The sequence below is a fragment of the Phacochoerus africanus genome, chromosome 6 (genome assembly GCF_016906955.1).
Source record: "Phacochoerus africanus isolate WHEZ1 chromosome 6, ROS_Pafr_v1, whole genome shotgun sequence".
NCBI classification, from domain to species: Eukaryota; Metazoa; Chordata; class Mammalia; order Artiodactyla; family Suidae; genus Phacochoerus; species Phacochoerus africanus.
In genome coordinates, this window is record NC_062549.1 from 34,506,026 (window position 1) to 35,659,458 (window position 1,153,433).

At 42.8% G+C, this 1,153,433-nt stretch overlaps 5 protein-coding genes, 1 long non-coding RNA gene, 1 other non-coding gene and 2 pseudogenes across 20 annotated transcripts; 5 read left to right on the forward strand and 4 right to left on the reverse strand.

The window, feature by feature from the left end:
• The first annotated feature begins 6,854 nt into the window (after positions 1–6,854).
• UBR5 (ubiquitin protein ligase E3 component n-recognin 5) lies at positions 6,855–155,972 on the forward strand. 8 transcript variants are annotated; one of them, XM_047783494.1, is made up of 59 exons: positions 6,855–7,438; positions 54,273–54,317; positions 54,676–54,757; positions 55,208–55,284; positions 56,496–56,615; positions 68,991–69,180; positions 69,378–69,537; positions 70,121–70,270; positions 72,521–72,714; positions 81,257–81,373; positions 81,457–81,567; positions 82,185–82,339; positions 84,266–84,383; positions 88,184–88,368; positions 90,571–90,680; positions 91,545–91,657; positions 92,984–93,127; positions 93,217–93,328; positions 93,812–93,966; positions 94,244–94,441; positions 99,115–99,325; positions 100,776–100,902; positions 104,732–104,883; positions 105,310–105,405; positions 105,768–105,891; positions 115,573–115,670; positions 116,467–116,615; positions 117,103–117,194; positions 118,128–118,274; positions 118,350–118,468; positions 118,552–118,678; positions 118,770–118,899; positions 121,017–121,177; positions 121,295–121,534; positions 124,710–124,833; positions 125,440–125,551; positions 126,512–126,643; positions 127,023–127,280; positions 127,816–128,084; positions 128,256–128,467; positions 131,060–131,290; positions 131,791–131,864; positions 133,451–133,623; positions 133,713–133,826; positions 134,762–134,982; positions 136,377–136,497; positions 136,600–136,704; positions 139,362–139,605; positions 141,393–141,504; positions 142,106–142,250; positions 143,186–143,316; positions 144,669–144,729; positions 147,339–147,514; positions 147,741–147,825; positions 149,035–149,190; positions 149,542–149,655; positions 151,339–151,483; positions 152,792–152,877; positions 155,364–155,972. In XM_047783494.1, exons 1-59 carry the CDS (start codon positions 7,377–7,379, stop codon positions 155,574–155,576), a joined length of 8,385 nt encoding a protein of 2,794 aa, XP_047639450.1. In that variant the 5' UTR covers positions 6,855–7,376; the 3' UTR covers positions 155,577–155,972. The 8 variants fall into 8 exon arrangements, 7 of the variants coding, with proteins under 7 accessions (XP_047639450.1, XP_047639451.1, XP_047639449.1 ...); XM_047783495.1 differs by having other exon boundaries at positions 136,600–136,698; XM_047783493.1 differs by having other exon boundaries at positions 6,911–7,438; positions 72,503–72,714; positions 136,600–136,698.
• On the reverse strand, positions 123,969–154,116 carry LOC125129127 (uncharacterized). The gene is made up of 2 exons (XR_007135419.1): positions 153,681–154,116; positions 123,969–124,777 (listed from the first exon to the last, which is right to left on the reverse strand). It is a non-coding gene; the product is annotated as an uncharacterized LOC125129127 (long non-coding RNA).
• A 9,848-nt stretch (positions 155,973–165,820) lies between the features above and the next one.
• Positions 165,821–190,104, reverse strand: LOC125129126 (14-3-3 protein theta-like; annotated as a pseudogene).
• A 370-nt stretch (positions 190,105–190,474) lies between these two features.
• Positions 190,475–227,220, forward strand: RRM2B (ribonucleotide reductase regulatory TP53 inducible subunit M2B). Of its 2 annotated transcripts, XM_047783500.1 has the most exons (10): positions 190,475–190,697; positions 202,107–202,262; positions 208,052–208,168; positions 208,916–209,049; positions 209,781–209,875; positions 213,151–213,284; positions 214,231–214,335; positions 215,799–215,912; positions 220,252–220,433; positions 227,073–227,220. In XM_047783500.1, exons 1-9 carry the CDS (start codon positions 190,650–190,652, stop codon positions 220,402–220,404), a joined length of 1,056 nt encoding a protein of 351 aa, XP_047639456.1. In that variant the 5' UTR covers positions 190,475–190,649; the 3' UTR covers positions 220,405–220,433; positions 227,073–227,220. The 2 variants fall into 2 exon arrangements, with proteins under 2 accessions (XP_047639456.1, XP_047639455.1); XM_047783499.1 differs by lacking the exon at positions 227,073–227,220 and having other exon boundaries at positions 220,252–223,916.
• Positions 227,221–288,141: 60,921 nt separating this feature from the next.
• Positions 288,142–728,998, forward strand: NCALD (neurocalcin delta). Of its 4 annotated transcripts, none has more exons than XM_047783505.1 (7): positions 288,142–288,244; positions 421,832–421,881; positions 522,752–522,801; positions 545,148–545,236; positions 705,555–705,951; positions 723,345–723,450; positions 726,203–728,998. In XM_047783505.1, the coding sequence occupies exons 5-7, from the start codon at positions 705,574–705,576 to the stop codon at positions 726,298–726,300; spliced, it is 582 nt and encodes a 193-aa protein (XP_047639461.1). In that variant the 5' UTR covers positions 288,142–288,244; positions 421,832–421,881; positions 522,752–522,801; positions 545,148–545,236; positions 705,555–705,573; the 3' UTR covers positions 726,301–728,998. The 4 variants fall into 4 exon arrangements, with proteins under 4 accessions (XP_047639461.1, XP_047639464.1, XP_047639462.1 ...); XM_047783508.1 differs by lacking the exon at positions 288,142–288,244 and adding an exon at positions 413,749–414,018; XM_047783506.1 differs by lacking the exons at positions 288,142–288,244; positions 421,832–421,881; positions 522,752–522,801; positions 545,148–545,236 and adding an exon at positions 633,913–634,077.
• Positions 728,999–732,923: 3,925 nt separating this feature from the next.
• GRHL2 (grainyhead like transcription factor 2) lies at positions 732,924–923,676 on the reverse strand. 3 transcript variants are annotated; one of them, XM_047783503.1, is made up of 16 exons: positions 923,515–923,676; positions 875,353–875,548; positions 868,568–868,635; positions 862,150–862,543; positions 850,814–850,869; positions 846,757–846,913; positions 841,852–841,963; positions 809,739–809,833; positions 791,164–791,322; positions 783,250–783,337; positions 782,684–782,823; positions 777,830–777,861; positions 756,984–757,078; positions 752,786–752,871; positions 736,098–736,162; positions 732,924–733,703 (listed from the first exon to the last, which is right to left on the reverse strand). In XM_047783503.1, the coding sequence occupies exons 2-16, from the start codon at positions 875,518–875,520 to the stop codon at positions 733,589–733,591; spliced, it is 1,830 nt and encodes a 609-aa protein (XP_047639459.1). In that variant the 5' UTR covers positions 875,521–875,548; positions 923,515–923,676; the 3' UTR covers positions 732,924–733,588. The 3 variants fall into 3 exon arrangements, with proteins under 3 accessions (XP_047639459.1, XP_047639458.1, XP_047639457.1); XM_047783502.1 differs by having other exon boundaries at positions 756,984–757,075; positions 923,312–923,676; XM_047783501.1 differs by having other exon boundaries at positions 923,312–923,676.
• On the forward strand, positions 737,101–737,209 carry LOC125130153 (U6 spliceosomal RNA). Its single transcript, XR_007135655.1, has one exon. It is a non-coding gene; the product is annotated as a U6 spliceosomal RNA (small nuclear RNA).
• Positions 814,243–839,395, reverse strand: LOC125130017 (tigger transposable element-derived protein 1-like; annotated as a pseudogene).
• Positions 923,677–1,127,401: 203,725 nt separating the features above from the next.
• On the forward strand, positions 1,127,402–1,134,554 carry ZNF706 (zinc finger protein 706). Its single transcript, XM_047783509.1, has 4 exons — positions 1,127,402–1,127,535; positions 1,131,394–1,131,530; positions 1,133,424–1,133,531; positions 1,134,256–1,134,554. The coding sequence occupies exons 2-3, from the start codon at positions 1,131,396–1,131,398 to the stop codon at positions 1,133,517–1,133,519; spliced, it is 231 nt and encodes a 76-aa protein (XP_047639465.1). The 5' UTR covers positions 1,127,402–1,127,535; positions 1,131,394–1,131,395; the 3' UTR covers positions 1,133,520–1,133,531; positions 1,134,256–1,134,554.
• The last annotated feature ends 18,879 nt before the right edge of the window (positions 1,134,555–1,153,433 follow it).

A 1,153,433-nucleotide genomic window follows, 5' to 3' on the forward strand; every position in this document is an offset into this window, starting at 1 on the left:
GTGCTGCAAAGACACTGCCAATCCTGTTGTACCACAGCAGGAATTCCATTTTATATAATTTTAAATATTTTTAAAATTTCATTTTCTAATTCTTTGGGTTTTTTTTGATATGTTGAAAACAATTGATTTTGTTGGACATTAGCCTTATTTTTAGCTATTTTATTAATCTTGGTTATTAATTCTAATTTTATATATTTAAATATTTCCTGTGAAAATAATGTGTTTTTTTTTAATATCTTCCTTTCCAAAACCTATATATATTTTTTGAGGGATAAACAGTTTTTACTAGACACAGATCAGGAGTCTATGAGTCTTGACCTCTCCATGCTGGTTTTGGTCCCCACATTCTTCTTGGCTCATTTGAGCTGCTTCCTCTTCCTGCAGTGAATCTTGACCTCATCCTTCCTCTTTTTTCCAAGGTTGTTGCCACTTCCTAGTACTTCTAGACCCATTTATAAATCAGGTGACCCAGGTGGGCAAACTTATATATCGGCTTCAAACACACAAACGTGAACAGAAATGATCATCTGCTTTTTCTTATCTAACACATTGAGGTGCTCTAGAGTGGCCTGGTCATGCTTTTTGGGGCAACAGGTATTGAACAGTCTACTTGAAGTTGTGCTTGGGGACCCAGAAGTAGAAAGGACCATTGGACAGGTTGGTGTTCATGTGCTTGTGGAAAAGGCCAAGGCATGGCACCTCCACTTAATTCTGGAGAAGTTTGGGAGAGATGTTAATGTCCTCACAGTACATGGCCAGGACTTTGGAGCCCAGCAATACCTGCCTGGTGCCTTCAGGTAGCTCTGGAAATGGTTTCAACCATTGATGACTATCATCTGTCCTGCTGACAACTTTGGCAGCTGCCTCAGAAAATTAACCCCTATACTTTAAAATTATTATTATTATTATTATTATTTTTGTCTTTTTGCTATTTCTTGGGCCGCTCCTGCGGCATATGGAGGTCCCCAGGCTAGGGGTCCAATTGGAGCTGTAGCCACCGGCCTACGCCAGGGCCACAGCAACTCGGGATCCGAGCCACGTCTGCAACCTACACCACAGCTCACGGCAATGCCAGATCCTTAACCCACTGAGCAAAGGCAGGGACTGAACCTGCAACCTCATGGTTCCTAGTCAGATTCGTTAACCACTGCGCCACGATGGGAACTCCTAAAATTATCTTTCTTTTCTTATTGCACTAGCTGGAAATCTAGTGCAGTGTTGAAAAGGAGTGGTGAGAACAGACATCCTTTTTTCCAGTCTTGGGGTAAAGGCTTTCAGCATTTTCCCATTACAAAAGAAGTTTCCTGTAGGATTTTTAGAAATACTCTTTTTCAAATTAAAGAAGTCTCCTTTTGGAGTGCCCTTTGTGGCTCAGTGGTAATGAACCTGACTAGTGTCCATGGGGTTGCTGGTTCAATCCTTGGCCTCGCTCAGTGGGTTAAGGATCTGGCATTGCTGTGAGCTGTGGTGTAGGTCATGGGCCGTGGTGTAAGTCGCAAGACATGGCTTGGATCCCATGTTGCTGTGGCTGTAGCATAGGCCAGCAGCTGCAACTCCAATTTGACCCTTAGCCTGGGAACTTCTATATGCATTGGGTGCAGCCCTAAAAAGCAAGAAAATAAGTAAATAAGTAAATAAATCCCCTTTTGTTCATAGTTTGCTAGGAAATTTTCTTCACACATGCTTATAGAATTTCGTAACTTTTTTTTTTTACTCAAAATGATTCAATGATTTTTCTTTTTATTCTGTTAATACGGTGAATTACATTTGTTGATTTTCATGTAAAATCATCCAACTTGTTTGTGATCTACTCTTTGCTATATCCTGTTGAATTTGTTTTACTAATATTTAAGATTTTTTATAAGACAATTTTTTTTAGAGCAGTTTTAGGTTCACAACAAAACTGAGAGGAAAGTACAGAGATTTCCCATAAACTCTCTGCCCCAACACAGACATAGCCCTGCCCACTAATATCTCCCACTAGAGTGGTCCAGTTGTTAAAATTAGTGAACCTGTATTGACACGTCATTTTCACCAGGAGTTCATAGCTTACATTAGGGTTCTCTTTAGGTGATGTACATTCCGTAGGTTTAGAACATTTTATAACATGTATTCACCATTATAGTCACATACAGAGTAGTTTTACTGCCCTCAGAATCCTCTGTGCTCTATTCATCTTCCTATCTCCATTAACCTCTGGCAACCACTGATCTTATTACCATCCCCATAGTTTTACCTTTTCTAGAATGTGGTATAGCTGGCATCATATAGTATGTAGCCTTTTCAGATAGGCTTCTTTCACTTAATAACATGCCTTTCAGTTTCCTCCATGTCTTCCCATGCTTGATAGCTCATTTCCTTTTATTAAAAAAAAAAAAAAATTGGGGGAGTTCCTGTCGTGGCTCAGTGGTTAACGAATCCAACTAGGAACCATGAGGTTGCAGGTTCGATCCTTGGCCTTGCTTAGTGGGTTAAGGATCCGGTGTTGCAGAGAGCTGGGTATAGGTTACAGACAAGCCTTGGATCCTGCGTTGCTGTGGCTCTGGCATAGGCTGTTGGCTACAGCTCCAATTCGACTCCTCGCCTGGGAACCTCCATAATGCTGCGGGTGCGGCCCTAGAAAAGACAATAAATAAATAAATAAATAAATTGGGGGCCATGCCTGTAGCATGTGGAAGTTTCCGGGCCAGGGATACTTGTGCCACAGCAGTGACAACATCAGATCCTTAACTCTAGGCTACCAGAGAACTCCTCTTTTCCTTTTAGTGCTGAATAATATTCCATTGTATGAATCTACTGCAGTTTATTTACACATTCACCGCTGTAGGACACTTTGGTTGTTTCCAGGCTTTAACCAGTATGAATAAAGCTGCTATGAGCATCCGTGTGCAGGTTTTGTGTAGACATAAATGTCCAGCTCCTTTGGGTAGATAACAAGGAGCACAACTGCTGGATCAGATGTTAGGAGTATGTTTAGTTCTGTAAGAAACTACTAAACTGTCTTCTATGGTGGCTGTACCGTTCTGCATTCCCACCAGCAACGGATGAGAGCTCGTGTTCTACATCCAGGCCTGCATTTGGATTGTCAGTGTTTTGGATGTTTAAGCCCCATTGTTTATTCAGTCAACATTCACATACCTATGTATTTTCCCTTTTCATCCTCACTCTTCATTCTCTTATGCCTCTTTGAGCTTACCCTGGAGAATCATTTTCCTTTTACTTCAATAACACCCTTTAGTATTGGTTGACTGCTAAAAATGTCTCACATTTCTCCTTCTCTGAGTACCTTTATTTTCCTTTCATTCTTGGTCTTAGGAGTGTGCTTTGTACACAAGTGGGGAAAGCTTGAAGTGTCAGGGAGTTGACAAGCCTGGAGCAATCCTCAAATACTGAGGGATGGAATTTGTGGATAACTACATCTGGCTCCTCCCGCTCTGTGGGCTAATTCTAAGGTATGTCCTATACAGGTTCTCAGAGGGTCCCCAGTGGGATTGAGTGGTAGTTGCCCACAGTGGTAAAACACTTCTCAGCCTATCTTTTATTGGATTTTCTCCTTCCCCTGCCTCATTTCTCCATTTCCATACAGTGCTTCCTGTGAACACTGCTGAAAAAAACAATTTATAGCCAAATCCCTATCTCATGTATGTTTTGGGGGAAACCAAATCGAAGACATGGCTGGTTTCAGAAGTGCAGCCCTTCAAGGCGCAACACAAAGGAAGCAGGGTTCATTAGCACTCATTCACCACCGCTCTGGGCATCCTTGGACATTAGTCCTGTTTGTCATAGTTCTGAGTGTCAGTTGGAAGGATTGCTCAGCTTTTTAGCTTCTCACTCGGTCTCTCTGGAATTGGCATTCATCCCAGGGGGAAAAAGTGGCTCCAAACACAGACCTCACTTCCTTGGGGCCTGTTCATCCCCTGGATCCTAGTTGAGTAAAACATTATTATTCTGTTAACTCTCTTATGCCTTTGAGAAGATTTAAAGAAATAGTTGGCTAACTTTTTAGTTGTCCTTAAAGGGAGAATTAGTCCAAATTGTTAGAAAAGAAGGCCACTCCCACCTCCTTTGGAGACTTGTTCTGATTGCACTTTGACTCTTGAAAAAGCTTCTGCCTGATCCTTGCTTATCGCCATTACTCCCTCCTCCCCCATCCTTGTGATGGGCTTGCACAACTCTGTGCCTTTTACTCTGTTTTTCTTTTCCTCTTCAAAGTGTGACCCACCTGGAGTTCCCATTGTGGCTCAGCGGAAACGAATCTGACTAGTATCCATGAGGACAAAGGTTTGATACCTGGCCTTGCACAGTGGGTTAAGGATCCAGCATTGCTGTGAGCTGTGGTGTAGGCTGCAGACATGGCTCAGATCCCGCACTGCTGTGGCTATGGTGTAGGCCAGTGGCAATAGCTCTGATTTGACCCCTAGCCAGTGAGCATCCATATGCTTCAAGTGCAGCCCTAAAAACAAAAAACAAAAGTGTGACCCACCGGAGTGTGGGGAGAGGAAAGTTCTTCCTAACATGCCAGCCAGGGGCAATGCCAAGATGGCTCTCAGTCAAAGACCAAGTTTGAATGGGCTGCCTAGAATGATGAGACTGGCCTTCAACTGGGTCAGAAAGTCTGGGTTCTAGGAAACTATGAGTGGGTAACCTTGAGTTGGAAGCAGAGTAGAAGCACTCTGAATGAAAAGGAAGACAGATGTGGAAGAAAGAGAAATGAAGCAAAGTAAGGGCATGGTGTTTGGAATTTGTCCAGGGGCACATCCAAAATGACAAGGTTTAAGTTAGAGGTTCTCTTTTCCCATAACATTCTTGAACGCTCAGCTTAAGTGACATTTCTAATTCTCTTGGATGGAACCACTTCCTCCTTTAACTTTCATAGCACTCTTATTGTATTTATCATATCACATTTTTTTTTCCCTATTGACTTTGAATAGTCTATTCCTTCTAAATTATTAACTAGATGGCATATACCATTGTGGTATAGTGGAAAGAGCAATGGAATCAGGTTAGATGACTTAGGTTTAAGTCTCATCTTCAGCACTTACTGTAAGTGTTTTAGCCTCAGTGTCCTCATCTATATAATGGAGAGAATATTATTTATCCCAGAGGGTGCTATTAAAAGACCTAAGTGTATAAAGTAGTATGTAGTCAAGTGATATATTTGCCAAGTGGCACATAGTGAGACAAATAAAAGCATCTGCTGAGACTACTATTATAAAGTGTTCTAGGAGCTTGAACACTTGTTTACTTGTTTAGGCCTCACTGAAACCCTATATAGATCTATTACTATGGAATATTTCGCAAATGAGAAAAAAAGGCTATGACAGGTTAAATGATTTAATAAAAGTCACATTAAGCAACAGAAACAGGGCACAAATTCACGTCTGTCTAGTTCCAAAACCAGCAGTGTCCACTGGTCTACCCTGCTTCCCTATGGCTCCCATGGACTTCTAATAGACAGTGGCCTTGAAGTCACTTTTTAGTCTAAATTAATCTGGGCCAATTTGGAGCTGGCGACCTACAAAAGTGTTCCATTATCTGTCTCCAGGGGTATTTACGCTATCTTAATTATAAATAAATTTTCATGTATTTTGTTCAAAAGAACTTCCTAAGCAAAAGAGAGTGTGTGTCTATGTGTGTAATGCATTAGCAGAAGAGTGGTAGTTAATATTAAAAATGTTTCATAGGAACCCTGGTTTAATGAATATCCAAACATACTGGAGAAGAGGCTTCATGCTTTCTTTTTTTTTTTTTTTTTTGGCTTTTTAAGGCTCCACCCGGGGCATATGGAGGTTTCCAGGCAAGGGGTCTAATTGGAGCTACAGCTGCTGCCTATGCCACAGCAAGGTGGGATCCAAGCTGCATCTGCAAACTACACCACAGCTCACAGCAATGTGGGATTCTTAACCCACTGAGCGAAGCCAGGAATCGAACTTGCAACCTCATGGTTCCTAATCGGACTCGTTTCTGCTGCACCATGATGGGGTCTCCTTCAGTTTTTTTTTTGTCTTGAAAGAGGTACTTGATTTTCTGAAGCAGCTGTAAAAGCTTTTGAGAAGAAAGCTATGAACTGGTTCCTTAGAAAAAAGCAGATAGATTTAGCAGTTATGATCCCACTGACAGTAAACTGAAGAACGAAACATCTTTGTAGAAGAGATATATCATCTTTCATTTAAAAGTAGTAAAAAAAAATCGTGAATCATTCAAAGCAGGAAATGGGTGGAAATTTCCACATTTGTCTTCGTGCGGGTATATGCTGGTGCTGCTGTTGGGGATATTGGGGAGATCAGAGTGATAAACGTAGTAGCTGCAAAGTCAGCTCTAGGATCCTACTATTGGACCTTCTGGAAAGGTTCTTACATAACTACCTTACTTCTACAGTAAAAGGCTGTGTATTTCTTGCCCCTTGACTAATTTTACATTTCCACTTTAAATATAGCTGCGGATCAAGGACGAGAAACAACAAAAACCCCCTAAGGGTCCGCAAAATAATTAGGGCCTCCCCGAGGGAAATAAGAGCGAGAGAACGAAGAACCCCCTCTTCTTTCCCAGCCCCCCCTCCCCCGGGGGATACACACTTAGCCTCCCTCCAGTTCTCCCCACCCCGGCCGGCTCACCCCTCCGCCTCCTCTTCCCTTAACACGTGCTCTCCGGAACACTCACTCCGGAGATATCCCACCCCCAGGGGGCTGGGCTCGGGATCAGAACGGACCAATCCGCACGCGCCTTACAGCGTCGTGGCCCGACAACGTTGAGCCGCCCAATCGAAAGGGCCTTACCGCCCGTTTCCCGGAGCCCCGCCCCCTCACAGCCGTGCCCCCGCCCGCCGGTCTCCTCCCTCCTCCTCCTCCTCCCGTTCGCCCCTCCCCCGCGGCTCGGGAGCGGAGCCTGCGAGACGGAGAAACTGGGGCAGAAGTGAAGATGGCGGCGGCGGTGCTGGCGGCGGCGGCGGCGGCGGCTTCTTGCCAGTGACGCGCGGTGCGGGCTCATCTCCCTCCCCACCTCCTTATTCCGGACCCCGTCCGCCGCCGGGACCACACCAGCCCCGCAGCCCGCCTCGCTCCTCCCTCCCCAGTCGGCCCTTCTCCCGACGCCCGGCTGCCGCTGGCGGCGGCGCGCCCCGGGTCCCGGCCTCGCACTCTTGCGCGCTGTCGCCGGGGGAGCCGGTGGCGTGTTGATCCGCCCTCCTGCCCGGACCGCCGCGCCGCGGACACACGCTCGGCAGGGAGGCGGCAGCGGCCCCTGCGCATTTGCTTCTCTCCTTTTGGGGACTGGGAGGTGGCGGCGGCGGCGGCTGTGGGTTTTGGGGAGGGGAAGGGATCCGGGGGGTGCATAGCGGGAGGGGGCAGTCCTCCGGAGGAGGACGAGAAGGAAGCACCATGACGTCCATCCATTTCGTGGTTCACCCGCTGCCGGGCACCGAGGACCAGCTCAATGACAGGTAATAGGGCCGGCGGGCGGGCGGGCGGGGGGAGGGGCGCCTCCCCGCCCTCCCCTCCCCCACGGGGCCGCGCCGGGGCGGGCGCCGGTGTTTACGCGCCGACCGGCCGGCGGGGGAACGGGGGTCCTCACTGCCCCCGGCTAGGCCCCTCCGGGGTAAACTTCTGGTCCTGGGGCCCCGGGGCCGCGGGGGCGGTGGGGAGCGTGGTGTGGACGGGAAAGCGCACTGCACCCTCCCTCCTACACCCCCTTTCCCCCCTTCCACGGAGGAGCCGCGTTGAACTCGGTGGAGATGGGAGGGGGGGGTCCGGCTCCCGGTGTGTGTGTGTGTGGGGGGGGGGCATGTAATTACCACCCGGCCCAGGCCCGAGGAATCCATATTAGTCAAAGTTGAATTGAGACAGACAATGCGGATGGGGGATGGTGGAGGTAAAAAGAGAGGGAAGAGGAGAAGCCGGGCGTGGGGCCCTGGGGTAGGCTGGGCTCGCCCGGGCCCCGGGGAGCCGTGTCCGGTGGGGTGTTCTGGACCATCCGGGCCTGGAGATCCCGGGGGAGGGGGGGTGGGTGGGGAGAAGCTGATTCCCGGCAGATCGCGGTTGGGGGGAGGGAGGAAGCGCCATGATTATTGTTATTATTATTAAATTTGAGTCCCTGCAGTGAGGTTTGCCTGTCCCGGGAGGAGATAAATTTAGGCGGAGGTGGGGAAGTGGATTGGGTTCCCTTTGCTCTGCTTCTCCCGAAACGATGCTGGCAGCTCCTGCTCCCGGCCCCTATGTTGCGAGCTTTTTTGTTTCCTTTTTTATTCTAATGATAGTGTTTTCCTGAGTTGTAATTTGACAGCTGAAAACCGTGCGTAGAGTCAAAGGAAAACTCTTGCGTTTGCAGTTCGCACTGCTGCTTTTCTTAACACGCTGTAAATTTCTGGGATGGGTTTTGCTCTGGGAGGAGGAGGATTTATGATTTTTTTTTTTTTTTTTTGTCTTTCATAAGAAGGCTGTTTGGGCCCAGGATTCCTCCCCTTCCCTCCTCCACCGTTCAGTGCCAGTTTAGGATATTGAATTGCAGGGCCGCATGCTCTCAGGGAACTGAGATAAAGCAGGAAAAGTTCCTTCACTGTTGCAAAACAGCCTCCGAGGAGGTTGAGGGAAGACTCCATTAAAGCCAGTCTTAGAATCCAGGACTCAGATCTAATGATGGGCTAAGTATTTACAGGGTTAGAGAGTGGGACATTTTAAGCCTCCTTCTCTCCCAACACTTTCGCTGCTCTCTATTCCTTTTGAGTTTAGAAGGCCATCTGGGCTCAAGTTTAGAAGTTAGATACAATTTTTGTTAAGTGACCGGTGACATAAATTGCATGACGCCCTGTTTGTCATGCGCTTCCCGGAGGGAGGAGAGGCCTAACTTGCTGCTAAGATATTGGCCTCGGTCTGGGAGTGGGGCGAACAGCTTTTCGGTCCGGGAAGCTGGAGGCTTCTGGCATGGGGTTCGGATTTGTCTAATCTTTGCTGTAGCCATATTGTATTTAACATGTTTGTGAAACTTTTGGAATACTTTCTGAAAATATTAACCATTTGGAGTTGTCACGTAGTTCCTTTAAATACTGGGATGAGTTCTAAGTCATTTATTTTAAGATTTTGTAATTTAGTCCTTACTCCAGTTTTATTTCATTACCGATCTTTTGTTAAGACTTTCTCATAAGTTTTTTTTTTTTTTTGTAAATTTTAGAACCAGGCTAGTAGTCAGGATAGCTGTACTGTCATTCATAGAACCAAGTTGATAGTGCTTGTGGTGCACCTTGTCTTGCACCTCAGAAAATTTGAACCAAGAGAGAAGTAGGGCATGTTTTCTATATTAGTCCTAACTTTATAACTAGCTTACTCAATTGACTATGCATGCCTAAACGTATTTTGCAGTTGTGTTGGGCACTTTGAGTAATTTTTGAGCACTCCTTTTGTTTCAGGTAGTCTCAGAAATTAACATGTATCTTTTTAAAGCTACCTTATCTTTTTTTTAAATTTCTGGTGTAAACAATCAGCTTTGTTTTTGATTTCCTGTAAGGTCAATATTCGATATTAAGCATATTTGGGTCATCTTCAGTTTTCATTTAATGAAGTTAAGAAAAGACAGATGGATTTGATGAGATCATGGCATCAAAGGTGGCAGATATTTGAAAAAATAGGAAATAAAATCTTAGGAACCTATAATTGTATCTAGAAGCAGTAAAAATGTCTGGTCTGTTGAGATTTATGAAGGCAGCATTTGAGATAGTCATGCTCCCTCAGTCTGAAAGTAGTTGACTTGATGGAGCTGTTCTGTGTCTCCCCTTCAAAAGAAAAATTGAGTTTGCATATCTAGTTGCAGAGTAATAAGATCAACCTATTGCTGCATTGCTTTGAGTGAAATCTGTTTCCAGAAGAGCTTGGTTTTCTGGAACCTTTTAACTTACTAGAATAAACCCAGAATATTTTTGTCTTCATATAAAAATCTACCAAGTGTTAGTAAGTTTTGATAATAGGAAAGAGTGCATATTTCTATGGCTTGATTTTTTTTTTTAATCTGCAAAATGTATCTATGATAGTCACAAATGAAATGATAAATGATTGTTTTGGATGAAAAAGGCTATAATTAGGTAGACTTTAGTCTTCACTGGAAAAGCAGTAAGATTGGACAGGCAGCATGGTAATGCAATAAATTGCTCAGTTGAAGAAAACTTTAGGGGACTCAAAACAAATTTGTGTATTTTCTTTTACAAACACATTTTCTTTTTAAAACAGCCACATCCTGTTAAAAGTCATGTTTTGTTTAGTGTAATACTGCGATATCTTAAACTTCTAAAATGGACTCAGCATTAAGAAAAAAACCAGTTATATCTGATTATTTTTTCTGCCTGTTTTTATACTTGCTGTTTCTGTGATAGTCTTTGTGTATTAGGTTAAAATTTTAAATTATTGGCCCTGGGAGATGAAATAATTTGGTAGGTGAATATAGGTGTAGATGGCTACGGCAGAGGAAGGGAATTCAGAGAGCATGGGATGTTGGTTGTGGCTTTCCAGAGTGATTACAGGGTCCCTGGTCCAGAGTGCGGGCCCTCTTGGCAAATTGTGTAGAGTTGAAACCTTTCAGTGCTCTGATATTCTTGAGACATTTTGATTTCTTTCTGGTGAATTTCTTGAGTTAGTATTGTGTTTTTGCTTAAAACACTGTCTCAGAGAAATAGCAAAAGCCATACCAAGCACATGGTTCTGCATATTGAGATTGAGAGGAGAGCTGGGAGTGCCAGCTCACCGAGCCCTGGAAAGTGCCGAAGAAGTCACATAGACCAGTCTTTTCATTAACGTGCTGGAGAAGCAGGCCAAGTTTGGGAGTTTATGCAGGGTACTGACAGATGGGTCTTCTCATTTTTAAAGCTCGGGGCCCTTTCCACTCTTCCATATCCACATGACCTGCCTTCCAGGATATTTCTGCTTTCTGAGGCATCCCAACCTTAGAGCAGCCACCTGTCTGAGAGTTTTCAACTTCCCCTTCCTCTCAACTCCTTCCTCCTTCCTGGGCTCCTTCTTGATTTAGGGGGGTGGACCCTCTTAACCCTTTTGTTGGGAGTGAACCCTCTTACCCCTTCCTAGTATCTAGGTTAGGAGAGGCTTTTTAAGGTGATGTGAGTATGTCCCTTTGACTTTTCCCTGTCCCGAATCAATCCTGGGGATGCAGGTTGGCTGCAGTTCTCATTGCTGGTCTAGATGTGGAATTTTCCTTTGTGCTTTGCTTTTTTGCATGTGTGATCGTAAACAGTCTTGGCTGGGATTATCACATCAAAAGGGTCTTTCTCTAAGGAGCTCCCCCTTTAGGTGCCCAGTAAGTAAGGCTACCTAGTAGGATAGTTTAGACAGGAGTTTGAAATTTGGAATTCCTAAACCTGGGTTTGTCTTAGCCATACTTTTTAACTCTGTTATGGCAGGCCAGTCATTTAACCACTTAGAACCTTATTCCCGTCTCTACTACTCCCTACCCCCTACACAACTCAGTTTCTAAGTGAGGCATAGTAACCACCTTGTGGTTGGGGAAGAACTGTTAAGCTAGTGGGTGGGAGAACACAGTATTGTAATATAGGTTCTGTGATAGAAGAGAGTGTAAAGAGGTGGTTACTTTTTCTGCTCTCTGTGTTGTCTGGTTTCCAAAGAGAAAAGTAGGAAGTCAAAGAAATTGCCCTAGAATATCCTTAGCATTGAGTGCAGAATCCATACACTCTTCGATCAGTGGTTCTCAACCGTGTGCAATTTTTGCCCCCACAGGGGATATTTGGCTGTGTTTGGAGACACTTTTTTTTTAAATCGTCTCAGTTGGGGCATTGCTACTGGCCTCCAATGAGTAGGTAGAGGCCAGAGATCCTACTAAACATTCTACAGTAAACCTTCCACAATAAACTGAACCTGTCCGAAATGTCAGTTGTGCTGAGATTGAGAAACTCTATCCTCTATCCTCGATTATCTTGAATGTATATAGATGTAAAAGTGAATGAAAATTTATGAAGAAAAATTCAAGCAGTATAAGTTAGTCTTTTGTTTGTTTCTTGCTTTTTAGGGCCGCAACCTCGGCATATGGAGGTTCCCAGGATAGGGGTCTAAACGGAGCTATAGCTGCTGGCCTACGCCACAGCCACAGCAATGCAGGATCCTTACCCCACTGAGCGAGGCCAGGGATCGAACCCTCAACCTCATGGTTCCTAGTTGGATTCGTTAACCACTGCGCCACGCATGATGGGAACTCCTCAGACAGTATAAGTTAGTCTTAAAACATGACTTATTTAAATTGAAATTAATTAAAATGAAATAAAATTAACAAGTCAGTTCCATTTAACAGTAGCCCTGTTTCAAGTGCTCTCTGCCCACGTGTAGCTAGTGGACAGTGCAGACGCAGAAAAGACCATGGTCACTGGGAATTCTCTTGGACTTTGCTGACATGGAACCTGCTTTTTTGCACAAGGCATGGCATTTAGTAAGTGCTCCGTATTTTTATTAGGAACTGTTGGGTTTTAAAGACTCAGGCATATCCTCACTTTTTCAGTAGGAGCCAGAAAAAATGCCAGGGATTATGTAGAGCTGAACAAAGGTTGTGATGGGTAGAGGTTGTGATAGTTGAATGCTGCCTAAAATGTCATTGTGCTACACCCAAAACACAAGTGTTAGGGTGGGACAGAGCATCACATCACCAACCCAGTGAGAAATCTATTTGATTATTGAGATTGTTACCTAGAAACAATAATGCTAGAGTGACTTTGCTGGGGAAATACAGGCAAGCTTCACGGAAATGATTAAGTGAAGTTGATTAAGGAAATAAGATTATAGACAGGATGTGAAGTAGCCAAACAAAAATTTGAAAATCAGAATGAACAAGGGCAGGTCACTTTTAAAAATTAAGAAATCAGTGACTAAATTATAGGTTGAGGAGTACACAGGAGTACAAACTAGGAATAATGGGATGACCTTTAGAAAGGTCAGGATTTTTTCCCTAACAATTAGGTTCTTTAGGAAAGAGTCTCTAAAGGAAAGTTTAATCACTTAAGACCATCAGATTACCCTTAAACAGATCGGGTGTATCGAGGGGAGTAATTTTATGTTATGGGAGAATGTACTCCTGTCTTTTTGCCCCGTTTTTATTGTACATACACTTGGCCCTTGGTAACCATGGGTCTCACCTCCACAGATACTGAGTGCCAGCTATTCATTGTGCTAATTATTTTACTAAGGGATTTAAGACCTTGGACTTAGGTCTCCTTGCGGGGTGGGGGTGGGGGGCGACGACACACACTCCTGGAATCAATGTCCCACTGAGGCAGATAGAGGGATGACTATACTTCTAGTTAAGAAAACAAACTCCATTTATAGTCTGTGTTTTTGTCATTTTGATACCTTGGAATTCTGAGCAAATGGCAAAGGCCTGCCCCTGGCTCACTGTAATTATGGACTCTTGATTTGTTTTTATAATTGATTTTTAAGTTTTACTTTGAAGATTATTTTAAAGCTTTGTATTATGGAGAATTTCAAGCATATTCAAAAGTAGAGAGGATAGTGTAATGAATATCTATATACAATAGTCATCTACTCATGGCTAGTCTGATTTCAAGCCTCTTCCTTATTTATTCCTTTTCCTCAGATTATTTAATTGATTATTATGTATCTCAGTGATGAAAACGTTTAAAAAGTCACCTTAATCTCAAAAGTTTAATCTGTTCAGATGTTCCTGTCTTAGAAATGCTTATTTTTGATGATTGACAGTTTTGGAATTTTACATAATAAAACTGATTGAGTGTTAACATGTTATAAAATTTGACATTCTTAAGAATAAGAGAAATTTTCTTTGGATGATAGTCTTAGAAGGACAGGCAGTACCACACTGGAAATCTTCAGGTTCTTTCCAGGTCGACCAATACTGTCACTTCTTAACCTCTAGTGTGATGGCTTTTTATTAGTAAGTTACTTGTGCAAGTTATTAATGATAGTAGGATGGGATTCTTGAAATTAAGTGACTATCTGTGGGGCACATTGAGAAATAAGTCATGTCAAAATTCCTTCTAAGTTAATATATAGAAGTAAGACTGCTAGTAAAATGAATTTGGCTATTAGAAATTATTCACATTTTATATTATTTTCTTATTTTTCTTAATAGATCTTTTAGATTTTTTTCTTAATATATCATTTTCTTAATACATCACTGTAGTGACAATACACCCCTTCAAAATGAGAAATATGGTAAATTCTTAGGTAACTGCTTTGTGACATTCTCAGTTTTACCAGGATATTGAGTAAAGCATTAAAAATTAATGTTATTAAAAAATTAATGTTATTAAATTAATGTTATTTCCCATGTAAATAAAGATAAAATTTACTTTACCTAAATGGCAAAAGTAATGTTATTTGTTCAGTTTCCACTGGTACCATTCATTTTTAAAATGTTTTCAACTTTATTCTGTAATGTTGGAATACTACTCAGCCATAAAAAAGAATGAAATAATGCTATTTGCAGCAACATGGATGCAACTAGAGATTCTCATACTAAGTGAAGTAAGTCAGAAAGAGAAAGACAAATACCATATGATATCACTTATATGTGGAATCTAAAATAGGGCACAAATGAACCTATCTGCAGAAAAGAAAAACTCAAGGACATGGAGAACAGATTTGTGATTGCTGAGGGGAAGGATGTAGAATGGACTGGGAGTTTGGAGTCAGGTGGTGCAAACTGTTACACTTAGAATGAATAAACAACAAGTTCCTACCGTGTAGCATAGGAAGCTATACCCAATCTCCTGGGATAAGTCATGGTGGAAAATAATATAAGAAAGGGAATGTATATGTATATATGACTGGGTCACTTTGCAGTACAGTGGAAATTGACACAGCATTGTAAATCAATTATACTTTAATAAAAAATAAAATTATTAGTAACAGTATAATTTACATGTAAAATATATGTAAATATAATAAAATATACCTTTTAATTTTTTCTTTCTTTTTTTTTGTCTTTTCTAGTGTAAAATATATGTAAATATAATAAAATATACCTTTTAATTTTTTCTTTCTTTTTTTTTGTCTTTTCTAGTGTCACTCCCTCGGCACATGGAGGTTCCCAGGCTAGGAGTCTAATCGGAGCTGTAGCCACCTGCCTATGCCAGAGCCACAGCAACACGGGATCCGTGCCGAGTCTGCAAACTACACCACAGCTCATGGCAATGCCGGATCCTCAACCCACTGAACAAGGCCAGGGACCGAACCTGCAACCTCATGGTTCCTAGTTGGATTTGTTAACCACTGTGTCAAGACAGGAACTCCACTGCCCATTTTTTAAAAGTGTATAGTTTGATGAATTTTCACAGATGTATACAGTTGTGCAGCTACCACTGCAATCAAGATAAGAACATTGTGGAGTTCCCGTCGTGGCTCAGTGGTTAACGAATCCAACTAGGAACCATGAAGTTGCGGGTTCGGTCCCTGTCCTTGCTCAGTGGGTTAGGGATCCGGTGTTGCCATGAGCTGTGGTGTAGGTCACAGACGCGGCTCGGATCCCGAGTTGCAGTGGCTCTGGTGTAGGCCGGTGGCTACAGCTCTGATTTGACCCCTAGCCTGGGAACCTCCATATGCCGTGGGAGCGGCCCTAGAAAAGACCAAAAGACAAAAGACAAAAAAAAAAAAAGAACATTTTCCTGAGCTCCCACCCCCCCTCCCCGTTCCCCTGGTCCCCTTTGCATTCTCAGTCCCTACCCCTACCACCCATTTCTGAAAACAACCATTCTTTCTTTCGCTGTAATTTTTCCTTGGAATTTCATGGAAGTGGAATGATCTATCAGGTATCTTTTCCTTAGCACAAGTAGCAGTTTTTCTTCTTTTGTATTTGTGGTAGTAGTATTTCATGGTTTAGATATTCCAGTTTTTTAAACTGTTTTCTAGCTGATGGAAGTTTGGGTTGTTTTCAGCTTCTGGCCATTTCCTAGTCTTTATTTTTTAAAAAAATTCCTTGTTCTAAAAAACAATCTTAGAGAAGATTTGGAAAACAAAGAAGATCAATTTAAAAAGTTGAGGGCTTAGTAGATGCAAACTATGGCATTTGGAGCGGATAAGCCCTGAGATTCTGCTTTATAGCACAGGGAACTCTTTCTAACCACTTGTGATGGAGGATAATGTGGGAAAAAAAAATATATATATATATGTGTGTAACTGGGTTACTTTGTTGTACACCAGAAGTTGACAAAACATTGTAAATCAACTATAATAAAAGTTTTTTAAAAAGTCTAGGTAGGAAGAGTACTGTCACTGGTAATATTTTGGTGACTTTCTGGTCCTTTTTTTCCTGTCCGTGGATTAAAAGAAAATACAGTTGTGATTGTGCTGGGTATAATTTTATGTATTTGAAATTTTTCTTGATTCTAACATGTTGCATTATTTTTCGTAGGGAATAAGCTACTCCAAATTTAAACAATTTATGTTTTTCTTTTTTTTTTTTAATTTAAACTTTTCTTTCATTTTATTTATTGGCCACACTTGCAGCAGGTGGAAGTCCCCCAGCTAGTGTCAGGCCTGAACCATAGCAGGGACTCAAGCTGCTGCAGTGACAATGCTGGATCTGTAATCCTCTGCGCCACGGGAAAGCCTTCATTTTTCTTTTTCTTTTTTTTTTGTCTTTTTTTTTTGCCATTTCTTGGGCCGCTCCTGCGGCATATGGAGGTTCCCAGGCTAGGGGTCCAATCGGAGCTGTAGCCACCGGCCTACGCCAGAGCCACTGCAACGTGGGATCTGAGCCGCTTCTGCGACCTACACCACAGCTCACGGCAACGCCGGATCGTTAACCCACTGAGCAAGGGCAGGGACCCAACCCGCAACCTCATGGTTCCCAGTCGGATTCGTTAACCACTGCGCCACGACGGGAACTCCCCTTCATTTTTCTTGATGGCAAATTTTTGTATTGATTTAAATATTGATATATATATATATATATATATATATATATATATATATTTATGGTTTTATTTTGGAGTTTCTTTAACAATAGTGGTATTCTAGATTGTTGGTTATAAAGATTATCACAGTGTCCAGTCTAGGAAGCACTGAATTGAATGAAAACGGATTTTTTTTTCCTTTCTCGTCAAGTGGGCCCCATTTTTGTAGCACCGAAGAGAAAGTGGTAAGAACCTACCATTTCAAGTAATTGGCTCTGCTCCAGCATAAATCTCCTGTTCTAGAATTCAGATGACAAGGTGTTAGAGCTCTTTCTGTGAACTCAAATACCAGCTTTTCCTCACAGACAATCTGAAACCCCAGAGATGGCCTTTGCCTGAGTGGCTACAGGGACCCTCTTGCTTAGGGGCCTGGGGGAGGCTCACCTGAGTGTTTTCCTCTGACAGATGGCTGCTATGATGTGAAAAGTGGAGGAGAATGGGTTTTGTAAGCTTTAAGAAAAAGCCACATTTGAGATTGAGAAGTTAACTTTTTTTTCTTATTGCTCAATGAATTTATCACATCTGTAGTTGTATAATGATCATCACAATCCAGTTTCACAGGATTTCCATCCCATAATCCAAAGGATTGAGAAGTTAATTGGATGAAAGTCAAAAAACGGAGACAATATGTTAGGGTTATTTTGACGTCTAAATGATGGAAACAGTTTCATACGAAAAGCTTTGAGGGAAGGGCAGTTTGTGCTGTTCAACATCTGTTTCCTTATGTTGTGGGAGTGACTTGTGATTCTTGTCCAAAGGGAATTTGAACAGTTGCTCTCTGTCATTTGCATAGGGAGACTATCTTTAAAGGGAGCCCCAGTCAGGCGATTTAACGTCTAGTTTACACATTCATTCTCTTAGTTTGCTGATATGTCTAGTGGTATCTAAGCTTGTCTTCATCTCCTAGAAAATCCTTGGAATTTTACCTAAGTGATTGCTTTTTTTCCAGCTTATCAGGTGTTCTGATTATTATCAGAGAGAGGGAGGAGTCCTTGGATGCTGTGGTTTCTTTCTGTGGTTGTTCTTTGGGGAAGTATAGGAACCACGTTTTTTTCTTTGCTTCCTGCATTTGCCAGCAGGGATGAATACAAATTACTGCCACATGTTCCTACTGACTCCCTCTTAGGTTTCTGTCTCTGCTGAGGGGTTGCAGAACCAGGAACGGTGTCTTCTGTAGGGGACCTTGGCAGCCCACGGGCTGCAGGTCAGAGATGATGTGGAGGCTGATTTTGTCGGCAGTTGCTCATCTTTCTGCCCCTTCCCTTCTGAGAGCTGAGGGATACTGAAAAATAAATGCTACACTGGCATCCAGAGATAGGAATCAGTCTGTGGTTAGTAGCCACCCCATACCATCCAGAATGTTTTTGGTTTCACAAAACTGTTGGGAGTTCCAGTTGTGGCGCAGTGGTTAACGAACCCGACTAGGAACCTTGAGGTTGCGGGTTCGGTCCCTGCCCTTGCTCAGTGGGTTAACGATCCGGCGTTGCCGTGAGCTGTGGTGTAGGTTGCAGAAGCGGCTCGGATCCCGCGTTGCTGTGGCTCTGGCGTAGGCCAGTGGCTATAGCTCCGATTCGACCCCTAGCCTGGGAACCTCCATATGCCGCGGGAGCGGCCCAAGAAATAGCAACAACAACAACAACAAAAGACAAAAAGACAAAAAAAAACCCCAAAAAAACTGTCAAGTGGTGGGGACTCTAGGGCAGTTGGTTTTTTGCTTTTATTTTCTGGGGCCTCGTGACTCCTCAGGAGAGTGTTTGGAAATTCTTGACATTATAAGATTCAGTCTTTTTTTTTTAGGGCTGCACCCATTGCATATGGAAGTTCCCAGGCTAGGGGTCGAATTGGAGCTGCAGCTGCTGTGCACAGCCACAGCAACCCCAGATCTGAGACATACCTGTGAACTATACCATAGTTTGTGGCAAACACCAGATGCTTGACCCTCAGAGCTAGGCCAGGGATTGAACTCACAGCCTCGTGGTTCCTTGTCGGATTTGTTTCCGCTGTTCCACGATGGGAACTCCAGGATAGCTTTTTAAAAACAGATGTCAGTGCTCCTAGGATAACAGTTTAGTCCGGGGTAGTGATGGCAGATCTGTAGCACACTATGAAAGACCAGTGAAAGAGGTAGTTGAGTTTGACTTGTGTAAACATTTGCCCTGTGTTGCCCACACAGACACAGTTTAACAGGGTTAAGATTAGTTTCCTTATTCAGTAAATGTCTGTGTGTTTCTCAAACATTGTGCTAGGCCTTGGGTGGCTGCACTGACCCTTCCTGGAACTTGGGTTGAGAAGTATTAGAACCTTTTCTGGTTCATTGGGAAAGTTGAAAAAGAGCGAAGTGATGGACTAGCGAGCCCAGGGAGCTCAGGTGGGTGGGCCATTTTCTTTTTTTTTAAACCTTTTACTTTGAAGTAATTATAGACTCACAAGTAGTTGCAGAAATAATGCGGAGAGGTCCCTTGTACTCATAACCCAGCTTCCCCCAATGGTAACATCTTGATTGTGCCAAATATCTTCCACCTCCTTGTCAAAGTACTAGAGATGGTGTCTGCTGAAAAAAATGCACAATCTTAAAAGTTGAGAGTTATGTTTTATTTGGAGGACACTCTTAGGTCTTCAAGCCCATGAGGCAGCATCTCAAATAACCCTGCGAAAACTGCTACAAGGAAGCCAAGGGGGAAGGCGGGCTACATCAGAGTTGCAAAAAGGGGCAGGTAGTAGGAACAAAAGATTACTGTTAAAGAGTTCTCTGACGGCCTGGTGGTTAAAGGATCCGGCGTTGTCACTGCTGTGGTTCAGGTTCAGACCCTGGCCTGGGAACTTGCCGTGATGTGGGCAAAGCCACAAAAAGAAATTAAAGAGATTACTGTTAATAAAACTAGGTATTTCAAAGTTAAGGAATTTAGTGCTTTTCTGTGTATGGGAAGATGGCAAGCGTCTGGGCTCACTGAAAGCATTACTTTGGTACATACTAAAGCCATGTGGCGTCAGGTTTTTACGTTCTGAGTTTCCTCAAGCTCTGCACCTTTGCTGGTGGCTGTGCTAGATGGCAGGTATTCTGTGTTTGCTTCCTGACTTCCCTCAGGGCCCATCACTGGGGGAGTGGCTGCAGTCACTGATGGCTGCAACATCCTTTGTTTACGGATATGGTGGGCAAGCATTTTATTTTTCAATGGAAAGGAGCTTTTTCCCCAAACGCATTTTTAAAAATTGTTATATTTCTCTGCTAAGGTAGCATAGATTAGAGGACACAGATTTTAAGAAAACTTGGTATTCTTAGATAGTTTTGAATTGATGGGATATAGTTGACAGTGACAAGTTTTCAGTCTTTGATATGATGGTACTGGAACATAAATTGAAGGGAAACAGTCGTTGGGGAATTGTTTTTTGTGCATCTGAAACCAACTGGCCATGTGACCATGAATAAAGGATATAACTCATTTGTAAAATAAGAGAATTGGACCAGGTTGTTTAGGTTTTTTCCCTGCTCCAATTTCTGTGCTCTTAGAATTGGTAGTAGGGAAAAGGTTTCTGTGTTGTAGAATGGCTCAGAGGGAGAAAGAACTGTGAGTCTGTCCTTGTCCATGGTTTCTTTTACTTAAATTTTTGTCGATGGGGAGTTTCTGGTTGTGGCTTAGCAGGTCGAACCATGATGATGTGAGTTCGATCCCTGGCCTCCAGTTAAGGATCCAGCATTGCTGCAAGCCGTCACAAATGTGGCTCGGATCTGGCGTTGCTGTGGCTGTGCTGTTGGCTGCAGCTGCACCTTTGATTCCACCCCTGGCTGGGAACTTCCGTAATGCCATAGGTGTGGCCGTAAAAAGGAAAAAAATTTTTTTCTTGATGAATGGAAAAAATGAACAAAGTGGGAAAATAAATTTCAGTCTTTTGTTTAATTTGGGGAATAGTTCTCCAACTCAGTTAATACACATTGGGATGCAAAGATGATGGCCTCTGCCTTTATGGAGCTTTCAGTTTAATGGGGAGACAGACATGTAAATAAAGAAACAAGTGCTAATAGAAAATGTAAATGAGAGGGAAGAAGGATGTGATGATTAAAACTGGTGCTTACCAAGGGCTTGAAGAAGGTTTCAGGGTGTGGGGACTGGTTCTTCCTCTTCACTTCCATTCTCTTGAGTCTAATGAATTTTCATTTATAGCCATTGAAGGTTGTGTCAGCAACCAGGGGTTCATCACAGATGTCTGTATTTGATATTGATAATTAGAGTGTTAATAATAGCCCAGAACTCTTGCATTCTTTAAGGACAGTTTATATAGAGACAGTGGGGTTTTCTTGTTCCTTGGTTTTGTGTTTGCGAAAGATCTCCCTATGGATAAGAACCCAAGAAGATAATGGCCTGTCAGTGTAGGAAAACAAGTTGCTTTATCCTAATGCTTTGGCTTAGTGCTAGAAGAGAGGGTATTGGGAGTTGGCAAGGAGGGTTGAGGGGGTACTTGAAGAGAGTATTTGGGGAGTCTGCTCCTTTCTATTCCCTTCTGCACAGACTGCATGGTTACCTTGAATGCTGCCAGGAGAGCGGTCTTGTAGCACAGAGATGCTTAAAAATGAGACCACATGTTCTCTCTTTCATTGTTATTGTCTTTGTTTAAAATGAAGATTTCATGTAGTGCACTGCCAATAAATATTTGAAGATTATTTATAGTTCTAAATATTCATGTGATCTGTTTTAATGAATGCAGATTTAAGGCACCAAGGAGAGAGGAAATACTTAAGAATAAGTTTCTGAACTTAGAAGTATCTACTTAGTCCCTTTTTTTTTTTTATGCTTTTTAGGGCCACACCCGTAGCACATGGAGAAACCCAGGCTACAGGTCTATAATCGGAGCTGCAGCTGCTGGCCTACACCACAGCCACAGCAGTGCAGGATCCGAGTTGTGTCTGCAACCTATACCACAGATCACGGCAATGCCGGATCCTTAACCCACTGAGCGAGGCCAGGGATGAAACCCACAGCCTCGTGGTTACTAGTTTGGATTCGTTTATGCTGCGCCACGGTGGGAACTCCTGCTTAGTCTGTTTAGTTAGTCCCTTTTTAAGTTAATACATTTTTATCTGTCTTTTAGACGGTTTGTTTTGCAATTTTCTGTGTATCTGAAAGAATTTGTGTACCATGGGTAGGCCTTATGGGGAGAGAGCTCTGAGAATTGGAAAGATACTGGATTTGGAGTCAGGAGACTTGGTTCTTCTACCCATCAGGCATGTAATCTTGGGCAAGTCATTTCCTTGCACTGAGTCTTAGTTTACTCATTTGTTTCTTTTTCTTTCTTTCTTTCTTTCCTTTTTTTTTTGTCTTTTGGTCTTTTCTAGGGCCACACCTGTGGCACATGGAGGTTCCCAGGCTAGGGGTCTAATCAGAGCTGTAGCTGCTGCTCTACGCCAGAGCCACAGCAACGCCAGATTCGAGCCATGTCTGCAACCTACACCACAGCTCATGGCAGTGCCAGATCCTTAACCCACTGAGCAAGGCCAGGGATTGAACCCGCAACCTCATGGTTCCTAGTTGGATTCGTTAACCACTGAGCCACGACGGGAACTCCAGTTTACTCATTTGTAAGATAAGGGGGTGTTAGATGATATCTGCAAGTTCATTTCAGCCTTGAATCTTGTGATTCTAGGCCTATAGATACTATTTTATGGGTTATATTTAACATTAGGTGGTCACCTTTGCCATTCTAAGATTTGACTTTTATTTCCTGCTCTTCTACCCTTTTGTACTTATTCTGATGGGTATTTAGGAGCAGTGGACATTCTAAACTCTGAACACTTTAGCTGGAGGAGAGCTCTTTAAAGCCAGCCCAACTCTTCTGTATTTTTAAAAATTTTTGACTGCCAGAGCTCATGTATTTTAACTTGACATGAAAGAATTTAGTACAATTATCTTTGCATTGTACTTCGCATATAAGTTGAATTGGAGAAGGTTCTGGGTAGCCAAAGCTTATTTGAAATAATGTGTGGTGAAGCAAAGTCACATAGACAGCTTATCATTATCTCCTGGGCTTGGGAGTGTTTGCTCACCTTTGATTTGTGTGAGTTAAGACTGTTCCCTTTTGGAAGGCTGTTTAGGCAGTCCTGCTACTGTCAGGTGCCCCATGGGAGTTTATCTTCTGTTTCCCAGGATACCTGTTATTGTTCTGTATGATAGGCTGTAATGATTGTATTACCCTTGACTAGAGTAAACGGAAGGTCTGCTTGACTGTGCTGAGTAGAAAGTCAATTTTTGAGATGTTCAAAATTTTACATTGAGGAGGATTTTAGGGTTTTCAGATTTTACAGCTGAGGAAATTGAGGGCTAGGATGATTAGTGAATTGGCAAAGATAGACTCTGCATTAACTCAGCTTTTTTGCTTTTTCTTTTCTTTTTGGAATGGGGAGTAACTTTTTTATTCTGATACATACTTGGTGTGTGTGTGTGTATAATTAAATATTAATATGTGCACACACAATGTGTGTGTGTGCACCATTGAAGAGTATTTCATCCTTTAATTGAGCAAATTTTGTGGATTTTCTGCTGCTGCATGTTGGTTCTAGTCTTGGGTGTATGGTCACAGAGCTCAGTCTGTGGGAAAGAGAGGCCATCACAGGGCGGTGTGATGAATACGGAAAAGAGGAAGTAAAGGACTCTTCACCAGAGGCACATAGCCCAGCCTTTTGAAGACGGAACCCTTCCTGGAAGAAGAAGTGTTTAAAAGGAGGACCAGTATTCTAAAGAGAGAGGTAGGCTGAGGAGCTGGTGGGGGAGATGTGTGATATAATGCCCGGAGGACTGGAAGAGATTTCTGGGTAGAAGGAACAGCATGTGTGAAGGAGAGAACGCTCAGAGTAATAACTACATGGAGTTTCAAATCAGTGGAATAGTTTTCTTGTAGGAGGGAATACTTGTTTATCTTCAATATGAGCTTGGTATTATCATGATAAAATAAAGCTGTTGTGCTATGTCATATATGGGCTATAACTTTAATTTAGCAGCTTAGACTTAGAGTAACAAGCAGGGCAGTAAAGCGTGTGAATTCCATCCTAGTTTAGTCCAGTCACTTGATTCCATGGCTGCAAATCGCTTTCTTAAATCTCTGTGCAGCCACATTGTTGGTGTTTGTTAATGTTAATAAAGACAGACAAACTTGGATGGATGGTTCAGTTCACATGCATTTTTGATGCTGGGAAAAGACTTCAAGTCTTGTAAAGGGACTAGTAATATCACTGCAATAAAGACTGCATTTCTCAGGGTTCCCACGCTGGTGCAGTGGGTTGAGAATCCAACTGCAGTGGCTCAGGCCATTGTGGAGGTGTGGGTTCGATCTCTGGCCTGGTGCAGTGGCTTAAGGATCAGTGGTGTGCTGTGGTCTGTGGCATTGGATTTCAATCCCTGACTCAGGAACTTCCTCATGCTGCACCAAAAAAAAAAAAAGAGGACTGCATTTTTCTTTCCTTTTCCGTTTCCTTTCCTTTCCGTCTTTTTTTTTTTGCCTATGCCTGTGGCATTTGGAAGTTCCTGGGGCCAGGGATTGAACATATGCCACAGCAACAACCCAAGGCAATGCAGTAACAATGCCGGATCCTTAACCTCCTGCACCACAAGACAACTTCCTGCATTTTTCTGTCTAAAACAATTCATGGTCTTAACCATATTAAAGGTAAAAGTTTAGTGAGAAGTAATGAAAGAAAATAACAGTGTACTTGTCTCTGGGTTTTGGATAGTTTGCTTTTGGTGTCTCCATAAATTTTAGTATTTTACATATTTCTATGTGAGTATTTATCATCATCATCATCATCATCATCATTATTATTATTATCCTTAGGGCTGCACCTGCAGCATATGGGAGTTGCCAGGTCCAGTTGGAGCTGCGGCTGCTGGCTTACGCCACAGCCACAGCAACGCAGAATCCAAGCCACATCTGCAACCTGTGCTACAGCTTGCAACGACCCTGGGTCCTTAACCCCCTGAGTGAGGTATAATTTCTGGCTTGAGCTTACAGAATATTTTTTCACAACCATGTCTAAAGGAATGGTGTGTGATGAAAGCTTTTTACATTTTGGACAGAAATGTATCATTTCCACTTCGTATTTAGAGTTCACTACGGGAGATAGGCTTGTAAAAACCATTGTGATAAGGTTTAAGCACTTGTTTTCCTCCTCATAAACAGACGGGAATTTTTACCGTAACTTAAATATCAATGAGCATTAAAAAAATTCAACTTCAGGCTTCTTTCTTTCTTTCATTCTTTCTCTCTCTCTTTCATTAATATAATTATTAGTCAAATATTTATTGAGGGCTTGTTTGGGGCCAGATACTTGGGCTGTATCAGTGAACGTAGAGGCAAAAATTCATGCCCTGAGCTTACATTCCAGTGACATGCTTTTTGTGTGTTAGTAGTTATGAAACACTTCTTTTGTAACAGGTGGTGTCTAATTTCCACGTTATAAATCTTTTCGGAATGTATTCTTATAAAAATACGAGTTAGGAGTTCTCCTGTGGCGCAACAGGTTAAGGATCCAGCATTGTCCCTGCAGTGGCTTGGGTTGCTGCTGTGGCACGGGTTTGATTCCTGGCCTGAAGCCTTTCGTATGCTGGGGCCATAGCCAGAAAAATGTAATCAGTTAGAAATGATGGACAGGAAAGCCTACTGAATGAACTATTCTTTATAGTATCCTTGAATGGTTTCTTAAACATTCTCGTTGTCCTGCAGGGCTACCCTTTAAACTGTCCTTCCTTCAGTTTGAGTCTGTAGGGGACATCCAGGGAGCTGATAGGTGAGCCTCTTTGAGGGCAGACTCATTGTGGTCTTTGCATTTCTTGTACTTGATGTATATTAGTACCTTTTTTTTTTTGTTTGTTTTTTTTAGGGCTGCACTCATGGCCTCTGGAAGTTCCCAGGCTAGCGGTCAAATCAGAGCTGTAGCTGCTGGCCTACGCCACAGCCACAGCAACACCAGATCTGAGCCGTGTCTATGACCTACACCACAGCTTATAGCAACTCTGGATCCTTAACTCACTGAGGAAGGCTAGGGATCGAACCCACATCCTCATGGATACTAGTCAGATTCATTACCTGAGCTACTATGGGCCTGTTAATACATATTTTTATTCAATTAATTTGAACTTCAAAAGTAAGCAAAACAAAGGCTTTTAATAAAAATTAGTTTTTAGGACTATATTCCTACAATAAGGAATGAATTAAGTTGTATGGATTTTTTTTTTCAAATGTACTATTCCAGTAACATTATTGAAAGATGTCACCGTTTAATAACTTCACTTGATCTTTTTTCCTTCTCCCTCTGTGTTTTATGTAGGAGATGTTCCTTAATTGGTGATGCTTGACTGTGTGTTTGTGTGTGTGTGTATTTTTTTTTTTTTTTGTCTTTTTGCTATTTCTTGGGCCACTCCCACGGCATATGGAGGTTCCCAGGCTAGGGGTCGAATCGCAGCTGTAGCCACCAGCCTACGCCACAGCCACAGCAACGCGGGATCCGAGCCGCGTCTGCAACCTACACCGCAGCTCACGGCAACGCCGGATCGTTAACCCACTGAGCAAGGGCAGGGACCGAACCCGCAACCTCATGGTTCCTAATCGGATTCGTTAACCACTGCGCCACGACGGGAACTCCCTGTGTGTGTATTTTTGATGAGGTTGATTCCCCACCCCGATCCCCCAATCCAACATTCTATTGTGAAGGTTTTCAGAAAAATTGAGAGAATAAACAATGAGTTATTTGGTTTCCACTTTCTTCTTGATTCAGTAATTACTATTTTTGTTTTTTGCTTTGGCTGCACCCATTGCATGCAGAAATTTCCGGGTCCAGGGATGAACCTGCATAGTGACCCAAGCTTCTGCAGAGACAATGCCAGGTCCTTAACCCAGTGTGCAACAAGGGAACTGTAGTAATTGTCAATTTGGCTAATTGTTTTCCCAGTTTGCAAAATATTCATGTATATGTGAGTGATTTTTAAGCTATTTAGAAGTTGTAGTTATCATGATCCTTTTTTATCTTTAAATACATGGGCTTGCATCTCCTAAGAATATGGACCTTCTTTTGTACAACCACTGTCACCTTAGAAAATTAACAGGAGTTCCTTAATATTATCAGTTTTCTCAAAAAGCTGTTTTTTTTTTTCAAACTGGAATTCAGTCAAGGCCTACAGATTTTTATCTGGCGTCCTTTGATTTTTGTCCTGTAGTCATTTTTACAGAAATATTTGTAGTTCTGAGGACCACACTACACATTTATTGAAATGTTAAAATCATTGTTTCAGAGCACAGTTGTATCATTGTTTTCATTTTTTATGAACTTTTAATTGATCTTTGTATATAATTTTCATTTGTCAGTGGTGTGTGTATGTTTTGATTAATTTCTTAGTGTTACTTTTTCCTACTTTTTGCAAGATTTGCAGTTTTACTTTGCACATATTTTGCATTGAATTACATTTTGTTGTTGGCCAGGTTTTGCACTTATTTAACTTGCAGGGATTTTTGGAGACCATTTTAATAAGAGATCAGTGAAGGTTTTGGCTTTGTCAGCTATTGTTTTCTTATGTGGTCTCTTGACTACAGGGATGAGGAAATATTCTATCAATATATGTTACCTGGGTGATTGACAGGAGAGCTGGCCTATCAGTGTTGTATTAGTTACTAAGAACGCATGCATTTTCTGTCGATGTTGCATAAAAGACTTTTATTTTGAACAAAGATTTACTATTCAGATGAGTCTAAGGTTAAATAGACTTGTAAATAAGGTATGTGAAACATTTAAGGAAGTTCACAAGTGTAGGTAATAGAAAGTTGAGATTTTTAAGCTTGGCACAGTTAAACGAAACTGGTAAGGAAGATATCAGAGATGAATCATAAATGATGCTTTATTCATATACTAGTGGAACTAGGACCAAAGAAAATGCTGAAGTTTCCTTTGATCATCATTCTGGGTTTTTGATTTGTTTTGTTTTGTTTTTTCCTTTTTTGGTCATCCTAAGGCATATGGAGTTTCCTGGCCAGGGATCAGATCTGAGTTGCAGTTGTGACCTATCCTGCAGCTGTGGCAACGCCAGATCCTTTAACCCACTGTGCCTTGCTGGAGGTCAAACCTGCATCCTGGGTACTGCAAAGATGCTGCTGATCCCTTTTTGACTCGTATTCTAGTCTTATTGCTGTGTAATAAATCCCTCCACACTTAACGGTGTAAAACAACAATTGTTTATTATTATTTCTGGGGATTGAAAGTACTCAGTCTTATCTAGATTTCTTATGCAGTTGTAGTCAGATGGTCGCTGGAGTCCTCTGGAAAACTCAAACAGCTGGGATCTCTGGAACAGGTTTCTCAGGCGGCTCTACCTCTGTGTGGTCCCTGTAGATGGAGGCTTCCAGGTAGCTCAGAGTTTAAAAGGCATTTGTACCAAGAAACAGAGAGCTAGACTGGAATGCCTTTTCCTGACACAGCCTTAGAAATCATACATAGGGAGTTCCCGTCGTGGTGCGGCAGAAAAAAAAATCCAACTAGGAACTCTGAGGATGTGGGTTCGATCCCTGGCCTCTCTCAGTGGGTTAGCTCGGATCCTGCATTGCTGTGGCTGTGGCTGTGGCGTAGGCCGGCAGCTGTAGCTCTGATGAGACACTTAGCCTGGGAACCTCCATATGCCAAAGGTGTGGCCCTAAAAAGACACACATATACACAAAAAAGAAATTATACATAGTTTCTTCAGCCTCTTTCTTTTCTCAAGACGTGAACCATAAGGCTCATATTCAAGGGAGGGGAATTAATTAGACTCTACCTTTTTTGGGGGTGGCACATCTGTGGCATGTGGAAGTTCCTTGACCAGGGATCAAATTTGCGCCACGGCTGCGGCAACTCAGAGGCATCACAAGGGAACGTCTGACCCTCTGTTAATTTTGTACATACAGTACCTTTTGTCTATTTTGTCTGTTTCTGATCAAAAGAGACCTTATTGTTACTGTCTTTCATAAAATGAAGGTGTGGGACTAGACAGTTTCTAAAAGCCTTCCCAGGACTAAGAGTCAAAGCAAGGGGGAGAGTGGGTAGAAGTTCTGGATGGTAAAGATGGTAGGAAGTTTCAGTGAAATATCAGTTTAAGTTGAATCATATTTTGGGGCTTTACGGAAGCCAAGACTAAAAGCAGTGGCTGAAAAATTAACCGCTTATCATGCTATATCAGAGAAACTTTTTCTTAATCATACTCTGATAAATTTTTAGTACATCTTTTACATTTAGGGCTATTAAAAAGCCTAATGGACAGTGAGTTTTATAATGAACGCAGAAGTTTTCTTTATGTGACTGTATTGGACACTGGTAAAAGCTGAAGTTATAGTAATTAAGGCCTTGTTTTCTGGAGGCCCATCTTTGGAAATTGAGGATTATAACTTACTGGGTTAGAATTATGTAATGTTTAGAGGCTAATCTGGAAAACCATGAGATTTGCTCATTTTAAACATTTTTAGCAGTTACTCCTTACTATGTATGAAGCACTCTATTTTCAAACGTAGTCTCATTTAGCACCCTGGCAGCAGCAGAGGCAATTTGAGTTGAAGGCGATAGAGTGTGGTGCCCAGGCTGCACAGCTGGGGAGTGGTAGGTCTCTAAGCAGAGGCCCTTATTTATTTATTTTTAGGCAAGAAGTAGATTTACTAAGATAGGACACTTTTGAGAGGTACAAGCAGGCAGGCATGGAAGCTCTGCAGGCCCTTAGTTATTAAGGTCCATTAATTAAGTAGCAGAGCCTTCTGCTGAGGCTCATGGTTTACTTTTATGTGAACTGAAGTTTTAAACATTTGTTGGTAAAAACAAGATGTCATAGTAAAGAACTGTGCTCCAGCCTTTGAAAAGCAGTGCATTAACTCTTTATCTTGTGCCTACATGAATACGTCTTTTTTTAGTTGCTTTAAAATTTTGATCTATTTGTAGAGGACAGGATCGTCATCACGTGTCTTTTTCTTCCCTCTTGCCTGGGGTGGTGGAGGAATGGGGGCTCTAAAGTGACAGTCTCCAAGCTCAGTGGAGTGTTGAAACTAGGACCTGAAGCCAGTGTGCAGGTACCTGTTGATGAAGCTCTTGCTAGGGGCTGGGGACACATGGGAATCATTACCATAGTGACACAACATTGTTTATATTCTTTGTGTGTTGAGTTGAGAAGGTTGTGAATAGTCTCTGTTTTTGTTGAACATTAAAGTATCTTTAATTTATGAAGTACCTGCAGTGTTCTGAATACCCAGATGTACAAAACAATGAGTCACAGATTATGTCCTTGAGGAGCTTACTATGTAGTTAAGAGAATAAAATAGAAATGTAGGCATTCCCATCGTGGTGCAGTGGAAATGAATCCGAATAGAAACTGTGAGGTTGAAGGTTTGATCCCTGGCCTCCATCAGTGGGTTGGGGATCCAGTGCTGCCGTGAGCTGTAGTGTAGGTCGCAGACGCGGCTTGGATCCCAAGTTGCTGGGGCTGTGGTGTAGGCTGGCGGCTACAGTTCTGATTAGACCCCCTAGCCTGGGAGCCTCCATATGCTGCGAGGGTAGCCCTAAAAAGACAAAAAGACAAAAAAAAAAAAAAAGGTAGTAAGATAGCAGTATTAGAAATGCAGCAGTGAATGATTAATTGCAAAATCGATAAGTTCTGGAGGAAATCAAAAGAGAAGGTGCCCACTGGACCATAGTATCTTTTTTTTTTTTTTAATTTTACTTTTTATGGCCGAACTCTGTGGCATGTGGAGGTTCCCAGGCTGGGGGTCTAATTGGAGCTACAGCTGCCGGCCTACACCACAGCCACAGCAACACCAGATCTGAGCTGCTTCTGTGACCCACACCACAGCTCATGGCAACACCCGATCATAACCCACTGAGTGAGGCCAGGGATGGAACCCACATTCTCATGATTCCTAGTTGGATTCGTTTCCCATGCACCACGACAGGAACTCTCAGGACTATAGTATCTTTTTTTTTTTTTTTTTGGTCTTTTTGTCTTTTTGCCGCTTCTTGGGCCGCTCCTGCAGCATATGGAGGTTCCTAGGCTAGGGGTCGAATCAGAGCTGTAGCCACCGGCCTACACCAGAGCCACAGCAATGCAGGATCTGAGCCGCGTCTGCGACCTACACCACAGCTCACGGCAACGCAGGATCGTTAACCCACTGAGCAAGGGCAGGGACCGAACCGCAACCTCATGGTTCCTAGTCGGGTTCGTTAACCACTGCGCCACGACGGGAACTCCAGGACTATAGTATCTTAATCACACTTTCTGAAGATAATTAGGTATGTAACTGGGTAGGATAGAGGTAATTCTAAATGTAATTTGGACAAGTTGAGATAACCAGGATTTTAATAGATGCTGTGGACCACATTATTTTTGCAGTAAATATGAGCTAAGAAGTCCAGTTTTATCCATAAAGGTCATTTATGTCTAGTTGGTCTTATGTGTGATGAGATCTATTTCAGATGTCTTTCAGTGTTTTTTTTTTTTTTTTAATGGCGTATAACAGACATTTAGAGTCAGTTTTTGCTGTTTCTTTTTTCTTTCTTTTTTTTTTTTTTTAGGGCCACACCTGTGGCATATGGAGGTTCCCAGACTAGGGGTCAAATCAGAGCTGTAGCTGCCGGCCTACACCACAACCACAGCGACACCACATCTAGGCGGTGTTTGTGACCTGCACCACAGCTCACGGCAACACCAGATCTTAACCCATTGAGCAAGGCTAGGGATTGAACCCGAGTCCTCATGGCTACTAGTTGGATTCTTACCTCTGAGCCATAACGGGAACTCCACTTTTTGCTTCTTTATCCAGAGTGGTACTGCCTGTCAGTAAGTAATAGCAGTTCTGGTTTCCCGTATTCCTTTTTCTCCAGTTCCCACATAGCAGCTCCTTTTCCCTTCATTCATTCAGAAGTAATAGGAACTGCAGCTGTTTTGTACCAGGCTCCTTTTTTTTTTTTTTTTTGTCTTTTTGCCATTTTCTTGGCTCCTGCGGCATATGGAGGTTCCCAGGCAAGGATCTAATTGGAGCTGTAGCCACCGGCCTACTCCAGAGCCACGGCAACGCGGGATCCGAGCTGCGTCTGTGACCTACACCACAGCTCACGGCAACGTCGGATCCTTAACCCACTGAGCAAGGCCAGGGATCGAACCCGCAACCTCATGGTTCCTAGTTGGATTCGTTAACCACTGAGCCACGACGGGAACTCCTTGTACCAGGCTCTTTTATAGTATCATGTGCTATAGTACCCTGTTGGTTCAATGTATAAGTAAACTTTGCCATCATAGAAGTGAATTTATGGTTTAATTGGATGTGTTGAGGGACTCAATCCTTTCTTGGTATCTCAGATCAAAAACCTTGGTTTAGTTTAAAGGTCAGGCTTTTAAGTTCTGATTGGTGTGGTTGGGGTTTTTCTGGCTTGTCTACTTTATAGACTGTGGGCAAGCCGATATTAAGAGTTTGAAGGAGTAGGTAGGGTCAAGTCCCTTTATTTATTTATTTATTGTCCCTTTTTTGGGGGGGGGGTGGCTACACCCTTGGCATATGGAAGTTCCCAGGCTGGGGTGGAATCGAAGCTGTAGCTGCTGGCCTGTGCTACACCCACAGTAATGCTAGATCCTTAACCCACTGATCAAGGCCAGAGATAAAACCTGCCTCCTCATAGATACGAGTCGGATTTTTAACCCACTGAGCCACAATGGGAAGTCTCCTTTTTTTCTGTTTTTAGTGTGCCATTTTGTTACTTTATTTAGTTGAAAGCAAATTTAATTTTTGTCCTCATATTATTATTTCTTAGGTATGAAATTTCTAGTTGGGAATACTTTTCTCTCAAAATTCTGAAGATATTGCATCATTGTCATATAGCTTCCAGTATTTCTTTTGAGGAGTCAGTGCCATTTGGACTCCTGATCCTTTTTACTTGACTGACTTACTCCCCCCACCTCCATCAAAAAAAAAAACCCAAAAGCTTTTGAGGTCTTCCCTCTGGTGTTGAGAAATTTCATGTTGATGTGCCTTTATGTAGTTGGTCCTTTTCTCATTCATTGTATTATGGGCCCCCAAACACTCGGTGTAGGTACCCCTTATTCTGAAAGCTCAGATCATTCAGTTCCAGGCAGTTTTGTTACACTTTTTTCTCTTATCCCTTTTCTTGTTTTTCTTTTTCTGGAATTCCCCTAATAGTTGGATTTTGTTACCAGTCTGATTTACTTTTCTCCCATTGTCTCTTGCTTGGACTTTTTGTTATTTATATTATGCTAAAGATTGTTTTTCTCCTGTGGGGCTAGTGTTTTGGGAAGGAAATCCTGGAGGTTAAAGAATGTGGCAGCAAGCATTCTGGGCTGCGGGCTGGCTGGCTCCTCATTTCTGCAGAGAGCTTTCATGGCTGTTAGTGTCCCATACCTGCCAAGCCAGGTATCCCCAAGCTGTTATTCTGGTTGAATTTCTGTCTTGTAGGGAACAGTTCTGTCAGAGTAGGGGGGCGGGGGGGGGGCAGCCTCCTGCCTATAGGGTGGGGACCTTAACTGCTCCTTAGGCAAACTTCCTGTTTGGGGTTACCCCCAGACTTCTGAGGTACTTGGTGCCTATAGTTCCTAAGAATTGGTCTCTTCCTTTTTGGCTTCCCTCCTCTAGATTTTAGGTTTCAGTTTTTTTCTTGTCTGCTCTCATTTGCCACGTTTCTATTTGCTCTCCAGCTTACAGAAATTTTGTTGGCATCTCTTGCTTGAGTGCTCTAGCGCTCTCTCTCTCTCTCTGTTAGTCTTTGTAACTTTCAAATTCGTTTTCTGTTTTAGTGGGGTTATGGGGGGCAAACACATGTTTAACTACAAGTCCTATACAAAAAAATATTTGTTTATTCTGAATACACTAGATTTCCATACCCACTGTCTTAGTCTGCCCAGGGTGTTCTAACAGAATACCATAAACTGATACATTATTTTTCACAATTTTGGAGGCTGGAAGTCCAAGATAGGGTACCGTAGTGGTGGGGTTCTGGTGAAGGCCTGCTTCTTAGCTTTAGATGATTGTTTTCTTGTATTCTCACATGGCGATGAGCAGAGAGAGGAAGCAAGCTCTTGTCCTGTCTCGCCTTTTTAAAATTTTTTAAAATTTAAATTTTTATTGATGTATAATTGATTTACAATGTTATGTTTCTGGTGTACAGCAAAGTGATTCAGTTATACATATTTTTAAAGTTCTTTTTCGTTATGAACTATTACAGGATATCGAATATCGTTCCCTGTGTTATATAGTAGATCCTTGTTTTTCTATTTTATATATAGTAGTTTGCAACTCCTAATCCAAACTCCTAATTAACCGCCCCCTCTGTTTCCCCTTTGGTATCCGTAAGTTTGTTTGCTATGTGAGTCTGTTTCTGTTCTATAAATAAGTTCATTTTTATCATATTTTATTTATTTTTACAAACTATACTGTTTTATTTTTATTTATTTATTGTTTATTTTCTTTTTTGGCTGCCCCATTGAGGCTTATGGAGTTCCCAGGCCAGGGATCAGATCTGAGCCGCAGTTACGACCTATACTGCAGCTGTGGCAATGCCAGATCCTTTAACCCATGGTGCTGGGCTGGGGATCCTACTTGGTGCTGTAGAGACTCTGCCAATCCCATTACGCCACAATGGGATCATAACATATTTTAGGTTCTACATGTAATTAACATCATATGATATTTGTCTTTCTCGTTCTGTGTCCTCTCTCTCCCTTTATGGGCACCAGTCCCTTCATGAGGGCTCCACTCTCAGGCTGGGGATTGGGGTTTTAGCCTATGAACTGGGGGGGAGGGTGACACAAGCTTTCAGTCCATAGTATCAAGTGATTTTTGTGTGACTCTCTTTAGCTTGCACACTGTTCCTGTAATCTTTGCTCATGTATCTGTGGTTTTTGGCTGTGAACCTCTTGGCTTTGGGGGGAGGCTTGAAGCTTGCTGTTGGCTTTGTGGTAGTCCTACATTTTCCTCCTGAAAATGTGTATCCCAGGATGTGCAGGTTTAATAACTTCTCAGAATGTACTCAAGCCAAGCTCAGAATTTAATTTCGGGAGCCTCCATTGGTCTTCAGGCATGAAGAGAGTTCCTTAAGACTTGTTGTAATTAGGGCTTGTGTTTTCCTTTATTACTGCTTTTGAAATGTTTTCTCCCTCATGTTCTTCTCTGCCTGGTAAGGGGCAGGAAGAGAGGTACTCTTTTACTAGGTTTTGCCATTTGAGAGTCTCTTTAGGGCACTCAGGTTCTTCTGTGCAGCCTTCATTTTGTATGATTTCCTGTCCACAGCGTGAAAGCGAAGTGGACAGAGTGTGTGATCTGGTATTCTCTGTCCATCCAGGTCGTGAGATCTGTGTCTGTGAAGTATGTCACCTCCTCAAATGGTCTTGTTTGTATATTTATTCACGCTTACTTGGAAGGGAGATTTCAGTTCTAAAAAGAACAATTATTTTTATCTCAGGAAGGTGGTATATAATTTTTTTTTGCTTTTTAGGGCCGCACTCTTGGCATATGGAGGGTCCCAGGCTAGGGATCGAAACACAGCTATAGCTGCCGGCCTGCCCCACAGCCCCTTGGGATTAAAGCTATATCTGCGACCTACCCCACAGCTCACAGCAGGGCCAGATCCTTAACCCACTGAGCGAGGCCAGGGATCGAACCCACATCCTCGTGGATCCTAGTCAGGTTCATTAACTGCTGAGCCACGAACTATATGGTGGTATATAGTTTGTTACTTTTGCAGTGTTTTGACTAGCAGAGTGCTCAAGCTCTATCAACTATTTAGATAAGTAAGAAAAAAATTCAAATCTTCTTGGCTTCTTGATGTATTCTGGAGAACTTTTTTTAGTTGTATAAGAGCCATTTATTTTGTTTAATAGATAAAATACATTAAAAAATTTTTTTTAAATTTATTTCTGTGGCTTCATCCACAGCATACAGAAACCCTGGCCCTCACACTCTCTAGCCCGAAAGAATTCTGCCTTCTCTTGGTAATTTTTGGTTCTAGTACAAATCTTGGGACTTAGTTTAGTATTTTAGTTTTTATTTGTTTCCATATGTGTATCTTTTGTTCTTACAAGTGCACTACTTGAGAGGTGTGGATTGGATCAGTGGTTCTCAACTTCCCTTTTTTTCTCAGGCTTCCTGAGGGGTAGATGACACTGTTTTTAGCAGCTGTGGCTCAGGCTTGGGGGCCATGCTCCCAAGTATGTAGGAACCCCCTCAGAGGGTGCCACTGTCTTCCCACCCTCCCTGGTGTATTTTATAGTGCAGCTGATTTCCTGTAATACTCACTAACAGCAGGCCTATACTCTGGGTATTCAGGAAGTATTTGTCGATTGAATTGGACCCGTGGCAGGTGTGATGTGATGGCAAGAATAGAGGCTTGAGAGGTTTTATACCCCCCACCCCCAACCTCTTCATTGAGTAATTTCAGGTAAATCAGACTCATAGAGTCTTTTCTTTTTTTCCTGTTTATTTATTTATTTATTTTTAATTACTCAATGAATTTTATTACATTTATAGTTGTACAATGATCATCACAACCCAATTTTATAGCATTTCCATTCCAAACCCACAGCACATCCCTCCACCCCCCAACATGTCTCATTTGGAAATCATAAGTTTTTCAGCGTCTGTGAGTCAATATCTGTTCTGCAAAGAAGTTCATTGTTTCCTTTTTTAGATTCCACCTGTAAGTGATAGCATTTGATGTTGGTGTCTCACTGTCTGACTTCACTTAGCATGATAATTTCTAGGTCCATTCATGTTGCTGCAAATGCCATTATTTCTTTCCTTTTATTTTTATTTTTTTGCTCTTTATTTATTTTTTTTGTATTTTTCTTGAGCCGTACCTGCGGCATGTGGAAGTTCCCAGGCTAGGGGTCCAGTCGGTGCTGTAGCCACTGGACTATGCCAGAGCCACAGCAACTCAGGATCTGAGCCATGTCTGCCTACACCATAGCTCATAGCAATGCCGGATCCTTAACCCACTGATTGAGGCCAGGAATCCAACCCAAAACCTCATGGTTCTTTGTCGGATTCATTAACCACTGAGCCACGACAGGATCTCCTCTTTCTTTCTTTTTAATGGCTGAGTAATATTCCATTGTATATATGTACCACATCTATAATATGGATGTTGGTGCATTTAACGTCCCAGCGTTCTCTTAAACTGTCTTTAGATCTTTTCAATCTTTTTTCTCTTTTCTGTTCCACATCAATGATTTCCACTAATCTGTCCTCCACCTCACTTATTTGTTCTTCTGCCCCCTGTATTCTGTTGGTTGCTTTTTCTTTTTTTTTTTTTGTCTTTTGTCTTTTTTTTAGGGCTGCACCTGCAGCACATGCCAATTTCCAGGCTAGGGGTCGAATCAGAGCTGCAGCTGCACGGGATCCAAGCTGCATCTGGGACCTACACCACAGCTCATGGCAATACCAGATCCTTAACCCACTGAACGAGGCCAGGGATCGAATCCGTGTCCTTATGGATACTAGTCTGGATTTGTTAACCACTGAGCCAGGACAGAAACTCCCCTGCTGTTGGTTGGTTCTAATGAATTTTTTATTTCAGTTATTGCATCTTTCATCTCTCCTTGCTTAAGTTTTAAATCTTATATTTCTTTGCTCAGTGTTTGCTGTAAATTATCACTCTTTGCCTCCAATTTATTTCCAATGTCTTGCATCATCTTCAGCATCATCAGTCTAGAGTCTTTTTCTTGGAGGCTGATGATCTCCAGATCACTTTTTTTTTTTTCTGGGGTTTTTTCTTTCTCCCTTATCTGAGTTACAGTTCTCTGCCTTTTCATTTTTATAGGTTTTTGGAGTGGTCTCCTTTTTGCAGACAGTAAAGTTGTAGCCTCTCTGACTTCTGCTGTCTGCCCCTTTTGTGGTGGAAGTTGGTAGGGAGGCTTGCTGTAGGCTTCCTGATGGGAGGGACTGGTGCCTGCCCACTGGTAGGTGAGGCTGATTCCTTCCTCTAGTGGGTGGGGCTTTGTCTCTGGGTGAGATTAGAGGCCTGTGTACCTTGGGGGGGCGGTCTTTGGATAGCCTGTTTACTGATGGGTGGGGCTGTGATCCCACCTGGATTATTGTTTGCCCTGGGGCTTCTCAGCACTGGTGGGTGGGGCCAGATTTTCCCAAGATGGCCACCTCTAGAGGAACATATGCTGATGATTATTCCAGAGCAGTTTGCCTCCATGGTCCCCCCACACAATGAGGCACAGTTTCCCCCTAGTTTCCCAGGAGATCCTCCAAGAACTGCAGTCAGGTCTGACCCAGATTCCTAAGGAGTCTCTACTTTGCCCTGGGACCCAGTGCCCATGAAAGCCTGTGTGTGCCTTTCAAGAATGGGGTCTCTCTTTCTCTGAGTCCCAAGGTGCTCCTGCACACAAGCCCCACTGGCCTTCAATGCCAGATGTTGCTTGGGCTCTTTCTCCCAATACTAGATCCCTAGGTGTGGGGACCTGATGTGGGGCTCAGAACTCTCACTCACATAGGTGAGTCTTTGTGATACAGTTAACTTTCAGTCTGTGGGCTGCCCACCCAGCTGGTATGGGTTTGCTTATATCGTGTAATCGCCCCTCCTACTGTCTTGATATGGCCTCTTGTTTGTCTTTTGGAGTGGAATATCTTTTTTGAAAGTTTCCAGTCCATTTGGTTGAAGGTTGTTCAGCATTTGGTTGTACTTCTGCTGTTTTTAGGAGAGAAGGTGAACTCCAGTCCTTCTGTTCCACCATCTTAATCCCGTCTCCTCCTGAGTCTTTTGTTTTCTGATGGAAAACTTATCAAATACTCACTATTAAATGAAAAAAATCTGTGTATTTGTTTTCCTGAGATCTGGTAAAAGTTAAGAAATATCAAATTAAGTGTACAGTAGTGTACAATTCTGTGCTGATTCTGTTTCTAAGAAAGTTTTTACAACCCAAGGGTTAAGGAGAAATTTTTTTTTTATTTAGATTTGTCTTTCCTACTTTAAAAACGTTGTCTTAGAGTTCCCATCACGGCCCAGCGGAAACGAACCCGACTAGTAACCCATGAGGTTGCAGGTTCGATCCCTGACCTCGCTCACTGGGTTAAGGATCCTGTGTCTCCATGAGCTGTGGTGTAGGTCACAGACGAGGCCCAGATCCCACATTGCTGTGGCTGTGGTGTAGGCTGGCAGCTGCAGCTCTGATTCAACCCCTGTCCTGGGAAGCTCCATATGCCAAGGGTGTGGCCCTAATAAGCAAGAAATTAAAATAAAAAAATTTTAGAAAAGAAAAATTTTGTCTTTTTTTAGGGCCACACCTGCAGCATATGGAAGTTCCCAGGCTAGGGGATCTAATTGGAGCTGCAGGTCTCAGTCTATGCCACAGCTACAGTGGCGCAGGCAATGCCAGATCCTGAACCCGCTGAGTGAGGCCGGGGGTTGAACCTTCATCCTCATGGATACGAGTCAGATTCATCTCTGCTGAGCCACGATGGGAACTCCTCAGTCAATATTTGCTAAATGACACATGTACGTCTTATTCCTTCAGCTTGTTTTAGTTTTACTCACTTTTTTTTCAGCTTTAGATGGAAAGTGAAGGAAACAGGCCCATCCAAACCTGTGTAAGACCTTTTCACTGACTCGCCACATCAAACTCAGTGTTAGGAGAAGAAAGGAGGGGTGGGGACGTTAGTCTGGGACAGAGCAACTTCAGAGTCTCTGTGTGAATTTATAATGTTTAATAGTAGTAATCTTACTGTAGGCAGGTTCCATGTTGTTAGGCTTGTTGATTGTTTTGCTCAGTAAATAGCTACCGATGCCAGTCATTTTTGTGAGGACCAGGAGGGCTACACTGTATGTCGTAGCTGCGATGGGTTTTGCGAGCCTTCCTGTTCTGGGCTGGTGTTTGCTAGGACAGTCTGAGGTGGTGGCGATTCTAAGAGGGCTGGGCTGGAGATCAGGTTAGTGCTGGGACCCATTACCACTCCACCATCTTCCTCTTTTAGGAGATTGAAGTGCCTGATGCTGCAATCTTGAGAATAGAGTGTCTGTGCCTGGGAAGTGATTTTTCAGGCTTGAAAAAAAACCCCAAACAAACCATGGTGGGGAAAACCCAGCAGTCTGGGCATGAATATTAGGCATTGACAGTAGGCTGATTGCCTTCATATTCATTTCCAGAGTTAGCTTTCTGGCCAACATTATCCACATACTGTTTAAAAGCACCACAGTTTTTTGGATTTGTTTTGTTTGTATTTTTGTTTTTTTCTTTATGTTTTTTTGGTAGTTTGTTTTTTAAGTGGTTGGCACGTAAAGAGGTGGGGGCTGACATAAGAGCTCTCTCTATCTGTAATGTCAGTCTGCCAATTAGAGACTGTCTGTTGAGTCAGCGTATACTGGATTGAGTATTTTTTGTAAGGTGAAGAATTGGGAACACTTATTAGGGGAACCCTGAAGGTCACAACCAGGAGCCAGCTCTTTGCTATGGTTGCTCTGTTGCCAGAGAGGAGAAATTTGTGTCCATTTGTGTTCCATAGTGACCAAACAAAAAGGATCTAGTAGAGCCCTTATATTTTGACATTTGTTTGTTACCTTTGGATTAGACCTCTGAATTATACCTGAAGGTGGGCTTTCTGGATTAGAGACCCAATGTTAAGAACCATAGTAGGTTCAGATTTCAGAGAAGCCGTGGGATACAGCTTTCAGCCCCGCTCTGGGTACACTGCTACTGCTCATGCTCCAGGTAATAAGGGGGTTGGGCAGTTTGATTGTAAAGTTCATTTGGTCAGTCTGGCTTTATGGGACTAAAGATGCCTAGCAAGGTCTGCTTGTACTGTAGATGGGAAGTACTAAAATCTATTGCTTTCTTCTAAAAGAAGATGATTTTGAATCATAGTTAAAGATCTTTCCTTTTTCCACTTAAAGGAATAAAAATGTTGTTGCCATGTTGTTTAGATTTAACAAATGACTTGCTGGAGTTCCCTTTGTGGCACAATGAGTTAGGAATCTGGCATGGTCACTGCAGCAGTCTCTGGTTGCTGCTGTGTGGCCGGTTCAGTCCCTGGCCCAGGAACTTCCACATGCTGTGAGTGTGGCCAAAAAAAAAAAAAAAAATCTGCTGTAGATATAGATAGAGATATAGATATATTTTTTCCCCTTTTTTTTTTTGGCTTTTTGCCATTTCTTGGGCCGCTTCCTTGGCATATGGAGGTTCCCAGGCTAGGGGTTGAATTGGAGCTGCAGCCGCTGGCCTAGGCCACAGCCACAGCAGCGCAGGATCCGAGCTGCATCTGCAACCTGCACCACAGCTCATGGCAACACCAGATCCTTAACCCACTGAGCAAGGCCAGGGATCAAACCCACAGTGTCATGGTTCCTAGTCAGATCCGTTTCCACTGCACCACAATGGAAATGCCTGCTGTAGATATATATTAACAATATAATTTTAGAGTAGGATTGTTTGTTTATGTTGTTTATCTTTTCAGTCCTTGAAGTTGATTAAACAGTAAGGAAATTGGGAAATCATTTTTGTTTACATAGAGAAAAAACAGGAAAGGCAGTTTGTCGCTGTTGAGCTCTGCCTTTTGGAGGGAGAGGTTTTTCTCTGTGCTAGGTACTCTCCAGGGTTGGGTGTAGAGATGAATAAGGCAGGGTTTCTACCTCTGGGAGCTTTATTGGGAAGAATGGCCTGTTTGTGTCCCATGCTTGGTGTTTTCCAGTGGTCACTTTAGTTTGGAAAACATGGGATTAAGCATAGTTTTTTCTTTTTCTTTTTCTTTTAGGTCTATGCCTGTGGCATATAGAAGGTCCCCGGCTAGGGGTTAAATCAGAGCTGCAGCTGCTGCCCTACGCCACAGCCACAGCAACACAAGATCCAAGCTTTGTCGGCTCACAGCAACGCCGGATCCTTAACCCACTGAGTGAGGCCAGCGTTTGAACCCGCATCCTCATGGATACTAGTCGGGTTCTTAACCTCCTGAGCCACAGTGGGAACTCCCAGATTAAGCGTAGTTTAACGGGTTTCTTTTTTTGAGGATCTGTCAAGTCTAATAGAGGTATGTGATTGTGAATTTCTAAGAGGGAGCTATCCTAAGCAATATTTTTAAAACTTGAAATAGCAGGGTGATTCCTGTCTCCCTAAATGGACTACTAATCTTGTGACTACTTAAACAATCCTTACCTATATTTGTGGAATTTCCAAATAGTGATTTCCAGACTTGGTAGATCATCAGAATCACTTTGGGTTGCTTAGAAATTTAAAACAATTTTTTTGAGTTGGTAATATGTTTATGTGGTTTAAAGTTCACAACGTGTACATTGGTACTCAGTGAAAAGCTTCCTCCCTGCTCTGTTTCCTGGGTTCCTACTTCCTTTCCTCAGAGGCGACATGTTATTCCTTCCAGTGGTATTTTATGAATGTACCTTACTTATTTAGCCAGAGCATAAATTCCTGGGTAGGCGTTCCCATCATGACTCAGTGGTTAACGAATCCGACTAGGAACCATGAGGTTGCGGGTTCAATCCCTGGCCTTGCTCAGTGGGTTGAGGATCCGACGTTACCGTGAGTTGTGGTGTAGGTCGCAGATGTGGCTCAGATCCCGTGTTGCTGTGGCTGTGGTGTAGACTGGCAGCTACAGCTCCGATTAGACCCCTAGCCTGGGAACCTCCATATGCTGCAGGAGCGGCCCTAGAAAAGACAAAAAAATAAATAAGTAAATGAATTAAATCCTGGGTATTTGGAGATTTCTGATTTAGTAGATTTTGGTGGGGGTCTGGTACTACGTCTTTTAGATTGGATGATTAGCCAGGTCTAGACACTGTTATTTTAGGTGCTACACATTACTCTTACATGTGACATATTCAGTTCTTAAAACACCTCCATGGAGCAGATATGCTAATAAACACCATTTTGGGCAGAGGTGGAAACATGAGCACAGGAGACGTTAAATGACCTACTCAAGGTCATGCTCCTCTTTTTATGGTGGGGCTGAGACTCAAAACCCAAGGTTTTTTTTTTTTTTTTTTCCAGTTTCCAAGTTATTTTATTCAGAATTATGTGTTTGTTTTCCTGAATCAATAAATACCATACTAAAGCAATGTAAAGGTGGCTACCATTTTCTCTCCCCTGCTCCCCCCCACACCTGGGGACAGTGCCCTGGGCCCCTTAACTCGGGCTCTCCCTCCAGATTTGGTCCAGCAAATGAGGTGGGGTGGCATTATAGCCTCCACTGAATTATTTTAAAACCCAGTGCTATTTTGGGTATCAAGGTAGGATTTGGCCGGCACTGGTTTTGTGTTCCTTGGCTACAATGCTGATGATTGGCTCAACAACCAAAAAAAAAAAAAACCCCTCAAACAAATCCAAAAATAATAAGGGTATTTATATCATTCTTTCTATTTTGGTACAGCATTAAATGCTAGACTCTTTTATTGCATTTCTTGCCGGTAGGTATCAGTCATTAGACTTTTCTAGTTTGCATTTTAAGGTGCTTAGCCAGTTAGACTCATGTTGACCAGTTTCAGGCACTTTGAGCAGGTGGCTGTGCACAGGCTTTTAGCTGTAATTTTGCTTCCTGATGAGCTCTTCTTTTCTCTTCCCTTGGCTTCCAGCTTCCTTTTGGCCCTTTCAGCACATTTCCTTAACACCAACCCAGATTAAGCCTCAGAGGAGGGAGACATGGAGGGAGAAGAAGATTGTCCTTTGAGTGGAGGGATGGGAGAATATCCCCGGCTGCAAAGCACTGAGTGATTTTCCTGTCTAGTAAATTCTTTCTGGGGATGATTCTCAAAGAGTTAAAAAATTTCCTCACAGTGTGGCAAGACCATTCAAATTAGAGTAGATCCTCCACGCGATTATTTATTTTGTAGGACAGTATTCCTTTGGTGTGTTTTAAAAAAACCTAGTGCCATAATATTGGTCTTAGGACTTAGAGTAGGGACGTGAATGTCCCTTCATCTGTTGAGCCACCCATCCACTGGCACCCAGGTAGAAAGGATTCATTGGGCGTCAGGTGCTGGGGGTTTGGAAATTCATAAAACATGGGTCTTCCCTTCATAAAGTTTGTCAGGCTGTGAAAGGGACAAATATTTCATCCAACAAGTAGCTACAGAGTAAGAGCTGTGAGGAAGTACGCCTCAGGGGACTCCGAGAAATGCCTAGATGAGCCTGGAGTGGAAGCGAGTGAAGATTTCCCACCGGTTCTTCAGCCTGCCCTTGATGAAGGCAGTGGGCTGCAGTTTATTCTAGGCTAAAGGAATAGGTGTCTACAAAACAATAAAAAAATAAGAGTAGTTTGTAAATATAATCTAATTAAGGACTTGTGAGAGTATAGGGATGTTTGTAGTATCGAGCGTTCTGGAAGAGTGAGAGATTGGAGGTGGTAGAGGCAAGGAGAGAAGGACTCTCTTCCCTAAAACCCACGCGCAAGATACAAAGAGTTAGCTGTCGTACGTCTGCAGATTTCTGGTTCCAAGAATCCCCAGACTTAGCTGTCCTCGCCTGGTTCCTCAGGTTCCTACCAGAGCTCAGGATTCAGATTGGGCCCTATTTAGTTTGGCAGCTGGTTCAAGCCAGAACCTGGCAGACTTGAAGTAGCAATACACAGAGCAAGCTATCCAAGGGTGAAGGATATAGCTCGGTAATAATGACAATGGCTGCCATTTATTGAGCATTTAAGTGCTTGGCTCTTTCCAAGGTACATTGCAGAATTGCCTTTAATCCTTAGAGCAGCACTGCCGGACAAGTGGTTTTATCTCCACGTAACAGACCAAGAAACCATCCAAGCTCTGGGAGGTTAGAGTAAGCTTGCCCAAGGTTTCAGAGCCAGTTCATGGTAAGGATGGAGTTGAATTCGGGTTTGTTTGTGTGACTGCGCAGCCCATTCTTTGCCCACCCCACCTACCATACTGCCCCTCACCAGACTGTGGAGTATCTCCTGGGACAGAGGGCATGGCAGGCAGCTCAGGAATGTAGAATGACCTTTTCAGAGGCAGTAAAAGTGCTGTTTCATCTTTGATGTTAAAAGGGGAACAAGAAGCCATCCCAGAAGTTAGAGTTTAAAGAAGCTTTCCTGAATCTAATGGCATCAAGGTCCTTGGTCAGGAACATAACCTTCTAATTGTCTTGTTTTATGGAAAAATCAGATTTCATTACAGGTATTCATTTCAGTTTACAGTTCAAGCTCAAGGACTGAATGACTTGCCAAATGGTAGTGTTTATATTACAAAGAGCATCAGGTATCTCATGAGACATTTGATTTGTGTTGAGAGTTAAAGTTGGGTTTATAACGATTTGGATACATTATCCACATTTGGCAGATTCTTCAATGAATGATATTGCAGAAATTCAGAATATGGATATGGCCTAAGGGCGAAGGGAAAAAAACCAAGACTTTTCTCTTGATATTTTGGCTGAATGCTACGCTTTTTGGACAGGAGCACTAAAGAAACCTCTCCACCCTGTTAGAACACGTTAACACAAATTTGACTCTTGTATGTATGTATAGTCTTACTGTCAAGACATTGAAATTAAATGAGACAGAAAGAAAATTATCAAGAAGAATTAATGGGAGTTCCCGTCCTGGCGCAGTGGTTAACGAATCTGACTGGGAACCATGAGATGGCGGGTTCGGTCCCTGCCCTTGCTCAGTGGGTTAACGATCCGGCATTGCCCTGAGCTGTGGTGTAGGTTGCAGACGCGGCTCAGATCCCGAGTTGCTGTGGCTCTCGCGTAGGCCGGTGGCTACGGCTTCAATTGGACCCCTAGCCTGGGAACCTCCATATGCCGCGGGAGCAGCCCAAAGAAATAGCAAAAAGACAAAAAGACCAAAAAAAAAAAAATTAATGTATAAAGACCGTGTCTTTTATCTTTTCCTAACAAATTTCTTGTCCATTTGGTATGTGTATTTCCCTTTTCCTGTTTTGAATGCAGCTGAAAATAACATGGTTGGTTCTGCTTTAAAGGAAAATGACTCATTTTCTTGTGTTCAGCATTTAGTTTCTGAGATGTGTTTATCTTTCAAATGGCACAATAGTTTGGGATTTTGGTCTTCTTTTCATTTTGTTATGAAAAATGTTTGTTTATGGCACTATGTAGGAATTTCTAATCAGAACATTTTCTATGTTAAGGGAAGAAATTACAAATTTGTAAGTATAATGTCATTTTTTTCTGTGATGGTTTGCAGAGTGTTTCTGTAACATAAATTTTTTCATCTTCGTTTTATGGAAATCTTTGAGCAGTTTCAACTGAAACCATTTTAGGAGGAAGAATTAAAAGAATTTCCCATTTAAATTGGTATCATGAATTCCCAATATTTGTTTAGAAACTTTTCATTTTGGTCTGACTGTGAAACTGAATGACCTATATCATTTATTTAGGGTAAAATGAACACATCATATAAACTGCCATCGGTCATCTCCATCAGCACAAAGTATGCTTAAGTCCTGCCTGCCAGGAAGCTGATAGATGGATTTTCTCTCTAAAAAAGCAACCATTTGTGTAATTTGAGGTCTTTTAAAAGTAAAATCAGATGTATGCTGCTTAGCCCAGTTTTCTTTGGGTAGGCAAAAAGTGATTGCTTTTTTTTTAGAAATTGTCAAGTCAAGTTTAAAGAAATAAAACGTAGTTAAGACTTATATCTTGTAAAGGTATATTAGGGATCAATGTACAAGCTGAGATTTGTATAATAAAATGGAACAGGCATTCCCATTGTGGCTCAGTGGTTAACGAACCTGACTAGTATCCATGAGGATGCAGTTCCATCCCTGCCCTTGCTTGCTCAGTGGGTTAAGGATCTGGTGTTGCCATGAGCTATGGTGTATGTTGCAGACATGGCTCCGATCTGACATTGCTCTGTCTGTGATCTAGGCTGGCAGCTATAGCTCCGATTCTACCTCTAGCCTGGGAACTGCAGGTGTAGCCCTAAAAAGAAAAAGACCGGAAAAAAAAAAAAAAAAGAACAGATTATACTTTTTCTTTTCTTTTCTTTTTTTTTTGCTTTTTTAGGGCTGCACGGGCAGCATTTGGAGGTTCCCAGGATAGGGGTTGAATCGGAGATACAGCTGCCAGTCTACACCACAGCCACAGCAATGCCAGATCCAAGCCACGTCTGCGACCTATATTCCACAGCTCACGGCAGCACCAGATCCCGATCCACTGAGCCAGGCCAGAGATCAAGCCCACATCCTCACGGATACTAGTCAGACTCACTTCTGCTGCGCCACAACGGGAACTCCAGATTATTCTTCACTAAGGAAATATCCTTTATCAGAGAGTAGGAGGAATAATCCTTCTGTAGCAGTGATCTCAAACCCATATGTCTCCAGGCGCTAGGCAGGTAAGGGCACCTCTAGTCACACTGGGCTGTCTAAGCTTGGTTGCTAGATCTCGTTTTTTAAGAGAAGCTAGAAGTCTGGAAATCTGTGTGAGGTTTTCCAATCTCCATGTTGGCAAATAATCTTTTAAAAGTGATTCAGTGTCATGTATACATCTGCAAGGTGGCAGTTTGTGACTTTTCCTTAGGACTCCCTTCTAGTAACTGACTGTAGCTTTTGCATATCAGTCTTAGAGGTTCTTTAGTATCCTTGCCTGTACTGCCTCCCCTTCCCTATTCAGATGATAAATAGTTAGTGCCTCATGGGAAGTTTAATATTATCAGGGAGGCAGGATTAAAAATTTTTAATACGCTTTATGTCACGTATGCCACATTGCTGTACAGTGTATATCTAAAGAGAATCATGTATGGGTAAATGATAGAGTACAAGATAGGCTGGTGGATTTTATTTTATTTTTTTGTCTTTTTGCCTTTTTTAGGGCCACTCTCACGGCATTTGGAGGTTCCCTGGCTAGGGGTCTAATCAGTGTTGTAGACGCCGGCCTACGCCACAGCCACAGCAACACCAGATCCTTAACCCACTGAACAAGGTCAGAGATCGAACCTACAACCTCATGGTTCCTAGTCGGATTCATTAACCACTGCGCCAGGATGGGAACTCCCAGACTGGTGGATTTTAGTATTGGCATTGAGTGTTAAGAGTTCATTAATAGCGTTTCTGATTCTACGTTGTAACCAACCTTTTAGAAACCATCACTTGTTGAGTTTTGGTGTAGTGATTTTTTTCATTCTTCACTGTGTGTTTTGTATAAATGGTTCTATTGCTTCTCTTACTATCCACCCTCTCCCATTCCCCATTCCTGAGACATCCTGAAGTTGAGAACCCATGATCAGGCTTAAATTCATATAGAAGCAGTACAAAATGGATTTTACAAAATGTACCTGAAAATCAAATGTCTTGAAGTCAAATTGCAAACCTACAATGAGAGCCCTCCAGGCTCTTCCCAGCCATTCTCAGACCCATGGATCAAGGTGGCTCCAAGTCACAGCACAGAGTGGGTAGGTGGGCAGAAAGACTCTATTTCCTTCACACATAAGCAAATCCAGAGTCCAACACGAGAAGACTCAGTTGACACCTTCTGTTTTACGTCCGAGACCCCCTTAAGGGGCTCCTCTCAGCACACCTTACAAGGCTTGTTCGAGGATTATGTGAAAAGGGATTTGGGGTTGGGATGCCCTCTCTACTGGATTGAATAAGCTAGCTCCAGGCTTTCAGTTGGCTAATGGGGATGGGAATGTGGCTATTTGATGCTATGCCCTCTGCAGCTTTGCCCAAGTACATCCTTTTATGTCAGGTACAGTGGCTGCCAAGCAGGAGCACCATGTGATAGCTTGAATTTATTGTTATTGTTGATACTGTGGACAGTTGGCATGCAAAGAAGCACTTCACAGGTGGCAGGCAGTGTATACAGTATGGTGCAATAGTTGTATAAAAGAACAGTGTTGGGGACTGACAACCTATATTTAGGAAAGTGCATGATGATACAGTGGAAGGGCCATGTCTCTTTCTCTACTGTCTGTCTAGCAACGTGGTCGTTGCTCTGTGCTCTGTGTACTTTCATTGCTTCTGAGTTTTAAAGCTTTAAGGTTTGGAGAGTTGCTTTTAGAGAAATGCCAGAGGTATTCCTATAGTATTTCTTCTTTTATAAGAAGATAATCTGGGTGCGTTTGTGTTTTGGCAATACCTGCCTTCTCTGACATGGATGGCAAGAGGAGATCTTTAAGACATTTTCTGCAAGAGTCTTGATTTGGATGTTGTAGGGACCTTTACTGACTGTTGGCTGTTGTTTCTGTGTGTGGATTATTAAGTCCTTTACTCAAGTAAAATTACATGGATATGCAAAAGTTTTATTCTGTGCATGGATACTTAGAGATTGGAGTGAGGTCACTTGAAGGCAGTTTGCTCATAGTTATGGATAAGTGCTAAGTGATTAAATGTTTTTGCTGTGTTGACTATTCTGCTTGTAAGAGTTTTATGGGAACTATCCTAAAAGAAATCTATATATTTACACTCTTCTTGCTTGTTCTAAGACACAGGGAATAGTTTTGTTGAATTTAAAGGATCAGGCATCATGTATCTAAAGAAGTGAAGGAGGGAGGAAATAAATTGGGGAGTTTTATCTCTTTGCTTCAAGTCTGAAGCCACTTCAACTAGAAACACAAATGACTGTAGAAAAAAAAGTAGGCAGTAAAGGTCCTGTTTGAGGGTGAAGCTGTAGATTTGTGTGGGAAGAAAATTAAGAGCTACCAGAGGAGTTCATGGAGGAGGGAGCATGTGAGTTGGGCCTGAAGTAAATGAGACTGGCAGAAATGTACGGATGGCAGCTTATGCCCCTTTCCACCGATAAGGTGATGACCGACACACATGAACTGCAGGTGCGTATGTACACCTGGTCCACCTACTGATTCCAGGTGTATGAAAAGCACCATCTTGTAGAAGGGGGAATTTCAGGAATACCTTTATGGAGAATTGAAGGCTTTTAGGGATCCAAACATACCTACCTTTTGGACTGTAGAAGTTTAGCTAGAAATCTAGCAGTTTCATTCATTTTAGGGTGTGTGTGTGTGTGTGTGTGTGTGTGTGTGTGTGTGTGTGTGTGTGTGTGTGTGTGGGTGTGTGTGTGTGTGTGTTTATCATTCATTTTAGGGTGTGTGTGTGTGTGTGTGTGTGTGTGTGTGTGTGGGTGTGTGTGTGTGTGTGTTTATCTGAACGGGTGGCTTGGGAATTAGGGGTAGGGCAGAGAATTATAAAACTGAAGAACCTGCTTTAAGTGCTCCTGCCAATTGAGGACCAGTGAGAAGGTGACTAAAATTATTATGTTAAATTTGGGGGAACTGAGATGGAAATTATAGGGAATTTGAAGGGCAGCTATAAATACGTTAGCTTTCAGCAAGTACTGTTTTACTGATTTCTCCGTTAACATCAGTTTGCTGTTACCTTGGTGCTTAAGAAATTTTAGCCTCTGGATCTGTAAAATGTCTATAAACTTGAAGGAATAAAATAGGTTATTGAATTGGAATGTAGAATAAATCTTTGGTGTAGAAGTACTAAGGATTGTCAGAAGCACATTGCTAACCTATCCATTGTGTGTTCTGGCCACCTTACAAAGGCTTTCCTGCCTGCCTCTGAATGAGATTATATGCTGAGTTATGAGGTTATTTTGTGATGTTATGCCGTGCTTTTAAAATTGTTTCCCGTCACAATCGCATGTAAAGATTTATTCTGAAATGGAAGTCGGTGAGCTCTAGGGGTGGTTTTCCTTTTATTTTAAAAACAGGGAAAACTTTCATTAATATTGCTATGAGAGGAAATACAGTTAATAACTTTAAGCACTGTAAGCTTTGGAGGGAGATCCTTTACAGTAGTAGATGAGTGCCACATAATTATGTAGAGATGTTCAGTAATTTAGTAAATTGAAATGAATGTGATTATTGGCCTGCAGTAATTCTGGGATTTGCGTGTCTGCTGAGGACTCTATAATGTAAAGGGGAGCTAAGGACTCCTTATTTTGCAGTTAGTCCCCCCGCCACCCCCCCCCCCCCCGAAGTTTTCTTTGTTACTGTTATCTGGGATCCATGTAAGCTAATGTGTGTATGGAGCAAATAATTTAGTCATGATAACTGCTATCATGAGATTTGGAGAAATACATTTTCTGTAAATTTTCAGGATTGAATTTAAGAAATTAAGCAAATTTGATATTTGGGGAAACCTAAGTGCCCGGGTAAGGTTAATTTGTGTATGAAAGTTTCAGATGGGTAAGATGAAATTGAATATGATGGTGAGTGGTTAGGAAGTGCTCCTTCCATATAAACATTACAGAAATACCTTCCACTGATAAATATTGGCTTTTCATACATACATGACAATTTTAGGACTGGAAAGAGCCCAGAGAGGACTGTTAGTCTTTCTTCACTTAGAGGAGACCAGAGACTTAATGGGCTTAAATGAAGCCAGAAGTAGTAGATGAGCTGAGAGTAACCCTGGATTTCTTGCTACCCAGGGGATATGGTTTCCAGGACAAGTGCGTGTACATTTCAGATATGGAGTCCACCATGATTTTTAAGATGAGAAAATTTGATGGCAGTAACTGTTTTCTCTATCCCTTTCCTAACCTGAAATTTGCTTTTGAATTCTTTTTGCTTTTTTAGGGCCGCACTCATGGCATATAGAGGTTCCCAGGCTAGGGGTCGAATCAGAGCTGTAGCTGCCGTCCTGCACCACAACCACAGCAATGTCAGATCCAAGCCGTGTCTGCGACCAACACCACAGCTCATGGCAACACTGGATCCTTAACCCACTGAGCAAGGCCAGGGATGGAACCTGCGTCTTCATGGATGCTGGTCAGATTCGTTTCTGCTGAGCCACGGCAGAACTCCGTGCTTTTGAATTCTTGAGTCGTTATTCTCTGGCATTTTGATATCCTCAAACCTTACTCGAGGTTTTAATATCTATAAAGCTTCCATTTTATAGATAGTATCTACCCGGAATACTATTTGGAGCCATGAAAGCAACATTTAATTCTTTTTTTTGTTTGTTTGTTTTTTGTTTTTTGTCTTTTTGCTATTTCTTTGGGCCTCTCTGCGGCATATGGAGGTTCCCAGGCTAGGGGTCGAATCGGAGCTGTAGCCATTGGTCTGTGCCAGAGCCACAGCAACGAGGAATCCGAGCTGCATCTGCAACCTACACCACAGCTCATGGCAACGCCGGATCGTTAACCCACTGAGCAAGGGCAGGGACCGAACCTGCAACCTCATGGTTCCTAGTCGGATTCGTTAACCACTGCGCCACGACAGGAACTCCCTAATTCTTAATCTCAATTATTGTCCATCTTTGAAAACACTTTGACAGATTTTTTTTTTTGTCTTTTTGTCTTTGTTGTTGTTGTTGTTGCTATTTCTTGGGCGGCTCCCGCGGCATATGGAGGTTCCCAGGCTAGGGGTTGAATCGGAGCTGTAGCCACCGGCCTACGCCAGAGCCACAGCAACGTGGGATCCGAGCCGCGTCTGCAACCTACACCACAGCTCACGGCAACGCCGGATCGTTAACCCACTGAGCAAGGGCAGGGACCGAACCCACAACCTCATGGTTCCTATTCGGACTCGTTAACCACTGCGCCACGACGGGAACGCCCCACTTTGACAGATTTTATCTCTACCCTCCCACCCATGTGTTCTTGGGAAAAAAGCTCTAGAGAAAAAAGAAAAATTGAATGGGTATGCTGCTGAACAAGTATTTTTAAAAAAATTGTCGCTACAATGGCTTTTGGGAAATAAAGTCTTTCTTAACCTTTTCTCACAGTCTGGCTGCAGTCTGTAGTCTGGTGAAGAGTTTTATAAATTACTCATAGTAAATGTGGGCTGAAGAGAGGAAGAGCTCCTGCCTCTGCTCTGGGTCTTCTCCAGGCTGTTGTTATTGCCCAGAATGGAGCCTCCCGGTTTATTTTCTGACCATTTTCTAGTCAGCCTTCTCTCAAAGCTCACAAGTTCCATAGTGCATTACTCTAATGATGGTGTTTGAGCTTGTCTCACAGTACAGACGTGTGCCTTATAAATAAGCAAGCTGGGATTAAGTCAAAACGCTTGGCTTTTTACAGGATTGATAAAAACACATTTTGGTTGATGAAAGTGAATGAATTCTGATAATGTATTTTATTGGGGGCCAAGTCACACATGATCATGCTGTTCTTTGGGAGTGAGATAGTCACTAGTGAGTATCTACTTCCTAGTAGACATATTAAATGTGACATAATTTGAAAGTTATTACTGCTTAGGAATACAATTTGGTATTAGATGTTTGCTTTTGTATATTTTAGTGTTTGGAAGATACTTCTTATTGGATAGAGGATAGAACTTTATTGGATAAAGTTGAAGGACAACTGGATCCTCCTAGACTCTTATTGAAATAATTATGGTTATTTGTTTAAGTGTTATATGATTTGTAGCAGCTTTTAAATCCTAAACTGGCTTTAAGGTGTGATTAATTTTGAGTGTGTATATCACTTTTATCTCTTAGTATGAATGATTAAAATTGGATTTCATGTATTTTTGTCACTCTTTAGAAAACAAAACTCATGGAATTTCCTATTAATTTAGAAAACAAAACTCACGGAATTTCCTATTAGTTTACTGTTTTAATTTTCCCCCATTGTTTTAAAAAATTTTCAGTTTATTTTGAGGAGAATTACTTCTTTTTTCTTTTTTTTTTTGTCTTTCTGTCTTTGGGGCTGCACCTGCAGCATATGGAGGTTCCTAGGCTAGGGGTCTAATTGGAGCTGTAGCCACTGGCCTACACCACAGCAACACAGGATCCGAGCCTCGTTTGCGACCTACACCACAGCTCGCAGCAACGCAGGATTCTTAACCCACTGAGCAAGGCCAGGGATTGAACCCGCAACCTCATGGTTCCTAGTCACATTGGTTAACCACTGCGCCACGACGGGAACTCCTCAACACTCTTTTAAAAATGAGAGGTGCTATCCTTGTTTTATAGATATGGGCACTGAGGCTTTAAGTTGTACAATTGTGTGTCATAAGGCTCTTCAGGAACTTGAGATTACCTTCACCTTAGGTCACGTTAGCTTTTGGATTGTTTCTGCCCCATTACATTAAATTCTTAATAGATATGTGCTTCCCAGATATTTTCATTTCATGATGTAGGTATATTTTCAAGCCTCTTTGGACACATATAGTACAGTGTTTAAAAATTGTCTTTCCCTTGGGCCATGGTACCAGCTCTACTGCTGCTTTACGTTATATAAACTCTAGAAGCCTCCGTGTCTCATTTTCGAAATAAGATGATAATGATTGAATTTGCAAATGAGGTGGTGAGGAAAGGGAATTGGTACGGTTGACTTGTGATCTTTTTTAGGATAAAAATCAAAGATAATATGAAAAACATAAGTAAACTTTTTCATATGCTACTGTTAGAAATCACCACATCAGAACTATTTTGGTTACAAAGGAACTGTACTTGTGATTTATTGATGTTTTGTTTTTTTTTTTAAAGGTTACGGGAAGTTTCAGAGAAATTGAACAAATATAATTTAAACAGGTGAGAGTTTTAAGAGATTTTAAATTTCCTGAAAAGAATTATTGTTTTTTTTAACTAGGAAAATGCACTCATATTTAGGCAGTAGCTATTGAGAATATTATAATCTAAGTATCAACTTTTTATGAGTTGGGTTCATTTGAATTATAGTTTGTATTCACACTGATTCTAAAAAACTGGTATATCAAGGAGCTATGATGACTCTAGATGACCTAATTATTTTTCAGTTGTTGGTTTAAAATATATTAGTTTTTAAAAATATGTTTTGCCAGCAATTTTTAAAATTGGATTGCAGAAGCTCCTAAGATGTATTTGCTATTTAAAAAGTAATTTTATTTGCTTGCTTTTCTTTATTCCTCAGCCATCCCCCTTTGAATGTATTGGAACAGGCGACTATAAAACAATGTGTGGTGGGACCAAATCATGCTGCTTTTCTTCTTGAGGTAAGTTGTTTAAAGTAGAGAAATGAAAATGAATGTTAAAATATAACTGTGTCTCATTGTGTGTCTTCCTTTTTAACCATGGAAGACAGCAGTTTCTTACAAGAGTTATTTCAGACATCAGCCAGTTCCATTTCCTTATTGTATAAATTTTATGGCCCAGAGAAAGCTTAAATTGAAACTAGTTAGTAAGAGAATAGAGAGGTTCCTGATATCCAGTCATTTCATTACTCTGAGCTCTGTTAGATTGAGATATTTTAAGTTATTTTTATTGGTTTCTTGATAATGTATATGAGATATATTTCCCCAGCTCAGGAGTGACTGCCTTCTGGAAGGGAGCGTGTTTGTTGTCTTCTGAATTGACAATAATAAGTACATAATTTGCGTGTTGAATAAATTCAAGTTTTAATACACATTTTTACTTTGGAAATTTCTTGTTTTCTTTGCATCTAGGATGGTAGAGTTTGTAGGATTGGTTTTTCAGTACAGCCAGACCGATTGGAATTGGGTAAACCTGACAATAATGATGGGTAAGACATTCTTTCCTTTTTTATTTAGTAAATATTTAGCTCTTGAATGTGTAACATTGCCTTTGTGTTTTGTTTTGAGAACCCTGAAGTTATTTATTTTTTAAAAAATAACTTGGGAGTTCCCATCGTGGCGCAGTGGTTAACGAATCCGACTAGGAACCATGAGGTTGTGGGTTCGATCCCTGGCCTTGCTCAGTGGGTTAAGGATCCGGCGTTGCTGTGAGCTGTGGTGTAGGTCGCAGACACGGCTCGGAATCCCGCGTTGCTGTGGCTCTGGCGTAGGCCGGTGGCTACAGCTCCGATTAGACCCCTAGCCTGAGAACCTCCATATGCCGCGGGAGCAGCCCAATGAAATAGCAAAAAGACAAAATAAATAAATAAATAAATAACTTGACGGCAGTTCCTATCATGGTGCAGCGAAAACGAATCCGACTGGGAACCATGAGCTTGCAGGTTCGATCCCTGGCCTTGCTCAGTGCGTTAAGGATCTGGCATTGCTGTGAGCTGTGGTGTAGGTCGGCAGCTGTAGCTCTGATTGGACTCGTAGCCTGGGAGCTTCCATATGCCGCGGGTATGGCCCTAAAAAACAAAAATAAAATAAATAAATAAAATAACTTGATGGTTACTTTGCAGTTTGATTTGAATTTTTATGCAAGAAATGATTTCTAACTGAAATATTCACATTACAAGTAGCAGAGGCGTCAGTAATCACTTAAGAGAAGTCGGTTGCCAGAAGACTGATAGGTATTTGGTAGATCCCACAGCAGATCTGCTTTTTGAGTCAACTGACTTTTCAGATCATGTTTTTTCCCTTTTAATATTCCCAAATCAAGGAACTCAATTTGAAAATGACAGAGTCTTTAACATTTTGGTTTTTGTAAATGATGACGTGTAAAAAAGGTTGCCAGGTAACACATGATGACTTTGAATTGACTGCAGCTAAGGAAAGTGTGCTTACTTTTACAAATCTCAGAAGTAACTTATTTACAGTTAAATTGTGATAACAGTTTCAAATAAGAACTGGATTGTTGTGAAGCTCCAAGTCGTTAGGTTTGCTCTTTGATTTGAAGTAAAAATTTCGGTAGGAGTAATTGGAGAATTGTTAGGTTGATGTTTTACCACATCTTTGAGTAGTGGGGCCTGGAATTTGAGGCTTGTTGCTAGGCATTTGGGGACTCTTCTGTGATATTCCTACCTCTTGTTTTTCTAAGGTCTAAGTTGAATAGCAACTCCGGGGCAGGGAGGACATCGAGACCTGGTAGGACGAGTGACTCCCCGTGGTTTCTCTCAGGTTCTGAGACTCTGGGCCGGCTGGCAGGCAACACCCTGGGGTAAGTTGTGGCTAGAAGGTGGCATCCACTGGTCTGGCTTGTGGTGCTGTGAACGCTCTCTGCTGTGAGTGATCGCCTTAGTATTATCTAGCGATGGAATGCGGAAACTCTTGAGCTCTGGGCTGGAGTTCCTGTTGCCCATGGTGAGCCACCATGACAACCCTTGTAGGCTAGTTACAGGTACCTAGATTTTTTACATTTTAAAAATGTATAATGGTTACATGCATTGGTCATGTCATTTATGTTATTTAAAAATTTTCAGTGGTACTATCTTTGGTCTTATTTGTGACTAATTAATTCTTGGGTGAAAACCCCTAACATTTATTCCTTTCTAGTATCCAAATCTGGTAGTTTTTTAGTGCGGCTTGAAACTATTATGTAACTAAATTTTACCGTCTTTATAGTGAAGTTATTTTTAGTTAAAAAAGTTACTGTGGTATGCTTGACAATAATATATTAGTTTCAAGTGTACAACAACGATTTGATGTTTGTAGGTACATTTGACCCTTGAACAACTTGGGGCTTGGGGTACTGACCCCCTGCAGTCCATTTATAATTTTTAATTCCCTCAAAACTTAACTACTAATAGCCTTCTGTTGACTGGAAGCTTGACTGTTACTGTAAACAATTGATTATTACATATTTTGTGTTATATGTGTATATACATGTATATATTATATTCGTATAATAAGCTAGAGAAAACAAAATGTTATTAAGAAAATCACGGAGAGAAAGCACTTACACAGCACTGTGGTATTTATTGATGCCAGTATATAAGTTTACATTGACTCTTTACAAGATGAATTGTCTGCCATTACTTACATCAGTATCATCCTATATGATACAAAACTGTAGGTATTATATGTGTTGCTAACTCTCAACATGAAAAATGAAAAGATGACGTTAAAAAGAAATTCACATTTATTTACAGGTATAGCGGTGCATGCATTGATAGTGAAGAAACAGCAGTGTGATTACTTCATGGCAGCCTAACCTATACACTAATGAATGAACTGATTTTATGGCATATAGTATTATAGTCTTATTCATAATACAGTGTTAGAAACATTGTTACATTAAAAAAATAAAGATGATAGGCTGATACCCAGTTTCTCCAATTAAGAGGGAAGCACACTGTATGGTAGTTAATTCTATGAAAGCACAATTGTAAAACAGTAAGAAAACTAACACCTTATTCGTTTTATATTAAATATCACTCACTTTATGCCTATGTAAGCATAAGCTAATAACTATAAATATTTTATGCATTCATAATATACTTTTTTTTTGATATTTGTAGGCTTACATAGTTCGTTTGTAAGTTTTTGTTTTTCTGTTTTTTTTTTTTTTTTTTTTTTTTTAGGGCTGCACCAGAGGCATATGGAGGTTCCCAGGCTAGGGGTTTAATTGGAGCTACAGCTGCTGGCCTGCACCACAGCCACAGCAATTTGGAATCCAAGCCACATCTGCGACCCACACCACAGCTCATAGCAATGCCAGGTCCTTAACCCCCTGAGCAGAGCCAGGGATCAAACCCACAACCTAGTCAGATTCATTTTCGCTGCACCACGACGGGAACTCCCATTTGTAAATTTTTAAAAATGACTGCAGATCTCCAAAATTTTCCAGTGTATTTATTGAAAAATATCCTCACATAAAGTGGATCTACATAGTTCGAGTCTGCTGTGTTGTGAAATGATCACCACAGTACATGTAGTTAACATCCATAACCAGCACTCTGTACAGTTTTTTTTCTTGTGATGAGGACTTTTAGGATCTCTCTCTTTTTTTTTTTTTTTTGGTCTTTTTGCCATTTCTTGGGCCGCTCTCGCAGCATATGGAGGGTCCCAGGCTAGGGGTCCAATCAGAGCTGTAGCCACCGGCCTACGCCAGAGCCACAGCAACGCGGGATCCAAGCCGTGTCTGCAACCTACACCACAGCTCACGGCAGCGCTGGATCCTTTACGCACTGAGCAAGGCCAGGGATCAAACCCGCAACCTCATGGTTCCTAGTTGTATTCGTTAACCACTGAGCCACGACAGGAACTCCTAGGATCTCTCTTATCAACTTTCAAATATGCATCACACTTCTATTAACTTGTCACCACGACGTCACCATTATATCTTCATGACTTATTTTATAACTGGAAGTTTGTACCTTATTTTTACTTTTAAATTATTTGTAAAATTTTTGCTCAGCGCTTTCATTTTATCACAAATGAATCATATTCAAATTCCAAAGAAATCATATACTAAAGGAATTATATTCAAATTCCAAAGGAATTCAAATTCTAAAGGAATCATATACAAATTCCAAGCCAGATGATTTTCTTTATTTTATTGTTTTTTTCTGTGGCCACACTTATGGCATTATGAAAGTTTGTTCCTGGGGCCAGTGATCGAATCTGAGCTAAAGCTGCCACTTGTGCCACAGCTGCAGCAGTGCTAGATCCTTAACCTGCTGTACCACAGCAGGAATTCCAGTTTTTTTCATTTTATACCTTGATTTTTGAAGAGCCAGATTTTCTGACATTATTTAATAAATATGGTTAGATAGTAACAAATCAGTCAGGTCAGCATATGTGTTCAAAGGCCGATCAGAGAATTACTATTAGAAGTGATTTAAATGGTTTCAGAATATAATTAAGGAGAATAGGATGATTTTAAACATTTTATTCCGACTCTGAATTGCTGGGTACAGTTACATCAAGAAATTGAGACCCCAAGGTGCTTACTTTGTCTGCTCTTTGGTTTTTATGCTGCACTGTTTAATTTTTTAAATCTATTTTTCTTTTTTTATTTTCACACTAAGTATAATTTGAGATCAAAGGGAGATCATTTAGTTGAGTGTATCCTTTAGCTCATTCTATGCTGGAACTGTTAAGGGAAAACATAGCTCTGATCTTTATTAAAATGTTAGGTGTCTCCTTTTAATGGTTCTGTGTACACAACTAGCATAACATAACAGCATTGTATGATAAAGAATTCATGGTATGTACTAACAAATGAAATTTTCATTTTGTTTAACTTGCAAAAAGTAGGATTATATTAAGAAAGAATAATTATTATGTCATACTATGTTAAATTTCACCTTTTTAGGGATTGAAAATTCTTTTGGTTGAGGGGTTGGCAAATTTCTGCCTGTAGGCTGAATCTGGTGCCTCCGGTTTTTATTGAGACACAGCCATGCTTGATATTTTACTTACTGTCTGTGGTTGCTTTTGTGCTAAGGTGGAAGAGATCATTTGTCATGACCAGTTAGCCTTTAAAGCCTAAATAAATAATTTACTGTTCTACTTTTTATAGAAAAAGGCTTCTGATCCCTGTATTAGTGTATCCATTTACATAGTGGCCTTTGTTCCTAATCCTGTACTCTTTATTTTAAAATTTAAAAAATTGTTTTGGCCTCACCCACAGCATGTGAAAGTTCTTTTTTTTTTTTCTTTTTTTGCCATTTCTTGGGCTGCTCCCGCAGCATATGGAGGTTCCCAGGCTAGGGGTTGAATCAGAGCTGTAGCCACAGGCCTACGTTACAGCCACAGCAACGCGGGATCTGAGCCGCGTCTGCGACCTACACCACAGCTCACGGCAATGCTGGATCCTTAACCCACTGAGCAAGGCCAGGGATCGAACCTGAAACCTCATGTTTGCTAGTTGGATTCATTAACCACTGAGCCACGACGGGAACTCCAGCATGTGAAAGTTCTTGGGCAGGGATCGAAACCTGTGCCACAGCAGCAGCCTGAGCTGCTGCAGTGACAGTGCCAGATCTTTAACCTGCCATGCCTCTTTACTTTTAAATTTAACTTTTCAGTTTATAATTTGACTTTTAAAAAGTTGTGAAGTTTCACCTAGCTTCCTCCAGATTGGAATATTTTACGTAGCCATACTACAGTTATCCAAACTAGGAAAAAATACTGAATCAGTGCTTAATCTGCAGAGTGTATTCTGACTCCACTTCCTGTCCCACGAATACCGTTTCTCTGCTCCAGGCTTCAGTCCAGGATCCCATGTTGCATTTGCTGTCATGCTTCTGTAGTTTCCTTTAATCTGGGGCCATTTTTCAGTCTGTTATCAGTGACCCCCCCCCAACCCCAGAGTGGTCCATTTGTTACAGTTGATGAAAATACATTAATACGTTATCACCTACAGTCCATGGTTGATGTTAGAGTTCACTCTAGATGTTGTACCTTCTGTGGATTTGGGTACGATTATAATGACATGCATCTTCCATTGTAGTACCGTGTAAAGTAGTTTCACTCTCCTAAAACTCCTCCGTGCTCTGCCTATACATCACTCCCTTCCTCCTAACCCCTGGCAACCACCATCTCCATAGTTTTGTCTTTTCCAGAATATCCTATAGTTGAAGTCATACAATATGTGGCTTTTCCAGACTGGCTTCTTCTTTTTTTTTTTTAAAGGGCCACATGCTTGCCATATGGAAGTTCCCAGGTACGCCGCAGCCACAGCAACACCACATCCAAGCCACATCTGCGACCTACACCACAGCTCATGGCAATGCTGGTATTTAACCCACTGAGCAAGTCAGGGATTGAACCCACATCCTTCCTCATGGATACTAGTCAGGTTCGCTACCTCTGAGCCTTGAAGAGAGTTCTGAGATTGGCTTCTTCAACTTAGGGAGTATGCATTTAAGGTCCCTCCATGTCTTTTCATGGCTTGCCAACTCAGCGTCTGTTTAGTACTGAATAGTATTCTGTTATGTAGATATACCACAATTTATTTACCCGTGCACTTACTCAAGGACATCTTGGTGGCTTCGAAGTTTTAGCAATTGTGAATAAAGCTACTATAAACATATTTGTGCTTTTTTTTTTTTTTTTGTGGATGTGATGTTTTCAACTCCTTAGGATTAAATACCAAGGAGCTGGATCATATGGTAAGAATATGTTTGGTTTTATACGAAATTGCCGAACTTTTTTCCAAGGTGGCTGTACCATTTTGCATTCCTACGGCAGTGAGTGAGAGTTTTTGTTGCCCCTTATCCTCACCAGCATTTGGTGTTGTGGTTGTTCTGGATTTTGGCCATTCTGACAGGTGTGTAGTGGTTTCTCATTTTAATTTGCATTTGCCTGATGACATATGATGTGAAACATCTTTTCATGTGCTTATTTGTCATCTGAGGATCTTTTTTGGTGAGTTTGTTTTTTTTTCTTTTTTAAGGTCTTTGACCCATTTTTCCATCAGGTTGTTTGTGTATTTTGGGTAGCTCTCCTTTTTGAGATATTTCTTCTGCTCATATTTTCTCTGTCTGTGGCTTATCTTTTTATTATCTAGACATTGCCTTTTACAGAGCTGAAGTTTTTTAATTTTAATGAAGTCCAACTTATCAGTTTTATTTCTTTCATTGTGCCTTTGGTTTAATATCTCAAAAGTCATTGCCAAACCCAGAGTCACCTACATTTTCTCTGTGTTATCTTCTAGGAGTTTTATGGTTTTGCGTTTTACATTAGGTCTGTGATACATTTTCAGTTAATTTTTTGTTTGTTTGTATTTTTTTGTCTTTTTGCCATTTCTTGGGCTGCTCCTGCGGCATATGGAACTTCCCAGGCCAGGGGTCAAATCGGAGCTGTAGCTGCCGGCCTATGCCACAGCCACAGCAACGCCAGATCTGAGCTGCGACTGTGACCTACACCACAGGTCACGGCAACGCCAGATCCTTAACCCACTGAGCAAGGGCAGGGACCGAACCCGCAACTTCATGGTTCCTAGTCAGATTCATTAACCACTGAGCCACGACAGGAACTCCTATTTTCAGTTAATTTTTGTGAAGAGTATAATGTCTGTGCCTATTTGGATGTACAGTTGTTTCAGCACCATCTGTTGAGTCGGCCACCTTTGCTTTTTTGTCAGGGATCAATTGACTATTTGGTGGCTGTTTATGGGCTCTTTCTGTTGCGTTGATCTATTTATCTATTTGTTCTCCTGATCATGCAATGTCTTGACTACTGCTATTTTATAGTCACATTATCGTAAGTTTTGAAGTTGGGGAGTATCAGAAGAACTTTGTTCTTCTCCTTCAATGTTGTGTTGGCTGTTCTAGGTCTTTTGCCTCTCCCTATAAATTTTAGAATCACTTTGTTAATATCCACAAAATCTTGCTGGGATTTTAATTGGCATTGCAGGTGATGCATTTTTTGGCAAGAATACCACAGAAGTGATGATGTGCCCTTCTCAGCGCATCATATGGGGAGGCTCATGATATTGACATGTCTCGTTATTGGTGATGGTTACCTCTGATCACTTAGTTAAGGTAGTGCTTGCCAGGCTTCTCAACCATGAAGTTGCTATTTTCCCCTTTGTAATAAATAATATTTTGTGGGCAGATACATCATGACTATGTATATCTCCTATTTTTTTTTTAATGGGAGAAATGTGTTTCATTTTATTTTTTATTTTAATTAAATTTTTTTTTTTGTGAGCATAGTTGATTTACAGTGTGGTACCAATTTCTGTCCTACAGCAAAATGATTCAGTTATCCATAGATTTACATTCTTTTTGTATTTTTTTCCATCATGGTCTATTCCAGGAGATTGGCTCTAGTTCCTAGTATTGTACAGTAGGATGTTGTTTATCCTTTCTAAATGCAATAGTTTGCATCTACTAGTCCTCCCCACTCCCCCCCCTTTCCCCCTTGGCAGCCACAAGTCTGTTCTCTATGTCCATGAGTCTGTTTCTGTTTTGTAGATAGGTTCATTTGTGCCATATTTTAGATGCTACATATAAGTGGTATCATATGGTATTTGTCTTTCTCTTTCTGGTTTCACTTAGTGTGAGAATCTCTAGTTGCATCTGTGTTGCAGTGAATGTTGTTATTTATTTTATGGTTTAAAATCCATTACTGTCTGTGTTGCTCAAATTGTCCTAGATTTAAGTCCTCTTCTCTTCATAAGTAAAACTTGGATATAAATAATTGTTATAGACTGTGTGAAAAAAGGACTGAAAGAAAGGAATGGGATTGTAATGACTCTGCTAATAAAATGTGCAACAAATGTAATAATAAAGCATGTTTGAGCTTAAGTCAAACCTCCGTAGAAGATTAGGGCTAATTTTAAGACTTTCAAATGCAGAGAGAATCATTAGTTTGGGGGTTCCCCTTACTCAACCTTGCTTGTACTCCTTATCGAATCATGTTTTTCTGTTTTCCCCCCCCCCCCCACCTCCCCACCTCAGAACAGACTCTGTAAGCTGTTTTAGCATTGGGTTCATGAATTGCAGTTTTGAAAAATGTCACGGTGCCCACTGGCTAAGCCATATGTTTACCTTTATTTGGTCTTGCAGGTGTCCACAAAGTATATACTTACCCATTGTTCCTCTTGGTCTCTATGAAAAATTTTGTTTGTGATGGTGAAATTGTGATTGGTTATTCTGTAAATTAAGAAATTCGAGTCAAAAATGTTATCCTGTCTAATAAATTTTTTTCCCTTGAGTTGTATAGTTCCCCCTCTTTCTGTGTTAAGGTAAGCTTTAAAGAAAAATTCAATTTATTACATGTAATAGAAAATCTAGGACAGACAGATCTTGAGTCTCCAAAGGGGATTATTATCTGCAGATTTACCAAATGCAGTCATACATGAAGGAGGCGATCCCCACAGACCTTCGACCCAGCCCCTTCCTTCAGAGTCCTGACTTGCTCCCTTTAGGTTCAGAGAGCTGTTGGGAATCAGGGAGTGAGGCGTCTCTATATTTGAGAGCTGCATTTGGAAAATTGTGGGGTAGTTGGTGCTCTTTTTCTTTTCCATCAGCATGGATATTTGGGAATTGGTTATTTTGACTGATCATTCTTAGAAATGCATAGCAGCCCAAACTTCTGGGACTTGTAGTATTTTTCCAATTAGTGTTTTCACTAATTGGCAAGTTTATGTTCTAAAGATTTCTAGCTGCCACTGTTTTTTTTTTTCTTTTTTTTCTTTTCTTCCGTTTCATAATTCCTCACATTTATCCTAGGAGAAACTTCAATAATCTGGATGTTTTTGTTAAACTCCTTTCTGACCAGGTTAAGGGAAGAACACCAACCTTAGAAGAGAGAAAGTTTGTGTTTAATAGGATGTTTAACATGGAAATGTTAGTATCTAAAGTCTCTTTATTCTGTTGTTTTCTTATCACTGGCTTTCATAGATGATAGGTTTAGGTGGCTTTTCGTTATTTTGAGCTCCTGTGTTTCCTTTGGAGTTTAATTTGAGCTAATAGTACAGGATTTGAAATGGAAAAGCCAAGCAGGTCATTGTAATTGTAAACAGCTGAAGCTGGCCCCAGTCAGAAAAGGTGGGTAAGGCAGTAGGTAGGTCACAGGGCTCTGACCAACTAAGTGGATGCCCTGTTTTTAGAGGAGGCAGCTAATCAGTTGATGTTACTTACCGTAGAAAAATACAGGGCCATTGTTGCCCCCTTTTATCTTAGAAGCTCCAAATCTGGTTTTCCTGTGAAATCTCCTGGTTTCGATGTTAGAACTAATTAATGTTTCCATGGAAAGAAATACACACATATACATAGGCACACACATACCAGCCTAATGTGTAAGTATGTTTGTATGCATGTGTCCATGTATATATTCCTTTAAATAAACTTTGTATTTATTTAATTTATTTTTTTCTATTTTAGGGCTGCACCCAGGGCATATGGAGGTTCCCAGGCTAGGGGTCTAATCAGAGCTGTAGCTGCCAGCCTATACCACAGCCACAGCAATGCCAGATCCGAGCCTCGTCTGCGACCTACACCACAGCTCATGGCAATGCCGGATCCTTAATCCCCTGAGCGAGGCCAGGGATCGAACCCGCAACCTCAAGGTTCCTAGTTGGATTCATTTCTGCTGCGCCGTAATGGGAACTCCAAAACTTTGTATTTTAGAACAATTTTTTTTCTTTTTTTGGTCACACCTGTGGCACATGGAAGTTCCCAGGCCAGGGATAAATCTGAGCTGCAGCTGCAACCTATGCAGCTGTGGCAACACCAGGGCCTCAACCTACTGTGCTGGAGCTGGGGCTTGAACCCACATCTCTGCAGAGACCTGAGATGCTGCAGTCAGGTCCTAAACACATGGTACCACAGTGGGAACTCCCTAGAACAGTTTTAGATAACAAAAGAATTACAAAGATAGTACTGAGAACTCCTATATACTTCATACCTAGTTGTTCACTATTTGCATGTAATATTAGCATGGTGCATTTTTAAAATTAATGCATATTGATAAATTATTATCAGCTGAAGGCCAAGGCTGTTCATATTCCCTTATTTTTTTAAGATCCTTATACTGCAGTACATATAGTCATCATTCCTTCTTATGCATCTCTTGACTGTGACAGTTTCTCAGATTTTTCTTGTTTTTGATGCTGTATTTTTTTTTTTTTTAACAAACCAACCAATGAACAAGGTGTATGGACAAGACTTGACCCATGGGCTTTAAGGTTGCAAGGTCTGGATTAATTCCATACTGGGTGTGATTTTTCTCAGTTGATCTGGGTAACTTTTGTGTACCTTGAGTATTTTATAATGGGGTCAAATTTTAGGAGTAATTTGATGAGCAAGGTATAGATAATAGAAACTGGTTTTGACATTATTTTTGAGCTTAGTATTGAAAGTTATATACTTCACCATAATTATAAATAAAAAGGGGATTCCAGTACTGCCTTTTGTGTTTATGACCACTGACGAGCCTCTGTTGGTGTGTACTTAGTCTAGGTAGCAAGGTAGCAAGCTGGTTAGAGGACTGTTTGAGCAGTTGAGGTAGGGACGCTGGTAGGTTGTTTAGATTCTGACACCTGCCCTGCAGGTGTGTGAGAGAAGAACAGGGTAGTCTCCATGGTAGCAGTCAGGTTAATGGGCAAGCCTGAGATATTTTGATCTCTGTCTTTCAGTTAACCTCAGTGGAGGGTTTGTGTAGCAGAGATGGCAAATTGGCACCAGTTGGTGTTTTGATGGATTAATCTAGCAGCTCTTAAAAGAAATTGAATGTTTTAGATATTCTTCACTCTTCCTTGTTATCTTGACTTATAAATAAGTAACCTGTCTACTCCTCATGGAGTTCTGAGTTTGTGATACCTGTAAGGTCTGTCAGGAATAGATGTGCATTAGAGTAGTATATCTGATCAGGTTCCTAGCATTATTTGCATGGGGGAGGGAGAAATGGTATGCATTTCCTGGTGGAAATATCAAGTATTACTTATATTTATGTTGGTCATATAATTTATTATCCAAACTGGGACATTGTGGAGTGAAATTAATGATTAGGCTCAGACGGTAGGCTGCTTATACTGGAATTATCTTGGGCAAGCTGGGATATCTAGTCACCCTAATTATATCTTTTTAAAACTCTTTAGTGTACTTCCTCCTGTTTTCAAGTTGAAATAATATATTTAGCTTTTGACCATTCGAAACTTCCACAAAGATAAAGTTCCACTTGACTTAAGTCATTTTGACAATTTATAAGAAACCATGAACTACAAGTACGTGTTGATTTAATTTTTGATTTGAATACATATTTATGTTTCACTGATCCTGTATTATTTTCCATCACATAATTGTCACAGTGCAATAACTTGAAAAGAAAAGTCTATATTCTGGGCTATTGCTTTTTGATAACCCATGACTTTTTTGAGTCAAAACATAAAATTTACCTGCTTAACCGTTTAAACTGCACATTTCAGTAATACTAAGTATGTTCATGTTGTTGTGAAAGAGATCTCTTTAACTTTTTCATCTTGTAAAACTGAAACGTTAATAAACAGCTCCCTTTACCCTTCTCCCTAGCCCCTGGCAACCACTGTTTTACTTTCTGTTTCTGGGGGTTTGACTACTTCAGGTCATTGTGTGTTGGTACATTGTGTATTTGTGCATTGTATATTTGGAGTCCTGCAGTATTTGTCTTTTTGTCATGGCTCATTTCACTTAACATATTCAGGGTTCATCTGTGTTTGAAGCATGTGTCAGGATTTCCATCCTTTTTAAGGCTGAATAATATTACAATATATGTATATACCCATTTTGTGCGTTCATTCATTCATTCATTCTTTGATGGATATTTAGGTTGCTTCCTCCTCTTGGCTCTTGTGAATAATGCTGCTGTGAACATGAGTATGCAAATATCTCTTTGGGACTCTGCTTTCAGTTCCTTTGGATAGATACCCAGAAGTATGATTGCTGAGTCATATATGGTGGTTCTGTTTTTAATTTTTGAGGAAACTTCGTACTGTTTTTCATAGCATTGCACTATTTTACAATGTAAAGAACAGTTCATATGGATTCCAATTTCTGTTCATCCTTGTCAACATTTGTAATTTTTCTTTTTTTTTTTTTTTCGTTGATGGTAGCCATTCTGTTGGGTGTGAGGTGATATATTATTGCAGTTTTGATTTGCATTTCTCTCAAGATAAGTGATCTTTATTTGGTCACTTGTGTATTAACTTTGGAGAAATGTCTGTTCGTATTTTTTGCCCCCTTTTAAATCAGGTTATTTGATGTTATTGAGTGTAGGAGCTCTTTATATATTTTGAATAGTAACCTCTTATTAGATATATAATCTGCAGATGTTTTCTTCTGTTCTGTAGATTGCCTCCTCTTTGATTGTGTCCTTTGAGGAACAAAATCCATTAGGATTTTGATAGGGATTGTGATGAATCTGTGGATTGCTTTGAGCAGTGTGGACATCTTAACAATATTAAGTCTTCTGATCCGTGAACATGGGTGTCTTTCCATTTATTTGTTGTGTCTTTACATGTCTGAATTTTACTTTTTTTGTTACAGAAAAGTAGTTATGTGGTAGTTATGTGGGATAGGTTTTTCATGCAAAGGTGAGATGAGTTCTGTAACTCATTTTAGGCTTGTGAGTAGAAATGCTTGGTATGTGGTTCTTTTAAAAATTATTTTAGGAGTTCCTGTTGTGGCTCAGTGTTAACCAACCTGACTAGTATCTATGAGGATGCGGGTTTGATCCCTGGCATCACTCAGTGGCTTACAGACTTGGCATTGCTGTGACTGTGGTGTAGGGCCTGCAGCTGCAGCTATAGCTCCGGTTCGACCCCGAGCCTGGGAATCTCTGTATGTCATGGATATGGCCCTAAAAAGACAAAAAAGAGAAAAGTAAATAAGTAAAATAAAAATTATTTTAAAAGGTGCAAACGTGTGACATTTATCTTTCTACAAAGTGAGTTTATACTGAAGCACTTAAAAAAAAATTGGAAGTGTTACCATAAAGCTCAGTTCCATTATCTTATTCTGTCAAGATGCTACTATAACATATTATGTCAATTAGAAACAATAGCTTTATCACATCTTCGCTTAAGAGGATGAAAATGAGACCCAAAGTGATCTTTCAGAATGACTGTCTAAAATGCTCATTCTGTAAACTCTGTCTTTAGAAGCCGCTGGAGTTCTGGAGTGGGGGGAAGTGGAGGAGGATCCTCTGGTCGATCGTCAGCTGGAGCTCGAGATTCCCGCCGGCAGACTCGAGTAATTCGAACTGGACGGGATCGAGGGTCTGGACTTTTGGGCAGCCAACCCCAGCCAGTTATTCCAGCATCTGTGATTCCAGAGGAGCTGATTTCACAGGTATGGATCTTGTAGAACACTTAACATGCAGCAGCAGGACAGGCTGAGGTTTGGCTGAATATAGTGGGCTGAAGTCATGACTTCTGTCGTGAATTGTGAAATACTGCTCTTCCGTTTGGACCCTAGAAAGCTGATTTTGATAAAGAAATTATGAAAAAGAAAATTAGCATAGCATTCCTCTTTATTTTTGATTTCAGGCCCAAGTCGTTTTACAAGGCAAATCCAGAAGTGTCATTATTCGAGAACTTCAGCGAACAAATCTCGATGTAAACCTTGCTGTAAATAATTTACTTAGCCGGGACGATGAAGATGGAGATGATGGGGATGATACAGCCAGTGAATCTTACTTGCCTGGAGGTTGGTGGATCGCTGTCATGGTTTTCTCATCTCTGAAGGGAGAGAGTTTTTTGATTGGGAAATGGAGTTAAATTTAAAGTGCTTTGGATTTTCTGATTGTTCTTTCCATGGCGGTAGATATTTCTCATTGTAGTGTTTGATTCGATTGCAAAATTCCTTTAAAGGGAAAATGGGGAAATGTTTTTGCTCAGTGGACTTGTGTTTGGTCCCAGTAAAGACGTGGATGTATGTGCATGGCTTTGTCATTGGCTGACAGATGTCTCTGGAATGTTGTATTTTTTGACGCCCTTATTACTAAATATGTAATAACTGAACTGCATTTATATTTTGACTGTATTATTTTTCTGATGCCACAAGAATCTTAGTGATCCTTTTTTCTTATGATTATTTCTTAGGTTGCCCAAGCAACAGTCATGCAATAGATGTTTCTTAAAATCTTTAGCTTTATTTCCTAGGTGGTTACTGCTTTTCTTCTCAGGTTACGTCAGTCCCTGATTTTAACGTTTTAATTTTCAGGGGTTTTTCAGTGGTCTATAGATTCTTTCTCTACTTCTGCATCATTTATATTTGTTTCTGTTTATAGAGGACCTTATGTCTCTTCTTGATGCTGACATTCATTCTGCCCACCCAAGTGTCATTATTGATGCAGATGCCATGTTTTCTGAAGACATTAGCTATTTTGGTTACCCTTCTTTTCGTCGTTCGTCACTTTCCAGGCTAGGCTCATCTCGAGGTAATTTTGCATTTATTTTTTTGTGATTATTGGCTGACTATATGAAGAGGCAGTGGTAGAATTCATTGTATTTGAACTTTTAATATTACAGTAGACAAACTGTAAGTAATATATGAGTGTTTTTGGATGCTTTGGCATGAAAATAGTTCTTTCTGATTTTGAGGTGCCATAGTAGAACTTTAGAGATGATCTTATATATATTGTGGAATATATATATGAAGGATTATGACTTATCTAAGTCTAATTTTTTTTTTTTTTTTTTTGCTTTTTAGGGCTGCACCCATGGCATGTGGAAGTTCCCAGGCTAAGGAGCAAATCGAAGCTACAGCTGCTGGCCTACACCACAGCCACAGCAATGTAGGATCCAAGCCATGCCTGCAAGCTGTACCACAGCTCACGGCAATGCAGGATCCTTAACCCATTGAGCAAGGCCAAGGGTCGAATCTGTATCCTCATGGATATTAGTTAGATTCATATCCACTGCACCACAGTGGGAACTCCCTAAGTGTATTTTTAAAATAGTAATATGGATTCTGAACTAAAAGCAGAATTTCTACTTTACAGTGACATGCAGCATTCAGAAAAGTCTTTTTAGTTTGATTAAAATGATTATTTTGTTTATTTTAAATCTTGGTTAGATGGGAGAGTAAAATATGAAAAAACATAGAAAGAGCTTGATCAGTGATAAACATACAGAAATGCTTATTAACTTATTAAAATGATATTATCAAAAGTTTGACATCTTTAAAAGGTATATAGTGTGTAGTAGGGAAAGAAGATTTTGAAATCGTACAAGTATAAGCCTTTCACTGTAGATGTTGATGTAGATTTAGCTTGCATTTTAACTTTTTAGGTCAGCATTTTTACTTTCCAGAATGTAAAACTGCTGTATTCAAATAATGAGCAAGAATCACCTGTATTATTTACTTGCCATTAGTAAATGCGAAAAGATGCCATGTTATATATAGACCTTACTACAAATACCTAGTACTTGAAAGTAATTTTAAAATAACAGACCTATGCTGACCCTTTAATATACTGAACCTTTTATGTAATAGCTTAAAAAATTAAGCGCATATTTTACTGCTTTAAATGCATCAAGTATTACATTTCAAATATTTAATATTTAACACAAATAACTCCTTTTAAATTTCATCACTTTTAGTTTGACCCATATGAAGTTGCTGGTACTTGACCATGTTTGACCTGCATGGATGGCATTCTTTATGTGGCTCAATTGTTATTTTTAATCTGTACTATTTGAGTCTTGGAAAGTTTATTGTGATTACCTTTATTAGAAAGTAATGTGTGAGTAAACTGAAGAAAAAAAAGAAACCTGGTTTTAGAAGTTTGTAGGCCAGTTCTAGGGGGAGCTTTTTTTAGGGCCACACTTGTAGCGTATGGAGGTTCCCAGGCTAGGGGTCCAGTCAGAGCTACAGCTGCTGGCCTACACCACAGCCATAGCCACCCAGGGTCTGAGCCATGTCTGCAACCTACACCACAGCTTATGGCAATGCCAGATCCATAACGCACTGAGTGACACCAGAGATTGAACCCAAAACCTCATGGTTCATGGTCGGATTCGTTTCTGTTGTGCCATGATGGGAACTCCGGGGAAACATTTTTAAAAATAATCTTTCTATAAGGAGTCTTAAAAAAAAAATTCTAGTTCCTCAAAAAATCTTAAATGAGACGTAACTGTAAAAATCCAGCCTATAAAATTACTCCTAAGCAAAGACTTGTTTTATCAAAAGTTTTGTAGTTAATGTTAGTGGATTTATATTTTATCCTTTTCAGGTTTTTTTTCTTACATGTGTACACTTTCCAACAAATACTCATTTTTTGGTATCTATATATATCTAATGTTTTGAAATTTTAATTTATGCATATTTTCTAATAGGTAAAAAATGTTATGGTGAGTGTTTTTAATGAGAGCCAAAAATTTAAAACTCCAAATCCCAAATCCAGTTTAAAATAAAGCGGTTCTGCTCTAAAAGCATGTTGTTGGAGTTCAGAAGTCTGCCTCTACATGGTGCTTAAAAATACCAGTTTATAATTTTCATACATTCACTTGGAAGAGTTAATGTTTGGGATGTTGCATGTCAGGCTTACTAGATACACATTTACATTAATTCTTGTGAGTGGATAAACTGCTGTTAGTTGCATCCTGAAGGGTCTTTACTAGAGAGTGGCTTACTTTTATCCCACTGGTGTGACCCAATTGCATACCAGTTCTCCTTCTTCCCTTAGAGAGAGACTCTGAGCTGTTGCGTGAACGTGAATCCGTTTTACGTTTACGTGAACGAAGGTGGCTTGATGGAGCCTCATTTGATAATGAGAGGGGCTCTACCAGCAAGGAAGGAGAGCCAAACTTGGATAAGAAGAATACACCTGTTCAAAGTCCAGTATCTCTAGGAGAAGATTTACAGTGGTGGCCTGATAAGGTATTTGAAAAAAAAAAAAAAATCCCAGCATTTTCGTTTTAAATGGATTCCTGGTGCAGCCCCTCCTGCCAAAAAAAAAAAAAAAAAAAAAAAAAGGTTTCTGTACTATCATTTAAAATGCAGAGATAAACTGATATTTTTATTTTGTTTTAAAATAAAAGTAGATCATCTTTATATGACAGTAAAGGAGTCATTTTAAAGTGTTCAGTGGTGCTGTTTCTTTTTCTGTTTGATGAAGTATATCAGAGAAATCCACGTAGTAGTTCCAGGTAACACGTTGCCATTTCTTTTCTGGTGATAATTGCTCTGGTAACTGATGGTATATTTATTGATAGGAAATTTGTTTTATAATGTCAAGCGGACCCCAGTTTCTGCAGGGCAAATTTCTGATCACTGCTATAAGCATGCATGTCAGGGCAAGATTAGGAATCTGTGTTTCTTTGATTAGTTAGCTTTCCCGTTTGATGGCATTGAATTCTGACAGGGCCTTTGCTCTAAAAGCCATGGGAGACAAAGCAGGCTCAAGAGGAATGGACTAGGGAGTTACGCTTTGCATCCTGAGGAGTAGCACAATGACTGGCTTCTAGAAAGCATCCAGGATTTAAGTTGATTTGAATCTTTAAAAATCCATCGCTGCTGCAAGTGAAACAGAGTTGATCATCCTTTTGATGGTGGTAGGTTTCATTGTCTTAAGTGACTGGTAATTCATGTTCAAAGGCTCCTATAGGAAGCCATGTTTTCCACCTGTTTCTGAAGTGCTTGTTTCTTATTTCCAGAGCTAGCTAGATAGGAAATTTTCTTAAGTAGAAGTGAAAGAAGATAAGCACTTGAAGTTATCTTTAGCAGATAAGGAGATTTTGATGTGGATTTCTTGTCTGTCTTTGATGTTGAATTTGGGGTATTAAAGGAAAAGTATTATTTAACTTTCTGAATTTGTTTATTTTTCATAGTTATTGTGAATCTTGATGTAGTTCATTTATTTTCCTTTGCATTCAGCTCATGTGGAAAGCTTGAATGCAAGAAGGAACATGAATTTTAATCAGTCTCTTTGTAAGCAAAAGGTTATTCTGTTTTCTTTGGCAGCTGACAAACTTTCCCTGAATTGCATTCTCTTACTTATTTCCATAAAACTAGAAGTGTTCCAGTTTCTGCTTTTACTTCATATGGTAGAAGGTAATTTAAACCATTGGGCTTTTTTCTTTTTCCTTCCCCCCCCCCCCCCATACATTGTTCTTTGTTTCCTGTTTCTCGTGCCTGGATCATTTTAGGTCTGTGTCTACTTCATATTGGCAGGAAGTAATAGAGGACTCATGAATCTTGTTTTCATCGTATCAGCACATATGTATTAGACTAGGCTTCTTTATCATGTATTTGAAAGTGTTTTGAACAGGATGAGTTTAGCAAGTTTTTCCCTGGCTAGGGTACCCCTGTTAGAGTTAGCCAGTCTTTCTTGGTTTTTACTGATAGGCATGTTTTTAGGTACAGCTTGTTTTGTTTTCAGAGACAGTTACTAAGTGCATCATAAAATCTTGACACTGTACAGGCCTTATTTCATGTGTTACTTTCTTGGGTTGTTTAGACATTGAACGAAGGAGAAATAGCATTGTATTCAACCAAGTATGTCCTATCTATACCTTTTATCCTGTTAAAGGAAAACTTCATTTAAGATGTTGTCATTGAAAAATAAACACTTTGTATTAGCTTATGATTGAAAGGTAGACATCAAAGTTTTCAATTCTGGAAGAGAAAGTAGCATAAGCCTAATTAAGCTGTTAAGCATTCTCTTAGTTATCAGTAAACCATTGGGTGATTGCAAGGCTGAATGCTATAATCAGAAGATGCAGAGAGTTATTAAAGGACTTGAATGATGGAACGAATGTTCTCTTTAAGCCTTTACAATGTAATCTTTTTTTTTTTTTTTAATTTATCTTTTTGCTATTTCTTGGGCCGCTCCCGCGGCATATGGAGGTTCCCAGGCTAGGGGGTCTAATCGGAGCTCTAGCCACCGGCCTACGCCAGAGCCACAGCAACGCGGGATCCGAGCCACGTCTGCAACCTACACCACAGCTCACGGCAACGCCGGATCGTTAACCCACTGAGCAAGGGCAGGGACCGAACCCACAACCTCATGGTTCCTAGTCGGATTCGTTAACCACTGCGCGGCGACGGGAACTCCTACAATGTAATCTTAAATCAAAAATATTTGAGGTAACCTTAAACTTTTGTTATTCCACGAATTATTCTTTGAGTTAAATGTCAAGAGCATAAAAACTCTTGTGCGCTGTTGGTGGGAATTTAAATTGGTGTAGCCACTATGGAAAGCACTGTAGGGTTTCTTCAAAAAATTAAAACTAGAAGTATATGGTCTAGCAGTCCCACTTCTGGGTGTTTTCTGAACCAAGGGAAGACACTATACCCCCATGTCCACTGTGGCATTGTTTACAATAGCCAAGATATGGAAGCAACCTAAGTATTCATCAAATGGACGGACGGACAGATGGACATACACGCGCACACGCACGCACGCGCGCGCGCGCACACACACACACACACACACACACACGACGAATATTCTTAGGCATAAAAAAAAGAATGAAATCTTGACATTTTTTACAACGTGGATGGACCCTAAGGGCATTATACTAGGTGAAATAAATCAGAGAAATACAAATAGTGTATGTACTCACTGAAATATGGGATCTTTATTAAAAAAAAACAACAAAAACCCACAAAGCCAACAACCTCCAAAACCAAAACCTAGCTCATAGATACTAAGAATAGATTGGCGGATTGGTAGTTGCCAGAGGTGGGGAGGGAGTGAAGGGGGTCAAGATGTTAAAAGAAAGGAAAACAAGACAAAGTTTTTCTCCTCATTAACTTTTCAGCTTTTTTTTTTTTTAAGCATAATTGATAATTTATAGAGATGTTGAAAGCTCCGCAGAGACAGAGGTGAGGGTCTTCTAATCAGGAATTGAGTAGCTTTGATTAAAGGCATAGCGTGTGTTAGGCCTTTTGTTCAGGTGTTAGGGTGAGAGGTTTTTTTTTGTAGGAAGGCAGAACAGTGATGTTTCTACTTGGGTGTAATTAGATACAGGTGGCTTTGGGGGGAACCATAGGAGGCCATAGTGATTGCTAAGAGGACAGACTCTGGAGCCAGACTTCTGGAGCTCATATCAGGCCCGAGGGATAACTTCTCTAGGTCTTTGTTTTCTAATCCATAAAATGGGGCTAATAATGCCTTTTTCCTTATCGGCTTGTCAGGAGAATGAAATGAGCTGGTGCATATGAGATGTAGAGAGCAAGGGGAAGCAGGGTCCTGTTCTGCAAAGACAGTAGGCAGTTTCTGCAGGTCGTGGGAGGGTGAGAGAGCCCGGTGGGTTTGGGTTCTCTGTAGATCTGTGTGGCAGTAGTGTTTTGGGTGCCAGGTTCTCTGTTAGTAGAGAATTTGGCACAGGGTGAAAGAGATACAGACCATGCACCTTGTCTGACTGGACTAGAATGCAAATAATGAACACATTTCATTACAGTAGCAATGGAGCATAACAGGCAGTTAACAGGTAATCTGTACCAAAGTGAGAGGTGGAGGGAGTGCCTAAGTCCAGGTCCCCAGTGTTCACACTTGAACTAGCCAAGTTTATTCTGCTTTCGGAGTAATTTTACCCTGCAATTCTAACTTTGTTACCTTGCTCCACCCCCTCCCCCATTCAGCTCCCCCCCAGAGAAACACCTCTTCTCACTCCACCATGCTTGTCCCTCCCCCCTTTGCTTATTGTGCTTTGTATTTCTGGAAATAGCTTTGACAATTCAGGTGCTTTGATGAGAAGGTGCCACCTTTCCGGTAGGCGATTACCTAACATGGCTCCATGTTCGCATCTCCGTTCTTTTTTGAATTCGCTTTTCTCAGATTCGAAACTTGGTTCTATGTTGCTGAATATCTACGTTTAACTTGTAACTGTCTATCTAGAAAATACATAAATAAATATACATATTGTATTTATACCAACCTTCTTCTAACAAGAATCTTAAGTGACTTACAAAGGGGAAAAAAAGTGCACCTGCAGTAGTAACAAAGACTGTTAAAAGTAAGACTGCACAGGTAAGAGCGAGGTCCTGAGTGTTGAAGGGAAAGGAGGGAGAAAACTTGTGTGGAAATCTGTGCCAAGTCAGTCTGCCGAAGCCGAACGTAAAATCTGCCGCTTTGTGCCCTGTAACAAAACAAATGTGTTCAATTTAAAAGACGCACATCCTTATTTTCAGGTAGCTCTCAGAGGAGAACTTGATGAAAGTTGTATGGTGGGTGATGAAGAAACAAAACTGATTCAACAAGTCAGCACTGTTAATTTATAGTCATAACTTTTACTGTTCTGGATCTCTTTTCATGTATTTTAGGAGAAATACGAAAACTTATCCCCCACCAGCCTTTTGAATTGTAGGACTTCATGTTGCTTTCAAGTTTCTTTGAGTGGTGTCGAGAGGAAATAGTCCCCTGACATTTGGCTCCTGAAATTCTTTGGAGCAGCTTTATAGCTGGGACCAGCTGATCAAACTTTTTGGTCATAACTGCTTCTCACCTGCAACGTTCTAGAAGTGGAAGTTGGGGGGGGGGTCTTTTTTTTTTTTTTTTTTTTAATTGACATGTGGAAGCTTCCAGGAAGTTTCTGTTAGAAGTTGTTAGTTAGGTGTGTCACAAATGTAATTTAATGATGAAGTAAGAGCAAAAAGAGAAATGGTCCTAAGAAGGAAAAGGAGCCGGGTGTCAGGAGAACATGGAAAGCTAGGTACCCACGGCGAAGGGGAGTGGGAATGAGGGCAGCTGACAGCTTGTCCCAGGCAGCCCGTGACTGTAGAACGTCCATTCCAACCGTGACACCTTCCTGTCGGAGCTGGTACTTAATGGGAAAACTAGGGTTTGCTGGTGGGAAAAATTTTTAAAAAGAAATAAAACCAAGTTTTGTGGGGATAATTTAGGAATGATATGACCAACTTTTTCAACATATAGGTCACTAACTATAGGACGGTTACTAGGATTTGATGTGGCTCTGGCCAGGTTACTTAACATTTTCCATCTCCCTTTAAGGAGGGATTTCTTATTTGGTTGATGGCGTGTTGTTTTCAGGCAGTTGCAGGTTTATCTAAATGATTCAAATTTGTTAAAAAATAGAACTATAAACCACTGATCTTTAAGGAAACATGCATATCTACTTTTTCCACTTGGGTTGAAGCAGGCCCCATCTTGCTCAGAAGCAGCCTTTAGTATTTCATGAAAACAATAAAAGCATTGTTGTCTGTGACATGAAATGTGTGAGCTAAAATACAATCCCTTTGTATATATGCGATTGTTTTGTATTTCTCTCAGTACTAATCTAGATCAGTCAAGAAGCAGTAGGTGATTTCTGCATCAACTTCCTTTGGTTGATGGTTGTACCATCCATCCACATTTGTCCATAGTGGATTTTGGGGGCCTTCAGGGTTCACTTTGCTCATGCAGCCCATCTTTGAAGAATATAGGCAAGTCGGTTTTGACGGGGCCGCACACACCATGCTCTTGCTAGAGGGATGCTTTGTTCAGGATTATGTGCTCTGGCAGGACTTGTACTCAGTTTGGGATAAGATGTATTTATTTATCCTGTTATCAGTGTGCTCCTGCTATGTGCCAAGCACCAAGCTGGCCTGTGAGGATGTAGAGGTGAATACATTATGGACCTTCACATGGGGAACTTACTGGGGAAGATGAACATTGACATAGAACGAAATGTGTTTGCAGTGTGACCAGTGCTAGACTGAAGGTGCGAGTATGGTGCTTAGGGGCTCAGCGTGGGGAATGACTGATACCACCTGAGATTTGGCAAAGACTTCACAGAGGTGATGACATTTAAGTATTTTTAAGGTTAAGTAGGTGTTAACCAAGATGCAAAAGAATTCTAAACATGGCAGGTACGCACCTAGAGTCCTGAAGGGTCAGGGTGTGTTCAGAACTGCTGCTGTGTGAGAACACACCCTGAGAACAATGAGAAATTCGGAACTGCTGCTGTGTGGTAGGAAGTAGCAGAAGTGCAAGATGGAGCAAGACTAAAGGCCCCTAGACTACTTGCTGAGGAGTCAGGATGCTGTTCTCCCAACAAAGTTCTTAGAGGACTGACACGGTAAGATTGGTGGGGTTGTTTTGTGTGTTTTTAAGGAGACAAGCACTGTTGGCATTGTGCGAAAATGATAAGAATAGGAAACATCTAGTCATTTAAGAGACGGGTAGAATTGGTACAGAAAGGAATTGTGAGGATCTCAGCCAAAGCAGTGACAGCGAGGACTGAGGAATGGAAGAGTCTGAGAAGAATTTGAAAGTACAGCATTAGTTTGCTGGTCACCGTGTGGCTGAGAGAAAAGGAGGAGGAGTTGAGGAGAGCGCCCAGGTTCCCGGGTCCCTGCCCTGTTACAGGCTGGGTGGTGGGTGTCAGTCATGGAGATGGGGACTGTGCGTTTGGAGGAGATGATGCATTCATTTTGTAGATGTTATGGTGCTTTGAGGACATATAGGTAGTTAGTCCGCAGGTTAGAATGGAGATAGGAGATTTACATGTTTAAAAGCAGGTACCCTAGTGGGCACTTAGGCTGAAGGTGGAGCACGCATGCCTTGAGTAAAAGGACACAGACAGAATCTGGGTCGGGGAGTACATGGTGGGACAAGGGAGATGGTGGTCACGAGGGTAGGAGGAAGACCCATATAGAGAGCGGCAACCAATGGTCAAGGGAGGAGAGGTTCTAGAATTGGTAATGAGCAGAACTGGTAGTGGTTCAAAGAGTTTAGAGAGACGATGGATTGATTAAATGCATGGGGCATTGTTGTGGCTGTTGGAAGAACCGTTACAGCTGTTAGTGAAAGCTGATGAGGTGAGGTATAGGCCAAGTCAGAATTCACTTCACTGTGAGTACAATTGAAGGAAAAGATGAGTTTGACTGTTGTTGGGGTAATGAGAGGAGGTTGCATCCATTGTGTGTTTGTGAGTTACTCTTAAGTAGTGGAGAGGGACACTTTTTGAGATGGGGAGAAGGAGGAGAGAGTGATGTTTTCTCATTCCGGAAATCTTCAGGGATGTTGAAGAAGCTTGGTGCTTTTTGGGGGAGTAGGAGTTGAAGTCAGGGGCACAGAGTAATCACAATTGAATTTGATCACTTATTTGTGCCAGGTACTTTCATATATGTACTTTTTTTGTTTCTGTTTCCTCTCTCCCCAGCGTCTTATCATTCTGCCCGTTTTGGAGGTGAGGAAATGGGTCCAGAGAAATGATCATCTGAAGTTACCTAGTTGCTAAGTTTTGGACTCACTTGGTCTTATTCCCTCATCTCTTTACCCAGGGGTTGAGAAGGAGGTGTGAGGTAGAGATGTTAAGATTCGATGCAGCAGCGCTGGAGAGAAAGTCATGTTTTTCAGATGCTGTTGGAAGAGAAGAATTACTAAATCAGAAAATTTCAAATTAGGTCTCTTTCTCATCGCTCCATAGATGTGCCTTGAAAATAAGATTTACTGGCACTGGTAAAATAGAAGATTAAAATTAGTGTTCTTTATGTAACAGCTCTGTTGTTTTAAGTCTTGGTAGACTTCACAGAGTTTAGTTGAGCACCATAACTCGTCTGACCGAATGAGATTGGGATTTGACAGAAAGAAGATGCCATTGGTTTAGCGTACTTTGGAGCCAGAATTTCAAAGAGAGCAGAGAAGTTTTGCTGTAGCAAAGATACAGCCTAAAGTCTGTTATTGGCAAGTTTTGCTGTGAGATTTCTGGATAGCTTTATAACTCTGATCATATTGGTCTTACGTTTAAAAAATTATCATTTTATCCCTGAAACTTTTTGTTTATATTTGTTATCTAAGCGTCTTATAATTAATTGCATTCCAGTTCATCACATGTGCATTGCTTTAAAACTAAGTGAACGTTTCCTTTAAAAAACAACATAGACACTTGTTTCAGCAGCTTGGAATAGCCTACAAGGAAGGAATCTTCTGTTTTGATATTCACCTTTTCCTGCTTCACCTCCTTAGTCTGTCTTGTCTTCATTTCTTCAACACATTTATTAAGCATCTACTGTGTGCACTGTTTTAAGAGCGGGGGATAACAGTGGTGAACAAGACAGAACTTCTCTTTGAGTGAAATAAACTTTAAATGAGTAACTATAAGACATCAAGCTGTGGACTCTTTAAACTAACAAAGCAGAGCGAGAGATGGGCTCTTGGGGTGCTGAGTTAGTAGACTGTGTGCTCAGGGAAGGTCTCATTGGCGCAGTCTTGATTGAAGGGAGGGAGTGAGTCACCTGAGAAACAAGGCAGGAGCAGGAAGAAGGCCAATGCAACTTGAGGAGAGTGAGTTCTGGGGAGGGGGCAGGCCCAGGCCACATTAAGGGGGCCCTGCATGCTTTGCTGGAGACGTTGCCAAAGTGGTTTATGTGTTCACCCAGTTAATCCAGATTTGATGTAACTGATGTGATACGTCCGAATCCTTAGGTTTGGCAGTTGTTATATTTATATCATTGTGTTATTTTTACTTTATAGGATGGAACAAAGTTCATCTGTATTGGGGCTCTGTATTCGGAGCTTTTGGCTGTCAGTAGTAAAGGAGAACTCTACCAGTGGAAGTGGAGTGAGTCTGAGCCTTACAGAAATGCACAGGTATTTCATTACATTAGTCTCGCATTAAATAGCTCTCCAAATCAGCAGACAAAATGGTAATCACTTTTTTTATGCTTTCAAAGAATCCTTCCTTACATCATCCACGAGCAACGTTTTTGGGGCTAACCAATGAAAAGATAGTTCTCCTGTCTGCAAATAGCATAAGAGCAACGGTAGCTACAGAAAATAACAAGGTATGATAGATACACTGTGTTTGACTGATAAACGTTTCTTAAATTCTTGATTTTCTTCTTCTCCCTGCCCCCTTTCCATCTTTCATTTCTGTCTTTCTAACTAGATCCACAGAGTGTCTCAAGCCTTGGGAGAGGAATCCAATGTATGGTCTTTTTGTTGCTGTCTTTATTTTATAATCCAGTTTCAGAGATAACTTTCTACTTGAAGGGAAGAAAAAAAATATTCAAGCAAAATGCTGACAAAAGAGATAGTGAAAAGCTATTATAGATGAGATTGAAGAAGTATGGGTATTGTACCCCAGATTATCAGTTTGACTTTAGAGTCACTAAATTCTTTTAAAAATTGTTCGAGCAGATGTTTGCTGTGATCAGTGCCTTAGAGATGGCATTAGACATTTATTTCAGTAACTGTTGTTTTGATTGACTTGTGTGAAGAAAATATTTCCGTTTCTAGTCTCATTAAGAATCTTTTCTGAATTACTTGTTTCTCTAGCCTTTAGGTTAAAATGTTTTAGAGTTCCCTTCTACGTTGTAGGTATTCCTTGCCCTTGTTTTGACCACAGTTCTTTTGAAAATATTTCTTGTCTTATTTGAACCTTCAATGTTTTGTTCTTTAGGTTGCTACATGGGTGGATGAAACTTTAAGTTCTGTGGCTTCTAAATTAGAGCATACTGCACAGACCTACTCAGAACTTCAAGGTGAACGGATTGTTTCTTTACATTGCTGTGCCCTCTACACCTGTGCACAGCTAGAGAACAATTTATATTGGTGGTGAGTATCACAGAAGGGGTATTTCTTATCAGTGAATGCTTTTATGTACATAGATAGGTGCTTTGAGTAGTAGAATACCAGTTGAGAAGATCAGTCAAAAGACAATGCTTTAGACTCACAGACACAGAAAACAAACATGGTTACCAAAGGGGAAAGTGGGCGGGGGGGAGTTGGGGGTAGGGAGTAAATTAGGGGTTTGGAATTAGCACATACAAAATGCTGTATTAAAAAATAGATAAAATCAAGGTCCTACTCTATAGGGCAGAGAACTGGAATATGATATCTAAATCACTTTGCTATACCCCGGAAACTAACACAGCATTGTAAATCAACTTTACCTCAATTTTTTAAGAAAAGTGCTTTATAAAGAGGGAAATTTCACTTTGGAGCATAGTGACATTGGGGAAAAAAAAAAAACCTTAAAGAATAAGAAAAGCTTATAATAATACATACTTAGTGACTATAATTATGACATTTTAAACAAGTATAAAGTAGAAACAAAAATCACCTATAATCCTGCAACCCAAATATAACTACTGTTAATATTTGGGGGTATTTTATTAGCCTTTTCCCAACACAAAAACATGTACTTTGCTTTTACTTATTGGAAGTTTAGGGTATTGTCATACTTTTTTCATTTAATGGTTACTTAAAGTATAATTTTAAAAGTTATTAAAGTATTTCATTGTGTGAATACTCTGTGCCTCATTTAATTAGTCCATTAATGTTGGAAAGGGACTTTAGGAATTATCCATAACTGCATTGGCAGAAATAATATCAAGGGGAATTGACTTATAAAACAGAATTATTTGGAAGAAAATATCAAATGATGAATTTCTTGTGAATTTTCATCCTTAATTTTTTTTGTCTTTTTTTTTGTTGTTGTTGTTGCTATTTCTTGGGCCGCTCCCGCGGCATATGGAGGTTCCCAGGCCAGGGGTCGAATCGGAGCTGTAGCCACCGGCCTACGCCAGAGCCACAGCAACGCGGGATCCGAGCCGCGTCTGCAACCTACACCACAGCTCACGGCAACGCCGGATCGTTAACCCACTGAGCAAGGGCAGGGACCGAACCCGCAACCTCATGGTTCCTAGTCGGATTCGTTAACCACTGCGCCACGACGGGAACTCCTCATCCTTAATTTTTAATAAAATTGGAGCTACTTATGTACTAAATCTGTGATCAAGTTATGATCATTAAGAAGTTAAACATGTGGGAGTTCCCGTTGTGGTGCAGTGGTTAACGAATCCGACTAGGAACCATGAGGTTTCGGGTTCGGTCCCTGCCCTTGCTCAGTGGGTTAACGATCTGGCGTTGCCGTGAGCGGTGGTGTAGGTTGCAGACGCGGCTCAGATCCCGCGTTGCTGTGGGTCTGGCGTGGGCCGGTGGCTACAGCTCCGATTCGACCCCTAGCCTGGGAACCTCCATATGCCGCGGGAGCCGCCCAAGAAATAGCAACAACAACAACAACAACAACAAAAAGAAGTTAAACATGTGGAGTTGCCGTCGTAGCTCAGTGGAAAGGAATCTGACTAGGATCTATGAGGACACAAGTTTGATCCCTGGCCTCAGTGGGTTAAGGATCGTTCTGTGGGTTAAGCTCAGTGGGTTGCTGTGAGCTGTGGTGTAGGTCACAGATGCAGCTTGGATGCCACGTTGCTGTGGCTGTGGCGTAGGCCTGCAGCTACAGCTCTCATTCAACCCCTAAGCTTGGGAACCTCCATATGCCATGAATGCAGCCCTAAAACCAAAACAAAACAAAAACCAAAAAACCCTCCAAAAAACAAGTCATACATGTTAATTTTATACTGAGACAAAAATATTGGAGAAGGAATACAACAGAAATCCTTAAATATATGCAATGTCATATGTAATTAATGGGCTTCTTTGCTACTTATTTGTCCAATTTTTGCTTTTCCTTTTCAGGGGTGTAGTCCCTTTCAGTCAAAGGAAAAAAATGTTAGAGAAAGCTAGAGCAAAAAACAAAAAGCCCAAATCTAGTGCTGGTATTTCTTCAATGCCGAACATCACTGTTGGTACCCAGGTAAGTGATTAGAATCAAATCTGTCCTAAGGGACATCATTACTCTTCAAAATCACTTTCTTCCCCTGTGATTCCCCATAGGCAGTTTTATAAATGAATGTCATTCGAAGGACTAGGTTCCAGTAGTACATATGCAGCATACCACTCCTACTCGATTGTTGAATAATATACAGATTCTGCCTTGATGTCAGTTGGTCTTCCAGTGGGGCAGGCATCCTATATCTGCCTGGTTTTAAGAATCACTTGGGGCACAAACCATCTCTTTTATTTTTTTAGTTTTTTTTTTGTCTTTTTGCCTCTTCTAAGGCCGCTCCCTCGGCATATGGAAGTTCCCAGACGAGGGGTCGAATCGGAGCTATAGCCTTTGGCCTACAGCAGAGCCACAGCAACATGGGATCTGAGCCGTGTCTTCGACCTACACCACAGCTCGCAGCAATGCCGGATCCTTAACCCACTGAGCAAGGCCAGGGATCGAACCTGCAACCTCATGGTTCCTAGTCAGATTCGTTAACCATTGCGCCACGACGGGAACTCCACAAACCATCTCTTTTAATAAAAAGCTTTGCTTGCTGCCTGCTACCCCCCACCCCATGCCAAAGAATCATTTGGTACATAGAGTTTTAGGAGCCCCCTGTGTGAAACATTCCTGTAGTTGGTTGGTGGTAGGGCCTAGGCTTCACTGTATTTAACGAACATCTCAGATGATTTTTAACAACCAAGCAGTTTGAAAGCTTCTGCTCTCTGGGGGTATTTTCTTCATGGGGCAGGAGGCTTTGTCACATCTCCGTGTTTTTTACTAGTTTTTGACTCTGAGATGGTTTTAGGCTCCTATATAAATGTCTTACGTAAGGTGATTTTTCTGATAACCCCACTGGTTCTCAGAGTGTGGTCTAAGGACTCCTACTGGTTTCGCAATCCTTTTCAAGGGAAAGTTACATGTCTGTAGGGCTTCTTATCCTTTTGGTTAAAGTAACATATCATAGCAGATTGAATGGAGAAGCATACATGGGAGTCCAGTTGTCTTCCATTAAATTAGTAAGAGATTTGCAAAATGGTAAACAGTGCTACTTACAGATTTTTAAAAACATGTCATTTTACTAACTAGTTTATATAAACTTGGGGTTTATTATTGTTAAATAAATGTTTAAAATTTTCAGTTTTAATTGCTAATACATCAAATACCAACCAGATGTGACCCACATAAACAAAAGATTTTGGGGCCCTTAGTAATACTTAATAGGGAAAGAGGATCCTGAGGCTAGAAGTATTTGAGAACTACTGTTATACTTCTCATTCATTAGATTCTTGTGGAAATTTATCTTCAGGATTAAAAATGGATGTTTTTGTTTATTATAGTAAGTGCTGCAATGAGTGTTGAAGGACTTTATTATAATCCCTAACACTTAGACAAATGGTGGTTTTTGTTATATAACATGGTACTGATTTCCTTTATTAGCACTTTTTTTCATTTCACTTTTTTCTCATCATTACAAGGTGGTATCACTTACATTACCTCTGTCTTTAAAAGTAGTCACTACTTTAGCTGTTACTTTTCTCCAAAGCCCAGCTGAAATGTGCTTGTTATTTTTGTGCCTTTTGTCCTATTCATGGTAGTCTTGTTCTGACCCCTTTCTTGACCTTCCAACTAGCACGTTTTCAGCGACCTCCCACTATTCTGAATATTGTGGTTTAGCCCTCATTGTTGATGTCAGCTGCTTTGTACAGGTCTCTCTCTTGTAGGAGCTCCCCTTTTCTTCCTCAGTTCACCTGCTGATTTCTGGTGTTCTCACAGTTCCTTATTCATTAATAATAATTAATAATAAATAATCCTGCACATAATAATAGCAGGATATCCTAGCAGATGACTTATTAGCATGTAGGATGACATTACCATAGATGGGGAGGGCAGAAAAAGTACTTTACTTTAGTGCCTCGCCATTTTGCTTAAGTATAGACAATACTTTGGTGTAGAACTAAGGTTTTGTTTTAAGGTGTAGAAAACTGGAGGTTTAAGATAAGTCACAGCCACAGAAGAGGGAAAGCGTTCATGTGTTCACATCAGAAAGAATTGTTGATCAGTTTTCAACAACTCTTGTACTCACAGATCATGGTTGTTGAGAGTAACAGATTTAACAAATATTCATTGCATGTGTGGTTATATGCTGTATGCTGGACATATACCTCCTGGTCTTTAAGGTGTATTCATTTTTATAAGAAGGATAAATACCTTTATAAATAAAATAACTTCTAATGTCTTGTGCATTTCTCTTTCAGTTATAACCTTTTTTCTTATTGATCCTCTTCCATGATTAAGCTTTCACTAGTCGTTTCTGAAAATTAATGGATGAAACCTCTCTTTAAGTCAAGCTAAGCAGGACATAGCTGTTTCAAGAAGTTGCCTCTTAAAAACTATTACGTCTAGGTCACAGAATTATGTTTAGTGACACACAACTAGACTTGATAGAACTACTATTCTATATCAGCCAGTATTTCCAGTTCCTGTACTTCTCAAGTGTACCACCTCTTCCTGTGTCTTATATTTAATTATAAACCACTAAAAAATGTGGTCTTCATATATGCCACTGTCAAGTGTATCATATTTATCAGTTATTAGATGACTGAACAGAATGTCAATAAGATTGGACTATTGGAGAAATCAAAGGAGATTTCTAGAAATAGTGTTTTTATTTCATTGGGAGCTCTTGTTGGCATGTTAGACAGTGCCACCTTACAGGTTCTTGGTTTTAGAGTATGACCTGGGGGTGCCACCTGGCAGTGAGTTTTATAGGTTATTCACTTCTGAACACAGTTAACTTCTAACACTAATGTCTACATGTTCTGTGTGTTTTTTTTCTTTTTTAGCCATGCCCGGGGCATATGGAAGTTCCGGGGCCAGGGATCGAGTCTGAGCCAGAGCTGTGGCCACACCGGCTCCTTTAACCCACTGTGCTGGGCCGGGGGTCGAACTGGAGCCTCCAACAGAGACAAGTCCGATCATAAACCCACTGTGCTACAGCAGGAACTCTTATTCTCTGTTTAAGATGAAACATATATTTGGTGAAAATTCTGGCCTATAGAAAACAACAGTCTTCTGAGGGAAACAAATATCTGTAAAGTTATGGAGCCTCTGTATAGCATCATGAATTAAGAAAGAAAATAATTTCAAATGATAAGAAACAGACAAAAATTATAATTGTTCACATTTCACTTTTTTTTTTTTGTCTTTTTGCCATTTCTGGGGCTGCTCCCGCGGCATATGGAGGTTCCCAAGCGAGGGGTCTAATTGGAGCTGTAGCCACCGGCCTATGCCAGAGCCACAGCAGTGCGGGATCCAAACCTCGCCTGAGACCTACACCACAGCTCATGGCAACGCCGGATCCTTAACCCACTGAGCAAAGGCAGGGATTGAACCCGCAACCTCATGGTTCCTAGTTGGATTTGTTAACCACTGCGCCACGATGGGAACTCCCACATTTCACTTTTTAAATGACAACCTTTTTAGTTTCTCCTCTGCTGTTTCTCTCCTGTGTCCTTGTAGCAGAACAATCAGGGTATTTGTTGCATGAAATTTTGAAATTAATTTTTAGCAGCTGTGATAAAATTATTCCTGTTCCTTAATTTTGGGAATACATTTCTTGCTGGAGATTTGAGTGCTTTGTTAATTTTATTGATTATATAAGCTTGCATTTGGAAAATCTAGGAAGCAGACCTTTTGTATGTTGTATTTTCATACATTTGAATTAATTCTGGTTTGTTTTCAAGTTATGTCATCTTGATGGTGGTTTTTCTTTTATTTGCTAGGTATGCTTAAGAAATAATCCTCTCTATCATGCTGGAGCGGTTGCATTTTCAATTAGTGCTGGGATTCCTAAAGTTGGTGTCTTAATGGAATCAGTTTGGAATATGAATGATAGCTGTAGATTTCAACTGCGATCTCCTGAGAGCTTGAAAAGCATGGACAAAGCTAGCAAAACCACCGAAGCTAAGTAAGTACTGTGTCCTGACTAATCTTGAGTTGACACTAGTTTCTAGTTTGCTCTGTGTATGAAGGGGGTAGTTGGGAGACTCAGCGGTGTACAGTAACATAGATAAACATTAACAAGAGGGAAGGACCCTCTACATTTTGAAAGGTATTGGTAAAATTTCCTGTTTGCAACATGGGTAATATTTGTATATTATACTTATTCTTATATGGCAGCGTAGAGTTCTCCTTTGATGTCATTTACCATTAGAATGTGTCCTTTGGAGGTGTCGTGTAGCAGTGATAACGTGCTCAGCCTTACCGTCCTAGGCAGACTTCTCTCTTCTTTCCATGTGTAATCATCTTAATTTCGAAGCGTTTTAAAGGCTAATGTGCTGGGGAGGGAGATTCTATAAAAGGTTTGTAAACTTTTAGGTTGAGGGGGTATGTGAACAGAAATTCCGCTAAATTGTGTACACCCCACATTCTCAGACTGCGTTACTGTTTGGGAACCAGATACACAGATCTTAACAGCTACACTTTTAGAAGCATCTACTCATCTTTAAAAATATGTCTTGTAATTTTGTTGTTAGCTACATGAACTTCAAAACTTGAATATTGTTTCAAAATAATTTTTTCTTAATCTTATAAAATTACGTGACCATTATAGAAACGTGGAAGAGTAATATAACAGCACATTCCAGAAATCATGTTTTAAGTGTTCTGATGTACTACTTTCTTTTTTCCAGAATGTATACAAGCATTGAAAAAAATGACTGGGACTATACTATACATATAGATTTTTAAAGTTCTGAAATTTTTTAGTTTGTGCAAATGAATGGAGTGATAGTACAAGGGTTACTTTTAAACCCTTGTATTTTTAAATAAGTTAAAAAATGCTTTAATAGACCATAATATTGTAATTATGCCTAATTAAGGTTTTTGTGCTTTGTTTTGTGCTTTGTTCTCTGTCTTGTTTTTAAAAATAGATTTATATTTTCTCTCTACTTACATTGATTTTTATCTTAAAAATAAAAGTAGTGAAATCATTGTTTGTGAAACTCTGAAGAGCACTTGGAATCTTTTTCATATGCACAAATAGAAGAGATTAAAATAGAATATGGTATTTATATCCTGTGATTTATTAAATTTTTCATAATCTTCCTTGAAATTTGCCATCTATACTAATGAGCTGAGTACAATATCAAAATGAAATTAAATATTAAGAAGATCATCGTTTTCATGTCATTAGACTCTTCTAGTCATGGAAATGTGTTGACTTTATAAGAGCGTGTTGGTGATGAGTCAGTACTGGCCTGCCTCCATGGTCACAAGGTTTGCAGAGCAGCCATGAGAATTCATGTGTGCTCGTACTGAGCTCTTTGCTGAGATGCTGATGAAAATACCACTGTTTTCTATGGACTATTTCTAAACCCATGTGAGATCCCTGGTGGGAATAATAGCAGATGAGGGGTTAAGACAATGGCCTTGATTACATTATATAACCAGAGTGATCTATATGTAACAAATTTCTGAGTAATACATGACTTGTCTGTCCAAAAATTGATTTCTGCCCTTTAATGAATAAAATATATTTAATTTTTACTATCTGCGGAATATAGATGTAGTTATCTTTTCAGGTATGACAATAACAAAGTATCTCAAGAAAGAGGGATAGTTTATTAATATACTATAATTTTCATTTCATTTATAGCAAGTGATTATTCTTGAACCTCTGGTGGTAAACAAAGTTTTGTAAACCATTGTGAGTAGAGTTCCTCCTTTGAACTCTAGGAAATTAATGATCTAGTGGGCTTTTTTAAAATTGCTTTTGCTATCTTTTCAGTTAAATTGCTATGTCCAAGTCATTGTTCACTAAAACATTAAACTTGTTTGCTCAAGAGGCTTTGGATAAAGCTGTTGATAAAACTGAGTGTAGCTTTTGTTATTATTCCTAAATAAGGCTTATCTGAACCATTGTTCCAAGTTGTTGATCTCTTCACATGATAATTTCCCTTTCCTATTTTAAAACATTATTAGAAATTTGAAGTATGTACTGTGTATCTTTTTCAGTACCTTGTATCCTAAAGAATAATACCATTTTGTACAAGCTTCTACTGTTTCATTCTCTTATGAAAATAAACTTGAGTCTTAAAAATAAGCCATTTGACAGGTTCCTGATATTTCTTTTTCCTAATGATAAAGAGTGTCTCATTTATAATTGCAGGCCTGAAAGTAAGCAGGAACCAGTGAAAACGGAAATGGGTCCTCCGCCCTCTCCAGCCTCCACGTGCAGTGATGCGTCCTCAATTGCCAGCAGTGCATCGATGCCATACAGTAAGTTTTATGTGTAGTACCCGTTGGTCACAGCAAGGTCCTGGGCAGACCCCTGGGTTCAGTTGGTTTCTGATTTGAGGCAACTCAGACCATTTTTAAACATCTTTTAATATAAATTGTGTTCCTACTAGTTTGATTTTTTTTTTTTTAATGAGCAACTTTAAATGGGAAAACAGTATTTGCAGTGTTGTTTCTGGGAGCTGTAACTTTCACCAGAAGTAAAATGCATCGTAGTAATAGAAGGAAGTAACTGCCACTCTCTAGAATATCTGCCTGCCTTTGTTGAAATTGTTATTATTATAAATTGGTTATGGTCAGAACTTTTGCTCAGAATTGTAGAATTTATAAACCTAGATTTATTACTGCACCTTGAATTTGAAGAGTTTTTTTTTTTTTTTTTTTAAAGCATTCCAAATTTTTTTTTTTTTTTTGCATTCCAAAATTTTATAGCTACAGTTGCTTTGTACCCACGGAAATTGAAAGTTCGTTTTTAATAGTCATGTGATAGTTTGAAGAACAGGCCACCAGATCTTCCTTTTTAAACCTTGGTCAGACAGCCGTAATTTTGAGGGTCAAAAAGAAGTATTTAATTTCTTCTTTGCCATTGTTTATAGTAGTGTAATTATTCGTGTATTTATTAATATTGTCAGGCATTAACAGATGAGGATATTTTTCACTGTGAATTCATTTGAAGTGGAAGTTAATCGTGAAGTCTGTAAAGCAGTAGTAGTTCAGGAAATTTTTGTTTATGTATCTTAAGTATGTATCCCTTTACAAATGATCTTTTTTCATATATTTAGATGAAATCTATAAAGTCTCTTTCACATTTTCTTTTTGGTACTTACCATTTTGTTGTTGTCTAAGAACGACGACGGTCTACCCCTGCCCCCAAAGAGGAGGAAAAGGTGAACGAAGAGCAGTGGTCTCTTCGGGAAGTCGTTTTTGTGGAAGATGTTAAGAATGTTCCTGTTGGCAAGGTTTGTTCAGAATATCTAAGAATCAGTCACTAACTGAGCGGTAGTGGTATTGGGTATGGAAGAGTTTTTGGTTGGTGAGTGCTCATCAGCCCTTCCTCGAGGCGGCTTGGCTTCTCACCTCTAATGACCTCTTGAGTCCCATGCTTTAACCTGATGCACGTATCTCCTTTGTCCCTAACCGATGAAGTGATGATTATTATGCCTCTCCTTGAGCATTTTATGGTGATAATGCTGCTTTTTAAAAAACAGAAAAGTTGCAAAGAGGTAACATTACTTTTTGATACAGTCCATTCTTGGGGACTATTAGACAGTTTTAATGGAGATGATATTCTGTAACATTTAAAAATCTTATTACTATCTTTAAGCTTCCACTTTCTCTTCCCTTCTTCCTGGAGAGGGGCTTGCCTTCTAAGAAACCAAGTGAGTAGAGTCCATCAGCTGGAATGCCATTAATTTCACCTTTCTCTTCACACATCGTAAAAACAAAATGGGTCTATAGCTATAGCATATCTGCCAAGTAAAGGTTTTCCTGATTGCTCTTTAGTTTCTGAAATGCGATGGTCTTTCATGTGTGCTTAAAAGACAGAGTAGATCCATCATGTCCTGCAGTTTAGAAAGGCCTTTCTATGTATTATCGCATTGGATTTTCAAACAAAGTAGTTTATGGGCAGCTGTTTTTTTTGTTTTTTTTTTTTCCAAAGAAGATCTCACTGGCTTAAAATCAAAAGCAGTAAGTAGCAGAGTTGGAACTCAAGCATTCTGGTTTCAAGTCCTGTGCTCGGCTTTCTGTGCATTGCTGACTGTATCTGTGTTGTCCAGTATGGTAGCCACTGGCCATATATGTAGCCAGTTAAATTTATTAATGTTAATAACTTTGGCAAGTCAGTTGCTTGGTCATAGTAGCTTCGTTTCAAGTGCCCGGTAGCCAGTTATGGCTAACAGCTGGCATATTGGACCATGCAGATACAAAGTGTTTCCATCATCGCAAAAGTTCTTTGGCAGAGTGGGGCTCTAAACTACTGAAGAGGAAGGGTAGGAGGATTTCATGGATTATACTTAATTTTTTTAGTTGATTGCTAAACATCCACACACTAATCACTGTCCGTGTGGGTCAGTTGTTCCATAGAAAATAAGTCTCGGATGTAGACATCAACCACATGGCTTTGCTGAATATTTTCAGGTTAATTTTTTAACTCGGTAATCATTGAAGAAGCATACTCATAAGGAATTAAATGCCTTCATTGTTAATTTGTTCAATGAATATAATTTGCATGTTGATTTCATCTGAGTTGGTGTTAACATTTAGCATATCTACCTGTATTCTAGGTGCTGAAAGTGGATGGTGCCTATGTTGCTGTAAAATTTCCGGGAACATCCAGTAATACAAACTGTCAGAGCAACTCCGGTTCAGATGCTGACCCTTCTTCTCTCCTGCAGGATTGTCGGTTACTTAGAATAGATGAACTGCAGGTAAGTGGAGCGGGATTCTTCAGCAGGTGGATGTTGGGACCTCGAGTATGTTACAGATTTGAGAGCAGAATTCCTTCTGTGTCATACAGGTTGTCAAAACTGGTGGAACACCAAAAGTTCCTGACTGTTTCCAGAGGACTCCTAAAAAGCTTTGTATACCTGAAAAAACAGAAATACTAGCAGTGAATGTGGATTCCAAAGGTAAAGATTTTGTAACTTTTCGGTGGGATGTGCTCTATATCCTGTGAATACCTCTGCAGCAAATGGGGATACGACAAAGAAGTTCCCATTGTGGCTCAGCGGCAACAAACCCGACTGATATCTTTGAGGACACAGGTTCGATCCCTGGCCTCCTTCAGTGGGTTAAGGATCTGGTGTTGCCATGAGCTGTGGTGTAGGCTGGCAGCTACAGCACCAGTTTGACCCCTAGCCTGGGAACTTCTGTATTGCTGGGGGTGCAGCCCTAAATTAAAAAGACCAAAAAAAAAAAAAAACTGATGAAAAATAATAATAATAAAAAAGTATTTTCGGGTGCTTGATAGTTTTTTCCCCCCATATATAATATTATGGAATGAACTGTGTCTACATTTCAAATGTGGCTAGAGATGTAAAATTTGGTACGTACTTCCTAGAGTTTACTGAAGATGTATAACTTTTTTTTTTTTTAAACATGTCTTTCTGAAGGCGTGCATGCTGTTTTGAAGACTGGAAATTGGGTACGGTACTGTATCTTTGATCTCGCAACAGGAAAAGCAGAACAGGAAAATAATTTCCCTACAAGTAGCATCGCTTTCCTTGGTCAGAACGAGAGGAATGTAGCCATTTTCACTGCTGGACAGGTATAGAGGCTTATTTTTGTTTTTGAAAAGTTTTAAGACAACATTGGCATTTTTGTGAAGCTTAGGGTTCTGGCTCCAGCTTGCTCATAATTGAATTGTTGAAGTGTTGAGAACATTCAGCACATTTTAACACTAAGTTTCTTACTTGGTCACTGTTACAAACGTGGATGTATATAAAATCTAATTTGAAAATATGTATATATATATACCTGTTGAAAAAATCAGGCATGTGTTTTTGATTGGGAAGCAGCCTTTACTATTTTCCCCTCTGTTATAGGAATCTCCTATTATTCTTCGAGATGGAAATGGTACTATCTATCCAATGGCCAAAGACTGCATGGGAGGAATAAGGGATCCTGACTGGCTTGATCTTCCACCTATTAGTAGTCTTGGAATGGGTGTACATTCTTTAATAAATCTTCCTGCCAATTCAACAATCAAAAAGAAAGCTGCTATTATCATCATGGCTGTAGAGGTAATCTGACTTTTGAAACTGCTTGTCATTTCAGTTCCCAAGACGCTATTAGAGTCTAGGGAAACAGTCTCGACTAGATCATTCATTACCGCTTCCCTGCAGGACCTAATGGTCTATTAGGACAAGAGAGATGAGTGTACCATTGATGACAGTGTGGTTCAAGTGTTTTAGTAAGGCATGCATAGTGTCGTAGAACACAGGAGGGAGGGTTATAAATCCAGCTGTGACCGTAGAGGCTTCTCTGAGGAGGTGATACCTGGACATCGTTTTAAGTAAACAGATAGGGGTCTCCTAGACCGAAGATGCAGGTGGGAGGTGTTATCTTAGGCACGCACGCAGAGCAGCCTTTGTGAATCTCAGTAATATGGTGGGAGAACATGTACATGCTTTCAAAAGAACTGAAAGTTAGGGTTCATATGGAGCAATGAAAGGCAATGGATAAGGTGGGAGAAAGGCTTTGGGGTCGGGTGCCTTGTGTGTTAACCTATAGGGGGCTTAAGAATTCCCCAGAGAGCTAGGAGAGAAGGATTTTAAGTTATTTAGGGGGTTCTTGTTTGGTTTTTTAAGTTATTTGGGTGGTTGGTTGTTTAAGGACCGCACTCAAAGCATATGAAGTTCCCAACCTAGGGGTCTGATCAGAGCTACAGCTGCTGGCCTATGCCACAGCCACAGCCACAGCAACAAGGGATCCAAGCCTTGCCTGCGACCTCCGCCTTGGCTCACAGCAATGCTGAATCCTTACCCCACTGAGGGCAACCAGGGATGGAACCTACAACCTTGCGGATACCAGTCGGGTTCTTAACTTGCTGAGTCACAACAGGAACTCCCTGTGTTTGCTTGTTTTTTAATGAAGATGAGCAGTTGATAGAGAGCAGAAATTTAGAGACCAGGTAAAAAAGCTAATGTAATTTTCCACGTTAGAAACAGAGGAAGCCTTAACTCTTGGCAACAAGAAGAAGGGATGGATTTAAATGATCTTAAGGAAGTAGTAGCTCTAAAGCTTGGTGACAGGATGTCAGCAGTAAGTGAAAGGAAGGCGTGGTTGATGGGGAGATGAAAAATAGGAGGAGAGACAAGTGAGATAGGGAAGAGGATGAGTTTAGTTTTCGAACGTATTGTGGTTGAGGTATTTATTTGTATTTGTCAGATGTGGAGGCAACACCACTGGAAGTTACTGGAGTAATTTGAGCAGATCTGATTTTACTTCGATTTTTAAAAAGTCACTACTGATATACTGAGAATACGAGGGCATAGGTTGGAAGTCAGGAGACCAGTTAGGGGGCTAATAAAAGGATTTAGGGTGGAAGGTGATATTGGCTTGGCCCAGGAGTGATTAATGAGTGCTTCAATTCTAGATAATACTGCAGTATGTTTTAAAGGAGAGCAAACAGGATCTGCGTATGGCTAAATACAGGGTGTCAAACAGTTGAAGCAAGAGGGCAAAACGTTTTGAAGAATGAAATGGCCATTTATCAAGATGAAGACTGCAGGCATGAAGCGGGTTCAGGAGGATGACAGCCCGAGTTGTTAGAGTTGTTACGTTTAGGTTCTTATCAGATCCAAGAGGAGATGGTGAATAGAGAGTTAGATGTGGACGTTGGAAGGACCAGGAGAGAGAGGAGCAAACTGGAGAAACATACTTAGAGGAGTTGTCCGTCTCTCTGTGATATTTAGAGGCATTATTCTCACTGGGATTACTGAAGTCTTGGAGGAGAAAGAAACAAGCCCTAAGGACTTAGCCATGAGAATGGTCTCAACGTTTAAATGCCAGGAGACGAAGAGGAACTTGCACAAGAGACTGAGAAGGAGTTGGAGGAAAACTAGAATGATTGTTGTCTCAGAAGCTAAGTGAAGAGTGCGCGTCAAGCAGTGTGTTGTTCAGCTGTAGCACGTGATGCTGTTGGCCAGTAAGGCCTGCCCTGAATACTCACTTTTGTGTGTGGCTCCTTCTAGGTCATCAAGGGTGGGAAGGAAAGCCTGATTGGAATGAGCTCAGGAGAAAATGGGAGTTGAGGAACTGGAGATACAGACAACTCTCGAGGAGCTTTTCTATAAAAGTTGGAAATGGAGCTTAGAATGGGAACTTAGGGAGTTCCTGTTGTGGCTCAGTGGAAATGAATCTGACCAGCATCCCTGAGGACGCACGTTCAATCCCTGGCCTGGCTCAGTGGGTTAAGGATCTGGTGTTGCCGTGAGCTGTGGTGTAGGTCGCAGACATGGCTCGGATCTGGCGTTGCTGTGGCTGTGGCGTAGGCCGGCGGTACAGCTCCTGATTTGACCCCTAGCTTGGGAGCCTCTATATGCCATGTGTGCGGCCCTAAAAAGAAAAAAAAAAAAAGAATGAGAGCTTATTTATCCTCCAGTAGGTTGGAGGTGATAAGCTTATTAGAATTGTATCTAAAATAATCTGAACCTAGGTGCTCCTGAGAACTACCTATTAGTTTTTGTTTAGAGGCACATATTCTTGGTTTAGCTTTAATTGTCACCTACCAGACTCATGGTTCCAAACTGGTACAGGTGTGGGGTTAAAGAAGGGGGCTGTGGCCAGAACTTGGCCCCTTGAAATAGCCTTCACATCATTTAAAAATTCTTGATTGGTCGTCGACATTCAGAAATCACAGGATTTATATTTATAACCCAGCTTTTCAGTTGCTCTTAAAAAATTAGAAGATCCGGTAACGTGGGCCTTCATTAAAACATTAATCTGCTCCTTTTAGAGGCTATACGTAGTCTCTCCAATTCATTGCAATTTCATTACTTAAAATTAGCTGCTCTGAGTCTACATGCTAGTTGCCATATATTAGACGGTTCGTGCTGTCTTCTTCATACGTACGTAGCCTCCTTCACTCATTCATGCTATTCGAGATGCTTCTGTAGGCATTTGCTGCTCTTTGTCAGCATCGCAAGGGTAGGGCTAAAGTGTGTCATTATTTGTCTTTGTACCTCATTTGTTAAAGCTTGGAGCACAGTCGATGTGCAGAAATTTTTCCTGCACTCTGCCTTTTGTTATGTGAATCAGGGACAGCATGGCGTGATGTGGAATAAGCTTTTAAGCCATGACATAGTGAGTGTAGTATTGATGCGTTGCCGTGAGAGCCCCTATGCTGACCAGCAAGTTGGGGATGAGAGCTGCTTCCAACCAGATGACGGGCTGATTTCTTGAAAACATTCTGTGTCACAGCAGCGTGCAGCAAAAGAGATTGATTTTAAAAAGTACTATGCTTTTTATTCTCTGGAGAGACCTTGACATATTCTCTCAATGTATTGATTAATGCATGTATGTTGCTAGACTTTGGCAAATTTAGTCTTGTGTGGCCCCCCTTCTTACTCTTGAACTGGAGCGTGCAGTTTTTGGGGCCACCTCAGAACCCTAGTTAGTTCCACACTCCAGTGTCAGGTACTGAAAACAGTTTTGCAGTTGTATTTTCTTGTGTTCTCCTTCCCCGGTTGTTACTTCCTCTCCTCTCCATAAGGTTGGGGGAAAGGATAGGTTACTTAGTTTGTGGAGAGGTGGCATGTTCAAAAGCATCTTTTTCCTTTCCTTTGTATTCCCACACATTCATTCCCATCTGCTTTCTTCTAGTCCCTAATTCTAGTTAAAGTGAACAGATTTACTTGTTTTCTATAACTAATGCTTTACATGCAGTCCATTAAATAATCTCATAACTATGTTTGTTACCATTCCGAAAAAAGTACATTTGAACTCTTAGGTATGTTCATGCTGTGTCTTAGTCTGTTTAAGCCAGTACAGACAGAGTGGCTTATAGACAGCCGAAATTTACTTCTCACAGTTAAGGAAGGTGGGAAACTTAAGATCAGGGTGGGCAGATTCAGTGTCTGGCGAGGGCCCTTTCACTGGTTCAGAGATGGCCATGTGTCGTCACGCAGCAGCAGGAGAGAACTCTGGTCTCTCCAGCTCCTTTTAAGGGCACTGATCACATTCCTGAAGGCTCCACCCTCATGACCTAGTCACTGGCCAAAGGCTCTGCCTCCAAATACCATCACATTGGGGATGAGGCTTCATCATGAATTTGCGGGGAGAGGGAAGCAGATATTCAGTCCTAGCATGCTGTTTCTCAGGTAGGTACTTTATCAGTACTACTGTGTCCTTGACTGTGATGGACACTAGTTGTCACCTTTGGCGTATTGCATCTGTCGTGATTACTGAGGGGAGTTGAAGGTTTTGGGTTTTACGTACACACCATAGTGTGATGTAACCTTAAAGAGGCAAGAGGATGAGAATAAGCTTGGAGTAAAATGTATACCCTCTACTTGCCTGGTGAGCAGTACCAATAGGATTCTAATTAGTTACATATGATGTAAATTAAAGGTTCTGTAACTACAATCTGTAGGTTCATTCCAGCCACTTGCATTCCTTCATGGGTTGTATATGGCTGCTTTCCTGCTCTGGTCACAGCGTTGAGGTAGGTGCAAAAGCTGAAACTATTTACTGGTCCTTTACAGAAAGTTGACTGACTCTCTCGTTCCTCTCAGTCGTGTTCTCTGCTTCTGAGTGCCATTAAGTTCAGCTGCTTTTGCCAGGCCACCTTAAATTATCTCTGCATATCTGCCAAAGCTGATTATATTATTGTGTTGGCCATGAGAAATGTTTGACCTGTGTAATGTGCTATTCAAACTCATTAAAATTTTTTTGCTGTTTTATCCGAGCACAGAAACAAACCTTAATGCAGCACATCCTACGCTGTGACTATGAGGCCTGTCGACAATACCTTATGAATCTTGAGCAAGCAGTTGTTTTAGAACAAAATCTACAGATGCTGCAGACATTCATCAGCCACAGATGTGATGGAAATAGAAATATTTTGCATGCTTGTGTATCAGTTTGCTTTCCGACCAGCAATAAGGAAACTAAAGAAGAAGAGGGTAAGATTAAGGAGTATAACATGATCTTTAAAAGGAATTTTAGGGAGTTCCTGTCATGGCGCAGTGGACACGAATCTGACTAGGAACCATGAGGTTTCAGGTTCGAACCTTGGACGCTCAGTGGGTCAAGGATCCGGTGTTGCTGTGAGCTGTAGTGTGGGTGGCAGACGTGGCTCGGATCCCGCGTTGCTGTGGCTGTGGTGTAGGCCGGCAGCTGTAGCTCTGATTCGACCCCTGGCCTGGGAACCTCTGTATGCCACGGTTAGGCCCTAAAAAGCTTTTTGGTCAGTTTCGAAAGTTTTAAAAGGAATTTTGGTCAGTTTTGAAAATACAAAAATTATTAAAAGAAAGAAAAGAAAATCACTATAAAGAATTCATATGGGAGTTCCCGTTGTGGCGCAGTGGTTAACAAATCCGACTAGGAACCATGAGGTTTCGGGTTCGGTCCCTGCCCTTGCTCAGTGGGTTAAGGATCTGGCGTTGCCGTGAGCTGTGGTGTAGGTTGCAGACGCGGCTCGGATCCCGCGTTGCTGTGGCTCTGGCGTAGGCTGGTGGCTACAGCTCCGATTCAAACCCTAGCCTGGGAATCTCCATATGCCCCGGGAGCGGCCCAAGAAATAGCAACAACAACAACAACAACAACAAAAAGACAAAAAAGACAAAAAAAAAAAATTCATATGTACTTTTACTTTGTTTTGTAAAGTCTAGGAGCTTTGACATTCTCAGAAGGTAAAAAATGCCTGTTCTTTTGTGAGGATGAATATGTAACATGAATAAGAAATTTTCTTATCAATGTGTTTCTGTTGTCTTAAATTCTGTTTTGCTATATACGAACTGTATGTTGTTATAAACAAACTGTATATATAGTACTTAAGAGTTTACTGATTTTGTAATTATAGGTGACTTTTATAACCATGAGAATTATTTTGCTATCCCAATTTTAAGAATATATAGAGAAAAATAACCTAGTGTTCGATGTTTTGGAAAAGTAAATAAGTTTTTTTTGTTTGTTTGTTTTTATCATTTTTTTTGCCCTAAAGTTTTTAATTGGCTAAGTGAACAGGGAAACTGAAAAAGTGCAACTGTGTAATTCATAATGATTTTCCTTTTTTTGAATTCTGTCGATGACATTCTGGTAGTTTTTGAATAAGTGTTTTTCAAGTTTCTGACCTTTATCATGTTACCACTGACTCACTAAAGGCTTATAAGATGAGACTAAGGTACTGCTATATGAGTCTTTTCTTCCTTGTTAGTGAAAACTAAATTTCAGCCTGCTTGTGAATAACCCTGTTTTTTATTTTGGGGGGTTGAAAAGTAAGACAGAATAAGGAAATAATTCTAAGTAAAAACAAAGCTTTTATCACTAGTATGTGAATTAGAGCACAGAATACCTAGCGATACTTGTTACTTTTGAAATTTAAACTGATCCTAATTTTTTCTCTTGTTTCAGAAGCAGAGCGCTCTGAAAGAAATACATTTGCAGAAAGGCTTTCTGCTGTGGAGGCCATTGCAAATGCAATATCCGTTGTCTCAAGTAATGGCCCAGGTAATCGGGCTGGATCATCAAGTAGTCGAAGGTAATGTGATTTTTACCAGGAAAGTTTAATTGGCGGAAACGTAATCCAAGTACAGAAAGAAATGTATCTCTTCCCTATCATATGCATGAATTGGTAGGTCCTTTTGTTTTATTTTTGTTCCTCCCAATATCACTCTGGGAACAATATCTGACAATATCTAATTGGAGGTTAAGAGTAGAACAATAATAGGATCCTTCAAAAATTTGAGGTAACTTAGATGCGTAGTTTGAACTTGATTCTTTGAATGTGTTTTAAATTTATCATTCTTACTTCCTAGGAAGTTCTTTTCTTTAGTTGGAGAACAAGTAACATAATAATTGAAAGAACTTAGACCTTTTATTTTCAGATTGCTTATTTAGCTCAATTTCTCAGATGTCCCAATGATCTGGGAAGAAGTGAAAGGCTGGTATCTATTATGAATGTTTGATATTTAGAATTTTCAGGTTTTCTGAGTTGTGGGATGGACAAAACTTTGTAATACATTAAAAATTACTAGATGTTCGAATAGATGAAGAATATAAAGAATTCAGGATATAGGTGTTTTTGGTTTTGTTTTTTATTTTTTTCCTGAAGAAAAAAAAGCACATTTATATTAGACATGAGAGCCAGGATTCTTGGATGCTTGACAGATCACTAACGGAAGCACTGCTCACTGTGCTAATATGTGATAGGTTGTAAAGTCTACTTAAAACGAAGACTCACTTTACCTGTTTCTTGTTTTATATTCATCTGTCCCTTTAAAAATGATTCTTCTACAATTCGTTCCAACCTGATAGTTTCCCAGGTTCAAAAACATTCTGAAGGGAGGTTCATCAAAAGCGATTTATGGGTGACCAAATTTTAATTTAAAACCAGTGCAAAAACATTATGTAGACTATGCAAAATGGAAATTATCATCAGCTTATTTTGTGTAGGACTACACTAGGCAGACAAAGCGTTTGGTCTAAAGTGGAAAGCAACTTAAATTCTTCGTGAAGAAATTAGTGTCTGAATTATTTCAGGTATTTCATTTCCTCAGGGAAAATACAGATGCAAATCAAGTTGGACTCTTGATATGGTTGGTCCAATGCCAGTGCTGCCATCTTTTTTCATGTAAGGATTATTTTGAAGGCAAAGACTAAAAGGAGCTTCAAGAGTGGGTGATGTGTTGCTCACAGAAATAATTTGCAGAGTAAGCTCCTTTGAGGCATTTGCCGAAGATTTCACTGCAGTGCTCTTAACCAATTCAAACTCAGGGCTGCCGGTTGAACAGATGAAAGCACAGGAGTCTTATTATCCACGCCGGGCAGTAGGAAGTCCACAGACTCTGCTTCATTGAAGTGAAACCCTCCTCTAGACTACAATGGATTTTCTAGGCGATGCCCCTTGATGAGTATGCAGGCTGGGATTCATGAGCTGTAAAGCTCAAAACTGATGAAATTTCAATATTGAATGGAGTACTGTTAAATGCCTTCAGATGATGATTTGACTCAGAAGTTTTGTTATGTGACTCAATAGTGCCTGAGTACAAAGGGCAGATTTAGTGGAAAGCTTGATTGATGCATCTGATTGCAGGTGTATGTACTCTAGAGATTGTTAATCTGGAAGACACATGACCTTCGCTTTTTTGTCACAGTGGTATGTTTGAACATGACTGGATTCTAAGGCTTCTGTAGCATGGATATAACGTGCTTACAAAGAGGAAATTACATCATCCTTGAATTCTTCCATATTGTCAGAAAATACGATGACTCCAGGCAAGCCTATACGAAGAAATGTCAAAACTCTGAATCTTAGCAGCCAAGGTGGTATCTCCTCAGTATTGTCCTCAGCCACTGAGGATACAGGTGAATCTTCATGAATTGTGTACAACATCTTGAAGAATAATTTTCTTTTTTTTGTTTTTTGTTTTTTATTTTTAAAGAATCTGTATGAGGAGCTGGGCATTGTACTTAAAAATGTTCCCAAGACCTAATGAAGAAAAGAGGTTAAGGACAATTTTTTTAAATGACAAGGAATGACCCCCTCATTTAATATTGAATTGACTACATCACAACAACAGAGTTGGGAGTTTGCAAGTTCAAGATGAGACTACGGTCTCAGTTTATCTTCATTTATTCTTAATCTGCTCTAAGCTAGAGGTTGGAGAATAAATAGCCCACCTATGTTTCGTTTGGCCTATGCAGTGTTAAAATTTTTCTTCTTTAAAATTCGAATGCCTTTAGATGAGCATGTATGCCTCTGGTTTGCATTACTCCCTACTTCTTACACCTGACTGCCCTTTCCTCAATTTATTTTACCTTCCAGGCCCAGTAGGCATTGTGCTTGTGACCCTGGTGTCAGCATTCTTCTTAATAAGCCCAAAACATGTGTTTATTTTCAGGTTATTTGCAGTGCCTCCCAATTATTGCTGATTTTTTTTTTTTTTTTTCCTCTGTGTGTTTCGAGTAAGACACATTAGGATACCAAGTGTCTGTGTTGGGCTTAATTAAAATTGTGTAGGAGCATCACAGTGTGAAGAGTCACCCTGGTGTGTGCTGTTACTGGTAAGGAGCCTGCCGTGCTCTGTGGTGATAGCTTTGGACAGGAAGTGACCTTGACCGAAATAATCACTGTGCCCTGCTCCCCTCTCTGTTATAAAAACTCTTGAACTCAGATTTCCAAATTGGGAGAAGAAGACCCTGATAATAGTGTATACTATAATAACTAGTATATTTTTGAGACATTAAAATTTACTTTGCAGAATCTTCCAAAAAAAGGTTTCTCTTCCCAAAGGTACCTCATCATACACAAGCCTCATAAAATAGATGTGTTCCTGAAAGCAAAAATTTTTGTAAATGCCTTTAAAAAAAAAAAGTTTCCTTATAAAAGTGAAAATGTATTGGTATGGAAAAACACATTTACCCTCGGATTAAATAATTATTAGAATTAGGATTCAAACATTAATACAGATCTTTCTGAATTACTTATTTGCAGACATATAACGCCTACCTGGTAAATCTGAATGAAGGGATTTGCCTTATGTGCTCTTTCTTAGTTGCTGTTAGTTCTTAATGTGTTTATTTTGTAGCCGTTGTAAGTTTTTATTCAGAGGTATAGCTCTTTATACAGGTAGTATACTAGTTCCCCTAACGAGGTCTGTGTTTGTGATTATTCCTTTATCTTTTTAGTGATGTGCACACCTGTGCAGATTTTTTTTTTTTTTTGTATAGCAGCACAAAAAAATTCATGCCCAGACATTAATCTAACAACACCTTTTATAAGCTCCAGTTCCATTCATTAATTTCCTTGGGATGAAGTTGTACTGTTAAAAAAAACCTTTTTGTATAAAAATAAATCTAAATTGGTCTTTGTTTTAAAATTACTTACTGTGTGGATATTATTTCAATTGCTTTTAAGATCATAAAAAAAGGGATTTAGTGGGCTAACAATAATGGTTTTGTGCTAATCAGTATGTTTTGCTAATGTCTACTATTAAACTTAATTCTTACTGATGATAAACAGGGGACAGATTTTTTTTTGTTTTAATGTTCAGCTGTTCATTTATCTTAACTGTATGAAAGATTATTTTCTAATCTTACTTCACTGCAACTTTTGTTCCCTGTGCTTAAGTTTGTGTGGGAGCTTAATATAGTGGTTCTAGTGCTGAACTGGGTACTACGAGCCCCCAGTGGCATTTCTATCCCTTGCTGACTTATTCTGTGATTCCAGAATTGGCATTTGTACTTCACTTTCCTGCCTGGAGTATTTGCTTGTAGAACAAGCTTTGATCTCAGATGAGACGTTCTGTGCACCTTATCATTACAGTCAGATGTGGTAGTGAGCTCTGATTTTGTCCATGTTCTTCTAGTTTGAGATTACGGGAAATGATGCGGCGTTCATTGAGAGCGGCTGGTTTGGGTAGACATGAAGCTGGAGCTTCATCCAGTGACCACCAAGATCCAGTCTCACCCCCCATTGCTCCTCCTAGTTGGGTTCCTGACCCTCCTGCAATGGATCCTGGTAAGATCTGTTACTTTCTTTAGCGTTTAACAAAAAGATAAGGTCATGAAAGAAAAGAAATGTTTCAGTGGGCTATTTAGAAATCTGAAGTAATTAACTTTGGCATGAGTATGATAACTAGTTTATGGAGATTTAAGGGATTTGTCACTTTAAAATTCTCCAAAGTCTTGTGAGATGTCCCTCTTCTATCAAAATACATATTTCTGAATTGGTAAGGTGCCAGCTAGTAATACATCAAGATTTATAGTCAGTAATTTGTCAGGTGGGTTCCTTCCCTTATGTGTAGTTTGGAAAAGAAGTTTCAACTCACACCTCTGTCCGCTGTGACCTTGGCTTGCAGAGAAAAGCCTTAAGGCCAGTTAAAAGCACATGTTAGGGGTATGTTGCCTATAATGATGTACATCCTGCTGTTCTGTTTACTGAAAGATGGTGACATTGATTTTATCCTGGCCCCTGCTGTGGGATCTCTTACCACAGCAGCGACTGGCACCGGTCAAGGACCAAGCACCTCCACCATTCCAGGTGAGAATCTCTCCTGTTTTATTCTCCTAGGCTTTTGGAAGATAGACGTGTACACTTTGCATATAGTTTTGTACAGATCTGCAGTTTGTCTCAAGGAGACTTTTCTTGGCTTAGAAACATCTATTGAATTCTCGTCTTTATACCAGTGAGGTTGTGGTCTGTACATACATTTAATCAGTTGAGATTTGTAAAATGGGTTACTCTTTAAATTCTCTGTAATGAAGTTACTAATGTGTTGCTAATACTAGAATATTTTTCTGGTGGTCTGTCTGATAGATGATTGGTATAATAGTTCAGATTAGTCTTTCACTCTGTTTTGTATACTCTTGTTTTGTTACCAAATGGATCCGCTTAAATTACAGGTCCTTCCACAGAGCCATCTGTAGTAGAATCTAAGGATCGAAAGGCTAACGCTCATTTTATATTAAAATTGCTATGTGACAGTGTTGTTCTGCAGCCCTATCTACGAGAACTCCTCTCTGCCAAGTAAGAAGTTTTATATACTTTTGATATGAAGGTTTAGCTTAGCTCCTTGTACTAAGTTGATCTTGCAATGTATGAACAACAGTTACCTTAATTAAATTTAAAATAATTTATCAGAGTCTAGCATTGTATTTTCTGTGTCCAAGAGTTCTCTTTAGTGAAAGAGCCCTCCCCCCCCCCTTTTTTGGGGGGGGGGGCTTTTTAGGGCCACACCCACAGCATACGGAAGTTCCCAGGCTAAGGGTGGAATCAAAGCTACAGCTGCCAGCCTACTCCAGAGCCACAACAGCGAGGGGTCTAAGCCACATCTCCCACCTACACCCAGCTCATGGCAACGCCGGATCCTCAACCCACTGAGCAAGGCCAGTAATCAAACCTGCGTCCTCATGGATACTAGTCAGATTTGTTTCCGCCGAGTCATGATGGGAACTCCAAAAGAGCCCTTCTTAATGTAATACAATGTACACTAAATAAATGCAGTCTGATTTTATGTTAGCTTGATCAGAGTAGGTATGTTAAAAAGATCACATATAGCTATTCTCAAATGTTGAAGGCATGAATTAGTTGTATCACTGTCACTTGGAGAACTTTAAAAATTACACAGACAGATTCTTATCCAAGTTCTACACTAGACGTATGACTCATCAGGTCTGGAATGGGGCCTGGAAGCTGTATTTTGAAACCCCAAGGATGATTCTGAGGGATTCTTTGGAAATCTTACCTTGCAGAGCCATCATGCAATCCTACAGATTTTGATAAGAATTCTGTTGTAAATGCTTGTTAACCATGAATCGATTACATCTCGACTTTCAGCATGACTGTCTGTCTTCCTTTACAAACTCTCAATCATGAGCATTTTTATCATAGTTATTAATCTGTGCCAAACTATACTTGTATTAAACACTCTTATTTAGATATAACTCTCTGAATTAAGTGATATTATCCCCACTGGGCTTAGAGGTTAATTAATTTGCCCAGGATCACAACACTAGTGAGTGATAGAGCTGGAATTTCAGCCCTGGTCTATCTCTTGATTACAGAACTGAGACTTCCAGGCATGACCCTTATGTCATCTTCCCATATTTAAGTATAAGAAGGTGGTTTGAGTTTTTAATTTCTGAAAGCAAGGCAGTTTCATGTTTAAGCCTTAACTGCCCTTTGAATGACAATGACCAAATTTATGAAATTATGATTACTATAATGAAGGCTGCTCCAATAGTAAAATAAGTCATTGGATTGTAAATAGAGTTATTACTATAGAAGCATCTTACTAATTTATTAGTGATTTGAGGCATAGGTAAAAAGGTGTATATACAGATAGATGCAGTATATCTTTTTATTTTCTCAGTTGTCCCTTTTTTGTATTTGTGGTACTTTAAAACATTTATCTTTGTATGATTTCCTCAAAATCATGTGGTATTGTCTGAAAAGTTATTTTATGTTCTTAGTTTGCTTTCTCTTTGTTATTAGTCCACTCTGTATTTCTACAGTTAATGTCTTCTTCACTAGTACTTTATTTTAGTATCCTCACAATGATTGACTTTTTGTCTTCCTTTATCTAGGGAAATATATTAAATACCTGGAAAATACTCAATATGCCACTGTATTAATAAGCTGGTGTTATCAGGAGAGATAGTCCTTTTGCCTGACTTTAGGTGATAAACGTAGGAATTACCAACTGGCCGTTTTTCCTTTTTTATGTTACAATATAGGAGAATTTCCTAGAGTTGCTAAGAAAATTTCCTAAGTGGTGTATCTGGAAATTATTTACCATGGAGAATGACTTAGTTAGAAAAGTGTCTTTTCTTTTTAAATTGAAGTAAAATCGACTTGCAGTATTATATACTAGTTTCAGGTGTACAACATACTGGTTTTATTTATTTATTTTTTACATTACAGAAAGATCATCACGATAAATTTAGTTACCGTCCTTCACCATGCCAAGTTATTACAGTATTGTCGATTGTGTTCCCTTCATTGTATGTTACATCCCCATGACTAATTTTTTTTCTTTTCTTTTCTTTTTTTTTTTAAGCTGGAAGTTTATACCTCTTCATCTCCCTCACCTATTTCACTCATTCCCCGAGCCCTCTCCCCTCTGGCAGCCTCCAGTTTGTTCTCTGTATCTCTGATTCTGTCTCTGTATGAGACTTCTCTTTTCTGCACATCCTCAGCAGCTTTGTTATTTGTTATCTTTTTGGTGATAGCCATTCTGAGAGGAGTCAGGTGGTATCTTATTATGGTTTTGATTTGCATTTCCCTGATGACTAGTAATGTTGAACATCTTTTCTTGCATCTGTTGACCATCTGTATGTCTTCTTTAGAAAAATGTCTGTTGAGGTCTCTTGGCCAATTTTAATCAGATTGGGGTTTTTCCATGTTGAGTTGCATGAGTTCTTTGTGTATTTTTAGGTATTAACCCCTTGTCAGATGCATCATGTCAGATATATCAGATATCTTCTCCCTTTGGTTGGCTGCCCTTTCATTTTGGTGATGGTTTCCTTCAGTATGCAAAAGGGTGCTGTAGGCCCATTTTTTTGATTTTGCTTTTGTTTCCCTTGCCTGAAGATCCAAAACAGCAAAACTAAGAGCATTTTCAGAGAACATACTGCCTTTGTTTGCTTTTAAGAGTTTTATGGTTTCGGGTCATAATTTAAATCTTTATTAATCCATTTTGAGTTTTTTATATGGTGTGAGAAAGCAGTCCAGTTTGATTCTTTGGCATGTAATTATCCAGTTTTTCCGACACTACATTCCCCGTTGTACATTCTTGCCTCTTTTGCCGTGGATTAACTGACCATGTAAGTGTGGGTTCCCTTCTGGGCTCTCTCTTTTGTTCCATTGATTGATATATCTGTTTCTGAACCATTATCATACCATTTGATTACTGTAGCTTTGTAGAGCAGTTTGAAATCAGGGAACAGGATGCCTCCAGCTTTGCTCCCCCCGCCCCCAAGATTACACTTGGCTGTTTGGGGTCTTTTGTGGTTTCATGTAAATTTTAGGATTATTCTAATACTGTGAAAAACAAATGTCATGTATTTTAATAGGGATTGCATTAAATCTGTAGATTGCTTTGGGTAGTAAGGTCATTTCAGTAGTAGTAATTCTGCTAGTTCATGAGTAAGGGATATTTTTCCATTTGTGTTGTCTTCAATTTCTTTCATCAGTGTATTAAAGTATTCTGATTATAGGTCTTTTACCTCCTTGATTAGATATATTCCTAGGTAGTTTATTATTATTGTTGTTATTATTTTGTCTTTTTGCCATTTCTTAGGCCGCTCCCGCGGCATATGGAGGTTCCCAGGCTAGGGGTCTAATCAGAGCTGTAGCTGCCAGCCTACTACGCCAGAACCACAGCAATGCGGGATCCGAGCCGCTTCTGCGACCTACACCACAGCTCATGGCAACGCTGGATCTTTAACCCACTGAGCAAGGGCAGGGATCGAACCGGCAACCTCATGGTTCCTAGTCGGATTCCTTAACCACTGCACCACAACGGGAACTCCAGTTTATTAGTTTTGATGCAGTTGTAAATGGGATTATTTTCTTTTTCTTTTTTTTTTTTTTTTTTTGTTGTTGTTGTTGTTGTTGCTATTTCTTGGGCCGCTCCCGCGGCATATGGAGGTTCCCAGGCTAGGGGTCGAATCGGAGCTGTAGCCACCGGCCTACGCCAGAGCCACAGCAACGCGGGATCCGAGCCGCGTCTGCAACCTACACCACAGCTCACGGCAATGCCGGATCGTTAACCCACTGAGCAAGGGCAGGGACCGAACCGGCAACCTCATGGTTCCTAGTCAGATTCGTTAACCACTGCACCACGACCGGAACTCCCGGAATTATTTTCTTACTTTCTCTCTGTGTTAGTTTGTTGTCAGTGTAAACAAATGCAACAGATTTCTGTATGTTAATTTTGTTTCCTGCAATTTTACTTAATTCATTTATTAGTTCTAAAAGCTTTTTGGTGGCATCTTTAGGATTCCTTTTTATTATTACTATTTTTTGTCTTTTTAGGGCCCCACTTGTGGCATGTTGAAGTTCTCAGGCTAGGGGTTGAATCAGAGCTGCAGCTGCCAGCTTGCATCATAGCCACAGCAATGCCAGATCTGAGCTGCAGCTGAGACCTACACCAAAGTTCAAGGCAATGCTGGGTCCTTAATCCACTGAGTGAGGCCAGGGATCAAACCCACAACCTTATCCATACTAGTAGGGTTCCTTACCACTGAGCCACAGTGAGAACTCCCTTTAAAGTTTTTTATATATAGTATCATGTCATCTACAAACAGTGATAATTTTATTACTTTCCAATTTTTTTTTCTGTCTAATTACTATGGTTAGGACTTAATACTTTACTGAATAAAAGTGGTGAGAGTGGGCATCTTTGTCTTGTTCTTGATCTTAGAGGAAATGCTTTCATTTTTCACCTTTTATTTATTTTGATGTTAGCTGTGAGCCTGTCACAAATGGTCTTTATTGTGTCGAGGTATGTTCCCTCTATACCCACTTTCTGGAGAGGTTTTTTTGTTTATTTTGGGTGTTTTTTTTTTTTTAATCATAAATGGATGTTGAGATTTGTCAGACTCCTCTGCTTATACTGAGATGGTCATATGATTTTAGTTTTCAGTTTGTTAATGTGGTATGTCATGTTGATTGATTTGTGAATATTGAACTATACTTGCATCCTGGAATAAATCTCCCACTTGATTTTGGTATATGATCCTTTTAATGTATTGCTGAGTTTGGTTTGCTGATATTTTGTTTAGGATTTTTGCATTTATGTTCATCAGTGATATTGGCCTGTAATTAATCAATTAATTAGTTAAATTTTTTGTAATATCTTTTTTTTTTTTGTCTTTTTACCTTTTCTAGGGCCACACCTGCGGCATATGGAGGTTCCCAGCCTAGGGGTCTAATCAGAGCTGTAGCCGCCACAGCCACAGCAGTGGCGGATCCAAGCCACATCTGCGACCTACACCACAGCTCACAGCAACGCCGGATCCTTAACCCACTGAGCAAGGCCAGGCATTAAACCCTAGTCGGATTCGTTAACCACTGAGCCACGGCAGGAACTCCATCTTTGGTTTTTTTTTTTATTAAGGTGGTGCTATAGAATGATTTTGGAAGCATTTCTTCTTCCTTTTTGGAATAGCTTGAGAAGGTTAGGTGTAACTCTTAAATGTTTGCTAGAATTTCTCCATGAGGCCATCTGGTCCTGAGTCTTTGTTTGTTGGGAGTTTTAAAATTACTGATTTAATGTCATTACTAGTCATCGGTCTGTTCATTTTTTCTATTTCTTTCTGATTCAGTCTTGGGAGAGTGTACATCTCTAGGAGTTTATCTGTTCCTTATAAGTTGTCTTTTTTCTTAGTATATAATTGTTTGTAGAAACCTCTAATGATCCTTTGTATTTGGTGTTAGCTGTATCTTCTCTTTTACTTCTGGTTTTGAGTTGTTTTTTCTTGGTTGAGTCTGGCTAATGGTTTATCAAATTTGTTTGTCTTTTCTGAGAACCAGCTCTTTGTTTGTTTGTTTCTTTTTTCTTTTGCTTTTTAGGGCTGCACCTGTGTCATATGGACGTTCCCAGCCTTCCTGGACCAGAGCAATGCTGGATCTGAGCTATGTCTGCGACCTACCCCACAGTTCATGGCAACGCCAGATCCTTAACTTACTGTGCAAGGCCAGGGATCAAACCTACATCCTCTTGGATACTATTCGGATTCATTACTGCTAAGCCACGACAGGAACTCCTGTTGTTTTTAAAAGTCTCTGTAATTATTTATCTGTATCTGCTCTGATCTATATTTCTTTCCTTTACTAACTTTGGGTTTTAATTTGTCTTCTAGTTTCTTTAAATGTAAGATTAGATTATTTGAGGTTTTTTTCTTGTTTTTTTGAGGAGACTTATATTTCTATGAACTTTCCTCTTAGAAATACTTTTGCTGGAGTTTCTGCTGTGGTGTAATGGGATTGGCAGTGACTCTGGAGCACTGTGATGCAGGTTTGATCCCTGGCCTGGCACAGTAGGTTAAAGATCCGGTGTTGCTGCAGCTGTGGCATAGTTTGCAACTGTGGCTTGGATCTGACCCCTTGTCTGGGAATTCCACATTCTGCAGGGTTCCCAACAAAAGGAAAAAAAGAAGTGCTTTTGCTTCGTCTCATAGATTTGGGATTGTGTTTCTGTTTTCATCTGTCTCCAGATTTTTTGATTTTTTTTTTTTTTTTGGTCTTTTTAGGGCCGCACCTGCAGCATATGGAGGTTCCCAGGCTAGGGATCCAGTCGGAGCTGTAGCTGCCGGCCTACACCAGATCTGGGCCTTGTCTTCAACCTACACCTCAGCTCATGGCAACGACTGATCCTTGACCCACTGAGTAAGGCCAGGGATTAAACCTGCAGCCTCATGGTTCCCAGTTGGATTCGTTTCTGCTGCACCACGATGGGAACTCCTGTCTCGGATATTTTTTAATTTCCTCTTTGATTTCTTCAGTGACCCATTCATTGTTTAGTAGCCTTCATGTGTTTGTGGTTTTGGTAGTTTTTTCCTTATAGTTGATTTCTGCTTCTCATACTGCTACGGTTAGAAAAGACAATTAATATGTTTTCAATCTTAAATTTATTGAGGCCTAGAATGGAATTCTGGGGAATGTTTTACGTGCACTTGAAGGGAATGTGTATTCTGCTGCTTTTGGATAGAATGTTCTCCACATATCTATTAATGTATTTTTTAAGGCCAGTGTTTCCTTATTGATTTTCTGTCTGGGTGATCTGTCTATTGATGAATGTGGGTGTTAATGTCCCCCACTACTATTGTGTTACTGTCATTTTCTCTTTATGTTTGTTAATATTTGTTTTTATATATTTAGGTGATCCTATGTTGGGTGCAGAAATATTTACAATTGTTATATCTTCCTTTAGCATCAATTTGTTTATCAGTATGTGTTGTGTTTTTTTTTTTTTTTAGTCTTTTTTTCTTTTAAAGTCTATTTTGCCTGATAAAAGAATTACTACCCTAACCCTTTTTATTTCTGTGTGCAGGGAATACCTATTCCCATCCTTTCATACTTTTTTAGCCTATGTGAGTATCTTTAGATCTGAAGTGAGTCTCTTGTAGGCAGCATGTTATGTGAGTCTTATTTTTTTAATTTGTTCAACCACTCTTTTTGTGGGGGGAGGGGGAGGGGGGCGCTGTAATTGCAGCATATGGAGGTTCCCAGGCTAGGAGTCAAATTGGAGCTGTAGCCACTGGCCTACACCATAGTCACAGCAACGCCAGATCTGAGCTGCATTTGTGAGCTACACCACAGCTCACAGCAACGCCAGATCCTTAACCCACTGAGTGAGGCCGGGGATTTAACCTGCATCCTCATGGATACTAGTCAGATTCATTTCTGCTGCACCATGATGGGAACTCCCCAACCTCTGTGTCTTTTGGTTGGTCCATTTAGTCCACTTACATTTAAAGTGATTATTGATAGATATGTACTCATTGACATTTTGTTAATTGTTTCTAGTTGTACTTTAGACTTTTTTTTCTTTCCTTTTTTTTTTTTTGCTCTTTTGTGATTTAATTGTTGTTTTTAGTATTATGTTTGGAATCTGTTCTCTTTTTTTTTATGTTCATATCTATTGTAGGTTTTTGGTTTGTGGTTACCTTTAAGTTCATATATAACAATCTGTATATGTGTGCTTATTTCAAGTTGCTGATCTCTTAAGTTAGAGCACACTCTGCATTTTTAAATCCCCCCCAACACATATTAATGTGTTTGACATGATATATCTCTGTGTGTGTGTGTGTGTGTGTGTGTCCCTAAACTGCTTATTTTGGATATAAGTGATTAACAGCTTGGGTATTTTGGCTTTCCTTCTTGCTTTATAAGTGGTTGACTTAATACCTTTACAGTGTCTTTGACTTTACTAATGAGATTTGAGGGATTTTTTTTTCCTGTAATTTTTATGTTTTTAGTGGTCTTTTCTTTTCCTCTTAGAGAAATTCCTTTAGTATTTCTTGTAAAGGCAACTGAGGTGCTGAACTCTTCTAGATGTTGCTTTTTTTGTTTTGTTTTTTTTTTAATTGACAAACATTGTATTGTAGAATAATCTTTACCTCTGCATCTAGTAGCCCATAATCAAATTGGGATATTAGACATTTGTAACATGTATGTTAGTTTGGGATAGGAAGGACACATAAATATATTTTGGAATAAACAGAAGGGAGAAATGTGATTATTCTACGTAGGCAGCTTCATGAAGGTGAAATTTGAATATAACCATGAGAAGTAGGGAGAAGAGGGAACAGTAACTAGAAATGGAGAAGTATGAATATTTTAAGAAAGAGTAACTCTTCTTATTCAAAGTGGAGGATTAGAAGAGAACAACAGTGGGTCTGAAAAAAATAGGTTAGAACCACCACTTTGGTCTCTATTTTTTGGGCTTGAATCATCTGGCTTTGTTAGATTGTAATAGTATCAAAGTGGGATTATAGGAATAGTAATGAGATGGTGGTATAGAAAGGGATTACAATGGGCAAGAGTAGAGATGAGAGTATGCTTTATATGTCTCTGCTAGCCTTTACTATGCGTGTTGTAATAAACTGAATGAGTTGTTAAATGGAAAAGAAAGTTTAGATGCAAAAGTACAAAAGTTAGTTTAGAAGGAAGACTTCATGAAGAATCCATATTTTTTTGTCTTAAGTTACCTGGGACAGTGATACAGTTGGGTGACATAGAGAAGTCAGGTAGAGGGTGGGTTTGTGCAGAAAGATGATTTGAGTTTTAGACATGCTGAATGTAAGGTATCACTTGGAAATCCCAAGTAGACTTACCTAGTAAACAGGTGTAAATGTTGGAACTGTGTTATTGTTAGAGAAGCCGTAGTTGCTGTGATGGAAGAGAAAGGGAGTCACAAGGGAGTTGCCGTTGTGGCGCAGTGGTTAACGAATCTGGCTAGGAACCATGAGGTTGTGGGTTCGATCCCTGGCCTTGCTCAGTGGGCTAAGGATCCAGCGTTGCCATGAGCTGTGGTGTAGGTCGCAGAGTCGGCTCGGATCCCACGTTGCTGTGGCTTTGGTGTGGGCTGGTGGCTACAGCTCCGATTGAACCCCTAGCCTGGCAACCTCCATATGCCGTGGGAATGGCCCAAGAAAAGGCACAAAGACAAAAAAAAAAAAAGAAAGGGAGTCACAAATATTTTGGGAAATGCAGGGGATCGAGGAGGGAATAGAAATTCCGTGAAGAATATTTAAGGCACATTTTAAAAAGGAAATTCTTCATAATAATAAGAGCTAACATTTACTAAATACATGTTTTTTTGCTAGACATTGTACTGACAGCTTTGTAAGTCATAATTGATTTAATCTTCCTAACAATTTTATGAGATAGGGCCTGTTACTGTGCCCACATTTAGAAAGTATTAGTTTACTTCAGTACCCTTGCTGGTCTGTTCTTTAGTGTCCCTAAAGCCAAGAAAGGAGAGCATGGTGTAGAGAGACAGAGATTCCACAAAAGTGGCTTTCTTAAATGAGATAAGAGACCAGAAAATACCACCAATGATCTTATTTGAATGGCAAGACAGTATTTAATGGAACAAAGCTATTTTTTGTTTCACCATGAGTATATGTATATTTCTTTAATAATCAGGAGGGAAAATAATTGATCAGATTTTTTAATGTACAATTTTTCGCATTTTAGGGATGCAAGAGGTATGACTCCATTTATGTCAGCTGTAAGTGGCCGAGCTTATCCAGCTGCCATTACCATCTTAGAAACAGCCCAGAAAATTGCAAAAGGTAATTTAAGTCCTAAATGAGTTGCTTATTTTTTAATTTGAATAGATTCTCTTCTGTAATTATTCAAATTGAATTTCTATATATAGAAAGTATATAGTTGATTAGGCACTATCAAGATAATTCTTTTGTTCATGTGTATAAAATTCACATGTTCATGCCTTTTTTCAAGTTCACTGTATACCATCAAAAAGCAGCTGCTATAAATTTCCTTAAAAGAAAAAATTCTGTAGTGGGTTGTTTAATGATTAATCTTTTGAAAGTAAAGATAGACTACTGAAAGAACGTGTCCTGGTTAATTGGTGTTAGTGATAAAATTTTATGAACAGACTGGGCTAGGTGTCTTACTGTTTTTTTCTGACTTGGATTTACTGCTTAACAGAAAGCATTAAGGCGTATCAGTTTCTGTTATCCAGCCTTTAAAAGATGTAGTAGTTATCTTTTAAAAAGTACTGGCTATGAATAATTTATGTGATTATCTATAATTTGTTAAATAGAGCTGGAACTTGAATCTTAACTGCGTAACATAGAGCTAAGGACCTAGATGGCTGATATGTGGTGTATTTGCATTGTTCTCATATGTGGCTGTGATGTAATTACACTTTGCTTTATTTTGTACCAGAATTGACTGGATGTCCTTGCCGTGGTCACTTTTTCTATCAATTTGTTTTATTAATACATAATAATTTCTGATTTATTCTGTGTAAATGGTAGAGGTTTTCCATTTGAGGAAAGTAGCAGATGGCTGTGATTAAGTCCTTTCTTGATATGTGAACTGCTATGCTTTTAATCTTTTTAGCTGAAGTATCCTCAAGTGAAAAAGAGGAAGATGTATTTATGGGAATGGTTTGCCCATCAGGTACCAACCCTGATGACTCTCCTTTGTATGTCTTATGTTGTAATGATACCTGCAGTTTTACTTGGACTGGAGCAGAGCACATTAACCAGGTCAGTTATTTTACATTTCCCTATAGTTTTGCTGTCTTCAGGGGTTTTTCCCTGCCTTTGACTATCACTAGAGTTATATAGTTCTAGCTTTGAAATTGCGAGTCGGATGTTTTCCTTTTATTCTGTGTTCCTTTGGGTTAAATTACCCAAAGAAAATTAATTTGTATTTAATCCCTAAATAAATGAGGCAGAGGAGTTGATTGTTAAATTAGTTATGGTCCATCGTAAAAGTTAGAAATCTTCACTCAGTAGTATAATGTGATTCACAGCTCTTGATGTAGATTTTATAACTGTAACACCTTTTTGGGGATGATAATAAATTATTTTTGCCTTTCCGGTAGTATTTGATTCCCATTTGTGTACCCATCTGTGACTATTTCCAGAGGACATTAATTTTTCCCTGCTGTCATTGTGATTAAATTGTTTTAGAAAATACCAGAAATAATTATTGTGGTGAGATAATACATATCATTCTTCTAAATTTCAGGATATTTTTGAGTGTCGAACTTGTGGCTTGCTGGAGTCGCTCTGTTGTTGTACAGAATGTGCCAGGGTTTGTCATAAAGGTCATGATTGCAAGTAAGTGCCGTTCTCCTTTTCTTTAATATTGTAAACTATTTAGAGTCAGATTCTCATGTTAAAATAGCCTGTACTAAGTCGGGCTTTGTTTCGTAACTCAGAAAGCATAAGCTTTTCTCAAGTTTTACTTTAAGGCAATTTATGTATTAAAGTGTGGTTCTTGATTGAAAGTGTACTTTGAAATATTTGCCAGTCCTGAGTAGTGCTCTTTAAATGAAAGTAGCCTAATAATGCAAGAAATATGTTATCATATATTGTGACCAGGATCAGACTAGTCTTTTAAGAAACATGTCTGCAGAATGTTTTTGTCTGTATTCTTCAGCCAAATTCTCAGGTCCCCTGTAATAGGGTCCATTAAGCAGGAAATTGATGAAAGCATTAAGAGAATCGTGAATGTTTGGCTTCTTGTTTACTTAAGCTAAATGTAATAACTTTGGTCAGACAAGAGTTGCTATGGCTAGTTTGTTAGTTTGCACAGCCCTAGGAAGCAGTAAAGTACCCCAGCACTAACATTTGCAGTGCCTTAGAGTATCAGTAGGGACGATAGCCGTAGCTGTGCTGCAGATGTGTAGATGTTGTCTATTGTACTTTAAAATAAATTATTTGTAGGACAAGTGAAACATTTTTATAGATACTGCACTCATAATTTTTATTAAAACAACTTTGGCTAATATGTCTATCTTTAAACATCTAAAAATGATCATCTACTTATTGATTGATTGCTTACTCAGTACCTTCACTGTGCTAGATGCTAGGGTGGTGATGCTGCTTCTCTGTGTTGCTTTAGAATGACTTCCTACCGCTAACGTTATCCTTCTTGTTAGTTAACAAGGGTTCCGTTGAGTTCCAATGAGTTATGCCTCTGTGATTTCAATATGGACCTTTGTATTTTTTTTTTTTTTAATTCAGTTTTTGTACTTGTATTCTTTTTAGACTCAAACGGACATCACCAACAGCCTATTGTGATTGTTGGGAGAAATGTAAATGTAAAACTCTAATTGCTGGACAGAAATCTGCTCGTCTTGATCTACTTTATCGCCTGCTTACCGCTACTAATTTGGTCACGCTGCCAAACAGCAGGCAAGTCGTGGGACTTTGAGGATATAAATTGCAAAAGCACCTTCCCTCTTCTCCTAACAGTGCTCTCCTTTGCAGGGGGGAGCACCTCTTACTCTTTTTAGTGCAGACGGTTGCGAGGCAGACCGTGGAGCATTGCCAGTACAGACCTCCTCGGATCCGGGAGGATCGTAACCGAAAGACAGCCAATCCTGAAGGTGAGTTGATTTGACAGTTTTGGCACCTAGGAAAAGCGGTGTGCTGCTTTTTGTTTTTATGCTCTGTTTCTTTTTGTTTTCAGATTCAGATATGCCTGATCATGACTTAGAGCCCCCAAGATTTGCCCAGCTTGCCTTGGAGCGTGTTCTCCAGGACTGGAATGCTTTGAAATCTATGATTATGTTTGGGTCACAGGAGAATAAAGACCCGTATGTATTCATTATAATTTTTTTAGATTTATTTATTTCCCATGTTAGTGTAGGCAATTACAGTGCATTCTGTCTTTCTTTCCCTCTCAAGACTCAGTGCCAGCAGCAGGATAGGCCATCTTTTGCCAGAAGAGCAAGTATACCTCAATCAGCAAAGTGGCACCATTCGGTTGGACTGTTTCACTCATTGCCTTATAGTCAAATGTACAGCAGATATTTTGGTAAGTCCTTCGAATGGTTACTTACAAGCACGTGAGGGGGATTTTTTTTTTACATAGCTTCCTGTAATTTTACTAATCCAAGCTTCCAAGTACTGGTAAGCTCTAATTGAAGGGTACATTAAGGGGAATGGACTTGGGGAGGTGGCGATTTATATTTCTCTTTCTTTTTTCTTCTTTTTTCTCTTTTTAGGGCCACATCCATGGCATATAGAAGTTCCCAGGCTAGGGGCCAAATCAGAGTTGTACGCCACAGCCACAGCAGTGCAGGATCCAAGCCACATCTGCAGTCTACACCACAGCTATGGTGACACTGGATCCTTAAGCTGCTGAGTGAGACCAGGGATCAAACCCGAGTCCTCATGGATACTAGTTGGGTTCATTACCACTGAGCCACAGCTGGAACTCCCTATGTTTCTCATTTTAGATTAATCAGTGATAGCTCCTTTCATTCTAAATAAAAATCCGAGGGTGTAGTAAAAATATAATAGTATAAAAATATAAGAAGCAGAGTTCCCATCGTGGCGCAGTGATTAACAAATCCGATTAGGAACCAGGAGGTTGTGGGTTCAGTCCCTAGCCTTGCTCAGTGGATTAACGATCCGGTGTTGCTGTGAGCTGTGGTGTGAGTCGAAGACGCAGCTCGGATCCCATGTTACTGTGGCTCTGGCCTAGGCTGGTGGCTACAGCTCGGATTAGACCCCTAGCCTGGGAAACGCCATGTGTCGCAGGAGCGGCCCAAGAAATGGCAAAAAGACAAAAACAAACAAACAGAAGAAGCACTATTCAAAATTAATAGTAACTTAGTGAAAAATTTTTTTTTAGTATCATTTTTCACTGTGAAATTAGAAAAGAGTATAAAACATAAAACACAGTGTTGAAGAGGTTATGGCCAGGCATACTTGGACATTGATGAGGTGGCATGCATTTGATACTGCTCTTTTGGAAAACAACTTAGCAATGTCAAGAGCCATAAAACTATCATTGCCCTTCAAAATTGTCATAAGTAAGTAATTTACAATATGAGGAAGAAAAATACTGTGTCACTGAATAATGTAAAAAAACTGAAATTCTTAGAGTTCCCCTCATGGTTGATTGGTTAACGAACCAAGAATAGTATTCATGAGGACACGGGTTCAATCCCTGACACCACTCAGTAGGTTAAGGATCCAGCGTTGCCGTGAGCTGTGGTGTAGGTTGCAGATGCAGCTGGGATCTGGCATTGCTATGGCTGTGGCGTAGGCTGGCAGCTATAGCTCTGATTCTACCCCTGGCCTGGGAACCTCCATATGCTGTGGATGTGGCCCTAAAAAGACAGAAGACCAAAAAAAAAAAAAATTCTTTATGGATCCATTAATAGAGGACTATTGAATCAAATTTCAGCCCGAACACTGAAGTGTAATGCAATAATTTAAAAACAAAGGTTATTTTAAGTAACATATAAAAGACAACAGGGAGAATAGTTCATGAAATTGAGTATTCTCTGCAGTTAATAACTTTTATGATATAGACCGTGCATAGAAATGAGACTAGAAAGTAGTAATAATGGTTAAGTGAGAGGGATGGATTTATGAATTGATTAATATAAATATTTGAGTCTATTTTGCAGTTTTGGTAAGTACCCTTTAGTGAGAGACATATTCTTCCTCTCTTGTGATATATTAAGCATTGTTCTTAATTGATATACACAGGATGGTGAAACTAAAAATAAGAAGTCATGGAGTTCCCCATGGCTAAGCAGTAATGAACCTGAATTAACCATGAGGATGCAGGTTCGATCCCTGGCCTCGCTCAGTAGGTTAAGGATCCAGCGTTGCTGCAAGCTGTGGGTTAGGCCAGCAGCTACAGACAGCTCTGATTTGATGCCTAGCCTGAGAACCTCCATAGGCTGCGGGTGTGGCCCTAAAAGACCAAAAAAAAAAAGAAGTCAGACATTTGAGACCTAGTGTAGGTCAAGCATAGGGGTGGCATGTGGCATAAATTAATCACCAACATTGTAAATGTTTTGATATTTTTATTATGAAATTTTAATATTGAAAAAGTGTTAAAACTTTTTACTTTATGAATGTCTAAACATCTTGGGGATTGTCTCAACATTAATAGAGTTACTGTTCTTAAAGCTTTTAGATACTCTACTAGGAACACTAGTGAAAGAACTCCAAAACAAATACACCCCGGGACGTAGAGAAGAAGCTATTGCTGTGACAATGAGGTTTTTGCGATCAGTTGCACGAGTTTTTGTCATTCTCAGTGTGGAAATGGCTTCATCTAAAAAGAAAAAGTAAGGCATTTTTTGATTTTGTCTTTCATATCATTTTGTACACATTTTTTGTGATAATGATAAAATTCTGTATTTGAAAGGTTTCAAAAGATTCTCATATTTCCTTTTTTACTCCAGCAACTTTATTCCACAGCCAATTGGAAAATGCAAGCGTGTATTCCAAGCACTGCTACCTTATGCAGTAGAAGAATTGTGCAATGTAGCCGAATCACTGATTGTTCCTGTCAGAATGGGGATCGCGCGCCCAACTGCACCCTTTACTCTGGCAAGTACCAGCATAGATGCCATGCAAGGCAGCGAGGAATTATTTTCGGTGGAACCACTGCCACCGCGACCATCGTCTGATCAGTCTAGCAGGTAACTTTCTACCACATAACAGATTCTGATTAATTCTTTGCATGGAGATGTCATGATTGGCTCACTAAAACCTTTTGCACAAGCACTCCGGTGGTGTACATACATGATCGTTTGGAACATGTGAAAGCGCTTGAAAAAGTATGTGTGTCTGTATATCTAAGGTAATAGACATATAGTTGTGGGCATATTCGTTGTAATACAGTACAATCCCTCCTTCTCCCAGTGAGGTATTTTGACCAGTGTTCCAAGAATGTATTAAATATAAAGTACAAACTTGACCAGGTTGGGTTTTCCCATATCTTAGATGGTAGATGGCGTGTAACACTCCACCGAATGTGAAGTCTTGAAATTTGTAGCTTTGCTCTTTATGTTACTTCCTTCCACCTCTTTGAAACGTTTTTTCCCCCCCTTTTTTTTTTGGTCTTTTTAGGGCCGCACCCACGGCACATGGAGGTTCCCAGGCTAGAGGTCGAATTGGAGCTGCAGCCGCTGGCCTACACCACAGCCACAGCAACACAGGATCTGAGCCACATCTGCAGCCTACACCACAGCTCACGGCAACGTTGGATCCTTAACCCACTGAGTGAGGCCAGGGATCAAACCTGCATCCTCATGGTTCCTAGTTGGATTCGTTTCTGCTGCTTCACGATGGGAACTCCTTCTTCCCTTATTAATTAATTAATTAATCAATCTGTTTTTACTCAGTACAAACACTTCATAAGAAAATGAGAACCATATCATATAATAATAACTAGTGAAATTTTAGTATGAATTCTAGGAACTTTCTTAAGCATCACAGATACATCTAATATAAAGCCTATTGTAATATTTCCAGTAACTCATACATACCCACTATCAGTCTAACTTTAAACATGAGAAAAATGAGGTTCAGAGTAGGTAGGTTCAGGGTCACACAGCTATTAGAGTTTAGAGATATTTAGAGAAAATTCTAGATGGGTATTTTCCTTTTTCCTGTGTTTCTATATATTTAATGGCAGGGAAGAGAGAGATTTTGCCTGGTGCTTACTGATAGTGTTACAGTGTTGACGCATTGAATTAACCAGCGCTGAAGCCCGCTCTACCTCACAGTGCAAATTGCAGCTCTCAACTCTGTGGGTGTAGGCTTGTAATTAGAAGTTCTCTGAAGAGACTTTTTTCCTGTCCCCGTCTAGCCGTGGCTAGTATAGATAGGTAAGGCTCTTGAGACGTGTTACTGTTTCATGATTTATGCTTGGCTTTATGTATATGACAGGGGACAGAAGAGGGGATTTCTATGGTGTAACTTCTGTTTCGCTCAGACCCTAAACTTTCTCCTATGGCTTATGCTTCTTGACACTCTAGTCTAAGAGACGTCAGCAGATACCTCTGGTGTAAATGGGGGCGCTGTTGTTCTCAAGTTTATTCAGTATGATTATTTTCCTTTATCACTAGGGTAGTTTTGCTTTGTTTTTGTTTGAATATTTTATTTAGTATTTTTAGGTGTTGCATATCAAGAGGGATTTCTCTGCATAATCTGGCAAACTGCTGAAAACAGAAGTCCCCCAAACTTAGAAGTATTTTAACTTCTATGAGACCGGATTTTAGGATTGGTGCTTCATTATGCCAGGAAGTCTAGTGGGGAAAAATTGAATCATTGTGTGAAGAAAACTGAAGCTCGTTGCTAAATGGGGAGTAATAATATGTTTTGTGTATTGGCAGTATCATAAATAACCAAGTATGTAACTTCTTAAAGTAACTTCTTAAAGTAAAGAGTGTACTAGTGCTCCTGTGGATGTTTTTCCAGAATTTTTTGTTTTTTAAGAAATACTCATTAATGGGAGTTCCCATCGTGGCTCAGCAGAAATGCATCTGACTAGTATCCAGTGAGGATGCGGGTTTGATCCCTGGCCTCGCTCAGTGGGTCAGAGATCCAGCGTTGCAGGGAGCTGTGGTGTAGGCCAGCAGCTGTGTTCCAGTTTGACCCCTAGCCTGGGAACTTGGATATGCTGAGGGTGCAGCCCTAAGAAAAAAAAGGAAAAAAAAAAGACATACTCATTAATTGTGGCTTAACATAATGTTGACCTACTATATTTTAATATTGAAATCTTAGTTTTGGAAATAACCTGAACTCTTTCGTATTTTCCTTTTTAAAAAGTTGAGTCGTAGTTAACATATTAGTTTCAGCTGTACAACACAGTACTTTGATATATCTATCCATTATAAAATTGTCCCCGAAATAAGACCAGTTACCACGTATCATCTCTTTTTTTAGCCTCTTAACATGCTTTGTAATTCACTGTCTCTGTAAAATTACCAGTTACTTACATTTCTAATATTAAACAGCACATTGAGACTATTACTCTATTAATTTGAAAACAGAGTGGCTAAGTTGACTTTTTACTTTAATTCTGATTTTTCAGAGCAGCCGAGGTGAGGCAAGAACACTGTCAGTGTCAACTCTTAAAGAACCTTTAATGTCTTTTAGTCTGTTTCTTAATTTGTAAACAAAGAATAAGAGGTCACAGGGTTGTTTTACAACCATCTTCTGATCTCTGACCTTCATTTTAAACTGCGTTCTCTGGTTCTTCCTTTTGTTTTATATTGGAGGAATCTGTCCTTTCTTGGCTGCTCCCAAGTCCGATTTTTAGGGGAGTACAACAATTTGGGCACCCCATCTTTTGTTACGATTCTATTTTAAAATCATACTTTTGAACTTCTTTTCTTCCCCACACCCATCAGCAAGTCAGTGGTTAATAAGCCGGTGCAAAGTAGGTCATGGTAGTCAGGTCTGTTAAAGGTAGGAAGCACACTTTCTCATTAGTGGATAAATGCTGCTCTCGGAGCCTTCGAAAGTTGAAGACTACTGGTGTTAAATGCAATGGAAAAGAAAAACATCTTCCCTGAAGAAATATCTTAGTGGAAAGGACTCAGAAAAGTATGTGCACTAACGCAAATCGGAAGTGACTTCCTAAAGAGTAAAAATAATTCTGAGTTTTATCAGTTAAAAAAATCTCTGTGGTCAAATAATTTCTCTGGGATTCATATTTTCGGATAGACCGTAGATTAATTATTGCCGGTTTGCAAGAAGAAGTTTCAAAATAGCATCCTAGCCAGTGAATCACATTGAATAACACTGGGAAGCGTCAAGGTCTAGCCGTGTGTGGCAGCAGGATGCTCATGACCTGATTCCTTACAGCTCCAGCCCGTCTCAGTCGTCCTACATCATCCGGAATCCACAGCAGAGGCGCATCAGCCAATCACAGCCTGTTCGGGGCAGAGATGAAGAACAGGATGATATTGTTTCAGCAGATGTGGAAGAGGTGGTTTCATTGTTTTGATTGTGGTAGATGAGGCTTTTATTTGGGAAGGAAGGGGAGAGTAGTCACTAGAAGTGTTATTACGAGGAGCTTACGGCTGCTACGTGTTTATGCTTCTACCTTTTAGACTTTTATTATATGTTCTTATATGTGATTATGCATCTTAAAATTTTTTAATAATCCTTGATTTATTGGATAATAAGTTAGAAAGGTAAACTTGTTCTACTTGAGGGTTCACAGAAAAGCTCTTCTCAGTGGTAAAAGATTTTAGTACTTTTGTGCAAAGTATTTGATGGTGGAGAGGAATCTGCATGTTTATTATGTAAATTTTGTAATTGCAAAAGTTTAAAAACGCATACCCTCCCCACACAGTTGTTGTACTTTTAATTTTAAGGTTCTGTGTATGGACCGTAATCATAAACTGGGACATGCTACCATAATATTTGACAGCAGATTGTCGCCAGCAAATGAAAATTTTCAGAACTGCTTACAAATTGCCTTTAGTTAGGCATCTTTGAATTTTAGTTTACTAAATGCTCTGGAGGACTACTGGTAGAGATGTGGGTTTATTATGCACTTTGATTGTCTACAAATAAGATCTGGATTTAGGTTGAGGTGGTGGAGGGTGTGGCTGGCGAAGAGGATCATCATGACGAACAGGAAGAACACGGGGAAGAAAATGCGGAGGCAGAGGGACAGCACGATGAGCATGATGAAGACGGTATGCAGGTTATTTGAGAAATTCCTCAGTATGAGACGGTCAGGTACCCTTAAGAAGTCTTAGTACAGAGAAGAGCTGTAGTTGATGTATAATGAAATGTTCAACGCATTTTCTGCCAGGGGATTCTGTAGTATCTGTCGGAATTTTAGAAGGTAGCTGTATACATACGTGCATGTAAATCTGTTTGCTTTTATATATTTACATGTACAAAATAATTTATCCCATTTTCCCTTTGCCTTTTGGTTTACACTTTCTATTTTCTTAAAAGGCTTTCAGAAACTAAAATAATCATAACCACATAGTATTTGAAGATTAGAGAAAAGGAAAACTTATGACCCACAATCCCACCCACATGCTAACACATTGTGTCATTACTTTCAGTCCTCCCTGTATTGCCCCCATTCCCACTCACATCTCCTAGACACAGGGTGTGTAAATTCTGTTACGATTATCATTTTGGCCTTTTTGCTATGCAGTCATCATAACCATTCTTACAGACTTTTGGGGATCAGTTTTATGGAGGTGGAATTGACATACTATAAACTACACATGATGGGAAAATTTATAATTTTATCTGTTTTGACATGTGTGTATACTGTGAAATACAAAGGATACATATTTTAAACCTCCTTCTGCTCTTGGAATCCCAGTATGTAAAACAAATGAAAATGGAGGGGCGGGCCTAACCCAGAGCTCCGCCCACTGGCTGAAGTCCCCTTGCCTAACATTGCACAAAGCTGTACAAGCCAGACTTTGAATCTGTGTCCACTGAGTACCATAGTTTACGTAATCATTATTCTTCTGCTACTCAGGTACTTATCACTTCTCTCGGACACCCCCCGCCATCCCCTCACTGAGCCACTAGTTCCCAACCTTATGATATTCTGGCTTATCAAACCCTGTCTTGATCCGCAATGAGTTGTACCATTTTTTTCCTTATTATTTAACTATATTTGCTAGGGAGTGACATGGAGCTGGACTTGTTAGCAGCAGCTGAAACAGAAAGTGACAGTGAAAGTAACCATAGCAATCAAGATAATGCTAGTGGGCGTAGAAGTGTTGTCACTGCAGCAACTGCCGGCTCAGAAGCAGGTAGGTCCTTATCCTAGCAACTTTCGTGCTTACACTGAGGCTATGGTGTAGAATTGGTTAGACTGTGCTCAGTATGATATGCACGAGGGTGGCTAACCCTTTTAATAACTTCATCCCTTTGTCTGTTGATATTAGTGAAGGTTAATACTATTTCAATGATTCTCTTTCTCTTTTGCTTTTCTGGTTTTTAAATAATAATATTTTTAAGTTTCATTCAAAACAGTTCTAGTTCAACTATTTTAATGACGGGTTTTGTGGACTCTTGGATACAGTCTTGCCATTCTACTTAATATGTGTATTTTCCTGAATGAGGGGGTACACTGTAATTTTAAATGTCAAATTCACAACAGTTTTGGTTTTAAAAATAAAAAAAATTTAGGTGCGAGCAGTGTTCCTGCCTTCTTTTCCGAAGACGATTCGCAATCAAATGACTCAAGTGATTCCGATAGCAGCAGTAGTCAGAGTGACGACATAGAACAAGAGACTTTTATGCTTGATGAGCCACTAGAGCGAACCACCAATAGCTCCCATGCCAACGGTGCCGCCCAAGCCCCCCGTTCCATGCAGTGGGCTGTCCGAAACACCCAGCATCAGCGGGCAGCTAGCACAGCCCCTTCCAGCACATCCACGCCTGCAGGCAAGTCTGAAAACTTGGTATTTCTAAGAGTGCTTAAATAGGTTTTAAAATAATGCATGTTCCTCTAGAGAACAAAGTAGTTTCGTGATAGTTGTTTTGCTGAGTTCAAGTACAAAAATTATTTACATCTGCTTACAGCAGGGTTTCTCATTCTCTGCACCATTGCTACCTTGGGCTGAATAAATTACTTGCGATGATGCATTGTAGGTTTTTCAGCAGCATCCCTGACTTTGACCTGCTAGATATCAATAGCACCTCTCATGTTTTTGTAACAACCAAAAAGCGTCTGCAGACATTGTCAGTGTTCCCCCGTGGGAGAGCAGTGGCAAAATTGCCCCTGGTTGAGAACGTTACAGCAATTCTTGTCCCCTTCATCATTCCCCTCCCTAAATTAGCATGGTTTAAGAAAATGCTCATTTGCCATATTTGCTAATGTAATTGATGTTTCTGTTCATTTAAATACATACTGTGTTAGAGAAACACAATTAGCACGTAACATTAGCTCATTATGGCTGTCCTTCTTTCCTTTATATAGCAAGTTCAGCAGGTTTGATTTATATCGATCCTTCAAACTTACGTCGGAGTGGTACCATCAGCACGAGTGCCGCAGCTGCAGCAGCTGCTTTGGAAGCTAGCAATGCCAGCAGCTACTTAACGTCTGCAAGCAGTTTAGCCAGGGCTTATAGCATCGTCATCAGACAGATCTCGGACTTGATGGGCCTTATTCCTAAGTATAATCACCTAGTATACTCTCAGATCCCAGCAGCTGTGAAATTGACCTACCAGGATGCCGTGAACTTACAGGTATGAAGCCATTGGAAAGTTACTCATTCAGACGTATTTTTTGCTGTCTGTTACAAGAATTCCAGTATACTGAGAATTAATGTTATGAGTACTTAAATGTTTATATCGTACTGCTCTATCGAATTTAACTTTATCTGGATAGTTTTAACTGTTTTAGTTTGGTCTTTGTAGAACTATGTAGAAGAAAAGCTTATTCCCACCTGGAACTGGATGGTCAGTATTATGGATTCTACTGAAGCTCAGTTGCGTTACGGTTCAGCATTAGCATCTGCTGGTGATCCGGGACACCCAAACCATCCTCTCCATGCTTCTCAGAATTCAGCTCGAAGGGAAAGGATGACTGCCCGAGAAGAGGCTAGTTTACGAACCCTCGAAGGCAGACGGTATTAAGTTCTTTGCACGTGCTCGTATGTTTAGACGGAACCCTTATGGCCTAGAAATTTACAGCTTTTTGATTGCTTGTTACATAAGACCTCACTATTGTAAAGGAGGACATATGTGCCTTGCATTGCTTTCTTTTAAATTGTTATGTAGTTGAAGCAAAATAAGTTAGAGTCCAAGTTATCTTTTAAAATGTTTTGGGAATCCGATACTAAACACTTCATTTTTGAAGTAGGTGGTCTATAGACTTGTCTCACCCCCCAGAGCCCCCCTGCTTGAAAGGCATATATTCAAGGAAATATATTGACTATGAATATCCTTGACAGTTTGTCAGGGGAAAGCCTGTGTAATTACTGAAGCTACTCCTTGGTTTCTCAAATCAAATTTCTTTTTCTACCTACCCCAGCCTGTTGAATCATAATGAAAGTATGTTTCTCTATGTATTTGTTGTGTTCTTTCTGTTCACTTATAAATGACCATTTTTAGGTCTAGAAATTAGCTGAAACATTGAACACTGGTGGCAGTGCTATATAGTGAAAGTGTCCCATACCTGAAGTCTCAGTCCTGGATTTGGTTCTAGCTGCGGCTCAAGCTAAGCAACCTTGCTGCTTTGGGTGGACGGTAAATGGAGTAAAGACAGGGATCTAGGAGACTGCTTAGGAAATTTATCAAGACTGTGGTTGAGTCTACAGGAGAAGTAATAGTTACTAATGTTGAAGTCATGTAAACAGTATTTAGGGCCTTGTTGGGAGAAGGAGCAGGAGGACTCAGAATTTACATTTAGACTTCGATTCTGAATAACTAATAAGAAAATTAAGAGAAAAATCTAACGGAATGGAAATGGACATGTTTGCTATTGAACATGTTGAGAACTGGGAGAGAATTTGGTGGGAATTGTAGTATGCAAAATTGAGTGTTTGCCAGAGAGATCAGGATTAGAGATAAAGATCGAGAGGCAGCAGCTTTCTGTCCTAGGAAGCTGCTCCACCAGTAGGCACAGCCCTGTGCTCATCAGGCTGGTTACTAACCCAGACAACACAGATTTCTGATAATAGATTTTTATTGATGGTGTGATTCCCTTTTCTCTCTTGCTCTCACTCTAATATAATAGCTTAATGAGATGTAGTTCATATGTCATACATTCACCCATTTAAAGTGTACAGTTTCAGGAGTTGCCTGGTGGCCTAGTGGTTAAGGATTCAGCGTTGTCATTGTAGCAGCTTGTTGTCACTGCTGTGGCGTGGGTTTGATCCCTGCTCTGAGAATTTCTGTATACCACAGGTGTAGCCAGAAAAAAAGTAAAGTGTACAGTTTCATAGTTTTTAGTATATTCACAGCTGTGAAACCATCATCATAGTTAATATTGGAATATTTTATTCTTTTCCATAAGAAACTTCAAACCTATTAGCAGTCACCTCCCATTTCCCTCCCACTTTCTAATTCTTAAGCAATCACTGATTTACTCTCTCTCTCTATAGATTTGCCTATTCTGGACGTTTCATATCGATGGAATCATACAGTATATGGTGTTTTTTTGCCTGGTTCCTTTACTTAGCAAAGTAGTTTTAAGGTTCATCCGTGTTTAGCATACGTCAGGACTAGCAATGTTCCATGTCTCGTTTTGTTTTTCCATCCATAAGTTGATGGGTAGTTGTTTTGGTTACAGTAATAACCTTTTGGTTATTATGAATAATGCTGCTATGAACAATTTTTGTGTAGACATGTATTTTTGATTATCTTGGGTATGTAGCTAGTTGTGGAATTGCTAGATCATACGGTAACCCTCTTTAACCTTTGGAGGGACTGCCAGACTCTCTTCCAGAGCAGGTGCACCAGTTTGCATTCCCAGTAGTGGTGTATAAGGGTTCCACCTTGTCCACCTCCTTGCTCAATGAAGCTTTCGCTTATCTGTCTTTTGGGTTATGGCCATCCTCTTGGGTATGAAGTGGTTTTGATTTACGTTTCTCTAGTGGTTGATGATGTTGAGCATCTTTGCATGTGCTTATTGGCCATTTGCATATCTTCTTTGGAGAAACATCTGTTTAGATGCTTTGTCCATTTTTAATTGGCTTTTGTTTTTATTATGGAATTGTAGGAATTCGTTATATATTCTGGATACAAGTTCCTTATCGGATTCATGATTTGCGGAGATTATGTCCCATTCTGTGGGTTGTCTTTTCACTTTCTTTTTTTTTTTTTGGTCTTTTTGCTATTTCTTGGGCTGCTCCCGCGGCATATGGAGATTCCCAGGCTAGGGGTGCAATCGGAGCTGTAGCCACCGGCCTACGCCAGAGCCACAGCAACTCAGGATCCGAGCCTCGTTTGCGACCTACACCACAGCTCATGCCAGCGCTGGGTCCTTAACCCACTGAGCAAGGTCAGGGATCGAAACTGCAACCTCATGGTTCCTAGTCGGATTCGTTAACCACTGCACCACGACGGGAACTCCCAGTGATTATATTTCTAAAGCAGAGCCTAGACTTGATGGTTTTTTATTTATGAGTATTCTTGGTTCCTAATTTTGCCTATTTATAATAGTGGTAAATTTCACACTTACATTCTTTTTATAGATATTTTTCTTTTTACTACTATAGACGTGCCACGTTGCTTAGTGCCCGTCAAGGAATGATGTCAGCTCGAGGGGACTTCCTAAATTATGCTCTGTCATTGATGCGGTCCCATAACGATGAGCATTCTGATGTTCTTCCAGTTTTGGATGTTTGCTCATTGAAGCATGTGGCATATGTTTTTCAAGCCCTTATATATTGGATTAAAGCAATGAATCAGCAGACAACATTGGATACACCTCAGCTGGAACGCAAAAGGTATCCATACTTGCCGTGAGTTTGATATGAGAAATAGCTGTTTGGTGTGGTCTCCATTAGTACATCATCGGATTTTTGGAATAAGGAGAACATTGCAAAAGAGAAATAAATAGCACAGGAATATTTCATGTGGAAAGATGGGCTCGAGCCTGTTCAGCCTTTCTCCATAGCTACTCCTCACCTAAAACATGAAACCTAAGAATCCAGTTAAGCTTTGTCCTGCTTGTTTATCATGTTTTTGATTAGAGTTTGTGTAAGCACGCACTGTTTGATGGTATGATGAGCCTTTTACCTTTATTGAGCCTGTTTAGTCAGTGTAGTACATTTGGCTGAACATCTGCCATTCCCAGAATCTGAAGTTTATCACAGCACAGTGCTTGAAATTGGTTAGATACTAAACTCACCTTTTCAGTATTTTTTGCTTATAGTTCTTATCGCCTTTGCTCCTGTTCATACAGCACGAATACTTCATGTAAAATGACTCACTTGTCTTTTTAAAGGACACGAGAACTCTTGGAACTGGGTATTGATAATGAAGATTCAGAACATGAAAATGATGATGACACCAATCAAAGTTAGTGTACAGAAAATCTGCTAATCTACTTCAAGAAATGGCTGCCTCAGTATTTCCCCTTCAAGCTTTTTAACTTCATTATTTTCTGTCTGGGTGGGAATTTCTCTTTTCTTCTCTATGTCCCGTTTCTTGCATTTTCTGTCCATTTTTCCTTATATATCCTTGCATTAATTACTTCATAAATAAGGATGAAGTTCAAAATATTAGGAACTTTTCAACAATTGATATTTTTTCTATTTTGATTTCGTATCTCTCCTTTGCATTTCTCTTAGTTTTATATTGACCTTTAGTCTTGGAGTGTGTAGGTAATGCATACATTTAAATAAAGTCTTAGCAGAACCTTTGTTAATATTGATGCAAAATAGATTGAGTCCAGAAAATGGAAAATACCATTGATAGCTCCCAAATTTTATCAAAATGCAACAATTAATGCAATAAGGAAAGAGAAAATATTCTTTTTTAAAAATTTTTTATTACTCGAATTTATCACATCTGTAGTTGTATAATGATCATAACAATCTGATTTCACAGGAAGAGAAAATACTCTAAACTCAAGAAATTCTGGGGTCTTCTACACTTTTTTATAGTTTTAAAGTGTTATTTCAGGTAGAATTAAAATGTTTTTATATTGGGATCAAATAGTCCACTTACTTATTTCTTATTATTGGCTAGTATTTTTATTCAGCCCTGGGAAGGACAGCTTACCTAACAGCTATCTTTTTGAGAATCCAGCCATAGAGCTCACCACTATTTTCATGGCATACTGTAGCAAGCACTGCTAAAGGTTTTGTTCCACTCACGGGAGTTGGTGTTGGTGTGCTGATTTCCTGTTGGGATGCATGAGCTGTCCAGATATTTCTGTTTATCTTCTTTTTTTTTTTTTGTCTTTTTGCCTTTTCTAGGGCTGCTTGCGGCACATGGAGGTTCCCAGGCTAGGGGTCTAATGGAAGCTATAGCCACCAGAGCCGTTGCAACGTGGGGTCTGAGCCGCTTCTGCAACCTACACCACAGCTCATGGCAACGCTGGATCTTTAACCCACTGAGCAAGGGCAGGGATCGAACCTGCAACCTCATGGTTCCTAGTCAGATTCGTTAACCACTGCACCACGACAGAAACTCCTCTGCTGTCTTCTTATATTGTTAGCAGAACTTAGAAGTAAGCAAAGGCTCAAATTTTAGCTCCTTACCATCTCTTCCTTTTTGGAGTCATCAGTGAGCCAGGCCCCACATACACTCAGAAAACTAGCTGTATTCAGGTCTGAATCTCTAGAGAGATAGAGGCGGATATGGATAGTGTCTTTCCAATGCAAAATGGAACAGTATTTGTTACTGTGTGATATTTTTTTGCAAATATCTTATCATGTTAAACTACGCATAAATAAAAATTTGTCACTGTAACAATTCTAAGCTAATATTTTGAATTATCACTTTAAAGTATAAAAATTTTGGACTATTAACATATGTTTGATTGGCACTTAAACTTTATAAAGAGATGACAGGAATTCTGGACTGAGCAGATGAAGATTCTTTTACCCTTCCCCAATAATTAATTTTTCTAAAAAAACATTTTATCTCTCTGTGTTTAGGTGCTACTTTGAATGATAAGGATGATGACTCTCTTCCTGCAGAAACTGGCCAAAACCATCCATTTTTCCGACGCTCAGACTCCATGACGTTCCTTGGGTGTATACCCCCAAATCCGTTTGAGGTGCCTCTGGCCGAGGCCATCCCCTTGGCTGATCAGCCACATCTGTTGCAGGTGATTTAAATAAACTAGCCTTAAGGTTTATTGACTTAATTTTTTTTAAGTATTCAATGTAACTATAATATTTTTTGTTACAATTCCAGCCAAATGCTAGAAAGGAGGATCTTTTTGGCCGCCCAAGTCAGGGACTTTATTCTTCATCTGCCAGTAGTGGGAAATGCTTAATGGAGGTCACAGTGGATAGAAACTGCCTTGAGGTAAGGTAGTCAAAATCTTTGCAATATGATGTTTGTGAGTTGAACACTTAGCATCCAAATTTTTGGAAATTCATTAATTCAGAATATTGTATTTACTCAGACAAAAGAAGTATCTGAAATTCTTGCCTTGGGACATAATTAAAGGAATTCCAGTAGTGTTGTTAGGCTTGCTTTGGAACTAACATGCTGTATGTCAGGTTACTTCACCTGTATGGTGGCAGTTTTATTATGTGCTTTGCCTGTTTCAGAGTTGATTGTTGTAATGCTGCTGAAAATTTTAATTTTTGTATGTATGAACATATATTGGCGTGTAACTTTTCTATTTAAATCTGGCATGTGAATAAGTAAAGTAATATTAATGATGATACCTAACATTTGTTGAATAATTCTATCTCCTGGGCACTGTCTCAATAAATTTTTATAACCACGTTGGGTGAAGACATTATTATCCTGATTTTATGGGTAAGGCTTGGAGAAATTACATAAATTTCATGTGGGACTGTCTGTTGTTATACAGCTAGTTAAGTGACAGATCTAGTTTTAGATAAAAGTCTGATTTGATAGTCTAAAATTATACGTGCTGATTTTCCAATGAAGACGTAGTAACACGTTTAAGAACAGGCATATAGAAGACATGTAGTTGAATAGAATTTTTTTATTATCTAACTGATAAAGGGGAAGACACTTAAGTATATTATAGAAATACACTACAGATATTATAAAGATACCTTTAAATGTTCTCTGAGGCTGCTGTGGTAAGTGCACTGAAATTTGTGCTCAGCCAAGGGATAGAAAAGAAATAGGTTTCACCTTTGTATTTGAAGCACCAGAAAGGAATTATTTAACACCCATGTGATTTCTGTGGAGTTCTAGTGAGTTGAAAAGGAAATCTAGTCAGTTTTTAATATCTAACATTTAAATGTAAAAATTCACAGGTCCTTCCAACTAAAATGTCTTACGCTGCCAATTTGAAAAATGTAATGAACATGCAAAATCGGCAAAAAAAGGAAGGGGAAGAACAGAATGTGGTGCCAGAAGAAGCTGAGAGTTCAAAACCAGGGCCATCTGCTCATGATCTTGCTGCACAATTGAAAAGCAGTTTACTAGCAGAAATAGGATTGACTGAAAGTGAAGGGCCACCTCTTACGTCTTTCAGGTATTTGCTAAATGAAGATAGTGTTTCAATTCCATTATTTATGCTGTTAAGATTTTTGTAAGAATTTTTATTTAGAAAATTTATAATTTTCTTTGTATTGCATTTGTAGATAAATAATAGGGTGAAAAGGTACTTTTTCCCCCTAGTTTATAATCGGCTATTTTAATATTAAATCAGAGTCTTCTCTGGATTTTTGGCTTTTTGGTATTTTGGCATTGATTGGCATTCTGATTTTTCTTCTCATTTCATTTTTCTGACTCTTTTTTAGTGTTCAGTACTGAGTTAAGGTATACATCCATGTCGCATTGCCGGTTGTATACTTGTTGGCAAGAGCTTAGCTATGGGAAACGAGCATGTGAAAAAAAGAACTTTCTAGATTTGTGACTTTCACACTTGCTAGGTCTCACTCCTTTGCCAGTTTCACATTTAGTAAGTCTCTTACAAGAAGTAGGTTCTTGGCTTTCCCCTCAAAATTTACCAGTACATACTGTGGCTCAGTATGGCTAATCACCTAATGATTTTGATGAGTATCTGCCTTATGCTCTATCCATTTTGGTTGTGTAATGTCAGATAATTTTTTTTTTTTTTTGCAATTAAGTTAGTTTAGGAAACTATATGCACCTTATGTACACAGTGTGACACCCATAAAAGATAAGGAAAAATTGTGGACTAGGATGGTCCAAGCTTCCTAGAGACAATATGGTGCTGAGACGGTTAGAATGTGTAGAAGCAGATGGATTGAAGGAAAGAAGAATTAGAGGTAGAGAGACAAGCTGTTATTCGTTCTGGCTGGTGCTTTAAAAAAGTTTTAAAAAGGAGGCTGAAGTAGAATGTTGCCTTCGAGGATGAAAGGAAACCATAAAGGACTTGATCACTTTAGAGGAGCCAAAGGAAGAATAAATTAAAAACTTTCAAGTCCATGCAATAGGAAAATAGGTGGTACTACTGAAAGACATCAGGAGGCAGCGTCGTTATAGTGAAGAGGCCATACTGTTTCACCGTATTGCGTTTGAGTAGAGTATGATTGAAATTGGGTGCATTTCACACAATGAAATTCTTGTCCATTATGAAAGTTTGAATTAAAGAGAGATCTGGGAATCACCTGGTGGAGACGAACATTGGACTTTAAGGAGGTGAAATTAAAGATGAAGATAGGAGGCAACCTGGAGATGTATCCTTATTACATAAAGGACAGAAGGAACAAGAGAGTAAGAATGAGTTCTTCAAAGAATGACTAGCTATAGAAAAGTTCTCCAGTAAAGAGAGTGGTTTTGAATTACTTTATTAAGATCTCAGAATATTAAAGGACCAAGTAAATGACTGTTTTTGACAAAACCCAGGAAATTTCTAGAGTTAGCTAAATTGTTCCCCTTCTCCCTTTAAACTTCTTACAGGCCACAGTGTAGCTTCATGGGAATGGTCATTTCCCACGATATGCTGCTAGGACGTTGGCGCCTTTCTTTAGAACTATTCGGCAGGGTATTCATGGAAGATGTTGGAGCAGAACCTGGATCAGTATGTATTTCGAGCACTTCACATTCTGTTCTGCCTGATAAGAACATATTTCAGAGAATGATTTTGTCATGTATTTGGGTTTTTGTTTGTTTGTTTTTTAAGATCCTAACTGAATTGGGTGGTTTCGAAGTAAAAGAATCAAAATTCCGTAGAGAAATGGAAAAACTAAGAAATCAACAGTCAAGAGATTTATCACTTGAGGTAAAGGTATTTAGATTTTGTCATACTCTACATATAATATGCCATTTATATAAAGTTTAAAAATAAAAAAATAATCTTGCTTAGGGATATAGTCTATGTAATTAAAAATTTAAAGAAAACAAATGATAATCACCACATTTAGAATAGTTGACTGTCTGGTAGTTGGTTTGATGTCTGGTAGTTGGTTTGCTATGTCATCAACACATGGATTTAAACTTTTTTGATGTGCTTCATCCATTGATGCTCAGATTATCTTTTCTTTGCCTAATGGAAGTCCTGGGTCTTTTTTGGTTCGTGAGTCCTTTTGACACGACTCAGGTAATCTTTGTTAAATAACTTCCTTACTTTTTGGTATGTTCCATTTTGTCTTATTTTCTATCAGGGAGCTAAATATTCTTCAGGAGATGGTTCCTTTTAGCAGGAAATTTTATTTTGAGATCATAATCTGGGCTCTAGGTTGCTCACTGCCTATCAAGTTAGCATTGTTTCTAGGAGTTTTAGTGGATAGAACTAGGAAATGCTCCTTCAAAAAATGAAAAAAATTGTATCGAGTTCATACTGATATTCCCAGTTCAAAGTCAAGATTTAGGACCACAGCATTGTTTTATTTTCACCTTTTATTCTTTACTTCCTTTCTTCTGAATAGACTAATATCTAGCTTCCCAGCAACACTAAGGTACTCATTTGCCTTTATCCCACAGCACTTACACAACAGTCTTAGAATCACAACATCAACTACCACCATCAAAACAGTTATTGAAAATAGATTAAAATTTATTTGCTGTTTTTGTTTTCAGAGCATATCCCTTTGGGGATGTAAAGGCAAATTATATTGTTTTCTTATTTATTCTTCTTCATGTTTCTTTTGGCTATACCCTCAGCATCTGGAAATTCTCTGGCCAGGGATCAAACCTGTGCCACAATAGTGGCAATGCCAGATCCTTAACCTCAAGGCTAGAAGGGAACTCCAAATTACAGTATTTTAAAGTTACTGGAAAAATTCCTTAGTGTGATTTTGCTGCCTCCCCTCTCATCTCCACACAATTAGGGCCTTTTGTTTCACTTTGCTTCCATTTTTTAGGGATTGTTCTCTCCTCCTCCCCCCCCCCCCCCCTTTTTTTCATTTGTACCTGAAGCTTATGGAAGTTCCCTGGCCTAGGGGTCAAATCGGAGCTGCAGCTGCAGGCCTTTGCCACAGCCACAGCCACAGCCACAGCCACACTAGATCCAAGCCATATCTGCAGCATACGGCACAGCTTGTGGCTATGCCAAATCCTTAGCCCACTGAGAGAGGCCAAGAATTGAGCCCATGTCCTCACCAAGACAACATTGGGTTCTTAACCCACTGAGCCGCAATGGGAACTTCTCTCCTCTTTTTGATTTTGTTTAGTTCATAATCAATGTAACATATCTACAGTTGTACTCTCTCTCTATAGAAGAAGGGTGTATTCAGAAATCTAGTTTCCATTCTGTCTCTTTTACTGTGTGCTCCTATTGTCCCTTTCAGGATGTTTTGTTTTGTTTTAGCTTATTTCCCACCCCCCTTTCAAAAAAAAACACATGTGTATTCATTACTCATCCCTCTCTCCAACTCCCCACCCCAAGCATGCTCTGACCTGTTCTCCCCCTTGCTTTTTACAGTTAATAGTATATCCCAGAGAGAAGGTGTTCTGCCTTCTCTTTCTGACCACCTAGTGCTAGTACCGATTTTATGGTTGTATCACTTTTTTTCAACCAGTTTCCTAATGATTGACATTTGGACTTGTTTCCAGTCTTTCACTGTTACAAATAGTGGTGTGATGATTAGCGTCTTGTGTGTTTCTCTCTTTGGTTAGTATGTCCTCAAGATAGATTCCTAGACAAGGGTTTAAGGGCATGTGTATGTTAATTTTGCCAAATATTGGCAAATTCTTCTACGTAATGTTTGTATGTTTTCGCACTTTCAACATCAACCCGAGAAGGCCTAATTCTCCAAAGTCTTGCCAGCAGTTTATTGTTACATTTTTTTAGATTTTTGCCAATCTGATAGGAAAAAAAATGGCATCTTAATTTGGATTTCTCTTACTATGAGCAAAGTTAAATAAGCACTGTTTCATATATTACGGCTTTTTTTTTTCCTGGAAACTGTTTGTTGGTATTTCTTGCCCATTGTCCCTATTGAATTGTTTTTTTCCTCAATTTTTTTAGAATAGTCAAGGTGATATTCATGAATTTCTACTATTCAGTACAGTTTTTGTCAGTGATAGAAGGTGAAAGCATTTTCCCTAGTTTGTCATTTTTCTTTTACTTTGTTATAGTATTGTCACCAAAGGAATATCCTATGATTTCTTCTAGGTTTTACTTTTTTTTTTTTTAACATTTACATTTTGATCTACTTGCAATTTATCCTGCTATATTCCCCAACCAGATGAATTGCTGTTTTCTAGTAGACCTTTTAAGAAAATGTTAGAATTGAGCTAAATTTCATTATCCTGATTTAATGTAAGATATTCTTGTATGATTTAGAGTATTATTTGAACTACATAAGCTTTTGAGAAGCCAAATACTTCACAGCTACTTCAACTCTCAAGGAAAGGCTAAAATTAGATTTTCAGGTTTTACATAGAAAAATTTCAAAGTGGTTTCCAACACTGAATTTACTGCTTTTTGGTGTGTTTTAATAGGTTGATCGAGATCGAGATCTTCTTATTCAGCAGACCATGAGGCAACTTAACAATCACTTTGGTCGAAGATGTGCAACTACACCTATGGCTGTACACAGAGTAAAAGTTACATTTAAGGATGAACCAGGAGAGGGCAGTGGTGTGGCACGAAGTTTTTATACAGCCATTGCACAGGCTTTTTTGTCAAATGAAAAACTGCCAAATCTAGATTGTATCCAAAATGCGAACAAAGGCACTCATACAAGTAAGTACTATAGAGCCAACGAGCACATAAAAATCTTTCCTGTTCGATCAAAATAATGTGTTTAGAGTGGGAGAGCTTTAATGTATATTTACATTTTTATACTGTTTTATTCTAGATTAATAATTTCTTGTTGTTTAAACTACTCTAGGAGTTCCCTGCTCAGTGGGTTAACGATCCAGCATCGTCACTGCTATGGCACAGGTTTGATCCCTGGCCTGGGAACTTCTGCATGCCTCAGGCATGGCCAAAAGAAAAAACAACCAAAAAAAACTGTTCTATTCGACAATTTAGCAGTTTCCTCTTTGCTGCCACATTAATTTTGTGATTATACTGTTGAATTTTGTATCTCAGTTATAATGTTTGGGAAATGGGAGGTTTACGACCTATGGTATTATAAAAATTCAAAGAGCAGACTGCAGGATTTCTCCAATCTATGTATTTAATTAGTACAGATACTGAGAAGAAATTATTATCCAGAGCAGTGCTTTTCAAAGTATGATTTGCAGAGTTGTCCTTAGTCCCCAGTGAGATGGAGCTTGTAACCAAATTAAATTGGCTGTGTCACTAACCTCACTGTTTAATTTAGCAAGACTTTGTTTTTTCATAATAAGGTTTCCTATATTAACATCATGGTGCAAGCTCTCCCTTCTTGAGGATCAGCACTTTGGGGATTAGAATTCTTACCTAATTTTCAAGATTATAATTAACATGTTAAAAACCTGTGAAAACTACAAAAGCCTTAAGGAGGTGAAACTGGGGATTCACGTAAGGTAGGGGCAGAAGATTGTCAGTCTTGTAGATGAACGGGTATGGTATTTGGGGGGGGGGGGTTATGAACAGAATCTTGTGTTTTACCTAGGCTGCAGGTGTATCTTATTGGGGTTCTATAAACTGCTACCATAAAAGCTGAATGAGCTCTGGAAAGAATTGAAGATGAAAAGATGGGGAGTACCCCAGCCTTTGGTCGTTAGTTTTACCATTTGACTTTATAGTCCTGTAATAAAAAGAAAGTGTTAGTTGTGATGAATGAGGAAATCTGGGAAGTCATGACATTTCAGAAATAGCTTTTCTACACACCTTTTAGGAAATCACACTCTGTTTTTTTTTGTCTTTTTGCCATTTCTTGGGCCGCTCCCGCGGCATATGGAGGTTCCCAGGCTAGGGGTCGAATCGGAGCTGTAGCCACCGGCCTCTGCCAGAGCCACAGCAACGCAGGATCCGAGCCGCTTCTGCAACCTACACCACAGCTCACGGCAACGCCGGATCGTTAACCCACTGAGCAAGGGCAGGGACCGAACCCGCAACCTCATGGTTCTTGGTCGGATTCGTTAACCACTGCGCCACGACAGGAACTCCGCATACCCTGGTTTAAAAAAGAATAATAGCTGGGTGGCTATAATGCTTAATCCCCAAAACTAAGAAAAGAGAAGATATTCAAATATGACCCTAATCATGTAAGAAATCTCAGCATTATATATGGTAAAACTAACATATCCCCAGTTGCTACATAGTACTTCACAGCTTTGACGTGACAAGGTGATAAATTCATTAATACTGAATGAACGTCTTTTACCTACCAAGTGATTCTGCAGAATCACCCCCCAACCCGCCAGGAAACCATATGGAGAATGACAGAAAGGCATAACACAGATGCTTATTAGGAAGATGATCTTCTGTTGTCATGTTCTCATTATGTTTGTCTCATGTCCTCACATTAAGTTTACCATTTAGAGAAGTTGCATTTACATTCATCTAAACGAAGTGTATTTCATATTTTTTTTTTCCAGGTTTAATGCAGAGATTAAGGAACAGAGGCGAGAGGGATCGGGAAAGGGAGAGAGAAAGGGAAATGAGGAGGAGTAGTGGCTTGCGGGCAGGTTCTCGGAGAGATCGGGATAGGTGAGATAATTTTGTATCTTTTATTGAATACCATCTTTTTGGGTGAATTGGAAGTAGGCCTGTAAATAAGAGTCTCAATCACTGACTTTTAGAACATGAAAGTTTTAATAATTGTATATAGGTATTTTAACTGAAATAGTCTATTATTAAAATATTCTGCTTTAAAAACCCAGGGCCAGTTGAAATTATATTGGCTTTTTATTTATCCCACTCAAGTTCCTAATTTTTTGAAATTTTTATTAACTTCCTATCATGCTTTCCCAAATTTGTTAGACAATTTTAATTGTGGCAATTGTGTTATTTAAACCTGTTAGGATAGGTGGCATTTTACTTTTGACTAAAATGTCCACGAGTTCCAGTATTTTAAGGTCCTTTTCCCTTAGAATCAAATTAATCTAAGCATTGCAGATTTATAGATTTTCAAGTGACAAAATCTAGATAATCTTTCATTCCCATCCATTATTCTTTTGGCTTTTCACCCTGGTACCACAGTTGGAGCTAACTATATGCTTTGGTTTTCCAACTTCGTTACTTGTCGTGCCAGTATTTTCATTTTGCAGACAAGGGAGATGAAGTCACAAGGGCTTTATTCATCTTTCAGGGACTTTCGAAGACAGCTTTCCATCGACACTAGGCCCTTCAGACCAGCCTCGGAAGGAAATCCCAGTGATGATCCTGATCCTCTGCCAGCACATCGTCAGGCACTCGGAGAGAGGCTTTATCCCCGTGTACAAGCGATGCAACCAGTATGTACGGTGTACTCAGCCACCTCTTAACTGGCCATGCCATTTTTGTGTTTGAATTAAGGCGGCTATTTTAAAAAGTTGTCAGCTGCTGGAAAGCCATGTGGTTGAGGACTGCAGTAAAAAGGAAGCTTAAGAGGGAAAGAAGCAACATGCAGTTTAATTTTGTGTTTATTTTCTACCTATGCCAGGTTTGCATTCTGCTTAGTAAGTTCAGTTGTGTGCTAAGGAATTATCTGTATATTATATTTATTGGCACAAATTATTGTTACTTTTTAAGTCTAACTTTATTATCAAGTTGTAGCTAGAACACATTGCAGAGTAAACTTTACTGTTGATAAGTATTGCAGGAAGATGTTATTTTGAATTTTCTGTTAGAGGTTTCTTTCATATAATATGAAATATAACCTAGTTGTGGTTTTTGTTTGTCTTTATACATAACTATATGTACGTGTTAATAAGCAAAAGAATAAGAAAACAGAGAAAACCAATTATTAGCCTTAAATATAGGTGTCTTTTTCTTTCTCCTCTCTGCTTCACTTCTTCCCTCCTTTTTTTTCCTACTCTAAATGAAACAATGTTTCTAGCTCTCAGATGAGGAAGGGAAAAAAAGGGAAATTGAATATTTTTTTGTTTACTCATGGATATCATACGTTTACCCATGGATGTCAAAAACCATTTAAAAAGGCTTGTCAGCAAATATTAAGCTAGCTTTAACAAAACTCCTAGTGCATAAAATATTAATGCCCTACCAGAGTTCTCCATAATTATGCTTCCAATTTAATAAAATACTTTCAGAAGTTTTTGTTTGTCATCCAAGTTTCTTACATTTTTTTGTTTTGTCATCCAAGTTTCTTACATTTTCTTCTGATAAAAGATTGCTGATTAGACAAGAGGTTTCAGAGTACAGGCAAGTAACATTTGTTTGTCACTTATAGGCGTTTGCAAGTAAAATCACTGGCATGCTGTTGGAATTATCCCCAGCTCAGCTGCTGCTGCTTCTAGCAAGTGAAGATTCTCTGAGAGCAAGAGTGGATGAAGCCATGGAACTCATTATTGCACATGGACGGTAATGTATACAATTGGGGAGACATTTTAAACATAAAAACTATGTTTAGAATGTGGGTGTCATCATATCATAAACTTTATACTAGATAGTACAAGACTTTAAATGATTTTTTAAGCAGTGGCTTAAAATCCATGAGTGAGACAGCCAAGTTTCACATGTGTTCGAAGGGTAGAATTTTAGCAATGTCATTTTAGGTTCTGAAGTTTCTTTAAAAATGAACCTTATTTAGACGTTAACTTAGAAGAAGTACATTTCCGTTCTCCACCCGAATACCCCTAATGATAGAGGCCAAATACGTCAGGGAATTGGGTATAATTCATGAGTTCTTAAAATGAACATGAAATTTCTTTTAGGCCACCCAATTTTAAAAATAATCCAAGTTCTTGCTTTCTATTTTGTAATGTATTTGTTTTAATATAACACTTATCTAATAGTTAAATTACTTATCCTTCTTTTCCCCAGGTGAAAGTTAAAGGAAGATATGCCATACTTATCCTATGCCCTTGTATCCTGGGGCTACTCTTAACATCCAGTATGAGACTTTGGAACGTTGTTTTAGATGAAAATGTCTGGATTTTTTTTTTTTTCTCCTACTCATGATGTTGAATGAGGAACTTAGATTAGATAATAGTCCTAGAGATGGTTGAGACAGTAGGCTAAGCCCTGAAACTAAATAGCCACTCATCTGTGTCAACTGTTTACCTGTCTCAGAGCCTTTGAATGGTCCGAGCCAAAGATGATTGCTTGAAGTTTATTTTCTTTGCTGTTTTTCATCTCAGGACTATTATGTGCTTACTGTGTCTTTATTCCTTTTCCCTGTTTCTGGAAGTATCAGCACACTGATATAGCTTAACTCGTTATAGAAGAAGTTGTGAATAATGTGCATTTTTTATTAAAAAAAAGATTTTTATAAATATATGTAAGGGTTTCTAATTTAGTAGTATTTTCCGTTGACTGGCCTTATGGAATGAATTCTAGATTACTTAAATATACTAGAAGAGAATTTGATTCCTATTGCGGTTGCTTTCTGAACATTTTTTGTGTTCTTTTACAATGCTCCCCCTGAGCTTAAGTTTCAGTACCCCTGTGAAGACTACACTTCTTTTGTCTTAGATTGGGTAGCCTTTAGTTCATTGGCTTGGATTAGACATACAACATCTAGGGTTTTTGTGTATATTATGACATTTCTGCTCCTAGAACAGCATTAAGTTTTCTAAGTGTCCTAGATAATGATTTTACTTCAAAAATTTAATGTATTTATGAGTTCTTATACATGCGCATGCTTTTCTTTACACTAAATTCTAGAAATTTCAGTTATCTGGAATGTGAAAGGTTTTTTTGTTTGTTTTTAGGGAAAATGGAGCTGATAGTATCCTGGATCTTGGATTATTAGACTCCTCAGAAAAGGTACAGGTAAGGGATGTTTTGTTCATATGCTAATAATAATCACTTGGAATTTAAATTACAGAAGCGGGAATGAAAGCCATATTTATGAAGAAACTATGTGTTTATAAAAGAAGAATGCTTGATTACAGCAGAGGAAAAAATAAAGATAGGTATAAAGGTGTCATATACAGAATCAAGTAATAAGATTGCTTTAGTTAGGGCTTAGTGTAACCCTGCTCACTGGCTGCCTCCAGTTGAGCACAGCCTGAATTAGGCTTTAATTTAGAGATGTCTTGAATTAACAGCAGACAAGGAGAGAGGCACTGTGGATTCCTGGGGCTTGTTCCTCTGGGAAGCAGTGAGTACCAAAGATCCGGAGAAAATGTGACATATGATATAGCAGTAAGGAAGTCTTTATTTAAGTGCATGATGTATTTAATTTGTCAACTACCTGAGAATGTCAGTGCCAGCCAAGATACAATCTTACCTTTCACTGATTAAAACTAAAAACTCTGGACAAAATACAAAAAGAAACTGCTTGAGGATTCTGGAAAGTAAACAATAGCACACAGATTGGAGGGAAGTCAAAATTTAAAAAAACAACTGGTATGGCAGGAGAATAAGGCTGACCACCTGTTACTCCATCTTAGCTAGAAGATAGCAAGTGCTTTAAGAAATAAACTAAGGGGAGTTCCCATCGTGGCGCAGCGGAAACAATCTGACTAGGAACCATGGGGTTTCGGGTTCAATCCCTGGCCTTCCTCAGTGGGTTAAGGGTCCAGCGTTGCCATGAGCTGTGGTGTAGGTCACAGATGCAGCTTAGATCCTGTATTGCTGTGGCTGTGGCATAAGCCGGCAACTGTAGCTGTGATTAGACCCCTATCCTGGGAACCTCCATATGCCTCAGGTAAGGCCTAAAAAGCAAAAAAAAAAAAAAAGATAATAACAATAAATAAAAATAAAAAAGAAATAAACGGGAGTTCCCGTCATAGTCCAGTGGTTAACGAATCCGACTAGGAACCATGAGGTTGCGGGTTCGGTCCCTGCCCTTGCTTAGTGGGTTAAGGATCCGGCGTTGCCATGAGCTGTGGTGTAGGTCGCTGACGCGGCTCAGATCTCGTGTTGCTGTGGCTCTGGCGTAGGCCGGGGGCTACAGCTCCAATTGGACCCTTAGCCTGGGAACCTCCATATGCCGCGAGAGCGGCCCAAGAAATGGCAAAAAGACAAAAAAAAAAAAAAGAAATAAACTAAGGTATACACCACTGTCCAAGTCCCAGACTGTCCCAGTAGTGTATATGCAGGGCAGACCCAATAGTATAATTTAAAGGCTTTGGAAACAGTGGAACCACTGCACACAGAAGATGACACTTCCAATCTGAACCTAGCCAGGTTGATTGCCTACCAAAGCCAGAAAACTTTCTCCATATCGTTTTAGCAAGACTGAATTTTACAACTTAGTATTTATTCAGAATGTCCAGGATACACTCCAGAATTATTCATCATACAAAGAACCAGCAGAGACTCTCCAGTTCTCTTGGGGAAAGAATCAATAGATGCTAACCTTGAGATGACCTACTTGTAATTATCAAATACTTTATCTCATGTTCTATGATTTAAAGGTAAACACATTAATGAATGGAAAAGAAAGATAGAGGTTCACAACAGAGAAGCAGAAACTTTAAAAGTGAGCCTAGAAGGGAGTTCCCTTTGTGGCTCAGCAGAAACCAATCTGACTAGTATCCATGAGGATGTGGGTTTGATCCCCGGCCTCACTCAGTGCAATGTCTGAACAAAAAAAATTCACTGGATAGGTCAGTAGCAGAATGAAGGTGACAAAAGTATCAGTCAATTTGAATGTAGGTAGAAATCACCCCTTCTGAAGAGCAGAAAGAAAAGATGATAAAAGAACAGTTTCAGAGACCTGTTGGACCCTATCAAAAGAGCAAACATTTCATGTCATTGCTACAGGAAAATATTTGAAGAATAGCTGAAAACTTACTAACTTTGGTATAAGACACAGATTTATAGATTCAAGGAGGTCAGTGAACCCTAAACAGGATAAACTGAAAGGAAACTATGTCTAGATACATAAATAAATAAGGAAGCAAAGAATCGTGCCTTACATATGGGAAAACAATGATTTGAAAGGCAGTGGATTTCTCAGGCCAGAACATTTAAAGTGCTTTTAGAATCATCAATCCAGAATTGTTTATCCAAGGAAAATGTGTTTAAGGAATTAAGGTGAAACAGTCTACCAGAGTTTCATTAAGGATTTTTTTTATTTAAAGGGACAGAGAAGTTAACAGGCACAAGCTTTGCATATCACAGTTCTGAAACGGTGAATTAAAGTTTACTTATATTTAAATGTGAATGTTGCTTTTCCTATCAAATTACTTTTTTAATGATTTTAGAGAACCAGTTCACATGTTTTGTGGTTAAAAATCAATCTTGGGGAGTTCTCTTGTTGCTCAGTGAGTTTAGGATCCAGTGTTTTCACTGCAGTGGCTTGCTTGGGTTGCTGCTGTGGCATAGGCTCAGTCTCTGACCTGGGAACTCCTGCATGCCATGGGTGTGGCCAAAAAAGGGGAAAAAAGAAAATCAGTCTTGGAACTTAATCTCTGATATCCTTTTATTAGGAAAACCGGAAACGTCATGGTTCTAGTCGAAGCGTAGTGGATATGGATTTAGATGACACAGATGATGGTGATGACAATGCCCCCTTGTTTTACCAACCGGGAAAAAGAGGATTTTACACTCCAAGGCCTGGCAAAAACACAGAAGCAAGGTTGAATTGCTTCAGAAATATTGGCAGGTAAAATAACTCATCTTGTATTTGAATTTTTAAAAAATTTCACTTTATGAGACTTTCTAAACCATACTAGTTTATAAAATATGCATATGCTCTACTTCATACTGATTAGAAATGAGGCTATAAAAAAATTTCTCAACATTATTGTATGTATATTATGTATGTGTGGGGCTATATGTTCTAGAATTATTTTTGAATTTAAATACTATTTCCTTGATTTTATTTTTAGGATTCTTGGACTATGTCTGTTACAGAATGAGCTATGTCCTATCACATTGAATAGACATGTGATTAAAGTGTTGCTTGGTAGGAAAGTAAGTGATTTTAATGAACCTAAGTGCTTTTATAATTTGCAAAATTTTTTTAAATAAAATAACTATACTAGCATACTGTTTATGGCATTAACTTAATATTATAAAACATTATAATAGCCATTATAAATCATTTTTAAACATTTATCTAATGATATGGGGGAAATCTGGATACATGGAGGAGAGAGCACAGCAGAGTGGGTGACACAGGTGGGTTTGGAGGGTTTGACAGACCTGGATCCTGTTGCAGACAAATCCCCTTGACATTTATGGCTTATTTCCCCATTTATAAAATGGTAAAGAAATCACTGTAGTGCCTGGCACATAGTAAGTGCCCAGTAGACTTTAACCATTATTATTAGTTGTGGCAGGTAGCAGTGGCAAGGAAGTAGTATTGTATTGAAAAGAACATTCCTGGTTTCAAAAATATATGTAGGATGTACATGGGGGTGTTCATGGGTAGAAGGGCCAAAGAATGGAAGAAAATACGGCACAGCATGCTTGATAATTATCTCTGGGTGACAGGATTAGCTTCTTTATGTGATTTGATAGTTTGACAGCTTGGACATTCCTTTATGATTGGGGGGAAGGGAAGCCAATTAATGCATGCACCTGCAGCATGTGGAAGTTTCCAGGCCAGGCACTGACCCATGCCCTAGCAGCAACCTGAACTGCTACAGTGAGAACACTGGGTCCTTAACCAGTGGACCCAGTGGTCACAAGGGAACTCCAACTGCTACATTATTTCTAGTGGTGCACTTCACCTCTCATACATTAAAGCTGTGGTCTGTTAATAATTTTCTTCACTCAAACCTAGTGGTGAATATTGTTTTCTGTTATTATAGCATATCATGATATATATTTTTCCTCCTCTTTTTTTTAAAATTCTGACTTGATTGACTTCTTAAAGTGTTCCAACTCCACTGTTCTTGCACAGAAAAAGAAGAACTGGCCTTAAAGCCCAGCAAAATAGAAATGTTGAGCTTTTAACAAGGTTTATGGGAAAGAACATGGAATCATATAGACCCAAAGTTAAATGTATTATCAGAGCCAAAGATTTATTAAAATTTTACCTCTTTAAATCAGTTATATTTAGTGGAAGATTATTATAAATATATCTTCAAATTAGATAAAATTATTTTATCTAAGGTTTTAAGATTTTAAGGTAAGATGTTTCTTTGATAATTGATTTTCATATGATAACTTTCTTAGGTCAATTGGCATGATTTTGCTTTTTTTGACCCTGTGATGTATGAGAGTTTGCGGCAACTTATACTTGCTTCTCAGAGTTCAGATGCCGATGCTGTTTTCTCAGCGATGGATTTGGCATTTGCAATTGACCTGTGTAAAGAAGAGGGTGGAGGACAGGTAAAGCAAATGTGTGATTTTCTGATTCTGGCAAGAGAATTTGGTTAGTCTGCTGTGCTTGTCACAGAGAAAAACGATTTAGACAGGAACCAGGAAAGAGACGTGCCTGTACGTGTGTGTGCGCACACACACACAGAAAAGGAGATGGAGAGAGAGATGAAAGGAATTAGTGAGACAGACTGAGAGCTAGAAGAGTTTATAGTTACTTAGGCCTAGAATTGTTTCTCTCTTAGATACTTGTCAGATAGAGATTTGTCTTTAGATTTTAAAATTTAGGAAATTTTGTGAACTCTTAACTTATAACTGCTTTGACAAAACTGCTTGTAAATGGCACTCCTAAATTTTTCATAGGTTGAACTTATCCCTAATGGTGTAAATATACCAGTCACTCCTCAGAATGTATATGAATATGTGCGGAAATATGCTGAACACAGAATGTTGGTGGTTGCAGAACAGCCATTACATGTAAGTATTTTTCTAGAAGTTGTTACTTAATCTGAAGAGGCTGTTTGTGTTTTCTCTGGTTTAAACTAGCTCACAGCGTATTCAAATTGCTTATAAAAGGTCAAAAATTTTAAACCAAAATGAATTTATAAATTATACCTGGATCCAGACCAACTCCTTTATTTTGGGTAAAACTACTTTGAAACACCATGTAATTGTCAGAAAGTAGATTTGGTGAGTGAAAGTGGAAAGGATGCTTGTTAGACTGAAATGACTGCTGTTCTGGGATCCTGCAACCATTTATATCTCTTATGACCCATTAGAAGGACTCTTAGGACTCAGAGGCAGTTGTACTCATAAGTATGGTTTATTATATAGCAAAAGGACGACTCTCCGAGGTGAAAAAATACATCAGATGAGAGTCTGGGGGAGTTCCCGTCGTGGCGCCGTGGTTAACGAATCTGACTAGGAACCATGAGGTTGCCGGTTCGGTCCCTGCCCTTGCTCAGTGGGTTAACGATCTGGCGTTGCCGTGAGCTGTGGTGTAGGTTGTAGGCGTGGCTCGGATCCCGCATTGCTGTGGCTCTGGTGTAGGCCAGTGGCTACAGCTCCAATTCGACCCCTAGCCTGGGAACCTCCATATGCCGCGAGAGTAGCCCAAAGAAATAGCAAAAAGACAAAAAAAAAAAAAGAGTCTGGAGGAATCCAGGTGCAGTCCTCTCTGGGGGCACGGTTTGTCACAAAGAACATACTTCCTCCAGCAGTGAATTACAGCAGCATGTGTGCCGTGTTTGTGCTTTGAGAAGCGTGCTTAAGTGTCAGAGCCCAGGTTTTTTATTGGAGATCAGTCCTATAAGCCGTTCACACTCCTAGAGGAAAATCAAACGTGTTCATCATAAATCACCTTCTCTGCACAAGCAGTGTAGGCAGGAGGGTACAGCCGGATTTATCACCCTAAGCACTTAAAATCGGTTAGTAAGGTGGGGAACATTCCAAAAACCAAGTTTCCAGATGCCAGCCAAGGACCATTCCTCCCGTCAGGCTCTTCTAGAGAACAACATCAAGCCTGCTATGTTAAACCCTTTCTCCTCCTGTTGAAAAATGTTTATCGAGTGTTTCTGAGCCCTGAGCTTGGAATAATTGTGCAGGCTCTGATCATACTGTCAGGGTTCAAATCACGGCTGCAGTCCCCTTTAGGTATATGACAGTAGGCAAACTCCTTTAAGTACTTTGTACCTTGGTTCCCTCCTCTGCAAAATGAGGATAAGATTAAATGGATTAATATATGTAAGATGCTTAGAATAGTTCTTGGCACATGATAATACAAGATTTTGGGTTTATTTTAGGACTATTTTTTTGTCATTATCATACCCTTCCTGGTATGTTACCAGGAAAGCAGATTTGACAGACTGAAGCTATTCTTACTTAATGACCAGCCTGTTATTAACATAATTTAAAAAATGATAAAATCCTGATATATAACAATACAACTTCACTTTTGAACCTCTATAGCCTTTTTTCCCCTCTGCCTCTTTTTTAAATCTGTTAAGAAGAAATTCAAAGCACAGAACCGTATTTTTTAGTAGTGTTTAGAATTTTTAGTATTCTTAGGCTGCCGAAATTAGACCCTGGGTTTTAGCAGTAATGCTATGTGGAAAATAAAGTACCGATAGTAATAAATAAGCAATTTTTGAAATCTTCCAGGCAATGAGAAAAGGTCTATTGGATGTGCTTCCAAAAAATTCATTAGAAGATTTAACAGCAGAAGATTTTAGGCTTTTGGTAAATGGCTGTGGTGAAGTTAATGTGCAGATGCTGATCAGTTTCACCTCTTTCAATGATGAATCAGGTATGAAATTTTGTAAATGTTTCCTTAAGGAATAAACTATACAGACAGTTTGGTCCGTTTTCTGAGTTTTGGGTTCTCAGACGTATTTACAAGGGGCTTAGAAAATGCTGTATGACTCAAGTATTTTCATATATCTGTTTTAAGAGATGGTTGAACGATGATAGCTTTGCATTTGGTTCTTAATTCTTTCACTGCTAATTTTTCTAGGTTTTAAAGAATGTACAGTTTAATATGAATACAATTAAAAATTCTTTGTGGTGAGACACTGTAAAAAGGATTTTTATATATGAATTAAGACAAAAGTAAATCCACGTGACAGTCCTATTGACCTTTCCCAATTCATGGTTCTTAAACTCTAATTAATGAATTTGACTGCCTGATGTTTACTCTGTAGAGCTGGAACCCAATCACACTTAGACATAAGGGCACACAAACACAAGAAGACGCTAGAAAGAATAATCCTAGAATAGCATTTACCATTGGTGCTTTATTTGTTGCAACTCTTTCGTTCCAAAGTCCCATGTTCTAGGAATAGACTTTTTAGCTGTGACCATACAATAAAATATTGGAAACTCCAGGAAATTCATCAGAGGACTATATACCTCTAGTCCAAGATTATTGTATACATGAAGGTTTTAGTTTTTTCCCCTTTATTTTTCCTATTTTGCAAACAGCTTCAGCCAAATTATAGTAAATTAAATTTGGATAAATTCACTTGCTTTACCTTCATGCTTGGCAACATATAGAACATTGTGTAATAGTTATTGTTCTACTTTTAAACATAGTTTTCAGTTAAAACTTGTGAGGTAAGAATTTGGTTTATTTACAATCCTAAAACCTAGAAGGGGAAACAAATATATCTAATGTAGATATTCCAAGTAGGATCCTCAGATCAGCATTAGCATCATCTGGAAGCTTCTCAGAAATGCAGAATCTCTGGCTTCTTTCCCCTTTCTTCCCCCAGACCTAGTGACTGAGAATCTGCATTTTAAAAAGATTCCCCCCCAAGCGGCTTGTAAACTCATTAAACTTTGAGAAGCACTAGTTTAAGGGCAGGAGAAGAATCTTGATTTACAGATGAGATTAAAGTCAGTGATTGTTGAGGCTGGTGGTTCATTTTCCTTGTCTTAATCATTAGGATAGACTGATGAACTATAGAGATTTCACATTATACACGTTCCTAATTTCCCATGTTAAGATTAGCTCCCCATCACGTTTTAATTTTATATCTACTTTTATAAGAAGCAATATTAATAAAAATATAACTGATATATAGTGTGTATTTATTGAATTTGTATTCATTTGTAGGAGAAAATGCTGAGAAGCTCTTGCAGTTCAAACGCTGGTTCTGGTCAATTGTGGAAAAGATGAGCATGACAGAACGACAAGATCTTGTAAGTTTAAAGTTGAACAAAATTTGTAAAAAAAAAAAAAGTGAAAACCTTAAATACTGTGTATGGCTGCCTTTTAAGTTTGTTACTGTTGGTCATTTTAACTTTGGCTAAGGAAATTACTGAAGGTCAGAAATAAAAGGCAGTTTTGGTTTTCTGTTCTAGAACAGAACATCTGAAGTATTAGTAAAACTACAAACAGAGTGAAATACATCTTAGCTATTAATAGTACCCTTGGTCCCAAAAGATACCAGCTTATTATTCAGACACGTTTTCCCCCCATAGTGCTTACCTATGCTAACTGCTTCTTATCTACATCCTTAATCTTTTGGCTAGCAGCAAGCCTTTGCAGAATTCTTGAATAGTATCATAATTGCCATCTGTATACTGGGAATAGCATAGCTTAATTATGGGTACTAAGTCTATGATTTTAATCTTCTTACTTTGTTAACTTAGATTCCATGACTTTTTAGTATGATAAAAATTTATATTATCTAATTTATGATTCTATGTCCAGCCTTGAATATGTCCAAATCAACATGCCCATTAATCTTGAAAGGCAATCTCCTGTAGACTTTCTTGCAGAAATTTGAGGGACATTCCTTAGCTAGAAAATCAGAGATTCTCTGTATTCATATTCTTCGTAGCTCCCTGTGACATTTCCCTGTTGAATATCCTTAATTCTAGACGATTTATGGACTGTATGAAAATGATCCAATTTTTAGATATATCCCCCACAATTTCATTTGAGAAAAGGGAAATGGTTACTTGTGTGAGAAAGCACGAAACTTGAGTTTCCTATTTACCTTTAATGTTAGGGTTCCTGTCGTCAGTCTTTGGATTCAGTCTTTCCCTTCAGAAAGGGCCCCTATCAATTCTGGAAGACCTACCAAAAACAAAAATAGAAATGATTTTGAGTATCTAGTATGATTTCTAAGGTTACCTACGTTTATCTATTCCCATAGTTTTCCTTTAGTGCCATTTCTAAACCAGTGCATCCTCCTCAGTCCAGTAAGTCAAGTTAAATCTCAGCATTTCTGCCTTCTACTGGAAGAGAAATTTGCTGATTATTCAGTCTTGAGAGAGAGAAAGAGGGGTGGGTGGGGGGAGTGTGGGAGACTATTTCTCTGTAGCTCCTTCGTGCTTAGCAGTATATCAAAGTGTCTTTTACCCTATCTTTTTCCCTTTCCTCTTTTGGGAGGTTATGCTTCACATACTATTAGTTTTTTCCTGATGTATGTAAAAACTTTATGTAAATTTAGGGTTTCCTAAATAGTTCTCCCTTGAATTATTATTCCTAGGGTTATGGGGTGAGACTCCATAGTTCATTTCCCTCTTAGAGAGTCGCAGTTCACAAGTAAAAGTTCTGAGAAGTCCTGTAGTATTTCTTCTCTTCTTCCAGCTTCTTGAAGGTCCAGTGATGTCATCGTCTACTCTGGTTAACCACTTTCATCTTTGGAGAAACACTTTCCAGTTTGTTTTTCACGTGTAAAATGAGTAGAACGAGCCAGCTTTACCTCTAGAGTAGCTTCCAGCCCGTTTACAGTTCTTTGAAGATTTTGTAGACCCTGACACTTAGCAGTTTTTTTCCTGCCCCCTTCTGTAGAATTCTAGATGAGATTTCTCATAAAACTATGCTTCAGGTAATAGCTAACTAGTTCATTTAGGTCTCCTAGTTACTTGGGATATTGGATATATTTGTTTAGTTGTGCACTCAAAAATGCAAGATTGTTTTACTATGAGGAATGGTATGTAGTAATAAAAATATTTCAGAGAAGTAGGGAGTTCTCTTGTGGTGCAGGGGAAACGAATCTGACTAGGAATCACGAGGTTGCGGGTTCGATCCCTGGCCTCGCTCAGTGGGTTAAGGATCCGGCATTGCCGTGAGCTGTGGTGTAGGTCGCAGATGTGGCTCAGATCCCGAGTTGCTGTGGCTCTGGCGTAGGCTGGTGGCTGCAGCTCTGATTAGATCCCTAGCACAGGAACCTCCATATGCCACGGGAGCGGCCCTAGAAAAGGCAAAAAGACCAAAAAAACAAAAACAAAAAAAACCCACAAAAAAAAACACACACACACAAAAAACTGGGTTGCTTTGCTAGTAGGTAAAATGCAAAATAACTCTTTGATAACCTCTGAATTTTGAACCTGTTTTGGAGACCTTCTGTTTTATTCCCACTAAGAGATACTCTGGAATTTAGTAACTGGAAAGGCCCTTAGATAGCATTTGGTCCAACAGCCTGATGTTGCAAGATGAGAAACGGAGGCATTAAAACAGTCACTTTTCTGCATAGGTGACACCTTTTTTTCTCTTTTGACCCAGAACCTTTTCCTTTTAGTACAAGAAATAAATTTAAAACCCAGTTCAAAATAACACCCCTTCTTAGGTTTTTCTAACACAGGAATAGTGCTCTATTTAGATACTGCCAGAATTAAGGATTGAATATAAATCTGTTAAAAGCCAAACTTGTAATGATTATACTCCTATTTAGGTTTACTTTTGGACATCAAGCCCATCATTACCAGCCAGTGAAGAAGGATTTCAGCCTATGCCCTCAATCACAATAAGACCACCAGATGACCAACATCTTCCTACCGCAAACACTTGCATTTCTCGACTTTACGTCCCACTCTATTCCTCTAAACAGATTCTCAAACAGAAATTGCTACTCGCCATTAAGACCAAGAATTTTGGTTTTGTGTAGAGTATAAAAAGTGTGTATTGCTGTGTAATATTACTAGCTAATTTTGTAGATTTTTTTCCATTTGTCTATAAAAGTTTATGAAAGTTAATGCTGTCACACCCCCTGGTGGTACCTTAAAGAAATTAAATGCAAACATTCCTTGCTGAGTTTGTAGCTTAAAGGCCTAAGGAGCACTAGCAACACTTGACTATAATAGTTTGCTAGTCAACAACTTCTGGGTCTAACCCCAGCCAAAGATGACAGCAGAACAACATAATTTACACTGTGATTTATCTTTTTGCTGAGGGGAAAAACTGTAAAATGTTTGAAAATTCACTGCTGCCTTTGTGGAAAGTGTTTCAGCAAAGGTTCTTGTATAGAAGGAATAGGGAATTTCAAAATAAAAAATTAAGTATGTTCTGTGTTTTCATTTTAACTTTTTTTATGGTGTTTAATTTGTGGTTGGCTGCAATTGTGTATCATGTATATGGAACTTGTAAAAAAAAAAAAGTTCTGGACATTCAGATCTTAGAGATGAAATCACTTTTACCTATAAAAACCACTTTTATTGCGGTTTGACTGCATTGAGCTCTAGGATATTAAATGATATCACTAATATTTTGCATGTAATTTGTTCATTTGAGTGAGGGCACTTTTTTGTACATATGATGGGGCCAATGCACAATACTTTATTATCACAATCAACTTTTTTTTCTTTGTAAATCCCTATTTCAGTGAGCAGTCAGTCAGGAGTACTGCACTTCAGTTCTAACCAGACATTTGTACTAAGGCATTTCAGTTATGTAAACTCAGCCTGGGCACTTTCTGATAACTGTAAAATGTTTTATAAGATCATGATTATTGAAGATACATTTTGGAAAATTTTAAATGTTCGTGAGCAGCTTAACTACTTTTGTATCTAGCCTTTTTTAAGTATCTTGTTACATTTACTTTTTTAAATAAAGAAATTACAGAAGAAATGTCAAGTAATACTGAAGAAACAATAGTTTTTATTTATGTAGTTGTACATTTTTAAACTAAGGGCAATACACTGACACGGTTATGTGCATTAAAATTTTTGATTTAAAGAACTGAACATACACATGGACTATAAGAAAGAGAAGAAAGCAGTCCGCATTTTACAGTTAGCAGAGAATCCTGAATGGCACTGGCCAGGCCACCCTTTCTTTTTACATATGGGGAAGTAAAGTGTGACCCTTACTTTGGCATAGGAAGTTAACTCAATATTTAAAAACGAAGTGACAGGTTCTTTTTTGATGATCCATTAATTATGTAGCTTTGGATCAACATTTCTAAATTCTTGTGGTTTTAGTAGCTTTATTCAATGGCATAATAAGGAACACTATTTTCTTCTTCACTGTGTCTTCAGGAAAGTGACTTAAACCAGTCACTTTACATATTGAAAATGAGAAATTCTCTGGAATCTTTCCTACCTTTCAGTTCCTTTATAGGACTCCTGGCCTTTGGGATGTTTTTCATGTTCAAAGGCACTATGCTTTATTTTATATATATACACACATATAACGTCCTTCAGAAGACTGAACCACGTGATATTCTCAGCCCTGCTGACAGTAAATACTAAAAACAAAAATGACAGTAGTGAAATTCATTGTATTACTTAAAACTTTCACAACATATGATGTATTAGATGTGTAAATTAACCAAAGATTATTTTACAAAGTGAGACATTGGTTTTTATGCCTAAATGCTATTTCTGAATAAATGAAGTAGTAATTAGATTCAGAGTTGATTTTCATCAATGTGTCTGAAAGATAAAAACTTCTATATGCACATGATGGAATTGATAAAATATTAAATGAGAACAAACTAGATATGATTAGGACATTTGAAACCCTAATTGTGAACTTATTTTTAATAGTTATTGAAAGATGAAAATATTTAAAATAATGCACAATGTCTTAAGTCTTCCTAAATCAAGATTTTGGTTAAAGTGCTTTTAGGAATATTAAAAGCAGATGAGTTTTTTTTGTTTTGTTTTGTTTTTTTAAAGTAAAGCATAAAATGGTTCTAAATGTAAAATAAAGTCATGTAAAATAAAGTTCTCTTTTGGTCTTGTTTAGTGATTAAATCTATGAAATTGAAAACAAATTTAGGAAGAGAAGACCAAGAATGAACTTTAACTAAAGGTTTTCAAAGTTTTGCTACTTTTTATTTTTTTCCTGTTAATTATCTGAGTATCAAAACTATCCATGATAAATGGCTTCCTCGGGTAAACGTGAGGATTTTAATTTTTATCTTTTGGCTGTGCCTGCAGCATGCAGAAGTTCCTGGGCCAGGGATCAAACCTGCGCCATGGCAGCAACCCGAGCTGCTATAATGACAATTCCAGATCCTTAACTGGCTGTGCCACAAGGGACTCCTTGAGGATTTTTAATTAGCATAATTTCACTACTTAGTACTTGACCCTTAAGATTTCTCTCCTAAAGATAGTATTTTTGTGTATTTAGAGGTAGTCAGCAATACCTAGGTCTAAGTTCTTCCCTTAAGGCAGTATTTCTTAATGCTTCTATATGCATGACTTGGGGAGCTTGTTAATACAGATACCTAAGCTTTGCTCAGCCTTTCAGTCACATTCTGATTCAGTAACTCCCAAGTGGCGGACAGAAATTATTTTTAACAGCATCTCAGATGATTCTGAAATACTGCCCAAAGAGCATTCCTTTTTATTCGTGAATATAAATCCTCCTGTTGGTAAACTCCCCAGAGCTAAATCGCTCCTACTTATAACCTATGGAAAGTACTTCTTTTAATTACCTATTCCTGGGTTAGTTCTTCCTTCTGTGCCTGAGTAGTGATTAAAAATATTTTCAGTGTTTACATTAACCCAAGTGAGTAGGCAGGGAGATTAATTCCTCTCTAAACATCATTTCATTAATGTAGAAATGTATTTAAAATGTTAATTGTTTATTCATGTCAAAACCCTTGGATTAAATACAAGCAAAGAATCTTCTGTTACATCATAAAAGTTCAAAAAAGTCACTGGATTGTTATCACTGCAAACATGAAGTTTCTCTTAATGACTAACTTTTACTGAGTACTCACCATGTGCTTTACCTGCATTATCTCACTGTATCCTTTGAGACAGGCACTGTTACCATCCTCACAGAGAGGAAATTAGACACAGATTAAACAAATTGCTTAAAGTTAGACAGCTGGTAAGTGCTGAAGCAGGCTGTCTCCAGGCACTTGAGCTTCCATTCCTGACCAGTGGGCTCACTATTTTGTGGAAGGTATGATTATAAGCAATAAGTTGGTCACCAGAGGTCCTGATCATTCAATTCCAATGTGTGGGTGTGGTGGGAGGGGTTCCCCCATTCCACCAAGCGACACACTGACACTAGCTGGCTGTCCTACTATTCAGCTCAATTCTGACACTCAACTGAGATAGCAGCAGATTCCATGGGTAAAGGGCTCAGCTCTGAAACACCCACCGTCCACTTGAGAAGCCAACTGCAAACCCAGGTTGTTGCCTGTAATACTTTTTTTTTTTTTTTGTCACACCCAGAGCATCTGGAAGGCCTAGGATCAAACCCACACCCACACCACAGCAGCCACCAAAGCCACTGCAGTGGCAATGCTGGATCATTAACCTGCTGTGCCACAAGGGAACTCCTGTTGTCTGAACTTCCGATTGGCTATAAAAGAGAGGTCCCTATGACTCCTCCTTGGGTTTGAGTAATTTGCTGAAGCAGCTCAGAGAACTCAAACATTTTACTAGATGACTGGTTTATTACAAGAAGATACAACTCAGGAACAGCCAGATGGAAGATAAACACTGGACAAAGCATGGGGAAAGGATGCAGAGCTTCCATGCCCTCTCCCCACATCTCCGTCCTGAAACTGTAAGCGAGAGAACCATTAGTGGTCCTGTTCAGCCATGGGTCAGCACTGCAGTGGACACTTCCCCCAAGCAAGCATCTGTGAGTGAGTCACTTGGCCCCGCCTCCTCCCCTTCCTCTGTATAAAAGGCGTCTGAATTTGAACTGAGAGAAGGTAGGTGTTTTTGAGACACTAGTCTACCATCTTCTGGGTCTGCCAGCTTTCTTACTAAAGTTGTTATTCCTTGCCCCAACAACTCATCTATAGATTCACTGGCCTGTCATGCAATGAGCAGAGAGAACTTGGGTTCGACATCAATTCCTGGCAAGCCAGCCAGGAGCTCGCTGCTTTTGGCCAGCCCGCCCCGGCCCCAGTTGGGGAGTTTTGGGGTAAGGTCCTAGCAGATGCCAGGACCACCTGTGCTGAGGATCTTCCCATTGAAATTCCCTGAAGTATCACCAGCTGGCCCAGTGCTTGGCAGCTGGAGCAAGGAACCAACATTTGGGAGCCAAGAGACTCCATACAATCAGTGAGTTGCTCTGGCGTATACAACCAGGAAAATTCTCCCACCTCACTTAAGGCTTTAACGTTAAGGGAAAAGCCAGTGGGTTTTGCATTTGATTGGGGTATCCTGTTGGATAGGGGAATTGTTGGACTCTGATTTGATTTTGAACTGGTTCATTTGCTTTTGTTTTGCATTCATCCATGATGGAATCTGCTTTTTCTATTGGTATTGGAATTTTTTAGTGCTGTGTTGTTCTTGAACTTACAACTATGGGAAATACTCCATCTGTCCCTAAGGAAAGCCCTTTGGGACATAATAAATGGGCAAAATACAGCTGTGGGTGTATGAATAAGAAAGAGATCTTACTCTATTGCAGTAGTGTGTGGTTTCAATACATATGTGTTAGGATCAGGAGAGAAATGGCCCTTGAATGGCTCACTTAATATTAGCCAATCTTAGAATTGTTTTGTGAAAGAGCAGGTGAAAATGATGAGATTCTATATACACAAGCATTTTTTTTTCCTATTGCCTCAGGAGGAAAATAAGTCAGACAGCTGCCACCTTATGGTACAGCAATCTGAAAGGAAGACCAAGGGAAAACCTGTTTACAAGAAGGAGAGGGAGGGCATGAGAGTGTGGACATGGTATTTCAAAGCTTAAATCCCCCTCCAGCCAACCTGGTTCCCCCGCTGACTGAGCAGACTTTGCACTAGTGGTGTTCCTACCGCCACATACCACCAGCATATCTACTATCTCTGATTTCCCCCTTATGGGGATCAGTTAGAAGTTTCTATGTTAAGCCCCAGGGCACAGGGGCCTAGTTTCATGTCACCCTCAGACCCCACAGGGCACCCAATTTGGACAGGGTGCAACTTTTTTTTTTGCATTTTTGGGCTGCACTTGCAGCATATGGAGATTCACAGGCTAGGGGTTGAATCGGAAGTATAGCTGCCAGCCTACACCACAGCCACAGCAATGAGGGATCCGAGCCTCGTCTGCAACCTACACCACAGCTCACAGCAATGCTGGATCCTTAACCCACTGAGCGAAGCCAGGGATTGGGATTGAACCCACCACCTCGTGGTTACTAATCCGATTCATTTCCCACTGCGCCACAACGGGAACACCGGGTGCTACTTCTGAAGCAGGGAAGTTTCCCTTGTGCTAATACCCTGTAGGAGGCCTTAAGGCAGATGGCCAACCAGCTGGGTTTCCATGGATGCAAAAGCCATTCTCACCTTCAGATTTGTTTAACTGGAAAAAGCTTAACTGTTTACTGAGAGGACCCCCTCCATATGACTGAACTTTTCACTTTTATCTGTGCCACTCAGCAGACAGTCACACGCTTATGAACATGATGCTTACTGGGGATGAAAGAAGGATGGTCACTGACAAGGCTAGAGAGGGAGCAAACCAGCTTCATCTAGCAGATCCAGACGGAACCCCAGAAGCAAATCTGGCAGTTCCCACTGCTGAGCCTGACTAGGATCCTGATAATGGAGATATGCTGCACCTAGAGCACTACAGGAAGTGTATCTTAGTGGGTCTTTGCAAGGGGGTACCCAGGCAAAAGAGCTTAAACAAAATTCAGGAGATATACCAAAAACCCAATGAGGATCCATCAGAGTTTCTGAAAGAATTTATCCAGCCTATAAGTGCTACACTGAGGCCCACGGAAATATGAGAATGGTAACTATGACTTTCATTGGGCAAAGTGCCCCAGATATAAGAAGGAAATGGCAAAAAGTTAGATGGTGCATGTGGAATGAACCCTTCTCAGCTGGCAGAGTTTTTAAAGTGTTCAACAGCAGGGAATAATGACAAGCAAGAGGATGCAAAACAGAACGTTACTTTTCTGGCAGCGCCATTGCATTCCCAGAAGGCAAGTAACCTGGAGAGAGGTAAGTCGTCGCTGGGGATGGAACAATGCACTTAAGAAGGAAGGGCATTGGAAAAAAGAAGCTAAAGAATAAGACAACAATTAATAAAAGAAGTTCAGGAGCCTTTTATATGGTAGAAAGAGGATGAAAAGGCCCAAGAGCTCCCTTGGTAACCCTTAAAAATGTTGAAGCAAAAGCCCTGGGGGAGCTCAGCTCAGAAGGCAGAGATCACTGCTCTGACAGGAGCCCTACTGCTCAATGAAGGGAATTGGGTAAAGACACACACAGACTCTCTCCATGCCTCTATGCATTCCCTGTGGTGCATGCTCATGGGGCAATCTGGAAAGAAAGGGGGCTCCTCATTTCAAATAATAAAGACTTACTTAAAAGATTCTTCTGAAATCCTGGCATTATTAGAAGCAGTTAATAAGCCCTCACAAGTGGCCACAATGTACCTCCCAGGCCACCGAAAGTGAAACTCATAATAAAAGGCAACCAATTAGCTGACCTAGCTGCAAATAAAGCAGCAAAGGAAGGGGATTATCAAGCCATGATAAAGTCACTTCTCCCACAGATTGACTTGTCAAAATACCAGCCAATATATCAGAAAAGGACAAGGAAGAGGGCCACAGTTTGGGGATTCACTTTTAGCCATTCCATCAGGCAGCGTATTTCTAATTAAAATGCTTTCTTCTGAGTTCCTGTCGTGGCACAGCAAAAACGAATCCGACTAGGAACCATGAGGTTGCGAGTTCGATCCCTGGCCTCACTCAGTGGGTTAAGGATCTGGCATTGCCGTGAGCTATGGTGCAGGTTGCAGATGGGGCTCGGATCCTGCGTTGCTGTGGCTGTGGCGAAGGCCAGTGGCTACAGCTCTGATTTGACCCCTAGCCTGGGAACCTCCATATACTGCCAGTGGGGCCCTAAAAAACAATAAAACAAAACAAAACAAAAGCACAAAATATAGTAATGAAAGCAGAGGCTTCGATGATCAGATTTCCACTTCACAAGTGGCAAATTAGGATCAAGGAAGTTAGCAAGCATTCAAAAAGCACAGGAGAATGGAGCTATTTCATGTAGAAACATTTTCTTCTTTTTTTTTTTTTGTCTTTTTGCTATTTCTTGGGCCACTCCTGCGGCATATGGAGGTTCCCAGGCTAGGGGTCTAATCAGAGCTGTAGCCACTGGCCAACGCCAGAGCCACAGCAACGCGGGATCCGAGCCGCGTCTGCAACCTACAGTTGCACAGTTCACGGCAACGCCGGATCGTTAACCCACTGAGCAAGGGCAGGGACCGAACCCGAAACCTCATGGTTCCAAGTCGGATTCGTTAACCACTGCGCCACGACGGGAACTCCCATGTAGAAACATTTGGTAGTACCAGGTCTAAAAATCTGAATACTGCAAACATGGGAGGAGACCTATCCAGTACAAAACAAAAACAAAAACAAAAAAACCCAAGACTAACATTTACTTCAGCTCATAATAACTACTGATGTCACTAAAAACTTCTATATGTCCTGAAAGAAAACAGAGAAGCATGCATTTTAAGATACGTAAAAGTTGGTAAGGATGTTAAAAGAAATTCTGTAACCTGAAATACAAGAGTGCTTACTTTGTTCAAGGCCCTGTATGTGTTGAATAAAAAAGAAATAATTTATTCCTCAAAGCTTTCTAAATAGATAAGGAACTACTATTATTTACAATTAATGAAGTTGTCAAGCACAACAGAGAAAAGCTATTGGTCCTTGTCTTGCGTTAGTAAGTTTTCTTGATGGTGTGAACTTTTTGGAAACATCCTTAAGATTGTAAAACAGATTGATTTTCTTAATTTTTAAACAAATTTTAACATAACTATCTTGAAACATTAAATAAGGGAGGCAAAACCTTGCTGATATTAAGGTACAGCAACTGAAGGTTCAAGCAATTCAAGCAAGTAAAAGGGAAGAACCAAGATATTCACACAATGTTTGTCATGCTGCTCCTACCCCTACCACTGTGCCTTAGACCTCTGAAAGCTCCTGAGAGTAGCAGATAACTGGTGGCTATTGCTTTCCTGAAGGCATGACTTTACCTTCAAGGCTTCAGAGGCACAGGCACAATTCCCAACCTCCTCGGCATTATCCTTAATTAATTCACTTGCTTGCTGTCTGACTTCCCCAGTGAAGAAGGTCTCAAAAGCAGAGACCCTCAGAAATTCTGTTTACTTCTTTAAGCCTGGTGCTTATAATGGTGACAGGCTTGAAAATAATTTATGAATCAATAAATTATCTAGTTCCCAAGTCGGAAATATGAACTCATACTTAATTTATTCTTCTTTACCACATTCCACTTAACCATCAAGTCCTATAGTGATTAAATCCTATCTCTTGAATTAACCTATTTCTCTCCAGGTCCTTATCTAACTTTAAGTCACCATCATCTCGCCTCCATTACTTCAACAGCCTAGTAGCTGGTTTCTCTGCTGTTTTGCTCCCCTTCAATATGCAGACAGAACAATCTTTCTAAAATACATATATGTTAGGAGTTCTTGTCATGGCTCAGTGGTTAACGAACCCGACTAGCATCCATGAGGACGTGGGTTTGATCCCTGGCCTCGCTCAGTGGGTTAAGGATCTGGCGTTGCTGTGAGCTGTGGTGTAGGTCACAGACGCGGCTCGGATCTGGCATGGCTGTGCCTGTGGCTGTGGCCTGCAGCCGTAGCTCCAACTGGACCCCTAGCCTGGGAACATCCATATGCCGCAGGTGCGGCCCTGAAAAAAGACAAAAAGACAAAATAAAATAAAATAAAATACACATTAATCCTGTCACTCACTCAGCTATTTAAAATATATTGATTTCCCTGGCCTTTAAGATAAATGTCCAGGACTCCTTAACATAAAAGGCCCTTCACGACTGGAATCCTGCTTCACAGCCTTATCTCTACTTCTTCCATTGTTATATTGAAAGACTTTCAGTCCCTTTATGGGTATGTCCTCTGTCACCTTGAGGTCTGTATAGATCTGCTTGACCTTACTGCCCTCTCTTCATGGCTCTTCATCTTGGAATGGTTTAGTCCTACTCATCATCAGAACTCAGTTTAGCCACTTCCCCAAGAAGCTCTCCCTGCATTCTGACAAAAGTTGTCTCAGATGCTCCTCCTCTGCACCCCCAGAACAGCATGTTTGCTCTAGCGTAGGGTCCTTAAAAGTAAGAATCATGGCTCATTTACCTTTGCGCCTCCAGTGCCCAGTATGTTTATTGAATGAATGAATGAATGAATTCCAGTGACCAACTTGAATGCAATTTAGAAAAATACTATTGTAACCTCACTAATGATTTTCATTATCACCTGGAGCTCTGCACTTCTGAAATACTGTCTTACTATGCTACTCTAAGACTAAAGGCTATTGTTCGTTCTTCCAGTGTTCTCACACTTATGAGAATGAGTGAAAGAAAGTAGCCTTGCTCCTTTCATTTTGTATTTGGTTTAGACATGTCAGCAGCTTACTCAGAAACAGTTAAGGGAGGAAAAAGGTTTTTTGGTTTTACTATAGTTGATTTACAGTGTTGTGCCAATTTCTGCTATACAGCGAAGAGACTCAATTATACATATACATTCTTTTTAATATTCTTTTCCATCATGAGCTATCCCAAGAGATTCGATATAGTTCCCTGTACTATATAGTAGGACACTGTGGTTTATCCTTTTTTTTGGAGGTATAAGTGAATTTTTATTGGGAAGGGAGGTTGTCAACTTAAACAGCAGCAAATGAAGAGTGAATAAGGAAACTCCCTGTTGTCACAGATATATAAAACCTCCATCATATATGATACAGGAGGCATTTTAATGGGTGACCCCCAGCCCCCAAATGTCAAATGCTTTTCCATTCAATCTAATGCTACCAAAAAGGAATACATTAAGAGCGTGGAAAAGGAAGAGTAAGAGAGGGAATGGAGAAATTCAGAAGTTATGTAGAACATCGTTTAAATTGTAATTAACTACATTTTCATATCTTCACAGTAATACAAAACACAGTCTTACTTAAATACCAGATACATTTTGAGTCCTCTACATAAGTGTTGGGAAGTTACTTATGTTTATCTGAAATGAAGCTATTAATACTTGTCTACAGCAGTAACTGCACACCAGGAAGGCCAAGACAAACACAAATCAAGGAATGGAGTTTTCCCAAAGCTGCAGTGTGAAAAGACTATCCACAGTTGATTCCATACACATGACTGGGGTTCTCTGCTAGAGGAAATCCAAATGGCATAGGAACGGAGATGAGTAAAAAGACTTCTTGAGGGAAGAAGGAGGACGCCTGGATGCACTTAGTTTTCTGCCCCTTCTGCTGCATCACATTCTTCTCCTGCACTGTCTGATGTCCACAATGTTAGGTTGTCTCTGAGCAACTGCATGATGAGGGTGCTGTCTTTGTATGAGTCTTCAGTGTGTTGAGTTCTGCAATGGCCTCAGCAAATGCCGTTTTGGCCAGTGTGCAGGCAAGTTCTGGATTATTGAGGATCTCATAGTAAAATACAGCGAAGTTAAGAGCCAGCCCCCGGCAGATGGGGCGTGTGGGTTGCATCTCTTTCTTGCTTATATCAAAAACCTCTTGGTAAACTCCCCGGGAATTATCTACCGTTTGTTTTCGATCATCACCATAAGCAACTTCGGCAAGGTACTACTGGAAGTAATCTCCTTTCGTTTTCAGGTAGAAGACCTTACTCTCTGGATTAGTTGCATTGGCTACTAAATACCTTTTTTTATTTTTATTTTTTTGTCTTTTTTGTCTTTTTAGAGCCGCAACAGTGGCATATGGAGGTTCCCAGGCTAGGGAGCCTACGCCAGAGCCACAGCAATGCCAGATCCGAGCCACATCTGTGACCTACACCACAGTTCACCGCAACATCGGATCCTTAACCCACTGAGCAAGGCCAGGGATCGAACCTGCCACCTCATGATTCCTAGTCGGATTCATTTCTGCTGTGCCAAGACGAGAACTCTGGCTATTAAATACTTATCCAACAATTCCAGAACCATGGTGCAGATGGACTTCAGTTCGGACTCTACTTTCTCCCCATAGCCCTTAATCATCTGCAACTTCTTGGAGGTGTCAGTCTTCTGCTCGATTCTTGAGATGACCCTCCAGGCGGACCTGCAGCCCCCTACCACATTTTTACAGGCCACCAAGAGCAGGTTGCCTTCTCAATGGACAGCTCGGCGCCTTGCTCTGTCACAGCCTTCATGCAAGTGGCCATGTCATCATAGCGCTCGGCCTGCTCGGCCAGTTTCGCCTTCTGGATCGGTTCCATCTTCTCCATGGGGCCGGGGACAGGGCAGCGAGGGCGAGCACAGACCCGGACAGCAAGCAGGCATGCGGAGGGCCTTCCCACCGGAGCAGTCCCTGAGGAGAGTGGCATTGAGGTCAGCAGGCCCTGCCAGACCCGAGGAGGGCTGGGGGCAACCCTGGCGCTCACCTTCACATCTCCCTGTTTATACTTTCGAAATGTAGTATTTTGCATCTACTAAAGCCAAACTCCCAGTCCATTCCTCTCCCTCCCCCTTCCTCCTTGGCAACCACAAGTCTGTTCTCTATGACTGACTCACAGTTTTGTTTTGTAGATAGGTTTATTTGTAACATATTTTAGACTCCACATATAAGTTAACTCTAGGTCCATACATGTTGCTGCAAATAGCATTATTTCATTCATTTTAATGGCCGAGTAACAGTCCATTCTATATGTATACACACACACACACACACACACATTATTTTCTTTTTGGCCACACCTGTGGCACATGGACGTTCCTGGGCCAGGGACTGAACTTGTGCTGCAGCTGAAACCTGGGACACAGCTGTGGCAATGCCAGATCCTTAACTTGCAATGCCACAAAGAAATTTCCTATACCATATCTTCTTTATCCGTTCACCTGTCAATGGTCCTTCAGGTTGTTTCCATGTCTTGGTTATTGTGAATAGTGCTGCTAAGAACATAGCGGTGCATGTATCTTTTTGAATTATAGTTTTGTCCAGATATATTCCCAGGAGTAGCATTGCTGGATCATACAGTAATTCTAAATTTACTTTTCCAAGGAACCTCCATATTGTTTTCATTAGTGGTTGCACCAACCTACATTTCCATTAACAGTGTAGGAGGGTTCCCTTTTCTCCACAGCCTCTCCAGCATTTATTTGCAGACTTTTTTTTTTGGCCTCACCCATGGCATGTGGAAGTTCACAGGCCAGGGATCAAACCCACACCACAGCAGAAACCCAAGCTACTGCAGGGACAACACTGGATCCTTACCCCACTGCACTACAAGAGATAATGATGGCCATTCTGACCAGCGTAAAATAGCAGTACCTCACTGTAGTTTTGATTTGCATTTATCTAGTAATTAGTGATGTGAACATATCTTCATGTGTCACCTCACCATCTTATGTCTTCTTTGAGAAAATGTCTATTTAGGTCTTCTGCCCTTTTTTTTTTTTTTTTTAAGTTTTATTGAAGTATAGTTGATTTACAAGTTTGTGATTCTTCTGCCCATTTTTCAATTGGTTTGTTTTGTTGTTGTTGGGTTGTATGTGTATTTTGGTGATTAATCCCTTGTCAATTGCTTCATTTGCAAATATTTTCTTCTCTTCTGTAGGTTGTCCTTTTTTTATGGTTCCTTTTTCTAGGCATAAGCTTAAAATTTTGATTAGGCCTAATTTGTTTATTTTTGTTTTTATCTCTATTGCCTTGGGAGACTGACTGACCTAAGAAAACAATGTACAATTTATGTCAGAAAATGTTCTGCCTATGTTCTCTCCTAGGAGTTTTATGGTGTCATGCCCTATGTTTAAGTCTTTAAGCCATTTTTAGGGTTTTTTTTTTTTTCTTTTTTGGCTGCCCCACAGCATAAGGACTGTGGCAGATTGGATTAAAAAATAAGAACCTACAATATGCTGCCTGCAAGAGACATACCTTAGAGCAAAGGACATGCATAAATTCAAAGTGAGTGGATGGAAAAAGATATTTCATACAAACTGAAATGACAAGAAAGCAGGGGGTCACAATACTCTTATCAGATGAAACAGACTTTAAAATAAAGTCCATAAAGAAAAAGGACACTAAGTAATAATAAAAGGATCAATATAAGAAGAGGATTTTACATTCATCAAGATATATGTGCCCATGGAGTTCCCGTTGTGGCGCAGTGGTTAACGAATCCGACTAGGAACCATGAGGTTGCGGGTTCGGTCCCTGCCCTTGCTCAGTGGGTTAACGATCCGGCGTTGCCGTGAGCTGTGGTGTAGGTGGCAGACGCGGCTTGGATCCCGCGTTGCTGTGGCTCTGGTGTAGGCCGGTGGCTACAGCTCCGATTCGACCCCTAGCCTGGGAACCTCCATATGCCGCGGGAGTGGCCCAAGAAATAGCAACAACAACAAGAACAACAAAAGACCAAAAAAAAAGATATATGTGCCCAATATAGGAGCACCCCAATACATAAAACAAATACTAACAGACATAAAGGGAGAAATTGATGGGAATACAATAATAGTAGGAGATTTTTAACTTCCCACTCACATCAATGGACAGATCTTCTAGGCAGAAAAACAGTAAGGCAAAAGAGATCCTAAATTATTCAGTAAATTAGACTGAATTGATATTTTCAACACATTACATGCCCCCAAAAGCAGAATGCACATTCTCTTCAAGTGTACATGGACCATTCTCTAGGACTGACCACATACTAGGGCACAAAACAAGCCTCAAAAAATTTAAGGGTATAGAAATTATTTTAAGCATCTTTTCTGACCACAACAGCATGAAATTATAAATCAACCACAGAAAAAGCAATAAGAAAAAAACAATCACAAGGAGACTAAGCAACATACTACTAAAAAAACCAGTGGGTCAACGATGAAATTGAAGAAGAAATTAAAAAATATCTTGAGGCAAATGACAATGAAAACAGCCATACATACAAAATCAACTGGATGCAGCAAAAGCACTTTTTAAGAGGGAAGTTCATAGTGATACAGGCCTTCTTTAAAAACAAGAAAAATTTCAAACAACCATCTAAAAGAATCAGAAAAAGAACAAACAAGACCTAAAGTTAGCAGAAGGAGAGAAATCAAAGATCAGAAAGGAAAGCAATAAAAAAGATTTAAAAAAACAGTAGAAAAAAATCAATAAAACCAAGAGCTGCTTTTTTGAAAGGGTAAACAAAATTAACAAACCTCTGGCCAGGCTCACCAAGAAGACAAGAGAGGAAATCAAAATAAAGAAAATAAGAAATGAAATAGGAGAAATCTCAACTGATATTGCAGAAATACAAAAAAACCTTAAGAGAATATAATGAACAATCATATGCCAACAAATCTGACCAGTGCAAAGAAATGGACAACTTTCTAGAAACATACAGCCCACCAAAAGTGAATTAAGAAGAAATACATAATTTGAACAGATCAATCACTAGAAGTGAAATGGAATCTATAATAAACTTCCTACAAACAAAAATCCAGAGCCAGATGGCTTCACAGGTGAATTCTAGCAAACATATTAAGAATTTCTACAAATCCTTCTCAAACTCTTCCAAAAGACTGAAGAGGAGGGAACACTCCCAAAGACATTTATGAAGCCATCATCATCCTAATAACAAAACTAGACAAGACACTACCAAAAAAAAAAAAAAAGAAAGAAAGAAAGAAAAAAAAGAAAATTATATACCAATATCTATGATGAATACAGATACCAAAATTCTCAATGAAATATTAGCAAATCAAATCCAACAAAACATGAAAACTACCATACATTACAACCAAGCTGGATTCATCCCAGGGTTATAAGGATGGTTAAACATATTCTAAAAACCTGAAAGCCTTCCTGCTAAAATCTGGATCAAGACACAGATGCCCAATCTCACCACTTTTCTTCAACACAGTCTTGGAAGTCTTAGCCACACCAATCAGATAAGAAAAAAAAAAAAAAAGAAAGACATCCAAGTTGGTAGAGAGAAGGAAAACTGTCATTATATGCAGATGAGATGATACTATATATAGAAAATCTTAAAACACCACCCAAAAACTACTAGAAATGATAAATAAATTCAGCAAGATATCAGGATATAAGATTAACACACAGCAATTGGTTGCATTTCTTTACAATAACAATGAAGTATCAGAAAGGAGTGTAAACAATCCCTGTTATAACCATATAAAAAAAACTAGTAATAAGCCACACCAAGGAGGTCCAAAACTTACATGTTGAGAACTGGAAAATATTAATAAAGGAAACTGAAGATGATTCAAAGAAATGAAAATATATCACATGCTCTTGGATTAGAAGAATTAATTGTTAAAATGACCATACTATCCAAAGCAATCTACAGATTTAATGCAATCCTTATCAAATTACCCATCATATTTTTTCAAAGAACTAGAATAAACAATCCAAAAAGTTATATCAAACCATAAAAGACCTAGAATTGCCAAAAGAATCCTGAGGAAACAGAACAAAGCAGTATGCATAATCCTACCAGCCTTCAGACAATACTAAAAAGCTACAGTAATATAGCATGATATTGAGAGTCCATTGTGGCACAGTGGGCTCAGGATATGGTGTTGTCACTGAAGCAGCTCAGGTTGCTGCTATGGTGTAGGTTTGATCCTTGGCTCAGGAATTTCCACACGTCACAGCATACCCAAAAGACCTCAGAATAGTATTGATATAAAAGCAGACATATGGATCAATGAAATAGAATAGAGAGCCCAGAAATAAACTCACACACCTATGGACAATTAATCTTTAATAAAAGAGTCAAGACCCCAGAAAGGTATTGATGTAAAAGCAGACATACAGATCAATGAAATAGAATAGAGAGCCCAGAAATAAACTCGCACACCTATGACAATTAATCTTTAATAAAAGAGTCAAGAATAAGGAAAAGAGAGTTTCTTCAGCAAGTGATGCTGGAAAAGTTAGACAGCCACATATAAATCAATGGAGTTATAACACACCCTCATACCATACACAAAAATAAACTCAAAATGGCTTAAAGACATAAATACAAGACATGACAACATTAAACCGCAAGAAGTGAACATAGGCAAAACATTCTTTGACATAAATTGTACAACTGTTTTCTTAGTCAGGCTCCCAGAGCAGTAGAGATAAAAGCAAAAATAAACAAAATGGGTCCTAATCAGACTTATAAGCTTTTGCACAGCAAAGAAAACCAAAAACAAAATGAAAAGGCAATCTACAGACTAGGAGGAAATATTTGCAATAATGCAACTGATAAGGACTTAATTTCCAAAATATACAAGTCAATAAGAAAAAAAACAATGGAAAAATGGGCAGAAAACCTAAATGAACATTTCTCGAAAGAAGACGTACAGATGGCTGATAGGCACATTAAAGGATGCTCATCATTGCTAATTATCAGAGATACAAATCAAAACTACAATGAGGTACCACTTCACACTGGTCAAAGGGCCATCATTAAAAAGTCTGCAAGTAATAAATGCTGGAGAGAGTGTCAAGAAAAGGGAACCTTTTTACACTGATGGTAGGGATGTAAACTGGTACAGCCACTTGGAAAACATTATAGAGGTACCTCAAAAAACTAAAAATTGATTTGCCATATGATTCAGCAATCCTACTCCTCAGCATTTATCCAGGCAACACTATAATTCAAAAAGACAGATGCACCTCAATGTTCATTACAGCACTACTCACCATATCCAAGACATGGAAACAACCTAAATGGCCATCAACAGATGAATGGTTACAGAAGATGTGGCACATATATACAATGGAATATTAGTCAGCCATTAAAAAGAACAAAATAATGCCATCTGCAGCAAAATGGATGGACCTAGTGTTTATCACACTAACAAAGTAAGTCAGACAGAGAAAGACAAATACCATATGATATCACTTATAGGTGGGATCTAAAATACAACACAGGAGTTCCCATTGTGGCACAGCTAAAACAAAACCAACCAGGAACCATGAGGTTGCAGGTTTGATCCCTGGCCTCGCTCAGTGGGTTAAGGATCCAGTGTTGCTGTGAGCTGTGGTGTAGGCTGTAGATGCCACTTGGATCCTGTGTTGCTGTGGTTGTGGCATAGGCTGGCAACTGTAGCTCCAATTTGACCCCTAGCCTGGGAACCTCCACATGCCCTGAGTTCAGTCCTAAAAAGCAAAAAAATAAAATAAAATAAAATAAAATAAAATAAAATAAAATAAAATAAAATAAAATAAAATAAAATAAAATAAAATAAAATACCACACAAAAAAAATCTATCTACAAAACAGAAACAGACTCACAGACAGAGAGAAAAGACTTGTGGTTGTGGGGAGGGGGGAAGAGATGGGAAGGAAGGGAGTTTGGGATTAGCAGATGCAAACTAAAATATAAAGGATGGATAAACCACAAGGTTCTACTGTATAGCACAGGGAACAATATTCAATATCCTATGATAAATCATAATGGAAAAGAATATACAGAACTGAGTCACTTTGATGTACATCAGAAATTAACACAACATTGTAAATCAACTACACTTCAATAGTTTTTTTTTTTTTTTTTTTTAAAGCCCACAGTGAGCTATCAACTCATACCTGTTAAAATGGCTATCATTGAAAAGACAGATAACAAAGGCTGGCAAGGATTTAGAGAAAAGAGAACTCTTATACACTGTTAACGCAACTGTAAATTGATCAAGCCACTATGGAAAACAGTATGGGGGTTCCTCAAAAAAATTTTAAAAAGATCTACCATATAATTGAGCAACTCTGAAATCAAGCAGGACCCTGGAGGGCCTTCACAGAGATAGAGCCCCCCATGTCCTCTTAGCTCTTGTTTGTAGAAAAGTTTTAGCCTCCTGGGCCTTCCCTGAGTCCAAAGAGCAAATTTAATCAGAGAAGTGAAAAAAACGCATAAACAGAGAAAATCAGACAAGCAGGACAAAATAATAATAATTTGGCTCTAGGAGTTCCTGTCATGGTGCAGTGGTTAACCAATCCAACTAGGAACCATGAGGTTACCAGTTCGATCCTTAGCCTTGCTCAGTGGGTTAAGGATCCAGCGTTGCCGTGAGCTCTGGTGTAGGTTGCAGATGTGGCTTGGATCCCGTGTTGCTGTGGCTCTGGCGTAGGCCAGTGGCTACAGCTCTGATTAGACCCCTAGCCTGGGAACCTTCATATGCTGCGGCAGCAGCCCTAGAAAAGGCAAAAAGACAAAAAAAAAGAGTAAAAATAAAAACATAATAATTTGGCTCTAAAACAAAGTCAAGATCCTTTAATTTCTTCTCAAGGGCTATAGAGTCATATCCTTTAATTGTTCTGCAGATAGAAAAATTCTCACTAGGTTGAGGAAGTTAACTACATGCTGACCACCAATACTAGACCCCAGACTGGCTGGAGCCAGAAAACTGATAATTGAGATCCTCAAAATGCCAACTTGTTACCTCACCACCAACCAACTGTGCATGTGCTGATTGTGAACCACTTGACCCTCTCCCTCACACTGCCTTTAAAATCCTTTCCTTAAATCTATCGAGGAATTTGGGTCTTTGAGCATAAGATGCCCATTGTCTTTGTTTGGTGCCTTGAAATAAATTTTGTACTTTCCTTTACTACAACCTGGTGTCAGGAGATTGGCTTTGCTGTGCAACAGGTGAGTGGACCCAAGTTTAGCTAAGTAACAATTTAAAATGGGAGTATATGCGAAGGAAAGTGTTATGTTGAAGAAGTATCTGCACCCCATTTTCATAGCAGCATTATTTACAATAGCCAAGACGTGCGAACAACCTAAGTGACCATTACCAAATGAATGGATAAAGAAGTTGTGGCACATAACTATTCGGCTATAAAAAAAAAAAAGAGGATATCCTACTTTTTGCAATAACATGGATGGAACTAGAAGGCATTATGCTAAGTGAAATAAGTTACACTGAGTAAGACAAACACTGTATGATCTCACTTACATGTAGAATTTTTTAAAAAGACAAAGAAAACAACAACCCCCCCCCCCCCCCCGCAAGCCCAACACCATCAAACTCACAGAACAAGAGATCAGATATGTTGTTACCCAAGGCAGGGGAGTGTGGGAAGCGGGAACTGAATGAGGATGGTCAAAATCTATCTTCTGGTTAGAAGAAAGATAAATACTGGGAATGTAATGTACAACATGATGACTACAGTTAACAGTACTGTGTGATATATATGAAAACTGAGAGTAAATCTTATGAGTTGTCATGACAAAGAAAAATTTTTTTTCTTTTTCATTTTTTGCTGTCTATGCGAGATTACAATGTTAATTAAACTTGAGGCAATCATTTCACTATATAAGTCAAATTACTTCGTTGTACACCTTAAACTTATATTGTATGTTTATTATATCTCAATAAAACTGGAGGACAGCTCACATTTAAGGCAGGTATTTTAGTCTATCACAGTAGCTACAGCAAATGATCACATACTGGGTAGCTTATAAAGAATAAACATTTATTTCTCACAGTTCTAAAGGCTGGAAATCTGAGCATGATCAAGTGAAGGCCCTCTTCTGGGTCACAGACTTATTACTGCATCCTTATGTGGCAGAAAGGGTGAGGAAATTCTCTGGAGCCTTTTATGAGGGAACTAATCAGAAGAGAGTGGCTAAATGGATAAAAAAATTAGACCCATATACAAGCAGCCAAAAAAAGTCTCACTTCAGATGTAAGGACACACACAGATGAAAATGAAGGGATGGAAAAAGATATTCCAAGTGCATGGAAACCAAAAGAAAGCTGGGGTAGCTAAAATTATACTAGACAAAAAAGATTTTTAAAACAAAGATTGTAATAAAAGACAAAGGACATTACATAATGATAAAAGGGCAAATCCAATAAGAAGATATAAGATTTGGGAGCAGGATCAAGATGGTGGAGGAGTAAGACATTACATAATGATAAAAGGGCAAATCCAATAAGAAGATATAAGATTTGGGAGCAGGATCAAGATGGTGGAGGAGTAAGACCATCCTCCCTCAACTTCTCCAACAAACACATTAAAAAAAAATTTACATGTAGAACAAGTGTCACAAAACATCTATTGAACACTGGAAGAAGAACTTAAATCTCCAAAAAGGGCATATGGAGGGTTCCCTGGCTAGGGGTTGAATCAGAGCTGTAGCTGCCAGCCTACACCAGAGCCACAGCAACGTGGGATCTGAGCCACGCCTGCAACCTACACCACAGCTCACAACAACACAGGATCTTTAACCCACTGAGCAAGGCCAGGGATCAAACCCGCAACCTCATGGTTCCTAGTTGGATTCATTAACCACTGTGTCACAACAGGAACTCCAAGACAAAACAGACTTTAAAACAAAGGCTATATAAGAAAGACAAAGAAGGACATTATTTAATGATAAAAGGGTCAATTCAAGAAAAGGATATTACACTTGTCAATATATATGCCCCTAATATAAGAGCACCCAAGTACATGCAATACTAACAGACATAAAAGGAGAAACTGATAGGAATACAGTAATAGTAGGAGATTTTAACACTCACATAAATGGACAGGTCCTCTGTACCGAAAATCAATAAGGTAACAGAGAGTTTAAATGACACAATTATACTTAATTGATATTTTCAGGACATTACATCAAAAAAACCCCAGAATATAGGTTTGGGACAGTCTCTAGGATTGACCAGATAATGGGCACAAAACTAACCTCAACAAATATAAGAGTACAGAAAGTATTTCAAGCATCTTCTCTGACCACAACATGAAACTAGAAATCAACTACAGGAAAAGAAATGAGAAAAAAAACTGACTCCATGGAGACTAAAGAACATGCTACTAAGACAACAACAACAAAAAAAACCCAATGGGTCAAAGAGGAAATCAAAAAGGAAATTAAAAAATACCTCAAGACAAATGACAATGAAAACCCAAACACACAAAATCTATGGGATGTTACAAAAGCAGTTCTTAGAGGGAAGTCCATAGTGATACAGGCCTTCCTCAAAAAAGAAAAATCTAAAATCAACTGCCTAACCTACTACCTAAAATAATCAGAAAAAAAGAACAAACAAAACCTAAAGTCAGTAGAAAGTAGGAAGTCATAAAGATCAGAGAGGAATTCTGTAAAATAGAGATTCAAAAAACAATAGAAAAAAACCAATAAAGCCAAGAGATGGTTCTTCAAAAGGATAAACAAAATTGACGAACCTCTGGCCAGACTCACCAAGAAGAGAGAGAGAACCCAAATAAAATAAGAAATGGAAAAGGAGACATCTCAACGGATACCGCAGAAATACTAGAAAACCGTAAGAGAATACTATGAACAACTATATGCCAACAAATTTGACAACTTAGAAGAAATGCAAAACTTTCTAGAGACATACAGCTCTCCAAAACTGAAGCAAACAGAAATAGATCATTTGAACAGACCCATCACTAGAAATGAAATAGAATATGTAATAAAAACACTCCCTACAAACAAAAGTCCAGGACCAAATGGCTTTACAGGCGAATTTTACCAGACATACAAAGAAAAACTTATACCCATCCTTCTTAAACTTTAGCCACCATCACACTAATAACAAAAAAAGAAAATTATAGGGCAGTATCTTTGATGAATAGAAATGCAAAGTTTCTCAACAAAACTTTAGCCAACCAAATCCAGCAACATATGAAAAAGATCATATACCACAACCAAGCAGGATTTACACCATTTCACAAAGATGGTTCAACATACACAGATCAGTCAATGTCATACACCACATTAAAAAAAGGAAAATAAAAAACCACATGATGATCTCAATAGATGCAGAAAAAGCATGTGACAAAATCCAACATCCATTCATGATCAAAACACTTACCAAAGTAGGTACAAAGGGAACATATCTTAACATAATAAAAGCCATTTATGACAAACCCACAGCCAATATAACACTCAATGGAGAAAAGCTGAAAGCCTTCCCACTAAAATCTGGAATAAGACAAGTATGCCTACTACTACCACTTTTATTCAACATAGTATTAGAAATCCTAGCCACAGAAATCAGACAAACAAAATAAATAAAAGGTATCCAAATTGGAGCAGAGGTAAAATTCTCACTCTATGCAGCAGACATGATATGATATTGAAAATCCTAAGGACTCTACAAAAACTACTCAAACTGATTAATGAATTCAGCAAAACAGCAGAATACAAGATTAACAATCAGAAACTGGTTCCATTTCTGTACACTAACAATTAAATATTAAAAAAGGAATATAAAAATATGATAACTTTTAAAATTGCACCCCAAAAATGAAATACCAAGGAATACATCTGACCAAGGAGGTGAAAGGCTAATATGCTGAGAGCTATAAAACATTAATCAAGGAAATTAAAGAGGATTCAAAGAAATGGAAAGATATTCCATGCTCCTGGATTGGAAGAATTAGTATTGTTAAAACAGCCATACTACCCAAAGCAATCTACAGATACAATGCAATTCCTACCAAATTACCCAAGGCATTTTTCACAGAACTAGAACAAACAATCCAAAAATTTATATGGAACCATAAAAGACCAAGAATTGCTAAAGCCATCCTGAGGAACAAAAACCAAGCAGGAGGCATAACTCTCCCAGACTTCAGACAATATTACAAAGCTACAGTAATCAAGACAGTGTGGTCCCAGTACAAAAACAGACATACAGACCAAAGTATCAGACTAGAGAGCCCAGAAATAAACCCAGACACCTATGGTCAATTAATCTTTGACAAAGGATCCAAGAATATAAAACATTAAACAAGGAAATTAAAGAGAATTCAAAGTAGAAAGTTATCATATGCTCTTGGATTGGAGGAATTAATATAATTAAAATAGCCATACTACCCAAAGCCATCTACAGATCTGATGCAATCCCTATCAGATTATCCATGACATTTTTCACAGAACTAGAACAAACAATCCATAAATTTATATGGAACCACAAAAGACCCAGAATTGCCAAAGCAATCCTGAGGGGAAGGAGTGGGGAAACAAGCAGGAGACATAACTCTTCCAGACTTCAGAAATATTATAAAGTTACAGTAATCAAACAGTGTGGTACTGGTGCAGAAACAGACATATAGATCAACAGAACAGAACAGAGAGCCCAGAAATAAATCCAGACAACTATTGTCAACTAATCTTTGACAGAAGAGGCAAGAATATAAAATGGGAAAAATAAAGTCTCTAAAGCAAGTGGTGCTGGGAAAACTGGTCAGCTGCATGTAAATCAGTGAAACTAGAGCACACCCTCACACCATGCACAAAAATAAAACTCAAAATGGCTTAAAGACTTAAACATAAGGCAAGACACCATAAAACTCCTAGAAGGGAACATAAGCAACACATTTTACGACATCGACTATACAAATATTTTCTTAGGTCAGTCTCCCAAGTCAATAGAAATAAAAACAAAAATAAACCAATGAGAACTAATCAAACTTACGAGCTTTTGCACAGCAAAGGAAACCATTAAAAAAAAAAAAAGATAACCTATGGAATGGGAGAAAATAGTTTCAAATGAGGCAACTGCCAAGGGCTTAATTTCCAAAATATACAAACAACTCATACAATTCAACAGCAAAAAAATGACCAACCCAACTGAAAAATGAGCAGAAGACCTAAATAGATATTTCTCCAAAGAAGACATACAGATGGCCAACAGGCACATGAAAAAATGCTCAACATCACTAATTATTAGAAAAATTCAAATCAAAACTACAATGAGATACCACCTCACACCAGTCAGAATGGCTATCATTAGTAAGTCTACAAATAACAAATACTGGAGGGGGTGTGGGGAAAAGTGAACCCTCCTCTTCTGTTGATGGGAATGTAAACTGGTACAACCACTGTGGAAAACGGAATGGAGCTTCCTCAGAAAACTAAATATAGAACTATCATTGGAACCAGCACTCCCACTCATGTGCATATATCCTGACAAAACTTTCATTCAAAAAGAGACATGCACTTCTATTTGCAATAGCCAAGACACAGAAACAACCTAAACGTCCATTGATGTATGAATGGATTAAGATGTGGTACATATACACAATGCAGTACTATTCAGCCATAAAAGAGAACAAAATAATGCCATTTGCAGCAACATGGATGGAACTAGAGATTCTCATACTAAGTGAAGTAAGTCAGAAAAAGACAAATACCATATGCTATCACTTATATTTGGAATCTAAAATATGGCACAGATGAACCTATCTACAGAACAGAACCAGACTCACAGATATGGAGAGTAGACTTGGAGCAGGAGTGAGAGGAAGTGGGATGTACTGGAATTATGGAGTTAGTATATACATACTATCACATTTAGAATGGATAAGCAATGAGGTCCTGCTAAATAGCACAGGAAACTATATCCAATCACTTGTGACAGAACATGATAGAAGATAATATGAGAAAAAGAATGTGTATATGTATGCATAACTGGATCACTTTGCTGTACAGCAGAAATTGACAGAACATTGTAAATCAACTATAATAAAAAAATTTAAAGGATATAACATTTGTAAAGTTTTATGTACACAACATAGGAGCACCTAAATACCTAAGAGAAATATTAACAGACTTAAAGGGAGAAATAGAAATAAATAATAGTAGGGGATTTTAATATCCTACTTACATCAATACATAGATCATCCAGTCAGAAAAATCATTAAGGGAAACACTGGCTTTAAATGACATGATAGATCATACGGATGGATGGATACACATACATACACACACAAACACAATGTAAAAGATTCCAACCAAAAGTAACAGAAAACACATTCTCAAGTGCCCATGGAACATTCTCCAGGATCAATCATATGTTAGGCCACAAAATTAGTCTTAACACATTTAAGAAGATTGAAATCAATTATAAGAAGAAAACTGCAAAATTCACAAATATGCAGAGATTAAACAATATTTATTGAACAACCAATGGGTCAAAAAAGAAATCAAAAGAGAAATTGAAAAAAAAAATGCCTTTAGACAAATTAAAATGGAAATAACAAAACTTATGGGACGCAGCAAAATTAGTTCTAAGGGAAAAGAAGTCCACAGCAATAAATGCCTACATCAAGGCACAAGAAAAAAATCTTAACTTCATACCTCAAGGAACTAGAAAAAGTGGAACAAAATAAAGCCCAAAATTAGTTGAAGGAAGGAAATAACAAAGATCAGAGTGCAATAAGTAAAACAAAGAGTAAAAAGACATGAGAAAAATCAATGGACCTAACAGCTGGTGTTTTGAAAAGATAAACAAAATTGGCGAACTTTTAGCTAGGCTCACCAAAAAAAAAAAAAAAAAAAAAAGAGAGAGAGAGAGAGAGAGAGGATTCAAACTCAGAAATGAAAGAGAAGACATTACAACTGATACCGAGAAATACAAAGGATCATAAGAGACTGCTATGAACAGCTATATGCCAACAAACTTGACACTCTAGAAGAAATGTATAAATTCTTAGAAACATACAACTTACCAAGATTGAATCATGAAGAAATAGAAAACCTACCTCCAATTATTAGTAAGGAGATAGAGAGATTGATCAGTAATCAGAAAGCTCTCAACAAACACAGGTCCAGTACCAGAAAGCTCTCAACAAACACAGGTCTGGTACCAGAAAGCTTTCCTAACAGTCAAAGAAGAATTAATAGCAACCCCTCTGAAACTTTTCCAAAAAATAGAAGAGGAGGGAACATTTCCAAAATCATGTTATAAGGCCAGCATTACCGCAAAACCAGGCAAGTATGCCACAAGAAAATTACAGGCCAGTATCACTAATGAACATAAATGCAAAAATCCTCAACAAAATGTAAGCAAACCATGTCGTAAGCAAACAATATTCAACAATATATTAAAAGGATCATACACCATGATCAAGTGGGATCAATTCACAGAATACAAGAATGGCTCAATATCTGCAAATCAATGTGATTACACCACATTAACAAAATGAAGTGTAAAAATCACGATTATCTCAATAGATGCAGGAAGAGCATTCAACAAAATTCAACACCATTCATGATAAAAACTCAACAAAATGGATATAGAAGGAATTTACCTCAACATAATAAAGGTCATTATATGATAAGCCTGGCTAATACCATACTCAACAGTGAAAAGCCGAAAGCTTTTTATCTAAGATTAGGAGCAAGGTAAGGATGCCCACTCTCACCACTTTTATTAAACACAGTATTGAGGGAGTTCCCATCGTGGCATAGCGGAAACAAATCTAACTAGGAACTATGATGTTGCAGGTTCAATCCCTGGCCTCGCTCAGTGGGTTAAGGGTGTGGCATTGCCATGAGCTGTGGTGTAGGTCGCAGATGCAGCTCGGATCTGGCGTTGCTGTGTCTGTGGCAGAGGCCAGCAGCTATAGCTGATTCGATCCCTAGCCTGGGAACCTCCATATGCCACAGGAGTGGCCCTAAAAAGACAAAAAACAAAAAATGACAACAACAAAAACAACACAGTATTGAAATTCCTAGCAAGAGAAATTAGACGATAAAAAAGAAATAAAAGACATTCAAATTGGAAAAGAAGAAGTAACCAAAACTCATTATCTGCAGACAACATAATATAGAAATCTCAAAAGACTCCACCAAAAAATTGTTAGAATACACAAGTTCAGTAAAGCTGCAGAATACAAAGTCAGTATACAAATATCTATTGTGTTTATATAGACTAACAATAAACTACCAGAAAGAGAAATTAAGAAAACAACATTTAAATTCATCAAAAAGAAAAAACACCTAGGAATAAATTTAACTAAGGAGGTAAAATACCTGTATACTAAAAGCTATAAGGCACTAGTGAAAGAAATTGAAGAGGACACAAATAAATGGAAAGCTATTCCATGCTCAAGGACTGGAAAAATTAACATTGTTAAAATGTCCATACTAACCCAAAGCAACCTACAGATTCAGTGCAATTCCTATTAAAATTCCAATGGCATTTTTCACAGAATAAACAATCCTAAATTTGTATGAAACCACAAAATATCCCAAATAGCAAAGAACACTTGAGAAAGAACAACAAAGCTGGAGGCATCATGCTTCCTGATTTCAAACTATATTACAAAACTTTAATAATCAAAGCATTGTAATATGGTACAAAAACAGACACAAAGATCAATAAAACAGAATAAAAAGTCCAGAAATACACCCAAACATATTTTGTCAATTAATGTGTGAAAAGGGAGTGAAGAATATTTAATGGAGAAAGAACAGCTCCTTCAATAAATGATGCTGGGAAAACTAGACAACCACATGCAAAAGAATGAAATGACCATTATCTTAGGTCATACACAAAAATTAACTCAAAATGTATTGGAGACTTCAAACCATAAAAAACAGAGGCAGTAAGCTCTTTAATATTGGTCTTGACAATGATTTTTTAGATTTCACTCCAAAAGCAAAACAACAGCAGCAAAAATAAACAAGTGAAACTACAACAAACTAAAAAGTTTCTGTGCAGCAAAAACATTAATCAACAAAATGAAAAGGCAACTTAATGACTAGAAAAATCATCTGCAAATCATATATCTGATAAAGAGTTAATATCCAAAATATATAAAGAATCCACACATACTCAATCCTAAAAAAAGAAACAACCCAATATAAGGGCACTAATCTCATTCATGAAGGCTACCCTGTCAGGACCTAATCACCTTTCAAAGGCCTTACCTTCTAAATATCACCACAGTCACTAGCTCTGCAACATAAGAATGTGAGGGGACACAAACCACAGCAGAAGGGGAATAAGATCCACCTTTTGATGGGAGGAGCATCAAGGATCTGGAACAGCATGGGAGACTAGAAATATTGTTTCCAAATATAGTAGGAAAATAGATTAACACAGTATGTTCATAAAAGGGGAAATGAGACAGGATTAAGATGGTGGAGTAGAAGGACTGGAGCTCACCTTCTCTCATAAAAACAATAAAATTACAACCAACTGCTGAACAAATTTCAACAAAACGGACTGGAAACTATCAAAAAAGTTATCCTACTTCAGAAGACAAAGAAGAGGCCACACTGAGATGATACAAGGGGTGATTACTGATATAAGCAACTCCATATCCATCATGGGGGCAACCCACAGACTGTAAAGTAACTATACCCCAGAGGTTCACCCATGGGAGTGAGAGTTCTGAGGCTCACATCAGGTTCCCACGCCTGGGGATCTGGCATTGAGTGGAGGAGGAGCCCTCGGAGCATGTGGCAAGAAGGGCCAGTAGGGCTTGTGCACAGGAACTCCACAGGGCTGGGGGAAATGGAAACTCCACTCTTGAAAGGCACACACAGGCTTTCATGTGCACTGGGCCCCAGGATAAAGCAGAGACTCCATAGGAATCTGGGTCAGACCTGCCTGCAGTTCTTGGAGAATCTCCTGGGAAAACAGGGGGTGACTGTGGGTTGTTGTGGGGGAAGGAAATTGGAGGCAAAGGTCTAGGGAATAATCATCAGTGTGAACTCCTCTAGGGGGTGGCCATTTTAGAAAAATCTGACACCACCCATGAGGGCTGAGAAGCCCCAGGCCAAACAACAAACTGGGTGGGAACACAGCCCCACCCATCAGCAAACAGCCTGCCTAAAGACCTCTCAGGCACACAGCCGACTCTAATCTTACTCAGAGACAAAGCCCCATCTGACCAAAAAGTAAGAATCAGCTGCTCCTACCAGTGGGCAGCCACCAGTCCCTCCCATCAGGAAGACTGCAGCAAGCCCCCATACCAATTGCAGCCACAAGGAGGCAGACATCAGAAGCAAGAGAGGCTACAACTCTAATGTCTGCAAAAAGGAGACCACGCCAAAAATCTAAACAAAATGAAAAGGCAGAGAATCACGACTCAGCTAAAGTAACAAGAAGAAAACCCAGAAAAACAGCTAAGTGATCTGGAGATTACCAACCTCCATGAAAAAGACTTTAGACTAATGACAGTAAAGACATTCAAGATCTTGGAAATAAACTGGAGGTAAAGACTGATGAATTATAAGAAACACTGAACAAAGGAAAAAAAAAAGATTTAAAGATCAAGCAAGCAGAGATGCAAAATACAATAACTGAAATAAAAAACTCACTAGATGGAACAAAGAGCAGATTACAGGAGGCAGAGGAACAAATAAATGAGGTGGAGGACAGACCGGTGGAAATCACTGATTCTGAACAGAAGAGAAAAAAAGATTGAAAAGAAATGACAGTCTAAGAGAACTCTGGGACAATGTTAAATGCACCAACATCTGTATTACAGGGGTTCCAGAAGAAGAAGAGAGAGAAAGGACCAGAGAAAATACTTGCCAAGATAATAGCCAAAAACTTGCCTAACATGGGAAAGGAATCACTCAAATCTGGGAAGCACAGGAAGTACCCAAGGATGGGTAAATCCAAGGATGAACATCCTGAGACACATATTAATTAAACTGACCAAAATTAAAGACAAAGAGAAAATACTAAAAGCAACTAGGGAAAAGAAACAATAACACACAAGGGAACCCCAGTAAGGTTATCAGTTGATTTTTAGCAGAAACTCTGCAGGCCATAAGGGAGTGGCACAATATACTTAAAGCAATGAAAGGAAAAAAACCTCCAACCAAGATTACGCTATCCAGCAAGGCTCTCATTCAGATTTGAAGGAGCAATCAAAAGCTTCACAGACAAGCAAAAGCTAAGAGAATTCAGCACCACTTAACCAGCTTTACAACAAATACTAAAGCAACTTCTCTGGGTGGAAAAGAAAAGGCCACAACTAGAAACAAAACTATTATAAATGACAAGGCTCACTGGTAAAGGCTCACATATCGTTAGGGTAGGAAATCATCCACACACAAATATGCTACCAAAATCAGAAATCATGAGAAGAGGAGGGTACAAATGCAGGATACTAGAGATGTACTTGCAATTAAAAGACCAACAATTTAAAATAATCTTATATATATATATAGGCTCCTATATCAAAACTTCATGGTAACTGTAAGCCAAAAATCTATAATAGATACAGACAAATAAGAAAAAGCCATCCAAACACAACATTAAGGATAGTCATCAAACCACAAGAGACGATAACAAGAAGGGAAGAAAAAAGACCAACTAAAACAAGTCCAAAACAATAAAATGGCAATAATAACATACATATCAATATTTACCCTAAATGTAAATGGGCTAAATGCCCCAACCAAAAGACCCAGACTTGCTGAATGAATACAAATATAAGACCCATATATATGCTGTCTTCAAGAAACCTACTTCAGTTCCAGGGACGCATACAGATTAAAAGAGAGAGGATGGATGAAAATATTCCATGCACATGGAAATCAAAAGAAAGGCAATAGAAAAGAAATGGAAATCAAATAAAAAAAAAACTCATCACACAAAATAGATCTTTAAGAATATTATAAGAGGCAAAAAGGGACATTACATAATGACCAAAGTTTCAACCCAAGAAGAAGATATAACAATTATAAATATATATGCACCCAACAGAGGATCACCTCAATATATGAAGCAACTGCTAACAACCTCAAAAGGAGGAATTTACAATAACACAACGATAGCAGAGGACTTTTAACATCCCACTTACAGCAATGAACGGATCATCCAAACAGAAAATCAACTAGGAAACACAGGCCTTAAATGATGCATTAGATCAGATGGACTTAATAGATATTTATAGAGCATTCCACTTAAAAGCAGCAGAATACACATTCTTCTCAAGTGCACACGGAACATCCTCTAGGATAGATCACATTCTGGGGCACAAATCAAGCGTTAGTATATTTAAGAAAACTGAAATCATATCAAACATCTTTTCTGACCAAAACACTATATGACTAGAAATCAACAATAAGAAAAACTGAAAATATAGTAAGCTGCAGAGTCTATGAATATATAGAGTCCTCCTACCCCCAAAGGTCTTTCAGTTAAACATTTAATTTTTTTTCTTTTTAGGGCCACACCTGAGGCACATGGAAGTTCCCAGGCTAGGGGTTGAATTGGAGTTGCTGCTGCCAGCCTACACCATAGCCATGACAGATCTGAGTCACATCTGTGAACTACACTGCAGCTTGTGGCAATGCCAGATCCTTAACCCACTGATCAAGGTCAGGGACTGAACATGCATCCTCATAGACACTAGCTGGGTTCGTAACCCGCTGAGCCACAACAGGAACTCCTACATGTTTAATTTTTCACCTTTGCTCTTCCTGTTAACTTTAAACCTCTTGAGGTAAACTAATACATACTGCCTACACTGCACCAGGCACTATAATAGGTGCTGAAATGTTTGTTTCTGATCTTTTATTTATTTATTTATTTTTGTCTTTTTAGCTATTTCTTGGGCCGCTCCTGCGGCACATGGAGGTTCCCAGGCTAGGGGTCCAATCGGAGCTGTAGCCGCCGGCCTACGCCAGAGCCACAGCAACGCGGGATCCGAGCCGCATCTGCAACCTACACCACAGCTCACAGCAACATCGGATCGTTAACCCACTGAGCAATGCAGGGACCGAACCCGCAACCTCATGGTTCGTAGTCGGATTCGTTAACCACTGCGCCACGACGGGAACTCCTGATCTATTATTTTTTTGATTATTTAAGATTATTCAATTCTGATACAAAACTAAATATGGAAGCAAATAGCTTGTGACACAAGGAGGTTCAAAAGACCTGCTAAGTGTAAACAGTAAATGTTATTAATCTGTGAGGCATGTTGAAGATAGAATAAATGGAACACAAATGTGTTGAACATGGATAAAAATAATGGAATAAATGAGTGTGTCGCAGATAGAAAGGGCTGGAAGGACCAAGTAATTCTTAAATATTCATAAGGTAGGGATCATGTTACTTCCAGATTGACAACTATGTTACCTCTAAATCAGCCACCAATTGATGACATCCATTCTGGCCCCACATGTGCTCTTCTTCCCAAGAAACATAGATAAAACTCATAGCTGCTCAGAAAGCTAATTTGTGGCAAGTTACAGCTGCTCCTGCATCCCTCTAAAAGAGCAAGTGCATGTTGGCTCCGCTGCTGAGACCCCTGTGCCCATCCTCAACACCGGTGTTTCTAACTATACCACCAGCCAGGAAGGCTGATGCAGCAAAGTCAGGATACAGGAATACTATCATTAACATTTGAATAGTATGGTTTTTCCACTCCCCTCCCTCCCGCATCCTATCTTAAATAGGTTAGACACCCCAACTCTTTCCCCTTGCTCTGTGTTTTCAATGAATCTAAGAAACATGTGATTTAAGCAACTCAGTTGAGCCCTTCCATTCCACGACCTCTAGGATGGCCTGTTTAGGAGCGTACTTGGAAGCTACAGTGGTAATTTTCTTTCTTTTTTTTTTTTAATTTTACAAGACATTACCTATGGGGGAAACCAGGTGAAGGTTTGATGGGACCCCTCTGTATAATTTCTCATTTTTTGGTCTTTTTAGGGCTGCATCCATGGCATATGGAGGTTCCCAGGCCAGGGGTCAAATCAGAGCTGTAGCTGCCAGCCCACGCCACAGTCACACCAATGCGGGATCCAAGCCACATCTGCAACCTACACCACAGCTCATGGCAACACTGGATCCTTATCCCACTAAGCAAGGCCAGGGATCGAACCTGTGTCCTCATAGACGCAAGTTAGATTCGTTTCCGCTGAGCCACAATGGGAACTCCCTACAGTTGTAATTTTCCACTCCATTTAGTGCTTTACGACTAATAAATTCACAAGTAGTGTGGAACTTGTAGGAACTTTACAAGTAGTAAATCCACACAACAATCCTTCAAGGAAGGAATTTTTCTTATCCTACAGATGAAGAAACTGAGTCTCAGAAAGGCTAAGTAACTTGTCCAAGGTAGCACATGCCCACAATGATATGATTCTAGGATTCATGTTCTTTTTCACTAGGATCATTCACTTTTGTATCTTTAATTCTGAATATCACACCTTGACAAACAGTAGACATATTATTTGATAACTAATTAAATAGTAGAATCCTTGCCCTTACTTTGTCACATGGCCTGTGATAAATTATCCAACTTCTTTAAGACTAATTTTCCTCACAAAACTTATCTTTTTTTTTTTTTTTCCAGCTGCAACCCTCACCCCTCCCCACACATGGACGTTCCTAGGCCAAAGACTGAATCCCAGCTGCAGGTGTGACCTAGGCCACAGGTGCTCCAATGCCAGATCCTTAACTCACTGTGCCACAGCAGGAACTCCCTTAACAATTATTCAAAATTAACATATGTAAACTTTTTTACTCAGCACTTGGCCCCTAGTAGTTGCCTCTGATGTAGGGCAGGTTTGAGAAAGAGCTTTCATCATTTTCGAACCTTAATTTTCTACCCTGTTTTTACCATTCTTCACCCAGCGATCCACAAAGCAGGTGCCTGTTGTTCAAGGCCTGACAAGCTTCCCTCGATATGTCATCCTCAAACTACTAAAGCAAAACCTTCTCTCACCTCCTTTCTAGTTTAGGACCTAATTATTTTTTTCTTTCCGTGGCAGTCATCTTGAGACAGTTCCCCCGAGAGAGGGGACCAGCAGCAGCCAGTATGCTCGGCCAGCCCACGGGGGTCTGTCCTCCCTCCACCACTGCCTTTTGGCCTTGAGAAGAGCGTTTCGCAGGGAGCGGGGCAGCCTCCTACTTTCTGGCGCTGGAAAACCTCGGTCGTTAATCCCAAGCCCGAGTTTCTGGTCTGTAAACAGAGGGACATTCTGAGCCTCCGCGGCCCGGCTGACAGCGCGGCACAGCGCCTGGCTCTTGCTAAGAGCTCGGCAGGTGTCACCACAAGCTTAGGGTGTGGAAGGCGCCTTCAAACTCTGTCCCTGCCTTCCGTCACTCTCACGCCTCACCGAGCCGTCCCCACACTTTCCCTCAGCCTCTCCTTTTCGGTTAAGGACAAAGCCCGGCAGCCTTTCCTCCTCACTGAGGGTGTAGCGGGGCGGCTCTTTTCACCGAGAGCGTGGCTTCCCGCACCGCCACCACTCCACACGCCCAGAGCGCTCTCTCCTCCATAGCCCCTTCGGTGTGTGGTCCGACAGGCACCTGGCAAGTCTCTCAGGACCGGCCGAGTTAGCGCGACATACCGTGTTCCGGAGGCACGGCGAGAGCTAGCTGGGGAGTCTCGAGCTGGAGAGGTGACCTGGCATGTCCCGGCAACCTCTCGCACTGGGCGCCTAGAGCCGGGAGACGCAGGCTGGGCCGAAAGCCCAAGGCGGAGAGCCCCATGCCGCTAGGCTGGGAGGCGAGGCTGAGCGGCGGGGCGGGGCAGGGTCTGCTGAGGAGGCGGGGCCCGGAGCTGCGGCGAGCTCCTCCTGGAGCGGGCGGGAGGCGGGGCCAGCGGGGCGCCAGAGGCTCCGCGAGCTTCTCCGGGAGGGGAATGGAGGCGGGGCCGGAGGGGCGGGGTCTGAGGAGGAGGAGGGGCCCGGAGGCACGGGAGGCGGGGCTGGCCGGCTCAGAGGGGCTAGTCTGGGCAGGTGGGAGGCGGGGCCGGGGCAGTGGAGCTGTGCGAAGTTGGCGGAAACCTAGAGTTACTCCGGCCTTGGCAGGAGGTGGGGCCGGCACAGAGGATTGAGGCGATGCCGGCCGAAGTAGGCGGATCCCTGAGGCAGGGGAGGCGGGGCCAGGTTACGACTAGGATAGTCACTCAATGGGCCGGCGAGAAAACCGGGTAGCACAGTGGAGCGGGGCGGGCAGACAGAAGTAGGAGGGTCGCTGCGCCTGGGGGCGGGGCCTACCCAGAGGACCCGCTGGCCACTTGGTTCTGTCCTAGTTCGAGGTGGCTTGAGGCTCTGGGTTCCCTCTGCTCCGGTAGCTCTGGCGGAGTCTGCGCGATGGGAGACGCGGAAAGGCCGGAAGCGGCAGGGTCTGAACAGGAGGAGGTAAACCTTGATGTCGCTTCCTCTCCCGCCCCGCAGTCACGCCTCTAGAGTGCGGGTTTTGCTGCTGGGTCCTGCACCTTGCGCAATTTCACTATGGGAAATTCTACTCACTGTCGTCAGAAACCTGGTGTAGGCCCGGCCTCCAGCCTTCGCCGCAGCCTGGTTTCATCTTTTCTAGCGCTAGGGAGGCCGTCCCCAGGGAGGGGTCAGGAGGTAGCTGGGTTTCTGCTCCACTGATCTGCCCCGAGGCTACCCAAGGGCAACGCTCTGAGACTTCAGACCCGAGCGAGGCTCACCCCTTTTTTCCCTTTCCATCCTTCCCTGTTCTGGAGCCCTGGCTGGGGAAATTGAGGCAAGGGCCGAGGACTCGTGGCATTTACTGGAGAAATGCATGCCATCTCTGGGCTGGTTAAAAGGACTTGGGCTGAGGCTGTGGAAATTGACATAGGTGAATGGGGTGACGATAATAGGCAGAAAGGCGTCGAGAAATCCTCCTAACAATGGAAATGATCAGTTGGGCGGCCAGTTTTGCGCAGACCTGGCTAAAGTAGCTATGAATCTTTGGGGTATCACTTTTTTTCATGTATTCAATGGAAGTGATGCTTCCCTCACAGAGGGTTAAGCAAAAAAAAGCTTTATGCAAAGTGCCACGGAAGTTGGGGGTACATAATAAAACCATGAGCCATGTTAATCTGCTCTACTTCTATATTAGTAGAGGTACATAACAACAGTAAGCTGGGATTCAGTAGACTGTAGGGTTGTAGGGTAGTTCAAATTGTGCTGTAATTTTCATACCCTGATATTTTGTAAATACTTTTAAATCTGTTGCTGTGTGTAATATCTTTGATTGAACAGAGTTTCAGTTCTCAGTGACTCTTGCTTAGCCCTAAACTTCTTCAGAAAATTGTAGATTCAAGATTTGGGATTTGATTTTGTAGACATTTAGTAACTATATATATTGTAAATATTCCTCAAACTCTTTATTTCCCTTTTGAAATAAATAATTTAGTACCACTCCCCTTAGACTAATGGGGCAACTCAACTATTTTGTTTGTGCTAGTAACACCAAAAGAAGCTAGTCTTAGGTTATTCAGACCTAAGACCTGGAAGTTAAATTTTACTTATTATGTCTGTCTGGATACAGACCCACAAAGACAAAGGCATAACTTTAGATCTAGAATGAATTTGAATGAGCACCTGTTTTAAACTTGAGATTCAAGGATGCCTTAAGTACTTTTGTTTCTCTAGATATATTGGTGCAGCATGGGCCACTGCATCAGAATCACCTGGAACTCGTTGTTAAAAAATGTAAATTACTGGGCCTATACCCCAAATTAGTGAATCAAAAATCTCTTGGGGTGGGTCTGGGACTGCAGTTTTAACGAGCACATCAGGTGATCCTGGTACACATATTTTAAGAACACTGTCTTAAAGAGTTTATAGATGGGCTTGAAAGGAATTTATAAATCTCCTGAAATTTGTAGACTTTATATGTGTAGATGTGTATCTCCTAAGAAAGGGAGGTGTCCATAGCTTTCATCTGCTTCTCAAAATTAACTCAATCTAATTGATAGTCCCTATTTTTAAGACAGTTTAGGCAAGAGTAAGTGATAGGCCCAGGACCACACAACTCAGTAGTAGAGCTACTGTGTAAATCCAATTTCTCACTCCTGGGCCAATATTCCATCTGTTTTGTCAGATTTGATGGGGATAGGAGAATGAAAATGAAAACACCCACAAATAGTGTATGACTCCGACAAGCATCCAAATAGTCTTCTTTACCCGAGGAGTAGGAGAGAGGTGAAGGCAAGCAAATGAAAGTGGTGAAACTGGAGGTGAACGGAAGGGATGGGTCATGTAGAATGCCAGCCTAGATCAGTGCAAGGTGAGTGCTATCTGGGGAACATTGACCTAGATGAGTGCCCCAGCATGTCCGGGCATCTCTCAGGACCAGATGACCAGAACCAGGAAGCACTATTCTGGAAAAGACAGTGGAATGTTGCCAAGGAAGGCCTATAAGAAATTATTTCATGTTCTCCTCACTGCACATTCACACAGCTACAACAATTAAGTTGTCTTTCTGCCATCTTCCATTCTCTCCAATCCTGTTTACCACTGCCAAATTAATCCACCATTAACTCGTGTCTCCATGCCACTCACAAATAAATACTCGCCATGGTGTCTCAATCCCCACCAACAATCTCCAGCTTCTCAAATCTGGCAAAATCCCATTTAAGTAGCTTTTTCATGCTAACTGCCACATCTTAATTCAGGCTGGCAGTTCCACCTCTGCAATGGACAGTATAGTTGCTACCAAAATCTAGTTTTTTTTGTTTTTGTCTTTTTAGGGCTGCACCTGCAGCATATGGAAGTTCCCAGGCTAGGGGTCCAATTGGAGCTGCAACTGCTGGCCTACGACACAGCCGCAGCCACACCAGATCTTGACCTACACCATAGCTCACGGCAACACTGGATCCTTAACCCACTGAGCGAGGCTAGGGATTGAACCCGTGTCCTCATGGATAGGAATCAGGTTCCTTACCGTTGAACCACAACTGGAACTCCTAGGGCTTTATTTTCTTATTCCACTTGCACGTGAATATCCAATTTATCTTTCTCATGGCACCCCTGTTCATGTTAATTCCTACTCAGAAACTCTCCATGACTATCCATAGGAATGATTTTAAACTGTGCCCCATGGTGAATGCCAGCACCTGGGGATGGGGGCCAAGTGGAGACAATTGATGTCTGAATCTCCTAGCCCCAGGGGTGTTTGAAAATCTTTTGCCCAGGAAATTCCTAACTTCTTAGCGTGATGGGTCTTCAGGGTGTGGATCCTTTACGGAATTCCACTCTGTCTCCTCTGTTGATCGTTTGCTTTAGGCAAATCAGATCACTTTTGCCTTTGCTTTAGATCCACTTCAGTCAGTTATAATCCCAGCTGACTCCTCTTTCTGGGAAGAGAAATGACAGCATTCTCTAGCCTGCATCTTGGGCAGCTGTGCCGCTGCTCTTTGTGTTCTCCCGGGATAATCACATCCATGGAGGGAAGATAGTGCCTCTGCCTACCTGAGTGTTATATTTCCAGCTGTCTATTGGCTATCTTGACACGAACCCATTATCTTTTTTTTTTTTTGACCAAATTGATTTTCGAAAGGCTTGTGTTTGTAACTTTCAATGATTGGTATGGCTCGGGTAGGTGGGCGGGGTTAATGCAAATTAAGCTTTTTTTAAACATCTAATGTGGGAAACAGGAGTTTTTGTCTGATTTATTCTGTTATTCTCCAGATGCTGAGCACTTTCTGAGTCTCTTATTTCTTGAGTTGATTATCCAGTTACTGAAGCTGGAAACCTCAAGGCCATCTTCAACTCTTCCTTATCCCCAGATGCAAATTTTAACAAGAATTATCAAATCTTTTGAATGTCTCTTACATCAGTCTTTTGTGTTTCGATTGATATCCTAGTTCAGGCAAGAGAGGGATAGTGCAATAATCTTTTAATTGTGATCTCCACCCCCAATTTCTCTTCTAATCTAGTCACATTTCTACAAAAGTAGCCTTAAAAGACAAATCTGATGATGTTTCCCACCTTATTAAACACCTTCATTTAGCAAAACAAAACAACAAAACCAACAAAAAAAGGAATTCCTGTCGTGGTGCAGCAGAAACGAATCTGACTAGGAACCATGAAGTTGCAGGTTCGATCCCTGGCCTCGCTCAGTGGGTTAAGGATCTGGTGTTGCTGTGAGCTTCGGTGTAGGTTGAAGATGCAGCTTGGATCCCACATTGGCTCCCAATACCCTGCATAAGGCCAGATGCCAAAATGTTATAGATCCACTTTGACCTGCTCCAACATTTTCAAAAAAATTGACATCTTAATATCCTTTTAATACTCAAAAAATAGATACATCACACTTAACCTCAGATGAGGCTTGGGGATGGAGTACATATTTTGAAAAGTGAAAAGTTAAACATTTTTTTGTTTATTTTCATCAAAATGATGAGTTGGAGCTTAGAGCCCTCGTTGCTGTGGCTGCAGTGTAGGCTGGCATCGGCAGCTCCAATTCAATCCCTAACCTCCTGGGAACTTCTATATGCTGAGGGTGAGGCCCTAAAAAGCGGGGAAAAAAAAAAATTGAGGAGGAATTCCCTGGTGGCTCAGTGGGTTAAGGACCCAGCAGTTCATTGCTGTGTCTTGGGTTGCTCCTGTGAGGAAAGGTTCAATCCCTGGCCTGGGAACTTCCACAGTGCCCCTCCCCCCCCCCCCCAAAAAAAAAGGATTGAGGAGAATTATGAAAGAGATAAGGATTCTGCACTCAGATTGTTCTACCTTAAGCATGCTGAAGCTAGAAAGTGTAGGTGATGCATTATGGTGTGTTTATGTCACAAAGATTTGGGACTTCAATCAGTGAGCCAACAACATTTTGGCTTTATAGTCAAAGATGAGCAAGTAAATGTAAATGTTTATGTTTTAAGTTAAATAGTTTAAGGCATATATCATTTTCGTGTGATTCCTTAATTTAACCAACGTTCAACTAACAGTTTAGATCACTTCAAATGAGAGCTTCTATTATACTATTGTTACTATTAGCATTATTGTTTTTTTCCTTTTTGTTTGGTTTTGAAAAAAATAATCTCAGGTCACTCCTGAAAAGTACAGACAAATGGTTACAGGGTTTTTTTGGTTTTGTCTATCTTGTTGCTTTTTAATTTCCTGTCTTTTCATCTCATGATCTCTTCAGTTAAGCAGAGATAGCTAGAGAAACTTTCATTTGAGTTCATCCAAAAAAAAAAGGAAGGAAAAAAAAAGACAAACTGGAAACACAAGTTCATGCATTAGTAGCCACCTTTCTGTATAGTATAAAACATTTTCTTCTATTGCTTTTATTACTATTTTAAAAGATTAAAAACTTTTTTTTTTTTGCTTAAACTGCGGCATCGGGAAGTTCCTGGGCCATGGGTGGAATCTAAGCCGCAGCTGCAACCTATGCCACAGCTGTGGCAATGCCAGATCCTTAGCCCCTTGTATTGGGCCAGGGATTAAATGCATACCTCAGCAGCTGCAGAGACAACACCAGATCCTTAATCTGATGTGCTACAGCAGGAACTCCTAAAAACACATTTATTTTATTTATTTTTTAATTGAAGTACAGTTAATTTACAATGTTTTAACTTTCAGGTGTATAACAAAGTATTTCAGTTACACACGTGTGTGTGTGTGTGTGTGTGTGTATATATATGTATATAGTTTTTCAGATTTTTTTCCATTAAGTTATTACAAGATATCCAGTGTAGTTCCCTATGTTATACAGGTCTTTGTTGTAAAAACACATTTAAAATTGAAATTTTAAATCCAATGTTTGTGACCTTAGACCACATGGTTCTTCATAGCACATTTGGAAAAAGTCATTGTGAAGTGTTTTCTGCTTTCCTTCTGATTTTATCTTCTTCTGCTGTCCCCCACATATAATAAAGTCCAGATTTAGAAACTTAGGCCAGTTCTAAAAAGTGTCACATGCCATCATGCCTTTTTCCATATTGTCTTTTCTTCTAAAATATGGATTCTTAGTTCACATCCACAGAGGATACCCTGGAAACCCTAGAACTTTGGGATGTATGACCCTCCTGACTTTGTTTTAAAATGTGTGTGGATTTTTCTAAGCACCAGGAAAATAAGCAACACATCAACCCTAGCCCAGTTCAAAGGTCTATGTTTAACTAGTTTAACTTTAATTAGTTCCTCTCTTCAGATGGTAGAATCTTTCATAATTTGTTTCATAATACCTGATTCAGCTCTTGTCTTAACAATCCACACATTATCAGGATGGAACAGGAAGAATGTGTCTTCAAATGTGACTTTTCTTCTAATTTAAATGTAGTCATCTTCAGCAGTTTTCATACATTTTGATGTTGATCAAAAAAAATTTTTTTTTTGGTCTTTTGGGGCCATACCCATGGCTTATGAGATCCCCAGATTCCCAGGGTCGAATCAGAGCTGTAGCTGCTGGCCTGCACCACAGCCACAGCTGTGCTGATCTGAGCTGCATCTTTGACCTACACCACAGCTCATGGCAATGCTGGATCCTTAACCCACTGAGCGAGGCCAGGGATCAAACCCATGTCCTCATGGATACTCGTCAGGTTCATTAACTGCTGAGCCTTGACGGGAACTCCCAATCAATTATTTATCAGCATTTAAAAACTCCATTCAGGGAGTTCCCGTCGTGGCTCAGCAGAAATGAATCTGACTAGTATCCATGAGGACACAGGTTCGATCCCTGGCCTCACTCAGTGGGTTAAGGATCTGGCATTGCTGTGACTGTGGCGTAGGCCAGTGGCTACAGCTCAGATTTGACTCCTAGCCTAGGAATTTCCATATGCCAAGGGTACAGCCCTAAAAAAAAAGGACAAAACAATAAAATTAAAATAAAAACTCCATTCAGAGCAAGCGTGCTTAGTGCCACAGAGTTACTGCTTGTGATATCTTTCCCAACTCAGTATGGCCCACATAGCAAATAGAATGAAAGCAAAGAATTCCAACTCTGAATACATACCTGTGCCCCAGGGACAAAATATATAGTTCAAAGAAAATGCAGAATCAGACCAGAATCCCATCTAGTGACAATAAAAGCAAACACAATGTAGAAGAACTAAAAGAAGATCGATGTGGGCCAAGACAAGTTTGAAATATTTGTTGACTGCAGTTCTCAGCCTTTTAAATAGAGATTTTAAATTTGAATATCTCATTTTTAAGCCTTTCCCACAGTTTTCTAATTATTTCATGAATGAAAGTTCCCTGACGGCAGTCATGGAAGGTATTGATTGATCAAATAATTAACCACTGTAATCATACTTTTATCAGTTCTTTGATTTATAGGGACAACCTTTCTAAGGCCAACTAGAAACATCCTAACAGTCAATGATAGAACAATAATAATTTAAAAAGTTCTAGCCCTTGAGAATGTGCAAAGTACTTTTATTTATATTAGCTCCTGTGATCTTTATAACATTCCTTTTTCCTATTTTTAAAAATTTTTAATTTTTTTTTTTTTTTTTTAGGGCTGCCCCTGTGACATATGAAAGTTCCCAGACTATGGGTCTAGTTGGAGCTTCAGCTGCTGGCCTGTGCTACAGCTCATGGCAACGTGGGATCCTTAACCCACTGAGTGAGGCCAGGGATTGAACCTGCATCTTCACAGATACTAGTTAGGTTCGTAACCCACTGAGCCACAATGGGAACTCCCTATAACATTCCTTTTAAATATGGTAACTGTTAGTCTTTGATTTACAGGTGATGATAATCAGATTAAATGACATCCCTGAAAACATGAACACTATGTGCTTATTGTATCTGAACACCTTTTTATACTACAGTGAACAGTCAGAGTAAAACATAATAATTTGGTTCACATCACTTGTGCTGTGGGGGTGGCAATTTCCGAAATGTTGATTTTCAGTTTTATTTTTACTGTCTGATCATTCTCCTGTGAAACACATCCTCCTCAACTACACGCTTCATCATCTCATTATAGACACTAGTTTTAATCTGGTAAAGGGGAAGGTTAATGCATTTTCAGAAAGTTTTACTCGGAGATTTTGAAACTTGCACCAGTAAAAAATCACTGCTGTAAGACTTATCAGTTTGGCAGGTGTCCTCTAGCTTCAAATCACTTTGGTTCTTTCAACTTCATTTATAAGGAGATCATTTTTAACTTTCTTACTTTTTTCCTAGAATCAAACTGGGTGATTTCCTCCCCCATCATTTCACTTGTTATATCAGTACCATTTGTTAAATTAATTTTGCTTAGCAGGAGATAGTACAGTTGACCCTTGCACAACCTGGGGGTTAGAGGCACTGACCCTTAGTGCAGTTGAAAACCTCATAACTTTTCAGTTGGCACTCAGTGTTCATGGTTCTGCATCCACTGATTCAACCAACAGTGAGTGGTGTAGTACTATAGTTTTTTTTGGAAAAAATTTGCATATCAGTGGACCTGTACAGTTCAAGCCTGTGTTGTTCAAAGGTCGCTTGTAGTGGATGCTCTTTTTAGCTTTAGTTCATCTCACTGTTGTGAATTTTGGTTTTTAGATGTAGGCTGGCCCTCCTCTGGCTGCCATCTACACATACAGAGATGTAGTTTTTTTGTTTGTTTTTTGTTTTGTTTTGTTTTTGTCTTTTTGCCTTTTGTAGGGCCGCTCTCCACGGCATACGGAGGTTCCCAGGCTAGGGATCCAATCGGAGTTGTAGCCGCCGACCTACACCAGAGCCACAGCAACTCCAGATCCAAGCCACATCTGTGACCTACAACCACAGCTCACAGCAACGCCGGATCCTTAACCCACTGAGCAAGGCCAGGGATCGAACCCGCAACATCATGTTTCCTAGTCAGATTTGTTAACCACTGCACCACCACAGGAACTCCCAGAGATGTAGTTTTAAGGTAAAGCTTTGAGTTCAGACATATCTCAGTTCTAACTTTATTTCTGCCACTTAGTAGTTGTGGAATCATGGGAATGTTATTTACATCCTTCCCATCTGTAAAATGAGAATACTGTTACTATTTGAGCAAGTTGCTGTACAGATTAAGCAGAATGATGTATATAAAGCATCTGATGGTAACAATTTCAAAGCAGCCTCAATGCCAGACCCAGAGGACAGGCTCTTATATGTATCTCCTATCCTAGAGCATGGAACTGCACCGTCTCAGGATCCTACGGCTCTTTTGCGATTGCAAAGCCCTCCATAGCAACACAAACAAAAAAACGTGACAACTTCTGTTTTAAAACTTTGCTTGAATATTTGCAGAATGCATATTGACTAAGTGCCAGGCACTGTGCTAGGCCCCAGGGATCCCACAAGTGTAAAGTTGTTTTTCACTGTTAACAAGCATAGTCTGCAGAAGATTGTACACAAATAAGAGGAAATTAAATTGCAATGAGCTGTGTGCTCTGCTAGGGACCTAATCTGGCCTTTGGTGTGGTGAGGGAAGCAGGAGCTATGAGGCCACACAGAGAAGGCTTGGTTTGAGTGGTTATTAGGTTATTCACTGATGAATAATTGTCTTAGGTTAAATTATTTTTAAAAATCTAATGGTATCCAGTAATCTGAGCACAAGATAAAGCAAAATTAACATCCATTCATTTACTTAGCTAATGTTGATTGATGTTACACTTGCCACAGTACTCTGGGAACACCACAGGATATAAAACTGGGCTCTGCTCTCTGGATCTCAAGTACTCTGTTTGGAGAGGCTCGGCCTTCAAATAATTAGTTATAAAATAATAGTCTGGGAGTTTCCATCGTGGCACAGTAAAAACAAATCTGACTAGGAACCATGAGGTTTCGGGTTCGATCCCTGGCCTCTCTCAGTGGGTTTAGGACCCCGCGTTGCTGTGAGCTGTGGTATATGTTGCAGACATGGCTTGGATTTGGCATTTCTGTGGCTCTGGCATAGGCTGGCAGCTATAGCTCTGACTAGACCTCCTAGCCTGGGAAGCTCCATATGCTTCAGGTGCGGCTCTAAAATACTAAAGACCAAAAAATAAAATAAAAGTCTGTTCTGTAATGGCAGTATGTGTGAAGGTGCCAGCCCTACCCGGATTTGCATAGCCTCATGCTCGGATTTGGGGCTTTTTCTCTTCTCTTGCCTTTCCTTCACCTCATCTGGAGTTAGCACATTTGATTCAGAGAGGGATGAAGACTAGTACAGACGATGGTAAGGATGAAAGAATAGGATGGATGGGCCTGGCACAGGAGAGACAATTTTTTTTTTTATTACTCAATGAATTTATTACACCTATAGTTGTACAATGATCATTACAATCCAGCGTTATAGGATTTCCATCCCAAAACCCCAGTGCATCTCCCCACCCCCCGAACAGGACAGAGACAATTTGAGTTAGAAATCCAGAATTTAATTGTATCCCAATAATTTTAATTTATACCATTTTTGCCTATCTGTATAAACTTTGTATATACTTCTTCTCATGCACACACAATTGTTCTGATACTCTTGCTGACAATTTTAAAAAGTATATGTCCCTTTTAGAGTGCCACCCTGTTGCCAAGCAGTATGTATTGAGGTGTGTGTTTCTCACCTTAGCTCCCAGAGCTTGGAGACAGCCCACAGTGAGACCATATGCAGTAAAGGAATGTTAACATGAAATAGCAAAAACCAAGTGGTATATGGGAAAGTTCAGACAAACAAAGGCTGCTAAGTTGTGGTAAGGAGTTTTCAGATAGGTATTATAATATTTCAGTTAAGATTAGGAGAGAAAATATTAAAATTAAAAAGCTTATAACAGGAGTTCCCGTTGTGGCTCAGTGGTTAGGAACTTGGGTAGTATCCGTGAAGATGTGGGTTTGATCCCAGGCCTCACTCAGTGGGTTAAGGATCTGGTGTTGCCACGAGCTGTGGTCTAGGTCTCAGATGTGGCTCGGATCTGGTATTGCTATGGCTGTGGTATAGACCGGTGGCTAAAGCTCTGATTCTACAGCTGGCCTGGGAACTTCCATTAGCTGCAGGTGTGGCCTTAAAAAGCAAAAAATCAAGAAAAATAAAATAAAAAGTAGCTTATAACAGTAGCCTGTTCATGCCAGTATCCTGTCTCTGAGAGAGGCACTGAGGGGATATTTTGTCCACAACTTTAGAAATTTGCCCACCATGGGGAGTTCCTGTTGTGGCTCAGTGGTAACATACCTGACTAGTAACCATGAGGATGTGGATGTGATCCCTGGCCTCACTCGTTGGGTTAAGGATCCCAGATCCCAGCATTGCTATGAGCTGTGTGGTATAGGTCCCAGATTCAGCGCAGATCCCTCGCATTGCCGTGGCTGTGGCTATGGCTGGCAGCTATATCTCTGATTCGACCACCAGCCTGGGAACTTCCATATGCTGTGAGTGCGGCCCTAAAAAGCCAAAAAAAAAAAAAAACCACCCTAATTTAAAATAAATTAAAAAAATTTTTTTTCTTTTTTGGCCGTTTTCACAGCACGTAGAAATTCCTGGGCCAAGGATCGAACCTGCACCATAGCAGAGACCCAAGGTACGGCAGTGACAATGCCCGATCCTTAACCCCCTGAGCCACAAGAGAACTCCAATAATAATTCTTTTGAGAGCTTATTATGCACCAGGCCCTGTGTAAAGCACTTTTACTCATCAAAATTAACCTCTAAGTTAGGTATTATTTTACTGATGAGGAATCAAGACTCAGAGAAGTTAGGAACTCCCTACAGCCACGCGTCTAAGCAAACACCACTAACAAGCTGTCGGATAACGGTAAGGATGCAAGCTGGGGAGCCTGGCTCCCAAAACTCTGCTATCTTCCTAACCTTCCCAGATGTGTATTTAGATGTGAATAAAGAGGAAATATTTACATAAAATGAATGTTTTACTTTATTTGTCCAAAGAGATTATCTTCAGATACCAGTGAAAACGAAGCAAAGTCAAGTGAAGAGCCACTCCTAAGAAAGAGTTCTCGCCGATTTGTCATCTTTCCGATACAGTACCCCGACATTTGGAAAATGTATAAACAGGCACAGGCATCCTTCTGGACAGCGGAAGAGGTAAGTGACATCACCTTCATCAGCAAACAAGGTCCCTCCTACAGTATTCACATCTTCTCTTACAGGACATTTAAAAACTTAGCTTACATTGAGTAAGATCCCTTGTACATGATAACGTCTGAATTTTCTGAGACAAAATACAGGGTTCACTAGTGTTTTTTGTTTAGACTACTGGCTATAGACATGTTTCCCGCTGCAAAAATGACATTTCCATCTGTTGGGTTTTTACCTCCAATATCTTTTAGAACATTTTCCCTTTTCTTTTGCTTTGTTTTGACTTTTTTTTTTTCTGTCTTTTTGCCTTTTCTAGGGCCACTCCTGCAGCATATGGAGGTTCCCAGGCTAGGGGTCGAATCGGAGCTGTAGCCACTGGCCTCCGCCAGAGTCACAGCAACGCCAGATCCAAGCTGCATCTGAGACCTACACCACAGCTGACAGCAACACCAGATCCTTAACCCACTGAGCAAGGCCAGGGATTGAACCCGCAACCTCGTGGTTCCTAGTCAGATTCATTAACCACTGAGCCACGACAGGAACTCCTGTTTTGACTTTTTAGGACTGCACCTGTGGCATGTGGAAGTTCCCAGGCTAGGGATCGAATCAGAGCTGCAGCTGCTGGCCTGCAGTACAGCCACACAGGATCCAAGCCATGTCTGTGACCTATACCACAGCTCAGGGCAATGCCGAATCTTTAAACCACTGAGAGAGGCCAGGGATCGAATCTGTGTCCTCATGAATACTAGGCAGGTTCATTACCACTGAGTCTTGACGGGAAATCCAAACATTTTTCATTTTTAAACTGACTTTTGATTTGCTGTGACCAAATAAGACTAATCTTAACTTACAGTCAGTGAAATAAATCAAATTGCAGCTATAGCTAAAACAGGAGAGAGCGAAAGCCTTAGGTGTCCCACTTTCAGTGGCGAGGCTTCTCTGTGCAGAAGGAGCTATCACACAAGGAGTTTGCTGGAACAGGGCATTCACTTCTGAGGTGCTGGCCTGATTTCACAGTGTGCCTTGCAGTCTGGCCCTGCCCTCAGCCACATCAGACCTGGCCCGGCTGCCCTGACAGATAGGACAGCTGTGGAATGTGTCCTCTTAGTGTGGCACTTTCCAGCTAGGAAATGAGTTGAACACAGCTTACTAACTTGGTTTGGTAAGGACAGTAGGTCATGCAAGTGGTTGTTCCCCAGTCTAAATTGAACCCACAAATAGTCATTGTCTTCATCTTTGAATATGATGGATGGCACCTGTATAGCACTCTCACCCTCTCTGGGTGCATATTTATCTATATAGTGAGATACATCTATTTGTCTAGATCTGTTTAGGTCAATCTGTTTATTTAACTATTCTTTTGAGAAATTGTTTATTTACATATGCTGTTGAGAATGCAGACCCTAGAGTTCCCTTTGTGGCTCAGTGGGTTAAGGACCTGATGTTGTTTCTGTGAGGATACAGGTTTGATCACTGGCCTCACTGAGTGGATTAAGGATCCAGTGTTGCCATATGTTGTGGTATAGATCATGGCTCGGATCAGGTGTTGCCTTGGCTGTGGCGTAGGCTGGCAGCTGCAGCTCTGATTTGACCCTAGCCCAGGAACTTCCATATGCTGGAGGTGTGGTCATAAAAAGAAAAAAAGACTGCAGACTCTGGAGTCTGGATGCCTAGGTACAAATCATGACTCCATCTTACTAGCTGGGCACCTAGGAAAGCTGCTCTGAAACCTCTCTGTGTATTCTCACCAGTGAACTGGGCTGATAGTACCTGGTTCATTGGGTCGTTGTGAGAATCAGTTAGATGCGGAGAGTGTACCTTGGCACTTAGCACAAAATAAAGGTAAGCTCTTATTTTACACAGAATGAGGAGAGTTATACTAGAAATCAGAAGTCATCAATTTTTGAAGCTTCTATTCACACAGATTTTACCCACCTACCCATCTTTGTTATTTTGTATTGTTACATTATTAACATCTTTGTTATATTGTAGTTAACATTTAGAGCAAAAAACCAAACCAAACCCCCAAATTTTCAAATTAGGCCATAGTGCCAGGCACACCTGAATTTCCCTAATTGTGATTTTTAGAAAGTTTTTGTTAGGTATGATTATGAGAACAAATGGAAGATATAGGTGGCTTTTTCATTCATCATTTTAAAAAAGGTACTTGTTACACTTGGGTTTTTGAAATTCATTGAAAAGTTTCTTGCATCCTTTAGGAAATGCAGTATGTGTTGTACTATGACTTAAAAAACTAATTTTTAAAAATAAAAATAGACAGGTTGGTACATATTTTGTAGGCAGCTTATAGGAAGACTCAAATACATAATTTGAGGGAAGCAAAGACATTTTAGTTACACATAGTTTTCATTTAAACATATCATGTAACTTACAATTTGATCAACTTTAGATTTCATTGTTGTAGGAGTGCTTTAGCTTTATTTCTAAATATGGCTGATCATCAAAACCTTGATCCGGAAGACAAGGTTTGGGTGTTTAGGTTTTTTTCAAAGCTATCCAGGCAGTTTTGTTTTTTTTATGCACAGACCCGTGGCATATGGAACTTCCCAAGCCAGGGACGATTCTGAGCCGCAGATGCGGCCTACGCTGCAGTTGCAGCAATGCTGGATCCTTAGATCCACTGCACTGGGCCAGGGACTGAACGTGCCCCTCCGCAGCGAACTGAGCCGCTGCAGACAGGTTCTTAACCCACTGCACCGCAGTGGGAACTCCCAGGCAGTTCTGTTAACTAGTAATTTGTAACCAATATTTAGATCGTGAAATTGAGGATTTATTCAAATGAGATGAAGCTGGGCAAAAGGGTTTACCTTTTAAGAATGGAAAAATGACTAATATAGTATAAATAAAATTTCCAAGGGCTTTTGAATCTTAGTGTTCAAAGAGATCAATTTAATATTTAAGAGTGAGCAAATATTAAAATTTAATATGAGGAGTATAACATACAGGAAAAACCAGGAAGATGTTAGTTCACCCTGAGTGAAATCTTAATAGAATAGGACCTGATTTTTAGCTTTCATATTTTAAAACATGGATACAAACATTTCCTCCTCTGCTCCATTGTATCCCCAACATGTAGCACAGTGTCTGGTGTGTAGTAGATGTTGAGTAAACATTTAAAAAATAATGATAAAAAGGATTTTAGAAAATAACACCAAGTGATCAACAGAATGCAACTTTAGTCTTTTTTGGAATGGTCAAAGAGATTAGGGCTTTGTTAGAATAAATAAAAGAAGGGCAAAGAACAGTTACATATTTCAAATGTTTATGAGGTAATTATAAAACATGCTTAAGAGATCTTCCTCATTCAAAATGATATCTACAAGGTAATTTAAAGATTATTTTTACATTTTTTATTTTTTATTTTATTTTTTCATTTTAGGGCAGCAACCATGGCACATGGAAGTTCCCAGGCTAGGGGTTGAATTGGAGCTACAGCCACCAGCCTATGTTGCAGCCACAGCAACCAGCTGGATCTGGGACCTATGCTGTGGCTTGTGGCAATGCTGGATCCTTAACCCACTGAGTGAGGCCAGGGATTGAACCCATATCCTCATGGATGCTAGTCAGATTCTTAACTTGCCGGGCCACAATCGAACTCCTTAAGACTATTATTATTATTATTTTGCTTTTTAGGGCCCCACCTGTGGTATGTGGAAGCTCCCAGGCTAGGGGCTGAATTTAGAGTCGCAGGTGGCGGCCCACACCACAGCCACAGCAACACTAGATTTGAACCACGTCTGAAACCTATACCACAGCTCTCAGCAACACCGGATCCTTAACCCACAGATTGAGGCCAGTGACCAAACACATCCTCATGGATGCTAGTCAAGTTCATAACCCACTGAACCACAACAGGAACTCCCTAAAGACTATTTTTTTTTTTGTCTTTTTGCTATTTCTTGGGCCACTCCTGTGGCATATGGAGGTTCCCAGGCTAGGGGTCCAATTGGAGCTGTAGCCACCGGCCTACGCCAGAGCCACAGCAACGCGGGATCTGAGCCGCCTCTGCAACCTACACCAACAGCTCACGGCAACTCCGGATCCTTAACCCACTGAGCAAGGTCAGGGACTGAACCCGCAACCTCATGGTTCCTAGTCGGATTCGTTAACCACTGTGCCACGACGGGAACTCCTAAAGACTATTTTTTAAAAAATTACTCAATGAATTTATTACATTTGTAGTTGTACAATGATCATCACAATCCAATTTTGTAGGGCTTCCATCCTACAACCACAGCGCATCCCCCCACCCCCCGAACTGTCTCCTTTGGAAACCGTAAGTTTTTCAAAGTCTGTGAGTCAGCATCTGTTCTGCAAACAAGTTCAATCTGTCCTTTATACAGATTCCACATGTCAGTGAAAGCATTTGATGTTGGTGACTCATTGTCTGGTTGACTTCACTTAGCATGATAATTTCTAGGTCCATCCATGTTGCTAAAAATGCTGGTATTTCGTTCCTTTTAACGGCCGAGTAATATTCAATTGTGTGTATGTACCACCTCTTCTTGATCCACTCCTCTGTCGATGGACATTTAGGTTGTAGAGTCCACCAAACTCTAGAGTGCAGTTCTGTTAATTCCAAGGACTAGTTTTAATAAATATTTTCGAAAAGATTTATATTCCCAGAAGCCATGCATATAAATTGTTTTAAAACCCAGGCTGTTACCTGCCTGACATTACTTCTGAGTATGACAGTAGATTAGCCAGCAGTAAAGTAGCAGTTACAGTTGCTTAACAGGTGCCCAGTTATCAAACACAAGGTAAGTACTGGATAAAATATCAAAGCAATGGCTGCTGAAAGTCATTAGTTTATTCACTTCAGTTCCTTCTTGATCCGTTTCTACTCTCTTTCCCCATTTTGCACCTTCTTTCATTTCTTCTAGATTTTGGCTTTCCTCCCAGATTTATTGATATAATTGACATATAACATTGTGTAAGTATAAAGTGTACACTTAGATATCACAAAATCCTTACCACCATAGCATTAGCTAATGTTACACCTGTATCCCATCACATAATTACCATTTCTATTTTGTGGAGAGGGTAGATTAGGATAATTTTAATATTTTGAAAGGACATCCTGGCCAGATTCTCAATTAGTTCGAAGATAGATTTCTTCATAATGTTTTAATTTTCTTGTGTTCCTTTATAATTGCCTTAGTTTGAGCTGCTATAATAATATCATAGTATGGATGGCTTACGAACAAAAGAAATTTATTTCGCACAGTTCTGGAGGCTGGGCATTCTAAAATCAAGACTTGATATTTGGTGAGGGCTTACTTCCTGCTTCTTAGAAGGCTGTCCTCTTGCATCTCACATGGCAGAAGGGGCAAAGGAGCTCACTGAGGTCTCTCTCTCTCTCTTTTTTATCTCTAGTTTAATTTTTTGTTTGCACCCACAGCATATGTAAGTTCCCGGGCCGGGGATCAAATCTGAGCTGCAGGTGTGGGTAGGTCACAGCTGCAGCAATGCTGGGTCCTTAAGCCACTGTGCCACAGAGGGAACTCCCTGAGGTCTCTTATAACAGCACTAATCCCATTCATGAGGGTGACCTAATCACTTTCTAAAGGCTCCACCTCTAAATATCATAACATTAAGGATTAGGTTTCAACATGGATTTGAGGGGAGCACAGTCTATAGCAATGATGATGACATTTTTTCCTTTTTCACATTTTACTGTTAATGAGCTTTTGCTCCTTAACTTTGAGATGAAAGTCTTTTTTCCGTACTTTGAGAAGAATACGTTAACATTTTTGAAAATCTTTTTATTTCAGGTTGACTTATCAAAGGATCTCCCTCACTGGAACAGGCTTAAATCAGATGAGAAGTATTTTATCTCTCACATCTTAGCCTTTTTTGCAGCCAGTGATGGAATTGTGAATGAAAACTTGGTAAGATATTTTGTTTCTATTTTTGTTCTCCTTCAGCAGTTAAATAATGATAATGGCAATAAGATAATTAGACTGAGCCTGAAAAATGATGCCTGAGAAATGAACTAGAAGAAGCTTAACTCTTGAAAATGTTTTTCTGATGAAGTGTCAGAGGAAAGGATACATTTCTGTTATTTGACCCTCAAATATCTTGAAATGAAGCATACTGTACCAACCAAAACTACTTATGTTTATGAGGCATAAACATGAGTTTGATTTTTACCCTTAGTTATTTATCCTGATAGAGAACCTGTACCTTAATAACCTTTCCAGAGCTCTGTTACAGAGCGCTGAGTCTGGATTCCCGATTTTAAACTTGTATTATGGTTGATTAGAGGACATGCTTGCTTGCTTGCTTTTTTCTTTTTCTTTTTAGGGCTTTGCTCATGGCATATGGAAGTCCCCAAGATAGGGGTCAAATCGGAACTGCAGCTGCCAGCCTATACCACAGATGTAGCAACGCCAGACCCGAGCTATGTCTGCAACCTACACCACATCTCATGGCAACGCCGGATCCTAACCCACTGAGCAAGGTCAGGGATCGAACCCGCAACCTCGTGGTTCCTAGTCGGATTCAGTAACCACTGTGCCACGACGGGAACTCCTGACTGGTGATTTTTAAGTGACAATTTTGAGGTCCAGATTCTGATTTGCAATATTTAATGAATCCCCATAGAACTGGATATGTTTTTTCCCTTCTTTTCCTAGGTGGAGCGCTTTAGTCAGGAGGTGCAGGTTCCAGAGGCACGCTGTTTCTATGGCTTTCAAATTCTCATCGAGAATGTTCACTCAGAGATGTACAGTTTGCTAATAGACACTTACATCAGAGATCCCAAGCAAAGGTATTGACACTGGGGTTTTATTTACAGAGGTTTATCCTATTGCTTGATTATGTTAATATTACGGAACTAAATGTTAGGGAACGATGATTGAAATATGGAAACTCAGGACTACAGTTTTTTTTTTTTTTATTGCAGTGTGTTGGGTTAAAAAAAAAAAGCTTGTATAGGAGGACCAGTAAATCTTTGGATATTATATCTTTAAAAATTGGTTGTGAGAACATTCTGTTTAGAAATGAGATTATAGTTTAGTCATTGTTATATTAGACCAGACGCAAACCACTAATTTGAGTTTTCTTTCAGTTCTATATTTTATTTTATTTACTTTATTATTATTGTTATTTTTGTCTTTTTGCCTTTTCTAGGGCTTCTCCTGTGGCATATGGAGGTTCCCAGGCTAGGGGTCGAATGAGAGCTGTAGCCACCAGCCTACGCCAGAGCCACAGCCACGCAGGATCCGAGCCACGTCTGCAACCTACACCATAGCTCATGGCAACGCCGGATCCTTAACCCACTGAGCAAGGCCAGGGATCGAACCTGCAACCTTATGGTTCCTAATCAGATTTGTTAACCACTGCACCACAACGGGAACTCCAATTCTGTGTTTTATGGACATGCAAAAAAGGCAGAAAAATTACAGGTGTGTTGCATACCATAGAACTGCATAGAATCAAGTATATAGTCAAATTAAAAATAAGTGAATAATTTTGAAATTAATTCTTTTGTTTTTACAGGGAATTTTTATTTAATGCAATTGAGACAATGCCATATGTTAAGAAAAAAGCAGATTGGGCCTTGAGATGGATAGCAGATAGAAAAGCTACTTTTGGTACGTTGCTTTAATTTATGTATGATCAGATTTCCTCAGTACTATTTTATATGGTGTAAAATCACTATTTTTTTTTTTTTTTGTAAGGGCTGCACCCATGGCATATGGAAGTTCCCAGGCTAGGGGTCCAATCAGAGCTGTAGCTTCCAGCCTATACCACAGCCATAGCAACGCAGGATCTGGGCTGCATCTGTGACCTACACCTCAGCTCACAGCAACACTGGATCCTTAACCCACTGAGCAAGGCCAGGGATTGAACTTGAGTCTTCATGGATACTTGTTGGATTCATTACCACTGAGCCACAATGGGAACTCGAAAAATTACTATTCTTAATAATTAATTAGAAATGGTGAAAAAAAAATCTAAAGCTGTTACCTATTCTGTTGATTAAATTGAAAGTTGAAAGGTTAAAAATGTCAGTGCTCAATTACAGGTAAATAAGAGTCAGTCACATAGACTCAGACAAGAATATCGGAGCAAGCGTATATGCTTTCAGGAATGTTTCTTTTCTCTAAAATAAAGCATGTCAAAGTTTTGACATTTTTCAGGGAAGAAATAATGTAGATTATTAGTGCACCCAGCTAAGGCAAGAAACAGTTTGTGATAACAGGTTTATTTTTCACAGAGAAGTTAAATGCAAACACTCTTTTGGATGCGTTGAAATCCAGTAAAATTTTTTTTTTTTTCTTTTCAGTGCTGCACTTGAACATATGGAAGTTCCCAGGCCAGGGGTGGAATCAGAGCTGCAGCTGCCAGCCTACACCACAGCCACAGCAACACGGCATCTGAGCTGTGTCTGCAACCTACACCTCAGCTCATAGCAACACTGGATCCTTAACCCACTGAGCAAGGCCAGGGATCAGACTTTCATCCTCATGAATACTAGTCAGGTTTGTAACCTGCTGAGCCACAGCAGGAACTTCTTCTTCTTCTTTTTTTTTTTGGCTGCACGTACAGCATAAGGAAGTTCCTGGTCCAGGAATCAAATCCAAGCCACACCTGCAACCTATGCCACAGCTTTGGCAATGCCAGATCCTTAACCCACTGTGCCAGGCTGGAGATCGAACCCATGCTGCTGCAGAAATAACACCAGATTCTTAACCCATGGTGACACAGCAGGAACTCCTCAATAACATTTTTTTAAGGAAGTGATTAATGTCTCATATGTAGTAGTTGCTCAATAAATATTTATCACATTTAATTAAAATATTCAGATATTAAATTTGAATGACTAAATATTTTACCTATTATTTATTTTACAATTGGTTGTCTTTATTTTCTGATTTTTATTCATTATAAGCAGGAATAGGTCTCAAAGTATTTGGTCTCGGTACTCCTTTGCAGTCTTAAAAATTATTGAGGACACCAAAAGTCCTTTTATTTATGTGGTTATATCTACTGATATTTCCATATTAGAAATTAAAACTAAGAAACTTTAAAAACATTTACTTATTAATGCATTTTAAATTAATAGTGTAACCCATTACATTTTAAAATAAATAACATATTTATGAAACGAAACACTGTCTTTTCAAAAAAAAATTAATGAGAACGGCATAGTTTTTATTTTTGCTAATCTCTTTAATATCTACCTTAATAGAAAATAGCTGGCTTATATCTGCCTCTGTGCTGAATTTGTTGCAGAACGTTGTTTTTGTTGAAGTTTATAAAAAAATCCAGCCTCTTTTAGATACATGGTTAGAAAAGGGAAGAGTATTTACAAGGTTTTTCAGATTGTTGTGAACATGTCATGTATCCTCTGGTAAACATCACTGTATATTCATGAGAGAACGATAGTAAAAAAAGATAAAACAGTGCCTTAGGTTTACTATGAATATAGGGTTGTTTTTTTTTTTTTGTCCTTTTAGGACCACACCTGTGGCATATGGAGGTTCCCAGGCTAGGGAACTGAATTGGAGCTGCAGCTGCAGGCCTACACCACAGCCACAGCAATGCCAGATCTGAGTCGTGTCTGTGACCTACACCATGGCTCATGGCAACGCAAGATCCCCAACCGAGGAAGGCCAGGGATCGAACACGCATCCTTGGATCCCAGTTGGGTTTGTTAACCACTGAGCCACGAAGGGAACTCCAATTCGCATACATATTCTTGAAAATTTATAAAATTTATTCCTATAGTCCTTCAATCCTCTCCAGAAGAATAGCCTTCTATAACTATTTCTGTTATGATTTTCACTCTTGAGCATTCACGTGAATGCTCAGATTAGTTAAAATAATCATGTTCCTCTCACTCACAGTTTGTGTAAGATTATAGTCTTTCAGATAAATGTTCACATCACCTTTATATAGTTGCAAATGTATCCATTATAACTATCCATTATCTTACAGTAAGATGAAAATATAACGTGTTAAATTAATAATAAATCTCCAGCCTAAAAAAAAAACCTCACTAGTCTAAAGAACCATTTTTCTTTTCAAAAGAGTCAACAGAGCATATTGCAGTAACGTATGTACACCCTGCATTCACATACATGTACCTGCATTCGCAGGCATGTGTGATGCACAGATAAATTACCTCTTTTTTTGAGTGTGGAAGGCTCTCCTTTGCCAATTCCAAGACAGGAGTCCAATGTCAGACACAGGTCCTAAAGTAGACATAGCTTTCTGCTCTAGTAGGTAGAGCTGGCAAATTTCCTCCTCTGAAGACTCTCAGCCATAACACTAACTTAGTGATTTTTTTCTTTGGCTGCACCTGTGGTATGTGGAGGTTCCTGGGCCAGGGATCAAACCTGCATTACAGTTGTGACTTGCGCCAGAGCTGTGGCAACCCCAGATCCTTAACCCACTGCACCACAAGGGAACTTCCTAGCTTGTTGATTTTGTTTCTTAGCCAAACAGTTGTGGTATTGTTATTTTTTAAAAATATATATGTAAAAATATATAGTATACATATATAAGCTTGAAAATGTCTGCAGTATATGTTATTTCAGAAAGTGAACCTATTTTGGAGTTCCCGTGATGGCTCAGTGGTTAACGAATCTGACTAGGAACCATGAGGTTGTGGGTTCGATCCCTGGCCTTGCTCAGTGGGTTAAGGACCTGGCGATGCCGTGAGCTGTGGTATAGTTTGCAAATGCGGCTTGGATCCCGCTTTGCTGTGGCTCTGGCGTAGGCCGGCGGCTACAGCTCTGATTCGACCTCTAGCCTGGGAACCTCCATATGCCGCAGGAGTGGCCCTAGTACATTTTGAAAAATAAAACTTTATTAAATAAAAAAAAAAAAAAAGAAAGTGAACCTATTTTATATCTCCCAGGGGAAAGGGTGGTGGCCTTTGCTGCTGTAGAAGGAATTTTCTTCTCGGGATCTTTTGCTGCTATATTCTGGTTAAAGAAAAGAGGTCTTATGCCTGGACTCACGTTTTCCAATGAACTCATCAGCAGAGATGAGGTAAGGAATGACATTTCTTGCAGCTGTATTTGTATTCAGGTTTGGTGTCCCAGAGTTCAAATTTGGATGACTGGATAGAAGGTAGTGCCACTCAAAGAGGTAGCGAAAACCGAAGGAAGAACATGTTTTGGGAGAAAGATGATGAGTTTGGTTTTTGAAACATGAGGTTTGAGATATCTGTGGAGCCTTCCAGGAGAAAACCTCTAACATGCACTTGAGTTTGATGGGTCTGGAGCTCAGGAAAAAATTAAGTTTTAGTTGTTATGAGCAGGTAGGTGGTAGCTGGTTCCATGGAAATAATAAGATCAGCCAAGAAGTCATGTACAGGGGAGGAGAGAGGCCAAGGTGGGAACCTACGAGTATATTGATATACAAGGATGGGCAGAGATTGAGGAGCAACAGAAGGAGAGGCAGCAGAGTCTTAAAATATGAGGAAGAAATGACTTCCTATTTTATTTTAATTTTTTTTTTTGATTACCAGGATATTTGCATCACTATAAGGATTTTCAGGGAAAAGAAAAATAAATGAACACCACATAGCAAGTGTTGTGTTTTTGAAATCTCTGCATTTCACTTCTTCTTTAAATACTTGACTTTTTTTCAATCATTTCTTAATTTTTTAGAGACATGAAAAATGAATGAATTTCATTTTGGTTCTTTGTTTTCCTTTCTCAAATGCTTTTGGTTGTAGATTTGTTGTCGTTCATTAATTCTTTTCTCTTGTTCATGCACTGCTGGCATTGAAAATCTTTCATTACAGGTTGTTATAATTGGCATTTTAATAAGATTTGAAGAAAAGAAGTTCCTGGCCCTCTTCACCCTTCTTCTATCTTCCAGAAGTTCAGTGGTGCATTCCCGAGCTTACTTTCTGTAATGCCTGGCACATCACTGTGTGAAGATAGCTGAATAAATGTCCTTTGACTGTGGTATTTTTCTTCTATTTTAGGGGCTTCACTGTGACTTTGCTTGCCTCATGTTTCAGTACCTGGTAAATAAGCCTTCAGAAGCAAGAGTTAGGGAGATCATTGTTAATGCTGTTGAAATTGAGCAGGTAAGCAGGGAAGCTTATATCATTAGTACGCCTCTCTTTCTTTGATGTTTGTACCATTACTGCATGAGGTTAATGCTGAAATTTCCATTTTGTAGGTCAAAAGAGCTATTAGCAATATTATATGATCAATTTGACAGTACCAGTAGATGATGTATTGTGGTTATTATGTGAACCTATAATTTGGTTTATAAGCCAGTTTTTATTAGGTATATGTATACTAAAATTCGTTTTAGGACTATTGTCTCATCAATCTGTCTGTCAAATTTCATGCCGTAACATAATTTTAATTATCTTTAGATAATTAAAGATCTTTGAGAATTTTATGATGGTGTCTTTGTTTTGTATCCTCAAAAAACTTGCAGAATATCTAGCTTGAAACGTGCATCAAATGTTCATAGAATGAATCAATAAATGAATTAGTGAATAGTAAAATATTTGTATGGCATATAAAGATCTCTGACGAGAAAGACATGGATGCTTTGCTTAGAATGTGAAGAACTCGTTTTATTTGAAAGTAGTTCTCATTTAAAAGAACTAATTTAAAAGTAAAGGAAATTTCAAAAGAAATTTGAATAGTGCATACTTTAACAGCCATAGTTTTCATATTAGGAAGGGGAAAAGCATGAAATGCACTTTGGTTATCTTGAATTATGCTAAGAACTAAATCCAAATGGTCAGGATGTTTTTATTTTTTTGTCTGTTAACACTTTACCACTGTCTTTCAGTGTAACTGGAGTTCAGAGTATCTTCCAACCCCCAGATCCCTTTCTGTTTCTTTCGTATCTTCTCTGTTAATTTCATTTTCTCTCTCTTTCCCAACTCCCTTTCATAGTGGTGTTTGCCACAACAGTCATCCTTAGGTGAATCTTTTTCTGGATGTTTCAGGGCAAAGTATCTTTTGCCTGTTGAGAAGGTTTATAAATTCAGGTCCTAGAAATGCTGCTTTAAAAAATACTGGTAATTTTAGAGTTTCCATCGTGGCTCAGAGGAAACGAATCTGACTCGCATCATTGAGGGTTCAGGCTCCATCCCTGACCTCGCTCAGTGGGTTAAGGACCCCACGTTGCCATGAGCTGTGGCATAGGTTGCAGATGTGGGTTGGATCTGGTGTGGCTGTGGCGTAGGCCAGCAGCTACAGCTCAGGTTCAACCCCTAGCCTGGGAACCTCCATATGCTGCGGGTGCAGCCCTAAAATAAATAAATAAATAAAATAAAAAATACCAATAATTTAATAGTTTCAATTTATTTAGGCTATTCGAGAATGTCAAATAATGTACATAGTCATACCCCAAACTTTTTTAAGCAAATGGGCATTGTTTGCCATGTTGAAAGAGTTTACCCTAGTGTACTTTCCTTGAATCTTATCAGTGACTTGGAAGATTAATAAAACTCTTTTTATTTGGAAAATACATACTTATTTATTGTTCTTTCTACTTTATTCTGTTTTTGTTTATATATCTCAGGAGTTTTTAACAGAAGCCTTGCCAGTTGGCCTCATTGGAATGAATTGTGTTTTGATGAAACAGTATATTGAGTTTGTAGCTGACAGATTGCTTACAGAACTTGGATTCTCAAAGGTAAGGTGTTTAAAAACAGATTACTACTAACTTAAATGTTAGAGTCAGGTAAAGCCTTTAAAACACGTGCTGCATTTCACTAAAAACTTTTGTAACAGAGTAGTCTATTTTTACCTTTTTTCTTTTTATGGCTACACTGGCAACATGTGGAAGTTTCTGGGCTAGGGGCTGAATCAGAGCTGCAGCTGGAGCCTATGCCACAGCCACAGTAACGCTGGTCCAAGCCACATCTGTGACCTACACCGCAGCTTGCGGCAATGCTAGATCCTTAACCTACTGAGTGAGGTCATGTATCAAACCCGCATCCTCATGGACACTATGTCAGATTCTTAACCCAATGAGCCACAGTGGGAACTCCCAGATCAATCTGTTTTTAGATTGTCCATGACAGAGGCTTGTTTTGCATAACAAATTGGCTTTGCAAAATCCTTAAATGAAACAAAATGAACTTCATAACGGAAGTAGGAAGCTGATAAATCTTGGAACTAATAAGATCAATAAATTACTCTGTAATAATTGTAGGTATCTATTCAATAGGACTCTCTTTAAGTAATGGGATTTAATATGCAAATATATGTTTACCCTCAGATAAATCTCCCTGTGCATATGTTGTAATTTTAGGGTTCATAGTTTTTTTCTTTTTTTCTTTTTTTGGTTTTTAGAGCCACATCTGCGGCATTTGGAAGTTCCGAGGCTAGGGATCAAATCAGAGCTGCACCTGCTGGGCTACACCACAGCTGCTGACCTACACCACAGCCACAGCAATACCACATCCGAGCCACGTCTGTGACCTACACCACAGGTCACAGCTATGCCAGATCCTTAACTCACTGAGCGAGACCAGAGATTGAACCCATGTCCCCAAGGATATTAGTCTGGTTCGTTACTGCTGAGCCATGGTAGGAATCCCTGGGTCCATAGTTTTAAATAGAAAATCATTATTAGGAAGATCTTAACTGTCATAATATGACGCTTTGAACTCAGTTGCCTTTAAGTTATTTCTTTCATTTTGTTTATCAGAGACAATGTACCTGAATTTCATAAAAAGGTGTGCTTTTCACATAACTTAAGAAATGGAGGCTGCAGCAAGGCTCTCTGGGTTTGTGGTTCCACCACTTCCTAGCAAAGTGACCTTAAGCAAGTTGCTTAAACCTCTGTCTCAGTTTCCTTATCTATAAAATGAAGATAATAATACTACTAATCACAAATTACTGTTGATGAGTTGGTATACTTAAAAAACTTAAATTCTGTCAGACATATAAATGAACACTAAATGGTCACACTGTATTCATCATAAGTGAAACATTCACAGACATATACTATGTACTATACTATGTTAATTAGAAATTAGAGATTTTGACTTAGCATGGAAATGGAAGTTTAAATTAATGGAAAGCGTTATGAAATTCATGATGCTGGGGAGTTCCCATCATGGCTCAGTGGTTAACAAATCCGACTAGGAACCATGAGGTTGTGTGTTCGAGCCCTGGCCTTGCTCAGTGGGTTAAGGATCCGGCATTGCTGTGAGTATGGTGTAGGTCACAGATGAGGCTCAGATCCCGAGTTGCTGTGGCTCTGGTGTAGGCTGGCGGCTACAGCTCCGATTCGACCCCTAGCCTGGGAACCTCCATATGCTATGGGAGCGGCCCAAGAAACGGCAAAAAGACACACACACACGCACACACACACACAAAATTCATGATGCTGGGATAATTATTACCTGCCTTGGTAATGCATTTATTTCCTGGTACTAACAGAAATACTGTGATGAAAGAATCAGATGGGGAAAAGGTTTTTATGTAACTATATATTATAAAATCTAAATTTTTGGGAGTTCCCGTCAGTTCAGTGGAAATGAATCTGACTGGTAACCATGAGGACATGTAGGTTCAATCCCTGGCCTCACTCAGTGGGTTAAGGATCCAGCATTGCCGTGAGCTGTGGTATAGGTCACAGACACGGCTGGGATCTCGCGTTGCTATGGCTGTGGCATAGGCCAGTGGCTACAGCTCTAATTGGACCTCTAGTCTGGAACCCTCCATGTGCCGCATGTGCCGCCCTAAAAAGAAACAAAAAATTATTTTTTTATTGTCTTAGTTGCAAGATCCTCTCTTTTTACTGATTATTCATGACAGAAATAAAGATCATATTATGATCTCTAAAATTTATAAACTATATATTAAAATAAATTGTCTTTGTTCCTAAGTTGTACAGTATGTTTGTTATAGGAAAATTAATTTGCTTACTTATGGATTAAAGTGAACTCACTATCCTTTAACCTACTGTACGTGATAACTCACATCTTAACTCCCTCTTAACACTATTTTCAACAATTTCACAGAATTCCACCACTCAACCACACCCGGCATATGAACTTTTTTTTTCCAGAAAAAGTAGCTTTATTAAGATATAAATCACAGAGCACGCAGTTTACCTATTAATAAATGTACCATTCAGTGGTTTTTAGTATAGTTTCAGAGTTGTGCAACTCTGACAACAAATCTGCATGAGAACATTTTTATCACCCCACAAAGAAACTCTGCATCCACTAGCAGTCAGTACTTCCCTTTCTTTCCTCCATCCCCTAGGCATTACCAATCTAATTTTTTTTTTTTGGTCTTATTTTGTCTTTTCTAGGGCCACACCCACGGCATATGGAGGTTCCCAGGCTAGGGGTCAAATCAGAGCTGTAGCCGCAGGCCTGCCAGAGCCACATCGACTCGGGATCTAAACCGTGTCTGCGACCTACACCACAGCTCAGGGCAACGCCGGATCCTTAACCCACTGAGCAAGGGCAGGGATCGAACCCGCAACCTCCTGGTTCCTAGTCGGGTTCGTTAACCACTGTGCCACAATGGGAACTCCTCTGCACCATTTTACATTCACACCATCGATATATGAGCGTTCCGTTTTCTCCACAAACTCACTAACACTAGTTCTCTCTCTTTTTTTTTATTACAGCCATCCCAGTAGGTGTGAAAGCGTATCTCTGTGGTCTTGATTTGCATTTCCCTAATGCATAATGATTTGAAGCGTCTTTTCATGTGCTTTTTGGTCTTTTGTGTATCTTTCCTAGAAAAATGCTTATGTATCCATTCAGATCCTTTGCCCATTTTTAATTGGGTTATTTGAATATATTTTCATCTGTGGTATTCACAATTCTTGCTGGAAGAGCCCTAATTTAAAAAAACCTCTTTTATGGTTCTTCATGAGTCATTGAAATGTCTCAGTTTCCATCAAGCTCTATCTCTGAGTCTACTTGAATTCAGAAGCAGTAAAAAGGCGTTGTCAACGTATATCCCACTTTTTGTTTGGGATTCTTCTGGATAGCATGATCATGGTCCCTTAACTTCCATTTGATGCTCATAGGGCCTCTTAGGAACTAAGAGACATATTTAGGCCAACAGTACATTGTTGGTAATTTAATATTTTGGAGTATCATGTAGATGTATGGTAATATCTAATGGTAATGTCTAATGGTAATATCTATGAAAACTGCTTATCTATGATATTTTAGATTTCTCAAGCTGTGAAAACATTTAAGTCTGGTATTAAATCTTTTATTTCCTGGAATAATCTTTTTTTTTTTCTTCTTTCATTCTACTTCTTAGAATTCCAGAAATGCTAGTATCATTTCTTTAGGAGGTTAGTAGGTGATCTTAGTCATCTTTTTTTTTTTTTAATCAGAATTAAAAGTATTTTTCATTGTCTGTATCTCTTTCCAGGTCTATATACATTCATAATTACTATAAGATTATAATCATAGGATAGATACAATTTTTGCTCCCTGGTTTTTATTGCAAATATTTGTATTTTGCTCCATCGTCTTTATAGCAGTCATTCTAATAATTGTAAAATGCTCCCATAAGTTGGTGTTCTATAATTTACTGAGATTGTCTTCTCTCGATCTCAGGTTTTTTTCATTTATAATGATTTTTATTTTTTCCATTGTGGCTGGTTTTACAGTGTTCTGTCAATTTTCTACTGTACAGCAAGGTGATCCAGTTACACATACATGTATAGATTCTTTTTTCTCACATTATCGGTCTCCGTCACAAGTGACCAGACATAGTTCCCAGTGCTATACAGCAGGATCTCATTGCTTATCCATTCCAAAGGCAAGGACTTCCCGTGTGGCTCGTAGCATAACTACTTGGTATTTCCTCTTAGTCATCTTAAAATGTATCCGTCTTGAGTGCATCCAGGACCCTAGGGATAGTGTGATCTTGCAGGTGACTAGACAGGTTGGGAAACCTGAGCTCTCTTTAGCTACCTGTTGCTCTTGTGGGGTATGATTTGGCTTCTTCCGAATGTCTAACAATATTTCTTTCCTTTTCAGGTTTTTCAGGCAGAAAATCCCTTTGATTTTATGGAAAACATTTCTTTAGAGGGGAAAACAAATTTCTTTGAGAAACGAGTTTCAGAGTATCAGCGTTTTGCAGTGATGGCAGAAACTACAGATAATGTCTTCACCTTAGATGCAGATTTTTAAAATCCTCCTCATATCTAAAGTTATCATTGGTAAAGAGCAATCTATTTTTCTCTGCTTAAAAAACAAAACCAAAACCAAAAAAAAAAAAAAAAAACACCTTAAAAGATCTCCTTAAGGGCATAGGAGTTGGCTCAAAAGGAAATCCAAAACCAAGTGACCGTCAAGTTGGATTTATATGAATATGCCTTAATTTTCCTGTTTAACAGCCAGAGAATGACCTACAATGCTTTTGTTTCACGACTAAGGTATAAGATGGCATTATGTAGTTGTTAAGAGCATGGGGTGAGGGGTCAGACATGACTTTGAGATTCTGTCCTACTTTGTGTGACCCTATGTATGTCTGTTAATCTTCCTAAACCTCAGTGTATTTTAAAGATTTTAAAATGACTGTAATAGTAGGTCCTAAATTCATAGAGTGTGTATGAGGACTAAGACATAAAATATGCTCTTAGCCAAAACAGCTGTTGCAGCCTCCTCCCTCTCCTCTCCTCTCCCTGCTATTATTATCATTAGTAATAGTATTAACTGCAGTGGTGTGATAAAGTCCTCCTCCTCCTTGTGATTCTAGGTCCTTAAGTTCTGGAATTAGAGCTTTATATTTTTAATGTTGGAGGAAAACATAAAGATTTGTTTTAAAAGGATTATAATTTTCACTAACATGAGAATAACGTCTTTGAATTTCTCCATGTGTAGTTAAGGAAATTTAGTTCTTAGCTGCTTTGGGCAGGATACTTATGGAGGGGGATCCAGGAGGTTATTCTGGAAGCTGATCTTAGAAGCAAAACAATTCTGCTCCTTCAGAAACTAAAAGGGTAATTTTTGCCAGATGTAGCCCTGGAACGTTCGAAACCAGGGTGAACTAGCTAGAATAGCATTTCCCAAAGAGTATTATAAGAGTGGTTAGTCCCTCTAGATATTTTGTGGGGGGGGGGGGTGGAGATTCTATGGCCAGATGAATTTGGGAACTGCTGTATACTCCATTGCGCTTTAGGATTTAGAGTCAGTACATCAAAGACTGAGAAATTCTGTAGTACATAAACTTATTCCCCCCGGCATATTGCAAACTTACTTAATAAAGATCTATTTTTGACCTGGTAACATCTCACCTAACTAATATTCCTCAGAACATCATTTGGAGAAAGCTGGCCTAGGACCGTTTTATACGTAGAGGAAGCAAGGGGAAACGTGGTAGGGATTATTGAACCCGTTTCAACTTTGTGAAATACACCAAGCTGAGTGATGTACTTGTGATTAACCACAGCTATGTTTCTTATGCTCCTAAAACTCTTCTGTGCTGTTAGGAGATTTAATTCTTTCATGGAACTATGCATGCTGCCTGATAGCAGATGGTGATGGAGACAGAGGAAAGGCCAGCAGCCAGGGTCCCTGGGAAGTCTGCCCCCTCCATCGTAGGAAATGTCAAGAGGTAGCCTGAGGCTCCCACAAGCAGTGGGGGGGGTCCTCACTCACAGAAAACTACTTTATATAATTCTGGACTAAGTTTTAGAGATTTCCTCTTTGCATACACGTTTGCTCCATTCAATCCACAACGATCTAATTGATTAAAACTGGGAACTTTCAAGTGGATGCAAAACGAATTGCTTATAACCTTATCTATTAGAGAGAAGATCAGAAACTTGAGCTATTTTGGCCAATGATAATACCATTTAGTTGTTCAAGGCATCAGTAGTTTGCCAAGTGTTTTTATATCACCTCGTTTGATCTCACAACAGCCTTATGAGCTTGACAGAGCAGGTAGTATTGGAATTTACAGATGGAGAAAGGGAGGCTCAGAAGTTTAGTGACTTGGCCAAGATCTGCTCATAGTCATTGTCCCTACAAGATTTATTTTTTCTTAGAGGTTGTCATATTTATGGTATTGAGTCCTTTGCCATCCATCTTGACTTGATTTTGCCTAATTTGCCATGAAGATGCCCTGTACATTAAAGTACCACGGTATCATAATCATTTAAACTATATTCAGATCATATGTTCAAAGGTACTTATCTATTGCCATACAAAAACTTACATTTAAAATTACTACTGATAAAATATTAGTAGTGACATCACAGTTAAAGAAAAAAAATGGTTTATATTGCATATTCCCTTTGTTTTGAATCCAAACCTTTCTCATAGGTAATGACAGGTGCCTTTCTATGAAGCTTATTTATAGCAGCAATAAACCTGTATTGAGATGAAGTTTTAATACTGAAATACTGGATTTTTAATACACTGGTTTATTACAGTCAGTATTCTAGACCCTTTCCTGGCTTCCAGGTTTCATATTTATTTATTATGTTTAATATTTTGGTTCTTAGTTCTTAGGGAGATCAAGAAGTTGTGGAACCTCTTTTTAATATCTCACAAAGAAAAAATTCAGAGTATGTTTATAACTTTTTTGTTTTAACAGCCTGTGTATTTAAATCATTGCTAGAGTTAGTTGATTATTTAAGAATGTAAAAACTAGTTGCTCTAGGGCAGATTGCATTTATTAAAAACGTTTCATTGTAGCATGCAGAGTCATGGCTTGGACTCAGGAAGACTGATCCAGTGCTTTCAGATTGGGGTGTTTTGCTGTCCAATTGCATACAATAATAAACAATTATTCTTATAATATAAGCTTACCTCAGTCATGACTTTATGTATGAAATTGTTCCAGTTCTCTCATTTTGGAGCATCCAAATTTTTCAGCTTTTTTTGCCCTTTTGTTTTTTATTTGTTCACAGAAACAGTGATTAGTGAGAAGACATAGCAGCTTATATACTTAAAAATATATGATTTAATATTCAGAATTTTGCATTTTACAATTAAATATGCTAACATCATCATGTCCTAAATTGCATTCGTGCAGATTAAGCTAAGGCCTGAATGTCACTGATTGATTTTTGGTGGTAAAGAAATCTGACGAACTGCATGAATGCCAGTTTAGGTCTATAACTAGCTATGATGTTTTTGAGCTAAGTTGAATGAACTGGCAGCCAACTCAGGAATTCTTTCACAGCAGAATCTGCATGAAGGGCACAGAGATAGATCTGTATAGTTTTGTTTTTCCCACTCTTTGAATGGCCTACTTCTTTTTAGATAGGTACAGGTTTGAAGGAAAATCTGCTATTCCTGAGGCATTTGGACAAAAGAATTTAAGCCTTCAAATTTGAGGCTTAATTCTGTGAAAGAAAATATAGGTGAAAATGAAAGGCTGAGGATAATTTTTTATGGATACAGGTTAAAATATAACGATTCAATCTTTTTCTAAGTTTACAACAATCTTAACTTAGGCATTTGACGCTCTTTTACAACTGTTTTGATTTTTCTAAATGTCTGGTCATATAGCAAATTCAGTATTTATACATGGAAAGCTTTTTTTAAGGGTGGTGTGTACTTAAATGTTTTTTGCTAAAATATGTAATGGTCAGTCGAGCCAACCCTGTGTATACAGAATTTTTTTTCCAAAAAAAATGAGTCGTTTTGTTATTTTTTGGTTTAGTATGTTGAAATAAACTGTATCATAGCTATATCATTTTGTGTATGTCCCTTTTTGAGTAAGAATATTCCTTCCTTTCTTTACTTTTCTTTCTTTCTTGTCTTTTTTTTTTTTTAAGGGCTACACCTGCGGTATATAGAGGTTCCCAGGCTAGGGGGTCTAATCAGAGCTGTAGCTGCCAGCCTACGCCACAGCAACACCAGATCCTAGCCACGTCTGCAACCTACACCACAGCTTACGGCAACAATGGATCCTTAACCCACTGAGCAAGGCCAGGGATCGAACCTGCAACCTCATGGTTCGTAGTCGGATTCATTTTCCGCTGCACCACGACGGGAACTCCTTGAGTAAGAATATTTCTTTACAAATGCGGGGGCTACCCTAATCCAGGAGTGTATATATTTTCTATTTGTGTATACAGATAAATGCATGTTTTATTTCTTTGTTCAACTACTGCCCCCACCACTCTTCTTTGACCTAAGTGGGACTCCCTCTCCCCCAGTTCTCTCTCATCTGCTTACTCCTTATCTTTCTTCATGTCTCTGTATCTAGCTGAGTCTACAACCTATCACATAACTAGTCACATTCCTTATCAATGCCCTGAACTCAGCTCTTCATCTGCATGTCTACCTTACATAGAAAATTCCAAAACTTCCTCCAACGTGTATGAAACAAACATCCAGTTTTTCCACGTTTGAACCCGTGCAGCAAAATACTCCTAAAGAAAGAAATTATGCAAGACAAATGGGATCTACTGTACATTCTTGATTACCTACTGTCTCAGTCCATTTGGGCTGTGATAAAAACTACTGTCGACTGGGTGGCTTAAACAAGACTTTGATTTCACACAGTTCTCAGGGCCGGAAAGTCCAAGATCAAGGTGCTGACAGTTGTCTGGTGAGCCTTGCTTCCTAGTTGATACCCACCTGTGTCCTGGCTTTGTCCTCATGTGGAGGGAGGAATAAGGAATAATAAGGAATAAGCCCTCTCCGAGGGCTTTTGTTCAAGGGCACTAATCCCATTCATGAGGGCTCTGCCCTTATGGCCCAATCACCCCCCAAAGGCCCCCACGCCCAAATACTATCATATTGGGGATCAGGTTTCAACATGGCTTTTGGTGGGACACAAACCTTCACTTTAGCACCTACCTCAGCACTGTCTGACGATCATACTACAACTTCCTGGCAAACTTGTTCTCCACTCTCCATAATTGCTTTTCATGCTTTTCCCACTCTCTGCTCCTACCCTTACTCCCTAAAGAGGTACCTTTATCATCTTTTTCTTTTTGGACTGTGGGCACACAAGAGATAGAGTCAGAAAGATTTGGCAATATAGGGGTTCTAAACCTAGAACTGAAGAAGCTTGCAGTTGCGTCCAAGATACACATTTCTTTCTTTCTCTCTCTCTCTCTCTCTCTCTCTCTCTCTTTTTTTTTTTTTTTGTCTCTTTAGGGCCGCACCTGCACCATGTGGAGGTTCCCAGGCTAGGGGTCGAATCAGAGCTCCAGCTGTCAGCCTACACCACAGCCACAGCAATGCCAGATCCGAGCTGCCTCTGCGACCTACACCATAGCTCACAACAACACCGGATCCTTAACCCACTGAGTAAGGCCAGGGATCGAACCTGCATCCTTATGGATGCTAGTCAGATTCATTTCTGCTGAGCCACGAGGGGAACTCTCAAGATATATGTTTCTATGTGTTCTGTTTGGTGTAATTACTACAGTCAGAGCGTGATTAAGGAGAATTACCTGTTTTTCCTTCCCTTCTGAGAATAACAGCCACTTTATTCTGGGAGCTCTTGCTTCCTCTCCCACCGTGTGGTTTTCGCAGGGCTGCCAGCACTCCCTCCTCTGCACAATGCCTACTGCATCAGGGTTAGGCATGTGATCCAGGTGGGGCAAGGTCCACACCTAAGGCTTTCCTAATTGAAGCAAAATGGAAAGGATCACTTTTATTCTAATGACAAAGCTAGAGAAAGCGTCCTAGTTCTAACTCCCCTGAGGCCCAACCTTTTCCCAATTCTTAGCAACCTTTCACTGCCAAGGTAATAAATGCCTATCTTTTGCCTAAGATAGTTTCAATTTCTTTCTTTCTTTCTTTCTTTCTTTTTTTCATTCTTTTTAGGGCCACACCTGTGGCATATGGAAGTTCTCAGGCTAGGGATTGAACAGAAGCTGCAGCTGCCAGCCTATACCACAGCCACAGGCAACGCAAAGTCTGAGCTGTATCTGTGACCTACGCTGCAGCTTGCACCAATGCTGGATCCTTAACCCGCTGAGCGAGGCCAGGGATCAAACTCTCATCCTCATGGAAACTGTGTTGGGTTCTTATCCCACTGAGCAATTACAGGAACTCCTAAGTTTAGTTTCTTGATTTGCAACCCAAAGGACCCCAGTTAAAACAGAAGTTGGTTCCTGGAAACAAAAAGTGATTAGAAAGTACAAAGTGTCCATGTGTGTATCTGTCCAGGAGCTGAGAGCCTGGAGTTTGTACCTTGGCTGGACCCTGAGAGCCGAGTGTCTGAGTCTTCAGTGAAAGTAAAGTACTATCTGGAGGACAAGGTGAAGAATAAGAGAGGGAGGCCGAGCTGAGAGACGAGTCTGGAAGAGCAGGGTTGTTTCAAAAGGATGTGATGTCCGCAGTTCACATGGTCATCCCGTGATGAAAAAGCAGCTGTCTTGTCTTTTTAAAAATTTTTTTTATTACTCTATGAATTTATTACATTTATGGTTGTAAAATGATCATCACAATCCAGTTTTATTTCCATCCCACAACCCCAGTGCATCCCCCCACTCCCCAAACTCTCTCCTTTGGAAACCGTAAGTTTTTCAAAGTCTGTGAGTCAGCATCTGTTCTGCAAAGTTCATTGTGTCCTTTTTTCAGATTCCACATGTCATGGTGTCTCATTGTATGACTGACTCCACTTAGCATGATAATTTCTAGGTCCCTCCATGTTGCTAAAAATGCTGGTATTTCGCTCCTTTTAATGGCTGAGTAGTATTCCAATTGTGTGTATGTACCACCTCTTCTTGATCCACTCCTCTGTCAATGGACATTTAGGTTGTTTCCATGTCTTGGCTATTGCAAATAGGAAAAAGCAACTGTCCTTGTTTCACATGATATTTCTAGGTGTCCCTGGGTTGCCACTTCTCACAACCACATCTGCTTTCTGTTCATTTCTCCAGGTTGGTGTGTTTACACATCACAGGAAACAAGACTATCTCCAGTTTGTCTGAGCAATGGTCCAGGAGAATATTCTTGATGTTGCCCCATCAGTAACAATAGTGTCCAAGTTCTAAGAGGAAAATTGTGTGCTTCGTTGTATCTTGTACGTTTAATTCTCAATAAAATTATATTTGTACATTTGCTAATATTTATAAGGTGATTTTGCAATCTATTATTCCAATCATTTTATTGGTTCCCTAATTTTATATATATATATATTTTTTTAGGGCCACACCTGTGGCATATGGAGGTTCCCAGGCTAGGGTTGAATTGGAGCTGAAGCTGTCAGCCCACACCACAGCCACAGCAACGTGGATCCTTAACCCACTGAGTGAGGCCAGGGATCGAACCTACATCCTCATGGATCCTAGTCGGGCTCTCAACCCCTTGAGCCACGGCAGGAACTCAGTTCCCTCATTTTATGAGGAAATTCTATGACCCAGTGGCAGTTGGTAAGGGACCTGAGGCTCAGATGAGTTATGTTACTTATTTGCCCAAGGCCTCACAACTAGTAAAAGTTAGAGGCAGGACTCCAACTCAGCTGTCATGGCTTTAAACGCCATCATTTTTTCACTGAGTGCACGCAAATTTCTGTTTCTATGACTGCTGGAAGCCTTGGCTTCCAGAGGATGGGTGGTACCTGCTCAGGAAGATCCTGGAAATGTTTTGCCAAGGTCTTACTTCCTGGCTTCCTCACGGTGGAGCCCTTGAGCCACGGGTGTCTCAGCTCAGCGGCTGCTCCATCCTCGTGGAGATGAGGAGTTTAAGGGGACTTTAAAGAAGAAAACATAGGCAAAACACTCTCTGACATCAACATCATGAATATTTTCTCAGGTCAGTCTCCCAAAGCAATCGAAATTAGAGCAAAAATAAACCCATGGGACCTCATCAAACTGAAAAGCTTTTGCACAGCAAAGGAAACCAAAAAGAAAACAAAAAGACAACTTACAGAATGGGAGAAAATAGTTTCAAATGATGCAACAGACAAGGGCTTAATCTCTAGAATATATAAACAACTTATACAACCCAACAGCAAAAAAAACAATCAATGGAAAAATGGGCAAAAGACCTGAATAGACATTTCTCCAAAGAAGATATACAGATGGCCAACAAACACATGAAAAAATGCTCAACATCGCTGGTTATAAGAGAAATGCAAATCCAAACTACCATGAGATATCATCTCACACCAGTCAGAATGGCCATCATTAATAAATCCACAAATAACAAGTGCTGGAGGGGTGTGGAGAAAAGGGAACCCTCCTGCATTGTTGGTGGGAATGTAAACTGGTACAGCCACTATGGAGAACAGTTTGGAGATACCTTAGAAATCCATACATAGAACTTCCATATGACCCCACAATCCCACTCTTGGGCATCTATCCAGACAAAACTCTACTTAAAAGAGACACATGCACCCGCATGTTCATTGCAGCACTATTCACAATAGCCAGGACATGGAAACAACCTAAATGTCCATCAACAGATGATTGGATTCGGAAGATGTGGTATATATACACAATGGAATACTACTCAGCCATAGAAAAGAATGACATAACGCCATTTGCAGCAACATGGATGGAGCTAGAGAATCTCATACTGAGTGAAATGAGCCAGAACGACAAATACCATATGATATCACTTATAACTGGAATCTAATATCCAGCACAAATGAACACCTCCTCAGAAAAGAAAATCGTGGACTTGGAGAAGAGACTTGTGGCTGCCTGATGGGAGGGGGAGGGAGTGGGAGGGATCGGGAGCTTCGGCTTATCAGACACAACTTAGAATAGATTTACAAGGAGATCCTGCTGAATAGCATTGAGAAGTTTGTCTAGATACTCATGTTGCAACAGAAGAAAGGGTGGGGGAAAAATGTAATTGTAATGTATACATGTAAGGATAACCTGACCCCCTTGCTGTACAGTGGGAAAATAAAAAAAAATATTAAAAAAAATAAAAAAAATAATAAAGAAGGATGATTCTGTTTCCAGTCCTGCTTGTGGGTTGCTCGGCCAGAGGGAGGCCTCCGAAAACAGAGAAGAGATTCACACTCAGCGCTGGCCCTCCAGAAAGGCAAACTCCCAACCCTTGGGAATGTCGGGAATGTGGCGGCCTGCTGGAAAGAGATGAAAGTAGAAGGGACTGTGCTAAGAGGGAAAGCCTTGCATCTTGGTACCAACTGAAAGAGGAAAAACCTCTTTCCATAAAAGGATGTCAGGCATGAAACAGCTGACAAACCACACACCCTCGTGAGGCATCAGGAGCCCCATACTAGTCGTCACCTGTGAGTTTGGGGGTCGCTTATCCATCAGTTGTGGGAAGCAGATCAGAAGTGGCACTTCCCTTCTGGCCCATTCGGGGAGCATCTGGGGATGGAGGGAACGTACTAGTCTGTTGTACCTGATTGGGTCACGTGAGTTCCTTGGCTCTAGATACGTGAAGGGCTCCTCCACCTCCGTCTGAGGAAGGTAATACCTAGGGATGGAGCAGGATAGGGGATACTTTCACAATTGAAGGATGAGAGCAGGTTTCCTGGGAGGTAGGAATGGAACCCATGCTGCAGCAGTGACCAGAGCCACAGCAGTGACAATGCCAGATTTTAACAGGCCACAAAGGAGCTCCAACAATTCCTTTATTTTTTGAGGCTTAAGGCCTATTGCTTAGGAGTGAATCTGTGTCCAATCCTGTATTATTATTCCCTGTGAAGAGCAGTGTCTCATCTGCAATGCTTCACACCTGCTGCAAGGTTATCGGCTTGTCAAAACACAGTGCTGGGTCTCAGAGTGTTTGATTTGCTGGTATGGATGAGCTCAAAAATTTAAAATTGGAAATCCCACTTCCAGGCATATATCTGCTGGCCTTGGAGAGTCTCCCAGAGAGGCAGGAGGCGCCTGCAGCTCACCCTGGGGACACAGATAGTGGTGGCAGCCATGCCTGGGAGTCTCCCACCCCTATGTGGACACCGGCACTGGCAGGTACCATTGTGGAATCCTTCCTCTAGCCTAAATCTATCTTGACCCAGCTAACTCACTTGCAGCCCACAGAAAGCGCCTCAGAATGTGGGGCATTGCCGTTGTGAGGTGTGAACGAGTACAGGCTCTCGAGCCATACTACTCTTTCAAATCCTGGCTCTACCATTTCCTGGCTGGACTTTGGCAAGTGATTTCCTGTAAAACCAGGAAGAAAAACAGTGTGGACTTCTTGAGTTGTTGTAAAATATGCAAAACGCTTAAACTAGCACCCAGCTCAGAGTCAGTCCTCAGTAATTGACGCTATTATCGAAAAGCTTTTGTCTAGCACTGCAGTTCTAACTCTATGCCTAGAACATTCCCATAAGCTTAGAGAGATCTTAAAATCAATAGTTCCTATAAGGCTGATCTATGGGCCTCTGGCTATGTTGCCTTTAACAATTTCATCTTTGTATAAGTTTCATTTTTGTCTTTCCGAGTGTTCAATTTTTTAGCATAAATTTCTGTATGGTCTTAGTATCTAGCCTCTTAATGATCTGGGAAATATATGCGTGTGTTTCCTTAACAAATAAGATGGTTTTACTCCACCTGCAACCTTAGGAGCAGGTGAATGAAGTTCAGTTCACCTTAGTTAACGATATAGGCTCAACACCCCTTGTTGCTGTTTTCATGCACATTCCCTTTTACGGCTAAAGAACCCATCACAAGCCTTCATAATGAATGATTTCCATTTCGTTCTACAAGTAGCAAAGTCAAGTAGCTTTAGTGCCACCGTATATCACTGCTCTCAGGATAATCCTTAGCCCAAGTGGATCTCATCCTGCCATTTCCTCAACTGGATTGAGAACTTGAGGGTCCAGATTTGCCACTCTTCTGCCCCTCTTTGCACCAGGTGAGATTCAGACTGGTTTTTCATTTGCAGTAGGGACCTTAGTTTGAACCCGGGCCTCAGCACTGGGGTTCCGGCATGGCTGGGCTCGTTGAGAGAACTGGGGTGGTGGCTCAACTGTGGTTTCTTTGCATGGGGTCTCCTGGGAAAGAATCAACCCTGGGGCAAGGAGGAAGCAGCTCTGATGGGTTTGATCCGAGTGATGGGATGCAGCAGAGATTCTGAATGCAGCAAGGAGGCCATTATGCAAACGGTCCCCCAGGTAGGAGCTTGAAAGAGTGGCTTCCCAGCGCCTTGCTCATGCTGGGATACAAACCACACCGAGGAGAGGGGACAGGGCCAGTCCTCTTTCCAGGTCAACTTGTAATTGACTTTGGGGCTTGACAGAGCAGAGGGTGCTTGGTTGTTTCAACTTCTTGCTGCTGCGTTTATCTATATTTATACATGTCCATTTACAAGTTTATGCCTATCCATGATTCCCCCTGGAATATATTGGGTCAGAAGAATGTGGAATTCTGAAGCTGTCCTACTTAAAAAAATTGTATGGAAATAAAATGTACTTACATAGACAGGTTGGTCTTTTTTTTCCTTTCTTTAAAATAATAGAGATATTTATATACAAACTTTCTTTTTGCTAAAACTGTAGATGTATTCTAAAATCTTTTCCTTGGCCTTGGAAGAGGAATTTTGGTTTTTATTTTTCTTTTGGCCACATTTCTATTTATTCCCATGGCAGATACTCTTAGCTGTCTACTTCAAAGCCATTTCCAACCCTTGCCCATTTCCAATGACTGAAGTTGGGAAAGCCATGCATTTGCTTTTCTAGGCTCCTTTGTAGTTAGAAGTGGCTAAGTGGCTCAGTTTGGGTAAGAAAACATGAAGGAAAACCTCTTGGGGTCTTACGGAGAAATAGTTTTTCCTTTCTGCTGAGAGTGAGGCTCATGAAAAGAAAATCTCGGAGTTCCTGTTGTGGCTCAGTGGTTAACGAATCTAAGAACCATGAGGTTGTGGGTTCCATCCCTGGCCTTGCTCAGTGGGTTAAGGATCCGGAGTTGCCCTGAGCTGTGGTGTAGGTCACAGATGAGGCTCAGATCCTGCGTTGCTGTGGCTGTGGTGTAGGCTGGTGTCTACAGCTCCGATTAGACCCCTAGCCTGGGAACCTCCATATGCCGCGGGAGGGAAGCAGTGCTAGAAAAAGGCAAAAAAAAAAAAAAAAGAAAAAAGAAAAAAGAAAATCTCTGCCAAAAGTACTCCTTTGTGCTCTGCTTTCAAAGAATTCTGTGAGGATATACTCCTTGGAATTGCGGCAGCTGTCTTGTGACCATGAGGCAACAAGCATGAGGAAGAACAAAAAAGGCAAGAAACTGATGATGGGAGAGCGAGTGACAAAAGATGCCTGGATTTTGATGATACTGTTACATGGCTGGACCAGCCTTGGGTACTGCTATCTTCTATTCTCTGTTCTATGAGACAAAAAGTATAAAGATGAACTGGGCTATTCTTACTCATGACTTCTATTACTTATAATGCATCTTAATTGAAACAAGCACCCCTTTGTAAATCAATTCAAATGAGATCGGTATCTCTTCTCATCCTGCATCCCTCATGCATAAGGTGGTTTCGATTCTCCCACTCTACATTCTTAACAAAACATTTAAATGTCTTAAAACACCCAGGTCCCATTTCTCAGCAATTCTGGCATCCTTCACAAATGTTCTTTCTCACCTAGCCCTGGTTCATCCCAGCTTTTCCACATTTAGGCAGAGGACACAAGGTGGCTCTGGGCAATCGGCTGCCTATCTTGGGGCTTCACCTTGCTGTCTACCCGAATCCCCCACTCTCCCCAGCAGCAAGGTCAGAGAAGGTGTCTAGGGTACTGCTGGGTTCTGCTATGGGGCTTCCCTGCCTGCTTCTCATTTCAGGACTGAACCCCCAGCACCTTTCCTTCCTGAGAACGGGTCAGAGTGGATGGGAACTCTGCGCTCTTGCCTTTCAACTGAGACCACATTAGACATGCTTGATGTTTAAGCCAGAACTTTTGTTCTGAAAATAGTACACGAGGTGCTCGTGCCTGGAATACAAAGAACGCAGGGATTCATTCAGATTCAAAGACAGCTGGAGTCGGTTTCCCTTCCGCAGGTATGTTTGGACTGAGTGAAATGTTTGATTGTGTTACCCCTGAATGGCTGGTTTCCTATTGTGATTTAGCTAATATTCAAGTTTCCTGTGACAGGAATAAATTACAGGGCTTATTTGATCCCCTAGCCCACACTTTCACAAACAGCCTAGTGGGAGACTGTGGAAGGGCGTGCACATGCCCAGTGGCTGGAGTGAGAAGAGGAGGATGGGTAAGGCATGCTCCCTCCCCAGCTGAGGGATCCAAACCTTACAAGAGAGTGGGAGGAGGGGCAGAGGCTCAGGTGGAGGTGTTGCAGGTGCGCTTAACAGAGACCAAGCTTCCCAGTGCTCGGTGCAGTGAAAACAGTACTGGTTTGGGAGTCACAGAAAGCAGTAAAGTGGAAAGATAAAATACTTTGGTCAGACAGATGAGAAATCTTGGCTCTACCATTTATTAGTCACGTGACCTTGGGTGAGTGGCTTAAATCCCTCTGAACTTCCTTTTTCCTATCTGTAAAATGGAGATGCCTTTTGATTTGAGGTTTAAAGGACTTGCACAGAGTTCCCGTTGTGGCGCAGTGGTTAACGAATCCGACTAGGAACCATGAGGTTGCGGGTTCAGTCCCTGACCTTGCTCAGTGGGTTAAGGATCCGGCATTGCCATGAGCTGTGGTGTAGATTGCAGATGCGTCTCGGATCCCATGTTTCTGTGGCTCTGGCATAGGCCGGTGCCTGCAGCTCCGATTTGACCCCTTAGCCTGGGAACTCCATATGCCGTGGGAGCGGCCCAAGAAATAGCAAAAAGACCAAAAAAAAAAAAAAAAAGAAAAAGAAATAAAGGACTTGCAGTATGGGGTGAACAATTCCCTGTCAAAAATAAGGAACCAGGACCTGACCTAGGTGTAGAAACAGAAGAGCACTGGGTGAGGGGGAGGGAGGGGTTGGGCCTCAGTTTGTGCCTGAGATGGTCCTGGTGGGTTGTAATTGTTAAATCTTTTAAACTTGTAGTTGACTCCGCTGTGGTCAGTCCAGACCCTCCTTAAAGCTCTGTAACTCTCAGGATAACCTAGGGCCACTTGCAGCTTTTTTTTATAGAGAAGGAGACTAAGCTTCAGAAGAACTGTGCCTAAGATTCCACAGCTGTTACAAGTTAGAGCAATAGTAACTAGCACGACACTTAGGCAATCAGTTTTAACTTTAAAGCTTGCTTGATGACTTCAGCCTCAGGCCATACCCACCCTTGGTGCTCTTTCATCTCCCTTCCCTTCTCAGCAATGAATTTTCCCACAGGCAACCTCACACCCAATAAAGATCCTCCCCCCAATCTTAGGAACACAATCATAGATGTCCACTCTCACCACTGCTGTTCATGTGGTACTGGAAGTTCTGGCCTGAGTAATGGACAGGAAAAAGAAATAAAATGCATCCAAGTTAGAAAGGAAGAAGAAAACTATCTTTTGCAATGGACAGCTTTACATGTCGTTATGAATTTTTAAACTTGTTGAGGATAAAGTGTAAAAGACTGAGACCCTTTAAGTATCTTCTCTCAGAAGTGTTTACTTTCAAATCAGTGCAGTAAATTCATTGCATCAATAAGCTGGTACACATTTTGTTTTATTAACATTTCCATGGCCACGAAAATCACAGTATTCATGGAGTAAACTGCCCTACCCACACTGTCACATATTGCCTCTTCCCAGGCACCTTCTTCCTTCCTTTTTCCTTCCTCTCTCCCTTCCTTCCTCCCCCCCCTTCCTTCCTCCTCCTCCCTCCCTTCCTTCCTTTCTTCATTTGCCTCCAATCCTCCTTTGTCACCTGTCTCAGGGCAGGATGGGCTCTATCAGTGCTTCTTAACGAGTGGTTGCTGGATGAGCAGCCTCAGCATCCCCTGGCAACTTGTGAGAACACAAATGACTGAGTCAGAAAACCTGGGTGGGGGCCCACAGATCTGCGGCTTGACAAGCCCTCCAGGTGCTCTGAGGCACACACACTCACGTCTGAGAACCACTAGATAATGGAATGGAGTGAGACAGACAATGTTGGAATATTAGCTAAAGAATAGCAGGAAGTAAGTCCGTGGCAGTAAGTCAGACACACTGCGCACAGAATGCCAATGCCGGCTTAGCCTAGCCTTTTGGCAGGGCTGCCCGCTGGGCTCTTGCCTGGTCCCTGTCCTGCCTCCAGTGTTCCCAGGCTTCTGCCTGGCTCGTTCTTCATCCCTGCTTCCTTTTCCTGACCCTTCATGCAATGCCGCTCTTCCCTAAGCTCTGGCAGATACCAGTCCTCACAGTTTGGGGGCACTCTTTTCTCAATAGCCTTCTATTTTGGTTCTGGATCTCTGAAATCTTGGCGGCTCAGCATCCTGAACATTTAGTTCTCTCTTACAAGCTCCTGCAAAATGACTGCATGGACGTTCCCATCCCTGGAGATTGTCTCTGTCATTGGGCAACTTGCAGTTTCTTCATCCAACCCTCAGAGCCAAGCAAGGGCACCCTGCTTACCCATCTATTTCATTTGTTCAAGGATCCTTTCACTACTGATCTCATTCTAATCAAAATGCAACTTGATGGGGAGTTGCTGAGGGCCTCAGGTGAGAAGCTGCTGCTCCTTAAAAAGGCCAGCTCTTCCCCTGGGGGTTAGATGGAATTTGAGCTCCCAGCAGCAAGATGGTTTTCCAAGCTTATTCCTGCTACCAAAGGTAAATTGTGTGAGGGGAGGGACCTGATAGGGAACCTTGGCAGTCAAGCTATGCAGATTACTTTCAGTGTGGAAGTTAAACTATCCCAATTTTTGGCTATCTGTGCTATACTGGTTGGCGTTTCACTGTAAGCTGGTGTCTGGCAAAGCTCGGGCCTTTGTTCGCTGGCTTGGGAACTACCTGAGGGACTTGCTAAAAGATTCTTGGCCCCACCATCAATCTCTTCAATTAGACATTGGGGGAGGGGATCCAGAATTCACCCCCATAGAGAGAATCTGGAAATGATTCATAAGCACCCCAATGTGGTAGATTTATTTGTAGTCAGGATTTGCCCAGGAATAAGCCTTCGTTTATGTAATATGACTCATGTTGTAACCAGACTCAACTGTTATTGTAAAGTCCCCCATTTTGTAAGCGCTTTTTCTTGGCTCTCAGGAAATCAAGGCTGAACCAGTTTGTGGGCACAAATGAAGCCCTACGAAAATCGGTCTTGCAAATTTCCTGTTTCTGCCCTTATAGTGCTCTGAAATCCCCCAGCCCCTGGTATTTGGAGAGACTGGCAAAGGTTGCCACTCCCGGCTCATGATCCACGCACAGCTACTACAGGGGTCTGCTGCCATATCCTCTCTGTCCCTGGCTCCGCCTGACACTGCCCCTATTCACCGAGAGAGGCCAGTGGCTCCCAGAGTGAGAACACCAGTGTCTGTGTCAAGGTGTCATCTCCTGGCCTGGCACTTAGTGCAGAGGTGGGGAAATAGCTCCACCTCCAACCTTGTGCCTTATTCATCTCCAGGCTCCCAAAGCAGTATTCTGTGTGCACAGTGTCTTATAAATTCCCTCATGAAAACAGTTGTTCCAGCATCTGCCTCAAATTCTTCAGAGGGGGAGTTCCCGTCGTGGCGCAGTGGTTAATGAATCTGACTAGGAACCATGAGGTTGCAGGTCTTGCAACCCTGGCCTTGCTCAGTGGGTTAAGGATCCGGAGTTGCTATGAGCTGTGGTGTAGGTGACAGACACAGCTTGGATCCCATGTTGCTGTGGCTGCGGCGTAGGCTGGCAGCTACAGCTCCGATTAGACCCCTAGCCTGGGAACCTCCATATGCAGCGGGTGCAGCCCTAGAAAAGACAAAAGACAAAAAAAAAATTATTCACAGGGGTTGAGAAATAGTCCAGGGGATTGGGTGGCCACACACACACACACACACACTCCATAGGTCTCCCAATCTGTGCAGATCAACCCCAAAGAGTGTCTAGCCTGTGAGTTCTTTGAGGATGCAGACTTCAGATTCCAGTCTGGACTGAAGTAGGACGTCCTGATATTTAAGTACATGCTGGACATTAGGTTTATTAGAACCTTCAGGGCAGAAACACAAAGACCTTGACTTTGAGATTTCCCAGTCCATGGCCCAGCGGTATAGCCAGAACTCCTGTAGCACAGAGATTTCCCTCTTTCCTAGCCATCTTCCTTGCAAGTGAGAACAGCTGGTAATTTGGCTCTGCAAACTCAGTTCCACCAGAGAAGTTTGATCATGGGGCTTTGAGCACAGATGGAACTTTTGGGGCCCTTTGATGCTGAAGTTTGGACCCCCAGAGAAGAAATACTTCTGGGAGATAGTTCTGTGGCTAGCAGAGAGAGACTGAGTGGAATGTTTTTTAAAAATGTGAAATGAGAATGTAATTATTAGAATTCACTTCATCTCATAGCTAAATGCCTTGAAGTATGTGTCTTTCACTTAGAGGGTGTTTCGTTCTTCCTTCCTCCCTCCCTTTTTTCCTTCCTTCTTTCCTTCCACTTGGTGCATTTACACTTTGTTCTTTGGCCCTGGAACAATTATACCAACTTGACAGAATCTCATTATCACAGACTGGACCAGAAGACCGCCTGTCTTTCATGGAACTGAGAGAATCCTAAGCTGACCTTCAGCTTGGCTGTCCCAGTGGTCCTGTAGGGACCTGGACAAAGTCCATCACCCAGTGAATTCTGCTGTTTTCTTTCCTATTGAATCATGATTTTCTCTGAAAGTTTAGTCTCAATGCTTAACACTAGGAAAGGAAGAAGAGGAGTGACTCTAAAATGGATGTAACTGGAGTTCCTGTCGTGGTGCAGTGGTTAAAGAATCCGACTAGGAACCATGGGGTTTCGGGTTCGATCCCTGGCCTTGCCCAGTGGGTTGGGGATCCGGCATTGCCCTGAGCTGTGGTGTGGGTCACAGACATGGCTTGGATCCCTCGTTGCTGTGGCTCTGGCGTAGGCCGGTGGCTACGCCTCCGCTTGGACCCCTACCCTGGGAAACTCCATATGCCAAGGGAGGGGCCCTAGAAAAGGCAAATAAATAAAATAAAATAAAATGGATGTAACTGGAGCTTAATTTCAAAAGGTCTCAATACAGTGGCCATCAGGTGCCAAAATGAATGTTAGACCAATCCCCCATGTGCTGCACTGACACAGGAAATTGTGCAGAACTGATGCATGATATTTGGACCCTTTAGTCAGGTTAAGGCCATAAATAGGGTCGGAGTGGAATGAGGAGGCAGCATGGGTGAATTCCTTTGGAGTGAGGCGCTATTCTATGGTAAGCCCCAGAGAGGTGAAGGTATTTCCACTTCAAGTCCGGAGAGGGCACTTCCACAGGACTCCCTGGTGAGCTTGACCTGGTCTCATTGCACCTAGGAAACACAGGGGAGAGGATCTGTGTTTAATAAGCTAGAGGACTCAAGTGCTGCAGCCCAGAACTGAGGGGGTTTTGCTGGGGTGAACTTGCAGGAATTCCCATGGACCAGAAAAGAGCTGGCTTGGACCTGCCTGGGTCCTACCCAAGACGGCTTTTGCCCAAGGAAGGGCATTCGGATAGGGAAGGAATGTGATGGGGGTGGGTCCCCAGGAAAGCAGATGCGGAGGGGGACAGAAAGCCTGATAGAGGAAAGCCGCAGTGCCTACCTTGTGGGATTGCAACTGGAGGGGTTCACTGGGGACTTCTCCCCAAGTCTTCAGAAGACCAATCCCCCCCTCCAAGGAAAGAGACAAAGAGTGAGAGTTAAATAGCTGCCAATCTAGCAGAGGGAGGACCCGTGTCAGGAAGCAATTTACTGTTCAGTACACCTCCTTCTTCCAGTTCTGACCATGGTGGAGGCAGGGGGCGGAGGGAAGAGCTAGTGCCTCCTCCCCCAACAGCTTTTTTTTTGTGAAAATTAGGGGAAAGTCTATGAATATGAGTGGTGGCCTTCCCCTTGGCCTCGTTTAACGCCTAGTTTGCACAATTTAGAAGTGCTGATCCTGAGATAAAATCAACCACATTGCTTTTTGCCACCTTAAGAAAATAGATTTGAACTGGAGAAGGTGGGAGGAAGTGTATTTGGTGTATTTAATGCTAAATCAAGTTGAAGCTTTAATTCATATCTTGGACTGGATATTCAAATCACTCATTTGATGTGTATTTGCAGTTTATGGACTCTAGGAGAGTCTCTAAGCCAAGAAGGAACAGAAACGTTTTCATTCAGGGGCAGGGAAAGCGTTTGCTCATGGAATTAATTTTATTTTTTTATTTTATTTATTTATTTATTTTTGGTCTTTTTGCTATTTCTTTGGGCCGTTCCCGCGGCATATGGAGGTTCCCAGGCTAGGGGTCTAATCGGAGCTGTAGCCACCGGCCTGCGCCAGAACCACAGCAACGCGTGATCCGAGCCGCATCTGCAACCTACACCACAGCTCACGGCAACGCCGGATCGTTAACCCACTGAGCAAGGGCAGGGACCGAACCCGCAACCTCATGGTTCCTAGTCGGATTCGTTAACCACTGCACCACGATGGGAACTCCCTGGAATTAATTTTAAAAGCTCATTAGGTGACATAAGAAAGTTGCATTTTGATTGCAACTCAGTTTGTGCCTATTTAACATATGGAGGAGGAAGAAAGGCGAGTCCGAAATGTCAAGTGGATTAAATGGAATGAATTTACCTTACAGGTTTGAACAATTGTCTGTATGGGAAACAACAGCCAACAGGTTTAATTCATGTGCTGGGACTTCTTTAGGTTGAAGAGTTACAAGTAATCAAGAAGGATTCCAGGTAAGGCAATGACAGAAGATAAACTTGAACCTGTGGAAAGAACCCAGGGGATGTTGCTGGGAGCTTGAAGATGAGGTTCTCTGACAAAGATAGATCATGACTCAAGGCCACCACCTTCCATGTGGGAGCTGGTGGGTCCCACACTGAAAGCTCCTGTTGGGTAGAGGACTTTGGGGAAAGGTCTGAAAGGAGAATGTAACGGTTGGAACTTAGTTTCTTTGCCAGACACCAAGATCCATGTAGGAGTTCCTGTCATGGCTCAGCAGTTACAGAACCCGACTAGCAGCCATGAGGATGTGGGTTCGATCCCTGGCCTTGCTCAGTGGGTTAACCATCTGGCGTTGCCATGAGCTGTGGTGTACGTGGCAGATGAGGCTTGGATCCCGAGTTGCTGTGGCTCTGGCCTAGGCTGGCAGCTACAGTTCCAACTGACCCCTAACCTGGGAACCTCCATATGTCGAAAGTGCCCCCCGCCTCCCCAAAAAGATACCTTGTAAATACTGTGTTTGGGGCTAACCTAGTTAGGGGGAATCCTTACATAAGACACCAAGATTAAGACCAGATGCTTGGCTGCATCTCCCCAGAGTTCACTACCCAGGACTGGATTACAATATCTGAAGGCATTTTTTAATGTTTCCATCTTTGGAAGCAACAAAAGGAATTAGCTGACAATAAAAACATAGCTGTGGATGAGTGATACACAGTCTGCTGAAAATAGAGCACTCATATGCATGCCATTAATAAATATGATATATACTATATATATTTTTGCTTAAATTTAATTCTTCTCAAGATTTTGGCACACTCTTTTAGCCATGAGTGGCTAATCTCAAATCTGATTCTAGCCTACTTTTTCCAGACTTTATCCTCATCCCTGCCTGTGTTCACTGCTAGAATTTCACATTGACCTTTACCTCTTAAGGCACCGGGCTACATCACATTCTTTTTTCAAGATTCCAATTTTTTAAAAAAATTACTTCCCCAATACAATTTTTTTTTCCCCTACTGTACAGCATGGTGACCCAGTTACACATACATATATACATTCTATTTTCTCACATTATCATGCTCCATCATAAGTGACTAGACAACATTCTTTTTTTTTTGTTTGCTTTTGTTTTTGTTTTTTTTTTTTAGGGCCGCACCACAGCATATGGAGGTGCCCAGGCTAGGGGTCTAATCAGAGCCGTTGCTGCCAGCCTACGTCAGAGCCACAGCAACACCAGATCTGAGCCGAGTCTGCGACCTACACTACAGCTCACGGCAACACCAGATCCTTAACCCACTGAGCGAGGCCAGGGATCGAACCCGCAACCTCATGATTCCTAGTCAGATTCGTTTCCACTGTGCCACAATGGGAACTCCTACATCACATTCTCATGCAGCTTCTGTGGCCTTGTCTTTCATTGGCCTCAGGCTTTCCCATGCTGGGCTTGCTTTTGTTCACATTTTCTTCCACATTTTGCCCTCTGCATGGCCTTTGAAGGCTTTTTCTTAGCCACCTGCTCATGAAAGCCCAATCTTCAGCCTTCAGACCTTTAAAGAAGTGTTTCCCAACCTTTTGCCAATCATGGAACACCAGGAAAATGATATTCTTGTTTCTCATATGACAAACTGGCATGATGATATGGAGCCCCGGTGGAGGCTGCAGGGGGTGGGGGTGACTTGTAGCCACTGGAAGATGGAGAGGTCATTGTCTCGGGATAAACTTGCAGGGATCGTCTGTTCCGGTAGAGTCTGCCTTGGTTATGGGACTATGAGTTTAGTCATCTGTACTGGTTTCCTAGCTCTTTCTGGTCCTGCGTTCTGGATTGCCCTGGGTTCTGCTATCCCACCCAGTTCAGCCCAGCCTCTCAGCCAGCTCTGGCCTCACACCACCTATACCCTTGCTACTCTGAGTGTGGTCCTTGGACCACCATTGTAGATGTGGCCTGGGAGCTTGTTAGCCATGCAGAATCTCAGGTCACTCTCAGACCTATTGACTGGGAATCTATATTCGTATTCCTACCCTTCTGGTCGTATACCTACAGTTTATCCTAATTGCCTTTCCCACCTGTCGACTGGTATGGTTATTTTCTCTGGTGACAGAGTAATACCAGTTCTCTCTTTGAGAAAGAAAAATAGAAAACAGGAATGTGAGTCTTCCTTTAAGATGGGAATCAGTTTTAGTAGGAAAATTCTGAGGAAAACAAACTATTTATTGCAGCACCACTTGTAAATTGCTTTCTTTTCTATTTGCTGATGCAAAGGGCCAAAGAATACAGTATATTTTTGCCCTTCAGGAGCTAAATATTTACTCATTAATCAGATGGGGACAAAGTCTTGAATAAACTTGGTTTTCCTATTCTAAATGCCATTTGGTGTAAAGGAGAATCAGGATTCTCTTGATGGCAAATATTTACCCATCTGATGTGTAAACTTACCATGCATTTGTGCCTCCCAAGAACCATGAAGTATGTTTTAGGTAATTATGAGAAGTCACAAAACATGACTGGGGTAGGAGCTAATAATGGGTAACTATATTTGTGAGTCAATTCGGGTGTAACTGAACTTAAAATAAACCTTTCTCCGAGTTTTCACTTCTGTTCCTGCCCAAAGCTAAGTTCCCTGTTCTAATGCTCTGAAAACCATGCTCTAATTTATGGTATGTGAAATACCAGTTCTCTGTCTCCCCTTGTGCGGTGGTTAAAATAAAATCAAAACACAAGACAAAGCTCTGTTTATTCTTTAGTCCCACACTCCCAGCACACTGATCCTATCATCTTTGGCAGGAAAAGATCTCTCTGAAACAGAGCATTATTAAGAAGACTGTCCCTCTTGCCACCAAACAAACCCCCCATTTATTATATGTTACTGTTTCCCTCGATAAACTTTCTCCTCTGTTCAGAGCCGGAGTTTTAGTCAAATACTGTTAGTTCTGATAGAAATTATGTTTATGGCTAAAGAAACAATATATCTGTTTTTAAAAATTCTATGAATAATCTCATCCTCCTAGGTTACTTGTACTTTTCTCTGAAAGGGGAATTCTGTAGCTTTGTACCAGGATGCCGTTGAATGAGGAAACATGGCCTTAGGGCTAGTATGGCCATTTAGAAGGAAACCAAATGTGATGCCAGATCTCGGCGGGACCCTCTCAGTGCACATGAGTGACTTATATCTCATGGAAAGTCAGTGCCGCAAACCCTTCATCTGGAACCTTGGTCAGTCACCATACAAAAAAATTGGGACCTCTATTGCTCCTTTAGGTTTTAGACTTCCACTGTGATGGAGGGTTGAGTGGTTATGCATGTAGCATTCTTTTTTCATCTCTTCTTTGTAAGTAATACAGTATAGTGGGAAGGAGACGTTCAGGCCAAACATCTGGCTTGAGATCTTAGCTCTACCACTTATACGATGTGACACTGGGGCTATTATTTAATCTTTGTGCCTCATTTGTTAAATGGGATAAAATAAAGACTGCTGTGAGGATTAAATAAGATAATACTTTTAAAGTACTGAGAATAACACCTGGCATTGCTGAGATCTCAGTTAGTGTTGGTTTTTCCTCTCTCTTTCATCTGTCTCTCCTCCTGTTTCTCATCACATGGATATATATGTAAAATTGAACTACAATTGATTTATAATGTATTAGTTTCAAGAATAGAGCATAATGATTCAGTGTTTTCATAGATTATATTTCATTTATAGTTATAAAATATTGGCTGTATTCCCTGTGCTGTATAATATATCCTCATAGCTTATCTATTTTATATGCAGTAAATTGTACTTCTTAATCCTCTACCCCTATCATATTCCTCCTTTCTTGCCCCTCCCCACTGGTAACCACTAGTTTGGTCTCTATATCTGTGAGTCTGTTTCTGTTTTGTTATATTAATTCATTTGTTTTATGTTTTAGATTCCACATATACATGGTATCAGACAGTATTTGTCTTTCTCTGTCAAATTTCTCTGACTTATTTTACTAAGCATGATACCTTCCAGGTCCATCCACAGACATGGATATTTTAAGAAAGCAGATGAAAACAGAGGCCAGCACAACTCTCCCTCTTTGTATTTTCCTTTTTCTTTTTGTCTTTTGTCTTTTTAGGGCCATGCCCATGGCATATGGCGGTTTCCAGGCTAGGAGTCGAATTGGAGCTATAGCTGTTGGCCTACACCACAGTCACAACAACAAAGGATCCAAACCATGTGTGCAACCTACACCACAGCTCAGGGCAGTGCTGGATCCTTAACCCACTGAGTGAGGCCAGAGATGGAACCTGAAACCTCATGGTTACTAGTTGGGTTCTTTAACCACTGAGCCAAGATGGGAAATCCTGCCTCTTTATGTTTTCTAATATCAGTGTTCTCCAGTGCCATCTTTGGACCACCTTCTTTTTCTTCCCTTCCCTTCTATTACTCATATTCTTGCAGAGTGATTTCATTTATTTCCATGGCATGGACTACTAGTCGTATGTTGGTGACTCTCAGATCCTCTTCCTCTCTCCAGATATACATTTCCACTACTCATTAGACACCTTTCACACCCAGATGTCATTCAAATGGAACTCATTATATTTTCTGTCACTTACAACATTGTATTGAAATTCTTTTTATCAGTATATTTTTCTGATTAGGCTCCATGATCTTTTGAGGGCAAGGATGTTTTTGTTAATCAATTTTGAATCCTTGACAATGGGAGGAAAAATTATGTATACATGTATGTGTAACTTGGTCCCCATTCTGTACAGTGGAAAAAAATATATAAATAAAATAAAAAAAAGTGAATCCTTTATGTTCAGAATGGATTTTATCTGAAAAAAACTCTTTACTTCTATTATTGAAAGATAGTTTTGCTGGGTGTAAAATTCTGGGTTGAGAGGCTTTTCTTCAGTGCTTTAAAGATACCTCTCCATTGTCTTTTGGCTTGCCTAGTTTCTTTAATTATTACCTTTGTTTCTCTGCATGAAGCATATTCATTTTCTCTGGTTACCTTTAAGATTTTCTCTTTCTGTTTTGTTTATGATATGGTTCAATATAATGCAAGTATGTGCTTTGGGGGAAGCGTCTATCTTACCTGGTATTTCTCTGAGATTTTTGGATCTCTGATTTCATTATTTTTGGAAAATTATTAGCCATTCTTTTTTCAAATAGTTCTTCTATCCCATTCATTTCCTTCTCTCTTTCTGGATTTTTAATTATGCATTTATTAGATCATTGATACTGTCCCATGCCTCTTAGATACTCTGTTTTGTTTGTTTCATTCTTTCCCTTATGCATGTTTATTACCAGGCTCTGTGTGGTGGACAGACCCTAAGATGACATCCATAATCCTAGTATTTATGGCTTTGTGTGTGAGAAGGATCCATGACTTACTTCCAACCAATAGAATATGACAAAGGTTGTGGGATATGGTTATGTCATAGTATATAAAACTCAGTCTTGTTAGCAGACTCATTCTGGAGACTTTATTCCTGGCATATTCAAGAACCAACAAGAGACTCTTCCCCAGTTGAGCCTCTGGATGAGAATCCTACATGGACTGACACCTCGATTAAAATATTATGGAGGACCCAGATAAACCATGCCTAGACTCTCAACCCACAGAAACTGAAATTTAAAAAATATATATTGTTTTAAGCTGCACAGATTGTGGTAATTTGTTAATCAACAATAGAAAATACTTTGATTCTCACAAAAGCCTTAAGAAATTTATGATATTATTCCATTGTTTATAAATGAGGATTATCAGGTTCAGAGAAATTGAGAAACTTTCCCAGAGTTACAGAGCAAGAATAGGAGTAGGAATTTGGAGACAGGCTTCCAACTCTAGATCCCTTGGTTTTAACCTGCCTTTGATAAGATTTCCAGATTCTTGGTTTTGGAGACACTGTACTGACATATTAAAATTTTTATATCAGTTTACAGTTTTATGAATAGTGTATAAGGGTACCTATTTGTTAACATCCTTGACAGTATTGGTTATTTCTCTTAAAAATGACAAATTTACAAGCAAGTAAAATCATAATTTCTAAAATTTGCTTTTCTTTGAATATGTCCTCAGATTTAAAAATAATTTCTAGCTATATTTTCTTTCATGAGCAGTCCATTTATAGATTAATTTAATATTCTCTAGGAGTATTAAGAGAGAAAAGCTAATGAGGAAAGCATCTCCAATTCTTTTCAAGTAAGAAAATAAATTTTATTTATTTATTCATGTTTGGCCACATCTGTGGCATTTGGAAGTTCCTTGGCCAGGGATCGAACTTGTACCATAGCTGCAACTCATACCACAGCTGCAGCAACACTGGATCCTTAACCTGCTGAGCCACAACCGAACTTACTTTTTTATTTTATTTTTTTTAAAGAAAATAAGTTTTAAATTAAACTCTTAGTGAAATGGCCACACAGAGAACCGACATAGACTGGCATTTGAAATGTAAACACCCTGTCCATTTATGGATGATATCCCAATTATGTAGCCCCTGGCTATCCAAGCACCTAAGAAAAACCCATTCGTTTCTCAAAAAGGAAAATGTGCATACTCCTATGGATTCTAGTTAGTCACTTATTAATGTATATTTTCTGTGCACTTGGGTGAATGAACTCTGGAGCTCTGTATTAATTTTTCTCCACTGTGCCTTTCTGAAACCCACCATTCCATGAATTGTGCTTCACTCAGTAACTGTTTGAGTATGCAAATAAAATAGTGTAATAGCAATTAAATTTAGAATGCAATACTTTTTGATAAACTTAAATTTGTCTCTTCCCTTGAGGGGACCCTACAAAGTTAGGAAGTTTTGCAAATTTATCCAAGGAGGAAATGCAAAACGCCTGGTTTCTGTGGCAATTTTTTCCATGGTATTATTATTAGTGAGCAGATGCTTTCTCTTTCTGAATGAGGACAAAGAAATCATTTCAGTTCATGAAATCACAGATTTCAGACACTTTTTAATGAGAAAGGAAATAGTAGGATGACAAAGCCACTCATTTTGTGGTGTGGTGGTTGATGCTAAATTGAATGGGAAAAGCAATTAAGATAAAAAAAAACATAGGTTTTTCTAAACTCTTTTAAACCACTTAATTAATGAGGTTTATCACAATTTTAAAAATTGAAGTATAGTTGATTTACAGTGTTGTGCTAGCTTCTGGAGTACAGCAAAGTGATTCAGTTATACATGTGTATGTGTATTCTTTTTCAGATTCTTTCCCGTTAAACTTTATTGCAAGATATTGAATATAGTTCTTTGTACTGAACAGTAGGACCTTGTTGTTTATCTGTTTTATGTTATTTATATATAATACTTTGTATTTGCTAATCCCAAATTCCTGGTTTATCCCTTCCCCTTCTTTCCCTCTTTGGTAACCAATTTCTACGTCTGTGAGTCTATTTCTATTTTGTAAATAAGCTCATTCGTATCACTTCAAAAAAGATTGTACATGTAAGTGTTATCATACAGTATTTGTCTTCCTCTGTCTGACTTTGCTTAGTATGATAATCTCTAGGTTCATCCATGTTGTTGCAAATAGCATTATTTCATTCTTTTTTATGGCTGAGCAGTATTCCATTATATATATTTAATGGATATATATATATTTTCTTTATCCACATCTTCTTTATTCCATTTGTCTGTCAATGGACACTTGGTATCATAATTTTTTTGAAATCAGAAATCTAGTTTTTTTAAAAGGAAATCTAGTATTTGTAATTATAGTATGAATGTATTTGTGAAAGCAAACACTACCTCCCCAATCTGTGGAATATTTTATGATTGAGCTACCTTTGTACCTCTCTAATTCTTTCTATGAATTGGCTCATCATCATGATGAAGATGAAGAAGAAGCTGATGATGATGATTCATGTTGATAACTGTATCTTATTAAGGTTTTACTATTTACCAGGAATACTAGCTCATTTAATCTTCACCCAACCCTCTGAATAAGAGTTATTATGATCCTCATTTTACAGAAGAGGATTCCAAGACTCAGAGATGTCAGTTTGTTCAAGGTCACATGGCTAATGAATGGTAGAGACAGGATTCAGACCCAAGGATGCTTGATCCCAAAGACTTTACTAGACCAAGTCACACCTGTATTTGTTTTTGAAACATCTATAGGGCTGAACATCACATCTTGATTCTAGCGACATAGTCAAGGCAGGATCACTGACAAAGACCTTTTTTCCCCTTTGCCCTGTCAAGATCACCTTTTAAACCATTTCTCTGACACCTGAAGATACAGAGGTATCTGTAACAATGCCAAAATCCTTATGCCTGGAGATACCCTGTTTTTATCCCAAGTATATTTGGATTATTAGATACTGCAGGTGACTTTTCATAACTTGAATGGTCCTCTTACTTGGAAAGATGATAAACTTAGTTGTGAGGTGAATGAGATAACCATTGTAGAAACCTACAAAGCTAGTTGTAAATCTAGTAAACCTGCTTGGAAAGATGATGTACCTAGCTTATCCTAGAACTCCACATCTCCCAACATAAATATATATATATATATTTTGCTTTTATAGGGCTGTACCTGCAGCATATGGAAGTTCTTAGTCTAGGGGTTGAATCGGAGCTGCAGCTGCTAGCCTACGCCACCGCCACAGCAATGCCAGATCCTTAACCCACCAAGCAAGGCCAGGGATCAAACTCGCATCCTCATGGTTCCTAGTTGTGTTTGTTACTGCTGAGCCATAATAGGAACTCCTCAACTGTTTGAAGTATGGTTGCTTTCTCTGCAGCAGAAGCCTGCCCTGGGAACTGTCCATGGTGGTTCTTTTCAAGCTCCCAAGCCATACTGGAACTTGCCAGTGTTAGACATGGTGCTGACTTTCTAGCCAGGCCTCTCTCTCTTTCTCTCTCTTTTTTCCTCCCTCCCTCCTTTTCTCTCTTTTCCTCCCTCTCCTTGTGTATTTATGAATTAGATAGATGTTACAGGAAAAAAATATGTATCTAGTTAACTTGTCCCTTATATTTTGAATTTTGAGGTTCTAATTTTCTGAGGACTAGAAGTAGAAATATGGGAGTTCCCACTGAGGCTCAGTGGTTAATGAATCTGGCTATCATCCATGAGCACGTGGGTTCGATTCCTGGCCTTGTTCAGTGGGTTAAGGATCCGGCATTGCTGTGAGCTATGATGTAGGTTGAATCGGATGTGATGTTGCTGTGGCTGTGGCGTAGGCCTGCAGCTACAGCTCTGATTCGACCCCTAGTCTGGGAACCTATGTATGCCATGGGTATGGCCCTAAAAAAGCCCCCCCCCCAAAAAAAATACAAATATGTTTCTCACATGCTAAGACAATAAAAGAGAATGCTGTTTTAGGAGAAAGATTATAGGATATCTACCACAGATCTAAAACCTTTGGTGTCTTTAGCTTAAATGTCTGTATCCTTAATCTTTAAATCCCAGGAATACAGAGCATTATAGTTGCAGGCTAACTTTGGTTGGATTTGTGCATGTATGGACCACTTTAGGGAGCAAAAGAAGCCACCTTACTGTGGTAGACTATGTTACTGTTTACTCATAATTTTTCTGCTTCTCTATGGGGTGTCTTTGCCTATGAGAAGATAACATATCTCTGCCCTGTTCAGATCAGAAGTGGCCATGTCACTTGCTTTGGCTAATCTAATGTGGGCCACTTCTTATTTTTTTAATTTAATTTAATTTAATTTTTCCCGCTGTACAGCATGGGGATCAAGTTACTCTTACATGTATACATTTTTTCCCCACCCTTTGTTCTGTTGCAATATGAGTATCTAGACATAGTTCTCAATGCTACTCAGCAGGATCTCCTTGTAAATCTATTCTAAGTTGTATCTGATACCCCCAAGCTCCCGATCCCTCCCACTCCCTCCCTCTCCCATCAGGCAGCCACAAGTCTCTTCTCCAAGTCCATGATTTTCTTTTCTGAGGAGATGTTCATTTGTGCTGGATATTAGATTCCAGTTATAAGTGATATCATATGGTATTTGTCTTTGTCTTTCTGGCTCATTTCACTCAGTATGAGATTCTCTAGCTCCATCCACGTTGCTGCAAATGGCATTATGTCATTCTTTTTTATGGCTGAGTAGTATTCCATTGTGTATATATACCACCTCTTCCGAATCCAATCATCTGTCGATGGACATTTGGGTTGTTTCCATGTCCTGGCTATTGTGAATAGTGCTGCAATGAACATGCGGGTGCATGTCTCTCTCTCTCTCTCTCTTTTTTTTTTTTGTCTTTCCTAGGGCTGCTTCCCATGGTATATGGAGGTTCCCAGGCTATGGGTCTCATCAGAGCTGTAGCCACCAGCCTGCACCAGAGCCACAGCAAAGCGGGATCCGAGCCGCGTCTGTGACCTACATCACAGCTCACGGCAACGCCGGATCCTTAACCCACTGAGTAAGGCCAGGGATTGAACCTGCAACCTCGTGGTTCCTAGTCAGAACACACATCCTGTGCCACGATGGGAACTCCTGCATGTGTCTCTTTTAAGTAGAGTTTTGTCTGGATATATGCCCAAGAGTGGGATTGCAGGGTCATATGGAAGTTCTATGTATAGGTTTCTAAGGTATCTCCAAACTGTTCTCCATAGTGGCTGTACCAGTTTACATTCCCACCAACAGTGCAGGAGGGTTCCCTTTTCTCCACAACCCCTCCAACATTTGTTATTTATGGACTTATTAATGATGGCCATTCTGACTGGTGTGAGGTGGTATCTCATGGTAGTTTTGACTTGCATTTCTCTCATAATCAGCGAGGTTGGGCATTTTTTCATGTGTTTGTTGGCCATCTGTATATCTTCCTTGGAGAAGAGTCTATTCAGGTCTTTTGCCCATTTTTCCATTGGTTGATTGGCTTTTTTGCTGTTGGGTTGTATAAGTTGCTTATATATTCTAGAGATTAAGCCCTTGTCGGTTGCATCATTTGAAACTATTTTCTCCCATTCTGTAAGTTGTCTTTTTGTTTTCTTTTTGGTTTCCTTTGCTGTGCAAAAGCTTTTCAGTTTGATGAGGTCCCATGGGTTTATTTTTGCTCTTATTTCTATTGCTTTGGGAGACTGACCTGAGAAAATATTCATGATGTTGATGTCAGAGAGTGTTTTGCCTATGTTCTCTTCTAGGAGTTTGATGGTGTCCTGTCGTATGTTTAAGTCTTTCAGCCATTCTGAGTTTATTTTTGTGCATGGTGTGAGGGTGTGTTCTAATTTCATTGCTTTGCATGCAGCTGTCCAGTTTTCCCAGTGGGCCACTTCTAAGCAGAGGCTGTGAGAGTTAGCTTGTGTGGTTCCCAGGGCCACAGTGAGACTTCTCCATTGGAGTGAGTGCCAAAGTAAAATTAATTGAGTCAAAACAGTAGTGGACCCTCAGTGGACAAGTAGAATAAGGGAGAAACAAACCTTGGTTGTTGCAAAGATTTACTGCAACAGTATAATCTCACCTGTCATGACTGATTCTCATTTACTCCCATTTGGCACCACAACACTCTCTAGGGAAGAGGCAGCCACAAAATAAATTTCTAGTAGTGATAAGCAGTAAACTTTACATTTTTTTTGTTTGTTTTTGTTTTTGTTTTTGTTGTTGTTGTTTTTGCTATTTCTTGGGCCGTTCCCGCGGCATATGGAGGTTCCCAGGCTAGGGGTTGAATCGGAGCTGTAGCCACCAGCCTATGCCAGAGCCACAGCAACGCGGGATCCGAGCCGCGTCCGCAACCTACACCACAGCTCACGGCAACGCCGGATCGTTAACCCACTGAGCAAGGGCAGGGACCGAACCCGCAACCTTATGGTTCCTAGTCGGATTCGTTAACCACTGAGCCACGACGGGAACTCCAAACTTTACATTTTTTATAATAAGCCTGTATGGATTATAAACTCTCAACCTTCTTTTCTCTTCTGCTGGCTAGAACCATGCCCTCTCTTCCATGCTGGAATATTTCTGATAGTCTTGTAGACGAGTTTCTGGGCTGCTTATATTTCTTTGCGTAGGCTGCCATAACAAAATACCATCAATCGGGTGGCTTGAACAATGTTTATGGGTACCTAACATGCCAAGGAAGAGTTGGTGGAGGTGGCCTTGAAAATTCCAGTCCCTGTGCACAACGTTTCCCTTTACAAAACAGCAAAAGTTGCCTAAATTCAAAATGCAAGTTTAGTTGCTCCTAGTACTAACCTAAAATTAAAATAATTCCTTGTTTTCTTTTCCATTGTGTTTACTTTGTTAGAATGAATGGAAGTTTCAGCTCTTATACTAGGTTCCCTTGGGAACAGATTTGGAGATGGAAGGCTATATGTTGAAGGATTTGAGGTGGGGCATGGTCTGTTGGGACATATGCTTATAAGCTTGCGAGGAAGGCAGGATTGTATAGAGTGAGAAGCTAACCAGCAAGGTGGTTGCCGCCGAGGCTTCAGATCATCCTTTGAGGAGCCCTGGAGATGGGGAAGTGCTTCGTAATTGTCTCGCATGGAGGCAAAGAGTCCGGCCTTCATAACCCTCCATCAACCAGTCATGGCTGTGGGCTGCTTTCTGGGCAGGGGCATGGTCTGGAGCGAGGCATAGCGCTGTGCCTGAGGACAGTATTCAGCGAGGGACACAACTGTGAGTTGCCAGAGGCTGATATTAGCAGATAGGGAATAAGTGCATTAGGTGCTTGGGGGAATGACCCCCAGAGGAGACCTGGGTGGAGGAGTGTAGAATCCATTGCAGCCCTTGCGCAATTCATACTGACTTGCTTCTTACAGTAAATTCATCCCACTTGAGAAAAGCTTTTATAGGATTCTGGTTGGTCTTGTGTTCTGGGGAGTGAGGATGAGGAGGGCTACTCCTGCTTCCATCTCTTGTATTCTACCCATGTATTCCACCATGTCTTCTCCCAATAGGGACATATCTTCTTATAAGGGTGTGAATCCCATCATGGGACCCCTACCTTCGTGGTGATCTCGTTTAAATCTGATTAATTCTCAGAGGCCTTCTCTCTCAATGCCATCCCTTGGGGGACGGGGCTTCTGTATATGAATTTGGAGGGGGCACAATTCAATCCATAGCACGAGCCAGCCCTTCCATGAACCAAGATCAGCCTGTTTCCCTCCTTTTTCAGCTGGTAATAAGCTTCTGCTCTTCCTCCATGTAGCCATCAACATGAACTGAAGTAGAGGAATTCTGGGCCTTCTGGTTCTGCCACTTACTTGTACCCCCTGCTCTGCTTTGCCTGATCCACATCCCTTAGGGTGGATGGCTCGCCTTTGACAGAACATATTTCATGATGAGCCACTCTGGCTGCATGGTCACTTGCTGTTCCATGTTTTACCTCTACGGAAATGAGCGACTCTGTTCCTGCTAAGGCCTAGTAGCATGCAAGCAGCTGCTTTTGAATTGTGCACAGTGTATTACCTGTAAGGATGGCAAATGTCTTTTTAAAAATGCAATGTAATGATTCAGAAAATAGCTTCCCACTACCTTACGATACAATCTCCATTCACTCTGTACAGAGAATCCAAGGCCCTCAGAGACCCAGTTCCTGCCAACTTTCTGTCCTCCTCACTCTCCCCACGTGTAGATGTAAATGCTGTGTTCTGGCCCTGCAGTTTCCATAAAATCCACACACTGATCAGTCAGGGTGCTGGCAGGAAACGGATGATACGCACAAAGGGGGCAATTGAAGAGCTTCCTAGACTACTTACAGAGGTGTGGACAGGGTAAAGGGAAATAAGAATGGAAGGTCATTAGCCTTCCAGGCCTGAAGGGCCAAGGCAAAGAGCAGTTTCCAGGACCTCAAAAGAGATGGACATCCCAGGGAGCTGGAGCTGTGGCCTCCCCACTGCAGTGCAGGGAGAGAGCTGGGGGGCTCTATGTGGGAACTCTATCCCCCACCTCCCTCCATTCTGCACATGGGGCACCCTATTTGGCTGAACTCAATTAGACACCAGAAGCCAAGGGAGCTCTAAAGATGCCTTCTGCAGAGGCCAGTCCCAGGGCACAGAGCAGGGCAGTCAGGAGTGGAGAGTGGCTCTGGAGAGGCAAACAATATGAGCATCTTTACTGAGCTTCATCAGCCTCTGCACTTGCTTTTCCTTCTGTCTGAAAGGCTCACCTAGGCCCACCCCCTTTCCTGTCCCTTATTCACGTAATAAACTCATCCTCAACCATCAAGACTCATGTTGTCTTTCAATTCCAGTAGCAACCTGTGCAGATTGCAATTATCACATGGAACACATTGCATTGTAATTGTTTATTTACCCGTCTGTTTCCCTGACCAACATGCGTGTTCAGCCAGAACTGCAGCTGGGCCTTTTGTGTCTTTCTTTTCTTAGAGACCAGCACTGTGACTGCACCCAGTCCATGCTCAATAGTTATATCTTTTTTTAATTACTCAGTGAATTTTATTACATTTATAGTTGTACAGGGATCATCACAACCCAGTTTTATAGCATTTCCATCCCAAACACCCAGCGCATCCCCTCACCCCCCAACATGTCTCATTTGGAAACCATAGGTTTTTTAAAGTCTGTGAGTATCTGTTCTGGAAAGAAGTTCATTGTGTCCTTCTTTTAGATTCCACATGTAAGTGATAGCATCTGATGTTGGTGTCTCACTGTCTGACTGACTTCACTTAGCATGATAATTCTAGGTCCCTCCGTGTTGCTGCAAATGCCACTATTTCTTTTTAGTGGCTGAGTAATATTCCATTGTGTATACGTATCACATCTTCTTTATCCACTCCTTTGTAGATGGACATTTAGGTTGTTTCCATGTCTTGGCTATTGCAAATAGTGCTTCAGTGAACATTGGAGTACATGTATCTTTTTGAGTCATGGTTTTCTCTGGATAGATGCCCAGGAGCGGGATTGCCGGCTCAAATGGTAATTCTATTTTTAGTTTTCTGAGGAATCTCCACATTGCTTTATGCAGTGCTCGCACCAATTTACATTCCCACCAACAGTGCAAGAGGGTTCCCTTTTCTCCATATCCTCTCCAGCACTTATTGTTTGTAGACTTTTTGATGATGGCTATTCCGGTTGGTGTACGTTGGTACCTCATAGTGGTTTTGATTTGCATTTCCCTAATAAATAGTGATGTTGAACATCTTTTCATGTGTTTTTTGGCCATCTGCATGTCTTCTTTGGAGAATTGTCTGATTAGCTCTTTTGCCCATTTTTTGATGGGGTTGTTCTTGTTTTGGGTATTGAGCTGCAGAAGGTGTTTATAAATTTTGGCCATTAATCCCTTGTCAGTCAATTCATTTGCAAAGATTTTCTCCCATTCTGTGGGTTGTCTTTTCATTTTGTTTAGGGTTTCCTTTGCTGTGCAGAAACTTTTAAGTTTGATTAAGTCCCATTTGTTTATTTTTGTTTCAATAGTTATATCTTAATGAGTATCTTTATATTTCTGCAAGTGGAAAGTCCTTGTGTTTTGTGGTTATTTTAAATGGAAACTTGAAAACCTTAGTTACTTAAGAGGAATGATATTCCTTCGATTTCCTGTGGGCATATGGAGGTTCCCAGGCTAGGGGTCAAATCAGAGCTGCAGCTGCAGCCTATGCCACAGCTACATCAACACCAGATACAAGCCAAATCTGCAAACTATGCTGCAGCTTGTGGCAATGCTAGATCCTTAACCTGCTGAGCGAGGCTAGGGATTGAACCCACATCTCACAGAGACTACGCTGAGTCCTTAATCTACTGAGCCTCAAGAAATTCCAAAGTTTTAAAAGCCCTTTCCTAGTTAGGAAACAAAGCCACTTACCCCGTATCCCATCACTAGTGATGGCTGAGAAGTGGGTAGAACATAGGTCTTCTGCCTCCCCATTCATTGCTCTTCACTTTCGCCACTAGCTGTCCTCAAATGAAAGTGCATGCGTCTCGTGGCCCTGTGAGACAGCTCACCCAATTGTGTCAGGTGGCAATCTCAGAGGGAAGATTTGAAATGAAGTTAAATGCTGGTTAAAGAAAATAACCCTTTAAAATATGTTTACTTTCAGAACTTTGATGGACCATTAAGAATTAAACTAAAAAACAAAAACAAAAACATAAAAGGGAATATTCAGTTAGATGGGCCACTTTTTTCCCTCTTCTTTTCTTTCGAAGTTGAAACATGTTTGTTGACTAGATTGTAACCTTCTTGAGGTCAGGGGCCAGGTCTCCTTGTCATTTGTCTTGCAGAGGAATGGCATGTCACGTAAAACAGCCACACGAGGTCAGTCTAGCAAGGCTTTGTGAGATTGCTGAGATGCTTGCTTTGGTACTGGCCAGTAGGAGTGGAGTAGAGTGGAATGGGATGCAGGGGCCACTGGTGTTTTGATGCCAGTATCCATCTCTCCTTCTGACAAAAGCATCCTGAGTTTCCTTGGGGAAATTACCTCTCTTGTTCCCACTTTGTGGTTTGGATGGAATTGACCTCAAAGCCTGGGTCTAGAGGTAGGCCCTGATTGGCTCTTTAGCGTATCACATTCTCTTGATCACAGCGATAAATTCAGAAAACAGTCAATGATGTGAAATGATACAGTCACTAAGAATCCTGGGAATGAGATTCTTACTCCCTACTTGCTGGAGGTGAGAGAAAAAGGATAGGGTTTCTGGAACTGCTGCAGCCATCGGTCACCACCTGGGCTCACAGGTTGGAACTAGGACTAAGGAAGTAGAGACAGAAATCAAGGGAGTGGGACCCATGTCTTGGTGACATCATTTGAATCCTAGATCAAGTGGCTTCTGAGCCGCACACCAAAGTGAGCTACTGCATTCCCTAGTCTTTCTTTAAGCCAGTGTGGGTTATGCTCATTGTGATAAATGGCATGTTGTAGGAAGCGACATTTGAAGGTGAGAAGGAAAGGAGAGCTTTCTGTGGCTTTGGGTGTTAACCCAGGGAACTGGCTGGGTCATAGATGAGGTCATAAAGCAGAATAACTCAGGAGGCTTTGCAAACCATTCTTGCTCTCATTCTGTACCAGGACCCATTCTAGAATCACTTGGGGAGAGACAGGGAGAAAGAGCATGTGTGTGTGTGTGCGCGTGCGCACGTGTGTGTCTGTGTATGTGTGATAGGACCCTTTGGCCTAAGAGTAGGGCTGACTCTGATGCCTGTACCCCTACCCTGAACATAAGGCCTTGTTACTTCTCAGGGATCAGCGTGTGACTGAGGCCCCAACAAAAGCCCTCCTTGCTAACTTTAGTCGGATATTGAATACTCGGCCCTCTCCTAGGCCTTTCCTGGTGTCAAGTGGGTCCAGCTTTCCTTTCCTTGGAGAGAACCACCCTCTTGCCTCGCTTCCTTTTCATCCTCATCTCTCTTCTTAGGATCTTATTCAGGATGATCTTTCAGGTTCTATGAACTCATCCAGCCGCAGTCCTAGGAATGCAAGGTGTGAATTCACAATACAGTTCCTCCTGACAAGAACTGATTACAAGGATGCCAAACACAAAAGAGTTGATATTTAAAGCAATGAGTGGGAAGCAAATACTAGGAAGTAGGGCTCTGAAGCCTGGAGGTTTGGCCCCTTTCCGCCTCCTCCCCCAGTGTTGCCGCACCGCTTCATCTTTTCTTTCTCTCTCTCCACATAATTCTTGGTTAGGATTTTGTAATGTAGTTTCTCATGATGCAAAGCCCTTTAATTCTTCCTGCCCTTGTCTGATCCATCAGAACCAAAACACTGTTTCAACGGATGGAGAAGGGATCGTTCTTGTACCCCATTTTCGTACCACAAAAGTGAAAGCGGGATGAATCAGAAATCATGAGCAGAGCATCCTCTGCTGAACATGCACAGTTAACTAATTCATCAGGTTCTCCGTGGAGAATGGTTTCCAGGCTGCCTCCCGCATGGCTGATGTGATGGTGGCTGCTGGGAGCCTTCGTGCTGGCTGGCTGGCTGCAGACAGTGAGGGGAGGGCACTGGGAGAGAGGAAAGTGATTGCAGGTGATCACTTCTCAGCTCTTCTGGAGAGAGTCTCTGAAGCTCCAGATCATCCCATTTTGATCTTAGAGAAAGATTTCACAGTCGTCTCGAAGGTGACCCCGCAAAATGTTGGACTTGACCTCACCCATGAAAGGTGTCATTAGATTTCTTAGACAGTGGTAGCTACTCCACAGACTTTGCTAACGTGTCTTCAAGCTGAAGAGCTCCTGATGCTCCACAAATACCTAGGAAGGTGGAGAAGGTCCTGTCAAGCTTCACCCTTTGTTCTTTGAGCTTCCCCCAGAGCATGGGTAGTAGCAGCAAACACAAGCCATGGCAACTGCTGAACATTGTGTATTGAGGGACAAAAATGACAAAAGGCAAAAATGCCTTCGAAAAGTCCTCCAACTAGAGTTAGAGTCACCAGTATTTCTTGGCCCAGTCTTTTCTGCCAGAGCACCTACAGTTGAGCAACCACTCCAAGAGCCAACCTAAGGCATAGCCATTGCCAGAGGGTGGAGTGGATTTTCTTCCTGAAACAGGCATCTTCCCATTAATTATAATGGATGGTTGGGGGAACGAGGAAGCTAGCAGGCAATGTATCCCATCTGCACACATCTGGGGAAAGAATATCCAGAAATACTTAGTCCCTGAAGTATACAGTTCATAGCTTTAATAGTACTTTTATATCAGATTGCATTTAGCTTGTATATTAAGCTAGAGAGTACCAAAATGTAAGTCCTTTGAAAATTGAAATTATATCTTTTTCTCCCATTCCTTTGTTGTGATTTTTGAGTGATTTCATTTTCTTCTTTGTGTTGTTTGTACTTTCTAATTTTCTAAAATAAACCTGGATTGAATACATCTTTCTTTGGAAAGAAGTAAAGACATTGTAAATTATTTCTTTGTTTTACTGAATATCCTAAACTCCATATGATAAAATTCACCCTTTTGAAGTGCCCAATTTAGGGATTTTTATAGGTAGTTTTGCAACCATCTCCACTATCTAATTCTAGAAATATTTTTGCCATCCCTCAAAAGAAACCCTGTACCCACTGGCAGGCCTTCCACAGCTCCTCCCTTTACCCAGCCTATGGCAACTACTAATCTGCTACATGGGACCCTAAGATCAGCTAATCAAAGCTATATGTCTCTTGAGTCAGACTGTTCTGATTACTGATTGGACTCTGTTGTAACTATGGTAACTGTCCACCTTCCCTTTGGCGGCTAAGTACAACCATTTTGCTGCCAACATCCACCATCCTGAGGCAGAATGGCTTTCCAATTGCAGTACCAGGTAGGTGGCCACACCTTGCAGGGCTAGGAAATGACCTCTAGGTTTCTGTCTGCGCTCTGAATCAGTGTGCATTCTACGAAGCTATGTTTCTCACAGGCGAGGCTCATGAGTCTTTCAAAGGGTAGAAATGTGAGTGGTTGGTAATCTTCTCCTCCCTGTGGCTATAGGCTTTTCTGGTCTAGAGATGTAAATTCCAAAGGGAGGAATAGCTTTGCAAGAGACACAACGATGTTTCCATTGAACTGGAAGTTGACACTATCACCTGGTCCCTTTGGGGTCCTCATGTTGCTAAATCAGTAGATAGAGAAGAATGTTTGATTCTAATTATCAAGGAGAAATTGGGCATCCATAACACAATGCAGGTAAGGAAGAGGATGCCTGGAATACAGGTGATCCCTTAAGGCTATCTCTGTACTGCTATGCTCTGTGATTAGAGTCAGTGGAAAATTACAACCCAGTTCAGGCTGAACTGCTAATGCCCCAGGCCCTTGAGGAAAGAAGACCTGGGTTACCCTTCTGGGTCAGAACCAGGGCTGGTTGAGGTGATTGCTGAAGGCAAAGAGAACATGGAATGGGAAGTAGACAAATGTAATTATAAATATTATGACCAGGTGACCAGTTGCAGGAACGAGGACAAATTGTTGTAAATATTTTTATGAATATGTTTGTATATATGTTAAGCAAATATTTTTTTTCTTTCCTCTTATCCCCTATCATCAAACATAAGATATGTTAGTAAAAGGTAAATTTCTATCACAGTGTTTAAGTTAGAGAACAGCCAAGAAGAATGAAAACCCTCTAAGGACTTTGTATCCTCTTCTAGAGAAAGGGTTCGTGTGATTTGGTGGCACACATGCTACTTGTATCTTGTTAAGCAGAAGTATGACTTGTTATTATCTTTACTTAGAGATTTACTGTGGTTCAGGGAGGCGTGGATGCCAAGTTGGACAAGAGGTGGATTGTGATGGTCTTTTTGGCATCAACTATGTTAACGAGGCTACATTTTTTAGTTGTTCCATAAAATAACTCAGTTGATCTAGGTGTTGCTGTGAAGATATTTTCTAGATATGATTAGAGTCCATGATCAGTTGGCTTTAAGTTAGGGATCATTTTACTTTTCCCCTAGGTAATCTGGGTGGGCCGGGTTCAGCTGAAAGAACTTGAAGAGCAAAACTGAGGTTTCCCTGAGGAAGGAGAAATTCTGCCTGTGTACAGTTGTTCAGCCTGTGTCCTAGAGTTCTATCCTGTCCTTCCTGATGGCCTGTGCTATGGATTTCTCGCTTGTCTAGTCAGTCCCCACAATTGTGTAAACAACTTCCTTGCAATAAATCTGTGAATATATGTATATCTCCTACTTTTTTTTTAATTTTTAATTTTTATTTATTTATTTATTTATTTGGCTGCCTTATGGCATATAGAGCTCCCAGGCCAGGGATCAGATCTGAGTGGAGCTGGGAACTAAGCCGCAGCTGTAGCAAAGCGGGATCCTTAACCCACTGTGCCAGGCTGGGGATCAAACCCCCATCCAAGTGCTCCCAAGTTGCTGCTGGGAGCTCTGTTGTGCCACAGTGGGAGCTGCAAAAGAACATTTTAAAATAAAGATAATGGTTAAAAATCAACCTTTTCCAATAAAAATAGTAGTTAAAAATGGACAATTTCATAAAATTACCCAAAGCCTAATTCCATTTACAAAATACAGAACAAAACCTACGAAGGTTTTTTATAAAACTTAGTGCTTCTAAAAACACAATTTTAAAAATATGCTTTGCCTTTGGTCTTTTCCACAGAACTGAACAGCAACATAAATATTCATCTATACTATCATCTCTCCTATTTTTTTTCCCCCTTGAATGCTTTGAACCCAGAGATTAAATCTCACTTTTCCTTTGTTCTATTGCTGTGTGTCATGAAGGGCTGAGCATAATGTAGGTCCCTGACAGTGTTTCTTAATCAACAAAACATACCCCATACACATAAATATATATGACTTAAATTCCCTTTTTTTCTAGTAATAAGCAAAAAATCCTCTTCATTTCAAACTAGGACATCAAGTATTTTGAATTTTACAAACATACTAAACATTAAACTGCTACATGCACATTTTCTTTATTTTAGGAAAAACATATAGACAGTACTGATTTTTAGGGAGTTAAAATAGCTTTGCACTTAAACCATTTTGAACTTTGCTCTTGATTAATAATATTTCAGGCCCACATAACCTTGAGTTAACACAATCCATAAACTTGTCTTTTTAATGATTATAGAGCCGTCCGTCATATAAATATGCCGCAGTTTGCTCATCCATATTTCTATTTTTGGACATTTGGGCTGTTTCCAGTTTCTTTCTATTATAAATAATGTGACTGTGAAGGTTTGTTTAGACCCATGGCTTTTAAAATTATCTTTTTGGGGTCATTTCCTTAGGTCAATATTCCAAAAGATGAATTATTTAGAAAAGAGGCAAGAAAATTATTGCCTATTGCCAGACTGCTTTTTAAAAAGATTGCAGCAGTTTTACAGCATTATCAGCAGGATGTTTCCTTGAAGCCACATCCACACTGGATTGTTAACATTATTATTTATTTTTGCTAGTTTACTAGATATGTAATGGCATCAAAGATGCTGTGGAATAGCAGCCTTAATATGCTTAGAAGCTCTTTTGTTGGGGGTCTGCAGGTCATGCCCTTAAGATTTTCAGAAGTGTTTTTGTCTGGCCTAAAGATCTCTCAGCACAACTTAAATATTTCCAAGGTCTTGGCAGAAGATCTTGGAGCTTCACCTTTGGTCTGAATTTTGCACTGAAGCTATGTTTTATTGGCAGCACCCTAGATGTGGTCTTTGCCTTATAGCCATTTTTTTTTTTTTTTGCTTTGAGGACTTTTTGCTGCCTAGAGGATTTCCTGGACCATCTATATTTCCTTTAAATTCTGCTCCAGTGGTTCTTTATTTAGAGCATTCCTTTCTTCTTGTATTTATCATAGCCTAGGAAGCTGAAAGAAGCCAGTTGACACGTTCAGCCTTTTGCCTGGAAATCTCCTTAGCCCGAGCCATAAGTTCATGGGGCACCCTTTCTATTTGTGGTGTTACCACAGGCAACAGGTTCAATAAAATTCCTTTTGGTACATAAATTGCATCCCCCTTGCTTTAGCAATCTAGAGCAATTTCCTCACTGCTCTGCTGCCTTCACTAACAGTCTTTTTGAAAGTCTTCAGGTCTCTCTTGATTTTTCGCTCCTGAAACTAATCCTACACGTTTCTACTCCCTTAGAGTCTTCCTCCATCACAATCTCCTGGCATATTCCAAACCTAATGACTTTCAGCATGTGCTGACTCTCTGCCTGGACCCAGGCATGTAACTTACTTTTGTCAATGAAAGTGATTGGAATTATTTCTGAATAAAACCTTTAAAAATCAATGCAAATTCATCACTCTTTTATATCCCCTACCCTAGTTCCTGAAAACACTTCACCTGAGGGTTGCACTATAAGCCTGCATATTGGAGTAAGGAGAAATCAGACTAGAACCCCTAGTTCTTCTCAGCATGTGATGTCACTTTAGTTTTATGTTACTGAGAGTTTATTGCTTGTTTTTATAGCATAACCTAAGCCATACCTATTGGTTCATGTGAGTACTAGTCTGCCATTTGGAGGAGACAGGTGAGTGTCTCAGGCAGAAAGAGCATTAGTAAAAAGGCACAGAGAAGTCCGGTGACACCACAGTGGGGATGCAGCATAGGTTGAACAGAGTGAAGTTGCAAGAATGAGCCCGAAAACGCAGGTTAGGACTCATTCAGGTCGGACATTCACAAGATGAGAGGATACTGAGCTTAGCTTTCATCATGGAAGTGATTTGTAATCAGTGGTGATTTTCAAAGCAGAGGATTTTCCCTGTCCAATTGTCTTTTGGGGATTTTACTTGAATTTTAGTATGGAGACAGAATTGGGGAGGGGGAGGTCATCAAGACGTCAGATATGGAGAAAGTTTGGAAAGAGGTTTTTCTTAAAATATAGGAAAGAGAAGATGAGGATATGATCTTTGGTGACGTCGCTGTTTCAACAATGTTTTTTTTGTTTTGTTTTGTTTTGTTTTTGTCTTTTTTGCCATTTCTTGGGCCATTCCCATGGCATATGGAAGTTCCCAGGCTAGGGGTTGAATCGGAGCTATAGCCACCTGCCTACGCCAGAGCCACAGCAATGAGGGATCCGAGCCACATCTGCAACCCACACCACAGCTCACGGCAACGCCGGATCCTTAACCCACTGAGCAAGGCCAGGGATCAAACCCACAATCTCATGGTTCCTAGTTGGATTCGTTAACCACTGAGCCACAACGGGAACTCCAACACTAAGTTTTTAGTAGAGAAAATATGAGATTGTGGTTAAGAACTTGGCTCTGGAATTATATACAATTTAAAGTCCAGTTTTTCCTCTACCTTGTTTTGTTAGCTGTGCAAACGTTCCTCAACCTCTTGTCCTCAAATTCCTTTTTGAAAATTAAAGTAATAATGGTGTCTCCTTTTTAGGTCTTTGTGGGGCTTCCATAGGATAATGCACGTAAAGCCCTTAGCTCTAGCCCAGCACAAACCAAGAGCTCCACAGACAACAGGTACAGTGATGATGATGGCACTAATATTATAATAAATGATGTGAGACATAGATTCAAGTTAACTCTCCTCTATGTTATTATTGTTGTTATTATTATTTTTCTTTTCAGGGCCTCACCCATGGCATATGGAGGTTCCCAGGCTAGGGGTCGAATCGGAGCTACAGCTGCTGGCCTACACCAGAGCCACAGCGACCTGGGATCCAAGCTGTGTCTGTGATCTGCACCACAACTCATGGCAATGCCAGATCCTTAACCCACAAAGTGAGGCCAGGGATCGAACTTGTGTCCTCATGGATATTAGTTTCTGCTGAGCCATGACAGGAACTCCCTCCTCTATCATTATTAAATGGTGTAGTGGAAATAGCTTGGGATTTGGAAACAGAAGGGTCTGAGTTTCAATAGCCTCCTTGCTGGCAGTGTCATTACAGAAAACACAGCTGTTTTTTTTTTTTTTTAAACTCAATTAAAAAAAAAAGACTTAAACTGGAAGATGATAAATGGCCCTGGTGAGTCAAAAAGGGAAACACTGGGAATCCAGAGACTGGGTCCCACAGCTGATTTTGAATTTGTTTAAAACTGTGTCGTCTTGCTCCTGTATAGCGCAGGGTAATCTACTCAGTACTGTGTAATAACCTATATGGTAAAAGAATCTGAACAAGAACAAATATATTTACATGTATAACTGATTTACTTGGCTGTACACCTGAAACGAACACAACTTTCTGAGTCAACTATGCTCCAATCGGATTTATTAAAAAAACAAACAAACAGTTTTTTTAAAGTAGCTCTAGGTTCACAGCAAATCTAAGTGGAAAGTATCAATACACTCCCCCCACCCCCGCTCCATCCCCTATCCCACCCCCTTATCGACACCCCCCCACCAGAATGGTACAGTTATTACCATTGATGAACCTATATTGACACATTATCATCATCCAAAGTTTAGAGTTTACATTAGGATTCTCTTTGGGGTTTGTACATTCTATGGGCTTGGAGAAATGTATAATACAATATATCTGTCATTATAGTATTATACGGAGTATTTTCACTGCCCTAAAAATCCTCTGGGTTCTGCTTATTCCTCCACCCACCGGATCCCCTGGCAACACTGATGTTATTTTGTTCCTATTTTCATAGTTTTGCCTTTTTCAGAATGTCACATAATTGAAATCACACAGCATGTAGCCCTTTCAGGTTGGCTTCTTTCAGTTAGTAACATGCACTTAAGATTCCTTCAAGTCTTTCCATGGGTTTAGTGGCTTTTTTTTTTTTTTTTCCTTTTTAAGTGCTGAGTAACAGTTCATTGTTTGTCTGAATGTACCACCACTTACAGAAACCATTCAATCGCTGAAGGACAGCTCATTGCTTCCAAATTTTGGCCATTATGAATAAAGCTATTCTAAATGTCTGGGTGCAGGTTTTGGTGTACCCACAAGTTTTCCCCTCCCTTGGGACCGTACCGAGGAGACCATTGCTATAGCAAGTGATTAGAGTGTGTTTAATTTTGTAAGAAACCGCCAAACTGTTTTCCAAAGCATTGAAAATGAATGAGAGTTCCTGTTGCTCCACATTCTTACCAGCATTTGATATCAGTGTTGTGAATTTTGGCCAATTGTTAACAGGTGTGTAGTGGTATCTTGTTTTAATTTATATTTCTCTGATAGCATATGATGTGGGGATCTTTTCCTGTGCTTATGTCCCATGTATCCTCTTTGGTGAAGTGTCTGTTAAGGTCTTTGGCTTATTTTTTAATCAGGAGGGCAACCAACATTTATGAGCCCCCGTTTCTTTAACTACAAAATGGGGGCTTGGAGGCTGGCACTTTCTCCATCACAGGGTTCTTGGGCGGTTCAAGGTGGGATAAGATCTGTGAAAACTTTATGTCATTGATGAGGCTCTCGTTACATAGGCAGTATCATTAATCTGCTTGTTCCTTTCACTGTTACTCAATGTGATTTGCTTCCTTGTTGTGTTACTCCTAGTATGTCATTTAAGTTCTAAGGCTATCCGATTGGAAATTAAAAACCAAAAGAGACAAATTTTACAGCCAAAGAAAGTGACACTCAACAAGCTCTGAGTTCTTCACACTCTCTGTGGCTCCTGTGATGTCTTGGCACATCTCCAGGCCTATAGGGATACAGTCCTGTTCTCACCCCGATGAGAACAGGGGGATGTGGTTGCCTTGGAGAACCAGGCAGAGAACAGAATGAATACAGATTCTGCTCCCTCATGTGCCCGGAGCTGGTGTCTAACTCTATACTAAGGGGAGGGAGGGAGAGTTTTAAAAGAACGGGCTTGCATGGTGTCTGTTCCCTAAATGTCAGTGAAAGCAGTGCTGGTTGAGAGAAATGCTGTGTCACATCCACACGGTGATACTGGGGAATTTACCTCATATTAGCTGCCAGGCTGCACACCAGGCTGGGTGCATAAGATTCACTTGGGGGAAGCTAATAAATAATTTTATTCATTTGAATATATTTACTATGTCTCTGACGTGTACTCTAGACATGGGGGTGCAGCAGTGAACAAGACAAAGTTTGGCTCATGTGGAGGTTACATTGAGTGTGATAAACCCTTAAGATAATATGTCAGAGAGTCATAAGTGCTATGAAGAAAACCAGAACCTAGAGAGGGTCATAGAGGGGATGGGATGTTATTGTAGACAAGTGGTCTGAGAAGACCTCTCTGATAAGGCGATACATGAGCAAAAGCCTGAAGGAAATGAGAGAAGGAGGCATGTGGACATCTGGGGGGATATCTGGACTAAGAGCCGTTATGCAGAAGGATTGGCACATGCAAAGGTCCTGAGGTAGGAGAATACTTATTTTGTTTTACTTCTTCAAAAACCAACAATCTGAGGCCAGTGAGTGAGGATGAGCAAGTTAAGGTACAGAGAGACTTGGGAAATGAAGGAGGGAGCTGGAGACTGGGTGAAGATTAGGAGAGACCTTTAGGCCTTTGAAAGGATTTAGGATTTTTACTGAGTACGGTAGGAAGGCACTGGAAGTTTAGAGCAGATGAGTGATAAGATCTGACTTTGGCTTTTGAAAGGTCACCCTGGTTGTCCTGTGGAAGAGCATAGAGTATGAGAGAGGGCAAGGGGAGGCCAGAGACTAACAGGGGCCGTCCATATTTCTGGTGGGAGATGACGGCTAGTGGTAGAGATCGTATAAATATCTACATTTTTACTGCCTCTCCCACCCTTCCGCTTCCAATTCAGAAGATTTAGAATGGGAACTAGGAATCTGTGTTTTTATTTATTTATTTATTTTTTTGGCCACACCCATGAACTTCCTGGGCCAGGGAACCACAGCAGCGACCAATGCCAGATCCAATGCCACAGCGCTAACAATGCCACATCCTTAACCCATGGAGCCACTGGGGAACTCCAGAATCTGTATTTTTGAACAAATTCTATGTGGAGTTCCCTGGTGGTGCAGTGGGTTAAGGATCCAGCATTGTCACTCCAGCGACTTGGGTCACTGCTGTGGCTGTGGCCCAGTTTCCATCCTGGCCTGAGAACTTCTACATGCCACTAGCACGGCCAAAAAAAAGTTCTTTCTAGGTGAACCGGAGGCATGGCCAAGTTTCAAAACCAGTCACTTGGGATGAGAAAGCACAAAATCTCGTTTCCTCTGAGGTCCTCTCCTCGGATGTCTCTGCCTGCCTCTGTTCTTCCTTCCTCCTCTAGCTCAGGGACTCTGTCTCAGACTGCTTCTGCCAACTTCTGCTGCCCTCGTGGTTTCCCTTATCTGTCCTCTCTGGTTATTTTCTGCCCTTCTCAACCTGCATTTGCCCCTCCACACCCTGGAAGTTACACCCATGCTGCGGCTAGATTTATCTTCTCCCAATGCCTCTTCGCTCCTCTTGTCATTTCACTGCCAGAATCTTTCTCATGATTCTGCTCTTCCTCCCAGATAAAGTTTGATCCAGCAGACCTCTTACAGTCTGATCCCGACCAATCATTCCACCTGTAGGATCATCCCACTGTGCCCGCCCAAAGTCATCCTCAGGGGTACTAGGTGGTTTATTGCCTTGCCTCAGAAACAGCATGTAGGATCTGGTTTTCCCAGTGACCACTAGGGGGCTGGATGACACAGACAGTGCATGCAGGGGAATTAGCTCTTCAAGGGGTAGACCTTAACGAAAAGGAGATGGGAAATGGGAGTGAGCTGGGCAGATAAACCCCACTTCCTTTCTTCTCTTTATAGAATTTTCTGAGATGCAATTCCTCTTTGCAGCCCTTCTGGAAAAGTCCCAAAGCACTAGCAAATGAACCTGTTGAATGCTCTGCTACATCTTTTTGTGATGTGCTGTAAAGGACTAGTCAGCCTAGGAATGAATCACACAGCATTGCTTTATATCTCTCTTTGTCTCAATTCCACTTTTCATCAGTCTCACCTCTTCTCGGGCTTGCACCTCTCAAAGAAAGCATCCCTACCTCAATCCTTGGTTCAGGCTCAGCTTCCTAGAGAGCTTGGGCTAAGAGGTGGCACTCATAATTTATCTTTGCTTTTAGTGTCCATCTCAAGGGACAATTTCTGAGGACTATAGCATAACAAAGAGAACCATGACTCACCTTTGATAATTCACGTAGCCAGTGCTCCAGACTGTCTCAGGTTGTGTTCTGACAGGTTTTGCATATCCTCTCTCAGTTTCTCAAACTGTTTTCAAGGTAAGGGATGTTAAAATTGAGTGACTAAGGAAAGAATCAATTTGAAGGAAATGACTAAATACGGAGTTGGCAGTTTGCTCTGTTTGTTATTCACATTAACTAGCTGGAGGGAGCCAAAATACTTTTTAAAAATGGACAGTTTTCACACTTACTAAGTGAAATTCTGCTGTGGTCCAGGAAAAGCTTTTGCCTGCATCCCATCTCACCATCCTGCCAAGGGGATTTTCCATTTGCGCCATCTCTCTTCAGTCCACTGAAAACATCAGGGAATTTGCTGAAAGGGCAACCCACAGACAAAGAAAGGCACAGACCCCTTCTTTCTCTGATCAGTTCTGATTTTCAGCAGCACACCAGGTAGAAGTAAAAACTCAAAAATGGGGCAGGGTTTCTCTGGTTGTTGGGTTTTTTTTTCTTTTTTCTTTTTTTTCCCCTTAATGGGAGCCTAGAAGAAAATAATTGCTTGTACATGCCTGTTTGCTTCCACAATACTGTGTGCTGTCAGATGAAAGCGGTTCTTCCTAAGCTTCTAACTTCATGTAAATTAGGTGCAATTTATTTTCCCTTTAGCCTCAAAGCTGGATAAGTGTAGCCAGCCCCCAAAAAGCTGTTAATAAAAGCAGACGCTAGACATTAAGACAAAGTAAGTCTCTTTTAATGCTTTTCCTGAGTTCAGAGCAGCAAATTGCAGACTCTTTCATTAGCATACACAGAATTGAAGAGAGGGTGTCTGAGAGAGTAGTGGTTACCTAGTTTCTTCTCAACTCTCATCTGCCTGCATTTACTGTGCTTCCCTATGGTTTAATGGAGCTCACGCCAGTCGGGAGGTGCCCTCGTGGTTCTGGCGATCAAGTGGCCACATGTTGGTTAAAAGGGCTCTGATCCCTGTATGCAGGAAGCATTAGGGGACATCAAAGAGGGCCCTCATTTAGCTTAGGCGTGGTATAGGGTTGAGAAAAAGTTAAGGGGACACCCTTCCAGAGTTTAACACCCTTGAACTAGTTTTGAAGGCCAAGTGGGAGCTAGCCAAATAAATAAATGAGCAATGATGGAGTTGTAGGAATTAAAAAAGGGTTCTCAAAAGAGTTTTGCTTTTCCTAAGTAGACCATGGCACATAATTATTCTTTGGATGTTGAGCTCTTACTTTGCCTCAGAGACACTAGATGGTGATAGGGATGTACATATAACAGAAAGAAAATTTAAGACAATATTGTATTACCCTGGCTAAATAAATAAAGGTGTGTTTTTCTTTTATGTTATTATCTCTGAAGTAATTTTCTTCTCTGTCAGCCTTCTCTTAACCTATAGGCATGTTCAAGTCATTCCTATCCAGAGAGAGGAAACTTTATTTATTTATTTATTTATTTATTTTATTTTTTATTTTATTTTTTTTGCCATTTCTTGGGCTGCTCCCGAGGCATATGGAGGTTCCCAGGCTAGGGGTCTAACCAGAGCTGTAGCCGCTGGCCTACACCACAGCCACAACAATGCAGGATCTGAGCCCTGTCTGCAACCTACACCACAGCTCACGGCAATGCCGGATCGTTAACCCACTGAGCAAGGCTAGGGATCGAACCTGCAACCTCATGGTTCCTAGTCGGACTCGTTAACCACTAAGCCACTATGGGAACTCTGAGAGGAACCTTCTTAGGTCAGTTGGGACTCTTTCAGGTTGAAATTGAGGTTGAATAGGGAACTCAGTCACCTCTAATTGACTTAACTAAAAAGAGGATTTATGGAGATTGTTGAAGATCTAGGGTTAGTCCAGCCACAGGGACAGCCAGATTCAATGGCTCAGATAATGTCATTAGGGCCTGGTTTCTCTCCCTCTCTAGCTCTGATTTGTGTTCTGTTGGTTTTAGTCTCTGCGAGGCTCTCCCTGAATGGGCATCAGATGGTTGAATAACTCCTGCTTCTAGGTTCTAAACCCAAACATATCTGTAATCACATTCAAGGTACTGGCTTAAGCACTCTAATCAAAAGGCAGCAATTATCAGATTGGATAAAAGGCAAAACCCAATTATATCTTGCTTACAAGAAACCAACTTTAAATATAAAGATATAGGTCATTAAAAGAATGAAAAAATTATGCCCTGCTATTACTAATCAAAGAAAATGGGCATGATGACATTAATATCAAAGTAGATTTCAGAGCAAAAAGTATTATGAGAGATCCTGAGAATCATTTCATCATGGTAAACCGGTCAATTAGGAGGACATAAACATCCTATGTTGATGCACCTAATGACTGAGCTTCAAAATACACGCAGCCAAAAACACTGAAAGAACGCTAAGAACAAACAAATCCACAATTATAGTTAGAGCTAGTACCACTCCCCTCTCAAAATATTTCTAACTTCCCTTGAAACTTTCTCTTTAACCAATATCTAATATAGAAATATTATTTAATTTCCAAACAGGTGGGGATTTAATTTCTAAATACCCAGGGATCTTTTAGGTGTCTTTCTGCTATTGATTTCTAGTTTATTTTCTGTTATGACCAGAGAACACCCTTTGTAAGATTTCAATTCCTTTAAAATTGCTGATGTTTGTTTTATGATAAAAAGTATGTTCTACCATGGTTAATGTTCCATATATACTTGAAAATTGTGTATTCTGCTGTTGTGGGGTGTTGTGTTCTATGTCAGAAGGTCAAGTTAATAGTATTATTTTTAGGACATCCATGTTCTTGATAAATTTCTGCCTGCTATTTTGTTCTACTGATTACTGAGAGAGGAGTGTTGTAGTCCCAAGCAGTAGAGAGAGTGGGTTGAATTGAGAGATAATAGCTTAATAACTGTCACAGTTCATCTCTTTGGCTATTCAACATTTATAACCTCTTATCTATACATGTTCAAACTTCTGTACAGTAACAAGACACTTCTTTCTGCGTTCTCATAACTAAATGCAACTATGTTTTGTACAACCCAAAACGTTCCTCACTCTTTCTCCGAATGAAGTAATAAAAACTTCCAAAAGTCATTGCATCAATGTTTTAGAAAAATTTTTTCCCCAAAAATTCCCTCGTGGCACAGTGGGTTAAGGATCTGACATTGCTGCAGCTGTGATGTGGGTTCGATCCCAGGCCTGGGAACTTCCACATGTCTCAGGTGCAACCAGAAAAAATACATTTTTTTAAATTGAGGTATGGTTGACGTAGAATATTATATAAGTTGCAGGTGCACAACATAGTGATTTGCAATTTTTAAAGGTTATACTCTTTCCATATATAGTTATTGTAAAATATTGGCCATATCCCCATGCTGTACAATATATCTTTGTAACTTATTTATTTTTTACAGGAGCTTTTACCTCCTAATCCAGTATCCCTGTCTGGCCTCCCCTTTCCTCATCCACTAGTAACCACTAGATTGTTTTCTTTATCTGTGAGTCTGCTTCTTTTTTGTTAAATTCACTAGTTTATTCAATTTTTTAGATTCCACATATAAGTGATATCCCCCAGTATTTGTCTTTCTCTGTCTGACTTATTTCATTGAGCATAATACCCTCCAAGTCCATTTATACTGTGGCAAATGGCAAGATTTCATTCTATGCTGCCTGGGCCTATTTTGCTTATAAAGGAAACATCACTTTTTCTTGGTTGGTAAAGCATAACTGCATCTTGTCTTACTCTTCAGTTTTTTTTTTTTTTTTTTCAGTCTTTTTGCCACTTCTTGGGCCGCTCCCACGGCATAGGGAGGTTCCCAGGCTAGGGGTCTAATTGGAGCTGCAGCTGCTGGCCTACACCACAGTCATAGCAACTTGGGATCCGAGCTGCGTCTGCAACCTACACCACAGCTCATGGCAATGGCAGATCCTTAACCCACTGAGCAAGGCCAGGGATTGAACCTGCAACCTCGTGGTTCCTAGTCGGATTCGTTAACCACTGAGCCACGATGGGAACGCCTTACTCTTCAGAGTTTTATCTTCCAACTGAAGCTACAGTTGAGTCTACAGCAGGCCGTCCCATCATTCTATTAAGCCAGCTGCCCTTGGGTGGTGGTATGTATGGATTTCATGAGCATGAATCCACTGGTACACTTCTTAATGCTCTAGAACTAGGAACGAAAGCATTCTAATATGAATATCGGCACCACAGGAGAGAGCATGATGAGACAAGAGAACATGGAAATCTCCTGATCTTTCATCCAAATTTTGTATCTCTGTGCAAACTATCATTTTTATTTGCATACTTTTCACCAAGATATTAAAAATATTAGAGTTCCTGCTGTGGTGCACCAGGATCAATGGTGTTTCTGGAGCACTGAGACACGGGTTCCATCCCCAGCCTGGCACAGTGCTTAAGGATCTCCTGTGGCATATGTTGCTCAGATGTGATCCCTGGCCCTTGAGGCAGCACAAAAAAAAAAAAAAATTGCACATATATACGTAATATATATGTTACATATATATACATACACACACACTACAAATCTCATTGTAACTGAATTTCAAATTATTTTATTAGAATTTCTTGAAGTAAATGGGCTTCTAGATGGATGAGACTTATCATCATACAATTTTAATTACCCTGGAACTTACTGTAGCAGGGATTCAACCTGTAAGACCGTGTAAGGATTAATCTGTAGGAGTATTTCTGAATCTTTTGGGTGTAAAAGTTCTTAATACCAGTCAAGATAAAATGACATGTTTTTTGATCAGGCCATGGCAGACAAAGGTTTGAGTAGAGGTTCTTTTTAAATGGAAATAAATGTGATCTGTGAAGAAACTGGTATTTGTAAGATGGGGAGGCATCGATTCTCCTTTTGACTTGAAATAAATTACTAGAAGACCCAAATGTGTCAGAGGCAGAATGTAACATTAAAGTGTCAGAGCTGATAAGTGTACTTTGAATTTTCATAATTATCTCTTTGAATGCAGTTCAAAATACTTCAAAGCTACTCCATTTAGCACACTGTCCCAGTACCCGGAAGGCATTTTTTTCTGCCTAGATATTTAAATATATTTTCTTCATTTCCATTTCTTTAAACATGTCCATATACAGTCCTGTCTTTCAACATAGACATAATTTATAAATATATCTATGGAAGGCTCATAGGATCTATAGAAAAGAAGAAAGACTCTGTTTTTCAAAAGTGCTATCTTTTTAAAAGACTAAATCTTTACTCTGCAAAATTTATATATGGTAAAAGATCTAAGTGTCTGAAAAAAAATGTTATTTAAGAAGGAAGAAAAGAGTAGCTCCCTGGCTGCCTGCCTAGTGGCTAAGCATCCAGCATTGTCACTGCTGGGTGCAGGTTCAATCCCAGGCCCAAGAACTTCTCCATGCCAAGGGTGTGGAGGGAGGAAAAAGGAAAAAAAGAGAAATGTATATTTTCCCATGAAAACAAAAACAGAAGATACATGAAGAAATATTTTCTGAGTTCCCATAGTGGCTTAGCGGAAACAAATCTGACTGGTATCCATGAGGATGCAGGTTCTATCCCTGGCCTTACTCAGTGGGTTAAGGATCTGGTGTTGCCATGAGCTGTGGTGTAGGTTGTAGACAAGGCTTGGATCTGCATAGGCTGGCAGCTGCAGCTCTCATTTGACCCCTGGCCTGGGAACTTTCATATGCTGCAGGTGTGGCCCTGAAAAAAAAAAAGAAATATTTTCACTGTATAGGAAAGATAAAGAGAGGTGGGATCTTTTCTGCAAATCAAACCATCTAAAACGTAGACAGATACAGTAGGTTAAAGCAGAGTTGCCTGGTTGACAGAAGGTGGGGGTGGGGGGTGAGGGAGGTAAGTCACCCCTAGTCAAGTTGTGTGGGAAAAGGATTCTGTAGAGCTCAGTGTTGAAATCACTGTCTTAAGAAAAATAAAGAAAAATTAGGAGTTCCCGTCATGGCTCAGTGGTTAACGAATCCGACTAGGAACCATTAGGTTGCGGGTTCGATCCCTGGCCTTGTTCAGTGGGTTAAGGATCCGGTGTTGCCGTGAGCTGTGGTGTAGGTCGCAGACACGGCTCGGGTCACATGTTGCTGTGGCTCTGGCATAGGCCAGTGGCTACAGCTTCAATTAGACCCCTAGCCTGGGAATCTCCATATGCTGCGGGAGCGGCCCTAGAAATGGCAAAGAGACAAAAAAAAAAAAAAAAAAAGCTATAAAATGTTTCTCTTTCCAGGATCATGGGTTTTGAACTCATGGTTGAACGGATGACTAGGGCTAGCTGTCCAATCTTTTTTGGAGCAATCTTCTCTCTCCCTCTGCTGGTTTCCTGCTCTGTTTACTTCTGCACATTGTTACTCAGTGTGTACCCTCTGTCTCCCAGGTCCTGCCCATCCTTCAAGGAGCAGCTCAAAACCTTCATCTTCTATCAAGTCTTTACAGTTGGGTGTAACCACATTCTCCTGTGAGGTCCAACCATTGCACTTCATTTATATTTGTATTAACTAATTAAATGTTTATTGTTGAGTGCATGGGTGTGGCCATAGGTAGTACATGGTGGTAAGGAATGGGACAGGTAAGATCCCCGATGTTTAGAGAACTTACCTAGGGGCAGGTGGTGGTAGAACAGACAATAAAAAAGTAAACATGTCAATGACCTAAGTACCGATTATGATAACTGGTGCCAGAGACAGAAATTGAGGATGTGATAAAGATTGCCTGTGCCTCTGGGCACCTCTCTGTATGGGGTGAATGTGTTAGGGTGTGGCGAGGGGCTGGCACATGAGCTGAGAGCCCTGGAAGGCTTTGGACAATGAGATAGGAAGTCCAAAAATCTGAGAAGCAGAAAACAGAAGCCAAGGAACAGGTCAAATTAGGGTGCTAAGGAGCAGAAAAACAGAAGATGGGGGAGCAGCAGGGATGAAGGAATAGTCTTGGTATAGCTCCTGAATGACAGCCCTGATGTCCCCAGAGCCCTTCTTGAGGTCCCTCAAAGTTGCACACTTTCCTGGGAGAAGAGTCACATGCAGATTCACTTTTGTGCCCTACAGAAGCCACGGGAAGTGCAGTGTAATTAATGGCAAAACAAGGAATAAAGCTCCAACCAATGCCTTCTCTGATTTTAATCAAATATCCTCAATTTCCCTGAATCCCAGTGATAGGTTCTGCCCTACCAGTATGACATTCTAGGCTTTTATCTTAATTCTGTTATATGTATTTGGTACTTGAACTTTTACTCTCTTAGAGATTTAAAGAATTACTAAAGAGCAGTGCTTGCTGTGTGGAAGCTGTATTTTTTCTTGGTGACTGACGGACCTTGTTTTCTGTCTACAAGCTGAATGGCAGTCTCATCTGCCCAAATCGATTTCAAAAGCAAGTAAATAGACACAGTGTTTCAAAATGCATACAGCATTATGGCTCAGTGGTGTCCTCATAAACCAGCTTTGGGGGCAGGAGTCGGGAGGGGGAGAAATCCTGATTTGTAGTCTTTGTCGATTTCTATTGTGTAAATACCTCCAGTGGCTTGCAAAATTCCTGTTTAACCATCAGTTTCTCATGACTCCAGCGCTTAGCTATGATCTCAAGGTTGGTGCCATCACCTTTGGCTGCCTGGAAGAAGGATCTCCTTGGTGAGCTGCACATCATCCTGGTTGCCACTTGACCAGAGACCCAGGGAACGTGTTGAAGGCTGTAGATGAACCGCAAAGATGATGAAATGATCTGAGGCTGGTGCCAGAGGAAGCAGGTGGGCGAGGGCCTCCATTCAGCTTGCTCTCTTGGTCTTGGCAGCTCTGCAGCCAGCAGGGGACCAGAAAACATGGCCTCCTGTCCCCTGAGCTGCAGTCTCCTCTGCACTCATTCTTGATGAATTGCAGGCAAAGCAGCAGGCTGGACTTGCAGGAAAGGAAATTATTTTCTCTCTCGCTCCTTCTCTCCTTCCTTCCCTCCCTCCCTTCCTTCTTTTCTCTCTCTCTCTCTTCCTCTCTCTCTTTTTTTCTCTCTTTCTTTTTCTTTTTTTTGCTTTTTAGGGCCACGCCCATGGCATATGGAAGTTCCCAGGCTGGGGGGTCAAACCACAGCTGCAGCTGCCAGCCTCTGCCACAGCCACAGCAACGCCAGATCCAAGCCATGTCGGAAACTTACAGTGTAGCTCATGGCAACGCTGGATCCTTAACCTACTGAGCAGGGCCAGGGATTGAACCCGCCTCCTCATGGATACTAGTAGGGTTTGTTACCACTGAGCCACAATGGAGACTCTCAGGAAGCTATTTTTTTTTTTCCTTTGGAATACTTGCCTTGAACACAAACAAGTATGTTTTGAGGCCTAAATGAATGCAGCAAACCTCTGCCTGTGGTCAAGGTGACTAGGTATTACTCAGGCTTTCCTCCACCTTATACAAAACTTGCAGAACATGATGTGGTGGGCGCAGCAGGGATGGTCTGGCTGATAGGAGTTGTCAAGGTGTTTGATGGAAACATTACCCCCTCTGATCATGGCTCACTTTGTATGGTTTTTCTTTGGCGTTTTGGGTGATGCTCTAGGAGAAAATCTGTACGCGATGAATTGAAGATATTCGGAGAAGTGCCAAGAGGATAGAAAGAAAGTATTTTATGTTACTTATTTTTTATCTTTTTAGGGCTGCACCTGCAGCATATGGAAGTTCCTAGGCTAGGGGTTGAGTCGGAGCTGTACATGCCAGCCTATGCTACAGCCACAGCAACGCCAGATCCGAGCCACATCTGTGACCTATGCCACAGCTCACAGCGACGCCGGATCCTTAACCCACTGAGCAAGGCCAGGGATCGAACCTGCATTCTCATGGATGCTAGTCAGACTCATTGCCACTGAGCCATGACGGGAACTCTGGGGGTAGAGAGGAAGCATAAGGAGGCTCTCAGGTGAATGAATGAGGGTTGGAAGGCTGGTGCTGCCTTGCACAGTGGGTAAGAATGAGGCAAGGAATTTAGGGCCAAATACTCAAGCCACACAGGCAAAAATATTGTCTTACATTCTAAGTTAAAACTCAGGAAGATCGTTCTGGAGTCAAAGCCCTGAGCTCTCAAATGAGAAAGACCCGGGCCTGTGTATTAGTTCCCTATTGCTGCTGTAACAAATTACCACAAACTTGGTAGCTTAAAAAAACACAAATATATTATCTTAAAGTTCTGGAGTTCAGAAATCTGGACTGGGACTCACTGGGCCAACATCAGGGTGTTGGTGTGGTTGTTTGCCTTTCTGAAGACCCAAGGGAAAAATCTGTTTCCTTGTCTTTTCCTATTTTTAGAGGCCACCCACATTCCTCTGCTCTGGGACCCCTTCCTCTATCTTCGCAGCCAGCAGTGCTGCATCTCTGTTTGACTGGTTTCTGTTGCTCATCTCTCTCTCTGCCTCTTCTTCTGCTCCCTTTCTTCTACTTTTAAGGACTCTTGTGGATATACTGGCCCACCTAGTCATCTAGGGTGATCTCCCTATTTAAAGCCAATGGATTAGTAATCCTAATTCTGTCTGTATCTTTAATTCCCTTTTGCCCTGTGTTATTTATAGGTCCTGAGGATTCGGAGATGGACATGGTTGAAGGGCTGTTATTGTGCTTAATGACCTAATTCTTGGTTCCAATCCAGTATCTTTAGAGTGATATAGCCTTGGGCAAGTCACTAAACTTTTTAAGTCTCATTAGATAGTGGGGTGATAGTAGTACCTTCCTCGTGGGCTTTTGGTGAAGATTAGATGTGCTTAAAAGGATGCCTGGACCATACCAAACACTCAGTGAATGTTAGCTGGTTTTGTTTTAGACCTCAATTATGTTTGCTCACCTTGGCTCTGGGTTAGAGACCCCTCTTTTTTTTTTGTTGTTGGCTTTTCTAGGGCCACTTCCTGCAGCATATGGAGGTTCCCAGGCTAGGGGTCTAATTGGAGCTGTAGCCAGCGGCCTACGCCAGAGCCACAGCAACGCGGGATCTGAGCCGCATCTGTGACCTACATCACAGCTCATGGCAACGCTGGATCCTTAACCCACTGAGCAAGGCCAGGGATCGAACCCACAACCTCATGGTTCCTAGTCAGATTCGTTAACCCCTGCGCTACAACAGGAACTCCAAGAGACCCCTCTTTTGAATTTCCACGGAGGCCTGTCCTTCAGCAACCATAGCTCATGCTACATTTCATTGTCACCATCTGTTCATGTGTCTCTTTCCTCTGTTAAACAGAGTTCCCTGACAGTGGGGGGGCTAGCTTATATATCTCTGTGATTCCTTCATGCCTGGCACAGAAGAGGCTTCCCCGGTAAAAGATTGGGTTGAAGTGTGTCACCATTAAGAGTGAAGAATGAGGAGTTTCTGTTGTGGCTTAGTGGATTAAGAACCATAGTGTCCAAGAGGATGTGGGTTCAATCTCTGGCCTTTCTCATTGGGGTAGGGTTCTGGTGTCGCCACAAGCTTTCATATGCCGCAGGTGTGGCTGTAAAAAAGGGAAAACAAACAAGAGTGGAGAATGTGTCTTTTTCTAATCACAAAAAGCCCCGCAAAATTCATGGATAAAGTTTTCTCAGCTGCTTAATTTTCTCCATAATATTTTCCTCAAACTTTTGGAACATCTTGCTGTTTGTCTTCTATGGAGCACTTGCAGATTAAACAAAAACGTTATTACAAAATATATTAATTGATGAGATTATTTATTTTAGAAAGTCATTATTAATTTAGACAACGTTTAGAAAATAAACAGGGTGTTCCTGCTGTGGCACAGTGGGTTAACGAGCCAGACTGCCTCTGTGGATGTGCCGGTTGGATCCCCAGCAAAACACAGTGGGTTAAAGGATCTGGCGTTGTTATAGCTATGGCATAGGTTGCAGCTCTGGCTGAGATTCGATTCCTGGCCCAGGAACTTCCATATGCTGTGAGTATGCCCAAAAAGAAAAAAGAGAAAGAAAGGAAGGAAGAAAGAAAAAATAATTGATGATTCAGCTACCACTGTCAAAACGTTATTGGTCTACTTTTTCACGTGTGTGTTTTGGAGACTCGGAGTGGGATTGAAGTAATACTGTGTTAGCAGCAGTAAATAATCCATTTTAATAAAAACCTTTCTACTCTCCCTCCCTGCCCCCCAGTGATATTGTGATTTTGGTGGGATATGTCCACACATTCTTAGCTAGTGGGCATGAGCTATAATTAAATGAAACTATATTATTAAATACACATGGAGGAGTTTAAAAACATCACAATCTAGATGAAGGGGTGTGAAGATAGGATCACCCCTAATGGGAGATGAAGGAAGAGACACTTACATGAGATCCTTTTATAGAACTGGTTGAAGAGGAAACAGGAGATAGGAGAAATTCAAAACTCCTATGGAAGATGACAGGCTCAAAGTAGCTCAAAGGGAGCCCACAAGTTCTGAGGCTTCATAACCAAGAGGAAGACTCCTCTGTGGGCAAAATCTGGAAAAGACTGGCTTTGGGGTGGCTATGAGGAATATAGCTTTTTTCTTTTTTGGGGGGGCTGTCCCATGGCATATGGAGTTCCCAAGCCAGGGATCCGATCCAAGCTGCAGTTGGATCCTTTAAGCCACTGTGCAGGGCCAGGGATGGCACCTGCCTCCTAGTGCTGCAGAGATGTGCCGATGCCATTGTGCCACCGCAGGAACTCCAAGGAATATGGCTTTGATGTAGTTCTCAGTGTCTTCAGTTAGATCTCAGTAGGCAGGTGTTCTCTCCTTTGAGGATCTAGGGAAGTGAGTGGGTAGAGCAAGTGCGTTCCTGCATCAGAACATCAACATTGCCTTGCACCACGGGCTGCTGTGTGAGCCCTCCCCGCTAGACCCTAGGTGGTGAGGGTGCACACTGAGCCTTCATTTCTGTATATAGAGAGAAGATTCTACCCAGCACATCGAGAACACTGAATAAATATTTGTTGTTGAATAAAAGAGCTTGTCTCGTAGAATTTAAGAACCAGAAGAGAGCAAAGAGCCTAGTCGTTTCCACATCAGAATTGCCTGTGGGAGTTCCCGTCGTGGCGCAGTGGTTAACGAATCTGACTAGGAACCATGAGGTTGCGGGTTCGGTCCCTGCCCTTGCTCAGTGGGTTAACGATCCGGCGTTGCCGTGAGCTGTGGTGTAGGTTGCAGACGCGGCTCGGATCCCGCGTTGCTGTGGCTCTGGCATGGGCCGGTGGCTACAGCTCTGATTCGACCCCTAGCCTGGGAACCTCCATATTCCGCGGGAGCAGCCCAAAGAAATAGCAAAAAGACAAAAAAAAAAAAAAAGAGTTGCCTGTGGAGTGTGTGGGGGGTTCTTTTTAGAAATCCTGGTTCTAGAATACACAGAGGATACATCACTTGTTCCCTCCACGGGACACAACCCAAAGTACCCCCCTCATCAGACTGAATTCTTTTCCCTGACAATCAGTAGCAAGGTAAGGATGTCTGCTCTCACTACTGTCATTCAACATAGAACTAGAAGTTCTAGCAAGTACTATAAGGTAAGAAAAAGAGAGAGAAGCCATAGAGATTAGAAAAGAGGAAAGAAAACTCTCCCTATTCTCCAATGCCATGATTGTCCTCATAGGAAATCCCAAGGATTCTACAAAGAAGTTCCTAGAACTATAAAGTGGGTTTATCAAGGTCACAGGATACAAAGCCGGTCTACAAAAACCAATCATATAGTTCTATACATAAGCCATAAACCACTGAAGATGGAAATTTACATGTTCAATAGTACACAGCAAAAGAAATACAGTGATAAGACTAAAAATATGCAGGATCTTTATGTTCAAAACTAAAAAACAAGAAAGAAGTCAAAGATGTAAATAGATATTTATCATGTTCATGGATTATAAAACTGAACATTTTTAAGATGTTAATTCTCCCCAAATTGATCTATAGATTTAATGCAATCACAGTAAAAATGTCAGGGGTTTTATAGATACTGACATGGTGATTCTTAAGTGGATGTGAAAAGGCAAAAGAGATAAGAACGCTAAGACAGTTTTGAAAAAGAACAAAGTTGGAGGATTTGTACCACTTGATGTAAAGACTCATTAAAAACCATGGTAGGAGTTCCCGTTGCGGCTCAGTGGTTAACGAATCCGACTAGGAACCATGAGGTTGCGGGTTCGGTCCCTGGCCTCGCTCAGTGGGTGAAGCATCCGGCGTTGCCGTGAGCTGTGGTGTAGGTCACAGATGCGGCTCGGATCTGGCGTGGCTGTGGCTGTGGTGTAGGCTGGCAGCTACAGCTCTGATTAGACTCCTAGCCTGGGAACCTCCATATGCCGAGGGAGTGGCCCTAGAAACGTCAAAAAGACAAAAAACCAAAAACAAACAAAAAAAACCCCACAGTTAGGAAGACAGTGTGGTACTGACAAAAGCACGGACACATAGATCCATGTGTGAGTCAGAAATAAATCCACACAAATAGGGTTAAATGATTTTTGACAAAGGTGCAAGGTGATTAAATGGAGGAAAAAATAGTCTTTTCAATAAATAGTGTTGAAACTATCAGATATCCATAAGCAAAAAAAAAAAAAAAAAAAAGTTCCTGTTGTGGTTCATCAGAAACGAATCTGACTAGTAACCATGAGGATCCAGATTTGATCCCTGGTCTCACTAGGTTAAGGATCTGGCATTGCTGTGAGTTGTAATGTAGGTCACAGATGTGGATTGAATCTGGCGTTGCTGTGGCTCTGGCATGGGCCGGCCCCTATCCTGGGACCTTCCATACGCTGCAGGAGTGGCCCTTAAAAAGACGGGGAAAAAAACAAACCCCAAACCTTGACCTCATGCTTTGTACAAAAATGAACTAAAAATGGATCATAGAGCTGAATATAAAATCTAAAACTGTAAAACTTTTAGGAGAAAATCTTTGTGACCTGGGATTAGGCAAAGAGTTACTAGATACGATACCATAAATCTGATGCATAAAGGAAAAAATTGATCAATTAGACTTCATCAAAAGGAAATCTTTTGCTCTGTAAAGGATCATGGTAAGAGAATGCCCACTGGGAGAAAAATATTTTCAAATCACCTAACTAACAAAGGATTTGTATCCAGTATCTAACTCATCAATAAGCAAGCAAATCAATTAAGACATAGAAAATTTTTGGAAAAGGTATTTTAGTGGAATGCAATAGGTGTCAAATAAGCAAAAACTACTACACACCATTTAAAATGGTTTAAAATAAAACAAAACAAAAACCTTTGCATATCAAATCCTGGAATTAATGCAGAACAACCAAACACTCATATATTGCTCTTGGGAATGTAATTTCAAAAGTGGTTTGGCTGTTTCTTATATAAGTAAACATATACTCACTGTGGGAGCCAGAAAACCCAGTCCTGTGTATTTACCCAAGTGAATTGATAATTTCTATTCACACAAAATCCTGTAGGCTAATATTTACAGTTGTTTTATTCATAGTTTCCCTAAACTGGAAATAACCTAAACTTCCTTCAACTGTGAGTGGATAAATAACTTGTACTCAACAACACAGATGAATCTCACATGGATTGTACTCAGTAAGAGAAGCTGTTTTTTGAAAGACTACATCTTTTTTTTTTTTTTTCTTTTTAGGGTGGAACCTGCAGCACATGGAAGTTGCCGGGCTAGGGGTTGAATTGGAGCTACAGCTGCCGGCCTACTCCACAGCCACAGCGATGCCAGATCCGAGCCACATCTGTGACCTATGCCACAGCTTGAAGTGATACTGGATCCTTAACTCACTGAGAGAGGCCAGGGATTGAAACTGCATCCTCATGGGTTCTTAACCTGCTGAGCCACAAAGGGAACTCTGAAAGGCTACATCTTGCATGATTCCACTGATAGGACATTTTTTTTTTTTTTTCTCTTTGTCTGAGCCCCTGGCATGCAGAAGTTCCTGGGCCAGGGATTGAACCTGTACCACAGCAGTGACTCAAGCCATAGCAGTCAAAACCCTGGATCCTTAATCCACTAAGCCATCAGGGAACTCCATGATATGACATTCTTGAATGGACAACATGCAGAAGAAAAAAAAAAAAAGAAATCAGTGTTTTCCAGGGTTAGAGCAGGGGGAGTGCCTGACTAAAAGAGGCAGCAACATTTTCAGAGTGATGGTGCCATTTTGAATCTTGATGGTGGTGAAGTATTTATCAAAATTTGCCAAACTGTTCCTTTAAAAAGTGAATTTTACTGTATATAAATTCAAAAAAATTTTTTTAAAGGGCCTTCATTGGTTTTGTATTATTCTTAGAATAAATTCCAAGCTAAGTTCTGTATTCTTTATCCTGACTTGCAAAGCAGTGCATGACCTGGCCCTGCCCCTCTGACCACATTGTCTTTCACGCTCCCCCTTTGAGCCCACTGTACTGTCCTCATTTGATGCCCCAGGTCCGCTGATGATAAGGCACCAACCTGCTAGAGTAAATCGAGCCATGGTAATAGAGCCAGGTTGCTGCTACTTCTGTCACTACCTCGGATCGAATCTCTCCGTTTGGTCTTGGGTACAGCCCAACATTGCCTCACCCCTCACCATATGCCTTTGGCCTTCCGCCTTGGGACTTCCCTCCTCCTGGCCGGACCCCTGCGTGGTGACCACTGACATGCAGTTGGAGTGCTGATCCCCAGTTAAGATTGACCCATGGGAGAAAGGAGCCTGCAAACACATTGTCTCTCTTCCTAACACACCGGTACTCTTTCCCTGACCCCGGATAGATGTTTGAAGCTTCAGAAGCACTATGTTGCTTCTCCGTAGACCAGAAATCAACACGGTCCTCTTGAATTCTTCTTCAGCCTGTCCACTGATGCCTCCGTGCTCCCTCCTACGTGGTGCTCGTGCAGGCTCGAGCACAACCATCAGCTGTGTAACATACTTCCTCGCAGCTGCACTCCCTCTCTTCCGGACTCACTCCTTTTCTCTCTCAGTCCTTTCCTGAGATTTCACTTTCCTATGGTCCTATCACCTAACCTTTTGCTTGGACTCGACTTTCTAGGGAGTCCAGCCAAAGACACCCACTAAGCTTCAGTCACATGATTTGTGTTCTCCAAAAAAGCTGTGTATTTTCCCCTCAAATTAGAGCTTTTCCCATGTTTTTTCTGCCTAGCTCTTTCCCTGGTTCTTCCAGTGTATAACTCTATGTGAATTCTTGACATAGTACTTATTTGATGTGAATCTTACATGTTCTATCTATCTTTCATCTATCACCTGTCTATTTACTCTCTCTGGAACATGAATCTTGCCTGCTTTGCTTAGTGCTATGTCCTGAGGACCTAGAATATTTCAAAGCACATAGGAGGCCCTTAGGAAATATTTGCGGAGTAGATGCATGAATGCATGGCACTGCTGACTTAGCTAGCCCCAAATTCACACACTTGGTTACTTCCTTGAGAAAAGCTTGCAATTCAGTGCCCAGAGTTGACCAAATGCCAGAGGTCCGTCCCAGCACATTAGACTGCTGGAAGTGGGACACTCTTAGCATGGACTCAAGGCTAGTTGTTTCAGGTGCCTGTATCACACAGCTAAAGAGCATTTTAGAAAGTAGGGCCAAAATTTAGGTATAAATTTTTGTGCCTTTGAGTTAGACAAAGTCATTTAGATACAGCACCAGAAGTACAAGCAACAAAGGAAAACAGATAATTTATACTTCATCAAAATTTAAAAAAAACCCAACTTTTTTTGCTTCAGAGGATACCACCAAAATAATGAAAAGACAGAATGAGGGGAAATATTTTCAAATTACCTATTTGACAAAGGACTTATAACTAGAATAGACAAAGAACACATTACCTGAATAATACATAAAAAAGACAAATAGCTAAGTTAAAAAGCGTAATGGATCTGAATATTTCTCCAAAGAAGATAACCATATGGAAAGATGATCAACATCATTAGCTGTGAAAAATGCAAATCAGAACCATGAGATACCACTTCACATGCACTAAGATGATATAAACTTAAAAACTGGCGAATAGCAAGTGCTGGCAAGCGTGTCGAGAAACTGGACCATTCACACACTGCTGATGAAAATGTAAAATGGTGCAGCTGCTTTGGAAACCAGTGGCAGTTCCTTAAAATGTTAAACACAGAGTTACCATGTGACTCAGCAATTCTACTCCTAGATATAAACCCAAGAAAAACAAAAAACAGGAGTTCCCATCGAGGCGCGGTGGAAACGAATCCAACTAGGAATCATGAAGTTTCGGGTTTGATCCCTGGCCTTGGTCCGTGGGTTAAAGATCCAGCATTGCCTTGAGCTGTGGTGTAGGTCGAAGATGAGGCTCGGATCCTGCGTTGCCGTGGCCCTGGCATAGGCCTGCGGCTACAGCTCTGATTAGACCCTTAGCCTGGAAACCTCCATATGCTGTGGGTGCAGCCCTAAAAAGACAAAAGACAAAAGACAAAAAAAAAAAAGAAAAAGAAAAAAACAAAAACATACATCCACACAAAAACCTATACATGAATATTCATAGCAGCCTTATTTATAATAGCCCCAAAGTAGAAACAAACCAAATATTCAACTGAAGAATAAACAAAATATATATCTATACTATGGAATATCACTTGTTCATAAAAAGGAATGCCGTATTGATGACATGAATGGACCTTGAAAATATCATGCTAAATGAAAGAAAGCAGTCACAAAAGATTTCATATGGTAGGAAGACCTTATTTATATGAGCTGTCTATAATAGGCAAATCTATAGAGGAAAAAAAGTAGATTAATGGTTGCAAGGGGCTAGCAGTTGGGAAAAAAAAGGATATGAATGCTAATAAACACGGCATTTCTTTGTGAGGTGATCAAAATCTGTTCTAAAATTGATTGCAGTGGGAATTGTACCCCTCTGAATATACTAAAAACATCAAATTGTAAATTTTTTATTTTTTAAATTAAATTTTTTTGGCTATGCCTGAGGGTATGTGGAAGTTCCTGGGCCAGGGATTGAAGATAAGCCGCAGTAGGGACCTGAGCCACTGCAATAAAAATGCTGGATCCTTAACCCATTACACCACAAGGGAACTCCCAAATTGTATACTTTAAATGGGTGAATTGTATGCTACATGTGTTATATTTTAACAAAGGTTTTTTTTTTTTGTTTGTTTGTTTTTTTAAAGCAGAGGTCATTAAAGCAAAATTAAAAAATAGAGAAAGTGGGTTTTAAAATCATTCTCCCTCAGACACACCCTGATCCCAAGCACGGCCACTTTCTCACCACTGCCTTCCACTCACTGAAGTTCTGCCTGCAGTCTGTAGGCAATGACCAGGCCTAAACTGCCCAGACCACAGGTTACGAAATGATAATCTAGGGACCCCTTGTGGCCTACAGATTTTTTTTTTTTAAAGCCTACGGAGCATTTAAAGTATTTTTAAAATTAGTTACCAACACTTTAAAATTAGAAGAGTTCACATTACATGTGGGTTCTTGGCTTCTCTGGAGGCAGAGAGACAAAACAAAATCCAAATGAAAATAAACCCAACTTAACAGCCAGCCTGGACTTGCATTTCCCATGCGGAAAAATGAGACTGTCCTTTTTAGGGCTTGATGTCCTTCCCAGTTTGCCCCTGTACAACCAGCCAAAGTCACTTCTTTGTTACTTGTTTTGAATCCCTTAGGGACATTTGAGTTTGCAATACCTGCTCAGACCTTTCCCCGCATCAAAACTTCCTTGTTTGTCATCCCATTGCCTTCAGCTCTGTTTGGTGATTGGCTCATCCCTGGGTTTCCAACCCTGGCTGCACATCAGAATCTCCTGGGGCCCTTGTAAAAGCCCCAGGCAAGGCTGCACCCCCAGCAGTTAAATCAGAATCTGTGCGGGTGGAGCCCAGGCCTGCCAGTAAAAACACACACATACACAAAATCCAATTCCCTAAGTGATTCCAAAGTGCAATCAGGAAGGCAACCCCCCCCGGACTAATCTGCTAGAATTCAAGAACAAATTTTAGCATCCAATAATGCTTCAATGTCCTCTCAGATCACTTTTGTTTCTTTAAGCTTTGCCTGAAGGAGTAAATGATGTGGAAATGGAAAGCAGAACCAAGAGGATGGTTTTGGTCAGCTGAACCTTGTGCTTGATTTTCAAATCAAAGTTGGCGGATGTTTGGACCTAAATGTAACTGTCATTTCTGTAACTGTTAGTCACGTTAAAAGATTTTTGTCATCATTTTAACAAGCACGGACAAGTCAGGGGCCTTTACGGCTTTACACAGTGCCTTTTGGTTATTTGTAACCAGCAAGTGTTTGAATCCATGGATTTGACTTGCTACTGAGATCTTCGGTGGGTCCTGGCAATATTGCTGGGGTTGACAAGCACTGGAAATGATGGTGGTTTTTTGAGAGGTCATGAGCGGCCAGCACAGCAGTACAGGAACATGTGCTGGCAGTAACTTGATAAATATTGCTTGAATAAATTGACAAGACATTTGCTTCTCATCATCTCCAGGGGAGATGGAAAATTTGGTGACATTCTGCCATTGGGCGACAGGAGGCGGGGTGGGGGGGGGGACGTAGGGGGTGGTGGTAAGAGAGCCCTTAGGTGGCCTTCTTTCCAGCTTTTTGTTAAGCTCTGGGCGGAGAACACAGTGATGGGGCAAAGCAGCTCACCCGGTGGGTCTGTCCTTCCAAGTTTCCCTTGAACTTCACAGCTGCGTAGCGGGGACCCTAGGGTCTCCCAACGGAAGGAAGCCTAGAAGGTGATGCTCTATGTTGAATCTGGCCTTCCCACGCCCGTAACACGCAAACGGATGGGGACCCCTTGGAAAGTGCCAGTGTAGCCTAGCTGAAAGCCTGGGAGTGGGCTGGGACTAGGGGTACAATGGCGATGACAAGCTCCTGGCGGCCCCGGGGCCACATGGGGTGTTCACTGCACCTGCAAACGCCGCGCCCCAGCTTGGCCCCCTGCACCCCAGCGGCCCGCCCACCTTGGGGAGGCTGCCTTCGGAGTCCCACTGGGGAGGGGGGGTCGGCGGCCGCCACGCGGGAGGCGGCGAGCGAGGCTGGGGAGGGGGGCGCGGCAGGCGGCGGTGCTGTCCAGGGGGAGGCGGGCGGAGGGAAGGCGCTGCCGCCGCCACTGCCGCCGCCTCACCCGCGGCGACACAGACACCGGGAGCGGCAGAGGCGGTGAGTCGCAGCGCCTTCCCTCGGCTTCTCCGAAGCCAGAGCGGACTCGGAGTCGCAGCCGGGGCGGGTGTGCGGGGGCGGTGGCGCCGTGAGCAGCTGCTGAGGGGACCCGCGCGCTCCGGGCGCGGCGGGCGCCGGGGTGGGCGCGAGGAGCGCGAAGTCCTGGGGACCTGGTCCCCGCAGCGCCGCCCGGGCGCAGCTCATCTTGTCAGTTCCCCTGTCCTTCCCTCAATGCCTTTGAGGGAACATAAAACAAAACCACAGACCTTGAGGATGGTGGCGAAAAAAAGAGAGCAACTTTGCAGAGGGACACGCAGAGGCGTGCAGGGCAGGCAGGATTGGGGGCGCGCTGCATCGGAAGGGGGCGTTCGTGCACCTGGTGGCCCGGACGCCAGAAGCATCCCTCCCGGGGTTGGGGGGAAGGGAGGGAGGAGGCTGGGGTCGTGGGCATCCGCCGGCTCCAGGCCTTCGAGTTGGCCCGGAGCCGCCGCAGTAGGCGTTTGCGAGTGGTGGGCGCCTGGGGAGGGGGCTTTGGGAACCACCAAAAGGCGCCAGTTGAACCCAGAGGAGGAAGTGGTTTGCATTTTGGACTCAGGACCTGAAAGATTTGTGTCTCTTGCCCTCGAGGAGTCGGGAAGGGGTGTGCTGGGGAGATGTGTTTGAGTGTTTTTCAGTGCATACCGATTTATTTTTAGCTCCCAGAGAAGCAGGATGTGCAAAGTGGGTTGTATCAGCCCGGGAGGGGCAGGAGGTCTCCCTGTCCGCAGGAAATACACAAGTTTCTTGCTGCAGATGCTTGCTTTAACTTTCATGCTTGGAGAAAAAGCCAGTTGACTCTCTGAAGGTCCCCCCGCCAGGGCCACTTTCTTTCTGTGGGTCTGTATGGGGCTGCAGACCAGGCCAGCATGCTTCTGTTGTTAAGCCCTGGCGCCCAGTCGCGGTACATGCTCCACTCCGTAGGGCAACTGGTGTGAAACACCGAAGAAGGACTGCCGAGGTCTCACTCGCTGAGAAGGAAACCACATGGGCTTGCTCACAGTTTTCCCACTTCTGACTGATCTGAAAATAACAGACCTGAGCCTCTGTATTACCAACAGGAGGCTTCGCTCTCAGGGTTTCTTAGACGTCATTGGCAATGCTTGTGAGTTTTTCACTCCATCCGGGAGATGCCTGTGTTTTAGGGTCAAATGCAGAATGACAGGACTGCAGAGGAGAAAGGGGTGGTGGGTGATGGGAAGAGTGTGAGGACCTGAGAGGTGCTGGTTGAGGGCTAAATACAGATTTGGGGTTGGGGCTTCCTTCAGAAGGGGAGGCGTAAGTAGCTTGAAATCCAAATGTTCAGGTACCTAAGCCAGACCCTTGGCATTTGCCCCAGAGTCTCCTTCCTTTCAGCATATCCGAGTCCATACTGAATACCCACTGTCTGTACGTGTGCTTAGCAGAGTGGGCTGTGAGGAGCAGCCAGACTGCTGGATTTGAATTCTAGTTGGGACATGAATGGTTCTTAGACTTTCGGCTCCTTGCCTCCCCCCCCCCCTTTTTGGCCACATCTGCAGCCTGTGGAAGTTCCCCGGCCAGGGATCAAACATGCACCATAGCAGCGACCAGAGCCACAGCAGTGACAATGCCGGATCCTTAATGTGCTTAGCCACAAGGGAACCCCTTGGGCTCCTTAACCTCTGTGTTTCCTAATCTTCGGCTTGCAGCTGATAATAGGTACCAGACCTAGTTCAGGAGATAAAGTGAATGAATGCAAAGAAAGCACTTCACAGTGTCTTGTCATCTGCAAGTGCTGTATAAATGGAGCTCTTATTATTTTTTTGTTGTTACTGATGTCTGCCTCCTTCTCTCAGTTCCTCTTGTCACTGATTTAGCTTATAACCTCATCTCTTCTTCCCTGAGTGTTCCAATAGTCTTCACAAGCTGGCTCCTTGCTTCAAATCAGGACATTCTTGCTTCAGTCAATTCTGCAAACTGAAACTAGAATGCTGGTTTCGAGACAAAAATCTAAGCCAGTTATTCGGCTTAATTTCCTTCAGAGGTTTTCTGTGGCTTTCAGGATAGAGTTTGAACTCCAAGACTTTCACGAGCCTGCCAACCTTATCTCCTAAGCCTCCCCATGTGTAGCCTTGGCTCAAGCCACTGAGTCTCAGGACCTGTCATCTTCCCACCCTTCCTTGTCTGGTCAACTCCTAGGCATTCTTCCTTCATCAGCTTCAGGGATGCTGCCTCCCAGCAGACCTCTTGGGACTTTGTCCCTGCTAGCTGACTGAGCTGCCATTGCTTCTTGCTGGAATATTCCCAAGCACACACCTCTCTCATCACTCTGCATCAGCATCTACATAGGTCTTCCTTAGCAGTAAATGCCTTGAGAGGTGCCCTGTGATTGTCCATAGTTGTTTGTTAGATGGACAAGTGAACATCAGTCATACTACTCTGCAATAAAAAACTTTCAGGAATACTGAAGAATCAAGTGTTGGTCAAAAGAAATATAACAAAACTATCTTGGAATGATTTCAGAGGTTTTTTTTCTTAATTTAAGGGATCAGACTAACGATGGAGAAATGTAGTGATCTGAGCTATTTCCTTACTTTCCTCATAACGATGTCGGACATCTCCGACTGGCCGTGGGGAGTGGCGGGTCGGCTCTCTGAGGGATTGTGCAGTGAGTTTGGTTCTGGAGGCAGAGGTGAAGGTTACCACATGAATGGGCTTTGTAGCTCTTCCTTGGATTTTTGCTCCCTCAGAGTGTGGGTTTCAGCGTGTCCTAGGATTGATGAGAACAGGAAGTCTCCTGTCATCTAAGTTCCTTAGTACATTTCAGGCAATTCAGTGCATTCTGTGGATGCACTTCCGACTGAGGCGGCATTTCCAAGGGCTGGGTGACTGAGCGCCCAAGAGCCCTGCAGAGGAATATAAGACAGTGCCTGGATCTCTGGGACAGCTCCAGAATCTGATTTCAAGACTCCAGACCAGGAGGCTTTTATAAAATGAAACATTTAAAAACAAAAAGCCTTTTGCCTTTCAAAGGGTGGTAAACAAAACAAGTCAAAACACAAAAAAGATGATGTTGTAGAGACCATACCTAAAATACTACCCAGTTCTTTATAGAAAACCTGCCAACTGCTGTTCTGGAGCAGAGACAACTGGTTTCATTTTGCCTGTCATCTTTGATTGATTGGTAGTGGCTTCCTGAAGTGCTGAGTCCAAAGAGGAAGCCAAGGCTGGGTCCAGGCTCTCAGTATGAAAGAGTGCTGCAGTCAATTAGTGATGTCTGTCAGGGTGTGGGATTAGGCAGTAGGGACAGCCAGGCTTGGTCCTCACTAAACCTCTGTCTCTAGCCCTATGATAGAATATCACTGGAGAACAATGAAGGCAGAAATTAAGAACAGAGCGCATGAGTTAGAAGTGATCCCCGGAAGAAACTGGAACCTTCCACCACAGCAATGAACTATGGCTGCTGTTGACATTCATAGCTTCCGTTTATTGAGTGTGTGCTCTCCATATATGCATTTCATCTTTGTAATAATTTTTTCAGGAGATACTTAATTAGGATTCAATTCTGTTGCAAGGATCAGGAACCCCAAAGCTCAGACTATTTTGAGTGAAAAAAAGAACATTATTTTGGTTCTGATAACTCCTCAGTCCAGAGGAAGAAACTTCAAGTCTGGCTCGATTTAGGGCTCAAGCATCATTATCAGCACCTGAATTCCATCTTCACATTTCTTGGTTTGCTTTCTTTGAGTTAGCACCATTTTTAGGCCCCTTTTCACTGTAGAATGGATGGAAGAGCTCTAGAGTTTATAGAGCTTATGTAGTCTGGGATTTAAGTCCATTTGGAAGGTGGGAGCCTCTATCCCGGCTTTGTTGGCAATGATAGGATCTGGTCATTGGCTTTGATTGGGTCCCATGCCTGTTCCCTTGGCCCGAGTTCCACACTAGTCTAGGGCTTGGTCTTGGTTACAGGTTATATCCCTGAACCATAGGCTAAGAATTAGGAGCAAGGGTGTTTCTCCAGCAGAATATTGTTATACTGTCACCAGGAGATTGGCCAACAGATCTTGGATAGAAAAGCAAAAGCTGTTCAGTACAGTAGTGTCACCCTTGTCACTTAACAGATAAAGAAAACAGGCTTAGGGCTACTCAGTAACTTGCCCAAGGACACATGGCTAGCAGACAAAGGCATTCTGATTTGAAACCCACAATTCATGCACTTAATAGAATTATTTGTGAACAGAATAATTTAAAGTGAGTTTAGCATGAAGCTCTGTTCTTTTCATTTTGAAAATGTTGGTAACTAACTTTAAGAAGTATTGGAGTTCCCATCGTGGCGCGGTGGTTAACGAATCCGACTAGGAACCATGAGGTTGCGGGTTCGATCCCTGGCCTTGCTCAGTGGGTTAAGTATCTGGTGTTGCCGTGAGTTGTGGTGTAGGTCGCAGATGTGGCTCGGATCCCACGTTGCTGTGGCTGTGGTGTAGACTGGCAGCTACAGCTCCGATTCGACCCCTAGGCTGGGAACCCCCATATGCTGCGGGAGCGGCCCAAGAAATGGCAAAAAGACCAAAAAAAAAAAAAAAAAGAAGTATTAAGTACTGACTGATTAGAAGACATGAGAAAAGAAAACAGACTTCTTGGGCTAGATTTTTCTTCATGATTCAACTGTTTCAACTATATGTGTGTAGTCTGGGAACTTCCATGTGCTGCAGGTGTGGCCCTAAAAAGACTATATATATTTATAGGCCTATCTAGGCCTTTTTTAGGACTGTATTTACAGTCTTTATATATATATATATATATATATGTATATATAAAATATATAAATATAACGTATTTATATTTATATAGTCTTTTTAAGGCCACACCTGCAGCACATGGAAGTTCCCAGGCTAGGGGTCAAAGTTCTGGGTAGAAATTTCTCAGCCTGCGCCACAGCCACAGCAATGTGGGTCCCAGCTGCATCTGTCACCTACACCACAGCTCATGGCCATGTCAGATGCTTAACCCACTGAGCGAGGCCAGGGATCAAAGCCGTGTCCTCATGGAAACTAGTCAGGTTCATTACCGTCGAGCTCTGACGGGAACTCCTCAACTGTTATTTTTGAGGTGTTTCTATGTGCTTGACATTTTGTTAAGTTCTAGGGATTTGGATGAGTATGATCTCGTCCCCTGTCTCGAAGGAATTTGTATTCCAGCATAAAAGTGCCAGACATAGTTAGGAAATGGTTCAGTGGAAACGCAGGGTATATGGGGGCGAGTGCAGGAGATGAGCCCCCTTGATGGGCGTAGTATCCTTCCAGTGTGTTTTTCCCCAGTGCAATGTTTGGTGCAGTAAGTGAGCAATAAATATTTCTTAAATACATTTAAAAATTGTGGCTAAATATACATAACATAAAATTTACATTTAACCTTTTTTTTTTCTTTGGTTGTTCTTGTGGCATGTAGAAGTTCCCGGGTCAGGGACTGAATCTGCACCATAGCAGTGATCAGAGGCACTGTAATGATAACATGGGATCCTTAAGCAAGAAAAAGAAATTCATGTTAGTTTTGAGGTCGTACCTCAAACTGTGAAAGTTATGGCCCGAGTACAGGATTAATGTTTAGTGAAGATGGAAAAGGCATTAAATATGTGCAGTGAAATATTTTGAGAGAGGGAGACCACATTCACATGACTTTTATTACAGTATATTGTTACAACTTTGATTTTCTTACAGGTATTGTTGTTAGTCTCTTACTGTGCTTAACTTATAAATTAAGCTTTACCACAGGTACTTATGTACAGGAACCATCATAGTATATATGGGGTTCAGTACTATCTGTTGTGTCAGACATCCATTGGGAGTCTTGGAACGTATCCTGCACAGGTAAGTGGGGGACCACTGTATTCAAAAAGATGTGGACAAGGTTAAGGGACGTCACCCAGACTGGCTGGCAAAGTGTGCAAGCTTCTACCTCCCAGCCCTGGAAGGGTGACCTGAGAGAGCGGTTTCTGGAATTACACTTCGGTGAAAGAATACAGCTGCTGTCAAGCTGTGGCCTGGCCAGGCAGCACCAGGTCCCCAACCACTCTTTTCCCTAGAATCTTCGATGGGTGCCTTCCGATTGGCCCAATCAGCCAGAGGCCAGAGGGCAAGAAATGCAGGGACTGCCTTGTACATGGAAATCAGCCTCCTGGGTCTGAGAGCTGAGTGGAGAAGGGAGAGGGCCGGATCTAGAGGGACAAAGCAGAGCTCAGTCAGCCCAAGGGAGCCTGCCCGTTCTCCTTTACAGGTGAGGGAACAAGAGGCTTACTAGCTACTCTAGGTCAGTAGCTAGTAAGTTGTGGAGCTGGGATTTCAACCTGGGAACATTTCTTCAGCACATCCAGTTGGATCTGGAATGTGAGGTTTTCCTGAAACCTGTGTGTGCTGATTCTTTGATAATAATCTATACAAATCTAGCTTGGCTGTCAAAATGTAGAGGAAGGGACTGCTCGGAAGGCCCACTCCCCATTTTTCTAAATCACAATGTGTTTTGTAGATATGTTTCGTAGCTGATTGGTTATATGTATACTTTTTCATTTTTATTTTTGTCTTTTTTGCCATTTCTAGGGCCGATTCTGTGGCATATGGAGGTTGCCAGGCTAGGGGTCTAATTGGAGCTGTAGCCACCGGCCTATGCCACAGCCACAACAACGTAGGATCCAAGCCGCGTCTGCAACCTACACCACAGCTCACGGCAACGCCAGATCCTTAACCCACTGAGCAAGGGCAGGGATCGAACCTGCAACCTCATGGTTCCTAGTCGGATTCCTTGACCACTGAGCCACAAGGGGAACTCCCTGATTGGTTATATTTTGATACAAAGTCTCTTCTATGTAATCTATGGGGTGACAGTATGTCCTTGAAACACACATGAAAAAGACATAAGTTTGTTTTGTTTTGCTTTTAGTGGAAACTTCCAAAAGAGTTGACAGTATAACCAGGCTGCTTAAACATTGGAAGGAGAAGAGTGTTGAGGCCAAGGGAGATGGTGGTTTCCTTGGTGCTGTCCTGCTGGATCGGACACAGAAGGCCTTGTCTAGTGTGGTGGGGAGGAGAGGATAGGGGTGGGGGATGGAGGAGTGGGGGGAGGGGGTGGGGGGTAGAACCCATCTCCCCAGGGGCATGACTTGAGGGGCTCTCTAGCCAGAAAAAGCCCTGTGGGAGCCTGAGAATTATGATCTTCAAGTACGTGAAGTACTGCACTGGGAAGAGACTTATTCTGGGGCTAGAACGAGGCCTACTGTGGAAACAGAACGGGCTGCTTCGGAAGGCCTCATATTTTCCATTCCCAGAGGCTGTAAAGCTGAGGCCACAGGTGAGAGATGTGGCTGAGGGCTTGTATGAGTTTCCTGTGGCCTCTGTAACAAATTACCGCAAACTGGATGGCTTAAAATAATAGAAATTTATTTTCTCACCGTTTTGGAGGCCAGAAGTCTGAAATCAAGTCATCAGAAGGGCCAAGCTTTTTCCAGAGGCCCTGGAGGACAATTCTGTGCTTGCTTCTCCTAGCTTCTGGGCTGGAGGCTGCATCACTCCCACTTCTGCCTCCGGGGTCATGTGGCTTCCTTCTCTCCTCTGTGTGTCCCTTCTAAGGACACGTGTCCCTGGATTTAGGGCTCACCTGGATAATGATTTGGGATGATTTTCTTTTTCTACCAGTTTTACTGAGAAAGGCTGACATCCATCACTCTCAGTTTAAGGTGTACAGCCTGATGGTTGAATGTACATGTCGTGTGAAATGATTGCACTAAGGCTCAGTGAACATCCATCACCTCATGTTGATACAATACGAAGAACAGAAAGAAGAAAAGAAAGAAAAGGTTCCTTTATGATGTCAACTCTCAGGATGTATCCTTTTAACCTCTTTCCCATCCATCACACAGCCGTGTTCCCAGAGTCATCCCATTGTACATTCTGTTCCTACCACTTACTCCTCTGACAACTGCAAGTTTGTACCTTTTGACCGTCTTCTTTCAGTCCCTTCCTCCCCCATCCTCTACATCTGGTAACCACAAGTCTGGTCTCTTTTTCTGTGAGTTTGGTGGGTTTTTCACATTCTTTTGTTTTTAGATGCCACTTATAAGTGATATCATGTAATATTTGTCTCTGTCTGACTTACTAGCACCAAGGCCTTTATGGTCCATCCATGTTGTTGCTTATGGTGGGATTTTCTCTTTTTAATGGCTGAATAATGTTCCCATGTGTATATATACCACAACTTCTTTATCCATTCATAATCAGTGGACACTTGGTTTGTTTCTGTGTCTTGGCTATTGTAAATAATGCTGTTATGAATATGGGGTTGCAGATAGCTTTCTGAGTTAGTGTTTTTCATTTCCTTTGGATATCCTCTCAGAAATGGAGTTGCTGGGTCATAGGGTAGTTCTAATTTTAATTTTTTGAGGATTTTCCATACTGTTTTTCATAGAGGACACACCAATTTACAATCCCACCAACAGGGCACAAGGATTTCCTTTTCTTCACATCCACACCAGCATTTGTGATCTCTTGTATTTTCAATGATGACCATTCTAACAGGGGTGAGGTGCTCTCTCATGGTTTTAGTTTTCATTTTATAGGATAATCTTATGTCAATATCTTCAGCTTAATTATATCTGCAAAGACCTTTTTAACAAATAAGATCACATTCATCTGTTCCTGGGGTTAGGATTGGGCATATCTTTTGGGGGGCCACCATTCATCCCACAACAGTCTTCATGAGTATGCATTGCCACCCTTGATCTTCTGATTCTGTCATGATGCCCATAGATTTGATTTACTGCCTGGACTATAGGTTCCTTGATACAGGAGAGGTCTTGTAAATGCTTTTGAACTGGTCTGTTGACATTTCATTTTAACTTTAAGTGACAGAACAAACAAAATTCTTAGAATCTGCCATTCCTTATTTCTGAAGTGAAGAGATGAGTGAAAGAAGCTCACAAAAACCAGTTTGATCCCTACCTTGGCTAGAAGTTTTTTGTGCTTTGCTTTGTCCAGTAGCTTTGGAGAAAATGAATAGGTGAACGGCACCTGCTGGCCCTATTCCAGCTGTTCATGTGGAGTTGCTAGATGCTTTTATTTATTATTTATTATTTTTTTGCTTTCTAGGGTCATACCCGCAGCATATGGAGGTTCCCAGGCTAGGGGTCAAATCAGAGCTGTAGCTGCTAGCCTATGCCATAGCCACAGCAATGCCAGGTCTGAGCCATGTCTGTAACCTACACCAGAGCTCACGGCAATGCCGGATCCTTAACCCACTGAGCAGGGCCAGGAGGTGAACCCGCATCCTCATGGATACTAGTCACATTCATTTCTGCTGAGCCACAATGGGAACTCTGCTAGATGCTTTTAAAACTGTAAATACTCAGAGGAATCTTAGGGATGTTGGAGTTTTTTAGGAAAATGAAGCAGAAGCAATAAAGGCTCAAGTTACTTGTCTTTCAGAAAACCCTGGCTTAGAAATACGGTTTGTAAATGTCTTCAGCCCCTCAACTAGCCTTTTATGCATGTATTTTCAATACTGAATCCCAAAGTGGGGCCTGTGCACATAAGCGGGACCTAGGCACATATGACAAGGTCAAGGGTAGCTTTGGCAATTACCTGGCTAATTCTATGGCTATAACTCATCAGGTGGAATATATCAAGAGAGTCCATCCCAGGGTGTAAATTATGCTATTTGTTTGTCTGTATTGATCACATTAACTGGTAAGAGCCAAAATCCATTTCCTTTGTGCTTTGGAGAGGCAGTTGTCATTAAGGCCGTTTCTCTCCAGGGGGCAGCTAATTTTGGTTTCTCCGTCACTTTGCAGTGTGACTTCATAACAGAAAGAGGAAAGAAAAAAAAAAGGTAAAATGTCCCTTCACTTTATTATGTTATATATTCTGCTGTAACATTGTTGCTCTGGTTGATACTAACTTTGGATCTGTTTGCTTTGAGGAGTATACTTGGAATACTGTGATGCTTAGAAAATTTAGTCTCACTAACTGAAGAAAATGGTTTGCCTTCCACAAGACTGGCTAACATAATTTATGAGGCCCAGGGCAAGATGAAAATGTGAGGCCCTTGTTAAAAAATTATTGAGAATTTCACAATGGTGTCAGCAGAGTATTAGACCAAGTAGGGGGCCCTTTTGAGCACAGTACGTTGTGGGACTGCACCTGTCACTTGCCCATGAAGCTGGCCCTGGTGTCACAGAGATGCTGAACATGGCATCTTCTGGCTTATAAGCACCTTCTTGACCCCCAAAGAGCGCCCAGGCCAGTTTACTCCACTTTAGTTGAAGCATACTCTTCTACAGGGACAAGGACATTGAGCAGCCTGGCCATCTTTTGTCACCTCCTCTTGTGTCCTCTCTCCTCCCTTATCTGCCTGGCTCTGTGCCCTGAGAGGTTGATCTCTACCATCAGCATCGGTGTCCATCTTTGTCTTCTGATTTCTTTATTTCTTTTTCTGCTTTTTAGGGCCGCACCTGTGGCATGTGGAGGTTCCCAGGCTAGGGGTCAAATCAGAGCTGCAGCTGCCAGCCTATGCCAGAGCCACAGCACCGCCGAATCCAAACCACCTATACCACAGCTCCTGGCAACACCAGATCCTTAACCCACTGAGCGAGGCCAGGAAATGAACCTGCATCCTCACGGATGCTGGTTGGGTTTGTTACTGCTGAGCCACAGCGGGAACTCCCTATCTTCTGATTGCTAGTACAGTGCAGACAGTGGTGGGTCTCGCTCACTGTTGGGAGTCGGGGTGGGGGAGTGGGAGTGGGGGAGGGAGGAGAGTGAGGGTATTTTTCTCCTTTGTCCCTCTTGCTGGGTTGCAGGCTTTGGGTTGGCTTTTCTGTGGCCAAAGCCCACAGCTCCTGCGAGGCGTCCTCCCCCTCCAGCCATTCTCTCTGTGTCCTTTAGCCGCTCCCCCCCCCCCCCACCTTGGGCACTTGGGCCTGGGATGGTAATGCTTCCAGCTGTTGTGAGCCTTCCCTGCTTTCCTGAACCCTCAGGCTGTCTCCTCCCTAGCCTCCTCCGAAGGATCTCAGAGTCCTCTGGGGCTGGCCTGGGCCCTGATGGATGCAGCCACCCCCTGCCAGCTCTTGTTCGCAGCTTGAGCCCAAAGAAGAGCCGATGGCTCTGATACTGGGTGACTGCTGCCTCACCTCCTGGAGAAACCGGGCTTCAGGAAGCAGTGTGTCCACACTGCAGGGGTGGGGAATGTATGCTCAGGGAGTTGGGCATTTGAATTCTCTGGTGTGACTTCGGGTGAGTCATCTCATCTGCAAAATGAGCATAATGCTAATGCTTCGCCTCTAGGGTTGTTTAGGGCGTGAAGTGACGTCACAGGGCATGCTTGGCACAGTGCCAGGTATGCAGTATGTGCTCATGAAGCCTGATGGCTTTTACCATTGCGTTTCTGGAGGGTCCCAGTTGAGTGGATACACTCTCTACTTTGTCTCTGATGTGGACCAAGGCATGTACAGCCTGGATCACACCAATAATTGTTACGTTTTCACTATTTCACGATTGTTTCGGGTGTTATTTCTATCTCTTCTGCCAGATTGTAGTGTTCTGGAGGTCAGGGATTCTGTCTCCAAAATCATTTTGGTATTCGTCTAAGTTCCCAACCTAGGTGCTAGTACATCATTAAGTGGTCAAGAAATACATCTTGGCTAAATATAAAGTGACTATATAATTTACTGTTCACACTAGGACCCTTTTGAGTGGGAAGGCTGGGGAGCCTTTTTTTTTTTTTTCTTTTCGTAGCCACACCTGCGGCATGTGGACATTCCCAGGCTAGGGGTCATATTGGAGCTGCAGCCGCTGACCTACACCACAGCCACAGCAATACAGGATCTGAGCTGCATCTGTGATCTCTGCCCCTGAATCCTTAAACCACTGAGGGCTCCCAGGGATTGAACCTGCATCCTTGCAGACACTATGTTGGGTTCTTAACCCACTGAGGCACAACAGGAACTCCATGGGTTGTCGTGTGTGTGTGTGTGGGGGGGGTGCTTTTTAATGAATACAACAAAACAGCAGACACGAACAAGGATGTCCTAGGCAATTCAGGCAAATGGGGACGTATGTTACCCTAGTTAAGTGGGACTTGAGAGTTTTCCAAATGTGTTTTAAAGTTTGCAAATGGGGACGTATGTTACCCTAGTTAAGTGGGACTTGAGAGTTTTCCAAATGTGTTTTAAAGTTTGCCAGGCTACCCTCTTTTCTGTTAATCTGCCTTTGGTTTATGAGATAAAAACATGAGATTTCAACAGCATAGAAAAAATATGTTTAACACTCTTAATAGATACATCTGAGATATTAGGTCCAGGCCTCTTGTACAAATAGAGACTTATTTTTACACCTTACTATCCAACTTTATACTGGGTACCTGCTTACAAACATTCTTCTGTGCCTACCTTCCCCCCCCTTTTTAGTCTCCTAATTTTTGTCCTTGCAATAATGTTCATTTACGTTCAAAAGATGGCAAAAATAGATTCACATACATACATTTTTCTGAACGTCTCTGTCTTTGTATTTCAGGTTGCCTAGGTGACATTTCCAAGAGAATGTGTGCTAATCTGCTATTATTGAAGCAGAGATAACATGACAACTATTTTTAGGCCCTCAATACCTTTCTTTTCCCCACCAGACCATGTAATTGGTTTATTTTTTCTCTTTCCAGTATTGTAAGGGGCATATATAGTTTCCTTCCTCTAGTTCTAATTTGAGCACTGATTAACTCTTTGAAAATGGACACAGTGGAGAGCCCATGGTGGCTCAGTGGTAACCAACCTGACTAGGATCCATGAGGATGTGGGTTCGATCCCTGGCCTTGCTTAGTGGGTTAAGGATCTGGCGTTGCTGTGAGCTGTGGTGTAGGTCGCAGACATGGCTCTGATCCTGTGTTGCTGTGGCTGTAGCATAGGCCAGGGATTACAGCTCTGATTAGACCTCTAGCCTGGGAACCTGCATATGCCACGGTTTGGCCCTAAAAAGACAAAAAAAAAAAAAGAGAAAAGAAAAAGAAAATGGACATAATCCTTCAGCACCTTCGTCATTCAGCATTATCAAATCTATATTGATAGTGTCTTTGGTTTGTTGGTACCAGTTGTTTTTCCCACAGGTTGTCCATGCTAAGCTTGGGCAAGGCTATTTTTGGTGGAAGCCAAAAGGGACGCAGAGGCAGTTTGTAGATCCATAGTGGAAAGAGCACCTCTTCTCTGGAGCTGGATCAACCTGGCTTCAGTCTTAGTGCGGCCACTTTTTGCTGGGCTACCTCCTGCAGCTTGCGTCTTCCGGTGACAACCAGGCAATACCTTGGACCTGTTTCGTTGCTGCTGTGAAGGTTGAGAAGGCTGGATGGGCAACACCTGTAGGCATGAGGTGCAGCGTCTCACACAGAGAACCCCTGCTGCCAGCGGGGTGGCTTAGCCATGGCACAGGTGCGCCACTTTCCAGCCATCATGTCCTGCAAGATGCTGCATATACTTGAATTTACTAAAGAGAGAAATTAGAGGGATCCCTATTTTCTTTACCAAAATGTGTTTTTTTTTTTTTTATCATTATTTCAGAGAATTTCTGTCAATGGTGAACTCACCATTGGGTGTACTTTTAATAGGGAAAACACTCTAATTTACCCCCATGCTTTTAGGTGCTTTTAGGAACATAGCCGTCGCTTAATTAGTTAATTGATTACTTTGTTTGTTTGTCTTTTTAGGGCTGCACCCACAGCATATGGAAGTTCCCAGGCTAGGGATGAAATCAGAACTACAGCTGCTGGCCTACACCAGAGCCACAGCAACGCCAGATCTGAGCCACATCTGTGACCTACACCACTGCTCACGGCCATGAGGAATCCTTAACCCACTGAGGCCGGGGATTGAACCCACATCCTTGTTGATACTAGTCAGTTTTGTCACTGCTGAGCCAACAGAAACTCCCATAACCTTGGTATATTACCCGCAATTCATAGGCAGCCGGTGTTCATATTTGGGGTATTTTCTTTCATTATTTTAAAGTAGTAGAATATGTGATATAGATCTCTATAGTTCTATGTAAGGGATTTTGAGTATTTATCAGATTGTTGTATGAACTTGGAGGGGAAATAGGTAGCCTAACTCAATATTAGGGCTGGGAATACTGCTGATAGTGGTCTGAAATTATTAATTTGTATTTTTTTGGCATTTGAGAGGCAGGATGGACTTGACTCTCTTGTTATTTAAAATTGTTTCATATCGGAGTGTTATCCTGACTGGAGTTCCTTTGGTTCTCACTTTTTGGCATTGATCTTCTGTTTTGATTAATAGACCTATCATTTATCATTCAGATTTATCAGAGTTGACACATGAGGCAGTTCGCTGCATTGTTGCCCTGGAGTTTGTCTTGCTGGCCTTGAAGATAGAGGGAAAGGGCAGGAAGCAGATGTACAGACAGAAAGACACACACACACACTCACTTCTCTTTAGACATGTGACCTAATATTTCTAATAGGATATTTAAAGTAAGAGCCCTTTGATGGGATTTTGCTCTGTGACTCGTGGAAGGGGAGGACCAGGATGTGGGAAGTCTGGGATGCTGAGTTCCCACCACCTCATCCTTTGGAGGACATGACGGGCTGTTTCCACGTGAGACCAGAAGGCAAGCAGTGAGAATCAGAAGTTAGCCCCGGCCTCTGAAGTGTCTTGGGAAAGCAACAGGAAGGCTGCGTCTCGTGTTTTTCTAATCCAGACACTTAAAGAATATGCTCCCCGGAGCTTGGGTGCTGTTTCCTTCATACCCTCCTCCCCATCATTATAAAAGTAGGGCATTATCATGAAGTAAAATCTGCACAATGTAGAAAAATATAAGAAAAATATAATAATCCAGATATTCAAAGGCGAATAGGGTTAACATTTGGACCATTGCATTATTTTTATAGAGATATTTTTCTTAGTTATATAGTCACATTCATATATAATTAAAAAAAATGTGGGGGGGGGGGAGTTCTCATCGTGGTGCAGTGGAAATGAGTCTGACTAGGAATCAGGAGGTTATGAGCTCGATCCCTGGCCTCACTCAGTGGGTTAAGGATCCCGTGTTGCCGTGAGCTGTGGTGTAGGTCGCAGATGCAGCTAGGATCTGGTGTTGCTGGGGCTGTGGTGTAGGCTGGCGGCTATAGCTCCGGTTAGTCCCCTAGCCTGGGAACCTCCGTGTGACTCGGGTGAGGCCCTAGAAGAGACAAAAAGACAAAAAAGAATTTTTTTTTTTTTTTTTTAGTTTAACTACATACCCTAAGCTGTGTCCTTGGTTGCTGGCACAGAGCTCCTGAAACCCTTGGAGTTTTTGAGTGTTATTCATAAAATGCCCCTTTCAACCACATCTGAATTTATGTTCATGAAATCTTTGGTGGATAGAGGGTTAGGACTCTTAGCCTCTTCTTTCCTGCCACCCCCTACCCCCCAACCTCCAGGGAGGGAAGAGAAGCTGGAGACTGAATTCAGTCACCAATGACTAATGATTTAATCAACCATGCCATGGGATGGAACCTCCCTAAAAATCCTGAGTAATGAGGTCTGGAGACCTTCTAGGTTGCAAAACACAGCAAAGTGCTGGAAGGGTGGCCTACTGGGAGAGAGCATGAAAATCCCACGCCCCTTCCCCCATACCTTGTTGTGTGTATCTCTTCCATCTGGAAGTTCTTGAGTTGTATCCTTTTATAACAAATTGGTACTCTAGTAAGTAAACTCTTTTCTTGAGTTCTGCCAACTATTGTAGTGAATTATTACACCTGGGGGGTGGTGTCTCAGGAACCTCTGATCTATAGCTAATTGGTCAGAAGTACAGGTGACAACCTGGGACTTGTAGCTGGTGTCTGGAGTCGGGAACAATCTTGGACTGAGCCCTTAAGCTGAGGGTTTTTTGCATTAACTCCAGGTAGTGAGTTGTAAGAACTGAGTTATAGGCCACCCACTTGGTACCCAGAATGACAGAACTGGTTAGTGTGGAAAACGCCTCACACATTGGTGTCAGAAGTGAAGTACTGAGAGTAAAAGAAATAGAAGTTTTTACTTTTCTTAAGGAATTTTACATTTTCTTTTATATTCCTTGTAGATAATATGTAATTGAGCATATAATATTCCATTGAATGGATAGACCTCAGGTTACTTAGCCATTCCATTATTGATCACTTGATAACAAATAACTTTTTTTGCTGTTACCATTTTTGTACAGTAACTTTTACTTTATGTACGATTATATGCTAGGGTACATTTCCAGTAGATTTAGCAGATTGAAGTTTTGAACATTTAAAAAGGTAAAAATGTCCTAGTATTCTTCACTGAATGGCGTTTTTAAATTTTTTTTACTTTCCATAAGGCAAGTGTCTTTTCTTATTTCTGCATTTTTTTCAACTTTAAATAGTGTTATTATAGTCAGAAGGGTCTGTTCTAAGGGAAAGAAGGTTTTGTGTTTACCTGGTAGTTACATTGAGAATCACTTGGTCCCCGAGGTTCCAGATCTTTGCCTTGTATCTTGACCATCACAATGCTGCTCTGTGTGAAGCCTGAGCAGTTCTCCCTCTAAGGATTTCTCATCCATCTCTGCTGCATTGCCTCGAGGTGATAGGGCCACAGATAGCTCCTCTTACGGGTGAAGAAGCCAGAGAGATCTCAAAAACTCACTCCGGGTTATTTCTGCTTTCCAATCCCAGAGTTCATTCTCTTGTATTGTTCTCTTGTTCTTCTCTTCCTTCTAATTCTTTTTTTTTTTTTTTCATCTTTTTAGGGCCGCACTCATGGCATATAGAGGTTCCCAGGCTAGGGGTCCAATGGAGCTGGAGCTGCACCTGCTGGCCTACATCATAGCAATGTGGGATCTGAGCAGCATCTTTGACCTACACCACCACTCATGGCAATGCCATATCCTTAACCCAATGAGCAAGGCCAGGGATGGAACCCACGTCCTCAGGGATGCTACTTGGGTTTGTTAACCGTTGAGCCATGATGGGAACTCCCTGATTCCTTTTTAAAGTGATACATTTATCTTTGAAACTTCAGGCCCATTTGGATTGTTTGATCACCATGTTAGGGAATCTCAGAGGCACCATTATTATTATTATTGTTAATATTATTTTTTCCACAAACATTTATTGCCTGTCTGCTCTAAGGCACTATGCCAAGTGTCGTAAGAAATACAAGGTGAATAAAACACTTTTCATTTACTCAATGGATTTACACTCATTTCTTTAGTATTGTTTTAGTTACCTTTATTTATTTATTTTGTTTTCAGGGCCCCACCTGAGGCATATGGAGGTTCCGAGGCTAGGAGTCCAATTGGAGCTATAGCCGCCGGCCTGCACCACAGCCACAGCAACGCAGGATCTGAGCCATGTCTGTGACCTACACCACAGCTCATGGCAACCCACTTGCGATGCTTAACCCACTGAGCGAGCCCAGGGATTGAACCCGCGTCCTTATGGATACTAGTTGGGTTCCTTAACTGCTGAGTCATGACGGGAATGCCTGGTTACCCTTATTAAATTACATTCTCTATGAAAGGATATCAATATTTTGTGTTGCGCCCCATTTCACGGTCTTGCACCTGCAGGGGGATGATGTTTTCTGTTGAGTGAGTCTTGTGGGCAGAGGGCATTGGATGTTGTGTCCTCGTCAAAGCACTACAATGAGGTACTTTAAACACCTGAGGGCTTGACTGATGCATATTTTATAAGCTAAGATGGACCCGGAGATCTGCAGTGTCTGTGTTACACGTTTTGGCCCCAGCTTCTCTTCCTTTGGGCATTTAGGTTACTCATCTGGTCAACCAGAATCTAAAAATAAACCTAGAAACTTTGAGAGTTCTTTTTTTTTTTTTTTTCTTGGCTGATTGATGTGTGTTTTCATGTCTCCCAAACTGCTCTGAGTTGCTATTTACTTTTGCATTATGTATAGCACTTAGCAACCAACAGTGGAAATGAAAGTTAAGAGCACAGGCAGCCCTGGCTGAACTGGAGGAACCGGCCAGCCAAAGCCTCAGAGGATTCTCCCTCCCTCCCCCAACCTGCGCTCTGTGGCCACGGGAACTGCCTGGCATTCTTCAGGTTCTGCCTTGGCCAAGTGGGAACCAGGAAAGGCAGGAAGGACCCCCCCACACACATACCCCCTGCCACCCCTCCCCTTAGCCCTCCCGGTTCCCTTATCTGGTCAGCATTGGTGGGGTGAGTCCCTTCCCCCGGGGGACAGGCCCTGGCCACCACGGACATCTCGGCACTGGTGACAGCGCTGTAGGGTCAGAAGCACCGAAACACATGTCTTGACTTGGAGCTCAGAGTGCATTTTCGTAAAGGAAGGTATGAGTTGTGTCTGGACCGTGCAGGGCCCACAGGATGAAACGGATTCTTCGGGACGTCTGAGGTTAGGACAGCTCTTTCAGGGTGACCTGAATCAGTGCTTAGAACCTTGTTCTTGGGGGAAAAGTCTTTCTAGATTCTAGGAGCAGTTTAGATTAGGAGGAAACTTAGAACACGATCAGTCTGTAAGTTGAGGGTCTGGCTTTAAAGTCAAAAAGTGGTTTATTCCCGCATGGGAGTGGCCCCTTGTCTGAACCACTGGGTGTGCCAGACAGGTTAGCCCTTCTGCCCCCCTGGCCTCCCTGTAGCTGTCAGAGTACAATAGGCCTCTGATTTTTAGAGCAGCAGTTGTACTAAAAAACCTCACGTCCTAATTCTACCAAAAGAAGACAGAGAGAAAGATCTTGGGACTATAGATGGAAATCCTTGATTTTTTGCCTTTTAGCAAAGAATACAAAACCAAATACACGGGGGCCTTTAGGGGAGGCCCTTATTTATTTATTTATTTTGCTTTAGAAATAAAACTTCTCTTCCTTTCTCAGGACTCCTACATGTCTCTCATTCTTCCTGTATTTTGGGGAAGAGATTTGAAGAATATGCCTGTGATTTTTTTCCCCCCCTAGGGAAATAGAGAATTTTTTCCCCCCCCTAAATAAAGAGGTTCTTCGAAAGGTGATTTATATTTTTAAAGGCTGGAAACCTAGATCAGAGGTTCAGAATGACTGAACAATACTTATTTGGAAAGGAACTAAGTCTGTACAGTTGCTTGTGTAATTTTCCCAGAAGGGACAAAACAGTTAAAGAGTAAACCTCCCCCCAGCCTCTAGGTGAATTTTTTTCCAACCTCAGAAGGGGTGGGCCCCCCTCGGAACAGGAAGTAATCAGAGGCCAGCGGTTTGAGCAATGAGAGAAGGCTCTGGATTTGGCTTAGCTGTTTTCTTCACACTGAAAGCCGAGGCGGTCCAGCTGTGCCCCATCTTCTCTGGCATCAGCATCTTTTCCTGGACACAAGCCCTGCACACGGGCACCTGCCCCATGAGAACGAGGGGCCGCAGGACTGGCTAGAGCTGTGGACTGCAATGGAATTGAGGCTAAGCTCTGAGCAGTTGCAACAGGAGGAGAATCTTGGACGGTGGCATATCTGCCCTGGCACACAGAGGGAACTAGTCCCGAGGGGTCGGGTAAGGGAGCCAAGAGGAACAGGGCAGAATACAGAATGGGGATGGGGACGAGGCGTGGCCCCTTGCACGAGCTACCTGTGGCTCAAGTTTTTCCCCGTTAAAGAGGATTTTCTCTGTCGTTCTATCCGTACGCTGACCATTCTATATATATTGGATAAACGTATATTTCTATTTAAGTTAATCACTTAAGAAATTGTTGCTTTAGTTTGGGCCTTCTCAGTGGTCAAGGACTAGGATGTCATTCAAAAGAGTCAAAAGAGTCTCAGTACAAGGGGCTCGTTGTAATGAGTAATGATGCTACTGCTGCCATTGCATTGTTCTGAGTATATTATCCCACGGACACGTCTCCCCTCCCCGGGGAGGCAGAGTGTTAAATTGTCCCCATTCTACTGAAGAGGACAGGCTTAGAGAATGTTCCCTAAGCATGTAGGTGGTCAGCCTGAATCCAGACTCACATGCAAGTGGCCACTGGGGTATCTTTGCCTCTAACTGCTGTATTGCTCTGCCCCTTGAAAGGATCCTAAGCCTGTGAAGCAAAAGTATGGCTGGGTCTCATGGGGACCAAAAAAAAGGACTGGAAAATTGGGAATGGAGTCATTCCCTTTCTCAGAGGTCATGTGGTCTCTGCTCAGGGAACCGCTCCCTTTTTCTCTTTGCTTCTTCTTCAGTATGGCCCCTGAATGGCTAACCCATAAGGCCACAGCCTGGGACCTTCGTGTCTTCTGGCTCAGATTCACAAGTGAGGGTTTCCTATTGATCCAGCTCATGGACCAGGGCCACACAGCCTCTGGCGCCTGGCCAGGAAAATGGGTTGGCTGTTCCTCTCAGGTTCATTGGTGGCTGCCTCGTGTACAAACTTCTGCAGCACCATTTCCCCAAGCAGGAGATTATGGCTAAGGCATGGGAAGTTGTTCAGAGCAGGATGTTAACATCTGAAATAAGCTCATTTTATATACTTTAATATTTTTAAATACTTTAACGCACTTGCCATCTTTATAAAGTCTCAAGTTCAGAGAATCTGTATCTGCTAAGACTCTTCAGGTTGCACATAATAGGAACTTAATTCCAAGAGGCTTAGAAAAATATCAGGTTTAATTGGTTCTTCTAACCATGTAGGCAAAGTCTTGGCTGGATCTAGGTCTCAAACAATAACATTAGAAGTCTCTCTCTTGCTGTCGTTTGGCTCTGCATTCATCTGAATTGGTTTCATCCTCAGGCCCTCTCTTCATGACATCAAGACACCACTGGAAGCTCCAGGTTCATCTGTTAGCTGAGCCAGTCAGTGGAGAGCTTCTCTTTATAGCCGGCCAAATCCCCAGGTTTGATTCTTCATTGCTCTGAATTGGTTACATGCCAATCCCTCAACCAAACGTGGCAGCCAGCCTGATTGGTCACACTTGGGTCCCTGTCAACTCTTGGAGGGAGTTTAAACCACCCCTTTATTAAAAGACATGGACTGGATATGGGGTAGTATAGTCTTCAGAGACAAACGGGATGTTGGTACCCCCCCAAAAATGGGAATGGATGCTGTTCAGACAAAAACAACCCATGACTGCTTCAGAACATTTGCAGGTATGTCATAAATAACTGGACATCCAGTATCAAGATTTTGGGGCTCAAGGAAAGCCGTCTGGGTCACTGACTTTATCTTGTTTGTATGTGACAAATCCAGAGATCTAGGAAATTCAAAGTATTTGGCTAGGCCTTCATCTCCTTTGTTTTTTCAGTCATGAATCCCGAAAGATGATGCTCTTAAACCAAACAAAGTTGTTATTAAGTCTTGCATCTTTTTGAGAAAGTCAATCATAGGATGGTTTTATCTTCATTTTTGATTGAGTAGGAGGTTAAGGCATGAAGGGCTTTTGTTAGATGCCCTCTATTTAAAGTCTAAGCTGTTCTGGCATTGAAATGACTTTGGTGAATTACATAAAGGCTTTGCATAAACCTTTAGCAATGCCTGGATTTAAGACCCAGTTTAACTAGATAATGATTAAACTGTCCTGTTTATAATATCCACGATCTTAGTACCCACTGGGAAATAATTGCTTGGCTTTTCACTATCTCATAAACCATGAACTTTAAGGCCAGGGGAGGTTAAACTAGCAAGTGCCCATGCTTCCAGATATGGGTTGAATCTATGTAACCATGAGTCTTTAGTAGTAATTTGTGTGTGTGTGTGTGTGTGTGTAGATACAACTTTGTGTTGATAGAATTGCCATATCTCTTTGATTACTGTTTCTACTGCAATGGTCCCAGATGTCCATTGGAACAAACAATCAGCCTCTTCTTCTTCTTCTTCTTCTTCTTTTTTTTTTTTTTAGTCTTTTTAGGGCAGCACCATCAGCATATGGAAATTCCCAGGCTAGGGGTCAAATTGGAGCTGTAGCTGTTGGCCTGTGCTACAGCCACAGCAGGGCAGGATCCGAGCCATGTATGTGACCTACACCACAGCTCATGGCAACTCCGGATCATTAACACACTGAGAGAGGCCAGGGATCAAACCTGCGTCCTTATGGGTAATAGTTGGGTGTGTTACCACTGAGCCACGACAGGAACTTTGCGATCAGCTTCTTTTGACTATTGAAGTTTTGCCATCAGTTGCCTTCATTTCTTTTATTGATGTAAGATTTTATATTTTAATGGAATTGAAACAGTTCCCTCATTTGCCAAAATGTGTTCCTTTTCTCTTGACTTTTCAGTTAGTAGTGCAACTATTGTTTGGTTTCGTATTGGTTTGAAGTTCTCAATTGCAGACAACAGGGCCCACTCTGGCTAGTTTACACAGAAAGAGATCTTTTAAAAGGAGATTGAGAGCTCCCAGAATTTCTGGTAGGACCGGAGTCAGACTTGGAGGCTATGTAGCCAGGAACACTGCACAAATTACACCCTTGGGGGTCCAGTGGAGACCCTGGTGTGGCTGTCACAGAGCAGAGGTGTCTCTCCTCGTACCACCAAGTGAGTCCTTCTGATGGGACCCTGTTGCTGTTGCCTCTGTGAGCCGGGCAGCTTTCTGCCGTGCTCCACCCATCTCCACCACAGTGAATCCCATCTGGTGCCTTCTTCTGTATCCGTATTCTCTGAGAAGAATTGTTGCATGCATGCTGCTGATCAGTGGCCCTCAGGTCACATGCCTGCCCTAGATGCAAAGTGGGCCAGGGATGCAAATTCCTGACTTTCATCTTGGGAGAGAGTAGACTCAGAAGGTAGGAAGTTTCTCAAATGTGGGAGGAGTATTAGAAAAAAATGCTGTTAAGCCGCAAAATATGACAAATTACTACACATACTTCTGTATACCTTATTGTTCTAAAATTGTGACTGCCATGTAAGAGTAGGGGCTGTCCCCTACTGAGAACAAATCGAATGACTCCAAGAAGCACTCCCCCGGCCTCATGCCATACGGGAGGTTCATTATTTTATTGAGCCTAAACCCAGTCACCTCCCACTACCCACCTTTTTACTGCTCTTGATTGCCTCATCGGTATCTGCTAAATACATCTCCATCACTTCCCTGCAGGAAGACAGGAGACTGGTCTAAAAACCAAACATGAGTCATCTCAGGTGCTCAGAGAGGGTAACCCACCTGCTCAAAATCACACAGCCTGTCAGTGATTAAAACCCAAGTCTCTTCCAGAGCCCACTTTGCTAACAACTCTGCAGTCCTGCCTTGCACTCTGACTTGAGGGTTTTCCTCGTCAGTAGTGTGTGATAAAGAGACAGCTGGACCTCTGCTGAACCTGCAGTGCTGTCTCTCTTCCCCCTTCAAATATGACTTGTGCAGTGCTGGTGATGGAAGTGAGGTTTACCTGTGTCTCTGTCACAGCTAAGCCCCAGATGTAACCAGGAAATGAATATTATTAGTTGCAAATGGAAGCTTTAAAGATATGCACTGGAACTTCTAATACCATGGCTTCTTTACAATATAATTCATTATTAGATGAATTGTGTCCTTCTCCCCAAATTTGTATATTGAAGTCCTTATCCCCAATGTGACTGTATTTGGATAGGTCCTTTAAGGAGGTAGTTAAGGTTAAATGAGGTTACAAATAAGGGTAGGGTTCGAAGCTGAGAGGACTGATGTCCTTATAAGAAAAAGAAGAGGAGTTCCTGCCGTGGTGCAGGGGGGGTAAGGATCTGACTGTGGTGGGTCTCTGTGGAGGTGCAGGTTCGATCCCCAGCCCAATGTTGTGGGTTAAAAGGATCTGGCATTACTGCAGCTGTGGCATAGGTTGCAGGTGTGGCTCAGATTCAATCCCTGGCCTGGGAACTTCCATAGGCTGTGTGTGTGGCTATGAAACAAAGAAAGAGAAGAGACACCAGATCTCTCCATCCCTCCATCTCTCTCTCTCTCATCTCCATCTCTCTGTGTGTGCACAGAGAAAAGGCCATGTGAGGACATAGTGAGAAGGTGACCATTTGTAATCCAGGAAGAATACCTCAGCAAAACCCAACCCGGCCGGCACCTTGATCTTGAACTTCCAGCCTCCAGAACTGTGAGACAACAAATACCCACTGTGGAAGTCACCAGCCTCTGGTATTCTGTTACAGCAGCCTGAGCAGAGGAATATGGATCCATTTGCCTTAAATTCCAAATAGGAAGGTGGGGATGGTAGTTACACGTGCAGCAAAAGCTGGGGGAGCAATGGGGCCTGGAGGAAGGAGAGAACACATCTCGTGTCAGGTGATCCTTAGAGGCTTCAGCAGAGGCAGGACCATGTGAAGTGGGTATTGAGTGAACTGGAATGTCTTTTGCAGGCAGGGTAGCTGAATGGTTAGGAGTGTGGGCTCTGGGCTCTGACTTCCTGCGTTTGATTCCTTGTGCTGGCTTGCTGGCTGTGTGACTATGGGCATGTTACTTAACTCTTCTGAGTCTTCTTTTTTTTTTTTTAAAGAGAATAATGGCACTACCTATCACGCAATGTTGGGGAGATTAAATGAGACAACACATATGAAACTATTAGAGCTGTGCTTAGACTGGAGTCAGCATTCAGTAAGTTATTACCATTGGTTATTAATATTACTTTTTTTTTTTGGTCTTTTTGTCTTTTTAGGGCTGGACCTGTGCCATATGCAAGTTCCCAGGCTAGGGGTCGAATTGGAGCTGTAGCTACCGGTCTGCACCACAGCCACAGCCACAGCCACAGCCACAGCCACGCCAGATCCGAGCTGCATCTGTGACTGACACCACAGCTTATGGCAACGCCGACTCCTTAACCCTCTGAGCGAAGCCAGGGATCGGACCTGCATCCTCATGGATGCTAGTCAGATGCACTTCCGCTGAGCCATGATGAGAACTCCTCATGTTACTTTAACCAGCAGAGGATGGGGTGGGGTGTGTTTGGGAAAGAGGTGGTGACCGCAGGCTGAAGCAGTGTGTGAACAGTGCGGGGAGGACATGACACCCACTTCGTTAACAGCGATGTGGTCTGTCTGGAGCCCAGGTCACCCGGGCTCCCTTCTTCTAAGTCTGTATTTTCCAAGGAGCCTTTTCTTGAAAGAGGTTTCCCCCAAAGGGAAAAGGAACCTCTTTCAAGAAAAGGAATCTCTTTCAGGAAGCATATCCTGGCCTGCCTAACCATGTTTCCTGAGCAGATTGGCCTTCTGGTTTATCAATCAGGGTCTTGAGCATTTGGTTGGCATGAGTCAGTCCCCCAGAGTCTCATCACCCCTGAGGGAGCTGATAAAATCAAATTCCTGAATGTGCAGAGCTGAAGAACAGACCTTGGACCTACAGTGACCCCTTGGAGGTGCAGGCACTGTGAGGCCCAGCTACAAACAGGGGACTGGCCCTCCTCTGTCTCTCCTCCCCCTTACTCTAACTTTTAGACCATGTGGCAAGCTGAACCCCAAATATCCGGTGGGACTGGGCAGAGCACAGCATGCGGAAGGATGATGCCCTTTAAATGCTTCCGGAACTTTGCTGATGGTGATGCAGTGGGCAGTGGACTAGGGCAGAGGTGTCATGCCCAGGAAGCAGGGCTCTGGGGTCTGGTCCCTTCTCCTACTTAACTGTGTGCCTTCAAACAAATCCTTTACCCAATCCTCACATGCCTTATCTGTGCAATGAAGATAAAATCTTTCCCTGCTGAAGGCAGACCATGGCTGAATGCCCTCTTGGTTTCTCTTCTGGGTCCAACACTTATGCCCTAACAAGATGACTCCAGCAAGGACTGAGGATATTATGGCACAGCATATTTCTACCGTGTGGAAACCAAGGTGACGTTCAGGGGGATTCTACCTTCTCCTGCCATCTGGTTGTTTCGCATTTGCTTTCCTTGTTGGTCCATGTGACTCGAAGCGAGGTTGTGTGGGTGGGGTGTTCATGGCGGGGAAAGTGGATGGATCCAATTCTCATGTATGGTCAACTATGCCCATCATATCATGGAGCATCTTAAAGGGGCTCGATAAACACTTGTTAAATTGAATCGGCTATTACTGCCTAACAACCAATTAATTCAAATTGCATTCTTATGCTAAAGACGTTATTTGCCTCATCTACAGAGGGGCATTATGAAGATGAAAACAAATGAAAAGTGAAACTGGTTATTTTGAAGAGCAGAGGATGCTTTATGAGGGCTATTAGCTCTGTTCCAGAGTTGTATTTACCTAATCATGACTCATGTTAGTTTATTCTGGGATGTTTTATCATTTTGAAATGATCACCCCCTGCCTCCCCAACTTCAGGAGATAGAAAATTAGAACATTAATTTTGTTTTAAAATCCAGCCTCCCACAGTCTTATGGGCAAGAATTAGGGGTGTTAATACTGCAGAGTTGTCCTTCATGTCATTTGGATAAATGCTGCTCACATCTTTATTCTGTCTTTTGTCAATAAAGGATCCATGTTTTTTTTTGTCTGAGACTAACGTGGGAATCTATTAAACTGGCCAGCAAGTGGACAGTCCATTCTCACATATGCAAGAATTCTATAGGCTCTCACGTTAGACACACCAAAGCAAAACTAAAGACACATTAAAAACATCCCCTTTTCAGAGTTTCTGTCGTGGCTCAGTGGTTAACAAATCCGACTAGGAACCATGAGGTTTCGGGTTCGATCCCTGGCCTTGCTCAGTGGGTTAAGGATCCGACGTTGCCATGAGCTGTGGTGTAGGTCGCAGGCGCAGCTCGGATCTGGCGGGGCTGTGGCTGTGGTGTAGGCCGGCAGCTGTAGCTCCAATTAGACCCCTAGCCTGGGAACCTCCATATACCATGGGTGTGGCCCTAAAAAAAGACAAAAGACCAAAAAAAAAAAAAATCCCCTTTCCACTTGTTCGTAGCTTCCTAGAAAAGCGTATGATTGTGATACACTCATATACTTTCCTTCCTGAATGCATAGGCTGGCAGCACAGGCTGGAAATAATTGCTCTGCTCAAGCTGATGTGGTTCAGAACTTGGCTTGCTCCCCTGAATCAAGTATGGCCTTTGGATATAAAGAGAAGGCTATTGACTCTCTAAATTAAAAGATGTATGCTAGAGGCCAGCAGAAATGCTTTATTTGACCCGTCATGCTTTTAAAACTTAAAATTTGTTGCTGACTTAAAAAAGAAAACAGAACATGTCTCATTAAAAATGTGGATTTCACGCTTCTCTTGAAAACTCATAATATCTGCCACTAAATGACACACAGCTGCAATCAGTGAGCTGAGCAGAGCCTGCTCTCTTTAGAGACGACTCATGTGCACTCACTGATCAGAATCTCCACTCTTCCCACCATCACAAACCTTGTCTCCTCTGCACTCACAGGCTGGCCTGCCCCAATAGCATTTTTTTTTTTTTTAAATTTTGTGGCTGCACCCACGGCATATGGAAGTTCCTGGGCCAGGGACTGAATCCGAGCTACAGCTGCGATCTTTTTAACTCACTGGACTGGGCTGGGGATTGAACCCGCACCTCTGCAGCGAGCTAACTGCTACACTCGGATTCTTAGCCCATTGAGCCACAGCGGGAATGCCAGCATTTGTATTTTTATGGTACAATATACATAATATAAAATTTACCGTTTAAGCTGTTGTTAAGTGCACAGTTCAATGGTATTAAGTACATGGACATTTGTGTGCAGCCATCACCACCATCCACCTCCTAAACATTTTCGTTTTTCCTGCTGAAACTCTGTTACTCATTCAACAGACTTTTCCTGTCTCCCTCCCCTCAGCTCCGGACACACATCATTCTGCTTTCTGCTCTATGAAATTGACTACTGTCAGTACTTCATATAAATAGAATCATACCATATTTCTCCTTCTGTGGCTGACTTATTCCACTTCATGTCTTAAGGGTTCATCCATGTTGTAGCAGGTGTCAGAATTTCCTTCGTTTGTAAGGCTGAATAATATTCCATCATAAGTACACCATTGTTTATCCATTCATCTGTCGGTAGACCCTTGGGTCGCTTCCACGTTTTGGTGGAATAATGCTGCTTTCAACATGGGTGACCAAATATCTGAGTCCCTTAAGCATTTGCATCTTGGGGACAATTTTCTTGACCATTTTCCCACTATGTTCTTTTAGCTCCAGCTTTCCTCAGTTTTCCTAGTCTCTCAGAGGCAAGGAACTGACTTTAGTTTAATGTATTAACTTCCTGAGAAGCATTGAGAAATCTTCAAGATGTCTCAGGAAAATAACTTAGATTCTTTAAAATGGTAAAAAGTAATTTCGGTGGGATTTTCAAAATGTCATGTCACATTAATAAAAAGATCTGGAGCTAACATTTTGTGATCTATTCAATCTTGAGTTTAGCTATGGAATCTACATGGGGAAGAAATCTGCAGTGTATTTGGTTTTCTTGATCTGAATGAGGCATTTTCATCTTGCTTTGATGAGCTATGTATGTTAATGAGACCTTTTTCTTGTAGGTGCTGATAAAGGAGAAACAAAAATAATTGAGCTTTTATTTCTGAATTTTCAGGTTGCGTTATGCTAGCTAGGCAAAATGTAATTTTTTTCACTGAGTGCTAAATGGAAAGGTCAAGATAAGTTTTTCCTCTTCTTTCTGAGAGAGCACTGTTTCTGATCTGTTCTTTGTTAATGACAACATCAGCCTACATGTCATTATCTGATATAGGCATGTGGCAATTCCATTTTATTATTATGTGAACAAAATCTTGATGTCAACTTGGAATTTTGGTTATTTAGATAGGCACTGGGCCCGAATTTGCCTGGCTGATACTTATTTGGCGTTTGGGACTAATGCAGTTATGACATGACTTTTTGAAATCAAGAGTACAACTAATGTTGCACAGAGAACATTAAACCCTTTAAGAAAACAAATTGTTTTCAAGTTCTTGCAGAAAATGAAAAGAGTGGATTTCTTTTTTTTTTATTTCCCCAATATATTATTTTTTTTCCTACTGTACAGCATGGTGACCCAGTTACACATACATGTATACATTCTTTTTTCTCACATTATCATGCTCCATCATAAGTGACTAGACATAGTTCCCAGTGCTACACAGCAGGATCTCATTGCTAATTCCTTCCAAAGGTAAGAGACTGCATCTATTAACCCCAAGCTCCCAATCTATCCCACTCCCTCCCCCTTCCCCCTTGGCAACCACAAGTCTATTCTGCAAGTCCATTATTTTCTTTTCTGTGGAAGGCTTCATTTGTGCCGTATATTAGATTGCAGATATTCAATTATTAGAGAAATGCAAATCAAAACTACCATGAGATACCACCTCACACCAGTCAGAATGGCCATCATTAATAAGTCCACAAACAACAAATGCTGGAGGAGGTGTGGAGAAAAGGGAACCCTCCTGCACTGTTGGTGGGAATGTAAGCTGGTATAACCACTATGGAGAACAGTATGGAGGTACCTTAGAAATCTATACATAGAACTATCATATGACCCAGCAATCCCACTCTTGGGCATATATCTGGACAAAACTTTCCTTGAAAAAGACACATGCACCCGCATGTTCATTGCAGTACCATTCACAATAGCCAAGACATGGAAACAACCCAAATGTCCATCACAGATGATTGGATTAGGAGAAGTGTGAATTTACAAACAATCTGACATACAAATCCCAAATTCTTCTCTTCATTAAAGCTAGACCCCCCATAGCTCCCTTGCTATTACATAAGATTTGTTTTAGAGCCTGGCTCCTCTTAGTGTTTTCTTGAAAGCTTTATGATTACATTTTCTTAAAAGTGTTTTATAACCTAGGCTTTGAAACTAGTGTAGCAAACCTTCATCCAAATTACTGAATTTTTGCTATAATTATTTTTTTATTATTTTGAATGTGCTTGCAATTTTAAGAAAACATGCCAGTCTTAATGGATGTGGGCACATTTTAAATTTCAAGTTGGCTTAATCATTAAATCACATTTCAAGGACCAATTTTGTATTTTACTATAGACCTGTTGTCTCTCTCTCTCTCTTTTTTAACCTATTGACCCAGTACATTTTAATTAATTAATTAATTATTAGAGTATAGTTGATTTACAATGTGTCAATTTCTGGGTACAGCATAGTGACCCAGCATATATATATATATATATATATATATATATATATATATATATATATATGTTTGTGTGTGTGTGTGTATGTATATATATATGTAGAGAGAGAGAGAGAAAGAGCATATATACAGCATATACATAGCATATATGTATGTGTGTGTATATATATGTATACACACACATAACTTTTCTCATACCATCTTCCATCACGCTCTACCCCAAGAGACTGGACATAGTTCTCTGTTTTGTGTAGTAGGACACCATTCCTTATCCATTCCAAATGTAATAGTTTGTATCTACCAACCTCAAACTCCCCATCCATCCCACTTCCTTCCCACTCCTCTGTGGCAACCACAAGTCTGCTTTCCCTGTCTGCCATCCGTTTCTGTTTTGTAGATAGGATCATTTGTGCCAGATTTTAGATTCCACATATAAGTGATAGTGTATGGTATTTGTGTGTCTCTTCCTGACTTCATTTAGTATGAGAATCTCTAGTTGCATTTATGTTGCTGCCACATGGCATTGTTTCATTCTTTTTTATGGCTGAATGGTATTCCATTCCACATATCTTCTTAATCCACTCATCTGTTGATGGACATTTAGGTTGTTTCCCTGTCTTGGCTATTGTGAATAGTGCTGCAATGAATGTAGGAGTGCATGTATATTTTTGAATGAAAGTTTTGTCTGGATATACGCCCAGGAGTGGGATTGCTGGATCATATGGTAGCTCTATTTTCGGTTTTCTGAGGAACCTCCATACTGTTTTCCATAGTGGTTGTGCCAATTTACATTCCCACCAACAGTGAAGGAAGTTTCCCTATTGTCTTTCAATGAGGACCTATCTCTTCCTGTTTACCTATTTTAAAACTAATACATTTAGGAGTTCCCATCGCAGCACAGCACATCGGAAGAGAATCTGACTAGGAACTATGAGGTTGCGGGTTCGATCCCTGGCCTTGCTCATAAGGATCTGGCATTGTTGTGAGCTGTGGTGTAGATCGCAGTCATGGCTCAGATCCTGTGTTGCTGTGGCTCTGGTGTAGGCCAGCAACTGTAGCTCTGATTAGACCCCCTAGCCTAATATGCTGCGGGTGTGGCCCTAAAAAGCAAAAAACCCCCCAACCAAACAAAAAACTAATACATTTAAATTTTAAGTCATGTAGGAGAAATCCTTTAAAAGTTAAGGTCCAAGATTCTTGTCTCATCTAAGTGTTTTTTGGTTTGGCATGTTCTTTCCATCTGCCCCGACTTCATTACCCAAAGATATCCTTTGTAATGGTTCTAGGGAATTGACTTTCCTGTAATAAGGCTTGGGTACCTTGGATAATTATAATTAGTGACATGCATGTATCAATGGAGGCCATTTTTACTACTCCCACTGTTTTATTTGCATGTGACAGATATCTAACTCAAATTGAGGCAAAATAGCTCAAATAACTGAATATTCTGGGTGTAGAATTGGGATCCATTTATGATGTTCAAAGAATGTGAGGAATTTTTCTTTCTTACACTTTCTACCTCTCATCTCTGCTTTCATCTGTGTTGATCTAATTCTCAACAGACTCTCTCCACATGGAAGCCCAGATGGCCACTAGCAGCTCCAGGTATACTTTGCCCTCACAGTTAGAAGTCCTAGGAAAAAGAGAAAACATCTACAGAAGCTCTGACAAAGTTATAAGAGAGGGATGAAGTCAGTCTGGGTCACATGCTCATCTCCTGAGGTGGGGGAGTAATGAGTGATTGGCCAGACCTAGGTCACATGGCCATCCCTGAGCCAATCACTGTGGTGGGGATATGAATACCATGATTGGCCTATCTGAGTCATGTGACCACCACTGTATCAGGGGCTGGGGAGTGATTGGTTAAGTTCCAAGTGTTTGAGATGGGTTCCTCATTGGAAGGACAGGGTCTGGTGTTAGAAGAAGAAAGATGCCCAGGACACCATTTAGGTGTCCTGTAAACTCTCTGTGGCAAAGGACCAATTTTGTTTATCTTTGTTTCTTTTAGATGACACAAGCCTTAACACAGTTGCTCGATTAATGATTGGTGAGAGTTTAAGGAATTATTTATAAGATGTCAACAAAATTAAAAAGAAAACCATGGAAGAATGGCAAGGTACCTCAGGGCCAGAGACTCCTGGAAGCTGTTAGAATCCTCAGCCCAAGAGGAATAATGGGAGAAATAGCTTCTGGAATCAGAGCGCAGTAGTGGTGGGAGCCATGGCTTTGGATAGAGGAACACACTGCTGTCAAACCATGTCCTGTTAGGGAAGAAATGGAGGAGGATAAATACGCCAACTCTCTCTCTTGTCCTGACCTCCAGTCTTCTGATGTGCTTCCCATTGCTCAAACCCCTCGAGGAGCCAGAGGGCAGGAGAGTCCAGTTAATTTAGTACAGGAAGATCAGTCTCTAGCACCTGGAAAGGCAAGTAGAGTTCCTCCTGGTTTTTCTTTTCTTTCTCAGTCTTCTTCAGACCTTATCTTTTTTTTTTTTTTTTTTTTTAAGGCCACACCCACAGCATATGGAAGTTCCCAGGCTAGGGGTTGAATTCGAGCTATAGCTCCTGGCCTACGCCATGGCCACAGCAATGCAGGATTGGAGCCACATCTGTGACCCGCACCATGGCTCAGGGCAGTGTTGAATCCTTAGCCCACTGAGGAAGGCCAGGGATCGAACCTGCATCCTCATGGATCCGAGTCAGGTTCGCTACTGCTGAGCTACAACTGGAGCTCCCTTCAGACCTTATCTTAATGGAGATTTTCTTAGATGTATTCATGCCCCTCCGACAATTCATACCCCAAGTGCAGACTATACTTATTTTCCTGTCTTACACCACATGCCTTTGCCAGGGGTAGAGCAGAGGTCCGTGTGGGAAGCACCACTCACACCGTGGGAGTGGCATCCTCTGAAATGGTGCAGGGCATGGCCTGATCTGTGGCCCTGCCTTCGCACTGCATTTGGAATTGTGTTGTCTGGGGCTGGGGGTGTGGCCCAAGGAAAGAAGAGAGATAAGATAGCACCAAGCCTTATGATGCTACAATTTCAAATTTGAAAATAATGACCCATGTACCTGTCAGGGTGGCAGATTTTGTCTTTTTCAGATTACCGGACTGATGCTGTTGGGGCAGGGAGCAGGAAGAGTAAGGTTTCAGTAGTAAAAATAGTAGGATAAGTGGATGAGAGTCTGGAATAAGGAGCTTCTTTGAAAAGAGGTTATTGACTATTGCCAGAGAATGGGTACCTACCCACAGGCTGTATCCAGCCTCATTCAAAACTTCTAGCCTTGGCTTTCATGACTGGGCCGACTTCTGTTGAAATGCCATGTCTGTGTGTCCGTCTTATCAGGAGAAAGGGATCTGGACTAAACAGCTGGTGATATTGTGCAAGACAGGGCACAAATATAACAACAAGAGATAATAAAATCACCTTGCACTTAGTCATCCTTGGATTGGAACTGGTTTGGGGCCCCCTTGTTATGAGTAAGCGCCTTGGCTTACAGGCTTGTTATGCAGGTGAGCAGGTGAGTGAAATAATAGGTGGAAAATATGGACTGTCAAGTGTGGTATGAATATTAGATGCTGTGAATCGACCCATTTTTTTTTTTTTTTGGCCTTTCCCCATTTTTGTTTCTCTGCTACTTCCTTTTTGGTTAGTAATTCTTAGTCTTACCTTTTTATAATGTCTTAGACTCTGGAACTTAGGTAAGCTGTGACTTAGGTAAACTAAGACTACGGAGCCCAGGTAAGCTAAGTGGGAACTGCCAGCCTTCTCAAATCCCTACACATCCGCGTTTTCTGGCTGTGCCTTTGTTTTCAGGTCTGTGATTATGTTTCTCAGAAGGCGCCAGAGAACCAGCCCATTGTGTCTGGTATGTCTTCTTCCTGAATCACACTGGCGAAAAGGTGGCACCCTGCCTTGCACATGTGACTAATTGCTTCGATATAAATAGCAGCTATTTACCAAGCACCTACTCTGTGCCATCCATTCTTCTAGGCACTAGGATTATCGGGGTGTCAGAGACTGGAAATAGAATTAAAGGAGAATTGAAGAGAATTAGGAGTAGAAATCTTCTTCCACCGGACTGAAGCTGTTGGGGCAGGGAGCAGGAAGAGTAAGGTTTCAGTAGTAAAAATAGTAGGATAAGTGGATGAGAGTCTGGAATAAGGAGGTTCAGCCATATGGAATATGGAATTTCCATATACCCACGGAAGATGGAAGTTCCTGGGCCAGGGATTGAATCTGAGCTGCTGCTGAGACCTATTACACTGCAGGTGTGGCAATGGTGGATCCTTTAGCACCAGGCTGGGCATTGAACCCGTGCCTCCCACAGCTGTCTCATCAACTGCAGTTGGATTCTTTACCTGCTGTGCCACAGTGAGAACTCTATAGAATTCTAATTAAAGTAGAATTATATCACCACTCATATAGAGAAGAATGATGGTGGCATCACATTTTGCTGGATGGTCTGGGAAAACCTCTTTGAGGACACAGGACTTAAACTTAATTATAAATAAGGAGAAGGAGCACATCTTAAGACTAGTAGGAGGGGAAAGAGCATTTCAGGGTGATGGAACAGCCAGTGCAAAAGCTTGGAGATGGAAATGAACTTGATGGGTGGAAGGAACAGAGAGCCCTAGAGGGCAAAGGAGACATGCTTAAGCTCATGTGGTGTAGGTCACAGATGCAGGTTGGATCCGGCGTTGCTGTGGCTGTGGTATGGGCCAGCAGGTACGGCTCTGATTCGACCCCTAGCCTGGGAACCTCCATATGCTGCAGGTGTGGCTCTAAAAAGCCGGAAAAAAAAAAAAAGGAAAAAGAAATGCCCAAGCTCAGGTTGCCCAGGTGCACAGGGGCTTGGTGGCTAGGGCAGTGGGCTTGGATTTTTCTCTAAAGGCGATGGGAAGCTATTGATGAGCTGTATGTGGGGAAATGGCATATTCTCTTTGACATTTTAAAAAGGGTTGCTTTTGAGAAGATCATAGAGAGTAGGAGCTGAAGCAGGGAGACTCATTAGGTTGTGTTATAACCCAAGGCAGGACAGTGGCGTGGAAAGAGCAATGGTAGTGATGGAGAAAAGGCAGAGATAATGGGATGTACTGAGGTACTGTGGGGATTGGGGAAGTGGGGGGGAACTCAGGAATGATTCCTGTTTTTTGATGGATGGTGAGTCTTTTATTCTCAGCCGGAGAAACCCAGGTATATCTTGAGGAGGTATCATGGGGGTGGGTTTGGTGGATCAGGGTTCTGCGTTCCGTGCTGAATTGTGTTCTCACAGAATTCCTCTGTGGATGTCCCCAGGACTGCAGAAAATGACTATGTTTGGAGACAGGGTCTTTAAAGAAGTAGTTAAGTTCAAATGAGGTCATTAGCATGGGCTCTAGTCCAATACTGGTGTCCTCATAAAGAGGAGAGGACACAGACACACGCAGAGGGAAGAGCCATAAAGACTTAGGCTCTCTGCAAGCCAAGGAGAGAGGGCTGAAGAGAAGAACCCCACCTATGCCTTGATCGTGGACATCTAGCCTCCAGAATTGCGAGAAAATCAATATCTGTGGTTCAAGCCACATGGTGTGTGGTACTTTGTTCTGGTAGCCTTGGCAAACTCATATATATCAAGTTAAATGCCGGTTGGACCCCATGTGGGGATAGGTCACCAGCTGGATTATAGACCTGGGGAGATGGGAACGCTAGAGAGTGGTCTGGGAGTTGTCAGCATGCAGGTGTTTTTAAAGTTCTGGTCTGGATCAGCCGACCTGGGAGGGAGCATAGATGGCAAAAGAGGGCCTGTGGCTGAGCCCTGGAGGCGCGAGGGGTGAGCACAGGGAGTGGTCAGTGAGAGACCGGTGGGTAGCGTATGCATGTACTTGAAAAGTGACCTTTGATCTTCAGCCCGTTGGCCTGGGTTCAGACTCAGGCCTTGGACCTCTTTGCCTCGTGAGAGTCTTTTTTGACTCTACAGTTCAGATCTTTGCATCTGCCCCGAGGCGTTTGCTCACGTGGCCGTCACTCTTGATCATTAGAGGTGGGTGACAAATTGTGCCCGTTGGCCCAGGACTGAGGGTTACCCAGGGCTGTGAGACCTCCAGTGCTAAAACCAGGACAGGCCCAGGTAAAGTGGGATGGCTAGGTCACCCTAGCAAGAGGGACGCTTTTGCCAGATGTATTTACTTCATCTCACTGGCTTCATGGAAAGGTGACTGGCCTAAGACAATGTCCTAACTATTGTTAGTATTATCATCTTAGAAATGTTCATTTTTTTTCTAGAAACAATCTGGAAATGGACGCTTCCACTGTGAAACAGGCCTAATAATAAAGAGCAAGTTTGAAATACGTTCCTTTCAGTTCCATTATCTCCTATTAGTTCCATTTTAAACAAGATTTTCTTGGCATGGGGTTTGTATTATTAAAAATTTTGTCCATTTCAAGGTGTATTTTTTTTTTTTGTCTTTTTAGGGCCACACCTGCGGCATATGGAGGTTCCCAGGCCAGGGGTCGAATCAGAGCTGTAGCTGCCGGCCTACACCACAGCCACAGCAACGCGGGATCTGAGCCGTGTCAGCAACCTACACCACAGCTCATGGCAACGCTGGATCCTTAACCCACTGAGCAAGGCCAGGGATTGAACCTGCACCCTCATGGTTCCTAGTTGGATTCATTTCTGCTGCGCCATGACAGGAACTCCCAGGGTGTACATTTTGAGTCATTATCTTTCCAACGATCTTAAGCATTTGCTTCAGCTGATTGAACCCTTTAATGAATCCACCAACAGTATCGTTGGCATTGCATAAAGTCCAGAGTTGGAGCCAGCTGTTGCTCAGTGGGTCTTAGCTGGTTCAAACCCAACAGATTGTTCAAATCTAAAGAGAGGACGAAATTGGTTTACCTATCCTGGCTCCATTCTGGATGTGTGGACAAAATGAGGCCTTCAGGTCTCTGGCTGCAGTAATGATGAGAGCTCCTACCACCATGCGGAACACGTGCTATTTGTTCAGGTCTCACTGGCCCAGCTCCGTTCTTAAGCCCAAGCTGCCTACCATACCCGGTTCTGCCTCCCTCGCTCCATCTGCCACTGCCATCTCTCCCGTCCTTCTCAGTGCCTTCCTGGACTGGGCAGGAGGAAGTATTGGACACATTCGGCTCCATCTGACCAGTGCCCAGCCCCTCAGTCATGGGCATAACTTCACACTCAACCAGGCTTGTTATAGCCAGGGGTCAGGGTTAACTTAGATTAGTTACCCAAGGCTGCCCTAAACAGTCATCATAAACAAGGTGGCTTAAAACAACAGGATTTTGGAGGTCCCGTCGTGGCTCAGTGGTTAATGAACCTGAATAGCATCCGTGAGGACGAGGGTTTGATCCCAGGCCTTGCTCAGTGGGTTAAGCATCTGGCATTGCCGTGAGCTGTGGTGTAGGTCGCAGACATGGCTCAGATCCTGTGTTGCTGCGGCTGTAGCTCCGATTCGACCCATAGCCTGGGAACCTCCATGTGTCGCAGTGCAGCCCTAAAAAGACAAAACAAACAACCAACCAAAAACCCAGGATTTTATTTTCTTACAGTTCTGGAGGTTAGAAGCCTGAGGTCAAAGTGTTGGCAGGACCATGCTCCCTCTGAAGGCTCGGGCTGGGGGGGTGGGTAGGGGGGACCCTTCCTTGCCTCTTCCCAGCTTCTGCTTCTGTGGGGATCCTCGCACGCCTGGCTGGCCATCCTTTGCATTCTTGGCTTTTGGGCACATCACTCCAATCTGGGTCTCTGTCTTTATATGGTGCTCTCCTCTCTGTGTGTCTCTGTGCCCAGATTTCCATCTCCTGAGGACACCCGTCATTGAATCAGGGCCCTCGCTTCTTCAGTATGACCTGATTTTAACTTGATTACATCTGCAAAGACTCTATTTCCAAATAAGGTCACATTCACAGGTGCTGGGGTTAGGACTTTATATCTTCCTATCTTTTGATGTGTGTTTGTGTATGGGGAGGACACAGTTCAACCCACAAGAACTTCTTGCTAATAAATCCTGTAAAGAAGAGCATCAGCCTATTAATAGGACACCGTGAAGTCAACCCCGCACTCGGAGTCATCACACCTACTGGCTTTGAGGCTCCAATTCTGATGTCGATTCCAATGTGTGTTTTTTTTCCCCGCGCTGCCAAGCAGTTAACTCAACTGTAACACTGTTTACCTGGAGACGTGACTCACCCCACAGGTTAAGGACTTAGTTCTACAAGAGTCCCCTCCTTCCAGATGGCAAGTTCAGGTTGTCGCTTGTGTTTCTGACCAGCCAGCTCTAGAGCCGAGGTTTCCATGACCTCCTCCTCCTTGGGGTCAGTTAATTTGCTGGAGAGGCTCACAGAACACAGAGAAAGTTTTTACTTAACTTGATTCCTTTTCCCTCACTAGTTTATGTTGAAAGGGAATGACTCAGGCACAACTAGATGGAAGATCTGCGTAGGGCAAGGTACTCAGAGCTGCTGTGCTTTCAGGACGCCACTCTCTGTGCATCTCCAAATGTTCACCAGCCCAGGGGTGCTCTGAACCTTATCCTTTTAGTTTAAAATTTTTTTTTCTTTTTAGGGCCACACTCGTGGCATATGGGAGTTCCCAGGCTAGGGGTTGAATTGGAGCTGCAGCTGCCTACACCATAGCCACAGCAATTGAGCCTCGTCTGTGACCTACACCACAGCTCATGGCAATGCAGAATGTTTAACCCACTGAGCAAGGCCAGGGATCGAACCCTCGTCCTCATGGATCCTAGTCGCATTCGTAATCCCTGAGCCACATATCCCTGAGCCACCAAATCTTTTTAGGTTTTTATGGAGGCTTCATCACATAGGAATGATTGAGTAAATCATTGGATATTGGTGATTAAACTCAATCTCCAGCCCATTTTCTCTCCCTGGAGATTTGGAGTGGAACTGAATGTTCCAACCCAGAAATCACAGGGTTAGTTCATCTAGTGAACAGCCCCATCCTTAGGTGGCCTAGGGGCTTTCCAAAAGCCACCTCATTAACATAACAAAAGACGCCTCTTTGCCGGCATCACTTAGGAAATTCCAAGGGTTTTACCACCTCTGCGCGGGGAACTAGGACGTAGCCCAAATATTTATCTCTTACTATAAATGACAATATCACAAGGTAGAATGGCTTCGTGAAAACAGTACAGGATATAGAGACAGATGTCGTCAAATCCAAGCCCCACCACTTGTTTGTGAGATGCCTTGGGTAAGTGACTCACATTTTCTGATGTAGACTTTCCTTATTTATAAAATGAGCATAATCTCTATCAGACTGAGCTGTTGCGAGGTTCACCTATGATGGCTCACACAAAGCACAGTGCATGGTGCAGCAGACTGAGTGTTCAGTTGATGGTCTCTCTCACTTCCTTTTTAAACCAAGTTGACTTCATGCAAGTGAATTTGCAGATGTAGTTGAGCTCTTTGTGGAATCCAGAAGTATAGTTGACCCTTGAACAATGCTGAGGTTAGGGGTGTCAACCTTCCAAAAGTTATATAACTTAGAGTTGGCCCTCTCTAAAGGTGGTTCTTCCAGTTTCGAGGTGCTACAGCCATATGTGCAAGGAGTCACAGATCGTGTAGTTCTGTAGTATTTGCTACTGAAAAAATTCACGTATAAGTGGACCTGCGTAGTTCAAAGCCTACATATTGTTCAAGGGTCAACTGTAATAACTATATTGCTGATGTGGAGATGATTAGCCAATCTAAGCATTACTCTAGTTTTGTATTTTAAGTGACTCTTTCTGAGTGTGATTGAGTGTAATTTTGGAAATGCAGTAGGAAGTGCCTTTTCATCATGAAGATGTTGGCGGAATGTCCGTCGCTGGTAACTATACGGGTAATCAAATACATTGGCCTACCTAGAAACAGTTGCCTCAGAGACTGGGTTGCAGTTGATTAATATGATGAGGTTTGTGGCTCTGGGCCCATCTTTCATATCCCCAGGAATTTGTAAGGTGCTTAGGGACAGAATTTATTTCTTTTTTATTAACCATCACATTGGTTAGGAATTGTGTTTGGCTGCTGGGAACAAAGCTGACTTCAGTAACTCAGAAGCATAAGGATTTATTATTTTTTCTTATAAAAAATATCTGGAGGTAGTTGATCCAGAGAAAATGGTTACGTTAAATGTATTGGTAACCCAGAGCTGGCAGCGTCTGGGTCCTTGGAACTCAGGACTCTTCTGGTTTTCTGTTCCATCTTTAGTGCACACTATTTTCTCAGCTTTTATGGCAGAAAGTATCTACAAGTTATATATTTGATAAGAGGTTGATATCCAAAATATACAAGGGACTCTCATAACTCAATAGCAAAAAACCAATTTAAAAATGGGCAATTGACCTGAATAGACAGTTTTTCAAAGATATATAATTGACCAATAGGTGCATGAAAAGATGCTCAGCGTCACGAGGAAAAAAATCAAAAACACGAGAGAACACCTCCCACCTTTTAGAATGGCTCTCATTAAAAAGACAAAAGGTAGATAAGCATTGGTGAGGGTGTGGAGAAAAGGAAACTTTCATATACTGTTGGTGGGAATATAAGTTGGTGCAGCCGGTATGGGAAACAGTATGGAGGTTCCTCAAAAAATTAAAATTAGAACTGTCCTATGGTACTGCAATCCTATTTCTGGGTATATACCCGAAGGGAATAAAAAATCACTATTTTAAGGATATATCTGCACTCCCCTGTGTAGTGCAGCATTATTTACAGTAGCCAAGACATGAAAACAACCTAAGAGTCAGCAGATGAATAAAGAAAATGTCACACACACACACACACACACACACAGGAATTATTGAGCCATAAAAAAGAAAATCCAAAATCCTACCATTTGTGACAACAGGGATACGCCTTGAGGGCATTATGCTAAGTGAAATAAATCAGAAAAAGGCAAATACTGTATGATCTCACATATTTAGAATCTAAGAAGACTAAACCCTTAGAAACCAAGAGTAGATTGGTTGTTGCTGGGAAGGGGGCAGGCACAGGATGGATAAATGTTGTCAAAGAGTATAAACTTCCAGTTATAAGATGAATATAAGTTCTGAGGATCTTATGTACAACATAGTGACTCTCGTTAACAATACTATATACTTGAAAATTGCCAAGAAAGCAGATCGTAAAGGTTCTCATGATAACACACTAAAAAGAGTAAACATGTGAGGTGATGGATGGGTCAGCTAACCTCCTTGTGATAATCATTTCACAGTATATATGAATATCAAATCATCACTTTGTATACCTTAAACTTACAGAGTGTTATATGTCTCAATAAAGCTGGAAGGAGAAAAAAAAAAGATGATCTTCTAGTCCAAGATGTCTCCTGGAGCTGGAGCCATCACATCCATCCTTAGGTAGAAAGGTGGAGGAAAGAAGGAAAAGGCAGATTCCTGTTGTGGCTCAGCAGGTTATGAACCCGACTACTGTCCATGAAGATGCCAGGGTTATCCCTGGCCTCGCTTAGTGACTTAAGGATCTGGCATTGCCATGAGCTGCGGCATAGGTTGCAGATGTGGCTCCGCCCAGCATTGCTGTGGCTGTGGCTGACACCTGCAGCTCCGATCAACTCCTAGCTCAGGAACTTCCATATGCCACAAGAGGGCCATTAAAAAAAAAAAAAAAAAAGCAAGTGGTCAAAGCTTTACCTTCTGTTTTGTTTATTGAAATATTACTAACCACACTTATCTGTAAGGGAGGCTAGAGAAATGCAAATATTTTTAGTTGCGCACTTTCTTATCCAGTGATATGGATAAGAGAGAATTGATGTTGGCCTCTAGCAATCTCTGATTCTGATCCCTCAACTCATTTGGTTACCCCTTCATGATGAAAATGCATTTCCTACTATTGAACCAAAATGATCCATCACAACAAAAAGAATCACTCAAAAAACTAAAGAGTAGTTCTTTCTAGAGCACCTAGGACAGTTCTTCAGCTCATTAAAGAATTAGTGAAGTTGTTCATTTATTCAACAGGTAGTAAGTTTGTGTGTTTCCTAAATGTCTGACAAGTTGTGAAGCCTGAGGATAGAGCAATGAGTCAAGATAGGTGCTAACCCTTCTCTCTTAGTTAAAATTCAGTGCAGGAGTAGAGATAACATGAATCAGAGAGTCACATAAAGACAAGAAGAATTCCTACTGGGATGACAAAGAGTGCTGTGCCTTATGTATGAAAAGAAAAATCCTCTTGGTCATAGAGTTAGGGAAGGCTCCTGGCTACATAAATGAGTTGAAATTTGATGGATGAGTAGGAAATACCTACTTGCAGGGGATGTGTGGGTAAATAGCATTCCATGAATTCCAGATATTCTGGAAAAGAAGGAATAGTACAGGTGAAGGCCAGTGGTGAGAAGACTATGGGAAAAAGGTAGGTAGTGTGGCTGGAAGAAGCAAGAGGAAGCTTGCTAGAAGGGAGATGAGAGAGATGGGTAAGGAAGAGCCATGTGGGGATGTATTGGCCATGTTAAGGATTTCAGTCTTCCTCCCAAGAGCAATGGAAGCCATTGAGTTTTAAGGTAGGTGTAGGGGTTGGGGGCATGTGACATAATCATATTTGCTCTTTGAAAAGATTACTCTGACAGAGAATGGACTGGACTGGATTGAGTGGTGGCAGACAGCCCAGACAGGAGCCTGGGGTAAGAGAAAATGGTGGCTTGATCCAGAAGGATGGCGGTACATCTCCCTTTGGATTGTAGAGAATACAATCCAGAATTGTAGGTTGGCAAGAAGTAGATGGATCCAGTAGTTCTTAGAGCCAGTTTGAGGGCTGATAATGATCCAGGGGTGTCTTTCTAAAATGCATGCTTCAGGTAGAAAGCATTAATATGCAAGAGAAAATGGTTACGTTAAATGTATTGGTAATAACAGAATTCTATTTTAGAGGTTTGTTTAAACTCAAAATAGGTTTCACTAGGCATGAGTTGAGGTGAGATTTGGTCCTGGTTTGGTTTTGGTAAAATATTTGTGATTTCACATATTTTTCTAATCCTAAATTCTGATATTTTGATAAAATGTTCATCAAAGACCTATAGGTTCATGTACACTGAGATGAGAGATGCTGAGGTGATGTTTCCTTGCCTTTATGACATTTGCGACTTTTTTCATATATCAGAATTTGAGAATTAATAAAGAATCGAGAGGTTTTGGGTTAAACATGGTGCCCAAATGCAATGTATATTGTTGACTCACCCTCATCCTTGGCATCACCAAATGTCAGAGAAAGGATTAAGCAGCATTAACCCACGGGGCCAAAGAGACTAGGGAAGAAGATGACTGGATGCAAAAGATGCTAACAGAATTTTGAGGTGTGGAAAGCAGATGGATGAATAACTGGTTTAGGTTTTAGTTTTTTCTGCTCAAAGCCTATAGCCAACCATAAGCAAACTGATTTGTGCCACGAGACCCCAGACAGGCTCAGATATTAGTGACTAGATACTTCTGAGGGTGGACTGATAGGAGGATTAGTTTAAAAAGGAGCCCCTCCCTCCGGTAGGGATCCTAGGCCAGGATCCTTCCTCTGCTCTGCACAGATTGGAGTTTACTGCCTAGAGAGCATGAACTGGGGAGCTCCCAGACTGTGGGACAAGCCAATAGCTCCTTGACAATTCTTGGAGACATTTTGTTGTTGTTATCACAACTTGGCAGGAGCTAACTACTGGCATCTTAGTGGGTAGATTCTGCTAAATGTTCCATCGTACATAGGGCAGCGCCCACCACAAAGAACTATCTGGCCCCAAATGTCAGTTGTGTTGAACTTGACAAATTCTGAATTAAGTGCAGATCTAAGGTGAGACTCCCTGCCTCCCAGCCGACACAGACATGTGCATGCACAAGCACTTCAGGAGATGGGCCAGTACTTCCATCAGAAAGATGACCAGCGAAGAAATACTGACATCTCTAAATCTTTCAACAGCATTCCCGTTCCCTGTCAGTCACCCACTGGAGTTCCACCTGCTCTCCAAGAACTTTCATTCATTTTTTGAGACTGTTTTAAAGATGAACAGGGAGGCGTGACTCACCAGATAGTTGAGGAGAGTCTCAGAAGGAAAAATGGAGAGAAAAATGAAGAGAAAAAAAGGAACTTAGAAGGGGGAAAAAAAAAAGAATGCAATAAGCAGAAGAAAACACAAATAACTTGCATATAGTACTTCCAAAGAGATGAGATGCTATTGCACTAGGATAGTATGCTATTCACAAGAAAGGGATAATGAGAAAACCAAAGAAGTTATTGGAAAAATATGAAAGTGGAAATAAGAATGAAGTATTGGAAAGTATAGTTGATGAAAGCTTAGAAGGTAGAACAGAAAGACCAAGAGATACTCGGAAAACGTAGCCGTGGAGAAAAATCCAAAAGGTCAGCATCTAGCTGATAGGGATTCTAAAAGGAACATGGAAGGAAGGAAATCAGAAGAGAAAAAACACAAGAAAATTTCCCCAAGGGATTTGAGTTTTCAGAATCAAGGACCCGCTGGGTGCGCAGTACCAGAGAGGCATATCATTATGAAATTTTATACCAGCAGTAATGGAAAATCTTATGAGCTATCAGAAGGAAAAAAAAAATCAGTTATCAGAGTAGTGCTAGACTTTTTAACAGACACACTGGAAATTAGAAGATGATGGAGCCTTGCCCTCAATTTTTTTTTTTTTTTTGTCTTTTTAGGGCCTCACCCATGGCATAGGGAGGTTCCCAGCTAGGGGTCCAATCGAAGCTGTAGCCACTGGCCTACACCACAGCCACAGCAATGTAGGATCCAAGCCGTGTCTGCAACCTACATCACAGGTCACAGCAACGCCGGATCCTGAACCCACTGAGTAAGGCCAGGGATCGAACCTGCAGCCTCATGGATACTAGTCAGATTCATTTCCACTGAGCCATGACGGGGAACTCCGCCCTCAATATTTTGAGAGACAATTATCTCCACGTGGAATTCCATATTTTGCAAAACTTCAGGCAAATTTAAAGGGAGAATAAAGACATTTTCAAAGTTACATGACTGAAGGAATTTACCTCCTGTATACTTTATCTTAGGAATGTGCTGGGGGATGGGCTCCGTCCAAAAGGAATACACATTGAGAGAGAGAAGGGCCTGGACATGGCAGCATGGGACTCACACAGTAAGAGGAGATGGGAAGGATTGATTTCCGGTGTGTGTCAGGCCCACAGAGTTTGTGCAGATTGTAACAGGCGGATGGAACACTCCAAGAGAGATGTATTTAAGGAAAGCAGACAGATACTAGATGATACACTAACCTGCGATGAGAGGATTTTAGTTTTGTGAGAGTTTTCAAGATACGTTAGTGAAAGGTATGTAGACAATTAAATGAAAAACGAGGCAAAGACAAAGGAAAGGGGAAGGAAAGAAGGGAAATCTATTGTGCTGATGCATTTAGAGAGCACTCATTTTGTACGAGGCCCTGTTTTGGTTGCACACAAGTACTTATGCAGCCTCAGAGCAACTCCTTGAAGCGGGTGGGAGTACTGTTTTCCTTTCACAAATATGGACATGGTTCCCCAAGGTCACATAACTGGTGCCTGTTGGAGGCAGGATTTGAACCAAGGCAGGCTGGGTTCATAATCCTAACAAGGTAGATATCATATCACTTTCATCAAAATCGTGATTTTACTGTATAAAGATGACATAAAGTAGAGAAATAGGGGGACATAATGCAACTGCTAAATTCTAGTCTTTGATAATAGGAAGTGGTAGACAGTGTCCAAACAGAAAAGGGAAACAAGAAATAGCAATGGAGCAGTTAATATAAAAATAGGGAGCTTACGATCATAGGAGATAGTTAAAAAGTATTAAGAGTAGTTACTTATGGGAACTGGGACTGGGACGTGGGGTAGGGATGGGATAACAAACTGCTCTCTTTTCCTCTTAGTCTGCTTTAATTTTTTTATTATTTTTTTTATTTTATTATTATTTATTTTGCTTTTTGGGGCTGCACCTTCCATATACGGAGGTTCCCAGGCTAGGGGTCGAATCAGAGCTGTTGCTGCCGGCCTTTGCCACAGCCACAGCCACGCCAGATCCGAGCCGTGTCTGCGACCTACACCACAGCTCACGGTCACCCCGGATCCTTAGCCCACTGAGCAAAGCCAGGGATTGAACCTGCAGCCTCATGGATTATAGTCGGGGTCGTTAACCACTGAGCCATGAAGGGAACTCCTGATCTGCTTTTAAAATAATATGCAAGTGTTAATTTGATTAAAAATACAAGTTAAAATGGAGTTTCCATTGTGGCTCAGCAGAAATGCACTTGACTAGTATCCATGAGGATGCAGGTTCAATCCCTGGTCTCACTCAGTGGGTTAAGGATCCCGTGTTGCTGTGAGCTGTGGTGTAGGTTGCAGATGAGGCTTGGATCTGGGCATTGCTGTGCCTGTGGTGTAGGCTGGCAGCTACAGCTCCAATTTGACCCCTAGCCTGGGAACTTCCATATGCCACAAGTATGGCCCTAAAAAGCAAAAACAAACAAACAAAAAAAGAAGTTAAATAAAGATAAAAAGAATGAAGGAATATTTTAGCCTTAAGTTGGGTCACCTGGTTGGACTCTAAGCTGCTGCACAGGAAAGGGTCACCGTCCCCAACCAGAGAGGCACTGCACCTTTCTTTTATGCTCATGACTGCAGCTATCATGCTGTGACTGGTCATGGGAAGGCTTCTAAACGGTTCCAGAATGGTTTGTTTATTGCCAAAAATCAGCCCAAATCATGCTGAGTCAATTTGAAATACTGGTCTGCTACTCATGGGTTATTTCAATTAAAGCAAAGTGTCTTCCTGGCTTGGTGTGTAGATGTAATTAGACAACCCAGTGTTAAAGTCGTGGGGCTGGTTGAGTCATTTTAGGGTTGAGTCAGACTTCATGAACTCATCGGTGGGGGAGACACTCAGGTGGCGTTTCTCTTCTATGAGTGTTGCCTTCTGCAGGTATTCTTTTGGTTCCTTATTTGCCAAAAGAGTCATTGTTCATAAACACAAGCAGTGAAATGCAGTGACTTTTCTTTAGCCCTTTTGGCAGGAGGGAAGGAGATATTCACATCTGAGTAGTAATTCTCAGTTTTTTTTTTTTTTTTTTTAACAAGCTCTCTGTTGCATTCTTCTCCCAGGGACTGGAGAATGATTTGAATCGGAGCCATAGTAGGAATGGCCTCCATCAGGAATTGAGAGGCAGGCCAAATGCTCTCAGGAATTTGCAGCTCCATTACAGATTCATCCTGCTGGGAGGCAGTGCTCACTTTCTTATTGCCAGGAAGTCTTCTTCAGGCTTCTAGTCAACCATATGTTGTCTCCAAGTCTCCTATCTCTCTCTTTTTTTTAAAAGCTGGCGATTTCTTTCCTGATGCCTCCAGCCTAAAGAAAAACCATGATCCCCGCAGGGAGTGAGGAAATCATTACGTTCAAATACTACACAAAACACTGGGATGAGTGTTCTCTGTGGGGGCACTTCTGGAGGTTGTATAGTCAGGTCCTTTGCAATGGAGGAGGGGAGGGCTGTGGATGCCCCTTAAGTATCTTGGAGAGGGATTTGGGGAGAAGCTGCAATTTGAAGAGGCCTTTTAATTTGTAACAATTGCTAGTAGGGACAGAGAGCTCATGTGTTGGTCATATCTTCAAAGAGAGCTTTACTTCTCAAATAATTGCTCACCTAAAGGGCTATTATTTGAAAACAATAACCACCAAGAGAAGGTATCTTAGGACAAATGATTACAAGTTATCACAGATAATTTATCTTACACACACCATCATCATCCTTGTCATCCTCATCATCTTCATGCTTTCAAAGCATTTGATGATTCATTGGCAGTATTTTGTGATGACATCATGTTAGTGGTGATAAGAGTTTTTGGGAGTTCCCATCGTGGCACAGTGGAAACAAATCCAACTAGGAACCATGAGGTTGCAGGTTCGATCCCTGGCCTTGCTTAGTGGGTTAAGGATCCAGCGTTGCCTTGAGCTGTGGTGTAGATTGCAGACTGCAGCTCGGATCTGGCGTTGCTGTGACTTTGGCGTAGGCCAGCAGCAACACTCCAATTAGACCCCTAGCCTGGGAACCTCCACATGCTGTGGGTGTGGCCCTAAAAAAAAAAAACCACCAAAAAAAAAAAAAAAAAGGATGTTCTTGGAGGCAACTAATGTTGGATTAATTAGAGCATTCTGAACTGCTGATGTTGCAGGAATTGAAGCTTTTATAGCTGGGGATTGTGAAGTGGCCCTCTTATGCTGTGATGCCTTTTTATTCTCTTACCCTTAGAGGTAAAAAACCAGCAGCCAGCTTGGCCAGGGCAGCATTAGTGATATTCTCAAAGAGCGGGAGGGGGTGTTGGGTTATGAAGTTGCAGTTAGGAAGGCAATTTAAATACAACACTTACTCAGTGACCACTAGCCACTACGAGGTCTCATTCCCACCCACAGACCAAATTGGTGCCTCCAGGATTGGTCCAGCAGCTGGTCGTTTCCGTTAGACTTGGTGCTGGCGAAAGCCCCGGCCATGCCCCGCTGAGTGTTTCTCCAGTGCCTTGAAAATGACTTACAGGTGATCATTTAAATTTTCTAAGTTGTTTGGTTTACTAAACGATTTCTGTGTCTGTTAGCTGGGGCTGCTATTACAAAGTGCCATAGGTTGAGTGACTTAAGCAACAGATATTTACTTCTCATAATCTTGGAGGCTGAGAAGTCCAAGATCAAAGTGCTGGCAGATTCCGTGTCTGGGGAAGGCCCCTTCTGGCTTGCAGTCGGCTGTCATCTTGCTGTGTGCCCACGTGGCCTTTTCTCTGTGGATGCCTAGTGCATGCACATGGAGAGAGAAGTCTCTCCCTTGCTCTTCTAATAGGGCCTTAAATCCCATCATAGGGGGTTCCACCCTCAAGACCTGGTCTAAATCTAGTTACCTCCCAAAGGCCCTGCCTCCGAAGTAACATCACATGGAGGGTTAGGGCTTCAACATACGCATTTTGGGGAGTCATAGCATTCAGCCCGTAACAGTGTTCTAGCTGTTTTTCTTCTAATAATGAAAAGGGAAGCATCTTCAAATATCAGCATGATCCGGCTTAAAGTATGAGCACAGAACTTTCGTTGGCTGGCTGACTGAACCAGTGGGGGAAAGCAGAGAAAAGGAGTGTGGATTTGGAAGAGGAGAGAGTGTGCCTGTGCAGAAAACCAATGGGCTTTTACCTTCCCATTATCTGCAAGCTCCTCAACATTACATCAATAATAGGCATAAATGGCCTAAGCTACTATTCAGCCCAGGGGCTGTTTGTGCCACCAGATAGTCCTCTTTTCACCAGTGTGCTACCAACAATATTAAAGAACAGTTTTCTGTATGAAAGGGGCTTTGTTGGGTCAGTGAAAACCAAGTGACTCATTAGAGATTTAACCTTAAAAATAATGTGCTAATGCATTTGAATTCTAAGCAGACCTGGTTTAGGCCGACTCTATTGTATTTGTGTGATTCATTGACATGGTTGTAAACAATATGTTTTCTCACATTAAATCAATGTTTTGAATTCCCGGGTGACTCAGCAGGTGAAGGATCCTGTGTTGTCACTGCTGTAGCTTGGGTTGCTGTCATGGCACAGGTTCAATCCCTGGCCTGGGAACTTTTGCATGCCATGGGCATGGTGAAAAACAAACAACCCCGCAAACCCCCACTTTTGTTCTACCTTTTTTTTGACAATAACGGATGAACCACCAAGAGAAGGGTCATAAAGGAGCTTTTTTATTGCTTCTGTTCTTAAGAGAGCAGTTCTCAAACTTGGGGATTCTGCATAGGATGCAGATACCAGCCCCCCCCCCCCCATTCCAATAGTTAGATTTAGAACACAAGGAGAGGGGCTCCCCCGAACCTGAATATTTAACATATACCACAGGCGATTGTGATGCAGGTGGTCTGAACATCCAAACATCTCTAACATTAAAACTTGTCCTGCATCTCAAACCCTTAAACATTTGCATGCTCTGAGAAGCTTTGCCTTACTGCCTAGTGAGTGGGCTGAAGATTAATCTCAGCCAGCGTCCCTCATGCCCCCCACCACCCACCCACTCAGTACTTAGTTTGAGAACCATCCATTAGTCTGATGATCACCAGTGCATCTCCTTGTGATTCTGTGGGAGCCTCATGCCCTTCATGCCCATGGTGATGAATGGTCAGACTGTCTGTGTCCCCCCCAGGCTTGCTGGAGGCCATGCTTTTATTTGAGAGCTCCCTTCCAAGTAAAATGAAACACCTAAGACATTCTCTATGATTAGTGGGAACACCTGCTAAATTCCCTGCTCTGTTGAACCCCTGACAAGAAAACTCAAATCCGTTTGGGTTGCGGTGACCTGAAGTTCCATGACCAGCTCCGACAGGAACAGAACAATGATATACCCTGAACCCAACCCTTAAAAATCCTCAGGGAAGTATTTGGCCCACCTCCCCCCTGCGTTTGTGCTTTCTGAACGATTGCTGTTTGACATGGCAGATTGTTTTTGAAGAATTCTGTGGGCTGATCTGGAAATGAATGCTTATAGGAAGCTGTCAAGATGAACCTGGTATTAGGCTATAAAGGTCGGTTGGGGGTCGTTTAAATAAAGGTATTTGCCTGGGATTGTTCAGAATAATGGAACTCTTAAGTGAGAAGTCAAAATAGCAAACACTGCTGGCTGCCGAAGCACACCGTGCCATTAACCTTTCATGTGAAGTCACTGGAAGAGAGATGAATTATGTTTCCTGGGTGGATTTTTTTTTTTTAAAGGAAGGTGGGTGGCAGCAGGGATCTATTTTTATGAAAAAGGTTTGAGAAGTGCAATGAAAGGGCTATGTATTTGCAATCAGGTCTTTCCTGTTATTTGACAGGGCATGAATAATTGGAGGCAGATGACATCGTGGTCCTGCCTCCTTGCTGTGGCACTTTGCTGGATGTGCTTTATAATATTTGGGCAAGTTTGCCATGATCCTTGTGTCTTAATTTCTCACTTCCTTAAGTTTGATTTAACGCTTCGTGGCATGATGGGATCTCCTTAATTGTTGGCAGATTGCTTTGTATGTTCGGATGTGCAAAGGGAGAGTAATCCAATTTATTAATTATGCATTGCAGTTAATATTCATTTAAAGCTGTCAAGGGATTAGCCCTAGGAGGTGCGTGAGAAAAGGACTGTTAAAACGGCAGCACTTGTTGCTTTAGATAGGGCTCTTTGCTGTGATGCCCATGATCTTTTAAAGAAATGCACAGTTGTAACTTTAAAACCTTATTTAATGCGAATGGCATTCCAGTTAGCAGAATTATGGGTCCCCCTGTTTTTTTTTTTTTTTGGAAAGTAAAGGCTATCGTGCTGTCATTGTCTTCAAAGAGTGGGTTCCATGTCCTGGGTATAGAGCTCGTGTATCATGAGAGAAAGTGTTAATCCTTCCTATCGCAAATTCTAACTTTGCCAGGGACTAGCGGGCTCTCCCGAGAAAGACACGTGCATTTATGGGTCTCAGTTTCTTTCCCTGTAAAATGGAGAAATACTGTGGTTGTGCAGAGTATCCTTCTTGTCCAGCTCACGTCATGAGGAGGATTTAGCTGTCTGAGGGTTACAAATAGGCAGCTGGTAGCTTTGTAGTCTCTGCTCTGATCAGGTATTTGGTGCTGTTTGTGTGCATGAAACAGATGCCCACAGAGGCTAGTTGCAGGAAAAGATAGAACAGATGAATTCCCAGACAGAGGTTCTAGAAGCAGCCAGGTACATGGCAGCTGCAGCAGGAAGATGACTAGACACTGAAGCTGGGATCTCTAGCCCTGAAGGCTTGTCTGGCTTCTTTCACCTTTGCCTGTCTTCTGTCAAACAGCTTCCTCTGCTAGGTTCAGTCTCACTCCCAACCTCGAGGGTTTTATGACTTCTGAGGTCAAACTCACCACTGACTGTCTATGGATTCTAAGATATGTGCAGTCCTTTAACAAGTGTTGATGAGTAGCTACTGTGCTCCAGTCCCCCCTTTTTTTTAAAGTCTTGCCCTCTAGAGGAAGGGTCTGACAAGAATCAGATAAACAAGCAAACAAATGTGTGAACAATATACTTGCAGATATAGATGAGTGAACAAAAATATAAAGTAAGATGATGAGATAGAGATGAGGAATATTGTGCCACTTTAAAGGCAAGGGGCAAGTAGGATTTGAAGGGTCATCAGTAATGAGCAGAGCCATCAATGTGGAAATCTAGGAAAGGCAGTTCCAGGCAAAGGGATCAGCATGTGTGAAGGCCCTGGGTCAGGAATGAAAGCGATCGATTGAAGGAAGAGCTAGAAGGCATAGTGACAGGAGTATAAATGAATGAGGGGGCAAATGCTGGGAGGTGAGGTCTGCAACGTGACAACAGGGGCAATTTACAAAGGGTCTTATAGTACAGTTAGGAGTTTGCACTTTTTTTTTCTTTTTTCTCTTTCTTTCTTCCTTTCTTTTTCTTTCTCTCCCACTCTCTCTCTTTCTCTCTTTCCTTCCTTCCTTCCTCCCTCCCTCCCTCTCTCTCTCTGTTTCTTTCTTTTGCTTTTTAGGGCTTCTCCTGCAGCATATGGAGGTTCCCAGGCTAGGGGTTGAATTGGAGCTGTGGCTCTGACTGTGGCCTACACCACAGCTCACTACAGTGCCAGATCCTGAACCCACTGAGCAAGGCCAGGGATCAAACCCACATTCTCAAGGATACTGGTCAGTTTCCTTACTGATGACCCACAATAGGAACTCTGAGTTTGGACTTTTTCTAAGTGAAAAGGAAAGCCACTGGAAGGATCTTAAGTTGGAGAGTTACGTGATCTAATTCATCTTGCAAAAAGATCACTCTGGTGGCTCTGGGAAAATAGAATGTAAAAGGGGCCAGAGCAAGACACAAGGAGACAGGTAGGAGAATATTGCAGTCTTCCTTGCGAGTGATGGTGGTGGGTAGGGGACCAGGTTGGGGGCGGAGGAGCTGGTGAGAAGGGGCCATTTAAGGGTACTGAAGAATGTGCAGGTGAGTTGGATGTACAGTGTTGAGAAAGAGATAAATCAAAGTTGACGACTAAGTTTTTTTTTCCAGAGGAGGGAGCCTCAGTGGAGTGGACATTGGCGCACGTGGCAAGACTGGGAAAGGAACGGGACTTAGGGGAGAAATGAAATGTATGTTTTGGACGTGTTGTCTTGCTTGCCTACCAGACATCCAAATTGGAGATGTCGAGCAGCTACTCGGACTGTTAAATCTGAAGCAGGGGAGAGCTCAGGAATTGGGGAGCTAATTCTAACCAGGGCTCTAGGGAGGATCCCCGGGAGACACTGTGTTTTTAGGGCAGAGAAGGAGATCTAGGACTAATCCCAAAAAGTCCAGAGGTGGGGAAAAGGAGGGTGCCAACAAAGAAGACTGAAAAGGAAGTCAGATTCCAGAAGCAGTGAATTCAATAGAAAACTCATCCACCAAGGCGCAGGTCCCCTTCGAGATTGCTGAGTACCCCTGGCCCAGTCAGCTGTGGCCAAGGTGAATGGGGTATGGGGCCTGCCGAGGTCTACTGAGTTTTGTGGGCAGGATCAGATTTCTTCTGAAGGAGGAAGGACAGGTTGGAGCTTCTAAAATCTGCCTAAACTATAATTGAAATTTTGTTGACAAACTCTTAAGGATGTTACTCCCCCCACCCTCCCATCACAGCTTGGGTGTAATTTATCTCACTTTTCCAGACGACTCACCAGTTCTCTCTTATCCTTTACTTTCCAAAGGATCCTAGAGGCTCTTGGTACCACCAGTCTCCAGATTTCTTCTTACCTTTTTGTCTTCTTTCCTTTCTTAGTCCAGCCTTAACATTCCTTTCTGCGTCCACATCCATGGACACAATCCAGTGTCCACGGCCCCAGGCATCTGGTACCTGGGGAGGAGCCATAGGATGGGGCTGCTATCCTATGTCAGCACTTCTCCAGGCAGAGGTGAAATGAGCCTTCAGCCTCATACAGGTTCTGTCCGAATCAGTCTCTCCCCCCAACAGCACTAAGGCCTTCCAACTCCCCCCAGAAGAGAGATGGGGGAGGAAGAGAAAGCATAACTTAAGCTGGGGGATGCTGTGAGCCGATGTTGATTAAGAGGCTGGACTTGATTTTAGAGGGGTCCCCTAAGGGAAGAGGGTGTTTGGGGGAGCTGGCTTAGCATGACATCCTTCCCTTCCCGAATCCTCCGTCCTGGCCAGCAGGTTGCTGTGCAGACATTGAGTCGTGCATGGGCCACAGGCACAGCGGGGTGGAAAGTGTGTGTGATTGTACACATCCACTGTCACCATTAAGAAAACAGCTTACAGGAGTTCCCGTCATGGCGCAGTGGTTAACGAATCCGACTAGGAACCATGAGGTTGCGGGTTCGGTCCCTGCCCTTGCTCAGTGGGTTGACGATCCAGCGTTGCCGTGAGCTGTGGTGTAGGTTGCAGACGCGGCTCGGATCCCGCGTTGCTGTGGCTCTGGCATAGGCGGGTGGCTACAGCTCCGATTGGACCCCTAGCCTGGGAACCTCCATATGCCGTGGGAGCAGCCCAAGAAATAGCTAAAAAGACAAAAAAAAAAAAAAAAAAGGAAAAGAAAAGAAAACAGCTTACAGGGTGTGTCCTTGAAAAAGGAAGGCAAACCATCCATTGTTTCGCGTTACAGTTACCTGCGCAGCAGCATGTGCGGGCTGCGCGTAGAGATACAGTCAGAGATACTCATTCCATCCAGAACCTCTTCGATGAATTCAGGTATTATCTGTGTTAATTCCGCAAATCTCTGTGCTGTGCGAGGAGGTGTTCTTCTTGGCAAGTCATTTTGAGCTTCTATGCCTACCTATCAACTGTAATAGTGGAGTTGACCTTTCTCATGGTTGAGTTTAATGCCATTGCTGTGTGGCAAAGGCTGCATGGCTGCGAAAATCTTATTCCTTTTCTCTGCTTCTACCCGCCTCGGTCTCATTTTCAGTGAGGTGTTCTGTGAGAATCAGCAAAGCCATGATCTGGAAGGCAGGGGGTTCTGCACCTTCCTGGGTGACCCTGATTTCCCTCATCTGCAGACCGCTGGGATCAGCCCAGCGGGGTTCCTAACCATGACCCACCGGTGTTCTCTTAGCAGAATGTGGTAGAAAGATTATGACTTTTCAGAAGTTGAGAAGGAGGAGCTCCCATCATGGCTCAGTGGAAACAAATCCGACTCGTATCCATGAGGATGTGGGTTTGATCCCTGGCCTCGCTCAGTGGGTTAAGGATCTGGTGTTGCTGTGCCCTGTGGTGTAGGTTGCAGATGTGGCTCGGATCCTGCATTGCTGTGGCTGTGGTGTAGACCAGCGGCTACAGCTCCGATTTGACCCCTAGCCTGGAAACCTCCATATGTGGCGGGTGTGGCCCTAAAAAGCCAAATAAAAAAAAAATTGAGGAGAGGAAATCTCAGATCTTTCCTAATAAACACACCTTTTTTTTTTTTCTTTCCTTCTTTCTTTTTGGTCTTTCTACTGTTTACATGTATTTTTAGTGTTTTAATTAGAGTATACACAAAACTAGCATATATAATTTTAAGAATAAGTTAATGGTTTTATTTTCTTGTGTACTGTTCCACAGATTCGAATGACCAGAGTTTATTTACTGTTCTTGAGCACCTTTGCTTATGTTTTCTGTTTGTCACTATTCTGTCACTGCAGGGCTCTTTCCCTTCCTTTTGCATTCTCATTCTTCCCTTGGGATCAATTCCCCAGGGGGCAGTACTATGGGTAGGGTTGTCACATCCAACACTGGATGCCCAGTTAAATTTGAATTTCAAATAGACTCTGAGTAGGAATTCCTGTTGTGGCTCAGTGGGTTAAGCGATTGACATAGTGTCTCTGAGGATGTGGATTCAATCCCTGGCCTCTCTCCGTGGGTTAAGGATCTGGTGTTGCTGTGAGCTGTGCTGTAGGTTGCAGATGCGGCTCAGATCCCATCTTGCTGTGGCTCTAGTGTAGGCCAGCACCTGCAGCTCCAATAGACCCCTAGCCTGGGAACTTCCATATGCTTCAGGGGCAGCCCTAAAAAGAAAGATAGACTAAGTAGTTTTTTAGTATAAGTATGTTCCATGTAATAATCAATACATACTTATACTAAAAAAAAATGTTCATTTTTACTTAAAATTCAAATTTAACTGGGTAGCCAGTGTTTTTGTTTGCTAAATCTGGTAACCCTAATTATGAATCAAATTACAGGAACATTTTCCTTTTCTTTTTGGTCTTTTTGGGCTGCACCCACAGTATACGGAAATTCCCAGGCTAGGGGTCTAATTGGAGCTGCAGCTGCCGGCCTACACCAGAGCTGCAGCAACACTAGATCCGAGCCGCATCTGTGACCTACACCACAGTTCACGGCAACACCAGATCCTTAACCCACCGAGTGAGGCTAGGGATCAAACCTGCGTCTTCATGGAAACCAGTAGGGTTCATTACCGCTGAGCCACAATGGGAACTCCTGAACATTTTCTTGAGTCTCGATACATGTTGCCAAACTTCTCAAGTTTGTCATTAAGATTCTCTTATTGATTTAAGTTAAGGAGGAACAATTTTCAGAAGGTAGATATATAAAGGAGAAAAGGGGAACTCTTAAGATGTTCCATAGATACTTATCTAGATTATTGACTTTTAATTTTTAGCAGATTTACATATAATATTATATAAATATTTGTTGACACATAAGGACAAGTTTCTTAGACCATATAGACTTTGGTAACACCTACATAGTTTGTACTTTCCTTGGTGTGGCACTTGCTGTTAGTTGCCTACTTGCTCTGTGTCCCCTTCCTTTCTTACTAATAGCAATTTTGTTAGTACTGACTAATAGGAGTACTTACCAATAGTACTAACAGTATTTAGTAATAGTAATTTTGTTCAGAGCAGCAATGGACCCTGTTAAAACCTCAATTCCTTACCTCTAAAGTTGGCTATAGGATGCAGTTCTGAGCAAAAAGAGGTCAAAGCAGAAGCCTGTGATGCTGTTTTCCTTTTCCTCTTTCTTTTTGCCTGGGATGCAGCTGTGATGTAGAGAGGTACAGCAGCCATCTTATGACCTGTGGAAGAAAGTCCTACATAAGGAATGTGGAGCAGCAGTAAACTAAAATTCACAGCTGAATGTAACTCTAACTGAAATGCCTGTACTTGATTTAAAGATTTTGGTTCATGTATGTATTTCACAGCTTCTTCAAGACTTTCATAGAAAGAGACAGTTATATATCTCCATACACATAAATCATAAATATTTTATGGAAGTCTGTGTGCCCACAGCAAGAGGTTGAGAATTTCCTGTGAGCTGACATGACAGTTGCTGATACAAGCTGAATCAGGGTTGAAAGACTGTGAAGCCTAATTCCTGAGACCCAGAAACCAGTGAGGACGGATACCTGCAGGTCACCCGTCTGGCTTTGGGGCACAAAGATTAAGATCTCAAAGGAAGGAAATGAGACAAAGAGGAAGTTAGGTCAGACTCTTAGGGGTTCAGAGTGTGTTGTTATACCAAGGGCAGGAGCTTCTGAGGTAAAAGGCAGGGAGAAATTCCCAGATTAGAAGAGGAATTTGTCCAGATCTGTGGACTAACCTTAGAGAAGCAACCCATGGACACTAAGCTGTGCTTCTAGTACCATTTCCTCAATCTAAATCTGTCACCAGCTTACTTTCTGCCTCAGTACCTCCATAGTCCCATCCTGAAAAATGGTGCTAGATGTTAATGAGAGCTGAAGCTTCCAACACACCTCTGGTGACTGGAAGGTTTTCTCCCCATCGACTAGCTTCTGGCTCTGTATGTTTCAAAACTTGTTTGTCCTCCAACCCACATACTTTCAGAGCTTGGCCCCCGCCGAGGTGCCTAAGATCCTAAGACATGTTCGTCTTCTAGCCTTGAACCTTTGTTAAATGAGCCTGAGTGGGTCAGCACAGGGGGTGGTAGGAATATTCCTGAAGGCCTAGCTACCCTGGGACAGCCAGCAAGAACTTAACTCTACTTGGAAATGATCAGGAACCTTCCTAATAGGTCCTGTGACACTCCAAACTAACTATACCCCCAACTCAACTTCCTTTTATCCAGACCCAAGAATGCCCAGGGCAATTCTGATGCCACTGAAAGTGAGGCAAAGTGTGATAGAGGAGAAATTGAGGTGGAGACAACAGTTTTAACCAATTGCTGTTGAAATAGTTTATTTATGCAAAATTAAGCAAACATATGACCATGTAGGAACACTCTTAGGACCCCTCCTACTGTATTAGGAAGGCCTGTGTGCCTTAGAAAGAGTCCTGAAGCCTAAGTTTCTTTTGCTTTATGGTTAACCTATCTGTGTGCATTTTTTAAAGAGATGTGCCTGTGGCATGTATGAACCCCCTTTGGACTATTTTGTATGCTGCTTGACGATTTGAGGGAAATAGTTTTTTTTTTTTCTCCTAATAAATAATGTTTCATTTGTTTTAAAATTGGATAATCCATGCTCTTATTAAAAACAGAAAAAGGAAATGGAAAGTTAAATAAAATGTTACTGTAATCCTAGTGTGTGTGTGTATTTTGGTATATTTTCTTTCAGATGGTCTTTTAATTGTGTGTGTGTATTTTCTGATCTGCAAAAAGGGGTCAATTTCAAAATGTTATTTTGACGATTATATATATATATAGTGAGTTTTCCCCTACGGTATTAAATATTCTTATAAAAGTAGGGCTTTAAAAAATAACAGAATGTCATTCTAAAGGCCCCTATTATTTGTCATTTAGATTATTTTAATATGCTTTATATTATAAATAAGCTTGTAGTAAATATCTTCCTACATATATCTGTACATGCAGTTTCTACTGTGTACATAGTAAGTTACTAGAAGTGAAATTACTGAATCACAAGATGTGAAAAATTTATTTTATACATACAGATAAATTGCTCTCTAGAAAGCCTGTATGAATTTATATTTTTTGAAAGAAATGTGTAAGAATGTTTTCTTAAACTCTTGCCAGAAACATGTACTATTATTTAAAAAAAATCTTTGGAATGGTATCCCCTGGTTTTAGTACTTATTTTTCTGATTATTTGATAGTGAATACTTCTTATATACATTTTGACTTTGTGTTATTTTCTGTACATTGTCCATCAGTGTCCTTAGGCAAGCGCTTTTAATTAAGGTAATGCATTTTCCCAAGTGAAGAGTGCTTATTATTATTATTGGTATTTTGCCTTTCCCCCAATCGGTTCTTTCTCTGGCTTTTTTTCCTCTTTCTAAATAAGGGAGTGCTCCTAAGACCTGCTTTTGACCCTTTTTTTTTTTCTTTATCCATTAGACTGAGTCATATGAAATGGCAATTTTATTCTTATTCATTCTGGTTGAAAAATGGTCAAATATCAGCAATTTTATATGGTTAAACCTGATGTATTTCTTTTGATAATCAGATTCAGTCTGCTTCTGTCTATCCATTCTTCCATCTTTCCATCCATCCAGCCAACAAATATTTATTAACCAATTGTACCTCTCACCTGGCTAAGAATGACTCACTCCCTAACCATCTTCAGCTCTGATCTTTCTCCTGAGCTCCAGTTTCTGTATTTTATGAGTTGGCAAATCAGATACACTCTGGCTCTGTAATTTCTTCACATCTTTTACAACTACCATCATAGACTAGTTTTCATGTCCTTGAACTTCACATAAATGACATCATACAATATGTACTCTTTTGTGTCTGATTACTTCTGCTCAACAAAAGTAAAAAAAAAAAAAAAAAGATTGAATTTTACCCATGCTATTGTGTCCATCAATTGTTTGTTCCTCTTTTAATTTTAATTAATTATTTTTTTATGGCCTCACCCACAGCATTTCATAGTTCCTGTCTCAGGGATTGAATTAGAGGTCGGAGCCCGTGGCGAAGGTCACAGCTGTAGCAACACTGGATCCTCAACCCAGGGATCAAACCCACGCCTCTGCAGCAACCCAAGCTGCTGCAGTTGGATTCTTAATCCACTGCCCCATAGTGGGAAGTCCTATTCCTTTTTATTTTTTAAATTTTTTATTTTATTTTTGCTTTTTAGGGCCATACCTGTGGCATATGGAAGTTCCTGGGCTAGGGGTTGAATCGGAGCTACTGCTGCTGGCCTACACCACAGCCACAGCAACACAGGATCTGAGCCACATCTCTGTCTGCACCACAGCTCACAGTAATGCTCCCTGTGAACGAGGCCAGGGATAGAATCCACATCCTCATGGATCCTAGCTGGATTCGTTTCCACTGCACTGCAGTGGGAACTCCCTCCTGTTCCTTTTTAAATTGCTATATAGAATTCCACTGTGTAAAGTTTGTTTACACATTCCCCTGTTGGTGAACTTGTGTTGTTTCCAGTTTTTCACAATAATGAATAAAGATACGATAAATAGTTTTGAACACATCCTTCTTTCTCATGCGCATTTACCTAGGAATGGATTGCTGCATCATAGGGTAGGTGTATGTTTAACATTGCAAGAAACCACCAGTGTTCCAAAGCGGTGATTTGATTTTACATTTTTACAAAAAATCTGAGAGTTGATCTTCATCCTCACCATCATTGGATGGTGTACATCTTTTTCATTCTATTGTGTGTGTAGTGGCATCTCGTGATTTTACTGACACATATGGTTTTAATTCCGTAATGAGTAATGATGGTTAGTACACTTTCATATGCTTATTTTCTACTGGGATATCAACTCCTGTAAAGTGCGCCTGTTCAAGTTTTTGACTGTTGTCTTAATTACTGTATTTTTATAGTGTATCTTTTTTTTTTTTTAATCTTTTTAGGGCTGCACTCTCAGCACATGGAAATTCCCAGGCTAGGGGTCCAATCAGAGCTGTAGCTGCCAGCCTACACCACAGCCACAACAACAGCAGATCTGAGCTGCATCTGCACCTACACCACAGCTGATGGCAACGCTGGATCCTTAACCCACTGAGTGAGACCAGGGATCGAACATGCATCTTCATGGATACTAGTCAGATTCATTTCTGCTGAGCCAAGTAAAGAACTCCGTTATAAAACTCTTAACATCTGGAAGTTGAAGCCCTCCAACTTCATTTTTGTTTTGTGAAATTGTCTTGGCTATTTTGAATCCTTTGAATTCCCATATAAATTTCAGAATAAGCTTGTCAATTTCTGAAAAAAATGCCTTTGGGGATTTTGATTGGGACTCTCTTGAACCTATAGGTCAATTTGGGAGAATCGATGTCTTAACAACCCATGTACTTGGTCTTCTTCCATTATCTCATCAGTGTTTTCACACATCTTTTGTTAAATTTATTCCTACATCTCTGATTCTTCACGCCATTGTGTATGGTATTACTTTTTTTTTTCCCGTCTTTTTGCCATTTCTTGGGCCGCTCCGGCAGTATGTGGAGGTTCCCAGGCTAGGGGTCCAATAGGAGCTGTAGCCGCCAACCTATGCCAGAGCCACAGCAACGCCAGATCCGAGCCGCATCTTCGACCTACACCACAGCTCACGGCAACGCCAGATCCTTAACCCACTGAGCGAGGCCAGGGATCGAACCTGCAACCTCATGGTTCCTAGTTGGATCTGTTAACCACTGGGCCATGACAGGAATTCCTGGTATTACTTTTTAAATTGTGTTTTCTGGTGGGTGATTTCTGGTATATAGAAATGCAACTGGCTTTTGTATACTAACTTGGTATCTTGTTTCCCTCCTTAATTCACACAGAAGTTATAGTTGTTTGTAGGTACAGTCCCTTGGATTTTCTAAATGTATAATTATGTCATCTGCTAATAAAGAAGTTTTACTTCTTCCTTTCTAATATTTATGCCTTTTATTTAAAATTTTTCTTGCTGTATCGCACAGTATCTGTACATTTCTTTCTTCCCCCATCAGACTATAAGCTACTCGAGGGAAGATCCTTTGGGACAAATCCCATGGTACTTTAAACATGGGAGATATTAAAGAGAATTTTGGTTGACTCTTTAAATCATCATGGGGAAAAATGAAATTAAAGCTATCATTTACTATTCTATATGATCAGTGAACCACCATCAAGAAAAAGGATGCTGGCTAAAACCCACTTCGGTGAGTTGGTACATCTCGATTTGCAGGGGTTACTACAGGTGCTTCGAAGATTCTCCAGGTCATTTTGCCTGGGTTTTTGGTTCCCAATTTCAGAAGGCTTCTCTAATGTTATATTCATGTTGTGTATGTTCTATATGACTCTTGCTAAGCATTTTGAAACTTCCAAAATAGCAGTGACTGCTTCTCCCCAGGATATCATGGAGCAGCAGATGGATCCCTGGACCTCATAGCTTCAGTCCCAATTCCCCAAGCTTCTGTTGATGTAGGGGAAAAAACCGTGCATTTTCAATATTACTGGAGTGAAGCCTGGGAAATATTCCGTTTTGAGCCTTTAAATTCCAGGAGCAATGTTATTTTTAGATTTCTAGAGTGCACTTGGAGTTCGTGAGTGAGATCGTGTTAAGGACTGAAGACGAGGGCTCTTGGGAGGGGGTGGTGGTCTTTTCCCTGTATGCAGCTGCTCATGGCCATTCTGAAGCTTCATGGGATCATGAGGTGGCAGCCTGTGAGCTGAGATGACTCTGAGGGCAGGAGGAAAAGCACTGATAGGACTTTGATAGGCATTTTTGCATTTTGGTTGCAACAGTCATTTCTCTTTCATAGATGCTATTGTCTGTGTGGCTGGAAAAGGATATTTCTTCCATTGCACGCTGTTTGTTTCTAAGGAGGTAATTCCATTGTGTTTTTGTTCCTCGGTAAGCATCAGGGATGCTTAGCAGTTTAAGCAGTTTAAGCAGTTTAAGGTTGGTAAAATATTTAAGGCAGTTTTCAGTTGAGGCAATAGGGACTGCTCTCTGGTCTTCTTCTCCATATTGGTTGACATTTTACTATCAGATTAGGCTCACACATAGATAAAGAGCTAGCATAGGAATGAGCTAATTATGTTTTTGCTGTTGAATAAATATGGATCACTTTGGAAAGAATGAGAGTGACAGAAATAAAAAGAAAAATAAAAGAATGCATACCCTTGTATATTTGGATTAAATAATATAAATGTAGGTGATTATTTTTTCAAATACTTTAATTTTTAAACATTTTAAATATTTGGTTCTCCTAAACATTTACTTACTGACATTAAAACAGGGTTCTGTAAGTATTTTTGTGAATTTATTTATTTAACTGAAATATAGTTAGTTTCACTCTACTATATAGTGTCTTGACACTTGCATAAATTATGAAATGACCACCACAATAATTCTAGTAACCATCTGTCACCATACACAATTATTATAATATTATCATACTCCTTATGCTGAATATTACATCCCCATGGCTTATTCATTTTACTACTGGAGGTTTGTACCTCTTAATCCCCCCTTCACCTATTTTGCACCCTTTCACACACTCTGCTCTGGCAAATATCCATTTCTTCTCTGTATCTATGAGTCTGTTTTCATTTTGCTTTGTTTGTTTGCTTGTTCTATATTTTAGATTCTACATGTAAATAAGATCATACGGTATTTGTCTTGGCTGATTTATTTCGCCTGGCACAATACCCTCGAGGTGCATCCATGTTGTTACAGAGGCAAGATTTCATTCTTTTTTATGGCTGAGTAATGTTCCATGGTGTGTATATACACACATGCTTTTATCTATTCATCTATGGATAGACACTTAAGTTGCTTATATATCTTGGCTACTGTAAATAATGTTGCATTGAACATTGTGATGCATATAGTTTTTTGAATTAGTTTTTTTTTTTAATTGGGTAAATACCCAGAAGAGAAATTGCTGAATCATATGACAGTACTATTTTTAATTTTGGAGGAATCTTCATACTATTCTCCATAGTGGCTATACCAATTTACAGTCCCACCAGAGTGTGTGAGGGTTCCCTTTTCTCCCCATCTTCACCAGTCTTTTTGTTTGTTTGTTTGCTTATGTATGCATGGAGTACCTTTTTCCATCCCCTCACTTTCAGTATGTATATGTTTTTAGATCTAAAGTGTGTCTCTTGTAGGCAGTATATATGTGGGTGTTTTTTTTTTTTTTTTTTCAGGGCTGCATCCAAGGCATATGGAAGTTCCCAGGCTAGGGGTCGAATTAGAGCTGTAGCTGCCAGCCTACCCCACAGCCACAGCAATGCGGGATCTGAGCCACGTTGCGTCCTACACCATAGCTCACAGCAATGTAGGATCCCTGACCCATTGAGTGAGGCCAGGGATCAAACCCACATCCTCCTGGATACTAGTCAGATTTGTTTCCACTGAGCCACAACAGGAACTCCTATGTGTGGGTTTTTTATTTTTACTTTTTAAATTCATTCAGCCACTCTGTGTGTTTTGGTCAGAGCATTTAATCTGTTACACTTAAAGAAATTATTGATATGTATATACCTACTGCCATTTTTAATATTGTTTTCTGGTTATTTTAGTCATTCTTTTTTTGTTCCTTTCCTCTCATTTTGCCCTCTTCTCTTGTGACTTGATGACTACCTTTAGTATTATATTTGGATTCCTTTCTCTTTTGCATGTTTGTGAGTATCTATTTTAGGTTTTTGGTTTGTAGTTATCATGAGGTTGATATACAGTCATCTATATATAAGTAATCATTTTAAGCTGATGCTCTCTTAAGTTTGAATGCATTTTACCAACTCTACATTTTACTCTCCTAGGCCCACGTTTAATGCGTTGGCATCATGTTTTGCATCTTTTTGCTTAGTGTATCCCTTTACTACTTATTGCACATATAGATCATCTTACTGCTTTTGTCTTTTAACCTTCCTACTAGCTTCATAAGTGACTGATCTATTACTTATATTGTATATTTGCCTTTACTAGTGAGATTTTCCTTCCATATTTCTGGTTGTGACCTTTTATTTTCCACTTCAAGAAGTCCCTTTAACATTTCTTGTAAAGCCAGTTCAGTGATACTGAACTCTTTTAGCATTGCTTGTCTCTAAAACTCTTTCTCTTCTGCAAATCTGAATCATAATCTTACCAGTAAAGTATTCTTGGTTATAGTTTTTTTCCTTTCATTATTTGAATATGTCGTACACTCTCTTCTGGCCTGCAAATTTCCTGCCAAAAAGTCAGCTGAGAGTCTTATGAGGTTCCCCTGTCTAAGTAATTGATTTTCTCCTGCTGCTTTTAAGAGTCTTTCTCTTTAATTTTTGACATTTTAATTGTAATGTGTTTTGGTGTGGACCTCTTTGAACTCATCTTGTTTGGGATGGTCTGTGCGTCTTGGACCTGGATGCCTGTTTCATTCCTGGGTTAGAGAAGTGTTCAGCTATTATTTCTTCAAGCAAGTTTTCTGCCCCTTTCTCTCTCTCTGTCTCTTCCTTCTGGGAGCCTCTATAATGTGAATTTTAATGTGTGTGGTATTATCCTAGAGGTCTCTTAAATTATCCTCATTTTTAAACATTCTTTTTGCTTTTCTCTGTTCAGCTTGAGTAATTTCAACTACTCTGTCTTCCAGATCACTGATCTGTTTCTCTCTATCATCTAACCTACTGTTGATTTCCTCTACTGTATTTTAAAATTTCAGTTATCATATTCTTAAACTGTTTGATTCTTCTTTATATTTTCTAATTTTTTATTGAAATTCTTGCTGTGTTCATCCATTCTTTTCCCAAGTTCAGTGAATATCTTTAAAATCATTACCTTGAACTCTTTCCTAGGTAAATTGCTTATTTCCACTTCGTTTAGTTCTTTTTCTGAGCTTTTATCTTGTTTCATTATTTGGAACACATTTCTCTGTTTCCTGATTTTGTCCAATTCTCTCTTTATGTCTATGAGTTAGGTAGGTCAATGACATTTCCCAATCTTGGAGAAGTGGCCTTTTGTTGGAGATGTATACTTGTATAAAAATCTTGTAGGAAGATGAGCAAACTGCCATTTTGTCCAATCACCTGAATTCTTACCACCCAGAAATAATTACTCTTCATACTTACTTGTTATGAAATAATGACAATTAACTTTCCAAATATTTTTAAACCTGCTATTTGGAAACATGCTTTTGTCATCTAATGTTCTATGATATGGGTATGTTTCCGGGATTTCTTGTGTGTGTATTTGGGTATGAGTATATAAAATAACAAATCAATTATTTGTTGAATATTTTTGTTAAACATTTTTCTTTACCATTAAAAACAACATTGCAGTGGACATACTTGTATAAAAATCTTGAGCATTTATCTGATTAGTTCTTTCCAAGTTTATAATTCTAGCTGTGGAATTCTAGGACTCAAGCTGTGTATGTTTTAATCTTTAGATTCATTTGCCAAACTTCCCTGCAGAAAATTTGAGTTATTTTTTATTCTCATCAGAATCAGATTGGGAGTGTTTACCTGTACCATGGCCAGCATTATTTATTGCGACTCTCGACCTGCTTATATTTTTGAATTTTTGTATATTCGTCTCTTCATGGGGATTGTAAGTGAAATCAGTCAGGATCCAGTCAGCAAACCCCAAACCACTCTTACATATTTCAAATCAGCAGAGGTTTCATACAGGCAATTGGTTCCGCACATGTTGGAAATCTGAAAGTGCAAAAAGGAACTGCTAAAGTCACCCAGAGGTAGTAATTGCAAGAAGCGGCAGGGAAGAGTGTATTTGTATGCTTGTATAAAAATCTTGTAGGAAGATGAACTCTGGTGAGGGCTCTGGAAGGGGTGGACTGGACCTCAGGTGGCTGCAGCCTGGCTGGTAAGGTCACGCAGCAGCTGGCATTTTGACTTCCAGGAGAGTGTGGCCAGTTGCCAACACATCCAGGGAGGCCTGGGGTGGCTGGTGTTGGGATTACAGAGAAAGTGGGGACTGAGGCCAGCCTTGTACTTTTGGTGTGATGCCGACAGAAATTGGAAACTGGAAGGAAGTCCCTTCTTTCTCCTTTTACCTTTCTCTCTCTCTCTCTAGTGCCTTATATTGGCAAAAACTTCCAGGAAGCCAGTTGACCAGGGAGCTAGTAAAATCTGTTTTGCAGGGTCTCATCCTCAATATCACAGAGCAGGAAAGAGAATGCCGGATTGGAGCTAAGAGGCAACGAGTAAGCAACCAGTTGTGTTAGTTTGCTGGGACTACCATATCTATGACCAGGAACTGAGTGGCTTTGAACAACAGAAATTTTTTTATTTTTATTTTTATTTTTATTTTTATTTTTAGGGCCGCACCCGTGGCATATGGAAGTTCCCAGGCTGGGGGTCCAATTGGAGCTGTAGCAGCCAGCCTACACCATAGCCACAGCTACGTGGGATCCGAGCCACGCCGCGTCTGCGACCTACACCACAGCTCACAGCAATGCCAGATCCTTAACCCACTGAGCGAGGCCAGAGATTGAACCTGGGTTCTCATGGATGCTAGTCAGGTTCGTTAGCCGCTGAGCAACGACAGGAACTCCAAACAACAGAAATTTATTGTTTCATGCTTCTGAAGCCTAGAAATTAGAGATTTAAGGTATTTCTTACCAGTCTTGTTGGATTAGTACAGTGGGTGAGGTCCACTGAACTCCAGTTTGACCTCATCTTAATTTAACAAATTACATCTGCAATGACTTAGTTCCAAATAAGGTCACATTCAGAGGCACTGGGCATTTTGACTTCAACATATGAAATCTTGGGGCACACAATTCAATCCCAAACACCAGTATATAAACTTCTTTAGAATCGGACCCATTCAACCTTAAAATGCTATATTAATTCCTTTGCATTCTTCTAGTCCTGGGTACAAAGAATGTGCTTCGTAATTGCTAGTAAGTGAATAAATGCTAAATTAAAGGAAGCACACTAATCTTTAGGCTCTGAAATTTAAAGTCATTATACATTTTAAATTGAAATTTAAAAAATCCATCAGATTTTAAAATGTTAGATGTCCTTAAATTTTATGAATAGTTAAATATCAAAGGCATGCACAGTGTCCTGATGGTTACAAAACTTGTTCCTAAATTTAACACACAAGTGTAAGTCTGAGTTATTTCTTTTTCTTTCTTTCTTTTCTTTCTTTTTTTTTTTTTTTGGGGCCGAACTGGCGGCGCATGGAGGTTCCCAGGCTAGGGGTTGAATTGACACCGCCGCTGCTGACCTATATCACAGCCACAGCAACACAGGATCCGAGTTGTGACTGTGACCTACACCACAGCTCACAGCAACACCGGCTCCTTAACCCACTGAACGAGGCCAGGGATCGAACCTGCGCCCTCATGGGTGCTAGTCAGATTCATTTCCACTGAGCCACGACAGGAACTCTGACATTTCATTCCTATCTTTAATTCTAAACTTTCCTATTGTTGGAAAATCACTTATCCTATAAGCAAAAAAAGAAATTTTGCAACTCAGATGAACTGAGCTTATCCTCTTAAGTGGGTGGAAGCTGCTTGATCAACAACTGAAGGCTATAACATAGTCGCTTACTTGTTAGGATTTGAGTCTGGGACAGAAGGGCCCATCTCTTTTTTAGGCTTCCCTTTCAGGATGCAGGCAAATGGGATGAAGCATGCTCTGACCAGCTGCTGGCTTCTGCTGCATTCAGAAAGCTTTGTTAGACACGCACAGAATGGATGTGGTGGATAATTTGCTAGGAGATTTTTCACGGCAGTGAATCCCAAGCTAGTCTTCCTTAGAATATTGGTTTCATGAATAGGACTTTGTTTCCCAGCCTGACTCAAAGAATGATGTATTCCAGATGTTAAAGAAAGAAAACTTAACTAATAGAATTAAGTGTAGTGACTGCTATGGCACATTTTGCCAGCAAGTACAAGCAGATGACAAAATGAATGGACAAGAAATTGCAGCATTTTTTAAACCTTAATATGCAGAAGCAGCTGATCTGACTTAGTTGGACGGCTGATTTTTATGGCCTTGAATGCTTCCTGATATAATTTCATATCACATGGACACATATTATGCTACTAACTTGTTCCTAATGTGTTGATTAGAATTTCATAGAACACTGTACAGCCTGAGTGAACAAGATAAACTGTGGCTCCAGCCATCAGATCAGAGATGACTCCTCTCCTCTGGAATCTTACCAAGGAGTGGAGAGTTAGGACAAACTCTAGTTTAAAATGCCTGGGGACAAAGTCAAACCTTTCATGAGAAAATGAGTGGTCAGTGTCCTGGACTCTGTGGTTTGATGTGAAGCCGTAGGACTTACTTTGTTATTCTTCCTCCTTCGCTTCTTACCTTTTGTGATGCGCCATCTGAACTTGGAATGATGCAGGACAGAGATGAGTAAGTCACTACCCTGGAAACCTTGTCAGTTTAGTGATGAAAATAATTATTTATACTCAGTCTGTGCTGGAGCAGGAATTAGATAAGCACTGGGGGAAACCACAGGTTCTGGGTACCCTGGGATCTTACTGTCTTTGTTTCCTTGAGTATTAGCCCAGGGCCTGGTACCCAGTCAGTCTTGAAGCGGGCAACACAGTTAGTCCTGGAGGTGTTCAGAAAAGAAGTTACACTTGAACTTGGTGTTGAAGGACAAGGAGAAGACGGTGATGTAGGGAAGGAATTCTCTTTACCCACATCTTCTATCCCTAACTCCCCTTCTTTAGATACTTCTAAAGTTTGAGTTACAGTGATGGGTCTGACCGTGGCCTGCCTCTGTAGGGTGTTTCTAGGGTACACTTCCTTCCCCTGGGCCTCAGCATAAGGCTGACTCAACCAGTTGTTGGAGCCCTGGGCAGGGAGTCTAGGAAACTGGACTCCAGCCCCAGCTTCATCCCTAACTTTGAGATCTTCTTAAGCCATTTAACTGCTTTGTAAGTGTCTTTGTAGATAATAAGCTACATGGTGTGGGTGATGCGTTCAAATGGATTTAATACTGTAGTTATCAGGCATCATCATGCGTTCGGAGGTTCATCCTTCCTCAACACTGACTTTGTGAACATGGATTACATGTATATTATCTTCCAGGAGATAGATGTCCACATGAAGGGGCAGACAAGTGATCTAGGATTATATAGATCTGGTGAGTGATTCCCGGTTAATTTAGTAAGGATTCGTGAAGGATTTGTTTAAGTTTATTACTAATGGACAACTGCGAATGGACTGCTACCATCATAGGGGTCAGGCTGAGCTGAGACCCGAAGGTAAGAGGAGAGAGGATTTTACAGAGTGTGAGCGATAATGAGGTTGTAGGTCCATTCATTCTCCAGGTACCTGTCAAGGTCCTACCGTGTGTCAAACCAATCAAGACAGACATACTCACTTCCTTTTTGAAATGTGCTGTCTCGCAAGGAAATGAGGCACTACACAAATCATCATCAACTGATTAATAATGTTTATTATAATAAATGCCAGGAAGGAGAGGCGCAGTGTGCAATGTAGTATCGGAACCTCATCTGATGTGTGTTGAGAACTCAGGGAGCTGAGAAGTGAGCGTGAGGAGGAGTTGAGGGGATGATCAAGGGAGAAATCAGTGCAGCAGGAGCCTCCTATGGGAAAGGAAAGTGGGTACCTCCCAGGAACTAGAAGAAGGCCGGGGCCAGAACATCATGAGGGCTAGAGAAAGGGCAGTAGAAGCTTAGAGAAATGATTTGGGGCGTTGTGCTGGGAACATGGGGGTCTTGGGGTGTGGTTAAGGATTTGTAGTTTTGGCTTCTGTCAGATAAGTGTCGGCAGTGGAGATGAAGAAACGCAGACAAATGTTAAAGGCGTTTCGGAGGAAAAACTGTTTCAGGGGAGGATTGATTTTATACAAGTGGGAATGGAAGGAGGGGTGTGTGAAGATTGACTCCAGGTGTCTGGGTGGACGATGCGTTGACAAGAAATGACCGAAGAACGTCCAGGCTTGGTGGGGGAATGTAGTGGCCTTAGTTTTGGTTGCTAATAAATAGGTATTCTTGTAAGACCTTCAAGTGGAGATGCCAAGTCAACTTCCCAAATAGGTCTCAGAATGGGAGTCTGGTTGGATTGTGGCGTCAGGGGTCTTTCCTATACAATAGGTTGTCATCGTAACCGCCTGAGTGAATGAGCCTGGGAATAAAAGAGAGAGTAGAGGAAAGGGATCTGTCTGATGGGAGTAGAAATAAAGTCAGGTGGGCCGGACAACAAAAGGTGTTTATTTCAAATCTCACACCTGGAGCAGATTAATTCTTCCTTAATCACATTCTTCCTTTGGGGGTTGCAGTGTTCTTCTATCAGACTTAAATTTCCCTTCTTCCCTGGGGAGTGGTCTCCTGTGGAGATGATCCATGACATTGGACTTACTGAAAAGGGTGGTTTATTTTTTATTTAATTGAAGTGTAATCAATTTACATTATTGTATTAATTTCTGCTGTATAGCAAGGTGGTTCATATGCATATGAATATATGTATATAAAACTGCAGATTCTTTCCCATTATAGGTTGTTACAAGATATTGAATATAGTTCCCTGTGCTGTGTAGTAGGTCCTTGTTCTTTATCTATTTTATATATGGTAGTGTGTATCTGTCAATCCCACACTCCTAATTTATCCCTCTCCCTCCCTTTCCCCTTTGGTAACCATAGTTTGTATTTATGTCTATGAATCTATTTCTGTTTTATAAATAAGTTCATTTTTTCAGGAGTAGCTTTGTTAAGATGCCGCATAAAGGGATATCATATAGTATTTGTCTTTTTCTGCCTGACTTACTTAGTATGATCATCTCTAGGTACATCTATGTTGCTACAAATTACATGATTCCATTCTTTTTTATGACTAAGTAATATTCCATTATGTATATATACCACACGTTCTTTATATAGTTATCTGTTGATGGACATTTAGGTTGCTTGCATATCTTGGCTATTGTAAATAGAGCTGCTATGAACATTGGGGCAAGTGTATTGCTTCAAATTAAGAGTTTTCATCTTTTTTTTTAGATATATGCCCAGGAGTAAGATTGCTGCATCATATGGTAACTCTATTTTTAGATTTTAAAGGATGCTCCACACTGTTCTTCATAGTGGCTGCAACAATTTGCATTCCCACCTACACTGTAGGAGGGTTCTCTTTTCCCCACATGGGTTTGTTTTTTTCCCTTGAATTTTTGTGTAGTTGTAGAGTCTTTGTATTTAATGTTCTTAATGGAAGCTGAAATCTCTTATTGGATTTCTTAACCGATTTTTTATAACAAAATTTTTCTTTTGGTTGCTTTTTTCCCCATCAAAATTGCTCTTAGAATGTGCTTTCCTTTATATATGTTTTTTTTTTTTGTCTTTACCTAACAACAGCAACAATGTATATTCTCTATGTCCAGTTTTCTTAGTTTTTACTTCTTTCTAAGGGTCCTGTTTGGCTTGTATTTGTCCATTTAATCAAAAATAGTACATTTCATTTGGCAAATGGAGCTTTTATTTAACAATTAGAAGATAATATTTCTTATGTAATGTTACAAAGTCACTACTGATCTAACAATGTCTTATCAGTTCTGTAGATCAACTCAGTTTATTATAAAACAATATGCAATATTGTACTCTTACAGTAGTAAATGTATATATTTAATGTATACATACATTTACTATTGTATGAGTTTAAGCTCCATAGGGGAGGCATTTTTGTTAGCTTTGCACACTGACGTATAGCAAGCCTGTAGAAAAGTGTCTGGTATATAGTAGGTGCTCAATAAATACTTGTTAATACAGTTGACCTTTGAGCAACACCAGGGTTAAGGGCACTGGCCCTCTAAAGCAGTCAAAATCCACATATAACTTTACACTTGGCCCTCTGAATCCATGTTTGCACATTCACAGATTCAACCAACTTCAGATCGTGTCTTCAGATCGTGTCTTCATAGTATATATAGTATAAATATATACTATGGTATATATTTAGTGAAAAAAAATCCACATGTAAGTAGACCCACACAGTTTAAACCTGTGTTGTTCAAAGGAGCACTGTAATTGAATAGTGTGTGTCAGAAATACAGAGGCGTCTAAAAGACAGTATCATCCTTTCTCCATCCATTCTTCCAAGTTGATGAGCATCTTATCCCTACACCAAAGCTGATGATAATGCCGGATCCTTTAACCCACTGTGCCAGGTGGGGATCGAACCTGCGTCCTGGTGCTGCAGAGACACGGCTGCTCACATTTCGCCACAGCAGGAACTCCAAAGAGCATCTTTATGCCCATCACTTTGAACGCTCAGTCAGCACCTAGATCAGCACCTGATTGGCAGCCAGCTACTCAGGCAACAGCTTTCGAAGTGTGAAAATATATACAGTCCTGTGGGACCAGCAGCGTAAGCCCTGTTGGCCACCGGGCCAGGAGATTTGGAGGTGTCCCTCCGGGGTGACAATCACAAGAATCAGTATCTAGAGGAGATGGTTACCTCCTTTCTGGGAGATTCCAGTGACCTATACTGAGGCAGAGGGAGAGCGAAAAAGGGGTGTCCCCCCAAACTACAGTCCCTGAGAGCCACTCCATAGCCTCCAGGTATGTACTGCCCTAAAACCCACCTTTCAGGCAGAAACTCTAGCACAAGTACTCAGGCCGCTTTCACAGAGGGGCCGGGTGTGTTTCAGTCTGCTCTCTGTGTGGTGCCCTGGGCCGGTAGCTGTCAAGACCTGTCTGTCCTAGTGCTCTAGTCCTAGGGGACCCAGAAAGGAAAGCCCTCCTGGCCACTCGAGTCAGGTGTTTCAGGGATGTCCCCTGGGTGTCAGCTGCAAAAACCAGGACACTAGATGTAAAAACTGGGACACTTAAAACCCAGACACGAAAACTGGGCACCAGGTGTGTATAAAGCTCCCCTCTGGGAGACACTGGTGCTGAGGACTATGGCAGAGGGAGCAGGCAAGGAAGACACCCTCTAAGGACCAAGAAAGAAAAATGGCAGCTGCTGGCTTTAGCGAGGCAGAGGGAGCGTGCCGGAAGGGTGCCCACCGGTGCCTCCATCCGGAATCTGTCAGACCCCAACCCCTCAGGCCCATGCCTTAAGCTTTGCAAATGAGTTCTTTGGCAGAAAATCTGGATGCTTTTCCAACAGCCGCTTCTGTGCTGGCCCCTGGCCACTGAGTCCGTGCCCTTGCAGGGTGCTGCTCAGTTTGCTGCAGCCTTTGGGTCTTTCTCGTGGGTGTGGCCCTGCTGGTTTTCGAAGTCAGACGTTTTGGAGGCTCATCTCTCAGTGGTTGGTCTTAAACGCTGGAGTGCTGATGTGGGGTATGAACCTCTCTGTCCTCAGGGGGAGGCCCCAGGTTTGTGCGTTCCCTCTGATTGGGGGTCACGGCCTTGGGGAGGCATGGCTTAGCGTGTCCTGCCTGCCTCCATGTGGCTCTTTCCTTGTTTGTAGAGATGAAGGAGCTGCACAGCTAGTTTTCAGGTCTTTTTCGGAGGAAATTGTTCCGTATGTAGCTGTAGGTTCAGGCTGTCGGGGGAGGAGCTGAATTCAGGATCTTCTTCCGTCTCCACCTTGGATGGACCTCCCCCGACAGACTTGCTCCAATCAGGAAATTCTCCCTGCTGTGGTTGGGGGATTAGTGATGAGCTGAGTTTCATTAATTTTATACTTCTTTTTGTTGTTGTTGTTCAGAGTGCTTTCTTTGTTTTTGCTTTCTGATCTTTGTGACTGTGGGATTGCTACTCTCTATTGATTTAATTATTTAATGAATGTAGCAAATAGAAATTTTGGTTTGAGGGAGTTCCCGTTGTGGCTCAGCAGGTTACGAACACGACTAGTATCCATGAGGACACGGGTTCGATCCCTAGCCTCGTTCAGTGCATTAAGGATCTGGCCTTGCCATGAGCTGTGCTGTAGATCGCAGACGCACCTCAGAACCCGAGTTGCTGTGGCTGTGGTGTAGGCTGGCGGCTTTGGCTCCCATTTGACCTCTAGCCTGGGAACCTCCATATGCCACAGGATTGGCTGTAAAAAACAAAGAACCAAAAAAAAAAAAAAAGAAAAAAAAAAGAAATTTCACTGTGGAAATTTAGACGGGTAAGGAATATTGACATGTTTATTTTAATTTAAATTTGATTCGGAGAGGAGTTCCTGTTGTGGCTTAGTGGGTTAAGAACCCAACATTGTCTCTGTGAGTATATTGGTTCGATCCCTGGCCTTACTCAGTGGGTTAAGGATCTAGCGTTGCTGCAAGCTGCAGCCAGCGTAAGTCACAGATGCTGCTCAGATCTGGCGTTGCTGTGACTGTGGCATAGGCTCCCGTTGACCCGTGGCCTAGGAACTTCCATATGCCAAGGGTGTGGCCATTAGAAAAAAAAAAATGAGTTTGAGATCTCATCTGCTAGACTGCTGAGAATAGAATCTCAGCCACTCTTGAGGGCGTCCCCTTTTTTTTAATCGGGGTTGCATCAGGATTGAAGGGGCTTATGGTTAAAGGGCTTGGAATACAGACAAAACCCCTCTCATTACAATGGGACCTGGGCCTGGGTGCAGAGTCCAGATTTCCTGGCTGTACCACGCGTACACTCAGCATATCCTTGGGGCATTATCACCAGGGGATGGTCAGGTCCTCCTTTTTTTGTGTCTCCCGACCTGCCTGGCTTGTGCTAACCATGGTGAATAACTCTTGAAGCAACCAACCAATGGACCTCAGTGCTAAACATAAGACATATTTGTTTTTCCCTTGGCACTGAGTCATGGACCGAAGCTATTTCCAGCTTAAGAAGTGACCATCTCCCTGGGCTGTGGAAAGAGAAAAAGAAGAATATGCAGGATGAAGCCTTTGGCCAGGTGGGGAGAATTAGTCGCATGGCCTCACATGGGTGCCAGGCGTGCTGGATAGGTGGTCCCTGGTGGAGCAGCTGCTCCACTGCAGAAGGGGACTGTGAATCCTTGGTGGTTGGTCAGCTGTCTACCCCACCCCATCTCTTTTTTGCCAACATCAGTTAAGTTTTCCCCCATGCCCCTCTGTTGTCTCTAAGGGAACTTAGCTAACACCACCAGTGAACTCATCAGGCTTTAGGGGAAAATATTAGGAAGGAAATATCTTGCTAACAAGTTCACTTGGCACTTGGAAAAGCAAGATTTTTTCCAAGAGATGTCGACTTGGCTACTTTCATGGAACAAGGGAGAGAGAAATACAAAGACAAGAAACCCAAGTTAATTTCTTAATTATTTTGTTATGCAGTGTTTATGAGCAAAAGCCCTGGGTAGGGTATGGTTTTGTTTATAAAGCGAGTAGCAGGGAGGCCAGAGAGACTTAACCATGGAGGGAGGAATGGTGCATGATGGGAAGTGAGGCTAGAAACGGAGGTAAAGGCAGGTTGCCCAAGGCCTTGTGGATCCTGGAAGGCGTGGAATGTTCTGGATGCAGTGGGCAGCCTCAGGAGGGTTAAAGCTGGGGCAAGAAAGCTCTCTGATCATTCTTGGTCTGGCACCTGTCGGTAGTTGCCTGGCCTCTTGATGGCCTTGCCATGCCTCTGCACGGTGCATACCTGGCACCGGGTTGCGGGAAGAGTCATCTCTCCTTTAAACATTTAGGGCTTTGGATCATGGTAGACCACAAAACGAATTCTCACCTGGGTCTGTGGGGGACACACCGGAAGATAAAGTCAACTGTGTAGATCAAGAGTGATAAAACTGGAGGACTGGAACTGTACCTGTGATTCAACAGCACAGAGCAAGTGTGGGGCATGTGATGAAAAGAACGCTGGCACTGGGAAGCCAGGTGGAAAGTAACATTATTAGGCTGGGAAAGATGGGAGCCTGAGACAATCAGGCGCTGGTGTAATATGAAAGGGGAAGTCTGTCTGCTGGCTCTGATTCCATTTAGTTCTCCATTCTGGTTTTTTTTTTTTTTTTTTGAATTTTTAGGGCCGCACCCGTGGCATATGGAGGTCCCCAGGCGAGGGGTCGAATCGGAGTTGTAACTGCTGGCATACATTGGAGCCACAGCAACATGGGATCTGAGCCATGTCTTCGATCTACACAGCTCACAGCAACGCCGGATCCTTAACCCACTGTGCAAGGCCAGGGATCGAACCCTCGGCCTCATGGATGCCAGTTGGGTTTGTTAACCACTGAGCCACGATGGGAACTCCTAGTTCTCTATTCTGTATGTCTGCTCCCTCTTTCATTGGTTTCTGCTTCTTCCTGCAGGGTTGTGAGTTGTGTTAATGCAACAATATCTGGAATGAGGTCTTGAGCTACCCATTCCTCTAGGAGGAAAAGGCACAAATGATACTGCTCAGGCAGCCTACATTGTTTAGCTTTTGGAGTCTGGTGTATATTATTTCACAATTCAAAAATACCAGGATTCTATGGTTGTGGTGGTTCGGAAAGATAACTCCTACTGGTACTTTACTGGATTCTCTTCCTGGAAAGTCCTTGTTAAAAGGAAATTATGTCAAGGTCATATGAGGACAATTGGTGTCTGTGTGTGCATGTGTTACGTGTGTGTGTGTGTGTTTGTGTTTGGAACAAGACTGATTCTGTATCACTTAAAAGCACACAGTTGAAGGATGAGAAAAAAGCAACAGCAGAGTTAAATATTTGCATTGCATTTTTCTTTTCTTCAGTGATATCTGATCTGAATTTGATATCCTGACACAGGCTGCAGATTTAGGTTCAGTTTTTGTTTTAAAAATGGCTCTAGGAGTTCCCATCATGGCTCAGTGGTTAACAAATCTGACTAGCATCCATGAGGTTGTGGGTTCAATCCCTGGCCTCGATCAGTGGGTTAAGGATCTGGCATTACTGTGAGCTGTGGTGTAGGCCAGCGGCTACAGCTCCGATTCACCTCCTAGCCTGGGAACCTCCATATGCTGCAGTTATGGCCCTAAAAAGCAAAAATAAAAAATAAAAAAAGATAAAAAAGATAATAAAATAAAAATGACTTCATGTGTTTCCCTGTCATTTTAGCTGTTCCAGAAGCCAGGTTGTTGACAACAATCAAAAATAGAAATAAGGGAATGGTCCAGGGTTTGAACAATGGGGGGAAGAACTCATGGGTGGACCCATTTCTTGAGGTGGATCAGGATCGAGGAGGGGTTAGTTTGGGGGAGGTTTGATGGGTGAAGCAGACAATATCATTTTATCATTGTAATTTCTAGGCGCGGAAAGGCTTCTTTCAGTGTTCAGGAATCCTCCTTTAAAAGGCAGATAATTCAGAGCCAGGCCACAATCCCCCGATACTGGGTTTTCAGTAACAACATGTTATGTTAATATTTCTGCTGGAATTAGTAGGCATGGGCTTGAGGGCAGGTGTCCGGGGGCAGATGGAGAGGGGTAAAGCCTGGAGCCGGTGAGAGCAGGACAGAACCAGGCACTGATGGGAGCTGGAGAAGGACGTCAAAGACAAGCATCAGGCCAAATGCCTCCTTCATAGTTTGACTTTCTTTGTTAAATGTTGTGCTTTGGTTGAAAGCTTCCTCCAAACTTGTAATTGAACATGAATTTGTGCATGTCTCACTGATGACTTGGGGTGCAAAATTCATGCTGCTGTCTCAGGGTACAGGAAAGAATTAGGTGGAAGGTTCCTTTTCAGACATGCCTCATGGTCAGACATGAACCTCTGGGCACATGCCTGCCTCACTGCTGAATTTCCCTCTCCCCCCATCCTCATGTCTTGAAAGGAATTTTGTTTTTTGTTTTTTCTTTTTAGGGATGCACTCATGGCGTATGAACTTTCCCAGGCTAGGGGTGGAATCTGAGCTGCAGCTGCCAGCCTACATAACAGCTCACGGCAACCCTGGATCCTTAACCCACTGAGCAAGACTGGAGATTGAACCTGCATCTTCGTGGATACTAGGCGGGTTTGTTAACCGCTGAGCCACAATGGGAACTCCTTGAAAGGAAATGATTTTCACTAGTGTTCTTTTAAAACTATTTCACGCTAGTAATTCAATGGCTATTTATGTAATTCATGGCTGCCTCCCAGGCTATGCCCTAAGCCCCACAAGGGCAGAACTCTCTCTTGTTTGGGGTGCATCCTTCAGACCCAGCACCTCCTCCCCCACAGAGTAGGGGCTCAATAAAGATCCTGGAATGGCTGAGCAAAGCTCTAATTAACTGCAAGGTGACACTAGAGATACAAACCTTCTCTTATTTGGGGCAAAAAGCTTCAGTTGATCTTCATGGCAAATGAATAAGGTCCTAGAGAACCAGAACCTGATACATAAAATACATTTTCGGAAGAGTGAGTGGGAAGGAAGCCGTTCTTCTTGGGGCTAGAAGCATTTCCGGTTCAACGTCCTCAAGATGATTCTAGAACAGATGACCTGCTACCTTTCTTTGCAGATGTCTCTGGGCTGCCTGCATTTTCATCATTTCCGTATTTATTGGCCTCACTGTTAGGGAAGATGGAGTGTGAAGAAAAATGACTGATTTTACTACTTGGTAGTAGCTGTATGTTGGGTCCAGGAAGGTGAAATGCATAGCTCAAAAATCCTGGTGGATTTTCTAACGACTTGTCTTCCTTTGAGGAACTGTGAGCATAAAAATGTATCTAGTTATAAAATGATTCAAAACTGCCAAGAAAAACCCCACAACCCTCTCTATTTGGAAGTGTGGTGGGGTGGCATGTGCTAGATTTTTTTTGGGGGGGGGGGCGAATGGGCAGTGGCAATATTTATAATGTTATTGCTCTGATACCTAATTCCTATAGCTCAGGAGGAGTTTAAAATTGGAGATGAGGCCAGGAAGGGAGGATGCCGATGATGGGAATAAAAAGCTGAATTCCAAAGGCTCACTGCTCCTGCTCTTGGTATCTCCCCTTCGATGACAGGAAATCCCTCTGCTTTACATGCATGCCTTTGAAAACAGAGGAAAAACCTCCCAAAGGTTTGATGTGACCCTTCCTTGGGGATCTGCCAGTAGCTTGGACAGGGGCTTTGAGTGGTTCCTGGAACTGTTCACATCCCCACCCCACCCACTGTCACTGTGTCCCTGCCCCCTCATGTCCTGGAGGAAACAGGCAGCCTGCAGATGGGTTTCCCTGGAAGGTGGTGCCTGAGTATGGGGCAGTGGACATACAGGGACGGATATGAAAAAAAAATGCCTCACTGATTCACATCAGGACAAAGTAATGTGACTTTCCAGATGAGCAGATTGAAATCTGTTGCCGCAGCTCAGCAATTCTATTTTGGGTCTGGAGAGCATCTCTCCAATTATTTCTTCTTTTTTCTACTCCCTCTTTAGGGTTCAAAGCCCCTTCTGCTTTTTAACTTTTTCATTTTTCCAGTGCTGTGGAGCCCCTTGCCTAGAGTTTGTTCATTCCTTCTTTTGTTCGTTCATTCCTTCCTTCCTCCTTTTCTTTCTTTTCCTTTTTTAAAACTTTTATGGCCACCCCAGCAGCATATGTAAGTTCCCAAGCCAGGAATTGAATCTGAGCCACAGCTGTGACCTATGCCACAGTTGCAGCAATGCCAGGTCCTTAATCCACTGTGCTGGGCTAGGGATCAAACTCTTGCCTCCGCAGAGACCTGAACCACTGCAGTTGGATTCTTAACCCACTGTGCCATAGCGGGAACTCCCTGGGGTTTCTTGATTACCTGGAGTGAGAAGGATTGTTGGCTCTGATATTTTATCATAGGCTGCAATTCACTAGAGGAATCTCAAATCGAAGCAGGCCCGGGTTCTCTGTGGATGCTGATTGAATGAGTGAGTGCATGAGCAGATGAGGTACACACATACAGAAGTACAAAGCCCCAAAGAATAAAGCATGAAATTCTACGAAGAGACTTACTCAGCTGACACCACTTAACTTTGTACACTGGCTCAAATAGCCATGACAGAAAGTTTCCTTGCAGTCTGTAATTTTTGTGCATTTCCTATCATCAGTACAACAGCAGCTCAGTTTAGTTGCTATAGACGGTGATTATCTAGATCAGATATACATTCCCTCCTGCCCCCTGTGCCTCTGCTGGCTGGAGCAGCTATGCCAGTGTTTACCCATTTACTAGGATGGAACAACTGAGAGAAATAAAACTCAAAAGTTGTTGATTTGCATTTTATGGCTCTTTCTAGTACTACAAGCAAAGCATAAAGAAATGGGATGTTGGGAATTTGTTTTTAATTTTGATATTTTATTTCTAAGGAGCAATGAAATTTCGAAAACTCCTTTTCGTTTCCTTTTCTTTGTCTTTCCTTTTGCTCTTATGGGACACTTTTGTTAACTTTGCTGAGTTAAAATACCCTAGGGTTCATCTCTTAAATGTATCTGTCTATTAACTTGTACTGAGTGCTTTTTGATTTAACTTTTCCTTTAATTGGTTAGAGTATTAATGACAGTAAGCGATGTTGAAGTTTCTGTTTCAGTTCCCACCTTCAAGCCACAATGAATGAAAAGCCTTTTTTTCTTTAAAAGTATCCTCATCTCCTAGGAGGGTGTTTCTATATTCTCCCTTTTATCTATTTTTGGACATCAAATTGAAAGTGGTAAATATTCTCATGTCATCCACAAATAAGAGAGTAACTTCAGCTTTGGCTTAGTGTGTATTACATTTTATTGCCTCTCAATGACCGATTCTTAGAACAGTACCTGGCACAGAGGAATTGCTATATTAGTGTTTGCTATGATGATGAGGGTAGCGATGCTGTTCCAGGAAGTGCCTGGTGTGTCCTAGGATTGATGGAATAATTGGTTCAGTCATCTGGCTCCAGGAACAGGTTCTTTGGACAGGTATGACATGTAGGCACTGTGCTTGACCCTGAAGTTGCAGAGGTCATTGGGATTTAGTCTCTATTCCTAAGGGGCTCTCTGTCTGTGGAATGCTGTTTGTTTTTGACTTGCAACAATTGTAGAAATAGAAAGGGCCCTATAGATGTGCAGGAGGGGATGGAACCATGTTCCTACAAAGAGTAGAAGAATCTCAAGTGATTCAGCAGGTATTCCTTGTATCTGGAAGCCTTGAACCCAGTTGTGCCCTGGAGATGTGGGGAGCCATCCACATCTTGCAAGCCCTCCTTGCCCCAGTAGCACATGTTTGAGGGGTCTGGGGCTGGGTTAGAGGGACATACACCTGCCTCAAACGAGCCCTGAGCCCTGGCCGTGTCCGGGAGTGACCTTCATCAGTGTTCTCCCCTCTTGGGTGGGAGATTCTCATAGAGCTGGGGCTGGAGGTTGGAAGAGGAAGTGTTAATCTTGGGGTTGCAGCAGCTGAATATGCGGCATAAACAGCATTTGGGGATGAGATCACTTCTGTTTTGGGAACCCAAAGGCAAACACAAGTTGCATTTGTCTGGGTAATCATGGCCTTGTTTGAGATTGTTTATGTTTAGAAATTCATGTTGGAATATTTATCAGCTGGGGTACGGAAACCAACTCTGGCTGCCGAAGCCAAAAAGGATTCCTCTGGAAGGCTCTTGGGCAGCTCCCAGAATTTGAAGGAAAAGAATGACTTGTACATGACCTGGGCTCAGAAAGGAAGTTGGACAGTTCTGAGGTTCTAAATATTGGGGAACTAAAAGATAATCTTTTCAGGACTCACATCGGGATGAATCAGCAAGGGTCACTTTCTATCCTGACATTCATTCCTTAGAGATTCAAATTCCTGGAAGAGTGAGTTGCCTGGGTCTGCCCATCCCCTACCAGAAGGCCAAGGCTATAAGAGCTGAGGAGGGTCGTCCCAGTGGATGCTGGGAAGCCAGACATTGACAGAGGTCCACCCTGACCACGAAATGATGGTGTATTTCCCAGCCCCTTTCTTGCTAATCTTTCTGGCCTATTTAGTTCTAGGTTAGTCCATCAAGAGTACTTTTGAACTTTCAGTGCCTGGCTTGGGGTTGTAGTGGACATGTTGGTGACTCTGGATGAGCAACAGGGGCTGAGAAGGGGAGCTCTGGACCCCAGAATGAGAGGCTGCACCCAGAGTGGCTTCCTGGTTAGGAAGCTGTAGAGTGGAGAAGGTGGGCTGGCTCAGGGTTTCTCTGACTGAGGTTTCTCTGGGGTTTCTCAGTGTGAAGTTCATGAAGATTCATTTAAATCATGATCTTAAGAAAGGATTCATTTATCTCCTTATTCAGGATCATCTGGTGATACTTAACAGCACAAGCACCGAGCCCTCTCTTCATTCATTTTGGTGCATTGAGTTTTCTGAAGCATTGGCTCTGAATTGAAATTCATTAACTGTCATGGTCTAATGAGAAAAAAATAGCAGCAGGCTTAATATAAAAATAATGTTTGCGTCAGTTGCAGACCAAATGATACCACAGAGTGCTGTTTTTGGCAGAGAGGGAAATGTTTGGGAAATGGGGTTTTCATATGGCATATTGCAGCACAGGCATGATGAATGCAAGGGAAATTGGGCCGTAGCAGTTGGCACCATGTTCAAATTGAAAGCAGCAATTTAGTTTCAACAAAACAACATAATCTTTTACATGCACTAATGGTATTTTGAGTTTTATTGGTTTTGCAGTTCTGTCTGAGTTTAATTTGTACATTTATTTTTATAGTGGTATGAAACTACCAGCACACACACACACACACACACACACACACACACACACTATATGTGTGTGTGTGTATATATATAAAGTTTTATGTTTATTTATGTTTAGGCAAATTATAATACCAACAAAAATAACTTTGGTCAACCCTGAAGGTCCTTGAGGAATTATTTTTTCCTTTAAGGGGAAAGTCTCTCTTGCTCTTTTTTTTTTTTTTTTTTTTTGCTTTTTGGGGCCCCACCCATGGCATATGGAGCTTCCCAGGCGAGGGGTCGAATTGGAGCTGCAGCTGCTGGCCTTTGCCACAGCCACAGCCATGCAGGATCCAAGCTGCGTCTGCGACCTACACCATAGCTCATGGCAACCCAGGATCCTTAACCCACTGAGCAAGGCCAAGGATCGAACCTGAAACCTCATGGTTCCTAGCTGGATTTGTTTCCACTGCACCACAATGGGAATTCCAAGAGGAAAATCTCTTATTCAAGTGTGGGAAATCCTGGTCTGTATGAAACAATTATCCTCTTGCCCATCCCACCTCCATGGGAGGAGTACATTTCCCCACCCAGGGATGATGGGTGTGGCCATGTAACTTGCTTTGGCCAGTGGGATATCAGTAGACACGAAAACAGAGGCTCGAAAGAAGATTATGCTTTGCTTGGCCTCTTATATTCCTCCCCTTCTCTGTGAGAAGATAATGGCTCAGGTGCCGTTGGTCCAAAGAGAATGGCAGAACCCAACTGAGCCCAACCTCGGTCAGCTAAACTCTAGCCAATCAGCAGATATGAGAGCAAAAGGAAACGCTTCTTGTTGTATGCTATTGAGGTTCTGTGGTAGTTTGCCGCACAGCATTATTGTAGCAATAACTGACTTTTAAGGTCTGGCACATTTATTTGTTAGCCACACATCAGAGTGTATAAGCTTGGATTTTAATGAATATTAACTATATATTAATTATTGCTGTGGGTTCCGAGATTACAACAGTCAACAAGACAGATCCAGTCTCGGCCCTGGCGTATACATTCTAGTGGATGTTCAATAATTTTTGCCCAAGTATTTATGTATCTGATGAATGTTTTGTTTCTCCTTTTCCCAAGAAGGCAAACTAACTTTGCGCTGACGTCTTTGGAAAGTGACAGTTATCTGGGTAGATGTGATCTTGTCTATACACGTGATCTTATCTACATGTCATATGTTGACCAAAAAAGTCAAGGAATAACTTGACTACTCACGTTGCCACCATTATCATCAAACTGCCTCACTTAGGGCCTTGACCCCTCTTGACTCATGTCCAGATGTGTCTAGAAAAGAATTTAAAAATAGATGGAAAAAAAAAAAAAGAACCTAACCACTTTTTCTACCACTTTTGCTCTTGCTTGATTTTGCTTTATGCAAAGTTTTGACTGGGTTCCATAACTAAAAATAATCTCCCTGTGTACGTGAAATTTCACCAGAGTAAATGGCTGTGTGTGTGCTTATATTTATGCACGTCTGAAAATTCTGCCGACTGTGGAGGTCTGCGGTGGCTGGTCTGGAATGAAAACATCATCCTGGGAAGAGAATTTGAATGTAATGTTGAATACATTTAAAAATATTCAAATGACGGAGAAGTTCAGTTTTATGACTTTGGGGACTATTGGGAATCAGCAGCAAAAGAATTCATATTTCTTGTTTCATGGAGAGCAGGACAGAAATGCAGCTGTAGGGTATTCAGTTCTCAGAGGCCTTAAAGCTGCAGGGCCCAATTCAGGTTGAACGCTAAGGATGTAAGGCTTACTTATCCAGGTTGGTACTAGACGAGATAGATAATAACGAAGAGCAGGGAGTTTGAAAAAAATGATTTACTGCCCTTTGGAATGAGGTGAAATTTGGTATTTTTTGCTTTGATGTCCAATTCCCTTTTGTCTAGTTCCCGTAGGTCTCGAATGTCAATGGTTGAGGGTCGGGGGTGGGGGGTAACCCTGTGCACAGGCATGAAGTACTTTGGTGTCCATCAGCGCCATGAAGAGTCTTTCTCCATCCATCCTGGGGATCCATTGGTAGGTGGAAGTCTAGTTCTCAGGGAGAAGCTGCCTCCCCCACCTCCCCATTCTCTAGATGGTCCTGCTCTTGGCCAGAGGTGACTGACCATAATCTTTGGGATATTTTCCTTGTTCTTTCTTAGCACCTCTGCTTTGTCCAAGTATTATTTTGGGGGGAAGTGAGGAGGGAATGATTTGTAAGCATGTGGGGTGTGTTGTTTCGACCATTTAGAAGCAATGTTTTATTTCCAGGTTAAGATGTTTGTGGTTTCTTTCTGATGGAGTTAAGGGCACAGTACTCAGGACAGATGCTGACAGTAAAGTGATCTCCTAGGATCTGCTCTCAGGGTTGTTGACTCTCCTGTGCTCTCCCGCAGCCCACTGCTTCCCAGGACCTGGATGCTTTGGCTGGTCTGTTTTTGTGATCAAGCCCTGGGTTTCATCAGGGTGTTGCAATGACAGCCAGGAAGGATTAAGCGCTGGAGAAACTGAAGCTGAATTGAGGGTCTGGTTCCATGAGAAAGATCTCCATGTGCTTGGGGAAGGGGAGGGAGGAAGTAATTATTTACCTCATCGCCCCTCCAGCAAGGGCCTGGACCCAGTGATTCTGGCCAGTGCCTGAACTTGGACATGGGGTCTCCTTAGACTGATTATCCGGAGGGGTGGTCAGAACCGGAGGCCTGGGGTGAGCTTTGCCTTAGAGCAGTGGTTCTCAAAGTGTGTTCTCTGAGCAGCATCTTCTGTATTGCTGGGAACTTATTTAGAAATACAATTCCTCGGCCTCACTCCAGACCCACTGAGTCAGACACGCTGAGTATGGCGCTCCAGACAGGTTGTTCTAACAAGCTCTCCGGGCATCCTAAGTTGAAGAATCATAGCCTTAAAAAGAGCATAGGGGATCCCAGATCTGTCACCCAGGACTGGAAGGTGGTTCTCCAGGGCTCATTGTGAACAACTTTTTCCAGTTTAGCAGAAATGGTCACTTTTAAGAGATCACTAAATGCTCATTCATGTATTCCCCCTGAATGTTGCACTAGCATGGCACATTGCAAACTTAAAAAAAATGGGTTTTTAGGTCATATTTTGATGTTTTACTAAAATTTGTACAATTTTATATAATAGTTTTACATTTTTGTAGCCTGATTTCATTCATGTTTGCCCTGACTTCTTTTGGAACTCAAACCTGTGACCTCAGTGTTTAAAACACTTGTTCATTCATGCATCTGTTCATTCGGATACCAAGGAGCACCTGTTATACACTAGACCTTGTGCTTCACTGAAAAAACAAGGGCTCTGCTGTGAAAGACGGGTAGGTAGGGTGGGGAGATGATGGGGTTCTGTTTATGGCAATAATCACAAGGTGCCTGGTTGTAGTGAACACAAAGAGATGTGGGAGCAAAGAGGACAGAGTGACCACAGGACCTGAAAGGAAGATGGCTTTTGGGAGGTTTTCATGGAGAAGGCAGTATCAGAACAAAGAGCAAAAGGAACAAAACACTTACCAGGTACTCCATTTAGAGAAGAATGTTCTAGGTGGAGAGAATACATATGGGACTGTATTTTCTGTAAGAAATGACCATACAATTGGTGGCTTAAACAACACAAAATTATTTATTATTTGATAGGTCAGAAGTCTGACATGGGAGTTCCCATCGTGGCTCAGTGGTAATGAACCTGATGAGTATCCATGAGGATGCTGGTTTGATCCCTGGCCTCACTCAGTGGGTTAAGGATCCGGTGTTGGCATGAGCCGTGGTGTAGGTTGAAGATGTGGCTTGGAAGCTGTATTGCTGTGGCTGTGGCATAGGTTGGTGGCGGCTATAGCTCCGATTTGAGCCCTAGTCTGGGAACTTCCCTGTGCCACAGGGGTGGCCCTAAAAAGAAAAAAAGATGTCTGACATGGGCGAAAATCAAGGTGTTGGTGGAGTCTGTCTCTCTCTGGTGGCTCTAGGGAACAAAGTGTTTCCAGCTAAAAGAGGCTGCCTGCTTTCTTTGATGTGTGGCATCCTTACTCCGTCTTCAAAGCTGCTGGTGGGGGATGGTATCCTCACATTGCCCCCTATCTGGTTGTCATGACTCATATATGATTAGATTGGACTTTCCTGAAAAATCTAGCATAATCTACCCATCTCAAGGTCATTAACCGTATTACACCTGCAAAATCCCTTTGCCGCGTCAAGAGCACAGTTACCTGTTCTGAGGTTTAGAGCATCTTCAGGAGCCATTATCCTGCCTACCACAGGGACAGCATAAGGATGCTTGAGTGTGGAGACTGAGAAAGAATAAAAAAGCCCAGTGTGGTTGTGCTATGGCCAGGAGTGAGGGAGAAAGTGCTGCTGAGAAACGGAATGTGTACACAGCAAAATGGAACAGAGATGCTTTCAGCAGAGGCCCAGGTTTAAAATATTTGAGTGATTAATTCAGTGGACTACTACTTTAGAAAAATAATTCCTGTCTTTGAAGGGGGGAAAAAAAAGGATATTGGCCAGAGGGATCGATAGAGATAGGTAGAGAAATTCCATTTATTCTTTTAATTTTTTTTCTTTTTTGCTTTTTAGGGCCACACCTGCAGCATATGGAGGTTCCCAGGCTAGGGGTCAAATTGGAGCTACAGCTGACTGCCTGCCCCACAGCCATAGCAACAGCAACTCAGGATCTGAGCTGCGTTCTTCGACCTACATCACAGCTCATGGCAACACCAGATCCTTAACCCACTGATGGAGGCCAGGGATTGAATCCACATCCTCATGGATACTAGTTGGATTGGTCTCCACCGTGCCACAATGGGAACTCCCCACTTCTTCTTTTTTCTAATTTTTCTTATTTTACTTATCTGTCTCACCCACCAGAAATGTATTGGGTAAGCCACTGGTAATCACAGGAGTTTGGTATAATATACTTGCTCTTCAGTAAAAATGAACATTGCATTGCTAACTAGAGTAAAAAACAAACAAACAAACAAAAAGCATAGGGTTTTTCACCTGGTGGGAACATGCACCCAGAATGACGCATGAACAGAAAGTTCCTCTGCAGTGAAATAAATAGTAAATTTTGCTCACCTACCTTTCTAACCACATTTGACCTGTGTCCTCATTCTTTGAGCTTCTTTCCCAGGTAAGGATGGCCTATTATAAAAGGAGACCCTGGGAGTTCCTGTCATGGTGCAGTGGAAACGAATCTGACTAGGACCCATGAGGTTTCGGGTTCGATCCCTGGCCTTGCTCAGCAGGTTAAGGATCCAGTGTTGCCATGAGCTGTGGTGTAGGTCACAGACATGGCTCAGATCCTGTGTTGCTGTGGCTGTGGCGTAGGCCAGCGGCTACAGCTCCAATTCGACCCCTAGCCTGTTGACCCCCAAAAGACCAAAAAAAAAGACCAAAAAAAAAAAAGGGAGACCCTGACTCTATTAAAGTCCCTAACACTCAAGTCCCTTAGCTGGGGAATCATCATCCTTAGTGTGCTCTAGAGGGCATTTTCAAAGAGTCATCAACCAATATTTATTGAATACTTAGGTGCAATAATGGACTTTAGGTTGGCCATAACCTACACACCCTCTTCCAATCCGGTCTCCACCAAGCGTTTTCTTGTCTTAAAGCTTAAACTTTAAAAGCTTGGTCTTCAAGTGCTTTATGATGCCAAACTATCCTGAATGAAAGTAACTTAGCATCATGAAAGACATATTCTTCCCTGAATATGTCACCACTGGGAAGAGATGCATTGAGAAGAAGATCAGACAGTGCATGTTAGATGGATCTGGGAGATAATCAAAGATGGTGTAGAGTCAGAAGTCATTTTCACCCAAACTGAGAAGACTGGTAGGTCAGGGTAGGGAGAAGCTCATTAATAGGAGAGTGTTGGCTTGGAGGACACACTGACCTGCATTTAAATCCTGGGTCATTGAGACAAGTGGACATGTAAAGTACAATAGATTTTTTTCTTTTTTTTTTCATCAATTTTTTTTTATTATTCAATGAATTTATCACATCTGTAGTTGTATAAGGATCATCACAATCCAATGTCACAGGATTTCCATCCTACAACCCAAACACATCCCCCCCCCAAACAGTTGATTTTTTTTTTTTTGCAACTGTTTGAAAATTGTAACCATACCTGTTTCTAACAGGAAAACTATAACAGGTAGTCAAACTTACGCAGAGATAACTTCTATTAAATCTCTAGTACTTTCTTCTGAACCTTCCTCAGTACACTCACAGATGCTGAGGTCCGAAATTTGAGGAATTCTATAAATTTCATTCTTCTTTCCTGCCTGAGTTTGGAGCTAATTAAGAAAGAGACACAGAAGGCAGAGAGATGAAAAAAATTAGCCTCATATCTAAACCCACTTAGCCTCAAGTTTAAAGCCCAATTCTTCAATCCAGTTTTTATCAGGCTTTAAACATGAGGCAAGATGGGTTTGTGGATTCCTTGCCCTGAATCTGTCACAGCCGTGCAAGGATGAGAATATGCCCACCTCAAAGGCAAAGAGAAGTGGACTGGGGAACGCATTCTGTGCCCATAGGCACATCCTCAGAGAGGAGAGAGCAGAGGCTGCTGGCCACTGCTGCCCAGCTGTCAATCAAATAATCCGCTGTTTCTTCAGCAAGGAATAACCTCTCCTGCTCCTGTCCCAAGGCAGTGCCTTGTCTTGCCTCAGACCATCCATTAAGCTAGACTTGGCACTTCCTTGCATTCCCTCCATAGAACCCATTTAGATTTTTTTTTTTTTTGGTTTTTTGTCTTTTGAGGACCGAACCCACGACATACGGAGGTTCCCAGGCTAGGGGTCTAATCAGAGCTGTAGCCGCCAGCCTACGCCAGAGCCACAGCAACACCAGATCCGAGCCAAGTCTGCACCTACACCAGAGCTCACGGCAACGCCAGATTCTTAACCCACTGAGCGAGGCCAGAGATCGAACCTGCAACCTCATGGTTCCTAGTCGGATTTGTTTCTGCTGTGCCACAACGGGAACTCCCAGATTTTTTTTTTTTTTTTTGTCTTTTTAGGAGCATATCTGCAGCATATGGAGGTTCCCAGGGCGGGGGTCAAATATAGCTGCCATAAGCCACAGTAACGGAGGATCTGATGAGTCTGTAACCTACACCACAGCTCATGGCAACGCTGGATCCTCAACCCACTGAGCAAGGCCAGGGATCGAACACTCGTCCTCATGGTTACTAGGCAGGTTTGTTACTGCTGCACCACCACTTAGGTTTTTATTGAAGATTTCATGATGGAGTTGGAAAACGGGATGAGAAGTTACATCACATACTCTATAGGTTTTTTTCTACTAAAAAAAAAAAAAAAATTCCCCATTAGGCATTTCACCTCCATCTCTGATTTTAGCTCATCAGTAACTGAATCACTTTCCATCCCTTCCACCATTCTTTCCTCCCCTTCTAGATCTTTCCGTCTCTCAGTCTTTCCCTTTTCTCTGCAAAGTAGGTTTATTCAATCCAACCTTCTTTAAACTCACATCCTTCACACTACTCAGCAGATTAGGAACCCGTCGAGGGTCAAGACTCATTGAACGCCCTTTAAATCTACTAGGGATTTATAAACAATGAATAATTTTTTCATATATATGATTGTGGGATATTAAATTTTAATGGGAAAAAACATAAAATTAAGGCTTCTAAGCTTACTCTTCATCTTACTGTGGTTGAGATAAAATTGGCAAAGTGGTCACCAAATTCTATAAACTGTTGAGTTGCCCAGCATCATTTTATTTTATTTTATTTTATTTTATTTTTATTTTTGCCCAGCATCTTTTAAAAAATGGTCTTTGAAGTGGTCTTGACTGAATGGCAGGCACTCATGGATCTTAGAGTGGCTCAAAAACTGCCCAGGCTATGCCTCATGTCCCAGATAATCCTTATTGACTTCTTATTTTAGGTGTAAACAGGTGGGATGACTTACGTATAATGAGTTTTGGAAAAAGAAATTAATATGCCAGGACTTTCATGTACCAGGCAAGCTTGATTTGCTTTTCTACCCTGTGTATTTTTTTTAGTTGAATTTTTGGTATTAGAGTCGATTTATAATATTATGCCAATTTCTTCTCTAAAGCAGTATGACCCAGTTATGTGTATATATACATTCCCTTTCTTACAATAGCTTCTTATTTATTTATTTATTTACTTATTTATTTGTCTTTTTGCCATTTTCTAGGGCCACACCTGTGGCATATGGAGGTTCCCAGGCTAGGGGTCGAATCGGAGTTGTGGCTGCTGGCCTACACCAGAGCCACAGCAACATGGGATGCGAGCCGCCTCTGCAACCTACACCACAGCTCATGGCAACACTGGATCCGTGACCCACTGAGCAAGGCCAGGGACCGAACCTGCAACCTCATGGTTCCTAGTCGGATTTGTTAACCACTGAGCCATGACGGGAACTCCAACAACATCGTCCATCATGGTCTATCCCAAGAGACTGGACTGGCTATAGTTCCCTTTGCTATATAGTAGGACCTCATTGCTTATCCATTCTGAATGTAGATAGTTTGCATCTACTAACCCCAACCTTCCCATCCATTCCACTCCTTCCTCCCTCCCCCTTGGCAACCATAAGTCTGTTCTCTATGTCTACCCCCCCTTTTTTTCTTTTCTTTCTTTCTCTTTCTTTCTTCTTCCTTCCTTCCTTCCTTGCTTCCTTCCTTCCTTCCTTCTTTCTTTCGCTTTTTTCTTTTTAGGGCCACACCATGGCATATGGAAGTTCCCAGGCTAGGGGTTGAATCGCAGCTGCAGTTGCCAGCCTACATCACAGCCACAGCAATGCCAGATCTGATCTGCATCTGCGACCTACACCACAGCTCACAGCAACTCTGGATCCTTAATCCACTGAGCGAGGCCAGGGATAGAACCTGCATCCTCACAGATACTCACTGGGTTCGTCACCACTGAGCTACAACAGGAACTCCTATCCTGTGTGTTTTAAACCATGTTCTTCCTCCCCTTTTGAATCTGAGGGGATTCCTATGAACTCCTGAGGTGTCAGAGCTCTTGCGTGCTGTTTCTTTTTTCTTACTTGCAAAGGTCACTGTGCACTCATTTCAAAAGTACTTCACTTCTGTTACTACTTATGGGGCGCTGACCCTATTCAGGATGCTCTGCAAGGCATGGGGGTCCAATGTGAACAAGCTCCTCTCACTTTTCAGCTGCCTCTTGCAGCTTCCTCCTAACCATCCACCTGCTTTCAGGCTGCCCCTGCATTGCCACCAGAGTGACTGCTGTTGTTGTTGGTTTTTTTTTTTTGTCTTTTGTCCTTTTAGGGCCGCACCCATGGCATATGGAGGTTCCCAGGCTAGGGGACTAATCGTAGCTGTTGCTGCCAGCCTACACCACAGCCACAGCAATGCCAGATCCGAGCCAAGTCTGCAACCTACACCAGAGCTCATGGCAGCATGTGATCCTTCACCCACTGAGCGAGGCCAGGGATCGAACCCACAACCTCATGGTTCCTAGTCGGATTCGTTTCCACTGCGCCACTATGGGAACTCCCCAGAGTGACTGTTTTAAGCCACACGGATCATCTTGTTACCCCGCAGTCCCACCCCTTGGTCACTGGTCCCACCGCTTTTAGGGGCAAGTTAGCTTCCTGAACACGGTCTGCAGGGGACAACCTGTGTTCAGCCCATGCACTTCTTCCTGTCTCTTCTTCCTCCAGACTCCTCACCCTGGGCTTTTGCGCTGCCTCCCACTGGCCTCATTTCGGTTTGCCCAACACAGCTCTCTCCCCTCCATCTCCAGATCTTGGGGCATGTGCTTTCCTCTGCTGGGGGTTCCTGCTTCTCCCTTTCCTCTGGGTAACAACTGCAGCTCCCGCTTCAGTCTCAGTTGAAATGACCACCTCTCAGGAGATCGCCGTGGCTCTTCCCGACCAGGTCAGACGCTCTGTGTAGCACTTGGCAGGTGTAGCTTTACCTTATTTGAGAGATGTTTATCTCCTCTCGCGGACTGTAAGCTGTCCAAGAGTGGCCTTTTGACTGTGTTTGTCACTGTATTTTTAGTGTAGGCTCTCAATAAACATTTGTCAACTGGCTGAATGAATATAGACAGGTTCTTGCCCCCCAGGAATTTACAGTCCAGGGGAAGGAAGAGTGACTCAAACAGAAAATTAAAATACGATGTGGTGAGTGCCCTCTGTGACAGAGGAAATAGGGAGTGCTCTGGGAACTTGTAGGCAGGGCTATAATCCCAGACTTAGCGATAGTGAGGAGGAGGTGGAAGACGTGTATAGTGTATTTGGAAAGCATTGGATCTGAGCTCAGTTGCAGTGGTGTTCAAATCCTGGTTTTATCCCTTCTTACTTGGGTATTCTTTAGGAAGGTCATTTAACCTCATTGTCAGTCAGTGTCATTATCTGTAAAACGAGTCCAATAATAATACCTACTGAAGCCTGAAGACGTATTCTGCTTGGAATAGTGTGTTATTTATTGCTATATAACAAATTATCCCAAAAGTTAGAACAAAATTACTCCAAGTCACAACAAATAATGCACCCAATTTCTGAGGTTCAGGAATCCAGAGGTGGCTTAGCTGGATGGTTCTGGCTCAGGGTCTCTCGTGAGGTGGCAGTTACACTGTTGGGTGGGGCTGAAGTCGTGAGTAGGATAGGAGGATCCACTTCCAAACTCACATGACTCTTGTCAAGAGGTTCCAGTCCCTTCCCTGATGAGCCTTTTCATAGGGCGGCTCATGAGCCGGCTTCCTCCAGAACGAGTGATCCAAGGAAAGACAGCCCCAGATAGAAGCTGCAGTCCTTCATAATCTAATCTCAGAAGGGATGTACCGTCATTTCTGCTACATTCTAGTGGTCACAGAGACAAATGGTGACCAGCCCTGGTCTCCTGTGGGAGCGAATTACACAGAGGTGTGAATATGAGATGGGGTCCATCTTACTGACTGGTCACCTGGATGGTGAGGTCTCATGGGCACCCGGGATTGGTCTTTGATTGGACCTGACGAGGTTGTCCTCAAATATGATTGGTCAGGTTCAAGCTCACTGTGAATATTTTCAAGACAGGTTACACTTATACTCTGACAGGGTTGGTTTAGAGTTTGTGACAATTCTCACTATTCCCTGCTGATCTGTTCTTCTCATCACCAGCAACCAGCCCCACAGAGAGTCTCAAGGATGCTTTGTTCACATTTTTGCTCACTCATCCATTCTTTTTTTCAAAAGGACACTTACTCCATCTAATGATAGTGAAATGTAGGTGTTGCAAGGGTTTTAAATGAACTTTCTCTCTTTGGAATTATTCAAAATCCTTTGTCAGGGATGTGTGTATTATCCTCACTTCACAGATCTCAGAGCTGGCACTCAAGAAGCCAGGTCCTTGCACAAGGCCATGTAACTATTAAGGGGCAGCTTCTGAGTGCTGATTCAGGATTGTTTCATCACAAAACTCATGGTCTCAGGACAAACACAAAGAAGCATAAGCTGCATTGTTCTTCCAAGGGAAACAACACAAATTCTTGGTAAACTTTTTAGAAAATAAATAATGCAGTTACATCTTTCTACATATTTTATGATGTTATCTTTCCCTTTGGGATAATTTTTCCTTTTGGATACTTGCTTAGTTAAAAAGTATACAGAATGTTAAGGCTTTAAAAATGTGTCTGGCATACTGACCTCCTGGAACAGTACAGAGTTACCTCCCCCAAATGTGTGTTCTTCATACAAACCTGTATCCAAAATGTAGCTGAGGATGTAATGGAACTTACCTTTGAGTGTTTGTTCTGTGCCTCCCATGTGCTCACTGTGCTCAATGGCTCGGTTTTATCTACAACAACAGGAGGTGGGAGAAACTAAGTTCTCATAATGGTTTGGTTTACCAGGATCCACTGGGAAATAAGAATAGGTCGACAAGGAAGCTGAAAGAGAAATTAGATTTCAGTTCATTTTGTTCTATCAACTGTTCGTTGTGAGATATCGGACAGTAGCAATGTGTCGTGTGTTTAAGAGTAAGATGGGGAGTTCCCATTGTGGCTCAGTGGGTTATGAACCTGACATAGTGTCCATGAGGATATGGGTTTGATTCCTGGCCTTGCTCAGTGGGTTAGGGATCCAGCGTTGCAGTGAGCTGTGGTGTAGGTCATAGATGCAACTTGGACCCAGTGTTGCCATGGGTGTAGGCTTAGGATAGCAGCTGCAGCTCCCATTCGACCCCTAGCCCAGGAACTTCCATATGCCGCAGGTATAGCCTTAGAAAGGGGGGGAAAAAGAGTAATATGGTAGTTCACATCAACTGAGTAACTGATGATTAATCATTTCCCACTCTTTGTTAATTTGGTGAAAAAAGAATCAATCCAGCCACATCTGAGTCAACTGTTTACCAGAAAGGAGTGATTTTATCAAAAGTATTCATTTGGTACCACCTTATAGAGCAGAAGTGCCAAGGAAAAGGCAGGCATTTTATTTAGCAAGTCGCTTAAAAGGAGAAGAATGAAGTATGTATTTTTATATTCTTAATCATAGCTAATATTAAGCACTTATTAAACACAGACACTGCTCTAGGGCCTTTCTTCTGTTTCGTCATTAATGTCATCTTCTCATTTTGGAGTGTGGGAGCAGCCAGCCATTTGTAGGTGGCTGGTAAGCACAAGAAGCTGCTGTGACTGTCTGGGGATGGAGGTGGCAGCAGGGTCCAAAAATGTTGGACATCGTTCCATTGGCTTTTTCTAGCTTATTGTGAATGAACATGACTCTCTCTTGAGTGATTTGAGATAGTTTTGAAACTATCGCACTCAGTACAGTTTTTCTTTAGAAACTTGGCAATTATTTTTGGCAATTCAGTAACGATTCCCAGGGGGTCTGGCCATGCAGTGCTATGTGGTGGCTCTTCTGGGGCTGGGTCATAGGATGAGGGTGCCTTTATCTTTGCTAAATATCAGTGGATTGCACCCCACCATGATTATACAGTTTATATTCCTGCTAGCAGCATGGGAGGGCTCCTTTTGTCCATAGATCATTAACTCTTGGTGAACTTTAGGTTTTTTCCCCCTAATCTGATGAATCTGAGGGGGTGTGTGTTAGCAGGATCCTCCAGAGAAACAGAGCCAAGAGGATGTATATATACATGCACATGATATATAAATGTTTATGCTATAGATAGCTAGATACAGATACATATATATGTATATCTAGCTATCAGCCTGTCTGTCTGTCTATCTATCTATCTGTCTATCTATCTCTCCATTGAAATTGATTTAAGGAACAGGCTCATGTATTTGTGGAGCTGGCAAGTCTGAAATTTGCATGGCAGGCTGGCAGGCTAGAGACCCCCAGAAGAGGTCACGTTGCAGCTGGAGTCCAAAGGCAGTCTGGAGGCAGAATTCCCTTTTTCTTGGAGGACCTTGATTTTTTTTTCTCTTAAGGACTTCAGCTGATTGGATGAGGCCCATCTACATTGCAGAGGGTAATCTGCTTTACTTAAAGTCTACCATTGAAATGTTAATCTCATCTAAAAAATAACTTCACAGTGACATCTAGACTGCTGTTTGACCAAATATATGGGCACCGTGTCCTAACAAAGTTGACACATAAAGTTAGCCATTACAGGATATACATACATACATATATATATATATATATATTTTTTTTTTCTTAAATTTTTTGCTGTTTTAGGGTCATGCCTGAGGCACATGGAGGTTCCCAGGTTAGGGGTCTAATCGGAGTTGTAGCTGCTGGCCACAGCCACAGCAACGTGGGATCTAAGCCATGTCTGTGACCTACACCACAGCTCATGGCAACGCCAGATCCTTAACCGACTGAGCAAGGCCAGGGATTGAACCTGTGTCCTCATAGTTCCTATTTGGATTCGTTTCTGCTGCGCCACGACTAGAACTTTTTTTTTTTTCTTTAATTCATTACAGGATATTTTTAAACATGCCTGCCCTGGGGCTGTGCCTTGCATGTAGTAAGCAAGCATGTTCAGTGCCAGTGCTTTGGAATGAATGTGGGAATGAATGACTGGAAGAAAGACGTGACTCCTGTAAGAGATGTCATGAAGATAGGTGAGAAAAAGGGCAGTTAACATGTTCTAAAGTCTTAGAAAACAAGATGTTAAAGACTCTCAATGTGTGTAAGAATTGCATACTGATAGAACTGGAAAGGATACAATTTGTGTGTGAATAAAGAGTGAAACTTTTGTGAATGGCTGGGTGAGGTCTTTATATGTATTTATGTATGTACGCATACTGTATATGTATTCATTTATTGATGAATTCAAAACTTTCAGATGGAAGGTCCTTTAAAAAAACCGGCATTCATGTATCAGTAAAAGTAAAATAAATAAGGGGATGAGAGGACACTTTAACCCTAAAAGGTTACTAAGTCAAAGAAAAATGACATCTAACCAACCTGACACATGTTGGTATTGCCAGGTAATTAACGATGCCAGCTTTGGGGTTGGACTGCCTGGGTTTGGATCCTGGCTCCACTATTTATTAATTTTGTGCCTCAGTTTTCTCCACTGTAATATGGGGATAACAGTGATCAGCCTCTAGAATTGCTGTGAGGATTAAATGAATTGCATGTGGAAGATACTTAATCCAGTATTTAGTGTAGAATAAGTGGTCAAGCAATGTTATCCATTAGCAGTCTCCTCATATTTAACTTTAAAAAAATTTTTTTTAAAAATTATTTTATTTTTTTAATCTTTTTGTATTTTTAGGGTGGCACCTGCGGCATATGGAGGTTTGCAAGCTAGAGGTCCAATCGGAGCTACAGCTGCCAAGCCTACATCACAGCCACAGCAACACCAGATCTGAGCTGCCTGCAACCTACACGACAGCTCACGGCAACACCGGATCCTTAACCCACTGAGCAAGGCCAGGGATGGAACTTACGTCCTCATGGATATAGTCAGATTCATTTCAGCTGAGCCACGACAGGAACTCTCCATGTTTAATTTTTTTTTTTTTTTTTGGTCTCTTTAGGGCCGCACCCGAGGCATGTGGAGGTTCCCAGGCTAGGGGTCTAATCGGAGCTGTAGCCACTGGCCTACGCCACAGCCACAGCAATGCAGAATCCGAGCCGTGTCTGCGACCTACACCACAGCTCACAGCAATGCCAAATCCTTAACCCACTGAGCAAGGTCAGGGATTGGACCCACAACCTCATGGTTCCTAGTTGGATTCGTTTCTGCTGCGCCACGATGGGAACTCCCCCCATATTTAACTTTTAATATGCTGCTTTTAATAGCTAGTTAAGAGTAGAGATAATATGTTTAAATATCTCAATTTTAAGTACTTAGTATTTAAATCAATATTAAAATGTTAAATTCATATTTAATGTTAATATTTAGGGCAATATTTTTAATGGGTTTTTGAGAGGATATATTAAATTAGATTTTAAAGAAATCACTATTTCTTCATTGGGTTTGAATTTCACAGCACATATGAAATGAGAATATACATATATGGTGACTTTTTAAATATACATACCCAAAGTTGGGGGGGCATACTGTTCTTTATATTTATAGATTGGAATCTTGTCCCCCTATAGGATTCCACAGATTGTTCTTATAGAAAGGTCTGGCTCCTACTGTATATTGTGACCATCAAATGTTTTGAGATTTCTTTCAAGGCAGACTATGACTTGTGGGCTAAATCTGGCCTGATGCTTTTTTGTATGGCCCTTGATCTAAGAATGATTTTTACATTTTTAAATGGTTAAAAAAATCAAAAGAAGGATAATATTTCATGACATATGGGAATTAGACGAAATTCAAATTTCAGTGTCCATAAGTAGAATTTTATTGGAACACACCCATACTGATTCCTTCAGGTCTTGTCCGTGGCTGCTTTTGTGTTAGGGCTGCAGAGCTGAGTCATTGCCACAGGGACTGTGTGGCCCACAAAGCCCAAAATATTAACTCCCTGACCCTTTATGGGAAAGCTTTGCCAGCACCTGCCCAGTTCCAAATGTGGTAAAAGAAAGTGGTCGGATTCCTCTTTGTCTGTTTTGAAAGCTGTTAGCTCATGAGGTCGGAGACAGAAGCTTTTAGGTAAAATAAACTTCCTGGATTATGTGTGGATTTAACTAGTTTAAGTCGTTCTTACAGTCTGGGATAGTGCAAGTAAGAACATTTAGAGACAGTGGAGCCCCAGATGAGAGAAAGGTAAATGCCTTTAGAGTTGCTGTCAAAAGGTTGTCATGGCAGGTGGGCCTGCTGCCTTGGCATCAAGAGGGAGCCTGTGAACAGAGGTCTGTAATCTCTCAGTTTTTTTAGGCCCAAATGCATTAGATAAAAAGGGCACAGCCCAGTGGGAGTGTTTTTCCTTTTCTTTACAGATATTCTTAGGCTGTAATCTTCTCAACTGCTTCATCAGAGTTTATCTGCTGTAATTACTGAGATCTGTGGTACATGTTATCAACACGTCAAAAGAACTAAGAAACCTTTTCCTTAAAAATAAAAAAAAAATCTTAAGCTGCCAACCCTGAAATGCTTCAAACTTATTAATTTTATAACTTTATAAAAGTGCTTCTGAGAGATTCTTCCTGTTTACTTTGCTGCTGATTGAGATCCAAAGAACATGAAATTCAGTTTCTTTCTCAATGGTTCTGGTGGATATAATTCTCTATGGCAAGTTGCTGTTTAGAAAGTTCGTTCTTTTGCCCATTTGAAGACCTGCTTATTTAACTTTGTGTTGAAATCTGTCTTTTGATACAGCTCCTCATTATTCTTTGGAATGAACACTCTAGAGAAATGATACCTTCAGGAAGTCTTATGTTTTAAAAATACTGAAACGATGGGGCATTATGTTAACCAGGCACACATGGATTCTGCATGGTGCACTGTGGTTTTTGGCTTCTGTGTTCTGATGTCTTGGTCATGGGCTGAGGCTGTTCCAGGCTTTGTTGCGATGGTTGCCTTATTTCTTCCATTTGTCTTATCCCGATAGCCCTTTGGAGCAAGGGGTGTGGAATAAGAGTGTTAAAGCAGATGTCAATGTAGAGCTCAGTGACATTGGAAAAGCAGCACTTGAGTTGCAGTATATAGTTGACAAAAGCAAGAAGAAAATTATGGAGCAGAAAGGAAGGCTTTATGTTTTAATGACAGTGAAAAAAAGGTAAGTTCTTAAAATGCAACAGTAAGAAAACTAACAAAAAGTGGACAAAAGAGCTCACAGACACTAAACCAAAAAAAAAAAAATATACAGATGGCAAATAAGCTTATGAAAGTATGTTCAGCATCATATGCCATTATGGATTATAAGTTAAAACAACAATGAAATACCACTACACCCAAAAATCTAAGACACTGACAGCATCAAATGTTGGCAAGGATGTGGAGCAACAGGAATTCTCATTCATTGCTCTTGGGAATGCAAAATGGTACAGCTACTTCGTAAGACAATTGGTGGGTTCTTACAAAACTCTAACTACTCTTGTCATGAGATCCAACAATAACTTTCTTTGGTATTTACCCAAATGAATTGAAAGTATATAACCCACCCAAACCTGCAGATGAATGTTTATAGCTGCTTTATTTATAACTGACCAAACTCAAAAGCAACCAGGTGTTCTTCAGCAGATAAACTGTGATAAACTGTGGTCCATCCATACAATGGAATATTATTCAATGATAAAAAGAAGTGAGTTATCAGCCCACAGAGAAACACAGAGGAGCCTTAAATGTATATGCTAAATGAAAGAGGCCAATCTGAAAGAGCTATATACTATATGATTCCAACAATATGATATTCTGGAAAAAAACAAACTATGGGAAATGGTAAAAAGACCAGTGATTTCTAGAGTTAGGGGAGAGGGGGGATGAACAGGTGGAGCACACATAATTTTCAAGGCAGTGAAACCATTCTGTATGATACCATAGTAGTGGATATGTCATTATACATTTGTCAAGACCCATAGAATGGATAACACAAAAAGTAAACTTTCATGTAAACAATGGGCTGTGGTTAAAAATAATATATCAATATTGACATCAGTTGTAAGTGTACCACACTAATGTTGGATGTTAGTGGTAGGAGAAACTTATTGTGTATGGATGGGGGGCAGGAGAGGAGTTGTATATGGGAATTAGTACTTACTGTTCAGTTTTTCGGAAAACCTAAAACTGCTTTAAAAAATGGAGTCTATTAGTTAAAAGCAAACAGTGTATAATAGCAGTATCTAGGTCTGAATCTATTTTTCTTCTTGTTAACATTCAGTGATTTTTTTGAAACTCTGAACTGTGTTTATAAAAGAACAGCGGTTCAGCCACTCATATATAACCAAGAGATATAATTTTTAGAATGTGTATTTCCACTGTTGGCAAATATTTGTTGAGCTGAATGCCTAAGAATGAGATAGAAGAATGAATGGAATAGATTGACAGATCCCCTTTCCTTAGAATAAAGAAGACTCTTGAAGATTTGTAAAGTCTTCTGTGGGAAGAAATGATGTTTTAGCAATAATTGGAAATTTTTTTTGAATTTCTATTCCTTTCAGTTTCCAACGTAGAGCACAATTGTGGTATAACCAAAAAGAAGCAGGGGGAAAGAGCAGTCACCTTGTCAGTCAGCCAATATTTGCTGAATGCTACTATGTTCTGGGCCCACAACACAGGTATTCAATATAGACAAGGTCCCTCTGTCAAGGCCCAGTAGTTTAGTGACTTTGATCATGACATTTGGGAGGGACAGTCTTGGTTTTGATTGTAGCTCTGACACCTATGGGCTATGAAATCTTGGTTGATTTACCTTAGTGAATTGGCCATAAGGATCATACCTACCATTGACAGACATGTAAGGATTGCATTTTGGCGTACCAAGCACCTCACGCATAATATGCATGCAAATTAAAGATACATTTTTCCTTTTATCTCCCTGTGGAATCGGAAGTACAGTAAGGCTGCTAAAGACTTGGCATTCCTTTATCCTCTTTAACCTAAGCCTCCCTCCCAGCTCAAGGAGCATCGTTAGGAAAAAATGGGTTAGAAGCAGCTATGAATGGAAGCGTCGGAGGCAACCAAGTCCTTTAACTGTCTCATCTGATAAAGACAAAGCAGCACTCCTTAGAAAATCCCCACAGAAGCTATTGTTTCAACGTAGAAAGTGTATGTGTGTATGTTTATTGTGATTATTTCACTTCTCCAAATAAGGAGAAGAAAGTACCTACGGAGACAAAACCCCAAACCAAATGCAAAACACTTAATGAAAGCTTTCACACACACACACACACACACACACACAGCTCAACAAATAAATGACAATAGGCACTTCTTTGCTTGTAAAGATTTCCCACGTTCACATGAAAGAGCATACTTGTAGGAGTTCCTGTTGCGGCTCAGTGGGTTAAGAACCGGTGATAGTTTCTGTGAAGATGCGGGTTTGATCCTTGGCGTTGCTCAGTGGACTAAGGATCTGGTCTGGCCACAAGCTGTGGTGTAAGTCACAGATGCAGCTATGATCTGGTGTTGCTGTGGCCGTGGCATAGGCCTGAAGCTGCAGCTCTGGTTCGATCCCTAGCCAGGGAATTTCCATATTGCCGCAGGTGTGGCTGTAAAAAAAAAAAGAAAAAAGAAGAGCATACTTGTAGAGCCAAGTGGCCACTTATCTTAACTAGTCTCCTCCTTTCTGGTGGTAGAGGGGCCCACTCACCCCCAGTTCAATTTCTGAGTGGTCAGCAGCAACAACAGACAGAATAGCCATTCAGAGAAGACCAGGTAGGGAAGTTGCTTCTGAATTAATGCTGAAGAGGCAGGAGGACACTTACATGCTCTTGAAAAACCAGCTCCTGGGCTATGTGGCTTCTCTCCTCAGAGAACCGCCTTTACTGAGTTATATTTTCCTGCAACATTGTCTGCTTCTATGGAGGAAAAGAGATGAGAATTGCATGAGCAGCCCCTGTCTTTAGTGAAAACTGCACACTGATCCGATTGATTTCATTGTCCAGAAAAAAACAGAGAACAACAGATTCTCTATTATTATTATCATTATTTTGCCTTAGCTGATAAGCTTTAGTCAGTCCTCTGTCTTAGAAATTGGATGCTTAGAAATCTTTAGTCCATTAATATTTTTCGAGTGATCTATGCTCTTTGTGATCCTTAAATATCTGAATATCTAAATATCTGAATATCCTTAAATATCTAAATATCTCAAATCCTCCCAGAAGCAGGCAAGAAAAAAATCTTTAGTAATTGTAAAAATAGTATCATTTCCTCGAGTGGGCAGAGACTCTCCAAACCATAAATATGATTTGATTTCTCATTCACCTCTTGATCTCAAACCTTTTATTTAAATCACAGAGACTTTTTTTTTTTCTTCCAGAACAGGAAGAGTGCTCACTCATAGCATTTTCCTTTCTTTAGAGGCCAGTCTAGGGCACTAAGTAGAGGAAGGTTTAAAAGGACAGAGACAAAGTCATTCATTCCTAAGTCTTTCTTACAGCTTTCTCCAATTGAAATTAAAAACAGACATACACACACGGCCAGTAGATATTGTTGTGGGAAAAAAAATATAGTTCTTCTCTGTGCTCTGGAGCCAGACCTGGGTTTATGATGTACTGGCTGGGATCTCAGTTTCTTCAACTGAAAACTGGGAAGAATGATATCACTTATTCATTGGTGAAGAATTGGTGTGAGGAATAAATTACGTAGTGCGTATACAAAGGACTTAGGGTAATGCTTGGCCCTTGAGAAATGTGCAATAAATGGCACCTTTTAATATTTTCTTTATCATCATTACTATGTACTGTTCTAGATATGTGCTAATACAGTAGCTACTATCCATATGCAGCTCTTTAAATTAATCAAACTAAAATAAAAGTAAAAATTCAGTTCCTCAGTTGCAGTAGGCACATTTCTTTTTTTTTTTTTTTTTTTTTTTTGCCATTTCTACAGTCTGCTCCCATGGCATATGGAGGTTCCCAGGCTAGGGGTCGAATGGGAGCTGTAGCCACCAGCCTACGCCAGAGCCACAGCAACGAGGGATCCGAGCCGCGTCTGCGACCCACACCACAGCTCACGGCAACGCCAGATCCTTAACCCACTGAGCAAGGCCAGGGATCAAACCCTCAACCTCATGGTTCCTAGTCAGATTCGCTAACCACTGAGCCACCACGGGAACTCTGTATTAGGCCCATTTCAAGGGCTCATTGCTACACATGGCCAGTGGCTGCCATATTGGATAACACAGGCACAGAACATTTTCATCATCGAAGGTAGTTCTGTTGGACATTGCTGCTCTGGAGCATACCCAATGGCAATATAAACTCATAAGCCACATATCATCTTTCAAATACGAGCTAATTAAAGATTTAACCCCATGTCAGATATGATCTCACTGTAAGATGGATTAGAATAAAGCTATGATAATAATAACAATAATAATGTGGCCAGGTAAAACATATTGGTCAGTAGAGTGCATTGCAGTCACTCTCTAGTTTGTAAATGTTGTGTAAGGACATGTAAGGGAAGTACTTGTGAGCATACCATTCTCACAGAGAAGCTTAAACAGAGATGGGGAGTTCAGATACTGTAAAGACCAATAGCATCTCGTAGCAGGCTGAGTTTGTGTCTTTTTGGGGGGTCCTTGAAGGTTCTGGGAGGATTTATCACTCACTGTTCTCAGTTGGTCAAGTGGAATTTATAGATACTTGGTACAACATGAGGGAACATCAACCCAACAGTGAATTATTTTAATGTATTTGGCACACAGGTTCCAAAGTAAACAGTCATCTGTAAAAGCAAAATTAATAGCAGCACTGCTTATTTATGAAATATCGGGCATATTTTTTCTTTTCTTTTTCTTTCTTTCTTTTTTTTTTTGGCCATACCCATGGCATGTGGAGTTTCCCGGGCCAGGGATCGAACTCCCGTCATAGCACTGACACTGGATCCTTAACCACTAGGCCTCCTCAGAATTCTGAATCAAGAATAATTTTTATCACATAGGCTAAATTATTTTGGGAGTGGGTTGTATAATTTGAAAGTAATTGAAACTTAGCACATGATAGGCTCAATGAATATGGGTGAACTTAACCAAATGTCTTTGAGCTCCTAGAAATGATGGACAGAGATGGTGCAATGCAGCATTATTTAAGCTGTGTGTGGTGACCAATTTGTGATCATAGAATCAGTTTAGTGGGTCATGAACAGCATTTAAGAAATGAAATAGGGGAGTTCCTGTTGTGGCTCATTGAAAACGAATCTGACTAGCATCCACGAGGACACAGGTTTGATCTTTGGCCTCGATAGTAGATTAGGGATCCGGCGTTGCTGTGAGCTGTGGTGTAGGTGGCAGACCCCGCTTGGATCCTGATGCGGATTGCTGTAGCTGTGGTGTAGGCCAGCAGCTACAGCTCTGATTCGGATTCGACCCCTAGCCTGGGAATCTCCATATGCCGCAGGCACGGCCCTAAAAAGACAAAAGATGCCCACAAAAAAGAAATGGAATGAAATGGAATGGGAAATACCAGAGTATGTGGTATGTATTAAGGGAAAAGCATTGAGCTATAATATTGCTTCCCATATATGTATATAAGCATACTGAGTCACAATGAATTTTTTTTCTAATAAGGGCTGTGGTGAGGAATATTTAAAAGCCAGTTGTTTAGAGGAAATTCAACTATCAGTTGGATAGCTGAACCCTGTTGTTGTTGATGATGACAACAACTAAGATTGGAATGGTTACCATGTACCAGTGCTTTTATTTTTTTTATACACATCACATTTTATTTGGAAAACACTTATATAATGTAGCTACATAACAAAGAATAAAATGTAAGGATTTCCTACCATTGTTCTTACAAATACCCACGAAGATGGGCACATAATACTAATGGTCTCTGTTTCAGAGAGGTTGATGTGCCTTCCCAGGGTCATGGAGCTGCCGCAGAAGTGGAGCTGCGATATGAACAAAGATGATCTGTCTCCAGGGTCAATGGACTAGAATCACCATGTTTTCATTTAAGACACCTTGAACTAAGCAGTTCTCAACCTTTTGATCATTGCAGAGTGGCTCTGCCCTCAGAGGACAGCCCACAGAAGCAAAAGGTGAAGCTAGCCTTGATCCCGTCTAGTTCTGGCCCTTTGGTTTCATGGCAGCCATGCATTATGGTAGGAAGCCCTGACTTTAGAATAGAGGCTTGAGTTGACTGTGATATCAAACAGTTGCTAACCTTCGTGAGTCTTGGCTTCCTGCTCTATTTTCTTCATCCTTTTCCATAGAGCTGTTGTCCCCTGAACACATGTGCTTATTTATTTATTTTGGCCACGTCCATGGCATGGAAGTTCCCGGCCCAGGCGTTGAACCCAGGCCACAGCAGTGACAATGCCAGACCCTTTAATTGCTAGGCAACCAGGGCACTCTTGAACCCCTGCTCTTCAAAGCACCTACTCCGTGCCAATTGCTGTTCTAAGCATTTCTCCTGTTTGGGTGCAGTGAAGTCTCACAGAACCCTACGTGGTAGATCCTGTTAGCATCCCTCTTTTACTAGGGTCAAAACTGAAGGCTTGAAAGGACCAGGAACTTGCCCAGGCTCACGTAGCTATTAAGGGACATTGCTGGGAGTTCAGCCCATGTAGACCTTCTCCAGAGCAGTGGTTTTGACCATGACACTAAAGATCCTCCACAAATGCTAAAGAAATCCTTCTTAAATTTTCCCCATTCAACTCTTTGAACATCTTTCTGAGTCCTTTTTGATTGGTCTGAAAGTTTCTTCTAGCTAATAGAAACATCCGTTCAGTAGTGTCAGCCATCAGCCTTCTCCCTGCTAACTCCATTTGTGGGATGAAGGATGGCCTTTCCCCTCCTAGGCCTGTAAAGGCTATGCCAGCTTTCTTCTGAGCTCAGAGGAGCAGTTTCCCCAAAGTTCCTCTCTTCCTGAACCCATTTCTTCAAGTCCTCAGGCTTCCTGGCAAGAATTAACTTTTTTGTTAGTTTATTCATTATTTGAAGTTGCAAATATTAACTCTACAGCCTCTCCAACCATCGGCTCCATTTCCTCTCTCTTGTCTCTTCCACTATTTTATGCAACTTAAATTCGACTTAAATTCTTTAAAAAGGACTGTTTTTAAATGACTCATGTAGTAATTTTCCATATGCTCTTTTAACACATCATGTTTAAAATGAAGGCCGTAACAGGCTGCAAGTAACTGAAAGCGTATTGAAACATATTTCTGAGTGTTGACAGTCAGAGAGTCTGGCAATTTTTTTTTTTTTTAATAGTCGCACCTGCAGCCTATGGAAGTTCCTACGCTAGGGGTTGAATTGTTGCTACAGCTGCCAGCCTATGCCACAGCCACAGCAATGCCAGATCTGAGCTGCATTTGTGACCTACACCGTAGCTTGCAGCAACGTTGGAACCTTAACCCACTGACGAAGGCCAGGGATCAAACCTGCCTCCTCACAGAGACAATGTTGGGTTCTTTACCCACTGAGTCACAATGGGAATGCCATCATCTGGTAATATTTTCCTATCAGTCATTTGAGGAAAACTGGGGGCTTTGAACCAATGTTGGAATTATCTTTCCTCCCAGTAGAGATGCAAGCTGAGTCCTAGAGCTTAGGAGTAGCCTCCAGATGTCTTCTTTCTGGCTTGGCCTTTCAGGTAAGGACAAGGAAGCAAAGAAAATGAGCAGTTACAAAATGTTTCCCTTCTAACCCCTCCAGCCTGATTTAGTACAGAATAGGTAGCCTTATTTTTTATTATAACAAATTATCTGTAATAGCAATGGAGAACAGCTGCTTGCTAACCTCCTCCCATATTGCTTTTTACACTTTAATTCCAATTTTAAGTCACTTCTTCCTAAGGTCAAATCCTTTGAGTTTCCCTTGGCCAAGCTCTCAATTCTCAGCTTTTATTTGTCTTTACAGCATTTTGCTCACATCCAGATTTTCAACCTGTTACAGCCTATTAATGTTTAATCCACAATACAGATACTGCTGCTGGATTAAGGATAAGATAGCTGTCACCTCTATGGGAGTGATTATAGAAAGCAACAGGAAGAACATGAAAAAGAAAAAAAAAACTAAACAAAGCCAAAAAAAAAAAAGATCTGAAAAAAGAAAACCCTCAACGCCTCAACACTTTCTTGTTAAAGAATTTCCAAAGCTTAAACTTCAGCAAAATATTATCCTTAAATGGAAATGAATAAAGGACTCACATGGGGCACATCCTACTTGAAGAATCTAGTTAAACATCCATAGTTATGTAACAGTAAGTTAAAATAAGAATAAGCAGGTGTGGGAGTTCCCCTTGTGGCTCATTAGGTTAAGAACCAAACATAGTGTCCGTGAGGATGTGGGTTCGATTCCTGGCCTCACTCAGTGGGTTAAGGATCTGGTGTTGCCACAAGCTGTGGTATAGGTCGCAGATGTGGCTCAGGCCCTGCGTTGCTGTGGCTGTGGCGTGGGCCGGCAGCTGCAGCTCCTATTTGACCCCAGCCTGGGAACGTCCATATGCCGCAGGTGCAGCTCTTTAAAAAAAAAAGAAGCAGGTGTGACCAAAATGACTTCCTTGTGTGAGAGGTGAGTTTATACTTTGCTTTTAATACCTGATGACAGCAAATCTGAGATAAGTCTTAGGAGATTTTTTTGTTGTTGTTGGGGTGGCATTTGTTAGCAGAGGTGCGCTGCCAGCCCACACAGAGAAGAGTGTGTCTGGCTCCTTCGCTTATGTTCCCTTTTGCCTCCCATCCCAGGGACCCATTGACTGTCCAGGTCTCAGGTTGGGATGGAGAGATAAAGGGAGCTGGAAAGTCTGACTTGATGGCACTGCTATTAGATGGCTTTACACTCTCTGGGCCTGCCAGGTGTTTACGGGTTTTTTTCTCCTGTGTATTTTTATGGATTTTTTCAGAGGCTTCCCATTTCCTTACCCCAACTTGCTGCCCTCATTGTTGGGGCTCTTTCACCTGTAGCTCTCTCTCTCATTTTTTTTTTTCTTTTTTAGGGCCGCACCCACGGTATATGTAAGTTCCTAGACTAGGGGTCAAATTGGAGCTGCAGCTGCTGGCCTACACCACAGCCACAGCCACGCAAGATCCAAGCCACATCTGCAACCTACACCACAGCTCCTGGCAATGCCAGATCTTTAACCCACTGAGTGAGGCCAGGGATGGATCTCGTGTCCTCATGGATACTGGTCGGGTTCATTACTGCTAAGCCACAATGGGAACTCTCACCTGTAGCTCTCTTGATGTTAATCACACACATTCTCCTTTGCTTTTCATTTACTCCTTTTTCATCCAAAGGAATCTAGACCCACCTCCAGCTTCCCTCAAGTGTCTAGGAGACCCTACAGGACAGGGTCTCATGTGCCCTCACAGCAGCTCTCTTGTGAGTGGCCATCTCCCCATCATCACGGGAAACAGGAGGTCCCCAATGAGCTCTGGGCGTGCAGGCCCATCCGGATTCCAACACAGCCACATCCTTGAGCTCATGTTTGCCACCCGAGTCTATCCTCTGCCCTGCAGATTTCCAGTCCACGTGACTTCCGTGATGCAGACATCACACGTGAAGCTCCCTGAGAGGGCCACCAAATGGCCCTTCAACCAGGTTTGAAGTGAGAATAGATACCCCTTCCCTCTTCCTGGCAGTTAAAGGACAGCTCTCTTTAAATCTTCCTCACAAATTGTTGTCTCGCTGGCTTTTCTCTCATCTCTGACTTTAGTATTCTTGTTGTAGGCGAGGCGACTGCATCCTCCAACTACTTCTTGGATACTTTAGAATTCTGCCTGGGGGAGTTCCCGTCGTGGCGCAGTGGTTAACGAACCCGACTAGGAACCATGAGGTTGCGGGTTCGGTCCCTGCCCTTGCTCAGTGGGTTAACGATCCGGCATTGCCGTGAGCTGTGGTGTAGGTTGCAGACGCGGCGTTGCTGTGGCTCTGGCGTAGGCTGGTGGCTACAGCTCCGATTCAACCCCTAGCCTGGGAACCTCCATATGCCGCGGGAGCGGCCCAAGAAATAGCAACAACAACAACAACAACAACAAAAAAGACAAAAGACAAAAAAAATTCTGCCTGGGGTTTGTTCTCTCTCTACCGAGAGAAGAATGTTCCATTTTGACCTCCTGTTACACATGCAATAAACAGACCAAACTCACTGAGGACTGTACGTACTATGAGGCCTTGACCGAGCTCTGCTGGGGCCAAATGTGCTCTCAAGGGATTTTAGCAGGGGATTCCTCTTGAGAAAAAGACCTTCCTCGGTGGGTGATGCCCTGATGAGTGAGCTGCTGCTACATGGCTTGAAACCCACCCCACCATAGTAGGTGATGGGATTTTTTTTTTTGATTAGAAAGAAGAAACATTTTCCTCTGATCAAAATCTCAAGGGTCACTGGGTGCCAGCCACTGAGGCATTTCCTCTTGATTGCAGCCTTCTGTGTTTGGACTGGTCTTACTGCGGCCTTCCTCAGACTTGTAGGCCAGGCCAAGCGGAGAATTCTGAGCTCACAGATCTGCTTGGGTAGCAATTTTCAGAGAGCAGTTCAATTTGCTTTGATTTTCCCTTTGAGCTCCTCATGCCTTGGCCTGGGGGTCTGCATATCAGATACCAAACTGGCTTTCGAAAGAACCTCCTACTTGCTAGGTCAGAGGTCATTACACATTGTGGCCCCAGGCCATAGATGGCCCACGGGTGAGATTTTTGTTTGGCTGTTTTGTGAGGTCTGCACAGTGTTTTAAAAGGCAGGTTGGGGTTCCTTCATGGCTCAGCGGTTAATGAATCTGACTAGCATCCATGAGGATGCAGGTTCAATTCCTGGCCTCGCTCAGTGGGTTAAGAATCTGGCTCTGCTGTGAGCTGTGGTGTAGGTTGCAGACATGGCTTGGATCCTGAGTTGCTGTGGCTATGGTGGTGGCCGGCAGCTATAGCTTCAATCCGATTTGATCCCTATCCTGGGAACTTCCATATGTTGCGAGTGTGGCCCTAAAAAGCAAAAAAAAAAAAAAAAAAAAGGCAGGTTCTTTGGGTTTCTTCATTTCAACCTAGATTTCATAGTTCCTGTATGCTAACTGCGCATGCCTGCAGGCATTCAAGCTTTCCTATCTCTTTTTGGATCTTTTAGGGCATCTTCTAGTGCGAATTAAGGGGAAACTCTCTGAAACAAACGAGTATGCCTTTGAGTAATTGGCAGATAAGGTAAAGCTCTGTCTGCTGTACTTTCCATTTCCTTTATCATAGATTGATTTGTCTTGGGGGAAGAGAAGTGATGGGAAACTTCCGAACAGATAGACAGGAGACATTAGGCACCTACCTCTCTCTATGGGGCGTGAAGGATGCACAGATAAGGGCTGGAGACAAAAGAGATGCATTTATTTCACCCTCCCCCCCTAAAAAAAGATATGCTCACATCCCCGCCCCCACCAATGAGTTCTTTAAAACTTAAATTCGGAGCCCTATGGTGGCTCAGCAGGTTAAGAACCCAATGTCTCTTTGAGGATACCGGTTCGATCCATGGTCTTGCTCAGTGGGTTAAGAATCTGGTGTTGCCACAAGCTGAGGCATGGATCACAGATGTGGCTTGGATCCTGTGTTGCTGTGGCCATGGTGTGGACCTCAGCCGCAGCTCCCATTCAGCCCCTAGATGGGGAACTTCCATATGTCGCATGTGCAGCCGTAAAAAAGAAAAAACAAACCCCAAATTTAAATTGGGAATTTAGTAAAACAGACGAGGGATAACTAAGTAGGCCTTTGGTCATTGATTTTTTTTTTTTTTAAAGGGACAAAAGGCACATGGAGAAAATACGCCTTTAACTCCTCCTTAAACTTTTACGGCGTTTAGGCGTTCCTGTTGTGGCATCCATGAGGATCAGCTTTGATCCCTGGCCTTGCTCAATGAGGGGGTTAACGATCTGGCATTGCCATGAGCTGTGGTGTAGGTGGCAGACGTGGCTTGGATCCCGCGTTGCAGTGGCTGTGGTGTAGGCTGGCAGCTGCAGCTCTGATTCGACCCCTAGCCTGGGAACTTCCATATGCCTTGGGTGCGCCCTAAAAAAACAAAAAACAACACGCAAAACCCAACTTTAACAATGTATAACTAGAGCAGTGGCCAAGAACCAAAACACCACCATGTCCACAGCCACCTTGACCTATGGGACAGCTTGGCAGGGTGCTCTTTAAACTGGAGACTGTCCTTTTATGAGCCTGTCTGTGTCATGAAGGTGAGTACTCCAGCAGTGCTCTTTGATCGGCAGTCTCAGTGACAAAACCACTATTGTCTTTGTCATGTATGGTCTGGAAGCACTTCGGGAGGCATTGCCAACCTTCCCTGCCCACCCCAACTGACTTTTAATGGTTTTATTACCAAGGTCACGGGGAAGGAATGTCTGCTGGAACTAGTCATCATGGCAGCCCGTCCATGTTCCAGAATGTGTGTGATGTGTGCTGTGCCAGTCTCATTAGAGCAGCAGGAACTCACTTGTGTCTGTGTTTTCACCTCAAATCCGGAATTGTGTTGGGCTCAGGGTTTGATTTACCTGGCTGCAGAAGGAAGCTGTCCACTCCTGCTTGCCTCTGGATGTGTGGTCCTTTCTAGCAGGAAGCTCATTTTCTTTCTTGCTTATGTTCCCCCCATTCTACTCAGGACAAAAGCTAAAGGGTGAGGACCCGTTCTTTCCCTGCTATGGGTTACTTTTCTCCAGAGTCACACACAAGCACCATTCTCGCCAGCTGGGAATTTTGTCTGTGAAGTTAAAGACCTGCACACTGATAAGCTCAGGTGACTTAGGGGTGATGGTGGGACATAGAGAGACTTTATTTGGACATGTGTTGAGTTCTTTGAAACTTCAGGTATTGAAATAATAATATTATTTCATTGATCTATGATATTTTATATACCAGGCACTGTCAGTTCAGGTCAAGATCCTTTATTCTTTAGTTTTCATGAAGATTTAAAAACAACTGTATCTCTTAGTCAAGAAGGGAGCAAACTAATGTGAAGCAGTATAGTTTGCCCAAATAATCATGCTAAGAGGTGGGTCTCTTCCAGTTCTAGGCTGAAGGCAATGGCCTATCAGGAATATTTAAGTGATGGTACTGAGAGCATTGTTTTACTTTTAAAATTATGAATGTAATATAGTCATTCCTTGGTATTGTGGGAGATCGGTTCCAGGTGCAGATGCTAAAATCTATGGATGTCCAAGTCCCTTATAGAAAATTGCCTAGTACAGTGGGCTCTCTGTATCTGCGAATTCCACATCTGTGGATCTGTGGCTGGTTGAATCCATGGATGGGGAACCCATGGATAGAGAAGGCCAACTATCTATGCTAATTGTAGCCCAGGGAGGCAGAGGTCTCCATAGCCAAGGGAAAGGCAGCAAAATTCAGGATAAAGTATTGAGTTTGAATACTAGCTTAGTGCTATTTATTTTGGTGGCCTTGGGTAAGTTACTTAACTTCTTTTCCTTGGCTTTCTCCGTAAAATGGGGCAATAATAATACTTACATTTTAGGATTATAGTAAAGATTAAATGAGTTAATGTATTTACAAATTGCTTAACATATAGACTGCTGCATGAAAGGTGCTATGTAATGTTTGCTTTTGTTAATGGTTGCATAGAATTCCCATCTTCTGAGATGTGATGTAGTTTTCATCCACTGCTTGCTTTTTGAATGCTTTGGATTTTTGATTATTACAAATTATGAAACCCTCGTATACACACTTTATAGTGTCCATTTTTTTCATTGTTTCTTTAGCCTGTATTTCAGGAAATAAAGTTTCTGGACCAAAATATATTAATATCCTTAAGGTTTCTATTATATATGGGCAAATTTTGAAGTTCCCGTTGTGGCTCAGCAGTAATGAACCTGGCTAGTATCCATGAGGATGATCCCTGGCCTTGCTCAGTGGGTCAGGGATCTGGCATTGCCATGAGCTGTGGTGAGAGCGCAGATGTGGCTTGGATCCCGCAGAGTAGGCCGGCAGCTGCAGCTTCAATTGGACCCCTAGCCTGGGAACATCCATATGCCTCAGGTTTAATCTCTGTCCTCCTTCAGTGGGTTAAGGATCTGGCATTGCCGTGAGCTGTGGTGTAGGTCGCAGACACAGCTTGGATCCCACGTTGCTGTGGCTGTGGTGTAGGCTGGCAGCTGCAGCTCTGATTCAACCCCTAGCCTGGGAACTTCCATATGCCACAGGTGCGGCCCTAAAAAGACAAATATATGTGTGTGTGTGTGTGTGTGTGTGTATGTATGTAGGAATATATATATATATTCCTCTCTAGTATAATTATTTGATAGTTAAGAGCTGGATTCTGGAATTGATCAGGAGGAAAGGAGAATTGATATTTAATGGATATAGAGATTTGCAAGATGAAGGGTTCTGGAGGTCTCTTTCACACGAAGTAAACATACTTAACACAACCAAACTGTACATCTAAAAATGGCCAAGATGGTAAACTTTATGGTTTAAAAAAATTTTTTTTTTACCGCAATAAAAACAAAACCACCCTGTGCCTACGAGTTTTGCTCTAGACCAGGCACTGTAAGGAGCCCATAAATATATGAGAGTCTCTGCTTTCAGTTGGCTGACAGTCCACCTCTCCTGTGAGAAGCCAGGTGCCTGAGCAGGAGCCCAGGGCCCTCACTAGCCAGCTGTGATGACGTCACTGCCGCTGCACCTGCAGGTGCTACCAGACATCCGAAGAAACAATGCGTCTTCCTTCTGCTCACTTCTACTCTCCTGCTAGTGCTTCAGTTGATAGAATGCAGTAGGAAGCCCACTGGTGAATTAGTGTGAAAAACTTGATGTGCTTTCAGGGGTAGGTATGTAGAGGAGAGAGTGAGGGATTGAGCCAGGAAGGCACCATTAGACACCTTTGTCTCCTCCGTATCCACACACGGCTGTTTATCCACATAGAAACCTAATAGAACAACAACAGCAGCATTGCAATGCCTTTGCTGATGTGACTACCCCTTTCGCAAATGAAGGCATGCTCGCCCTTTCCCAGATAAGGGAGACACAAAGTTTCATCATCTGTGCATCCATATTTGCATGATGTTACTTCCTCTCACTAAATGTTGATTCAGTCAAAATCCCATCTTATAGGAGTCCCATCGTGGTGCAGTCGTTAACGAATCCGACTAGGACCGTGAGGTTGCGGGTTTGATCCCTGGCCTTGCTCAGTGGGTTAAAGATCCAGCATTGCCGTGAACTGTGGTGTAGGTCGCAGATGTGGCTCAGATCCTGGGTTGCTGTGGCTCTGGCGTAGGCTGGCGGGTACGGCTCCGATTGGACCCCTAGCCTGGGAACCTCCATATGCCGTGGGAGTGGCCCAAGAAATAGCAAAAAAAGACAAAAAAAAAATCCCATCTTATAACCTGCAAGACTAAATTATAAAGTAAACTGTCAATCAACACTCCTTATTGGACATGTCAGGGGAAAGGAAAAAGGAGAAAATGATTTCTGTATACAGACAGGTACATAAAAAATAGGGAAGAAAATTCACATAGTTGCTGCAGTCCTCACTTCTGTATCTGGTCACAGGGCCATAATTGATATAGAGCTAAAGATAGATAGGTATAGATACAGGATTGACATATGAGGATCCATAATCAATAGCTATTTATTTTACTTCTTCCCTTAATTCACTTTCATGTTCCTTTTTTTTCTGGCTGTTCCAATAGCATGTGGAATTTCCCAGAGCAGGGGTCGAACCCATGCCACAGCAGCAACCGGAGCTGCTGCAGTGACAGCTCCAGATCCTTAACCCACTGTGCCACAGGCAAACTCCCCGTTTCATTTCTTCTAATGAGCCCTTTGGTTTAAGAGGGTTCTTTTTCTGGTGGGTTGACTTTTCATTCCTGTGTCCTCATTGGGCTGGTGAAGTCTTCAGTCAATTTTACTATTGAACATGGAACTAATAAATGGAAGCCTACAGAATCCTCTGAATTATAGACACCCCTTGTTCAGCAGCAGCCTCCCTTGTTCAGCAGCAATCCTATTTCATCTTTACACTTGGGACCACCCACCTCAATATGTGCAGTAAAACCTTTCTTTCTTCACCAGTTCAATGACAGGAAGTGTCTAAAATGACCAAGGGGAAGTCTCAGATTTGAGTTCATTGGAACCATTTTTGTGCCCACAGTGGGAATATTTTTCCTTGGAAACTAATCACTCTAAACGAGCAGAGCCCCAAATCTCAGGGACAGGAAACAAAATTTTGTAATGAGTTATTAAGTGTAATAATAAAAAATAATAAAAGCAGACCCTCCAACTTGAATCCTTTATTTCCAGATGCATGTCTTCTAGTTATGGAAGAAATAACACCCTATATGGGTTGTTGATTCAAAGCGTGGACTGAGTCCTGTAAGGCAGCGCCATCAACTTTCTAAGTGTTACCTCCCAGTTGCTTACATAGCTGAGCCTTCTCGTGGTGATTCTGCCATTCCGGCAGGCCAGCTGCTTCTGGATGATGGAGAATGTGGCAAGACCAGAGAGGTTCATGGTCATGAACCAGTTGCTGTATTTCTTTTGCTGGGAAATTAGTGCCTTGGTCAGAAGAAGCTTTGTGAAGGGTTCTGTGATGGTACATAAGTATGTGGATGGTGGTGCTTGCAAAAGGCAAGTCTGTATATAGAATATGTTTATTCCAGTGAGGACAAATCTTTGCCCCCTTCTTGCTAGAAGGGGATCTGGGCTCTCCACCCTCATCAGGGGGCCAGCTGTTCCACTGGGGCTCACGGTTGGCCCTACTGTTGGGAGCTTGGACACTCAGGAATGTGGTAGCAAGATTTGCCCTGATGCATCTGTTCCCCGCCTGCTTGATTGTTGCCATCAAAACGCTGAAGATGAGTCCTTGGAGAAAGCCCTGGAGTTGCCGGGGAAAAGAAGGCTGACTGTCTTCTGACATCCTCAGAATGTGTTATCTGGTCCACCTGTTCACTGAGAGCCTCTGCAGTGGCTTGTCTTTTGTGGGTATTCACATAGGATACAAAGATTTCATTCCCTTGACCATTCTGGAAGGTCATCCATTTGCCTCTTCCCCAGTCCTCCTTTTTAACCAATTTTCCAATTCTGTCCTTTCTAGTTCTCTGACCACCTGGCTAAATCATTAACTACTCCTTATGAGTTAGTATAGATTTGTACTTCTGGCCACCTTTTCGTCTAAACAAAGTGAATATCCAGATGTACTGTGAAATTCTACCAACCGGAAGGATTTTCTGCTCCATTATTTTTCAGGGCCACCCCTGAGTGAATATGCAAGTCTATTTCCAGGTAGTGTTGGTATATAATTAAGAATTAGTTATAAAACATACCAGAGTCTTCTTTCCACTATCAGCTGGTTATAAGAAACTCCTCAGGAGGTCATATGTGTGAGTCGAGAGGGAGAAAGCAATGTAGCCTGAGTAGGTGGCCATAGGAATCTGAGTCACTTGATCATGCAACTTACTGTATCTTCTGGACCTGCTCCAGACCCATCTTATGCATCACTTCCACTCGGTGGCAGAGTGGGACTGCACTTAACTGATTTTCTGGCTTGGTGGATCACATGACGTGGTTGGTTTATGGTGGGCCGCTCAGGTCATGGGGTCATCCAGTGGCCAAGGCCAGGAGGCCTGTTTCCACAAGAGCCTAGGAACAGGTTTTCAAGAGGAAAGGTCAACAGCTGTTTCTCAGAGGGAGAAAATTAGTGGAAGAGGTGGGTTTCGTTCCAAAACATTAGTCTTCTAAGTTGTGAATTTTACACAGGGCTTGCCCCAAGATTGTTAAACCATCCCCTCGTGTACATGGCAGCTGAGCTCTAACACTTGGGAATGGAGGCCATGGGGTACTATGTATCAAGCAACAGCTTTCCTTTCAAGGTTTCTTAGTTATATTATTCCTTCCTAGCTGATTTTTTTCTAGTACTGATTATAGATATGTATTGAATATATTTTAACTCAACTTCCCCAAATATGAATCATCATTGCCTTATTTACCTGTCATACTTCCCCCAAATTTGGAAGATATCTGATGTTTCTTTAGATCCTTTTTCATGCTTCTAGGAATTTTGCTGGAAATATCTATTTTTTCCCTTCTTTTCATTATTTATTTATTTATTTTGCTTTTTAGGACCATGTATGAGGCATATGGAAATTTCCAGGCTCGGGGTTGAATTGGAGCTGCCGCTGCCGGCGTACACCACAGCCACAGCAACACAGGATTCCAGCCGTGTCTGTGACCTACACCACAGCTCACAGCAATGCCAGATCCTTAACCCACTGAGCCTGAGGCCAGGGACTAAACCCGTGTCCTCCTGGACACGAGTCAGATTTGTTACCACTGTGCCATAATGGGAACTCCTTTTTCCTCCTTTTAAAATCAAGCTACTTTCTTGTAAAACAAAACACAGGTAGAACCCTCCTCCTAAGTCAAATATATAGCTTAGCAAATTCCCATAAGGGAAAAGCATTTGTAACTGCCACCCAGGTCAGGAAATAGAAATTTGCCACCCACTCCACAGGCCTGTTCCACATGCCCTGTCTCAAACATAATCCCCTACTTCCCTTCATAAGTAACCATTATCCAGGCTTTAATAGTTATCGCCCAAATGTGCATCCTTAGGTCCTACAGCTTAGCAATTTTTAAAAATGACTTTGATCATTAAAACAATTGATACACCATTCTGTAATCTATAGATTCCTGCTCCATTCCTTTCTTCTCCTTATTGGTTGTCTGTGGATGAACTCAGCCTTCTGACCTGTAGAATTTCTCATCATCATGGTGCATTTCACTGGGTTCCTCTGTCTTCTGTCCTCTTCCAGTGTGGACTAGAGGCTTGATCAGACTTAGATGCAATTCCTTTGGCAACACTGAAGAATGGTCTTCCATCAGGAAGCATGTCGTATTGATGGGTATTGTCCCTCTTTTTGTAATGTTACCTATGATTAATACTCGATGCTTAGGTTCATTTATTTATTGGGGCTGGTGAAACAGAGATATTCTAATTTAGACTTTTCATTTATCAGATGAAATACTTTTATAAAGAATTACTTTCCCCCACCGACTCTTTGATCACCCAGTGGTACAGTTCACATAGGAGGGACAAGATATTTGATTCTTTTCCTTTATTTACCAGGTTCAAAATCATGAATCTGGTTCCCTTTCATCCTTCAAAGGGGTGTGTGTGTCAGGATGTGTGTGTGGGTGTGTGTGTACATGACCTTGTGGACTTAGGCGTATTGATGGGCTCTATTTAATTGCAATTATCTTTTTGAAAGCTCAAAGCCCAGAGGAAGCCTCTGAAAGTTGGCTCCTGTGTATTTTTCCTGGATTTCCTTTGTAGATATAAAACTCCCTGGACTGAAAACTCAAGAGACTGCTTTTCTAGTTCAGGCTTTTCTCCATTCACATATGGCCTTAACTGACCAGGGAATATGTTTGAAGTGCAGGACACACCCTCTATAGAAAGGGAATATTTGCTTTCTGTTTACAAATATTCCTGGCTTTGTCTTTAGAGACCAGAGCAGGGCTTCCTGTTGGACTGCTCTCCTCTGAAAAAGGAGATTGCTTTGCCAGTGTTGTCCACCTTTTCCGGAAAGATTTGATATTAATAGTTTTCTCTAGAATGACTTAATTCTTCTGAGGCCTCGTCAAAGATCTGGAATAAAATTAAAAACAGCTGAACCGCCGTCTCTTACTCCCTTCCTCCCTGCAATTCTCTAATCCAATACATATCTATAAATTAACCTTTGAGGAAAATAAATTAAATCTTATTAAACGTGAGATTGCCTCAGGCTTCTTCGTGTGGGCTAGGAGGACTTGCATTGAAAATGAGATGTGCCTTGAAAATGTAATTTCCTGTCCTCAAAGGAAATGTATCGCCTCCCTGCCCTCTTGGTAACTTGCTTTGCCTTTAGCTCAAATGCTGTCTTTTCTATTTCCATCTACTTGAGCTTGCACAATTCTGAACACATTAACTCTCTCAGTACTGTTTCTGTGACAGCAGCTTTCTGCAGTAGGGCTCCTGTGAGAAGATTATGATTAAAAATTGATGGGAGAAGGAATATTTGAGCCAGCATATAAAACAGAACCTTCCAGGAGCACCCATTGTGGCCAGCGGTAGTGAACCTGACTAGTATGCATGAGGACATGGGTTCGATCCCTGGCTTCTCTCAGTGGGTTAAGGATGTGGCATTGCATTGCCATGAGCTATGGTGTCAGATGCAAATGTGGCTCAGATCTAGCATTGCTGTGGCTGTGGTTCTGATTTGACCCCTAGCCTGGGAACTTCCATATGCCACACATGCAGCCCTAAAGAGCAAAACCAACCAACCAACCAAACAACAACAAACCCCAAACAGGCGTTCTTGCTGTGGCGCATCAGTAACAAACCTAACAAATATCTATGAGGATGCTGGTTCGATCCCTGGCCTTGCTCAATGGGTTAAGCATCCAGAGTTGCCAAGAGCTGTGGTGGGGGTCGCAGATGTGGCTTGGATCGTGCGTTGCTGTGGCTCTGATGTAGGCCAGCAGCTGTAGCTGTGATTCAACCCCAAGCCTGGGAACTTCCATATGAAAGGAAAAAAAAAAAAAAAAAAAAAACAGAACCTCCCACAACAGAAAATGAATGTGGTTTTGAGAGGCTTATGGCCGCCTTGTCTGAGACAGTTTTCTTCTGGTTTATATCATTTGTGTTTTCGGGCTTGGGGAGTATGGATTAATACTTAGGGACGTTCTTACTGTAGGTGACTCTTCTGGAACAGGTCTGATTCCCTGGCCTTAAGTCCCTAGCCAGATAGTCAAGCCCCTCCACAGCCTTGTTAAATCCTTCCCCCCCGAAACCCTCTGTGACTCCCTGTTGCCTGTTGGACTGAGAGTGCACTTTCCCTGTGGTTCCGGTTTACCTTCCGGGCTCATCTCCTTGGCTGTCCTGTGGATGCCTCTTTAGATCAGCTATCCTAGATTGCTTCCATCCCCTGGGTACACCCTGTGCTTGCCTACTTTGGCTTTGGCTCACATAATTCCTCCTGCTTGGAATGACCTTGCCTCCCATCTCCATCTGCAGACATCCTATGGTTATTTTATTAAAAAATTTTGTTATAGTTGATTTACAATGTTCGTAATTTCTGCTATACAGCAAAGTGATCTGGTTTTATATATATACACATACGCATTCTTTTTTTCCCACATTATCCTCCATCATGGTCCATCACAAGTGATTGGATGTAGTCCCTGTAGTCCACTCCAAATGCAATAGTTTGCATCAACTAACCCCAACTCCCAGTCCATCCCCCTGCTGTTATTTTAACACCAATTTGAAATTCCTCCTCCCCCAAGAATTTCTTCCTGGTTTCTCCAAAGTAATCACTTCATTCCTCCTTTGAACTCCCCGGCCATTTGTTTACGCAGTTGCTTTGTCATATTTTGTTATATGGCTAACGATTGCTGTCGCTGTCATTTATGCATTTGTCTGATACACTTGCTCGTGGTGTAGGATGAATGGGTATCCAGGCGTTCTTGAGACGGTTCCCATTTTCCTGGGACAGTCTCAGTATATGCGCTGTCCCAGCACGCGGTTGTTTAGCACCCCCTTGCATTCTCAAAAGTATCTTGATTTGAATAATAAATTATGTGATCACCCTTGGAATAAGTAACTGGGGGGTTGAGGCTGCCTCATACTCGTGCTTGAGTCACTGGCCGTTTATCTGAAGCGGGGGTGGAACCCACATGTGCGGCAAAGGAGTTCACAAAAAGGAGCCTGCCTTGTGCCGGGGCAGGGACCACAGTGCAGAGGCCATCAATAAAAGAAATGATGAAGCGATTAATCGTGACTCTTGGAGTTCCCAGTTGTGGCACAGTGGTTAACGAATTCGACTAGGAACCATGAGGTTGCGGTTTCGATCCGTGGCCTTGCTCAGTGGGTTAAGGATCCGGCGCTGCCGTGAGCTGTGGTGTAGGTTGCAGACTTGGATCGGATTCTGAGTTGCTGTGGCTCTGGCATAGGCCGGCGGCTATAGCTCTGATTAGATCCCTAGCCTGGGAGTCGAGGGAGCGGTCCTAGAAATGGCAAAAAGACAAAAAAAAAAAAATCGTGACTCTTCCCAGAGCTGGTCTTCCTAATGGTACTGCCTGGAGCTATGACTTTCCATCAGAAAGTTAGATTCCCTCAGGGTTTAACGAACAATCTCTCCCAACATGAAGGGCTGTGGACATTGCTTCCTCCTTAGATCAGTGCAGTTAGAGCTTCAAAGGAGAACACTTGGGCATCGTGTGGAATATTTAGTACACATGTGAAAGGGACTTGATTTATTTACTTATTTTTTATTTTCCATTCCTTTTTCTTTTTAAAATTCGCCTACAGAAAAGTGGACAGAATAGTACAAAGTCATAGTGCCTTCATTTTGCTTCATGTGCTTTTCCTCTCTCATTGGCCACACACACACACACACACACACACACACACACACACACACAGAGGAATAAGTTTGTGTTTAAGTGAGATTTATGGGTAAGGGTTCACATTCTCTTTCTGAACCACTTGCATTTTGCTTTGAGGCCATCATGATACTTCACCCCCTAAATACTTCCCCACGCTTCCAAGAATAGGGACACCCTTCTACGTAACCACAGTGTCATCATTACCCAAGACAATGAACAGTAGTCCCACAGAATCATCTCACATGCAGTCCGTATTCAAATATCCTTAAACAGTTTTGGATCCCGAAGCCATTTGATCCATTATGTCTCTTTTATCTCTTTTGATCTTGCACAGTCTCTATGCGTGTGTGTGTGTGTGTGTGTGTGCGCGCGCGCGCAACCTATCATTGACATGTAGTGTTTGAAATTCTTAACCCTCTCATGCCTTAAAGAGTTTTGCCTTTACCCACTTAGAGTCTTCCTCCTCCTCTGTCTTCTAAAGAAGGTCCCGTCATTGCCGGATCTGCTCTCTGTGTGTTAGAATTCAGTCATGAAGAATCTGGAGGTGGGTTAAAGGCCTGGAGTGAGGAAGAGGCGGGAGGAGAGGTAAGCGCCTTGGAAGTTGGTCCTGAAGCTTTAAAAAAAGCCAAGCTTTGGAGTTCCCATCATGGCTCAGTGGAAGTGAATCTGACTAGCATCCATGAGGACACAGGTTCAATCCCTGGCCTCGCTCAGTGGGTTAAGGATCCGGCGTTGCTGTGAGCTGTAGTGTAGGTTGCAGATGTGGCTTGGATCTGGTGTTGCTCTGGCTGTGGTGTAGGCCAGCGGCTATAGCTCCAATTCAGCCACTATTCTGGGAACTTCCATATGCCAAAGGTGCAGCTCTAAAAAAATAAAAATACCAAAAAGCCAAGGTACCTCTCCTGTGCCCCCTCCCCGACCCCATAGGTCTAAGACGTGGGGGCTGGGAGAGGAGTGGAAGGAACTTATTAGAAGTACTGCTTTGAGTTATGTGTTGAATTCTCGTAACTCTTCTTCCAGCACTAGTAAAGAACTATGCCTACTTGTTAGTTACTTTTGGACTATTTCTCCCTGAATGGGACACTCCCCCAAGATGAGGCTTCATGGGAAACCAGTATTTATTCTGCTCATATATGGTCTTTCCTCCTCAAAGGAGATAGATTAATGCCCATAGAGAGAGAGAGCTTTCATAAGGATATGATCTTAAGCCTTAGGATATCTTAAGAAGATTTTAGAAGATCACAGAGCTTTATCATTCAAATTGGGACGCATTAGAGAGTGAACTATTTATAGTGCATATGAAATAATTGTTGATAGTGAAATAATTATTTCAGGGCCATAGACTTAAGCCAGAATTATGTCAGGCCAACCAAAACATATGGATCCCCTGGTTATAGATGCCTGTTGTTTGCACCACAATTTACTTTGTCCAAATGCATAAAAGTAATAAGTAAACATGATGAGAAAAATGAATGCATGTGCATTAGTGCATCTAAGTATTAGATTCAACCATATGAAACTGCTTTACACAAGTATCAGTCTCACGAGGTGTCTATAATGATTTCAGAATTTTGGCTGATGGCTATTTATTTCTTTAAGTAGTAAAGTCTTTGAGAATAAAAATTGTTTTTCATTCTATTATTTATATTTTGTTCATTTATTCATCAAACATTTATTGCCCACCTACAATGTGCAGATGCTATGCCAGACACTGGGCATGGATTAGTTGCACAGAGTGGGTATCTGGTACTCAAGAGCAATATACTGTATTTGTGCCCTTTTCCCTATTCCAGCTAGAACTGAGCAGAAATAAAGCATAGTAGGTTCATGTTTGTTATTTATGTTGGAAAAAACCTAAAATGCAAATTGAAATACGAAATTATCTTGTGCCATTCTTGTGGCACCATCGCAAATTGATATCTGAGGACATGTATCCACCTCTCTAATCTTTTTACTATTGGAGTTACCATTGTGGCTCAGTGGAAATCAATCTGACTAGCATTCACAAGGACACAGGTTCTATCCCTGGCCTTGCTCAGTGGGTGAGGGATCTGATGTTGCCTTGAGCTGTGGTGTAGGTCGCAGACATGGCTCAGATCCCAGGTTGCTATGGCTTTCGCGAAGGCCAGTGGCTACAGCTCTGATTTGACCCCTAGCCTGGGAACCTCCATATGCACCGGGTGTGGCCCTAAAAAAAAATCTTTTTATTATGCCTTAAGGATGCACAAGCCTCAGAGACATGGCATGACTTTTGCACACAAGGAGCTTATAGTTGAGTAAAAGAAGAGCAACAGGGCAGTGCATTAGGCATCATGCATGCCCCTTTATAAGTCTGTTCAGGGCTCCATCTGAGCTGCAAGGGAGGAAGTAGTCTTTACCTGTGTCATGGGAGTGAGTGGAAAATTATTCACAGAAGCGGTGAGGCTGGAGATACCATACATTGGCTTAAATTTTTTTATTGAGTGCCAGGCCTCTGGGAATTAACTTTGGGCCTAAACTATCCCCACTGCACAGAGGTATGTATCCATTGAGGATGGTGGGCTTTGAACTAATAACCACAGCAATAAACATCCAGCTATCAGCTGTGATACATGCAATAAGGGGAAAGAATAGCAGACTGCAGAGTATGTAGAAGAGAGACCACATTTTCTTTTGGGGTTCTGGGAAGTTCTCTCTGAGAGAATCACCTTGAACTTGAGACCCAAAGGAGGAGGGCAGTAGACCCTGCAGAGGGCTGATGCAGTTGGAGCTGAGCAGTGGAAGAGGAGAGTAGTGAGAGATGAGGATAAGACATTTTCTTCTTGAACGAAGTTGAATGGTTAGATGGACTCTTTTGGAGGTGGGACAGGAAGGGGTTCATTGGTTAAGACACAGAGACCTGCATGTCATGGTGGAAATGAGTCAGTGGAAAAGTAAGCCGTTTGACAAGGCTGGAGTGTGGGATGTGAAAAAGGATGCCGTCTTGCATTTTGCGTTCCCGTGAGTAGCGGGGAGCCATTGAAGAGTAGATATGAACTGGGGAATGAGATATCACATGTGTATTTGAGAAGGAGAAATCTCAAGGATGAATGAATTGACTGAAGACATTGAAGGCCGGAAGACCGTGCAATTGTCCAACAAATAGGGGCTGAAGCTTTGATCTAATAAGGCTCTGGCAAGAGAGAGAGAAAAGGAGACACCGATGCCCAGTAAACACGGTCTGTAGAATTGGGTTATTGATGAGAGGAGGAGGTGGAGGGTGAAACGCTGTTCAGGTTCCTGATTTGGGTGATACATGGAAAGGAATAGTAGGAGAGGGACCAGTGTGGGCCATAGATGATGAGTTACTTTGGTCCCTGATAAGTGCCAAGCGCTTGTGGGAGATCTAGTCTGATGTTACCTAAATATCTGATCAGTTAATGTTTTCTGAAGTTGATGAGATGCTCTCTGAATATTTTTGATAGGTTCACAGGGTGTTTGCTCAAAGAGTTGAAAGCATTCAAACTACTTATAAAAGAGTTCTTGGGTTTTACAACTGACAGATTGCTTTATTCTGAATTACGCATTACAGACTTTTTGCGTGTGTGTGTGTGTGTGTGTGTGTGTGTTGGAGAGACATTAGACTTTGTCACAGTTCTGAAAATATGTTATTTCTGGTATGTTTAGATGGTGAGTTTTCAAAAACAGTGAAATATTATCACCAGGCCTGCTGCACTGTGTATTTTTCCCCATTCAGTTTCCCATTAAATATACAAGCCTAACATCTGGCACTCTTCTTTTTAAGGACTCTGGAAAAAAAGAACAGCAAGGATTAGACTTAGCACTTGACAAATCATCCAGTTGTAATATTTTCGTCTAGAGCTGAGTTCGACGCCGACTGAAATGTCCACACTGGGAGCAGCCCTGTGTAATGTTAGGGAGGAGCCACTTAGGAGAATTCCTAATATGGTCAGGGCATTCTCGAGATGCATGGAATAGCCTGTTGGTGCAGCATCCTCCGAGACGGGAATGCAGCCCTAACCTATCAAGGCCAGGGTGACAGACTCCAAAGAGCACTTCTTTTCTGTTATTTGTCAGGCTGCAGCCCTGTTGGCTGATGATGGCAATTCTTCCTCCTTTGCTTCATTTTTCAATGGCAACTCCTTGGACTCTGAGCTGGAAAGTCCCTGTCCCAGTTTGAAAGTCACACATGCTTAGCGTTGGAAGGGACCTCGATAAAGATCTCAAGCCAAACCCCGAGCGTTTTTGCAGATGAGAAAAACAAGACCCAGAGAGGTGAAGCGAGTTGGCCCCCGGCCATCCGCTAATCATGGAACCCCCAGCCCAGCTCGACTCCCCCTTCAGGAGTTGCAGGCTGGCAACCTCCCTCCTCCTTTTCGTTTGTTATTTGTCAGGACATAAGAGGCTTCCCTTCCCTTTATAAAACCTCTTGGAAATGGTTTTAACTCCCTTGAGAGAAAGGACATGCTTTACTCAGAAAACTTATTTTTGTTTTCTTTCCAAATGGGTTTTGGTTCTAAGGCAGCGTGAGTGAGTCCCCTGTGTTCAGAGAGCGCTTTCACTGCACAGCGAGACATCTCTCTAATGGGCAGTCAGACATCTGCTCACATTACAGCAAATCCCCTCTGCGTTTCGGAGTGTGGTGGTGCCTTTAAACTCAGGAAAGGACAGATGCTAAAATTTGGTCAGCGCGGTCACCTGGGTCTTTAGGGCCGGCGATACTAAGACGTTCCTTAGACGGAACCATTTATCAGACTTTCAAACGGATCCTCGATTCTTTGAAATTAAAAATCTCATGGAGTTCCCATTGTGGCTCAGCGGTAATGAACCTGACTAGTATCCATGAGGACGTAGGTTCCATCCCTGGCCCCGCTCAGTGGGTTAAGGATCTGACGTTGCTGTGAACTGTGGTGTAGGTTGCAGATGCTGCTGGGATCTGGTGTTGCTGTCGCTGTGTGTAGGCCGGCAGCTGCAGCTCCAATTCAACCTCTAGCCTGGGAACTTCCATATGCCACAAGTGCGACCATTTAAAAAAAAAAAAATCTCACAGCTCTGTCCTAGGACTGAGCACCCCGAGAGTCCTGAGCACCCATGGGGCTTCACTGCCACCGCAGCTGTGGGTGGTGCCTGGTATAGCCAAGGGCAAGAGGGGAGATCTGAAGATGGTTATGAGAGGGGAGAAGAAAAGAGCTTATGGGGTGCATAGGCAGGGGAAAGGGATTCAGGGGTCCATTTCTCAGGAACCACAGTGTCTGCCGAGCCCCAGCTTTCTCTCTGTACTTTCTGGCCCGGGCACGGGGTGGCGGGTAGGAGCAGGTGGTAAGCATTGCCATGGCTCCTCACGTTGTCTGTGCTCTGAGCTGCCAGATGCTTGGGTTTGGAAAGCCAGGAGTCTCTACACAACAGACACTCATGACTGCTCGTGGATGTGTATTTTAATAAAATAATTGTCAAAAAAAAAAAAAAAAATCCAAGAGCTTTTATTCTGCTCCTGCTGGAATGTCTCTTCTGTGAGGCAGTGGACACTTTAGGATCCTCCTGCAGGAAAAAGGGAAGGATCTCAGCGGATAAGACGAGGAGGGAGAAACATCAATTACTAGCTCCAAACAGAATCCCAGTACATTTGTAAGAGCTCAGCTAGAGAAAAACAGGGACTGTTGAGTGTGATGTTCTCAACCTGGGCTGTTTCTAAAAGCAGCAGATGAGTGCTGCTGTCTGAGCTAAGCACAGAATGATGAGAAAATGCATCCTGGTGGATTTTCCTCAAATCTTTAGAGTAAATAGAATTTTTTCGTGCTGTAGCAAACTGAATTCTGTACCAAAATGGTCATAGAGCATTGCAAAGCTCTGTGGGAACTTAGAGCTGATCTGAGATGGATATGCTTTGTCCTTCCAGACCCTTCTCCCACCTTCCCCACACTCTTCTGGGTCCTGGGAGTCTAGTGTCCACGGACCAGTCACTTATTTGCCCTCTGGCTTCTGTTTGGATCTGGCCAGTGGGAGGTCCCGTTTTATCATCCCTTGATGGCTTCTTTTTTTTGGGGGGGGGAGTCTTTTTTTTAGGGCCAGTGGGTGTGGCATATGGAGGTTCACAGGCTAAGAGTTGAATCGGAGCTGTAGCCCCTGGCCAACACCACAGCAACGCCAGATCCGAGCTGCGTCTGTGACCTGCACCACAGCTCACAGCAACGCCGGATCCTTAACCCACTGAGCGAGGCCAGGGATCGATTGAACATGCGTCCTCATGGATGCTAGTCAGATTCATTTCTGCTGAGCCATGACGGGAACTCTGCTGACAGTTTCTTAAATCCTGTCTACAGCTTGTAAATAATCCCCTTCATAAAAGCTCTTATTTGAGTGAGATCTGTTGTTTTTTTTTTTGCTGGGACCCTGAAATGATACATCGTTTAATCTGTATGACCATTTTACAGATGAGGAAACTGAGACACAGAAACCCACTGGCTTTTCCAGCGGCATCCTTTCCTTCCTCCTTTTCCCAGCCATGGTTGAGTATTCACAGGTTGAGACCCTGAGGCCCTGGAATGCTAGGGATGAGAAAACCTCTGGCCCTGGAATCTGCTCTTCTCTAATGTGATAACACATTTCTAAGAAACTTGCATTTCCTTAAGAACTGTGTCCTTAAAAATGTTATTTCCTGTAGTGTATACAGACAATGGAATATTATTCAGCCTTAAAAAGAATACAACCCTGTCGTATTCGCCAACATGGGTGAACCTTAAGGATGTTTTGCTAAGTGAAATTGGCCAGTGTTGCATGATTCTGTCCACACGAAGCATCTAAATAGTCAAATCTGGAGTTCCTTCGTGGTGCATCGGAAACGAATCTGACTAGGAACCATGAGGTTACGGGTTCAATCCCTGGCCTCGTTCAGTGGGTTAAGGATCCGGCATTGCCATGAGCTGTGGTGTAGGTTGCAGCTGTGGTTCAGATCCGGCATTGCTGTGGCTGTGGCGTAGCTCGGCAGCAACAGCTCCGATTAGACCCCTAGCCTGGGAACCTCCATATGCCTCGGGTGGGGCCCTAAAAAGACAATAAATAAATAAATAAATAAATAATGAAATCCATAGAAGCAGAAAGCAGAGTGATGGTTGCCAGGGGCTGGGAGGAGCGGAAATGGGGGCGTTGTGCAGTGGGTATGAAGTTTCAGTTTTGCAAGATGAATAAATGCTAGAGATGCTCTGTAACATTGTGCCAGTGGTTAACAAGACTTTATTATACAGTTAAAATTTTAAGAAGGTAGATCTCATGTTCTTCTTCTTCTTTTTAACCACACACAAAAAAAAAGAAGCAAAAAAGAAGTATTTTAATAGGTCAAAAAGTAGTTAGAGAAAGCAGTCTCCTCCGGGTCGGCGGCGGGGTGGTGGTGGGGTGGCGCTGTTCACAGGGGCATGGCTGGGCCAGTGGAAAGGCAGGAAATGCCTTCTTCTTTCGGGGTGGAAGCACCTGGTACAGGGCTTGGCTAGAGGGGTGCGGGCTGGATGTATCTCCACCCCTCTCTCAGCTATGCCTCGTGTTCCCATCTCCCCACCCCAGCATGTGGGGAGTCAGAATTGCTGGCCATGCCTCTGACCACTCGTGAGTGATTGAGTGTGTGTGCGTGTGTGAGAGAGAGAGACTGAATTTGCATTCTTCCTTTTATTAACCTCCCCTCTTGAAGCATCTTTTTTGACCCCTCGTCTTTCACTGATTCCAAGACATGTTTTGTTTTCCTCTTACTTGAATACTCTGCTACCAGATGTGTCTTATAACTGAAAGCATCTTTTTTTTTTTTTTTTTCCCACTGTACAGCAAGGGGATCAAGTTATCCTTACATGTATACATTACAATTACATTTTTTCCCCCACCCTTTGTTCTGTTGCAACATGAGTATCTAGACAAAGTTCTCAATGCTACTCAGCAGGATCTCCTTGTAAATCTATTCTAAGTTGTGTCTGATAAGCCCAAGCTCCCGATCCCTCCCACTCCCTCCCCCTCCCATCAGGCAGCCACAAGTCTTTTCTCCAAGTCCACGATTTTCTTTTCTGAGGAGATGTTCATTTGTGCTGGATATTAGATTCCAGTTATAAGTGATATCATATGGTATTTGTCTTTGTCTTTCTGGCTCATTTCACTCAGTATGAGAGTCTCTAGCTCCATCCATGTTGCTGCAAATGGCATTATGTCATTCTTTTCTATGGCTGAGTAGTATTCCATTGTGTATATATACCACCTCTTCCGAATCCAATCATCTGTCGATGGACATTTAGGTTGTTTCCATGTCCTGGCTATTGTGAATAGTGCTGCAATGAACATGCGGGTGCACGTGTCTCTTTTAAGCAGAGTTTTGTCCGGATAGATGCCCAAGAGTGGGATTGCGGGGTCATATGGAAGTTCTATGTATAGATTTCTAAGGTATCTGCAAACTGTTCTCCATAGTGGCTGTACCAGTTTACATTCCCACCAACAGTGCAGGAGGGTTCCCTTGAAAGCATCTTTTATTGCAGCTGGTCAGGTGGTGGCTGTGCTGCAGCTTCCTTGCCTGTGTGTGTGAACTTGATAGTTCTGGTTGCATGACAAGATGAGTGAAACCTCTTACTGTCTCAGTCAGCCATCCATTTCACGACCATCTGAGGAAGGAATGTGGCCCTAGGTGTCGACAGAAATCTGCTAACCTCTATTAGTAAGATTTTCTTGCCAGTATCACTACTGTGGGAAGGCATCAGAAGCTTAGAAGAAAATCCGCAATGCGATACTTGAACACTCCTCTAAGAAATGCGGCATCAGAGCGCCCGTCGCGCCTCAGTGGTTAACAAATCTGACTAGGAATCATGAGGTTGTGGGTTCAATCTCTGGCCTTGCTCACTGGGTTAAGGATCCAGCGTTTCTGTGAGCTGTGGTGTAGGCCGGTGGCAACAGCTCTGATTAGACCCCTAGCCTGGGACTCCATATGCTACAGGTGCAGCCCTAGAAAAGACAAAAAAAAAAAAAAAAAGAATGCTGCATTGCTGAAGCTCTTGGTGGTACAGGGGACAGTATTGTGTGGAAAAACACAGTGGTTGGACCCTGTGGCAAAAAGTGATTCGAAAGTGTGGGTTTTGAATGGGATACCTAAGTCAAATTAAATTGGAATACCTAAACAATTTATTTCACGAATATCTTCATATTTTCCCTTTTTATGAATATAGTAAAAACTGATGTCTAAGTAGGTCTGATAGAGCTCTTTTAATAAGTACAGGATAAAAATTCTTGATCCTAATATTTGTACCACCGTTTAATTTGCAATCATTTTTCTTTCCTACTGTTATGTAACATAGCATTTATCTCTTACAAGCAGTGAATCTTCATCAGTGAAGTATGGTAATGAAGTTGGAAGCCTATCAAATTATCAGTATGAATCATAAGATGAGTCGGAAAGCTAAGAGCTGAGGAATGAGTTTGATAATTCTTTTGCGCAATAAATACTCATGAAACGTCCACTGTGAGACCAGTGCTGGGATAGACACGAGGATATAGCTGTGAACAAAGCAGATAGGCCCCCAGGCTCACAGGGAAGACAAGATTTTATATATATATTTTGGCTTTTTGCCATTTTCTTGGGCCGCTCCCGAGGCATATGGAGATTTCCAGGCTAGGGGTCGAATTGGAGCTATAGCCACCAGCCTACGCCAGAGCCACAGCAATGCAGGATCCGAGCCGCGTCTGCAACCTACACCACAGCTCTCAGCAACACCAGATCCTTAACCCACTGAGCAAGGGCAGGGATCGAACCCACAACCTCGTGGTTCCTAGTCGGATTCGTTAACCACTGAGCCCCGACGGGAACTCCAAGACAAGGTATATTGAATAAGTAGTTGCATGGATGATATTACAAAAGAAGACTCGCAGGGTCCTTTGGAAGGGTAGAGGAGCTTAAGATGGTCAAGGGAAGCAGACGGCCCGAGTGGGGAAGGGAGACTTACATGGAGAATAGAAGGACAAGTAGGAGGTGGTCAGGTGGAGATGAGTGGGGTGGTCCTAGCAGAGGGACGGGTGGGTGCAAGAGCTGGGGTGTGGTAAGGAGTGAGGGGCCAAAGGAAGTGCAGGGTAGCTGGGGCCCAGATAGTGAGAGACAAGGCTGGAGAAGTAGGTAGGCACTGGATGACCAAGGCACTTCTAAGTCATGCCAAGGAGCTTGGTCTTTATCCCCCAGATACGAGGAGGTTTGGAAAGGGTTTCAGGAGGGGTGTGGTGTGCTAGGCTCAAATGTTAGAATGGTCACTCTGGCCACTGTGCAGAAATGGAGGGCTGTTGGAGTTCCCATCGTGGTGCAGTGGTGAACGAATCCGACTAGGAACCATGAGGTTGCGGGTTTGATCCCTGGCCTTGCTCAGTGGGTTAAGGATCTGGCGTTGCCGTGAGCTGTGGTGTAGGTTGCAGACGCAGCTTGGATCCCTCTTTGCTGTGGCTGTGGCGTAGGCCGGCGGCTACAGCTCCAATTCGACCCCTAGCCTGGGAACCTCCATATGCCGCGGGAGTGGGCCTAGAAAAGGCAAAAAACAAACAAACAAACAAACAAAAAAACCCCAAAAAAACCCCTAGAAGGCTGTCAATCAAGGTCAGAGAAAGGGAGCATGCGTTTGTCATCTTCACTTGATTAGAGACATGGTAGCTGCAACGGGCAGAAGCTATCAAGTAATGCAAAAGAGGGGTTCCCTTCGTGGCTCAGCAGAAATGAATCTGACTAGGATCCATGAGGACGCAGGCTCGATCCCTGGCCTTGCTCAGTGGGTTAAGGATCTGGTGTTGTCGTGAGCTGTGGTGTGGGCGAAGACACAGCTCAGATCCTGTGTTGCTGTGGCTGTGGCGTAGGAATTGACCCCTAGCCTGGGAACCTCCACATGCGGTGGGTATGGCCCTAAAAGAAGGCAAAACATAAAAATAATGCAAGGGAATCCTGCAGTGAGCAATAGTCCCCATCATTAATTGGCTTTCTTGGATATTTTATCCTTAGTTCTGATAATCTAAGACAATAACTTTCTTTATTTTTGACAGAGTGACTTCTGACTTGAACCTGCGGTGTGCTTTGAGAGATCCTCCACCAGGTAAACACAGGACAAATTTCCTCAGATTCATAGACCATGTTTTTCTGCCCAGACATCCTAAGACCCAAATCCAACATCTTATTTAATCTTTGCAACATCCTATAAATTAGGTGTATTTTATTATTTTATTTCCATCCTTTTTGTTTTCTTTTTTTTGGCCACCCTGTGGCATGGAGTTCCCAGACCAGGGATCAGATCCCAGCCATAGCTGCACCCTAAGCCGCAACTGTGGCAGCACCAGATCCTTAACCCACTGTGCTGGGCAGGGGATCAAACCTGCATCCCAGCACCCTCAAGACAACACGGATCCTATTGTGTCACAGCAGGAACTCCTTATTTCCGTCTTACACATGAGGAAATTGAGAACAGAAAAGTTAGGCAACTTGATCGACATGTGCAAAGATGTTCATTGCAGAATAAATTATAATTGCCAAATAAAACAAAACAAAGAGGAGAGGATCTAAATATCTAATAGTAGGCAAATTTTGTTAAATCAAGATTAAGAAGTCTCTCTTTGGGAGTTCCTGTTGTGGCATGGTGGAAACAAATCTAGTATCCATGAGGACTCGGGTTTGATCCCTGGCCTTTCTCAGAGGGTCAGTGATCCGGCGTTGAAATGAGCAAGTTGCAGACTCATGAATCTGGCAGCATTGCTGTGGCTGGGGTGTAGGCTGGCAGCTGCAGCTCCGATTTGACCCCTAGCCTGGGAACTTACATACGCCACTTATGCAGCCCTAAAAAAAAAAGTTTCTCTTCTATTCCTAGTTTGCTAAAAGTAAGTTACCCTGGATTTTATGGAATTTTCTAATCTACTGAGATGATGAAATAATTTTTATTCTTCATCTTTTCCTGGTAACTTATATTAATTGATTTTCTAATGTTAAATTATCTTGCATTGCTGTGATAAAAACCAACTTGACCATGAAGCATTAGCCTTTCTGTATATAGCTAAGATTTAGTTTTAGACCTGAGATTGGATAAAATATTCCTCTCTGCTATTTTCCTCGTCAAGAATGATGTTCAAAATATTGGAATTACTTGCTCCTTGAATGTATGGTGGAATAGGAAAAAAAACTGTTGACATCTGTTGTTTTCTTCGAGGGAAGAACTCTTACCTGCTGATTTAATTTCTGATTTATTTAGGTTTTCTAATTTCTTCTTGAGTCAGTTTTGGAAAGTTTTATTTTTGCTTTTATATATAAACATACATTTCTGTTGGATATGTATACAGCAAGGGAATTTCTGGGTCATGGGGTAGGTATATGTTCTGCTTTAAGAGATACTAGCAAATTGTTTTCTCCCTGTATTAATTAAAAAATGTACATGCCAACCAGGAGTGTATGAAAGTTCTGATCTCTCTGTATCCTTTCCAATACAAAGTATTTTCTGTTTTGTCTGTTTTTTTGATTTTTCATTGAGACTCTACTGGTGGGTGTGAAGTAGTACCACTGAAGTTTTAATTTCTATTTCCCAGCAGACTAAAGAAATTGGGTACTTTTTCATATGCTAATTGACCATTTGAATATCTTTGTGAAAAGCCCTTGCAAGTTTTTAACAACCACAAAAAACAAGTGAAATGCTTATTCAGGTCTTTTGGAAAAAAAATTGGGTTATCTTATTGAATGGTCTTTCTTATTGAATTATAGACAGTTTTAATAATATGTATTCTGGATTTGAGGCCTTGGTAGAACGTATATATTGTAAATATCTACTGTTTTTCCTATGGTTTACCTTTTCACTCTTTTTATGAAGAGAAATTCCTTTAAATGATCCATTCTTTTTCCTTTGTGCTTGGGAGCTATTTAAGAAATCTTGGCCTGGTTTCAAGATCACAAAAACGTTTGATGTTTGATATTTTCTTTTGAAAGCTATATCATTTTTCGTTTCCATTTTGGGCTGTGATACATCTGACATTGGTTTTACTGTGCATGATGTGAGGGAGAGGGTCAAGGTTAATTTTTTTCATGTTCTTGACCAAGAGCCATTCTTTTGTCATAGCATGACTTATCTATTTACTTATTTTGGTTAGGTTTACGGAAGTATAAGGGACACACAGTAAGATTCACTCTCTGGTAAATTCATGGTTTGATAAACTTCAGCAAAAAAATTAGGTACAGTTAGTCAGGTAACCACTACTACAATCGGGAGGCAGGACATACCCAACGCCTGAAAGAATGCTCCTTTGTAGTAAACAGCCACTGATCTGATTTCTGTCCCTAGGTTTTTCAGAATAAGTAAATGGAGTCATACAATATTTAGCCTTTTGTTACAAACTTCATTTTAAAAAAATCTCAAAAATTCATCTGTGTTGTTGCCTGTTCTAGTCATTTGTTCTTTTTTATTGCTGTGTAGAATTCCATTGTATGGATATACCACCATTTGCTTATCCATTCACCAATTGATAAACATTTGGGTTATTTATAATTTTTGGCTCTTTGACTAAAACTACTATGATTGCTTGCTAATTGATCTTCCTTTGGATATATGTTTTCATTTCTATTGGGTAAATTAGTAGGAGGAGAATTATTGTGTCATATGGTAAGTGTAGCAAGTATATGTTTAATGTTTTATATATATAAAAATCCCTCCAGCTATTCCCATAGTGACTGTGCCATTTTCCATTCCATTCAGCAGTACGTGAAATTTTGCTTGTTCCACAATGTCTCCAGCATTTGGTATAATCAGTCTCTGTTAACTTGAGCAATTTGAATTCATGTATAGTGTTATCTTGTTGTAACTTTAATTCTCATTTCTTTTTTTGCTCTCTGTATATCTCCTTTGGTGAAGTGTCTGTTCAGATCAGTCACCCATTTTAAAAATTAAGTTATCTGACTTTAAATTATTGAGCTAGAATAGAATATGTTCTGGATACAAACCTTTTCATCAAATGTGTGCTTCGCAAATAACTTTTCCCAATCCATGGCTTGTTTTTCATACTCTTAAAATCACCACTCAGAGTAGAAGTCTTTAATTTTCATGCAGTTCAATTTATCAGTTTTTTTCCTTTGGTGGATCACAGATTTCCGTCCTATGAAATCTTCACTAAAACCAAGAATACAAAGATGTTCTTAATTTTTTCTAGAAATTTTATAGTTTTTACTTTTGCATGTAGTCATATGAGTTATATGACACATTTCAAGGTAATTTTTGTATCTGGTGTGAGATAAGGGTAAAGGTTAAATGTTTTATGTGGATGTCTGCATTTTCCATCGCCATACGTAGAATTTCCCCCTTTTAAATACCTGGTGCCTTTCTCTCTCTCTCTTTCTCCCCTCCTGGTACTCTGATTACATGCATATTAAATTGTGTGATATTATTCTACAGTTCTTGGATACTTTTAGAAGTTACCATTTCTCTTTGGATAATATTTACTGAAATGCTCAGGTTACTGATTCTTTAATGTCCAGTCTCATCAGCCAATCAAAGGAATTCTTCATTTCTGATACGGCATTTTTATTTCTAGAATTTCTTTAAAATTCTTTCCTATAGTTTCTATGTCTCTGCTGCAATTCTCCATCTTTTCATGGATTGTATCCTTCTTTTCCATGTGAGCCTTTTACATATTATCATAGCTATTTTATTTTATTTATGTATTTTTTTGGTCTTTTTAGGGCCACATCCATGGCATATGGAAATTCCCAGGCTAGGGGTCAAATCAGGGCTATAGCCGCTGGCCTACACCACAGCCACAGCAATGTGGGATCTGAGCCGTGTCTGTGACCTACACCACAGCTCACGGCAATCTTCAACCCACTGAGCAGGGCCAGGTATGGAACTTGCCTCCTCGCGGATACTGGTTGGGTTCGTTAACGGCTGAGCCACAAGGGGAACTCCAATCATAGCTATTTTAAATTCTCTGTATGATTGTTCCAATATCTAGGCCATCTATCTGTCTAGTTCTGTTTGTTGGTTGCTTTATCTTGTTACTGGGTTGTTTTTCCTTGGATTTTAAATGTCTCATAATTTTGATTGGATGTTGGACCTTGTTGGTGGAAGGGCAGTAGATAATAAAGCTAATAATATGGCCACCCAGAAATGGGCCCACTTCTTTTGTGAGGTTGTCGATGTAAGAAAGATTTAGTCCATCTTGTTAGCAGTTAGTAAGATTAGCTGCTAGTGAGGAGTTAGAGTGGTGTTGGGTTCCTAATTGCTGTAGTTACCCTCTACCTGCCAGACTCCCAAGTTTTCCCGTGGTGAACTATAGTTACCTCATGCCTAGTGTGTGACCTGTTGTGCCAGAGGGTTTTTCTCACTCTCTAGACGCCATCCTCAGCTTTCACAGACCCTCCACAGCAATTCTGCTGAGGGGATCTCTCTCCATGATGTTCTCCACGTGTTCCTCTCCTAGCTGTGCACTGCTCTCAGGGCTCAGTGCAAAGCTGGGGCTGGGATGGGGGTCTCAGTTCTTCTGGTCCAGCCTTAGTCTTGGGCAGGACTTGAGTGTCTTGGCCTTGGGGCTATCACTTTGTCCACATTCTTGCTCTTCCTCATGGCATCTGATTTCTGCCTTGTATTTTTGTAGGTGGCTTGGGTGGGAGAAAGTTTCCTCCCTCTTCTTTGTGTCCTGGGCCGAAGAGTCCCTTGTACTTCCATCAGGGTAGGACCAGCGGCATCAGCATCACCTGAGAGCTTGTGCAGAATCAGGTCCTACCTTTAGACCAGATGAATCAGAATCTGCATTTTGACAAGATCTTTGAGGGATTCTTGTGCACTCTGAGGACTGATCTTTTATACAATCATTGTTTTTTCTTTTCTTCCCTTCCCTTCTCTTTTTCCTTCCTTGCTTCCTTGCTTCCTTGCTTCCTTCCTTCCTTCCTTCCTTTCTCTCACTCCTTCTTTCTTCTTATTTTTGGCCAAATGTGCTTTTAATAATGAAATTAAAATCTTTCAAGTCAAAATATTTTGAAGAATACTTTAAGAATAAACCAGATTGTAGTACACCAAATTAAGGTATTAAAATGCATTTTCTAGTTAAATTATTGAATTTAATTGAACAATTATCATTGATATGCATATTTAAAGCTTCTTAGTTTCAAAGTCTTTGAGCTTTGTGTTCTTAGCACTCAAAAACTTTGACTTTTTCTTGTAGCAGAGGTTTTTCTGTGGCTTCCTCTTATGAAAGGATTTCTTAGACCTTTGAAGCTTGCCTCCTAGGGGTGGTTCTGTCTTCCTCTTCACCTTGGGTTCAGCTCAAGCAACAGGTTCCTGCATGAAATTTCAATTGATGCTTCAAAATCTGGCCTAAAGGATTCTAGCAAGGACTCATCCCTTTGTTAAGGTTCTTGCCAACAGACCCTAAGCTTTTGAATCTTCCTAACTTTGAGTAGTATCTTGTGATGCAATGAAGGTTGGGACTGTGCTGCTCAAATTCTAGTTTTCTCTATTTTTTTTCCCTACCTTTCAACAAAGATTCTTTTTGCATTTATCTCAATTCCTCTTTCCTTTGATTTCATAAAAAATGCTGGTCCGGATTGCTGGATTATCGTGTCTACTTTCCTTTTGTCTTTCCTTTTGCCTTTGTATCCAGGTATTTTGAAGACTCCCTGCTCTACTCAACGCCCGCCCCCCTCCGCCTCTGCACCTTATTGAGAGACGTCAAGTCAAAGAGTTCTGCCAATATCATTAAATTTCTTTCACATGTCTTGTCCAACTTGGGGCCATCATGTATATGTTCCAAGCAGGTAGACAGAAAAGGGCATAAGGGCATAAGTTCATACCACTTAGGTGAGTCAGCCCAGGTCAAGAGTCGTCCTGATTTCCCAGGGCCAGAGACTTCTGCTTTAATCTCAGGGGTCAATCTTAGCTCTAAGGGAGGCCGGGACATGTATCTCTGAGTTGGATGTATGATTGCTGCAAAAGAAATCAGAGCTGGGTTTGCTATGGATAGGGAATTAAACACAGACATCAGACAGACAGGGAGCTACATCAGCTTTATTCCCAACAATCCTGGATTGGAGCCTGAGCTTAAATTATGGACAGGACCAGCTAGAAGCAGGCATCCTATTACTTTTATTGCTGAAGTCTTCTTTCATGGAAAAGAAAAATACATGCTGCTGAGGCCAGAAGTAGAGAGAAGGGGGGGCGGTGTCCAGACCTCCACGCATTGTCCCTCACTGAGTCTGAGCGAGCCAAGGAGTCACTCCCTTGAGGAGGAGTGAGGGCTTCTAGTGAAGGGTAGAAGTCATCTTCCATTTGTTTTAAGAAGACAAACAGTTTTAAGTGCCCAGACAGGGATGCTGGGAGGGAGATAATGATGCTCCTCCTAGTAATTGTTGTATGGACATGTGTGTCACACATACAATGTCTTGTTATGAGTAATGACATTTTGTGACAGTTATGTTATATGTATTTATATATTTTCCCCAACTCCTACTCTTAGTGACCTTGTAATATAGATGGCAGTCTCTCATGGGAGTGTAGAAGAGGGAGAATTCACAGGTGTTGAAGTTGTAAAACCCTCACAAAGGAGATTGTGATGAACTGCTACTAGATTTATAGATTTGTAGAATTGTTTCAGGTAGAGACGAAGGGTGCTTCAGGGCAAATAAACATCATGGGCTGCAGACAGTAGACTTTCAGCTGCTTCAGAAGCTCGCTGCAGGACTCTTTGTAACATTCCTCTACACTGCTGGACAGAAACCAACCCACCCACTAACCTACCCACCAACCCACTAACCCACCAACCCACCCACCCACCAACCAACCAACCAACTGCTGCCTCGAGGGTTTTGTTGCAGACCCCCTCGGTGTGCAGCACCCTCCGGCCCTTCTTCTCGCTTGGACATCCTTGACTTCTGCCGTCATGCTGATCGAAAACCCCTAACAACCAGCCCTGCTCCCTGCACAAGGCTCAGCTCTGAGTAGCCAGCTAATTGTTGCCGCTGATTGCTTTGCTGACAGTGCTTTGTGGCTATTTCAGTTTTTCTCCAGCATTCCTTAATTGGAGGAAATGACATCGTGTGCTGTCCAATCAGCCTCTTGTCAGATATTATTACATTTGTAGGATAATCAGGTGACATTCGGGTTTGTTCCTGCCACGTTGGTATGAGGATTGTGGCCTGTGGCAGTTAACTTGGCAGATCAGTGGACCCCACCTGGCTCTGAAACAGGGTTGCCCCTGGTGTGGGGGAGGAGCATTCTGCATTCCCAGTGTGGCCTCAGAATACCCGAGCATCCACTCGGGGCCCCTGTCCAGGCAGCAACATCTCACTGAAATTCTGCACCTCACAGTGGCATGACCCTGAAAGGATGCTGGCTTTCTTCTCTTTGAAGCGTGATGTTTCAGGATTCTTTTGATAGTTGCCTTTCTGATTAACACAGAGAGACCCTTTCATGTTTCCCTTGTGGAAATATGGATATGACCTGAGGCTGACTTCTGTTTGGTGAAGCTTTAGCAGTGGTTTGCCATGCAGCGTAGTGAGATCTCACTACATTGCTTTGATTACCAGGAAGAACCATCTTAAATTATAAAACTTCTGAATTGAACCTATCTACAAAACAGAAGCAGACTCACAGACATGGAGAACAGACTTGTGGTTGCCAAGGGGGAGGGAGGAGGGAGTGGGGTGGACAGGGAGTTTGGGGTTAGCAGATGCAAACTATTACATCTAGAAGGAATAAGCAGTGAGGTCCTACTGTATAGCACAGGGCATCATTGTCTATCTCTGGGGATAGACAATGATGGTAAAGAATATAAAAAAATAATTTATGTATATATACGTATGACTGTGTCACTTTGCTGTACAGCAGAAATTGGCACAACATTGTAAATCAATGATATTTTAATAAAATTAAAAATGGTTTCTGTCTCTTTGAGAAGAAAAATAAAAACCAAAACAAAAAAACCTTGAGTTATAAAATAGGTTTGAAGATATTTACAGCTCTGAAATTCACAGAATAACTTTTACCAGCCTTTTTTTAAAGACTCTTTTATTGAATCCATTATTTTGGAATAACTCTTTATTTGCATATAAACTATGTGTGAAAGTTTAAAAAATCAGCCTATTTGTCCAATGAGTATATATAGATCCTTCTTTTCTTATTTTTTGTTTTTGGTATTAACTCATTGCAAAGAGGAATCATCATAACTCCTGCTAGAGTGCCCTTGGGCTTAACAAGTCATTGAGATGCAGTCCCTGCCATCAAGGCACTTACATTCTAATTAGGAAATTGACATTCTCCAGTGGTCCTTTCTTCGTGGTTTTGGTTTTTTTTTTTTTGTCTTTTGTCTTTTTTGTTGTTGCTATTTCTTGGGCCGCTCCCGCGGCATATGGAGGTTCCCAGGCTAGGGGTCGAATCGGAGCTGTAGCCACCGGCCTACGCCAGAGCCACAGCAACATGGGATCCGAGCCGCGTCCGCAACCTACACCACAGCTCACGGCAACGCCGGATTGTTAACCCACTGAGCAAGGGCAGGGAGCGAACCCGCAACCTCATGGTTCCTAGTCGGATTCGTTAACCACTGCGCCACGACGGGAACTCCTGTGGTTTTGTTGAAGACATCTTCAGTGTTCCGTATTTTTCCTCCAAGAGTGTTCAGTGTTAGAGGAGAGAACACAGAATATGGGATTCTTCAGGGTTGGGAAGAAAAGCGAGCAAAGGTATTGATGGTTCCATACTCATCTCATTTTGGGCAGAGAAAGAAAGGAGGCCAAGGGGTGTGTCGGGGGTCAGATGGGGGGTATTGTGAAGATGCAGAAAGTGGGTGACGGACATGGTGGGTGGGCGGAGGCCAAGGACAGAACTCCACTAGGTCAGCGAAGAAACAGAGTGCAAATAAGAGAGGAGAAATGGAGCAAAATGCTACCTGACCTGTTTTGTCTTCATCAAAGGGTAAAAAAAGGGGCAAGTATGAAGTTTCTTTTCTTTCCCCTTCAGCTCCTGGTGCAGCATGGTGCTTAGAGCATGAGCTCCCCAAATATCTCCTGAAGAAATCCGCCTCACTCCTGGGCTTTGTAAGGACCATTAGGAATCATAGGTCATTTCATGTATATAGAAATGATTGAGGTAGTCCCTGGTTCATGTACACAGTGAGCTCCAAAGTGATTCCTCCTATAATCTGACAGTGGTGTAAATATGCACATATGTATTAACCACAATGAAGAGGGGAGTCTGTCATCTATTTGTTCAGTATTTCCAGAGGAAGGGAAATTATGTTCTTTTTTTTTCAAATTTAGAGAATACTTTATTAGATTCTGTAATCAAACCCATGTAGATAAGACCTGACATATTTAATACAGTGTGTTACTGCTGTACCAATGAAAAAAATTGTTTAACTTTTCTAGACCACTATGGCTGTTAATTTCTGTGCAGTGCCAACCTAACACGACAACTGAGATGGGAAAGTATCTTCCTCAGGGAGACAGTCTGAGGAGACATCTGAGAGTTCCAGGTGCTGGGGGTGATATTCTGCATTAAGCCAAGAAGGCACTTTCTTTCCATAGCCTGTAGTTCTCCCTTCACTCTTCAGGGGAAGTGCATCCAAGGACCCAATGAACAACTGAAACTTTTTTCTGATCCCAGCCTCATTCCCATGCTCAACATTCAGCCTTTTCTTACATCTGTATTTAGCTGAAGTAATCTCTGTGAGAGACTTCCACACTTGAAGTCACAGCACAAACTAGAGAGTAAAATTTAGATTTTGGAAGAAGAGCTAAAACTTGATGACATCACTGCTCTGTATTCTTGGGGCTCCCTGAATACCCACTGTGAGTTCTCTGCCATGGTGTCTTACGTTCCCTTGGTTACCTTGGTGCTGGCTCCGTGCTGGGATGCAGTCAAGGCTCACAAGCGTACGTGCCCCTGCAGAGAATGTGCCTGCGTCCAGGTCAAGCTCGCCAGCAGGGCTCTCACGCATGTTTTCTCAGGTAGCATTGTCAAGTTCCTTAAGCTGTACCCCAGTCACAGCAGACGTGACCAGAGTTACCATGGCATCCAGAGAGAGCCTTAGAAGCGCATCGATTTCTCCGGACAGAGCAAGATGGTAAACTGCTCTGATAGGACATTTTCTCCCTTAGAAGCTGAGCGTAGACACTAGATTGATCTGAAGCAGCAAATCTGATTTCAAAACATCTCTCAAGCACACTCTTTTACAGGACATTGGTTGAAAACTGCTCTCAGGTTTATGTGCTCTAGCACTGCCTTGGAGAAGGTTTTCCTTTCATCTTCTTGATCTGGAAGCATCTTTCGGAAGAAGATAGAAAGGCTGAATGGCCCTGGCTAAGAAATCCCTTTCAATTTCAGACAAGAGGTGAAGTAACAGCCCTGTTTATTCAAGGAGAGTGAAGCCAGAACGGGTCGGCTGTGAATAAATGACAGGCCTGCTTTCTTCACGGGCAGCATCTCCCCTCTGACCCAGTTCTTCGTTGTTAATCTAATTCTCATTAATTGCTGACTCCAAAGCAACAGAGCCTTGATCTTGGGAAGGGTTGCTTTTGATAAATTCTTATTGTCTGAAATTTCTGCGTAAGGGGAGGACCACCGAACCCTTACTTTTTTGCTTTAGAGTTAGTAGGCAAGGATGGTTTAAAACATTCATTTCGATGGCTTGACATTTGTATAATACTTTGCAATGTTCAAAGCACTTTCACATCCATTGTTATTTGAGCTTTGTAACAAAACCTTGAAGGCAGAAAGATTTTTTAAAAATCCCCCCCTCCGCTCTGTTTTTATTGGAATGAGAACATCCGGGGTCCCTTCAAACCAATTCTTTTTTTTTTTCTTTCTTTCTTTTTAGGGCTGCACCTGTGACTTATGCAAGTTCCCAGGGCCAGGGATCAAAAGGGAGCTGCAGCTAAGGCCTACGTCACAGCCACAGCAACACTGGATCTGAGCCGCATCTATGACTTACACTGCACCTCTCGGCAATGCCAGATCCTTAACCCACTGAATGAGGCCAGGGATCAAACCCCATCCTCACAGAGACATCAGGTCCCTCAAACATGAGCCACAGTGGGAACTCCTAAGACAAATCCTTAGCAGAGGTGGACCAGGAACTTGAATCTACCCTCGCCATACCTAATTTTGTTTCAGGTTGCCCTGTCATGATGAGCAAGGTGTGAGGATGGATGGTAAGGGAGCACCTATAGCTTGTTTGGTAATTATCTTTGGAACCTTCTGTCTCGTTGATTTGACTTGAAGCTCCTAAAGTGAAGACAATTTTATTCACTATGAAGTCCCTAGTGCCTACAACAGTGCCTGGCATGTGGTAGGTTCTCAATTAACACTTTTGTTGATAGATGAGTAATAACAATGCCAACATGTCCACCTCTACCCATCCTCTTCTTGTATCTCCCATTGGCATAATAAGAAGTATATCTAAAATGACTAGGCAAAGATACGAGCATGGCAGGGACGTGCAGGTTGTCAGTCCCTCGAAGGAGTGGGTGAGGAACACTCAACTGAGCTGCAGAAAAACACAGAAGAAACTGAACATAGAGCTCCTGCCTCTATGGAGTTTAAGGCAACTTAGAGACCCAGGACAACTCACCGCAAGGAAGATCCAGCAGTCTGGTTGGTTGTCTCTGTTTTCTTGGAAGCTCAAAGTTGGGGGAAAGAAAAAGGACACACATGGCAAAAATAAATAAATAAACACACCCAAAACACCTTGATTTCAGAGGGAGGAGGGAGTGGAAGAACTTGACTGTCACTTTCTTTGTTTGGTTCTGTAATTACCTGTACCTTTGCAAGTATTTTCACACAGGAAGCTAAAGACGGAGATGGGTTGGGAAGGATAAATCATTCTAATTAACTGGAAAAGAAGGTGAACTTTGATGACGCTTCGATTGGTTCTTTTCTTTAAATAGTCAAGTAATTACACTGCAATTTGGAATCTGTAAACAAGTGCTTCCCTCCTTATCTCAATTGGAGATAATAGTTCCATGTCTTTCAGGGGTGGTGCTTTTCAGAGTTGAGTCCTCAAACCACCTACTTAGGTATCCAGTGCTGAAGTGCCTGGGGAACCTTTCCTTGCCTGAGGGGCACTTGTGCTTTTCATCCCAAGTTGTGCTCGCATCTGTCAGTGATGGAGCCAGAAATGGAAGGCACACTCTGGAGGAGTCTAGAGAGAATCCAGCAAAAGCACTATTTACAGAGTTGTAGGCAGGATGAAAGAAACCAATAAGGGATATTAAGGCAACCTGGAATTTTCCGCAGAAAAGGGATATGTAGCTAGAGAACCAGCCGTCGCCAGAAGTGCAGGACTCCAACATGTGGAGGGCATGGGTGCTTTTCTCCTTTGCCTTGAGCCTCCCACTGGCGAGACTTAACAAGAAGCCAGGGGGTGGGGAATGGACAATACAGTTGCTGGGCACAGAGGAAGAAGAGAAGGGTGGAAAACAGATCTGGAGAATGGATTTAGAGAGGGGTTGTGGTGAGAATAACTAGCTCTGTGTTAAAGCAAAATGCAGCAGAGATAGTCTGATTAGTTCATTGTACCTGGGTTAAAACATGTCCTCTGTTTATTGGCTACTATATTAGTAGGGGCCCACAGCTTAATAATAATAATAAAAAAAGACAAAAAAATTACATTGAGATTGGAAGCTGTACAATTTATCAACTCATTGCAAATTCAACAAATACCCTTTTGGTGCGTTAATGATCCTAAAAGAACTGTAGGAGTTCCCATCGTGGCACAGTGGTTACCGAATCCGATTAGGAAGCATGAGGTTGCAGGTTCCGTTCCTGGCCTCGCTCAGTGGGTTAAGGATCTCGTGTTGCTGTGAGCTGCGGTGTAGGTTGTTGCTGTGAGCTGCGGTGTAGGTTGCAGATGCGGCTCGGATCCTGAGTTGCTGTGGCTGTGGCGCAGGCTGGTGGCTACGGTTCCGATTGGACCCCTAGCCTGGGAACCTCCATATGCGGTGGGAGCGGCCTAAGAAATGGCAAAAAGATAAAACAAAACAAAACAAAACAAAACTGTAACCTTCAGCTAATAAACATTCAGACTGAAGAAAAAGGACTTCCATTTGAAATGCAGTCTTAAAATTGATAACAGACTTTGAGCATCACATACCACCTTATGCAGTTTGGATACAAGAGTGCTTTTATATCTTTTTCCTCTATTTTATTACTTGGCTCTAGTTTTTGAAAGGGAGTATTGTCACCCATTCTGGGTATAATGAATGAAATTCTGGGCATCAAAGAAAAAAGACTCAAAAAATGTTCCTCTTCTTCCTGTAGTTGCAAAAGGATAAGAATTGGAGAAAAAACCTCCTCTTTCTTAAGCATCCATGGGACTTAGAATCACCAGTTTTTAGAACTAGGCTTTCCGGAGGTTCATCTAATAGAATTTATTTGTTTGGTTGGTTGGTTTTGGATGGTGGAGTGAATGGGTGATATTTTTTCCCCTTCATTTCTAAAAAGAAGTAGAAGTTAGCAAGGAGGAATATTAATTATATTTTGCTGTTATTGACATTAAGTGTGACAGTACGTAGATCGAATTTGCCAAAACAGAAAGCTTGGTGGAGGTTTGTTTTGCTCATGCGTGCTGTTCATAGATACAGGCCTGTCTTCTTTGCCAACCATCCTCAGTGAGGAGACAAGCACTGCTCTATTTATTTTGCAAGGTGGTTGCCCTGGGATCTTGGCAGGATCAAGAATTTATGTTGGAGGGTTTGCATGAAGCGTGTGTAATGAAGGAACCATTGCAAACCTGTGGGTTGGGTTATGAGAACAAACAAGGGTGGCCCAATACCCAGGAACAGGCAGCAATGGGAGGTCCTTGTCCCCAGGCTAAGGGACAAGAGGGGCAAATTGTGTAGTTCACTGAGCATTGTAATCATGGAGGAAGGGGCCACTCAACAGGAGTCACAGCTGGAAAGGGGCATAACTGTTGTCAGCCACTGAAGTGACACAAGGAGAGAAGAGGGAAAACAATCCCCTGTTGCTGTCCTCCCAGCCTTCCCAGCTTTGTCTGGTGTCCCCTTCGTCAAACCCAACAGGAAGCCAACAGTAGAGATGACACGGGCCAGAGAGGTGAGGTCGGGCCGTGGGGGTTCTAGAGGGCAGACGGGGAATAACTAACAAGATGGTTTGCTGCTCTTTGAACCTCCAATATAATTACTTGTGACATTAGGTTTGGAGGAACTACAAAGTAATGCATTAAATGAATGAGTAAATCCATTTTCTGTGGAGTCCATTTTCTTGTTTTAAAAAGCTACGACTCCCTTAGCCTATTCTGAAGATTTTTAGGGCATAGACCCCGATGTCTCCCATTTTCTTAGCCTCCCTGTGTGGTGAGGAAGATATTGACCTTTAACAGGATGTGAAGCCTGACTTTGACCTTCAGGGGACCCAAGGGAGGAAGGGGACCTGCATAGCTTTCATTGTTGGTTACCCCAAGGGGCATTTTTATAGTTAAAAAAAAAGGCCACCGTAAAGTGTATGCTCTTATGGTCTTAATGGGTTGTTTCTGTTGGAGCTCCATGTAATTACTAAATAATCATTTCCAGTTGTTCATTGATTATTTGTGCATGATTACTTAATGAAAATGGACCCAGATGACCAAGAGGCAGAGAGGCCCACTTCTGGGAAAGCATTCACTCCAGCCCAGGACCCCCAGTTGCAGATGATTCGAAAGGAAAGCAAAGCAACCACACAATCTTAAATGCTTCTGGCAACTTTAACCAAACCTGGCCCCAGGATCATTTATGAAATTCTGCTGTGAGCCTCAGAGAAAATAGAGCTGAAAATAGATCGGTTGCAGCAATTTCAGCAGAGGGACATGAAAATGTTTTCTTTAGCTGAGGGTTTTTAGTGAGTGACAAATCGATGGTACCCAGAAGATTGCATTCTTGGGAAAAGAAATTTATATTTGATGTTCCTTTTCCTGGTGGATTGTCTCTCTGAAATATTTTACATCCAATCTTTAAATATGATGCAATGGAAGCTTATCAGTCGCCCATGTGCTGTGATATTTTTGTCCTATTTTAACCCTGCTTTTCCTATCGGTATATGTGATGGATTCTTGGGCAAAGCTACCTTCATCTGAAAGGCTCCAGAGAAAAATAAAATAAATTAATGCTCTTTAAATGTATTATTTCTGTATTTATGTCCATGCATTTTCTCTGTCTTAGTCTCAACTGCGTTTCCTTTTTCCCTAGCTTGAAAAAAATGTCTGGCCTGGCTTTGTCTTCAGTCATATTGAGGGGCTCTCTTTATATTAAGAAAAAAAGATTAAAAAAAAAAAAAGATCCTAAGCTATTCATTCTAGTGGTTGATTGGTTTAAGTTCAAGAGTCTTTGACTCTCAGAGCTTAAATGAGTTTAACTGCAATTTTGAGCAAGGTTAAAAACCAAGAAAAAAAAAAGCTGTCAATCATGCTGTATGAAGGAATGCCTGCCGTGACTCTGAGTAGCTGGGATCAATAAGCTGCTTAGAGCTAGTGGGTCTTAAGTGGTTACAAAAACCTTTTCACCCTTATGGATCTGACCCGTACACAGTGTTAGGGCAGGTAGGCAGTGGTTAATGGAACGCCATGCTGGCTTGCTTTAACCTAAATTAAGTCCCAATCCCACAATTATAGGCATTAGCACTGATGAAAAGATCATCTCTGTCCTTGGCAGCGCTCCCTGTCTGTGTCAGGATCGTTCTGCACATGGCTGTGCTGGTAATCACGGATGCATCTTTAACTCTGGTGTCCTTCACATTCCCTCAAGTTCAGTTAGTCACCGTGGTCATCCATTCCATCTCTGCAGCATAGGTTTGTTCCCTTTCCCATCATTACCTCCATAGGCAAGGACCTTCCCAGTGGTCTGGTTATTGAGCTAAGCCCCCACAAGTCTTCCTGCTCATAGAATTTCCTTGCCCTTGCTACTGAGCTTCCTGGACTATCATCTTTATCAGGATCTGCCTCTGCCCAGAAACTCTCGTCCACTTCTTACCGACAGAGCAAAATCCCTTTTAGTAAGGGAGCAACTGCATGTCTGTGAGCAACTGCTATAGGAGCACATACTATGTCCACTTGCTGGTTTATCTCATGTCCTCGATTAGTTTATCTTTCCGGAATTATGCTTGATATGTATATGTGCACAACAATAAGACTGTTTTTTTTAAATTTCTTTTTCTTTTTTTTTTTAAGGCCATACCTGCGGCATATGGAAGTTCCTGGGCTCCAGGTTAAATCTAAACTGCAGCTGCAGCCTACACCACAGCCATTGCCACGGCAACACTGGATCCAAGCCAGTGGATCTTCGACCTACACTGAATCCAAGGCAGTAGATCTTCAACCTATGCTGCAACTCGTGGCAATGCTGGATCTTTAACCCACTGAGGGAGGCCAGGAATCGAACTCACATCCTCCCAGACACTATGTTGGCTTCCTGACCCGCTGAACCACAACAGGAATCCCAAGACTGGTTTTTTATTTTATTTTTTAAAATTTTTATTATTACTTTTTTTTTTGTCTTTTTGCTGTTTCTAGGGCTGCTCCCATGGCACATGGAGGTTCCCAGGCTAGGGGTCGAATCGGAGCTGTAGCCACCGGCCTACACCACAGCCACAGCAATGCAGGATCCGAGCCACGTCTGCAATCTACACCACAGCTCATGGCAATGCCGGATCCTTAACCCACTGAGCAAGGGCAGGGATCGAACCTGCAACCTCATGGTTCCTAGCCGGATTCGTTAACCACTGAGCCACGACGGCAACTCCCAAGACTGGTTTTTTAATCAGTGTTCCTCATTACATACTTTCAGCTGAGGATGACTCTTTAAGGTATACAGCTTGGAGAATTGTATGCATAGTCTCCTCAGTGCTGCTTGGTGTGGCTCTTAATATTTTTGAAACCCTCTCTTTTGAATGATCTTCAGAACTCATATGTTAGGAAGGCAAAAGCGTCTCATTACTCTGTTTAAGACACAATTTACTGAATGTCTGCTTAGTACCAGGTGCTGTGCCAAGTCTTTGGCACACCAGCCTGTGTTAAACCCACCAAACAAAGATGACCAGGGACATACTACCATCAAACAGGCTTAGGCTTCTTAGCTCGCTGCGGCAAGGGGGAGCACATATCATGGAGAGCTGGGGGTCATTTCAACCGGTGGACGTTAGGAAGGAACATCTATAAAGTTTGCAGGACTGGAGTCAGTCATAGGCTTATAGAGATGAGCCAGAATTTGTAATGTAGGAAGTCTTTGAAACAGCCTGTGGCCTTATCTTTGGGACATATAACCTTGCGTGGACTACTTGTCAGGTTAGTTTGCCTGTGGTCTTGTTTAGAATACCGTGCATCTGAATGAGTCTGTGTTGAGTCTGAGCTTAGTTTGTCTTGTCATAGTTTGGTACAGTTTTTCTACTTTGTGAGTCATAATACAGTTTTACAAGTTGTGGTTTCCGTCCCAATTTTCAGTTTCCCTCTTAACATCCTAGTTATCAGTTGAATGGGTTTTCCCTTTGTCAGAAGAATAATGACACAGTTTCTGTCCTCAAGGACTTTCCAGTCTAGGTTATTATAGTTGGATCTGTGCTATAACAGGCATACAAATAAGGTGTTCTGGTGTTCAGAAGAAATAACTTTATTTTTTATCCACATTCATTTTTATTATTTTCAAATGTGCATGTGTTTTGCTATAGTAACAAAATGGAAATTTATTATTGCTTTTTGCCCAATATTTTTTTACATTGCATTTTTTTTTTGTCTTTTGAGGGCCGCACCAGCAGCACATGGAGGTTCCTGGGCTAGGGGTCTAATTGGAGCTATAGCCGCTGGCCTACACCACAGCCACAGCAACACCAGATCTGAGCCGCATCTGTGACCTACACCACAGCTCATGGCAATGCTGGATCCTTAACCCACTGAGTGAGGTCAGGGATCGAACCCACAACCTCATGGTTCCTAGTTGGATTTGTTTCCACTTTGCCACATCGGGAACTCCTACACTGCATTTAAAAAAAAAATTATGGCGTATAAACAACTTACAATGTTGTATTAGATTCACATATACAGCGAAGTGAATCCGTCATACATATAAATATATCCATTCTTTTTTCCCATATAGGTTATTACAGACTATTGAGTCGATTTTCCTGCGTTATAGAGTAGGTTCTCACTAATCATCTAGTTTAGAAAGTAATGTGTATATATTATTCCCACCCTCTCAATTCTTTCCTCTCTTTAGTGGTTTCACCTATGGTAACCTTAAGATTGGTTTTAAAATCTGTGAGTTTGTTTCTGTTTTATAGGTAAATTCTTTTGTATCATTTTTATTAGATTTCACATAAAATGATATCATATGGTATTTGTCTTTCTCTGACTTACTTCACTCAGTGTGATAATCTGTAGATCCATCTATATTGCTGCAAATGGTATTATTTCATTCTTTTTTATGGCAGAATAATATTCCACTGTATATCTGTACCACATCTTTTTTATCCATTCTTCTGTTGATGGACATTTATGTTGCTTCCATGTCTTGCCTATTGTAAATATTGCTGCAATGCACATTGGGGTGCATGTATCTTTTAGAATTATGGTTTTCTCTGGAGATTGCTAGATCATATGGTAGTTCTATATTTAGTTTTCTGAGGAACCCCTGTACTGTTCTCCATAGTAGTTGTACCAATTTACATTCCTACCAACAGTGTAGGAGGCTTCTCTTTTCACCAGATACAACTAACTTAAAAAAGAACAACTCTGGAGTTCCTGTCGTGGTGCAGTGGTTAACGAATCCAACTAGGAACCATGAGGTTGCAGGTTCGATCCCTGGCCTTGCTCAATGGGTTAAGGATCCCATGTTGCTGTGGCTGTGGTGTAGGCCGGTGGCTACAGCTCCGATTAGACCCCTAGCCTGGGAACCTTCGTGTGCCACTGGAATGGCCCAAGAAATGGCAAAAAGACAAACAAACAAAAAACTCTGTTTCATTGAAATCTTACCATATACAAGGCTCTACATACATTGTGTACTAGGCAAATCACATGCATGTGTTATTTCACTTAATTCTCAACGATCATACAAAGTAGGAGCTATTTTTCTTATCCTTATTTTATTTTATTTTTATCTTTTTAGGACCGAATGCAGCATATGGAAGTTCCCAGGCTAGGGGTCGAATCAGAGCTGCAGCTGCTGGCCTATGCCACCGCCACAGCAACGCAGGATCTGAGCTATGTCTGTGACCTACACCATAACTCATGGCAATGCTGGATCCTTAACCCACTGAAGGAGGCCAGGGATCAAACCTGCATCCTCATAGATACTAGTCAGGTTCATTACTGCTGAACCACAGCAGAAACTCCCATCTTATCCTTCTTTTAAAGTTAAGAAATTGGAGTTCCCTTTGTGGTGCAGCAGAAACAAATCTGACTAGGAACCATGATGTTGTGGGTTCAGTCCCTGGCCTCGCTCAGGGGGTTAAGGACCTGGCATTGACATGAGCTGTGGTATAGGTTGCAGACGTGACTTGGATCCCTTGTTGCTGTGGCTGTGGTGTAGGCCAGCAGTTACAGCTCCAATTCGACCCCTAGCCTGGGAACCTCCATATGCCATGTGTGTGGCTCTAAAAAGCAAAATAAATAAAGAAATGAAGTTAAGAAATTGAGATGCAGACAGGTTAAATAACCCACCAAAAGTCACCTAGCTAGGAGATGATAGATTTAGGACCTCATTCAACCAACATTTCTGGGGTACTGTTCTTTGTGCTTTGTGTAATCTCCAAAACAGACCTTTGAAATAATACTATTCTTTCTTTCTTTTTCTTTTTTTCTTTTGGGCTGCACCCACTGCATATGAAAGTTCCCCAGCTAGGAGTTGAATTGGAGCTGCAGCTGCCGGCCTATGCCACAGCCATAGCCACATCAACATGGCATCCTTAACCCACAGAGCGAGGCCGGGGATCGAACCTGTGTCCTCATGGATACTAGTCGGGCTCATTACTGCTGAGCCACCATGGGAACTCACTGAAGTAGTACTATTCTGTACCCTTATTTCACTGTTGAGGCAATTGAGACACAAGGAAGTGAAATAACCCATCTAAGATCATAGAGCTCGTGGCCATGCTGTAGAGGGAGGCGCTGACCTGGAGTTCCTGGTTCCCTGGTCCATGCATGTCACCACCTGGGCTGCTGCTTCTCCCGGGCCCTGCTGTTGGACTCTTGTATCTGTGTTCTTACCCTCTGTGCTTTTAGCTTTACGGAAGGGTTGAACATGGGCTGGGACATGGTGGGAAAACAGGATATTTCTAGACAGATCAGGGAGAGAAGGCTCTGCCAACGCCACTCAGGGGGAATAGGCAGCACTGAGTCCTGAGAGCAGGAGGGGCTCTGCTCGGTCAGCAGCTCGTGATCCCTGGACTGGAGAACTCTAATGTGTCGAGTAGGAAGCAGTGGCGGCTGATAGAATTAGACCCATGTATTGGGACCAGACCGGGACCTCACGATTGCCCCTCACATTTGACTGGAAGGATGCTCCTCTCCTGACACTGTGCTTAGTTAACTCTGAATGATCATTCTGGTCCTAATGTCTCCCCAAAGGAAAGTGATCTGTCATCACCTAAGATACTCCTGCTGAAGGCAGTTCCAAAGAAGTTCCAGAAATATGTCAAGCAAAGGAAGCTTTAGGGGAAAAACACTGCCTCGAGATATTCTTTTTTTTTTTTAATTTTATTTATTTATTTATTTTTTTGGGGGGGTCTTTTTGCCATTTCTTGGGCCGCTCTCACGGCATATGGAGGTTCCCAGGCTAGGGGTCGAATCGGAGCTGTAGCCACTGGCCTATGCCAGAGCCACAGCAATGCAGGATCCAAGCCGCGTCTGCGACCTACACCACAGCTCACGGCAACACCGGATCGTTAACCCACTGAGCAAGGGCAGGGATGGAACCTGCAACCTCATGGTTCCTAGTCGGATTCGTCAACCACTGTGCCACGACGGGAACTCCTGCCTCGAGATATTCTTAAGGTGATTGCTTTTGTTTGCATGCCTATGTCCTTGTAAATTAAAGAAAATGTCACTACTTTCAATTAATCCAGAGTCTTTTTTTTTTTTTTAATTTATGGCTGCACCCATGGCATATGGAAGTTTCTGGGCCAGGGATTGAATTTGAGCCACAGCTGTAGCAATGCCGGATCCTTTAACCCCCTGTGCCAGGCTGGGGATCGAACCCTCATCTCTGCAGAGACCCAAGCTGCTGAAGTCAGATTCTTAACCCATTGCACCACAGTGGGAACTTCCCAATCCAGAGTTTTTTTTTTTTTTAAGGGCCGCACCTGCAGCATATGGAGGTTTCAGGCTAGGGGTCGAATCACAGTTACAGCCGCAGGCCTATGGCACAGCCACAGCAATGTGGGATCCGAGCCACATCTGTGACCTACCACATAGCCCATGGCAATGCTGGATCCTTCACCCCCTGAGTTAGGCCAGGGATCGAACCCACAAACTCATAGTTCCTAGTCAGATTCATTTCCACTGCACCACAACAGGAACAACCCCCCAATCCAGAGTCTTGAATAGCAGCTTTTATTTATGGAGTTCTGGGAGCTGACATGCATTTAATCTTCACATCTATCCCATTAGATGCCTACTATTTATGTCCCAAATGTACAGATAAGGAAACTGAGGCTCAGAGGACTCATGGGATTTTGGCAGTTCACACAGTGGAAAGGGGTAGAGCCAAGATTTCAGTTCAGAGCCTGAAATCAGCCATTGGCCTGATGGCAGAGCCCATTCGTCCTATCATACATCCTCAAGAAGTCTTTCCTTTTAGCTGAATGCCCCCAATACAACAGGCAGCCAAATGCCATGGAGAGCTTGTAGTCAGGAGATGGAAGGACAGTGGTGAGACCCAGAGGAGGGGACTTGCTGGGGTTCATCCACCCCTCCCCCATCGCATGCCAGCCCTGCCTCCCTTTGCATGCAATCATTGGAATTTATGGGTTGAAAATAACACCCTCACCCAGTGTCACTTCTTGGACGAAGAGAGGGTCCAGAAAGCTAAGGCCTAAAATTGCACTTTTCCTTGGGCAGTGACTTCGCCTCAGGTTTGCTGGGACACAGACTTGTCAGATGATTAACAGATATATTTGTGTTGACCTTTCTGTTATCGACCTAGTGGTTTGCTTATTTAACGAACGGCAGGTGCCCTTGTTAGGAGCTGTGGGCACAAAAAGATCTTTGTTGACTCTTGACAAGTACCGATCTCTGTTAATTTGGTGTGACAATTCACAGCATCCGGGAAAGGTGGTGGCAGTAGCTCGTGATCCCTGGACTGCACGTTCTGGAGATGAAGGGAGTGATGCAGCATTTTTTCCCCCTCTGGCGTATGCTTGTGGATTAACTGCATAAACTAGCTGATTTAATCTAAGAATGAGCTGGTCCCTTCCCTGCCCAGCCAGAGCGCCTGAATCCTGATTCCCTGGATTATATCAAGCAAGTTCCTTAACCTTTCTCAGTTTTTTTTTATTTCTAAAATGGGACTATTCAGAGTACCTACCTCATAGGGTTATTTTGAAGATTAAATAAGAAAAATCCTTGAAAATTGCTTGGCATGTTACTCGGTACATAGCAAAGACCCAGTATGTGGAAGAGGAGCAAATACTGAAGGAACACTTGTTCTGTGCCAGGCCTGGGCACAGGCTGTGCATTGCATGGCTCCCGGGGGGCACCTTCCTTGTACACTTCCCTGGGAATGTCACCCGGAAGTCATGCAAGGCAGTGGCCACATGCCAGGAATTGCTCTGAGCGCTTTGTGTGTTTTGATTCTTTAATCCGCACAATGGTCCATTATTAGTCCTGCTTGCAACCTAGACCCAGCTCCAAGTTGCTTCGCCCAAGTTTAGCCAGCTGGTGTGTGGCAAAGCTGGGATGTTGGCCAATTGTGTTGTTATGGAATTGAGTCTTTCCTGTCGATCACAAAATGGAAAGGCATCTCCTGATCTCCTAAATAGTTCAATGTTCCTTTTTTAGGGGGATGGGGGACGGGGTTAGGGCTGTGTTTGTGGCACATGGAAGTTCCCAGGCTAGGGGTTGAATCAGATCTGTAGCTGCTGGCACCACAGCCACAGCAACGAGGGATCTATACCACTGCTTGTGGTGATGCCAGATCCTTAACCCATTGAGCAAGACCAGGGATCGAACCTGCATCCTCACGGATACTAGTTGGGTTTGTTACCACTGAGCCACAGTGGGAACTCCCAAACAGTGGATTTTTTTTTTTTTTTGGTCTTTTTTTTTTAAGGCTGCACCCAAGGCATATGGAAGTTCCCGGGCTAAGGGTCAAATGGAAGCTACAACTGCCAGCTTATAGCGCAGCCACAGCAACTTGGCATCCAAGCCATGTCTGTGACCTATACTGCAGCTCAGGGCAGAGCTGGATCCTTTAACCCATTGAGCGAGGTCAGGGATAAATCTGCATCCTCTTGGATCCTAGTTGGATTCTTAACCTGTCCAACCATCAAGGGAATTGCAGTTCAATGTTCTTTATCAACCCATTATACATTCATTGTTCTTATATATTTTACTATTTTTTTGCAGTGGTTTATATTCCCAGGCTTTACAGATAATATATATATATATATATATATTTTAGCTTAATAGTGGAAATTCGTGAAGTCACTTGACCTTGGGAGAAGTCAGGCACCTTTCTTTATCATAATTGACTTCTTTGTGATCAGAGTTGAGGGAGAGAAGGAGGAAGTGGGGGAGAGAGAACAAGCCCACTAAACATTTGAATGACTCCAGCATTTCTTTCTGCCTTTCCATGGGGGACGGGTGGGGGCGTCAGCCCGTGTTCTTTGCTCAGGTGGCTTTACCTCTCACATGACTTACGTGGTGTGAACATCTTGCTGTGTGCAGCTTTAGCAGTGTGCCCATCCAAGGTGGCCCATAAATGAAGCCAGCTTGTTCAGCAGGTGCTCAACCGAAGATGCCCTCCAGTACCAGAACCCAAACTAGCTGTGCTGGAATTTTTGACAAGGGGCATGGCAAGGGCCCCCGTGAGACCTTCTTGCAGGATTTTCAAGGGGAATGGCTCTTGAAGAGATCCTTTGTGCCCTGCTTGGCGGGTGGTGAGCAGTCAGGAGGAGGAGCATAGCAAGGGTTTTAATTATGTTGCCTGTCCCTCTGAGATGGTTCTGGGTCCCCCTTTGCTCCTGCCTTGTCCACAGAGTCCCTATAAATAGCACCTCCAGGTTTTTCCATTCTCCTCTGTTTTCTCCTATTTTCCACCTGCGCCCCCCCGCACCCCTAGCCGAGTTCCTTTGCACTTGATGGTCGGCTAGACTCTCTTTCTCTGTCTCCTCGGCCCTACCCTCCTTTCTCTCTCTCTCGCTGTTGACACAATATCTCTGCCCTCCTTGGCCTTTCCCAAACTCTCTTGGTAAGAGAACTCCGGCATATGAGGTAGTACTATTTATGTCAAGCAGATAACTTTTGCAAACTTCTGCATGTTTCAAAATTATTTTTTTCTGCTGAAATATTAGTGGAGAACCCAAAATAAGATTTCCAGGTTGGGGTTTTTGTATCAGTGGGTTTACTGTGGAGATGGATCCGTGTTGATTCCCTTTCTTCTTGAATCTTCATCCTGTGTGAAGCTGTAAGGGTCTCAAGCTCACGGGAGTAGCAGCCCTGGTGGTTTTACCAGGAGAAGGAGAGGATCCTGATTATTGACAGTGGTTGTGACAAGCCCATGTCAGTGTGTGGCTTCTCTGACCTGTCACACTGAGGCTACTTCGGACACCATCAGAATTAGAGAAGATGAGTCTTTTCTTTCTTTCTTTTTTTTTTGCTTTTTAGGGCTGCACTTGCTGCATATGGAAGTTCCCAGGCTAGGGGTCCAATCGGAGCTATAGCTGCCAGCCTGCGCCACAGCCACAGCCACACCAGATCTGAGCCGCTTCTGCAACCTACACCACAGCTCACGGCAATGCCGGATCCTTAACCCACTGAGCGAGGCCGGGGATCCGCAACCTCATGGTTCCTAGTTGGATTCATTTCCGAGGAGCCGTGACAGGAACTCCAAGAGAAGATGAGTCTTTTCTGTAAAAATAGCATATTGTCTATACGATGCCAGGCAAAAGAAGATGATTCAGACTGCCCTTTGCCACCCTTAAGAAAATAACAAAATATGTCTTCCTTTCTACTTCAAACCAAAATAAACTACTTCCTACTACTGTCATTCACAGAGCTAAATTAAAACCGTACCAGGATGGAGAGAGAGAATATTTTCATCCAGGACAGAGAAAATCAAAGTGGCAGGATTGGCAGTTGGTTTGAGGACCTGGCACCCAGGGGGGCGGCTGGAGAATGTTGGCTCCTCTGCTGTTTGCTGAGGGTACTTTGTGTCTCTGATGACGTTGCTGGAGTCTGCTGCTGAAAAGATAGTTGGAGGCGGTGTTGAGGAGAAAGTTACTTGCTTTAAAGACCACAGTCTGAGAGAATATGGCTCCGAAACCAGAACGTAGAGTCGGGATTGGGACTATTTCTTCTTCTTCTTTTTTTTTTTTTTTTTTTTTGTCTTTTGCTGTTGTTATTGTTGTTGTTGTTGTTGTTGCTATTTCTTGGGCCGCTCCCGCGGCATATGGAGGTTCCCAGGCTAGGGGTTGAATTGGAGCTGTAGCCACCGGCCTACGCCAGAGCCACAGCAACTCGGGATCCGAGCCGCGTCTGCAACCTACACCACAGCTCACGGCAACGCCGGATCGTTAACCCACTGAGCAAGGGCAGGGACCGAACCCGCAACCTCATGGTTCCTAGTCGGATTCGTTAACCACTGCGCCACGACGGGAACTTCTCTTCTTCTTCTTCTTTTTTTTTTTTTCCTACATGACTGGCTTGAAATCTTTAGGGCTGATTAAAAGGAGAGTGTTAGTCCCTCTTCCCCCACTAACTGGAAGCTGGGTTAGTCATGCCTCCTTCGTCTCCACACCCTCCTCTGTCAGGCACTCATCACATTCTACCTTTTATTTACCAGTTCTGAGCATCTTTGGCACGTTGGGATGGTGACGTCATCAGGGCCTTAAACAGTGTTTGCTACAGAGGGGGTGATCGGAATGAGTGAATGAATGAGTGGTGGTTGATGTTCATGTTGCTTTCCTTGTCTGCAAGTCCTTTAAATAAAAACCTGGATCTGATGCTACAGATGATGCATCCAGAAATGGCACAGGTTTTCAGCACGAGCCTTGTTCCCAGGACTCTGCTCCAGAGTTATGTGCAGAAATGTCTTCTGAAAGGCTTGATGAAGCTTCTGAATCCAATCATCAGAGAATGCGAAATTTAAAAAGATTTAATACCCAAAGAATAAATGCAAAAGCTTGTACTTCTTATTTTTGTTCTAGAACTAAGGAGAATAAGAGGGGGCAGGCCCAGATCTCTTTATACCAGTGTCGGCATTGGGGGTGGGTGGGTAGTTGTGGATACTAGGTTAGTTGGGTGAGGGCTAATCTCATAGTCATTTCATCTGAGGAAAATAAAGGAGTTTGAAAGCCTAGGTTAGCCAGAAAGCTGTAGCAAACAGGGCTGTAGCCCATAATCCTAAGGGCAGTGGTATTTTCTATGTCCTTTAAGCTGGATCTATGTCCTTTAAGCTCTGGGATCAGCATCAGTATTCTGGGTTTTTAAAAAATGTTCTCAAGTTTCAACCTTATCATTATAAGCAAAGACATATCATTCTGTTAAATCAACACATTCTGTTTTGGTTAGTTGATTGGTTATTTCTATTTTTTTTTCCTGTTATATAATATATAAGTAATGTTGCCATGAGCATCTTGGGTCCAGTGTTTCTTTTCTTTTTTTTTTTTTTTTTCCCTTTAGGATGAATTAGTACTGTCCCAAGGAGATAAATGTTTTTTATGGCTTTGGATGCCTATTGCCAAACTATTTTTTAAAGGGCTGTAGTGAATACATCTAGGGGATGTTTGGGCTTCTTTTGAAAGCTGTGTGCTCTGCTCAGTGGTGCTTGCCACTTGGTGGTAATCTGTTCTTGTGACTCAGACGCCGTGTACTGCAAATTGCTCTGTCTCCCTAACATGTTCTGCACCCACAGAAAAATGAGGTTCCCCTGAGGCTGTCTTAGGGCAGCCTCACCTTCAAGGGAGCAATGTCCACCAATGCAGTTACAAAAAATTAATTCCTGGAGTTCCCATCATGGGTCAGTGATAACGAATCTGACTAACATCCATGAGGATGCGAGTTCGATCCCCGGTCTCGTTCAGTGGGTTACCTATCCGGCGTTGCTATGAGCTGTGGTGTAAGTCGCAGACGTGGATTGGATGTGGCATTGCTGTGGCTGTGGAGTAGGCCAGCAGCTACAGCTCTAATTCAACCCTTAGCCTGGGAAGCTCCATATGCTGCAGGTGTGGCCCTAAAATAATAATAATAAAAAATTAATTGTTATCTTTATTACCCCTCTCAAGGAACATGAAATCGAAACTTTTAAATCTACCTTTTCTTTTCCGTTCTGTTTCATGCTGTAATTGCTGGAAGCTTACCCTCTCTTCATGTCACCTTCTCATTTCTAAATGGCTTTTCCGTTCCTTTTCTGCTGACACCTACTGTCTAGGTGCATTTGGCCATCTTCCCCAAAGTCCACACACCCTACTCATGACCCTTTTTCCTACAAAGATCCTCCCCCAGGAAATAGAGTCTTCATGTTCTCTGGTGAACTTTCTCAGACTCAAACTTCGTGCAACAAGAGAAAACCCTGGAGCTGACCTGATGAGCAGGAGCGGGTGGGGGAAGCCGTGCGTAGTCACGTGTGAATAATTTTGTCCCTGTTTTGGATAATAATAACAGCTAACATTTATAAGTGTTTATTAGGCACTGCTCTAAGTATGTTACATGTCTTGTCACAGATTCTTCATAATAACCTTATGCATTAACTAGTAATATTAATTCCCTGTTTTAGATGAAGACACTGAACTGGAAAATGTTTTAATGTAACTTTCACACACAGTGCAGGACACAGCTGGGATTTGGACTTGGTGGTTAGCTTTAGAGGATAGGTTCTTACCTGTGGACCTATTAAATTTCTCTTTTAACATAGCCATTGACAAATGTGTATATCTTGGATGTAGTTTTATAGCTATAGACATGTAACTTTTCCTTAATCGAAATAGAGAGTCAGAACTTGAAAACAAAGGGAAATACTCACTTCTCATGTTACGTTTTTAAATTAAAATTACTCGGGGACTTTGTGCTGTTGCCTGTGAAAGTCTGCCTGTCTGATCTTATTGATCTAGGCCATGGAGCTGCTTTTATTACTTGTTAGGAAAAAGGCCTCTTTTGACAAGGTCAGTGGAACAAATTAATCCATCTTAGACTTGGAAGATAAATCTAGTAAGAAAGGATTTGCCAGTGTACTAATGGGGAGTGATGGCTGAGCCTCTTAAAGAGTTTGTAATTTAAGTTGCTTTTTATCAATCTCTCAAGTACATGCACACATCCTCCCTATGTTCTGGGTTTATTTTTAATGCATCGGCTTTCACCTTTGATATTTTTCTTTTGGATATGCCAATTACTTGGTCTGGTTCACTGTTTGCAGCCCAGAGACAGTGTATGATGCCGTAACTCAGATAAGAATCCCCTTTTCTTTTGGAAAAAAATGGCTTGCAAGTTAGATACATGAATGCTTTTCTCAGTCAGTGGGGGGAAAAAAAAGTTGTTTTATTTTTTTCTTGAGAAGAAAATGTCTAGCAATGTAGGTCACTCTTCACAGTCAGAATGGACTTTAAAAAGACCATTCGAATATTTGGTTGGAAACACTGCCTCTAATCTGCTCTTCCGAGAGGAGTGCTTATTGAGAAGGCAACCAATCCTCCAGTTTTCTATAGTGGAAGAGAGGCTGAACAGGAGTCAGGAGACCTGAGATCAAGGCCATTTCTGCTGATGACCAGCTGCTTTGGGACTTACGGCTGATCCTCTCTGAGTCTTACTGCCTTCATCTGTAAAATGAAGGTTTACACTGCCTAATGTCCATACCCTTCTTCATATGGAATAAACACGGGATGAATTTCCCTGGGCAGTTCTAACACAGGCAGCTACCTCCCCACTTGAGTGGCTTTCTTTTCTCCTCAGCTGCCTGGTTCAGGCTCAAATAGCACCATTAAAGATTCACGCCTTAAGATTAGGCACTGGTTAAAATACACATATTACCAGATGGGACTTTGGAAGCTATTTGCCGTACTATTTAGATCGTTTAATCCAAGAAGCAGTGATTTAGCCCATATGATATTCAGGGCAGTAAGCGGGGCTTCAGGTGTGTTTGGGGTGATGGGGGGGAAGGTGAGGAGGAATAACTTGTGGTCCTGCTCATGGAGGACCTCTAGGGGGGGCGGGGAATGGGCAGGAATGGTTTTAAAAAATTGAGATCAGTCTTTTTTTTTTTTTTTTGCTTTTGAGGGCTGCACTTGTGGCATATGGAGGTTCCCAGACTAGGGGTCTAAGCTGAGCTATAGCTGCTGGCCTACGCCACAGCCACAGCAACGCAGGATCCAAGCCGTGTCTGCGACCTACTCCACAGCTCATGGTAACGCCGGATCTTTAACTACTGAGCGAGACCAGGGATCGAACCTGCATCCGCATGGATCCTAGTTGGGTTCCTTAACTGCTGAGCCATGAAGGGAACTCCAAAACCTGAGATCCATCTTGAATATGGCTTTGAAAGACAATCGATCATTCAAATAGACACAGGTAAAGGGCTCTGGCTTGATTAGAGGTGGGACTAACCCAGGCCGATTGGCAAGTACTGTCCAATATACAAGGTGAAGCTGTATAAGATGGACAAAGAGAATTACATTTAATACAATGTATTAATGTATTAATTACATTTAATACAATGTACAGTGATCATTTGTTCTTGCACGAGGGAATGACACACTGATGGGTGGATTTCAGGAACTTCATGTGACAGAGTGTGTAGAAGAGTCTTCAGGAAATAACAGCCCCTAAGACTTCAGAGCTTCAGCCCTCACCCCTTGAATGTTATTGAATGAATATTTTTGGAATGTGATCTGATGTCCTTCTAGGAAGAAGGTTTGACTATAAATAATCTTGCCAGCAAAAATAAGCAGCTTGGGAAGGAAAAGGAGGTCTCTAAGGGATCTTAAAGTGAAGGGACAGAGATCGGCACATACATTCAGATCTGGCTCTCCAGTCCCAGCATCATCGGCATTCATCCCCTTTCCTCTTCCGGTTTTTCTAGCCCTTAAAAGTGAGCACAGTTTCAAACTGTGAAAGGCCACAGGTGCTTTTCTGGGGTTTTATTTAGGTTCTCATGATTTTAAAAAATAGAAAAACTATGGAATCTGCCTCCTTCCTCCTTTCTCTGTCCTCTCACTGGATGAAGATATATTGAACAGGTTCCATATTGGAAACACCAGTAAAAGTTTCTGAGTCCAAGCATCTGTTCTGGGATTGCTGCATATAACAAAGCACCCTCAAATCCAAGGGCATAGCAATCATTTATATGCCATACAAATTTATATGCAATCATTTATATGCCATACAAATTTCTAACCTGAGCTGGGCTGGGTGGGAAGGCTCATCTCTGCTCCACATGGCATCAGCTGGGACAGGTCAACTGGAGGATCCACTGTCACGGTGGCTGGTTGGTTCTGTTTTTGACTGGGGGCTTGAGGTGAGGGGCTTGCCAGAGGGCTGGGATGGGGAATCTTAGTCCCTCTTCACATGGGCCTTTTCATGGCTGTTTGGCTTCTACTTGGCTTGGTGGCTGAGTTCAAAAAGTGAAAATCTTCAGTGAGGAAAAGAGAGAGGGAGAGAGCCAGCCAGAAGCTCCTATTGCCTTTTTGATCTAAATGTGCAAGGTACCAGCACAAGGTGAGTTTCCACCACATTTTATTTGGCAGATGCAAGTAGACCTTCCCAAATTCAAGAGGAGGGGAATTCGACTCTACCTCTAGAGAGGAGAAATATCACAGAATTGCCAACAAGTTTTAAAACCACTGCTGCATCCATGGGATTCTCTGCTCCTACCCTGCCACCCCCGCCAGTTTATATTTCCTTCTCTGTTTTTTTTAAGGGCCACAGGGGTGGCATATGGAGGTTCCCAGGCTGGGGAGCAAATTGGAGCTACAGCTGCCATCTGATGCCACAGCCACAGCCACACGGGATCCGAGCCATGTCTGCGACCTTCACCACAGCCCACGGCAACTCCAGATCCTTAACCCACTGAGCGGGGCCAGGGATTGAACCCGCAACCTCATGGTTCCTAGTCGGATTTGTTTCTGCTGCGCCACGACGGGAATTCCTTGACTCTCTTTTTAAGGCAGGACAGCAGATAATATAATCCATAAAGGGCAGAGGTGGAAACATGCTTTAATTAATTAATTAATTTTATTTTAGGGCTGCACCCATGGCATGTGGAGGTTCCCAGGCTAGGGTCGAATCAGAGCTGTGGCCGCCAGCCTGCACCACAGCCACAGCAACATCGGATCCTTAATGCACTGAGTGAGGCCAGGGATCGAATGCACATCCTCATGGATACTAGTTAGGTTCGTAACCTGCTGAGCCACCATGGGAACTCTGGAAACATACTTTTAGCGGGTCTCCTTCATCCTTGAAGCCAGGGTTTAAATAACAATTTTCAGTGAGGGGCAGAACGCTAGATTCAAGGGAGCATAGAACTGACCTGTGTAGGTATTTTCTGCTCTTACAGAGTAGGTAATCTTTGCATAGGCCCTTCCGCTGCATAGTTCCATAAAATCCATGTCTGGTGTCTGCTGTCACAGGTTGCTTAGAAACCTGGTGTCTCTTTGAGGTTTTCCAGCCCCAAGGTGTGTGGGATGCCCGAGCTCTCAGCAGAGGTGAGAAGCTGAGCTGCAAAGACGTGATCTACGTTGCGGGTGGAAACTCTCTGGGTAGAGCTGTCTCAGAGAGCCGCAGCGTCCGTGGTAGAGCGCCGTTCTCTGTGAGTTGAAAGTTGAGTGGTGGTTTTTCAGCACGCCTTTAACCTTGCTCTTAAAAAACACTGAGAACGTTACATATTCTTGTTTCTTCAGATGGGTTCTGCCTGGCTCAAGTGACACGTGATAGCGTCTGGCCTTCCTTTAATTTCAGATATGGGCAAGAGAGGATGTAATTTGCAGAGTCCTTTAAGCCCTTTCCACCGATGGAAAGAACACACTTCAGTGCGTGTTGATCTCCTCTGTGTCCGAGAGTCGTGACTGAATCATTTAGACATAGCGGAACACTTGTGGTATTAAATTGCAAACTCCTTTCCCTAAAGAAGGCTAACAGTTTTTAGCCAGCTGTCCTATAGAGCAGGTCTTGACTCTTATTCTGTCAGGCTTAGCCCATTTCTTCTGTAAATAATACTATCTGATGTTATCATGATATATGTTGTTATACTGATATTTATTAAACTATTTATGTCATGAAACCATATGCCGGAAGAAGGCTACGTCTGAAACACTGGTTTTAGAAGCAGAAACTTGTTTTGTTGGATGCAGAGCCTGGAGTGGTGGAATATGATACTTTAATTAAGCAGAGATTTTTGTTTCTTTTCATTTTTTGGGGGGGATTTGTTTTTAGGGCTGCAACCTCAGCATATGGAGGTTCCGAGGCTAGGGGTCGAATTGGAGGTGTAGCTGCCAGCCTACACCACAGCCACAGCAATGCCAGAGCCAAGCCACTCTGTGACCTACACCACAGCTCAAGGATTCTTAACCCACTGAGTGAGGCCGGGATTGAACCTGTTTCCTCATGGATGTTAGGCAGATTCGTTTCGGCTGAGCATGACAGGAACTCTTTCTTTTAAAGAGGTTTTTTTTCTTTTTTCTTTTTTGCATTAAAACCTTTAGAAAGGTAAAGACGTAGAAACAGGAGTTCCCATCATGGCGCAGTTGAAGCGAATCTGACTAGGAACCATGAGGTTGAGGGTTCGATCCCTGGTCTCGCTCAGTGGGTTGAGGATCCGGTGTTGCCATGAGCTTCAGTGTAGGTTGCAGACACGGCTTGGATCTGGTGTTGCTGTGGCTCCGTGTAGGCCGGCGGCTACAGCTCCCATTAGACCCCTAGCCTGGGAACCTCCATATGCCGCAGGAGCGGCCCTAAGAAGACCAAAAAAAAAAAAAAAAAAAAAGACTTAGAAGCAGAAAACGGTCCAAGGAATAAGTTGTTCTTTATAAACAATATGTAACCCGTTGGTTTCTTTCCTCTCACCGGATTCTGTAGGAGCTCATGGTTTGTAGAAACCTCAGGACGAGGCATGTCTGGAGACTGAATCCAGGCAGGACACACTCAAGCAGGTGGTTCATGAGAGTGTAAGGAAAGACCTATTGATAAAAGCACAGGCGTGGCTGCGGTAAACCGGGAAAGGACAATGAAAGCACCCGGGGCGGTGGGGGGGCATCACCATCCCTAGGCCAGGGTGGGGTGTGTGGGGGAACTGAACTTAACGTGGGAAGAGGCCACTGGATGGGGCTGCGCTTGAGGCAGAGGAACACATCCACCTGCCAGCGAGAAGTGAGAAGGTTGAAGAGTCAACCCTCGAGCCTCTCTTCCTCCTGCTTGTTCTGCTTACCTCCGAGGCTTTCTGTTGGCAAATCAAAACCCAAACCCAGGGAGACAGCAGGAAGCCCAGGGCTGCAGCCCATTACATGTAACCTTCCAGGGTTCCGAGCAGAGAGAAGTATAGAGAGCGGCTTTGAAGGGGCCAATGGAAAGTAGCCATCATAGCAAATAAACACAGCCCTATAATAGTTTGGGTTTGTCAGTTGCTGCTGTTTCTTTTTTTTTTTTTTTTGCTTCACAAAAACAAGCCCAGTGGGGGCAGGGGGCAGGGGGCAGGCCAGTTGCATAATGAATTTAATACACGTTTCCCTCTAAGAGGATAAAGGAGAAAGTTCAAATTACATAAATCCTTCCCTCCCCCTGCCACATTTCATGAGTGTGAAGACCAAGGGAATTAGAGGCTTCCTGTGTCTGGTTTTCTTCAGGTTCACCATGTGTAGGGTAGTGAGCAGAGGTGGGCTAAGGTATTTGAAACTAACGTTTCCTGTAGAAAAGGAGATCCTGGTTCTGTCCCAGGAAATAAACCCTTGGCAGAGCCCCCGAGAGGGCCAGGGATAGCCATGAAGGGAAAGCGTGCCCCTAAATTAGATTTGCAAGCCCTTTGCTGCCTGGTGGCACAGGGACAGGGCTTCAGGGGTCAGTGGTAGGTGAACTTTTGTGGTAAATGTGCTCAAAAATGAGAGCAATTTCCAAGAAGTGTTGTGCTTCTGTCTCAGAAGTATATTTATATGGTAGCATCTGGCCACTTTGGGGTTTAGAACTGTTCACACCGTGGTTTATTTCTCTTTTAAAAATAGAATTAATCTAACCCTGCATGCCCAGTGGGGTCTTGCCTTTTAGTGTGGAAGCAGCCTGAAATAGAAGTTTTCCAGTTTCTAACATATGCTAATTTATGGGATAGCAGGAAAACAGTATGAGCAATTTTTTTATGTCTAAGAAATCTTAGGGATTTTCAAGGCTATAACCTTTTATAAGAAGCCTTTTATAAGAAGCCTGACTGTGCTGTGGCTCTCAGCATTTAAAGTGGGTCTGTGGCGTTTCCCATTCAATCTGCCCCAATCTTAAAGTCTAAGAAGGACTTGGCCTATGGCAGGCTCATGGTGCTTGCTCAAAAGTAGCATCTTAGGGCAATTCCAGCTTCTCAGCTTTGGAATGAAGCTGGATCCTCCTCCAAAAAAATATGGTTGTGAACTGCCCTCTGATACTAGAAATATATATACATCAAAAGCTGCATTTAAAAAAAGGAATGGTTGCATAAATAGGTTATGGAAGGAGCCATGTGAAGACCCAAAGAGGGGGAAGTTCCCTTCATGGCTCAGCGGTTATGGAACTGACTAGGATCCATAAGGATGCGGGTTTGATCCCTGGCCTCGCTCAGTGGGTTAAGGATCTGGTGTTGCCATGAGCTGTGGTGCAGGTTGCAGACGTGGCTTGGACCCAGTGTTGCTGTGGCTGTGGTGTAGGCCAGTGGCTGCAGCTCCATTTAGACCCCTAGCCTGGGAACCTCCATATGCTGCAGGTGCGGCCCTAAAAAGACCAAAAAAAAAAAAAAAGTGCAAAAGACCCAAAGGGAATGAAAAGTTCCTTAGAGTCATTCACTTGAAAGTCATCTTAATTTGTTGTGGGTATTGAATTCAAATATTCACAAAGGTAACCTCTGTGAGAATAAATCAGGAGTGTTCATTGCACTTGATTAATTCAATCATGAGAAAAATGAATCCTTTCATAAGTGGCTGGTTTTCTGGACTACATTTCTGTGGCAGAACCCTTCCTTTCATCTTGTGATGGAAGGAAAGGTTTAAAATGGTTTCAATTAAAAGTTTTCATCTTTTTTTCCCTTTCTCTAAAAATATGCTAGAAGACTACTGTTTTAATTGGAAGAAATACTTAGCTCAATAAAACTAAAATATAACTGAGTATCATCAGGAAATGAAATAATCAGGATCAGACATCTGAGAGAACCCACAAGGTTTCTTCTGTGGATGCACACAAGAAATTTATCCTAAGACTTGCAGTTTCACAGGATTGGCACTGAGGCGTCTTGGACATAAAGCAGCAGGCTGGGCATTTGCTACGTGCAAGGCACAGGGCTTGTTCTAGAAATAGAAGATGAGCGCTTGTCTAATTACAGAAATAAAACCCACAGAAAGGAACTGAGATGCAAGAAACACATAACTGTTCAATCAAAACAATGCCGCAGAGCTGTACAAGCTTATCTCCCAGATAAATGAGGCAGGTAATGAGTGTCTTATTCAGAAAAGGGAGAGATGATGATGGAAAGGCCCGGAGTGACTTGAAGCTGGAACTTGAGTTGGTTTTTTCAGGGCAGGAACGAATTGATAGGCTTGGAAAGGCCTTGGGCATTAAAGGAAGAAATCATGAAATAATAGAGCTTCAAAAGGATAGGGATTTCATGGTCACGCAATCTGGACTGTACTTGAACACCACCCGTGAGTAACCTGCTCTATTTTTGCTTAACATTAGTCCATCAGAAAGTTCTGTTTGGGGAGTTCCCGTTGTGGTGCAGTGGTTAACGAATCCGACTAGGAACCATGAGGTTATGGGTTCTGTCCCTGCCCTTGCTCAGTGGGTTAAGGATCCGGTGTTGCCGTGAGCTGTGATGTAGGTTGCAGATGCGGCTGGGATCCCGCGTTGCTGTGGCTCTGGTGTAGGCCGGTGGCTACAGCTCCGATTGGACCCCTAGCCTGGGAACCTCCATATGCCGCGGGAGTGGCCTAAGAAATGGCAAAAAGACAAAAAAAAAAAAAAAAGAAAGTTCTGTTTGGTCTCCAGGTAAGATCTATATCCCGTCCCCATTCTGACTCTTTAACTTCCATTTGAGTTACTGCAGAGAACTCAGAATCCCTCTTGCATATGACATCCTCTAACTGTTAAAGGGGACTCTCATGTCACCTAAGTTCCTTTGGCTCTTTCTCATTTTTCATTGTTCCCAGATATTTTGCCATCCTGGTCACTTTTCTGTGGGTCTCTTGAGACCCTTCCTTTGCCAATACACTTTTCTCCTGTAGAGCACAGATCTGATCACTCCACTACTGAAAACCTGCAGTGGCTTTTTAGGTCCCACAGAATGAATATGGGCTTCCGGTTGACCCAGCAGTTGTGACCTTAGTTCCCCACCGGGAACCCAAAACATTTGCACCTATTCCCCCTTCTGTAAAATGCCACCTTAACCAGATGCATAACTATGATGCAGCGCCTGATGTGTCCCCACCTCCGCTTCTCCTGGGAGTGGATTTGGCTAAGTTTGGTCTAGGTTCCTGGTCGGGGAAGGGGAAGGAGGGAGTGTGTCTTGTCATTGTGGTATTTTCTCTTTGGTGAAGGAGCAAGGCCATTGCCTGTGAGTTGTTAAGTACTGCATTTTGTTGTCCTGGCCATTACATCATGGCTTCCAGGGGTGCCAAGGCTGAGGTGGAATCCCCAGGGCTTCCTTCTGCTCTGGCCTCACGCCAATGCTGTGTCTTGCTCCTCAGAGCTGCCAATCCTTGGTCCAAGGCCATCACTGCCCCCGTCCTGAGCATTGAGCTCGTGGAGGTCCTCAGATGCTAATGTAAATACAAAGGCTATGCTTGACCGAGTTTCTGACTTTCACTGCCCCACAAAGCCAAAAGGGTATTTTGTGGCATTTAAACTGGCGGGGAAAGTAGGTTTGTTCCCAGAAAGAAAGCTGACCGCGGCCTGTGAAATCCATTCCTCACACTCTGTAGGTTGAGTTTCATTTACTTCTTTCTATTTGATGATATCACTCTGTCTTGTAATGATTTGAGCTGTTATAGTCCAACTCAGTATGCTTATTGCAGCATTCTGAAAGGAAAACTCTACCTATAAATTCAGAGCAGAAGAGTAGAAGGTAGATTTTGGCTTTATTGCAAAAACTCAGAGTGACTTCTTATTTTTCTTCTGTCATTTTAAAGTTAATAACTTTGTTTCTCTGCAGAGCCTTTATCCCATACTGATACTTCTCATATTCAGTTGTCGATTTGCTATAAGCTCCACAACAGCCTCCAGCACCTCATTTTATTGCCTGGTTTTCTACTGTACAGCAAAGTGACCCAGTCATACATATATATATATGTCATATATATATGTATATATATATATTCCCTTTCTTATATTATCTTCCAGCATGGTCTGTCCTAAGAGATTAGATATAGTTCCCTGTGCTAAGGCGTAGGACCTCATTGCTTATCCATTCTAAATGTAATAGTTTAGACGTTCCCGTCGTGGCACAGCAGAAACGAATCCAACTAGGAATGATGAGGTTGCGGGTTCCATCCCTTGGCCTTGCTCAGTGGGCTAAGGATCTGGCATTGCTGTGGCCGTGGTGTAGGCCAGCAGCTGTAGCTCTGATTAGACCCCTAGCCTGGAAACCTCTGTCTGCAATAGGTGCGGCCCTAAAAAGCAAAAAAAAAAAAAAAAAAAAGTAGTTAAATATAATAGTTTGCATCTACTAACCCCCAAACTCCCAGTCCATCCCACTCTCTCCTCGCCTCCCCCTTGGCAAGCACAAGTCTGTTCTCTTTGTCTGTGAGTGAGCACCCCATTTTAATTGTTTGCATAGCGCTTATCACTTCCTAGTACTTCTCACATTAACTTGCTGGTTTGTTGTGAGCTGCACGAGAGTATAAACTCTGTCTTTGTTCATTACTCTGTCCATGTCCAGCACATGGATGTGCAATGAATATTTGTGGAATGAATATTCTATTGTTCATGGTATGAAATGCATTCTTCTCCATACTTTGGAGTTGGGGGTGGTCTTATGAGCCTCGTCAGGTTTTAGCAAAGAGAGAAACATTTCTAGAATGAGTGCTACCTGAAAGAGGCCCTCCTGGTTACTTACTAGTCCCTATGGTTGCTCCCAATGTCCCATTGACAGTGGTCACCTGCCTACCCCCAGTTGACTCTGCAGGAATGAAAAACAACCCACTGCATTATACTTTCCTAGGATTTTGCTCTCTGAGTATTTTTTTTTTCCATTTATATGTGGTGTAAACAGATCGATCCGAGTACACTATTTACCATATGACAGATATTTTGCTGTCAGTCTTGTTCATTACTCCTTTATCACTCTGATCAAATGGAAAATCACCTCGTTATGTCTTAAGGGGCCACAACATTGAGACCCAGGAGCTGAGCAACAGACCATTGTCCATGTCAATCTACTTCACCAAGCGACTGCTTCCTTTGAGCTTCAACCTTCCTCCCTCCCTCCCTTCTTTTCTTCCTTCTTTCCTTCCTTCCTTGCTCCCTCCCCCCCTTCCATCCATCCCTCCTCCCATCCCTCTCCCCTTCTCTCTCTTTTTTTCAACAGGCTTTGGTTGAAGACCTACTATGTGTTGAACCCCTCCTCTGTGCTGAGTCTTGTGCTAAGTTCTGGGATACCATGGGAAAAATAGACAAGCAGGATTCCTGCCCTCTCAGAGCCTACAGACATGAGGCTTATTAGACATTACCATAAAATAATACTCCCCTCGCCCCCTCTGCCCCCCCACCCTAAAACACACGTAATACATGCTTCAACTGAAGGTTAAGTTCCAGTTTAACAAGCCTTGTTATGGTGTAGAGACTGGCTCGTGGAATCAGATAGGCCTGGGCTCATACCCCAGGTCTTCCATTCATGACCTGGGTGATCTTATCCATGTAACTTGATCTCTTTTCAGCGTTTTCATTGGTAAAATGGGGAGAATACTACTATTCACTAGTATTCGCTTTACAGCAGTCATGGGAAGTTAATGAAATATAATGGATTTAAAGCACTTAGGGCAGAACCTGTGTCTTAATAAACGATGGTAATGAAAATGAAGATGGTGATAGTACCTGGGAGCCTAGGTGGAGCATTTGGAAATAGTTCAACCTTGGTTATGATACTGTCGACTTAAAAAATATGCACAACTTAAAAGGTGAGAATTCAGTTTTGTTTGGGGCAAAATGAGGACTATAGCCTGGGAGGCAGCATTTCAGAGAGCTCTGAAATACTTCAAAGAGGTAGGAGAGAAGGTCAGTCTATGTGTGATTTTGCCAAAGGGGGAGGTACATGCAACCAAGTGCATATCTTATAGAAAGTTGCTGCTGGTCTCGGGAGGTAGACGAGTAGGCGACCAGTCACAAGGAGGAGACATCACCATGAAGAATTTTAGTGCTTTTCCAGATATGAGGAGATGTAAGAGGTGAGCTCATAAAATCTTCTTCTGAAAATATCTCTCCCAAGACCTGCTCTGCCAGTTTTCCCAGAGCACAGAGGGCCTCACTCCTGATCTCTACCCTGAGCTCCTTTTGGGGGGTGTGGATGTTCAGCACCTGCAGTGGCTCAGGATTCAATTCTTGCGGAAGCAGATGGCAGTGCCAGCCTCCAGTTCACAGTACACATGCTTTTAACCTCTGCTCCTTTCTTTCTTTCCTTCCTTCCTTCCTTTCTCTTTCTTTCCTTTTCTGCCTTTCTTTCTTTCCTTCCTTCTTCTTCTCTTTCTTTCTTTCTTTCTTTCTTTCTTTCTTTCTTTCTTTCTTTCTTTCTTTCCTTCCTTCCTTCCTTCCTTCCTTCCTTCCTTCCTTCCTTCCTTCCTTCCTTCCTTCCTTCTTTCTTTCATCTCTCTCTCTTTTGTCTCTTTAGAGCCACGCCCACAGCATAAGGAGGTTCCCAGGCTAGGGGTTGAATTGGAGCTGTAGCCACTGGCCTACACCACAGCCACAGCAACGCGGGATCTGAGCCGCGTCTGTGACCTACACCACAGCTTATGACAACACCGGATCCTTAACCACTGAGTGAGGCCAGGGATCGAACATGCATCCTCATGGATGCTAGTCATTCGTTTCCATTGAGCCACGACGGGAACTCCTCTAGTTTCTTGACCAAGATAATAGGACCTGTTAATTTAAAGGAAATAAAAAGGAAAAAGAGGTAAACATAATTGGGAGAGTGAGAGCAATCACATTTTCTGAACTCAAAAATTCAGCCCATGTCGTCTGCCAAGCATGCATATGCACTTCTCTGGGGAGGGGGCAGAATATTTGTATCTGGGCCACTAGTCACTGTGTACATGGCTGCACGTGTCCTGTAATGAAAAAGCTACTGAGAAAAGCCAAGGGGCGTGTTGGGGAGCAGGTACAGAGTGGGGAAAGAAGAACAAGAGGACAGAGCCTGTGGGCTTTCTCATCTGCTGCTCCATTTACCATAACTCACCTGCAGCTTTTATAGCCTCGTCTTTAAATTGAAGACCATCTGAAGTACCAGAACCTTCCATAAGTTACACAAAATGAGTAATAGGCCCTCTTGCCCTGTGCTGAACTAGGGTGGAAACTCTTATGATTCACACTCTGAGGGGACTGCTGTGGGTGATAAAGAGGGAATTGATTGCTGAAAAGGGAGGGTGGGTACCTGTGCACAGGGGCCCAAGAGGAGACCCCAGAGTGACTGCTTCTGAAGGTGCAGGTGGGCAGTTGTCTGTGAGGGGTCACCTCCGTGCTTTTTTTTTTTTTGCTTTTTAGGGCCACACCTGCAGCACATGGAGGTTCCCAGACTAGGGGTCAACTTGGAGCTGTAGCCGCTGGCCTACACCACAGCCACACAGCCATGCCGGATCCGAGCCATGTCTGCGACCTACACCACAGCTCACAGCAAGACTGGATCCTTAACCCATTGAGCGAGGCCAGGGATTGAATCCTCATCCTTATGGATCCCAGTCGGGATCGTTAACCACTGAGCCATGAAGGGAACTTCCACCTGGGTGGCTTTTAATATAGGATTTCTGTTTGAAGTTCCTTACATGTCTAAGGGGCCACATTGAAGTCCCCTCGTTAACACCAAGTTTGTTGCTTGAAAAATTCAGCTTATGTGAAAATACATTCATTATTTTTCAGTGCCTTTTAGCATTTTGAGCACTTAGAATGATTCTTTGGGAAACTTAACAACAATCCCAACAAAAATGTTCTAAAGGAAAGAAAAAAAGCCTCTCAGTTGTCTTAGAATACTTGTTTTTTTGAATACTTGTTCAGAGGTATCTAAACATAGTAGAGTGTGAATACTGAATAAATATAGTTTAGGACAAAAATAGAAAATAGAGATTCGTTCTCCTGGTGTGCGAACATGTGTAACAATCACAATATTTTTCTTTTTTCCACCTTACCCATCATGCTGTGCAAACAGTGGCTTCTCCTTCCCTCCATCTTCTAATTCCCTCCCTCAGCTTTTCAAAGGACTTACATTTCTGAGTGTCTTTGTTCTTGAAATGTAAATTTCCACTAGGAGAAGCTTCAGAAAAGACAATAGTGAGATGAAGTGAGTCCCTGCAAACCTGCTCTTTCCTGGGCTTGGTCAGGCTCCCCTCCCCCAACTCCCCACCCCCTCCTCTCCCCCACGCTCCCCTCCCCCATCCTGCCCCTTTGCCTTGTGTACTCACAGCATTGGTGTTTCTTCTGCACAGCACCTATTGTGGTAATAATCTAAAAATAAAACTTGTGATTCATTAAAAAAATATCTCCTTTTTTTGCTAGACTGGAATCTCCATGAGGGTAAAAGAGGAGGGGGTTCTGTTCCCTTCGGAATACACTCCACCGGGCCCAGTGCCTGGCACGTTGTAGAAGCTCAGTTTATATTCCGAGTAATAGGTAACGTTTATTGAATAACAGGCGTCCTGTTAATGAAAGAATCAGCTTTCAAAATACTTGCAAACCTTCTGAAAAATCCACATGAGATGTATTTTGGTATATTGCTTTAAATTTTAAACCAGGCTATATATCCAATGAGACAACCACGTTGGAAATGAACAGTTGAGTTTCTGAAAAGTGTGCATTGATTTCAAATAAATTATTGTATTTTCTTGTCCCTGTGTGAGATGGAGATGAGGTAGGTAGTTATTCTAAATAAATGAGAATGAGCATCAGGAGAGTAAGTCACGGGTGAGGGTGAGGGTGGGTCCGCAGCCCCCCAGCCTTTCATGAGAGCAGTTAAAGAAACATCCTTATATCCCGGTTCAGGGTCCCATCAGGAAGTGAAGCACCCTTGAGCTGGCAATTCAAGCAGAATTTAATGAAATGAAAATGAGGCTGGTGTTTATAGAAACTATGAAGAGATAGTGCAGAACCCCCGGGCTAGCTACAGCTGGGAGCCTTTACTCCCATTAGTCCTGAAAGTTCAGGGGGTGGAGTGTGACCGGAACCTACAGAGGGTAGCTGAAAGGAAAGGGCCACCGATGCAAGAGTGCCCTTTAGTAGGAGCACTGCCAGTCCATGGCATCTTGGCAGGGAGGGAGCTGAGGCCATGCAAAGTGCACCCTCCCTCTTCTCCTCCCTCCTAACCTACTGCCAGTGCCTTTTCTGGATTCAGCTTCAGCAGAAGTCAGGGGTTAAGGGAAGCCATGAGTTTAGTCCTTAAGTGCCAACTGTGCAGAGCCCAGAGCAGGGTGGGACCGGTTGGGGCGTGAATGTGAGGTGCAAAGAGAAGATAAAAGGTAAAGGAGAGTGAAGACACAGCCACAGTCTCTTCCCTGAAACCCACTGGAGGACACCGAAAGTCCAGGAAGGATGAAAATCCCATTATGGAATGAGATGATTTATGTGAGGTCCTTGGAGAGTCAATCTAGGCACTGTTGAAATGACAAGTGTTGTATCCAATGTCATGTTGCTACTCAGTGCAGCAGCTGACCTTATATCCTAGAGGTCTCACTAAATGGTCATGTGTTCAGCAAGCATTTGCAAGCACCTTGCTCCATGGGGCATGAGAGTTTGTAAGGCAGGTTTTTGGTGCTCTTGTTTTGCAGTTGTGCAAGGCTTTATCTGTAGGCTGTTCCTTTAGTGCAAGGACTTAAGGTGAGGTTCCCAGACCATCAGGAACAGAAGTAGCAGCAGCACCTTGGAGCTGGTTAAAAATGCAAATCCATGACCACAGATTCTGACCTTCAGAATCAGCATCTCTGGATTGGGGTTCAGAAAACTGTGTTTTAACATCTCTGTGGGTGATTCCTATGCAGGCCTAAGCTTGGGAAGCTTTGGCAGATGTCATAAACTTTTGGAGCTTGGAAAAAAAAAGCTCAGGACTGTGAGTAATACACACCCACTTACACACACACACACACTATCGCAGCTCACACAGTTTTATCTTAATCTTGGCATATTTTCCAATAGTCCTATAGAATAAGGAAATTGGATTAAAGAAGTTGTTTCCACACAGCATTTATCTGATTCCCCTTCAGCGTCAAGGGAATCACTGGGCCAATCTACTCAACTAATATGATACAATTATTTTTTTAATATTTCATTTGAACACAGGGTTCTAAGGCTTAGGCATTGAAAAATCCCCACTTGAGATGATCTAAGATTCTCTCTTGTTCAAATGTTCTATAGCGCTGTATCTACGTGTCAAGTGCATTGATTCGATATGTATGAAATCTGTATATATAGCTTACATAGATGCATATTGTATTTTATTTCCGCGTATTAGCACTGACTTATGGCCAGAGGTGCTATTTTTCCATTTCCTGCCCTTTGTGGTGCAGCTGAACGGGTGTGCCCATAAGCCTTTCTACCCTGAGTGCATGTGTGACTTCCAGAATGGCAGTTACTTCTGGGCCACATGTCCTGAGTTGCTGTTTTGAACACAGAGTTTGCAGAAAGTGTCATTGCATTTCTGCTTGCATCAACTGGTATGTCTGAACTGTCCATGTAAGCATTAGGCTATTAAATATTTAAAAATGGAAGGCGGTATGGTTCAGCAGGTAGGCTTGGAGTTATTCTAATCCTGGTTCTGTATTTGGCTTACAAATCCAAAAGCAAGCACAGTCACCCATCATTTCTGTGCTTGCATCTTCTTATGTGTCAAATAGCCATAATAATATACTAGATGCCTATATTACATGTGGTGGCTCCGGGATTTCCACATAGAACAATATGGAGGCAGAAACCTTATTGTTGGAGATGGAATGGAATAGGGACTTACTTGTCTTGTGGGTAAATTTGTAAAGTAAGCATGCACTGTTTTTCTTAGTTTGTATATCAACACTTAAAAATAAAAAAATTCTCCCCAAATGCTTTTATTTACACTATATGGGAAATTAATAAATTGACAATCAATTGTGTCAATACTCCTTTAAAAACTTAGATTGGCTTTTTGGAAAGAAATTATTGGAGCAGAAGGAGTAAAGTTCTTGCTGCTAGCCATTTTTTAAAATTTTATGGAGTTCATGTCCAATATTAGTTTCAGGTGTACAATGTAGTGATTTGGCATTTAAATACATTATAAAATGATTGCCATGATGAGTCTAACAGCCATCTGTCTCTATACAAAATTATTGCAGTATTATTGACCATAATTTCTTACGCTGTATATTACATCCCATGACTTAACAACTTAATTATTTTATAACCAGTAGTTTGTATCTCTTCATCCTCTTCACCTATTTCATCCAAGCCCTGCACCCTCTCCCCTCTGGCAACCACCTCACTTCTCTGTATCTATGAGTCTGTTTTTATTTTGTTTGTTCATTGGCTTTATTTTCTTAGATTCCATGTATAAGTGAGATCATACAATTTTGGGTTTTCTCATCTGATATTTTTCATTTAGCATGATATTCTCTAGATCTCTCCATGCTGTCACAAATGGCAAAATTTCATTTTTTATGGTTGAGTAATATTCTATTGCATATGTATATCACATCTTCTTCATACATTCATCTATTGGTGGGCACTTGGGTTGCTTCCATATCTTGGCTGTTGTAAATATTGCTTCATTGGACAAAGGGGTGCATATATCTTTTCCAGTAAGTGTTGTTTTCTTTGGATAAATACCCAGAGGTGAAACTATTGGATCATAGCATAGTTCTATTTTTAACTTTTTGAGGAAATTTATACTGTGTCCCATAGTGGCTGTACCAATTAATAATACCACCAACAGTATACTAGGGTTCCCTTTGCCCACATCTTTACCAATGCTTGCTATTAGTTGTTTTTTTTGATAATATCCATTCTTACAGATGTGAGATAGTTTCTCATTGTGGTTTTGATATGCACTTCCCTGATGCTTAGTGATGTTGGGAAACTTTTCTTGTATGTGTTGTCCATCTTTATGTCTTCTTTGAAAAAATGTTTATTCAAGTCCTCTGTCCATTTTTTAATTGGATTGTTGTTTTTTTTGATATTGAGTTATATGAGTCTCATATATTTGAGGTATTAACCCTTTATTGGATATATTGTTTGCAAATTTCTTCTTCCATTCAGGATGCTATCTTTTTGTTTTGTTAATGATTTCCTTCGTTGTGCAAAAGTTTTTTGGTTTGATGTGGTCCTATTCATTTATTTCTGCTTTTGTTTGTTTTGCCTGAGGGGACCGATCTAAAAAAATACTGCTAAACTGATGTCAAAGAGCATACTGCCTAGGTCTTTTTTTAGAGGTTGTATAGTTTCAGGTTTTACACTTGCATTTTTTTTTTTATCCATTTTGAGTTTATTTTTGTATATAGTGTGAGAAAGTGGTCCATTTTCATTCTTTTGCAGGTAGCTGTCCAGTTTTCACAATACCATTTATTGAAGAGGCTGTCTTTTCCCCATTGTGTGTTGTTGGCCACTTTGTCGTTTATTAATTGACCATATAAGCATGGGTTTATTTCTGGGCTATTCTGTTCCATTGACCTTTGCGTCTGTCATTTGTACTGGTGTGATTCTGTTTTGATTACCATAGCTTTGTAATATTGTTTGAAATCAGGGAGCCTGGTAACTCCTATATTCTTTCTTAAGATTGCTTTGGAAATTGGGGTCTTTTGTGGTCTCATTTGCTCTAGTTCTGTAGAAAATGACATTGGTATTTTGATAGATATTGCACTGAACCTGTAGATTGCCCTGGGTAGTATAATCATTTTAACAATATTAATTCTTCCAATCCATGAGCATGGTATATCTTTCCATTTGTGTCATCCTCACTTTCTTTCCTCAGTAACTCATAGTTTTCAGAGTACAGGTTTTTTAACATACCTGGGTTCCTAGGTATGTTATTCTTTTCGATGCAGTTGTAAATGGGATTGTTTTCTTAATGTCTCTTCTTGGTAATACACAATTTCAGTGTATAGAAATGCCACAGATTTCTGTTTGTTTGTATGCTGCAACTTTACTGAATTAAATTATTGGTTCTAATAGATTTTTGGTGGAGTCTTTAGGGTTTCTACATATAATATCATGTCATATGTAGACAGATGTAAAACAGAAGTTTTACTTCTGCTTTTCCAGTTTGGAATCCATTTATTTTTGTCTGTCTATTGGTCTGTCTGATTGTTGTGGCCATCACTATTGGCCAGGGCTTCCAATACTATGCTGAATTAAAGTCATGAGATTGGGCATTCTTGTCTTGTTCTGGATCATAGAAGAAATGTTTTCGGCTTTTCACCATAGAATGTGATGTTGGCTATACATTTGCCATATATGGCTTTTATTATGTTGAGGTATGTTCCCTCTATACCCACTTTGTTGAGAGTGTTTTTAAATTATAAATGGATGTTGAATCTTGTCGAAAGTTTTTCTGCATCTATTGAGATGGTCATCTGATTTTTATTCTTCTATTTGTTAATGTTGTGTATCACATTGATTGAGTTGTGGAAATTGAATCTTATTTGCATCCCTGGGATAAATCCCACCTGATCATTGTGTGTGTATTGTTGAATTTGGTTTGTTGATATTTTGTTGGCAATTTTTACATCTATATTCATTAGTGATATTGGCCTATAATTTTATTTACTTCCTTCCTTCCTCCCTCTCTTCCTTCCTTCCTTCTTTCCGTCTTTCCCCTTATCTTTGTCTGTGAAACTGTTTACCTCTTTAAATCTTAACGATAATCTTGTTATGTAGAGAATTCTTGGTTGTAGTTTTTTCTCTTTCATTACCTTGAATATATTGTGCACTCTCTTCTGGCCTACAAAGTTTGTGCTGAAAAGTTGTCTGATGGCCCAATGGGAATTACCTTGTATGTTAGTAGTTTCTTTTCTCTTGCTGACTTTAATATTCTCTTTTTATCTTTAATTTTTGACATTTTAATTGTAGTGTGTCTTGGCATGGACCTCTTTGGGTTCCTCTTGCTTATGACTTGTTGTGCTTCCTGAACCTGGAGGTTTGTTTCCTCTTCAGCTTAGGGAAGTTTTTAGTGACTTTTCTTCAAAGAAATTTTCTGCTCCTTTCTCTCTTTCTTCTTCTTCTGAGACCCTTACAAGACAAATAGTATGTTTGATGTTCTCTCAAAAATCTCTTAAACTATCCTCATTTTTAAAATTCTTTTTTTTCCCTGTTCCGTTTGTGTGATTTCCACCACTCTGTCTTCCAGATTAACAATCCATTCCTTTGTATCATACAATCTACTGTTGATTTCTTCTAGTGTATTTTGTGCTTCATCTCTGAATGATTTCTTTTTATTTTCTAACTTTTGGTTGAAATTCCCACTGCATTTATCCATTCTTCTACTGAGTTCGATAAGCATCTTTATAATCACTCTCTTGAACTCTTCATTGAGTAGATTGCTTATTCCTGTTTTGTTTAGTTATTTTTCCAAGATTTTATATTATTCTTTTGCTTGGCACATATTCTTCTGTTTCCTACTTCCCTAAATCTCTGTGTTTATTTCTGTGTATTAGGTATGTCTGTTACATCTCCCAGTCTTGGGGAAGTGGCCTTATTTAGGAGATGTTCTATAGGGCCTGGCAGCATACACCCCCAGAGCTATATGTTCTAGGTATGTCCCTTGTAAGGACCTCATCATTCTTCTGTTGTAGCGCTGACTGCTGTGCGTGTGCTGGTAAGCATGGATGGCCTCCAGGCTTCGGTATCTGCCAGGCTCTGTCTTGTGTGGTTGCTGTGGGTGAGTGGGAAAGGCCTCCAGTGTGGCTTCTTGTGATGCCTGGTGATGTGCTACTGCTGTTGGCCCACTGGTGGGTGGGGCAAGCACCCAGTGCTAATAGACTAGAGTAAGGATTCCAGAATGGTGCTTGCTAGCACCATTGTCAGCATGGTAGAACAAGATCTCCCAAATGGCTTCCACCAGTATCTCTGCCCCAGAGGGAGTCTTAACTGCCTCCTGCCTCTCTGAGGCATTCTCCAAAATTAGCAGGTAGGTCTGACCTGGGCGCTTTTTAGATTACTGCTTCTGAACTGGGACTCAGATCATGTGCAATTTTGCACATGACCTTTAGAGTGGAGTCTCTGTTTCCTATAACCCTTTGGCTCTCTTGAAACTGACTTTCAAAGCAGTTATTCTGTAGACGTATCTTCCCAGTGGAGGACCCCTGGGCTGAGGAGCCCAATGTGGATCTGGGACCCTTCACTCCTCAGGGAGGGCTGCTGGAATTATGAAAATGCCCCTGTTTGTGAGTTGTGGGTGTAGGTCCTAAATAGACTATGTCTTTGCCCCTCCTGCTTGTCTCAGTGAGACTCTTTCTTTATAACTTTAGTTGTGGAAAATCTTTTCTGCTAGTCTTTAGGCTGTTCTCATAGATAAGTAGTTGTAATTTTAGTGTGCCCCTGGGAGTTGATGAGTTCAGGATCTTCCTATTCCACCATCTCAATCTCTCTCTCTCACCTACTTCATGACATAGCTGCTAGTTGACCCTGGGGTATTGCGAAGGTAATAGACCAGTGAAAGAACTGAGCAAGTATAAGAAGGAAAGGATTATTAGGTTGGTAGCATTTAGATAGCCTTAAGTTTCTTAGAGAAGAAGCAGTGTTCAATTCATCTTTGTGCCTTTCCTTAGCTCCTCTGCAGTGCAGAGGAGTGCCTGTCTTTTAGTAGCTATTAAATAAATATGTAAAGTGCAGATAGATGTGTAACTCAGATGTTACCTAGGTCTTTGTTCTTTGAAATACATAAAATGGACTTGAACTCCATCCAAGGCTCTCTGAAATCCTGGTGGCTTCTGGTCTCAGGTCCTTCCTTGGTCTGATTTCTGGTTCCTCTTGAGGTCTTGGTCACATGTGTGGCTCATCTGTGGCTATTTTCCCCTCTCTGCCCCTTATGGAACCATAGGCAGTTACCAGTTCCTTTCATTTGTCTCCCGTAAATAATTCTCAGGCCTGGCATTTGTGTGCACTAGACTACTCCCAATTATTCAGAGATACTGGTTGGAGGATAGCAGCCAGAGATGATTTAGTGTTGTTCTAAAATATTCTCCTGGGGAGCATAGCTTCTCATTTCTTAATTGCACGTTGTGACTTCTTCTCAAGAGGACAGTATAAAAAAAGGTGGGGAGTGAATAACTTTGCAGTGAAGAAACCTGACAAATACTCCTTCAGCCAGGTGGTCAAGGTCAACATCAACAGCCTTAAAATATTAATAGCATGAACTTTTCATATGATGTGATACATTTTTATCCCTCTGATCAGTCTCTACAAACCTCATAACCCCATGAGAAAAACATCATACAAATCCCAGCAGAGGGCCTTTCTGTAATATACCTGATCAGTTCTTCTCAAAACTCTTGAGGTCATCAAAAACAAGGAAAGTCTGTAACATCTATCATAGCCAGGAAGAGCCTAAGGAAATGTCACAACTAAGTGTAATGTGGCACCTGGGACATAAAAAGGAAATTAGTAAAACTAAGGGAATCTGAATAAACTATGGACTGTGGTTAATAACAACGTATCAATAATGGTTTATGAATTTTAACAAAGATACCATATTAATATAAGATATTAATAACCTGAAACTACATGGTGAGGGGGATGTGATATATAGAACTCTCTTTACCATCTGCTCAATTTTTCCATACACCTAAAATTGTTCTAAAAAATAAAATCTGTTCATTAAAAGCAAGGTCCCCTGGTTCTATACCTGGAACAGAAAATTTCTCTCTGCCAATTTTCATCTTTGCATTCCCTGTCAAGGTGCTGCCCCCAGCATCCTGACCTTCTCTTCTCTTCCTCATGCCTCTCCCACTTTGGGGCAACTCTAAATTCACCACCCCTATGAATCCCCATTCATTTTTTTCACAGAGCACTTCAGGGGTTCTTTAGCTCACCTAGATGCTCTTGAAGTTATAATTATTGTTTCTTCCCACTGCAAATGGACAAACTGACTCCATTTGTTGAGAGCTGTTTGCCAGCCCAGATCCCTTTCACACAGGTCTTGGGAATTCTGGCATCATGATCTGTCAGCGTGACCCAGCTCAGGGCAGCGAACTTGTCCCAAAGAGAACAGGGCTCATTGTGGAGAGAAGGGATTGCTCTTCTTTTAAGACTACCTCTGTAATAATTACATGATTCCCCCCCCTTCTCCCCCGCAAAGTTCATATTGAAATATTTCTAAACTACGTAAGCAGGTTGGTAAGAAGTACTTTTCAATGCAGTGTCAGACACTGAGGACATTTAAAAAGTGTGCCTGGTGACAAGCTCTCTGGAGATAAGTTGCGTTCACCCAATAGGAGGTTTCACACCGGTGTCCAAACCCCAAAATAGAGTTAGGAGGCCAGATTGGTCCTTCTGGGGTCTTTGTCTTTTATGAAGCCATTTCAGTAAACAGCAGGGGCAAGAATGATTGATGTGTCCTGTGGGTCCAGCACCACTTTGGACCATCAGCTAACCTCTGCACTCTGAGAGAAGGGGTGATGTTACAAGGACAGTGGAAGTCATGTTGAAGGACCATGATGGACACTGAAGTCTTATCCTTTGTATCTTCAGAAGCCTTCAGGAAAATGATCTCAGCAGGGGGAAGAAATGTACACAATATTGTAACAGGCACAGTTGATTCAACTTAGTGCATTTATAGGTTTCTTCTGAGTCATTAAAAAAAAAAATCAAGCCTGTAGTTCTCTGGTAGCCTAGCGGTTAGGGATCTGGTGTTGTCACTGCTGTGGCTTGGGGTCGCTGTGATGGTGTAAGTTTGATCCCTGGCCTGGGAATTTCCACAGGCAATGGCCAAAAAACAAACAAACAAACAAAAAAAAATCAAGCCTTATACAGCACTGGTAGAAGAAGAAATCTTTCATATGCTTTCTGAAGACCTGCCTAATTTTTGTTAAACTACCTGTCAAGTTTGAGCTCAGAAATGTAACAAGTATATAGAGGAACATGCTGCTAGAATATGGTTATTTTACACAGTTTGTAAAACTGTTTTTCTTTTCTTTTCTTTTCTTTTTTTTGGCGTCTTTTTGTTTTTATTTGGGCCTCACCTATGGCACATGGAGGTTCCCAGGCTAGGGGTCGAATTGGAGCTGTAGCTGCCAACCTACGCCACGGCCACAACAATGCCAGAATCGAGCCACATCTGCGACCTACACCACAGCTCATGGCAACGTTGGATCCTTGACCCACTGAGCGAGGCCAGGGATCAAACCCACAACCTCATGGTCCTAGTCGGATTTGTTTCTGCTGTGCCACAATGGAAATGTCTTTCTTTTTTGAGCAGATAGCGCTTCACTGGTTGCAGCCACAAAAATTTTACAAAATGTCAAGACTCTTTGAGTGGTAGAAATCTGGTAGAAATCTGCCCTCCAGAATCTGGCAGTAACAGCTATGGGAAATTAGCATGGCATGATTTTGTTATTACAATACTATTACAATGCAATGCATGATGCCGTTAAATTATCCATGTGGGAGGTTGGAAGGAAAAGTAGAAATCAGAGAGTGCAGTTTAAATAATTAAATACACCTCCATACTTTCCTTGCTAAGAATAAAGAATAAAAGGCATAAATGGGATTGTTATTACATGCTATCTGAGTATCTGGAGGTGGGCTTAGAAATGGTTTGTGTGAAGTAAATACCTACAGAGATAATCCATTGATTAGAAAAATGAGGTTCATATGAGTCAAGTTTGAGGCAAGGTACTTAATTTTATAATTCTTATTTATTTATTTATTTATCTATCTATCTACTTATTTATTTATTTATATTCTGAGAGCACTTTGGGAATTGTACCTAAATGGCTAAGCCAAATGACTTAGGCTTTATTGTCTATGAAAACACATATGGAATTAGATTTATTCCTGCTGTTTACGTTTCCTAGACCTGAAATAAACCCAAGAGCTCAGACCTATTTATTCTACAAAAGGTTGAAAGTTGTCAAGTATTACGTCAAACCATATGAAACTGTTTTTGTAAGTCAAAACCAGCCAACTTGGCAATTTCATGTGATTCAAGCTCACATGTGGAAGGGCTTGGTAAAGTCTACGTGTCACAAAGTGTAATGAAATACTACCCATTTTCTGGTGGTGGTTACCAATGATGACGCTTCATATTAGAAGAGATTTAAAAGTCCTCCTGAGATTTATCTTGAAATTTTTTTTTTTTTTCTGGCAGAAGCCAACCTAGGAATTAAGCAAACCTGGGCTTTACTTATGTCATTGTTAAAAGACATGATAATGAATGCAAAATACCTTCCCCAACCTCTGTCCTGTTCAGGATTTCTTTTATGGTCAAATGAAGGAAGTACAGAAGGGCTTTGAGAGGTTGAACGATGGATAGCGCGGTATCATTATCATCACGGCCAAGCATGGAGGAATCTGACTGAGGCTGTTCAGAGACAGGAGAACATAATCTTGAGTAAGAAACTGCCCAGGCTTCTCTAATCCTTCTGGGTGGTACAGCCATCAGCTAAGGCAGGCCAGAGATTTCTCCTGTGAATGTGAGAACGGGTCAGAAGAGCTCAGTTTAGATAAAAATGGAGACATCATTTGGATGGCACTTTATTACTTTTTTAAATTAAAAATATCTTTGGCTATGTGTTGAGAACAGAAGGGAACAAATGGTTCTGTATGTCACCAGACCTAACTAGACAGGTGGTGTGTTCAGCTTCGCCCTGGGTGCTTTTCTCACGTGCAGAGGAAGCCTCTGTTGCCAGATTCCAAGGTGGTTTAAATGACTGAGCCAATGAAAACTCCAACCTGCTCGCCCTCCTGGGAACACAGCAGAATCCAATCACATTTCACCTGGGACTGTATTCCAAAGCAACCTGGGGACCCAGAGATGCTTCGGTTACATTTTCCTCTTGAGCCTTTTTCATCATGGAGCGTCAAGCAAACTGCTTCAGGAACACACCCATTAGTTCTCTCTGATTACATTGTGGGGTTTTGCTGAGATTTTATTTGGAGGGGAAAATCACTGATAAACTTGGAGGAGCACAGTGTAGAAAGCGCATGCCATCTGGACCAGCATTTTTGGGTGTTTTTGGCTGCTTCTTGTTTGTTTTACATGAAGGAATGTGGAGGGTTTGGGGGTGAGTCTTCACAGCATCCTGTGACACAGGGAGCATTATGACTCATCTCACAGATGAAAAGACTGAGCTTCAGCAGCACAGCTCTCTAGGCAGTGCCTTGGTCTCAACCACTGACCTCAAAGAGATGACCTTCGTTTGCCATGACTTAGTCCTAGATGGTTAAAACTCCAACATGGAAAAATCCATGTGTCACAGAGATGGTGTATTGATTTCCTTGTTGCAGCCAGAAAAGTTGCTCTAAGCTACAGGGGGCCTGGTGAAGGGGGAACTTGATTCTTTTTCTTTTAAGCAAGATACACTCTCCTCTACAATTGTTGGCCACTTCTGTTTCCAGTTTTTGTGATTTCCTCACCTGGAAAGAAAACTAGATTCTGGAAAGACCCATTTGAATAGCCCCCTTTAGTTATGTAGATGGAAAGAAAACACCAATCCACTGTTCTGAGACTGTAACAGGAGAGTTTGGGGCTTGGAGGAAACTGTTGATGAATAGCAGTGGCCAGAGATCCTCTAATTCTCATTATGCAGGTTCCTGGGTGGAGTGATGGGTAGATTTGCATAATGCCACTTAAAAGGCCACCCTCTACATTCTATTTCCCTTTAAGGATCTAACTTTTTTTCCTGACTAGCGACCTGGATTCCATACTACTCCAGAGCTATCAGCTGTCAGAGGGGAGGTTCTGATGTTAGAACCTGAAAATGCTCCTCTGTGTGAGTGAGTGTGTGTGTGTGTGTGTGTGTGTGTGTGTGTGCATGTGTGTAAATTGCAAGAGCTGCATCAATAAGCTCCTCTAATGCTGGGAAATCAGGACCGCTTTGGAGCAGAGTGTCCAAGAAAGTGAGCTGGGAGAGAGTCTTCATCCTTGGCTATCTTACTGGGCCTCAGTTCCCTAGATTCTTACTAGCATGGATAAGCCTTCAGGCCCTTGAGGTCTGGGCTACCTGCCAGTTGACAGGCCCTAGCAAGAGTACTGGACTCTGTTTCAGCAGTGTCACTGGGGGTTGTCTACAGTGATAGAGATGGGGCATTTCAACCAAGGGATCCCACCTTCTACTCCCGCCTTTGCAAAAGGACAGCAACCACATCTGACTGCTTGGGTTGAATAGGGACCCCAGGATTCTTGTCCCGTCCAGACAGGGGTTCTCCAGGAAGAAAGACCTCCTCACCAAAATAGGCAGGTGGAGTAATTTTGTTTTCACAACAAAATGTGATGAAGAAACGTCCAGGTTTCCCTAATCAACATCTCTGAATTCTTTGATTCTGTTTGCTTCCCTCCTCCTGGAAAAGGGGAATTGAGCACATATCCTTAGCAGCTTCTGTTGTGGTTTATAACAGTGTTCCAGAACCAATGGTAAAATTTTAAGATTTTAAGGTCCTTGTAGGCACTATGTTATCACTAACAGATGGGGAACAAGTGGAAATAATTAAAATTTAGTTTGTTTCAGAAAATGTCAGCAACTTTTTTGAAAGCTCTAGTTCTTTCTCTTCATCAAGCATTCCAACTACTCGTTATAAAGATGTGCTGTCATATACTACTGAACATATATATATGCTCTAGAAAATTAGGGCCATGCAATATATATTACTTTGCTTCGTAATTTGTTTTATCCACATAATGTTTTTTTAAATATTTTTCAAAAGTATAACTTTCACAGACTGCATAATATTCTCTTGTATAAATGCACCATCATTTATTTCAGTAACTTTTAGACACATAGGAATTTCCATTTTTCACTGTTAATGCTGTGGAAGTTCCCCTGTGGTGCAGCGGGCTAAGAATCTAGCATTGCTGCAGTTATGGCACAGGTTGCAACTGCAGCTTGGGTTTGATCCCTGGTCTGCGGCCAAAAAAAAAAAAAAAATGCTATGATAAACATCCTAACGGAGAAGGTTCTATACTTTTCTCTGATTATCCCTGAATGTGGACTCCCAGATAGAAACTTTGTGGATCAGAAAACAATTTTAAGCCTTTTCATGCCTAAATGGAATAGTTCTAAGTGAGAATGCAACATTTACCGCATTCTTATTGATACAGATACTAATCCTTAAAATAAGTTTTACCAATTTGACCAGTTAAAAATGGGTAATTTTTTTCCTTTTTTTTTTGTTTTGATTGCTATTGTGTCAAATATCTTATTACATTGATAATTTATGTTTTGTAAATTGTCTAATCATGTTTTTATTTGTCGAAAATAAATACATTGAAGTACTCATCTTCCATTTTTCATTATTTGCAAGAGTTCTTTATATTTTAAGAATTTTATCTTTTTGTCATAATTGTTGCAAATATTTTCCTAATTTTTATGCTGTTTATTGATATACAAACGCTTTAATTTTTACATAGTCCAACCTATCCATTTACTCTATAAGATCTTCTGCTTCAGGAGTTCCCATTGTGGCGCAGTGGTTAAAGTATCCGACTAAGAACCATGAGGTTGCGGGTTCGATCCCTGGCCTTGTTCAGTGGGTTAAGGATCCAGTGTTGCCATGAGCTGTGGTGTAGATCGCAGACTCAGCTGGCCTTGCTCAGTGGCTTGGATCCTGCGTTGCTGTGGCTCTGGCGTAGGCCGGCAGCAACAGCTCTGATTAGACCCCCAGCCTGGGAACCTCCATATGCCTCGGGAATGGCCCTAGAAAAGGCAAAAAGACAAGAAAAAAAAAAGAAAAAAAAGAAAGAAAGAAAAAAGATCTTCTGCTTCATATTGTTAAATAATGAACAAACATGAATAATGTGAAAATAACATGACACAGCATTGCCGTTCCTTCTAAATAATTCAAGCAACAGAAAATATTTTCTAAAAATAAGTATGTTGACTTTTGACTTACTATTACTTTTTTATTATGTTTTGAAGGAAAGGAGTTTTCCTAATACACTCTTTAGGTAACCTTTTGGAAGTATTTTTTTTTTTTAGGTGTTTTCCATTCCATGCTAAAACATTGTCTATTTTTATGAAATACCTAGAATGTGCTGTCAAAACTATTTTCCTGTGGGTCTCCAATTTTTGTCTTTCGAAATTAGGCAGCTCTTTGTCTGTCCTTAGGAATAACTTGGATTTCTGTAAATATTGAGACATTTAGCCAGATATTTTCTTATGGTCTTTGTGGTAGAAATTGACAGGCTATTCGCCCAGCTTGTATTTTTTTCCTCCTGGTCACACAACTAATATGTTTCCCAGGCATGTGTTTTTAGTCGCTTGTGGCATCTCACTGGGTCATGGCCAATGCGATGTGAGTGGAAGGGATGTGTGCCATTCCAGGCTTGGCCCATAACCACACCTTTAAAATTTTTTTTTAATTTTTATTTTAAAATTTTTATTATAGCATAGTTTGGTTTACAGTGCTGTGCCAGTTTCTGCTGTACAGGAAAGTGACCCAGTCATACACATATATACATTCCCTTCTTTATATTATCTTAATCATACCTTTTATTGGATCCTCTTAGCTCTTTTGTTTCTGGTAGCCTTGGAAGCCAGGGTTGAAGTTGATGAAGCCACAAAGTAGAAAGATCCTGAGATCATGAACCATCAGTCAGGACTCTATGCTTTTGAATCTTTGTGAAGGAGAAATAAACTTTTATTGGATTAAGCTACTGAAATCTGGTTACAGCAACTGTATTGCCTTGACTAATACAGTATTCTCGCAGTCAAGTTAGAGAAAATTTAGATTTGTAGCAGACGGAAATATTGTGTGCAAAGAAAGTAGATTACTGTGGGCTGATTTCAGTGGTTAGGATCTGTCTAGAGGCATGCCATTGTACCCTGTCCTTTTATCCACGGATGAGAGGTGGTCGAGAGGTCTGGAGAGAGGGGAATAGGGAACTTAGAAGGGATAAGCCAAGATCAATGTTTTTCCTATATCTCAAGGGGTTTTTTTTATATGTGATTCAAGAGAAGAGTATTATGACTAGTGACTAGAAATTACAGGAAGGTATATTTTAGTGTGTCACACAAAACTTAATAAGTAAAATAAATAATACGACAGAATGCCCTACCTGGGAAGAATATGAATTCCCATTCATTGTAAGAGGCTGATCATTACTTGTCATGGATGCCTTTGGTGGGAAGTAAAATTAAGACCATTAAGATCCTTTTCATATCTAAGATTTAGTGAGATTATGAACTACTGTAACACATGGTTGTCATGATCAACGCCTTACTGGTATTTTTTCAGATAGTTTCTCTTTTCCTTGGATTACAGGGCTGGGAGGGATCATTGCAGGCTGTGTTGGTGACAGCCTCATTTGGGTTCACAGTCACATGGCTTGTTATTCCACCCGTGAACTTTCTCTCTCAGCCCACTGTTAGGTTTGCTTTCAGTTGCAGGTGTAAAAATCTAGAAATTTGTTGGCTCGATGTTAACAGAAAGTCCATGAGAAGGGTGAGTTCAGAGAAAATTGAGTCAGCCCCTCAAAGAAATTATCAATTCTCAGATTCTTTCTGTTCCTCCACCTGCGGTTTGCTCTGCCAATCCTATCCTGCGCAGTCCTGTTCCTTGTTGTTGGAAGTTAGCTGCACAGCAACTGGAGGAGAGTGCTTCCTCAGTCATACCTCAAGAACGGATGAGTTGCAGGAAGGAGAAGTGGGGAACATGGAGCATGTTAAGGGGAACCAGAAAATGAGGTGGAATGAAGGGGGTATGAGGAATGAGGGGGAGTTTTTGAAAAACAGGAAAAGGAGGTTAGATACGTGCACTCAGTGATGAACAGGGAAGCTTCTTAAGTTCTGGAGCAGAGGATGAATGATGTAATGAAAAGGATGTTTAGGAAGTCTAGCCTGGTGTCACTCTTAGGTTTGGGCCAGGAATGGCCATGACTTGGAAGGCGATTTCCTTTTTTTTTTTTTTTCATCTTTTTGCCATTACTTGGGCCGCTCCCTCGGCATATGGAGGTTCCCAGGCTAGGGGTCAAATTGGAGCTGTAGCCACCGGCCTACGCCAGAGCCACAGCAACACAGGATCCGAGCCGCATCTGCAACCTACACCACAGCTCACGGCAACACTGGTTGGTTAACCCACTGAGCAAGGGCAGGGACCAAACCTGCAACCTCATGGTTCCTAGTCGGATTCGTTAACCACTGCGCCACGACGGGAACTCCCGATTTCCTTTTTGAGAGTCTTTCAGTAGTGTCAGAGTTGTTCATAATAGTTTGTGAAAGCCAGTTACTACATTTTCTGGAATGTTGCATGCAGTTTTAAAATCATTGATAGCTTTGAATGAACATGAATAAGCATTTACACCATGGAAAATGATGAATGGTTCAAATCAGAGCGTTTCCCTTCAGAAAACCAATTTACTAGACACCATTGGGTATTGCTTAATACATCTGGTTTTCTCACCCTGCTCCAGCATTATGAGAAATCCTATTATATAAAAAGAGAAAATAAAATTTAAGACCAAACTAACATTACAATAAGTCCCGTAGGGGTTAATTATCAGTTACTGCTCTAAGACAAACAAGCCTAATAATCTATTCTCTTTCTTCCCAAATGAATAGGAACTGAATGGGAATAAGTTTATTTCATTTGAAATAAATACCTCGAAGGCATTATTCTAACTTAATTCTTCTCAGACTTTAATGTGCATGTCAATTACCTGGGGATCCTGTAAGTGCAAATTCTAATCCAGTAAGTTCTAATCAGTAGGTCTAGAGAAGTGTCTTAGATTTGAAGTTCCTAGCAAGCTCAAAGGCTTTGCTGTTGCTGCTGGTCTGGGGACATTGGATAACAAGTCTTCAACCCTTAATTTTTGTCACATGTTGCGGGAGAAAAGGGTGACTGCCGTTATACAAGAGTGGTAAATCAGAGGGATTCTTTCTCCTGGTGACATTTTGCAGCAATGACAGGGAACCATGCTCTTCAAGTCTGGCCCTGCTGGGGAAACTGACTTTGTTAAGTCAATTAAATGGAAGGAGATTTTCCAGGTACTAACCAGGGATGCAGACTGCTGGAAGCACTAAAAGTGATTTGATTGAAACCAGTTACCAAACAGAACAGCAGCCAAATTGGCTTGATTGGCATAAGCAATCAAAAAATGAGAGCAAGCCGAATGGGAAGAGATGTTTATCCTTTTTCTTTTGTGTTTATTTTCTGCAGATAGATCATATGTTCTGCTGGACTATTAAGGTAAAAGATGAATGTAGGCTCCCCACTTGAGCTTGGCAGACTCTGCCACGATACAGCTTTGTCTGTGAGACATATTACTTTGTTTTTAACCTGTTGCCCAGGAATCATTTCTCAATCATCATAAAGCAGGATGATTTAGTGAGATCAGAGGAGATCGTCATGGGCTTTTGAGTGGGTAGTGTAGGCTAATACATTTTTCTTGGAAATAACAATATGAATGAGTCACAGTTTGATTCTCTTCTTTAATAATGTTTCTAGGTGCTCTCTCTTTGGGGATCAACTGATGTCTCTAGAATTGTAAATTTCTATCCAGGGTCCAGACATTCCACTAGAAATATCTGAGTGAAGTACCAACCTTTATTGCTCTTTCTGAAATTTTCCCAAGGTCTGTTCTGATAAGTCTTTCATTATGGTCCAGGTCAGATGACTGTTAAACTGTTTTGCACCTGGAAATTAAGGGAAAGAGTTGAGGTGCAGTGGAAAATGCAGAAACTCTACAGAGTTGCTTAGAAACCCCTAGTAAACTTGCACTAAAAGTATAATTAGCAAATGGAAACTCAGGCAACACCACAATTGGCCTTCTGGAGTTGCCACTAAGGCAACAGTAGTTCAGTTACCATTGGGCAAGACTGGACACTTTGACCACTAGATATGCAAAACTATGGAATTTTAATCCTGGAAGAGACCTTAGAGATGTTCTAACCCCTCCCACAGATTTAAGATGAGAAACTAAATCTCAGAGAATTTATAATTTGCCCCAAATCATCCTTCTGGTTGAAGAAAGAGCCAGTACTAGGACTTGGGTCTCCTGATATTTTAATTATCCACAAATTGTTGATTTACTATGTATCAGATTCTATGATAAATATTTTATTTTATTATCTCATTTAATACTCATAAAGCCATATAAAAAGCTACTGTTCATTTGTTATGCCATTCATACTTATTATATGCCTACTATGTATCAACTACTGTCCCAGATGCTGGGGATACAACCAGAATAACTGCATTTATATTCTTATATTCTTATATTATACCAATAGACAATGATGAAATACACCAGCAAATATGATCATCAGACAGTGATGAGTGCTATGGTGAAAATAAAATAGACTAGTATAATGGAGGCTGCCTGAGGTGGAAGAGGATGGTTTTAAAATGAGGAGGTGACATGTGGGCTGAGGGCTGAGTGACACAAAGTATGTTTCAGGCAGAGGAAACAGCAGGTGCAAAGCCCCAAGGAGAGAAGGAGTTTGGTATATTCAAAGAACTGGAATCAAGTCAGGGTGATCAGACCATTTTAGTGAGGGTGAAAGTGAAAGAAGATAAGAACCATGAAGTGTCCTCAAGGTCAAGGGAAGGAGTTTGGAAAAGTGAAAGCCTTTGGCAGCTGTGTGTGTGTGTGTGTGTTAAAAAGCAGGGAAGTAGAATGATCTAGTTTATGATTATTACTGTTCCTTTTCTATCACTTCCTCATTTTACAAATGAGATACTAAGGTACACAGAGGTCCTGTGACTTGCCCAAGGTCATTTAGTTATTTAGTGGCATAGGCGGTATCAGTTCTGAATTGAAAAACTCCAGATCCCATGCTGTAATGTTCTCTTTTTTTCTGTACTCAAGCCATTCCTACATTTAAAACAGTTCAGTGTTTTCCTAGTGCATTAAATGACTTTTTAAAATTTTAAATGCTTAATCTATTGTTTTTCCCCTGAAAAATGGGCCAGGGGCCATGTGCTTCACTAAAGTTTGTTTGTAAAAGAATGAAAGAACTATGACTTTCATGATTAAAAGTCTTCCAGCAGCTACTTCAATAAATTTTGTTCTGTCTAGTGGTGCCATTATTTTTGGACTCTGACTAAGGCAATAGAACAGTATGGTGGGGAGTTCCCATTGTAGCTCAGCGGAAATGTATCCAACTAGGATCCATGAGGCTTTGGGTTCAATCCCTGGCCTTGCTTCGTGGGTTAAGGATCCAGTGTTGCCGTGAGCTGTGGTGTAAGTCACAGACACGGCTCGGATCTGGCATTGCTGTGGCTGTGGTGTAGGCCAGCAGGTATAGCTCCGATTTGATTCCTAGCCTGGGAACCTCCATAATTTCCATGTGCCAAGTGTGTGGCCCTAAAAACCAAAAAAAAAAAAAAAAGAACAATGTAATGGGCACTGGTGCATCTCAATGGAAGTGTACAGAAAATGGAAGTTAAGTCTAGGAGCTCTTTTGGTATTTCTACCAGAAAGAATGAGCAAATCTGATGATGTAAAGGCAGGCTCATTCCTCCTTCCCTGTCCTTCTGAACAATCCAGTCCAAAGGCCATTCGATAGGAGAGGAAGGTGGGCATTGACTAAACAGAGGAGGAGTGCTGAGGTGGCTCAGGCAGGATGTTGGAGCCCAAGTTGGGTGAAGAGATTATCTGCACAGTCATAGGTATTGAAGCCAGAGAGGGGTGAAGAGGATGTCTACACGGGGGGCAGGGAGGACAGTAAAAGCAATGAGCAATTATTATGAGCCCACTGAGTGCCCTGGTGTTGTTTTCTAAATACCATGTTTCACCAGAAAAAACCAGGGCTCCTTGGAGAAGTGGCTGCTTCCAGAGCTAGGGCAGGGAAAGTACAAGATGAACCTGGAACATAATATTGTGCCCCAAAGGAAGAAGGTACTCAAAGAATGATGGAATATGTCAAAAGAACATGGATGTTGGCTTAAAGGTTGCCCACTGGCCAAATCAAGGATATTTTGAGCTAAAAAAAAAGGTAACAGGTTGTAACCTCATGAATAAAACAGGAATCTGTGAGCCTATATTCAAACAAATAACTGGAATGTTCCTTGAGCAATGTGATAGTTACATGGTCTCATAGTGCCTTCTTATGAAATAATTTACCCCAAAAGAGTAATTTACATGGGTGGGTCTGCCAGGTTTCTCCAGTGACCGGTAATGGAACACATCAAAATTATGTGCTATCTTGTAAGAGCAGTGAGAAGAACAAAGCATCACTTCTGTGATATTCCTGCCAAAAAAAGTTCAACCCAAATCTAATCAGCAGTCTGCATCTGAAAACCTGAAATCAAAGGGCCATTCTTTTTTTTTTTTTTTCTGTATTTTTGCCATTTCTTGGGCCGCTCCCGCAGCATATGGAGGTTCCCAGGCTAGGGGTCTAATCAGAACTGTAGCTGCCAGCCTACGCCAGAGCCACAGCAACACAGGATCCGAGCCGCATCTGCAACCTACACCACAGCTCACGGCAACGCTGGATCGTTAACCCACTGAGCAAGGGACCGAACCCGCAACCTCATGGTTCCTAGTCGGATTCGTTAACAACTGCGCTACGACGAGAACTCCAAAGGGCCATTCTTGAAAATAACTAACCAGTAGGAGCTCCCACTGTGGTGCAGTGGAAACGAATCCAACTGGGAACCATGGGGTTGCAGGTTCGATCCCTGGCCTTGCTCAGTGGGTTAAGGATCCTGCATTGCCATGAGCTGTGGTGTAGGTTGCAGACATGGTTGGATCTGGTGTTGCTGTGTCTGAGGCTATGGCTGGCAGCTATAGCTCCAATTCGACCCCTACCCTGGGAACCTCCATATGCCACAGGTGCGGCCCTAAAAAAAAAAAGCAAAAACAAAACAAAAACAAAAAAAAACCCAAAAAACAACTAACCTATAATCTTAAAAAAATTTGCCAAGGTCGTAAAAGTGAAGGATGATCTAGAAGTGGTTGCACATTGAAGGAGACTAAAGAGCCATGAGAATTAATGCAACCTGTGGTTCTGAACTGGTTCCTTTTGCTAGAAAACACATGACTGGAACAAATGGGTAAACCTCCATGGGTCGGAGGCTGAGATGACAGCAGTGTTTCAATGTTAATTATCAGATTTTGATGGTTGTATGGTGGTTATAGAGTAAATACACTGAAGCACTCATCGAGCTGATGAGGCAGAATGTCAGCAACTTAACTTCAAGTGGTTCAAATGTATTGTTTCCACAACTTTTCCATATGCTTGTGAATGTTTTAAAAATTACATAGGGAGTTCCTGCTGGGGTGCAGTGGGTTAAGTATCCAGCATTGCTGCAGTTGTGGCATAGGTTGCAGCTGTGACTCAGATTCAATCCCTGCTCACGAACTTGCATATGCCGTGGGCACAGCAGAAAATGAAAAAAAAAAAATTAGATAAAATCTGACTAGAAAGTCAAGAGACTAATATCCCTCATATGCTATACAGTTGTATTTAAAACAAAACCTTGTTTGAAGCATGATGGCTCTGAAACCAGAGTGCCTGGGTTCAAATTCTAGCTCTGGGCCTCTGTGGGTAAATTATTTATCCTCTTTGGACTTTTTTTTTTTTTTTCTTTTTAGGGTTGCACCCACCACACATGGAGGTTCCCAGGCTAGGGGCTGAATCAGAGCTGCAGCTGCCGGCTTACACCACAGCCACAGCAATGCTGGATCCCTGCCATGTCTTCAGTCTACACTGCAGCTCATGGCAACACTCAATCCTTAACCCACTGAGCAAGGCCAGTGATTGAACCCATGTCCTCATGGATACTAGTCAGGTCATTACTTCTGAGCCACAATGGGAACTCTGCTCTCTAGGCCTATTTTTGTCATCTCTTTGAGCTCCTGGGGGATGACCATCCATTTTACAGGGTTGAGAGGAGAAATTAGTGAGATAATCAGGCAACAACCCTAGAATAGGTCCTGGCATATGGTAAATGGTCAATACCTATTAACTACTCTTCTTATTCTTTAAGCTGGTAAAAACATCTATGTAATTTATCCTTCTCAGTCCTTTAATGACACAACTCCTTTGAATGAGTTCCAAGAAAATCCCTTCTTGCACTGAAGTGCTCCCTATGTTCAGTGGTGTCGTTAACTAAGCTCCAGTTTATTTGACCAATTATGCTCTAAAAGTAAATATCCACAAGCATCCTGAGATTATGGTGACAGGGTTATAGACTTTCTGAGAGCTGTTGGGGAGGCCATGGGCCCATCTTTGGCCAACTAGACATAATCGTGAGATTTGGCCAGATGTACATGTGTTGATTGCTAGCACCAATGGCCAAGACTGTAGAGGGCCCAGAATTAGTTTCTCTGGGTTTGGAATCCAGAATTGCTCATTGTAATTTCCATTTTTAGAACTTCACAGGCCTTTGGAGATCACTAGGCCCAACCCTCTCATTTTATAGCTAAGGGGACTGCGGTCCAGGGAGGTAAAATTTGCCCCATGTAGGATCATGCTAGAATTTGAAGATAGGCTGACACGGAGGTAAGATAGTCTGGGCAATGCTGGGGTCGGAAGGAGAAAAATGTTTCTGGTGGACAAATGCACATCTTTCAGGTGGTAGTGGAGGAATTTTCCAGTTTCTAAGTGGGGACTTCTGCTGGGGGATGCCTTGACTTACCAGATTTCAGCCTGGGGGATCCATTCTGACAGCCTCGTAAGGTCTCAGCTCTGGAATGCCCCACTTTTTCTCAGTGCATCTGTATAATGTGCCTTGCAGACTGCAAAGTGCTGTCTAATCTTTTGATTGCATCACTGTGTTCCAGCAGGTTCCTCTATGGCCAGACAAGGTGTCAGGCCGTTGGCCTTGAGCCCCTGACTGATCTTCCTGATTAAGTGGTTGAGTCAGATTCCTCAAGTGCTCTGATCACTTTATGTCCATTCCACAGTTTAAGCGATTCCAGCTATTTCTGGTAGGAAAACAAATATCCTCCAGGATGCTGGTGAGTTTGCCAAGACACATCCGGATTCATCATACAACCATCAAGATACAAAGCCCTAAAAATAGGGAGCTTGCTTTAATATTTCACTTGGCATCAGGATACTAGGTTCATTTTAACTGCATTCAGTATTTTACATTGATTTTACTTGATTTCCTGTAGCCTGCTCCTTGGCTGTGGAGGGCAACTTCTTATTTATTTTCATCTCTGCTTGGCTTCAGATTAAGGCCTTGTGTGTTAAAAAATACTAACTTTTCTTTTCACCACCCATCTGTTTAATAATTATTTTCTCTTCTCTTCTTTTAACTCCCTGGTTATGCTAACATTACTGTGTCTAAATAGAATGTCTCTATTTGATTGCATTGTTCATTTTAAAAATTTCCCCCTTGTTTGTTTAATTAGAATTTAGAGTATACCAGCACTATATCCCTTTCAATAATTCAGGAATCAAAATGGATTTCATCAGTCTTGGTGGGTTAACAATAGTGCCTGTGTTTATTGCTGAGATTCATTAAGAAAGAAAACTTCCCTGTTTTCATTTCTTTCTTAGGGGGAAAAAACATGACATTTTTATTTAAATACGGCTTGTTCAGAATTTAGCTTTCCCCCAGTTAGTGTTTCTATAGTTTATTAAGCTGCACAATGAACTCTGGGTAAAATGTATTTTGAAGAAGTGAGAATAAAGCATAATGTCACATGTGACATGATCATATCTTTCCTGCTGGGGCTTGATGGTGTGGGTTAGGTGAAAGGGTTTTCTGCCTTATAAAGAATATTCTTCTTAGAAGAATATTCTTTCCATCATTTTTCTTGCTCAGTCCTATGCTAAGTAGGGGAATACACAGTTGAACTGTTGGTCCATATTCTTTCTTGTCTGACATTCAAGTAAACATGGTTTTATAATCCATAGTAGATGTTTTTCTCTCTCCCTCCTTCCCTTCCTTCCTTCCTTTCTTTTTTTTTTTTCTTTTTAGGGATGTAACTGTGGCATATGGAAGTTCTCAGGCTAGGGGTCAAATCAGAGCTGCAACTGCTGGCCTACACCACAGCCACAGCAATGTGGTATCCGAGCCACATCTGCGATCTACACCACAGCTCATGGCAACACTGGGTCCCTGATTCACTGACGAGGCCAAGGATGGAACCCACATCCTCATGGATACTAGTCAGATTCATTTCTGCTGCACCACAATGGGAACTCCTTCTCTCTCCTTCCTTTCTTTCCCTCCTGCCCACAACATATATATATACAAAGTATACCTACACATACTTATATTGCTGTAAGTTTCAAAGACATTGCCTTTGATATATGTTTGCTACAGCAGCTTAGCCTAAGGATGATTGGGGGTTAATGATTTTTATGACTTGGACCCTCCCACTCTGATTAAGGTGTCTCTCTCTACCAGCTGTGTTTAGATAAACTCTTCAAGAAACTGGTTTGTGTTGGCTCATTTAAACATGGTCATTTGACTCACATTCTAAAACATGTTACCTTCCCATGCTTGGCATGCAACCAGCCTGAGATTTTCCTGTGTTTTTGTTGCAGAAGATGAGAAAAATCATGACTTGGGGGCAGCAGCAGCCAGGAGGAGCCTCTTTGGGATTAGGTGATGCTCCATTAGTATCTGGGGTTTATCCATTATATCATTGTAGGGGTTTGGGGATGCTTTTAAATTGTAATATAATTTTAAACTTACTGAAAATTTTCAAGTGTAGTACAAATAGTTCTATTCCATTACTAAGATTCTATGTACATTTACATTTTGGATTCTTTGGAGGCATCACACTCTGTTACCCTTAAATACTTGTGTGTGTACCTTCTAAGATCAAGCACATTCTCTTACATAACCAGATGATACATCTAGGAAATTTAACATTAATGCAGGAATACTATTTAATTCACATTCTAGATATAAATTTTGTCAAATGTCCCAATATTTTCTTGATTTTTAAAATCAGTTATATATTAAAGCACAAACTTATGATTTTGCTACCTCTGTGTAAAGGCATTTCCTCCATGATTGTCATATTTCATTAAACTGAAACTATATTAAAAATCGTTTGGTTTCTAAGGCATTAATTTTTGTTTTACTGGAAGTTTTGGTAAGTATGTGAGCCTGGATTTCTTAAGGACAGAGACTGCTGTGTTATTAAACTTTTTATCTCCTGGATCCCTTAACTTACTGCCTGTATTTGCTAAATGAATAAATGGATTAAAGCCCAATTTTAGATCCCCGATATCTAAACGTTCTAATTATTAATCACTAGGATTTTTTTCCATAAGGATAACCTTCTTGTGCTTCAGCTTACTTTTGTTCTGTGTGGCCTCTGACATAGCCCAGTCAGTCTAAATTTTTTGTGAGGTTGTGTGTATTCATATTGGCCTTCTCCATAAAAGGGTAAGGGTTGGGGATCCATAGAAAGCACTTCCCTTGTTTCCCAAGAATCCATGTCTTCCTTCCCATTAAAAACATAAAACTAGGTCTAGGGATTTGATTGTTCCGTCTCTAAATCCCCATTTAATTAACTATATGAGGCATACGGGGAAACCTTTTCTTTAAAATTTTTCTTCTCTCTCATAGCATTATGATGTATCATCATAACAAGAGACAGCGGTGATTTGAAAGAGGACAGAGGGAACTGTGAGGATGAAAGATCTCTGGGCTCAGAGTCACATGATCTGGGCCAGATCCTGGCTCCTTTATAGGCTGTTTGTGTTACCTTGGGACATGGTTCTAAGCTTCATTTTGCCAATAAAGAACTGAGGATCAGAGAGGATCAAGGCCTTGGATGAAGCTGTAGATAGACTATTTCAGAGATAGGACTCCTTGTCCTAGCTCTGTCACTTACTGGAGCAAGGGCTAACCTTCCTGGATTAATCATTTTTGAAAACATTAATTGTTACTCTGGAACCATGCCTGGCCCATGGTCAGTGCTCAGATTTATGGTGATGATGGTGAGTCTAGTTTCTATATTATCTGTAGCACAAGTTCTGGTCTTTCAGTTTACTTGTCTTGTCAGGAGTGGCAGGTAGGTTTCATTTCAGGTGCAGGGCCTACCCAGAGCACTATGGGGAAAGAATTATGGCCCCAATTCTCTCTCCTCTTTTCTTCTCCTTTCTCAATCAAGTCACTATTGATTGTGAGTGCAGAACAACTTAGCCATCCTTTAGACCGAGGGAGGATGATGATTGCTCCTCCTCTAAGTGAGATTGTTTTTCTCTGATGAGCAAGAAACAGAGGGAGAGAGAGAGATGGAGGGGGAAAGGGAGAGAGTAAGAGAGAAAGAGAGAGAGAGAATGAGGAAAAGGGGAAGTGAGGGGGATAGGTCGTGAAGGAAAGGAAAAGCAGAGGGCAGACAAGCCAGGAGAGGTCAGGGGAAATGAGGAGGCCCTCAGGGATGGGGATGTTTCTGGTTTCCATGTGGCATGACCCATATGGGCAAGTAAGAAGTGGGGTCATTCACCTAGGAATTTTCTAGGTAGAAACTGTTCTGTCCTGAACAAAGTGTTGCATTATTCCACAACACTCCATAATGACCTCACAGCCACCTCTATATACACCCTTTGACTCAGCCCTACCCACCAGAGGGACAAGATTTAGTTCCACCTGCCAGTGGGCAGGCACCAGCCCCTCCCACCAGGAAGCCTGCATAGGCCCCTGGACCAACTTACCTACCAGGGGGCAGACACCAGAAGTAAGAGGAACTAAAATCTTGCAGCCTAAGGAAAGAAGACCACAAACACAAAAAGTGAGACAAAATGAGATGACAGAGAAATATGTTTCAGATGAAGGAACAAGATAAAAACCCACAAAACAACTAAATTAAGAGGAGATAGACAATTTACCTGAAAAATAGTTCAGAGTAATGATAGTCAGGATGACCCAAGATCTCAAAAAAAGAATGGAGATAAAGATGAAGAAAAGAGGTGTTTAACAAAGAGCTAGAAGATTTAAAGAACAAATAAAGTGAACAATACAATAACTGAAATGAAAAATACATTAGAAGAAATCAATATCAAAATACATGAAGCAGAAGAATGGATAAGTGAGCTGGAAGATAGAGTGGTGGGAATCACTTCTGTGGAATAGAATGAAGAAAATAAAATGAAAAGAAATGAGGACAATCTAAGAGACCTCTGGGACAACTTTAAATGTGCCAATATTCACATGATGGGGTCCCGGAAGGAGAAGAGAGAGAGAAAGGGCCTGAAAAAATATTTGAAGAGATAATAGCTGAAAATTTCCCTAACGTAGTAGAGGAAACATTCACTCAAGTCCAGGAAGTACAGAGAGTCCCATACAGGATAAACCCAAGGAGGAACATGCCAAGATACATATTAATCAAACTGAGAAAAATTAAAGACAGAGAAAATATAAGCAAAAGGGAAAAAACCCACAAATAACATACAAGGGAAACCTCATAAGTTTATCAGCTGATTTTTCAGCATAAACTGTAGGCTAGAAGGAAATGGCACAACATATTTAAAGTGATGAAGGAATACTTTACTAAGCAAGGTTCTCATTCAGGTTTGATGGAAAAACCAAAAGCTTTACAGACAAGCAAAAGCAAAAAGAATTTAATGCCACCAAACCAGCTTTACAACAAATGCTAAACAAATGACTTCTCTAGGCAGAAAAGAAAAGGTCACCCATAGAAAAAAGAAAATTACAAAGAGAAAGCTCACCAGTAAAAGCAAACATAAAATAAAAACAGGAAATCATCCAAAGAAAAATATGATATCAAAACTAGCAATTTTGAAAAGGGGAGAGACAAATCACAACACTGCCTGGCTTACAAATTATGTGATCTAGTGTTACGTACCATTTCAAAGAGGAGACAAGGGAAAAGTTTAAATCCTTCGATTTGAAATTATTGGGCTCTTTTCTCAAGCCTTGGTTCTCCACCTTGCACCTGCTGGGTTCTCTCTCCATTTTTTCCCTTCCCACATTCAGCCTTCCCCCTCTCTGCCTTCCTTTCTCAGATTGTCCCTCCCTGGACCTCTCAGTCCTTTACTCCAAGCTTGTAGACCCCCAGCCTCTGCTGCATCCTGTCCTGTTGAATGCCTAAGGCTTTATACAGAGAATGGATGTGTTGTTGGCATTTATTTGCGTTCTTTTTGTTATGTACCTTTTTATGGACTGGATGTCTGGCTGACCTGCCCCTTAATGTGACTCAGAGCATGCGGGAGAGAAGGACGTAGAAGGACACAGGCAGCCAAGAGCTAATGGAGTCAGATTATGGACATGGTCGAATGGACAGTACTTAAATCCATTGGCAGTAGGGAGCCATTGAAAGTTTTTGACCAGAAGCATAAGCACAGGGCAGGTATTTTACAAATAGTCTTCCAGGTTTGATTATGCCAAGACCCTCTACATCAAAACAAAAGGTAAGCCTGCCACAATGCTGCAAGGCAAAGATGGCTGTGCCCTCTAAAATCCATACAGTCATTTCATAAAAAGCCCCAGAACCTGAGCTACCCTTCTTCCATCGCATCAAATGCAGTGAGTGTTTTTCTAGTGCCTGCCTTGAACAAGACTCTGGACCAAGCCTTGTTTCTCTACCTGAGTGGTTCTTTTAAATGGTTGTTATTGCAGGAACTCCTTGAGGTTTGAGATCTTTCATTTCAAAACGATAAGATTACTTCAGCTCTTGAAGAGGGCAGAGTGATAACTGTCCTGACATTTTATTTTACAGACTGCTTATTGCAAAGCAGATTTCTGTCTGACTCTCAATGTCTCTCTAAATAGGAGACAAGAGAGATGCTGGCAGAGATGGTTGGGTTAAAGCAGGGTTCCTAATAGCCACCAACTGACTGTTAGTTTATGTCGTGAAAACTGCTGGGGGTCTGGGGCAACCTTGTGCTTCCTCTGATGCTCTTCAAGTTGGGGAAAGAGCCAGCAGTCGGATGTTCCCAGATTGAGGACCACAGCACCATCAGCAGTGGCTGTGCTTCATCTGATGACAGATGGAACGGGTGACAGAGGGGCAGCTGTGGCCCCGCATCTACCTCAGGTTGGAAGAGATGCCATCATCCTTCCAAGTGTGGTGCATGATGGTCCTGACAGCGCCCCTCCCCTTCTTGAGAAATCAGTGCCCTGAGCCAGCAGCAGCAGAATTCCTGAAAGAAATCCAGGCTCATTAGAGAGCTCCAGCTTATGCTGTCACCCAACTTCCTCAAAAATTGTGGAGGTGAAAGAGAGAAGGAAGACAGAAGGGAAATTGGGAAAGAGAAGGTGTGATTTCTAGAAAGAAGCGTCTTTCTGCTGCCTCCTGACAGCCAGTTCTGTCAGAGACGTCCACCCAGCTGGCAGGTGGCAAGTCTGCCTGGAGAGCTGGTCTCTTATCTTGACAAGGTGGAGGTCTCTTTGCTCCCTTAGCACCCTGGGAAAACTCAGCCCCAGGAAACCTCTCAATGCCATCCGCACTGCAGTCCCTCGCATCAGCACAACATGCATGCCGGATGTCTCCCCGGCTTCCTTCCTGCCTCTTCTCCAGGGCACGGGAGGTGTTCAGCTCTGCCTTCAGCCTCTTTGTGTTTCTGGAGCGGCTGATCACAGGTGTGCTCTGCAGCTGCGATCAGAGATGGGCTGGGGAGGTGGCCCAGGGGTGTGGACATCAGGAATGTTTCTCCCTACATGAGGGCTGAAGCGTGTCTAATCAGCATTGCTGGAGTGGCTTTGCCTGGAGCCTACAGCCACGGAAACCAGTGGGCAAGAGGAAGCATGGCTCTGCCCGCCCAGGCTCCGTGGAAGGTGCGATCGCAAGTTGAGAATGATGGCAGAGCTTGGCAAAAGACAGGCAGTGGCTAAGCCTGGTCGATTTTCAGCTGGTCTAGTGTGAGTCAAGCCTACGGAGCTTAAGAGATGAGCATATGAGGATGTGAGCTGTTAAGTGGTTTCATTTTATAGACTCAGAATTTACATTTGCATTCTTTTCATCACCGTCACCTGACATCCTCAGTTGCCTGAGGAATAGAGGATGATGACGGGCGGCTGTCTGGGGCTTTCTCCCAGATCCATGCAGCACCAGTTCCCACTTCCTCCTGCGTGCATCTTCCAGAGATGCTAAGGGGTGCTTGGATCTGACACTGCTCTAGGAAGACCTTGCTCCTTTTTGCTGAACTGACAAAAAATTTCTTGGTAGCTGGTAATTTCTAAGGCCTTTAAACAGTACAGAAACTATCTTATCCTTTTCTTCTCTCTGGATTAGTCAAGCTTGGCTGAGGGGCCCTGACTTTGGGAGAAGCAGGGCTCAGCTTGGAGGGGACTGACCACTTGGTTCCTAGCAGCGGATGCCTGAGGGACAGTCTAATGCTGACCATCAGCTCCCAGACGTTCCCAGGCCTCCCCATAGCCCAAGGATTAGAACAAATATCCTTTGTGGGAGCTTATCATTGGAAGAAACCAAGGAAATTAAAATCACAGGGATGACTTGTTTAAGATCATTTATTTGTTCAAGAGACATTTACTGGGAGTTCCTGTCATGGCACAGTGGGAACAAATCTAATTAGTATCCACGAGGACGTGGGGTGATCCATGGCCTCGCTCAGTGGATTAAAGATTGGGCATGGCTGTGAGGTGTGGTGTGGGTTGCAGACGTGGCTTGGATCCCATGTTGCTGGGGCTGTGGTGTAGACCAGCAGCTGCAACTCCGATTGGACCCCTAGCCTGTGAACTTCCATATGCTGTGAGTGTGGCCTAAGAAAAAAAAAAAAAAAAAGAAAAAAAGAAAGAAACATTTGCTGAGTATTAGACACTGCCAGGAAGGTTAAAATATGATATGACAGAATGTTTTGGAGTGACCAGTTCCAGCATGTTCTGGCCATGCCCAGTGGCAGACACAGACACCTTGTCAAATTCAGATGCCTCCATATCAAGCTAGAAACATTATTGAAGCCCCAGTCAAGGGAAGTGGGAGTGTGAGGTCTGTGCTCAGGTTTATGTCCTGAGTCCAGCCTCCCTCCTCCCACATGGGCCATCCCCCACACGTCCACACAGCATGGCCTCCCTCCAAATCCTTGCATATTTGCCCACTCCTTATGCGCTTTGGCCCAAGATTGCTGAGGACGCTCCAATCACCTCTGTCAACCTTCTGCCTAGAAATCTCCTTGCTCAAGGCTTTGAGCTCATTAGGTACTTTTTTCTATCTTCTGAGTTACTTTAGGTAACAGTTATACCAGGTATTTTGCCATTATGAAACCAATTTCCCAGCTCCTACAATATTTTTCTCATCATTTTTCAACTCTCGAAATATATAATGCAATATGTAAAAAACACATTGCAATATACAAAAAATTGCAATATAAGAATATATATTACAACATATTTTTAGATACACAAAATATATTACAATATAAAAATATAGCAATGTATAAAATATATTGCAATATATAAAAATATATATATATTATATAACGCATAACATATTTTATAAATATATTTAAATATAAAATATATTTTATTTATCGCAATACATAAAATATAATGCAATGTATAAAATACATATTTATATTTCAGCTATCCCTACTGCGAATACCATATACTTTAGTTTTATTATAATAACATCTGCTTATATGGATATATTACCATCTCAGCCAATTATGCTGAGGAACAGATGACCAAAAAATATTGGTGGCATATTCTAGCAACTAGCCCTGTTTCCTGTTCTGTGACTGCAGGTCAGCTGGGCAGGGCTGGGCTGGGCCCCGGGCTGTGAACTTAGATCAGCTCCATTTGTTCCACATCCTTTGTTCTCCTTGGACCAGTGGCTTCTGGGAGCGTAGCCTCTCACAGCCACAGCAGAACTGCAATGGGGACAAATGGAAACACAGTGTCTTTTAAGGCCTCAGCTCAGAGCTCATCCACTGTCACGCCTGCCCACACTCCACTGGCTAAACACAGCATCAGTGAGGCAGAGATGCACGTTCTCTCTCTGGTGGGAGCAACTACAAAGTCATAGGGCAGAGGGAGGGGTGAAGACCTGAGAAGACAGTGAAATGGGCCCCAGCTCTCCTGAGGCAACATTGGAGGGATGTCTGGGCATCTAACAGTCACTAGAGAAGACTTGCAGTTAATCCTCTAGCTTTTAGTGCCAGCATCAACCCCTTCTTCCAGAAACGCCTGGTCCCGCCAAGTCTGGAACCATCTGGGGGGTCATGCAGTGTAAGTCTGGTTGCTTCTCTCCTTTCCCACCACCACCTTAGGATTCATCCTTCCAGGTTTGTTAAGTCAGTGACCACTTGCCCCTCTGCTTCCCAGCTTCCCAAATTCCATTGCTTTTGTCTCTTTTTGCATTTCCTTGGTCCTTGTGGGTTTATGCCTGTAATAAAGTCCTTTTACTGTCATTTTCTTGGGGTTTGGGGAGAGAGTAAGGCTAAATGCATGTTTTCAATCCATCATCATTCCCACCTGGCTTCTTCTTGACACCTTAATGATCAGCCTTCTTTCCCTCTTCAGCTCCTCTGGCTTTAATTAGGCGCTTCCCAGAGCCCCTTGTTGCCCAGAGACACCAAGGAAAGGAACTTTGTATGAAATGCCTGACGGGGTGGTGACTCACTTCTCAGTCTGGCTGGCTGTTGCAACACAATGTCAGCTACAGAATAACCCTTTCTGACTCAATGTTGTGTCCATAAACACAGACACATTTTCAGAAATCATCTACCTCTTCAGAGTCTTTCAATATATATAGCATCACTATCTTGATCTAAATCTGAGCATAGGAATCATTTGGCTACACACACACACACACACACACATGAATGCATAATGCATACTAACAAGCTGGATTTTCTTACACTAAGTCAAAATGCAAAAGAATGCAAAATACAATCTACCTGGTCCATTTTGACTGCCTTCATTCTTTTCCCATGAGTTCATTGGAAATAGGAGAAGTGAGGAAGATACGCTGTAACTCATGGTTGGATCAGCTCTTTCATGTTTTCCAAATGTTGGCTGACCACTGGAGCGTCCCATCTGATAGGAAGACTGAGGACAAGAATGTGTGAACAGTGATGACATGCCCATCCTCAATTTTCTGACCCATAGCCTCTCTAACACAATGGGCATATGCAGCTACAGTAGCAGAAAAAGGTTTTGCCAGTGAGAATCCTCTCAAAATTGAATGGAAATATTCTGGAGTACTATCAGGACAGGGATGTACAAATGTATTTCCAAGATGGGGAAGAAGGGAGAAAGACGATCTGTAGGAGTTCCCATTGCAGCTCAGTGGGTTAAGAACCCAACTTGTATCCATGAGGTTGAGGGTTCGAGCCCTGGCCTCGCTCAGTGGGTTAAGAATCCAGTGGTGCCTCAAGCTGTTGTGTAGGTCACTCAGGTCCCACGTTGCTGTTGCTGTGGCTGTGGTGTAGGCCGGCAGCTGCAGCTCCGATTCAACCCCTGGCTTGAGAACTTCCACATGCCACAGGTGTGGCCCTAAAAAGAAAAAAAAAAAAGTCTGTATCCATTTATGAACCTTGAATCAGAAAACTGGGGTGCAAATCCTAATCCCATTCCTTACCTTCTCTATGACCTTGGGTAATTTTCTTGATTTCTTGGATGAGAAAGCAAATCTCCTGGCTCATCGAGTTGTTGGAACAAGGACAGGAGACAATGAAAGCTCTTTGCTAAATGAAAGTTCTATTCACATATGAATTTTATTTGGGGAGAGTTATGAATACAAGTACTTTATACAAGGTGGGTCTGTAGTAAGAAATCTATTTCTATGTATCTTACCTTACTCTGAACACTTAGTCCTGGAAAGCAGGAGGAACTATGCATATTGTTCACTGTAAGGTTAGTTGATGATAATTAACACCTGATGCACACGTGGTAATGGCCATGCCCAGTTCTAAGCACTTTACACCCAAGTCCATCTAATCCTCAGAACAACGCTGGGAAACGGGTTCTATAGATATTATCATCCCCCTTTAAAATAGGAGAACTGAGGCCCAGAGAAGTGAAGTCAGTTGCTTAAGGTCATGACTAGTGGGGCCAGGAACCCCCAAAGGCAGCCTGGCCCCAGAGCCTGCAGTGTAGGGGCTGTCAGCTCCCAGCCCTCCTTCAGCACCTGCCCACCGCCCCCCACCCCTGGACCATTATAAGGTTCACGAGGGCAAAGACGGATGCTTTTCTCTTTGTCACTTGACCTCCGGGGCCTAGCATGATGCCTGGCACATAGTAGGCTCGCTAAATGCTTGTGTAAAACACCCCTGGCGGAGTGAACGTCCTAACAGGAAAGGCCTGTGGGTGACTCCCTGCCCTGAGTAGTAGATCGCGGAGGCTCAGCAGGGGCTGCTTAACTCAGCTCAGGTGAGGAGGATTCTGGGAAAAGAGGCGTAAGGAGGAGCGTCAAAGCCGCTGAGCTCACGTCGTGCAGAGTGTGAGCCTTGCTCCGTGAGTCCCACAGGCGCTTCCTTCGGCATTAGGGGCTGTTCTCCGTTTTGTGGTCTCTCTCACCTCAGCCCCCAACTGAAAGAAGAGGCTCCCAGGCTGGGAGTTGCAAGGAAATTTAATGAGAGGATTGTTTAGAGAGATGTGGGGCGGGAGCAGGGAAACCAACAGTTCCTGGGACCAGCAACAGCGAGGAGCTGTTGCCATGCTTGGGCCTGAAGGTAAGAACTGGAGTCGGGGAGCTGGGGGCTGTGGAAGGACTGAGGACGGGATGGGGGGCGGGTGGCATGCCTGTAGAGGGATGGGGTCCCTACTAGGAGCACAGAGCAGGCAAGGAGGAAAGACGAAGAGACACCCAAACTCTTGTCTCCTTCCCTTTGCTCTCCTGCTGGGACTTGCGTGGCGCAGCTCCTTGGGGAGCCGGGGAGCTCCGTGATGATTGGGAGAGGGCCGTCTCCTGGGGCCCGCGAAGCAGGGGATGGACCTGGCGGTGGGGAACAGGAGAAAAGCTAGCGTGCCATTGCTTTTCGTTAAATGGTTCTTTTTTTAAATTGGGAGAGGTTCCTTGTGATCAACTTCAATCTGCCCATCCCCTACTCCAACCTATTGGCTCTTGATGTTACTTCATTTTACTGCATCTCTTTCTGCTTCTCTGATGTCTTTTTTTTTTTCTTCTTTCTTTCTTTGTTTCTTTTTTTTTTTTTTTTGGTCTTTTTAGCATATGGAAGTTCCCAAGCTAGAGGTTGATTCCGAGCTGCAGCTGCCGCCCTACCCCATAGCCCCAGCAACGCCAGATCCCAGCTGTGTCTGCGACCTACACCACAGCTCAGGGCAATGCTGGATCCTTAACCCACTGAGCAAGGCCAGGGCATGAACCCACGTCCTCATGGATACTAGTCAGGTTCTTAACCCTCTGAGCTACAATGGGAACTCCTGCTGTCTCTATTCTCTATCTGTCTTGCATTTAAATTCTTCAACCAGAGAAGAATCCACTCTGGTGGTATTGGACAGGGAACTCACAGGGCAGCCTGTAAACACTGCCTTCGTGTGGTGCACTGGTCTCTGGTTCAGTTAGCTACAAAGCAGGGGGGTCTGATTAAAAAAAAAAAAAAACAAAGCAAACCTCTCAAAAATGGTTACCAGTTTCAGATACTTCAGAGGAAACAGCCTGATGGGAAGCCACCTCTCATATCCAGTACATTGTAACAAAATGACCACCTTCCTGTTTGAAGGCTAATTAAGCTGCTGGGAGGGAGCAGCTAATGCTCACCCTTAGGGTCTAGGGACCCCGCATTTTGCCTCTGTCAGCTGGATTCGTCATGTGTGCCCCACTGGGGTCTCCTCTGGGGTGAGGCAGCCCTAGCTCCCTGGGCCGCTCCTGTATTAGCTGGGACAACTGTCCTGCCCCAGATACTGTGTTCAGAGTCTGGTTCATGAACTGATGCTGTTGGACTTCTAATCAGAGTCACTGTATTCATTTGTCTTCGTAAAAAGTAAATGGCTTTGTCAATGAGGTTCCTGATAAAAAGGAGCAGAGCATGATGCTTTTTAGTCATAGTCAATTCTGTAAAACCTCCCAAATAGAAAATGAGTGTTTCCGGACATTTTGGATCATGATGAAATTTGAATTTATGATGGCACTGTTTGGTCAGGTTCCAGGATGGCAGCCTTGATGGGTGGCTGGGACTAGTCTCTTTGCTCAGTTCTCCCTGGTGTGGGGCCTCTTCCAAGCCGCCCCGTTGGAGAACAGCACCATAGGAAACCCCCCCCGCCCCCCCCCCCCCCCCACCACGTTACCTTTCCAGACCATCTCTCAATGTCAGAACTCTCCACGTGCCTGGTTGGTTCTCTGCACGCCGTCTTTCCGACCACTGAGAACACCCTTGCCCTTTATCTCCATCTTGTGACAGTCTCATCTTTCAAGGTTCCCCCCAAATGCCCCGTCTCACGTGATAATGCTCAAGGCTCTGTGGTCAGACCATCTGCACTTTATACGTAGTCCAGCCTCTCATCAGAGGCCCTGATTTCTTCATTTGTAAATAGAGGATGGGTGAGGCTGCCTCTGACGGGGGTTAAGCAGATGAGCATCAGAGCAAGATTGGTTTCAAATGCTGGCTCAACTACCTAACTGGCTGTATGACCTTGAGGAAGTTAATGAACTCTCAGGGCCTGTTTCTTTATCTGTAAAATGGAGCTGATAAGATCTGTATAGATTTGTTGTGGGGATTAATTGAGTTCATTAAAGACAAAGCTCTTCGAACAGTGCCCCAAATGTGGAAGCTTAAATGAATGTAGCAGTTGATTATTTTCTATCTCATTGTGTAAAGGATAAGGAACAGTGAGGTGAAATGAGCAAAGCATTGGAATTACGCGGGGCCCAAAGATGGTGCTCAATAAATGATCGCAGCACTTGTGTTGGTGCATTTTTCTTCTTTTTCTCCAACATGCCAGGGAGAGGTTGTCTAGCCCCTGTGTTCCCATAGCATGGTAATCCTATTTCTCCTAGCATTTTTTTTTTTTTAACATTATGTTGTCATTGTTTGGATTCTGCCTTAGCATATTGGGCTTTGAGGTTCTTGCAGGCCAGAGTAGGTGATTCATAAATGTTTGAGATTGGTTAAAATAAAAAGTTAGCATAGCTCAGCAAGATTTTCGCCCTCAAGATTGATGCTGCTAGCTTGTCAGTGGAGTTCTCTGTCCAGCAAGAGGCCGGTAGCAGGTGGATTAAGACTTCCGGTTTGGGGTGCCTCTGCCTCCCTCCTCAGCTCCCACGCTTCCCCAGGTGCAGTGTCAGAACGCGACTTCGAGTGCCGCCGATGGGTCTTTCCCTTTTCTCTAGATAAGCTCTTTACAGTGCTTGAAATGAATGGTAAGAACTGACACTGAGGGCCTCTCCTTTTCGTTCCCTTTTATGTGAATCATTTGTGTGGTTTCAAATGGAGTTTTCATACCCTTGCCTCAAATTGGAATGTTATCACCGTGAAGCAGTGTTTGCTGTGAAAGCAGCCGCATCCCGATAATGGCGAATTCCATTCCCTCCCCAAGCTTCTGACTTGAGATGTTTAGAGGAATAAAAGAAAAAGAAATAACAATTGATTGCTTCCTGTTTGGGGTTTTTCTTAAGCGAAAAGGAATAAATCTTCTCACTTGAAACTGTTTGGCCTCTGCTCATGATATATTAATGACTGCAAAAGAATTGACATCAAACAATGGTTTATTGCAGAAATTGCTGTAGTTAAGGCTGAGAATGTGCTTTCAGTCAACACCCCACGCCAACCTGTCATCCCACTTCCTCATAAACGTCTTTGCAGGTGATACATAAACATGACAAGTGCACCACACAATGCCCCATGTGAGCTCTGGCTTGTCATAGTGCTTAGATGCACAGATGTTATTTTTGCACTCCGATTCAGAAGATTTTGTTACGTGTCAGAATTATCATAAACATCAGCTCATATAGATAGGGAGTGATCGAATGTTAGATTTCTGATAAAAGAGAAGCATCGTCCGATCTTGAGGTTCAAAATGTGTTACACTGCAGAGGGAAATTTTTTTTCTGTCTTTTTTTTTTTTTTTTCTTGTTAGGGTCCCTGTGGCATGAGGCATATTTATCTAATAGAATGTCTCCATTATATTTGTTGTTTGAGATGAAGTTAAAATCTCAGGTGTTGGCCTTGTTGGTTGGCGAGAAGTTAGTTGGTATTTCCCCTCTTCTGAAAAAACATTTCATAAATAACATTTGTAAGATCTTTTCTTGAACTGTTTGTAGTATTTTTTCTTGAACTGTTGTATAGCTTTGGAGATGGGTTCTCTTCAGAAGCCTCAGGAGCCATCCAGATGTATTCTCTGTAGCAGTGTGGATTTGGCTGTTTTGTGTGATGTGCCTTTAACAGACCTGTCAGCTTTCTTCTGTTTTCCATCCCGCCGCAGCCGGCCGATTAGGTTCTGTGACGCTTATCCAATATGTTATAATGCTTTCTAGGATCTTTGGCCCAAACCTAGAGTTTGTCTCATTCTGGGTTTGGATTGTCTTTTGGCAGTTCATTACACTGTGTTTGGCCTCTGAGTTTCCCAAACCAGCTGTGCCTACTGCTGTTTGCACAGGCTCAGGGGGTGCCAAAGGCTGGCACAGGGAAGGGTAAACAGATGCTGGGGCTCTGTCCAGTTTCAGACCTCTAGTGCTTTTTAGCATATTTGTATATGGTTTGAATTTTTTATTTTCTCTATATTGTGATGTTTCTACACCTTAAAAACCTTTCTGGCTGAGGAGAGAGTGTCCCTCCCTGTGCAAACCAGTTCTTAGAGGCAGCAAAGGATTCGCGGGGACCAGACCTTTGATATGAAACCTAACCAATCCAGCGTCTTAGCACCTCCACCTGGCATATTCGCACCAAGCCAATATTTGCCCTGCCCTAAACCATCCCAGGGCCTGCTGCCCAACCGGAGGCCGGTCTGTAGGAATTCTTCAAACTAGCCCATCTTCAACTGTTAACTCTGCCTGCCTGGCTTTTTCTGTGGAAACCCCAGAGGGGGCTCTGGCCAAATGTCCCCCTCACTCCTGCCTCCTGCCTCCTGCGTGTGCCTCCTGCTCCTGGGACCCATGAATATAATCAACTTTTGTTTCCCCGAGCCTCTCCTCTGTCTCCTCTCGTGGCCACACCTGACTGACCGTCACGTAAGAGAACAGAACAATTTGTATTTTAACTGTTAGTGTCAACATTTGATAAGGGCATGTCGGGGTCATATAAATTGGATCAGCCTTTTACTTCCGTAGACATGTCCTCTGACGGATGATGGATTACTGATTGTTCTATATTTTCATCCAGGCATCTCACTAAATTTCCTTGGTTTGTTTCCATGTTTATCTTGTCTTCCTGTCAGGAAGTTCCCCTTGATAGCTAACCCAGTCCCTTCCTATTGCTACCCAAGGCACCCAATTTTCCTGGGATCTCTGCCTTCAACATTCATTTTCTAAAAGTGTTTGAGAGGCATCTCAACATGCCACGTCCAGAATAGTCTACCAGGTACTCCTCTCCAAGTGGCAAATGAAAATCTGCTGCACTCAAGATGTGTGTAAGGGTTCAGAGAGGACACTTCAACCTTGAAAAGCATGGTAAGTGGTGAAAAAAAAACAATAAATGCATGCTCACTGCCACTCCCTGAAAGCTCCTTTAATGCACCGAGTCAGCTCTCAGAGAATCCGATCTTATTTTACAGTGTGATAAGGAACATACTGCTAGGTTTTCAAGTAGGACTGACCTAGGATCATATTGGTCACTTCCTAGCTGTCTGATCATAAGGCCATTATTGCAAGTCTCTGAATCTCAGTTTCAGCATCAGTAAAATGGGGATAATTAGTGCTTCCTGGAATTGTGGGGATCAAATGACATTATCAAATGGAAGCGACCTTGCCAATGGTGGGTTTTCCACAATGTTTGCTCATGCAATGACACAGTCAGGTTTTATGCTGGTAAATATGCTACATTTAATTATTATAAAACATCATTAATTAAATCAGGGTGTGTAGCTGTTCCGACAGCTGAGCAGAGGTTAGTTTTTTTACTAAGAAGAAGGGATTTGCTAAGCAAATTTTTCTGTCGAACCAGAATGGTGATGAGGAGAAAAACTACTGAAAGCTTTTAGAAACTCCTATTTGCAAATAATGAGAAAGAATTAATTAAAAACAATCATGATCGAAGTCATTAAAAGGGCTGGGGAGACAGCCTGCTTAATAACGCTTGCCACTGGCTCGTGTGTAATGATCTTCTGGGTGATTTACAGTGGTGCGCCCCGTTAAAACTCATCTGCATTTCAGACATCTCATCAATTAAAATGTGCTTTCCTTTCAATTAATCTGAATCCATGAGTTTCTCTAACATGGAAGAAGTGGAACAGTGAGTTAAGGTAACGTGCTGGCCGTCATCAAGACGGTGGGAAAAACCTTCATGTGCTTATACTAATTAACGCTATGGTTGCACTCTTCTTTCCTATCCCTTATTAATTCGTGGAACCATTATTAATAGCTAATCAATGACCTGGCATGCAGTGACAGAAGAATTTTTCTTCTGACGTCAGGGTACAGAGAAAGCTTGCTTTCTGTAATGGTGAGAATCCTGGTCAGATCCAAGCACTGGTAGATTCTAGATTTAACTAAGTGTGTCATGATGTCATCCCCTGTACATTATATTCTATCCTTTGAATGAAGAGGACAAGGCAAGAGTTAATTATTTGATGTCCAGTAGTGAATACAAGGATGATCCAGCCCTTTGGCAAAGCCAGACAGACACTGGTCAGCACAGGTTATTACCAGGGATCTGTGGGGTCACGTGCCTGTGCTCAGCACAGGCTGAAGTTCTGACCACAGCTTCAGACTTGCAGATACACTGTAGGTCGTCATCATTATTTAGACATTTTGAGAAAGCAGTTACTTGTTGCATCTTTCTATTGCCACTTTCAAATTTTACTGTTATTTCTTTGCTTATTGAGAAAAGAAAATACCATTAGGAAATGGTTAGACGTGACTAGACTGAGTTGGATCATGTTGGCTTGCCCATCCTGAGGCTGCCATTTTGACGTTTTCTTTACAAAATTACCCAAATAGCTGTAAGCTGAGAGCTATCGAAACCCTTTGTCAGGGTCCCCAGTGAGCTGCTTGTGACCAACTGGAGTGATCAGTTCTCATTCTCTGGGGCTCGTCAGCAGCATTTAACACAATGAATGACTCCTTTGCTCTTGTTTTTTATTTTCCTTAGCCATTTTAATAATTTGCTTTCAGGAATTCTGTGGTAGCTTGGTGAAGGATCTGGTGTTCTGGCTATTGTGGTGCAGCTTTGATCCCTGGCCCAGGAACTTCTGCACGTCATGGGTTGGGCCAAAAAAAAAAAAAAAAAAACCTGATTTTTTTTTTTTTTAATCACTTGTTTTCTGTTTTGGATTTTTACTTTTATACTAGATCCATTAAGATCTTATCTGGCCCCTTGATTGCCTGAAAAGAACATTTTCACATCCTACTTCAACTCAATTTTCCGTTTTGTGTTTATTGCTATTAAGTTATGCTATTATGTAAGTGTAAGTCTGTCCTCCTAGGTCAGTCCTCTGGAACTGTCGGCTAAATGCAAAAGCGACTGTGGAAACTGGGCTTGTGGAATATTCTTCTATCTTCTACTCTATGTCTTAATTCTTCAGAACTAAGAACTTATTTAGCAATGCTCACCACTGGTTTATGTGCAGTTCACTTCAGTGTGATTTACAGAGACGTGCCTCGTTAAAACTAGTTTGTATTCCAGACATCTCATCCGTTAAGATGTGCTTTCCTTTTTTATCTTTTTATTTTTTTACCTGGTAGTGTCCATAGCTTTTTGTTTCATTATTAATTCTCCCTTTGATGTGTAATCTACTTCTTCGTCTTCACCTGCTTTAATAATTGCCACTTACTTCTCTAGTTCATCTGCCTCCAGATCTCCTTCTTTTTTGGGATCTTTGAGACTTCTTTGACAAGTTTTTGTAGTCGTTTACTTTTAAAATGTTTTTCATCTCCCCAGCCGGCTTACCCCACTGTTCTTGTGGTGATATTTCCACTTATTTTGACTTTGCCTACGTCTGATGATCCAAGTTGATTCTTATCTCCTCATTGTGTATTTACATCTTATCTCTTCTTTTTAGTGGCAGCTTATAAAACCTATTTTGGTCTCCGAAGTTTAGCATTTTGACAAGTAGCCATGGTTCTAATTCCCCGTCTCAACTAAGATACCAGGAAGTGTGGTCTGAACCTGCTGCTTCCATTGGTCACTTCCCTTTACCCATGAGCCCTTTGCAACTTGGTGTTTATTTTCATCAGCTAGTAAACCTGCTCTGGGAAAACTCCCTCATGGCTTCCTCTGGCCCCTTTAGCCCATTTCCTCAACTCCCACCTACCGGAAGCACTCCACCCTCATTGATTTTTTCCCCCCCCCAGACTTTCCTCCTGCTCCTCCTTTTCTTTTTGGACTAATTCGTGGTCTTCTTTTCCTTTGCCTTCTGTCTAATCCTTCCTTCTCTCCAGTGCCCTGTCCTTGCTCCTCTGTCTTTCCATTATACATAGTCTACCTAGGGGAACTCACCCACTCATGTTCTTTTAACTGCCTCCATGATACCGCCAATGATTGAGTGCTATTTCCTCTGTCTTGAATGTTCCCCTCTCACTTCCTGTCCTTTTTATCTTTCAAAACTCATCTTAGTTATTACTTCCTCCAGCAGGGTTTTCTTCTGTCCTTACATTGGGCCAGCTGTCCCCTCCATCAGCCCCAGCCCCCCAAACACTTGGTGATGCCATTAGGATACAATGCCTTGTGTTATAATGAAATTATCTGTGATCCCCTCGAGGGTAGGAACTGTGACTCTTTCGGTATCCTCGGGCCTAATACAGAATTCAAGAGCTTTCTTTGAGGCTTAGTTTTCTCTGAATAGGATATAATCCTCTTCATCAGCTGCCTGAGATTGCATTTCAGCTCAAGAAAAATTTGTAAAAATTATACTCTAGGGTGTACTTTCTCTTGTTCACTTTTTTTTTTGTCTTTTTGCTATTTCTTGGGCCGCTCCCTCGGCATATGGAGATTCCCAGGCTAGGGGTCTAATCGGAGCCGTAGCCACCAGCCTACACCAGAGCCACAGCAATGTGGGATCCGAGCCGCGTCTGCAACCTACACCACAGCTCACGGCAACGCAACGCCAGATCGCTAACCCACTGAGCAAGGGCAGGGACGGAACCCGCAACCTCATGGTTCCTAGTCGGATTCGTTAACCACTGCGCCACGACGGGAACTCCTCTCTGGTTCACTTTCCATGGATCTCTGATAGGCTTATCATTTGCAAACTGAACCCCCGATCCACTTCCTAGTTCTACCAAGGCCACTATCATATATCATATATGTGGTCCAGCTGTGGTTTGACTTCACCCATCACCTTTAGGTCTGTGGCCCCTAAATCCTTTTCTGTCACCTCTACTGCTGTCCCTACCTGATTGTTTCTGTACATCCTGCCCCTTATGTTCCCAAAGGGAAGGTTCTTGTCTTGTTGCAGAATGAATTGTGAAATGAGATGGAAATTGAGAAAGAAAAGTGAGGATTTATTCAAGTGAGAAAAATACCTCTTAAAGAGAGGTGGGCAGAGAGATGAGCAGCTGTCCTATGTTTCTCTGGCACAGGTTATGAGGAGCATCCAATTGCATGGGGAAAATATTCACTGGGAGGAGGGGTTTAGGGGTCATATTCCTTAATTTTCATTCCAGTTCCACTTCCCAAAGAGAGGAGGGATTTTTATCCTTATTTAGTTTTGATTGGAAGTGTCATGGTGTTGGTGCATGATGGGTACTTCTTATCTGCATAGCTAATTTTATTATAATTTGATTGTAATGAGGGCATAATGAGCAATAGGTCATATTCTTCCAAACAGAGATTCAAATCCTTTTCCACCCTTCTTTGTCTGCCTCCAGGGCACTTATCACCCCAGAATGTGTGGTTTTCTGTCAGTCTGGATGTTCCTGCTTTTCTTTGCTTGCCCTTAGACCATTTGCTTGAGGCGGGGTTTCCTGCCATCTGGCCCCATGCCCCCCTTCTCTGCTGATACCCAGCTATCTGCCTGCTCTAACACTTGTATGCAAGTATCTCATCCTCCATCCTCACGGCACAGGGTTTCTAGTGCTGTGAGTTTTCTGATACCCAGGACATGATATTCAGAGTCGATAGGGAGGGAGCTGCTCTCTAATTCCTCATCTGGATGTGGTATGTGGGTTGAGGGAGGGAGCCAAGAAGTGCTGCTGAGGTCAGCCTAGAGAAGAAGTGGCAGAATGAAAAGGTGGTTGTATCAGTTTCCTGTTGCTGCTGTAACAAAACACCACATACTTAGAGACTTAACACAACACAAATGTATTCCCTTAGAGTTCTGAAGGGCAGAGGTCTGCAGTTGGGTTCAGGGGGCTAAAGTCCAAGTGTCAGCAAGGCCAGTTCCTTCAGGCAGCTTTGAGGGGAGGATCCATTGCCTTGCATTTGCAGCTTTAAGAGGCTGCCAGCTTCCTGGGCTCCTGGCCACATCACTGCAGTCTCGGCTTTCACTGCCTTCTCCATTGATGCTAACCCTCTTGCCTCCCTCTCATAGGGACCCTTGTGACTATATGGGGCCTCTCTGGATGATGCAGGGTAATCTCCCCATCTCAAGATCTTAGTTTCATGGTATCTGCGTTGTCCCTTTTGCTGTATAAAGTAAGATTTATGGGTGCCTGGGGATTAGGACATGTTTGACGGGCTATTATTCAGCCTATGATGATGGCCCAGGGTCAGGGTGAAGATACAAGCCAAAGTCTCTCCACTTGTAGTAAAAGGAGATCCAGAGTCATTGCTTTTTAGCAGGTGTGAGGGTTAAGGGGTGTGTATGTGTGAGTGTGTGTGTGTGTGTGTGTGTGGTGGAAGAAAAACTGTTGCTATTGATGCTACTTCTAAGTAATTGAAAATTAATAATGCCCCAGGGGAAAATTCTAGATAGTTTTGTTGTGTATAAAAGTAATAAACCTTAGAGTCATGTATATGAACTGCCTCTGATTTATGCCTAAATATCTGACAGCACAGTAGTATTCTCTAACTAATCAACTTGTCAGATTACCATCATTTAAGTTTTGTTTTATTACAGTATGTTCAGGTGTCTCCTTCTCACCTGAACAAAGCAGGAGGGGTTGTCAGTTGCTCTAAAGAGCTCTCTTCGTAATGGGACTTTGAGCCTGGGCTTCAGGACTCTGAGCAAAGGAAGAGAGAGAGATTGATAGTGAGCTTTTTTAAAAAGGAGCTCTGGTAATGGGAAATAAATAACTGATTAATGAGCTTCTTCATTTGAGAAGCTTGACAGCCATATAAAATGCATGTACATGGAAGCAGGTCTGCTAACAAGATAGATGGGATCCAGAGGATCATTGCAAGATGTCTTAGTTTGATTTCCCCCCAGAAGTATTTTTCTTTTTTCTTTTGTCTTTTTAGGGCTGCATCCACAGAATATGTAAGTTCCCAGGATAAGGGTTGGATCAGAACTGCAGCTGCCAGCCTTTTCCATGGCAATGCTAGATCTGAGCTGCATCTGTGAGCTATGCCCAGAGTGGGATCCTTAACTCACTGAGCAAGGCCAGGGATCGAACCCTCATCCTCATGGATACTAGTCAAATTCTTAACCCACTGAGCCACAATAGGAACTCCAAGAAGCAAATTTTGAGGCAGGGATTTGAGTAGGAGGTGGGGACAGGATTACTTTCAAACGTCTCCCAGAGTTGTGTAAGGAGGACAGCAGGGCGTTTACCCATCTCCCCTGCCTGAGAGCTGTCCCAGAGCTTTTCTCTCTGTGCTTCCTGGCTGCACATCCAGACTGTAGGTCCCTGGTCCTGGGGAAGAGCTGGAGGCAGAGAGTTGGGAGGTGGGGAGGACCTGGTGGGGAGAGCACTGCCAGCCCTAGAGGAGCCTTCCCCCTTCCACCTGCCCTCCAGCAGCAGCTGCGAGCAGAGGGGCGGGTGGGGTGTGACACGGTTTTCAAGGAAAAATCTCCACCCTACCCTATGGTGGCATCTGTCTATATAGAAAAAAGATACCAAGTTTTCCTAATAGACCAGGCTTGGGCTATGGTGAGTGAGACAGATTGGGGGGGGGGGTCACACCCTTTAATATAGCTGTCACCTCCCAAAGCCTCTGTTCCCTCCCATGTAAAATAAGGACAACAGTTCCTCCTGTTAATGGGAAGTCAAAGAATCTATGTGGAGTTCTCTGTATAGTCACTGGGACCTGCCTATACCCACAAATGAGAGGAGCTGTGCCATCAGAAAGAGACGGCCAAAACCAACCACCCCAACAAACAAGAGTAGAAGAAAGGAAAAACAAAGAAAGGTTATTGTCACCTGAGGCATCCTTTATGAGAGATCGTCCCGTGAGTTCCTATTTCTTGCCAAATAATGTTTGCGACTGTTTCACAGCTCAGGACAGAGCTGCACACATTTCCCTCGAGTCCCTGACCCCGAGTTCTTTCTGCTCCCTGGGTCCACTTCCGTGGTACTTTTCTCATAGAGTTTCTGACTTCAGATGCACACTCCTCTGGTCAGGATGCCTTAGGGCCACCAGCGGGACCAGCCAGCCACTGTGGACAAGGGCCTGGCCTGCATCTAAGGGAGGAGTCTTGGCTCCTTACCCAGTCCTCAGATAACAGAGCTGCTCCTGGTCATCAACCAGGTTCTCGGATAAAGTCCGCATCACCACTGGGCAGCAAATGGCCTTTCCGCCTTGGGGTGGACCTTCGCTTGGTCCCTGATCCTTGGACGGCAGATGGTACTGAATCTGCCATGGACCAGCTGACTCCGAGGCCCATAAAGAAAGTCAGTAGAAAGGTCCAGGCTGGTGTCAGGCTCAGTGATGCCAGAAACAGTGGTGCTGGGGACACAGCCTGCTCCCGATGATATGACATTGATAAGGAACTTCTAGTTCGGAAGGCAGAGTCCCTGCTGAAACCCCCCAAAAAGGAGTTGTACAAGCTTTGCATAGGACTTTATAGTAGAAACTAATAAAGGCTGCCAGACCAGAAGTGTCACCACCTCCCTGGAATGGGAAAAGTTGAAGTCATGGCCGGAGCATTTGACATCCCGGCTGCAGAGCTATGTGCTTGCCAACCCCGCCCCTGGCCCCTAGGCACACACTGGGGCTGATGAAGAATGATCTGGATGCAGCTGTTTTGATGACTATCTCAGGGAGATGTTGGAGAGCCAAGAGCCATAAAACTACAGGGGAATGCGTGTTGCTAATTGTCCTGCTGCACCCCTTCCCCGTGGGAGGTGGCGTGTTTGAATGAGTCTGGGTCGGGGCCCTGAGCTCTCCTGACTCATCAAACCAGGAGCATGAACTCTTCTGCTTCCTGTTGGTGGTGATGTGGGAGGAAGAGGACCCTCTGTTCATGGGAATCGGGCAGAGTTAGAGGAGGGGAGAGCACAGGATCCCCCAAGCTCAGATGCTTAACGCACCCTAGCATTAGGCCCACCCAGCCACATGTTTCTGTAAGCTTTTCAAACGAAAGAGATTTTGACTGCCGTTGTTTCAGAGCCTTGTCTCTTTCCATGGCGATTACCTTTGCCCTCCTGTGGAGAGAGAGGCATTGGCATAGCCAGAAGCATTTTGGGGATCAGTCCTAGGGGAAGCTGATTTGAAGATACAGTTCGTTTGGGTTTAATACGATGGAGTTATGTGATTTACAGTCACTACCATGTAGCTGGTAGTTAATTACTGAATATATATTATGCTAAGCTAGTTTTCAGTGACTAAAATTTCTAATTTCTATAATTGCTTTTCTCATTCTAAAAATATTCCCATTTATATTTAATTTTATATTCGTAATTTGTATTTCTTTTTTTTTTTTTTTTTGAAAAAGAGCCCCTAATTGTTTAAGCTCAGACACCTGGATCTGCCCTCCTACCCGCCCCCTCTCCCCCCCAGAAATCTCCCTCCCTCCCTCCTCTCCTCCCCTCCCTCCCATCCTTCCGTCCTTTTCTTTTCCTGCCCCTCCCCCTTCTTTTCCGTCTTCTCTTTCTTCTTATATAGGCTATGAATTTCCAATATTTGCCTGACTTTCTCACTTCTTGCTCTTAGTTCACTTTCTCTTAGAATCGGGGTGGGGGGGGACGTTTTTCAGGTATACAATAGATTAAGATTTTGTAGAATGGTTTGATAACCCAACCACCAGGTAAAACGCTAGTCCCGTAAAAGAGTTTGTCCTGAGTTCTAAACTGCCAGCTTGGAAGAACCTTCTGGATAGCCTATGTCCTCCACGGTCTGGCCTCTGGGCACCGTTCTAGCTTATCCCTACCTTCTTCCGAGGGCACCCTGCATGCCTGTGCTTGGAAGTCAGGCCCCCGGGACACATTATCTTCCACAGCGCTGTAATCGCATGTTTACTAGTCCTTACTTGTCTTCTCTTTATTCTTGTTTTATTAAGAATGCTTAAAAAAAAAAAAAAAGGAATGCTAACAAACTTAAGTTGTCAGCTTTCTTAATCCCACCTATGGTAACAAATAGCGTATTCATGTTCAGGGGAGAGTGTCAAGAGGTAATCACACTGAAAATGGCAAAAATTAATGTCTCGAAAGTGGGTAAAGAGATGGTAAAAAAATAAAAACACAAAAGCTCTTTTTAAACGTGAAGAAAGAGACAGGAAAAGGAAAAAAAAAACCCACAGAAAACTAAAATAGTAATACAGTGTTCTGAGTCTGTAATATAGGCCCATTTCCTTTAGGAGCAAACAGCTATTTATATTTTGAAGTGTCTGCAGGCAGCAACATGGAATCACTGATGTTCATGTGGCTAACATGGGCATTTGGTAGATAAAGGGCAGAAAGTGAGAAAAATTCTCATCCAACAAGATATATATATATATATATTCTCATTCAACAAATATATATATATATGTTTAGGGCTACTCCTGTGGCATATATAAGTTCCTAGGCTAGGGGTTGAATCAGAGCTATAGCCACCAGCCTCCACCACAGCCACAGCAACGCCAGCTCTGAGCCACGTCTGCACCTACACTGCAGCTCACAACAACATCAGATCCTTAACCCACTGAGCGAGGCCAGGGATCGAACCCGCATCCTCATGGTTCCCGGTCAGGTTTGTTAACGCTGAACCACAATGGGAACTCCAAGATATATGTTAAAATTTTATTTTTTACAGAATCTCTCATTCTGCAGTAATGTTGATCAAACAACATGGCATTTTCTGAAATTAATGGAATTTGGGGAACGTGTAGCCTGATGATGAAGACTGCATTTTGGAGTCGGACAAGCCTGGTCATAAATCCTGGTTCTTCTACCTGATTAGCTGTGGGATGCCTCTGCACTTCCTTTTCCTCATATAAAATGAGGATCATCATCTCTCCCTCGTAAGGTCTTGGAGAGGTTGTCCACTCTTCATTTCTGTTAAGGATTTGTTGAGCAGTTGCCGTGTGAGGCTTTTTGCAGGCTTGTTTTCCAGTCAGTTCCTGGCTTGTCATTCAGTTTGCAGCCCCGTATTGCAAGAGTACAGCACTTTGTCTGTTGCTTTGATGTTGAATAGACATGGAAATAATTGTTAAAATACTTCTCTTGTTTTCTTAGGTTTATTTTCTTCGTGTTTTTTATGAGAGCATAAGAATAGAAGAATAAGACGTACTTGGAATAAAATCTGCAGTCCCATCAGGCCCTGCCCTCCTCAGTTGGCTCACCTATGCCCTCTCCCCCTACTCACTGCTCAGACCCTGGGACATGCCAACCCCCTTCCCAGCTCTGGGCCCGGGGTGAGCTCTTCCCTCTGCCCAGTGTGCCCTCCTGGAATCCTCTGCCTGGTTGCCTCCTCTGCACCCTTCCCTTCTCAACTCTGAAGACACTTGCCTAGAGTCTGTCACCTGACGTAGGCTCTTCTCTGTTAGGCCGGACTTGGAGGCAGCTTCTCTGCCCATCACGCTCATACAACATGCACTTGCTACGCTGTTGCTTCTGTTAATTTGCATCCCTTCCATGTCCCCCTTCACTCTGGATGCTCCATGGGGGCAGGGGCTTTGTCTTACCTGCTGTACACACTTTGTGTCCTGCATGGAGCCTGGTGCATTCAGGTCCCCCCTTATTTTCTGAATGACTGCTAATGAATGACTTGGTGAAAAGGTAAAACCAGGTGGTGAGGACCAATAGTTGAGGGTAAATAAACTGGCTGGGATCTGGCACGTGGTGGGCAATGGCTGCAAACCCACAATAGTTCAAAGGAAAAAGGAGGCCAGAGGGGAGAACAGAGCCAGTGTCAGTTATGGGAAGAGAGACTCTGGAACCACCTGTTCCAGAAGCCGTGGTGTAGCCGTTCTCAGTGGGAAACCAACTTTCCTAGTTTCCTTGCATGATGTAGGAAAAAAACTCCCTAACACAATTTGGAATGTGGGAAGAGCAGTCCAGGGTCATGCCTATGGAAACTAATCAAACTACCCTTAACCCTACCCACTCCCACATGCTCCCTGACCCTGATCCTACCTAAACCCCTGACCCCAGTGGCATTTCTAGTTGTTATCACATACTACAGTTTGTGTTTCTCAGGAGGATGGGGAGAGAGGGGGAGAAGCTGTTAAGACTTTGGTTTTTTTTGGCAAAGGATGGCTTTGTCTCTGTAGAGTGGGAGCTTGACTACTTAGCATCTGTAAACCTCCATGTCCTCATTTTTTAAAGGAGAATAGGTGCTCTTAGAGATGGTTCTAGAGGTTAAATTGGATAACTCCTATAAAGAGTTTAGCTTAATATCTGTACATGGTTAGGGTTCACTGCAAATTTCCTGCAAACCACATTCATCTTTTATCAGACCCCATGGTCCTGGAGAGCTTTGGATGTCATCAACAGAAATAAATGGAGAATCCTGAAGCCAGGGGGGGAAAAAAAGTTTATTGGAAGGATACAAATAATTTATAGAACAGAGGGAAGAGGCCTTAGGGAATCTGGGAACCAGGGCAACTGAAGGTCTTTGAAGCAAGAACATGTAAACCATCACTTTTACCTCTCCCCTGAGGTGCTACCATGGCCTCTTGTTGGCTCTCAATGCCCAGGAGAGAGAATCAGATGCCTAGCTTGGTCTGGGCCCTCTTTGGGGTAGGAAGAGTGGAAGTCTGGGGTTGGCCTCCCCACCTAAGCTGTGAGAACAGCCCCTGGGTGGAGGAAGTACCTGTTCTCCACACACCCTTGCCTCCTTGTGTTCCTGGGGACCTGCCAAACTAGAGCCCCTCAACTGCCTTCTCAGTGTCTTCTTCATCAAAATTTAGCTGCCTTTTGTAATAACCCCTCCTCCTTTATTCCCATCTTTCTAGATAGTCATTCCTTCTTTTGAGGAACTTCTCTAATGGCTCTTCACTCATATGCTTATTCGGTCAACAAATATTTTTGGGGCAGCTACAAGGTGTCAGGTTCTGTTCTGGGGGCTGGTTTATCGCAGCAAACCAAAGAAATCCCTTGCCCTCAAGGTCTTATACTGTAGTGGGGGAGACAGACAAACAAACATAAACAAATAAATAGATGCCATTAAGTGACGATAGTGCTAATGACCAGTCACTGATGAGAACAACCATAAGACAGGGAAAGGAAGGAGGGAGGAGGGTGTTGCTCAGATGAGTTATCCATTTTTTTTTTTGTCTTTTTGCTATTTCTTTGGGCCGCACCCACAGCATATGGAGGTTCCCAGGCTAGGGGTTGAATCGGAGCTGTAGCCACCGACCTACGCCAGAGCCACAGCAACACAGGATCCGAGCCGTGTCTGTGACCTACACCACAGCTCACGGCAACTCCGGGTCCTTAACCCGCTGAGCAAGGGCAGGGACCGAACCCGCAACCTCATGGTTCCTAGTCGGATTCGTTAACCACTGCGCCACGACGGGAACTCCGAGTTATCCATGTTTATACCAGTTTGTCATTCAACTACTCACATATTGATGACTTTATTTGTTTACCTGTCAGAAGTGGCTACCTGGCTTCTGCTGTGTAGGGGTGGGCACCTTGGGGTAAAGTCATGTCATTCACTTTGAGGGCAAGCCCCTGCCTCACGATAGATGATGAATGAGTGTTTGTTGACTGAATGGAGAAACATATGCCTTATGGTGTGGCTATCACATGACTGTGTTTTTCTGCCAGCCAGACATTCTCCCAAGCGGGGCATTGCAGATGGCCTGGAATTCCTACCCTCGCTCGTTCTCTGTTGTTCACTGTCCAATTGGCTGAATAAGACATTTGTTTAACTCTATTTAACTTTTTCTCTGGAATCATATTGCTTTCCTTTTGGCTCCTATTGTTTTTCTGTGGTCATTTCTGAATTTAAGACCAGCTCTGAGAAAGAAATGAGAAAAATATGTATTCCTCACAACTTGGGTCCCAGAATCATGACATCAGAATGAATCAGAGCATTCAAAGGAAGCTCAGGGCCGAGTGAGCCTGTGCCCCGAGAAGCAGGGGAGATAGTAATTGCCTTTCCAGGGAAACTGGATTCCTATGAAGTCCGTTCCCTCTATACTTAAAATCCATGTTTCCCAAAGTGGAGAGAGAGCTCGATCAATGCTCATTTAAGTACTCAGTCTAAATGTAGGAAACAAGATGATGGAGTGCTTTAAAATTTTTTTATTAAACATGTATATGAAGTAGAGTGGTATTGGTTGCCTTGTGTTCAGATGGGGCCTCCACCCTAGAAGGGTTCATGGCTTTTTACTTCAGACCAGTGAATGGACTGCCATTGACATAGCGCTCTGGTTGTGATGGTAGCTGTGTTTATAAAATGGGCAGCTGCTCTGTGAGTATATTTAGCTTATGCTAAATGCCCCTGAGAGGATGAAGAGCATCTGTTTCCAGTTTAATTATGTTTTGGAACATGGTACACTTTTTTCCAGATAAATAAATATTAAGCCTTTTCCATGTTCAGAGGAAAGTTCGGGTTGTATTCTGAAACTCAAATGACTTACTAAGTCAAATTAAAATGAAATGTAAAAAGCTATTTGATTCTGTTTACAAGTACTTATCAGAATACACTGCTTAGTGAAAATGCCATGTTTTGGGCAAACAATTAGATACCCACACTGAAACCAGAAACCATTTCACTCATCCTTAGCCTGAATGGATGGTATGGCTGACTGGTAGAATGGTTAGAAATGATGGTTCAGTGGTATTGGTAACTGTACAATTTCTTCATGTGACATTCAGAAATTTTCAATGTCATTTTTATCCGTATGTTCTCAGACTTTTGTATCATAGTCCCTGAAATTTGTGTATACAAACCAAAATATATACAGTGGCTGTTTTAAACACTTGTCACTATTAAAAAAGGATTCACTTGAGCTTTCTGCAAAAGCTGATTTGGCTAGGTGTATTTATTTGTTCATGGACCGTAACCTTCCTGAGAGAGATCTGAAAGGGAAAGAATGGGCCAACAAGAAATGGATGTTAAAAGGGACTTTTTGAGGGATTACACAAATTCTCTGAGTACAGAGATGTCGTGATGGTAAGAGACGGATCCAGTGTTAGCCCACTGTTAACTACCAGCCACACTGGGGGTTGAGCCCAGAATTCCTGACTTCCATGCCTATGTTCTTTCTACCTCATCCCTTTGTCTTCCTGAAATGATCATTTAAATTCACAAGATATGCATGTGGTCTGCAAAATTTTTCGTCTCTGTCAATGTTGTTTCACTGAAAGCAGCTGTTACATGAACACCAGTCTATCAGTCTGGGAGTTATTTATAGCTACTTCCCCATTGTGTCCTTGCTCCTCCCCCTCCATCATTTTTTTTTTTTTTTTAACAATCTCTGAGGAAAAAAATAGGTGAGGCAGGCTGTCTCAGTATGCTTCTGGGAGCAGATCAATGAGACCTGCCCAGTGGCATAGAGAATGGACGAAGCTTTGATACCTCGTGTGCGATGTCCTCACTGCCTGGTCTCACCCAGCTGACTGAGATGCAGCCACAGGCCTGGCCTTGAATGGCCTGTCCACTCTGACACTAGGGAAAGCCTTTGGGGTCCTATGTCTGGTCAGCTCTGGCAAAACTGCTTATTTATTCACCTTGCCATTTTAATCCAGCATCTTGTGTGTTTTTGTTTCCAATAAAATCTTAAAGTCTGCAACAGCATGAACAGTAAACATTTTAAAATGTAAAACACTGTGAATTGATTGTGACTTGATTCCACATTTTAACAATGAAAAAGTCTAAAATATCCCTTTTCAAATTGTAATGTGCTTGTATGTCAACAAAGTATGAGAGAAAGAAAAATATACAAAAACAATTTCACAGAGTTTTTAAAATTAAAATTTCTTGGAAAGATTAAATTAAGTCAAAATATCTTTTAAGTATCTATATTTTAAAAATGAATAGATTAGGAATTCCCGCTGTGGCGCAACAGGATCGGCAGCATCCCTGGAGCACAGGGACATGGGTTTGATCCCCAACCCTGCTCAGAGGGTTGAGGATCCAGTGTTGCCATAGCTGCAGTGTAAGTCACAACTATGGCTCGAATTTGATTCCCTGGCCTGGAACTCCATATGCCATGGGGCAGGCAAAAAAGGAAAATAAATAAATAAAATAACCTGGATGTTATAAGTAAGAAAAAAATTAAGAGCCTGTCTTAGATCAGAATTCTTATATTACCAGAACTAAAAATAGCATAACAACTATTATTTGTGGAACATTCAAAGGTTCAATATTGCCTGAGGTCCTTAGCACTGAAATATATTGCCTCTATGTTCAAAGGGACAGATTTATTAAATTTTTGGTAACGTTCCTAGTTCTATTCAGTTCACTGTTAAATGCTTGGAGGAATGTGAGTCCTTGGTTTATTGACTGAGATGCATTTTGCAATGATTGGTACATCATCAAATATACAGAAATTGGTAGAATATTACATTTTTCCTAATGTGTCTGTTGAAACACCTTTTCTTCTCGAATTACTACAATTGATTTTTTTTTAAAGAGTTTTCATAAGCTCCCTAAATTGTGAATTTCTTGGTATTTCATTCCTAATAAAAGGAGCACTCTGATATTTAAGAATTAAATGATAAGGGTTTTTTATTCCTATCACATTTAAAAAAAAAGAAAAAGAACTTTGGAAGTCTTCCCAGCTGCCATGCATGGTACATAGAAGCCTAATGGCATCTGAAATATCTGCTGTTTACAGTGAGACTGCTAATGGTGGAGGCTTTGCAGTCAGCATTGGAGAATGAAGTCTGTTTCTAGAGCCACCTTCCTCTTTTCCAAATGCTGGCAAGAAACTAATTCTACCAAAAGCGAATACTGCCTTTCATTCCACCCTACTGTGCATTGCTCTCAAGCCTTCTGGTGCCTACCCGACCTATTCTCTTTTCTTTTCAAGTTTTTAGCGTATAGTTGATTTACAAGGTTGCAATAGCTTCTGCTGTACAATAAAGTGATTCCGTTATACATATACACATACCCATTTTCCTTCAGATTCTTTTCCCATGTAGATTACCACAGAATATTGGGTAGAGTTCTCTGTGCTATACAGCAGGTCCCCATTGGCCAATAATTCCACATACCTCAGTGTGCATATGCCAAACCCAAACTCCCAGTCCATCTCTCCCCCACACCCACCGTCCCCTTTGGTAACCATAAGTTTTTCAAAGTCTAAGTCTGTTTCTGTCCTGCAAATAAGTTCATTTGTATCTTTTTTTTTTTTAAGATTCCACATATAAATGATATTATGTTTGTCTTTCACTGTCTAACTTCACCTAGTATGATGGCTTCTAGTTCCATTCATGTTGCTACAAATGGCATCATTTCAGTCTTTTTTATGGCTGAGTAATATTCCGTTGTGTATATATACCACATCTTCTTTATCCATTCTTCTGTCGATGGACTCTTAGGTTTCTTCCATGTCTTAGCTATTGTAAATACTGCTGCAATGAACTTTGGGGTGCATGTATCTTTTTGAATTATTATTTTCTCCAGACAGATGCCCAGGAGTGGGATAGATGGATCAAATGTAGTTCTATTTTTAGTTTTTGAGGACTCTCCATACTGTTTTCCATAAAGGTTGTACCAATTTACATTCCCACCAACAGTGTAAGAGAGTTCCCCTTTCTCCATACCCTCTCCAGCATTTATTGTTTGTAGACTTTTTGATGATGGCCATTCTTCTAGCTGGTATAAGGTGGTACCTCATAGTAATTTTGATTTGCATTTCTCTAATAATTAGTGATGTTGAGCATCTTTTCATGTGTTTTTTAGCCATCTGTATGTCTTCTTTGGAGAAATGTCTGCTTAGATCTTCTGCACATTTTTTGATGGGGTTGTTTGTTTTTTTGATATTAAGCTTCATGATGTATTTGTATATTTTGGAGATTAATCCTTTGTCAGTCACTTCATTTGCAGATATTTCCTCCCATTCTGTAGGTCATCTTTTCATTTTGTTTATGGTTTTCTTTGCTGTGCAAAAATTTTTAAGTTTAATTAGGTCCCATTTGTTTTTTTCTGTTTTTATTTTCATTACTGTAGGAGGTGGATCTGAGAAGATATTATTGTGGTTTCTGTCAGAGAGTGTTTGGCTTATGTTTTCCTCTAAGTTTTATAATATCTGGTCTTACATTTAGGTCTTTAATCCATTTTTGAGTTCATTTTTGTGTATGGAATTAGTGTTATAATCTTATTCTTTTGCACTATCTGTCCAGTTTTCCCAGAACAACTTATTGAACAGGCTGTCTTTTCTCCATTGTATATTCTTGCTTCTTTTGTCATGGATTAGTTGACCATAGGTGTGTGAATTTATTTTTGGGCTTTCTATCCTGTTTCATTGATTGATATGTCTGTTTTTGTGCCAGTACCATACTGGTTTGATGACTATGGCTTCATAGTATAGTCTGAAATCAGAGAGCCTGATTCCTCCATCTCTATTTTTCTTTCTCAGGATTGCTTTGGATATTGGGGGTCTTTTGTGTTTCCATACAAATTTAAATTTTTTTGTTCCAGTTTTGTGAAAAATGTCATTGGTAGTTTGATCAGGATTGCATCGAATTTGTAGATTGCTTTGGGTAGTATAGTCATTTTGACAATATTGATTCTTCCAACCCACGAGTATGGTATATCTTTCCATCTTTTTGTGTCATCTTGGTATTTTTTTCCTAAAGAAGTAATCCTCCAATATTTAAGAATTAAATGATATGGGTGGGGTTTTTTCCTTTTCTTTTTTTTAATTAAAGTATAATTGATTTACAGTGTTGTGCTAATTTCTGCTATACAGCAAAGTGACTCAGTCATATATATATATATATATATATATATATATATATATATATATATACATACACACACACACACATTTCCTTTCTTATAGTATCTTCCATTATGGTCTATCCCAAGAGACTGGATACAGTTCCCTGTGCTATACAGCAAGACCTCATTGCTTATCCATTCTAAATGTAATAGTTTGCATCTACCAACGCCAAACTCCGAGTCCATGTCAATCCCTTCCCCTTTCTTTTCTTCTTTTCTTTTCTTTTTTTTTTTTTAAACAGACCTCTCAAGAGGGCTTTGACCCCATTGATGGTTTTGAAACCATATTAGATAGGCTAATTAGACTATCTAGATTGGTGTTCCCAGAGGTTCTAAAATACATTTTCTCCTCAAAAAGAGGTTTTAAATGCCAGAAACAAAAGCTAAGAGCCCTTGCCCCTCCCTGTGTCCACTGGCCATGGAATTCAGTAGATCACAGCCCTTCATCCAAGCATTCTCAGTAAGATATACTGAGCCAGGCTCCTTGCAGGCCAGTTGCTTTGGTCATTCCTTTCTTCTAACCAATACACTCTTCCCACTTATCAACCTATTTATTGTGATGTCATATTGTACACTATGACATTGTACCTAATAACTCTTTTTGGAATGTACCTAGCCTTTGGTACACCTAAAAGGCGGCTCATTTGGCACTTGCTCTGACCTGAAAAATGAAGACCTGTGTTCCTGCCTGTCCCTTCCCTTGGATCTGTATCCTCTTCCAAGGAGTTTATAATAGCAAGAGGTCAATGCCAGACTCCCTATTATGTCAGCTTCTGCCTGCTTTCCTAGGCAAGTCCTTTCTGGGGGCCCCCACCTCTTCCCCACTTGCACTCTCTTTCTCAAGTGGTATTATTAAAACTAAGGCCAAGGTCATGGGAAGCTTCCCAGTGCTTGCCACTAAATATGTGGGGATAAATGACCTTTAAAACATCCTTCAAAGAGTTTCTGCTGTGGCACAGTAGGTTAAGAATCCAAGTGCAGCTTCTTGGGTCACTGCTAAGGTGTAGGTTCCATTCTCTGGCCCGGCGTTAAAGGATCTGGGATTAAAGGCTCTGTGTTGCAACAGCTGCACCACAGTTCGCAGCTGTGGCTCGGATTCAATCCCTGGACCAGGAAGTTTCACAGGCACAGGTGTGGCCATAAAACAAAAAACCATCCTTTAAAATATTATATATTCAACATGGTTGTTTTGCCTGTTTTCTTTTAGATCATCTCAGCTTTGGTCCCTTGGAACCACCCACTAGCAGCAGTGATAAAGTAAGTGTATATTTTAAATTTTCTTTCAATCAGCTATAAATGGAAATCTCAGTTTTGCTCAGTGGTTTTCGCCAGAGACAGTTTCATTCAGCTACTTTATCGGTGAATGGTAGTATAATAAATGGGAGTTTTATATATAGGAAAGATAATAAACCTCTTTAAAATTTGTGAAAAAGATAATGCATAGAAATGAAATACATAAGCACTGCTTATCAATCTTGAATACTACATGTAGCATAACAGAGTATATTTGCAGCCACCGAATGGAGTGGTTTTTATCTTCATCCCGGGCAGCTGCCAGAATCGTCTCATGGGGCACATTACAACAGCCTCTTCCTCTGTTTTTAAATAGGGCCATAACCCAAGAAGTGTCTCAAATGGCATTAAGCACCAGTTAACATCTAGCAGAGTTTAGTACTTAATGCACACATAATAGAAATGTGGTGGGGAATGAAGGGGTGGATTAATTAATTCATGAACTTCTTCTCTGTGAGGTCCTCACCGGTAAGAGGTAATGTGGTGCCACTGGGTGGTGCCCCAAATCTGGAGCTAGATGCTTGAGTTCAGCTCCTGGCTCTGCACTCACTAGCTGCATGACTTTGGTCCCAATCTTTCAGTACCTGGGGTTTTCCATCCTTAAAATGGGGCTAATAACACTACCTCTCTTGTTGTTGTTATGAAGTTACTGTAAGAATTAAATGAATGAATATTTACATAATGCTTAAAATAATGCCTAGCACATCATAATCTATAAAATGTTTGTTGAATACATGAAATATAGAGGTATTCTGAGGCTTCATATTTAAGAGACCAAAAAACTTGTTTGACCTAGATGCAATGATGCTCCAGTAGCAAGAAATGTATCTACTGCCCAAATCCTGGTTTCAGTATGATTTCCCAGTGAAAAGAACCAGAGAAATAGCTGATTGAGGACTGGCACAAAAAATATGCAAAATGAGCCTGGAGTCTCTTACAGAGCCAGAAGGTAAAAGAAGAAAGATAAAACAAAATCAAAAAACATCTCATAATGGTGAATGTGACACAATGTGTGTCAAAAGAACACAGGAGCCAACTGAAGGAACACCCAGTGGTCAAAGCTCGAACAATCCGAGCCACAAAATATATAAGCCAAGTCTGATAAAATAAATATCTATTTATATGTATATGCATAAATATGTATATTTATATACACATAAAATACATATAAATGTGTGTATATATGTGCATACACACATACACGCACACACACATATATATACACACATACACATATATATGACTGGATAAATACATGAGGAAAATAGAAAAATTCTAATGCAGAAGAATTCCAAATAATATAGGTGGATACTCAGGAAGTAAAAAACATAACTCTGGATGGGGGTTTCACATAATTTCTTCCTTCCAAAGAGTATAGTGTGGAAAGAAGCCAGTGAAATAACAACTCTCAATAGAGAAACCTGACAAACACTACCTCAAGCCAGGTAATCCAGGTGAATATAAATGGTGATGTGTCGTATTGATATCGGCATCCTTCACATGATGTGATGAGAATGGCACTTGACCTCTGTCATCTTCCTCCCAAAACATACTACCCTAATCTGATCATGAGAAAAACATAAGACAATCTCAGTAAAGGTGCATCTTACGAAACACTTGACCAGCCCTCAAAACTGTCAAGGTTATCAAAAGCAAAGAAAGCCTGAGAAACTACCACAACCAAGAAAAGCCTAAGGAAACTGGACAGTTAACTATAAGGTGGTTTCTTAGAAGGGATCCTGGGACAGAAGAAGGACTTTAGGTACAGACTAAGGAAATCTGAATAAAGTATGGAGTTTCGTTAATAACAATGTATCATTGTTTGTTCAATTGTGAAAAATGTACCATCCTAACATAGGCGATAACCGCAGTGGAAACTGGGATTGGGGTTTACAACAATTCTCTGTAGCAGCGTCACAACAGTTCTGCAAGTCAGGAACTCTTCAAAAACCATTATTAAAAGTGAAGGCTGCAAGTAGAAAAAAACGGTTTGAAAGTATACTCTCCAATTTTCAAGTACCAAGATAACGGTATTTTGAAAAATGTTGAATTCAACGAATTTATGTTTTGAGACTTATAAATGGAGAATTATATTTTGCATTTCAAGGTTTGAATTGGATAGAGGTGTACCTATCAATAAAGCATTCAGTTATATTTCTGCTCTCCTCAAATGGAGGGAAAAAATAGCACTGGCAACACAAGCCTTTTTTTTGCAAGAATAGTTATTACTGGAGTTCAAAGTGGATTCTCATATATGCATTAGCCATATATTGCAGCCTAACACATTACCATACCCTTAGTGGCTTCAAATAGCATAACGTTATTATTCCACAGTTTCGGTGGATCAGGAATCTGAGTGTATCTTAGCTGGGTCCTCTGCTTAGGGTCTCATGAGGATATAATCAAGATGTTGGCTGGGCTGTGTTCCTTTCTGGAGCTTGTTTTTTTTTTTTTTTTCTCCTAGGTTCACAGGGTCATTGGTGGAATTCACTTGAGGTTGTAGGACTGAGGTCCCTTGTTTTCTTGCTGGCGGTCAGCTGGGGTGCTCTCACCTCCCAGGCTGTCTTCATGATGTCTTGCCCTGTGGCCATTGGCCTCTCACAGGCCTTGTCACAACCTGGCTGCTGACTTCAAAGCCAACAGGAGGCTCTCTGACCGCTGTCTGCTAGGACAGAGGCTTATATAGTGTAATCTCATCCAGGGAGTGCCTGGCTCACATGGCTTTGCTGTACTCTATTGGCTGGGAGCAAGTCACAGTTTGTGCCTGCATTCAAGGGGAACAGATTGTGCCCTATCCCAGGGCGTGACTCACTGGGCAGTCGCTAGGGTATGGCCACTACCACAGGAGGGTTTTGAAACAGACCCAAGCAGCTGAGCATCCAGGAGCAAAGTAAGTAAGAGGAGAACAGGTCAGAAATGCTTGCCTCTTGCCTTCAAGCAAACTATAACTTGAAGTAACTAAATATGATATCCCTCCACCACCCCCTTTCTGCTCTCCCCGCAAATAAGCAGCATTGTTTAACTTGTAGGAATATTTTTAAACTTTGAGGAATATTTGAAGATGAAGGAGGCAGAGAAAAATACTTGGAGAGAGTTCATAAATAACCTCACCATTTTCCTGACAAGGGTGATTTTCCTCCTTAGCAGTGAAGAAATTTGCACAAAATATGTTCTCAGCTCAGTGACAACACCATTTATGCACTTTGAGAATTCTCATGATAAAAGTTCAAATAATAGGATCTCATTTTCTTTTTTTTTTTCTTCTCCTTTTCTAGGGTCACTCCTGTGGCACATGGAGGTACCCTGGCTAGGGGTTGAATCGGAGCTGTTGCTGCTGGCCTACACCACAGCCACAGCAACACCAGATCTGAGCTGCATCTACGACCTACACCACAGCTAATGGTAGCACTGGATCCTTAACCAACTGTGTGAGGCCAGGGATTGAACCCACACCCTAATGGTTCCTAGTCAGACTTGTTAACCACCACGCCACTATGGGAACTCCACAGACCTCATTTTCAAAGTTTCATGACTTAGTTTCTTTTTTCATTTTTGAGACTCTTGCATTTTTTAATATTTAATGTTTTTAACTTGTCTAGTAATTAATAGGATGATAACTGTTTAACTTAAATTTTTTACCTTTTCCATGAGGCTTATAAATTTGATACTTTAAATGTCTTAAATATCCATTTTCACTGATTTCTTCTTACGGGTTCTGAATCCTTTTCTTACAAAATATTAACTATAGAAATTCTGCTCTTGTCATTTTGCTGCAGTATTATCATCATCCCCTAGATTCTCAGAAACTTTTTTTTTTTTCCTGATTGTTCCTTATAACACTAAAACATCCCAGAAATCCTAACATTTAGTCATTGGAACTGCATTTGCCAAGTTGCTGCTTGCATCTGGAAATAAAACACAAGCATCCTTTGTGAGACCCTGCGTCTAAAATGTGGGTTTGGATAATGTGATCCCTGTCCGTGCATCTCCGTGGAGGTTAATACAAACCTATTAGCCGATTGAACCAGAGACCTTTGCTGTCTGTGTCTCAGATACGCAGCCACCCTGAAGAAAATGGGCAACTTGTGGAAATGAAGCTTACTAGCAGCCACGCTGACATGAAAAGAAAATACCTATTCTTAGAATTTTGTCAAGAAACTCAAAGGAGAAACGATTTCTTGCGGATCCTCCTCCCCCACCCTTCACCTCTTTTTCTGCCTGTATTTTTCTTTTTTCTTCTCACTCACAACTAAGCCTTGGACTGTGGCTGTTAGTTTCTCTTATGCCAAGGGGTACAAACGGTTGCTCTTCAGAATGGCGAGAACATAAACAATTGTAGCTCTTGGTAAAACAACTCATTTAGCAAATAAAGGTCAAAGCTTGCCTGCTTGCTTCCTTCCTTTCTTGGGGTTATTTTCTTTGTAGGAATTAAAGAAAGGGATCTCTTTGAAAATATAGAATAAGTTAGAGCAAATAGAAGTAACCTTTTCTGCTTGTGAAGGAAGTATTAAGTGAAAACCCAGAAGAAGAGCATTTGTCTTTGGCTGGAAGGTAACAGGATAAAACGATTCTTTATCGGAGCTGAATCCGAGGGAAGATCTTGGAATTTGCTAATGTTGCTGGCCTGTGCTGACCATCAGATCTCTTTGCCCAGGTTTTAGAGGGATTTAGACTTGCCTGATAATTTCACCAGATTTATTTACTGGGTGTCTTCCTATATAAGTCTTTGTATTTTTTTCATCTATTACCGAAATTCTGGATTTATGTAAAATATGATTGGAGCAACCAATAGATCTTTTTATCAAAAGACCTGGATTTAATTTGAAGTAGTATATTTTCTAAATAGTATCTCTGTACATGATGTCTGTCTTGAGATTTTGTTTCTAAGCCATTCTAACATCATTTTGCATCATCGTGAGCAAATCTAAGTTGGATTTCCCTGTTTGGGAGTACTGAGGTAGCAATCGGTTGTGATCCTTTGGGTCTTCTATTGGCATAAGATGGGTATTCACAGAAGTTCCTATCGTGGTGCATCGGAAATGAATCTGACTAGGAACCATGAGGTTGCAGGTTCGATCCCTGGCCTCGCTCAGTGGGTTAAGGCTCTGGCATTGCCTTGAGCTGTGGTGTAGGTTGCGGATGTGGCTCAGATCTGGCGTTGCTGTGCCTGTGGTATAGGCTGGCAGCTGTAGCTCCAATTAGACCCCTAGCCTGGGAACCTCCATATGCCTTGGGCATGGCCCTAAAAAGTTAAAAAAAAAAAAAAAAAGACAAGTATTCATGAACTCAGTTCTTTCTATTTATTTATTTTTTTTGAGTGTCGAGGCGGTGCCAATGGTGTTTGGTTGCCAACCACCTTTATGCTAATCAAATCATGTCCACCCTTCCTTTGTTTTTTGGTTTTTTGTTTTTTTTTATTACTCAATGAATTTATTACATTTATAGTTGTACAATGATCATCACAATCCAATTTTATAGGATTTCCAACCTACAACCCCAGTGCATCCCCCCACCCCCCAAACTGTCTCCTCCAGAGACCATAAGTTTTTCAAAGTCTGTGAGTCAGTATCTGTTATGCAAAGAAGTTCATTCTGTCCTTTTTTCAGATTCCACATGTCAGTGAAAGCATTTTGTGTTGGTGTCTCATTGTATGGCTGACTTCATTTAGCATGATAATTTCTAGGTCCATCCATGTTGCTAAAAATGCTGGTATTTCGTTCCTTTTAATGGATGAGTAATATTCCATTGTGTATAGGTACCACATCTTCTGGATCCACTCCTCTGTTGATGGACATTTAGGTTGTTTCCATGTCTTGGCTATTGTAAATAGTGCTGCAATGAACATCAGAGTACATGTGTCTTTTCGAGTCATGGTTTTCTCTGGATAGATGCCCAGGAGTGGGATTGCTGGATCAAATATAGTTCTATTTTTAGTTTTCTGAGGCATCTCCGTACTGTTTTTCACAGTGGTTGCACCAATTTACAATCCCACCAACAATGTAACAGGGTTCTTTTTTCTTCGCACCCTCTCCAGCACTTATTGTTTGTAGACTTTTTGATGATGGCCATTTTGGCTGATGTAAGGTGGTACCTCAGAGTGATTTTGATTTGCATTTCTCTAATAATGAGTGATGTATAATCATTCCTGGGAACTTCCATATGCCTCGCACGTGGCTCTAAAAAGCCAAAAAAAAAAAAAAATTCATGAACTCATTCTTCCAGCTCTTTTTCTGGTACTGTCCTTGGGGCCCTGTGTCCACACAGATGCCCACACCACCTCCTCCCACACCAAGCTCTCCTTTTCCTGAGTTTCCTATCACATGTGTATTCTGTGCTTGGGCATTCCTGTCTGGTCTTACTTGCCTGTTGTTTGCTATGGATACTTTTTCTCTCCAAAGAGACTGTTAGCTCTTTGAGGCAAGGATCCTGCCTTCTTGCCTTTTGTGCCTGTACAGTGCTCAGGGTCCTGAGCACTTGATGTCTGCCTGCCACCATGCCCCAGGCCTTCATCCCTTAGACCTGATCAAAACAGTGTTTTCCTCAAATCAAGAGACTTAGGTGCCTTCCACTGGCCTGGCTCTGTGTTGCGGGCCACCGAGGTGGGCTCAGCCCAACAAAACCATCACCCCTGACTTTGAGACCTCCCATCTTCTTCTCAGGACCCTTTGCCATTCCTGGATCCCAGGCTCCTTGCTAAGCATCTCTCTTGTGACTCATTCTCCGAGGTCCTGATGTCACTGGGGTCTCAGCTGAGTATCACCTCTCCCAGGGCAATCTTGTTCTAACTGAGAAATCCTGAAAACCAGAAAGATTTTAAGACCCCAAGTAATGCACTTCGAGTAGTGAAATTCCAGGCACTGTGATAAGCAACAGTGGAGATATTTTAACCCATCCTTGTCTGGCCTCCTTTAAATAACACCACGCAGGGCAATGCCTACTCTGCTTGCTTACAGTTGTACCCTGCCAAGGCACTGTTACAAGAATGGAAATGTTGATCTCGGACCTTACAGTGTAGATAACCTAGAGAATAGTTGGAGCACACGTGCCTATAGAGCAGACCATGTACTGTGAGTCTTTCTAATCACACAGTTCTGGCTTCTAACCTCGGTTTTTCTGCTTCTTAGTTCTGTGGCCTTGCACAAGTTTCCAGAATTTTCCAGGGCTCATTTCCTTCATTGGTAACATCAGGATAACAAAGCCCAAGAATATTATGAAAATTCAAGGAGTTAATGTTTGGGCCATTCTCGGCCCATAGTAAAAATGCATGCCATGGGTGACAGCGACCTTAATAACTAGAGCCAGGGAGGATTAGAAGTCCAAGCAAAGCAGTTGGGAGGTCTGAGACTGAAAAGAGGTATGTAGAGTAAGGCAGCGGTGAAAGTGGAGGAGACTCCCCCCAAAGGGCCTCCTCGCCTCATAGGAGAACATGAGTGCTGTCCACTATCTGTGCATGCTTGGCCACTGGTACCTAATCCCTGACATTTTTGGCCCAGAAGCAGTCTTCTAGGGAGTGGAAAACGTACAACTGGGACCCGTGCACATTGTTACTGTAGAGTGCAGGGTGGTCCCATCCCTTCTCGTAAGTGTTTGTTTTCCAGTCTCTCGGAAGACTGTGGACTGTGTGGTCCTTAAAGCCAGGATTTGCTGGTTCATCTCTGTCATCCCCAGGCCACTGTCTGAAAGCATATGCTCAGTGCTTAATCATTGGTAGAAGGATTGAAAGGAGAGAAGATGCTGGAGTTTAGCTGCACCACATCTTCCAGCAACATAAGACTCAGGACCAGTGTGTGAACATATTTCCCCTGAGTGCACAGACATGATTCAGTCAAATGAAAGATGGAAAGAGTGTGGGTTTTGGTTCTTTCTTCAAAGCAACATTGTTTGTGGGGTCAGAGGCAAAGAAAGATAGGACTTCAGAGAGTTGGAACAGCCTTAAGAAATGCTGATTGTGGTGCATGGAAGAAACAACAGAACCCAACCAAACAGAACCCTGACCATATAAAACTAGAAGAGGAGCCTGTAAAATCAAGCCTGATGGCCAAAAACGATGAGTTGGCAGATTGGAATGGATCATTGCGAATTCCTGCAGCCACCTGGCTTGTGATTTAACACTTCTCTGGCTTTTGTTCCGTAATATTATAGGCTGATTTTATTCCCATCTTCTTGTCCTTGTCAAAAGTAATGATTTTCTTTAGAGGCTATATTTTTCTTTCCATTTTTGTTTATACCTTGCCATCCTACTGTTGACAAGATTGGCCTCTCACACTCTGCCTGGGGTGTTTTCTATTCTTGTATAGTTAAAATTGCCAGAGGATTCTTTGAGCAGCTTTATTTTGAAGAATGAGCATCCATAGAATCCCAGCATGTCCTGGTGGCTCCCCAATGAAAGAGGCACATAGCTGTTAGGAACTTGTGACCAACCAGGAAACTTTGCACATTCAGGCACTTTAAACGCTTGAAAGTACCTGTTGTGCATCTCATTACAGAGATAAGATCCCAGGTGTGACTTCTTCTGGGGTGGATGCCTCCCTGGAAGTTGCCTGGAGTAACATAAAATGTGATTTCTTTACACAGTGGACCACCTGTCCTTTTCTCCCCAGCATCAGGTTGGAAATGATGTTGAAAGACCTCCTGTCCTTCTCCTCTGCTCCTGCATCCTCTCCTCCCTTTGATCCGATCCTTCTCCCCCATTTGAATGGTCTCCTCTGTGCCGTGTTCAGATGATGCTCCTTCTGATCACAAAACCATGATGGCCCCTGCAACAAATGGGAACTGGAAGCTGGAAATTGTTCTTTTGCTTTCTTGATGCATGGAATCCAGAAAGGTTAGGGGTGTGAGTAGAAGTTGCTTTGATGACAGTTGCTTTAATTACAATGCTAATGGCTGCTAGCACCATAGAGGATGGACTTTTGACAAAGTGGTGAAATGGTCCAAGGTTGGCCTTGTCTTTCTGAGCCTCTTCATGTCTCCATCCTTCCAGGGGCTCCTAACACCCCCTCCCTTAACCCCCCATTTTCCTCAGCCCTTCCTTTTCAGGGCAAAGAGCACTCAGAGCTTCAGGCGCCTTCCCTTATTGCTGGTTTCCTCCTATCAAAATTTCTAGTCCGAAATATTATTCCTTTGGGGTATGACCTGTGGTATGAACATGGGTGGTATTGGGTCAAAGATACTTAATCCAAGGGTGCTCCTCTAGGATGGGAAGGAAGTAGTGAAAATCTCACCAGGTCTCACATGACCTGGGTTTATAATTCTAGTTTTTCTGGTTATTAGCTGGTGACCTTGGGTTATGTTTACTTAACTTTTCTGGATATGTCCTCCCCATATGATGGAACTGATGAGTTCATGATAGCATGTCTTAAATATGAGACTTTTCCCTTCTAGAATTATCATGAAGCGCAAATGAGATGAAACACTGGAAGGTTCTTTATACACGTGGGAGGTTCTGTGCAAACATAGATAGGAAGGTAAGAAAGTGCCTTAACCATGTCTACAGTGTTAGCATCTTCACAGATAACATGTTGTAGCAGGAAGCTTCCACCTTGCTTTAATATTTTCTATAATCTTGGTTTATTGAGCCTCTGTTTCCTTATTTATGCAAAATAATATAATCAAACCTCATTGGTTTGTCATGAGCAATGACAGTCAGAAAGTCCCTTAACTGGAGTTCCCATCGTGGCTCAGCAGACACGAATCTGACTACCATCCGTGAAGATGCAGATTTGATCCCTGGCCTCACTCAGTGGGTTAAGGATCTGGTGTTGCCATGAGCTGTGGTGTAGGTCACAGATCCAGCTCAGATCTGGCATTGCTGTGGCTGCAGTGTAGGTGGGCCGCTGCAGTTATGATTCAGCTCCTAGCCTGGGAAGCTCCACATGCCCGTGGGTGTGGCCCCAAAAAGCAAAAAAAAAAAAAAAGTCCTTTAACCAAGTGTCACTTTGGACTTAATATGTTTTATAAAATATTAATTCCCCTCTCACCTTAACATGTCCCTCAAGAAGTGACTCTAGAAAGTCTGGCACAAGAGTTTCCACATGCTTCAAATCAATTTAGTATGAGGCAGATCCAGGAACCAAAATGGTATCAAAGCAGCTCAGAGGAATGATCTAGTCCAAAGATAACATTAAATAGACGCACATCATTCTCTGAAAGGAGGATGGGTGCCGATAATGCAGAGAGTGACATGGGGCTGGTTCTAAGGAATGGGTAGGGAGGTGAGTAGGGCACTTGCTTTGGTACACAATTAAAGAAAGCACCATCAAACTCCATAATTGAAAGATAAATTTTTAATGCAATATTTTTAAAAAGTCAAAATTCATGCAAAAAAATCCTTCATTAATAAAATATCAACATTGTAAATAAAGATAGGATCAGTGCTGTGCAGAGCCATATGGGAGCCCAAGGCGAAAGGAAAAAAAATCAGTAATAGTGATCCTGTCTTTATTTAAAATGTTGGTGTTTTGTTCATTATGGACATTTATCATTAATTTTGAATGTGTTAAGTATTGCGTTAAAATATTTATTTTGAGAAGTTCCCATGGTAGCTCAGCAGGTTAAGAACCTAACCAGTATCCATGAGGACACGGGTTTGATCCCTGGCCTTACTCAGTGGGTTAAGGATCTGGTGTTGCGGGCAGCTGTGGTGTAGGTCACAGATGTGGCTCGGATCCGGTGTTGCTGTGGTTGTGGTGTGGGCAGGCAGCTATAGCTCCTATTTGGCCTGGGAATGTCCATATGTCATGGGTGTGGCCCTAAAAAATACATACATACATACATACATAAATACATATTTATTTATTTTGATTATTGCGTTTTTTGGTGCCCCCTTAAAATCTGTGCCCAAGGAGAATATGCTCTCGCCCACTGGCCTCGCCCTACGCCCACCAGGGTTGATGTCATGGGCTGGGAGGAAAGTCCCAGGGAGCCTTCTAGTGTCCACTCCTTATTTCCCTGCACCCACTCAGGGTCCTGAGTTTGGTTTAATTGTAATCTTGTGAAAAAAGAAAAGGCCCTATCAAATGAAATTCTGGTGTTCTTTCTACTCAGATGACTGCAATGAAAGAGTTTGGAAAGAAAACATGAAGTCATTTGTTCACCAGAAGCTCAATTTAGGCTGGGGGTTGGCAAACAATGACCTGCAGAGCAGCTGCCTGTTTTTGTGGGTAAAGTTTTGTTGGCACTCAGGCCCGCTCACTTGTTTTTGTGTTACCCAGGCTGTCTTTGTGACACAACAGCAGCATTGAGTAATTGCAGCAAAGACTGTATTTTCAGTCTGCAAAGCTGAAAATATTTATTATCTGGCCTATAGCAGACCTCTGATTTAGATGATCAAAGCCCTTAGATGCTTTTGGATCATCATATGGGGTTGGCAGCAGTTTAGAATATACAGTTATTTGGAGATTTATATAACAGAGAATTCAAGGACATTTACAGGGAATATCCTACCTTGACACACATAAGAAGTACAGGGAAAGGGGAAGAAATCAGTTTGAGAAGTACATCAAGAAGAGGCAGCTGAGAGAGAGGGTGGGGGTCTGTGTCTGTCTCTGCCCCGGGTGTCCTGTCAGAGTCCAGCTGTGACTTGACACATCAGGACATGAGATGCTTATGAGAGCTTGACATGGCCCATATTTAGCAATAAGGAAACAGTGGGTTTGTGGAAAAGTGCATTCACTTGCATTATCACGTAAGTGATTTGTAGATTTAACTACTTCATCCTGTTACTGTGAATAATTTAGAATTGACTTCACATATAAGCATTAAGTGAGAATATGTTTATACAGAAACTGCAAGAGTTGCCCTCAAAGTTGTCTATTAAGTGTGAGAAAACAGGGATAGGAAGGCCCCAATAGTGTGTTCTGATGTGCTTTGAGTTTGGGGTATAGAGAGGAGACCACCGGGAGAAAGCACCCTCAGCTCATGGTTAGGGGGCTTGAACTTGAACCAGGAAACAATAGGAAGCTTCTTTGAACAAGAAAGTGGCATATCTATACTTGTGCTTTAATTAGGGTGTTAACTGAGTGACAGCTTATGGAGGGGTGGAGGGTGGATAAGAAGATAAGTAGGGGGACTAATGAGAAGGTGATATCAATAGCCTGGTGTGGTTTATAGTCATACAGGGGTGGCAAGGGCTTCAAGTTAGCAGTATCCATGGAAATGGGAAGAAAGATCTAAGAATGCTGGTGAGGGTAAAATCAAGCAAGATTCAGCCACTTGATTAGGAAGGCTCCTGGATTTTGGGTTGAGATGGTTGGAAAGCTGGAGATGATATTATTAGAGATAGAGAAGTCAGGATGAGAAGTAATTTTGAGGGTCTAAAGCAAAAATTGAGCTTTAAGCCTAATGAATTTAAGATGCTACAAAATATTCAAGGTAGAACAGAGAAATGTATCAGAAGGAGAGAGAATGGGAGACAGAGAACTGATGCTAGAGATGAAGATTTAGGAATTATCTGAGAAAAAAAATAGGCATTGAAACCAATGGCATAAAAAACATCAGAGAGTTTAGAGGAGATGAGTGTTAAAGAAACAGCTATGGTAGAGTTGCCAGTAAAATACAGGATTCTTGGTTAGAATTGTTTCAGATCAACAGAGAATAATGTTTAGTATAAGAATGGCCCATACAATATTTAGGACATATTATACTAAAAATTTATTCATTGTTGATCTGAAATTCGTATTTAACTGGGCATTCTATATGTTTATTTGCTAAATCTGGCAATCTCCTAGACTGTGGAGATTGTTCATATTAGTGGGATGGTTAGGAGAGGAAGAGATAACAGAAGAGCCTAACAATGGACAAATAGGTCCTAGGAAAGCTAGGATGTTGTACTGTTATCAAAGGGCAGAGTAGGGTTCAGGAGGGCTAAGCAGAAAGGTCAAGGCAATTGCATTTGGCAACCTGGAAATCATTAGGGAATTTGGAGAAAGCAGATGAAGGTCTGATTGTGTGGGTTAAAGGGTAAATAAAGGAAGGGAGATGGAAATAATCAATTTAGAGTCTTATTTAGGACATGTGATGGAGAAGAGAAGGAGAGAGATGGGTTGGAAAAGGGAGTAACAAAATAGAAGGCAGATTTGCAGGATTAGAGCATCTGAAGCTTTTTCCAGCTCCAGAGAAGGAGATGAGGGAAGCAGCATCCTGAAAATATAAGAGAAGTGATGGGGAAAAGGGGTGGAACAAGTTGCAGATGATTCCAGAGGGACAATCTGGACATAAACAGAGGGATTAACCTTTGCATGAAGGATGCTCCTTAATTCAAGTCATGAAGGAGGTAGGGTGAGATGGACAAAGATGTGGAGATTTTGAGAGGAGGGAAGAGGAAGGGGAACTTCTTATTTCATTTTGCTGCCAATCTGTGCTATTGAGACTGTGCATTACAAAGGAGGGGTTAGGGGAGTAGGAGGGGAAGACTCAGGCTTGAGATGCCCCCTTTTTGCTGGTTGTGTAGGACTGATATGATGAAGAGCTCAAAAGTGCATATAATTCACCCAAGTGGGAATTGTTTCCCTCATGTTGTATCTTCCTCCAGTTCTAGCCATCCATATAAATTCATAACATAATTGAATTGCTCACCAGGGAAGGGAAAATGACAGAAACAGAATAGAACAGACTTGCTCTCTGCCACTTTGTTAAATCAGAAGATCCTGGCTGTGAAAGGATCAAGGTCATTTATTCATGTCACAGTCCTAGAAGTGGGTAGCAGGGGCTGCCCATCCTAGAAAGCATTTCTGGGGACATGTAAAATTCCTAGTCTGTGATTTCCTGTCTCTACCATGCAGATTGTGTCATGTGGAGTTAGTGGCTTTGCCATGTCACACCAAGCAAACCAGGGACTCACTGATATGGTGGCAACACACATGATCCCACCCACCCTGTGATCTCCAGGAACTGAGATGGCCATGGTATTCTGCAATTAGGAGAGGGTGAGATTGAGTAGCAAAGCAGCCTACTCTCTCTTAGCTGCTTTTTCTCTCTGCTGGCAAGAGCAGGGATGCTGTTTGCAGCCCAGGTTTGCAGAGCTGCAGAAGCCTGAGAAGCTGAGAAAGAGAAAGAGCTATTTCAAGGAGGGGGTGAGGTGGTTCTGTCTGCCTGGGGAAGCTCTAAGTGTCTCCACCTCCAGAGGACATTAACATTTCCAGCCCCTTCTCCACAGCCCTCTCTCTCTCTCCCTCCTCCTCGTCCCCAACAGAAAGGCACAAATGAAATTCCTAAAAGTAGACTACTTCTGCCTAGTTATTTTTAGTATTTGCTGTTAGTATTTATCAAGCTTTTCAGTGTTAATTTGTCCTCCCACCCATTTCTCTTCCTGCCTCTAGTTCAGGGGCTTGGCATAGAAGAAGCACATATCAAAAGCAGCTGGTGACCTCATAGAAATATCTCCTAGAGAGAGGGGACTATGGAACTTCAAATCCAATCTCCCCATCCCTACACTGAAGAGAAGGAAGGAAAATCTCTATTCCATTAGCTTTGGAGAGCAGCGCAAGTATTGGTAAAGCAAATTCATTAAAATGGGTAGGTGGTGTTTAGCTTGGTCAAGGGCCTCCATCAAGGGAGCTGGGTCATAATGCAGGCAAAAATGGGTAAGAGAACAGGTAAATAAGCAGAATGCCAGAGGAGAGCTATCCCGGGGAGAGAAAAATATAAAAATCCATGCCAAGTCTGGGATCTAAGAGAGCTGAAAGGTTTAAGTAATATGAAGTCTGGGTGGGGCTGAAAAGGCCAGAAGAAGAAAGCTTTATAGCATCAGGGTAGGTTATGGCTTACGGATGAAACACTGCTTGTTCCTACTTCAGCTGCCTGTCTAGTCCTCTCTCCTGGAGGCAGTCGTGCTCCACATTAGTCTGAAGAGAAATCCAAGAACATGTTCTAATAGAGGGCTGTTGAAGCAAGACCCCTTGCCTGGTGATCAAGGTATTCATTTCTTGGGAAGCATAAGAGATGCGTTTCCTTTTGCAACTTCAAAAAAAAGTTTTGATTTTTGTATTCTTTTAGAAATTTTATTTTCATTTTCATTTTCCTAAAAATGGAAAATGTGGCAAAGACACAGACCTACAGTGTCAAGAAGTTAGAGTGAAATCCCAACAGGATTAACCCATAGGAATCAACACTAAGATACGTTACAGTCAAACTTCTAAAAAATAAAGTCAAGGAAAAGATCCTAAAAACAGCAAGAGAGGAATGAGACTTTAGCTATAGGAGGAAAACAATTAGAATGACAGTGATTTATCATCAGAAACCATGGAGGCCAGAAGGAAGTGGCAAAATATTTTTCAAATGCTGAACGAAAAGAACTATTAACCCAAAATTCTATATCCAGTGAAAATATCCTTCAGTAATGAAGAGGAAATTAAAACATTCTCAGTTGAAGGAAAACCTAGAAATTTGTCACCAGCAGGCTTATCTTTAAAAAGTAGCTAAAGAAACTTCTCTAAACAAAAAGGAAATAATAAAAGAGAGAATCTTGAACACTAGGAAGGAAGAAAGAATAATATAAAGGACAAAAATAGGAGAAAAGTCTCAAATCAATAATTTAAGCTCCCATCTCCAGAAACTAGTTTTTCAAGAAATTAGAAAAAAAGAACAAAATTAACCCAAAGCAGGTGTAAAGGACATAATAAAAATATGATCAGAAATCAGTAAAAGTGAAAAGAGAAAAATAGTGGAGAAAATAGGTCAAACCAAAGATTGCTTCTTTGAAAAGGTCAACAAAATTGATAAACCTCCAGCAATACTGACAAAGACACAAGTTACCAATATTTGGAATCAAAAGGAGACATCACTACAGACCTCCTGACATTAAAAGAATAACAATGTAATGCTTACAAATAAATCTACACCCCTAAGTTTCACAACTTATGTGAAATGGACCAGTTTCCTGAAAAGCATGAACTAACACAACTCACAGTATATGACAGATAATTTGAATAGTCTTATAACTAAGGAAATTGACTTAGTAATTTAGAAACTCCCCAAACAGAAAATTCCAGACTGAGAAGCTTTCACTGGAAAATTCAACCAAATATTTAAAGAAGAATTGACATTAATCCTATAAATTTCTTCCAGAAAAGATAAGAGGAGGAAACACTCCCCAAATAATTATATGAAGCAACTCTGGCACCTAAACTGGAAAAAGACTGGACAACGTAAGAAACTGGAGACTAATGACTCTCATGAAGATAAATGTAAAATTCCTTAACAAAATATTGACAAATAGCACTCAGAAATATATAATTATATACCATGATAAAGTGATGTTTGTTCTAAGAACATGATTATTCAATATGAAAAGCACTCAGTATAATCTACCATATAAACAGCCTGAAGAAAAAGTATCATGGAGTTCCCTTTTGGCACCTGGGTTAGGGACCTGGCATTGTCACTGCAGCAGCTTGGGTTGCTGCTGTGGCTTGGGTTTGATCCCTGGCCCAGGAACTTCCATATGCTGCAGGTGCAGCCAAAAAAGAAAAGGAAAGAAAAAGAAGGAAGGAAAGAAAGAAAAAAGAATCAAAATCACACTAATTGAAACAGGAAAATCATTTGACGAAATTCAATACCCATTTGTGATAAAAAAAGAAAAAAGGAAAAACTCTTAGAAAAATATAGAGGGGAACTTCCTAAAATTGATTTTTAAAAAATCTACAAAATAACTGTAGCTAATGTTATATGTAACAGTAAAAGACTATTACATGTAAGAGAAGAATGTCTTCTTTCACAGCTTCTATTCAACATAGTATTGGAATTCTGCACAATGCAGTAAAGTAAGAAGAGAAAATAAAAGGCAGACAAATCAGAAAGGAAGAAATAAAACTGCTCCTTTTTGCAGATGGTCTATTAGAAAAACCCAATGGAATCTATAAAAAAAAAAATCAATAACCTCCTAGAATAAGTGAGTTCAGCTAGGTTACATGATAGAAGATTAAGCATAGAAAACTCAATTGTATTTCTATATACTATCAATGTATACATAGATGCTGAAATTAAATATCCAATATCAGGAGTTCCCGTCGTGGCTCAGCAGTTAACAAAGCCTACTAGTATCCATGAGGACACGGTTCATTCCCTGGCCTTGCTCAGGGGGTTAAGGATCCAGCGTTGCCATGAGCTGTGGTGTGGGTTGCAGATGTGGCTCAGATCTGGCGTTGCTGTGGCTGTGGCATAGGCTGTGGCTACAACTCCAACTGGACTCCTAACCTGGGAACCTCCATATGCTGCGGGTGCAGCCCTAAAAAGACTAATTTATATGTGTGTGTGTATACACACATACATACATACATATATATATATATATATGTGTATATATATGTAAACACACAGTATCACTTACAAACATGTGAAATAGTTATTTGTAAATCTAACAAGACATGTATAAGATTCATATGCTGAAAACTACAAAATGCCAATGGAAAAAAAATTAAAGATCTAAATAAATGAAGAGACATGCTGTATTCATGAATTGGAACTTCTTCCCTAACTGATACTCAGGTTTAATGCAATTCCTATAAATATTCTAGCATATATTTTTGTAGATATAGACAAGATTATTCTAAAACTTTATATGAGACAGGAAATGAACTCGAATGTCTAAAACAATTTTGAAAAAGAAGAAAATAGGACTCGCTCTACCCAATTTCAAGACTTATCATATAGCTGTAATGATCAAGACTGTGATGGAATTAGCAGATAGACACATAGATCAAGGAACAGAATAGAGGACCTGAAAATAGCCCTATATAAGTATAGCCAACTAACTTTCGACAACTATGTGAAAGCAATTCAATGGAGCAAAGATATTCTTTTCAACAAATGGTGCTGAAGCAATGGAATATCTGTAGTCAACCACCCCCCTCAAAAACCCCTCAACCTAAAAACCCATACCTTATACAAATCAGAATGGATCATAGATTTAAATATAAAAGAAAACTTTAAAACATTTAGAAGAAAACACAGGAGAGAATCTTTAGGACCTAGAGGTGCACAAAGCATTCTTAAAACATGCCAAAACTGTGATCTCTAAAGGAAAACAATAGATAAAGTGGACTTCATCCACATGAAAAATATCTGGATGCAAACTAAACATGGACTGGAGAAGCAATGAGATCCTGCTGTGTGGCACTGGGACCTCTATCTAGTCACTTGTGATGGAGCATGATGGGGGATAATGTGAGAAAAATAATGCATGTATGTATGTGTGACTGGGTCTCTTTGCTCTGCAGTAGAAAACTGACAGAAAACTGTCAACCAACTATAATGGAAAAAGTAAAAATCATTTAAGAAAAAAAAACAAATTAAAAAATATTGCTCTCTGAAGGCCTCAAAAGATAAAAAGATAAGCTACCGACAGGTGGAAAATATGTGTAAAATATGTCCTAGATTTTCTTCTACAAGTTTTAACATTCTGCTTTTCAGGGCTAGGGTCTTAATGCCTCTGGAACTGATATATAGGTCTGGCCCCTCCTTGACTTTTGGCTCAGTAAATTATTCTAGCCTTTGTGAGAGCTCTGTGATCTTTCACTTCCAACTTCCCTGCCATGCTGGTTCTGATGCTCTGCCTCTAAAAATGGTGTGGATTTTTTTTTTTTTTTCCCTTTTGGTATGCCTGGTGATTTTTTCTTGCCAGCCAGTCAGGATGTACCAGGTAAAAGGAACTGCTCTAAATAGATCTTCAGTCATGTGATCTTCAGGAAGAGGCAGCATTTGGTGCCTCCTATGGTTATAGGTCTCAGTGTTTTAATGAGCCTCTGCTCCTGGACTGTAAACTTCACAAGTGTTTCCCAGGGTTTTTTTTTCTCCTCCCTCAGGTGGGACAGGATGGCTAGAGTGGGCTGTAGTCTGGTGGCTCCTTTCGCCCACGAGGAGGGCTTGAGGAGGGCTGTGTATTTCCCTGCTCCAGGTCAGTTAGGCTCTGGTGAACTAGTTTCCCCTGAGGGCAGGCTTTGTTAAGAACACAGCGCTCTGGCATATTTCAAAATGTTCCTTCCCCGCTCCCGCTTCCAGAAGTCTGAGGGGATTTTTCTCTGCTGTTTACTCTGCTAGAGCTCCTGGAAGTAAATCTCACAGTATTATGTGGGCCTCCCTGACGGGGTCCCCCTGGAATGTTTAACTCCCAGGGTTGTGCCCTCGGAGGTTCCAGGAAGTGGCCAATTACAATTCAGACTTTCCTATCACTACTGCCTGTGGCAGTTTCTGTCCCTGGGCAGGTCTTTTTAGGGCCACACCCATGGCATATGGAGATTCCCAGGCTAGGGGTCTAATTGGAGCTATAGCTGCGGGTCTACACCACAGCCACAGTGACGCCAGATCTGAGCTGAGACTTTGACCTATACCAAAGCTCACAGCAACTCTGGAGCTTTAACCCACTGAGTGAGGCCAGGGATCGAACCCGCGTCCTCATGGATACTAGTTGGGTTCGTTAACCACTGAGGAGCGATGGGAACTCCAATTTGTTGGTTTCTACTTGTGAGGACAGAGTGGCAACTTCCAAGCTCCTTACATGTGAAGCCAGATGCCAGAAGTTGTCTTTTAATAACTAAGTGAATGAGAAGGTGTAGGAAGAAAATTCATCCATGGCAGTGTTTGGGAAGATGGCCAGTTCTCCCTAGGCAGCCTTGAAAAGAATTTTGGTCTAATGACCTAGGTTTCTTTAACAAAAGAAATTCTTGCCTTAGCAATCTTGCAAGTGCTTGAGCATCACAGGTTAAAAAGCTAAAAAACCCAAAAACTAGAATGGTGAGAGAATCCCCTCACATCATTTTAACTAAGGCTCAGATCATTTAAATGAGATATTTGTAGAGAAAGAAGCATAAACTTAAAATGTCTGTTTCGGAGTTCCCATCGTGGCGCAGAGGAAATGAATCCGACTAGGACCATGAAGTTGCGGGTTCAATCCCTGGCCTCGCTCAGTGGGTTAAGGATCCTGGGTTGCCATGAGCTGTGGTGTAGGTTGCAGATGCAGCTTGGATCTGACTTGGCTGTGGCTGTGGTGTAGGGTGGCAGCTGTAGCTCCCATTAGACCCCTAGCCTGGGAACCTCCATATGCCGTGGGTGTGGCTGCTCTAAAAATACAAAATAAATAAATAAAATAAAATGCCTGTTTGTATAGTATTCAGAGTATGGATTCAGAGTACACAGTTTATTGGCAATATTGCTGGACAGGGAGTCAAGAAACCTGGAGTTAAACCTTGATCTGTCATTCCGTGCTTGTGAAACCTCTTTGTATTGGGAGTACGTTCAACTGCAAGAAACGAGAACCCTTCTGCAGGGGCTTGCTCAGATACAGTTTTTTCCTCATCTAACAGCCCAGGAGGAGGCAAACGGGTCCCAGTGTCTGGCTCCTCCTGTCAGTTTAGTCTTCAGATCACGTGGCTTTTGTTTTCATGCTTGTTGCTCCACGACTGTCAGATAAGGCTGTACCCTGGCATTTTATCAGTGTTTTAAGGTAGGAAGAGGAAGGGCAAAGAGCAAAAAGCAAATGCTAGAGCCTTTTATTTATTTATTTATTTTTGTCTTTTGTCCTTTTTAGGGCCGCACTCGTAGCATATGGAGGTTCCCAGGCTAAGGGTCCAATTGGAGCCGTAGCCACCCGCCTACGCCAGAGCCATAGCAACATGTGGCAACACCAGATCCTAACCCACTGAGCAAGGCCTGGGATCGAACCTGCAACCTCATGGTTCCTAGTCGGATTCGTTTACTCTGCGCCACCACGGGAACTCCAATGCTAGAGCCTTTTAAAAGAGCTTTCCCAGGAACTTTACCTAGTACTTCCAGATTATATCACCAGGGTCCAAACTGTTCTACTTGACCGTCATTAGCAGTAGTTTCTACATGGCAAATTGCTGCCTGGAGCAAAATCAAGGTTCCATTAGGACAAAGGGTGGACTGAGTGTTAGACAGTTAACCAGCATTGTCTGCCCCACTCTCTAAGCTTCTGCTGGGAATGCCTGCCACCACCACCACCTCCTCGCCCCGCCCACACAGGCTTGTTTGGATAACAAAGTGGAAGATCACATTGCAAGGGCTCTTCATACATTATAAAATGTATTTCATCACCAGAGTGGATGGAAATCTGAACTCTTTGCTCAGATAGCAAACCTAATGATACTACAAAGTCTTATTAAATGCAAAAGGCTTTAGGTAATCAATATCCCTTGGACCTCAGCTCATTCACTTTCAGACATCATCATCGCATAACCCAAGATCCAGTATTTTCATAGATACACACCCTCCAATACCCATCTGCAGATTCGGGTTACTGTTGAATGGAGTTGTGCTGGACATTTGTTGATTTCCTCCAATGTTCTGTCCCCCGTGTTTCCTTGCTTTTAGTACACGGAATGCTTTTCCACGTGATTTGTCTGTGGCATGATCCTAACCCTCACCTCTAAGGATAAACCTTGATGAGTTTAAAGCTATTCAGTAAAGTATAGCAACTGATTCAGTGATGGGGAATCAGAGTGACTTCAGAGCTTGAGACTGGCCGCATGCCAATACTACCCTTTTGGAAGATGGATTGTGGTCTTGAATTGCTGAAGCTATTTTTTTTGTGCCACAAGAATAGGCAGACAGAGATTAATCTACAGAGTTATTCTCAACCTGCAGAGAATACCTATGCTAAGCGCATTGCAGAGAATCAAATGACATATATAGTGAACCTGTTTTTTCAAAAGCCGGCTCTACATTTAGGGTCTTTTTCTCCAAGCTCAGTGAACCAAAATATTTCCTTATTGTGTTATTGTTTGTATAAGTGAGTTTATGTTGGCTTTTCTAGTTTTCGTAGCCAAAAGACTCCTGAATGATAGTTTTTATTATTTTCTGGGAAAAAATGTATATACATAATTTTAATGTTATTATTTTAGATAATGTATATATTTTAAATATATTACTTAATGTATTAATGTTTATGGAAACACATATATGTGTTTATATATTTAATATATATGTTTATACATATAGATAGAGATTCTGAAGTTCATAGTCCTTCCAATATTAAGGTCAGAAGGCCTGAATGCTGCTAAGAATGCTTGCTTTTCCCTGTAATAAATTACCTGCATAGCATCCGTCTAAAGGATTTTAGACTGTGAAATACTTGCTCTTTTAGGGACTGTACTTTTCACCCTGAGCTACAAGACTCACCCCTGAGTATTTGAGCCAAAGAGCAATGAGGCTGAGATCTGTCAGTGTTCTCGTAGGTGTATTTCCTGTTTCCTGTTTGCAAAGACAACTACAGAAGAAATAAAAGTAACAACCTTACATAAACCGCTTACTGAGCTGTCAAGTGTTTGAGTAAATTATTCATTAATTATGAATGATTTCAGTTGCAGGGCCAGAGGACTGCTGGTGATAAAAATCTGTTGCGACAACTGTGGACGGCTCTGAGATCCCAGGTGCTGCGTGACTGCTTATCGTGAGTGAGGGTTTTTTTTTTAACCTCTCACATGCGTGGGTTGGAAGTTGTGTAAATTATGATTCAGAATGCAAAGATGCTGTATCCTGGTTAAGCTGTTGTGTGTTTATATGTGTTTGGTATTTGGTAGATAGAAAATGCTAGCTTATATCTGCCTTTAAAGCACTGTCATGAAGGATATACCCACACATACATATATTTCCATTTTTAATCCTGGATGAATTTGTATGTTACAGAAAAGAAAACCGTGCAACCATTGTAATTTTTAAGAAATTGTGTTCTTTTCTGTGGTGACTCTAATTAAATAGAAACCTAAAGAAATTTACTTAAAAAAACCAAATAGGAGAAGTGATAATGAAATAACCAGACTTGCTTCCTAGAAAATAGGCAATAAGTATGAGCCCGCCCCCCCCCCCGCCCTTACTTTCTTAATCTGCTCATTTGGCATGGGAAATTGAAGAGGATATTGTGCAGCAAGTAGGTGGAAGTTTTTTTTTTTTAATTCAGAAAAGATTATTTTGAAATTCTACTATGAGAATGAGGGCAGCAGCACCTGCAATAGTGAGTTTCCTGTAAAGGTAGGAACTTTTCTACTTTGTTGATGTGGGTCTCAAAAGCATTTCACTGAATTTTTAGGAAATTGGCTTTTCGGGAAGGGAAATCTACTGATTTATGAATTTCTTTGGAATTTTTCAAAATATGCTAATAGCCCCAGGTGTGAGCCATCCAAAATTTGTAGGCAAGGTAGTATGGCTTGAGCCCTGGTAATACTTTTTGTGATGGTTTGTAAACAAGGCATGGAAATTAATTTAATATTTACCCGGCCAAATAGTTTTATATGAGGAACAATGGCAAAATTATTAAAGTAAAGAGAATTCCTGTTGTGGTTCGTGGGTTAAGAATCTGACCTAGTATCTATGAGGATGTGGGTTCGATCCCTGGCCTCGCTCAGTAGTTAAGGATCTGGCATGGCGTGGCTGTGGCTATGGCTGTGGCTGGCAGCTGCAGCTCTGATTTGACCCCTAGCCTGGGAACTTCCATAGGCTGAGGGTGTGGCCCTAAAAAGAAGAAAAAAAACATGTATTCAAGTAAATGTGAGCAAGAAAAACCTTAATTGGTATTTTGCTGACATTGCAGGGAGCGGGGATAAGTCGATATAAAATGAGGTCAACAAGAAAGTGAAAGTGAAAAGCCTTTATTCCAAATTGGATAGGCCCGTCCTCTTCATGAGATCTATAGGACAGGAATAAAATATCTGAAGTCAAGCTAACCAAAATCTATGGGTTTTGGGTTTTTTTTTTTTTTTCTCTCTTGAGAAACTAAACTGAGAACTAAGCCTCAACCCCAATGCATTTGTCCTGGAGGCCAAGAAAGGACTGTGCATTTAAGTGGAGCAGTGATCCAGCAGCTTGAGATCCTTGAAGTCTTTATGGCTGTCACAACCTTAAGCATGATAATAGCCATTGCATTGGTTCCTCAGGTCTTTCTGGTATCGAAGTAAAGATTAATAGAACAGGTGCACTTTTACCACAAAGACAGTAAGGCCTGAGTATGATCCTAAGACCCCTTCCCCTCGGCACGAAGGTGTCAAGCATCAGTGTGTCTCCTGTTGGCTTCTGGTTGTTTCTGCCCCTCCTTGAGCATCCAGGCCTCCCTCCTGTGTCTGTGATCTCAGGGACAGGCAATTCCTCACAACAGGTTTCCTTCTTGAGCGAGCCCCAGATACACTCTCCTTCCCCTCTGGTTGTGGCAGGGGCTCCAGGAGTTTGTGCTCCAGGAGTTTGTGCTGAAGATCTGAGGCATCTGCCAGACCCCAAGGAGAACAATTCGGATAAGAAATGGACAGAAAAGCTCCCGAGGCAGTGAGGGAGCCACTTCCTGCTCAAGCAGTGGGGGCTTGAGAGAGGAATGGGCAAGGCAGCGCTGAGGGTCACCCTTGTCGCAGAAGCTTAACTTTCTAACCGGGGCTTTCCAAAACACTGCTCCAGTTTCCTGGGATTTCTGGAAGTTTGTTCAAGAATTTCAGACACTCTCGTAAAAATTACCTAGTGACAGAGTTCCTGAGAATAGATACGAAAGTTACATGTAAAGAAACTTTTATTTTTTATTTTTGTCTTTTGTCCTTTTTAGGGCCTCACCCGCGGCATATGGGGGTTCACAGGCCAGGGGTCTACTCGGAGCTGTTGCTGCAGGCCTACGCCACAGCCACGCCAGATCCTTAACCCACTGAGTGAAGCAGGGATCGAACCCACAACTTCATGGTTCCTAGTCAGACCCGTTTCCACTGCGCCACGACAGAAGCTCCTAAAGAAACTATTTTAAAGTGAGGTATGTGAATAGGCTCTCAGTCTACAATCATGTCTGATTTTCCTATTGTCCAGATGTCTCTCTTTTGGTCCCTTGGGCTAGAATTATTTTGTCTGGCTCCCTAAGAAATTCACTCTCTTCCCAAGGCTTTCTGTGTGACTAGCTTATAGGACATTACATGGAATTGTATTTTTTCTACAGGTTTCTGCATAAAGACCTCTTTCCTGCTACTCTTAAAAAAAAAAAAAAAAAAAAAGTGCTACTTTAATCCTGTTAGTCTAGGAGCTCACTACTTTTTATTTTCAGTGTCACAAAAATCCTCCTCTAGGAGCCTCTTGTGGCTCAGTGGGTTAAGGACCAGTGTTGTCTCTGTGAGGATATGGGTTCAATCCCTGGCCTCGCTCAGTGGGTTGAGGATCTGGTGTTTCCTTAAGCTCAGCATAGGTCACAAATGTGGTGTAGGCTGGCAGCTGCAGCCTGGATTTGACTCGTAGTCCAGGAACTTCCACATGCTGAGTGTATGGCTGTGAAAAGAAAAAAAAAAAGAAGTCCTTCTCTATCAAACCCCCCTACTTTTCAACAGCCTATCTTTTCTTCAGAAGCAGTAATGGGGAGAGATGATCTCAGAGGCGGAGAGCCCCAGACACCAACTATCTAGATGGCAATCAAAGTATCCTTCCAGGAGTTCCTGTTGTGGCTCAGCAGTAATGAACCCAACTAGTATCCTTGAGGTTGTGGGTTCGATCCCTGGTCTTGCTCAGTGGGTTAGGGATCCAGTATTGCTGTGAGCTGTGGTGTAGGTTATAGATGTGGCTTGGATCCCACATTGCTATAGCTGTGTTAGTCGCAGGTCTGATTCACCCCTTCACCTGGGAACTTCCGTATACTGTAAGTAAGGCCTTCAAAAAGAAAAGAAAAAGAAAAAAAGTATCCTTCCAGATGTTTTCAAATAGGGACAAATATTGATTAACCAAGTAATTGATTCCCTGGCTGTGCTTTTTCCACCCAGTCATGTTCTTAATGCTAAAACTGAAGGAAATGCTGAAATTCAGTGAAAAATATCAAACTGCTTTTTTTATTAGTATGTAGAAAAAAATAATGAAAGGAGAGTATTGGCTTCTCAGTGGTTTTGTAGCAGGTTCTCCTAATGTCGTGTAGACTTAGGTGAATGTAGCTCATAGTAGATAAATGACAATTCCAGTTAACCAGGAAGTATTGATCAAGTGCCTACTAACTTGAGCCCTAATGGAAAAGGCCTCATAAAATGTAATATGGACTCATATATTTGATAACAGATCATGTTCTTAGAAACCTAATCCATTTATACATTCAATAAGTATTTACTGAGGGATTTCCTGTCGTGGCACAGTAGAAATGAATCCAACTAGGAACCATGAGGTTGCGGGTTCCACCCCTGGCTTCGCGCAGTGGGTTAAGGATCCAGCATTGCCGTGAGTGGTGAAGTAGGTCACACATTTGGCTGGGATCAGGCATTGCTGTAGCTGTGGCACAGGCTGGCAGCTGTAGCTCCGATTATACCCCTAGCCTGGGAACCTCCATATGTTGCAGGTGTGGCCCTAAAAAGTTAAAAAAAAAAAAAAAAAAAGCATTTATTGAGTGCTCGCTCTATGACAGGCCCTGTGCTATAAATGATGGGGATTTAAATGGGGAGCCAGGCAGGGATAGTTTCTGTCTACAATTGGGTGGGGTGTGGGGGGTGATGTTAATCAGATAATTATACAAATAGACTTTACAAATGTGATTGATACTATAATGGGGGAAAACAGCAGAGAAACATGCGAAACCAAGACCGTAAAATACAGGTACTGCATCCTCGACTAAGCGGTGATCAGGAAATACTTCCCTGGAGAAATCTGGAAAGGTGGACCATGGAGAGGAGAATGTTCTGGGCAGAGGCCCTGATGTAGAAGAGAGCGTGGGGCTTACTGAGAACTGAACCGAGGCCAGGGCTGCTGGAGAGCAAGGGGGGCATGAACAAGGGAAGGCTAGAAAGGCGGCAGGGTGAGATGGAGAAAGACTTTAGAGAAGGAGTGAGTGCATGAAAGAATAACGGGGAGGGACTCCTGTTGTCTTTTGTGATTTGTGTGAAAATAAAAGCAGTTTGCAGTTGTATAATGACTCTGCTACTTGGGAGATGATACGCTTTTATTCATGCATGCGCTCATTCAGCCAGTGCACAAGACACAAATCCCTGAGCACGTGAATCTTACAACCTAGTGGAACAAGCAGGTGAAATGCCAGTAAGCAAATATATAGGCTTTATAATGTTTTTGTTTATGAATAAATAGTCTAAGTAGTCTTTAGATGGAATTTAAAAAATAATTCCAAGTATTGGAGTTCCTGTCATGGCTCAATGGTTAACAAACCCTACTAGGATCCATGAGGATGCAGGTTCGATCCCTGGCTTTGCTCAGTGTGTTAAGGATCCAGCATTGCCATGAGCTGTGCTGTAGGTCACAGACTTGGCTCGGACCCCATATGACTGTGGCTATGGTATAGGCCGGCAGCTGTAGCTCCGAATTGACCCCTAGCCTGAGAACTTCCATATGCTGTGGGTGTAGCCCTAAAAAGACTAAAGACACACAAAAAATAATAGTCATGTCAAGTATATATATATCGTATTGCATCTTAGTATGGTTACTCTTCTGTTTGGTAAAGTTATATCCTCTAACAGAGCTAGGACTATGCTCAGCACAGGTGTTCTTCACAGTAGTGAACTCACAGTCAAAGACGCTGGTGAAATTCTCAGAGAATAAGAAAAGAAGCTGAGAGATTTGTATTTGTTCTCTCGTTTATGAGGAACTAGTGATACCAATGCCTGGAGGGATGGAGGCAGGCGGAAGGGAGCAGTGAAGAGACTTAAATGAAAATAATTGAGGCTAATACTGATGGAAGAGGATCACAGAGAGAGTATTCCCGAGTCTATTTCTTTTTACAGAAAGAACTTAGTATATCTTATTATCCACCTAAAATACTTTATAAATTGTGCACACGTACCATCTCTCCAAGCGATTCCCATCTTATAATCAAGGTACCCATTTCATTGCCACAGTCCTCAGAGCTGTTGTTTAATTGATGGTGCCTACAATCATCAGCGATTCCCAACTCAGAAAATATTCCTTATCTGGACCCTTGTTTGAGTTTCTAATCATTCATGTCTTTTCTGCTGGAAGATCTGCTTGAAGATTTCCTGGTGGTGCTATTTGCATATCTGCGTATACATGATTACCATGGTTGGAATTAAACCAGAGCACCTGTGAGGGTCACCTTCAGGTCTTAGAAAAATCAGAGAGTAGTGCATTGCATCAAAGCGAGGCGTAACAATGATCTGGTATAATCTTCAGGAACTTCCTTGTTTCTGATTTCCAGTTTGCACGATTCAGACTGTTGCTATGTAAGCCAAGAGGCATAATAGAAATGTTGTTAGTGTGATCCTTGAGTACAGGATCGCTCAGCTGTAGCACTGTTAACATTTTGAACCAGATAATTCTTTTTTTTTTTTTTTGTCTTTTTAGGGCCGCACCCACAGCATATGAAGGTTCCCAGGCCAGGGGTCGAATCGGAGCTGTAGCCGCTGGCCTACGCCACAGCCACAGCAACACAGGATCTGAGCCATGTCTGCGACCTACACCACAGCTCACAGCAACGCCGGATCCTTAACCGACTGAGTGAGGCCGGGGATCGAACCCGCAACCTCATGGTTGCTAGTTGGATTCATTTCTGCAGCGCCGCAATGGGAACTTCCTGAACCAGATAATTCTGTTGTGAAGGACTCTTCTCCACGGTGCAGGCTCTTTAGTGGTATCCTCGTGCCAGTAGTATTGCCTGAGGCGTGACAGCCATCTCTAGGCATTTCTAGATGCCCTCTGGGAGGGGCAAAATCATTCTCCATTGAGAACCACTTCTTTAGTATGTCATAATCAGGGACTCGCAGTGCTGTTTTAGCTTTGTATTGGAGCTGGATTGCAAATGTGTCCAATTCTAAAGGCATAGCTTTCAGGATGAGATCTTTCTAATCCCATAGTTCTTACACCACAATTAAAAATAATATTATGGGAGTTCCTGCTGTGGCTCTGTGGGTTAAGGACCTGACATTTTCTCTGTGAGGACATGGGTTAGATCCCTGGCCTCGCTCAGTGGATTAAGGATCCGGCATTGCCACAAGCTGCTGGGTGGGTTGCAGATGTGGCTCAGATCTGGCATTGCTGAGGCTGTGGCATAGGCCAGCAGCTGCGGCTCCTGTCCCACCCCTAGCCTGGGAACCTCCATGTGCCGCAGGTGCAGCTGTAAAAAGAAAAAGATGTTATGGAACCAGAATTAAAAGTCTAAATAATTATATTTTTACTCAGCCAAATATGTGCAATTCGGACATAATATGTTATTTGGGAGTGGAGTCGGGTGGGGGTAGTTTATACTTAGAGGGCCTTGTTTTATTTGTTTAAAGCTTACTTAGCAGCTCACCTGGTTTTTAAATATACGCTTATGGGAATCTTAATGTCTCAGAAGACTCCCACTCAGTTGGCCACAAGAATTAATAGCCTTTTGGCGACATGTGGAAACGTAAATGAAGCACATCCAATGAGTTCATTTCTCGTTTTATAGGAACAGAGAAAAAAGTGCCATTCTTATATTCTTTGCTGATGGTACTTGACATTTTAGTGTTACTTATTACAATAGTATATTGGTCTATCATTAGGATAGTATGTTGGTTTATCATTATGATCATTTATTGGTCTATCATTACGATTGATTATTGGTCTATTATTAGGATAGTATATTGATCTATCATTAGGATAGTATATTGGTTTATCATAATGATAGGATATTGGTTTATTATTATAATAGTATATTGGTTTAATGTTCCCTTAATCTCTGTGCTTTACTCAAAGTTTCTGAAAATGGGAAGAATATGTGTTCTGTCGCAGTTAAGCTAAGAAGGGGCATTTCAAAATCACTTTAATTGTACATGGTTGTATCTTCTAAAGTAGTATTTGACAATGCTGCTGCCTGGGAAGACTGAAGATTTCGCAGATGTACTTAGATGGAGGACTAATATATGACACCATTAAGAGAACCATATTTAAAATTCCCTTTTGCTATTACTATTTACTTCACCCAATGCCTCCTGACTCAAAGTGTTGCATATAGCTCAAATGAGACCCATATTATTTCATTAAGTAGAGCTTTCTTTTGTGTCACTCTGATGTCCAGGAATATTTAACAACTTCCAGTTGTCTCAAGTCCTTTCTTATTCATGGCCCTTAAGGCCCTCTACTAACTGGGACGCAGTCCATCTTTTCAGAGGTATCTTCTTTACCTGCCTTTGCCCCGTCCGCATATCACATCCCAGCTGCAATGAACGAGGTGGCCTGGTGCGTCCTTGCATTTTTCAGCCTTTATAGCTCTTCACTCTGCTGTGATCTCAACCCCTCAGATTCCAATCCATGCTGAAGGGTCATTTCTTTGATGAAATTTCCCCAAATTTTCTCTGTTGGAATTAACCTTTCTCTGTCTCCTATAATGTTTAGAAAGCACTGCAGTTGTGCTTTTCCAACTCTCTATGAGAAGGACTACATTTTTTTTTTAATTTTCCTATTTATTACGGACTAATGTGTATCTTCCTGTCCCTTAGATCTCACCATATGAAGTTCACATATCATATCTGACTGGTCCAGACCCCATTCAATGAGCCAAGGCCACCTGGTCACACATTTGAATAGTGTAGCTACGTCCAATGGTGTTCAAGTGTCTAAATGATTACTTGCAATCTCTGTACTTGTCCTATTATTGTCTGATAAAAAATAGTTCCTGAGGTGGTGCTGGTACACAGACCACACCACTGTGCCCTGGACTATAAGCTTCATGAGGACAGGGTCTAGGTCTGCTTTTTTCGTCATCATATTTCTTGCACCTAGCATTCTCTGTATACTTACTCCACATAGAAGTATCATACACAGATAACAGCAGCTAGCAGCACCAAAGTCATTGATCACATTTTTTAGCACCTATAGGATTATCGTGTCTAACCTGTATAAGTGAGATACAGCAGATGAAAAAAATAGGAATGAATGAGAATATCAGACTAATTTATTTTAAAAACACATGCTCTTTAGTATCAACTCTACTGAAATGAAACATATGCCCAGCCTGCTGGGGCTGGTATAGCCTTTATAAGTGAAGCTCACTTGATCAATAATTTAATTTTCTTTCCCTAGATAGCTGTCAAAACTCACTGTATTCAGCCTCATTTAAGTAAAATAAAGGGCACGTCAAAGAAATCTAAAGCATTTTGTCTGTTAAATAGCAATATTGAGAAATTGAGAGACAATATTCCTAGCAGAAAAATCCTCCACAAAACCAAAACTATATTTAAAACCAAAATGGCTTTCTTTTATGCAGCTCAAGGGGATACACTGAAACTCTTATGCGGTCTAAAATTGTATTTTTGAAAATGAGAATTAACATCTACCACTGTAATTTCTACTGGGAAAAACACCTGGGATATGAGTAACATTTGTCAAAATTTAAAATGTAAGAAATTCAGAATAAGTTACTTGACAATGCTCTTTGAACACAGATTTCCAGCTTTCAGTCATTGAAGAGTGTCTTTCTGAAGTGGTAAGCTTTAGTGGTAGTTACGAATGTTCATGGTTTTCATTGACCATTTCAATATATTAAAGTCAACCGCCAAGAAAAACAAGAACATTTACTATATGCTTTTCCCACCATATTATTAGCCACTTAATTTTCCATGGAACATTTGTTATTTCTGGAAAACATATGGCATATGACCAGAACCATAATTAGCAACAGTTTGATGTTATAGGAATTCAAATTTTGGCAACTTCTAGCTTCTGCCTCTGAAATATAAAAGCATGGATACAGATGCTAATGGTGCATTCTAGCGTCAGATTTTCCATCCTTTTCCCTCAAACTGTGGTATTACTTGTTTTGATAGGGAGGTGTTTCAAGAGTCACACTTTCATAGCTTGGCGCCAAACACAGAAGGTTCTAGAAGGAGGCATTGTTCTAAGCACTTTACACACATCAACTTATTTAATCATTGCAATAACAGGTGAGAAGACAGAGGCATGAAGACATTAATTTGCCGAAGTCACTTAAATGAGAAATTGTGTAGTTAAGATTCACCTCAGGGTATCTGGCTTTGGATTCTGTGCTCTTTCATACAGTATCATCTTATGCTGGATTGCTCTTCTAAGTAGAGACTTCATTGGTAGAATCTTGCTGAAGAGGTTATTTTCTTGCAGATTGTTTCCACCTAATACTTTGTAGCTGGGAAATGCTGAGTAACTGAGGCATATGAATACTGATAGCTAGGGAATGCTGGGTAACTGGGGGGACTGGTGAGAAGCCATAATTTGGCAGCTTACTCTGAGCAGTTTTCTAGCATCTGTCAATCAAAGGATTGTTGTCTGCAGTTTAAGATCTGAGACTGTCCTACAGAGTCAGTTGCTCTCAAACAGGACCCCTAAAAGCAGTGTTATCTTTGAATTGGAAGGATGAATATTTGTAGTAATCACTTATGCATTGTGTTGGAAGCCGTGGTTGCTGAGGCTGACTATTCACAGAAGTAAGGGATCCTATGTTACTAATGGAGTTATTAAGGACTGAAAATGTGACATTGCTTAGCAACATGCATCATAGCATTTAATCTTTTGAGCAGAAGCAGCAAAAGTAACTAGTATGTTTTACAAGTGTCCTGGCAGGTATTTTTAGTTTCTTTTCCAACTGGCAATACTTGTATCCATTGTCATGGTATTAGCAAAATGCTTAGACTGTTGGTGGTGGGGGGAGGGGATATTCCCTTAAATTCAGAGTTCAGCCTTGAAAGCTGGCATTAACCCAGTGTAGAACCAAAAGAAATTTAGGCTGTAGGTAAGAAAAATTAGTAAATGACTCCTACAACCCTAAAGTTGTATGTAAGGCTCCTGATTGTCACCACTGGCAAGTATGTGGTGGTACTGAGGTCACCCCTGTGAGATGTGGGAACTTGCTATGATACTCTTCCGACTTCTTGTTTTGTTGGCTTTTGTCTTTCAGGCACTAGGAGAGTCCATAATAACTAAAAGCAAACGTAATCCCTCTTCCTAATGAAAATTTATACTTTTACTCAGAACGGTGCAGTGTTCTCCTGTCCATTACACTTCACGTTGTGTATTGGAGAATGAATTCATATCGGGAGAATTTGATCCGGATGAACTTCTACCCAAGCCTTCCATTCTTCTGCAATAACTGTACATCTGAGAATCCTGGCATTCTTCTACTGTCTTCCTTTTGTCTGCCTCCAAAGTCATCCTAGCCTGGTGTCTTAAATTTTGGTGTTCTAACTTGACATCTGCTTTGAAGGAGAGCAGGAAATCCCAGGAGCTGGGGCTGTCTTAAAGGAAAGGCTGTCCCTAAAGAGGCTTGAGCAGTTGTGGGAGGAAAGAGAGCCTCATCTTCCTTCATGAAAACAGTGGGGAAAGAATCATTTTATCCCTAGAACAGAAGCAGCGGTTCATCCTGGAGGGGGAGATGTTCACTAGGGATTGTCATCCAATGACTAATGCCTCTTTAGTCCCAAGACTGAGGGGGAAACTTTTGGGATCTGAATGAGCGGATTGTTCAGTTCTTGTCCCTCTTGGGGAAGGGTCCTGGAATATGTAAATCTTCCTCCTGCAGTTTCAGTTTTCAGTGCTTTCCACACCCTTGACTTTACTTTTGCTTTGTTGTGTCCTAGAATCACTAATGAATTATGGACCCACTTCCTTCTGTGCACTTGCTAATTGGATCTTTTGGAAAATTGCTCCATGCTGGTTTAAATAATGAGGAGAGAATTAAAACGCAGAGAGGTGCGAGGAAAGATAGACCATGACCACTGGAAATCCAGCAAATACCATCCCAGATGTTTATTACTCCAATAATCCATGGAGACAGAGGACCGGGGCAGTGGGTTAGAAAAAATACTCACAATGAAGTGACAAAAGGGACAGGGTCAGCAAGAAGGTCTGTTGTTGAGGAGAGCATTTTTATGGAAGGAAAGCCTGTTTGCAGGCTGTAGAGGCTGGGCAGCTCTGGCCAGCTAATGCCTCCTGTTGAAGAGGTGGATGGGGAAGGGGTGGCAGTGTTCCCCGAGAACAGGGGAAGAGCTAGGACTTGGAGTTCAACCTACTGACATCTGTGTCTGGACTCTGCCTGTACTAACTCTGGGATTTAAAGCAGATGACTTTAGCTCTCTGAGCATCCAGCTCTTCAGCTGGGAAATGAGAAATAATAGTACTTGTCTCGGAATTGTGGTGAGGAGTAAGTGGGATCAAATTGGTGCGTGTCTAGACCACTTCCTGGCACGTAGCAAACTCTCAGGACCGGGTAGCCTTTATTATTATGTAGTTATGTTGTCAATGTAATGATTTAGTAACAATAAAGATATTAACAACAGGTAAGGTACTTAGCCTTACGCAACTCAGAAAGGATTGGCTTTGAAATATGCTGTATGAGGATCATTATTCCCATTCTGTTTGCTGGCAAGTTTGTTTTCTCTCCTTATTCCGCCCTCGCTTCTCTTTTCCTCTCAGGGAGGGAGAGGAATTTAGAAATTGGTTAAGAAAAGTGCAGCTGTTCAGCTGGGGCCTTTGGTTATTGGAAAGGAAGCCACCAGAGCACAGCTGGCCAAATAACCCATGGAAACCATTCCCAAAGTGCAGTCTGTCTTCTTGTGCTGCCACTTATGTCATTTAGACATCAGTGATTTGCAATTTCAGAGTCTAGATTTTTCTCCCCCTTTAGAACGCACGTTTCCAAAATGGCAAGGATTTCTGTCTCGATCACTCACTGCTATTTCCATAGCATCTAGAACTATGCCATGCACATGTAAGTGTCCCATGATTATTTTTTGGAGGAAGGAGGGAAGGAAAGGACCAATAAACTTCACCCAGCAAAGTCTGAGGCCAAAAAAAAAAAAAAAGTCTTAAAAAGGAGGCCTCCTGGCTAATCTAACGGGTTGACAGAAAAGGCCTAGAAGTATTCAAATCAACAAACACTTAGTGAGCACCTACTCTGTACCTAGCACTGTACCAGGTGGTAGGGATGTTAACAAAAATAAGAGACCGTATATTCCACCAAGGGCAGAGGTCCATGAGGGATCCGGTCAGTCTTATGTGCCATAACTGAGGGTGCTTTGGTATGAGTAAAGTAGACAGTTTATGAGCAGGTTATACAGGATAGAAAAAGTATCAGATTGCAGGGTGCTGCATTGATTTCCTACAGCTGCCATTACGAAGTATCACATGCTGAGTGACTTAAAACAACAGAAAGTTATTCTCTCACAGTTCCCGAGGCTGGTAGTTTGCCATCAGAATGTGGGTAGAACCATGTTCCCTCCAGAGGCTCCAGGGAAGACTCCTTCTTTGTCTCCTCCTGCTTCTGGTGGCCCCAGGTGCTTGGTTTGTGGCAGCATCAGTCCAGTCTCTACTTGGGGCTTCGCATGGCTGTCTTCCTTTTGTGTCTCTGTCTTCTTCTCATAAGGACTCCAGTAATACTGGATTAAGGATCATCCTACTCCACTATGACTTCATCTTAACTCATTAAATCTGCAACTACCCTGTTTTCCCATCAGGTCATTCCGAGGTACCGAGGGTTAGGACTTCACCATATCTTTTTGAGGAGACACAATTCAACCCGTGACAGTTGCTGGCTAGGATTTTAGGTGCAAGGTGGAGGCTTTAAGATGCCACTGGATGCCACTATTAGGCTAGTTGATGCAAAGAAGCTCTGAGGGTATCCATATAATCCTATAGTTATGCTGATAGATAGATAGACAGACATATGTATGTATATTTACACAAACGCATGCACCCACATACATACACACTCATACATACATATATACATGTTGTATATAGTATGCAAATAAATCGATACAGAAATTAGTATTGATATGCATGTATTGATGGGTTCCTGAACATATGTATATTTTCCAGTTGTGTCTATTGAGAGAGCCCAGAAGCAATGACACCCAGTAACAGTGAACACACCCAGCTCCCACATCTTTATTTCTAAATACCATTCTCTAGTTAAAGAAACCAAGAGATGGCTGGGATTGTGGCACTGAGGCAGGGAAAATACAAGATGACTTTGGAGCACCTTGTAGTGCAGGAAAGTTTGAAAGTGATTTTTGTAAAGATAGAGCATGTCAAAGGATGCAGGAGTCACCTTGAAAGCTCCCTCTAGCCACCACTGGAGCAATTTAAGGGGGAAAAAAATTAAGGATAGTATAGATTATGACCACAAGAATGAAGGAAATATCCATGTATTCATACTGATATAAATAAGGGAGAGAATAAATAAATATATAAATAGGAGTGAAGGAACAAATCTTTCCAAATTATAAATGTAGAGGAAATGAAGGCAGTAAAAAAAAAATCATCCTGAGAACATTACAGCAATAATTTTTTATTAATTATTTATTAATACATTTGTTAATGTATTAAACCTCGATATTTATTAATTACTGTGGTAGTTTAAACCTACGTCACAGATTCTTTGATAGTTCTCCATCTGGGAGGTAGAGCTCAGTATTCTTTGTAGACTGAACTTAGTGATATGGTTCTAATAAAGTAGGGAAAGAAAAAGACAGGAACTTCTCAGTGATAACCTTCACAGACACTACCTTAAGCTGGAGATCAAGGTTAATACCACCATTGATAAGCTATGTTGATAGCGTCTATCTCCTAAAATGACTCAGTGAGAAGGACACTTTACCTTGGTGGTATTCTCTGATTCCCTAAACCTAATCATGAGAAAATAAATCTGACTGACAGAAAGTTTACACAACACCAGACCTATTTTAAAGTATCAAAAATCATGAAAAACCAGGAAAAGTCCAGAAACTGTCACAGGTTAGAGGAGATGTGGTGACAGACACAGGGCAGTGTTCTAGGTTGCATCCTAGAATGTCAACAAAATAATGGAAAAACGGAAAATCCTAATAAAGCCTGGTACAATCATATTGTACCACTGTTAATTTCTTCATTTTGATAAACCGACCATGGCTAGATAAGGTGTTAGCAATAGGAGAAGCTGGGAAACTCTCTGTAGCACCTTTGCAACTTTCCGTGTATCTAAAATTACTCTAAAATAATAAGTTAAAAAAGAGAGCTCTGGGAAGAGGACTCTGGCAGTGTGATCAGATTGTCCTGGTGACTGTTCTCCAAGTGCTTCCATCACTTACTCTGGCCCTCTTCCTAGATGAGATAGAGCTCTCCACTCCACCCTTGGGCTGGAACCCCCCCGCCCCAAGTCCTCATACTGGACTGAAGTCCTGCCACCACCTCCCTCCCACACTTCACATCACCTCTCTCATTGTTATCTCCTGCTACTTTCTTCAATATAGCTAGATATAATCAGGAATAGATAAGACTTGTTGGGCATCGGATTCATCTAGCAGCAATACTGTAGTAGAAAGATTGAGAATGAGCAAAATTGGGGGTTTGACTTCTAGTTCTGCTTCTATTCACTAGGGAAATACTGGCCAAGTCATGTAATATTTCTGGCTTTTTAGCCTCTAAACTGAAAGAGTTGGACCAGAATGCCTCTAGTTGTAAATTCACTGGCAGTGCTATTATCCTTGGTCACAGGAGGATGTGAACTTGATTTATCCTTTCAGAAACATTTCTACATCGTTTGGTCCCTAGTGTGAAATTGTGAATCCCTGCTTGGGTAACAGCTGCATTCCCACTCTCTGCCCCAAGCTCAGGATTTTGCAAGGAAGGAGGAACTATGGTCAGAAGCTGATCTCATGACCCACGCTTCCTAGTTTCATGTCATGTCCATCAAAGGGTGCTTCCCAAGCTTTAATCATTCATGTTCTCTCTTCATGATTTTACCATAGCCATATTCACTCTGTACATTTTTTTTTTTGTCTTTTTGCTATTTCTTTGGGCCGTTCCCGCGGCATATGGAGGTTCCCAGGCTAGGGGTCGAATCGGAGCTGTAGCCACTGGCCTACGCCAGAGCCACAGCAACGCGGGATCCGAGCCGCATATGCAACCTACACCACAGCTCACGGCAACGCCGGATCGTTAACCCACTGAGCAAGGGCAGGGACCGAACCCGCAACGTCATGGTTCCTAGTCGGATTCGTTAACCACTGTGCCACGACGGGACCTCCACAATTTTTAACTTAATATCTTTATTTAAACCACTCACTCTTTCTATTTTAACTTACATTTGCCCTAAGCAGTAATAGCTGTGAAACTGCACATTTGATATCCCGGCTGTATGTTTTCTAATATACATTACAACAAATAACCAAAATCCACTGTAACTTTGCACTACCTAACATGATCTCATGCAAGGCCAGTGGTATAATGCCACACTTTGGGGAAAGCCCTCCATGAAGGTCAGGGGTGGCGCCTTAGAGGTCTCAATGCCCTCTGTGCCTTTCTCCCCATGATCTGAGAGCTTGGAGGGACATAAAAAGTCATTCCTATCAGTGAAAATTTGGGGGATCCCATTCTAAGATGTTGGGGACTGTTCACTTTATGTTGGTTTGGAATGAAGTACAGAAGTGACTGAGCCTTCCTTATGAGGAAAAGGCCGCAAGGATCTGGAAGGAGGAAAAAATGGTATTTTTTTCTGGTTTAAAAAATAGGACTCAGTGGCAGAGGAAAGGGCTGGAGGGAAGGAGCCACGAACTGGACAAAAACAAAGTAACAGGAAAACAAGATGCTGGGGAGGGAGAACCCTGGAGGGAAATGCAGTTGTTCAAAAGGCAGGCTATTCAATGAAAGATGAGAGACTTTGTAAAGGTCCTCATAGCCTCTTCCTTTTGAACTGTTGGACTCTCATTCATGGTGTGAGAAATGACTAGATACATCCCAGGGCCAGCTTGAGGGGCTAAAGGGATCGTGTTCACCAAGAAACTTCCTGCAAATGGAATCATGTCACTACGCCTTGACATGTGACCTTGATATAAAAGATGAATTTAATACTCTCAGACAGAAAGAATTAGAAGAGAGTCTAGATTTTCTCTAGCATCCTTCCATACTTAATAGAGAAAGGAAAGGCCCTTAGCCTTTATTGCAATACAGATCTGACTGAGTCAAACCCACACATCTGCAAGGGTCAGTCAGATTTACAGAGTAAACTTTTTTTTTTTCCAAAAATCTAAATTCCAGAGGATTAAAATATCTCTGTTTGGGAACATCTTCCCTGGCACACAGCTGAAGTTAAGTGCCTGCAGATGGCCAGAGCCCTGTTGGGCAGAGGCATAGTGTTGGGGTACAGCTTGCGTTGAACTGGACTCCAGGAGAAGCTGATGAGTCCTACCATAGCATTTTAATTGGTGGTGGGGATGAGGGAGAGGGGTATGTTAGCAGCCAAGTCAGCTGCATAAGGGCCAATTAGGGAGATTTTCCACATTGTTTTGCATTTTTTTCCAGATTTTTCTATTTAAAAATACTGCTCTTTAAGAGGGAGTGCTGGTATGGTTTCCATCCTGTGCCAAAGATGACAGTAACTGGGAGGCTCCGAGGAGACTAGGTCTGTCCATCCAGGAGGACAGGTTCAGCCGAAAGACAAGATGCTCTTTATCAAGCGCTGCCAAGAAAGCTATTGATTACCCCTTCCTGAGATGCATTTAGGAAAAGCCCAAGAATTAAACTGTGCTCAAAGCACATGACATGCAGTCGCATATACTGTTCTTCCAAAACCTCAACTGGGATATTTATAATAAGGTTTTGGTTTCTTTCCAGACTTAAGAGAACACACATCTGAAGTTACATGTTGAGGTTAATTTCTGCCAGATGTACTTTAGATAACTTATATCAACCTTTTTCCTTCTTCATTTTTCTTTTTTGCTCAGAGCCTTGTCCTTTGAAAGACTTCTTGCTTCTTTCCCTATTTATTTTCTCATCTCCATTTTATAGTTGGTTTTCTTTAGAGGGAGACCCATGAATAAAATCTTATTTCTCCAAGACTTTCCCCTCAAAAAAAAAGGGGGAAAAAAAAGAGTTTTCAAGGTATACCTTGACATCAGAGTTTTCAAGTCTCTTCAAGGCTTTGACCTAGTCAGATCTTCGTCTAGAGTCCATGAATCTCAGTGCCAGCCATGGTGAGTTCCAGGAGAGCATTCATCACGTGGCATGGGCCACCAAGCCAGTGTGCATCTGACTGCTTAGCTCATTGCCCTTGGCTGGCTCTTGGAATGATTCAAGCCAAATAACAAAATAACAGCTTAGATTATCGGACCAGAAAAAAAAAAAAAAGCAGATTCTTTCATGTGACTTTGATTCTTGTTTGTTGGTCTCATATGAACTTTATGTGAACAAAGTGACTTGTGAGTATGTATACAATCAAATGAAAATGTAAGAGAATCCCCTTAAGATAAAATAGAAACTGTGGGAAAATGTTTCTTTTATTAGGTATTTGTTTTGCTTATCCTCCAAACACTCATTTCTATCTAGTACTTCATTCTAGTTGGGAAAAGAATCATTGTTCTGTAGATCTAAGCCTCTGAAGCCATCACAGTTCTGATGGGGAAAATATCTTTTACATAAAGGAACTGAAGGGAGCTACGAGAGTCTGAATTGAAAAGATCGAGATAGTAATCCAGTCCTTCTTTTTCCTCGTGAATTAGCACTGTACCCATGCTGATGGCCTGCTGTATTTTCTGGTTTTAATTTCCTCAATTTTTAAGCTGTAGAATAACATATTACGGTGTCTGTTTCCTGGGAACAGAAAACACAAGTAAATATTTGAGAAATTTGATACAGGGAAATTCGGTTTGAAGCTCATCAAAATGATGCATGAAATCGAGCCCCAGTAAAATGTCATTCTTCCTTGCATCTGGTATATCATGAGTCAATGAAATTCTTCTTTGTAACATACTCCTGAATAATTTTATGACAAACACATAAGTGGGAGAATTACTTAAATACTGTGGTGCTAAGAATACATGGCAATTTGGCCATGGCACAGATGCGACACATAAAAGTTCAATTGCATGTGTAGACTTTGGTTTAAGTCTTTCACGGAAACAGTATCTTTTGATCCTGTATTATTATAAATTAATTCCTGAGGCTTCCTGAGACAAAAGTACAGATCAACACCTTAGTCTGTAGTTATTCAGCTCTGGCCTCCCAAGAGAGGCCTTCCATGCAAATAGACTGTATTAGTTTTGTGTAGCTGCTATAACAAATTAGCACAAACTTTCTGCCTCAAAAAAGGCTACCTTGTTATCTTAGCATTCTGAAAGTTGGAAGTCTGAAGTCAAGATCTGGAGGCCCTGACTGAGGGAAAGAATCCATTTCATTACCCTTTTCATTTTTTATTTATCTATTTATTTATTTTTGCTTATTAAGGCCATACTCGTGGCATATAAAAGTTCCCAGGTTAGGGGTCAGATCAGAGCTGCAGCTGCCAGCCTGTGCCACAGCCACAGCAATATCAGATCTGAGCCATGTCTGTGACCTACACCACAGCTCACAGCAACACCAGATCCTTAACCCACTGATCAGGGCCTGGGATTGAACCCCCCTCCTTGTGGGTACTAGTTGAATTTGTTTCTGCTATGCCGCAATGGGAACTCCCCCTTTTTTAGTTTTTAGAAGCTGCCTACATTCCTCAGCTCATGTCCCCTTTCTCTCAATCTTCCAACCTTTTTTTCTGTCATTATTTCCTGTTACTAACTCTGACCCTCCTGCCCTTCTCTTATAAGAGTTCTTGTGATTACATGGGGCCCACCCAGATCATCCTGGATAATCTTTCCATCCTAAATTCTTAACTTCATCATGTCTGTAAAATCCTTTTTACCATGGAAGGGTTATAGATTCTGGGGATTAAGAGGTAACCACCTTTGGGAGGCCTACCATGCATGTGAACTCTCTGGTCCTGCACTTTTAAGCTGCATCATCTACCTACCCTCTTCACACACATATACAAAGGATGCTCTGGTGGCCCTTGGAGGCCAACTTAGGCAGGAGTTCACATAGGTCCTGTGGGTGGCCTGGACACATTGGACAGGATGTTTTGGGATCCTGGGCACTTGGAATGCAGTCTAGGTTTAGGAGAAGGTCAGTGCAAGCTCATTGTGGGCACATGCTCTTGGCCCTCGGCTAAAAGAAGTCCAGAGGAGGGCCCTCTAGAGCTAGAGGCTCAGAACAGGGCTGGTTGCTCACATTTACAAGCAACATTGCTTCCAGCAGCTAGACAGGTGACAGAATCAAACGCCTGGGGATGGACTGTGGGAAAACGGAGCCTGTCTGCCCTTCTAAAGGAGGTGACAACTAGACTGTTCCAGAGGAACAGGACCCAGTGTTGCTGCATCTTCTGAGTGTTTTTTGAACAAAATTAGAAAGCTGTTTTTGTTTTATTTTAAACACTCTGCGAGCTAAAAGAAAAAGAAAAAAAAGTCCTCAAAGGCCATTCAACTCTGCAGTTTGTGACTGACCTCTCGATTAAAGGAAAAAGCACTGAATCTCTAGGAATAGACAACATTATATTGAATGAAGGAACAATGAATGTCAATGCTACTTTCAGAGATGATGTATTAATTAAATTGCTCAAAGCTGAAAAATTCATCCCTCATCATGCCACATTGTCCCATAGGCTCTTCTGAAATTCAGCAGGGAGATTAAATGACAATATTAAGATAAATATTAATGAAATACCACAATATGGCAATGCCTTCAGTTTGGTGTAAACTTCTTTTTGCATTATGAACTTCACAGAGAAAAAGTAAAGTCTATAAAGTAAAAGGCCAAAATTAAAGCCCCAAGGAATTTGCTCACAAGGCTTTTGTTCTTGTGAGTTAAAAACCCAGAAAGCTACCATCATTAAGGCAAAGTTTAAAATTACTTCAGAAATTTCTAAGCCATTATTTCACAGTCATTTAGTCATTCAACAAATAATCATTGAGCTTCTATTATGTGCCAGGCCCCGTATTAGGTACTTGGAATAGAGCAGTGAGCAAGACACAAGAACATCATGCTCTCAAGGTGTTCATATTTAAGATAACATTAATAAGTAAAAGATACTGCATTTTAGTGATGGTTGCTAAGGAGGGGAAAAAAGTGGGGAAACTGGGAATAGGAACAATTTGGGATTTGAGGTAGAATGGCCAAGGGTGGTCTTGTGGAGAAGGTGACTTTAAAAAAAATTTTTTTTTAATTAGAGTATAATTGATCACTATTGTGGCAATTTCTGATGTACTGCATAGTGACCAGTCATACTTGTATACATTCTTTTTCACATACTATCTTCTATCATGTTTTTCCACAAGAGATTGGATATAGTTCTGTGTGCTGTAGAGTAGGACCCCATTGCTTATCCATTCTAAATGTAATAATTTGCATCTACCAATCCCCAAATCCCCATCCATTGCTTTCTCCACCACCCCCAGCAACTACAAGTCTGCCCTTCCTGTCTGTGATCTGTTTCTGTTCTGTAGATAGGATCATTTGTGCCATATATTAGATTCCACATTTTAGTGATATCATATGGTATTTTCTTTCTCTTTCTGACTTAGTTCATTCAGTATGAGAATCTCTAGTTGCCTCTGTGTTGCTACAAATGCATTTTGTCCTTTTTATGGCTGAGTAGTGTTCCATTGTATTATGTATGTACCATATCTTCTTTTTTTATATCTTTATTTTTTCCATTATAATTGGATATAATTTTATATCTTTATTTTTTCCATTATAATTGGTTTATAGTGTTCTGTCAGTTTTATGCTGTACAGCAAAGTGAGCCAGTCACACATATATATACGTTCTTTTTCTTACATTATCCTCCATCATGTTCCATCACAAATGAGTAGATATAGTTCCCTGTGCTATACAGCAGAATCTCATTGCTTATCCACTCCAAATGCAATAGCTTGTATCTATTAACCCCAAATTCCCAATCCATCCCACTCCCTCCCCCTTGGAAACCACAAGTCTCTTCTCTGTGTCCATGATTTCCTTTTCTGTGGAAAGGTTCATTTGTGCTGTATATTAGATTTCAGATATAAGTGATATCATATGGTATTTGTCTTTCTTTTTCTGACTGACTTCACTTAGTATGAGAGTCTCTTGTTCCATCCATGTTGCTGCACATGGCATTATTTTGTTCTTTTTTATGGCTGAGTAGTAGTCCATTGTGTATATATACCACATTTTATTAATCCAATCATCTGTTGGTAGACATTTACGTTGTTTCCATGTCTTGGCTATTGTGAATAGTGCTGCAATGGATATGCGGGTGCATGTGTCTTTTTCAAGGAAAGTTTTGTCCAGATATATGCCCAGGCGTAGGATTGCTGGGTCATATGGTAGTTCTGTGTATAGTTTTCTAAGGTACCTCCATACTATTTTCCATAGTGGTTGTACCAATTTACATTCCCACCAACAGTGTAGGAGGGTTCCCTTTTCTCCACACCCCCCCCAGCATTTGTTATTTGTTGACTTGTTAATGATAGCCATTCTGACTGGTGTGAGATGGTACCTCATGGTAGTTTTGATTTGCATTTCTCTAGTAATCAGTGATGTTGAGCCTTTTTTCATGTGCTTGCTGGCCGTCTGTATATCTTCTTTGGAGAAATGTCTATTCACGTCTTTTGCCCACTTTTCCATTGGGTTGTTGGCTTTTTTTGCCATTGAGTTGTATAAGTTGTTTGTATATTTTCAAGATGAAGCCCTTGTCAGTTGCATTGTTTGAAGCTATCGTCTCCCATTCAGTAGGTTGTCCTTTTGTCTTGTTTTTTATGGTTTGCTTTGCTGTGCAAAAGCTTGTCAGTTTAATTAGGTCCCATTGATTTATTTTTGCTTTTATTTCTTTTGCCTTGGGATATTGACATCTTCTTAATCCATTTATCTGTCAATTAAGTAAAACTTGAATATGAAGGAGGTAGCCTGGCAGTTCAAGGAAGGCTGTGCTGGGCACAAGGAGCACAAAGGCCAAGGCCCTGTAGCAGGTGTGGGCCTGGCATGTTTGAGGAAGAGCAGATGTCCAGAGCGGCTAGAGCAGAGAGAGTAGAGGGAAAAGTAGGAGGCGGTGGTCAGAGAGGAAACGGGGGCCAGATCACGTAGGGCCCTGAAGAGGAAGACTTGGGCATTTATTCTGAGTGCGATGGGGGAACTGGAAAATTTGGAGACGTGACATTATTTGACCTAAAGTATAAATCAGACCCCTCTAGCCACTGTGTTATGCAGAGACTGAGGGAGATTAAGGACAGAAGCTGTGACACCAGTTAGGAGCCCATCACAATACTCTTGGCAATAGTTTGTAGAGTTTAAACTTGGTGAGAAAACGGAGATAATGAGAAAGGTCAGATTCTGGGGATATTTTGATGGTCCAGATAACAGAATTTTCTAATTTGTCTGGGGTGTGAGATAAAAAGAAGTTGAGGATGAGATCACGGTTTTTGGTTTGAAGCACTGGAGTGGTGTTGCCATCAATAGACTGGAAAAAACTGGGAAGGAGACAGGTTTAGAAGAAGAGATGAAGGGGGCGGTTGTGTATATGCTAAGTCTTAGATACCTATTAAACATACAAAAGTAGATGGGAGGGCATTTGAACATAGGGTTCTAGAGTTTAGGGGAGAGACACCCAGCTGGTTATATAAATTTGGTGATTATCAGTGTATAGATTTTATTTAACGCCATGAGGCTGCATGAGATCACCTGGAGATTCATGCATGTGGAGAGAAAGAAGAATTTCAGGACCTAAAGCTCAGGGGGACCCCAGCACGGGGATCAGGAAAATGAGGGGGAGCCAGCAAAGGAAAATGCATACACACATCTGGGGAGGTGGGAGGAAAACCAACCACATGAAAAAATTGTTTCAAGGAGGAGGAATGGAACAACTGTGTCAAGTGCCGCTGGAAGGTTGGAGAGGGAGGACTGGAAATTGCCCACTGGATTGAACAACATGGAAGTTAATGGAGACTTTGATAAGAGGAGACTTAGCCAGATTGATGGACGCTCTGGTGCCTGGGTAGGGCTGAAGTTCCTGCAACAGCCATGAGAAAAAACTCCATGGATGTTTTTTCTTCCAGTATTAATGTACTAAGAAGTAGAGCTAGACACAAAATCATCCAAGTGGTTGTGAAGAGTTGTCAGGACACTGAAGAGTACTGGGGCACTGGCCCCATACACGTGAAATTAGAATGCAAGATAGTCTGTGGCTCCTAAAAAATTACTCAAGATATAAGGAGATTCCCCAAGCCAAGTAGTTAATATTGCCAAACACCACAACAGACAGCCAATGGCACTGAGTGAAGGAGGGCAGCTGGAGATAAATCTTGATTTGTTTCATCAGAAAGTCAACTAAACTGGAGACCAGGACTTGTGAACTCAGACCTAATAGGAAAAGACACACCCACATTCATCACCACTATTATCAGAAAAAAGGGAGAGAGAGACACCCTCACAGTGATAAGCCCTGCATCCCTAAGCATATGCTGAGAGCATGCAAGAGTTTATGCTTCTTGCAGGCAGTTGGTACCACAAAGACATAAAAAAAAGAGGGAGAAGGGGTGAGGCTGCACATGCCCAGTTCCTTTCCCCAAGGGTCTGATTCAGGAAAACATTGCTTCTCCCTAGGACAGTGAGGCAGAGAGGAGAGAGGCTGGGAATAGTCCTCTGAGAATTCTCACATCAACATAAGATCCGAGGAAGAGGGATTTGACTTCTTTATCCCCAGGTCTCAGCAAACACTACAGGGAAGGGAATTGAAATCAATGTATTTGGTTGATTCTTTGGTCTAAGTTCTATTGGCAACAGTTCATTGGTTAAAATGATATTAGGAACAAGTCAGTTTTCATTATTCAAAATCTCCCTTATTCTGAGAAATCAAGAACCGGGTTTAGAGTATTTAAGCCAAAGTCTTGGATGTGCATGTGAACAGGTCTGCTACTGATCAGGGAGAAATTGCAACCTCCCAGCTTCATGTGTTTGAGTTCTTGAGTCCCATCTGCAGACAGGAGCAATTGAGTTACATCTCGCTAGCCAATATTTATGATTGACCAAAAATTCTATGTTGATGCCTCCATTCAAAGTAGATAAAGACTATGAATGCTTTTTGTCTTTCAGGGGAATCAGAACAATCCCATCAGGTCATATATGGGCTTTTGGGGGGGGGGGGTCAAATCATTACAGGAGGCTCTTCTCTTTTCTTTCTGTTTTAGGGCCACACCCATAACAAATGAAAGTTCCCAGGCTAGGGGTCGAATCAGAGATACAGCTGCCAGCCTACACCACAGCCACAGCAGTAAAGGATGTGAGGCACATCTGCAACCTACGCCACAGCTCATGGTAACGCCAGATCCTTAACCCACTGAGCGAGGCCAGGAATCGAACCCACATCCTCATGGATCCTAGTCGGGTTCATTAACTTCTGAGCCACAAAGGGAACACCAGGAAGCTGTTTCTTGTTCACATGTCTAGCTCATTCCCTCTCCTAGTTGCTCCCCTTTTCTCCAGCAGCAGGTAAGTTCCTGTCTTCCATGCAGGTGCCCATCATGAATCCCTGTCCATCTGACCTGCAGGGTGGCTCTTGTGGTCACAGTCCTGTCTTCTGGTAGGTTGCCCATACCCATGTGTAGCAAGTAGATGCATTTTCACTGACTGTTAGCCTCTTGGAAAGAGGCTGGAGCTCAGAGTTGCCTTCAAGAGTAATTTGATGCAAAAAGCTTCCTGAAAATGTTTCCTGAACAACCATATGGCAGTAAGTAATCTTGCTTCATGTGTCTTAGATTCTGTGAAGTATGTAAAAATGCTTTCAAACATGTACCGTCCTCTCTGCTTGTCAGGCGGTGTTCTCATGGCTGGTTAATGCAGTTCAGTTCTCTGTGCTGTTGCGGGTTCAAGTCCTAGGTCCCCTTAAAGTGCTTTTGTGTTTTTCAGTGCCCTTAATGGCTACCTGACATGATAAGGAATTGAATTTTCCTTCTGCGGAGGAACGGGGTCTTGCCCTCCCGGGCACCACTCCTAAATTTCCAATCCTCTGTTATTTTAAGAATAACCACTGCAGAAGGGAAGGCTAGCCTGAACCCTCCTGGCTCCTGGGGAAAAGCAGATGATAGAGAAAGCCTGGGTTTAAAAAAAAAAAGAAAGAAAGTGAGAAACATGGCTTTAAGACATTCCAAAAAAGACAAGGGAAGAGATCCAATCTTTCTAAAACTTGCAAGCAAGTCTTTGGCAGGGGCCAAACTGACAAATGGCAAGAAACCTCATCACTCCAGCTACAGAACCATCATCCAGGTTGAGGGGATCAATCTGGCTGGTCAAAGAAACACATCACAAAAAATGATCATGAATGACAGAGATGCCGAATCCATGCCTGCCCTGCCTCATGCCTGATGAGGGGCCCTGAGAAGCTCCGGGGTGAGGGGCTGGGGGGCTTGGTGGGCGGGCCAAGGAGGCACGTGCAGGTGGGAGAGGGGGAGGGGCAGCCTGCGTGGACTTGGACCCAGGCCCCCTGCTGAGAGCTGCCAGGACTTACACACTTGACTTTCCTTCCTGAGCCTTAACCTTCCTCACCTATGACGGGGGCATAACAGGAGCCCTGTCTCATCAGGTTGCAGTGGAACATTGGCTGCAGAGCACTTGGGAAATAGCAAATGCTTACAAGCATCTATTATTATTAACACCTTTTTAAAAATATAAACTGCCCATGAAAGCTGGACAACGTTTTCTTTTAGTCACGTGGCATTAATCCCAGAGAGACAGGGGCGAGCCATGTGACCAGACGTGGATACTTCCCAAAATACTGGAGGGGTTTTCTGTTGTTGCTGTTAGGGAAAGCTAGCGTTGGATTTAAACACCAAGTGAAAGGAGTCACAGTTATGAGAAATGGGCCATGCTGTACTTGGGTATTTGTTTTTTGTTTTTTTTTTTTAATGTTTATCCAAATTATGTTCCTTTTTTTATTATGCTATTAGAAATTAGTCACTAGTTAATATTTGCTTGTAATTCGAATAGTTTACTTTTAGAAAAAGCACATGTTAAACATTTTCTAACTTGGGTCCAAAACTTTAGAAAGATCAAGCTGTAAGAAAGTTTCATGACTCATAATTCAGACAACATGATTCATTTGAAACCAGCTCCCACATTATAGGCTTTGTATTTATGGCCTCAAAAGGAATCATTTGGTTAGGGGAAAGCCACCTTGTCCCAGAATCTGTCACAGTCGCAGAGTAGTTCATTAACTACTATTCAGATATACTTTAATTTATATAGTAGCTATGTTTCTACACGACTATGCCTGAAACAAATTTGTATAATTTGATTCATTTCTCCATTAACTTCTGCTCTAATAGGTGTGAAATGTTGTCATTTCTGATTGATTTTAATTCGTAGTAACTTCTAATGGTCAGTTGCAGTAGTTAGAAGGTTGTAAATGAATACTTAGTGGTATCAGGGAACGTAACAGCCTTCTTTACTATTTAAGGGCAGCCTGGTAATGAGTCCTTTTGCACATGTGAGGACTTTTTTGTAAGGACAATTATATAATTATGAGATAATAGTGATAATAAGTTCGTTGAGGGTAAGGATTATATCTAGCTATGAGAGCATTCTACAGTGAAAAACAAAAGCACCTGTACATGAAGCCAAGACCTACATACACATGCCGCTTGTGACCTAACTTGCTGTGGGTAAAGCGTCTACGTTAGGTAAACGCTCAAGTTTCTCATCTCCCTTTCTATCTCATGAAACCAGAGACTCTCAAAAGAAGTCAGATATGTGAGAAATGCCATCAAATATGTGTGAACACAGTAGACACCAAAGGTTCAATTACATGTGAACATAGTAGAAGACACCAAAGGTTGTCTTTATGCAGGTACACCCCTCATTGGCCAGTGATTGAGTACCATTTAATGTATTTGTTCTTTCACATGGCAGTTTTCATGTTTACTTTTCTTGAAGTAGATAACTTACATACTTTGGTTAGTTTTTTTTCTTTTTTCATTTTTAAAAGCGCACGGATGGCCGTAAGCCCTTCGTTATGTATTACTCAGGCGATGTGTTCAGGTCTCTTTGAGCTCTTTGCTCCTGCTGCTCCTCCATCCAAATGTTCAATCCCTGCTTTTCGTATCAGTAGGTATTGTGCTCTGACAGCAAGAACCACCGTGACACCACCCCAGTGGGGGCTGAAAACCCCAGTGACCCAGAGGGGAAGAGCAAGAGTTTAATGAGCTCAGTGACCTTGCCCTGTGGGCAGGGCTAGCCCAGTCTCTTGGCTCCTCAGCCCTGCTAACTCCAGCCAAGAGAAACAAAGCCTCTTGTATTAGTTTCCTTTCGCTGCTATAACAAATGACTGCAACCTTAATGACTTAAAATAACACTGTTTTTATTATCTTACAGTTCTGGAAGTCAGAAGTCCAAAATGTATTTCACTGGGCTGAATTCCAGGTGTAGGCAGGGCTGGTTCCCTCTGGAGGCTTCTAGGGGAGAATCTGTTTCCTCATTTCTCCTCTTCTGGAAGCCACCCAATTTCTTGTCTCCTGGCTCTCTTCCACCATCTTTAAAACTAGTAACAGTGGGTTGAGTCCTTATATCATGTTGCTCTGACCTTGCTTCTGTCATCACAGCTCCTTTCCTGATTTTTACTCTGCCTCCTCCTTCCACATCTAAGGACCTTTGTGATGGCGTTACCTAGGTAATCAAAATGCTTTCCCAGTTTAAGGTCAGCTGATTAGTAACCTTAATTCCTCTTGGCCACGTGACCTGGCATATTCACAAGTCCCGGGGATTGGGAAGGAGGCATTCTGTGGGGTGGAGGGGGCATTTCTCTACCTACCAGCTCCCCTAAAGCAGTCATTCTCAGAGTGTAACCTTCAGGACAGCTGCATCGGAATCACTGGGTAGAGGCAGAGGGCATGTCAGTGCTGGTAAAAATATAGAACCCTGGGCCCTATGAAAGTCAAAAGTATGAACCAGAATGTCTAGGAGCAGAGCCCAGGACCACAGCTGTACAGATTTCCCTGGTGATGATTATACTCACTAGAGTTGAGAATAATTGTAGTCAGGCATTTAGCCTACCTTAAAGAAAACAGGCTTGTTTTATTCAATAAGTTCATTATAGATGTTGTGTCATTATAGAAAAATTACTATATATATTAATTTTATAATATTTACAAAATTATTTTATAAAATTTATAAAATTAATACATATGAGGGGGTTTCTGGGATCTGGAATGGGCAATATTAAAACTCGCAAATCAAAATGAATTAGTTATCCTGCTAATGAATTTAGTTGGCTTACCATGATTTCCCCAACTTCTTTGAAGAGAGATACTTACTGACACTGGGAGAAAAAAAACCATATCTTGTCTTCCCCCTTTTACCACTATTTCCGTCTTCTCAGCAGATACCAGGATTTGACTTGCTGTCCTATTCTGCACAAAAATCTCTTCCCCCTTTTCCTTTGGAGATAGAGGAGCAAACCAGAGCTGCTGGAAGAAGTGTAATAGCAAAATCAATGGCATTGATAGAAAAAGATAAAGCCAGTGTTATATTATTTCCTTTGTCCTTGTTCTTTTTTTTTTTTTTTTTTTGGCCGCGCCTGCAGCATGTGGAAGTTCTCCGGCCAGGGATCAAACCTGCACTGCAGCAGTGACCCAAGCCACTGCAGCGACAACCCCAGATCCTTAACCCACTGCGCCACAAGGGAATTCCTCTTTTGGCCTTGTTCTTAAAGACTAGAACTCAGTAAAAAGCCAGAGTTCTGTAGGAGAGAGAAAGAAGAGTACTTTGAGTAGAAATGAGCATTTGTATTGTCTTGGCTGTGTCAGTGGTAGATTGTTTTCGGGATGGGAGCCATGTTGGAAATTCACCATGTCAAAGAGAAAGTGAGTAGTCGTGCCTCCAAATAGATCTTTTTTTTTTTTTTTTTTTTTTTTTTTTTTTTTTTTTTTTTTTTTAGGGCTGCACCTGCGGCATGTGGCAGTTCCCAGGCTAGGGGTCCAATCCAAGCTACAGCTGCCAGCCACAGCCACAGCCATAGCCACAGCAGGATCCAAGCTGCATCTGCAACCTCACGGCATCGCCAGATCCTTAACCTGCTGAGCGAGGCCAGGGATCAAACCCAAAACCTCATGATTCCTAGTCGGATTCATTTCCCCTGTGCCACGATGGGACCTCCCCAAATATGTCTTATTGAAACTCTATCGACCAAAAGCATTATGAATCAAAAAGGAGACAAAGCTAGAAGAGAAAGCTGGACGTTGTTGTACAGTAAGGGCACGTTAAAAATTAAAACAAGAGAGTTGCCATTGTGGCACAGCAGAAACAAATCTGGCTAGTATCCACAAGGTGCAGGTTCAATCCCTGGCCTAGCTCAGTGGGTTGGGCATCCGGTATTGCTATGAGCTGTGGCACAGATTGCACACACAGCATGGATCCCGCATTGCTGTGGTGTGGCGTGGGCTGGTAGCTGTAGCTCTGATTCTACCCCTAGCCTGGGAACTTCCATATACTACGGATGCCTCCCTAACAAGCAAAAAGAAAAATAAAAACATTAAAACAAATCCTGGCATCCTATTATTTATTCAGTGTTTTGCTATGTTACAACTGTATAGTAGCAATGCTTGGCTCATGAGCAGTTTTGATATTGTCTTCATGTGTTAAACCACTAGGCACTGGCACCCACAGTTGAAAGAGCCCACAGCATGGTGGGGAAAGGAGTCGGAAATATTTCAAACAGATTATGACAGAGATGTCAGTGAAGTGCTATAATTATAAGCAGACTGGCAGGAATAACTGATGTGAGGGGTGGGGAGGGAGTTAAGGGAGGCGTCCTTGAAGGAAGACATCTGAACCGGCTTCTTAAAGAGAAGCAGGAATTTGCCAACAGATGAAGGAGTCAGGACATCCTTTATAAAAAATTTCTCATGACAGTATTTGAGAGGCTATGGTTTATCTGGGAAGTGTGTCTAGCTTGGTGGAAAATGAAAAGCTTTGGGGCTGAGCAAATAGGATGACCCTGGATTCTAGGGGCCACTTACATCCTAGGGGATAATTTTTTTGACTCAGTAATTATCCCATAAAATTTCGTATTTATATAAAACTTGCGATATTTTAGTTCACCTGGGCCAATATCTTTCTTTCTCTTTTTTTCTTCATGGGAGAATTGTTTCTTCAAATCAAAACTTACGCAGAAGCCCAATAGAGGCACAAGTAAGGTCAGAGCTGCTGTGGGATATATTTCGGGGATGGGGCTTAGATCCCATCTTCACCTTTTCCTATCCTTAAGGTACCTTTAGGCAACCTTGAATATCCTGCTGAGGCTCTTTGAAATGCAGTGACTGGTAATCCATTCCAAAGGCAATAGTCTGCATCTATTAACCCCAAACTCCCACTCCATCCCACTCCCTCCCCTTCCCCCTTGGCAACCACAAATCTATTCTCCTAAGTCCATGATTTTCATTAGCAATGAGATCCTGCTGTGTAGCACTGGGAACTATGTCTGATCACTTATGATGGAGCATGATAATGCGAGAAAAAAGAATGTATACATGTATGTGTAACTGGGTCACCATGCTGTACAGCAGGAAAAAAAGGTGTGGGGGAAATAAATAATAAATAATAAAATGAAATGCAGTGACTGGGACTGAGATGAAACCCTATACCCATATACCATGGGTGCAGCCCTAACAAGCAAAAAGAAAAATAAAAACATTAAAATTAAAACAAATCTTGGCATCCTATTATTTATTCAGTGTTTTGCTATGTTACAACTGTGTAGTAGCAATGCTTGGCTCCTGAGCAGTTTTGATATTAATGTCTCAGACAGAAGTGTAAGTGTTCACGGAGATATTAATTCTTGGTCATCTCTGGGCTTCAAATGAAAGATGCCCAGTCATTGTTGCTCCTTTCCTCTGAATATCTTCTCCAGCCATCTCTTGATTCCATCCCCATAACCACTGAATTCATTTTGGCCCTTATTATGTTTCACCCACATCACTACAATAATTTTGTAACAAGTATATCTGCCTCCTATCTGATTCTCTTTCCATCCACCATCTACTTGCCTCCAGAGAGAGGTAGAGTGTTTGCATGTCTCCCATCTCCTTCATTATAACCTCTATTCCCTGACTGTGACCTTTGATGAGCTGAGCTTACCTGCCCAGCTTCATTTCTCATCACTTTCCCATATGCTCTGGCCAGACCCAGAAAACTTACATGATCTCGCAAGAAGCCATGAGCGTGCCCTCTCCTTGACTTTGCAACTGCTCTTGTCTCCGTTAGGGATGCCAGCCCACTCTGACTTTGCCTGACACTTAACCCTTCCTGCTCAGCTTGACTATCACCTCCAGTTGTCTTCAACTACTCCGCTTTGTCTCAGCAACCTCTCTGGGAGGTTGTGACCCCTGCTCTCCAGGTGTTCCGTGCTTCCCTGTGACCCAGCCCACTCTCATGGTTCTTCTTTGTGGGACGCGCCAGTCTCCCAGTGGATCAGCTCAGTGGCTGTACCTCTGATCTCACTGTCCCCTGTACTGAGGGTGCTGCATACCTATGAGCACTCATTAAGCTTTGCTGTATGAGGTCAGTAATAAGTTGTTGTAAATTCCTGAAAGGGCGATTTAGGTGCCTGGTCTTAATCTGGTATTTTATAATATTTCAAAAAAGGGAGTTTCCATTGTGGCTCAGTGCTAATGAGCCCAGCTATTACCCATGAGGATGTGGGTTCTATCTCTGGCCTCACTCAGTGGGTTAAGGATCAGGTGTTGTTGCAAGCTGTGGGGCAGGTGGCAGATGTGGCTCGGATCTGGTGTTGCTGTGGTGTAGACTGGCAGCTCCACTTCGACCTGTAGCCTAGGAACTTCCACAAGCCACAGGTGTGGCCATTAAAAGGAAAAAAAACAAAACAAAAACATATGAGGAGTTCCCAGTATGGCACAGTGGATTAATGATCTGGCTTCTTTCTGTGGCATGCCAATTCAATCCCTGACCTAGCACTGTGGATTAAGGATCTCGGCTTTCCAAAACTGTGACGTAGGTCACAGACTTGGCTCGGATTGGATCCCTGGCCTGGGAACTTACACATGCTGCGGGTGTGGCCAAAAAAGGGGAAAAAAAATAAGCCATATGATGTTGTATCAAAATACGTTTTTAAATGCCAGGATAATAGCTGTGCTAGCCATGCATTTAAGAATGAAGCCCATGTCTTTTGTGACAGACTGGAAAACCATATGTTTATTCAGCAGTAAAATATAGTTTTGAATTTAAATCAACTATTTATCAATGGCTGGTCTTGTGCTCTAAGGAATGAAGCAGCAAGAATAAGAAAAGGGGAGTTCCTGTTGCAGCTCATCGGGTTAAGAACATGACATAGTCTCTGCAAGGATTTGGGTTCGATCCCTGGCCTCGCTCAGTGGGTTAAGGATCCAGCATTGCCGTGAGCCATGGTGTAGGTCATAGACACAGCCTGGATCTGGCGTTGCTGTGTCTGCGGTATAGGCCGGCAACTGCAGCTCTCATTCAGCCCCTAGCCTGGGAACCTCCATATGCTGCAGGTGGGGCCCTAAAAAGAAAGGAGAGACCAGGAGAATTAGAAATTAGAGTAATAAAACACAGGACGTGAAGGGTAGTGGAAAGGCAGCGGGTAAGGGAGAAAAAGTCACCCGGCAGTTGGAAACGGAGGGCAGGGCCTTCCTGCTTCGCATACTTCAGGCTGCAATTCTACCACCCAGGCCTCCCAGACGCCTCCCCGTGTCTTAGGTTGCAAGTAGCTGAATTGTTTGGAGCTAGGATGGAAGTAGAGTGGCTCCAGCGTTGCCGTGGGGAGAACTGTTTGATCTGTTTAAAGGAGGCGACTTGTGTTGAGGCACCAGCACTCGTCTCGGGGCCAGCAGCTGGTTCGTGCTCTGAGTCCAGCCCCTCCGAGGGACCCCAAGCAGCACCTGCTACCCTATTTCCAGCCACTCAGTCCTCTTAGGAACACGAGGGAGTGCTTTCATCTTTGTAAGTCAAAAGAATGAGAGGTTTCTTTTTCTTTTGAGGTTGCACTTTTTTAATGTATTTTATATCCCTTGTCTTCTCCGCCTCAAGCTGGCTCTTGGGCCAGAGCAGATGTTAAGCCTCAGACTCCTCAGAATAGCAGTTGTTCCTAAGCATCCCTTTTTGCTTCTTTGTGTCTCACATGGTGACCTGTAGGTCACCCATTCCTCTCCCGTGACTTTTGATGTGGAAGAGCTTGTGTTTCAAATGGGTTTGGTTTTCTTAACGTCACACTGGGTTGGTGGAAGGAGGTTAAATGGGATCTCAGGGTGTCCCCCCACCCCCGGGGTGGGGGGACAGGGGGGAGGTTTCAACAGATGGAAGTTAATTGTCTCTTGAGAAGAGAGGAAGCTATTGAGCTTTCATCTGGCCCCGTCCGCTGCCCCTATTCTGCCTGTTAGCAGAGAGCAAGCGTCCACTCCCGGCCACTGTGCCCCCACCCAGGACCAAAGGCCAACTTAGTTCAGTGCAAAGTCATAAAGGAATATTCCGTTATTCCTTCCTTCCTGGTACAGGAGGAACCATTGGCCTTCTCTCTTTCAAAATTGCCCAAGGCTTGTGCGGAGGGTTGTTAGAATCCAGAAAGAAATACGTCCTAATCAACACAAATCTCATTTCCACATAAAAACCATCAGATCCTAGTGCTGGGGTATTTAAAGTCCCGCTGTCGTTTAGGCGAGGCCACCAAAAAATGACATTCTGCAGTTTCTTCACTTTTCCCCATCTACTTATGTGGTATCTTTCATTCCAGAATGTTTCTCCATCCCAGTGAGCTTAAGCCTGAGTGAGAAATTTTAATATATCCTCCATCCGGGAAGTTCCAAAGCTGGCCTAGGTCCTTGGGATATATTTTTTAGAACATTTGAAACAAACGCTTCTTTAGAACTTGATTAAATAAACACCCCATTGCACTGAAAGCCCTTTGTGGATGTTCATTTATTTAATACTCTTTCAAACTGACTAGTAAGTACTGATAGCATCTTCTTTGGGTAGATGAGGAAACTGAAGCAAAGAGAGATTATAGGACAATCAGCGAGTGATGGAGCCAGGATTCAGACACAGGCCATCGGGCTCTAAAGTTGATGAGAACTACCATGCTTTGCAGGCTCTCAAACAACAAACATTCCTAATCAATATTCTAGACCAGAGGGTGTAGACTGGCTCGTGTGTGTGTGTGTGTATTACATGACTCATTCAGAATCTGAAATTTCACATAGAAGTCTGGATTTTCTGACTTTTAAAAAGAGGGTAGGGGAGTTCCTGTTATGAACCCAACTAGTATCCATGAGGATGCAGGTTTGATTCCCAGCCTAGCTCAGTGGGTTAAGGATCTGGCATTGCTGTGAGCTGTGGTGTAGGTGGCAGACGTGGCTCAGATTCCTCATTGCTGTTGCTGTGCAGACGGCAGGTGCAGCTCCGATTCAACCCCTAGCCTGGGAACTTCCATATGCCACAGGTGCGGCCCTGCAAAGCAGAGAAAAAAGAGAGAGAGCAGGCATCTTTTTTGTGAGTCGGGTGTACCTTCCTAACTCATGCAAAAGCTGGGGGCAATCAGCTGTTTGGACGAGGCACACAGCTCACCCCCTAGCTCACCCCCCGTCCCCATTGCAGCACACCACAGCCTCCAGTTAGATTTCCTGCCTGATCCTCCCTCCCCCAGCTTAGTGGCTTGTGACCTCTAGTCAGGCTGCTGTGTGCACAGACATTGCTCCAGTACAGCAAGGGCTGGGCCCAAAATGCATTCTCGGTCTTCCAGACACCTAATTTTCTCAGTTTTCCCAGTAATTGGGTTTCTGGTTAGTTATGTCTCATGGTTCATCTTGTCCCAGAGATAAAACATGAAGGGGAGTGAATCACTTCTTCTGGCCGGAGGTCCCAAACCCCTGCTGTTCTGGAAAAGGTTCTGGCAAGCGGTTGATGGGCGCAGGTTGGTTCCCCAAGGTGAGCAGGATCACCGGATATGTCAAACATGTGTCCAGTAATGAAAGGCAAGGTTCCAAGGCCAATATGAGCCCTAGGTCTGGAGGACCAAGGGCATCACAGAGGCCAGAACTTCAGAGTTAGGAACAAAAGTTGTTCAGAGAGGAAGGAGGTAGAAAGAGCACAATACAGGGTAGCAACTCAAGTCAGGAGATAGGACTTCCCTGGAAAAGTCTGCTGAATTCTTCTCCCTATAGCGAAACCAGTGCCCCAGCCCTACAGAGTTGCTGTCGGGATCCCATGAGACAGTGTACTCTGGGTCTTAGCATGATGCTTGGTATGGTCCGTTCTAACCCAGAGTCCCGGGAGCTCCTGAGTGACTGCTGAGAATACTAACGGGTGTTGGCAGTTTGCTTCTGTGCAGAGAAGGTATTTGGGCTCTGGTTGGGTCCAGTCAGTTCTCAAGGGCAAATCCAAGACAGAGGTTGATTATTCAAAACCTTAACTTTGTGCTGCAATCATTTATTTTGTTTTTAATCTTAAATGTGTTTACTTATATTCAGTTTATTTTATTTTTTGTCTTTTTTTTTTCTTTTAAGGGCCACACCTGCGGTATATGGAGGTTCCCAGGCTAGGGGTTGAATCTGAGCTACAGCTGCCAGCCTATGCCAGAGCAACATGGGGTCCGAGCCACATCTGTGACCAAAACCACATCTCACGGCAACACCGGATCCTTAACCCACTGAGCGAGGCCAGGGATCGAACCTGCGTCCTCATGGATACTAGTCAGATTTGTTTCCACTGAGCCATGATGGGAACTCCTATATTCAGTTTATTTTATTTTCAAAAGTCAGTGGGACAGAAAGGAGATCAAGGGTAGACCTCTGGGTGATGATACTAAGTGTTTTTAAGCACATCTACGGTTTTTTTTTTTTTTTTTTTTAAGGTTAGTTTGAATGACATGCACATTCCTCTCTCTTCACATCTTAAACTATTGCGCAGAAAATGATTCCACAAGACGCAGGCGATGTCAAATCACCTTAGACGTCATGTTTTGTCATTTCTTTCCTCCTTTTCTCTCCGCTCCCTTCTTTCTTTATAGCAGCTCACAAATTTGTTTTATTCTAACTTAGCGTCTCCAATGTAAGCTAAGGAACACTATTCCCACTAGATTCTCTAGAAAAGAGTATTGTGGTCAAATGAATTGAGGAAATGCTTCCTATTTTATCTCCTGCTCTGAGATTTGCTATGTGTGTTAAAACATATACAAGGGTTTAAATTGCCTTGAAATGGGAAAAAAAAAAAAAAAATCTTTCAATCCCGTCTCTCTCAGGAGCAAGGTACTGTGGAACTTTTCCTCTCCCAGGTAAATCCTATTAAACCCTGCTGGATACATGGGGAGAACTACTGATCTAGGTCTACTCATTAAATGACTTGCCAAGCTCGAAACTGGACTGATTATTGCTATTGCTGCTGCCACTGCTGCTGCTGCTTTCATTGAAAGTGTCATAGTCTATAAATTTCTCTAACTTGCAAAGACTTAACTTACAAGGAAATCAGAAGAGCGTGTCTTCGACCCTCCACCTCATGCCTATCTGAAGGGATAATGTTGCATAATGGGAAAGCTCACGTACAACATACAGAAAAGTTGTTCTGAGCCTGTCAACGTTTTATATTCCTTTTCTTCCCCAAGGAGGCTTGTATTAACCTCACACAAGTTTTTCTTTAAAAAAAAAAAAAATTATGTAGGGGTTCCCATCGTGGCTCAGTGGTTAACAAATCTGACTGGGAACCATGAGGTTGCAGGTTCGATCCTTGTCCTTGCTCAGTGGGTTAAGGATCCGGTGTTGCCATGAGCTGTGGCTTCGGTCACAGATGCGGCTCGGATCCCAAGTTGCTGTGGCCAGCAGCCACAGGTCCGATTAGACCCCCAGCCTGGGAATCTCCATATGCTGCGGGAGTGGCCCTAGAAAAGGCAAAAAAAAAAAAAGACATAAAAAATATATGTAGCATTGCTTTTCCTTCACAGACTCTGCACTTCTCTCTCATTATTCACTTCCAGAAGCGATGATCTATCAGAAACCAATGTGTTCTATGTTAGCTTCATTTACACAGCAGGTTGCTGGTGTGTCCTGGCTATGTGTGTGGGCAGCCATCTCCCTATATCTTTTTTTTTTAAGATATTTATTTTTTATACTATAGTTTATTCACAGCATTCTGTGAATTTCTGCTATACAGTAAAGTGACCCAGGCACATGCATGTGTGTGCACACATATATGTACACATTCTTTTTCTCACATTATCCTCCATCATGTTCCATCACAAGTGACTAGATACTGTTCCCTGTGCTATATAGCAGGATCTCATTGCCTATCCACTCCAAATCCAATACTTTGCATCTACCCACCCCAAACTTCCCACTCCCTCCCCCTTGCCAACCACGAGCCTGCTCTCCAAGTCCATGAGTTTGTTTCTTTTCTGTAGATGGGTTCATTTGTGCCGTATATTAGATCCCAGATATAAGTGATATCATTTGGTGTTTGTCTTTCTCTTTCTTACTTCACCAAGTATGAGAGTCTCTAGTTCCATCCATGTTGCTGCACATGGCATTATTTTGTTCTTTTTATGGCTGAATAGTATTCCATTATTTATATATACCACATCTTCTTAATCCATTCATCTGTTGATAGACATTTTTTTTTTTAAATGACCACACCTGGTCTAAGTTCCCAGGCTAGGGGTTGAATCAGAGCTGCAGCTGCAAGCCTGCACCAAAGCCACAGAAACACTGGATCCTTAACCCACTGAGCTACAATAGAAACTCCCCATCTCCCTGTATCTTGGAAGTGCCATGACTCGGGGTTCTTCTGGGTAATGCCCCATAGAAGAAGTGCTACAGGGTATTAGACGGCAGAGAGGAGACAAGACCCCAGCTATAGGGAGACGCTTCCTCTGCAGGCCGGGGGGGGCTGATGCAGAGGCCTGGGACACTCCTTTGACTCTCTTGAAGACCATGGTCTCTTGAGTGACAGACAGCCACAGGGCAGCACCAGGTCTCTCTGAGTGACACCCAAGCTGGATTGTATACATGCTCGGTCCAAAGGCCTCTTTGGCTGTGACAGGGTTACTTCCACAACCAGCCGTGGAAAGGACTTTGAATTAATATTGTCTGAAAAGAAACCTTAAATTTTGTATTAGCTTTATTGAATTTGGAAGAACTTCCTGAATGGTGGTAGCAGCTGGGGAGCCACAAGAAAGGGTGTCTGTCTTTAATGTGAATGTACCATGTTACTTGCCTTGCTCAGAGTCCTTTTAAATTCCATGTCGGTCACAGTGGCAAAGATGAAAGCTGGCACTAGCTTGTCTCTGCTCACTTATAATTCTGTCCAAGAGAGGTTTATGACATGAATGATTCTTTTCTTCATCATGGCCACACTGGTTAATTTTAGAGAGACTAGGATGCAGGAGACTCTGAATCTATGCTCTTGCAGCCAGACAGGTGGCTACCATCACCAAGCTAGACTAAGGGAATTCTACCTTGGTGTGTTTTCTAGTTTTCTCTCTGGGAAATGGGCGGAGAAATAAAGACCTTTTACAGAGTGACATGAATAACTGACAAAAAATTTATTACAGGGCACTTTACAGATGAACAACTCAATGTTAATTTGTAAAGTATCAACATATAATGTTGCTAAGTATCAACATATCATTTTTATCTTATTAAAAAAAAGCAAGGGAGTCACAAATTCTTGGCATACTTTGAATCAGATACCAAATTCTATTCATTTATCTTAAAATTGTCGTAGGAGCAATACCATAGAATAATATTTCCCAGATTGGGTTTATCTTTCTCTTTTATTTGTGACTATCTGATTCACAGAAAAATTCAGTTAGTATCAGAGATTTTATTCCTTTAAAACAGAAAGTAGAGAAGGGATTCAGTTAAAGAGACTTTACCTTTCAAGAGCAAAGAGCAACTGAACATTAAAAAACTTAGGACATTTCAATGAGACTCTGTGTAAAATCTATAGAATCTGGGAAACACATCCTCTTCTTTTTTAAATATAATTTTCTCAGACCTAAGAAAAAATACTTTTAGGTCTGGAAAGCACCTTGAATATGGAACTTCTAAGAGATCCACCAGCTTGCCTGTATCAGTCTGAGAGTTAATAGTTCAGCAGACCTAAAACATGTTCAAGAGTCTTGAGTCCCCATACAGTACTTTTTTCAAGTTTTCTCTTGCTCCTTCACCTCTGACTTATTTCGTAGTATCTAAACCACTCCATTTTCCACTTGTACCTTCAACTTCTTCCCCATTATCTGGTCCCTATAGTCTTTGGTGCTCTTTGGAGACCCCAAGATGCACTAGGCAAGGAAAAGTTATTAGCTAAAGTTCTCTTAGGATGTATTGAACCAGGAGAGCTCCTTTTGGGGCTGTTTTTCTTACAAAGCTTTCCTGAAATAAGGGCTCTGTAGCTTTAAAATGTTTGCAAAATCTCCCTCATCACCCCAGGCTCATCTTGCTCAGTATGAGTCTCACAGCTTCCAAAGTCTCTTGATGTCAACTTTGGATTGTTTCCCTTCTTTTTTTTTTAAATTTAATTTTATTGGAGTACAGTTGATTTACAGTATTGTATTCATTTCACGTGTATAGCAAAGTGAATCGGTCATATATATATAAATATATTCGTTCTTTTTTCCCATATAAGTTATTACAAGCTATCGAGTAGCTTTTCCTGTGCTATACAGTAGGTTCTCATTAATCATCTATTTTATATAGTGATGTGTGTGTGTTATTCCCACCCTCCCAGTTCTTCCCTCTGCCTAGTGGTTTCACCTATGGTAACCGTAAGATCTTTTCCTTTCTGAATTATATTTCAGAATCCGGTAGTGTTCTCTTTCCTCCATTAGCCGGAATAAAAGGTGTGAAGAGACCAAGAACACAAGACTGGCTGAATTAAAACTCACCATTCCTGGGCATCCCTACCATTAGTGGAACTTGCTTCATTCTTCTCTCTCTGTGGCGGGTCTCATCTTACAGAACATTGTTCTTGAGCTTAAGAAGAGGAAAAAGAATTTAGAATTGCACTTTGGATGAGAAGCGTATGGTATGGCAATTCAGTTCCCGGCTGACCTACCTCCTGGATGTATGAATAGAAAGCCAGTTATACATCCTTGGAACTTGAGTGAAGGGTCGGTGATGCTCCAGGTGGTGAAAATTGCTATTAACTTGGCCTCTAGGGGCGCCAGTGAGAACATATGTCTCCATGCGCTCTTGGTCTCTTAGCCTGTGGATTTAGGAAGCAGCAGAAGGCCAGGATGCTTAGGAAGAGAGGATGGAAGGATGGGAGTGAACAGTTCTGGGCCTAGTACCTTTAAAACACCATGCAAGAAACTCTGGAAGTGTTAACGTTTGTTAAATCCATGGCTGGTTTACATTTTTCTACTTTTAAAAAACATTTTAATATTTTGAAACTTAACATTAAAAAAGTTAAACAGGAGTTCCCTGGTGGTCTAGCAGGTTACAGGTCCAATGTTGTTGCTGCTGTGGCTCAGGTCACTGCTGTGGTGTGGGTTTGATCCCTGGCCTGGGAACTTCCCCATGCTGTGGATGAGGCCAAAAAATGTTAAACAATATTCTTAGAGCAGAATAGTGTCCTCAGATGATCAGTGTTACACAGATGAGAAACTGTAGGAAATTAAATATTTATGACCCTGAAATTATGAAGGACACTAGATGGCTTAGGGGTGTGTGTGTGTGTGTGTGTGTGTGTGTTTGCATTGTGTGTGTGTTCAGAAGCTTTAGTATGTATCAGCATCCTCATAGGATGTTTTAATCACAGATTAAACTCCTCCTACTTCTGATTCAGTAGGTCTGTGGGGAAGCTTGAAATTTTGCATTTCTAACAAGTTCTCAAAACAAATCCTGATGATATCTTTATATACTCTTCCCACAATGATCTGGACTGGTTTGATTCATTTATTCAATAGATGTTTAGTAAGTACCTACTATGTGCCAAGTATTACATTATATGCTGGAGATATGTAACTTACTCCTTATTGAGAAGCAACCATTAAGTACATTTTATATGTTTATGCCAAAAGATGAGCAGTCACTGAGACACTGAAGCAAGCTGTTGGATATTATAATAGCTAATCAGCAGAATAAGAGAGCACCCTGGGGAGGGCTGTTTATGAAAATTTTGCTTTTTCATAGATAGTAATTAATAATGATTACAGATAATTTTCCTTTTCTCTTCTTGTCTTCTCGTATTCTTTTTTTTCCCCTTTCTCTCTCCCTCCCTTGGATAAACATGGTTGATTGACTAATTTGATAGCTATCTCAACTCCCTTCTTCCTTCTGTGTTACCAGAGGTTCTAGAAAGCCAGATATTTGCTGTGCCAGAATCCCTGGCAGCCAGGGCTGGCCACATGACCCAGTTATGGCTAGTGAGACATGGTAGAAATATGCTGGGGACCTTCTGAGAAAGGTCTGGCTTCTGTATTAAGGGAACAGAAGTAAGAGGAAGATCACCGGTATAGCCTATTTCTCTGTCTTCCTGCCGTGATGGTGGACATGATGTCTGGGGTTGCAACAACCATCTTGTGACCATGAGGCAACCAAGATCAGGATGCAAAAGCCAAAGGTGGCAGAGTAGAAATAATGAAAGAGCTTTGTCTTTGATAACATTTTTGACCAGCAGAACCACTTGTAGCAAACCAGCCATATTCAGATGATGATAGTGATAAAAGCAAAACCCTGTTTTAATACACTGTTAATTTCTATCACCTTCAGAGGAAATTATTACCAATGGATACATCCCCTTCTCCCCCACCACCCTTTTTTGGTCTTCTCTTCTGTCTTCCTTTTTCTTCTTTCCTTGTTATGAGATGAATTATGGGCCCCTCCCCTCATCCACACACACCAAATTCACAGGTTGAAATTCAAATGTCTAGTACCTTAGAATGTGTCTACATTTGGAGGTAAGGTCTTTAAGGATGTAATTAAGTTAAGATGAAGTTGTTGAAGTTCCGGTTGTGGCTCAGTGGTCAGGGACCTGACTAGGATCCATGAGGATGCTGGTTCTATCCCTGGTCCCACTCACTGGGTTAAAGATCCGGTGTTGCCGTGAGCTGTGGTGTAGGTTGCAGTTGTGGCTCAGATCCAGCATTGCTGTGGCTGTGGTGCAGGTCAGTAGCTGCAGCTCCAAGTTGACCCCTAGCCTGGGAACTTCCATATGCTACAGGTGTGGCCCTCAAAAGACAAAAAAATAAAAAATAAATAAAAAATAAAATGAAGGTGTTAAGGTGGGTCCTTAGATGATGTGAATGATGTCCTTGAAAGAGGAAATGCACAGAGAAAAGACCCTGTAAACACACAGGGAGAAGATGGGGGTTTATAGAGAAGAGCCAAGGAGAGAGACCTCAGAAGAAACTTCCCTGATGGTACCCTGGTCTAGGACCTCTAGCTTCCAGAGCTGTGAGCGAAGACATTTCTGTTGTTTAACCCTCTTAGTCTGGGCAGTTTTGTTATGGCAGCACCAGCAGACTAATACATTCTTTCCTCTCCCTCTTGTACTTTCTGTTCTTTCTTTTCCTTTGGGGTGTGTGTGTGTGTGTGTGTGTGTGTGTGTGTGAATTATACTCCGGGGACACCCAAGAACGAGGAATCCCTTCCCTGGGGCTCCTCGGCAGACGTCCGATCTCCTTGGCCAGCATTGTGGCACATGCCCTGGTGTAAACCAATAGCTGAGAAGAGGACTGGGTCACCACAATCGATGGAGGCCGGTCGAGAGTCACCTCATTTGGCTTAGAAAGGAAACTGCCTTTCTTAGCGCTCACAGACACTCATAGAATGATGGGGACAAGATCATAAACAGGATTCTGTAAGAAGAGTAGTTATCACCCAAGGGTGATTTTGCTCCCTGTCCCCAATTCAGGAGGCATTTGGTAATGACAGTGTTTTTTGTCGTCCCATCTAGAGAGAGAAAATTGCCATTGGCATTTATTTCATAGAAACCAGGGATGGCGTTAAACAGTCTGTCATGCATAGGACAGTCCCTACCACAAAGAAGTATCCAGCCCAAATGTCAATAAGCAAGACTGAGGAACCCCGTGATGGCAGGGGAAGGGGTGGCTGTTGGGAGGACAACTGCCACGGATGGAACTATACCTGTAGCACCTCCCTGTTAGTCTTACCTGCTGCGGGCTATAGCACCCTGGGTGATGGAAGCTGATCTGATTACATTGGCCAGCCAGCCCTTAATCCACAACTGTGTGTCAGAGACCTGAGTGAGTCAGAAAGATGTGGGCAGACTAAAATTAGAAGAGAGAAAACAAATGATGATTTGGAAAGAAATTTGAAGAGGCCTATTTAGAGCCTCTAAGACTGCAGTCTGACACATAAATAGGACTAAAAATATAAAAATATGGCACCCTGTCACTCTAATCACTAAATTTTACTAGCTCTGAGTATACTCATGTCTTAGTCACCATGTAAAATGAATGCTTTTTAATATTTAAAATATATTAATAATCTTATTTTGAAATTTTGTTGGTATATGTTTAAATTCCTTCATAATTTCTAGGGGTAGCTCTTTTTTTTCCTGCTTTTTAGGGCTGCACCCATAGCATATGGAGGTTCCCAGGCTAGGGGTCCAATCAGAGCCACAGCTGCTTTGTGTGCCAGAAGCTGCCGGCCACAGCCACAGCCACAGCAATGCCAGATCCGAGCCACATCTGCAAGCTACACCACAGTTCATGGTGACACCGGATCCTTCACCCACTGAGCGAGGCCAGGGATCAAACCCACAACCTCATGGTTCCTAGTCAGATTCCTTTCTGCAGCACCATGATGGGAACTCCGACTGGTTTTTTTTTTTTTTTTTTTTTAATATACATATGTCTTGACATTTTCCCATAAGTAAGAAATGATGTAATAAAATATATTTATGGTTTAAATAATACCTCAGCTATTTTTATTTTTTATTTTTATTATTATTTTTAGGGCCGCTCCCGCGGCATATGGAGATTCCCAGGCTAGGAATCTAATCAGAGCTACAGCTGCCGGCCTATGCCACAGCCACAGCAACGCCAGATCCTTAACCCGCTGAGCGAGGCCAGGGATCACACCTGTGTCCTCCTGGATACTAGTCAGATTCATTTCCACTAAGCCACGATGGGAACTCCATTAAATAATACCCCAGCTATTTCTAAACTTCTTTGCAAACTTTACTTAAATCTGATTTATATATGCGAGTGATAGGCACACTTGTTTCTACAAAGGTAGCTAGATTAAAAAAAAAATCAATGTCATGACCTGCAATTTCCTTTGCAAATAGAATTTATTCTTGCTTTATGACTTCTGTTTGGAAGATCACATTTTCCCCTCAAATAAAAATGAAAGAAGTGACGTAGAAGACTTCGGCCAAACTTTGCTAACAGTTTCATGGTGTCCAGTTTTGTTGAAAGTGATCATGTACTTACTTTGATATATGTCATAATGAATGAGCTTTGGGTATAGCAAAAAGCACAATTAGCTTAAAGTGCAAAGCATTTACTGTTTTTGTGGGCTATACTTCACAGGGTCTCCCAGGCTGCACTTTTGCCTAAGGATTCTTTAATCAGTTCACAAGGGGTTTGCCTTAGAGTTCCTTTTTTAAAGAATCACCGCTAATATACTTACTTATATGTGCTCTTGTGCATTTATATACATTTTTTTTTTTTTTGGTATTCACTTCGTTGACCAGTGCCGAGAAGCCAGAACCATCATCTTTCGCTCAGTCCTGTTTTAGATTTAGGGTTGTCATAGGACCATGCCTTCAGTGTGAAGATGCTCTTAAGCTGCGTTTTTCTGTTTTGTTGCCTGTGGGTGACAGATAATGATGTTTTACACATTTCAGAGCACTCCAGTTCCTTATTACATGGACATATTTCTAACTGGCTCCAGGCTCCTTGCTATTCATAGCTGTGGAAGATACACTGTACATCTAATTTAGCACTGCCTAGGGTGACACAATTGGTTCGCAGTTATTTTACTGCCAATATGTACAGCTTGTGCCACAGGGAACCTGCAGCTAATTGATGAGATCCCTGCCCTCGGAGCCTGAATCCCAGACAAGCTTCTCAGAATTTCCCTTCAGCGACCTCAGGGTCGCTCATTACCCCAGCTCCCTTTGGTTTGGTGCCACAACTGAATAAGGAAGGCAAGACACCTCATTCATTCGACTTAGCTCATTGGGCTTTCTGAGGTGGCACCTGATGGCAGCCCTCAGGGGCAGCTCCTGAATTTCTGCATATTTAGGGGTAGTAATATAGAAGAAGCCTAGAGGACTTGTCCTGAATGAGTGTTTGCAGAGCAAATGTGTTTTATTTTAATCGTGCTTTTTTTTTTTTCTTTTTGAGGCAGCTCTGCAGGGGCTTATAGATATTTGGTAGGGAAGGGAGTACAAAGCCCCCCCCCCCACTGCTGAGTCACCTTTCGACAGAGCCACGGGTTAGTGCCCTCTTAGAAAGCCCCTTTGGGTGGCACCACTGAGGGCTGACCATCTTGTATGGCTTTTTGGAGTATACTCTCCCCCGTGTCTCTTAGGTTCCACCAACCTGCCACTGCAGCCTCCCCCTCAGGCAGGCTGCCCCTACACAGGGCTTGTGAGGAACTGGACACGGTTGCTTTTTTCTTCTGCTCCTTAGTTTCCCGTGTTCCCAAGGCCTAGACTCTCTCCCCTCCCCCACCACCCCCACCCTCTACTAAAACCCAGTTTAAACCCTACGTCTGCCCTTTTTTTTTTATCATTTTTATTGAGATTTAATTGAAATACATCTCTGTATAAGTTTAAGGTATATGGCATAAGGATTTGACTTACATGTATTGTGAAATGATTACTGCAGGAAGTTTAGGTAGCATCCATCCTCTCGTACAATAAAAAGAAAAAGAAAAAAAAGAAAAAAAAATTTTCTGTGGTGAGAACTCTGGATTTACTCTGAACAACTTTCACGTATATCATATAACAGTGTTACTATAGTCTTTATGTTCTGTGTTATCTCCCTAGGATTTCTGTCCTTATAACCGGAAGTTCGTGCCTTTTGACCATCTCTCTCCCACCTCCCTCCCCCCCCCTCCCTCCCCCCCGCCTCTGGTAAACACAGACCTGATCCCTTTTTCCATGAATTTGGATTTTTGGTTTTGTTTTGTTTTCATTTGTTTTTAGAGTCCACATGTAGGATCATACAGCATTTGTCTTTGACTTATTTCACTCAGTAGAATATCCTCGCGTTTCATCCATGTTATTGCAAATTGTGGGACTTTCTCATTTTTTATGGCTGAATAAAATGTCATTGTTTATAGGTACCACAACTTCTTTATCCTTTCATCCAACTATGGACACTGAAGTTGTTTCCATGTCTTGGTTATTGTAAATAATGCTGCTCTAAACACGGGGGTACCGATATCTTTGGGGGTTAATATTTTAGTTTACTTTGGCTATATTCCCAGAAGTGGAATTGCTGGATCATATGGTAGTTCTATTTTTAATTTTCGGAGGAACCTCCGTACTATTTTCCATAGTGGCTGCACCAGCTTACATCCCCACCAGCAGTGCCCGAGTGTTCCCTTTCTCTACACCCTAGCGAGCATTTGTTATTTCTTTTTGATGATGACATTCTAACAGGTGTGAGGTGATATCTCACTGTGTAGACCCTGCTTCTCAGAAACTGTCTTGAACACTCCCCAGACAGAATTAATCATACCCTGTCTCATACATGCTGACAGTCACTCACCCCAGGTCCAGCATGGAATTCTATTTGTCCAGCTCTTAGCTTTCCTCTGCTTTGGACTGTGAGCAATTTGAAGGAAGGGACTGTATCTGACTCACTTCTACATCACCAGTTCCTAGTTTCTGGGGCTCAGTAAATGCATGTTGCCTTAATCTTTTGTTGTAGATACAGTGGTATCTGTCTTTTCCAGCATCAATGAGAAGGAGGTGTTCGCTAAAGGAATGGTGAACAGGTAGCTAAAACATGACCCCATAAATTCTGAACCATTTTGTGGATGGAAAAAAATCATTGATACCTTGGGTATAAATAGGAAAATGGTTTAAGATATGCTTTGTTTCATAAATTCAGGGATCTTCTTGTGTGTGTTGGTTATTTCACTGAGCGCTTGTATTAGCAGGGTCCTGCAACCTATGAGAGTGCCATGAGGGAGTTTCTGTTGTGCCTCAGTGGTAACGAACCCGTCTAGCATCCATGATGAAGTGGGTGGGATCCCTGGCCTTGCTCATTGGGTTAAGGATCCGGCATTGCCGTGAGCTGTGATGTATGTCACAGACATGGCTGGGATCTGACGTTGCTGTGGCTGTGGTGTAGGCCAGCGGCTACATCTCTGATTTGACCCGTAGTATGGGAACTTCCATATGCTGTGGGTGCAGCCCTAAAAAAAGAAAAGAAGAAGAAGAAAGTGCCATGAAATAATGCAGTCAGTCAATGCTCTTTAAATAAAAAATGCATATGAACAAGACAAAGCACTGGCCCACCCAGTGACCTTCCTAACAAGGTGCCAAATATTAGTAACTTTTGCTCCAACTTTCAGAAGCAGCAGTTACTTCCCACTTTCTTTACTTGAATATAATCACTACTACTGGGGACCACTCCCTCCCATTACTGATAGGCATTTCTATTCTCTTCCACAGACAAACCACTGAGGTTACAAATATAAATCTCGTTCCCCTTAACTAGCCCCCCAGCCCTACCACAAAAGCACCAAGAATAAGCAAGTCCAAAGAGATCACTGGGGACCCTCATTAAAACCCTGATCCCCACCACCAGGGTAATAAAACCGGTCCTTGTATGGGTTGCAGTGGTCTCCAAACCAGTGATGAAAAACTGGTAGTAATGTCCAGTGACTTGGCAGAGGTGGACAATATTTTATGGGCTGGTGAAGTTCTCAGAATTGAAATACATTCTCCACTGCAATTCTGTTTGTTGCTCTGTCTCTCTCTCTAAGCATGAAGACCTGGAGGGTAGAATTGTGTCTACATTTTTCACTCTTAGATCCCTAGGTCTTCACACAATGCCTAGCACATTGTGCTTATTGAGTGACTGGATGGATACAAGGAAGACAAAGTCATCTGTTGGTTCATTATTGGTACAGGGCGTGGCCATTTGGTTGGGAAAACACCTGATTCTTTAAAGAAAATATATAATTCAAGTTCATATAGCCTTTAGTAGTCATTGGGTATTTAAAAGTGTCCTTCCCCTAAATCAATACTTTTCAGAAATAGGAATTTCTTAGAGAAGTTCACATGAAATGATCTAGGGAAAGATCAGTGTATTCCAGATGTTTTGCAAGCCAAGCCAACTTATATTCATTCATTGAATATAATGAAAATCTGGCTACTTGGGGAATTTCTAGAACCACATTTTTGTTTATACAACAAAGTATAATTGAGTCCTATAGATAGCCAAATATTAGTTAAGTAACGGGATTAAATTGTTTGATTTACATCTGTTGGTCTTTGTCTCATGTGTCTTACACTAATGTTTAGTTATTTATTGGATTTCTATTATATGCAAAGAGCCAGGTTAGATACTGAGGGGGCTCTGTTTCGTCAGCAGTGGGTTTATAGCCCAGGAATGACATCAGGCAGGGATACAGGGCATGTAGGTTCAAGGTCAAAGGGAGAATGCCAGCTGTGAGTGGAAGTAGATCTTGGTTTCTAATGGGAAAATAAGAGTGTTGTGTTGGGTGTTTTAAAAGCTCATCCGTGTGGAGTGATTGGCAATGGAGTTTCCCCAGATCTCGATGTGGGAGGAAGGGTCCCTTAATCCTATCAAAGCGGTCTGGTTGATAAGAGCAGGTGCTGGGTGGAGACTATTATAGGTCACACTAAAATCAAATTTATTAGAGACTTGAGTTCAGTTACTTATATTTAATATGTAAAAATTCAATTTAAATAATAAATATTTAGAATTCAACTATAAATGTAATAAATTCATTAATAAAAAAATAGAATTTACCAAGATTCTCTTCAGAACAAGGGGATACATTGTGTATTTTTCTACCTGAGACTAATTTAATGTAGTCTAAAGCATTGGGCCAAACTAATTTTGCCTTTCAATGGTAATTTAAAAATTAGAGGTAAAAAATTGACCTATTTTGTGGAACCAATGGAGGTTTTTACTGCGATTGTTCTTGTCATGTGAGCTAATCATGGACTGCTGGAAATGAGCGATGATTTCTATCAGGGCTTTTCAAATGCTGTAAACAGTACCTCACACTGATGTGTGGCATATCAGACAGACAAGTGTGCATGTGGATAAGGGGACTTGCTCTATTTGAGTCTCCAAGGGGTTCCCAGGACACCGTGTGCAAACTGCTGCTCTGGGCAGCTTTCCACATTTTGCCATGGAGGGTGCCAGGACCCAGGAAGGGCACCTATAGTGTAGCCCCTCATGATACTGCTTGTCAGAAGCCGGAAGGGGTCTGGGGTCCGATATTTGGACTTATTTCATTGAGTTTTCTTCCAAAAACCTAACACAATTTGTGTGTCTTTTTGTTTGTGTTTCCAAATGGCTGTGTCCTTTGCATCTGGGTCACTGTCTGATTAGCAGTAGTAACTGAGGAAAAGAATGACCGCTGTGTCCTGGGCTGAGCGGCAAAGAGGTGAAATCCACTGTGTCACTTTTAATCCCCTTATTGTATTTCACTGTATTCACCTTTGCTCTTCACATAGAAAAGAGAGGCTGCCAGGATGCACAGCCCTGGCCGCCCCTGCAGTGGAAGGTGCAGGTCCACAGAAGAGGACAGATTTCCACGTGCATCGCCCGTGGGATCCTGGCAGCCATTTGGTTGGGTCACGTGCTTTTTAGGAGCCTTGGGTGGGGGAGGGGGTGTCCTTTGTAGACTCCTAGGTGCCGCCACACTTGGGGTAGCAAGGCCCTGCATGATTAGGCCTCGACACTGCTTAGGAGTCTTGGTCCACCATGTGTAATCTTTGTTACTAGGTGTGTTCAGCTCAGGGGACTCTGGGTGGCAGGCAGCTCACTGTCCACCAGCTTGTCATGCTCCCCCTTGTATAGCACAGATTGTTTCCAGGAAGTAGCTTCCTGGTCAGAAACCACATCTCTCCCACTGCCCCCAGCCTCAACACACACACACACACACTCACACTCACACACTCACACACACACACACACACACACTCGGGTTTAGGGATGGCCACATCATCAGGTTTGGCTCCTGAAATGGAAGAAGCAGTGATATCTGGCCTATTTGGACTCCTCATAGCTCTTTCTCCATCTGTTGGTTGGAGATACAGAATTAAAGTTTCTTGGGAAATCCCATTGTAGCTTAGCGGTTAAGAAGCTGACTAGTATCTGTGAGGATGTGGGTTCGATCCCTGGCCTTGCTCAGTGGGGCCGGTGTGGCTGTGAGCTGTGGTGTAGGTTGCAGATGAGACTCGGATCCTGCATTGCTGTGGCGAAGGCTGGCAGCTGCAGCTCTGATCTGACCCTTAGCCTGGGAACTTCCATATGCTGCTGGTGTGGCCCTCAAAAAAAAAAAAAAAAAAGGAATTAAGGAATTTAAGGTTTCTTAAGCTCAGCACTGTTACCATTTGGGGTTGTTTGGTTTTTTTTTTGTTTGTTTTTTGTTTTTTGTTTTTTTTTTGTCTTTTGTTGTTGTTGTTGTTGTTGCTATTTCTTTGGGCCGCTCCCGCGGCATATGGAGGTTCCCAGGCTAGGGGTCAAATCGGAGCTGTAGCCACCGGCCTACGCCAGAGCCACAGCAACGTGGGATCCGAGCCGCGTCTGCAACCTACACCACAGCTCACGGCAACGCCGGATCGTTAATCCACTGAGCAAGGGCAGGGACCAAACCCGCAACCTCATGGTTCCTAGTTGGATTCATTAACCACTGCGCCACTACAGGAACTCCTCGGGGTTGTTTGAGGTTGAATAATTCTTGATCTTAAGAGCCTTTCCTGCACATTGAAGGATGTTTAGCAGCATCCCTGGCCTCTACTCACTTGATGCCAATAGTAACCTCTCCACAGTTGTGGCAGCTAAAATTGTCTCCAGGCGTTTCCAGATGTCCCTTGGTTTGGGGGAAGCCACAGACAGAAGGAACCTGGGTCCCCGCATCACCGTGAAGTAGAAGGTCAACCCAGAATTAATGCACTGGCCAAAACATGGGCTGCTGACAGCCTTGCTGTGCAGCCAGGATGGATGGATAAAGCTCCTTCAGTTCATCCCTCCATTGTTTCTTCTGCCTGCTCATTGTGTTATATTGTCTGGGTCACTATTTGAGAGTAAAGCATTGCCTCACTCTTCAGAGATGCTGGGCAGTGGGTGAGTCCTCAGGGCAGGGCCAACATGGAGTTCCAGCTGGGAGGAGAGGAGGACTGTGGGGCCAGGAAACCCGGGAGACTGAAGGCCTGCAGGTGGCCTAGGCTCATCCTGGGTGTGCTCTGAGATGGGGAAAAGTCCCCTTAGAAGGAGAAAAGATGTTTCTAGCAGAACTTGAAGCCTGGCTGTCCCTGGCTCAGGCCCTGGGCACACCAAGCTTGTAGGCCATTCCCGGGGAATCTGGGTGAGGCTAGTCCTAGCAGGAGGCATTGGCATTTCTTCCCACATGAGAGGGGCGTCCTTTGGAGGAAGGGCACCAGTTAATGCACCTGCACAGGTCTACACATGCACCCCCTTTCTCTAGTCCATGTCCTTTTGTCCCCTGAGCCAGTTCCAACCCTGTGAGCATGAGTACAACTTCTGGATTGACAAATTCCCCCGCTAGGAGACACTCGTAATGTGGTGCTTTTCTAGTTCTTTCTTACCAATAATGGAGAGAAGAATGGACTTAGGCTCCCTGGGGTTATTACAAAATAATGATCATTTGTCCCAGGCAGTTAAGTTTCTATAAACTCTCACAAGCAGCAGAGGCCAGGCTCTCACCCACCAAGGAAGGCTGAGTGTCTGCCTTATTGCTGCCCAAGCCGCTCAGATCTGTTGTTTTTCTCTTCTAACTAGTCCTTCCAGATAAAACTTAAACTGGGAGAATAATTACCCTCACTCTATGAGGATTACAAATTTTATTTCAAATTTTATGTCAAGTTAAAATAAATTTATTATATTTAAATAAAATATTTATTTTAATTTTTTTATTTTAAATACCAATTTTAAACACTTCCCTCCCTCCTCCTCCTCTTCTTCTCTCTCTCCTTTCTCTACTTTTTTTTTTTTTGTCTTTTTAGGGCCACACCTGAGGCATATGGAGGTTCCCAGGCTAGGGGTCCACTTGGAGCAATAGCTGTCAGCCTATGCCACAGCCACAGCAACACAGGATCTGGAGCCTCATCTGTAACCTACACCACAGCTCATGGCAATGCCCAATCTTTAATCCACTGAGCTAGGCCATGGATCAAACCCGCCTCTTCATGGATGCTAGTCAGGTTCCTTTCCACTGAAACATGAGAGGAACTCCTCCTTTCCCTACTTTTGATAACAGTTCATTATCTCAGGATGTCGGAACTGGCGGTTAATTGTTGAATTGTCCTGAGTCAACAGCATTGTAAAAAATAATCATAATTTCATCTTAACTGCTCATGGGGAAAAAAGTAAAGAAACACATAGACATTTGGAGTCCTATGTGCTCTGTCAAACTAAACTATTCAAGGGCTGGCCAAAGTGTGTGGGTTATTGTTAAGAGACTTCAATCGTTTGATATTTAGCTTTATTATCATCTTGCAACATTTGGCTTAACCTTTTTGCGTCATTTTGAGTAGCATTAAAACGCAACATAGGAAGTTTCTGTAGAGATCATATAACTCCTTACTACTCAAAGTGTGTCCATGGACCAACCAGCAGAATTGGGACCCCCTGGGAGCTTGCTAAAAATGCGGAATTTTAGGCCCCTTCCCAAACCTCTTGCACTAGAATCTCCTGGTTCAGCAAGTCCCCCAGGTGATTTGAGTCCACATTAACATTAGGGCTGCGGTGTTCGCATTGTGGTGCAGCGGAAATGAATCCGACTGGTATCCTCGAGGAGGTGGGTTTGATCCCTGGCCTTGCTCAGTGGGTTAAGGATCTGGTGTTGCCATGAGTTGTGGTGTAGGTTGCAGACGCGGCTCAGATCTGATGTTGCTGTGGCTGTGGTGTAGGCCTGCAGCTATAGCCTGGGAACTTCCACAGGCTGTGGGTACAGCCCTAAGAAGAAAAAAAAAAAGAAAAAATTAGAGATGCACTTGTCTAGTCCAACTCCTTCATCTGACTGACATATGAGGGCACTGAGGCCCAGGCAGGTTGTGGTCATCTCAGAGTACAGCAGGAAGCTATGGCTCAGGAACAGGGGCTGCCACGCACCTGGTGGTCTCTCTCCACACAGGCCCCCAGGGTGGCTGAAATCTCTGTGACATCCGCCCTCCATCCTACTTACCTACTTACCCATGACCACAAAGTAGAGAGAATGTTCTAGAGCTGCCTCCATGGCCGGTACTTTTCTAAAAATAACTGCGAAAGACACCCTGGTGGGACAGATATGAGCTGACATAGCCATTTCACACCTGTCAGGTACTGAGTCACCATCTATTCAGCCCCAGCTGCGAACAGTTTCTCCAGGTTGGCGGGAGCACAGTTGTCTGCTCTACAAGGAAGCAGGAGGCAAGAACCCACAATATTTATGTTGGAATATTCACTGTTTATATGAGGAAACATCTTCATTAATCACAAACATGTCTATTATGGAGTAGGTCCCTAAAGTCAGGTGTTCGTTTAAAACAATAAACATAACCTGTTTCTCACAGTTCAGGTTGGACGCAATTAAACCTAAGGCAGCCGAGTTCTTTGGGGCTGCCGTGTTCATTGTAAACAGGGCTAGAAATTCAATAACATTGATCACTCGTGTATAGATTATAACATTTTGCTGCCATTGTGACAAAGAAATCGTTTCTGATCGTCAACCCTTGCTATGTGCTGGGAAGCAATGAAAATAATTAGTTTAGATACTAAGGCGGAGAGAAGAGAATACCGGGTATTTCTGATGGGACAGGAAGGGGTTAAAATGCCCTGTCACAGGTGTGGGTCTGAACTCTGTGCTGAGGCGGAAGGATCCAGCTGTTAGAGGCTTGACAAGCAGAGGTCCTACAGGTTTACGGATCTGGAGAGAGGTCGAGGGAAAGGGAGAGAAGGAGTGTGTCTTTCCCCTGGAGAAAGCAAAGGAAGGCCGATTGCTGTTTCTGAGGGCGGGATGCATGTCCCTGGGCCACAACACCCCTGAAAATGCAGACCAGCTCAGGAGCCTGGCGTGCAGGAACCGGCCAACCTTTGTTCTTCTTCACCGGCTTCTGTTTCCTGGCAAGACCCAGAGGCAGAGTGGGTTTACTCAGGCAGGCTGTATCTGTGGTGGCAGAAACATAAAGGAGCGCGTGTCCCTTGTTCCTAATAAAAGAGCAGCTTATGAATCACGGCTGCTCCAGAAGAACAGCGGGCCCAGATGCAGAATCTCCATGCCTCTAGGGTCAGGAGGAAGCTGGAGTTCCTGACAAGGACAGGGGTTCCTGTGGATTTAGCTTGACATGATGGGAGTGCCAGTCTAGATCTAGAATATTCTAGATGCAGTCAGAGGGAGCCCATGGCTATTCTGACCCAATCGGCTGTGCTGAGACTCACCAGGCCGAAGAGAGGAGGCGGGGGTGCAGGCAGAGCACCCCCCGAGAGCTGGTTCCCCGGGTTCATGGGAAAGGTGACCATGAGCCCACCACGTCTTGTGGGAAAACAAGTCTGGTTAATGCATCCCAGTTTTTCTCTCAAGGAAAATAAATAGACACAAAATTGGGGAGGGCCAAAGGGCCAAGGAGCTTCTTAGAGGTTCAAATACCCTTTGATCAGTTTCTTCTATCAGATTATGACTACTCTGATTTGCCAGGGAATTGGAAATGAATTGGAGAGCAGGTGCATGTGCGGTCATGGCCTTGGGTGAGGGTAATCCAGTGACACAGGCAGACTTGGCTGGACAGCAGTAATCAGTTCCTACACTGGCATGGCTTTTCAGTCTGTAGACCATTGTTACGGCAGCATGGTGAGGAATTTCTCTCCAAGGATAGTGCTTTTCTCTGGACCAGTAAGCCTCTAAAATGGACAGCCCAGAGTTCCCTCTGTGGCACAAAGGAATCGGCGGTGTCTTGGGAGCACAGGTTGGATCCCCAGCCTGGGCACAGTGGATTGAGGTTCTGGCATTGCCACAGCTGCAGCATAGATCGCTACTGCAGCTCAGGTCTGATCCCTGGGTTGGGAGCTCCATATGCTGCGGGGAGGGGGGCAAAAATAAATAAGTAAATAAACAAACAAACAATAAAATGGACACACCGAAGGGTGCGCAAGATAATCCATTGCTTGCAAAAGGAAACTGTTTAGAGTTTTTCCCCCTAAAAATCAGAAAGACATTCAGCTTTATCAATATTGAAAATATGGCTTAAGCTTGGAACATTTTGTCAGTTTTTATGTCAGGCAGCCCCAGTTACCATGTGCAAGGGAGGACCCCGGAGGACTGAGGGCTTTCCCTACACATCTTGAGTCAGGGGGACCCCGCCTCAGCTTGCTTGTTCACTTTTAGCACATTGCCTCCTGTTATTCCTTATTCACCTGTTAGTGGAGTGAATTCATAGAGTGCATGGCATCACAGAGAGGACAGGCAACTTAGAATGATTCTTGCAAAGAAACAGTGAACTGGGTCATGCTAATAATGTAAACACAGACCCAGCCCACCAAACAGCAGAGCCAACGTTTCTGTTTCCCCTGGTATGTGCTCCTTGTCAGCCATGATATGGTATTGAAAACAGCGGTCTCATCCGAGCTAACAAGTTGCCAAAATATTTTCACGAGGATGATTTGAAATGTGAGTTAACCTTCGCTAACCTTGATGATGTCACCGATAGCCACTGTACCTTAATGTAAGTTTAAGGACATTAGGAAGTCATGACGATTAGCAGTTCATTTAAAAGCTATACATCCAGGACGAGGACAAAACGCTACAATCCCTTCCCCCAACAGAGAGGGTTAAACACATGGGATTCTCAACAGTACTTGGAAAAAAAATTGCCACATTTGCTGATAAACGTTTAAAATCTTTTTTTGAGATTTCTTATTATTTTGAGATTGCCTACTTATGATTGAAAAAGCTCCATATGACTGGGTAAATATTTGTTCTGCTTGATGGCATTGAAAATGGTTGAAATAATGCCTAAAATATACATAGGGACAAGCAAAATGCCTTTCTCGTCAGCTAATACTGTTGGAATAGAAATAGAAAATATTGTTGAATGCCTGAAGGAGCAAGCTTTAGAACAGGTGTTGCAGTGTGGGATGTTTGCTATGTAGTTGTATAAAAGCATGTATTTTGTCAGTATCTTTCAGCTTAGAGTATTTGCTCACTTCTGTTTCCATAATTCAGAACCTAAATAACTGCTTTAAATTTGTGTATTTTGTGTGTGCGTGTGTTTTGCCAGTGTGCGTGTCACATATGAGAAGATGTACTGGAAATGATATATCTTCAACACTTATTTCTTTAGTTAAAAAATGTTTCATGGAAAACCTAGGGAAATTTGACCGCTGAGACGGAGACAGGACCGGATGAAAGTCATTCCCCAAATCACAGGAAAAATACACAGGAAAGCTTTTATAACAAAGCAATTAATGCCAGAAGTGCAGAGAACGTTACAGGTTGTCATCCATATGTGCTAACTTTATAAAAACAAGACCTTTAAAATACAGTGGAGTCTTTATAACAGTGCATAATGAGATGGATAGCAACCGTGAAAATGTTGTGTAAGATGTAGAGCGTGTCCTTATAAATACCTTGTAAGTTGTCTTCTGTCAAAATACTAAAGGAATTGTTGAACTTCAGATGAGTTCGTTTTTCTTTTAGAAGAAGATGAGACCCAAAGAGGCTGCACTTGGGACAATTATTATGCTATCTAGATAATAGTTTTTGAAAAAATAAAAATCAACATTGTGCAACTATCATAAAGAATGAAGGTGGCAAGGAGGCATAATTCATTATTTAACTGACCCATGAAAGATGTGACCAGGTGAACTGACTGTTTGGCCTTCCCAAAGCCCATCACCTTGGGCCACATTAAGTAATCTCTTCTTGGCATCCCCATAATACCCTGTGTATAATCCACACCCATCCACCCACCTTTCCATTTACCTACCCTTCCCTGCATCCAGCCAGCCATCCACAAATAAGTATTGATCAGTCGCTAGATGTCAGTGTTCAAGACAGTGCAATACAAAGCAGACGATGAACAAAACTATCCATCCCAATGGTCATGAATTTTACATCCTCCGGAGAGAAAACAGATCATTTGAAAATGAAGAAGATATATGATAGGTTAGGTGGTGATGAATGTTATGGGGAAAAACAAAGAGAAGGAAATTAAATCGTGCCAGGGAACACACTGTAATTTTCAATTCAGTAGCCAAAGAGCGCATCACTGAGACTATCTTGTTTGAGCAAAGACCTGAAGGAGGTACGAGGCCGAGTCCTGCAGAACCTGGGGCATTTACTGAGCAGAGGGTACAGGACAAAACCCCAAGGAAGGATTACGCTTCAGGTTATAGTTGGAGCTGAACGAGTGGTGGGGAGAGGAAGCAGCTGAGGTTGGAGAAGGAGGCGCTGGGGGAGGGAGGGCGCAGGGGCAGACTGTGCAGAACCTTGGGGGCCTTGCAAATATTTTGGATTTTATTCCAAGTGCAATGGGAAGTCCCTGGAGGGTTCCATGCAGAGGACATGACTTGGTCTGACTTGGCAGGATTGTTTTGGCTGTGTTATAGAGAATAGACTAAATGAGAGTGTCTTATCTTAGTCTGTTCACGTTGCTCTAAGAAAGTACCATAGATTTGGTGGCTTATGAACAGCAGACATTCATTTCTGGAGGCTGAAAGTCAGATCAGGGTGCCAGCTCGGTCAGGTCCTGGGGAGAACCTTTTCTGGTTCTTTTCTGGTTTGCAGATTGCCAGCGTCGTGCGGTATCCTGACACGCAGAGAGCAGAGGGAGGAAGCAAGGACCCTTGTGACTCTTCGAAGGGCACTAATCCCATTGTGATAGCTCCCCCCTCCTGACCTGATCTCATCCTAATTCCTGCCCAGAGCCCCCATCTCCTAATATCATCCCATTATGGGGTAGGGCTTCCGCAGAGCAATAGGTGGAGGGCATGGAGTCAGGAGACACAAACATTCAGTCTGTAACTTGGGGCAAGGGCAGAAGTAGAGGCCTGTTAGGAGGTATGGCAGTAATCAAGGTGAGAGGTGGTCCCAGGTGGCCCAGGCCAGCACAGAGGCAGTGAGAGGGGGTTGGGTTCTCAATCATCATGTTATATTGAAGTGATCTATCTACTTTTTCTGTCTCCTCCACCTGTCTAGTGCATTCCTAGCCCTGATCCCAGTGCCTGACTCATAAAAATCAGGCAATATCTCCTTTTTGGAAATGAACTGTGCTCATTTTGAGGGTTGTATGGAGCTCATGGTCTCAACTTGTGCCTAAGAGGGAAGTGAGATAGAAAATGTAATGTATTGGAGTTCCCGTTGTGGCTGATGGGGTTGAGGACCCGACAGAGTGTCCATGAGGATGCAGGTTCCATCCCTGGCCTCGTACAGTGGGTTGGGGATCCAGCACTGCCACAAACTGTGGCATAGGCCTCAGCTCCAGCTCCAGCTTGACCTTTGACCCAGGAACTGCCATCGGCTGCAGGTGTGGCCATTTAGGAAATAAAAAGAAAGAAAAACAAAAAGAAAAGGTAATTTCTTAATTTATTTAGGATTAAAAGAAAAACAAATGGTTGGCACTAGCTTCTCATGAGAAGGAGGTTGCTTAGAAGAGTGTATTCTTGGTCATAGAGGCTGATTTTAAATCCTTTCTTTCCAACACAGTTCTGGGAGTGTGGGTCAGACAGAACTATTTCGGTTTGATGCAATACTTGGAACCACTGCATTGCACGATTCCAGGACGTGCTTTCCCCTCAGAATGCCCTGTGGATCCTTGAAGTGGTTTGATGTGGTGCTGATGTATGGATATGTGTTCATCTATTTTTGAGAAGTCACCACCCATTGTGTGTCAGGGGCAGGCGGTGGGTATGTCATAAAGTCACATAATCCCAGAAACAAAGTAGAAGCCATGATCCTAAATACTGCTTGTTTAGTTTTATCACCTGTAAGGTGGAGATGATACTTTGGACTCACAGTGTTCATGCTGAGATCAAGTAGAAGAGTTATATGAAGAATTCCACACTGCTGGACAGGTAGTAGTCACTCAAATCTTTGTCTTTTTCAGCTGGTCTTACTGTTGAGCTAATGAAAATCCACAAGGAGAGTGTGAAACATACTTCAGTTTACTGTGCTTTGCTTTATAGCACTTCTCAGATAATGTGGTTTTTTTTTTTAATTATAAGCTGTTTTATTTTTAATTTAATTTAATTTTATTTTTATTGCTTTTTAGGACCGAACCTGCAGCCGTATGGAGGTTCCCAGGCTAGGGGTTGAATCTGAGCTACAGCTGCCCGCCTACGCCACAGCCACAGCAATGCAGGATCCAAGCTGCATCTGCAACCTACACCACAGTTCATGGCAACACTGGATCCTCAACCCACTGAGCAAGGCCAGGGGTCAAACCTGTATCCTCATGGTTCCTAGTCAGATTCGTTTCCACTGTGCAATGATGGGAACCCTGATAATGCATTTTTTTTTTTTTTTTTTTTTTGCAAATTGAAGGTTGTGGTGACTGTGCTTCCAGCCAGTCTGTTGGTGCCATTTTCCCAGCAGCATTTGCTTACTTCATGTCTCTATCACATTTTGGCAATTCTCACACTATTTCAGGCTTTTTCATTGCTATTATATTTGTTATGGTGATCTGTGATCAGTGATCTTTGATATTACTATTGTAATTGTTTGGGGGCACCATGAGCTATGCCCACAGAAGCCCACAAACTTAATTGATAAATATATGTGTTCTGACTTCTCCACTGACCTGCTGTTCCCTTGTCTCTCTCCCTCCCCTCGGGACTCCTTGTTCCCTGGGAAACAATAATATTGAAACTAAGCTAATTAATAACCTTGATCACTTACCTTCTCTAAGTGATCAAGGGAAAGGTTGAGACATACAGCTCTCTCTTTAAATCAAAAGCTGGAAAAGATTAAGCTTAGCGAGGAAGGTATGTCAAAAGGCAAAACAGGCTGGACGCTAGGCCCCTTGCTCCAAACAGTTAGCCAAAAAGTTCTCGAAGGAAACTTAAAATGCTGTTCCAGTGAACACATGAATTGTAAGAAAATAAAACAGCCTTATTGCTGATATGGAGAATGTTTTACTTGTCTGGATAGATGATCAAACCAGATGCAATATTCCCTTAAGCCAAATCCAAATCCAGAACAAGGTCCTAATGCTCTTTCATTCTGTGAAGACTGAGAGAAGTGAGGAAGCTGCAGAACGTCTACAATTGGCAATGGTTAGTTCGTGAGGTTTAAGGAAAGATGCCATCTTGATAACAGAAAAGTGCAAGGTGAAGTGGCAAGTTATTCAGAAGATCTAGCTAACATCATTCATGAAGGTGGCTGCACTCAACAGCAGATTTTCAGTGTAGGTAAAACAGCCTATAGTGGAAGAAGATGCCTTCTAGGACTTTCACAGCTAAAGAGGAGAAATCAATGACTCGCTTCAAGGGACAGGCTCTTGTCTTGTTAGCTAATGGAATGGCTGATGTTCAATGGAAGCCTGTGCTCATTCACCTTTTTTTTTTTTTTTTGTCTTTTTACTCTTTCTTGGGCCTCTCCCACGTCATCTGGAGGTTCCCAGGCTAGGGGTCCTGTCGGAGCTGTAGCCACCGGCCTACGCCACAGCCACAGCCACAGCAACGCGGATCCAAGCTGAGTTTGCGACCTACACCACAGCTCACAGTAACGCTGGATCTTCAACCCACTGAGCAAGGGCAGGGATCGAACCCACAACCTCATGGTTCCTAGTCAGATTCGTTAACCACTGAGCCACGACGGGAACTCCCCATTCTGAAACTCCTAGGGCCCTTAAGGGTTATGCCAAATCTATTCTGTGCTCTATAAAATGGAACAATAAAGCCTGGATGACAGCACACATGTTTACAGTATGGTTTATGGAATAGTTTAAGCCCACTCTGGATAACTGCTGTTCAGGAAAAAAGATTCAAACTATTACTCTTCATTGACAATGCCCATGGCCACCCAAGAGTTCTGAAGAAGATGTACAGTGAGAGGAATGTTGTTTTCATGCCTGCTAACACAGCATCCATTCTGCAGCCCATGGATCAAGGAATACTTTCAACCCTCAAGCCTTAGGATTTAAGAAATATGTTGCATAAGGCTATAGCTGCCACTGGTAGTGATTCCTCGGATGAATCTGCGCAAAGTAAGTTGAAAACCTTCCAGAAAGGATTTAAAGCATTCTAGATGCCGAAAGGGCATGTGCAATTCATGGGAAGAGGTCAAAATATAAACATGAATAGGGGTTTGGAAGAAGTTGATTCATGGATGACTGAGGGCTTCAAGACTTCAGTGGAGGAAATAATTGCAGATGTGATAGAAATAGCAAGAGAACTAGAATTAGAAGTGGAGCCCAAAGATGTGACTGAATTGCTATAATCTCATGATAAAACTTGAATGGATGAATAAAGAAAGTGGTTTCTTGGGGGCGGGGGGGGGGGGGGCTTCTTTTTATTTTCTCTTTTTTTAGGGCCATACCTGTGGCATACGGAAGTTCCCAGGCTAGGGGTAGAATTGGAGCTGTAGCTGCTTGCCTACACCCCACACACAGCAACACTGGATCCAAGCCACATCTGCAGCCTACACCACAGCTCACGGCAATGCCAGATCCTTAACTCACTGAGTGAGGCCAGGGATCGAACCCGCATCTTCATGGATCCTGGTTGAGTTTGTTACTGCTGAGCCATGATGGGAACGCCTGGGGTTGCTTCTTATGGATGACCAAAGAAAGTGGTTTCTTGAGACGGAATCTGCTCCTGGTGGAAATGCTGTGAAGATTGTTGAAATGACACCAAAAATAAGCTTCGTTGATAAAATAGCAGCAGGATTGCCTCCAGTTTTGAAATGACATCTCCTGTGGCTAAAATGTCACAAACTGTACTGCCTGCTCCAGAGCAGTTTGTGAAATGAAGAGTCAGTTTATGTGGCAAACTTCATTGCTATCTTAAGAAGTTGCTGCAGTCACCCTGACCTTCAGCAGCCACCACTCTGCTCACTCAGCAGCCGTCAGCATTGAGGCAAGACCCTCCATTGGCAAAGAGATAATGACTCACCAAAGGCCTGGATAGTGGTTAGCATTTTTCAGCCATAAAGTATTTTTTAATTAAGGAATGCACATTGTTTTTTAGACATAATATTCTTGCACACTTTAACAGACTATACAGGAAAGTGTAAACATAACTTTTATATGAACGGGGAAACTAAAAAAATTGTGTGTATTGATTTAATACAATATTCACTCTATTGTGGTGGTCTAGAACTGACCTGCAATATTTCTAAGTTACACTTGAAGTAAATTTAATGAGCTCATTGTCTGAAATGGGGGTAGGAGAAGTGGGTCAGTCAAAAAAAAAAAAAGGAAGAATTTATATAAAATAGGAAGATAAAGCTATAGTGAGTCATTAAGGGAAAGTAGAGTCTGTGCCTCTTCGTACCCCAGTAGGGTGTTTTTACTTGTAATTTGGAAGCTGTTGTCAGACTGTGAGAATAGTAATGGTTCACGAGCGCAGCTTTGGGCCTCATCAGGACCCTGGTACAAAAGGCCAGTAGAAACTAGGAGGGCTCAATAGACAGGAGGTCGATGCTGATGAGTACAAATACTGCCAGTAACAATAAGATATTCCAGCTTTTACAGAGAAGTTGGGAATGGGCCGAGATGACAGAATAGTGCATAGGTCCTGTGCTCTGCTTACAGAGATTTTTTTTTTTTTTTTCTTGCTTAGACTTTGAGATCAGAACAAAGGAGCAACTGACTGGATGTAGAAGTTTCCTGACAATTAAATGACATTTTGTTCAGCATCATTGTAGGATTTACATTGTTGCCTTTTGACAGGTGAACCGAAGGCAGTGAAAATTTGCAAGGCAAACTGCCCCCCATGTAGATCAATAAGTAAGCTGCTGCATTTAATTTTCTTCCTAGGACTTTGCAAGGCAAACCGAGGCATCTTTCCAGAATGTTCCCTCTCCCTTGCCTCAGTTGGTGCTGCCCTATATAATTGCCCCACAGATGCTGCCAGTGGATTGTTGTCAGCCTCCACCGTACTGAGAGCATTTTCTAGCTCTTCTCTAGGACTATCTTTCATTCTGATCTTAAATCCCATTCAAAAAACAATGTATTCTGAGTATGTCTTTAATTTTCTAGTATTTTGAGAACCCATTCAATCTATAAACATTTAGTGGCTCCTTCCTTTTTCTAGAAATGATTTTTTCCCCCATGCTGTTGACCTGAAGAACCCTGGACACTAATGGTCTTTATATTTTTATTTCCTGAAAGTCTTTCGAGGATTGACCAAAAATGTTGTTTTAATATCTTTGTCCTAAAGAGTGCTCTGAAATTCCAAGGCAGGCCAAGTGCAGGATGTTGGTGGGAGTGATTTTCACTAATGGGGAGGCCTTATGTAGAGAAACTTAAACTTGAAGAAAGAAAGTTAAGGATCCTTCCTCTCTTTCACATGGGTGTCTCTTACAGTTTCAGCCTTTCAAACAGATGTCCCAAGACCTAGTTCTTTAGCCAGTTCTAAGGTCTCTTTTTATTAAGTAGAACATTTCATGGTCTTGCTAACAGCAGGAAAATTTTTTTCACATTCTACATGCTCACTATATACATATATATACTTGATGAATTTTATTGTAGTTGTACAACCATCATCAAATCCCAATTTTACATTTCCATCCCAAACCCCTAGCCCATCCCCCATCCCCCATCCCCCAACCTGGCTTCTTTGGTAAACCTAAGTTTTTCAAAGTCTGTGAGTCAGTATCTGTTCTGCAAAGAAGTTCATTGTATCCTTTTTTTTAGATTCCACACATAAGTAATAGCATATGACGTTTGTGTCCCACTGTCTAACTTCACTTAGCATGATAATTTCTAGGTCCATCCATGTTACTGCAAATGCCATTATTTCATTCCTTTTTATTTCTGAGTAATATTCCATTGTGCATATGTGCTATATCTTCTTTATCCACTCCTCTGTCGATGGACATTTAGGTTGCTTCCATATCTTGGCTATTGCAGATAGTGCTGCAGTGAACACTGGGGTACATGTATCTTTTTGAGTCATGATTTTCTCTGGATTGATACCCAAGAGCAGGATTGCTAGATCAAATTGTAATTCTATTTTTAGATTTTTGAGGAATCTCCATACTGCTTACCATAGTGTTTGCACCAGTTTGCATTCCCACCAGCAGTGCAAGAGGATTCCTTTTCTTCGTACCCTCTCCAGCATTCACTGTTTGTAGACTTTTTAATGATGGCCATTCTGGCTAGTGTAAGGTGGTACCTCATAGTGGTTTTAATTTGTATTTCTCTAATAATTAGTGATGTTGAACATCTTTTCATGTGTTTTTTGGCCATCTGTAAGTCTTCTTTGGAAAATTGTCTGTTTAGACCTTCTACCCTTTTTTTTTTTTTTTTTTTTTGATGGGGTTGTTTGTTTTTTTGATATTGAGCTTCAGGAGGTGTTTATATATCTTGGAGATAAATCCCATGCTCACTATATTTTAAACTTTCTAAAACTGTAACTGCTTGCCAAAACCATTCTGGCATTCTATGAACCAATGCCATTTGTCATCAGAAAACTTTTGAACTCTACATAAATGCAAAATATCAAAGGACATTTTTATATGCTGACAAGGCTTGTAAAAACAATTAGACTACATTTTATGGGCTTTGTTTGGGTTGAATATGATTCTGGTTATCAGAAAAAGATTTCTCATTCCTTTTTTCTTGACTAACTATATCAGTAAAGGTTTAATCAGGAAAATAAAAACTGTATTAGGGTTATCAAACGAAGTTTAAGACAGGGGATAGTTTCCAAAAGTAAGGCCTGAAGGAACAAAAACCATAAGGCGAGATAACACAGAGATAGTGTCAAACCGCTACCACCACCAGAAGAGCAGAGCCGAGGTGGCGCCCAGGTGCAGAGACCTGTACTCCTTAGAGTTGTCCAAGTCTGCATCCGCTTTGGAAGCTCCTGATGCTACTGCTGGAACCTCAGTGGCTCCTGGAGCCACTGCCACTCAAGGCTGCTGTTCCTGCTCCTGGAACAGCCAGCGCCATTGGAGCCCAGAGCCTTCTGCCACCACCACAGCTGGGCAGGCAGCTGGAAACAGAGGATAACAATGGCTTCTTTCCTCCCATCCTCCAGACACACATCAGCATCTCCTACTGCTTGGATCTAATTGGTAGTCTGTTGGTAGGATTCTGGAGAGTGTGGCTGGCAGAGTCCAGCTCCCTGCAAAAGAGAGCAGAGTCTAGAAGGGGAGAAACAGAATTGAGAGCAAACAGGCAAATGACAGCTCATGTCTGTCCTTCACACAGAGGGAAAAATGAGTTCTAGATAAACCTTACCTGGAACAATGCAGTATGTCACATCCCCCCTTCCCAGCTTCATGAATGAATAAATGTTCCCTTGGCTTTCTCTTCACTGCCCCAAATATTTTAAATTTTAAATAGCTTCCATTTCTTTTAATACGGAAAGATGGAATGTGAACGAAAAGAATCAAGCAATACATTCTGTTGTTTATCTTTTGTAATTTGTTTCTTTAGCAAGTTTTGGAGGAAAGCAACTTTGGCCTATGCTTTTACAACATGCTAGGTGATATACACATATTTCTCATTTAATATTTATGGCAGCCTTATGAGATAGGAATTACTTTTATATGTACCACTCTCCCTCCCCCAGAAAGCAGAGACCCAGAAAAACCTTCACAGCTCTTCATCTCCAGAGCTGGGACAAGAACTCTGCCTAACATTTTCCAGTCAGCACCTGGTGGCTTTGCAACCTGGGAAAAAATGGCAAGAGAGATCTTGTTATGTGAAAAATAGGATTTGGTAATAGGTTGCCATTTTTTTTCCTTCTGTAATGCTACTAGGAGCTCAAATTAACAGGGTACACTCTAGTGCCTGCTGGTGCCCATCTTGAATTAACAGAGCTTGTTGCTTGAACTTCACTGTAACACAGGTTTCAGTATGTATTTCAGAGTATTCATTTGCTGCTCTGTCATTTCCTCCCAATAGACTGTGAGCATCTTTAGGACCAGCATAGGGTCATGTGGACAGAATTCGGCCTCTGTCTGCCAGTGCCAAACTGAAATGCAGAGAAAGAGTTTTGGGTAAAGGAGAACAAAATAGCTTTATTGCTTTGCCGGGCAAAGGAGGGCCACAGCAGCCTAATGCCTTAAAGACTGTGCCCCCCCCCCCCGAAAGAATTGAGAGGAGTTTTATAATAAAAAGGAGAAAAACAGGTTCTCAGATAGTCATCACGATTGGGACAAACATGCGTTCTTTTTTCTTTGGGGGAATCTTAGTCATCGAAGCTAGAGTCGGGAGATTTCATGATGGTGGCCTTCTAGGTTATTGTCTAGAATAACAGTACTTGCAAAAAGGCACATTGATCAGAGATTAGAACAAACTAGGAAAGTTCCTGAAAAACATCATGTGCTGATAATCTTTAACCCACAATTAGGCAATTAGGCTCAGGGTGCCTAATCTTGAGCTTACGGGGGATTGTGTTTAGGGTGCAATTAAATCAGGGAGAAGAACAAGGAAGGACCCTAAGCTGTTCAGTTTCAAAGTATTCATTTCAAAAAGAAGCCTAAGGACTAGAACTTCTCTCTCGGGTATGAGGCGCCTGAAACCGTCACATTCATCTCTGGACCCCTCACAGGACCTGGTGAAGGGCCACCACTTAGGAAGGGCTCAAGAGATGTGTGGCTATTGCATTGTGGGTTTCGGAGGGCCCTGCCTCTTGAGGGCTGTGTAGGACCAGACCACAGGAATCATAGTCTTCACAGACAACTTAAATCATAACCTCTTTTCGCCACTTACTAGCTATGTGACTTGGGAAGGCTATTAATTTTTCCCTACCCTCTGGCATAAAAATAATACCTACCCTCAAGCGTCATTCTAAAAAATATGTTGGTTCATGCATATAAAGTTTCTGGCAGTGTAGCTAGCATAGGCTAAGTGCTTAATAAATACCAGCTTACCATTGCATAATTTTTTATCGGTTAAAAAATGTAACAATCAACTTTATCGGGACTCAATAAAAAATACATTAGGTGATTAAAAGAGAGTTTTGTAGAAGTTCCCTTGTGGCACCTCGGGTTAAGGATCCGACATCGTTACTGCTACAGCCCACGTTGCTGCTGTGGCGTGGTTTCAGTCCCTGGCCCAGGAACTTCTGAATGCCATGGGCGCAGCCAAAAAGGAAAAAAAAAAGAGAGAAATCAGAAAGACTTAACTCCTTTATATGTTGAATATCTGAAAATTTTTTGGGAGGGGTAAAGCATCTGGTTTAATTGAGGTGATCTGAGTTTTCAAGTGCAAATGTAGGAGTCTTAATTCATTTGGGCTGTTCTAACAACTCCATACTGGATGGCTTCTAAACAACAGAAATATATTTCTTGCAGACTGGACCCTGGAAAGTGTAAGATGAAGGTGCCGGCAGACTTGGTGTCTAACGCAGACCTGCTTCATGGCTCGTAGATGCACGTCCTCTTGCTGTGTCTTCACATAGTAGAAGGGATGAGGGAGCATTCTAGAGCTTCTTTTATTAGAGCTCTAATCCCGTTCATGTCGGCTTTGCCTTCATAACCTATTTACCTCCCAAAGTCTTCACCTCCTGATACCATTCGTTGGAGGTTAGAGTTTCAGTATATGAATGTTAGGGGGGCACATTCAGTGTATAGTAGTGGATAAATCACGCTGTGTGTGTGTGTGTGTGTGTGTGTGTGTGTGCGTGCGTGTACATGTACTTGCCCACATAGCATTCACAGGATTTACTTCCTCTGCAAAACTATCCTTGGAATTTCACATGCAGATTTACTTACCATGATTTTTCTGTACACTTGATGATTAAAATATCCCTATTTGGTTTTGTTCCCCTCTACTGGGTATTTGCCATTTCCTGCTATGAAAGCAGTAGAAGGCTGGTGCCAATGTAGATAATTCAAACAGTGGCTGTGTATTTTCAAGTGTATTGTTTTGGAGACGTTGACAGTCAAGGGACAGCCTACCCTGACATTTGTAGCTTTGGTTTACCCTGGAAAAGTTACTTTGGAATCAGCTTTTTCATGTATCATGCATAGTCAGAATGCCTTTAGAGTCTATTACATCCTTCACCAGGATGTCTTCGTTACCAGGGCACATATTACTTTAACAGAAACTGAAGAAAGTGGATATGAATTTTCAGAAAATTCAAAACTGATAGTAACTGGTTTTCTTGACTTCTTCACATCCCTAGACCCTAGTCCAAGTTGAAGAAACCACGCTTGAGTCAGTTTTCTAAATGCAGATTATACATTTATATCTTTCAGAAGAGGCTTTATCCTTAAAAAATGAATTTTCATTCATTCATTCATTCCTTTATCTATCTCCATTCCTTCATTGAATAAATACATTTTGAGCACTTTCCCTATGCCTGGTACTGCTCAATGCTATGTATACAGAGCGAACAAACAAAATAACCTACGTCACTAGGTTAAAAATGTTAAAGCTAAGTAATCCCTAATTTCTTAATATCAAAAGCACCCTAATTTTTGATACTGTTTTTCATTAAAGCAGAATTGCAATTATCTGTGTACAAAATTCCTGGAGGTCAGCAGGTGGAGTGTGAAAGGTGGAGGGGAGGGTGATCTTGCAGACCACTCATTTGTCCTCACACTTAAATCTCTCTTAAAACGTATATGTTATATATTTTACCCTTGGAGTTACAAACGGGACCATTCTATATCAGCCCAAAGCGTCTGATTGCTAGTAGCAGATAACCTAATGCAGAATGTTCTAGATAATGAAGGGAGTGTAACAAAGCAAAAAATTGAGAAGGAGGGAGACTTTCAGGAATCTTTCAGCCACAGGTTTGTGAGGTGATCAGGCCTCGGTTCCATTTTTCTGAAAGTCTCGTGGCACCTCAGCTGAGTCACCTGGCTTCTTCCGCCACCACTGTGTGTTTACGGCTGGGCCATCTCTTCCTCTTCACCCTGGAAAGGACACTGTACTCTATCTCACCGGGCTTGACTTACAGGAAGTGTTAGAACCGTGTGACTGCAGATGAGGCCATTCCTTCTTCACCATCCAAAAGCCTTTAAGGAATCTGTACAGATGGATATGAGTAACAAGTGTCAAAATGGCCTGGCCCTGCCACAGGATCTGCTGGCAAAGCCCAGCGGGTGGGAGGGAATTTAGATGGAGATTACCACAGGGCTGCAATCAGCAGCATCGTCTCACTGAGTAGACTGGGATGCAGAGAGAGAAAGATCACAACTTTGGCATCAAAAAAAGCTGTGTCTGGTGAGGACCAAAATCTAGGTCTCAATAAATGCAGGGGTCCTAAATACAGTTTACAGACAAGGAAATACACATGGCAAACAAATGTATAAAACAATGTCAACCTCTTCAGTGGGTCAAGAAATAAAAATCCAATCCCAGGTTATTGTTTGACACTTATTAAACTAAGAACTATATATATAACATATGTATATATAATATATGTATGTATTTATATGCACACACACATGTACATACATGCACGCATATATACATATACACAAAACCTATAAACATAATAAACATATAAACAATAAATATATATTTATTATATAAAATGCAGGGCTGATAAGCCTATGGAGATACACAGTTACAGTTCATTTACAAGTCTGAAGGCAAATAATATCAATAGGTACAGCAGTTTTCAATACCTTTGACACAGTAATTAGTCTGTTTTCTCTCATTAGTTTCCCCCCTCCAAGGAAACAAAGGGGAAAAAAGTAAATGTATGAAGATATTTATATATACTATGTATATATATTATAAAATTATATATGTTATATTATATATTATAAATATTATATATAAATATATACTATATATAAATATTTATAGTATGAAGATATTTACATATAAATAGCAACACATGTTTAGATGTTGCTATTTATGATAGAGAAGATGTAGAAGTCACTGAACTCTGTAGCAATCTGAGAATTAAATATTCAATATTCCAGAGCATTCAGTTCATTGGAATTTATGTAGCACCTGAAAAGTATAAATATGTAGGCTTTGAAGATGTGTAGGAGGGATTCATAAGCCCAAACGAGAGGAAAAAGAGAAGCCCTTTGGCTTCTGCATTTGAACGCTGGCTTCTGTGTGGACTGTGTAATTCCACAAATTACGGAGGGCATCTCCGTCAAGCGGTGGTGGCTCTTCTAAAACTCAGTGTTCCCATCTGTGATGGTACTTACCTCATGGGGCTGTTGTGAAGATCAAATGAGGTAACTCACCTGAAGCACTCAGCACAATGCCAAGTGTAAAACAAGCCCCCCCCCCAAAAAAAAATCATACCTAAAGATTATCATTGTAACTATGTTTCTTTTTTTCTCTGTCAAAATAAAAGACTAGAAGAGAGGATGAGGAAAACATGGAGGAAAGGTCTTGAGCAGGATGATGCAATGGATGCATATTTTACTTTTGAGTCTTTTCCTATGTAATGTTTTATATGCTGACCTTGAAAAATATGTATTTCTAGGTCCAGACGCCTCCCAGGTGAATCCTCATATCAGGGCCCCTCCTCTTCCCAGCAGTTGGAAAGCCCCATCTCACAACCCCACCATAGCTCTCAGAAGGCAAACATTCAGCCAGGGAGTCCACTACCCAGATTTGCAAATGGGCTGATTGTATCTTTATCCTTCCTGCAGCTGTTTGAGGGGAAGCGGCTGTTCTTAGATGCCTGATTATCCCACACCTGTGAGGATATGGTATCGCTCCCTGAGAACCAAATCACGGCTGAAATCTCTGGTGTCAGAGGGTCTTTTTAAAAATGGATGGGTTAGCGTTTCCTCAGAATGCTGCATTCACCGGAGGGGTCTTCCACCTGACCTGCCAGGAACAATGTGTCTTTCAGGCTGTGGCCACAGTGAATGGGACACTCTGAACCTCCTCTCTTTAGGGTGATTATTCTGAAATCCTCATTGTCGGCAGTGCCCTCTTGGCAGTTGGACAGTAAAATGCGTCTCTCTATCAATTCAGTCTCTTTACTTTTTTTTTTTTTTTTTTGTAGCTGATTGGCTAGAGAAGCAAAAGGCAGCATAGCTACCTTTTATTTCTGTGCACCTGCATTATTTATGCTGTCAGAAACTCAAGGCAAGAGGCTGAAACTGATTATTATTAGGCTTGCGAATGGCAAAGACAGGCAAGAGAGACTTTCTTTTAATGTGTGTGTGGCAGGAAAATAAAATGACAATCCAGAAAGAACAAATTCTAAGGCATGAACTCTAAAGACGATCTGCCAATTAACTATAAAGAGGATGGCATCTTAATGGAGCACTTTCTCTGCTGCCCAGGCTTCCTGGGGCTTGTCTGCTTGCCATTCCAACTAGGAGGGAAAGGTTGGTTCCCTTAGCCTTGCCAAGCATCTTCCCAGAAGGAAGAACAACGGGCTTCTATTCTGGTACATGAATCCTTATTAGATGTGCTCAGTAGGGAGTTTTCCAAGGAGTTGGAGCCGCTGGCAGTGCGGAGAGAGGCAGGGACACCCTAAACGGCTTCTCTGGTTGACTGATGAAAACACCATCTTCTGATTTTGAAATAGACAAGAGACTTTCCAGAGACCAGGCCATGATGAGACCAGGGAGTGTGCAAATATAATTTACTAGATATTTTTCTGAGTATAATCACTTGATAATCTTCAGGTTTACATTTTCAAGAAGTGAAAACAGGCAAGCAGCTGACATACTAGGGAGAGTGGGGGATCCTTTGTGTAATGGACAGAATTTCATCACGAACCCTAATCCTGAGACTTTTCAGTGGCCCCATCTGGACAAATACTGTGATTAAAGGCATTCTGAAGATGGCCAGTGTCTGGGGATTATCCCCAGACATGGTGTGTGTTGCACACCTGGGGGCCCTTTGCATAATACTCTTCATGCCAATATAAGATATGTTTTCTCTATAATCAGCAGGTGCTACTTTTAGAATCAGAAATTTTGAAAGAATGTCTCTTTAAAAATGTAATTGATCTTTGTATTAGAGCTCAGATGACCTGGGGTCCAATCTGCCACCTATTAGCTGTGTGTCACTGAGCAAGTGGCATGGTTACCTGGTGACGTTGGTTTACAAAGCCCTCCATAAGCTGCCACAGAACCGGCTCATTGCACTTTTGGTGCTTACTCGTCTTGCACTTACTCTTCTTAGCGTTCTACCGTCTTGGTCTCTTTTTCAGTTCCTCTAATATGCTCTGTGGTCTCTCTGAGGTTTTAAACTCACTGTTTTCTTGGTTTTCATCTCCCAGTTGCTCAACTGGCTCACTCATCTTTCTTCTTCACTCAAGGGGCATGTCTTCTGAGGGCTTTTCTGTGAAATACCAGACTGATGTAGGTCCTTCTGGGCTGGCACCATTAGCTTTCCTCCTGTATTACTTATTATTTACTAAATGTAATTTTTCAGTAACTATAAACTCCATGAAGCCAAAGACTGTATCTTTCTTATTCATTGCTATGTCCCCTGACATAGAAAGAGAGCACCCAATTAAAGAGTCTTAACTGAATGAGTAAATGCACGAGCAAATGAATGCTGTGATCAAAATAATCAAAGTCTTTTCCATTTTGAGGAATTGGTGACCTGATTCAGTGAAAGACAAAGATGTGCTGATTGTGTTTATATTAAAGCTCACTTCAAATGATGGAACATGCACTCCAGCTGGCTCGGTGGAAAGAGAAGTTATTGATGTTGAAGTGCTCATGATCTCTAAGGAGTCACCATAGGAACTGGAGAAACCCTGCTGAGCTCAGAGACTGACTGGGGACTTGTGCTGTAGGAACCCGACTGCAAGCCCCTCATTGGTTTGTAGAAGGTTCCACTGTGGCTCATTCCCAAGTAGACAGCCTTAATGAGTCAGAAATCTTCTTTCATCTTCACTTCATGATTCTCCTTTGGGAGAGCTCCCCCCTCCCCACATTACTTCTCTACTCCCATTTCTATTTCAATTCTCTTTCCTGGTAATTGAGTATTTCATGGTAAAATTCCTTGTAAAAATTTTTTGGGAGACAAGGCTGGTGCCCAGTCTTGCTCTGGACATCTTTCTGAATGCTTCCAGCCCTGGCACAGGTATATTGAGGCACTGCGGGCTCTCACTCCTTTTTGGTGACATGGCTGATCTCATAACTGAGCTCTGAGGATGCTGACAGTTTTACCTTATGGGATACTCAATAACTGAATATCTCATTTTACATGCTTAAAAAATCAAGGACCTAAAGGTTTTGGGGATGAGCTTAACTCAGAGACTGTTTCAGTAGTGGCAGAGAGGGCCTATACCCCTGAGTCTGTACTTGGGGCCCTTTCAGGGATCACACTGCCTCTTCAGAGAGAACCTATATTTTTTGTTCTTTAGTTGATACCAATATTAAAAGTGTTGTTGTTTTCCACAGATAAGAGTACAGGAAATTAAAATGTCCTCACGGCAGGTTTAACAGGACAGATCTCCAGGATAGCTTAAGATATAAACTATTGCATTCCAGCCAGCCAGAGAACACAGCCTTTCCTGCGATGCCAGGACAGATCTTAATTGTAGATGATAGCAAGGGAGCAGTGTGGTGCCTTGGTTGCTTTTCTTGCCTACTGTTTAGCACATTATCTGACTTAAGCCACAGTCAGCCCAGTTCTTGAAAATATTGTTATTGAAATTGAAGTCCTTTTGCAGATAGAAATTCTAGAATCAGAGAACATGATGCCTCCTGGGATGTGTGCTGGGAAAATACTGCAGTAGGTTTTCCAGTAGTGGTTTGCTCCCAGCTGGGCAAGACAGCTCCCTCCCTTGAACATCCATCGTATTTTCCTGTGCTTCTCTTGGGATACTTGCTTTCTCCCCTCTCTGCCCTGCTGGCTGCTTGCGGCTGGATTCATCTTCATTTCCTCTGCAAAGTTCTTAGAAGATGCGTACAGTACACGCTTGTTGCCTGTGTCAGTTTCCTATTGCTGCTGTAACAGATTATCCCAGTCTTAGTGGCCAAAACAACGTACATTTATGATCTAACAGTTCTGGAGGTCAGAAATCTGAAATGGGTCTCACTGGGCTATACTCAAGATGTAGGCAAGGCTGCAAAAGGCTCCCTTTTGTAGGTTCTAGGAGTGTATTCACTTCTGTCTTAGTTCATTCAGGCTGCTATATCAAAAATACCATTGACTGGGTGGCCAGTAAACAACAAAAATTTAATGCTCACAGTTCTGGAGCCCAGAAATCCAAGATCAGGTTGCCATCATGGCCAGGTGAGTGCCCTCTTCCAGGTCACAGACGTGGATGAAAGGGGCAAGCAAGCTCTCTGGGACCTCTTTTATAAGGACCTAATGCCCTTCAGGAGGGCTCCACCCTCGTGGCCTAAGCAAACCCCAAAGGCCCTATCTCCTAATACCATCACAGTAGGGGTTAGGTTCTCAACATAGGAATTTTATATTCATACTGTAGCAGTTTCTTTTCCTTTTCCATCATAAAGGGTATTTTCATCTTTGACTTACGGTCTTTTCTCCATCAAAGCCAGAAACATTAGGCCGAGACCTTTTCATGCTGCCATCTTTATGCCTTCCTCTTCTACTTTGAAGACCCTTCTTGATTACATTGGGTCATCAGATAATCCAGAATAATCTCCCTATTTTAAGGGGAGCTGATTGGCAGCCTTAATTTAGCTTTGACTCCTTTTTTTTTATTTGTTGTTTGTTTGTTTTTGCCATTTCTAGGGCCGCTCCCACGGCATATGGAGGTTCCCAGGCTAGGGGTCAAATCGGAGCTGTAGCCACCGGCCTACACCAGAGCCACAGCAATGTGGGATCTGAGCCACATCTGCGACCTATACCACAGCTCACAGCAACGCCGGATCCTTAACCCACTGAGTGAGGCCAGGGATTGAACCTGCAACCTCATGGAGCTTTGACTCCTAAGATGACAAATTGACAGGTTCCTGGGATTAGAACAGAGATCTCGGGGGCGAAGGGGTGGTCAGCAGTGGGATGGGAGGCAAACAGAGCATCCGTCTGCCTACCACGTTGCCCAAACACAGCAGCTTAAATCAGTGATCTGTTAGAACAGTAAGAAGGCAGCTATCTCCTTTAGTCAATTATCTTTCTGAAAAGTTGTAATGAATCATTTTTTAATAATTAAATTGCATTTCATATTCATCAGGGAAGGTAGTTAGGCTTTAAATATCCTAATTATTTTGCTACGTGAAGATTTATATGTATTTGATTTTATTAAAGTAAGATTCACATCTTTTAGTGTGAACACCTAACACAATAACCCAAAGTTTGTCTGTATAAGGGTTATTATGAAAAAGGGTTTGCATTCATAAAATAACTAGGCATTTGTTGTTCTTGGAGTGTGATGCAGGCTTTTTTCAGGATATCTTTTTTAGAAGAGAAACTAATATCAGCAAGCTAATAAACTGATGTCCTATTTTCCCTCTTTTATGTAGAATAAATAATTTGATAGGCTAAATCTAATTCTGTGCTGTGTTTTTTTTTTTTTTTCATTTTGTTTTTTTTGTTTTTAGGGCTACACCTGCAGCATATGAAAGTTCCCAGGCTAGGGGTCAAATTGGAGTTGCAGTTGCCAGCCTATGTGCCACAGCCTATGTTCCCAGGCTAGGGGTCAAAATGGAGTTGCAGTTGCCAGCCTATGTGCCATTGAACCCTTGTCCTCATGAATACTAATCAGGTTTGTTCCCACTGAGCCACTGGGAACTCCCTGTGCTGTGGTTTTAACCGCCATAAAGGAAATCACACTTCAAGTAAGTTTATCCTTTAGAAAGCATAAAGTTGGGATAAACTGGACCCTAATTAGCACATCTCTTAATTATTCCTCCTAATCGTGAAGTTTAGCTCTGTCTCTTGAGCTGTATAAGATGTGCTATTAAACTTGAACATCACCCTTGATCACTGCCCTGCAAAGCAACTAGTTTTGCTATTTTACAGATAATCAAATCAAAACTCAGAGAGCTTAAAAAACTTGTCCAAAGTCACAGAGGTGTAAAGTCATGTTTGGGGAGCCCTCACTTAAATCTGAGTGTACCTGATTTCAAAGTTCATACCCTTCTCATGATAAGGCAGCAAGAACCCTGGATGCCCCCATTTTGTACAAAAACTCAACAGAATATATGACTTTGGGCTGTGGATAATTTTAGGACTGATTCTCTATTCTTCTTTATAGACATGGTATTTCAACACAGGCACCACAAGAACGCATCTAGATTCTTCATGCTTTTCACTCTGTTTCTTTATCTCTTGGAAGTGGGAAGGAATAGAATCTTTGATGATTTGTAAAAATCAGGTTTATAAAAGCGCAAGAGTGTTTGACAGCAAAGAGAGTGTTATTATTCTAAACCAATCTTCAAAAAGAAAAAAGCGGAAACAAAGATCAGTATTTGCTCTAATGGTAGTGGATGTTGCTGATGGAAAAGTGACATTTTGTGGCTTTTCTTTTGTATGAGAAATACAATATAAAGAGGTGATTTGTGGACCCTTTTCCTATGAAATCCTTACTTTTTTTGTAAGAAATTCTCTTTGACAAAAGAATTTCTTTCTCTCTTGCAATCTATGAAAAGGCATGCAGGGGGAAAGGAGAAGTAATTGTTATTCCTTGAGTAATTTTGTTTGTCTTCAAACCATGGGGCTCTTCAGTGTCCAGAAAGATTTTCATGAGTCTTTTCATGATTTTTATCAAATATTAATTAAAGGTTACTAATTTAATTACTTGGAGAAATGAAGGACTGTTTTCCAGGAATTCTTCTGCCATGCTTTTGAATGCCCTATATTCTGCTTCTAGATGGATTCCTGGGAATTTCATGAAATTCCATAAGCGTATTTAACACGTGACATTTCACTTGCACAGGGTTCCCAGTTTTGTTTGGTTGATTGTTGTTGTTCTTGTTTTGATGGTAGAAACTCTAACACTTGGGAATAGGCTTGACCTATAATAATCATTCCTTAAATAAGAGAGAACTTTCTCCCTCTCTCCCTCTCTCCCTCCCTCCTTCCCTTCCTCCTCCCCTCCCCCCCCCCCCCGCCCCAAAGGTCCAGAGGGAACAAATCTAGGACTGGGTTGGCAGAGTTTCTCCATGAAGTCTTTCAGGATCCAGGCTTCTTCCAGCTCACAGCTCCATCGTCCATCTCTCCATCTCTAGGATACACAGCTCACTTCCTCATGGCCCACAGTGGTGGCCATCACCTCCATGTTCCCAAGCAGTAGGGTGGTAAATAAAATGAAACAAAGAGCAGGGCAAAGGGCTCAGACAAATTGGTTTGCTTGTTTGTTTTTAAGGAGGCCTCTGGAAGCTACCCATGACATATCCATTCACATTCAGTTGGCCTGTTTTCATTGCAAAGCCACAGAGATACAAGAGAGGCTGGAAAATGTCTTTATTCTGGACAGGTATTGCCCAGCTTAAGATTCTGTTCTATGGAAGAAAAAGAAAATGGTATTGGGAGGGCAACTAGCAGTGGTTGCTGCAGACATAAGAAGTGCTCCTTTAGATTTCTGAAGGGCCATCATGTGAACCAAAGGAACAAAACATGAGCCTGATACTAAAGCTGTAGGGAGGGAACATCTGGTTCATTGTAAGGAGACCTTTCTAACAGTTGGAACATTCCCATATGGATGAGCTCACCATTACTGGGAAGTATTCAAGAGCAGGTATTTACTATCTCTCAGGTAGAGAGAGGATTCCTCCTCCGGAGGAAAGATGGGACTGGGTGGCCACTAAGATACCTTCTCTTTGAAGAGCCTGTGAAAACTTAATTCTTCACATCCGAAGGAGTAATGATGTCCTCTTTTAATTTCAGTTATTGGCAATTTGAGACCCACTCTCTCTCTCTTTTTTCTCCTACTCATGTTTCAAGGTGTTTGCTGATTTCATTGTTTAAAGAGCCAACCCTGGCTTTCTCATTTTCTCTGTTGTACATTGTTTTCAGTTTAATAATTTCTTCACTCTTTGTAATTTCCTTCCTTTTACCTTGGGTTTTACTTTGCTCTTCTTTACCCAACTACTTGAAGGGGAAACTCAGATCATGGATTTTAAGCCTTTTTTTTTTTTTTTGTCTTTTTTAGGGCCGCACCCGCAGCATGTGGAGGTTCCCAGGCTAGGGGTCCTATCCAGAGCTCTAGCCGCCGGCCTACGCCACAGCCAGAGCAACTCGGGATCCGAGCCACATCTGCAACCTACACCACAGCTCACGGCAACACCAGATCCTTAACCCACTGAGTGAGGCCAGGGATGGAACCTGCATCCTCATGGATGCTAGTCAGGTTCATTAACCGCTGAGCAATGGGAACTCCCAGATTTTAAGCCTTTTAAGAAATTAAATGGTCTTATTAATTCAGGGTCAAGTGGAATAGAATCATGAAAGTGCTATGTAATCCATAAAGCACAATGCAAGGGTGCCACTCTTACCACTGTTTCAGTGACTGTGCGCAGTTAGCCTGTGATTAGTTTGAGCACAGCTCTCTTGGGCTGTCTTTCTCCCTGATCTCAGTTATGCTGTCTGCCACATTTGGCATCAGACCTAGCTGTTAGGCTTGACTAGCTTTTGACTGACTGCTCTAGTATTATTCGCAGTGCTGTATTGTGAGGGCATAAGTCGTTCCATGGTCTGATCCAATTAAATTCACTAGGGGCCATTTTGGGGGTCATTCTTGGAGGTAGTGTCTGACCCACAAAAGGGCTCTTTTTGGCTACCTCTTTCCCTGGTTTTCTCTGGTAAACTGGCTGGTCTACAGGCTAGCTTTTGCTCTTCTATCAGCTTCCTCTCAATTGTTTGCCACCAAAATCTCCATTATTTTCAAAAGCAAGCTTACATTTGAACTTTCCTCATTCTGTTTGAAATAAATTCAGTTCCTTTGGGAAGCTCTTCAGAGTTCTCTGCTCTGATAGACTGCCTTTCCCTCTGGGAAAAATCTCTGAGTAACTCCTTTGGACACCACACAGTGGTAGCCTCTGGTCTCAGATTGCCTCTGTCATAAAACCTCTGCCCTACAAGTGAGCTGAGTTGAGGATAATAAGTGCCCCGGGATCTCTGACCTGTCATGCCTGTAGTATAGCCTCTGCCCTACAAGGTGGAGCAAGGGAGCCCCCAACATCTTGGCTGCACTTATCAGGAATTTAACATCAGAGCTGGAGAAATATTGGTGCCCTGCTTTCCCAGTGAGATACTATGTCCCTTTATCAAGAGCTGAGGAGAGAAAGGGCTCAATCTTACTGGTTACACCTTCCCACGGTGGAGCTTGCATCAAACTGAGCTGAGGGGCTGGGGAGGAAATGGGTCATGACTCAAAAGTTCCACAGATTCTTGATATTCTTATCAAGTTTTAGTGTGTTTCTTCATTGGCTCTATGCCCCAAGGACGATTCTCAGAGACTTTATATGATGTTTAAAAATATTTTCACAAGTTATACTTGTTTTACTGGGGAACAGGTCCACAGAGATCCTCAAAGTGCTATGCTAAAAGTGGAACCTCTGTATTTGTTTAAAATAGATATATGCGTTTCCATTAAATAGTGCTTTCGATGCATGTAAATTTTGATATATTATGTTTTTGTTACTCAGTTCAAACTATTTATGCATTGCAATGTAAGTCTTTTTAACCCCTGGATTATTTAGAAATGTATTGCTTAGTTTCCATGTAGAAATTTTCCACTTAATTTTTTTAATATTGAGTCCAAACTTCGTTCCACTGTGTACAGAATGTACTCTGTGATTTTGATCATTTATAATGTGTTGAAAAGCTCCTGTGGCCCACCATGTTATCAATATTGTTAAATTCATTTGAGAGAAAGAGTTACGTATTTTGTCGTTGTTGAGATCTCATTCTCATGTGTTAATTAAGTCAGATTGGTTAATTTCATCATTAAAATATTCTCTGTCTCTACCCTGTATTTTGCTCCTGTTCTATCACTTATTGAGAAAGAGATATTAAATCAATACTAGAGTGTGAATTATTCTATTTATTGTAATGCTATTTTATTAGGTGCCTGCACAGGTAGAGTGGTGAATTATGAAGTGTTCTTCTATGTCTCTAGTAGGATTTCTTGCTTATACTACTATTAACTATTTCTTGATAATCATTTTGCTATTCCAGCTTTTTCTTGTTAGTTTATGTAGTAATTTTCATCTTATATGGAATAAAGAGTTCAACTTTTCTTATTAATACAGTCTTATATTCATTGCCTTTTTAATTGGAAGATTTGGTCAGTGTATGTATTACAATAACCATGGTAATTATTGACGCATTTGAGATTAAATCTTCAGGATTACTCTTTCTTCCTATTTATCCCATCCTTTTCTTTTCTTTTTTTCTTCCTCCTTTTTTCCTTCTTTCATGCTATATTAGCTTATTAGCTATACTTTCTTTTGTTAGTCTTTTAGTGGATGCCACAAGGATTCTGTTGTGCACTCTCACTTTATTAGGGACTATTATTTGTTAGTATTTTGACCAGAATACAAGAATATAAGAACACTTTAATTCTATTCATCCTCTCTTAGCTTTTGTGCTAATGTTGCCCTGTATTTTGAATCTACACATATTTTAAACCCCACAAGACATCATCATCTTATAAAACTGGTATTCATTTAAACTCATCTGTATGTTTGCTCTTTCTCTATCTCTGTGTTTTCATCTGAGATCATTTTTCTCATGCTTAAGCAGCTTCAGAAATTTACATAATTCTGTTGGAATGAATTCCCTCAGTTTTTGACTGAAATGTTATGTCACATTCATTTAAATTTTTTATTTTTATTATTTTTTTGTAATTTTTTTTCCCTCCATACAGCAAGAGGATCAAGTTATCCTTACATGTATACATTTTTCCCTGCACCCCTTGTTCTGTTGCAATATGAGTATCTAGACTTAGTTCTCAATGCTATTCAGCAGGATCTCCTTGTAAATCTATTCTAAGTTGTGTCTGATGAGCCCAAGCTCCCGATCCCTCCCACTCCCTCCCTCTCCCATCAGGCAGCCACAAGTCTATTTTCCAAGTCCATGATTTCCTTTTCTGTGGAGATGTTCATCTGTGCTAGATATTAGATTCCAGTTATAAGTGATATCATATGGTATTTGTCTTTGTCGTTCTGGCTCATTTCACTCAGGATGAGATTCTCTAGTTCCATCCATGTTGCTGCAAATGGCATTATGTCATTCTTTGTTATGGCTGAGTAGTATTCCATTGTTTATATATACCATGTCTTCTGAATCCAATCATCTGTCGATGGGCATTTGGGTTGTTTCCATGTCCTGGCTATTGTGAATAGTGCTGCAATGAACATGCAGGTGCACGTGTCTCTTTTAAGGAGAGTTTTGTCTGGATAGATGCCCAAGAGTGGGATTGCAGGGTCATATGGAAGTTCTCTGTATAGATTTCTAAGGTATCTCCAAACTGTTCTCCATAGTGGCTGTACCAGTTTACATTCCCACCAACATTAATTAAACTTTTGAGATAAGTGTAGATTCACATGCAGTTGTGAGAAACAAAACAGAAAGAACCCTTATGCACTCTACCCACTTTCCCCTAAAGGTAACATCTTGCAAAGCTGTAGTACAATATTACAACCAGAATATTGACATTAATACAGTCAAGACACATAACATATCCTAGATTCCATCACAGCACAAGGTTCCCTCCTGTTGCCCTTTTACAATCCTAGGCACTGCCCCCCATTCCCTCCTTAATCTCTGGCAACCACTGTTCTGTTCTTCATTTCTGTAATTTTGTCATATCAATAATGTTATATAAATGAAATTGTACAGCATGTGACGTTTTGAAATTTTTTTTTTTCACTTAGCAAAATTCTCTGGACATTCGTGCAGGTTTTTGTGTGCATCATAGTTTGTTTTACTTTATACTGAGTACGGATCTACTAAATTTTGTCCATACATTCACTCTTTGGAAGCACCTAAGTGGTTTCCTATTATTGGCCATCACTAAGAGAACTGTTAAAAGCATTTTTTAGAAAATGTAAAGCATTTTTTAACACGCTTTTCTGCTAGCATAAGTCTTTATTTCTCTGGAATACACAGGAGTACAATTGCTCAGTTATATATTGGTTACATGCTGAATTTTTTTTTTAAACTGCCAAACTGTTTTCAATAGTGGCTGTATTGTACCATTTTATATTCCCACTAGCAAAGTATGAGTGATTCAGTTTCTCTGCCAGCATTTGGTATTGTTACTATTTTTTTTTTATTTTAGTCATTTTGAACGGTATGTTCAAAATATCTCATTATGGTTTTAACTTGCATTTCCCTAAGAGCTAATGATGTGGGAAAATATTTTTTGTGTGCTTGTTTGTCATCTGTATACATTCTTGGGGAAAATGTATTTTGCCGATTGCCTAGTTGCATTGTTTGTTTTACTGTTGATTTTTACTATTAAAAAGTCTTTTTTGCTCCTTATAAATCAATACATATTTTCTTTGCCTTGCTGCTCTTAAGATTTTGTCTTTGTCTTTAGTTTTCAGCAGATTGATCGTGATGTGTCCTTGTATGGTTTTCTTTGTAATTTTCCCGTTTGGAGTATATAGGGCTTCTTAAATCTGTTGTTTTATATCTTTTGTAAAGTTTTGGCAACTTCTCAGCCAGTTCTTTTCAAATATTGCTTCTATCCTATCTCTCTCCCCAATGTACACCTAGAAGTTTTTCATTATGTCCCAAATGTCTCTTACATTCTTTTCAGTATTTTTCATTCTTTTTTTCTTCTTATACCTCAGTCTAAATATTTTCTGCTAATCATTCATTTCACTGATTTTCTCTTTTCTCTATCTTCTGTGCTCTTAATTGTAGTTATGTTTTTCAGTTAATTTTAATATACTCTCATTTTTATAGATTTTATTATTTGGTGTGTGGAACTCTCCACCTTGCTACTTCCTTGAATGTATTAATTATACTGTGGACCCTTGAATAACACAGGTCTGAATTGCACAGGTCCACTTACATATGTTTTTTTTTTTCATTAAATACATACTCAAGTACTACGCAATCCATGGTTGTTTAAATCTCTGGCTGTGGAGCTGCAGCTCTGGAGGGCGACTATAAGCTCTTTGTGAATTTTCAACTATTCAGACAGTCACTTCCACATTGTTCAGGGGTCAACTATGGTTATGTTAAAGTCCCTGTTTGATAACTGTAGGAGACAAATCATCTCTGGATCTGTTTCTATTGCCTATTTCTCCTTCTTGGATTTTGATCAGTTATACCTATTTCCCAGCATGATTAGTGATTTTGGAGTGAGTTGGAAATGGTATATGAAAAAATGGCAGAAGCTCTTTACACAGCGTTACTTTTCTCTGGAAAGTAGTAAGAAGAATTAGGAGCAAATTGTCTTAATCCAGCTAGGTATGGTATAATGATTCTAGGATGGGTCCTGGCTTTTGTAGGATGCATTCATTTCCTATTTTCCATTACTTCCGAGGCAGTTATGAGGCCTGAAAACATAGAGTATTTACAAGTTCCAACTCCTTGGAGAATCCTGAACTCCTAAGACAGCAAGACTGTTAACTCACCCTTTATGTTTTTATCTTCTTGTGCTGCGTTTTAATGTTTTACTTTTTGCTCTCTTGTCTAACACCATCAAGGGGAAAACAGTTCAGAATGTTGGGATCTCTTCTCTGATACTTAAAAAAAAAAAAAGCAAAACCTCAATCCCCAAGTCTGGGGTGATTTTGAGTATTTGAACCCCCAATTCTTGTGTTTCCAGTATTTGAGAATGCCAAAAGCCCCACCACCTAAGAATTATCAAATAATTTGAGGAGAAAAGTAACAGAGAACTTAGAGACTATTGCACTTACATCAGTAGCTTGTTCTTTTTCTTTTTTCTTTTTTTGTCTTTTTAGGGCCATACCCGCAGCATATGGTGGTTCCCAGGCTAGGGGTCAAACCAGAGCTGTAGCTGCTGGCCTATGCCACAGCCACAACAATGCCAGATCTGAGTCACGTCTGTGACCTACACCACAGCTCACAGCAACACCAGATCCTTAACCCACTGAGCGAGGTCAGGGATCGAACCTGTGTCCTCATGGATGCTAGTCAGATTCATTTCTGCTGAGCCATAAAAGGAACTCCCAATATATTTTTCTTTTATATGCAGTCTTGACACTTAAAGGTTTTTCTGCCTTGGCTAACTTTGATGCCTTCCAACCACTTTTTAAAAATCCAGCTATTATTATTTCACTGAGAGCATTAGTCTGAACACAACCAAAAAAACTGCATCATGTTGGGAAACAGAAGTTACTCAAGCCTGTGTGATCCAAATATTTGCTTCAATTAAGACTATAATAATTAGGGTGGTTTTATTCAGGATATTTTCACTCTTTTCCTTTGCCCATTTTCCTTGACTCAGACTTTGTGGATAGATTTTTCTTACTCCTTAGGCCAAAGCTAGATTAAGATCATGAGAGCTCCCAAATGCAGGAAAGATAAATTGGCCTTCTCCCCGATAAGAAATTAAAAATAAAAAAAAACCCTAAAGTATAAGATAGTCATAAGAAATAATTCAACACTTCCTAAAAATATATCAAATATAAATTATTTCCAAAAATTTATGGAGCAAGGCTTCCTGGGTGTAGATCCTGGCTCTGCCATGTACTAGGTAGGCAAGTTACTTCTCTCTCTATGCTTGTTTCCTTAGTTGTCAAATGTGGAAAAGAATAATACTTACCTCATAGGTTTTTGTTTTGTTTTGTCTTTTTAGGGCCGCACCTGTGGCATATGGAGGTTCCCAGGCCAGGGGCGAATTGGAGCTGTAGCCACTGGCCTTCACCACAGCTATAGCAATGCCAGATCCAAGCTGCGTCTGTAACCTACACCACAGCTCATGGCAACGCTGGATCCTTAACCCCCTGAGTGAGGCCAGGGCTCAAACCTGCGTCCTCATGGATACTAGTTAGATTGGTTTTGCACTGAACCATGATTGAAACTCCACCTCATAGATATTAAATGATTTACCATGTCTCTTGCACTTAGAACAATGCTCTGGATATAGTAGGTGCTCAATTAATATAAAAGATTATCCAACATCAATAGCAATAGCCATATAATACATCAGCATATAACTCACATAAACTCATAAATAATTATGATTTCGTAGAGATAAGTTTGATCAGCAAATTTACTTGAAGCCATCCATTGCTAGAAAATTTTATAACTCAACATTTTTGTTTTTCTTTTTCCTTCCTTTGCCTTTTTAGGAGATTGAGAAGCGCCTTTCTCCTCTCTGTTAGCAGGAAGAAAAAGGAACCATTTCTTTCTCAGCATTTATTTCCCAATAGAGGAGTCATTCAACATGTATTGAGCACTTACTGTATTCTGGGCCCTGTGCTAACCATAGAGTTGTAGAGATGCCTAGGATTCCATCTTTTCCCTGAAGTCTTTGTAGACTTGTCAGAGTCAAATAAGAAATGACATACATGTTGAGCCACTGACCGTGTCAGGGTATCAGCATTTTAGAAAACCTGAACTTTATAATCCTTACAACAATCTCAGAATGTAGACACTGAGGCTCAGAGGACTTAAGTTGCTTGCTCAGATGAGACTTGAACCCAGTGCTTCCAACAAAAGAGGTCCATGGCCTTCCCACCCAGGGTAGACAGGGACACAGCAGTAGTTCTACTGCGAAACATCAATCAAAAGGCTGATTATAGTTGTCTACTCATGGCCTCAACCACCTGTTAATTCAGGTGTGTGAACCCAAGTCCACCTGCTTGTTTAGTGGCATTTACCAGTTATTTCCAGCAAAGTGGTCAAACTAATAATAGGCAGTCTTGACATTCATACAGAAAGTGAAAGCTATGGTGCAGAACTATTTTTGAATGGGTATTTTTAAATTCAGTGAATCATTTTCACCTTAAAAAGAAGTGGATTCTCATTTAAAAAAGAAAATGATACATATTGTCTTCAGTGTGGTAGGCTGTGATTGGAAAAGGCCCCCGAGTGCATTTCCTGTGATATTTTCAATTGCATTTGGATTAACTAGCCAAATTGGTAGAAACTTGAGCTCCAAAGAGATTATCATCACAATTTCAACCCGGCAGACCAGTGGCTTCCTTAGCTGTAAGAGGAATCTCTAATTCTAGGTAGTTTGCAAAGGGCAATGAGTGATGGCAGGTTGGAAGCTTACTATAGAAAAAAAGGATTATGTGTATCCACTTTCCATTTTGAAGGTCAGTCCACTGATGATTTTAACTTATGGTGAGTTTAAGCCCAAGTTAGTAAAGTATACTTAGTCTTAAAAATGATAGAAAAACGCAAGGTGAAAAGGTGTTAGTATTTGTTACATTTTAAAGTAATTAAAGGCCAAGAATTTAGGAATTTTTTGAACTGATAACTTCTTGTTTCAGAGGACATCACCTATTGGCAAACCGTGGTACTGCAGTTTTGCTGCTTAGAAAGGAAGACTTCACCAGGCAGCCCTTGGATTTGGAGTCAAAGAGATGATAAAGCAGGCAGCTCAGAGAACGTGGGGCCTTGGAGATCTAGAAAAATATGCTTTCTCTCCTCTCTTCCCATCCCCCTCATTCCTAGGATGTGAATTTCTTAGAGAAAACCAGAACTGCAGCTAGAACAAATTAATTGTGGCTTTGACTGAAATCTGCCACGGATGAGACATCCCGAGCCATCTAGATAGACATGGAATTCATTGAGAAAATTGTCATCATGCAAACTGATCAATTCCTGGCTATCATTAATCTGCAATTACAGGAGGAGCATTCGTCACAGCATTAAACTATTTAACGTTTGAAGGCTATAACTAATAGCATCAGGAAAATAACTTTTCAAATAAATGTGTATCCTTTCTCCCACCTGGGGCTAGGACAGAAGTAAAGGACGAGGAAGATGGAATAGAAAGACTCTGTGGCTAAAAAGTTTGAACATTAATCTTATTATAGTTCTAGAAGCAATTCCTGACTCTTAGCTGACCCTGTCTTTTGTGGTGACATAAATATAATCTTAGCTGGCTTTGCTTCCATTTATATTTTGTAGCATCCAGAGCTACTCTTACTTCTTTTTAAAGAAGCCAGAATAGAAATCCTGATAACTCTAGCATGCAAAGATCCTTAGGGTTTTGAGAACAATCTCTTCTGCCCTCCTTTTATCCTCTTTGCCCTTTGAAGAGTATGTGTTTTCTGAATGTGTTTTTCAGAGGACCTTCCTCTGGTTTCGTTTCATTTTATTTCCTGGACTTCCTAGGAATTAAGAGGGAGAATGAGCTAGGAAATCAGCTCGTGTGTGGAGTTAGAAGAAAGCTAGGGTGATCCTAAAGGAAATGAAGCTGAAGTTAAAAACGTGCAGGACGATCCTTTTATTCTGCTGCCCTAGACTTTCCCTGATGTTTGTGTTTGAGGACAGTCACCTGTTTACTCCAGGCTGAATCGCAAAGGGATGTACATTTAGGAGGGGATAATTCGGCACCTGTATGGTGACCCCCAAAGTAAAATCCAAAAAACGTGTAAAATGAAAAGTATTTTAAAGCAGCGCTGTTTCGAAAGTCTTCTGGTTACCATAGTCAGCTTACAACGCAGGGATCCTGAGTTCATCTCACCTGATTCCCCATCCCAGTTAAGGTGGTTATCTTTACATGCTCATCTGATTCGCAGCCACCACACCTCATCTTTCTTCTCTTTCTATCCATCACTAGTACTGGTCTCAGTACCTTATGTGGAGTCTTAGATTGTTTTAAAAATATCTTGTCTTTCAGCTCCCCTTGCATTTCTGTTTTTATTTGTTTGCTTACAAATAGATTGCATTAGCTTGGAATACTACCCCCAGAATGTCTCCGTTTCTTTCCTTCTGTTCTAGAGAGAGAGAGGCACAAACTTCATGCTGGCGACAGCAGACCAATGGGAACCACCGAGGGGCATGCGTTTCTCTGCCAATAACTGTAAGGAACAGACCCCAAAGCCTTGAGGAGGAAAGTTGTAGGTGCTCTTTGAATCACAACTTCAAGGGTTGAGCTTGTCGGGGAGCTGTCCGTGATGATTGTGGAGTGTGTGCATACACACACACCCCCCCACACACACACACACTCACACACATATGCACCCCAGTGACAGATGACCTATTGAAATAATTTCAGAGCTGTTCTGTGGTTGCTACGACAACCACTGCTCTCTTGGCTTTCATCTGGCCATGTGACAGGGACTTTGACGTCAGCTGGAGGCAGAGTCTGTGGCTGAGTCCACACAGTCAAAGGCCTGTGAGAATCTGGTGGATGCTGGCTGCCGCCGCTGCTCTTAACGCTGCTGCTGCCACTGCTGCTTCTGCGTCCCGGCGGCTGCAGAGCATGGACTGTTAAATCTTGCGCTTCTTCTGCGTGAGGTAACTACTTTGCTTTATATACATGAGTTCGCTGTGTTTATAGATCACCGTGGTTTTCCCTCTCTCTTACCCCTTACAAGTTTGTCTTCCTGAACAATTATTGTTGTACCAGGAGAAAAATGCGAGTCAGCTTCTAGTTTTCATTTGGGGTGGAATCTCTGGCATTTGGGTACACTTGGGTTTATGTTCTGTGAAGTCAGTTAAAATATAATCGTCTTTCTTGTTCAACACTTGCTAACATGACATTATTTAGAGATAGGGATTTTGCAGCCTGAGCCAAACATTCTCCGTTGAATTCCAGGAATCCTCCCTTCAGTATTGTTTTGGGTTTAAAGACTCCAGCATAGCCTTGCAATATGTTGCTAACTTTGCTTTTTTTTTCTTTCTCTCTCTCACATTTGCTACCCTATCCTGAATCAGCCTAGAATAGTTTGGAATTTGGTTTCTGTCTTGCTTGCAGCATATTCATAATTAGCAACAGTAGGCACAGCGGGAAAGAACGTTATACTTTGAAACAAAAGTTGGGGTTTTTCTAGTGAATAAAGTATTCTGAAAAGACCAAGGAAAACTGTCCACAGATTCCTATTTGGAAAAAAATCATCTGGAACATGCCAAGGTAGTTGGGGTGGAATCTCTTGCATGTGCGCATGCAGTTGCTTTTTGGTCGTTAGAGCAAAGTGCAGATTTTCAGTATCTTCCTCTGAAAATTCAGCTGTGAAGAGAAGAGCATTGGACGGTCTTCACTACGGAGTCGTGTAAGCTGTTTTTGTATTTAAAAAATGAAATAATTATCTACAGAAGAAAGCAATAGCCCTAAAACTAAATTATCATTGGAGGACCTACTTTATTTCAAACACAGATATCGCCACTAAAAATTTCCTCTAGATCTTGAAGGAATAACTTGATAATGGTGATTAATAAAGCCTTTTATCTCTATTCCTGTAACAATATATGCTGCAAATTGGGGGGGGGGAGGCATTGTTGTAGTTTATTGTCTTTCCAACTTTAGTACTTTTGAATTTTTGATTATTGCCTGCAAATTGGATCATTTTTATAGCTTGTAATTCAAAGAAAACCTATGATATTGAAGTTAATCAAAGCCTAGATTTATAACCAGCTATCTAGATCTCACAAATTTAATCAGAAAAAAAGACAATTTAGAGCAGAACATGTACTGTACCTACTATTTTAATGACTAGAAAATAATGGTTTAACTATGTATACATGAAGAACACATAATTTATGGCATGTGAATTATATATCAATTTTATGCAAGAATATGTTGTTCTTCAGTAGTTTCTGAATTCTGATTGATTTTACTCTTGGAGTTGAAATTTTTGAACAGTATTTAGTTTCAGGGATAAGTGAATAATTGTAAGTGCATCAGTAATTTCTCAATAGCTTTCATTGAGTGGATATTCATTTAACTTGCTGGCATTTGCTATATCTATTTTTGGCTAGAGTCTCCATGGAGGATTTTCCCAAAAGTCTAATGTGCTTACACTCAAGGCATGTCTACTGAGGCATTATCTCATCGTTTAATTTATCTCATAACTGTAATAACTCAGAGGCCATGTTCTTAAACTTCTAGAAATATGTTAATTGATTTGCCATATTTCAAGTGAGCATGAATAGAACCAGTAGCCAGTAGCACTGTTGCTTGAGAGCCGTATCTTTGAAAGGGTACTTTGATGTTTGCTTCTTTAATTCAAAATGAGAAATTATCATTATAATCTTTCCAGGTGGCAAAGATTTTTCTTGATACTCTCTCTATGTTTTAGAATCTATAGGTCTTTGCTTATGGCTAAATAAGAAAAAAAAATGACTCTCATCAGAACCATTTATTTAAAGCAGTGAGACTGTTGATTTCAAGGTCAAGTTTGCTTTAACTTCAAAAGAAACTTGTGAGGAATGATGTACTCTAGAAACCTGGATGTTGCATTAGTAAATACTTTAGGTACAGTTTCAAGGATTTTTAATCTTTTGGGGACCATGGATCTCTTTGGCAGCCTGGTAAAACCTATAGGTTCTTCTTAGAACTATTTTTTTTAATGCATGATAAAGAATGAAGGATTACAACAGAAGCCACGTTTATTGAAATACATTAACCAGATTTTTAAAGATTATGATATATATTATTAATGGTTTGATATTAAATAAGATGAATTAGCAGTAATATTAACTACCATAATTTTGAAGTAGTGATAAGAGGAAAGGTATTTCGAGATGGCTACAATGACTGTAATGTGATGTGAGAATATCTATGATTTCTCTTGGCAGCAAAACCTCAGGTACTGCGGTTTTGTGGCCTACATTTTAATTGAAAGATACTAAATTTCAGTTTGAGGTTAGTGAAACTAAAGATTTAAAAATTTTCCCATCTAGCTTCTTGGATCCTGTGAATTTTATCCACCCCTGAGTTAAATGATATGTAAGCAGGTGATGCTAAAAGGTCTTGGAACTGCTCCAGGTAAAATCCACACCACCATTTCTGCATTCATTTCTACCACTCCTGATTTTCTTCTCTGAATGTGTGAATTTCACAGGATTGTCTACTCTCTATGTGGAAAGGGTTGATATATCCACATGGCTACCAAACTTTTTATTTTCTTCCTTGAAATCCCTAAGTAGCCTTGTATACTAAGACTAGGAAACTCAGACCTGGTGAGTAGGGATTAAAAGGAAAATGTATAGTATTAATGCAAGTTAGGCAAGTTAACACCAAGGACCATGGAAGTAAGACCATAGCTATTTACAAAGGGACCTTTATCAAGTCCAAGAAAATAAGCAAGAAGTACTTAGATGAAGAATGCAGAGTGTTACATGAGATCGCAGCTGAAGGAATTTCTAGAAGGCACTTTGTGTGTTCACAACAATTGAAATGAGTATTAAAGAACTTATGTAACATTTCAGTTTAAGGCAAAGCACCTACATGCATAAATTGATCAGTGGTAGCGTAAATTCCAGTTACTATGGATAGAGCCTGCTGGTTCAGAAATCTTAGACCAGGACACCTTCAGAATGAAATGGGGGAGTGGAGACACTTCACAAGTAACCTGAACACAAAATTTTATTTAACTCATTGGATACTCAAGGCCAATACAAGGAAGTATTAATATTATTGTTTAGTGACTTACGGAAGAATGGTCTCATTCCCTGTGTCACTCTTAATTTGCAGAAGATATTGCCTAATTTTCCTCTCCAACTAACTACATGACTTGTAGGTTGTTGGCTGATGTCATGTATCATTGCCTTTCCAGCCCGGCATTTAGTCCTGGCCATCCTTTCTATTACATCAGCACCCACCATCCCAGCATAAGAAAATGGGAGCTATGACATTATGCACAGACTGGTGTTTAAATTCAATCCAAATCCTAATGTTTGGAATGGAAGCTTAGCAATTTTTCATCATGTGTTCTTGGGAGAATAACAAAAGGGAATTTTCTCAAACATTTCTTGTTCTCTGGACTAGAAAAGAACACCTGCTTCAGGGCTTTGAGTCTCTGTGGCAACTTGATAAAAAAAAAACTTGGAAAAAGTTGAAAATCGCTGACTCTAGTCTGTACTGTTTGCTTCTTTGATGGTAGGTGTTTGATATCTTATGTTCAGAAAGGAATGTGCTATTATTTTTGATGAAATCAACTGTTACTTAAATGGTGCCCCGTGATGGAAATTCACCTAGAAATAGCCTTCCAAAATACAGTATTGTCTATTGTTTCCAGAAGTGATATTATAAAAGTTGGTGCTCATAAAGACTTTGATATAAAAATTATATGATAAATATTTAAATTCACTGGAGCCACACCCTTTAAACTAAAGACAGGCTATTCTTTTTAATCTCTTCAATGAACTTTAGGGGGGTTTGGACGTATTTCTATAAATGCCTTTAATTAGAGACATCGCATCCTTTCAAAATTCATTTGACATGAATGTAAAATATATATAGTTACATCACATTAAAGTTCTATATTTGATTTTCAAGAAAGAAATCTCCAGTCTGAAAGATATTCCAGCTACTGACTGTCCTAATAGGAGGATTCTCCATATTTTCTTAATTCTGTCCCAGTGAGTGTAGGAAAACCAAAATTGCATATTGCTTTTATGCAAGGATGAATTTTCTTAAGGATCATTCTAGAATTTCTTCATGTGTATGAATTTAAACCCTACCCATTAGAGGTAAATGTCGAGAAGAGTATTGTATTCTTTGGCCGACTGCTCTGCTGACTCCCACAGACTCTCCTATGATTCATACAACTAAAACCACGACCAATTTTGTAATGACCGTATTTACAACATCCTTGCAGATAAATGAAAAAGTGGCATCCCACACAAGTGATCTGATCCTATGCTTTCCCACGTTTTACCATGGATCAGGTGCAGTATGAGATAGCATTACTCAATGAGAAAGTGTTTATTAAGCAGCTACTACTGCATCCACAGTCTGATAGTAGGCATTTTAAGTTCCTCCCTCATGTGGTTCTTGAATGAAATATGCTACTGGCATAAATAGCCCATGTTACCTTATAGGCTTCTGACTTTTGTTTGCTTAAGCTTTTATTCTGACATTCAGTCCTTTATGCATTCAATAAGTTTGGAGCACCTGCTGTGTGCCAGGCATTAGACTAGACACTAGGGAGGTGATGGTGAACAAGACAGATAAGGTTTCTGTCATCATGGAACTTAGAGTCTAACTATACAGGAGACCTCCCCAAAGATCTCAGTGTCACAGCATCTAGGGTTTCTCCCTCATAGCCATGCTGGCCAGTGCACTCAGAAAGAGAATCTTTTCTATAAGGGAAAAAAAATCAAAGCAAAAGAGAGAAGCAAACAATCTGGGAACCACTACATTTTATACCAGAGTCAAACCTTAGAAGAGGCATTCTTCAGCTGGTGAACAACTAACCTAATTTGTGAGCAATCTATTCATATCAGTGTCAAGGATTCCAGAACCGTACACCCAGCCCTTTTCCCAAAAGCTATCTGTCCTCTAGTTCATAAATACGAAACTGGCAGGGACAGACCTGGACAATAATTTTTATGTATATACCTTGCCTGATGCAAATAATGAGAGCCATTTCAACATATGAAAGGAATCCTTAAATTAGTGGCCCCCAGTATGTCAATCCTATCCTCCCTATACTAACCCAGTCAAGATGGGTTCACTGCTCTAGTAAATAGCCCCAAATCCCAATGGCCTAATTCAGTACTATTCATTTTTCACTCACCCACAAATCAGATTTGAGGGAAGATCTCTTCTCCACACAGTAATCCAGGGATTCAGGCCCCTTCCACCTAGGTAAATTGCTCTGGGGACAAATCCTGTCTCTACCACTTATGGGTGTCACTTGGGGCAAATTACCAAAGCCACAGTTTGTAGATAATATTAGTACCTACCTTGTAGATTTTTAAGTCAACTTGCTTGACATACTAACTTGCCGACATTAGGTACTCAGTGATGTGAACCTATTTTTTTTTTTTTGAGTATAGTTGATTTACAGTGTTGTCAATTTCTACCATACAGCATAGTGACCCAATGTACATATATATTCTCATACTCTCTTCCATCATGTTCTACCCCAAGAGATTGGATATATTTCTCTGTGCTGTACAGCAGGACCTCATTTCTTATCCATTATAAATGTAATAGTTTATATCTACCAGCCTCAAATTCCTTGTTCATCCTACTTCCTCCCCCCGCCTGGCAACCACAAGTCTGCTCTACATGTCTGTGATCTGTTTCTGGTTTGTAGATAGGGTCATCTGTGCCATATTTTAGAGTCCACATATAAGTGATATATGGTATTTGTCTTTCTGACTTGCTTCATTTAGTATGAGAATCTCTAGTTGCAACCATGTTGCTGCAAATGGCATTATTTTGTCTTTCTTTATGACTGGAGTAGTATTCCATTATACATATGTACCACAATGATGTGAACTGTTATCATTCATTTTCTACCTCTGGTAGTGCTGCCACCACCCTCATCCCCCCAGGAACCAGGGAGTACCACTGCCACAGTTGGAGGAGCTATGACCCTGGTGTCATAATAGCTGACACTTAGGAAGCTAGTCTTCTAAGCTCTTTTCAAAATAACTATTTTTCTTCTTCCCAACATCCCAATTTTATAAATGAGGAAACTTAGGAACAGACAGCTTGAGCACATTTCTCAGTATTACCCACCTGAGTTCTGGGTATTTGGCTCTAGAGTCCCTATGCTATACTACCTTCTAAGCTGGAAAATATTGTATTTCCCCTAGAAGTAATGTTATATGCTGTGGCAGATTGTTCTCTCCAAATATGGCCATGTAATTATATCGACCCCCACTCGCTTTTCTGGGATATTGCTACTCTCCCTCAAGAGATGGAGTCTATTGCCTTCACCATGATATCTGGCTTGTGATCGGTCCAACTGAGTCCAGTCCTACTAGGGGATTCTCAAGCCTGGATTATAAAAAAAGATACAATTTCTTTTCCTCACAGCTGTTCTTTGTTTATCTTACACCTGTTATTTGCCCTTGGAAACCAGCCACCATATTATGAAGAAGCCCAAACCATATAGAGAGACTTCATGTAAGTTTCACCCAACACCTCCAGCTAAGATCTCAGTCAAATAAAGAGCATCAACTTCCAGACATGCGAATGGGCAAGCCTGCAGAAGATTCCAGACCCCAGCCCTCAGGTCCCCTTTACCCCTCCTGATGCCAAGTAAACCAGAGATGAGATCTCCCTGCTGAGCCCTACCCTAAATTGTAGGTGCATATACAAAATAAAAATTGTTTTAAGTCCATGAGTTTTCAGTGAGTAACTGGACTGTATGGGGTAATTAGACATGAATAAAATACCTGTGTAAAAGACTAAACTGTAGTTAAATAAAGATTAAATAGGTCTTTGGGATTTGGCATAAATATCTAATCTCATTAAAATAATTTCTGGAGAAAAATATATTTTGGATGCCAATTAAATTACAAATGGGCTTTAGAGGAGTTTTTGTCATGGCACTGTGGAAACAAATCCAACCAGGAACCATGAGGTTGTGGGTTCGATACCTGGCCTTGCTTATTCGGTTAAGCATCTGATGTTGCCGTGAGCTGTGGTGTGGGTCGCAGGTGGAGCTTGGATCCTGTGTTGCTGTGGCTGTGATGTAAGCTGGCAGCTCTAGCTCTAATTCAACCCCTAGCCTGGTAACCTCCATGTGCCTCAGGTGGGGCCCTAAAAAGCCAAAAAACAAATGGGCTTTAGGTATGAAACCTATTCATAAATTTGGAAGGGTAGCCCTACATTGTAATGCTATTGCCGATGGTTCTAGGAGGAGATTTGGGCTTCACTGCTTTGGACTGTATGAATTTAGTGAAATCTCCCTTGTTGCTTCCTGCTGGCTGGGATCCTCTCCACAGGAGACTACCATGTGGACAGCAGTACTTGTGCCATTTTCCCTGGCTCACTCCTTAGTCTCCTTATCTGCTTTTGTCTCTCTTTCTCACACCTGCTCTGTGTAATCTGCTGCCTAGTTTTCTATTGTTAGACCCTGCTGTCTCCTTGACACTCTCTTTTGGCCCATTTCCAATGCTTCTAAACCTATTTTTCTGCTCTAATGGTTTGTAGTAAAGCTAGGGAATTTCCCTTGGCCAGGTAAGATTTAGCTTATTCAGCAAAGTCTTTTTTTTTTCTTTCTCTTGATAAAGCTGCCAAAATGGCAGCCATCCCACTGGCTGGCAGCTCCATGTGTTGGTCAAACGTCTAGTACTTGAAATACTCAGAAATGTAGTCCTATCCTTATGTCCTGACTCAGAGGCATCTCTGTCTCTTCTTCTGCAGAGAAATTAATACTCCTGACTTTCTTCTTGCTTCCTTAAATCCCATTGCATCCTGAGGGTCTTCCCACCCTTTTAGAAGACTAATTAGTTTGTTCAGTCTTGATGTATTCATTCAACATTTATTAATTCCATATATTGCATCTGCCACTCCATATACTGTTGTTGAGCATCTATGAAGATTTCTTTTGTGTCTAAGGGCTGATAAAGTCCTTTCAGTTGTCTTTCATTTCTTACCACTGACACCAGGCAGATGTGGCCCAATCACCCAGCCCTTTCAATGACCAACACGCATCCCACATCACCCATGAACTCGCAGCTAAGTAGGATACTAGAAAGGTAACATAGAACCAACCAGTCTCTAAAAGAGTTGCAGTCCATTTGAGGAGGCCAGACAACCTGTGCAACTGAGGTCCAGAGCTATGTCTTCCATGGTGGTTACAACTTCTTATAGTGCCTAGTGCCATGCTGGACACATAGTAACCACTCATTAAATCTCTGTAGATAATTAATGACTAGATTAACTATAGAAGGAGAGGGAATTCCTGTGGTGGCTCAGTGGGTTACAAACCTGACCAGTATACATGAGGATGGGGGTTTGACCCCTTGCCTCCCTCAGTGGATTAAGGATCTGGGGTTGTCGTGAGTGGTGGTGTAAGTCACAGACACAGCTCAGATCCCATATTGCTGTGGCTGTGGTGTAGGCTGGCAGTGGCAGCTCAGAATTGACCCCTGGCCTGGGAACTTCCATATGCCTCAGGGGTGGCCCTAAAAAGAAAAAAATAAAAACAAACTATAGAAGGATATATGGCATTGAGGTGACTTCAGAAGGAAGTGAGCTGGGCCTCAAAGGATGGAGACTATTTGGCATGACCCAGAAGTGAAAGGATTGCCCATGAGTAAGAAAGATCCTAAGAACATTCTGGTAACAGAAATAGATACTTACCCATCTAGGATCAAGAAAATAGCTGGGAAGAGAAAAAACTTAAAATCCATAAGGTGGGTCTGTGGAGGACCTAGAATGTATCAATTGAAGACAGGATTCATTTGATCTGATACACAGCAGGAAGCTAGTGCAAGGTTAGGAGCAAGTAAGTGATTCATGTGTCAAATGGTGTTATAATATTTTAATAACCCTGTTTCTTTTTGCTTTAGACAACTGTTAATATGTATTATTTCTTCTTCCTCCATTTTTCTCATAGAAAATTTCTTTTTTCTTTTTTTTATCTTTTTGCCATTTCCTGGACCGCTCCCGCGGCATATGGAGGTTCCCAGGCTAGGGGTTGAATCGGAGCTGTAGCCACCGGCCTACGCCAGAGCCACAGCAGCGTGGGATCCGAGCCGCGCCTGCGACGTACACCACAGCTCACGGCAACGCCGGATCGTTAACCCACTGAGGAAGGGCAGGGATCGAACCCACAACCTCATGGTTCCCAGTCGGATTCGTTAACCACTGTGCCACGACGGGAACTCCAGAAAATTTCTTTTTAAATTAAAAAAGATAATAATTCTTTTTGGCTCTTAATGCCATGTATCTCTTTTAACTTTAGCTGTGTGATATCTGTAGGAAGAACTATGGTTAGCGCCATAGTTTATAATATGCTATTTAACAAAGTCACATTCATATAAAATCCAAACCAACTGAAAATTCAAACCTTCCTATCATTTTCTATAGAACTATACCATAATGATAATTGATATTCATCATGCCACCCCTGAAACATTGCACCATGATTCTGATAAATCTTTGAAGTCATCAACAAAAAAATCATGTTTAGTGAGAAGTTTTAGTTTTAAACTGTAAGCACATTTCATCATCTCTCAAGTCTTTGGAAACTGGCCATCAATATATGTGTTTTGCAACTATCAGAATGTTCTTAATCAGAACATGCCATTCTCAAAAATGTTTGCAAATTATACATGCACAAATGTGTATAATACTTACATACATTGTAAAATAAATCCCTGTGTACTTAACACAAACCGGCACTAGATGGTCACTCTGGTGGAGTGTAAGTTCACCCACAGATATTGCTGATGGCTTCAGGACAGGGTTAATACTGGATCTAAAGTCCAGAGCCTCATGGGCATTGACTCTTTGATATCACAGAAAGATTTTAAGCCATTCAAAGAGACAACCTTTATCTCAGTCTCTGATGGAGAGTGAAAGGCTTGCTTTACCCTTATAGGGAGACAGTCACTCCTCATAGCTACTGGCAGCTGTGCATTTTTGGAAATTGATTTCTGTTTCCTGGGGCCATTGCCCATGTTGATGCTCCTGGCTACTTTCTGGCTATTTAGGAGTGGATGGCTGTGGAACCCTCAGTAAGCCGGAGCTCTCTGACAAGGCCAGCTGCTGGGGGTAGTTAAGACAAATCACTCCCTTAGGGGTTTTCCCTATAGAGAGTTTGAACAGAAATCTAAGTAGAAGCCATCGTGTTCATAAAGTTATTTTCTGACATATCCTAAAGATGTTTGCACGGAATAGAAACTACCTCAGAAAGTTGCACCTTCTGGTCCAAATTCCATTTTGCAAAAGTAGCTGTCATGAAAATCTGCTCTGCTTAAAGTTTCCATTGTGACTCAGTGGTATCGAACCTGACTAGTATCCATGAGGACGTGGGTTTGATCCCTGGCCTCGCTAAGTGGGATAAGGTTCTGGCATTGCCATGAGCTGTGGTGTAGGTCACAGACATGACTCAGAGCCTGCGTTGCTGTGGCTGTGGTGTAGGCCGGCAGCTCAGCTCTGCTCCAACCCCTATCCTGGGTACTTCCATATGCCATGGGTATGGCCCTAAAAAGACCAAAAAAAAAAAAAAAATCTGCTATGCTCACCTCCAAAAATGTTGGCCACCTTCCACCTTTAAAAGCCTAGTCCATTGCTCTTGAGAAAAGAACTCTTTTCCTCCTGTGCCCTCCAAGTAGGCTATGGATGAACACCAAGACTGACCAAGAGGCCTAATTGCTCCATCAGCATCCTTGGAAGGAGGATTACTTTGCTAAAGGCACAAGGATTGTTTATGCTGTAGATTGACAAAAAGATACTGATTTGGGGATACTGGTTTTTTGTTTTTGAGGTCTTTTTGTTGTTGTTGTTTTTTGCTTTTTAGGGCCACCCCTGTGGCATATGGAGGTTCCCAGGCTAGGGGTCTACTCGGAGCTGTAGCTGCTGGCTTACATTACAGCCACAGCAACGCAGGATCCAAGCAACCACAGCTCATGGCAACGCCGGATCCTTAACCCACTGAGCGAGGCCAGGAATCATACTGTGTCCTCATGGATGCTAGTCAGATTCATTAACCGCTGAGCCAAGAGGGGAACTCTGTGATTTGGGGATACTGTCTAAAAAAAGAAGAAATCTCACTGAAATTGTGTTAAATTATGTCTAGATTTAAGGATCAGGAACTGGTTTTTCATGGTAAAATATACATAACATAAAATTAACCATTTTAAGTGTATGATTCATTGGCATTAAGCATATTCACCTTGTCATGCAGCCAGCACCACCGTCCACCTCCAGAAGTTTTTCAGCCTGAAACTCTGTATCCATTAAGCACCAATGCCCCATTCTATCTACACGCCCCCTCCCAACCTCAACCCTAGTAACCATCATTCTACTTTCTTTTAACGGGAACAATTTAAGGAAGTTTAAAAGAAACCTACAATTCCTTTTTCTCATGCAGAAAATCTTCAGTTAATAAAGTCCCTGTTAAAAAATCCCCAAATAATTGGAAATTGCCTAAATTTACACAAGTGGGCAACGTTTACACAGAGTTCTATGGTATAGAAATTTCAGGCATAAAACAGAGATGATGGGTTGAAAACTGTGTTCCAAACCACCTACTCAAACCATATTCAGTACAATTTTATATAATCACTCAGCATGGCGCCTTGCTTGTCAAATAGAAAGCCATGGAACCTGAGATTTCTCTGGTCCCAGTAATATATTCAGGTAATCCTATATTAGTCATCTGTTCTAAGAAACTTTAGTATGGAATCAATACATGTGTATGATAGAATATTTGGAACATACGGAAGAATATACAGAAGAAAATAAACCTACTTGTTAATATTCTACAGCCTGAAGTAATCACTATTAATATTCAAAAGTTAAAACCATTATATTTTATATCTTCTTTTATTTCTTTTACCTTTATTTCAGCAGAGGAAAAAGAACTCTAAAATGAACCTGAGCAAGCATTTGAACTTCAGATAACTGTTTCTTTAAGGCAGGAATTAATGATTTTTAACTAAATTGAATTGCCAATTAAAAATTGAAATTCGAGTAAACATTAAGAGATTGGGGAATCAATGTTTCTTAAAAGCTCATTGTTTCCTGACGGGTATAGGTTTATATTTTCAGTTAGTGAAGCTTAATTAACTTGCTCATGAATATCTGAAAAGACTAGGGATAATCAAATAAAAATACCTTTAGGGAAAAAAAAATGTTTTTAACCTTTAGTAAATGTTCTCCCAGGATGTGGGTGGGGAAGCGTAGGTGTAGATAAAAAGGGTAATTTTAAGGATCATTGTCCATAAAGTCACAAACACTTTGAAAAGAAAAATAAATCATATAATAGGGAAGCAGTTATTTTACCTGTTTGCCTGCAACTCACAGAGAGTTAGAGGAATGCACTGTATTAATTGACCCTCTCCCTTGGCCATAGAGATTTAATTTTGTTTGCTTCAGATACAAGTGGTTCTTATAATCCACTGATGGTTTAAATACAAGTTATATTTTAGTTTGCTGCTTCACATTTAGACCATGCTTGCCTTTTATGTATATTTATCTTACTAGGGTTTCTAATTATCTCTTTCTTCTCTGGTTGACCTGGAGAAATTTGAATCTTCAGTGCATATGAGGCATGTCATAGTTGACCTCTTGACTCTTGAGTGTCCAGCTTGGTTGTGGTCATCTTTTGCTCTGTTGAAAATGTTCTTCACCAAACGCTCTGTCCTCCTGTCCTAATTTGGACTAAACATAGGCTGTTCCACTAGAATTTCTTTCCTTCTGAACTGGATTCTTTCCATTGTTTCCAGGTCTACCTGTTTCTTGGTTTTGTTTTCAGTTTTTCTACAGTATATTTTTTAAAGTATTTTTTCAAAGTGGCAGAAGAAGGCCTAAGTCCTTGTAGACCTTCATTTCGCCTTCACAATGGAAAAATAGAGGTGGCGTAGGTACACCTGCAAGCGTAGCCTGCCCCCTTAAAGTGAGATGGTATTAACATTCAGGGTGGTTGTCCCACTGTGCTAGTCTGTGATTGGCATGAGGCCACGGCACACATCTTTCTCAGCATAAGACCATTTTTCTTTCTTTCGTGGCCCTGGACCACACTCCCAACTCTGGTTGGCCACATGATCAATGTCCATCATTTATACAAAGAGAGCAAAGTGTAACTTGATGGAACACATGAGCCATCACCAGACCCATGATATCTCGCTCCAGCATGTACTGCTTCATCCTTCAGGACTCCATTCAGGCCCCACCTCCTCTAGGAAGCCTTCCTAACTTCCCCAGTACGCCTGCAAACTATAAACTCCGAGTATACCACTAACCACACAGTTCTACAACTTGCTATTTGTCTCTTCCACTTCACTCTAAGCTCCTGAAGGTAAATGATGCGCCTCATTTCAGGTTTGCATCCTCAGGGCACTCCACGGGGGCTGGCATGGAGTCAGTATCCAGAACAGATGGAAACACCAAGTAACTGAAGAAATGAACAAGCTTGAGGTTGACCTTGAAAAATCAGGTGTGTTGTCTTTCCTTGCTGAAAAGGAGGCCACTGCCCTGCTCATTAGTCAGGAGGAACTCTGGAAGGTTGTTTCAGGCGGAAAGAACAGTGTGAGGAAGACTTGAAGACAAGCTGGGGCCTGGCTTGGCGGAAGAATGATGGAGGTTATTCCCAGGGAGCCGTCGATGATGGGTTCATCCAAATTTGATCTCTCGTCTCTGCTGTGTGCTAAGTGGCAGTCTGATTGCAGGGTTCTTCGATTTTTGCCAGCTTGGTGAGTGCAGGTCTAATTAGAACGGTTGTGTGTTAGTAGAAACGCTGAAGCCTCGCTTCCATAGGTGTCGATAAAGGCTCCTTCATGGTACTTTATAATCACGACTGAAAACCTACACCAGTGTTTATATTAAAGGATCTGCTTACACTTGTATTAAATATCATTAATTGTATTGTGCCCTCATGTCCCAGTAACAATATAAACCCCAGATGGCTTAGCGTGGAGCTTTCTAATCATTCTTGGGCTCCTGAAGCCTGCTGGAAATTGGTGAGGTACAGAGCTGAAGTTACAGAGCTCTGCTGCTCACGTGATTTCCAGGCAGAACTTCCTCCCTCAAATGCCTGACTCCAGTTGCCTCCTGAAAGTCCTTCCAGAGGTCTGAGGGCCTCACCTCCAATCTCTTGTTACGTAGTGAATAAATACCAGTTGTCCAGAGCAAGGAGGCTCTCAATTCCTGGTTAGTTAAAATGAGTCTTTCAATTTTGAGATGTGGTAATCTACCCACATAGCAGGTGCTCCATAAACACCTGTCAAATGAATGAAAGAATGGATGCAGCATTCAAGGAGATACAGGGTTTGCCTTTTCCAAAATTAGAGTTAAGGAGTACATTTGCTGAAAATTGTCCTCGGGGACATGAAGGAATCTGCTTTTAATTGCAGGCTGTTCACCCTTTCTTTCCTTTTCTTTCTTTTTTTTAATCATTTATTTATATATATATTTTTTTTCTACTGTACAGTATGGTGACCCAGTTACGCTTACATGTATACATTCTTTTTCCTCACATTACATGTTCCATCATAAGTGACTAGACGGAGTTCCCAGTGCTACATAGCAGGATCCCATTGCTAATCCTTTTTTTTTTTCTGTCTTTTTAGGGCTGTACTCACAGCATATGGAGGTTCCTAGGTTAGGGGTCGAATTAGAGTTGTAGCCACTGGCCTATGCCACAGCAACCCCAGATCTGAGCAGTGTCTGTGACCTACACCACAGCTCATGGCAACACCAGGTCCTTAACCCACTGAGCAAGGCCAGGGATTGAACCTGCATCCTCATGGATACTATTCAGATACTAGCTCAGTATCTACTGAGCTACAATGGAAACTCCAGTGTTCACCCTTTCTGTTTCGGCCATCTTCCATTCCATCATGTACTTCACACATGCCCCATCTTCATCTTTGGGGATTATTCATTCCAGGATGTAGAATGTCACCAAAGCCATCTCAGCAGGGTCCTTTTATTTGTCCACAACACAGGACGATCTGGGGGATGTGCTTTTCCCCATGCCAGAGACCCTGACTCAAAGGGCACATCCATCACACACCAACTTTTCAGCATCGATGTGGGTTTGTTTTTAAGAGTAAAGCTGTGCAGTGCCTCAGGGGCCTAGTGTTAGAGGCCAGGTGTGGACATTCCCAGCTGTCTGACTCAGGAGCTGTCTTGGCCACCATCAGTGAGACGGCAGGCCAGTTACTAGGAGAGGAGGTCTGGGAATGCTAACAGTGTAAAGTGACTGGCAAAAAGGGACACATTTTTGGCAGCCCTTGCAGGAGTCAGACCTGGAGACACCAGGAGAGAAATAACTGCACAAAGATGACACAAAAAGAAAAGCTCAGGTCTTCTCATCATTCAAAGTCCAAGCTGGATCTGAACTGCTGGGTCAGTGGAGAGGAATGCCAACGGCCGGTCTTGTTCTTCTCTCTGGCATGTACTTGGGACCCAAATCCTGCCCATTTGTAGGATGGGCGTTGAATGGTTCTTAGTAGGGAGTTCCTTTTGTGGCTTAGCGGTTAACGAATCCTACTAGGATCCATGAGGAAGCAGCATCAATCCCTGGTCTTGCTCAGTGGGTTAAGGATCTGGCATTGCTGTGAGCTGTGGTGTAGGTCGCAGATGTGGCTCGGATCCTGTGTTGCTGTGGCTGTGGTGTAGGCTGGTAGCTGTAGCTCTAATTCGATCCCTAGTCTGGGAACTTACATATGCCACAGGTGTGACCCTAAAAGCAAAAAAAAAAAAGCAGAGGGTTCTTAGTCCAAGGAGGCTACCCTTAGTGCCAGCCACTTGGGTATTATAGGAGGGGAGTGACTGCCTGGCAGAACTGACCACCTTGGTAGACCTACCCCCATGCCCTGCAGTGCTCACCTCCACCCTGACTCACTGACCATGCTCTTCATCACTGGGACGTGAGCTGGTGATTGGCCGGGGTTGACCATTGTGTGTCTGAATATGTCAGTTCCTCTTAGAGCTCTTTATGGCTTCAGGAGTAAACCTCACTTCGAATATTGTGAGTCACTCAAGAGGTTTTGTAAATTAAAGTGCATTTCCCCCTCATTAACATGACCATTTCAGAGTCACCTCTCCATTTTGAATCATTTTTTTTTTTCCAATGCTAATAATTAATGAATTATGCACAAGGGCAGTTCCTATTTCAAGGGAGCCTTGTGAAGTAGAAGACCTTATTTGGTTATTTCTTGCATCGTCAATCCATTTTCTCTAAGCTGGGGCACACTTGTCTCCAGGAAACAGTTTTGTCACCAAGACATTGGCTTCAAGATATTATGGTCATTTCTTTTGATTAATTTTTTCCAAATTTCTATTGAGAGGAAAGATAGTAAAAGGAAGAGAGAGTAGTAATAGACTCACCATAAGGAATTGGTCTATGCTGCCTGCTTCATTGACGTCCACTCTGGCTCCTTATTTATTATAATTATTGGGCTTCCTTAATAACATTTAAGAGGAGAATAACTCCCCCTGCTTGTCATAGAAGCATTTTAACTTTGCCCAAGTAGTACCTACCTCATGGCCGTCTGAGTTAGTATTTCTCATTACCCACCTTTGAGATAAGTTAGTCTTTTTTTTTTTCTTTTTTTTTTTGCTATTTCTTGGGCTGCTTCCACGGCATATGGAGGTTCGCAGGCTAGGGGTCTAATCGGAGCTGTAGCCACTGGCCTACGCCAGAGCCACAGCAACATGGGATCCGAGCCGCGTCTGCAACCTACACCACAGCTCAGGGCAGCGCTGGATCGTTAACCCACTGAGCAAGGGCAGGGACCGAACCCGCAACCTCATAGTTCCTAGTCGGATTCGTTAACCACTGCGCCACGACGGGAACTCCAAGAGATAAGTTAGTCTTAACCCCTCATGACTGAGTGAGAAAACCAACTCCCACCCCCAGAAGTTGATTCTGTCCCAAGAGCACTGATAGTAATCAGTGTCAGGTCGCTGATTCTTCATTCTCTTCCCTTCTCTGAGTAAACACACTTGTCATCTTTCACCAGCCTCAGTGGGATGCCCAAAGACCAAAATTCAGACAGCGTGTTCCAAATACAAGACCAGTTCTATGTTAGGAAAGGAGTACTCAACTCTCGTCTTGTGTAGAAAACACCTAGAGAGCTTTAAAAGCATGCCAGGGTCAGGGTCCCCCTCCCAGGGATTCTGGGTCGTTTGCTTTGGGCTGTGGCCTGGACCTAGGTTTTTTGTTTAATTGAATGAATGAATGCTTCCATGATGCCCATGTGCGGGGAGATTTGAGAAGGCCGGTCCAGGCAAAGTGAACAGGGGTTCATAGATGTTGACCCATCAATCCCCCCCTCCCCCATAGGGCTCCACCATCTTACCATTCAAGTATACATTTAGTCTGGATTCAAGCATGTTGTTACCAAAAAGGAAACGTTAGCACAGAGTTAACTCTAGTGGAAGTACATCGCCCTGACAGACGGACAGAGAGAACAAACCCAGGGCATAAGGAACTGACCAGACCGGTGAGGACCAGGTCGTGCTGGGTACCCTGGGCTGCCCCAGAGTCCTGCCCCCATGGGAGTGCCATGCTCCGGGGCTGGGAGGCAAGTAGGCAGACCTTGATAAGCAGTTGGACTGGCTCAGAGAGCGTGTACTCTGAAGTCAGACTGCCCGGGTTCATATCCCGGCTCTCTCACTTAAGCTCTGATCTTGGGCAAGTTACTACCTTTCCAATGATCAGTTTCCTACTTTGGAAAATAGAAGTAAAAATTGCGGAGTTCCCGTCGTGGCGCAGTGGTTAACGAATCCGACTAGGAACCATGAGGTTGCGGGTTCGGTCCCTGCCCTTACTCAGTGGGTTAACCATCCGGCGTTGCCCTGAGCTGTGGTGTAGGTTGCAGACGCGGCTCGGATCCCGCATTGCTGTGGCTCTGGTGTAGGCTGGTAGCTACGGCTCCGATTAGACCCCTAGCCTGGAAATCTCCATATGCCGCGGGAGCGGCCCAAAAAATAGCAAAAAGACAAAAAAAAAAGAAGAAGAAGTAAAAATTGTAACTACCCCATCATTTGGGGGGGGGGCAATGAAATGAGATAATATGTGATCAGTGGCCCCTGGCCTTTCCAGAGTCACTGGATCACTGTTAGGCTCTCTTAATTAAAGTAGAGGTGGGCCATTACCCTCTCCTCCAAGGTCCTCACAAGGAAATACAAGGTCAGATTTAAGGGGGTGACTTAATATATGCTGACTCAGAAGAAAGAGGGCATAGAACCTTACCAGGGAGCCGCGTGGCCTCAGAGTTGTGGGGTAAAGCTATAGGGCCCAGGGTCAGGCTACGTCCTTGGACTGAAGAATGAGACCAGATACCAGGGAGCCAAATGGGATTGTGACAAAACCTGGTTCAAAGAGCGCAGAGCGCTGCCATGTCAGAGGCTATAGGGCCAAGTCCCAAGAAAATCCATGCCTCAGAAGCCGGGGCAGGGGCCCAAGGCGGAAAGAAGTGGTTTTAGGAATAGGCCCTCTAGAGTCCACTGTTGGGCACCAGCAGGGCCTGATTCTCTGCTTCCTTTAAGAGCTGCTTCAGTTTGGGAAGTCCTAGAAGTGAGTATCTTAGGCCATTCTGACAATGGGTGCTGTTAGAAACATATGGTTTCGAAATTGGAGCCCCCTGACTCGGACTGTGCACTGATCAGCATGTCTCAAAGAGAGACCCACAGAAGGCTGGTGCTATGCAATATTCCACGGTAAATGCATTTGCTGGGTAAATGAACATTAGCATGTTTCTTAATTGGAGAACTTTTCAGTACTTTTAGTTTGCTCGTGAGTGTCTAAGAGGAAAATGTGATGAGGTGGATTTCCCAAGCTAATTTGACCATCAAGCCCTGTCTTCATGGGAAGAATCCCTAACTCCTATGGCTCTTTTGCCTTCTGAACTCCTGGAGTTTCTGCCTGAAAGCCCCTCCCTCGTTTCTCAGGAGTGTGGGGAATTCTCTGTGGGCCGTGGCCTCATTCCAGGCCTCTGCCACTCAGGTCAGGGCATAAGGTGAGGCTGTAAAGTGTGTGAGGACAGGCTCGTGCCTGTCCAGTTTGTCTTCTCTCTGGCACATAGTAGGGATCCAAATACTGCCTATTTGTGGGATGATGACTCATAGAGCGAATGAATGAGATTGTCCATTCCAAACTCCATTTGCTCTCACGGTAGCACCTTGAGTGTTCTGGATCAAATATTCAGCTGACCCCCTCTCTTGCTGGGGGGATGTGCTTTCTGAGTGATTTTGTATAGGACTGAGAATCAGGAGATGAGAAGCATCCGCCTAACTGGATGCCTCTTTTTTGCACCCATCCAAAATGATCTCATAATAATCCCGCCCACCTTACTTCCAAACAGTCCTGGAAAGCGTTTGCAAAAATTAAACTCTCCACAAATATAAAATATCATCTTTATGATTCTCTTAGGACTCAGTCCCAGCTATTAATGTTCTGCTGGGCCCTTCCGTATCTAGTCTGATCCTGTCTGAAAATCTAGGCTCTTGACAGTAAAGGCTACCCCCTGAGTATGTTTTGTAACCACAGGCTTTGCAAGTTTAAAGGGAGATGGTATGAGAATGGGCTGTTTTCTTTGCCTCTTCTATAGTGGGTAGTGTTTATTTTAAGCCATTTCCCACATAAGTCAAGTGTTTTTATGCTCCTGCGCCCCAGGAATGATGCATTTTTGTGAGAGTTTTCACCTGCCCTGCCCCACCCCTGCCCTGAACTTGCTCATCTGGATGTGCTGTGATGCTCAAGTGGTACCTGCTAAAACTCTACAGGGACCACGTCAGATGCACCTGAACCAAAACACCATTGGGAAAAGAGCTGGAGCTTGTTATTGCTTGGGGCTTTGTTGTTGTTGTTTGTTTGTTTGTTTGTTATAAGGGCGGTACCTGTGGCACATGGAAGTTCCCAGGCTAGGGGTCAAACTGGAGCTACAGCCACCGGCCTATGCCACAGCCATAGTAACACAGGATCTGAGCTGTGTCTGTGACCTACAATGCAGCTCATAGCAACACCAGATCCTTAACCCACTGAGCGAGGCCAGGGATCAAACCCATGACCTTGTGATTCCTAGTCGTATCTGTTTCTGCTGAGCCACGGGAGGAGCTCCTGCTTGTGGGTTTCATCCATCTGCACCTACCCTGTTATAGCACTTCACATTTTATTTTTATTTTTTGGAGGAGGTGAGTAGAAGGGAAGCAAGCGACTTTGATGGTGAGCAATTGGGACTTAGATCCACAGTTGCAATGACCAAGAGAAAGCTCATTTGTTCAAACGAAGTGCCCTGTAAGTTACGTTTGATGGGGGGGTGGAGTTGCATTAAAACCTTATCACTACATATGATGCATGAAAACATAGTGACCTTATTTTCATCACCCCGAGTCATAAAACAGTCTACAGGTTTTATCTATTTCTTTTTGTTGTTGTTGTTCTTTTTTTTTTGTCTTTTTGCCTTTTCTAGGGCCACTCTTGTGGCATATGGAGGCTCCCAGGCTAGGAGTCTAATTGGAGCTGTAGCTGCCGGCCTACACCACAGCCACAGCAATATGGGATCCAAGCCGCACCTGAGCCCTACACCACAGCTCACGGCAATGCCGGATCCTTAACCCACTGAGCAAGGCCAGGGATCGAACCCACAACCTCATGGTTCCTAGTCGGATTCGTTAACCACTGAGCCACGACGGGAACTCCCAAGATTTTTATCTATTTCTTAAGCATTTATATGAACAGTCCTCAGTTGGCTTAAACCACATTTTGATTTAAACAAATCACTATGTTGAAAATGAAATTATTTGAAATCAAGACCTTAGGAAGTCTGAACAACGGCCATCTCTGTCCTGTGCCCTGGGAGGGAAAGAGAGACCTGAAAGTTCGTGCCATTTTCCAAGTGGGTCAAGATTCCCCACTGTCCCAGATGATAGCTGGCACACAGAGACATACCATTCACTGTAACTGTATTTTTTCCTGGTAAAGAAATAGCCACTGTGTTTGCCAGCCCACTTCTTTTCAGGAAGGCAACAAGGTGTTTGCATAGTGATTCTGGTATTTGAAATCATTTCTTCATTATAAATTGTTACTATCAGAGACTAAGAAGGAGCCTGTTGACAAGGAGACTGTAAGTGGTGGGGAAAATCCAGGAAAAAATAATAATTATGATAATTCTGGCAAATGAGCATAAGGCTAGCTCTAGACGAGATTTAAGGGGGTGCGTCTAGTATGTGAGGTGCATTTATTGGAGCCCTAGATTAGAGAAATAATAACACAAGGGAAGCAACTAATGCTCCATTGGCTACTCCAAAGCAGCCTGGTATCTGCACAGAAACATGGATGATCGTGGTATCTGGTTGGAGAGCATAGGCTACACAGCAGGTTTCCCAAATCCAAAGCTTTCTCTCTGAAATGTGTGTCCACAAAGGATGCATTTTGGGGACCTGCTGTTGCCTGGCTTATTAAAATAACGATGGGGTTAGGAACCTTCCAGAGCTCCAGGACTCTTCTTGATGCTCAGTGACAAGGACCACAGAAGTCTCATCAATCAGCTAATGACCTTCCCTCCTGTTGTTTGACTTCTATTCTTGGGCTGCTGGCTCTTCATCGGGTGCCTGTTTTTCCTTTAGTCGGTGGGGGGCTGGCATTACCCAGAGTCCTGTGAGTGTGAATGGCTCAGCCTTGGGTAATTAGGTTATCTGATTTTTTTTTTTTTTTCTCCCTGGTGGCTAATTTTGTTTGAGATTTCACAGCACTTCCAAATTTATATATGTAAACAAACAGGGACAGCTTTTCCTCAAGTCATTTATTAGAATCAAAATTAGAAAGAGTTAAGGTGTTCCCATTGTGGCTCAGCAGTAATGAGCACAACTAGTATCCATGAAGATGCAGGTTCGATCCCTGTCCTCACTAGGTGGGTTAGAGATCCAGTGTTGGCATGAGCTGTGATGTAGGTCACAGATGTGGCTCAGATCTGGCGTTGCTGTGGCTGTGATGTATGCTGGCAGCTACAGCTCCGATTTGACCCCTAGCCTGGGAGCCTCCGTATGCTGCAGGTGCAGCCCTAAAAAGACAAAAAAATAGGAAGAGTTTTTAACCTTTGTACAATGGAGCCGATGCACGTTGCTGTTGGAGGCGGGTGTTAAAGATGTGCACAGGAGTCTCAGCAGAAGAGGTCATTAACATTCCCTTCCCGTCATGCCCAGTTCACATTTATCACGCTGTGGGTCAGCAAGCGAATGCGTGTCACGTAGAGGGCAGCGCGCCCAGGTCATTTTCCAAGGGAAAGGAAAATGGCTTTCCTCTCTCAGGTTTTAAAAATATTTGGTCTTCACTTTGCTGCACAGCAGCAATCGACAGAGCATTGTAAATCAACCATCATAGAAAAAAAAAAAAAAAAATCTTAAAGACCAAAAAAAGAAAGTACTTGGTCTTCAGTGCAAGGCTCATGTCAAAGCTCTCAGGTGGTGAATCATACTTCATTTTCTCCATGAAGAGAGAGAACCAGATCAGTCAGAACATCACTCATGGGCTGTTGGAAATAGCAGGAAACGTCAACTTTAGGAACGTGAGTAATTGGCGCAGGACCGGAAGTTTAACACGGACATTTCTGTTGTAAGACACTGGGGATGCGGACGATGTATTCGTTTCCTCTTGCTGTTGTGACAGGTCACTGCCAATTCAGTGCCTGACACAATAAGTGTGTTTTCTTGCAGGTCTGGGGCCAGAAGCCTAAAATAGGTCAGCGAGGCAGAGTGCCCTTCTGGAGACTTTAGGGGAGAATCTGTTTCCTTCTCTTTGCCCACGTCACTCCAACATCTCCTTCTGTTGTCGCAATTTCTCTGACTCTGGCCCTCCTGCCCATCCCTCTTGTAATGGCTGATCCAGGATAACCTTTCCATCTCAAGATGCTTACTCTAACCATATCTGTGATGGTCCATTTGCTGTATAATGTACTATACGCCCAAGTTTCTGGGATTACGATGTGGACATCTTTGGGAACCATTATTCTGCCCACCACAGCTAGTGTAGTCTCTCCTTTCTGATCAGTTTTCTCATTGGTCTTCCCACCTCCCTGCAGACATTAAGCTTAGCTTAGTTACTGCTGGGATCTGCAGACGTGGGCTATGAATTTAAATGTTCCATCCTTTAGCAGGACCTCCTCCCAAGAAGGCCTGCTGGTGCTTTGGAATCTGCTCTGTCCAAGGGAAGTTTCCAGTGGGCACCAAATTGATGGTTTTTCCTTTTCCACTCACGTCTTCCAAGTGTAAGATATAGCTCACTACACAGCATCAAAAGCTGTTGTGGTAGCATTCTTAAGCACCAGGCCTCTGGAATAAAGCACTTCAAATACCAAATCTGTCCCTTCCTAAGTGTGCGATGTTGCACAAAGTTCCTATTTTAGTTAAATCTCAATTCCTGTACTGAAAAACAGAGGTGATAACTTACAGAATTCTTGTGAGATTATGAAAATAAAATGTTCAGAATACTGAGCACAAGGCTGGTGTAGGGTTGTCGCCCAGAGGGTGGTGGTCATGGTAGGGCCTCCTACCAGGCCTGCCCTTGCTCTGGGCTGTCCAGGACCCCAGAGGTAAAGCGTGGACACACGCCAGGCAGAGAACACTGGAGTGGAGATGGCTGCTGGTCGAGCCAGAGACCATAGCCATTCCTGGGTTAATAAGTAAGGCAGGCCACCGGCATCCTCCAAAGAAGTGGAATTCTGCGCTCACACGGATAGAACTTGCACCATTTCCAGATGCAAGGTCTGAGAACTTAGCAATAAGACCCAGAATGGGAAAGCAAACCCCAAGAAAGAATGGTATGGATCCTAACCTTCTTCATGTCATAGAAGAGGCAGATTGGGATCCAGAGGATAAGAGGCCTGATCTGCTTGGTCTATAAGCAGTTGTCTTAGCCATGTTGGCTAGGACTGATCCCTGCTCATTTGTAACATTTACAGCTGTATAAATCATCGTTTGCTTGCTGACTTACTCTTAAGTAATGGATAATACCATCTTATCCCAGAGTGGGGCTTCAGCTTTATTCTCAATGATCCACTTTATTGTCATCCTAAATCCTGATGTTAAAAACCTTCTCCAGATGTTGTTATATATGTGATGTTTGGACCAAGTGCATTCTACTTAGAGAAAGTACTCATGTTTATTGAATATTTACTCTATGCCGGTCACTGCAAGTGCCAACTGCCTAGAATATATTTTCTTATTTATTCTTTGCAATAACTCTATTATAATTCTAGTCAGTTTTACAGATGAAAAAACAGACTCTGAAAGTCTGAGTAACTTGGCAAACTTACTTGCAAGTGGTGGAGCCAGGAGTCCAATCCAGATCTTTCTGTCTCCATACTCAGAGTCTGGCACTTACAGGGGAGAAAAACCAAATGATTAGAAAATAGTATCAGGAACGACAACTGATATTTAGAAGTTTCCAACTTCTAAATTGGAAAAGCATACATAAATGGAAAAAAATGAGTTGCAGAATTATATGTTGATTTTGATCAGATTCTTGTAAATTAAATAGGAATGGATATATGTAAAAGGTGAAAGATTTATATGATCTAAAGAGAAACCAGAGTATAGGAATGGATATATGTAGAGAGAATTATACTCTATTATATTTTAGTTATGTACATAGATTTAAACTTTTTTGGAAACTGATGAATTTTTTAAAAAATTTATGGGCATATGATTGACTTACAATGTTGTGTTAGTTTCAGGTATATGGCAAAGTGATTCAGTTATACATATACATATATCCATTTTTTTTCAGATTCTTTTCCCATATAGGTTATTACAGAGTATTGAGTAGAGTTCCATTGCTATACAGCAGGTCCTTGTTGATTATCAATTTTATATTAATAGTGTGTAAAAGATAATACCAGACTCTTAAATTATCCCTCCCCCTCAATATTTCCCCTTTGGTAGCCATAAGTTTGTATTCTGTGTCTGTGAGTCTGTTTCTGTTTTGTGAATAAGTTCATTTGTATTATTTTTATTAGATTCTACACACAAGTGATATATTTGTCTTTCTCTGTCTGACTTACTTCACTTAGTATAATGATCTCTAGGTCTATGTTGCTAGAGAATTATTTAATTCTCTTTTTTTGGCTGAGTAATATTCCATTGTATATCTTCTTTATCCATTCTTCTGTCAATGGACATTTAGGTTTCTTCCATGTCTTGGCTGTTGTAAATAGTGCTTCCAGGAACATTGGGGTGCCTGTATCTTTTCAAATGATGGTTTTCTCTGGATATACTTCCAGGAGTAGGACTGCTGGATCATAAGGTAGTTCTATTTTTAGTTTTCTGAGGAACCTCCATACTGTTTTCCATAGTGGTTGTACCAATTTGCGTTACCCCCGACAGTGTAGGAGAGTTCCCTTTTCTTCACACCGTCTCTAGAATTTATTGTTTGCAGACTTTTTGATGATTGCCATTCTGACTGGTGTAAGGTGATACCTCATTGTAGCTTTGATTTGCATTTCTCTAATAATTAGTGATGTTGAACATTTTTTCATGTACTTTTTGGCCATCTGTATGTCTTTGGAGAAATGTCTGTTTAGATCTTCTGCCTGTTTTTGGATTGGGTTGTTTGTTTTTTTGGTATTGAGCTACATTAGCTATTTGTATATTTTGGAGATTAATGTCTTGTTGGTTGCTTCATTTACAAATATTTTCTCCTGGAAACTGATGAAATATACAGCCCCTTTTCCTTTAAATACACACACACACACACGTGCACAAGAAATTTCATACACAATTTCAAAAAGTTTAGGTTAGGGAAATTCCCACTGTGGCTCAGTGGGTTAAGAACCCAACACTGCCTCTGTGAGGATGTGGATTTGATCCCTGGCCTCATTCAGTAAGTTAAGGACCCAGCGTTGCCACAAGCTGTGGCATAGGTCGAAGATGTGGCTCTGATCTGGTGTTGCTGTGGCTGTGGTGTAGGCCAGCAGCTGCGGCTCCAGTTTGACCCCTAGGCTGGGAACTTCATGTGCGGCCATAAAAAGAAAAAAGTTTAGCTTAGGGATCTCTAATGTATATATGCATTACACATAAAGAAAAATCTGGAAGTATAAACACCAAATTATTAAAATGCTCTTTAACAGATGGGATTGTAAGATAATTTCATGTTATCCATTGTTTTTCTGTATTGGTTGAATTTGTTTTCAATGAGAAGGCATTATTTCTATTAAGAAAAAAAATAAGATAATAAATGAAGTTGAATTGTTTCCAGTTTACAATGAAATTTACTGCTTGTTTCTCTTTTGACCACCAGGCTTCTAATGTTTTCCTTCGTCCTAACCCAGAGAAAACTGATAGACCTCTGAAAAAAATCTCAAAGAATGCCTTTTAGGAAGCACTCAAAATGGGCTATGTTGTCCAAAAAGAAACTTTGTAAAAGTTAAGAATAACTGAAAATAAAAAGTTAGGTGGGGAGGAACCATAAAGAGCATTTCTGAAAATTATCCGTGTTCTCCACCACTAACGTGCATGAGACATCAGGTGAGGGTCTTTGCGTGTGAGCTAACGGGATCTTTAGCACTAGTGTTGTGTGCTCTTTAAGAAATGGACAGGAAATGAGGTTCACGCTGTATCACAGAGGAGAAGAGCGAAGGATACCATGTAGAGAGCTGTACACTGAGCAAATTATCCTTCAACTGTCGTTGGACATGACCTCTTCTTAATCCTTATGTCAAGCCAGTCTGGCACTAATTGAAATGGCCGTTTCCAGGACAGCCTGTGCTTAGCGGAGGGAGTTTTCTTTAAGCTCTTCACCACCTCACTCTTGCTGTTCCTTCGAGCTGGGGTGTCAGGATCTGATCATCATCTTCCACAGTAACGCTGGGTTTGGAAGAGACACTTTCTCGCCTCGTTTTTGCCCCTCCCCTACATGCGCATTTACACCCCACCCCCACCCCCACTCTTTCTCCCCCCCCCCCCCCAAGCCCCCAGCACCCGCTCTTCGCTCTTCGGAGCAGGGAATTTCCATATGGCTTCATAATCAAATCACATCCCAAGCGTGAACAAAGCTTCCAGAAACCTCTTAGTTTTCACTAAGGAAAAAAAAAAGTTTTTTTCATCATGCATTTTTTAAAAAGGAATCTGTAATATGCAGCCTGATATAGCCTTGGCATGATAGGCTTTTGGGCTTATTGGGGTTTGACAATGGCTAGAGCCCCAGTAATCCTCCTTGCCAAGGACAGCAGCGGGCCTCTGCCCACAGCGTCCCACCGCAGGCACAGGGTGCCCTTCAGTTTAAGGCAGCAGCTCCAGGAAGAACTTGCATCCATACCAGGTGCTGGGTTAAGAAAGCACAGGACCTCCCTACCCTGCCCCACACTGCTGTTTGCTCCGCTGTTTGGATGTGATGCAGATACTGCTGGCCTGGCGTGGTCCATGTAAGGGTGTCATACTGTGCACCCCCTTCCTAAAGGTGGGGACCAGAGAAGGGTACAGACCTCTCTGCCCCCGCTCTGCACGACTGGGCACTTCCTCTGCACCCTGATGTGAATCCTGAGTGTGAACATCAGCCTTTTCACGGGTCTACTCTCCCTGCAGGAGGCGGCCTCGGTGAGAAGCAGGCTCTGTTACGGAAGGCAGAAAATACACTGGTGTTGTAAAGAGTTCCTGATCTCAAGTTAGAACCACCTGGGTTTAAATTCTGACAGCCGCTTACTCACTGTGGTTTTGTAACATTTCTCACTTTCTCTTAACATCCGTTTCTTTGCATGAAAGATAGAGGTAGTGATGTCTATGCTGCAAAACCATTGGGGGGGGGATAGATGGGGTGTCACATGGAAAGCACCTAGCATCACGGTGCAGCTCCATGGATGGCAGCTAGTGATACCATTAACATGCTGTTAGCTCACCCATTGAAAAAATCCTTCTTTTGGAGTTCCCCTTCTGGCTCGGCTGCTTAAGAACCGGACGTAGCATCTGTGCGTATGTAGGATTGATCCTTGTCCTTGCTCAGTGGGTTAAGGATCCAGCATTGCCGAAAGCTTTAGCTTAGGTCACAGATGCAGCTCTGATCTGGTGTTGCCATGGCTGTGGTGTAGGCAGGCGGCTGCAGCTCCAATTTGACCCCTAGCCTGGGAACCTCCACATGCTATGGTTGTGGCTATACAAAGAAAAAGAAAAACAAACAAAAACCTTCTTTCGATCCTCTCTTCCCCTGCCGACAACTGTCCTATTTTCCTGTACCCCATTTGAGCAGCTCTTCCGAAGAGGGTCCGTAGTCAATGGCTCCGACTGCCCTCCTTATGTTTGCTCCTAAACGCACTCCAGCAGGTTTTGGCCCCCTCTCCAATGCTACTGTCCTTGTCAAGGCCACCAGTGGCCACAGTATTTACCAGTGGTAGGGACCACTCAGCAGCATTCGATCCAGGAGCCCTCGGCTTCCTCCTTGATGTGATTGTCCTCGTGGCTTCAGGACAGCACATTGCCTTGGTTTCCTCCTGTCTCAGTGGCTGCTCCTGCTCATCTCTGTGGCTGAGGTGCCTGCTCTTTAGACGTTGCAGGACCCAGGACTCAGTAACTGCTCCTCTTTTCTATCGTTGTTGATTCCCTTGATGAGTTCTTCCAACCTTCTAACCTTGAGGACTGGTCTTGCCAGCGAGTCCTAAATATATGTTACCAGCGCTGAACTCAGCCCCAAATTCCTCATACCCAGCTGCCTACTGGACCCTCCCCTCGGGTGTCTCAAGCATCGCGTCATCCTCAGGGTTCTCCAGAGAAACAAGAGCAACAGGATGTATGGATGTATGTATGATAATGATTCTGGATACAGGCAGCCCCAGGAGGTGTGCAGAGTGAGTCAGCCAAAGGGGGAGACCCAGGAGAGCTGAGGGCTTGAGTCCAGTCTGAGGCCAAAGGCCAAAGAACCAGGAGAACCCATGGTTTGAGTCTTGTCTGAAGGCCGATAGGCCTGGATCTTCCTAAGATCTAGGGAGAGCTGATGTTTCCATCTGAGTCTAAAGGCAGAAAAAGTCACACCCTGTCCCAGCTGGAAGGTAGTGACGCAGGAAGGATTCTCTCTTACTCAAGGGAGGGTCTGCTTTTTGTTCTATTCAGGCCTTCAGCTGATCGGTTGAGGGCCACCCACACTGAGGGGGCAGGGGGCAGTCTGTTTTACTCAGTCTACCAGTACCGCATCATTTCCTTATTTATTCTGTTGGTTTTTTTTTTTTTTTTCCCTATCTGCCACAGGTAGAATGCCTAGAACAGGGCCTGAGATGTAGTATACATGCAGTCAGTGATTTTGGATGCTTTGCCACCACAGAGATGAGGAAACGGAGGCTTAAAGGAATTGAGTCATTTGCCAGGGTGACACAGTTAGTAAGGCATAAAGCTCTTCTAAAACAGTTCTTTACAGAGTCTCAGACTCTCAGGCAAGAAGTACTGAGGTTAGGTAAGTTTCGGTAAATGTAAGTGGTTTTTGGACATCTATTTTCTTTTTTTTTTTTCCTTTTTCTTTTTAGGGCCACACCTGTGGCCTATGGAAGTTCCCAGGCTAGGGGTGGAATCAGAGCTGCAGCTACCAGCCACAGCCACAGCAGATCCTAGCTGCATCTGCAACATACCCACAGCACGGCAATGCCACTGAGCAAGGCCAGGGATCGAACCCGCGTCTTCAAGGATACTAGTCGGGTTCATTACCCTGAGCCACGATGGGAATTCCTATTTTCCATTTTTGTAATTAAAAGTAGGCCTTATCCAGGTAGTGATGTCTGCAGCCTGGTGCTAATTTTCATGACTATGCTTGACCAGAGGAACATGTTCAGTGTCTTAATTTTACTTCATTGCCTTTCAGTCATCTGATAAAATCTCCTTGTTGTGAAATATTTTTACTTTTCAGATACTAATAGATCAGCCTTACGTCCCCCATGCCTTTTTTTAACCCTTAAGAACCCAAACCAGATGGCACTTTAGTTTTAAAAATTTCCTTATAAGGTGATCCTTTTTTCTTCTCATGATACTTGTAATGGTATTAAATTATTTCACAAGAGCGATATGGGGCTTTTATTAACTATATCTTTGCATCATCACCCACAAAAATGAGGTGAGCACCTACTCTGTGTGGCTCCATGATGAGGCTGGGAAATTAGAGAGGCTTCCAGAAAGTTCTGGTCTGTGAGGGGAAATGTCTGTCTATTAGTTGGGATATTGATTCAGCTGCTTTAGCAGAGACTAAATAACAGTGGCTTAAGTAAGATAGAAGGAGTCCCTTTTACCCTCCTAGTCCAAGCAAGCAAGGGAGAGGAAACTGTCTCCCAAGATCCTCTGGGGCCCTGGCTCCTTCCAAGTTGTTGCTCCACCATCCCTGACTGTGTTGTGCTCATGATGGCAGAATTTGGCTCACACCCTTACATACGCATTTCAGGCTCTGGGAAGTGGGGAGTAGGAAGAGTGAACAAATGGCTTCTTTTTAAGGATAGGACCCAGAGATTGCACATCTCCCTTCTACTTATATCCCATTGGACAGAACTCAATCACATGACCATACTTAGACCAAGCCAAGAAGCACAGCCTGTAGGGTAGCCATCTGCCCGGCTTGGGGGATTCTGGAACTAAAAGGAAGAAGAGCCTGACGGTTGGGAGGCAACTAAAAGTCCCTGCTCAGACAAATCTGTAAAGTTTCCTGTCGCCAGCTAAATAATAAGGTCTTGAAGGGCAGGGCTGAATCTTACCTTCTCAGCACTGTGCACTTTCTGTGTATTTACTATGTATTTGCTGGTTGAGTGATTTGATTAATGCACTTTTATCTGAGAGATTTTGCAGAGAGTTTTTATAATAATGCCCCACACTAGCAGTATTCAATCCCAAGGTAAATACTGCAGGAAAATAAACATCAAAAGGCAACATGATCATAGGCAGCTTCTCAGTGCACTTACACACCCCTTCACACTAAACTCGAGAGGCCGCCTGTTGTAAAAACAGATGCAAGAGATAGACTCGGACTGAAAAGGATTCGCGTTCCAGCTTACAGGCTGCTTCATTAATGCACCCAGACATCAAGCTACTGCTCCAGCAATTTCGTTGACCTAATTTTGGGAACAAAAAGCCAGAGGTAAGTATGGTTTTGTGGCGTACTGCATTCCTTTCTTAATTCGTCATGCTTCACAGGACCCAGCATCCCAGACTTCCCCTCCCCCAGGTAGCAGTTAAGCTGGTAGAAAGGTTCTCTCTAGTCCATAAGGAAATTGAAAATGGATCCTGCTGGAGGAAGTAAATAGAGCAGCAGTAAAGCATCCCTCCCTCTGAATCTGAACATCTGTTCAGACTTCTCACAGCTCCCATGAGGAAGGGCACAGAACACAGGGTTTTGAGCTATAAAGGAAAAAAACCTCATCTACTTGTACTCTGCTAACAATTTATGCTCATTTGACGTGAACTAGGCTGGGGTTATCTCTATGATGCCTTTAAAGGAAGGCCGGACTGGGTAAATACATATGATAAACAAGTGTATTAAGGGATGATGTTTATCATATTCATGGGAACAGACCTTTGCAGGACTTAACCTCATGAACGACTGAATCTAGGCTGCTGCTTGTGCCAAATGAGATACAGATTCAGCAGCAGAGTACAATCCCTCCTCAGTTTGAAACTTATGGTTAAGATAAAGTTGAGTTGCGCTATGGACTTGAAAAAAACAGCCTATGCTCTATGGTTTTGGAATTGCACTACTGCACACTGGCCTCTCTTCATTTATCTGAATTAGCAACAAGTTGACTGCATCTGTTAAGTCAGCCAGACTCGCTCCTGGAACCTTAGCTACCCATAATCCTGCTGTCAGTTTGCATTTGCTTTAGGATGAATAGAGGTCCCTTCCCCCTCCTGTCATCATCTATCCTTCCCAGAATATTTAGCGTGATGGCCTTTGGCCAGTTCTTTTCTTCTGCTAGTGTAGAAGCCTCCAAGTGACTGGCTGCTCAGCTGGGTCCCCAGCTGGCTCTTGTTTCCAGCTGCTTCGAAACCCACTGGTCAGGAGGTAAAGCTGCAGTGATAAGCTTTGTAAAAATAAAGCCCATTGTTAGCCAGGCCAGCCAGGCAGTATGGGAGGCATAGAAATCCAGGCCATGTGTTCTTGGCACGACACACTGTTAGCATCTGAGGTGCTGGACTGGGAGAAGGGGTTATGAGATATTCTCTAACCAGGCCTCATCTGTGTGTTATCAATCAGTAGCTCTTGGAGAATCATGTCAGGACCAGGCCAATGGGAATGGAGTCATAACCTTGGGTCAGTTGTTTACTGGCTGCCGTCTTGACTCACCTCTTGGGGCCTGCTATGGCCTTGGAAATTCAGTGTCAAGAGGCAGAAGCGGGGCGAGGGCTCCCTGCTGGCTTCAGCAGGTTAAGAATCTGTATCTCATTTGGCATAAGCAGCAGCCTAGATTCAGAAGTGCAGAAGTAGAAGTTCTGCCTGTGGCACAGTGGGTTAAGAATCTGACCGAAGCCTCTCAGGTCACTGGAGAGGCACAGGTTGGATCCTCGGCCTGGCGCAGTGGGTTAAAGGATCCGGCATTGCCACGCCTGCAGCTCAGATTCAATCTCTGGCCCCGGGAACTTCCATATGCCGCAGGTGCAGGCATAATAAAAAGAAAAAAAGAAAACACAAGTGGTTGCCCTTTATTGAATTACTAAGGGAGAGTAACTGTTTAATCAGGCACCAGGCCAGCCTCTTGTTTGAAGTATCCTGCTGATGATGATATGTTTTTATCCAATACTCTGAGCATCAGGTGTTGCTACCCAAGTCGAGCTTTGAGGGTAGCTGTGTATTTTCACATTTTTTTTTTTTTCATGCAAGGGAAGGAAATAACAGTGACTGTAGCTCCTGGAAATTCAATTTGGTGACTTTTTCTGGTCTTTCGAGGGGATTATGTCTAGCATTATGGCTCTCTGCTCATTGCTTTCCAGACGCTTTGTTTTATGGTTGAATTGAAATCGGAGTTGAAGAGAAAACTCCTCTCTCCCCCCACTGAGAGTAGGCATGTTTCACATATATTCTCAAGGCCTAGGTGGAATTCAGATGAGACCTCTTTCCAGGGGAAAAAAAAAATAGCATGTTTGCTTCATTTTACTGCTTATAATTTCCCCTATGTACCAGGGGATTAAAGGCAAGTCTCTCTCTCTCCCTGCCCCCCCCCCCCCCCCCCGCCCCTGGCCATCCCTCCCTTCCTCCTCCTCCCTTCCCCTCCTCCCTCAGTTTCCTTGTCTTTAAAGACACGGACAAACTTTCTGGCTTGTTGCCTAGGCTTACAAGACAGAATCTTTGTAAAAATTTCTTCTAGCCATTGGCACAGAAGCACTGTGTAAATCAGTAAGACACTTTGTTGTAAAACTTTCTCATTATCAACAGTCACTGCTGTTTCATGTTATGAATGTGTCTTTGTCTTCCAAAAAGCGCTTCAGATTAGGCAGTGCTGTTATTGGAAATGTGGGTGGTTTCTGTTTGTATGCTTGGCTGGTTGAACTGCAGAGGGGGTACCATGAGTGGTGACAATGCCAGGTGCCTATAGGTGAGTTAGAAATATTTATGACATAGGTTGTGGGTGGAAGTGGACATTCAGCATCCTTATTATCCAGTTGAGCCACTGGCTTTATTCTCTCTGCGTAAGAGGGCTCTGACATCTCCATGTGCCTCAACCCTCTGATTCAATTGGGGTAGAGCTTTTATTATTATTATTATTATTATTATTATTGGATGCAGAAATTCAAATTCAATTACAAAAAACAAAGCAAAACAGTGTTTCACATACCCTGTGTGTCAGCACTCTGCTGAGCACAGAGATATGCAGCTATATAAAGACCAGCCCTGTATTGAGGTGTTTAAAATCCCTCTAGGGAACTTTCATCTATTAGAGGCAACTCTTGTAATGTGGTCAACACTATTGCAAAGATAAGTGCTAGTGACATAGGGCGAGGGCGGGGGGCAGAGTGGGACGTCATATACCTCGTGGGTAAGCGCACTTGATCTTCGAGGCAGACTCATGGAGTTAAACCCTAGATCTGCCGTTGTTAACTGGGGAAACAAGTTGGTGAATGAATTCATCCCTAACTTTCATTGTTTATTATTAGGATTAAAAGAAGTACTGAAATGGTACCTAATGTACTCAAGATAGCATTTGACACCTGGCACGGGCTCCATGAATGATCGTTTGTAACTGAAAAGTAGGCAGTTGATTGGGGCTTGATTGGATACAAGTATGGACAGTCTGAGGAAGCGTGGTAGGGCTGAGATCTCAGTGGGAGACACCTTTGGAGAGGTGGGAGCTCAGGCCCATCTGGGAAGAGCCTGCTCCTCTTTGTGGTTGGGACAGGAGCGAGTGGAGAGAGTGGCAAGAGCTTTAGAAAAGACAGGTTGGGGCCAGATTGTGAAGCGATTTGTAATGTCAGACTGAGAGATTAGACTTGACATTAGGGACAGTGGATGTTACTGACACTGGCAAGCAAGAAAGCAGCGTAGAGAGATGTTTTAGAAAGTAGTCTCTCTGGGAGTTCCCAGCATGGCTCAGTGGTTAACAAACCCGACTGGCATCCATGAGGACACAGGTTCAATCCCTGGCCTCGCTCAGTGGGTTAAGGATCCAGCATTGCCATGAGCTGTGGTGTCAGTCTCAGACATGGCTCAGATCCCGCTTTGCTGTGGCTCTGTAGGCTGGCAGCTACAGCTCCAATTGGACCCCTAGCCTGGGAACCTCCATATGCCATGGGTGTGGCCCTAAAAAGAGAGAAAGACAAAAAAAAGAAAGAAAGAAAAAGAAAGTAGTCTCTCTGATAGGTGTGTGGAGAGTAGAGAGGAAACTAAGTAGGAACTGCACACACGAGTGCAAGCAAGAGATGACGTCCATGGTCACTGTTGGTCCTTGGTGAAGCCTGTGCATCTGGGCATCGTGCTGGGAACCAGTGAAGGCAGAGTGCAGGCAAGGGCTGGAGAAAGGGGAAACACTGCCATACATTTTTCTGAGATAAATAAAACCTCGCGACTGTTTGGAAGTGGAGGTGATGGGGAATGACAAGTGAGAAAAAATTTCATGGGAAAATGAGATCTTTCAGACTGATGGAATTCAAAATACTTCATCGGCAATCAGAAAGAAAGACAGCCACTTCTTCTCTTGCCTATCTCCTCCCCTCCTCCTCATTCTTTGGGAAAAGAAATCACAGGGGCCAATAATGGCCAGCCTTGTCTGAGCAGGTGGTCCAGCAGCCTGATGGGGTCAACTCATGCTCGGTATTATCTTCCAGAGAGGTAATGAAAACTGAGTCAACAGTGAGAAAGTAATGGACAGCTTTGGACGGGATTCACATGGCACCTTGAATGTTCAATGAATTTTCTTTTTAAAAAGAGACCAGCGCTCGACTTGGGAAAGTTGTTTTCCCGTCCAAGTGGAAATGTTATGAGACGATATTAAATAATGGAAAACATGAGGTTATCTGACCAGAGGTCAGGACAGGATCTGAAAGCCATCTTAGGTAAACAGTAGGAGTGAGTGGTGATGTGTAAATATTTACAGGGAATCCAGGAGGAAACAAGGAGAGGAAAAAGAATTACACATGAGATGGTTTCTGCTTATTGGAAAGCTGTTCATATAGTAGTAACAAAATCTTAAAAAGAAAGAGATGTATGAGTCTGTTATCTTTGATACTGTTAATTCTTCCAGAAATTACAGCAACACTTGTTATGGCGATGTGGCCTAATTTACTGTCATGGGTGAATGAGAGTCAGTAACTTACATATTAAATAGTAGATATTCTAATAGGATACATTTAATAATCATGAAAGAAAACACATTTTGTATAGTGTGTGTTTAAGCCAGATTCTTTCCAGGATAATCTCATCTGGCCATCTTCTCTTATCAAATGCATTTGTAACTGGTAAGAATTATTCTACAAACTGAAGTAAAGAGAAGTTGCATTCCTCCTAATTTTTACTGAAATCTTTGGGTCACTCATATACCCCATTAGCAGGCAAGCAGATAAATCTCTCTTGATCTGATCCTTTCCCTTAACTGTTGGGTATTCTCCAGGGCTCATGCAGTTCATCGACAGCCCTTGCCTTCCACGTGCCTCGCCTAGATTGCTGCAATCTCACTGGTCTACCGTGTACTTGCTTCTCGCTGTCACACAGGGAGGACGTTGAGCACTGGCTCCATGCAGTCTGACAGTCATTGCTTGTCCATTGCTGCCAAGAATCTTAGCTGGTCCTGTTGAAAACTCAAGCCAAGAGGGTCCCCCAACCAAGAGGGTCCACCTACACAGCTGTTTCAGGGAACACAGGCAGGCCCCAGTTGTGCTGAGTCAAGGCCTTGTGAAGCATCTGCCACCTCGTGGACTCTTTTTCCCAAGGCCCTTCACCCCAACAGTGGGGCAGCTTTTCTGTTAACTCCTCAGAATGAAGCACTTCCTGAAACACTTCTCTCCATAGACAGTGGGGCCACTGGCTCTGCATTTATACTCATAAATGAGGGCACTTCTGATCTGACTTTTGCAATTTGTCTTAACACAAGAGAGAGAGAAACAAAAATTTAATCTCTGAGAGTCTCCTCTGATAAGACACCTCAATAGGCATGGTGTGTTTAGGAATTATTTTGCTTCTAACTCTCCCCACATCAGTCATAATTCCAGAACTCAGAGTAGTGCAACCTGAGCTCACAATGGCAGTAACACTTTGGGAGCCTTTTGTTGCTGCCACTAAATGTTTTTGTTGGTTAAGACAAAACAACAACAACAACAAAACTCTCTGATTTACCATATAGCCCCACATTCCCAAGACATACACATACTTGCATGTGACAGAGAGGCTAAAAGGTAAATGGTTAGCTGCAAAAGTTTTGGTACAGTTATTATAATGCCTGTGTTGCCATTTACAAGGGGGTGTTGAGCCTTATGAAAGGGATTTCAGCCAAGAATAGCAGCTAGACAGTCATGTATGTCCCTAGCTTTTCAAAACCTATTACTTCATTTCTGCCAGCAAGACTTAGGATGTGAGATGCAGGCTGGAAAGAGGGTGCTGGGAGGGAAGCTAGTAAAACAAAGAAAAAGGTTTTGAGAGAAAGGAGAGTATGGAATGAATAGGAGACAAAAGAGTCAGTGAGGTGTGGTAGGCACTGAGCTTGAAAGTGCTCTGTGTTCCAGTTGTTAATAAGAACCTTGATGGCAGTTGGATCCACCTTTATCCAAAGGCAGCTGTGCTGGGCATGGTTGCCAGAACACAGCTGAACAGGCCGAGCTGAGCTCTTGTTTCCTATGATTAAGGTGACCATTCAATTTATTGTCCAAATAGGAATACTTTGGATGGTATTATGTTACTCTATTAAAAATAAAGCCAAGACAGCAGATGTGAAGCGGGACATTGTAGGCACACCAGGAGTTATAGTCATCCTAACCATGATAGATGTGTGTTTTTGAAGATATTGCATTTAAAAATTGAGCTGTTAATTGAAAAATACGTTGTTCTACTTGTCACAGGAGCTGCAAAAGAGCTGTGCCACCTCCAGGAATTGACAGCCTGGTCGTAGAGAAAAGACTCAGACACAAAGAAATTGACAGGAATCATTCAAAGTGGCGTCGAACCAAGTGCCAAATAAATGGTAGTCAGGAGTTACCCCTCTATAAAGCTGGAAAAAATGGTAGTCATAGGATGTGGTAGGAAGGACAGTGACCTTGTGGGTGGAAGATTAGTGTCAAGTCATGGACCTGTCTTTAGCTGGATGACCTTAGACAAGGTGCTTAATCTCTTCAGGCCTTCATTGATTTTGTTGAATTGAGTCATTCTTTCATTCAATAATCAGGGACTTGCTCTGCGCCATTACAAAGAACATAACCTTTACAGAGGGACGTACTGGGGTCAAGTTTCAGCTCTCTCACTAACTTTGAGATCTTGAACTCATCATTTAACCTCTCTGAGCTTCAGTTTTCTCATCTGTTACATGCTGGTGATAATACCCAACTCATAGAGCTGTTGCAAGCTCTTGTCAATAAGGAAATAAAGTTAGATTTTGTATATAAAGCATTAAACAGTTTCTGACACCTAGAAAAAGCTCAGTAAATGATAGCACTTATTATAATTTCAGGTACTGTACTAGTTTCTGGGAATGCAAAGGGCAATGGGGTTGGGGGGGATACTGCGCAGGTGAAAGCAGACAATGGTATCTGCCTAAACACTCTCATGGGCTGTTAGGAAGATCATGGGAAGACATTGGGTGAAAGAGCTTCACATACAATGTAACATGCTGAACAAAGGAAAGACATGATGGCCCTTAGTACTGCTAACATTGGGGCATTGTCTAGATACTTACCTTTTCCTATCTATTAGGAAGCGGTCACCTGCAAATAAGAGAGTCTTAAATAATCCATACATATATTCTCTCACAGAGAAGCCCAGAGGTAGTGTTTCCAGGATGGGTTAGTTCTGTGGTTTAATGATATTATCAAGAGTCCATATTCTCACTCGGCCATTCTCAGGTGTTGGTGAACTCACCTCGGGATGACCTTGGCTGCTATAGTCCAGGCATCACACCCTTATCACACCACACACTAGAGGCAGAAAGAGACTATCTCTTCCTTGTAACTTTTCTTATTATCTAAGAAGCCCTTCTCAGGGCCCCAGCTTGCAGACTAACCAAAGTCTCATTGGCCAAAACTGGATTCCAAGTCCCTTTCTAAGTCAGGCAATGATAAGATAAAGTTATTATAATTGGCTTATGCTGATCAAGACCCAGCTTCCTGGGGCTGGGAATCCTATCATCTTCCCCCCAAAACAAGGCATTGCAGAGGATGCAGAGAACCTGCACGGAAGGAAAGAGAAATGGTTGCTGGGTACTGCCTATGGGGTCTCCTCCTCTATTTCCAATCAGCCACTACAACTCCTGATTCTACCTCCAAAATATCTGAAATCCACCCTGGCCTTTTCGCAGGCTCCCTACTCCCTTGTCTGGACTCTTGATTCCTTCCAACCATTCCCCAACTATCCAATCAGTCACCATCCAGCTTTTTATATAATACAAGTCTGAGTATAGCATTTCCTAACTTAAAGACTCTTAAGGAGTTCCCATTTTGGCCCAGCAGTAATGAACCCGACTAGTAACCATGAAGATGTGGGTTGGATCCCTGGCCTCACTCAGTGGGTCCGGGATCCAGTGTTGCTAAGAGCTGTGGCGTGAGTTGCAGACGTGGCACAGATCCCGAGTTGCTGTGGCTGTGGCGCAGGCTGGCAGCTGTAGCTCTGATTTGACCCCTAGCTGGATACTTCCATATGCCATGGGTGCAGCCCTAAAGAACAAAACCTACATACATACATACATACATACATAAAATAAAGACTCTCATGTCTCAAGTCAGTTGTAGCCACCTCTTTAAAAATGTCCCAGATGTTTTATTTATGGTTCTTTGATAGCCCTGCTGAGGGACAGTGTTGCTTTTGAGCTATTTGTGTATTTTCTATAGCTCCCTCTCTCTCTCTGTCTAATACAGTAGTATTGGCCACAGATGACTATTGAACACTCAAAACACAGCTGCCCCAAACCGAGATATGCTGTTAATACAAAGGACACTTTGAATTTCAGAGATCTAGAACAGATGAAGGGAGGAATGCAAAATACTTCATTAATAATTTTTAAATTGATTACATGTTGAAATGATCATGTCAAATATGGTGGGTACATTTTGGTTCAATGACATATTATGAAAATGTATTCCACCTGTATCTTTTTGAATATGATGACTGGAATGTTTAAAATTCCCTGCATGGTGCCCATTTGGAGCTCACCCTGCATGTCTATGCACTACTAGCTTGCTGGCTCTTACAGAGCAGAGGTTGCATCTTCTTTATCTATTATTCATCATGGAACTCCCTTTCCCCACCTCAGGGTCCAGCAGAGTTAGAATCTAGTCAATACACTTGACTTGGTTAAAATCAAGTGTAAGCTCGCTCTGGAGATGAAAGAGCACAGGTCGATTTACTTGCCTCTGGCCTCTGGATTTTTTGATGGATAGATTTCTGTGTTCTAAGTCATCTGAAGCTTCTTCTTAAGTTTGCCAGGTTTGGAAGTCACTGTTTATCATGGTTACTTCCGGATATCGAGTTTCTTTGAAATCATCCAAATTAAAAGGAGAAGCTAGAATTGAAAGATTTTGATTAAACTTGCTGGTCTTTGTTAGTTTTCATTCTGTCTTAGCAGACATTCCTCAACAAATTATATTTTACACCTTAGAGGTAGCGGTGTCTCCATGACTACCACCTCTAGAATCTTTTAGTTATTTTTACAATCATGATTAGGAATAAAGTTGCAGATGTAAATGATGCTCTTTCTATTCACTCCAGTGAATTGCAGCTGGCAGTTCCTTTTTTTTCCATGGATAAAAGAATTACACAGACATATTTTAATCATCATTTTTATCATTCCTAGGATTATTTAGGAGGCCAAGAAATTAACAGTCTAGAAAATATTTAGGAAGAAATCTGTTTATAATGGCACAATGACATCAGAAACATTTTTTTAAAATATTTCATAAGCAGAACCAGGGAATTGAATTCTGTGTTCCAGTAGCCCCAACATGCCATTGTTGGGAGAAAGTTATCTTTTTAAAGGAACATCTAGAGAATTTGTAGTTCTGATTTGGAAAGGAATAATATCTCTAACCATTCATCCTGTGCTAAAAGATGACAGCAGGCTTCCTTGGGTACAAACCGGTCAGAGAGCTGAGGGGCCTTTGAAAGCCGAGTCCTGCTGGCCCTCCCCGCCTCTGGGCTGTGCTGATCCCCCTCAGTGAACAGAAACAATGGGGAAGTCCATTATTTGGTCAGCAGCACTGCTTTAATAAGTGCTCTTTGCCAGGTCTTGTGAAGACCATTGTCTCCTCTGGCTTTGATCTTTTCTCTCTTGCTCAGAAAAGCTCTTGCCAGTGACATGTGGATGCCGGCAAGCCCAGAGGACTTCTGGGACCCTCCCTTTCCAGGGAATTTTTATCCCAGGACTGCTTGATAGTCCTTTCTTTCTTTCTTTCTTTCTTTCTTCTTCTTGTGGTAAAATATGCATAACATCAGATTTACCACTTGAACTATTTTCAGGTACGCAATTCAGTGGCATTAAGTACACTGGCAATTCGGCGTGTCCGTGGCTGCTCTCCAGCCAGAACTTCTTCATTGCCCCAAAGAGAAAGCTCATTTGCCATAAGTACTAATTCTTCCTCACCTCCTTTCTCCTAGCCCAGGCATCTCTCTTCTGTCTCTGGAAATTCACCTCTTCTGGGTACCTCATAGAAGTAGAATCGTGCAATATTTGTCCTTATAAATCTGGCCTCTTTCATTTAGCCTAATGTCTTTAAGGCTCATCCAGGGTGTAGTAGGAATTTTCTTCCTTTTTAGGGCTGAATAATATTCCATTGTGTGTATACAGCACATTTTCTTTATCCCTTGATCTGATGAGGGACATTGCATTATTTCTACCTTTGAGCTGTGTGTACCTTTTAAGAGAGCATAAAAACCTGTGACGGGAGTTCCCATCGTGGCGCAGTGGTTGGCGAGTCCGACTAGGAACCATGAGGTTGCGGGTTCGGTCCCTGCCCTTGCTCAGTGGGTTAACGATCCGGCGTTGCCGTGAGCTGTGGTGTAGGTTGCAGACGCAGCTCAGATTCTGCGTTGCTGTGGCTCTGGCGTAGGCCGGTGGCTGCAGCTCCGATTCGACCCCTGGCCTGGGAACCTCCGTGTGCCGTGGGAGCGGCCCAAGAAATACAACAACAACAAAAACAAAAAAGACAAAACACACACACACACACACAAAAAAAAAACCTGTGACGACATTCTGGCCATTTCTGCATTTGGTCTATTTCTGATGAAAAAAAGGAAACCCAGATATGATCAGCCTAAAAAAGTCTGACTTCCCGGCTGAAAAAGAGAGCCCACTAATGGGGGAGGATGTCATTGTGCTGAAACCTCTTTACAGTTAGTTCCTCTTTATTTCTCAGAGTCAAGTGCAAACACCTCCCAGGAAAGAACAGCCCTGCCTCATCACCTGGTAAAGATGAGATGCAGGGGCTGCCACTTCCCACCAGCCACTCTCTGCAGGAAGGGCTTCTCAGGGTCTGTCAGAAAGCTCCCACCAAATGCAGTCTGATTGATATGGCAGGAAAGGGGATTTTTTAAAAGGAGAGTGGAAACATCCCTGTCTTGGGAACTGAAGCAACTCACAGCAGCCTCGCATCCAGCCTTTGTTTAGGAGCGTGAGGCTTCCTTTTGGTGTGTACCTGCTGCCATTTTATTCCGTGAGGTAGAGTTAGTTGATGTCGTAGCCAGAGACCTGGAAACAGCCAAATCCTGTCCAGCCAGTCGCTTCTTCTCCTGCTTGGGGTTTCCTTGGAAGCTATAAAGGCACAGACCTCAGAAGTCAAAGTGCTTCTTATCATCAGCAGGACAGGCAGGGCAGGTCTCTCTGGTGATCAGGTTGGAGTGAACGGTTTCAGCTCAAGGTCCAGGCCTCTCCCACCCTCTCAACTCTTATCTCAGTGTCGCCGCCATTCAGCTGCTCAGCCGGGAGGGTTAGTCACCCTACTCTGAGTAAGCAGAAGGGACGAGGGGGACAGTGCCAGAGATTTCTGCTTGTCCTTAGGGCCAGGGGAAAGCAAGAAGCAGAGGCAGTGCGTTGGATCTCAGCAAACTGTAATCCTTACTTTTGGCAAATTAGCAGCCTGGAAACTTAGCACTGACATAGCGCTTCTTGAGGAGGGTCCCTAGAGAGGCAGAGGGAGGGCAAATTTTCCTCCTTCCTCTGTCCACAGAAAAGCCCTTTGTGTATGTCTCTGTCATAACGACCACGTACACCACACACTCATTATTCAGTATCATCGCTTTTTTGCTGGAGACAATACTGAGACCTCGAGGCTGGGCATAAACAGCCTGCCATACGCTTGAGTGGCACAGCGAGGTTTTGGACCCCAATCTGTGGGACACTGTGGTCTGTGATCTACCAGTTATTCTCTAATATTCCTGTTGTCAAACTTGGCCCCAGAAACAGTTCCACGAGCCCCCAACCACCCACCCACCCCCATCAGGTCTCTTCCCAGTCCCGCTCAGTGGGTAGAATGGGACTCGTGGGACGGGTCAGTTCCAGTAATACAGTCTGGTCCTTTGGGGAAGCGTTTCTGACCGCGGAGACCATCCATTCTGCAGGGCCATTTATGAGTCCTAATTTAGAAACAATTGAAGTGATTATAACATGAAAATTGTTTTAAAAGGAAAAGACAAATGACCTTATTTCAGGATAATGTAATTATTTTAAGAGCTTCTTTCTACTCAACCGTCAAAGCCTGATTAGAAATAATTGTTAGAGAGCAAAGCAGCGGCTTTGAAAAGTTTGACCGAGGGGATTATAAGAGCACACAGTTAAACCCTCATAGCAGACACATGCTGCTGCACAATATACATTGATGCCTGGTGTCCAGAAAACACACACCAGCATATAGATGTGTGCACACACTCCAGGGGGAAGGGAGCAGGCGGGACCACACCCATGTTCCACAATGGTTGTACTGTACACCACGTGTCACACACTCCCTGCCTTTGAGAGAGCCTTACCCGGTTCTGTGGTCCAGGTTCAGTTCTCTTAACCCCTGTGATTTTATGGTTGTATCCGCACAGAGACAGCGTGATGGACCAGTTAAGAACATGAGTTCTGGAGCTACAGCCCTGAATCTTAATCCTGGCTTTACCACTTGTAAGCGGTAGAGTCACTTAACAGCTTTCTGGGTTTCAATTTCTTCAACTATTAAATGAGGATGGGCAAGTTCCTGTTGTGGCACAGCAAACACGAATCTGGCTAATATCCATGAGGACACAGGTTCAATCCCTGGCCTTGCTCAGTGGGTCAGGGATCCGGCGTTGCCATGAGCTCTGGTGTAGGTCATAGATGCGGCTAGGATCCCGTGTGGCTGTGGCTGTGACGTAGGCCGGCGGCTGCAGCTCCAATTAGACCCCTAGCCTGGGAACTTCCATGTGCCTCGGGTGCAGCCCTAAAAAGCAAAATAATAATAATAAAATGAGGATGATGGTAAGACCTCCTTCAGAGGGTTGTTATAGGAATTCCTGTTGTGGCTCAGTGGTTAACAAATCCGACTAGGAACCATGAGGTTGCAGGTTCGATCCCTGGCCTCGCTCAGTGGGTTAAAGATCTGGCATGGCCGCGAGCTGTGGTGGAAGTCGCAGATGCGGCTCGGATCTGGCATTGCTGTGGCTCTGGCAAAGGCCAGACCGATTGGACCCCTAGCGTGGGAACCTCCATATGCCATGGGTGCGGCCCTAGAATATACCAAAAAAAAAAAAAAATACAGAGGGTTGTTATAATGTGTGTGAAGCAGTGGTCCATTGGAACCACTCCATAGAAGTAACAGAACATCACAGCAGTCAACCAGAGCTCACCGTGGGCAAGACAGATGAGACAGGAGACAGATGGGAAAGGTGTTTTGTTTTGTTTTTTATAATCTGGGCCTCCTATTCACAAAGGGCCACAGACGTTTGTAATTATTATCTCCACTCAAGTTTACTCAAGTCCGCATTAACTCAAAGAGTTAGACTGATGAAATCGATGGATGGGAAGTTCATCATCACGCTCCTTTCATTGGGTCCCTGGACCACGGCACCTGTGGTCACCATGACTGAATATTCTTTAGGCATCCTGTAATTCACTTCTAAATATTATATTTACAGTGCTTTGAACTTTTAAATGTATTATGAAAGCAGACATTTGCAAAACACATACTTAGAGTATATCACAACTTTTGGAAGCCTGTTTCTGCATTTCTTCTCTTTTTTTATAAGCCACTGGGATACAAAAAAAGGAAGGTGGCCAGATCTCCTTCACACTCTGGGATCCCACGCCTTTGGGACATTTCATGAAATGAATGTGTCTCATTCCATTGGCAGAGGAAGGTCCAAGGGGCTGGTGGCAAGTCATTCAAATCAGAGCTTTTTTTATACAACCAGTAGTGTGTAATCTTTTTCCCCCAAGCTCAGCCTGAAAGGGGCCCCTGGAAAATAAATTTAAGGAGGAAAGAGTCTGCAGGGATTAGAACTGTGGTGGTTTCCATGGTGTTCCAGTTAGGACCCTTCCAGGCATGAGTCTCAAAAACTCCAACCCTGGCTTTGCCACAGGGAAAATGGACCATCTCCCACCACGGCAGGTTGTGGGCAGCAGTCCGGCGAGTGGCTCAATAATGTCGAGGATTTTCCTCTTCTCTCACATCCTCAGTATCACATCATCTTAATGTTTTGGGGTCATGAGATGACCACAGCAATTTCGGTCATCACATAGAACTGTACAAAAAGGCTCTTTCTTTTCTTTTTCTCCCATTTTATCAGCGAGGGAAGCCTCTCCCCAAGGCTCCTAGCAGTCTTCCACTCACGTTTCATTGGCCAGAACTGAGGCTCATGCCTTCCCCACCTCTCGCTTTGGCTGCTGCATTAGTCTTGGCTTAATTGAGATGGGGTCACATGTGTTCCTCAGCACAAGTTCCTTGTCCTCACGTGGATTGCGTTTCCCATTAACCCCCACAGGTATGGCCAGAACTGTTCTACCACCAGGTTGGAATTCCATCAGGGCATCATAGCATCTCAAATTTGGCACGTGTCGGGTGGGATTTTAGGAAAGATCGAGTGAGAAATGAATCACAGCTAGCAACAAAGTGGTCATTATGATTGTTCAGAGATTACTCTAGTTAAATTAGTAATTTATCTAAAGAAATAAATGTAAAATGTAATGTGGAAATTATGTATTACAAGCACATGGTGATGACAATTTGGGGTGCTGGTTTTGGTGGAGGGAAAGAGGATAAGGACATCCACCAGCAGAGGTTCGGGAAAAATACTCTGCTTTGCATTTCAAGACCTGAATTTCCAATCTCATCACAAGAGTCTGAATCAGCATAAGATATTTGAAGGTCTGCTTCCAATCTGTTTCTGTGTTTGCATCCTGAAGAGGCTGAAATGAACACGAAATGACAAAACATACAGGCATCACAAGTTTTATCATTGTTGCTGTTGCTATTATTAACTGTTCATATGGTGCTGGGTAATTTACACAATACTTTCACATGCAGTACCTCATTGGATCCATACTCTGTAAGGTATTACTGCAATGGGCATTTCACACATGCAAAATAGAGGCTCAACAGGTTAAATGCCTTGCCCAGAGTCACTTAACTGGAAAGGGATAGAATAGGAAATCAAGTTCACATCTTTGATTAATAATGTGCAGAGTTATTGTGGAGGATTAAGTAAGATAATGCTTGTGAAATGCTCTGTAAAACTGCCCAGTATTACACAAGTGAGGGGTGTTCTTCGTTGCTGGCTGCTGTTTTTAAATGTGACATGGTGCTGCATGATGATAAAAGCAGGTTCTGGGAGGCTGGAGATTCACATCAATCTCCCCATTTATGACGTGCCTGATCTGGCAGAAATTACTTAATCTTCTTCAGCCTCAGTGCCCTCATCTGTGAAATGGGTGAGCTGTACTTTCCTCATAAAGTCTTTACAGAGATTAAATGAAATCACGGGCACCAAACCTTTAGCATACTGTGGACATGTGACAAGTAAGTATGTGGGAGTGACCACTGGGCCTGGGGACACTAAAAGGCCCTCAGTGACGGAGAGACCAGTCCCATCAGAGGTAACGGTGATAGTGCCAAAGAGCAAGGGGACGGGCCTCAGGAAACAGAACCTACTCTGTGATATCAATTTGTAATGAAGTCATTCCCTCAAAAGGAATTTTGTAAAAGATTCTAATAACTCTAGCCCCTGCACAGTGCCTAGAAAGACAGCTGTGCTGTGTTCCCTGTTTCTGTAGATTTGATTTCGTACGTGGAAAGAAAACTCAACTCATCTGAGTCCGGCTGTGTGTGAGATGAAAAGAAAATTTCTCTTGACTGATTGCCTTCCCCTCAATTTCAGTGACCAAATTTCAAAGCTCATTTCAACTTAATTGGAACCACCATTTGCTCGCACATGACGACTGAGCATTAGGAGTCTGGATTTATGTGCGTTTTATCCTCTGAGGGACAGCAGGCTGAGGTGGCGAAGTGGATCCAATCAGAAGGAAAGCAGCTGAGTTATTCTGAGTCAGTGGTGGGGCATTCATAATAGAGTCATGAGAGGTCTTCTTTTCCATAATTGCTAAGTTTTATTTTGATCATTTAAGTCAAGGCTGCTCAGCCCAGGTGTGGGGCTCACAGGTGAGCTGCAGGTGTGGGGGGGTATTGATCCCTCAGCCCACCAGCTGGCACAAGCCCCCAGACCTCCTAGAGCTTCCAGCACCCTCATCCGCCAGCCCCAAGGTGCTGTACCAATAGCATCATCTTCTACATGTGCTAAGAGACAGTGAAGGCCAGGAGACACTGCTCTGTCCTGCCACCACAGTGGGGACATGTGGCTGGTAGAACTTCCCACAGGTAATTTTCTTTACTAAGCTTGACCTTAACGATGAAGATAAGTGGTAGGTAAACAAGTAGTAAAACAGGATCCTGGCTCAACCTGAAACTTTGACCTAATATTTTTAAAGCTTGATAAGGAGAAGCTTTAAAAAAAAAAGCGGGGAGGGGGGGACTTAAAAATCAGCAAGCACAATCTGTCTTGCTAGAGATGGAGACTTCGCTGTACCTTTGGGGTTATTTCTTTGACTATGAAAAACACCTAGGTGACATTTGAGTTGTGCAAATGTAAAGCAGTGATTCTCTTGGGAAATGGAGTTGTTTAAAATGCTCTAGTGTGTGTATGGTTTTGAAGGAGGGTGGGGTGAGGGATCTTGCGCTGGCAAAGTAGAGCTAGGATTCCAGTCTAGGTCCAGCCCAAAAGACCGCATTCCTAATTGCCATGCTACACAGCCTCCAACAGGTGTATTTGGGTGGGAGGAGGTGAGGATGGCAAAGAGTAGGTTGGGTAGAGGAGTGGGGCTTGTGGAGTTCTCGTCGCGGCTCAGTGGTTAACAAATCTGACTAGGAACCATGAGGTTGAGGGTTTGATCCCTGGCCTTGCTCAGTGGGTTAAGGATCTGGCATTGCCATGAGCTCTGGTGTAGGTTGCAGATGTGGCTCAGATCTGGTGTTGCCATGGCTCTGGCGTAGGCCTGCAGCTACAACTCTGATTAGACCCCTAGCTCAGGAACCTCCATATGCCGAGGGAGCGGCCCTAGAAATGGCAAAAAGACCAAAAAAAAAAAGGGAGTGGGGCTTGGACAGGAAGATAATCATGGGGACCCTGACTGCCAAGGATGGTGGAGTGGTGACCCAGGGGCTGAGCCTGGGTGGGTCTTTGATCCCTCCACCAACTAATTGTATTCTTCCGGGAAGTCACATGGGTGCTTCCTCCAAGTCAATGCCATGTGCTCTTTGCATTTCGGGGTCTTTCTCCCTGTTCTCAGGAGTTAAGTGGGGGCACATTCTCCAAGCCACCTCTGTGATTTCCTGTCCAACACCTCCGCCCAAGGGACCCTTTCCCACTTACTGTTGTTATTCCAAGCATCGGAAGGAACCTTCCTTCACCTCGTTTGCCTTCCCACCCAAGGACAGAGATGCCACCCAGAGCATGGTCTTGAGATGCTATATTCAGAGCTTTATCTCAAGCTTCATCCTCGGGGTGTTTTTATCCACGGATCTGATATAATGTGCTCATAAATCCACAAAGAGATCAGTTTGTTGTCATCCTGTTTCTTCTGGTATCTATGACTAATGAAAACAGCCTTGGATTTTGTAGGACACTCACAGCCCAGTGGTTTTTGTGGGAATCTGAGGAATGAGGGGCAGGAGAGGTTCAAGAGAAAATCATCACCTTCTTTTTGTCTCACCTATAAACACTGCCCTCCTCCCATGTTAGCACAGAGCTACTTTTGCCTCTTTTAATAGCTGGGGTTATAGGCAAAAATCCTATCATTCTAACTACTTCTTTTGTTTTGTTTTTGTTTTTTTCAGTAAGCTACTTGATCTTTATTTTTATTTTATTTTATTTTATTTTCCCACTGTACAGCAAGGGAATCAAGTTATCCTTACATGTATACATTACATTTTTTCCCCACCCTTTCTTCTGTTGCAACATGAGTATCTAGACAAAGTTCTCAATGCTACTCAGCAGGATCTCCTTGTAAATCTATTCTAAGTTGTGTCTGATGAGCCCAAGCTCCCAATCCCTCCCACTCCCTCCCCCTCCCATCAGGCAGCCACAAGTCTTTTCTCCAAGTCCACGATTTTCTTTTCTGAGGAGATGTTCATTTGTGCTGGATATTAGATTCCAGTTATAAGTGATATCATATGGTATTTGTCTTTGTCTTTCTGGCTCATTTCACTCAGGAGGAGATTCTCTAGTTCCATCCATGTTGCTGCAAATGGCATTATGTCATTCTTTTTTATGGCTGAGTAGTATTCCATTGTGTATATATACCACCTCTTCCGAATCCAATCATCTGTCGATGGACATTTGGGTTGTTTCCATGTCCTGGCTATTGTGAATAGTGCTGCAACGAACATGCGGGTGCATGTGTCTTTTTTAAGGAGAGTTTTGTCTGGATAGATGCCCAAGAGTGGGATTGTGGGGTCATATGGAAGTTCTATGTATAGATTTCTAAGGTATCTCCAAACTGTTCTCCATAGTGGCTGTACCAGTTTACATTCCCACCAACAGTGCAAGAGGGTTCCCTTTTCTCCACAGCCCCTCCAACATTTGTTATTTGTGGACTTATTAATGATGGCCATTTTGACTGGTATGAGGTGGTATCTCATGGTAGTTTTGATTTGTATTTCTCTTATGATCAGCAATGTTGAGCATTTTCTCATGTGTTTGCTGGCCATCTGTATATCTTCCTTGGAGAAATGTCTATTCAGGTCTTTTGCCCATTTTTCCATTGATTGATTGGCTTATTTGATGCTGGGTTGTATAAGTTATTTATATATTCTAGAGATTAAGCCCTTTTCGGTTGCATCATTTGAAACTATTTTCTCCCATTCTGAAAGTTGTCTTTTTGTATTCTTTTTGGTTTCCTTTGCTGTGCAAAAGCTTTTCAGTTTGATGAGGTCCCATGGGTTTATTTTTGCTCTAATTTCGATTGCTTTGGGAGACTGACCTGAGAAAATATTCATGATGTTGATGTCAGAGAGTGTTTTGCCTATGTTCTCTTCTAGGAGTTTGATGGTGTCCTGTCTTATGTTTAAGTCTTTCAGCCATTTTGAGTTTATTTTTGTGCATGGTGTGAGGGTGTGTTCTAGTTTCCTTGCTTTGCATGCAGCTGTCCAGGTTTCCCAGCAATGCTTGCTGAATAGACTTTCTTTTTCCCATTTTATGTTCTTGCCTCCCTTGTCAAAGATGAATTGACCATATGTGTCAGGGTTTATTTCCGGGTTCTCTATTCTGTTCCATTGGTCTGTCTGTCTGTTTTGATGCCAGTACCACACTGTTTTGATGACTGTGGCTTTGTAATATTTCTTGAAGTCTGGGAGAGTTATGCCTCCTGCTTGGTTTTTGTTTCTCAGGATTGCTTTGGCGATTCTGGGTCTTTTGTGGTTCCATATAAATTTTTGGATTGTTTGTTCTAGTTCTGTGAAAAATGTCCTGGGTAATCTGATAGGGATTGCATTGAATCTGTAGATTGCTTTGGGTAGTATGGCCATTTTTATAATATTGATTTTTCCAATCCATGAATATGGAATATCTTTCCATTTCTTTACATCTTCTTTGATTTCTTTGATTAAAGTTTTATAGCTCTGAGCGTATAGGTCCTTTACCTCTTTGGTCAGATGTATTCTGAGGTATTTGATTTTGTGAGGTGCAATTTGAAAAGGTATCGTATTTTTTGTATTCCTTTTCTAATATTTCATTGTTGGTATGCAGAAATGCGACTGACTTCTGAATGTTAATCTTATATCCTGCTACTTTGCTGAATTTATTCATCAGTTCAAGTAGTTTTTGGGTTGAGTCCTTAGGGTTTTCTATGTATAGTATCATATCGTCTGCATACAGTGACAGTTTTATCTCTTCTCTTCCTATATGGATACCTTTTACTTCTTTTGTCTGTCTAAATGCTATGTCTAGGACTTCCAAAACTATGTTGAAGAGCAGTGGTAAGAGTGGGCATCCCTGTCTTGTTCCAGATTGGAGTGAGAAGGCTTTCAGTTTTTCCCCATTGAGGATTATATTTGCTGTGGGTTTCTCATAAATGGCTTTGATTATCTTCAGGAATGTTCCCTCTATACCCACTTTGGCAAGGGTCTTGATCATGAATGGATGTTGGACTTTGTCAGATGCTTTTTTGCATCTATTGAGATGATCATATGATTTTTGACTTTTCTTTTGTTAATGTGGTGTATGACATTGATTTGCATATGTGGAACCATCCTCGTGAACCTGGGATGAACCCTACCTGGTCATGGTGTATAATTTTTTTGATATGTTGTTGGATTTTGTTGGCTAAGATTTTGTTGAGAATTTTTGCATCTATATTCATCAATGATATTGGGCGATAGTTTTCTTTTTTGGTGGTATCTCTGTCTGGTTTTGGAATGAGGGTGGTGGTGGCATCATAGAATGTCTTTGGGAGTATTCCTTCTTATTCAACCTTTTGAAAGAGTTTAAGGAGGATGGGCACCAGTTCCTCTTTATATGTTTGATAGAATTCGCCTGTGAAGCCATCTGGTCCCAGACTTTTATTTGTAGGGAGTGTTTTTATGACACCTTCAATTTCATTTCTAGTGATGGGTCTGTTCAATTGGTCTGTTTCTTCTTGATTCAGTTTTGGCAGGCTGTAAGATTCTAGAAAATTTTCCATTTCTTCTGGATTGTCAAATTTGTTGGCATATAGTTGTTCATAGTATTCTCTTATGGTTTTTTGTATTTCTGTAGTATCCGTTGTGATTTCTCCTTTTTCATTTATAATTTTGGTTATTTGGGTTCTTTCTCTCCTCTTTTTAGTGAGTCTGGCCATGGGTTTGTCAATTTAGTTTACCTTTTCAAAGAACCAGCTCTTGGTTTTATTAATTTTCTCTATTGTTTTTTTGAGTCTCTATTTTATTGATTTCTTCTTTGATGTTTTTAGAAAATTCATTTGCAGAGATACAAACAGAACTAAGGGCAGTAAAAACCAGAATGAATAATGCAGAATAACAAATCAGTGATATGGAAAACAGAATAATGGAAATTACCCAATCAGGTCAGCAGACAGAAAACCAAATCAAAAAAACAGGAAAGCAATATAAGAGACCTATGGGATAATATAAAGCAGGCCAATCTACGCATAATAGGAATTCCAGAAGGAGTAGAAAAAGATAAGGGAATGGAAAATATATTTGAAGAAATTATCACTGGAAACTTCCCAAATCTAAAGGATACTGAGTTCAAGATACAGGAAGCACAGAGGGCCCCAAACAAGTTGAACCCAAATAGACCCATACCAAGACACATTATAATAAAAATGTCAAAAGTTAGTGATAAAGAGAGGATCCTAAAGGCAGCAAGAAAAAAGCAGAATGTTACCTACAAGGGAACCTCCATAAGATTATCAGCTGATTTCTCTACAGAAACACTACAGGCCAGGAGGGAATGGCAAGAGATATTTAAAGTGCTAAAAGGAAAAAATATGCAACCTAGAATACTCTGTCCAGCAAGAATATCATTTAAAATAGAAGGAGAAATAAAAATTTTTTCCAACAAACAAAAGCTAAAAGAATACAGCAATACAAAACCCAGGCTAAAAGAAATACTGAAAGGGCTTCTCTAAACCTGAAAGAAAGGAAGGAAAGAAAGGGAAGAAAAAGAAAAAAAAAAAGAAGAGGAAGAACTGAGGAAACCACAGTAAGAGAGCAGTCACTCAAATAAGCCAGCATACAGATTTAATCACAAACATATTTCAAACAAAATAAAATTAAAAAGGAAAAAAAAAGAATCATCAAAATCATAAAATGTGGGCAAGGGGTGTTAGGAAATAAATAGACCCTTTTGTTTGTTTGTTTCTCTTCTTAATTTTAATGTAGTAATGAAGTGTTTGAACCTACAGGACCCTCAGGCTAAAACACACAATTATAGGAAGGGGTTAGCATACTTTAAAAACAGGGCAACCACAAGCCAAAACCAAATATTGCATTTGCAAAAAATGAAAAAAACAATAAACAAAAAACACTTGAGCAGATAATAACCGGAGACCATCCAACCAAAAAAAAAAAAAAAAAAAGGAGGAATGGAGAACCATAGAATCAACTGGAACACGAGGTTTAAAATGGCAATAAATAATCATCTGTCAATTATCACCTTAAATGTCAATGGACTAAATGCCCCAATCAAAAGACACAGACTGGCTGAGTGGATAAAAAGGCAAAAACCTTCAATATGCTGCCTACAAGAAACTCACCTTAGGACAAAGGATACATATAGATTGAAAGTGAAGGGGTAGGGAAAAATATTTCACGCCAATAGACATGACAGGAAAGCAGGAGTTGCAACACTCATATCAGACAAAATAGACTTTAAAACAAAAGACATAAAGAAAGACAAAGAAGGACACTATTTAATGATTAAGGGATCCATCCAAGGAGAGGATATTACTGTCGTCAACATATATGCCCCAAATACAGGAGCACCCAGATAACATACAACAAATACTAACAGACATAAAGGGAGAAATTGATGGGAATACAATCATAGTAGGAGACTTTAATACCCCCCTCACACTAATGGACAGATCCTATAGACAGAAAACCAATAAAGCAACAGAGATCCTAAAGGAAACAATAGAAAAGTTAGACTTAATTGATATCTTCAGGACACTACATCCAAAAAAATCAGAATACACATTCTTCTCAAGTGCACATGGAACATTCTCAAGAATCGACCACATATTGGGACACAAAGCTAACCTCAACAAATTTAGGAGCATAGAAATTATCTCAAGTATCTTCTCTGACCACAACGCCATGAAATTAGAAATCAACCATGGGAAAAGAAATGAGAAAAAAACCTACTACATGGAGACTAAACAACATGCTACTAAAAAACTAACTACTTCTTAACCCAATCACACAGTGAAAAGAACACCTAGCTCCATTGTTTCACACCATGATGTGTTATTGCCTTGCCTAGATTAGGCTCCTTAAGTATAGAAACCGTGTCTTTTATGTGAAATAATAGTCTCTCTGGTTTACCAGTTGGCCAGTCTCCCTGCTATGTCATCCGCTATAATTCTTTGAATCCACTGTAATATCTTGCACAGTCCTAAGCAGACAGTGGACTCTCAGGAAATTCTTGTGAAGAAATTCAAAAGGAAATGGGATCTCCTTGAATGAAGACCTTACTCCAAGCTTCTCCTGTATACATAGCTCACAGTTTTAGTCTAGGAATAAATTCATTCTAATTTTTCAATTGAATTATTTGATCTGTTGGAGATAAATTTAAACATATAAAAAAATTAAGCATATAAAAATTAAATGTATAAAAACTCCCTTTTGGGAGTTCCTGTTGTATCTCAGTGGAAATGAATCTGACTAGTATCCATGAGGATGAGTGTTTGATCCCTGGCCTCGCTCAGTGAGTGGGGGATTGGGCATTGTCGTGAGCTTTGGTGTAGGTGGCAGACAAGGCTCCGATCCCGTGTTGCTGTTGCTGTGGCTGTGGTGTAGGCTGGCAGCTATAGCTCCACTTCAGCCCCTAGGCTGGGAACTTCCGTATGCCTTGAGTGCAGCCCTAAAAAGAAAAAAAAAAAAAAATACACCTCTTATCAGAGTTTCCTGGCGGCTCAGTGGGTTAAGAATCCACTGTCACCTTGGGCCATTGTGATGTGGGTTTAATCCCTGGTCCAGGGACTTCTGCATGCTGCAAGTGTGGCCAAAAACAAGAAAAAATATACCTCTTAATGCATATTTAAAATATTTGTTATCTAAATGAAAGAAATGACTTAAATGCTATACATATCACTGTTAACATTTAGATTTTTTACATCTTTATTTTTGGCTTTTATTTAAAAATGGATCCACTTCGGTTTCGATCACTGAAGCGTGTTAATTCTAGTGCTTTTACTTCACTTCTAACGTGCTTGTGTTATCACTTCCTATATGAATACAATCAAATTCTAATTTTGCATAATTTTCTTATAATGGAAAACGCTGCTCTTAAAGAAACAAGCAATCAATTCAGAGGACCGGGAACAATGTTCTATATCATTTTATATATCATTGCACATCCTAATTCATTAATGAAGGGAAAGAGGAATACTGGCAAATTTATCTTCATCATTTGTAAAGCCCACATTTTATGTAGGAGTAAGCGTATTTGAATTTTTGGATCTGTCATCAATGAGAAAGATTTAGGTTGTCAGTTCCAGCCATTTGTAAGATGATTGTACTGGTGCTTCTGAGTCCACGCCGTAAATTTTTGCCTGGGTCATAAATTTCATGTGTTTTGCCACTTACACATGATAAAAGCATAGCCTGAAAGTCTCCTCTCCTTCATTCATCTCCACAGCTTCACACCAAGACTGTGTTTGCTGTCACCATAACTACTACGCTATGTATCCTAATAAGCCCTTTGGTGCTGCAAGATTAAATAGAAAAGGCCAGAAGTCGTGTTATTGAGGAAAAAGCAGAATGTCATTTCCTTTCCAATTTCTTCTAATGATGTCGGGCATTCTATGGTGTGGCAGCTCACGTTCAGTGCAGTGGGTCCCTGTGTGTGTGAAGGGCTCAGGGTGCAGCAGGCGCCCTGCTAGCCTCCCTGGTCAGCCAGCGTGGGACCTACCTGCTTCCACTGAGCCACGCCTGGGTGATGACATGCTGCCAGAAAAATGCTGCCAGCAACCTTTTGAACCACTTGAGAATATTTTGAGAACATTTTTCTGCACTGATGCTACAGTGTTTTTGTAGTGTTTGCTAGAAGGTAAAAGAATGTAGGGAAAAGAAGGTAGCTCAGTAGAAGTGAACCACTCCTATTGGAATTTAGGAACAGGGAAAATTTGGGTGGTCCCCGCTGGCAAGGGGCTGGCGGTTGTGCAGGGTAAGTTGAAAACCCACTTGGGCACACGCAGCCTAAAGAAGGAGGGGCTCGCCTTGTTGGACACCGAACCTCTTTCAGAACCGATCGGGATCGTTTGTTTGGATTTGTGGCATTTTTATCACTTTGTGGCTATATTTTCACCTTCCTTTCAGATTAAGCTTCCATTTTCATCTTCTCTTAACAAGAAATGGAAATAGTAACTGGAGTGTAAATAGCTGGACACAGGAAGGCTTTTCTTTCTTTTTTTTTTTTTTTTTTTGTCTTTTCTAGGGCTGCACTCGCAGCATATGGAGGTTCCCAGGCTAGGGGTCCAATCGGAGCTGTAGCCACCAGCCTACACCAGAGCCACAGCAACACCAGATCCGAGCCGCGTCAGCGACCTACACCACAGCTCACGGCAACGCCAGATCCTTAACCAACTGAGTGAGTCCAGGAATCGAACCCGCAACCTCGTGGTTCCTAGTCGGATTCGTTAACCACTGAACCACGACGGGAACTCCCCAGGAAGGCTTTTCTTAAGCCCTGAATGTGCACACATCCTCAGACACTTGGCAGTGTCCTCCCTGAGGCTTGGCTCTGTCTTCTGCTGCAAATACTAATCTGAGTGGTGGATTGGGGGCTGGGGGTTGTGAAGCTCTGTGTCCTGCCTCCACCTTTGAAACTTATCAGCCATGGGACCTTGGGAAAGCCCTCAAGTTGTCACCCTCCATGTAGTTAATATAAGAGTAATTGATCTTGCCTTCCTTTCTCACAACATTTCGAGACTCTGCTGAGACAGTGTATGTGACATCTCTGTCAACAGGCAAGAAGGGACCGTGCTTTATTTTAATGTGTGGCATTGGGCCACTGGTATAGTTCCCTGCATATACTTGGAGTTCTGTAAATATTAGTGATGCGGGTGAGTGACCTAAAAGACCTAAAAAATAGGTCTTTTTAAACCTAAAATATATGCTGCATGGATTTCAAAAGCAGTGCTCTGTGTTTTATTTTAAATCCGTATGGTGAGATTAGAAGCGAGGGGAAATCGGTGAAGTTAGAATTGAGACCAAATTGAATTTAGTGATCCATTCATTTGGTCCACAGACCTTTACTGAGCAACTTTTATGTGCCGGGCCTGGTTCTAGGCACTGAGGTTAGCACAGTAAACAAAACAGACCAAAATCTGTGACCTCAGGAAGCCTCCATTCTTGTGGGGTAGGGGGGGTGGGGGGCGGGTAGATAGACAATGAGGACGGTGAAGTGATGTGATGTTAGGTGTGAAGGCAATGGATACGGTCGAGAAAGAGGATCAGGGGTTAATGTTTTTCCTGGCGGGTGAGGGGAGGCGCCACTGAGAAGGTGGCATTGGAGTAGGTCTGAAGGAGGTGATGAGTGAGTCATGAGGGCGTGGGGAGGTGGGGTTGGGAGGATTTGAGCCATGAGGATATGAGGGGAAGCATTCCAGCTATAAGGATATAGGGGGGTGACCTTCAAGCCATTAAGATTATGGGTAGATGAAGGCAGTCGAACCAAGAGAATGTGGGCAGCATTTGAGCCATGAAGATGTGGAGGAACAGAGACATTTGAGGCAAAGGGAACAGCAGGTGCAAGGCCCTAAGAAGGGAACCTGCCTGGCATGTTTAAGGAAAGAGGATCATGAGCTGCAGAGGAGGGAAAGAACTTGAAGACAGAAGGACGTATGGCCAGAAAAACAGGAGGAGGAGGATTATAATGCTGATGAGAACAATGCTGCTGATGATGAAGGTACTGTGTTGGGCGCTTAACCTGCTGGGCTCTGTTGCATTATCTCACTTGCTCCTCATAAAAGCCCCACTGTTTTATAGTTGAGGAGGCTTGTGCCTGGGGAAGGGTAAGTTTCTAAGGGTCGTGCAGCTAGTATGTCTTAGGGTCAAGATTAGAACCCAGTGTTCCCTGATGCCAGCCTCCATATACTTGGCTTTTGTGGTTTATCACCCTCTTCTGTGTGAGCAGATCAGCCCCCAGTAGTGTCTGTTGATGTATTTTGGGGGACTTTTTCTTTTCCTTAGCTAGCTTATAGTGGCTATACTATCGAGAAAAAAGCAAAAAATCCCCCGAGACTACTTTCAGTTCCCCAGGAAAAACAATCTACAGGGAAAACCAATACTAATACCATTCATGATAAACTTTGGCCCTCGACAAAGAAAATCTCAGTTCCCCAGATATTCTTAGTAGAAGAAAGATTCACCAAGGAGAACTCCATAGAAAGCAGTTTTCTTTTTCTTTTTCTTTTCTTTTTTTTTTTTTTTTTTTTGTTGTTGTTGTTGTTGCCTTTTCTAGGGCCTCTCCCATGGCATATGGAGGTTCCCAGGCTAGGGGTCCAATCGGAGCTGTAGCCGCTGGCCTACACCAGAGCCACAGCAACGCGGGATCCGAGCTATGTCTGTGACCTACACCACAGCTCACGGCAACACTGGATCCTTAACCCACTGAGTGAGGCCAGGGATCAAACCCACAACCTCATGGTTCCTATTCGGATTCGTTTCCACTGCACCACGACAGGAACTCCAGAGAGCGGTTTTCTTTGGTTAGAATGAAATCAACAAGTGCCAGAAATATTTGCCAGCTAACTTGCCAGTTAACCAACACCAATACATGTAAGTTTTCCAGCACCCCTCCACTTCATGGGATTCTTAAAAGTAACACCCCTTTGTGGTCAATAGAAAATAGGCTCCACAGAATGGAGCCATTGTTCCTCAGGCATCTACCGCATGCCAGCGTTCTTCTCAAAGCTGAAAAGAGAAGCACCAACAGAACACCATAGACATGCTTAATGCTCATTTAGAAGAGAAAGGACAGACGGAGGTAGGAAGTAATAAGCTCCACCTGGACACCAAGTAAGATTTCAACAAATAAGGAGAAGGGAGAGGGTCCTTAGAGTATTGGCTACTGGGAAGCACATCACTGTTTACAAAGGGTTTTGAGTTAATTCTCTCATAAGCTTCATTCCCTGGACCAATGTGAGGATTGGAGTGGAAGTAAAGGTCTGTGTCAAGTTCAAGATGGAGTGATGAATTCAGTGGTTCTGCTGAGGTTGGGGTGCCACTTTGAAGGTCCGTGAGGACCAAGTCCCTATGGACTGTAGCCTTGAATCTGTCACCAGTAGGGCACGTGGGAGACTTTTGAGAAATAACATGGCATGATCAGATGTGGAGTCTTAAGGCTGGAGAGTAGTTAATATTTCTGAATTCAGGTGGGAGATAATGACATTCTGCATTAAGAAATGGCTGCAGTAACTGGAAATCAAGTTGAGAGACAAGGATTTTCCTAAGGCTGTTTTTTTGTTGTTGTTATTTTTTGGGGGGAGGTTTTGTTTGTTCGTTTTCTTCCCTAATAATAGATGGAGGTTTTTTGTTTTTGTTTGTCTCCTTAGGGCTGCACCTGTGGCACATGGAAGTTGCCAGGCAAGGGGTCCAATTGGAGCTGTAGCTGCTAGCCTACATCTCAGCCACAGCAACGTGGGATCTGAGCTGAATCTATGACCTACACCACAGTTCACGGCAATGCCAGACCCTTAACCCACTAAGTGGGGCCATGGATACTAATCAGGTTCTTTACTGCTGAGCCACAATGGGAACTCCGGAGTTTTTGTATTTGTTTTAAGTTTATTCCTCTTCATTACTTCTGGTCTTAGATAAGATGGTTAAAAAAAAAAATCAATAAAATAGGAGTTCCCACTGTGGTGCAGTGGGTTAAGACTCTGACTACAGTGGCTCAGATCACTGCAGAGGTACAGGTTCAGTCCCTGGCCTGGGAACTTCCATATGCCTCAGATGCAGCCATGAAATAAAAAAATACAAGTAAAAAAATAAAAGCAATAAAACGCCTGAGAAGCATTTCTTCTCCCAGGTAAGGAAGAATTGATTCAGCCAGTCGTTGATATCTTATGTTTGTTGAGTGACATGCAATTTGTATCCAGTTTGTTCTGAAAATACCGTTCTTGTCCAGCCAGACCCTGAGAACAGGTTACAAGTCCTCCGTGCAGCAGCAGTAGTACCTTCCCACTGCTGGAGGGCCAGTTCTCCGAGGGGCTCCTCTGAGTCTGCTTTGCTTCTGCCCCAACCCCACTTTGCCCTTCCCAGCCTCAGAGGACAACCAGGGAAACAAACAGTGCCTTGCTCTGAATCAGCTGCTTCTCTTAGTGGGACCGCTTTGCTTAATTTCTGGTTAGATAATGACCTCTACGTGGGGAAAACCTTCGCCAAGGGGTCTGGCAGAATCCTCCCCCGGTGCAAACCCACAAATGTCTTTCGTATCTGGCAAGTGATCGAAGCCGGGAGTCAGGCGGGAAGCTAACAGTGGTCACTCTCTTTCTTCCTCTGCCATCACATTCTTGCTCTCGTTCTAATTCTCCACGGAACTAAAGCAAGGGAGATAGTGTCCCCAACTCTGCAGGGCTCATTGTGGTAAACAACCCACCAAACGGAGTCTTTATCTCATTCAGATTCATGGTCACTGTTTACTGAGCCCCTGCTCAATATCAGGCAATTACTGAGCTTTCCCTCCCTTGTTGGGGTTCCGTTTTCTTACTTCCTGTTTTCTCACCAAAGTCCCCCGTGAGAGAGATGTTACTGTACCTATATTGTGGTGGGAGAATGAGACCCTGAAAGAGATCATATGACTTTGCCAAGGTCACATAACACTGCTGTAATAAGGACTTGAATTTAGTTCCTCTGCTACCAAACCCAGTTCTCTTTCAACATGCTTTGCTGGACGACACCTTGGACAAAGTGCGAGAGGGTAAAAGAAGGTACTTCATGGTCTCTCCTGGTTAGCCATTTATGGGACTTCTTACTTGTACATAAGTTTGGTGGACAAATGTTAATATTTCAGTTAGGATAGGGATTGCTCAATCAGTACTTTCCAACAGAAGCATCCACATACCGAAAGTGATCCAGCCAGAGATGGGGAAGGGATGGGAGTGGGGAGGGTGGTTTTCTCCTTGCTCCCCAGGGACCACAAATTTATCATGATGGTTTGTGCCTCCAAGCCCCTCTGAGCCCCCTGGAATAAAGCCAAGATATGAGGTCCCTCTCACCAACTCCACAGGAAAATTGTAGAAATAAAAATATTATTGAAAATGCTCTGAGCTACAACCAGAATCCTAGACTCCCTTCCTTTCCATATCTTATGTAGGATGCTATTTTTGTAAGAATATTCATTTTAAGCCAGGAAACAGTAGATGTTAAACACATGTTTGCCGAATAAATAAAAAAGAATTAGGAACTATTCTTAGACCTCTATGGAGGGGCTTGCATCAATTAACTCAATGCATTTGTGGCCCCTGGAGGATGTCTAAAAATGGAGACTTGAGCTCCTCTTGTCCCTCTGGCTGCTCATCATGTGATGTGGCCTGGATCCCCCAGAGCCAATCTGTTTGCCCTCCTCAGTCCATGATGATTCTCTGCTCTGCTTTATGGATCTCTCAAAACCCAATGTAGTAATTCCTGTCTTTTAAGTAAGACAATACTTAGGACATTTGGCTAAGCAGACATTTATCACTACAGGCATTCCATGGAAGTCAGCCGAGAGAGGGCTTAGCCTGTGGCCCCCCTGGAGGATGGCCGAGGGCCCTCGGAGCTTCCCCCTCCTTCCCTCCCAGCAGTTGGCACTGACGTGGCACCTGCCCTGCGGTGGCCCAGACAGCAGCTCTGATGCAGGGGCTTGATGGTCAGGTGCTCTGATGGCCAAAGGACATGTGTGCTTCATCTGAAACCTTTGACTTCAGGCATCCCAACAATTTCTTTCTTTGGGACAGCTTTGGAGTTTCCACATGCCTGAAAGGAAACCATTTAGTGTGGCCCCTGTCCACTTACTTAGGCCACTTTAGGCATGCGGTGTAAATTCACTGCCAATTGCTGGCAACCGAGGAAGGGGTAGAAGTCAACCATTAGCTGGACTTGAGGTTGAGGGGAAGGAGTGGGCACGAAAAGTCGGGAGCTGAGTTTAAGCAATGGAGGATTTAGGATGCTATTTGGGTAGAATCGCTCTTTAGGCTGAAATGAGAGAGGGGGCACTTACCTGGTGACAGTAGTGCCCTCTAAAGAACAGGGTGGATGCGGATGTGGCCTCCTAGGTCCCAGAAATAGCTAATGCCAAACTCACAGGCGGGGCGGGGGTGGGGGTGAGGTGGAATTCCAAATCCAACTCCAGATCGAATTCAGTTCTGATCCTGGCTGGTGTATAAACTCTTGCAGAATGCATGGTTAGCGCGTCAAGGCTCTAGAGGCAAATGGCTTGTTGGAGAGTCTCTAAGGGAGGGTGTAGCAATCATGGCCCTTGTCAGAGACATCAAGAACCTCTTTGCAATAGACACTGCCCAAGGAGTCCAGGAATTAGGACTAAGGTAAATGCGAGGGAATGAAAGGAAAGTGGAATCAACCTAATTAGCCATCAAGGGGGATTAGTTAAATAAATTGCCTGCAATGGCCTATAAGCCTCGTATTACTAAAAATTCTATCAGCTCCCCAATTGAATGCTTGGCCCAAGGTCAGCGTGCAATACTGTCTGTTGAATCTGTCAATCAATCAAAACTCAGGAGTTCCTGTTGTGGCTCAGTGGTTAATGAACCCAACTAGTATCCATGAGGACATAGGTTCGATCCCTGACCTCACTCGGTGGGTTAAGGATCCCATGTTGCTGTGGCTGTGGTGTAGGCTAGCAGCTGCAGCTCCGATTGGACCCCTAGCCTGGAAACCTCCATATGCCATGGATGCGGCCCTAAAAAGACCAAAAAAAAAAAAAATCAAAATTCAGCCATTTAAAAAGATGAGCTAAAGCTGTATGTATAATGTGGAAGACTGTCCACCATATACTTTTAAATGAAAATTATCCCATTTTTCATTAGCGTGTACAGATGTCATTATGTATGCATTTAAATGTCTAATATATATATAGTATATTATATATCATACATAATATATAATATATATGTAAATATATAAAACTGTTAATAGTGGTTACTTCTTAAGAAGCACTATTGGATCAGAGTAAGGGTATTCACATTCTAGTTTTGATAATCCCTTTATCACTTGCATTTTTTACACTAATAGCGTAGTACTTTGGTAGTCAGCAAAACCAAAAATGATCATTTCCATTTTAGGGGACGAGGGAAAGGGTTGTTGTTAAGATAATGTTCTATTCAGAGTCTATCAGAAATATGTTTCATGGGCAGTAACGTAGTTGTACTTTATTTTTAAGAAAAATAAAACTTGGAAAAGAGCTCAAGGTCAGGCCCTCCCTCTCCAGCCTGAAATCCAGGTTCTGTAGAACAAAGGCTCAGATATTTCAGAGACCATAAGCCCTGCTTCACCCTGGGGAGAGCAGATGGATTTTCCCGGGCCTTATCTCAGAGCCTGCAGAAGGAAGAGTGGATGTGTTTCTAGTGAGCCTCCTGTTCATTTTGTATTTTGTACCAGTTTGGTTCTCATCTCAAACCCTGTCACCTCTCTCAAGGGGAGCAGGAGCAGGTGCAAGTGCGTGACCAGGAGTCCCAGGTAGGACCCCTGAGTCAGGAGTTGTGGGTCTGAGTATCATATCGGGAAGAAGGCTTCCCTGGCAGCAGTGTCGTTTTGACATATTTCAGTCAGTTCCAGCAAAGCCACTTTGTGCTCCCAGTGAGGGTGTAGGAAGTATGTCTTGCTTCCTTATATGAACTCATAATACCAGAGGCTGGAGGAGAGAGCATTCTTTCGTCAAGGCAACCAAGTTAGCGAGATGGTTATAGAACTTCAATTCTCCCTCTGTAATACTTTTTTTTTTTCCTTTTATGCACCACTGAGTTTAATTTCCTTCCTTTGCCCACTGCATATAAATATGCCAGTTAATATAGATGCTCCCCTCTAAAACTCCCACGGAGAGGCAAGTTCTGTTGAAGAGAAATTTCTGAAGCAATGTGTTCTTCAGGTTTTTATTTAGTCCCCCTTTTTTTTTTTTTTCCATGGGAACTAAGGGCAACTGACCTTGAAATGAATTTGCTGGATTTGGGCCGCCTGTAAAATTCAGACGGCCAAAACATCTGATGTCCCGGTTGTGGTAAATGGATGCTTCCTCCCATCAGCCTGTAACTTTTATCATTTCCTTCCTTACATTCGAGGAAGCTTTTTGAAGTTATGGTTTCATCATTTAGACATTCCATTGGTTGAAGATGCAAAGCAACTCTTAGAGGACAAGGTTACATGTCCCAAACAGGCAAACATTTCAACTAACCTGGCCTCTTTTGGAAACCACTGTGGTTCTGGGTTCCTGGTTGCAGCTGAACGTGGCTTTGGCTGCAGCTTCTTGCAAATTCCATTTTAGGAGACCTCAGTGCCATTTGCATTGAAATTTCCTCTGAGGTTAACCAGGCTGTCCAGGCTAAGTTATGGACTTTGCCCTGGAAAAATCTACCTCTGGACTCTGAAGACTTAACTCACAGACTTCTAGAACCTTACAAGGAATTGCAGCAAGACAATGCTGCAGCCCTTTGCACTCCACAGATGCAAAACACAAAGCAGGGAGGACATGTGTTCCGAAAGGTGCTTCTCGACTCGCCAGTTCCTTTCCCTGTGGCATCATTTTTTAGGTGCTGTTCCTTTTTTTTAAAGTTCTTTTTAGATGGCAAGTTACCTTCGTATTTCAGATTCCTATTCATGGGTCTTTGCTGGTGGTTTGGTGTCTTCTCTTGTATATTTTTCATTTCTCATCTGTGGTCAATATTAACCCAGGTTTATTTATTTATTTATTTTTTGGACCCTGGGCGATTGGATGAGACTCAAAATAAATGGGTTAAATTTCACATTGCCCATCTCAGATTAAACTACAGAATGCTGATGTTTCGTAGAAAATATGTGCATTTCATTTAGTGAAATGCAGTAGAGATTCAGCAAAAATTATATTATGTATCTTATAGTAAATAGATGGATAGGTAGACAGAAAGAGAGAGAGAGAGAGAAAGAAAGAAAGAAAGAAAGAAAGAAAGAAAGAAAGAAAGAAAGAAAGAAAGAAAGAAAGAAAGAAAAAAGAAAAGAAAGAAAGTTATAAGGTATATAAACTGAAGGACTGAAGAGCCATTTGCTATTTGACAGCATTTTTATCAAGGTCCTGAAGCAAAAGCCCTGAAGAGATAGAAGCCGGGAGGTGCAGGAGGCTGGGGTACCTGTGCTCGGGGGCCTGAGAGGAAGTCAGGATGGCATGGGGCCTGGTTCACACAGAGCCTTTGGGCCAGAGGAGGGAGTCTGGATTTTCTTTTCCGTGTGTTAGCCCATGTACAGCTTTAAGCAGGGGAGTGACGCAGTCTGTTCTAGGTTTTCTAAAGGTCACGCTGGGGAGCCGAGTGGAGAGCAGACCCCGGTAGGAGACAGAAGACAAGAGTGAAGAGAGAGGTTCCAGCGAGGCATAGACGTGCGGGAAGGAGGCGGCAGTGGTTCAGATGGAGGCAGGGACGGTGGAGATGGTGAGAGTGAATGGAATCTGAGGCACATTGTAGAGACAGAATCCACAGTACCCGCTGATGGGACCAAACCAAAAGGACTCACAGATGAGTTGTAGGGGCTTGGAGTGAACAGGTGGGTGGAAGATGATGTTCTTTAGGGAGACGGGGCAGGCTGGGGTGTGGGAGAGCCCAAGATTCAGAGAGGAAACCCAGTCCTTACTGCGTGACTGCATCGAGCACCTCCCATGTGTCCCTGGGCTGGACGACAAAGAGGGCATAACTTCAGCCTCTGAGACTACCTACCTGCTGGCTGCCGGCCCTTCTCACTCTCATTTGCTGCTTCCTTCTCCTCTCCTGGATTCCAAAGATCAGGGTGACTGAGGGCTCCATCCTCACCCCCTTTTCTTTTCCATCTATGTTCACGTCCTTGGTGGTCTCATCCAGTCTTTGGCTCTATACACGAATGATACACCTGTGACACCCGCATTTATTTCGCCTCCCTGGACCTTTTTCTCTACCTTTTGACCACCTGTTCAACATCCAACTACCTGTTCAACATCTCCAACAGGATATATAATACGCATCTCAGAATTAACACACGCACAGCTAAGCACCGATACCTGTGTCCCCTGCCTCACCCCCAAGCCCTGCTTCTCCTGCATTTTTCATATTTTGATAAATATCAACTCCATCCTTGCTGTTCTCTTTTTTCACACCCTACAGCTGAACCATCGGCCAATCCCGTTGACTCTACCTTTAATCTGTGTCCAGAATCCTACCAATTCTCACCTCCTCTGCTGCCACCCCGCTTCCACCCACCATCCTCCCTTGCCTGGGTCACTGCAATGACCTCTTAACTGGTCTTTCCACCTGTGCCCTGACCCTTCTTTAGCTTACTCTCAGCACAGCAGCCACGGTGATCCTGTTAGAGCATAAGTCACTTCTTCCTCTTCTCTGCCATGGCTGCATCTCACTCAGTGTGAGCCAGAACCCTCGCGGTTATCTCCAGGTCCCACACCGTCTCTTCCTCGTTATTGTTCTGATCTCCTCTCCTTCATTTCCTCCGGTCCTTGCTCCAGCCCTACCCTTGAGTGTGCTAAGTGTGCTAAGACCCTTCCCATCTGCTGTTTTCTCTGCCTGGAATAGTCTTTTCCCAGCCATCTCCATGGCTGCCTTCTTACCTCTCTGGTCTTTTTCAAAGGTCATTTTCTTAATGGGGCTTTCCCTGGCTTTTTATTTAAAATGTTAACACCCACCTACACCTGACATTCCTCAACCCCCTTACTTTTTTCCGTGGTACATCCCATGCTAATGTTTCACTTTTTTTTTCTTTTTTTTTTTAGGGCCACACCTGTGGCATATGGACATTTCCAAGCTAGGGGTCCAGTTGGAGCTACGGCTGCATCTGCAACCTACACCACAGCTCATGGCAATGCCAGATCCTTAACCCACTGAGTAAAGCCAGGGATCGAACCTGCAACCTCATGGTTCCTAGTCGGATTCATTCCCACTGCACCACGATAGGAACTCCCTTACTTACCTATCTTATATATTGTCTAACTCATGCCACTGAGCTGTAAGCTCCATGAGAAGAGGTGCTTTGCCTGTTTGTTCCCTGCTGAATCCTCACTGTCCCAAGCCGTGCTTCCTTCCTGGTAGACACTTAGCCCATGTTTGTGGAATGGATGAGTTCTCATAGGAGGTTGTCTCCTTCCTCTTCACTACTCCTTTCTGAGTTTGTATGGAACTGTTGTCTTAATTTCTCTATGTGTTTATAGAGCTAGTAGAGTGTAGTAGTAAAACCAGTAGACAGCCACATGCAAATAGAGTTTCCCACTTGGCCCTCTCATTCACAGGCTGTGTGACTTTGGACATGTCACTTTGCCTCTCTGAGCTCTTCCTTCCTTCCTTCTTCCTTTCCTTTCCTTTCCTTTCCGTTCCTTTCCTTTTCTTTTCTTTCCTTTTCCCTCCCTCCCTCCCTTCTTCCTTCCTTCCTTCCTTCCTCTCTTTCTCTCTTTCTCTTTCTCTTTCTCTCTTTCTCTCTTTCTTTCTCTTTGCTTATAAAATGGAAAAAGCTGCCCTGCCTATCACTCTGGGTTGCTGTGAAGGTTCAGTGGGATAATGTATGTAGCACCATCAAGATGATAAAATGTAGTTTCCACCGACCATAGCATTTGGCCCTGACTCCGTGCCGGAGATTTATATATATGACTACCTCGTTTCATTGTCACAGCAAATCAGTGACATATGGACTCATACAACTGAAGTCATTTTACAGATGAGAAAACTGAGGGGCACCGAGAAGTCAAGTGAATTACCCAAGACCCAGTTGATGGTAGAGCCAGGCTTTGAACCCAAGCATTTTGATCGCATAGCCCAAGTTTTTCCCCATTATATTTTACTGGCACAAAATAAATATTTTAGTGACTGAATACAGTAATTAAAAGGCTTTGACCTGAGGTACAACTTTTATCTCGAGATGATTTGGTTTTTTGACTGCTCATTAATATAGAATTTCCCTAATGTTATTTTTTTGCCCTCTTCCACGAAAACAGAAATTCCTATCTTCTAAAAGAAAATGGTATTGTCAGGCTTTTTTTTTTTTTCCTATCTTTCCCTTCCTCCTTCAAAGAATGAAACTCTTATCATCTGTCCCCTGAGATTTTTGTTGTACAGCCTAACCAAGTCCAGATGGTATTCTCAAGTTCAGATATCATACTTAGTAATGTATTTGTAGTTATCTATTAAAACCAGTTCTGGATTAAATTGCAAACACCCGCTTCCCAGTTAACTTATTCCATGCTCTTCTGCCTTGTTTGTGTTATGGCCTTTCTGTGCTAATGAATTTGTAAATGTGGTGTAATTACTGTTTACCAGAAAAAGAGCTGTACACAGATCTGTCTCAGTGGGAGACTTAGACAAAATGTTGAGGCAATTTGTTTCTAGTGCAAAAACAGCTAATAAATGAGAAGGACTTTTTAAACATTGGGAAAGGAACTTAAGTTTGGTTTTGAAGAAACAGTGCTTTGTATATCCTGGGAAATAAATCATTCTTTAAGAGAGTAGATTTAAATATCAAAGTGGCATTTTTCCTCAAGGCCTTGAACTCGGTGATTTGCACAGAACCAAAGTGTAACAACAGTGATTTGGTGGAATACCACACCAAAGGGTTAGGCTCTAAAAAACTCCCCAAAAGGAAAACTCAAAATGACTTGTAAATGCCGCGAAATGTTTCAGAGCTCTGTAAATCCATGTATTATGTATTACCTCATGTTTCTGAATTCCTGCCTCAGGCAAATTACCAACTTAGCAACTCAATGACAGTGTTCAAATTCTAATACAAACCAGCCTCTCCAACTTTGCTTTTTTTTTTTTCCTCTAGGAAAAATAAAGGGGGGGTGGGGGAGCAAGAGGGAAGTGAAAGTTATTGAAAGGTTCAGTTTATAAATTCTGTTTTTGTTCTGCTCAGAGTTGTAGTTTTTTTGCTCTTGCGTAGAATGGTATTTGCCTGATTCTGCGTAAAGAGACACCCATGAAAGTCAGTTTTTTTCAGGCATGAGATCTTAAAAGTTCTCACTGGAAGAAAAAAGTCTATAACTGTGTGAGGAGATGGATATTTGCTAGACCTATTATGGTGATCATTTCCCTGATACATATCAGGTCATGACGTTGTACATACTTATGCAGTGTTCTACAACGATTGTATCTCAATAACATGAGGGGGGAAAAAGAGATCCCCAAACCAAATAGCTTTAGTGTCTCAAATAATGTTCAAATAACTAGAACCTCCTCTTTGGGGCAGAAAGACTCCTTTTCCATGAAGATGACTCCCTATTTCCCCGTTGCAGTTATTATCTGTTGATCAGCCATTCCTTCATTCATGTGGTGTTAATTGTGGTGGACCCTAGAGTGACACAGTAACCTCAACAGAGACTCCATCTGAAGGGGCTCACCCTGTTGTGGGAACAAGGCGGTCATAAATAAACACCACAAAGTAAAAATCTCAAAGGAATTGGAGACTCGTTATGAAAATTGGGATGTGTTCTCTTTCACATGTTCTATGATTTTCCAATACAGAAAAAAAAATGTAAAATATAAATGTAGAGCTCCTTTATGAGAAAGGATTTATCTTGGGCATGCTTAAAGCATAAGACTTTGGACATGGGAACTAAGCTTGGTTATCACCTCCTGCAAGAAGCCTTCCCTGATAGCACCCACATCCCCTTTCGGCTTAAGTGTCCTTTCTATGTACTCTCACTGCACCATGTCCATTCCCCTGATGCGGTGTTTTGAATGTTTATTTCGTTGCCCTCTCAATGCCACCACCACCACCATACATAACACGACTGGATGCCCCTTAAGGAGGAGGGGACATATCTTTGCATCCATAGCACCTGAACCTGGCTGGCATATGCTGCTCAATGAATGTTGAATAGGTCTGAAGCTGAGAAGTTGGTACTTATGGGGTTTTGCCCATCTGATCAAAATTGTCTTTATTCCACACCTTATATTGACTTTTTAAATATGTAACAAAAGGGTATATGTATTCTTGTTTTTTGAAATGTAAGTGTATTAAAACATATATTAATAGCATAGTTAGATACAAAAAGATAGAAGGACACACACCAAAATGCTAGGGTAAAGATTTGAAGCAAAGTTGACTTTTTCCTATGCATCACTGCGTTGTTTCACTATTTTACTAGGGATGTGCTATCATGATGATAAAATACGAAGTTATTTGTATTTTCAAAAGGAAAGTGTGACCGATTTCCGAAGCCACAATCGTAAGGCATAAACAGCTTTATGGAGCATCTTCTTTTCCATCTAAACCCAATGTTAACAGTGAATTGACTTTGTGGGTTTAAATAACTGCCCTAGCTTGGTAGCACTTAATGGAATCAGATAGGTTTCTATTTTCCTTACTCATGTCTGTGTTTATAATAGTCAGAAGGTACCTAAGCCCTTTGTTTGCAAATACTCTAAAATATGCTAAATTATCCCTTTCACGCGCACGCGCTCTCTCTCTCCTGCTCCTCTCCTTTAATTTTCCCTGCTAATTCTTGGATTGGGTGTTAGAACGCCAGTCTTCTTAAAGCCAGGCTCAACATCTTGCAAATGGATATGGCAAAACTAAGTAACCAATTAATTCTCTCTCTCTCTCTTTCATTAAGAATCTTCTATTTCAGGAGTTCCCATTGTGGCTCAGTGGTAACGAACCCAAGTGGTATCCAAGAGGATGAGGGTTCGATCCCTGGCCTCTCTCAGTGGGTTAAGTATCTGGTGTTTCCATGAGCTGTGGTATAGGTTACAGATGCAGCTCAGGTCCTGCATTGCTGTGGTGTAGGCCAGCAGCTATAGCTCCGATTCAACCCCTAGCCTGGGAACCTCCATATGCCACAGGTGCAGTCCTAAAAGGAATAAAAGGAGTCTTCTATTGTTGGTTCTGTTTAAAAGAAATATCAGTTTTCTTCTCGGTAATATTTCTGCTCTGCATCTTCTGCCTGCCTGTCTTTGTACGTTTTGTGTCGCTGACCACCATGTTGGAAAATCCTAGACAATTCTATTGGACTAAACTACAGTTTATTTCCTGTTCCCAAAGGAACAATCACAAATTATAAAATGTCCCTGTGAAGAACAGGTTTAGCAGTTATATATACAGGAGTTCCTGTTGTGGTTCAGTGGGTTAAGAACCTGACATGGTGTCCATAAGGATATGGGTTTGATCCCTGGTCTCACTCAGTGGGTTGAGGATCCGGCATTGCCTCAGGCTGCAACATAGGTCACAGAAGGGGCTCGGATCCAGTGTTGCTGTGGCTGTGGTGCAGGTCGGCAGCTGCAGCTCTGATTCACCCCCTAGCCTGGAAACTTCCATAATGCCACAGGTGTGGCCCTAAAGAGGAAAAAAAAGAAAAAAGAAAGAAAAGAATTATATATACTGTGTTCTTTTCTATCTGCAGCTGAATTCTTGCTGTCAAGATGGGAAAACAGAACAGCAAGCTGCGCCCAGAGGTCATGCAGGACTTGCTGGAAAGCACAGACTTTACAGAGCACGAGATCCAGGAATGGTATAAAGGCTTCTTGAGAGACTGCCCCAGTGGACATTTGTCAATGGAAGAGTTTAAGAAAATTTACGGGAACTTTTTCCCTTATGGGGATGCTTCCAAATTTGCAGAGCACGTCTTCCGCACCTTTGATGCCAATGGAGATGGAACAATAGACTTTAGAGAATTTATCATAGCCCTGAGTGTAACATCGAGGGGGAAGCTAGAGCAGAAGCTGAAATGGGCCTTCAGCATGTATGACCTGGATGGAAACGGCTACATCAGCAAGGCAGAGATGCTCGAGATTGTGCAGGTATGTAGCCCTTGTCCTTTATAAAGAGAAGCACATGGGTCACAAGAACTGGAAAGTTCACAGTGTAGCTTAGTGGAGGGACTGCAAACTGGTGGCCCTCCTCCTGGACACTGATTTGGCCTAGCCAGTGTCTTTGAAAATGTTTAACCCATATACAAAAGAGGGAGATTATACCAAAAAAAAAAAAACAAAAAAAAAAACACAGGTTGGTTGGGATCTCTTAGAAATTCATGAGCTCTGACAACACTGGGCCCACATTCTTGCCCAGAATAGGTCATCTGGGGCTTTGTGGTGACTTCCTCCCCCGACCCCCGACAGAGGGACATGTGCTCTTTAGCTGGTCATACTCACTGGGGCCACTCCATCCATGCATTGCAGTGACCTGCCTGGACCTAGAGCCTGGAGTGATGTTTAATGATCAAACTCTGATCCGGGTTCAAATCTTGCCCCTTTCAGCCCCTACATGTGTGGGTTTAACCACGTTAGTTCACCTAACTGAGCCTCCTTGTCCTCATCTGTAAAATGGAACTACCAACAGTGCCCGCTGCTGTGGGGCTACTTTAAGATGAGATTGATTCTCTGTGTTCCATGCCTAGCCCAGTGCCAGCTAAAGAGAGATGCTATGATCATCACCATCATTAATTGCCAACTTTATTAGACTCTGGACAAAAGGTGGGGACCTCTAGTCTAGCTTCTGTCTACTCAGAGATTCAAGCAGTGTAGAATCGAGAACGCCATCATTTTAATAGGAAGCACTCCGTTTTATTTCCCCAAATCACTCGCCCAGAGTAAATGTCCCAAACGGAACAGGAAAAGGGGCCCTAGCGTCGGCCACACTTTCCTGTGGGACCGCGGCAAACTTGGGGGAGGGGGTGGGGCATAAGATGCCCCAGTCATGGCAGTGACAGCTTTGTCAGCAATAAGGGGATGCCCAGAGACCAAGCTGAGAGATTGAGTCACAGCTTGGGGGAGGATCAGGACAGCCTCTGCTGCATAAGAAGGACGAGGTGGTGGCAGGGCAGCCCCGGGAGGGCTGGCAGTCGCTCACCATGTTGACAGGCAAGTGGGATACAAGTGGGAAGCATCTGGCAGCAAAGAGCAGGTCCAAGAATTGGGCATTTGGTGTCCTGGAGGGCTCATCTCAGAGGCCAGCACTCAGCCCAGGCCATGTGGGCTCAGAGGTAGCACAGCAGCCCCTGGCAGATCTAGCGGGTGGAAGTGGCGGAGGTGGGGAGCATGATACAGGAAGACAGAAAGGACTCAGCTGCTGGTGAGGTCAAGGATCTGCCGACAACCCTGTTCCAGAAACTAAGGACTGAGCCCTCAAGAGAGCAATGCCACTCATCTCTATGGAGCCTGTGACTGAGGCCTGGACTCTGCTCCTGGGCAATTAGTGACAGCTACACACATTGTAGATGCGGGAGCAAGAACCCAGATGAGCTCTCCCAGAGCCCCGGCTCCTTCTCCTTTCTGCTTGCGCCACCAGGGGCTCTTCCTTCACCCAGAATAGTGATGAGCTGAATCAGTTGTGTTGAATGAATCCCTCAGACATGAGGATCTTGAACAAAAGGAAAGGATTTCTCACCTTCCCCAAGGATAAATATATGAAAATATAATAATGTCTACTACGAGAAATAAGAGAACTTTTTCTTAAAAACTGAAAATAGAAAAAATAAATCCCACCTCACTCACAAAGAGAGTCATCACTAATAATTTTCTACCATATCCTCCTGGTCCTATGTCCATGCATTTAAGGATATCTAATTGATTTCATAATGTATGTGAAATGTTGTCTTGCCATTTTCATTTTTAAATGAATTTCTGCTTTACATTGGAGTGGAGTTGATTTATGATGTTGTTTTAGTTTCAGGTGTACAGCAAAGTGATCCATTTATGTATATGCACATATATCCATTCTTTTGCGGATTCTTTTCCTATATAGGTTATTGCAGATTATTGAGTAGCTTTCCCTACAGTAGGTTCCTGTTGACGATCTATTTTATATCTAGTAATGTATATATGTTAATCCTAAACTTCTGATTTATCCCTCCCCTCTACTTTTCCCCTTCGGTAACCATAAGTTTGTTATCCATGTCTGTGAGCCTGTTTCTGTTTGGTAAATTAGTTCATTTGTATCATTTTTGACATATAAGTGATATCGTGTGGTATTTGTCAATCTCTGCCTGGCTGACTTCACTTAGTATGATACGCTCTAGATCCATCCATGTTGCTCCAAATGGCATTACTTCATTCTTTTTTATGGCTGAGTAATATTCCATTGTATATATTGCCACATCTTCTTTATCCGTTCCTCTGTCAGTAAACATTTAGGTTGCTTCCCTGTCTTGGATATTGTAAATAGTGCTGCAGTGACTACTGGGGTGCAGATATCTTTTCAAATTATGGTTTTCTCTGGATATATGCCCAGAATTGGGATGGTTTAATCATATAGTAGTTCTATTTTCAGTTTTTAAGGAAGCTCCATACTGTTCTCCATGGTTCTTGCACTAATTTACACTTCTACCAACTGTGTAGGAAGAAGGTTCCCTTTTCTCTACACCCTCTCCAGCATTTATTGTTTGTAGACTTTTTGATGATGTCCATTCTGACTGGTGTGAGGTGATAACTTCATGTAATTTCGATTTTGCATTTTTCTAATAATTAGTGATGTTGAGCATCTTTTCACATGCTTTTTACCAATCTATATATCTTATTTGGAGAAGTGCCTGTTTATCTTTAGCTCATTGTTTTTGATTGGGCTGGGGTTTTTTGGGTTTTTTTTTTTTTTTTTGGAAATTGAGCTAAATGAGCTCTTTGTATATTTTTGCTGTTAATCATTTGTTGGTCATTTTGTTTGCATATATTTTCTCCCATTCTGTGGGTTGTCTTTTCATTTTTTTTTAATGGTTTCCTCTGCTGTGTAAAAGTTTCTAAGTTTAATTATATGTCATTTGTTTATTTTTGTTTTTATTTTCATTACATTAGGAGGTGGATCTGAGAAGATATTGTTGTGAAGCCATCAGGTCCTGGAATTTTGTTTTTTGGAAGTTTTTAAATCACGGTTTCAGTTTCAGTACTTGTGATTGGTCTGTTTATATTTTCACTTCCTTCCCAGTTCAGTCTTGGAAGATTGTACCTTTCTAAGAATGTGTCCATTTTTTCTTGGTTGTCCATTTTACTGGCATATAGTTGCTTGTAGTAGTCTCTTATGATTCCTGTATTTCTGTGCTGTCAATTGTAACTTCTTTTTCACTTCTAATTTTATTGCTTTGCACCCTCTCCATTTTTTTTTATGGTGAAAGTTTTATTAGTTTCATTGATCTTTTCTATTGTTTTCTTTGTCTCTGTATCATTTATTTCTCCTCTGATCTTTATGATTTCTTTCCTTCTGCTAACTGGGTTTTTTGTTTGTTTGTTTGTTTGTTCTTTCTCTAGTTGCTTTAGGTATAAGATTAGGTTGTTTGAGATTATTCTTGTTTCCTGAGGTAAGGTGGTATTGTTATAAACTTCCCTTTTAGGACTACTTTGCTGCATCTCATAGGTTTTGGCTGATAGTATTTTTATTTTCATTGTCTCTAGGTATTTTTTGATTTCCTCTTTGATTTCTTCAGTGATCCACTGGTTTTTTAACATACTTAGCCTCCACATTTTTGGGTTTTTATTTTTATTTTTTTTCCTTTATAGTTGATTTCTAATCTCATAGTGTTGTGGTCAGAAAAGATGCTTGATATGATTTCAATTTTCTTAAATTTACAAGGCTTGCTTTATGGCCCAGCCTATGATCTATCCTGGAGAATGTTCCATGTGCACTTAAGAAGAATGTGTATTCTGCTGCTTTCTGATGGAATGTTCTACAAATATCAATTAAGTCCATCTGGTCTGAAGTGCCACTTAAGGCCTGTGTTTCCTTATTGATTTTTCTGTCTGGATGATCTGTCCAATGATGTAAATGGGATGTTAAAGTCTCTCACTATTATTGTGTTTTCTATCAATTTCTCCTTTTATGGCCGTTAGCATTTGCCTTATATATTGAGGTGATCCTATGTTGAGTGCATGTATATTTACAATTCTTATATCTTCTTCTTGGATTGATCCCTTGATCATTCTGGCATGTCCTCTTTTTTGTCCCTTGTAACAGTTTTTATTTTCAAGTCTATTTTGTCCAATATGAGAATTGCTACTCCAGCTTTCCTTTGATTTCCATTTACATGGAAAATCTTCTTCCATCCTCTCACTTTCAGTATATGTATGTCCCTAGGTCTGAAGTGGGTCTCTTGTAGACAGAGTGTATACGAGTCTTGTTTTTGTATCCAGCCAGTCTGTGTCTTTAGGTTTGGGCACTTAATCCATTTACATTTAAGGTAATTATTGATGTGTATATTCTTATAGCCATTTTGTTAATTGTTTTGGATTTATTTTTGTAGTTCTTCCCCCCCATCCTTTTTTTTTCCCTTCTCTTTTGATTTGATGACAGTCTTTAGTGTTGTGTTTCAATTGATTTTCTTTTTCTGTGTGTATCTATTGTAGATGTTTGGTTTGTGGTTACCATGAGGTTTTGATATAGCTATATATATACACAATTGTTTTAACTTGTTGGTCTCTTAATTTCAAATGCATTTCCAACCTCCTGTATTTGTACTCTCCTTTTCTCATGATTGCTGGTTTTGATATCATATTTGAGTATGGATGATTTCCTACCTTTACTGTTTGTTTGACTTTACCAGTGAGCTTTCCCATTTGTAATTTTATTGTTTGGGGTTGTGGCCTTTTCTACCTAAAGAAGTTCCTTGAGCATTTGTTGTAAAACTGGTTTGGTGTGCTGAATTCTCTCAGCCTTTGCTTGTCTGCAAAGCTTTTGATTTCTCCATCAAATATGAATGAGAACCTTGCTGGGTAAAGCATTCTTGGTTGTAAGTTTTTCCCTTTCATCGTTCTAAATATATCATGCCACTCCCTTCTGGTCTGCAGAGTTTCTCTTGAAAAATCAGGGGATAACCTCGTATGTTATTTGTTGGTTTTCCTTTGTTGCTTTTAACATTTTCTCTTCGTCTTTAATTTTTATCAGTTTGATTCTTATGTATCAGCATGTCCATCCTTGAGTTTATCCTGTATGGAACTCTCTACACTTACTTGACTTAAATGAGTGTTTCCTTTCCTGTGTTAGGGAAGTTTTCAGCTATTATCTCTTCGGATATTTTTCTCAGTCCCTTTCTCTTCCATTTCTCCTTCTAGGACCCCTATTATGTGAATGTTGGTGTATTTAATATTGTCCAGAGTTCTCTTTGATGTCATTTCTTTTCATTCTTTTTTCTTTATTCTGTTCTACAGCAGTGATTTCCACCATTCTGTCTTCCAGCTCACTTATTTGTTCTTCTGCCTCATGTATTCAGCTCTTGATTCCTTCTGGTGTATTTTTCATTTTAGTTATTGTATTGTTCATCTCTGTTTTCCTTTAAATCATCTAGCTCTCTTTTAAACATTTCTTGTATCTTCTCGGTGCCTCCATTCTTTTTCTTTTACTATCATTACTCTGAATTCTTTTTCAGGTGTATTTCCTATCTCCATTTCACTTAGTTTTTCTTCTGATATTTTATATTGTTCCAATATCTGGACCATATTTTTCTGCCATCTCATTTTGTCTAACTTCTGTGTTTGTGGTCTCCTTTCTGCAGGCTGCAGGATTATGGCATCTTTTGCTTCTGATGTCTGCTCCCCTGGTGGGTAAAGTTAGTACAGGGGCTTATGCAGGCTTCTAGGTTGGAGGGGCTGGTGCCTGCCCACTGGTTGGTGAAGCTGGGTCTTGTCAATTTAATGGGGAGGGCTGTGACAAGGAGTTTGGTTGGAAGCCACTGTGAGCTCAGGATGACTTTAGGCAGCCTCTCTGCTGATGGATGGGGCTGTGTTCCCACCCTGTTGATTGTTTGGCCTGAGGCTTCCCAACACTGAAGCCTTTGGGCTGTTGGGTGGGCCCAGGATTTGGTGCCAAAATGGCAACCTCCAGAACAGCTCACATCAATGAATATTCCCTGGGGGCTCTGCCACCAGTGTTCTCACCACCATAGTGAGCCACAGCCAACCCTTGCCTCCCATGAAACCCTTCAAGACTCGTAGGTAGGTCTAGCTTAGGTTACTATGGAATCATTGCTTTTCCATGGGTTCCTGTGCACATGAAACCTTGTATGCCCCCTCCAAGAGTGGAGTGTCTATTTCTCCTAGTCCTATGGAGCTCCTGCACTTGAGCTATGCTGGCCTTCAAAGCCAAATGCTCTGGGGGCTCCTCCTCACCCAATGCCAGACTCCCAGGATGGAGCCTGATGTGGGGCTCAGAACTCCCGCTCATGTGAGAGAACCTCTGTGATATAATTATTTTCCAGTTTGGGGGTCACCCACCCAGCGGGTATGGGATTTTATTATATCATGAAAGTGCCTCTTCTTCTCTCTCATTGTGACTTCTTTGTCTTCAGATGTGAAATACCTTTTTTGGTAGGTTCCAGTCTTTTTTGTCAATGGTTGTTTAGCAGTTAGTTGTGATTTTTGTGTTTTTATAAGAGGAGGTGAGCTCAAGACCTTCTACTTCACCATCTTGTCTCCTCCTGCTGCCATTTTCACTTAACGTAACAACACAGGCATTTCTTATGCTCTGAAGCCTTCAATAAAGATTTTTAATGGCTCTATAATAGTCGTACAGCATATCATAATTTACCTAATATTCCCTTATTTTAGGGATTAGGTTGTTTAGGCCAGTCTTTGTTACTATATGTAAAACTATAACTTTTAAAATGAAATAACAAATATGCAATTCTTGTGCATGAAGCTTTTTCTATATTTAGGATTACTTCCTTAGAATGGATTCCCAGAAGTGCAATTACTGGACCAAAGGGAATGAGCATTTATTTCTAAAGCTCTTGAGGCAGTCTGCCAAATTGTTTTTCCAAATGTACCCTCGAAATAAATGAAGGGTGCCCCCATCTTTGCACCACTCCAATTGTTCTGAATCTTTGCTAATCAAACAAAACTTTAAAAGGTGGTTTTTAATTTTAATTAGCTTTATTTTGTCTCTTCTCTTTATCTGGAGTGCTGTGCTCTGCCTCATGGAGCCCTTCCTGGCCTCATGGCAGTGAAAGGCATCAATATTGTCTTCTTTTTGGAGAGAATTGCTTCCTGATTGGGCTGTAGGGGAAAAAAAAATACCTGTCAACCACGGTGTTGTCACCTATTTAACATTTTTGCATAGTTCTTGTGGATACACCTGGCCAACAGTGTGGTATCCAGTATTGATGATGTAGATCCAGGCAGGGAGGACCGTCCAGATGACATACTCCTTTCGCACCTGTAGTTAAGTACCTACTAAGTAGCTGGCACTGGGAATAGTAGGATAGGGAGGAAAATAGACAATCTCTGTGCAGTGGAATCCAGCTTGCAAAGGAGAATGGAACATTTCAGAGAAGGTACAGAAGGTGTCAGTAGGTACTTGCTGAGTCTTTGCTGACTTACTCCATGTTCATTACAGAATGTAAAAAGTGATCACAAGAATGAAAAAACAGTCCTTCTAACAAGGCAGTTTCTTTGTTGTAATGTAACTCTGTCCACTCACAGGCCCACAGTAAGTTTCCGGGTCATAACTGGAAGGACACAGATTCCTTATGTACTCAGGGTTCTTCCGAAGCCTGCAAAGGGAAGGCTCAAATTTCCTCAATTGTTTCCTATCACACCCTGATGATTAATATTCATGACCATTCAGTGAAAATCTTGCAGCACCCTGAGGCACCTTCCAAATTGTCAGCAAGATTAAATTAAATTTAGAACCATTTTCCTATTAAGGACTATTTTATTGTATTCTGCTATGTTGCAAACTGACAATTCATGTATTCTATCTGATTCTTATGCTAATCCTGGGTCTGACTAAATTGGAATTTGCTGTGGAATATTACTGAACTTCCTACTCTATTTCTTTTCCTTTCACCACCCCCTCTTCATTGAAAGTCCACACTCCAGGCCTAGTCACTGTCTCAAGGAGCTCTGTGGTTTTGTGGAGATTATCATTTTTTTTGGTTCTCTCTAGTCCGCACCATTTAGAAGAACACATATTTGCAGATGCTGCAATTACTCCAGAGACATCACTGTCCTGTAGGTGTTTGCTTTGTGCCTGGGAAAATATCTGCTAGAACATGATGAGATAGAGGCAGGTGGTGGGCCCGCAGAATCATGACCAAAGTAAGGTTCTATTTGTTAAAGGAAGTAAAAATGCAGCTTGATTACAAGTGTCATCACATAAGTTCTTGGCTGAATTTCTGTCCCTCCAAGATTTAGAAATTCAAGCCACTTAATGTAAAATGCAAATTCATGATGTTTACCTACAAATATTAATTAACCGGCCAGGGTGAAGATTGGGTCCAAACAAATTTTATGATGAGGCTTGACTATGAATGGAGTTTAAAACTCCATAAATATTCTAGTTTTAATTCCCTAATGTTGCTTCCTATAATTTTGGTATCCACAGAATATTGTTGGTGGTAAAAAAAAACTGGAAGCCTTTTGTTTTTCCTGCATTGGTAGGAAGACCTCTATTGCAGACCCTGTAACACAAAATATACCGTATTGGTTTCCTCTTGTTGCTGTAACAAGGTGCCGTAAACTTCATTGCTTAGAACAACACACATGTATTTGCTTACAGTTCTGGAAGCCGGAGGTCTTTAATCAGTTTCACTGTGCTAAAATCAAGATGTCTGCAGCTTGCATTTCTTCTGAAGGCTTTAGAGGGAAATCCATTTCCTTGCTTTTCCTACTTTCTGACACATTCCTTGGTTTGAAGCCCTTTTTGTCCTCTTTCAAAACCAGACTAAATGGAGTTCTTCTCACATTGCCATTCCTCTTGGTATCTCATTCTTCTCTCTTCTCCTCATAAAGACCCCTCTGAGTACACTAGTCCACCCAGATAATTCAGAATAATCTCTCCATCTCAAGAGCCTTAAATTGACCACATCTGAAAAGTCCTTTTTACTGTCTTAAGGCAACATATTCACAGGTTTCAGAGATGAGGACATACCCATCATTGAGGGACCACTATTCAGGCTACCACATATATCAAAATGCAGTTACATTCCTTTCTAAAAAAAAATAACTTTGTGCTATATCAACATCTGGGTGAAAAAGCAAAACCATATGCAGATTTATTTTTAGAGTCCTGAACATTTTCACATGCACGTGTTTGTTTAAGTGACAAACTTAGGAACATGATTTAGGTTCAATATTTCATTATTGCATCAAAATCACCTTCCATGAGTCTTAGGCCAGATCAAAGCTCTGACCGTCCCCCTGTAACAGCAGATCCTCCTCTCCAGTGCTCCTCTTTGCCCACTGCTGCAAGAGGAAGGAGAATCCTTCCTGCCCCGCATAATTCCCTGTCCCTGGACCCAGCCAGAGGCAGTTCTGATCATCCACATCCAGCCCAGCACAGACTGTGTCTAAGGAAGGGGCCGGCAAGTGCATGAGTGGCATTGCCCTTTGAGCCATGTGAACGCTCTGGTCCTCTCTGGGTTCTTGGGGGTGAGGGAACATGAAGGAATCTATCAACAGGACCACAGCACTCCCAGGGGGAGAATGCAGAAAGAACAGGAAATGAAACTGGCCCTTCTTTCTTAGACAGTAAGTTCTCAGAGAGTAACCAGGAACCTTGGAAGAACACATTTTTAATTACAGGACTGTCCTTGGGTTGGAGGACATAAGCTTCATTGCTTTACACTTATGACTGAATGAAAATCACAGGCTTAGACAAAAATTGATCACCTGTATCCAAAATAAAGATGGAGAGAGAGCCAAGGGAAGAACTGGCGTCTTGGGCAAGGCAGGTGAATATCAACTTGCATCTCTCCTTTTTCAGTCTCCTTTTTCTTCTCTCCCTTGAGTTAGTTATTTAATCTTCCAGAGCATTGTTCTCATGATTGGTGAACTGGAACTAATCATAGCACCTGCCTCATGTGTAATCATAAGGGTTAAATAGTTATTGCAAGTAGAGCACCTAGGATAGTGCCTCTCATGGGGTATCACTTAGTAAATGCTGGCCACCGTTATTCCATAGGAGTTTCCAGAGCTGGAACGGAATGTTTCACCACAAAATAAAGGGAGGTTATTTCCCATTCAAAGGACAAGGTAACAGAACTTTCTATTAAGTTTACCTAGTAATAAAATGTCCATTCACAAAGAGAAGAGAGGTCACCCAACTAAACCTCCAATTGGTGGAACTCACAGAAGAGATATTCCTGTACAGATAACTTTAGGAGTTCACAGCCTTCTTAGTTGTTGTCTTTCCTACCAAACATCAGCCCAACTGGGAATAAGCTAAAATTTCTGGGCTGGCTCTGATGCTCACAGGATTCAAGGAACAGCCAGATGACCTTTCAAGACAGAGTGTGGTTGGCACCAGAGACTGTGGCTAAATCCACACTGTTGATTTAAGCCTATAGGTACATTTCATGCACTGAGACTGTTGGGGACGCCCTGTTTGGGTTTGTTCTCAAGTTCCAGTTAGAGACTTTCTGAAAGGAATATATAGGCTAGCACTGTGTTACCTTTAGAGGTTGCTGGGGAACTCACTTTAATGACCAGGTTGGAATAATTTCTAATTAGCATATTCATTACTGGATGTTAATGATTGGTTTGAAAATACTTGGTGTTCAAATTAGTGTTGTCTTAGAATCAGACTTTCCCTCCTTTTTTGTGATTCAAGGTTAATTGGCACTTTTGATGAAGGCAGAGTGAACTTTATAACACCTTTGGTCTACATTTTCACACCTTTTAAATGAGTAAAAACTATGGAGTTCCCACTGTGGCGTAATGGGATAGGCAGTGTCTCTGCAGTGCTGGGACAGAGGTTAAATCCCCAGCCCGGCACCGTGGATTAAGAATCCAGCATGCCACAGTTACGGCATAGGTCACAACTGCGGCTCAGATCTGTTTCTTCTCCTGGGAACTCCATATGCCGCAGGGTAGCCAAAAAAGAGGAAAAAAAAAAAAGGAAAGAAAGCTAAAGGAAGGAGGTTGGGCTTCTGCTGGCAGCCCATCACAGAAGACGGCCTTTTTTGTTTGTTTCTTTTAGCAGTATAGGGATAGTATTTCTCCTTCACTCAGAATAAGGCATATGTACCTATAGAGCAACCAGATGAAGAGGAAGGGAGGTGATGGTGTTGGCCATGAAAAGGGTTGCTGTCCGCAAATACCAAGCAGACGCACACATTAATCTGACCTGGTCTCAAGGGCACCAGCTGTGTGCAATTCAGACAACTCGTTTGTCAGTATCTGTACCACAAAGGGTTAAAATTGGGGACCAAAGAGATTTGGTTACTTTCTTTCTAGAACCACTTGGCATTTTTTTCTCCCAAAGATCTTTCTAAATTGGTGTCATAGACACTATGTCACTTTTAATATGTGCCTTGGGGACCTAAAACAATGCACTCTTCTGATTGTGGAAAGGGCGGCGGGGTTGTGGGGGGGGGGCAGTTGGCAAGAGCTTCTAGGCTATCTTGATGTGGCCTCTGGGAATCCAGCTCCTAAGTCTGGCCTGATTCTCAGTTATGAGTGTGGACCGCAGATGTTACCCTGGAATGAGGCTTCGAGTTCTTTCCTGGAGAAAATTCTCTCAAGCAACTGCTCAGGCTAGTGACTTCCTCTAAGGACTAATCTTAGCGTTGGTTTGTCAGTGGTGTTTGGTTTCTGCCTCTCTTACCAGGGGATTAGTCTTATGGGACAAGCCGCATAAGAGTTTAAGAGTTTAGTTATGCATCAGCAACATGGGTGAGGGCCGACTAACCACAGGGCCCTCTCCTCTGTACCCTCCAGCTCCCCTCTGTGGACACCTCTTCCCTCTCCTGTTTCCTAAATAAACATGGATGTTCCCAAGCAGAGGTCCAGCCTCAGGCCTCTCTTCCTTTCATTGCTTCTGCAAAGTCTCATCTTCTCGGTGCTAGTTAAGGGCCAGGCATCGTATTCATTGTTTTCCATGCTGTGTTGGTGTCCCGGGGTAGCTTACCAAATTACCATAAACTGGGCGGTTTCAAACTGCAGACGTTTATTCTGTCACAGTTCTAGAGGCCTGAAATCTAACACCAAGGTGTGGGCAAGGCTGGTTCCTTCCAGAGGCTCCTGTGGGGGACTCTGTTTCCATGCCTGTCTTCTGTCTTGCACCGCCGCCGGGTGGTGGCTGGGGCACCTTCGTGTGTTTTGGCTGCATCTTTCCATTCATCACATGATGTTCCTCCTGCATGTCTGTGTCTATACTTCCTTCTTCTTCTAAGGACACGTCATTGGATTAAGGCCTGCCCTCGTCCAGCGTGGTCTCACTTTAGCTCAATTACATCTGCAAAGACCCCATTTCCCAATCAGGTCACGTTCCAACATTCTGGGTGGATGTGAATTTTTGCAGGACATGAGTCAGCCTGGAACATGTGCATCATCTCACTTAATCCTCACAGCAACCTCATTAGCCCCATTTTATGGATGAAGAAGCAGAGTCCATTCAGGTCTCCTATGAGCAACTCTGAATGGACATCTCCACTTACACACTGCACTGGCACCTCACAGTCAGACATTGCATAAACAGGCTCCGTATTGCCTCCCCTTCCCCCGTCAAATGTGAAGTCCCGAAACAGCAGCTCCAGAATGTCTGTTTAGGAGAGTAAATGGGATCTTCCGAAGGGGCCGTTTGAAGCAGCCTTTGCAGAGCACTTTCTATAACATTGAAAAAAACATGCCCCAAACTGAAAATGATGGGTACCACCACGGATTTGAAACAAGACACCGGCATGGTCGTGGCTGTGGTGTAGGCCAGCGGCTACAGTTCCGACTGGACCCCTAGCCTGGGAACCTCCATAGGCTGCAGGTGTGGCCCTAAAAAAAAAAAGAGAGAGAGAAAGAAAAAAAGAAATAAGACAGTGGCAGGAGGAATGGGCAAGAATGATAAACTTAGAAAAATATCAAGGAGGCAGAGTTGATAGGTTTAGTTGACCATCTGGATGTGGAGATAGATGGTAGACATATCAGAGATGTCTTTGGGTAATAATAGGGTGGTGGATGGTAGGACTATTTACAAAAAAAAAAAAAGAGGCAACTGGGACTGGACAGTAAGGAGTTTGTTTTTTCAAGTAAACTCTTAGATGAAACCTAATATAAGAAGGAGCTTCTTTGGCTGAAAAAAGGGGCAGGACCCTTATTCTCCCCTCGTTCTCTCCCCACCTGTGAAAGCACCTACATCGCTTTGGCAGAGCATCATAGGAGCTACTGACTTAATGTATTCTTCTAGCTCTAAGCAAGAAAGGGCTTATGCGATTCTAGACAGAGCGATATCGAGCCCACTTTAAAAGTATTTCCAAGATCCTTGAGACCTCTCTCTACCCTCCTTTCCTGATAGGAGATGTCCTTCGAAGTGGGGGGCTGTTCTTTTTCCGTAATCTAAAACCAACCCTGTACTGCTAAACTTCTTTTGCCCTTGGTGGGTTGTCATGAGGCCTTGGGTGTCGGGTTATAAGACCCTGCAGCTTCGGATGCAAAGTCGGTCTGGTTTCCTTCAAAGAGAAGACTGAGCTTTAGCTCTTGGCATTGGGCCTGCCCTCAGTTAATCCCACAACCTTGATTGGTTCAGACACGAGTCCTTCCTTTCCAGCATTCCGAAGGGTGGTTCATTCAGAGGAAAAAAGAAAAAACATATATGTATGTATATGTGTGTGCATGTGTGTGTGTGTGTGTGTGTGTATGTATGTATGTATGTATATATATGCCACAAGGAAGCTTGTAAGACCCCTGGCCATAGGTGGCGCTGTCCTGAGCCTGCATAGGGCAGAGCCAGAGTGGGACTCCTGAGTGTCCCATAGCTCTGTATTTACCCAGAGACAAGAATAGGGCTCTTCAACTTTAATTAAAAACAGGATGTCCCTGCTGGGCCTCTCATTGACATGGCTAAAAATAAAATAGGGAAGTAGCCTGGGCTCTTCATGGTTTAATCCCATTAAATAGAGGGGGGTGGAGCTGGAGCTAATAAAAGACATGATTTGTTTCAGATCGCTATCTGAGGTTCTGTCTTTTCTCTCCTGGGCCGTGGAGGCCGAGCTCTAATACAATCAGTGCGGGGTTGTTGACGCCATGGGAGAGGACAAAGGGACGGACGATCCCCCACTGAGGTTTTGCAAGGCTGTCGTCCACTTACTCACTCTCGGGACGCCTGGTCACCTGATCTCTGTGCTCACTGCTCTAGTACCCCCCATGTTATAGACCTGGTTTTGTGAATAATCCACTAATCCCTTCCTGTGAGCTCATGAACATTTAAAAAAAAAAAAAAAAATCTGGTCTGAGTGCTATGAAACGGCCATCTGGAAATGTGAGCCTCTTAAAGGTGCCCTCACTTTCTTCCTCCTCAACTCCACAGTATACTCAGACCTTGCATCTCTTGCCTGATTCCAGAAGCCTCATTCACAAATGTACTCCTCCAAGGGCATCTTGACTTTCTTCATTTTTGTTTTTTTGTTTATGGGTTTGTGTGTGTGTGTGTGTTAACCTATCCTCATTTCTCTGCCCCAACCCCATTCCTTGAACCTTACAGCTGCAGAGTAAACTCTTGAAGGCTTTCTGCTGGGTGTGAAAGCCTTCTTTCTCAACACACATTCATCTCTTTGCTTGGTCTTTCACTCATTTGTTCAAGCAGAGTATTCAGAAAATAATCTCTCAATTATTATACAGTGGACTTCCGTTCAGAATCCCAAGAAGGAGAATTTCATGAGCCTCAACTCTTAGAGGCTGAGAGCTCCAAGGAGTGTTCCAGACCAGTGAGTTTTACTTGATACTATGGGACCTTAGCAAGCCCCGAACAGACTCAGGGAAGGAACAGCATAGCCCCAAAGAAGGTTGATGACACAGCATCCTTAAGACTTTTAGCAAAAAAAAAAAAAAAAAATGTTCCCTGCTTGCTGGTGGTTAAGGATCTGGCACCGTCACTACAGCTGCCATGGCACAGGTTCAGTCCCTAGCCTGGGAACTTCCACATGCCACAGGTACAGCCGAAAAATAAAAAGACTTCTGGCAAAAAGCAAACATATTATTTGCCCATAAATGCACATCACCTCTGCAACTCCTGAGATGTATCAGCTCTTGCACCTTTAAAGAGGTGCACTTGTGATCTAGTGGGACACTCGTTTCTAGATCCTGTTTTGTTGTTGTTGTTCTAAGATTCCTGGGCTTATGAATGCACAAAATATTTAGATTGTGTTAAGTTTGAAATCTGTGCAAGGTGTGTGTGTGTGCACGAGTCTGTCAGTTGGTGCCACTGATTCCTGTCTGGGTCAAGAGTTTCATGGGGGAGCAAAGAAGGCCGAGGAGAGGGTGCTGGACCTCAATCAAGGCATAGCTGGTCTGCAGAGACTTCCGCACTCCTTCCTGTTGCTAAATATTCACTTGGCCCTGAAACTCAGCACCTCTGGTTTCTCATTTGTTAAAAAAAAAAAAAAAAAAAAAGGCTTTATCTCTATGGCCTTTTCTAGCTCCCCCAAGGAGTCAGGTGTCCCTACTAACTTGGCACATGCCCCTAGAGCCCTAGCATGGATGGCAGGGCAGCCCTGGACTGGCAGGGACAGCAGGAGGGGTCCAGGAGGAAGACAGAGCATGGCTTGCCCCTCGCCTCTGGAGTGCGCTTGAGTGCACGTTCCTTGGGAAAGCTGACTGTGGCCGAACTCACCCCAGTGACACGCATCACCCCAGAGCCGTGACGCCCAGCGTGCCCTTCCTCCCAGACAGAGTCACGGTGGAGGCAGCTCTTCAGTTCAGCCTGGGCTTTGGGTGGGTTCAAGTCCAATTCACGGAGCCTGGCCAACAGGGCCTCTCTGGGGTGGGATCGGCCCGAGCATCAGCACACTGGGTGAGTCCATTTTTCATTCCTGTGTTATTGACTGGGGTGATAACCTTTACCCTCATTTCTCCAGAATCTTTTAGAAGCTTGAGGCAGGGTTGACCCTGAACAAGACTGTAAAGCAGAGGTTGAGCCTTCATCTTTTTTTTTCCACCTTTTTTTGGGTCCACTTTTCCCCTTGGAGGCTCCTTTCCCTCCACTGCCTTCCTTTCTCCCCTCCTTCTAACTGTCCCACTGCATCCCAAATTCTAGCACTTTCCAGATGTTTCTGCCCACCCTCTGGCAAAATCTACTTTTTCTAAACCTCTTTGCTAGGGTTCAGGGTCCCAAAGTGAATCTGACTAGCACAACCATGGTCTAGGGATAAAAACAATGACTTTACACTCTTCTTCCAAAATAAAACATTTTGATGGCTGGGGCCTTCCAGGCCCTTCCTGAGTGCCACAAGAGATCCACAGGTGGCAGGGAGGATACTTATGGTACTGCTCCCTAAACCTGTTCAGTAGAACCCTCTTTTGCCCATCTGATTTCAGTGCCCAGTTTATCTCAAGCTGAGATTTTATATTTAACTCAAAACTCAAATGGCACATTGTTCCCCTCCTGGGGATACCTGACCGCTTGCTGAGAAGGGATGGGAGACGATTGCTTCATACAAGGGGCAAGAGCCCTGGGATGGATTGGTAATGTCTGCCTGGGAGAAGAGGAGGGCACGTCCTTACAGACCATCAGTGCTTCTATCCCCGAGGGACCCAGAGAGAGACCCCTGCAGACACCAACCTGTCTCGCTGGCCCTGAGGAATGTCACCTACAGGCTGACAGTGAGGACGTCAGAACAGGAGCAGCAGCAGCACACAGGAACCTCATTAGAAATGTAGAATCTCAAGCCCCACCCCCAACCTCCCCAACCTCCCCAACACAATCAGATGCTGCAGAGTCACAGAATTCCCAGGGAATTCACATACACATTAAAGTTAGAGAGTGCCCATGGTGGCACAGTGGAAACGAATCCGATTATGAACGATGAGGTTGTGGGTTCAATCCCCGGCCTCACGCAGTGTGTCAAGGATCCAGCACTGCCGTGAGCTGTGATCCAGGTTGCAGAGGCGGCTCAGATCCTGCGTTGCTGTGGCTGTGGTGTAGGCAGGCAGCTGTAGCTCCCATTGGACCCCTAGCCTGGGAACCTCCATATGCCGCAGGTGTGGCCCTAAAAATGCAATAAATACATAAGTTTAGAGACATGAGGGGTCTAGTGGATCGTCTCACTAGTTGTCGCTTCTAAAGTTTCTTAGTGCTGGACAAGCTCTGCTGGCCTGGCTGCTCTCACCAGCAACTGCCCATGACTTTTTGGCAACAGATGGTCAGGAACAGAGTGTGAGCTGTTTCAGGCTCTCTGTGGGAGTGGTAGGTGTTCCCTTCACCCCCATATTTGGGAGGTTGAATAATAGCACCACTGTGTGCCAAACCCAGCCATGTTCCTGTCTTACTACCCTGTCGCTTCTGTCCCCAGGCAATCTATAAGATGGTTTCCTCTGTGATGAAAATGCCTGAAGATGAGTCAACCCCAGAGAAGAGAACGGAAAAAATCTTCCGCCAGATGGATACCAATAGAGATGGTAGGAGGCCCGGGCTGCTTGGCTTGGCGTTGCCCCGAGTGAGGGCTGCTGGAGGTGCTGGGGTGTCCAGGCAGGGAAATGCCACCCTAGGACAAGCTCTGGGCCGTAAGGACCTGGTTCAAGGCCCTTTGTGAAAGTGGCTCATCCTGTCGGTGGGGGGATGGGGGGAGCAGGGGACAGAGGTCTGGAGTGAGTCCACAGCAGGCTGGATCCTACAGTGGGAGGGCTTGGTATCTATTCAGACCCTGCTAGCTTTCCTCCCAGCCTGCTCAGAGGGTTTTGTTGCAGTCTCCTGTGCATGCTCCAAGGTGTAGGCTTTCCTGGAGCCAAGCAGGGCCCCTCAGCTGTCAGGGGCTTAGCTGGCCAGCAGGTTTTACCCTGAGGGAGCCACCCACAATTCAAACCCAGCAAAGGATGCAAAGCAAAGCACAATGAAAGGAGGGATGGATTTCAGACTCAAGAAGAGTGGATTTTAGATGTTGGTGTTTAGATTTTAGATGTTTTAGATTGCCAGATAGAATTGAAGAGGCCTAATTAACTTTGATTTTTGGATAAATAACACACAAGTTTTTAATGTAAGTGTGCCCTATGCAGTATTTGGGACATACTGAAAAACAGTTGTTTATTTGAAACTTAACTGGGTATTTTTATTTGCCAAATCTGGCAACCCTAGTTGGATATAATACCCAGGTGTTCTTTTGTTTTGTTTTTGTTTTTTGTCTTTTTTAATCTTTTCTAGGGCTGCAGCTGCCACATATGGAGGTTCCCACGCTAAGGGTCTGATCAGAGCTGTAGCCGTCAGCCTCCACCAGAGCCACAGCCACACAGGATCTGAGCTGCATCTGTGACCTACACCACAGCTCACGGCAACGCCGGATCCTTAACCCACTGAGCGAGGCCAGGGATCAAACCCTCAACCTCATGGTTCCTAGTCGGATTCATCCATAACGGGAACTCCAAATGCAATACCCAGGTTTAAAGTGCAAACATAATAAGCTGGACGTCATCTATAGCTTTTGCTCTTTCTGGCTTGCCTGTTCTGCAGGACACCCCCAGCAATTCTTGGCAGCGATGAGCAAATGCACGCATATATCGCCACTGTAAGGCTTTGTTTGTGGCAGAGTGAGCCTCCATTTCTTATCTCTGTGCCCTTGGGCACCAGCTGCCTGAGAATGTAGGTTTGCGGGGTACAGGCCAATCTGTCCACTTTGTTCTTCCACAAAGGTGCCATCACAGCCCATTTCTTTGTGGGCCTTGATTCACAGTGAATAGTTTGCTTTGCAAAGACTAAACAAACAGGATTCTTTTAAGAGAAGGATAACCTCGCTGACATTAAACTGCCCATTTTGCTGATGCTCCTGGGGAGCACAGGTGGGTGTATGTCCTGCCCCAGGCCCAGCCTCCTCTTTAGATCAGGGGTGGGGGATGGGAGAAGACCCAGGACCACAGGATGTAACCCTCCCTGCGAGAAATTAGAGCCTCTCCACTGGGACTTGGCCAAAATAGGGTCACAGAGCCCTGACTGGACCAGCATTCCCCAAATACATCTCACTGCTAAGAACCCTGTACTTTCCTAAGGGAAAGCCTTGGGGTAAAAAAAAAAAAAAAAGGCTGGCAGGGAGTGGGAGGGTGGGGGGCAGTGAGGTGGGGAGTGCGTGCTGTATAGGGCAGGGCTTCAAGTCTGCATGGGGTCAGACCACCCAACCTGGGGACTGGGTGCTTCAGCTCAGAGCTCCTGGACTTCACAGCAGGGCGCAGGAGCAGAGCCTTCATCTAGAGTCTCCTGTTATATTCCTCTTGGTAGAAGCTCTTTTCATCTACCCCTGGCCACTGACTTGAAAAGCCTGGGCCCCCAGCAAGTTAGCCTGGGCACCAAAGCGTGCAGAGGGTTAACGCGAGAGCGGATGTACACGCTGAGTGCAGAATTGACGTTTGCACCAGGAATGGGGGAGAAGCGCAGCCTCCCTCCAACAGTATGAGGCAAGAAGGTACTGGAAGAGAATGTAATACATACTCCAGCCTAGGCAGGAAAGAAAAGGACATTGGGTAGGAATGGAGGCGGCCAGTTTCCCTCCTCCAGCCTTTCGGGATTGACGGGAGGGACCCGGCAGGGCTCCCCTCAGCTTGGAGCACGAACCCCTTTTTCGTCTCACCTCGGATGGAAGGGCGGCCATCCTCACACCTTGTCCATAAGAAGGAGCCCTCGCCTAGGTGTTTGTTCTGGCCCCCCTCCCACATGCAGGGAGGGGGCAGGGGGCAGGGGGCAGGGGGCAGGGGGCAGGGGGCGGGGGGCGGGGGAGGACAAGAACTTTTGCAGCACACCTGGGTGTACCCCAGTGACCTGGCCCAAAGGAGTCCAGAGGGCTGGGTTACACCAGGGGGACGGCCCTGGTGCTGCTGGAGCCCAGCTCATTCTCTGAAAGGCGCCAGCGCCATCCGTTCTACAGACACCAAGTCCCTCCAGGGCGCCTGCCGCTGGAAGAGCCACGAGGGCAGGGGCCACCCAGCACCCTCCCCCCACCAGGGCGGGGCACGCAGGGCGCTCTCGGGAAGCCGCCCACTGTGCTAGGGGCGGTGCGATGCCAAGCGAGCCCTACCCCCCAGGGTCTCAGCTCGGAAAGACGGAGGGTGGGTGGACTAGTGGCAGGTGAGACCCCAGGAAAAGGTGAGACGCCGCTGCCCCCAAGATGCAGCAGGAAGACCCTATGTGTCCGTGCCACCAGCTGCCGCTCACCATCCTCTTGCTTTCTAGGAAAACTCTCCCTGGAAGAGTTCATCCGAGGGGCCAAGAGCGACCCGTCCATAGTGCGCCTGCTGCAGTGCGACCCCAGCAGCGCCGGCCAGTTCTGAGCCTGGCGGCCCTCGAATGGTAGAGCTGCTTGTGTTCTCTTTGGATTTTTCTTTTTAACAGATTTTTTTTTGTTTTGCCAAACGATATTGACGGTGATGCTGTTCCCCGTGTGGTCGGACGCACCTCCCTCCGTGCCGCCTTCAGCTTCTTTTGTCGTGGACGCTTCGTGGGAATGTCTAGAGCCCCCCGCGCTTGTGGAGAGCATGGACAATGCTGTCGTGCACAGACTTTGTGGTGTTCATTGTTCTGACGACTTTTCATCGTTATTATTATTTTTTTTCCTTTGATTGGAAGGTCTGTGTTCGAAAACTGAAAACTTGGGGAGGCAAGAGAAGGGAAACCAATCCAGTCCAGCGATGCTATTGCAAGCTTGAGCAGCTTGTTTGAAAAACGAAACTCCCCACCTGGGTCACACATGCCCTAAGGGTGATGGCACCAGAAGCTGGATTCCCCAAGGACCAGGAATCCTCTGGGGCCAGGCTGTTAAAGGGACCTGGGGGATCCCCCCAGAGGCCCACCCTACCCTTTTCCCCAGCAGGCTGTAGTTACTAAGCTGTGAACATTTCAAGGTAAATTAATAGAGAGGATAAAGATGGCTAAAGGATGGCTCAGCTATTTCTTCCCGGGTTTACATGAGTTGAGCTAAGATGAATTTCTTTGGAAACTTAATGCAAATGCTAACTTGTATTCCAAAACCAGACCCATCTTGTTGCCTATTGTGATTAAAAAAAAAAAAAAGATCATTGTATATAAAATATTGGGTATTGCAGACCAAATTAAGTGTTTTGCCTTGTTTAAATGAAATGCATGTTTAGTGAGCACTAATACAATCTTATTACAGAAGACTGTTTTTTAGTAGCTTATTGTGAAGTAAGCCAGCTATAATGAATGTCTGTCTTGTTTTAAAGTCATATCTGTCTTTGCACAAATGCGCCAATCAACAGATATATTTTATATATTCCAGAAAAGTACAACGTAATCGTGACCAGGGCTCAACCTTCATTTTGAATGCGTTTCCAGTGGTAGCGCCTATTCCAGAAGTGGGGGAGGTGGAGTGGGATGTGTCAACTGCAGCACCAGAAGGTTCTTGTTTATTCGAAATGTGGGTTTGCCCACCCAGCCCAGCAGATCGTCTGTAGTATTAGATTGGAAGTGTGGTGCTTTTCCAAGCAGATCAATAACTCTGTAGACGCTTTCCCCCACCCAACCCCCACCCCCCGACCCCAAAAGGCAAAAATCCTCAAGACTTCCTAATGTTTTAATCCACATGCATGGTTAGGCAGCTGTAGGCTGGAATGTTGACTTTCCCATGCCCCCAGTGGCCTTTAAGAGAGTCAGAGATTGGGCAGTCATCTGGTTCATCTTGAAGACAGCAAGGCAGGTGTGTCTGTGATTTCCAAGGCCCGCTATGGGCCATTTCTACATTTTCTGAATGCAGATTTCTATTTCCAGAAGTGATAACCCAATTTGAGTTTCTGTTTGGTCTGATGACCTCATACACCCTAATTTGAATTGGAAGGTAAGAGTGAAAGTTGCCGATCACAGGTGAGTCACATTAGCACAAGCAATAGGCGTGGGGAAGCCCAAACAGTTAAGGCTGGAGATGGGGAGAATGTGCCTCAAGAAGGCAGAGAGGTCCCCTTGGCTGTGGCCACGCTCCTTGGGTAGACCATGAACCACAGAGAGACTCCTAACCATGAGGAAGATGATGCTGAGCCTGCTTAAACCTCCAGATTCCCGTGTATTACTCGATTCCATTTTAACTGATAATGAACATCTGAATTTGCATTGGATTTTTCAGTGGGCCAAAATGAAACAACTTCGCCGGGTGAGATTTTTGAGAGTTGGACTCTGTAAAATCATCTTCCTCTGTCAGTTGTTCATAGTGGTTCTATACCGTGAACCTTGCCGAGTTCCTCCACTGGCCAAGTGGTAAAATCTGGTTTTGAAAACTAGGGAATTATTAACCCAAAGCATGGCATGCAGAGGGGCAGGGGACCACGCCCTCTATAGGCGATGTCCTGGAGCTGCATCCCACTTTCTCTCCTGCACTTAATTGAAGATGCAGTTCCTCCTTTTAGTTTTCCTAAGATGGTGGAGTCAGTTAATGCTTGGGAAAGCCCGCCCGAGCTCTACTCTCAGTCTTGACATCTTACTGAGCCAGACTCAGTCCCTGGAACCTAGAGCTGCAGTGAGAAGCCCGAAGAGCTGTTAAGAAAGAATCCGGCATTGCCATCATCACCAGCTGTGATGATGTAGGTTGCAGCTCCGGCTCGGATTCAGTCTCTGGTTCAGCAACTCCATATGCCATGGGATGGCCAAAAAAGAAAAAAAGAAAGAAAGAAAAGGAAATAGATCAGACTCATGGCTGATGAATGCTGACAAGCTCGAGATGGATGAAGAATAATCCCTATCCTGGCCTGCCCGTGACCCTGTCTGTATTTTGAGGGTTGTTTTCCTCACGCTCCCCCTGCCTCACAAGGCCTTTGTACATCTGATGCAGTGCCCTTGAGTGTGGCCAAGGGACTCAGTAGCACCCAAAAGGCTGAATGGCTCAAGGCTTACATCACTCCTGCGTGGGGCTGGTCAGTGTCACTGCTGTGTGGCGGGACCTCTGGAAATGGAGTCTGTTCTGTCTGAGATCAAGCTGGCCTGTGATGTTCAAGGGACAGGAATAAAGTGGCTTGAAGGATGCTACAGAGTGGTCGACTGTTCATCCCCTGGTTTGGGGTGGGGAAGGGGCGCAGGGGGTGCAGTCCCCTCCCATCCGTATGCCCCCGGGACACTCTCCACGTGGGCATTGAAGGGTACGTATATTTATGACTCCCTTCCTATGGCGTGGGTCCTGCATTGGTTGACTTTATGTGGCTCCAGCTTGGCATCCAAGTATGCCGGTTGTTTACTATGACTGGGAAATGAGGTGTCCATGCCTAAACTGCTCCAGCTGAGCCTGTGCCTGAGGGAGGGGCCAGCTGCTGTCTCTGTTGGCCTCTTGCTGGGCATGGTTTCTGCCTCAGAGACATAAGGAAGCAGGATTTGTGCAAGGGGAAGGGGGGGGGCGGGGTCTGCTGGTCCAAAGCCCTGTCCTGAAGCATCCTGGGACTGCAGGGGGGCTTCCTTTCTTGGCTCCACTCCTAGCCTTTACTTTCCTCTCCTTCCTCGCAGCTAGAGCTGTAAACGACTCTAGCCTCATCATTCAGTGCAACAAAAGGAGAAATGGAGGCAACTTCCTCTTTGGTGGGAAATTGACATCCCCCTGTCCCCACTCTGGGCCTCTCAGCTGGAGAGGTGTCAGTAGAGAAGATGACATGAGATGGAGCCCACAGCCTCAAAGCCAGTTCAGGTCACAGTGTGTGTTTCTTGTTGCTGCCATTGGCCCTGCCTTCAGCAAAGCGCGCGTCAAGGTAGGAAAAAGCGGCTGAATGTCAGCTAGAGGAGCGGTCTTTCTGTATCTCACACAGTGTCCCTCTCTGGACCAGCAATGGCCCTGATGCTCACAAACACCGAGTGTGACTAGCGCCGCGTGTTCACAGCAGGGGTGGTGAAAAGGTGGCGGGGACCCTGCACCTGCATTTCCACACCTGTGGGAGGCTATCCTGTTAACTTCCAGCACATTTTCAAGCATGAGGCTCCTCTCTTCAGGGCACTGTCCCAATACCCCCCCACACCCACCCAAGCGGACCCTCCTGACAACCAGGGGGCAAAGGCCAGGTGAGGCGTCGTCTCCGCATCCTTGCTCAGTCAAGGTAAGAGGCGATCACGAGAACTTTCTTTGGAAGGAGTGGAGATGCTTCACACATAGCTCTCATCTTTGTCAGGACTGTGCTTTGCACGTGCCTGAAATGTCCTGTTTTTTAAGGTGGCCGAAGAGACAAGAGAAAGAGCATTGTTTTCCAAGGCCATAGAGTATCAGTCAGAGCCACCTAAAGTGGAAATTGTTGCAGAGGGAAAAGATGTCCCCAGCAAGGGTATAACCAATGGGAATATTCATTTCAAGCAGGTGTCTCTGCACCCGGGTGATGATCACAGGTCCAGGACTTAGCTAGGTCCTGGGCACCTGGGCAGCAGGGTGGGGATGGGGGGCAGGTAATGGGCCACGCGTGGTCCCAGACAGCCCTGGGATGCCAATGACAATCACTCTGAGAACACGGCACTCTGTGCCACCACCCTCCCCCGCCCCCCGGTGCTAGGACTCTGGTTGGTGCAGGGGGCCACCAGGGCCATAGGGTCTCTGCTCTTAACCTTGGGGTGGAGCACAACAAAGCCACAGGAAAAGGAAATGTCTGCTGAGTTGGAGCCCAGGACCTAAGGTGCCCAAAGGGAGCCTAGGATCGTCCCAGCTCACACAGAGGCATCGTTCCAATCAGGCAAAAAAGCCCCAACGCCCACCTCCCAGAAAACATCAGACACTCGTGTTTACTCTTACGGTATGAATATTTATTTTTTCCTTCTTAAAAATGTACAAAAAATAAAATAACTGTATTTATAGTTTATAGATTCCCCCTCTCCCATTTACAAAACTATTAAGTTACATTTGCCTTTAAAAAAAAAAAAAAAATGAACACGAGAGCAAAGTGTCCATCTAGCAACCTCCCTAGCTTGTCTTTAAAAAAGGGCTGCTCATAGAATTTGGCACAAACCCTCTGCTTCTGTTGTGTTTTCCTAATTTTAAATGAGTAGGAAATGTTTGATTCAGTTCATGCTTGCTAAGTTTCTGCACTGAGACATGCTTTTTAGTCTTTTAGGATTCAATTCCAAGATGATATCTGACTGCATTTTTCTTTTGGTCCCCATTTCCAAATACCCATAAAGTCTCAGCAATTGGAGTAAGTATAAGAAAAACACTTGTTTGTTTTACATGTCCCTTAGCATGTCCCTCATCCAACATGTATTTTTTTAAAGCTTATTTATTTAAGGGACAAAAAAAAAAAAAAAAAGAAGAGGGTGCAGGTTTTCCTGTGTCTCTGGAGTGTTTTCTTTTCGCTTGGATAGTTCTGCTCATCAAAGCTAAGCCATAGGCACACTGAGAAGGCGGAGGAGACGTGGTGAGATGGGGACAGATCAGATGGGAGGGGACACCGTGCACCACACCCTTTGGTGGCACTGACCTCATGTGCTTTGTGCTGGCAGTGGTCATTACAGTGACTACCCAGGGACCTGGGATGAAGGCAGAAGCATCTCTGATTCATCCTCTGCCTAGGGCAGGACCTGCAAACATTTTTTCTCCATAGAGGCTGGAGAGGGAAGGCCAGTGAACCTGTGTCAGGTTGCCAGAGATGTTCTGTCTTCCCTGCGCTGGAGACCTATGCCCTGGCTCAGTACGATTCACCACGACGTCTGCCCATCATGTATGAAGCCACGCCTCAGGCGAGGAGCATGCCAAGTGCATGGTACACTGGGGGGTTCCAACACTGAATCTGTCCATCTTGGGACCGAGCCCCCATGAGTACCTAGAAAGGTCCCTAAGAAGCCGTTCCAGGGCGTGGCAGTCACAGAGTGGAGGAGGGCTGAATCCAGGATGCAAACCTTTGGCACCGCAGGGAGGGATAATTGTGTCCAGAAGATGCACAGAAAGGTGCCCCGTCACCACACCTAGAGATCGGCCCTGCCCCTGCCCTCCATTCCATCCAGAGCCTCTGCAACAGCCTCAGGACAAACAGCTGGGCTGGAGGCAGCCCATCCCTCGGGCTCTGGGCCTCAGGGCAGGGAGCCCTTGGAAAGAAAGCCCCCTCTACCCCCAAAAGACATCAAAGTGCTTTACAAACAAATCTGGACCCTTACCTAGAACCTGTCCTAGAGCGTGACTTTGGGTGGGGGGTGTGCCTGGCTACCGGAAAGCTAGTGCTTCAACCCACCAGGGTGAACACAACCCCCTCGACCACGTACCTGTCCCCTCAAAGAGAACAGTGGCCCAGAGGCTTCCTGAAGCTGTGACTGGGGGCTGCTTTCTTCTCCTCTCCGTCTGCCAGCGCACAATTCTCTCCCAGACTTCATCCAGAGGCTGGTTGCAGAAGAGCCAGGGCTCTTGGGCCCTTCTGGTGCCCTCCCTCCTCATCCAGCAGCCAGGGGCAGCGGGGCAGCCAACCCCTGCCTCTCCAGGCCCAGCGGCTTGGAGCTGAGCTGCTGGCCCTGCTCTCAGGACTCTGCCGTCGGGCTTTTAAGGGGCCACTTGAGATGAAGGACGTGCTTGTAAACTGTGAGGCACGCCAGGGGCCAGGATCCTCAGGGCAGCCAAAGCGTCCTGCTGCAGCCAGCCCGGCGACGGGGCTGATGGCAGTCCCCCTGCAGTCTCCCCAGGAAGCCTGGACAATGCTGACCCCAAAGCCGCAGGAGCTGAGACCTTAGGCAGTCAGCCCAGAGGGAGAGGCAGGCAAAGCGCATGGCCCTGAGAGCAGCTCAGTGGCCTCCGGGTGGGCAGTGTCCATGGGGAGGGACCGAGGCCCTGGGGGGCATCCACTGGAGCAGCCGTCTTGGCACCCCCCTCCAGTCACCTGATACTCCAAAGGCCACTTCCCTTCCCCAGCGTGTCTCCTGAACAGCACAGAGGGGGAAACCTCTTGCAGGAAGCGGAGTGTCCGGGCGTGTGCCTCCCCTAGGCGGCAGCAGTAAACATGCCCACACACCCCCTGTAAAATATATTATTGCCATATTATAAACACTATGTACACGATGGCCGGGCACGCCTCCTGGGGTCCTTCCTACTTACACGCTGGCTGCATTTTGCCCTGGCCTCGGCCTGGTGGCCACTCGCTGGGAACCCCTGGAGGCGGCAGCAAAGTGAGCTTCTCCAGCGCAGTCTCCTGAACAGGTGGGGGGTGTCCACCTCCCCCTGCACCTCTGGTAACTGCCCGGGGAGGCATCGCATTCCGTCCAGCCCCCCTGGAGTCTGGAGACCACGGCGACATAAGGCGGTGGGGCGGTGGGGGCAGATGTCGCAGGGCTCTTCAGGACTCATGGACGGGCACCGGGGCCCTGGGACACTGGACGGTGTCTCCTGGAGCCGGCACAGTCCTGCACCGTCCCTGCAGGCCTGGGCCGCGGGCTCCAGACGAGGGGGACAATAAATAAGGACGTGACAGCCGCAACCCCCTTTCCCGGGGGCCTCAGCTTGGGCGCCACAGCACGAGCCTCCGGGTGGGACAAAACGGGGGCTTGGGGCCTCGGGCCGCCCCCGTTGTGGGCGTGTAACAGCCGTGGTGAGAAGGGTAAGGGGGGTCTGCAGGTGCGGGGGGGCCCGGCTCCGACGCTCCCGGGAGGAAGGCCCTGAGGGCGGCTGCCCAGCAGGGCTCAGATTTCCATGAGCGTGATCTTGAAGCCTTCCACCATGCTCTCCATGTGGAGGATGAAGGTGTCCTCGTTGGAGTAGTGCTCGATGATGTTGTCGTCCATGTTCACCAGGATGCTGCCGGGGGAGGGGGACAAAGATGCCGTCACCGGGGCGCCTTGTCACCCAGGGGCTCTGGGTGCCAGGGCAGGCTGCAGGCTGGGGGTCCCTTCGGCCATTCTTTTGCAAAGGATGATGCCAGGACTGGGGAAGGGAGGGGAGACAGGCAGGGGGAGAGCCCCCCCCCGCCCCCCGCCGGCCCCTAGTATTTCTTTCGCCAGAAGCCCCCTTGAGGAAAACAAAACCTCCATTCTCAGAACTAGCTCCTTAGGAAAGAGGATTTCAGAGATCGTTCCACCCAAACCTTTTGCTTTCTCGACTGGCAAACTGCAGCCCAGGTAAATGAACAGAGCTTGAAGTCACAGTTAGCCACTGACAGGGCCGGTACCTAAAGAGTTAGGCCCCTGAGTGTTTTCATTAAACCGTCTTGCCTCTCGAAAATTCATTTTTTCTAAGTACTCTGTACTTCTGAGGAAGAGGAATATAAACCAGAGCTTCAGCTGCCCTTCTTTGAGCACAGGGTAATCTTCCAGTGCCTCGTGTTCAATCCTCAGGGCAACCTTGACAGCAGGTGCCGTCACCGTCATGTTGCGAATGAGAAACCTGAGCTCAGCAAGGTCAGATAATGTCCCAAGTTCACTCAGCTTCACAGCTGAGCTTGGTTTTTGGATCTAGCTTTGCCTCGCTCTGAAGTTTGTATTTTACCACATGTGACCTACTCCTCGGTTAACCATCCCTGGTGGGTTTAATTTTTAAAAAAAACCCAACAACTTCCAGGGCCCATCCATGATAGAAGCCCTTGAGCCAGTCTCCTTCTTTGAAGTCAGACAGATCTTAGTTTGAGAACTTTTTTCTATCATTTTACAGATATGTGTCATCAGGCAAGTTGTTTAGCCTTTCAGAGCCTTGGTTTATACTTCTGCAAAAATAAGAATAACAACCCTGCTTTAAAGAGTGGTTGTTAGGATTAAAGTATTTAGCCCAGGGCCTGATGCAGGGCTCAATGGAAGTGAAATGTTATCATCAGCACGTACATGGGCACTGAGGGTTTCTGCTCAGCGTAAGACCTTAAGACACCACTCAAATCTCACCATCAAAGGACTACACTCGGCCTCTTGCACTGACCTTGGAAAGAACTTGTAACGTGCATTTTGTTGAGCTTTTCAACCAGGGCTCAAGTGGAAAGGGTTTCCTGTTTGACTCTAAATCAACCCAGAGACCCTATCACTCAGCCTGAGTACCCCAGATAACAGTTTCCTTTGGGAAGCTCAGAGAAGAGTTTTAAAGACCCGTTTTTCTATTTTTTTGTTGTTGTTGTTTTTGTGGTTTTGGGGGGTTTTGGATAAGAAAAGAGCTCCAGAAGCTGACTCAATGGAGACCTTCCTCTGGCACCAAAGCCAGCTCCCGTGGCCACCACACCTAGAGCCTCCTCCACAGGAAGCCCTGGGAGGGCTGGAGGCAGCAGACAGCAAAAAAGTGGAAGCCAAGCATGGAGCTTTGGGGTTTGAACGACCTGCGTTCCAATCAGCATTTCCCCTACCGAACATGAGACTTGGAGCAAGGTGCTCAGCCTCCATCTGTCTCAGTTTCCTCAGCAGTAAATCAGGGATAATAGAGCAAAGCACATACAGCACTTAGCAGGAAGCCCAGAACCTACTGGACACCAAATAAATGAGCGCTACTATTCTTAACGCTGAGAACAACAGGTCCAGTAGACATTCCTATTATCTGGTTCATACAGACCTCAGAAGAATCCCCTTGGCCCTGAATCCTTCTTTTCCCTACTGTGCTGCTCCGAAACCAACCCCAAGAGCAGCATGTGGCTCCCTCTACACCCTGCTCTCTGCCAAAGGATGACATTTTGACTCTGCCCAGGATGCTCCCACCGCTTCCAGACCCCTCTATTCTGTCATTGGAGGGGGCGTATCAGCTCACGTCATGACAACACACTTCCCCCGCCTCCCCCATTAGAGGTCTTCGAAAATGCATGGCAGGCGTTAGCTGCCTAGCACTCCTTTGGAAGGATGACACAATTTTTTATAAAAGGTGGACCACAGAACTAACAAAAGATGTGTACCATCTTTGTTTTTTTAAAGGCATCATGTAGACATATCTGATTTGCAAGTACGAATGTTTTCTTAGGTCATTCTCCCAAGGCAACAGAAATAAAAACAAAAATAAACCAATGTGACCTAATCAAACCTCTAAGCTTCTGCACAGTAAAGGAAACCATAAAAAAACCCCAAAAAGACAACCTACAAAATGGGAGAAAATAGTTTCAAGTGATGCAACTGATAAAGGCTTCATCTCTAAAATATACAAACAGCTTATACAACTCAACAGCAAAAAAACTAACAACCCAAGTGAAAAATGAGCTGAAGACGTGGAAGTTAAGTTCAGTTTCTTTCTTACCCCTTTTTGCTTTTCTTGTAAAGCTTTGTTATCTTCTCCACGGGCAGCCCGTATTTCTCAGATATCTGTAACCAATAGCAAAAAGGCAGATGAGCGTGGAAGGGGAGCCAAGCAGAGGCAAGAGAGGCAATTCCAACTTTACTGTCCTGGGGATTTTCCTGGGTACCAGTGGCCTTCACTCTGAAGTCCAGCTCTCAAAATGGCTCATTTGCAAGGCTCTCCTTTTGGACAAACCATCAATCAGTCAACAGAAGTTCCAGCCATGTGGGAATTTAGTCTGTGATGAAGGTGTCATTTCAGCTGAGTCACAAAAAGATGGACTCTAATCATGATGTTAGATTAAATAGTTGAAAAAACTAACAGGTTAATAAGCTAGATCTCTTCTCCACTCCTCACATCAAAATAAATCGCATCCAAGATTTATATGTGAAAGATAAAGCCATACAAGAAGAAAACATGACTCGATTTTTGCATAGATAACATCTTTACAAGTGAGGAAGATCTAGTTGTTTCCACATCTATCTAGACATCAGAATTGCCTGTGGGAGTTCCCATCGTGGCACAGTGGTTAACGAATCGGACTAGGAACCATGAGGTCTTGGGTTCAATCCCTGGCCTTGCTCAGTGGGTTAAGGATCTGGTGTTGCCGTGAGCTGTGGTGTAGGTTGCAGATGCGGCTCAGATCCTGCATTGCTGTGGCTCTGGCGTAGGCCAGTGGCTATGGCTCCGATTCAACCCCTAGCCTGGGAACCTCCCTATACCATGGGAGCACCCCAAGAAATGGCAAAAAGACAAAAAAAAAAGTAAAAGTGAGGAAGATCTTTCCAAGCAAGATCTGAAACCCAAAGAAAAAAGGTCAAGAGGTTGATAAAACAGCATAGAACTAAACATGCCAATATAGCAAAAACCACCCCAAATACACAAGCATTTTTGCAACACAAATGACAGACATGGAAGTACCTTACGTTAGAAAAAACTCCTACAAATCAAGAAAAAGACAAATGCGCCCACTTTGGCAGCACGTGTGCTAAGATTGGAACAGTACAGAGAAAGTTAGCGTGGCCCCTGCACGCAGATGCCACATGCAGATTCAAGAAGTGGTCCAAATATTCTGTAATACCAATGAATTTATGTACAAAACAGAAACAGACTCACAGACATCGATAACAAAGTTTTCATTACCAAAGGGGAGAGGGGTGGTAAACTAGGAGTACGGGATTATAGATAGACGCTACTATGCATGAATCGATAAACAAGGATTTAGTATATAGGGCAGGGAACCGAACTCTGTATATTGTAATAACCTATAGTGGAAAATATTCTGAAAAATATATAAAACTGAATCACTTTGCCATACTCCTGAAACTAATACAATATTATAAACTGATTACAATTAAAAAAAGAGAGAGAGAGAGAGGAATTCCCATCGTGGCTCAGTGGTTAACCAATCCGACTAGGAACCATGAGGTTGCGGGTTCAATCCCTGGCCTTGCTCAGTGGGTTAAGGATCCGGTGTTGAGATCCGGTGTTGCCATGAGCTGTGGTATAGGTTGCAGACAGGGCTCAGATCCTACGTTGCTGTGGCTGTGGTGTAGGCTGGTGGCTACAGCTCCAATTGGACCCCTAGCCTGGGAACCTCCATATGCTGTGGGTGCAGCCCTAGAAAGAGACAAAAAAATAGAGAAAGACTAACAATTCAATGGTAAAGGGGAGAAAACAACATGAAGTAATTCACAGAAAAAAACACACTGGGACAATAAGCAAATGAAAAAATGGCGCCACCTCACTAACGATTGAAAAATTGAAATTAAAGCAACAGCAGGATATGACCTTTAATCTATCAGACTTATAAAAACTGAAAAATTGATAATACAGGGTCAGCCAGAGGATGAGAGACAGCAACTCTCGTATTCCATCGACAGGAAAGCAACATGCTCAACCTTTCTGGGGGCAAAATTGGCAGAAGCTGTTGATATTTAAAAGGCACGTATCTTTCGACCTACACAGTCCATATCTAGTCATCTGCTCTGCAGAAAGACCCTCAGATGTATGCAGAGCTCTTCAAACCATCACTGTTCATATCACAGAAAACTATTGACATCCATTAAGCACATTTTGGTATTTGCACAGTTGAAAACCATGCAGTTATGCAATTATTAAAGGAAATGTAAATTGTGTATATAAAACAGAAGGTCTTAACAAATTAAGTGAAAAGACCCAAGTTGCAAAACAGTATATATATATAGTGTAATCCCATTTGTGTTTTTTTTTTTTTTTAAATATGTATGTAGGGAGTTCCCATTGTGGTGCAGCAGAAATGAAGTCGACTAGGAACCATGAGGTTGCGGGTTCGATCCCTGGCCTCGCTCAGTGGGTTAAGAATCCAGCATTGCCGTGAGCTGTGATGTAGGCTGCAGATGCGGTTCGGATCTGACACTGCTGTGGCTATGGCACAGGCTGGCAGCTGTAGCTCTGATTGGACCCCTAGCCTGGGAACCTCCATATGCCACGGATGCAGCCCTAAAAAGCAAAAACAAACAAAAAATATATGTATATATGTAAGTAAATAAAACATACTTGAAAGACCCACCAATCTTATTAACCATGACAACCCTGGAAGAATAGACAGAAACAAGGAAATTCTTTTACTTTTCCCAATTCTATACTATTCGTTTTTATAACAGCTGTGATTTGGTTTCATAAATATAAAGTAATAATAGTTTGTTTAGAGGTGGATTCTGGAGAGACCTACGCAAAATGTCTTCTCCCTCCCAAATCCAATCCTTATGCCTCTTGTGAGCTCAGTGGCTGGCAGGGCTCACCAACAGCTGGAGCAGGGAGGTTTGGGACTCGGGCTCCTGGGCTGTCTAGCAGGGGCTTCGAAAAGAGGCCAAAGAGCCCTGGAGTGAAGATGGAATAGCTTTGAATCCTGGGAAGAGTTTATTCTCCAGAGAATTAGAAAGTCCCATCCAGCCACCCTCACACTGCACAGGAAGACCTGCCCACCCCTCCAAAGCCCCAAGGGAACAGAACAGGTGTGCTGAGGGCTGAAACAGCAAAGGGAGGCTGGGAAACAAGCAGCCTGCCTGCTGCACATCACTGCTCCATCACTGCTGGGGCTGCCGCATAGCCACCATCGGAGCCCAAATGAACCCAGCGCATAAAATAACACGGCCTGTGGGCAGCAAAGAAAATGGACAGAACGTGTGTGGAAGGCGTCCATGTGAACAGAACCCAAAGGTGCACTTATGAAGATGGCTGTGCAGCACACAGGGGCAACTTCTGATCTAAAAAATGATTATTGAGCTAAAAAAACCTGTAAAGTTCTATCAAGGAATTGAAGGCAAGGTGGTCGATCTAGCAAACCAATAGCATTAGGAAAAATCAATTAGAAAAACCATTTCAAGAGTTCCTGTCATGGCACAGCAGAAACAAATTTGACTAGCCACTGGCCTTGCTCAGTGGGCTAAAGATCCAGTGTTGCCATGAGCTGTGGTGCAGATCGCAGATGAGGCTTGGATCTGGCATTGCTGTGGCTGTGGCACAGGCTGGCAGCTGCAGCTTCGATTAGACCCCTAGCCTGGGAACCTCCATGTGCCTTGGGTGTGGCCCTAAAAAGACAAGAAAAAAAAAATAAAACCATTTTAAGTGCAAAGCAAAGACATAGAGCACAGATGGAAATCATGAAGGGAAATGAAAAAGAGAGAGAGAGACTGGAAAAATAGAGGCAGCTGTACCAGATGTGAACATCCAAAGTCCCGGACAGAGAAAAAGGAGCAAATGGAGATAAGCAAACAAATAATAGAAGACAGACCCATGTTTTTGGATAGGAAGAGTCAATGAGAAAAGACCCATGCATCTAGCCATTCTGAAAAGCACCAGATCTCCAAGGGAAATGAAAATAAAACAACCCAGAACCTCCCAGACAGAAAGAACAAGTTACCAAAAAAAAAAAAAAAAGGAAAAGAAAAAGAATGAACCTGGCTTCAGTCTTCCCAGCTGCAGCACGAGAAACCAAAAACAGCGGAATAGCCCCTACAGACTATTGAAAGGCATCCCAAGAATCCTGTACACCAGCAAGCTCCCCGTCACTTCTCAGGTCAAAGAACATCATCCAAGCAATACAAGGGTTCAGAATGCACCTCATCCAAGTATCTCAGACAAAAATGCTGATAGAAGAAATATAGCTACACAGAAAATGCACCCAAAGACTTCAGCGAGGCAAAGAAGGAAGAAAACAAGCAACCAGCATTGTGCCATGCACGCGCGCACACACACACACACACAGGAATTCTCTATACATTTTCTCTATAGCTAGATATATATTATATATGGATACATAACTACAGATAGATATATATCCACATATAACTATATATACACAGATATATATATAGCCTCTCTCTATACACAGATAAATATATATATATATAGCCTCTATAGTTAAGATATACATCCACATACAACTCTATTTACACAGATATATATAGATATATATTGCCTCTATATAGTTATACTTACTTATATTGGTATGACATGGACTGGGAATGTGAAATAAATGCTATAAATAAGAATTCTTGAAAGAACATAATAGAAGGAAAAATAGAATCATTTCCTAGAAAGAAAGTAATAAATTATTTGAGCAACATCAAGAAGCCTGGCGTGTGTGGGGATGGTGTGGGGTGAACATTCCAGAGGATTCGTCCCAGGGAGGGGAGGAGGGGTGGAGAGCAGAGAATGAAGGCTCCAAAAGTCTCTTCTTACCCAGACGGTGGGAGAACGAGAGAGCACTGGTGGGGAAGACAGTTGGAAATTTATTTTCAAGTCAGAGAGAAATAAGGAGAAGAGACGGAAGCAATTTAGGAAAAGTAAAAAATAACTTTCAAGAAACGGAGAAAAACAGTGACCTAATCCAACGGCAGAACTTAAAGAGGGAACCATGAGTGAAATAAAAAGTTTATCGTTGTGAGTTGCTTGGCCTGCAAGTGCTGGGCGTTGAACTCTGGTTGGTGTCACTTGGAATTTCTTTTTAAAATAAAGTGAAAAAATAAAATAGGTTTCTTCTTCTACTCAACATCAACAAGCTCTTATCTGCTAGTTCTCCTTTGCTGAAAAGAGAAGTAAATCTAATTTGTGGATCTTCTCTTGGTTTGACTCCCAGTTTCCCAAAGCATGAACACATATGCTTCGGCTCACAACTCAGGTGATAACAGTCAGAACTGGGAAATTGGCACAAACCTGCATAATTCCGGTTGGGGCTTGGATCTGTTGGGAAATGGGAGCAGCCAGCATTTCCAGAGTACCTACTAAGTGCTGAGCGTATGGAGCTCTGCATCCATTAACTCAGTCCTCAATCCACACATCATTACAACGGAGGAGGAATAGGTGCTCTTATGAGACCTGTTTCTCAAGTGAGGAAACGCGGGCTCACAGTCATTAAGTAACTGGCCCCGGGTCCTCAGCGAGGAAGTGGCAGAGACAGGATCAGAAAGGTTAACAGCCTGGCAGTCTGGTTTCGGAGTCTGAACGCTTAGAGAAAATGGGCACGTATTGGAACTGTTGGGAGCGGGGGGTGCGTGGACCTCATCCAGTACCAAGAAGCGACTGGCAAAACTGACACGGGCACCAGGCTGCTGAGGGCAACAGCCTCCAGGAGGGCAAAGTCCTGCCCTCCGTGCATGTGTCAAAGGCAAAGGCAGCTGGATAAAATGCGACCCTGCCACGGCGTCCTCTGCCTCCAGGCCATGCAAGGAAGGGTGCTCTGCCAAATTCAGAAGCCTGGGAAAAGTGCGACTGTGGGAGAGGATGTGGAGGAAGCTGCCCATCTGTGGGGGTTACAGAGGGAACCTTCTGCCCAGGGCCTGGATGACATCACCACAGCCCTCCCTCTCTGTGCATATGGAAAGCACGTGATTCTGACAGTTCTCTCAACAAGGCATTAGCAGCTCTCAGTCTTTTCTTTGCGCTTTTTAGTCATCTGAACTGACCGGCCCATCATTTTTAAAAGCCCATCATTAATATTTTAAGGACCCCAAAGGCTTCCGTGACATGTGGGTGGACCCCAGGCGTTGAATGTATCTCATCAGCATGTTACTGGTTGTCTGATGACCTGGGACTTTCAGACTTTTACTTTGTGGAGAGTTCTTTCTGCCCAGACACCTCAGGCATGTGACAGGCAGAACTTAGATTCCTACTGATTTCTACCAATGCTGGACTCTGCTGGACTAGCGGCATCTGACAGAAGGGCCAGCTCTGTGAGTCAGTGATTTTTATGTGGAGTTATAAAGTGTTCGGTGTGGGCTCTAAGATGCACATTGTTTAAAAGGAGGGGACTTTTTTTGTCTTTTGCAAATGCTTTTTGTCTTTTGCAAATACTTTCTCTATGGTTACAATATCGACGGACTTCCTATCAACAGAATCAGGGAGCAGGAGTTGTCTTCTCTGTGTGTGATGGACTCAGCTGCATTGAAGGGGGTGCTGCCGGGGTCATGGGCCACCCTTTCCTTTGCACCTCAGTTAGGTTCTCCAGGGGACAACACCCTTTCTCCAGCCCCTTTGGCTTTGAGGGATCTCAATCTGCCTCCCCGCAGTATAGCACTTCTACTATATATAGTATACATATAGTATAATAGGTGACATATATATTATATAAATATATTCATTTGTAGAGTATTTCGATGTGCTTCTTTAAGTACCTGGTATATGAACTCATTTAATCCTCACAGCAACTCTACAGTTCACTTGATCATTATCTTCATAATAATGCCCCATATTATTATTATTCTCCCTTCAGAAATGATGAACCTGGAGTAGAAAGAACTCCGCTGCTCTGAGGAGCTATCAGACCTTGACCTCGGGTACTAGAGTAACTTGCTCATGGTCACGCTGTGTCAGAGCCAGAATTTGAACCCAACCTGTGTGGGATCAACCACCATACACAGTACTTCTTCTCTGACCGCTTACCACTGCCTAAGCTTCTTGCCTTTGGCTGTTATCAGCTGTGACTGGGGATGTTTATTCTTTTTATGGTAACTTTTTATATGTGGGCATCTCCCTAAGTGGGCTTCAGTTGCTCAAGGGCTTAAGTTGGCTCTGCTGCTCTGTGGAGCTATCAGACCCTGACCTTGGGAAACCTTCTCCCTGGGCCTCAGTCTCATATCTATAAAGGATGATGGTGACTTCTGCCCTGCCAAGCTCACGGAGATATCATGAGGAGCAAATGAAGCACTGCATGTGAAATACATGCCACCCATAGCACCTGACATGGTGACATATCCACAATGGGTGCTCCATTCAGTCAATAAATATTTATGCTCAAGGACCTGGGAATACACAGAAAACAGCAAGAGACAAAGCCCCTGTTCTCATGAACCTTACATTCTACTGGGAAGAGAGAAATAATACATGTCTAGCAAACAGTAACCATGTCAAATGGCAAGAAATGCTCTGAAGGAAAACAAGGCAGGATAAAGGCTGTGTAACAGGTATGCCTTTTATGTAGGTAGTCTGGGCAGGGGTCAAAAGGAAGGGAGCGAGCCTCGTAGATATGGTGGAAGAACATTCCTAGCAGGTGGAACCACAAATGCAAAGGCCCGAGCAAGGAGTGGCTTTGGCATGCTCAGGGACTAGCAAGGAGGCAATAATAGCTAGGGCTTCTTTATTTGTAGGATTGCTAGATAAATTCATCCATAAATGCCAAAAAAAAAATTGAAAATTCATGTCACCTCCACTGTCATCACCATGATTATCACCAAATCCTTGTCTATAATCACTTAAAATCTAATTATAAGAATAAAGAAGTCAAAGTGAATCATCAAAACTACATGGATGACTTGATTGACATAATAGCAAACATGCAGATGAAAAGAGAAATATTCTATTTTTTCCAAAGGATGCCAAGTATGGGAATATCCAGTAACATCTGGCTGTCAGAATTTTTTTCCTTTGTCTGTGTAAGTATCTAAATGTGTGTGGATAATGATTTCCTGGCATGTGAAATAAAGGTCTGGGAGGTTTAAGACCAATGAGTAAGAAGAAGAATCAATCATCTGGTCTGTCCTATAGAAAAGTGACCTGGTTTGGCATAGGTTAAACAATAACTCCATTCTTTTTGGTAGTGGTCAAAGAGTTCTTTCTAAGACAGTGAGAGGTCAAGGGTAGTACAAATAAGACAATTCTCTAAGGTACACATACTCCACATTTTTCAAGGAAGGAAACCAAAGATCCTGAGATTGACATGCTCAAGACTGCTCAGTATGTGACTGACAAGGGCTTAATTTCCAAAATATACAAAGCGCTCCTACAATTCAATAACAAAAAAACAACCTAATTGAAAAATAGGCAGATCTAAACAGATGTTTCTCCAAAGAAGACATACGGATGACCAATAGGCACATGAAAAATGCTCAACATCACTAGTTATTAGAGAAGTGTAGGTACCACTTCACACTAGTCAGAATGGCCAGCATCAAAAAATCTACAGATAATAAATGTTGAAGAGGGTGTGGAGAAAAGGGAACCCTACTACATTGTTGGTAAGGATGTAAATTACTACAACCCCTAGGGACAACAGTATGGAGTGTCCTTAAAAAAATAAAAATAGTCATGATTCAGCAATCCCACTCCAGGACATATATTTGGAGAAAACTATAAATTGAAAGATTATACATGCAACCCAGTGTTCATTGCAGCGCTATTTACAATAGCTAAGACATGGAAACAAACAAAACGTCCACTGACAGATGAATGGATACAGAAGATGTGGTACATACATAATGGAATATTACTCAACCATTAAAAAGGATGAAAATAATGCCATTTGCAGAAACATGGATGGACTTATAGATGATCATAATAAGTCAGAAAGACAAATATCCTATCACTTATGTGGAATCTGATTGCTGTCCAACTATAAATGTAATAAAATTCACTGAGTAATATAAATAAATAAATAAAATATAATGCAGGAGTTCCCTTATGGTGCAGCAGGTTAAGGATCTGGCATTGTCACTGCAGTGGCTTGGAATGCTGCTGTGGCACAGGTTTGATCCCTGGTCAGGGGATTTTTATATGCTGTGGGCGCAGCCAAAAAAAAATAATTAAAAAACAAAAATACATAAAATATGACACAAATCAACATATCTATGAAAGAAAAACAAATTCAAATATAGAGAACAGATTTGTGGTTGCCAAGTGGGGGTAGGGGTTGGGGAGGAAAGGACTGACAGTGTGGAATTAGTAGACCCAGACTATTAAATACAGATTGGACAAACAAGGTCCTATTGCAGAGCACAGAGAATACCCCGTGATAAACCATAATGGAAAACAATGTGAAATATATATATATATATATATATATATATATATCTGCATCACTTTGCTGTTCAGCAGAAATTAACAGATTGTAAATCACCTGTACTTAAAAAAACAACCACAGTCATGATTTGAACCCCTTGACCAAGTGTCCCAATCCTCTTTCCTCTGCATGCTGTTGTGGGTGTGCTCTCGGTGGGACCCGTGACTTTGGTCTTACGGGAGACTTGTTTAATTAGGGCCAACTAGTAGTATTATCTCAAGGGAGCGTATAATGTCTTCTGGGTATAAATGTAATCCAATTGCTACATGACAGAATGACTCCAGCCTATTCAGTGACCTGCCCCACCGGCTCAAAGCAATCTGTGTAGGCTGTGGGCACACTGGTCAACACATCTGCCTGACAGGGCACCTTCTGACTCAGCCCTCTGTTCCCGTCTGGGAGAGGGGAGGCAGTGCTGTTCTATTCCACCTCCATGACCCATCAACCGTTCTCTGCAGATTGCTGATTTTTTTTTTAAGGAGAAAAAAATGCAAACCTCTTTTTGGCAGCGGGGGGGGGCTCTTCATCTTCTAGTATGGATTTTCTCCTCCATGTAAATGACACCTGGCTGAGGGTGGGGAAATTGGAGTTCAACAGGAGACATAAGGGAAAGCTTCCCATTGGAAAGCAAGCCTAGTCTTCCTACTGAGGAAGCAGCTGCACCATCATCAAAGTCACTGCCATCCCGTGCTTGGCTAGTAGCTGCTGAGGGCTTCTGTTAACTCATTCACTGCTTCCTGATGCCTCCATCGTACAGATGAGGAAGTGCAGGCAAAACCACCCTTTCAATAGCTAGTTTTCGAAGGGAACACAACAATGTGGATACTTATATGAAGCAGGTGTTTCTATCTCCAAAGCGACTGCAAAACACACACCTACTTGGCACAAGGCACACTCTTCCATTTGCAGTTGTGAGATCTGCCAACCTTGAAGACAAGGAGCCCCCTTCTCAACAGAGAAAGGCTTTGGTCCTCCCACACCATCGCCGAAGGATGAAGGAGAAGCCAAGACCCAAGCCGACTCCCCAAACCCAGAGAGGTAGGGCTCTATACACAAAATAGCCTGCAGGCTTCCAAACTACTCTACAAAACAACTTCTGCAGGAATTTTTGGTCCCAAAAGAATATAATGAGGGGGCTTAGTTCCATTCTGAATGAATGGAACTAAGGCAGAATCCAACCCTAAAACCAGTTCCCAGCCAAAGCGCACCAAGTAGTGGAACCCAAACTTTGCTTTGCTTTGCAAGGTCCCCTGGAGAGCTTAACACCAATGCTGATTCCTGGGCCACCCCCAGAGAACCTGATTCTGAATGTCATGTGTGGGTCTCTAGGAGATTCTGATGGAATCTCCCACTTAGAGATACAACACTCTAGGGCCACAGTACAGGCTGGGTCCCTGATCAGTGGGGGACTGTGTTTATTTTTATGAGAAGCCATTTTCAACCAGGGGCAGAATTCAAAGTGATGGCTTGGTGTCAAGTACAATATTTCTGTGTGTGTGTGTGTCTGTGTGTGTGCTTTTTAAGGCTGTGCTTGCAGCATATGGAAGTTCCCAGGCTAAGGGTCAAATCAAAGCTGTAGCTGCCAGCCTACACCACAGCCATAGCAACACAGGATCCGAATCATGTCTATGACCCACACCATGGCTCATGGGAACACTGGATCCTTAACCCACTGAACAAGGCCAGGGATGGAACCTGAGTCCTCATGGATACTAGCCAGGTTCTTTACCCCTGAGCCACAATGGGAATTCCCAATATACCGTGATTAAACCAATTTCTTTAAAAGTTAGGGATTTTTTTGAATGTAGCTTTTAATTGTTAAAAAAATAAAAACCCACATGCAGAAAAAAAAAATGGGGTTCCCACTGTGACTCAGCAAAAATGAATCTGACTAGCATCCATGAGGACGCAGGTTCACGACCTTGCCTCACTCAGTGGGTTAAGGATCCAGCGTTGCCATGAGCTGTGGTGTAGGTCGGAGATGTGGCCCAGATCCTATGTTGCTGTGGCTGTGCTGTAGGCCAGTGGCTACAGCTCCAATTCAACCCCTAGCCTGGGAACCTCCATATGCTGCAGGTGTGGCCCTAAAAAGATAAAAACAAAAAACAAAAAACCCCACATGCAGTGATACTTGTCTTAAAATTAAGAGTGCAAACAAAGCATGCAAGCCAGGGTCACACTGCTTTCTTATTCTGAGACTTTGTTTCATGCAGGGCCTTGGACTGTGGAGCATAAAAGTCACTTCTTGGGAGCAGCCCTCTGTCTCTGGGCCAGGGGAGGGGGACTCCCCACACAGCTGCCAGTCACCTGCGCCGTCTTCGCAGCTGAGATGTCAAGATGGTGGAAAGTTATGTAACTGAATCACTTTCCAGCCAGAATCACTTTCCATCTTTTGGACAGTGGCTGCAAGTAGCTGATTATTTGAGACATCCAAAGTCTGAGGAAAAGGAAGAAATCTTCATGCTGTATCTTTATTCTGATTCTTACTAAACAATAGTTTAGTAGCGAAAGCGAACCATTATCAGATGCTGAGTAAATGCCAGCAATCATGCAGAGTTTGGTACCCAAAGTGTCTCCTTTCATCCCACAACAACCCTATGCTGTAGGTGGTAAGATTACTTCCATTTCAAAGATGCAGAGGATAAGAAACTTTCCCAGCCATAGAAGGCACAGCCAAGATTGGAACACAGGTTTCTGAACCCAAAGGTAATATGCTGGCTCACTAAGCTATGTGCCTTTAGGGTGTGTGTGTGTGCACGCACATGTGTGCATGCACGCTTGCTAAGCTTCAGGGTGGTAAAATATCACACACTAGTGAGCTACTGATTCTCAGAGGCTCCGCAGAAACTTAGAGCACGGAACAGGATCCAGTGCTCTTCAAAACCCTGCCTTCTCACTTGCTGGTGTCCCCAGGTTTGCCCTCAAATAGAACCCAAGGTCCTTCCCAGCTACCCCCAAATTTCAGGAGCCATTAGGGCCATCCATGCCTTTGGAATTCACTGCCTGACTGCATCATCTGAGGGCCATGAAGAAGCTTCTCTGGTGCTGCTGTCCCACCTGCACAACTTAGAAAGCAAGGAGAAAGTTTGTGCTTTCATACATATTTTTCTTCCCAGGTCCAGTGAAGAAGAGATGAAGTCAGAATTGTCCCAAGAAATCTGCCCAGAGCCAGCCTAGGGAACCAGCTCTCTCTGTGGCTCACAAGGTCAAAGGAGACAATATGTTACTCTCCCCGACGCCCCAAGCTACCTGGAGCAAGGCAGGTACAGTGAGCTCCCCTAAAAAGGGTCACAGCTTCACGGTGCTATGGGGGGAAGCATGTCAACAGAGGTACGCAATGACTGTTTGGGTGGGGGAGAAGGTGACATTGAATGCCACTGTCATCCAGCAAGACCACAGCTCTAGAACACTTGTAGAACTAGCCAGATGTCACAAACAGGAAAGGAAGACTCCAGGAAAAAAGCATCATGGATCAGTTCAGAACTGGTCTAGGTCCGTGGTTCTCACCTGGCTGATCTCAGAATAGCTTGAGGAGCTTGTTAAAAATACAGATTCCTGATCCTCTACCCCGACCCCACGCCCAGTTCAGCAGAATCTGAATCTGGGGGGTGCAATTTTGGAACATGCATTTGAAACCGCTGCTAAGGTAATTTTCATCTTTACCACTGTCCAAGTAAGTCAGTTTCAGTAATATGACCTTAAAAGCCCCATTAGGGGTGTGAAATCTGTCCAAAGGACTCCAGAGAGGTCTGTATACTTTATGGGCTTCTAGCTCATGAATCAATGCTCTGGCGATTTGGGGGTCACTTTAAACTTTCTGGTCCATTTGAAGAGGTGTAGATCATACTTTTTGTTGGGTTTGTTTCTGGTTTTCTTTTCTGTTTATGTGGGGCAGATGCAGTAAAAGCAAACTGCATTCCAAAGACAAACCCTGCAGAACAGAAGAGGTGACCAAGCCCTCTATCAATGTTTCTTAGAGGGTGATCCTCCACGCCCTGCTCTGAACTGCCTGACAATGCCAACCACAGAGGGAAGTCTGTATTGGTGGCATTCTTATACTTAAAAAAAAAAAAAAATCAGATGAACAAATAAATATTTTTTTTAACGTATAATACAATTCCCCACTTATACCATTTAAAGTGTAGCATTCAGTGGCATTTAATCCATGCACAATGTTCTGCAAACATCAGGACTATATGGTTCCAGAACATTTCATTGCCCAAAAAGGAAGCCCAGTAAGTAGTCATTCCTCAAGCACTTTTCACCCAGGCAATGACTAATCCACTTTCTGTCTCTATGGATTTGCCTATTCCATAAACAAAATCATACAATGTGACCTTTTCTGTCTGGCTAGCAATTTCATTCCTCAACACATACCTAAAAGAATTAAAAACAAGTATTTAAACAAAAGCCTGTACCTCGATGTTCATTGTAGCATTATTCATAATAGCCAAAAGGTGAGAGAAAAAAAATCCAAATGTCCATCAACTGATGAATGGAAAAACAAAATGCAGTATAGCCATACAATGGAATATTAATCAGCCATAAAAAAGGATGAAACTGTCATTTATAACATAGATGAACCCCAAAAACATTACACCAAGTGAAAGAAATCATTCACAAAAGACCACATAGTGTATGATTACACTCATAGGCACTGTCCTGTACATTTAAATCTGTTATTCCACAGCCCAATAGGCTATTCCAATGTAGCAGTTTTCCAGATCAACAAAAATACTGTCCCTTGGCAGTCCTATTGTCTCCATCACTATAAAAAAACAAACAAACTCAGCTACTCTATTCTACAGCACAGTTGTACAGGAAAGTCAGAAATCAAATTCAGGAGTTCCCATCATGGCACAGCAGAAACGAATCTGACTAGGAACCATGGCCTTGCTCAGTGGGTTAAGGATCTGGCATTGCCATGAGCTGTGGTGTAGGTCACAAATGCAGCTCAGATCTGGCGTTGCTATGGCTCTGGCATAGGCTGGCACCAACAGCTCTGATTAGACCCCTAGTCTGGGAACCTCCATATGCCGGGGGTGTGGCCCTCAAATGACAAAAAAAAAAAATCATATTCGAAAGAAAGTCATATCATACCACCCAAGGCAATCTACAGATTCAGTGAAATCCCTATTAAATTGCCAATGGCATTTTTCACAGTAGTAGAACAAAAACTTTTAAAATTCTAATGGAAACACAAAAAAACCACAAATAGCTAAATCAATCTTGAGAAAGAAAAATGGAGCTGGAGGAATCAGGCTCCCTGACTTCAGACTATATTACAAAGCTACAGTCATCAAAATGGTATGGTACTGACACAAAAATAGACATATAGATCAGTGGAACAGGATAGAAAATCCAGAAATAAACCCGAGCACCTATGGTCATTGACTAATCTATGACAAAGGAGGCAGGAATATAAGTGGAAGAAAGTCTCCTCAGTAAGTAGTGCTGGGAAAACTGGCAAGCTACATGTAAAAGAATGAAATTAGAACACTCTCTAAAACCATACACAAAAATAAACTTGAAATGGATTAAAGACCTCGATGTTAGACCAGATACTATAAAACTCCTAGAAGAAAACATAGGCAGAGCATTCTCTGACATAAACCACAATATCTTCTCATATCCACCTACTAGTATAATGAAAAGAAAAACAAAAATAAACAAATGACATCTAATTAAACTTAAAACTTTTACACAGTAAAGGAAACCATAAACAAAATGAAAAGACAACCTTCAGAATGGGAGAAAATATTTGCAAACAAAGTGACCAACAAGGGATTAACTGCAAAAAATATACAAACATATCATACAGCCATATTATATATATATATATATATATAGGCTACCCAATTAAAAGATGGTGAGGAGTTTCCATTGTGGCTCAGCATTAACAAAACCAACTAGTATCCATGAGGATACAGGTTTGATCCCTGGCCTCACTCAGTGGGTTAAGGATCCAACATTGCCTTGAGCTGTGGTGTAGGTCACAGACACAGCATTGCTGTGGTTCTGGCATAGGCCAGTGGCTACAGCTCCAATTAGACCCCTAGCCTGGGAACCTCCATATGCCATGGGTGCAGCCCTAAAAAAAAGACAAAAGACGAAACAAACAAACAAAACCAAAAGCCTAAATATTGAACTATCGTATGATCCAACAATCCCACTACTGGGCATATATCCAGAGAAAATAATTTGAAAAGATAATGCATCCCAATGTCCACTGCAGCACAATTCATAATAGCTAAAACTTGGAAGCAATCTAAATATCCATCAATAGAGGACTGGATAAAGAAGATGTGGTACATATACACAAAGGAATATTACTCAGTCGTAAAAAAGAATGAAATAATGCCATTTGCAGCAACACGGATGGACCCCCAGAAATTATACTAAGTACGTCAGAGAAAGACAAATACCATATGAGATGACTAATATGTGGAGTCTAGTAGAAATGATACAAGAAAACTTAGAAAACAGAAACAGACGCAAAGACTTCGAAACCAAATTTATGTTTACCAAAGGGGAAATGCGGAGACGGGGTTGGGCTGATATACACACACTATTATGTATAGAGTAGAAGGACATTTACTCAGTACTATGTGGTAATATACGGGAAAAGAATCTAAAAAGGAATGGAGATATATATATATATATACATATACATAAAACTAATAACGAATTTACTTTGCCGTATGCCTGAAATTAATACAACTTTGTAAGTCAACTATATTCCAATAAGATTTTTTACAAACATAAAGTAAGAGTCATATTTAAATCATATGCAGGTGAACACACATGGATAAAACAGAAAATAACTTCTGAGCCCAGGTTGGGTAATGGAAGACTAAGTGGGGATGGAAGCGGGGGGAGGGACTTCAGAATCTTACTTAAATCATCCTAACTCTGCAGTTTACATTTTGTTCTTAACCGAAAGAGGTCATATTTTATTTGAACTACAGCATCACAGCCGAGAAGACGGTTCCTAATTGCTTTTGTTCTGTCCTTAATTTGAAGTTAAACATAGCTAATTTGGCTTCATGCAAAGAGACAAATGGGAACTCACAGTTTCATCTTCCTCGATGGCAACTTACTCTGACAGCCTTAAAAGGACAGGGAATTGGCAGTTTTTCAAAGTTTCTTTCTCCTTAAGATGCCAATAAGCCATCACAGGGTGGAAATCAGGGTCCCCACCAATGTCTGCTTTTTCTTTTTCTTTTCTAAAGCTCATTCCAGAGCCATCGTGAAGGCTCCACTTTAATAAACGGGTTCCCGCTCAGGAGACTACATGCCGACTTCTGGGAGGCTGTTGGGGTTCATTGCTTACCGCATCCATGAGGCCCTTCACGGTGGGGGATTTCAACATCAAGGCATCAAACACGTCGTCCGTCTCCTTCCTCACGTACAAAAGCACTGAAAGAAAAGACGAGGGAAGCTGTGACTGTGGAGTCCACGCAGCTGCCCCAGGACACTGCTTCCCTCGCACAGGTGTCAGAGACTGACATTATCTGCTACGTCTCGGACCCCTGACCCAGACGACATCCTACAAGGGTGACGAGGCACCTGCAGTGAGGGACTGTTACAGAGGAAAGAAACAGACAAGAGGGTACCACCGAATGGGCTGCAGGATGCTTGCACACATGGTTCCCATTTGAATTTCTCAAGGTGGGTACACGACCTCTCTTTTCTTTCTTTCTTTCTTTGATTATCCAACAAATATCACTCAACACCCTCGGGGCCCTGAGGTCCCAGGAACTGGGATCGCGGCACTGCCTGAAGACCGCGCCTGCTCTTAAGGAGTCTGGAGTCCACTTCGAGAGAGAGGCATTCTTCAGACAAACAGAATTGTGAGTATGCTGGAAAAAACCACCAGAGTTCTTAGGGCCTGGGGTTTTCAGGGGGTGGGGGGGAGGCGGGTGTCGGGGGAGGGTTCCTGGAAGGATCCTGCGAAGGACAGATCTGAGTTACCAAGGGTGTATACTATGGCCTCCCCGACGCAGGCGAAGGAATCGGGGAAGGAGGGAGAGGGAGGACGGGAGAGCAAACTCTGGGCAGGGAGCCGTGTGTCAGCAGCAGACGGAGGGAGGAGCTGAGGGTCTGGTCTGCCGCTGACCCCAGCTCAGCCTGCTGTTGTGGGGCCCTGGTCACTCAACCCCTCCAAGCTGTGGTTTCTCTGTAAAACAGGGATGATAAGGCCTCCCTCACAGGGTTGCTGAGAGGGTTAAATGAAACACCATCCCCTTGGGATGCTCGGCGCCTGGCCCACAGCCAGCCCCCATTCCTCCATCAGTGGGGCTATTATGAAGCAAGTGGAGTGGTGCCAGTGCCCTCTGGGAGGACGAATGCAGCTTTCTGTCCATTTCCCTATAAGCTAACATTCTGGATTTGACGACACAGAACATGAGACATGGCAGGAGTCCCAGGGTCACGAGAGAGGCAGAGACGCTCTGCTACAGCAGACCCATCCTCACAGCAAAGGCGCTGCGCTCAGCTCCCAGGAAGCACTGGGAACTGTCATTCAGATGCGACCCTCCAGCCCCAGAGCTGCCCTCTCTCCCACCTCCCAGGCATGCGGCTTCCGGTTCTCCCATCAAAGGGAAAGGAGAGGGCAGAGGCCTAAGCCCCATGCACCTGGCCGCTCTAGGAAGAATGCACAGGTCAAAACCCTGCCGAGCCTGGATCCCGACCTCGGTCAGGTACCTCCTGAGCCATAGTCACCACTGACCTGAAGCAGGGTATGAAGTCAGCTCTAACCCCAACTCCCTCCCCTCCGCTTCTCCAGCCCAATCCCCAGGGACGTCATGAAAGCTTCCTAACAGCAACATCCATACAAGAGCACAGGTTCTGCCTACATTGTCTTTCTGCAGCCAGATCTTCAGTTTGTGTAGGACTCCTCCCCCACCACCCCCCCCCAAAAGGGGAAGAAAAAAACATTAAGTTTTGCAGAGTTTCTTCTCTTTACCAAGTATAAACATGACATTCCAATTAAATACACAGATTGAATGTGTCTCCAAAAATTTCCCAGTTTCATCCACTGGCAGGAATATTGTATAGCCCCCATTTCAGCTAAATTAATCTAGTGACCTAATGGCAGTACAAGAGGACTCAATTTGAGCAGCACAACAAGAAATAATTAGACCACAGGACCTCAATTACTACTAGATGAGGGAAATTAAAGCAAATCAAAATGATACAAAAAGAAAAAACCCTACCAGTGGCTGTTACAGGTGAACATTCAATAACTTTTTTTCTCTAGTCCCCCACAGACAAATGCAATTTCCAATAGGCTGCCTCTAAGTCAGCCTAACTATGTTCCATTAAAATGAGTGCTGCTTCCATTGGGTTTACAAATCTCTTCTTTGAAAATCATTGTCTTTGAAATAGTGTGGCTGCCACGCTTGCTGCAAGAGCCCCTGGAAAGGGTTAAAGGTGGCAGGGTGATGGACTATGGGCAGTGACACCATTTCCTGCTGGGCTTGTTGATAGCCACACTGGCATGCTGGGCTTAGAGCTCACCCCCAGGGCTGAGCTCTCATTAACTGTGCCTCTGTGAATAATAATCCCTCCACTAATGATGGTGATAATCACTGTCACACACCCCAGACACTGTGCGGACAGAGCCAGGCCCCAGTGCCTCCAACAGAGCCACCCTGAGAAGTGGCTACAAAGGCCAAACACCAAATAATGGCATTGGTGATAATTATGAGCATTCTCTCTCCTGGAGAACTTCCCACAAAAAATCAAGGGGCACCATCACTGACTCTGACTCCCTGTGCTGATCAAAGCCCCGCTCAGAGGAGGAGCTCCAGGTGAGGGGCTCGGTAAGTCCACTGTCCTTTTCCAAAGAAAAGCCACTGATGGCAGAAGGAGTCCTCTGTTGCTGGAAGGTTGTAGCGCCCTCATGCGTCCCTGTGATTTAGATTTCAGAGGCTCGAACGTGGCATGTCATCACAGCCCAATACAATGCCTGGTGGCAATTTCTGTGCAGACTTCACAATCTCAAAATAATCCGAAAAGCACAACCTTTGGACCAACTGGCACACACTAAATATGGATGTGATCTACAGTTACTTTGGCTTGTGTGATGCTTGATTTCCACATACCGCTGCCCTCATTCTAAAGGAAGAGATATAAAAGGCATGCAGGAACGGAGCTCAAAATGCATTTGAATATTTGATGGTGAGCCTGTGAAGTGGGAAAATTCTTGAAAGGTTTAAATATCACCACCGTAATTAACACTACTCCAGTATTTATGCTCTTTGAATTCTGAAATGCTAATCACTTATTCACAATTATGCTAATATACCTTCACTCGATCCTGCCCTAAAAATAAAAGGAATCATTCTATTAGTGAAGATGGGGTGCTCACTATGTCCTGAGTTCAAGGTATTACACACATTAACTCATCGATCCTCCCTCTGTGAGGCAGGTGCTCTGGCCATCCCCCGGTGACAAGTGAGGACCTTCCCAAGGTCGTACGAGTCTATGTGGCTGGGGGAGGCTACAGAGGAGATGCGCCTGACCATTAGGCAAATCCCATTTCAACAAACAGGGGGGAAAGTTCTCAATAGCAAAAAAACACAAGCCTGTGCAGCTGGTGGCCGCATGGTCACCTGACATGTTTAAAGTCCAGTGCTGTGTACGCGGAAGGTCTCTGGAAGCTCCTGGTGTTGGCGACAGCAGGATGTGGGAGGAAGAGCCGCCCCCCACCCCTTTCCTCTTACTCCCAGGAGGGCCAGTGAGTCAGCACAGCTTCAAAATGCTGAGCGAGATACTGACATGTTCATGCTTCCTTCTGACTCTCCTGGTGAAGTGGAGTGAGATCCTTGACTGGGAGCTAATGAGAAAGTTGTGATGTCACGGAAAACAGTCTCATCTATTTGTATGCAATTAATCATTTCCATCTACTGACTGATTCTCAGAGGCTGATGCTTATGAGATGTCATTGTCCCTCCACGGCACGGGTTTCTCTTTAACCTTCTCTCTCACTGCTGGACGAGTCAGTATATTCATCACATGTCCCTTGAGGCTAAGGAAAGAACCAGTGCCCAGAAAGAATAAACGTTTGCTTAGGGTGTTTAAAAAGAAAAGGTTGGAGTTCCCGTCATGGCTTAGTGGTTAACAAATCTGACTAGGAACCGTGAGGTTGCGGGTTTGATCCCTGGCCTTGCTCAGTGGGTTAAGGATCCGGTGTTTCTGTGAGCTGTGGTGTAGGTCGAAGACGTGGCTCAGATCCTGCGTTGCTGTGGCTGTGGTGTAGGCCGGTGGCTACAGCTCCGATTCGACCCCTACCCTGGGAACCTCCCATATGCTGCAGGAGTGGCCCAAGAAATGGCAAAAAAAAAAGAAAGAAAAAGAAAAGGTTTAAGGCAAAGGAGGAGACTGTGGACTTCCTGTGTCCATAAAAACATCTCCGGGGCAGCATGGAACCCCAGGGGCTGGGCTGGGCTGTGGGCTCTTCACACACCCCCACCATCAGTAAAGGGAGCGTGGGGCCCACGGCCACGCCCCAGCAGGAGGGGTACCTCGCTTCATCCCTTCTTCTTTCATCTGCTTGGAAGGTGCTGGACCAAACTCCTCTTCCATGGGCCTGAACATCCGTTTCACAAGGACACTGCTGCTAGAAAAGATAAGCAGAAAGTGTTAATTAAGGAAAGCACGCAGGGCGACAACACAAAGGAGCAGGGACGTGCCAGTCCCCACCTTTTTCCTTTGTTTATATCATCCCTAGTCACAACGGGATCTGCTCACCAACCTCCTGGCTTCCCCTCCTTGTGTCCCAAGCCACCCCTAAGGCAGAACATATACATCTTTAACAGAGGGCCCTAAGACACACTCTACTGCTGAGTATGGATCCACCAAGGTAAGGCCTCCGGGTTTTACCCATTCTACTCTGCCTCTAACCCCCTTCCTGCTCAGATCAGGGCTGGGGATGTGGACATGAGCCCGGTGCCTGCGTGGTCTCCAAGTGACACAGTCCTGCCCATCCAGCTAGGGCCTGGGTGGCCTGCATGCTCTCCCAGCCCAGCGGGCACAGTGCGACCTTCGGAAATGGCACGGCCCTGCCTCACTGGTTCTCAGTGGTGAGGCTGCCCTCAGTTCCTGCTGTTCCATGGCTCCATCAGGTTGGAGCAGATGAGACAACCATGGGCAGAAGTTACCTAGAGACCCATACCTTGGCTGCCCAGCCCTTCTTTCCCCCCAGGAGGTTTCCGTTCCCCTTCCCAAGGGCCCACATGTCCCCAACCGGCCAGTTCTGGTGGCTCTGAATTTCCTCCTGAAGAACCTGTCCTCTAGGCACTCTAGGGAAGGAAAGAAGGTTCAAGGAAGGAAAATGGGAGAATAGACTGTCATTGAAGAGAAGTCACTGAGGCTCAGTGGAAATGAATCCGCCTAGTATCCATGAGGATGCAGATTCAGTCCCTAGCCTCGCTCAGTGGGTTAAGGATCCAGCGTTGCCAAGAGCTGCAGTGTAGGTTGAAGACATGGCTTGGATCCTGCATTGCTGTGGCTGTGGTGTAGGCCAGCAGCTGTAGCTCTGATTCAATCACTAGCCTGGGAACTTCCATATGCTGCAAGTGCAGCCCTGAAGGACAAAAAAAAAAAAAAGAAAAAGAAATAAAGAAAAAGAAAAAAGGGAGAATAGTCACTGATGCTGAGTATCATGGACTGCATGTGTGTCCCCTCAAACTCATATGCTGAAACCCTAACCCACAGGAGGATGGAATTAGGAGGTGAGCATTTTGAGAGGTAATTGGGCCATGAGGGTGGAGCTCGCATGATGGAATGTCTTTATAAGAAGCGGATGCCCTCTCTCTTTCTGCCAGGCCAGAAGAGGATCCTCACCAGACACCAAGCATACTGGCACCCTGATCCAAACTTCCAGCTTCCAGAACTGTGAGAATTCATTTGATAGTTAAGCCACCTAGTGGATGCTATTTTGTTATAGCAACCCATATCGACTAAAACACTGAGAAATGGTCCTGTGTGGAGTCTTACTGTCCTTAGAGCCCTCGAGAGTAGGTGTAGGTTTTTAGAAATTTTTACTCTCTTGGGATTCCTGAAAGCAGGCACATGAAGCAATGGCACGTAGGCAGTTCAGCAGAATTGGTTAAAACATGATCTCTGGGTCCAGACTACCTTGGTTTAAACCCCTGCTTTTCAGTCCACTAGCTTTGGGAACATGGACAATTTCTTTAGCTGCCCAGAGCCCCAACCTCCTTGTCTTTAAAAGGAGGTTGTTGAGAGAATTAAATGAATGCAACATATGTAAAGCAATGACGAAGCTGCTTGAAACACTGTAGATACTACTGAAGTGTCAGAGATGATTGTGATAATTAAAGTTGAGAGAGGCAGGATCAAGGTGGTGTAAGAGCAGGATGTGGCGCTCACCTTCTCCCACAAACACTTCCAAAAAAAAAATCTACATGTAGAACGATTCTCACAGAGCACCTACTGAATGTTGGCAGAAAACCTCGGACTTCCAAAAAGGGCAAGAAACCCTCCACATAACTGGGCAGAACAAAAGGAAAAAGAGAGAGAGAAAAGAGAAAAAAAGGAATCAGGACGGGACCAGCACTCCTGAGAGGAAGCTGAGAAAGGGGAAAGAAATCTATACCCTGGGAGGTCATTGAACTGACAGGGAGATCAGCTGAGATGGAGGGGGAGCCTCAAAGCCTTGGAGAAAAGCACAGCAGCTGGTCTGAGGTGAGGAGGACAAAGCAGAGGGAGAGCTGCATAGACCATCAGTACCACCACCCCATGCACCGCTGAGACACTTGGGCAGGGCTGGGCATGGAGACTCGTGCTATGGAGCTCAGACCAGGAAGAGGACTAAGGTTGCCTGTGTGGAAACAGCCTGAAGAGGCTAGGGAGTAGGAGGCCAAAGGGTGCAGGAGGAGGCCTGGGCCCACCAGAGAAGCAAGGCACCACTGCTGGGGAGGGTGAGAGGAGGAGGGGTGGGACTGCCATGGAAACTTCTTTCACTGGGCATGTGTGGGCTCTCAGGCAACAGGACACCTCTTGTGTGGCCTACACTGGTGGCTGCAAGCTGCCACAACCATCTGGGACTCCAGAGGTGGGCATGGCCCACTACCATTGAGGGTCCTTTGATCAGGCACCATTTGCAGTCCCAATCAGCTCAGGGGTTGTCACCGTGGAGGGTGCTGCAACCAAGTGCTGCCTGCTGCCCCAACATCCCAGGAAATGTATATGCCCCACTGTTGCTGCTGCCAAGGGCTCTGGGCACTGTTCTCAACTCCCTGAAGGCCACTGTCACTGCCAAGGGCCCTGCAACCAGAAGCAGCCTTTTGCTCCCACTGCCCTGTGGGACCCTGACACTGCCAAGGGCCTAGCAACCAGGTGTCATATGCAGGCATCATCCCTTGCCCCCACCTCCCTGGAAGCACAAGCAGGCCATGCACCTGCACACTACTATTAAGAGGGTAATACCCAGCACACACTGGGAAAAGGACAACAAGCATCCAAATCAAAAGCAGCCCTCATGCCAAAAAACTATTAAGCCCTCACAAGCTACTCAGAGATGCTCCTCATATAATTTGCCCTCCTAGACTACAGTAGACAACTGTTTTCCCTAAACTCATAGAGTAAGAGAAAGATAAGCAAAACAAGGAAGCACAGGAACCATTCCCAGTTTAAAAAATAAGAAAATTCCCCTGAAGAAGCAAACAATGAAGCAGTTCTCTGTGGTCTATAATGAAAATACTGAAGGAATTAAGAACAGCTATCAACATTAATGCAGATTACTTTAAAAATGAGCTAGAAACCATAAGGAGGAGCCAAGAAAAATTAGAAAATTAATTTGCAGAGACAAAAGCTGAGTTAAAGGCACTGAATGGCAGAATGAATAATGCAGAAGAATATCTGAATAAGTGATTTTAAAGATAAAATAATGGAAATCACCCAATCACCCAGACATTTGGCTTTCTGTCTGCTGTCAGAATAGCAGGCAGAGGGAGTTCCCATCGTGGCTCAGTGGTTAATGAATCCGACTAGGAACCATGAGGTTGCGGGTTCAATCCCTGGCCTTGCTCAGTGGGTCAAGGATCCGGCGTTGCCGTGAGCTGTGGTGTAGGTCGCAGATGCGGCTTGGATCCCGAGTTGCTGTGGCTCTGGCGTAGGCCGGTGGCTATAGCTCCAATTCAACCCTTAGCCTGGGAACTTCCATATGCCACGGGAGTGGCCCAAGAAAAGGCAAAAAGACCAAAAAAAAAAAGAATAGCAGGCAGAAAGCCAAATGGGGGAAAAAAATGAAAGCAATATAAAAGATCTATGGGATAATATAGAGTGTGCCAATCTATGCACAATAGGGATTCCAGATGGAAAAGAAAAAGAAAAGAGGATTAAAAACATATTTGAAGAAATTATGGCAAAACCTCTCCAAATCTAAAGGAAACAGATACCAAGATACAGGAAGCACAGATTCAAGCACAAGTTGAATCTAAACAGACCTACATGAAGACATATTACAATAAAAATGGCAAAAGTTAAAGATAACAAGGGGATTCTAAACACAACAAGAGAAAAACAAAAAGATAATTATAACAGAACCCCCCCCCATAAGACTATCAGCTGATTTCTCTATAGAAACACTACAGGCCAGAAGAGAGTGGCAAGATATATTCAAAGTTCTAAAAGGGAAAAACTTGCAACCTGGAATACTTTACCCAGTGAGATTATCATTTAAAATAGAAGAAGTAAAGAATTTCTCAAACAAAAAACTAAAAGAATACAGAAATGCTTAACCTATCCTCAAAGAAATATTGAAAGGTCTCCTCTAAATAGGAAAGAAGTAAGAAGATGTAGAATGGGGTAAATCACAATTGGAAAGTAATCACTTAAATAAGCCAGTATACAGATCAAAAAGAAAGAAAAAAAAAACCTATTTGTGAAAGCAATGATAAATACAAGGAACAGTAAAAGGATAAACGTGAAGATGTAAAAGAAGACATCAAAATCATAAAAATGTAGAGAAGGAGAGTAAGAAAATATAGACTTTTTTAAAGAATGTGTTTGAGCCTATATGACTATCAGCCTAAAACAAGCAGCTAGAGTAAAGGTAAACATACTTGATAAACAGGACAACCACAAATCAAAACCAAACAATACATTCACAAAAACCAAAAAGAAGAGGACACAAACATAAAATAAATGGAAATCGTCCAACCAAAAAAAGAAAAAGGGACAAAGGAGAAACACAGAATCAATTGGAAAATGAGGTTAAAAAAATGTAAATAAATACATATTTATCATAATTACCTTAAATGTCAATGGACTGAATGCTCCAATTAAAAGATATAAAGCAAAATACTAAATTAAAAAAATAAGAGCCTATAATATACTGACTACAAGAGACCCACCTTAGGGTAAGGAACACACATAAATTGAAAATGAGGAGGTGGAAAAGATATTTCATGTGAGTGGAAATGACAAGAAAGTGGGAGTCACGATACTCATATCAGACAAAATAGACTTATGAGAAAAGATAAAGAAGGACACTATTTCATGATAAAAGGATCAATTCAAGAGGATATTATACTTATCAGTATATATGCCCCTAATATTGGAGCACCCAAATACATAAAACAAATACTAACAGATATAAAAGGAGAAACTGGTGGGAAGACAGTAACGGTAGGAGATTTTAACAACCCATTCCCATCAATAGACAGATCTTCTAGACAGAAAATCAATAAGACAACAGAGATCCTAAATGACACAATAGATCAGTCAAACTTAATTAATATTTTCAGGACATTATATCCAAAAACAAAACAAACAAAACAGAATACGCATTCTTTTCAAGTGCACAGGAAACATTCTCTAAGATTCACCACATACTGGAGCACAAAACTAACATTAACTGCAACAAATTTAAGAGTATAGAAATTATTTCAAGCATCTTCTCTGACCAAAATAGCATGCAATTAGAAGTCAACCACAGGAAGAGAAATGAGAAAAAACTGACTACATGGAGACTAAACGACATGCTACTAAAACACCAATGGATCATTGAAGAAATCAAAAAAGAAATTAAAAATACCTTGAGACAAATGACAATGAAAAGACAACCATATAAAACCTATGGGATGAACCCTGCCATAAAGCAGTTCTTAGAGGGAAATTCATAGTAATAGAGGCCTTCCTCAAAAAAACAAGAAAAATCTCAAATCAACAATCTAACCTACCACCTAAAAAGAATTAGGAAAAGAAGAATAAAAAAACCTAAAGTCAGTGAAGGAAGAAAAGATTAGAGACGAAATCAATAAAATAGATTTAAAAACAATAGAAAACATCAATAAAATCAAGAGTGTTCCTTGAAAGAGTAACCAAAATGGACAAACCTCTAGCCAGACTCACCAAGAAGAGAGAATCACCTGACCCCAAAAAAAGAAATGCAAAGGAGAAATCTTGACTGATACTACAGAATAAAAAAAAAAAAGAGAGAGAAAGAGAATACTATAGTTATATGCCCACAAATTTGACAACCTAGAAGAAATGGACAACTTTCTAAAAACATACAGCCCACCAAAACTGAATAAAGAAGAAACAGATCATTTGAACAGACCAATCACTAGAAATAAAACTGAATGTGTAATTTAAAAAAAAATTCCCTATAAACTAAAGTCCAGGACCAGATGGCTTCACAAGAGAATTCTATCAAACATACAAAGAACTTGTACTGATCCTTCTTAAACTCGTCCAAAAGATTGAAGAAGAAGGAACACTCCCAAAGACAATCTCTGAAGCCACCACTACCATAATACCAAAACCAAAGATACTACCAAAAAAGAAAACTGTAGGCCAATATCTTTGATGAATATAGATGCCAAAATTCTCAACAAAAATTTAGCAAACCAAAACACAAAAAGATCATACACAACTAAGTAGGATTCATCCTAAGTTCACAAGGATGCTTCAACAGATTCAAATCAATCAATGTAACACACCACATTAACAAAAGTAAAAAAAAAAATGATAATCTCAATAGATACATAAAAAGCATTTAACAAAATTTAACATCCATTTAGGACAAAAACTCCTCCCAAAGTGTATATGGAAGGAATATATCTCAATGTAATAAGCCATTTATGCAAACCCATTGCCAATATAATACTCAACAGAGAAAAGCTGAGTCTTCCTGCTAAAATCTGGAACAAGATGCCCACTTTCCCCACTTTTACTCAACACAGTATCGGAAGTCCTACCCACAGCAATCAGACAAATAAACAAAGAAAGGAAAGACGGAAGGGAGGAAGGAAGGGAGGAACGGAGGAAGGGTATCCAAATTGGAAGAGAAGAGGTAAAATTGTCACTATAACAGATGATGTGATACTATATATATAAAACCCTAAGGACTCCACACAAAAACTGCTAGAACTGATTAAAAAAATCAGCCAAGTAGCAGGATACAAGACTAACATTCAGAAATTGGTTGCATTTGTGTATACTAACAATGAAATGTTAGAAAAAATATTTTAAAATACCTTTTAAAATAACCCCCTCAAAAAAAAACCTAGGTATAAATCTGACTAAGGAAGTAAAGGATTAAGTTGAGAACTATAAAGCATTAATAAAGAAACTTAAAGAAGTTTCAAAGAACTAAAAAGATACCCCATGTTCTTAGATTGGAAAAATTAATATTGTTAAAATGGCCATACTACCCAAAGCAACCTATAGATTCAATGCAGTCTGTATCAAACTACCCACAACATTTTTCACAGAACTAGAACAAATAATCCAAAAATTTATATGGAACCAAGCACTATTCACAATTGCCAAGACATGGAAACAACCTAAATGTCCATTGACAGATGATTGGATTAAGAACATGTGGTATATATACACAATGCAATACTACTCAGCCATAAAAAAGAACGAAATAATGCCATTTGCAGCAACATGGATGGAACTAGAGATTCTCACACCAAGTGAAGTAAGTCAGAAAGAGAAAGACAGATACCATTGATATCACTTATATCTGGAATCTAATATATGGCACAAATGAAACTCTCCACAGAAAAGAAAATCATGGACATGGAGAACACACTTGTGGTTGCCAAGGGGGAGGGGGAGGAAGTGGGATGGACTGGGAGTCTGGGGTTAATAGATGCAAACTATTGATAAGCAATGAGATCCTGCTGTATAACACTGGGAACTGTATCTAGTCACTTATAATGAACACGATAATGTGAGAAAAAGAATGTATATATGTATGTGTGAGTGGGTCACCTTGCTGTACAGTAGAAAATTGACAGAATACTGTAAACCAGCTATAATGGAAAAAATAAAAATCATTATTAAAAAAAATTTTAATGGAACCATTAAAGACCCAGCAATCCTGAAGGAAAAAAACCAAGGAGGAGGCATAATTCTCCCAGACCTCAGACAAAATTACAAAGTTACAATAATTAACAGTGTGGTATGGGTACAAAAACAGACATACAGATCAATGGAACAGAATAGAGAACCGAGAAACAAACCCAGACACCTGTGGTCAATTAAACTTCAACAAAGGAGGCAAGAATATAGAATGAGGAAAAGACAGTTTCTTCAGCAAGTGGTGTTGGGAAAACTGGACAGCTGCATGTAAATCAATGAAACTAGAACACACCCTCACACCATGCACAAAAATAAACTCAAAGTGGCTTAAAGACTTAAACATAAGACAAGACATCATCAAACTCCTAGAAGAGAACAGGAAAACCATCCTCCAACATCAACCTTACAAATGTTTTCTTAGGTCAGTCCCCCAAGGCAATAGAAATAAAAACAAAAATAAACCAATGGGACCTAATCAAAATTCACAAGCTTTTGCACAGCAAAGGAAACCATAAACAAGGCAGACTGTGGAATGGGGGAAATATTTGCGAATGACAAGTGCTTAATCTCCACAATACACAAACAAGTCATACAACTCAACAACAAGAAAACAAACAACCCATTCAAAAGATGTGCAGAAGACCTAAACAGGCATTTCTCCAAAGAACACATACAAATGGCCAGCAGGAAGATGTAAAAATGCTCAACATCCCTAATTATTAGAGAAATGCAAATCAAAACTACAATGAGGTACCACCTCATACCAGTCAGAAACACTATCATCAATAAGCCTACAAATAACAAAAGCTGTAGAGGGAGTAGAGAAAAGGGAACCCTCCTACACTGTTGGTGGGAATGTAAATTGGTACACCTACTATGGAAAGTAGTATAGAGGTTCCTCAGAAAGCTACATATGATCCAGCAATCCCACACCTGGGCATATATCTGGACAAAACTTTAATTCAAAAAAAATATATGAACCTGTATGTTCATAGCAGCACTATTCACAATTGCCAAGACACATAAAAAACCTAAATGTCTATTGATGGATGAATGGATTAAGATGTAGTCTAGGAGTTCCCGTCGTGGCACAGTGGTTAACGAATCCGACTAGGAACCATGAGGTTGCGGGTTCGGTCCCTGCCCTTGCTCAGTGGGTTAATGATCCGGCGTTGCCGTGAGCTGTGGTGTAGGTTGCAGACGTGGCTCGGATCCCGTTGCTGTGACTCTGGCGTAGGCCGGTGGCTACAGCTCCGATTGAACCCCTAGCGTGGGAACCTCCATATGCCACGGGAGCAGCCCAAGAAATAGCAACAACAACAACAACAACAATAATAACAAAAACAAAAAAAAAAGATGTAGTCTATATACACAATGGAATACTACTCGGCCATAAAAAAGAACAAAATAATGCCATTTGCAACAACATGGATGGAACTAGAGACTCATACTAAGTGAAGTTAGAAAGAGAAAGACAAATACCACATGTTATCACTTATACGTGGGATCTAAAATGTGGCACAAATGAACCCATCTACAAAACAGAAACTGACTCACAGACATAGAGAACAGACTTGCGGTTGCTGGGAGGTAGGGAGTGGGATGGACTGGGAGTTTGGGGTTAGTAGGTGCAATCTATTACATGGACAGAATGGATAAGTGATGGGGTCCTACTCTATAGCACAGGAAACTATATCCAATTTCTTGGGATAGACCATGATAGATGAAAATATAAGAAAAGGAATGGGAGTTCCCATCATGGCTAATATCCATGAGGGCGCAGGTTTGATCCTTGACCTTGCTCACTGGGTTAAGGATCCAGAGCTGCCATGAGCTGTGGTGTAGGTCACAGATGCAGCTCAGATCCCACATTGCCGTGGCTATGATGCAGGCTGGTAACTGCAGCTCTGATTTGACCCCTAGCCTGGGAACTTTCATATGCTGCAGGCACGGCCCTAAAAAGACAGTAATAAATAACAATAATAATAATAATAATAATAATGGAATGTATATATGTGTGATTGGTCACTTTGTTGCACAGCAGGTATTATCACAACATTGTAAATCAACTACACTTCAATAAAAAAATGTTGCAGAGATTTGAGGAAAACAGATAATTGCAGAAGGGCACATAAGGCAGACAGTTTAAAAGGTTTCCATCTACTACCAAATAGCAAATAGTTGAAACTGCCACTCTGGCCCAATTTAAGGGCTAAAGTTAGAAAGTTTCCTCCATGGAGACTTGCACATCAACCCCAAGCTTCCAAGATGCTATAAAACCCTGCTTTAAAGCCAAATCCCTATTGGCATCATTGGCATCAAGAAGCTTTTTACCAATTCTCAAGTCGAGCTAATGATGGGGTCCAGTGGTAGAAAAAGCACGTGCTATGAAACTGTGGACAGTCCAAAAAGCATTTCTATTAATTCTAATAGTTTAAATTCTTAAACCAACCAGACTTTTTTAATTTTAACTTTTTTTGCCCTTTCTAGGGCTGCTCCCGTGACATATGGAGGTTCCCAGGCTAGGTGTCAAATCAGAGCTGTAGCCGCCAGCCTACGCCAGAGCCACAGCAATGCAGGATCTGAGCTGCATCTGCAACCTACACCACAGCTCACGGGAATGCCGGATCCTTAACCCGCTGAGCAAGGCCAGGGATCAAACCCTCAACCTCATGGTTCCTAGTCGGATTCGTTAACCACTGAGCCACGATGGGAACTCTCAACCAGACTTTTAATTTACAATCTCATACTCTAGCTGGTCCAAAATCATGTTTATCATTCTTTAATAAGACCATGTTTTACAAACACTTTTCATCTCCTCAGTCAATAATGGCTCTTCTGAACACTCTGAGAGCCAGCAGGGCAAGAATCAACCCCACCCCTATTTCAGTGATGACTAAACTAAGGCTCAGGGTGTTATATGTCATATGCAGGGCAATGCAGCTAAAAAGTGAAACAGGCTGTTGAGCAAACCCAGCTCTGAGGGACAACGTCATGATAAAGTATTCAATAAATCTGGAGTTTCCGCCATGGCGCAGTGGAAACAAATCTGACTAGGAACCGTGAGGTTGCAGGTTCGATCCCTGGCCTCGCTCAGTGGGTTAAGGATCTGGCATTGTGGTGAGCTGATGTGGCTCGGATCTGGCATTGCTGTGGCTGTGGAATAGGCCGGCAGCTGTAGCTCCAATTTGACCCCTAGCCCGGGAACCTCCATATGCCAGAGGAACAACCCTAAAAAGGATTAAAAAATAAGTATTCATTAAATCTGAGATGATGATGAACAAGGGAGGGTATGAAAAGTGATATTAAGAGTTGGCATTTTATTTTATTCCACAGTAAGTCAAACCAGGGAAACAACTAGAGGAAAAATTCAAGTTCCAGGTAAATATATGTTTTAAGAGTACTAAAACTTAGTTTTAGTACTATATTCCCCTCACTTTTTAAAAAAAATCATAAAAGCTGGTCATATTATTCTGGAATAATGTCTTGGAACTGGACTGACCATGACCCCAGGAGCAGAAGATTAAAAATCCATTCACACAGCTGTCAGTGACCAGTAGGTTAATAATGGGTAAATAGCCTGACATATCACGAGACACTCGCTCATGCTGTGTCAGGGTTGCTAAACTAGTGATTTTCTTTTTCTAGGCAAGGAAGGTTTATTTATATTTTTCCAGTCCTGCTGACTTTTGACGGCACCCCATTCTGATCCACGACAAACTTTTCCATTAAAATAACATCTTGGATAAACCACATTTCTCTTGGGAGATCAGAAATGCTTTTTCACACTTTCAAATCTATAAACCCAGGAGGAGTCAATAAGCTTGTGTGGTCTCAATTCGACTGTGTCATTTCTTTTCAAAGCCAAGTAAGAAAAGAAGGGCAGAAATGACTGCCCCAATTGATAGATGGAAAGAACACAGATTTCAGGTCCCCTGATGCCCTGTCCAATTGCACTGGATTGTACCACAAAAGGACGAGAAGGAAGAAAAGTGCTTTCTCTGACATCAGTCCCCGTACTGTGGACACAATGTGTGATTAACATGTGGAGGGCCTCCAGGTCCAGCAGCCTTGCGGGGTCAACCTCGGGGAAAGCAAGTCCCCAAGGTATAAACAAAGGACGGCTAAGTTTCATCAGAAAAAGTCTGGGTAGGAGTTTGGGTCTGAAGCCTGGGGCTCTGGCCACACGTGGGAAAAGTCATGAGGAACCCTACCTGCTGGCTGAGCTGCTCTCAGCTTCGGTGCCTAGAAAGGGAGGCGCCAAAATAAAGCACAGAGTTGCAGGCAACGTGGACACACGATGGGTTTAGTTCACAACTCTGCTTGGGGCCTATGTAGCCTAATGACCACGTGTTTCCTAAATAAATTAACGTTCCTCCCCCTCGTCAGCCTCAGAAAAGAGGAGGTCCTCTTAAGTCCTCACATCATCTCTCACATTACAGAGGAGAATCCGAATGAGTTTATTCCCAACAATAAGTCCCTCTTTGGGATAGAACCTATCATCCCAAAATGACCTTCACCAACGCTAAGTTTGCGGGTAACAACAGCCTTCATCTGACACTAATTGGCAAAAAAAAAAAAAAAAAAATCAACAAACAAACCCCACATATATTTAGTAAGGATATCTGTGGTTAAGAGCTCACAATTGAAAGTAGCAAGTAACTAGGTCAGTAAGCCCCAGAAGGCTCCTTTGAAGAGGAAATACAGGAGGATGGTTTTAAGAGGAACTGAAGTTTCTCAGATGTCTGTCGTAGCTCATGGCAAACCAAGCAATATTCCAGCAAAGAACAACGTGACGGTACGTACACCTATATTGTAATCTTACTGAGGGTACTGGCGCCTACGGTTGAGTCAGCCAGACTGGAGAGGCTGGGATCTCAGAGGAGTAAACTGCAGAGAGGTGAGCTGAGAGTCCATGAGCCACTTTGATCTGGAAGTGATGCCCCTTCTCAACGGAGAGTGGAGGGTGGTAGATCCAGCGGAGGCGCGTACCAAGAGGTTTGCATGTTTGGCGATCTCGCGATGACAAGAGACACAGAAATTGGTGTTTAGGGCCGCTGAGGGATTCAGGACTGATGGGAAAATGTCCATCGAGTCGATAAGCACAGAGAAGTGAGCCAGACCCTGTTGTGTTTCCTTCCCAGTATTTGCCAAGCTCTTCAGCAGCTCAGGACAAGAGACTAAGAAGTGAGCAGAAAGCCCTTGACGAGCATAACTGGTACTAATAGAAGAAGCTGATGAAAAGCTGCTACTCTGAGAGATGGGAAACAGGATTTTCATTTCTTTATATATTTTTTAAAAATCCCTTGTATATTTGATGCAGATTTGAGTATTACGGGGTGGATTTTTTTAACTGCAATCTCTAACAGTAAAAATAAAAACATAGCCATTGAAAAAGGGGGTGGGCTTCTTATAATGGCATATGAATCAACAATTATCTTGAAATAAAAGGATTAATTAAAAACAGTTTTGATATGAGAGGCAACATGGTGGCAGTCACTTATGTGACTATTTCTAATGTAAGAATCAATACTTGTGGCTTAGGATACAATTTCTGAAGACAGTCCCACATACACGGATTTAAAAGTGTTGTATCTCAACTTTGAAGATGGTAGAGAAGAATTGCCTTGACTAAACAGCATGAGATGACATAAAAAGTACTTTTAGTTTTGAAATACTGATGTCATGAATTGTGAAGAATTTGAATAAAACTTTCATAAATGTCATATTTTAGACATTTGTTATGCTTTAAAGGTATGTTAAAGCAATTAACAAAGTAAATATCAAGAGATCACTGAACTTTTGGCTGTATTCATAAATGTCTACCTATTCAAATCTGCCCAAAAGCTTTAATTTATATCTTCATTCTTCTCCATGGGAAACTGGGGAAATTGCCTTATATTTAAAATCACCTAATAGCCCACCATACCTTACATCTCATGGTTTGCATAGCATCCCTGAGAACCTCATCAAAGAAAAGTGCTTAGTTCTCCAGGAAATTGTTCCTTTCAGAAAATAGGGCAGGATTCTAGAAAAACTTCATTTTGTGCTAATGAACACGGGTGATGACTTCTTAGGTTTAATATCCTGTTGATTAAATGTACTCACTGGTGATTGGCTAATAATCTCTGACTTCCCTTAAGGGTACTGAATTTTGGCCGAAGTCTTCTGGGTGGAAGATGATCACCCAGAACTGCCTCTTTCTCAGCCACACTGTAACCAAGCTCATGGGATTGGCCAGGACTTATGCTGGGGTCACTCAAGGGCTGATGAGTGAAGTCACTTTGGAGGACTGACCTTTGAGCAGGGATGGAACCAAATTACAAGGTGGCCCTGTCCAGCGTTTGCCTTCTTCTGGCTTTTGTTTTCCTAGAGCCGTGGCCTTTCAGATTATACAAGGAGGTCCCAAGGGAGATAGCGCCCTGCCTGTGAGAAGAAGCAATAAGAGAAATTCTTGGAGAGGACTGTGGTCTGAGTGTCCTAAGCAGCATCATGGCAACGGCAAGTTCTTGGAGAGAAGCCACTGTTTTCCAGACACAGAGTTGCCCAAATTTGCCAAGGGTCCCCAGGGTTCCAAATGCAGTGCTGAAGCCACAGAGCATCTATACCTCACTGCAGGCTGGGAAAAGGGACACCTCAGTAAGGACCCGTGTGGGCAGAGGATCATGGCAAGAAGGGTTTTCCAGAAACTAGAGTCAGATGGACAAATCCCCAGAAATAACGGAAATAGACTTTCTCACCACGCATGATATTTGCATATCAATTTACATATTATTTCAGGGAGTATAAAGCCCTTCCTTTTTCCCTAAAACAGCCATTCATGAATCCCTGGTTAAGACCTCAACTCTACAGAGTGTTCTTGTTGTCTGACATGTTCTTGCTGTTCTTTTTCATCTTCCTTTCTTCCATTTCTTTTTTTGTCTTTTTGCCCCCCACCCTGCCCCCGCCCCCGACCCTGAAACATACGGAGTTTCCCAGACTAGGGGTCAAATGGGAGCTGTAGCCACTGGCCTATACCACAGACACAGCAACACAGGATTCCAGCCCCATCTGCGACCTACACCACAGCTTATAGCAATGCCGGACCCTTAACCCACTAAGCAAGGCCAGGGATCGAACCCATGTCCCCATGGATGCTAGTCAGGTTCATTAACAGCTGAGCCATGATGAGAACTCCTCTTTCCATTTATTCAGAGCGTGAAAAGGAACCTGAACAATAAAAATAGCTATGTTTTTGGAAAGCACCTTCTATTTTCATTATTTTTTACATCCTAATGCTTCTAATAACTCTATCAGGTAGGTATTAACATGTGCTATTTTTAGATGAGGAAACTGAGAAAACGCAAAAAGTTGTCTTAAGTTACAAAACTGTAAGGTCAAGGCAAGACTCAAACCACTAGCTCTAGAGCAGTGGTTCTCAAACACTGCGGTGCATTAGAATCACCCAGGGCCTTTTAGAAAGTCCCCATGCCTGAGCTGTACCCCACCACCAATGAAATCAAAATCCCTGGGGGCAGTGCCTCTACATGAGTATTTTTAACTTCCCAGGTTGATTCTGGTACACAGCAAGAGACCTGCTGCGAAGAGCCGGTGTCCAAAAGCCTCTGTATCTAACTGTTGTAGCCCTGCCCAAGAAACACGCTTACATGGGGTCCCCAAATTCAGCATCCTAAGTCACCCCAAGTGCTTATCTTTAGACAGGGGGCAGAAACAAACAGGTGTTCCTCTTTATGTTTAGTTTAAGCACTTAGCTGATGATGGCTCCCCATCCTACCTCATCTGAATTTTCTCTAGTTTCTCTCTTTAATTGCCCTCAGGTTTGCTGGCACTTCAGGCCAAAAAGCTCTCCTCCTTGTGACCAAGTCTGTGTCTGGCCACCACTCTGGCTTTGGAGTTGCTGGGAGAGGGCTCTGGTATGCTGGGCAGACTGTCTCCTCCAGCTGGCGGCTGTGTGAATGAGCTCTCCAACACTCAGTGAGATGCTTTAAGATGCACTGATTATACCTGGCAGGAGAGAGAGCTAACCAGACAGTCCTGATCTGATGAAGGCTATGCAAATGCCAGGGAAGGTGGCACTCCTCTGGGCTGGAGGAACTGACCCCTTCTGCCAGGTACTCTCATCTGGGCTTGTCCCAAGCTGGGTCCTACACTCCAAAGTCCTACATTCCTACACTTTATCAAGGCCAGAGAGCCATCCCGCTGAGGGCCTATCACTCAGTATCACCTTGGCAGCCGCAGACCAAGAACTAAGAGGGGGGTTAGGGATAGGGTGTGATGGCTAAAGGTAGGTGATAGGAGCGCAGCTAGACCCAAGTTCAAATCCCGTCTCTCTCACTTACTAGTTGTGTGGTTTGAAACAAGTCTCTTGATCTCTTCAAGTTTCAGTTTCCTCATTGTAAAGTGGAGGAAATTACAGCGTCTTCCCTATGGGAATTTTGGAAGAATCCAATAAAATAATACATATAAAGCATCAGTATAGTGCCTAGCCAAGGCATCCAGGGATGTTAATTAATACTTTTACATATAATGATAGCCAAGTACCTACTGTGTATTGACACTGAAGCTCCAGGGCCGCCCATATTACTCAATCAAACTCTAATTAGAAGATGTGTTAAGAGTAAGAGACTTGGGCCTCAGGCTTCAGGCTTATGCAATAAAAGAAGATAATTGTTACAGACAGGCCAAGCCAAGAATTAGAAGTAGGTCAGCTGGCCCCCTAAATGTCGCCAGCTTGTAAGGAAGGACAGTTAGGCTGAGGTAGATCCTCGAGCATGGCCTGCACATGCAGGAGTGTTCAGGCCCCAGGCCTTTCTCCGTCATAATGCTCAATTTTCTCATGAGAGATCTTACAGATGGTCTTATGTAAAATCCTCATTTTATGATGGAGGCAAGTGAAGCCCAGAGGTCAGGGAGGCGGTCCCAGCCTTCACGCTGGTGAGCAGCAGCCCAGGAGCAGAATATGGGCTCCCTCAGCCCAGTTAATGTTCTTTCCATGGCGCCACCCTGTCCCTTGTAAAGTATGTGAATAACAGATTAGAGCTGATAGTGCTAATCACTTCTGTTCCTTCCCGACACTGGAATATACTACCTCTGTGCTAAGATTAAAAAGAACAACCTAATTAGATATTTAGAAAATCAAGATCTTAGAATTTAGAGGTCAGATCCTAGATGATCTTCTGCCTGGAACCAACTAGGGAATTATTAGGTTCTTTTGAGAGTCTCTATCCTTTAGGACAGGGGGTGGCACACTTTTTCTGGAAAGTAAACATTTAGGTTATAACTGAGTTTCTGTACTCAGCTCTGTTGTAGCACCAAGGAGGCCAGAGACAAGACACAAGGAATTAATGTGGCTGTGCCCCAATTAAACTTTATTTATGAGATCTGAATCTCATAATTTTCAAGTGTCATGGAACATTATTCTTTTGGATGTTTTCAACCATTTAAAAATGCTCATAGTACAAAACGAAGTAATGGGTCTTTTTTTTTTTTTTTTTGGCCACACCTACAGCATGTGGAAGTTCCTGGATCAGGAATCAAACCTGCACCACAGCAGTGACTCAAACTGCTGCAGTGACAGCACCAGGTTCTTAGCCCACTGAGCCACAAAGACTCCTGTTGGGCCTTGATTTGGTCTTTAGGCTACAGTTTGCCAAGCTTTGCTCTAGGAAATGGGCTTGGGAATATCTGGCCCACTTATTTCACTTTGAACTATTTTATAAGTAAATATGTTAAGTGCATAATTAGGGAAGTCCTGGTTTGACTATAGTTTGAAAAAAATGATCTAGAGATTTTAGTTATACATGTGTAATTAAGGCAAACCAAGATTTTGGCTGTACACACGCAACATAATATACATGAAAAGTGCAGAGGAAAAAATGGCGACAGAGAAGTAAGATGTGAGGTTCACCTACTCCCATAAATACATTGAAAATGCATCTATATATGGAACTGTTCTCACAGAAAATTAGCTGAATGCTGACATAAGAACCTAGGATTCTGATAGAGCAAGAAAAGCACGAAGCTGCATAGTTCAGGGACCAGGAACTGTCAAAGATGACACAAATAGACAGAAAGATATACCATGCTCCTGGATTGGAAGAATCGATGTTGTCAAAATGACTATACTACCCAAGGCAATCTATAGATTCAATGAAATCACTATCAAATTACCAAGGACATTCTTCACAGAACTAGAATAGAACATTTTAAAATTTGTGTGGAAACATAAAAGATCCCAAAAGCCAAAGCAATATTGAAAAAGAAAAACAGAAATGGAGGAATCAGGCTCCCTGACTTCAGACAATATTAGAAAGCTATGGTTATCAAAACAATATGGTACTGGCACAAAAACAGAAATATAGGTCAATGGAACAGGATAGAAAGCCCAGAAATAAACCTGAGCACCTATGGTCAACTAATCTATGACAATGGAGGCAAGAACGTAAGTGGAAGAAAGATAGTCTCCTCAACAAGCGGTGCTGGGACAATTGGCAAGCTACATGTAAAAGAATGAAATTAGAACACTCTCTAAAACCATACACAAAAATTAACTCAAAACGGATTAAAGACCTAAACAAGACCAGATACTATAAAACTCCTAGAGGAAAACATAGGCAGAATGCTCTTTGACATAAATCACAACAACATCTTGTTTGATCCACCTCCTAGAATAATGACAATAAAAACAAAAATAAAATTAAACTCAGAAGCTTTTGCATAGCAAAGGAAATCATTAAAAAAGAAAAATAAAAAGACAACACACAGAATGGGAGAAAATCTTTGCAAACAATGTAGGAGACAAAGGCCTAATCTCCAAAATCTATAAACAACTCATATGACTCAAAAACAAACAAACAACCCCATTGAAAAATGGGCAGAAGACCTAAATAGACATTTCTCTGAGGAAGACATATGGATGGCAAACAGGCACATGAAAAAATGCCCAACATCACTAATTGTTAGAGAAATGCAAATCAAAACTACCACGAGGTATCACCTCACAGAGATCAGAATGCCATCATTAACAAGTCACCAAATAACAAATGCTGGAGAGGGTGAGGAGAAGAGGGTACCCTCCTTCACTGTTGATGGGAATGTAAATTGGTACAATTTACACTATGGAAAACAATATGGAAGTACCTCAGAAAACTAAATATAAAACTACCACATGATCCAGCAATCCCACTCCTGTGTGTATATCCAGACAAAACTTTCATCAAAAAAGATGTATGTACCTGTATGTTCATCACAGCACTATTCACAATAGCTAAGACATAGAAACAACATAAATGTCCATCAACAGATAAACAGATTAAGAGGATGTGGTACATATACACAATGGAATATTATTCATCCATAAAAAAGACAAAACAGTGCCATTTGCAGCAACATGGATGGAACTAGAGACTCTCATACTAAGTGAATAAGTCAAAAAGAGAAAGACAAACACCGTATGATAGTGCTTATATGTGGAATCTAAAATAGGGCACAAATGAACCTATCTACAAAACAGAAATGGATCATGGACCTGAAGGGCAGACTTGTGTCTGCCAGGGGGGAAAGGGGAAGAGAGGGGGCTAATGGGGAGTTTGTGGTTGGTAGATGCAGATTGTTACATTTGGAATGGATGGGTGATGGCGTCCTGCTGTACAGCACAGGAAACTGTACCTGTCTCTAGTAAGAACCTGATGGAAAAGGGGGGGAAAAATGGTTGTGTATGGGTGGCTGGGTCACTTTGCTGGACAGCAGAAATTGAAGGAACACTGTAAATCAACTATACTTTAATAAAAATTTTAAAAATTTATAGAAAAAAAGAAAAATGAATGGAGAGTTCTAGATTGCGGTAAGAGAAAAACAACATCCAGGTCATAAGAAGAAATTATTCTAATACAAGGTCCCATTCATGTGGTTCAGAACATGTTTATTTCTGAGAGCCAATTTTAAGGAGACTATGAGAAAATTGGGTGGCATCCCCGGAGGGGGAATTGAGATGCTGGAAAGTAAATCTATGCTTGAATGAGGAGCAAAGGGGGAGATTTATCCAGAAAGCAAAACTGGAGCCCACGGGTAGAAGCTGAAAGAAGGCAGTCATCAGTTCAACAAACTTTCTAGAGCTGGAATTATCCAACAGTGTAATGAGCTATCTCACGTAGTGAGAATATGGAGAGTATTCCCATCGCTTGAGAACATTCAAGTAGAAGCTGGCTGACCACCTATCAAGGACGAGATATACTATGTTGCATTGCCTAGGAGACAGAGTCAGCTAAATGACCTTGAAAGTTCCTCTTTGGCTGTAAAATTCTAGGAGTCCACACAATGAGACAATGAGTTAATGGACAGAAAGGCAGTCTGCAGAGAATCAATGTGAAGACACTGGGAGCCTTCAGTGCCCCAGGTAAACCCTCTTTTACCTATAGTCCTAAGAACAGTGACAAGGTTCTCAGCCTTCCCAGCTCCCATCCAAACCAGCCTCACCACTAGCCCACCCAGCTCCCTTTGCAGAGGGCGGGCTTCGGGAGGTTTGCGAGGGTGGCCCAGACAGGCACTAAAAGTAGGACAGGCTGTCTCCTTGGCTCCTGCCTCAAACCCAGCTCGATCTTGTTTGGGGGCCAAAGATTTCAGTAATGGGATTATCAGTGAAAGAGTGGAATCAAAGAGCTCTATCATTTAGAAAAATAGCTGTTCATTGTGGGATGGATATCATATAAAATTGGATTGTGATGATCATTGCACAACTACAAATGTAATAAATGCATTGAGTAATAAAAAAAGAAAAAAAAAAGAAAAATAGCTGTTCAAAGGCAGGTCGTGGGCAGCAAAGAGGGGCAAAGAGAGACACGGAAGGAGGACGCTACTCCCCAGCCTTCTTCCAGCCAATCCTAAGTCAAGTCTGCCCGAGCTCTGGGTCCAGAGCTGAGGGGACATCCCCCCCTCCCCCCACCCCACCCACACTGCCCCCCCAACTTGGGAACCCACTTCTTCCAACGTGAACTGACTCTGAGCATTTAAGCGGAGGGCCCAAGGGGCTTACCCTTCTCGTTCATCGTCCGTGTTGTAGTAGACCTGTGGAACAAAACAGAAGGCCCACTGCAGGTCAGACAGGAGAAAGGGAAATACATCAGGTGAAGCACAGGCTTTCCTAAAGCGTTACGCTGCCTCTTACAAAAGACAGAAGACAGATCTGTTTAACGATGCTGTGTGTGTGTGTGTGTGTGTGTGTGTGTGTGTGTGTGTGTGTGTGTGTGTATGTGTGTATCTAAGGAAATAGAAATTTAACCTCTTCACAGTCTCCCTAGGGTTAACTCTGAGATTATAAGGAAGTAAAATTGGAACTCTGATTATTTCTAGCTCAAGTCGGTCTGATCAGATTACCTATAGCCCTCAGCCAAAGCTTGCTTTTGACATTAAGGAAATACTTTGGCAAGATCTAAAAAGAACTGTTTAGAAAGGCTATAGAGCAGGGTCCGTGAGTAACCACCCTCACCGGTCCACAGGTGAGCTGACCAGTGTGCTTGGGTGCCGGAGAGGAGCAGGAGGGTTCCACGGCAGTAACCGCAGGCCTCTGTTTATTCCCCAAGGGGAGCTGGGTTACCCTGACAACCCACAACCCACAAAAATTTAGGCGTCAATGTCTTCAGGCTAGGAATGCGCATTTAGCTCTAGGAGGTGTTCTGGGCAGAAGGAAAAGAGACTTTTTCAGGAGGTCAGCCCGGCAGGCGGCAGAAGCAGATTTGAAGACCAGATGAAGCATCCTTGTTTTATGCAGCTCTGGAAATCCAGAGGAGATCTGCTACATAGGGCAAGTCCTCCTGGCCTAATTATTTGTGCAAATTAATTGTGGTCCTTTCCTGGGCTTTAGCCATGTGTTTCAGGACCATTTTTTTTTTTTTTTTTTGGTCTGGGTGAAGCAAGAACAAGACTCAAGTTTGTATCCAACAGTCACACGCTTGACATCAGGCGTTGCCTCTGGTTCTTGTACTTTTTGTCACTGTTCCTGCCCTGGCCACCTGGGAGAGAAAGACGGCTGTACCTTGACTGACGCCCTCTGTGCAAGCTTCTTCAAAGGCTCCTGGCAGGTCCTGGGCTGCTGCCAAGCCCCAAACTCGGTTATATAACAAAGCTGGCAACCTGGAGCTCTTTGGGAATGAGTCATGGTAGTCATGAGCTCGGATTTCTACCAGGAACTTTTTCCTCTTAAATTCTTTAATGTCTATTGTTGTATTGTACAGTGAGTTTCTTCTTAAACAGAAAACAATGAAGGTAAGACGTTTCCTCCACAGCCTCCCAAGTTTCAGTGGAGCATCGGGGCATCTGTCATTGGGATGTACTAGCAATGGGACCATCTGTTTAAATGTGCATGGAGCGACCCACAGAGCGAGGGAGCCTGGGCCATAGCACCAGACACACAACTGGATGTGGGGGAAATTTCCTGATGTTGGCCTGTTTTGTGCTGGTTTCTTTCAAGGTGGCATGATGCATCTGCCCAGCCTGAGTGTACACAGGGCCATGGAGAGCTCTCTGCAAAGGTGACTGGTGACCCAAACCTGGAAGCAGCCTTCTCTTAAGCATCTTCCTGGCCTGCTGAGCGGCCTCAACACTGTCCCTCTCACCTGGCGCTGTCTTTTCTCCTCCTGACATGCAAGGACCCACTGTTTCTTCCCAGTCTGCTATAGGGCTTATGGCACAAATTCACTTTTTTTTTATTTTTTTTTTAAATTCACTTTTTAAACAGTGTTCCTCTCAAACTTTAGAGTGCCTAAAAACTATCTGGTGGACTCGTCATCAGTGCAAATTCCCAGAACCCCCTTCACAGATTTTAGTTTGAAAGCCCTGGAATGGAACTGGGACACGTGAATTCTTTTTTTTTTTTTTTTGTCTTTTTAGGGCCACACCCATGGCATATGGAGGTTCCCAGGCTAGGGGTCTGATCAGAGCTGTAGCCACCGGCCTACACCAGAGCCACAGCAACACCAAATCCGAGCTACATCTGTAACCTACAGCACAGCTCACGGCAACGCCAGATCCTTAACCCACTGAGCGAGGCCAGGGATCGAACCCGCAATCTCATGGTTTCTAGTCGGATCCACTTCCGCTGAGCCGCAATGGGAACTCTGGGAATGTGAATTCTCATCAAGAACACCTGTACTTCAGGGGAGCCAGTTCACAAGCCACAGATGAGGACACGGTTCTTGAGGATGTGCAGGAGGAGTGTGTCCTCCTTGGGTTTGGGTGCCCTGAGGAAGACTGATGCCTGCAAGATACCCGGGATGCGGAAGGCTGCTGCCTCTGCATCCCTCGGTTTCTCCCCAGTTCCCCTCATCGCTTCTTCCCAAAGGCATTCCTGACAAAAGCCACAGTGAAGATCAGGGCTTTGGGGGGGGGGGGGGGGGGCGGGGGGCGAGGGAGGCCGAGGATCTCCCTAGTGGCGGCACGTTGGGTTCATGCCCTCATAGGAGTTTTTGACAACCATCTGACAACTATTTCGATCCATAAGCGAATCAATGAGATAATGCCAGAGCAGGGGACCCGTGGGCTGACAGGAAACGTACCGCTCCCCAGCCCATGTCTTTGGGAGACCATAGCTGAGGTGACTTCAGCATGGCTCAGGTGCTCACTGACCATGAAAGCAGGATAGCTACCGGGGCTGCAGTGGTGCAGGGCTGCCACGTGGCTGACTTGGCCAGGCTCACACCTGCAGTGGTCACTGAGCTGTGCCCTGCCACCTGCCTTCTGCCCCCATGGCCCCTGCTTTCTTGCAGTGAAACTGGCCTGGCTTGTGACCTGCTGCTGCTGACTTTTCTTTTGCAGGGCAACGCCAGCCAAGCCCTGTCCTGTGCCCACTTGTAAACCACAGCACTGCCCCATTCCATCCTGCCTCTGGACCCATCTCCCAAGGCTCCTAGCTCTTCCAAGAAAAGGCAGCCTTAAGTCCAAGCCAGCCACCCAAGGTGTTCCTTTCCTTGGGCCAAGCAACTCGATCAACTACAGGATGTTCACACATCATTCCGGGCACAGAAGAGTGTGTTCCTTTGTTTCCTAGAGCTCAGGCAGGCTCCCTCACTGACCCCCTTAACTCTGACTCCAAGGCCAGAGGGGAAGCCTGAGGCGCTGCAAGGATGGACCCCAGGCAGCAGAACTTAACTTCACTAATGCCCTGGGGGACGCTGATTGGACTGCTTTGCAAACTGCTGAAACCAACAAACTGTAAAGTTCCGTCTGATTCAGCCATAGGCTAGGAGCCCAGCTCAGGACATGAAGAGGCCAAGTGAGGCCAGAGGACTGACGGTCAGGAGTAGTCAGATTTGGTCACCTTTCCTTCTAAGATTCATTTACAGCTTTGTGTATTTCAGAGAAATCTTGCCAAGGAACAGGTCAGGCTGTCAGCTTGGACGTGGGCTGAAGCCAGAATCACGACAGAAAACAATAGGAACAATTTAACTCCATTATCCCCTCTCTCGGAAGGTGTGGACAGTCAGCTTCAAAAAGTCCCCATGAGCAAAGACTGCGAATACACAAATCACCACTATGTTCTCGGGAATGTAAAAAAATACATCAATAAAACTAGGTGCTGGCACTCATATCCTAATAAATCATAACATACGTCCTTTTCCTCTTTGTGTCCTTTTCCTATCAAACAAGTAAGACAAGATGGGAATGTTATATTTTGGTGGAATGCATGCTAAGATAAAAAACCATGGGTATTTTGTTACCATATTGTGTCAAGAACAGCAACCAAAAAGCCCGGGTTTTACCACTGCTTTGTCTCATACATATAATAAAATGACATGGAGGACAAAACAGTCCCAAGAAAAAGTTAAGACAATAATGAGTTCTCCTCCTGGACTAAGGTCAATTTCAATGATTGTCTGAACACTTAGAATGGAATGTGTCAGTATGCACCTCTTTCTAGAAACAGACCTTTTCTCAGAGGACTCCGAGTTTGAAAGAAAACTAATCAACACACAAGTCACTAAACCCAAGTGGTTTGGTGAAAGACGATCCTAATTCTAGGGGAGTAATTTTTTCACACAATTTTAATTTATCACATAAAATCAATAATACTAAAAATATTACCCAAAAAATCATCCATCTCATAGCTCTACTCGTCAAGTATCACCATTTTTCTTGTTCAGATTCTGGATGAATTTGGAATCATGATACAGACAGAAATGGATAGTCTACATTTTTCCTCACAGAACATTATCCTAACTAGTTCCTGTATTGCTACATAGTTTTCATAATTATATTTTATTGGCTGCATAGTATTTCATCAACTTGAGTTACCATAATGAGGTAATTATTGGACGTTTATGTCATTATAATATTACCTCTATAATTTCACTTGTAGATATACCTAGAACATGGGAATTATTTTTAAAATATTTTTTATTGTCTACAATCTTATTTTTCTTTTGGCATAAAATAATTTTCCTATCCAACGGTGACTGTTAATTTACTAAGGGAAAATTTGCTAATAGAGTTTTATTTAATCAAAGAATTTTTTGTCCTCTTGTGCAACCTTCTAAAGTTACAGGTGCAGTTCAATTTCCTACCATTAGATGGAGCTCCACTGCATCAGGCTGATCCCACATGACAAAACAAAAACAAAATTTCTCTTGCAGATTATCAGCCTTCTTACTTTCTTTTTCTTTCATGGCTTTGTCAACACCACTGGTAGCAACTCACTCTCTGCTCCCCTTAGGAAGTCGGTTTCCTCTGCTGAGACATTCCTTTTTACAAAATTCCACTTTCTGCGGGGAATGACTGACTTTTTGTCAAATGCCTTATTTTTAAGATTAACAATGGCTGAAGTGATGCTATCGTAAGGCTCTACCAGCCCTGAGGATGGACAGCAGGGAGTTGGATGTTAGCAGGTGGTCCATACCTGTCCTGTCCTCTGCAGGTTCGCGAAGTGAACATCGGGTATGAAGAGGACGGGCTGGGAGTGCAGGTCAGGCATCGTTTTGAAGTAAGTGATATCACTCTTCTTCTGTAACGGTATCGCGGCCAACTTCCCATCAGAGGCTGGACACAGTCACAAAACCCATCAATTTTAGAGGGTTATGAATAACTAAGAATTCTGACCTGCTTTTGTCTTAGCTAAAATTTGTGGTTATCTCCTATGAAGTTTCCCCAATGCCGCACATGTGAATATGCTTCAAAAGCCTCCCCTCTCCCATCACCAAACCAACGTGGAACTGGAGTGAGCCTTCCTGAGGGGGAGCTCCAGTCCCCTGATGCCCTCCTGTCCCTCTCTGTGCCCTAGAACGCTGCGATCATGTGATTCTATTTGCTTTCCATAGGAACAGTTCACCCCGTCTCCACTGCTAGGGAAAAGCAAGCCACCCCTAACATAAGCATGCTTTACCTGCAACCCATGTCTTTCTAACTGTTCCCCAGTTGATGTGGCCCAGCCAAAGCCCACCCCCTACCCCCTTCAGCCACACTCACAGTTGTTGCACTGGGTTTGTGAGGCTTGGCCTTTCCCCTTCTTCCTGTTCTGCTTCCTCTCTTCATCTCGGATTTTTCTTTCTGCTCCCTGAAAGGGAAAAACAAATGCAAACAACGACAAGCATGTTACCAGAGACTGTCTGCACACAAGCCACAGGGATAAGAGACAAAAACCAGGAGGAGAGTGGGTAGCCCCATTTCTAGCCCTCTGGTGAGACCGGGCGTTGGCTCTGAAGGCTCAGACCGCCCCTAGGTCTACAGTACATTGTTGACCTCCAAGGGATCCCATTTTTCGCACAATTCCCTCTTTTGACACTTGCCTACTTAACTCCAATTTTGAATTTCTACAGAAAAAAACGGACCCAGTTCCCCTATCCTAGAGAAGTGGGTTAAGCAAATTTAGTGGTTATAATAAAATGTCATAGGATAAAACATTGGCCAATTAACATTCCTGGGCATGGGGGGGGGCATTAAGAAGGGGCATCAACGTTGAGTGCCAATTCCCTACAAAACCTTTCCTTTGCTCAATGCTATGCAACTTTTAAAAATCATCAGAGTGGTGGAAATGAGGGAGGACTGAGAAAACTACACAGGACATGAGATCGTTTGGTACATACAAATGGGATGTTGGGTTTTGTTTCAAGATGTTCATATGCTCTTGGAGATGGTGCTCACTCACCCAGTAGAAAAGAGTTCTGGGAGTTCCCGTCATGGTGCAATGGAAATAAATCCAACTAGGAACCGTGAGGTTGAAGGTTCGATCCCTGGGCTCACTCAGTGGGTTAAGAATCCAGTGTTGCCATGAGCTGTGGTGTAGGTCTACAGACATGGCTCGGATCTGGTGTTGCTGTGACTGTGGTGTAGGCTGGCAGCTATAGCTCCTGATTAGACCCCTAGCCTGGGAGCTTCCATATGCCACCAGTGTAGCCATAAAAGGATGAAAAAACAAAACAAAACAAAACAAAAAAGAGTTCTGTCCATTCACCTCCTTTTCATTTTTTTATCCCTTGGAATCTGACCTTTTCATTGGCTTCTCTTGCCCAAACCATCTGACCTAACCAGTTGAGCATCACCTTATGTCTCTTGCCTTCTTGGCCTTCAGTGATTCTTTTTTATCCTCTTCTCTTTTTGGTCACTCTTCTCTGTCAGCTTTGCTACCTCATTTGCCTGTTTTCACTCCCCAAATACAGACATTCCAACACAGTTTTCTTTTCCTTTCCCTCTCTTCTTCTTGCTGCAGAAGAATTCATCGATACTCGTGTTTCCATGACACTCTCAAGAAGTGACATCCAGACAGACACCCTCAACCTAAACGCCCCTAGATCTCAGATCTGCATTTATAGTTCCTGCCCTTTGTGGCCGTATATTTAATGAATATTAAAATATGAGAAAAGAAAAAAGGAGTTCCCGACGTGGCTCAGTAGAAATGAACCTGATGAGCATCCATGAGGACACAGGTTTGACCCCTGGCCTTGCTCAGTGGGTTAAAGATCTGGTGTTGCTCTGAGCTGTGATGTAGGTCACAGATGCAGCATGGATCCCACATTGCTGTGGCTGTGGTGCAGGCCACTGGCTACATCGATGATTCAACCCCAGGCCTGAGAACCTCCATATGCCACGGGTACAGCCCTAAAAAGCAAAAAAATTAAAAAACAAAGTACAGACTGACCAGCAACCTCTGCCACTAGAAACTGCCCCAAGTTATCACACTCAAAAGAGAGAGATTTGCAAGTATACAATTTAATCCTTCTATTAAATACACACACAAACCAATTAAAAAGCAAATGACAAATTGATGAAAATATTAGCAATAAAATATCTAAGTATAAATCATTAAAATATAAATAATTCAAATTTTGAAAAACTAACATACGAAAAAAAAATGGACGAGAGTCACAAAATGAGCAATTCATACAAAAGGATACTCAAATGATTTGAAATAAAACACTGAAATATATTTTTTGCTTATCAAATTGGCTTTTTGAAAAAAGCAGCTTCCCAATTCTGGCCAAAGTAAGGCCACAACACAATGGGGATTTATGGTCAGTGAGGGCCTCATAAAGAACATGGCTTTAGCGCTATTTCCTAAAAAAATCAGTGGTTACAGCTAATACCTGTGTGGTACTTATTCTGTGTGAGATGAGTTCTAACTAAGGGCTTTACGTAGGTAAGATTTGGACAGTTATAATATTTTCACTAGGTATTTTAAATATACATTTTTAAGTAAAAAAAAAATTCTTACTACAAAAGGGAGTAATTATTTTACCGTACATCAGGTCTAGGTTTTGAATTGTCCCTGATATTTATAAACCTGGGAAATTCATAGTAAAAGAGGGTAAAATTTAGAAATACTTCCTTTAGAAGTCTCTTCAAGACATACTAGAGTTTTGTAAGGGTTTTTTTTGTTTTGTTTTGTTTTGGTCTAGATAACATAGTATCTTAAGAAAATAAAGTGTTAAATGCACAGAACTTACCTTGTTCAAATGGGTTTGAAATATAAGCAAACGCCTATTATTCATTTTTTGCTATATTGATGTAAGACATTTTTCTCCATATTTGAAGTCTGTACAATGCAGTATTTAATGTGAGCAGAAATGTGGAAATTTACCTACATAAATTACAAGTCACCCAAGTTGTGCCCCCAGGTATGCCAAGTAATTTACTTCTAAATTCGTGTTTTGTACTATTTTTATGAGGAAAAGTTCTGAAATTAATCTATTTCAAGATTTATATATGTTCAATATCAATTTAAGGAAATAAATTCACTTGCTTATTATTATTTTACAGGTATTCTTTGATATGCAGAACCTAAAGGATTAAAATAAAACATAGAGTAACTCTCCATAGAGTTTATTTAGCCTTGGTGCCCCATCTGTGTAAGAAATTTCCTGCCCCAAATACCCAGATGTCAGCACAACAAAATAATTCTGATAGTATCCAAACTTAGAAGAATCACAGTTCTCATTTCTAAAGTAAATCTTTGACCCAAGGCAGCTTTGAGACATTCAGTTAAGATACAGAAAATGTCCTTGTACATGACCTTCTGAGAATTCCTTTCTTTCCTTTATTTGTGGCCCAAGCTTCTTGAAAATGTTCTTTCCACTCTTATTAAAGTGCAAAGAAGTTGAGTTCTTCCCAAAGAGAATAATTTGCTACAAACATCAAATTTATCATTTGCAGGTAATTTCCCCCACCTATATGCTCCCTATGGAGTGTTAAATTTGGAAGATATGCCTGAGGATTATTCCTGATTATCTTGTGATCACTCCTGCCACCTCTTGAGAGGTGATGGCTATTTTTGGTTTTTTATTTGACACAAATTACGTCTCTTAAATTTATCTTAAAAATGTGGCCTCAACCTATTTAAAGTTGACCCAAGTACCAAGAAGTTACCAAAGAGCATATTCTTTAGCATATCGTTATCTCCAATAGTCACTGTCTCCAAGATCATTCTAAATAAGAATAAAGAAAAAAAGTTTTTAAAGAGCATATGGCTTTATTCTTGAGTTTTGAACAATATATTGTGGCTGTTTGTGGTAATACAATTCTTATTTTTTGTGAAAGATAATGGAAGTAATTAATTATGGATGTAAAGATATAGACATAGGTATTGATATAGGTATAGCTATGTAGACAGATCCTGAATGTTTAATGCATAAACACATGTCTTTCAATATAAGTATCATAAAATCAAAAAGAAAAGTTAGAGAAGGCAATCTCACAGGTGCATTAATTAAAATCAAGCCGGGGAACTATAAATTGTGCAGAATTCCACCTGTTTAAAATGCTAGACTGTAATTGGAAAATTTACAGTTTTAAAATGGAATAGCTCTTAATTCTTTTGCTTTAGAGGATAATTCAAATTGATCATTTGCATTTATGCACCTATTTGAAAAGTGCAAAATAATTTTTTTTTCTTTTTATCTCCCAGGAATGAGTTTTGCCTGGGTTTTGAAATTAGAGCTGCAAATACCACGACTAATTATAGCAAAAGATTTGATATTCTAGTTTATCAGGAAAATTAATCGCTGTTAAGGTTAATACATCCGGCTTATCCCATGAGATTTCTTCCTTACGAGTTTCCTGACCCTCAACATCAGGACGTGTAAACTAAACACTACTCACTAGAAACTCCACATCACTAGTTTTATCCCCGCTCATCCTAGGATATAGGTGAACAACAACACAACACTCTCTAGGCATTCTATATTTTTGTTTTTGATTTTTAGTATTTATTACATCCATAGTCTTGAAAAAAAAAATTCAACGAGCATCCCTTAAGTCCTCTCTTTCCCACTTTTTCTTTTTCAGGCCACACCTGCGGCATATGTAAGTTCCCAGGCTAGGGGTCGAATCAGAGCTACAGCTGCCGGCCTGCAAGGTGGGATCCAAGCCACATCTGCAACCTATGCCACAGCCTATGGCAACATTGGATCCTTAACCCACTGAGCGAGGCCAGGGATTGAACCTGCATCTTCATGGAGACTAGTAGGGGTCTTAACCCCGTGAGTCACAACGGGAACTCCCCTTTCCTACTTTCAATTCCAACTATGACCTAAAAGTAAATGGATTGCCCGGGGCCTGCGTTCCATCCTTCCCTCCCTTTCTCCTTGTTCCTCATCTCACGCCTCACTTCCAAGAAGAGGGAGATGCTACCCTCCCCCTAGACATTTCTAGAAAAACCTAAAGGAATTCAGATTGTTTAAACGCTCCTCTGCTTGTACCTTAAAAATTCCATGTTGTATGCATTTGAAAGTGCATTCTTAATGTTGAATATGCTGAAATAAAGGTATAAGAAATCAAACCCGGATTTGCAGCCAGCTCCTCTACTTTTTCACCACGTGACTTTGGCAAGTTAACTTGTGCTCACTGGCAAGTTTCTCATCCACACAACTGTGTCTACGGACTTAACTGGCCTCTGAATCCTGCCTCATGGCCCCTCAGAGGGCTGTGCTGCTCTGATGATGAGCACTGACTGAAATCATCATGAACTGAAAGGCTGTCGAGGTTGCAGAGGTGTTTGCCACTATGCTGCATGTCCCTAAACCCAGGGCAGTTCTAGTTAATGTGTTTCCTTCTCTCTTCTCATGACCATCTCTGCCTTCTGCTCACCGATGCCCACTTCTTCCGACTCTCTATCACTGCCAAGCTACAACTCAGACATGGGAATGGCACGGCAGATCTTTGATACACCTGACTGCAGCACCTTTAAGAGTTCGGGGCAGTTCTGAATTAGCCACAAACCTCTTTTTCCCTCTCCTCTCCTCTCTGCAGTATCTAAGCTGAAGTCATACCCATTTACATCCAGTATACACCTATAAGCAGTCACCAGCTTCTTCTATTCTTCATATTCTCTCCACCCTCCCCAATTTTTAAATAGTTGAGCCATGTCTACATTGTCTGAACATATCATTTTACCATCACTGTCTCACCCATCATTTAGAATTGGATCTATAGGTAAATATATACTGAAAGCTCACCATCATCCTTTTAACAATGTCTTTACAGTCCTATTGTTTCCTAAAGCTTGTTCTTTACTAGATTCCCCAAGAAGAAATATTCCGTGAATTTTTGTCTGTGCTGGTTGGTTGGCTGGTGTTTTTGCTTGTCTTTTTTTCTTTTGCTTCTGCCTGTTGTTTTTATACTTGAAAGTCAGCTCGGCTGGATATAAAATCCTTAACTCACATTTTCTTTACTTGATTACTTTAAATATCATTGTCTTCTGACAAGGGGCTGCTATTGAAAACTTTGATGATAAAAGTTTCCTTATAAATGACTTCTTAACCTATTATTTTTCTTAAATTCCCAAAGAATTTTTTTTTTCGCTTTTTAGGGCTGTACCTGTGGCATATGGAAGTTCCCAGGCTAGGGGTCAAATTGGAGCTGGCCACAGTCACAGCCACACCAGAGCTGCATCTGAGACCTACACTGCCGCTCATGGCAACGCCAGATCCTTAAGCCACTGAGGGAGGCCAAGGATCAAACTCATATCCTCATGGATACTAGTCGGGTTCTTTACTAGCCACAAGGGGAACTCCCCCAAAGAATATTTTTAAAGTCCAATAGCTTAACAATTTGATACTGACTATCCCAGGCCAACTTTCCCAAGTGCATGGAAGGCCATTTAAAAATGTATACTTCTTAAGTTTTCCTCATTTACCATTTTTAGCATTTCTTCTGTGCCATTGTTTTTCTTCCTCAGAGATCCATATTATATACCTATTGGATCTTCTTTACTTCTCTTCTTTATCTGTTATTTTCTTGGGTTTCTTTATTTCTTCTGAATTTAAAAATCTTGCTATTTTCCAACTTGTATTTCTCTTAAGAATTACATTATCTTATATTTATTCACTCTTGTGTTACTTGTTGTACAGTCTTTACTTTTGAGATATTTTAATATTTTACTTCAAAATTCTTTCATATCTCTTTTCAAATCATTCTGTTCTCCAAACACCTCATGTCTGCGCTTTTCAAACTGTAAATTATGTTGCCCTTCATAAGTTCTATGATTTACCTAATTTCACTTAGCTCATTTTGAAATATTAGGCTATAGAGTTCACCTGCCTTGTGGGCATGTCTTTCTGGGATGCATCCCTTTTCTACAGGAAGTCAGTCTGACCTTAATCTCTTTTTTCATGAGACGTTGAATGAAATTCAACTGTTTTTCTTTTCTGTTGATCACTTCTAAGTGAAAGGAGTGGACTAGGATAGTTCTTCCAGCTTCATGACTCTCATGTCCCTGCTTCAGTTGTGTTCAAAAAGTGATAAAAGAAAACAGTCATGTATTTCCTGAGATCTGTCCATCTGTATCCTTTCTCCTCTTCCTTTTTATTTGGAACTTCTCCTTCCTTTGAACCTTTTTTTTTGTTTTGGGTCCAACTCAACTTGGATTCTACTCCCAGCAGTCATTTCCCAGAGTAGGATTTTATCGTAGAAGGCAACTTCAGTTTATAATTCTCCAGAGCTTATGGAGTCCCAAACCCTTCAAAGTTCTGTCCCCTTGCATCCAACTGGTACCCTGGAGTCTGCACTGTCCATCCTGCCCACTCCAGTTTCACACCCCATCCTCAGAGGGCCCACGTTGCTCTCCAGTGCCATGGGTCAATTTGGTGGGTTCCCTGTTCTTTGGTCATCAAGTGGTCCCACTACTTTCCCTCCCAATGTTGACATCACACAGACCTCGAAATTGTTGATGCTTGTTCCCATTCCTATTTGGGATGTGTCAGGGTCTCTTGTCACACAATCATGGGATTTTAATTTTGCTATTATAATTGCTCTGTCTCTTATGGATGCTTACGGAGGGATTCAGGAAGATTCAAAAACTACACCTCCTGTTTTTTTGTTTTTGTTTGTTGGGTTTTTTTTTTTGGCCATGCCCATGGCATATGGAAGTTCTGCTCATCACAGCAGCGACCAATCCATAGTGGTGACAACACCAATCCTTAACCTGCCAAGTCACCAGGGAACTCCCACATTTCTGCTTGAAGTATGTTTGCTAATGAACTTATTTTATAGGTGCCATTTCTATTCCAAAAGACTCTAGATGAGACCCCATTTAGCCCACAAAATAATAAAGGTTACATTGACATGTTCTTGGACAGGATCTACCTACCCACTAAGAAATATTAATTGATTATTTCAGTTATCTAAATGAATCAGATGCATAGCACAGTTCAATGTCACAGTTCAATGTCACTACCATTCAAGTAGTGGTAGAATGATGACTAAAATAAAAAAATACAGTTGACTAGATATCTAACAGGAACTGAGAATGAAATATTACTACTCCCACTGTGATTGCTAAGTGATTATTTTGACATCATTAGACAAGAGAAGGTGATAAGGAGGGAATGTCATGAAAAGTATTATCTAATAACAAAAATACCTTTATGACGGTTTGTCATCTTTACTCACTTTGTCACAGAAGACCTTGATCTGGCAATAAGCTCTATGAATGGGTTTATTGCTACGATTATTATAACTGTATGTATCAATCTGAATCATCAGAGGAAGTCCTTTCACCCCTTTTTGGGAGGAGAAATCTGTACTCAGGCAATTCACGGTGATGAAAATCTGAAGGAGGAAAAAAGAAAGGAAGAAGTTCACCATAAAAAAGATCTACTAAAAAAATGCATAAGCCTTAGACTTAAAATCAAAATACTAAACAAACCTATAAGGACAACTGAAGAATATTTGGATTTGCTCACATAAAAAATTGCTGAACACATACATACAACATGATTAATTATATAATTTATAATTATAGATGTGTAAAAATTTTTCTTTTACATTTAATCTTGAAACTGACAATTTCAGTTACTTCCCTTAAATTATATCAGCAAAGTCTTGCCTTTTGTCTGTGTGTGTGTGCGTGCGTGTGTGTGTGTGTGTGTCTTTTTAGGGCCACACTGCAGCATATGGAAGTTCCTAGGCTAGAAGTTGAACCTAAGCTACAGCTGCCAGCCTATGCCACAGCCACAGCAACACCAGATCCTTAACCCACCGAGTGAGGCCAGGGATCAAGCCTTCATCCTCACGGATACTAGTCAGACTCATTTCTGCTGAGCCACGATGAGAACACCAGTCTTGCTTATTTTTAAAACACGTATAAGTTAGCTGGGTAAAACACTGTCTCCTACACATATGAAACTTGTCACTTCTAATAATTATATCAATTTTTCTATTTCTGACCTGTGGGAGAGAAAAAAAAGTAAGTATGAGATTTGAAATAGTCTTATTATTTTTTATTACTGGTAACGAATGTAGTAACTGGCAGAGAATAAGCATTCAGTAAACATCTGATGGATGAGGTCAATGAGTTTACCTAGATAGCCCACTAGATTGGGAGGCAAAAGCCCCAGGTTTTAGTCCCAGCTCTAATAATAACCAGCTAAGAGACCTCAGGCAAGTCACCTGTTGTCTGTGGTTTTCAATTTTCCCTTTAAATCATTTTTAAATCCTTCCCTGCAGAACAGAGTGTAAATAGTAACATACTTTCATGTTCTTGAAAAAGTAAAGGAAGAGCTGGTTAAGGTCAGACATGAAACAGGGGGAAGGAAAGGCAGTAAAGATTGCCCAACAGAAGAATGACTAATAATAATTTTTTAGGACTTCCTGTCATGGTGCAGCAGAAATGAATCCAACTAGGAACCATGAAGTTACAAGTTCGATCCCTGGCCTTGCTCAGTGGGTCAAGGATCCAGTGTTGCTGTGCGTTATGGTGTAGGTCACAGATGCGGCTCAGATCCCAACGCTGCTGTGGCTGTGGTGTAGGCCAGCAACTGTAGCTCCAATTAGACCCCTAGGCTAGAAACTTCCATATGCCACGAGTGCAGCCCTAAAAAGCAAAATAATAATAATTTTTTATAAAATATTGGGAGTAAAAATGGCTAAATTTATCCTTTTATATAGTGTGTAGATGTCAATATAGTCCATTTAAAGTTGATTTATCACAGACTACGGCCATGAGGATAGCACCTAGACTGATGTGGCAACTACATGAACAGTAAGAGGCAGTCTCTGGGGAGAACCAGGCATACCATATTATATTCTTGGAACTATTTTCTTTTAATACATCATGTATTATTTTTATTTAACAGAAACCTTTAAACTTGCTGCTGGTTTTTTGGTTTTTTTTCTTTTTTATGGCCGCATCTACAGGCATATAGAAGGTCCCAGGCTAGGGGTCAAGTCAGAGCTGTAGCTGCCCGTCTATGCTATAGCCACAGCAATGCCAGATCTGAACTACATCTGTGACCCAGGCCACAGCCTGCAGCAGCTCCAAATCCTTAACCCACTGAGTGAGGCCAGGGATTGAACTCACATCCTCACAGAGACAGCATCAGGTCCTTAACCTGCTGAACCACAACAGGAACTCCAAAACTTGCTGTTTTGAAATTGTACAGTGATGTATTCTAAAAACCATTTCAACAGATGTAGTATCTTACTCTAGTTTATTTGGTCCCCTTGAAATGCATATTCACCTTCAAACCCTTCAGCTGAAGCCTTTTATATGGTAGCAACACCACTAAGGATAACCAGGCAGAAGGCAAAGAGCCACTGCCATGAGCTGCATTTTAAAGACCATGGGAATTTTATCATCTAATTCAAGTTCTGTGCCTATAGGTATTTAGGTATTCATATAGCCAGACCTCTTACTTTTAGTGTTATATCTACATAAAATCATTTTTTTGTTCTTGAGCTTCTTACTTGGCAATGAGAGACACATTAGCAAAGCCCCACATCAATTTCAGTCAAGACCAGATGACACATCACAGTGATATACTAACTAAACCAGCCTTGTACGTCATGCCACAGACTCTGTCTTCACCAGCCACATCTGAAAACCAGTGCCTGAAGATGCACTAACCACAAATATGGTCATTTCATTCATTCATTCATCCTACATTCATTCATTCTACAAACATCAAGACAAGCCCACACTAGGTCAAACACAATGTTAGCGACTAGGGATACAGAGGAAATCCAGACCCCAGCCTCCTGCAGCTGACAGTCCAAGGGAAAGACAGGTGAGTAACCAGCAATGACCAACAGAAAGGCTATGAGAACACAGAACAGAGCCCTGAACTTGGGGGACACATGAAATACAAAAACGCACACAGCCACTGGGATGAGACCAGGAATTCCATAAATACCTGTGAATTATTTAGGAACAATAAAGACAGAGTAACTATAGATGCAAATGTCAAGTGGTTTCAGGGAGCTGAGAGACAAAAGCCCCTCAGAAAGAACATGCCATGCCTGTTTCTCCTACTGGGCTTCCAGGGTAAGAGTAGACTGGAAAATTCTATCTACTGCTCCTGGAGATGCCCTAACTGCAGAGAACATTCACTCATGCCACAGATATTCTTAGTGCCAACCACATCGCTGAGACTCTGTCAGGTACTAGCACAGATGCACCAATTATGGTCCCTGCAATCACAGAAGTCGGAGGCTGGCTGGGAAAGACAACATGATGGTATCCTAAAGATTACAACACCTTCATCAAATGCTGATCTTTAGGTCAAAAAAATTAAAGGGTACTTTCTGAGGAACACCTGACTTCTTCTTACTGCTATGGTCATTATGGACAATGGGGTTATCTTGGCCACAATGTATAAATAAACACGGCTTTATATCAGTGAATCAAATGATCACTCTGGTGAGTGATGTGGCTGATCATATTTGGGGCTGTATATTTCATGCAGAAATCTTCCTTTCAGTGACTGTAATTCACAGGGGCCTCAACCCAGACTGTTTTTTCCTCTCCCTCGTAAAGCCTGCCTAGTCCTGCAGAAGCCAGAAGACGAAAGTGTTGGGTATTTCCTAAGCTATCAGGATTCATGGTTGGCTCATTAATTTATCCATATATCACTCACAGTGGACAAATAGTCAGGCAGGAAGCAATATTAATTCTGGCTTTGTCAGCTCCAAGTCTTGACTAAGAAAACTTCGCTGATAGAACATGTATATATATAAGGGCCACCTGACAAAGACACATCCAGTGAAATTACAAATGCTTACTGGCAATATCCTATAATACACAGATTAAATCTTCCTTGGAGAAGCTATAACAACCAGCCACCCAGAAGACAGCGTCTTAAAGGTCAAATGAGCTACAACACACCGGACTCCACCGGAAGATACTTGGGTCCTCTGAATGGAGAAAGGTCCTTAGTAGACGATCCAGTGGGCTCTCTTTGATTCATGGCATCCTGATTCTACAAAAAGTAAAGAACCCAAGAATCTGCCTTCTCTGCTGCACTGTGTTGCCAGCTCCCAGAGTTATCCTAACAAGCAGGGATTTTATAATAGGGTTGGGGTGCTTTCTTCTTGCCTGGCTGTCTGACCCTATAGCAAAGTGCAGTCTAAGTGCCCAATGGTATCAATCACAGCCTCACTGTGCTGCACTTAAAACCCAAATGGTTGAACTTTAACTGCAACTTGGGTTGGGGGGGAAGGCATGGATGGACACTGTCTAAAACCTTGGCTTGTGACTGACAAGCATTCATTTGTTTCATCCTGCAAACCCAACCATGTCCCAGCTCTAGGCACAGCAGGCAAATGTGAGCGCAAATTTCTTGGAAGTTTATCTACGAAGCACTGTTTGTAAATGTCTATTACAGCAACTTTAAGGAAAAGGTATGCTTTCCCTCACCAAGTGTTCATTCAAATGTCAAGCACAGAAAGTTCTTTTTAACTTCAGTAGAAGCTCTGATTATGTAAAGAAATGCTGTCGACAATTGATCTGTCAACCTGCAGTTAATGAATGTTGTTTTCCATAATTCTTACAGCACCTACTTTATTTTCTAGAAAAATTTTAATTGAATCAGGTATACCCAGGCAGATAATAGGTACAATTTTTAATTTTGTCATTGGTTCAAAGATTGATTAGGATAGAAAGATATTTGTAAAGGTACTAAGACCTTTCCAGAAATAGAAGCCATCTTATGACAACTGATAGTTTTTAATAAAATCATTTTTGACATAAATTGCAACCCCCCATTTGTAGTTCCTACTGAAGAAAAGTGACTACGCCCAGGTTATAATACCTCAGTTGTGCATTATGTGTATAGTAAGACTTGTTCAGATAAGGACAGAAAAATGGGCTTTAGAATTGCTACATTAACTTGATAGTACCGCCCAAGGTTTTCCTGAGACTTGCTATTAAAATAAAGAGACCAATCTTGATTTACAAAGCAATTTGGGATTTAAAAAATCATAAGGTCCATGATTTGGTGGAGAGTATTTATTTTCCTCTTTCAACAATTGTATTTGTATTTTATCTGACTAAAGACTAAGAAACCTACTTATTTCCTAAGATTGAGAATCTAAAGCACTCTTTTAAGAAAAATTACATACACATAAGCCTCCAAATTACAGGGATGTGGCACCATATATCAAGAAGTCAGCATTTTCACTGTAAAACACAATCTATAAATATATATTTGTAAGTACACTCTTGCCAGTTTCTCTACTCTGTTTTCTTCTTGGTTCCTGGAATTATTACAGACCTTAGAGATGGTTTTCTTTCATTTCAGCATTTTTTTTCCATTTATATAATTGCATTTGGTGCAAGTGCAAAGCCACATTGAGAGAGAAAGACAGACTAAAAGTAAATGTTATTAGCAGGTGAAATCTCAGTGTCAAGCAATTTTTCATTTCCTCCATCAAGTGTCTTCTCATCATGCCACAAAGTTAAGACAGCAGAGCATTGAGACAGATTCCCTGCCCTCAGAGAGCCTGCAGTTTTGTTGAGGATCTAAGAAACTTCTAGATTCCCTGACACCCCCATTTCTATAGCACCTGTAATGAACAATTTGAGCTGATGATCTATTGCTTTATGTTCTCCTATAGAAATTGTGGGTGTGGGGAAGTTCCCGTCGTGGCGCAGTGGTTAACAAATCCAACTAGGAACCATGAGGTTGCGGGTTCGATCCCTGGCTTTGCTCAGTGGGTTAAGGATCCGGCGTTGCTGTGAGCTGTGGTGTAGGTTGCAGATGCGGCTCGGATCCTGGGTTGCTGTGGCTGTGGCGCAGGCTGGTGGCTACAGTTCCGATTGGACCCCTAGCCTGGGAACCACCATATGCCGTGGAAGTGGCTCTAGAAAAGGCAAAAAGGTAGAAAGGTAGAAAGGTAGAAAGAAAGAAAGGTAGAAAGAAAGAAAGGTAGAAAGGTAGAAAGAAAGAAAGAAAGAAAGGTAGAAGAAAGGTAGAAAGGTAGAAAGGTAGAAAGAAAGGTAGAAAGAAAGGTAGAAAGAAAGGTAGAAAGAAAGGTAGAAAGAAAGGAAGAAAGAAAGAAAGAAAGAAAGAAAGAAAGAAGAAAGAAAGAAAGAAAGAAAGAAAGAAAGAAAGAAAGAAAGAAAGAAAGAAATTGTGGGTGTGAGCAGAGATATACAGTTGGTTTGCTCACACAATCTACCGCAATTGTCCATATTCTTTTAATTCTTAATATTCCCCATTTCCAGAACATCCTGAGCTTGTTCCCAGTCACCAGCTCTCCTGTGTGCTCTGCGCTCCACCTCAAGGCTGTCCCCACAGATCACCACATGCCCGCTCCTTCTTCTCATTCAGATTTCAGGCCGGGTCCATGCCTCAGAGATCCCAACCTTGACTGCCCCACTTGGGGCTGTCTTCCTCCTTCTCCTCCCGCCTCAGCCCATGATCAGCACACCCGGCCGCACTGCTCTTTCTGGTTTCTCTGCAACACTTAACGTTATTTGGATTTATCTTGTTGTTTATCTCTTTAGTGCTTAGTTGTCTGTCTGCTCTGAGTGTCTCAAAGCCCATAAACAGAGGGCTCTGTCTGCCTTAAGCTCACTCTTTCCCAGTGCCAGGCCCATGGCAGACACTCAACAAATATTCATCCAATGAATTAAGAGAAAATTACTTTCTACATACACATCTTCCTCCTTATCTGTGCTCTTACTTTTCATAAGCGAAACCTCCTAAAAACCAGGATTGCTCTGAGTAGCCAAAGTTGTCAAGATAATACAGCAGGAATTCCTGCTGTGGCTCAGGGGTAATGAACCCGGCTAGTATCTGTGAGGAGGTGGGTTCAATCCCTGGCCTCGCTCAGTAGGTTAAGGATCCAGTGTTGCATGAGTTGTGGTGTAGGTTGCAGATGCAGCTCAGATCTGGTGTGGCTGTGGCTATGGTGTAGGCCTGGGACCTCTAGCCTGGGAACTTCCATATGTCATGCATGCAGCCCTCAAAAGACAAAATAATAACAAGAATAGAGCAGAGTTAGCTGCTCTGACCAGACTTAGCCCCCAAAAATGTTATCTATCTGTATATCAACAAACACAAGTTGAGCACCAACTACATAATCAGTATGAATGTATATGGATGTGTGTATTATGCACATGTACGTATGCTACTGGAGATGCTATATATAAATGTTATGAAAGATACACAAGTCTATATCTCTCTTTTTCCCTCAAGGAAAGCCATAGTATCATCTTTCATTGGGGTGAAATGTATATAAATAGGAACGAAGCGGAATATCTCGGGCTATACATACTGGAAGAACTTGAAAAAAAGGCCAGAACTCCACAAGGTAAGATTTCCTACCAGAGTCTTGAGCTAGAAAAAAAAGAGAGATGGGGAGTTCCCATCATGGCACAGCAGAAATGAATCCAATTAGGAACCATGAGGTTGCAGGTTCGATCCCTGGCCTTGCTCAGTGGGTTAAGGATCCGGCATTGCCGTGAGCTGTGGTGTAGGTTACAGATGTGGCTTGGATCCTGCGTTGCTGTGGCGTAGGCCGGCAGCTGTAGCTTCGATTGGACCCCTAGCCTAGGAACCTCCATATGCTGCAAATGTGACCCTAAAAAAAAATTTAAAAAATAAATTATATAGAAAAAAGAGAGATGGAGCAGAAGAAGAAAGGACACTCAGGCTCTCAAAAGCGAAGAGGGGAGTTCCTGTTGTGGCTCAGTGGTAACAAACCTGACTGATATCCGTGAGGATACAGGTTTGATCCCTGTCCTCACTCAGTGGGTTAAGTATCTGGCACTGCCGTGAGCTGTGATATAGGTCGCAGATGTGGCTCAGATCCCACATTGCTGTGGCTGGCAACTACAGGTTCAACTGGACCCCAGTCTGGGAAGCTCCATACACCATAGGTGCAGCCCCAAAATGACCAAAAAAAAAAAAAAAACCTAGAAATATGGAATACCAATTTCTTTAACGCAAAGCTATTTCTAGCCTTTTTCATCTTGTAAACAAGGCTGCAGTGCATGCCCGTCAACATGTGCACATATACATTATTGGCTGTAAGTACAGGCCATGTCACCGACTCTTTTTAATATTGGACTATTTTTACTTTGGACTTCACTGGGATTGCCTTCCTCGAGGTCGGCCTGCTCAGTAGCATCCTTATAAACAGGGGTATGCATCCAGGAGGGCTTGCTAAAATGTGTGCAAAGTCTGCCCCCCTAGAGTTTCCAATTCAGTGGCTCTAGGGTGGGAGGTCTGCGCACCTGCATTTCTAAAAAGTTCCCAAGTTGCTGCCTCTGCTGTTCACAGAGGCTCAGGCTGGGAGAAACCACACCTATAGCACAGATTTCAATGGCCGCTTCCTCCTTCTGTCCTCTTCTCCCTGCCCCTCTTTTGTCCCTTCTTTACTGACCACCACTTCCTCCTCAGGTTCCTCTCCCCCACATCCCCTAAATGGGTGGGTCTGAAGTTCCCACCCTGACCCCCTTCTACTCACCCTCCAGTTCTCTCCTCAGCATCTCATCCCTCCCGTGGTGTCTGGCATCCTCTCTTTGCAGGCCACTCTAACTTCTCCCCGAGCTCCTCCAGCCCGACTCTTCCTGTGCTGCGCAGTCTCTGTTCCCTAGTGCCTCGTCCTTCCACCTGAATCCGTTTTCCAACCCCAAGGCTTCCAAATTCCACCGGACCCCTACAACGCTGACATGTGCCACACCCGCCCTCCAGGCTTCCCCGACCCCACAGAAGGGCGCCCTCTACCCTTCTGAAGTCTTTAGAAGTGACGTGTGTGTAGGGGGGTTTCGTATGTGTGTGCATATGTGGGTGTGTGTGAGAGAGAGAGAGAAAGCAAATCTGGCAGAACACAAATAATGAGTCAATCTAGTGAAGGGAATGTTGTAATAACTGTATCATTCCTTTAAATTTTCAGTGGCAATTTTTTTTTGGGGGGGGGTCTTTTTAGGGCCACACCTGAGGCACATGGAGGGTCCCAGGCTAGGGGTCCAATCGGAGCTACAGCTGCCAGCCCACACCACAGCCACAGCAACACCTTATCTGAGCCACATCTGCAACCTACGCCACAGTTCATGGCAACACTGGATCCTTAACCCATCGAGCGAGGCCAGGGATCAAACCTGTGTCCTCATTGATCCTAGTCGGATTTGTTCCGCTGAGCCACAATGGGAACTCCTAATTGGCAATTTTTTAAAATAAGAAATTTTTAGTTAAATTTTTTTTTAAATAAAAAAATAGGGCTCCCTCCCTCTCCAGAACTCTCCTGCCACTTGAATTCTGTTCTCATTAGAGTCTTTGTCCCTTTCTCACATGACAGTCATTTACAGATGTGTCTGAGTTCTCAGCCCAGGCAAAATGTGCTCTGAGAGCGGACACTCTGCTTGGCTTGTTCGTCTGTGAATTCTCACTGTCTGGCCTGGCCTAGCATGTGACAAGCAGCATGGCAGGTGCTTCGAAGGGATGACGGCCCCTTCACCATAGAGAATGCAGAAGATGCTCAGACGAGGTCCTCACAGTAAAACAAGGCAGGGTGGAGAGAGCACATGTTTTAGACAGACATTCCCACCCAATGTGGGAATCCCAGCTCTGCTGTGCACGCTTAGGTAAGCCAGCTACCCTCTCTGGGCTTCATTCTTCATTGTTTAAATGAAAAATGATATCCACTTAATATAGGAATATTGGAGTTCCAATATTAATATGCAGATTAAGTATCTGGCCTTGTCACTGCCAAGGCTCCCTGCTGTGGCACAGGTTCGATTCTCCGCCCAGGATCTTGTGCATACCACAAGAGCGGCCAAAAAATAAAATAAATAAGATTATTGCATAAGGTATATGAAGCACTGGGCAGAGTGTCTCATATATGGCAAATACTGAATGAATATTAGCCATGGTGCACAAAAGAAGACACACACACACACTTGCATTTCAGACTGTGAAATCAAAGTCTGTAAACTAATTCTCTGCACACACACAAGAGTTTATGCATGTAAGGTACAGAGCCCTCAGCAGAATTTGAGCCAGAAACCATGGTGTACCCCCATCCCCCTTTCTAACAAAAGATCAAGCCATTGATATCTTTGGTGAGATGCTTTCCAAAGATTATTTCTTCTATATATGAATTAACTCCAGCTTTATAGCTTTTCCTGCCATCCACTACCTTATAAAACTGGAACAAAGGCCTGGCTTTGTTTAAGTTCCGTGCCAGAGACTCCAGCAAACGTTTACCTTTCCCTTTGAAAGCTTCCTTCTCCCACGCCACACCCCAGCAGACACATAAAAATGCCATTTGCCCTGCTTTGCGGTGTGTATCTCGACCTTTCAAGACCCCTCCCAGGAGCCTCCCCCGCCCTCTCTCTGCTTTGGAGACCCTGGAAGATGCCCTATAACTTCTTTAACCTTCCATATGATGACTCGTGGAAACCTGGCCCCTATTTAGGCCAAACATGGAGATGGACTTTGTCTTAATCGGTAATCTCCATCAACCCCATTTCACCCGGACGGCCTGGCAAACAGAAAGAAGCCTCCCTGGACGGCTGACAGGAGGCGGGGATCAGTCATGAACTCAGATGGGATGGGTCCTCTGTCCATCCTCAACATGAGTATTTACACATCTTCCCTTCTCCCTGGTGTCCAGCTCCAGAGTTTGACAGAAAGAGAACACAGTCAACTAAGCAGCATCCCCTTGGACGGCGAGATTCATCAGGACGATGGGAACTGTAAAGTTCTAAAGCACTGGGCTTGACACACAGAGCGCCCCCGTCCCTGCCCCCCTAAAAACTGATGGAGACTTTTAGACCAAAAGGAAATATTGAGAGAGAGAGAAAAAAGGAAGGAGGGTGAGAAGTAATTGGGGAGAATGTGAACGGACCCGCTCTGATGTGATGCTAAACTCCAAGCCGGTCTCTCAATGAGCATAACCTTATTTTGCACAAAAAGAAACAGGCTAATTTGCAGGGTGCAAGAAGGTCAGAGCACTTCAATGTTCTCCTATGTACCAGCTGTGGTCACAGCGCTGCCATCTGCACCATCCTGTCTTCGAAGCTGCTAAAATTGAGATCCGAGGACCAAGATGCTGTTTTCCTATCTGTCGGCATCTGACGGAGCAGAGAACAAGGCTTGGCTTGCCGACCACCAGTTGCACCCTGGAACGACAGCACTGGGCAGAGAAAAGGTTGCCCCACACAGGAAGAAAGGGAAGAAATCTAGACTTAATAGGACCAGAGTAAACCACCCAACGTGAGAGCTCTAGTTACATTTCACGACATAAAGTGATTCATGACATGTGCCGTGTCAAATGCCCTTCTGCCCAGGGCAGAAGCAGGGGAGTGCTGGGGCAGTCAGTCAGCTTCAGGATGGGATTGCAAAGCTAGAAGAGAGAACTTTTTTTTTTTTTTTGTCTTTTTGCCATTTCTTGGGCCGCTCCTGCAGCATATGGAGGTTCCCAGGCTAGGGGTCTAATCGGAGCTGTAGCCGCTGGCCTATGCCAGAGCCACAGCAACACGGGCCCCTTAACCCACTGAGCAAGGCCAGGGATCGAACCCGCAACCTCATGGTTCCTAGTCGGATTCGTTAACCACTGCGCCATGATCGGAACTCCAGAAGAGAACTTTTTACTCTCAGCTTTCACATCTATTTTCCTGCTCAGGGAGCACTCTCATGTCTCCATCCCTCGGAAGGGTCTCAGTTCTCCTAAGACATCTGCTTGGTATTGGTGCAAAATCACACACAAAGGCAATAAATAAGGCAAAAGTACTAGGGGAGGAGTTCCCGCCGTGGCGCAGTGGAAACAAATCCGACTAGGAACCATGAGGTGGTGGGTTTGATCCCTGGCCTCATTCAATGGGTTAAGGATCCAGCATTGCCGTGAGCTGTGGTGTAGGTTGCAGATGCAGCTTGGATCTGGCATTGCTGTGGCTCTGGCATAGGCTGGCAGCTACAGCTCCGGTTAGACCCCTGGCATGGGAACCTCCGTGTGCCTTGGGTGCAGCCCTAAAAGGACAAAAGACAAAAGACAAAAAAAAAAAAAAAGGTTCTAAGGGAACTAGGGCCCAGAGGGAACAGCAGCCTATATCCTCTAATCTTGCATTTTCTCTCAATTTCAAAAATTACATGGAAATCTCTTTTGTAAACGCAACTCTCCTAAAGCATCCAAAGTGAGAGATAACTATCTATAAAATAAATGTTGCTTTTGTGCGAATATTTACTTCCAATTTACCAGCTTGGTAAATGCAGGTTTTCATTTATTGTGTTTCTCAAGTTGCAAACATAAAGCAGAGAGCCACTGTGAGCCTTCTGCAACAGTCGTTCCCTCGAATAAAAATCATCCTTCTTGCTTGGGATTTTTTTCATGCTGTGCTTCCTGCATGGTATTGCAAGAGGGCCTCTACTGTTCATAACAGGAAAAAACAAAGCTTAAATGACAAGTGTACAGAAATAATGTACAAGAGTGAAAATGAAGAACAGGATACTAGGGTAAGAGGCTGGAGCAAAGTGGGGGAAAGAGAGAATAAATGTGTAAGGCGTGGAGAAGAAAACACTGCTGTGTCTCAGAGTTGCAATATTAGAAAGCATGTGTTGATCTTTGATTACTAGGGAGCGAGGTAGTAATTAGGCAAATGAGATCACTCATGTCTAGGCTAATATACACACTTACACTCAGCTGAAGAGAGCAAGGGATCCCCCCCAGTGCTCACTCCCATATCCATTCTGGTCAGTAACAGGTATGACATCAACAGGGAATGTACTAGAGCAATGGGCAGGAAGAGACCTGCCTGCCGGAAGTAGGGGCTCCTCCACTTTTGTTGGTGGGAATGGGGGTGACAGAGCCTGGCAAAGACAGGGTGACTTGATTAAACTGCTTTGCTCAAGGAAGTGGGGCTGATCATTTGATGTCTTTTTTTTCTGGACCCACGTAGGTTGTACCCTATACTCTTCCTCTGAGTAGGAAAATCATAGCATTCTTCCGTCTAAAAAAAATTTGCAGATATCCCTCTGTCGGGGATGGTTTAAGAATCCCGACTCCAGACTCAGAGGGACATGAATTCAAAGTTCACCTCTTCCCACTTGCCTAATCTTGCAGAGCCCACTGTGAAGAAAGTTGATGTTTGGTGGGATCAGAATCCGAGATGCGTCAGGAAATGTGCTGCTCTGCCTCTCGGCTCCCCACCCCACCTGAACCAGTTCTCGGCCCTGCCCGCCCCGAGTCTCACAATACCTATCTGTTAACAGGGATGAAAACATCTGCCTTGCCTGTGTCCTTGACCCTCTCTAAAACTGCAACAACTTCTGGTCTGAAAGTTCTTTCCAAACACCAAAAGGCTAGAAGAACGTCACTGTCTGATTTTGCGAAGCACAGGGTCCGCTGGGCTCCTCGCTGGAAGCCCCTCCAGCAATTCAAGAGAGAGGGTGGAAGGGGGAGGGGTAGACATCGCACCAGGAGGCAGCACCTCTACTTCTGCAAGCAAAAGTAGAGACAGAATTCCCTAACATTGAATTATAATGTTCTCTCTTTATAATTTTTTTTTTTTTTGTCTTTTGTCCTTTCAGGGCTGCACCTGCAGTGTATGGAGGTTCCCAGGCTAAGGGTCAAATGGGAGCTACAGCTGCCAGCCTACGCCAGAGCCACAGCAACTCTGGATCCAAGCCGCCTCTGCGACCTACACCACAGCAACGCAGGATCCTTAACCCACCGAGTGAGGCCAGGGATGGAACCTGCGTCCTCAAGGATGCTAGTCAGATTCATTTCTGCTGAGCCGCAATGGGAACTCCACATTCTTTCTTTAAACCATAGAGTCAGGAGGATGGGCGAAAGGGAGACTTGCTGGTTTGCTTGACTATGAAGCAGTGCTGGTGGTGAAGGGAGAGGAACATCTCACTGACTCAAGATCATTCCAAAAGGCTAGGCTGTAGCGGGATTAAGAAAGGATTCACGGGCAGAAGCCGCCTTCATCTTAGGTAGTTTATAAACCACAAGCAGGGCAAGGCATAGAAATGGGGAAATTGCTACTGTGTTCCAGTGAAAAGGCACAAAAAGGAAACCCGTTTCTCAAAGCACTAAGTAGCATCTTAATGCTCAAGTCCTTCTCTGTGGTCAAGTGCGATCGGCCTTTGTAGCACACGGAAGCTGGTTGCATCTTGACATCACTGTGAACAGAGACAACGCCTCTGGACAAAAAGAAGAGGCCTTATTTCAAGAATCTCCTTAGAAATCGGTGAGGAGGGGGAGCCTGTAATTAGGTTTTGTGCTCCTGCTCTGGCGGTGATGTCATCGCCGGGGGGAAGGCGGCAGTCCGTGCCAGGAATCTGAGCTCACCGCTCTTCAATAACTCAATAGGGTCTTGCGTGGGAATTTCTCATCTTGGGGATTAGTGACCAACAAATCTACTTTGTAGGTACCCGTGCTTGGTTAAGGGGAGACAGGAAAATGGAAATGACCTTGTAAATGAGAGTCACGTGAAAGAATGTAGCCCTGTGGTCCGCCCCTTAGAATCATACAGATGGGACCGTAATAATCCGGTCCAACCCTCCCTGTTCCCCTTCTCACCACTTCTGAGCTGAGAAACTGCAGCTCAGATGGCGGCGAAGACACACAGCTGGCTATTCCGGGGGCCAGGACCAGATGTGGTTGCCTGAGCCTCGTTTCAGCGCTTTCTCTTCCCTACCACCCTCGGTCCCTCCCCCACTGACTTCCCAGCTGGGACAGCACGGATGCTCAGAACCTTACCCACCTGGACGCCACCTGAGTCATTCCCAGGCACCCAGGGACACCGGGTCACATGAGCTTCCCGACTGAGCTGACCCTGAGGGAAAAACCAACATCCTGCTGGAGGCTCTGCTGCCCGGTGTCCCTGTGCAGAGACGCTGTGGCACAACCAGCAAAACCGGTTCTGGGAGGAAGAACTCTGCAGAATCCTGCCAGAATCATGCTGCAATGGAGACTGGCAATCCGGAGTTTAACCTCCAGCCTCGTTTTAACTAGTAGTGTTAACACCGTCCCTGGCCAGATTTATTCCTGTAATTAAATTAAACTAAATGCTTCCAGTTTCCCGTTCTTGCCTTTCTTCTGTTCCCGCTCCACGGGAGGTGAGAAGAGAATGCAGGTCAGCAGCAAAAGAAAACAGCAGTGTTCTGGACAAATCCATAAACCTTATCATCAGGTCTTAATGGTGCATATTGTGGGAAGACTACCAAACATGGGACCGTTGGATTTTTTAAAATAAATGCACCAAAATCAAATAACCAAATAAAAGCTATCTTGGAAAGACACACGGTTTTCTCAAATGATGCTGCTATGGCTCAGATATATTTGCAATGTCTCTTTGGATATTGTCTACTTGAAAGCGGGTCGCGTGCAAAAAAAAAAAAAAAAAAAACTCATTTTTACCCCAGAAGTGGTATTATCCAACTTGTTGGTATATATTTACATTTGGACCCAAGTGATTTCTGATGTTTTTTTAAAACAGCTTCAAAGATCAAGGTTTACCAGCATTACAGATGTTCTGAAGGCAGGCACAGCAGCTCCCTGTAACAGCGGCAACACAAGTCAGCCTCTGTGTGGCCTGGAGCCAAAGGCGCCAGGGTTTTTTTTTTTTTTTTTGAGGGGGGTGTCCTGACTGCCCCATTGCCCCTAGCCACCCTCCTTGTATCGCTACTTTCCCCAACATTGAAAGCCAGTAAAGGCGCAAGCCACATATGTAGCTGTCTGACGAGGCGTGACTGGGTCATGAAAATGTCCACAAGGGCCAGGGAAGATTCCAGAATGGAGAAGCCTAGAGAAAACACTAAAAAGAACAGCCAGTACCTCACAAGAGCCACCCATGGCCTTGTAAACCCTCGGGCTCATGGTTGCCTGACTCGCTAATTATCCAAAAGAATCTGGAAAACTTGACTTGAAAAAAAAAAAAAAACAACCAACTCCTCTTAAATCTGGGCAAACTTTTTTAAAATTTGGAATATAAGTACATAAAAGCATGACATACATGCATATATATGTTCTGTGGACGACATGAAGGCTGCAGGTCACACACTTGTACGCTCTGGCGACATAAACCGAAACATCATGTGACAAATGAACAGCCCCAACCCTGAAGCCTGCAAATGATTTCTGTGTGGGTGTTACCAATAGGAACTCAAAACGAACACAACTGCTCACGAGAAGATGTCCTCAGCAGGAGCATCACAGACAGGGCCACCACGAGAAGATGCATTTTGTGCCTTGCTTTGCCAAAAACCTTTATCTCTTGCCACGCAATGTTAGTTTTTTGCAGTCTGCTTATTATGAAGTCAATGGTATTTTAAAGAAAAACCTGGAGTTCCCATTGTGGCTCAGCAGAAACCAATCCAACTAGCATCCACGAGGACTCGGGTTCAATCCCTGGCCTTGCTCAGTGGGTTAAGGATTCGGCAGTGCCAGGAGCTGTGGGGTAGGTCGCAGAGGCGGCTTGGATCCTGCATTGCTGTGGCTGTGGTGTAGACTGGCAGCTACAGCTCCAATTCACCCCCTAGCCTGGGAACCTCCATATGCCATGGGTATGGCCCCCAAAAAACAAAACAAAACAAAAAACAAACAAAAAAGTAAAGAAAAATCTTATGCTCTGCAGGTTGAAAAAAAAAAATCTTCTTAGCCTACCTCATAAAATGGATTTAACTTTTTAAGTTTTTTCTTTAAAAGCCCTTCTGGTATTTTGGTGAGAATACTTGGAACTATTTTTATTACTTATAGATTAACCCAGACTGCAAACAATGACAACTATCGAATAGTAGTTACTGAAAGTATGTATGAAAGAAACAAGTTTTTTCACTACAACAAGCAAGCACTGCCATTTGGCAAAGCGTATGTGAGCTTAAATTGGTCAGCCTGGAACAATGCACCTGCCTAAACACACAGATTTCGACAAGAAAAGTGAAAAATTAAATTTAAAAATAAAATAAACAAGAAAAGTAAGCCCGACCTATGGGAAAAGAAAGCAAAGTCAACTCAAGCCCAAATTAGCTACTTCCCTGGTTGACCACAGAGCCACCATCATTCGAGATGTCCCTTCCAGTTTTATTTTCTCTAAAAGGTCCTTATTTGACTGGTAACAGTCCATACATTCACCCCCTCCCCCCAGCACTTATTATCACATTGCATAATAAGGAAAATTAGAGCTGCAGTTACAACTCTCATTTACAGCTTGCTCTGGCTTGACAGGGCCCTTCCAAGGATAGAATCCCACTGCCTTCCCAGTGGATGGCTCTGCGTGGCCTGCCTCTCACTCCTCACCCTGCTGTCCAGCTAATGGCTCCCCTTCTGCGCTCAGAGCGTGGGATTTTCACACGTCACCCTCCCAACACATGCTTGGTTCAGCAGAGATAACCTGAAACATTGGCGGGTTTGGGGGGTCTTGCGTGGTGTGAGGCAACAGAGGCCCAGAGAGGTCAGATGACTTGGGTCAGGATTCCAACCCTGGCCCCCTACTGCCTTCTCCTTATGCAACCCAGGAAGCTGGCTTCGGGAAGAAAGGGGCCCCAGGAGGAAGCCTGGGGCCAGGGCACGAACTTCAGATGGAGGTAAGCGGAGCCTGGGGACGTTTTCCTGCATTCCACGTGGGACCTGAGCTCCGTGGCCTCGCAAGGCCTCGCTCCTTCTCCGGGAGGCACAGAGCCACTGGAACGTTCTCCCAGCTGCCCCAGCACTCCGTTTCGGCTTGCCCATTCAGGTCACCTCTCTTGGGCCTAAAGCCGATTGCATTTACTTTGTTTTATACATGAGTGAAAGGAGACACTGAGCAATTCATCTTCTCCCACAGACTCCCAACCCGTTTCCGCTCTCTCCCCGCCCTCCCCTGCTCGGGGACAATGAAGCATTGACAGCAGTTGTTTACACTGACCTTTCCATTACTTCGAAGACAAAGTCATCTAATGCCCTCCTAGATGGTACATAACTGAAGCAGAAAACAAGCTTAGGGGTCATGTGGGACCTTCTCGTTAGTGCAAAAGAAGGATCGAGAATCAGAAGCTATGAAACACAGGAAGAAGAGTGAGCCCAGCAGCCAGTTTCGGTTTTCATAAACTCAGAGACTGGTGGCTGGAAAGCAAATCTGAGCCTTGACCAACCTTGCTTGTGTTACTCCAGTCAGTGCAATGGTGGACATCTATCCTCACTCAGGACACACTTGGCCAGAGATTCTACTACTGCCCTTCTTAATCACGCTGGCACCAGACACACACACAAAAAAAAAAATTTAAAAAGTTTAAGCTTTAGGTCAACAGAAAAGAAAGGGCTCAAGGTCACGGTGGCGGTGGCGGCTCTACCTCAGGGAGTGAACTGCAAAGACCCTGCTTCCTGCACCCTCCCTCGACCAGGTTATCCTGGAAGGGGACGGGGAGGCACACCCAACCGCTTACCTGTGCAAACAGCAGCTCTGAACACCTTGCTATCTCTGAAGGTGGTGGCAGTTACGTGTTTGGGGAAATTGCGGTGCAGGGAGAAAAGTCTGGCCCAGTCCTGCCAGCCCCGAGTGCTAAAACGGGGCTTGGGGGCCTGGCCCATTCAGCGGGAGGCCGCAGAGGAACAGTACACCCCCTTTCTCCTTTGCCCCCCAAAAGGCGATTTAACTGTGCATAACTGAGTATGTGTGACTCCCAGAGAAAGATAATAGGTTTGATTCCCTTGTGTCCGGCTCAAGTTAACCAGTCTTTCCCTAGTTACAGAGGCTTTGATGAAAGAATCCTCTGCAGAGAAAGGACACGTTATTCAAAAGGTATGACTTTTGCACTCACCTTGGCCTCTTCGTTCACGTCCCAGGTGAAGGAAACGGCATTATACGCAATCTCTTCAATGTTGCCAATCGTATTAAAGCTCTCCTTGTAATCAGCTGTGAGGTGAAATAAGAAAAAGGTATGGAAAATAGTCAGCATCATTGGGCAGTGGAGAGACCTATTATTTTCCGATGGGGAACCTGCAACTTCACCTGTTCCTCCGGCTGTCTCCATGGCAACAGCTAAGGATGGGTGCCTGCTGACAGTATTTTACTAATAGTCACTCTATAAAATGTATGTTCCGCCATCAAAGAGGAAATCGAGGTGAAGCAAGGTTCCTAACTAATTTGTTCATCAGTTTCACGTTTTACTCGGTTTATAAATTAAATTCTTCTCCTCCGGTCAAGTCATCTACCCCCTCCCTCTCCTACTCACTTTTCTGCCACTTAGTTTTGCTGGCGGGGCCAGAGTATTCCAGAGAGATCGTTTCACAGAACAGAATAGTCTGTTTATCAGCCAGGCAGTGTCTTCAGGGCTTTTGTGAAGAAATCCAGGAGAGAGCAGATAAATGTACTTTTTACTTCTTTAGGGGAGTTCATCATATTCAGCTATCACCACCTGTCCATTCAAGGCCCTCTCTTCTTTATGCAATATTTATTTATTCCTTTTTATCCTCACTCTCCCTCCTACAAACACAAAAGCTATCAATGTGTTTGCTGTGTAGTCTTATGAAATAAGTTGCCTTGATTCGCCTGTGTACAGAGCATTCATTGTCACACACACAAAAAAAATGGTCTATGACTAGGGTTGCCAGATTTACCAAATATGTGGAGCAAACTTAGCCTTAAAAAGTTTGTTGTTTATCAGAAATTCAGGAGTTCTTGCTATGGCACAGTGGTTTAAGAATCTGACTGTAGAAGCTCAGGTCGCTTCTTCCCCAACTGGGGACAGCGGGTTCAAGGATCTGGTGTTGCTGCAGCTGCAGCTTGGACTTGATCCCTGGCCCAGGAACTTCCATATACCACAGGGTGGCCTAAAAAGAAAAAGGAAAGGAAAAAGAAGGAGGAGGAGGAGGAGGAGAGGGAGGAGGAGAAGGAAAAAAAAAAAAAAAGCAGCAAAGAAAAGAAATTCAAATGTAACCAGGTACCCTGTATTTTATCTAGCAACCCCAGCTATGGACCTTTTCAGATCGGACCACATGGCTGGCTGCATGCCTGATCCCGGCTGTGGCTGCAGAGAATTCCGTGGTGACCATCAGCCACACGTCCCTCATCCCCTTTCCCCAGAAAACGGACCTGTTAGTGGTGTCCAGCTCTCTAGTACCACAGACAACACTGGAATAAAACCCTTGTTCCTCTGTCTCCACCACCACTGCCTTCATTGGTCTTCTTCTGTCTGGACATCCTAGGCTCGCTCCTCACTGCTTCCTGAGGTTTTAGCTCCTGCTTACCTCCTCTTGGCCTCTGTAGCTCTGACACCCTGCCTTCCCACCACCCCTTGCATACGAAACAAATCGGGGTTGTCCTGCTTGGCCAGCATCACAGTAGGCTTCATTGGCCTTTCTTTTTTTTTTTTTTTTTTTGAGGTCCAGATCAAATTATGTGATCACCTCCTCACATCTGTTCTAAATGTCCATTATTTTTCTAAACTGGTAAGTCGGCTCATGTATTTTTCATCATTTTTATAAGGCTAAAACTCACACCTCGACCTATCACGTCCTACTCAATGAAGCCCTGCACACGCTCCGTGTGCTCACACGCCAGCCCCACAACAGGGTCAGAGGAAGGTTCCTTTCTAATGATGTCAGTGATCTTTTTGTTTATAGGATCGTTTCGGAGATTTTTCTGAGTTAGGAATGAGGTGTGATGACTAACATCCAGGATGTATATAGTGTTTCATTGTCTCCAAAATCTGACATGTTTCTGGTCCAAGGGTCATTTCCTCATCCTGTGCTCTAAGGGGCTCTATCACTCCACGGCTGGAGGCTTCCTGAGGCTTCAACAAGTGTCTCTCTATTAATGCTGTAAAATTTTGAAGTCAGCTTTCCTGAAATTCACCTATCTGATTATTTTCAGCCATTTCTGACTGATTGATCACAAAATCTAAGTTTACGTGATCATTCACCAAGATGTTAATTACCTTCTTCTCCTAATCCAACTCATTCTGTTGGTGTGAATTAGGTTGAGAGAAGTAGGGCTCCCAGGGTTCCTGCCATAGCACAGTGGGTTCAGAATCTGACTGCAGCGGCTCGGGTTCAGTCCCTGGCCCAGTGCAGCGGGTTAAAGGATCTGGCATTGTTGCAGCTGTAAGATAAGTCACAGCTGTGACTCGGATTCAGTAACTTGCCTGGGAACTTCCATAGGCTGTGGATATGGCCATAAAATTAAAAAAGGAAAAAAAAGAAACAGGTCTCCTACTCACTTTTCCAATCCACAATACAAATAATAGTAAAACAAAGTCCATAATAATAATAAATTCATAAAAATTTATAGTAAAACAAAGTCAGTTTGATTTTGTTCTTTTAAAAGAATTCCTTATAACTGGAACTTGGATTCATGGTTAATTGCAGAAAAATCTACTTAGATGTGCTCTCCAGAATGGCCCCCAGACTCTCTCTAGAATGGGTCAGGTCAGTCTAGACTCTGCCAGTGTTCTATTTCCCTTCTTTCCCACCAAATTTCTACTTTTGGAGCCAAACCAATGGATACAAAGTGTTATCTCAATGACACTGTATTTACATTTCTTCTATCACCTCTGAGTTCAAGCATCTCTTCTCACGCAGGATACTAACCAGGTGTCTCCTTATGTAAACTGCCTATTTCTGCCCTTTGCCTCTGATTTTCTTGATTTCCCCAGGGAAACTCTGAAGCACAACTATAGATCTTTGTATTTTAAATAAGGCACAAACACTTCAATATAGAAGCTTATGTGTTCACCATAGGAACGTCAGAGACCATGAACAAATAAGAAAAATATTGAAAAGCAGCCACAATCTACTCACCCACAAACAACACATTTGAATATGGAGTGCCTGTTACGGCTCAGGGGTAACAAACCTGACTGGTATCCATGAGGACACAGGTTCGATCTCTGGCCCCACTCAGTGGGTTAAGGATCTGGCATTGCCATGAGCTGTGATGTAGGTCACAGATGTGGCTCAGGTCTGGCATTGTCGTGGCTGTGGTGGAAGCCCGCATCTGCAGCTCTGATTCCAACCCTAGCCTGGGAACTTCCACAGGCCTCATGTATGGCTGTAAAAAGAAAAAAAAAAAATCTGCATATACTTCATTTTTCCTATCTCACTCTCTGTCTCCCTTTCTCCAAAATATGTAAATTTTTTTACAAAATATTATAACCATTATTTTTTAATTTACTCTTTATCCCTTTAATACATTTTCAGTGTCCTTCCCTATCACTAAATACAATGGTGAGAAAGAATTTTAATGGCCAACTGCTATTATACTAGATTAAAATAAAATGCTCTTAATTTTGCTTGTGTCTCTTAATGCTGTCCAATACTTTGCTATCTTAAATAGCACTTCATCTAATTATTGTTATGGCAAAATAGTCATATATACGTCATTACTTCATTAACATATATTCTCAGAAGTGAAATTAATGGGTTAAAGGCAAATACAGTTTTATGGTTTTTAATTCATTTTGTCAAATTGCCCCTGGAAGCATTGAAACAGTTTGTATTCACAAGAACAGTGTATGACTTCCTGTTTCCTCAAACTGTCTCTTTCCAAATTGGTATGCAAAGTATGTTAGCATTATTTTAATTTGCAGTTTCTCAATAGCTAAAGAACAGTCTTCTATTTGCTTTCTGGTTCCTTGTGTTTCTTTATATTCTTTCCTATATTTTTAAAATTTATTCATTATTTATAACAGTTTACTGTTCTGTCTTTTGCTCACTTTTCTCCTAGGGAATTCAAATTTTCTTACTGACTTTAAAGTAAACATTTAAAGAGAAAACAGAAAGCAAAGGAAAACTATTTTATATCCTACAAATTTAGAATCAGGCTTTCTGTCTATACTTGGGATGATTTTAAATGCAAACTTGTGTTTTGAGCAGGGCAGCCAATCTTAAAATTTTGAAGAGAAGCAGATTATTGAATTTAAAGAAATTGAGTTCCCTGAGTCTTTCATAGCGATTTGTTTTAAAAGCAAGGTCTTGCAATTTTGTTTTGAAGTTGTAAATCAGCACTTTTTCAAATCATAAGTCAATCATAAGTTTAAAAAGCAAATGCCATATCTAGCCCAAAGCGCTTTGGTGAAACACTTATCCTAGATCTCATTAGTTTTTGCACTATTTTCTTTCATACCTTCTCTACCTGAAAAATTTCTCCCCTAAAAAAAAAAAGTAGTAGTAGCTTAGAAAAAGAAAGGATTTTAAAAACAAATGCAACACAAATACAAGTAAAATGCTTTCTGGGTCCCCTAATGTGACACAGGATCTCAGTCAGCTTCTCTCCATCATCGTGTTCACTGACTTAACAAATGTATTGAACAAATATTTACTGCGTCATCCCCCCACATGCCAGACAGCATCCTCACACTTGAGAAACAGCAGAAAACAAGACCAGGACCCCGATCTTTTGGGCTTACAGTTGAGAAGCAGCAGAATACATGTAAGTAGACAAATGAATAGTTTAATATGATTTTTTTATCCAAAAAAAAAAAAGAGACTGGCCAGACAACTTTTTTATTAGGTGGTTACACTGCCTTGTTTATCAATATAAATGATATTGATAAAATATCAATATTTTATTATTCACTTAATCATCAGTATTTCCCATTAGCTACACATGCTAGATGAAGGCAAGGAACTTAGCTTAAACTCTGCTACTTTCTCACAGTGTTTAACAATATGCAGATAAGATGTACTCCCAAAATTTGATAAGATTTATCTTTAATTTGGTAAGATGTATAAGATGTACTCCATAAACATGTTGCATACCCGAGAAAATGAATGAATAATGGGTCCATGGACATTTGAAATTAAAACTATAAGAGACGGATGCCACACCCTCCTCTTTAACCTTGTATAAGAAATGTCTTGTCTGCTTTACCCCTCTGTTTTTTTGTCTCTAAGCCATTCACCTACAGATGGTAAAATAGCTCTGCTATCATGCAGTCACCGTCAAAACTTTCTACACAGCTTACACACATTGACATGGCTTAGTCCACCTGCTTTTTAAATTAATAAATAAAATGCCAATAGAGGTGTCTCCCATTTCTGAAAAAGGTCTTGATAGCCTTTGCTAAGTGTTCTTTGCTTAAGGGCTCATGACTTGTGGTGTAGGAATAAAAACTCAGCAACCTGTTGTTAAGCCTTCCTAAACTTATGTCCTCAAGAAAGTTCCACAAACCCCAATTTTTTTCTTATTAGCCATACCTGCGGCATATGAAAGTTCCCAGGCTAGGAGTCAAATCAGAGCTGCAGCTGCCGGCCTATGCCACAGCCCCGGCAACTCAGAATCCTTAACCCAAAGAGTGAAGCTAGGGAGGGAGCCTGCCTTTCACGGACGCTAGTTGGGTTCTTAACCCGCTGAAACATGACTGGAACTCCTCAAACCCAGATTTTGTAAATGCTTATAGCTACGGCCAGTAAAATGTATTGCAAGAAGCTGGTGTAATGAGCTCAGTTTCCCAAGGCAGCCATAATACACACCACAGACCTGAAAGTGTACAACCACAAGAATTTATTCTCTCACAGTTGTGGAGGCCAGACAATCCAAATCAAGGTGTGGGCAAGGTTGGCTCCTTTTGGAGGCTCTCAGGAAAAACAGGCCCCCAGTCTCTCCCAGCTTCTGGGAGTAGCTGGCAATGCTTGGCCTCCCTGGACTTGCAGACACACCACTCTAATCTCTGCACCTCTATGTCTGTTCCCCTTTTACTTCTCTTCTAAGGAATTGTCATTGGAATTAAGGGCCCACCCTGATCCAGGATGATCTCATTTTTTTTTTTCTTATTTTTACTTTTTTGGCCACCCCACAGCATATGGAGCTTCTGGGCCAGGGATCAGATCTGAGCCACAGCTGCAACCTATGCCAAGCTGTGGCAACACTGGATCCTTTAACCCACTGTGCTGGGCCAGGGATTGAACCTGCATCCTGGCACTGCAGAGAGACTGCTGATCCCACTGCGCCACAGCAGGAACTCCAGGATGATCTTGGGATGCTGAACTTATTTCATTTGCAAGACCTTTTTTCCCAAATACGGTCAACTTTCAGGTTCAGGGACACAGGTTATTAACAAATTTTTTTTTTTTGGTCTTTTCTAGGACCGTGCCCACGGCATATGGAGGTTCCCAAGCTAGGTGTCGAATCGGAGCTGTAGCGGCCAGCCTACAGCACAGTCACAGCAATGCCAGATCTGAGCCACATCTGTGACCTACACCACAGGTCACTGCTATGTCGGATCCTCAACCCGAGGCCAGGGATCGAACCCACAAACTCATGGTTCCTAGGCGGATTCGTTAACCACTGAGCCATGACGGGAACTCCAATGAAAGAATCATTTTTGAGGGTTACCATTCAACACCTGAATCTGAGATTCCCTCCTGTGATGGAAGTCATGTGGTTTGAGTGTATGGCTTGTTCCTACATAAGAGCCAGCGTAGCTAAAAAGTAATCACCCTACTTTAAAAGAACATTAAAGCATTTAATTGGGAACATAAAGTCATGCCTCAGAGATGGTAGGATTTGGTTTCGGACCACCCCAATAAAGAGAATACTGAAATAAGGTGTCAGCAGATACTGCAGAAATACAAAAAACCTTAAGAGAATACTATGAACAAGTATATGCCAAAAAATTTGACACCCTAGAAGAAATGGACAATTTTCTAGAGACATACAGCCCACCAAAACTGAATCAAGAAGAAAGAGATCAATTGAACAGACCGATCACTAGAAATGAAATTGAATATGTAATAAAAACACTGCCTACAGACATAGGTATAGGACCAGTGGGTTCACAGGCAAATTCTACCAAACACACAAAGAACTTATACCTATCCTTCTTAAACTTTTCCAAAGGGTTGAAGAAGGAACACTCCCAAAGACATGCTATGAAGCCATCAAATCCAGACAAAGACACTACCAAAAAAAGAAAATTATATGCCAATATCTTTAATGAATATAGACACAAAAATTTTCAAAAGTTTAGCAACCGAATCCAACATATCAAAAAGATCATACACCATGATCAAGAGGGATTCATTCTAATTCACAAGGATAGTTCAATATAGACAAATCAATCAACATCATACACCACATTAACAAAATAAAAGTTAAAAGCCACATGATCATCTCAATAGATGCATAAAAAGCATTTGACAAGGTCCAACATCCATTCATGATAAAAACTCTTACCAAAGTGGGTATACACAGAACATCTCTTGACATAATAAAAGCCATTTATGACAAATCCACAGAGAGTAAAACACTCAATGGAGAAAAGCTGAAAGCCTTCCCACTAATATCTGGAACAAGACAAGGATGCCCACTCTCACCACTGCTATTCAACACAGTATCAGAAGTCCTAGCCACAGCAATCAGACAAAAACAAGAAATAGAACGTATCCAAATAAGAAGAGAAGAGGTAAAACTGTCACTATATGCAGATGACATGATACTATATATAGAAAACCCTAAGGACTCTACTCAAAAACTACCTGAACTGATCAACAAATTTAGCAAAGTGTCAGGATATAAGATTAACATTCAGAAATCAGTCTCATTTCTGTATACTAACAATGAAATATTAGAAAAGGAATACAGAAATACACTACCTTTTAAAATCACACCCCAAAAAATCAAATACCTGGGAATACAACTGACCAAGGAGGTGAAAGACTTATGCGCTGAAAACTATAAAACATTAACCGAGGAAATTAAAGAAGATGTAAAGAAATGGAAAGATATTCCATGCTCCTGTATTGGAAAAATCAATATAATAAAAACGGCCATATACTATCCAAAGCAATCCACAGATTCAATGCAATTCCTATCAAATTACCTAAAACACTTTTCACAGAACTAGAACAAACAATCCAAAAATTTATATGGAACCACAAAAGACTCAGAATCGCCAAAGCAATCCTGAGGAACAAAAACCAAGCAGGAGGTATAGCTCTCCCAGACTTCAGGCAATATTACAAAGCCACAGTCATCAAGACAGTGTGGTACTGGTACCAAAACAGATATACAGACCAATGGTACAGAATAGAGAACCCAGAAATAAACCCAGACACCTGCAGTTAATTAATGTTTGACAAAGGAGGCAAGTATGTAAAATGTGAAAAAGACAGTCTTTTCAGTAAGTATTGCTGGGAAACCTGGAGAGCTGCGTGCAAATCAATAAAACTAGAACACAACCTCATGCCATGTACAAAAATAAACTCAAAACGGCTTAAAGACTTAAATGTAAGACAAGACACCTTCAAACCCCTAGAAGAGAACATAGGCAAAACATTCTCTGACATCAACCTTACAAATGTTTTCTCAGGTCAGTCTCCTAAAGCAATAGAAATAAAAGCAAAAATAAACCAATAGGACCTAATCAAACTGACAAGTTTTGCACAGCAAAGGAAACCCAAAAGAAAACAAAAAGACAATTTACAGAATGGGAGAAAATAATTTCAAATGATGCAACTGACAAGGGCTTAATCTCGAAAACATACAAACAACTTACACAACTCAACAACCCAGTTGAAAAATGGGCAAAAGACCTGAATAGACATTTCTCTGAAGAAGATATACAGATGGCCATCAAGCACATGAAAAAATGCTCAACATCCCTGATTATTAGAGAAATGCAAATCAAAACTACTGTGAGGTACCACCTCACACCAGTCAGAATGGCCATCATTAATGAGTCCACAAAGAACAAATGCTGGAGAGGGTGTGGAGAAAAGAGAACACTCCTGCACTGTTGGTGGGAATGTAAGTTGGCACAACCACTATGGAAAACAGTATGAAGGTACCTTAGAAAACTGTACATAGAACTACCATATGACCCAGCAAGCCCACTCTTGGGCATATATCCAGAAAAGACACATGCACCCACATGTTCATTGCAACACTATTCGCAATAGCCAAGACATGGAAACAAGCTAAATGTCCATCACCAGATGAATGGATTAAGAAGATGTGGTACATATACACAATGGAATACTACTCGGCCATAAAAAAGAGAAAACTAATGCTATTTGCAGCAACATGGATGGAACTAGAGCCTCATACTAAGTGGAGTAAGTCAGAAAGAGAAAGGCAAATACCATATGATATCACTTATAGCTGGAATCTAATACACAGCACAAAAGAACCTACCTACAGAAAATAAACTCATAGACATGGAAAACAGGCTTATGGTTGCCAAGGGAGTGACAGAGGGAGAAGAATGGACTGGGAGTTGGGGTTAATGGATGCAAACTATTGCATTTGGAGTGGATAAGCAATGGGATCCTGCTGTATAGTGCAGGAAACTATATCTAATCAATTGTGACAGAACATGATGGAGGATAATGTGAAAAAAAGAATGCGTATATATATAAATATATCTATATACAACTTGGTGTTATATACATGTGTATATATAAATATATCTATAACTATATCATATATATATACATATAAGTGGGTCACTTTGCTGTACAACAGAAATTGACAGAGCATTGTAAATCAATTACAATAATTTTTTTACGTAAAATAAAAAAGATGAAAAAAAAAGACATAAGGGGAGTCCCAGAAATTTTTTGATTTCCTAGTGCATATAAAGGTTACGTTTGCACTATGTAAGTCTGTTAAGTATGTAATACCATTATGTCTAAAAAACAATGTACATTCCTTAATTTAAATTCTTTATTGTTAAAAATGCTAACCATCATTTGGTTCTGCCTCGATATTGACGCCTGCGAACTGATCAGGGTGGTGGTTGCTAAAGGTTGGGGCGTGGCAAGTTCTTAAAATAAGACAACAATAAAATTTGCCTAATCAACTGACTCCTCTTTTCATGAATGATTTCTCTGCAGCATGCAATGGTGTTTGATAGCATTTTACTCATAGCAGAGCTTCTTCCAAAAGTGGAGTCAAATTCTCTCAAACCCTGCTGCTGCTTTATGAACTAACTTTTTGCAATATTCTAAATCCCTTGTTATTACCTCAGGAATCTTCATAGCATCTTCACCAGTAGTAAATTCCATCTCAGGAAATCACTTTCTTTGCTCATCCATAAGAACTCTACATTCATGAAAGTTTTATTTATCATGAGACTGCAGGAATTCAGTCACATCTTCAGGCTCCACTTCTAATTCTAGTTCTCTTGTTATTTCCAACACAACCGCAGTTACTTCCTCCACTGAATCTTGAACCCCTCCAAGTCATTGATGAAGGCTGGAGCCAACTTTATCCAAAGTCCTGTTAATGTTGATATTTGGCCTCTTTCCGTGAACCACAAACATTCGTAATGACATTCAGAATGGTGAATCCTTTCCAGGGTTTCAATTTACCTTCCCCGGATCCATCAAAAGAATCACTGTCTATGGCAGATTGACAAAATGTATTTTTTAAATAATAAAACTTAGAAATTACTCCTTGATCTATGGGCTAGAGAATGGATGTTGTGCTATCAGGCATGAAAATCATAATAATCTCATTGTAAATCTCCATCAGAGCTCTTGGGTGACCAAGTGCTTTGCCAATGGGCAATAGTAATATTCCAAAAAGAATCATTTTTTCTAAAGAGTAGATCTCAACAATGGGCTTGAAATATTCGGTAAACCATGTTGTAAACACATGTGCTGTCATCCAGGCTTTGTTGTTTCATTTATAGAGCACAGGCAGAAGAGATTTAGGATAACTTTTAAGGTCCCTAGGATTTTCAAAATGGTCAATGAGCAATGGCTTCAACTTCAAGTCTCCAGCTGCATTAGACCCTAATAGGAGAGTCAGCCTGTCCTTTGCAGATTTGAAGCCAGGCGCTGACTTCACCTCTCTAGCTATGAGAGTCTTCTTCTGACCCAAGGCTGTTTGGCCTACAGTGAAAATCTGTTGTGTAGTGTAGCCACCTTCATTAATGATTTTAGCTAGATTTTCTGAATAATGTGCAGCAGCTTATCAGCACTTACTGCTTCACCTTTTATGTTATGGAGATGGCTTCTTTCCTTAAACTTCACTCTCCAACCACTGCTGGCTTCAAACTCTTCTTCTGCAACTTCCTCACTTCTCTCAGCCTTCATAGAATTGAAGACAATTAGGGTCTTGCTCTGGATTAGGCATTGGCTTAAGGGAATGTTTTGGATGGTTTGAACTTCTATCCAGTCCAGTAAAACTTTCTGCGTGTTGCCAAGAAAGCTGCTTTGCTTTCTTATCATTTGTGTCTTCACTGAAGTAGCATCTTTAATTTCCTTCAAGAACCTTTCCTTTTCATTTTGCTATTTGGAGCTAGAGCTCTAGCTTTTTGGCTTTTGACACACCTTCCTCACGAAGCTTAATCATTTCTAGCTTTTTATTTATAGGGAGCTTTTTATTTAAAGGGACTCATCCTGAACACTTAGAGGCCATTGTAGGCCATAATTAACTGGCCTGATTTCAATATTGTTGTGTCTCAGGGAAATGGGGTTGGTGGGGGGAGGTTAAGGAGAGGGAGAAAGAGAAGAGCCTGTCAGTGGAAAAGTTAAAACACCTACAACATATCAATTAAATTTGCCTTCTTACAGGGGTGTGGCTCACTGTGCCCCAAACAACTACAATAGTAGCAGGAAAGATCACTCACCACGGATCGCCATAACAAATACGATAATAAAAAAAATAAAATTAAAAAAAATACGATAGTAATAATAATGAAAAATATTAATAGTAATGAAAAAGTTTGAAATATTTGGAGAATTACCAAAATGTGACACAGAGACATGCAGTGAGCAGATGCTGCTGGGGGAAAAAAAAAAAAAAAAAGGTTACAAGAGGCTTGCTCCATGCGGGATTGCCACAAACATTCAATTTTTAAAACAATTAATATCTGTGAAGCATAATAAAGTGAAGCTCAATAAAACAATTCATAGTACATTTTGGGATGGACTTTTTTCCTAAAAAATGATGAGGCAACACAAAAATTACATATTCTGTACACTGGCTTGTAAATATCTATAAATACCAACATCTACTTGATGAGCATGGGGATATAAATAGCAATACGGTTTACATGTTTCCAAAGACTGACATGATGGAACTGGCTGAAACATTTCATAAAAACATATGTCAATTGAATCTGAGTTAAGAAGGTAGTTGTTATTAATCTGAGTGATTTCCACACAAAGGAATAACCCTGAAATACACAACCAGCTCAAAGCATCAAAAAGAATGAAACCATAGGAAGAAGAAAAGTTTGTCTAAGGAAAGAAGAGTGAAGTGGGGGAGTTCCCTTCATGGATTAGCAGTTAACGAACCCGACTAGGATGCATGAAGATGGAGGTTCAATCCCTAGCATCGAACAGTGGGTTAAGGATCCCGCGTTGCTGTGGCTGTAGCATAGGATGGCAGCTACAGCTCCCATTGAACCCCTAGCCTGGGAGCTTCCATATGCCATGGGTGTGGCCCTAAAAAGACAAAACAAAACAAAAAAACGAAAGGAAGGAAGGGAGGGAGGGAAAGGGGAGAAAAAAAGAGAGTAAAGTTGATCTCCCTGTTAATGCCATGTTGCTGGCAATAGAGTCAAACTTTCCAGGGTTTGTTCTTGGGCTGGGTGTGCCCTTGGAATGTCAGAGTGAGGCCTGTGGGAAAGCACAAGCATGAGGATTCTCTAGGGCCTGTGAGGATGCCCCATAACGATGAAGACGGATGGTTTCTGGACTCTCATAGCTTACAGGCTTGTGCAATTGTGCTACAACGGTGATTCTCAAAAGGTGGGATGCATCAGAATCACCTGGAGGGCTCTGCTAAAACACAGGTGTCTGAGCCAAATCCTAGCAATTTTGATTCAGTGGGTTTGGGATGTGACAAAGAATCCGCCTTCCTAACAAGTTCCCAGGCAGGGCTGATGCTGCTCATCTAGGGACCATAATGGGGAGCACAATTCTACCGGAAACTGATATGACTGAATCCTTTGGGTTCATGTGAATCATTCCACATATAGTCTTAGAAAGCTCCACAGCTGCACTGACGTCCTGCATCAGCTATCCATGAAGTCATGTGACAGACTCTTCTTCCTCAAAGGTCTTCCCTCTGGGGTGGACATTAACACCACATACAGGGGAGTTCCCGTCGTGGCGCAGTGGTTAACGAATCCAACTAGGAACCATGAGGTTGCGGGTTCGGTCCCTGCCCTTGCTCAGTGGGTTAACGATCCGGCGTTGCCGTGAGCTGTGGTGTAGGTTGCAGACGCGGCTCGGATCCCGCGTTGCTGTGGCTCTGGCGTAGGCCGGTGGCTACAGCTCCGATTTGACCCCTAGCCTGGGAACCTCCATATGCCGAGGGAGCGGACCAAAGAAATAGCAAAAAGACAAAAAAAAAAAAAAAAAACACCACATACAGAAGGACCAGGCAGTTACTTCCATGGCGACACGAGGTACCACCTGCTCTAGGCTGTCTGCTTGATCTCATGCGTGGAATCTCAGCCTAGAACTCTCAGTTCTCCCCACCTAAAATCCAAACGCTCTCAAGACTGTGGCAATAGCACCCACAAATTGAGAACTTACTGAGCACCAAGGCTCCCACTGATGTCCCCTCATCGAACCCTCCCAGCCACTCTGTGAGGTGGGTATCAGCATCCTCCTTCCATAGGGAAGTTCAGCTGCTTGTGGAAAATGTGGCTGGTAACAGACCAACCTGGGATTTGAATCTGGGTCTGTCCACTACCAAAGGCCATACTTCTAACCATTGCCTATATTTATCTTGCAAATTGATGTTGCAAATTAAATGACCTACAGAGAAAAAAAAATCACAGCATAACCTACATGGCAACTAGATGCTGAGGGGATGGAAGTTTGATGAGACAAATGCCTTTAAAAGGGGGGGGCAAGGTTAGGGGTGCTGCAGTGAAAAGAAAGCAAAGCAAAGCCATCTCCATATCCTGCAGACACCAGGAAGATGGAAAGAAAGCTCTCAGATTAGCCCTTTAGAGAAAGCAAGATGTGTTGGGGGGAAAGATGATAAACTTCATAGTATTTGATCAAAGGGCTGCTAGGCACATGTGGATGTGCAATACTTTCCTGATGTTCCTGGCAACTTATAGTCTGTGTAGAAATTATGGGATTCAAATTCTATTTTCATTGTTGTGGGAAGCAGATTTTGTTATCTTTTTTATTTTCATTTTTTTTTGCATATAACCAATGGACTGTTTTTTGTTTTTTGTTTATTTTTTGTCTTTTCTAGGGCTGCTCCCTCGGCATATGGAGACTCCCAGGCTAGGGGTCTAATCGGAGCCGCAGCCACTGGCCTACGCCAGAGCCACAGCAACATAAGATCCGAGCCTCAACTGCAACCCACACCACAGCTCACGGCAACGCCAGATCCTCAACCCACTGAACGAGGCCAGGGATCGAACCCGCAACCTCATGATTCCTAGTCAGATTCATGAACCACTGCGCCACGACGGGAACTCCACCAATGGACAGTTAATAGGTCTTTAGATTCAGACTTTTGTAGATTTTCTTCAAACTGATTGTCTATGTAAGTGTGATTCTGGAATGCTGTCCAAGGAACTATTAATTCCTTCACCTTAATTTAGCTTCATGTTCTTGGTAAGTTATAACCACCCCTTTTAGTTATTTTTTGTGCATATTGCTGGAGATTAAAAGAAGTGGTATAATTAATGCAAGTGCTTCTCTTTTGAAAGGTGTGAATTCTGTCTGGACTAGTGAAATAATGAAGCTGGAATGCTGAAAATGGCTCAGGGCACTACTACTGAAATTCAGTGTGCAATACACTACAGCCTAAAAAGATGGTTTGTTTGCAAAACCAAGCACTGGGGATAGTTCATATATTGGGGGTCAAGATGCCACAAGGAGTCCATTTGTAGGGCAGTACCCAAAGCACAGAGAGAAAGGACACTGGTAGTGGAGACACCCAAGCCTGAATTTAATTTCTGTCCTCCTCACCAAGCTCTGAGACCTCCAGTGAGTTACTGCACCTCTCTGCACTTGAATTTCCTCAGCCACAAAAGAGAGACAATGTCTAAGAGAACAGATCCTGCCGGTCCTAACTTTTGCCACTCCTCCTGCATCCCTCTGTCTGCAATAGCCAGATACGATCAGCTCAAATTCAAGAAACAGTCAAGGGTCATTGGAGGAATATTTGTTCCGACTGGAAGTAAGCAGAATAAATAAACCCTAGTCCAAGTTAAGTTCTGAGATTTTTTTTTTTTTCTGTTTTCAAAATCAAAAGAAGCAGCTTAAAACCTGAATGACTCACAAGAATTCTAAATAGTTCACCATTTCCTTTATAATAGTTTTACCAAGTCAGAGGTAACCTGAGTTTCCTTAAGCGTGTTGACACTTAAGTTGATATTTAGAGGTACTAAATGTATTCTCGTCGTTTGGTCCTGGCCCTGAGCAAACAGTCAACATAGCCACCCGTTTTTAAGAGCTGAGTGTGCGCTAAATACATATACTTCACAAATACAACCTCAGACATTTCTGATCGGTAGTGTTTTAAAATTACTCTTACTTGCTAGAACAGACAAACGTGCCAAGTACCTCCCTCCACCAGCAGTCGCTTAGATTTGAAAGGACAACACTCAAGTTGAAACCTCCAGAAGTTCTGTCTACATTCAAAGCCAGAGCCTTTTGCTTTCTGTGACATATAACCTTTCCAATGAGCAACTTTTCATACATAATCCATAAAGGCGGCTGACATTATCAAAACATAATTTATGACTCATTGAATGTGACTGGCATAGAGTGATTCCTTGATACTATTAAAGCTCAAATTTTAATATTATCGATATTTATAATAATATTAATATTTAATAATATTATTGATTTATTATTATAATACCCTCACAAACATCATTTAAGATGGTCTCTTGCATGGAATTTTCCCATTAAGCTAAACCTAATATTTTGTGTTTGACTCACTGTTCTGTTGCTAGAGAAGGAATTAGATAGACCAAAGACATAGCTTTCAATTCCACTGACCATAAATTTAAAGTAAGAAAAGCATTTTACATGGTAACTTATTCCCGAGTTCCAAATATGATAGTATTTTTTCACCCTATTTGGTCTCATTGTTTAAGAATGCTGGTCCTACCTTTATTCAACAAATTTTCAGAAGTCCTAGCCACAGTAATCAGAGAAGAAAAAAAAACAAAAGGAATTCAAAATGGAAAGGAAGAAGTAAAACTGTCACTCTTTGTGCAGATAACATGATACTATACCTAGAAAATCCTAAAGATGCTACCAGAAAACTGCTAGAGCTCATCAATGAATCTGGCAAAAGTTATAGGATACAAAAAAATTTTTTCTGTCTTTTTAAGGGCCACACTGTGACATACGGAGGTTCCCCGGCTAGGTCGAATAGGAGCTGTAGTCACTGGCCTAAGCCACGGCCACAACAATGCCAGATCCGAGCCACATCTGCAACATACACTGCAGCTCACCTCAATGCCAGATCCTTACACCACTGAGCGAGGCCAATGGATTGAACCTGTGTCCTCACGGTTACTAGTCAGATTCGTTTCCACTGAGCCACAATGGGAACTTTTTTTTTTTTTTTTGTCTTTTAGGATACAAAATTAATACAGAGAAATTGATTGCATTCCTGTACACTAAAACAAAAGAAAGAGAAATTAAGGGAAAAAATTGCATCAAAGAGAATAAAATACCTAGGAATAAACCTACCTAAAGAGGCAGAACAACTGTACTCTGAAAACTATAAGGCGCTGATGAATGAAATCAAAGACGACATAAACAGATGGAAAGGTACATCAAGTTTTTAGATTGGAAGGATTAATACTGTCAAAACGATTATACTACCCAAAGCAATCTACAGATTCAGGGCAATCCTTATCAAATTACCAATGGCATTTTTTACAGAACTAGAACAAAAATTTTTAAATTTTTGTGGAAATACAAAAGACCCCAAATAGGCAAAGCAATCTTGAGAAAGAAAAATGGAGCTGGGGGAATAAGGCTCCCTGACTTCTGACTATATTACAAAGCTACAGTCATCAAAATGGTATGCTACTGTCTCAAAAACAGAAATACATACCAATAGAATAGGAGAGAAAGCCCATAAATAAACCGACATACCTATGATCAATTAATCTATGACAAAGGAGGCAATAATTTACAATGGAGAAAAGACAGTCCCTCTTCTATTGATAGTCCCTTCTAAGTAGTGTTGGGAAAGCTGGACAGCTAAATGTAAAATAAAGAAATTAGAACACTCTCTAACATCATACACAAAAACAAACCCAAAATGGTTTGAAGAGCTAAAAGTAAGACCAGATACTATAAAAACTTTTAGAAGAAAACACAGGCAGAATACTCTTGGACATAAATAACAGCAATATCTTTTTGGGTCCACTTCCTAAAGTAATGAAAATAAAAGCAAACAAATGGGACCTAATTAAACTTAAAAGTTTTGCACAACAAAGGAAACCACAAACAAAACAAAACAAAACAAAACAAAAACAACTCACAGAATGGGAGAAAAATCTTTGCAAGCAAAGCAATCAATGAGGGCTTCATCTCCAAAATACATAAACATCTCAAACAGCTTTATATAAAAAACAAAACAAACAACATAATCAAAAAATGGTCAGAAGATCTAAATAGACATTTCTCCAAAACATACAGATGGCCAAAATGCAAATGAAAAAATGCTCAGCATCACTAATTGTTAGAAAAATGCAAATCAAACTACGGTAAGGTTATCAACTCACACCAGTCAGAATGGCCATCATCAAAAAGTCTACAAACAATAAATGCTGAAGAGGGTGTGGAGAAAGGGAACCCTCCTACACTGCTGATGGGAATGTAAATTGGTGCAACCACTATGGAGAACAGTGTGGAGGTTCCTTAGAAAACTAAATATAGAACTACCATATGACCCAGCAATCCCACTCCTGGGCATATATCTAAAGAAAACCATAATTTAAAAAAGATACATGAGGTGTTCTCATTGTGGCTCAGCAGGTTAAGAACCCGACCTAGTCTCTGTGAGGATGTGGGTTCGATCCCTCATCTCATTCAGTGGGTTAAGGATTTTGCATTGCCACAAATGCAGCTTGGATCCAATGTTGCCATGGCTGTGGCATAGGCCTGCACCTGCAGCTCCAATTCAACCCCTAGCCCGGGAATTTCCATATGCCTCGGGTGTGGCCATAAAAAGAAAATAAAAAAGATACATGATGCACGCACCCAATGTCAGTGCAGCACTATTTACTATAGCTAAGATTTGGAAGCAACTAAAACGTCCATCAACAGAGATTCCTCTGTTGATGGTACATATATACAATGGAATTACTCAGTCATTAAAAAAAAAAAAAAAAAAGCTATTTTCAGCAACATGGAAGGATGTAGAGATTACCATACTAAATTAAGTCAGAGAAAGATAAATACCATATGAAGTCACTAATATGTGGACTCTAATAAAAAATGATACAGAAACAGACTCAAAGATTTAAAAAAAAAAACTTGGAGTCACCAAAGGGGAAATGTGGGTGGAAGGGTAAATTAAGAGGTTGGGATTAACAGATACATTTTACTATATATTTTATATATATATATAAAATAATCGGTTGGGATTAACACATACATTTTTTACTACATATTTTATATATATATATATATAGTAAGAGGTTGGGGTTAATATATACACATTACCACATTTTATATATATAATATTTATAAATATTATATTTGTTTTTAAAATCTTTGAGTCTGTTTCTGCTTTGTGAATAAGTTCTTTCATATATGTTATAAATATCATATACATATAAATATATTTATATAAAATAGGAGTTCCCATCGTGGCTCAGTGGTTAACAAACCCAACTAGCATCCATGAGGATACAGGTTCGATCCCTGGCCTCGCTCAGTGGGTTAAGGATCTGGCATTGCCATGAGCTGTGATGTAGGTTGCAGACACGGCTCAGATCCTGCATTGCTATGGCTATAGCGTAGGTCACAGATACAGCTCGGATCTGGTGTTGCTGTGTCTGTGGCGTAGGCTGGCGGCTACAGCTCCAATTAGACCCCTAGCCTGGGAACCTCCATATGCCACAGGTGCAGCCCTAAAAGACAAAAAGACAAAAAATAATATATTTATATAAAATAGACGAGTAACAAGGAACTACTGTATAGCACGGGAAAATCTACTCAATATGCTACAATAGGGTTAATAGATGCAAACTCTAGCCTTTGGAATGGATAAGCAATGGGATCCTGCTGTGTAGCACTAGGAACTATGTCTGGTCACTTGTGATGAAGCATGACAATGTGAGAAAAAAGAATGTAGACATGTATGTGTGACTGGGTCACCTTGCTCTGAAGCAGAAAATTGACAGAACTCTGTAAATAAGCTATAATGGAAAAGATTATAAAAAAAAATAAAAAATAATACACAAAAGCTTATGCCAATAAATATGAAGTGGAAAAAAAAATTCTGCAATAGCCTATATGGAAAAAGAATCTGAAAAAGAATGGATATATATGTATATATAAATGATTTACTTTGCTGTACACCTGAAACTGACACAATATTTTAAGTCAACTAGACTCCAGTGGGGCGGGGGGCGGGAGGGGGGCGAGAAAGCTGGTCCTGACCCATACACTTGATTTGAAACTAAAAGTAGGTCATATTCCGTGTGTGGAGACAAATGTATATGCATATGTACACACTCTAGCTTCTAGCTCTGAATTTTTTTTTTTTTTTCTTTTTAGGGCCACACCCACAGCATATAGAGGTTCCCAGGCTAGGGGTCAAATTGGAGCTACAGCTGACAGCCTACACCACAGCCACAGCAACGCTGGATCTGAGCCACATCTGTGACCTACACCAAAGCTCAGGGCACCGCGGGATCCTTATCCCACTGACTGAGTCCAGGGATGGAACCCACATCCTCATGGATTCTAGTCAGGTTTGTTAATTGCTGAGCCACGAAGGGAACTTTTTTTTTTTTTTTTTAAGCTATGAGTGTAAATCAACCTGGATGGGCTTAAAATTAAACTCTTCTCAATAGTCTGTTGGTCAGTGAGATTTAACTTCACTCTACTTTGTCCTTTCAAACTATTTGTCTCTCAAATTTGTGAACAATACAAAAATGCCTGACACACACTGACAGTTTCCTGGATGAATGAAGACATGGGTGGTGCTTCAGTAAATAATTTATCCCTGTACACTGCACAAACTACTCATGCTTTTTTCCATTCTTCATTTTGTTACTTAAGATACTAACATGGTCAAGGGTAGGTAGGAGACAAAACAGTAGAGGCAGGAAGGAGGAGAAGTTACTGCCCAAAATGGTTAATCAGCTAAAATCATCTTCAACCTGTGGCACACATCTCCAACCTTTTCCCATCCCAACTGATATTTCCAAAAACTGTAACACTTCCCACTAAACCAACTCTAATTTATAAAGGAAACTGAAATCTTTCTCAAATGATGGTACTTTATTACTAGTAAGAGTCTTTTTTTCTTTTTTCTATTTTTGGCCACCCTGTGGCATATGGAGTTCCCAGGCCAAGAATCAGACCTGAGCTGCAGTTGTGGCCTACAACATACATGCAACAACTCAGGATCCTGAACCCAGCATGCCAGGCTGGGGATTGAACTTGCATCCTGATGCTCCAGAGATGCCACCGATCCTACTGAGCACTCCAGCAAGAGTCTTGAGAATTGTTCTATAAGATATTCCACAGTCTCAAAGTCTAGCGTCTAGAGCCTCAAGGTCAGAAATAATGTTTCAACACCTCTAATTTTCCTTTTGAGTTGCAGACTGAACAGACTCAAATAAAAGAAATGACTTTGATAATTGGTGGTGCAGGACACAGGCACATTACAAGAACTACAAATCCTTGTGTGGATTACCTTTCTGATAAATTGGAATTACAAACCCAATTCCTTCAGCTGCTCAAGACCCATTAAGGTTAACCTCTACTTTCACACACATGCCCCAGTAGCCCCTAGCTGCCCAATCACTCTTGCCAAATTGGTCAACAGCTATAGGAAGGTGACGGTGTTATGCAGAAGATGGGGGTGGCGGGTGTTTGATACATAAGTGATTGTTTTCATTAATTGTTATTTGAAGTATGTTGCTTTTCCTGTTTCCTTATTTTCCATTAGTTATAAGAGGGCTTAGATAGTACATCAGAATTGAATTTCCAATTCCTTTAAATATTTTTCCTTCAAGGAGGTGAATTTGTCCTTCCTAGAAGGGAAGCAGTTCCCGATGTGACCCTTCCCCTTGGCAGTGCCCGCTGCAGCATCTGGGAACTGCAGGGGTGAGCACAAGGGAATCAGCAGCCCCTTAGGAAAGCTGCCTTCCCGATCTGTGACATGGAGATGACAAAGCGCCGGCCTCCCAGCATCTCTGAACAATGACGAGATGTTCATTTTTCAGCTGTTGATGTTTTTAGTACTTGCCTTTTCAAAAGCAGAAAGACTAGTGGCAGCACCACATTCCTGGAGGCTACTTCGAGAGTTTTCTTCAGATTCGCGCAACCTTATTTTGGCTTCTCTGACTTTAAAGAGCTTCATTTCATTTGGGGAAAAAAAAAACTTTCTCTTGGCAAATTTTAGGTTTTGTAAACAGGGAAGAACTGTGGATTTGCCTAATTCCACACTCGCGGGTACGAGGAGGACAGCAAAGATGTAAATTTGTTTCTGCTGAAAGGCAGGCAGAGAGAGGCTTCCAAGCGCTGCTGCAGGACAGCGGGAAAGACCAGTTCTGGAGCTTTGTTCAATAAATAGAGGAGTCAAATCGAACTGTCAAGATGGCATCACCAGGTATTTTTCCTGATCATTTTAAAGCCAACCAAATAATACTAAAGAATGTAAGATTATCAGGTTATCTGAAGTTTCATTAAATGCATCTCTGAAAAAAGAAAATAATTAGGTCCCACGCAAAAAAACATGAAATCAAGTAAAAGCATGGATTACATGTTTGAGATGAAAGCATGGTCATATGTAAAGATATAGAAAAGGTTCCCCCAAGTAAGGGAAAACTATGTAGTACCCAAAAAGGGTGAAAAAGAAAAAGATGGAAGATAGGAAATTAAAAGCATTTTATGGTATTTAGTACAGGTTCTGTCACGTGATTTTAGTTTTGTGTGTGTGTGTGTTTTGAAAGCTCATGATCTAAGTCAGTATCTCTTTAGGACAGCCGAACCTTTCATGAAAATAGACCTCAGGACTTCCCATTGTGGTGCAGAAGCAGCTCTGGTTTGACCCCACTCCTAGCTTCCATAGGCATAGGGAACTTCCATGTGCCACAAGCATAGCCGTAAAAAGGAAAGGAAAAAAAAAAAAAATTTTTCAGAGGCATCCCAGAAGCAGCGAAGAAAAACTCCCAAATTAAATGCCAATTATAATTTTTAATTTCCATATCTAGCCTTTTTGCAGGGGAAAGTCTGTCTCAAAATCATTTTCTATCAGTTTACATCAGGGAAACAACAATAATTTCTAGAAAAGTTTAAAAGGAGAAATTTCCCCTTGGTTTCTTAGTGCAGGTATTATATTTTTGTGTTAGCAGTTGAGTCTTAAGAGTTGTTAACCAAGCTTCATCAAAAAGTCTACGGTATAATACAATAATATTTAAAATATCAGAAATTAAAGAACCAAATGCGCATTTAGCTAGCAACCAGAAAAATACTACCAAAATTGATCCTTTCATCATGGAAGAGAACAGAGCCAGACTTCTTCCCAACTGAGAATTAACTAGACACATGCCCTCTCACCCTAAGTGTTACCTATGTACACAGAACCGTAAGAGCAGTTTGCTCACCAACTATTCAAGACTGGTTGAGCATCTATTCTGGGCCAGGCTCTGTGCCAGGTGCCAGTTATACAAAAGTTTAAAAAAGAAATATAACCTTCGCTCCCTTAAGAAGCTCAGCGTCTAGTGGAATGAGCAGGATGTAAACTGATGAGCCAGGTGAAACACGGTAGAGTGTTCTTGTTTAAATATATGACTCTGCCTGAAGGACGAGGTGTCTAAGTGGGGACAGGGGGACAGGGTTAGAGGCAAGAGGTCTGCAAGGCAAGCCGAGCCCTAGAGAAGCAACAAAGGAGAGGTTCGAAGTGACTAGAAGACTAGTGAGGAGTGAAAATAAGACCTATACCTTTAGCATTAAGACATTTTAATAAAAGGCACATCATCCTGGATTCAGATTTGAGTAGTAGTTTGGGATTTGGGGTCGGAAATGACTCCTCCTTTGAGAAACATGGACTGGAAGGAAATGGGAAGATGCAGCAATAGTTTGGAAGGGAGTCTGCAAGGACCAGGGCCTAGATGGGTGGGCAGTATGCGAACTCTGGCCCTGTGCCAGCCCTTTCCCTGGGGGGAGGATGGGGGAATTCAGATCACCCGTAGGCACACACACACTGAGGAGGAAGTGATTCTCCCCAGAGGTGATGTCCCCAACAGAACGTGTTTCAAGGGCTCCTGCTGAGAACCCACAGTGGCTCAAGTGTCTCTGAAAATTAATACCATCTGTCCCGACTAAGATTAAATTTTAAAGAGTACTTGCAGTTTGTAATCTTTTAACAGCCTACCACTTTTATCACATAAAGGTTTTCTTACCAAAGTTGAAGATAAAAAAAGTTTTCAGTAACTGTGGCTAAGCACTTTATAAAACAGTGGGTGCCTGACACAGGAGCAGCAGGTTGGGAGAGCTGGCCCGAACCCCAGCCCCTTCCCTCCCGTGGAGGAAGCAGAAATCAAGGCTGCTCCAAGCTTAGCCCTGACTTGCTGCCTAGACTCTCTCCAACCAGCCCTGGTTGGGTCTTTTCTGTTTGTTTCTTAAGCTGGGGGCTCGCAAGAGGTTCTGTTTTGTTCCGAATCAAATTTATTTTTCGTATCTATTCAGAAGTGTGAAAAGAGTCTAGGAAAACAAAAATCAAAATTCCATTTACCTAAGTTGTTGTTTTGTTTGTTTTGTCAAACCTGTGGCATGCAGAAGTTCCCAGGCCAGGGATTGAACCCAACCCACAGCAGTGACAATACCAGATCCTTAACCCACTGAGCCACCAGGGAACTCCAACTTGAGTTCTTTTTAAAGGAGGTAAGACCCATACTTTCCCAACTGTAGGGAGAGGAGGTTTGCACAATTCCAGGAGAGGAGAGCTCTACACAGAACAAAACTCAAGGCAGAGTGGGAAACCCTGGGGAAGAGAGAGATGAGTTACAGGGCATGCTTGTCTCTCCCAGGTCTATTTAGGCTGCAGATCCACACTGACCACCTGGCTATCTGACCTCCTGAAAGGCAGCTGCTGCCCCCCCGAACCCACCAATCTCCATCTGCCCATTTTTCTGCACAGCTCTGAATAGCCCAACCCAGGTGTGACTCTAGAAACTGCAAGAAAGCTCACGTGTATGGCACTTCTAAGGCCATCCTCCTCTAGAAAACTCCGAGCAAAAAAAAAAAAAAAAAAAAAAAGAGACAACTTTATTCTCCATTCCTATTTTAAAGTAGGGCATGACTCCAGAGAGAAGAGAGCTCCCAGCCCTGGACAGATGAGCTAAACTAAGTCACAGTGGTCAGCAAAATTCTGGATTCGATCATCTTCCAAAAGGCTTCTCTTTGACCCACAAAGAAAACTATTTAGAGCCAAACTTGAAGAAATGTTTTGATTTTTTTGGAACTTAAGTTTTCATGAAAAGCTTTATCTTAATCTAAGACTGCTATCAACAACACCATTTAAAAACAAAGAAATGGATTTGTATTAGGGCACACATGAAAATCCTATAATCACATGCTACTAACCAAAGATGTACTATAATTGCCTGCTAATTACCAGGGAAAACTATGGGACTGATAGTAACTATATAACGAAAACATCCTCATACAGGGTGAGGATCCTCATTACTCACGGTGAACCAAAATGAAAGACAGATTGAATAAAGAGCAAATGGTTCGTTTCACAATTAGCGACAAAAATTATATCAATAATGGTTACACCGAATGTGACTATCAAGCAATGAGGCTCATCTGGGTGTATGCATGGAATCGGTCTCATTCCATTATATCCATACCACCCATTCATAAAGTGCAAAAACTATGATGTTCATTATTTTGAAACATTATCTGCATTGTAAAACAAGAAAGTCATCCTTAAGTCTGTTCAGTGGGGAGAAATTCTATTTGAGTGAGTTTCAATGTACCTGCTGTAGCTTCAGATTTTTCATTCTCTAAGTCAATATTAGTTGTTCAACCTCTTCTCAGTTTCCTTTCCTGTTTGAAAGAAAACAAAGAGAAAAATATCCCTTCCCAAGACGGTGGTTTTGGAATTAGCCACAATTTGAGTAAACTTGACATGCAGTCTGGTTCGTTCTCCGATTTGTGGTCCATTTCGAGTATTAAAACATGGCTTACACTGTGCAAAGCTGGATCCCTCTGCTGTGCAAATGAGTCCTGGCGATCTCCCAACCTGCTCAATGCACAGACTGTGCCATGAGGTCATCGCGTCCCTAGCCGGACACAGCACCTGGCCAGCCTCCATTCCCTGGGCACCAGCCACGCTGCCCTTCCTGACCCCCTGCCTTGCGGGGGGCACCCACCTCGCTAGCAAAGCTGAGCTTCTCTTCTGGGATCTTTCTCTTTTCCTTTATCCCCACAGCCAGTCAGTACTCGAGTCCTACAGTTCCAGAACTTGTCTCTCATTCCTAGCTTAAGTTTGTATCGCTCCTTACAGCTCACGCCTGTGGGTCTTTCCCCAGCTATAACCAGCCCCTCTCTCACTTCATCCCACCCCCGTGCTGGCCCAGAACTACCTCTCTGAAATACAGATATTGCTGCATGACAGTCCTGCTGATAACCCTCAGTGGGTATCCAAAGAGCCGCCAGGTCATTACAGAGAAATGTGGCTTCCTCACAATGTCGCCTTTGCCTTTATTTCCGCCCAGTCTCTTCCTTGGTCAGGAGGGCTGATAGGTGAATGGAAACCACCCACTTGGATGAGTGACAGTGTGTAGATATAACTTTCATTAGCCTTCTTAGCTATTCCTGAATCTCTAAAGGGCACTCTGTTCAACAATAGAAAAACCTGGATTAGCTAAAAACAAAGTATGCATGTTACGTCTCGATATAAAACAAGTACAAACAGATACACTTCAGTGTCTCCCCCAGCAAAACTGCAAAACAAGACTCCGGAGCCAAGCCAGTGTCAGCGCAGCAGAGGACGAGAGACTCGGAGCTTAACTCCCCTTGACATCTGGTGAGGTGATGTTTCCAGGGTCTCTGCTGAGGACCTGAGCTCATTTCTCCAACATTCTACCTGCAGCTCCGAGATTTACCACCAGGACGCATGGGGTGACCGTCAACAGTCATCTAATACCTGGAACCTTCTGGGCCCTGGACCCCTTAACACCCTGCTGGGCTTGTTTGGCCCCCACATGGGAGACCCAGAGCTTCAGTGTGTATGGCATAGAAACAGCTTTACATAAGCTTTTAGAGCTTGAGACCAGCAAATTCTATTTACACCTTGTATCCCTGACATCCTAAGGTTCTCCAAAAAACAGAATCACCCCACAAATACAAACGCTTCTCTCTTATTTTCTCAATCTGGTTCACTCAGGAACTTCCCTCCTTCTCCCCACTCCCTGTATCAGTTGAATCCATGACATCCCAGCAGCCTGCACGACTGCATGAGAATTTCCACCCCTCCCATCTTTGCCAACCATTTTATCAGATCTTATAAAATGGCGTGCCAATTTCATTTTGTTTTTTTCTGCCTTGATTCTTGTATCTCTGCCAAGGGTCTTTGTCCTTGGCTCCACACCCCGCCCCCCTCACTTTTTGGACCTTAGATGTTCCTGTTATCTTTTCAGAGTCTTGGAAACATCTTGGGACGTGCTTCTCCCATCTGCCCCTCATCACGGAGTATCTTAGGATGGGGCTCTAGCTTATTGTCTCTCGACTGCCAGTTCTCAACAAAGGGTCCTTTTGCTGAGTGAATGTGGGGTCACACTGCCTTTCCCCAAGCTGGTGGCAACTACGATGGGACCAGCACTGACTCGACGTCCCCTTAGAAAGGGGCTTTCACATTCAGAGAGAAGCTCATGACAGATATCATCAGTGTCGATGCCATACAGTAAGTACAACTGGCACAGAAAAGTGCCTTGAGCTGCATAAGGTAACCTTACTTATGACCTGGAATAACTGCTGTTATCCAACAAGCTCACAAGAAAGAACTTGTGAAACTTGGAGAACTCCGCATGCATGCTTTGCAAAACAGCAGAATGCACTTGGGCTGGGGTTGGTACTTATATCCAGTAAGAGCCAATGGCTAATGTTTCCTTCCTCACCAACACAGGTTATGGCTTAATGTACAAGAACCACACAACTGACCTGGCTGTCCGAAATGTCAGGAATAGCAGCAGCCAAGGGCCCCACCACCCTCGGTGCAAAGCGTTCTCAATGGCTGCAGAGAACGGTGTGTGGGGGGGGAGAAGCAGAACCTCAATGCAAGGATAATTCATGAATGTTTGCAGTCACCATGCATGCAGTCAGGGCCTAGTAGAGGCCAAGACCTATCTAGAGGCCAGGATGAAAAGACGAGAGACAGTGGAATGAGGACACACAATTGAAGAAGGGGGCGGGGTACAGACTCCAGCACTTACCAGGGGGTTGACCTTGGGTAAAACCCCAAGCCCCTCACTATCTCAGTTTTTAACCAATAAAATGAGCTGTTTTCAAGATGAAGGACAAAAATGTTTATGTCTGATGTCTAGAAAGAGCCTTGTACCTAGAAGGTCACAGACACATGGGGGTTGTCATTAAAGCACCATTCGCTCCTCCGAGAGCCTGTCCCTATCACTGTAGTAAGAGTTTCATCCACACATTTATTCATTTGTTCATTCATTCACTCATTCCTTCAAAAAATATTGAATGAATGGTCTCGATGATTCGGTCCCTATGATAAGCATTGGGGCTGGAGCAGAGAACGAATGTGTCTGTCTTTATGGGGCTTATTCTAGTAGGAGGGGGGACAAAGTTAGAAATAGAAACATATATACATAATAACATATTGGGTGGTGACAAGCGCTCTGCTGTGAACTTGAAAGAGAGCTCGAGAGTGACAAAGGTGTGATATCTGGGTTAGGTGATAGGGAAGATCTCTCTGATTCACTGACAGCAAGCAAAGACCTGCAAGAAGTCAAAGAACAAGCCACACGATGTGTGCGTATCTGCCCAAGTACACACCTGGTGTGACACAGGAATGGCCTCACCAGGAACTCCACTCAGCACACAAGGAAGCTGGAAGCCAAGGCTCCCCGGGCTCTGAGGAAGGGCCTCTTTCCCTGGCTCCCAGGGTCCGACTCTCCTTTCCATGGACCCACTGGCAGGGCTCCTTGGAGACACTGAGGGTCCCCTTCCATCAGGCAGCCAGCAGAGGGTACTCAGAGGATTAGGAGTTTGGGAGCGCTGAAGAGCAGCCGCCAAGAACAACCAACAGTCTACTCCAAGGGAGACAAATTTACGTAAGGAAAGATGTTGAATGTTTTCCTGGCATGATTATTACAAGATACAAGAGATGACAGAACAACCCTTAAGCATGAGTGCTGGGAAGAAGCCCAGCAGCAAAGACACAAAGAAAGTTGAGAGCTCCACTGGGCTTTGCTTGGAGTGGAGGCAGGGAGGCAGCATGCCAGAGGGAGGCTGGTTACCCCAGGCACCCCTAGAAAAGGAGACAAAAAGATGCTCATCTCCATACACACAAGGTTGTGTTGTGCCTCATTTGAGGAGTTTGAGGTTCCCTTAAAGCCCACCCATGGACCCCAAGGTCCAAGGTTAGAAATCTTGTTTTGGCAAAAAGGGGCTCATCTCAGTCTCTCACACCAGCCCAGTTGAACTTGCTGACCACAGGGCTGGTGGAGACTTGGGAACTGCAGCTCTGGAGCCCTGACTTTAACCTTCAGTTCATGGAGGTTAAGAAGCATAAGGAGTTCCTATTGTGGCTCCACAGTAACAAACCCAACAAGTATCCATGAGGATGCAGATTCGATCCCTGGCCTCACTCCCTGGGTTAAGGATCCAGCACTGCCGTAAGCTGTGGTGTAGGTCGCCGACGTGGGTCAGATCCTGCATTGCTATAACTGTGGTGTAGGCCGGCAGCTGTAGCTCTGATCCGACCCCTAGCCTGGGAACTTCATATGCCTCAGGTGCAGCCCTGAAAAAGAATAGAGTAGAGTAGAGTAGAGTAGAGTAGAGTAGAGTAGAGTAGAGTAGAATAGAATAGAATAGAATAGAATAGAATAGAATAAAGAAAAGAAGGAAAGAGAAATAATACATTATGGAATACTCCCTCTTCTTTTTCAGGCTACTAGAAGGTTCTCAGCCCACAGTGGCAAAGGCATAATAGCATGTATGCTCTTGGCCCCCCTTCCCCTCCATTGGCACTAGTAACCCTCCCGGCTCAGCCAAGGTGCAGCCTCACCAACATTCTCAACACAGCACAGGAGCCCTGCTGCCAGTGATGGCACACGGCGTGCAGGTACACATGCCTCAGAGGCATTGGCCCCCCTTTCTATAGGAAATGGTGTTAACCTCCCACTAGCAGAGGAACACGTGGTCTGGTTGTTTTCTTCATCTAGTAGAGAAAAATGAATTAGATGAGATTTTTGCATATTTCTTCATCCTGTGTGAGCAACTGCCAGATTGAGGTTAGGGGTAGAGATTGTGGTCAGAAAATCCATTTTCCATCTGAAGCTAAGGGGCTAATCCAGTGCCTCGGTCTCCAGTTCAGAGCAAGCAGCCCAAGTCGCTCCAAAGCTACTCAGTAAATGTCACAAACCTTGACAATCATGCATGTGCATGTGTGCACACACACGCGTGTAAGGGCTTACATGAGGGAAAAAAGTCTGAAGGCAGGCAGGAGGTGATAGAGGAGAGAGATAAAATCTGAAGTCCCAGGAGATCTGAGAGACCATTCTGGTCTAAGAAAAGCAAACCTTGTAACAACTTCAAAGTCGAACCAGCAGGTATGCCAGTAAAATGCTCTTATTATTGGCCTTATTTGGACCTGGTCCATATTTCTACTTAATTGCGCCTCTCATTTTCTTGAGCAATAATTATAAGGCTAACCTCTCAAATAAAATAAAATTGTTCCCCTGCTCTGTGCAGTTTGGAAGCAGGTTATGGCAAGCATCCCCCAAGCCCATCGTCCTAGTCAGTTGATCTTGGGAGTTTGGGGTTTGGAGGAAGATTGTTTTTATCCAGCTCTTGCACTAATTATCTGCAGGCGAGTCACTTGGAAAGGTGGGTCAGTGAGCCTCTCTAAGCCTTGGTTTCCTTGTTTATTAGATAAATATGTTTGACTCATTAACAGGAGACATGGGCATGTGTGGATGAGTGAGCATGTGTGTACGCACGTGAGCGTGCACATGGTGGGGGTAAGTGTATGTGTGGTGGGGTTGAGGAGTGGTTTGCAAGACAAACCAACTATTAGTTTCAATATGTTCCATGGTGAATCTCTAATCCTAATCTAGTTATAAACTTCTCTGCCACTGGTCAAGGGGTCCTAGCAAGTGTGAGATGGAAGGTCTGAAAAAGCCATCACTATAATGCGCAAGAACCCTAAATAAACATCCTTTAATGGCTCATTAATACCACTGGTACCCAGCACCGTGGGAAACTCCACTATGCCTATCCTCACCGGGACTGTACACTCTTGGTTCGCAAAATGTGCTAATAAAGCCTATAAATGAGAAAGGACTATTTCTTATAGAAGCAGCATGTAGATAAAGTACTAAACCCATTTAGAGACACATATATTGCTGTGTTCTTAAGTAATTTCTAGACACTTTAAGGCCCAATCCAGGCTTCCCCTGCTTTGCTCTATGTCTCAGAGGTTGATTCCTGCCAATTGCATGTGCCAGGCTCACATGCCCTCTGCTTCGTGGTAACCTGGCCAATGGGGAACCCTGGGGGAGGATGGGGAGGCAGGGAGAAGCCGAGGCATCCCCTCTCCTCCTCCCTCCTGCGCCGTCTCTGGCAGTGATTCTGCTGTGGTTCCACTTGCTCTTAGAAGGCTGCTCCCTCTGTGCTCCCAGCTCCAGCTGAGGCAGCCCCCACACCTCGGCTCCCGTTCATCCTGGGAGGTGGCTCCCACAGCACCCACCTCCTCTCGCTCTGACCCTCCAGCCAACAGCAGCAGGTTCCTGCTGCTGCTCCTCTCTGCACCCCCTCATGGGGCCTTCAGCCCTCCAACCTCATCAGTGAAGTCCCTCCATGGAACCACTTGGTACAGGCACAGCTCCCCTGTCTGGACTCTGAGTCCTGTGCGGGGCGCTCTGGGTGCCTGAAGTGCAGGCATCGTGCTTAGGGGTATGCAGACTCCAGAGGATGCACCTAGCAGACCCCCCCTTCTCCGCTGCCAGGAAAGCTCTCGCAGACACTGCATTTGCCTGACCACCTGGTACCACTTGCACTCGACATGTGATCCAGCAGAAGGAACGCAGTGATTCTGCTGTGGTTCCACTTGCTCTTAGAAGGCTGCTCCCTCTGTGCTCCCAGCTCCAGCTGAGGCAGCCCCCACACCTCGGCTCCCGAGAGAATGAGAACCAGAACGCTCCATCGAGTCATGTGACCTTCGCAAGCACCTTGGAACCAAAGGAGCCGAGGTGATTCTTGTCATGGGGGAGAAGAGTTCCCCTGGCCCGTCTGCCTACGAGACTCAAACATGCAAGGGCACGGAACAATGTCCTAAAAACTGGCACGGCCGCTGCAAATCTAAACCTATTAGTACAGGAGGCACAGCTGACTTTCACGGAACAGAAAGGTGTTCTGCTCTCAGCCTGACTTGTACTAAATGTACTAACACACCGGAAAAGTGCACCGAGGGGTGGTCGGCGCATCTCAGGAGCGATGGGGATCCCAGCTGTGGTTTCTGGGCTGGGCTCTCCTTTGCATCGTGACAGCAGAGCACTTTACCAAAGACCACGCAGGGAGGTCACGGTCAGGTCAGCTTACCAATGTCGAGGACCCGCTGCTTGGCCGTGTGCTGCCGCGAGTGCCAGTACTTCCAGTATTTCAGCTGCTCGTCCCGGTTTTTGTCTTCACTGAAGACCACCATCACCACGCTCTGCAGAGGGGAGAACAGTGGGGCTTATTTTGGTCCAGCCCTCCTTGCTTCTCATAGCCTCCAGTTCTGGGGGTCCTACCAGAGGTGTGTGGCTTTAATTTCTGCAAACGTGCTTTTCTTGCTTTAGAAAACCCCAGAGAAGCTCAGGTGTGTGGTTTGTTTTGCTTGAAAACGGGCCTACTTGAAAAAATGTCTGGGGAGTTTCCTTGTAGCTCAGCAGGTTAAAGATCCAGCATTGTCATTGTTGTGGCTTGGGTCACTGCAGTGACACAGGTTCAATCCCACATGCCACGGGCACAGCCAAAAAGAGAGAAAAAAAAAAAAAAAAGACTGCGAAGTGAAAACAGCATTTGGAAAAAAGAATGCTACGTCATTTTAACCATGAATCGTAAACAACTAGATTAACCAACTTACCAGCAAGTTTATTATATTATGAGGTGAGTGGGAATACCAAAGATTTTTTTTTTCTTATATTGGGAACAAGCACATTTTTGAAATTTCATACCCTTAAACATAGACTTTGGTACATTTGTAAAGGAGCAAACATCTGTTTCTGGTCTAATTAAAAGCTTCTGGCTGGATTAGTACAGGTAATGAGAGAAACACTAAAAAGATGAGTTCATATTAATGAACAAAGATCTAAGCTACATGTATTTCATAGGCCAAAAGCTACAGGTCAACTTTGTTATTTATTTAAATATGTGGATATATATATATTTTTTAAATGAGCTTGAAAAATTAATTCTATCTGGCAGAAATAAGAATTCCAAACCACTTTCGGGAATTCCCACTGTGGCACAGTGGGTTAAGAATCTGACTGAAGCAGCTCAGATTGCTGCAGAGGTGTGGATTCAATCCCTAGCCTGGTGCAGTGGGTGAGAGGATCTGGCATTGCCACAGCTGCAGCATAGGTGGCTCAGATTCAATCCCTGGCCTGGGAAATTCCTTATGCCTTGGGTGCAGCCACGTAAAAAAATTTTTGTAAATAAATTTAAAAAAGAGTCCCAGATTGCTTTAATTCTGAGTTACAGTCTCATTAAACTAAATATATGTTAATTTATTGTCATTTATGAGATGGAGAAGGTACCAAAACCAAACAAACAAAAACTCTCTTAATTACAGCATCAAGACTGCTGTATCTGATCTGGCATTGCTGCAAACAGTGGTTGGGTTGCATATGTGGCCCTAATCTGGTGTTGCTGTAGCTGTGGCACAGGCCTGCAGCTATAGCTCCCTAGCCCAGGAACTTCTGTGTGCCCTGGGTGTGACCGTAAAAAGAAATAAAATAAAAAGATAAATTAAAAAAAAAAAAAAAAAGACTGCTGTATCTGGGAGTTCCCATCATAGCTTAGTGGGTTAAGAACCCAACTAGTAGCCATGAGGATGCGGGTTCAATCCCTGGCCTCATTCAGCAGGTTAAGGATCCAGCATTGCCATGAGCTGTGGTGTAGGTCAAAGAAGCGGCTCGGATCTGGCCTTGCTGTGGCTGTGGTGTAGGCCGGCAGCTGCAGCTCTGATTGGATCCCTAGCCTGGGAACCTCCATAAGCCATGGCTGTAGCCCTAAAAAAAAAAGATAAGAAAAAAGACTACTGTATTGAGGAATATACTCCGCCTCTCATTCCATACCCAAAATACTTCTTAGACATTTTTTCCACTGCTCCATAACAGTATCTCATTGACTCTCACTCCTCAGTAATCTCTCCTTTGTAGCAATTCACATACTTGCAGTCATCTACTTAATTATTTACAGTTACTGAGTCGATAGTGCTGCCTTCCCATTGACATCTGACTCGACAAGGGCAAGGACAGTGTCACTCACCACGGTGGCCTTAGTGCCCAACAAGTAAGAGACACCAAATACATGTTTGTGGCCATACTGTCAAGTCAAAATCTGGCTTATTCCCAGAGTACACATGAACATTTGTTACACAAGCAAGATGTTTAAAAAAAAAAAAAAAGCTAGTTTAGAAATGTGTATCCATATTATTCAAATTCACAAGCAGCAAGCATGTGGAGGAAAGAAGAAAGTGACCTACTGGCTGTGCTGGTGGAACCAGGAGCTCAGCCTGTTCTCCCTCCTTCTCCCCACCCTTCCCTCCCCCCACCCAGGCTCTTCCTTTTATTTGTAAGAGGTTACTGCATGGGCCCCTGGCGCTTATTCCTGACTGTTCCAAAATCAAAATAACATTTCAGGTAATTTTTTCTAGCAAATGACTCAACTAGCATAAATAATGACATATGCTTGGTATGGAAATGTATTTTGTCAGCGGTAAAGAAAAAGGCAGTTTGAAACCGCTACTACCAAGGCTTCATCAACTCAGAGATGCAACACTTTCCTCAGAAATCAGTGCCAGGAGGTCTCAAGAGCACCCTCATTCCTCCAGACCGCTTGCTCTCAGAGCTGCAGAGGAGGAACGACCAATTCTTAGACTGAAGTCCTTGATGGAAGGAAGGCCCTTTGTTTTAGGCAAAATAGAACAGAAGGAAATACATTTCCAGTATTACATTATTTCCATGCAATGAAGTAGAATTCTTGGGAAATGTACCATCATGGTCTTAGATTCCTAACCAGGCATCATCTTTTCTGAGTGAGGACAGTGGCGTTGTCACCAGGGTATATATAAGCTGTACGCTTGCTTGTAAGTTATAAGATTTTTTTAAAAAAGAAAATTTATTTAGTGCCGTCTCACCAAGCAGCTACATATGAGGGTGTAGGATGCAAAATCTAGGATATATTTCCAGAGGTAGGTCCTAGGCTAAAATCCACCTGCGGTTTAGGCCTCCAGGCTACTCAACACCATACATTTAGTGGTTAAGAGAACAGATGGAGGAATCTGACTGCTTAAGATATAACCCAATTCCCTCATTTGAGCTATGTACCCTTGGCCAGGGGCTAGCTTCTATTTATTTATTTTTATTTAAGGAAGCTGATTTACAATATTGTATTCATTTCGGTTATACAGAAAAATGATTCAGTTATGCATATATACATTCTTTACATATATATATATATATACATTTGTCTTTTAGGGCTGCACCTGCTTCATGTGGAGGTTCCCAGGCTAGGGGTCAAATTAGAGCTACAGCTGCTGGCTGACACCTTGGCCACAGCAACGCCAGATCAGAGCCTCATCTGTGGCCTACACCACAGCTCACGGCAAGGCCAGATTCCCAACCCACTGAACGAGGGCAGGGATTGAACCCGCATCCTCATGTATACTAGTTGGATTTGTTTCCACTGTGCCCCAGTGGGAGCTCCTCCTTCTTATACTCTTTTCCATTATGGTTTGCCTCAAGATATTGAAAATAGCTTCCCGTGCTAGACAGTGGGACCTTGTTGTTTACCCATTTTTTGCGTTTTTACTGAAGTATCGATGGTTTACCATGTTTTAAGTTGCTAGCTTCTAAAAGGCCACGGTTCCTCGTCTGTACCATTATGCCGATAATGCCTATTTCACAGGGTTGTTGTGTTTCTAATGAGTTAACTTAAGGCCAGGTGCCCAACACACGGAAGGTACACTCAATAAATACTAGCTGTTATTTTGTGGCTGTGGTTGTGGTGAAGATGATGATGATGATGATGGCAAGCTGCCACCTTAGCCTTGACCACAGGGTTGGAACATATTCACTCCCCGGAGGACACACAGTACACTGAGCCCCTTTCCACGTGCCATGGGCTCAGCCTTGGCTGGGACATTGGCCCCACAGCCTCCCCTCTCTCCCCTCACTCTCAACTGCCCTGCCTCCTACAGCTCTGACCTGGGACTGGGGCGGCCTTGAGGGAGGAAGGCTGCTGAACCGATGAGTAGCCATTCTTCCTTGTCTTTCTCACGGAAGCATCGCCCTAAAACCTGCTTGACTCAAGAGAGCACCACTGTAATGACGTGAGCTAAAGGCAGTAGCAGGCAAGCCGGTGAGTGGGTGCCGGGTACGCTTTTCTCTTCTACCTCATCGGGTCCCTGTGCACAGGAATCCGGGATGGAGTGAGCGCTCTGCACTCACCTTAGCATGGCATTCCTTTCTCGGTGTGCTCAGGAAAGAACTCGGGAGGAGGGAGCGCTGGATAAAATCAGGTGGGGTGGACAGCACGCACGGGGCAGCATAAATCATTTTACAATGAGGCAGCAAAGCCCTTCAGCCTCTTTTCAGAGCTCTGCTATGATTTTCCTTTTCAGTAGAGCAGGAGTACCAGTTCCCTCCCTTCTTGGCAGTGGCGAGAATGCCAGAAGCTGGCAGGCTTCCAAGGCAGTTTCATTTCCCACAGACAGACCTAACACCCATGAATGTGAAAATTCTTCTGAATCCCTCCTGGGAGGGATCATCCCAGGCCCACCCCTGGACTCTGGAGTAACCACCAGGCTGCAGAAGGCTTTTTAAACAAAGCTGCAAAGGGCCCAGGGCCACAGTGAATTCCACCTGCCCTTACAGAAAGCAAGCAAGCCCAGGTCTTTCCCGCCCACAGATATGGTCTGACAGCGACTCACCTGAAAAATGGCATCGTTTGATTGAAAATGACGATGATAACAACTAGGTAGCACATAGGCAATGAATGAAGCCAAGAAAATGCCTTGGATACAGTCGGAAAGTATGTTCCAACCCCGTCCTTGCCCAGGGTTTATTGGTTACTGATTAAAATGATAAACTGTAAGCCACTAAGTTCTCTTGCCCCAACTCTCTGACATTGGTTCTAGAACTACTCATTTTGGAATGTTTTTCCATGCCCTTCCACAGCCTGGCAGCTGGCAATTGCTTTCATCGGGTCCTCCTATGCTTTGAGAAATGAGGCCCCTACCCTGACTTTGCTGATGGGGTGTCGGAAGCACTTGTTGTCCCCCGTCTCGCTGAGCGTTATGGCATAGAACTGTCCCTTGTTGAGGTAGGTCATGGGGCCCTCCCCCTGCTTCTGACGGAGTGATTTGGTGGCTTCCAGGGTGTACTGAAACGTGCCACTGTGAACAGAAAACAAACAGTGATCAGATACACTCGCTTGGACATTTCTGCCTTCCTGATCAATTTCATATCAATAGCATTTTGTATGAATATTAACCAATGTTGACTCCATTTCAGAGACAAAACACAGCATATGGCAAAAGAGATGAGACCAGGCAAGAGGGCACTGCTGGTTACAATGCACCCATGTCTCGCAGTGGCCCCTCAACCAGATGGTTTCAGAGGGGGCAAAGTCCATGATGTGCCTGTCCAATTGTGCAGGGCCGGGCCAGGGGAGCCTCTTTTCAGGGGGCACTCGGTCATGCCTAAATTTAAGAATCAAGAGAGTTCGTCACTTTCATCCTAGCAACAAGCCAAGTGTGTGAATACTTTTGTTCAGTTCATACATACACCACAACTTCTTTCTGTTTGGGTTGCAAAGAGCTACTACATTCCGCTTTGAGACATTTCAAAATGTAAAATCTAAAATGCAGACTTGGAATTCCCGTTGTGGCTCAGTGGTTGACGAATCCGATTAGGAACCATGAGGTTGTGAGTTCGATCCCTGGCTTTGATCAGCAGGTTAAGGATCTGGCATTGCCGTGAGCTGTGGTGCAGGTCGCAGATGCGGCTCAGATCCCGAGTTGTTGTGGCTATGCTGTAGGCAGACAGCTACAGGTTCAATTAGACCCCTAGCCTGGGAATGTCCATATGCCACGGGTGGGGCCCTAAAATGACAAAAAAGACAAAATAAATAAATTAATTAAATTAAATGCAGACTTTCATGATTGAGAATCTAGCTCCATAACACAGAGTGTTTTTTGACTTTGGGCTTTTGTTTTTTAAGCCTGCAAAAGAACTCACAACAGGGTTACCGCACTCAATCAGGAGCTTGCCAACAATGACTGTGACCCATGGGCTAAATCCAGCTGTCTGTTTTTCTAAATAAAGTTTTACTGGAACACAGCTACACTCATTCACTTATATCTTGTCTATAGCCTTTGTGCTACAACACACGGTTGAGTAGTTGTGACAGTGCACCAAATGTAAGGTATTTATTATCTAGCCCATTGCAAAAAAAAAAAAAAAAAAGTTTGCAGATCCCTGCTTTTAATAATTTCTCTAAAATTTTAAAAGTATAATTTCAAAATAAAAACACTATTTTTCTCAACTTTGAAGAATATATCAATTGTTTAAAAATGAGCAATGAGTATGACCCACAATCTTTTTTATTTAAAAAGTTACTTCAGAATATTTAATTTTTTTTTGGAGTTTCCATCATGGCTCAGCGGTAACAAATCTGACTAGCATCCATGAGGATGCCGGTTTGATCTCTGGTCTCACTCAGTGGGCTAAGGATCCAGTGTTGCCATGGGCTGTGGTGTAGGTCACAGATGCAGCTCAGATCCTGTGTTGCTGTGGCTGTGCTGTAGGCTGGCAGCTGCAGCTCTGATTTGATCCCCAGACTGGGAACATCCATATGCTGCAGGTGTGGTCCTAAAAAGCAAAAAAAAAAAAAAAAAAGAATATTTATTTTTGCTACATTGCAGGATGGCACCCAGTGATGATCCAATTTCAAATGCTTTATGTATCTTCCAAATCATCAGAAGCTCTTCACTGGGTCTTTTTTTTTTAGCTCTTTAATTTCATAGTCTATGAAAGGCTGGGTGCAAAAATAACTCAAAGTTTACCCCTTAAGATGATCTACTTACAAGATCATGGGGGACTCTTGCTTTTTATGTCAAGTATTTCTGCAATGTTTGATTTTTTTTTAACTTTTATAGGGAGAAAAAATTTGATGGGCAAAATCATATTCCTCTCACATGATAAACATCTTAGGCTTAAGCTGATAAACAAAGCAAATTCCAGAATGTGTGGCTTAGAATAAGGTGAGAAATAAATCATTCAAGACAGAACCAATTCCACTGTCATTTTGCCTGGAAAAAGCAATTTCAAGATAACCATTGAATCATAAAATTTGAGACCTGGACAGGATATCCTAGTCTAGGATATTGCCTAGACTAGGAGCTTGCAACTTGTCTAAGGCACAGACTGCTTAAAAAACATGAAGAAAGCGATGAATCCACTTCCCAGATAAAAGCACATGATAATTTTAACACAAATGATTTTTACTATAATTTCAAGGGAGGCACAGGGGAGGTCCATAAGCTTATCCTTCACAGAAGATAAGAACCACCTTCCTCATTTCACTGACGAGGAGAAGCTGAGAAACTTGCTCACACCAGGGGACAATGACAGCCGCAGAAAGAGAAACCAGGGCAAGTAATTGCGAAGTCGATTCTCTTTTCACAGGCCTGATTGTACGGTGATCTGGATTTACATAGCATGCAAATTATACATGCATTTCCACAATTTAACAGGCAATTTGGAACCCTATCTTCTGTGCCTCTCCCCTACCCTTCACCCACCACCACTCCCCCCAAATTCTGGCTGGAAGAATTAGCAAAGGGTACCGGGGGAGTCTGAGGTTAGAGCAAGACCCTGAACAAACAGCAGGACCTCAAAAGGAAACAAAGAAAAGCAGGCCATACATGTAAAAGAACAGGGGCAAGAAATACAGTGGGGGGCAAAGTTTAAAGTGAAAAGGGTCCAGCACATAGAGGGCCCCCACTATCTCCCCAAAGGATATTTGCTTCCTTCTGGCTGAGATGGTGAAATCACTGACAAGTTTTATAAATGGGAGGGATCACAACATGCTGGCCATTCTCTCCTGTCTAGGCGTGATCGCCGCCAAGGCCTTTGAACATCTGGCCCCTCTTCCTAGAATATTCTTAATCGTCCTTCTTTCCCTGGAAAATTCCCACTGAGAATCCTCCAAGATCCAGCTCAAATGCCACTGCTTGTGAGGCTCTGCCCTGGCCCCACCCCCCCACACACATCCAGGCCCGTAGATCCTCTCGGCTATGTATTTCTGTAGCTCGACAGCAAGACTCATCACTTTGCAAATGTCCTACAATTGGTCCATCGCCATACTTGTCTCCTCCAAAAGTCTATGGGCCTCTTGCAAGGAGAGGTTATACCTTATTCTCAATCCCTATCTCACTGCTTCCATGGAAGGCACCAGAGTCTGTGATGGCCAGTAGGTAGATATAGCCTATGTGGAAGGAAAAAAAGTATTGGCTGGGAGATTGGTTCTACTGCAAAAGCTTAGGAGAATGTGGACAAGAGTAAGTTGGAAGGGACAGGACAGGTAGAGTCAAACATTCAGCACTTGGCAAGGGCCAGGAACTTAGCAAGTAGCCAGACAGACCCTTACCCCTCTAGAGCGGGTGGCTGGGAGGATGGCTACATCATTAGACACAAGAAAAAAAAAGTGGAAGGACAGATGGGAAGGAAAGAAGAGGGGGAAAAAAAAAAAAAAGAAGAGTTCTATTCTGTGCATGTTGTGTTGGAGGCCCATGGGTTCGAAGTCCAGAGGAATATCTAGGAAGGGATGCCTAGTCTACAAAGGGACAAAATCAACCACACGGAAAAAAATCAATCAAGAAGGGAAATGGTAATTTAAAAGTCCCTGTGCAGAGAAAAGAATTTGCTGTGCAAGGTGTAAAAGTGTAACTTGGGGATACATTTAAACAGTTTTCAGGAGTTCCCATCGTGGCGCAGTGGTTAACGAATCCGACTAGGAACCATGAGGTTGCGGGTTCGGTCCCTGCCCTTGCTCAGTGGATTAACGATCCGGTGTTGCCGTGAGCTGTGGTGTAGGTTGCAGACGAGGCTCGGATCCCGCGTTGCTGTGGCTCTGGCGTAGGCCGGTGGCTACAGCTCCCATTAGACCCCTAGCCTGGGAACCTCCATATGCCACGGGAGCGGCCCAAGAAATAGCAAAAAAAAGACAAATAAATAAATAAATAAGCAGTTTTCAGTTCATCAGTTTTTAGGGCGATCTCATGGTAACCTACCTGGATGTCTGGTCATACATGTACTCCTCAGCCCCAACTGAAGCACTCCGAAATTTCTGCAAAATTTCAAAGTCATCAAAATTAAAACAGATAGATGAGTCATTATGCAAAGAATAAAAAAGCGACAAAATGTTTCCAACCTATTTTATCCTCATTTTAGTAAAAGGAAAACCACACATTTTTTGGTATTACGTTTTCAACCACAGTGAAAATAGTTGCCATTTGTGCACAGAATGCACTGTCACCTGCACACAGAATTACACTCAACGGAAGATGCATTTGTGCTTTGTGTATTATTCACATCTGCATTCACAGTGTTTTCAGGTACTAGAGATTGTTTCCTCAAACATTTAAACATCCCTTTCATTTTCTTATCTCCAACACTTATTCTAAAAGTCACAAATTCTGGGAGTTCCCGTCATGGCTCAGTGGTTAACGAATCCGCCTAGGAAGCACGAGGCTTCGGGTTCGGTCCCTTGCATCGTTCAGCGGGTTAAGGATCCGGCGTTGCTGTGAGCTGTGTTGTAGGTCGCAGACTCAGCTCGGATCTGGCGTTGTTGGGGCTCTGGCGTAGGCCAGTGGCTACAGATCCCATTAAATCCCGAGCCTGGGAACTTCCATATGCCACAGATGCGGCCTTAGAGAAAGGAAAAAAAAACAAAAAAACCTAAAAGTCACAAATTCTGAGTTAATGGAATGCTACTTACATTAGCATTATGATAGGCCACACAGCCTATCATAAAGCAGTATTTAGAACGTTAAGAACAGATTTTCTACAGCAAGACTCTCTAGAGTCAAGTTTTCATGCTTTTACCTGCTACCTGTGTAGACTGAAGCACGTGCCATGTTTTCTCTCCATTGGTAAAATGCCTACTTAGAGTGATGAGAAGAATTAAGCACATTAGTCGAGGTGAAGTGTTAAGAATAGTTCCTGGTGCATGGTGAACTCTATTTATGGGTACTAAATTCTCTTCTATACTAATCACTTGATCATATTCAGTGCCCTTCCCCAAGATCTTCATTATCACAATATTTAAAGAGTTAAGTTTTGGGGGGAAATGCTAAGTCATAATATTAGATGTGAAGAAGCTCTGGTCCATAGAGGTTTAGTTGTATATTTAGTGCAAGTAGGATGTTCTCTGCTACACATTTTTAGAATTGTTCAAAAAGCAGATGCGCTGAAGCCCTAACTCTTGATCCTAAAGTGAATAGAATACTCATGAAAAAAGCAGTTGGTGGACCACACACACCTAGACCTTTCACTATGGCCTTTTTTCTCGTGTCTCTTTCCAAGAAACTTTCCTGCCTCTCTTTTCTCTGCACAAACTTCGTTTTTTGACAAGTAATTCAAAGATTTCCTTCTCAGGAAAGGATTACTCAGAGCTATTTTCCAAACTTTCTTCACAATCTCTAACCACCACCTCTAGAATGCAGAGTAGCTTTCCATCACAGTTTATATGTACATACATATCATCTTCCTTTTTATCCAGTCATAAATTTCTTGGATCCAAGAAGACAGTTTGCCCTTCAGTTTACCCAAATGCAAGAACATTTAAGAAATGTTTGTTAACCGGTTCATTCATCATGACAGAGAATCAAAGATACAGATTTATGTTTCTTTTCCAATCAGCCAACCAATCAACAAGGCATTCAATGGGAATATTCTGGGCTTTCAGCCTCTGAATAATGCCAAGAGACATACATAAAAATATATGAGACCCTTTCTTGGCCTCCAAGATTTAAAAATTGGTTGAGGAGGTGAGTAAATTCATATGAAAAATGACAACAGCAAAAGCAAATGACTAGATATGAAAGTCTATGTTAAATCATTCATTCATTTACTCAGGTATCCTGACTGGGAAAGTACAGAATGAACATTACCAGAAAAGAAAAGATCAGCAAAATTATAGAAAGATTTTATAGCTATAGTGAACTTTGCTCTGACTCTTAGAAGCTAAAGAGAACCTGGATTGATTGCAGAAATTGAGAGAAAGTAATTCAGGTAAGAGAGAAATACCGTGAGTCAAGACAAAATGATGGGTACAAGAGTAGTGCATACATGAGGCCAAGGACGCGGCCTGACCTGATTATGAAGGAAGAATCTAAAAATCTAGATCTTCACTGCCTGATACAGTAGCCACTAGCTACATGTGCTAAAATAAGTTAGAATTAAATAAAATTAAATGTTCAGCTCCTCAGTCAACCAGCCACATTTCACGTATTAAATTGACACATGTGGCTAGTGGCTACCATACTGAATAGCATAAAAGAAAATTTCATTGCCGAAAAAAATTACTATTGGATAGGGCTGATCTATGAAAAGGTATTTATATTTAGTATATTTAAGAACTAGGAAATTTTGGAATAAGAGTGTAGCATGATGAAAAGCGCATTTAAGGAAATGACTTCAAGATAGAGAAGATGCATTTCCAAGGTCCTCTTCGAAAGAATATGCAGTAACCCCTAAAAACACATGGAGAAGCAGTATTAATAAGCATGGCCCTGAATGAATTCATTGTCAATGCCATAGAGCTCTGTAGCCTGAGGACAACTAGCCTACCAAAACATATGAATCTGATAAATTCTAGGGTTCTAATCTTCCAGAAGATGTGACATATCACTACTATTCAGACTCAAAGAGACTGTCAACTATAAGCTAACGAATGAAAAACCTTACACCAATAATATGAGCATGTAAATAAGAACTGTGAAAGAAAAACAAAATAGTTGATGTATCACCAACATGGATATTACTTTTTCCCAAGTTTAAAAATTTATCCATAATTCTGTTACATTATCTTTATAATTTTAAAAAATTACATGTATAGTCAACTTGGAAAATGTCACAATCCTTGAGACCTGATCACATTGATGCGTCACATGGCCCTAAATGGTTTCCTAGTAAGAATTAGAATCACATCGCTCAGGTCCTTCTGACTAGTTACCAAGTTTCCACAGTTGTTTGGAAACCTACTGATATAATTTGGAGGATGCCAACAGGCAGGCAGACAGCCAGCTTCACTATACCTTGCTGTGATCTGACATAGTACATCTATACATTTCTTAATCATTTGGCCTGAGAAAAGTGATAGTAAAGATTAATAGGAGTTCCCGTCATGGCACAGTGGTTAACGAATCCGACTAGGAACCATGAGGTTGCGGGTTCGGTCCCGGCCCTTGCTCAGTGGGTTAACGATCCGGCGTTGCCGTGAGCTGTGGTGTAGGTTGCAGACTCGGCTCGGATCCCGCGTTGCTGTGGCTCTGGCGTAGGCCGGTGGCTACAGCTCCGATTGGACCCCTAGCCTGGGAACCTCCATATGCTGCGGGAGCGGCCCAAGAAATAGCAACAACAACAACAAAAAAGACAAAAAAAAAAAGATTAATAACATATATTTTCATGGTTGTCCTTAAAGGACTTTAGACATCAGGCAATATTAGAATTTTATATTTAAATGTTCAGTGTTAGAATTCTAGTTATTTCTTGGGTAGGAGGAAAAAGACATCTGCTAAGAATCGACTACAAAAAGACAATGATCCTTTAACAGTGGGAAAATCACATACAGCTAAGCAATTCCATGTCTTTGATATCAGCCACAAATTTTTTAGGTCTTATCATTTATTCATTCATCTACTCTTTCAATAAGGATTTGCCAAGCATCTGCTTTGTATTAGATACCATGTTAGGTGCAATGGATACCATAGTGAACAAAAAGAGAAGAGGTCCCTGCCCTCATGAAGTGGCTGGTCTAGTAGAGGAAAAACATTAGTCAAATATTCATTTAAAAATGTACAACCTGGGGTGGGGGGGATGCACTGCGGGTTTGGGAAGGAAATGCTATAAAATTTGATTGTGATGATCATTGTACAACTATAAATTTAGTAAAATTCACTGAGTAATTAAAAAAGGGAAAAAGGAAAAATCAAGATGGGAACTAAAGCACATGACAATCTAAAAAAAGAAAAAAAGAAAAAAAACGTACGAACTGTGTTCAAGCACTCTGAGGAAGAGCAACAGAGTTCTAGGAGAGCACGTCACAACTGAGAAAGTAAAAACCAGTCCCACTGACCATCAGCCTTGATGGTTCCAACAGAATGTGTTGCTTCCAGCCACACACAGGCAAAGCCAAGAGAAGATAAGCAGTGCTCCCAACAGAACCCCAGAAGACAACAACACAGCTGCAAGAGGAGCTACAACTTCCCCTCCTTCTGAGAGGTTGATGCTTTCTCAGCAAAGACACCCTCATCTGCTTTGTTCATCCCATCTCCTGAACAGTGCCGTCTGAGATACCCAGTTTCTAGACTGCCCCAACATCTTGACACATACAATGCAGAGCTGGCTGTCACTTCTATAATCCCATCTTAGACGCATCCAGCATAAGCCCAAACGCTATGAAGAGCTCCTCCCAACTCTCTTACTCAGTTGTCCCTAGAGAGTCCCCTGCAGAAGCAGGCTAAATAGATGCAACTACAGATGGGTTCATGGTAGGCTTTGGCTGGTGGACTTAGATACAAAGACTTTACTAGGAACTGAAGGGGGAGGACCAGGAGAGAATCCCTGAGGAAGTCATACAAGAGGAAGGGTATGGAAGGTAGTGAAGAGTATTCTCATTAGCATTGTCCAAGAGAACTGTGTGCAAAGACGGACGCGCTCTGTATTCTGCACTGGCCAATATGGCAGCCACTGGCCACAAGTACCCACGGAGCACTTCAAATGGAGTCAGCCTGACTAAGGAATCGAGTTTTTTATTTTATTTAATTTTAATAGCCACATGTGGCCAGTAGCCACAGTATTGCTCGGCACAGTTCTAAAACATGGAGTAGCATGCCTAAGAGTCCTGAGGCAGGAGGGAGCATATCAGGCTCACAGAACTGAATGGAGCCCAGAGCAAATGGGGAAAAGGAGGGGGAAAGTCATGCAAGAAGAGGTGGGAAAGGCAGAGGAGAAACACAATGGGCAAGACCTCATAAACCTGTTAACAATTTAGCTCTTAATCCTAGAAACAATGATATTTAAGTGAGAGGGTGTCATGAACAGATTAGCATTTTGAAAAGAGCATCCCAGATACAGCACAAAAACAGATGGTATTATAGGCCAGAGACCATGATAGCTGGGGCCAGTATGGTGGAAGGAGAATGGAGACAAATGGATGGGTTTCAGAGTGATTTAAGAAGGTGAAATGGATGGAACTGATAATGACTTAGATGGGGATGAGTGGAGAGCAACAACTATCGAGGAAAAATCGTGGTTGTTTGAGAAACCAGAAGTTTAGTAGTGCCACTCCACTGTGGTGGAGAACACGAGGGAAGCTCGTAAATTAGATTTTTGAATAGGTGGAGCGTCAAATACACAATTCGACATAAAGGTCTGGAGCTCAGAGACGAGGGACTAGGCTGGAGAAAACAATCTGAAAAGCACTCAAGACATAGATGATCACTGAAGCTGCGGACGTAAAGCTAAGTGCATTTTCAGTGACCAAAGTATCAAATGGTGCTGCAAAGTAACCGCCTTAACAGGACAGAAATTTCCAGAGCCATTCTATTCAAGAGAAGGGTAGGTGGCCACTAGGAACCCGAAAAATGGGCAATCCCATCTCATCAACTTTGACGACAGATAGAGAAACCTAAAACCTCACAAAGCATAAAACGTGTATGCTTAGGATTTTGCAAAATTGTGTTTGATGCAAAAACTAATAAAATAACAGAAATTTGATAGTCTCATAGGCACTATATCATGCATTTAAAATAAAAATACTAGGAGTTCCCTTCATGGCTCAGTGGTTAACGAACCTGACTAGGATCCATGAGGTTGTGGGTTCGATCCCTAGCCTCACTCAGTAGGCCAGGATCCGACATTGCTGTGAGCTGTGGTGTAGGTCGCCGTTCAGCTCCTGAGTTGCTGTGGCTGTGGTGGAGGCCGGTAGCTGTAGCTCTGATTCAATCCCTAGCCTGGGAACTTCGATATGCTGCAGGCTTGGCCCTAAAAAAATAAAATAAAATAAAGAATGAAATAAAAATACTAAAATTAGTTACACTAGTCAAAAGTGAAGCCACATTCCATTTTAGTACTTGAATCAACATTTTGAAGATTTTATTTTCTAAATTTGTGTGTGCTGGGGGGTGGCAGGATGGACTACCAGTTAAAAATTTATCATGTTGCACAGGGTGTAGATCCAGGATAACTTCCGGTGTCCCTCGACAGAGGAATAAAATCAATGGACGTAACCATCATATGTCTATTGAGTATGATAAATAATAATTCTTGATTTCAGGATTCTCCACAAACTATGTTACTTTGACAAATAATATACCGGGGGCTAAATAATGAAATATGTGGTAGAGATACCTGGTCCTCATCCATAAATAGTTCTCGTTCCTGAGCACACAGGAGGACAAAGTGGAAAAAACGAAACTTCTCAGCCATCTTGCAGTTAGTTAGGACCATGTGACTCCTTTTAGCTAATGAAATGGGAACAAGGGGTAGTTCCCAGTGTGGCTCAGCAGAAACAAATCCAACTAGTATCCATGAGGATGCAGATTCGATCCCTGGCCTTGCTCACGGGCTAAGGATCTCGTGAGCTGTGGTGTAGGTCCCAGATGAGTCTCGGATCTGGCGTTGCTGTGGCTCTGGTGTAGGCCAGCAGCTGTAGCTCTAATTTGACCTCTAGCCTGGAAACCTCCATATGCCACAGGTGCAGCTCGAAAAAAAAAAAGAAAAGAAATGGGAATGGGGTAATACTGTCACTTTCAGGTCAAAGTATTTACAAATCAGTGTGCCACCACTATGGTCCCTCTTCCTGGCTGGGGTGACCCTGGAAGCCACATAACGATGGTGATGTCCCAGGATGGAGGGGACCTGGATTCCTGAGTCCCTGATGGGACCCGTATCTGCAGACATGTATCAAGATTATTATCAGCAAGAAACAAACTTTTAGTATATCAAATCACTGAGATCTTAGTGTTCCTTTATTCCTAGAGCTCAACGGATTTATGTTAACAGACTTATACAAAATTATGGAGTTCTTCTGTGGCTTAGCAAGTTAAGGACCCAGTGTTGTCACTGCAGCAGCTCAGGACACTGCTGTGGTGTGGGTTTGATCCCTGGCCCAGGAACATCCACATGCTGCAGGCATGGCCGAAAATGAAAATGAAAAGAAAAAAAAAAAAGTGGTATAGAATAAGCAAATTCTGGGAGTCTCCATCGTGGTGCAGGGGTAATGAACCCAACTAGCATTAATGGGGAAGTGGGTTTGATCCCTGGCCTCACTCAGTGGGTTGAGGATCTGGCGTTGCCGTGAGCTGTGGTGTAGGTCGCAGACACAGCTCAGATCCCGAGTTGCTGTGGCTCTGGCGTAGGCTGGCAGCTACAGCTCCGATTCGACCCTAATGGCAAGTGAAACTTCTTATTTTTCAACAAGTAGGAGACATTTTAATGGTTTGCCTAAAGAAGTACTAGGTTTTAGACAAGCTTTCCTTAGTGAAACGTACTTGGTAAAACTACTCTGAGTTCAGCTCATCGTATAAACAGTTGACAATGCCATAGGGAAGGGATCGTCATCATTCCATTTAATTTACGTCAGATTGAAATGTAATGTGCAAATGTAATGTGCAAACATTGATTTCTAAGACTAGGAGAGCAGCTAAACCAAATTCAGTGGAAATAATTTTCACATCTAGTTTCTGGTAAGTTGCTTTCTCCTCCACTTCAAAATGAAACCCCAAATACAATAGCTGCCTTTCATAAGCCTCTTTATCTACAACACAAACACAACTGATAACACATCCCCCAAATAGCCTGATGGTTCCGTTGACATTGGACCATATCCATGGACTCTTCTGTGACTAATGGAGTATTTCTGCACTGTGTGAGAAAAACATCAGCAGCAACCCTTCAGTGGAAAAGTATGCAGCTTGCATTCCTACATGGAATGCTTTGCTTTACCTACAGCAGCACCCTAATGGCTGGAGGGTAAATCAACTGTTCAACGATAGCAAAAATCCTACAAGATCCCTTGCTCAGTTGGGGGGGGGGGAGTGTGCACAGGGGGGCTCGTTGACCATTTTAAGCCACATGGCACAGAAAGCTAAAAAAGCAAAGCTTAAAGCAATTTCTTTTTTCTTTTTAGGGCCGCACCTGCAGCATAAGGAAGTTCCCAGGCTAGGGGTCGAATCAGAGCTGCAGCTACCGGCCTACACCACAGCCACAGCAATGCCAGATCTGAGCCACTTCTGTGACCTACACCACAGCTCACAGCAACGCTGGATCCTTAACCCACTAAGTAAGGTCAGGGATTGAACCTGCATCCTCATGGAACCTAGTCAGGTTCTTAAGCTGCTGAGCCACAACGGGAATTCCTTAAAACAATATGTTTATTATAAGGCCATTGAAAGTTTGCTTTAAAGCTACCAGAACCCAAGAAACATGGAAGCCTGTTAAAGGCAGGGAATTTACCATGTCTGGCTCTGCTCATCCCCCGATTTCATAGAAGACAACAGGCACTCAGGAATGACTGGGGCAGGGAGAGGAAGGGCTGCTGGTGTGACTGGTCTACCCTGATGTCCTACCAACGCTGCAGAGAACTGGTCCTTTCGTCTCTCTTATTCTCATATGAAAGATTACAAATACCTAATATAACAGAAATAACACTCAGATTTTTAAAAAAACAAACACACTTGGGCAAGTCACAATGTTAAGCAATGGAACTCCTGAGAACGAGAAGCCCCACACAGTGTCTCTGAGTGGAGGTCATGGTGAGAGGGACAGAGGCCCTGGAGCCTGACAGCTTGAGGCAAGTTCCACCTCTGCCACTTACTGCGGTGTGACCATCAGTGCTTTTAAGCTCTAGGATGACAATAACAGGACCTATACCAGAGAGCTTTTGTGAGGACTGAGTATATATAATTTAGAATAATACCTAGCACACAGTCAGTGCTCTTTTTTGTTGTTGTTGTTGTTGTTGTTTTTCTTCTTCTTCTTTCTATGCTGTATCCACAACACGTGGAAGTTCCCAGGCTAGGAGTGAAATCAGAGCTGCAGCTGCAGGCCTCTGCCACAGTCACTGCAACACCAGATCAGAGCCACGTCCATCTGCAGCCTAGGCTGCAGCTGGCAGTAACGCCAGATCCTTAACCCACTGAATGAGGCCAGGGATTGAACCCACATTCTCACGGAGACCACATAGGGTCCTTAAACAGCTGATCTACAATGGGAACTCCCAAATGCTTATTATTTTTAAATAATTATTTGGGGCTGCAGTTTCAACCACAGGGGCATGATTTTTGTCCCAACAGCAACTAAATGGGCGGCAGGCTGCAATTTAGGGTATACTGCCACCACACTCACTCCTCTTTAAGAAATAAGAAATCCCAAGTTGTCCCTTTTGCCATTTTGTCTTTTACTGGCCTACGTGGACTGCAAAAAGCGACGTCAACGACCTACTGGCTCAAATGCAAAGGCACTGCTCCTAACTGTTGCAGAAGCGGACAAGAGCTAATTAAAAAAATAATAATAATGCATTATATATTCTGGGTCAAAAATTGGAGACATGATCCACAATTATATCAGCAATCGATGTTCTACAAAGATCCCAGGGCAATTCAATGGAGATAGGGTTGTCTTTTCAACAAATGGTGCTGGAACACTGGATATCAATATGGGGGAAAAAAAAAACAAAACAGACTCATCCCTTCTATGTCAGACATAAAAATTATCTCAAAATGGATCATAAACCTACATGTGAGAGGTAAAACTACTAAATGTCTAGGAAAAACAAAACAAAACAAGAAAATGATTGTGACGTTAGGCTAGGCCAACACTAAATAGTACATCAAAAGCATAAGCTCTAAAAGAAAAATGTTGATCAATGGGACTTCAATGAGATTTAATGTGTTGCTGTTTGAGAAACATAGTCAAGAAAATGAAGAAGCTACTCAACTGCACAACAGATAACTGGCCCAGGGCTTCACTATTTAAGGAACTCTTCTTATAACTTGATAAAAGGAAGACAAGTAACCCAATTAAAAAAATAGGCAAATTATTTGACTAGACAGTTCACAAAAGAAGTTACAGGAATAGTCAAATAAGCATGTGGACTATTTCAACATCACCAGACATAAGAGGAATGCAAATTTAAACCACAAGACACTAACGCATATCCAGTGAAACAATTAAAGTTAAAAAGTCTGACAATACCACATTTGGGCAAGGATGTGGAAAATGGGAATCCTCAGTATTGCTGGTGGAAACGAAAATGCTACAGCCACCTCGAAACACAGCACAGCCCAGTTTCACACACGTTCACCACATGACCCGGCAAGTCCAGTCCTAGACATTTACCCAAGAGATGAAAGCATATGTCCACGTTAAAACAAAACATCTGAATGTGCATAGCAGCGTTATTTGTAATAGCCCCAAACTAGCAGCAACCAAATGTCCACCAACTGCTGAATAAATTGGGACACAGGCTTACCGTGGGATATGACTCAGCAATTTAAGAACCAAATTATGAATACAAGCAATAACATGGGTGACTCTCAAAAATATGAGGCTAAATGAAAGAAGACAACATGCAAGCCTCTATCATTTATAAGAAATTTTAGAAAAAGGAAAACTGCAGTGACAGAAGGCAGAATAGTATTTGCTAGGAGCAAGGAGAGAGGGGAGGGCTTCAAGTCCAAACTTTTCCGATGAGGAAACTTCGTTGATTCTGTTGTTGGTTATAGAATTTTATACAACTACGAAAATTTCCAAACTGTACCCTTAAAACATGTGAATTTAAAATAAACAAGCAAGAGATCACTACTTCTATAAATTCTAAGGGCATATGAGAAGAACACATCACCTCTATATCTAAGAATACACACATATATATACTTGACTACTGATGGTATTAATTATTTATTGAGTATTCAGACAAGGTTTTTAAAGAATTATATTGTTTTTTCAAAAGATGGACAGGCAACATCTTTAGCTGCCATTTGGAAGGTTCCAAACTGGAAGAGGTCAAGGTGAAAACTTTACAAGGTAGGAAGTTTCCACACAATGAGCTCTTCACTCTTCCTAAGTATTTAATTTTAAGACTACACCTCAAACCCATAAAGCCATCTATCATCTAAGAGGAAAAGTGGAAATATTCCTCCACACACACAGACCCATGGTTTAACGATACTTGTTTATAAAGAAAGATGCAAACAGGTGTAAAACATTCAAACAAAAAACCCAAAACCTTAACGCACAGTTTAATTCACTTATCCCCCCTTAAAAAGCAAACGGAGAGGAACAGGGAGGTGGGGGTTCTGGATTTGGGTGCCGGCCATTGACATAGGCGCCGGGGACTCACCTCTGGGGCTCCGTCCTTGAAGCTCTCGCTGTAAGTGCTGTCCGGGGTGCTGCGCTGGTCGTCCTTGAGGAAGGAGCCGTGGCTGGCCATGGATGGCACGCCGTACTGAGTCTGCTCGAAGATGACCACGCGCTGCTCCTCGCCATCTCCCCGGGGATAGTGCACAGGGGGGGCCATGAAAACCGGTGTGAAGTCTTCAGCCTTCACCACCGTGATTCCTGACACAGGGACAATGGCTGGGCTCTCGGGGACGTTCGTGCTGTACTGCTCCCGTTTGGAATTCTCCAGGTGGTCTTGATTGAGGGACAGGTTCACTGGAACAGTCTTTAGGACCTGCACGCGGTTTTCTCCTCCACTCAGGTTACTCTGGGCGTCGCTGGTGCCAAGACAGTTTCTGTGTGTTTAAACCCGCCCCCCCGGGCAACAGGATAGAATTAGAAAAAATCACCATTTTGCAACTCCTAATAACCGAGGCCGGCAATCATCAGTGGATCCCTACACATTATGGGGAAAATGGACAGAGAACGTTACAATGGAAAAATGGGTCTTTGCATCACTGAACACAGGACTACGACTCATGTGTGCCTCCTGGTAACCTGGAATCGGCCCCACCTATAAAGTGCAACAAAAAAAAAAGCTGAGGGAGTTCCCATCGTGGTGCAATGGTTAATGAATCCGACTAGGAACCATGAGGTTGCGGGTTCGGTCCCTGCCCTTGCTCAGTGGGTTAACGATCCGGTGTTGCCGTGAGCTGGGTTTAGGTTGCAGATGTGGCTCGGATCCCGCGTTGCTGTGGCTCTGGCATAGGCTGGCGGCTACAGCTCTGATTCAACCCCTAGCCTGGGAACTTCCATATGCCGTGGGAGCGGCCCAAGAAATAGCAAAAAGACAAAAAATAAAAAAATAAAAAACGGATCACGTAAGATGAGCAGATCTTGTTTGGATCCTGATCTGAAAAGCCAAGGAGGCATTTGTGAGGCAGTAGGACTTTGGAGGCAATCGAACATGAACTGGGTTCATCAGTTAGCTGATGTTGAGGAACCACTGTGAATGACATGTGATAACGATTTTGAGATTGTGTTAATAAGATGTCCTTGTCCTGGTTTAAGTACTGATTCAACTCAGAAGTTGTCAGAGAGATGAGACGACATGAAGCAAGCCAGGGACTTATTTTAAATACTACTGGAACAAAAATAAAGAAAAGAAGGGAAAGAGAAAAAGTCGAGATTAAGCAGATGTCACAAAAAGTTATCATTGCTGAACCTCAAGGATGGGATGGGTCTTTGGGGGTTAATCATACCATCATCTTTATTTACGGATATGTTTGAAGGCTTTATAAAGGAAAACATTTTAAAATAACTTTTTTTAAAAAGGCGGGGGCAGGAAAACAACTTTAAGAAGGAGAATGGGAAAAATATTCTTCCCTGTTCTGCAGGCTACATTCCTTGCAGGAAAAATAAGATAATGAGAATTTATCATTAAAATATTTTCACTAAATTGAGAAATAACATGAGCTCATTGCTATCCTTTGCACTGAATTGCTTTCAGAGCTTAAGGAAGTGGCATAACTGGGCTTATGTAAGACAAGATCTCTCAGATCTCAGACCTCCTGGCTGGTACAAAGAGAAAGGAAAGGATTTAGAAAATTAATTCTTGCCAGGATAGGATGACATACTTTTCATCTATTACCACAGAATTCTGGGGGAGAGCAGAAGCAAAGAGAAACGTCTTCATCAAAGAGTGTGGTTTCTTTTTTTTTTTTTTGGCTTTTTGGCTTTTCTAGGGCCGCTCCCACGGCATATGGAGGTTCCCAGGCCAGGGGTCGAACCAGAGCCACAGCAAGGCGGGATCCGAGCCATGTCTGCAACCTACACCACAGCTCACGGCAACGCTGGATCCTTAACCCATTGAGCAAGGCCAGGGATCGAACCTGCAACCTCATGGTTCCTAGTCAGATTCGTTAACCACTGCGCAATGACGGGAACTCCATTTTTTTTTAATGTCTTTTTGTTTTGTTTTGTTTTTTAGCGTTGTTGATAGCAGATGATTTTACCAGCAACATCCTTGTGGTCAATAAGATTTGAGGCTGGATTATTCCGAATGACATAGAGAGAAAATGCATGTTTGGCACGGAACCCCATCCCCAATGTCTTTTTTTTTTGCCTTTTTTAATTGTAGTTAATTTACAATGTGGTGTTAGTTTCAAGTGTACAGCAAAGTGATTCAGTTATACATTGTATGTATTCATACATACACTTTTTTTACATTTTTTTCTATTATAGATCATTCCAAGATATTGAGTAGCACTCCCTGCGCTAAATGTCTGCTTTTTTAAACTAGCACATCCTTTCTGGGACTTGCAAGCATCTCTCATCAAGAGAAATATTTGAGTAAAATTGGTTCTTGCAAGAACTGAGCTCTTCTGATTCCTCTCCTTAGAGAAATCCACTTGCCTCTGAGCTTGCCTAACTCTCCAGCAGGACGTGGTATTTTTAGCTTTGATTTTTTCCAGATAAAACTTCAAAGTGAAGCTGGAGGAAAGAATGGCTCCCCATGAACCAAGCCAACAGAAAAATATCCGAGCTCCTCCGAGTCGGACACAGACCTGCAGAAATTATCCCGGAAAAGACTCCTTTAAGGAATAGACTAAAATCACAAGTCTACAAACATTCCGGCTTTAAGTAAGAGCCTGCTTTCGTGGCCAAATCAATACAACAAATCCATACCTAAAACACAGTAAAAATTTAGAAATTTTATTTCATCTCAACCCACTGAGCTGATGAGGCCCAAATCCAGACCACCCATTGATATCAGCATTTCCTAAACCTTGCTGCTTAGAATATTGTATGGAATGTTAATAGATGTTCCTCAAAGAAAGGAGCCCTAGATAAAATCACAATTAAAAAAAAACAAAACAAAACAAAACTAAATCCACTGCCAAAATGAGACCACCCTAGTGGGTCACAATTATGACTACAGTCAAGGCCCCGGGGCTTCCTTCACTTGTTTCACTGTAGCCCAGAATTTCCCAAATTCATTTTACCCAGGTCCCTTCTGTGGAGGAGATATTAATACTTGGGCATGATGTTTTGCAAGTTGAACGTAGAGAAGTTGGGCTGTGTTGATGAGCCACCAAAGCAATCATCCAACGTTCCGTTCTTCTGGGTATTACACAAGCATGATCTTACTTACTGGCTTAACCCTTGCAAAAATTCAAAATTAACCACCTCCACTAGAGTTAGAGTCCATTTCAGTCCAAATTTCTTAAATCTCGAATTCATGCAAAACACCTGAATTCTAAACCAGAAACACAGGTCGAAATATTTTTGGTGTTCTTATAAACAAATAAAAAAGCCAGCTAAGAGAGTGGTACAAACCTCGTCAAATTGTTATAGAGACAAGGAAATAAACTCAGCACCACCCTATAACGTGTAACTACGCCTCTATAGAATTGCATTGGCTTTAAAAGCTGATGGCAGAGAACTTTGAAAGCCTACCGAAAAATGGATGATTGTTGCAAAGGAAGAATTACTGTGAGATACTGACTCACCTGCAGTAGAATTTAAAATACAGAGTTCCCGTCAGGGCTCAGGGGTTAGCGAATCCGACTAGGAACCATGAGGTTGCGGGTTCGATCCCTGGCCTTGCTCAGTGGGTTAAGGATCCAGTGTTGCCATGAGGTGTGGTGTAGGTTGCAGACTCGGCTTGGATCCTGCCTTGCTATGGCTCTGGCGTAGGCCAGCGGCCACAGCTCCAATTCGACCCCTGGCCTGGGAACCTTGATACGCTGCAGGAGCAGCCCCAGAAAAGGCAAAAAGACAAAAAAAAAAGAAATTAATAAAATAAAATTGAGCCAAACATGAGGAAATATGCAATACTAAGAAAGGTACATTCAGGAGTTCCCGTCGTGGCGCAGTGGTTAACGAATCCGACTAGGAACCATGAGGTTGCAGGTTCGGTCTCTGGCTTTGCTCAGTGGGTTAACGATCCAGCGTTGCCGTGAGCTGCGGTGTAGGTTGCAGACGCGGCTCGGATCCCGCATTGCTGTGGCTCTGGCGTAGGCTGGTGGCTACAGCTCCGAATCAACCCCTAGCCTGGGAATCTCCATATGCCGCGGGAGCAGCCCAAGAAATAGCAAAAAAGAAAAAAAAAAAAAAAAGAAAGGTGCATTCAATATACCTTTGGGGAAAAAAAAAAAACTGGGGGTCATGTCATTGAGATTCTCAGTTACTTTTCAAAGTAGTGACTTCTGTATACGAACATCTGTAATGACCCCATGTCAGCACATGGCACCTTAATTCCTGAGTACACTGCAGATCAAATGACAGCCTTCTCAGTTACTCTCAACCAAAAGTCTAAGTCATCATTAGTCCATACCAGGCAGTTTGTCTATACCTCACTGCCAGTTATCTTTTAAGATGCTCCATGAAGATCCCCAAAATGGCCATTAAAATACAAGAAGAGGCTGTCACTCTTTAATGTTGTTCTAAAAGATACTTGACCCAAACGTGGCCTCTTTTGTCTCTTATGATGCATACAGAGCCCACACCTTAGACTGGTTCTCCGCCTCCCCACCTGGACTTTTCTGTGATGACTGGTTTAGGACACGGCAGACCGCACAAGCTCAGGCTAATAAGTATTGGCTGAACAGAGGAAAAGTTACAGGTCCTGAAGAGTTGGCAGCCTCTTTCTCCCTGTCATCACTGCTACCAACTAGTTAGTGCCCGGGACCCCAAAGCAGTGTGGAGCACTGGAAGATCCCTGCGGGAGTGCAAGTCAGATGCAGAAAGCCCTGATCTTCGGCTGGGAGTGTGCCTTACAGGTGATGTACAGCCCAGGGCTGCGGGTCATACGATAACATCACAATGTCACAAGCAGTTCTCCATCACAGCCAGGTAAGATTGTGACACACGTTTTAGCAGGAGGCTTCATTTGTTCTGGCTCCATGTTTCCAAGTGGAAAAACCCCCTGTAGAAAAGCATTGTGGGAGTTCCCATCGTGGCTCAGCAGAAATGCATCTGACTAGTATCCAAGAGGATGCAGGTTCGATCCCCGGCCTCGCTCAGTGGGTTCAGGATCCGGCGTTGCCGTGAGCTGTGGTGTAGGTCACAGACGAGGCTCGGATCTGGTGTGGCTGTGGCCATGGCGTAGACTGGGAGCTGCAGCTCCATTCAACCCCTAGCCTGGGAACCTCCATATGCCGTGGGTGCAACCCCCTAAAAAGCAAAAAAAGAAAGAAAGAAAAGAAAGAAAAGAAAGAAAAGAAAGAAAAGAAAAGAAAAGAAAAGAAAAGAAAAAAGAAAAAAGAAAGAAAGAAAAAGAAAGGAAAAGAAAGGAAAAGAAAGGAAAAGAAAAGAGAAGGAAAGGGAAGGAAAGGGAAGGAAAGGGAAGGAAAGGGAAGGAAAGGGAAGGAAGGAAGGAAGGAAGGAAGGAAGGAAGGAAGGAAGGAAGAAGGAAGGAAGGAAGAAGAGAAGAAAGAAAGAAAGAAAGAAAGAAAGAAAGAAAGAAAGAAAGAAAGAAAGAAAAAGAAAGAAGAAAGAAAGAAAGAAAGAAAGAAAAGCATTGTGGCTTTTCCATTCCTCTGCAGGGCAAGAGACCTATCTGCTTGGTTCATTTGGGAGAAGTAACTGCACAAGGTGGTTCAGGCCCTTCTTTTTCCATCTATACGTCGTCTGGATCATCTTGGCCAAAAAGAAGGGACTACTCCAGCCACAAGTGGCCTGTCCCTTCAGGAAGGCCTGAAGTCCTGCCTGAGACTGGATGAGTAGCCACATCTAGGTCAGAACTGAAATTTTACAAACTGCTGATTCAAAATCACATTCTCTAATTAGTGTCATCAGAAGTAAAAAAAAAAAAAAAAAAAAAAGCCCTTTTAATTTCAATCTGTGTCTGGTTTTTCACCTGGTTCTTAATTCAGGCTTGCAGGAAAGGAGTATTACATATGACCTGCAAACATCTTTCCTGCCCCTGCGCCTGAGAGTGTCCGCTGCCACCCATCAGCTCCTCCTTGGCCTGAGATCAGCCTGGCCCCCTTCCTCTCCCCCTCATCCAAGGCCATCTCCACTGGGTTCACTCCCAAGGGCCTCCTCCCAGTTACACGGCCATTGGATTGACAGAAAAGTTCACACCAGCAGTGGGCTATCTTGCCACTACATCATCTCTTACTCTCAGGATTTGCAGCCTCCTTGGAAGACCCTGATGATTCTTTGGATCCAAAAACCAAAAAATGCAATTTTCTCTCTACACTGAGAGATCCAATTTTGGTGCAGACACCAAAAGACAGATAGAAGACATTCAACTTCTTAACTTCCATCTCCTCCCAAGAACAAGAGTTATAGTTTAGTACCGTTGCTTTCAGAAAAACATAGGAAAAGCGTTATTGAGGGAACCAGGCATATTCCTTTATAGATTATCATACCTTTTATCCTGGTCTTCTTGGCTATCACTTGCTTTGCTTAGGGACAGAAGCCTCTTGTCTCGAGGAACCTAGAAACATCACCAACCATCAGTCAGGCTTACATAGATAACCTTGTGCAGAGCAAGATACCAGCATAAGCAAAGGAAATGAAATGGGCTCAGCAGTAACAAACCCAACTAGTATCCATGAGGATGCGGGTTTGATCCCTGTCCTTGCTTAGGAGGTTAAGGATCCAGCATTGCTGTGAGCTGTGGTGTAGGTCACAGACGAAGCTCAGATTTGGCATTGCTGTGACTGTGGCGTAGGCCAGCAACTGCAGCTCCGATTGGATCTCTACTCTGGGAACTTCCATATGCTGCAGGTATGGCCCTTAAAAAAAAAAAAGAACTTTCTCCAGGAAAATGGCATTGCCTGAGTGGCAATGACAGTGGAGCAGACTCAAAAGGGTGATGCTAAATGTAGGGCCACAGCAATCCTGAGTCTGCTGTGTACCCACGGCTGACACAGGCAGCTCTCACTGGATCTGAGCAACTCCCAAGGCATTCCCACCTTGGGTGGGAGTGCATGAGGGGGAAGGGGCACCATGAGTGGAGGCTGAATCTGGATATCTGTGCCCTGCAGCAGACAGAAAGCATCTTGGAGCTACACCAAGCATCCCCTCCACTCTGATGAGGGACTCCAGGTGCTGACATGAGGGGAGCAAATTGGGTAGGGGGCTGCACAGTCCAGTGGGGAAGCAGCATCTAATACTTGGACCAGACTTTACGTACCTTCCCTACATAGCTCACAAACTGGCTTCCACCATTCTTCTAATGCACTTTTATAATTGTCTTCACAACCACAATGCCAACACATAACCTGAGAGATTACTGAAAAGGTGCTACTTGAGAGAAGGGACACCCCCACTGGCTGTTTCTGACCATCATCTGCTCACCCTGTTGCAGTAGGGATCATGTACCTATCCCTGCCATAGTTCCCAAACACATGAAATGTGGGTTCAGATTTGTTTGGCTGGTTGGATGCTTTGGCTTTCTATGGTTTTGATTTTTTTTTGGGGGGGGGTACTCAAAATGCAGCCTTCACTCTTTTGACATAAAAGAATGCTTACAAGAAGCATCTTTCGTCTGGATTCTTCCAGCAAGCCTCATGGTTTTCATTCACCTGAACATGGGTGCAAGCCCAGCCAGATGGATGAGGGAGGCACAGGGAAGATTAGCTAAGAGTCTAGACCTAGACCTGATTGTCGGGGTTCAAATCCCAACTCTGCCACTAACTAACTCTGCTCACTTTCCTCAGCTGCAAAACAGGCATAGTGGTAGTCCTGGACCTCACAGGGTGTTTGGTAAAACTAAATGAGGTATTTATTTTAAGTGTACTTTGAGTGTCAGGACTTTATAAGTATTAGTTAAATAAACATAAGGTAAATCAAGTGTAAGTCCTTTGTTTGCAGGTTAATGTTGAAGGTCTATAATGCTGCAGGCATTACTAAGTGCTAGACTGAAATCAGATGAAAAAAATACAGCTCCTACCATCTACTGACGATGACAGATAAACTTAAAATCTCAAGACCTAGCACACTCATGTTCACAGCAGCACTATTCATAACAGCCAAAAGGTGGAAATGACCCAAATGCCCATCCAGGGATGAATGGATGTTATATGGGATATTATTCAACCTTAAATATGTAATCAGATACACGCTATAATATGGGTGAGCCTTGAAGACGTTACACTAAAACCCATTGGACACAAGTCATCCACTTCCCTGGAAATGCCTCCCTCCTGGTTCTGCCTTGTTCAGCTTCCCACACCTCTTGCCTGCGCTGCTGCATTGGTCTAACTGGTCTCTCCTCTCCTTCACTTAGTCCCTGGATCCATAAAGAAGATCCAGACTGATCTTTAAGTCCGACCCTACTATGCTCTTACTTAAAACTCTACAATGCTTCCTGTTACTCTCAGGAACGTGGCCTCCAAAAAGTCTCCTCCCTCACTGTGGACAGCCTCCCTCACCACGAGGCCTACGGCCACACTGCATCTCTAACCTTGCAACACTCCTCGCAGCAGAGCCATCCCAAGTCCTAGCTGCCTAGAAGGTACTCCTATCCCCCACCTTGCCCTACCCATGCCTGCTCTAGGCTAACATGTGAGCATACCTCAAGAACCATCTCAATGTCCATATCTAAGATTAACTTTCAATCTCCATGAGTGTCCACCTTGGGCACGGCTACATCCCAAGTGCCTGGGATGTCGCAGGCCCTTACTAACTTCTTGTTGAAGGAATGACCGCATCAATCAAAATGGCCTACAAAAGGCAGAACCACAGAAGTAGAAGAAATAAGGACTCCAGACACTAAAATGTGTTGGCAACTCCAAAAGACGATGGAAGTGAATGTTAGTGTTGCCAAGATGCACGGATGCCAGTTCTGAGCAGACTGCGCGGTCCAGAGCGTAGCGCACAATGCGGCAAAGGCTGACTTTGGGTGTGCTCCCATCTGAGACACTCTGAACCATGTTTACCTTTGGCTTCCCAAAGACTGTCCTTCTTAGAAAAAACTGACACCTCTGAACTCAAGCCCCTTTCTCGAGTCTAGACCCCCATCACTAGCAGACATCCCTACCTGGGCATCTGACAAGCATAGCCAACTCAGCATGCAATCATCCTTCTCTCTGAGGCCCTTCTTCTGCACACCCCACTTTGGTTAATCTGACAATCACTTTAGACACTGTGATCCTAGTTATAGGGTTCTCACACCAAATCTCTCTCTCTCTCTCTCTCTCTCACACACACACACACACACACTCTAAATTGCCAGCTTTTATTCAAACAAATACTCAATGATTTCCTGAACACACCACTTTGTCTCTATTTAGAGAGAGTGGCTGACTTAAAGAGAACCTCATAAATGTTGACCCAGGGAACACCTACCATGATGTCCTACTTTAGAGCGTCATCATTTTTTTATCTGGACTATTACAACAAGCTGTTCACTGCATTCTCTGCCTATAACCCACCTGCCTGCTGCTGCTGTGGCTGTAATATGTGTAAATCATTTGTCTAATCTTCCAGGCCTATGCTCAAAATCCTTCAGGAAGAGAGAAAATGAATCCAAATCATAGGAGAGAAGAATTACAGACCATTTCTTTTTCTTCTTTAAGCTTCCTTGAGTTTTCTATAATGAATATGTGTAAGCTTAAAATAAAAGGCTGATTTCTTTTTTAAAAATTTCAACAGCTTATGAATATTAAATCATTCATTCGCTCATTCATCCAACAAAAAGCCAGGCCATGCACCCAGCCATGCACTGCCTATAAAGCCCAGTGCACTAGCCAGGCCCCTTCAGAGGAAGTCACTGCTTTCATGACCAGCCTTGACTCCCCATCCCCATCACTAACCCTTCATAGATCAGCAAGTCTGATTCTTTGGATTCCACCGAATGCAACCTGCGGTTTGACACCCTATGTTTTCTCATCTCTTGTTCTCTTTGCATGAAATGTTCCCTTTTCATGTGTCCACTTGAAAAACCCTCCTCTGCTTCCCAGTAGATGAGGCATTGCTTCCTCTGAAAAGCCTGAGTTCTCTGGGAGACGGTCATACTCTCCTCACTGCTCCTGGAGCACATTGCTTTTATAGTATTTACTGCCATGCCCTGTGGTTATATAGGTTTATAGGACTGTGACCTCTCTGAGGTCTTAAACTGGAGCCCAATTGCCTTTGGATAGTCAACCCACTCCCATAATGCCTATCACCATTACTGGAAGGTCAGAGCAAAGTAGTACTTGTTAGATGATGGATGGATGGATAGATGAGTGGAGGGATGGAAAGATGGATGAATAAATAGATGGGCAAATGGATGGACAAACAAACCAAACAGTTGGTTTCTAGCAGTACCAGGCCAATAGAACAGATAGGAAACAACTTGCCAGGGAAGCATATTTTCACTAGGGCTAGAATCAGATGATTATGAACCACCAGCTCCCTTGGGGAAAAAATTAAGTAAGCTATAGAAATCAAACCACTTTTAAAAAGAACTAACTGATGGAATCTGTCACATTTTTCTAAGTGCCTGAAATTAATCAAAAGGTTACATGACTTTGGAGTGCTACTGCTAAGTAGCTGGAACTGAATGGAAAACTGGTCTAGAATTTGAGTTCTTAAATTATGACAGATTCTTGGTTATTTTTATAATGGATACCATCTAAGTAGCCTTAAGTGCGTATTTTAAAAATTTGAACCCATTTTCAAATGGATTCAAAAAAAGGCATTTTTCATTGATGAACACTTAATGGACTGGATTGTATGCCCCCAAAATTTGTATGTTAAAACCCCAGTCCCCAGTGTGACTGTATTTGGAGACAGGGCCTTTAAGGAGGTGATTAAGGTTAAATCGGTTCATAAGAGGGATTATTGGCCCTAATTCAATAGGACCAATGCCCTTCTAAGAAGAGGAAGAGATACCAGGAGTGTGTGTGCACAGAGAAAATGCCACGTGAGGACCCAGCAAGAAGGTGACCATCTGCACACCAGGAAGGGAGGCCTCACCAGAAACCAACCCTGTCAGCACCTTGATGTTGGCCTTCTGGCCTCCAGAACTGTGATATTGTGTCATGGCAGCCCAGGACGACGAACAGACAGTGTAATGAAATAGACATTGGGAATACACAGGACTGCCCTGTGACCCTGAGTAAATCCCACTTAGATGGCAAAAATGTAACATATAAAACCTGATGGGATTCACTACACTGACCCTGAGGTGACAGTTTTTAAAATATAGGTGGAAAGACTTTGAAATGGATCAAGTATTATAATAAGAGATGACTTTGCAGTTTCCCAGGACGGGAACCACCACTTCTTGAGTCCTCCCCTGAGTCGCACACACCCCTCTCCATACTGTCCCCTCAGGGGTGATGGATGCCAACCTTAGGAATGAGGAAAAGAAATATGTTTTACAAAAAGAATCAATTATTGCTTCCAAAGAGGTATGCAAAGTCTGTAGAATTTAAGTGGTAGTGTGGCAGCAAATGTTAACAATAATTTGACCTCCCAAAGTTTATACTCAAAAAAAAGAGACTCTCTATTTTTTCCATTAACTTTTTTTTTTTTTTGGTCTTTTTAGGGCCACACCCTGTGGCATAGGGAGGTTCCCAGGCTAGGGGTCGGGTCAAATCAGAGCTGTAGCAGCTGGCCTATACCATAAGCCACAGCAACGCTGGATCCAAGCTGCATCTGCGGCTTACACCACAGCTCACTCCAACACCGGAACCTTAATTCCACACCACAGCTCACGGCAACGCCGGATCCTTAACCCACTGAGCAAGGCCAGGGATCAAACCTGCAGCCTCATGGTTCCTACTCAGGTTCGTTAACCACTGTGCCACGACGAGAACTCCCCATTTATTTTTTAAATTGAGCTATAGTTGATATACAATGTTATGGAAGCTTCAGGCATCCAACATGGTGATTCTCAGGTTTTGAAAGTTATACTTGCATAGTTGGTATAAAATATTGGCTCTATTTCCTACATTGTACAATAGATCCTTAGAGGTTATTTATTTTATACATAGTAGTATGGACCTCTCAGAGCCCTAGGCTTAATCTTACCTCTTCTCACTTCCCTCCCCCACTGGTAATCACTAGTTTGCCCTCTATATCTGTAAGTCTGTTTCTGTTTTGTTATATTTATTTGTTTTTATTATGTAGATTTCATGGCTATTCTCATCTTCATGCCAATTCCAGCATAAACAATCATATTAGGCAATCAATATCCTCATTCAGTAAATACTTCTTGATTTTTTACATTTCACTGGTTCTAACAGAGCTGGTCAGACCAGATAAAGCCCTTTTTAGTTGAGACACACCATTGTTTGCTGTTGGATTTCCTGAAACACTCCGATTTTGAAGGTACTGTGTGGCAGGTATTTTTGCAATCCAAGTGAATGACATTCATTTTGTTCTAAGAGTTTTTCCAAACAAATATTTTATACCCACTGAAACAAATGGAGACAGTTAGGATTGTAACAAAATTAGATTTTAGAATTGCTGCAAATGTCTACCACAAAAGCAATACTGGAATATTCCTTATAAAATGAAAAAATTTAGAAACCCTGAAGTTTCTTATAAAATGGAGAATCTGAAAGCAGCCTAAAGGCCCCCAAATGGAGCAATGACTAAATTAGGGTACAGCTACACAATGTAATATTCTTTACTCACCAAAAATCAAAAAGTAAAAATGGCACTTCCTGTTGTGGCTCAGCAGTTAAGGCACCCAGCTAGGCTCCATGAGCATGTGGGTTCAATTCCCGGCCTTGCTCAGTGGGTTAAGGATCTGGTGTTGCATGAGCTGCAGTGTAAGTGGCAGATGCGGCTCCCATCTGGCACTGCTGTGGCTGTGGTGTAGGCCGGCAGCTGTAGCTCCTATTGGACCCCTATCCTGGGAACCACCATATGCCGCGAGTACGGCCCTAAAAAGCAAAACACGTAAAAAAGTAAAAACAGCAGCCAAGAATTTACAACATGCTATGTATGGGGTAGGAATTATGTGTAGATAAAATGTATGCTTGTGGATAGAGGTTGTGGAAATAATCATCTCAGAATGAACACGTCCTCTGGGTGGATGATGCAGGTGAGCTTCAGAGGCAGGAGAGCAGAGAGGCAATGAGGACAGGAAGAGGCTGGCTGCACAGCACGTGTGGAAATCGCATTCATTCTCTGGCTGGGGACCAAGAACCCACCAGAGACGGGAGGGCCTGGGGGCAGAAACTGGAGGGAGGCAGGGCTGGGGAGCTACCTTGTAGTAGTCATACAGCAGGCCCAGGGCAGCAGCGCTGTCCTCATCACCATTAATGCTCATCATTGCCTTGGTGGCCGCCGTCAGCGGGTTCTCCAAATACGACTTCCAGGCTTCATCCTCACTGGTGTAGGCTCTTCGGGTATTGAATGGAGGGTCACTGGGCATGGGCACTAAGGCCACCAGACGTTTATTACTGGGAAAGCAAGAGAGATGTATGCTTCATTATCAGAGAAGTATTCTTTTTCCTACTAAAATTACACACATTATTTGGTGAATTTGTACCTCCCCAGAAGAGAAGATTAAAACCACAGCGACTGGGAGTTCCCGTTGTGGTTCAGTGGTAACAAATCCGACTAGTGTTCACGAGGATTCGGGTTTGATCCCTGGCCTCGCTCAGTGGGTTAAAGAATCTGGCATTGCGTCGCTGTGGTGTAGGTCGCAGATGTGGCTCAGATCTGGCCTTGCTGGGGCTGTGCCGCAGGCCAGCAGCGGCAGCTCCAATTAGACCCCTAGCCTGGGAACTTCCACATGCTGCCAATGTGGGCCGAAAGAGCAAAAAAACAAAACGAAAACAAAAGAACAAAAAAAAAAAAACCGAAACAAAAACCAACGTGACTGCCACATTGTGTTGATAAAGCCACTAATTTATTTCTTTACTTTCCATCGGAAGTAGTAACGGTCTTTAAAAGGTGGTGTATACGGAGCAAAATTTGGTTCCCTTTACCCTTGGCTTTTTGTATCCAATCACTCCTGGAGCCTAATCATTTCATTGGATCATTCTTCATTAACAAATATTAGAATGAAACCCTGGAAAGAGGTTTTATTTAACTCTCTGAGTGCTAATGTATAAGAATGTGTGATACATTAAATAGAATCAATGTTAATGACTATTAAAAACTATTCTTTCTAGTTTCATTTACACCATAATTGCTACCCAAGTATAAACCAAGTCCCCTCATTTAATTTTTTTTATTTTTTTCCGTTTAGGGCAACACCCATGGCATACAGAAGTTCCTGGGCTAGGGGTCAAATCGGAGCTGCAGCTGCAGGCCTATACCACAGCAACACCAGACCCAAGCCGAGTCTGTGACCTGCACTGCAGCTTGTAGCAACATCAGATCCTTAACCTGCTGAGCAAGGCCAGGGATCAAACCCACATCCTCATGGATACTAATTGGTTTTGTAATCTGTTAGGCACCATAGGAACTCCATTTTAGTTTTTTTTTTTTTAAGTTTTATTGAAGTATAGTTAATTTATAAGGTTGTGATAATTTCTGCTGTACAACAAAGCCATACACATACACATACCCATTCTCTTGCAGATTATTTTTCCACATAGACTATCACAGAATACTGGGTAGAGTTCTCTGTGCTATACAGCAGGTCCCCCTTAGCAAATCCTTCCATATACCTCAGGGGGCATATGCCAATCCCAAACCCCCAGTCCATCCCTCTCACCACCCCCCACCTGGCCCCTTTGTTAACTGTAAGTTTTTCAAAGTCTGTGAGTCTGTTTCTGTTCTGCCAATAAGTTCATTTGTATACTTTTCTTTTTTAGATTCCACATATAGGTGCTATCATATGATGTTTGTCTTTCACTGCCTGGCTCCCTTCATTTAGTATGATAGTTTCTAGTTCCATCCATGTTGCTGCAACTGGCATTATTTCATTATTTTTATGGCTGAGTAATATTCCACTGTATATATGTACCACTTCTTTATCCATTCCTCTGTCAATGGATACTTAGTTTGTTTCCCCGTCTTGGCTATTGTAAATAGTGCTGCAGTGAACATTGAGGTGCATTTATCTTTTCGAATTATGGTTTTCTCTGGATAGATGCCTAGGAGTGGGATTGCTAGACCTTACTTCAGCCACAATGGCCATCATCAAAAAGTCCACCAATGATACATGCTAGAGAGGGTACAGAGAAAAGGGAACTGTCTTACGCTGTTGGTGAGAATGGACATTGGCGCAACCACCATGGAAAAGAGTATGGGGGTTCCTCAAAAAACTAAAAATAGAACTACCAAGTCCTTTCATTTAAAAAGGTAAGAGAAACCCCGTTTTTGCAAACAAGACACACTGCAGATGTGCCAGGTAAGAGGGATACGAAGCAACAAGAATGACACAGACTGTGTGTGAGCCCTGGGTTGCCACAGAATCTTACTATAAGGATATAGACGCTACAGGTTATAAAAAAAAAAAAAAAAAAAAGCATCGAAGAGAGTGAATGGTAAGGAGAGACAAAAGGGGGTGGAGTCAATCCTGACCAAGCTAAAGTCCGATAAAGCAGCAAATGACTATCAAAGCAATATCTTAAGGAGGATGTTGGATGTGCTTAAATACCCACAAACCACGACAGTCCTCAGCAGCTCCCCAGGTTTGTTCATTGAAATGAAACCAAATAATGACAGTGAGACACTGTATTTCAGAAACACCTGTATCTACTTACAATAACATGACACAGGCAATGACAGGATCGCAGATGTAACACCTATACTGATCAGTGGAAATTCAACCACTAGGAGCCTTTGATGGTCATCCAAAGACATTCCTTTGGAGTTCCCGCTGTGGTGCAGTGCGTTAAGAATCTAACTGCAAGTGGCTTAAGAATCTGATTCCAGTGGCTTGGGTCACCATGGAGGTTTGGGTTGGATCCCTAGCCCAGCACAGTGGGTTAAAGGATCCAGCATTGCCGGATCTGAACCAAGAAGGCAGAGGTAGTGGACCCACGTGTGGCAGTGCCATCACCACCCCTCCAGGTCATTTACGAGGCTCCCCTGGCTGCCTGGTCTGCAGCCTTCATTTAGAAGGTGAAATAGAGGATTTTTAACTGTAATCTTTGCCCGTGTGGGCCAGGTGTCATGCTTACGTCCCACAAGGCTCAGTCCTACAGGAAGGAAGAGCTTTGTGTTATTTGCAGTGGCCTCACCATTGAAAAAGATGAGGATTGCGAGAAGCTGGGGGGTGGGGAGGAAGGGTAGTTCATTACAACACTGGCTGATTTCCAAAAGTTTAGTAACTCCAGGCTGAAGGATAAGAGCCAGTGCTTGATTTACACTAAGTAGTGTCCTGATTCACCAGAGAGATTTTCCCTGGAGTCTTCCTTCAAGTCCCTACTCCCTCCCTGAGTCCATCTGTTCCCGGCACAAACATTCACTCATAAATCTCAAGGCATCAACCTTTCCTCTATGATGAGATGGTTGATGAATCCTCACCTAAGCAATGGGAAAAAAAAAAATTCAGGCAAAACCCAATCTTTCAAGCTGTTTCTGTTCATATTTTTGATGCCAAAGGAATTTTATGCGCTTCCATTTAACTTCATAACGACTGTGGATTTTTCTTCATAGATTATAATCTCTCTGGTACAGAGCACTGTTGAATAAAGCTTGGTTTGATAAAAACAGAATAACCTCTCTGGTAGACGGAGCAAAAATGTAGACTTGCCAAGAAAGCAACGTTTCACAGAACAGTTTTGACCAAAGTTTGGAACGCTTTCCGAAGGTGGGTTTCATCACTGTCCTTTAGGAATGGCTCTTCTAATCCTGCTCGGGGCAGCTTCTTACATACCCTTTCTGCAGCTTTAGGCAGGCAATGTTCTGAGTTGCCTTGAACACAGGACTGTAAACCTCAGGTCTAAACCTGATCCCTGCTCTTCTTTGGAGGAGAGTTGAGCACCTGAGTATTCACAGCAAAGCTAAGGCCATGTTAGGTCACACATAATTTTTTATTCCCTTCCATTTGTTCCTTGAATCCACTACCTCATTTTATTGATGTTGGAAGAGAAAAAAAAGAGGTGAGTCATCAGCTGACGTAGTGAAAGAGGTGGAGCAGTCATGTGATTGGGATCATAAGGAACAAGCCAAGCAAACTCCAAAGCACCGGACACAGACAACCTACCACGCTCCTGGGCATTAGTAAGAGCCTCCCAGAGGGAATGCTTTGCTGGGAGAAGTGTGGGAAACTTAGCACCTAACACCTTCACCTCCTAAAAATATGTGTAGCAACAGTCAGCAAATCCAGATAGAAATCCACTTCCCTTGGGACCACAAAGCAAAACCCAGGACAGTGAAGTTACCACTTCACATTATCCATTTTAATCTATTTCTCATCATTCATACTTTGAATACTTCCTCAAGGGGCATGGGTTTTTGTTTGGGAGAGGGTTGTTTTGGGGTTTGGGGCAGAGATCTTTGTCTTCATCGAGGGGGAGAATGGTTTTGAAGTTGAATAAACCTTTTTTGAATCTCAGCTCTGTCAATTGTTGAAATTAGATGAGTTACTGTATGTCTTTAAGCTTCCATTTCTTCATCTCTGTGGCCCAGAGAACCATCCTTGTACAGTATCTTGGACACCAAGAAAGGCAAGATTTTACAGACGTAAGAGACGGCCAAGAAAATCCAAGGAAAATAAGAACTGAGAACAGACTATTGGATTTTGAGCAGAGGCAATTAATAGACTTGGTTCTAAAGAGAAAAAACACTTCTGTTATTTCTTGAAGATCTGTAAATGAACCAGCATGTGTGAATATCTGAGTTATTCCTTTAGAACAGTACTGTAAGGTTCCCAGGCTAGGGGTCGAGTCTGAGCTGCAGCTGCTGGTCTACGCCACAGTCACGCCTTTATCTTGAGATTATATGAATTCTATTTTCCAAATAGAATATCTCATCTGATGCTGAATCTTGAGCATTTGGAGTTTAGTCTTCATCCACTTCACTTTCTCAGGGCTGAATAACTGTAGCTAGTTACTAACATGTAATCACTTCAGCTTCCCCAACCAAAAAAAAAAAGACTACAGAAATCCTGCCATTTTCTCCAGCAAGAGAATATGACTTTCAGGGAGCTGCCATTGGCTCAGAAGGTTAAGAACCTGGAAGAGTGTCCTTGAGAATATGAGTTCGATCCCTGACCTTGCTCAGTGGGCTAAGGATCCAGCATTTCCACAAGCTGTAATGTAGGTCACAGAAGAGGCTTAGATCTGGTGTTGCTGTGGTGTAGGCCTGCAGCTGCGGCTCCAAATCAACCCCTAGCCCAGGAACTGCCATATGCTGCCGGTGCAGCTGTTTAAAAAACAAACAAAAAATATGACTTTCAAAATGGAAACTAATGAACCCACCATCCTAACCAGGGTTAATGTCACAATTTAAATGCCAATGATGTTAGTCATTTCACTAGTAGCTACTTTCAAGAATATCCCTCCTTTCGGTGCTTGCCAGAGGCAAATCACAAGAGATAGCAGATATTTTCCATGTTAGAACATGGGTTGAAACTGATTAGGAATTTTCTACACTGAGCACTTATCCTTAATGACTTTAACCTTTTGTCCTTGACCTAATCCATACATAAGTCAAAGGAAAAGAAATGAATCCAAAGCCTGGGGTAATCATGATAATCTTATGCTGAAGATGGTTCTATTTAAGACAGGATTTGATTAGTTCCAATATTGTGATGCTCTCAACCATAGAGAATGCAGTTTTTAAAAATAATGATTTTATTTATTTATTTAGTCTTTTCAGGGCCACATTTGCAGCATAAGGAAGTTCCCAAGCTAGGGATCAAATCAGAGCTGCAGCCACCTGCCTACGCCACAACCAGAGCAACACAGGATCCAAGCCACGTCTGCCACTTACACCACAGCTCACAGCAACGCCAGATCCTTTACCCACTGAGTGAGGCCAGGGCTCGAACCCACATCCTCATGGATACTAGCCGGGTTCATATGGCTGAGCCACGATGGGAACTCCCTAAAAATAATGAATGTTAAAACAGAAGTTATGTCTATTGAAATTAAGATAGTTCTATTTTAGATGAATTAACTGCAAATCCATCTACAAACTACTGATCCATCGATTTAAGTGTAATCTCTCTTTCACCAGTGCCTTAGCTTTGCTAGAGCCCTAAGCATGCTTAGTCCACCTATTAGGTACTCAAGGACCGACTGAGAGGACTGGGGGTGTATAAGACACTGGAAAGCCACATCATCAAGCACTAGAAACAACCATGCGGAGAAAGATATTATAACAGCAAGTAGAAGAAAGAGGCCAAGAAAATAATTTTTTAAATGGAGAGCATTTGTAGAGCTCACGATCTACAAAATAACTAAAATTGGTTAATGAGTGTGTGCACATCAAAATCTGAAATGTTAATCGTTACGAATAGGTGAATTTTTATTTTCTTCTACTTTTTTGCTTTTCAAATAGTGTTCGAAGATAAATTCACACATAATTATTGCGGCCCTACCACATCCCAGAGAGTGTTCTAAGCCCCTGACCTGGGTTAATGCATTTATTTTTTGCTATAGCCTTAAAGTTGGGCAAAGTAATCATGTCCTTTACAAACAGAGGGACACTGAGCAGACAGTGCTGAGTTTCTCGGCCAGGGTCACGTAGCAGTCATCTTAGACCAGCATTGCATCCCAGAGCCTGAGCTCTTAAGCATCCTTCTCTGTGGCCAATTTTTGACTAGGCTCTATTTTCAGAACCAGGAAAAAAAAAAAAAGTTACTTGAAAAGAGGCAACTAGAAAACAGGCCACATACAAGAGATCACTATGACAGGGGATATTCTTACATGGAAGTAAATGAGATAATGTCCAGCTTCAAAGTTCTAGAGAAATTGTGAAAAGGGGAAGTCAATAAGCTCCTTGAAGAAAAAGATGGTGTTTAAGTTATTTGTAGAATTCCAAGGTGCTTGAAATATTCAGTAGGGTCCATAGTAGGCAAGGGACACAAATGAATTGTATACAGGGAGGAGTAGCTACTGCTCCTTATCCATTTTTTTGTTTGACACAGAGGCCATCTGTTTTTCAATATCCTGTGGAAAAATATTAAATCATTGATGTGATAGGAATATACATTAAATAATTAGGAAATATTAAATGACCGAAAGTACAATTTTTAAAGAAAAGAGTCAATTCAAAAACCAGTTTTTAAAATTAAAAGAAGAGAATCAGTCTTTGGAGGAAATTATGCTCTAATCTCCAGCACAAAACATAAAGCCTCCGAAAAAGCTGCAGGACAGACGTCCATCTCAAAACCATTTCATGTGTTTATTCTTCCCCTCAAAGATTTCCCTGAGGTGAGAGACATAGAAACGTGTGGCCGATGTGGAAACAGAAGTTTCGTGCAATTCCAGAAGACAGAAAGCAGAAGACTGGAATAGAGGAGAAACCAAAGATAGAAGACTGCACCTGTGCTGGAGCAGGAGGGGTTAGGGCAGGAGTGAGAACTAGTTTTCCCACTCACCTGGAAAACTCTAACCCACCGTCTCCAGCATCTATAACCAAGCCATTCATAGGAACCAACTACAGCATTCACTTCTTAAATACAGAAGGAGTCTGCTTCTGGGGGGCCTTGGACCAGAGATAAATAATGCACTAAAATGCCTAGAGTAACTTCCAACTATTACATGGAAACTAAGGGTAAAAAACAACTCAGCTTAAAAAAACAGGAAAACCTTCCAATGTGTCCTGCCTCCACTTCCCCCCTTGGACCTCATTTGTCCTTGTGCAAAGGAATCTTCCAGGTACCCTTGGCACCTGTGACCCCTCCTCCCGCTGAATGGAATAGCCTGACCTAGGAAGAGTGAGTGTGACTCTGCTCACAAACCCTGCCAGCTCAGAAAGGGGGGCAGTCTAACTCTTTTATTTTTCATAGGAGAACTAAGAATCACCAGATATTTAAGGGAACCCAGCATGAAAGAAAAGGCTCAAGATGAACAAAATATTTTATTGATGAGGAAAATACCTAATGTTGGTTACGGAAAATAATATTGAAAAGAAGATATTGTGCATACAAAGTAGGCTACTATGAAAAAAAAATCATTACAAAACAAGATACATAATTTTTTGTCTTTTTTTATTTGTCTTTTCTTTTTTTTTTTTTTTGCCATTTCTTGGGCTGCTCCCACAGCATATGGAGGTTCCCAGGCTAGGGGTCTAATTGGAGCTGTAGCCACCGGCCTACACCAGAGCCACAGCAACGCCAGAACCTTAACCCACTGAGCAAGGGCAGGGATCGAACCCTCAACCTCATGGTTCCTAGTCGGATTCGTTAACCATTGAGCCACAACGGAAACTCCATAATTTCTGTAATAAAAATTAAATTCTGTGTGACAGTTGAATAGAGAAGTGCTGAGAGAGGGAAAAAAAAAAAAAAGTCATAATCTGGGAGATCCAAGCAAGGATTTTTTCCAGTTTTTGAAGAAAAAAAAAATGTATGGGAAATAAAAACAAAATAAACCAATGGGACCTAATCAAATTTAAAAGCAAAGGAAACTGTAAACAACATGAAAAGACAACCTACAGATTGGGAGAAAATATTTGCACATGATATGACCAACAAGGGCTTAATTTCCAAAGTATACAAACAGCTCATACAACTCAACAACAAAAAAACAGACAATCCAACTGAAAAAATGAGCAGAAGACCTAAACTGATTTTTCTCCAAAGAAGTAATACAAATGGCCAATAAGAACACAAAAACTGTTCAACATCACTAAGAGAGAAATGCAAATCAAAACTACAATGAAGGGAGTTCCCATCCTGGCTCAGTGGTTAACGAATCCAACTAGGAACCATGAGGTTCGGGTTGATACCCGGCCTTGCTCAGTGGGTTAAGGATCCAGCATTGCCATGAGCTGTGGTGTAGGTCCCAGACATGGCTCGGATCCCTCATTGCTGTGGCTCTCGCGTAGGCCAGTGGCTACAGCTCCGATTCAACCCCTAGCCTGGGAACCTCCATATGCCGCGGGTGTGGCCCTAGAAAAGGCAAAAAGACAAAAAAAAAAAAGAAAAACTGCAATGAGGTACCATGTCACGCTGGTGAGAATGGTCATCATTTATAAGTCTACAAATAACAAATGCTAGAGAGGGTGTGGAGAAAACAGAACCCTCCTATGCTGTTGGTGGGAATGTAAACTGGTACAACCACTATGGAAAACAATATGGAGGTTCCTCAGAAAAGAAAGGATAGAACTACAATCCAGCAATCCCACTCCTGGACATATATCCGGACAAACCTGTAATTCAAAAAGATATGTGCACTCCTATGTTCTTGCAGCACTATTCACAATAGACAAGGCATGCAAACAACCTAAATGTCCATTGACAGATAAACGGATACAGAAGATGTGGTACATGTGTTCCCTTCATGGCTCAGTGGTCAACGAACCCAACAAGGATCCATGAGGATGAGGGTTCAATCCCTGGCCGCGATCAGTGGGTTAAGGATCTGGCGTTGCTGTGAGCTATGGTGTAGGTAGCAGACACAGCTTGGATCTGGCGTTGCTGTGTCCGTGCTGTAGGTTGGCAACTACAGCTCTGATTTGACCCCTACCCTGGGAACCTCCATATGCTGTGGGCACAGCTCTAAAAAGGCAAAAAAAAAAAAAAGATGTGGTACATATATACAATGGAGTATGACACAGCCATAAAAATGAATGAAACAATGCTATTCATGGCAACATGAATGCAACTAGAAATTATCATACTAAATGCAGTCAGAAAAAGACAAATACCATATGATATCATTTATAAGTGGAATGCAAAAAATGACACAAAAGAACCTAGCTAACTAAATGGAAACAGACAAACATAGACAACAAATTTGTGGTTGCTGAAGGGGTTGAGGGAGGGATAGAGTGGGAGGTTGGGGTTAGCAGATGTAAGCTATTATATATAGGATGGATAAAAAACAAGGTCCTACATATAGCCCTATACCATGAGAACTATACAGTAGAGAACTCTATTCAATGTTCTATGATAAACCAAAGTGAAAAGAATATTTTTAAAAAGATTCTTTTTTTTAAATGTTATATTTTTTAAAAATATAACATTTAAAAATATACTTTCAAAAATTTTTATATTTTTAAAATTTTATATAATATATAAAACAAATGTTTACGCATAAATGTTTATATAAATGTATGTTAATAAATTAAATGTAATCTATATAATTATATATTAATAAATTAAATGTGATATATAAAATAACTATTTATATCAATAAATATACAGATAACTGAATCACTTGCTATACTATAGAAATTAACACAACTCTGTAAATCAACTGTACTTCAACCTAAATTTTTTTTTTAAGTATTTTAGTAAAGTTTTTATAGGTAAAAGAATATGATGCTTGGGATTTGGTTTTTAAAATCTGAGAGAGGCAATAGTAGGAAAACACAGCAAAATGTTGATATTTGATGAAGCTGAATGATTCATATATTTGGGCTCATTAGACTATTCTACATCTATGTATTTTCACATTTTCCATAATAAAATGTTGAATTAAAAGAAATTTTTTTTTTTTTTATCTTTTTCCAGGGCTTTACCTGAGGCAAATGGAGGTTCCCAGGCTAGGGGTCTAATAGGAGCTATAGCTACCAGCCTACTCCAGAGCCAAAGCAATGTGGGATCTGAGCCAAGTCTGTGACCTACACCACAGCTCATGGCAATGCCAGATCCTTAACCCACTGAGCAAGGCCAGGGATCAAACTCTCAATCTCATGGTTCCTAGGTCACAGATGTGGCTCAGATCTGGTGTGACTGTGGCTGTGGCATAGGCTGACAGCTGCAGTTCCAATTCTACCCCTAGCCTGGGAAATTTCATATGCTACAGGTGCAGCCCTAAAAAGACAAAAAAATTAATGTCCTTAATGAGGCAGTTGTTTAAAATACTAATTTTATTCATCTCAAACATTGAGTACACACCTTTTTAATATTCTATGTGACAAAGTGGGCAGTACACAGAAAGCACCTCTGCTGAATAGCAATGATTGCCTCGGAGAAAAGCACTCACCCGATTGCTTAAGTTGAAACCAAACTGGCTCTCTTTTCTCATAGAATGACAAACCAACAAGCTATGTTTTCAGAGCTGGGTGTTTGGCCAACATTTTCTCAAATATAAGCCAAATGTGAATCTATCACTTGAAGGAAAACAATTAACAGTCTTTGTTGCCAATGATAAAATTTGAGCTTTTAAGAACTTTTGAAAACTTGCTTGCGCCACTGTTGACAACTGCCTAATACCGTCGGATTTTCTGATGAGACCGATGGATATATTAGTGCATGGGATTTTTCGCTAATGCATCATGAAACATATTAACATTTGGAAAATCTGAATAATTCTGTAAATCAACATTTCCAAATGTCAATGCCTGACATTACAAAAATCACACAAAGGTAAAAGATCCACTCAAAGTGCAAGACACACGTAGGGATTTTAATGTAAGAGAGTAGAGAAAGTTCATGGTATGATTTCAGTTTCCACACTGCAGCTAACCTTTAAGAAAACATCACCTGCCGAATGTCGACACAGCATCGAAAAGTATCTACCATTATCTGAAAAGGCTATGAAAATAGGTTTTCCTTTTCCAACTGGCTATCCATGTAAAGCAGGATTTTCTTCATAATATATTCCAACAAAAATAATATCTTGCAACAGATTAAATTATGCAGACATGAGAACCCAGCTGTCATCTATCAAGCCAGACATTAAAGAGAATTATAAAGATATAAATCAATAGCACTCTTCTCACTAAATTCTTTGATTTGGAAAATTTAATTAGTGTTCATTCTTAAAATGTTATGTTAATATGCAATGGGTTCCTAATTATTATTTTAGCTGAATCACAAATTTATTTTAAAATGTCTAATCTTTGGAGTTCCCGTGGTGGCTCAGTGGTAATGAACCCAACTAGTATCCATAAGGATGTGGGTTTGATCCCTGGCCTTGCTCAGTGGGTTAAGGATCCAGCATTGCCCTGAGCTGTGGTGTAGATTGAAGACGTGGCTTGGATCTGGTGTTGCTGCGGCTGTGGCGTAGGCCAGCTGCTACATAGCTCAAAATCAATTCCTAGCCTGGGAACTTCCATATGCCATGGGTGAGGCTCTAAAAAAAAGAAATATATATATATATATATTTAATTTCCAGTATGATAAATTATAATAGATATATATAAATAACACACAAACACAAACTTTTTAGGAACTTCAATAATTTAAGAGTGTAAGGGATGAGGACAATTTGAGAACTGTTCTAGAAAATCGCTAGAGAAAAGCAATAGAAAAGACAAATACTGATAAATGAAACCAAAGTAGGCAAAAATTAAAATGATAACATGAGAAAAGACCTTACAATTTCAGCATTGCAATGAGTGAAAATGAGTTACCCTACCTTTAAAGAAAGATGTTTTTCCAAACTGATTTTTTTCTTTTTTTTTTTTTTGGCCGAGTCCATGGCAATCCTGATTTCCTGGGCCAAGGATACAACCTGTGCCATTCAGTGACTCAAGCCACAACAGTGGCAATGCCAGATCCTTAACCCTCTTGCATCACTAGGGAATTCCTCAAACTGAATTTTAAAAAGAAAGTAGCATTCTTTTTAAGCACCCATGATAAATAAGAAAATAAACCCTGTATCAAACCACTAAGCAAGACCATCCATTTCAAAGAATTCTTATGATGTAGACTAAATTCTCTGATCATAATATAATTAAATTTTAAGCCAATAACAAAAAAGATGCATTTTAAACACTATGTTTATAAATTATGAAATACTCTTTCAAATATTCATAGGTCAAAAATAATAGGGGAATTTTTAAAAATTAAAACTGGAAATTCTCTTGTGGCCTAACAGTTAAGGACTTGGCATTGTCCCTGCTGTGGTGTGGGTTCTGTCCCTGGCCCAGGAACTTCTGCATGCCATAGGCACAGCCAAAAAATAAAAATAATAACATACATCCTATATATGCAATTACCTTGTGGTAAATTTCGTAATTTTAAATGCTTATACTAGAAGTGGATAAAAGCTAAACGTTAAAGAGCTAAGCCTGCAATATACTAGAAAAAAAATAATAGAACTAACCCGAAGAAAGAAGAATATACTAAAAATAAAAACATAAATTAACAAAGTAAAGACATGAGAGAAAGACAAAAGTTGGGAGTTGCCATCATGGCTCAGTGGAAACAAATCTGACTAGTATCCATGAGGATGCAGGTTCGATCCCTGGCCTTGCTCGGTGGGTTAAGAAGCCAGTGTTGCTATGAGCCATATTGTAGGTTGCAGACTCGGCTCAGCACAGAATCCTGAGTTGCTGTGGCTGTGGCGTAGATCAGTGGCTACAGCTCTGATTTGATCCCTAGCCTGGGAACTTCCACATGCCACAGGAACAGCCCTAAAAAGACCAAAAAAAAAGGAGAAACCTGGCAGCCAATATCTTAATCAAGTGATGGAGGTTAATATCACCAGTGACGTCAAGCACACCCTGAGATAATGTGATGAGGGCATTTCACCCGTGTGGTCTTCTTTCCAAAAATCCACAACCACAGGCTAAACATGAAAAAAATTTCAGATAACCCAAATAGAGGGACATTCTACTAAACAGCTGAGTATGGATGACCATCCTATCACCGTGTTAACAAAATCGAGTTAACAAGTGAGTAAATACAGTTATAAAACAGAAAAGAAATATAAAAAGTCCACTTTTGGAGGTGAAACTGTGAGTGACTTGCCTTCAATAATTCTCCTTTGAGTTTACTTATAAAATGTGAAGGACTTCAAGCAAAGACCATTGAGCTGATGGAGAAGGACTGGACGGAGGAGTAAGCGGGGGTCCTCTCCTCTCTATGGCATCCAGAACTCTTTTTTTTTTCTTTTTTTTTGGTCTTTTTGCTATTTCTTGGGCCGCTCCTGTGGCATATTGAGGTTCCCAGGCTAGGGGTCGAATCGGAGCTGTAGCCGCCAGCCTACACCAGAGCCACAGCAACGCAGGATCCAAGCCAAGTCTGCGACCTACACCACAGCTCACGGCAACGCCAGATCGTTAACCCACTGAGCAAGGGCAGGGACCGAACCCACAACCTCATGGTTCCTAGTTGGATTCGTTAACCACTGTGCCACGACGGGAACTCCAGCATCCAGAACTCTTGTTTCCCTTTCTCTGTTCCACACGGAAAAGCAGATCACAGCAACGTTTATACAACTGCCGGCTCCAAAGCACAAAGCTTCTACTGAGTGCCTTTCTCTCTCCCCGCTTTGATTTCTTCTAAAAATAGATTTCTACACTGTGAACCCTTCCCCTTTATGACCAAAGAGGCCTGCTTAGAAAAGCAATGAGACTCAAAAAAGCACCTTATATTTTATGCAACTTAAATTCCAAATCGAGTTAGTTATAATCTCTATGTGATGAGTACTTACAAGGATTGCCAGTGGTCTGAGACACAAATTGCTTTTGTATTTAGGAATAGAATCATCGCACATTAAGTGCTCAAAGAAATCATTGCAATGACTCTCCAATCTTCTTGTTTTACAAATGGGGAAATTGAGGTCCAGGCCATCATGCCATTTCCTTAGTATCTTTGTTAACATCAAATTGATTAGAGGACAAGTTGCTGGAAGACACGTACACTATTGGCTAATTTGAAATGCTTATCGGACACACAAACACTCTTCTGTTTGAGAATGAAGTGGAAATTCTACACATCTTCGAGCAAAAGGTTCCCTCCCCTTCAACTGAGCAAACCTCTCTTGAGCTCCTAATGTGCAGTAGGAATTGACCTAGGTGCAGTGTTGCTTGAGCTATTGGCATTTGCTCATTCATTCATTCACTCAAGTCATCTTATCACCAGAGCCTCCTCTAGAAGATACCAGAAATCTCATCCTAGCCTCACACTTTGAGGTCCTCCTGTCATAATGGGCTCTGATTCTTAGATATGTGAGTCCAGGTATCAAAACATAATAGAATATTATATCATGGAGTGTGTGGATTTTTATGTAATGGAGGTACTTCGATTTATCAATCTTGGAAATTTAAAAAATAATAATAATTGATTCAGAGTTCCCATCGTGGCGCAGCAGAAACTAATCTAACATCCATGAGGATGCATGTTTGATCCCTGGCCTTGCTCAGTGGGTTAAGGATCCGGCGTTGCCATGAGTGTGGTGTAGGTCGCATATGGCGTTGCTGTGGCTGTGGTGTAGACCAGCGGCTACAGGTCTGATTCAACCCCTAGCCTGGGAACCTCCATGTGCCACTGGTGTGGCCCTAAAAAAAAAAAAATAATAATTTATTCAACAGGCTTTGAATGTCCATTGTGGGCTGGTACTGCTCTGAATACTGGGATACAATGATGAAAAGACAGACCCCCAGTGCCCTAGTGAAGCTGTTACAGGTGGGCACACAATTGCAGGTGAAGTGTTAATGAACTTCTTTGCAGAACAGATACCGACTCACGGACTTTGAAAAACCTACGGTTTCCAAAGGAGACAGGTTGGGGGGTGGGGGGGTGCACTGACGGTTTGGGATGGAAATGCTATAAAAGTGGGTTGTGATGATTGTTGTACATCTATAAATGTAATGAAATTCATTGAGTAATTTTAAAAAAAGACTGAAAAAAAGATAAGTGCTGATGAAGAAAAAGCCTGGGACGCTACGAGAAAATACACCCTGGGGATCCTGTGATGGCCATGAACACCTCATTGTCCTTGAATGATCAAGGACCCCACTGCAGGCTTGCAATCAAACACATGGGGGCGGAGGCCACACTTCCTCAGGGCTCCTAGGCAGTGACTGCACCTGGCAGGACTATGAGGGGAGGCCCCATCTGGGAAGGCAGGGGGCTCCGCTGATGTCTCACCTTGGCTCCAAGACCCCCAAGGCCCTTGCTGAACCTTCCACAGACTGTGGACAGGTCTCAGGGGCTTCTGCTCAGTACGCCTTCTCTCTCCATTCCTCGGGGATCAGCCTTGGAGAGTGAGCGCACAGCCTTTTCTATCTCTAACAGGTCCCTCCCTGTTTTCACTGAAATGGTTCCCCTGTTAAAATCCTTGCATGTTGGGAGTTCCCGTTGTGATGCAGTGGAAACGAATCCCACTAGTATCCATGAGGATGCGGCTTCGATGCCTGGCCATGCTCAGTGAGTCGGGGATCCGGCTTTACAGTGAGCTGTGCTGTAGGTCACAGACAAGTCTCAGATCCTACGTTGCTGTGGCTGTGCTGTAGGCCGGCAGCAGTAGCTCCAATTCGACCCCTAGCCTGGGAACTTCCATGTGCCACAGGTGCGGCACTCAAGAGCAAAAAAAAATTAATAAAATCTTTTTAATGTTTAATCCCATCCTGGAGTCTCCAGCTCAGAGAGCCCAGACTAACACTGATCTAATTGAGACTGAACTGGGCTGCTTACCAGTGGATTAGTGGGAAAGTGATACTTACACTGAGACCGCAAGGAGGAAGAATTAGAGAAAAAGACAAGGAGAGGTAAAGGAGTGCATGACAGGAACAGCATGTGCCAGGTCCCCGAGGCAGTGTGGACCTTCGTCCACAATGAAGGGCAGTGTAGCCGGACCATAAATGTTCCAAGAAGAAAGAGAGCAATGCCTGATGAAGCTTAAGAGATAGACAGAGGCCAGATGATGCAAGGATTTGTAATTCACTGCAAGCATTTTAAATTTGATTCTACATGCATGGGAAAGGCAGGCAGGGTCTTTAGCAACCGCGCAACTTGATCAAATGTGTGTTTCAAAAAGAGCAGGTTGGCTGCACTGAATGGATTGGAGGGGGGCTGGCGGGGCCAGGTGGTGGGGGGAGTGGTACTAGGAGATCAAGAAAGAGGCTACTGAAATGGTCCAGGAGAGAAATAAATTACGGATGATTTCCTACCTAATGAAAAAAATACCATTTTCATAGGGTCTCCCTTAAGAGCACATAGCCCTTTTCTTTATCTGAAGGCATTCAATATTTTACGCTTTATTCTTTATTTAGATAAAAATCTTCATTTCTGTCTTTATGCAAGTGGATATTATGTCCTATGTCTCAATGTGTAAGCTCCCATAGCATGTGAGCCTATTTTCTCCAAAATTAGCAGAAATAGTCAATGGTAAAAACCATAGGATCCAACTCCATCTGTAACAGACAGGCAATACATCAGAGACCCATGAAGATTATATACAAGGAAGTAACAGGAGAGCCAATACAATGTCCACACTAAACACGCTGATTATACAAGACATCCCTTCCATAAAACAAAATGGGGCAAATGAATGGGTTTTGCTATATAACAAATCTGACATAAAACAAAAATGCTAGAGGGGTTAATGAATGCGCAATGGTTAACGAATCCAACTAGGAACCATGAGGTTGCGGGTTCGGTCCCTGGCCTTGCTCAGTGGGTTAAGGATCCGGCATTGCCGTGAGCTGCGGTGTAGGTCGCAGATACAGCTTGGATCCCGAGTTGCTATGGCTCTGGCATAGGCTGGCAGCTACAGCTGATTAGACCCCTAGCCTGGGAACCTCCATATGCCTTGGGAGTGGCCCTAGAAAAGGCAAAAAGACAAAAACAAACGAACAAACAGAAAAAATGCTAGAAACAACAAACACTATTTAAACTTTAGTTTGCCTTATAGAATTTAGATGGGCTTCTGAAAACACTGTCTGGAAAATAAGAATCATCTGCATACTTGTTTTCCCTCTTCTAGAAACAACAGTCAAAAGTATTCAGTCATTCCTCTGGCTTTAGATATCCTTTTTTTTTTTTTTTTTTGTCTTTTGTCCTTTTAGGGCCACCCGCAGCATATCGAGGTTCCCAGGCTAGGGGTCTAATTGGAGCTGTTGCTCACGGCAACACTGGATCCTTAACCCACTGAGCAAGGCCAGGGATTGAACCCGCAACCTCATGGTTCCTAGTCGGATTCGTTTCTTCTGCGCCATGACGGGAACTCATAGATCTACTCTTAAAGTTAAAAAATTAACTTTAAAATTGTATATGTTATGAATATATACATATATACATACACTTAGGGTTCAGTGGGGGGGGGGGTCTGAGGTGAATGAAGGGGAGTAGGGTGCAGAGAAGGGGCAAGAAAAGGAAAGAAAGGGGAGTTCCCTGGTGGTCTAGTGATTAGGAATCTATGCTTTCACTGCTGCCACCCAGGTTCAATCCCTGGTCTGGGACCTGAGATCCCAGATCAAGCTGCTGCATGCTGCAGCCAAAAAATGAAAAAAAAAAAAAGAAAGAAAGAAGGAAGGAAGAAAGGAAGGGGGAAGGAAAGGAAGGAGTAAAAACACACTGTGTAGAATATGATTGCATTTATGCATTTATATAAATTATATGCATGTGTAAGTGATGTACATGTAAAGAAATTTTAAAGGAAGAACGAAGAAAGGAAAGAAGGAAAGGAGAGAGGGATGGAGGGAGGGAAGGAGGAGAGATGGGAACAGAAAGAATTTCTCTTCCAATAAATGATATTGAGGCAAGTATTTGAGGTATTTCATTTCATTTTTGGGTTTACTTATTTATAAAACTGAAGCTCTGCCTACTGGCTTATTTAATAAGACCCTTAACTGAAACCATTACGATAATTTCCAAGCAACATTTGTTTCTTTTTTGGCTGCCCCGCAGCATCTGGAATTCCCAGGTCAAGGATCAGACCCAAGCCACAGGGTGACCTAGGTCTCAACCACGGCAGTGTCAGATCCTTTAATTCACTGTGCCGGGCGGGGGATGGAACCTGTGTCCTGGCACTGCAGAGATGCCACCCATCCCATTGTGCCACAGCAGGAACTCCTAAGCAATTTTTAAGTGAAGTTTGGTTTCACCCACATTTACAAAAGTAGCTTGAATACCAGCTTAGGAACACACTTTGAGATAAATCATTGCCTCCCCATCAGACTTTAGGAGAAATGACAAGAACTTAAGAGTCTTTCTGGTCTGGCAGAAAAGAGAAGAAACACAAAATAATCTCAAAAGTGTAGAGGTAGCTGTCATCGGCTAAGAGTGAATCATTCTGTATTGAAGGGACACTGATAGAAAGATAGTCTGTTTGGGTGAATAGCAGGGAGGCAGATGCTGGCAGAAATGTCCTAGAAAGGAACAGGAGCCTGCAGAGTGGTTATGTTCTTAGGACCAAACACAAGAGGAGAGACAGTACCAAGTGAAGAGGAGACACATGTGGGCACCACTCACAAAACCGTATTTCTAAAGATGTTCAGCATCACTCATTATTAGAGAAGTACAAATCACAACCACTCTGAGGTACCACCTTACAGCAGCCAGAATGGCCATCATCCAAAAGTCTACAAAAAATAAGTGTTGGAGAGGGCACGGAGAAAAGGGAAGCCTCTTACACTGTTGGTGGGAATGTAAATTGGTGCAACCACTGTGGAAAACAGTAGAGAGGTTCCTCCGAAAACTAAAAATAGAATTGCCATTTGATCCAGCAATCCCACTCCTGGGCATCTAACCAGAGAAAACATGACTAGAAAAGATACATGTACTCCAGTGTGCACTGCAGCACTATGTACAATAGCGAAGACATGCAAACAACCTAAATGTCCATCGACAGAGGAGTGGATCAAGAAGAAGTGGTACATAGACACAATGGAATATTACTCAGTCATTAAAAGGAAAGAAATAACTGCATTTGCAGCAACATGGATGGACCTAGAAATTGTCATGCTAAGTGAAGTCAGTCAGACAGTGAGACACCAACATCATATGCTATCACTTACATGTGGAATCTAAAAATAGGATAAAATGAACCTCTTTGCAGAACAGATAGTGACTTACAGACTTTGAAAAACCTATGGTTTTCAAATGAAACAGGTTGTGGGGTGGGGGGATGTGCTGGGGGTTTGAGATGGAAATGCTATAAAATTGGGTTGTGATGATTGTTGTACAACTATAAATGTAATATAATTCATTGAGTAATTTTAACAAAAAATCCTATTTCGGGTTTTATAATGGGAAAAGTCACATATGAATACAGTAAGTCTTCTTTTGGAGCAGGGCAAAAGTTAATGCCGGTGTCGCCACTTTGGGGGAGGATGTGCAGGGCAGCTCAGAGAGGACCATGCTATACTGTAGACGAAGCACAGAATCATAGGGGATGACCTGTACTGTGAATGCAGACAACCAACTTAAGCCTGGAAGTTCTAGAACATCTAGGACTCTACAGACACATCGACTCTCCTGCTGGCCATGTGACAGGTTCACAGTATGCTGGGGAACCCAAGGTGCCTTGCCTCTCCTACCTGGTATCATCACTGCATGAAATCTGCAGTTCTATTTCCCAACCTCGGTCACACCCCGCAGATGCTGGCCAAACTCGTGCCAAGCCTGTTAGAAAGGGAGGTGGGGTTACAAGAGGCAGAAAACCTTTTAAGAGGTCATTGCCACTCAGCTACAGTGCTTGTGAACCTGCTGTCGGTCTACTGCAAATGTACTTGGAAGTCCAAAGACAAGACAAGTATCGGTGGTGTGCTTTTTCTATCATTTGCTTTTTTCAATCTTTGTCTGCTTTGTTGGCCTTGTCTCTGAGGAAAGTGAGCATTTTTTTTATAATTATGCAGATTCCCTCAATATGTTAGACTCGTACCCAATAAGAGTGTCCTACAGAGCTCAATCAAACACACTGAGCAGCCTGATTTCTCTGCCAGAAAGACGCCAGTGGAACAATAGTATAGTCCTTTTGTCCTGGTGGCTTTTGCAATTTTGGGGGGTTATTGTGGCAGCTGTCTGGACACTGCCTGCCATCCTTGTCCTGGGTACTCTGATCCAGCCAGAGGGTAGGGTGAGTGGAAGAAGGAGCTAGGACTAAATATTCCTAGCAGTGAAGAAAAACAGAACTGAAAACAAAATGGTAGATAAATTCGGCAAGACCCTCTGAAAGGGGACAACTGGGAAAGGAGCAGGGAGAAGCTTGTCGAAACCTCCAGATGAAGCTGTGTAACAACTTTCCACCTTGAAACTATTGCCAATGGCGCCAACACTCTCATGTACAATTTTCTTTCCCTACTGACCCATGGGAATGAGACGGGACAGAAGATGTATGAACAACCTAGGCGACTGTGTCCAGCAGAAACAGAAACCCCAGGACCCCTTGGTTAAGTAGGAGACAGGAAGTTCCCCGTCATGGCTAAGCAGTAGTGAACCCGACGGACAACTCCATGAGGATGCAGTTCAATTCCTGGCCTTGCTCCGTGGGTTAAGGATCCACCGTTGCTGTGAGCTGTGATGTAGGTCGCAGACACAGCTCAGATCTGGCGTTGCTGTGGCTATGGCATAGGCTGGCAGCTGCAGCTCCAATTTGACCCCTAGCCTGGGAACTTCCACAGCCAGCACGCACAGCAAAAAAATAAAATAAAATTAAAATTAAGTAGGAGGCAGATCTAAAACCCAAAGGCAAGAAAAAGAATACCTTCCTGCAGATATGGAGTGAGCTCCATACAGAACACTTAACCCAGGCACTCAGAAGCTACACAAGGCCACGCTGAGGTTTTCTGCCCTGACACATCTTCAGCGGCCCAGGATCCAACCCGGCCTTGAAAGATATGCAACCTGTCTCAGACAGCAGAAAGACAGTAAAGGAGTCATTCATTTTGACTATATCACAACAAAAGAAGGCTGGACTAGAACACGTCAAGCGTGAATAAGTCAAAAAGAAATGGCATAGCAGTAGGGCAAAAAAAATACCCCAGGAAACCAGACAACTAAGAAAAGAACATAACATGCATAAGAAAGCTAAATTAACTATCCCCCTAAAAAAAAAAAAAAAAATCCCAGAAAATGCTTTATACTCTAAAAACATATTAAGAACATGAATTAAAGAAAGCAAGTAGTGCAAAGTTGACCACACAATAGAATTAGGTAAAAAAAGGAAATTTCAGAGCTAAGCGACCAAAACAGCAGCATTATAGAATAATGCCAAGCGAACTGAAAATGGAATTACTGATGAGGAAAAGGCTTGAGGTAATCACGGGGAATGCAGAAGGGAAAGAGAGAAATTAGAGGCATGAGCTAATAGATAATCAGGGCCAAAGAGGAACAAAGAGGACAAATATGGAGCTAATAAGCATCCCTGAAGTAGAATACCAACCAAGAAAAGACAAACACTATTCACAGTTATAATACTGAGAGTGCTGGGTTAATGCGGCCATTGAACACATTTTCTGAAACCTACATTAAAATGATAATGAAAGAAGCCAAAGGATTTAGGAGAGGAGATGGAAGTCTACCAGCTTGATCAGTTAAACGGGGTAGATGTCCATCAGAAGAGTGGCAGCGGCCCCTACAGAGAGGAGAGAGAGGAAGCTTAAAGGCACGCAGAGGGCTCCCCAAGCAGGAAGACAGACAGGACCACAGTGTGTGAAAGGCTGAGCAATCGAAAGCATTAGGATCCTGGCAGTGTGAGAGTGTTAAGGAGGGGCTGGAAACAGGATTATTAAAAGCGCATGAGGAGTTCCCGTTGTGGCTCAGTGGTTAACGAATCCGACTAGGAACCATGAGGTTGCGGGTTCGATCCCTGGCCTCGCTCAGTGGATTAAGGATCCGGCGTTGCCATGAGCTGTGGTGTAGGTTGCAGATGCGGCTCGGATTCCATGTTGCTGTGGCTCTGGCATAGGCCGACAGCCATAGCTCTGATTGGACCCCTAGCCTGGAAGCCTCCATATGCCGCAGGAGCGGCCCCAGAAAAGGCAAAAAGACAAAAAATAAAAAATAAATGAATAAATAGAAGTACATGAAAGAAACACTGCCCCCCCCCTTTCCCCTGGATCTCTTTTCCCAGCCCCAATAGGCTAATTCTCTGGTAACACTGAGCTCCAAAGGCCCAGGGTTTGGGATCATCAAATGCAGAAGGAGAAGGCGTAGCCCTGGACTGACAAGAGATACTGAGTCAAAGGACAAGATAATAAGCCATGAGACTCCTCTCCCCATCGGTTGGTTTCCAAAAATACCATTCCACACTTATAATCAGAGGGGCCTCTCCGGAGACAGACACTAACCCCAGAGAAAAGTTCTAGAGATACTGCTGCTTGGGAGCAACCCAAAAAAAAGGGGCGCTGCCAGTCCATCATCCAGAGAAAGGAGCCTGCCATCCAAAAGCCGGCCCTCTGGCCACCCCACCTTGTCACCTCCTGAGGAGCTAGGACATTCCGCTACTCAAGAGCCCAATGGAGAGGAAAGGATCACAGAGGTTATAACAAAAGCAAACCACAAAACACGGACAAGAAACTACAGGTAATAGAGAATGCAGAGAACAGAGGGAAATACGTAATACCCTCAGAGAGATAAAAAGAAGCTACTCCATCTAGGTAGTAAAAAGAGAAGCCTGTTTAAGAGTGAAAGCATGCTAGGAGTTCCCATCGTGGCTCAGTGGTTAATGAATCCAACTAGGAACCATGAGGTTGTGGGTTCGATCCCTGGCCCTGCTCAGTGGGTTAGGGATCCAGTGTTGCGGTGTAGGTCACAGACGTGGCTCAGATCTGGTGTTGCTGTGGCTCTGGCGTAGGCCAGCAGCAAAAGCTCCGATTGGACCCCTAGCCTGGGAACCTCCATGTGCCACGGGTACAGCCCAAGAAATGGCAAAAAGACCAAAAAAAAAAAAAAAAAACAGTGAAAGCATGCTAGAATCTTATAAATTAAATTTTAAAAATATGACTGACGGAGTTCCCGTCGTGGCGCAGTGGTTAACGAATCCGACTAGGAACCATGAGGTTGCGGGTTTGGTCCCTGGCCTTGCTCAGTGGGTTAACGATCCGGCGTTGCCGTGAACTGTGCAACTGTAGGTTGCAGACGCGGCTCGGATCCTGCGTTGCTGTGGCTCTGGCGTGGGCCTGTGGCTACAGCTCCGATTAGACCCCTAGCCTGGGAACCTCCATATGCCGCGGGAGCGGCCCAAGAAATAGCAAAAAGACAAAAAAAAAATGACTGAAATGACAAAAATTCTACAGGTTGGATGAGAGAGGCAGGGTTGGCTCCAGAAAGTTAAATATGAAAAAGACAAAGAGCAGGACAACAGGAGAGGATTACGGGCAAACCAGAGAATCAATCCAACAGCCCCAATGTGAGAATAATATGAATTCTGTAATGAGAGAAGACAGAACTTATGGGAAGTAATTATTTCAGAAATAATACTGGAAAATCCCCCACAACAGAAAGGCCTGAATGTCCAGACCAGTAAGTCCTTGGAGTACCAAGCACAGAAGGTGGAAGCAGAGTTCCCTTGTAGCCCAGAGGGTTAAGGATCCTGCCTTGTCACTGCAGTGGCACCGGTTGGATCCCTGGCCTAGGAACTTCCGCAGGCCTTCGGGGCAGCCAAAACAAACCAGAAGTGAAAAAGAAAATAATAACTAAGGTGTAAAACTCATGAGATTTCAAAAAACCAAGGAAACACAGATGATTTTAAAAGTTCCCAGGTGGAAAAAACATCACATAAAAGAAACAATTGTAGTGCCTTTGAAATCTTAAGGAAAAGTTCATTTTCAGCTTAGAACTCCGAGTCTAACCCATCTGTTAACCCAGGATGATGGTAGGGAAAAAATCCATTTTAAGATCTGCAAGGACTCACATACATCGCCTCCCATTCACTGACCCTTCCTCAGGGAGAGCCTGAGGCGGCGCTGAGGGATGGAGCTGCTCCACCAGCTTCCAGGGCCACCCGCAGGCAGGGCGCAGCCACCCTTAGTTGCTGGTGGGAGCGGGGCCAGAACCTGGACCATTCGCACAGCGGTGGAGGCAGCAGCTCGACATTCTTCGGCAATAATCCCTCTGTTGCCCACTGCACCCCAAGAAACAGCAGGCAGTGGTAACCAAACACGACTACCAGGCCTTGCTTGGGGCCTCGTGGCCCTCTCTGGGCCGCTGCGGAAAGGGGCGCTCCTGGGGCTCCTTGGACCTCCAGCTCCTCTGCTTTTGTCTGCCTCCACGGAAGTTCCCCACCCCCCGAGTCCTCCTGGCCTGCCCTCCTCAGTTCTGAGGGTCCCAGTAGAAAGTGGATGCTGGGGAGTTCGAAGGGGCTAGGGGGGCCAAAGGACATCCACCCTCTGGGAGCCCCAAGGAGGTACCCCCAAATCTCAGACGCCCCTGTGCAGCCTCACCCCTCAGAACAGCCTAGGAAAGCAGTGCTCCTGAGAGTGGTGGGCCCACTGGGGCCCCTGGGTGACTGGCCCGCCCCTGCTGAGGAGGGCCAGCTGCCCTGACCCTGCTGGAGCATCAGTACCAAGCAGCCTGGAGCCCTCTGGATCCTGGCCAAGGACGCAGGACCTCAGACTCTGGGCCATCTGGTGGACGCCAGAACTGAGTGGCTTTGGTTCCCATGTCTGAACCCTGATCTATAGCTGCCTTAGCCAGAGCACCAGAACTGAGTGGCCTAGACCTCTGACCTTGACCTCCCATTTCATCCCTAGTCCAGAGCCTGGGCTCCCCAACCTGAGGCAGGCAACCTCTGGGCCAGGCCTCAAGGCCAAAGTCGTGAGGCTAGTTAGGAGCTCTGCCCAGCAGTGGCTTGGCCCCTGGGCCTGCACTGCCTGCAAGCTCAGTCTCTTGACCTGGACCTGGAGCCGAAATGTGAACAGGCCGATTTCCTTCTTTTCTTTTTCTTCACATGCTTCAGAGACACCAGAGTAAGTAACACTATTTTTTATTTTGGTTAGCAAAAGGAAAACAAAACAAAACCCTTTATCTTCATGGTTGAAAGTCAACAGATAATACCTTAAATGGATAGATGGAGAAATGGTAGTAATTTATTACTGAGACAGACTGGGGTGGGGGTATAGCTACAAAGGGGAAGAGAGGAACACAGCTGCCTCTGGAGACCAGAAACCAGGGAGCAGGACAGGTCTCAGAAAACCGCTATTTTTTCTTTTTTTTTTTTTTTTTTTTTTTTTACCATTTCTAGGGCCGCACCTGCTGCATATGGAGATTCCCAGGCTAGGGGTCTACTCGGAACTGTAGCCGCCGGCCTACACCACAGCCACAGCAATGCCGGGTTCTTAACTCGCTGAGCAAAGCCAGGGATCGAATCCGAAACCTCATGGTTCCTAGTCGGATTCGTTAACCACGGCACCATGACGGGAACTCCAAAATCACTATTTTTCACAAACCCTGTTAGTATTATTTGACTTTTTTTTTTTTTCCTTTCTAGGGCCACTCCTGAAGCACATGGAAGTTCCCAGGCTAGGGGTCGAATTGGAGCTGCAGCTGCTGGCCTACACCACAGCCGCAGAAATGTGGGATCTGAGTCACATCTGCGACCTACACCACAGCAATGCAGAATCTGAGCCGTGTCTGCAACCTACACCACAGCTCATAGCAATGCCAGATCCTTAACCCACTGAGTGAGGCCAGGGATCAAAACCACACCCTCATGATACCAGTCAGGTTGGTAACCTGCCGAGCCACAGCGGGAACTCTCTTGACATTTTAAACTAAATGCATTGCTTTAATAAAAATACAAAATAGGACTTTCTCCGGTGGCACAATGAGTTAAGAACCCAACTGCAGTGGCTCAGGTCACTGCAGAGGCACAGGTTCCATCCCCAACACAGTGGATTAAAGGATCTGGCATTGCCGCAGCTGCACTGTGGGCCACAGCCGCAGTTCGGATTCAAGCCGTGGCCTGGAAATTTCCATATGTCATGGGTACGGCCATTAAATCAATCAGTCAATAAACCTTAAGAAAATACCAGGAGTTCCCATTGTGGCCCAGTGGAAACGAATCTGACTAGGAACCATGGGGTTGTGTTTGTGTCTGTGCATGTGTGTGTGTGTGTGTGTGTGTGTGTGAGTGCGCGCACGCGCGTGCACGCGAACGCATGAAAGGGTGGGGTTAGAGTGAAGGTGACTAGGTGATGGTGGAGAGGGAAAAATCAGACAAAGAAAGAGCGAGAAGACAGAGCAGTGATAAAAAAGAGATTTGAAACAGACTTCCTGGAAAATATAAATGCTCAAACTTGGCCTGGAGTTGAAAGCCTTAATAGACAAAGAAAGCATAGTAGAAGTTGAAAGTTTAGTCAAGGACCTTCACCAGGCCCAGGCAACCTTCAAGGAACAAATCATTTGACAGTGTTGGAATTCTTACCGAGCACAAGAAGACATGGAAAGGGGCCCAACTTATTCTAACCAGCTAGCGTAATGTGGACATGAAAACACTACAAAAATAGATCGCATCCCCCTACACACCCCTGCCCCGGAAAAAGAGAGACCAGGGGCAGTTATAATGCTAATAATCATGATACTATTTATTCTTTTTTTTCTTCTTTTTTTTTTTTTTTTTGTCTTTTTAGGGCCCCACATGCGGCATATGGAGTTTCCCAGGCTAGGGGTCTAATCGGAGCTACAGCTGCCGGCCTACACCACAGCCACAGCAACTACAGATCCGAGCTGTGTCTGCAACCTACACCACAGCTCATGGCAACACTGGATCCCCAACCCACTGAGCAAGGCCAGGGATCGAACCCCCAACCTCATGGTTCCTAGTCAGATTCGTTTCCCCTGCGACACAACAGGAACTCCCTATTTATGCTTTTATTGAATGTTTACTATGTACCACAGACTGTTCTAAAAGTTACATACCTCACCTCAGTGCTGGGAGGGGAGAATCTGTTACTATTATTTCTGATTTACAGAGCAGAAACCGTGACGCTGAGAGATTAAGTAACATACTCAAGGTCAGCTCACCGGTAAGCACTGTGACTGGAATGAATATAGATATAAAGTCTTCAAAATAATACTGAGGATGGAGTTCCTGTCGTGGCGCGGTGGTTAACGAATCCGACTAGGAACTATGAGGTTGCGGGTTCGATCCCTGGCCTTGCTCAGTGAGTTAAGGATCCGGCATTGCCGTGAGCTGTGGTGTAGGTTACACACGCGACTCGGTTCTGGTGTTGCTGTGGCTCTGCCATAGGCTGGCAGCTACAGCTCCGATTCAACCCCTAGCCTGGGAACCTCCAGAGGCTGCGGGAGCTGCCCAAGAAAATGGCAAAAAGACAAAAAATAATAATAATACGGAGGAACTGAATCTATTATGTTTTTACATCACAACTACACAAAGCTTATCCCAGGAATACAAAACTGTTACAGAAAAAATTAGGAAATTTGTTTATGGATAGTACTACATTAAGAAGAAAAATCCCAATATGAAAATCATTCCTCATAGTCAAGAAAACCACAGTATCATCATGCTTAAAAGTGAGCCATCAGGGAGTTCTCTTGTGGCATAGTGGGTGAAGGATCCAGCATTGTCACTGCAGTGGCTTGAGTCACCGCTGTGGCACAGGTTCGATCCCTGGCCTGGGAACTTCCATATGCCATGGGTGCAGCCAAAAAAAAACAGGTGAGACATTAAAACCATTTCCTTTTACAGAATATCCTCTGCCATCCTACTTTTCAATATCATACTTGACCTCCTAAACAATGTAGTAAAAGAGAACAATCTAAGAAATCTAAGCACGGGAAAAGAGAAAAATATAGACAATATAGAAAAATATATAATATAATCAAATATAAACAATATTTGTAGACAATATAATTGCTGGAAAATTTGAGATTCAGGAAAAGCGGGAGAGGAGATGAATGCATAGATATTAGGCCAGAGGAGTTCAGTTGGGTGGTCAGATATAAAATCATTTAAAACTAAGTGCTCTTCAAAGACTAGATCATATTTGGAGTTCCCGTGATGGCTCAGTGGTTAACAAATCCTACTAGGAACCATGAGGTTGTGGGTTCGATCCCTGGCCTACTCAGTGGGTTAAGGATCCAGCGTTGCCGTGAGCTGTGGCGTAGGTCACAGACGCGGCTCGGATCCCGCGTTACTGTGGTGTAGGCCGGTGGCTACAGCTTCGATTGGACCCCGAGCCTGCGAACCTCCATATGCCAAAGGAGCGGCCCAAGAAATGGCAAAAAGACCAAAAAAAAAAAAAAGACTAGATCATATTTAATGCTGAAATCCTAAGGGCATTAGACCAGGATGTCCACTCTCACACCTATTAGAATTAGCTAACATTGTTCTATAGTGATAGGTTGATATACTGAGAGATGAGAATGCAACCAAAGATATAAAAACTGGGAGAGGTGAATCAACATTAGCACACAGTATGGCTGCATGACTGATATCCAAGAGAATCAGCGAAACAATCATTACCAAGGAAGGAAGGAAAGCTGAACACAACATTTTAAAAGCAATACCTTTCCTACCTAAAAACAGTAAGCTAAGACATATAAAAGACCCCCACTTAAAATAATACCAAAGAGAGAACACACTTTTTTGAGTATACAAACTTTTTAATAAACTTAAGCATAAGATCTGTATGAAGAAAATGTTTTTAATGAGGAATTAAGGAATGTAAAAGAAGATTTAAATAAAGCAAAACACGCTCTGTTCTTAAAGTAGGAAAATGCAGTATTCATACCAACTCTATACCAAAGTTACCCATAAAATTTAATATATTCCTTCCTTTCCTCCCCACCCTCAAATTATGAGTTCTTGAGAACTATAGAAGCTGATTCTAAAGATTTTATTTTTAAAAGATGCAAAAATAACCAGGAGAAATTTTTTTAAAGGGTAATGAAATGGCATAGCATTTTCACATATTACCAAAACATTTTACAAAGATAAATAGGTAGAAAAGTATCTGCTTCTGAAGTATAAATAGGCAGACCAATGGAACAGAATAAACAGCTCAGATAATTCAAAATACACATAGATATCTAATATTGCATAAAGGGATTTTAATTAACTGGGGAAATACTATTATAGTGTGAATAATATTATTCAATAAACAGTATTAGCACAACAGAGTGGCCACCTAGAAAATTAAGACTACTACCTCATTTCTACATCAAATAAATTGCCAGTATATCAAAGCTTTGGAAGAAAATGTGAAATCATAAGTCATAGAATGATAGAATAAAACTTGGGAAAAGTTAGTATCGGGTGTTTGTGACTTCCTAAACAAGGAATCAAAGAAACCATTTAAGAAAACAGATGAATTTGCCTACCGATATTTTTAAAAACCTCTGCAGAGCAAAACCACAACACAGTCAAATGACAACAACAACAGCTCTTAAAATTCACCAAGAGGGGAGAGGGAGAGAGTGGGATAGACTGGGAATTTTGGGTTAATAGATGCAAACTATTGCCTTTGGAATGGATAAGCAATGAGATCCTGCTGTACAGCACTGGGAACTATATTTAGTCACTTACGATGGAGCATGATAATGTGAGAAAAAAGAATGTACACATGTACGTGTGACTGGGTCACCTTGCTGTACAGTAGAAAATTGAGTACACGCTGTAAACCAGCTATAATGGAAAAAAATAAAAATCATTATAAAAAAAATTTCACCAAGAAATGACCAAGAATACCACATGACCCAGCAACTCTCCTTCTTGGTATATATCCAAAAAAGAATTAAAATCAAGATCTTGATGAGATTTCTGCACTCCCATGCTCACTCCAGCACCACTCACAAGAGCCAAGGTATAGAAGCAACCCAAGGGGCCATTGACAGATGAATGGATAAAGAAGGTGCGGTATACAAATAAAGTGGAATATTATTCAGCCTGAAAAAAGGAAATCCTGCCATTTTCGACACCATGGCTGAAGCTGGAGGACATGAGGCTAAGTGAAATAAGCAGGATGCAGAAAGACAAATAATGCCCAGCTCCACTTCTGAGGCACATAAAGTAGTCAGGTTCACACACACAGGAGAGAATTCACTAGTGCTTGCCAGCAGCTGCGGGGACAGCAAAACCAGGAGTTGTTATATAATGGGTTTAAACTTTCAGTTATGCTAGATGAGTAAGTTCTGGAGATCCGCTGTACAACAGGGTGCCTATATGGTTACCACTACAGTATTGTGCGTGTCTAAGATTTATTAAGAAGGTAAATCTCATGTTCAGTGTTCATCACACACACACGGACACAAAGAAACTGGGAGGTGCTGGATGTGAAAAAATTAAAAATTAAAAAAGGAGCATTTATTTTTTCCTCCTAAATTTATAATCATTGTGCAATGAACATACTTTTTAATACTTGTGAATTTTAATCTGGTTTGCATATAAACTCTTTGATTGTACATATTACATACATGCAACTCTTTATGTGTTAATCATACCTCCATAAAACTGTGTTAAAAAAATAAGGCCAATAACAAAGTAGGAAAATAGGCAAAGAACATAGACAGTCCACAGGGTGGTGGAAGACTATAAACGGCTTTGAAATATACCAAAAAATTCAAGAAATGTAAATTTTAAGACTAATTTCATTGATAAGGAATGACGACTGATGAGATCCATTGATAAGGAATAGGCAGAAATGGGCATATTCTAATGTTATTGATTGGAGTAGAAAGTAGCATTTTTTGGAGAACAATAAAAAATTTCATGGGATTTCCCCTCATGGCTCAGCTGTAACAATCCCAACTAGTATCCATGAGGTTGCAGGTTCAATCCCTGGCCTGGCTCAGTGGGTTAAGGATCCAGGGTTGCCGTGAGCTGTGGTACAAGTCCCAGATGCGGCAGGGATCCGGCGTGGCTGTGGCTGTGGCTGTGGCTGTGGTGTAGGCCAGCAGCTACAGCTCCAATTTGATTCCTAGCCAGGGAACTTCCATAGCAGGTATGGCCCTTGAAAAAGGAAAAATAGTTTTTGTCCATGATTTTATAATTTTTTTCTAAATATTTTAATAGCTTCAGAACATTATGTGCTGTGAATTTACTATCATTGACTGACACTTAAGTTATGAGAATTTTGTTGCCGTAGTTCTCACTATTATAAAAATCATACTTTTATACAGGTCCTCAGACCTAAAACCTTTCAAGATTTTAGTTCATTGTCTACAATAAATTTCTATAGGGGTAATTTACTTGGTTAAAATTCACAAGTATTAAAAAAATATGTTTCATTACACAATGATTATAAATTTAGGAAGAAAAAATAAATGCTCCTTTTATAATTTTTTCACATACCATTTTCAATGGAATTTTGACAGTTTGTTGGCTAGCCTTCTAGATGTGTTCCTAGGCATCATATCCCATATGAAATTATATGTATTTGAGAACCTAAAATTTTTTCACAAATTTTATACATATTCTTTTATACAATTGATTTTGATTGTTTCATGTCAGGAGTATTGAATCATCTTTTTAACTGCACAGTATTCCACAGTATGAATATACAGAGTGATTGAAGGACAAATTCATAGAAGTAGAGATTCTGGGTCAAAGGTTTTATATACTGAAATCTTTTTTTTTTTTTTGTCTTTTTAGGACTGCACCCATTGTTTCCTCTGTGCCACAACACGAACTCCAAGGACAAATACTTACAGGTAAAGTTAGGTTGGAAAAAATATATATATATATATGCAATATGACCAGTTACTTAAAAATTTCCCTTCATTGGCATAGTGCTTTACAGATTACACAAGAGAAGGTCATTCTTTATAGCTTACAAATGATGGAATTCCTAATCAAACAATCCTTAAGTTTACAGCAGCAGGAACATTTGAAAAAATAGAAAGTCTAACATGTATCACATGACATCCTAGATAATCAAAGAATGTATTTAAAATAAAGCGATCAACCTTCTACTGGAATTAGCTATTTTTGTTTCCTCTTAATCAGTAGCCAAACTAATTAAGCTGAATTTTCCTTTTCACACCCTCTCTGTTAGATCTGTAAGGACAAAAAAAAAAAAAAAAATTACATATCCAAAAAGTTTAGCATAAGAGGAAGATGAAAAAAGCAGCTGGATAATTCACAGACCAGACAATGTATTCCTGATTAATCCAAGTGGCTCTAATCCACCAACACTTTCAAAATAAATTTCTAATTTTCCTAGATGTTTTAATGTTGTCTCAATTCAGAAAAATACCAAATCACTTCCATAAATTGCCAGTTTCCACAGATGTCACCTTTAACGCCACAAGCAACATACATATGACAGAGGACATAGCTGTTTTAACTGGTAGCTCTAGAGAAGTTTTTTAATATAAATTTTAATTACAAAGCCCTAGAGATGTATCTTTAACTCCATTTTAAATAGCCCTACTATTTAAACAACTAAAGTGCTTCTTAACCACTAACAGACCAAAAAAAAAAAAAAAGTGAATGGATGCAAGCCTGACCAAACCTGAGAAATTAAAAGTATCATCAGATTTTTTCAAATCCAAACAAAGCAGAAAATTGAAAGATTCACAGGATTCTGTTTTATTTTGGACCCGCCTGCCTCCATTCTTCCCACAACTAATTACCTCAAGAATGAAAGCTAAGTGTGGATTTTTTTTTTCTAAATTATGTTTTTTCTAATTATATTGTTGAAGGTTCTCAGATCTTAAACTAGTAGTCTGTCTAATCTTTGTGGTCTCAGTGCTTGGCACGGTGCCCAGCTCTGTGCCTGGCCTGCAGGCACCGATAAATCCTTAAGTGGAAGAGATTTGTGTGGTGACCACTCATTTGTTGTTTGGACATATTCAGCCTGAGCTTAGTCATCACCAGTGGGCTTGCAGAGAAGGGCTCCCTATCCCTTGACGAAGCTCCCTGGCCTTGGATTAGGGAGCTTGAGTGAAGCCCTGGGTCGTTGCTTTCATGGGCCAAGGATGGGAGCTGTGAACGAGGGACCGTTCTCAGACCCAATGACTTGCACTGAGAGAAGAGACCACAGCTGAGCCTTCCCCAGATAAACTCTTTTTACTGACACTGAACTCTCTGGAAAACCCCAGCAAGAGATTTGTGGATATCAAAATACTACATACACACACACACATATGTATATGAATGTGTATGTGTATATATAACAAGAGGTTATGTATATGTATATATATACATGCGTGTATATGTATATAATGAGATTTTTGAGATATCAAAATACTATACACATATGCGTATATAAACATACATATATATAACAAAAATGTACGGTTCTCCTAAGAAAGTACAATTTGAGTAAACGGAAAGGAATGCAATTCAAAACAAGTTCTGATTTCACACTATCAAACTGGCAAAGACTAAAAAGACGACGACGTGCATTGTTTGGAAGGAAGGTGAAATCCTTCTCCCTCAGATACGCTGCTGGTGGGAGTGTTAATAAGGGGCTTTCTGGACAGCAGTTTGCAACGATGAACCAAATAAATGTCTTTAAAAAGAGGATGCCTTTTGATAGGAATGTCTATTCACTAGAATGTATTTCAAGGAAATAACTAAGGTGGGTGTGAAGATTTAGCTATTCAAATATTGACTTTAACAGTTTAAAAAAAAAAAAACACAGGAAAAATTTAAATGTACAACAGGGAACTGGTTAGCTTAATCTGGACGTTTCCATTCGGTATAAAACTATGGGCCATTAAAAATATTGGCCATCATGGAAAGCGCTCTGTGATCAATTTAAAAATAAAGTTCCTATCTCACCCCATATATACAGTCTATTTGCATGTATGGGCATAGAATAAAGTAAAAATATTAGATGTCAAAGTGTTGGCAGTGTTACTACTAAGCTCCTTGAGGGGTAGTTTTGAGAATAACTGTATTCTCTGATGCTTTTACAATTATGTCTGAATTAATTAGCCTTTAAAGGGCTCTTTAAGTTATCTTTAAAATAAGACAAAAATAAAGGGGAAAAAATGTAATGAATTGAGTCCATAAAGGTTGATCCCAAACATCCACCTTTGAAAGCAATGAATATTCTCACACGTAAGAACGATATATCTGTCATCAACACTTTTTAAGTTCGGAACATTTTTTAAATCATGAAATTAAATGAAAACCAAGAACTGGAGAAAATTACAGCCGGCATTTTGACTTTTGTTCATAACTGCAGGTATGTTAAAAGCACTCACGAATCAATAATAAAAATATCACCATACCAATTCCAAAAGACAAACGAGTGAAAAATAAGAACAGATCCCTGCTATCTCATACGGTGCCTTTGTACAGATGTTGGAAGGTGCCCTTTTCCCTGGGCAGAGGCCAGAAGGAAGATTAGCTGGATCTCAGCCCCAGGGTCCCCTCATCCAGGACACAACACAGCTGTATGTACCAGCCAAGGCAAGAGCTTCAGTAAAAAAAGAAATATAAATGACCAATAAACATCTCTGAAAATGTTTAACTTCATTATGTATCAGATTGCCAATTAAAAGAAAAATACTTTTTTTTTTTTTTGCCTTTCAAATTGACAAAAAAGTATACTTCTTCTATACGGGTGACAGGTGTGAGAAAAACACTTTCAAACACGGTTAGGAGAAAACAAATGTTTGCGATCTTTCTGGAAGTCATTTTCAAAGTATGAATCAAGAACCTGCAAATATTTATATTTTCTTCTGTACTTCTTTTTTTTTTTTTTTTGTCTTTTTTGCTGTTTCTTTGGGCCACTCCCGTGGCATATGGAGGTTCCCAGGCTAGGGGTCCAATCGGAGCTGTAGCCGCCAGCCTACGCCACAGACACAGCAACACGGGATCAGAGCCGTGTCTACGACCTACACCACAGCTCACGGCAACGCCGGATCCTTAACCCACTGAGCAAGGGCAACCTCATGGTTCCTAGTCGGATTCGTTAACCACTGCGCCACGACGGGAACTCCCTCTTCTGTACTTCTAGAAACCTATTCTAAAGTAATAACGAGACAAAGATTTGTGTATAAGCATGATTTGTAACAACGACAAAGAAGAACCACCTAAATATAAAAAAATAAGAAATGTAGATTTCACCTTTGAATGCTATACAGAAGAATACTGAAGAGGCCAGTAAAATGCCAGTAACATTACATTAAGTAGAATATGCAAATGGCATGATGATGGAAAAAGGGGAGATATCATTTGTTTTGTATTCTGTTGTGTAACAACAGTCATGTGCATGCATATGTTAGATACTGTACTCAATATATGAAGGGTTAGGGTCCTGGAATTATGAGTATTTTCTCTTCTATAAACCTTTCTCTAGTCCCCAATTTTCCTTCAGGAGCCTGTATCATCTTCATAATCAGAAAAAAGCCTCCCCAAGAAAAACTGCTTAAAAAAACAAACACACACAAATGCAAAACTATGCCATAAAATAATTATAGTACAAGTCAGCCTGTGCCATAGCATTAAAAGCAGTAAGGTAGGTCATTCAGAAGTGCTTCAAAACAGTGATTTATAAAATAACCCATCAATGAAGCTCAGCAGCAACAAACCCGACTAGTATCCATGAGGAGGCAGGTTCGATCCCTGGCCCCGCTCAGTGGGTTAAGGATCTGGCATTGCTGTGGCGTAGGGCAGCAGCTGCAGCTCCGATTCAGCCCCTAACTTGGCAACTTCCCTATGCCACAGGTGTGGCCCTAAAAAGCAAAAAATTAAAATAAAAATAAAATACCCCATCAAATATTAAGTATAATAAAAATACCAGAATCATAAACATGTTTTCAATTCCTTCCATATTCCAAGGATATTGGGTACAACAACAACAAAATCTGGTTAGTCCTGAAAGCTCAGAATAGCATGTTCAATTCGTTCACCTGGCCAAGCGTGGGTTAGGCTGCAATAGAAAAACTCCCAACGTGTAAGTAATTAAACCTGTCCTGGGTATTGACCATATAGGTATTCCATTGTTTAAAAAGGATCAGGAAGCCGGAAAAAAAAGCATGTGGGTCTTTGCAATGAGGAAAAGAGAAGAGAGAGAGCTAGCTACAGCTGCAAGTCAGTGCAACTTCAGGAGACCAGACCTGATCAACCAACTGTGCCCCAAGATACATAGGCAAATTCAAAAAGCAAATTTGTGGTTTTGTGTGGCTGAACATAACAAACCACATCTTTTGGCCTATTTCCTAAAATTGAAGATAAACACAGGATCAAGAGACAAACCATAACGCTCCCTTACCTCCCTCCCATAAAATCCTGTAAGGATTTATTTAGACTCAGAACAACTAAAAAGATAACCATTTTTGAAAGTGTAAGGTACAGTACTTGAGATCTGGTGAATTTCTGCACAATGAGAAGAGGAGGGGGAACCAGGTAGGCATGGAAAACAAGGGGACAGCTGCAAATTTCCCTTTGAATCCACCACCAAAAAGTACACCCGCGGAGTTCCTGTTTCACCAACTCTGTTGATTCCCATGGCCTACGGTTGCTTTGGTTTTGTTCACATTAGGCAAAGCTCATTTCTATTTTTTTAAAAAACCACCCTCCCCGAATTTTTTTTTTTTTTCCTAACATATTTTTGGCAACTTGAGTGATTCTGTGAGGCCACTTTCTCCCTGAAGTTCACATCGTGTACTTTTTGTTCCCTGCTGTTGATGCTCCTAGGATATGTTGAAAAGCAAGTAACTTCACATTTGCGACAAAGCCTCCATTAAAGACGCCTGCAGGAAATCCAGTGATGCAATCTCATACAGGTTAACTAACAGAGTGCAGCTCGCGGCTGGCATGATCTATGCACCAGCTTGTGGAAGCAGGTAGATGAGTCACCAGCGCAACCCTCCAGGGAAAAGCAAGTCCACGTTGCAGAAAAAAATAAATTGTTGTTAAAAACAAATCAATAAAAACTCAACCTGGCTTAGAACTACTTTTTGGTTTTGATGGAAGTCATCTTCCGGGCGCTCCCTGTTGCTCCAAACGATCAAATACAACTGGACCTACCACCCAGGCTCTCCCAGGAACACTCGGGTGGGTTGAGGTGGCAGGAGAGGCAGCCCCGCCTACGGAGAATTTTCTCCAGGGAAACTGCGCAGGCGCAAGCGGCTCACTTAGTGGCAGCAAAGGTTTCTTGTCCTCTTGGTTACCGCCCTCCTGCCCCCACCCCCATGGCTGCGAGTTATACAAAGGGTGGAAACTCCCACACCTACTTGAGCTCTTTTGAAAAGCAGCTGGACTTGATGATTGGGCAAATCCAAAAAGACAGGGTGGTTGAGACACTAACCCAAAAGAGTATAGGTGAGCGAGGCATAGTGCAGAGGGCACACGTGGCAAGCCAGTCGCCAGCCCTGAGGAACAGGGTGGGCTGGCCTGGATCGGGAGGAGGGAGGGAGCAGATCCATTCTACCTAGAAAAACAAGCAGGAGGGCTTCTCCATTTAGGGAAGGTGTGTTTTATTTTTAAATGTATTCCTGGCCAAATGACTTAGCGAAGCTCAAATAAGAGACAAGCGTCTATAATTTCTCCAGGCAGCGAGCCAATCACAGTTAACCTATTGTGCTTGTATTATTATAGTTTATTCTTTATTTTCTATGCCTGTAAACATTCTAATACACCATGAACATTTTTTCCTATTAAATACTTTTCCAAAATACAATTTATAAGGTTTGCCTAGTATTTCATCATCCCACTGAACTGATTTACTAAATCAGTCCTCTGTAGTTGGGCACTTAAATCTGCCCTGATATTTTACATTAAAAGATATTCCTACTGTTAGTATCCCTGACTACTTCCTTAAGTTAAAGCCGTAAAACTGGAAGGCAGGTGTCAAAAGTAGGCCCATTTCCACCGGGCCAAACTGTCCTCCAGAAAGTTTATGATAATTTATAAGCCTCCTAAAAATGCATTTTACCCAAACCTAGTCTTGTTAATCTTGGCCAGTTTGACAGGAAACTTGGAGCTTTCCTGTTCTATAATCTGTATTTCTTGGATTATTAATAAACTAAATATTATTTCACATGTCGGTTAACCACTTGTGTAGCTTTTATGAACTGTCTGTTCATGTTTGTGGACCATATTTCTATTGAGACCTCTGTCCTTTTTAAAAACGTTTTCAAAACTGTGTAAGATACTGGGGGAGTGGGTTGGTTTTCAATGGGGTATTTTTTTGTTTGTTTTATTTTGTTTTGGGGAAGATACAGTTTTAAGAGTAGCCACCAAGATGTCAAAGCAGCTAAAAATCATCGTCTGCACAGGACGCATAAATATACTTAAAGGGTCTTGTAACCTATCAAAAGTCCTCCCCTTGGAGAAGCTTCCAGGGGCTACAGTCCATCTTGTCCTGCTACCACTATTGGCTTCAGAGAAAAATGGACTTCAGAGACTTTTAAATCTTTAAACACAATAGAATACCCGAGACGATTTTATTCCTGACCTAAAAGAATAGTCGTTTGTGTGCCCTGAAGTGAAATAATATATTGCCTTATAATCGAGGTGAAACTGCAGGTGCCATTCTTATCCGTATATTTCTGAACACTTATTAAGCCACTGGCTAGGCAATACTGGTTTACAATGGGTGTCCCTGAATTATGTTTTCTTAAGAGGAGAAGAATGGGAAAGCAGGGGAGAAGGGGGAGATGCAAAAGGAAGAAGGAAGGAGGAAGAGGGGGAGGGCGAGGAGGGGGGGAAGGAGGGGGGGAGAAGAGGAACAAGAAGTCCCACTTTCTGACGTTTTCAGCTCATGAAATTTTATTTGTTGTTCATCCATTGCCTCACTCTCACTCCACAAGCCTGGGCTCTCTCTGGGAAGAGTTCTTAGAGTACCTGCCAGCCCTTTTTATCTGATTTTCCTGTACCTTTATCACCCAGCTCAGTGAAGCTGTGCGGGGCTCCACTAGGTAAAATCATTGATATCACTTCCTAGCTGCCCTTCTGAATTCCAGGAGGCCCTCTGAATTCCTCCCACCTGCGAGAAATCTGTTTGTCATCTTCAACTACCTTTTATTTTGCTAAAATAAAATGATTTTAAAAAAGGCAAAAAGACAAAAAAAATAAATAAATAAAATAAAATGATTTGAGGGGGCAGGGGAGCAGAAGCAGGTCTCACTGTGCCTGGACCCTCCTATCTCGTAACCTTCACGGTGAGCAGCCACCAGCCCAGGCCCCTCTGGAGGGAGAAAATGAGACTCAAGCAGAATGTTGGAGCAGGTGATTATCCTCAGAGATCATGTAGTTCGACCTCATTGTACAGGTGAAAAGTAATGAAAAAAGAACCCTCTGATCTTATGCTAATTATCTTATTGGCAGTACAGGAAAGAGGCAAAAGCTACTTGTGTTCCTTGCTGCTTTGAAAAGTTAGATCCAAGAAGTACAGAAGGCAGTTATTTTCTGAGGCTCACTGAACTGAGAACTTCAACCCGTGATTTGGGGTGAGTGTGGGAAGTCCATTCTAACTCAGAATAATGCTGTTGGAATCTTAACATCTCATATATTCATGTTCATATTCCAAGAAGCGAATAGGCAATGCCTCTCCTGTTCCCAATCTCCCTATCAAAAAAAAAAAAAAGTATTTTTAAATAATCAAAACTTCAGATTTTCAAATCCTACCTCAGGCAGAGGCCGATATGCAACACACAAGAAAGAATACAAGGCACTTTTTTCCTCAAACCAAACTTTTAGCTCCAAATCCTACACTCAGTTCCTCACAGACCCTATATGATCTCTAAGGCTGATCCTAGATCAAGGAGTCAAGGCATCAAGTTAAATTCAGAATCAATTCCCCAGGAAGACCAATAGCACATGTCCTTCTCCCCTGGCCCCTAGCTCTGCAGGCTGAGCAGGGCAGCTCACCCGCTGCTGAGAGAATGCTGGCAACTCAACAGTAGCTAAAGCGTCGTTTCTTCCTACTCCGTTCTTCCTCCCTTCATTCTCCTCCCCCTTCACTTAAACCTATTCCCCTTTTCTAAGGTTCTGATCTCAATTCAGGAGCCTTAAATAAATAAATAAGTAAAATAAAGACTTTGGCCCCGGGCGGTTAGTTATAGGCGTACACTTAGCATTCCGGACGAAAGGCACCAAATTAAAAAGAAGTAACAAGCAAATCTCGCTTTCCTTTTCTGCTCTGGAGGGCGTCTGCATTCACACTTGTTTAGGAAGCATTTCCTTGGGAGTAAATGTAAAGTCGGATCACAAACTTTGCTCCCCACAAAGTTCACTGCCCTGTTCATTGCAAGTAAAATAAGGCTCTTCATCACCACGGGCAGCAATAGCTTTCCACTGAATGCCCATTCAAATGCGTGGTCAATCTCCAAAACCCCGACAGATTGTCAAAAGGTTCACTGAAGTCCCCTGGAAGGTACCAGCTGTTTTAGCACTTTCCATAGCCCTCTAAAAATGAGTACTTGGTGGGTATTTTGTATACCAAATTAAAATGTGCTGTTGTTAAAGATAATAATACTTGCATCTTGCTGCTTACCCAAACACATCAAGCTAAAACACTTCTCTTCCCGATATAAATGGGGATGGAAGTTGCGGGTAGATTTCTCAAGAGGTGCTTTCTGGCTTCTGACCCATTTACCCCATTATAGTCCAGTCCTTTTTACCATAAACCATTAAAAGACCTACAGCATAAAATGTCACTTTCTAGTGATGGATGGATGAACGAATAGATAAATAAAACAGAACCAAGGAGCCATGACTTCTCTAATGGATGGAAATACCTAGAGCAGGTGGAGGGTAGAGAGATTCTGATTGTTGGATGCCTAACTTTGAAGACTTGAGAAGCTGCCTGAGGGACTCCCAGGTGTATGCTGTCGTTACTAAGCAACCCACTCATCCTCCTGCGCCAAAGCAGAAATTCCTATTCAGCCTGTTGCTGCTCGCTAAGGAATTTTTCCTGGACAAGTGTGCCAAACCAATCACTACCCTACTTCGGCTTAGACCTTGTTTTTTGTTTTGTTTTGTTTTGTTTCAATTGAGCAGGAATCCTTGAATACGTTTTGAAAAGGAAGAGAGTCCGCACCCCAAAATGAACGTGAGGCATCGTGAGTGAGGACTCTAATTTAGGACAAGACTTGCCTTATACTAAGAACTGAAAAGTAAACATGTTCCACGGTTAAACTCAGTTGACTTGAATTAGGTGAGGTGGCATCATCTGCTGCCATCATCTTAACTCTTGGCTCAGGTTAACAAGAATGGGCAGCTAATGCTGCAAATGCTAAGGGAACACAGCAAAGTTCATGGACTCAATTATACCTAAATCTCTCTGCACAGAAGATGTGCCCCGGTGTGCATTCCTGCCAAGTAATATGGGGGGGAGGGGGGAAGTGGCATCAGGAGACAGACCCAGGAGGGAAGGAAGGGGAAAAAATACATTGTTTCAAACTAAGGATGAAGTAAGAGAGAAGAAAAACAGTATTTAACCAAATTGTTTCTTTTTTTACCTGAAATGCATGCCTAGTTGTGTCAAAGTCTCAGAGGGGAACAAAAGCTTTTGCCTAAGTTACCTAAGACTTTAAAAAAAACTAGACTTAATAACCTAACATCAGCTTTAAAAAAAACTAGACTTAATAACCTAACATCAGTTCCCGTTGTGGCTCAGAGAGTTAAGAACCCGAGGATGAGGGTTTGATCCCTAGCTTTGCTTGGTGGGTTAAAAGATCCAATATTGCCACAAACGGTGGTGTAGGTCACAGACACGGCTTGGACCTGGCGTGGCTGTGGCATAGGCCAGCAGCTGCAGCTTCCATTCAACCCCTAGCCTGGGAACTTCCATATGCCACAGGTGCGGCCCTAAAAAAAACAAAACAAAAAACCTAACATCAAAATAATAATCTTGTTTCAATTATCTATAGATTTCCCACAAATAGTTCCTGGAGTTCTTGGGTGGTGGTACTCATGTTTCTATGTATGTTTGACTTACTTGGCTCTATGTCTAAATTCTCCTTTTGACCTTGGCAGAGTGCTGCAGATATAGATACTGTTAGATATAGCTTTTTACCACTGCTCCAGCACTTAGTTTTAATCCTCCTTAAATCAAATGGCACTGGGTCCAACTGAGTGGCATGGTCTCAGTAGTTAGTTTAAAACAGGAATTAATTCTAGACCAACAGAAAGCCTGGGACCATCTCATCAGAGTAATACTAAAGCTACCAATAGTCCTAGAAATGAAACTGCAACCACCGCCCCCTTAGATATATTCACCAAGGACCAAGATCCGATCATATACATCAGAATTCATTATCTTTGACTCTCTGCTACAAAATCGATTCTAAATTCAATTAAATAACTGTGCTCAGGAGTTCCCGTCGTGGCTCAGTGGTTAACGAATCCAACTAGGAACCATGAGGTTGCAGGTTTGATCCCTGGCCTTGCTCAGTGGCTTAAGGATCCGGCATTGTGATGAGCTGTGGTGTAGGTTGCAGACAAGGCTCAGATCCCAAGTTGCTGTGGCTGTGGTGGAGGCCGGCAGCTATGGCTCCAATTTGACCCCTAGCCTGGAAACCTCCATATGCCGTGAGAACGGCCCAGGAAATGGCAAAAAGACAAAAAAAAAACAAAAAAAAAAACTGTGCTCAGAAAAATGAACACTACTTTTATGTTCTAATGTGAAGCTATGGAAGGACAAGATTGGCCTTCGAGCTTTAACCTAGCTCCCTAGCGAGTGGGGATCCAGCCTAAAATATGAGCTTGACCTTTTAGCTCTTGGGACTGGCAGAGGCCCACATGGGTGCCATCCTTCCAAATCAGGTGTTTAGTAACTCCAGAAATACATGACCTGTCAAAAGGATCCTGCTCTTCCAGAAGGGACAATTCAGCAAAACAGTGAAATTAACTGACATTGAGAGAAGACCTGGGAATTCTTAAAACCAAGTTAAACTGGTTATCAGATCCTGCTCATCCAGAAGTAGCATAATGATTGTAAAAGAAAGCCCACGGGCTTCATTTCACTTACATGCTGGATAAACACCCGAGACGTTGCATATAAATTGAATTTATTATGTAAGGTAAGATTAAGGACTTACTTAAAGCATTATTTTGCTTAGGAATCCAATGTAGACGATGCCCTGGCCTCTCTCAAGAGAAACTAATTCCACAGCTCTGGGGTGGGGCCCAGGGATCAGTAGTTGCACCAAGTGCCTCTGGCGGTATTTTTGTAATCAGATGGGTTTGGGTAGCACTGATTTAAAGAATTCCTATGGAGATTCCTATTACTAAACACATACATATTATCTTCAACTTTTAAAAAAAATAAGAAATCCAGATTTTCATTCTAGCATGTTCAGGTAGGTTAGCTTTGCGTGTATATTAGTTTATTTCATTGAAAATGCAAAACCAACCCAAGCACACTGTTTCCAGTGTCTGTTTTCTGGTGGCTATCCATTTGGTGAAACTGAATGAGGGCAAGAGAAAAGAAGGGCAAGCCTTATTTTGCTGGAGGCTAATCTAAAAGGTTGAGATAGAACCAAAGAAGAAGAGGGACCAAGTACACAAGGTATTTGCTCTGAAACGCCCACCTCTCTAAACTTAACTTAATCTAATTCCCAGGGATCATCTAATATGTGTACATTTTTTCATCTCTAAGAAGTGTGCAAGATTTAATCCATTGTTTAGAAGAGAACACTAGACTCTAGCCGTTAAACTGGTGATATTTGGGGAAAGAGACAAGATTGACGCTATCGGCCAATTCTTTATTTACCCCACTCTTGACAGCCAGGACCATTTACAAGTATAATGTCTTGTTTTCAATGTACAAATGTCTGGACTGTTGGTAAAGAATTGATTATATTAGTTTACTTAATGGGACCACTGTGTCTCTGCCTCTCTGATCCATCCACCCACACTGGGCACCTTTGCACTTGCTCTTCCATGTACCTGTAACACTCTTATCCCATGTATCTCCAGTGCATGATCCCTCACTTCAGGTTTCTGCACAAAGGTCATCTCAGAGAGGCCATCTCTGACCATCTTATATAAAATAATTCCTCATTTTTCTCAATCCCTTTAGCCTGCTTTGTTTTCCTTCATTTATCACCGTCTAACTTGTTATGTATTTACTTCTTTGTTAATTTACTGTTTCCTCGCACTACAGTGGTAGCATTATGATGGCAGGGAGTTTGTTCTATGTGCTAATGAATCTCAATACCAGGATCAATGCCCAGTAAATAATGGCACTCACGATATGGTCATTGAATAAGAGAGTATTTTTGGTGCTTTGAAGATGATATGATGAACTCAATATTGGTGATTTAAAAGATATTCTAAAGAGCAGAAAATTTATTTAAATGCTTCATCTTATTACTTGAAAGCCTTTCCACCTGAGGTATCTAACTCTGGACATTTTCCTTTTTAAGATAGTGGCTGGACTCCTTAAGATATATCACACAGAATGACTAAAGGCAATTGTCCTAAGGCAAACATGTGGTGGGTCAAGAGAAGAGGGATTACTGTAATGTCTGTTCATGTCTCATCTTCCACTAGAGTGTAAGCCCCTTGGGGACATGGCCATCTTAGACATCTTTTTATTCTATTATACCTATCTGAACATGGTGCAAATGGCAGGTCGTCCAAAAACATGTGTAGGTATGAAAAACACCTGTGGGCTTCCAATAAATCATCTACATTCTGAATATTTTGGCAGTTAAAATAAGAGTTTCTAAATCCATCATTGTGCTGCTAGAATACACATGCTTGTTGACAAAGATCATAAATCTTCATAAAATGTTAGAAAGGGGGAGTAGAAAAATTTTAAATATGTACGAACTGTCCTAAAAATACTTTGTTTTAAATAGTGATAGCATCAACATGGCAGGACATAAAAAGCAGATAGTTTCAATCCGAAAAGTTCACAACCACAAAAAACGATGATGCTACTTCGGCCCAGACTTGCTAACTGGAATTATCTTCGTATGCAATCCAAAAGCTACCTACACTTTAATGGGTTTACAGAAAAAAAAAAAAAAAAAATCCCATGTGTATTCTTTTACGTTCGTTCCAGAAAATACAGAGAAAATACAGAGAGGCCTCCTACGTGGATTTACCATCGAGCTTCAGGAACCCCGTTTGCTCTGGCAGGAAGCCCCAGAAACAGGCTCACGTGTTCTTTTCCTTAGAGCCCTCAACCCTACTTCCACCTAACATGCACAATTGCAAAAGCTTCAAGTTCATGAAACACGGACTCACCCCTGCCAGGCCTCCATTGGAATGCTGACATTAAGAAAACTAGACCAGGATTTGCAAAAATGATCCAGAAAACACTCATTTCAAGCATTTCTCAATAGTCTAAGCAAAGAGAGGGGTCTTTGGGGTATTTGGTCTCTTTGGGATATTGATGGTATTTCTGTTCCCTGGATACAAAATGAATTGTTGGAAACCATAACTAGACAAAAGCTACTTTCATTCAGTGTAACTATACATAACCCCAGATAGTTATTGCTCACCTTCAGTATCATCTTAGTTTCAAGTGTACAACATAGTGATTCGATGTCTATTTACAGTCCGAAACGATCTGCACAATAAATCTAGTTACATCCATCACCAAAGTGAACACAATAGTGTTGACTAGGAGAACCTATTTTCAATAGTCTTTATCCGTTCTAGGTGTAACTGATTAAAATAAAAACCTAACCATTTGCATTCCGAACTCCTTTGAGTTCTGCTGTATCACAAAACGAAGTGTGCAACCAAATGGTAATTGTGTGATTTAACCTAGGAATTAGAGTAAGTCTTAGCCAACATTCACCAGATTTGCAACCATTTTTGACATGAAGCTCGAAACAAACCACAAAACCCTGTTGCCATCTCGGCCTTTGGCTACTGAAGTTTTTAAGCTCGAGTAGGGAATTCTGGAAGGCTACAAGGAGAACTTGGGTTGGGAATGGGGGTAGGCTCAAAGATTCACACACTTCCCCAGCCCTACCCCTACTCCGGCCCTCTTCGCGTCTTTGTAACACTAGTTCGTCCCCTCCGCTGTGTAGCTGGCAGTTAGCTTTTCGTTAGTGGGTAAAGTACTATCTCGTAGGTTTTCATTTTCAAGTATGACAGCCCGTGTTGTTAGCTCTGCCCACCCGCGGCTTAACTTTGAGGATCGTCTCCTCCATCCCTGGACAGGTCCGCAGGGCATGCCCGCTGTCCCCTCAGGGTCCCTCAATCTGCGACGTGTCCCAGGCCACTTCTCCAGGAGAGGCACCCGTCTCTTGCCCCGCGGAGACGCCCTGAGTAAGGTGTCCCTGGAGTGGCCACACTGCCGGGGCAAAGCTACCCGGGAAAGCAGAAAGGTGGACCCGGCGCACTTCCAGTAGGACGCAGCCCGTTCCCAGCCCGGGACGCGCCCGACAGGAGGGGGAAGGGAGTGTCGCCACCGAATCCCAGGAAAGGCCAAGGGACCCACCTCCCGCTCCCCTTCGCTCCCGCCCTCGGCCCCACCTCCCCCTGCCTGCACAAAGCCGGCCCGGAGGCGGGGGACAGGCCTGCAGGGAGGCCTCCTGGACGAGACTGGACCCGGGCCCGGCGCCCCGCGGCTCAGGCCGCCGAGCTCCGGGGCGTCTAGGGATCCTGTCCGGGATGCGACGGGCGCGCCCCCCAGCTAGCCCTTCGAGGGGCGGGAATCAGGGCTGGGCCCCTCGCCTTTCCAGGCGAAAGAACCCCGGGGAGGCCCAGCGCACCCGCTCCGTCCCGCTAGCCACGCCCGAGGTGGCGGCCTCCAGCGCGGGGCGCCTGGGCCGGGAGGGCCGCAGAGGGCGCGGGGCTCCCGGGGCCGCGTCAAGGCCGTCCGGGCAGAGGTGACTCAATAAGTCACCGGCGCCCCTTCGCGCCTTACCAAGGCGCCAACCCTAACCTCGGCTCAATCACCCCTCTTTTCCGAAAGGGCCTGTCCCCCCGCACCTGCTTAAGGTGGCCAAACAATGCGGGGACAGGCGGGAAGGGGCGAGGGGGCGGGGAAGCCGGGGGCGGGGTGGGGACTGCGCTGGGGGCCCCAAGACCCCGGCGGCCCGGCGCCTCGCTTCCCGTCGGGGGCGCACCACCCGGCGCGCATACGCACACCCTCCGGCCCAGTGCGGGAAGATGGCCGTTTCTGCTTCAGGATAAAGGCTCTTTGTTGTGCTCACACAAAAGCCGCCAAGACCCGCTTTTCCAGCAGGGCCTTTGGGCAAATCGAAGGAACTCGGCTAAACTTCCAAAGGGCCCTAGGAGCCTGAAGCGGTGGGAGCAACTAAAGGAGAGGGGGGAAGAACAGGCCTCCCACCCTCTCCTACCAAAACCTCTGCCAACCTCTGCCAATATCCAAGTATATATCCTGGGAGACCGGGGCGAGATCATTCGTAAGGGAGGAAGCAAAGAGGAAAACCTACTTTTACTATCAAGGCCAAAGGGGGTATTAAACATTCCATTCTTGCAAGGTTTCTCCCCTTAACCAGGGTAGAAACATAATCTGGAAAAGTCTGGATACACCAAAAAGAAAAAGAAAAAAGAAAGGAAAAAAACCAAAAAAACAAAACAACTTAAAAAAAAAAAAAAAACACAACAAACCAGTTGCCATCAGCCCAAAGTGGTAGTAGCAGCAGCCGGCGCGTGTGATCCACTTACTTGTCCGACTCTTGTGACATGTTTGATCCAATGAACTCGCTCCCCTTTTCCTGGAGCCTCAGCCTCTGGTGAAACTGGACTTTCAAGTCTGTGCAGGTGAAGGTGTGTGAGAGCGCCCGAGATGGCAGAACAAGAGCTACAGGTAATTCTGCTTTTCCGTCCCCCCTCACCACTCTCGCTCGCTCGCCCGCTCGCGCCCTCACCTAGCCGGAAAGGTGGGATAAGGGGGGGCCCCTCACATGGGGCCCGAGCTCGGAGGCGGCCAGGCGGCGCGGAGTCCTCCCGGAACGTGGCACTGGGCAGCCACAGAGCAGAAAGTGGCGGACTTGGGCGGCCACAGGTAACTTTCTCGCAAGGAGCTGAATTCTTTCACTAAAGGGTACAAGCCCGAGGGACGAGCTGCGCCGTGATTGGCTGCGGGGCTCTCTCAGGTGAGCTGCCATTGGCAGAGGCGCGCTCAGGTAAGGCCCTTCTCCAGGTGCAGGTAACTCACTCCGAAGTTTACCTGAGTGGAGCGGCGGCACGCTGCAGCCCGTGGGAGCTGAGGGTCAGCGCTTCGAGTAGACTTCATGCTACGTTTCCCTTCTCGGAGGCCGGCCTGGGGTGGGGGATGGGGGTTGGGAGACCTTGAGGGAGAGAAGTTAACCAGGAAAAAAAAGCAACACCTGCCACCACTAGGGATTGTGGGTGGAACGGAAGGACTAAGGAGAGCTGAATTCGGGGATCTCAAGCCAACCGGAATCACATGCGTAATACAACCGCAAGGCTTTTAATAATCACGCTAGGACAGTGTTTGACAGTATCAAAAGAGTACCCGCCTGAAGTTTACTTTATGCTCAGGGCGAGGGGGGCGGGGTGGGGGTGGGACACAAAGATCGCCGAGTTTGTTAAATTTGTAATTGCATTTTTAACATTCTTATCCACAACAAACACTTTCCTTCGGGTTTCAGTGTGTAAAAGGGTAGATTACCAGATTGACACACAGGTGAGCATCCTTTCATGAGCTGGACATATAGGGAGTGGCATGGTTTTGATGGGGTGAGGAAATTTGATTGAACAGACACGAAAATGGCTCAGGTGCATCTCTTCCATCTCAACTCTGTAGCCTGGGATTCCAGAGCTGCAAACCACCACTGATGCCCTCCCATAAACCTGTTGTCATTTGACGTTACCAGGCAGGCATCAACATTTACATTGTAATTCAATAGAAGCAGCCACTACAAAGGTGCTTTATCCTTCCAGCTTAATATGGTTGCTATGGAAACAATTCAGGATGAAACTGACTTTGTTGTAGTTTTCCTTTCTCCTGATTGGGAACAACAGGCATTTGCAACCGTAATTTACAACCACTGCTTCCAATGAGCGTTTGTAGAAGTTCGGACAGGAATCTAGCACATGTATATGAGTTGCAGAAATAAAGAGAGCATGGAAAGCTTATAATTTATTTCAAGTTAATACTGTATTGAGAGAGATGATACAACTTCTAGATTAATCTAAATGGATCATGTATTTCCTGAAAATTAATTACCTTATGAAACAAAGTTTGACTCTTCCATGTTTCATTCTCAACAAGTGAATTTCAAAATGTTTTACTTTTTAAAGACAGTATAAGCACACACGCTTACTTTTTAAAGATGGTACAATACTTTAAAATAATGCAGTACCCACCTCTCCTCCACCTTCTTAACCACATTCCACTTTTAGCTGTCCATTCTGTTATTGACCTTGTTATGTCTAAATAATTTACACTGCTAGCCCTTGATTTATCCATTTAGATGTTGTGCTTTGACCACCTGCTGCCTTAGGTAAGGACTTAGCTCTTTCAAATCCCATGTAGTTTCATTTTCACTATTCTTCCAACATCTCTTTCACAGATTGAGGGTAGCAAGTAGTTAGTGACTGCAAATACCAGTCACAACAGAGCCAACTAGTGTTCTATGGCTGTTTTCTTTCTTATAAAAACCTTTTATCTATTTACTTAGTTTATGTTTCCAACCTGATTTATTTTCTGTAACGTATCATTTTATTTATTTATTTTTCTTTTTTCGCTGCACCTATGACATATGGAAGCTCCCAGGCCAGGAGTCTAATCAGAGCTGCAGACTGTAGCTGAGACCTATACCACAGCCATGGTAACACCCATTCAGAGCCACTTCTGCAACCTAGGCCACAGCTTGCTGCGATACTGAATCCTTAACCCACTGATCGAGGCCAGGGATCGAACCCACATCCTCACAGAGACAATGTTGGGTCCTTAACCTGCTCAGCCATAATGGGAACTCCTACAGCATATCTATCAAATGACTATCACATTTATTTTCCAAATAATCAAACAATCAATCCCATTTTTCCCCACTGGAACCATCCCTCCAAAAGTTCACCACCCTGTACCAGTTGGAGATAAGTCTTCTCTGGAGCTGCTACTCAGTTGTCATCCTGGGACAGTCCTTCATCTCCAGAGTAAGAACCCCACTTATCTGTCATGTTCCTTCATTCCTGGTTTGCTACTTCACTTTCCATGACATGTGTTCCAGTAATAACCTAGGACTGGGTACAGAAGGTAAAGCTTAAAATATCTTCATTCAACTCTTGCTTTTTTTTTCAAATCTTACTTTTTTTGTTTTGTTTTGTTTTGTTTGTCTTTTTTGTTGTTGTTGTTGTTGTTGCTATTTCTTGGGCCGCTCCCTCGGCATGTGGAGGTTCCCAGGCTAGGGGTTGAATCGGAGCTGTAGCCACCGGCCTACACCAGAGCCACAGCAACGCGGGATCCAAGCCGCATCTGCAACCTACACCACAGCTCATGGCAACGCCGGATCGTTAACCCACTGAGCAAGGGCAGGGACCGAACCCGCAACCTCATGGTTCCTAGTCGGATTCATTAACCACTGCGCCACGAAGGGAACTCCTCAAATCTTACTTTTGAAGGAGCTTGACCAAGTATAGAATTCTACTTTGAAATTTTTCATTAAGTTCATAACAATTACTCTTATTTTTCCTTTTTTTTTTTTTTTTTTTTGCTTTTCAGGGCATCAGAGCCACAGCAACGCAGGATCCGAGCCTCGCCTTCGACCTATACCACAGCTCACGGGCAACTCGAGATCCTCAACCCACTGAGCAAGGCCAGGGAATCAAACCGGCAACCTCATGGTTCCTAGGCGGATTCGTTTCCACTGCACCACAGTGGGAACTCTGTACTCTTATTTTCTAGTATTCAGTATTGTCATTGAGAATTCTAATGCCATACTGATTCCCATTCCTTTGTGAACTGGAATTTACCCTTCTAGAAACTTATAATCTCTTTTATCTCTAATATTCTGAAATTTCATAATTTTGTGCCTTAATTTGGAGGCTTTCATGAAATGTTTGCAAACATTTGACTCTCCCTTCATATTCAAGAATGAGGTCATAAAACCCCACTGAAAACTACACATGGGGGGCGGGGGAGTATGCTTGCTCATTGGTGGGTTTGCTATGTGGTGATCAGGTAAAAAGTTCATCTTTCCCTAAGGAGATCCCCCAAATGTCAGAAACTAGAAGTCTTGGAGTTCCCTTTGTGGCTCAGGGGAAACAAACCCAATTAGTATCCATGAGGATACATGTTCAATCCCTGGCCTTGCTCAGTGGGTTACGGATCTCATGTTGCCATGGCTGTGGCGTAGACAGGCAGCTGTAGCTCTGATTCAACCCCTAGCCTGGGAACTTCCATATCCCATGAGTGCAGCCCTAAAAAACAAACAAACAAAAAAAACTAGAAGTCTTTTCTTCTGGGCTCTTCAGCTTCTCAAGAGAAATATCTGCAGCCTCTTGCCTGAGGAGACCTTCACCTGGCAGCCAGTACTCTGGAAACAGTTCAGGGGAAGGGGTCCAGACTGCTTAGTATGCAGAGTGTCTCATTCTTTTCTTTCCTGTAGGTGCCTCATTCCCGTCCTTTTTTCTGCCTAGTGCACAAGCCTCTCTGCTGTTTCTCCTGCTGCCGTTGTAGTCACTTGACTGTGAGAAGTGGGACGGGGACCTGGGGAACTAACAACTCCAGACACATTCGTTCAGCTCCCGGCCTCTCCCTCACTGCTGGGATCCTGAGGCCTCTCATCACCATCTCTGTGCCTCTCTCTCTCTCTCATGATCTCTGGCATCTCCAGGACCCAAGCCAATCTGGGGTTTTATAGAATAATCGCTTGTCCTGCCCTCTAGAATGACAGGAGAGGATAGCTTCTGCTGTTCTGTTTTACCATTCTCTGTCCTTCCACCCATCCCATCTTCCAGAATTGTGTTGAAATACATCTTTTGCAGATGATCCCTCCTCTCTTCTCTTTGCCCCTATGGATTCATCCTTTTATGTTCCTGTACTGTCCTTTTCAGGAGACAAGGAAGATAAACAATGTGGGTTGATTTGCCATCTTTATTTTTTCCCCTTTTTTTAGGTCTTTATTTCTTTCAATTATAGTTGATTTACATTGTTCTATCAATGTATTCTGTACAGTCAAGTGACCCAATCATATATATACACATATTTTTTTTTCACATTATCCTCCATCATGTTCCATCACCAGTGACTAGACATAGTTCCCTGTGCTATACAGCAGGATAATTTGCTGTTTTTAATCTGAAGCTATTTCTAAAATTATCCAAAAGGCTTTACCACGCTGCCCCAGATTTGTTTTTGCAAACAAAACCAGAATTAATGGGCAAACTTTTAATTTCTTTGGTCCGTGGTGGCCAAGAATCCTTTGTTCCTCCCTGACACCTAACGACTCAGCTTTGATTATTTCGCTTAGTATCCCCCGATTGGCTGCCTACTTCTGTGTTGCTTGGTTAGATTAGTGAAGGAGAAGTTCCTTATGGATCATTTTAAATCATCAACCCTAAGTTACCTCCATTACCCAATTGTTTCGATTCTTTTAGCAAAAGAGTTGGAAGTGAATATGAAACCCTGCCACACCCATCATGAGAATGTACTCTCTCTCCAAACATCTTTCTCCATAAAGGCTTAAGTGCAGCAGTTGTTCCCAAAGTGTGGTCCCTTGTTGGACCATCAACATCAGATCACCTGGGAGCTTGTGAGAAAGGTAAATGCACCAACTTAGCCCAGGCCTCAAGAAACTCCAGCCTGTGGGTCTAACAAGCCCTTCAGGTGGTTCTGATGCCCGTTAGAGTTTGAAACACAGTGACCTGGGGAGTTCCTGGTGTGGCTCTGCAAGTTAAGAACCTGACTAGTATCCAGAAGGATGTCGGTTCAATCCCTGGCCTTGCTCAGTGGGTCAAAGATCTGGTGATCTGCCCCCTAGCCTGGGAACTTCCATATGCCATAAGTGTGGCCCTGAAAAGAAAGAAACACCTGAATTATTTCATTCCCAACCTACTGATTATTTATATAATTGTTGACCACTGTCTTCAGTTGGAGCAGTTAGTGCATCCAAAAAAAAAAAAAATTAGGCTGGCATCTGCTACAGTATTCATCATAGATTTAGGAGTTTCAGCAGAGGTTATAGTTTGGTGGTCACTTTACATGACAGCAAAAATGTAACTTTTCATATAAAAAGCTAATAATAAAAGAGTGCTGTTTTTAGACCAAATTATCTCATTTATGAAATTAAAATTTTAGTTAAAGTCTCAGGGAAGAATAGTATTGTTTATTCCTATTGTCATCTTAGTGGTGATCTTTAGCATCTATTTTGATGGCCAATCCCATTTTCCTAAATTAAAACTTCAGGATTTGATGCTAAATTGTCATTTTATTATGCTGAGTCTTTTATAATGAAACATGGGGAGAAGAATCCCATTTCTGTGGCATCTGGGCAGAAATATCAAGTTTTAAAGGGATTCAGATCAACTGAATGAGTCTGCCTGCTGCCTCTTCCACCAAAGCAGGTCTGTCGTTGAATCTACTGTGAAGTGACTAAGAGGTGGTATCTCCTAGGCTGGTTTGCACTATAAAAGCACTAAGTTGTTCCATCAGCTGTTATCCCCAAGAAGAAGGCTTGGGAAGAATGAAATGTACCTGAATGCCTTCATTTGAAATTCAACATAGAGATGTATAATGTAACCAACCAAGCATTAAATGGTAATTCTTGCACAGTTTGGGGCCACTTCCATTTTTCATGGTTGCATGGCTCTGTGTCTTTGCATTGACATTTACTGTTTCCATGAAGGTTCTGGAACTAGCAGTGTTGCATTCAGTTAGTAGACTGAGGTTTGCATATCTCCTTCAGGGATGTGAAGGTTTCTGTTTCTTAGGCTGGCCATTGGTAACTCTTCAATAGAAAACATTTAAAAAAAAAAAATAGTCCCCTCTTAGCCTCGTGGGTTAAGGATCTGGTGTTGTCACTGCTATGGCTGTGGTTACGGGCTGTGGCATCTGTTCATTCCCTGGCCCTAGAACTTCTGCATGCCAAGGGCGTGGCCAAAAAAAGCTAGAAAGCATGGTCCTCTTAAAACACAGTGCATTAAATATATACCTTTATCTCTACTTCTTCCTAAAGTCCCACTGATGGATGAATAAGAGAGGAGATTAGGTGGTTTTAAATGACAACAAAATTTGGAAAGTGCAAAGTGGAAAAAAGTGAAAAGTGACTAATGAAGTAGGAACTGCTTTAGCTGAGCTGAGAAAGATGAACCTGAGCCTCTGTAGACTCTGAAGGTCAAGCCTCTTTAGCCTGTAGAACCTCAGAAAGGCACAGAAGATCAAATTTCCAATTATCATGGAAGGTGGGAGTTGTGGGGCTCAAAGCAGAGGCGTCGATTCAAAATCTCAATTCAAAGCTGTTAGACCCCACCTAGGTCCCCAGGTCCACCTGGCATAATCGAGTTCCCAGCTGTATTAATTTGTTAGGGCTGCCATGACAAAGCACCACAGATTGTGTGGATGAAACAACAGAAATTTATGTTCTCACAGTTCTAGAGGCTTAAGGTTTTGGCAGGGGTGAATTCATTCTGAAGCCTCTCTGCGTGGCTTCCAGGTGGCCATCACTGGCTGTCTCCTTACCTAGGCTTTTCATGATGACCATACACATCTGGGTCCCAGTCTTCTCCTGTTTTAAGGACACCAGTGATATTAATTAGGACCACCCATGTGACCTCATTTGTTTTTTTTCTTTTTTAGAGCCACACCTATGGCATATGGAAGCTCTTAGGCTAGGGGTGGAATTGGAGCTGCAGCTACTGGCCTATGCCACAGCCATAGCAACTCGGGAGCCAAGCCACACCTGCGACCTATACCACAGGCTCATGGCAATGCCAGATCCCTAACCCACTAAGCAAGGCCAGGGATCGAACCCACATCTTCATGAATCCTAGTCAGATTTGTTGCCACTGAGCCACAAGAGGAACTCTGGGGTAGCACTTTTAATTTCCTGTGGGTACTTTTTCTTTTCATATACACCTTGGCTAACTGGCATAAGAGGCCTAGTTTTTGACCTGACTCTGCTTTTACATGCCTTCCTCACTGAGTTTAGTCATTTTTACCCTTTTTTTTTTTCTTGGCTACACCTGCGGCATATGGAAGTTCTCAGACTAGGGGTCGAAACAGAGCTACAGCTGCTGGTCTACACCACAGCCACAGCAACAAGGGATCTGAGCCGCATCTGCAACTTACCCCACAGCTCACGGCAACGCCAGATCCTTTAACCCACTGAGCAAGGCCAGGGATCGAACCCATATCCTCATCGATACTAGTCGGGTTCATTAATGCTGAGCCACAATGTGAACTCCCTAGCTTTTTATTTAAAATGAGACTCAGGTGACTCTTCTTTTCACTTGAATACTTAAAGGCAATTGTAGAGTTATGACTTGGCCTAATCACAATTTTGTTGTGTTTCAGGGAAAAGGGGGGCCTGAGTAGAGGGAGAGAGATGGGGACACAACTTGGTGGAATAGTCAGAACACAAACAATATTTATCGCTTAAGTTTACTGTCTTATATGAGTGCAGTCCATGGTGCCCTGAAACAATTACAATAGTAACATCACAGATCACTGCAACAAATCTAATAATAATGAAAAAGATTTAAATACTGCAAAAATTGTCAAAAGGTGACACAGAGATGTGAAGTGAGCAAATGATGTTGGAAAAGCAGTGCCAACAGACTTGTCTGATGCAGGGTTGCCACGAAACTTCAACTTGTTGAAAAAAAAAATGTGCAAAGCACAGTAACATGAAATGTGACTCTACTGAGAACCTCAACATATGAATTTAGGGGGATCACAATTCAGTGCATAATACCATCCCGCCTCCATGCTGGCAGGAGACAGAAGTGTCTGCTAGACAAGACACTTGAATCTTTCTTTGGATGAAATGATAAACCAGGAAGACATCAAGGGAACCATCAGGAGTGAGGCATTGGACCTATAACAAGGAGAGTATGTGAAGGCCATCTGCTAATCGGTGAGATACCATCTCCTAGCTTCTTCTACCCAGCCCAGTGAGCCAAGAACCAAGCTTATACCACTACTAGCCATGCCTCTCCTCAAGGTAGGAGAGCAGAGAATCCTTCTTTGGATGAAATGATGATGTCCTAGAGAAAAGATTGATAGATAATGATGTGGATGTATCCCCAATCAGGAAAAAAGAGTGAGAGAGAAAGAAGGAAAAAAGGAAAGAAGGAAAGAAAGACAAGTCAAAACCACTCCAAAGTACTACCTTACACCAGCCAGAATAGCCATTAACGAAACGTCTACAAACAGTAAGTGCTGGAGAGGGCACGGAGAAAAGGGAAGCCTCTTACACTGTTGGTGGGAATGTAAATTGGTGCAACCACTGTGGAAAACAGTATGGCAATTCCTCCGAAAACTGAAAATAGAATTACCGTTTGATCCAGCAATCCCACTCCTGGGCATCTATCCAGAGAAAACCATGACTCAAAAAGATACATGTACTCTAATGTGCATTGCAGCAGTATATACAATAGCCAAGACACGGAAACAACCAAAATGTCCATCGACAGAGGAGTGGATAAGAAGATGTGGTACATACACACAATGGAATATTACTCAGCCATTAAAAGGAACGAAACACCAGCATTTTTAGCAACATGGATGGACCTAGAAGTTATCATGCTAAGTGAAGTTAGACAGTGAGACACCAACGTCAAATGCTTTCACTTACATGTGGAATCCAAAAAAAAAGGACGCAATGTACTTCTTTGCAGAACAGATAATGACTCACAGACTTTGAAAAACTTAATGGTTTCCAAATAAGACAGGTTGGGGGTAGGGGGATGCACTGGGGATAGAAATGCTATAAAATTGGGTTGTGATGATTGTTGTATAACTATAAATGTAATAAAAGTCATTGAATAGTTAAAAATAAATAAATAAATACAATTTTTAAAAATAACAAAAGTAAGAAAAGGGAAGGAAAGGAATGGAGAGAGGAAGGAAGGAAGCCTATTCTCTACCAGATCTCCTTTCAACAAGATCCATCAGTCAGCAAGCCCCACCCTCACAATAGAGGTTCTAAAAATCTCTTTATTCCACACTCTTAAATATAGATATAGGTTAGAGGTCATTGGACATTTGAGAAAAGCCTAAAAAGACAAAACAAAACAAAGTCATCTCTCCAGCTTTCTCCTCTGTTGCCTCCCTTCTTCTCTGAGTCTTAAGACTATTTCTTTCTTGGTTCTTTCTGTTCTCACATGTCTTAATCGAGCACATTGTCTAATACCATTTTGAGAAAGGGTGCAAGAGAGGCAATTTTTAGAACTTGAATTTCTGGAGTTGAATTTCATTCTATTTTTGCATTTCGTCAATAACTTGTCTAGCATATAACTCAGGATTTAAAGGCACTTCCCCACCCCACACCCAATATCCACAACCCTGTAACATTGTTGAATGAGCTAATACATTCTGATTCTTGATCCTTTGTGTCTCAGCAGTTTTCTCTTGGCTTGTTTCATTTTATCTTCATTTCATTTATCTGCGCTAGAAAGGTCAGCCCAGATGTTTTATGATAACTGCTTCAGTTTACATCATTTAGAACCCACTGTGCTGAGCACTAGGTGGCTCATATCAATCAGAATTTTTTTTTTTTTTTTTGCTTTTTAGGGCCACACTTGCAGCATATGGAGGTTCCCAAGCTAGGGGTCGAATCGGAGCTGCAGCTGCCGGCCTACACCACAGCCACAGCAACGCAGGATCCGAGCTGCTTCTGCGACCTACACCACAGCTCATGGCAACAAGGCCAGGGATCCTTAACCCACTGAGCAAGGCCAGGGATCAAACCTCCATCTTCATGGTTCCTAGTCGATTTTGTTCACCGCTGAACTACGAAGGGAACTCCTAATCAGAAGTCTTTTAATATTTGAGATCTTAAAAAATCATATTTATCTTTTCTCCGATAATTTTCCTCCCAACATTTTTCCATTTCTCTTTTTTTGAAACACCACTTAGTCATATATCAGACCTTCTTAACTGATCCTGAAATTTTCTTATTTTTTCTCTTTTACTCTCTATTTTGTTGTTGTTTTTGTTCTATTAGATTTTAAAAATTAAAATGTGATTTCACACATATTTTCCTTCTTACCCATAACCTGCGTTAAAGAAGTTTCTGAAACACGAATTGATTAGCCTCTTGTTGAACTTAAGCCTGCATTTGCTCTTCTGTCTCCCTAAAACTCTTGTTCTCTTTTGTCCCTCATCCGTCTAGCTCCTAAGCTTCCTTCAGATCAGTGCTCCAATACCTCTCTCTCTCTTTTTTTTTTTTTTCCCCTTTTTGGCCACCACGTGGCATAAGGAGTTCCTGGACCAGGGATCGGATCTGAGCCACAGTTGCAAGCTGCAGCAATGCTGGCTACTTAACCCACTGTGTGGGGCTGGGGATCGAACCTGCATCCCAGAGCTCCAAAGATGCCGCTGATCCCATTGCGCCATAGTGGGAACTCCCCCAATCATCTCATCCGCAGAGAAGCATCTTTGGCTCTCCCAGTTTCGGTATAGGGATATTTGGAAGATACATTTCTCCACGATTGATTGATTGATTTTTTGTCTTTTTGCCTTTTCTTGAGCCACTACCGCAGCATATGGAGGATCCCAGGCTAGGGGTCCAATCAGAGCTGTAGCCACTGGCCTACGCCAGAGCTACAGCAACGCAGGATCAGAGCTCACAGCAATTCTGGATCCTTAACCCACTGAGCAAGGGCAGGGATCAAACCCTCAACCTCATGGTTCTTAGTCAGGTTCATTAACCCCTGAGCCACAACAGGAACTCCACTGCATGATTTATTAATGCAGCAATGTGCTCCTCTTCTTGGAAACACTTATCACAGTTGTAGTTTCATATTTACTTGTGTGGTATTGAATCATTGACCATAGCCTTCCACTAGACTCTGAGCAGGCAGAGTTGATGCCTCTTACTGGTTCATCACTATTTTTCCAGTGCTTTATAGCATTACTGACATTTGATTAGCAGCTTCCTAACTCGGAGCTCTGGATCAGTGTCTTTGTACTCATCTGCCTCCCACAGTAAAAATTGTCATGTTCTTATACAACGAAGTCTGAAAACAGGAAGAAGGTAGACAGAGCACCCACCTCAGGGATGAACATCTTTCCCAGAGGCCCCCATCCAGCTTCCTCTTAGATCTCATTGGCCAGAGCTGGGTCACATGACCAGCATAGATCAGGAGCTGGATCCACCTCCCATGAGATCAAAAAATCTCCACTCAATATTTGAAGAGATCTGGGTTGTCTTAACAAGAAAGTAGTGGGAGATTGGCCTTGGACTAAAAAAAAAAAAAAAAAAATGTGAACAGTGATACCACAGTACTAATAATTTTATAATACAGATGATAAATTTGACTTCCATTTTGGATAATGTATCTAGCAGATCTGGGATTCAAATCTTTATTTGCAAAGTCTAATTCAAAGTCCTTTTTTTTTTTTTTTTCCTTTTTAGGGTCACACCTGCGGCATATGGAGGTTCCCAGGCTAGGGGTCTAATCAGAGCTACAGCTGCCAGCCACAGCCACAGCCACAGCCACATCAATGCAAGATCCAAGCCACATCTGCAACCTTCACCACAGCTCACAGCAACGCCAGATTCTTAACCCACTGAGCGAGGCCAGGGATCAAACCCACAACCTCATGGTTCCTAGTCAGATTCATTTTCCACTGCGCCATGACAGGAACTCCCAAAGTCTTATTTCAAAGTCTTTATCACGCCACCTGCTAGCTTTAAATGTGATGATCTTCCTGTAGCAAGATGTGGTAGATTTAGTCAGGAATAGCTTCACAGAAGAAAGATACTTTTGGCATGTTCTTGAGGGAAATAGCACAAACTGGGTTGATGGAGTGACTAAGAGGGTGGTGGTGGGGTATTATATTAATGCCACCTTCTTCACTGTTACCTTTATATTAAAATGATTTTCATGTATCCCATTGATCATCAGAGCATCTCTGTCTATTTTGGGGATTTTTATTGCTTTGATGGTCTAAATGAAATATAAATAAACCGAGAAGAGTGACATTCACCCAAGGGAAAATGCTAAAATGAGAACCCAGAGACCACGGCGGGGCTACAGCAGCACAGAATGTTCTCTCTGAGATTTTTAATGAGGCGTGCTCATTGTTGATGCCTCAAAATACTTAAAAATGTCTTTAACCTGGAAAATCATGTTTAAATTGCCTCATATCACAAGACTGCTCCTTTCCTGTTTGATAACCTTCAGCAAGAAATTCTCCACAGTACGTGAAATTCTTTTTTTTTTTTTTTTTCCTGGCCCCCGTATTTTATCCCAGACATTCTGCCTTTCTGGTTTAGTTAATATTGTTCCTTGTTTCAGCCATTTAGCCATGTCCTTCAGCTGGGAGAATTTACCAAGTTCTACCAATCTACAGAACCTGAACTGAAGCCGAACCTCTCTAGTTTGAAAAATGGAAGCAATGGAGTTCCCATCATGGCCCAGCAGTTAACAAACCCGACTGGCGTACATGAGGATGTGGGTTCAATCCCTGGCCTCGCTCAGTGGGTTAAGGATCCAGCATTGCTGTGGGCTGTGGTGTAGGTCACAGACATGGCTCGGATCCCATGTTGCTGTGGCTGTGGTGTAGGCCAGTGGGTACAGCTCCAATTGGACCCCTAGCCTGGGAACCTCCATATGCTGCAGGTGTGACCCCAAAAAACCATAAATAAATAAAATAAAAAATGGAAGCAGTAAGAATGGGCAGATTGGGAGGGAAAGAATTGAGGGAAAGGAAGTCTGAGAGTAGACTTGGTCAGCTTGGAATCTTGGAGAAAGCACTGGGGAGTCACCAGCTCCTGGGTGGTGGGTGACTTTTTTTTTTACACTTTTTTTTTTCTTTTTTGGTCTTTTTAGGGCCCCACCTGCAACATTTGGAAGTTCCCAGGCTAGGGGTTGAATCAGAGCTACAGCTGCCCACCTACACCACAGTCACAGCAACGCAGGATCCAAGCCACATCTTCGGCCTACACCGCAGCTCATGGCAATGCTGGATCCTTAACACACTGAGTGAGGCCAGGGATCAAACCCAAATCCTCATGGATACTAATCAGATTCATTTCTGTTGAGCCACAACAGGAACTCCTTTTTTTTTGCTTTTCTGCCAGGACAAAAGCAAAATAGGTCCTTAGCCAGGATCAGACCAGCTCTGTTCCCTGACCAGGCGTCTCAACCCCTAGAAAGGAAGACAGCCTGTCCCTAAGACGGTCCAGTGCTCTCCCAACAGATTCCATGACACCAGTAGCCATCTGCATCCAACCCCCCCAGAAGCTCCCTGTTGTTTCTGATAATAGACAAACTTGTGGCCCTTGAGGGTGTTGGGGAGGACTCTGCCAAAAATGTGTTTTGTTGATATACTCAGTGATTTTCTTTCTTTCTTTTTATTTGCTTTTTATGGCCGTACTCTTGGCATATGGACGTGCCCAGCCTAGGGGTCAAATCGGAGCTACAGCTGCCTGCCTGCACCACAGCCACAGCAGCACTGGATCTGAGCCGCATCTGCAACCTACACCACAGCTCACGGCAATGACAGATCCTTAACCCACTGAGTGAGGCCAGGGATTGAATTTGCATCCTCATGGTTTCCAGTTGGGTATGTTAACCACTGAGCCACAAAGGTAACTCACAATTTCTTTTTAATCGAAGCAGTATTTTTTAAGTGAAATTTCACATAGGAATCTGATTTCAGGAGTTCCCGTTGTGGCTCAGTGGTTAACGAATCCGACTAGGAAACATGAGGTTGCGGGTTCGATCCCTGGCCTTGCTCAGTGGGTTAAGGATCTGGCGTTGCCATGAGCTGTGGTGTAGGTCACAGACGCGGCTCGGATCCTGTGTTGCTGTGGCCCTGGCGTAGGCCGGTGGCTACAGCCCCAATTCGACCCCTAGCCTGGGAACCTCCATGTGCTGTGGCAGCGGCCCAAGAAATTGCAAAAAAAAAAAAAAAAAATCTGATTTCAGCCTCTTTTTAGTAATCAGACCATCTGGCAACACTGGGCCCACGTGGCCAGAACAGCCCTAAGTGACATTTGCTCAGCCTCCTCCATGCTCTGTGTCCCCACAGTCCTCAGGCTGGGTGTCGGCTGCCATCGCTAACCACTCTTCCATTACTCTTCTAACATTTTTGCTGCTCCTTTGCCTTTATCACATGGAGAACATTTTTTTAGACTGAGAAGACCACCTATTTTAATAAAATTGTGGGAGTTCCCATTGTGGCTAAGCCCGTTAAGAACCTGATACAGTGTCCCTAAGGATTTGGGTTCGATCCTTGGCCTGTCTCAGTGGGTTAAGGATCCAGCCTTGCTGTGGGCTTCTAAATTGGTCAGAGATGTGGCTCGGATCCTACATTGCTGTGGCTGTGGTATAGGCCAGCAGCTGCAGCTGCGATTCAACCCCTAGCCTGGGAACTTCCATATGCTTCAGGTTTGGCCCTAAAAAGAAAAAAAAAAAAGGAAAGAAAGAAAAAATTGTGAAAGTCTATTTCCCTATGGAAATAAAAACTATTGCTATGTTTCTAATGTAAAGAATGACTGTATCTATGAAAACAAACAGGTGGTCACCAGAAGGGAGGGGTGTGGACGGGTGGGGCAGAAATTTGGTGAGGGAGTGTCAGAGGTACAAACTTCCAGAAGCAAAATAAATGAACCACAGGTATGAAATGTACAGTGCGTGGAATATAGTCAGAAACTATGTAACATCTTTGTATGGTGACATATCTTAACTAGACTTACCCTAGCACAGTCTTCAGAGCTAAGTCAGCTTACTAATTAGACTCCTCCATGTGGGTCACTAAGAGCCACAAGGAAAGACTAAGGTCATTTATGCAAATGATTTCTATTTGTGTTTTTTTGTTTTGTTTTGTTTTCTTTTCTTTTCTTTTCAGGGACGCACCGTAGCATATGGAGGTTCCCAGGCTAGGGGTTGAATCAGAGCTACACCTACCAGTCTACACCACAGCCACAGCAACAAGGGATCTGAGCCGTGTCTGTGACCCACACCACAGCTCACGGCAATGCCGGATCCTTAACCCACTGAGCAAGGCCTGGGATCGAACCCACATCCTCATGGATCCAGTTGGGTTTGTTAATGCTGAGCTATGATGGGAGCTCCGATTTGTGTTTTTTGCTTCTTTGTGCTCCTGCTTCTTTTTCAGTCCCTGATTTTTGTTTCATCTTATCTTTTAGAATGTTTAGATTGATTCTTTTAAGTTCTTGTATCAATATTTGATGGAGGCCTGTGGAATATTTAATCTACCTTTTGGAATCTTTTTTTTAATGACCTAAATACCCACTTGGCTAAAATTAACGTGAATTCACTCCACGTGAATTTTTAAATGTTTACCCTTCTATGGAAACGCAAAGCACTTGGAAATGGGCCCAACAATGTCTCTGACACCCCCCTCCCCACTGCCAACCTCTTTAATTATAAAACCTCTGGATTTTTTGTTCTATAACATTTTCTGAAACTATTACCACACGGCAGGGCAATTCTCTTCCTTGGGATAACTTTCCTATACTTTTGTGTGTTTTAGTGCAGAGAAACTGAAGAGTTGAATCCAAACAGAATCTTGTTTACTTTTTCCACACTTCAGGAACCAGAGTAAATTCAGTCCAAAAACCCTCGGGGGCTGGTGGGGATGGGGGAAGAGATAGGAAAAAAAAAAAAAAAAAAGGAATGGGGCAGAAAAAAAGGCTCTTCCTTGTACACAGTTGAAATTAGCAAAGATTTCACTTACACTGGATACTGTCATCCTAATTCACAGGGGTAAGGCATTGATAATTATCCTTGAGAACAGCTAGTGTTGAGATGGGATAGTCAGATAGGTGTTCAGAGGCATTTAGATGTTAATAGCGTTGAATTCCTTGCCTGCCCGATTTTGGCAAAGGGAGCATGACCTTTGGGCAGCGTACACTTCTTCTGGGCATCCCCCTTGTCTGTTCGTTGCCTGGGCTCCAACTGGGAGTATTTTCACCTTGAGTCTTATCTCTTGTTGGATTGGCTACAGGGAAAAAGGGAGGCCGGCAGCGGGGCCCTGCTCCAGGTTGAGGCTGGTGGATGCCACAGGTCTGTCCAGTGGGCAGGGGCCCGCCAGCCTCCTCTGCTGCTCTCTTGGGCCCCCTTGTTCCCAGGCTTTAGCTCCCAGGGAGGGACGCTACTGCTGGGCTCTGGTTTTCTACCTTGGTGAGCATTCAACAGTGTTTTTAGAGCCTTGCTTTTGGAGCTGGATTTAACAAAGCAAGAGATGGAACGGCCTTCCTGGGAAGTCAAGAAAAACAGAAGCTCACTCAAGCTGGCACTGGGAAGTTGCTGCTCCTATTTTACCCAGGCAGGCCCTCTCCCTTCTATGTTATGTTGGAACGTAGGCAATTGCCACTTTTTAACCATTTTTTATTATAAAAATATCAATTTTTTTTTTGCTTTTTAGTTTCACACCTGCAGCATATGGGAGTTCCTAGCCTAGTGGTCCAGTCAGAGCTGCAGCTTCTGGCCTACACCACAGCCACGGCAATGTGTGATTTTTAAACCCACTGAGCGAGGGCCACGGATCAACCTTGCATGCTCTTGGCTACTAGTCAGGTTCATAACCTGCTAAGCCACAACAGGAACTTCCAAAATGTCAGTTGTATGTGATTCAACTGGGTAGTTGAACTTTGTGGAGCCCAGTAGGATGAATTGGGGCCAAGGAGGAGGGAACTGACATTCTGAAGACACACTATGTGCTGGGCATGCTAACCCGCTGATGCCTGAATTGCCCCCAGAATAAAAGCCACAGTGCCTGCTTCACTGTCGTAGCCCTGTTCTCAGCACAGTGTATGGCTTTGCAGATATTTGCTAAACAGGTAGATGCGGATCAGTGGCATAAAACAGATTGGAATGTTAATAACACCTTGCAGAGACCATGTGAATGGAAGCACTCTCTTATAGTATATGAAACATATCCCTATCTATCTACCTATCTCGACAAGGTACTTTGCATATGGTAACAGCTCAATAAACATGAGGATGGTGAAACTGAGACTCAGAGAGGTGAAATAACGCGCCCAAAGACAAATAGCTCAGAAGCAATGAAGCAATATTTGGTTAAATATGCTCCAGCATATTTGGTTAAATCCAAAGCCCCCATTATTTCCTTTGGGCTCATACAGGTGTATTTGACATAAGCTCCAATCATAGTAGCGCCCCCCTCTGCTCTGCCCACCCCCAGGCCCCAATCTCCACCCCCAGTTCTTACTCATGTGACCAGTGAGGTCTCTGAAACCAGAGAAAAGGCAAAGACAAGAGGGCTGGCCCCACCACTGTCCCCTGCTCAGCTTCCCTGAGAACCTGCTGATGGCTGAGACCAGGCAGCCCAGGGACTGTGGCAGCTTGGCAGGCCAGACATACAATTCTGTACCCCTGCATGGCCTCCTATTATTTCCAGGAAAAATAATAACAATAATCAAGAGGAGAAGCATGAGGAGGACAATAAAGGTGGAAGGAGAAACTTTACAGAGGCTCCTTCTATGTGCCGGCCATCACTCGAAGCTCCTTGCTTGCATTATTTCACATACTGCTCACAAAAATCCATGATTATCCTCATTGTACAAACGGAAGTCACATATACAAAGCCGCACAAGGCATTTTAACTTGGGTCTCTCTTATTCCAGACCCAAGCTTTTAAGCCTTAAGACCTAAGATGGAAAAGAAATGGTATCACATCATCAAGAAGGAGCATAAGCATAGCTAGAGGAGTTCCTGTTGTGGCTCAGTGGGTTAAGAACCCCACATAGCGTCCCTGAGGATGTGGGTTCAATCTCTGGCCTCGCTCATTGGGTTGAGGATCCGGCATTGCTGTGAGCTACAGTGTAAGTCAAAAACACTGCTTGGATCTGGCGTTGCTGTGGCATAGGCCAGCAGCTGTAATGCCCAATTGGACCCCTAGCCTGGGAACTTCCATATGCTGCAGGTGGATCCCTAAAAAGAAAAGAAAAAAGGGAAAAAAAAAAAAGGCTAGAGAAATGCAGATTGAAATACCAGAAGATAGTCTATTGTTTATCCTTTCTTCTGGTCACAAAATGTCATCAAGGTTACAATTGTTTAGAAATTCCCACACTCTCTTAGTAAGGCCCTCTGGGGAGCTCAGTCAGGAGCAACTGCCCGGTATTAGAAATAAGAAGAGTGTGGGTGAAGATGCTATACTTGGTTTAAAGAAACAAAACAAACAAAACAAAACAAAAAACACCCTTCAGGACAGGAAGCAAGAGAATTGGAGGAAGATACTGATGGTCCAAGAGAAAATAGCAGAAAGGAGGCTGCTAGTGTTGAGAACAGGAAGGAGGCTCCTGGAGCCCAGGATACTTAGACTTGAAACCTGGCTCCATGGTGGATTTACTGTGTGACCTTGGAAAAGTTACCTCCCTTCTCTGAAACTTACTTTCAGGTAAGTATAAAAGGAAACTAATAATGCTGACCTCATTGGGTAGTTACAGGATATAAGATGAGTAAAGGACCTGGCTCTTGTGAATTTAATAAATATTGATTCTCCTCCCTCCTAGGGATTAGAGAAAGCAAATTCACTTTGCTTAAACCCATGTAAAGGGTTCAGACTCCTTCTTAACAATGAGGATCTTTGTTGGTGAATATGCAAACCAAAAATAAAGAGAGGTTAAGAAAACTTGGCCAGTGCCCTTGCTGTCTCTCCTTAAAATCAGCCGTATCTCCAGGGCTTTCCACCGTAGGAAAAGGCAGGGTTTTCTGTTTGAGACGCTCTGTCTCCAGTGGGAGAGAACCCCCCTCCTTCCCTGACTCCAGCCCATGCCGGGCACCAAAAGAACTTGGCTTGGAAAGTACCCCCTCTCGGAGCTCCCTTTGTCATCAGCACAGGAGCCAAAACTTAAAAGGAAGGACAAGGGTTGGGGATTGGGGAATGGCAGTGTTGCACCTTGGCCTTCCTGCACACCATGAAATGTGCAGACAGAGGGAAACTCAAAATTTCACACTAATTTCAGAATCCAGAAGCCCTCCTTCAAGAATCTGAGCAAGGAGTTCCAACTGTGGCTCAGCAGGTTAAGAACCAGACATAGTGTCTGTGAGGACGGGGGTATGATCCTTGGCCTTGCTCAATGGGTTAAGGATTCCCCCACTGCTGCAAGCTCTGGCATTGGTCGCAGATATGGCTCAGATCCCTTATTGCTGTGGCTGTGGTGTAGGCTGGCAGCTGTAGCTCCTACTCAACCCCTAGCCTGGGAACTTCCATATACCGCAGGCGTGGCCCTAAAAAGGGGAAAAAAAAAAAATCCGAGCAAGATCAGTAATGTATCACTCTGATCATTTTATTGAAACCCACTTTATCAAAACAAGCTAATCACAGGTACAAGTCACTGAGACATTTACATTCTTAGCACACATTTTTCTTTTCTTTTTCTTTCTTTTTTTTTTTTTTTTTTGGTCTTTTGTCTTTTTAGGGCTGCACCTGAAGCATATAGAGGTTCCCAGGCTAGGGGTCGAATTGGAGCTACAGCTGCTGGCCTGCACCACAGCCACAGCAACACAAGATCCCGAGCCATGTCTGCGACTTACACCACGGCTCATGGCAATGACAGATCCTTAACCCAAGGAGCGAGGCCAGGGATCAAACCCGTAACCTCATGGTTGCTCGTCAGGTTCGTTAACCACTGAGCCACGATGGGGAACTCCATACATTTTGCTTTTTCATTTGTAAGTATACAAAACGATTACAGCTATTTTTTCCAATTATGATTATTTCTTTGGACCCAGATGCTTTAGTCAATGTTCATCTCTGTTCATCAAAGAGCTTTCAGTAACACATCTTCTGGGAACTTCTCTGAGACGGAATTCTGACTTCCTTAAGTCCTTCAGGGTAAGGTGCTGGGGAAGCTGCGGGAACCCTGCACTGCCCGGTGGTGTGGTTCCGCTTTCCCTCCGTTCCCTCTCACGTTACCCAAGGCAAACATCACCAGCAGACCATTTAACCTCCGCCCCCGCTTTCCTTCACCTCTGTTTGATCTCAGGCTTAAAAAAGAAAAATTTGAGTCCTTCAAGTTGACTTATTCGAACTGACAAAATGCAGTTGTATACAACTCTAGCGTCCCAAACACCATCGGGATGGCCTTTATCCTTGCGCAGAATAGAAAGAAGTAAAGAGATTCAAATGGCTGTTGTTTATTTATTTAGAGCAGGAGGCTGGGGTCCTGGGGCAGCCTTGGGCCTTGGCCTTCTGTCTCCTCCCCTCTTCATTCCTCCGCTCCTAGACCTTAGTACCTGCCCTCCCGGCAAGCGGGCTGCTTATTTCTTTGGGAAGACAGCCTGCTGTTCATTTGGCCCACACTTTACCTTTTTCCTTTCTTTCTTTTCTTTTTTTTTTTTAATTTTTATAATTACATATCTTTAGATTTGGGCTGATTTTAGCTTGGAGCTAGCTGGTTGATCTGAGACCCACAGGCCTGTGCAGGGAAAGGAGGGAAAGGCCAAGAATATAGGGCCCCAAAGGCACCTGCTGAGACCTTCCTGGATTAGACAAACACAAGCTCATTTGCCTCCAAATGCTCATGTTTTCTCCAGCACACTCATCTCCTGAAACTTAATGCCAGGCTTATGGAAGACTAGGAAGGGGGTACATGGTATGAAACTGATTCTTTTTTAATTTTTATTTTTTCCATCATAGCTGTTTTACAGCGTTCTGTCAATTTGCTACTGTTCAGCAAAGTGACCCAGGCACACATGCATATATGCATTTTTTTCTCACATTATCATGCTCCATCATAAGTGACTAGATATAGCTCTCAGTGCTATACAGCAGGATCACGATTCTTAACTCAGAATTCAAGATACCAACAGCCGCGTGGACTTGGCTTTGAGAAGATGCCCAGACTCTTGTGGGAAGAACTACCTACCGAATGAAAAACGATTTCACCATCCCCAAGAACACATCAAATAATTGACTAAATAAATGATTTCCAACCTTCGTTATGCGTGGGGTTGACCTGGAGGTGATTACAAAAACATGCAGTTGAAGCAGAACACCTGCCCCAGGGGTTCTGATTCAAGGAGCCCAGGCCTAAGGATGGTTTAAAAAGTTCTTCAGGTGATTTTAATGAGTAGCCAGAGTCTAAAACCCTTGGGCAGCCCCTCACATTTCCCAGGAAGAGCCAGAATTATTTTAGAAGGGTCTATAAGATAGCTTTGTTCTGTAGTGGTCTCTAATGACTGAAACTACAACTATTGTGCTTTTTTTTTTTTTGGTCTTTTTGCCTCTTCGAGGGCCACTCCCACAGCATATGGAGGTTCCCAGGCTAGGGGTCGAATCAGAGCTGTAGCCGCTGGCCTACCCCACAACCACAGCAATGAGGGATCTGAGCCACGTCTGCGACCTACACCACAGCTCACGGCAACACAGAATCTTTAACCCACTGAGCAAGGCCAGGGATCGAACCCGCAACCTCATGGTTCCTAGTTGGATTCGTTAACCACTGCGCCACAACAGGAACTCCTGATTGTGCTTTAACTAAAGAATTTTTCTATCATCAACATCATGTGAAAGCTCTAGCCCTCAGTCTCCTCAACTATTAAATAGAGGCTTAGACTCTATGACTCCAAAGGTCCCTGCCTGTTCTGATTTTCTAGCATATTATGACTCTGAATTTGCTCATTGCTCAAATTCCTGAAGAGGATTACAGCCAGAGGAACAATGTAGGAATTTGAAAAAGGCTGAATAAGTAGATGGATAGATAGCTAACTATTCTGTAGAATCAAATAAATGAATAGATAGATAAATAAACAGCCAAACCTTAGAGCTGACTCCCTTAGGGGGCTGGTTATGTGGCATAGTTAGGAATACAGATTTCGTTTTTTTTTTTGGACCACAACCACAGCATATGTAAGTTCCCCAGCCTATGCCACAGCGACAGCCACACCAGATCGGAGCTACATATACAACCTACACCACAGCTCATGGCAACACCAGATCCCTTAACCCTCTGAGGGAGGCCAGGAATCAAACCTGCCTCCTTCAGGATACTATGTTAGGTTCTTAACGCGCTGAGCCACAGTGGGAATTCCCACGTCATCAGCTCTTAGAGCCTCAGCCTCTTTGGCCATTGTGCAAGATAAGCAGTGATCTGAGGGCCCTATCTATAGGGAAGTCTATTTAGAGATGATTGTCGGTCAAGCTAGTTAAACATTTGTTTATTTTTTGATTTTTCGGTATCACTTTTACTTTGATTTTCTCTATGATCTTTCTTGTCTCTAATAATTTTCAACTTTTTTTGTTTGTTTTTGCTGTACCCACAGCATGTAGAATTTCCCAGGCCGGGGATTGAACCTGTGCCACGGCAGTGACAACTCCAGATCCTTAACCCACTGTACTACCAGGGAACTCCTCCACTCTATTCTTTATTATTTTCTTCCTTCTGCTTGCTTAGGTTTAGTTTGTAATGGTGGAAGTTCACACTATGGACTAGAGTTCCGTCTTTTTCTTTTTTTTTATTTATTTTTTAAATTTTTTTGAATTTTTTTATATTATTTTCCCACGGTACAGCAAGGGGATCAAGTTATCCTTACATGTATACATTACAATTACATTTTTTTCCCCCACCCTTTCTTCTGTTGCAACATGAGTATCTAGACAAAGTTCTCAATACTACTCAGCAGGATCTCCTTGTAAATCTATTCTAAGTTGTGTCTGATGAGCCCAAGCCCCAAATCCCTCCCACTCCCTCCCCCTCCCATCAGGCAGCCACAAGTCTTTTCTCCAAGTCCACGATTTTCTTTTCTGAAGAGATGTTCATTTGTGCTGGATATTAGATTCCAGTTATAAGTGATATCATATGGTATTGGAGGGGCTGTGGAGGAAAGGGAACCCTCCTGCACTGTTGGTGGGAATGTAAACTGGTACAGCCACTATGGAGAACAGTTTGGAGATACCTTAGAAATCTATACATAGAACTGCCATATGACCCCGCAATCCCACTCTTGGGCATCTATCCGGACAAAACTCTCCTTAAAAGAGACACATGCACCCGCATGTTCGTTGCAGCACTATTCACAATAGCCAGGACATGGAAACAACCCAAATGTCCATCAACAGATGATTGGATTCGGAAGATGTGGTATATATACACAATGGAATACTACTCAGCCATAAAAAAAGAATGACATAATGCCATTTGCAGCAACATGGATGGAACTAGAGAATCTCATACTGAGTGAAATGAGCCAGAAAGACAAGGACAAATACCATATGATATCTCTTATAACTGTCTTTCTTTTTCTAAATTTAGTTTTATTTATTTATGCATGTATTTGTCTTTTTAGGGCCGCACCTTCGGCATATGGAGGTTCCCAGGCTAGGGGTCCAATCAGAGCTGTAGCTCTGGCCTATACCACAGCTACAGCAACATGGCATCCGAGCCACGTCTGCAAACTGCACCACAGCTCCCAGCAACACCAGATCCTTAACCCACTGAGCAAAGCCAGAGATCGAACCCACAGCCTCTTCATTCCTAGTCAGATTCATTTCTGCTGCGCCATGACAGGAACTCCAAATTTATTTATTTATATATTTTTTTGTCTATCTTCTTTCTTAACATAGCATTCACAGCTATACATTTTCCTGTAAGCACTGCTTTAGCTGAAATCCAAATATTTCCATATGTTGTTTGTTCATTCTTATTCATCTCAAAGTAGTTGCTGATTTGATTTCTTCTTTGACCCGTTGTTTATTTGGAAGTATATTATTTAATTTCTATGTATTTCTGAGGGTTTTTTTCCCTATTGATTTCTAATTTCATTCCAGAGACCATACTTTTTATTATCTCTCTCTGTTTAAGTTTATTGAGATTTGTTTTGTGGCTATTATAACTAAGTCTCATAGACTGGGTGGTTTACAAAACGGGTTATTTTCTCAGTTCTGGAGGCTGGGAAATCCAAGAGCAAGATGCTGGCTATTCTGTTCCTTATGAGAGCCTCCTTCCTGACTTATGGATGGCTTCCTTCTCCCTCGTCCTCGTGTGATAGAGAACATGAGCCTTCTGGTATTTCTTTTCTTTTTTTTTTCTTCCAGTTTTATTGAGATGTAACTCATACAACAGCACTGTATGTTTAAGGGGTACAGCATAAAGATTTGACATCATGAAATGATTATCATGGTAAGTCTAGTGAACATCCGTCGTCTCATATAGATACAAAATTAAAAAAATAGAAAAAAATTCTTATGATGGGAACACTTCAGATTTACTCTTTTCTTCTTTTTTTTGGCACTCTTTTTTTTTTTTTTTTGTCTTTTCAGGGCCACACCTGTGGCATATGGAGGCTCCCAGGCTAGGGGTCCAGTCAGAGCTGTAACCACCAATCTACAACATAGCCATAGCAACTCAGGATCTGAACAGCATCTGTAACCTACACCGTAGCTCACGACAATGCAGGATCCTTAACCCACTGTGTGGTGCCAGGGATCAAACCCACGTCCTCATGGATGCTAGTCAGGTTCGTTAACTGCTGAGCCATGGTGGGAACTCCCAGATTTACTCTTTTAACATATTTTTTATATAGCATACAACAGTGTTAATTATATTTATCATGTTCATTACACACTAGTACTTATTTATAACTGAAAATTTGTACTTAACTGCCTCAATCCAATTCCCATCCCCTCACCCCATCCCCCACCCAAGTCCTGCCTCTGGAAGCCACAAACCTGATCTCTTTTTCTATGAGTTTGTTTGTTGGTTTTGAAGTATAACTGACCTACAACTATGACTACATTAGTTCCTGGCACATGACATATTGATTTCTACACATTTCAAAAAGGTGGCCATGATAATTATAGTTACAATCTGTCCCTGTGCAAAGATATTACATAGTTACTGACTGTATTCCCCACAGTTTATGTCATCCTTGTGACTCATTTATTTTGCAGCTGGAAGTTTGCCCCTCTTAATTTCACTCACCAGTTTCTTTTCTCTCCCCAGCCCCCTCCTCTCTGGCAACCAGACCTTTGTTCTCTGTATCTATAGCTTTGTTTCTGTTTTCTTATGTGTGTTCATGTGTTTTGCTTTTTATTTTTTCGTGTTTTTCATTTTTTAAAGTTTTATTGAAGTATAGTTGATTTACAATGTTGTGATAAGTTCTGCTGTACAGCAAAGTGATTCAGTTATACATAGACACATATCCATTCTCTTTCATGTTCTTTTCAGATTATCACAGAATATTGCATAGAGTTCCCTGTGCTATACAGAAAGTCCCTGTTGACCAATCATTCCATATACACAGTGCACATGGGCCAGTCCCAAATCCACAGTCCATCCCGCCCCCTTTGTTTTGCTTTTTAGAGTCTACATATAAGTGAAATCATACAATATTTGTCTGACTTATTTAACTTAGCATAATCCCCACTAGGTCCACCCATGTTGTTCCAAGATTTTATCTTTTTTTATGGCTAATATTCCATTGTATATATACACCACATCTTTATCCATTCATCTATCAATGGGTCCTTAGGTTGCTTCCATATCTTGGCTATTGTAAATAATGCTGCAGTGAACATAGGGTGTATATATCTTTTCAAAAGAGTATTTTCATTTTCTTTGGATAAATACCCAGGTGTAGAGTTGCTGGATCATATAATAGTTCTGTTTTAATTTTTTGAGGAGACTCCATACTGTTTTCTATAGTGGCTACACCAATTTACGTTCCCATCAACAGTGCACAAGTGTTCCATTTTCACTACGTCTTCACCAACGCTTGTTATCTGTTGTTTTTTTGATACTATTCTGATACGTGTGAGATGATATCTCATCATGGTCTTGATTTGCTTCTCCCTGATGATTAGTGATGTTGAGCATCTTTTCATGTACTTGTTGGTAAAAACTCTCAATAAAGTGGGTATAGAGGGAATATACGGCAACATAGTAAAGGCCATGTATGACAAGCCACAGGTGACATCGTACTCAACAGTGAAAAGCTGAAAGTATTTCCCCTAAAATCAAGAACAAGACAAGGATGCCCACTTTCACCACTTTTACTCAACACATTATTGAAAGTCCTAGCCATGGCAATCAAATGAGGAAAAAGAAATAAAAAGAATCTAAATTGGAAAGAAGTGAAACTCTGTTTGCAGATGAATGATAATATACAGAGAAAATCCTAAAGACATCAGAAAAAACCTACTAGAATGCATCAGTGAATCTGATAAAACTGCAGGAAACAAAATTAATACACAGAAACCTGTTGCATTTCTATATACTAACAAAGAACTATCAGAAAGAGAAATTAAGGGAGTTCCTATTGTGGCGCAACAGAAATGAATCCAACTAGGAACCATGATGTTGTGGGTTTGATCCCTGGCCTCACTCAGTGGGTTAAGGATCCAGCGTTGCTGTGAGCTGTGGTGTAGGTCACAGACGCAGCTTGTATCCCTCATTGCTCTGGCATAGGCTGGAAGCTACAGCTCCAATTAGACCCCTAGCCTGGGATCCTCCATATGCCATGGGTGCGGCCTTAGAAAATGCAAAAGATAATAATAAACAAATAAATAAGGTTGTGAAAAACCTGTACACTGAAAACTCTAAGACACAGATGAAAGAAATTGAAGACAACACAAATGGAAATATATACCATGTTCCTGGATTGGAAGAATTAATATTGTTAAGAGGACCAAGGCGCTCTACAGATTCAATACAATTCCTATCAAAATGTCAATGCCATTTTTCAAGAACTAGAAGACATAACTCTAAAATTTGTATGAAAACATGAAAGACCCCCAAATAGCACAAACAAACCTGAGAAAGGACAAAGCTGGAGGGTACTTGCTTCAAATTATACTATAAAGCTACAATAATCAAAACAGTATGGTGCCAACACAGAAACATACACATAAATCAATGGAACTGAATAGAGAGCTTAGAAATGAACCCACACTTATATGGGCAATTAATACATGACAAAGGAGGTGAGAATATGCAATGAAGACAGCCTTTTTAATAAATGGTGCTGGGAAAAGTGGACAGCAGCATGTACATGAATCAAACTGAGCTAATTTCCCATGCCATATACAAAAATAAATTCAAAATGGATTAAAGACAAATATAAGACCTGAAACTATAAAACTTCTAGAAAAAAACATAGGCAGCATTCTCTTTGACATTGGTACTTCTTCTTGTAAAGACACTAATCCTATAGAATCAGGGCCCCACCCTTACGATCTCATTTAATCTTAATTACTTCCTGGCTTCAAAATGGTCTTGTTGAGGGTTAGAGCTTTCGCACATGAATTTGAGGGTAGGGGGGGACATAATTCAGTCCATAGCAGTGGCCTAGCATATAGTTCATCCTGGAGAATATTCTATGTGCCCTGGAGATGATGTATATTCTCTTAGTGAGTAGAGTGTTCTATAGATGTCCATTAGGTCTAGCAGGTTTATGCAGATCTTCTATTTCTTTGTGATCGCCTATGGGGTATTGAATCCTTTAGTCAACTTTGAAAAATATTTTCCTGTGGGAAGCATACAGTAGTTCAACTTCTAAGGAAATTTTATATCTTTTTATATATATTTATTTATCTCTATGAAGTTATATAATCACAGTATCACTGTAAAGCAGATAAATAATATCAGTAGTATAATTTTTTATAAATGGACAAGTAAAGGCCTGGAGTGATTAACTCATGAACTCAAGATCACAGTGAATGAATGGCTGATTGGGGACAACGTCAAGTCTTTTGCCTGCTCTCAGCCTCACCTTTCCACCAGACTAAACTGCCTTCCTTATGGACTAATTACAAGGTAGCAGATGTGCAGTGTGCCCATGTATGTATGTGTGTGTGTGTGTGTGCCTGCACACATGAGACAGAGTGAAAGTGCACTAGGCAATTGCGACATTAAAGTTCTGTTTATCCTGGAGCCACAGTCAAGTTTAATCATTCTTGGAATTCTTGTACATGAACAGGGTGTAGTGTGGATTCATTATTTACATAACATTCTCCTCTCCCTTTTGCCCAAGGGAGAAAGGGGCTTTCTCTGAAGCCAGTAGAGACCCTCCCCCATCCCCTTATCTTTCCTAGCTGAAAGCCCACAAGCATGCCTGCTGCCTTCTTAGACTGTGTTATGGATGTGACCCGGATGTCAGACCAACCATTAATACAGCAGATAAGCTGCACACAGCTTTTCTCTTTGTGCTTCCTACCTTGCCTCATTCTCACCTGGCCTATTGACAGAGTAGACGCTTAATCAATATTTATTGATTTGGTTTGTAATGAGTGTAAGTCTAAGTTGTACCTAGTTAATGAACCAGTGATTCAGCAAGAGGTGGAGCTGACAATTACCCAGGGAGACTCTGTGGTCTCTCCCCAAGAAGAGTAATAGAGGAAGATGGAGAGAGGAAATAGGATGGAAAAAGGAAATAAGAGGCAGCATAGAGTCACCGCAAGCATGGGACCCTTGGGCTCCAGTGAGATTTATCCCCTCAGGGAAACACAGCCTCTGTCCCTTGACTCTTGCTATATGTGGGTGCCCAATAAAATGGCCTCCAGAGTTTCTGTCTGCCTTGACATTTTTTTCTCCATATTTTCCCTCCATATTTTTTTTGTGTGTGTAATGATTTTTATTTATTTTTTCCCATTCCTCCATATTTTTTAATGTACTTTTTTCCCCTCTTTTTTTCTAGGGCCGCACCCACAGTATATGAAGTTCCCAGGCTAGGGGTTGAATCAGAGCCTCAACTGCCAGCCTGTGTTACAACCACAGCAATGCAGATCTGCGAACAGCAATGCCAAGATGCTTAACCCATTGATCGGGACCAGGGATTGAACCTGAAGCTTCATGGGTATTAGTCGGGTTTGTTACCACTGAGCCACAATGGGAACTCTAATATTCTATTATATTTTTTAACGGGCTTTTGGGGGCAGTTCTAGGTTCACAGGAAAATTGAACAGAAGGATCAAAGATTTTCTATAAACACTCCCCTTATATGCACAGCCTCCCCAACTATCAAAATCCAAAGACAACTCATTTTAATCTATCTTGGGTCCAAAACTCAGGGTTGACCAGAAATATTTCTCTCTCATTTGTACACCTTTCTACCTTGGGGGAAACTAATGCTTATTGAACACCTCCCGTATGTCAGATTTTTTTTCCCTTTTTTTTTTTTTTTTTTTTAGTTAATGTATAGTTGATTTGCCATGTTGTGCCAATTTCTGCCTTACAGCATAGTGGCCCAGGCATGCCTATATAAACACTCTTTTTCTCCTACTATCTTCCATCATGTTCTATCACTAGAGACTGGGTATAGCTCCCTGTGCTTCGACATTTTTCTCATTCTGTGAAATGCAATACTTCTTTGCTCACTTGCTTTGTACTCACACTCTGATTCAACAAATATTCATAGAGCACCTATTAAGTAGCAGACACCAAGCAGGGACCTGGGCTGAGACATGGGGAGGGAGATGCAGAAATAAGGAATTGCTGCAGCCTTTGAACCCACCTTGTTGGGTGGAGGGAGAGAATGAGAGACAGACCTCCACTGGATGACAAATATCCAGCAGGATTAGCTGGATGGCTCTTGGGGTAGGACCCATACACATCCCTGTCCAGATGGTGCCTGTCTCAGGAACCTGGGAAACTGAAGCAGCACAAAAGGGAAGCCGGGAGGTAGGGGCTGGTTCTTGAATAGGTGGGAGGACTCTGTGGGATGCTGTTGAGCATTTAATGACACTTGAGGAGATCATAGAGCCCCTCTCACCTGCCTACTGGAGACCTGAGAAATGGATGCATCCTGTGTCTAGATATGTTGGGTTGAGTGGAGAGGCCGATTGAAAGTTATTTCTGCCATAGGCTGTGTCCATCACATAGACCACCAGCATTCTCTGAGGTCAGCCACACCAAGGAGGCTGGTGGTCTCAAGGTAGCTTGACCTGAAGCTGAGCAGCTGGCATCTTCTCAGCTCGGCTCAGCTCCACACCTGGTGATCACAGAGCCCACAAGGCAAACAGACCATGTGAAAGTCCAACAGAGCTTGCAAACGAAATCAAAACTATAAAAGAAAATTAAAGAAGTCCCAAGTCAAGGAGTTCCCATTGTGGCCCAGTGGGTTAAGAACCTGATACAATGTCCATGAAGATGCAAGTTTGATCCTTGGTCTCAGTGGGTTAAGAATCCAGCATGGCTGTGGCTATGGTACAGGCCAACAGCTGCAGCTCTGATTTGACCCCTAGCCCAGGAACTTCTATATGCCCCGTGTGGCCCTAGAAAGAAGGAAAGAAAAGAAAAGGCAGAGAAAGAAATCTGAGTCATGCAGTCTCCTGTGCAGCCCAAAGAATTTCCATGCCACGCACAAGAGTAGGCCATCCATAGCACCCACTCTTGTGCTATTGTTTGATGAGATGGGGGTGGCACATTCACTTCACTGCTCTTTACTTCAGGCCAGAGAAGGGGACAGTCCACCTAGGTCTGTGCTCACAGCTCAAAGAGATGCAGTGAGGGGATGAGTGAAACCCCACAATGGCAGTGAGAATTGCAACACAACGAAATGCACTGCTTGTTGTATGCCAGGCTCTGCATTAAGCACTTTATGTATGTACATTCCCCCTTTGTTCTCAGTCCTAGGAGGGAGGCATCACTGTGGTCTCCATTTTTAGGGATAGGGAAAGGACGGCTTAGGAAAACAGCACAATAATTAAAATCCAGACAGGCAATTCCTAAAGACAAATTCCTAACCATTACCCAGTAAGGCATTTCTCATGGTTCTGCTTTACCATATGTGAGAACTGAGTCATGGAACACAAACACACACACACACACACTAAAACGTCTTTCCCTTCCTATGGCTTGAGGTTTGTGTGTTTCTGAAGCACTTCTGTTAGAGGCATGTTTTTGACATTGTAAGCTTCCACACATTCTGGATGGAAGTGGACACATTATAAAGCACAATTAAACAAAAAGGCAACAGAACACACACAGAGATCATGGAAATCGGCTCCAATCTTAGTGTGGTTATGGCTGCTTTGGGGTGTGGGCTGGGGGCATTGGCTTCGCGGCTGCCAGACAGAAGGTTGTTTGAACTTGGCTGGTTGTGAGAGCCAACAGAGTGAACTTGAAGAGAAAGGTAAACATAGAACGACTGTTCAAAGCTTCAGGTGTTATGATCGCTGATTGAGAAAGGCCCTAAATGATTCCCGCCGGTGCGCAGGCACTTCACGCCCAGGGGTCAGTGGCTCAGGTGACACTGGGACTCTGTTCCTTTGGATTTTCCCTCCCCGAAAATTAAAAATGCGTTGTGGTGTCCTCATCCATCAGGAGCAGGTGTGCCTCAGAGGATAACCCAGGGTAGCGAGAGCACCTTTATCTCAACATCTTCAGATGAACCCTTCATACAAGCAGACTCTCCCTCTCACACACATACACACACACTCACTCTCAGACTTTGCACCCTCAACCCACGTTGCAACGCTCTTGGGCCCCTACACCCATGAAGACACTGTGTCATATGCACACTGGCTCTCCATGTGCAAACACACACACCAGCTCACGTGACACTCATACATCCAATGTGTTCACAGGCACACATGCTTTCTCTCTCACACACTCACATTCCTACCCCCCCCCCCACACACACACACAGGCTCTCAGTCTCTCTTTCTCACCTGCACAAGATACTTCTGGCAAAACTGCTGCAGCTGTACTAACCTGCCCGAGTTTCTTTCCCGGCCCAGCCCAGCAGCATTTTCCCAGGCCCACGCTGCCTTTCGCTACCCTGCTCCCTCCTCCTTACTCTCAGCGCCAGGTCCCCCTGTCCCTGATGCCATGCACTGGCTTGTGGGACGGGGCGGGGTGGGGGGGGGAGGCCCTGCCGAGGGGGCAGTGGTTGGAGTGAAAGGCTGACCCCTCCCAGGTATCGCCCAGCATCTAGGCCCTTTCTGGCTTCTTCCTCTTGTGGAGACAGCTTGCGGGGTTTGACTGGGCTTGGGGGAGGGGGCAGCCTGGGTCCGGTCACACTTCAGGGCCTGGGGTGAGAGTCTTGAGATCCTGGGCTATGAGAGAGGCGCCTGTCAGGAGTCAGATCCCAAGCCTGTGGGGAACTTGCTATCCCAGTAGGGTTGGTACCAGTGATTCTGCTGACCAATCGGTTGTAGAACGCCTCTCCTGCTCACCCTCAGCTCCTACTGGCAAACTTGGCCTCCAAATGAGTCAGCTTTGTGTCATTGCTGCTCCAATTTAAAAAAAAAAAAAAAAAAGCAGGAGAGGCGCCAAGATACTACACGAATTACCATCACAAGAAAGCACCTTCATGCTGCTTCTGATAAATGACTGCCCGAGGAGAAAATGCTTTAAAAATCCTTTGTTTTTATGTGTAAGAAATTCAAGAATGAGCTGACACTGTGAGTGACATTACATGCTACCAGTATTCTCTGAGATTGTTGTCTCAAAGAGCAGTTTTCTGGTTGGCAGTTTTGTTTTTTGTTTGTTTTTGTTTTTTGTTTTTTTTGTCTTTTTATTAGGACTGCACCTGCGGCACATGGAAGTTCCCAGGCATGGGGTCAAACAGGAGTCATAGTCCCCAGCCTATGCCACATCTGGGACTTAGACCACAGCTCACGGCAACGCTAGGTCTTTAACCCACTGAAGGAGGCCAGGGATCGAACCTGCGTCCTCATGGATGCTAGTCAGGTTTGTTACCGCTGAGCCACGACGGGAACTTGAGAGAGAGGTTTTGAAAGCCCAGAAACAATGCCCTCTCTCCCTCCCAGTGAGCGTACTTCTTGAAAGTATTTAATGGTGTCAATTAAGTACTGATTTTGATATGAAGCATGTGACAACACAGTTCAAGACAGGAAAACAGCAGAGAGAGGAAATAGCAGTTACTGAAGGTAAAATATCTTTTTTTCACTATTTTGCTGAACGTGGTCCCCTTCATTCTCTTCTTAGTGGGGAAGGCGATTGTAAGTACATTTTCTTGAGCTCCTACTGTGTACCAGGCATTACATATTGAGCATCTAACACGCTGTCTCTTTTCTCCTTTTTAGCAATTGTAAAGATGTCATTATTGTTACAATCTACTTTTGGGGGGGTGTCTTGTGTCTTTTTAGGGCCACATCCACAACATTTGGAGGTTCCCAGGCTAGGAGTTGAATTGAAGCTGTAGCCACTGGCCTACGGCCAGAGCCACAGCAACGCCAGATCCGAGCTGCATCTGTGACCTACACCACAGCTCATGGCAATGCCAGATCCTTCACCCACTGAGCAGGGCCAGAGATCGAACTTGTGTCCTCATGGATGCTCGTCAGATTCGTTTCCACTGAGCCACAACTGGAACTCCAGAGAGCCAGACTTTATTGACTCAGAGCTCAACAAAGAGCTCAATATAACTCAAACGCATATCCCAGGAGAAAAAGCCAGGAAGAAGTCATTTACCTTTTCTGACCTCGTCTCAGAAGTCATCCAGCATCACCCAGGTTCAAGAATATGGACTGTAGGAGTTCCCACTGTGGCTCATCAGGTTAAGAACCTGAATAATATCCAGGAGGATGCAGATTCAGTCCCTGGCCTCGATCACTGGGTTAAAGATCTGGCATTGCCATAAGCTGTGGTGTAGATTGCATACGGATCTGGCATTGCTGTGGCTGTGGTGAAGGGCGGCAGCTGCAGCTCTGATTTGACCCCAAGCCTGGGAATTTCCATATGCCGTGGGAGCAGCCCAAGAAATGGCACACACACACACACAAAAAGACAAAAAGAAAAAAAGAGTGTGGTGTGTAGACCTCACTTTGCCAGGGAGGGGCATCAATGTCACACTGTAAGAACGCGTAGAATGGGACCCAGATGGTGTGGCCATCTTTAGAAAGTATAGGACAGGATGAAGATGGCAGAATAGAAAGCCTGGAGCTCACCTTCTCTCATAAAAACAACAAAATTACAACCAAAAGCTGAACAACCTTCAACCAAATGGACTGGAAACTCAAAAACCTACTCCAGAAGACAAAGAGGAGGCCACATCAAGAGGTAGGAGGGGCGATTACACGACATAAGCAAACCCATACCCGCCGCTGGGCAGCCCACAGACTGGAAAGTAACTGTATCACAGAGACTCACCTACGGGAGTGAGAGTTCCAAGCCCCACGTCGGTCGGGTCCCCACACCTGGGGATCTGGCACTGAAGGCCAGTGGGGCTTGTGCACAGGAGCTCCATGGGACTGCGGGAAATGGAGACCCCATTCTCGAAAGGTGCACACGGGGCTTTCATGTGCACTGGGTCCCAGGGCAGGGGGGAGGCTCTGTGGGAGTCTGGGTCAGACCTGACTGCAGTCCTTGGAGGATCTCCTGGGAAAACTGGGGGTGACTATGACTTGTTGTGGGAGGACATTGGAGGCAAAGCTCTTGGGAGTATTCATGGCCTGTGTTCCTCTAGACGCGGCCATTTTGGGAGAATCTGGCCCCACCCACCAGCGCCAAGAAGCCCCAGGGCAAACAACAATCCAGGTGGGATCACAGCCCCACCCATCAGTAAACAGGCTAGCCAAAGACCCCCCCGGCACACAGGCCTCTACTCTCACCCAGAGACAAAGCCCCACCCACCAGTCCCTCCCATCAGGAAGCCTACAGCAAGCCTCCCTACCAATTTCAACCACAAGGGGGGCAGACAGCAGAAGTAAGAGAGGCTACAACTCTATTGTCTGCAAAAAGGAGACCACTCCAAAAAACCCATAAAAATGAAAAAGCAGAGAACCATAACTCAGATGAGGGAGAAAGAAAAACCCCCAGAAAAACACCTAAGTGATCAGGAGATTCTCAGCCTCCAAGAAAAAGACTTTAGACTGATGATGCTGAAGATGATGTAAGACATTGAAAATAAATTGGAGGCAAAGACTGATAATTTGCAGCAAACACTGAGTAAAGAAATACAAGATTTAAAACGTAAACAGAGACACAAAATATAATAACTGAAATAAAAATTCATTAGAAAGTCTAATCTTTCATATCTAAGGCCATCATTAGGCCGGCCCTGTACCTCTATCTCCCTCTGCCAATTCCTGCCACCTTCCCCTCCTTCCTGCTGGCGTAGCCCTCAGAAGTACACCCCAAGAAATATCCTGCTCACGCAACTGTGTCTCAGAGCCTACCTCCCAGGAACTCGACTTTCGAGACTAGCCCCCGAAGCCAACATGTTCAAAACAGAGTCATCGCCTTCCGCACCTCCCTGCCCTACCTTCTCCTCTCTTCTCTGGGCCTTATCTCAGAGAATGGCACCTCTGCTGTCCAGCACCCCCCTTCCTCCGGCACTCTCTGGGCTGTCTCTCCTGGACATCTTTCATTCGTGTCCGTTCCCCTTCTTTCTCAGACGACTCCCCTCAACCGCCTTGTTTCACCCCCATTTGTGCCAGAGTCCAAGCTCCCTGTAGGCTCAGCTCCACGTATTGCTAGAATGTTCTAAGTCTCGTATTTGATTATCTCTTTCCCCATTGCCCACATCATAAAGTCTAAACGTCTTTTTTTGGGGTTTTTTTTTTTTTTGTCTTTTTAGGGTCACACCCATGGCCTATGGAGATTCCCAGGCAAGGGGTAAAATTGGAGCCTCAACCACGACCTACACCAGATCCTTAAGCCACTCTGGGAGGCCAGGGATGGAACCCACATCCTCATGGATACTCACTGGGTTTCTAACCCACTGAGCTACAACGGGATCTCCAAGTCTAAACCCCTTAACTTGGCCCACAACACCCTTTGTAACCAGACCTTGCCTTCTTTTGAAGCTCCTGTTTCTCACCCTTGTCCATCACACTCTGAGCATCCTTCAGCACCTTCGTTATGTAGTGAGCACAGTGAAATCTCCCCGCCCTTGCAGGAATGTTCCTCCTGGGGGGACAGCACTGTTCTTCTCCCACACCCCCAGACCTCCCTTCATCCTTAGCCTCAGGTTTTAGCTCAAATTTCATTTCCTTCAACAAGATTCCCCCCTCCACCGACCCCTAGACTGAATGAGGGCCCGCACCTGAGCTCCTCAAGTGCCCCTCCCGCCATAGCGCAGCCATGTTTCATGGAAACCACATGGATGGCCACCTTCCTGGGAGGATGGAAGTTCTGCCGGGGCAGTGACCATGTCATCTGGCTCACCCATGTCGCACAGACACTTAGCCCAGCGCATGGCACACAAGTAGACACTTCGTGAACAGGCTGATATGTAGGCATAGCTTCTGATCGGTTCCAAGGGCCCCAGCTGCATTAACAACTCTGTGGCCCCATCCCCTAGAATTAGGCAGGACCCGCCCCAAGCCCACACAGTGGCCTCACCTGAAAGTTTTCATTGTGTGATCAAAGGAATAAATGAAGGATACTCTTCTTGGTGGTCTATGTTAATTAGTGAATTCTTGTTTGGCAAAAGGAAAATAGTCTGATTTCATGGTCTCTTCTCACATGCCAAAGAATGCTACGTTAGCAACTAGGAAAAAAAAATTCAAGTGTTCCGGTTTGCGGCTCAGATAAGAACCCAACTAATATCTATGAGGATGCAGGTTTGATCCCTGGCCTCAATCAGTGGGTTAAGGATCCAATGCTGCCATGAGCTGCAATGTAGGTCACAGGGGCAACGGGGATCTGGCGTTGCTGTGGCGGTGGTGTAGGCAGGCAGCTATAGCTCCGATTCCACCCCTGGGCTGGGAACTTCCACAGGCCGCAGGGTTTCTCAATGTTTCTCAGTCCTGGATGCAGAGCAGAATCACCTGAGGAGCTCTGAGAAAATACTGATGCCCAGGCCCCACCAATGGTCACTTAAACAGAATCTCCTGGGATGGGCCCCATGTGTCTCAGGTGCAGCCAAGGTTCAGAGTCTCTGGCCTAAAGAGCATCCAAGCACATCCAAGGAGCCTAAGAAACCCACCTGGCAATCATTAACCTCACCCTAAACACCTCACTGAGGAACCACCAGACTGAGCACCCAAGGTGAAACTGTGTTGGGTTAAATGTCTTTCTCTCCTGGCTTTTGGACCATAGATGCAGAGTTGGATTTGTCATATTCATCAGTTCAAGCACATTGTCGGCACGGGTCCCTGCAAGGCCATCTGGTCCAAGTGTCTCCCCTCCCCCCACAGACAACCATTCTAATCTACTTGATGTATATACTGTATTCACTTGTGCTTATATACATTCTTGTAAAAATGGGTTTTGCCACTTCTGATGCCTTTTATTTTATGTAAATATATTGTTCTCTAGACTCATTCTTTTTTTTTTTTTTGTCTCTTTGCCATTTCTAGGGCCACTCCTGTGGCATATGGAGGTTCCCAGGCTAGGAGTCTAATCGGAGCTGTAGCTGCCAGCCTACGCCAGAGCCACAGCAATGCAGGATCTGAGCCGCGTCTGCAGCCCACACCACAGCTCACAGCAATGCCAGATCCTTAACCCACTGAGCAAGGGCAGGGACCTAACCCGAAACCTCATGGTTCCTAGTCGGATTCGTTAACCACTGCGCCACGACGGGAACTCCTAGACTCGTTCTTTTTTTTCTGCTGCTTCTTTTTTTTTTTTTTTTTTGGTCCTTTTGCCTTTTCTTGAGCCGTGGCATATGGAGGTTCCCAGGCTAGGGGTCTAATCGGAGCTGTAGCCACCGGCCTACACCAGAGCCACAGCAACATGGGATTCGAGCCGCGTCTACGACCTACACCACAGCTCACGGCAACACCGGATCCTTAACCCCCTGAGCAAGGCCAGGGATCAAACCTGTAACCTCATGTTCCTAGTCGGATTCGTTAACCACTGTGCCACAACAGGAACTCCTATTTTTTCTTTCTTTTTATGGCCGTGCCTGTGGCATGTAGAATTTCCCAGGCTATGGTCAAATCAGAACTGCATCTGCAAACTTCACCGCAGCTTGTGCCAACGCCAATCCTTAACCCCACTGAGTGAGACCAGGGGTCAAAGCCGCAACCTCATGGTTCCTAGTCAGATTCGATTCCGCTGCGCCATGACAGGAACTCCCTAGACTCATTCTGATGGTTAATTTTTTCTTCCATCCCTGTTGCGGTGGGTACACCCTGTCTGTTGTTACCATCACACTCCTTTCAGATGTCTCCTTATGCACATGCATGAGAACTTACTGGTCTGGCATAAGTATCTCTCTGATCTATTAACTATACACTCTAGATCTCATTACATATGTTTTTGCATAATGGAAATTTTTACACCAATACACATACCAAAAAGAAAAATCCAAGTGATTTGTAATACACTGACTTTCATAAATAAGGATGCCCAAACCCTATGTGTGAGTGGCCATAAGAAAACCATCAAACACACCCCTAATGCCATGGAAAGAGCTGGGAATCTTGGCATCTCAGTGTCTTGCAATCCCTATACTTGATCAGGCTGGATTTTAGTAGAGGAGGTGGTATCCAGCAGAGACCCCTGAATCACTTTGAATGAAATCTCTGTGAAATTTAACCATTTCTGGGCTTGTTCCAAAATATTAATGGGTAAGATGCTTCAATCCTGTGAATTCTGAACCTCTTACATATTCAAACGAGGCAAAGACGGAATCCAGTTGAAGAAATCAGACTATATGCATTAAACTAATCTCTGCTGATGAAACTAGGCAGAATCACACATTCCAGTTTGGGAAAGAATGAATTGCCAAAACTCTGCTTGTTATAATCAGCCTTATAAGCTGAATGGTATATTTAGAGAAGACTTGAACATTTAATTAGCAAATTCTCTGAGCAGTAGTCGTTCCCTGCAAATCCTTTATACAATAATAGCTGTGTTATGTGATGCATAATGTGGAAATACCCATGAGATTTCCAAACCAAATTTCTATATTTTAAAGCAATTGTTACTTTAGCAGAAGTATTAAGGTTAAGCCTAAAACATGATAGTTTTTCTGCTTGACCGGAAGCCTCAATAGCTCTGGAGCATTTACTGTCTAGATAGTGGAGCGGTGTGGTTAAAATTGCAGGTCACGTGCTAGTGCCGTCACTCAGGGCCACGTGATTATCCTCTCTGTGCCTCAGTTTCCTCGCCAGAAAAACAAGGATCATGTTAGAACCTGCCTTTTGGTGGTGGTATGAGAGTTAAGTGGGATGACACACATAGAACACTTTGTCTATAATAAGCCCAACAGTGTCCTAAGCCCTGGGGCTCCTCCTCAAGAATCCTTGGGATGATTTACTTGGACTTGAACCTGTCAAGTCCAAGTCATTTCTTTAGATTCACTTACTTCACGGGACTCTCCGGGCTAGTCCTACAGCACGTGCTCTTCTCCTCTCTGACTTTCTGTGGCCCCAAGGAATCAACACCCACCCCCCAAACTTCCTTCATTTACCCATCGCTTTGGATGGCCTGTGCTTTAACTGGCATTTGTCTTGCCTACCCAGTTATAGGAATAACAGAGGATAATGACCGTGTCTTCTATTTCCTCTATCTCAGAAAGCCCTTGGCAACTTCAAGGACACACCGTAGACTGGTAGAATGTGTCTTTCTGCACGAATTTACAAAATCCCTTTGAAATGTCTTCCAGCATAAGAATTGTCCTTTCTTTCCTTTTTTTTTTTTTTTCCCTTTTGTCTTTTTAGGGCCATACCTTTGGCATATGGAGGTTCCCAGGCTAAGGGTCTAATCAGAGCTGTAGCTGCCGGCCTACACCACAGCCACAGTAATGCCAGATCCAAGCCATGTCTGTCACCTACACCACAGCTCACGGCAGTGCCAGATCCTTAACCCACTGACTGAGGCCAGGGATCGAACCTGCAACCTTGTGGTTCCTAGTCGGAGTCCTTTCCGCTGCGCCACGACGGGACCTCCTGTACTTTCTTCATATGTTTTCTCAACGTGTTAGTGAATCCCAGACAGCATTAACATTTCCTTCCGTCTTCCCGAGAAGTTAGCCTAGTGTTTCTCTCTAGCCAGTTTTAGTCAGTCCCTCTGCAACAGGGTTCCTTTTTCTCCAAAGCTCCCATCAGGGTCAGCGCTGACTTGCTTTGGACACAGACAGGTCTTTGTTCTATTACTTTTTCCATGGAGGGACTGTTAAGTAATGGAACAGCCCAAACCCTTTTATGTGTGTGTGACTGTATGTGCCTGTATGTGTCTGTTTAAAACAAAACAAAACATACCACCACTTCCCTTATCCACTGGTCTTTCAGCCTCCCAGCGTTCACATACCATCACAGGTTATTATCATTCATTATTATGAAACACGATTACCTTTTCCAGGTAGGAAGTTGGGTACATTTCAATTGCTTCATTCAGCCACTAATTGATTCACGTAGTTTTCTGACATTCAAGTTTAAATGTTTTGCTTCCAAAAACAGGAGCAACACTTTCCACTTGGGGGTAAGGCCTGCATACTTTTATATGATGCTCACTCTTAAAGCACAAGCTGATTTTTTTTTTTTTTGGTCTTTTTGCCTTTTCTAGGGCCACACCCATGGTATATGGAGGTTCCCAGGCTAGGGGTCTAATTGGAGCTGTAGCTGCTGGCCTATACCACAGGCACAGCAACGAGGGATCCGAGCCATGTCTTCAACCTACACCACAGCTCACAGCAAAGCCAGATCCTTAACCCACTGAGCAAAGCCAGGGATCAAACCCACAACCTCATGGTTTCTGGTTGGATTCATTAACCATTGAGCCATGACGGGAACTCCAAGCACAAGCTAATTTTTGTAGATCCTCATTGTCCTTTCTGTAATGCATGCTTCCCTTCTGATGTGATTTTAATTTTATTTATTTTATTTTTTTTTTCTGCACCTGCTGCATATAAAGTTTCCCTGGGGTGGGGCCAAGGATAGAATCCAAGCTGCAGATCTACACCACAGCTGTAGCAGTACTGTATCCTTAACCCACTGGGCTGGGCCGGTGATTTTGCTCTTTATTTTCTTATTTTTTTATTTTTTGCTTTTTAAGGCCACACCTGTGGTATATGGAGGTTCTCAGGCTGGGAGTCGAATTGGAGCTATAGCTGCAGGCCCACACCATAGCTACACGGGATCTGAGCCACGTCTTCAACACACCACAGCTCACGGCAACGCCGGACCCTTAACCCGCTGAGCGAGACCAGGGATAGAATCCTCATCCTCATGGATCCTAGTCAGGTTCATTAACCCCTGAGCCATGATGGGAACTCCTGATTTTTCCTTTTAGCTAAGCAAATGTATGCTACCAATGACTTGGTGGATTTTAGTTCTATTTTCCTGTATTCAAGGGATTTTTTATACGCATCATCACCACTCTCTCTTTTTACTTTCAATATTTTATGTATTTTATTTCAATATTTTATTTATTTCATTATCTGGTACCCTGCCTTGTCTCAAAAAGGATTTACGATGGCTAGTTTAACAAAAAGGTTCCTTTCTTACACTATTAGTTTTGTAAACCTGGCTACGTTCTCTAAGTTTCTAATCAGTAACCTTATTCATCCCTCAGGGGCTCGAAAGCTCTCCTCTCTTGAGCAGAAACCAGAGGTCCAGCAGGGGATGGCTGTTGGATGAAGAGGAGGCAGGAGGAAAATGAGCCGGAGCAACTGGGTGTGGCTCCCTTTATGCTCAGAGTCTTAATTGCCCTTTTCTGCTCCTCCTTATTTCTAACCAAAGGCCTTGGCTAAATACTATTGACCATCATTCTCTTCAAGGGCAGGAGGCCAGATCAGTTGATGTCCTTTTCTCCTTCGAGGCTCTAACTCAGACATTTAATCCTGAAGCTGTCTCAGGGGTACCTGGATGAGTCATTAGGGAGCCTTTGGTTCATACTCCTTTTGATGTTGATTAAAACACCCCCAATTCAAGCACCTTCTGCTGTGTTTCTTTTCTCTTTTTCTCTTTTTTTTCTTTCCCTCTTATTTTTCCTGCTTTTTTAGGGCCGTATCTGTGGCATATGGAGGTTTCCAAGCTAGGGGTTGAATTGGAGCTACAGATGCCAGCCTATGCCACAGCCACAGCCACAGCCACAGCCACATGGGATCTGAGCCAAGTCTGCTACCTACACCACAGCTCACAGCAACACCGGATCCCCGACCCACTGAGCAAGGCCAGGGATCGAACCTGTATGCTCAAGGATACTAGTTGGATTCATTTCCACTGCACCACAACAGGAACTCCCTCTGCTGTATTTCTAACTATCGCCGTTTCCGGGACTGTCTAGTTTCTTATGCACCACATTTAATGTCTCACCTCTGAGGTCTGGCGCTCTGGAGGGTTGGGCATTAAGCGTTCCTGCATCCCCTACACACCGCCTGGAGCTTTTTCACTGTTACCCTCCTGCCTCTTCTCTAAGGCCACTTGGGCCACCCCCTGCATTCCTGCAACTGGAGGGCTGCCCTCCTGACTTTGTCCTTTCATAAAATTTGCTAAGAGCTAGTGGCCAAATTATAAGCAAAAATATGCATCTGCAGTCAAACTTCTTTTTTAATCATTGTAAAAAGGTTTTTCAGGGAGTTCCCATTGCGGCTCAGTGGTAACGAACCCAACTCATATCCATGAGGATGCGGGTTCAATCTCTGGCCTCGCTCAAGTGGGTCAGGGATCCGGTGTTGCTGTGAGCTGTGGTGAAGGTCTCAGATGCAGTTCAGATCTGGCGTGGCTGTGGCTGTGGTGCAGGCCAGCAGTTGCAGCTCCAATTCTACCCCTAGCCTGGGACCCTCCATATATCGCCGGTGCAGCCCTAAAAAAACAACAAAAAAGGTTTTTCAGAATACGACCTTAAAAGAGTCTTTTAAATACTTATGGGAGTGAAAATGGCTAATCTAGTGTGCCCCAAACAGCAGCTGCTTCCAAGGGGCTACACACCTTCCTCTGAGAGGTCATGGGTTTTCTTGAGTTTGAATTTGAGGGGAGCCAGAATCTTTTGATCCCCTTCATTACTGACTCAGAACCTCAGTAACTATGTGACCCCTGACTTGTTCAATTAGGACATGAACTGAGTATCCCTGGGGCAGCTTCTTGCAGAAGTTAAAAGCATAGACTTCAGCGCCATAGACCTGGATCAAACATAGACTCTGGGAGTTCCCGTCGTGGCACAGTGGTTAACAAATCTGACTAGGAACCATGAGGTTGCAGGTTTGATCCCTGCCCTTGCTCAGTGGGTTAAGGATCCAGCGTTGCCATGAGCTGTGGTGTAGGTCGCAGACGTGGCTCGGATCCTGTGTGGCTGTGGCTCCGGCGTAGGCCAGAGGCTACAGCTCCGATTAGACCCCTAGCCTGGGAACCTCCATATGCCACAGGAGCAGCCCTAGAAAAGGCAAAAAGACAAAAAAACTAAAAAAAAAAATATGTAGATAGATAGATACATAGATGGACAGACTCTGCCTCTGTCCTAGCTAGGTGACGGCAGGTGAGTTATTTCATGTCTCAAAACCTCAGTTTCTTTATCCGCTGAATGGGCATGATCACACATTTGTTCTAAGGTGATTATGCAGATTAAACGAGAAAACATGCATTGAACAGCATTCTGAATCAACTGGCCATAGTGACCAGGATGGAAGGCGAGCCTGTCATCAGGCTGCGTAGAGACTGGGAGGCAGTTACAGACCGGTTGTGGTGGCCTGTGGACATTGCTGTAGACACGGATATTTAAGTAGATACCTGAAGGACAACGAGGGTTGGGCAAGGAGGGTGTTGCAGGCAGAGGGAATGTGTGCAGTGTGGCCCAGAGCAAAGAGGGGGTGAGGCCTGGAGGAGGCTGGAGAGAGAAATCGAAGGCCACATAAACCATTCTTAGCAGACCAGTTAGGAGGCTGCTTCATTCATTCAAATGCAAAACTTTGGTGGACAAAAGCAGTGAGGATGTGGAGAAGCCAATGGATTTAAGAGAGATTTAGGGGGTAGGATTGACAGAATTTGGTGATTCATTGCATGTCCTGGGTTTAGTCAGGAAAGAATTCAGCAAGTGTTTGTTGAGGAGGCCATCTGTTCCTTGCAGGCCCTTGACTGATTGACTTCCTTATCAACTCCTGGGCCAAATGTCCAGCAAGCCTCACTCAACCTGTTCATCCTCCTCTGTGCCAGAGGCCAGGTTGCTTTTGCCCAGGGCAGGCCCTGTGCAATATGCTTGGGGTAGCCCTGGGCCATTCCTGTCTTAGGAAAGCCAGGACTTTAGAAAGAGAGCTGTCAGCACTTGAGGATTTGGGAGTTAATTAGCCAGTTAGTGGATTCTGTCTCTTGACGCTACGTTCTTTGAAAGCCTGCTTTGTAATCAGTAGGGTGGCCTAAAGAAAGGGTGAGAAATGGACAGTCACCCAACATAGCTACTGCCAGGGGGTCATCTGAAAGAGCTGAGCCAACAGAGGAGGACCACAGTGGAAAAGACCCCAGACCATACTCCCAAAGTAGCCTCTCCTTCAGAGTGCCTGTTCCAACCATGCTGTGGATCCTTTGATGGGAAAATCTGTTGAAAAGCCCTGATTCCTTACCAATGAATGGCAAATCGAGGCAGTGAGGAGTGTGGGGGTGGCCGAGGAAGGAGCCTAGAATTGAAAGCAAGTACGTGGACCCTGAACAGCGATGGTGGATGAGGAACCAGAACCCCCTCCCCACAGTGTTGGAGAAAATGAGTAAAGAACTCTGAGTTATTCTGACAGTATTTTTTGGAGGGGGGGGGTCTTTTGGGGGCCATACCTGCGGCATATGTAGGTTCCAGGGCTAGGAGTCCAATTGGAACTATAGCTGCCTGCCTATACCACAGCCACAGCAATGCCAGATCTGAGCCGCAACTGCGACCTACATCACAGCTCACGACAATACTGGATCCTTCACCCACTGAGTGAGGCCTGGGATCGAACCCACATCCTCATACTACCTGGGTTCGTTACCACTGAGCCATGACCGGAACTAATGATACTTCTTGATCAGCATGATGCCATCTAAACCTGGGTCACGATTTTAACAAGGTTTTTATCAACAACAAAAGAGCATATATTAAATATATATTCTACGCGAGGCCCCATCCAGGGCAAGGAACTTTATCTCATTTATGCAACACTCTGGTGCTGTGACGACAAGGGTTTCCATTTTGCAGATAAGGAGGCTGAGGTGCAGAAAGCCGATGTAACTTGCTCAGCGCTCAGTGTCCCGTGGCCAATATGCGGTGAAGTGACCGAAGGGAAGAGCGTGAACATGAGGACTGCTGGGTTTAATGGCAGGGAATTGCTAAACTATTCTTTGTGAAAGATTTTGTGTTTGGTAATGATAATTATAAAAAAATAATGCTACCCAAGTATGTCATGTAAATACCGTCTCATATTTATTTTAAAACAACCAGGTCGTTGCCCCATGTTCCCAGAGGGCTTCACAGAAGGAAGTGCCTGTTCAGATCAAGCTGCATTGCCGTGAAGGCCCCTTAGGGACATCCAGCCCCTTGGGCATGGGTTCCCCGCGTCCACAGCCCTCATGAGTTGATGGCACCCCAGAGAACAAGCCAGGCACGCTTCTGGTCGAATGTCCCCTCCTTGAGCCCATGCATTCTGCTCTTTGCTCCCCTTAAAGTGAGCAGCCAGTGAGCAGGGTGCCAAGCAGGCCTGCAGACTGCCTGACTCCACCATCCCAGAGCCCCGGGAAGTGTCTCTCCTGGGAGCCAGCCAGCCCCGCCGGTTTGGCTCTGGCTGACAAGTCTGAGCTGGATGAACGAGCAGGAAGTGCGAGTTCCTGCTCTGCATGTAGTGATCCTGAGCTCTTTGTAGAATAACCTGTCCAGTCCAGGAGGAGAACCCCCCCTCCCGCCGCCCCCCACCGCCCAGCAGACTGGCCTGTCAGCCCCGCCCATCTCGGAACTTGCTCCGGAGCTCAGGTTCTTCGCCTGGAGTTTTTCAATTCCTTCGCCAGACCAGTCTAGGGAGCATCTTCTCCGGCAAGGATTTTGCCCATGGTGTTCGCCTCCTCCCACGGTCCCCCTTAAGTGAGGAGGAGCCTAATGCCTCATTGAGGGACATATGGCAGCTCAAGCCTAGGGCTCTGTCTCTTTATCAGTAAAGCGAAGTGTTCGGATTCAGTGAGCCTATTTTGATTTTGAATTCATTGTCAGTAGAATAAGAAGGATAGTCTGTGGTACGAAAACAACCAAAATGACCACATCTCCCAACCTTTTTTTTTTTTTGTCTTTTTAGGGCTGCACCCACAGCATATGGAGGTTCCCAGGCTACGGGTCTAATCAGAGCTGTAGCCAGTGGCCTACGCCAGAGCCACAGGCACGCCAGATCCGAGCCACATCCGGGACCTACACCACAGCTCATGACAAGGCCAAATCTTTAACCCACTGAGCAAGGCCAGGGATCAAACCTGTGTGTTCGTGGATGCTAATCAGATTTGTTTCCGCTGAGCCATGACGGCAACCCCCCAATTTAAATACTGAACTCACTGGGCGAGATGCTGAGGGGAATGTGGGTTAAGATGGATATTCAGTATTCTAGCCCAGTGTCCCAGGTGGGGAAGCCCAGGGTTTTTCCATACTTGTGGGAAGTCCCAAGACCTGGTAAATGGGCCCTCCAGCAGTACCCAACCCGAGCCCCCAGCCCCAGATATCAAAGTGAAGAGGCACCAGCATTTCCTGTGATGTGGTCCCCCTACTTTGAGTGGCATCAATGAAAGGAAAGAAAATGGAATCATGCTAAAGAGACCTTACAGCCTGGGAGTCTCAGTGCTTCTCTTTACTGGAGAGGGGAAGCTGAGGCCCGCACAGGTCCCATGACTTGCTCAAGCTCTTACCTGTAGATTTGGGGCTGAGCCCATAGGCCACAGTTTCCATTACCAAACCAGTGCCAGAAAGGAAAGGAAGGGAATTTTCATCTGTGACTCACCTCCGTTTTTATCCGCCCACTCACTCTCCATTAGGTCAGGGTGGACAACCTATGATTCCCATGAGTGATTTAGGTAGGGCTAGTGGATTTTGTGTCTGGAGCCCTTGCAAGTCTGACCTGGGCTTTCCGTCATCTGGAATGACGACCGAGTGCTAGCCCAGAAAGCCCAAACAGTGCGTGATCAGTTTTACCATCCATAATGAGGGAGGAAAAAGAACCTGCGTGCCCGCTAAAAAGTCATCATTCAGAATTAAATCAGCCCCGGTTAAAATCATCAAGGGAACTTGGGAGCAATGGAAAGGTCGAAGGTTTGCAGGTTTAGGGTTTCGTGGGAACATGCGCGTGTTTGGACCAGACCCAAGTGCCTGGTTGACCTGTTTGACAGGTAACAATTAGAGAGTAGGAGCTTGCCCGGCTGGAATGCGGCTGCAGAGGCCGGTTGGAGGATCTGGTTTACCTGCTCAGCAGGTGGGGCCTGCTGAGTCCGACAGGCATGTGCACGCACTGCATTCCAGAGACTCACTTTTCTTTTAAAGACACAGCGATGACTGCAGGGCACAAAAGGGTTGGGTTGAGCCCTGGCTGGAAGCCGTTAGCTATTTGCAAGGTAAAGAAGCAAAATAAATAGTCCCCTCTAGACAGCTCACGGAAGAAACTGCAAAGGCATTCAGAACTTTTTTTTTTTTTTTTTTGGTCAAAAATGGATATGGGCTTCGTGTCTCCAGACTTGAGAAATCCCAGACAGGTACAAAATGCCAAAGATAATAGAACTGAAAAGTCAGTTCTGTTATCTCCTCCCCTGACTTTTTTTTTTTTCCTTTTTCTTTTTCAAGAGGTCAGAATATTACTGAGAGCAAAAGATGGGCTCCTTGAACGGTAGTGTCTGGTTTAAGGCAGTCTAGAAATGTTGGCTAATTTTCTTTCTTTTTTTTTTTTTTTGGTCTTTTTGCCTCTTCTAGGGCCACTCCCGTGGCATATGGAGGTTCCCAGGCTAGGGGTCCAATCGGAGCCATAGCTGCCGGCCTACGCCAGAGCCACAGCAACACCAGATCCGAGCCGCATCTGCGACCCACACCACAGCTTAAGGCAACGCCAGATCCTTAACCCACTGAGCAAGGCCAGGGATCGAACCTGCAACCTCATGGTTCCTAGTCGGATTCGTTAACCACTGAGCCACAACGGGAACTCCCTTGTTTTCTTGATATACCTGCAGAAGACACCTAGAAAAGTGCTGGGGCTTTTCCCTCAATATGTTGCACGTAACCTGTATATATTTGAAAAGTTAAAATGCTGTTCCAATAAAACATAATTAAAGTGATTTGGTGTTTCAAATAATAGGGTGGCTTCCCATCGTGGCTTAGTGGTTAACGAATCCAACTAGGAGCCATGAGGTTGAGGGCTCGGATCCCAAGTTGCTATGGCTGTGGTGTAGGCCTGCAGCTGTAGCTCTGATTCGACCCCTAGCCTGAGAACCTCCATGTGCTGTGGATGCAGCCCTAAAAAAGACAAAAAAAGATAAATAAATGAATAAATAAAATATAGGGGGACAGAGTTTCCATTGTGGCTCAGTGGAAATGAATCTGAATAGGATCCATGAGGACACAGGTTTGATCCCTGGCCTCTCTCAGTGGGTCAAGGATCCGGTGTTGCTGTGAGCTGTGGTGTAGGTCACAGACAAGACTCAGATCTGGTGTGGCTGTGGCTGTGGTGGAGGCCGGCAGCTGTAGCTCCGCTTCAACCCCTAACCTGGGAACCTACCTATGCCACAGGTGCAGCCCTAAAAAAAAAAATAAATAAAATAAAATAATGGGAGGAGATTAGGAAAATATCATGTACATAATACACAGTATGATGGAGAGTCTACCCACACACATAAGCTGACTTCCTTTGGATTCTAAGGGCTGAGGATAGTATCACTGCAACTTCCTGTATCATATTTGTCATTGATGACAAGGGAGAAAACCAAGCCAAGGGAGATTGGGACCTGAGAGTTATGATGTTACAAGGAACGTTGCTCAAACTCAAGACTCTAATAATTTCCAAGTAATTTTTAAAATATTATTTGATTTTATTTTTCTTTTTAGGGCTGCACCTGTGGCATATGGAAGTTTCCCGACTAGGGTTCAAATGGGAGCTGCAGCTGCCAGCCTACGCCACAGCCACAGCCACAGCAATGCCAGATCCGTAACCCACTGAGCAGGGCCAGGGATCGAACCCACGTCCTGATGAATACTAATCAGGCTATTAACCCACTGAGCCACAATAGGAACTCTAATTTAATTTTTATTTTATTTATTTTTGGCTGCGCCTGCAGCATGTTAAAGTTCCCAGGCCAGGAATCAAACTTGTATGACAGCAGGGACCCAAAGCCATTGCAGTGACAATGCCGGATCCTTAACTCACTGCACCACAGGAGAACTCCGTTTTTGTTTTTAATTTACCAAGTTCGTTTTCTAAAAAATAAAGTCTCCCCCTCTTTCACATTGTCTTTCTTCAGTGCAGAAATTAAGTCCCTCCAGATGAATGATGAGTGCTTCCCTTTGCTGTGTGTGTTCTCGGACCTCGGAGGTCCCGGGGCAGAGTCCCAGGATGCCCACCACGGAGGCCCTGGGAGTTGGCTGGGAGAGGCCAGGAAGAGCAGGCAACTGGTGATTACCCGGAGCTTTCAAAGCCCTGCCAGTTCAAAGAGTTAATTAGAGAGAGGCAGAGGATCTTCAATCCAATTGGCAGAAACAAACAAGCAAACAAAAACTTAACCATCTCCTTGTTGCCTATTGCTGGTGGTGAAACGGCTGCTCATGTGGCAATTGAACTCTTTAGGTATTTGTGTAAATGTGAAGGTTAGTCCTTTACCAGAATTGATCAAAGGTCAGTAATAATAATGATGAAACCTCCGAACAAGAACAACTGAGAGTTACTGAGCTCTTACTCTGTGCTGTACTCAACAGACTACATTTCCTCATTGTCTCTCCACGGCCATCTGAAGCAAGTATCATCATGATCTCCACTGTATTTTATTTATTTATTTATTTATTTATTTATTATTATTATTATTATTATTATTTTGTTTTTTAAGGCCACACACACAGCGCATAGAAGTTCCCAAGCTAGGGGTCAAATCGGAGCTGCAGCTGCCGGCCTACATCACAGCCACAGCAACGCGGGATCCTTAAGCCACTGAGCGAGACCAGGGATCAAACCTGCAACCTCATGGATACTAGTCAGATTTGTTTCTGCTGGACTCCATGGGAACTCCACGATCTCCACTTTATAGATAAGGGGATGGGGTGCAGAGAAGTTCCAGGGCTGGCCCAGGCGCATCCAGCTGGTAAGTAGCAGAGGCAGGATCTCAACCCAGGTCGTTCATTCATTTATTCACTCACAGTTGTGAACTCTTGTTCTGAGATAGGCGCAGGGCTGGGGGGTGGGGGGGGGTGTTCACAAGACCATGAAGAACTCAGAGTCAGTTCTCTGGGGACAAGCTGCACTAAACAGAGTCTGTTTATAGACACCTCCCGACTTAGGACAGTTCGGTGTTTTAGTTTTTGACTTGATGATGATGCAAAGGTGATACTCATTCAGTAGAAACCATACTTGGGATTTTGAGTTTTGATCTTTCCCCAGGCTCTCTGTGTGTGGTGTGATTCTCCCTGGTGATGCTGGGCGGTGGCCTTCAGCCATAGCTCCCAGCCCGCCACGCCACCGACAATGAGGATGCACAGCCCAAATAATAACAAGCGTTCTGTACCCAGATAACCATTGTTTTCACTTTCAGTATAGATTCAATAAATTATATAAGATATGCAATACTTTACTATGAAATAGACTTTATGTTTGATGATTTTGCCCAACTGTAGTTCATGGAAGTGTTGTGACAACATTTAAGGTAGGCTAAGGCTAAGTTACGATGTTCAGTAGGTTAGACGTGGTAATGCATTTTGAGGGGGGGAGGGTTGTCTTTTTTTTTCTTTTTTTAGAGCCACACCCGCGACATATGGAGAGTCCCAGGCTAGAGGTTGAACTGGAGCTACAGCTGCCGGCCTGCACCACATCTGCGGCCTCCACCACAGCTTGTGGGAATGCTGGGTCCTTAAGCCACTGAGCAAGGCCAGGGATCAAAGCCACATCCTCATGGATACTGGTCAGGTTCTTAGCCCAGGAACTCTAGGAGATGCATTTTTGACTTAATGTTGTTGTTGTTGTTGTTTTCCTCTTTGGGGGGCATGCCTGTAACAGGTTGAAATTCCTAGGCCAGGGATCAAACCCTTACCCCAGCAGCCACCAGAACCACAGCAGTGACAGCACCAGATCCTTAACCCACTGAGTCACAGGGGAAATCTGACTTAACGTCAGTTTCAACTTAGAATGGGTTTGTCTGGATGTAACCCCACTGAAAGTGAGGGAAGATCTGTATTGTTTCTGACTCCTATACCGGTGCCCCCAACTCTCTCTAGACAAGCCCTCAGTGGTGCACACACTTTAAAGTCTGCCATTGCGTCTGAGGCCATTGCAGGCCGTACCAGAGACCGTGCCCTTCACCTGTACCATGCCCCAGCCCTGCTGAGACACCTGCAGTAGCAGAGGCTGAGTGCAGCAAAGGACAATGACCATTTTCTAGGCCATCTACTAGAGCTCCATGCTCCAGGCCTGCTTTGCTTTATTTGCCTTCTTAGTGTAGGGACAGTAAATGCAGGCTTGAAAGTCCTGTGAGCAGAGCTTACTATGGGTGTGAGAAGCCACTCCGATTACTAAGTAGCTTATCAGTAACAAATATTTCCTTGTTGGTTTTCACCCCTTGATAATTGAACTTGATCGTCACAGATTCAGACGTGGTGACTGCTTCCTGTGAAGTCTTTAAAAAAAAAAAGGGAAATTAGCTTGCCTTTTCCCTTTCGGAAGGGAAGTACCTCAGAGCAGTCTCCTTACCCTTTAGCACTACGCATTTTCCTGCAAGGTCATTCTTATTTCTCAACTGATACTATTTCCTTCTGATAGTGTGTAGAAATCCTGAACTTTGTGCTCTTTGACCAAGCCGTCCCTCGCGTGACTTTGAGCAAACTCTGAGGGATAGATATGGTTTCTCTGGCTGTGACCCCCCTTTCAGTGGCCACGGAAAGGCTGGATGGCCACTTCCTTGGGGTGGAGGAATAAATAGTGACAAACGGCAATAATGACCAGGATACCAAGGGTCTGCTATGGGCCACGCACCACGCCACGCAATCTGCATGCATTCTCTCGTTTAATCATTACAGTGGCCGTGAGTTTGTGTTATGATTACAGGTAGCAGTGAAGGAGGCCTGCTCACAAAGCATAAATACAGTTAACAATTAGCAACGTTAAGATGCAGAATGTGACCCATCAGGTGCCAGAGCCTGCATCAGGCAGGACATGGAAGCATATTTCCCTTTGGTCTTCCCGATGGTGTGGTTCTGAGACGTTCTGCTCTACTCTGCTTTGAACACAGCATATCCAAAATGTTACCCTGGGTTCCTCTGGTCACCGTGCTTTAAGTGGGAAAATAAACAGGAAGCATATTTTTAAAAAGACCAGCCAAGGAGGAAAAGATACTTAAACCACGTCATTTGGAGAAAAATTTAAGGAATCAGAAATATTTATAGCCAGAAGTTGAGGAGACTAGGGCCAGGGGTTGGGGAGGAAGAGGGTGAGAATTGCCTTCAAATAATTGAGGGACTGGCGGAATATGTTGGTGCTAGAAAACCAAGCTAGAAAACCAAGAGCAGGAAGAGTAAGTTGGAAGGAAAGAGATTTTTTTGTTCATTTGTTTTTGTCCTTTTAGGGCCAAACCTGCAGCATATGGAAGTTTCCAGGCTAGGGGTCCAATTGGGACTACAGCTGCCAGCCTACACCACAGCCCCAGCAACGTTGGATCCTTAACCCACTGAGCAAGGCCAGGGATCAAACCTGCATCCTCATGGATACCAGTCAGGTTCATTACCACTAAGCCACAGGAAAGAGAATGTGATCCCATGTAAAGATGAGTTAGTGATCCTTCTGACTGGAAAGCCGTGAAAAGACGGTTGGAATGCCAGTCCCGACACTTCAGGAAGCATTTGCTGCTTTTGCTTTCCAGAGTCTGCTCCTCTTTATTCTGAAAGCAATGGCCCGATTTCCTTTGAAATATTTCCTCATCGAGAAGAGTCTTGGTGGGACCGTCCATCAGCTTGTACTATTCACCCCTCACCAAGAATTGAATGTGTGACCCAAGTCAGCTCAGATTCTTTTTTTGTAGGTCACTCTCTCTTGAACTCCATAACAGAGGGTGGAAAAGTGGCTGGAGCTGATTCTTCCCTGAGCAGGGCCATGACCAACAAGGATACCAAAATAGAAGAGAAATTCTTATATATGACACAGCTCCTTCAAGGAGTTTCCTGATAGCCTAACAGTTTAGAATCTGACGCTTCTATGGCTCAGGTCACTGCTGTGGTGTGGGTTCAGTCCCTGGCCTGGGAACTTCCACATGCCGTGAATGCAACCAAAAAAAAAAAACTCATTCAATTTTCCCACCATGTTCTTCCAGTTTTAAAGAGAATCTCTAAAGATTTTACATCACCAAACTGAATGCCTTATCATATCATTGGCCCTTGAAGAAAAAAATTATCGTCCCTGGTCCTATTCTTCAGCATTCTGTCAAATTCATGAGCTATGTATGTCTTCCCAATAAATTATTTATTTTATTTTTTTGTCTTTTTGGGCCATACCCTTGGCATATGGAGGTTCCCAGGCTAGGGGTCTACTCAGAGCTGTAGCCGCTGGCCTACGCCACAGCCATAGCAACATGGGATCCAAGCCACGTCTATGACCTACACCACAGCTCACAGCAAAGCCGGATCCTTAACTCACTGAGTGAGGCCAGGGATTGAACCCATATCCCCAGTCAGATTCATTTCCACTGAGCCACAATGGGAGCTCCCCCAATAAATTCTATGTTTTGCTTAAGTTAAGAGGAATGCTTTTATAATGTGAGCAAAGAGTTCTGACACAGCCATTGACTAGCTGCATGGCTGTGGTTGAGGGAAACAATTTGATTTCGCTGAGCCCTAGGTCCTTCATTTGAAAATAATCCCAGTAGGTTTTTTTTATTTATTTATGTATGAATTTATTTACTTATTTATTTGCTTTTTAGGGCCATACCTTTGGCATATGGAGGTTCCTAGGCTAGGGGTCTAATCAGAGCTACACCTGCCAGCCTATGCCACAGCCACAGCAATGAAGGATCCGAGCCGTGTCTGCCACCTACACCACAGCTCATGGCAATGCTGGATCCTTAACCCACCCACTGAGTGAAGCCAGGGATTGAACCAGCAACCTCATGGTTCCTAGTCAGATTCGTTTCTGCTGCGCCACAGTGGGAACTCCTAAAAATAATCCCAGTAGGTTTTAGAGTCTAACAGGAGATAGCATCTGTGAAGAGAAAGATACATAATAGGTGCTCAATAAATACTGGTTCTCTTCTATTTCTCCTTTAGAACTTAACTTTTCTGTTTTTAGGAAAAATGAAAAGAGACAACGTGGGTAAAGAAGCACACAGTTAGTAGGTACTAGCATGGAAATTCTTTGATTCTAATTTTCTGTCCCTGGAAATATTCGAGTCTAGGCTGGAAAACCATTGACCAAGGATTTACAGGGATGAGTCAACCATGGGAAGGGTGGTAGGACATGACGGTCTCATTTCTTTCCCACACTGAGATCCTATGATGCTAGACTCGTAGAGGTTTAAGGATGTGCAGATCCTTTAAATCAAAAAGGCAGAGACAAGTCTTGGTATGAGGACTGAATATGGGTTGATGTCTAAGGCAACACTGAACGGGGGTCACTGATCAACCTGCCCTTGAAGAGAGCTTTTCTGGTCACCCAAGTTAGTGTCCATTAAGACTAACTCGCTCAGTGCTTCCACCATGGTTTTGTCTGTATCAGGAAAAGAGACTCATTCAAGTTGTTCCAGAAATAATGAGGTTTATTGAAAGACATGTATGCACAGAAATCCTGGAAGAGCCAAAAACCCAGCCTCAGGAAAGGCTGGAACAAAGGCAGCTCTTGTGACATGCACTTTAAGCATTTCCAACACTTTCCCTCACAGCGAAGTCTCTCTCTGTACGTGGCCTCCTTCATCTTCCTCCTTGCCAGCCAGCTACTTCTGCTGATTTGTCTATACATGGCCCAAACGCATGAGCTCCCAGGGCCCATTCACTCCCCAAATATGCATCATCTTCCAGGTTCAGCAATCACAACTAACTTCCTTCTGGGCATCTTCACCTAAATCCTAAAAGAAGGATTTGACGGCTTAGCTATTGAGCTAGGCTGTGTCACAGGTGGCCATTCCTGAGACCTGTGCCTTCACCAAGTGCCATCAGCTGAGACTGGGGACACAGGCTCACCTGGTTGGTTGCCCACTCAGCAGGAGACATGGACTGGGCAGCAAACATTAGCAAAACCTGGTAAGAGACATTTTACCTGGGTGACATCAAAATACAAGATGCATTCTTATAGACTATACATCTCCTTCATATATTTTCTCACCATTTTCTACCAGTATATTTTCTCAGACATTTTACCTGGGTGACATCAAAATACAAGATGCATACTTATAGACTATACATCTCCTTCAGAGTATATTTTCTCACCATTTTCTTATAGACAACTCCAAGGGTTGTAATTCCAATGCAAATTCTTTAGAACGTGGTTTTTCCCTTGAAGAAGATCTTCTGTGAGAACATGGAAATAAGTTAGTGAGACAAGTTAGAGAAGACAAATAATATCTTACCACTTATATGTGAAATCTAAAATAAATAATACAAATGAATCTATATATAAAACAGAAGTAGCTTCACAGACCTAGAAAATGAACTTATGGTTACCAAAGTGGAAGGAGAGGGAGGGACAAATTAGGAGTATGGGATTAACATACAAAGGACCATATATAAAACAGATAAGCAACAAGGATTTACTGTATAGCAGGAGGAAGATATACCCAATATTTTTTTTGGGAAGGGCCTCATTCTCAGCATGTGGAAGTTCCTTAGGCCAGGGATTGAACCCGAGCCACAGCAGTGACCCAAGATGTTGTAATGACAACATTGGATCCTAAATCTGCTGCACCACAAGGGAACCCCTATACCCAGTATCTTGCGTAACCCATCATGGAATATAATCTTCAAAAAGAAAAAAAAGAGAGTTCCCGTCGTGGCGCAGTGGTTAACCAATCCAACGAGGAACCATGAGGTTGCAGGTTCGATCCCTGGCCTTGCTCAGTGGGTTAAGGATCCCGTGTTGCCGTGAGCTGTGGTGTGGGTTGCAGGTGCGGCTCGAATCCTGTGTTGCTGTGGCTCTGGCATAGGCCAGAGGCTACAGCTCTGATTAGACCCCTAGCCTGGGAACCTCCATATGCCTCGGGAGCAGCCCGAGAAATAGCAAAAAAAAAAAAAAAAAAAAGGAAGAAAAAGAAAAAAAAGAAGCAACATTATACTGTACACCTGAAACTAACATAATATTGTAAATAAATGATACTTCAACTCAAAAAAAAGGGGGGGGGGAGAAGAAGAAAATGAAAGAAACGAAAAGAATCCAGAGAGTCAGACAGAATGAGAGAACTGAGCTGGTTGAAGGCTTGACCCCAGTGATTGTGTTGAGTGTCAGCTGCATACCAGGCTCATAAAATCTCTCCCAGGCTTGGAGCTGTATTTGTCTTGTGAGACTCTAATTGTCAACTTGTAGTCAGTTTGAAAACTTAGAAGTTCTTAGCTATTTTAGTCTCATGACCTCAGACTAAAAGGAAGTCCAGGAGTAAGAAAGAAAATGTGTTTCTTTTTTTTTTCTTTTTCTTTTTCATCTGCTCCTGCAGCATATCAAGGTTCCCGGGCTAGGGACTGAATCCAAGCGGGGGCTACAACCTATGCCACAGCTGCAGCAAGCCCAGATCCTAAACCCCTGCAACGGTCCAGGGATGGAACCCGAGCCTCCACAGAGACAAGCCAGATCATTAACCCACCATGCCGCAGTGGGAACTCCAGGAGGATACGTTTCTAAGATCAGGAAAATGTCTTAAGGCATATTTAACACAAAGGAAAGGGGAACATTCTAGGAAGGCCTTGGAAATCATGTTCCCTGGGAAGTTTTGAAAGCCAATCCAGAACTGCGCTGTGGTTTATTGAGTCTTGCATGCCATTCGCATGCCTGCGAGATGTGACCCCAGGGCTGGACTTGCATCTTTCCACTTTGTTTTGGGAGAGTCCTTTGAGTAGCGTCTCCAAGAAAACAAGAGCATAGGTCTGTCTGTGGGAGGAGGAGGTTTAAGGGATTACCCAAGGGGCCTCCGGGGACTGGGCTAAGTAGAGGATTCCAGGCCCAGAGTTTGGGGCCCACACACTTCAAATCTCAGGATTAATGTGATCTTCTTCTGGAGGTGGGGGGCCAGGCATTAAGCCTCTGCTGGTTGATTACAATTGTTCCAGATACAAATCTTTGAGGTGGGAACTTTTTGAACAAAAAGAACAATCACAGACAAACTCTACACACAGCCTTACCTTAACTCATCACTCAACTTTGTGAATTTTGAGGATTTAATGAGGCATTTTAAATAAAGCAAGGCATGACTTCAAGGTTAAGGATATCTGGGACCAGCTTCAATGGGGCAATGAGAAACCTAAGCTGCCCTTTCAGGATATTATTCACCCTATAAAAACAAAATGTATTTGTTTGCCGTAAACATGTCAGAACAGCAGCTAGAGAGGACAAGTGTGGACCAGTTGTGGTCTAATCTGCCAATTTTCAGATAAAAGCCCAGGATCTGATAAGTGACAGATTACTATGAGAACATTTGCATCGAGAGCTTTCCTGGTTCATCGTTTTATCACGAAACGTATAAATGAATCAATACACGTTTATGACAATTGCTGTTCTCACAATGTATTTACACTAAAGGGGGATTTGTCTAAAGGGGGATAAAGGTGCTATTTGATGGCAACCCTCGTGACCTGTCAAACATAAGCGAGCAGTCTTAGTACTTGCTTGTAAGGGCAGGGCACAGCCAGATCCCTCCTCTCTAAGCAAAAATATTTTTGTCCTATTCATGAGCAGATCGCATCTCCTCTCCACATACCAGTTAATGCATCAATGAAAAGGAGAGATTTCTCTTAGTTCAGTGTGTCCCACATTTTAACGATTTATGCATTACCTCGGTTTTGGCTGTATCATCATGCCATCTATAATATTAGTGATTTTTTGCTTTAAATCAAATCACTTTTTTTTAATCTAAACAGAATTTTTTTTTTCCTTAATGGCCACACTCATGGCACTTGGAACTTAGCAGACTAGGGATCGAATCTGAACCATAGCTGCAAATTATGCCATAGCTGTGGCAATGCTGGCTCCTTCAACCCACTGAACCAGGCCAGGGATCGAGCCCAACCCTCTGCAGGGAGCTGAGCTGCTGCAGTCGGATGCTTAACCCACTGTGCATGGTGGGAACTCCCAGAATATTTTATTTTATTTTATTATTTATTTATTTTTTGGCCACGCCTGAAGCATGTGGAAGTTCACAGGCCAGAGATCAGACCCATACCACAGCAGCGACTCCAGCTGCTGCAGTGACAAGATCCTTCACCTGCTATGCCACAAGGGAATTCCTAAATGGAGTATTTTGGGAATAAAATTGCCACTGTCTTCAAAATTAGTTTTCCTTCTGAATTCATAGCTTTTATGGGCTATTTTTTTTCCTAATATCAATTCAAACAAATACATAGCTATTAAGAGGAAAAAAAAAAGTTGGCTCATTAAAAATGATAATAACGAGGAGTTCCCATCGTGGCGCAGTGGTGAACGAATCCGACTAGGAACCATATGAGGTTGCGGGTTCGATTCCTGACTTTGCTCAGTGGGTTAAGGATCCGGCGTTGCCGTGAGCTGTGGTGTAGGTTGCAGACGAGGCTTGGATCCCGCATTGCTGTGGCTCTGGTGTAGGCTGGCGGCTACAGCTCTGATTAGACCCCTAGCCTGGGAACCTCCATATGCCACGGGAGCGGCCCTAGAAAGGGCAAAAAGATAAAAAAAAATAATAATAATAACGAAAAACATCTTATGTAACTATGACTGACATGCAAACCACATTTTGGAACATCTGGCTTGGTTACAAGGAGGATGCTAAGAGTGAGTGAAACTCTATGCTCTGCCCGGTTCACCCTGGAAGAGGCTGATTGGTTCCAACATGCTCCTTAATGGGCTGATCCATCCTGAGTTAGTCACTCACCTACTACAACTGCATTTCCTTAACTGAGGAAGTTGAACTGAATAGGTGCTGAGTTCCTCTCTAAGAACCTGTGGTTTTTTAAAGATTCTGTTGCCAGGCCCAGACACTGTCGAGAACGGTGCAGCCCTGAACGCAAGACAATTGGTTCCCTGGCCCCAGTCCATACATGTACCTCATCTTCCTGGAAACTTTGCAGGACTTTGCTTTTCATCAGCAAGGGTTTGGGGATACTCCTCCCACACAGGGTGTGAAAGCAAAAGCCCCCTTTCTCTAGGTTGGATGCGCCGCAGGGGAAAGAAGGCGAGGGGGAAAGAGGGATTTGGAAGGTGGCTTTGAAAGACTGACGATTTGACCCCTTCTGCTGCCTTCCCCCAGGTCTAACCTCCCAACTAGTCTGGAATGCTCCTGGGAGAAAAGGAAAACCTAATTTGATTACTCCACGCCTAAGAGGTCGGTGATGATGAATGATGTGAACGATAGAGCAGAATTAGCAATATGTTCCCAGTCTAACAAAGTCCTGGCAAGTCAGTTAATGTCACTGTGCCTTTATTTCCTCATTTGGAAAAGACAGTACTTCAACTGGATAATTTGTGACATTTCTACCGACTTTGAAATTCGTCGATTGGGTGACTTCACCATTTTTGCTTGTTTGTTTTTTTTAGGGCTGCACCCTCGGCCTATGGAGGTTCCCAGGCTAGGGGGTTGAATTGGAGCTGTAGCTGCTGGCATACGCTACAACCAAAGTAACATCACATCCAAGCCATGTCTGTGACCTACACCACAGCTCCCAGCAACGCCAGATCCTTAACCCACCGTGCGAGGCCAGGGATCGAATCTGCGTCCTTATGAATATGGTGAGATTGATTTCTGCTGAGCCACAATGGGAACTCCTTCACCTTTTAATTTTTTTTTTTAAGTTCTAGATTTTATTTTCTTTTTTAAATTTTTTTTTGGCCACACCCATGTCATAACAGAAGTTCTCAGGCCCAGAATGGAACCTGTGCCACAGCCGTGACTCAAGCCATGGACAATGACAGATCCTTCATTCACTGAGCCACAAGAGAATTCCAAAAAGTGCTAGATTTTAAATTTGATAGAATCCCTTTAAAAATCTGGCATTAGAAGATAGGAATAATTACTTTTGGGATAATCATCTAAGTGTAATTTTTCTCAGTTTTCTGCAAACTATGATATGGTCTGTGGTACAACTGAATTGAAACATCACACGTCCTTATTCATTTTTTTCATTCATTTCCTTGGTCATGCCCTCTTCAAAACTGCACCACATACCTACTATGTACCAGGTAGCAGAGCATGATGATTAAGGGTGTAATTCTGGAGGCAATACAATAATTTGGACTTGAATCCCATTTCCACTGCACATTAGCTCCATGACCTTGGGTAAGTGATTTACTCTCCTTAAGCCTTTGTCCTTTTATCTATAAACTAGGAATGACAATGTATCATAATTACAAGATTCTTGACCATTCAAAGAGAGAGCAGGTGAAAAGGCAAGTTCTCAGAATACAGTAAGCACTCAATAAATGGCACCTGTTATCATCCTCTTCATTACTATTGTCATGGGCTAAATCCCCTCTCAACTTTATGTGTTGAAGTCTCAACTCTCAGTGTGTCAGAATATGACTCTAGTTTGAGATAGGACCTTAAAAGAGGTGATTCAGGTAACAGTGAAGTCATATGGGTGGGTCCTGATCCAGTATGGCTCGTGTCCTCCCAAGAAGAGATGGTGAAGACACACACGGGGGAAAACCGTGTGAAGACACGGGAAGAAGAGGGCCAAGGAGAAAGGCCTCAGGATGACATTAAACATGCTGACATCTTGCTCTTGGATTTCTAGCCTCTGAACTGCATTTCTGTCGTTTAAGCCACCCAGCCTGTGGTACTTGTTGCGGCGGTCCCACCATCACCATCGCTATCATTGCCATCACCCTGTGCTGGGATTCAAAGATGATTATGCCATGAACTCTTTGTCAATGACTTCGCGATCTACTAGAGGGAGACAAGCACAGAGACAAATATACAGCCCATGCTAAGGACAAAAATAAAGATCAGTACATACCCATGAGAGCCTGAGAGAGAGGATGCTTTACCATGTGGAGGGTGGGGGCTGGGGGAGGTACTTAGAAGTAAAGGAGAAAAGGGGATACTAGTAAAGGATTATAAGGGATACTAGTCCTGAAAAGACCAAGGAGAGAGCTCCTGTCGTGGCTCAGAGGAAATGCATCCGACTAGTATCCATGAGGATCTGGGTTCCATCCCTGGCCTCGATCAGTGGGTTAAGGATCGGGTGTTGCCATGAGCCGTGGTGTAGGTCACAGATGAGGCTCGGATCTGGCGCTGCTGTGACCGTGGCTTAGGCTGGCAGCTGTAGCTGCGATTAAACCCCTAGCCTGGGAACCTCCATATGCCGCAGGTGCAGCCCTTAAAAAAAAAAAAAAAAAAGACTTAGGAAGATCATTTGGTAAATAAGGTGGGACAGTGTATCTTAGGGAAGGGACAGCATGTACCGTGGAATTTGTGGATGACAAGGACATTCTTCAGGATCGATCTTTAGGAGTTACTGGTTCTGTAACAGGGGACCTGACCTGTTTGTGATGGTGAGAAAGTCAGTCCCAACCAAAACGAAGGGATACGCCAGTCATCAGCTTGATACGCTGGTGCCTGCACATTCATTTGTACTGTCCGGACAGCGTAAGGATAGCACAAAAAGAGCAATTCCCATTTTGGCCGACCAGACGCATTTGGCAGGCCTCGTGGTTTTTTGTTTGGAAGCTAAGGTAACACGACACCCCAGCTTCAGCTCAGAATGGATAAGAGGACAATGAGCGTGTTGGAGAAATAACCCAGTTCCAAAGAGCTGGTTAAAATATAATCCATTTGTTCTGGTGTGTACATCTGCGGGGATTTATAACACGTAAAAATGTGAGTATAACTCGCCTCACAGAAAGCCCTCATCATAAATTCATTTAAATGAACCGGAATAGGTAAAGTGGGGGAGTTAACAGTATTCCCTGCCTGCTTCGTGGATGGTTGAGGATTCGTGAGCTAAGGTCTCTAAAGCGCTCCAGCAAAGCAGAAGAAAAGAACTAGAACGCGAGCAGGGGTTATTATCATCTCCTCCCCCACCCCCTGCAAAGCTAAACGACCAAACACAGAACAGCCTGTCTCAGCTCTTTATCTTTCCTAATATAACCAAAAAATGATTAAAGAACATTTTGTTAAAAGACAAAAAACAATCCCCCAGGTTGCTAACATGGCACCTTTAATTGTTCTGTGGTTCCTTCATCTTCATCCAGCCATGGCTGTTATCATTCATCTACTTTTTTGGGGGGGGGGGTCTATTTTCAGGGCTGCACTGTCGGCATATGGAGGTTCCCAGGCTAGGGGTCTAATCGGAGCTGTAGCCACCGGCCTACGCCAGAGCCACAACAACGCGGGATCCGAGCCACGCCTGCGACATACACCACAGCTCACGGCAACGCCGGATCCTTAACCCACTGAGCAGGGCCGGGGATTGAACCTGCATCCTCATGGAGGCTAGTTGGATTTGTTAGAGCTGAGCCACAATGGGAACTCCTAGATAGATATTCTTTTTCAGATTCCTTTTGGCTAAAAAGTTTTTTTGTTATTTTTCTTTTTTGGGGTTTTTTTTTTTTTGGTTATAAAGTTTCTTAAGGTGAATTCCTGGGAGCAGTATTACTGGATCACAGGCTGTGAATGTGTGTCCCCACCTGTTTGCCTTGACAAGGAGCGCAATGATTTTCACACTGCGGGGCTAGCATTTACTCAGCACGTACCAGCTGCAGGCCTTGTGCTAAATGCTTCACACCCGTGATTGCACTGACTCTTCACAGCTACTCTTAAAAGAAATGAGATTATTTCCATTTCACACATGAGGATCCTGACATAAGTACTTGAACCTAGTTTAACCAGCAGGTAGATGGCAGAGCCCAGAAAGTCTCCCTGACTTACTGCTGAAATATCTTGGTGTGCTCTCATAAGCACTTCTGTATCATTCATTCACTGGGACGATGAGCTGAGTTGGAGGAATTCACTTATCTGTCTCCCAGCCTGCACCAGACATCTGTGTCTTCACAGAGTGGCTTTAATGACACTTTCATTACTGGTCACAATAGCTGCACGGGGACTTGTGGACAGAAATGACCCATTTTCTAGGCAGGAAAAACTGCTAGGAGCATAATAGAACTACCAAGAAATTAAAGATCAACCACTGGAGGAGTTCCCGTTGTGGCTCAGTGGTAATGAACTCAACTAGTATCCATGAGGATGTGGGTTTGATTCCTGGCCTCGCTCAGTGGGTTAAGGACCCAGCGTTGCCGTGAGCTGTGGTGTAGGTCGCAGAGAGGGTTCCGATCTGGCATGGCTGTGGCTGGGGTGTAGGTCTGCAGCTGCAGCTCTGATTTGGCCCCTAGCTTGGGAACTTCCATATGCCCTGGGTGCGGCCCTGAAAAGAAAAAGGGGAAAAAAAAAAAAAGGAGGCCAGAAAATGATTCTGACTCTTTCTTTCATCCCTCATAAGTGACTTGAACAAAGGGACAGCTTTCGATTTTTGTTTTATGTTATATTTTGAACATGAGGATTCATTTGAAGTCTTTCCAGAAGGCTTCGGGCTGGGCTTTTTTACCATCTATAAACATTTTCACTTTGTATTTTCCCCCACTCCCCGCACTATCTTCCTACCCAAGAGCTCACAAGCCTTTTTTTTTTTTTTGTCTTTTCTAGGGCTGCACCCACGGCATATGCAGGTTCCAAGGGTAGGGGTCCAATCGGAGCTGTTGCTGCCAGCCTACGCCACAGCTCATGGCAATGCCCGATCCTTAACCCACTGAGCGAGGCCAGGGATCAAACCCACAACCTCATGTTTCCTAGTCGGATTCGTTGACCACTGAGCCACGACAGGAACTCCTCGCAAGCTTTTAACCTGAGGACATGATGTCTCCTGCTCCACTGGCCTGAAGAGCGTACAGAGAGGAAGACTATGGCATGTGACAGAGCCCACAGTGGTGGTGCCGTGGCACAGAACAAAGTAGGTGTCTGGGCCTGGGAGGAGATACCAGCATCTCTGTCCTTCTGGCTCAAAGGAGCAGCCGTGAACAAAGCAGCTGGGGCCCCACCTAGGAGCCTCAGGGCGGAGTAATGGAGACGCTGAGCTCGGCTGAGCAGGCCCCGCACAGGTGGCGCAGGCCAGGAGCGTCTGGGTGTCTGCTTTGTCCAGGCGGGAACTTGGGCTGCCTGGCCTAGGTCGCCGCCGCTCTCGGTCAAAAGCTGGCATTGATGATGGCAGTGGGTCTGGTTTCATTCTAGGGCTGTGCCCTGAAACAGCATGAGGCTGAAAGGAGCTCTCCCTCCCTGGGGAGATGCTGAGAGCACAGAGCTAATGCTTCTCATCGCCCCTTGCTAACCACCTGCAGCAGAACTAACCCCACAACCAGGCTATTTAGGGTCCAAATGTTGTCCTCTGTCCCCAGTGACCCCTCCTCTCTATCAGTGTTCTTCCAAGTGCAGCTCAAATCCTACCTGGATCAGCGCTTCTGCACAAATGACTTCTGCCTGCTAGGACCCCTCCCAGCTCTGGGTTTGGTCCTGGGGTCCCTAGTGTGAATCACTGCTCCTTCCCCAGTGCTCGCTCAGGGCTCTGTCTATTTCATAGTTTTTACGTGGCTGGGCTGTCATTCTGCTCCATCTTCGGAGGCCCAGCTCTGGCACGTCTTCTCTTACTCTTGATTCTCTGTCTTTTTTTAGGGCAGCAACTGTGGTATATGGAAGTTCCTGGCTAGAGGTCTCATTTGAGCAGTAGCCACCGGCCTCCACCACAGGCGCAGCAATGCCAGATCCTTAATCCATCCACTGATCGACGCCAGGGATTGAGCCTGCATCCTCATGCATGATGGTTGGGTTCTTAACTTGCAGAGCCACAACAGGAACTCCTCTTACTTTTGATTCTGAGCTTCTTTTTTTTTTTTTTTTTTGCCATTTCTTGGGCCGCTCCTGCGGCATATGGAGGTTCCCCGGCTAGGGGTCTAATTGGAGCTGTAGCTGCCAACCTACACCAGAGCCACAGCAACTCGGGATTTGAGCCACATCTGCGACCTACACCACAGCTCACGGCAACGCCGGATCCTTAACCCACTGATCGAGGCCAGGGATCGAACCCGCAACCTCATGGTTCCTAGTCGGATTCATTAACCACTGAACCACGACGGGAACTCTTGGGTCTGAGCTTCTATCTCCCAGTCTCTGGCTCAGCAAGCTGATTCTCACCTTACTTAACCACAAGATTCTTTCACTGTTGTTGCTTTTCTCCTCATCTCCCCATAACCAGCGTTTCTTGGCATTCACTTTGGGAAACACTGCAGTGTTTGTAATCCCAGCCTGGAGAACTGACCCGGGTTCTCATTGCTCCCTTGACTGATCAGGGTTTGATTTTGACCTTGTTACCCCAGGATGGACCTAAGCTATGACCACCCAGCCATAAATCCTCTATAGCAAGAACTGCCTTCAGGAGCTCCCTTCGTGGCTCATAGGTTAATGAACCCAAGTGGGATCCATGAGGACACAGGTTCAATCCCTGGCCTCACTCAGTGGGTGGGTTAAGGATTCAGCATAGCCATGAGCTGTGGTGTAGGTCGCAGACATGGCTTGGATCCTGCATTGCTGTGGCTGTTGTGTAGGTCAGCAGCTGCAGCTCCAATTTGACCCCTAGCCTGAGAAATTTCATGTGCCAATGGTGCAGACCTAAAAGGCAAACAAAAACAAAAACAAAAACCCTGCCTTCCTTCCTTAAATATATATATTTAGTTGCAAGTGGCTTTTGCTATAGATACAATTACCTTATAGTGAAGGAACTGTAGTTGTTTTGAGCCACACGGGAAGTCCGAAGGAGCTGTAGTTGTGATGGTTGGATGGGGCTGGGTATGAGGAATAGATTCCTCTGATTTTCTGGAAAATGTGCTTCTTTCAGAGGGGACTGAGAGTGAGGATTGGGGTTCAGTTCAGTGGGTCCTCTGTGATTCTGGAGACTGGTCAAGGCAGAGGCCACTCTTGACCTCATTGCGTCTTTTTTTTTTTTTTTTGGTCTTTTTGCCATTTCTTGGGCCACTCCCACGGCATATGGAGGTTCCCAGGCTAGGGGTCGAATCGGAGCTGTAGCCGATGGCCTACGCCAGAGCCACAGCAACGCAGAATCCGAGCCGTGTCTGCGACCTACCCCACAGCTCACGGCAACGCCGGATCGTCAACCCACTGAGCAAGCGCAGGGATCGAACCCGCAACCTCATGGTTCCTAGTCGCATTCGTTAACCACTGCGCCATGACGGGAACGCCCTCATTGTCTTTTGATGGCTCACTATGTTTTCTTATAGCAGCTCTTTTCTGCCTCAGTTGCATTCCTTCTGGTTCCCTTTGCTGGGTCCTCCTGTTTTCTCTTTAACCTACTTTTAAATGTAAGTGTCCCCCTTTCTTTTTTTTCTCCATCCACCCACTCTGTGATCTCAATATATCCCATCAGTTGAACTTCCACATGTGTGTTGAAGCTTCTCAAACTCACCTCCGGCCCAGTGCTCTTCTGGAGCTCCAGACCTGTAAATAATCAGCTGCGTCCTGTTGGTCCTCTCCCTTCCCTTTGGGGAGATGACCATGATCCACAATCTAATCCTCCTTTGTTAGAGACCGGCTGTGCGAGCTGAGGACAGAATGATGCGTTGGCTCATCCACCTCTTCAGCCCCTCCACAAGCACAGTCTCCTGCTGGATGCCCAGCACTAGATTAGGCATTAGAAACCCAAAGAGGAGGAAGCCACGGCACCCGCTGTCAAGAGCCCAGATCTGCCTAACACGTGGAAAGACAAGATGTAGTACAAGGAGGTAAACACAATACTTGACATACATACACAGTAGTATGGGCACCAGAGGTGGGAATTACTAACTCTGCCTGCAGAAGGCTTCACAGACAGCCTGGAGAAACTCCTGGAGGTCTCCGGGTTTTGTGGCACGTGGGTATTCACGCACGTGTGCACAGATGCTCGGTAAATGTCTAACACCTGTGAGGATGGGCGCCCATCACCAGAGTTAAGAAGAGTGGAGCAGGAAGAATGAAGGCAAGGTCATTACTGATATTGTGGAGCCACCACCTGACCTTGATCGCCAGGCTGCTCTCACATGACAGAAAGGGAGACCATGCCCTCTCTTCTTAAAGCTCCTGCCACCTAACAAAATTCTTTTTTTTTCCTTTTTTTTTTGTCTTTTTGCCTTTTCTAGGGCCACTTCCCATGGCATATGGAGGTTCCCAGGCTAGGGGTCGAATCGGAGCTGTAGCCACCGGCCTACGCCAGAGCCACAGCAACACGGGATCCGAGCTGCATCTGTGATCTACACCACAGCTCACGACAATGCCAGATCCTTAGCCCACTGAGCAAGGCCAGGGATCGAACCCGCACCCTCATGGTTCCTAGGCAGATTCATTAACCACTGTGCCACAACAGGAACTCCTTTTTTTTTTTTTTTTTGGCTCCTGCAGAAATGCTTAGTCAACATGATCCATACCCTGGCCCAGGTGACTGGAGCACAAGATTGAACAGAGGGGCTCACTTGACCCACATAGAACCAACCAGAGCCTATTCACGGTAAGTGGGAGTGGGGGTGGGGGAGAAGGAAAAGAGAGAAAGAAAAGATGAAGAAGGGGGAGGAGGGGAGCAGGAGGGGGAGGGGAGGAAAAGGAGACGCAAGATAGGGGGGAAATGAGGAGGAAAAGCAGGAGGAGAAAGGAGGGGGCGGAAAGAAAAGAAGCCAGGGAGCTGGCCTGATGACAGAGACACCAAGATGAAAGCACAGAGATTTAGGTGACAGTCTTCCCCACCTACACGTAACGCATGCCAGAGACAGCAGATAGGCTGGGCCAGAGGATGTCACGAACACAGAAGCGAAGAAGCATTCATCCCTCATGCTCCTGAGGGCAGATACCCAGTCTTACTCTGGGGCCGTGCTTGAGAGATGGAAGTCAGCAGCACTCACTGTGGCAAGAGGTGACAGTCCCCGCTAGACTGGCCTTTCCTCTCCCTCCACGCCAGGTGCCATTCTGGGCTGCTGTGTGCCACAGCCATGTGCTCCACCCTGCTCTGCTCATGGGGCTGTTGCCGGATTTCAGGTGAGATCAGGCAAGGACTTGATTGGCCTTGGCTCCTCCCCACAGGGATTCGAACACGTCAAGTCACAGTGGCAATGAAAGCTTCTGCCTTTAACCTGAAGGTCAGAGCCTCTGTGAGGCCAAGGACTGGCATGAAGAGTCTGCTGTGCCCCTGCCCACGCGACAATACCCACTTGTGTTTTTTTTGTTTTGTTTTGTTTTGTCTTTTCTCGCTCACACCCGCAGTATATGGAGGTTCCTAGGCTAGCAGTCTAATTAGAGCTATAGCCACCGGCCTACACCAGAGCCACAGCAATGTGAGATCCAAGCCGTGTCTGTGACCTATAACACAGCTCACAGCCAGGCCAGATCCTTAACCCACTGAGCGAGGCCAGGGATCGAACCTATGTCCTCACAGATGTTTGTTAGATTCATTTCTGCTGAGCCACGATGGGAACTCCTCAGGGACCTTTTTGATGCTTCGTTTGTATAGTACACCCATTGTTTTCACTTAGATTGTTTGTTTTGGGGTGGCTTAGGCAAGAGGGGGCTGATTCTCTCAACCACCTCTTGGCACCCTTACTGGTTATATCAATGAGCTATTGCCACATAATATTGTGTAACAAACCACCCCCAACCTCAGGGCTTTCAACAGAAAGCACCTGTTCTCACGCTCACGTGCCTGTGTGACTCCTGTGGATCACGTGCCAGCAACTGAGCTCCAGCAGGGCTGGGCTCCCTGCCGCAGGCTGGGTTTCAGTCTGCATTTACCTGTCTGTGGCCGGAGCAGAGGAGCAGGAGGGCAACTCCACCGTCTGGGCCTGCATGACATCTGTCCACAACCCACAGACGGCAAGTCACACAGCTGAGCCCAAAGTCAAGGGACAGGGAATGTATGCGTACCATGGCGGCGGAAGAGAAAGCGTGAATATTCTCAAACAAGCAGCCACTTAATCGACTGTCCTAGTTCAGGGACAGTCCTCCTTCCCCCACAGCTGCCCAAAAGCAGCCTGAGAGAGCACAGATGTTACCTTTCCAAATCCACCCACCCTACCGACGCTCCTCCACTCCCGAGGGTCCAAATACTGTTTTCTCAGATCACCTTCAGTTTCCTCCAAGGCAGCATCTCTCAACACAGACTGTCACATACTGTTGCTCAGGCAGTAGAGCTGGTTCTGATGGAGCTGGCTTTTCTTTTCTTTTCTTTCTTTCTTTCTTTTTTTTTTTTTTCATCTTTTTAGGGCTGCACCTGTGGCATGGAAGTTCCCAGGCTAGGGGTCAAATCAGAGCTGTAGCTACCACAGCCATGCCAGATCCGAGCTGCGTCTGCGACCTACACCCCAGCTCATAGCTACGCCGGATCCTTAACCCACTGAGCGAGGCCAGGGATCACACCTGCATCCTCACGGATCCTAGTGAGGTTCATTACCACTGAGCCACAACGGGAACTCCATGATGGAGCTGTCTTTTCAAGCAAGCCTCACGGAGTAACTCCTGCTCTCCACCTTAGGGCCTCCCAAAGGTTGTGATCTGAATGGATGATTCCTGAGATCCGATGTCTCTGTCTCCAAAGAGCAATGATTATAACTCATAGGATTTGGGGGGGGGGAGTGGTTTCCAGCCGCCCCTGGGGCATATGGAAATTCCCAGACAAGGAACTGAATCTGAGCCATAGCTGCAACTTACACTGCAGCTGCGGCAGCATTGGATCCTTTAACCCACTGCACCGGGCGGGGATCAAGCTCTCCCCTCCGCAGAGATCCGAACCTCTGCAGTCAGATTCTTCACCCACTACACCACAGCGGGAACCTCCAACTCACAGTTTTATAATTTGATTTGTTTATTATCTAGCACCCCTCCCCCAGCTTTCCAGACTACAAATTTTACAAAGACAAACGTTTGTGTCTGTTTTATTCACCGCTAGTGGTCCCAGTGCCAGACACAAACAGGCACTCAAAGAATATTTGTTAGAAAAATGAGTGAATAGGCCCCATAGTAACAGGATCTATTGTCTCGGAGCCCAGATTTTCAATATTTCCCCGAATGCTGGCCCCGAGCCTCCGAAAACCCTTCCCCTCCCCCACTCCATCACCCAGTGAGTGCAGATGGCAGGATCTGGATGGTAAGACTGGGTGGTGGCAGAGGCTCCCACAGCAGTGCCTGGAGCCCCTCCTGGTTCCTGGAGCAGCCTCTGCTAGCAGGCTGAGCTGCCTGAACAGGTTACTTCCGCCCTGATCTGGATGCCCTCCGTGGGCCTCCCGGGCTGCTGACAGTCAAGGTGTCCGGAGCACTGACCTCATTCCTAAGGGCTCAGAGGGAGTAAACACGTCTGGTTTCACCGACTTCTCCCTCTCCTCTTTCCTCAAGTGCAGTGGAATAATCTGATGGTCGAGGGGCTGGGCTGTGGATCCCCCAGCCCCCACCAGTGACCTCCAATCAACGCCTCATAAGCCCGAAGCACAGTTCTCTTTATTTCTTTATTTTTTATTTATTTATTATTATTTTATTTTTAGGGCTGCACTTGCAGCATATGGAGGTTCCCAGGCTAGGGGTCCAATTGGAGCCACAGCTGCCGGCCTACGCCACCGCCACAGCAACACCAGATCCAAGCTGTGTCTGCGAGCTACACCATAGCTTATGACAACGCAGGATCCTTAACCCACTGAGCGAGGCCAAGGATCAAACCCGAGTCCTCATGGATCCTAGTCGGGTCCGTTAACCACTGAGCCACAACAGGAACTCCCCACAATTCTCTTTAGATCTGAGACTTGCCTCACCGGTTCTGTACTTTGGAACAGAGTGTGAAAGGTGTGTCTTATACTGCTGTGTTCTGGAGTAGTCAGTAGGCTAGCACGGTTAGAGTCCTGTCAGAGAATTCTTTTGGCATCCCGTGGTTGTACTCCCTCCCTCTCCTCCAGATGGCTGCCTCCTTGGGGTGTCAGGGAGTGTCCTCAAGTTCAGCTCCAGATCTTCAGGCCTAGGATAAGCTTCCTGCTGTGCCCCACTGCCCAGCCGTTCCCCAGCCCTAACACCCATCCCCTCCAAAGCAGGTGTCATCCCCCAGTCCTGCCTCTCTCCTCATTTTCCTCCATCTCAGCCTTGGGCATCACCATCCACCCAGCCGCACAAGCAGGAATAACCAGCCTGCCCCCTCTCTCCCTCACTTCCCATGGCCGAGCACCCTTCAAGGTCATTCATTCATCCCCAAGCATGTCCTGGTCAGCAGCTGGGCCAGGCACTGTCTCAGACACCGGGAATCCAGAAGGTGAACAGGACAGGCTCTTTAGATCCTTTGCTGCCTACATAGGTCCTTCCTTTGCTCTCTGCCCACTGCCCTGCCCATCGCTGCCCTGGCTGAGCCTCCCCCACACCTGGGCTACGGCTCCAGCCTCATCTGCCGCCTCTGCCTCGCCGGCCACCAGCCCACCCTCCTGTCATCCTCACACCCAGACCAATTTTCCTTTCAAGATGCAAATCTGTGTTACTCCCTCACTAGAGGTCTCCCCATTTCCCTCCACCCAGGATTCCACAGGATGACTTAACAGAAGGTAAAGTAAAGCAAGGAAATGAAATGAAACAAAATGTAAAATATAATCAAATAATCTTGGACAGCCATATAGAGCTGCCAACATTTTCTTTGGCCAAATGAGACATTCAAAACAACCCTTTAATCACTTTCTTTTCATAAAAGAAAGGTTACTGTAACCAAACAGAAAAATATATATGTAATTTAAGAGGAAGAAAAAATCTTTTAAATGAGACAATGTCAGGAGTTCCCGTGGTGGCTCAGTGGGTTACAAGCCCAGCTAGTATCCATGAGGATATGGGTTAAATCCCTGGCCTTGCTCAGTGGGTTAGGGAGCCCACGTTGCTGTGGCTATGGCATAGGCTGGCAGCTGCAGCTCTGATTCGACCCCTAGCCTGGTACCATATGCCACAGGTGCAGCCCTAAAAAGCAAAAATAAATAAAAGTAAATAAATATGACAATGTTCATATTTTTCTTATTGCGGCAGGCCTGTGAAAACTCCATCATGAAAGACTGTCTGGGATCCATGGGCCTGTGGATGGACCACCAGCCTCCCCAGGATGCAGCCCACCTTCCAGCCCTGGCCTCCCCCCACCTCCCACCTGGCCTTGCCCAGATCGGGCAATGCGGAGCCTCTGGGCATCTCTCGCAGACCCTGCTGAGCTTGCCCACGGCCTTGTTCTCTCGCTTCCATTTTGCCCAGAAGGCTCACGTTGCCTTACTCTGCTGGGCTACCTTCCCTTAGCCCTCGAGACACAACCTCATCCAGGAAGCCCTTGGCGATGGAAGCCCCCAACTCCTCCTCGCCCTCCCAGCCCCCACCCAACCCCTGTGCTCCATAGCACCTGGCAGATCTCCTCTTACTTTCTACTCTACTGTACTGACCAAAGTCCTGAATTTACAGCCAAATTGCCTCCCCCTGTCCCCAGTGTAGGGTCTGCAGGGTCACCCAGTCAACCAGACTTTAGAAGTACTTCCGCTTCAGAGGCTGAGTCCACCCTCCCAGCCCTCCCAGCCCTCCCATGCCCCTTTAGACTATTGCAGCCCAGCACGTGACACTTCCCGCTCAGGGTTTCTGAGCCTATGGGGTGGGGGGGCATGACACTGCTGGTGTTTCCACCCCCCACCCCTAGTCTGCATCCAGCTTCCCTGCTGCCTCCTGGGTCCTCAAAGCAGCTTGTCCCACTCCTTACAAGTAGCAGCAGAATGCCAGACTTTCACTGAAGGTTTCAAGGAGAGAAGGCTTAGACTGGAATCACACATCACATGGGCAGCAACTAAAAAGCGTATGTGAGGAGTTCCCATCATGGCACAGTGGTTAACAAATCCAACTAGGAACCATGAGGTTGTGGGTTTGATCCCTGGCCTTGCTCAGTGGGTTAAGGATCCAGTATTGCCGTGAGCTGTGGTGTAGGTCGCAGATGCGGCTCTGATCTGGTGTTGCTGTGGCTGTGGCGTAGACCGGCAGCTATAGCTCCGATTCGACCCCTAGCCTGGGAACCTCCATGTGCCGCACTCAAGGCTCAAGAAAAGGCAAAAAGACTAAATAAATAAATAAATAAATAAATAAAAAGAGTGTGTGAAATAGCAGTGTCCTATCATTCTCTCAACAGTTCTGGTCCCTGGTTTCTGCCATAGCCCAGAAAGCACCCCCCGCCCCCGCCCGCCTTAGACATCTGCCTGGGGGAGGAGGCTTGTCTCACCCTGAAACCCATCAACACACGTGCATCTTCTGTCCACTCCCCGTGCCTGTTCCTTCCCTGGGTTTCAGTCTGCATTCCCTCCCCTAAGATCTGGATTTGTCTTTGGTCACCCAAAACCCACGAACGAATGAGAAAGTGCTATCGCCACAGATCTGCCCCCTTGGCAGCCTGCACCTACAGCAGGAACTCTGAAACCAGTTTCCTGCATCCTCAGGTGGCTGTGAACGCCCTCTGCCACCTGGCTCTTGTGAGTGGGAGGGGAGCAGTCCAGAAAGCAAGACCCCAGCGTCAGTGGAGTTTGGTTTATTTGTTGGGGTTAGTGATTTTTTTTTTCCCCTTAGCAATTTGTCACCACAACTTCTCTGCCAAGCAGAAGCTTCTGGGGACAGGGACTTACTTATCTTTATCTCTCCAGGATGAAGCATTCAGTAAATGTTTGCTGAACGAATTAAAGAGCTCATGAGTAGAACTAGCTGAGCTTAACAAATAGTGAGCATGCAAGAAATATTTGCTAAAGGACAGAATGAAGCAGTGGCTTAATTGTACACATTCTAAACTGCTGTACCCTCACCACTTCTTTTTTTTTTTTTTTTGGTCTTTTTAGGGCCATACCCGCAGCATATGGAAGTTCCCAGGCTAGGGGGTGAATTGGAGCTGTAGCCACTGGCCTACACCAAAGCCACAGCAATGCCAAATCCGAACTGTGTCTGTGACCTACACCACAGCTCTTGGCAACACCGGATCCTTAACCCACTGAGTGAGGCCAGGGATCGAACCTGTGTCCTCATGGATGCTAGTCAGTTTCGTTTCCACTGAGCCACGACGGGAACGCATCCACTTTCTTCTTAGCAGGCTCTTATCTTTGTGTTTCTGACTCAGGCATCTGTTAACCTGACCCAGCTCTTCAGTTTGGTTTGACCTTGGGCAGCTTGGAGTCTAGTGGCTAAGGACTCAGGCTCTGCAATCAGACAGATGAAGGTTCAACTGTCACTTAGGAATTCTGCACGACCTTGGGCAGGGCGTACAGCTTAAGTCTGAGTTTCCTCCTTTTAAAATTCCGAATGATAACAACACTGACTCGGAAGGTTTGGGGAAGGATCCATGGGGATGATCCTTCCAGCATACTCAGCCTAATGCCTTAAGGTCTCGCACAGAGCAAGCACTCAATATGATAGGTGTTGTTATTAATTATTGCCACTGTCTCCTCCTTCTCATTATCATCACAGATGTCTGGCCTCAGTAAGAAGGCTCTAAACCACTTCCCAGGACAAAGGTTTCACCTCTCTGTGGAGATCACATTGACCCCTCCTTGCCACACTCAGATGCACTAGGTAGAGATGTTCTTTTTTTTTTTTTTTTTTTTTTGCCATTTCTGGAGCCGCTTTTGCGGCATATGGAGGTTCCCAGGCTAGGGGTCGGATTGGAGCTGTAGCCGCCGGCCTACGCCAGAGCCACAGCAACACGGGATCTGAGCTGCATCCATGACCTACACCACAGCTCATGGCAACACCAGATCCTTAACCCACTGAGCAAGGCCAGGGATCGAACCCGCAACCTCTTGGTTCCTAGTCAGATTCGTTAACCACTGAGCCACGACGGGAACTCCTAGTTAGAGATGTTCTGATTACTCTAAGTGGGTGGTCTTTAAGCCTGGATTGGAGGGTGGGTGCTTTAACCACCTAATCCATTTTTTTCTCTTGAAACAAAACTGTACAGGGAGTTCCCATTGTGGCTCAGCGGTAGTGAATCTGACTAGTAACCATGAGGATGCGGGTTTGATCTCTGGCCTCCATCTTTGGGTTAAGGATCTGGTGTTGCTGTGGCTGTGGCTGTGGTGTCGGTCGGCAGCTGCAGCTCCAATTCAACTCCTAGCCTGGGGACTTCCATATGCCACAAGTGTGGCCCTTAAAAGCAAAAGCAGAAAAAAAAAAAAAAAAAAAACCACACAAACCAAAAAACTTTACAAGAAATGCCAACATACAATGGGATCAAAGAGGAGTGCTTCTGAATACAGCTTCTAGAACCACTTGGCTCAGTTGGAACCCTGACTGCTTTAGTTACCAGAATGTGAGATTGCCCAAATTATCCCCTAAGCCTCAGTTTCTGCATCTTCAAAATGAACATAATTATGGTACACGCCCAATAGGGTAGTTGCATGAGCTAGTGACTATAACACTTCCTATGCACAAAGGTTAGCGGTTATGATGTGAGTATCTGATGATAGAAGAGAGAATAAACCAACCTCCTGCTCTGGCCACACCTCTCCACTGGAGATCTTACAAGTTTTACTGTTCTGATTTTATATCTGCCTAGACTGGTGCCACCACACCCAGGAACATTCCAGAGTGTCTCTACTCTACACTTAGAGTGTCTCTAAGCTCTTGATTGATTTTCTCCATGAACCCTAATATGACAGATATTTGCTCTGAAAAATCTCAGGTCGGCACTATGCTCAGGGTCTTGTCCTTTCTCCTTAAGTTTAAAAGCTGTATTTAGGAGTTCCCGTTGTGGTGCAGCAGAAACGAATCCGGCTAGGAACCATGAGGTTGTGGGTTCAATCCCTGGCCTTGCTCAGTGGGTTAAGGATCCTGGCCTTGCCATGAGCTGTGGGGTAGGTCGCAGACGCGGCTGGATCTGGCATTGCTGTGGCTGTGATGTAGGCTGGCGGCTACAGCTCCGATTAGACCCCTAGCCTGGGAACCTCCATATGCTGTGGGTGCGGCCCTAAAAAGACAGGAAAAAAAAATCTTTATTTATAGATGGGAAGGGAACTGCAGCTAAATTGTGCAAGCCCTGCCCATGTCACACTCAGTTTAACTGGACTTGCTCTGAGAAGGACCTCCCTGCCTTTTATTAGTTAATCAAAAGAAACAGAAGTAATTTGAATGGTCCAGAATGCACTCCGAACCCTTTTCCAGGACAGTAACAGCATGCTGTAAATCAATTTGAATTAAATTGAATCACCTTAACTTAAAAAATATTGTAACTTTTACAAATATGTTATTTCTGCAGACATTTTTTTCCAGTTGTACAAAGACCACAGATGATTAGCATGTCATTTCTAAATCCACCAGGAACTAGATTATGGGATGAGGTATACATGAAATCAAAACATTATTTACAAAAACCATGCCAGGATTTTCTCTAGTAAAAAGAGGTGATTTTGAAAACCAGGAAAAATGAATAAATACAAGAACTATTCCCTAGATTTTCAGTCTAAGTAGCCAGAGTAATAATTGTGGCAACAGAGCCTTGATTAGCTAGGATTCTTTGGGGATAGCATGTTTTGGTTAATTGGATTTTCTCTACCCTGTAAGAAATTTCTCTAGAATCTAGTTTTATCCTTCCTTCCCACCTTTCTCCCTCCTGTTTTCCTCTCCTTCCTTTCTTAAACATGAATATAGAGGATATGATTTAATCTTTCAGATCTTCTGGACAATCATTCTGAATGTAAGATTTCACTTTTCAGTCTTGGGACAAGGAAATTGACTTAATTCTCTGGACAATTGAATAGCAAGTAAGTCCAGGGTTAATTGACAAACCCATAGCCCTTCTCTATGATAGAGTCTTCATTTATTTTCCTTATAGCAATGCTATCTGGAAATGAACAATTCTCTTCTTTTTCTTTCTTTTTTTCTGTCTTTCTGTCTTATTAGGGCCGCACCTGCGGCATATGGAGGTTCTCAGGATAGGGTTCCAATCAGAGTTGCAGCTGCCAGCCTATGCCCCAGCCACAGCAACGCAGGATCCATGCCTCGTCTGAGACCTACACCACCGCTCACGGCAACGCCAGATCCTTAACCTACTGAGCAAGGCCAGGGATCCGAACCCAAAACCTCATGGTTACTAGTCAAATTCATTTCCACTGAGCCACCACGGGAACTCCTGAAAATTAACAGTTCTTATATTTGTGTATGTGTTTCCTATCTGCCTGGCCTTCTCCCAGGCAAGCACCATGGGCAGGGTACCCACTGAATCTTCAGCATCTGAAGGTGACAGCCACTTTGTAAATGTTTGTTGAATAATGAATACCTTGGTGTCTTATTCTTCACCTATCACCAAAACGTTGACCACAAACATTTCTCCTTGGTTCTGGTTCAAGGAGGACTTGCCAAAATATCATCACATGAAGTCCCTGCTTTTCACCATATAATGTTTCAGAAAACCGCATTGTAAAGTTGATGGCCACAAAGCAACTTCTATTTTCTCAGAAGAAGGGTGAACTCCTTTTGAGGTAAAGTTATTTGACTAAAGAAAATCCTAAAAGAACTTATATGTGTATTCAAAATCATAGCTAAAGGATATAAAAAAACCCTCTAAACCATTATAAACAGCTACAGTATTAAAATTATCAGAGTTCCCGTTGAGGCTCAGTGAGTTAAGCCCAATATGGTGTATGTGATTGTTTGGGTTCAATCCCTGGCCTTGCTCAGTGGGTTAAGGATCCGGCATTGCCATGAGCTGTGGTGTAGGTCGCAGACACGGCTTGGATTCTGTGTTGCTGTGGCTGTGGTGTATGCTGGCAGCTGCAGCTCCAATTCAACTCCTAGCCTAGGAACTTGCATATGCCAAAGGTGCATAAAAAGGAAAAAATAAAGTATCTGCAGGGTTTTTTTTTTCTTTTTCTTTTTAGAGTCACACCTATGGCATATGGAAGCTTCCAGGCTAGGGGTCAAATTGGAGCTATAGCCGCAGCCACAGCACTGAGGGATCCGAGTCAGGGATCAAACCCACATCCTCACGGATGCTAGATGGGTTCATTAGTGCCGCCACAATGGGAACTCCTACATCACCAGTCTTTTTAAAAATTTATATTTATTTTTTATTTTATGGCCACACCCCCAGCATATGGAAATTCCTGGGCCAGGGATTGAATCCGAGCCACAGCTGCGACCTAAACCACACTGTGCCAGGTATTAAACCTGCACCTCTGCAGTCACCTAAGTCACTGCAGTTGGACTCTTAACCCACTGTACAGCAGCAGGAACTCTTAGTCTTTAAATTGTGCTCCTCAGACGCCTGCAGGCTCAGCAAGGTAGCTCCCTCTTGAAGAGCAGGAGGAGGGTCCCTTAAATGAGCCTCCAGTCCCCTACCCCTCCCCACTCCTTCGACCCTTCGCTTTCACTTAAAGAAAGAATTCTGGGGAGTTCCCATTGTGGTGCGGCAGAAATGAATCTAACTAGGAGCTGTGAGGTTGCGGGTTCGATCCCTGGCCTCGCTCAGTGGGTTAAGGTTCTGGCGTTGCCATGAGCTGTGGTGTAGGTCACAGATGAGGCTCAGATCTGGCGTTGCTATGGCTGTGGCTGTGGCTGGCAGCAACAGCTCTGATTGGACCCCTAGCCTGGGAACCTCCATGTGCCGCAGGTGCAGTCCTCAAAAGACAAAAAGACCAAAAAAAAAAAAAAAAAAGAATTCCGGGATTAAGGGAGGCCTGAAAACCAGAGTCCTAGGTCCAGATTACCACCATCCCTCCTTCTACTCCTCCATGCCCCCTGATTTCTATTCCCTTAGCCTTTCAAAAATATTTCCTGACCATTCCTGGGCATCTACCCAGAGAAAACCATGACTCGAAAAGACACAATGTTCACTGCAGCCCTATATACAATGGCCTACACATGGAAACAACCTTTATGCCCATCGATAAAGAAGATGTGGTACATATACACAATGGAACATTACTCAGCCATTAAAAGTAAAGAAGTAACGGCATGTGCAGCAAAATGGATGGACCTAGAAATTATCATGCTAAGTGAAGTCAGTCAGACAGTGAGACACCAACATCATATGCTATCACTTACATGTGGAATCTAAAAAAAGTTGGCAGGGGACACAATGAACTTCTTTGCAGAATGGATACTGATGCACAGACTTTGAAAAACTTATGGTTTCCAAAGGAGACATGTTGGGGGGGGCGGTGGATGTGCTGGGGGTTTGCAATGGAAATGCTATAAAATTGTGTTGTTTGTGATCATTGTTGTACAGCCATAAATGTAATAAAACTTATTAAGTTAAAACAAATATTTCCTGAGTCCTCCAGTCCATGGGCCTGGAACTGCATCAGCCAACCAAGGAGACAACATCTGCAACTTCATCAAGCTAGCATTCCATTGGGTGAGACCACCCAAACCAAACCAATCCATTCTTGTGCCAAATAACAAATGGTACAGAGAACAAGAAAGAGGGTAGGGGGGTGATGAGGGCGGAGGAGGGCCTTATGAGGCGTGAAGGAAGTAAGGGAGGAGCCCACCCGTTTCTGAGGGGAGAGGTCTTACCCCAAGGGAAGAGCAAGGGCAGAGGGTTTGAGGATCCGGAACAGAGTCTTATTTTAGATATGGAGCACTGCCTGATTGATGATCGATTAGCCTCAGTCTGGATACCCCAGGAGGCATCCTTGCTTTACGCCAGCCCTCAGCAGAGACAGATTTGCCATGTGGCTCAGGCTCTTCTCCAGGACCATACCACGGGTCTGGCACAAAATTGTTGCTTCCAGGGCCATTGCGCTAGTGGAAAAACTGTATGCAAGAAAATATAAAGCCATAAGGAAGAATTAAGATACATAGGAGCTATTCTTTCAAGAAGTAGTACCTAGCCATGCAAATTCATTATGATGAAGACTGGATAGAAACAAAAAGCAAAATAGGGAGTTCCCATCTCGGCTCAGTGGTTAAGGAATCCGACCAGGAACCATGAGGTTGAGGGTTCGATCCCTGGCCTCGCTCATTGGGTTAAGGATCCTGCGTTGCCGTGAGCTGTAGTGTAGGTTGCAGACGAGGCTCTGATCCCGAGTTGCTGTGGCTCTGATGTAGGCCGGCAGCTGCAGCTCCAATTAGACCCCTAGCCTGGAAACCTCCATATGCCATCGGAGTGGCTCAAGAAAAAGGCAAAAAGACAAAAAAAGACAAAAAAAGCAAAATAGGACACCGATTTTTTTTTTTTTTTTTGCTTTTTCAGGTCGCGCCTGCGGCATATGGAGGTTCCCAGTCTAGGGGTCAAATTGGAGCTGTAGCTGCCAGCCTACGCCAGAGCCACAGAAACACCGGATCCGAGCCGCATCTGCGACCCACACCACAGCTCACGGCAACGCCGGATCCTTACACTGAGCAAGGCCAGGTATTGAACCTGCAACCTCATGGTTGCTAGTTGGATTCGTTAACCACTGCGCCACGACGGGAACTCCTCTAGCACACTGATTTTAATACACATTATTATAGCATTTTTTAAAAAAATGATGTAGAAAAATACACCGGAATGGCAACAGTTGTAAAAGTCAGGTTGACGAGACCTGACTTTTAGCTTTCTCCTAAAGCTTACCACTGAGGTAGTTTCTGGGAACCCCTTGAGTCATCACAGATCACACACTTAAAAGGAAGAAAAGGGTCAAGTTGAGAATTGGGAAGTGGTTGTTGGCATCAAAGAGGACACCCACCTGCTGGCTTGGGACATGAGCGACTGTCTCTCAGTCAAGCCCTAGAGGCAAACTGGGTGACCACCTGAACACGATCAGACCTTGCAGCCTGTTCCCATTGCAGAAATATTGCCACAAAATAGCTGTGAAACAGACAAAAAGGCTAGGCCATGTCCTCCCAGGGATTGCATGTGGCCAGCTCCGAGCCAGGCCCTGCCCTCTCTCAGCCCCTCCAAGGCCTATCTCTGGAGAACCTTGCCTTCCTCGGCAGCTCTCCTCCTAAAAACTCCACGGGTTTTACTAGGAACCTTGCAGGCACTGACCCTGAACTTCAACTCAGCTAAGTGCCTCCAAATTAACTTAATGAGGGTTCCCACCCTTCCCTGTCCCCTGGTGGGGGGTGGGGAATCAGCCCAGGGGTGGCCTGTGATTTTTCTTGTAGGCAAGGTGCCACCATCACCAAATGGCTTGCTCAGACAACCCCCCACCCCTAGGAGGAGACCCACCACCAGAACTTTGTGTTCCTGGGCCTCAAAATGCTTCTTCATTCACTGAGCCCAGCCCATGCTTCAGGTGAACAAGGTCTAAAAAGAGTAAATAGTAAAAGAGGATGAGAACTTGGGACCCAAGCTCTGCCTGATCGTGTAGCCATGCTTCTGAGCTCCCTGTTGTCCAAATCCCTCCACCCATACACATCCCTCCAGCTTAATCTTCCAGCTGTGCCAACAGAGGCTGGCAAGGATGGATTACTATGGATTTCAGTTCATCAAAGTAGCGAGACACCCACCCCAGAGGCTAAAATAGAAATTAGCAATTGGCCTGGTATGTTGGGGGGTAGTAATCAGCTACGGTAACTAGAAGCAAGTTAGCAACAAGGTCTCCCCAGAGGGCAAAGGAGCGTGAGAATAATGTGAGGGGAGACCCCCAACTGCAGAAGAGCGGAGCGCATTATCAAAGAAATGGACATGACCTACTTTCTATCAAACATCAATTCTCCGTGATGAGTAGCTCCTATGTGCAGGCCCTGTGCTAGGCGGTGAGAAAAGCTGAAGCTGGGGTTCCCATCGTGGCGCAGTGGTTAATGAATCCGACTAGGAACCATGAGGTTGCAGGTTCGATCCCTGGCCTTGCTCTGTGGGTTAAAGATCCGGCGTTGCCATGAGCTGTGGTGTAGGTTGCAAAGGCAGCTCGGATCCCGAGTTGCTGTGGCTGTGGTGTAGGCCGGCGGCTACGGCTCCGATTAGACCCCTAGCCTGGGAACCTCCATACGCCATGGGAAGCGGCCCTAGAAAAGGCGAAAAGACAAAAAAAAAAAAAAAAAAGCTGAAGCCGTCGATGCTCCGTGGATCAGATACCCACTCCCAGGGACCTTAGGGTAGTCCCAGGGGAGGTTTGGATTGGTCTGGGTGGCTCCCCAGCAAAACCAGATTCAGGCAAAAGGCAGGTCCTAGAGGGTTTCCTGGAGCCACACACACTCTTGGGTATCTGGCAGAGAAGCCAAAACAGTTAGCTGGGCTTCAGGTCTCCGACCCTGCTAGGGATGGAGTAGGATAGTTATACAGGTAGTTGTAGGAGTTCCAGTAGGGGACCCGAGATAGCAAGGGAAACTTAGGGAACTTTGGGAGATCGCTAAGTAATAATCCCTCGAGAAATCCATCAGAATGAAGCAGACTTTCTTAACTATAAAACCACAGATAAAAAACATGACATGTGCCTCAGGTCATCAAGGGAAAGATAAAATGAGGCCTGCATTCAAGCTCAACAAGATAATGATCCTTAGGACCAAGGACCAGAGTTTAAGAGAAAGAGGACCTTCCACATCGGAGACCCTCGTTATATGGAAACCAGAGACGACTCAACACATTTTAGCATCTGTTCCCACCATTCTGCTGACTTGAATGAGCTCCATGACAGTCCTGGCTTGACCTCATAAGGTCAAATACTCTCTTACCCAATGTGAAGGAGGAGCTGGTGACGTAAGCCTGAGGTCTACGAGGAAGAAGGCAGTGTTTTCCCCTCCCAACTTTCTGTGGATTAGAAAAATGGAGCCCACCTAATCCTCAGGGCCGTGCTGCTTTGCCTGCCTGCTTGTATCTCTCATAAGCATCCAACCTTTTTTTTTTTTTTTTGGTCTTTCTGCCTTTTCTAGGGCTGTTTCCTGCGGCACATGGAGGTTCCCAGGCCAGGGGTCAAATCGGGGCTGTAGCTGCCAGCCTACGCCAGAGCCACAGCAACAAGGGATCTGAGCCGAGTCTGCGACCTACACCACAGCTCACGGCAATGCCGGATTGTTAACCCACTGAGAAAGGCCTGGGATCGAACGCGCAACCTCATGGTTCCTAGTCGGATTCGTTAAGCACTGAGCCACGATGGGAACTCCTCCAAGCATCCTATCTTAATAAATCTATTTCTTGCCTATCATTTTGTCTCTCACTGAATTCCTTCTGCGCTGAGACACAAAGAACCTGAACTTCTAAGTCCAGACCTGGGGAGTGATTCTAATTGAAAAACCATGGGTTCACGTCCCAGTCTGGCTTCTGGCTGGGTTCAAGTCCAAAGGGTTGTCAGTTTCAACGCCATTGTCTCCCCAGAAGCCACCCCTGACCCCTAGGATCCTAGGTTCCCCTGCTACATCCTCAGGTTGTAACTGTAGCGTTGGCGAGTGTGATTGTGTGATGAATGGTCTGTTTGCAGGAAAACAGGCAAGGGAGTGACTCTTGATGATCACCGCTGTGCCCTCAGCCTAGGTTCTCTACAAATATTTAGTGAGCAAATATCCTTCACAGCACTCACCCCACATTAAGGGTGTAAAATACTCAGGTAATTATTTCTTGGCTACCTGGTTCATTACTAAACCTCAAGTCCCCAGAGCACAAGACCTCTTTATCTGGTCTCCATCAACACTGGCACAGGTCCTGCCCATGGCAGCACCCAATGTTGGTGGCAGAAATAAAGAGATGCATCAACAAACATGACTAAAAGGCCACAGATCTAGGGATGGGTAGGAAAAGGGGAATAAAACTGAGAGGGCAGGAGTCAGATAGGCCCACGAACGGACCAGGTGAGCGGAAAATGAGAACATCTGGGACTGGAGTGGATGTGGATGCCCAGAACCTCCTTTCCAAGTGCTGACTGGGTGGTGTGTGTGGTTAAGGGAACAGGGGAGGTGGCCCACGATACCCGGGATGATAAACCAAAAGACAAAAGACAAAGGACCAGAGGAAAAGCTACACCACTCATTTCCTCCTTTGCAAAAGAAAAAGCCTGGATTCTTTCATTCCCCCCCACCCCGCCTTCTTCTTCTTTTTTAAAATTTTATGTTCACATCCGCAGCATATGGAAGTTCTTGGGCCAGGGATTGACTCCAAGACACAGTGGCCACCTAAGCCAGATCTGCTTTCGCCCCGGGCCGGGGATCAAACCCACGCCTCTGCAGATACCCCCAACTGTTGCAGTTAGGTTCCTAACCGACTGCACCACAGAGGGAACTCCCCTTTTCTTTTGTAAGATGGAAACTTGAACTTCTGAAGTGTCTAGGGAGCAGGGGGATGTTTTGGCATCTGCAAGATCAGGTTCACACACAGAGATGGATCCCAGCGTGATATCTGGGAGCATGAGTGCATCTCAATGACTGGTCACACGGTTGGTTTTGTGTCTGGGATGTAAAGACCTGAGCTTAATCACTGGGGCTGCCTCTGCTAGAATGTCCATTTCCTCTTCCTCCCAATGTGAGTGCAGACAGGCTTGGGGAAGGTTCAGGAAGGCAGGTGAGCCAGCAAATCCACAACAGGGTGACGAGGGAACGGTGTGGGACACCTGGAAAGCTATCTCGCCTCTCTCTTTGCTGTAATGTCTCTCCCTGGACCACTTGCCAGAGCTGGATGCCAAGACAGGGACTCTCCTAGGAGTTGAGAAACTGCAGAAATAAGTGTAAAGATTCAGAGAGCACAAACAGAGTTCCAGATGGGAATTGCTGAAACCATCTTCCCTTTCTGGACCATCTTCTCCTCCCCCCCACCATGCGGAAACTTGCTTTCATTGACTATTTTTAATGACATTCCTTTTTTTTTTTTGTCTTTTTGCCTTTTCTAGGGCCGCTCCCTAGGAATATGGAGGTTCCCAGGCTAGGGGTCAAGTTGGAGCTGCAGCTGCTGGCCTACACTACAGACACAGCAATGCAGGATCCGAGCCGTGTCTGTGACCTACACCACAGCTAACGGCAACGCCGGATCCTTAACCCACAGAGCAAGGCCAGGGATCGAACCCGCAACTTCATGGTTCCTAGTCAGATTCATTAACCACTGCACCACAATGGGAACTCCATGACATTCCTTCTTACCCCAACTTCCACTTCTTATTTTCCTGGGCACCAAAAAGGGAAGGGGGAGCACTGAATTCTTAAAGCAGCTGCCCAGTCCCCACAGCAACACACACACACACCCTCTAAAACACTTTATCCATTTTTAGCAGATAAAAAGGAAAAGGAAAACACAGGCTTTTGTGATAACCTATCTTATTGCCAATCCATTTGGATGAGGATATATATATATATATATATACACACACACACATATATATATATGTATATATATACACACACATATATATTTTGTCTTTTCAGAGCCTCACTAGAGGCATATGGAGGTTCCCAGGCTAGGGGTCCAATCGGAGCTGTAGCCGCCGGCCTACACCACAGCCACAGCAACACCAGATCAGAGCCGCATCTGCGACCTGCACCACAGCTCATGGCAATGCTGGATCCTTAACCCACTGAGCAAGGCCAGGGATTGAACCCGCAACCTCATGGTTCCTAGTCGGATTCATTTCTGCTGCGCCACAACAGGAATTCCAGGACTGATATATTTTAATTAAGGTTTTATACTGTAAGCTGGCTGCTCTGTGATTGACTCAATCTTGCTGCAAAATCAGGTTCTTGTCATGAATATTTTGTAGGGCTTTCTAGAGGGTAGAGAAAGCAAACCATATACACAGCTTATCTAGGGGTTGTTTTTAACCTATCTGTGCTCATTTTATCAGTCTTTGAGGGGTACACCAAAACGTGTCCTTTGTGTGCTTATGTATATGTGTATATTTGTGTATCTGCGTATTGTATGTGTATATGTGTATATTTGTGTATCTGTGTATATGTGTGTATCTGTGTATTGTATGTGTATATGTGTATCTGTGTGTTGTGTATATATGAACATCTTCTATTTCCATCCGGTTCACCCAAGAACGTTTTCTAGATATAGTGACTTTATTTACTTTTTTTTTTTTTGTCTTTTAGGGCCGCACCCACAGCATATGGAAGGTTCCAGGCTAGGGGTGAAATCAGAGCTGCAGCTGAAGGCCACAGCCACAACAAGGCCAGGTACAAGCTGCATCTGTGACCTGTGCCACAGCTTGCAGCAACACCAGATCCTTAACCCACTGAGCGAGGCCGGGGACTGAACGTGCATCCTCACAGACACGATGTCAGGTTCTTAACACACTGAGCCACGACGAAACTCCCCACTGCTTGATTTTTTAGATTGTATACATCCTGTGAGCTAGGAATGGCTTTCACCTTTTTACATGGTTGGTAAAATAGTATTTCATCAAAAGTGAAAATTATATGAAATTTAAATTTCAGTGGCCATAAATGAGGTTTTATTGGCATACAGCCATGCTTACTTATTTAGATATCGTCTGGGGCTGCTTCCCCATTGCAATGGTGGAGTTGAGTAGCTGCCATGGAAACCCTAGGACCCATAAGCCTAAACATATTACCTGATCCATTGCCGCAAAAGTTGTTGGTCCTGAACTAGTCCAACTCCTTGACATAGTGGGAAATAAAATCTTGGCCAAGTCCTGGTTCAAAAAGACAAAACAGAGTTATAGAAAAAAGGTGCAGGAGTTCCTGTCGTGGCACAGTGGTTAACGAATCCAACTAGGAACCATGAGGTTGCGGGTTCGATCCCTGGCCTTGCTCAGTGGGTTAAGGATCCGGCATTGCCATGAGCTGTGATGTAGGTCGCAGATGCGGCTCAGATCCCGTGTTGCTGTGGCTCTGTTGTAGGCTGGTGGCTGCAGCTCCGATTGGACCCCTAGCCTGGGAACCTCCATATGCCACGGGTGTGGCCCTAGAAAAGGCAAAAAGACAAAAAAAATGTGCAGCATCCCAAGGTCCAAAAGCAATGAACAATAAACAAATGATTAAGGATGCAAAAGGAATTTCTTCCTCAAATGGTAAAGGATAAGGTGTTATACAAGAAATAAGGACAAAGAAATTGTGACCCCCCCTGGGGCGCATTGCCTTCGTTTGCGGGGAAGAACTGCTATTTTCTTAATCCAGAATCAAATTACGAGGGATCACGATGGGGAGGATTTGGGAGGTGGGCTGAGTGCAGCAGAACCGGCTCCAGATTCTTCCTGCTGATAAGACTTCAGGGAACTTACATCCAGACTCCGCTGCAGGAAATGGAGGGGACATTAGAAACGCTTTAGTGGGCCTTTTCAAACGTGTAGGAGGACGGGAAGGGGTGAGGCAATGCTGGGACTGGGGAAAGCAGACCGATTGGCACTTGCTGTCAGGGGGCGGTCCAGGGCTGGAAAATCCCAAAGCCCTTTAGGACACAGGCTGGACTTAGACCAGCCAGCAGGGTTGAGAGAGCCACTTACAAGGCTCGCACCCCGACAGGGTGGTAAACGGGGGCAAAGAAAGTGTGGAGTTGGCCACATAATGATCTGAGGAAGGAAGAGACAAAGTTTGATGGGGTGGGGGTGGGGGAAGTTTAAACTCATCATCCTTCAATTCACATGAGAGCTTTGCCTGGGAAGTAGAGGGGATGGGCCATATATAGTTCAAGTCCGAGAGAGAAGAAACTGCCCCAACATGATACCGGAGATCAACCAAGTGCCAAACATTATTGCTGCGGAAAAGGCCTTAAATCGTTAAAATACAAAGTGGAACTTGCCAAACTGATAGGATTTACTCCGGAAATTCAAACTATTGGCAACATAGCGCGTGTGTGTCCGTGTGTCCGGAAGGCAGTCTATAAACGGAACTTGATGGTTAATGGCGTGAGCTGGTGAGTCGGGCTGCCTGGCTTGCATCCAAAATCTACTACTTGAGGAGTTCCTGTGGTGGCTCAGCGGAAACGAATCTGACCGGTATCTAAGAGGACACGGGTTCGATCCCTGGCCTCACTCAGTGAGTTAAGGATCCGGCGTTGCTGTGAGTTGTGGTGTGGGCACAAACACGGCTCAGATCTGGTGTTGCTTTGGCTGTGACAGGCTCACGGCTATAGCACCAATTCGACCCCTAGCCTGGGAACCTCCATCTGCATCGAGCTTGGCCCTAAAAAGACAAAAACAAAACCAAAAAACACTACCACTTGAATACCTTGGGCAAGTGCCTGAATCTCTCAAGTCTCATTGTCCTCTGTAATAATGACCATAATTTTAAAAAAGAATATAAAGAAAGGGAGGAAGGAAGAGTTCCTATTGTGGCTCAGTGGGTTAAGAAGTCAACATAGTCTCCGTGAGGACATGGGTTCAATCCCTGGCCTTGCTCAGCGCGTTAAGGACCTGGCATCGAGGCAAGCTGCAGCATAGGCCACAGATGCAGCTCAGATTCAACCCCTAGTCCAGGAATGTCCATAGGCCACAGTGGCCCTAAAAAAAAAATGAAAATAAAAAAAAGAATGATGATAAGAGTACAGCAATGGGCTACTGTGAATATTTAAATGAGATTATTGGTAGACAGTGCTTGGGAGAGTTGAGCATTGATGAATACTCATGAAATGTCCCCTGCCTGATGTTGGCTACATATTAACCTCAAATATGGATTGAGTGCAAATATTTCTGGGTTGGACTTCCAGCCTCACCCCTGAGTAGCCTTGAAACCATGAGCAAATTATTTCAACTCTTTGAGCTTCTGTTTTCTTATTTGTAAAAGAGTAATAATTCGGCCCTCAGCTATTATTGTGAAGACGGTCGTCTTTGCCAACGTCATTATAACTTTTGTTTTGTTTTGTTTGCTTTTTAGAGCCATACCTGAGGCATACGGAGGTTCCCAGGCTAGGGGTTGAATGGGAGTTACAGCTGCTGGCCTACACCACAGTCAGACCAACACCAGATCTGAGCACTGTCTGCAACCTACACCACAGCTCAGAGCAACGCGGGATCCTTAACCCATTGAGCAAAGCCAGGGATTGAACCCGAAACCTCATCGTTCCTAGTCAGATACGTTTCCACTGTGCTAGGACCGGAACTCCAACTTCCTTTTTATTATTCACTGATTCCCTGAAAATTCTGAAGACAGCCTGAAACGCAGTAAGCTGGGATGAAGATGCATCCTCAGGCATACACAGAAAGGATTTTCACATACATGATTTGATCAAATGGTGATAAAATGGGTTTGGTTTGTCATGAAATTCTTCCACGGAGCTAGAGAGGCAAGTGCAGGCTCCCTGGAGGCTGTAGAGATGCTCCAGGAGGCACTCCACACGGGTGAAGCCTGGGTAGAAACAAAAAGGAAGCCAGGACATTGATTGGAATACGCATTATTATAACATTGTAAAAAAAAAAAATGCACTGGAAAATGATGAGGGAAAATACACCAAAATGCAACAGTAGGAAAACGTCCTCCTGCCCGGGGACCCTCCCAGCCGAGCCCTGAAGCCGCGTTCGTTCTGCCTTCTTTGATTGAGTCGCTCCTTGAATCTCTGGGATTCTTGCCTCGTCTTAGCACCTCCTTTCTGCCAAATTCCGTGATTCTTATTTCCTGTCAGGCTTCTCAGCATTTGGAACATGTGGCTACAATACCACCTCGTGTTCCAGGGAATATTAAACGCCTGACTCAACCTCTTTATCAGCAAGAAGAAGGAAGTGATGGCCTCTGGAGAGAAAAGGGCCCTTTAATAGCTGGCCTGATCTCGCCTCTTCGTTTGCGGAGCCCTGACTTCCTCTCCTGCCATTAAGCGATTTGTTTGCTTATCTGATATTCGGCAGATTAAGTGACGGGGCATCCACAGCGCTGAGGCTTGACAAACCTGCTTTTCCTAGTGCTTGCTCCTCACACCCTGTCAGTTCTGCTAATTTCTGCTCTGTGAGCAGGAGGGAGCCCATCTTTTGAGATGAGGATTTACAAAAACATGTGTTCAAGATGTACCAGCAGCGGACTGGTTAGCACGAAGTATGATCAGGCTGAGGTGTTGCTTCCACTCAGTTTCTTAAGAACTGAGGGTCTCTGCTCCCAAATAAGCCAGATTGGAAGGCTTATCTTTCCTCCCGCTTGCCCGTTGCCCATATGGGGAGCTACCAGGGAGTGAGTAACACGTGGAATTCAAGCTCATGTACTCATAGTTTCTTTCCTATGAACCTATGGGGTCCATGGGATCCCTCCATCAGCCTCCCCCCCTCTTTTTTTTTCCTTTTATTTATTTATTTTGCTTTTTTTTTTTTTTTTTTTTGTCTTTTTAGGGCCACACTGGTGGCCTATGGATGTTCCCAGTCTAGGGCGGAATCAGAGCTGCAGCTGCTGGCCACAGCAATGCCAGATCCAAGCCACATCTGTGACCTACACCACAGCTCATAGCAACTTAACCCATTTTTTTTTCTTTTTTTTTTTTTTTGTCTTTTTGCCATTTCTTGGGCCACTCCCATGGCATATGGAGGTTCCCAGACTAGGGGTCTAATCGGAGCTGTAGCCGCTGGCCTACAGCAGAGCCACAGCCACACAGGATCTGAGCCACGTCTGCGACCTACACCACAGCTCACGGCAACGCCGGATCCTTAACCCACTGAGCAAGGCCAGGGATCGAACCGGCCACCTCATGGTTCCTAGTCGGATTCGTTAACCACTGAGCCACAACGGGAACTCCAAAACTTAACCCATTGAGTGAGGCCAGGGATTGAACCTGCATCCTCATGGATACTAGTCACGATGGGAACATTGAAAATATTTCAGTTATAACCATTGTACGTCTGGGAACCTCCATATGCCACGGGTGTGGCCCTAAAAAGCAAAAAGGGGGGAGGGCAACAGCCAACACCCCCTACCCCAGCTGCTCAGCTGTCTAAGGAATAGAAAAACTACTGTGCATGCCCAAGATTCTAGAACAGTGGTGAGAGGAAGAGATCTGGCTTTTGCAGAGGTCCCAGTAGATAATGTTGTCACCCTGGAAAGACTGAAGAAGGGCATCCCCAAATCCCAGCTAGTGATCTGTTGGGCAGGAACTTAGCTAAATTTTTTTTTTTTTTCTGGAGCATGCAGAAGTTCCCAGGCCAGGGATGGAACCTGTGCCATGGTAGTGACCAGAGCCACAGCAGTGCCAAGACTGGATCCTTAATCCCCTGAGCCGCAAGGGAACTCCTAGCTAAACTTTTCAAGAGTGATGCTGTTCATGTTTTGGGCTGTCGTCACCTCTTGACAGAACAAGTTCCGTAAGTCCTTTCCCTGTCCTATATCTACCTCCTATACCTTCCAGGGGGTAACCCCTACGTGCTATGTGCCAGAAAACAAGCTCAACCTGATGTGGCTGAAGCACTGGTCAAACAAATAATTCTTGAACTGACAGTCCGGACCGATGGCGTCATTGCACATGCACTTTGGTTCAGGTTTCAGTCCCTCCAAACTCTTCCTCTCACCACTGTTCTGGAATCCTGGGCATGCACAGTAGTTTTTCTATTCCTTAGACAGCTGAGCAGCTGGGGCAGGGGTGTTGGCTGTTGCCCCCCCACCTTTTTGTGCTTTTTGGGGCCGCACCTTCGGCATATGGAGGTTCCCAGGCTAGGGGTCTAATCGGAGCTATAGCTGCTGGCCTACACCACAGCCACAGCAACACAGGATTCAAGCCGCATCTGTGACCTACACCACAGCTCCTGGCAACGCCAGATCCTTAACCCACTGAGCGAGGCCAGGGATCGAACCTGCAACCCCATGGATCCTAGTCGGATTCATTTCTGACGCACCACTGCAGGAATTCCCTGTTGCCCCCTTTTGTCCCTGGAGTCCTTTGCATATCTTCCCTCTATCAGTCTAGCCAACCCCATGCACATGTAGGGAAATGCCAACAATCTGTCATCTTTTGATATTCTGAACCCAGAAAAATCTCATTTTGCCCGTTTCTGCCCAAGTTGTTGGCGATTCTAGAAACTCTTTGATGCCCTTCAATATTATCTACTGTGGAGGCGCCTCAGTTGACAGGTGTCATGAAGGAATAAGGGTGTAGTTTTGGAACTCAGATAAACAAGAGTATAATTCTTAAGCCCCAAAGAGTTTTAAAATTTGTAACCACTGAAACCCAGAGTTCTCCGTGTAGATAAACACAGGCCTGGAATTTAAAATTATGGTATCAAGAGTCATAGTGCAGTGGAAATGAATTCAACTAGGAACCATGAAGTTGCGGGTTCGATCCCTGGCCTTGCTCAGTGGGTTAAGGTTCCTGTGTTGCCGTGAGCTGTGGTGTAGGTCAAAGAGGCAGCTCGGATCTGGCGTTGCTGTGGCTGTGGTATAGGCTGGCGGCTATAGCTCTGATTGGACCCCTAGCCTGGGAACCTCCATATGCCGTGGGTGCAGCCCTAAAAAGACAAAAAAAATAAAAAATAAAATAGAAGAATAGAATAATAGAATAGAATAGAATAGAACAGAACAGAACAGAAAAGAACAGAACAGAACAGAACAGAACAGAATAGAATAGAATAGAATAGAATAGAATAGAATAGAATAGAATAGAATTATGGTATCACAGACAATAACAAATGATATTTCTCTGTGCTGGCCTCTTCTGCTCATATGGAACTACGACAGCCATGCAGGTGAACGGCTTAGACCTCTTCATGGGAGCGTGATTGTCTGAAGGCTATTTCTCTCTGAGAAAGGGTGGCATCCTTGTAGGCCTTCAATTATTCCATAATTTTGCATATACAATGTCTGAAACTCAACAAAAAATAACCAAGCCTATCATGAGACCAGGTAATAGCACTACAGTCCATGAAAAAATGAGACAACAGAAATAGATCCAGACGAGAGAGAGAAAATGGAGTTCTTGCAGATTTTACTTACTAAGTATAGTGCTTACTAACCTCAAAGAGATCGAATCCATGACTGAGAGTTTTGGGGAGAGGCGGAAGTAGGGCGGCAGTCATAATGCTTGCCCTGGAGTAGAGGTGACTAAGGGAGCCCCTACCTGCCTTCATCAATGCTTCCCCAATACCCCAAGTAGTCCACACACTCCTTCCTCCCTCTGGCTCCTAGATGGGAATGGGTTTTGTTTGGTTTGGTTTTGGTTTGGGGATTTTTTTGGTCTTTTTTTGTCTTTTCTAGGGGAGTACCCATGGCACATGGAGGCTAGGGGTCTAATCCGAGCTATAGCCACCGGCCTACGCACAGCCATGGCAATACGGGATCCGAGCTGCATCTGTGACCTACACTACAGCTCACGGCGATGCCAGATCCTTAACCCACTGAGCAAGGCCAGGGATCGAACCCTAAATGGCATGGTTCCTGGTGGGATTCATTTCCGCTGCGCCACGACCAGACCTCTGGGTTTTGTTTTGTTAGCTGCCCCTAGCCCACTTACTCATCAGCTCCCCCAATTTCCTTTTGAATATAGGAAATTGGATATAGGAATTGAATGTAGGAAATCCTGATGGGATTGTTATCAGCTGTCCTTCTCTTCCAGCCAAGGGAACAGCGTGTGTCTCAGGCGAGACCAAGCCAAGCCTCCTCAATCTCCTTGGTGGAAACTGACTCTTGAACTGAATGGCAGAGATTGGAAAGGGTTGCTTTGTCCAGCAGCTCCTGCCTCATGACCTTCCTCCAGACTGGCTGGGTATTACCTGTTTTCACCTCTGTTCTCTATGATCCAGTGCTCCCTGTGTTCTTTCCAGAACTCTTTTCTGCTTAATTGTGCCAGGGTCAATTTCTGTTGCTTGCAAACAAAGAACACTGATGAAGACACTACTTTAGTTTTAATCATTTAAAAAGTGTTTATGGAGCACCTACTGTGTGTCAGGCACCCACCACTAGACACAGGGGATATCATAGTTTAAAAAAAAAAAAAGGAAGAATTTGGGAGTTCCCATCATGGCGCAGTGGAAACAAATCTGACTAGGAACCATGAGGTTGCAGGTTCGGTCCCTGGCCTTGCTCAGGGGGTTAAGGATCGGCATTGCTGTGAACTGTGGTGCAGGTCGCAGACTCGGCTCTGATCTGGTGTTGCTGTTGCTGTGGCTGTGGCGTAGGCCAACGGCTACGGCTCTGATTAGACCCCTAGCCTGGGAACCTCCATGTGCCGCAGGTGTGGCCCTAAAAAAAAAAAAAGAATTGGAGTTCCCGTTGTGGTTCAGTGGGTTAAAGACCCAAATGGTATCCATGAGGATTTGGGTTCTCCCCTGGCCCTGCTCAGTGGGTTAAGAATCCAGTGCTGCCTTGAGCTGCAGCGTAGGTCACAGATGGGGCTCAGATCCAGTGTTGCTGTGGCTGAGGCTTTGCCTGTGGCTGGCAGTTGCAGCTCCGATTTGACCCCTAGCCTAGGAAATTTCATATGCCGTGGGTGTGCCCCAAAGAAGAAGCAGCAGCGGGGGCGGGGGGGGGGGGTGGTAGAGAGAAAAAGAAGAAGAGGAAGAGGAATAATAATAGAAGAATGTCTGTTTTCACGAGACTCTCAGTAAAAGAGGAAGAAAACACAGAATAAATAGTCCCCCAATAGGACCTAAAATGACAAGTGTGACAAAGGTCAAGTTCAGGATATTAAGCAAGTGTGTCTCCAGGCTCTTAATTTAGGCTGGACCCAAGGAGACAGCATGGAGGATGTTACCTGTAAGCAGAAAGCTGAAGACTGGGTGAAGAACATTCCAGGCAGAAGGGACAGCCTCTGCAAAGGAAGACCTGAGGCGGGGAGTAGGGTTGCCTGCCTTGGCCTGACCTTGGCCTTTACTTCATTCATCTGGTGGGACTTGATCAGGCCCATTCCACCTTTTCCTGCTCTGCCACCACCTAGGGCAGTGCTTCTGGCTGATGAGACTCAGCTATCTTTCTCCAGGAGCTCCCTGCCCTTTCTACTAAACCTCAAGGCAACAAGTCAGGTCACCTGCAGCGACTGTCAGCAATGTGAGAGGTGTGCTGCATGCTGAGATGCACCACCCTGACCCCCATTCCTGACCGAAGGACTCACTCCCCCCCACTCCCCAATCTCCACCGTTGCCATGAGTGTTGCTATCAGCCAACCTTCAGCTCTCAGTCTTATTATTATCAGCCTACAGCTCTGGAGCACCATCCCACATTCAGAACTCTGTTTTTGTTTTTGTTTTGTTTTGTTTTTTTGTTTAGGGCTGCACCTGCAGGATATAGAAGTTCCCAGGCTAGGGATCAAATCAGAGCTGCAGCTGCAAGCCACAGCCACAGCCACAGCCACGCAGGATCCAAGACATGTCTGGGACCTACACCACAGCTCACGGTAACACTGGATGCTTAACCCACTAAGCGAGGCCAGGGATTGAACTCACATTCTCATGGTAACTATGTGGGTTCATTACCACTGAGCCACAAAGGGATCTCCCCAAGTTCAGAACCCTTAGGACTTCCCATTAGACTGCATTGTCCCTTGACTTCTTCTGCCTAATCCTGCTTCTTCCCCTCCCCTTCCATAGGCTTGGGTCCCAAAGTGTTCCTTATAAACACTTATCGTCATCTCAAGATCTGCTTCTTAGGAAACGACCTTGCAACAGATGGAAGGAGCCAGAATCAAAGATGAGAAGACTATGTATTTGAGCTTGTCCCATCCTGACTGTGTTACCTTGGACCAGCCTCAGTATTTACCACTGGACTTGGACCTGGCGCCACGCCTGGCACACAGAAGGCGTTCAATGAGTGCTTGTTGATTCAGACCATGGATGGAACTTTCTCTGTTCATGTTTTTAATACTCACATGATTGTCAGTTATTATCATGTAGAGCTGGAAAGGGGGAAAAAAACATAAGATAACTGCAGTGAAAAAGTGAAAGATGGGACTAGATTAAAAAGCTGGAGACCTTGGAGCGGGGAGAGCAGGGAAGACAAGACCACAGGTATCCAGAGGAGACAGAGCACTCAGAAAAGTGAGGACTGGGAAAGAGCAGAGGCACAGAAACCCAAGGCTGAACAAGAGCACAAAATGGACCATCAGCAGGATACGGTGCTTCAGAAATGAGAGCAGGTTAAGCAATGACATAAAGTGTCCAATTCCAAGAGTTCCCATCATGGCACAGCAGAAATGAATCTGACTAGGAAGCATGAGGTTGCAGGTTCGATCCCTGGCCTCACTCAGTGGTTAAGGATCCGGCATTGCCGTGAGCTGCGGTGTAGGTCGCAGACGAGGCTCAGATCTGGTGTGGCTGTGGCTGTGGCGTAGGCTGGGAGCTGCAGCTCCAATTCAACCCCTAGCCTGGGATGCGGCCCTAAAAAATAAAAAATAAAAACAAAGCTGCTTTTCCTATGCACAAGCTGGGAAGGGAACCCTTGAGCCCCTCCCAACTCTTACTTAAGTCTTCTGTCCCTCTTTTGAAAAATGATACGTCTTTCAAGAGTATGTAAATGAACCACTAATAAGATGGCATGCTTCTCGATTTAGTCAGGAAAGGGTAAACACCGATTATAGAATACAATTGAGATCTGAAGACATATTTTGAAGGGTGTACTAACAGGATATTGGAGGCAGTGGGATTGTTTCAAAATAAAACAGGCTCCCTTTGAAGTGAGAGTACATCAAAGCAAGTTCTTACCTTGTAGGCTTTGGACCTTCTGTCTGAGGGGAGACTGAGAAGCCACATGTCCCACTGGCTGGGTGATCAAGGCGTAATCTCCCCTTCCGCTTCACCCAGTTGGGGTGGTCTGTCATTTTATCAGAAATGACTGTGACATTTGGTGCGTCCCTGTCTAATCTCCCCACTGGAAGGAGAACGATTTGAGAGGAAGGCCTTTTTTCTTTCATCTCTGATTCCCTAGCCTATTGCAGATTCCCTGCTGCGTGGGAGACATTAAAAGCCTTCTGTTGGAGGAAGGGAGAGGAGGACGAGGCGTGAAGGAGAGGGGAAGGGGTCCAGGAAGACTCATTCAGAGTTGTTGAAACACTTAACTCCTGCTGGCCCTCAGGTAGCTTTCTGACTGTGGGGGAAGAGCGGGAAAGACACAACTGGAATCAGGTGTGTGAACTAGCTCCAACATTAATGCACATCCACCGATAGAGGAGGCATCTAACCTCCGAGGCTCAGTCCCCCTTTCGTAAATTGGGGATTATTATTTCTACCTTAAAGAAATCTTGAGTGTGGAGTTCCCACTGTGGCCCAGTCAGTTAAGAACCATGAGGATGCAGGTTCAATCCCTGGCCTCACTCAGTGGGTTAAGGACCCAGCATTGATGTGAGCTGTGGTATAGGTTGCAGACATGGCTCGGATCTGGTGTGGCTGTGGCTGTGGCTGTGGCTGGCAGCTACAGCTCCAGTTTGACCCCTAGCCTGGGACCCTGCATATGCCGTGGGTGTGTCCCTAAAACGACAAAAAAAAGAAAGAAAGAAAGAAAAGAAACCCTAAGTGAAATAATACACCTGACACCATTCAGCAAAGTATTAAGTGCCATATAATTGTTAACTTGTAAGTATTATCCCCGGGAAATCAGAGCCATCTTCAGCTGAATCCTCTTGTCTGTTTTATTTAGCCAAACAGAGCATTTTGAGAGAGTATTTTGAAGGAGGGGAAAGATCTGACCTTTTACTCATTTTTCCTTCTTATTTTCAGGATTTTGCTATCATGTGTGCTTTAGATGGCTATCCTTAAAAAACAAAAAACCAATCTGGAAACAACAGTACTTCCAAAGATGGACTAGTGATTTCCAGTTGAATTAGAATCACTTAAGAACTTTGTAATAAACAGATTCCCAAGTCCCAACCCCAAGCAAGTCAATTCAATTGTTCTAGAGTGGGGATGGGAATTCTGTATTTTGACACAGGCAAGTCTAAGAAGCAGCCAGGCCAGGAAACCTGGACAGGCTCCTTTTTCCATTTAAAACTGTCAGAAGGCCTTCAAGGTCAGGCTTAAGAGCTCATGAGTATGCCCCTTTTTGCTGGCTGATTGCCTGGAAAATTCTATGAGGGTTCTTGACATGAGCACTTTGTTATTTGAAACTAATACTGTTATAGTGGAAATGCTAGCATGAGCATGATGTTTCTGTAACAAATTCAAAGATCGGCTTTTGGACCTAAAATTAAAGCTCTGAGGACATACGAAGCTTAGTAGGGCTTAGAAAGAGCGTTCCAGTTGCTTCTGTAGTATTTCCTCAGCTTCAGGAGGAAACGGCATAAAACTTACCACCATCGATTTCACAGGGATGTTTTCATCTGAAAATTAATGTGAAAAATGAATGGTACCCTAGGCTTCTTAAAAAGACTTGAGTGCATTATCATCTGTTTGTTCAGGTGAGTATTTTTCTCCAGGTTGCCAGCCATCACAAATCTTGTTTTCAAAAAAAAAAAATCTGTTGAAATGTTCATGCTAGGTTGGTGGGAACGCAAATTGGTACAACCACTTTGGAAAACTGTTTAGTAATACCTAGTAGAGCAGAACGTGTGCATAGCCTATTCACTCCTATTCACATTCCAAATTGAAGGGCAAACATATGTTTATCAAAAGACATGTACTGGAATGGTCATAGTCTCACTGATCATAATAGCTTTTTTTTTTTTTTTTTTTTGTCCTTTGCCATTTCTTGGGCTGCTCTTGCACCATATGGAGGTTCCCAGGCTGGGGTCGAATTGGAGCTGTAGCCACTGGCCTATGCCACAGCCACAGCAACACGGGGTCCAAGCCGCGTCTGTGACCTACACCACAGGTCACGGCAACGCCGGATCCTTAACCCACTGAGCAAGGCCAGGGATCGAACCCGCAACCTCGTGGTTCCTAGTCGGATTCGTTAACCACTGAGCTACAACGGGAACTCCCATAATAGCTTGAAACAGTGAACTACCCAAATAATCATCCATGCTGGAATGGATAAATAAATCACAGTATGTTCACACCACAGAATCTTATACAGCAAAGAAAATGAATTTTTTTCTTTACATGCAAAATTAGATGAAGTTCAGATTCATGAGTGTGAATGAAAGAAGACAGACTTCAATGAAAAGTTAAAATCAACCCCAAGGATGTATATCCAAAGTATAGCTGATGAGGAGTTCCCTCGTGGCTCAGTGGTTAATGAACCTGACTAATATCCATGAGGATGCAGGTTCGATCCTTGGCCTCGCTCAGTGGGTTAAGGATCCAGCATTGCCGTGAGCTGTAATATAGGTCACAGACGTGGCTTGGATCCAGTGTTTCTGCGGCTGTGGTGTAGGCTGGCAGCTACAGCTCCGATTCAACTGCTAGTCTGGGAACCTCCATATGCTGCAGATGGGGCACTAAAAAGACAAAAAAGACCAAAAAAAAAAAAAGTATAGCTGATGATGTTCACCAAGGAAACTGACATTCATTTATAAAAGTACTCCCTCTTTTTTTAAAGATGCCCATACACTGGGAAGAGCCCAATACACTGTAACCCCTGAATGCTCTTTCTCAACTGACCATTTTGGTTGTCTTTAGAGACATCCGACCTAAAAAAAAAAAAAAAAAAAAAGCCTGGGAAAAAAAGCCCATGAGGCATATTTTACAAAAGCTTTACAAGTTACTAATTCAACAATGCCTTCCAAAAGGAGGGGACTTGTTGGCTCTGTATTCAGAGTAACTTTTCTTTTCACCTCAACACCTGCCTTGAACAGAGCTCAGAAAGAGGTGCTGTTTAACTGGCCAGCTGAGGAGGGTGTTCAGATATTACCATGGGGCAAAAATGGCATATTGAAAAGCATTTGAGAAAAGTACTTCCACATTGTTTTATATATGTGTATATATGTTTTTTAAAATTCCTTCTCAAATGGCTTTTCTTTCTACAAAAAAAATGATGCCTGGTGATTTTTAAGCCTATTGATACAGAACAATACAAAGCAAAAGGCATCCTATTAAATAAAATCACCCAGGTCGCCTCCCCAGGTAACTCTCATTAGCATTAAATGACTGTCATTCCAATAAGTCTCTCAAGGGATAGGTAGGAATTATTTTGTAAACATGGGTGCAAACGTAAAAAACAAATGATAAAGGAGCGTTGCTGGGAAATCTCCATTCATCTCTGTGGCAAAGGGAAAAAGAGGAACTTGTGCTTTCAGAGACTGGAAAAGAGCCTCATTCTGGTCCAGCCTCCGATGAGATGAGCACCCTGATAACGAAATAGTTGGAATTCTAAAGCAAACCGTGCCTTTCTGATCAAACGCTTGGCTCATTCAGAGGTGGGAAGCGGGATGGAGAGGGAGGGAAACAGCCTCTAGTTCCCCTTGGGGACTTTGTGAAGGAAAGGAAGGGTCGAAATGGAGCAGTCACAGAGCAAAGAAGGGAAGAGGGGGCATGACTCTGAGTTACCACCGAAGCCATAAACGGCCAGGGAGCCTGAGAGAGAAGTAAGATGCCTGGGAGACAGAAGACTTGGAGGGGAGTTCCCATCATGGCTCAGCGGTTACGAACCTGACTAGCATCCACGAGGACGTGGGTTCAATCCCTGGCCTCACTCAGTGGGTTAAGGATCCCGAGATGCTGTGAGTGGTGGTGTAGGTTGCAGACACCGCTTGGATCTGGCGTTGATGTGGCTGTGGTGTAGGATGGCAGCTATAGCTCCAGTTTGACCCCAGCCTCCATATGCCACCAGTGCGGCCTTTAAAAAAAAAAAAAAAAAAGACTTGGAAGATTTAAAAAATGATCCTGGGATGAAAGGAAAAAAATAGAACAAAATAGTGTGGCGTTGTTCTAACTGCTCTCACGTAAAATGACTTCTGTTTCTTCTATTATTTTTATTTTTTAGGGCCACACTTGCAGTACATGAAAGTTCCCAGACCAGGCATTGAATTAGAGTGGCAGCTGCCAGCCAGCCTGCACCACAAGCCATAGCAACGCAGGATCCAAGCCATATGTGCAACCCACACCACAGCTCAGGCCAAGGCCAGATTGTTAACCCACTGAGCAAGGCCAGGGATCAACCCTGCATCCCCATGGACACTAGTCAGATTCGTAACCCACTGAGTCACAACAGGAACTCCTCTTCTATCATTTTTAAGAGGGGGTGTCTTGGAACCGCAGAGTAAATATACTAATTCTGTTTACAGGTAAACTGAGCACAAAAATCCTGATTGGTTGCATGGCTCCTTCTCCAATTGCATTGAGCAAAACGTTTACAAGCTGAGGATCAGTTTACCTGAGGGGACAGGAGGGACAGGAAGCTGCAAGTCCAGGCTTTCCAGGAATCTGAGATGCTCCCTGACCAACTCAGGGGCCTGGATTTATCACCCAGTCTTCTAAGGAGTCGAGGACACTCTGAGACTGAGAAGGGAAAGGATGGTTCTCCCTGTCTGGAGTCTCTTTCAAGTGTAAGGGCTTATAAACTGCAGCCATTGAGGCAAAAAACCTTAAAACTTGGTAAGTCTCTCCATAAATTTCATTTTCATATCAAAATCTCAAATCGACGTCCACCTTTGGTACAGTTCTCCCTAGTTAATGATAGAGCAAACCCAGGCTATTGTGAGCCCATGGCCCCTGAACACGTGTGGGTGCCCTGCCCGGCCCATGAGCTTCACATGTCTTAGCCCATTTAGTGCCATCCCTCTCTAAAGCAGGCGCTATTATTATCTCCATTTTATTTTATTTTTAATTTATTATTATTTTTATTTATTTATTTATTTATTTTTGGGTTTTTTTTAGGGCTGCACCTGCGGCATATGGAGGTTCCTAGGTTAGGGGTCTAGTCAGAGCTGTAGCTGATGCCCTACACCAGAGCCACAGCAATGCGGGATCCAAGCCATGTCTGCGACCTACACCATAGCTCACGGCATCGCCGGATCCTGAACCCACTGAGCGAGGCCAGGGATCAAACCCACAACCTCATGGTTCCTAGTCAGATTCGTTTCCACTGTGCCACAACAGGAGCTCCCATTATCCCCATTTTACAGATGAGGAAATGGACACAGAGAGAAGTTAAGCTACTTGCCCAAGTCACAGCTAGTGGGTGAGGCTCCAAAGCAAACATTCTGAGCAAAGGGCCCGGTGCCAAAAACCTGCCTCCTGAACATGGAGGGCAATTAAAGCTAGGAATGACCATAGTTCCTTAGAGCAAATCCTGGGTCTTGGCTGTCAGTTCTCCGGTCATTTCGAGTGGCTTTGGAGCCACCACATCCCACAGCACATGCCTCTCCCGCAGTTTATTGTACTGGGTGTTGGCCTCCTGACCTTGTGCCGCAGTGTGTCCTCAGCTTCTCTGCAGGAAACGAGAAGGGTATGCATTTCTGTACGTGGAGGGGTTGTGGCCACGTGAGTGCATTTGTGAGTGTGGGGGGCGGCACTGGATATGAAGGTGAGTATTTACAGTGTGTGAGCCTGGGAGTGAGTGTGTGAGTGAAGTACTTGAGAGTAAATGTGTCTGAATATATGTGTGTCTGAATGATTGTTTGGGGGGGGGGGGGATATGTGTGTGCATAAAGGTGAGTGCGAATGCACCTACGTGTGTCTCAATGAATACATGGGCCTGTATGCCTGTTTGAATGACACAGGTGAGCGTGCTTGTGCGGTGTGTGTGAGCACGTGCGAGTCTGTGTGCTGCTCCAAGCTTCCTTTACTGGTAGCCAGATCAAGGGACACATAAGCTCTGCCCTCCGACGAGAAGGCTTGACGAAGTTGTCCAAGGACAGCACTGGCCATGGGGGTGGGGGAGGAGGTCACCTCGGTGCCAAGGGCACCCTGGCGGGGCGGGAGCATGGCACCCCCCCGGGGCCACTGCCGCCTAGCTTCCTGGACCCCTCCCATGAGCCCTGCCCCTCCCTGGGATCTTGTGGGGTTTCCTTCTCTCCTAGTTGAGCAGGGTGAAGAAGGGAGGGGTCAAGTTGCGAGAAAGGGAGCAGTTCAGGCTTTGGAGTCAAACAGACCTGGGCTCAAATTCCTGCTCTGCCTCCAGACACTAATGGACTGTCCTTCCCTACCTCATCTGATAAAGGAGAGCAGGGACGCTCAGCTCAAAGGTCTTGGGTGAGGATCCAAGGGGTCAGTGCTACTGAAAAAGCAAAAACAGGACATAGCCCTCTGCACAAAGTATATGCTCAATAAATGATATTATTGTTCCAGTGAACAATGAGCCAGATCACCAGGTCTTTCTTCCAAGGTGCTACTTTGGGTCACATCCATAGCGTTCACAGTGGAGCCAGGCCCTGCTGGAAGTTTGTAGAAGCTTTTTGGTTCATCTTCCTTATACATTAGGTCACTTGGGAAGCCATTTACAAATTAAGTTTGGAAAGAGTTAATATACCAGAGCAGTGACCGCACTCCTTACCGCCAATCAGGACATCAGCTCTTTGCTTTCCAAGAGGAAAGCAGAAAAGTCCCTCTTAGAGTTCATGTTGTGGCTTAGCGGTTAACGAACCCACCTGGCATCCATGAGGACGTGGGTTCGATCCCTGGCCTCTCTCAGTGGGTTAAGGATCCTGATGTTGCCGTGAGCTGCAGTGTAGGTCACAGATGCAGCTTGGATCCCACGTGGCTGTGGCTGTGGTGTAGGCCAGGCGGCTAGAGCTCCGATTAGACCCCTAGCCTGGGAGCCTCCATATGCCGCGGGTGCAGCCCTAGAAAAGGCAAAAAGAAAAAAAAAAGAAAAAGAAACGTCCCTCAACCCAACAAACCCAATTTGACAGCTGAAAATTCTGACTGGAGTGAAATACGCCTCTTTAAAAATGAAACACTACACCTGTAAGTGTGAGTCGATGGCCAGCTTTTCAAGGACCAGCAAGTGAAAGAAAGAAAGAAACTCTCAACAGGGAGGCCACGGTGTCACTGAGGAGAACTGAGTCAGAACAATGACTGAGTGGCTGGCGAGGCCACCTGCCTTCAGGGCAGGAATTGAGTCAACACAGGCACTGAGCAAACAGTTGGGCTTTAGTGTTCTAAATCAGTTTGAACAGTGGTTAAAACTTGTGGGCCGAGGAGCCCTGAAAGCCTGCACATCCTTTATTAAGTCTGAGTCAATCTCCTGGGGCCGAAGCTTTGTTTACTCAGCGCCTTTCATTGCAAAGTGGCCACCCAATTAGGGCCATAAGCTGCGCTGGGTGGAGCAGGGCACAGAGGAGGCTGAGGGGAGCGGGCAGCGTCTGCATCCACAGGGATGCTGGCTGCCCTGCCTGCAGGAGAAAGCCCGGGCTAGCGTTTTCCTCCCCAAGAGGGGCTGGGGGCGCCCCAACCCCAATAAAGTCGAAGCCTGGGGGAAGCGAACGCAATGAAAGGACAAAGGCATAAAACACGCCCTGTCAGTGAGAGGCCTTGGAAATAGCTTTTAAGCATCTTGCTCCATGGTGGGGAAAGGACCTTCGAGGAGAAAGGGTGGCTTTCCCACGTTCTGGGTGGCTCTGGAAAGCATGACCTCGCCCTCAGCCAGCCCTGCTCCCTCCACCTCCCATCCATGTGCTTTAAAACGCCTCCACTTCAGCAGCACAGAGGCCTCTTGAATTGGGGCAGATTTAGAACTAGAGAACTCAAGGATATGTATTATGGCCTCATATGTGAAAAGGACACAACGCTGTGTCACTGAATGAACCCCGAGTGGGGCATTCGCAGGAGGCAGGTTTGTCATCGTGAAAAGCTGGAAATATTTTTTAGGGGGAGGGGTGGGGCAGGGTGGATCCCCTGACAAACCCTAATTTTCACAGCATTTCATGTTTGGAGGCAGAAAAGAAGCGGAGAGGAGACCAATCAGGCACCAGAGGGTGCAGAGCGCCCACACAGGTGCAGGGACATGGAGGGGCTTTGTCTTCTGTGCCTTCCTGTCTCATGGTGACTGGTCTCCCGTCCCAGAGCAACAAGGAGGGTTTCCTGGGACTGAGACAGAAGTGGTTCATAAGAAGTAAAAGAGCAGGAGTTCCCGTAGTGGTGCAGCGGAGATGAATCTGACTGGGAACCACGAGGTTGCAGATTCGATCCCTGGCCTCGCTCAGCAGGTCAGGGATCCAGCATTGTCGTGAGCTGTGATGTGGGTCGCAGACACAGCTTGGATCTGGTGTTGCTGTGGCTGTGGTGTAGGCTGGCAGCTGCAGCTCCAATTGGACCTGGCCTGGGAACATCCATATGCTGTAGGGACAGCCCCAAAAAGACAAAAAGACAAAAAAAAAAAGTAAGAGTATCAACAGCTGCCCCTAAACTTAGCCAGGCCTGGTCTCCTCTAAGTCTTCCTTAGTTGTAAAATTTCTTCTTCCTCCCTTCTTCCATCAAAATCCCATTCCTTGGAGTTCCCATCATGGTGCAGTGGAAACGAATCCTACTAGGAACCATGAAGTTGCAGGTTCCATCCTTGGCCTTGCTCAGTGGGTTGAGGATCCGGCGTTGCTGTGAGCTGTGGTGTAGGTCGCAGACACGGCTCAAGTCCTGCGTTGCTGTGGCTGTGGCGTAGGCTGGAAGCTGTAGCTTCGATTAGAACCCTAGCCTGGCAACCTCCATGTGCTGCGAGCATGGCCCTAAAAACCAGCAAAAAAATCCCATTGCTTCAATACAGTGGTTCTCAACTGGAAGGGATTTTGCAACTGGGGACTAGAGCGCCCCAGGGATGTCCTGTGGGTAGAGGCCAGAGATGATGCTAAACATCCTACAAGGCCCAGGACAGCTCCCCACATCCTAGAACTATGCACTAGTCCTGAGACTGACAAGCCCGCTTTCAAGTATGGCTATCACATTTATATTATTGAAAAATATCTGTTTGAACTAACTTGTAATATAGTTTGAGTGGCTAATAGTCCATATATAACCTTCCAGGATCAATTGGCTTTTAAAAGAGATTCTCCCCTGTTGGCAACCCTTTATTTTTATTTATTTGGGGTTTTTTTAGGGCCACACCTGAGGCATATGGAGGGTCCCAGGCCAGGGGTTCCATTGGAGCTGTAGCTGCTGGCCTACACCACAGCCACAGCAACGCCAGATCTGAGCTGTGTCTGTGACCTACACCACAGCTCATGGCAACACAAGATCCTTAACCCACTGAGCGAGGCCAGGGATCAAACCCACAATCTCATGGTTCCTAGTCAGATTCGTTAACCACTGAGCCACGACGGGAACTCCATCCCCTACCTGTCATTGATGGGAGACAAGCAGTGACCGACATACTGTCCTGGTCCAGGTCACCATGTGATGGGAATGAGTCTGACTAAAAAGACTGAAGGTTGGCATGAAGAAAGCATACACTAGCCCCTAATAATTACTCTGCATGGTTCTCAGCAAGCTGTTTGAAAGAAGGCACTAAATGCATCTCTCTTAGGTTAAGCTTTCTCACCCTTAGCTGCACGTGAGAATTCCCTGAAAAGGCCTTCTGATGCCTAGACTGATCTCAGGCCATTTACTGAAAATGTCTAGAAGTAAAATCCAGGCATTAGTATTTTTTAAGTTAAATTACTATTGAAACATAACAGACATATAAAAAGTATGTAAGTGTTCCCACTGTGGCTCAGGGGGTTAAGAACTAGTCTCCTTGAGGATGTGGGTTTGATCCCTGGCCTTGTTCAGTGGGTTAAGGATCTGATGTTGCTGTGAACTGTGGTGTAGGTCACAAATTCAGCTCAGATCTTGCATTGCTGTGGCTGTGGTGTAGGCTGGCAACTGCAGCTCCAATTCCAGCCTTAGCAGGGAATTGCCACATGCCATGGGAGCAGCCCTAAAAAGGAAAACAAAAGTACATATATCTTTAGCTATTCCATTTCTGGAAACAACTACCCACCCCCCAAATGAAAGCAAAGACTCAACGAGGTAGTGGTTAACCTATGTTCATAGCATCACTGTCCCATTTTGTGAAAAGGCAGAAGTAATAAGTGCTCATCAATGGATGAATGAATAAACAAAATGTGTATAAACACACCATGGAATATTACTGAGCCTTAAAAAGAAAGGAAGTCCTGACACATGCTACAATATAGATGAAATTTCAGGACATTATAGTAAGTGAAATAAGCCAGTCACAAAAAATACAAAGAAAAGCATTAATCATTCCACTCACATGAGGCCAGTAGGGTAGTCAAATTCGTAGATATAGAAAGTAGAGGAGTTTCCGCTGTGGCTCAGTGGTTAACGAATCCAACTAGGAACCATGAGGTTGCGGGTTCGATCCCTGCCCTTGCTCAGTGGGTTAGGGATCCGGCGTTGCCGTGAGCTGTGGTGTAGGTTGAAGACGCGGCTCGGATCCCGCGTTGCTGTGGCTCTGGCGTAGGCTGGTGACTATAGCTCCGATTCGACCCCTAGCCTGGGAACCTCCATATGCCGAGGGAGCAGCCCAAGAAATGGCAAAAAGACAAAAAATAAAACATAAAAAATAAGAAAGTAGAGTGGTCGTTGCCCAAGTCTGAGGGGAGGGACAAATGCAAAGTTCCTGTTTAAAGGATATAGAATTTAAGTTTTGTAAGATGAAAAGAGTTCTGGAGATTGGATGGGTATCACTGTGAATGTACTTAATACTGCTGAACTCTGTACTTAAAAAAGTTAAGAGAGTACATTTTGTTGTGTGTATTTTTATTTATTTATTTATTTTATCTTTTTAGGGCTGCACCTGCTGCATCTGGAAGTTCCCAGGGTAGGGGTGGAATCAGAGCTGTAGCTGCAGCAGAATCCGAGACACATCTGTGACCGACACCACAGCTTGTGGCAGCGCCAGATCCTTAACCTACCGAGCGAAGCCAGGGATGGAACCCGCATCCTCATGGATACCAGGCAGATGCTTAACCTGCTGAGCCACAATGGGAACGCTGGTTATGCGTATTTTCTCACAATTTTAAAAGAGGGTATATATCAACAAATACAGCTCGATCATTTTTTACGACACAAGCACCATCTTGTAACCAGCACCCGTGTGAAGAAATTAAATCTTACCAGCACCCCAGAAACCCTCTTTATTCCCCGCCTCTGTTCCTCCCAGTCACTATCCCTACCCCAGGGGGAGTGATGTTCTAGCTTCCAACCCATAGCATAAGTGTAATTTTGAATGGGTCCGTAATAGTTTATGGAGATATTCTATTCAACCGTTCCTCTTTCCTTTCATTGAAGATGCTTTTTAAAAAAAATCAGGAGAGGCTTTGGGCATATATCTTTGTCCACATCTTTGTCTACTCTCTTAAATAGATTGATTCTTAGAGATGGAATTTCTCAGTCAAATATATGAATTTTTTTAAGACTCCTGCTTCTCACAGGCATCGGCATTTTTAGGTGTCTCCAGGGGATCACAAGGCAGCCGTGGTAGAAAATTACCACCTTTATTTATGGACTGTCCCTGATTCGTTCCCTAAGGAATATAGCTCGAACCACCACTGCCAGTTGCTTAGACCTGATCCCAGCGGAGATTCAAAGATGCAGAAGCAGCAGTTGGGCTGTCTTTCGATGTAAGGAATACTAGCCAGTTAAACATCACTTTTTTTTTTCTTTTTAGGGCCACACCTGCAACACATGGAAGTTCCCAGACTAGGGGTGGAATCAGAGCTGCAGCCACCAGCCTACACCACAAGTCACAGCAGCACCAGATCCAAGCTGCATCTGCTCAACCCTGGATCCTTAACCCACTGAGAGAGGCAGGGATTGAACTTGCATCCTCATGGATACTAGTCAGGTTCTTAACCTACTGAGCCACAGTGGAACTCCCGAACTTCACCTTAACAACAATTTTTAGTCTCTCCAAATAAGAACTCCTAGGTCGGTAGACAAACAAAGAATTTGGAGTTCGGAAAAGAAAGAAGCAAACAAAATGTATAAAATGTTCCCTTTTTTTAAAATTACTCAATGAATTTTATTACATTTATAGTTATACAATGATCATCACAACCCAATTTTATAGACTTTCCATCCCAAAAATATTCCTTTTTCAATCCTTTTAGAATGACATGTGTTTCTAGCCAGGGAGAAGGGGGCATGGATTGGGAACGAGAGGAATCATAATAAATCATAATATCTTAGGCTAGATACCTGATTAATCACTTAGAATTTTTATTTCATCTAATTTCACACACACACACACACAAACAGAATAGGCATTACTGTCTCTATTTCACATGAGATCCAAGTCAGAGATTTCAGTGATGTGTCCAGAATCACACAGTTACCCCGCAAGGGCCGGGGAACCAACACAGTCTCAGTCCTCACAACCTGGGCATTTACCCCTCCTTCCCAGGTCGCTTTTGTGATACTTGCATCAAATAATCTTGACAGCTTATCTTATCATTTTATTTTACTTTATTTCATTTTACTTTATTTTAGCTGCACTCATGGCGTATGGAGTTCCCGGGCTGCATCTGTGACCCACACCACAGCGGTGACCTCTGCCAAAGTTGCAGCAACACTGGATCCTTAACCCACCATGCCAGAGTGGGAATTCCTCGAAGGTTTATTTTAAATTTAGCCTTTGACTTGAGGGCCATTTTCAGCAGTTTTATATTAATGGTCTACAGGACAAAAGAATGGATCTGAAATCCAAGGCATTAGCTATAGCTTCAAGAGTGAGTCAGGGATTAAGGACCGTTTACCAAAAGCTTTGCAATTTAGTCCACTAAGGCAGACTGAGGGCCCTGAGATTCCAAGCCCCACCACTTCATAATCTGCCCTGGATTCCAAGCATCAGCCCCCCAATCCCTCCCCCACCCCCACCCCAGTGCCAAGGACAGCTTCTTCCCAGTGGGTGGCGTGACCATAAAATTCAATTGCATTGACTTGCTTCAATGATAAGAGAGTCCTGCCAGCCATGCCCTTGTGAGCTCAGATCCTTTCCTTTTCTGATACTTCCCAGCCATGGATTTGCGCCCATTTCAATTTCTTTTTTTTTTTCCCCGTCTTTTTGTCTTTTGAGGGCCGTACTCTCGGCATATGGAGGTTCCCAGGCTAGGGGTCCAATCCGAGCTACAGCTGCCGTCCTACACCACAGCCATAGCAATGGGGGATCCGAGCTGCATCTGTAACCTACCCTAGACCTCACAGCAATGCCAGATCCTTAACACACTGAGCAACGACAGGGATTGAACCCTCAACCTCATGGTTCCTAGTCGGATTCGTTTCCGCTGCGCCATGACGGGAACTCCACCCATTTCAATTTCTTGTCCTATCACACCTACGAAGTCTTTTCTTTGTCCAGCCAGGAAATGGAGGAATCTGGTAGATTAATGAAGATGAGCTAACTGGAGTTCCTGTTGTGGCACAGAGGAAACGAATCCAATCAGTATCCATGAGGATGTAGGTTTGATCTCTGGTCTCATTCAGTGGGTTAAGGATCTGGCATTGCCGTTAGCTGTGGTGTAGGTCACAGACGTGGCTTGGATCCCATATTGCTGTGGCTGTAGTGCAGGCTAGCAACTGTAGCTCCAATTCAACCCCTAGCCTGGGAACCTCCATATGCTGCAGCTGCAACTCTAAAAAGCACACACACACACTCAAACACACACACACAAAGATAGGCTTACCCAACACGACTCAGAGGGAGATTCTTTTTCCCAGCCTGCTAACAGCATTTCCACTACAGTTAAAATATTGAATGAGAAGTTCCCACTGTGATTCAGCATGTTAAGGGCACGATGTTGTCTCTGTGAGGATGAAGGTTCGATCCCTGACCTCGCTCAGTGGGTTAAGGCTGCATTGTAGGCCTCAGGTGTGCCTTGGATCTGGTGTTGCTGTGGCTGTGGTATAGGCCTCAGCTGCAGCTCCCATTTGACCTCTAGCCCAGGAACTTCCATGTGCCCCAGAGTCAGCTGCAAAAAGAAAAAGAAAAAAAGACTTAATGAGAAGAGCAAATTAACATTGCCATGAGAACTCCAGAATTTTCTGACATTTTAGAGTTGACATTCTCAGCCTCCACTTTTCCTGAGCAAGGTATTCAGCATTTAATAAATTAATAAAGATAAAGAGCTTTCTTCCCTGGAGAACAATGGCTGTAGTCTGCAAAAAGGGCCAGTATCTCAAAGTTCCCGTCGTGGGCACAGAGGAAACAAATCTGACTAGGAACCTTGGGGTTGCAGGTTCGATCCCTGGCCTTGCTCAGTGGGTTAAGGATCCAGAGTTGCGGTGGCTGTGGTGTAGGCTGGAGCTGTAGCTCTGATTGGACTCCTAGCCTGGGAACCTCCATATGCCATGGGTGTGGCCCTAAAAATACAAAAGACCAAAAAAAAAAAAAAAAAGGCCAATGCCAAACTGTTGAATAAACCTTAAATGTTTTCCTCAAACATCCAGAATACACTCAATTAAACACTACGTAGTTCTCACACTTCCTTTAACTGTTAGCCCAGACTCTTCTCCGTATATATATTCATACATAAATTTTTTAAAACTCTCCAGACATTTCTGAAGTGGGAATTTTATGTGACTTTTTCCCCTCCGGTATTTACAATTTTAAATATGAATAAAACTGCTGTGACCAGCAATGTCAATTTTGGATTTAAAAATTGACAGTTTGATTAGTCTGGAACCTGGATATTAGTTTTGAAAGGGAAAAAGGAAATTCATTTCTGCAGCGATAAAAATATTTAAAACTACGCATTTCTGGGTGTTACTTTATCTCTGTCGCTTGGCTAAGTGGATTCAATCCATCATCGGCTCTGTTCAGTTCAGATAACGTCAGCTGGAATGGAGGCGGCAGACAAATCAGCAGAGGTAATAAATGCAAGGACAGGCTAGCCAATAAATATTTAACTCTGGATTTTTCCACATTTATTTAACCAGCAGATAGTCATCCATCCAAACTCACCAAGGGTGACAGGGCTTGTCTCGTAATGGTTTCATAATGGTTTCCACTTATACGTTCCCCGCTAGGAAACATAAACACATGCAAAGCCAAGGGGAAAATGAAGAACACCACTTCACAACATGATAAAGACACACATGCTATGTGCAATCTTTTTCTGCTGTATCAGTTCTAATTTCAGGTTTTTGTTTTTGTTTTGTTTTCTGCCCTTTTCAGGTAAAATGTAGCTCTTTACCTAATTTTTAATTTTTTCATTGAGGCTTAGAGAAGAACTGACAATACCTAATATCAAAAGGGATCGTATGATTTTCGTAAATACAGGGACCTCTTTTTCACTACAGGATGCCTGCGGACATCTTTCTAGTTCTCACGATGGCCAGGCTTGCTCCCTGATGCTCTAGTGTTTTCATTCTCCCCGAACAGCTGGGTGGGAAATGAAAGGAAGATTTACCAAGTCCAGTTCACACTTAGCCTATAAGGACCAGCCGAGCCGCTGCTCTGGGCTCTCCAGAACAGTCCTGCCAGCTTGGTCCTCGTGTCGCATGTTGTCCTGCAGCGTAGCCAGCAAAATCACCCCTGAAGGGGTGTCAGCTGAGCCTTCCCCATATCCACCATCCCTCCTCTTCTAATAGGCTCTGGTCTCAGGACCTAAGCTGCTGGTGTGCCGGTAAATATTTAACATAAGGCTCTCCCAAAAGAAAATTCCTTCGGTGTAAATGAATCCACCATGGCTGATTTCAAGCTATCAACGTGAGGTCATTGAACACAGAATTGGGAAGAGATGTCCAAAACTGGGTCAGGCAAGGGGGCACACCCTGGCTTCAGCACACGGCTTTATCCCCCAAGATCAGCTCTCTGGAGACTGTGGCAGAGTTTCACGCCTTCTTTTCCTAGGGAGCTGGGAGGTGGAGGGGCCAGGGCCCCTGCTGACTTAGCCTTGAAGGAAAGTACTTAAGACAGAAGGCGAATCTCAATCCCTGTGGCGCCTTGTTTTATAACCTTCAGGACTCTTCAGTCTTCCCCCCCGCCCTCCGCCCCTGCCACCCCAACCCCCGAGAAAATAAGACACCAGCATCACGGAAGGTAATATGAGTAGTATTAGCATGTAATTACGTCCACTGTGTTACCATTGCTCCAAGTCATGACCCCAAGCATGGTTTGCAGGTTCAATGTGGTAGAAACTGCATTCAAATTCAGACATGGTGGGAACTGGCTTGTCCATTTTGCTCTAAATTAATAAGCAAGAATGATTACATTGTGACGGGAAAGAAAGAAAAAGATCTAGCATCCTAGCAAGTGTCGAGTAGAGCAGAGGAAAATGTTTTGACTAGTGAGAAGAAAATTTTATCTTTAAATTTTCTTTCAAATCTATAGATGAATTGTCATGTACATGTAGGACACACTAGATAGTATCTATTCGTGTTTTCCACATGAATCAGAGCCAAACAGTAAATACACTTTTTTTTCCCCACTAGTAAAAAATACATACATGCTACCTAGCACGACGAATTTTCTCTAAGTTGTTCGGAAGAACAAACTGTGAAATAAATCTGGTTTGTGCTTTTACCCTGTGGAGAAACGACCTAAAAGTAGTTTGCCTTCCTTGTTTCTTTTGTTTGTTTGTTTTTGTTTTTTGATTTTAAAAATTTTAGGGAGTTCCCATTGTGGCGCAGTGGTTAACGAATCCGACTAGGAACCACGAGGTTGTGGTTTCGATCCCTGGCCTTGTTCAGTGGGTTAAGGATCTGGCATTGCTGTGAAGCTGTGGTGTAGATCACAGATGCGGCTCGGATCCCAAGTTGCTGTGGCCCTGGCGTAGGCCAGCAGCTACAACTCTGATTCAACCCCTAGCCTGGGAAATTCCATATGCTGTGGGAGTGGCCCTAGAAAAGGCAAAAAGACAAAAAATAAAATAAATAAAAATAAAATAAAATTTTTTACAGCTGCACCTGGGCTAGGGGTTAAACTGGAAGTGCAGCTACCAGCCTACACCACAGCCATGGCGACACCAGATCCAAACTGCATCTGTGACCTGTGCTGCAGCTTGTGGCAACGCCAGATCCTTAGCCCACTGAGTGAGGCCAAGGATCTAACTTGCATCCTCACGGTCACTATGTTGAGTTCTTTTTTTTTTGTCTTTTTGTCTTTTTTTTTGGCGTTGTTGTTGTTGCTATTTCTTGGGCCGCTCCCGCGGCATATGGAGGTTCCCAGGCTAGGGGTTGAATCGGAGCTGTAGCCACCGGCCTACACCAGAGCCACAGCAATGCGGGATCCGAGCCGCATCTGCAACCTACACCACAGCTCACGGCAACGCCGGATCCTTAACCCACTGAGCAAGGGCAGGGACCGAACCCGCAACCTCATGGTTCCTAGTCGGATTCGTTAACCACTGCGCCACGACGGGAACTCCTATGTTGAGTTCTTAACCTGCTGAACCACAATAGGAACGCTTCGTTTTTTTTAAGGTGAAGTATTATATTAATTTCAGGTTTACAATGTAGTGATTCAGTATTTTTGTAGACTGTAAGTAACTCTAAGAGAATGGCTATAATTCCCTATACACACTATATAACATATTATCTACACTTGTTGCTTGACTGTATCTCTTAATCCCATACCCCACTTTGCCCCTCCCCTCTTCCCTCTCTACTTTGGGAACCACAAGTTTGATTTCTGTATCCGTGAGTCTGTTTCTGTTTTGCATGTACATTCATTTGTATTACTTTTAAAATTGCACATATAAGTGATATTATACAGTATTTGTCAGATTTATTTCACTAAGCATAATAATCTCTAGGTCCATCCATTTTCCTTCTCATTTTTTGGATATAATCTCTTTTCTTCCTTCCTTTCTTTCCTTATTTAGTTTTTGGCTGCCTCCCTGGCTTGCAGAAGTTCCAGGGCCAGGGAGCAAACCGAGCCACAGCTACAGCTTGAGCCACAACAGTAACAACATCAGGTCCTTAGCCCACTGATCCACCAGGGAACTCCATTCTTTATTTTTTTTTTAAGTATATTTGATTTACAATATTGTGTTAGATTCAGGTATACAGAACAATTCAGTTATACATATATATGTATACATGTATAAATTTTTTTTCAGATTCTTCTCCCTTACAGGTTATTACAAAATATTGAGTATAAATCCCTGTGCTATACAGTAGGACCTTGCTGGTTATGTTTTACCCGGAGTGTGTGTATATGTTAATCCCTACCTCCTAAATTAGCTCTCCCCCACCCTTTCCCCTTTGATAACCATAAATTTGTTTTCTATTTATTTATTTTATTATTATTTTTTAATGGCCACAGCCAAGGCATATGGAAATTCCCAGGCCAGGGATTGACTCCAAGCCACAGCTTCGGCAACACTGGATCCTTTTACCCACTGCACTGGGCTGGCGATCAAACATGCACCTCCCACAGAGACCTGAATCGCTGTAGTTGGATTCTTAACCCACTTTGCCACGGTTTCTTTTTTACGTCTTTCTAAGTTCATTTTCTATGTCTTTGAGTTTCTCTCTGTTTTGTAAATAAGTTCATTTGTATCTTTTTTTTTTTTTTAGATTCCACATATAAGTGATATCATATGATACTGTCTTTATCTGGCTTACTTCATTTAGTAGAATAATCTCTAGGCCCATCCTTGTTGCTCCAAGTGGCATTGTTTCATTCTTTTTGTGGCTGAGTAATATTTCACTGTAGATCTATACCATGTCTTCTTGATCCACTCCTCTGTTGATGGACATTTAGGTTGCTTTCATGCCTTGGCTATTGCAAATAGTGCTGCAATGAATATTGGGGTGCACGTGTCTTTTTGAATTGTGGTTTTTCTCTGGTTATATGTCCAGGAGTGAGATTGCTGGATATCATGGTAGTTCTATTTTTAGTTTTTTAAGGACCCTCCATGCTGTTCTCCATAGTGGCTTCACCAATTTACATTCCCCACCATGTAGGAGAGTTCTCTTTTCTCCACACTCTCTCCAGCATTTATTATTTGTAGACTTTTTGATGATGGCCATTCTGACCAGAGTGAGGTGACACCTCATTGTAGTTTTGATTTGCATTTCTCTAACAATTAGTGATGTTGAGTAATTTTTCATGTGCTTGTTGGTCACCTATATATCTTCTTTAGAGAAACGTCTATTTAGATCGCCAGCCCATTTCTTTTTAGTTTCATTTTTTTTCTTCTGCCCATTTTTTGATTGGGTAGTTTTTTTGTTGTTTATTTATTTATTTATGTTGGTATTGACCTATATGAGCTGTTTGTAAATTTTGGAGATTAATTCCTTGTCAGTCACATCATTTGCAAATATTTACTCCCTTTCTGTAGGTTGTCTTCTCATTTTGTTTATGGTTTCCTTTGCTATGCAAAAGCTTTTAAGTTTAATTAGGTCCCATTAGTTTACTTTTGCTATTATTTCCATAACTCTAGAAGACAGATCCAAAAAATATTGTTGTGATTTATGTCAAAGAGTGTTATATGTACATTTTTCTTGAGGAGTTTTACAGTATCTGGCCTTACATTTAGGTCCTTCATCCATTTTGAGTTTATTTTTGTATATGGCGTTAAAGAGTATTCTAATCTCATTCTTTTACATGTAGCTGTCTAGTTTTCCTGTCACCACTTATTAAAGAAACTGTCTTTTCTCTATTGTATATTCTCGCCTCCTTTGTCATAGATTAACTGAGCATAAGTGTGTAGGTTTATTTCTGGGCTTTCTATCCTGTTCCATTGATCTATATGTCTGGGGGGGGGGGCAGTAACATACTGTTTTGATGACTGTAGCTTTGTAGTATAGTCTGAAGTTAAGGAGCCTGATTCCTCCAGCTCTGTTTTTCTTTCTCAAGATTACTTTGGCTATTCAGAGTCTTTTGTGTTTCCATGCAAATTTTAAAATATGACTGACAATTTCAAATGGTGGTGAAGAGGTGAACTAATGGGAATGCTCACACACTTTCAGTGAGCATGTAAATTGATAGAAACACTTGGAAAATACTTTTGCATTCACTACTAATGTTAAATATATGCATACCATGTGACATAGCAAGTTGATCCCCATAGATGTTCCAGAGGGGAAATACACATCCATATGCACCAAAATCCATGGGCAATAATGTTCATAGGCAGTATTAATCACAATAGCCCCAACGCAAGGAAGAACCCAGATATCTATCTGAAGAAAAATAAAGATGATAAAATCACACAATGACCAATAAAACAACAAAAAAATGGACAAACCACAATTAATAAATCACAACATACTTGATTCTTCCAAACATGACATTAATCAAAAGAAGCTGGACACAAAGGAATCATACTGTATTATTCCATTTATGTAAAGATAAAAAACTGGCAAAATAAAGTTCTGATTAGTATTAAAAAACTGGCAAGATAAAGTTCTGATTAAGCTAGGAAAGTGGTTACTTTTGGACAGGTAATTACTGGGAGAAAGCAAAAGAGAAATTTTGAGTACTGGCCTAATTTTATTTCTTGACATGAGTGGTAGTTAAATAAGTGTTCACTTTGTGAAAATTTTGTGTTGTATATTTATAACCTGTGCATCTTTCTGTGTGCATGTGTCCTTAATATTAAAGAGTTTAGGAGTTCTCCTTGTGGCTCAGTGGAAACGAACTCTACTAGTATCCATGAGGATGAAGGTTTAATCCCTGGCCTCATTCAGTGGGTTAAGGATCCAGCGTTGCCATGAGCTATGGTGTAGGCCAGCAGCTGCAGCTCTGATTCGACCCCTAGCCTGGGAACTTCCATATGCCCAGGTGCAGTCCTAAAAAGAAAAAAAGAAAAAATAATAAAGAGTTTAAATAATATGTATTCATTCATCCATTGGTCTATTCATTGATTCAGTAAACCTTCTTTAAGTGGTTGCTGCAGGTGGTTGCTGTGTACTTTTCTTTCTCTATCTTTTCTTTTCTGTCTTTCTTTCTTTCTTTCTTTCTTTCTTTCTTTCTTTCTTTCTTTCTTTCTTTCTTTTTTTTTTTTTTTTTTTAGGGCCACACTTACAGCATATGGAAGTTCCCAGGCAAGTCAAATAGGAGCTGCAGTGGCCAGCCTACTTGATAGCCACAGCCACACCAGATCTGAGCCATGTCTGCGACCTACAACACAGCTCATAGCACTGCCGGATCCTTAATCTACTGAGCGAGGCCAGGGATCGAACTTGCATCCTCATGGATACTAGTTGGGTTCGTGACCACTGAGCCATGATGGGAACTCCATCATAGAGTTTTTTTAATGGATATTTTTCAGCTTACTGGGGAAACCTAATGATCTGTGTAATAGGAGCAGGAGTCTGAAGTGCGGCAGACCAGGGCAGGAGAGGCCTTGATGGCCATGATACGAACCACACACAAGTCAATATTTACCCAGAGGGAAAAAGCCTGTCTTCTCCCCTGTTACAGCTTCTGGGCGTCTGGCTGGCTGAGCAAGGCTGGTGAAAGCAGACTCCTGAGGCGGATCTGGGATCACCTGGTGGCCTGATAATCTTCCTCCAAAAAGGAAAAATTCTGAGGGCTCTTCCAAACCCCAAGGGAATACAGCCCACTGGGAATGTGGGTCATTAGCGATGCAGATGTGAAGTGAGCTGCCCTTTGGAAATCACAGTAAACAAAGCCAGGAATCCCGCTGGAAGGTCCCCACTAGACATCTTGATTTTCAGAGTTAGAAAGAGAGCTCTCTTTTGGACAGCAGTTACCCCTCGGGCAAAGATCTGTAGATTTTGCTTATCCCAGACGCTACTCAATCCTTTGAAAGACCTGAGGGGTTGCTTTGCATTCAGGCTCAGCACACGTGGCCATCTGCACCCAGGTAAATTTCTGTATGTAGACAGAAAGATCTGGCAGGTCTTCAAATTACGAAAGGTTAGTAAGATAGAAACCTAAAGTCTATTTGGCACCCATCAGTGTAAGCAACAAACAGGCACCAAGATTTACATTAGGAGTTCCCATTGTGGTGCATGGGAAATGAACCCGACTGGTAACCATGAGGTTGCAGGTTCGATCCCTGGCCTCGCTCAGTGGGTTCAGGATCCAGCATTGCCTTGAGCTGTGGTGTAGGTTGCAGACGCAGCTCGGATCCTGTGTTGCTGTGGCTGTGGTGTAGACCAACAGCTATAGCTCTGATTCAACCCCTAGCCTGGAAACTTTCACAGGCCGAGGGTGAGGCCCTAACAAGATAAAAAAAAAAAAAAAGATTTACATCAGAGGACCAAGATCTGTAGTTATTTTAAGGATAGGGAGTCCTCTTGGAAATGGATCTTAGAAAAACATTCAGAGACACCAGTACAAGCGCCAGTGCTCTGAGAACTCTGCTCTGACAGCTGCACACAGGAGGGCTCCCCCTGCCCCCCTCTGAAGAGAGCAGCGCTCCTTCCCAGGCCCACTGCCGGTCCCCTTCTGCTCACTAGAGGTGCCCTCCATTATCACGGGTGGGGAGGTCCTACTGGTTTGTAAGTGGAGCAAGGCCGAGACATTTTACAATGTGTGCCAGTCCTGCTGGGTAAGAATCACACTTCCTCCTGCATAACTTCTGGCTGTTCACGCTAATATGTACCAATCACAACTTAGAGTAGCACAGAAGCGTTTACATTATGAGAAAAGTAACGCGAGAGTTCCCTGGTGGTCTAGTGGTTAGGACTCAGCACCTTCACCACTGCAACCTTGGTTCAATCTCTGGGAACTGAGATCCCACATTAAACCGCTGCACCCTACGGCAAAAACAAACAAAGAATGAAAAAAGTAATGAGAAAGGAAATGTATATTATCCCTAAAATGTTGAAAATCCATAGGAAAATAGAAGCCAAATTCTAAAAGTCTGATTTGGATATAATTTTTCAGAAAATTTGAGGGGATTAAGGGTGCTACATTCCACAACACTAGGTGGGTGTGTGTGTGTGTGTGTGTGTGTGTGTGATGGGTACATTTTAGGTGCTAAGGGACTTTCAATAAGACTGAAACTGGTGTTTTCGATAGGACTGAAACTGGTGAAACTGGTGTTTTGATAGGACTGAAACCTGAAACTCAGTGTATCAAGTTTGATACCCTGAGGCTGCAGCTGGATGCTCACGATGTGAAGTCAACATCCAATTAAACACACGGGGGCCTCAGCGGGCTCCCAGCTTCAAGGTAAGAGCATTGAGAGGGCTGGGGGCTCTCCTAGTGGCACTCACAGGACCCTGGTTTGGGGAAATGGTGACACGAGGGTGGCCGCAGGGTGCCTCCTGGGGGCAGAGCTTGAGAAGCTGCCGATCTTTCCAAGCCATTGTCAGCACCCAGGAAGATGGCCTGGGGGTGAGGAGAAGGAGGGAGGGGGAGTCGGGCAAGGGTGAGTAGATACTGCTGATGGACTCAGAGTGAAAGCCTGAGAAACTCAATCAAAACCAGAAACTTATGGAGTTCCCGTCGTGGTACAGCAGAAACGAATCCGACTAGGAACCATGAGGCTGGGGGTTCGATCCCTGGCCTCGCTCAGTGGGTTAAGGATCCAGCATTGCCATGAGCTGTGGTGTAGGTTGCAGACGCGGCTCAGATCCCACGTTGCTGTGGCTCTGGTGTAGCCTGGCGGCTACAGCTCCAACTCAGGCCCCTAGCCTGGGAACCTCCATATGCCGCGGGTGCGGCCCTCAAAAGAAAGACAAAAGACAAAAAAACTTCTGAGCCATCCTCCATCACTCTCCCCTCCTCCCTTCAGTGGGCATGAAGACATGGAGTATGTAGTGGGTTGCATGGTGGCCCCCAAAGCTATGTCCGTGTCCTGGAACCCGTGGATGTGACCTTATTTGAAAAATGGGTTTTGCGGATATAATTAAGTTCAGGATCTGGAGATGACGTCCATCCTGGATTATCCTGTGGGGCCGAGGTGGGGGCAGAATGACCAGGGATGTGGGGGGCAGAGTGGCATGTGGCCAGGGAGCCCCCACCTCAGAGGTGGGGCGGGACCCATGACCAAGTTGCACAGCGAGCCCAGAGAGCCGTGTGCTGCGGGCTACCGCCAGGACCCTGCACCCAGACGTGGGTCCCAGCCCAACACCTGTCACAGGGACAAAGCCCAGGTGTGTCTGTGGTCCTGGGATCCTGCCAGCGGTGCAGGACAGGACTACACATTTACACTTTGGTTTACCTGGAGTAAAAGCTGTTACCAGAGACGGGCGTATACCTGGCCTGGGCTAAGCACCATGCAGGCTCACCCACTTTCTTTAATCCCCATTTTACAGATGAGGAAACTGAGCCTTAGGGAGCTTGAATAACTGCTGATGCTCCTGTAACACAGCTCAGCTGGGTTTGCACCCAGGGCTGCCTGCCTCAGAGCTCAGGAGCTTGCACTGCTTCTCCCTGGCTGAGGAGTTCATTTTCCCGGTTACTGAAACTGCTCCCTGCAGCAAACCACTTTTTTTTTCTATTTCTCCCACTGACGGAAATCTCTTCATCTCCTTCTTGTTGCTCACTCACTTGCCGTATGAACCAAGCCTTGCAAACATAACTCACACTCAGATCAATGGCTTGAGGGTCTTCTTTATAAGCAGGCCAAGCTCTGTGACAGTGACGCCCCCAGGGGCTCTCTGTCCCTGCTCTGCAGTCCCAGGCCTTCAAGTTCTTATTTTCTGTTCTTTTCATGTTTCTATGCCCAGTTTTACTACCCTGATTTTTTTTTTTTTCCGGTCTTTTCAGGGCCGCCCTTGCAACATATGGAGGTTCAGAGACTAGGGGTCGAATTGGAGCTGTAGCTGCCAACCTACACCACAGCCACAACAACGCTGGATCCGATCTGCATCTGTGACCCACACCACAGCTCACGGCAACGCCAGATCCTTGACACTCCCTGCAGTGATTTCTGAACTTGAGTCCATCTTTGTACCTGTCTCTAATGATTTCCCCACCCCCTTCCAAACAGTTGTGAATCATTTTTTGTTTTGGGTTTTTTTTGCTTGTTTGTTTTGCTTTTTAGGGCCACACTTGAGGCATATGGAGGTTCCCAGGCTAGGGGTCGAATCAGAGCTGCAGCTGCTGGCCTACACCACAGCCACAGCAACGCAGGATCCAAGTTGTATCTGCAACTTACACCACAGCTCATGGCAACGCTGGATCCTTAATCCACTGAGTGAGGCCAGGGATCGAACCTACATCCTCAAGGATTCTGGTCGGTTTGTTACCACTGAGCCACAATGGGAACTTCCCCAAGCAGCTGTTTTTAATCCCTATATATCAGAAAAGTAAATAGCCCAATTAGAATTAAGTCAAAATAGGAGTTCCCGTCGTGGCGCAGTGGTTAACGAATCCGACTAGGAACCATGAGGTTGCGGGTTCGGTCCCTGCCCTAGCTCAGTGGGTTAACGATCCGGCGTTGCCGTGGGCTGTGGTGTAGGTTGCAGACGCGGCTCGGATCCCGCGTTGCTGTGGCTCTGGCGTAGGCCGGCGGCTACAGCTCCGATTCAACCCCTAGCCTGGGAACCTCCATATGCTGCGGGAGCGGCCCAAGAAATAGCAACAACAACAAAGACAAAAAAATAAAAAATAAATAAATAAAAAAGAATTAAGTCAAAATAATAAGAGCCCCTAAGTAAAAAGTCTTGTTCAGGCATAAGTTACATGAATTTGTCTGTGCATCAACTCTGCTGCCATTTTCTGTTGTAAGTGCCCCCCCCCACCTTATTTCACCTTCTGAATGGGGTCTTACTAGCTGAAGATTATTGAAGCGGGGATCCATAAATTGAGAAGTTGCTATAATATCCACCATCACTTGAAGAACCTACCCTTCCATTAGCTGACTCTGAACCCTGGGAACCGCACCTGCTTTCAGGAGCCCAGAAACCGCGGTCAGAGTGCAGGCTGGTCCCATCCCTCACTGCGCTTGCCTCCTGAGGTCTGCGCACCGCTCCAAAGGAACTGCCTGAAATATATGTGTTGTTTGGTCCCTGTGAAGATACAGGATTCAAAGTATCAAATCATACCCCATTATTTTATTTTAAAATACAGTTATCGATAAAGAAAATCACCATTTTCCTGGTCTGTTAAATGTCCCTTGTGACACAATATCGCCACCTGCTGACTAAAATGTCACAGTGCAATTGTGTGCATAAAATTGTGCAGACTGTGTAGTAGCTACCACCTTCAAGTACACATTACGGCAATTTGTGTTCCAAACCAAAATAACCATGAGAGTTTGCATTTTCACCCAGGCAAGCATAAATTTCATATGACGTTTCTTTTTTTTTGTCTTTTTGCTATTTCTTGGGCCGCTCCCACGGCATATGGAGGTTCCCAGGCTAGGGGTCGAATTGGGACTGTAGCCACCGGCCTACACCAGAGCCACAGCAACGCGGGATCCGAGCCGCGTCTGCAACCTACACTACAGCCCACGGCAACGCCGGATCGTCAACCCACTGAGCAAGCGCAGGAACCGAACCCGGAACCTCATGGTTCCTAGTCAGATTCGTTAACCACTGCACCACGACGGGAACTCCTCATATGACGTTTCTTTATTGAGCTCTTCAGAAAGATACATACTTCCATTTAAAATAAGAAACCACAGCGAGTTCCCTGGTGGCTCAGTGGGTTAAGGATCTGGTGTCATCACTGCTATGGCTCTGGTTACTGCTGTGGCACAGGTTCCACCCTTGGCCCAAGAACTTCTCCATGCTGCAAGCATGGCCAAAGAATAAAAAGAAACCACAAAGTTGTCTTTAATTTTTAAATTTGCTTTAGCCTCTACACTTAATAAATGAGACTTGTAGAAAGAAAATAATAATGGATTTGTGATCTGGTGACAAACATGCTGGAGAAAGCACAGGAGAGACCTGGTGTCACAACCCCCCCCCCCCATTAGGTGTGAAATCTGAGCCTCAGTTTCCTCATCTGTAAAATAGAAATAAGAAAACCATAGTAAAGTCCTACAAAATAAATATAATAAAGATGGTACATAGCACGATCTATAGTTTAGCTCATGTTCATTTAATCTCCTCTCATTAAAAGAACAATCATTCTGTGAACTAAATGCATACCCACCCATCAAATTTCCTCTAGAGCTATCATCATCTCTTCATCAACAATCATTAGAATTCTTCACCTTTTTTCTCTCTAGTCTATATTTATGGATTTTTTTTCTTTTGGGTTCTTTTTTTTTTTTCTGTCTTTTTGGGCCACACCTGCGGCATATGGAAGTTCCCAGACTAGGAGTCAAATTGGAGCTGCAGCTGCCAGCCTACGCCACAACTTCAGCAACACAGGACGGGAGCCTCATCTTCGACCTACACCACAGCTCACAGCAATAACAGATCCTTGAACACACTGAGTGAGGTCAGGGATTGAACCCATGTCCTCATGGATGCTAGTCAAGTTTGTTGCTGCTGAGCCACAAAGGGAATTCTCTTTGGGTTCTTTAGGTTTCTGAGGTTCCAATGGCAAAACAGAAACAGGAGAGGAAGATTAGTCTTTCAATTCTGAAGAGCCTTGAAATACAGTTAAAAGAAAACCAAAGCCTCCAATGGTGAAGATGTAATGTGTTTAAATGAAAATTAAAATGAAGAATGAAAGAAAGAACTAAATAATCCTTCTCTGGTTGAGGCAAGAGATTTGCTTCCTGCAACTTTTTTTTTCCCACATGCCCATGGCATGTGGAAGTTCCCGGGCCTGGATCCTTAACCTACTGAGTGAGGCCAGGGATCCTAGTTGGGTTCGTTAGCGCTGAGCCATGACGGGAATGCCTATATATTTCTTTTAAAAGGAGATACACTGCTCAGAACGGTTCTCTAAATAAATAATTCCCTGCAGGCACCATCCTCATCTGAACCACATGGTCTGAGACTGGGAGGGGGTCCAAGTAAAGTCAGGGAGCTACTGCCTCAAGGAGGGGTATTGGGTGAGTTCCCACTGTGGCTCAGTGGGTGAAGAACCTGACCAGTATCCCTGAGGATGATGGGAGTTGGATCCCTGGCCTCTCTCAGTGAGTTAAGGATCCAGCATTGCCACAAGCCATGGTGTAGGTCGCACGTGTGGCTTGGATCCCTCTTTGCTGTGGCTGTGGTGTGGGTTTGGCACCTGCACCTCTGATTCAGTCCCTAGCTTGGGAACTTCCATATGGTGCAGCTGTGGCCCTAAAAATAAGAAAGAGAGAAAGAAAGGGTATTGGGGGCTGGACCAGCAGATACCAGCGGATTTGTGAACACTGGCTCCTTATAACCAAGGAGGCCCCTCCCCTTAGAGGCAAATTAAAAATGAGTCCAGAGGAATAGCTCAAAGACAGTTCTAACAGTGGTCGAGGTCATGAAAGTTTAGCTTCCTAGCTCTTGTACCTAATGACAAATTGAAAACACTGACATATCGCTGGCAGTTACTATTTAAGGATTTACTCGTTAAGTTGCTTAGGAACTTACAGAAACAGATGGACCATTACTACTTAGGAGATGAAATCTCAAGAGTTCCTAGGGGTTATGGGGACCCACTTCCATCCCTCCCTCACTCCATCTGGGCTTTGATGTGGGCTATGGCAAAAATACCATCCCTTTCCTGCAGAACTGCAGCATTTAAAATATAATTTCACGTAGCCACAATGATGACATAACCTCAGCATCTTAGATGTCAGATGTGTCTGAGAGCCTTGTCTTTCAATTCCTTTCATGGTGCCAGTCAAGGAATCTTTTATTAAGTGAACAAGCGTTCCCGCCATGGCTCAGTGGTTAACGAATCTGACTAGGAACCATGAGGTTGCGGGTTCGATCCCTGGCCTCGCTCAGTGGGTTGAGGATCCAGCGTTGCCGTGAGCTGTGGTGTAGGTTGCAGATGCAGCTTGGATCTGGTGTTACTGTGGCTCTGGCGTAGGCTGGTGGCTACAGCTCCGATTAGACCCCTAGCCTGGGAACCTCCATATGCCGAGGAAGGGGCCCTAGAAAAAGCAAAAAGACAAAAAAAAAAAAAGGCGAACAGAAGAACGCATGGATATGTTAACAAGCAACTGGCATCTATCACGCATCTATATACACCAGAATCTGGGCTGGATATCTTCACATGTAATTTAATCTTCATAATATTCCTGAACTGACTATCAGAGCAGTTTCTTCAAAGATCTTGGGCTCTAGTTTGGAATATAAAACAGAATGGAGAAAAGTGAAATGTAAAAATAATAGATAGTGGTCTTGGTATAAAGATAGGTATATAGACCAAAAGAACAGACTAGAGAGTTCAAAATTTGTCCCATACATAGAAAGCCAATTGGTTTTTGACAAAGAAGGCAGGGAAATTTAATGGGAAAAGAATAATTGTTTCAACAAATGGTGCTGGAACCACTGGTCATCACATGTAAGAAAACAAATCTTGGAGTTCCCGTTGTGGCGCAGTGGTTAACGAATCCGACTAGGAACCATGAGGTTTCGGGTTTGATCCCTGCCCTTGCTCAGTGGGTTAACAATCCGGCGTTGCCGTGAGCTGTGGTGTAGGTCGCAGACGCGGCTCGGATCCTGCGTTGCTGTGGCTCTGGTGTAGGTTGGCGGCCGCAGCTCCGATTAGACCCCTAGCCTGGGAACCTCCATATGCCGTGGGAGTGTCCCAAGAAATGGCAAAAAGACAAAAAAACAAAAAAAAAAAGAAAACAAATCTTAACCCTTATTGCATACTGTATACAAAGACAAATCCTGAGTGACTCACAGACCGGAGGGTAAGACCTAAAGCTATAAAACTTTTAGAAGCGAATGCAGGACACTATCTTAGTGACTTGGGCCGGGGGGAAATTTCTTAAATAGGACACAAGAAACATGAGCTACAAAAGAAAAAATTAATAAATTAAAGACATCAAAATTAATTTCAGTTTTTTGGGGAGTTTTTTTTTGTTTTTTTGTTTTTGTCTATTTAGGGCCATACCCAAGGCATATGGAAGTTCCCAGGCTAGGGGTCTAATCAGAGCCATAGCCATCAGCCTACACCACAGCTCACGGCAATGCCGGATCCTTAGCCCACTGAGTGAGGCCAGGGATCAAACCCACATCCTCATGGATACCAGTCAGGTTCATTACTGCTGAGCCATTACTGCTGAACTCCACAATTTCAGTTCTTTAAAAGACACTGTTAAAAAAAATGAAAAATTAAGCCACAGAATGGGAGAAAATATTTGCAAATCATATATCTGGTAAAAGACTGTATCCAGAATCTTGAGAAAACTCTTAGCATTCAATATTCATAAAAAAAAAAAACCACTCAGGTTTTTTTATAGACAGAATATTTGAAAAGACACTAAGAAGATATTTGAATGGCCACTAGCATATAAAAAGTGTTCTTGGAAAAAAAATGAAAAATTAAAACTATAATAAATTACCACTACGAACACATGAGAATGGCTAAAAATTTTAAAAGACATACAATACCAAATGCTGGTGAAGATGTGGGGCAACCGGCACTCTCCTGTATTGCTGGTGAGAATGTACAATGGTGCCACCATTTTGGAAAACAGATTGGTAGTTTTTAATAAAGCTAAACGTATACTTGCCATATGCCCAGCACTTTTATTCCCAAGTATTTATGCAAGAGAAATGAAAACATGTATCTGCCCAAAGACTTAGATACAAATGTTCATAATAGCTTTATTCATAATAGCCAAATGCAGGAGCCAACCTAAATCCATCAACTGATAAATACTTAAATATATTGAAGAATACTCATAAAAATAGAAAAATTCTTAGCCATAAAAAGGAATTCACTCTTGGTAACAGCAACATCATGGATGAATTTCAAAAGCATTATATAAAGTGAAAAAAATTAGACATAATACTCTACGGTCCCATGTGTATGAAACTCTAGAAATAGCAAAATTATGATAATAGAAAACAGATGACTGGTTTCCAGGAGCCAGGAGTTGGGGGCGGGGGTGACTGACTGAGACCCACGAGCTGTGCTCATTAAATGTCTGTTGAACGACTGCTGAGTTTACTTGATTTTTTTGTCCCTCTGAGTTTATAGACCCTTAGATCCCAGAAATCTCAAATGAGAATCTGTTGTATCTTGAGATGATTCATAGAATGTCATATTTCACAGCTTCTCTCCGTGGCTTGGTCTAGAATCTAATAACACACTGTTGGAAAATTCTTCCTGAGGTTTAATGTAATCCCTCCAACCGTATCATAAGCTGATGTTGTTGGCACCGCTGTGCTTTAGAGAAGAGCTGGTGCCTGATGTGGCCTAAGGGTAGCACATAGAACTCGGTCACAACGTGATTTGCTATCATGCAGGGTACCATGGTGACCCTGCACAGAACCCACAAACTGGAAGCCCCCACCATATAACTAGCCCCTCGCATTTCAGGTGTTTATACCTAATCAAGGTCTGCTCTATATTTGAAGATTCTAATAAATCAGTTTTCTCCCCTTTGGGTTGAATAATCTCGGTTCTTCCAGGGATTATTTCTGGCCTCATCCAATATTCACAAACTGAAATATAAAACAATATTCTGGAGTTGCCGTCATGGCGCAGCGGAAATGAATCCGACTAGGAACCATGAGGTTGCAGGTTCAATCCCTGGCCTCGCTCAGTGGGTTGGGGATCCGGCGTTGCAGTGAGCTGTGGTGTAGGCCAGCGGCTACAGCACCGATTAGGCCCCTAGCCTGGGAACCTCCATATACCATGGGTGTAGCTCTAAAAAGACACACACACAAAAAAAAGACAAAAAAAAGAAAAAAGAAAACAATATTCTTGTAAGGGTCTTCTAAGGGTCTATAAAAACATATTTAATATCTAAATTTATTAAAACATGTGTGCCTGTCTGTCTGTCTGTCTGAGAAAGAGAGAGAGAATTATGGAGGTTTCATTCAAAGATCAGTTAACAGTATAAAAAACCTAAACCAGTCTACAGTTTAATGAACATAAGGTAAGCATTTGGAAACCCACTTAAGCACTTGGAATACCTCTTCTAACAGCTGGGCCCTCTGTCATTTTAGCTCCAGGAAACTGATCAAAGACCACAAATTAGCCCTGTATGTGGTCACCTCAGCCTGGCCTCAGAGCAACAGATGCTGAAGGAGAAAGAGTAGTCTCTCCCGCAGAGTTCAAGGTTGACATTTTTTACTTTTTAGAGTTATTTGAAGCTCTTTACTTTTGACTTTTCTGGCACAGACCCAGAGTTTTTTTTCCTTTTTTGCCTCCCCCCCCTCCCCCGCCACCCATGCATATGAAGTTTCCCCGCCAAGGATCAGATCCAAGGCTCCGGTCATGACCTAAGCCACATCTGCAGCAACGCCGGATCCTTCACCCACTGTTCGGGACCAGGTATTGAACCTGCGACCCAGCACTCCCAAGACACCCCTATCCCCTTGTGCCAAAGCGGGAACTCCAGACCCAGAGATTCTTTACTGCCTGGATCAATCCTAAGAGTGGTGGGATTTGGTTTTGCATATGTATGTTAGGTAAAATTTCAATCACTGTCTCCATTCACACACACACATTCACATCCACACATCCATGAAGGTGTCGACCCAAACTAGTCAACGTATCCAGGATGAGTTTCCCCTGATGCTCGTTTCCTAGGAGAGCTGCTTTGGAACAACCCTCCAGATCTCAGAAGAAACCCAGTTTTATGTTTTATCCAGCAGAGGGTGCTGTGCACCACGCTCTGGAGAGATGGGCCCCCTTTCCATTATTTTACAAGAGCCTGGAGTTAGGACGCGTCTCCACTGATTCCCTCTCCTCTACAACCTTACAGACATTATTCATCATAAACATGTAAATACGTAAAACTGCTCCATCTATCGAATGTGTTCGTTTAGCAATGTTCAGCAGTGCCTCCCAAGTACCAGGTACAATTCTTGGAGGTGTGGATAGAATGCTGAGCAAAAGAGATGATTAAATGAAGTCCAATAAAAACACACAAACTATCACTTACCGTCTCATCAACAGGTGCTCAAAAGAAAAAAATAAGCATGCTCTTTTAGTGGGCAGGCCTCAGAGGCTTTCGGGAGAGGCGACAGGTGAGCAGAGGCCTGAATGATTCTAGGTCAGTGGCTCCAGCCTCAGGGGACCCTTGGGATTACCCAGGGTGCTTTAACCACACTGGTGCCCAGACCCACCCCCCAGCCCCCAGCATGCTGGTTTCATTGGTCAGGGGTGGGGTCCAGGCCCTGGAGGTTTTTGAGTATCTCAGGTGATCTTAGGGCACAGCCAGGGTTGAAAACAATTAACTCTAAATATCTAAGCAGAAAATCATGCCCCTTGGTGGGGAATTATCCCAAAGCTAAATGAAAAGGGACTTCTTTTGCTGCTGCGTGATGTAGGACTGGCAGGAGGCCCGGTCCCAGGCTGCTGCCTGAAATCCAGACAAATGGGCAGTAGGGCTCACTCTGCGAGCCAGAAAATGCCTCGTGCTCTGCCAGTCGTCTGGGCTGGTGAACCCAGGCAACTCACTTCCCTGAAGACCAGGGGAAACGTGGCTACAGCCCTTTCCTGCCCCACGTGCGTTCACTCGAGGGGCGTGGGGCGGGGGCGCGCAGGGGGTTGTCCTACCATCTCTGTTAGTGATGGAGCATCCCTTTCCTGCCCAGGTACCCCCATGAGCAGCTTCTTGCACAACCCTCTCTTCCAACTTTGAACCTGAACACCCTGCCTCCCCGCTTCCACCCTGGAACTCAGTGAGGATCTTTAGGGAGGGGGGTCTTAGATGCGGGAGCTGCCGAGTGGGCACAGCTGTGCTCCGGGAGCCTGACGGAGTCCTGCCCTCACCACTGACCCTAATTCTGCCTTCCTTGGGCACCTGGGTCCCCTCTCCACAGGTGCCCAACAGAGCTGGTGACAAATGCTGCTTGGCTGCCCCTATAAGCACAGCACTTCCTTGCTTCTCTTTCAGACAAGCTGCAGAGTGTCTTTCCCTCCTTTGAGATGCGACTGGGAGTGGCTCGTAGCATCCACCTTCCTGAGGCTCGTGCTCCAGGTCAGTTTTTTGGGGTTTTTGTTTTTGTTTTTTTGCTTTTTAGAGTTGCACTCGTGGCATATGAAGATTCCCAGTCCAGGGGTCTAATCGGAGCCACTGCTGCTGGCCTACACCACAGCCGAAGGAATAAAGGATCTGAGCCACTTCTGCCACCTACACCACAGCTCACTGGCATTGCAGGATCCTTAACCCACTGAGCGAGGCCAGGGATCGAACCCGCAACCTCATGGTTCCTAGTCGGAATCATTTCCGCTGCGCCATGACGGGAACTCCCAGGTCAGATCTCTGCTCTCAGGCACTGAGATGTCCAAGGAGGCCAGGCTGAGGATCCAGGCTGGGGATGGATGGACTAGAGAAGAGAAGCTCTGTCATGCGACCTCCACTGTATTTGTCCTGGGACCTAAGGCCACAGTTCTCTTTACTTTTAATCACGGAAAATTCAAAACACAGGGAAGTAGAAAGAATAGTAATGCCAAGCCCCGTGGGTTTTATCACCCAGTTGCGACAGGTGGGCTCCTCTTACGTCACCTCTTGTCATTAATTCTGGGAGGCAGAAGATTTTAATCACTTTTCAGACAACAGATCATTTTACTCATAAACGTGCCAAAGGGACTTTTTTTTTTTGCTTTTTAGGGCTGCACCCGTGGCTTATGGAGGTTCCCAGCTTAGGGATCTATTCAGAGCTACAGTTGCTGGACTATGCCACAGCCACAGCAACGCAGGATCCAACCCACTGAGCAAGGCCTGGGATCAAACCTACAACCTCATTGTTCCTAGTCGGATTCATTTTCTCTGAGCCACGATGGGAACTCCAAAGAGACTTTTTTTTTTTTTTTGTCTTTTTACCATTTCTTGGGCTGCTTCCATGGCATATGGAGGTTCCCAGGCTAGGGGTCCAGTCGGAGCTGTAGCTGCCAGCCTACGCCAGAGCCACAGCAACGCGGGATCCGAGCCGTGTCTGCGACCTACACCACAGCTCACGGCAACGCTGGATCCTTAACCCACTGAGCAAGGCCAGGGACCGAACCCACAACCTCACGGTTCCTAGTCGGATTCGTTAACCACTGCGCCATGACAGGAACTCCCAAAGGGGTATTTTTAACTGATTGGACTTTTAAACATAACCACCAGGCCTTTATCATCGAATACCACATTTGCTCATGTTCGTATTTCTGTGTTGTCTCAAAAGTCAGTTCCCTTAAACCGAGATCAGATTGTTACTTGACGCACATCTTACTGATTTTCCATCTCACCTGCTTTGATTTCCCAACCCTTCTTGTTGGACAAGGAGCAGGAGTTAGGCGGGAACCTTTCCCTTTGACGTTGACCTGAGATGTTTCGGGGAAGGCATGTGGGACTTGGGCTCAGACTCAATCCCAGACCTGCTTTTTCATGACTTGAGGTGGGATCTGGATAAGCCTTTCCTTCCCAGCCCTTTTTGAGGAAGACAAGCTCACGTCTTAGGAGTCACAAAATTCATGGGGAGAGGTCTGTGAAAATACTCAGCAAAAGTAACTAAACATTATTACACAAATCTCCAGTATTTCCCTGTACGAAAAGGTCATTGGTTGAGCTTGGTTCTCTGGTGTGAAGTCAACTGAACCATCCAGATCATTCTTAAGAAATGCATTCAATGTATAATGTTCTTGTCCCTAAAAGAAACCCAACCCCACCCACCCCCATTCCCACCACCAACCCCCACCATTAAACAACTTTTTTTAATTTTGATTTTCAGGGCCTCACCCATGGCATATGGAGGTTCCCAGGCTAGGGGTCCAATCAGAGCTACAGCCACCAGTCTACACCACAGCCACAGTCACATGGGATCCAAGCTGTGTCTGGGACTACACCAGGGCTCACGGAAATGCTGGAATGCCAGATCCTTAACCCACTGAGCCAGACCAGGGATCGAACCTACATCCTCATGGATACTAGCTGGGTTCTTAACCTGCTACACCACAACGGGAGCTTCCCCCATCTCCAAATCTTTAATAACCTAAACATACCTGCGAGTCTCTTTCACCTAGCGTGCTGAAATTCACAGGTCCAGGGGATTCGGATTCTGACTGTTTTCAGAGGCCCTTATTCCCCCTCCCACGGGGAAGGAAGGAGCTATTGGAAAGCGAGTCCTCACAAACCACCTCAGAACGGTGTCCTCTTGGAAAGCCCTCCTGGAGATGGTTAGTGGCCATTTACATAAGTTCTGCTCTGGGGAAACCCAGAGCTGGTATTTGTTGAAGGGTAGGAACAGGAATGTGGGGCCCCAAAGCAGAGCAAGTGTATTCTCTTCTCCCCTGTGCGTGGAGATTTCCCCCAAACTGTAAGAGGCATTGAACAGATGTGCTATGCTGTGTGTGCAGATGTGGAACACATTTGCCATCCCCCTGGAGTCTGGCAGGCTCTCTGCTTTGACCAGGCTTGGGCGTGAAGAGTCTGGCACAGGACTTCCCACTGTGGCTCAGCAGTAACCAACCCAACGAGTATCCGTCAGGATGCAGGTTCAATCCCTGGCCTCGCTCTTTGGGTTGGGGATCCAGCATGGATCCTGCGTTGCTGAGGCTGTAGGCCAACAGCCGTAGCTCTGATTTGACCCCTAGCCTGGGAACTTCCATATGCTGTGGGTGCGGCCCTTAAAAAAAAAAAAAAGTCTGGTACAGATCAACTTCCTTCCTCTTAGAACCCTGGCCTTGGGGGCCCTCATCTTCCAAACAAGCAGTCCAGCTACCTGGCTGGAGAAACCCCACGGAGAGGCCAGGGATTGCTGGGAGAAGAGAGGCTTAACTGAGCACAGCTGTCCCTCCCAAGGCAGGTGTGTGAGCAGGCTGCCTCACCTGGACCCTCCAGACCAGACCAGAGGCCACCTGAACACCACTGAATACTGCCTGCGTCCACCCCACAGACCACAGAGGAATTACCTGGCCACATCCTCCCTGAATTCCTGCCCCATGAAACTTAGATGTAAGAAAGTGATTGCAGTGTTAAATCTCTAGGTTTCGGAGTTCCTGTCGTGGTGCAGTGGTTAAGGAATCCGACTAAGAACCATGAGGTTGTGGGTTCGATCCCTGGCCTTGCTCAGTGGGTCAAGGATCCCGTGTTGCTGTGGCTCAGGCGTAGGCCGGTGGCTCCAGCTCTGATTAGACTCCCTAGCCTGGGAACTTCCATATGCTGCGGGAGCAGCCCTAGAAAAGACAAAAACAAAACAAAAAAGCAAAAACCTCTAGGTTTCTTTCTTCTTCTTCTTTTTTTTTGAAATACATTTATACGTTTATTCAATACGTATTTATGAAATGCTTAACTTTTTTTTTTTGTCTTTTGTTGTTGTTATTGTTGTTGTTGTTGCTATTTCTTGGGCCGCTCCCGCGGCATATGGAGGTTCCCAGGCTAGGGGTTGAATCGGAGCTGTAGCCACCGGCCTACGCCAGAGCCACAGCAACGTGGGATCCGAGCCGCGTCTGCAACCTACACCACAGCTCACGGCAACGCCGGATCATTAACCCACTGAGCAAGGGCAGGGACCGAACCCGCAACCTCATGGTTCCTAGTCGGATTCGTTAACCACTGCGCCACGACGGGAACTCCCTTCTTCTTTTTTTTTAAGGGCTGCACTCAAGGCATATGGAAGTTCCCAGGCTGGGAACAGAATCGGAGCTGTAGCTGCTGGCCTACACCACAGCTACAGCAATGCCCGATCCTTGCCCGATCCTCCAGCAAGGCCAGAGATCGAACCTGCATCCTCATGGATACTAATCGGGTTCATTACCACTGAGCCATGATGGGAACTCCAACCTCTAGGTTTCAGGGCAGTCTGTGGTACAGCAGTAAATCGCTGGTGGAGAATCTGGTCACCACCACACCCATGGTGCTCTAGTCACTTTCCATTGGGCTGAGGGTAGAAACTTAGGGGCCATCTGTCAACAAATCCCAGTCCAGAGCATCATCAGATGCTGTGGCCTTGGACCTCCCCTGTCCCCATAGTGATGAACCCATCTCAGAGTCATCTCTGAAGTGGGGACCGTGGAAATGATGAGTCACAGAGTAGTTTGTAGTGACAAATGGAATAAGAAGAGCTTTAATCCAATGTTATAGTCCACAGCGGTGGCTACAAGGGACAGTATTACCAGAGAAATCAAAAGAGAATAGCCACTCCTACTTGTTTTAATATTGTCTCCAAGTGTGTGTGTTGATTAATGGTCCAAAGTGATTTGATGTTGCATCATTAACTCATTTTTAGCACTTAAGAGGGGAAAAAAGGACAAGGGAAAAGGAAAACAAATACTTTTTTTTTTTTCCTCCCTGAGAGTTTGGGATCTGATGTGGTAATGCTGATGGATTATGTAATTGTGGATTATGTAATTTGTGGATAAATGTCTTCTCTTCCTGTCCTGAGCTGACCCTCATCTCTCCTGCTTTCTCTGATCCACGTGCAGTGTCCACCACAGTGGAATAAAAATATATTCTGTAGTCTTTGCTTGAGCCTGTGACTACTTATTTAAAATCAGTTGCCCTTCAGAAAGTGTGAGCCCACCCCACACAAATGATTCAAGAGTCGGAGTGGAGTAAGTCTGCGTCTCGAGGGAAGACAGTGCACGCAATCAAGAAGTGAACCTGATCCCAGAAAAACAGACAGCCCAGGCGATGCTGCAACACCGCCTTTGAAGCCATGTCGAGTTTAGTCTGTTCACAGTGAGGCCTGTAAGAGATCAGAAGCTGGAATCTGACGGCTGTCAGGAACCAGACCAGTGCAGCCTCTGGGACCTCGAGGCCTTTGGTTACATGATCTGGGAGTCTGTTTCTCCAGCACTGAGACAAAATCCACAAATGCACACACCTCTCTTGCAGAGGAAGATTCCTGGGTTCAGTGTCCAATTTTGAATTTTAAAAACTGGTTTGGAATTTCTATACATTTTTAGCCACATGAAAGGCTTTGCTCATGGTCGACCAGCCTACTCTGACTGAAAACAGATGAAACTGGGGCATTTGAAAGCAATACCAGTCAGGCCTGTCGCTGCTCCACCTCCAAGGGACCAGGACTGCCCCTGCCCTGTGTGAGGAAGTGGATGAGGTCAGGGCCTCTGGGGGCGTTAGCTTTTCTGTGTCTGAGGTCTTTGCCTTTCCACTGGTGGGAGTGGCTCCAAGTGTGGGTAACAGGACCCGCCCGATGTCAGGGTGCCATCTGCCCAAGAAGAGGCCCTTGTTGGAGTTCCCATTGTGGCACGGTGGTTAACGAATCCAACTAGGAACCATGAGGTTGCGGGTTGGATCCCTGGCCTTGCTCAGTGGGTTAAGGATCCAGAGTTGTGTGCAGGCTGAAGACGCGGCTCGGATCCCGCATTGCTGTGTCTGTGACGTAGGCCGGTGGCTACAGCTCCGACTGGACCCCTAGCCTGGGAACCTCATATACCACGGGTGCGACACTAGAAAAGGCAAAAAGGCAAAAATAAAAAAAATAAAAAATAAAAAATAAAAAGAAGGGGCCCTTATTGTGAGAGGACTCTGCTGTGCCCTGGGCCCCATATTGGAGCTGGGGGGCCAAGAACTGGAGCCAGAACCTGAGCTCCAGGCCAGTCCCGAGGCCTGCAGAGAAGGGAAATTGCAAATAGAGTGAACCACAGCGTGATTTTGCTTGTGTAGGCTGCGGAGTGGAAGGCTTCCTTTCTCTCAACAAAGGTGAAGTTTCTTGAGGTTGGATTTACTGACACCCAGTTGAGCACAGCCGAGAAACAGCCAAGCCACGGAACCCAGGATGTGGAGTGGAAGGCTTCCTTTCTCTCAACAAAGGTGAAGTTTCTTGAGGTTGGATTTACTGACACCCAGTTGAGCACAGCCGAGAAACAGCCAAGCCACGGAACCCAGGAGGCAACGGTGAAGTGGCCCAGAGGATGGCATGGGCGTGAACCTCCAAACCAGCCCTGAGGCTGGGAACTGGGGGAGTTCCCGTTGTGGCTTATCGGGTTAAGAACCCAACTAGGGAGTTCCCGTCGTGGCGCAGCGGAAACAAATCTGACTAGGACCCACGACATTTCGGGTTCGATCCCTGGCCTCAATCAGTGGGTGAAGGATCCAGCGTTGCCATGAGCTGTGGTGTAGGTCACAGATGTGGCTGGGACCTGGCGCTGCTGTGGCTCTGGCGTAGGCCAGCAGCAACAGCTCTAATTCAACCCCTAGCCTGGGAACTTCCTTATGCCGCGGGTGCGCCACTAAAAAAGACCAAAAAAAAAAAAAAAGAACCCAACTAGTATCCATGAGGAACTGGGTTTGATCCCTGGCCTCATTCATGGGTTAAGGATTCAGCGTTTCTGTGAGCTGTGGTGTAGGTGGCAGACGTGTCTCAGATCCTGCGTTGCTGTGGCTGTGGTGTAGGCCAGCAGCTGTAGCTCCGATTGGACCCCTAGCTTGGGAACCTCCATATGCCACACATGCGGCCCTAAAAAGAAAGAAAAATAAAGGGGGTGGGGAGGAACTGCGGACAGGCGCGCTTGGCTCAGCCACTTGCGTGTGCAGGCTCTCTGTCTGACCTCTCTAAGTTAGAGTTCCTCATTGAGAGAATGCTGACATCAGCATTTCCCTTTGGGGCGGTTTGATGCCTCCACGGGCAGAAGGCCTGTTGAAGGTCATAGCGGGGGAGGCGGAGCTGTGGCCACAGAAGAAACAATGGAGCTGAAGCCATTCAGCCATACCAGCGCCCCTGGCAATGGGGTGAGTAGGGGCTCTGCACAAAGCTCCAGGCCCGCCTGACGACTGAGGGGCCCTGGTCTCTGCAGCGTCTCTCATGTCCTCAGCTGCGCAACAGGCAGGCAGCACTTGGGACACCAGGTCGGGGTTGGGCCGACACCCCCTCTGGGCTCTGCCCCCAGATCTTACCCAATGCGGGCAGACATCCAGCAATTCAGGCTCCCAGGTTCTGTTGCTTTCCCACGTCTTCTTCATGTCCCCATCTGGCAAGATCTCATCCATTGAGACCAGTCAAATTTTGTCAAAGTTGAACTTTTAAATGAATATTTAGAAAGAAGATTAAGTAGCAGGACTTTATGTCCCTTTTTCTTTCCTTCTTTTTTTTTTTTTTTTGTCTTTTGTGTACCAGAGCCACAGGAACACCAGATCCAAGTTGCGTCTGTGACCTACACCACAGCTCACAGCAACACCGGATCCTTAACCCACTGAGTGAGGCCAGGGATTGAACCTGCAGCCTCATGGTTCCTAGTTGGATTCGTTTCCACTGCACCACAAAGGGAACTCTGTTTCTTTTTTCTTTTTAGAGCAGCACCTGTGGCATATGGAGATTCCCAGGCTAGGGGTCAAATCGGAGCTTCAGCTGCTGGCCTACACCACAGCCACAGCAACACCAGATTCGAGCTACATCTGCAACCTACACTGAAGCTCAGGGCACTGAGTGAGGTCAGGAATGGAACCTACATCCTCATGAATACTAGTCGTGTTCTTAACCCTCTGAGCCACAACAGGAACTCCTATGTCCAGTTTCTTCTTGCAGCTATTATTCAAAGTCACCAGTCCCCAAAATAAACTTGCTTTTTTGCTCTGAACCAAAAATTTCTCCTGCCAGACAAACAATGCACACATGGTGACCTTTCTGATATGCAGGGTTCTTTGGATACATTATTTATTAGCTCACAGGTACTGCATAAAGTTATAAGATAAAGTCAGGAAGCCCAAAGAAGAAAACGCTAAAGGAAATTTATTTCTGTTCATGAATGTGGTGTCTCTGAATCCCTTCTCTCCATTAACCACATATCACATTGTGTGTGTGTGTGTGTGAGTGTGTGAGAGAAAGAGAGAGATATCAGGAGCTTCATAGGATTTCAAAACATGTTGTCAACCCTGGAGTTCCCGTCGTGGCTCAATGGTTAATGAATCTGACTAGGAACCATGAGGTTGCAGGTTCAATCCCTGGCCTTGCTCAGTGGGTTAAGGATCCAGCGTTGCCGTGAGCTGTGGTGTGGGTCACAAACGCAGCTCGGATCCCGAGTTGCTGTGTCTGCGGCGTAGGCCAGCGGCTACTGCTCGGACTGGACTGCTAGCCTGAGAACCTCCAAATGCAGTGGGAGCATCCCAAGAAAAGGCAAAAAGACAAAAAAAACAAACAAAAAAAACATGTTGTCAACCCTATAGTTCAGCCTCAGACTTTGCAATGGCCCTGCACATTAGGGTAAACAGGTAAGCAATTTGGCCTCACTTTTTTTGTTTTGATGAAGTCTAGTTTGTTCAGGAAGACAAAGGACAAATAATAATAAATCTTACCTTAGCAATAATGCCTCTTTCCAAATGCTTCACGGCCACTCATTCATGATAACCACAGCTACCTTGGAAAGTAGCAAGAATTAGGAATGATGCCAACACTGACACTTGTGGAAAGAAAGTCACAGAGCTATCCAGGATCCTGGCAGATGTCACTAGAGGAGGGTTGGAGCTCAGGTCTCCTGTTTTCCCAACTCTTACTGACGAAATGCTTTAAATGACAATTTTTTAAAAGTAATGCATATGCAGGAAGAAATTAGAAAACAGAGAAAATGAGGGAAGAAAAAATCATCCTTAGTTCTACCACTCAAACACAATTATTTGTAGCATCATGATATGGTTTTCCAGGTCAAAGGGAATTTTTCCTTTTCTCTTTTTTTAGAGCTGCACCCACGGCATATGAAGATCCCCAGGCTAGGGGTTGAATTGGAGCTGTAGCCGCGGGCCTATGCCACAGCCACAGCAAGGTCAGATCTGAGCCACGTCTGCGACCTATACCACAGCTCATGGCAACGCTGGATCTTTAACCCACTGAGCGAGGCCAGGGATTGAACCTGAGTCCTCATGGATACGAGTCAGATTCATTTCCGCTGAGCCAGGATGGGAACTCCAAAAGGGGAATTTTTGACCCCGAAAATAAATGAGTCCTTTAAGCTCTTGTTGTAGGGCCACTTGCACTTAGCACTGTTGCATTAATTGAGCTGTCACACAGATCCTTGGTTGCATTTGAGAAGACAGGTGGCTGCCCATACCCTATGAACTGAATGGCACCAAAAGGGAGCATTTGTGCCCCTCTCTTCTTCTAGGGCCATTATCCAGTCACTTTCTAGGCTAAGTAATCATGTCCCCAGGAGGTGGATCCCTATTAACTGCAATTAGGTCTCTTGGCACGGGTAACCCATTCGCACCTATCAACGATCATGAGTGTTTCTCACATTAACTGGCTCAGAGCAAGACTCGGATGGAAAGAGACATAGGGAGGGTAACTGTTAAAACTAGTTTTGTAGGTCTTTCCAAAACTGTAACAGGATTGAGCAGTCCCTCTGGTGGCTGTGGGAAGGATGGTCAGGGCTCATTCTGCTGCCGTCGCCATTGCTCCCGCCGTGGCCACCGTCACGTGATGGGGCCCGACCGCATTTCCCCAAGCTGGAGACGTCCATCTCACCCTGCCTGCTCTTCTCCCTATGTGACTGGTGCCCTGCCTGCTGAGAGGTGGCGTCTGTTTTTCCTCCCCTTGAGTCTGGGCACCAGCCTGAGCCTGCTCCAACACTGGTGAATGGTGGGAGTGATGCCGTGGGCCTTCAGAGGCTAGAGTCTAAGAAGATTCCAGCTTCTGCCCAACACTACATTCTCTCTTCCTCGCTTCCCCATCACCTTCTCAGTGCTGGCTTCTGGAACCCAGCCACCAGGTGGGAGGAGGCCCAAAGCAGTTCGGGTAGAGAGGACACAGGAAGAGGAACTGAGACCCTCAGCCAACAGCTAGCATCCTCCACCAGGCGTGTGAAAGAACAAGCCTCCTGGAGTTCCTGCTGTGGCTCAGTGAGTTAAGAATCTGACTAGTATGTATGAGGATGCGGGTTCCATCCATAGCCCTGCTCAGTGGGTGAAGGATTCGGCATTGCTGCAAGGTGTAGAGTAGATCGCAGATACAGCTTAGATCTGGCTTCGCTGCAGCTGCATTGACCGGATGCTGCAGCTCCAAATCTATCCCTAGCCTGGGAACTTCCATATGCTGCAGGTGTGGGGAAAGAAAGAAGGAAAGAAGGAAAGAAAGGGAAGGAAGGACAAAAGGAAGGGAGGAAGGAAGGAAAGAAGAAAAAGAAAGAAAGAAAGGAAGAAAGAAAGAAGGAAGGAAGGAAGGAAGGAAGGAAGGAAGGAAGGAAGGAAGGAAGGAAGGAAGAAAGAAAGAGAGAAAGGAAGGAAGAAAAAGAAAGAAAGAAAGGAAGGAAGGAAGGAAGGAAGACGGAAGGAAGAAGAAGGAAGAAGGAAGGAAGAAGAAAGAAAGAAAGAAAGAAAGAAAAAGAAAGAAAGAAAGAAAGAAAGAAAGAAAGAAAGAAAGAAAGAAAGAAAGAAACAAGCTTTCTGCCATCTGATTCAGCCTTTCATGCCAGCCCTGTGTCTTCCAGTCCAGAAATGTCCACAGACTCTAACAAGGGATTTAGAAATTCAGACAAGAATTTTTCAGTCACGTTACTTTAAATGCAAAGCTTTCCCCAGAATCAGGTAAATCGCTACTCCCCAAGCAGATGTGCACACAGATGGGGCTTATCTGACTTCCTGTCCATCCACGCCCACACACAGCAGGCTCCCCGGAAAGGTTAGATAATGACAGTGACTCAGGAAGCCAAGAATGTGAATTATGTGACGTGCAGCCCAGATCTAGTCCACACACGGTTATTGTTTAACCCACCACAGCAAGCCTGGACATAAGGGACCATGTTGCTCTTTAAAAAGGGATATTGCAACTTGTGTGTTCGTGAAGTAACATTTGTTCTGTTTGCTGGAGAGACAGAGACAGAGAGAGTCAGCGAGAGATTAGACCCAACCAGCAATCTTGCATTTGACTCCCTGCATCACACACACCACACACCCCACATTCCCACTTCCTCACCTGTCTTCACCTGGTCTCCATGGCAACAGCATCATCCTGCAGGGGAACCAGACCTGGAAACCAGTTCACCAAGATGTGACCAGAGCACCTGGAAATCCATTATCACATTAGGTGCCTCACTGAACTCTTCAGCTACAGAGAAGCTAGCACAGCTGTCCCCATGGGGTGGAAAGTGGGGACAGCCATTGTCCACTTAGACCTTGAGGCTAGGGAAGGCCAGGAGCTGAGCTACAGCAGGGACCCAGAAGTTCAAGGAGAGGAAAGAGCAGAGGAACTCAAGAAGGGCTGAGGTTGGCATGGCCAAGGTCAGGCCTCACTTGGGCCCCAGGTTGACCACTAGGGAGCGCTGCCTCTCTCCACTCACCCTCCTTGGTCTGCACAGAGCCCTTCCCTGTCTGTCTTGGAGACTCATTTTGAGAAGATTTTGCCAGAGCAAAGATCCTTCTGGAAGAAAAGCCCACAGAGTGAGGAGATAGTAGAGTGACAAAAAGCCAGGGCTCTGGAGGGAGACAGCTTGGCTCTGCGACTTGGCTTTGCCCTGAGTGACCTTGAACCACCTATTTAACAGCTCTTTGTCTCAGTTTCTCTCTCTGTGAAATGGGTGTGATTATAGCCTCTTGGAGAAATAACAAAAGGTGGCTCTGAAGACAAAATGAGATTGTCCAGATAAATCTGGACCCAGTGCTGAACACAAAGTGTTCAGACAATGTTTATTCCTAGCCTAGATGCCACCTCTCTGAAGTGAACTTGAGTAGGCACAAAATATGGCTGAAATTAACATGTAAAAGGCACAATTTATCCCCAATTATAGTCAGCAAAAACAATGAGTCAAATGAGAGACTATCCCTGACATATCTTAATAGAACACTACACAAATTTCAGAGTCCACTAGAGTGATTTCGAAGGGGCCTGGTATTCTTACAGCGGAGAGGAAAAATAATCAAGTCAGAAAGAATGTGCTACATTCCTACCCTGTGCCTTCTCACTGCAGAGACAAAAACGTAATAATAATTACATAATTAGTACCTTTTGCATACCAAGTGCTGCCTCCAAATTATTTAACCTACAAGCTAGATATAATCTTCATTGTAAAAGTGAGGAAAGTCTGACGCTGGTTAGGCAACCTAGCCAACGCCACACAATCAATAAAAGGCTGAGCTGGGATTGGAACTTGGATCTGATGACAGTGGTGAAGATGGCAGTGTTTGCCAAGAGCTTTCCAGGCGCCAGGAATGTGCCCGCCGGTCCCTCCGTTGCTTCACCTACTCTTCCCACCACTGCTTGGGCAGGTACTAGTCATCACCATTACGCCGATTTTGCAGATGTAGGGAAAGATTAAGTAATGAGCCCAAAGTCTCACAGTCACGTAGAAGACAATGCAGGCGTTTACCTTGGGTCAGGGTGACAGAGCAGCCTTCTCCACAAGCACCAGTCCCTCCGATCCCTGCCTCCAGCTAACGCCCAGTCTCCCCTGCCTCCTCAGCCTCTTTTCAAGAACATCCTGGGCTCCTTCTTCATCCCATATTTAAAACTAAAGAGTGACTCTCATACAAAGTGAAGTAAATCAGAAAGAGAAAGACAAATACTGTCATGATATCATTTATACCTGGAATCTAATCTTTGCACAAATGAACCTTTCCACAGCAAAGAAACTCACGGACTGGGAGAAACAGACTTGTGGTTGCCAAGGGGGAGGGGGAGGGAGTGGGATGGACTGGGAGTCTGGGGTTAATAGATGTAAACTATTGCCTTTGGAGTGGATAAGCAATGAGATCCTGCTGTATAGCATTGGGAACTCTATCTAGTCACTATGATGGAGCCTGATGGAGGACAATGTGAGAAAAAGAATGTATATATGTGTGTGACCGGGTCACTTTGCTGTGCAGTAGAAATTGACAGAACACTGTAAACCAACTATAATGGAAAAAATAAAAATCATTAAAAAATAAAAAAGTAAAACTAATGAGTGACCACATCATTATCCTTTACCTCTCCTTAGAAAGCAGGGTCCTATTTAATTAATGAAATTTATTTATTTATTGGCCACGCTCTCAGCATGCAGAAAGTCCTGGGCCAGGGATCAAACTCATGCCACAGCAGTAACAATGCCAGGTCCTTAATCTGATGAGCCACCAGGGACCTCTCAGCAGAGTCCTTTTTAGAGAGCCATGTGTTGTGCTATATCCTAACCTGGGTTGGGAGTCGGAAGACCTGGGCTTGACACACAGCATTATCTTTTACTGTGTATTTCTGGCTGCCTCCCTTCTTTGAGCCTCCCAGGCTTCCCACATCTCAAGTATGAGATGTTCACTCCATCAGTGATTTTCACCATAGACAAAGGGGTATCAGAACCTGGCGGGTAGGGGTTCAGGACTTCTTCCAACTATGTGGTCCAGACTATTCTTCTTTTTTTTTTTTTTTCTTATTAGGGCAGAACTTGCAGCATGTGGAAGTTCCTGGGCCAGGGATCGAACCGGAGTTGCAGCTGCTGGCCTACACCACAGCCACAGCACATCAGGATCTGAGTTAACCCATTGATTGAGGCCAGACCCTTAACCCATTGATTGAGGCCAGGGATCAAACCCATATCCTCACAGGATACTAGTGGGATTCTAAACCCACTGAGCCACAATGGGAACTTTTTTTTTTTTTTTTTCTTTTTCTTTTTTTTGTTTTAGGGCCACACCCACAGCATATGGAGGTTCCCAGGGTAGGGATCAAATCATAGCTGCAGCTTTCAGCCTACGACATAGCCACAGCCACAGCAACATCAGATCCGAGCCACATCTGTGACCTACACCATAGTTCACAGCAACGCCGGATCCTTAACCCACTGAGCGAGGCCAGGGATCGAAACTGCGTCCTCATGGATGCTAGTCAGATTCGTTTCCACTGAGCCACAATGGGAACTCTGGTCCAGACTATTCTTGACCACCTTTATTAACATGCATCTGTCCTATGGTGCCTCTGCCTTCCAGATGACAAAGCAAACTGACAGGTACCAGCCCTACCCCCTGAGATTCCAAGTGCGACCTCTGATCCCATCCCTGGTCGAATCACTGCTGAAAAAGTCCTCCTGCTGATGGAAGAGCCTCATCCCCTTAGAGTGTTGGGTGAAAAAGAGACTGGGAATCACCCACTGTTCAGACGATCTTTAAGATCCACGGCGGTGCTTATGTTCCACGAGACTACGATTTCCATAAAATGCTCGTGTGAACAGCTAAGTCACTCCCTGTGATTTACACCGCAAAGCAAAGGAAAAGATAATTAGCCTTAAAAACAGGGGAAGGGTGGAGGCCTGGGGCTGGAGGAGGTCTGCCGATGGGTCCTGTCATGAGTCACAGAAGTATTTTGCATAATAGAGTTTATGGGTTTTTCGGCTACACCCAGGGCGTGCAGAAGTTCCCCGGCCAGGATGTGAACACACACCACAGCAGTGAAAATGCTGGATCTTTAACGACTTGAGCCTCCAGGGGACTCCATAATGGAGTTAACAGAGTCACCTGGAACTGGCCTGGGTTGCCGGGGCAGGAGAGGGTGGACACCTTCCCAGCCCCTGTAGACAGATGCGTTCAGACTCATGCAATAACCCAAAGCACCTCGTGGCCCAGGAACGGTGCTCAGAAGGGTCTCTGCAGAGGAGACTGTCCATTTACCTCACTCCTTCCACAGCCCTGCCCAAATCATCTCTCCTGGTCTCCTGCGATGGGGGACGTGGGGTGGGGGGGGGGCAGTCGACATAAGCAGTTATCAACTGTCCACTGAGCCTAGAAGGGGGGCCAGATGGGGGCAGGGGAAGAGGGAGCAAAAACCAAATAAGCTCCAAGGCTTCTCGGAAGTTTGCTCCCCACCCACCACCTCTTGAGTGGAGAAAGAGAAAGCATGGGGAGGGAGCAGAAATGGGGGCCCTGGGGGTTCCCATGATGGTTCGGCAATAATGAACCCGACTAGGATCCATGAGGATGCAGGTTTGATCCCTGGCCTCGATCAGTGGCTTAAGGATACAGCGTTGCCATGAGCTGGGGTGTAGGTTGGCATCCTGGGAACTTCATGCATCAGGGGTAGCCCTAAGAAGAGAGAAAGAAGGAAGGAAGGAAGGAAGGAAGAAGGAAGGAAGGAAGGAAGGAAGGAAGGCAGGAAGGAAGGAAAGAAAGAAGAAAGAAAGAAAGAAAGAAAGAAAGAAAGAAAGAAAGAAATAAAAAAGAAAGAAAGAAAGAAAGAAAGAAAGAAAGAAAGAAAAAAGAAAGAAAGAAAGAAAGAAAGAAAGAAAGAAGAAAGAAAGAAAGAAAGAAAGAAAGAAAGAAAGAAAGAAAGAAAGAAAGAAAGAAAGAAAGAAAGAGAAGAAAGAAGGAAAGAAAGAAGGAAAGAAAGAAAGAGAGGGAGGTGGGAGAGAAGGCGGGAGGGAGGCCCTGTGCTCAGTTTCTTACTCATAGAGCTTCTTCAAGTGCAGACTCTGACGAGCACACCCAGCGGATGACAGTTCACTGAAAGGGCCAGGGCTGGGGTCCCGCGTCCCGCTGTCAGCCATTTCTGGTTCTCGCAGGCCTGACAGTCCGTTCTGGGCCAGGGGCCCCGATGATGATCCACTTCCAGGGGTTTAGACAGCTGTGCTCAGACCAGCGTTCTCTTCCGCTCCCCTGGAAACTCAGCATCCAGGTTCCTATCCCATAAAAAGATCAACATACCAGTTTCATGCTCCTTCCTAAATTACCTTCCTACAAAATTTCTGACACAACAGGGATTTTCTACTACCATAGTAACCTCTGTGTGTGAATAGCCGACTCCAGAGAGAAGGGGATGAAGAGGCAGAGAAACCCAAGCTTCAGAATGGAGCACGGAGAGGGGGCAGGTGGGCTGGGCTGGCTGGTCGCAGGCCTGGCCCTGCCAGGGGGCCTGCTCAGGCCCTGAGCGTGCATTAGTTTGAGATTTCTTTTTTTCTTTCTTTCTTTTTTTTTTTTTTTTGGTCTTTTTGTTTTTTCTAGAGCTACTCCTGTGACATATGGAGGTTCCCAGGCTAGGGGTCTAATTGGAGCTGTAGCCACCAGCCTATGCCAGAGCCACAGCAACTCGGGATCCGAGCTGTGTCTGCTACCTACACCACAGCTCACGGCAATGCCAGATCCTTAACTCACTGAGCAAGACCAGGGATCGAACCCACAATCTCGTGGCTCCTAGTCAGATTCGTTAACCACTGCGCCACGACGGGAACTCCAGTCTATGATTTCTTTTGCAGCTATAGTTGCCCGTAAGTCACAGTACCTGGAAGCCCAAGAACAGTGACACTACCCTGGTTTCCATTTGGCTGCCAGGAGAACTTTCTACCTCTTTCTTTCCTTCTTTCTGTTTCAGGAGATCTGGGGAAGATACATTTGTTTGCGATGATGTCATTCTGTGGCATAGTTTGAAAGAGACAGGATGCAAACAAAGCTGAATAAGATACAAGATGAAATCAAAGAGCCGGAAAGGAATAGCTGCAATGCCCCAAGGCTGAGAGCATCCTGTCCCCTCGCCAGTGTGAGCAGTCCTTTGGTCACAGTCCCTTGCAAGTCACAAGGCCACGGGTACAAAAAGCCTCCGTTCAGGGTTCCAAAACAACAGCAAGAGCAACAAACAAACAGGCAGAAGCCCTGGGTGCCAAGTCAGGCACGTTTTTCCCTGTGATACGTTCTGTATCCTCGGGAAAGAGCCTGCAGACTGCGTTAAGGGAAAATGGATAAATAACTGACATCATGCAGGTAAAGTGCTGGCCTCAAGGCCTGGATCTTGGGTTTGCTGTTTGAAAAATGCAGCGGAAATTCTGTTCCCAAGGTACCTGCGTCAAAGAGCCAGTGGGCTTGCTTCCTCCAGGTCAGAGTTTGCCAAATAGGTTCTGATTCCTGAGATTGGAATCATCACCAAAATTGTGGAGAATGCTGCCTTCAAGTAATTGTGTTTAACTCTGTGTGTCTGTGTGGGTCTCACTCACAAACACAGAAACTTTTCCAAACACTTGAAGCAAACTCTCTCTCTCTCTCTTTTTTTTCTGTCTGCACCTGCCGCATATGAAAATTCCCGGGCCAGAGATCAAACCTGCACCATAGCAGTGTTCCCAGCCCCTGCAGTGACAACACCAGATCTTTAACCTGATGTTAAGAGAACTCCTTCAAACACGTAAATCTCTGAGTGATATAGATGATGACACCGGCATAGGTGTTAAACTCCTCCGTGCATTCTTCTAGACATCAAGGCAGGTAAAACACGGAAGACGTTAGTTTCAGCAATAACAAACCACAGAGCATGAGGGATGCACCATATCTCACCTCCAGGCCTTTGCACGTGTTGTTCCTTCTTCCTGGAGCCCCTTTCCCCACTCACTCTCTCTCTCTCTCTTTTTTTTCTCTCTTTTTTTTTTTTTTGGCTTTTTAGGGCTGCACCCACAGCCTATGGAAGTTCCCAGGCTAGGGGTCGAATTGGAGCTGCAGTAGCTGCTCTACGCCATAGCCACACTAATGCCATAGTCACAGCAATGCCAGATGGGAGCCACATCTTCAACCTTATACCACAGCTTGCAGCAAAGCCAGATCCTTAACCCAATGGGCAAGGCTAGGGATTGAACCTGCAGCATCATGGATACTAGTCAGGTTCTTAACCTGCTGAGCCACAATGGGAACTCCTCCCCACTCTCTTCTTTTGCTGACTCCTGTGCCTCCAGCAGTGTAGCTAAGAGCCTACCCTCACACTAAAAGCTTCCCAGGCTTGGTTAAGAGCTCCACCTAAAGGGTTTCTTTCTTTTTTTTTTTTTAATTTTTAAATTAGGCTTGACTTACAATGTTCTGTCAATTTCTGCTGTGCAGCATAGGGGCCCAGTTATACATATAGATACGTTCTTTTTTTCACATTATCCTCCATCTTGTTGCATCACAGGTGATCAGATATAGTTCCTTAGGTTATACAGCCGAATCTCATTGCTTATCCACTCCAAATGCAATAGTTTGCATCTCCTAACCCCAAACTCTCAGTCCCTCCGGATGTGACATTTCATGCTTGCAGTTTGACTAAGCTGCCACAACGCCAGGGAGGTACCTCTGCCAGAATTTGGCAGACAGTGCGCAGCAGGAAAGCAAAGCTGCAAAAGCAATATATTAAGAGTTGTCCCTTATCAAACAATTACTGTGGGCAGGGAGCTTTACCCAAGGATAGGTGATTCAATACCTCATTGAAATTCCCTCAGAGATAGGTATTCATGTGCCCAGCTGACAGATAAGAAAACTGAGGCTCAAAGAGGGTTAAAAAACAACTTTCCTAAATGAGGATGTAATGTACAGCACAGTGACTGTAGTTAATAATACTATATTGCATATTTAACCAATAAAGAAAGGAGATCTTAAAGGTTCTCATCATAATAAAAAAAAAATTTGTTCCTCTGTGTGTGATGGATGTCAGCAAGACTTATCTCACGGTGATCATTCTGCAACATATACAAACATCAAATCACTATGTTGAAACGAACACGTTACATGTCAATTATACCTCGGTAAAAAAAAAAAAGATCAGTATTCATATTTAAATTGTATCAATGTAATAGTAATTGAAATAAAGTGGTATTATTAAAAAAATACTTAAGTCAAACAACTATCAAATAGGAAGCAGGTGTTGAGACCAATAGCAGGGGTCTTTAAGGCTGTGCTGTGTTGCTTCCCTTACACGTTGTCAGGCTTCCCGTGGTGCTTTCTTGGTCCACGTGTGCAGACAAAGCTTCTCAAACAAAGCGATGTGGCCATTTTGTGCCCATAGCTGCCCGCCTCCTTTGTGTAAGCCTTGGTCAAAATCCAGGCTGCCACGGATCAAGAGCTAAATCCTGAAGAAGGGATGCCAGGCGTTGCTGGCCTGTGCAGAGGAAAAGCCTGGGTCATCAGCCCAGAGAAGGGGGTGAGCTCTGTTTCGGTGTCTCTCAGCATTTCTGTTTGATGCTCCATCAATTTCTAGCCAGAATGCATGCAAGTCTCTAAAGCTGGAAATCATTACTTTGGGGATAACCCACAGACGGTCTCTTCTTTCTCCTTCTTTTCTTTCTTTTTTCCTTTTATGGCTTCACCCACAGCACATGGAAGTTCCCAGGCTAGGGGCTGAACTGGAGTCACAGCTGTGGGCCTATGCCACAGCCACGGCAACGTCAGACCCATGTCATGTCTGTGACCTACACCACAGCTTGCGGCAACGTCGGATCTTTAACCCACTGAGTGAGGCCAGAGATAGAGCCCACATCCTCACAGACCCTATGTCAGGTTCTTAACCCACTGAGCCACAATGGAAACTCCCTTTCTTCTGATTCTTGAGGTTTAAAATTATTTTTCTCTTATTCAAAGTTGTGCTTCTAAGGAAGATGCCTGGAGACTAATTGGAAAATGCTGGACCCATCAGTCATGAAGAGCAAAGCCAAAGGGGGCTGTCCTATGTACCAGACGTGCATCTTCCAAAGCCCATGGGGTCTCCTGTTTCATGCAAGGAGGAATGTCATCCTGAGAGGTGACTTTGTTATTCCTCACCCCACACCCTCCACACGCCCCCTGGTGAGGTGACGGCCAGAGGCCCTATGAACAGACTTGCCTCCTCTGCTGGCCACCTGTGAGAGCCCAAGTGAGTCCCTCTTTAGTTTCAGGTTCCCCATCTGTAAAACAGGGACGCTAATACTCAAACGGATGTTGATGGACTGAATAAAATCACACATGTATATAAACCTTTAACAGCAATGCCTAGAACTTAGGGAATACTGTGGTTTGGTAAATAAATCTGGCAGACTTCAGACTAGCCAGTGAGGGAGGGTAAGTTTTATTTGAATTCTTTTGCTTCACTTCAAATTCCTTTTTTTTTTTTTTTCATCTTTTTAGAGCCACACCCGCAGCATATGGAGGTTCCCAGGCTAGGGGTTGAATCAGAGCTGTAGCTGCCAGCCTACACCACAGCCACAGCAACGCAGGATCCCAGCCATGTCTGCAACCTACACCACAGCTCACAGCAACACCGGATCCTTAACCCACTGAGTGAGGCCAGGGATTGAACCTGCAGCCTCATGGATGTTAGTCAGAGTTATTTCCACTGAGCCACCAGGAAACTCCCAAAATCCCTTTCGATAATAAAATGCCTAATCTAGAATGTTATTCATATTATTCAGCCTGCTCTAGACATTTGAGGTAGGATGTACATAGAGACTAAGTCCCGAAAGAGTGTGGAGAACTGGGCGGGGGGGGAGCCAGGAGTGGGTAGAGGAGTCAGAACTCTAAGTGGCCCCCAAGCTTCCAGCCCTGTCAACATCATGCCCTGTCTAATCCCCTTCCCCTCAGTGAGCAAGGCCCGAGAATATGATGGAAGAATCATTCCTGGGGTTACTTTGGTTACATACTCTCCATCTTAGTTGACTAGCGAAACAGATTTGTCCTGCTGGCCTCAAAGAGGAAAGTAAGATGCCATACTGAGAGTTGGGGACATGGCTCGGATTGTCAGTGTCAAAAAATGAGACACATGAACACGAGGAGATCTCGACAAGGGCCCAGGTACTCCAAAAAACACGTGCACCAAACAAAGGACCCTCCCGTATTGATCCCTAAGGCAGGTGCTGGACCTGTCCCCTTCCCATTGGTCAGGTCAGGGCACACATTCTTCCCAGTCGGCTAATTTGAAACAAATTGTTACTGGGAGAAGAGGGAAAGAGGAAGAGGATCGCAGGGTTGATTCAGACAAAACCAGAGCAAAATGGAGTAACCAAGATCTCCTTTGGTAGAAAAGACATTATGTTACTTTCCACATGAGGATGGTCTATGGGGGCCATGTGCCTTGGACCTCGGTGGGGGCCACTGGGAGCTGAGAGCCACCCTGCCTGACAACTACAGAAAGCAAATGCATTTTTTCAAGTTCCTTAAACATCTGCTAGTTCTACATCCTCATTTTGCAGTAAAGGAACTCAGCCTGCAGAAGTTCGTCTGTCCGAGGCTCCTCAGCATAAGAAAGGCAGAGCCTGGGCTAGAATCCAGCCCTTTGACTCCTTAGCAGGGCCCCCTGATTCACACAGTTACCGGAGAGGGTGGATGGGACCAGAAGGCAGGAAGGGTCACGAGGCTGAGAGGGGCAAGGAAACCCGGCAGCCACAGCCTCTTGCTAGGCTGGCTGCAGCGGGGAACCCGAGTGAAGACCTGATGCCCAGGGACAGTGAAGAAAGCAGAGGGGCAGAAGGGACAGGCGACCAGGACTGCAAGAAGCACCTGTCACTGTCCCCACCTTGAGCTCTGCTGAGCAGGTGAGGCAACCTCCTCCTGGGCCTCCCTGCCTCTAACATCCAATCCAGCTCCATGTTGCTGCCGGAGGGATTTTTCTAAAATAAAAATGAGATCATATCATTCCCCTATAAACCCTTCAGTGGTTCCTTACCGCCCACAAGTCAGAGCAACCTGGCAAGATCTTCGAGGCTCTAACCCTGTGACTCAGGAATGCTTGGGGGCACTTCTAGAACATGTGACTTACAGAGGCTTAAGCAAGCAAAGACATCAGATGATCTTACATTCAAGTGGTCTAGACATAGGCAATCAGAGCTGGCACAGCGGCTCACCTTCACCAAGACTGTCTCGGGAGTTCCCGTTCTGGCTCAGCAGGTTAAGAACCCCACTGATATCCATGAGGATGCAGGCTTGATCCCTGGCCTTCTTCAGTGGGTTAAGGATCCGGCGTTGCCATGAGCTGTGGTGTAGGTCACAGACACAGCTCGGATCCTGCCATTGCTGTGGCTATGGTATAGACCAGCAGCTGTAGCTCCAATTAGACCCCAAGCCTGGGAGCTTCCATATGCCATGCGTGCAACCCTATCAAGGACCAAAAAAAAAAAAAAAAAAAAAAGAAAGACTGTCTCTTCCCAGCTTCCCCCTGCACCTTCCTGGCCAGTAGTTTTACTGCCTCAAGGCTGCAAGTTCTTTGCTGCAACTCCACATCTGTGTTCAAGGAATACAGGACAAGAAAACAGGAACAGGAGCTCCTGATCAGCAGCCACAGCTGCCTCCTTCGTTAGGAGAGCCAAGCTCATTTCTGCTGCAAACCCTTGGCAGATATAAGTTTACATGTCATTGGGCAGAACTGCGTCACCTGGTGCCTCCCACCTGCAAAGGACCTGGCAAAGATGGGGATCAAGCTTTTCCAGCCATGCTAAGCTGTCAGGGGACTAGGAAGTGGGAAGGTCTCCTGGGTCATTCTGGCTACACTGAAGCTACATTGGCTTTTCAAAGCCCCAGGAGGCCATTGCTCACTTGCCCAGTGTGCTAGGGTTTGACCCAGGGCTCCCGGAAGTTCCTGCCCTTTTGTGGGGCTTCAGCTTGGACTCCCCTTGACAGCCTGGCAAATCTCTGCTCCTCCCTCTGGGGTCAGCTCAGTGCCCCCTCGGCAGCCCCAGACCCCTCCCCGGAGTTCTGCACAAGCTCTCCCACCACAGGAGGGAGGCTCCCCTCAGAGTGAGCTCTTTAAGGGGCAGGTTTTTTGTTTTTTTTTGTTTTTTTTTTTTTTTCCTTTTTCTGGAGCCACTCCCATGGCATATGGAGTTTCCCAGGCTAGGGGTCTAATCAGAGGTGTAGCCACTGGCCTACATCAGAGCCACAGCAATGCGGAATCCAAGCCGCGTCTTTGACCTACACCAGAGCTCACGGCAACGCCGGATCCTTAACCCACTGAGCAAGGCCAGGGATTGAACCCGCAACCTCATGGTTCCTAGCCGGATTCGTTAACCTGAGCCATGACAGGAACTCCTATGGGGCAGGTATTGTGTCTCAGTCTTATTTCTCAGCTTCTAGGCCTAAATCTTAGCCATACCTCCTCTCTTTTTCCCCACATCTCATATTCACTCCACAGCAAATCTGGCCCGCCCTGTCTTCAAAATATACCCAGACTTCGGGTGCTGATTACCACCCCCACCCAGCTCCTCCATCACCTCTCCTTTGAATCACTGCAGTGGCCCTGCTTCTACCTGTCCCCTACCCCCAACCAATCTATTGTCACCACAGCAAATCCTATCTTTCCTCTTCCCTGCACCCCCAAATGGCTCCCATTCTACTTAGAGTTGAAGTCAATGTTCTTTCATATCTTTTTTTTTTTTTTGTCTTTTTAGGGCTGCACCCGAGGTATATGGAGGTTCCCAGGCTAGGGGTCCAATTGGAGCTGTAGCTGCCAGTCTACGCCACAGTCACAGCAACATGGGATCCCAGTCGTGTCTGCTACAGCTCACGGCAACACCGGATCCTTAACCCACCGAGCGAGACCAGGGATTGAACCCACAATGTTTCATATCTTATAAGACATAATACCTGCCCCCACCCCTTATTTCTCTGATCTCATCTCCTACAACTGCCCCCTCTTGTGAATGCAGTCCCTGCCATGTTACTGACTCCTAATGATCTCACCAAGCGCTCATCTGCCTCAGGGCCTTTGCACGGCTTTTCTCTGTCTAAACAGTGCTGCCCTAGACGTCTACATGGCTTGTCCCCTCACCTCCCAAATGTCTTTATTCCAGTCATCATTACAGTGCAGCCATCCCCTAACACTCCCTGGCCTGCTTCCTGCTGTCTTTTTTCCTTCAGGTACTTTTCCAACTTTGTCTGTCTGTCTGTCTTTCTTGCCACTCCACAGCATATGGAGTTCCCAGGCTAGGCATCAGCTCTGTGGCACAGTTGTGGCCCACACCACAGCTGTAGCAACACCAGATCTTTAACCCACTGTGCCAGGCCGGGGATCGAACCTGCATCCCACAGCCCCAGAGACACCGCTGATCCTGTTGCACCACAGCAGGAATGCCAACATGGTATATATTTACATGTGTAATTCATTCCTCTGTTTCCACCACCCTCCCTGTAGTTTATAAACTCAACGAAAGACATTCTATTCTCTACCGTATGATCGTTGCTAAGAACACATAAGAGTCATTTAATAAATATTGATAATTGACTGACTGAATGAACAGATCCTTTCATGCCCAGTGCAATGCCTGGCCCATAGGAAATACCAGTACCTGTGTTGAACTGACAAACAAATAACTAAACTGGGACAGAGCTCGAGGCAGGAGAGAACGGATGTGCTGTGCAGAGAACCTGGTGAGAAGCTGGCATCAAGACTGAGTGTCCAGAGCCAGGAGTCCCAGCCTGGGGGACAGAGCGTGGGGCAGAAGAGGGCTGGGGTGGGGGCGAGGAGGAGAGTGGTGAATTCAACCTGTTCTTTTCATCGAGGATTCATTTCAATTAACCTCCCCAAAGGCAACTCAATTCTGTTTTCCCTTTCATCTTTCCAGTTCTATTAGCAAAAGCCGCTGCTCATGGCATGAATCTTGATTTAGAGCCTAGAAGGAGGGCTGTTTCTGTGCAAATGGAGGAGAAACACAAGAACGGGAAGCTCCACTGACTGCTGGGGGGGCAGCCTAACAGAGGTCCAGTTGTACTGTGTGCTGCGGTGTGGCCAAGAGATAAATCGAGGCGGAGAAAAGGGAAATGAAAGATGCTGGTACAGTGCCAACCCTGGCCACTTCAGTAACACAAGCAGTGTCTCTGACCCATTTTAACTCTGGTTGGCCGTGTGTGTCACAGTGTTGAAATTGGGCAAATCTAGTGGCTGTTTTTAGAATCTGATTCCACTTGGATACACTGGGTACCAAGTTTCTGCTGTGTGGTTTCCCCAGTTTTATTACCCCAGACCTGGAAGAGACTGTGTGTCTCGCCTGTTTAGAGTCAGAATATGCAACAACTCGTCAGATGCAGGGAAAACACGGCTATCCCTGTAAAAGAGGGCATGGGCGCCTTGTGAGTCCTGTATATGTATGTAAATGAGCTTCACACGGGGCATCTCCAAAGTGGAGGAAAATTAAGCCCCCTAGACACGTGGTCATGAATGACATTGGACATGGTGGTAGGTAATTTACAATTTAAAAGGTTAAACAAGAACAAATGTGTGTGTAAAGGTGCGAAAGCACTGCAGTAGCGTCCATAATATTCGTTATGGTTCTGAGTTTTCATTCTGTTTTTTTTAAAGTCCCTGCAGAGAGAATGCAAATCCTGTTTTAAAAAATTATCAGGTAAGTCTGTTTACTTCCATTCCCTTTCAGTCTGTAAAACATTCATGCAATCTTAAGAACATCTTCTTGCAAAATATTCTTTTTGTTGTTGTTGTTGTTGTTGTCTTTTTAGGGCCGCAATCGCGGCATATGGAGGTTCCCAGGCTAGGGGTCTAATCAGAGCTGTAGTCCCCAGCCTATACCAGAGCCATAGCAACGCAGGATCCGAGCCGCATCTGCAATTTACACCACAGCTCACGGCAACGCCGGATCCTTAACCCACTGAGCAAGGCCAGGGACCGAACCCGCAACCTCACGGTTCCTAGTCCTAGTCAGATTCATTTCCACTGCGCCACAATGGGAACTCCTTGCAACATATTCTTGATTAAGACAAACAGGGGGCTTAATTTTGTTGATGTTGTAAAATAGGCAGCTTTCGATAGCTTGGTGTTGTGCTGGAGGACAAATTGTTCCAAGGTGGCATAAAATGGAGATGCCAAATAACAGAAACCTATTTTCACATTTGTATAATTATAATTTTATAAGCAATATAGATATGCCATAAAATTATATGGCAGTTGGGGTTTTATTAATCTAAAAACTTATAAGAAAAATATGACTGCTGTGCGGCTGGCATTTCTGGAGCAGAGTTTAATAAAGCTAATGCTGAATTCACACTATTCCTAATTGTTATAAAATAAAGTTGTTGGCATGTTACTGTCGCCAGCTTTCCTTGTTAGGAGAGCTCTGATGGCAAACAATTTATAATGTCTTTCTTAGAAATTCCAGACTTTTGCCTGACCTAGATGTTCATTAAATCCTTCTGAAACTTCCTTGAAAGGAAACCAGAAAAAAAAAAAAAAAAAAAACTTTGAAAACTAGGATAAAATTTCCTTTAAAGCCTTGAAAATAGATCAGATAAGAGTTCCCGTCGTGGCGCAGTGGTTAACGAATCTGACTAGGAACCATGAGGTTTCGGGTTCAGTCCCTGCCCTTGCTCAGTGGGTTAAGGATCCGGCGTTGCCATGAGCTGTGGTGTAGGTTGCAGACGCGGCTCGGATCCCGCGTTGCTGTGGCTCTGGCGTAGGCAGGTGGCTCCAGCTCAGATTCAACCCCTAGCCTGGGAACCTCCATATGCCGCGGGAGCGGCCCAAAGAAATAGCAAAGACAAAAAAAAGAGAAAAAGAAAAAAAGAAAATAGATCAGATATAAATCAAAGATCACATTTTAGAGTTCCCTAGCAACTCAGCAGGTTTAGGACCCAGCATTGTCACTGCTATGGTTTGGGTTGCTGCTGTGGCCCAGGAAATTCTGCGTGCCATGCGTGTGGCCAAAAAAAAAAAAAAAAAATCACATTTTTTTCAAGTTTGAATAGTTAAATTTCCTAATTTAATATGAATTTTTTAAAAGGTATAATTAGCAATCAGAATTCTCTTAAATATTAATTCTGCCAGGTTTCTTGGAAGAAGCCTAGTAAGTAATCAATTTCTGTTGAACTCAATTTAAATATTCACAAAAGAATTAATAGAAGTTGTTTATAAATTACTTTAATTTCCTGGAGAGAATTTTTAAAAATGAGTAAGTATGGCTATAAACCACATAGCACCGTAAGTATAGCCATAATTGCCCCAAACTTTCTGAGATAATCCTCATTCAAGTCATTTTTTTTTTCTGTCTTTTTGCCTTTTCTAGGGCCGCTCCCACGGCATATGGAGGTTCCCAGGCTAGGGGTCGAATCAGAGCTGTAGCCACCGGCCTACGCCCCAGCCACAGCAACACGGGGTCCGAGCCTCATCTGTGACCTACACCACAGCTCACGGCAACGCCGGATCCTTAACCCACTGAGCAAGGCCAGGGATCGAACCCGCAACCTCATGGTTCCTAGTCGGATTCGTTAACCACTGCGCCACGACGGGAGCTCCTTAAGTCATTTTATTTTTTTCCACTCAGGACGATTGGTTAAATGTAGCTCCATGAGATTTAAATATTTTATTTCATTTTATTTTATAGCCATACCCATAGCATACGGAATTTCCTGGTCCAGGGGCTGAATCTTAGTCTCAGCTACAACCTATGCTGCGGCTTCGGCAATGCCGGATCCTTTAACCCACTGTGCCGGGCTGGGAATCAAACCTGGACCTCTGCAGTGACCTGAGCTGCTGCAGTTGGATTCTTAACCCACCATGCCACAGCAGGAACTCTGAAATTTAAATTTTATCAGCTCTCTCTTTCACAAAACCAAATTCAAAGAAATTAGCAAGCATCTTTGGTGAGCCCATATGTCTTCTTTGTCAGTCTGGAAATACTGTCACTGTGGCTATGAACTTGAGAACTATACTATATGAACTTGAGAACTATACTACTAAAAATGATGGGATCATTTATATTTCTTCCGATTTCTCTGAAAGAACATTGAGTAGAAGGGGTCCTCCAAGTTTCCTCTGTAACAGGATGCCAAATACGGCTTGGGCAGGATGACATTCCCAGGTCACGGGCTAAAGCCCTGGCCTTGGGAACCAAGATGACAGGTCCAGCCGAGGCTCCAGCTAATGAGTGGGCTGCCCTGTTTGCTCACTTGCCAAATCAGCCTGATAAGAACTCCCTTGCCCTTGAATTTTGCAGAGTTATAATGAGGTGTCCATAAAACTGTTCTTGGAAACTCCAGGGCCTGATGGGAACTGAGCCAGCTACCCTGGGCTTGAGGGCCTAAGAACCTGTGCAGGAGCCCCACTGAGAAGCCTGAGCAGCTGAGCTGGACAGAGAGGCCACAGCCAGACAGGAGCCCGGGCCCAAGGCGCCTCCTCGGTTGCGGGAGACAGCTGGGAGGGAGGCATGGGGCCGAGCACCAAAGGACCATGGGCTGAGGGCCTGTTGCTCAGAGCCCACCATCTGGAGTGAGCTATGCATGTCCCTTGAACTACGAGCTTGGCCTTGGCTATCTTGGAGGAGATGGCCTAGGGGACCTCCAGAAATAGCACCCAAGGCTATGGCCTGTAAAGTACCAAGATGCCCCCCCCTCTTTTTCATAAGTTCGCATTACTATATAAAAAGTAAATGATAACATCTATCCTCTCTTTCCATCCCCTGTCTCCCCAGTTCTCATCCCTGCCTTTAAGAACCCACTTCCCTTCCTCCTGTGGAGACAGAGGGGAGCTCTCTGTTGACTGAGGAAGATCACAGAAAACGCTGCAAAATATATCTGGTTATAACCTGAGCTCTAGTTTTACAAATGGAAGGCAAGCTCATGATCAGACCCAGATTCAAGGTGTGACCTGTATACGCCTGTGTACAATGAAAACGTTCTCTTTGAACCAACCACAGATCCATATGTACATAGACTACATAGCAGCTGTCTGACAGTGTAACCTTGGATACCAGGAAACCCAACTTTCTCAGTCTCGTTGCTAAGGCAACAGGACAGTGTGGGTGGGGGAGCCCAGCAAATCTATCTACATGCTGCACTGCCAGCAGGAGGAGATGGGATGGAGGGTAGGGAGGCCGACCTCTCCAAGGCCTCCTCTGAAAAGGCCACGTGGACAGTGCAATGTCCTATGTTACCAGTGGCCTGGGAACCTCTAAGGGGGACCCTATTACAGAGTCCTAGAGGATGCAGGGCAGACAGGGGAGGCTGGGAGAGGCACAGATTATGAGTGGAGATGAGTCAAAGAAGAGGGATGCTCGTAAGTTGGGGAGTGTGGGGTCGGCGGAGACAGGAGTATCTCTCCAGATGAAGGCTGGATCCAGAATATCCCTGGCCCAGAATGAGAGCATCCAGAACACAGTTCCCGCCACAAAGTTCACACCAGTCGTTATGTGTGTTGATAGCCTGGGAAATCCTGTAATGAACCCAGTGTGTGGGCTTTATACTCTAAAGATCAGAGAGAAGGAGACAAACGTCTTTTAAAAAGTAAGTACTGGAGTTCCCGTCGTGGCGCAGTAGTTAATGAACCCGACTAGGAACCATGAGGTTGCAGGTTCAATCCCTGGTCTCGCTCAGTGGGTTAAGGATCCGGCGTTGCCGTGAGTTGTGGTGTAGGTCACAGATGAGGCTCGGACCCCATGTTGCTGTGGCTGTGGCATAGGCCGGTGGCTACAGCTCCAAGTCGACCCCTAGCCTGGGAATCTCCATATGCCACGGGAGCGGCCCTAAAAAGGTAAAAAAGATTAAAAAAAAAAAAAAAAGAAGTACTAGTGAGTTCCTGTTGTGGCTCAGCAGTTAATGAACCTGACTAGCATCCATGAGGACGTGGATTCGATTCCTGGCCTCCCTCAGTGGGTTAAGGATCTGGTGTTGCCATGAGCTGTGGTGTAGGTCACAGGTGCGGGTCAGATCCTGCCTTGCTGTGGCTGTGGTATAGGCACCTGCAGCTCTGATTCGACCCCTAGCCTGGGATCTTCCATATGCTGCAAGTGCGGCTTTAAAAAGAAAAAATACTTCTATTTACCTCTAACCCACTACTAGTTTGATCAGAGATCCTATCATTAATGTTTCTACCAGATCTGACCTGCAAAGCCCAGCGTCCTCTTCAGGCATGGGAGGGAAGAGTGCTTTGCTCTCCTTCAAGACCTAGAATCATTCTGTTATGCCCTCGATCCAGCCAAGGGCCTCCAGGGCAGGCCTTCATGGCCCTGAACCATCTGTCTCCATTCTCATTTATAAATATTATTATTTTGTTAAGATCTATAAATGTTTTAAAATAGAGGGAAGTTCACAAAGACACAGAGGCCATGAGCCATTAAAATAATCATTAATGAAAAATTCATAAAATTTTGGATGAAGGAGAAGGTCAGCCAAGGAGCAGGTAGGAATGCTTATATTGGAAAAATCCAAGATGAAGATAGTTGCTAAAATTAAGCCCCAAACTTAAATCTGAGCTTTATAACCACCAAGTCTATGCCAGCAACTCAATGATGTTCTAATGATCTTACAGCCACTAGAGATGTCAATCACCGTGCCTTATGCCTCCTGGTACGGCAGAGGATACCGCCTGGGTCCGGGGCCATTGTTGCCCCCCCTGAGCCCACCATCAGTTCTGCCCACAGCTGGCAAAGTGAAGGCAAGCTTTCCATAAACCAGCTATCCATTCATGCAGCAGATATCTTGAGGACCAACAATGTGCCAAGCTCTGTGCCAAAGACTGGGAATAACAGTAAGCAAGAACATCACGTCTCTTTCCACTGGACATTTATCACACCCAAGGCATGTGGAGGTTCCCAGGCTAGGGGTTGAATCAGAGCTACAGCTGCAGGACTTCACCACAGCCACAGCAATGCCAGATCTGAGCCACATCTAAGGCCTGCCCCGCAGCTCATGGTAACGCCGGATCCTTAACCCACTGAGTGAGGCCAGGGATTGAACCCAAATCCTCATGGATCCCAATCAGATTCTTAACCCGCTGAACCACAACAGAAACTCCAACATCTAATTCTTTTTTTTTTTTTTTTTATTTTTAGGACAGCGCCTGTGGCATAGGGAAGTTCCCAGGATAGGGGTTGAATCGGAGCTACAGCTGCCAGCCTTCACCACAGCCACAGCAAGGCGGGATCCAAGCCAAGCCATGTCTTCGACCTACACCACAGCTCACGGTAATGCCAGATCCTTCACCCACTGAGCAAGGCCAGGGATCGAACCCGCAACCTCATTGTTCTTAGATTCTTTTCTCCTGCGCCACAACGGAGGACTCCTCTAATTCTTTCTTTAAGCTGCTAACACCCTCCTTCCCTCTGTTCTTCTATTCAGAATGATAAGAACATCTAAGTCCCCCCACACACACACACACAAACCAAGTGCTCAGGGCTATGAATGAAGGCTGGAGGAGGTGCACTGAACTGAAACCCCCAACCTCCCACTATTGCCTACAGCCTTTCCCCGGAACCAAGAACTACCCGCAACTCATCCCGCTGCCTCTCCCCGTGTACAGAGCAAACGGAAGAAGCAGAGATGCGTTTGGGGCGTCTTAAGCCATCACTGCATCCATTTCATCTTGGGATTCTCCTTCATCTCCTGCTGGATCCTCTGAGGACCCAGCCCGTGCAGAAATAAAACTGCACAGAAGCATTTGGCGGAAGTATTTCCCCAAGATGCTAATAATGGCAGCTCAGCTCTCTGAAGCTTGTTGGCAGAAGCATTTAAGATTCCTGCTCGGATCATTCCAACATTTAAAATTCATGTATAGAAATTTTTTAAAAAGATAGAGAAAGTGCACATTCTCCATCACTCCAGCATCAGAGCATGTCTTAGTGACTGAAAGACAACTGAAGCAAGAGTGGGAAAAAATCTTGGTTTCATTTCCCCTTTTCGTCCCCTCTTCCCACAGGTTTCACCTTCGCCAAACCACCTGCTATTTTTTCCCGAATTTTCCTTCTGTTTAATTTTTCCCTCTGCCACTTCCTTTCTCGTAAGATTTCAGTTCACAGTCAAAATGGGGAGATGGCCATGTTGTAAAAGCAGCCAGAAGGCTGCTGATGCCACCCTCAGCAGGAGTCTCTCTGTGCCATCACGAAGCATTCAAGTGTTCCTGTGGCCATTGCCTGAGCCAGGCAGGGGATGCCTGTATCTATGTATTTCCTTCTGCATTGCACCAAAGTACTGTCAGCAGAAGGTAGATGGAGCTGTAATTAGAGCTCATCATTTGCTGTTCGAAGGATATCTTTTTGGCAGCTTCTGTCCTTTAGAAGAAAATGAAGGGAGATGCCAGCAGGGTTAGATTTGTGTTCAAGATCATCCTGGAAACGGTGAGGAAAGCAGATTTGAAGCGTGCACAACCTCAGGCAGCTAGAGGCTGCTGCGGCAAACTGGGAGAGGGATGCTGTGGTCGATCGTGACTCTAAAGGCATGGGATGAACCATGTCTTCCTGTGTTCACCCGCTTCTGTGATATGACACTGCCACTCCTCCTATCAAGAGAGTGAGTCTGTTTCTTCACACTTTGAATGTGCCCTAGCCTTGTGACATGATTTTATCAATAGAAGGCAGCAGAAGTGACCTTATGTGACTTCCAAGGCTGGCCCTTAAGAGGCTATGAAGTTAAGCCAACTATAATGGAAAAAATAAAAATCATTAAAAAAAAAAAAAATAGGAGCTCCCGTCGTGGTTCAGTGGTTAATGAATCCGACTAGAAACCATGAGGTTGCAGGTTCGATCCCTGGCCTTGCTCAGTGGGTTAAGGATCCGGTGTTGCCATGAGCTGTGATGTAGGTCACAGACGTGGCTCAGATCTGGCGTTGCTGTGGCTCTGGCGTAGGCTGGCGGCTACAGCTCCGATTAGACCCCTAGCCTGGGAACCTCCATATGCCGCGGGAACAGCCCTAGGAAAGGTAAAAAGACAAAAAAAAAAAAAAAATAGAGGCCACAAAGCTTCCATGTTCTTCTTTTTGGAATTCTGAGACCACCACTCTGCAAAGGAGTCAGTCTAGCCTACAGGAGGCAATGTGGAGAATGGACGCCCCTCAGTCAGACGACCACCCCAGCAACTCTCGCACCAGAGCTATAGAAGTGAGCCCAAGCAAGACCAGTCTAAGAACCACTCGTCAGAAATAATAAATTAGCATTAAGACACCAGGTTTTGAAGGGGTTTGTTAAGCAGAATAGATAACTGATGCTGTGTGCTCTGAACTAAGGTGTCAATAGCTTTTATTCATTCAACAGATATTTTTGAGCCCTTAGTATGTGGCAGACTCAATTCTAGGCACTGGGGATATTGTAGTGAGCGAAACAGATAAAGATTCCTGGCCACACGGAGCTTACACTCCAGGGGGCATGGATTTGAGAGACATGGACGAGATGCATGCGGAAGGGCCTCATGATTGTTTGGAGATGGGAAGGGCGTGTGAGGGAGAGAGGAGTTGAGAATGGAGACTTGAGCATCCAGTGTGGGAGGTTAGGGCAGTGGTTGAGTCATCCAGAGACAAGCAAACCAGACTGAGAGTTGCTCAGTTTGGGATTCACAGGCGTCTAGGGAAAAATAAGATGGCAGATGTAAGTAGGCGTCTGAGGCTCAGGAAGGGTGTCAAAATAAATATTCTGGAATCATTCTGTCTTGCACAGTTCAGCAAATATTTATTGAGTGACAATCCCATGCCAATCATTCTGAGGGACTATGAAATATAATGACAAACAAGACAGAGTTTGATGAAAGAGACAGACACTGTCGCTGTGGCAATGTGGTTTAGCAGAGACAATGCAGAGATCTGTCTGACACAGACTTGGAGGACAGAGAAACTGGAGCGACTGGTTGAAACCACAGTTAACTGAATATGGTTATCTTCATGGGGTAGACAGGGGAGAAAAGTGGATGGGCCAAGGATGACATCCTGGGAAAGAATAACACTTGATGAGGCATTTAACAATACGGGGATAAGCATACAAGAAAGTGTAGGAGATACTGGGATGAGGGAGCGGGAGGAGGAGAGAGGGGGCCTGGGAAAGGGAGAGAAAAATGAGTTGCCTTTTGTCATTGACCAAGGACTACAGGGCAAGAGGTTGGTTAGGAAGTAACTAGCTACCCGTGTTCAAGTTCTTTTGGAGGGAGAACAGTCTAAGCTGTTTCAGGTAGCGTCTGGCTCGCCAGGAGATGTGGGCAGACTCCCAGAAGACCTTTTGCTGACACTGAAGACTGGTCTGGGCAACAGCTGCCTCCAGGAGTGGCCAGAAGGGACATGGATGCTGCAAGTCCCCAAGGGACTCTGTCTTGCTGCTCCTGTAACATCAAGGGCTTTGTTTGGGTGCTTTGTTTTCTTAGGCTCAGTCCTAAATGCCTTTGAGCTGGTGGATTTATACTAACTTTGCCCTTATTCTTTATTTCTTGAAGAATATCATGAAGTCATCCCACTTGAGGCTCCCCCCAGATAGAGTCTATCATTCCACGTAGGAAAGTGCTTATATATCTCCATGGAAGCATGACACAGCCAGTTCTCGTTATCTATCCTGAAGAGGAAAGAGTGGCCCCAAGAATCCTGCTATGGGCTGAATTGTTTCCTCTCCATTAAAATATATGTTGAAATTCTAACCCTCAATACCTTAGATTTTATTTTTGGCCGCACCTTTGACATGCGGGAGTTCCCGGGCCAGGGATTGAACCTGTGCCACAGCAGTGACAGTGCTAAGTCTTTAACCACTAGGCCATCAGGGAATGCCCAATACCTCAGAATTTGACCTTATTTGGACATAGGGTGTTTACAGAGGTGATCAAGCTAAAATGAGGTCATCAGGGTGGGCCCTAATGCAGTAGGACTGGTGTCCTTAGAAAAATGGAAAATGTGGGCACGGAGACAGATCCAGCACTTAGGGAGAACTCTGTGTGAAGACTGGACGTAGGTTGCTCAAGCCAAGAACGACCAGAAGCTGGGAGAGAGGGCTGGTCCAGATGCCTTCCTGGTGCCTTCAGCGGGAGCAGGGCCCTTGTAGACACCTTGAGCTCAGGCTTCTATACAACCACGAGACAATGAATTTCTGTTTAGTCACTTGGTTTGGGATACTTTGTTATAGTAGCCCTAACAAACTAATACACATTTCACATTTTAATAGCCTAGAATCACTCGGCAGAATTTTTTTTTTTTTTTTTTTTGCTTTTTAGGGCTGCACCCAAGGCATATGGGGGTTCCCAGGCTAGGGGTCTAACTGGAGCTGCAGCTGCCAGCCTACGCCACAGCCACAGCAACACCAGATCTGAGCCTCATCTGTGACCTACACCACAGCTCATGGCCACATCGGATCCTTAACCCACTGAGCAAGGCTAGGGATCAAACGGGCAAGCTCAGTGTTCCTAGTCAGATTTGTTTCCACTGTCCCATGACGGGAACACCTGCTGGGAACTTTGGAAAGGTATCAGAATTTTTATTCACTGTGTTTAACTGGATCAGGAATTACAACGAATTCAGAAAATCACTGGGTAAATTCTGCCCCTGTGTTATCTGTGTGTTTGCTGAGTAAACCATATAAAAGAGAAAGCATACATCACTAAAGAGAACAAAGGGTTTTCAAATTCTCATTTGCAGAGTTCCCGTTGTGGCTCAGTGGGTTAAGAAGCCAACTAGGATCCATGAGGATATGGGTTTGATCCCTGGCCTCCCTCAGTGGGTTAAGGATCCAGCCTTGCCGTGAGCTGTGGTGTAGGTCACAGATGCAGCTTGGGTTTGGCATTACTGTGGCTGCAGCTGCAGCTTCAATTTGACCCCTAGCTCGGGAAATTCCATATGCAAAAAAAACGAAATTTTCATTTGCTTTAAAAGTATCATTTACGTGTAACAGAGGTTCTGGTTAATAGTGGTTTCTTATTTACCTACTGAGGTGACTGCCAGGGGACTCTCCTGTTCCCCATGCTGGGTCTCTGTTGGGTAGTCAGTGGTTTAGCTGGCTCTCTAACCTAGACTGACTGGGTGTCTCCTTGGCTCACCGGAACAGATGAGATTTTAATACTAACTCTACTGGATACTTTCTGCGGGTCTCTCCAACCTACTCTGAGCTGTACGAATGGGTTCTCTTCTAGTTGGGTTCAGCCAAAAGGAGGCACTGGCAGGAGTTGAGGGGGAGACAGGAGGAGAGTGACAGAGGAACATTAATTCCCCAGGTATGATGCCCCCTCCCTTCAGATCTCATGGACCGGTTGTGTGCTCCTAAGAGGGCCTCAGCTCCTGTGGGGGTGGGCTTGTCCAAGCAGCACCCCCCTCTCTGGGTTCTGTGACCCACTCTCTCCCCTGGCCCCTCCAGCGGTTATACTGTCAGTCGCCCCGTTGTTCTGCAATATCCCTTGTCCTTAACCCTCAAACCCTCCCGATACCTTTATAAACACCTATAGCCCCGTTATTAAACCGCCTCAGCTGACCCAGGTTGAACGGCTGCCTGGCTCCTGCCAGGGCCCTGATGGATCCCCTGGTGAGGTTCATCAAGATGCCCGAGGCTGTGCTAAGAACTTCTTATGCATTATTTAGCTCTTTTAATTCTAGGAACAACCTTGTGATATTAAGTAGCACTGCTTTAGCATCTCCACTTTAGAGAAGGCAAAAACAGGCTGCAAGTTTAAGGAACTGGCTCGGCCTCACCCAGCCAGCAGGGGCCCGAGCTGGCCTGCACACCCAAGTCTCTCTAGACGCCTGGGTGTCCCTCGCTCTAGACACCTCAATCTCACAACTCTGGTGTCCCCCCTGTTGACAAGGCATCTCTGCACAGAACAGACCCACCTCCACAGAGGGATTTACTCAGGCTAAAATTAAAAGGTTCTTGCACCCACTAAGCAGTGGTGACAGATACCAGGGGAAGACTCCAAGATCCCCTGGGGCACCAGAGACACCACATTTGGATTAGGTATTTGCCACAAAGATGTACGGAAGACATGTTTAACCACGGCTAACTAAAACATACCTTATATAAGAATAAAAAGTTGACGCTATAAATCATGAGGCTGTGGTAGGGGTGTGGAGAGAGAGAGAGAGAGAGAGAGAGAGAGTGTGTGTGTGTGTGTGTGTGTGTGTGTATCTGGAAAGATGGTGTTCAGTGAGGTACAAGGCTTTCTTTGCAGCCAGGTGGCAGCTGTGATAGAGGGTCCCCTCTGTTTTGTTTTGTTTTGTTTTTTGCTTTTTAGGGCCACACCTGCACACACAGAATATGTAAATTCCCAGGCTAGGGGTCGAATCAGAGCTACAGCTGCAGGCCTACACCACAGCCACAGCAATGCCAGATCCCAGCTGCACCTGCGACCTACACCACAGCTCATGGCAATGCTGGATCCTTAACCCACTGAGTGTGGGCAGGGATCGAACCCACATCCTCATGGATCCTAGTCAGGTTTGTTAACCAATGAGCCACAAAGGAAACTCCCCGCCCTCTGTATTTAACACATTAATGGTTCCTCATAAATACTGATGTCCTAGATAGTCTCCTGAATATTTCCCCCCCCCATCATCATTCTTCACCCAGGTGTTAAGGAGGGAGCCATCAGTTTGGGGCTCTCAGGGATTTTACATCCAAGATTCCTTAGGGAGATGCAATTAGATGGGCTCCCCTCTAACCAGTGTCTGGAAATTCTTAAAGCATCACTATTTGCTCAGGGATTTTTTTTTTTTTTTTTTTTTTAGGGCCACGTTCCCAGACTAGGGATTGAATCAGAGCTGTAGCTGCAGGCTACAACTCGGGATCAGAGCCACATCTGCGACCTACACCACAGCTCACTGCAATGCCAGATCCTTAACCCACTGAGCAGGACCAGGGATGGAACCCGAGTCCTCATGGATGGTAGCAGGGTTCGTTATTACCGATCCACAACAAGGCATCCCTGTTCAGGGGATTTTAATAATATTATTATATTTGTCATTTTATTTGATTCTTCTTTACGTCTTCAGGTGAAAAAAATCTCCCTAACCTGCCCTTAGCGGTTTCTAATATGACTGAGTTTCAAAGCCTGACTCCTCAGAGGTTCCCCAGCAACTAAAGCAGAACCATTCAGTGCAAATTCATGCATTATTTTCAGTCCCTGAGTCTGTGGTTGGGCAGAATGACAAAGCCACCCATGGCCCCGCCCCACCCCTCTCCGTCCTGGTCCCCATGCCAGCGCTAACACACAGAAATTGAAGACAAGTGTTCTTTCTGAAACAGTTGCCAGAACAGGCTTTCACACTCCTTGACCTCACTCATTGTGGCTTGTGCCCCAAATCCTGTTTGTCTAAATACAAAGACGCCTTCTTCAATGAGCAACTGCTCTTTGCTCCCTCAGGTTCTTGCTGTTGAAATGAGTGATAGTAACACATGATGTTAGTCTTACAGGACCGTGCTGTCTCAGGATCGCTGGTTTGCTCTAACAAATTTAGACTTTCAGAAATTACAGAGGGAGAAAAAGAAATGACGGAGAAATACAAATAACAACTATATGTGAAAAATATAGGTCAGCTGAGCAGAGCTGAAATTCCTGTTTTTATAGGAGAGAAGAGGTGACGTGATTTGCCCAAATTCACACAGCTGTGTTTCCCGGCAAAGTGGACACTGGAACGCTTGATTTCAAATCCAAGGCTCTTTTTAGAACATTCACCAAACAAATAGTGAGATACATGTGGAGTCCATTGCACACATGACCAGAAGTCCCAGGGCCAGCTCTTTTATTCTTGCAGTTCATTCACAACTCTAGTCATCTGATAACTCTATATGTCTCTATATCAAAGAGTTTGGCCAGAAAAGACTATAATTTTAGGAGTGTGTTTGATGATAAAATACACAAATTTCAATAATGCAAAATATGCAAATAATGTGATTTGAACCACACTTTTGTGGCCCCAGATATTTTGTCCCCAGTGCTGTTCATGTTTAAGTAGAACATATGATTCACGAGGGCAGGGATTATGTTGCTCTCGTCCATCTCCTCCTGGTATCAGACAGAGCGCCTATGACATAATTAGCACTCAATAAGTCATTTGTTGTGTAGGATATTGACATAAAAATTTGAAATGAGGTTATATTATACGAGAGATACCAGGGTTTTCTTGGGATTACATAACAATTTTTTTTTCACCTTCAAATGCCTGTATATCTCATTGCTGACCTCAGGAAATTATCTACTTCTGACTTTAACTGTTATTGTTTTTACTCTCTATTATAAATTCCATCAGGTTAAGGACGTTTTCTATATTATTCAACTCCATATCCCCATGAGTGAGCCCAAGGCTTGGCACAGAGTAAGCACTCCATAAATATTAGCTCTTGTGTTTCTTTTTTATAACCCAATGAGAGCATTTGCCGACTTGCCATTTTGTGATTGTCAACAAGATTTGCAGCTCTTCCCTCAGGACACTGGCTGGTTTCAAGCCTCTGTAGGTAGTTTAACTCTTAGATGGCAGTGAAATCCAAGTTGCCTAACTGCGGGTTAAATACGCTCTAAGCTTTTACAAATACAATCAATGTTAAAGTGCCAGCGAGAGTACCAGAGTGCCCGGCTATGGGACCCAGGAAACAAAAGTTCCATAAGCACTCAAAAATCAATAAATTTCCCTCTCAATAATAGAAGAAAAAAAAAATAACTTTGGCAGCTCTGTTACCAACTCTACTTTCTGATCTAAGGGGGAAGTGTTTTCTAAAGTATTTGTTCTTTTGAGAGTTTGCAGATGGCTATGACTTAAAAGCCTTTTTAATGCTAGTAACACACGGCATGATTCTAACCAAATTCCAAGTGGTATCAGTTGACTAGACTTGGAAACTAGGATGCTCACGAAAGTACATGCCAAATGTCTGTCAATTACATTCCAAAATCGGAGGCAACGCTGTAGATGGAAAAAAGCACTCCAGATAAAGCAATGACAGGGAGAAAATATCATGATAGGAAGGAACAAGGATTTTTTGGGTGACATGGAATAGACAAATAGAAGTAAAACCGTTATGGGAATTTCCTTTGTGGCTCTGTGGTAACGAACCTGATGAGTATCCACAAGGCAGTGGGTTCAATCCCTGGCCTTGCTCAGTGGGTTAGGGATCGGGCGTTACTATGAGCTGTGGCGTAGGTCAAAGATGAGGTTCAGATCCTACGTTCCTGTGGCTATGGCGTAGGCCAACAGCTGCAGCTCTGGTTTGACCCATAGCCTGGGAACTTCCATATGCCACAGGTGTGGCCCTAAAAAGAAAAAAAAAATGTATTTATGTAAGAGATAAGACAGAGTCTATGGACTGGGCTCATGAATTCCTACTCAAAGAACTTAAAATTCCATGCAATCTAGTTAGCTATTGCTGTATAACAAACCACCATAAGACTTAGGGGTTTAAAATAATAAGCACTTATTGTTGCCCACAATAATAATCATGCTGAGAAGTGCTTTCATGTTGGCTGTGTTCACTGATGGTGGGTTGGGTAGGCAGCTCTGCTGGTCTTGGCTGATCTCTCTCACATGTTTGTGAATTCACTGGCTACAGGCTTGTACAAGAAAGAGTTAACATGGTAGGCCTGATGTTGCTCTTTGGTTGGCGACTTGGCTTTTGGAAAGTTCCCTGTGCTATTAACTATATTAGTTCTCTATTGCAGATATAACAAATTGCCAAAAATCAAGTGGCTTAAAACAACACAAATTTATTATGTTCCAGTTCTGGAGATCTGAAATCTAATATGAGTCAGGAGGACTGTGTTCTTTCTGGAGGTTCAAGAGAATAACCCATTTCCTTGCCGCTTCCAGCTTGGAAAGCCATCTGCATTCCTTGGTTCATGACGGCTTCTCCTCCATCTTCAAAACTAGCAGCATAGCAACCTCAAATGTCTTTCTCCCTCTCACCTTTGCTTCTGTCATCGCCTTTCTCTGAATCTGATCCTAGATAATCCAGGAAAACCTTTCCATCTCAAAATCTTTAACAACTCGCTCACATCGGCAATATTCCTTTTGCCATGTCTTGGTACCACAATAACAGGCTCTGCGCATTAAGAAATAACATACTTAGGTGCTTCAGGTTCATTAATCGATGATGGAGAAGATGATGGATGAAGAAGCAGGAAATCCTAGAGATACAGTTAGAAAGAAACCTAGGGGCAATTGTTCAGGAATGCAATGATCAGTGATTAGAGTACCAGCCAAAAAAAACCAATTTATCTACTTATAACTGATGAAAAACTATGTTAACCAAGATAAGTTTGGGTAGAGCTTGTGCTATTTATACTTCTTCACTCAAATATTCATTGAATGTGTACCATAAGGTGAGAGTACAACAGTGAATATAATAGATATATTTCATTATCCGTGGAGCTCACCATGAATAATGAAACATGGGTATTTCTCAGAAGGAAACATTTCAGCTGAGCCCTAAAGAGTTAGAAAAAGGCAGTCCTATAGAAAAGAGAAGCTTCCAAGGAAAAGGCATGCACAAATCCCTGGGGTTGGGGAGAATGTGGTCCCCTATAAGTGTCATCAAAGTCTGATGTGACTGAAGGGTAAAGAACGAGGGGAAGAGTGTACCTGGCATGGCAAGGAAGTTAAATAGATGCCAGTCCATGCAGCAGGGTTTTTCTGGCCACAGTAAGGAGTCTCTATTTCATTCTAAGCATAACTAGACATCACTGAAAGGTTTTGTGTTTGCAAAATGATCACTCCAGAGTTGAGAGGCAAAGATGAAAGTAAGAAAATTAGAGCCTTGCTATTCAATGTGGTCCACAGACCAGCAGCATCAAATTGACTTGGGGGTTTGTTGGAAATGCAGAAAATTGGCCCCGCCCCAAATCTGGAATCAGATTCTGCATTCTAACATGATCCCCAAGTGATTCATTGGCACATTAAAATTTGGGAAGTGCTAAATTGGAAGACCAGTACACTTGGCCTAATGTGGTGGCTGAAGAGATGGGAAAATAGAGTGGATATCTTTTTTTTTTTTTTTTGAAAGCATTCTTTTATTTATTTATTTTTGTCTTTTTGCTATTTCTTGGGCCGCTCCTGTGGCATATGGAGGTTCCCAGGCCAGGGGTCGAATGGGAGCTGTAGCCACCAGCCTACGCCAGAACCACAGCAACACGGGATCCCAGCTGCACCTGCGACCTACACCACAGCTCACGGCAATGCCAGATCGTTAACCCACTGAGCAAAGGCAGGGACCGAACCTGCAACCTCATTGCTCCTGGTCGGATTCATTAACCACTGTGCCACAATGGGAACTCCCTGGATATCTTAAAGATAGGCATAGGCATGCAAAATTTGCTTTAGAATCAAAAACTGGAATAAGGAGGATAATGTTCAAAACACAGAAATAAGAGTTGGACGCAGGCATAGAACACTAGTCTTCAGTGTCAAGAGATGTGTTCAAGGCAGAAGTCCAGTACCCTGGAGAGCTCCCAAAACCAGTGGTTTTCTATAGATGGCCGTCTAAGGTGCTTTACGGAGAGCATTTTAGACTTAAAACCTTGAAGTCATCCTTGACTGTATTTTCTTGGTGAAGCTCTGACCTGGGAATCAGCTTCAATGCCCAAAGAACTTCCTGTTCCACATAATAGAATGGCCATGGTGTCTGCTCTGCCTTGCATATTTCAGTGAAATTGTAATGCTGATGGAGGCCAAAGACCTAAGGTGAGATGGAGGTGGGTGGGAGGCACCTCTTATGATATAATTTCCTCTCAACAAAACTAATCTATGGCAAGAAAAGACAAGAATACTGCTGCCTACTAGGGGGCGGGGGCAGGGATTGAAAGGGAAAGGAGAGAAGACAACTTTCTGGGGTGACAGAAATGTTCTACATCTTATTTGGGGAGTTGGGTAGGTATATACATTTGTTCATTTGCTTGTTTGTTCCTTTTAGGGCCGCACCTGCTGCTTATGGAAGTTCCTGGGCTGGGGTCAAATCAGAGCTGCAGCTGCCGGCCTAACACCACAGCCACAGCAATGCTAGATCCAGGCCACACCTTTGACCTATGCTGCAGCTTGTGGCCATGCCAAATTCTTAACCCACTGATCGAGGCCAAGGACCAAACCCCACATCCCCATGGGTGCTAGTCAGGTTCTTAACCTGCTGAGCCACAACAGGAACTCCCAGGTGTATACATTAGAAAGAACCCATCCAACTGTACATTTAAAATCTCTAAGTATTATTGTATATAAATTTTACCTCAACAAAAATAAAGTTATTTGGGGATTTTTTGGCTATATTCACAGCATGTGGAAGTTCCCCGGGCCAGGGATTCAACCCGAATCACAGCGGCGACCCGAGCTGCTGCAGCGAAAACACCGGATCCTTAACCTGCTGTGCCCCAGGAGAACTCCAAATAAAGTTTTAATTAACAACAAAAATCCTATTGGCCTTTGCCTCAGCCAAGGGTACATATATCTATACCTACCGAGTTATTTCACCCAAGAAATATTTGTGAAGGATACCCAACAATCTTTCCGGTCTGAAAAGAATGTGGCAGAGGGTCTGGCAGTCTGCCTAAGCAGTTGATGCAAAGCTCGAGGCAGTTGGGCTTAGCAAAATCTTTCACGCAGGCTTAAAACAATGTGCCCATAATGTGTGACCGTGACATTGTAACATCCTCACTGGAGCCTGTGTCATTAGAAATCTCATCTAGAGTGAGCCTGCAGGTCCTTCTAAGCCACACGAGCCTGATGAATTGTTCAGCTGTTCTTTCAGGCAGCTCCGGTTTCAATGACAACTGGGGGAGGGAAAAAACCAGGTTTTCGGTGTTGCAAAAACTCAGTCCAGTATAAAGGTCCCTGAAAGAGGAGTCAGAAAACAAGATGACAGAATAATGAAGGCACATGTTCCCAGATCTGCTCTTCTTTTCCCATCATTTGTTTAGTCCCAATCTTAGTTGAGCTTTGGAACAACTTCCACCAAAAGTGGATTAATTCAACCAACATATTGGAATCTTCTCACATTGCTGGTGGGAATATAAAACGGTGGAAAACATTCTGGCAGTTCCTCAAAAAGTTAAACACAGAATTACCCTATGACCCAGAAATCCCATCCCCAGCTATATATTCAAAAGAACTAAAAACAGGTGTTCAAACAAAAACTTGTAGACAAATGTTCATAACAGCACTAGTCACAATTGCCAAAACATGAAAGCAACTCAAATATTCGTCACCGAATGCATGAATAGACAAAATGTGGTATATCCATAGAAGGGAATATTATTCAGCCATAAAAAGGAATGAAGCACTACTATGACATAGATGGACCCTGAAAAGATGTTAAGTGAAAGAAGCCAGAAACAAAAGGACACATACTGTATGATTCCATTTACGTAAAATGTTCAGAATAGGTGAATCCATAGAAACAGAAAACAGATGCATGGTTGCCAGGGACTACGGGAGGGAGACTACTTAACAAGGATGAGATTTCCTTCCCATTGTGGCCCAGTGGTATCGAACCCAACTAGAATCCATGAGGACACAGGTTCAATCCCTGACCCCATTCAGTGGGTTAAGGATTTAGTCTTGTCATGAGCTGCATTTTAAGTCACAGATGTGGCATTACTGTGGCTGTGGCATAGGCTGCCAGCTGCAGCTCTGATTTGACCCTGGCCTAGGAACTTCCATATGCTGTGGGTATGGCCCTAAAAAAAAAAAGTGTGAGATTTCCTTTGGGGATGATGAAAACACTCTGGAACTAGAAAATGGTGATGGTTGCACAACACTGTGAATGTATTAAAAGCCATGAATTATACATGTTAAAGTGGTTAAAACAGTGAATTTTATGTTACATAAATTTTACCACAACCTAAAGAAAAAAAAAAAAAACTTTTCTAGGGTTGCACAATAACAAATGAGTCCCAGGAGTTCCTGTCATGGCACAGCAGAAACGAATCCCACTAGGAACCATGAGGTTGCAGGTTCGATCCCTAGCCTCACTCAGTGGGTTAAGGATCTGGCATTGCTGTGAGCTGCAGTATAGGTCGTAGATGCAGCTCGGATCTGGCATTGCTGCGGCTGTGGCGTAGGCTAGCAGCTGTAGCTCCAATTAGACCCCTAGCCTGGGAACCTCCATATGCCACAAGTACAGCCCTAAAAAGACCAAAAAAAAAACACCCCAAAAACCCAAAAAACAAACGAGTCCCAGAGATGGTTTAGCAAGTGAACCAGCCCAGTGCTGCAAGTCTAAGTCCTGTTACTGACTTAGAAAGTAACCAAATTCTGGAGTTCCCATCATGGCGCAGTGGAAACCAATCCGACTAGGAACCGTGAGGTGGCAGGTTCAATCCCTGGCCTTGCTCAGTGGGTTAAGGATCTGGCGTTGCCATGAGCTGTGGTGTAGGTTGCAGATGCAGCTCGGATCTGGCATTGCTGTGGCTGTGGTGTAGGCCGGCGGCTATAGCACTGATTAGACCCCTAGCCTGGGAACCTCAATATGCTGCAGGAGCGGCTCTAGAAAAAGGCAAAAAGACAAAAAAAAAGAAAGAAAGAAAGTAACCCAATTCTAACCAATTCTAAAGCCCTCGCCAGAAAACTATTAGAGGTCATCAATAAATTAGGTGATATTGCAGGATACAAAACTAACACACAGAAGTCTGTTGCATTTCTATACACTAACAACAAAGTATTTGAAAGAGAAATTATAGAAATAGATTGGGATTGGCCTATGCCCACTTTTGTGTGGATGGTCAGTGGGACGTGCTGTGTAGCACAGAAACTCTACTTGATATACTGTGATAACTTACATGGGAAAAGCATCTGGAAAAGTTTGGATATGTGTATATGTACAACTGAATCACTTTGTTGTACAGCAGAAATTAACACAATATTGTAAATCAACCATATACTCCAATGAAATTTTTAAAAATAAAAAAAAAGGAAATAAAAAGCAACCACCACACAAGGCACTATGTTTCATCCCCACAGGCAAGTGATGCACTGACAGAGCCATAAGGATTCTCATAAACTCGGCTGAGAAATCCATGATACTGGCTGGCATGGCTGTCTCTGTACGTTATGCAAACACGTGGACTGAAAAAACAACCAAGTATGCCATCTTGGAAGAAGGGGCAGAGCAAATCCAAGCACATCTGGCTATAGAGGCCACAGTTAAAACACACCTTGAAAATACTCTCATTTTAGACTCACACACACACACAGATGGAAGCTCCAGAAAAGTTACAATGTGCTTAAGGGACCATAGTTGCTTAGTGGGAGAACCTGGCCCAAGAGAACCAAGGTCCTGGGTCTTTCCACCACCTGAACTTCACAGTCAGGGCAACTCCATAAATAGCTTTCAGTGTTTGTTCAGCCAAGGATGACTGTGTTTCCCCTGCATGTCCCCTCAAATCCAAGTATTAAGAGAAACCTGCGTTCTCTACTTTTAACAACATAGCTCCCATCTCTGCACTCTAAATCTTGGTTCATGTCACAGTCAAGTTAGAGAGCTGACTTTTATCTAGGACTACCCACCCCACCCCGCTTTCCCAGAGACCAGTCACCAGACCTGCCAGTTTTCACTTCTGGAACATCTGGTGAACTTGGGTGCTCCCCTAGTCCCGTCACGACCCCCTAACCTTCCACTGGGACAATTTCATACTCCTCCTAAGTACTCAGTGTTATCTAGGGCTGCATCTAACACTGACTCCAGAAGCACGTGAGCCTTAGATAGGAACGGAGATCACTGCAAACGCTACAACGCTTACTCTGGCTGCAAATGAGACAAAATCTGGGTACAGCAGCGTTTTCCTTGGGCCTGGTTCCAGATTTACCATGATCATGAAAATAAGCTGTAAAGTGGTTTAAAAGACTCTGATCTCAACGAGGGCAATTATGACAAAGTCGTGATACTTTATTTCTTCAGAGGCACAAAGAACAATTTTGATTTCATGTTACAAACAACAACCAGAGGATTCTCTGGTTTCCTTGGCAACCTGCTGTTCTGCCCTCAGTAACAATCAAAGACTAGAGGCTCCAATTTCCTTCTAGATCTAAAAATTCTCATTCTATGAATATCTGGAGTTTTAGAGAGTCTACTAAAGGGAGAATGGTGCCAAACTCTTAATCTTAACTATTAAACTACTAAAATAGAAGCAGGGACAAAGATGGCTGCTTTTTTGAGTGGTGAGGGTGATCTGGCAGAATTCAGGGACAAGACAGGCCATGTCTCTCCACAGGCAGAATATGACGTCAACAGCAATCCTAAATTAATACAAGTTTGAATTATGCTCCATCCCACTCTGCTAACTAAGGCAGAGTAATGAGTACATATTGTTGAAAACTTTCTTTTTATTTTTTCTTGTTATAGCTGCACATGCAGCATATGGAAGTTTCTGAGCCAGGGGTCAAATCAGAGCTGCAGCTGTGACTTATGCCACAGCTTGCTGCAACGCTGGATCCTTAACCTACTGAGTGAGGCCAAGGATTCAATCTGCATCCTCACAGAGACAATGTCAGGTCTTTAACCTGCTGAGCCACAACGGGAACTCTGAAAGCTTTCTTTTTTTGAAATGGCTACAAACTATGGATTTCAGGGATTAAGTTGTCACGTTTCAGGGAAAATGTCCTTATTTCACACTATTCTCTGTTCATGCATGATGAGCTATTACTTTAGTGTACCATTAGGGGTATCGGCTATAAGCACAGACATTGGGACTAGGGGGTAGAGGTTCGTGTTTGATCTGATCCAGCCACAGCTGAAGGGATAAGAGGAGAAGCAGGAAAACCATCAAATGGGGCCTAAAGTTCCCAGCATCTGCAAAGTCACAGGTCACTGTTTTCATAGGAACAAAGTGCACAGTAGACTGTGACCAACGTGCCTGAGCAAGATTAGCTAAAGTCGATGTTCCTTTGTCTGCAAGATAGGTGCAGTTTTGCACATCCACCAACCCATTGCTTAGGGTCCCTTCTGTGTCCTGTTCCTGTTCATTTCTCTTTTGATCCAAATGTTTCCTTACAGAATTTGGGAGAAACTTGTCCCTATACATCACAAATAACCCAAGAAGCCAGGGTCAGTGGATCTCACCACAGCCCCTGAGGGAGCAACAAAGTCCTCAAGGAAGTCTGGACAACTTCTTACTCCATTAGAGGCCAAACCTCGCCAATACACAGCATTCTCCAGGTGCTCTCAGGCCCAAGAGTAGCAAGTTCCCAAGTTCCGGACCAGAGAGGAGGCAGAGGGCTAACCAAAACCCACCTCGGCTGCCGATGAAAGCTAGGTCAGGGAGCATAGTTCGGGGCCTGCTAAGCCCAGCCCAAGCTCAGCCTCCACCCAGGGAAGATGAAATCTGCAAACACGCCTCGGGGTGGCAGCCTCTTGCTGGCCCAGAAGGAAAATGAAGACCTAGAACAAACCCCACCCGTCCACACTAAGGAGCTGCCAGAGATGGCTCCCTCCTCTAAACACACATGGACCAGCGGCTGTCACCCACCATCCAAGGACTCATTCACCTCAGACCACAGAGACCACAGTCGGCTAAGAGGCCGACTGTACTAGGGAAATCCCTCCCAGCCCTGTCTGGCTCAGAGAGGGGAGGCAGCCAGCCCCCTGTTTTCCAAACCCTAAAACAAATGAATATTCACGATGGTTAGGAAACCTTACTAAAACTTGCCAGCTTAGGAGTTCCCCTTGTGGCTCAGCGGAAACGAATCTGACTAGGATCCATGAGGACATAGGTTCGATCCCTGGCCTCACTCAGTGGGTTAAGGATCCGGCATTGCCATGAGCTGTGGTGTAGATCGAAGACAGGCTTGGATCCTGCGTTGCTGTGGCTGCGGCGAGGGCCAGAAGCTACAGCTCCAATTGGACCCCTAGCCTGGGAACCTCCATATGCCTCGGGTGTGGTCCTAAAAAGCAAAAAAAAAAAAAGGCCAATTTAGAAAATAAGAATCTCTCAAATGTTGGTCCCCTCCCTGCCAAGCTGTGGGTTCTAAAGGAGGTTCACTTGCAAGAACTGCTTTTCCGATGCCCGAAGGTCTGACAGGGTGTGCCTGGGGACAGGGCGGCTGCCTCCTCCCCTGCCACCAGTGTCTGTGGGATTCTTGAGCTGCTGACATCTATTAAACAGCACTTGGATGTGCCAGGGACATTGGTCATCTGCCCAGAGCTCTGCTCCCAGTCCAACGCCCTCGGGAGAGTTGAGAGGACCTGGCCCTGACCTCTGCCCACTTGGCTGGAGTCTCTCAGACTGTTTCCTGCCAGCTCTTTCCCTGCCTGGAGTCCACCTTCCCCACATTGTCCTGAGGCTCTTTGGATACCCAGGAGCCTCCGAGAATGTCTGTCCATCCTTCTCCTCTAGCCCCCTCCCTCCTCCTTGGATCAAATAGTGAAACCAGATGTCTCACCTTGAGTGTTGAGGGCACTTCACCCACAGCAGCAAAGAGAGCCAGGCCACCTCCAGGAGGCACTAGCCTGGCCTGGCACAGTGGGGAGCAGGGTAAGACCCTCTCGGCCCCCTTGCTCTCTGCGCCTTCTCCCTTGGCACTTCTCAGCATCCTCCCCTTTTATTCTTTGCCTTCATCTTTCTCTGACTCCTTTTTTTTTTTTGTCTTTTTGCCTTTTCTAGGGCTGCTCCCACTGCATATGGAGGTTCCCAGACTAGGGGTCTAATTGGAGCTGTAGCTGCAGGCCTGCACTACAGCCACAGCAACACCAGATCTGAGTCGTGTCTGCGACCTACACCACAGATCACAGCAACGCTGGATCTTTAACCCACTGAGCAAGGCCAGGGATCGAACCCAAAACTCCATGGTTCCTAGTCAGATTCGTTAACCACTGTGCCACGACGGGAACTCCTCTGACTCACTTTTCCTTCTTCTGTCTCATAGTCTACTTTCCAACGTCTTACTCTCTTTATCTGGGTGTTTGGGTTTCTTGTCCTGCCTGGCTGTACCTTCCCCTTCTTCCAGCTCCTCACCCGCTCCCACACTTAACTGCAATCTGGTTGCTGGGCTTTGTACAACAGCCTCCTAAAAAATCCCTCTGTGGTGGCCCCTCTGAATCTTCCTCCACTTTCAGCAGAGTGACCGCTTTAGGTCACTCCCCGATTCAAGAGCCGGCACAGTTTTCCCGGGGCCTGCAGAGCAGAGTGCAAACTCTGTCAACTGGCTCTGCCTGCCTTTCTTCCACCCACTCAATTGTTTGTTGGTTAAGCGAACAAATCAACTTAGTTTCTGAGCACCTACCACGAGCAGATACTGTACCAGGAGCTGGGGAAGAGATAATACAGAATAATTACAAGAATATTTACAAAGGAAACAATGTCTGAGACTTGCTTCAAAATAACCCTACCTCAATATACGCTTGAAACTTTTCTGTTAAAAATATAATGGATGGGGAGTTCCCATTGTGGCTCAATGGTAATCAACCTGACTAATATCTATGAGGATGTGGGTTCGATCCCTGGCATCACTACGTGGTTTGGGGATCTGGCGTTGCTGTGGCTGTGGTGTAGGCTGGCAGCTGCAGCTGCCATTTGACCCCTAGCCTGGGAACTTTTCTGGCTGCAAGTGTGGCCAGAAAAAGCAAAAAAAAAGGATGAAGAGAACTGAAAATCCCTGACTTCCCTTTTCTCTCCCCTCTCCACACTCAGCCATAGGAAACATTCAGCCCCATCCAGCACTGAACCTCCAGGTAGGTATTAACATGCTCCCTCCACTCAGAACCCTATTTTCTCATCCTTCCCTCCTTGTCCTGGTTGACTCCCACTCAATCTCTAAACCCAGATTAAACTCACAGCACTTTCTCCGGGAAGCTTTTCCTGACACCTCTAAAGCAGGGCCCTGTTGGGGGTCCCCACCACAGCTTATAACAGGGTTACCATTTGTTGTAATTGCTGATTGTTAATCGGCTGCCTTTGGAGATAGGCTACAAGCTCTGGGCATAGGAAACATTTCTGTTTCTGTCTTATCCCCAGAGCCAAGCCCACATTAGATGCTCAGTAAACACTCACTGAATGAGGGAATAAAAAGGACTCTGTAGTAACAGGGCAGCTGGCACAAACCTGGCCTCGTGTGGGATCTGACGGGGGATGGGTGAGGAAGGGGAGGAGTTATTTTGGCACAGGCTGGGCGCCAGCCACAGCCTGCCCATCTTCCCTGCCAAAGTCAGGCATTTGCACCTTGAGCCAGCAACACCACTTCAAGCAGTGTCCTAGAAATTTTCTGGGCAGAATTTTGAAGCTCCTTTTGTCAAATCTCAATTAATGACTTGGTCATATCTTTTCTGGCTTTTCAGTGAAGTTCCAAGTGCTCTAATTGCAAATGTCCAAAGAGTCAAGAATGACATTTCTTGAAAATTTCGTCTCAATAACACAGCACCTGCAACATGCTGTATGCTAACCCAGAGCAAATAAGAATAGGAAATATGAAATGACATGGCTTATTATTTTATAGAAGTGTCAAGGGCTGGATATTTCCTCCTGGCCCTGACATGTATGGCTTCTCAAAGAGGGGACTTTCCTGAACACTCTACTTAAGCAGCCTCTGCATCCACTCTTACTGCCCCCTGTTGAATTTGTTAATAGCATCTATCACTACCGACAATCATGTATGTTTACTTACAGGGGGTGGTGGTCTGCCCCTCCCTCCCCCTTAGTATGTAAGCAGCCTATAACCAGGAGCTCTGTTTGGTGTTAACCAATGCTGGGCACCTGGTAGGTGTTCAATGAGTGAATGAATGAATGAAAATGGTATTTATTACTGAGCATGGCCCCTCTGTAATAACAGAAGCAAGTCTTTTTTTTTTTTTTTTTGGTCTTTTTAGGGCTGCAACCAAGGCATATGGAGGTTCCCAGGTTAGGAGTCAAATCAGAGCTATAGCGGCTGACCTATGCCACAGCCACAGCAATGCCAGATCTGAGCCACATCTGTGACCTACACTACAGTTCACAGCAACTCTGGATCCTTAGCCCACTGAGTGAGGCCAGGGATCGAGAATCTTCGTCCTCATGGTTATTAGTCAGATTCTTTTCTGATGAGCCACAAAGGGAACTCACAGAAGCAAACTTTTTAATCCAGTCTTTTGCCTCCACATTTATGCAAAAATTTTAAAAATTGTTCTTTTGTGAACTACACAAAGGTCATAAAATACTTTGACATTTTTAGATGAAATGAGTGAAAGAAAGACCCTTCTTATCCCATGAGCTTACTTTGCAGCAAAAAGAAGGTGAGTAACATAGATAGCTTCAGATATGAAATGTTGGCCATGTAATCTACTTTGATTTGTTCGGTGGAGTACTTAGAGATCTAACCAAGGAATAGTTATAGTACATATAAAAATGGAAGTGTCTTGGAGCTCCCTTGGTGGTGCAGTGGTTAACGGATCCGACTAGAAACCATGAGGTTGGGGGTTCGATCCCTGGCCTTGCTCAGTGGGTTAAGGACCCGGTGTTGCTGTGAGCTGTGGTCTAGTTCACAGACACAGGCTCAGATCCCGCATTGCTGTGACTGTGGTATAGGCTGGCGGCTAAGGCTCCAATTCAACCCCTAGCCTGGGAACCTCCATATGACACAGGATTGGTCCTAGATTTACAAGCCTTTTCAAATTCTTCCACAAAATCATTTTTAATGGACAGGGTTATTTTGCTGGATGGGTATCCTTACTGCTGGGCATATAAGTTAATAATAAGTGTTTGCTTGTTTATTTGTTTTTTAGGGCCACACCCATGGCACATGGAAGTTCCCAGGCTAGGGGTCGAATCTGAGCTGCAGCTACTGGCCTACACCACAGCCATAGCAATGCCAGATCCTTAACCCACTGAACGAGGCCAGGGATCGAACCCAGTCCTCATGAATATTAGGTTCATTACCGCTGAGCCGCAACGGGAACTCAAAGCATAAGTTTTTATTATTTTAAGCACTGCCGGTTCTAAAAATATTTGTGTTAATAGTTACATCTTTGGAGTTCCCGTCGTGGCGCAGTGGTTAACGAATCCGACTAGGAACCATGAGGTTGCGGGTTCAGTCCCTGCCCCTGCTCAGTGGGTTAAGGATCCGGCATTGCCGTGAGCTGTGGTGTAGGTTGCAGACGCGGCTTGGATCCCGTGTTGCTGTGGTTCCGGCGTAGGCCGGTGGCTACAGCTCCGATTCAACCCCTAGCCTGGGAACCTCCATATGCCGCGGGAGCGGCCCAAGAAATAGCAACAACAACAACAAAAAAAGACAAAAGACAAAAAAAATAGTTACATCTTTATGCTAAATAATTACTTTGGTGGATTAAATTCCTTATCAATAAGTTTTATAATTGAAGGATATAATTATTGTCAAGGCTTTTGATAGCTTTCCCAGACACCCTATGTCCCTGTTCTTGATCTGTGAAATTGAGTACACCCTTAACTCCATCCTAGAATTGGGGTCCTGTCTTGCGCCTCTCCCAGGGGGTGGGAACTTGCCCCTCCTATGTAAGCCTCCCAGGGGTCCACTTCTTGTCTGCTTTTACCTGTCATGGCTAGAGGTGTGTAAGGTAGCCCTGTCTGCTTCTCTGTCTGTCATTACCTGCCCACTATGCTGACCTCTGGGGCAGACCATTTTTCTGAACCATATTAGACATCGCCCAGGGTCACCCTGGGCCCTTGGCAAGTGTCCAGAGTCAGGCCACCTTTCTCTACTACCTTTTTGTGTGTGACGATTACTATAGTGTCCTGGCTCTTGGGGTATATTTCTGATCCTCTCTGCTGTTTACACAATACTGCTTCCTTGGTTAAGTTCTCTGAAATGTAATTCTCAAGTATAATGTTCCTTTCATAAAACACGATCTTCTTTATAATGATCAACTAGGGGCCTGAGTTCTAGGATGCCTTGTGGAAAAGCTGCATGGCAGCTACTAACAACCCATTTAAAGACTGGCAACACAAATTATCCTAGTCACAAAAAGAACGATATTTAATCTAGTTTGTAAATATTTGACTGTGGTAAAATAGGTATAACATGAAGTTTACCATTTTAATCACTTTTAAGTGTATAATTCAGTGGCCTTAAGTAGAGTCAAAATGTTGTGTAACCATGACTGCTATCTTTTTCCAAAACTCTTTCATCACTCCAAATAGAAACTCTGTAAACATTAAGCAATAACTTCCCATTCCCCTCTCCTAGCCATGGTAACTGCTACTTTCTGTTTCCATGAATTTGTCTGTTCTTGATATTGGATATAAGTGGAATCATATGCTACTTGTCTTTTTGTGTCTGGCTCCTTTCACTTAGCATAATGTTTTCAAGGTTCATCCATGTTGTAGCAGGTATCAGAATTTCATTTTTTATGGCTTAATACTATTTTATCATGTATGTGCCATGGGGTTTTTGTTTTTGTTTTATTTTTTGGGTTTTTTGGTCTTTTTTTTTTTTTTTGCCTTTTGTTAGGCCCCTCCCGTGGCATACGGAGGTTCCCAGGCTAGGGGTCTAGTCGGAGCTGTAGCCGCTGGCCTACACCACAGCCACAGCAACACGGGATCCGAGCCGCGTCTGCAACCTACACCACAGCTCACGGCAACGCCAGATTCTCAACCCACTGAGCAAGGGCAGGGATCGAACCCGCAACCTCATGGTTCCTAGTCGGATTCGTTAACCACTGTGCCACGATGGGAACTGCTGCGCCACAGTTTTTATCCATTTACCTGTTGGTGTACACTTAGGTTGTTTCCACAGTTTGGCTAATGTGAATAATGCTCCTATTATTAAATGCCTAGCATCTCTAATAACCCTAATTAAAAAGGAATGGTATTTAATCTGTTCTTATGATTCACCTTTGTTACTAACATTTCCAATTTCTCATAAATATATATAGATATGAAAGTCACTAGCCACATTCTCTTTGAATAATCAGTGCTTTAAACAGTATACCAAAGCAGCCTAATTTGTATTTTAACCTTAGTCCAGGATTTATTTGAGGAAGTTTACAAAATACAAAAGGAGCAAAATAGATTTTTTTTAAAAAGGAAGATTTAGAGAAAAACAAGGATGGCATTGTAAAATGAAGCCTGGGCAATATACACCAAAAATGTAGAATATACCAAAAATTATTGCACAGTAGGTATGTCATAATTTCTAAGCTTCCTAGTGACCAAGAAAGAATCAGTCAGAAGAGTCATAGGGTTTAAAAGATAAGAAACAAACAAAAAACGACCAGTTGCTCAGGAGAAAAAGTCCAAATGTTTCCAGGATTGAATTACAAGATAAGTGAGGAGAACTATTTAATACAATAGATTGTATCTTCAGTAATTTGCTTATAGTAAACACAAACTGAGTTTCATAAGGCTGTTTCTTATAGTGCTGCTCAAAGGAAGCTAAAGGTATAACATAGAGTGGAACTCAAAAAAAAATTATAAGAGGGGAAAAATATGTCCAAACATTCAACTCTCTGCCTCAGGAATGCGATTTGGATTTTAACAAATCCATATGGAATGAATGCATTATATACTCAAGTAATTATTTCTTAATCATGATTTATTTTTTGCCTTTTTGGGGGTGGAACACACTCACAGCATATGGAAGTTTACAGGCTAGGGGTTGAATTGGAGCTACAGCTCCCGGCCTACACCACAGTCACAGCAACACTGGATCTGAGCCGTGTTTATGACCTACACCGCAGCTCAGGGAAATGCTGGATCCTTAACTCACTGAACAAGGCCATGGATTGAGCCCAAGTCCTCATGGATACTAGCCGGGTTCATTACCACCGAACCACAATGGGAACTTCTTAATTATGATTTCTTAAAAATAAATTTCTGATGAGTTGAGTAGCAGGGAATTTTGGATATTTTTTCTGAGAAGAAATTAGAAACCCTTTGCCCAGGTTACTGATGAAAGGAAACTTAATTTGCTGAAAAATCTTCTAAACAGAAAGTAGACCTGGCACGCCTTTATCAAAATCATGCCTTTATCAAAATCTAAACAACATCAAATGTTGGTGAGGACATGGAGCAACTGGAATTCTTACACATTGTTATTGGAAATGTAAAATGGCACAACTCTGGGGAAAAGTCTGGCAGTTTCTTACAGACTAAGCATATGCCTATCATATGACCTAGCAATTTCCCCCTTGTGTATTTACACAGGATAAATGAAAACATACTTTCGCAAAAGGAACTATGTTAGCAAATTCATAGCAGCACCCAGGCTTTTTTCCAGTTTATCGTAATAATACAAAACCAGGGAGTTCCGTCATGGCTCAGTGGAAATGAATCTGACTAGTATCCATGAGGACACAGGTTCGATCCCTGGCCTTGCTCAGTGGGTTAAGAATCTGGCATTGCCGTGAGCTGTAGTGAGGTCACAGGCACAGCTCAGATCTGGCATTGCTATGGCTATGGTATAGGCCAGTGGATACAGCTCCGATTCAACCCCTAGCCTGGGAACTTCCATACGTGGTGGGTGTGGCCCTAAAAAGACAAATAATAATAATAATAAAACTGGAAAAGCCTGGGTGCCCACAGTAGGAGAATGGACAGACTGTGGTATACCTACATAAAGGAATTATATTCAGCAGTAAAAAGGAAAGAACAACTTATACAAGCAAAAGTGTGGATGAATTTTAAAAACATGCTGATAAAAATTTGGTAAAAGAGGAAAATAATGCAAAAGCTTAAAAGTTTTCACTTTTGAGTTGAGTCAGGACGAGGATGATTCTTGTCTAGGTCCATGGCCCAGTGTAAATGCCTCAGTTTTGTCACGGGGAAAATAGTGACAGTAATCACAATTACAGAATAAAATAAGCATGGATGTGATTTTATTTTCTATTTTAAATTTTAAGTAAAGCTTACCTGTATTTTTCTGTAATTTGTTTCCTTTTGTTTAACCATGATTAAAAGCACTTGGTAAAAATCCGTATAGTACAAATTGTCATTAGTCAAAACAAAAAAGATACTGGTTGGCAAGAGGGGAGAGAAAGAAAATATTGCTTGAAAAGAACATCATGTAATTACTGTATTATGTTTTGTTGCCAAAAACATTATGCTGAGTGAAAGAAGCCTTACTGAGGAGTTCCCTTGTGGTGCAGCAGATTAAGGACCTGGTGTTGACACTGCAGCAGCTGGGATTGCATCAGCAGCTCCGATTTGGTCCCTGGCCCCGGAAATTCCATATGCTACTTGTGCCGCCGAAAAATAAAAATAATATAAAATAAAGATTGACAAGTATATGCATGATATGTAACAAAACAAGTAAAGTAAAATGTTAATGGTAGAATCTCCTTTGTGGGGTGGGGTGAGGTAATAGAGGGAGGTACTGGAAACATCTTTGGGCTTCCCTGGATGCTTGAAAGTTTTTGTATTTTAAAAAATCCAAAAGAGGAGTTCCCATCGTGGCACAGTGGAAACGAATCCGACTAGGAACCATAAGGTTGCGGGTTCTATCCCTGGCCTTGCTCAGTGGGTTAAGGATCCAGCATTGCTGTGAACTGTGGTGTAGGTCACAGACATGGCTCGGATCCTGAGTTGCTGTGGCTGTGGCGTAGGCCGGCAGCTGCAGGTCTGATTCAACCCCTAGCCTGGGAACCTTCATATGCTGCCTGTGCAGCCCTAAACACACACACACACACAAAACATAAACATCAGCTGACAGGTTCGTACCAATTTTACTATTGCAGTTCTAAGTAAAATCCACCAGGTGGCAGAGAAATGGAATCACAGTAAACATGCTCGTTTCTAATTTAAATGAATAATGGGAAATATCTTATTACTTCTGCTAATAGAAAATATTTGCAGGCTTTTAACATGAAATTCACTATACAGGACACAGAACTAAATATGTCATCTAAATCTGAACTCCAACCTATGCCTAAGGATATTTATTTAAAAAAAAATGGTGAGTATTCTGATTTGCCATACTCGTTTGTGCAATTTCGTTCTCTTTCAGGGGTTATCTTCATTTATGGGTGAGAGAATGACTGTGCAGTTATCCTTTCTCACTGCTCCCATGATGAACAAAGTTCATCCGTCACCCTCATTGGTCTCAAAGTGATTTCAGCCTACCCCTCCCATTAGAACTCAGAAGCCACAAGCTTCTAAAAAATTCTTTACCAGTGTTAACAGATCTTTAAGTTCTCCTCCTCTTAAATGCTTTACCTAGTGTGACAACAATTTCAAAGTAGCATAGAAGTACATGATATAAAGAGAAAAAGGAAAAAATACTCCCTGCATGTGATTGCAAAGAAGCTATTAAGTAGACTAGACAATTTGAGTTATTCATAGATATCAATATATACTTTATACATAAGATCAACCTCATGATAATTCCATTTGAGCAGAGCTTGATTTGTCTCCTGTAATTCTCCAGAGGGAGTCCTAATTGGTCTGCACACAGAATTAGACAATCTCTCTGCATTTCCTTCCCTGACACAGGCTTTAAGATGGCAATGAAGCAGTGGTGAGCTAAGAGGATGTCAACAGTTGCCTAACTCATTTTTTGTTTGGGAGGAAGAAGAGGATGCATAAGAAAATAAAATTCGGAGTTCCCGTTGTGGCACAGTGGAGACGAATCTGACTGGTATCCATGAGGATGTGGGTTCAATCCCCAGCTTCCATCAGTGGGTTAAGGATCCAGCATTGCTGCGAGCTGTGGTGTAGATCACAGATGAGGCTCGGATTCCACATTGCTATGGCTGTGGCATAGGCTGGCAGCTGCAACTCTGATTCAACCCCTAGCCTGGGAATTTTCATATGCCCAAGGTATTAGCCCTAAAAGGCAATTGAAAAAAAAAAGAAAGAAAAGAAAATTTGTGGAGCCAGATATCTGTTTAGCAAATAGACTGATCATCCTTTCAGATGACAGAAAATGACTCTCCATTAGTAATTCTGCAAATGCATCACACTACCGGGACACTCGAGATTTGGGGGTAAAGGAGTCAGTGACATGGCATGTAGGGTATTCAGCTATTGGATGCAAAACATCAGCCAATTGCTCTCAAAAACCAACTGCACTGATAATGCCAAAACCCTGCCTTAACATTAAAATCCTATGGCCTGTTTTATGTTTTGTTGAAAGTACCTTTCATGGCAATTTGTTTTTAACCTGACAAACGCCATCCTATGGGAACAGAACGTGAGAACATTCTCACAATTTCAGGGCTTCGAGTTAGTCTCTGTTCGACTCGTCTAGCAAGTTGACTCATCCTTTTCCTAACTTGGCAGCAACCAGATACATTAGTGTTATGTAGAATCACACCCTGTTTTAAATGCTTATTCAGCTGCAATTCCAATATTTTGGACGTGCTACGGTCATTCACATTTCAATATGTGTTTGTGATCTGCAGTATTAACTCTGCCACTTTTTGGTCACAATTCGGGCTCAGCATTTATGTCATGAAAAAAGAAATGCTGTGCCTGCTGAAAAATACACTCTAATTACAGTAATAATATAACAGCAAAAGACAGTTTGTCTGACAATTAAAGAACTTAGGATCATCATGTTATAGCAAGTGTTGCTGAATAGCAAGAAAAATCAGGGATCAGAATATGTATATTTTCTCAAAAACTTTTAACTCCAAAATATGAGAAATTATCTTCCTATTTCTCTCAATTTCTTCTCTTTCTTTTTTCCATATCTTTTTTTTTTTCAAACTGAAAATTTTTTTTTAAAAAAAGCCAATTTTCAACTTGGTTATAATTAGGTTTTAGTCAGTACAGCTGTTTTTAACATTGTATACTGTCTTTCCCTCCAGTTAATTGGGTTATAGTGTCCAGCCAACTACTTGCAGTGAACATATACTATCAGACAAAAATTTGCCTTCTTTAAGTATCACAGAGGTACTATTATCCCTGTGAAAAAAATGTAGTAACTAAAGCACAATGAAGCAGTGTGACTTGGCCAGCTGATGCAAAAAATTCACATCTCCTGAATGTTGTGATAGGTAAAGATAGTGAACTAGATTCTAAGACTAATGGGACAAGGCTTTGCATCCAACCCCCCTGAGGGTCAGGTAATAACACACTATTATTAGTTCCCTGTTGTGGTGCAGTGGTTAACGGATCTGACTAGGAACCATGAGGTTGCGGGTTCGACCCATGGCCTCGCTCAGTGGGTTAAGGATCCGGTGTTGCCTTGAGCTGCGGTGTAGGTTGCAGATGCGGCTCGGATCCCGAGTTGCTGTGGCTCTGGCGTAGGCTGGTGGCTACATCTCTGATTCGACCCCTAGCCTGGGAACCTCCATGTGCCGAGGGAGCAGCCCCAGAAAAGCCAAAAAGCCAAACAAAATAATAATAATGCACTATTATGGTCACGACTTCTAGAGAGCCAAATATCTGACACAAATAAGCCATAAGTCAAAAGACTGATCTGGGAAGAGAGGGATCTGTGTATCTCCATCCACTTCCAGCTGAAAGCACAAGCCCTCCTGAGGGAAACCAGCAGTGACATGACATCCTAAGTAAGGTTGACGCAAACACATGCATACCTGGGAAATTTTAATTATGCCAGGTATGACGAAGTATGACCCTGATGACTACGTTGGGTAAACCCACACATCATACTGCATGTGTCCAAAATGACACATCATTTGTTTATTAAAGACATCTTCCTCTTATTTGTACTTTAAATTCTGTCACTAAAGATAGCTCCCTTTAAGGTTAACCAATTCATGTTCCTTGCTGACGTTCTGAAATTATAAGAAAGAAAAAAATGTTAAAATGTCATCTAAATAAAACGAACACATGGGTATATGGGTGCTTCAAATTTACGTTGGGAATAACAAGCGTATAAAATATAAATTTTCTCATACAGCATACTTAAAGTTATAATCATATTTTAAGAATCCAAGGTGTTATCATAAAAGATACCTACTCTAAGTCCCTCGTTTTTTTTTCAAATTAAAGAAATACGAGCCAGAGACCATAAGAGATTTCCCTGTATAACCCAGAAGAGCAGCAGGGTGTGGTCATGGTAGCAGGAAGAACCTTGGTGCCCATGTTAGCCATTCTAAGTCAGGTGCATGGCATCCGTGGTACCCAGCCAAGTAAAAGAGAAATTCTCCACACTGGAATTCATTCCTGAGGCAGTGTGGTGTGGGGGGAAGGAAGGCCAGGTTTGGAATCAAGGTTTGGATTCTCAATTCCGGCTCTTTTACTTACTAGTTCCACCCCCCACCCCCACCTTTGGCCCTGCCCAGAGCATGCAGAAGTTCCCAGCCCAGGAACTGAAGCCACACCACAGCTGCTACCAGAGCTGCAACAGTGACAACATCAGATCCTTAACCCACTGCACCACCAGGGAACTCCAGCAGTTCTCCTTCTGTATGATGGTGAGAAAATTAATTTCTTGGAGTCTCAGTTTCTTCACCAATAAATAGGGACAGTCAGATGTGCTATAAAGGTCTGATGCGAGGATTAAAGACACACAGCAGGTGCTCAAAATACAGCTGTTATTATTATCATTAGGAGACTTTGAGCAAAAATGATTTCAGGTTTACATGGGAAGATAATACTTGGGACCCAGTTTCAGTAGGGGAGGTTCTATGGCTAATTGTTCTAGAAGAAACAAGCCACAACTGCAGTGATTATCTGTCATTCTCCTCCCTATCCCCAAATGCCTTTGTCACCCTATACTTTAAGTCATTTATTTTGAGAATTTGGCCTAGTCTAGGAGTTTGATGTGTGATCACGTAACAAAGTTCTGCAGCCCACGTGAGTACTGGGTTAGATGTCTGGGTGATCCTTTATAACTTGACCCAAGCAAGTGAACCAACCAACCAGAGCTATACAGAAGATCAAGCCTCCCTGGTTCACACAGACAACAAAACTGAATGTATGTCACTGTCTCTCTTGTACCTATGGGATTTTATTTTAAAGAATTGACATGTGAGATTTATTTGAATCACATAATATTAAGCTCCTTTGGATTTGTTGTGTTTCTGATGTATTCATTTCAGCCTCTGACCTAGGCAAATTCTATATTTACAAATACATTTGACCAACTTAGAACTACTAGAGGAGTTCCTGCTATGGCACAACAGGATTGGCAGCATCTTGGGAGTGCTGGGATGCGAGTTCGATCCCTGGCTTGGCACAGGGGGTTAAGGATCCGGCTTTGCTGCAGCTGCAGCTTGGGTTGCAACTGCGCGTCGGATCAGAACTCCATATGCTGTGGGGCAGCCAAAAATGAAAAAAAAGAACTACTAGAGCTTAATTTTTTTAAGAAAGATACAAGAAAATCTCAGCCATTATGAGCCTATGGAGAATGTCACACTAGATACCTCCTTTTATAACTAATCAAGAGTTAGTGTTCTAAACACTAAGGTTTTTTCATTGTAATCTACCCATGGGATTTAATTTACAGAGGTGACTGAATGAAGATGCAGCGAGGTCAATGCCATTGAAAGGACTACTTGCATCTCCAGAGAGGAGAGGCCATGCCACAGCACACAGGGCCATTTGGGAGCCAACTGGTTCTGGTTAGAAGGCAGAGCTGGAAGAGGGGTGGGCAGGGGGAGTCTAGGTCAGAGCCTTTATTGCAGTTTGTGAAGCAAAGGTAAGACAGGGCAGAGGAAACATTTACAGATCAGTCAGTGTGCATGATTCTGGCGGACTGGGCAATAGGAATGGTCTCCAGTTGCTTGGTACTTGGCCCTGGGATGGCTTAGGTCAGGAGAAGTATTGATTTCGTGTATAATATACACAAGGGAGTGGTTGGAGGTAGAGACACAAGGTTGGTTGGTTTGCCTGCAAAGGGCATATCCCTAAGCAAGTTGTTATTATCTTTAGGAATTAGCTATGCCTGGGAGGTACAGTCTCTCCCTGGAGCTGGAAGGCCCCTAAAATATTAAAGCGTCATAAGATACAGAAAATAAAAAACAGAATTAATACAGTTATGGAAGTTCCAAACAAGCATTTTCCCTTTCATGCTATTTTTGACTCATCCCCCAATCACTTAGTGCTCTCCTATGGTATAGAGAAAGTACATTTTCATTTTTATATGTAAATAGCAAACAGTCTTGCTTTCAAATATTCATCTGGATGGAATTTGAGGTGATTTTTATTCTGCCTTTCATGGATTTTTTTTAAAAGACCCTAGAGTCATGTTGAGTCATTAATCCATAGACGTTCAAAAACGAGAAGGGGTCTTGGAAGTCCCTCAAACCAGCTCTTTTATTTTATATCTGGGGAATCAGTCATTAAAAATTCTTCTGAGTCTTCATGGCTTTATTACTATTAAAATCAAACCCAGAATATAATTAAGCATGTAATTAAAAGCATTAGTAACCATACTCCAAAAAGTGGTTAAATTTCAGAGCATAACTAAACTCTTTCTTCTCCTCTTGTCCTCTTTCCCCCAAAGTCATAGTTCAAAGTGATGGCATTAGAAAAAGTCTCTTCAGATCATCACAAGTTAGGGAAAAACTCCAAGAGTCATTTTCAGGGCAGATTTCTCTATTTGGGATCAACCCACCACAACCAGCCCATAGAGCAGACTTCAGCCAAAATCAAGACCATTGACCAGATGACAGCTTTACAGGGAAAATCAAGGCAAAGGCTCTCCCTCAATAGACACCTGTATGATTCCTGTCTGGAAAAGAATGAATTTCTCCATTCATGATTTCCTTGTTTTGTTTTTCCCCTGCTTAACAGTAATCATGGAAAGACAGCAGAATAGGCACATTAAATCTGATGCTCTCTCTCTCTCTCCTTTTTTTTTTTTTTTTTTGTAGGCCACACCCGTGCTATATGGAAGTTTCCAGTTTAGGGGCCAAATCAGAGCTGCAGCTGCCAGCCAATACCACAGCCACAGCAATGCCAGATCCGAGCCGCATCTGCAACCTACATCACAGCTCATGACAATGCCAGATCTTTAACCCACTGAGAGAGGCCAGGGATCGTACCCACATCCTCCATAGACATTATGTTCATTTCTTAACCCGTTGAGCCACAGCGGGAACTCCAAATTTGATACTCTCTTCTCCTTTGCTTATTCGGCTGCCTGAGAGTCTAATGATAAGGATGGTATGCAGAGAACTAGAAAAATGAGATGGTGCAACCTGAGGCATGTCCACACGGGGAAAGAAAAGTCAAGTCTCTAACTGCAGGGCAATGCCAAGGGTGCTTGAAATAGCTTGACTCATGTATTTATCTTTCTGAAGCCCTGTGACTACATACTGCCTGAAATAAAACATGGTTAGAAAATTATTTGAAAAAAAATCATTTCATTAATTGCATTTTCGTTTTACACTGTACTATATGCACATGGTTTAAAAATTCCACTAGTCCTACAAGTCTAGTTATGAAAAACAGCAGTTCCCACCTGCCAAATTTCTCTTCAGTCACAGCTACTTATAATTCTCTTCATCAGTTCTTTTGGTATTTATCTCTACATCTCTAAATAGCATTCTTTTTCAGGGCCGAACCCCAGGCATATGGAAATTCCCAGACGAGGGGTGGAATCAGAGCTGCAGCTGCTGGCCTGCACCACAGCCACAGCCACAGAAATGCCAGATCTGAGCTGCATTTGTCACCTACACCACAGCCGGATCCTTAACCTGCTGAGCAAGGCTAGGGATCAAACCTTCGTCCTCATGGATACTTGTCAGATTTGTTACCACTGAGCTACAGGAACACCTGTTCTTTATTATTCTAAGTCACATGTTTTTTTCTGTATGTCACATCCTTGTTGAGATATAATTTGCACACAAATCAATCAAAGTGTACAATTCAATGTTTTCTCAGTATGTTCAGAGTTATGCAATCATCACCACAATCAATTTTAAGACATTTCCATCATCCCCAAAAGAAAATCCTATACCTATTACCAATAACTTTTTTTTTTGTCTTTTTGCTATTTCTTGGGCCGCTCCCATAGCATATGGAGGTTCCCAGGCCAGGGGTCCAGTCGGAGCTGTAGCCGCCGGCCTACACCAGAGCCACAGCAATGCTGGATCCGAGCCGCGTCTGCAACCTACACCACAGCTCACGGCAACGCTGGATCCTTAACCCACTGAGCAAGTGCAGGGACCGAACCCACAACCTCATGGTTCCTAGTCGGATTTGTTAACCACTGCGCCATGACGGGAACTCCCACCAATCACTTCTGATTTTCCCTCAGTTCTCCCAGTCCTAGGCAATCACTTTATCTGCTTTATAGGCTTACCTATTCTGATCACTTCATGTAAATCCAATCACACAATATCTAATCTAATCTTTTGTGAGTGGCTTAGCATAGTGTTTCCAAGATTCATCCATGTTGTAACAAGTATTAGAACTCCCTTCTTTTTAAGGGCTGAATAAGATTCCATTTTATGGATATACCACATTTTATTTCTCAACACATCAGTTGATGAACATTGGGGTATTTCTGTCTCAGGGCTATGAATAGCCAAAATGCTGCTTTGAACATTCATGTATAAGTTTCAGTGTAGATGTATGTTTTCATTTCTCTTGGATCTAGACCTAGGATTGGAATTCTGTGTCATATGGTCACTCTAGGTTTGAGTTTTTGAGGAACCATCAGGATGTTTTCCAGAGAGGCTGCACTATTTCACACTACCAGCAGGTGTGAAGGTTCCAGTGTCTCCATATCCCATTCATCACTTATGATCTGTTGTTTTTGTTTTATTTTGTTTGTGTTTTGCTTTTTAGGGTCGCACCCTCGGCATATGGAGGTTCCCAGGCTAGAGGTCCAATCGGAGCTGATAGGGATGGAGTAGACACAGGTAGTTGCAGACATCCCGATAAGGGACCATATTTAAAGAGGGAAACTTAGGGGACATTGGGAGCTCTCTGTAAGTAAATAAATTGCTCAAAAAACCTTCAGAACAAGGCAGGTTTGCTTCATTAGCAGAGCCTTGAGAATTGCCTCAGGTCATTGGGTGGGGTGGTATTAGGCCTGCATTCATATTCAGACCAAGGGCAAGAGGCTGAGGACCCGACTTCTGCAGATTTGAATACACCTTACCGGAGATTAAGGAGGAGCTACTACTCCCTGAAAGGAAAAGGCTGGTTTTTCCAACACCACTCCTCTTGGATGATAAAAACTGTAGCCCACCGGATCCTAGGGCAGAGCTTCCATGCCTGCCGCTTGCATCTCTCACAGGCGTCTTATCTTAATAAATCTATTTCTTGCCCATCACTTTGTCTCTCGCTGAATTCCTTCTGCTCAGAGACATAAAGAAGCTGAACCTCGGTGAGTCCAGATACAGGGTGAGTGATTCTAATTTAAAACCTTGGGTTCGGAGTTCCCGTCGTGGCGCAGTGGTTAACAAATCCGACTAGGAACCATGAGGTTGTGGGTTCGGCCCCTGCCCTTGCTCAGTGGGTTAATGATCCGGCGTTGCCGTGCGCTGTGGTGTAGGTCGCAGATGCGGCTCGGATCCCGCGTTGCTGTGGCTCTGGCGTAGGCCAATGGCTACAGCTCTGATTCGACCCCTAGCCGGGGAACCTCCATATGCCGCGGGAGCGGCCCAAAGAAATAGCAAAAAGACAAAAAAAAAAAAAAAAAAATAAATAAAAATAAATAAAATAAATAAATAAAACCTTGGGTTCAAGTCCCAATCTGGGTTTAGGCTGGGTTCAAGTACCAGCATGTGGGTTCAAGTCCCAATCTGGTTTCTGGCTAGGTTCAGGCCACTAATACTGTGAGTTTCAGAGCTACAGCTGCCACCCTACACCACAGCCACAGCCACCTCAGGTCTGAGCCACATTTGTAACCTATACCACAGCTCAGCTCACAGCAATGCCAGATTCTTAACCCACTGAGCGAGGCGGGATCAAACCAAAAACATCATGGTTCCTGATTGGATTCATTTCTGCTTGCCATGAGGGGAACTCCTGATCTGCTTTTTTATCATAGCCACTTTAGTAGGTGTGAAATACTAACTCAATGTTTTGTTTGGCTGCATCCATGTCATGTGGAAATTCCTGGGCCAGAGTTAGAACCAGTGCCACAGCTGCGTCAATGCCAGATTCTTAACTGCCAGAACCTTAACCCATTGTACCACAAGGGCACTTCCAAGCCAATGTTTCGATTAGCGTTTCCCTGATGGCTAATAACGATGATCATCCTTCTCTGATGAAATATCTAATCAGATCTGTTTTTGTTTTTTTGGTTTTTTTTCTTTTTATGGCTGCACCCAAGACATATGGAAGTTCCCAGGCTAGGGGTTGAATTGGAGCTGCAGCCGTTGGCCTATGCCAGAGCCACAGCAACGCCAGATCTGAGCCACATCTGTAACCTACACCACAGCTCATGGCAACGCCGGATCCTTAACCCACTGAGCAAGGGCAGAGGCCGAACCCACAACATCGTGGTTCCTAGTCGGATTCGTTAACCACTGAGCCACAATGGGAACTCCTTGTCATCATGCTTTAAGTGTCATATCTAAGCAAGTTTTGATGCAGATTTATTCCTGTCTATTCTTCTAGGAATTTTATAGTTTTATCACATAAACTTTAGGTTTGTGATCCATTGTTGATTAATTTTTGTGTATAGTCCAAGGTAGGGATCCAATTTCATTATTTGGCATATGGATATCCAGTTGTCCTAGTACCATCTGTTGAAAGAACTATCTCCTTTCCCATTGAATTTTCCTGGCCCCTATTTTGAAATTAATGTGAAGATGTCTGGATTTTCATTTCTATCCCATTCATCTCTATGTCTGTCTTTATGCCAGGGCCACGTTCTTGATGGCTGCAGCTTTGTAGTCTTGAAATTGGGAAGCGTACATCCTCTAGCTTTGTTCCTCACATTGTTTTGGGGCCATCCTGGTGTGAAGAAGAACACACACTTCTGTGTGTCTCCTCTACTCTCCACACTTACTTCACTACAACATTGCTTCACTTCTGACCTTACATATGTAGGTTTCCCAAATATCAAGAAATTTTGGGAGTTCCCATCATGGCTCAGTGGTTAACGAATCCGACTAGGAACCATGAGCTTGCGGATTCGGTCCCTGGCCTTGCTCAGTGGGTTAAGGATCCAGCATTGCCATGAACTGTGGCGTAGGTTGCAGACACAGCTCGGATCCCGCGTTGCTGTGGCTCTGGTGTAGGCCAGCGGCTACAGCTCCAAATGAATCTCTGGCCTGGGAATCTCCATATGCCGCAGGTGCAGCCCTAAAAAGACAAAAAAAAAGACAAAAGAAATTTTGCAACACCAGGTAGGTGTCCTACAATTTGACTTAACTCTGACACTATCCACCTGGAGATATTCAGATCCCATAGCTTAAGGATCTAGTCTTAGAAGACTGCCCCCCCTCCCATGTCAGATGCCAATTGCATATCCAGGTTGTTATCCATGCTTCTAACTGACCAGCTCTAAATGGAAGTTTCCCATGATCCCCCCACTTAAGTTTGATTAAATTCCTAGAGCAGCTCACAGAGAAACATTCACTTATGTTTAAACTGCTACTATAAAAGATACTATAAAGGTATATAGAGTGAAGTCCAGAAGGTAACTTCTGTCCCCATGGAACAGCAGTGTGCTACCCTCCCGGCACATGAATGCCCCATTTGCCAAAGGGGAAGCTAATCAAATCTTGTTCAAGGAGTTCTTATGGTGGCTCAGCAGGTACAAATCCGACTAGTATCCATGAGGATACAGGTTCAATCCCTGGCCTTGCTCAGTGGGTTAAGGATCTGGTATTGCTGTGAGCTGTGGTGTAGACATGCAGCTACAGTTCTGATTCAGCCCTACCCTGGGAACTGCCATACACTGCACATGGGGCCCTAAAAAGCAAAAAAAAAAAAAAAAAGTTTTTATAAAGGTAATCTCCAGCTCCCACCCCTAGGCCTTCCCTGAGGTCAATGGGTGGGGCTGGAGGTTCTAATCATGTAATAACTCTGTTTTTCTGGTGTCCAGCCCCAGCCTTAGGTCATTAGGAGCCCCACCCTAAATTACCTTATTAGCATAAATTCAGGTGTGCTCAAAAGGAGCTCCTTATAAATGACAAACACTCCTATCCCTCAAAAAATTCTGAGGCTGTGCCAGGAGTGGGACATAGACCAAATACATTTCTTATGATATCACATCTAGGTTCCTCACAACTTCCAAATAAACTTCAGAATAAGTTCGTTGTTTTATGCAAAGATGTCAGCTGAAATTTTGGTAGCAGAGTGTATTGAATCTGAAGATCAATTTGGGAACTACTATATTTTTTGATCCAGGAAATAGCCATAAATGGAATGCCTTTCCATTTATTTAGGCCTTCTTTAATTTCTTTCAACAATGGGTATTAGTGTTCAGAATGAAACGAAGTAGGACTTTGTGAAGTTCCTGGGCACAGAAGCATTTTTGTATCCCCCCACCACCCCTTCTTGTTTATAGGGAATAGGCTTCGGCCTCCAGAACCTTCCCTGAGGGCAAGTTCATGCAGTTGCTAATCAGGGAAGGGAGGGGATGCAGAAGACAAGGGAGGGGGAGTCAAGAAACAATAGTGCCGCCTTGGGCAGGGTCCTGGTTCTGCCTCAAGGGACATGAATAACAGTATTTTTGAGATCTTCGCCAAACTAAAACACCAACAATGGATTAAGTTAACTACTTGATGAAGAATTCTTCCTTCCAGAAAGAAGGCTACAGTTTGATAACTTCCAGGACCACAGAAATTCATCAGGAGACCACCTGAGAGGCCAGATTAAGGGAATCAGGCCCTGCACACACCCTGCTGTTGATCCTTATCAGCGATCCTGCCCTTGCACCATTGCTATAAAGCTCACCAAATCCTTCTGGGCAGGACACAGCTGTTGGAGGCTTTAACCCCCTGTGTTCCCTTTTGCCTGGCTCTTTTTTCCTTTACCCAAAACTCTCTGAGGTTCAGTCTGATGTCACTGCACAGAGGCCGAGTTTTGGCAACAAGGACGTAAATTTTGCACTGATTTTGGTAAGTTTATTCCTCAGTATTTTATTCTTTTCATTGCTATTCTAATACATCACATTATTTTTAAACCAATTTTAACATCTCTGAAATGAAGACCACGTGTCTTAACAATCAAAAGTATTTTAGCATCATGCCTTTAACTGGCAGCCATTTTTTAATCTTGACATAAATTTAACTTACAATCAATAGCTGCTTAGATTCAATACCATTTAGCACTAAATATGGAATGTCTATAAGACACTGAAGTGGAAATGTAAAATCGGCATTTGGGTATAGCCATTTGGAATCAGAAGAAAGGACTGGGAGTTCCTGTCATGGCTCAGCGGTTAATGAATCTGACTAGGAACTATGAGGTTGCGGGTTCGATCCCTGGCCTTGCTCAGTGGGTTAAGGATCCAGCGTTGCCATGAGCTGTGGTGTGGGTCACAGATGCGGCTCGGATCCCTTGTTGCTGTAGCTGTGGTGTAGGCCAGCAGCTACAGCCCGGACTAGACCCCTAGCCTAGGAACCTCCATATGCCATGGGTGCAGCCCTAAAAAGGACAAAAAAAAGGAGAGGACTGCAGTGGAGATAGAAATGAGGGGTCATCTGAAGTTCCTTATTTAAAGCTACAACTTTTTCCCTTGGGCTAAGAGTGTAGAGAAGTCAAGAATATCTAGGTTGCAGCCCTGATGAGAAATCTCAACAAGTAGAAATTGAGTAGAAGGGAGTTCCCGTCGTGGCGCAGTGGTTAACGAATCCGACTAGGAACCATGAGGTTGCGGGTTCGGTCCCTGGCCTTGCTCAGTGGGTTAAGGATCCGGCGTTGCCGTGTACTGTGGTGTAGATTGCAGATGCGGCTCGGATCCCGAGTTGCTGTGGCTCTGGCGTAGGCCGGTGGCTACAGCTCTGATTCAACCCCTAGCCGGGGAACCTCCATATGCTGTGGGAGCGGCCCAAGAAATAGCAACAACAATGACAAAAAGACAAAAAAAAAAAAATTGAGTAGAGGAAGAAGAGCCAGCAAAGGAAACATTTTTAAGTCTACTATCATCATCATTGCTGTTATTATTATTTGTTACTCGATGGAAGGACCTCTAGAGTCTGGACCTCACCTCCTTTGTTTTCTAATGAACACTTGAGCTGAGCACTTGCCTACATTTAGATATTAACCTACGTGTCACAGATACATTGTGGAAAATGATTCAGAATAATCTGTGTATTTGAGAAGTAATATATTGATTAACCACCAGCACTTTCACCTCTGAAAACGTGACATGAATACAAATAAATAAATAAGCCTCTCAGGTCTTCAGAGAAGTCCTTTAATCTGAATGCGATTGAGACAGAAAATAGGCACAGGCTTACTGAATATTAACTTAGAGTAATTGTCGAAAGGCCGAAGAAAAACATTAGAAATACGGTAGCATTCATGATTAAAACTAGAAACGTGTATGAACATTCTTCTAAAGAGTTCATATCCCATTTGCTGTCACATTTCTAAAACATAAGTGGGACACCAGCTGGTAGTAATGCCAATTCATCTGCCTTTCATATTCTGTTTGTCACGGCACAGATACTGAATCTTAGCCATTCCTTTTTGCATTTTTTTCCCTTTGTATTTCAAATGCCCTAACCATCACATAAAATGACCATATCCTCTAGGTAGTGGTTTTCTACCAGGGGAGAGTCTGACCCCAGAGGACACTTGGTAATGTCTGAAGACATTTTCAATAGTCAAAACTGGAGACGGGGTGCTTCTGACATCAAGAGGGTGATGTTGCCGAACATCCTACAGTCCTCAGGACAGCCCCCAAACAAAGAATGATCCGGCCCAAAGTGTCATTAGCAACCAACATAAAGAAATTCTACCAATAAGGATAAGTTTATAAATACATGAACCTTCTGGGGGCAAAGTCTACGGCTTTTACCAAATTCTCAAATTCCTTTTACCAATAAGGATAAGTTTATAAATACATGAACCTTCTGGGGGCAAAGTCTACGGCTTTTACCAAATTCTCAAAGGAGGTACAACTCAAAAATTTAAGAAACACTGGCTCTACCAGATATTTCATCTAGGCCTGGGTAACAAGTGACATGGTAATCCTATTTCACCACAGAAATCACCTATCTAGTTAAAAAGACAGCTTTGCCAATCAGATTTCCCTGTCCTTTTCATCGTCCAGTCTCTTTCATGGCTGGAGAAACACAGCTCTTCCAATTTCCTGTCTTTCCCAAGTTCCTCATGTGCTTCCTTCCTATTAGCCAGGTTAATATAAGTATACAGTTATGGTGACTTAATAGTTAAGCTATGGCTTCATACATCGATAAGTTCTGCTTTCTTTTCTTTTTTGTCTTCTTAGGGCTGCACCTGCGGCATATGGAGGTTCCCAGGCTAGGGGTCCAGTCGGAGCTACAGCTGCGGGCCTACACCACAGCCACAGCAACGCCGGATCCTTAACCCACTGAGCAAGGCCAGGGATCGAACCCGCAACCTCATGGTTCCTAGTGAGATTTGTTTCCACTGCGCCACGATGGGAACTCCCAATTCTGCTTTCTTGATACACATCAGTTAATCTGATCAATAGCCATTTACTCACCCCCTACTATATTTTATATACTGCTAAGCATTGGGTATGCAGCGGCGAAAATGAGCTTACAATTGAGCACTGGAGAGATATTAAAATTTGAACCTGTCGTTTAAAACTGCAATATAGAAGGGAGGGTGTGAAAAGTGACGGCGAGAGGACCTGAAGTGGGGAGGAAAAGGAACGACTGAACAAGTTGTACGCCACCCAAATTCATTAAGCAGTTAACTCCTCCCTGGCTATTTTCAACAATTCTGTGATATATATACCCCTGTCCACCCAAGTTATCCTAGTAACTTGCCATGTATTTACATTCAACTACCATTTCCTGGGCGCTGACAGATAAATTAGGACAGCGGAGGCAAGGTGAGAATGTCAAATGCCAAGAGTTCCTTTGTTGTTGCATCTGTAGTTCTAATTTGAAACAAACGTGTGTTGGGTGGCGGCGGCGGCGGCGGCGGCGGCGGCGGCGGCGGCGGCGGCGGGGGGGTGGGTGGGGGAGGAGGTAAGGAGCAGACTAAAGCCAAGGTCTAAAAGGCCTTTCCAGATAAACAGATTTAATAATTACTAAATCGCCATGCTCTTGATCACATATTGGAAATTAGCCGTCGTGGCCTCTAAGTAACACACACACACACCATTCCCCCAAATACTAACAATTCATTAAACTGCAGAGTAGTCAGACTAAAATGGTCAGGGAGGCCTGGCCGGCAATTTTCAGCGAGACACTCAGGCCTGAATCTTGAACTCTCTAAAATTCCCAGATTTGTAGAGTAACCAGGGTTTCCCCGGAAACGAGGTAAAGGGCAGCTGGTGAGCGAACAAAGGCTGCACGTCCCAGTTAAGGGCCGACCAGCCCGCCCGGGCCTCACAGGAGGCGGGGACGGCAGTGCGCCTGGGTGGCGGGCTCCCGGGTCGGCGACCCTTAGCGCCGCGGGGCTGGCGCGCCTCACCGGGACCCTCCCCAGGCTGGAACACAGGAGGGCGCCGCCGAGGTGGGAGGCTCGTGACCTGGGACGCAGGGGCTGAGGCCCGGCCACCGCCCGAATGAGTGAGCGAGCGACTTGTGAATCACACTGCGGGCCGTCAACAGCCAGGACCGAGATCACGCGGGTCCCAGGGCCGGCTAAAGCCGCCCGGAGAGAGCACGCGGCAGGGGAGGGGCACAGAGGACAGAGCGCGACGTCCCCTGCAGTTCTCTTCTCTGAGGGGCCGCCTTCGGCCTGCAGGCCCCGCCTCTCCACTTATGTAATAGGGGCGCGCTGCCATTGGCCCGCGCGGCCGGAAGAGGGGCAGGCGCGCTAGGGAGTGGGGGCGGGGAGGAGGCCTCAGCAGGAAGGCGAGTGGGCGGGAGCAGGGAGAAGCGGGCGGCGCTGGGGCGACTGGGAGAGCAGCGCGGCGTGCGCGAGCACGAGGCGTAGTGGCCTCCCCCAAGGCTGAGGCGGCGGCGGGCGGCGCGCGCGGCGGCGGCGGCGGCGGCGGGTGTGAGGCGCGGGCTGTTGTGCTCTCGGCTCTCCCTTTTCCCCTCCTTGGCGGGTGGAGGAGGTCGAAGCGGTGCTGGACGCGCTCCCCTTCCTCTCCGGCCACCTCCCCGGCGCTCTCGCGCTGCGCGGTCTCTCAGACGCAAGACTGTCCCGGCCCGGGTAAGCGGCTGTGGGGGCGGCGCTGACGCCGCACAGGACGCCCGGGAGCCCGGGTGGGGGCCCGCCGGCGGGGTCGGCGGGAACCATGGGGTTACCACAGGTCGCGAAGGGCCACCGGCCTGCCCCGCCTCCCGGGGGCGGCCGAGCCCGTCCTGTCCGGCGCGGGCCGCGGAAGGAGGGGAAGCTCGGGCGCCTGCCAGGCCCTGCAGGTGGCCGGGTCGCAGACCGGTAGCCGAGCGGTAACCTTACCCTCTGGCGACAGCAGCTGGCCGGTTTCTCGAAGCCGGGACTCCCCGTGGCCAAGGGGCCGGGTTTCGGACAGCTGAGGCCTCCGGGAGGCACATCTCGGGCCGGGGTCCGTGGGGAGTGGCGGGTAGAGAGAGACTGGGTGGCAGAAAAGAGGAGGGGGCTCTCTGAGGCTGAAGAGACCGGATCGAGAAGGAAGATGCGCCCGGCTGAAGCTGGGTTCAGCGAAGTGCTGAGAGAAATAGACCTTACGGCTGATGCTTTCATCCTCTGCCTCTCCAAAACGGATGGAGTTAAAAGCCAGGGTCAGGATGTTGAACACTGCCTGGGCCTCTTCGTTTCACATTCTTAGGGAGGATGATCCTACTTCCTGGATCCAAAATCTTTTTTTTTTTCCTCTCTTACTCATTTGTTTTGGTTCTAAGAGGGTCTTTGGGGCAGTGCTTAACTTGTTACCTCCGATAAGAGCTCCTCGTTTTGGAAGAACTCGTTATTCGCTCTGTTACTTCCCTCTTTGCAGCCCCCTCCGAGAATCGTCCAAAATAAGAGTTATATTAAAAACCAACTTTTAGGGTTGTACATGACTTCCTGCTCCTCAGTTTGGTGCATTTAATCAGGGAGAAGTTATGCTTAGTTATTGCTTAAGGTTTTGTAGAAAATTCGATTGGCTTGAGAGCAAGTCCTAAGTTGAGCTGTCCAAAAGCAGGTGGTTTGTTCGTTTGCGTTTCTGCTTTCAGGAAGGAAATCAATGCAGCGTGTTAGAACTTAGGGGCCGATCTTAAAGCATTTAGACTAATTCAGTTTCCTTTACCTGGTGTTAGGCTTTCTATTTCAAAAATAAGAACAGCAACCACAGACGTATTTATTAAAGCTTTTATGGCTTGTTTGTTACTTTTGTTAGATGACAGTGAAAATGGGTTAAATCTATCGTGTAATGTTATGTATTAGAAGAAATTGGAACTGCAAAAGTTAAAAATAATGTGTATTTAATGGCATTCCTTTGTACAGATCCCTGCATGAAAATGTTAAAATAGCTAACAACTTTTAGATATCAAAGAAACTTCTAGAATTAGTAGCTTGCCTTCTCACAATTTTTTTTTTCAGTGTATAACAATTAAGAGGTTATCCATACAGTCACTATGTTAACATCTTTAGCATACATTATGTGGAAGAGTTCAGAGACCTGAGAGCACTGAAATATTCTAACACTGAGATGTTAGGAACATTATAAACATCGGGATAAAAAAAGATTGAATACATGACTGTCATCCAAATAATACAAACGTATCCAAATCTGTTTCCATGGGAATAGGTTTGTACAGCTGCCATAAATATACTTAAAAAAAAAATCATTCCATTTGGCTTGGAATTAATAAAGATTTGGTTTTTAAAAAATAACCACAATGGAAGTTTATTCTCCAAAAGCTAACACATCTGGGTTTATTTACCATTATTGGGTGGGAATAGGGTTCTTATATTAGACTAGCATACTAAACATTTTTGTAATTTGTTAAAATATTTAGTTGGCTTTTAGAAAAGGGTTGATTGGCCTTTATATTTTGACTTGTAGTTCGGTGTTTAATGCTGGTGGGACTCTGTCCAGTCAGTAGATTTATTTTCGCAGTTTCCCTTTTTCTTTTTGGGAGAAGCTCAGGTATTTTAATGAAATGCTTTGACCTCATATCTGTTAACTATCTAGGGTTCTAGTCAGAAAACAAAACAAAACAAAAAAACAGCATTCTTTTTTGGTGAAGTTGTAGATTCATTGTGAGTTCATATCCTGCAGTGATTTAAAAGTTTAAAGTTAATTTCACTGCTAGTCAAAACTATACATAAGATCCAGTTTTAAAGTATTTAAAAAGAGACAGACTCCATTTTAGGCCTTTTATGAAGAGGTTTAACTTATATTACCTAAAAGAAGCCTTTGTAAAAGTAGCCTTTTTCCGTTAATTTTTTTTAGCACATTTAGGTTCATTTCAGATCATCAGTAGTAAAAAGCAGTGTCTTGAATTTTTTTAAAGTTACCCTTAATCTTATTTAATAATTTGTCTAGCATCCTACAAAGATCACTTTTTTTTTTTCCTTCTGTCTTTTTAGGGCTGCGTCCATGGCTTATGGAAGTGTCCAGGCTTGGGGTCAAGTGAGAGCTACAGCTGCTGGCTTGGGCCACAGCTACAGCAACGCTAGATCTGAGCCGCGTCTGTGACCTAAACACAGCTCACAGCAACATTGGATCCTTAACCCACTGAGCGAGGTCAGGGATCGAACCTGTGTCCTCATGGATACTGTCAGGTTCCTTACCACTGAGCCACAATGGGAACCCCCAAAGGTCAATTTTTTAGAAAGGATAACACAACGGTTGTAGGAAACCTAAGTACTTAAGAGAGCAGTTCCCATTGCTTCTATGAGCTGCTTTAGAGGCATAAGATGACAGCCTTTTTTTTCTTTTTTTTAAATTGTCATACCCAGTAACCTGTGGAAGTTTCCTAGGCCAGGGATTGAATCTGGAGCCACAGCTGCATGATCACTGGATCCTTTAACCTGCTGCACCCAGCCAGAGATCAAACCCACGTCTATGCAGTGACCCAGTCACTGCAATTGGATTCTTAACTCACTGCACCACAGCAGAAACTCTTCAAATTGTAAGAATCTCAAGTCATAGCAGTGAATTCTGGAAGGGGAAAGTACCTTTGCAAAACCATCAAATGACGGAGGAAAGGGCTAAATTGTCTTTGGTAAACTTAAAAGATCACACACAGATAGAAAAGTGTACAAATCTTAGATATATAGCTCAATGATTTCTTATAAGTGAATACGCCTGTGTAACCAGATCAAGATAAACCCCCACATTCCCCCAAATGCCCCTTTTCCCTAGCATTACTTCCTGGATTAGCTTTACCTGTTTTCAACTTGATACAACATATGTTCTTTGTATCTGGCTTCTTTCCTTTAATGTTGAGATACAACCATGTTGTTACTTGTAACAATAGCTCCTCTTTGAGTGCTGCATAGTATTCCATTGTATCAATTTACCACAAATTATGTATCCATTTTTCTATTAACAGGTATATAGATTGTTTCCAGTTTTGGAAACAGGTACTCTGAATATTCTTGAGCTGTATCTTTTGCTGTACATAGATTTTCATTTCTGTTGAATACATACCAAGTGTGGAATTGTGAGGTTATAGAAAGCTAGTTTTCTACAGTGGTTGTACCAATTTATCCTCTAGTGGTGTTGAGTATGAGAATTTAAAAATCCATACACTTTGATGACTGTTTTTATCTTTTTTTTTTTTTCCCCTTTAGGGCCATACCTGCAATATATGGAAATTCCCAGGGAGGGGGTCGAATCAGAGCTGCAGCTGCCGGCCTACACCACAGCAATACGGGATCTGAGCCACATCTGTGACCTACGCCTCAGCTCACGGCAAGGATGGATCCTTAACCCATCGAGTGAGGCCAGGGATCAAACCCGGGTCCTCATGGATACTAGTCGGGTTCATTACTGCTGAGCCCTGATGGGAACTCAACTGTGTTTATAAAAGTGAACTTCTCAACTCTGAGTGTTATCGTTCTTAGATTTCACTCTAATGCCTCAAATTCTGTTTTTAGATATGGCTCGTGGACAGCAGAAGATTCAGTCTCAGCAGAAAAATGCCAAAAAGCAAGCTGGACAAAAGAAGAAACAAGGACATGACCAAAAGGCTGCTGCCAAAGCTGCCTTAATATATACCTGCACTGTTTGTAGGGTAAGGGGCATTGACAGATAATAGCTTTCTCCTGGAGAGATTGGTTTGTGTAGGCTAAAATTTTTGCAAACCTGGCAAGATAAATGCTTTACTTGAAGTAGATTTGAGAGCTGGTTATTTTAATAACCCATCTTCATTCATCTGTTCAACAAATATATATTTTTTTAATGGGTCTTCTGGCCAGGTGCTCTGGTCATTAGTGAAAAGGAATGAAGGAAGAAAATCTCTTTTCTCATGGAGAATCAAGATGTCTTCTTAAGAGTAATTAATACACTTTGAACTTTATAAGGAAGTCAGCTCTACCTTCTTAATTTAAAGCTATGTATGATACCTCTGGTTATATAATTGGCTTTTTTTTCTTCACTAAATTCATAGCTGTGATGTCTACGAAACTGAATAGAGTATATTCACATTGAAGGCTTTTACTAGAGTTAGAAAAATTCTATTTTTTTCTAAATCTTTTGTGCTTTGAGTTGAATAATTATAACAGCTGCTAGAGAATGCACCAGACACTGAACCAGGTGTTTTACATTTGTGAGCCCATTAATTCACACAGCAGTCCTATGACATAAACCGTTTATATTCTCATTTCACAGAAGAGTACATTGAGGACTAAATAACTTGTGCAGGGTCACCCAGCTAGAATGGAGAAGAGCTGGGATCTGAACCCAGGCAGTGTAGCTCCAGAGTCTACCTCTGGGCTGTACCACGCACTGCCTCAAAGAAGTTTTTTGGGTTTTGTCTTTTTGCCATTTCTTGGGCCGCACCCGCAACATATGGAGGTTCCCAGGCTAGGGGTCAAATCGGATCTGTAGCCACTGGCCTACACCAGAGCCACAGCAACGCCAGAACCTTAACCCAATGAGCAAGGGCAGGGATTGAACCCAAAACCTCATGGTTCCTCATGGCACCACAATGGGAACTCCAAAGAAATTTTTCTTAAATGCCAGGCCAGAGTTTCTTTCTTGCCTGTTTAAGCTTACCACCCTTGAAGTTAGTAAATAAAACTGCCAAAGAAAAAGTGCATAATGAGGTTAGTCCAATATACTTTTTTCTTGTCCCCTCCAACTCCCAGAGCCCTGTATCCCACTTGGTAGTATGAATGGGAAGGGATCTTGATAAGACTGAATTCCTGGACTAAATTTCATCATCTGTTGAAGTCATTGCTGATGAAATAGTTCCTAACTACATAAAATCTCATTAAGAGAGGACATCTATTACATTAAATAATTTGTTCATATACATTCCAAATAATGAAATTGAGCAACTTCAAGTTCTTTTTTCAAAGAGGCGAAGTAAAAGTAAACTTTACTAAATTACTGATGAAGAAACACTTTTTCCTAAAACTCCTAGAGTAGTTTATATATTTAAAAACTCAACAAAAAATGTTTATTCCACATTTTATCTAATGTAATGTGCTAAAAAACAAGTAATTGAAGGTCCTTGCCTAGGTAAGTCAGTAAAGTGTAGTATTTGAGAACCGAAATACCTAGTACTAGGTTAAACCGTAGGTCTTGAGCAAATTAAGCTCTAGGTTTTAGTTTTCTTAGCATGTAAAATGAGGATAGTAGGAACCGATTTAAGATTACTCAAGGTTCTATGAGAAATTAGGTAATATGCTTAACATAAGGTGCTCAGTAAATGTTACCTGCTAATTACTTTTAATCAGATAAAAATACTTCATTCCATGTGACCCACCCCTTTGTCATGGGTGAAATGTGGAAATATGCTAGGAATTTATTTGTTGCAAGATCCTTTTTCCTAAGCCAACAGTTACGGGAGTTTAAAAGTGTTTTACGATGATTGTCATGAGCAGGCTCAAGATTTTAAAAGTTAGCGTATTTTTATTTCATGAATTAGGTCTAACTTTTATTGCACAATTTTTAAAATTAGACACAAATGCCAGACCCTAAGACCTTCAAGCAGCACTTTGAGAGCAAGCATCCTAAGACTCCACTTCCTCCAGAATTAGCTGATGTTCAGGCATAAAGTTGTTTACAGGTAATTGACCTTTTCATCTTTTCATTTGTTAATGTTAGGGTTATATACAAGAGCAGAATTAATAATGTCTGTAATTGTGAAATGGATTTCTGTCTTCTAGATGAAAGTTCATTCCTGCCCCCTTTTTAAGTTTAACTTTGCACTTATTAAAAGTCCATTTCCCCAGACCATATCCTTTCAATGCCTTTGAAACATCCAAGTTTTTTTTTTTTTTTTGTCTTTTTGTTGTTGTTGTTGTTGCTATTTCTTGGGCCGCTCCCTCGGCATATGGAGGTTCCCAGGCCGGGGTCGAATCAGAGTTGTAGACACCTGCCTACGCCAGAGCCACAGCAACGCGGGATCCGAGCCACGTCTGCAATCTACACCACAGCTCACGGCAACGCCGGATCCTTAACCCACTGAGCAAGGCCAGGGATTGAACCCGCAACCTCATGGTTCCTAGTCGGATTCGTTAACCACTGCGCCACGACGGGAACTCCCTGAAACATCCAAGTTTTTACCACTATAGCAAAAATGGGATGAGGTGATACTGGCCAAATCTGATCCAAGAAGGGAAGAAAGTTTTCAGTTTAAAGAAAATAACTATTGCAAAAGTATTTGAGGATCTTGCCTCCAGAAATAATGCAGACTAAAGTCTGTGAGTGCTTTTAGACATTAGAAATTCATGTTAAGTCACATTTGTGCAATGCATATGTTCACTGAAAATTTTGCTTATGTTTTGTAGGTGAATTCATGACACCTTTGACTCTTCTACTGTCTCAGACCTTAGGTAACAAACCTGCAGCTGCTTTTCTAACAAACTGTTGATCAGCAAAAATAAAGGGGCTACAGAAACACTCATTTTTATGCTGTTCCCTTTTGGGCTTCATGCAAAGACAATTCTGTGTAAATGTACAGTTGACTCTGATTTGGAAATCTGAAAATCAGTCCATCCTTGTTATAAAAATTTTTTTACAATTGTAATTATATTGATGTTCATATTGTGTAAAATAACTCATTTAATAAAGTAGTACTTTGATTTTACAACATCGCAGGACAAATCGTTCTAGAAATTCTGTTCTAACTTTCCACATTATTTGCCTTATAAAAATCTAATGAATGCATCAGCTAGAATTGCAGGTGCAATTCTTATCACTTTTTCTCAGTTCAGTGGTATAGGTTCTTTAGTTAAAATAGAGCAGACTCCTTCATTAAATTTGTGCACATGATTTTATTTGGCAGCTGCTAACCTAGGTGATGAATGTCTTACATGCTGCCTTCTATTGCAGTCTTGTGTCATTTTCCCCTCTGAGTGCTTCCTGTATTTGAGGTCGGAATAGTTCAACTTGTGTTCTGGCTATACCTGCCAGCTAGGTATAGCCTATAGGTAACTGATAAATTCCTTAAAGTGGTTGGATTGTCAGTGAGCCCTTCTGAAAAACTAGGTTCTGGAGTTTATGCTACAATGAAGTAATCAGTAAGCCTTTTGTTTAATACAAGATACAGTGGAACAATATGTGAACTGGTAAAGAGCTACCTTTTATAAGTTATACTGGATTCTTTGAAAATTCTTCCAGTTCTTTAATTTGAAATTGAAACTCATAATTTTGTAAAGAGTTTTTGGAATTTATTAACAATTTGGGCAATTTATGAAGGGATTTTATGTTAATAGAAAGATTGGAATGACTTGTGGCTGAGGTAATTCCTAGAACTTTCTCCTTCCTTTCCTTTTTAAGTGAGTAGTTGGTATTAGGAGTTTACTTTGTGTTGGTTCCTGAAATCAAAGACTGTGTACAATATGACTTCCATCTGAACTAGAAAAGTATTAAAAATAGGCCAGTATCAACATTCTTGGCTCAAAGGGTGGGGAAGTGGGTTGGTTCTGATGAATGAGGTAAATCTTACCCAGTTAAAAAAGACCAATTTTAGAGTTCTTCTAATTTGCTTTTGCCAATTATAAACTTTACAAATGAAACTGCTGTAACTCAGTTTAAATTTTAAAGTTGATATAATAGGAAAAACATTCAAATATTTACTGGTAGTTGCCACAAATCTGATCCTGTGGATTATGAAATGCTTTCCCTCTTTCTGCTGTAACTCATCGCTGCATTTGTTCTCTAGCTGTCCATATTCTCCCCACCTTGTTTGTCTTCATTGTAAGTTTAAAATAAGATATTTCCAAGGAAAAGCTTCAATGGTGATAGTTTCTTAGCAACTCCTGTCCTTATACTCTTGCTTAAAGATAGTCATTTTTTTGTGCATTTCAACTTTCTAAGTTTCAGATTCAATATCTGTTAATTCCCAAAATGTTGGTTACCGGAACATTAGAATTTGCCTAATTGCTTATAGTGGGTGTTAAAGAAGTTCTGGTAAAAATTACAATTTAAAAGTTTTTAAAAGTGCTTTGAGTATATGTATGTTTATGTTAGTAGCAAAGCATTTAAAAACCTTTCACACGTTTTGGTTTAATTTTTTTTTCATTTGTTTTATTGACTGTAATTCAGAGTAAAAGTTTTTTCTTGTACTTGGCTCTTTTTTATAAGCAGCTGAAGACACCATAGTTATCTCTAGATCTCAGTGTCAGGGAAATAGTTGCATCGATCTTGAATTAAATATTAATTCTCATATTTCATGTGAGGATTGTTAGTGCAATCCCCTTTTTTGTTTGGCCTAAATCTGCTATAAGGGGAAGATTACAGTTTTTTAAATGTCCTTGTTACTTAATTTGAAGATTCTTAACAGATCGCAGCAAAGTTCATTATAAAACTGTTATGGTGTCTTCAAGGACATGATAAAATAATGCAGAGAGAATTGCTCCATTTGTATTCTGTATTTGCATTAGTTGCCAAAGGAATGGGGTTAAAATTAAACTTGTTTCCATTCTCCTTCATATGGGTCTACATCCCCGTGTTTAACTGACACACTGGGGGTTCAGTTGTGTGCTGTAATGTCTTATTAAAGAAGATGTTAAAGAAAACTAAACCAGTCTAATTTCTTCTACATTTTAAGAGGTTTTTATATTGCCTCTTCCCATTATTATTTTATTTAAAAATTTATCTCAGAATTGTCTCTTGAGGATAGAACTTGGTAGTTCTAAGGGTGGCAAAAGATTTCTTTCATTTCTCAGTGTTTTTTCCCTTCAGTCTGTCCATTTGGGGTCTGTAGAATACTTATTAAGAATAAAAAGAAAAACATTGCTCTGAAACTTTGCTGTATCTAATAAGTTTAAGTTGTTGGAAGGGGGAAGTAATTGGCTGTTAATGTAAAAAATAATATTAAAGCAAAAAATGCTTAGATTGAATTGAAGGGATAAGTCCTTAAAGACATTGACTCAGATTTGAGATAACGCTTTTGTTTTTATATTAAGATGCTATATAGCTGATCGATTGCATTATAATTAAAACTTGAGATGTATGTAGGATAAATAAGATACACTTTACAAACACTGCTCTTTTACCCCCAAAAACTTTTTCATTTTTTAAATACGTGGATTAGGACGTACCTGTAGAGGCCTTTTTCTAAAATACAGTGTTCATCCACAGTCCAAACTTTAACTGAAATATCATATTTGAACTTCTGAATCTGCATAAATTCATTTGTGCTAGGTTTTTCACTCTGGGGGTAATTTTTGGTCTGGTTTAGTTTTGGTCAAAGATGCGTACTTTTTAAGAGTGTATAGCAGTGAAAGTCAACACTAGGGGGTTGTGTTTACTGTGGCTTTACCTTCTGAAATCTTTCAGGCTAGCTTAATTTTATCTGTTGGAAAGTTTCAAAAAAATCTTAAGTGCTTCCAATGTGTAGATTTAATAAAACATCTCTACTTGGCTGAAAAATGGATGTTTTATTAATGAAAGTTCAACCTATCCTTATTGGTTGTGGATTACCGTAGTAAACTGAAAATTAAATGTCTTCTACTTTAAATGGTCTTTGGATGAGCTGTTGACTAAGTTACCATCTTCTTTTTTGTTTTTGCTTTTGTCATTGACATTCTTTGTTTTATGGTCCTGCCCACCGTATGCAGAAGTTCCCAGGCCAGGGATTGAACCCAAGCCACAGCAGTGATAGTGCTAAATCCTTAACTGCTGGGCCATCAGGGAACACCTGTTTGTTTTTGTTTTTGAATAGCCATTCTTTAGTTTAATTTTTGGTACACAATGTGGCTCTAAAATCTGCATATAGTGATGGACTTCAATCATGTATTTATGTCCATATGGGCATATCTACACTGAGAAGCAATTATGTTAAAATCAGTACTTCCTAGTCATTTTTAAATTTATACAACATGATTATTTCTTTATATAATGTTAATTATAATGGCTTAGGTTTTGTAAACTTAAGTACCTCACTTTATCACTACCTTCATCTTATTCCCATTCAGAATGGGACTTGAATTTTGGTTTTTGGGTTTTGTGGTTTTTTTTTTTTGTCTTTTTGCCTTTTCTAGGGCTGCTCCCATGGCATATGGAGCTTCCCAGGCTAGGGGTCGAATCGGAGCTATAGCCACCAGCCTACACCACAGCTACAGCAACACGGGATCCAAGCCTCATCTGCGACCTACACCACAGCTCACAGCAATGCTGGATCCTTAACCCACTGAGCAAAGCGATGGATCAAACCCGCAACCTCATTAATGACTGTGTCATGACAGGAACTCCCTGAAGTGCTTTTTTTAAATGTAGGTTTAAAACAAAACTTTTGATACCCAGAAAGTGTTAACAACTCATTAATTGGGAACATGGGCTACTGGCAGGGTTTGTCTTTTAAAGGCCTTAAATCTATTATTTTGATTTTTTTTTAATGACCTACTAAGCATTAAATATCCGGTAAAATTAACTAGATTTTAAAACTTTGAACTGCCTTTATTCATAGGCATTCATATAAACTTTATACTGTTTGTACCATGTTGGGATTCAGACTGTTTTTGCTGATCATCTTTCATCCAAAGGATTTACAGGAAATGGCTAGTTGGGATTAGAGGTACCGCCCATTAGTATAGAACACTTTCACTAAGGAAGGAAGGGAAACCTGCACCATTGGCTTCAAGTTAGACATCCTCTGGACTAACAGTATTGAAAACTTCAGGCAAATCTTTTGATTTTTGAGACAGGATGCTTCTACATATTATTTGACCTATATCTCTGAAATTTTCTTTTATAAACTTGTAATTTTGGAATACTTTAGACCTGCAGAGAAGTTATAATGGTAGTAGAAGAGAATTCTCGTATCCCTTTACTCAATTTTGGTTTACCCTAATGTTATAATCTTAACATTACTTTTGTCAAAACTAAGAAACCATTATTGATATGTTACCATTAACTCCAGTTTGTCTGTAATATCTTTTTTTGTGTTCCATGATCCAATCCAGAATGCCACATTGCATTTCCTTATTTCTTCCTGGTCTTTTGTGTGTGATTCTCAGTCTTGACCTTATCTTTGTGTGACCTTCACAGTTTTGAGGTATATGGAGATACGTTGTCAGAATGTCTCTCAGTTTGGATTTGTCTGATCTTTTTCTCATGATTACATTGGGGTAACAGGTTTTTGGAAAGAAGACTGCATGGGTGAAGTGTTCTTCTTATATATCATCTTGGGGAGAATGATACTCACACATCACTAGTGATGTTAGCTAGCCTCTGTCACTTGGTTAAGGTGCTGTCTGCCAGGTCTCTCCACTGGAAAGTTGAAATTTTTCTTTGCATATGCTATCTTTTCAAAGTCCAGCCCTTACTCAAGGGGTGTGGGGATTTATAAGAAAGATTTGTTTTGTCTCATTTATTTATTCAGTCACCTTATTATGTTCATATGGACTCATAATCCAGTACTCATATTTGTCTTGTTATTCAAATTACACTGACTTTGGCCATTGGGACCTCTTTCAGATTGGCTCATGTGTCCCTTTGACATGTGTCTCCATCTCTTTTTGAGCATTTCCTCATTATGAGAAGCTCCAGGCTAATCTTGTATTTTCTCTGCCTCACCCCTAGAATGAATCATTCCTCCAGAGCCCTGATTCCTATTATTGGAGAATGGTATTAAGAAACTAAGATCTGGGCACTGGGTATTAGTAAGTTTCTTGTTTTTTTAAATATGAAATGTTGAACTTTTTTCCACCATTAGCTACTATTTGTGGGTTGTGGGGAAGAAAAGTATCCTTCTCCCAGATCTTTAGGTTCTGGGCTCTCTGAATGAGCAGTTTTCTGCACATGCTTTAAAAATATCTTTTTGTGGAGTTCCTGTTATGGCTCAGTGGTTAACAAATCCGACTAGGAACCATGAGGTTGCGGGTTCGCTCAGTGGGTTAAGGATCCCGCGTTGCCATGAGCTGTGGTGTAGGTCGCAGATGCGGCTTGGATCCCGCGTTGCTGTGGCATAGGCTGGCGGCTACAGCTCCGATTCCCTAGCCTGGGAACCTCCATATGCCCTGGGAGGGGCCCTAGGAAAGACAAAAAAAAAAAAAATTGTGATTAAAATTTTTCATTTTTTACCTGAAGCATTGTCTTTTAAGTTGTCAACATATTTATTGAGAATGTTAATATGAGAAGTTGCTTTAGAATGTCTACTAATCCTGTATTAAAGCATTATATAAAATCAAATATAACAAAGGTCCTGATCTTTAGAAATTAAAATTCATTTTAGGAAATAGCATATATATTTGTTTATATAATTTTAGGATATATGGTTAAGTGCCCTGTGTGTTTTATAGACAGTAACTTCTACAGGAATATATAGGCAGGAGATGATATGTGGGTTGGAGATGTTCGTCTGTTCTTGGAAGGATGAGGATTCAGCTGGGGAAGGAGTAGGAGTGAATAAGAGAATCAAAGTGGGGGTGGCTGAGTGAGCAGAAACTCAGGCAAGTACATAAAGTTCTTTGAGAGAAGGTGAGTAGGCCAACCAGAGCAGAGCATAAGGCTTCTGAATGAGAGTCTTTGAGCCTGTGGATGAGAGTGGGGAGCGAACATGAGGATGGGATGGGATTGTGCAATGCTCGCACACTGCAGTGAATAGTTCAAATTACTCCCGACGCTACGGGGGGGGAGGTGGGGGGACCCTTTCAGGGTTTGGGGGACGGAGAGTGACATGATGTTAGGAGGATTAATACCTAATGGTGAAGTATTTTCCCCTGTTGGTACTGTTTTGACAGAGACATCTTTACAACCTTTTGCACTTTGCTTGTCCATAATTTAACTTTGGATTACTAAAGGTCATTAAGAAGGCAGATTTATAGGCAGAATTTTGCTCTGCTGTAGTGCAGTAGTACTACTAGGGCCTGGAGAGCTGTATTTAGGGATATTTGCCTCTGCTGTAAATATTTTCAGACTACAGCATCTCTTTCGTGATATTTGTTGTCTTCTACTTTATTAAAAGTAATTCATTTTTATTGTATATTGAATTCTGGAGAATAAAGTTGAATTTTTAAAATTCACCATGGTAGGAACTTTGGTAAACATTTTGTTTCTCTCACATACACACACGTGCATATGAATGCATACAAATATTTTTTAAGTTCATGCTTCAATGTAGTCATTTTTGTATGTTATATTTTTGTGCTTTGCCATTTTAACTAACATTACAACAAGGAGTTTTTTTCATATTATAAATTTTGTGTAAATGAATTTTTGTGGCTCTATAATCATCTATGGGGTAGATTTGCTGTAGGTTTTGTTTTTTGTTTGTTTGTTTCTTTTTAGGGCCTCACCTGCAGCATATGGAGGCCCCTAGGCAAGGGGTCAAATCGGAGCTGTAGCCCCTGGCCTACACCAGATCCACAGCAATGCCAGATCCCTAACCCATTGAGCGAAGCCAGGGATCAAGCCTGCAACCTCGTGGGTTCCTAGTCGGATTTGTTTCCGCTGAGCCACAACGGGAACTCCAGGCTTTTGTTGTTGAACAATTCCTCTGTTGTTGAACATTTGGGTCTTCTCAAGTTTGTGTAGAAGGCTTTATTTCCACATTTAGAATTAAGCTTCATAAACTTTTAAGGCTTATAAGGAGATAGATGATGAGACTCTGAAGAATGTGTAGTTTTGTCTTGTTTTTGGCCATACCTGCAGCATGTGGGAGTTGATGGGATGAGCCAGGGATCAAACCCATGCCACAGCAGTAACCTGAGCCACTTAAACTGTTGCACCACAGGGGAACTCCCGAGTGTAGTGTTTCGTTAAGGTAGAAGAGAACCAGAGCTGAAGGCTGGGTAGATAGGGGAGAAGGTTACAGTGGACCTACAGTGTTTGAAATGTTACCACATCACCTTCATTTGAGTACTCTCACTTTTCCATGAATTTGATAGCTTAAGCATGATGTGTTTCCTTGATTTCTAGAGGAGCTTGAAATTTTTAATTATATTTGTTAAACATTTATATTTCCTATTTTATGAATTGTCCACTGCCCATTTATTTGTTGGGATCTTCTAACTGTATTGAGTCTGCCGTCCACAGTAAACTAGAACTGGAACTTGCCAGAGGACATTAGATAACTAGGGTTGTGAAACTTATACAAAATTATAGGCTCTGTGTACACTACTTGCTGGTTGTCTTAACAGATAAAGTGTAAAACCAGTTTGTATTTAAGGCATATTTCTTACTCAAGGCTGATGAAAATTGCTTTTGATAAATTGGTACCTGTTTATTCCAAAGAAATAAGGCTAATTTTTATCATGTTACATCAGTTCAAGTGACAGTAACAAAATAGCCTTTCATGTTTCTAGATCTTTCTAGATTTCTAATCTGCATTTTAAGTTCTGTTATTTCATAATTCTGGCTGTGGATTTTCTTTTTTTTTTTTTTAATAGTAAATTTTATTTTATTTATTTATTTATTTATTTTGTCTTTTGTCTTCTTGTTGTTGTTGTTGCTATTTCTTGGGCTGCTCCCGCGGCATATGGAGGTTCCCAGGCTAGGGGTCGAATCGGAGCTGTAGCCACCAGCCTACGCCAGAGCCACAGCAACGCGGGATCCGAGCCGCGTCTGTGACCTACACCACAGCTCACGGCAACGCAGGATCGTTAACCCACTGGGCAGGGGCAGGAACTGTACCCGCAACCTCATGGTTCCTAGTCGGATTCGTTAACCACTCCACCACGACGGGAACTCCCTGGCTGTGGATTTTCATAGTGACAAAATCGACTGTATTTAAGCCTTGCTTTGAATAGCTAGGGGTATTTTCATTTGTTTTTTTCTTTTTCTTTCTATAGCCACACTTGTGGCATATGAAAGTTCCTGGGCTAAGGACTGAATCGGAGCTGCAGCTGCCGGCCTATGCCATAGCCACAGCAATGCCAGATCCAAGCCACATCTGGGACCTACGCCTGGTGTGTGCACTGAAGCTTGTAGCAACACCAGAGCCTTAACCCACTGATCAAGATCAGGGATTGAACCCACATCCTTGTAGATACTCCGTCAAGTTCTTAACCTGCCGAGTCACACCGGGAGCTCTACCAGGGATGTTACTCTTAGGAAAAGAAGTTCCTCACTTAAGTTGGATAGAAGTTCCTCACTTAAAGCATGAGAGTTTAAAGCTATAGTTGAATGGCCTAGTGAGAAATAGGACAACAGATAGGTTCAGTTTCCCAAGCTGAGTGAACTTAGACAAGTTACTTCACCTTTCTGAACTATGGTATCTTCAAGCCCCTTATAAAATACAGAAACTAATACTTCCTCAAAGAGTTGTTCTGACTTACAGGAGGAAATGACATCATGAGTATGAATGCCAGCTGTCATTGGTGCTCAGTAACTGCTTTCTTCCCACTTTCTTCCTTTCCCCTGTCCTACTGACATGTAGTACGTGTCTCACACATACCATTTTTGCCAGTTTTCTGCTTGTGCTTCTTTTTATTGAAATCCTTTCTCTTCTCATCATCTAAACTTTTTATATGTGTATCTAATACCATCCATTCTTTGGGTCCAACTTAAATGCTGAATTTTTTCTTGATAGACAGCTTCTTTTGTTGTTGTTGAACCCACATCTCAGTAGCAACCAAGTTTGCTGCAGTGACAGTGCCAGATCCTTAACCTGCTGCACCATAGCAGGAACTCCCAAACAGCATTTTTTTAATGTACTAACTGGGAAAGAAGAATACACAATAATAAACATGAGACATGACTACAAACTATTAAAAATAGTCAAGAGGCTAAATTTTAGAAGGGCGAAGTTCCTGAGAATAAGTAAAAATTATTTTTGAAAGTTCCTGTTGTGGCTCAGCAGTAACGAGCCCAACTATTATACATGAGGATGCAGGTTCGATTCCTGGCCTCGCTTAGTGGGTTAAGGATTCAGCATTGCTGTGAGCTGTGGTGTAGGTTGCAGACACAGCTCAGATATGGTGTTGCTGTAGCTCTGATTTGACCCGTAGTCTGGGAATTTCATATGCTGCAGGTGTAGCCCTAAAAAGCAACAACAAAAATGTTTCCATTAGGCAGCAGTACCAAGGCATAGGTGTTGGGTAGCACTGCCTTAGCAACTCCTGTTTACATGCCATGTATTTTGTAAAAGTATCATTGTAAAAATGAAACAATCCTAGGAGTTCTGCCCTGGTGCAGCAGCAATAGGCATTTAAGAATCTGGCGTCGTGCAGCAGGTTAAGGATCTGGCCTTGCCACAACTATGCAGATTACAGCTGCACTTTGGATTCAGTTCCTGGCCTAGGAACTTCCATATGCCATGAGTGTGGTTGAAAAAAGAAAGAAAGAAACCCAATGGATGAAATACCTCGGGGACAAATGATTTCTTAAGAGTTTTTACTTGACCTTGATTAATTGCAGCTCAGAAAGCTGTAGCAATTTGTAGAACTTGACTAAATTTTAGAAGGGCAAAGAAACAGCCAGCATTCTAGGAAAGAGATATAGATGAGATGCTACCCAGAAGGCTAGAGGTAGGTAATTTGTGTCTTTAATTTTCAAAAAGCACAGAAGAATATTGAAGGAAGTACAGAATTGTCAATTTGCTCTTAGTTTCTAGGTAAATATAAATATTGTTGTGAGCCTCCTCTTTCCTCACTTGGTCTAATTTCTTGGGTAGTTCCAGTCACATCCCCTTCCTTTGGAGCTGTTAGATGTCTCCACTGTTCACCTGATAAACACACACTCCTGGACTGTGACTGATGAGTCCTCCACATTTGGCCCCCAGCAGGTGCTTACAGCCAGCCCCTTGTGCTGCCCTGTTTGCTTCCATGTTCCTGCTAAGGTGAATTACTTGCTGTCCCTGAGTAACTCTACCCCTTTCTTGCCTCTTTGCAATTTTTCTGCCTCTTAATTTGGCTACCACCTTCTCTTCCAGTCCTTTTAGGCCTATCTCTAACTTTTGCTGATGCTCTCCAGTTGTAACTCTCACAGCCACTTGGGGTAGTCTTTTATCTTTTCAGCATTATGTAAGCCATTCTTTTTTTAGGATCCTTAACATAAATTGACTGGATTTTGTGCATACTTGACTGTTCATGACGGAGCATGTGTCTGTTTATTAACTTTCACATGGAGTAGTCCCTAAATGGGAAGAAACCATTTTCATTGCTTTCTTCGTGGTCTGTTTAAAAACAAAAACAAAAAACTTTAGGATTTACTTTTTTAGATTACTTAAGTCGAAAAGAGTGCTTATTAAGGCAGCACTGTACATGTAGAATACTTGATACTTTACAAAGTATATGTTCTTTTGAAATGCACATAAAAATATACTTGAGGAAAGTTTGATAATCTCCCTCTCTATATAACAAGAGTTCATACAGGCAGTAATACCTCTGAGTGGACTTGAACTGATTTTGAACTTCTGTATTACTATGTTTAATATTAATGTGTCAACGTATCAAGTTCCACAAAGCTCTGTCATATCCAGTTTAAATTGTGTATGTGATCAGCTTACAGATGACAAAAAGAGTTATAATTCAGAAAGATTTTAGACTGAAACACAAGTAAAACCAACAAGAAGCAGTTTAAGCAGGAGAAAGTAAATCTTGTTAGGATTTCTAGAGATCTCATTGCGTAAGTCCAAAATACGGGCAGAAATCCACCTTGGCATTTTTTCATATGAGAGCAAATGTATTAATTATTATATGGTTATTATGAGTCAAGTATGATTTCTCGCTCTAAAGGGCGGGAATGCACCCTTGGTTTCGAACACATTAATCACACCAACCTGTTTTCATTCATTGATAGCCAGTTCCCCTTTGAAACTGGTGTTTGATTTGGGGTATCTTTATTGTTTTTGAGTTGAAACATTGCTTCCACTCAGTAGAGGAAGTCTAGGGTGGTGAGTAGCAGTATGGTAAACTCTGTTAGCAACTTTCCAGGTGTCTCTCTTGCAATGTTTTGTTCTAGAAGGCAGATTTGAAACCATGAGTGGAGATGACTTCACTGTAAGAAAAATCAATACAATGCTTGGACCTATCCAGTAGCAGAATGACTTACCTTAAGGAAGGAGCATCTCTTCCTCAAAGTCCTCAGCAGAGAGATAGCTGATCATGTCTGGACAGTGCAGCAGGATTTTCTAGCACTTGGCAAGAGGTAAAGTAGGTAGACTCTGAGATCCTTCCTTACTCAGCAGTTCTATGATATCACGTAATTCACAGTGCTGGAGGTGGTTTGGTCAAGTTTTGTCAAAAGGAAAATAGAAAAAGTGAGAAGAACTGCTTTTATTATTTTAAGATGCAAACTGCTTAATCTTCATTTGTCCTTTTCAGATGCTTATAAATTTAAATGGGGAGAGTACTGAGTCAGGATGTGAGTCAAGATGCCTTTATTGCTCACATTTGGATTTGAGATAGGTATTTGACAACAGGGTGTATTTTTTTATGGTCAGTATTCTAATAGGCTCATAGATGTCAAACTTAGTTTGGAAGTGCTTCTTTTTTATTACCTGGTCTATGGTATTGTAATAATATAAAAATAGTTTGTCAAGGTCAGTCTTCAGAGTTCCTGTTGTGGCTCAGCAGGCTAAGAACCTGATTAGCATCCATGAGGATACTGGTTTGATCCCTGACCTCACTCAGTTGGTTAAAGGATCCAGTGTTGCCTCGAGCTGCAGTGTAGGTCGCAGACATAGCTCAGATCTGGCATTGCTGTGGTGTAGGCTGGCAGCTGTAGCTCCGATTTGACCTCTAGCCCGAGAACTTTCATATGCCGCAGGGGCTGCCCTAAAAAAAAAGGACAAAAACAAAAAGATCGTGCTTTATGTCCATGAACTCCACATTTAAATTATAAGTCAGTTAAAAAATGCTGTGTGCCACTAATATAAGCATTTACAAGTTATATACACGTACTCTCTTGTAATTATAAATTCCTCACAAAAAGAGACATTAAAAATTGGATAAGAGAAAAAATTCTAATATTTTCTCTCCACACTCCATTAGATAGTTTTGCACTTGGAACACACATAGCTTGACTTTGGAACCATTGCTCTTGGGTATAGAACTTGGGATTCTTGCTTCCCATTTGTTTTTCTGTTTTAGGGGACTCCTTTTGGCTGCATCTGGGGCATGTGGAAATTCCCAGGCCAGGGATCAAAGCTGCAACAGCAGCGCCCCAAGCCACTGCAGTGACAACTGCCTGATCTTTGACCTGCTATACCACAAGGAAACATCCTCCCCCCCCCCTTTTTTTTTTTTTTTGGTCTTTTTGTCTTTTCTAGGGCCGCACCCGCAGTGTATGGAGGTTCCCAGACTAGGGATTTAATCAGAGCTGTAGCCGCCAGCCTATGCCACAGTCACAGCAGTGAGGGATCTGAGCCACATCTGTGACCTACACCACAGTTCATGGCAGTGCCGGATTCTTAACCCACTGAGCACAGCCAGGGATCGAACCCAAAACCTCACGGTTCTTAGTTGGATTCGTTAACCACAGAGCCACGACGGGAACTCCCCATTTGTTTTTAATTAAAGAATTTGTAGCAACTCATAGGTTCATAGAGCTATGTAAATTACTAAAAGGATGTGAAATGTATAAAGGGTCCATGCTCTGTACAAAATAGGTTGCAAAGCATGTGAAAAGTGTAGTGGCCTTATAGACTGGTAAAGGGTGTGCGGCAGCATTTTTTGAGTATTTAGCACATGTGGTTTGGAACATTATGCTGGGACTTAAGAGAAGTTAGGATCGAAGGAGAGATTTGCATTAATATACATAAAGGTAATCTTCGAAACCTTAGAAATAAATGATACCTTTAAGGCAGTATGTAGTCAAAAGAACAAGCAGCTGAGTATAAACTTTGGAAAGCCCTCACTTTTAGGATGGGTAGTGAAGAAGCTAGGAACAAATAACTGAAGGGGTCAGAGGGGTATCAGGATGTATAGGCCTGCAAAGAAGAATGGTCAAAGGCTGGGTATCCAGGGCCATGAACTACTATCCATTCAAGGGTGCCGCTTTATGCCAGGCTGAATGAAACGTTCTTAACAGCAGGGGTCATCCTTTACATGCTTCCCTGAGGTCAAAGGAGTGTGGTTTCAGGGAACTAGAAGGGGTAGAAGCTGAGCAGCAAGGAAGGAGCAGGCGTAGACCACTGACTAGAAAAGCAAGGCATCGCATGGCAGATGTCCATCCATGCCATCAAGGCCTTTCTCCAAGAGGCATGAAGCACTGATGGCTGGGAAAACCAGTCTGTAGTTGGCAGAAAAAGTACTGGCAGTTTGAAAGATACCATGAGGGCATTTGCTTTTTAGGCACAATAAACTTAATTTGTAAATTAAAATACTGTATATAAAATATTTAAAAAAGATTAAATATGCCATCTGAACCCATGCTCTTTGATGCTTCATTCGTCGGGCATGTGTAAAGCATACTAACCTTTATTGATATCATGAAAACAGAATGTACCTTGAATCACTCACTCACTGTTGGTTGAATAAGGAGATAACAGACTTTGTGATATACTTTATGGCCACTGTTTAACCTCTGAGATCCATTTTATTCTTTAAAAAATGCGAAAGTGGTTATTTTTTGAAAAAAATTCCTGAAAGAGGAATTTCTGGGTTAAAGATGTACCCAAAAGCTCTCCCACTGGCTGTCCTTTGACATAGGTTACAAAGCCATGTGTCCAATATGTTTGCCTAGGAAATTGGTGGAGGGGCCATTAGGAAGCTCTTGGTAGCACTGTAAGGAGTCTTTTAAGTACATTGAAGTGCTTTTGTTAAAGTGTAAAGCGCTTTGAGGGTTGGGTGGGTTGCAGTATACTTGTGTGTGGTTTCCAGATATGAAAAGCTGATTGTTAACTAGTGATAGTTTATGAATTAGAATGGACTCAAGACTGTTCCCCAGCAGTTCCGTCATGGCTCAGCAGTTAATGGAACCCGACTAGGACTAGTATCCATGAGGGCGGGAGTTTGATCCCAGGCCTCACCCAGTGGGTTAAGGATCCGTGTTACCATGAGCTGTGGTGTAGATCGCAGACACAGCCTGGATCCTGAGTTGCTCTGGCTGTGGTGTAGGCTGGTGGCTACAACTCCATTCGACCCCTAGCCTGGGAACCTCCCAAAAAGGAAAAAAAGACTGTTCCCCAGAAGAGCAACACTTAGTTACCTTTTAAAGTGCTCTCTCTAGAGGGAAAGAATTAAAGCCCACAGGTCGGGAACCATATGTATGACCCTAGATATGCCTACCTGTGTGTCAGATATGTGAATGTCAAATAGTGTGTGTCTCATAGCAGGAAGAAAATACATTAGATGTAGCAGAAATAGCATAGCCTTCTTTCTCAACCTACAGGTAAACCAGGATTCATACCTATCACTGCCATTTAGAATCTGAGTGACTTTAAGTAGTAAACTTAAGTCACATCTCTGCATCTCAGTCCTTGTCTCTAAAGTGAGGATAACCACCTACTTTACTGGGTAAGTGAGTATTTACCTCTATTCTTGCACCTTGTAGAAGTTAAAACACAAAAATACGGCTCTTTTTAGCTGTCCACAAAGTTATTCTTCCCTGGAAAAGGTGGCTGTGCAGATGCATTGTTTGGGTAGGTGTGAGTGTTTCAGATATTTGATGACTGTAATATTTTGAATGAATAGCAGTGAGAAATGCCTTAGCTCTTAGATGTTTTGGAACTTTTCTTTAAAGTTACCTTGTTTTTTATTAGTTTTGTTGGGGGTAATTAATTTTTAGTTTTTTGGAGTAAGAAGTTCAGCCAATATAGACAGATATGAAATAAGTAAAATCCCTTTTTCATTCATACCATGCAAGTAGTTTTCCTTTTGTTTCAGTGTTGTTGACTGCTGGGTTGATGAGTTTGTGTTTTGATTTTCGGATTCAAAATGCCGCCACTATCTTTTAATGATTGTTTGCATTGTCTATAGGTAGAAATTTCTATGATCAATGGTCAACCTATTGCCAAAGACTGCTCCTGAACTAAACTGAATCCTTGTGATTTAAAGCACCATAAAAGCTCTAACTACAATGTTCACAAAATATAAATGTTCAATATAAAATCAGATTTTAATTGGCTTATAAAAGCCCTGCCTCTTTAATGAAATGCCACAGACTGCTGCTATATGCAAAAGCTTCCAGTGTGAGGGAGGCCTGCAGCTTGATGTCACAGCTCAGCTTTCAACACTATTTCTGTAAGGAAAGTGAAACTTACTAGCATTTTTTGGTCTAGTTCTTGGAAGTCTAACACAGGCCTAAGAGAATAAATCTACTTGTTATGGGCTATTGTGACTATCAGATTCCTGGGATTAAAAGGAAAAATGCATTTCAAAGAAAATACTTTTAATGCATCTGTGACCTAACACAGGTCTCTGTGCCCAATGCACAGTGAAGCCAAACAATACCAAAACGTTGGAGTTTGCAGCAAAGGTTTGTTGCAAGGTGGTGCAAAGAGACTGGAGGCTCATGAAACTCCCTGAAGGCTTTCAGGGAAGTGAGGCGAGGGAGGGACATGGTTAATTGTTACAGATTTCTTGGTGTTAGATTCTTTGTTCTTGTAGCTGTCCATATAGGTCAGGTCACGATGTTCCTGTTATTCTCTGTTCAGATCAGGTCATGGTCAGGCTGTTCCGGAAGTTCCCAGACTAGGGGTCAAATCGGAGCTGTAGCTGCTGGCCTACAGCACAGCCACAGCAACACAGGATCTGAGCCACATGTGCAACCTACACCCCAGCTCACGGCAACACCAGATCCTTAAGCCACTGAGCAAGGCCAGGGATCGAATCCACATCCTGGATACTAGTTGGATTCATTTCTAATGTGCCACAACAGGAACTCCCTAGGCAACATTCTTTTACAAAATGTGCAAAGCGTGACTAAGCATAGGCAACAGCACAAAGGTTAAAGTAAAAGGAGCAGATCTAACATGGAGTCACAGTGGGTTAACGATCCGGTGCTGCCGTGAGCTGTGGTGTAGGTTGCAGACACGGCTCGGATCCTGCGTTGCTGTGGCTCTGGCGTAGGCCGGTGGCTACAGCTCTGATTCAACCCCTAGCCTGGGAACCTCCATATGCCGTGGGAGCGGCCCAAGAAATAGCAACAACAACAACAACAAAGACAAAAAGACAAAAAAAATAAATAAATAACATGGAGTCAGATTTGTTCTTCCCTGTTAGACATTAAGGCAATGAAGTGACCTTGAAGTATAAATACAGAGGTTTGACTCATATTCTAAGCTGGTTTTTCATTAAAATAATTCAAAGTAAAATAAAAAGTCCAGGAATTCCTGTTGTGGCCTAGTGGTTAACGAATCCAACTAAGAACCATGAGGTTGCAGGTTCTATCCCTGGCCTCGCTCAGTGGGTTAAGGAGCCAGCATTGTCATGAGCTGTGGTGTAGGCCAGAGACTCGGCTTGGATCCCGAGTTGCTGTGGCTGTGGCTGTGACGTAGGCTGGCGGCTACATTTCCCGATTAGACCCCTAGCCTGGGAACCTCCATATGCCATGGGTGCGGCCCTAGAAAAGACAAAAAAGAAAAAAAAGTCCATATCAGATATTCCCACTTTTAGGGTTGAAACTGGTTGGTGCCCAGTAAACAGTGTGTCTGTCCAAAGCTGATTTTTAGCTTTACCAACCTATATGGCCCTGCCAGTCACCATGTTAAAATACTTCTATCCAGTTAGGAATACCCACTAGCCTGAATACCTGGAGTGTTCCCCATTGCTTCAGCACCCTGCCCTTTAGCCTGCCACTAGCCTCCTCAGGATGCAGCAGTTAAGATCACATACTTGCAGTGGCCCAGCATCTGGTCTGAATAGCCCATGGCCTCCTAGTTGTTAAATACCATAATTTGAAGGTTCATCCCTATGTGTCAAAGATGGCTGAGCGGAACAGCAGTGAATACTACAAAAACCTACGTTTGGCAAATTTTTTCTTAGTACTGAATACAGGAGTGTGGTGAGTAGTTGAAATGGGCAAATGCAAAACTGCTGGGAACACCAAACCTCAGGAAAAACATAACATACATGCTTAATTCTCTTAACCCTTCTGTACTGTCAAATCTTCTCGCTCATATACACGTTGTTGTTGTAGTTGTTGTTGTAGTTGTTTTTTACTGTGGCCTGAGAGGACACTGCCCTTATTGTTTTTGTCATTTTATCGTTAGAATATTAATCTCCAAAGATGTAGCAATCTGTTTTAATTTCTGATCATTTGTGGGGGATGGGGGCAGTGATGGTTTATCATTTGGACTGAAGCAGAATGGTGGGAGAATTTAGAACATGAGCTCTGAATTCTACCTCTTACCTCTGTGACCATAGGTAAATCACTCAACCTAGCCCTAAAATAAGGATGATAATAAGAGTTAATTGCATCTTAAATGTGATAAAAGTATTAAGTTCTTAGAGGAGAGTATTCCACAATTGTAAGCCAAACACAACAAGCAACCTAATTATCTGACCCTAGATAAGCTCTTTGAATATTTGGTGTCTGAATTGTTGGAGAGTGCCAAGTGGCTTTGGGAAAGTGACTTGATCTTTCAGTAAGATAAAGGTAACACCAGCCTCCTAGTGTTGTTTTGAGGCTTAAATGAGATAATGTGAAGGAACCTGCAGGACAGTTTACTCAGCAGATTAGTTGCTGAGTGCCTTTATGGGATACATCAGTAGAGCACATAGACAATTTTGGTGTTCGTGGAGTTGACACAGAGTAAAACTAAATATTGATTTTGAATCAGAGAAGGCAAAGAAGTGTCACATATATGGGTTATAAAGTCACATATGGTTCTCCTTCATGAAGAGAGCAAGTTTTATTCTCCACAAAATTACTGAAGCTTTCTACTCACCAGCTGCTACAAAGGTTATATTGTAAAACAAAGGGCAGGTGTTGGTGACTGAGCAATTTATTGATGCCTGAGCGTGAACTTCAGGCTACCTTTCTGGAGCATGGACCTGAGTTGTGCTAGAATTGATCATGTCTGCAAAGTGGTTATCCATTCTGCTAACTTCTATGGGAACATATGTAAAATGAAATCTGAACTGTATCTCCAGTGATCTGGAGCCCTAGGGGTCTAAACCAAGGCTCCAGGGCACCGGGGATATTTTGTAATTTCTCCTAGTTCAAGGCCGTGCCTGGAAGGGGTATGGGAAGTGAACAGGTGGTTTTATACATAGTGTCAACAAGGAGAGTTTGTTTTTTGGAACCATGGTTTATAGTATCAATACTTGAAAGTTCTAAGGAGCCCCTGGGAAACTAATGTGGAACAGATTAGGGAGAGGATGGGAATAGGCTATGAAAGCCTTCAGACCACAATGCAGTTCTCACACCTTTGAGGAGAAAAGTGAAGAGAAAGGAAGAGTTGGGTGGAAAAACCCTCAGATTACAGCACAGTTCTGAGAAGCTTCCGCCAGACCTAACTTCTGACCCCAAAAGTTGTCCAGGAAAGGAACCCTGTGGAGGGCAGGGATGGGCCAGCACTACGCCCTTGGTGTATGTCAGTGGCTAGAGGCATCATGGGAGTGAGAGAGCACGGCCTCAGCATGAAGGCTGGTGGACCCAGAAGGGCAGCAGCTGGGGCTGTCAGTCAGCTAGA

Excerpts from the sequence above, each read along its gene's own strand:
- UBR5 (XM_047783491.1), top strand. The coding sequence starts at position 7,377 with ATGACGTCCATCCATTTCGTGGTTCACCCGCTGCCGGGCACCGAGGAC. Across the intron at positions 94,442-99,114 it reads TTATCATCATGGCTGTAGAG|AAACAAACCTTAATGCAGCA; the intron begins GTAATCTGACTT and ends ATCCGAGCACAG. Across the intron at positions 118,469-118,551 it reads AAAGACAGCCAATCCTGAAG|ATTCAGATATGCCTGATCAT; the intron begins GTGAGTTGATTT and ends TTTTGTTTTCAG.
- RRM2B (XM_047783500.1), top strand. The coding sequence starts at position 190,650 with ATGGGAGACGCGGAAAGGCCGGAAGCGGCAGGGTCTGAACAGGAGGAG. Across the intron at positions 190,698-202,106 it reads CAGGGTCTGAACAGGAGGAG|AGATTATCTTCAGATACCAG; the intron begins GTAAACCTTGAT and ends ATTTGTCCAAAG. Across the intron at positions 215,913-220,251 it reads CAGAACTTGGATTCTCAAAG|GTTTTTCAGGCAGAAAATCC; the intron begins GTAAGGTGTTTA and ends TTTCCTTTTCAG.
- NCALD (XM_047783505.1), top strand. The coding sequence starts at position 705,574 with ATGGGAAAACAGAACAGCAAGCTGCGCCCAGAGGTCATGCAGGACTTG. Across the intron at positions 705,952-723,344 it reads AGATGCTCGAGATTGTGCAG|GCAATCTATAAGATGGTTTC; the intron begins GTATGTAGCCCT and ends TTCTGTCCCCAG. Across the intron at positions 723,451-726,202 it reads GATGGATACCAATAGAGATG|GAAAACTCTCCCTGGAAGAG; the intron begins GTAGGAGGCCCG and ends CTTGCTTTCTAG.
- GRHL2 (XM_047783501.1), bottom strand. The coding sequence starts at position 923,331 with ATGTCACAAGAGTCGGACAA. Across the intron at positions 868,636-875,352 it reads TGCTGTATGACTACTACAAG|GTTCCTCGAGACAAGAGGCT; the intron begins GTAGCTCCCCAG and ends TGATGTTTCTAG. Across the intron at positions 757,079-777,829 it reads ACGGACGATGAACGAGAAGG|CAGCAGTGTCCTTGTGAAAC; the intron begins GTAAGCCCCTTG and ends TATCTTTTCTAG.
- ZNF706 (XM_047783509.1), top strand. The coding sequence starts at position 1,131,396 with ATGGCTCGTGGACAGCAGAAGATTCAGTCTCAGCAGAAAAATGCCAAA. Across the intron at positions 1,131,531-1,133,423 it reads ATACCTGCACTGTTTGTAGG|ACACAAATGCCAGACCCTAA; the intron begins GTAAGGGGCATT and ends TTTTAAAATTAG.